This window comes from Bos indicus x Bos taurus, chromosome 2 (genome assembly GCF_003369695.1).
Source record: "Bos indicus x Bos taurus breed Angus x Brahman F1 hybrid chromosome 2, Bos_hybrid_MaternalHap_v2.0, whole genome shotgun sequence".
NCBI lineage: Eukaryota > Metazoa > Chordata > Mammalia > Artiodactyla > Bovidae > Bos > Bos indicus x Bos taurus.
The window spans coordinates 41464056-42617488 of NC_040077.1; the positions used below are offsets into that span (position 1 = coordinate 41464056).

At 37.3% G+C, this 1153433-nt stretch overlaps 2 protein-coding genes and 1 pseudogene across 7 annotated transcripts; 1 reads left to right on the forward strand and 2 right to left on the reverse strand.

Annotated features, from left to right (window-relative positions):
• Positions 1–77335: 77335 nt before the first annotated feature.
• GALNT13 (polypeptide N-acetylgalactosaminyltransferase 13) lies at positions 77336–744075 on the reverse strand. 6 transcript variants are annotated; one of them, XM_027560406.1, is made up of 15 exons: positions 743756–743837; positions 709616–709686; positions 692494–692628; positions 669726–669971; positions 467158–467326; positions 331719–331885; positions 330876–331083; positions 327634–327804; positions 301460–301577; positions 276362–276542; positions 139474–139613; positions 125431–125529; positions 91365–91499; positions 81535–81731; positions 77621–77707 (listed from the first exon to the last, which is right to left on the reverse strand). In XM_027560406.1, exons 4-14 carry the CDS (start codon positions 669865–669867, stop codon positions 81543–81545), a joined length of 1719 nt encoding a protein of 572 aa, XP_027416207.1. In that variant the 5' UTR covers positions 669868–669971; positions 692494–692628; positions 709616–709686; positions 743756–743837; the 3' UTR covers positions 77621–77707; positions 81535–81542. The 6 variants fall into 6 exon arrangements, with proteins under 6 accessions (XP_027416226.1, XP_027416207.1, XP_027416217.1 ...); XM_027560416.1 differs by lacking the exons at positions 692494–692628; positions 743756–743837 and adding an exon at positions 743883–743960; XM_027560397.1 differs by lacking the exon at positions 692494–692628.
• On the reverse strand, positions 433697–434427 carry LOC113903873 (annotated as a pseudogene).
• A 316938-nt stretch (positions 744076–1061013) lies between the features above and the next one.
• Positions 1061014–1063172, forward strand: RPRM (reprimo, TP53 dependent G2 arrest mediator homolog). The gene has a single exon (XM_027560471.1). It carries the CDS (start codon positions 1061932–1061934, stop codon positions 1062259–1062261), a length of 330 nt encoding a protein of 109 aa, XP_027416272.1. The 5' UTR covers positions 1061014–1061931; the 3' UTR covers positions 1062262–1063172.
• The last annotated feature ends 90261 nt before the right edge of the window (positions 1063173–1153433 follow it).

The window sequence follows — 1153433 nt, forward strand, 5'->3', positions numbered from 1 at the left end:
AGTTCTGAGTTCACATACTGTTGAAGCCTAGCTTGAAGGATTTAGAGCATACTCTTGCTAGCATTTGAAATGAGTGCAATTGTATGGTAATTTGAACATTCTTTGGCATTGCTTTTCTTTGGGATTGGAATGAAAATGACCTTTTCTGGTCTTGTGGCTACTGTGTTTTTCAAATTTGCTGGCTCATTGTGTGCAGCACTTCAATAGAATCATCTTTTAGGATTTGAAATAGCTTAGCTGGAATTCCCTCATCTCCACTAGCTTTGTTCGTAGTAATACTTCCTAACACCCACTTGACTTCACACCCCAGGATGTTTGACTCTAGGTGAGTGACCACATCATCATGGTTATCTGGGTCATTAAAACCTTTTTTGTACAGTTCGTCTGTGTATTCTAGCCGCCTCTTCTTAATCCTTTCTGCTTCTGTCAGGTCTTTACCATTCTGATGTTTATTTTGCCCATCTTTGCATGAAATGTTCATTTGGTATCTCCAATCTCTTTGAAGAGATCTTTAGTCTTTCCCATTCTATTTTTTCCTCTATTTCTTTGCATTGTTCACTTAAGAAGGCTATTAATAGCTCCATATCTTTCTCTATTTTCTTTACCTTTTGCTTCTCTTCTTTTGTCAGCTATTTGTAAGGCCTCCTCAGACACCACTTTGCTTTCTTGCATTTCTTTTTTTGGGGGATAGTTTTGGTCACCACTTCCTGTACAGTGTTTTGAATATCTGTCCATAGTTCTTCAGGCACTCTGTCTCCCAGATCTAATCCCTTGAATCTACTTGTTGTCTCCTCTGTATAATCATAAGGTATTTGATTTCAATTATACCTAAATGGCCTAGTTGTTTTCCCTGCTCTCTTCAATTTGTGCATGAATTTTGCAATAAGGAGGTGATGATCTGAGACATTGTCAGCTCAAGGTCTTGTTTTTGCCTACTGTGTAGAGTTTTGCCATATTTGACTGCAAAAATTTAATCAGTCTGATTTCTATATTGACCATTTGGTGATGTCCATGTGTAGAGTTGTCTCTTGTGTTGTTGGAAGAGGGTGTTTGCTATGACCAGTGCATTCTCTTTGGAAAACTCTGTTAGCCTTTGCCCTGCTTCATTTTGTACTCCAAGATCAAACTTTGCTCCAGATACCTGGATTATCTTTTCAATTCCTACTTTTGCATTCATGCCCCTTTTGATGAAAAGGGCATCTTCTGTTGATGATAGTTCTAGAAGGTCTTGTAGGTCTTCATAGCACCATTCAACTTCAGCTTCTTCAGCTTTAGTGGTTGAGGCACAAACTTGGATTGCTGTGATGTTGAGCAGTTTACATTGGAAATGAACCAAAATTATTCTGTTGTGTTTGAGATTGCATCCAAGTTTGCATTTTGGACTCTCTTGTTGATTATGAGCGTTGGTTGACATGAGGGCTACTCCATTTTCTGAGGGAATCTTGTCCACAGTACTAGGTAAAATGGTCATCTGAATTAAATTCACCCATTCCTGTCCATGTTAGTTCACTGATTCCTGAGATTTTGATGTTCACTCTTGCCATCTCCTGCTTGACCATGTCCCGTTTACCTTGCTTCATGACTCTAATAGTCCAGGTTCCTATGCAGTATTGTTCTTTACTTTACAGCATCGGACTTTACTTTCATGTTTGACACATTCACCACTGAATGACATTTCTCCTTTAGCCCAGCCTCTTCATTCTTTCTGGAGCTGTTTATCCCCAGTAGCATATTGAATACCAACCAACCTGGGGTCTCATGTTCTGAAGAGTGAAGGTGATATTTGATTCATAAACATGAGGCCAAGTTTTGGGTTATCATGACTGTAAATATGGTGCCTTTGTCACTCTGGAGTGACTGGGGCAGCCCAAACCTAGGCAGTCTCTCTTTAATAAAGCTTTACAGACTTTTGTAACTCTGTTCTACTAGGGAATGCTTCAATCCACCTTGTAAACATCAACAAAAACTAGTAAATAATACCCTTGCCATTCCAGCATAGCTGTAAAACCCACCTGCCAGTCTTCTCCTGAGTGACCCCTGGTATTAGACAGGTTTCATTAGGGGAGGTGGCAGAAGTCTGGGTTTTGGATTATTTCTTGGATGGGTATCACAACTCTGTGTTATTTGCCTAGTAACCATAGCCAAATATGGGGATGGTAGAGAAATGGGCTTAAGTAAAGTTTCCAGGTTATCTTTTCCAAAATGGGTGTTTCATGTAAGGAGTTAAAAATTTTCTAGACTTTGGAGTGGGAAGGAATAGTATTATTTGAACCTGGTCAGTCTGCAACCACTTATGTGACCTGATCTCCCAAGTCTGCTTAGCATATTGGGAATGTTCTTCTGGGGAAAAAAGGGGGAAGATAGCAGTGTTGGGTGGGAGATCTGCCCTGGCAGGTCTTTTGGCCTCCTGATCCACTTCCCTATTCCCCTGGGTCTCCTTTTCTTCTCCCTTTTGTTAACCCTTGCAGTAGATGACAGCTAATTTAGCAGGAAAATTGACTACCTCAAGAAGCCTGAGAATGAGCTTTTCTGTGTGTTTAATAGGAGAACTTTGGGCTCTGAGCATCCCTCTTTAGCTCCAGATTGCTGCATGGGTATGCAGGATGAGGAAAGTATACTTAGATCTATACAGATGTTAATCCTTCTTCCCTCCTCTAGTTCTGGAGCCCTTGTCAGGGGGAAAAGTTCAGCCTGCTGGGCTGAGGTGCCTGAGGCAAGAGACCCACTCTCCCTGGTTTCTTCTGGGCTCCCTGTGGATATCCCAGTTTCCTCTCTCCTTTTCCCTGAAGCTACTGGCATCCTTGTGCCATACTTCTGAGTCAGTTACAGGTGTCACAGGTAGGTCAGGATAAGAAGAGTAAAATTCATCTATAACGTGCATGCATGCATTGCACATTGGGGGAAATATGGGGATCTCATATTAAGGAGGCTGGATTTAAAGTCTGACAGACCTTTAGTTTTATTGCTGGGGTGTTAAGGAGAGGGGTATGTATTGGGTAATTCCCCTCCACCATGTCGTCCATCTAACCCCTTTAGTCTCTGATACTGCTTTTACCTGGTGGGGCATGTACATTGTAGTGGGTTAACCCACCACAGTGGGTCCACTGTGGACCATTTAGAGGTTTTTTTAACCATGAAAGTGTGGCTGCTTCTCCCAGAGGCAAGTGGGCCAGCCTTTGGTTACCTCATTTAATTGTTTTGAGGGATAGGCCACAGGCTGTAATATAGCCCTCTCCATTTGTCCCAACATCCTAAGTGGGCCCACCTGTTCAGAGACCTACAACCTAAAAGGCTTTTCTGGATTTGGGAGGTCTAAAGCAGGGCCCAAGTGACCGCCTCTTTCAGAGTGTTAAAGGCCACCTTACAGGTCTCATCCCAATCAAGTGGCCCGTCTTCTTGTTTAGTTTTTCATATAGGAGTTGGGCTAGATTCCCATAAATTTCCCAGATCTGGCAAACTCCAGTTATCCCCAAAAACTGTTTCCTAGTTTGGGGACAGTGGTTATTCAAGATAAAGGATTTCCTCTGTGGGTCAACATTCTTTTTCCTTCTGTAACATCCTTTTTCCTTATAAACCCAAGGTATTTTACTTAGATTAAGCTTGTATGAGCTTTCTTAGGGGGACAGTTGCTATCCCCTTTCATAAAGAAAATTTAAGGTTTTATTAGTATCCATTTAAGAGCTAGTAAAGTCTGGGCTTGCTATGAGCAAATCACCTACATATTGTATTAGGCTACTGTTTGTTATGGTTAATTCTCTTAGTTCTCTCTCCAGGGAAGTCCCAAAAACATGGGGGCTGTCTCTGAAACCCTGGTATACGGCTTACCTTGTTTATGGATCTCGCCACTCAAAAGCAAAACCTTTTGGGACTCAGGATGGAGGGGAACACAAAAGAAAGCATCCTTAAATCCAGGACTGAAAAGTACTTAGTGGTTCCCAAGACTTGTGTTAGGAGGGCATATGGGTTTGAGACTGGCGGGTAGGTTGGAACCACAGTCTCACTGACCACTCTTGGATCCTGGATGACTCGATAAGATCTGTTTGGTTTAACAGGATTGAGGTGTTTCAGGGAGACTCATAGGTGATTAGGATTTTGACATCCCAGTATTTGTTAATTAGTGGTCTAAGGCCCTCAAGAACTTCTGATTTCAAGGGGTCTTTTCTAGGCGCAGGGAGCATTTGGCTTCAGGAGGATCTTTACTGGTAAGACATTTATAGCTAGTGCCAGGCTGGAGACATATCATACCTGGGGATTGACTTTATTTGAGAAATGGAAGGCGTTCTCCTTTCCTGTGTCTGACTGCAAATGTTCATACAGGTACTAGACAAAGTTATTGGTTTCTAGCTTTCCCCAAGTCACTCTGGTCTACAGGTGGCAAAGATCTCTCCCTAGTAGAGGAACAGAGCAACTGAGAATATATAAGGGTCCCTTGCCAATTGCCCACCTTATGTGGAGGGGCTTAGTCAAAGTTCAGTTTGGGGGTTTTCCATCTACCCCCATCACTGTTTTAGTCAGGGAGTTTAAAGGTCCAGGTTGGAAAGGAAAAATAGAGAAGGTAGCCCCTGTATCCAAACTGGGCTTTCTTCCTGCTCTCATGTCCTCTTTCTCCTGGTCCCTAATTAGAAACACCTTTTTTTTTTTTTTTTTTTTTTTGGCCTTCTCTGCTAGCTCAGAGATGGGGTCTCTGGTTTTCTAGTTTTTATAATTTTCTCCATATGTCAGGGTTGCCTGGGGTTAGGAAGGGATGGACCAGCAGGACTCTACCTTCAATAACTTTCTAGATTCATGTGGATAAAATTTTTGAGCAACTCCACGAGCCTTCCCCAAACCAGGGCCAGATTTCCTTTCTCTCCCTGAGTAACCTCTTTTATTATAATTAATGGTGTTCTGGACCCACTGGGTCATTCCTGCAGTAGGCAAATAGTGACGTATCTTAGGGATTCCATCTCTGCATTTGTGTTGGGGTCCCAATTGGGCTTTGCAGAGGAGATTGCCTCTTCTGCAGGGGCTATCTCAGCGTCCACCCACAGCAGTTCATCAACCTGATCTAGGATTTTAGATCCTTTTCTGGCCTGATCTAGGATTATAGCTTTTTCTTTATCCTTGCAATACCAATTGAGGATGACCATCACACCCCTCCAAGTGAGGGCTTAAGGCACCCAAATTCACCTAAATTTGGGGGGTTTTCATAATATGAAACCCATTTTTTCCCCAGCATCTCATTGAATGATGTTTTGCATGGAAAAGGAACATGACTCTACATGGTTCTCCCTTCCCCATCTGGTACCTCTCTTTGGGGACAAATTTTGCCTGAGGGAGACCTTTCTTCATGTGGAAGGTAAAGCTTATTTCCTGATCAAAATTGCATGGGAGAAGGGGCATTAGGAGGCAGACCTGAGGCAGTGGTAAGGACTTTCTCCCAAGTCTTGTAGTCTGGAGGGCAGCCACAACTTCCCTTGCCCTCCCTGCCTGCTTTGGAAGAATCAGGAGAACACTGAGGGCATCTTCCATCCCAACCTTTGCCAAAAGAACTTTGAAGGAGCATTTATCAGAGTGTCTGAGCTTACATTTTCTCATTTTGTGGGGATCTTGGTAGAGGTACATAAAGACTTGGACATAGGTTAACTCATTGTTTTTACCCTTGTGTTAAATGGTGCTAAATCCATTTCCCAACGAGTAGATAAGCCAATCCTGGGTGCAGTATCTGGTAAGATTTTTCATTTTTAGTTCATCCAGCTAGTAGTTCTCCTAGACAATTCAGTGGTGTGTCTGAAGGGAATCTGAGCTTGTTTCCTGTTTTGATGGCAATATAGTTTGTACCAGTGCTAGGGTAGGTGTCCCTATTTCTGATTCTAAAGAGGTGGTAAATTCTCTCTTGGTCCCAGAGCACCTGATTGTATATGCACCAAAAGAAATGCTTAGTGGTAAGTGCAGTCACAGGGTCTGTAGGGCTGGTCTCAATAAATTTAAGTTAACCTGTAATACATGTCTAAGGTGTTAACTTTCATCCAAGACCAGGTGTGACTGTAAAGAACCATGTCAACCACTTCCACCTGGAAGCACTCAGTCCATTGGACAACCAAATGACTGAATTTATAGAAACAGGATGTCTGACTGAGGTCTTCTATCTTCTAGTTAACCCCCCAGGAACAGAGAGCACAGCTGACAGGGAGGAAAGACTGTAGGGTCTCACAAATCTCTTTCAAAGACTCAAAACTTCAGATCCAAGTACTGCAAACAGAGTTAACAGAAATACCTTGGGTCTTCAAAGATTCCAAAGGGAGGAAAGGGGGCCAGGTTGAAGGAAGAGAGGAAGGAGGAGGGGCAGTATTTGTCCTTCGGTGGCTAGCTTATTTACTTAAACTCATATACTCAAGCTTCATCCATGTTGCAGCATGTTACATGTCATTCTCTTTTAAGCCAAAATAATGTATTATGTATAAACCACATTTTCTAATGTGTTACAGTTTCAATCATGCAAGATGTAAAAATTGTAGGAATCTGTTCAATAACTTGCATAGAGTTAACAATTCTGTATTGTACACTTCAGAGTTTTTAAGAAGGTAGATTTCATACTGTGGGTTCTTTACCAAAATGCAGTTTACTTTTGATGCCCAAGTCACTAAAGATACAGATTTTCAGATTTAATTGGTCTGGGACGGGATCTAGGGATTTCTTGGTTTGGATTTTGTTGGTTGGTTGGTTTTACATTTCCTGTGGCAGTTCTGAGTTGTAGCTGACCAAGATGGTTTTAACATTCTTCTCAGCTTGATTAAACAAGTTTTTTCTTGATCACAGGTCCCTGCCCTCTCTTTTCATAGAGCATTTGTTGTTGCTCAGGTGCTCTGTAGTATCCGACTCTTTGTGCTTCTGTGAATGGCAGCATGCCAGGCTTCCCTTCATTATCTCCAAGAGTTTGCTCAAAATTCTGTTGCCCCCTTTTCCTCCTGCCCTCAATCTATCCCACCATCAGGGTCTTTTCCAGTGAGTCAGCTCTTCACATCAGGTAGCCGAAGTATTGGAGCTTTAGCATCAGTCCTTCCAATGAATATTCAGAGTTTATTTCCTTTAGGATTGACTGGTTTGATCTCCTTGCTGTCCAAGGGACACACAAAAGTCTTCTCCAACACCACAGTTGTAAGCATCAATTCTTCAGCGCTCAGCCTTCTTTATGGTCCAGTTCTCACATCCGTACATGACCACTGGAAAAATCATAGCTTTGGCTATACAGACCTTTGTTGGCAAACAGATGTCTCTGGTTTTTAATACACTGTCTATGTTTGTCATAGCTTTTTTTCCAAGGAGCAAGTGTTTTTCATGGCTGCAGTCAGCATCCACAGTGATTTTTGGATCCCAAGAAAATAGTCTGCCACTTTTTCGATTTTTTCCCCATCTGTTTGCCATGAAGTGGTGGGACCGGATGCTATGATCTTTGTTTTTTGAATGCTGAGTTTTAAGCAACAGGCTCTTTAGTTCCTCTTTGTTTTCTGCCATTAGGGTGGTGTCATCTGCATAGCTGAGGTTATTGATATTTCTCCCGGCAATCTTGATTCCAGCTTGTGAGTCATCTAGCCCAGCATTTTGCATGATGTTCTATGCATATAAGCTAAATAAGCAGGGTGACAATATATAGCCTAGATGTAGTCCTTTCCCAAATTTTGAACCAGTTTGTTATTTCTTCTTTGGTTCTAACTGCTGCTTCTTGACCAGCAGTTCTCAGGAGGCAGGTAAGGTGGTTCAGTATTCCCATCTCTTTAAGAATTCTCCACAGTTTATTGTGATATTTACAGCCAAAGCCTTAGTATAGTCAATGAAGCAGAATAGATGTTTTTCTGGAATTCCCTTGCTTTTTCTATGATCTATTGGATATTGGCAATTGATCTGTGGTTTCTCTTCCTTTTCTAAATCCAGCTTGCACATTTGGAAGTTCTTGGTTCATGTATTGTTGAAGCCTAGCTTGAAGGATTTTGAGCATTACCATGCTAGCCTGTGAAATGAGTGCAATTGTATGGTAGTTTGAACATTTATTGGCATTACCTTTCTTTGGGATTGGAATGAAAACTGACCTTTTCTAGTCCTGTGGCCACTGCTGAGTTTTCCAAATTTGATGGCCTATTGAGTGCAGCACTTTCACAACATCATCTTTTAGGATTTGAAATAGCTCAACTGGAATTCTGTCACCTCCAGTAGCTTTGTTTGTAGTGATGCTTCCTAAGGCCCACTTGACTTCACATTCCAGGATGTCTGGCTCTAGGTGACTGATTACACCATCATGGTTATCTAGGTCATGAAAATCTTTTTTGTATAGTTCTTGTGTGTATTATTGCCACTTCTTCTGAATATCTTCTCCTTCTGTTAGATCCATACCATTTCTGTCCTTTATTGTGCCCATCTTTGAGTGAAACTTTCCCTTGGTATCTGTAATTTTCTTGAAGAGATCTGTAGTCTTTCCCATTCTGTTGTTTTCTTCTGTTTCTTTGCATTGTTCACTTAAGAAGGCTTTCTTATCTCTCCTTGCTCTTCTTTGGAACTCTGCATATAGATGGATATATCTTTCCTTTTCTCCTTTGCCTTTCACTTCTCTTCTTTTCTTGGATATTTTCTAAAATAAATGTTTAGAAAAACCGTGGTTGTACATTTTTTCTCTGTTCCTTTGAAATGTATGTAATTCTTTCCCAGCCTCTTTCTTTGGAAGGGTAAGAGATGACATGAAACTGTTGGATTGGCCAAAAAGTTTGTTTGGGTTTTTCTATAAAATTATAAAAAAACCTGAATAAACTTTTTGGCCAACTCAATATTAGGGTGGCCAGAAAAACAGGGCGCCAATGTGTATGTATTGATCTGCTTTTCATTTCCAGAGAAAAAGTTGGGATAAGAGACAGAGAAGAGAGGGTGACAAAGATAATATTAATTTTCAGATTGCCCCTGAAAACTCTTCTTATCTGTACTACTGTCTAGGTAATCATGTCCAACTCTTGATGTAACCCCATGGACTACTTAGTCCATGGAATTCTCCAGGCCAGAATACTGGAGTGGGTAGCCTTTCCCTTCTTCAGGGGATTCAAACCCAGGGATTGAAACCAGGGCTCCCGCATTGCAGGCAGATTCATTATCATCTGAGCCACAAGGGAAGCCCAAGAAAACATTAAGACTAGATAAATCACCCTTAGCTAAGTCCTAGTTTTCTACATTCAAATTCTGCCCTCTTTGTAGCAGGAATTTTGGGGAGTAGGAAAGCAACTGATAGGAACCTGCATCAATCTCCCTCCTCAGTGTCAGTTTAGGTTGGTGTATTTAGCATGTAATTGTCATAGAATTGGTTATATTTGGATGGGGATTATGGCCAGATCTGTGGGAACAATTCTGTGGAGAGTTTGTGAAAGTTCAATTCCCAGATCAGAAGTTAGGTCTGTTACCAAATTAGATGTGAGGCCCTACTCTTCGGGCCCTAGCTGAACCAAAACCCCACCCCTGCCCAGTCAGGGAATTCTTTCTTTCTCTGGTCCACCCTGCCAATGAGGAAACTGAGTTTGGTGCAAGCCAAACAGGCTTTCATTCAATCCCACAGAATGGAGAAAGGGAACTCAGGTTCTAAAGATAACTTCTCTCTGAAGGGTGAGAAGGGTGGCGGGGGTGGGGGGGGCAGTCATGGAGAGGGGCTTTTAAAGGGTAAGAGGCAAGTGCAGAATCAGAAATTGGGAAAAAAGGGCGGAGATTTCCAGGAATAGCTTGTGCATTGCTTAATCCCTCAGCATATGGCATGTCTTGCCTCAGATCCGATCAGATCAGTTGCTCAATCATGTCTGACTCTTTGCGACCCCATGAATCACAGCACGCCAGGCCTCCCTGTCCATCACCAACTCCAGGAGTTCACTCAGACTCAAGTCCATCAAGTCAGTGATGCCATCCAGCCATCTCATCCTCTGTTGTCCCCTTAGCCTCCTGCCCCCAATCCCTCCCAGCATCAGAGACTTTTCCAATGAGTCAACTCTTTACGTGAGGTGCCCAAGGTCCTGGAGTTTCAGCTTTAGCATCATTCCTTCCAAAGAAATCCCAGGGCTGATCACCTTCAGAATGGACTGGTTGGAGCTCCTTGTAGTCCAAGAGACTCTCAAGAGTCTTCTCCAACACCACAGTTCAAGAGCATCAATTCTTTGGCGCTCAGCCTGCTTCACAGTCCAACTCTCACATCTATACATGACCACAGGAAAAACCGTAGTCTTGACTAGACAGACCTTTGTTGGCAAAGTAATGTCTCTGATTTTGAATATGCTGTCTAGGTTGCTCATAACTTTCCTTCCAAGGAGTAAGTGTCTTTTAATTTCATGGCTGCAGTCACCATCTGGAGTGATTTTGGAGCCCAGAAAAATAAAGTCTGACACTGTTTCCCCATCTATTTCCCATGAAGTGGTGGGACCAGATGCCATGATCTTCATTTTCTGAATGTTGAACTTTAAGCCAACTTTTTCACTCTCCTCTTTCACTTTCATCAAGAGGCTTTTGAGTTCCTCTTCATTTTCTGCCATAAGGGTGGTATCATCTGCATATCTGAGGTTATTGATATTTCTCCCGGCAATCTTGATTCCAGCTTGTGTTTCTTCCAGTCCAGTGTTTCTTATGATGTACTCTGCATATAAGTTAAATAAACAGGGTGACGATATACAGCCTTGACGAACTCCTTTTCCTATTTGGAACCAGTCTGTTGTTCCATGTCCAGTTCTAACTGTTGCTTCCTGACCTGCATACAGCTTTCTCAACAGGCAGATCAGGTGGTCTGGTATTCCCATCTCTTTCAGAATTTTCCACAGTTTATTGTGATCCACACAGTGAAAGGCTTTGGCATAGTCAATAAAGCAGAAATACATGTTTTTCTGGAACTCTCTTTTTCTGTGATCCAGCAGATGTTGGCAATTTGATCTCTGGTTCCTCTGCCTTTTCTAAAACCAGCTTGAACATCAGGAAGTTTATGGTTCACATATTGTTGAAGCCTGGCTTGGAGAATTTTGAGCATTACTTTACTAGCGTATGAGATGAGTGCAACTGTGCGGTAGTTTGAGCATTCTTTGGCATTGCCTTTCTTTGGGATTGGAATGAAAACTGACCTTTTCCAGTCCTGTGGCCACTGCTGAGTTTTCCAAATTTGCTGGCATATTGAGTGCAGCACTTTCACAGCATCATCTTTCAGGATTTGGAATAGTTCAACTGGAATTCCATCACTTCCACTAGTTGTTTGTAGTGATGCTTTCTAAGGCCCGCTTGACTTCACATTCCAGGATGTCTGGCTCTAGGTCAGTGATCACACCATCGTGATTATCTTGGTTGTGAAAATCTTCTTTGTACAGTTCTTCTGTGTATTCTTGCGATCTCTTCTTAATATCTTCTGCTTCTGTTAGGTCCATACCATTTCTGTCCTTTATCGAGCTCATCTTTGCATGAAATGTTCCCTTGGTATCTCTAATTTTCTTGAAGAGATCCCTAGTCTTTCCCATTCTGTTGTTTTCCTCTATTTCTTTGCATTAATCGCTGAAGAAGGCTTTCTTATCTCTTCTTGCTATTCTTTGGAACTCTGCATTCAGATGCTTATATCTTTCCTTTTCTCCTTTGCTTTTCTCTTCTCTTCTTTTCACAGCTATTTGTAAGGCCTCTGCAGACAGCCATTTTGCTTTTTGCTTTTCTTTTATATGGGAATGGTTTTGATCCCTGTCTCCTGTACAATGTCACGAACCTCATTCCATAGCTCATCAGGCACTCTATCTATCAGATCTAGGCCCTTAAATCTATTTCTCACTTCCACTGTATAATCATAAGGGATTTGATTTAGGTCATACCTGAATGGTCTAGTGGTTTTCCCTACTTTCTTCAATTTAAGTCTGAATTTGGCAATAAGGAGTTCATGGTCTGAGCCACAGTCAGCTCCTGGTCTTGTTTTTGCTGACTGTATAGAGCTTCTCCATCTTTGGCTGCAAAGAATATAATCAATCTGATTTCGGTGTTGACCATCTGGTGATGTCCATGTGTAGAGTCTTCTCTTGTGTTGTTGGAAGAGGGTGTTTGCTGTGACCAGTGCATTTTCTTAGCAAAACTCTATCAGTCTTTGCCCTGCTTCATTCCGTATTCCAAGGCCAAATTTGCCTGTTACTCAATGGCACCCCACTCCAGTACTTTTGCTTAGAAAATCCCATGGACGGAGGAGCCTGGTAGGCTGCAGTCCATGGGGTCGCTAAGAGTCGGACACGACTGAGCGACTTGACTTTCACTTTTCACTTTCATGCATTGGAGAAGGAAATGGCAACCCACTCCAGTGTTCTTGCCTGGAGAATCCCAGGGATGGGATGCCGGGTTGGCTGCCATCTATGGGGTCGCAGAGTCAGACACGACTGAAGTGACCCAGCAGCAGCAGCAGCCAGGTGTTTCTTGACTTCCTACTTTTGCATTCCAGTCCCCTATAATGAAAAGGACATCTTTTTTGGGTGTTAGTTCTAAAAGATCTTGTAGGTCTTCATAGAACCGTTCAACTTCAGCTTCTTCAGTGTTACTGGTTGGGGCATAGACTTGGATTACTGTGATATTGAATGGTTTGCCTTGGAAACGAACAGAGATCATTCTGTCATTTTTGAGATTGCATCCAAGTACTGCATTTCGGTATCTTTTGTTGATCATGATGGCCACTCCATTTCTTCTGAGGGATTCCTGCCCGCAGTAGTAGATATAATGGTCATCTGAGTTAAATTCACCCATTCCAGTCCATTTCAGTTTGCTGATTCCTAGAATGTTGACATTCACTCTTGCTATCTCTTGTTTGACCACTTCCAATTTGCCCTGATTCATGGACCTGACATTCCAGGTTCCTATGCAGTATTGCTCTTTACAGCATCGGACCTTGTTTCTATCACCAGTCACATCCACAGCTGGGTATTGTTTTTGCTTTGGCTCCATCCCTTCATTCTTTCTGGAGTCATTTCTCCACTGATCTCCAGTAGCATATTGGGTACCTACTGACCTGGGGAGTTTCTCTTTCAGTATCCTATCATTTTGCCTTTTCATACTGTTCGTGGGGTTCTCAAGGCAAGAATACTGAAGTGGTTTGCCATTCCCTTCTCCAGTGGACCACATTCTGTCAAATCTCTCCACCATGACCCGCCCGTCTTGGTTTGCCCCACTGGCATGGCTTAGTTTCATTGAGTTAGACAAGGCTGTGGTCCTAGTGTGATTAGATTGACTAGTTTTCTGTGAGTATGGTTTCAGTGTGTTTGCCCTCTGATGCCCTCTTGAAACACCTACCATTTTACTTGGGTTTCTCTTGGGCGTGGGGTATCTCTTCACGGCTGCTCCAGCAAAGTGCAGCCATTGCTCCTTATCTTGGATGAGGGGTATCTCCTCACCGCCGCCCTTCCTGACCTTCAGTGTGGGATAGCTCCTCTAGGCCCTCCTGCGCCTGCGCAGCCACAGCTCCTCACACCTTGGGGCCTGGCTCCCAGGGGGCTGTGGCGCCGGCTGGGGTTGGCCGCAGGTCCCTCAGGTAAACCGAGCCAGCAAGGACCACCAGCATGCGCCTTGGAGCGACTGCCTAGCAGGGGACAAGTCCCCCCATTGGGCAAAGATCTTAGTGTGGTAATGAAGCAAAGGCAACGTTCTGACACCTCCAGGTCTCATCTGCACACACACTTTCCTCGGGTCAAGTCAGATCCAGTTAAGGCCGTTGACCACTGAGTATTTCTCAAAGTATAGCTGCAAAGTATCTTTGCCCAATACCAGGTAGTTTGGAAACAGGGCTAAATCAGGGCAAGGAAAGTTGTGACCTTTAGCCTACCTTGCCTGATATCTTAAATCTAGGAGGTTCATTCTGGAGGTTTTGTTGGGGGCCTTTGTGTCATCCTATTGAGAAAGCACAAACAACCTGTATGGTTAAAAACAGTTTCTGCAACTAGAGTCCAGTGACATGGAGCATTAGTGACATGTCTAGAAGTTGGAGAGAACCTTCTTCCTGCATGGAACTCAGCACCTTTCCACAGTTAAACTTCTGGTACATAGAAAGGGAGAGACAGTGTCTCTTGGCATTGGGTATAGGCATTTCCATGTATGCCATGGAAATTACAGAATTTTTCCAACTGTATTAGACAAGACTCAAGGGGGAGTCAAAGCAGGATGGGAGGAAACCACACTGGTACTGAAGCTAACAAAAAGGTTTGAAGGTCCAGGGGAGGCATCTCTTTGTAATAGTAGCCTAGAGAATACTGGGGAGTTCCTGGTGTGCTAAGTCCTGAGTGAGGGGTTATAAATTAGCAAACTTTTGGGTTAAAGCTGTATTTAAATTACCAAAATTAACTAACAAAAACGAAAACATTCAAGAGCTAGTTTTTCTTAGGAAAGGCATAGGCCAGTAGATCCTATGCCAGCTGCTATTGCCTCTCATATATCCGTGCCTGTATCAGTCAGCAAGTTTGCTGTGAAGCTGACCTCAGAGTGATAAGGACCAGCCTGTCTATGCTGGTCTTACATACAGAACTCCTGAGACAACTCCAGATATGACAGAAAGTTTTCACCAAAACTTCAGAACCAATCACCAACCTGACACTTGAATTTATCTGCTTATCCACCATAAATGCGAACTCAGTGACTCCTTCTAAACCCAAATGAAAACTCTATTTTTGGATAAAAGCCTAAAAGTGTCATTGATTAGCAGTTTCATGAAAACTAAAATTTAGAACTGTTGATACTACTCTCAGATAAATCTTTTATGCAGAAATGAGCAGGGGGTAAAGTTTTTATGACAAGCCAAGAAACCAAAGTGTTCAGTCACCACATATCTGTTGGATGTCACTTGGTGCCTAGCACTATAATCGACTGGGGAGTTACTGTTGAGTAAAGGAAACATGGTCTCTGCTCTGGTTGAAACTGCAATTTAGTGCAGGAAGTTGAGCATTAATGAAATAAACTCAGTAACAAACACGAATTATTAAGAGAAAAGTGCCCTGTGTGGGAAAAAAAAAAAAAAGAGCCTAGCTTGCACTTAAACAACTTAGTTACCTGCTTTTGACTGAAGCTCAGGCAAGAACACCCTGAGGAAGTGACAGGATGAGAGAGAGTGAAAGAAGTTAACCAGGTAAGAGTAACTCAGGTATATTTAAAACCGAAGTGACTAGACAACACACCAGAACCTCTGCAGTTTGAATAAAGTATCCCTAGAGAGAGATGGCGGAGAAGGCAATGGTACCACACTCCAGTACTCTTGCCTGGAAAATCCCATGGACAATCTCTGGAAAATCACCAGGGAGCCTGGTGAGCTGCCGTCTATGGGGTTGCACAGAGTCGAACACGACTGAAGCGACTTAGCAGCAGCAGAGAGAGATGGGGAAGGAAATGGCAACCCACTCCAGTACTCTTGCCTGGAAAATCCCATGGACGGAGGAGCCTGGTAGGCTGCAGTCCATGGGGTCACTTTCACTTTTCACTTTCATGCATTGCAGAAGGAAATGGCAACCCACTCCAGTGTTCTTGCCTGGAGAATCCCAGGGACGGGGGAGCCTGGTGGGCTTCTTTCTATGGGGTCGCACAGAGTCGGACATGACTGAAGCAACTTAGCAGCAGCAGAGAGAGATGATCTTCACGAGCACATGCAGTGTGAAAGATCACCTTTACAAGGATAAGAAGTAAAATGCACCTTAAGTGGTAGACACAATCTTGGAATGTAGCTTATAGTCAAACTTTTTATATTAAATATGCTTGTTTCCCTCAGTTGATGTCTGTTGGGCATACTGGCTAAGCCTGGGCTCTGTGCATTCAACCCTGGTCTGGCTCACATCCTTGTGGTTTCTGAAGAGCAGTAACTACCATTATGTCATTTGTGTTGTCATTACTTTGTGATGACAGATACTACTTACTAAGCATGTAGTAGATTTTAAAATATTAATATTATTGGCCACACTGTACAACTTGTGGGATCTTAGTTTCTCAACCAGGAATTGAACCCAGGCCCTCACTAGTGAAAGTGCAGAGTCCTAACCACTGGACCACAGGGGAGTTCCCTAAAATAGTCTCAAAATTTCTTAGTATTTTTAATGTGCTACTGTCAAGTAGTAGAAAGAACAATGTGAAAACAGAAAAGCCTGAAAAAGACCCAGACTTGACGTCAGGTATATAACACTCATGAGGCTTTGATTTATATCTGCAACTAAACCATTCTGTGATCCTGAGAAAGTCACTTACTCTAGTCAACTAAATATCCCCATTGATAGTAACAGGAGGGGTTATTATTTTACTTTCCCTATACTTTTTAAGGGTAGAATAACTCAACCTTGAATGTACTGAGGCAAGAAAACCTTCCTTCTATACTCTGTTCTTCCTAATTTTTATTATTTTTAAAAAATTAATTAATGAAGCGTTTGTGTCCTTTGTTGGTTTCATGAAGTCTTACTCTCCAGAACTTTGAGGCTACTACTTATTTTGTAGCTATCTGAAAAAATTTAAGATCATAAATGTAAAATAATTTTTGAGTACTTCCGTACCAGATCTTCTCTTATTAATAAATATAGATGATCTCATTCAGCTATCAAGACAACTGTATGAAGTAGATATTATTACTTCCTCCATTTTACACATTAAAAAAAAATGAAGGATTGAAGAGACTAACTTCCCAAGGTGGTAATTTTAGAAAGTGTTACAGTTGGTATTTTATCTTGAGTCTGGATTCTGAATTGTCTCCTTGCCTAGCACAAATTATGTAACTCTTTATAGCTGCAATAAAAAAAAAAAAATTAGCAGATAAATTCTCAGTGTACTTGATTTTTTTTACTTCTATTTATAAACTCAAATGTTTACATCAGGAAACTTCCCAGGTAGCATCCTCCTTCCAGGTATCATGGGGTAATTCGTGTAACAAATCCATGTACCTGCTGCATAGGTTTTTTGTGCAGGCCCACTGTATTAGAATCTCCAGGTGGGTATTCACATAATACTTGAGGACTGTGACGTGTTTCACATTTTCCCAAGAAATTCAATCCAGTAGCCTCTTAAGTATGAAAACATAAATAAACCACAGAGAGATTAATTAATAGTGCCATCCTTTCCACCACTTCTTTGTTGTGAAAACCAAAGAGAATTTCCAGGGAGGAATAAAAATAGACCAAAGTTCACACTCACCTCCATGGCTATGTAATAAATTTCCTCAAGGGCATTTGAAATCATAGTTTCAGCTTGTTGAGGGAAACAGTAAGAAACCCATGAGAATGTTCTGAAGATTAAAATGCAGTCTATTCTCTTCTTTTTTAAAGACTGTGTTCCATGTTCTTGTGTAACTTTGGAACTTGCAGAATTTGGTTTCTGAGTCTGAAGATGCAAACCGCCAGTTATTTAAAGGGCAGAGCATGAGAAAACACTTTTCTAATTTGATCTTTAATAAGTCACTCCTCTGTGGCTAGACTTGCAGATCCTGTTCACCAAATCTCTTCAGTTGACAAGAAAATAGTGACTAGAAGCAACCGTTCTGCTAATTTAGGCAAAAGGGTAGTAAGTGCTGAAAGGATATTCTAGTGGTACTAGGTCAGTGATACAAATCAATCAAAATATTTTAAAGATCAGTATGTTAAATGTGTTACTCATTTACTAACAAATTTCTAAGGCATAAGTTAGGTGAGCTCTTGTGGGCTAGGCACACTACTAATATAGTTTCTTTGTGCTCTGATTTCTACAATTACACATTTTTTTCTCTGCCATGAGTTTTCAGAGTCAAATAAAAAAAAGTAAATGGTTTTCTAGTTTACTTTCTAGTTTAGTTTCTTGACAGAAAACAAAGTAGTTAACCAGAGCTTCATTTACCCATCTGTTACAACAGAAAATAACATCCACTTTAGTGCATCATACAGAGTGGGTGCCTTCTCCCTATATTTCTTTGATCTTTTGTAATGCTTAAAATACAGAGGGTAGTGGAGTTATTTGCTACCAACCATTTTTTTCCCCTGAGGATTATTAAATCTTCATTTCTGATCATTGTTAGTGTTGTACGAGAGTAATAATTCATAACTGACACAATTCCCATTTATATAATAAAAATACCAGTGTTGCCCCCTGATAGTTTCCATAGATAAGGTCCACACACATAATTTTCTGATCATAGGACCTTCTATCCAAGGTGCTACATCAGAGAGTTGGTTTTTGAAACTTTTTCCTCTGGGTTTGTTGGCCTGTGAATCACCTCCAGGTGCTCCACTTAACGTTTATTTGTCTCTCTAAGGATCTAATCTGCTCTACTTAAAAAGGACCTTGATTTCAGTTAGCTCTAATCTTGTTTTGATAGGGTTCTTCTGAAATTTGGGCCAAAAGGGGTTCATCTATTCATTCAGGAAATATTTGCAATGCCTGCCATATATTGTTACTAAATGTGAAAGTATTGTGCATGACCCCATGGACAGAGGAGACTGGTAGGCTGCAGTCCACGGGGTCGCTAGGAGTTGGACATGACTGAGCGACTTCACTTTCGCTTTTCACTTTCATTCATTGGAGAAGGAAATGGCAACCCACTCCAGTGTTCTTGCCTGGAGAATCCCAGGGGCGGGTGAGCCTGGTGGGCTGCCGTCTATGAGGTCGCACAGAGTCGGACACGACTAAAGCGACTTAGCAGCAGCAGCAGGCTGTTTTTTTTTTTTTTTTTTTTTCCTTTTTTTTTTTGATATTAAAGCCCTCCCAGAGTCAAATAAATTATGGCAAATAATTCCACTACCCTTAAGAATGGCTCAGTCCAAAACGATTGTAAGGAAGAGGAAGCATTTAAGTTTCTCAATTATTTAGATGCTGAGATTTTCTTTCTTTTCAGATTTTCATTTAATATTGGAATATAGTTCTTTTCCAGTATTGTGTTAATTTCAGGTGCATAGCAAAATGATTCCGTGTTGTTCAGTTGCTGAGTCGTGTCTGACTCTGTGCAGCCCTATAGACTGCAGCATGATGGACTCGCCTGTCCTTCACTGTCTCCGGGAGTTGGCTCAAATTCATGTCCATTGAGTCCGTGATGCTGTCTAACCGTTGTATCCTCTGCTGCCCCCTTCTCCTTTTCAATCTTCCCCAGCATCAGGGTCTTATACAATGAGTTGGCTCTTCACATCAGGTGACCCAAAATACTGGAGCTTTAGGATTCAGTCCTTTCACTGAATATCCATGGTTGATTTCCTTTAGGATTGACTGGTTTGATCTCCTTGCAGTCCAAAGGACTCTGAGGAGTCTTTTCCATCACGACAATTCAAAAGCATCAATTCTTTGGTGCTCAGCTTGTTTTATGGTCCAACTCTCACATCTGTATGTGACTACTTAAAAACCATAGCTTTCACTATATGGACCTTTGTCAGTAAAGTGATGTCTCTGCTTTTTAATATACTGTCTAGATTTGTCATAGCTTTACTTCCAAGGAGCAAGCATCACACACACACACACACACACACACGTCCCCAAACTTTGAACATTTTTATTTTGTATCAGGGTATAGCCAGTTAACAATGTCATGGTAGTTTCAGGTGAACAGTGAAGGGACTCAGCCATGCGTATTCATGTATCTATTCTCCCCCAAACCCCTCTCAAGCATCCAGGCTGGCATATAACATTGAGCAGAGATCCATGTGCTACACAATTGATCCTTGCTGGTTATCCATTTTAAATATAGCAGTGTGTACATGACATACATGACCTTCCCAAAGTCCCTAACTATCCTTTCCCCCTGGCAACCATAAGTTTATTTTCTAAGTCTATGAGTCTCTTTTGTAAGTAAGTTCATTTGTATCATTTCTTTTAAGATCTCACATATAAGGGGTGTCTGCTGGAGTCCAGCTCCAGCAGCCAGGGAATCAGCCTGAAGGGGTGAGTGGTGTCCACGGACGATGATGTAGCCTCTGACTCATAGTACAGAACTACGTGTTTATTTCAAGCTTCAGGTTTTCTTTTATGCTTTGACAAAAGCATTAGGTCAGAGGTTTGACATTTTTAGTTTCCCTCACCGAGATTTATTGTCTCCAGAAATCATTGTTGTCCCACAAACAGAGTTCCTGTTTCAGCGATTCTCTCAGAATGTGCTTTACTATCTATTATCTACTTTCTCTTATGTGTCCTATACTTGTGATTACATTGTAACTCATGCCACATTCCTCAGTTTATTTCTTATCTTTCTATATCCTGTTTTCCCCTAGCATCTTAAGAACACTATCTCCTAAAAAGGCTTCTAGCTATTCTTAATTATTCCTAAACCCTAAGCTCAGCAAACTTCTTTTGCCATAAACATTCCCCTCACAAACAGGTCTCAGACAACAATCCATCCCATGGCCTCAAGCTGCAGCCTATGTGCTCATCCTGGGATATTCTTTGTAAAGATCCTTGAACAAATGTCAGTGGTTACTTTATAGACTGTTTTCTGGGCACAACTGCAGAAGACTTTGTGCTTTCTCATGCTTCTCTCAAGCACCTTAACATTCTTTCCAGCTAACTCAACCAAAGAAAGGAAAGAACAAGTCAGAATCACAAGGCCTAACTCCTTCATCCCGGAACCGTGCCTGCGAGATGAGGAGATGGGGTTGGGGCCGTGCCTCCATTTTGTCAGTAATGCCTAACGCGGCTCCTGACAGATGTCATACAATATTTCTCCTTCTCTGTATGACTTACTTCACTTAGTATGACACTCTATAGGTCCATCCGTGTTGCTACAAATGACATTATTTCATTCTTTTTAAAATGGCTGAGTAATAGTCCATTGTGTATTATACATAACGTCTTTATCCATTCCTCTGTCAGAGGACATTTAGGTTGCTTCCATGTTTTGGCTGTTGTAAACAGTACTGCAATGAACATTGGGGTGCATGTATCCTTTTGAATCATGTTTTTCTCTGGATATATGCCCAGGAGTGGGATTGCAGGGTCATATAGTAGCTCTATTTTTTTTTTTTTTTAAGGAACTTACATAGTGTTCTCCATACTGGCTGTACTGATTTAAATTCCCACTATCAGTGTATGGGGGGTTCCCTACCCTACATCCTCTCTAGCACTTATTGCTTGTAGATTTTTTGATGATAGCCATTCTGGCTAGTGTGATGTGATATGCTGTTATAGTTTTGATTTCCATTTTTCTAATAATTATTATTTCATGTACCTCTTGGCAATCTGTATGTCTTCTTTGGAGAAATGTCTATTTAGGTCTTCTGCCCGTTTGTTGATTTGGTTGTTTGTGTTGATGCTTTAAGCATCACGAGCTATTTGTAAATTTTTGAGACTAATCGCTTTCGGTCACATCATTTGCAAATATTTTCTCCCATTCTATGGGTTGTCTTTTCATTTTGTTTGTTTTCTTTGCTGTGCAAACAAAAGCTTTTGAGTTTAAGCAAGTCCCATTTTTTTCTTTTTGTTTTTATTTCCATTATTCTGGGAGAGGAATAGAAAAAGATATTGCTGCAATTTATGAGTGTTCTGCCTAAGTTTTCCTCTAGGTGTAAATTCATTGGTGATCCCTAGTAGTTTTCTGGTAGTATTTTTAGGATGTCCTATGTGTAATATCATGTAATCTGCAAACAGTGATGGTTTTCTTTCTTTTCCAATTTGAATTCCTTTTATTTCTTTTTCTTTTCTGATGGCCATGCTAAGACTTCCAAACTGTGTTGAATGAAAGTGGCGAGAGTGGACATCCTTCTTGTTCCTGATTTTGGTGGAAATGCTTTCAGTTTTTCATCATTGAGAATGATGTTTCCTGTGGGTTTGTCACATACAGCACTTATAATGTTGAGGTAGATTTCCTCTTTGCCAACATTCTGAGGAATTTTTATCATAAATGGGTGTTGAATTTTGTCAATAGTTTTTTCTGCATCTGTTGAGAAGAATATATGATTTTCATTCTTCAATTGGTAGTATGATATATCATGTTGATTTTGCATATATCAATGTGATGTATCATACATGCATCCCTATGATAAATCCCATTTGATCATGGTATAAGATCCTTTTAATATGTTGTTGGATTCAGTCGTCTATTATTTTGTTGAGTATTTTTGCCTCTGTTTTTGCTCAATGATATTGGCCTGTAATTTTCTTTTTCCTTTTTGTTTTTTGGTATCTCTGTCTAGTTTTTGGTATCAGGGTGATACCTCATAGAATGAGTTTGGGAATGTTGCTTCTTCAGCAGTTTTTTGGGAAGAATTTCAGAAGGAAGTTGTTAACTCTTCTCTAAACGACTGATATAATTGGCCCGTGAAGCTGATTGCTTGAGGACTTTTGTTTGGAATATTTTTAATCAGGTTCAGTTTCAGTACTTGTGATTGTTCTGTTTATATTTTCTCTTGCTTCCTAATTCAACCTTTGTAAGGTGTTTGTCCATTTGTAAGGTTGTACCTTTGTAAGTATTTGTGCATTTCTTCTAGTTTACCCATTTTGTTGGCATATAGTTGCTTGTGATGGTCTCTTGAAGTGAAGTGAAGTGAAGTCACTCAGCCATGTCCGACTCTTTGCGACCCCATGAACTATAGCCTACCAGGCTCCTCCATCCATGGGATTTTCTAGGCAAGAGTACTAGAGTGGGTTGCCATTTCCTTCACCAGAGGATCTTCCTCACCCAGGGATCGAACCCAGGTCTCCTGCATTGTAGGCAGACGCTTTACCATCTGAGCCACCAGGGAAGTCTTATGATCCTTCATATTTCTATGGCATCATGTTTAACTTCCTTTTCATTTCCAATTTTACTGATTTGAGTCCTCATCATTTTTTTCTTGGTGAGTCTGGTTAAAAAGTTTTTAACAATTTTGTTTCTCTCTTCAAAGAATCAACTTTTACTCTTTTGATCTTTGCTATTGTTGTTTTTATGTCTATTTGATTTAGTTTTGCTCTGATATTTTAAATTTCTTTCTACTAACTTTGGGTTTTGTTTTTTGTTTTTTTTCTTTCTCTAGTTGTTTTAGGTGTAAAGTTAGGTTCTTTATTTGATATTTTTCTTATTTACTGAGTTAAGATTGTATTCCTATAAGCTTCCCTCTTAGATCTTGTTTTGCTGTGTCCCATATATGGGTTTTGGATTGTTGTTTTCATTTATTTCTTAGTATTTTTTAAATTTCTTCTTTGATTTTTTTTTAGTGATCCATTGGTTATTTAGTAACATATGCTTTAGCTTCTATGTATCTGTGTTTTTTTGTAGTTTTCCCCCCATAATTGATTTCTAATCTTACAGCATTGTAGTCAAAAATATGCTTGATATAATTTCAATTTTTAAAAATTTACTGAGGTTTAGTTTGTGATCCAAGATGTGATCTATCCTGGAGAATGTTCCATGTGCACTTCAGAAGAAAGTACATTCTGTTGCTTTTAGATGGAATATCCTGTAAATATCAATTAAGACTGTCCAGGATAACATATCATTTAATTTTCTATCTGGTTTATCTGTTCATTGATGAAATTGGTGTGTTAAAGTCCCTCACTATTACTGTGTTAATATCAGTTTCCCCTTTTATTGATGTTAGCATTTGCTTTGTATGTTGACATGCTCATATATTGGGTGCATACATACCATCATTATATCTTCTTGGATTGATCCTTTGATTGTTGCATGCATGTGTACTGACTCGCTTCAGTTGTGTCCAACTCTGTGTGACCCAATGGACTGTAGGCTGCCAGACTCCTCTGTCCAAGGGATTCTTCAGGCAAGAATACCGGAGTGGCTAGCCATACCCTCCTCCAGGATCTTCCTGACCCAGGGTTTGAACCTGCATCTCTTTTGTCTGCTGCATTGGCAGGCAGGTTCCTTAACACTAGTGCCACCTGTTCTTTACTTGTCTTTTGTTAATGGTCTATTTTAGCATCTGTTTTGTCTTATATGAGTATTACTTCAGTGTTCTTTTGATGTCAGTTTTCATGGAATATCTTTTTGGATCCTGTCATCTTCAGTGTGTTGTTCAATCATGTCCAACTACTTGTGACCCCATGGACTGCAGCATGCCACGCTTCCCTGTCCTTCACTATCTCCCAGAGTTTGCTCAAACTCATGTCCATTGAGTTGGTATTGCCATCCAACCATCTTGTCTTCTGTTGCCCCCTTTTCCTGCCTTCAGTCTTTCCCAGCATCAGAGTCTTTTCCAGTGAGTTGGCTCTTCATGCAGGTGGCCTGTACACAGCTGGCTAGCTCTCCTTTGCTATTAGCTCAATCCTTTGTTCTGTGAGCAGGCCAGGTTGTGTGTTAGAGCCTTTTGCAGGCAAGTTTTTTTTTTTTTTTTTTTCCCCTTTGGTGATCCCACAGTTTGGATTGCTATCTCACGTTAGCTCCTCAGATTGTCCTAAGGGTATTCAGGCCCGGTCCTTAGCCTAAGCACCGATTATGCAGCCTGCGCCTCCCTGTCCAACCTCCACTGGCTGGTGGGGACCGCGAGCGTCTGGGCTACTTCTCCCCTGGCAGTTGTAGCTTGTATTGTGTGGGTTTTTTTTTTTTTTTTTTTTTTTCCTCCTGGTTATTTTGCACTCTGAGATTCTAAAACTCCCCACAGACTGGCCTGTGAGGGGGTTTCCTACTGTTTGGAAACTTCTCCTCCTTCACGACTCCCTCCTCAGGACGGGTCTGCCTCCCTAACTCATTTGTCTCTCTTTTTGTCTTTTATAGTTTTCTTACCTCTTTTCGAAGAGAATGGGCTGCCTTTCTGGGTGCCTGGTGCTCCTCTGCCAGCATTTAGAAGTTGTTTTGTGGAAGTTGTTCAGCATTCAAATGATCTTTTGATAAATTTGTGGGAGAGAAATTGGTCTCCCCATCCTATTCCTCTGCCAACTTGGGACCATGTCCCGCCCCCGCCCCAACCCTCTGACACACACACACACACACACACACACACACACACACCTTTTTCTTGGGGATGGTTTTGGTCACTGCCTCCTGTACAGTGTTATGAATCTCTGTCCATAGTTATTCACATACTTTATCAGGTCTAATCCCTTGAATCTATTTGTCATTTCCACTGCATAATCATAAGTGATTTGATTTAGGTCGTACCTGAATGGCCTACTTTCTTATATTTAAGTCTGAATTTTGAAATAAGCTCACGATCTGAGCCACAGTCAGCTCTTGGTCTTGTTTTTGCATACTGTATAGAGCTGCTCAATCTTCAGCTGCAAAGAATATAATCAGTCTGATTTCATTATTGATCCTCTGGTGATGTCCATGTATACAGTCATCTCTTGTGTTGTTGGAAGAGCATTTTTTTATGACCAGTGGGTTCTCTTGGCAAAACTCTGTTAGCCTTTGTCCTGCTTCATTTTGTACTCCAAGGCAAAACTTGCCTGTTACTCCTGGTATCTCTTGATTTCCTACTTTTGCATGCCAGTCTCCTGTGATGCAAAGAGATCCTTTTTGGGGTGTTAGTTCTAAAAGATCTTATAAATCTTCATAGAACCATTCAAGTTCAACTTCTTTGGCATTAGTGGTTGGGGGATACACCCTTTGAGACCCTATGGACAGTAGCTCACCAGGCTCCTCTGTCTGTGGAACTCTTTAGACAAGAAGACTGGAGTGGATTGCCATTGCCTTTTCCAGGGGATCTTCCCAACCCAAGCTCTTGTATTGCAGGCTAATTCTTTACCAGTTGAGCTGCTGACTTGCTGCATTTTCATTTCAGCATGTATGTGTCAGTTGATCTGATGTGGGTCTCTTGGGGACAGCAGTATTTTGGGGGTATTCTTTTTGTATCCATTAGGCATCCTATGTCTTTTGGTTGGAACATTTAACCCATTTACCTTTAATTCATCAATGCATGTCATTATGGACATTTTGTTGATTGTTTTAGTTTCTTTAGGTCTTTTTTCTTCCCTTCTGCTTTTGTTTTCTTGTGATTGATTCTTTTTGTGTGTGTGTGTGTATCTAATACAGATTTTTAATTTGCAGTTACCATGAGGTTTTGAAATAGCAGTCCAATATATGTACATATTATATATATAATAAATTGTCTTCAGTTGCTGTTCTCTTAATTTTAAATTCATGTCCAATATCTTGCATTTATAATGTCCTTTTCTCATGATTGCTGGTTTTGATACAACACTTTGTGTGGATGGTTTCCTACCTTTACTGCATTTTGCTTTTACCAGTGTTCAGTTCAGTCGCTCAGTCGTGTCCAACTCTTTGTGACCCATGAACCACACCACACCAGACCTCCCTGTCCATCACCAACTCCCAGAGTCCACCCAAACCCATGTCCATTGAGTCAGTGATGCCATCCAACCATCTCATCCTCTGTTGTCCCCTTCTCCTCTTGTGAGCTTTCTTATTTATAAATTTTTTGGTTGTAGTTATGGCCTTTTCTTTTTTGCTTAGAGAATTTCCTTTAGTACCAGTTGTAAAGCTAGTTTGATGGTGCTGAATTCTTAGTTTTTACTTGTGTATAACACTTTGGTTTTCTCTATCAAATCTGAACAAGAACTTTGCAGGGTAGAGTATTCTTGGTTGTAGATCTTCACTTTGATCACTTTAATTATATCGTGGCTCTCCCTGCTGGTCTGCAGAGTTTCTGCTGAAAAATCAACAGGTTGTTTTCATGTCTCAGCTATTGTAAACAGTGCTACAGTGAATATTGGGGTGCCTGTATCCTTTTGAACCAGGTGTTTCTCCAGGAGTTTGCTAGGAGTGAGATTGGTATGTGATATGGTAGCTCCATTTTTAGTTTTTAGGGAATTTCCTGACTGTTTCAGTAAAGAACAGTAACATATACCTGTGGCGGATTCATTTCGATATTTGGCAAAACTAATACAATTATGTAAAGTTTAAAAAATAAAATAAAAAAAAATAAAGAGGATAAAAAATAAATAAAGTATTTTCTGGGAATAATGAAAAAAAAAAAAAAAAGAACAGTAACAATTTACTTTCCCACAAACAGTAGAGGAATATTCCCTTTTCTCCCCAACTTCTCCAGCATCTATTGTTTATAGATTTTTAGATGAGGATCTTTCTGACTGCTGTCAGGTGATATCTCATTGTAGTTTAGATTTGCTTTTCTCTAGTCGTTAGTGATGTCCAGCATCTTTTCAGAGCTTCCCTGATGGCTCAGGGAATCTGCCTGTAGTGCAAGAGACCCCAGTTTGATTTCTGGGTTAGGAAGATTTGCTGGAGAGGGGATAGGCTACCCAATCCAGTATTCTTGGGTTTCCCTTGTGTCTCAGCTGGTAAAGAATCTGCCTGCAATGTGGGAGATCTGGGTTCAATCCCTGGGTCGGGAAGATCTGCTGGAGAAGGGAAGGATACCCACTTCAGTATTCTGGCCTGGAGAATTCATGGACTGTATTGTCCATGGGGTTGCAAAGAGTCGGACACGACTGAGCTACTTTCAGTTTCGCTTTCAGCATCTTTTCATGTAACTCTTGCTCATCTGTATATCTTCTTTGGAGAAATGACTCCTCTGGTCTTCTGCCTGTTTTTGTTTTTGTTTTTTTATATTGAGCCACATAAGCCATTTGTAAATTTTGGAGACTAATCCCTTGTCAGTTGCATTATTTGTAAATGTCTTCTTCAGTTCTGTGGGTTGTCGTTTTGTCTAAGGTCTTTCTGTCTAAGCTCCGGGGAAAGCTTTTGAATTTAATTAAGTAACATTTATCTATTTTTATTTCCATTACTATGGAAATGGCTCAAAAAAGATCTTGCTGTGATTTATATCAAAAAGTATTCTATGTTTTTTTCTTAGAGTTTTATAGTGTCTGGTCTTACCTTTAGGTCTTAATCCTTTTTTAATTTATTTTGTGTATTGTGTTAAAGAATGTTTTAATTTCATCTTTTACAATTACCTGTCTAGTTTTCCCAGCACCATTTATTGAAGAAACTATCTGTCCTCCATTGTATAGTCTTGTCTCCTTGGTTGTAGATTAATTGACTGTAGGTGTATTAGTTTATTTCTGGGCATTCTGTACTGTTACATTTGGAGAAGGCAATGGCACCCCACTCTAGTACTCTTGCCTGGAAAATCTCACGGATGGAGGAGACTGGTAGGCTGTAGTCCATGGGGTCGCTTTTCATTGTTGAGTATGATGTTAGCTCTAGGTTTGTCATTTTTTAGTTGTTGCTGTTCAGTTGCTAAATTGTGTTGACCCTTTGCAACCCTATGGACTGTAGCCCACTGGGCTTCTCTGTCCATGGGATTCTCCAGACAGGAATACTGGAGTGTGTTGCCATTTCCATCTCCAGGGGATCTTCCTGGACCAGGGATTGGACCCACATCTCCTACATGGGCCGCCATATTCTTTACCACTGAGCCTCCAGGGAAGCCCAGGTTTATCCTATGTGACTTTTATTATGTTGAGGTGAACATGAGTGAGCAAACTCCAGGAGATAGTGGAGGATTGGATATACTGGTGTGCTACAGTCAATGGGGTCATAAGGAGCAGGATATGACTGAGTGACTGAACAACAAGAGATGTCCCCTATATGCCAACTTTCTGGAGTTTTTTTCATAAATGGATATTGAATTTTATTAAAATGTGTTTCTTCGTCTATTGAGATGATCATATAGTTTTATTCTTCAATTTGTTGGTGTGGTGTATGACACTGATTCATTTGTAGATATTGAAGAATCCTTGCATCCCTGGGATAAATAATCCCACTAAATATCAGTGTATAGTCTTTTTAATGTGTTGTTGGATTCAGATTGCTAGTTTGTGTTGAGAACTTTTGTATCTGTGTGGTGTGTCACACTGACTGACTTGCAGATACTGAAAAATTTTTGCACCTGTGGGATACTACTACTTGACCATGGTGTGTATGATCCTTTTTAACATGCTTTTAGGTTCTCTATCCTGGTGTTTTGTTGAGAATTTTTCATCTATGTTCATCAGTGAAATTGACCTTTATTTTCGATGTTTGTAAGAATTTGTCCATTTCTTCTTGTCCATTTTATTGGCATGTACTATAGTTTCTTGGAGTACTGTCCTGTGATCCTTTTTTCCCCCCCGCTGTGGGGTCCATTGTAATTTCTTTTCGTTTCTGTTTCCATTGTAATTTCTCCTTTTTCATTTCTAATTTTATTGATTTGAGCTCTCTCCTTTTTTTCTAATGAGTCTTAAAGTTTATTTACCTTTTTTATCTTTTCAGAGAACCACCTTTTAGTTTAACTGATCTTTTCTCTTGTTTTGTTCACTTACATTTCATTTACTTCTGCTCTGATCTTTATTTCTTTCCTTTTACTAACTTTAGGTTTTGTTTGTTCTTCTTTCTCTGGTTGGTTAGGTAAAGGTTAGGAAGTTTATTTGTGATTATTTTTGTTTCTTAAGATAGTATTGCTAAAAACTGCCCTCTGAAAATTGATTTTGCTATGTCCCATAGATTTTGGATTGTCGTAGTTTGATTTTCATTTATTTCAGGTAATTTTTACTTTCTCTTTGATTTCTTTGATTCCTTGGTTATTTAATATGGTATTGTTTATCTTCTACATGTTTGTGTTTTTTACAGTTTTTTTTTTTTTTTTTTCCTTGTAGGCTATTGCTCTTCTCTTAGTATGTGGTCAGAAAAGGTTCTTACTATGATTTCAGTTTTTTTAAATTTTATCAAAACTTGCTTCTTGGCCCAGTATGTGGTCAATCCTGGAGAATATTCAGTATACACTTGAAAAGGATGTGTATTCTGCTGCCTTTGTTTTTTTCTTTTTTCTTTTTAAACTTTACATAATTATATTAGTTTTGCCAAATATCAAAATGAATCTGCCACAGGTATGGAATTTTCTATAGATATTGATTAAGTCTATCAGGTTTAATGTGTCATTTAATGTATGATTTTCCTTACTGATTTTTCTGTCTTGGATGACGTGTCTGATGATGAAAATTGGATGTTAAAGTGACCCACCATTACTGTGTTACTGTTTATTTCTCCTTTATGGCTATTAGTGTTTGCCTTTTATATTTGAGTACTCCTATGTTGGGTGCATATGTATTTACAACTTTTATATCTTCTTTTGGATTGATCCTTTGATTCTCATGTGGTATCCTTCTTTGTCTCTGGTAGTATTCTTTATTTTACAGTTTATTTGTCTTGTATGAGTATTGATGCTTTCTTTCTATTTCTATTTGCATCAAATACCTTTTTCCATTTTCTCACTTTCAGTCTGTATGTGTCCCTAGATCTGATGTGGGTTTTTTGTAGACAGCATATTCATGGGTCTTGTTTTTGAGTCCATTCAGCCAGTCTGTGTCCCTTTGTTGGTGCATTTAGTCCATTTATAGTTAAAGTAATTATCAGTATGTAAATGGCAGTCCACTCCAGTGTTCTTGCCTGGAGAATCCTGCGGACTGAGGAGCTGGACAGGCTACAGTCCATGCGGTTGAGTCAGACAGGACTGAGTGACTAACACCTTTACTTACTTTCATGCTCATGTTGCCATTTTTAAAATTAATTTTGATTTCTTTTTATAGTTTTTTTTTCCCTTTCTTCCTCTTTTGATCTCTTATTGTTGTTGTTGTTCAGTTGCTCAGTTGCATCCAGCGCTTTGCAATCCCATGGACTGCAGCATGCCAGGTTTCCCTGTCCTTCACCATGTCCTGAATTTGCTCAAACTCATGAGTTGTGATGCCATCCAACCATCTCTTCCTCTGTCCCCCCTGTCTCCTCCTGCCCCTAATCTTACCCAGCATCAGTGTCTTTTCCAATGAGTTGGCTCTTCACATCAGGTGACCAAAGGATTGGAGCTTCAGCATTAGTCCTTCCAATGAATATCCAGGGTTGATTTCCTTTAGAATTGATTGGTTTGATCTTCTTTCTGTCCAAGAAACTCTCAAGAGTCTTCTCCAGTACTGTAGTTTGGAAGCATCTCTTTTCATGGGATATAATTAATAACTTTATTGCTGTGTTTGGATTCCTTTGTGTGTGTGTGTGTGTATTGTAGATTTTTAATTTTTGGTTAGTATGAAGATTTGATATGACATTCTATATATAAGCAAGATTGTTTTAAGTTGCTGGTTTTTTAATTTCAAATGTATTTCTTATATTCTGTTTTGTGCTGTCCTCACAATTGCTGGTTTTGATATATTTTCGTGCAGATGATTTCCTTCCTTTATGTTTGGATATATTAGTGAGATTTTTTATTTGGAATTGTGTTGTTTCTAGTAGTGTCTTTTCTGCTTAGTTACTTTAGCATTTGATGCAAAGCTGGTTAGGTGCTACTGCATTCTCTTAGCTTCAGCTTGTCTGTAAAGCTTTTGAATTACTTTAGAATCTGAATGAGAGCCTTGTTGGGTAGACTATCCTTGGTTGTAGGTCTTGCCTTTCATCACTTTAAGTATATTGTGCCACTCCCTTTTGGCCTGCAGAGTTTCTGCTAAGGAGTCAGCTTATAAACTTAAGCAAGTTCCCTTGTACATTATTTGTTGCTTTTCCCATATTGCTTTTAGTATTTTTTCCTTTACCGTTTGTCAATTTTATTACTGTATGTTTTGCTGTGTTACCCCTTTGGTTTATCCTGCCTGGGATTCTCTGCCCTTTTTGGGCTTGGGCTTGGGCGACTGTTTCCTTTCCCATGTTAAGAAAGTTTTCAGCAATTATATCTTAAAATATTTTCTTACACACCTTTTATATTCTTTTTTGATACCCCTATAATACAAATGTTAGTACTTTTAATGTTGTCCCAGAGGTCTCTTATCTGTTCTCATTTCTTTTCAGTATTTTTTAAAATTTTGTTTGATGGCAATGATTGTTTGATGGCAATGATTACACCTTTCTTCTTTCCAGCCTGCTTACCTATTCATCTGCCTCACTTGTTCTGCTATTGATTCTTTATAGTGTATTTTTCATTTCAGTTATTTTGTTTTTTAAAGATTTTCTTAATGTGGGGCATTTTTTAAAAGTCTTTGTTGAATTTTTTATTGCTTCTGTTGATTGTGTTCTGGTATTTTGGTCATGAGGCATGTTGGATCTTAGCTCCCTGACCAGGGATTGACCCCATACCTCCTGCAATGGAAGGTGAAGTCTTAACCACTGGATTTCCAGGGAAGTCCCATTTTCAGTTATTTTGTTGTTCTTATCTCATTGTTTGTTCTTTGGATCTTACAGCTCTTTGTTAAACATTTTTTGTATCTTCTCATTCTGTGCCTTCATTCTTTTTCTGAGATTTTGGTTCATCTTTACTGTCATTATTCTGAATTCTCTTTTGGGTAGATTGCAATTCTTTTTTGGTTAGATTGCCTATCACCACTTAGTTTTTCTTTTGGTGTTTTATCTTGTTCCTTCATTTGGAACATACTTCTTTGCTGTCTCATTTTGTCTAATTTTCTACGTTTGCCATCTCTGTTCTGTAGGCTTCAGGATTGTCATTCCTTTTGTTTCTGATGTCCACCCCCAATCCTGTGGAATTTCTGTCATCAAGCACCACTGGCTTTCAAAGCCAAATGCTCTGGGGGCTCGTCCTTCCAACGCCAGGTCTCCAGGATAGGGAGCCTGACATGGGATTCAGAACTCCCACTCCTGTGGGATAACCTCTGTGATATAATTATTTTTCACTTTGTTGGCCCCCCACCTGACAGGTATGAGAATTGTATTGCATTTTTGACTCTCCCGCTATCTTGTGTTGTCTTCTTTATCTATGTAGTAGAACATCATTTTTGGTAGGTTCTAGTGGTGTTTTTTGTTTTTTTTTTTTAATGATTGTTCAACACTTAATTGATGATTTTGGTATTTTCGTGAGAGGAGGTGAGCTCATGTCTTCTACTCCTGTAATTCTATGATTGCATTGTCAACTACTCACGTACAATCTGTATTTCTCTGAATTTTCACTTACAAAAATTCAAGCCCTGAGGAAGTAGAGAGTAAAGCTTGTGGGAACGTCAAAATAGGAAAGCTCTGCTGTTATTTATGAAACCAATGTCCTGGATAAGAGTTGGCATAGCCCCTTCTCAGATACTGGAGCCCAGACAGAAGCTCCCTTTTCCCACAGATGTGGCCACACACAAGCCCTTGTCCTGAAGCCACAATGGTGCCTCCTCAACCAGTTATGAGGGAAAAAAGATCTCTTGACCTCAGGAAAGAATGACCATCATATCTTGGTGCTGAGATTTAAAGCAGTTGGCAGAGACTAGAGAGGATGGCTTTTTCTCCTGCTTCATACTAGAGCAAAGACATATTTGCATATGAGTCACCCTCTTTCGCAAGCTTTAGTTTCAGAACTAATTATATGTGTGGTCTAGAATAGCATGGAGAGAATTAACCTGGGGATTTTTTTTATCTAAGACTAATGTGTAAATGTAGACAGACACAAACATTTTGTTAGAAAATAGCTCAGAAATGCTCAGTCAAATTTATATGAATATTACATGGAACATGTTTACTTCTAATTTTGATGAAGGGGAAGTACACTGTGTTAGAAGAATGTGATAAATAAGTCAGTGCCAAGTTGATGGCTGTTTCCCATTGTAAGGTTAATTAGATGTTTCATTTTCTCCTTCCAATACTGTTATTTATCTTGGGAGGGGGAAAGATTAAATTACAGTCCATGTTGTATGTTCTGGATGGTCTTACTATCTGTTAATTTTGTTGTCATTCCTGAACAAACATGAAATAAACTTCTCTTATGGAATATAAAGCTGAGGTTTAAAAGTTTTTTTCCCTCATATTTTCACTCTTTGTTCAGGGAAGAATAAAAAATAAAAAAGGATGAGAATTTTTCTTGAGAGCTAAAGAAAAAGATATTCTTTCTTTCTTCACTGTTGCAGTGAAATATCTTTCAGGAAGGTTATACCTTCAAAAGAGAGTTTGGTCTTTCATCTACTGTAATTAATATGGAACGAAAATTGACCTTTTCCAGTCCTATGGCCACTGCTGAGTTTCCCAAATTTGCTGGCATATGGAGTGCAGCACTTTCACAGCATCATCCTTTAGGATTTGAAATAGCTCAACTGGAATTCCATCACCTCCACTAGCTTTATTTGTTGTGATTCTTCCTAGGGCCCACTTGACTTCACATACCAGGATGTCTGGCTCTAGGTGAGTGATCACACCATCGTGGTTATCTGAGTCATTGAGACCTTCTTTGTATAGTTCTGTGTATTCTTGCCACCTCTTCTTAATATCTTCTGCTGCTGTTAGGTCCATACCATTTCTGTCCTTTATTGTGCCCATCTTTGCATGAAAGTTACCTTGGCATCTCTAATTTTCTTGAAGAGATCTCTAGTCTTTCCAATTTTATTGTTTTCCTCTATTTCTTTGGATTGATCATTGAGGAAGGCTTTCTTATCTCTCCTTGCTATTCTTTGTAATTATGAATTCAAATGGTTATATTACTTTTTCTCATTTGCCTTTAGCTTCTCTTCTTTTTCCAGCTATTTTAAGGCCTCTTCAGACAACTATTTTGCCTTTTTGCATTACTTTTTCTTGGGGATGGTCTTGATCCCTGCTTCCTGTATGATGTCATGAACCTCCATCCATAATTCTTGAGGCACTTTGTCTATCAGATCTAATCCTTTGAACCTGTTTGTCACTTCCACTGTATAATCATAAGGGATTTGATTTAGATCATACCTGATTGGTCTAGTGGTTTTCCCTACTTTCTTCAGTTTCATTCTGAATTTGGCAATAAGGAGTTCATGATGTGAGCCACAGTTAGCTCCCAGTCTTGTTTTTGCTGACTGTACAGAGCGTCTCTCCATCTTTGGTTGCCAAGAATATAATCAATCTGATTTCAGCATTGACCATCTGGTGATATCCATGTGTAGAGTCTTTTGTGTTGTTGGAAGAGGGTGTTTGCTATGACCAGTGCGTTCTCTTGGCAAAACTCTATTAGCCTTTGCCCTGCTCTGTTTTGTACTCCAAGGCCAAATTTGCCTGTTACTCCAGGTATCTCTTGACTTCTTACTTTGCATTCCAGTCCCCTGTAATGAAAATGACATCTTTTTTGGGTGTTAGTTCTAGAAGGTCTTGTAGGTCTTCAGAGAACCATTCAACATTACCTTCTTTAGTATTAGTGGTTGGGGCATAGACTTGGATTACTGTGATATTGAATGGTTTGCCTTGGAAATGAACAGAGATCTGTTGTTTTTGAGATTGCATCCAAGATTGTAGCCTGGTGTGCTACAGTCCATGGGTTGACAAAGAGTCGGACATGACTGACTGAACTGAAACAATATTGGAGGAAAGAGTTCTTTGATGTCAACTGTTTTCAGCACTCAATATTTCTTAAAAAAAAAAAAAAAAAAGAGTATTCATATTTCTTTTTCTGGGTGTTGTCTAGTTTTTTTCTTTCTAATCATCAAGTTACAATCTCTTCTACTTTCTAAACAGAGTTCATAAAGCATTTTAAAGTCTAACACAGATAGGCAATATATTCTTGTATTCTTATTTCTCATTGTTTCTTTATCAAAAAAATTATCTTCCTTACATCACTCTTCAGTTTAGTTCAGTTTATTCACTCAGTCATGTCCAATTCTTTGCGACCCCATGGACTGCAGCACATCAGGCCTCCCTGTCCATCACCAATTCCTGGAGTTCACTCGAACTCATGTCCATTGAGTTGGTGATGCCACCCAACCATCTCATCCTCTGTAGTCCCCTTCTCCACCTGCCCTCAATCTCTCCCAGCATCAGGGTATTTTCAAATGAGTCAGTTCTTTGCATCAGGTGGCCAAAGTGTTGGAGTTTCAGCTTCAGCATCAGTCCTTCCAATGAACACCCAGGACTCATCTCCTTTAGGATGGACGGGTTGGATCTCCTTGCAGTCCAAGGGACTCTCAAGAGTCTTCTCCAACACCACAGTTCAAAAGCATCAATTCTTCACTGCTCAGCTTTCTTTACAGCCCAACTCTTACATCCATACATGACTACTGGAAAAACCATAGCCTTGACAAGATGGACCTTTGTTGGCAAAGTAATGTCTCTGCTTTTGAATATGCTGTCTAGGTTGGTCATAACTTCCTTGCCAAGGAGTAAATGTCTTTTAATTTCATGGCTGCAGTCACCACCTGCAGTGATTTTGGAGCCCCCAAAAATAAAGTCTGAGACTGTTTCCACTGTTTCCCCATCTATTTGCCATTAAGTCATGGGACTGGATGCCATGATCTTAGCTTTCTGAATGTTGAGCTTTAAGCCTACTTTTTTACTCTCTTCTTTCACTTTCATCAAGAGGCTCTTTAGTTCTTCTTCACTTTCTGCCATAAGGGTGGTGTCATCTGCATATCTGAGGTTATTTATTGATATTTCTCCTGGAAATCTTAATTCCACCTTGTGCTTCCTCCAGCCCAGCGTTTCTTACGATGTACTCTGCATATAAGTTAAATAAGCAGGGTAACAATATACAGCCTTAACATACTCCTTTTCCTATTTGGAACCAGTCTGTTGTTCTAACTGTTGCTTCCTGACCTGCATACAGATTTCTCACGAGGCAAGCCACGTGGTCTAGTATTCCCATCTCTTTCAAAATTTTCCATAGTTTATTGTGATCCACACAGTCAAAGGTTTTGCATAGTCAATAAAGCAAAAATAGATGTTTTTCTGGAACTCTCTTGCTGTTTCGATGATCCAGCAGATGTTGGCAATTTGATCTCTTGTTCCTCTGCCTTTTCTAAAACCAGCTTGAACATCTCTCCTGCTTCCTATTATATCTCCATACCTGATGCCTGATATGCAAAACAGACACTATTTTTTTGTATAGATTGATGTATTCAGTTACTATAGGAATCACATCCTGTCCCCAAGACAAAGGAACTAAAAATCCTATCAAGTATTAGTCACTCCTTATGAGTTGTGATAAAACCCATGCTTATTAAAGTTGAGCTTATTAACCAAAATGAAACTTAAATTAATTGAATATATTCTTTAATTGTAAACTTGGTATTATTTTCATATCAAACATAGAATAGTTTTAGGAATAGTGTCTAGATTCATATGGTTTGGACTGAAATTCTGGCCTCACTATTGCTTATGATTTGGGTTAATCACTTGAAATGTTTTGTGCTTTGCTTTTGTCATGTGTGATAACCAACTCTGGAAGGCAGGCAGCTTAAATGAGATTATTCATATGTAGGGTTTTGAATCAGTGTCTGATCCTTAGGAAGCTACTATCTGTATTATATCTGTTTCATCTTATCGTGATAGGGAGTGGCCTCTGTTGTCCAGGAACCTCCTAGGTGGATATAGAGGAATCAGAGTTTATTGTGAGTTCGGAAAGAATGGGTCCACCCTAAATTAATTAGTCACCGCAGATCTAAATGCTACTTTCCCTGACTTGTTTTTACCATATACTTGGAAATGGCATAAAGAATAAATATACAGAAGAAAGACTGCAAATCAGAGAGGGGAGGACTGGACACCAAGAAGGTAGTGATGCCTGTTGATCTTATTGCTTTCCTGCTTCCCTGATTTGTAGATAAGCATGGTTTAAGTTCTGATCCCAGTACTGGCACTAGAATATGTTGACATTATTTTAATGAATGTCAAAATTAGGCCAATTTTTTATTTTTGCTAATAACTACAGTATTATACAGTAAACATTTTCCACTAATTTATAAGCAGTAAATACTAACTTGTTTGCAAGTAAATATACTTCTCAAATAGAAGCATATTAATTCTGACCATTATGATTATTTTAATCAATATTGTCATTTCTAATGCCATTAGAACTGAAAAGTGTTGGTTGCAAAGGATTTTATATTAAATGGTAATTCTGTTTTCTGGGGAAAAATGAGACTTGTGTTTAAGAATCTTAACACTGGGTAAATCACCTTTACATTTGTGAGGATTCTGATTTTCTGAGTTTTAGTAAATCTTTTCTAATTATGGCATTGAAACATGTAAAATATCATGTATGAAACGAGATGCCAGTCCAGGTTCGATGCATGATACTGGATGCTTGGGGCTAGTGCACTGGGATGACCCAGAGGGATGGTATGGGGAGGCAGGAGGGAGGAGGGTTCAGGATGGGGAACACATGTATACCTGTGGCGGATTCATTTTGATATTTGGCAAAACTAATACAATTATGTAAAGTTTAAAAATAAAATAAAACTAAAAAAAAAGAAAATTACTTGTGGCTGGCTTGAAGTTATGTTTTTGTAAATATGTTAACTGTTTTGGGAGAAGGAAATGGCAACCCACTCCAGTGTTCTTGCCTGGAGAATCCCATGGACAGAGGAGCACGGCAGGCTACAGTCTGTGGGGTCGCTAGAGTCAGACACAACTTAGTGACTAAACTACTACTACTAAAATTCACATTGGAGAAGGAAATGGCAACCCACTCCAATATTCTTGCCTGGAGAATTCCATGGACAGAGGAGCCTGGTGGACTGCAGTCCATGGGGTCACAGAGAGTTGGACACTACTGAGTGACTCACACACACACACACTGTTTTGGGGATAGGTGTCTAGCAACATATGTCCTAAGAGCTTCAGCGCTGATAATACTGAAAGAAGGTATGTTCTTACCTTTGGAAGAGAGCATCTCTGTGGGAAATGAAGGCTTTCTTGATAATGACATAAACATAGGCTTGTTACAGTTTCACCTAACAATTTGAAAGGAATATTTTAGTATTTCCAGCTGTCTCATTATTTTCTTAGTTTCAAGAAGGTTCCAAATGACCTTTAGAAATATTTTGTGAAATATTCCCTGATGCAAACTTTAGAGGAAAAAAGTGCCATGAGCAATTGGACACAGCATGCTCCTATTTGTCTGCCATTAATATACCATACAGATCTACAGCAGGAGGCAGAAGCCTAGAGGATATATTTTCCAAACATTTGCGGGGTGAAAGCTGCCCTACTCGGATGGATATATTTGTTCAGCTGCAGCTGCCTTGGAAAACATCCCCTGATGGGGCTGTGGTGAGCAGCTCTTTCCTTTTTCAGCACCTCTTTAACTCTTAGTTGGTTAACCTCTCAGATCTTGTCTGGGTGTTCTGATCTCTAATTTCTCCTGCTTGGTTCATTGATTAATTAATTGCCCACCTGTTAACCATAATGTTTCTGGGTGTACTGGAGAACAGAGGGCAAGCCACAAAGGCACAATTACTGTCCCTTTAAGGAGAGAGTCATCAAGGTACATTTTCTTTAGAGAAAAATGGGTTTGCAAATACCCTTGACTAATTACTGCTTGATTTGAAAGCTTGCTCCTGGCCACTCATTACCTGTTACAAGGAAACTGGGAACTTGAAATTCTAGGGTAGATTTCCCCAAACTTATTTAACCTTATAATTATGCCAGTGTTATATCATATCCCTATGAGTCTGAGCTCATGAGATAAAACTCACTAATTGATTTAAAATGACACATACTTTAACAAATTGACCACTAGAAAAAAATATTAAAAGGAGGAAATAAAAATCTGAACTTTGGAACCAAACAAAATTAATAGCAGCGACACACCTATTAAGTATTTTAACCAGTAAGATTTTTTTAAGGTTTAAAAAAGCAGAAGTCTATCAGTTTAATAGTTTTGTTACAAAACACGAATTTGAAAACATTTTAAAACCAGAAGTTTTTTTTTCTTTTTAATAAATCACACATTGAATAAATATTAGAAATATTGCCAAATTTCTCACTTCAAGTGCAACACTGACTTATATTTTGTTTTCATTATAGAGTTATATGTATATATATACACACACACCATTCTTTATAAAATATATACACATCATTCTTTGTAAAATGATAGAGAAGGAAGAAAAGTATGAATCATACAATTTGCAGATTTTCAAAGGGTTTTAAATTAAGCTGCTCCTTAAAACATTTCTTCACCAATAAAACACATAGAAATAAAGAGAATAATAAGGTAAACTTCCATGTTCCTATAACCAGGCTTCAACAATAATAAGTTTTCTGCTCTATTTCATCAATAATTTCCTTTATTTTCTGTGAATCGATAGCTAGATCTAGTTGTTTAGCATCCTCTTGTATGCCATCAAGAGGCACATTGTATGTGTTTGTCTAAATTTATTATAGAGATTTATCAATAAGTTCCAATAATGCCATCTCTCTCATATATTTCAAATTTTTACCCGAGGTTTTTAGCATATATTAATGGTATTGCCTAGACACATTATTTCATTAGATGTTGCAAATAGTATCTTTGTAGTTTTAGCATGATCCTTATATTTATTAGCTTTGATTCTTACGTAAAGATCTTTATATTCAATTTTATGACTTTGAAAGTCCACTGAAGACAGTTAGACAGATGTTCAGTTCTTCTTCTTGCCAGTTCTCAAAATTACGATGTCGTGCCATTGTAAACTCTAAAGGACACCAATAATTTGTGCTCTGTTTTGTCATTTTTATTTTTGTTTTGTTTTGAGAACTCATGGATTTTAACATATCGATATTTTATGATTTCAGTCCATCACAGACGTTATTCTTTTTGATGCTCAAACTATCCTGTCAGTGCCAGAGGCATTAGGCTCCTCTTTATTTGATTGATTTCTTGCTTTTCTAGGTAAAAATGTATATTTCAGGTTCATCATTTCAGGTTTTTACATTTCATTCCCTTGACTCTGAATCAGCCATTTGTCCAAGGAGTCCTGGTTCCTGTCATTAGAAAGTTGCAGTAAGAGATGACAGCATGAGCATTAGGGATGCTTTTTGCTTCTAGGACTTTTTTTTTTTTTTTTAAACTTTACATAATTGTATTAGTTTTGCCAAATATCAAAATGAATCCGCCACAGGTATACATGTGTTCCCCATCCTGAACCCTCCTCCCTCCTCCCTCCCCATACCATCCCTCTGGCTTGTCCCAGTGCACTAGCCCCAAGCATCCAGTATCGTGCATCGAACCTGGACTGGCAACTCGTTTCTTACATGATATTTTACATGTTTCAATGTCATTCTCCCAAATCTTCCCACCCTCTCCCTCTCCCACAGAGTCCATAAGACTGTTCTATACATCAGTGTCTCTTTTGCTGTCTCGTACACCGGGTTATTGTTACCATCTTTCTAAATTCCATATATATGTGTTAGTATACTGTATTGGTGTTTTTCCTTCTGGCTTACTTCACTCTGTATCATAGCCTCCAGTTTCATCCACCTCATTAGAACTGATTCAAATGTATTCTTTTTAATGGCTGAGTAATACTCCATTGTGTATATGTACCACGGCTTTCTTATCCATTCATCTGCTGATGGACATCTAGGTTGCTTCCATGTCCTGGCTATTATAAACAGTGCTGCGATGAACATTGGGGTACACGTGTCTCTTTCCCTTCTGGTTTCCTCAGTGTGTATGCCCAGCAGTGGGATTGCTGGATCATAAGGCAGTTCTATTTCCAGTTTTTTAAGGAATCTCCACACTGTTCTCCATAGTGGCTGTACTAGTTTGCATTCCCACCAACAGTGTAAGAGGGTTCCCTTTTCTCCTAGAGCTAAAAAATATACAAACTTTAGGAAAATAATAAATCTTGAATTCATACTGATATTTGGAATTTGTGTTACAGAGTTTTACTTAATGTGTAAAATGATTTTAAAAATATGCATATCTTTCCCCTTTCTAAAAATTTTAGAGACTAATATAACAATATTTGTTTTATGATATGTATGTATATAAAATATTTTGTATGTACACAAAGTTATAATTACCTCAATTATCAGTAAAAATTGCCCACTGAAACCATTTTAAAATCTGTGTGATTCTTTTCAGGCCTTAGAGTATGTAAGTTTACACTTTTTATTCAAAGCATTGTGTTTTGGGAGAATTCTCTGGTGGCTCAGTGGTGAGGATTCGGTACTTTGTCTGTCATGGCCGTGGTTCAGTTCTTGGTCAGGGGCACTAAAATCCCTTAAACCATGCAGTTCAGCCAAGAAAAAAAAAAAGTATTTGAAAATATCATTTGAAATAACCCTTACATTATCTGTTTATTCTACTAAATTTAAATACTTTTCACTTTATTTTTATCTGTTTAATTTTAAAGGATTGCTTTGGTTTCAGTTTTACTTACTTTTAGCTTTTAAATCAAGAAAAAATATTGACACAATTCCAAAGTCAAAACTATGAACCAAAATAGTTTAGGTTCCCAGCTTCACCCTCTCCCCTTCTTACTCTTTATTTCTGACAAAGTAACCATTTTGATTGCTTTGCAGATTATCTTTCCACTTTTAAAAATTGAAATAAGTTCACATACAGTATGTTAGTGTCAGATAAAAGCATAGTATATTTGCATACATTACAAAATAATCACCACAATGAGTCTAGTAACAATCTGTCCCCATACCAAGTTATTACAATATTATTGACTATATCCATTATGCTTTATGTTATATCTCTGTAACATTTAATTTATTGAAAAAGGAAATGGCAACCCACTCCAGTATTTTTGCCTGGAAAATTCCCATGGTTACAGGAGCCTGGTGGGAGACAGCCACAGGGTCACAAAGAGTCAGATATGAATTTGTTGTTGTTCAGTCACTCAGTCATGTCCCACTATTTGTGACGCCATGGACTGTAGCCAGTAACCGAAGCACTCCAGGATTCCCTGTCCTTCACTGTCTCCCAGAGTTTTCTCAGACTCATGTCCACTGAGTTGATGATGCCATCCAACCATCTTAACCTGTGTTGCCCCCTTCTCCTCATGCCCTCAATCAGTCCCAGCATCAGGCTATTTTCCACTGAGTTGGCTCTTCACATCAGGTGGCCAGAGTATCTAAGCTTCAGCTTCAGTCCTTCCAATGAATATTCAGGACTAATTTCCTTTAGGATGGACAGGTTTGATCTCCTTGCAGTCCAACGGACTCTCAAGAGTCTTCTCCAGGATCATAGTTCAAAAGCACCAATTCTTTGGCTCTCAGTCTTCTTTATGGTCCAACTCTCACATATGTACTTGATTATTGGAAAAACCATTGTTTTGACTATGTGGACCTTTGTTGGCAAACTGATGTCTCTGCTTTTTAACACGCTGTCTAGGTTTGTCATAGGTTTTCTTCCAAGGAGCATGAGTCTTTGGCTGCAGTCACTGTCCACAGTGATTTTGGAGGCCAAGAAAATAAAGTCTGTCACTGTTCCATTGTTTCCCCATCTATTTGCCATGAAGTGATGGGACCGGATGCCATGATCTTCATTTTTTAAATGTTGAATTTTAAGCCAGCTTTTTCATTGTCCTCTTTCACCTTCATCAAGAGGCTCTTTAGTGCCTCTTCCCTTTCTGACATTAGGTTGTTGTCATCTGCATGTCTGAGGTTATTGATATTTCTCCCAGCAATCTTGATTCCAGCTTGAGTACCATGCAGTCCAGCATTTCATATGTTGTACTCTGCATATAAGTTAAATAAGTAGGCTGAGAGTATACAGCCTTGATGTATTCCTTTCCCAATTCTGAACCAGTTCATTGTTCTATATCCAGTTCTAACTGTTGCTTCTTGATCTACATGTAGGTTTCTCAGGAAACAAGTAAAATGGTCTGGTATTCTCATCTCTTTAAAATTTTTCCACACTTTATTGTGATCCACACAGTCAAAGGCTTTAAGTGTAGTCAATGAAGCAGAAGTAGATGTTTTTCTGGAATTTTCTTGCTTTTTTTTAATGATCCAACAGATGTTGGCAATTTGATTTCTTGTTCCTCTGTTTTTTATAAATCTAGCTTATACATCTAGAAGTTCTCAGTTCACATATTATTGAAGCTCAGTTTGAAGGACTTTGAGCATTACATTGCTAGCATGTGAAATAAATGCAGTTATACAGTAGTTTGAGCATTCTTGGCTTTGCCCTTCTTTTGGAGTGAAAAGTGAACTTTTCCAGTCCTATAGCCACTGCTGAGTTTTCCAAATTTGCTGGTATATTGAGTGCAGTATTTTAACAGCCTCATTTGTTAGGATTTGAAATAGCTCAGCTGGAATTTCATCACCTCCATTAACTTTGTTTGCGATAATTCTTCCTAAGGTCTCCTTGACTTCACACCCAGGGTGTCTGGCTCTAGGTGAGTGACCACACCATCATGGTTATCTGGGTCATTGAGACCTTTTTTCTTCTGTGTATCCTTGCCACATTTTCTTAATATCTTCAGCTTCTGTTAGATCTGTATCATTTCTGTCCTTTATTGTGCCCATCTTTGCTTGGAATGTTCCCTTGGTATCTCTGATTTTGTTGAAGAGGTCTCTAGTCTTTCTCAATCTATTGTTTTCCTGTATTTCTTTGCATTGTTCACTTAAAAAGGCTTTCTTATCTCTTCTTTGGAACTCTGCATTCATTTGGGTATATCTTTCCTTTTCCCCTTTGCCTTTCTCTTCTCTTCTTTTCTCAACTATTTGTAAGACCTTTTCAGACAACCATTTTACCTTCTTGCATTTTTTTTTCTTGGGGATGGTTTTGATCACTCTCTTTTGTACAGTATTTGAATCTCCGTCCCTAGTTCTTTAGGCACTCTGTCTATCAGATCTACTGCCTTGAATCTGTTTGTCACTTCCATTGTATAATCTTAAGGGATTTGATTTAGATCATACATGAATTGCCTAGTTGTTTCTCCTGCTGCTGCTACTGCTGCTAAGTCACTTCTACTGCTTGCTTCAATTTAAGTCTGAATTTTTCAATAAGGAGGTCATGATTTGAGCCACAGTCAGCTCCCATTCTTGTTTCCTGACTGTATAGAGATTCTCCACCACCTTTGCCTGCAAAGAATATAATCAATCTAATTTTGGTATTGACCATCATGAATATGAAAGTGTCAGTCGCTCAGTCATGTCTGACTCTTTGCGGTCAAATGAACTGTAGCCTGCCAGGCTCCTCTGTCCATGGGATTCTCCAAGCAAGAATACTCGATTGGTTGCCATTCCCTTCTCCAGCAGATCTTTCCAACCCAGGGATCGAACCTGGGTCTTCCAAATTACAGGCAGATTCTTTACCATTTGAGCCACCAGAGAAGCAAGTATTGACTTTCATACGTTTTTTTCAAATTCATGTTCTTATTTGCTTTAAGTAAGTACTCAGAAGTGAAGCTGTTGGTTCATATGGTGCTTCCATTTTATTTTTTTTTGAAGAACCTCCATAGTGGTGCAGTGATTTACAATCTCATCAACAGTTTATGAGGGTTTGTTTTCCTAAACATGCTCACCAATAAATAACTTATTTGTTGTCTTTTTTGCTGATAGCCATTTTGACATGTTTCAAGTGATTTCTGTATTTCATTATAGTTTTGATTTACATTTCCCTCATAATTAGTGCCTATTGGGAATCTGTCTACTTTTGGAAAAATTCTATTTAGGTCTTCTGCCCATTTTTTAACTGAATTTTCTTAAGTATTTAATTGTATGAATTCTTTATATATTTTAGATATTAACTCCTTCTCAGACATATTATTTGTAAATATCTTCTGTTTAGTAAGCTGCTTTTTTGTTTTACTGATAGTTTCCCTCACTGGGTTCTTTTACTTTTTCTCTCTAGAAAAAAGAAAAACATGATATTTGAGTTCTTCCTGAATCTGTTAGGGTTTGGTTAATGAAGAAGAACCACTCTGGGTGATATAAAGGTTTTATTGTAAGGATTAGACAAATTATAGAATCTGATTTAGCTGTCTGTGTAAACCTAGTACCCCTGGATCTAGTCTGGACTTGAAGTCAACAGAAGTAGCAGTCAGGAAGGAATGGTTCATGTAAAGTTAAGAGAACAGGGACAGGTAGGTGGGGAATGCAAATCAGAACCTATTAAGATGCAGTACTAAGATTCACATCGATCTCATATCTGAATCAGCAGTGGTTCAGATCTCAAGATCACAGAATCTTTTCCATGCCCTCAACTTTGATGATGTGGGCAACTTGCAACAGACTGGAATACTTTGCTACAACATTAGCACCCACATGTGTTCAGAAAGTTGAAATAGGAGAGCTAAGGAAAGTTGGAGAAGCCGCCACAGTGTCATAAACTGAGTCGCAGCAGTTCCTGACCTCACACTGACGTGAGTGAACCTAGCAGCTGATTCTGACCAGTCTTCGATACTTTGCCAGTTTTGCTTGTGGCCAACCCTAAACTAGAACTTTGCATAGGAGAGAACACTGGGAAACTTGTTTCCAGCTAAACTGAGTTGAAACAAAACAAAGCCATTACAGTCCATCTTTTGTCAACTTTTCATCCAATATATATCTCTCTTCCATTAATCTACCATTCCCTCTTGTCCTTGGCTAACACCTTGATGAATGATGCTGCTTTGCCTGGGCCTAAATCATTATTCATGAAAGCATGGGCTGTTAGAATCAGTGCCTTATTAGAGACATGGGCATTCTCAGCATTATCCTAGCGGATCTGCTGAATTAAGTTATCCTCTTCCTTAGCCTCATTGTGTAGTAGCAACCCAACTTTCTCTTGATATTCTGAATCAGTCTCTCCAGCAAGCACAATAAATCAGTCTCTTTCTTGCCTACTAATTCTAATTTAATTATTCATTGCTGTATGCATGGAAGGTGGAAGTCCCCTTTGGTAATCATAAATTTGTTTAAGTCTGTGAGTCTGTTACTGTTTGAAGTTCAATTGTATCATTTTTGGGGGTTCCACATACAAGCAATATCATGTGATATTTGTCATTCTCTGCCTGACTAACTTCACTCAGTATGATAATCTCTAGGTCCATCCATGTTGCTACAAATGGCATTATTTCATTCTTCTTATGGCTCAGTAATATTCCATTGTATGCATACACCATATCTTCTTTATCCAGTTCTCTGTCAGTGGACATTTAGGTTGCTTCCATGTCCTGGCTATTATAAATATTGTTGCTATGAACATTAGGTACATGTATCTTTTTTAATTAGGGTGTTGTCTGGATATATGCCCAGGTGTGGGATTGCTGAATCATATTTTTAGTTTTGTAAGGAATGTCTACACTGTTCTCCATAGAGACTGTACCAGTTTATATTCCCACCAACATTGTGGGAGGGCTCCCTTTTCTCCACACCCTCTGCAGGAGTTATTGTGTGTAGACTTTTTGATGATGTCCTTTCTGAGTGGTGTGAAGTGATACCTCATTGTGGTTTTGATTTTCATTTCTCTGATTAGTGATGTTGAGCATCTTTTTATGAGCCTCTTGGCCATCTGTATGCCTTCTTTGGAGAAACATCTACTTAGATTGTATGCCCATTTTTCAATTGGGTTTGTTTTTTTGTTGTTGAATTCTACAAGCTATTTGTACATTTTGGAGGTAAATCCCTGTAGGTCAGTTTGTTTCCCAATGTTTTCTTCCATTCTATATGTTGTCTTTTTGTTTACAGTTTCTTTGCTGTGCAAAAGCTTTGAAGGTTAATTAGGTTGCATTAGTTTATTTTTTTATTTTCATTACTCTAGAAGGTAGTTCAAAAAAGGTACTGGTGAGAATTATGTCAAAAAGTGTTCTGCTTATGTTTTCCTCTGGATGTTTCATAGTATCAAGTCTTATCTTTAGGTTTTCAATTCATTTTGAGTTTATTTTTCTATATGGTGTTAAAGAATATTCTAATTTCATTCTTTTACATGTAGCTGTCCAGTTTTCCAAGTACCACTTGTTGAAGATGCTTTTCTCCATTGTGTATTCTTGCCTCCTTTTTTGTAGATTAATTGACCGTAGGTGCGTTGGTTATTTCTGGACTTTCTGTCCTGTTCTGTTGATCTGCGTATATCAGTGTGTGTGTGTATAATGCCAGTACCATACTGTTTTGTTGTCTCTCTATTTGTTAGAGTACAAATTGGTAATTTGATAGGGATTGCATTGTATCTGTAGATTACCTTAGGCAATATAGTCATTTTGACAATATTGAGTCTTCCAGTCCAAGAACATGGTTTAGCTTTCCATCTCTCTGTGTCATCTTTGATTTCTTTCATTAGTATCTTATAGTTTTCAGAGTACAGGTCTTTTGTCTCCTTAGGTAGGCTAGGTATTTTCTTCTTTCTGAGGCAATGATAAATGGGATTGTTTCTTTAATTTCACTTTCTGATCCTTTGTTGTTAGTGTATAGAAATGCAACAGATTTCTGTATATTAATTTTGTAATCTGCAACTTTACCAAATTCATTGAGGTCTAGTAGTTTGCTGGTAGCAACTTTAGGATTTTCTATGTATAGCACCATCTCATCTGCAAACAGTGACACTAAGGTCTTTTCCAACTTGGATTCCTTACTTTTTTCTTCTCTGATTGGCAAGGCTAGGTCTTCCAAAACTATGTTGAACAGAAGATGTGAGAGTGGATATCCTTGTCTTGTTCTGATCTTAGAGGCAATGTTTTCAGCTTCTCACCATTGAGTACAATGTTAGCTGTAGTTTGTCATATATTACCTTCATTATGTTGAGGAATGTTTCCACTATGCCTACTTTATGGAAAGTTTTTTTGAAAGTCATAAATGGGTGCTGAATTTTGTTGAAAGTTTTTTCTGCATCTTGAGATGATCATACCATTTTTATTCAATTTGTTGATTTGGTGTTTCACACTGATTGATCTGCAGATATTGAAAAATCCTTGTATCCCTGGGATAAATACCAATCGATTATGGTGTATGATCCTTTTTATGTATTGTTGGATTCAGATTACTAGTATTTTGTTGAGAATTTCTGTGTCTGTATTTGTCAGTGTTATTGGCCTAACAATGATGGAGTCCTTAAAGAATGAGTTCAGGAGTATTCCTTCCTCTACACTTTCTTGGAGGTGTTTCAGAAGGATAAATGTTATATCTTTTCAAAATATTTGATAGAATTTTCCTGTGAAGACGTCTGGTCCTGGACTTTAATTTTTGGGAGTTTTTCTTTTTCTAAATAGAAGTTTCAATTTTAGTACTTGTGGTTGTTCTGTTCATATATCCTATTTCTTCCTGGTTAGGTTGAGGGAGCTTGTACGTTTCTAAGAATTTTTTCCTTTCTTCCAAGTTGTCCATTGTTGGTATACAGTTGGTTGTAGTAGTCTCTTATGATCCTTTGTAATTCTTTGGTGTCCTGTTGTAACTTTTCCTTTTTCTAATTTTACTCACTTGTGTTCTTGTCCCCTTTTTTTTCTTTTTGAGTCTGACTAAAGGCTTATCAATTTTATCATCTTAGAGAATCAACTTTTACTTTCATTGATCTTTGCTACTGTTTTCTTTGTCTCTATTTCCTTTATTTTAGCACTGATCTTTATGATTCCTCTCCTTCTATACACTTAGGATTTTGCTTGTTCTTCTTTCTCTGGTTGCTTTATGTGTAAGGTTAGGTTGTTTATTTGGAATTTTTCTTGTTTTCTGAGGTAAAATTGTATTGATCTAAATTTCCCTTTTAGAACTTCTTTTGCTGCATCACATATGTTTTGTATTATTGTGCTTTTGTTTTATTTGCCTCTAGGTAGTTTTGATTTTGATTTTGTTCACGATTTCCTCCTTGTTTAATAGCATATGTTTAGCCTCCACCTGTTTGTGTGTGTGTGTGTGTTTTCTTTTAACAGTTTCTTTTCTTTTTCTTATTGATTTCTAACCACATAGTACTGTGTTCAGCAAAGATGCTTGATATGAGTTCAGTTTACTTAAATTTACTGAGGCTTGCTTCATGGCCCAAGATGTGGTCAATCCTTGAGAATATGTCATATGTACTGACAAGGTATATTTTGCTGCTTTTAGATGGAATACTCCATAAATATCTGTTAAGCCCATCTCATCTGCTGTATTATTTAAGACTTGTGTTTCCTTATTAATTTTCTTTCTGAATGATCTATTGATATAAGTGGGGTGTCACAGTCCTCTAATATTGTTGTGTTACTGTTGATTTCTTGCTTTATGGCTTTTAGTATTTGCCTTATATATTGAGGTGCTCCTGTGTTAGGTGTGTTGTTCATTGTTGCTGTTCAGTCACTAAGTTGTGTCTGTCTCTTTGTGACCCCATGGACTGCAGAACGATAGGCTTCCATGTCATTCACTATCTCCTGGAGTTTGCTCAAACTTATGTCCATTGAGTCATTAATGCCATCCAGCCATCTCATCCTCTGTCATCCCCTTCTCCTCCTGCCCTCAATCTTTCCCAGAATCACGGTCTTTTCCAACGAGTCAGCTCTTTGCATCAGGTGGCCAGAGTATTGGAGCTTCAGCTTCCGCATCAGTCCTTCCAATGAATATTCAGACAGATTTTCTTTAATATTGACTAGTTTGATCTCCTTGCTGTTCCATGGACTCTCAAGGGTCTTCTCCAGTACCACAGTTTGAAAGAATCAATTCTTTAGTGCTCAGCATTCTTTATGGTCCAACTGTCATATCCAAATATTACTGGAAAAACAATAGCTTTGGCTGTACAAACCTTTGTCAGTAAAATGATGTCTCTGCTTTTGAATACACTATCTAGATTTGTCATAGCTTTTCTTCCAAGTAGCAAGCATCTTTTAATTTCAAGGCTGCAGTCACCATCTGCACTGATTTTGGAACCCAAGAAAATAGTCTGTCACTATTTCCATTTTTTTCCCCATCTATTTGCCATGATGGGACATGATGCCATGATCTTTGTTTTTTGAATATTGAGTTGTAAGCCAGCTTTTCACTGTCCTCTTCCACTTTCATCAAGAGGCTCTTTAGTTACTCTTTGTTTTCTACCTTTAGGCAGTATCATCTACATAGCTGAGGTTACTGATATTTCTCCCAGCAATCTTAATTTTAGCTTGTGATTCATCCAGCCTTGTATTTCACATGATGTACTCTGCATAGAAGCTAAATAAGCAAAGTAACAATATACAGCCTTGATGTACTCCTCTCCCAATTTTGAACCCATCCATTGTTTTGTGTTCAGTTCTAAATATTGGTTTTTGACTGGCATACAAGTTTCTCAGGAGGAATGTAAGGTTGTCTGGTATTCTCATCTCTTCAAGAATTTTCCACAGTTTGTTGTAATCTGCACAGTAGTAATCTTCAAGGTTTTGTAGTGTGCTTAGTTGCTCAGTCATGTCTGACTCTTTGTGACTCCGTGGACTGCATAGCTTGCCAGATCCCTCTCTCCATGGGGATTCTCCAGGCAAGAATGCTGGAGTGGGCTGCCATGCTTTAGTCAAAGGCTTTAGAAGTAGAGATTTTTCTGGAATTCTCTTGCTTTCTCTGTCATCCAGTGGATGTTGGCAACTTGATCTCTGGTTCCTCTACCTTTTCTAAATCCAGCTTGTACAACTGGAAGTTCTTAGTTCACATATTATTGAAGCCTAGCTTGAAGGATTTTGAGCTTTAACTTGCTAGCATGTGAAATGTCGCAATCGTGCAGTAGTTTGAACATTCTTTGGCATTGCCCTTCTTTCGGATTGGAATGAAAACTGACCTTTCCCAGTCTTGTGGCCACTGCTGAATTTTCCAAATTTGCTGGCATATTACTGCAGCACTTTAATAGCATTGTCTTTTAGGATTTGAAATAGCTGCAGCTGGAATTACATCACCTCCACTAGCTTAGTTCCTAGTAATGCTTCCTAAGGCCCACTTGACTTCACCCTCCAAGATGTCTGGCTCTAGGTGAGTGATCACACCATCGTGGTTTTCCAGGTCATTGAGTCCTTTTTTGTATAGTGCTTCTGTGTATTCTTGTCACCTCTTCTTAATATCTTCTGTAAGGTCCTTGCCATTTCTGTCCTTTATTGTGCCCACCTTTGCATGAAATGTTTCCTTGGTGTCTCCAATTTTCTTGAAGTGACCTCTAAAGTCATTCAAGAAATGACCTTTTTTCCATTCTATTGTTTTTCGGTATTTCTTTGTATTGTTCACTTAGCAAGGCTTTCTTAAGTCTCCTTGCTATTCTTTGAAACTCCACATTCAGTTGGATCTATCTTTCCCTTTCTGCTTTTTATATTTACAATTGTTACATCTTCTTGGATTTATCCTTTGATCATTATTTGGTGTCCTTCTTTGAGTATTACAGCATTATTTTAAAGTTTATTTTGTCTAATATGAGCATTGCTATTCCATATTTCTTTTGATTTTCCTTTCCATGGAATACCTTTTCCCAGCCTCTCATTTTCAGTCTGCATATGTCCGTAGATCTGAAGTTGATCTGTAGGCATCGTATGTATGGTCTGGTTTTTGTATCCATTCAGCTAGTCTGTGTCTTTTGGTTTGAGCATTTTATCTGTTTATGTTTAAGTAATTATTGATTGGTATGTTCTAACTATTGCCATTTTCTTAATTGCCTTGGATTTGTTTTTGTAGGCCCTTTTTTCTTCCCTTCCTCTTTTGGTTCTCATCTGTGACACTAATTTTAGTGTTATTTGGTTTCCTTTTTCATTGTTGTGTGTATAGACTTGTAGTTTGTGGTTACTATGAGGTTTTGATACAGCAGTCTGTGTATAAACATGATTATTTTCACTTGCTGGTCTTTTAATTTCAAATGCATTTTCAATATCCTGTATTTGTTCTCTCCTCACAAATTCTAGTTTTGATAAAATATCTGTATGTGGATAATTTTATACCCCTACTGTATCTTTGCCTTTACTGCTGAGCTTTTCCATTCATAATTTTTTGTTTCTAGTTGTAGTCTTTTCTTTTCCTCTTAGAGAATTTGCTTTAGCTTGTTGCAAAGCTGATCTGGTGGTGCTGAATTCTCTTCGCTTTTGCTTGTCTGTAAAGCTTTCAATTTCTTTCTTAAATTTGAATGAGAGCCTTATTGGGTAGAGTATTCTTGGTTATTCTCTTTCATTACTTTAACTGTATCATGCCACTCCCTTCTGGTCTGCATAATTTCTGCTGAGAAATCAACTGATAAGCTTTAGGAGTTCCCTTGTATGTTTGTCACTTTTCCCTCATTGCCTTTATTAATGTTTTTGTCTTTAATTTTTGTCCATTTAATTACTGTGTGTCTTGTTGCATTCCTCCTTGGGTTTATCTTGCCTGGTACTCTGTATGTTTTCTAAACTTGTGTCACTGTTTCCTTTTCCATGTTAGGGGAGTTTTCAGCTATTATCTCTTCAAATATTATCTAAGAGCCTTCCGCTTTTCCCTCTCCTTTTTGTTGCTGTTGTTCAATTGCTCAATTCTGTCAGACTCTTTGTGATCTCATGGACTGCAGTATGCCAGGCTTCCCTGTTTGTCGCCTTCTCCCAGAGTTTTCTCAAACTCATGTCCTTTGAGTCGGTGATACCTTCCAACCATCTTGTCCTCTGTTGCCCCCTTCTCCTACCTTTAGTCTTTCCCAACATTAGGGTCTTTTCTAATGAGTTGGCTCTTTGCATCAGGTGGCCAAACTTTGGAGCTTCAGTTTCAGTCCTCTCCTTTTGGGACCTCTGTACTGTGAATTTTGGTATGTTTCATGTTGTACCAGAGGTCTCTTAGATTGTCTTCGTTTACTTTATTATTTTTTCTTTCTTCTTTTCCATGAAAATGATTTCCAGTATTTTGTCATCCAGGTCACTTATCCATTCTTTCGTTCCTTGAAATCAATATTCTGCTATTGATTTCTTCTAATGTATTTTCCATTTCAGTTGTATTCCTCTACCATCTTAGTTTCTTCAGCTTTCTGTGATTGTAGTTTCCTTTTAGCAGATTGCAGGATTGTAGCTCTTCTTGCTTTTACTGTCTGCTTTCTGGTGGTTGAGGATGTCTATGAGGTTTGTTCAGGCTTCTTGATGAGAGTGGCTGGTGCCTGCTCACTGATGTGTGGAGGTGGGTCTGTCCTCACTCTGCTAGGTAGGACCACGGTAAGGGAGACCTTGAACCACTTGTCTGCTAATGGGTTGGGCTGTTGGTTGCTTGGCCCTAAGCATCCCAGTGGTGGAGCCTACAGACTATTGTGTGAGACTTGGTCTTAAGAGGGAAATAATGGCCTCTTGGAGGCTCACACTAAGGAGTATTACCCAAGACTGCTGTGGCCAGTGTCTTTGTCCTCACAGTGAGCCACAGCTGCCTGTGCACCCCACAGGAGACCCTCCAATACTAGCAGATAGGTCTGGCCCAGTATCTTATGGAGTTGCTGCTTTTTAGCCCCTGGGTCATGGTGCACACAAAACTTTTGTACCCTCCAAAATGGGAATTTCTGTTTCCCTTAGTCCATTGGAAGTCTTGTGATTAAATCCCACTGGTATTCAAAGCCAGTTTCTCTGGGGACTCCTCCTCTTCCTGTGGGCATCCCAGCTGGGAATTCTAATGTGGAACTCAGAACCTTTACACCTATGAGGTAACTTCTGTGTTATAATTGTTTTCCAGTTATTATTATAAGTATTACATATGCATATTAATATATTACAATATATGTAATTGTGGGTTGCCCACCTGGCAGGCTTGGATTTCATTTTATTTCCATTGCACCCTTCCTGCCATATTGTTTAGCTGCTTCTTTGTCTTTGGATGTAGGGTATGGATCCAGCATTTTTACTAGGATCCAGCGTTTTTTGATCAGTTGTTGTTTAGCAGTTAGTTGCTGCTCTGGTTATTTTGCAGAGAAGAAGGTAAGCTCACATCCTTCTATTCTGCCATCTTAAGCTAATCTCTCCATAAAAAAAAAAAAAAAATTGTTCTAGTTCTATGAAAAATGCCATAATTTGAAAGTGATTGCAATGAATCTGTAGATTGCCTTGGGTCCTGTCATCATTTTGACTATATTAATTCTTCCAGTTCAAGAACATGGTATATATTTTTCCGTCTCTTTGTGTCATCTTCAGTTTCTTTTGTCAGCATCTTACAGGTTTTGGGCTACAGATGTTTTGTCCCCTTAGGTTTATTCCTAGGTGTTTTATTCTCTTTTGATGCAATATGCAATGGCATTTTTTATTTACTTTTTCTTTCTGATCTTTCATTGCTAGTGTATAGAAATACAAGAGATTTCTATGTATTAATTTCTTAGATTTATTTATTTATTATTGAAGGATAACTGCTTTACAGAATTTTGCTGTTTTCTGTCAAACCTCAATATGAATCAGCCATAGGGATACATATATTGCCTCCCTTTTGAACCATCCTCCCATCTTCCCCACCCCCCCCCCCGCCCCGATCCCACCCTTCTCGGTTGATACAGAGCCCCTGTTTGAGTTTCCTGAGCCATACAGCAAATTCCCGTTGGCTATCTATATTACATATGGTAATGTAAGTTTCCATGTTACTCTTTCCATATATCTAACCCTGTCCTCCCCTCTCCCAATGTCCATAAGTCTATTTTCTATGTCTGTTTCTCCATTGTTGCCCTGTAAATAAAATTCTTCAGTACCATTTTTCTAGATTCCGTATATATGCATTAGAATATGGTATTTATCTTTCTCTTTTTGAGTCACTTCACTCTGTATAACAGGTTGTATGTTCATCCACCTCATTAGAAATGACTCAAATGCATTCCTTTTTATGGCTGAGTAATATTCCATTGTGTATATGTACCACAATTCTTTATCCATTCATCTGTTGATGGACATCTAGGTTGCTTCTATGTTCTAGCTATTGTAAATACTGTTGCAGTGAACAATGGGAAACGTGTCTCTTTCAATTTTGACTTCCTCAGGGTATATGCCTAGGAGTGGGATTGCTGGGTCATATGTTGGTTTTATTCCTATATTTTGAAGGAATCGCCGTAGTGTCTTACATAGTGACTGAATCAGTTTACATTCCTACCAACAGTGCAGGAGTGTTCCCTTTTCTCCACACCCTCTCCAACGTTTAATGTTTGTAGACTTTTAATAATGGACATTCTGACAGGAGTGAGGTGATATCTCATTGTAGTTTTAATTTGCATTTCTCTAATAATGAGCGATGTTGAGCATCTTTTCATACGTTTGTTAGCCATCTGTATGTCTTCTTTGGAGAAATGTCTGTTTATGTCTTTTTCCTACTTTTTGATTGGGTTGTTTGTTTTTCTGGTATTGAGTTATATGAGCTGCTTCTATGTTTTGGAAATTAATCCTTTGTCAGTTGTTTCATTTGCTATTATTTTCTCCCATTCTGAGGGTTATCTTTTCACCTTGCTTATACTTTCCTTTGCTATGCCAAAGCTTTTGAGTTTAATCAGGTCCCTCTTGTTTACTTTTGTTTTTATTTCCACTACTTTAAGAGGTGGGTCATAAAGGATCTTGATTTGATTTATGTCATCGAGTGTTCTGCCTATGTTTTACTCTAAGAGTTTTATAGTTCCTGGTCTTACATTTAGGTCTTTAATCAATTTTGAGTTTATCTTTGTGTATGGTGCTGGGAAGTGTTCTAATTTCATTCTTTTACATGTAGCTGTCCAGTTTTCCCAGAACCATTTATTGAAGAGTCTGTCTTTGCCCCATTGTATATTCTTGCCTCCTTTGTCAAAAATAAGGTACCCATAGGTGTATGGGTTTATTTCTGGGCTTTCGATCTTGTTCCATTGGTTTATATTTCTGTTTTTGTGCCAGTACCATACTGTCTGATGACTGTAGCTTTGAAGTAAAATCTGAAGTCAGTAAGGTTGATTTCTCAGCTCTATTCTTCTTTCTCAAGACTGCTTTGGCTATTGGGGTCTTTTGTGTTTCCATATGAATTGTGAAATTTTTTGTTCTAGTTCTATGAAAAGTGCCATTGGTAATTTGATAGAGATTTCATTGAATCTGTAGATTGTGTTTGGTAGTATTGTCATTTTCACAGTCTTGATTCTCCAGGAACATGGAATATCTCTCCATCTGTTTATGTCATCTTTGATTTCTTTCATCACTGTCTTATAATTTTCTGTGCACAGTTCTTTTGTCTCCTTAGGTAAGTTTATTCCTAGATATTTAATTCTTTTTGTTGCAGTGGTGAATGGGATTGATTCCCTAATTTCTTTTTCTGATTTTTCATTGTTAGTATATAGAAATGCAAGTGATTTCTGTGTATTGATTTTGTATCTTGCAACCTTGCTAAATTCACTGATTAGCTCTAGTAATTTTCTGATACTGTCTTTAGGGTTTTCTGTGTACACAATCATGTCATCTGCAATCAGTGAGAGCTTTACTTCTTTTCCGATCTGGATTTCTTTTATTTCTTTTTCTTCTCAGATTGCTGTAGCCAGGACTTCCAGAACTATGTGGAATAATAGTGGCGAAATTGGACACCTTTGTCTTGTTCCTGATCTTAGGAGGAATGCTTTCAGTGTTTCACCGTTGAGAATAATGTTTGCTGTATGCTTATCATATATGGCCTTTACTAGGTTGGATAGGTCCCTTCTATGCCCATTTTTTGAAGAGTTTTCATCATAAATGGGTGCTGAATTTTGTCAAAGGCTTTTCCTGCATCTATTGAGATTTTAATTTTTATCTTTCAGTTTGTTAATATGGTGTATCACATTGATTTGCATATATTGAAGAACCTTGCATTCCTAGAATAAACCCAACTTAATCATGGTGTATGATCTTTTTGATGTGTTGCAGAATTCTGTTTGCTAAAATTTTGTTGAGGGTTTTTGCATCTATGTTCATCAGTGATATTGGCCTGTAGTTTTCTTTTTTTGTGTTGTCTTTGTCTGGTTTTGGTATCAGGGTGATGATGGCCTTGTAGAATGAGTTTGGAAGTGTTCCTACCTCCGGAATTTTTTGAAAGAGTTTTAGAAGGGTAGTCATTAGTTCTTCTCTAAATGTTTGACAGAATTCTCCTGTGAAGCCATCTGGTCCTGGGATTTTGTTTTTTGGGAGATTTTTGATCATAGCTTTAATTTCAGTGCTTGCAATTGGGTTGTTCATAATTTCTGTTTCTTCCTGGTTCAGTCTTAGAGGATTGAGCTTTTATAAGAATCTGTCTGTTTCTTCCAGGTTATCCATTTTATTGCAATATAGTTGTTCAATATAGTCTTTTATAATCCTTTGTATTTCTGCATTGTCTGTTGTAATCTCTCCTTTTTAATTTCTAATTTTGTTGATATGATTCTTCCCTCTTTTTCCTGATGAGTCTGGCTAAAGGTTTGTCAATTTTATCTTCTCAAAGAACCATCTTTTAGTTTTATGAATCTTTAGTATTGTTTCTTTCATTTCTTTTTCATATATTTCTGCTCAGATCTTTATGATTTCTTTCCTCCTACTAATTTTGGAGTTTTTTGGTTCTTTTTCAAATTGTTTTATTTGTAAAGTTAGGTTGTCTATTTGATGCTTTTCTTGTTTCTTGAGGTAGGGTTGTATTGCTATAAACTTCCCTCTTAGAACTGCTTTTGCTGAATCCCATGGGTTTTGAGTTGTTATGTTTTGTTATTTATTTCTAGAAATTATTTGATTTCCCTTTTGATTTCTTCAGTAACCTGTTGGTTACTTATAAACATGTTGTTTAATCTCCATGTGTTTGTGTTTCTTACAGTTTTTTTCTTGTAATTGATATCTAGTCTCATGGCATTGTGGTTGGAGAAGATGCTTGATACGATTTTAATTTTCTTAAATTTACTGGGGTTTGATGTGTGACCCAAGATGTGGTCTATCCTAGAGAATGTTCCATGTGCACTTGAGAAGAAGGTGTATTCTTCTGCATTTGGATGGAATGTCCTAAAGATATCAATAAGATCCATCTCATCTAATGTATATTTAAGACTTGTGCTTCCTTATTACTTTTCTGTTTTGATGATCCGTCCACTGGTGTGAGTGGGGTGTTAAAGTCTCCTACTGTTATTGTGTTACTGTCAATTTCTCCTTTTATGTCTGTTAGTGTTTGTCTTATGTATAGAGGTGCTTCTATGTTGGGTGCATCAGTTCAGTTCAATTCAGTCACTCAGTCGTGTCCGACTCTTTGCAGCCCCATGAATCGCAGCACACCAGGCCTCCCTGTCCATCACCAACTCCCAGAGTTCACTAAGCCTCATGTCCATTGAGTCGGTGATGCCATTGAGCTATCTCATCCTCTGTCGTCCCCTTCTCCTCCTGCCCCCAGTCCCTCCCAGCATCAGTCTTTTCCAGTGAGTCAACCCTTTGCATGAGGTGGCCAAAGTACTGGAGTTTCAGCTTTAGCATCATTCCTTCCAAAGAAATCCCAGGGCTGATGTCCTTCAGAATGGACTGGTTGGATCTCCGTGCAGTCCAAGGGACTCTCAAGAGTCTTCTCCAACACCGCAGTTCAAAAGCATCAATTCTTCGGTGCTCAGCCTTCTTCACAGTCCAACTCTCACATCCATACATGACCACAGGAAAAACCATAGCCTTGACGAGATGGACCTTTGTTGGCAAAGTAATGTCTCTGCTTTTGAATATGCTATCTAGGTTGGTCATAACTTTCCTTCCAAGGAGTAAGCGTCTTTTAATTTCATGGCTGCAGTCACCATCTGCAGTGATTTTGGAGCCCCCCCAGAAAAGTCTGACACTGTTCCCACTGTTTCTCCATAGATGCTTACAATTGTTATGTCTTCCTCTTGGATTGTCTCCTTGATCATTGTTTAGTGTCCTTCCTTATTTCTTGTAATCTTCTTTATTTTAAGGCCTATTTTTTTCTCATATGAGCATGGCTACTCCAACTTTCTTTTCCTTCCCATTTGCATGGAATATATTTTTCCACCCTCTCACTTTCAGTCTATATGTGTCTTGAGGTTTGAGGTAGGTTTCTTGTAGACAGCATATTTATGGGTCTCGTTATTATATTCATTCAGCCAGTCTGTCTTTTGGTTGGAGCATTTAATCCATTTATATTTAAAGTTATTATTGATATATATGTTCCTATTGCCATTTTCTTAATTGTTTGGGGTTGATTTTGTAGATTTTTTTCTTCTCTTGTATTTCTTGACTATATAAATCCCTTTAACATTTGTTGTAAAGCTTGTTTGTTGGTATTGAATTCTTTTAACTTTTGCTTGTCTGAAAAGCTTTTTATTCCTCCATCAATTTTGAATGACTTCCTTTCCAGGTACAGTAAACTTGTAGATTTTTCCCTTTCAGTACTTTAAATATATCCTGCATTTCCCTTCTGGCCTGCAGAGTTTCTGCTGAAAGAACAGCTGTTCAGTGTATGGGGTTACCCTTGTATATTACTTGTTGCTTCTCCCTTGCTGATTTAATATTCTTTCTTTGTGTTTAGTCTTTGTTAGTTTGATTAGTATATGTCTTGGTGTGTTTCTCCTTGGGTTTATCTTGTATGGAACTCTTGTGCCTCTTAGACTTGGTTGTGTATTTCTTTTTCCACGTTGGGGAAATTTTGAACTATAATCTCTTAAAAATTTTTCTCATGCCTTTTTTTTTTCTCTTCTTTTACTGGGACCCCAATAATTTGAATGTTGGTGTGTTTGATATGGTCCCAGACGTCTTAGAGACTTTTCTCAGTTCTTTTCATTCTTTTTACTTTATTCTGCTCTTCAGAAATCATTTCCACCATTTTAACTTCCAGATCACTGATTCATTCCTCTGCTTCAGATATTCTGCTATTGATTCCTTCTAGAGTATTTTTAATTTCAGTAATTGTGCTGTTTGTCTCTGTATGTTCATTCTTTAATCTTTCTAGATCTTTGTTAATTGATTCTTGCATTTTCTTCATTTTGTCTTCAAGGATTTTGGTCATCTTTACTGTCATTACTCTGAATTCTTTTTCAGGTAGTTTGTCTATTTCCTCTTCATTTATTTGGACTTCTATGTTTCTAGTTTATTTCTTCATTTGCACAGTATTTCTCTGCCTTCTCATTATTATTTTTAAACTTAATGTGTTTGAAGTCTCCTTTTCCTAGACTTCAAGGAAAGTTGAATTCTTTCCTTGAAAAAGGTTGAATTCTTTCTTCCTTTTGATTTCCACCCTCCTAAGGTTGGTCCAGTCCTTTGTGTGACCTTTGTATAGGGTGAGATTTGTGCTGAGTTTTTGTTTGTTTTTCCTCTGATGGGCAAGGCTGAGTGAGGTGGTAATCCTGTCTGCTGATGATTGAGTTTGTATTTTTGTTTTGTTTGTTTAGATGAGGCATTCTGCATAGAGTGCTACTGGCGGTTGGGTGATGCTGGGTCTTGTATTCAAGTGGTTTCCTTTGTGTGAGTTCTCACTATTTGATACTCCCTAGGGTTAGTTCTCTGATAGTCTAGGGTCTTGGAGTCAGTGCTCCCACTCCAAAGGCTCTGGGCTTGATCTTTGAGTCAGGTGTTATATCCAACTGAAGATGTGAAGTGTTGGGGTCTCCTGAGGACCACTGCCCTTGAACCTGGAGTAGAAGCTCCATCAGTCATCAGGACATTGATCCTCAGAACCTGTCTCCAGACACCTGACATGAGCAAGGCCACTGTCATGAGGGCTGCGAGACGACGGGGCACTGAGACTCAAAGCAGCAAAGTGGCAACTTGAGTGTGGATCCCTTTGTCTCCCCACACCCCAGGGCAGACCAGCACCCACTGCAGGAACTCACTCTCCCAACTCAGTTCCAAACACCTAAAGGTGAAACCTGATCTCTTCTATGTATTAATTTGGTACCTGCAACTTTTACTGAATTCTTTGAGCTCTAGTAGTTTTCTGGTAGCATTATTAGAATTTTCTATGTATAGTATCGTGTCACCTATAAACAGTGACAGGTTTACTTCTTCTTCGATTTGTATTCCTTTTATTTTTTTCTTCTTCTCTGATTGCTATGGCTAGGACTTCCAAAACTATGTTGAATAACAATGACAAGAATGGACATCCTTTTCTTGTTTCTAGTCTTATAGTTAATGCTTTCAGATTATCACAGTTTGATAACAGAATGATGTTACAGAATGATACAGATGTTACAGAATGATGTTAGCTGTAGGTTTATCATGTGTGTGTGCTAGTTGTTTCAGTTGTGTTTGACTCTGCGATGCTATGGACTGCAGCCTGCCAGGCTCCTCTGTCCTTGAGACTTTCCATGCAAGAATACTGGACTGGATATTCATGCCCCCTCCAGGGATCTTCCCAACCTAGAGATTGAACCTGCATCTCTTATGTCTGCTACCTGCATCTCTTATGTCTGCTATGTTGGCAGACAGGTTCTTTATCACTAGTGCCACCTTCATGGCCTTTATTTTGTTGGGGTAGATTCCCTTTGGGCTTCTCTGGTGTCTCAGGTGGTAAAGAATCTGCCCTTAATTCGAGGGATCAGGATTCAAGTGGTGGGTGCTTGATGGGACTGGAGGGTGGAGAGGAGGAGGCAATAAGGACATGAATATTACAGGCAATAAATAAGTAAATTTTACTTATTCTTTTTAAAGAATAAGTAAATTTTATATTTTTCTAAAAAATTCATTGGAGTACAGTAGATTTATAATGTTGTGTTCGTTTCCAGTACACAGCAAAGTAAATCAGTTATTATATGTGTGTGTGTATATATATATATATGAGAAGGCAATGGCACCCCACTCCAGTACTCTTGCCTGGAAAATCCCATGGACGGAGGAGCTTGGTGGGCTGCAGTCCATGGGGTCTCTGAGGGTCGGACACAACTGAGCGACTTCACTCTCACTTTTCACTTCCATGCATTGGAGAAGGAAATGGCAACCCACTCCAGTGTTCTTGCCTGGGGAATCCCAGGGACAGGGGAGCCTGGTGGGCTGCCGTCTATGGGGTTGCACAGAGTCGGACACGACTGAAGCAACTTAGCAGTAGTGGCAGCAGTGTATATATATATATTTTTTTTTTTAACACTATTTTGTAGATTCTTTTCCTGTGTGTGTGTGTGCTTAATTGCTTCAGTCGTGTCTGTTTTTTTTTTTTTTTTTTTTTCATGACCCTATGAATCATAGTCTCCCAGGCTATCTGCCCATGGGATTCTGCAGGCAAGAATACTGGAGTGGGTTGCCATGCCTCCTCCAGGGGATCTTCTGAACCCAGGGATCGAACTCATGTCTCTTACATCTCCTGCTTTACCACTAGTGCCACCTGGGGATCCCATATAGGACTTTTAAAGAGTATTGAGTAGCATTCCCTTTGCTATACAGTAGATTCTTACTAGTTATCTCTTTTATATATGGTAGTGAGTATAATTCAATCTTCCAATTTATCCCTACCCTCCCTAACCCTCTGGTAACCGTAAATTTGTTTTCTGCATCTGTAGCTCTGTTTCTGTTTTGTAGATAAGTTCATTTGTTCTCTCCCCCCATTTTTTAGAGTTCACACATAAGCACTATCATATGATATTTTTCCATCTGCCTTCACTTAGTATGATGATCTCTAGGTCCATCTGTTTTCCTGCAAATGGCATTATTCTATTCTTATTTATGGCTGAGTAATATTCACTGTGTGTGCGTGTGTGTGTGTGTATGTTTCTGTGTGTGTGCGTGCACGCATGTTCAGTCATGTCTGACTCTTTTCGACCCTGTGGAATGTAGCCCTCCAGGCTTCTCTCTCCAAGGAATTTTCCAGGCAAGAATACTTGAGTGGGTTGCCATTTCCTCCTTCAAGGGGGGATTTTGTGTATGTGCGTGTGTGTGTGTGTTGCCATTTCCTCCTCCAAAGGGTGTGTGTGTGCATGTGTGCTATATCTCTTTATCCATTCCTCTATTGATAGACATTTTTGTTGCTTCCGTGTCTTGGCTATTGTGAATGGTGCTTCAGTGAACATTGGGGTGCATGTATCTTTTCAAAGTATGGTTTTCTCCAGAGACACACACGGGAGTGGGATTGCTAGATCGTATGGTAGTTGCGTTTTTAGTTTTTAAATGAACTTTCATATTGTTCTCCATAGTGGCTGTACCTGTTTACATTCCCACCAACACTTCAAGAGGGTTCCCTTTCCTTCACATCTTCTTCAGCATTTATTGTTTGTAGAGTTTTTGATTATGGCCATTCTGATTGATGTGAGGTGATAACCCATTGTAGTTTTACTATTCATTTCTCTAATAATTAGTGATGAGCATCTTTTCATGTGCTTTTTGGCCATTTGCGTATTTTCATTGGAGAAATGTCTGTTAGAATCTTCTGCCCATTTTTTGATTGGGTTGATTTTTTAAATTGAGTTGCATGAGCTGTTTGTGTATTTTGGTGATGAATATGTTGGTTGCTTTGTTTGCAACTGACAACATTTTCTCCCTTTCTGAGAGTTGTCTTTTAATTTTTCTTATGGTTTCCTTTTGATGCATAGTGTTTTTAAGTTTAATTAGGTCACAAATCTCTTGTATTCCTATACACTAACAATAAAAGATCAGAATGAGAAATCAAGGAAATAGTCTCATTTACCATCATATCAAAAATTATAAAACACCTTGGAATAAACCTTCCTAAGGAGGCAAAATACCTGTACTCAGAAAACTCTAAAATAGGAAAGAAATTAAAGATGATACAGATGGAGAGATATATCGTGTTCTTGGATTGGAAGAATCAATATAATCAAGATAACTGTACTACCCAATGCAGTCTACAGATTCAATGCAAGCTCTATCAGATTACCAATGGCATTTTTTTTTTCACAGAATTAGAACAAAAATTTTACAATTTGTGTGGGAACACAAAAGACCACAAATAGCCAAAGCAATCTTGAAAAATAAAAATGGAGTTGGAGGAATCAGGCTCCTTGCCTTCAGGCTTGACTACAAAGCTACAGTCATCCAAACTGTATGGGACTGCCACAAAAACAGAAATATAGATGAATGGAACAGGGTAAAAGTCCAGAAATAATGACACTACTTATGGTCATCTCATGTATGACAAAATATTCAAGAATATATGTTGGAGGAAGGACTGTTTAATAAGTGGTGCTGGGAAAACTACACAGCTACATGTAAAAGAATGAATTAGAGTACTCCCTTACACCATGCACAAAAATAAGCTCAAAAATGGATTGGAGACCTAAATTTAAGGCTAGATATTATAAAACTCTTGGAGGAAAATAAAGGCAGAACACTCTGACATAAATTGCAGCAAGATTTTTTTAAGTCCTCCTCCTGGAGTAATGAAAATAAAAACAAAAATAAACAAACGGGACCTGATTAAACTTAAATGCATTTGCACAGTAAAGGAAACCATAAATAAATAAATTTTATAATACATTAACAGGTGATAAAGGCTATGGGATGAAGAAACTGAAGCAGGGTTATGGATTGGCATATCTTGACAAGAGATGAAAGGTAGGCTGTCGTGTTTAAAATGGTGCCTGGGAAATCCAATTGAGAATATAAGCTATGGCTCAGCTGATAAAGAATCTGCCTGCAGTGCGGGAGACCTGGGTTCAATCCCTGGTTGGGAATCTCCCCTGTAGAAAGGGAATGGCTACCCACTCCAGTATTCTGGCCTGGAGAATTCCTTTGACTGTATAGTCTATGGAGTCACGAAGAGTTGGACACAACTGAGTGACTTTCACTTCACTTCAAGGTGAGGGAGTTGGCATGTGGATATCTAGAAACAAGTATTCCAGGCAGAGATTTTAAATCAAGAGCACACCTAACTTGTTCAAAGAAATGGCAAGGAGAGTGATTAGGATGAACTGAACAAGGGGAAATGTTATATGAAAGGAGGTTAGGGATTTAACAGAGAGTAGATCATGCAGGGAGAAGGCAATGGCACCCCACTCCAGTACTCTTGCCTGGAAAATCTCATGGACGGAGGAGCCTGGTAGGCTGCAGTCCCTGGGGTCACTAAGAGTCGGACACGACTGAGCGACTTCATTTTCACTTTTCACTTTCATGCACCGGAGAAGGAAATGGCAACCCACTCCAGTGTTCTTGCCTGGAGAATCCCAGGAATTTGGGGAGCCTGGTGGGCTGCCGTCTCTGGGGTCACACATAGTCAGACACGACTGAAGCGACTTAGCAGCAGCAGCAGATCATGCAGATCCTTTTAGGCTTCTACTCTGTACAAAATAAGAAGCCACTGGAGGGTTTTGAGCAGAGGACAGACATATCTAGGTTATATTTTATATCCTTATTCTGGTTCCTTGAGAGAATAGATGTAGAAGAGGCAAGGTTGTAACCAATTAGAAGACTACTGCAATAATTCAGGTGATGACTTGTACCAGGGTGGTAGCAGTGGGGGTGTTAAGAAGTGATTGGACTCAGGAAATATTGTGAAGTTGGAATCAACATGATTTTCTAATAAAGAAAGGATTCGAGGACACCAAGATTTTTAGATATTGAGCAACTGGAAGAATAGAATTGTCATCCATTGAGATGGGAAAATCTCTTTGGATTGAACAGATTTGTAGGATGAAGTTAGGAGATCAGACTTGGATATCCTAAGTTTGAGATATCTGTTAGTCATCCAGTTGGAGATGCTGAAGCAGGTTATGACCTGGGAAGAGACACTTCATTGTGAGTAGCATAAAAGTGAAGTGAAGTCATTCAGTCCTGTCTGACTCTTTGTGACCCCATGGAATATACAGTCCTTGGAATTCTCCAGGCCAAAAAACTGGAGTGGGTAGCCTTTCCCTTATCCAGGGGATCTTCCCAACCCAGGGATCAAACCCAGGTCTCCCCTATTGCAAGCGGATTCTTTATCAGCTGAGCCACAAGGGAAGCCCAAGCAGCATAAAGGAGGTATCCAAATTCATGTTTCTGCATGAGATCACCAAGGGAGTTAAGGTAAATAGAGATGACCAAGATTGCACCTTGAAGCATTCCAGGATTAAGATATGGGAGAAAGGAGCAAGTCTAGAAAGGACACTGAAATCAGTTGACCAGTGAGTAGGAGTAAAACCAAGAAATGAAGAAAATATATATTTAAAGGGAGAGATGGTGATGTGCTGAGTCAAATGTTTCCAGTTCTGCTAATGGAAACCAGAGTTTTCAAAAGCTCAGTGCGTGAGAAAAATGGATTCACCCACCATTCAGTTTGGTTCATATAGTTAGAGGGAAGAACTTTGAAGTGTTTTTACATATGTAAAACATATGTAAAAACATATACATATGTATAACTCCATGTCATCCTTTGAAGGCCTCAAGTATACACAAAGAAATCAAGCTGAGAGCTCAGGAGCTAAAAAGCACAGGTGTCATTCATCTTTGTGAGGGCTATTTTCAGTTCTGACCTCAGTCATCTAGGCGGTGTTGGTACCTGCTGCTGCTGCTGCTAAGTCGCTTCAGTTGTGTCCGACTCTGTGCAACCCCATAGACGGCAACCCACCAGGCTCCCCTGTCCCTGGGATTCTCCAGGCAAGAACACTGGAGTGGGTTGCCATTTCCTTCTCCAGTGTATAAAAGTGAAAAGTGAAAGTGAAGTCGCTCAGCTGTGTCCGACTCTTAGCGACCCCAGGGACTGCAGCCCGCCAGACTCCTCCGTCCATGGGATTTTCCAGGCAAGAGTACTGGAATTGTATTGCCATTGCCTTCTCCGTTGATACCTGAGATTCTATTTATGTAAGTTATGACATGGTAGATGAGTATGGCTTGCTGCACTAAGTTCATGTGTCTTAGTGACAGAAAACTGTGAAACAGATTCTTGCATGTTTATCAAGGTTTTCACTGCTGTTGAGATTTGTCAGCAGAAATTCAGTCAACTATCTGCCAACTGCTGACTTTCTGAGAGTCGAAACTGAGATTGGTAATTAATATCCTCTGACATGTAGAAAAAAATCACCACTGTGTTAGAAAGCATGAAATATTAGAGATATGAATAGTGTCTGAGGAGTAGTTACTGAGGAGGAAGCAGGAGAGTGCCATTGTTGAGCTTGCAGTTTCATTCTGTTTCTGCCAGGTGCTAAAGAAAAGCAAAACATGGTGAGTTATACAACTACTGAAACCTAAGGTTAACATGGTTTGTACTTGAAAGACGAGGTTTTTCTCTTAGACACGAGTAGCAGCAAGTAATGTAGCAGATAGAAGATAGATATAATGTGGAATACCATCAGATTATAGAAAGCCAAGAAGGGCCTTTTTGGATTTAATATATAAAATCTAGGCTATATTTACACTTATTGACAGTTGTAGAAAAAGTACTGAACTTCGGAATTCATGGAAATACAGTATTTTAGGTGGGTTTTTTTTTTTTTTTTCAGAATAAAGTTATAAAAATAGATAATATTAGAGTCCTTCCTTTCTCCTTTCCTCGCTTCTTTCTTTTACCTTAGTAAATGGTACTTTGTTATTTCTCCCTTGATTCTGTGTATGGCTAGGAATACAGGGTTGGTCCTGGGAAATCACACTTCACTGTAGTGTGGGTAGCCTCAATCCTCCCCTATAAACTCTGACAGACTGTCTTTCAGGACTCCAGCACAGGAGTCAAGGAATTGGGTATGATGTATCAGTTCAGTTCAGTCGCTGAGTCATGTCCAATTCTTTGCGACCCCATGAACTGCAGCACTCCAGGCCTCCCTGTCCACCACCAACTCCCGGAACCTACCCGAATTCATGTCCATTGAGTTGGTGATGCCATCCAACCATCTATCCTCTGTTGTCCCCTTCTCCTACCCTCAATCTTTCCCAGCATCAGGGTCTTTTCAAATGAGTCAGTTCTTTGCCTCAGGTGGCCAAAGTATTGGAGTTTCAGCTTCAGCATCATTCCTTCCAATGAACAACCAGGACTGATCTCCTTTAGGATGGACTAGTTGGATCTCCTTGCAGTCCAAGGGACTCTTAAGAGTCTTCTCCAATACCACAGTTCAAAAGCATCAATTCTGTGCTCAGCTTTCTTTATAGTCCAACTCTCAAATCCATACATGACTACTGGAAAAACCATAGCCTTGACTAGATGGACCTCTGTTGGTAAAATAATATCTCTACTTTTTAATATGCTGTCTAGATTGGTCATAACTTTCCTTCCAAGGAGTAAGTGTCTTTTAATTTCCTGGCTGTAATCACCATCTGCAGTGATTTTGGAGCAAAAAAAAAAAAAGTCAGCCACTGTTTCCACTGTTTCCCCATCTATTTGTCATGAAGTGATGGGACCAGATGCTATGATCTTCGTTTTCTGAATGTTGAGCTTTAAGCCAACTTTTTCACTCTCCTCTTTCATTTCATCAAGAGGCTCTTTAGTTCTTCTTCACTTTCTGCCGTAAAGGTGGTGTCATCTGCATATCTGAGGTTATTGATATTTCTCTTGGCAATCTTGATTCCAGCTTGTGCTTCCTCCAGCCCAGCATTTTTCATGATGTACACTGCATATAAGTTAAATAAGCAGGGTGACAATATACAGCCTTGATATACTCCTTTTCCTATTTGGAACCAGTCTGTTGTTCCATGTCCAGTTCTGACTGTTTCTTCCTGACCTTCATACAGCTTTCTCAAGAGGCAGGTCATGTGGTCTGGTATTCCCATCTCTTTTTTTTTTTTTTACATCTCAATTTTTTTTTTTTAATTTTATTTTATTTTTAAACTTTACATAATTGTATTAGTTTTGCCAAACATCAAAATGAATCCACCACAGGTATACATGTGTTCCCCATCCTGAACCCTCCTCCCTCCTCCCTCCCCATACCATCCCTCTGGGTCATCCCAGTGCACTAGCCCCAAGCATCCAGTATCGTGCATCGAACCTGGACTGGCAACTCGTTTCTTACATGATATTTTACATGTTACAATGTCATTCTCCCAAATCTTCCCACCCTCTCCCTCTCCCATAGGGTCCATAAGACTGTTCTATACATCAGTGTCTCTTTTGCTGTCTCGTACACAGGGTTATTGTTACCATCTTTCTAAATTCCATATATATGCGTTAGAATACTGTATTTATGTTTTTCCTTCTGGCTTACTTCACTCTGTATAATAGGCTCCAGTTTCATCCACCTCATTAGAACTGATTCAAATGTATTCTTTTTAATGGCTGAGTAATACTCCATTGTGTATATGTACCAGAGCTTTCTTATCCATTCATCTGCTGATGGACATCTAGGTTGCTTCCATGTCTTGGCTATTATAAACAGTGCTGCGATGAACATTGGGGTACACGTGTCTCTTTCCCTTCTGGTTTCCTCATGATCCTCTACATAGAAAACCCTAAAGAGTCCACCAGAAAATTACTAGAAATAATCAATGACTACAGTAAAGTTGCAGGATATAAAATCAACACACAGAAATCCCTTGCATTCCTATACACTAATAATGAGAAAACAGAAAGAGAAATTAAGGAAACAATTCCATTCACCATTGCAACAGAAAGAATAAAATACTTAGGAATATATCTACCTAAAGAAACTAAAGGCCTATATATAGAAAACTATAAAACACTGGTGAAAGAAATCAAAGAGGACACTAATAGATGGAGAAATATACCATGTTCATGGATTGGAAGAATCAATATAGTGAAAATGAGTATACTACCCAAAGCAATTTATAGATTCAACGCAATCCCTATCAAGCTACCAACGGTATTCTTCACAGAGCTAGAACAAATAATTTCACAATTTGTATGGAAATACAAAAAACCTCGAATAGCCAAAGCGATCTTGAGAAAGAAGAATGGAACTGGAGGAATCAACCTACCTGACTTCAGGCTCTACTACAAAGCCACAGTTATCAAGACAGTATGGTACTGGCACAAAGACAGAAATATTGATCAATGGAATAAAATAGAAAGCCCAGAGATAAATCCACGCACATATGGACACCTTATCTTCGACAAAGGAGGCAAGAATATACAATGGATTAAAGACAATCTCTTTAACAAGTGGTGCTGGGAAATCTGGTCAACCACTTGTAAAAGAATGAAACTGGACCACTTTCTAACACCATACACAAAAATAAACTCAAAATGGATTAAAGATCTAAACGTAAGACCAGAAACTATAAAACTCCTAGAGGAGAACATAGGCAAAACACTCTCCGACATACATCACAGCAGGATCCTCTATGACCCACCTCCCAGAATATTGGAAATAAAAGCAAAAATAAACAAATGGGACCTAATTAACCTTAAAAGCTTCTGCACATCAAAGGAAACTATTAGCAAGGTGAAAAGACAGCCTTCAGAATGGGAGAAAATAATAGCAAATGAAGCAACCGACAAACAACTAATCTCAAAAATATACAAGCAACTCCTACAGCTCAACTCCAGAAAAATAAACGACCCAATCAAAAAATGGGCCAAAGAACTAAATAGACATTTCTCCAAAGAAGACATACAGATGGCTAACAAACACATGAAAAGATGCTCAACATCACTCATTATCAGAGAAATGCAAATCAAAACCACTATGAGGTACCATTTCACACCAGTCAGAATGGCTGCGATCCAAAAGTCTACAAATAATAAATGCTGGAGAGGGTGTGGAGAAAAGGGAACCCTCTTACACTGTTGGTGGGAATGCAAACTAGTACAGCCACTATGGAGAACAGTGTGGAGATTCCTTAAAAAACTGGAAATAGAACTGCCTTATGATCCAGCAACCCCACTGCTGGGCATACACACTGGTATTCCCATCTCTTTCAGAATTTTCCACAGTTTATTGTGATCCACACAGTCAAAGGCTTTGGCATAGTCAATAAAGCAGAAATAGATGTTTTTCTGGAACTCATATTGAAAAAATAATTTTCATAATAGCAAACATTTTAACTTTTCTGCTTCAAATCATTTTTATAAAACAGAAAGAGAACTAGTTTTAAATAAAATTATAAATTAAAAAATCATGCATATTTTACTGTTTCTATTTTATATATTTTTGGTATCAGAATTGTTTCGGGACCACAATATTTTCTTACTGCCAAGAGATATCCATATTAAGCATGTGCTATTTATTTAAATAATCTACAAAATGGAACATAAGCTTAAAATACTGAGATTATTTGTCTAGTTTAAATGCTAACAAAAGTTTTTTTAAAAAAGACAATATATAGCAAAGGAAAACTAAATTGGTATATTTTAATTCTACAAAAATATATGAATGTTGAAAGTTATAGAAAAGGAACAAGTATACCTTTTATTAATGGTTACAGTATTTGAAATGTGTATTTCTTTTGTGTATTATTGAAATTTACAATTCTTGATGCACAGCCTACTTTTATAAATGTTAAAGAACTGTGTGGCAACCATATATCTAAAACAGTTTTGAAATTATTTCTCCTTAGCTCTGGCTACACCTACTGAAAAAGCAAAAGCTCCAAAAAAATCATCGAGTCCTTTTTTCCCACTTGTGCTATTTTTAGCTGAAAGTACAACTGAAACAAAGCTTACATTAATTTTTACCCCAAATTAAAAGCATGAGGAACATCTCATTTTTTAACCATTATAGATATAGCCTTAGTCATCTAATTTCCCATCCTTTTTCATACTCATTAAAAACCTAATATTAAGTGATTCATTCTACCTAGCCAAAAACAAAAGCAAAATGGTAACTTTATATAATGATGAAATAAATATCGTGGAAGTTGTCTTTATCTTAAAAGATAGTTAACAGAGAAGCTGTCCTGCATAACTAGTATTTCAGAAGGATTTTTTATAAAACAAATACAATTAAAATTGCCTTTAGAATTTATTGAATAATATAAAGGAAAAGTTGGACGCAAATTTAGACAAACTATTTAAAACACATTGCTGGTGTTCATTCAGTAGCTGAATTCATACCTTATACCTAGTAGTAGCTTGAACATAGTGTGTGTCACACCAGATGTGTTTGTGTGCTTTACAGAATCAGGTCAGTTCAGTCGCTCAGTCGTGTCCGACTCTTTGCAGTCCCATGAATCGTAGCAAGCCAGGCCTCCCTGTCCATCACCAACTACCGGAGTTCACTCACGTCCATCGAGTCAGTGATGCCATCCAGCCATCTCATCCTCTGCCGTCCCCTTAGCAGCTGACTTTATCGATTCCATATTTTGACATATTGAGGAAAAATGGGAAAAAATGGTGGGGAGTGGCTGAATCCTGAAACATAGTTTTAACTGAATTTCTGCTGACCAACTGATTGGAAATTTATTCAAGATTTGTAGATATCAGCTATGCATAATGATAGATTGCGGATGATGATCCATCCATTAAGATCTTGAATTTCCTGAATTCCTCATATTTATTAAGTCCGTATGCTTTATATCTTAGGAATGCATACAAATTTTGCCTCCTCTGAGACTAGATTTAGCATTTGTAAATAAGTTGCAAATAAAATGGTTGTGATCAGATCATCATTTCACAAGTCATGAAAACAGTGTAGGGGATAGCCAAAATTTTTAGTTTTTTGGAACCAATCTGTACTATGTTCTTAGCCTCCCACCTAAAGATTAAAAAAAAAAAAGGTGAAAAAAGGTGTTGTTTTTTTGTTGTATTCTTTTCTCTCTTACTTTTCCCCTTTATTTAGTATTAGGTTATTTCTAAGCACCATGGCAAAATTGAAATTGTGGGTTGTGTTTACTACAGTCCATAGAGCTCCTACTGGGATGCTTACAAGTTTCTGGTGATTACACTGCAGTCTTTCAAGCTGTGTAACCTACAACTTACTCCAATGGTCCCTCTAATAGATGAAAGCTGTAGGCCAGTCTTACTTTCTACTTCTTACAATTCTATATAAGCTGTAGGCCAATCTTACTTTCACCTTGAATATAATTATAAGGAAAATAGAAGTGAGGGGGGAGGATTCTTTTTTGAGGTGTTATTGTCCAATAATACTAGAATGTTCTGTAATAATGCTGTTTCCTGCTAATCTCTTTATTTTTCCTGCAGGCCTATATGTGGCCTTTATTTATTTTTTGCAGTAGTATTTTATAGAACTAATCTTATTTATGTATGAAAGGTAGTATTTATATATCTAAAGAATCAGTGTACTTATCACAAAATGTTTAAGAAAGACATTTTTCTCATTATTGTGCCTTCTTTTTTTGAGTGCTTTTAAATTGAAGACAGTATTCTAGGTTATGTTAACAATGATGAGGCCTGCAACGCTGCTTATAGCTATATAATCTTCAGACAAACCACATTTCACATCTGTGTTTCAGGCTTATTATCTGTCAACGGTAAACTAAGAATAGGTAATCTATAGAGTCCTTTCAAAGTTTCTGTAACTGTGTTTTGTTCATAGACTTGCCCATAGAAGATAACTGCTCCTGTGAAATCATGAAAATACATATTTCTTAAGAGAATTATGAGAATTATGAGAGGTTCTTATGAGAATTATGTCTTCCCTCTTCCCTCTATAAATAAAAGCCTATGCTTTCAAATGTCCATTGAACACAATTAAAAAATAAAAATTATTTTATCTTAATAGAGCAACTTATAGCAGTATGTTTATAAAATGTGATATTTCATTTCCATAAGGCAGGGCATTTGTTCATAGAGAACAGAATATAGTCCATACATGAATATGAAGAATGTTAGGATGAAAATTATATTTAGATACAGTTATAGAAATCCTGTCTAAATATATTACTAGACTTTAATGCTTAAAATCATATGCAAAATATATGATACAGTAGCACTTAGCAACCTTAACACACATTCTTCAATTCATTAATTCAGTAAATGTTTAAAGAATATTTACTATGTACCAAGAACTCTACCCAGGATATCACAGTGAAGAGGGATATCATCCATGAAGGACCCTAAGGGCCACTGTAAGAAGTTTGGTTGAAGAAACATGAAGTCATAGTGGGGTTGTGAGCAGAGAAGTGAAACAATCAAATTTATGCTTAACAGAATGACTATGGCTGTCGTGGACTTCCCTGGTGGCTCAGCTGGTAAAGAATCCACCTGCAGTGCAGTTCAATCCCTGAGTTCTATCCCTGGGATCTCTGGGTTGTGAAGATCCCCTTGAGGAGGGAAGGACTACCCAGTCCAGTATTCTGGCCTGGAGAATTCCATGAACTGTATAGTCCATGGGGTCGGAAAGAGTCAGGCACGACTGAGCGACTTTCACTTCACTATGACTGTTGTATTGAAAAAAGACTATTGGGACAAGGACTGGGAAATTCAGGAACAAAATTATATGCATACTGCAATTTTGAAGGTTAGAGTTAGTGATACAGTGGATATGGTAGCAATTCATTGGTTATGTTTCAAGTACAAAATCAAGGAAATTTGCTGAATCAAAGTTGAGAGAGAAATAGAGGAGTCAAAAGTGACTCTAGGTTTTTGATCTGAATATCTGGAAGCCTGAAAAGTGAAGTGAAAATGTTAGTTGTTTAGTCGTTACTGACTCTGTACGACTCCATGGACAGTAGCCTGCCAGGCTTCTCTGTCCACTGGAATCCTGGAGTTGACATTATCTTCAATGCACAAGACCTCAGATGAGGAAAATTAAAATAATTAAAATAAAATTATTAAAATAATTTTCTCAGATGAGGAAAATAATATATTAAAATATATATTAGTCTAGTTCCATAACCCCACTCCAGTGCTTTTGCTTGGAAAATCCCATGGATGGAGGAGCCTGGTAGGCTGCAGTCCATGGGGTCGCTAGGAGTTGGGCACAACTGAGCGACTTCTTTCACTTTTCACTTTCATGTATTGGAGAAGGAAATGGCAACCCACTCCAGTATTCTTGCCTGGAGAATCCCAGGGACGGGGGAGCCTGGTGGGCTGCCGTCTCTGGGGTCGCAAAGAGTCGGACACGACTGAAGCGACTTAGCAGCAGCAGCAGCAGCATAGACAAAGAGTATATTAGATTAATTCACTGTGAATCCACTCCTGATTTTTCTGTATTTAATACAATAAATATTTTTGAAAAGAAAATTTAAGTAGTCATTGGTTTTTGGTGGTTTGTGATATTTTGTATTATTTTTTTGTTTGTTTGTTGGATACTCCAGTAGCATGTGCTGAAACCATCTGAGAATTCTTTGAAATTTCTTCTTTGGCATTCAAGCTCAGGCAGTTTTCGTATTTCCTGTATTTTTGCTAAGACCATAAGAACTTTCAAATACTTCAAATGCTTCTGAAGTATGTCAAATTCAGTTTCAATGACATAGCTGTATTTTTGAAAACTTGTCATTGACTCTTTGATAGATAACATATGCTTTTTGATTGACAAATCTATAATAAGGGAAACAAATTGTATAAGAGTCCTTGAGTGTTTAAGCTTTTTAGGTTTAAGTAGGAATGCTGTGCAGGGACATTTTATCATATTTTAGTCAGGGCAAGAGGAAAACAAGAGAAGTTAAAATGGAAAATGTGATTGTTAAGTCAAATCTCAGTTGACTTGTGAGGTCACTATCATATCAATTTAATTCAGTGTTTAGCTAGCTCTTAGGAGTCCCAACTTCCTTAGAAGTTTGCTGTAAGCAGTCGATTCACTCACCAGAAAAAAATGCCCCAACATTAAAATTTTACTTATAATTTATAATTAAATAAATTTAAAGTTTGGTAGAACCAATACTGTAAAGCAATTGTCCTTCAATTAAAAATAAATAAATTTAAAAAATAAATGGAAAACTTAGCACAAATTTCATGGATTTTTCTTCCTTTTAGTATATTCTTCTTATGTATTTTGAACACAAAGGGTCTTAAAGATGGGAAAAAAATTTAGATATTCCCAGAGACTTCCAGATAAGGGGTGTCTATACTTTAAAGAGTAAACCTGAAGTGCTCTTGGTAAAATTCTTAGAATTTTAGCAGTTTAAAGCCAAAAGATTAGAAATGTTGGCTAAGAAAATCATACATGATTTTACTAGCCTTTAGAAACTGTACTCCTTGTCATTATAAAGCAGTGCTTGTTTGTGTGTTTGTGTGTTTGTGTGTGGGGCGGTGGGCGGGGGGAGTCAACCTGTAGTCAACCTGATCAAACTGATTAATGTTTTCTATTAGAGCCTTTTAAGAAGTGATGAGAGTCAAAGACGTGACATCCTCTACTCTGGAGGTCACTTCTTCCATTTCTCCTACAAACCCCTACCCCAAATTTCTCTTAGCTGCTGAGTACATTTACACTAAATAAAATACATATGTAGAGCAACTTTACAGGTGTTTCAAATTGTATCAAATGGTGTCACAGATTTTTCTACTTTTTCTTATCTTCTACTTATGTATTTTGAACACAAAGTGTTTTAAGATGGAAAAATAACATGTGAAGGTAGCTTAATTATGATTGTGTTCCTTGAGACATAATTTATGGCATTTCAATTAAAAGTTTAATTGGTATATATTGAGTTCATTCTCCCAGTGATTAAAACTTTAGATATTCTGGCACAGCAATGAAATTCTGATATTAATGCATTATTTTTTAATATAAAATAAATTGATTTTAGTAACTTAACCAAAATCCTAAATGCCTAAGAATCAAATATTAAGGCTAATATTCTACCCTTCACCTACAATTCTGTGTAGCCTAGGTGACAAGTCACAGTGTCTGAAGAGAAGAACTATACAGTTTATGAAACAGAGTGGTTAAAGATTGAGTTTCCCACATCAGTTCTGGGACCAAGCTGATTATTACACTTAGCCTGCCTTAGAAATGATTGCAACCCAACAGAGTATCTTTTCAAATGTTTCAGCTATTGCCTTTTAACTTCATTTTGCTCCCCTCAATGCCTAGCTGGTTTCTTCTGATTTCATGTAGTTTAAATTGAATTTTCATATTCTCCTTCTCTTTTTTGTTTAAATGTGATGTTGTAATAAGACCTTATGAGATGTCAATATCTAATTTTTTTTCCTGGTACAAAATTTAGAACTGATTTTTGTACAGTGAATTTTCATTGCTCAGAAATAATTCAGTGTATGTACTTGATGTTGACAGAAATTCAGCATGTTTTCGTGAAGGTCCAGTAGAAACAGAGTTTATAAAATTTCATAATGAATTTACCTTATAAGGCATTTACATTGTCTCTCTTGCCACATTATGACAAGAAAAGTAACCCCACCCCCAAACTAATTCTGTGACATCATGGCAATTTTTTTTAAAGCAAACACAATTTGTTTTTCACATTGTTCTGATGTTTAATAACAGTTTGCTGTTATTTATTCTTTTTATGTGCTTTTTAATCAGATACAAATTTTAGTAGGGAAGTAAGCAAACATTCCTAAAAATGAATTATAAACAACTGTTTTAGAATACTAAAAGGATTTTAAAACTTTCAATTCAACAAAGTTAATATTTTTCCCTAATTGAAATAATGGAAAAACATAAGTGTAGACACTTTGATGGCTTAGGGGAGATGGTCTTCAGGCCCCCAGAGTCATGTTCCTTAGCAGCCATTGTTGAGATCTGGTTCCACTACAGTCCTGCATGGTAGGCACCATTTTGTCTTCTTCAGAAGGTTCATCTAGACATTGATTACTGTTAACATGTCTCAAGGTGAGTCTCTGTAAAAGATAACCAATAATCAGTGCAACATGTTTTATGTTAAACTGCACTAGCTCATCAGATTAAATCTACTCTCTAAAATATCTTTTATGATCTTTTGGTATAAGCATTGTGCTGATGTTTGTAAAAGGAGCTGTGCACAGGTGGCTCTGAGTTAATTATTATACAACTTTCATTGTTACGATTTCATCATTGTCTAATACACCTTTATTTGCAGATGGTTAAAGAAATTGGCTGATATTTATCCTGCACTGCCAAGAATTCAGACTCGTTTGCAAAGAACCTATTTGTGAGTTCAGAGTCCAGTTGAAGAGTGCAAATATTAACAGTCTTTTACAGAATCTTAGTTTTCTTAGGCATGTGTTATTTAGTAACCATTTGGCAAACATGCAAAGAGATGTCACTGCTGGGACTCAAAACTTCAAGAAATGTTCCCATTTCAAAATACTGTATAAGCCATAGAGTGTCTGATTGTGAGACATTCATTATAGGTGAGTAATTATCATGGCAACAAAGATCTGTCTTACTTGATAGTGTGATCATCATATTTAGTTTGCCTTTTTAGGGATCTTAAATACCAACATCAAATAAAAATGTGATGGACATATATTTTAAAATATTATATCTATATATTTTCATAATAATATCTATTAATAAGCATCTTCTCAGTATCCAAATGCTAAAATGTAATTCCAATAATTTCATCATGTTAACCAGTCATTACATCTCTTTTGAGTTCATATTTACATTTTTACGTCATAGTTTTGAACTTTTAAGATAAACATTTTAAGTACACAAGGCTTTACATACATAATAATTTATGCACTAATTATATACAATATCATATACTGTTCTGCTCAGTTGGTCTAGAACCATACTATATGAAAAATTCCCCAGCCAGAAGAGGTATGTTTGAATATGGAAGGTGATTTGCAAATGTATCTTGAAAAAAACATGCCAAATACTTTTGTTGCAAATTACCGAAATTAAAGGCAGACAAACACTTTTTTTTGGGGGGGGTGGACTCTTGATGGGCTTCCCAGTGGTGCTAGTGGTAAACTGGTAAAGTGTCAATGCAGGAGACATGAGAGCTGTGGGTTCAATCCCTGGGTCAGGAAGATCCCCTTTCTTTTCGTGAAGAGGGCATGGCAGCCCACTCCAGTATTCTTGCACCGAGAATCCCATGGACAGAGGAGCCTGGTAGGCTATAGTCCATAGGGTCACATAGTCAGACATGACTGAAGCAACTTAGTACGGGCTCTTGATATTATATTGAAAGTTGGAAGATAAAAAATGCAGGGGGCATGTGCACACACACACACACACACACACACAAAAGTGGGAGAGAAACACTGCCCAGACATTTACTGTTTGTTTTGGATTAGGACTACAAACACCCTGGACTGCACTGTCCTGAGAAGATAGAATGGAAAATAAGCTTGTGGTAAAGGATGCTATAGACAACAAGCAGGAAATTAAAAGAGCAAGGCTATTAGATGTGAAGAAGATTTGAAAACTTTGGCCTTTGTTGTTGCTCTTTTCAATACATGAAGGCCATTTATACTGAAAAACAGACAAAAGAAGAAATGGCCAAAGATAGGCAAGAAGATAGCTGATTTATGCTTATAATGCCAGAAATTATGTTGTTGGTTTATGAACCAATAGCCAGATTGAAAACAGATACAAAACAAAAGCATTGTTTTTAGAAAATTCCAGTTAAAAATCAACAAAATACTTTTCATTTTTGTTACATACCTGAGGTCCTTTGTGTATGTATGTCCTTTTCCAAAAAAGCCACTTACCCTTGTATGCTTCTATTAGATCTTTTAAAAAACATGTATATGACTTTAAGGATTAGATTGAATATGTATTGTCAACTACACATATAATGATAATTTTTAAAACAGTATTCTTTAAAAAAAATTTTTGAAGGAATTCGTTAGTAGTCAGAAGCCACTGCTGTTAAGATAACAACCAACCAAGGAAAGTATTCTCCTTTTCGGTGTAGTGGGGTAGAAAGATCAGTCATTTTAGGGGTAGATAGCCATAAATGTGAATTTCTGCTCCCCAAGTTACTAGCTATGAAGATTTGGGCAAGCTACTAAATCATTCTGAAGACTTAGATTCCTTCAGATGCTTAGTTATACTTACTATATATATATATATATATATATATATATATATATGTAATTATACTTATTATATATATATATAAAATTATACTTACTATATATATATATATATATATATATATATATAAATGCTGTTTTCCCTACTGCTTAAAAAATCTGACCTTTAGTCAACTATCTGTGATCTCCTGCCAACCTGATAAGGGTAAAATTGTTAACTATAATATGTTTAAAGGCATAGTTATGGTAAACATGACCTTTGATTGATTTACTGCATCTTCATCTGATAAACTGCATTATAATACCTGACAGGAAGCCAAGCAGTGGGCTTTTCTAAGTGCAAAGTGTACTTTTGCATATTCCCTTGCGTTTTGGGCAGCTGTTAGAGAGATTGTCTCTTTTGAGGCATAGGCTATTCCACCAGGGTAGTTTTCCACAGCTGCTTGATGTGACTCCCATGCCCTTGCTCAGGACTATCACCTGTGGAGAAGCTTGCTCTCATAGGAGTATATAAACTGCTATGGAACTTTTGCAGAGTCTGAGAACCAATGTGTGGTTTCTGCCCTTGCATTCTGTAAGTTGACTTGTGAGACTAAATAGTTAAATCTGAGAAGACCACTTGATGGGCATTATTGCACTTTCCATTGTTCCTTTGAAAACAAATGAAGATAATCAATGCAAATTGCCTTGTATAAAAGTTCTCTTTGTGCAAAAAGTCCAGACTTTTCCAGCTTTCCAATATATGTTTGGAATGCCCTTGTCTCAAGTGTAAGCCAAATCTAAACAACACCCCTTCTTTCTTCTCCTTTCCTCTCCGTGCTTCATTTCCAATCTTGTCACAAATATTCCAAACTCAATTGTGTCTTCTACTATCAACCTTTTATTATTAATCTGAACCAGACCAGTTCCCTGACTTCCTATATGTTCTCATAGGGAAGAATTGGACATTATGATAGGTTTTTTTTACAGTACAGTAATCCCCTTAAAATCAAGAACCAGGACAGGTACATATTTGTACTCTTTACAAGAATGCCATACCAGTTTTTTGACTTAAACTGAATAATGGTTTATATTATTGCCTACTGTGAAGATATTCACAATCACACAAGTCAGAAATGGAAGTACAGTTCTTAAAAGCTTTTATTATTACATCACTTAAGTAACCACAGAAAGTGCTTAGAAATAATTTACTTCATAAAGGTTTTGAAAATTAGTCTTCAACAATGCATTTAAGTTTCCAGTTAAAATAGTAAACTTTAGAAAGGATATGTTATATTTTCACACAATGTATCTGAATAAAGATTAACAAAATTTAATAATTGCAGCCTTCTAAAAACAATGTTTGGCTATGTTAGTTTTTTTTATTGTTTTTTTTTCCCCCAGCTGTAATACAAAATCTCTTGTCATATAGACATGGGTATAGTTAGCCTAAAAAGAGCTTATATGCTACAATGTAATTCCATCACTTATGCTTATATATATTTGAAATATGGAAAAAACTGGAAAATACCTATTGATAATAAGCAAATACCACTTAATATATGCAGCCACCAAAGTAATGAGCACCTAAAGATGAAGAATAGCTCCATGGAGAAATACCACATAAAAATTTTTAAAACACATTTTAAAGAAGTAAGTTTAGATTCAATACAGAGCATAACACAAACACTAAAATTTTATAAAGTCTGCATACAAACCTCCAAAATTATTTGAGAAAGTAATCAGTAGAATTCTTAAAAATATTTCTAAAAATTTCCATTCTTGTATAGTTTCTTAGAAGCCATTTTTGCAAAGGGCTATCATTACATATTTCCACAGCGGGCTGTTGGGAGCCATCAGCTACTTTGCTTACTGAGAGACAGGACTGGGTGATTATGTGAAGAAGAGTGTGGGTCTGTTTGACAAAGAAAATAATGAATAATGACAAAAATCAAGTACAAAGGCAGTAATAAATCAGTCATTCTCAGCAATATATAATTTCTACTGGGTAAACACGGAAAGCACACATCACACTAATTGCATTCATGGAACTTTGAGCTACATCCCTTCAGTAGGAGTAACTGAAGATAAGACTGAGAATATGGAGAAAAGCCTGAGATCAAATGGTGAAACATTTGAGAAAAAAGTTTATTTTGGATAGAAAATATTATATGCTTAGCGTTCATCCCAGCAATAAAATGCTCTTAGCATTAAGTGAATTATTTTTCTCTAGGTACTTCAGACAAAACGTTAACCAGAGGAAATTTGAAATCTGAAATAATCCCTTTGAGATAAGTTATTTTTCATTAAAAAAAAATACATAAAACATTTAGTGCCTTCATTTGTTTGAAAAAACAAGTATTTTTTTCCTTAGTATTCTGTATAGAAGAGGTACCAATTGTTAATATTTTTTTCTAGTAATTTTAATCACTTTTATGTAATTGAGCTCATCTAGTTAAATAGGCCTCACTTTATATTCTGGGCATCATTTTTAAAATTAAATATTCTAAAAACCTAAAAAATAATTTCTACAAAGGATCTTGCCAAAAATCATTTAACTGTCCACTGGGGATATGCACTTTGGAGCTACTAGGAGGAATGCCGGGACAGACATCTCTGAACATCTCTCTCCACGTGTATCTCATTTCTTGAAATCCCAAGATCAAAAGATATGAACATTTTAATATGTATTAGCAAAATAAAAATTCTATTAAACATCTATAATAATTATTTTGTAATAATAGCAGCAGCTTTATTGTGCTTACTATATGTCAGAATACTGTATTTGTATTGGTTTAACTGCATCTGCATCAGTACTGTGTTGCCACTATAAACATTTCTTGACATATGGCCAGGATAAAGAATGATATGGATAAAAGAACACATATGAAATGACTTTTTATAGTTATTTAATGGTTTTTCATATTTATTTAAAATAACTTCTTTTTCATTTTCATTGGTTAATTTTTATTTTGCCTATGCTCTTTATACAGGACTGTGGATATTTTTATATTGGGTGTACATATTTTCTTTTAAATACTCCTTTTAAGCGTACCAGCCCTTGTCATATTTATTACAAATGCCTCTGACAACTTTAGGAAACTGTCATATTAACTCAGTTTTGAAGGCAATATGACATACAGGCTGACAAGCAGCATACTGCCAAATATCATTTTGCATGGCATTATTTAAAATATTCACTAGAACAGGGAAATATGAACCCTAAGAATATTGTTTTTTGTTTATAATATAGTATTACTTATTCTTTACTGAAGTATGGAAAATTATTTCCTAAAATTTACAAAATTTCAGTCATACTATTTTAAGATACATAAGAAAAGTATTAATTCCTGTCTTTAAACATTGTTTTGCTATTTACTACAAGCTGTGTCATGGAGTATTTTCAACTTTACCCCTTTAAAGATTGTAAAGATACAATTAGAGCTGAAAGTCAACTGGACTCAGGCAAGGGAAACAATTTTGGTGACAAAATATGAATCATAAAATTAGGTAATACCTTTGTACCTTTGGATTAAAAAGCACCTAGTAAAAAATTTGATATTTTAATGCACAAATAGAAGTGACTGCATGGTTGATTGAAAACCAGCCATACAGGTGTCAGTTTAAAAGATGCCATACTAAAAGTTTGAAATGAAAATAATTATTGCTATATATAATGATAAAGTAAGAATAAACTTGGACTATTATAGATATTTAATTTAATAGCAAAAGCAATAGGATTTCCCCTATTGATCAAGTACAGAATAAAGATTATTTAAATACTAATATAGTAAAGTTCTTATTCAGAATATTAAGTATGATCTCCCAATAAGGTGATCTGTGCACTTGTTAGAATAGAATATGAGTATTAAACAAGTCTGTAAGAGTATTTAACAAGCAAGAACTAAATACTAAACTACTGAAATTCCTATTCACTAATTGTTTCTAATAATACGTAAATCACAGCTATGGGTCAGTAGAACTATGGAAATATAATACATGTCTGATACACACAGCTTTCAAAAAGTAAATCAAGCCACTATTTTTATTAGGAATGCTACTCAGGGAATTGGCTGGGTTGGCAACTATGGATGACTTACCTTGAAATTATATTCCCATTTACCTGCTTTCTGATAAAGGTAAATAAAAGAGGAGTGTTAAAAATCTAAATATAAGCTTCTGTAATTTCAGTAATTATAATCCCACATATTTAACCTACTAAAGAAAATTCCTGATATTGTGACTCTGAGAAACATTTGATACAGATGGATATCAAATTCATAACAAATATTTTCTCAGTCAATTTGCTCAGTCACATGAGACACGAGACTTATTTTTAGCTTCATATTTTGTTTCCTTTTTTTCTTTGTTGCACAGTGTTTGTGGAACATAAGTGTTCTGTTCTAAAATTAGATTCTCACACTGTATGTAGCAGCCTGGATGTTCAAAAAGAAATGTTACTATGTGCACTTATTGCAGTAAAATGTAAATTTCAAATGGATTGGAACACAGTTGCAACAAAATAGGATAATATAAGAAAACCTGAATAAGAGAATGGATGGATGACAGACCTTTATAACAGTAATCTTTAAAATATTTCAAGGAGATGAAATTTAGTCTTTTTTCTTTTAACTTTGTGGCAGTGGGCTTTTGTTACACCAAAGTGTTCAAGTAATTTATTCAAGAGTTCTGGACCAGGTGGGGATCTTTCAGTTGTGCTGATGATGCTTTGGTTGCCCCCAAAATGAACACATCTGGCCAGGTATAAAGTGGTACTGAATTAATTTCATGGTTGTGCTGTTTAAGAAATATTTAATTAAGAAAGTGGGAAACTCTGTATTTCAAATCAAAGTTGGCCAAAGATATGTATTTATTACCAACATGTGCTTTAGTTTAACTCAAATAAAAGGTGAAACAATTAGATATTATATTATGAGTATGTATGGCTAAAATTTGTAAACAGTCAGACCACATTGACAAAATAGTCTTACGACTTACCATTTATCTAAACAGACCATATTTAACTGCAGTACATCTTTCTCATTATTTAGGAAATAAGGAATTCTGTGTGAATACAATTTGGTACCAAAATAATTGATAATATTTAACCATTTCTTTCATTTGTAGTACTGTACAGTTAGCTTATCAGATCCAGACATGCTGGGACCTGGGACCCCTTGCTGTAGTGCTTGCACCTGGACAGACATTTCCTTGAGCTACAGATTGCTTCTGCTCCTGCTAAGTCATGTCAGTCATGCCCAACTCTGTGCGACCCCATAGACGGCAACCCACCAGGCTCCGCCATCCCTGGGATTCTCCAGGCAAGAACACTGGAGTGGGTTGCCATTTCCTTCTCCAATGCATGCAAAGGAAAAGTGAAAGTGAAGTCGCTCAGTCGTGTCTGACTCAGCGACCCCGTGGACTGAAGCCTACCAGGCTCCTCCGTCCATGGGATTTTCCAGAGCTACAGATTAAGGAACTAAAAATAGAACTGCATACAGGCACAGTTGGGGTAAATAATGAACAAAAAGATACAAAAAGACCAAAAAACAGGGAGCAAAAGCAGGGTACTACCAATGCCCCCTGCATAATACCACCAAAGGGATGGGCAAAACACCTAAGCCACCCCTCTAGCCTGACCCTTGGACACATCCCTATCTTCATCTCATACAAAGATCCTCCCACCAGAGAGCAAGAAAGGAAAACAGTTACTTGTTTTCACTCTCTTCTGTGACCTCCTGGGGGATAGGGGTGAGATTTTTCCTTACATGGGATAAGGGTAAGGGTGTGCTTTTGTTCCAGGCTGTACAGAGGTGGCCGTTGCGTTTGTGGTCCATAATTTGCCCCAGCTATGAATGCGTGCAGTTGTTTCTAGTCCCTTACAGTTTCTTTGTAATTTGTAGCTGGAGGAGACATTTGTCTAGGTGCAATCATTATTACACCACTGCAGCAAAGGGTCTCGGGTCCCGGCCTGTGTCAAGAACATCAGTCAGGAAGCAGTGGAGTGTAGTGGAAAGATGGCTAAATTTAGTGCCAGAAACTTGTGCTGTACACATTTAGGTAAGGAATTTAAACCACATTAAGCTTTGTTTTATTGATGTGAAAAATACAAATAATAATAATATTATCTTTTACGACTATTGTAAGAATTGCATGAGACAATAGATAAAATTCAGTTCAGTTCGGTTCAGTCACTCAAACGTGTCTGACTCTTTGAGACCCCATGAATCGCAGCACAGGCCTCCCTGTCCATCACCAACTCCTGGAGTTCACTCAAACTCACGTCCATCAAGTCGGTGATGCAATCCAGCCATCTCATCCTCTGTCGTCCCCTTCTCCTCCTGCCCCCAATCCCTCCCAGCATCAGAGTCTTTTCCAGTGAGTCAACTCTTCGCATGAGGTGGCCAAAGTGCTAGAGTTTCAGCTTTAGCATCATTCCTTCAAAGAACACCCAGGGCTGATCTCCTTTAGCATGGACTGGTTGGATCTCCTTGCAGTCCAAGGGACTCTCAAGAGTCTTCTCCAACACCACAAGCATCAATTCTTCGGCGCTCAGCTTTCTTCACAGTCCAACTCTCGCATCCATACATGACCACTGGAAAAACCATAGCCTTGACTAGACGGACCTTTGTTGGCAAAGTAATGTCTCTGCTTTTGAATATGCTATCTAGATTGGTCATAACTTTTCTTCCAAGGAGTAAGCGTCTTTTGATTTCATGGCTGCAGTCACCATCTTCAGTGATTTTGGAGACCAGAAAAATAAAGTCTGACACTGTTTCCACTGTTTCCCCATCTATTTGCCATGAAGTGATGGGACAAGATGCCATGATCTTCATTTTCTGAATGTTGAGCTTTAAGCCAACTTTTTCACTTTCCTCTTTCACCTTCATCAAGAGGCTTTTGAGTTCCTCTTCACTTTCTGCCATAAGGGTGGTGTCATCTGCATATCTGAGGGTATTGATATTTCTCCCGGCAATCTTGATTCCAGCTTGGGCTTCTTCCAGCCCAGCATTTCTCATGATGTACTCTGCATAGAAGTTAAATAAGCAGGGTGACAATATACAGCCTTGACATACTCCTTTTCCTATTTAAAAACAATCTGTTGTTCCATGTCCAGTTCTAACTGTTGCTTCCTGCCCTGCATACAGGTTTCTCAAGAGGCAGGTCCAGTGGTCTGGTATTCCTATCTCTTTCAGAATTTTCCACAGTTTATTGTGATCCACACAGTGAAAGGCTTTGGCATAGTCAATAAAGCAGATGTTTTTCTGGAACTCTCATGCTTTTTTGATGATCCAGCGGATGTTGGCAATTTGATCTCTGGTTCCTTTGCCTTTTCTAAAACCAGCTTGAACATCTGGAATTCATGGTTCACATATTGCTCAAGCCTGGCTTGGAGAATTTTGAGCATTACTTTACTAGCATGTGAGATGAGTTCAATTGTGCAGTAGTTTGAGCATTTTTTAGCATTGCCTTTCTTTGGGATTGGAATGAAAACTGACCTTTTCCAGTCCTATGGCCACTGCTGAGTTTTCCAAATTTGCTGGCATATTGAGTGCAGCATTTTCACAGCATCATCTTTCAGGATTTGAAATAGCTCAATTGTATTTCCATCACCGCCACCAGCTTTGTTTGTAGTGATGCTTTTTAAGGCCCACTTGACTTCACATTCCAGGATGTCTGGCCCTAGGTGAGTGTGAGTGATCACACCATCGTGATTTTCTGGGTCATGAAGATCTTTTTTGTACAGTTCTTCTGTGTATTCTTGCCACCTCTTCCTAATATCTTCTGCTTCTGTTAGGTCCATACCATTTCTGTCCTTTATTGAGCCCATCTTTGTATGAAATGTTCCCTTGTTCTAGTCTTTCCCATTCTATTGTTTTCCTCTATTTCTTTGCATTGATAGCTGAGGAAGGCTTTCTTATCTCTCCTTGCTATTCTTTGGACCTCTGGTTTCAAATGGGTATATCTTTCCTTTTTTCCTTTGCTTTTTGCTTTTCTTCTTTTCACAGCTATTTGTAAGGCCTCCTCAGACAGCCATTTTGCTTTTTTTGCATTTCTTTTTCTTGGGGATGATCTTTATTCCTGTCTCCTGTACAATGTCACGAACCTCCGTCAATAGTTCATCAGGCACTCTATCAGATCTAGTCCCTTAAATCTATTTCTCACTTCCACTGTATAATCATAGGGGATTTGATTTATGTCATACCTGAATGGTCTAGTGGTTTTCCTCACTTTCTTCAATTTAAGTCTGAATTTGGCAATAAGGAGTTCATGATCTGAGCCACAGTCAACTCCCAGTCTTGTTTTTGCTGACTGTATAGAGCATCTCCATCTTTTGCTGCAAAGAATATAATCATTCTGATTTTGGTGTTGACCATCTGGTGATGTCCATGTGTAGAGTCTTCTCTTGTGTTGTTGGAAGAGGGTATTTGGTATGACCAGTGCATTCTCTTGGCAGAAGTCTATTAGCCTTTGCCCTGCTTCATTCCATACTCCAAGGCCAAATTTGCCTGTTACTCCAGGTGTTTCTTAACTTCCTACTTTTGCACTCCAGTCCCCTATAATGAAATGGATATCTCTTTGGGGTGTTAGTTCTAGAAGGTCTTGGGGGTCTTCATAGAACCATTCAACTTCAGCTTCTTCAGCATTACTGGTTGAGGCATAGGCTTGGATTACTGTGATATTGAATGGTTTGCCTTGGAAACAAAGAGAGATCATTCTGTCGTTCTTGAGATTGCATCCAAGTACTGCATTTTGGACTCTCTTGTTGACCATGTTGGCTATTCCATTTCTTCTAAGGGATTCCTGCCCACAGTAGTAGATATAATGGTCATCTGATTTAAATTCACCCATTCCAGTCCATTTTGGTTCCCTGATACCTAGAATGTCTATGTTCACTCTTGCCATCTCCTGTTTGACCACTTCCAATTTGCCTTGACTCATGGACCTGCCATTCCAGGTTCCTATGCAATATTGGTCTTTATAGCATCGGACCTTGCTTCTTTCACCAGTCCCATTCACAGCTGGGTGTTGTTTGTGCTTTGGCTCCATCCCTTCATTCTTTCTGGAGTTATTTCTCCACTGATTTCCAGTAGCATATTGGGCACTGACCGACCTGGGGTATTCATCTTTCAGTGTCCTATCTTTCTGCCTTTTCATACTGTTCATGGGGTTCTCTAGGCAAGAATACTGAAGTGGTTTGCCATTCCCTTCTCCAGTGGACCACATTGTTTGTATAATTATTCTATTTTCATGTGTCTCCTCTACATTATGTTTTCTACATTTTTTAATTTGGCAAAAGAATTTGTATTATTTAAAATTTTACAGTTAGAGAAGTTGAACATCATAATTTTGAAAACTAACATTAAATTAAGCTATGAATATAATTATTAAGATGAGTGAATTACATTTCACAATACTTATGGCATATTATAAGCTTTATCATGTGTCTTTCATATTACAGTGCTCTAAAAATACTACAGTAGAATAACTACTAGGTATTCAAAATAGTAAATTTCTAAGAAAACTATATCTTAGCTGAAGCTACCTAATTTTTTTTAACCTTTCCTTCAAAATCCCTAAATGCCTCAATAATCTTGCTACTGGCTGGTAAATATATAAACAAGTATGCTGCTGCTGCTGCTGCTAAGTCGCTTCAGTCGTGTCTGACTCTGTGCAACCCCATAGACGGCAGCCCACCAGGCCCTGCCGTCCCTGGGATTCTCCAGGCAAGAACACTGGAGTGGGTTGCCATTTCCTCCTCCAATGCATGAAAGTGGAAAGTGAAAGTGAAGTCGCTCAGTCATGTCTGACTCTTAGCGACCCATGGACTGCAGCCCACCAGGCTCCTCCGCCCATGGGATTTTCCAGGCAAGAGTACTGGAGTGGGGTGCCATTGCCTTCTCCGATAAACAAGTATACACAATTGTAAACAATAGTTATTTTAAATATGAAGGAATTTGAATTATGACTTTAGAAGCCTTGTTACTCAAAAATTACAGAAAGTTTAAAGATTTAATGTGGTATTGTGAAATTCTATACTCATTCATCTCACAAAAAAATATATATTCATTTCCCCCTTAATATATGCTAGAAGTTGGTTTTTTAGCACAAACCCCATAAAATCCTAGTTTCCTAGTAAAAACTAAGGAACAACAAAAGCTTTTATTTTAAAACTTGCAGCGTCTCTCCTTTATTTGTACTTTTAATCTGTATTTTTTCTTGTTGAAGAGGTTAGAGGCTCAGGGTCCAGAATTATCCACGTCCATTATTGGAGTACATACCATCAATCCCCACCCAATCTTGAAGGTTGGTGATGGATGGTAACAGTTGAAGAGAAAAACTTGGTGGTCAGACAGAGAAGATGAATAACATATTAGGAAGACAAAAGAATCCAAGTGGAACACACTGGTGAAATATAAGAAGGATTCAAGGTGTCTGTCTTTAATAATGTTCCAGAAGAAAAATATTTGATGTGTAAGGAGCTTGATAATTTTGTATAAATTTTAGAGCCTAATATCAAATCTACATAACTAGTTTCAAATCACATCAGAATTCATTGTTTTCCTGATATTCCACTTAAGAAACTACAACATCTTACAAATTAAATTGTCATTCAAAAAGTGTTTAAAAAGAAGACCTTGTTAAAATATCAACAATACCAACAATCTGTAGTTTGCTTTTTAAAATGTTACTCCTGCAGAGCAGTACAGGCTTGCATAGAACACTGCATTTGTGAAATTCATTCACCTCTCTTGTATTATTTATCTTGTAAGAATAAAATTTACTTATCTTTAAATAAGTCACCAACCATTTAATGATGTGGGAAATGTAGCAGAGGTAACCAGTTAATTTTGCTAAGCAAAGAGAACTGAAGGAAATGCAGCTGTTGCCATTCCAGCTTCCTTATGCAGAGGAAAATATTTCTTTTTTATTAGCTCCATCTGATGGTTGATCTGGTTTTTACACACTGCCTGGCTATAAATTCCCAACAGTAATTTTATTGTTTTCTGTCCCTCTCTTCTATTATGAAAATGTGCTATCTTGTAAATTGCTCCTTAGCTGAGAATGTACATAATTTATTGAATTCTGCAAATATTTACTAATATAAAGAATATTCATGCTAATCTTGTAGCTTTTTTCTTTTTCCTTTAAGTTGAGAAGCATAAATATCACAGATTACATTAGTGTAAAAGCTAACATTTGAAAACATTATTGATATTGTCCTGTATGCACATCTTCGTAGAGGACACGCAAACCTCTTAGAGGGGCATGGCCCATCCATTACCTAATTTATGTTGAGCATGTTTGTGGTGATAACAAATTTTAAGCACATAAAAATGGCTATTTTCCTCATTCATATTTTATACTAATGGCGTAGTTCTGTAAAAACCTGTTTGTGTGATATACCATCCTAATGTTTTCAGCTGTGAACATGAGTGCTTGAAAGTGCAGTTCTTTCAATGCCGAGAAAGTTAGCTTGAAGGATCACTATTTGAAATACATGACTGAGTCTAGCATTAAATAAGAAGTTAAGAAAATACTGTACCTCAGCATCATACTCCCATAACTGATTTCCTCTCATATGGTGGCATTTTAACATGATTACAGGTCCATTGAGTCTAGAAACATCTAAGCACAAGTCATCGGTTCGGATTTCTTTGTCAGCAGTATAAGAAAATACCTGCAAATATAAAAGGCAGCTAATAAAATAATACCTCTTTTAAAAAATGTTGCAGTATAGCAAGATTTATCTGTGGAAGCTTTCATATCATATAAACTTGTGTTTTCAAATGATCTCTGCTATGTGATCTTGAGAAAGCTAGTTCATCTCTCTGTGTTCTTTTCCTCAAATACAAAATAGGTACCATGTCATGTGTTTTTTAAGGTTTTTATGAACTCTCAGTTTAACAAACTGAATTATTGTTATTTTTGTAATTCTGACTTGTTTTATTTTTTCCCTTTTATTTTTGTAAAATTGAATAGTTGATTTACAACGTTGTGTTAGTTTCAGGTGTACAGCACAGTGGTGTGTGTGTGTGTATTCTTTCCCATTATAGGTTATGACATATTGAGTATCTCTGTCTTGATTATCTTTTGTATATAGTAGTGTATATGTTAACCCAGACTCCTAATTTATCCCTCTTTCCCACCCCATCTCTTTCGTCTTTGTTAGCAGAAGTTTGTTTTCTATGTCTGTGAGTCTGTTTTTGTTTTGGTCATTTGTATCATGTTTTAGATTCCACGTTATAAGTGATGTATGTTAATTGTTTGTCTGGCTTCCTTTGTGGCTCAGCTGGTAAGAATCTGCCTGCAATGCAGGAGACCTGGATTCGATTCCTGTGTTGGGAAGATCCCCTGGAGGAAGGAAAGGCTACCCACTCCTGTATTCTGGCCTGGAGAATCCCATGGACTGTGTATAGTCCATGGGGTCACAAAGAGTCAGACACGACCGAGCGACTTTCATTTTTGTCTGACTTACTTCACTTAGTATGATGATCTCTGGGTCCATCCATGTTGCTGCAGATGACATTATTTCATTCTTTTTTATGACCGAGTAATATTCCTCTGTATATATTCATATACTGCATCCTCTTCATCCATTCCTCTGTCAGTGGACATTTAGGCTGCTTCCAAGTCTTGGCTGTTGTAAATAGTGCTGCAGTGAACATTGGGGTGCATGTATCTTTTCCAGTAGAGTTTTCATCTTTTCTGGGTATTGTCCAGGAGTGGGACTGCTGGATCATGTGATAGTTCTACTATTAGGTTTTAAAGGAGCCTCCATACTGTTCTCCATAGTGGTAGTATCCATTTACATTCCCATCAACAGTGTATAAGGGTTCCTTTTTCTTCACCCTCTGTCTAGCACACACTTTTCAAAAACTTTTCAAGTTTTTGATGATGGCCATTCTGATTAGTGTAAGGTGATATACCTCTGTAGTTTTGATTTGCATTTGTCTCATGATTATGCATCTTTTCATGTGCCCTTTCAGAGAAGGCAGTGACACCCCACTCTGGTACTCTTGCCTGGAAAATCCCATGGGTGGAGGAGCCTGGTAGGCTGCAGTCCCTGGGGTCGCTAAGAGTCAGACACGACTGAGCGACTTCTTTCACTTTCATGCATTGGAGAAGGAAATGGCAACCCACTCCAGTGTTCTTGCCTGGAGAATCCCAGGGATGGGGGAGCCTGGTGGGCTGCCGTCTATGGGGTGGCACAGAGGCAGACACGACTGAAGCGACTTAGCAGTAGCAGCATGTGCCCTTTGGCCATGTGAACGTCTTCTTTGGAGAAATATCTATTTAGATCTTCTACCCATTTTTTGATTAGACGGTTTCTTTTTTTGATATTGAGCTATAAGAACTATTTACATATTTTAGGAATTAATCTCTTGTTGGTCTCATCATATGCAAATATTTTCTCCCATCCTGTAGGTTGTCTTTTTGTTTTATGATTTCCTTTGATGTGCAAAAGTTTTTTAAGTTTAACTAGGTCCCATTTGTTTATGGATTCAAAAAGGTATTGCTGTGATTTATGTGCTCTGCCTACGTTTTCCTCTAAAGTTTTATAGTACCCAGTTTTACATTTTGGTGTTTAATCCATTTTGAGTTTAATTTTGTGTGTGGTGTTAGATAATGTTAACTATACCTTATTATTTGTTTGCATTTGTTTTCCTGCACTGTATTTGCCTTATAAAGCTTATACAACAGGCTCAATAAAGTTTGTAAACTACATGGAGCTCCATAAAGGGCAGTCCTTGTTCCCACTACCATATGACCAATTCCCGAAGTCTAGAGACAATGATGTTTTTTCATCAATTTCCTTTCCATAACGCAAGTACATCACATATATGTATGTGTTTAGTCACCAAGTCGTGTCCAACTCTACGTGACCCCATGGACTTCATGTCACATACATTTCCCTGTATATCACATACATTTTATTAAGTATTGTCAGTGGATTTCTGAAGGTTGTAGAATTAGCTCTAGAGATTTCTGTAAAGGCAGGGTCTGTGTTTATGTTTTTAATGTGGTTTTGGCTGGGCTTGACTATAATTCTTCTCAAAATATCTAAGAAATGTCAAGGCAGATGGTAGACTCATTGTTAACTAATTGAAAATGATATTATAATAATGTATATTATTCCTAGTGTTAACTATTATAACATTGATTATTAAAGTTTCATGAGGGTTATTAAGTACATAATTATAAAAGTTTTCTTCTGTTATGATAAGCATGCTTCAGTATTCTGTGGGTATTTATTTATTTATTTATTTTGCAAAGAGGGAGTATGAGGAGAAAGTTCATTTCAAGGTCTTTTCATTTCCCAAAGCAATGTGATGAAATCTAAGGAAGTCAACTCTACAGATCACTTATAAACTGAGTCCTAGTCTGTAAATTGACTAAGTTAGTCTTGAAATGGTTACCTCTACAGAACTGCTACTCAGGGCTTCTAGGAAAGTCGCAAGTACTGATAAGAGAAAGATGTAAAGTCAGTGATGGAATCCAAGTACCCTATTAAATAAGCCAACATCTTAAAAGGAAAATTTTCACAAAGGTTATACATTCTGTTTAACAATATAAAAACTTGGGCCATATATACAGTTCATTTACTTGAACAGTATAAGTTATATTATAGATTTTGTGTGTTAAATTCAGAAAAAAATTTCCTGTCTTTGAAATGTCATGTATATGTGTATACTTTTTAAAGTTTATCCTTTTCATGGGAAAATAAGCAACTAAAAGAACAAATGAAACACACATGGGAGAAGTATTTTCCCAAATATGATTAGTATTTTTACTATAGTTACAAACATATTAAATAAATGAGTCTGGTAGTAGACATTTCTAGAGGGTAATTTCTAGAGAAATATCTTTTGCCCACTACAGGATTATTTCAATGCAAAGGGTAATTTTCCACTTTGAAGCTGCTTTATTTTAGTTGTATACAGATGGTAATGTAAATGGAAACACCAAAGCATCCATATTCACCATGAATTTTACATAATGAGCATAATCACAGCCTGAGGAACAATTCTCCTTGGGTCTCTCATGATAGTTTGGAAATTTTATTGAAAGTTCTAGAGAGAAATCTGCAAAACTCTCTTTGTTCCTCAATTCTAATTTTGATTCATTTCGGTCAATTAATAGATATGTAATTTACATTGCAATTAAGAAATATATCTATAGAATACTATCTGACCCTGTATAATAAATTTATCTTTCTTTGGATTTGCAATTGAAAAAAAATAATTAACTGATGCATGTACAAGCCACTCCAATTGCTGGGAAACACTGCAAGTTAGAAACAGCAAGCAGTGATTCTCCCTTGAAGGTTTCTGAAAGAATATGCCCCTTCTGACACCTTGATTTCAGATTCCCAGCCTCGAACACTGTGAGTCAATGAATTTTTGTTGTTTAAGCCATCTAAGTTTGTGATGGTTTGCTATAGCAGTTTGAGGAAACTGATACACTTCCTAATTCCTAATGCTGGTGGAAGTCTTTAAAAGTAATGTGATTAGTTTTCCAAATTGTCATTGCAAATTCTGGGTATGAAAGTTAGACTTTAGGTTTCACATCTATTGTATCTTGATTTCTAGGCTTAAAATTGTAATATCCAGTTATACTTTCAAAAAGCATGAGCGTATTTTCATAATCATTTTTCTACTTAAATATTATCTTTGTAAAATGGTTCTTTACTGTGACTAGATGATTTTCTTGCCTTTATGTATACTTTATTGAGATTAGATTAATTTCTGTCTTTGAATTGATGCACTCAAATGAGTTTAGAAATAACTCCCAACGTATAAAAGATGATAGCAAAGTCCATTCTCAGTTCCTTTTAATCTTAATATTTTTCCAGAAAAGGTAAACCTTTTCATTATATCACACATGCAGTTTGTTTTGGATTGTTCTTTTTGGAAAGTATGATCAAAGGCATTTTATGATTCATCAAATATCTAAAATTATAACAACATGTAAACATTTTTTTAAGGATTGTGTAATAATTGCCTAAAATAGTCTACAGTAAATTAGTTTTAGTTCAAACAATGGAAAGAATGTCTATATATATATATTTTTTTTTAATTATATCTTGCCTAAAACCCTAATATTGTATAGCTACTTCCTACAAACAACTCATTTTTTTATCCCTTTGAAAGACTGTAAATAGTATAAGTAGCCTTTCACAAAACGTTGTGGAACAGTCCAAGTTGCAAACCAAGGACACTGTGTTCTGTGTTACTGGGACCTGGACCACTTCTTTGGCAAGAGATTTGGGGACTAAACGCCCTCTGCTGGCTTTATCTTGGCATAGGGTTTCTTTCCCTTAATCCTTAAAGAAACATTTGGCCAAAAAATATGTGTTTATCAAAAGGCTCACATGTGTATTTGATTCAGATTTATTAAATATATTGGTTGTTATTTTCCTAGATTTAGTTTTGAATTTATAAAATACTTTTCCAGATGAGTTCCTCAGGACAACATTTACTGTAAAAGTTCACAGTTTAAAGACACTCTGTCACAATATGGTAACTGCTTCACTTTCTATATGAAGAAACTGAGGTCCAATAAGGAGCTTCCCTGGTAGCTCAGCTGATAAAGAATCCATCTGCAATGCAGGAGATCATGGCTCGATTCCTGGGTCGAGAAGATCACCTGGAGAAAGCATAGGCTACCGATTCCTGTATTCTTGGACTTCCCTGGTGGCTCAGTCAGTAAAGAATCTGCCTGCAGTGCAGGAGACCTAAGTTTGATCCCTGGGTTTGGAAGATCCCCTGGAGGAGGGCATGGCAACCGACTCCAGTATTCTTGCCTGGAGAATCCCCATGGACAGAGGAGCCTGGCAGGCTACAGTTCATGGGGTCGCAAAGAGTTGAACACAACTGAGTGACTGAACACACACACACACACACACACGAAGTCAATAAAGTTACAGGGTTTGCACAATTTGCCAAAGCTTCTTAGTGACAGAGGTCTCTCTGGACCCCAGGCTTATTGCTGCTATTCTTTTACTTGACTATACTGCCCTTTACATACCAATTTTAGAGCTTTGGGGTCTCTGGGAATCTATTTAGGTATTTGAAATACAGACAATTCAAGGAATCTGTTAACAGCCATCCAGAAGGGCAAATTATAAGAAAGTAAACATAGTTTTTTCCCTGCCTCATTCTGTAAAAATGTAGCTCGGGAAATAACAAAAGGAAATTGTTTAGCAATAAAAATTCGACATTTAACAATGTGTGTGTGTTTTTTGATGTGATCAATTTTAAAGTCTTTATTGAATTTGCTGCATTATTGGTTCTGTTGTTTTATGTTTTTTTTTTTTTTTTTGGCTGTGAGGCATGTGGGATCTTAGCTTGCCAACCAGGATCGAATCACATCCCCTGCAGTGTAAGGCAAAGCGCTGGACTACCTGGGAAGTCCCTAGCAGTGTGGTTTATTTTTTAACATGTTCTCTTTTACTTTATGTCACATCTTCCTGATCCTAGCATGGAGAATGCATGGGTGGAATTGAATTTATCAATGGAGATGCCAAGCAAAGAGGCTTTTGCTTTCAGATGAAAGATTTTTTCTGTCTTAATTTCAGACTCTATTTATAGCCTGTTAGCTCAGTGATTTGTGCAGAGGAGGTTAAGGAGATGTAGGTAGCTTCTAGCTGTGTACTCCTGTCTTACATGCCTACATGGTATCTATGGTCTTTTACAGTTTTAATGCTCTAAAAGACTGCTGTTAAAAACATGAGCTGGGTGTGTATCTCAAGTTCGGTATTACCAGTCTCTCCTCAATATCACTTCTGAAGGCTTAACTCTTTCCTCTTTGACTTCAATATAACTGTATATAACAATTTGGTAGTTGCTTATTTGTGCTCAGCAAGTCACCTCATTCTTGCATTCCTGACCTGGTATATGCTGATTGTATTATTAGGCTATCCATTCCACTTTTCCAGGAAAAGACCACCCCCTTAAAATCTTAGTACATTCTTCACTTTCTTAATATAGCAGGACAGCATAACACCGTGGTCTTTAGAAAATGACAAAGACCTGAGTCTGACCTTCCTCCATATTCTTCAAGAAAATTAGACATACCAAGGGAATATTTCATGCAAAGATGGACACAATAAAGGACAGAGACAGTATGAACTGAACAGAGGCAGATGATACTAAGAAGAGGTGGCAAGGATGGACAGAAGAATTATACAAAAAATATCTTAATGACCCAGATAACTAAAATGGTGTGGTCACTCATGTAGAGCTAGACATCCAGGAGTGCAAAGTCAAGTGGGTTTAGAAAGCATTACTACAGACAAAGCTAGTGGAGGTGAGGGAATTCCAGCTGAGCTATTTCAGACCCTAAAAGATGGTGCTATTAAAGTGCTGCACTCAGTGTACCAGCAAATTTGCAAAACTCAGCAGTGGCCACAGGACTAGAAAAGGTCAGTTTTCATTCCAGTGCAAAGAAGGGCAATGCCAAAGAATGTTCAAACTACCGCACAGTTGTACTCATTTCACATGCCAGAAAAATAATGCTCAAAATCCTTCAAGCTACATATCAACAGTATGTGAACCAAAAACTTTCAGATTTATAAGATGGATTTAGATAAGGCAGAGGAACCAGAGATCAAATTGCCAGCATCCGTTGGGTCATAGAAAAAGCAAGAGAATTACAGAAAAATACCTACATCTGTTTCACTGACTACTCTATTGACTTTGAGTGGATCACAACAAACTGTGGAAAATTCTTAAAGAGATGGGAATACCAGACCACCTTAGCTGCCTCCTGAGAAACCTGTATGCTGGCCAAGAAGCAACAGTTAGAACCGGACATGGAACAACAGACTGGTTCCAAATTGAGAAAGGAGTACATCAAGGCTGTATATTGTCAACTGGCTTATTTAACTTACATGCAGTGTACATCATGCAAAATGCTGAGCTGGATGAATCACAAACTGGATTCAAGATTGCTGGGAGAAGTACCAATAACCTCAGATATGCAGATGACACCACCCTTATGGCAGAAAGTGAAGAGGAACTTTTCACATCAAGTGAAAGAGTCTCTTGATGAAGGTGAAAGAGGAGAGTGATAAATCTGGCTCAGAACTCAACATTCAAAAAACTTAGATCATGGCATCTGGTCCCATCACTTTATGGCAAATAGATGAGGAAAATATGGAAACAGTGACAGACTTTATTTTCTTGGGCTTCAAAATCACTGTGGATGGTGACTGCAGCCATGAAATTAAAAAAATGCTTGCTCCTTGGAAGAAGAGCTATGACAAAACTAGATAGCATATTAAAAAGCAGAAACATTGTTGCTTTGCTGACAAAGGCCCATAGAGGAAAAGCCATGGTCTTTCCAGTAGTCACAAATGTGAGTTGGACCATTAAGAAACCTGAGCACGGAAGAATTGATGCTTTTGAATTGTGGTGTTGGAGAAGACTCTTGAGAATCCCTTGGACTGCAAGATCAAATCAGTCAGTCCTAGAGAAATCAACCCTGAATATTTATTGGAAGGACCAATGCTGAAGCTGAAGCTCCAACACTTTGGCCACCTGATGCGAAGAACTGACTCATCAGCAAAGACCCTGATGCTGGGAAAGATTGAAGGCAAGAGGAGAAGGGGACGACAGAGTACAAGATGGTTGGATGGCACCATCAACTAAATGGACATGATTTTGAGGAAACTCCAGGATATGGTGAACAGCAGGGAGGCTTGGTGTTCTGCAGACCATGGGGTAGCAAAGAATTGGACAGGACTGAGCAGCTGAACAACAACAACAAAGAATTACTGTGAAACTTTGACAAAATCTTAGCTTCCTTATCTGGAAAAAGGGATAAAAAAGGGATATTTCTTGGGCTTTTTCAAAGGTTGAGTGCAGTAATTCATCTAAACTCTAAATACAGTACTAAATCCAGGTGATATCTCAGTATTAGTTATTATCTGTGCAAAATCCAGGCATATTATTTACATTTGATTACATTTGTCTCATCTTTATTTTTTAAACCTTGCTTTCCCAATAGTAATACTAGAGATATATTTTGAATACCTGTGGAAACAATTCTAAGAGAAGAGTATGTGTCCAGTAATTACTTGCTGAGTAAATGAAAGCAGTTTGTCTTTAGAGTTCTCTAGTCCACTCTGTGGAAAACAGAGCAAGAGATTAAGGTAATATAATAAGCAGAATGCACTAATACAATAAGAAAATGTGACTGATGTTTCTGTTTTCTTTCCACTTCATAGTTTCCTGGTGTTAAAGTTTATGTATGTTTAATACTTTACTCTGCCTTGAAGGCTTTTAAAGGACATCTACAATCAGGATTCTATACTCAAATATTATCCAAATATATACTCATATTCTATTATTGTAATATTGAATATAAATTGCAAATTTAAGCCTAAGAGGAATCCTTCCAAAAGATACAATAGATAATACTTGAAGTGCAGAGACTGTGTTCTATGTGATTATGGTAGATTCTTGTCCCACGGTATACATGCCCTGTATAACACCCTTTATATATTTACCTTTATAACACTGACTTAAATGTCAGTGAGACTGTGTTTATGATAAGAAAGTCACTTCATAATTACATTAGACTTTGTCTTTGCAGTCTGACAAAGATGAGATCTCAGACCTCTAACTTCAAGGAACTGAAATCTGCCAGTTATCAGGAATCTTGGAAGAGGAACTGGAGCCTTCAGTAAGATCACTGCTCTGGCCAACATCTTTAGTTCAGTCCTATGAGACTCTCAGCAGAGAACCCAGCCATGCTGCACCTGAATTTCTGTCCTGTGGCACTGTGAGGTAATACTTTTGTGTTGTTGTAATCCACTTAATTTGTAGTAATTTGTTATGCAACAATAAAATATGAAGAGAGTGACCATCAAGGTAAAGGAGATGCATGAAAAAACTAAATTCCTATCACCATGAGGAACACTTTTCTCCTGTGCTATGTCTGTATTATTTATTCATTCAGTAATTAATCCATCTATTTATTCAACTAATACTTTTGAGAATGTTAAAGGTTTCAGGCTTTATCCGAATTATACAGGCCCTTCATGAAACTTTGAATTTGATACACAGACATACAAGTGAGAGCCAAGATTTCTTTAAGAGTTTCCTTCACTCTTCCTACCTACTTGAACTCTGTTCTTGGTTTTTTCATTGTATTTTCTGTAACAAATTAGCTGTGTGAATTCTTGGATGGGATTATCTTCAGTTATGGGCTGCTGCTGCTGCTAAGTCGCTTCAGTCGTGTCTGACTCTGTGCGACCCCATAGACATCTGGCAGCCCACCAGGCTCCCCTGTCCCTGGGATTCTCCAGGCAAGAACACTGGAGTGGGTTGCCATTTCCTTCTCCAGTGCATGAAAGTGAAAAGTGAAAGTGAAGTCGCTCAGTCGTGTCCGACTCTCAGCGACCCCATGGACTGCAGCCTACCAGGCTCCTCCATCCATGGGATTTTCCAGGCAAGAGTACTGGAGTGGCTTAATACATACTTTGCCTTTGTGAGGGCTTCCCTGATAGCTCAGATGGTGAAAGAATCCACCCGCAATGCAGGAGACCCCAGTTTGATTCCTGGGTTGGGAAGATCTGCTGGAGAAGGGATAGGCTACCCAGTCCAGTATTCTTGGGCTTCCCTTGTGGCTCAGCTGGTAAAGAATCTGCCTGCAATATGGGAGACCTGGGTTTGATCCATGGTTGGAAAGATCCTCTGGAGAAGGGAAAGGCTACCCACTCCAGTACTCTGGCCTAGAGAATTCCATGGACTGTTTAGTCCATGGGGTCACAAAGAGTCAGACACAACTGAGCAACTTTCACTTCACTTTGCCTTTATGACTGTATCACTAGTTGGAATGGTGAAGCATCAAGATAACTAGTCTTTAAGGTTCTTACTCATTTATGCCTGTGAATGTAAATAAACATAGCAGCAATAATGTCATTCACATGACACACACACATATGTATATATAGATTATATATTCATTTTAGTATTTGTTTTATTAGCCCCAAATTAATGATAAGGGATTTTGTGATATCATCTATGAATACATTTTTACTGATATTTAATATAATTTCAAGGCCTTTTCACATACATTGTGTTACTTAGATACTTGCTGTAACTCTGGTATGTGGCACATAATTAGAGAAAAATTATTAAGTATATTAAAATGTCTCAAAAGGCAAATTATAATATCCTTAAGATAGCACAAAGATAGTTTTATTGGGTATCTGCTATAACTGCTTCTTAAAACTACCTTTAGTTTAAATTAGACATAATTAAAAAAAAATTCACCTTCATATTATTACCAAAATATTTGCACTGAATCAAATAATACTGAATTTTTCTAGGTGATTTTAAGCTTAAAGAAATCCTACTTATGACAGTTCATCATTGCTACCAACTAAGATCAGTTTGGCTAAATTAAGATGTAGTTTGGCTTCCTCCAGAAGCTGATGTTGAACAAGGATTCAAGTGCAAGTAATTTACTACGTAGATGATCCCAAGAAATATGGGTTGGAATGCAGGGAAGGCATAGCAGCCAATAAAGGGTACATTACAAATTATTTACACTATAGGTAGCTGGAACTTAATCCTGTTGGGAAACTCTGGCAACCAGATAAAACAAGCCTCAGATTCAGTTCCCTGGAAGAGTGAAGAAGCTGAGATAATTATACCACCTGCCCTCCACTTTTGCCTGAGGTGTACTTCCAGGGAGTAGAGTTGATTAATTCCCCAGGTGTGACAAGGTGGGCAGAGCAGCCTCTGGCAGAGAAAACTATCAGGCAAGGGGACAGAATCTGGCCTTTTGCATGTCAGCCTAGAAGCAGGTGGAAGGAGAGAAAGCAGACATTTCAGGATAACCTGCCATGTATGTGGCAAGATAGCAGTCATATTAAATATTAGGATATTAAGTATGATATGGGCTTCTACCTGGCGCACTGGTAAAGAATCTTCCTTCCAGTGCGGAAGACGCAGACTCGATCACTGGTCAGGAAGATCCTGTGGAGTAGGAAATGGCAACCCACTCCAGTATTTTTGCCTGGAAAATTCCATGAACAGAGGAGCCTGGTGGGCTACAGTCCATGGGATAGCAAAGAGTCTGACATGACTGAGCGACTAAGCATAAAGACACATAAATATGATACAGCACATATTATAAATTATATGTTTCTTTAATAACTTTTCAGGGTTAGTATTATAATTTTACTTTTTCAAATAAGGAATATGAGGTTTGAAAAGGTTAGGTAAATTCCAAGTCATTCATTTTGCAAGTGGGAGAATGTGTCTTTGAACTGTGGTCTGTCAGACCTCATATATCCCATGTTCTTTCCACATAGTTAATATTTTGCTTCTGGGATATTTTAAAAATTAAACTCCAATCTTTATTCAGCTTTCACAGGGTTTTCCTTAAAGTTCCCATATGATCCGATGCTCGCTTTTTCAGCACCCAATCCAGGATACCACATTACACGTTGCCATCATATCTCCTTAGCCAGCTCTGACGGCTGCTGAGACTTTAACGTATTTGATGACTGACAGTTATGAGGAGCACTAGTTAGCTATTTTGTGGAGTGCACCTCAGTTTGAGTTTGTCTAATGTTCACCTCATGATTTGAGTGGGGTTATAGGTTTTTTGGGGAAGATCACAAAAGTGAAATGCCATTCTCCTCAGATTTTATCAAGGGTTCTTGGTATTAACATGACTCACAGCATAGAACCTTGAATACTAACCCAAGATAGCATTTGGCAGGTTTCTCCACTGGAAAGTCAGTACCAAGCCCTTCTGTATTCTACTCTTTAAAAGCAAGTCATTAAGCACAATGCACACACAACTGGGGAGGAGAGATAAATCCCATATTCTAGAGCAGGGATTGTCTCCATAAACTATTTGGAACTCTTTATAGGAGACCTTAGAGATCAATATTAACATGTCTCTAAAAACCTCAGTCTAAAACCAGGGCCATGTCTTTAAATTAGATTTATATGTAATGCATTAAGATTCTTATAGTAAAAAATATATCCAGCTTATAGGCTCCTTGTTTCACTCACTGAATGAACAGAAGATCTCTGTAGTGGTAAATTGTAATATGATAATTTCCACCACTTAGAAATGGCACTTGGTGTCATCAGCATGTAAGATGTGAATTGAACATTGGTCCTTGTGACCTCCAGATACCACTTTAATCTTTCTTTGGTGTTACAACAGCCAGGCAATGCACCTCTGAATTGGCAGGCTGCTCTGTTTTTGGAGGAGGCAGAGGGAAGTGTCTTTCAAACAATTTCTGCATAGCTCAGCCAGATAATGGAGAAGGCAATGGCATCCCACTCCAGTACTCTTGCCTGGAAAATCCCATGGACCGAGGAGCCTGGTGGGCTGCAGTCCATGGGGTCGCTAAGAGTCGGACACGACTGCGAAACTTCACTTTCACTTTTCACTTTCATGCATTGGAGAAGGAAATGGCAACCCACTCCAGTGTTCTTGCCTGGAGAATCCCAAGGACAGGGGAGCCTGGTGGGCTGCCATCTATGGGGTCGCACAGAGTCGGACATGACTGAAGTGACTTAGCAGCAGCAGCAGCAGCAGCCAGATAAACACATTTTACTTCTTTTAAATAGTAATTAAAAAAAACAACTCAAAATATATTTAGAAAGTTAGCAACTAGAGAGAGAGTAGAAATACATCTGGTAGGTTTTCATTAGAAGACTAGGATTCTTTACTAGAAATTGGAGTAGACTCTAGGTTGTTTCCATGGTAACCTACCAAAGCCTTTTATCCTTTAATGAAAAGGTATCATTTCTCTGCATACCACATGTAGCTTCCTGCTCAGTATTGGATCAAGTCCTTTTACAACAGAATAAAATAAATGAACTGACAAAAAGTTCTACAGTGTGGCTCTGCTTGTGGTGAAATTATTCTTGGTACTAAATAACAAGAAAAAAAGCCCTTTTCATTTTGGCCACATTCACCATGCCATTTTTAATAACAAAAGTACATGTGCAAGTATTTCATGAGGTTGTATTAGAAATAGGTTACAAGCTATCCTTTGGCAACCTTTGCAGTCTGAAAGATTATTGCTCTTTTTGTCCCCTAGAGGCAAAATTTCCTTGCTTGACATTTACATTCTCTTAGGAGCTTAGCTCTACTACTTATAAAGCTGAATTTTCCACTCTGCCTTGTCCAGGCCTTCGACTCCATTAAGGCCAGGATCCTTGCTGTCCTTGCACACACTCCATTTTCTGTGCTCCTGACAGCTTTGTGAAGCCTTTTAGACTCACCCCTGTCTTTATCAGATCTTTTTTTCTCTGAATGCCTTCTGTATAACAGTACAAATCTTCTTTGTTTCAAGAATCATTTTTTTGTATTCCCATTGGTATTGAGGGTTGGGATTCTGTGCCTATTTACTTATTTATATTTAATCTCATTGAAAAGTGGATGTAGATTTAAACAATTTTACATACATATATATACACACACATATTAATATATATAGAGAGATAAGAGACAACAGTCCACCTACATAAAAATATAAATATAATTTAAAAGGGGATGACAGAGGATGAGATGGCTGGATGGCATCACCAACTCGATGGACGTGAGTTTGAGTGAACTCTGGGAGTTGGTGATGGACAGGGAGGCCTGGCGTGCTGCGATTCATGGGGTCGCAAGGAGACATGACTGAGTGACTGAACTGAACTGAATGACTTACATAAATTCAAACAGCTAGTAAGTGTCAGAACTCAAATTTATCTCATTCCAGAGCTCATGGTCTTATCACAATCCAAATAAAGCTGAAATAGCTAAAATAACAAAAAAAAATAAAAATAAAAATACAGATACCACATTTTTTCTAAAAAAGTTTAAAGTCCAGCTTCTGCTTTGAAAGTACAGGTGGCACTGCCAAACAGAGGACAATTATTACCTAGTTATATATTGAATAGCTATTGTTATGAAGCCTTGATGTAGTCACATTATTTTCCATTGATTCTCGAACATTTTCTTGTAAATCAGATTAAACAAAGAAACCAAATACAGTATAACTACATAGTATTTTAATTGGTGTAATTGTTACCTCTTTAACAGTTTATTTTTCTCTCTTTTATTAGACTGCATTCCTCAGATTTTACTACTATGAAAAAGCACAAATTTCAGATGCTTTTAACAATGAAAGTTCTTGCTCAAGTTCCATCTTGCATGCGTGCATGCTAAATTGCTTCAGTCATGTCTGACTCTGTGCGACCCTAGGGACTGTAGCCTGCCAGTCTCCTCTGTCCATGGAATTCTCCAGGCAAGAATACTGGAGTGGGTTGCCATGTTCTCCTCCTGGGGATATTCCCAACCCAAGGATTGAACCCAAGTCTCAAATCTCCTGCATTGGCAGGCAAGTTCTTTACCACTAGCACCACCTGGGAATCCTCACGAAGAGCTTAAATAATACTTTTAACTAAACCAACTTGTACTGATTTTAGTGTAGGATGCAGTTCATCCTAGAAAAATAAAGAAAATTATTTCATGCAAAGGTATACTTCCATAGATGTAAAACCAATAGTTTCTAAAGATGAGATTAGATTGTTAACTAGGAGAAATACCTATTAAAAATTAGAAATATTTGTTCTTCATAATTTATACAGAAAAGTGATGACAATGCCATGATACCTCAGATGTAACTGCTTTTTATTTAAACAAAGAATATATATTGGGACCATTATATTATTTAGGCCAATAATTAGTGCCATTAAAATGTGGTAGATATTTTGTTGCTATCCTGTCACTATTGTTATATCTGCATTTCTAACAACAAGGCAAAATATATATGGGATATATAGTTAATCATGAACAAATGAAATATTTAAAACATTTTCTTTTCAGCCCTATAAGTTTATAAGCTTGCATTTGATTAGCCTCTTTGAGTTGTATGCAATAAAATCTTATATATGATGACTTCTTTTAAAAATTCATGAATATTCAGCAAAAAATGCCTTTAAATATTGGTGAGTATTAAGCAAAGAATGCCTTAAAAATCTTGGTGCTATTATACTTGATAATATATTACTGGATATTTTATTTGACTTGCACATTTGTCTACTTTTTTCCCTTTTCCTTGAACTTTCTCTTCCTTGCATTGATTAGTCAGATATTTGAACATAAATTTCTCATCCAGTTTTATGTTATCTAAGCTTACTTGTGTTATCTTTTCTTTCCCCAAAAAACAAGTTTTCATATTTGAAAGAAAAAAAATAACCCTGGGAATACCCTTACCCATTACTTTGTTCAAATACTATAAGATTTTATTAACTAGGATATAATTGGGAAATACAGTAAGATAAAGAATGTCTTAGGTATAAGAAAGCAAATAATCTTGAGTATAGATTCTTCTGGTGAGTATGAAACTGGCCAACACTGTTAATTTAGAAACTACAGACATTATTTACCTTACTTAGAAACTAATAAAGTGGCCTTTTCTACTAGAGTAAGCCAAGATAAAATTATTTTAGCTATTACAGATTGCTTCAAGTGGTAATTTAAAATAATTACTTTTATCTTCAGTAAAATTTATGCATGTACACTCTTTGAGGGAGAAGAGGGGATCATTCAAAGAACCTTAATATTCTTCATATATAGTAGATTCGTGCATTTAATCCATTACATTTGTTAATAAATAAACTAAAATTTTGGCAGGAAAATGACTTGAACAAGAAAATTCAGGTTAATGATTAAGACAAGGGTGCTAAATCAAGAATTAGGCATAAGACAGGATAAAAAAACACTTGAAGACAAAATAGAGAAAGGGGTGATGTTCAGAAGATTGGAAAAAAGTACAGAGGAGAAAGGTTCTGCTGGAACTAAATTGTTTAACGGAGACAGACCTAGCAGAAAGTTAGCAGAAAGTCTGTAGTCTTGTGAAGTTAGCAGAAAGTCTGTAGTCCATCTCTAAGTAACAGGAGCTTCAGAAGAAATGCATAGTGGACTGAGGAAGCAGACTGATACTGCTAGTAGCAAAATATTTTTCTTTCAATAGGTATTTCAACTAACAGTATACCCTTGTCAGTAAGAAAAGCCTATTGGTGATATGCAATAAGAGAAGTATATAGGCATGTGTGTGTGTGTGTGTATTTTTTTTGTATGTGTGCATTTTGTAAGATTATAGTAGTATTAAATTTTTTACTTCATGAAAATGTGTGATAGTTCACATTTTGAAGGACACTTTTCAAAATATTCTGTAAATGTCATTAATAAAATAGATACAAATTTATGTGAATTCTCCCAAAGATCTTAAAGCACTTTAATATTTAAATTTTATAGAAATTTAATTTTAAGCACCTTAAAGCATGAGCTGATATTGATACACTTGTCCTTCTGTGTGCACAGACATACTTTGACATCCATCGTCATTTGCTTATATGCCTTCCTAAAGATCGTTGTCTCCTCCAAGTTTAGTCCACTTTCTCTGCAGAATCAGGGTAGACAGTTTTATCGTCTCAACACCAGAAATAATTGAATCTTTTGGATGCTGATTTGTTTTTATATTATTGACCCAATGACTCATATAACCAGTGTTGTACTTACAGCTAGAAAGCTTGGAGCCAAAGTTGTTGCTTATTTAAAGGAATGAAAGATTTCAGGTATTAATTTTAAGCACATTACAGTAAGACAGTAAAAATGCTTTCTACATTGACTTGCATTGCCAATTTTTAGATAGCTTTTAAAAAAGTGTCATATGTGATAGATGTTATTATCTACCATTAAGTAGAAATACATAAAATTACACTGTACAACACTTAGAGGAAAAGCTTTATCTAAGAAATAGATAATATTAGTGCTCATTTTTTTGAAAATATTAAGAAAACAGTCTCACAATCTTTGAGTAACTCCTACTGGGGAAGAAAAGGATTGAACACAACAGATTTGACATTTATTTCTATGCCAGGAAACACTCTGGATAGGCAGAACTAGGTAAAATAAGATGATAAGTTTAAGTTCCTCTAAGTTTTAATTAACTCCAAGCTTACTAGATGTTTCTTTAATATTAATACAAAAATTAAATAAATATTTTTTTTGGATTAAGAAAATGTTACTTTTTGATTGCTCAGTTCTTGAATTAAGATTTGAAAAAAAAAACAGTTTTAAGACATGCATAATTTATTAACTGTTAACGGAAAAGGATATAATTCAATATGTATTCACTTTTTTATATTTGAAAAACTTTATTAATATAGAGCTATTGACAATTTTATTTATTACTACAATTGCACTAAAATAGAACAGATACAAACTCAGGTTAAAATGGAATATCCAAAACCAAATTTTGTATATTTAAAATATTCCAAAAGTGTAATTTAGAGCCATTCTTTGTACCTACTACTTGATTTCTTGAAGCAGCAATATAGAGTAGTATATGTCTATAACTTTGAGGAAGGTTTCTTATCTTAAATCTCTTCTCTGAAGGAATGGATTGCTTAAGAACACTGAGCTTGAGAGTTCTTGAAATTTTGTTTGTGAGGACCCACGTTATTTCCCCAGATCAGTAGGGGCCCAATATGCTACTGGAGATCGGTGGAGAAACAACTCCAGAAAAAATGGAGAGATGGAGCCAAAGCAAAAACAATACCCAGTTGTGGATGTGACTGGTGATAGAAGCAAGATCCAATGCTGTAAAGAGCAATACTGCATAGGAACCTGGAATATTAGGTCCACAAATCAAGGCAAATTGGAAGTGGTCAAACAGGAGATGGCAAGAGTGAACGTTGACATTCTAGGAATCAGTGAACTAAAATAGACTGGAATGGGTGAATTTAACACAGATGACCATTATATCTACTACTGTGGGCAAGAATCCCTTAGAAGAAATGGAGCAGCCATCATAGTCAAAAAAGAGTAAGAAATGCAGTACTTGGATGCAATCTCAAAAACAACAGAATGATCTCTGTTCGTTTCCAAGGCAAATTCAATATCACAGTAATCCAAGCCTATGCCCCAACCAGTAACACTGAAGAAGCTGAAGTTGAATGATTCTATGAAGGCCTACAAGACCTTTTAGAACTAACAGCCAAAAAAGATGTCATTTTTGTTATAGGAGACTGGAATGCAAAAGTAGGAATTCAAGAAACACCTGGAATAACAGGCAAATTTGGCCTTGGAGTATGGAATGAAGCAGGGCAAAGGCTAATAGAATTTTGCCAAGAGAATGTGCTGGTCATAGCAAACACCCTCTTCCAAAACACAAGAGAAGACTACACATGGACATCACCAGATGGTCAACACCAAAATCAGATTGATAATATTCTTTGCAGCCAAAGATGGAGAAGCTCTATACGGTTAGCAAAAACAAGACTGGGAGCTGACTGTGGCTCAGACCATGAACTCCTTATTGCCAAATTCAGACCGAAATTGAAGAAAGTGGTGAAAACCACTAGACCATTCAGCTATGACCTAAATCAAATTCCTTATGATTATACAGTGGAAGTGACAAATAGATTTAAGGGACTAGATCTGATAGACGGAGTGCCTGATGAACTATGGATGGAGGTTCATGACATTGTACAGGAGACAGGGATCAAGATCATCCCCATGGAAAATAAATGCAAAAACGCAAAATGGTTGTCTGAGGAGGCCTTACAAATAGCTGTGAAAAGAAGAGAAGCAAAAAGCGAAGGAGAAAAGGAAAGATATTCCCATTTGAAGGCAGAGTTCTAAAGAATAGCAAGGAGAGATAAGAAAGCCTTCCTCAGTGATCTATGCAAAGAAACAGAGGAAAAGAACAGAATGGGAAAGACTAGAGGTCTCTTCAAGAAAATTAGAGATACCAAGGGAACATTTCATGCAAAGACGGGCTCGATAAAGGACAGAAATGGACCTAACAGCAGCAGAAGGTATTAAGAAGAGGTGGCAAGAACACACAGAAGAACTATACAAAAAAGATCTTCATGACCCAGATAATCACGATGGTGTGATTACTCACCTAGAGCCAGACATCCTGGAATGTGAAGTCAAGTGGGCCTTAGAAAGCATCACTATTAACAAAGCTAGTGGAGGTGATGGAATTCCAGGTGAGCTCTTTTAAATCCTAAAGAATGATGCTGTGAAAGTGCTGCACTCAATATGACAGCAAATTTGGAAAACTCAGCAGTGGCCACAGGACTGGAAAAGGTCAGTTTTCATTCCAATCCCAAAGAAAGGCAATGCCAAAGAATGTTCAAACTACCACACAATTGCACTCATCTCACAGCATAGTAAAGTGATGCTCAAAATTCTCCAAGCCAGGCTTCAGCAATACATGAACTGTGAACTTCCAGATGTTCAAGCTGGTTTTAGAAAAGGCAGAGGAACCAGAGATCAAATTGCCAACATCCACTGGATCATCGAAAAAGCGAGAATTCCAGAAAAACATGTATTTCTGCTTTATTGACTATGCCAAAGCCTTTCACTGTGTGGATCACAATAAACTGTGGAAAATTCTGAAAGAGATGGTAATACCAGACCACCTGACCTGCCTCTTGAGAAACCTATATGCAGGTCAAGAAGCAACAGTTAGAACTGGACATGGAACAACAGACTGGTTCCAAATAGGAAAAGGAGTACGTCAAGGCTGTATATTGTCACCCTGCTTATTTAACTTATATGCAGAGTACATCTATAAGAAACGCTGGGCTGGAAGAAGCCCAAGCTGGAATCAAGATTGCTGGGAGAAATATCAATAACCTCAGATATGCAGATGACACCACCCTTATGGCAGAAAGTGAAGAGGAACTAAAAAGCCTCTTGATGAAAGTGAAAGAGGAGAGTGAAAAAGTTGGCTTAAAGCTCAACATTCAGAAAACAAAGATCCTGGCATCTGGTCCCATCACTTCATGGCAAATAGATGGGGAAACAGTGGAAACAGTGTCAGACTTTATTTTTTTCGGCTCCAAAATCACTCCAGATGGTGACTGCAGGCATGAAATTAAAAGAAGCTTACTCCTTGGAAGGAAAGTTGTGACCAACCTAGATAGCATATGACAAAGCAGAGATGTTATTTTATCAACAAAGGTCTGTCTGGTCAAGGCTGTGTTTTTTCCAGTGGTCATGTATGGATGTGAGAGTTGGACTGTGAAGAAAGGTGAGCACTGAAGAATTGATGCTTTTGAACTGTGGTGTTGGAGAAGACTCTTGAGAGTCCCTTGGACTGCAAGGAGATCCAACCAGTCCATTCTAAAGGAGATCAGTCCTGGGTGTTCACTGGAAGGACTGATATTAAAGCTGAAACTCCAATACTTGGGCCACCTCATGCGAAGAGTTGACTCATTGGAAAAGATCCTAATGCTGCGAGATATTGGGGGCAGGAGGAGAAGGTGACAACAGAGGATGAGATGGTTGGATGGCACCACTGACTCAATGGACATGAGTTTGAGTAAACTCTGGGAGTTGGTGATGGACAGGGAGGCCTGGCGTGCTGCGATTCATGGGGTCACAAAGAATCGGACACGACTGAGCAACTGAACTGAACGTTATTTTCCTGTGGCTACTGAAACAAATTACCACAAACATGATGACTTAAAACAATGGTAATTTATTCCCTCACAGTTCTGGAGGTCAGGCATTTGAAATCAATTTCACTACGTTGTGTTATGGTACCAGCAAGGCAGTGCTTTCTCTGGTGGCGCTAGGGGAGCGTCTGTACTTTGCCTCTTGTAGTTTCTGGCAACAGCCTAGCTTTTCTTTGCTTGTAGCTATATCACTCCTATCTCTGCCTCTTTGGTCACATTTCCTTCCCTCCTCTGTGTGTCAGATTCCCCTCTGCTTCCTCTCATATGCATACATGTGGTTGCACTGAGTGCCAACCACATAATTGAGACAATCTCCCTATATCATGATGCTTAACTTAATCACATCTGCAGGGTCTTCTGCCATATAACATTCACAGGCCAAGGCTTAGGATGTGGATCCCTTTGGAAGTCATTTTTCAGCCTACTGTAGCCTCAGATCTAGGCATTTTAATAAGAGCAGTTTCATTTGCCAGGAAGACTTTCCTTTATGTGGTTCTTCCAAGTTTTGAAGTTATTTCTATGTTAATAGCAGGTCTTTGAGTAACTTTTAAATTTTTGTATGAATTTGTTTACCCATTCATTCTTTCAGTAAGCACTTATTACTATAGAAGGATTAAGAAAAGGAAACCAACTAATACTTGCTTCAAGAAGAATTTACCATTTGCTTTTGAAGGTAAGAACAAACATACATAATTGAATGAAAATATAAGAGCTCAAAGTAAGAGAAACATTGAGATATGATATATGAATAATTAAAACGGAGAAAAAGTTTAAAATATTGTGAGTTCAGAGAAAGGAAATACCGGTGTGTATTGAAAATCAGAAAAAAATGAATTACTACATGGAGGATGGTGAAGTGGAACTAGATGAATGATATAAACTAGGAAATTATGTAAACTAGAATTTAGTTAGAAAAAATGGAGAAAGGTGATGTCAGGTGGGTAAAAGAAAAGGCAAAGATATGATTTTAAAAAATGGATAATGGTAACAGTTTTTAAAATGTCTGTTCTGGCTATACTCAATAGAGATGATAAAGTTAAGAGTCTATATGGGTGAGCAACAGGAGATAAAAATTTCAAAGGTAAGAAGGGATCAGACTATAGAGCTTTGACTGGTAAAGAATGTTAATTTTATCTTGTAATAACTGGTGATATTAAAGATTTTTGTTTTTCCATTTGGCAATGATATTTTTGAAGTAGTCTCACTTCATTAGTGAATGAGATCGAGTAAATATGAGAAAAATCTGGAGCTTTGCTAAAACTATTGTAATAAATCAAATATGAGGCAATAAAGGCCCAGATTTGGAAAGTAGAATTATTAATAAAAGAATAGGTAAGAAGGACAAGTAGAGAGTATTCATAAGGCTTAGTGCTTAGTTTGAGAAGAGCAGGATATGAAAAGAAAAAAAGAAGAAAATGTAAAAGACAGATGAATACAAAGAGTGAAGAAAAAGGGCTTTGGATGAAAGGTGAGTTAATCACAGACATACTGAGTTTGAGGTTACAGTTGGTCATTTAAGTAGAAATGTGCATCAATCAGTTTTAAGCAGTTGGTGTAAGCTTTTAGGAATTGGTATGACTTTGGAGCTTCCATAAAGGTAAGTCTAAGAAGATTAATTTCCTGGGAAAATAGAATGAAAAGACTCAAGAATAACCAGAGTAGCATAGAAATAATGGTCTCACTGACTTGTATATGTATCCCAAAGTTTTGTTTTTTTTTTGATACCAGACTGATCCCATGACAGAAGGCCCTGCTGAGTCTTACTTGGAAGGAAACTAACTCTTGTATTGATGGACTTGATGAACAGTATAGATACTGCATGACCCACTGAAAAACGAGGTCAGTGTGAGATGTTTGTATATATTTTCTCCTACTACCATCATATACTAACCTCATCTAGAGTATCTGTACAGACTGGCACAACCACCTTTGTTGGCTGTTTGTCAATGAGTGAGTGAGCCAGTTTGCCAGTCCATCCTCAGTATCTTTTAGTCCCCCGATAGGAGACTGAGCCTACCAGACACAAGACAAGTTCTCCCAGCCAAGCATTAATGAGATTGAAAGGCTCTTGGAATAATCCCTAGTTCTACAGAAATTATAATAACTCTGCCCTCTTCTGGCTCACATGTGTCCAACTCACTTTAACATTGAATGGCCATTGTGGGATTTTACTTTGTGAAATCCCTGGCGAGTTTTAATTCTAGTATTCAGGTTATTAAAAGGTGACCAAATTATTATAGAAATGGCTTATAAGTAATTATAAGATGTAAACTTTACTTATAGAAATCTAATATTTAAAATGAATACGTATCTCTTGAATGACTATATCTATTACAATCCATGAGTACATTAGAAAGCATTACTAAAATAATTAAGTTTCTCTAGGAGAGGGTCTGTAATAAGAGAATGATGTATTTGTTTACTATCAAAATTTGTAATGCACCTGTCATAATGTTGGATTCTTCTTAAGTATAAATAACAGAATTTTAGAGGAAGAGGAGACATTTGTATGAAAGTATGGATAATACCTAATGATCTCTTTATCTCGGCAGACAATATGGTTTTAATAAATGGCTAGCATAAGCTTCTCTAGACTTGCTACCTTGAAAAATGACTGAATCAAGTACTGCAATAAATTACACAGACTGTTTCCATGTGCTTTCTAGCTTTCTCCAAATGAGTGGCTCTAGGGAGAAAGAGAAACATTATATATGCATTTGCTAAAATGTGAGTGTTTTTCCATCACTTTATGTTCTTTGTCTTTAAAAGGAATAAGTACAGTGTTTACAAAGGCTGCTTTTCTCCCTATCTTTGATTAAAGATATATTTTCAAAATTTTTATATTGATATTTTAACAAAGTAAAATGGCTGTTTTATAAATATTATATTAATCTACTTTGACTCACATATAAGTTTATATAAATTTTACTTAAAATTGTCACTAAAAATTAGTGTCAATCTTTGAGTAAATATCTAGTATACTAGATACATATCCAGTAAGGCTAAGACCTATTTACTGTTGGCTCCTGTAAGATGATCTTAAATGTCATGTAAAAGCACCTCAGTAAAAAAAGCATGGTATTTTGACATCAAAAAGAGAAAACATAAAGGCAAATATTGATTGGGATAAACTATATAAAAGTCTGTATATGAAAACGCAATGTAAACAAACTCTCAAGTCAGAAATATATATTTAATGTGTATAACAGAAGATAATAAAGTGTTTTTATAAGTCGTGAAACAAAGAGCCATCTCAAACTCCAATGAAAACATAAGCAAAAGCATGGTTATGAAATTCATAAAGTACTAATGCTAACTTTAAAAATGCTTACATGCATTGATTTTGTTAGATATACGATTTAAAATAAGATAAAATGTTTCTCCCAAACTATATTGGCAAATGTGAAAAACAAGAAAAATACAACACCCATTAGAGTTGGCCACTGTAATCACAGTGCTGGGAGAGTGTGGTTGGGAATCAGTGCAGATCCAGTGAATGTAAAACTGGTGTGGAGTCGGCCAGATTTTGGTTCAAACTGGCTTTACCACCTCAATCACATTATTAATCTCAAGGTTTCCATTAAACTCGTGAGGAGTTTAAAAATTAGAATAACACTAGGTACTTCATAGATTATTGTAAAAATCAAAAAGAATAATGTATGTTAAGTATCTATCACAGTGCCTCTTCCTATTTTAGCTGTTTGTCCTATTAAATTTGTGAAATATTAAAGAGGGCAATTTGTCACTATATATTAAAAGCCTTATAATGATGTATAACTTTCGATCTAGCAAACTTAACTTCTAGACATTTCTAAAGAAATAAATATGGATGGAAGCTCACCAGGTTTTAGCTACAAGAGTACCAATGAGCCTGGACTGTAACAGTGAAAAGTTATAAATAACATTGTGTCTTAAACAGTAAAGGTTTGATTGAATCTAAATTATAGTTTATCCATTAAAATATGTCCTGAAGGAAATGGCAACCCACTCCAGTGTTCTTGCTTGGAGAATCCCAGGGATGGGGGAGCCTGGTGGGCTGCCATCTATGGGGTCGCACAGAGTCGGACACGACTAAAGCGACTTAGCAGCAGCAGAAAAGAAGCTAAATTATTTGGCTTTTAAACAGTGAGTATGTCTTAAGCTTATGAGTGGAGCCATATTTGGCCAATAGGGCAATTAGAACAGTGCAGAGACATAAGAATACACAGTATGCAGGGAATAAAGACATACCAAACACGTCTAGAGTACAAGGACCTATTAGAACATCAAGGGACACTGCTGAAAAGCCATATGGGGATGAAATTATGAGGTGCTTTGAATGTCATAACTAGGGAATTTTTACTTTATTTTTGGACAGTGAAGAACTGCTGGAGTGTTTAATCTGATTTAATTCTAATGTAACATATATGGGATGTATTTATGGAATTCCCTATGATATATGGAAATAATGAGTTGTTTTTTGACCACACAGGTGAAAGAAGATGTAGGCCAGGACAAAGATAGAAATCCTGGTTTTAAAAGGACTTACAGGTAGGAGTCAAGGGGTATTATTTTCATAGAAATAGGGGCTTTGGGGACCGATGAAATTTCAGGAGTGTCTATGTCAGATTTTGATTTTGTATGATTGTATGAAGGGGAAGGGAGAAGGCAGTGGCACCCCACTCCAGTACTCTTGTTTGGAAAATCCCATCAACAGAGGAGCCTGGTAGGCTGCAGTCCATGGGGTCGCTAAGAGTTGGACACGACTGAGCAACTTCACTTTCACTTTTCACTTCCATGCATTGGAGAAGGAAATGGCAACCCACTCCAGTGTTCTTGCCTGGAGAATCCCAGGGACGGGGGATCCTGGTGGGCTGCTGTCTGTGGGGTCGCACAGAGTCGGACACGACTGAAGTGACTTAGCATAGCATAGCATGAAGGGGAAGAGAATGAGTACAGTTTGGAAAGTTTCAATTTTGAGATGCCTGTAAAGAATTCCAGTTATTAATTAGCAACAGATTCCAGAGTTCAGTAGAGAGTCTGAGGGTGAAGATATAAATCTGAGTCATCAGTAACATGAAACTACTTCTAGGAATCCACGTCATCTTTTCAAAAGCACAAAGAAGATAATTTCGTAATTTCTAGTAACATATTTTCTACCAGTAAATTGTAAGTTCTTTCTTTCACTTGTAAAATGTTATATTCAAGTTTTAATCATATTCTTATTTATTTTCACTCTTTTGAAGTAATGATCATTTTGATATGGTTTGCTAATGTAAAGAAAGCATTTCAAGAACAGAAAGGAATTAGTGGAGTATCAAATTTTGTTATTAGAGCTAGAAGACTTGGATTACTAAATTTTTAAAGAGAACACCTCAAGATGATCAACTGTTGATTTTAATAATAATTCTTCACTTGCTACCCTGTTTCACAGTATTCCTGATACAAAAACATCCATGCATTATTTCATCTATTTATTTGACTAATTTTTATTAGGTGCCTACAATATCCCAAGCACTGTGCCCAGTGCTAGGAATGATGAGAGAAAGAGTATGCTGGATACTTCCAAGAACTACTGAAAAGTAAGTTTCTTTGTGATATCTCCAAAATTTAACAAAAACCAAACTACCAAAACATCCATGCAAGGAGAAATGGTGAAAGGTATAACTGTCCTGAAATATAAAGTCCCTTGATTTAGAAAAGTAAATGAGCAAAAAAAAAAAAAAAAAAAAAAAACCTAAAAAAAGAAAAAACAACATTTGTTTTGACTTTTATGTAAAAAGCAGGAGAAATAAATTTGAATATTTTTAGGGGTTGGGGCTACTTTTAAAAATTCAAAGCTAAATAACTATAAAAATAAATGCGGTTTCCATGGTAACACAAAAGAATAGCAGTAAAAACAGGGAGGTAGCTCTGAGAATAAAATCCTGAGATCTCTTCTTTTAAAAGTCAGTCAAAATTTTAAATCATGCTAGTATTAATACTGCTAGAAACAGTGAATTCCATAAAAAAGGATACCAGAATAGCATTTATCTGATGCTTTAATATTTTTCATAATACTTGTTAGAATAACAGGAGAGGCAGTTCTTTTTATTGACTTGAACAATACCATAAAGTGTCTTGTGCTTTTAACTTACCTCTGGCATTAGGCACTGAATAAATATTTTTACTTTTAGAAGTAAAGACTGAGATAATGGAGAACACAAATGGAAAAAATAAGGAGAATAATTAATAGCAGTGGAGCAAAATGTGCTGTCCAGTATATGCTATGCTAGTTATTTGTTTTGTAAAGTTTACTAATCTTTAGAGAAATTGAGGGAAAATTTGTATGCATTTTATAGGTAAAACACTGAAGCTCCAAAACATTAAGTAATGTACAAGGTATGCAATTTATCAGATCAGAATAGTGTTATAAAATGATGTTCCTTTATTTCAGCAGTTCAATTTCTCCATTTTTATTTGTTTAATTATGATACACACACACACACACACACACACGTATATACACACACAGGAAAATGTGGGATAAAAAGAAAAATTTCCTATTCCAGCTTATTCTCTCCTATTCCTCTCCTATTCCTCTCTCCAGTGGTAATTTATATTCCAAATAGATATCTATATATTTCTAATAAGTTGCATAGCATTTATATATGGCTATTACAGATACTGTTAATAGAGAAGAATGTTCACAGACATTTTCCACAAATGAGGTCATTCAAATTCAAAGTAAGTTGTACTCTGTTATTTTTCCCTCTTTTCAGTTTTTGATGACAATACGTTTAGACCTCTCAGTCATTTTGGTGGCTAAGTAGTAATCTCTACTGTGGATACACTATGATTTATTTAAACATTCTCCTCTTGGTAAATATTTGTTTCCATTATTTGCGTTATGACAAAATGGGCTCCAGTAAGCATTTTCATATTTGTAGACAGGAATAACTTTATATAGATGAAAAATATTGGTTTTAAAGTTTATCTTGTAATTAACCAGATAATGTAGAGACATTAGAAAATGTGTAGGTATGGGTTTTTTTTTTTACTTTTTAATTGTCCCCTTTATTTCTGAATCTCTGAGATTAGTATCTTTCTATAATTTTGGTTACTATGACAATAAGAACATTTTTGGCAGTGTCTATATAGTACTAGGGTATAAATCCATTATTCTGACCATGAATTCTTTCATCTATTTACTTGACTAGTATTTATTAAGTGCAGTAAGTGCCTACCATATCCTAAGTACCAGGTACTGGGGATGAAGAGTGGAGTAGATATCAGTTCAGTTCAGTTCAGTCGCTCAGTCATGTTCGACTCTTTGAGACCCCATGAATTGCAGCACGCCACACGTCCCTGTCCATCACCAACTCCCGGAGTTCACTCAAACTCATGTCCATCTAGTCGGTGATGCCATCCAGCCATCTCATCCTCTGTCGTCCCCTTCTCCTCCTGCCCCTAATCCCTCCCAGCATCAGAGTCTTTTCCAATGAGTCAGCTCTTCACATGAGGTGGCCAAAGTATTGGAGTTTCAGCTTTAGCATCAGTACTTCCAAAGAATACCCAGGACTGATCTCCTTTAGAATGGACTGGCCCTGCCAATAGGAAGTCTACAGTAGAGTGGCATAGTTTACTTCTGGACGTATGAAAACATTTAAATATTTTTTAAAATATTTTAAGCATTTATGATCTAGTGTTTTGTGTCATTTAGACAAATTTAAGCATATGACTGGATATCCTTTTGAACAGTAACCATAGCAACAGTTAGAACTGGACAAGGAACAGCAGACTGGTTCCAATTAGGAAAAGGAGTATGTCAAGGCTGTATATTGTCACCCAGCTTATTCAACTTATATGCAGAGTACATCATGAGAAATGCTGGGCTGGAGGAAGCACAAGCTGGAATCAAGATTGCCGGGAGAAATATCAATAACCTCAGATATGCAGATGACACCACCCTTAGGGCAGAAGAAGAACTAAAGAGCCCCTTGATGAAAGTGAAAGAGGAGAGTGAAGAAGTTGGCTTAAAGCTCAACATTTAGAAAACTAAGATCATGGCATCTGGTCCCATCACTTCATGTCAAATAGATGAGGAAACAATGGAAACAGTGGCTGACTTTATTTTTGGGGCTCCAGAATCACTGCAGATGTTGATTGCAGCCATGAAATTAAAAGACGCTTACTCCTTGGAAGGAAAGTTATGACCAACCTAGACAGCATATTAAAAAGCAGAGACATTACTTTGTCAACAAAGGTCTGTCTAGTCAAGGCTATGGTTTTTCCAGTGGTCATGTATGATGTGAGAGTTGGGCCATAAAGAAAGCTGAGCGCTGAAGAATCGATGCTTTTGAACTGTGGTGTTGGAGAAGACTCTTGAGAGTCCCTTGGACTGCAAGGAGATCCAACTAGTCCATCCTAAAGGAGATGAGTCCTGGGTGTTCATTGGAAGGAAAGTGCTGAAGCTGAAACTCCAGTACTTTGGCCACTCATGCGAAGAGTCGACTCATTGGAAAAGACTCTGATGCTGGGAAAGATTGAAGGCACGAGGAGAAGGGGATGGCAGAGCATGAGATGGTTGGATGGCATCATCGACTCAGTGGACATGAGTTAGGGTAAACTCTGGGAGTTGGTGATGGACAGGGAGGGCTGGCATGCTGCAGTCATGGGGTTGCAAAGAGTTGGACGTGACTGAGCAACTGAAGCCATGAAATTAAAAGACGCTTACTCCTTGGAAGGAAAGTTATGACCAACCTAGATAGCATATTGAAAAGCAGAGACATTGCTTGGCCAACAGAGGTCCGTCTAGTCAAGGCTATGGTTTTTCCTGTGGTCATGTATGGATGCGAGAGTTGGACTGTGAAGAAAGCTGAGCACTGAAGAATTGATGGTTTTGAACTGTGGTGTTGGAGAAGATTCTTGAGAGTCCCTTGGACTGCAAGGAGATCCAACCAGTCTGTTCTAAAGGAGATCAGCCCTGGGTATTCTTTGGAAGGAATGATGCTAAAGCTGAAACTCCAGTACTTTGGCCACCTCATGCGAAGAGTTGACTCATTGGAAAAGACTCTGATGCTGGGAGGGATTGGGGGCAGGAGGAGAAGGGGACGACAGAGGATGAGATGGCTGGATGGCATCACTGACTCGATGGATGTGAGTCTGAGTGAACTCCGGGAGTTGGTGATGGACAGGGAGGCCTGGCGTGCTGCGATTCATGGGGTCTCAAAGAGTCAGACACGACTGAGTGATCTGATCTGATCTGATCTGATCTGATGGCATCTTAATGAATCCATGAGGTTAATTCACCTGACGGGTCTTCCTCCCTCATTTTCATCTATATTTGAATCAGAGTGATCTCGTAAATAATGTTTTCTTTTAGAATTCTGCATGTCATCATGGTGCAAATGATGAGTAGCTTTTTTCATAAGCTGTTGAAACTCATTATGGGAGACACTTCTAAATGTCTACTCAATACCATGGTAAATAAACTACGAGGAAAAGCTATGTGTGAGTGTGAGATGATGTATTTAGTGTATTTGTGCCATTAGGTGTCAAAATCACACACTTGTGGCCAAAGAGTCATACACAGAGGTGTTTTGAGTCTCTAGAAAGGCATCTGCTTTGCTTAATAGAAGGACAGGTATGGCTGTTTCAACTCTTTTCCATTCCCACTTCTTCCTGCTTTGAATGTAGACATGATGTCTGGAGTTTTAGCAGACCTCTTGTGACCAGCTAATGCTAAGACTTAACTATAAGAATGGAAAGATAGAAAGTATCTGGTTTCTTGGTGGAATTATTGAGGACCTGAACAAATTAACAACTGACTGCTTGGCAGATTTCATACTATGTGAAAAAAGTATACCCTTGTGTATTTAGTCCCGTGATAGCTTTTGCCACTTGGGGCTGAATTCATCATGACTTTGGTAATAGAAACCTCTGACACTCACCGTGAATCAGTATAATAAGATGGACCCTTTTTGAATGCTCTGTTGTTGTTCTGACTATGTCATTGTTTCCATCATCTTTCATATAGTCATTTCCCCATGCTGTAATTTAGAAAGTTTGACTCGTATACTTTCTTGTTTAAATTTAAACTGTGAGGTACTAATTAGGATTTTAATAATTAAGTTGTCTTTAGTTGTAGGGAGAAGCATTATTTTAGTGTCTTCCATTGAATTGTACAAAAGTCTGATTTGAAGTATGGTGCCAGAACTCAACAGGGCCATTTCATTCTGGCTTTTTCTCTATGGACCCTTTTTTTCCTTTAAATCTTACGTTATAGTTGAGTTACATGTTGTGTTAGTTTCAGGTATACATCAGTGATTTACTTATACATATATTTATTCTTTTTCAGATTCTTCTCCCATATAGGTTATTGTGGAATATTGCGTAGAGTACTCTGTGCTATACAGTATGTCTCTGTTGATTATTTGTTTTATGTATAGTAGTGTGTTTATGTTAGTCCCAAACTCCTAATTTATCCCTCTACCCCACATTTTCCCTTTGGTAACTAGAAGTTTGTTATGAGTCTGTTTCTGTATTATATATAAGGTCATTTGTATCATCTTTTATATTCCACATTAAGCAATAGTATATGATATTTGTCTTTCTCTGACTTTCTTCATTTATGATAATCTCTAGGTCCATCCACATTGCTGGAAATGACATTAGTTCATTCTCTTTTATGGCTTCATTGTATATGTGTACAAATTCTTCTTTATCCACTCCTCTATCGATGGACATTCTGGTTGCTTCCATGTTTTGGCTTCTGTAAATAGTGCTGCAGTGAACACGGGGTGCATGCATCGTTTGAATAAGATTTTCTCCAGATACATGCCCAAGAGTGGGATTGCTGGATCATGTAAGTGGGTACAGTCACTATGGTGAACAATATGGGGTTTTCTTAACTAAAACAGAACTATTTTTAGTTTTTAAAGAAACCCCCATATTGTTTGCCATAGTGGCTGTAGCCACTTACATTTCTACCAACAGTGTAGGAGGGTTCCCTTTTCTCCACACCTTCTCCAGCATTTAGTGATTATAGACTTTGATGATGGGTGTTCTGCCAGTTGCCCAGTATGAGGTTAAACCTCTTTGTAGTTCTGATTTGCATTTCTCTCTTAATTTGTGATGTTGATCATCTTCCAAAACTATGTTGAATAAGAGTGGACACCGTTGTCTTGTTCCTGATCTTAGGGGAAATGCTTTCAGTTTTTCACAGTTGAGAGTGATGGTAGCTCTGGGTTTGTCATATACAGCCTTTATTATGCTGAGGAAGCATCCCTCTATGATGACTTTGTGGGGAATTTTCATCATAAATTGGTGTTGATTTTTGTTAAAACCTCTTTCTGTGTCTATTGAGATGGTCATTTAGTTTTTATTCTTCAGTTTGTTGATGTGGTATATCATACTGTTTGATTGGCAGATATTGAAGAATGCTCGCACCTGCTCCTGGGTTTCCTAGCAGCAGTGGCAGCCAGAGCACTCCCAGGGCAGCAGGGGAGTCACTGGTGACTGCTTGTGGGTGGCCTAGTGGCAGTGGTCGCTTGTGCCCATCACGGGAGCTCTTATAGGTGGTGTCTTGTTACCTACGAGTGTGCACAGGGAAAGAAGTTCCTATGGCGGTCCCACCCCTCTCCTCCTGTATTTCCCAAACATTGGCACCTTGCCTCTCTTGCACCCCCAGGCTTCCTCCAAGTACGTCCTTGGTTGCCACTCTGGCAGGGTGTCTCTGCACAGCCGATTCCTGTCTCTACCTGAGTCTGACCTCTGTAGCCCAAGCTTCAGCACCCAGCCCCTGTCCATACTGACAGACAAGCATCTCAGGCTGGGGAGTACAAGGCAGTCTTACTGATATGTCTGTGCAGGTTACTCTTCATCTTGCCTTACTCAGGCTGGTTGCTGCCCTCTCCTCTCTGGCTCCAAAGCTTCCTCTCCACCCCAGCTGATCTTCCTACTGTAGAAGGGACTTTCCTGGGTACAGAAGTTTTCCTCCTTCATAGCTTCCTCCCTGGGGTGCAGTTCCCATTTTGACTACTTTATTTTTCCTTTATTCTTTTGTCCTATCCAGTTATGGGAGGGGTTCTTGCCCTTTCAGAAGTCTGAGGTCTTTTGCCAGTGTTCAGTAGATATTCTGTGTGAATTGTTACAGTTATAGATGTATTTCTGATGTATTTGTGGGAGTAGGTGAGCAGACATCTTGATCCTGAAGATCTTTCTATGGATTCTTGAAACATTCAGCTATTACAAATAATCACCATCATGTTGTGCTGAACAGAATCATTTTTGCTTCCTCAGTTCACTCTAAAACACTAGATAAACAGCTCACTCATATGCTTCACCTTGACCCTTTTAGACAACTTGTCTACCAAGGAGCAGCTGTCTCTTAACTGTGCTTTGTTGTAAGTTCCCATGAACTTCAAATTAAACCTCTGAAAGTGGCTGTGGCACCAAGACTCAAGCCAAGCAGCCTTTACTTTTTCTACCTTGCAGTGCTGCTTTTCATTGCTTACAGAAAACACAAGAATCCTTGTTATAGTCTGGTAAGTTTCTGATAATTAATTGGACCATCACAAAACAGGTGTCCTAAAATTTTAATTAAGTATAAATCTTGTTTAAATAATACATTTTTACCTGATCTGAAGGGCATCTTCAGATAGCCAAAGCAAAGTTGTTAACAAACATGCTTATCTGTGTGCTTAAAATTTTATTAAACCACCAAAAGTCATAGAAAACATGATAGACAAGAAACATTTGAAGAAGAAATTCAGGGTAAGCACCATTAGGAACCATAATTGCTGAGTGATTATTTTATATGATTGAGTTAACAATAAAATGCAGTCCTCATTTTCTCATACATGGTAATAGGAAGTAGGTCTGAAACATCTGGCTGCCCTCATTCACTCTAGGCTAATTAAAGATGTTGCCCTACTTATTAAATTCTTCAGTGTTTTCTTATAATACTTAGAATAATAACATAGTTATTATATGTTAAAGACATAAATTAAGTCTTTATTAGAATGCCTGTCAATTTACTAAGACATTGTTATTGGCAGTGAGCCATAATCTACCTGGATAGTTTACACAATATCTTCCCCCCCAAATATGAAGCTGATAAAAAACGGAGTTTACCTGATTTCCTCCCATACCGTGACAGTTGAATATACCCACTTTTTCATTTTCCTTGCGGCCCATGTTGTCTAAACATTGATTTGTTTCAACATTTCTTATCTAAAGGAAACACAAAAATGTAAGTCAGAAAATCTTTGGTATTTTCAAATTCCTTGTTGATAGCAAAATAATATTTTTGTAAGGAAATTTCTCCAAGGAAAAGACAAAGCTTTAAATATTTATTTTTCTATGTCTATTCTGATATCTGTATAACAGTCTAAACTCCCATTCACGTAAACTTGCATAGCACTGGCATTGTCATTAGCATCCAGTCAAGAGGCACTCTTTGTTTATAGTGTAGTATCAGAGAAGAAGAAAACAACCACGTATTACAAATTAGGAGTTCTTCCCCAAATCTTCTGAAAATTAGGACAGTCTCGAAATTGCACCTAAATAATCATAGTGTATTTGTGAAGTCCTTAAGTCCTACAGTGCCCTATGCAAAGTAATAGAAACAAATTGGTCAGATATGCAAATTTATGTATTTTTCGTTGCTTCATTACTAGATGCTCCATTCTGAACATTTATAAAGATTAATTACACTGATAATTTTTTAACTAAAACATGCATCTTTTTGCATTCCTAATACCAAACAGTGGAAAGCAGTTGACCCTAAGAAAAACTATTACAAGGCTAAATGGTGATTTCACAGGAAAAAATTTTCAAAACCAAGATTAAATTGCCAACTGCAAACATCAGATTCATGGTTTATACTCAGACACTGCATTAATCCCATAATTAACATGTTAATATACATTTGTGCCAAATGTAATTTTATGAAAGCCATTTATTGAGTTTAAAGATGCCCAAATTACTAAGTCAAGCACAAGTGAACGTAAAAAAGAAGAAAACCTTTTCTAATAGATGAAATGTTTTAGATTTTTTTTCCTTTAGTCTCAACCCAAAGTAGTAATGTTTTACACTTGTCCACTCTGCTTCCAAAAAGTTCTTTTCTCTCTCGTTAGGACACATATTTTACTGTTTACTCACTCATTACTTGGATATATTTAGTTATCTATGCTTCAGGTGCCTGTTTCTCCCTCTTGGCAAATGAGTATGATTAGAAACTTCTGCAGAGGCTGGATTAGGTTTCTACAAATCAACTTTTTTGTATGGTACAGAACCCCATGGTCAGGTAATGGTTGCCTGAGTTGGGAAAAATGGTGTGATTTGCAGTAAAGCCCCAGTCAGCAATTGAAATTCACACTTGGTAAGGGGTTGGGCAGAGCTGGGCAGTGAGATCAAGCCCTGTTCCAGTGATTAGAGGGAGGCAAGGGTGGAAACAGAAATAAATAAGGGGACTGTTGAGTCATGCCAATTAGATATGGTTATTTGGCATAAAAGGACAACAGTGGATGTGGGGCGGTCAAGTTTAGGATGTTTTTAAGATAGAGCCAGTAGGACTTACAATTGAAGTGGAAATGAGCCAGGAGAGGAAAACAAAGGCATCAAGAAGCATTACAAGATTTTGGTTTGAGCAGATCAGTAGATGATGTTTCCATTTATTGCGAGCAATATTCTGAGTTCTTACATGTTGATAACTGTATCTGTGGCTTTTATACTTCAAAATCAATTTGCTGCATCTGAAATCCTTGACTAACAATGTATTTCCTTGAGTATATTTAAGATGTTACTCTGTTCACTTCTAGTATAAATAGTTGCTTTTGAAAAGGCTGAAGAAAATCTGTTTTCTTTCCCTTATTCTTACAAATATATTTTTGCCTGAATGCCAAAATAAGTCCAGTAGATTGCCCAGATAGGTGGTGGTCTGTTTCAATATGTAGTTCCAAATTTATTTTCAAGGAGTAAATATTGAATAATATTGAATTATAGATAATTGAATTATTAGTGTTCATTTTTTGTTACTTCGTTTTCTATCAGGAAAGTCTATTCTGTATTTTGTATCTTTTATATATCTCTTATATATGTCATTTTCTATTCGATAGAAAAGAAAGACAAAACTATCTTTAAAAAATTTCCTCCTTCCCTCACTTTAAAACTCTTACGGCATTTTCTTCAGAATCCTCTGCTTTTTCAAATTTATCCATTTCTGAAATGATTCATTCCTTAATTTCTAATTCTTTCCTCCAGGCCCTCATTTCAGATATTTTTTTTAATTTATGTTTTTATTTTACTTATTTTATAATAAAATTTATCTGTTTTCCTGTCTTATGAGCCTAAGGTTTTGATTTAGTTTCATTTTTCACAGAGATATCACTTTACTCTTGATTATCTTTATTCTTATGGTAGTGATCCTTTTCCTTTCTTTTCAGAAAAAAATTCTCTTGATTTGTTAAGAGGAAGAATTTGATCAGGAAATAATTTTTCTCCCTCCGTCCCTCTCTCTTCCTTTCATTTTTTCTTTTCATTGCTTCCTGATGGGGGTAATGATTTGTCATCTTTAAACTATTCTGATGCCCAGACTATTCTTATTTAATTGGATTAGGGGACATAGTGTCCATCGGGTTCTTTAAAATCTCCCCAGATGATTCTAATATGCAAAGTTTGGCAACCACCATTCTGTGTGGATCACAATAAACTGTGGAAAATTCTGAAAGAGATGGGAATACCAGACCACCTGACCGGCCTCTTGAGAAACCAATATGCAGGTCACAAAGCAACAGTTAGAACTGGACATGGAGCAATAGACTGGTTCCAAATAGGAAGAGGAGTACATCAAGGCTGTATATTGTCACCCTGCTTATTTAACTTATATGCAGAGTACATCATGAGAAACGCTGGGCTGGAAGAAGCCCAAGCTGGAATCAAGATTGCCAGGAGAAATATCAATAACCTCAGATACGCAGATGACACCACCCTTATGGCAGAAAGTGAAGAGGAACTGAAGAGCTTCTTGATGAAAGTGAAAGAGGAGAGTGAAAAAGTGGGCTTAAAGCTCAACATTCAGAAAATGAAGATCATGGCATCTGGTCCCATCACTTCATGGGAAATAGATGGGGAAACAGTGTCAGACTTTATTTTTTTGGGCTCCAAAATCACTGAAGATGGTGATTGCAGCCATGAAATTAAAAGAAGCTTACTCCTTGGAAGAAGAATTATGATCAACCTCGATAGCATATTGAAAAGCAGAGACATTACTTTGCCAACAAAGGTCCGTCTAGTCAAGGCTATGATTTTTCCAGTGGTCATGTATGGATTTGAGAGTTGGACTGTGAAGAAAGCTGAGTGCCGAAGAATTGATGCTTTTGAACTGTGATGTTGGAGAAGACTCTTGAGAGTCCCTTGGACTGCAAGGATATCCAACCAGTCCATTCTAAAGGAGATCGGTCCTGGGTGTTCTTTGGAAGGAATGATGCTAAAGCTGAAACTCCAGTACTTTGGCCACCTCATGCAAAGAGTTGACTCATGGGAAAAGACTCTGATGCTGGGAGGGATTGGGGGCAGGAGGAGAAGGGGATGACAGAGGATGAGATGGCTGGATGGCATCACCGACTTGATGGATGTGAGTTTGAGTGAACTCTGGGAGTTGGTGATGGACAGGGAGGCCTGGCATGCTGTGATTCACAAGGTTGCTAAGAGTCGGACATGACTGAGCGACTGAACTTAACTGAACTGAACTGATACTCGAGGAAGGTATGACATATTTTGATATTTGATGGTGACAGTACAGTTACTCTTCCTTTTTTGAGTAACTTCTTTTTCAGTGGTTTCCACCTGGACATAGACTCACCTGGAAAGCTTTTAGAATATACTTCTATTTTGCTTCTGCTTCACAGATTCTGATTCAAATGGTCTGGAGTAGGGCCAGAATACGGTTAAAAGATCCCCCAGATAATTCAATATAATCAGGACTGAAACTCCTTGTATCAGGAGAACACAATGAAGTAGTTCCTAGCTGGAAGCCTGATTATTTTGTGAATCATTTTGAGAACTCTGGGTGCTGGTGGAAAGTAAAGGACATTTTCATAGCAAAGCTGATTTTGCCACTACCAAGTGAAATGTTTAAGAATAAATATTTCCAGCTGTACCTGACAGGACGTGTTTACACTGGAGACCATTTCTAACTTCACAAGGATAGATCTGTTCCTGTAAGTTTTTGGACAGTTGGAAAAAAATCCTTTGGTTTTTTTTGAGAATTCCTGGTTCTGTTTAGCTCTCCACATTTTTTTTTTCTTCCAATTTTTTATTGGTGTAGAGTTGATTTACAATGTTGTGGTTAAAGTATGCAGAAGAATAATACAGAATTTTTCAGATTATTTTCCCATATAAGATATTACAGAGAATTGACTGTGTAGGTCTTTGTTGATTATCTATTTTATATATAGCAGTGTATATGTTTGAGCAAACTCATAATTTATGCCCCCCACTTTTCCACTTTGGTAACCATAAGCTTGTTTTCAAAGCCTGAGATACTGTTGCTGTTTTGTAAGTTTGTTTATATAATTAGATTCTACATGTAAGTGATATCATACAATATTTATCTTTGAAAGTATGAAAATATTTTTCTTTTTATGGATGAGTAATATTCCACTGGGTGTATGTGTGTGTATATATATGTCACATCTTTTTATTCTGTGGGAGAACCTCTGCGATATAATCATTTTCCAGTTTGTGGGTCACCCACCAAATTGGTATGGGATTTGATTGTTTCATGAACGCACTCCTCCTCCTGCCTCGTTGTGGCTTTGTCTTTGGATGTAGAATCTGTTTTGGTACATTCCAGTCTTGTCAAGTATTGTTCAGCACTTAGTCGTGATTTTGGTGATTTGTGAGAGGAGGTCAGTTCAAGTCCCTGTACTCTGCCTTTTGTCTCCACCTTGCCCCGTAACCCGTCCCTCCTATTTCCCTCTCCTGCTTTTATCTGGACTTTGTTTCCGTTGTTGTTGTACCTGCCTGCTTAAGTAGGGCTTCATTCCTTGAATTTTCTCCTGAAAAAGAGCCTCAGCTATTGAGCTATAAAAGTTCACAGGTTGTAGAATTCTCAGATCCTTCAGACATTAAAAGAGGAGACTCCACTGACTTGCAAACTGGATTTTATGAAAACACTTTTCCCAGTTTCAACTACTAAGTTAGCATGAAACAATTTCTCATGAGTATCTATTAGTAACTGAGGTGTTAGTGTGGCCTCATTTCCATCAGACACCCCGTTTCTTCCCTTTTTTTCTACTGTAATGATTGTATTATCATATGGTCATGAAGTTTACAAGTCATATTTTAGGATTGGTGAGAATACCTTGTCTAATTTTATTGTTAAATTTGTCCATCAGTTTTTGTTTTTGCTAACTTGGATGCTTTTTCTGCTTCAATTGAGGAATTCAGAAAGATTGAAACTATGTCACTGCTGCTGCTATTTTTTCAGAATTACAGAATACATTCATTTTGGGGAGTGCATGGAAAGGAGTTTGTTCTATTCATGACATGTTCTAACCTTCCTGAAAATTGGTTTGACAGTTTCTAGACATGTAATATTAATTGTCCCTTAGAAGACGATATAGTATAGGAACTCAAGTCAAATCTGGTGAGGCTAACTGGACATAAGTTCTGGGAGACTGGAAACAGATAGGAGTCAGTGGCTTAGGAAAGCTGTCAGAATGAGACAGGGAAGACAACCACCACAATAAAATTGAAGTTGTATGTTCCAAGCAGTTATGTGTAATAACTAATTTAAAACCAACCTATTACCCTAATTTTATATATGAAAACATTAAGATACAAAGAGGCTAAGTAGTTTGCTCAAATAAGTAGTTGAAAGTTACAGTGACGTTGGAAATTGCCTAGTCTTGACATCTAGACAGGTAGGCAGTATTTTTCAGAAAGGGGGTGAAAAGAGCAAGGGAGGATTAAGTTCCAGTTGAATAAAGGCGAAGGTAAATGACAGGTCATCCAGACAATGGCAAAGACAGATGGAACATGGAAGTGGTCTAGGATCAGACCTGAGAACCAGGTCAAAAAGTCTAGAAGCAAAGTGGTTTCCATGCTGAGTGCCAAACTGTTGGGTCCAGGTCATGAAAATTATTTCTGGCTATAGTCAAGATGACACTGGATACAAATATGATAGAGGATGAAGTATCAGGGAACAGGGCTCTCAATATCCACTTTAAAAAAATGAGAAGAGCATACCATCTGGATAGAGACAATGTCTGAGAGGTTTTTGCAATAGTCCTATGATATCTAGATTTTTTTTTTTTTAAATGTATGAACACCTAGAAGGCAGCATGGTGTGCATCAGGGTATTCTCAAGTAAATGAATCTAACATTGGAAATCTAATATTTTCTTCAAACATAAAAATGGTTACTAGTGTCTTCTGACAGTCCTCAACGATCTAATCTTAATGTATAATAGAAGATACTGGCATACAGGAAAAAATATATATGTTCCCAAAGAATGCTATGTAAGCAACAAAATGAAATATCAGGAAAGATCCTGAGCTTGTCACTGGTATTATATTACCTGACAACACCAATTGCTTGATCATGCCATTCATTAATCCTAAGAAAAATCTAGGCAGGCAAACATGGAGGAACTTCATCTACAGAAACTCCTTACAGAATCCAACCTGAATCAACATAAGTAGAGCATATGGGTAGTTCTGCATTCTGGGAAAGTCTTGTGACTCATCCCTTATGTTATTTTATAGCTTTGAGTATGTGGTGTAGGACCAACAGAGTTTTAACTTTGTTGTCTATTTTGACATTTCTTTGTTTACACATAATCTTTTATTGCCTGAGGAACAATGGCATAAACTTGGAAGTATTTTTCCCACTTGTGTCTTGATATTAGAAATCAGCAAGTTTTTTCCTAAAAGTTTGTACTCCTTGGCAGGATCATGGGTAATGTTACCACTTACTCGGTTTATTCATTAGCTTTTGCTCCCTCTGCTGGATTGTAACAGCAAGCAAAAGTGGGAACTCCAATTCTAAAAGAGAGGCATAAACTCTCACCCCCACCACCTTTGAATTTCAAAACTAATACGTAAAATGAATTCTAAAATTAGACTAAACTTAGCTTTTTTTTGTTTTTGGCTTTAGTTACTCCAATAATGCTTATCCTTCAACTGTATATTATGTTACTCATTATCATTGTTTTAAATATGTCAACCTCATTTGGTTTCTCTTTACTTTGTAAAGGAAATAACATTTGCAGTGAATTCAAGATTAATGTTAATATTTCCATATTATAATTGCTGTGGTGAATATGCATTTCTCTTTACCAAATTGTGAATAAATCAGAAGGATGGTTTTATATAGATTTGCAAAGTCTATATAATTAACAAATCCAAGCTGACTTCTCTTATGTAAACCTGGGTTTCCAATGACCTGACTGTGAGATTTAACAACACTGAGGATGTGATATCTTAACCTCCTTCAACAAAACAGTAAATACAGAATACTGGACAATTTCACATATTTTGGTGGATAACAAAATCAATCCTAGGAGAATTCATAAATGCTCTAACTGGAATATAGTTTGTTGTAGTTGCTTATGCCAATACATATTTAAATAATAAAATCAGAATTTGTTCTAATGTATTTATCAGTAGGGTAAAGCCAGAAGAAAAAAAAAAAAAATCTTTCCAGTAGTAAACTCACTCATTTCGTCCATAGGTGGGATACCCAGGTCAACATTCTTTAGGGTTAACATGTGATGGAGACTAATATATTTTGCCTGTGTATTAGTTACACTGGGATAAAAATCAGTTACTGGGTCCCAAAGAGTTTTGCGAATATGATCATGGGCAGAGAGAATGCCCCATTTGTGTATGTTTTAAAATATGAGGCTTTACTGGTTATCCTATTAAAAGATCAAGAAGATGGTGAATTTATAAATAGATCTGATTACCAGCAGACATGTAACACTCTGAGGGTTTTAGCCTCTGGATTTGGCAGTAACTGATTTTATCCTTAATCCCTGCAGCCTAGCAGCTTCAATAGATGTCTATTTTTAGTTACTGAAATTTGTTCTTTAACAGTGTTTAAGGAATACAGTGTCAATGTGTGCAAGGATCTTAACTAGTTGATAAGGTTAAAGAATACAAGAGAAAAAGGAAGTGCTAAGGAGTCAAGTAGGCAGTAAAAAATTCAGAGACTACTGTCAAAATGTCTTCCAAGTAGCATGCAAATGCAGATATTAAGCCCTTAGAGTTAAGTCAATTGGCTCCAGAATTCCTCTTCTCTTCCCTCTTGCCCTCTGTTTTCTTGTGTTCCACATTAACAAAACATTTTTTCCCCAAGATGCTGGCCTGTCCAAGGCCAAAAATTTAGGGCAAAGCATTACTACTTTAGAAAGCCAATTTTCAATCTTATAGTTGAATTAGCTTTTATATTTATAAGATCAGGAGCTGACAAGCTAAATATACATAAGCTAGTGTTAGTTAAGAGAGAATTTCATGCTGCAGGAAGCTCCTCTTCCTTATTCCATTATGATCTGCTTACTAAGTCTAAAAGGCATATGCTTCATTAAGCTACTTAAAGGTTTTAGTTCAAAGCAATTCAGCTTTTAACTTCCCATTGGAAATTGCATGTAATTCATGAGCTGGGTGAAGTAATATTTCAATTATCTGCATAAAATTCAAATGTAAGAAATTACAACAGTTGTCTGATATCAATACTGAGGATTATTTTGGTGACAATATATAATGATAGAAACTGAATATCATGTTTACTTCTATCTTATAATATAATAAGGAAAGCTATAAAGAGAAACTGATGTGAAGATATTTATATTCACCAGTGCACTGCAATATTAAATATCTGGGCTTTGAAAAACATTGAAACTTACAAACCTTGTAAACTGTTAGATCCTAACAATTTCATTTGAAATTGAGTACATATGAATTACTTCAAAGAAATAACTTTGTGCCCTAGATAAGTAGCTTTGGACACCTGGTTCCACTTTGAGACTATCTGAGAGATAGTGCCTTCATACATAATGACAGTAAGAAAGAAAAAAATTTAAATGACTGTCATCCAATATAGTCCATTAATAGTTTATCTCAAACTCATATCAAAGTGTCTCTGACTACACATGACTATGCAAAATTGAATTGAAATGCAGTGCTTGGTGAATTTGTCCTTGTTTTCAAGGAAACTGTTGCAGGACTGCATCTCTTGAAGGGTGGTTTTAAAATGGAAAACTGTAGTACATTACTATCCCAGAAAGTTCAAAACGAGATATAGCTCATAGATTTTTAAATTTATTTAGTTTTTTAAATACCTCATAGGACAGTTTTAATTCAACTGAATTTCTTAGCTGTTTGATTATCTCTTGCCTTTTCCCTCACCCCCATTTCAGTAGAATGGCTCAAGAGTACAGGTCTTTCTTGTTGACTTTTCATCCTTAGCATATAGCACAGGTTACAGCTTAAGCTCTTAATTAATAAAAGTATTGTGAATGAGTAACATATAGTGATATCCATTTTCTCCTTCTAGTTATAAGGAAAAGTGAACATTATTGTCAGACTAAAATATATTTGAATCCTGACTTCAGTATTTAACTAGCTCTATGACCATTAGGTCAATTGTGTGAATTTTCTGCATATAGGTTTCCATATTTAATTGGGGATAATAACAAAACCTGCCAAGAAATTTTGATTTTTTTAAAAAAAGTACAATAAAAAAATTAAAAAGTACAATTTTTAAGCATCTAGCATAATGTTTGACATAGGAAGAAAACAATAGTAGCTCTAATAATTACAATAACTGTAACTAATGGTGCTGCTGCTACTCTGCTAGGTGGTGTTATCAATGCTCTGTATCCTCAGTTATCACTGTAACCTGTGATTACCTTCCTTCTACTGCTAGGTACCAGAGACAGACCCAGTGCTACTTGAGTCCTAAAATGGGAGGTCAGGATTTAAACCCTCCTCTGCTTGATTCCAAAGTCTGGGGTTCTTTCAGTACACCACGTTGCCTCTCCCGGATATGTTTCAAAAACCCTAAAGGTATATTTCTGTCTTCAAAAGTTTTTCAAATTATTTCTATAAATTAAAATATAGCCATCTGATCCATTAAAGAAGATAGCTCCTTTAAAATCAGTAGGTTGTATAAAGGAATTTTCTCACACTTAATTTTCATTTTTTCAGAAAGTCAGTTAATTAGATTTCTCAATGTGTAGTGCAGGAGAGTATGCAACTGAATTTTTAAAATGGAAGTAGACATCTAGGTTCTATTTCAGAGTCCTGAGTCTCTCTCAGGAGTCACCCTGATGGCCTTAGATGATTTCCAAAAACTCTGCTTGACTCATATCTGTCTTGTTAACAGGTCTTGGTCATACCTTCTTTTAGAAAAAGTGATCAGCATTTACTTACTACCTGGGTCCATTGACTACCATGGGAGGAATACCCTACTACAAGAATAGAAAAACTCCCTCTTCTAAAGGTACGAATTCACAATTGGCCCAACAAACTTTTCCATAAAGGAAATGAGTGTTAGATACTTTATTGGAGATCTTTAGTAGAACTAGATTATAATAACTAGCATGCACATAGAACTCTAGTTTAAAAAACACTCTTCTATTTTATGTATTAAATATAAATAAATCGTGTGACTTAGTGCTAACATGGGAATACTGAATATTTAAAAACAATAGCAATGACACTCCCATCCCAATGAAAACAAATAATTAAAAAAAAAAAAAAGCCAGAGGCACAGGACTAAAGTTATACCTAGAAAGTGGTAATATTCAGTGTTATTACACATGAACCTTTGCACTACAGAATTCAGATTAGTGTTCAATAGATATAAACTGAAAATTCTATAGAGAGATATTTACCTGGCTGATGAGTGAGTGGAAATTTGACAGTGTATGGATAAGACACACACACACAAAAAACAGTCTTTAAAAACAATTCAGCTGGAAATGAATTGTATGTTTTTCTTTATTTTTTAGTGAATCACAAGGAATGTTTATAGTTATGGAGTGGATAAATTCATAGATTTCTTGGCAAATGAACCAAAAAATACTAGACTGAATTTTCAGACATTCTGCTGTTATGACCTATAAAAATAGATTCAAATAATAATTTCCAAATGCATTGTATTATTGCTGTTAAAATGTTTTAAATATAACAAATACTAAATCAGTTTTCTCAAATGTAATTCCTAGTAAGTGGGAAATTACCAATATGAAGCATATAATTCATAAAGGGATATCTCTTATTTTGATCAATTAAATATGTATTATGACCATATGCTTGTACAGTTATGATGAAGCCAACTTTTTAATCTCTAAATATATGGTACCCAAAGCAATCTACAGATTCAAGCAATTGCTATGAAATTACCAATGGTAATTTTTAACAGAGCAAATAATTTTATAATTTGTATGGAAACACAAAAGCCCCTGAATAGCTGAAGCAATCTTGAAAAAGCAAAAATGGAGCTGGATGAATCACACTTCCTGATTTCAGACAAGAATAGAAAGCTACAGTCATCAAGACAGTATGGTATTGGTACAAAAACAGAAATATAGACCAATGGAACAAGATAGAAATCCCTGAGACAAACTCACACACCTGTGGTCCCCTAATCTACAACAAAGGAGGCAGGAATATACAATGGATAAAACGGACGACCCAGAGGGATGGTATGGGGAGGGAGGAGGGAGGTGGGTTCAGGATGGGGAACACATGTATACCTGTGGCGGACTCATTTTGATATTTGGCAAAACTAATACAATTATATAAAGTTTAAAAATAAAATAAAATTAAAAAAAAACAAAAACGGAATAAGTGGTGCTGGGAAAACTGGACAGCTAAGTGTAAAAAAAAACAACAACAAAAAAAATGAAAGTAGAACACTCCCTAACAAGATACACAAAAGTAAACTCCACTTCCTAGAGTAATGAAAATTAAAACAAAACACCAAATGGGGTCTAATTAAATTTAAAAGCTGTTGCACAGCAAAGGAAACCATAAACAAAATGAAAAGACAACCCAGAGCATGGGAGAAAATATTTACAAATGAAGTGACTGAAAGGAGTTAATCTCTAAAATATACAGTTTATGCAGCTCAATATCCAAAAACCAAACAACACAATCAAAAAATGGGCAGATCTAAATGTACGTTTCTCTAAAGAAGATATACAAATGGACAAAAAGCACATGAAAAGATGCTCAACATCACTAATTATTGGAGAAATGCAAATCAAACATATAATGAGACACATCTTATACTGGTCAGAATGGTCATCATAAAAAAATCTACAAGCAATAAATGCTGGAGAAAAGGGAATCCTCCTACACAGTTGGTGGGAATATAAATTGGTGCAGCCACTATGGAAAACAGTATGGAGATTCCCTAAGAAAAACTACAAATAGAGCTTTCATATTATCCAGCAATCCTATGGAGAAGGCAATGGCACCCCACTCCAGTACTCTTGCCTGGAAAATCCCATGGAAGGAGGAGCCTGGTAGGCTGCAGTCCATGGGGTCGCTAAGAGTCGGACACGACTGACCGACTTCACTTTCACTTTCATGCATTGGAGGAGGAAATGGCAACCCACTCCATTGTTCTTGCCTGGAGAATCCCAGGGACGGCGGGGCCCAGTGGGCTGCCGTCTATGGGGTCGCACAGAGTCGGACATGACTGAAGTGATTTAGCAGCAGCAGTCCTACTCCTGGGCATGTTATCTAGAGAAAACTCTTGATATAAAAAGATACATGCACCCCAGTGCTTAACGAAGCAATCCTTACAGTAGCCAGGACATGGAAGCAACTTAAATGTTCATCTGCAGAGTAATGGATAAAGAAGATGTGGTACATATGTATAATGAAATATGACTCAGCCATAAAAGAGAATGAAATAATTCCATTTGCAGCAACATGAATGGACCTAGAAATTGTGTTGAGTGAAGCAAGAAAGAAAAATAGTGCTTTTATGTGGAATCCAAAAAATAAAGTACAAATGAACTTATTTATAAAACAGAAGTATATTTGATGTAAAAACAAACTTGTGGTTACCAGGTGGTGGGAAGGGGAGTATAAATTGGCAGATTGTGATTGATATATACACAATATAAAATAGATAACTAAAAAGGACCTGCTGTATATAGCACAGGGAACTCTACTCAATGCTCTGTAGTAGCCTATATGGGAAAAGAATCTAAGAAATAGAGATATGTATATGTATAAATGAATCACTTTGTAGTACATCTGACACTAACACATTATAAATGAGCTATACTCCAATAAAAATTTAAAAAGTCACAGAGGAGAAAATAAAAACAAAAATGCATTGTTTTCTGAATACAATAAAGTTAGGGCAGGTTTGTCCTCTGAGTTGTATATGGTTATTAGAAAAAGTAGATTTCTGGATGAGTGAGAGTGAAAACTTTCTAAGAAGTGAAATTATTTATTAAAAAAATAAAGATTATATTTTGAAAAAGTATGGATCAGATCAGGGGTTCTCCATGTGTGTACAAAGTCAGTATGATTTTGATAATAGTACTATGATAATATCTTTCACCCTTACTTCTCATGAATGTATAGGGAATCTTCAATTGGTTACCTGGTGTGCTATATTATAATAGACTGAATATCAAAGCAGATACAAGAATCCAGCTACCTCTTTTTGGCCAGTTCTTAATGCAATTTATAAAAAAATGTAGATAACCTAATCTTCATACTATTTTGCTTTATAAAGTTTACTTTTCCAAAAATATGTTACTTATATTAGTAAATTAATAAAGTTTCCAGTTTCTTTTCCCACAGTAAATATTAACACTTATAACCCACATAAAGAAAAACTCAAAATTTGCTGTAAACTTCAAAGACTTTAAATTCCATATGATTAAAAAGTTTTAGAGCTATTTATAAAGAAACAAGAAAATACTATTTATTCCACCTTAAACTGTGTTTTTATTTTTTATAAATCCCAGTGACATAGACCTTTATGGTCCTTGTAATTTACGAGAAGTCTTTTATAATAGGTCTGTTTAAAAACCCTTAAAGCATTGTATTCATAATATAAAAAATATTGATCTCCTTAGAAATTGCTCTTTTTGCAAAATATATTTAAAACTTAACCAAAATAAATAATTCATACCTCTCCAAGTGAGTAATAACGTCTTGGGATCTGGGAGTCCGGATAGATGTTTTCAAGGTACCAAGAAAAGGGCTTACACTTCAGATTTTCTCTTAGTGTTTTTCTGACTGACACATCTCCGTAATCCACTTTGACAACACCTGGAATTTTTCAGAGAAACATTGAAATCTGTTTATGCTATTTTCATTTTAGCACTGTTTCACTCTGCTTTGCTATCAGTTTTTTTCTCTATAATTAAAATTTCATCAAATTGAATTGCATGTGCAGCTGCTACTACACTGAATTCTTGCTAACATCCAATTAGTACATTAAATGGATATAAAAAGTTTTTCCATTGGTTATGACTTAAAATGTAAATATTTATCACCAAGTACATGTACTTCTTAAATTGAATAATTAATCAAGTCAGTATAAGTTGGTATTAATTTAGCATCTCATAATGAAAGCCTAATTGAGCTGTGTGATAATGTGGTTTCTTTTTAATAAAAGTTTCAGTGGCTTCACTATTTTTATTCCTCATATTTTTCCTTTAGTGTCATTAATTCACTACTTGTGCATTTCATGAGAAATATACATAAATATGACCCTCACAATGGATGACACATTTGTGTTCTAAGTTTTCCTTCTTGAATTTTTATTTATCTAGGTTTAGGACCTAACTTTTTATTTACTAATTTTTCCCTGTTTTATAAGTTAGTGTAAACCACTTCAAATCCTTGAGTAAGTTAGTAAATAAATAAGCATAAAGAAACCACAAGCAAATGAAATATACTCACATGTGTATTATTAAAATTGCTTAACTGTATTTAATAGCAGAATAGATGAATTTAAAATGAATTTTCCATTGAGGATCATAATAGAATGATTTTTAGTTGAGAAATAAAAATAACACCGCTAATTTTAGTGACATGAATTGCTCATTACTAATATTAAAATAACATTTAATTGAAGTGGCTAAATAACTGTTATAAGATGACAATTAATTCTTAGATTTTGAAAAGATCTCTGTTTAACGTGTTTAAGAGCAGTAAGCAACCACACTTTGGCACAGGAAAAAAGTGGCCCAGTCTTGATATGCTATCCCAACCAAGCAGCAAAGTCTATTAGTCATGTGTAATAAAGGAACAATTGTTTAGACAGTCTAAATGTCTATAACTAATACCATTATTTAGGTTACTATTTTCAAATGAGGCCGCACTCTTGAGGCTTATCACCTGCCAGTCCTTCCCACCCCTCACCACCCGTTTGGTTTTTTTTTTTCAGAATTTTGTTTTTTCCCCAAATGCTTAAGCAGCCAAACCATTTCCTTCTACAATAAAATATTGATTTTTCTAGCTAGTGTTTGGATGAAAATAAAAAGATATTTGGGCTTTGTAGACAAATACTTCCTTTCAAAGTAATTGTATCCAGAACCTCCAATCTGGATGTAGCCTTCAAAAGAGGTTCAATAACACTTAAAAAATAGATTACTAAAAGAATTTCTTTTTGTTAAGTGGTACACAAATAGGTGGCTTTGAAAATTTTTTAATTCTATTGGACCCGGAAAAAAAGGCAATGCGGCTTCAAAGGATTTAATTCAGCAGTTCTGCATCTTAAATTTGACATTCCAAAAAGGTCCTCTTGATTTTCCACATGACCCATCTTCAAGATTCTCCAGTAACTAGCAATAGTGTCCACCCATTTTCTCAAGGCAAAAACATAGGAGTATTTCTTTTATCTCACACACATATTCAATTCATTAACAATCCACAATATGGGTCTTTCTACATACAGAGGGGTTACATCCTGAGAAACCCATCTTAAGTTAAAAAAAAAATGCATTCAATAGAGCTAACCTACCAAACATTGCAGCTGAGCCAAGCCTACATCAAATGTGCTCAGCACACTTGCATTAGCCTACAACTAGGAAAAATCATCTAATGTTAATCCAATTTTATAAAAATTGAATATCTCACATACTTTATTGAATAGTATACTGAAAGTGGAAAACAGGGTGACCGAATGTATAGAGAATGGTTTTAAGTGTATCTGTTGTTTTCACCTTCCTGATCACATGGCTGACTGGGTGCTGGGGCAGCCCATCTTCTAAAGAGAGTATTATGCTGTATGTTGCTAGCCTGGAAAAATATCAAATTCTAAAGTTTCACAAGTACAGTTTTTATTGAATACCTATTGCTTTCACACCATAATAAAGTTGAAAACTTTAGTCAAATCATCATGAGTCAAAGCCTGTCTATAGATTCCGAGCTCCTCTATCATCCCCATTACCATCCTGCTCTCTCTCATCTCTTGCCTAAGACTAAGCATGCCATCACCTCCTAACTAGTCTCCCTGACATCTTGTATTTCTCCATTTATCCTTTATTTACTATTTCCTGCTCTCTAGACAGTATATTTGAAATATAAAATCATGTGTTCGCTTGCTACAAAGCATCCAACAATTTCCCATTGTTCTAGAAATAATTGACAATATCAATAATCATTGCCAGAGTTTCTTTATGAAATGGCCCTTGGTTATCTCTCTGAATTAATCACCTGTATTCACTTCATTGTAGCAAAACTGGCTTCCCCACCCTTTCTTGCTTTCTTTCTGTTTCTCCAAATCTCTAATCAAAATTTATTTCCTCATGCTCACCCTGACTTTCCTCTCTAAAATGATCACCCTTCCCATCATCTTGGTAATGCTCTATCCCTCCATTATTCTTCATTCTCCAGCATACTTGTTAGTACTTGATATCCTATACAGGTTAATTCTCTTTGCCTCTCCAGGAAAAGCTTTGGACAAATAATTTAATCTCTTGATTCCTAAGGTATCTTGTGTGTGGTATATAATAATTCAGTTCAGTTCAGTTGCTCAGTCGTGTCCGACTCTTTGCGACCCCATGAATCGCAGCACACCATGCCTCCCTGTCCATCACCAACTCCCAGAGTTTACCCAAACTCATGTCCATCGAGTTGATGATGCCATCCAACCATCTCATCCTCTGTCGTCCCCTTCTCCTCCTGCCCCCAATCCCTCCCAGCATCAGAGTCTTTTCCAATGAGTCAACTCTTCTCATGATGTGGCCAAAGTATTGGAGTTTCAGCTTCAGCATCAGTCCTTCCAACGAACACCCAGGACTGATCTCTTTTAGGATGGACTGCTGAATACATATTGCATATTGTAATGGATACCTGCTGCTTTTGACTGCCTGGCATCCATTTTGCATATTGGTAACAGCGTTCAAGTTTTCCTTGGGCAACCATCACACCTTCACTTTGTGTGACTTGCTGATCTCATACCCCTTCCTGTCTTTCCAGCTCCAACTAACATCACAAAATAAAGGCATATCACTAGTGAATCCTGTTAAAAATTCACATTCTGATTCAGGTGGTCTATACTGAGGCCTGAGAGTCTACATACTTACCAAGCTCCCAGGGGATGCTGCTGTTCCTCAGGTCAAATTCTGAGTAACCCCCAAGACAATCAAAGCAACCCATTTCTCATTGTTACTTACAACCTATCATAATGACTGGCTTAGGAGTGGGCATGTGATAAAAGTATAAATAAATAAAAGTATACTCAGACAACTTTCTAGGACTATTAGAAAGTAGAAATTCTCTTTCCTTTGGAATTGCTAGCTATAAAGATGACTAAAGCCTGGAGCTTCTGAGGCTACCATATAGAGAATGCCTTCTAAGATAGTGAAGCAAACACAGGAATTAGATAAACAAATGGAAAGGGAAAGAGACAAAGATAGCATAAGCCAAGCCAACATTTAAATCAGTAGATATTTATCGTGGTCCAGCCTTTACACAAAGCATGTTTTCTAAGCACTTGGGATATGTCAATGAACAAAAAAATGTATCTTTCTCAAAGGGGAAGGAGAGGTAAGTAAACAGTAATACATTAGAAGGTGATACATGCTATGACAAAAATAGAGTGAGGGAAGAAGTTTGCAATAGAAGGAATCTTAATGCATTATGTTTTTTTTTTCCAAAAGCAGCTTACAGGAGTTACAGGTTTTTAATGTAAATCTTTCAATGGAAGTTGAACAAATGCTAGAGAAGCTCTGACATTTAGAGTTTCATGATGAATTAGAATAAAAAAGTACTCTAACTCTAAATTTGCAGGATTGATTAATAGGTAAATTATAACATGGGCAGTTACTTTATTTAATAACCTTTTATTCATGTTAAAATCTATTTCATGGTAGTATTAATCTAGATAATCTAGATATGTAGAAGAATTGTGTTTTAATTCTTTAAATAGAAGATCATCATAATCTCAAATAAATTCTTTCCAAGTAAATACCTAATAAGCCTAACAGTTTTGATTACCTATAATCAAGGTACCTGATGAGAGAATACCTGCTTTTAGACTAAAGCTCTTGAGTTTTGTGCATAAAAATACATATTGTAGCATAGCTTAAAGTGGTAAAAAGAGGAAATAATTTCCTTCAATAAGGGAATTTTTAAGTAAATCAGTGGTATACCTAATTGACAAAATATGATTGCTGTATTGAAATGTCTATAAAATATGGGAAACGGAAATAAAATACAAATAATTTTTTACACTATCATTGTAAATGAGTAAATGTGTGGAACAAAAATAACTGAACTATAAAAGCAGTGCATTCCCTTTGCTACTAAAAGAAGAGAAAGAAAAAAAAAACCCTTAAAAATCTATTTTATCCTTAAGTATAAAAATTAAAACTGTGAAACTAATCAGTTTTCCATATACAATTATATATTAACAATATGCTTGCATATTAAATGAATATAGTTTTAGCTAAACATTTTTTATATTTTCAAAATTCCTCTTAAAGAGAAAATTATCTTTGTTGTTTACTTTAAAAATTGTCATCAAGGGTTATTCGAATAAGAATCTGCATTTCTTCTCAAGTATAATAAAAAGATCATTTTTAGGCTAACCAGGGGTTACTGCATTCTAGAGTATCTAAGTACTATATGTGTAAGAAGTTTAACAGATTAGTTGGATTTTTTTTAAATTTAAAACTACTCTTATCCTGCCATTTTAATTTTTAGTCATTCTTAATATGCACAGAAATTACCCAGGCTCATAACTGCTCATTAGGAAGTCAGTGGTTAGAACTATATTAAGCGGCTGATGACCCATGCCAGCTAATAATACACAGTGATTATCTGTTGAACTTATCATTTACTATTATCACTTCAGTTTTATTTTAATGGAATAAAAATGATATAATGAATTGTACAAAGATCATAGCTTCTGTTGAGAACAGTATTGCATAGAAGAAGTGAATATCAGAAAACTTCTCTATTTATATCAATCTGATCTTTATCATCAAAAATCTGGGCAGGTCAGAAGGTGACATAGATGGTGGAGTAAGAGGACCCTAAACTCACCTCCCAGAGACAAACCAAAATTACAACTATTTGCATAACAACTCTATGGGAAGGACCAGAAGACTAGCAAAAAATATTTATTCCAACTAAAGACATAAAGAAGGAACTAAATACTATGACTCACAGACTTAGAGGAAAAAAATTATAGTTAACTGAGTGGGGAAGAGGAATAGGTTGGGAGTTTGGGGTTAACATGTACACACAGTTATATTAATAATTAAAATGGATAAGCAACAAGGACCTACTGTATAGCACAGGGAACTCTCTACTCAATATCCTGTAATAAACTAGATAGGAAAATAATTTGAAAAAGAATAGATACAGCTGGAGAGGGTGTGGAGAAAAGGGAACCCTCTTACACTGTTGGTGGGAATGCAAACTAGTACAGCCACTATGGAGAACAGTGTGGAGATTCCTTCAAAAACTGGAAATAGAACTGCCTTATGATCCAGCAGTCCCACTGCTGGGCATACACACTGAGGAAACCAGAAGGGAAAGAGACACGTGTACCCCAATGTTCATCGCAGCACTGTTTATAATAGCCAGGACATGGAAGCAACCTAGATGTCCATCAGCAGATGAATGGATAAGAAAGCCGTGGTACATATACACAATGGAGTATTACTCAGCCATTAAAAAGAATACATTTGAATCAGTTCTAATGAGGTGGATGAAACTGGAGCCGATTATACAGAGTGAAGTAAGCCAGAAGGAAAAACACCAATACAGTATACTAACACATATATATGGAATTTAGAAAGATGGTAACAATAACCCTGTGTACGAGACAGCAAAAGAGACATTGATGTATAGAACAGTCTTATGGACTCTGTGGGAGAGGGAGAGGGTGGGAAGATTTGGGAGAATGGCATTGAAACATGTAAAATATCATGTATGAAATGAGATGCCAGTCCAGGTTCGATGCACGATACTGGATGCTTGGGGCTAGTGCGCTGGGACGACCCAGAGGGATGGTATGGGGAGGGAGGAGGGAGGATGGTTCAGGATGGGGAACACATGTATACCTGTGCTGGATTCATTTTGATATTTGGCAAAACTAATACAATTATGTAAAATTTAAAAATAAAAAAAAATAGATACATGTATATGTATACCTCATCACTTTACTGTACACCTGAAGCACAATATTGTTAATCAGCTGTGCTCCAATATACAATAAAAATTTAAAAATAAGAAACCACAATAAGATTAGTAGGAATGGTGGAGACAGTATAGTTAGGACCCAAATTTTCAGGGTTGGTAACCCACAAATGGGAGAGAGATCACAATGATAGAAGTTTTCTGCAAGGAGTGAGGGGTCTGAGCCTCATGTTGAGCTACCTTGCCCAGGGATCTTGCACCAGGAACATGAGCCCCTAGAATGTCTGGCTTTGAAAACCAGCAGGGCTTATGTTCAGGAAGTGGGAGGTCTATAGGAAACAGACTTTTCTGTTAAAGGGTTTGTGCAGTATCTCACACAATCTGAATCAGCATAGAAGCAGTAGTTTGAAGGGAGCCTGGGTCAGACCGATTTGCTAATCCTGGAGAGCTTTCTGGGGATGAAGGAGGACACAGCCACTGGAGGCAGCTATTTTGGAGAGCTCATTTTACTGCTGTATTACTATTGCTGGCAAGTGACATTTTGAAATCCTACCTCCACCCTTAAAGTGCCAGGGACTTACCTGCCCACCAGTGGACCAGCACCAGCCCTGATTTCCCATGGCATGCAGATATCTGAGCGGGGACTGGGCCATGCAAACCAGCAGGCCAGCACTAGTCCCATGACCCGCCAGGCCCCACAGTCAGCCATGTTGGCACCTGGCCTGGACCATCACTGGGCTAGCTCCAAACCTGGCATCCTTGGGCATCAGCCAGTCACTTCAACACCTGGCACTGCCCACCAGCAGGCAGGAACCAGCCCTGCACCCCACTGGGCTCTGTAGCTTTCCACACCCCATCCACTAGTGGGCCAATAGCCACCACACCAAGCAAGGCCTGGCAGTTAACGTGGCCAGGGACCAGCCCTGCCTAAGAGCAAGCAAACAGCCGTTGGCTGTCAAAACAGAAGGAAACATGCTAGGGCATAAAGAGCACAAAGCTCTAGTGAACAGAGGAGTGTGTGCTCTGGGCCCCAGGGGAATTCACCTAAATGAGGCCACATTTCAAAGACTGTAAGACATAACCTCTTTAATACCTAGAAATAAACACAGAAAATTAAGTAAGATGAGGCAAGAGAGGAATATGGTCCAAATGAAGGAATGAGACAAAATCATAGAAAAGTGAAGATAAGTAACCTCCCTGACAGAGATGTCAAGGTAATAATCATAAAGATGTTCAACAAACTTGGGAAAATAATGATTGAATATAGTGCAAATTTTAATAAAGAGTTAGAAAATATAAAGATTCAAAATGAGCTGAGATTGCACTCACTGAAATAAAATATATACTTGAAGGAATCAAGGGTGGATCAGATGATACAGAGGATAATATCAGTGGACAGAGTAGTAGAAATCAATGAAGCTGAACAGAAAAAAGAAAATATGCTGATGGTTTGTGACACTTTTGTGAAAACAGCAAGCATACTAATATTTGCATACTAGGAGTCCTAAGAGGAGAAAAGGTAAGGGAACTTACCTGAAGAAATAATAGATGAAAACTTCCCAAACCTGGGAAACACACATCTAGATGTAGTAAGCACAGAGTGTGCCAAACAAGATGAACTCAAAAAGGTCCACACCAAAACAATTTATAATTAAAATGGCAAAAAATAAAAGAGCAGACCTTAACAGCAAGAGAAAAACAGGTATTTACATTTTTAAAGGAAACTCCCATAAAGGCTATCAGCTGACTTTAGCAGAAACATTGCAGGGCAGAAGGGTCTGGCATGCTGTACCCAAAGTGGTGAAAGGAAAACAACTATAATAAAGAATATTCTACTTAGAAAGGCTACCATTCAGACCTGAAGGAGAGAGAAAGAGTTTTACAGAGAAAAAAAAGCTAAAATAGTTCAGCACCATTATAGTGGCTTTGTAAGAAATGGTGAAGAGTCTTCTATAAGCAGAAAAGACCAGAACTAGAAACATAAAAATTACAAAAGGAAAAATCTCATTGGTGAAGGCAACCACAGAGTAAATCAACCACTTCTAAATGTAGTAAGGTAAGGTAAGGTAAGTCACTTCAGTCGTGTCCGACTCTGTGCGACCCCATAGACGGCAGCCCACCAGGGTCCCCCGTCCCTGGGATTCTCCAGGCAAGAACACTGGAATGGGTTGCCATTTCCTTCTCCAGTGCATGAAAGTGAAAAGTGAAAGTGAAATCGCTCAGTCGTGTCTGACTCTTCGCAACCCCATGGACTGCAGCCCACCAGGCTACTCCGTCCATGGGATTTTCCAGGCAAGAGTATTGGAGTGGGGTGCCATTGCCTTCTCCGTCTAAATGTAGTAGGAAGGTTAAAGTAGTAAAGATAAAGATAGTAAAACACCTATGTATACAATAAGTAAGGGATATTTAAAACAAAAAAGTGTAAAATATGTTACTAACATTAAACAGGAAGGGGGAGTAAAAATATAGCACTGTTAAAATGCATTAAAACTTAAGAGATCATTAACTTAAAATATTTATATATATATATATAGCCTATTGTATATGAACTTCATACTAGCCACAAACCAAAAACCTAGAATACATGCACACTCAAAACAAAGGAATTCAAACATTACACTAGACATAGTCATCAAATCACAAAAGAAGAAAGGAAGCAAAAAGAACTACAAAAACAACTACCAGAAATCAGTGAACAAAATGTCAGTATGTACATACCTATCAGTAATTACTTTAAATGTTAAATGGACTAAATATTCCAATGAAAAGACTGTAGCAGAGGACTAAAAACAAAAACAAAAAAAGATCTATATATGCTGCCTATAAGAGACTAACTTCAAATTTAGAGACACGTAGTAAAAATCTTTTCCTTTATATTTTCTACCCTTCATATTATGCTTAGAGATACCAAGATATCCATAAGTCCAGGTGTATTTTATTTCATGCTTAAATATATTCACTTCATGTTTTTCTTTTAAAATTATACTATGCATGCGTGTATGCTAAGTCATGTCTAACTCTTTGTGACCCTTATGGACTGCAGCCTGTCAGGCTCCTCTATCTGTGGATTCTTCAGGCAAGAATACTGGAATGGGTTGCCATGCCCTCTTCCAGGGGATCTTCCCAACCCATGGATCGAACCCATGTATCCTGCAGCTCCTGCATTGCAGGGCAGATTCTCTACTGCTGAGCCACCAGGGAAGCCCAAACTTGACTATAGACACTCATACACATTTTCTCATTAAATCTCTGTCATACCCCTATCTATTATTGTTTTTGTTTGTTTGTTTAAGGATGAAAGAATTGGAGCTTTAAAAGATTAAATATGCTCAAGCTTGCTTAGAAAATATCAGGAGATGATTAGAAGTCATTCACATCCATCTAATATCATAGTCCAAGCCCTTGCCCATTCTACTAGATTAAAAAAAAAAAAAGAAGAAGAAAACTGGAGAAATTTTGAAACCTGTATAGAGATATCTTTCCGTGGATGGTGGAACACAACATGGTAATTATCATTCCTTGAAGTGTAGATTCCACTTGGCAAACTTTTCCAGTCCTAACAGATCAACATGATCCAAGATGCAGGATGAACTTGAATTCATAGAAATAAATGATCCGTAATGACATAATTGAGAGTTATTTTATTGACTTGACAATTAAATACAAGCCAGAAGGTTTCAGTGTGCAATTGAATGATCAACTAAAATATTTCCATAAAATGCTACCCAAATTTTATACTATCAGTCCCTCATTCTGCAGGATGCTGGATATAATTATTTCTTCAGCTTTGTGACACATATAATATTAGTATTATACCTTCTCTGAAGTAGTGAGTTTTTTTTTATATATATATAGTAAATGGGATCTTAAACAATTGCTTGAGGGGAGAAGCCATTGTATCAGTGTCAGTGCAGCTGACACTACTTAAACATGTACACACTTGTTTTTCTCATTGTAGCCAATTACAGATGTAGTAATTAATGTAAATTTTAAATCAATAAGCATTTAAATACATCCTGATTATTGTCTAAAAACTTTAATACTTCTGGTAAGATCAAGAAAGTACTAAGATGAAAATTTAGTGAATGATTTTAGGGACTTCAAGGAAAATCCCAGGAATAATAATGTTTTAAGAAACTCACATTATCAGTCATCTTCATGGTACTGAGAATGATAGTGGATGGCAAGCATTGGAAAGTGATTCTAAAGAGTCAGATTCCAAATGTGAGAAACTTGCTTGACCAATTTTGCTTATTTGAAACAAATTCTGTGTAGTACAAGAATGACATGATCAAAAAGCTATCTGAACAGTTTATGTCTGAAAGAATTCCTGTAATAGGGACAAAATAATTTTAAGTGAAAAGGAAGTGATACATTATAAAGTGGAGACTTTATCTTAGTGGCATGTAAGAAAATGATCTTTAAATGATGAGAGCTTAAATTAGATGAAGTATATTAAACATTTGGAGGAGAAAGGCCTGGCATGCTGCGATTCATGGGGTCGCAAAGAATCGGACATGACTGAGCGAATGATCTGATCCAGTATTCTTGCCTGGAGAATCCCATGGACAGAGGAGCCTGGAGGGCTACAGTGCATAGGGTTGCACAGAGTTGGACACGACTGAAGTGACGTAGCACATATTAAACATTTGTTAGCTTGTCATGTTTTAATAGAAACAATGAGTTAAAAGTCAAACAAGTATCTACTACAAGACTTCTCATAACCTTTACTGTGTTACAGTGCATTTTGGAAATCTGAAGTGATATTTCCCAAATTTAACTGTCCTTTCCCTCAGATTTTGTGATAAGAATACTCCGTGGAGAACATTTTGAGAAATATGACTATATTGTATTTACTATAAACAAAAATACTAGTCATTCACAGGACATAGATTGATCCTCTTAGAAAAAAACTTTCATGGAGGGAAATACTATATGCTTTTCAATTTTTTTCATTAGCAAGTTTCCATTGCAGTCAGTACAATACATATATTTGTTGATGGGTGTCTTTATGTTCAGTTCCTAGAGCAGTACCTAGTGCCAATAGTCAATCTTTAAATATCAAGTATACTGATCTCTGACATATGCTGTCTCTTCCCTCATGTTCATTCCCTATTATTCTCTCTCACTTTCTCCTGTGTAGGAAGTCCATCTTGGGAACTCTCCTACACTGCTGGTGGGAATGTAAATTGATACAGACATTATGGAGAACAGTACGGAGTTTCCTTAAACTAAAAATAGAAGCCCCGCATGACCCAGCAATCCCACTTCTGCGCATATTACCAGAGAAAACCATGATTTGAAAAGATACAGGCATCCTAATGTTCATTGAGCACTATTTACAATAGCCAGGACATGAAAGCAACCTAAATGTCCATTAACAGAGGAATGGACAAAGAAGATGTGGTACATATGTACAATGGAATATTACTCAGCCATAAAAAGAACAAAATATTGTCATTTGCAGTAACATGGATGGACCTAGAGGTTGTCATAGTGACCTAAGTCCAACAGCAAAAGACAAAGCTACAAATGAACTTATTTACAGAAGAGAAGTCGAGTCATGGATGTAGAAAACAAACTTACGGTTACCAGGGGGTAAGGGGTGGAGGGATAAATTGGGAGATTCAGACTGACATATACACACTACTATATATAAAACAGATAACTAATAGGAACCTGCTTTATAATACTAGAAACTCTGCTGCTAAGTCACTTCAGTCGTGTCCGACTCTGTACGACCCCACAGATGGCAGCCCACCAGGCTCCACCGTCCCTGGGACTCTCCAGGCAATAACACTAGAGTGGGTTGCCATTTCCCTCTCCAATGCATGAAAGTGGAAAGTGAAAGTGAAGTCGCTCAGTCAGGTCCGACCCTCAGCAACCCCATGGGCTGCAGCCTTCCAGGCTCCTCTGGTCATGGGATTTTCCAGGCAGGAGTACTGGAGTGGGGTGCCATTGACTTTTTAATGGCCTATTGGGAAAATAACCAAAAAAAAAAAAACAAACCAGAGTGGATACATGTATATCTTTAACTGATTCACTTTGCTATACACCTGAAACTAACACAACATTGTAAATTAACTATACCCCAATAAAAATTTTAAAAAGAAGTACTTCTCTATTTAAGAAGTAAATAGTAAGTAGTACATCTCTATTTACTTTCATGACTTAAAATTACTGCTTTACAGAGGCTTCCCTGATGGCTCAGTGGTAAAGAATCTGCCTGACAATGCCGGAGACACAGGTTCCATCTCTGGTCCGGGAAGATCCCACATGCTGTGGAGCAGCTAAGCCCGTGCACCACAACTGTTGAGCCAATGCTCTAGATCACGAGAGGTATTTAAGAAACAGAAACTTAAAGCGGTCCATTTTCAAGGACAACTAGCCTAGAGTGATGGCCTGCTGATGTTACAGCTCTTAAGATACTTGTGCCGGAAAATCCAGACAAAGGGAGAGTAATAAATCCAGGTGACTTCCTCTGGAAGATTGTTAACCTCATAGTACTCAGCCAGTGAGGAACTGGGAGGGACTTGCATGCCGATAGGCTAAGAACCCCATTTCAACAACTCTGGTGTGCCTTCCCACCAGACACCCAATTTTGCAAAACAGTCATTAGAGCCTTGCTTTTTGATGCACCTCATGTCTCCAAGTCCACTCCTTGAGTTTGGGCTGGTGAGCTTTATCTCCCACAGCTGCAACTCCTGAGCCTATGTACCACAACTCCTGAAGCCTGCATGCCCTAGAGCCTGTGCTCTGCAGCAAGAGAAGCCTCCAAAGCCACTGCAATGAGAAGCCCATGCACCACTAGGAACAGTAGCCCCTGCTCACTGCAACTAGAAAAAAGCCTGTGAAGCACCAAAGACCTAGCACAGCCAAAAATAAATAAATAAAAGTTTTTAAAAATTACTACTTAACACTTACTAAAAGAATTGAGACAGAAAGACACAGAAAAAGAAATAATTGTATGTAATATTTGGCTCCAGAATGTTTCATTAACAAAGAATATCATTAACAATTTAAAATATTTAGGTGCATTTTCCTAGTCTGTATTTTTGTCAGCCTTGTCTGCAAAGCCAACTGGAAATGTAATTATGTTTTTGGATTGTGAGTTATTGGGGGAAAAACAGCAAAATTTTACTAACATGGCTCAGGAGGACTAGTGTGAATTGCTTAGTACATTTTACAAACTAAAGCAATACCTGAGATTACATTGTTAAGCACATTTCAAACAAATATTAAGTATTCATAGTCAATTCTTGATTATTTAGCCAAACAAAATGTAACCCTACTATGTATATATATTTGTATATATATGGCAGTCAGTCAGTTCAGTTGCTCAGTCATGTCCGACTCTTCACGACCCATGAATCACAGCATGCCAGGCCTCCCTGTCCATCACCAACTCCCGGAGTTCACTCAGACTCACGTCCATCGAGTCAGTGATGCCATCCAGCCATCTCATCCTCTGTCGTTCCCTTCTCCTCCTGCCCTCAATCCCTCCCAGCATCAGAGTCTTTTCCAATGAGTCAACTCTTCGCATGAGGTGGCCAAAGTACTGGATTTTCAGCTTTAGCATCATACCTTCCAAAGAAATCCCAGGGCTGATCTCCTTCAGAATCAACTGGTTGGATCTCCTTGCAGTCCAAGGGACTCTCAAGAGTCTTCTCCAACACCGCAGTTCAAAAGCATCAATTCTTCTGCGCTCAGCTTTCTTCACAGTCCAACTCTCACATCCATACTTGACCACAGGAAAAACCATAGCCTTGACTAGATGGACCTTTGTTGACAAAGTAATGTCTCTGCTTTTGAATATGCTATCTAGGTTGGTCATAACTTTTCTTCCAAGGAGTAAGCGTCTTTTAATTTCACGGCTGCAGTCACAATCTGCAGTGATTTTGGAGCCCAGAAAAATAAAGTCTGACACTGTTTCCACTGTTTCCCCATCTATTTCCCATGAAGTGATGGGACCAGATGCCATGATCTTCGTTTTCTGAACGTTGAGCTTTAAGGCAATTCTCTCTCTCTCCTCTTTCACTTTCATCAAGAGGCTTTTGAGTTCCTCTTCACTTTCTGCCATAAGGGTGGGTATATATTTGTATGTGTGTGTGTATATATATGTGTATATATATATATATATATATATATATATGACTTCTATACCTTTTAAATATTTATTCAGCAAAGGAATATAATTCTGACTATATAGAAATATGATTAAAGGAGATTAAGAGCACAGTGGTTTACTTAGAGACTGATTCTCACTTCCTGGGTTTGAATTCTGTTCTGCAGTATACTAGATATGTGATATTGACCTATATATGTAACCTCTTAGGCCTAGTTTTTTCCTTTATTCCATGGGCATTATGCCCATCTTCCTCAGAGTGTTAATGTGATTATTAAATGAGCTAACATGTAAAACACTTAAACAGTTCATGATACATAGTGTTTCACAAGTGTTACCTATTATGTTTGCGGTTGTTTTACTGTGGATCTGACCTCAAGTGGTACATCACCCCCACATAGAAGACCAGGCTAGTTATTTTCTGAGCCTGTGCACTTCTATTGTATATTAGATGAATGGTGTGGGAAATCAACAACTTAACTATGACCCTCATGGTGGAGAGATCTGACAAAATGTGGTCCACTGGAAAAGGGAATGGCAAACCCCTTCAGTATTCTTGCCTTGAGAACCCCATGAACAGTATGAAAAGGCAAAATAATAGGATACTGAAAGACAAACTCCCCAGGTCAGTAGGTGCCTAATATGCTACTGGAGATCAGTGGAGAAATAACTCCAGAAAGAATGAAGGGATGGAGCCAAAGCAAAAAGAATACCAGCTGTGGATGTGACTGGTGATAGAAGCAAGGTCCGATGCTGTAAAGAGCAATATTGCATAAGAACCTGGAATGTCAGGTCCATGAATCAAGGCAAATTAGAAGTGGTCAAACAAGAGATGGCAAGAGTGAATGTCGACATTCTAGGAATCAGCGAACTAAAATGGACTGGAGTGGGTGAATTTAACTCAGATGACCATTATATCTACTGCTGCGGGCAGGAATCTCTCAGAAGAAATGGAGGAGCCATCATGGTCAACAAGAGAGTCCGAAATGCAGTACTTGGATGCGATCTCAAAAATGACAGAATGATCTCTGTTCGTTTCCAAGGTGAACCATTCAATATCACAGTAATCCAAGTCAATGCCCCAACCAGTAATGCTGAAGAAGCTGAAGTTGAACGGTTCTATGAAGACCTACAAGACCTTTTAGAGCTAACACCCAAAAAAGATGTCCTTTTCCTTATAGGGGACTGGAATGCAAAAGTAGGAAGTCAAGAAACACCTGGAGTAACAGGCAAATTTGGCCTTGGAATATGGAATGAAGCAGGGCAAAGACTAATAGTTTTGCCAAGAAAATGCACTGGTCATAACAAACACCCTCTTCCAACAACACAAGAGAAGACTCTATACATGGACATCACCAGATGGTCAACACCGAAATCACATTGATTATATTCTTTGCAGCCAAAGATGGAGAAGCTCTATACAGTCAGCAAAAACAAGGCCAGGAGCTGACTGTGGCTCAGACCATGAACTCCTTATTGCCAAATTCAGAATTAAATTGAAGAAAGTAGGGAAAACCACTAGACTATTCAGGTATGACCTAAATGAAATCCCTTATGATTATACAGTGAAAGTGAGAAATAGATTTAAGAGCCTAGATCTGATAGGTAGAGTACCTGATGAACTGTGGAATGAGGTTCGTGACGTTGTACAGGAGACAGGGATAAAGACCATCCCCATGGAAAAGAAATGTAAAAAAGCAAAATGGCTGTCTGAGGAGGCCTTACAAATAGCTGTGAAAGGAAGAGAAGCAAAAAGCAAAGGAGAAAAGGAAAGATATAAACATCTGAATGCAGAGTTCCAAAGAATAGCAAAAAGAGATAAGAAAGCCTTCTTCAACGATCAATGCAAAGAAATAGAGGAAAACAACAGAATGGGAAAGACTAGAGATCTCTTCAAGAAAATCAGGGATACCAAAGGAACATTTCATGCAAAGATGGGCTCGATAAAGGACAGAAATGGTATGGACCTAACAGAAGCAGAAGATATTAAGAAGAGATGGCAAGAATACACAGAAGAACTGTACAAAAAAAGATCTTCACGACCCAGATAATCACGATGGTGTGATCACTCACCTAGAGCCAGACATCCTGGAACGTGAAGTCAAGTGGGCCTTAGAAAGCATCACTACGAACAAAGCTAGTGGAGGTGATGGCATTCCAATTGAGCTATTCCAAATCCTGAAAGATGATGCTGTGAAAGTGCTGCACTCAATATGCCAGCAAATTTGGAAAATTCAGCAGTGGCCACAGGACTGGAAAAGGTCAGTTTTCATTCCAATCCCAAAGAAAGGCAATGCCAAGGAATGCTCAAACTACCGCACAATTGCACTCATCTCACATGCTAGTAAAGTAATGCTCAAAATTCTCCAAGCCAGGCTTCAGCAATATGTGAACCGTGAACTTCCTGATGTTCAAGGTGGTTTTAGAAAAGGCAGAGGAACCAGAGATCAAATTGCCAACATCCGCTGGATCATGGAAAAAGCAAGAGAGTTCCAGAAAAACATCTATTTCTGCTTTATTGACAATGCCAAAGCCTTTGACTGTGTGGATCACAATAAATTGTGAAAATTCTGAAAGACATGGGCATACCAGACCACCTGACCTGCCTCTTGAGAAACCTGTATGCAGGTCAGGAAGCAACAGTTAGAACTGGCCATGGAACAACAGACTGGTTCCAAATAGGAAAAGGAGTACGTCAAGGCTGTATATTGTCACCCTGTTTATTTAACTTATATGCAGAGCATATCATGATAAATGCTGGACTGGAAGAAGCCCAAGCTGGAATCAAGATTGCTGGGAGAAATATCAATAACCTCAGATATGCAGATGACACCACCCTTAGGGCAGAAAGTGAAGAGGAACTAAAAAGCCTCTTGATGAAAGTGAAAGAGGAGAGTGAAAAAGTTGGCTTAAAGCTCAACATTCAGAAAATGAAGATCCTGGCATCTGGTCCCATCACTTCATGGCAAATAGATGGGGAAACAGTGGAAACAGTGTCAGACTTTATTTTTCTGGGCTCCAAAATCACTACAGATGGTGACTGCAGCCATGAAATTAAAAGACGCTTACTCCTTGGAAGGAAAGTTATGACCAACCTAGATAGCATATTCAAAAGCAGAGACATTACTTTGCCAACAAAGGTTCGTCTAGTCAAGGCTATGGTTTTTCCTGTGGTCAAGTATGGATGTGAGAGTTGGACTGTGAAGAAAGCTGAGCACCGAAGAATTGATGGTTTTGAACTGTGGTGTTGGAGAAGACTCTTGAGAGTCCCTTGGACTGCAAGGAGATCCAACCAGTCCATTCTGAAGGAGAATAGCCCTGGGATTTTTTTGGAAGGAATGATGCTAAAGCTGAAAATCCAGTACTTTGGCCACCTCATGCGAAGAGTTGACTCATTGGAAAAGACTCTGATGCTGGGAGGGATTGGGGACAGGAGGAGAAGGGGACGACAGAGGATGAGATGGCTGGATGGCATCACTGAGTTGATTGACGTGAGTCTGAGTGAACTCTGGGAGTTGGTGATGGACAGGGAGGCCTGGGGTGCTGGGATTCATGACATCGCAATGAGTCAAACACGACTGAGTGACTGATCTGATCTGATGTCCTCTCAGTGAGAAGCATAGCATACATCACTTCTAAGTCTTCTCAGAATAGTACTCCTGCAGGTATCATTTAAGACCTCTATCCAACATTTTTCTAACCCCAAATTACTAGGAAAATGAAGTTGAAGCTCCACACATCTCTGCACTTTACATTTTCCTCTCAGGTTTGTGCATTATGGTGATTTTGATACATGTCACACAAGAAAAACCACAAATTCCATAATTACGGTTTTTCACTTAAGAAGATACAGTAATAATAACAGTAGAAATTCAGATTAAAAGAAGAAAAATTGTTCTAAAAGAAGATGTCTATTTTTGTTTTGAAATTAAAATTATAAAAATATTCTCAACTTCCACTGTCAACAAATTTCCCTCTTCTGTTTTGAACTACTATAAATGAGTGAGCTGAAAAGGCTACAGGAGAATCATTAGTTACCTCTGGGACACTGTGCACTCTTACTGTGGAGCAACCCAAGACAAAAATTTCAATAAACATGAGTTTGACTTATGATTCGGGTGAAAGGTAGAGTAACATATTGCTCTTGGATTTCCTACGCAGTATTTATCTTCTTCTAGCACCAGCCGTGTCAAAGACTTGACAGTGAAAGCAAACCAAAGTTTATTGCATACATAGGATACAGTTCACAAACCAGACAACACTGCTTAATAGGAGAATTTCTCAGCAGTTACTGAGGAAGGGCAACATTCAGTAATGATGAAAACAGGCCGAGTGTGTCAGCTGTACTATTGTGATTTTAAAATATTCTTCTACATTATAGTCTAGTACTCTATAACACAGAGAATTCTAACATGCCTCTCTTTTTCAGAGTTTTGTATTTTTCTTAGGATGTCATCGATCTGAGTCTATACTACCATTTAATTCAACAAACCCTCTGGGACCATAATGGGACCAAATGGGCAGCTCCAGGAGAAGGAAGAATGCCAACATTTTGAAAGGAATAGCATGTGTTTAATGTAGTTATTTCCTGGTGAGGGTTTGATTTTTCTAGGGGAAAGAAAAGCATTTTGAATCATATCATAGCTATGGTATTCAAATATACAAACTGAAGAATATCAGGAGTGTTTCTTAAGTTATAAATAAACTTGCAAATGTTGATTTAAGTATCTCACATTATTTCTCCTGTCTTCTGCCTTTGATTGTTGCGAAAAGGTTAAAACATCAAAAATCATTGATCAAAAAATAAAAGTGGTAGTTCCTGAAAACTCTGGGGAGAAAAAAATGCAGCAAAAACTTACTGATTTACGATTGTATAAAACCACAAACCATGACTGAAAGTCGCTCAGTCGTGTCCAGCTCTTTGCAACCCCATGGTCTATACAATCCATGGAATTCTCCAGGCCAGAATCCTGGACTGGGTAGCCTTTTCCTTCTCCAGGGGATCTTCCCAACCCAGGGATCGAACCTAGGTCTCCCGCATTGCAGGCAGATTCTTTGCCAGCTGAGCCAGAAGGGAAGCCCATAAAACTACAAGTTTGCATCAAAATTATAACTGAGGTAGAACTGACCTTCCATTGACCTTTCCAGAAAGCTAACTGGACTCACATGAAGTAGCACAGCTGATAAATGAAAGAGCTCTCATTGGAACCTATGTCTCTTCCACTTCAGTGGTTTTTTTTTTTTTTTTTTTTCTTCATCCAGTGTGTTTTCATTGTTTCTCTCTCTATGTTATATACTGTGCTCTGTGATAGAAATAAAGTGTTGAACAAAAACTATATCACAGTTTCTTCCTTCATAACTTAGTCAGTAGTTAATCAGGTAACCTACACAAATGAAAATTACCAAATGTAAACTACAAATTGTTTCTCAGAGATGGTCAAGGTATAAAAACACAGAATAGGCAGCTGATCCACTGGCGTAAAGAAGAGAGGAGAGGTAAGGAGGCTTCTCCAAGGAAGAAAGCATTGAGCTAAAATGTTAATGAATTATGGATGAGATGAGACAGTGAATTGGGTTGGTGTTACACAAAATGCCATCTGGTTTTATTTTTTAGGAACACTTAGGGGGGGGAAATTGTTTTTCTTTGGCTACTACCAAGGGTGAGTCATTTCTTTATTTCATAATTATTTTCTGGGACAAACATCCTCTGAGATGGCCCTGACTGTCCATACTTCCTGTAATTCAGGCCACTGTGTGGTCCCTCTTCCTTGAGCATGGGAAGAATCTGTGACTTGCTTCTAACCAAGAGAATAGACAAAGGTGAAGGGATTTCACTAAGGTGACAGTGTTGCATTAAGACTGTAACTTAATATCTTGCTAGCATATTTCCCATTGTCTCTCTCCCTATTGGCTTTGGTAAATTAAGCTGCCTTGTAAGCTACAACATGCACTCTCTAGATGGAGAAGACCACATGGCATGAAACTGCTGGCAAAACCAGCAAGGAACTGCACCTCTCTCTCTGACCATCTGCCAGGAATTAAATTCTGACAATCGTGTGAACTTGGAGGCAGATCCTTCCCTGCTTGGGCCTTGAGATGAGACAGAACCCTGATTTGTTGACTGTAGCCATGAGTAGGGCACCCCATTAGGCCTTACCCAGACTGTTGACCCACAGGACATGTGAGATAATAAAATATGTATGGTTTTAAGCCACTAGGTTTGTGGTAATTTTTTACACATCAATAGATAACTAGTCTATTGCCCTTTTGAGTCGTTTCAGACTGTTTGAAGTATCTTCTTTTTGACATGGCATTAAGTCCTCTAACATTTTATAAAAATTTCCTAGAAGATTAAATATTTTGAAATTATTTAGATCATCATTTACTTCTTAATATATACTGTCAAAAAGTCTTTTAAAGTTGAAAATTTGGAAGTATCAATACATGATCCATTTAGGAAATATATAAAGGAAGATATTCTATCATTTTTCTGTAATGTCATACTGTAGTCTAAAAAGTATTAGGTTGAAAACTAGACCAAGAGAGATTTAAATTACTAATTTCAGTATTGAATGTGTTAATGATCCACCTGAGTATGAATTCCAGTCCATCACATACTAGCCATATGAACTTGAATAAACTACTTTACTTGTGTAAGGTTCAGTGAAAATAATAATTGTAACTTCACCAAATTATTGTGAAAAAAATGAGGTATTGTATGCAAAGTACACTGGCACAAAGTGAGAGTTCAGATATTTTAACTATTGTCAAAAAATTATAAATGCCTTTTGTTCATTTATATAAACTATGCAGTCAAGTATTTTATAATCTAATAACACATTACAGTCTCATTTCACTTTTTGAAATTTTAGATAAGAGTGAGAAATATTTTAAAATATAATTACATCTTTCTGCTGGCTCGAAAAAAATTTAGAGCAATTTTTAGTGATTTGAGTCATGGATTAAGATTTTTGCTACTTCAGATAACAGTCATTAGGACTGTTTTATTAATAGTTTCACAGAGCTCACCAGTCTTAATCCATTTAATCTTTTTTATGTAGTCCTCAATCTTGTATTTTTCCTTCTTACCTAGTGTTTTTACTGAGTTAAGAAGTACTCTGCAAGGCCGTATTACCAAATTCACAAATTTTTAAGAATATTAAAATTGTATGGTTATTAAATGGTATAATTATAGACTTCTGTTTGACAATAAACCAAGCTGTTTCCAACATTTACAGAATAAAGACACTACAGGACTTGAGTAATAGTAGGTAATTAAATACTATTTAGTAGTTATTAACACATCAGTATGCTTTTACATTTAATATCTATTTCAAGTTTCTTTCAGAAATATGAGAATCCAACAGTCTTCTAAGAAACTGAAAAGTGGGAGAATATTGGCAATGTTAATAGACCAAAGATGAATTACTTTAAAATTATTTGCACTAAAGCAATGTTTTAACTTCACTCATAGCTTCATAACTCATGTTTCTACCCTTAAAGATGGTTAATAGTAACATCAACAAAAAATTAAGAACATGTTCTCAAACCTTGTTAATAAAAATCCAATTTAAAGCTTTTTTAAAAAGGAGGAAAAGCTACATGGAATTTTAGATGGTGGGTTTATTTTATTAGGACATTCTGTTAGTCCTTAGCCAATACAACATATGTTTTATTATCATGCATAAATACAGATTTTTTTCAACTGTCCTACTGAGATGGGCAAATGACTGAAATTTAGGTGGTTTTCAAAAGAAAAATGTTACTGATTTAGTTTTGTTTTCTGCTTTAAAAGAGCTAGGTATCATCTATTAAATATACATTATATATTTCCAGCCACATATTACATGCTCTGTGAAATTACTGCTGCTATTATAGTCCCATAGCATAATAAATCTTCATAAAACTGGGCATTTATCATTCTTTTAAAAATCAAAATTTATCAAATTTTAAGTGCAGAGAGAAGATTCTTAATTATGTAAGACAATGTAAAGATATGAAAGAATGGTACATATCAATGGTTAATCAGAGAAAAATTCTGATTTTGTAATACAGAACTTTAAATAATACCTTTCTAATACAAGAAATCATTGCAACCAACCTGCCCCTTGCACTGTTTAACATAAAAAAGGAAATACAATTTTCATGCATGTGTAAACTATATTAGATTAGGAATCTACAAAAGAGAAGCTGAATGATAGTTTTGAAGTACTGAATATGTTAATGGTCCACCTGAGTATGAATTCCAGTCCTTCACATACTAGCCATATGAGCTTGAATAAACTACTTGTGTAAGTTTTAGTGCAAATAATAATTGTAATTAATTCATAGAATTATTGTGAAAAAATAAGATATTGTCTACAAAGTAGAGGTTTGAGTTAGTGTCAGGCCCTCTTATTAGAAGGAAGTTCATGAAGAAGCCATTCTCTGTAACATAAAATATTAGTTATATACACACGTCTAGATTATCTCAAGAGAATACATATCTCAGATCATTCATAATATAGCCCCAGAAGAGTACAGTATCATTTGGAACAAATAATTTTAATCTGAACATTGATCAGGTTAGCAGAGAAACCTGTTTTGATTTCTGTCAGCCTTTTGGATAACAAAGAATAGGATTCTCTTACAGAGAATTGGTACTCCCTGTCAGTTCCCTGGACGGGAAACTGGAGGTGAGATGGTCCTTGGATCTGAAATTTGAGTAGTCTACTTGGCTTCAAGGGTACTCCCAGATTATGGGGTTCATGTGCACCTGGTCACAAGGAGGTAGGTCAGCTAAAAAGGGATGTTGAAAGGCTGACGTGTCCTCAGAGACCCCTGAGCTTTGTTCCAGCAAGAGGCCACTGTGCCAGGATGCTCATATCACTACAGTTTCTCTGTGAGGCCTGTCTTGACTACCCTATCTAAAATAGCATGACCATTCCACCTAGTTCCCTTTCATTATCTACTGATACCTTTAGCTGCTATCATAATCACACATACTACTTATGTATCTCATTTATTGTTTGTCTTCAGGCTACAAGGTAAGCTCATAAAAATAAGATTTTTGTCTGTTTCATGTGCATCGACATCCCCAGGACCTAGAAGAAAGCCTGGTGTATATTAAATAATGAATGTTATGTGAATGCGTGAATGAACTATTACTTTTAAGTCAGATGAACTACTTCTATATGACTTTTTATTTTCTTTATAAGATTTCCTTTAAATAATTTAAGGTTAATGTACAGACTAAGGTTGTAAAGTGATTCTTCCTTTATTGTTAAATTTAGACGGTCTGGACTTGATTTTTTAGTGGACTAACTGCAAAGAAATGACCTCTCAATCAAATGCCAAGAAATCTTCTACTTTAAAAAATAAAAAATTCCCAAAATCAATCAACATTTGAGTGACAGATATATGAAAAGGTTGGTCACAGAAAGATAATGAACAGAACCCAGAAAACTCAAAATGAGGAAAATACACAAAGGTAAAACAGATCCTTACTAAAGAGAAACTATTATCACATCATTTTATAATTTAATATCTGTTACATATACTTAAGCTAACATGTATGTAAACATAAACTGTTTACATCACCTGTTATTCCCAGCAAATCATTGCACTGTCATCAAAAGTCCTACTTTAGGAAATCTTGCAGGTACACTTAACAACTTCATATCTTGATTGGTTAGGTCCTCACATTCTAGTATAGTCCAGATTGTGGCGCTAAGAGTTTTCAAAATGAAGTCTATCACAACCCTAACAGAATTCTACTTTACCAAAATATATTCTTTTCTAGGTGTGAAATTATATTCACTAATTTAGACAGGAAGGAGTTAGTTAAAACCATAGAGAATCCATCTGGGAATTCTTAGACATTTGTTGTAGCTTAGGAGACACAACTTAAGATTTTTCTGCTTTATTTCTTCAATCTAGCCTCATGCAATCATAAAAAACCCACAGATCTGTCTTAGATATCTATGAGTTTGAAGTAAAAAAATTATCATGATTTTAAAATTTTATTTTACATGTAATGGCCATAGTTATATACAGATATTCACCTGCTGACTCTTGCTCACTTTCATTCATTGTAAAAGATCTTCAGTATGATTGTGACATAAGACCAGACACCCCAAAGTTATGCTGCACCCACATCTGCATTCTATTAATTTGTTTTAAATAAAAGCTTTAAACACTTACATTCTTTTTAAGAATCCAACTCTACTGAGGAAAAAAATGACCTCTTTGTACTGACTCAGTGAAAGACTACAGAAAAGAAGTAGTACATAAATTATTTTAAACTGTATATATATCCTCTAGTGTGCTTCAAAATAGGTCCCCAAAAGAACCCTGCCATTGTCTAACTGGGTAATGCAACGTATGAGCAAGATGATGTCATTAAGTAGCATTAACTAAACTCAGAGTGAAAGTGAAGTCAATCAGTCATGTCTGACTCTTTGCGACCCCGTGGACTGTAGCCTACCAAGCTCCTCTGTCCATGGGGTTCTTCAGGCAAGAATACTGGAGTGGGTTGCCATTTCCTTTTCAGAGTAGGGGCACTTTAATGAAGATGAGATTTGCTCATGAAAAGATGATTTTTAGAAATGAAAAAAAGTGAAGTGACCATCTGTATAAAAACACACCTCATTTTTTATAATCATCTTGACATTGCAGGAAAAGTTATTTTATAATGTATTTTCTCAGTAAATAAAACTTTGTTGAATATACTACTTCTCTATATCACTTTTTCCAAATGAAAAGCAAGGCAAGTTATATATTCCTTTTGATTGCTTTGTGGGACATAAAAGTGGGGTTTATGTTTTGTAAATCTGAATGTGTTCATTAACCAATCGATTCTTGAAATAAAATGCCATTTAAAAGAATTATGAAGCCTCTAAGTAGACATGTCAGGTTATGCATTACCAACAACAAAAGAAAATCTACTGTGAACTCTCAAACTATTACTCAAAGAATCCAGTAGATGGAAGCCTTTCCCTTTTAAAACTCAAACTGCTTCCAGAGCATGCAGTTTGGATTTGCCATTCCTGCTGAAAGAGTAGCTGGAAATAGCTGGGGAAAAAAACACTTGCTCTCCTGAGAGCATATCAGAAAGACCACAATTTACCTGTTTTGTAAGTGGTTTGAAAATTGCATTATCAAAGTCAAGTTGTTTTGACCCCTATGAGGTGAACGAGAAAGGAAAGAATAAATAAATTGTTGACCCCTGAAGCCAGGCTCTCGGTGGTTGCAATTTTGTCTGTCTTCCTGCATTACTGTCCACATTCTTGTTGCCCTTTCTCAGTGACACATTCCTTAGGCTAGTGGTTACATCTGTTTCCTTACATTAGAGTTCTTTGGAGCAATCTTCAGATAAGCAGAAAAAGACATTCTGAATTAGGCTTTGAGGAATGAGCAAAGGATTCTCCTGAAGGGTGAGGCTCACATGCATGGCTGCCTTCTTTATGGCCTCTTTCTTTCCCTTGTGTTTCAGATGGTAAAGAATCTGCCTGCTGTGCAGGAGATCTGGGTTCAATTCCTGGGTTGGGAAGATCCCATGAAGAGAATGGCTACCCACTCCAGTATTCCTGCCTGGAAAATCCCATGGACAGAGGAACCTGGTGGGCTACAGTTCATGGGGTCACAAAGAATCGGACATGACTGAGTGACTAACACTTTCACTTTTCTGCCTGTTAAACGGTCACCTCTGCCTTCTTTCCAGATTCCTGAGCATTATCTCTGAGAACATCCATAGATTATCCTTACACTTGACTGTCCAGGGAATGAATGATTGTATTCTAAAGAACTGATCAGATTTAATCATTAAGTGAATTAAATCAAGATTAGTCTATTAGATTGGTTATTTAGTTCTCTGTCTCTTTGAAAGATGGGCTTCCCAGGTGACTTAGTGGTAAAAGAATCTGCCTGCCTCTACAGGAGCCACAGGAGATGGGGGTTTGATCCCTGGGTAGGTAAGTCCCCTGGAGGAGGAAATGGCAACCCACTCCAGTATTCTTGCCAATAATCCCATGGACAGGAGACCCTGGCAGGCTACAGTCCATGGGGTTTCAAAGACTCAGATGTGACTGAGCATGCACATCTGCTCTTTGAAAGAGAATAAAAGCTAGGGCAGTTTAAAAAATATGGGTTTAGGGCATTCCCATTTATAGTCTGAGTATTTTTTTACAGTTCAAATCTCAATATGGAATTTGGCATAAAAGAACACAATTTTCTTTAATTCTAAAAGATGCAATGGGATGGTGTTCTCATTTTTATAAATTGAAGCAATGAAACTGTGGCAATCTGTGCAAGGGCAGGGCAGCCAGGATATTGACATCAACAGCACCCTCTGTTCACTGAATTGCATTACAATTAAGTACTGGGTCCTCCACTTGTGTTTGTTAACTCAGTTTTGACATTTACAGTTAAGCTTTAATTTAGTGCCTTATCTTTGGTAATGGCTTCTAACAGCTTTAACTGCTCATCACTTTTCCTTGTACTAATAAGCAAGAGTCATCAGTTCATGTCTCACTGAAAACTGATTTAACCATCTCCTATATACATTTAAGGACAGAAAGGCAATAAATATACTGAATTAAGACTTGAAAAGCAACAACTATAACAACTTCCCTGTGTTAATAGTATGTAAGTGTTCTTTCTTTAGCAGGAAGACATCTGGGTAAACCATTTGGTTGTTGTTTGCCCAATACTGGGGCTTCACCATGTATCTAGATGGTTCATGACAATACAGTTAAATAATATTCCAATTTGCAAAATGGAGGATTTCATCTAGCAGAGCCTAAATTTCTGTCCTGCACAAGTACTAAGGAAGAAGGAAAGAGGAAAAGTGGGGAGGAGGCCAGAAATGAAGATAATACTCTGATATAATTGGTGAACTGTCTCAGCCGACAAGTTGGGAGGAGCAACTCACAAAAAGTTTTGAGGAGCTGGAAATGGCAACCCACTCCAGTGTTCTTGCTTGGAGAATCCCAGGGATGGCAGAGCCTGGTGAGCTGCCGTCTCTGGGGTCGCACAGAGTCGGACACGACTGAAGCGACTTAGCAGCAGCAGCAGCAGCAGCTTAAGTGGACACTGCTATAACCCCACTACTAAGAGACCAAAAATGGCACTCGGGTGTATGAAATCTGACTTAAACAAAACAACTGATACATAAATCACACAGGGATCTGAATATCTTTGTTCTTACTCACATTCCATTTATAAATCCTTAAAAGTCATCAAAGCAATGCTCCTACCACACTTGTAAACCACTACTACAAGGCCAAAGTGAGATTTATACTGAAGATGGAAAAGCATTTGATGTTACCACTCTTGTGTTCAAAACTAATTTTGTGTCTTTGACTCAGCTATTTTGTAAGAAAAAGCAAGCTTTAAAAAATTAAATTGAAAAATTTAAACACAGGATGCTTGTTTATTTTAAAAGCAGGTATTTCTTGTCTTTTTGATGGCAGTCTTTCCGACAGGTGTGAGACATTATCTCATTGTGATTTTGATTTGTATTTCCCTGATGATTAGTTGAATCTTTTCATGTGCCTGTTGGCCATATCTGGTATGCTTCTCTGGGGAAATGTCTATCTAGGTTTTCTGCTCATATTTTGATAGGGTTATTTACTTTTTGATATTAAGCTGTATGAGCTACTTGTATGTTTTAGAAGTTAAGCTTTTGTTGGTCACACTATTTGTAAATATTTTCTCCCAGTCTGTAGACTGTATTTTTGAGTACCGTTTCCATTGCTGTGCAAAAACTTCTAAGTTTAATTAGGTCCTGTTTATTTATTTTTCCTTTTGCTGCCCCTCCTTGAGGATACAGACTATAAAATTATTGCTAAGACAGATGTCAAAAAGCATACTGCTTATGTTTTCTTCTAGGTGTTTTACGGTTTCTTACACTTAAGTCTTTAATCCATTTTGATTTTATGCATGTATACAGTATAAGAAAATGTTCTAGTTTCATTCTTTTACAGGTAGCTGTCCAGTTTCCACAACACTAATCATTGAAGAGACTGTCTTTCCCCCAGTATGTATTATTGAATCCTTTGTCATAGACTAATCAACCACATATGTAGGGTTATTTCTGGACTCCCTGTTTTGTTCCATCGATCTAGGTGTCTGCTTTCATCCCTATATAACACTTTTTTGGTTACTGTAACTTGAACCGTAGTACACTGTTGCTGGGAATGTAAATTGTGCAGACACTATGGAAATCAGTATGAAGGACCCTCAAAAAATTAAAACTAGAACTATCACATGATCCAGGAATTCTACCTCTGGGTATTTATCTGAAGAAAATGAAAACACTTATACGAAAAAATATGGACCCCCGTGTTCACTGCAACATTATTTACAACAGCCATAATATGGAAGAAACCTAAGTGCCCACTGACAGATGAATATATAAAGAAGATGTGGTGTGTGTATACACACACACACACACACACATATATATACAACAGAATACTACTCAGCCATAAAAAAGAATGAAATCTTGCCATTTGTGACAACATGGAAAGAACTGAAGGATATCATGCCTAGTGAAATAAGTCAGACATAGAAAGGAAAATACTATGTATTTTCACTTACATATGGAAAATAAAAAACAAAACAATATAATAAAACATAAAGAGACTCAGATACAGAGAACAAACTAATAGTTATCAGAGGAAAAAGAGGTGGGAAGAAGCACAAAATAAATGAAAAGGATTAAGAGGTACAGAATACCAGTTATAAATAAGCAATAGGATGTAATATACCATACAGGGGATACAGTCAATATTTTATAATAACTTTGTATGGTATGTTTTCTATAAAAATATCAAATCACTACATTGTATACCTGAAACTAACATAATATTGTAAGTCAACTGTACTTCAATAAATAAAATACAAAATAGGTATTGTTTTTATATAAGATTTTGAAGAAAAATAAATCTAATGAGGAAGCTCTGTTCTATCTCTTATTATCTTTGTGATCTTCAACAAGGAATATGACTTTTGGGACATTATTTTTTAGTAAATTGGGAGGAAGTAACTGGATTAAATGATTTTTATAATACCATTTAGGCTTTGAATTATACAGATGTAGATAGAATCAAAGAAAGGGGCAGAAATATTCTGGTGTTATTCAGATTCAAGTCTCAATTTAAATTGTGAGGACTTACATATAATACAACTTCAATTTTGTCATGTCATTCCTGTGTTTAGTTTGACTACTAAAATAGCTAATTCAATGATTTTTTCCCTTTTTAATTAGTATGTTTTCTCATGTATTATGCCAGATGTCTTAGTCTCAGCACTAGCATCTGGTAATAAATTATAATTGGTGAAGCTCTATCATAAACTGAGGAATTCTTTTTGCACAGTATTCATTTTTCATAATGTTTTCATGACGCTAATTGATTTTGGCATTAAAATACTTTTTAAAACTAAATGTTTTGACTTTTTAAAACTAAAATTCAATTTTAGTTTATCTTAGTTCCTAGAAATAGTATTCTTTAAAAAAGCTCTAAGATATTTTTAGACATATATTAATGTTTATATGAACGATAGACTCTTTTAACATTGAAAAGGAATAAAACGTGTGACTCTTTATAACGTTTTTATGATTTGATTCATAATATTTTTATGATTTGATTCCACTTATAAAAGTCATTACCTTTTTTTAACATGGAGACATGTATATTCATTGTGCCAAGTTTTAGTGGAATCTATGGAAAGAAAGGATATAAAGAAAATATACAGAAAAGAAAGAATGAAGTCATAATAATCAAGAATCCCACTACCCAAAGTGAACAAAATGAGAAATATTTTATCATATTTCTTTTTAGTATTTATCATCTATATGCTTTTCATCTAGCTGAAAATCTATGGTATTTTGCATTTTTGGTTTTATTTTATTTTGTTTCCAAGGAAATTTCCTAATAAAATACACTGTAAATATTTCAATGTCTGCATGATAATCTATCAAATATAACATCATTTAGATACTCAGATCCCTACTGTTGTCAGATCTTATCTTGAACATTATTACAAATGACACTGTGAAAAATACATTTGTGAATAGATATTTGCATAAATTTTGCAATAACCTCTTCTTAATAGGGCTTCAGAGGAGATGGTGAATTCTTCCATACCCTAAGATCTTGAGATGAAATTTCAAGATTATTAGTTTGAGCAAATTCTATTCTCCTCCCTAAACAAACCAAGTTATTGTGACAATAAAGCCTCACTCAATTTGATGACTCTTGGAAATTTTGAATCAAACCATCCAGTTTATATAAATCCAAGTAATTTTTTTATAAACTGAAAAAAGGCTTATTTGTTTTTTATAAAGCCATTAATCTTCAGAATCTTTACAAAGATGTCTGGACCAAAAAGTAGCCTATTGTATCTGCCAATTTTGATGAAAGCACCTCTTCTTTCCTAATTTATCAAATTTGATTTTAGCAAATGGATTTTCATTCTTGTTTTATGTGTTTGTCTGGGTGAAGTAGAAGCTCAAGCATATGCTCTTAAACTCTGAAAAACTTTGTACTGAATAAATTGTTCAGTCCTTTTTAACTAAGTATGGGATAGATGAATGTTTATGTTTTATACCCAGGCTCTTGATCATAAAGACCCCAAAAGATTAATGTTTCTATGGTAAATTAATATTTATCCAAAGAACTAATATGTATGAAAGCTATCTTTTAAAATTATTTTTTTAAAGATATTAAAATTTCAGACAGCTTTTAAAATTGCTTTTGAGAAAGCATTTTGTTTTTTAAATTAAGGACTTGTTTCATGCCTTTTCCCCACTCAGGATCAGACTAGAGCTACAAATCGGGTAAATGTATTCCTCCAGTGATAGGAATGAAAATATCTACTCCTGCTAAGAGAAGATAAGATACTTGAAATTATACAATTCCTGTCCCCTCTGGCCTCCTCAAGGACTTGGCTCTTGCTATTATTTATCTTTACCCTGAATCATCAATTTGTCCCTCTTTACTAGATCTTCTCATGAATACTTAAATATCCTCCAGTATTTCTGATTAAAAAAATAGTCAAAACTAAAATAATAACAAAAACAAATACTTTCTTGCCACACTGTCAACTTTCTGCTCTCTCACACACACAAAAGAACAACTCCAAAAACATTTTTTGATAAAGGTAATTCACAGTGCTGGCAGCATATTAGAATTATCTGGGAATTCTTTAAAAATACTCACAGCTCCTAAAAATACTTCCAAGGTCCTCCATCTCCCTCCCAGAGGCTCTTTTATGATTGATTTGAGATTAGTCTGGTCTGAGATCAGGTACTGGAAATTTCTGGAGTTCAACAGGTGATTCTAAGGTGACTCGGTTTGAAAAATGGTTCTAGATTCTGTTTGCAATCCCACACTTCCCATTCCATCTTCAGTCTTCTCAGAAGATTTCCTACAATAGCACTGCACTGAAAGTAAGCAAGGTTAGTTGCCCACTAGCCCACTACCAAATATAATAGTCACTATTTGCCCTCACTTTATGTTCTCAGCAGCATTCCAGGCAAGTGATTATTCTTTCTGCCAGCTAATCTTTTCTTAGAGTCTACAAACCACACTTTTCTGGCCTTGTTTCTATCTTAACAACAGCCCTAGATTCTCTTTGGTGCCTCCTCTTAGGCTTGCCTTCAATGCATTGCTATGTCCTGAGATTAAATTCTGAGACTCTGTTTTAATCTAAACTTTCTCATAAGTAATCTCATTGAGTGCAATGGATTTAAACGCTATACATATGCAGGTGACACTCAAAGTGTTAACATCTTAATAATGCAAGAATTGAGTCCAACTGTCTATTTGACACTTACACTTGAATACCTAGGAGGGACCTCAACATATCCAAGACAAAACTCCAGATTCAGCCCTCCCGAACCTGAAACTGATCTTCGTCCAATCTCTCCTTCTTAGCAAATGGCACCTCCAACCACCCAGTAGATCATAACTAAATTAATATAGAAAACTTTACTTTTGTTTTTCCTACTGCTTCTCTCCATCCAGTTACCAAACCCTGTTGACTACCCCTGTGACATATATTAATTCAGATCACTTACACCCTCCTTCTTCTTACTGTGCCAGTTGAAGCTACCATCAGTTCTTTATGAAAGTAGCCTTCACACTGATTTTCTCGGTTATTCTCTTTCCTCTTTACTTTCAATATTCTACAGAGCCACCACAGTAATTTTTCAAAAATGTCAGTCAGACTTTAATATGCTTTACAAATCCTCCAATGAGTTCCCATCACTTAGGATAAAAGCAAACTTCTTAGAATAATCTAGAAGGCCCTACATGACCAAGTCCCTTTCTACCTCTCCACCTATATGTTATATCAACCCCTCCCTCACTAATTATGCCTCACTAGCTGCTACAGGCTGATGACTCCCCCAATTCATAAGTTCATACTCTAACCTCAAATATGACTATCCTAAAGATGTCTGTGTTAGTCACTCAGTCATATCCGACTCATTGCGACCTCATGGACTGTAGCTTGCCAGGTTACTCTGTCCATGGGATTCTCCAGGCCAGAGTACTGGAGTGGGCTGCCATTCCCTTCTCCAGGGGATATTTCTGACCCAGGGATCAAACCTGGGTCTTTTGCATTGCAAGCAGATTCTTTACCGACTGAGGTACCAGGGAAGCCTGTTCTGAAGATACAGCCTTTAGAATCTCATTAATGTTAGGCAGGTCATTAATGTGGAGTCCTAATCCAATAGCGATTATAATTACAGATTTTATAAAAAGAGGAAGAGAGAGACAGAGGGGGAGAGCTCACCACGCACCCACAAAGAGGTTTAGAGCACACGGCAAGATGGCCGCTGCCACCAGCCGAGAGAAAAGGCCTCAGCATGGAAGCTATCTTGCTGACACCTTTATCTTAGAGCACTCAGCCTCTAGAACTGTAAGAAAGTAAATTTCTGGTGTTTAAGCCACCCAGTCTATAGTTTTCTTTTATGGCAGACTGAGAAAACTAAGACAAATTCTATTATTTTTCCTCAGAAATATCAAACTCATCCTTATCTAAGGGTTTTGCACTTTGTCTCCTGCCATTAACATTCTCTCCCAGATTGCTGTATGGTGGCACCTATTCATTAGTTAAACACCACTTTCACTGAGAAGTCTTCTTGAACCATTCAACCAAAAGCAGCTATCTCCTCTAATTGCTCTTAACATTATTTTCTCAACAACACTTTGTCTTTGAAACTGTCCTATTTATTTTCTTACTTGTAAATTATTCATCTACTCCAGTAAATTTGAACTCTATGAAAAGCTGAAACTGTGTCTAGCATGTTCACTAAATGCATCACTAGCATTTAAAACAATGTCTAGTATATAGTAGTAGCTTAATAGATAATTGTTGGATGAGTAAATATCTGGAGCACAAACCAAAAATTAATAAAGCCAAAAGGCCTTGTTAAAAAGGAGACAAATTCCATGATCTGGAAAATATTCAAGTGATCTGAAAGAGCTATCTGAGGTATTGATACAGTGTTGGCAAAGGTGTAATAATTACACAGAGGTCATTGACTTTCTTTCCTGAGAGCTGGCACTGACTGGATACAAATTTTGTATAGTCCTTATATACCTGCTTTTTAAATAGTTTTCACAAATTGCAGGCATATATGTATTACGAATTCCTTTCACTTAAGGAAACTGAAACTCTTATCAGTGAACCTTAACCTAAGTTACTAGTAAGGAAGCAGGATTTAGCGTGGTCTGTTTAATAAGTGTGTGCTCTCTGAACAGTGCCAGGTCACCTCTCTCAAAGTCCCTTTTCGATACAACTAGACACAATATTATCTGAAAGAAACTCAGTCTCAAGCATTTAGGGTTCCCCAAGGAAACATTGGCCTTGGATAAATTAAATACAACTCTCAAGAAAGTAAACTTGGTGGCCTTTTAAAGTCTTCACCAGATATTCTACAATTCTAGAACACAATGGAACATTCACCTGATCAATTGAGTACTGATTCCAAACAGCAAGATCTGCCCTTAAATGGAAGTGAAAGAAAATGGTAGCCCTGTAGCATCTGGTTGTCTTCATCTCTTACTAGCTTCCAGAAAGTTGTGGGGAATTTCCTGGATGTTACACTGAAGTTAGAATGAAAATAGGCGACGTTTATTGAGCATTTCTTCTGTCCCAAGCCCTGTTCCTATAATTGCATCATGTGTTACCTCTATTTTAGTAATGAGAAAACTGAGGTTCAGAGAAATCAACTAACTGTGAACCATCCAACAACAAAGGAATGAGGGAAACAGGAGTCAAGATGACAAATCTGACTTCAGAGTTCTGGCTCCTGTAGCCTCCACTTTAGGCCAACTCAATCCATCTCCTTGACTCTGATTAGCAAAATACTGCAAAGTTAAAACTCAGTAAGTTTTTACTCCACAATGAAAACATGAAGTATTGTAATGTCAGGGAAATATCTGACTGAATGTCCTTCACAGAAGAATTTTTTTCACTCCACATGAGCAGGACCCATGATTCCTTAAGAAAAAGATAGGTCTGCACTGGTTAACCACTCACCCAGGGAGGGCTGTGCTAGTTTCTCAGTATTGGCAGGGATTTCTATGTTGTGACCAGCTTTTCTGAGCAAACTGGCTTTTTTTATCATCTAATCTCCTATGGAAACAAGCTCTTATTAAAAATATCAGACAAAAAATTCATGTAGGCTTCTTATCAAGAAGTAATAATATGCTGTGGTAGCAAATGTGTGAGATTTTTCATCAGAGCCAGAAATATTTTGTCACACATGTTATACAACTTATTACCCATTGAATTTTCTTGTAATCAAAATGAATTCATAAGAGACAGACACAAATAGTTCATTCTAGGAGAAAAAAAACCCAAACATCCACATTTCAAAATTCATTCTTTCCCCAAACTCAGTCTTCTCTATCTGTATTACTGGCCTTTTGACTACTACAAGCTACTATTTCTCATTTTTTATTCAACCACATTTCAGAAAATATTATGAGAAACTCTATTATCATACATTTTCATGCTTTACTATTGAACTTTCTTTTTATCCCCCAGTATTTCCATTTCCCATGACAGATGTTTTCATCCTTAAATGCTTTTGTTCCATAATTATTCTACTTTGAGCAATTTTTTATCCACACTTGTCATTTAAAAATGTTTCTGGATCATCTCTACCCTTTCTGCTCTTGCTTTATCAATAGAGAAAATGACAAGGTCCTAAAAACTCAGGCTTATTTTTTCATTAAAATAGAAGTTATAGCCTCTAGATTGTTTTGCAGTCAGGACTGGCATTATTCATATTTGCAATAGAAATCAGAAAACTTTATTTTTCAAACTATGCAGGTTGGAAAAACAGTCAATTTCATTGTTATTTTTTACTCTTAAAATTATAAATAATGGAATTGCATATCAGGTTAAAAACAACAATGCTGACCTTTGGGTTCAAAGAGTAAACCTTCTTCACAATCTGCTGGTAACCAGCTAGTGTTATCAGGAAAGCTTACTAACTACTTGGTTGAGGACACAAGGAACCAGCTGTGTGTAACTAGTGGCTAACAGATTCATGCTTTCTGTTGGATGACTCATTTCTGGACCTTTTATCTACATTATCCGTTCCTTTCCTTAACTTTCTTTTAACTTCTTAAGATTTTCTTTTTTTTTTTGGTGTGCAGCTTGTGGGATATTAGTTCCTCAGCCAGATATTGAACCTGAGCCTTTAGCAGTGAGCAGAGTCCTAACTACTGGACCACCAGGGAATTTCTGCTATTTTTCTATTTCTCTATTTCCAGGAACCACATTCAGATTCTGGGTGGAGAGGTTTGATATGGTTAATTTCCGTTTCTTTGCATCTATGAAGGTTCTTAAAGTCTTGAACTCCTTTGTTGCCTGCCAGTAAGCAGAATGCTCTTGCTTAGATTTGCATCACTGGTGTTTTATCTCTTCATTCATTTAAACCTCCCTGTTTCAAAACCAGGAACTTTCCAAACTATATAAAGCAAATTCTATTTCTACCCCATTGTGGAAATTTCAATTAAAAAACAAAGTTCATTTCTTCATTTTAATTGCCTTCAAACACTTTCTTTAATTGATTGATATGTTTCTCTTTGAATTGCAACATGTTGCCTTCCATTCTTTTAGGATTCTATCTTTCTGTCTTTAATTTTCTTAATGTGTATTTTTAATGGTAATCTCTAAAACTAGAGGTTACACCACTAATGAATAACAACAACAGCAATCGTTTATTGAGATTTCACTACGTTCCAACCTTTGCGGTGAAATCACCTTATATATATATATATACATATATACACACACACACATACATATACACACACACACACACACACACATACTGGTTCATTTAATCTTTTCAAATCTTTGTGATAAAATTTTCTTAATTTTATATATAAAAAAGCTGAATATGAAAAGGCAATATTTCCTTCTGAAAGTAATATAACTAATAACTGACTGGAGTCTAATTCTAAAGGTAGATGTTCTGACCTGTACTCTTCACTACTTTATTATGAGTCCTCCAAAAATATAGTCATAAATTCTATTTGCAGACCAAATCAACTTTGGATTCTATTATGTTATTTGGTTATGGATACCCAGGATTTAAGAAAGATACCACAGTACCTGTGGTACCTCGATAATTGAAGCTAAAAGATAGCGGCAATGAAATTCATTCTTCTCAGTTTCCAACAAGACATCAGGGAAAGAGGACTCCACACAATTTCTTTATTTACATCACCCATAATCCAAACTAATCAGTCCCCACATGCTTGCTTTCAATATTTGACCCAGTTTAGGGTTCCTGCGTCTTTAGTGACATCTAGGAAGTGACTCATGTATGACTGTTTGACCTCAGTTTGGCCTTCCTTTTCTTGGGTAACTATTCTGTCCTCCTTTCCTCCCTGGTAACTTCCTTTCACACGTTGGTCACTGTTCACCGCAGTCTCTTTCCATCTGCCCTTGTTTGCTATGTCCTATGTTTCCATCTCCCTATGTCCTTTACAGATCACCGTGATTTGCCCCTGATAATTTTCACTTGATTAACCCTGCTCAGAAGTCTTGATATAACAAATTTTGAAAATTAGTATTGGTTTGGAGCAGATTTGAATTTAACAGCTTAATTCATTGTACTTGTCATCCTGTTAGCCAAAAAGAAGAGATGTCAGTTCGTTTACCCAGTCTTCCTACAAGGTTCTGGTAGTCAGAATCATATTCCTGTTTTTAGTATATGAACCTAGAATGACTTTTGTCTGAAGCTATGCATGTATGACAGGCATGGGGTTCATGATTGAATTCTGTTATATATATATATATATAATTTGTATATATATTTATATATAGAGAGGCACACACACATATATACAAATTATTATGCAGTACTTTCTAAACTATGTATTTAGACAAAGACACAATTTTTGAAATCTTTTTTTTTTTTTGAAGAAGGCAGGAGCCATACTTTCAAAAAATAAGTATCATTAGTTCATTCTTGGTAACTGGGACACTTTTTGATGGGTAGGGAAGAAAAAAAAAGAAAGAAAAGACTAACCTTGGCTGTGATATGCTGCAAAATTCTTCCTAATGGCTTTGGCATAAATTAATGTTAAATGATGTATGTGCACACAATCAGGAAATATTTCATGTATTATTAATTAAGATTAATCACAGGAACACATCAACAGACTTTAGTTTTTATTGATGTTATTTCTTAAGTACTCTAGTAGAAAGGATAAAAGCATTTGATGACTGTAGCACTGACTTTACAGTAATGGACAGGGGTCTAGATCTCTTCACCAAGACTATACTAGATCAGTTTTCTCTAGAGAAAAATACTCATTCTTTTCATTGAAGACTTCCTTCAGAAGATTTGGGTACAAAAGGGGTTCCTTTTTATAGCGATAGTTCCCTCAATGTAGTAAATAAGACTGTTTTGCCAGCCGATCAATCTAATTACACATATTGACTATCTAACAGGAAAGAACATGGGTGATGGAATCCTAGGTCTATGGCTATTCCTACCTGTTCCGAGTAAAACCGATGAGAATGTCAAGTCTTGGTCCATTTACAGGATGATCTTGTCACAGTAGTCCACATCACTTTATGAAACTGATTTTTGTACCCTCAACCTTAACTTTATTAGGAAAACTTATCCTTTCAAGTTATTTGGTATGAGAGTCTTTATAGAGCACAAATGAGCCTGAAGGGACTTGGTGTGATACACATAGTGCTTTCTAACATAAGTTCAACATTTTTTTTCTCTTTTCTAAATATTTTAAGCTTATACAGAGAACAATTTTTTTTTTCTATTTTTAAATAATGTATAGTTGTGTTTTTGGGTTTGTTTAAATTGAAGGTTATAGAGGAAATGATTATATGAAAACTATTTGTTTATATCCAACAATTGATCGGATTATGTAAAGAACATGCCCATTCTTGTATTTCCAGAACCTAATATAATAACAAACTTGACAAAGGCATTTAGTGAATGGAGTAAATAGATAAATAGAGCTTTGATTAATTTACTGATTTTACCCACTCAAGAAGAAAAAAGCAGTAGACTAGGAAAATCACCCCAGCTGAATGGGATTCTATTTCTTATATGTAAAATAAGGGGCATTGAATTAAATAATCTAGGAGCTACAAAATTTCCACTTATATTTTTGCAGAAAATATAAAAATGAAAATGTACATAAAAAAGGTAAGATAATAATCCTTAATAGTCAGAAGAAAATGGATTAAAAGTTAATTTCTAAAACACATCATGAGAAAACATTTTAGGTGAGATCTGATTTCATTGGGCCCAAGGTAGTCTTTTCTAGGATATTACTTTGCTGTACTTTCTAATTGCTATCACACTATTCACATAGCCTTAGTGGAATTACTGGAAATGTTATGTTATCCCTTGAACCTTTAAGGCCACTCCTCCATAATCATCACATTTTGCTGATTTCCCACAGGAGAAGTGATATTGAAAAATATGTTAATGAATTATACAGTCAGGTTAAATGTCTTCTTGCTAACAAAGAGATTGTATTATTAATGCTCTCAGAACTGAGGTTAATTGAAAATTTATATTTTACTCAATGAGATAAAAAATTTAAATTACCTTTCTATAATTATGAGTTACAAATTATTTCTTTGTCTCTCAGTGGAATATTGCTTGCTTACAAATAAGTATTCTGTTATCATTTGAATTCTGTAAAGATAGGAAACAGTTTCACACCTCTATTTGTTCAATGTACTTTTCATTGTACTCCATTCAATACATAACCTGTGTGCTTTTTAGCTTATGCTATTTGCAGCTCAAGGATAGTGAATTTTAAACGCTTTTCACATCAAAAAATAATTATTGAAAGGTAAATGATTGAGAGTATTTCACTTTTTAGACCCCCAGTTAGTTTTCTCTGATGGTTATAAAGGGATTGAAACTTTTATAGCAACCCACTGAGCAGTGCTCAAATGTGAATCCTTTGTAGATGGGATAAAGCATCTGGGTGATATTTTCAGATGAATAAAGACATTGACTTAAAAACACAATTGCATAAACATGATGTGTAAGGCACAGGTCTGCAGAGTCAATTCAACACTTCTATTTAACTGTAGTCTTTATCTTTTATATTTATTCTATAAGAGTTTTACATAAAAACTCCCTACAGACAAAGAATTTGCCCAACATTTAAATTTCAGGCTATAGACATAACCATTTCATTTCATCATGCTGCTCTTAGGTTTTTTTTTTTTTTTCATATTTCAGAGTGCAGCTTAATTTTCTTTCATTATTATAATGGGTCAGAGTGTGCAGAACAGTGATGGCAGTGAAATTGCATTTTTAAGAAAAGGTTGTACAATTAGCTGATGGATGGATAGAGAGAACTATGGCTGGCAGAATCCTCACTAGGTCCATCACAGAAATCCATAAAATAAATGATCATTTACCCCCCACAAAAGATAAAACAAATGCCATAGACATAATTCAGAGTGCCGCTCCAAAAAAGCTGAAGGCAAGGCAACGTTTGAGAACATCTAAAGCATAACGGGAAGACAGGGATGAGGAAATAGTAGTGATTCAAAATGGGCTTGGACAAGCACACTTCTGGCTTAGTAAGACTACTGGGTTTTTGACACAAAAGGATGACACAGCTAGAGAGTGTCAGAAAAAGAAAAATTGGATTCAGAAAACAGATCCATAATACTTGGCGAGAAAGCAAACAAATACAACAGAGAAACAAGCTTTGAATTCAGTTAAGCCTAAAAAATAGGGTTAAAGTGAAGTCAGACATCAAAATGAATACTGGACAATGACACTTTAAAAGCTGCATAATGGAATTTCGTACCCCATAAAACACACACAAATTTTGTGATTTACATATGTTACTGTGCTTCTACCACCCAACACCACAGGTGGTACAAGGAAGGACAATAAAGTTCTTATTTAGAGGTTGGAGATGGAATACAACAGGGGTGGAGGGAGGAGACCGTCAGGAAAATAGCACAAAACCCACAGCGGGCAGTGGAGTTAAATCCTGCTAGCTCAGTGATCTCCCAGCTCGATATTCCCAAACTGGGCCAAAACACAACTGTTGCCATCTAGCCAGCAATCTCCTATGGGGAAAAATCTGTTATAGGGAAACCTCAATTAATGCATTTAACATTTTTTAAGGACTTTAAAGGTTGAGCAAAGCTAATTATTGAGACAATAAAGTCTCCTCAGTCATGAAAGTGAATATGGGGACAGGAATGGAATCTCTTTTTGAATGCAAAAGCTAGTTGGCTGCTGGTGGAGGATGTCCGAGAGGTGATTCATGCATTGCTAAGTGCAGCAGTTTTTGCTCCAGCACAAATCATCCTGGAATTAGTGCCTAAACCAGTAACCGATTGCTTGGCTCACAACTGTGAGACAGTAAGTAATCTCTCTGGGTTTAGCTGGACTTTTCCCCTTCCTTTCTTTTCAGGTTCAAGTTCCCTCTTGTATTTGTGAGGAGCTGCTAGGTTGGTGGGGGCTGCTGGCTGCTGATGATTTTGACTGTGGAGGCAGGGGGATAATAAGGCATCTCTCCATGTGTCTTGCAGAGAATCCAGTGGGCTAGAACTGGCTCCTCCTTGCATGGCAAGCCATCTCTTTTTCTGGAGGGAGAGAGGAAGTATTCAGTTCTCCTTAATTCTAAGTTCACAACTTACTCTATGTCACTTATGCCACAAAGGCAAAGTTATAAGACCAGTCTAGATTCAAGAGGTGGAAAATTAGTTTGACTTTTGATGGGAAGGGAAGAATTTATGGTCATTTTTTTTTTCCATCTCTCACAATGTATGTCAGAGTAGAAACTTCTAAGGACCACGCCAATCTTTTGTTTCTGTGAAAATCATGTGTCAGGTTTCTCTGTGGTCCCCCAGTTGTTTACCCATCCTCACTGCCTACTTTACTGCTTCTTTCCCGTTTCTGAAGTGATAGCCTAGTCAGTGTCAATTCCACGTGACTGGGCTTTTACCTTGAACCGCAAATAACTACATGGAATTTGGCAGTTAAGGAAATGTAACCATAAGAAATGGATCTAATTCGTTTTCCAAAAATAAATGGAGCCTTAGGAGGAGTACCAAAAGCTAAACTGTGAAGTCTTAGGAAAGTGAGAACTAAACTCAGGCCTGAGGTGTCACTACCCAAGGCTGAGGTGAGTAATGTTGATAAAGAGTCAGGTTTCAGGCTAAGAAATTAAGTGGATGTTGTTATTCTACTAATCAATACAGTATCATAATAATAATAAAGTGCATTTGTTAAGCAGTCACTCTGTGGCAGAAAGTAATCCAATCACTTTATATTCATTCTGAAGGCAATCTTGTAAGGAGGCACTTTAAAAAAAATTTTTTTTAATTAGTCAATTTATTTTATTTATTTTTTTTGGCATTTTATTTTATTTTATTTTGAATTTTATTTTCTTTATTTATTTTTTTAAATTTTATTTTATTTTTAAACTTTACATAATTGTATTAGTTTTGCCAAATATCAAAATGAATCCACCACAGGTATACATGTGTTCCCCATCCTGAACCCTCCTCCCTCCTCCCTCCCCATACCATCCCTCTGGGTCGTCCCAGTGCACTAGCCCCAAGCATCCAGCATCGTGCATCGAACCTGGACTGGCAACTCGTTTCATACATGATGTTTTACATGTTTCAATGCCATTCTCCCAAATCTTCCCACCCTCTCCCTCTCCCACAGATTCCATAAGTCTGTTCTATACATCAGTGTCTCTTTTGCTGTCTTGTACACTGGGTTATTGTTACCATCTTTCTAAATTCCATATATATGCGTTAGTATACTGTATTGGTGTTTTTCTTTCTGGCTTACTTCACTCTGTATAATAGGCTCCAGTTTCATCCACCTCATTAGAACTGATGCAAATGTATTCTTTTTAATGGCTGAGTAATACTCCATTGTGTATATGTACCACTGCTTTCTTATCCATTCATCTGCTGATGGACATCTAGGTTGCTTCCATGTCCTGGCTATTATAAACAGTGCTGCGATGAACATTGGGGTACACGTGTCTCTTTCCCTTCTGGTTTCCTCAGTGTGTATGCCCAGCAGTGGGATTGCTGGATCATAAGGCAGTTCTATTTCCAGTTTTTTAAGGAATCTCCACACTGTTCTCCATAGTGGCTGTACTAGTTTGCATTCCCACCAACAGTGTAAGAGGGTTCCCTTTTTTCCACACCCTCTCCAGCATTTATTATTTGTAGACTTTTGGATCACAGCCATTCTGACTGGTGTGAAATGGTACCTCATAGTGGTTTTGATTTGCATTTCTCTGATAATGAGTGATGTTGAGCATCTTTTCATGTGTTTGTTGTAATTTCTTTACAATATTGTGGTGGTTTTTGCCATACATCTACATGAATCACCCTCAGGTGCACATATGTCTCCCCATACTGAACCCCCCTCCCACCTCCCTTCCCATTCCCTCCCCCTAGTTGTTCCAGAGGACCAGCTTTGAGTGCCCTGCTTCATGCATCAAACTTGCACTGGGTGACCTATTTTACATATGGTAATATACATGTTCCAATGCTATTCTCTCAAACCATCCCACCCTCCCCTTCTCCCACATAGTCCAAAAGGCTTCTCTTTACATCTGTGTCTCTTTTGCTGCCTTGCATTTAGGATCACGGTTACCATTTTCCTAAATTCAACATGTAGGCACTTTTCAAATCCTATTTTATACAAGAGAAATTTGAGAATTAGAGTGCCTGATACTGTAGCAAAATAAAAACATTAACATAGCTGGTAAGCATCAGAGCTAGGATTTGAACCCAAGACAGTCTGACTTCAAGTATTCTGTTCTGAGCCAAATTTTCAAAATAAATATTAGAGACCATCTAATTACATTGCAACTGGACAACTCACAAGCTGGAATCAAGATTGCTGGGATAAATATCAATAACCTCAGATATGCAGATGACACCACCCTTATGGCAGAGCAAAGAGGAACTAAAGAGCTTATTGATGAAGGTGAAAGAGGAGAGTGAAAAAGCTGACTTAAAAGACAGCATTCAAAAACGAAGATCATGGCATCTGGACCCATCGCTTCATGGCAAATAGATGGGGAAACAATGGAAACAGTGTCAGACTTTATTTTTCTGGGCTCCAAAATCACTGCAGATGGTGACTGCAGCCATGAAATTAAAAGACGCTTGCTCCTTGAAAGAAAAGCTATGATGAATCTAGCCAAGTAAGCCTAGTGGCTTAGTGGTAAAGAATCCACATATAATGCAGGAGACAATGGTTTGATCCCAAGGAGAAAGAAATGGGTACCCACTTCAGTATTCTTGCCTGGGAAATCCCACGGACAGAGGAGTCTGGAGGGCTGCAGTCCATGGTGTCACAGACAGTTGGACTCAACTGAGTGAGTATGCAGTACCATGCTCCTTGGAAGAAAGGCTATGACAAACCTAGACAGTGAATTAAAAAGCAGAGACATTACTTTGCCAACAAAGGTCCATATAGTCAAAGCTATGGTTTTTCCAATAGTTGTGTACAGATGTGAGAATTGGACCATAAAAAAAGCTGAGCACTGAAGAATTTATGCTTTCAAACTGTGGTGCTAGAGAAAACTCTTGAGAGTCCCCTGGACAACAAGGAGATCAAGCCAGTCAATCCTAAAGGAAATCAACCCTGAATATTCATTGGAAGGACTGGTATGGAAGCTGAAGCTCCAATACTTTGGCCACCTGATACGAAGACCTGATCACTGGAAAAGACCCTGATGCTGGGAAAGATTGAAGGCAGGACGAGAAGAGGGCAACAGAGGATGAGATGGTTGGACAGCATCATCGCCTCAATGGACATGAGTTTGAGCAAACTCCAGGAGATAGGAAAGGACAGGGAAGCCTGGCAAGCTGCAGTCCGTGGGGTTGCAAAGAGTCAAACATGACTGAACAACTGAACAACAACAGTTACATTTCAAAGGGGTAAACAACTTAAGCAAAAATTACTTACTTGACCAGTGTCAGATATGGAAGTATAATCTAATTAAGCTTATACACACATCAACCTGGGAAGGAACATTTATACCATAAATATATGTAAACTGTAGTCTATGGATCTACAAATATGCTTACTCTTTGTCATACCTGGAAGTGTTGATCATATTCTGCTCAATAAAATATTTCTCAAAATTAATCAGAGATATATAAATAACTTTAAGTCTGAAAAATACACAGGGAAACAGGTTATCTATTCAGGAATCCTCTAGCCTTCTTTTCCCATGAATCATTCCACATTCTAATTACTTATATAACCCACCCTTCCAAATTTTGCATTATATACTTTTTGAATTCCCTAGCTTTTCACCAATCTCATCTTCACTCTGCTATACCAGTCCTCCAAAGTATGATTCATCTTTATGACCCAACTTAAATGCTGTGACCCTCCTTGGCTGGATTAATATCACACCTTCTCTGAGTTCTTGGGAAATTGTATTCATACATCTTACAAAGAGTTTATATGGCCTAATCGTTATGACCCCACACTAAAGTGTGGGTTCCTTGAAAGCAGGAGCTCTGCTTATTGTTTCTTTAAATCCTGGATGTGCAGCACACTACATGTCTTTTTTAAGTATATATTTTGTACCAAGTAGTGTGTTTTATTGAGCATACAAACTATATACTTATTGAGTAGTCTCATTTATGAAAATGGACTTTGGCAGGAGACATCTTTCCACACATAGGTACACTGTTCCAAATCATTTTCAAATGGACATGGGCTCATAAGCACAGCTCATCTGATGAGCACATCAGGTAGAAAACCAAAAGCTCACAATCATTTTAGAATGTATTTCGCTTTTGTGTCAAAGCAGTCCACTATACTGGGCTATAAACCCTGTTACTGCACACCATTTAACACCTTCCTCCCCTGCATATCTTTTCCAAACCTCCAAATCAAATCCCTTATGATTATACAGTGGAAGTGAGAAATAGATTTAAGGGCCTAGATCTGATAGATAGAGTGCCTGATGAACTATGGAATGAGGTTCATGACATTGTACAGGAGACAGGGATCAAGACCATCCCATGGTAAAAAATGCAAAAAAGCAAAATGGCTGTCTGGGGAGACCTTACAAATAGCTGTGAAAAGAAGAGAAGCGAAAAGCAAAGGAGAAAAGGAAAGATATCAGCATCTGAATGTAGAGTTCCAAAGAATAGCAAGAAGAGATAAGAAAGCCTTCTTCAGCAATCAATGCAAAGAAATAGAGGAAAACAACAGAATGGGAAAGACTAGAGATCTCTTCAAGAAAATTAGAGATACCAAGGGAACATTTCATGCAAACATGGGCTCGATAAAGGACAGAAATGGTATGGACCTAACAAAAGCATAAGATATTAAGAAGAGATGGCAAGAATACACTGAAGAAGTGTACAAAAAAGATCTTCACCACTCAGATAACCATGATGGTGTGATCACTGACCTAGACCCAGACATCCTGGAATGTGAAGTCAAGTGGGCCTTAGAAAGCATCACTATGAACAAAGCTAGTGGAGGTGATGGAATTCCAGGTGAGCTATTTCAAATCCTGAAAGATGATGCTGTGAAAGTGCTGCACTCAATATGCCAGCAAATTTGGAAAACTCAGCAGTGGCCACAGGACTGTAAAAGGTCAGTTTTCATTCCAATCCCAAAGAAAGGCAATGCCAAAAAATGCTCAAACTACCGCACAATTGCATTCATCTCACATGCTAGTAAAGTAATGCTCAAAATTCTCCAAGCCAGGCTTCAGCAATATGTGAACCATGAACTTCCTGATGTTCAAGCTGGTTTTAGAAAAGGCAGAGGAACCAGAGATCAAATTGCCAACATCTGCTGGATCATGGAAAAAGCAAGAGAGTTCCAGAAAAACATCTATTTCTGCTTTATTGACTATGCCAAAGCTTTTGACTGTGAGGATCACAAAAACAGTGGAAAATTCTGAAAGAGATGGGAATACCCGACCACCTGACCTGCCTCTTGAGAAACCTGTATGCAGGTCAGGAAGCAATAGTTAGAACTGGACATGGAACAACAGACTGGTTCCAAATAGGAAAAGGAGTACGTCAAGGCTGTATATTGTCACCCTGCTTATTTAACTTATATGCAGGGTACATCATGAGAAATGCTGGACTGGAAGAAGCCCAAGCTGGAATCAAGATTGCTGGGAGAAATACCAATAACCTCAAATATGCAGATGACACCATCCTTATGGCAGAAAGTGAAGAGGAACTCAAAAGCCTCTTGATGAAAGTGAAAGAGGAGAGTGAAAAAGTTGGCTTACAGCTCAACATTCAGAAAACGAAGATCATGGCATCCGGTCCCATCACTTCATGGGAAATAGATGGGGAAACAGTGGAAACAGTGTCAGACTTTAATTTTTTGGGGCTCCAAAATCACCTCAGATGGTTACTGCAGCCATGAAATTAAAAGATGCTTACTCCTTGGAAGGAAAGCTATGACCAACCTAGATAGCATACTCAAAAGCAGAGACATTACTTTGCCAACAAAGGTTCGTCTAGTCAAGGCTTTGGTTTTTCCTGTGGTCATGTATGGATGTGAGAGTTGGACTGTGAAGAAGGCTTGATGGTTTTGAACTGTGGTGTTGGAGAAGACTCTTGAGAGTCCCTTGGACTGCAAGGAGATCCAACCAGTCCATTCTGAAGGAGATCAGCCCCGGGATTTCTTTGGAAGGAATGATGCTAAAGCTGAAACTCCAGTACTTTGGCCACCTCATGCGAAGAGTTGACTCATGGGAAAAGACTCTGATGCTGGGAGGGATTGGGGGCAAGAGGCGAAGGGGACGACAGAGGATGAGATAGCTGGATGGCATCACTGACTCGATGGACGTGAGGCTGGGTGAACTCCGGTAGTTGGTGATGGACAGGGAGGCCTGGCGTGCTGCAATTCATGGGTTCGCGAAGAGTCGAACATGACTGAGCGACTGAACTGAACTGAACTGAAGATTTATTTCGAAAAAGACTTGGACAAAGAATAGTCTATTCCCTTAATATCAATAGCTAGACCTTTTTCATGTGATAGCAAAGAAGTCGCCTGAATAGGGAGCCAATGGACTGTACACGGATTATCATTTTCTTTACATTGTAAGCAATAGCAGTAAACAAGGATATAAACGTTAATGGTTTTCCTTTGACTAAAGCCATCCAGTCAGCACTTCTGCATTCAGAACCGTACAATGATTAAACTACTGTAACATATGTATATGTGAATATTTGCAAATACCCAATCTAGGAAGAAAACAGTTGATGTAATACCATACAATATAATAAAATATGATCATCTTTCTTTTGTACAAGATTTATTGCCAAGCATTTTTTTTTTCCTGAGATCTGCTGAAATTCATTAACTACACTTTCAGAGACACAATATCGTCCTTTCATCAGATATGTATATCTCTGCTCATTAAATCACATGTTTCTTCTGCAATGCTGACTCTTAAGATCAAGGGCTACATTTTGAGTCAGTCCACCTTAACAGATTGCCTTAGACAGCATTCTATCACATTATGTTTAAGAAAATAGCCATCCTAACTTATAATCTATTTTACTGGGGAGCAGCAATCTAATTCACATTGATTTTGAGTAAACCTTTACATACCCACCTGCTCTATTTTAAGTTGGGCTTGTACAAATCAATGCATCTGTGCCATCAACATGCACTCAGTAATCAATGGGTAGGGAAAATCATTATTCACTGCTCAGTAATTGTGTTTACATTCAAATAAAATATAATAAAATGTGCAAGGCCAATTTGGAGAAAGAACAAGTGACCCATGAATCACAAGCAGATTGTCTTCCTTTAGTCTGTCAAATGAAGCAGAATAGCTGAAGAATTTTATCAGAAAAGTCAGGGGAAAGTCCTGTCTCACTTTCACCTAGTTTTAGTCCTCAAGTACTGAGGCAGTTGTCAACAGTTTCATGACAACATGATCTTTTAATCCTAGGAACCCTCCAGTTGGAAAATAGTAGTTCTAGCTACCATGGATCCAGGCAGCAATCCTCTTTGCTGCATTATGACCAGCTTCGGGGCTGATCTGGTCTCTGCCCACCTGCTCACTCTTGGCTCTCAACCCTCATTTGGAGTATATAGTTGGTTTCTCTAGTGTTTGAATCTCAATTGTCCCTAGTGGATTAGAGTTGGATCCATCCCACTAATGATCTTTGGTCAGGACCATCTTGAACAGGATACCTGGTTTAGTTCCACTCCATTTGAACTCTCATCTCCAGTATCACCAGCAACCTGCCTTAGTGCTGCTGTGAAGGGAGGGGAAGGGGAGTCAACCAACAGCGATAGGAGTGGAAATAAGTGAACTATGTTGTTGTTCTGATTCTTTGCACTTTAGTAAGGCAGTCCTACAAGCAGCAGAACAGATAAGCCCAGGTTTCTGCCTCACAGCATAACCGAACAGATGGGCTGAGATGAAATTGCCCATCAAAATTTGTTTTGTCCTATTTTGTTACAGTTATTCAGGCAAGGAATGCAGATTGAAATAAGGAATGGCTAAAAATAGGTTCTGTTTTTAGTGAATTTCATTGAGCTAAAAAAAAAAATTCATAGTACCATGAATGCAGCCCATGAATTTTCTTCATTGTAGCTTCTCGTAGACTTAAAAATGCTGAAGACTGCACTTGGCAAGTATCTAAGTACTATAGTTAGATGTATAAAAATTGGAACAATGTAAAGAAAATGAGCAGGTCCTTTGTGAAAAGATCATACACATTTGTGAATCAAATCAGCAAATGAGGAACTATTTTGAAAAATGGTAAGATTCATTTTTTTAATTCTAAAAAGAAATAAAAAGGAAATAAGTAACAAAATCAAAACAGCACCAATTAAGGTTCTTACTCTTTTAGTTTTGTGTAACCTTTTCCCAATTTTTACAATAAGTTCTTATATTGCATGGAAATACCAAATTAAGTGATTTTGAACCTAGACATTTTTAATGTAAAATTTTACATAATAATGAAGATAGTCCTATGGATGCTTACAGAAACATCTTAGTATTATAAGTGATCTCTCAGTTTGCTGATCTGTAACTGAGGCATTTTGTAAAAGAAACAATTCTCAGTGGTAGGAGAGGGAGGGATGATTTGAAAAGATAGCATTGAAATGTACATTACCATATGTAAAATAGATATTCAGTGGGAATTTGCTGTATGACACAGAGAACCCAAAGCCAGTGCTCTGCAACAACCTGGAGGGAGGGGTGGAGTGGGGAAGGAGGTGGAGGGGGGTTTGGGAATGAGGGGGCACATGTTTGCATATGGCTGATTCATGGTGATGTATGACAAAAACCATCACATTATCGTAAATATCTTCCAATTAAAATTAATTAATTAAGGAGAGGGTGGGGTGTATGGAGAGAGAAACATGGAAACTCACATTACCATATGTAAAGTAGACAGCCAATGGGAATTTGCTGTATGCCTCAGGGAACTCAAACCAGGAATCTATAACAACCTGGGGTGAGGATGGGGAGGAGGGTGGGAGGGAGAGTCAAGAGGCAGGGGATATATGTATACCTATGGCTGATTGATGTTGGTGTTTGACAGAAATCTACAGAATTCTGTAAAGAATTATCCTTCAATTAAAAAAAATTAAAATTAATTTAAAAAAGAAACAGCTCTGAGTTCATATAATGAAAAGTAGAAAAAACAACTTTTTTGAAATACCACAATTCACCTTAATAAATCACCTTATGAAAACAATGACAGATTTTTCTGAAATATTTTTCAAATAAATAAGAGGGAAGAAAAATAATATCAAAGATAACTGGATCACTCTTCTATGGTAACAAAACTTGCTGTTTGGAAAAGCAGCATTCTTGCTTTTAATATGTATATTTAGAGCACCATGTAACTTGTGTCAAGGCAAAGCAAATCAGAGGATGATTTTCAAAAGTCAGGTATTCCTTAAGCAATATGTAAAAATATTCACACTCTACAGAAATGTTTACAGTTTGCAAGGGCATAGTCTACTTAAAACTCAGATATACTAAAAATTTACTGATGTGACTAAGCTGGAACCTTACTACAGAGGGCCAAAGGAAAATGAGTAAATTTAAATAAAAAGAGAAGTTAAAATATAAAATATTTTTAACTTATCTTAGTCATTTAATTAGCAGTCTCCTTTAAAAGGCCCATTTGAACACAACAGAGGTGCACATTGTCATTCTTTGTCATTTATATGGCACACACCTAAAGACCAATGATGTCTACCTACCACAGCCATCACTCCACTTGAACGTCAAATATAAGTGACATTGTGGTGTTAAGAGAGTGTCCTGATCACCCCTACTGAACCACTATTCCTTGACTGACACTCTCATGGCAGTTTTAATAAATGAAGCTTTGTTACATGTGAGAATATGGAAGACTGGAGTACTTGAGTAGCTTACCCAATGTCACAAAGAATATCTAAGTCAAGTCTTTCTCCAACTGTTTTCTGCCAAAGCACAGTGCCTCATCAATGCCTCCTGGAGTGACTCAAATCAGCTAACTAAAGAGTTTGCATTCTTTAAATATCAGAAGCACCCTATGATCTACACCAAACATGTAGCCAAATGAGAAACCAAGAATAGACTTGTGATCCCAAGGTAGACAGTGAACTCTAATGAGGTTATAAGAACTCAGATGGATTATTAAAGAGTACTACTTTTTTTTTGTAGTACTCTTATCAGTACTATAAAAAAATAGTAATGCAACTTAAAAAATGCATTGCCAAAAAAAAAGCACTCATTTTTCAAGAGTGCCATAAAGCATTTTTGACTCTCCTAGAAGGTTAAAAGCTAGAAAGGATCTTAAAGAGTCTCTTAGTTAATCTCTACTTTTAATGTGGAGATGCAACAACTGATCTGGCCTCAGAAAAAATATGTACTCAAAATCATATTACAAAAAAGAGATACAGAGGCAATTAGAAGGTAGATCTAATTTATCTAATTTCCAATATAATATTATGTTCAACATACTGCCTGAGTATCCACATCTTTATTTTCAATCAATCATCAGGTTAATACAACCACGTACTGTCAAATATATGAATTTATATAGAGCACATAAGGCAACTATAAGCTCTTCTTAAATAGAGATACCTGCACCACTAGTGGAAAAAAGGATGACTTTTAGGTAGTATATGGATATCATTTTATATCCTGATAGTTAAGTATTTACTTAATATGTATCAACCTACATTTTCATAGTTTAAGGCTCAGTTAAATGGTGAGGATATTTAAAATCAATTTGTGTTAAAAGCAAATATATATTAGGATATGTCAAAAATTCTTAAAGAGATGGGGAATACCACACCACCTTACCTGTCTTTTGAGAAAACTGTATGTGTGTCAAGAAGTACGTGTATACCTGTGGTGGATTCATTTCAATATTTGGCAAAACCAATACAATATTGTAAAGTTTAAAAATAAAATAAAATTTAAAAAAATAAAGTTTAATGATTAAAAATAAAAAAAAGAACGTTACATGGAAACAGCTGACTGGTTCAAAATTGGGAAAGGAGTACAATGAGGCTATATGTTGTCACCCTGCTTATTTAACTGATATGCAGGGTATATCATGCGAAATGCCAGGCTGGATGAATCACAAGATGGAATCAAGACTGCCAGGAGAAATAGCAACAATCTCAGATATGCAGATGATACCACTCCAATGGCAGAAAGAGAAGAGGAACTAAAGAGCATCTTGATAAGGGTGAAAGAGGAGAATGAAAAAGCTGGCTTAAAACTTAACATTCAAAAAACTAAGATCATGGCACCCTTGAAGTCCCAACACTTCAAGGCAAATAGAGGGGGAGAAAGTAGAAACAGTGACAGATTTTATTTTCTTGGCCTCCAAAATCACTGCAGATGGTGACTGCAGCCATGAAATTAAAAGATGCTTGCTCCTTGAAAGAAAGCTATGGCAAACCTAGACAGCATATTAAAAAGCAAAGACATCACTTTACTAACAAAGCTAGTTAACTAGCTTTACTAGTCAAAGCTATGGTTTTTCCAGTGAAAGTGAAAGTGAAGTTGCTCAGTCGTGTCCGACTCTTTGCGACCCCATGGACACCAGGCTCCTCCGTCCATGGGATTTTCTAGGCAAGAGTACTGGAGTGGGTTGCCATTTCTTTCTCCAGGGATTCTTCCCGACACAGGGATTGAACCCACGTCTCCTGCATTGCAGACAGACGCTTTACCATCTGAGCCACCAGGGAACTCCATGGTTTTTCCAGTAGTAATGTACAAACGTGAGAACTGAACCATAAAGAAGACTGAGCACTAAAAAATTGATGGTTTCAAATTATTGTGCTGGAGAAGACTGAGAATTCCTTGGATTGCAAAGAGATCAAGCTAGTCAATCCTAAAGGAAATTGGCACTGAATATTTATTGGAAGGACTGATGCTGAAGCTCCAATAATTTGGCCCCCTGATGTGAAGAGCTGACTAATTGGAAAAGACCCAGATGATGGGAAAGATTGAAGGCAAAAAGAGAAGAGGGCGGTAGAGGATGAGATGGTTAGATAGCATCACTGGCTCAGTGGGCATAAATCTGAGCAAACTGTGGGAGAAAGTAAAGAACAGGGAAGCTAGGCATGCTGCAGCCCATAGGGTCGCAAAGAGTTGGACACGACTTCCTGAATGAACAGTAAGTGGCAAAAGTAATGACATAAAGACATAATTTGAGGGAATACTGATCTAAAATAGAATATATTGGGCATATATAATTGAGAAGAGTATTTAGCAGAAGTTGTACTGGTGATCAGTTTCCTAAATAAAATAATTTAGCATAAGTAACAAAATAACTTACTTAAATATGAAATGAGCTAGGATACTGCATGATATCTACCCTATATATTTTCTTCAAAATGGTTTATATCTCATATATTGCTTTTTCCTTGGGTCTAGATTTCTTACAACTAAAATCTAATCTGAACACACTGAAAACTGGCAATTCGCAGGCTCTTAAATGAAAACAGGATTTTAGGATCTGAGTTTAGAAAATCAGAATAATACGCCAGAGTCACACTTTTTCAAATTTTTTTTTCAGGGAGTGTTAAGAAAAATCTACTTAATAGCAGTTAGATTTAAATTTACTCACTTAACAGCAGAAAGCTAGTAGGAAAATCTGTATATAACTTTGTCAAAAATAAAGCAAACTGGTTTTAAACCAACACTCAGAGACTTCGCTCAAAAATAATAATAGAGTGGTGATCAAAGAGAAATCATTAGAAATTGTGTTTAGTAGAGATTTAGTGAACAATATCAGGCCTAAGTGAAGTCCAATAGAGATGCTTGGAACCATTTTATTTATTTATTTATTTTTTCATGGTTTACAGTTTTATGTGAACAAAGACAATTCTCTAGGGCCAACATTGTAAAAAATGTAGTTTCCTATAACAAGAATTTATATTCTCAACATTTTACAAATCAACAATCCTTGAAATTATTAAAAACAAACTTTTGAATATTATAGGAAAACTGTCTTATTTAAACTGTCTTATGTAAACTTAGGCAGAAATTCCTTAATTTCAAGGGGAATGTGGTGACAAACAAGAAATTCTGTTCAACTGGAGACTAAACAAACTGGCCAGCAGAAAGGCAGAATGCTGAGACTCTAACCAGCAAAATTTTAAATCCTCTCCTTGATCTGCTGGTAGCAAAAAGAAAATGTGACCTCACAGCCCATTATCAAAAACAATTTAGCCTCAGAACATAGTGTCTAACATACTAGAACATTATGAAGTAGATAATTTTGCTTGAGGAAAGTACTCTTTTCATGCAGTCTCTCAAAATAAAGCTGTCCTGTGGATGCTGTGAAATTTTATCATTATATTTATAAATAAACTCTGGGATTATCAGAGTTTATTTATCATGAAGCATATCAGCAATTATGAAAATGAACAACTTATGTTTCACTGTTCTATAATAAACTTTTATGATATTGTACATATGTTTTATGTTTATGTTTCATATACATGATTTCAGAGATGATTTTTAAAGGCAGACTGCACTGTAATATGTAACATGTATTCTGAGCTTTCATCCATCAAAATCTGAAATATATTTTCTAAAGACAAATTTAAAACAGTGCCAACCAGAGTTGCAATTTATCTCACATGCCTTAAGGAAAACTACACTTGCCTCAAGAGACAATAACCACATTATCTAAAATAGTGAGAAATCAATCTGGAAATATCTGCAGTAGTGATGAAGGTTCAAGGAATTTGATGCTTTCATCAGTAGTACCTTGAACACATCCCAAATACCTGTTAGGTTCCTAGAAAGAATATGTCTCATGCAAAACTTTGGGTTTTCCCATCAATTTCATTAAGAATACATGGCATCTTCTTTTAGACTCAATAGTGAAAATAATCGATAAGGCCAATAAATTAGGTCCATGAACAACTGCTAGTTATCTTAGGAGTTGCAGTAGTACAGAGATGAATAAGAAATAGCTGAAATACATGAACATTTCAAGAACTGACATTATATTTACATAATCAGAAGTCTCTTGTATTCATTCCTATACCAAAAATCATGTTACTTTTCAAACTTTGAGAAGCTTTTCATGTTTTATTACTTTAAATTGTGTTTAAAAAATTGAACAGTATCTTATTAGAGGCTTTAAAAAAATCCCTACTTTCTAGGGAAATATTTGAAACATTACATTTTTCTAAGATGACTAATCCATTAATGCTGCTGCTGCTGCTAAGTCACTTCAGTCGTGTCCAACTCTGTGTGACCCCATAGACGGCAGCCCATCAGGCTCCCCCATCCCTGGGATTCTCCAGGCAAGAACACAGGAGTGGGTTGCCATTTCCTTCTCCAATGCTTAAAAGTGAAAACTGAAAGTTGCTCAGTTGTGTCCAACTCTTCGCGACCCCTTGGACTGCAGCCTACCAGGCTCCTCCGTCCATGGGATTTTCCAGTCAAGAGTATTGGTGTGGGGTGCCATCGCCTTCTCTGAATCCATTCATGAGAAAACTCTAAATTTTTAGATATATGTGCATGGGTGCTAAGTTGCTTCAGTAGCATCCAACTTATTGAGACCCCATGGACTGTAGCCCGACAGGCTCCTCAGTCCATGGGATTCTCCAGGCAAGAATACTGGAGTGGGCTGCCATTGCCCTCCTCCAGGGGATCTTCCCAACCCAGGGACAAAACTGAGTCTGTCTCCTGCATTGGCAGGAGGGTTCTTTACCATTAGTGCCACCTGGGAAGCCCTTTAGATATACAGACACTTAAAAACAAAAATCAAAAAGTATTCATATAAAGTGAATATTCTTTGTCAGTACCTGCTATACCTCCAAACAGTGTAAAAGGCTAATTATTATTTTTGTGCATGCTAAGTCACTTCAGTCATGTTCAACTCTTTGTGACCCCATGGACTATAGCCCATCAGACACTTGTGTCCATGGGATTCTCCAGGCAAGAATACTGGAGTGGGTTGCCATTTCCTTCTCCAAATTATTATTTTTAAATGGACTATTAAAATGACAGGACATACTCTACCCAACATAATCTTAAAAAAGAAGCAGTTTTGAAGATTTTTAACTACCTGATTTAAGACTTGTAAAGCTATAGTAATCAAAGTAGTGTGGTATAAGCAAAATCAAAGACACACAGGTGTGTGAAACACTGAGGAGTCTAGAAATAGTCATGTATTTAAACAGCTGTTCAGTTTTCAACAAACGTGCCAAACCAACAAGGTGAAAACATAAATTTTCAAAAATGGTGCTTAAATAACTAACTGTACAGACAAAATGAAGCAAAATACTCAAATATTACCTTACACTACAGTTTAAAAAAATAAGATTGGTTACAAATTTAAATATAAAAGCTAGGCCCAAACAGTTTTTAGAAGCATTGGAAAATAACTTTGTGACATGGTTATAGGGGAAAAGTTTCTTACATATCACCAGATAACTTTGATAAATTAGGTTTTGCCAACATTTAAAAAACTCTGCTCATCAAAAGACACTTAAAAAATAGGTTAAAAAACCCAAACAGAAAATACTTCTGAAACATATCTGATTAAGGATTGATATACAAGATAAGGCCCACATATAAATCAGTAATATAAAAAGACAGCTCTATTAAAACTAGAAAATATCTAAACAGATATTTCAAATAAAGGCACTCATATGGCCAATAAATACACAAGTACTCAACATCATTAGGTACCAGGCAATTAAAATTAAAATCACAAAGAGATACCACCATACATACCCCAGAATGGTTAAACAGAAATAACTTAAGTGTCATCAGCTACCTGATTGCTGCCTTGGCACTGCTTGTTCATAAATATTCATAGCATTTTGATTCATAATGGCAAAACAAAACAACAGAATGGGAAACTGCTCAGACATTCATTAAAAAGAGAATGGATAAACAAACTCTAGTAATGGCATTTGACTCAGCAATAGAAAGAGACCACTGAGACATGCAGTATCATAGATATGTCTAAAAAAATGCACAATAAAAGAGGCTTTCAGGGACTTCCCTGGCTGTCCAGTGATTAAGACTCTGTGCTTGCAATGCAGGGGTTATGAGTTCAATTTCTGATCGGGGAACTATGATCCCTCATGCCTTATGGCATGGCCAAAATTTTTCTTAAAGAGGCTTTACTATATGATTTCATTTATATGACATTCTAGACCAGGTAAAACTAATCCATGGCACAAAAACATCAGAGTCGTGGCTGACTGGGAAGATGGACTAAAAAGTAAAGGGTCCAGGAGAATTTTCTGCGTGATGTTAATGTACTATAATATGAATAGAGTTTTGGTTTTTACAATTGTATATTTTCAAGACTCAGATATATGCACTTAATATATTTATATTAACTGTATATAAATTTCACCTCAAAAAAACCTCTAGACAAATATTGACTTTAGTAGATGCTATTTAAGTATTTAGTGATTTTAAAGTATTTAAATATTTAATCTTAAATATTTAGTATCTACATAAAGTATTAAATTTAAGTATTTAGGGCAGTGTATTGATGTCTTCAGTTTACTTTTAAGTTGATTAAAAACAGTCGAGATTATTAAAGAAACCTAGGTAGATGGCTGGAGAAGGCAATGGCAACCCACTCCAGTACTCTTGCCTGGAAAATCCCATGAACGGAGGGGCCTGGTGGGCTGTAGTCCATGGGGTCGCTAGGAGTCAGACATGACTGAGCGACTTCACTTTCACTTTTCACTTTCACGCACTGGAGAAGGAAATGGCAACACACTCCAGGGTTCTTCCCTGGAGAATCCCAGGGATGGGGGAGCCTGGTGGGCTGCCGTCTAAGGGGTCGCACAGAGTCAGACATGATTGAAGTGACTTAGCAGCAGTAGCAGGTAGATGGCTATGTGATAAAGGAAGTAATCAGTAAAATGTTAATAGCAGATTATCACTGGTTGAATTTACCATTGTTCTCTGCAAAGCTCTGTCAACTTAGCTATGTGTTTGAAAATTTTCAAAAAATTTTGAGGAAAAAATATACTATTTTATCTACAATAGAATAGTAAACAGGTAAAAGCACTGCTAGGCCACTTAAAAATATACTGGATAACATATGACCACAAAACACAATTTATGGTGCTCTACTTCAATATGGTGACTGCAGCCATGAAATTAAAAGATGCTTACTCCTTGGAAGGAAAGTTATGACCAACCTAGGTAGCATATTGAAAAGCAGAGGCATTACTTTGCTAACAAAGGTCCATCTAGTGAAGGCTATGGTTTTTCCAGTAGTCATGTATGGATGTGAGAGTTGGACTATGAAGAAAGCTGAGCGCCAAAGAATTGATGCTTTTGAACTGTGGTGTTGGAGAAGACTCTTGAGAGTCCCTTGGACTGCAAGGAGATCCAACCAGTCCATTCTAAAGGAGATCAGCCCTGGGTGTTCTTTGGAAGCAATGATGCTAAAGCTGAAACTCCAGTACCTTGGCCACCTCATGCGAAGAGTTGACTCATTGGAAAAGACTCTGATGCTGGGAGGGATTGGGGGCAGGAAGAGAAGGGGACGACAGAGGATGAGATGGCTGGATGGCATCACCGACTTGATGGACGTGAGTTTGAGTGAACTCTGGGAGTTGGTGATGGACAGGGAGGCCTGGTGTGCTGCAATTCATGGGGTCGTAAAGAGTCGGACACGACTGAGTGACTGAACTGAACTAAACTTCAATATGGAGAATATACGGACAGTGATAATATTCATTAAATTTGGCTTGATAATAACATACTGAAAACTTCTGTTTTCCTCATTAAACATCACACTCACCAATAAGATTTTACTTCTTTTTCTTTCTTTCTTTTTTAAATTATAGAAATCATTTAAATTCTGTAATAACATCCTCAAGGGAAGGTAGGAGGCACTCAGTTTCATTTATAAACTAAAGCATGAACAGTATTTTTTTATTACTTGTCTATGCATCTTTCATCACAACTTCAGTGAAAGGGTGTTCATATGAAAACTACCTTTGCTTTTGATTTTAAATGCAAGCTTTGAATTTAATTAGAATATAATCATAATTATTGATTTAGGTCATACCTGGATGGTCTAGTGGTTTTCCCTACTTTCTTCAATTTAAGTCTGAATTTGACAATAAGGAGTTCATGGTCTGAGCCACAGTCAGCCCCCGGACTTGTTTCTGTTTCTGCTGACTGTATAGAGCTTCTCCATCTTTGGCTGCAAAGAATGTAATCAATATGATTTCGATGTTGACCATCTGGTGATATCCATTAGTAGAGCTGTCTCGTGTTGTTGGAAGAGGGTGTTTGCTATGACCAGTGCGTTCTCTTAGCAAAACTCTATTAGCCTTTGCCCTGCTTCATTCCATATTCCAAGGCCAAATTTGCCTGTTACTCCAGGTGTTTCTTGACTTCCTACTTTTGCATTCCAGTCCCCTATAATGAAAGGGACATCTTTTGGGGGTGTTAGTTCTAAAAGGTCTTGTAGGTCTTCATAGAACTGTTCAACTTCAGCTTCTACAGCATTACTGGTTGGGGCATAGACTTGGATTACTGCGATATTGAATGGTTTGCCTTGGAAACAAACAGAGATCATTCTGTCATTTTTGAGATTGCATCCAAGTACTGCATTTTGGACTCTTTTGTTGACCATGATGGCAAGATAATCACGATGGTGTCATCACTCAACTAGAGCCAGACATCCTGGAATGTGAAGTCAAGTGAGCCTTAGAAAGCATCACTACGAACAAAGCTAGTGGAGGTGATGGAATTCCAGTTGAGCTATTTCAAATCCTGAAAGATAATGCTGTGAAAGTGCTGCACTCAATATGCCAGCAAGTTTGGAAAACTCAGCAGTGGCCACAGGACTGGAAAAGGTCAGTTTTCATTCCAATCCCAAAGAAAGGCAATGCCAAAGAATGCTCAAACTATGGCACAATTGCACTCATCTCACACGCTAGTAAAGTAATGCTCAAAATTCTCCAAGCCAGGCTTGAGCAATACATGAACCATGAACTTCCAGATGTTCAAGCTGGTTTTAGAAAAGGCAGAGGAACCAGAGATCAAATTGCCAACATCTGTTGGATCATCAACAAAGCAAGAGAGTTCCAGAAAAACATCTATTTCTGCTGTATTGACTATGCCAAAGCCTTTGACTGTGTGGATCACAAGAAACTGTGGAAAATTCTGAAAGAGATGTGAATACCAGATCACCTGATCTGCCTCTTGAGAAACCTGTATACAGGTCAGGAAGCAACAGTTAGAATTGGACATGGAACAACAGACTGGTTCCAAATAGGAAAAGGAGTACGTCAAGGCTGTATATTGTCACCCTGCTTATTTAACTTATATGCAGAGCACATCATGAGAAATGCTGGACTGGAAGAAGCCCAAGCTGGAATCAAGATAGTTGGGAGAAATATCAATAACCTCAGATATGCAGATGACACCACCCTTATGGCAGAAAGTGAAGAGGAACTCAAAAGGCTCTTGATGAAAGTGAAAGGGGACAGTGAAAAAGTTGGCTTAAAGCTCAACATTCAGAAAACGAAGATCATGGCATCTGATCCCATCACTTCATGGGAATAGATGGGGAAACAGTGGAAACAGTGCCAGACTTTATTTTTCTGGGCTCCACAATCACTACAGATGGTGACTGCAGCCATGAAATTAAAAGACACTTACTCCTTGGAAGGAAAGTTATGACCAACCTAGATAGCATACTCAAAAGCAGAGACATTACTTTGCCAACAAAGGTTCGTCTAGTCAAGGCTTTGGTTTTTCCAGTGGTCATGTATGGATATAAGAGTTGGATTGTGAAGAAAGCTGAGCGCCAAAAATTGATGGTTTTGAACTGTGGTGTTGGAGAAGACTCTTGGGAGTCCCTTGGACTGCAAGGAGATCCAACCAGTCCATTCTAAAGGAGATCAGTCCTGGGTGTTCTTTGGAAGGTATGATGCTAAAGCTGAAACTCCAGTACCTTGGCCACCTCATGAGAAGAGTTGACTCACTGGAAAAGACTCTGATGCTGGAAGGGATTGGGAGCATGAGGTGAAGAGGATGACAGAGGATGAGATGGCTGGATGGCATCACCGACTCCATGGACATGAGTTTGAGTGAACTCTGGGAGTTGGTGATGGACAGGGAATCCTGGCATGCTCCAATTCATGGGGTCGCAAAGAGTCAGACATTACTGAGCGACTGAAGTGAACTGAACTGAAACATAATTATTTTTGCATTTAGAAAAAAAACCTATGAGACCCTCAAGAATATTGTTCAATAGTGCTAAGAATTACTTATAAAATAAATAAATAAAAACACAAATGCTTTTAAATAAAGTGCTTAAGGCACAGTGTTGAATTGATGTATGTTATCATCATACATACATGATGTATGTTTCTCTACCTTGAGAAAATTAATGTTTTGGTAACATGATTTAGCTAATATATATAAGAGGATATCTCAGAACAAATATATTTCAGAAATCATTTACTTTGAAGTTCTATTTTTAACCACAGAATAGATATGAAACTATTTTACATAATAAAAATTTAATGTACTTACAGTACTCATTAAGTTTACCTGATTAAGTTATTTTATGTAATCTGTTTATCAATTCATTCACAAAGATTTATTTAGCAGTTTCAACATGTCAGTTAACTGTGCTAAGAAGGATATATTTATTAATACTATGTTTTTTAGGTTTACACAAAGGTTACCCATTCTTCTCATATTAAACACTTAACAGAGAACCATTAAAGGATATAAGTCTAGTAAAGAACATCTAGACAACCTTCGAAGTATGACCAGGAATTTAGCTTCCTGAATTCTACAAGAGAAGTGATAAGCTGAAGAGGGTTTCATATTATGCCAATGGAAGACATTAACATGGTTCTGTCCCTTGGAATCTCATGTTTTGTGCCAAAGAAAATTAATGATGGCTTCTCTCATTTCAGTGTGGCAAATACCGTAAGAATGGAGTGTGACATTTACAGGTACCTATGCTGATGCACTTCCGCATCTAGAAAAAGAACTCACATTCTGCATGTTTAGGAAGGTATTAGACTGAAACATCCCCTCCATGGATCACAATCTTCTCATGGGAAAGGGACTTGCATAACTCAATGATGCTATGAGCCAGGCTGTGCAGAGCCACCCAAGATGGACAGGTCATAGTGAAGAGTTCTGACAAAATGTGGTCTACTGGAGGAGGAACCCTCCTCCAGTAGACCTGGCAACCCATGCCAGCATTCTTGCCTCAAGAATCCCATGAACAGTATGAAAAGGCAAAATGATATGACACCAGAAGATGAGCACTTCCCCTTACAGTTGGAAGGTGTCCAATATCCTACTGGGAAAGAGTAGAGGGCAATTACTAATAACTTGAGAAAGAATGAAGCAGTTGGACCAAAGCAGAAATGATGCTCAGTTGTGGATGTGTCTGGTGGGGAAAGTAAAGTCTCATGCTGTGAAGAACAATATTGCATAGGAATATGGAATATTAGGCCCACGAGTCAAGGTAAACAGGACATGGTCAATCAGGAGATGGCAAGAGTGAACACTGACATCTGAGGAATCAGTGAAATAAGATGGATGGGAATGGACAAATTTAATTCAGATGACCATTATATCTACTACTGTGAGCAAGAATCCCTTCAAAGAAATGGAGTAGCCCTCATAGTCAACAAGAGTTGAAAATGCAGTACTTGGGTGCAGTCTCAAAAATGACAGAATTATCTCAGTTTGTTTCTAAGGCAAACGATTCAACATCATAGTAATCCAAGTCTATGCCCCAATCACTGATGCCAAAGAAGCTGAAGCTGACTGGTTCAGTGAAGATCTATAACACCTTTTAGAACTAATGCCAAAAAAAATAAAAAGCCTTTCTCATCATAGGAGTTTGGAAAGTAAAAGTAGTTAAGTCATGAGATATCTGGAATAACAGGCAAGTTTGGCCAGGGAGTACAAAATGAAGCAGGGCAAAGGTGACCAGAATTTTGTCAAGAGAACACACTGGTTACAGCAAACACACTTTTCTGAAAACACAAAAGATGACTCTACATATAGACATTACCATATGGTCAATACAAAATTCAGATTGTTTATGTTCTTTGCAGCCAAAAATGGAGAAGCTGTATATGGTCAGTAAAAATAAGACCTGGAGCTGACTGTGGCTCAGATCATGAGTTCCTTACTGCAAAATTTAGGCTTGAATTGAAGACAGTAGGGAAAACCACTAGGCCATTCAGATATGACCTAATCAAATCCTATACAAAAAGGGAAAGTGGTTGTCTGAGGAGGCTTTACAAATGGCTGAGGAAAGAAGTGAAGTGAAACGCAAAGGAAAAAGGGAAAGGGAAAGATAAACCCAACTCAATTAAAGTTTCAGAGAATAGCCAGGAGAAATAAGAAGGCCTCGTTAAATGAACAATGCAAAGAAATAAAAGAAAACAATAAAAAGCTTAAGACTAGAGATCTCATCAAGAAAATTAGAGGTATCAAGGGAATATTTCATGAAAGGGTGGGCATAATAAAGGACAGAATCAGTAAGGATCTAATAGAAGAGATTAAGAAGAGGTGGCAGAGAACAAGACGGCAGAGGAGTAGATAGATGTTGAGAACATCTCTCTCCATGGATATATCAGGAATACATCTTCAGACACACAAGTGCATGCAGAACACCAGCTGAGAGCAGACAGGAGTACCTGACCAGTGGGAAAGAATATATAGAACCATGCAAAACTCGGTAGGACAAAGGAACTAGGGGGAAAAACAGGACTCTTAGTAGGACTGGACCTGCCCTCAGCCGGTGGGGGAACTGAGGCAGGGGTCTGATCCCTGTGGAGCACTTGTCTGAGTCAGAGGAGAAACATTTAAGGCTGAGAGTGAAATAGCTGGTCTGTGGCAGCCTAAATGGAATGAGAATCAGACAGTCCTTGCCGCAGCCATACATACCTCAGACAGGGATGCAGGTCCCCTGGAAGGCACAGTGGCTGGGAGCTGGAGTTTAGGGATTGTGGAGCAATCCCAGGGCAAGAGCTGCTGTTGACTGTGGAGAGACGGATGGAGGGGATGTGAGGGAGGAGATTGTGGTGGGAAATGCCTGTGGAGGAAAGCTGAGCAGCCATGGAAACAAGGCGATACTGCTGAGTCATGCATAGCGGGTAGAGCCATCACCATAGCCTCTCTTTCCCCACACGCCAGCATCAGCAGCTGAACGACAGAGAGGCTGGCTCACTGAACTACAGAGTTGGGCCACACTCAGGGTGCCCCTTTAAGTACCTGATGCACAGATCTACAGAATAGGACACCAGCCAGGGGAGCCCCTCTATGTACCTGACACATGGAGCAGAGAAAGACCCTGGGCAAGGGAGCCCTCTAAGCACCTGAATGGGGATGGAACTACAGAGAAAGACTGGTCAAAGAAGCCTTCTGATCACCAGCTAAAAGAGGCTTGAAAAAAGACTCTGATAGGGCCATAACTCCTGCAGCAGAGAGGGTCTGTGTCCCTATACACTTGGCATTGCCAGGGTCCCTGCAAGCCAAGCAGCTGCGCCACCTTCATGTTCAACTCTCACTGGGGCAGAGCTGCCACAGGCAAAAAAAAAAGTCTTGTGTCTATGTATGCAGGGTCACTTAAGTCGTGTCCAACTCTTTGCGACTCTGTAGACTGTGGCCTGTCAGGTTTCTCTGTCAGGGAGGGGGGTTCTCCAGGCAAGAATACTGGAGTGTATTGCCCAATACTGATTGCCATACCCTTCTGCTGCTGCTAAGTCACGTCAGTCGTGTCCAACTCTGTGTGACCCCATAGACGGCAGGCTCCCCCGTCCCTGGGATTCTCCAGGCAAGAACACTGGAGTGGGTTGCCATTTCCTTCTCCAATGCATGAAAGTGAAGAGAGAAAGTGAAGTCGCTCAGTCGTGTCCGACTCAGCGACCCCATGGACTAAAGCCTACCAGGCTCCTCCATTCATGGGATTTTCCAGGCAAGAGTACTGGAGTGGGGTGCCATTGCCTTCTCCTTCTAGAGCACTATATTTCCTGCTGCCCTATCCGCCAGCCCCACTGAGTACCTGGTGCTGCCAGAACCTCTGTGACCCAATCAGCTATACTACCTCCACACCTGGCCCTCACAGGGCAAACCCAAGCCCTCTAGGGCAGCCTCAGGAGCAAACCCCAGTGGATGACCTATATACAGAGGTGGAAATAAAACCACAATTGAAACCCAGGGGCAGTGTGGCTAAGGAAGAAGAACCAAAACCTTCCCACCAGCTGTACAAGCTGCAGATTAAATCTACATGATCAACTAGGCAGACTCTGTGTTTATAGAATATATAAAAGGTCATTGAGAGCTCCCACAAAAGAAAACTCAATAGTTCTGATAGCTGTGGAATTGGAGGCAAGAACATACAGGAGTAGGACCAGATTAGAATCTGAGCTGCCCCCACACCAGGTCCAGAGATCAGACAAGTGTTGGAGGGCATCCTAGGGAGGTGAGGTGGACTGTGTCTCCCAGCAAGGGAAAGGACAGCAATGACTCAAGAAAAACATTTATTATTCTTATGTTTTGACTTGTTCTGTAGATACTTCTGGATTTTTTTTTCCTTTTATCCCCCCACCATTGTAGTTGTCAACTTTATTGGCACTATGAAATCTAATTAAGCTTTTGAGCTTTTTTTTCCCTCAGTCACATTTTTTATTGTTGTTATAAACCTCTGCCTCTACATTTGGCTTTTGCAGTTCTGTGGAGCTTTCCTTTTAATTATTTTTTCTCTTTTTGTAATTTTTAATTTTTTAAATTTATTATTTTTTCTACATTTATTCCTTGGTTTGCTTTTCCTACTGTTCTTTTCCACTTGCAATTAATCTTTAATGTATATAAATCTTCATCTACCTCTATTTAAATTTGCATATCTATTATTTCTTTCTTTCCTTTCTTCTCAACATATTTGTTAGTTTTATTTTCATTGTTTTATTCACCAATTGGCACCTTTGTTTTCCAGTTTGTGCTTTAGTTAGTTTTGTTTTGGTAGGTATAATTTTTGGGTTCCTTTATTAGCTGGGTCAATTTATTGTTTTTTGTTGTTGTTGTTGGACTGTTTTGATTTTGTTTATGGGTGTATATGTATATGTGTATATTCAGTCACACTTTTTGTTGTTATTATAAACCTCTGCCTCTACATTGGGCTTTTGCAGTCTATGGAGTTTTCTTTTTTTTCTTTCTTGTTTCGTTTCTTTTTTCTTCTTTTCTCTTTTTTATAATTTTAATTTTTTTAAACCTATTATATTTTATCTACATTTATTCCTTTGTTTGCCTTTCCTACTGTTCTTTTGCCCTTGCAGTTAATCTTTAATGTATATAAATCTTCTTCATCTACCTCTGTTTAACTTTGCATGTCTATTCTTTCTCTCTTTTCTTTCTTTCCTTTCCTCTCAACATATTTCTTAGTTTTGTTTTCATTGCTTTATTTCCCATTTGGCACCTTGTTTTGTTTTTTAATTTAAATTTATTTATTTTAATTGGAGGCTAAGTACTTTACAATATTGTATTGGTTTTGCCATACATCAACATGAATCTGCCACAGGTGTACACGTGTTCCTCATCCTGAACCTCCCTCCCTCCTCCCTCCCCATACCATCCCTCTGGGTCATCCCAGTGCACCAGCCCCAAGCATCCTGTATCCTGCATCGAATCTGGACCGGTGATTAGTTTCTTATATGATATTATACATGTTTCAGTGCCATTCTCCCAAATCGTCCCACCCTCTCCCTCTCCCACAGAGTCCAAAAGACTGTTCTATACATCTGTGTCTCTTTTGCTGTCTCGCATACAGGATTATCGTTACCATCCTTCTAAATTCCATATATATGCATTAGTATACTGTATTGGTGTTTTTCTTTCTGGCTTACTTCACTCTGTATAATCGGCTCCAGTTTCATCCACCTCATTAGAACTGATTCAAATGTATTCTTTTTAATGGCTAAGTGATCCTCCATTGTCTGTATGTACCACAGCTTTCTTATCCATTCATCTGATGATGGACGTCTAGGTTGCTTCCATGTCTTGGCTATTATAAACAGTAATGCGATGAACTTTAGGGTACACATGTCTCTTTCAATTCTGATTTCCTTGGTGTGTATTTTTGTTTTCCAGTTTGTGCTTTAGTTAGTTTTGTTCTTGACTGGTAAATATAATTTTTTATTTCCTTTGTTCACTGGGTCAGTCTACTGTACCTTATTTTTGTTGGATTGTTTTCAGTTTGCACGTGGGTATTGTGTATATTCCATTATTTTAATTATTACTTGCCTGATTTTGTTACTGCCATTTGTCTGGTGTTCATCTTTGGTTTCTCGTTTTTGGATATTTGTTTTAATTTCCCTTAATGCCATAATAAACCATTGTAGAATCTTCGTTCCTGACTAGAGATCAAGCCCTGAGCCTTTGGAGTGTGAGCACTGACTCCAAGACCATAGACTACCAGAGAACTAACACTCAGTTCAGTTCAGTGAGAACTCACACAAAGGAAACCACTTGAATACAAGACCTGGCATCACCCAACCACCAGTAGCACCCTGTGCAGGATGCCTCATCTAAACAGAGGCAGGATGCCTCATCTAAACAATAAACAAAACATAAATCATCAGCAGATAGGATTACCAACTCACTCAACATTGCCCATCAGAGGAAAAACAAACAAAAACTCACACAAATCTCACCCTATATGAAGCTTATACAAATGGATGGACAAACCTTAGGAGGGCAGAAACCAAAAGGAAGAAAGAATTAGACCTTGAAACCTGGGCAAAGATGACTTCAAACACAGTAAGTTAAAAAAAAAAAATAATGCAATGGCAGGGAAATACTACATAAATGAAGGAAAGAATAGAAACACAGAAGTCCAAATAAATGAAGAGGAAAGAGACACACTATCTGAAAAATAATTCAGAATAATGATAGTGAAGATGATCAAAAACCTTGAAAACAAAATGGAGACAATGCAAGAATTAATTAACAAAGACCTAGAAGAATAAAAGAATAAACATACAGAGAAAAACAACACAATTACTGAAATTAAAAATACTCTTGAAGGAATCAATAGCAGAATATCTGAAGCAGAACGAATCAGTGAGTGCAACACAAAATGGTGAAACTAAGTGCTGAAGAGCAGAATAAAGTAAAAAAGAATGAAAAGAGCTGAGGATACTCTCAGAGACCTCTGGAACCATATCAAACGCACCAACATTTAAGTTATTGGGATTTCCCTGGTGGCTCAGAAGGTAAAGTATCTGTCTGCAGTGCAGGAGACCCAGGTTGGATCCCTGGGTTTGGAAGATCCCCTGGAGAAAGAAATGGCAGCTCATTCCCGTATTCTTGCCTTGAAAATCCCATGGATGGAGGAGCCATGGTGTTGCAAAGAGTCGGACATGACTGTTCGACTTCACTTTCACTTTCAGAAGAAGAAGAGAAAAAGAAAGGATATGAGAAAATATTTGAAGACATTATAGTTGAAAATTCCCCGAACATGGAAAAGGAAATAGTCAATCAAGTCCAAGAGGCACAAAGAGTCCCATACAAGAAAAACTCAAGGTGAAACAAGCCAAGACACACACTAATCAAACTAACAAAGACTAAATAAAAAGAAAGAATATGAAAAGCAGCAAGGGAGAAGCAACAAGGAAGTAACATACAAGGGAAACTCCATATGCTTAACAGCTGATCTTTCAGCAGGAACTCTGCAGGCGAGAAGGGAATGACAGGATATATTTAAAGTATGTAAAGAGACAAATCTACAACCAAGATTGCCGTACTCTGCAAGGATCTTATTCAAAATTGATGGAGAAATAAAAAGCTTTTCAGATAAGCAAAAGTTAAGAGGATTCAGTACCACCAAACCAGCTTTACAACAAACGTTAAAGGGACTTATATAGTCAAGAAATACAAGAGAAGAAAAAAAAATCTACAAAATCAACCCCAAACAATTAAGAAAATGGAAATCGGAACATATGTATTGATAATTACTTTAAATGTTAATGTATTAAATGCTCCAACCAAAAGACAGAGACTGGCTGAATGGATACAAAAATAAGACCCATAATATGCTGTCTACAAGAAACCCACTTCAGACCTCAAGACACATATAGTCTGAAAGTGAGAGGATAGAAAAATATATTCCATGCAAATAGGAAACAAAAGAAAGATGGAGTAGCAATCCTCATATCAGACAAAATAGACCTTAAAGAAGATTATAGGAGATAAGGAAGGACACTACATAATGATCAAGGAATCAATCCAAGAGGAAGAGATAACAATTTTATCTATGCACTCAACATGGGAGCACCTCAATAATAGGACAAACACTAACAGATAAAAGGAGAAATTGACAGTAACACAATAATAGTAGGAGACTTTAACATCCCACTCACACCAATGGATAGATCATCAAAACAGAAAATTAATAAGGAAACACAAGCCTTAAATGATACATTAGATGAGATGGATCTCATTGATATCTTCAGGACATTCCATCCAAATGCAGGAGAATATACCTTCTTCTCAACTGCACATGGAATATTCTCAAGGACAGACCACATCTTGGGTCAAATCAAATCAAACCTCAGTAAATTTAAGAAAATTGAAATTGTATTAAGCATCTTCTCTGAGCATAATGGTATGAGACTAGATATCAATTACAAGAAAAAAACTGTAAGAAACACAAACACATGGAGCTTAAACAACACATTTCTAAATAACCAACAGATTATTGAAGAAATCAAGAGGGAAATCAAAAGATTTCTAGACACAAATGTCAAAACACAACAACTCAAAACCTATGGGATGCAGCAAAAGCAGTTGTAAGGGGGAAGTTTATAGAAATACAATCCTACCTAAAGAAGCATGAGAAACATCGAATAGACTACCTAACTTCACACCTAAAACAACTGGAAAAACAAAAAAAACCCAAAATTAGAAGAAGGAAAGAAGTCCAAAAGGTCTGAGCAAAAATAAGTGAAAAAGAAATGAAAGAAACAATAGTAAAGATTAATGAAACTAAAGCTGTTTCTTTGAAAAGATAAACAAAATTGACAAACCTTCAGTGAGACTCATAAAGAAAAAAAGAGAAGAATCAAATTAACAAAACTAGAACTGAAAAAGGACAGGTTACAAAAGACAATGCAGAAATACAAATTATAAGATACTATTATGAACAACTATACAGCAATAAAATAGGTAATCTGGAAGAAATGGACAGATTCTTAGAAAAGTTCAATCTTCCAAAACTGAACCAGGAAGAAATAGAAATTATGACCATCCCAATTATAAGCACTGAAATTGAAGCTGTGATCAAAAATCTCCCAAAAAACAAAAGCCCAGGACCACATGGCTTCACAGAAGAATTCTATCAAACATTTAGAGGCGAGCTAATACCTATCCTTCTAAAACTCTTTCAAAAAACTGCAGAAGTAATACTTTCAAACTCATTCTATGAGGCCACCATCACCCTGATACCAAAACCAGACAAAGATAACACACAAAAAGAAAACGATAGGCCATTATCACTGATGAACATAGATGCAAAAATCCTCAATAAAATTTTAGCAAACAGAATTCAGCAATATATCAAAAAGCTCACACACCATGATCAAGTTGGGTTTATTCTAGGAATGCAAGGATTCCTCAACATATGCAAATCAATCAATGTGATCAGATCAGATCAGTCACTCAGTCGTGTCCGACTCTTTGTGACCCCCATGAATTGCAGAACACCAGGCCTCCCTATCCATCACCAACTTCCAGAGTTCACTGAGACTCACATCCATCGAGTCAGTGATGCCATCCAGCCATCTCATCCTCTGTCGTCCCCTTCTCCTCCTGCCCCCAATCCCTCCCAGCATCAGAGTCTTTTCCAATGAGTCAACTCTTCGCATGAGGTGGCCAAAGTACTGGAGTTTCAGCTTTAGCATCATTCCTTCCAAAGAACACCCAGGGCTGATCTCCTTTAGAATGGACTGGTTGGATCTCCTTGCAGTCCAAGGGACTCTCAAGAGTCTTCTCCAACACCACAGTTCAAAAGCATCAATTCTTTGGCGCTCAGCCTTCTTCACAGTCCAACTCTCACATCCAAACATGACCACAGGAAAGCCATAGCCTTGACTAGCTGGACCTTTGTTGGCAAAGTAATGTCTCTGCTTTTGAATATGCTATCTAGGTTGGTCATAACTTTCCATCCAAGGAGTAAGCGTCTTTTAATTTCATGGCTGCAGTCACCATCTGTAGTGATTTTGGAGCCCAGAAAAATAAAGTCTGACACTGTTTCCACTGTTTCCCCATCTATTTCCCATGAAGTGGTTAACAAATTGAAAAATAAAAACCATATGATAATAATAGATGCAGAAAAGGCCCACTTATGATGAAAACCCTTCAAAAACTGGGCACAGAATAACCTATATCAACATAGTAAAGGCCGTATATGGTAAGCTTACAGTAAACTTTATTTTTAATGGTGAAAAACTGAAAGCACTCCCCCTAAGATGAGGAACAAGAAAAAGGTGTCCTCTTTCACCACTGCTAATCAACATAATTTTGGAAGTCCCAGCTATAGCCATCAGAGAAGAAAAAGTAATAAAGGGAATCCAGATCAGAAAGAAGAAGCAAAGCTCTCACTTTTTGCAGATAACATGATAGTGTACATAGAAAACCCTAAAGATAGTATCAGAAAATTACTAGAGCTAAGCAGTGAATTTAGCAAAGTTGCAGGATACAAAGTCAATACACACAAATTACTTGCATTTCTATATACTAACAATGAAAAATCAGAAAGAGAAAAGAAGGAATCAATCCCATTCACCATTGCAACAAAAAGAATTAAATATCTTGGAATCAACTTACCTAAGGAGACAAAAGAACTGTACACAGAAAATTATAAGACACTAATGAAAGAAATCAAAGATGACATAAACAGATGGAGAGATATTCCACATTCCTGGATAGGAAGAATCAATATTGTGAAAATGACTATACCATTAAAAGCAATCTACAGATTCAGTGCAATCCTTATCAAATTACCAATGACATTTTTCACAGAATTAGAACAAAAAATTTCACAATTCATATGGAAACACAAAAGACCCTGAATAGCAAAAGCAGTCTTAAGAAAGAAGAATGGGGCTAGAGGAATCAACCTTCCTGACTTTAGATTATACTACAAAGCTACAGTCATCAAGACAGTATGGTACAGGCACAAAAACAGAAATATAGACCAATGAGATAAGATAAAAAGCCCAGGAAAAAGCCCATGCACCTATGGGTACATTATTTTTGACAAATAAGGCAAGAACATACAATAGGGCAAAGATAGCTTCTTTCAATAAATGTTGCCGGGGAAAATGGACAGCTACATTTAAAAGGATGAAATTAGAGCACTTCCCAACACCGTACACAAAGATAAACTCAAAATGGATTAAAGACCTAAATATAAGACCAGAAACTATAAAACTCTTAGAGGAAAACATAGGCAGAACACTTGATAGCATAAATCAAAACAAGATCCTCTATGACCCACCTCCTAGAGTAATCCAAATAAAAACAAAAGTAAACAAGTAGGATCTGATTAAACTTAAAAGCCTTGGCACAGCAAAGGAAACTATAAGCAAGTGGAAAGGACAGCCCTCAGAATGGGAGACAATAATAGCAAATGAACAACTGACAAAGGATTAATTTCCAAAACACAGAAGGAGCTCATACAACTCAATGCAAGAAAAATAACAGACAAACAAAACAATCAAAAAGTAAAAAAAGACCTAAACAGACTTTTCTCCAAAGAAGACATACAGATGGCTAGCAAACACTGAAAAGATGCACAACATCACTCATTATTAGAGAAATGCAAATGAAAACTACCATGAGATGTCACCTCACAGTGGTCAGAATGGCCATCATCAAAATCTACAAACAATAAATGCTGGAGAGGGTGTGGAGAAAAGGGAACACTCTTGCAGTATTGCTGAGAATGTAAATTGATACAGCCACTACAGAAGATGGTATGCAGATTCCTTAAAAATAGGAATAAAACCACCATATGATGCAGCAATCCCTCTCCTAGACATACACCCTGAGAAAACCAAAATTGAAAAAGATACACATACCCCATTGTGATCATTGCAAAGAAATAGAGGAAAGCAATAGAATGGGAAAAACTAGAGATTGCTTCAAGAAAATTAGAGATACCAAGGGAACATTTCATGTAAAGATGGGCTCAATAAAGGACAGAAATGGTATGGACCTAATAGAAGCATAATATATTAATTAAATGTGACAAGAATATACAGAAGAATTATACAAAAAAGATCTTAGTGACCCAGATAACAACAATGGTGTGGCCATTCATCTAGAGCCAGACATCCTGGAATGTGAAGTCAAGTGGGCCTTAGGAAGCATCACTACAAACAAAGCTAGTGGAGGTGATGGAACGCCAGTTGAGCTATTTCAAATCCTAAAAGATGATGCTATGAAACTGCTGCACTCAATATGCCAGCAAATTTGGAAAACTCAGCAGTGGCCACAGGACTGGAAAAGGTCAGTGTTCATTCTAAACCCAAAGAAAGGCAATGCCAGAGTGTTCAAACTACCACACAATTACACTTATCTCACATACTAGTAAAGTAATGCTCAAAATTCTCCAAGCCAGGTTTCAGCAATATGTGAACTGTGAACTTCCAGATGTTCAAACTGGTTTTAGAAAAGGCAGAGGAAATCAAATTGCCAATGTCTGCTGGATCATCAAAAAAGCAAGAGAGTTCCAGAAAAACATCTACTTCTGCTTTATTGAAGATTTCATAGCCTTTGACTGTGTAAATCACAATAAACTGAGGAAAATTCTTCCAAGAGATGGGAATACTAGGCCACCTGACCTGCCTCTTGTGAAATCTGTATACAGGTCAGGAAGCAACAGTTAGAACTGGACATGGAACAACAGACTGGTTCCAAATAGGAAAAGGAGTACGTCAAGGCTGTATATTGTCACCCTGCTTATTTAACTTCTATGCAGAGTACATCATGAGAAACGCTGGGCTGGATGAAGCACAAGCTGGAATCAAGATTGCTGGGAGAAATATCAATAACCTCAGATATGCAGATGACACCACCCTTATGGTAGAAAGTGAAGAAGAACTAAAGAGCCTCTTGATGAAAGTGAAAGAGGAGAGTAAAAAAGTTGGCTTAAAGCTCAACATTCAGAAAACGAAGATCATGGCATCCGGTCCCATCCCTTCATGCAAATAGATGGGGAAACAGTGGAAACACTGGCTGACTTTATTTCTGGGGGCTCCAAAATCACCTCAGATGGTGATTGCTTTCATGAAATTAAAAGATGCTTATTGTTTGGAAGGAAAGTTACAACCAACCTAGGCAGCATATTAAAAAGCAGAAATATTACATTGCCAACAAAAGTCCATCTAGTCAAAACTATGATTTTTCCAGTAATCATGTATGGAGGTGAGAGTTGGACTATAAAGAAAGCTGAGTGCTGAAGAGTTGATTCTTTTAACTGTGGTGTTAGAGAAGACTCTTGAGAGTCCCTTGGACAGCAAGGATTTCCAACCAGTCCATCCTAATGTAGATGAATCCTGATTGTTCATTGGAAGGACTTATGTTGAAGCTGAAACTCCAGTACTTTGGCCACCTATGCGAAGAGCTGACTTATTTGAAAAGACTGTGATGCTGGGAAAGATTGGAGGTAGGAGGAGAAGGGGACGACAGAGGATGAGATGGTTGGATGGCATCACTGACTCAGTGGATATGAATTTGGCTGAACTCTGGGAGTTGGTGATGGACAGGGAGGCCTAGCATGCTGTGGTCCATGGAGTCACAAAGAGTCGCACATGACTGAGCAACTGAATTGAACTGATCCCACTATTCATTGCAAAACTATTTACAATTGCTAAAACATGGAAGCAACCTATATGTCCATCAACAGATGATTGGGTAAAGAAGTAGTGTACATATACACAATGTAATATTACTGAGCCATAAAAAGTGAATGAATCTAGAACCCTTGTATACAGTGAAGTGAGTCAGAAAGAGAAAGAGAAATATCATATTCTAACACATATATATGGAATCTAGAAGAAATGTAATGAAGAACTTATTTATAGGACAGCAGTGGAGAAACAGAAATAGAGAATGAACTTCTGGACATAGGGAGTGGGCAGGAGAGGTTGTGATGTATGGAAACAGTAACATGGAAACTTATATTACCATATGTAAAATAGATAGTCAATGGGAATTTGATGAATGGCTCAGGAAACTCAAACAGGGCCTCTGTATCAGCCTAGAGGGGTGGGATGGGGAGCGAGATGGGAGGGAGTTTCAAAAGGGAGGGGATATATGTATCCCTGTGGCTGATTCATGTTGAGGTTTTATAGAAAACAACAAAATTCTGCAAAGCAATTATCCTTCAGTAAAAAAATTAAAAGATAAAAAAATAAGAAGAGGTGGCAAAAATACACAGAACTATACACAAAAGGTCTTATTGACCTGAATAATCACATTGGCATGGTCACTCACCTAGAGCCAGACATACAGGGATGTGAAGTCAAGTGGGCCTTAAGAAGCATTATTATGAACAAAGCTAGTGGAGTTGACAGAATTCTAGTGGAGCTACTTAAAATCCTAAAAGAGGCTGCTGCTAAAGTGCTGCCCTCATTACATCAGCAAATTTGGAAACCTCAGCAATGGCTACAGGATTGGAAAAGTCAGATTTCATTTCAATCCCAAAGAAGGGCAATGTTCAAATTACTGTACCATTGTGCTCATTTTACATGCTAGCAAGGTTATGCTCAACATCCTTCAGCTAGGCTTCAGCAGTATGTGAACCAAGAACTTCCAGATGTAAAAATTGGGTTGTGAAGACACACAGAAACCAGAGATCAAAATGCCAACATTTGTTGGATCATGGACAAAGCAGGGAGATCCATTAAAACATCTACTTCTGCTTCATTGACTATAAGAAAGTCTTTGACTGTGGATCACAACAAAGTGCAGAAAATTCTTCAAGTTATGGGAATACCAGACCCCCTTACCTGTCTCCTGAGAAAAATGTATGTGAGTCAAGAAGCCACAATTAGAACTGGACATGGACAAATGACTGGCTCAAAATTAGGAAAGGAGTATGTCAAGTATTGTCACTCTGCTTATTTAACTTATATTAAGAGTTACTGTTGTTGTTCAGTTGCTCAGTTGTGTCTGACTCTTTGTGACCCCATCGACTGCAGCACAACAGGTATCACTGTCATTCACCATCTCCTGGAGTTGGCTCAAACTCATGTCCATTGAGTCAGTGATGTCATCCAACCATCTCATCCTCTGTTGTCCCCTTCTTCTCCTACCTTCAATCTTTCCCAGCATCAGGGTCTTTTCTAATGAATCGGTGCTGTGCATCAGGTGACCAAAGTATTAGAGCTTCAGCTTCAGTGTCAGTCCTTCCAATAAATATTTACAGTTGATTTCTTTTAGGATTGACAAATTGGATCTCCTTACTGACCAAGGGACTCTCAAGACTCTTCTCCAACACCACATTTTAAAACATCAGTTATTCAGTGCTCAGCCTTCTTTATGGTCCAAGTCTCACATCCACACATGACAACTGCAAAAACCATAGCTTTGACTATATGGATCTCTGTCAGCAAAATATTGTCTCTGCTTTTTGTATACAGAGTACATCATGTGAAATGCAGACTGGATAAATCACAAGCTGGAATTAAGTTTGCTGGGAGAAATATCAACAACCTCAGATATGCAAATGATACCACCTTAATGGCAGAAAGTGAAGAATATCTAAAGAGTCTCTTGACCCTTGCTGCTTGGAAGGAAAGCTATGACAAACCTAGACAGTGTATTAAAAAGTATAGACATTACTTTGCTGAGAAACGTCTGTCTAGACAAAGCTATTGTTTTAGCAGTAGTCATGTATAGATATGAGATTTGGACCTTACAGAAGACTGATAGGTGAATAATTGATTCTTCCTAAATTGTGGTTCTGGAGAAGACTCTTGAGAGTCCCTTGGACTGCATAAAGATCAAACCAGTCAATCCTAAAGGAAATCAACCTTGAATATTAATTGTAAGGACTTATGCTAAAGCTCCAGAACTTTGACCATTTGATGTAAAGAGCCGATTCACTGGAAAAGACCCTGATGCTAGAAAAGATTTGATGGCAAAAGGATAAGGGGTTTGCAGAGGATGAGATGGTTAGATAGCATCACCAACTCAATGGACATGAATGTGAGCAAACTCCCGGAGATATTAAAGGACAAAGGAGCTTGGCATGCTCCAGTCCATGGGGTCGCAAAGAGTTGGACATGACTTAGCAACTGAGAAACAAGATTGAGTCATAAGAAATTGTTTGTGTAGGTCAAAAATGTCCACATATCAGCAATTTCATATGGTTTTATGAAATATTGTTTTAAAAATGCAAGTCTCTATTTCTTCCTTTGACCCACTACACATCCTCAAGTGACTTACTGAAAGAATCAAATGACATGGTGAATCCAAAAGGACTCAGTACAGTATAAATGTATCTATAGGCAATATAGCCTCAGCTTGGAAGAGGCAAGACATGGGGCTCAGTATGGGTGCAAGCCTGGGGTACATTATTTTATTGGCAGGTGAGTAGGGACTAAAGATTAAAAGTTGTTTGTAAATTCAAATCAGTTCCCAGACATTAGGAATTATATGATTATTGTTAGATTCCAACTATAATTTTAGTCTGGGAAGGATTATAGCAGAGATCCAAACAGATTATAGCAGAGATCCAATTGGTAACACAGAAACAAAGGGAATGTCCCAGGCATAGAAACACTATTATTCAAGTAGAGGAACCCAGGCATGACAGAGCTGAAGTAGAAAGGAGAGAACTGGTAAGGATCTAGGGTTAAGAAATTTGATAACAAGAAGGGCTTATTGAAGGCTAACTATATAGGAGGGACTTTGATAATGTCATTTATATCCATTATTTAATTTGAATTGACAGTAAGCCTGATATCATATGTATTACAATATCTATTATACAGCTGGTAAAATTAAGCTCAAGAGTTTAAATTCTTGATGAAAGTTGCACAACTACTAAAAGGCTGAGTTGATGTTTGAAACTGGGTCTTTGTAATTCAAAACTCATGGTCTTTCCATAATACAAGAAATTTACCTGTTCACCGGAGATAAAGGCCAGCACTCACTCCTAAGTAGCTGTCATTGAAAGTTAGTATCTAGTTGCTAGAAAACCACAGCAACAGATAAGTAAAGATACCACCAGTAAGACTAACTGGGTGCCACCCAGGAATGATGTACCCAGTTAGATTCTGTACTGCACTTTTAAGTCCTCAAAGTGCCTGAGGAGGCTAAATAAATAGCTTATATCCTAACCTAGATAGCATATTGAAAAGCAGAGACATTACTTTGCCAACAAAGGTCCGTCTAGTCAAGGCTATGGTTTTTCCAGTGGTCATGTATGGAAGTGAGAGTTGGACTGAAGAAAGCTGAATGCCGAAGAATTGATGCTTTTGAACTGTGGTGTTGGAGAAGACTCTTGAGAGTCCTTGGACTGCAAGGAGATACAACCAGTCCATTCTGAAGAAGATCAGCCCTGGGATTTCTTTGGAAGGAATGATGCTAAAGCTGAAACTCCAGTACTTTGGCCACCTCATGTGAAGAGTTGACTCATTGGAAAAGACTCTGATGCTGGGAGGGATTGGGGGCAGGAGGAGAAGGGGACGACAGAGGAAAAGATGGCTGGATGGCATCACTGACTCGATGGACATGAGTCTGAGTGAACTCTGGGAGTTGGTGATGGACAGGGAGGCCTGGCGTGCTGGGATTCACTGGGTCACAAAAAGTCGGACACAACTGAACGACTGAACTGAACTGAACTGAACTGATCCTAAATGTACATACAGTGATAATAGGTGGCCATTCAGGCCCAAAATGCAACATAAAATGGATCCAGCGTTAAGTTAACTTTGAGTTGTACACATGATTGCAGAGCACAATGAGGCTGCATGAAAAGTAGAAGGAGGATTGTGTCAATTGAGACTGTAGAAGAGCAAATGGAGACATTGAGAAGGAGGGATACTAAAGATTACTACACTAGTGGCTGCAAGAAGGCACATAAGGAGGGGGGCTGAGGATTATTTCTCATATCGGTGGCCATGGACAAGAACCTGGGAGTCAGACTGATTTGGGGGGCTTCCCTTGTGGCTCAGATGGTAAAGCGTCTGCCTACAATGAGGGAGACCTGGGTTCAATCTCAGGGTCGGGAAGTTCCCCTGGAGAAGGAAATAGCAACCCACTCCAGTATTCTTGCCTGGAAAATCCTATGGATTGAGGAGCCTTGTAGGCTACAGTCCATGGGGTCACAAAAAGTCAGACACGACTGAGCGACTTCACTTCACTTCACTTGACTTCACTTCAGGCTTTGCACTACAAAGTCCTAAGTGGCAGATGGCTAGAAGTCTTCCACCTCTTTTGATACTCCAATTTCTCATTTGTAAAGTGAGAAAAATAAGAAGGTCTACCTCATGGTTTATCAGCCTTAAATAAAATAACACATGGACAGTGCTTAGAACTATGTCCAACAGTGTTAACAAGCACTTAATAAATAGCAGCATTTGTTGATTAAAGGCGCCAGTTTACTTTTCAATGTGCAAAGGTAAACACCTGCTTCATTTACCTGACAATCAGAGCCAAGTTTTAGGGAAACCAAAGTTAGCAATGAGTTAGATAGCTAGTGGCCCAAAAGAGGAGCAGGTTGGGTAAAGCTGCAGCTGGGCAGTTACAATGATACATCCACGGGTCACATTATTGGCTATTAGAGCACAGGGGGTGTCAACTGAGTTGAGATGGGCATAGCAAGTGATAGAGTGAGTCTCTGTTCCTGCAGCAGCCTCAGTTCACTCCTTTATTAAAACAGGTAGTGATATTTATTTCATAGCATAAGACTTAAAACCAAATAAAATTGTATAAATGTACTTAAAAATGTGATCTAGCTTTGTTTATTATTGCCAGACACCACAGAAAAAAGTATTAAATTATCCTCATGGAACTAGAATGTAGAAAAATTTCACATGAAATAGACTTCTTGAAAGAGGGTACACTTAGTTTGTTTCAAGGAAAAATAAACATGATAGTTTTTATGGTTTCTATGGTTGACTAATACATGTATTTTATTTTCCTTTTTATATGCTTATATAAAACTACTTGTTTTATTGATCAAAGTGTTTAGAATCTATATTTTCCTTGTGATAGAGATGCATGGATCAATACGATCTTATAAGAGATTTATTTGTATACTAAGGACTGAGTGATCTCATAAGGTAGAACTCTGGTCTTTATTGGATTTGGATTTTATTTCCAACTCAGCTCTAAAGCTCATAATTGCAAACTTCTACAAGATGCAAAAAATATTACAATGCTAACTCATGTTTCCAAATGAAATTTGTTCAGCTTTATTAAATCTGAGATCTTTCCAAAAAAATAATGTCATGTTTACATCATTTCCAAAAGATATCGCATGACTTTGCCTTTAATGCTTAAACTGAATCAGGATGAAAACTGTGCTAAGGCATTCCTGCACTTAAAAGTCCTTCAGTGCCTCCCTATGTTCTTCATGATAGACACCAGAGCTCTCCACGTGGCATACATGGATCTTCACAAAACTGTAAGCTTCCTTTCTCTTCAGCTTCAAATTTTGCATCCCCAACTGCAGTCTGAACCCCATTTCACATACACACATCTTAATCTTTAGTAATAGCAAAGTATTTACTATAAAGCAAGCTTCCCTGGTGGCTCAGACAGTAAAGATTCTACCTGCAACGTGGTAGACCCAGGTTCAATCCCCGGGTCAGGAAGATTCCCTGAAGATGGGAATGGCAACCCACTCCAGTATTCTTGCCTTGGAAATTCCATGGACAGAGGAGCCTCATGGGCTATAGTCCATGAGATCCCAAAGAGTCAGACATGACTGAGAGACTAACACTTTTTACTTTTATTTCAAGCTTTTACACACACACACACACACACACACACACACACACAGACACTTCCTCTTTCTTGAAACATGATGCAAGTGTGACATTCTCTGTGATGCCATTGCCTCAATCCCACATGCTCTGTGCTGCCTGCCACATAATGCTCCTTCTGGCCTGTTTGCCCATATGCCTCCTAATTAGAATATGAGCATATAAGAACTAGTGAGCCTTTTATTTCTACATTCCTGAAACCAGTATTTTCATTTGTCCATAGTAGGGAATTCATGAATATTGTTGAATGAACAAATGAATAAATAAATCTCATCTTTCAGTTCAGTTCAGTTCAGTCGCTCAGTCGTGTCTGACTCTTTGCGACCCCATGAATCGCAGCACGCCAGGCCTCCCTGTCCATCACCATCTCCCGGAGTTCACTCAAACTCACGTCCATCGAGTCGGTGATGCCATCCAGCCATCTCATCCTCTGTCGTCCCCTTTTCCTGCTGCCCCCAATCCCTCCCAGCATCAGTCTTTTCCAGTGAGTCAACTCTTCGCATGAGGTGGCCAAAGTACTGGAGTTTCAGCTTTAGCATCATTCCTTCCAAAGAAATCCCAGGGCTGATCTCCTTTAGAATGGATTGGTTGGATCTCCTTGCAGTCCAAGGGACTCTCAAGAGTCTTCTCCTTACTGCTATTCTAACTTTGAATTAATTGTCTATTTTTAATAGAGTTGTTTTTGTTCTTTTGTCATTGAATCTCCTATGCTTGAGGTTATTGAGTAGAGACTCAATAACCCTTGCTCTTAGTAACAACAAAGAGTATTGTCATTTCTTTCTGAAATGCACACAGTCTAATGAGCAGAGCTCTGATGCTTCAAGCAGACTCGAGTGGCATGGTCCTCCTTCTACTTTTCATCCAGCCTCATTATGTTCTGCAATCATGTGGAAGACTTAAAGTTGACTTAACACTGGATCCATTTTATGTTGCCTTTGGGCCTGGATGGCCACCTATTGGGGTTTCCCAGGCAGCTCAGTGGTAAAGAATATGCCTGCCAATGCAGGATACTCAGGAGATGTACCTTCAGTCTCTCAGTTGGGAACATCCCCCGAAGGAGGAAATGGCAACCCACTCCAGTATTATTGCCTAGATAGTCCCATGGACAGAGGAGTCTGATGGGCTATAGTCCATGGGGTTGAAGGAAGTTGGACATAACTTTATGACTGAGCATGCACGCATGCATGGCCACTTATTATTAGTGTCCACAGATTTAGGACATTAAATCTGTTTGCTAGATTGGACACCTCGAGCATTAGTTTCTGGGTATGTCCCTCTCCTTCCCTCCTGGCTTCTTTTTCTGCACCTGTGTCATCCTAGGGTTTGGACTGATATCATTTCTCAGGTCCTTACCAATCTGAATGATTTCACAGTAAATTGAGCCATGATCAGCTACACCCTAAAATGTGACTTGTAACAGTTTTAATGTTGGATCTAACACAGTGTTGTGAATAATTCTACTTTATGCAAAGACCATTTTGATTTCTTCCATCTTTTAAGGGAAATATTTACAGTTAAAAACTTTTTATCATGTTCATCTGTGTTTTGTCCAAGGAGGAGAAAAACCTAGAAGTGAGTCCCTTTTGTTAAAAGTGCTTTAAATTATTTTACATGGTACTTTACATGATCCTTGCAATATTTCTGTAAGCAAGAGAAGATGTTTTTATTTTGTCCACATTTTATAGATAGGAAATTACAACAGTATAAACCAGTGACATGTTCCCTCATTTATGTGTTTAATTTTGATGATAATTAAGTGGAGATACTTTGATTCCTGCTTTATGGCTCTTTCCTTGGATTATACAAATCATTTTATTGATAATTGTTCACATGAACATTCTTTGGGACATTCTTGGTATTTTCCAGAATGGCATTTGATAGAGCAAGTTTAATTTGTTATGATATTTTAAAATATTATGATACTTTTAAATAATTTGGTATCTAAAGTATTTTAGTGAATGCCCAACAGTGGTCAGCTTTGAAATTGCAGTATTTATTTCTAGAAATTTAGTGGAAGATAGAGAAAAGCAGAATTATTAGAATGAATCCACTAGTCTTTTCATTTCCATGACCCCTTAAAAAGTTCTAGAAAGGCTCTGTTTGATTCCGACTATGCTCTTTCATCCTTAATGCTCACCTCTGAATAACGTGCAGACTCCCGAGAGCCAGATATTTAAGTACATTTCCAAGACCTTGCAGAATAAAGGTGTCAGGGATTGTTTTGTGAGCGTTTTGCTACTGTCTAGTATAAAATAGTATTGGGACTTCCTCAAATAGATTCCCCTACAGAGACACACAGTTGGGGGGCAACTCATAGCACATCAGAGACAGGCCAGGACCAAACATGAAACAGATGCCACGGCTTTGTTATGAATATGACAGGCTTCAGGGTCAGCACCCCTGTGAGGAGGGAATGCATACTGGTTTTCAAAGGAGCTCCAGGACATGCTAGGAAACCTAACACTTGTGTGGGTGTTTTTCCCTTCTGACTGACAATTCCACTGGTAAAAAATGCTTTAAAAAAAAAAAAAAAAAAGCAAAGAAAGCACATTTTAACACTGTGAAACTATTAAGCACTACTTACACAATTAATCTGGCAGTGAATATATATATTCAGAGTGCCTAATCAAACAAATGTGCTAAAAAAAATTATTTGGGCAACTGTTCATAAGAGTAGGTATTTCTACTCTCAAAGTTATTTAAAGTATGAGATAAGAACCAAGTACAGAATTGGTACAAAGCAAGATTGTTCAATGGTTAAGGGCCAGAAGTTAGGAACAAGACCATGATAATAAGCCTCTAATATTTCATAACTCTATAACCTTCAGTATCCATTTCCTAATTTTAAAAATAAACATATAATAGCACTCTATATTACTGTGGTCAATATCAAATAAGATAAAGCATGCCAAAGCTGGAGCAGAGTACCTGCTTCCAAGGAAGGTCAATAATTATTAGCTACTTCTTAATCATTATTATTAACATGCAGGTATTAGATAAAGAGAAAGTCCTGGCAAAGTAAGAGTTACCTTAGAAACAAATGCCAGCATGGTGAAGATAATACTGACTTTGGGCCAACTGGATCTGGATTAGGGAACCAGGTCCACTGATTTCTGGCTCTATGATTTCACCACTATGCTTGGCCTCTCATAGCCTCAGTTGTTTCCTCTGTAAAAAATAATAATACCTACTTTTGAGAGCTGTGGTGAATATGAAATGAGGTCACACATGCCAAGCACGTGGTACCTGGCTGGTCCCTTTTGCCTTCATTGAAAATCTGTTGCTATAATCTTTGTCCTTCATTTCAGTTGGGCAGAACTGATAAGACTGGGTATTCTTCCGTGACTCTTGTCTGACAGTAACAGCTCTTAATTCTACTAGCTTTAATATTAGTGGCAAAAACAAAGTTAAGAACAAACAAAATATGTGGTGACTGATTTGGAGAGACTAGGATTTAATAATAAATGGTTAAACCACTGAAGGATGAATGATTTATAAAATTGAGAAGAACAACAAAAAAAAATACAGAGAAGAATAATTACAGGTTTGAGTACATACAAATTTTAAAAATCAGGTGTTCAAAATATCTGTTACCAAAGTAAGAACAAAAAAGGCATTTTGAGTAAAAAAAAGAAAATTTACAACAAACATGATAGATCAAAGAGATCTTTTATATATTATGTGCTCATATGAATGATAATACACTAAGACCCTGATAAATAGGCAAAAGGAGAGATTACAAAAGAGGAAATATAACTATTAAAAACATAAAGCAAAATATTCAAACTTTTTATTAATCAAAGGATATAAACTAAAATATTGAGATAGGATTAATCACCTGTTATTTAAAATTTAATAATGACTACTGGTGATGTTATTTAAAATTTAATAATGACTACTGGTGATGATGCCTAATAAAACTTTCTAACACTGAATTTCCCCTTTCAAATTTTCTGAATGAGGTTATACTATTCTTAACTTTAACTTTTATAATAAGTAATTGGATAATAGATAAACAGATTTGGAAAAGTGGACAATTACCATGCCAAAATGAGACCATGGAATGCACAGCTGGGTGCTGTGTACAGTGATTACGTATCATTTTGACAATATTTCTGAAAACTACATTGCACAGATATTTGATCAGAGTCTAAGAGAGAATCTATGCATTAAGCAGTAAATGCATGGTATTATATTTTAAAATACATTAAAAAATAACATGTGCTGTGAATATAAGATATAAGGGATCCAAAGAAGGGGGAAGTCTGTGAGAAAGTAGATTACTGACAAAGTAATTGTAATGTTTGAGATTTTCCTAGTATTCTGTTTATTTTTTGGAAAACACTACCATATATATTTCTCTCATTTAATCTCTTTACTGTTTCTCTCTCTCTCTCTCTCTCACACACACACACAGTTTCAGTGATACAGACAAGGGTTTTGAGTATGAAAGAGGTTAAATAATTCCCTACCCCAAGCTCAGAAGTTGTAGGCCTACAGCTAGCTAGGGCTTCCACCTAAGTCTCCCAGCTGAAGGTCTTCTGCTTCACACTCTGTTGACTTGGATATAAAAAGTATTGATATATGAATTTCAGTGATAAAGAACAAAGTGTTACTACAGACTACCATAGAGATTTTGGAAAGAGGATGGTGATAAATCAAGGGAAAGTGAACATCTATAAATTAAGTTTTCTTAAGCTTTTGCTGTTTTGACAACATTAGAAGTGCTATGCTTGGAGCCCATAAAATATCCCCTCATGGTCCTAAAGTCCATCACTGATCCAAGTGAACCTTCCCAAACTTAAAACTTATCCTGCCTCTTCTATGCCTCCACTGGCCAACAAAATATATTTTTCTAGATTTCTGTTCTCTCCAGCTAATTGCATTAACTACTTCTTGTCTGTATTCAGTTCAGTTTAGGTCAGTCGCTCAGTCGTGTCTGACTCTTTGCGACCCCATGAACCACAGCACGCCAGGCCACCCTGTCCATCTCCAACTGCCGAAGTCCATCCAAACCTATGTCCATTGTGTCGGTGATGCCATCCAACCATCTCATCCTCTGTCATCCCCTTCTTCTCCTGCCTTCAATCCTTTCCCAGCATTAGGGTCTTTTCAAATGAGTCAGCTCTTCGCATCAGGTGGCCAAAGTATTGGAGTTTCAGCTTCAACATCAGTCCCTCCAATGAACACTCAGGACTGATTTCCTTTAGGATGGACTGGTTGGATCTCCTTGCAGTCCAAGGGACTCTCAAGAGTCTTCTCCAACACCACAGTTCAAAAGCATCAATTCTTCAGCATTCAGCTTTCTTTATAGTCCAATCCCAAAGAAAGGCAATGCCAAAGAATGCTCAAACTACCGCACAATTGCACTCATCTCACACACTGGTAAAGCAATGCTCAAAATTCTCCAAGCCAGGCTTCAGCAATATGTGAAACGTGAACTTCCTGATGTTCAAGCTGGTTTTAGAAAAGGCACAGGAACCAGAGATCAAATTGCCAACATCCGCTGGATCATGGAAAAAGCAAGAGAGTTCCAGAAAAACATCTATTTCTGCTTTATTGACTATGCCAAAGCCTTTGACTGTGTGGATCACAATAAACTATGGAAAATTCTGAAAGAGATGGGAATACCAGACCACCTGATCTGCCTCTTGAGAAATTTGTATGCAGGTCAGGAAGCAACAGTTAGAACTGGACATGGAACAACAGACTGGTTCCAAATAGGAAAAGGAGTTCGTCAAGGCTGTATATTGTCACCCTGTTTATTTAACTTATATGCAGAGTACATCATGAGAAATGCTGGACTGGAAGAAACACAAACTGGAATCAAGATTGCCAGGAAATATCAATAACATCAGATATGCAGATGACACCACCCTTATGGCAGAAAGTGAAGAGGAACTCAAAAGCCTCTTGATGAAAGTGGAAGTGGAGAGTGAAAAAGTTGGCTTAAAGCTCAACATTCAGAAAACGAAGATCATGGCATCCGGTCCCATCACTTCATGGGAAATAGATGGGGAAACAGTGGAAACAGTGTCAGACTTTATTTTTCTGGGCTCCAAAATCACTACAGATGGTGACTGCAGCCGTGAAATTAAAAGACGCTTACTCCTTGGAAGGAAAGTTATGACCAACCTAGATAGCATATTCAAAAGCAGAGACATTACTTTGCCAACAAAGGTTCGTCTAGTCAAGGCCATGGTTTTTCCTGTGGTCAAGTATGGATGTGAGAGTTGGGCTGTGAAGAAGGCTGAGCACCAAAGAATTGATGCTTTTGAACGGTGTTGTTGGATAAGACTCTTGAGAGTCCCTTGGACTGCAAGGAGATCCAACCAGTCCATTCTGAAGGAGATCAGCCCTGCGATTTCTTTGGAAGGAATGATGCTAAAGCTGAAAGTCCAGTACTTTGGCCACCTCATGCGAAGAGTTGACTCATTGGAAAAGACTCTGATGCTGGGAGGGATTGTGGGCAGGAGGAGAAGGAGACGACAGAGGATGAGATGGCTGGATGGCATCACTGACTCTATGGACGTGAGTCTGATTGAACTCCGGGAGTTGGTGATGGACAGGGAGGCCTGGCGTACTGTGATTCATGGGGTTGCAAAGAGTTGGACACGACTCAGCGACTGATCTGATCTGACCTGACTTAAAGATTAATGGCAATGGGATAATGATAACATTCTAGAAACAAAAGTACTTGGATTATCTGGTGTGGGGAGTAGTATTCCAAGACTCTATAATTTTTCTTTTTAGTTTCCCAAGCAGGGATCAAATTTGGGCCCCCTTTGGTGAAAGCATGACGCCTTAGACTGCCAAGAAATTCCCCAAGACTATACTATGGCAAAAAAGGAGTAAGAAAATCTGAGTTTGGTTGTCCCTCCACGATCTTTTAATTACAGAGCCACAGGCATAGTTAACTATCTTGAGTTGCATTCTTCGTGTGAAAAATGGAAATGATAATACTATAAGACATGGTTTTTGTGAAGATTAAATGGGATAATGGACTTGGATATAATCCATTCTAACAATCTTTCCCCATGATGTCAAGCTAATATCTTTGCCAGTTTTTCTTTTATGCTTTTGTGAAAGCATTGATGTCAGCTCAGGGTTGTTTTTTGCAGAAAAATTCAGATGTCCTTTAACACTGTCTGAATACTATTTGTTAGCTTGAAGATGAAAGGATGACAACAACAGCAACATAATGGCATGTTAAAAGTGTTTGTCAGGCCAGTCAACAAGCAAGAACCTCTTCTATTTGCAGCTGTGTAGTATGAGCTAATTTATTTTAAATTGTATATATTAACACCATGTAATTACACAGTTCAGAAACAAAGTCTTTGTATCTTAAAAGCAGACAATTTCAGATGTGAGGTTAATGTCACTGCCTAGTAAAGAATTTGTAAAGATCATAGAGACAGGATGCATAAAACCTCTTCTTTAGAAACATATTCTATCACATAAAGGGTCATCAGGCTCTCAAAAGGAAGATGAAATAGTGGATATTTGGAGCAGTATTCATATTTCCAAGCCACCAAGGTGCCACTCAAAATGCTGAAATGTATTCTTCCTATAAACAGACAAGTGGCAGAATCACATGTCTTCTCAAAATGAAAAATGTTCTTCTCAGGGGTTCAATTAGGTGCAGTAACATCAGTAAGTACAGCCACCTTCCTGAGCTTCAATAGCTCATAAAATATATTTTTTTAATATTTTCATAATCTACTATCTCATTTCAACCGGAGAAGGCAATGAAAACCTGTAGGAGGACTCCTGTCTCTTTCTAATTATACCAATAATAATAAGTGCATTTCTACTGAGCATGATGTTGTAGCCACAATTTAGAATAGCACATTCAAAATTACCTGGGACTTCAGGACACTATCATATTTAAGGTTCATTCAAGACAGAATGCCATTTCATAGATGCCACAAAAGGCATGCTGGAAAGGGTACAGCTATAGTTTGTTGATTGAATTCTTGTACATTTCAAGGGTTAGGGATGAATATCTAAATATACTTAAAAAAACCTGAAATGTCTCATATTTTAATGCATCAGGCCTATGAGATCACTAATTATTTGTTCCTTATTCATAATAAAGTTGCTTGCTTCTCAGTTCACTGGTTTGAAAATTTCTTGGAGTCAAGGAACATATCACTTACCTTTTTATCTTTAGATTCCAGGAAACTGACTAGTACAATATATTAAAACCCCTTTCTTAAAATGAATGAACTTTGTCATTGTTGTTCAGCCGCTCAGTCATGTCCAACTCTTTGTGACCACTTGGACTGAAGCACGTCAGGATTCCCTGTTCTTCTCTATCTCCCAGAGTTTGCTCAAACTCATGTTCATTGAGTCAATGATGCCATTCAACTGTCTTATCTTCTGTGGCCCCTTTCTCCTCCTGCCCTCAATCTTTCCCAGCATCAGGGTCTTTTCCAGTGAGTCAACTATGCATAAGGTGGCCAAAGTACTGGAGGTTCAGCTTCAGCAACAGTTCTTCCAATGAGTATTCAGGGTTGATTTCCTTTAGGATTAACTGGTTTGATCTCGTTGCTGCCCATGGGAATCTCAAGTCTTCTCCAACACCACAATTTGAAAGCATCAATTCTTTGGCACTCAGCCTTCTTTATGGTCCAGCTCTCACATCCATACATGACTACATGGCTTTGACTAGACAGACATTTGTCAGCAAAGTGATGTCTCTGCTTTTTAATACGTTGTCTAGGAATGAACTTAAGAATGAGTAAATGTATGTATTTACTATATCACTCAAAACACATAGTTCTCAATCATCTTCTGAGTCAGGTAACAACTTGTTAATATCGACATGTTAAAAACATGTCTCTCACTTTTCTCCAAGTTTCTGAATATTCTCCAAATCTCTGGATTTCCTTTGCGAGGACCTGGACCTGCATACAGTATATCAGGTGCTGACACCCCATGTACTTAGCTCCACATGGCAGTGGAGCTTTCCCCGTGGCTCAGAGGTGAAGAATCTGCTTGCAGTGTAGGAGATACAGGAGACCTGGGTTTGATCCCTGGGTCAGGAAGAGCCCCTGGAGGAGGGCATGGCAACACACTCCAGTATTCTCATGTGGAGAATCTCATGTATAAAGAACCCTGGTGGGCTACAGTCCATGGGGTCTCAAAGAGTCAGACATGACTGAAGCAACTTAGCAGGCCACATGGCAGGGTTGTGGTAGGGCAAAAGAGATCCTAGCCTTAAAGCCCATATAAGCCTGGATTTGTATTTTGATAACTTATTCAACCTCTCCAATCCTCAACTTTCTTGTCTGTGAAATATATAGTAAATTCATGCTAAAGGAGATAATTTAAAGGAGTACTTGGCATATACCAGATGCTCAAGACATGACCATAAGGGCAGATAGCTTCTGAATTACATGTATATTCATCATAAAGAAAAATATTTTAATGTCTTTAAAAACATTGAAGACATATTTTGCATATAATATATAAGTATATAATTTTAATTATATAATGAATTTTACTGAACATACATACTTACAAATGTATAGAATTGTATAAGTCAGGTCTTATTCTGTAAAGAGTCAAAAGCAAATATTTCAGATTTTGTGAGACATATAGTCTCTGTTGCAGCTATTCAGCTCTGCTCTTGAGGTATTAAAGCAGGCCTAAATAATGCATAAAAATGAGCATAGCTGTACTATGACAAAATGCTATTTATGGACACTGAAATATGAATTGTATAGAATTTTCATGTGTCATAAAATTTTATTTTGATTTTTCCCATTTAGAAATGTAAAAAACATTCTTCAGTTCAGCCACTCAGTCATGTCCGACTCTTTGCTTTCATTAAAAAAAGAAAAAAGACTGAGTGTGTCCCATGGCCATAGTTTGCCAATCTCTGGCATAAACCAAGCCATGTATACTGAAATTGGTGGGTGATAAAGGGAATTTTTAAGATTAATGTTTACTATACACTTTTTCTTCCTTATATGATGACTTAATAACTCAATCACCTTTTGAGACATGAATTAACTCTTTTATAGTTAGTGTCTTTGAATTGCCTTAGTACTCACCTCTTACTAGATATTATTTTCTCTACACCTACTCTTGGTGAACTCATCCAGGGTTCTAACCTGAAAATCATCTACAAGTTGATGGTGCCCTAATTTATATATACCTGAACTTTTCTTTCTAAAACCTATACTCATAGTTTGAAAACCCTACTTAACATCTCCAAAGAGAAATCTTAAGTTCATCTCAAACTTAACATGGCCAAGGCTAACCTCATCATCTTTCCCCTAAACTTGTTTCTCTCACAGTTGTATTATGCCAATTTTTGGCAAGCCTTCTATTTCTTCAGGCCAAAACCTGAGTCTATCCTTGATTCTTTAATTTTATTGTTTTATGGCACACATCCTTCCACCTGCAAATACTCTTGGTTATAACTTCAAAGTATATCTGGAATATAATCATTTCATGTCATTTCTACTGTTACTATTATCACCATTTCCAACTTGAATTATTGCAATAGGCTCCTAATTGGAGCCACTATATCCCCACCCCCACCCCCACCCCTCAGCCAGCTACAATCTATTCTCAATATAAGATTCAGAATGATCTGTTATAATCTAAGCTAGATTGTGTCACTCATGTATTCAAAATGTCCCAATGGATGTATTTTATTCAGGAAAATGCCAGAATCCTTGCTGTGTCCTATATAATTTACCTACAATCCTCATGACCTCTGCTCCCCCTCCTCCAACCTGTCTGACTTCATCTTCCTCAGTTCCTGCTGCTGCTCACTGTGCTACAGCATGACAGCCACACATTTATCTGGAATACTGTATCTAATGTTTGGAAACAGGTTTCTGCTCAAATGCTAATTTATCAATGAGGCATTTCTTGATTAGTGATTGATTTCACACAACACACTGTATCTCCAATGCCAACACCTTCCTGGTTTCCTATTTATCTCCACGACATTCTCATCATTTGAAAAATACTCCATCTTTTACCTACTTAAATCACCCTACTAGCATGTAACCTTCCTGACAGCACAAATCTTTATTTGCTTCTTTTACTGTGGTTCTCCCTAGTAGAGCAGAACAGTACCTAGCATAGTAAGAATTCAAAATGTATTTGCTGAATAATTGAGCATTTTTTCATGATGGGATTGTGGGCAATCTTGGTATCTTTTCTTTCTGCATACCTATATATCTTACTAAAAAGAAAAAAAGTATGGCGGATTTTTAGATCAAGAGACACATGTATTGGGCTCTAGTCTTGAATATGTCACTTTACATCTGTGTGCATTTCAGTAAGTTCAAAAGTCTATAGCTTAAGGTTTTATTTGTATGACTAAAAGTTATCTGTTATAATTACAGATATATACTTATATATACACACATATGTATACATACATAAACATATATACATTTACACAATAAAATTAAAAGATATTCTTTAACTACCTAACATATTACTTTCATGATAAAATACAATTTCACCATCAACATCACAGTACATCAGGTGACACAGGGCACAGGTGTATGAAATAAATCAATATTTAAAAAAACAAACAACCCAATCAAAAATGGGTAGAAGACCTAAATAGACATCCTCCAAAGAAGATATACAAATGATTGGAAAGCAAATAAAAAGATGGTCAACGTCACTAATTATTTTGCAAATCAAAACTACAATAAGATATCACCTCACGCTAGTCAGAATGGCCACCATCAAAAAATCTAGAAACAATAAATGCTGAAGTGGGTGTGAAGAAAAGGGAACCCTTATGTACTGTTGGTGGGAATGTAAACTGGTACAGCCACTATAGAGAACAGGAAGAAAGTAGGGAAAACCACTAGACCATTCAGGTATGACATAAATCAAATCCCTTATGATTATACAGTGGAAGTGAGAAATAGATTTAAGGGCCTAGATCTGATAGATAGCCTGATGAACTATGGAATGAGGTTCGTGACATTGTACAGGAGACAGGGATCAAGACCATTCCCATAGAAAAGAAATGCAAAAAAGCAAAATGACTGTCTGGGGAGGCCTTACAAATAGCTGTGAAAAGAAGAAAAGCGAAAAGCAAAGGAGACAAGGAAAGATATAAGCATCTGAATGCAGAGTTCCAAAGAATAGCAAGAAGAGATAAGAAAGCCTTCTTCAGTGATCAATGCAAAGAAATAGAGGAAACAATAGAATGGGAAAGACTAGGGATCTCTTCAAGAAAATCAGAGATACCAAAGGAACATTTCATGCAAAGATGAGCTCGGTAAAGGACAGAAATGGTATGGACCTAACAGAAGCAGAAGATATTAAGAAGAGATGGCAAGAATACACAGAAGAACTGTACAAAAAAGATCTTGACGACCCAGATAATCACGATGGTGTGATCACTGACTTAGAGCCAGACATCCTGGAATGTGAAGTCAAGTGGGCCTTAGAAAGCATCACTACGAACAAAGCTAGTGGAGGTGATGGAATTCCAATTGAGCTATTCCAAATCCTGAAGGATGATGCTGTGAAAGTGCTGCACTCAATATGCCAGCAAATTTGGAAAACTCAGCAGTGGCCACACGACTGGAAAAGGTCAGTTTCATTCCAATCCTAAAGAAAGGCAATGCCAAAGAATGCTCAAACTACCGCACAATTGCCCTCATCTCACACACTAGTAAAGTAATGCTCAAAATTCTCCAAGCCAGGCTTCAGCAATATGTGAACCATGAACTTCCTGATGTTCAAGCTGGTTTTAGAAAAGGCACAGGAACCAGAGATCAAATTGCCAACATCCGCTGGATCATGGAAAAAGCAAGAGAGTTCCAGAAAAACATCTATTTCTGCTTTATTGACTATGCCAAAGCCTTTGACTGTGTGGATCACAATAAACTGTGGAAAATTCTGAAAGAGATGGGAATACCAGACCACCTGATCTGCCTCTTGAGAAATTTGTATGCAGGTCAGGAAGCAACAGTTAGAACTGGACATGGAACAACAGACTGGTTCCAAATAGGAAAAGGAGCTCGTCAAGGCTGTGTATTGTCACCCTGTTTCTTTAACTTATATGCAGAGTACATCATGAAAATCGCTGGACTGGAAGAAGCCCAAGCTGGAATCAAGATAGTTGGGAGAAATATCAATAACCTCAGATATGCAGATGACACCACCCTTATGGCAGAAAGTGAAGAGGAACTCAAAAGCCTCTTGATGAAAGTGAAAGGGGAGAGTGAAAAAGTTGGCTTAAAGCTCAACATTCAGAAAACAAAGATCATGGCATCTGGTCCCACCACCTCATGGGAAATAAATGGGGAAACAGTGGAAACAGTGTCAGACTTTATTTTTCTGGGCTCCAAAATCACTACAGATGGTGACTGCAGCCATGAAATTAAAAGATGCTTACTCCTTGGAAGGAAAGTTATGACCAACCTAGATAGCATATTCAAAAGCAGAGACATTACTTTGCCAACAAAGGTTCATCTAGTCAAGGCTATGGTTTTCCCTGTGGTCATGTATGGATGTGAGAGTTGGTCCGTGAAGAAGGCTGAGCACTGAAGAATTGATGCTTTTGAACTGTGGTGTTGGAGAAGACTCTTGAGAGTCCCTTGGACTGCAAGGAGATCCAACCAGTCCATTCTGAAGGAGATCAGCCCTGGGATTTCTTTGGAAGGAATGATGCTAAAGCTGAAACTCCAGTACTTTGGCCACCTCATGCGAAGAGTTGACTCAATGGAAAAGACTGATGCTGGGAGGGATTGGGGGCAGGAGGAGAAGGGGATGACAGAGGATGAGATGGCTGGATGGCATCACTGACTCGATGGATGTGAGTCTGAGTGAACTCCAGGAGTTGGTGATGGACAGGGAGGCCTGGCGTGCTGCGATTCATGGGGTCGCAAAGAGTCGGACACGACTGATCGACTGATCTGATCTGATCTGATAGAGGTTTCTTAAAAAACTAAAAGTAGAGCTACCTTATGATCCAGTAACCCCACTTCTGGACATACATTAAGAGAAAATGATAATTCAAAAAATACATGCACCGCATTGTTCACTGAAGTACTATTTACAATAACCGGGACATGGAAACAGTTTAAATGCCCATCAACAAAGGAGTGGACGATGAAGATGTGGCATATATATACAATGGATATTACTTAGTCATTAAAAAAAGAACAAAATAACATTGTTGTAGCAACACAAATGGATTAGAGATTGTCATACTGAGTGAAGTTAGTCAGAGAAAGACAAGTATCCTATGATATTGATTATATATGGAATCTTAAAAAAAGTACAAGTGAACTTATCTACAAAACAGAAATAGAATTACAGATGTAGAAAACAAACTTATGACTGCCAAGGGTTAAGGGTGGGGATCGGGATAAATTGGAAGACTGAGATTGACATACATGCACCATTATATATAAAGTAGAAAACTCATAAAGACTTGCTGTAGAGCCCAGGGAACTCAACTCAATATTCTGTAATGGCCTATCTGGGGAAAGAATCTAAAAAGAAGAGTGGCTATATATGTATATGTATAACTGATTCACTCTGCTGTTCACCTGAAACTAACATGACATTTTAAACCAACTATACTCCAATAAAATTAATAAAAAAGTAAATGAAATCATTAAGCAAACAGTTGAGAAAAGAAGAGAAGCAAAAGGCAAAGGAGAAAAAGAAAAATATACTCATCTAAATGCAGAGTTTCAAAGAAAAGCAAGGAGAAATAAGAAAGTCTTTCTAAGAGAACAATGCAAAGAAATAGAGGGAAATAATAGAATGGGGAAAACTAGAGATCTCTTCAAGAAAATTAGAGATACCAAGGGACCATTTCATGCAAAGATGGGCACAGTAAAGGACAGAAATGGTATGGACCTAACAGAAGCAGAAGATATTAAGAAGAAGTGGCAAGAATACACAGAAGAACTATCCACAAAAGGTCTTTATGACCCAGATAACCACGATGGTGATGGTGTGATCACTCACCTATAACCAGATATCTTGGAGTGCAAAATCAAGTGGTCCTCACTATAAACAAAGCTAGTGGAGGTGAAGGAATTCCAGCTGAGCTATTTCAAATCCTAAAAGATGATGGTATTAAAGTGCTGCACTCAATATGCCAGCAAATATGGAAAACTCAGCAGTGGCCACACGACTGGAAAAGGTCTGTTTTCATTCCAATCCCAAAGAAAGGCAATGCCAAAGAATGTTCAAACTACCATACAATTTGCCCTCATTTTACATGTTAGCAAAGTAATGCTCAAAATTCTCCAAGCTAGGCTTCAACTGTATGTGAACTGACAACTTCCATATATACAAGCTGGATTTAGAAAAGGCAGAGGAACCAGAGATCAAATTGCCAACATCCATTACAATATTAAAAAAAAAAAAAAAGGCAAGAGAATTCCAGAAAAACATCTACGTTTGCTTTATTGACTATGTTAAAATTTTGACTGTGTGAATTACATAATTTGTGGAAAATTCTTAAAGAGATGGGAATAACAGACCACCTTACCTGCTCCTGAGAAAACTGTATGTAGGTCAAGAAGCAATGGTTAGAACCGGACATGGAACAACAGACTTGTTCCAAATGGGAAAGGAATATGTCAAGGCTGTATATGATCATGGCTTCTGGTTCCATCACTTCATGGCAAATAGATGAGGAAACAATGGAAACAGTGACAGACTTCATTTTATTGAGCTCCAAAATCACTGCAGATGATGACTGCAGCCACACATTAAAAGACATTTGCTCCTTGGAAGAAAAGCCATGACTAACCTAGACAATATATTAAAAAGCAGAGACATTACTTTGCCAACAAAGGTCCATCTAGTCAAAGCTATGGTTTTTCCAGTAGTCATGTATGGATGTGAGAGCTGGACTATAAAGAAAGCTGAGTGCCCAAGAGTTGATGCTTTTAACTGTGGTGTTGGAGAAGACTGTTGAGAGTCCCTTGGACTGCAAGGAGATCCAACCAGTCCATCCTAAAGGAGATCAGTCCTGGGTGTTCATTGGAAGGACTGATGTTGAAGCTGAAATTCCAATACTTTGGCCACCTGATGCAAAAACTGACTCATTTGAAAAGACCCTGATGCTGGGAACGATTGAGGCCAGGAGAAGGGGATAACAGAGGATGAGATGGTTGGATGGCATCACAAACTCAATGGACATGAATTTAAGCAAGCTCAGGGAGAATGTGAAGGACAGGGAATCCTGGTGCACTGTATTTCATGGGTTTGCAGAGAGTTGGACGTGACTGAGTGACTAAACAACAACAAAGAAAATGGTGTCCAGTGGCATTAAGTCAAATTCTTTTCATGTACTGCATTGAAGAATATATGTGTACTATTCAGATGGGGCAGGATGAGATGGGATGAAACGGTTCAAGGACATTAGGTTCAAGGACAATGGGTCAAGGACTTTAGGAGGCCATGGTTCCTTCATTCCCCACCTTCTGCTTAGAAGGAACCATGGCCTCCTAATCAAGTTAGAAAGTTGGGGCAATAGAGATCTGCTATTAGCCAGGCAATGGGAATAACACAATTCTATGCTGGCTGGCTTGGATAGTGTCAACATGTTCTACTATTTTCAAAGTCACATATAACATTCAATTCTTTTACTGTCTATTATTTAAAAACAGAAATAGTATTACTCAGCCATTAAAAAGAATACATTTGAATCAGTTCTAATGAGGTAGATGAAACTGGAGCCTATTACACAGGGTGAAGTAAGCCAGAAAGAAAAACACCAATACAGTATACTAACGCATATATATGGAATTTAGAAAGATGGTAACAATAACCCTGTATGAGAGACAGCAAAAGAGACACAGATGTATAGAACAGTCTTTTGGACTCTGTGGGAGAGGGTGAAGGTGGGATGATTTGGGAGAATGGCATTGAAACATGTATAATAACATATGTGAAATGAATCGCCAGTCCAGGCTGATGCATGATACAGGATGCTTAGGGCTGTGCCCTGGGATGACCCAGAGGGGTGGTACGGGGAGGGAAGTGGGGAGAGGAGGTTCAGGATGGGGAACACGTGTACAACCGTGGCGGATTCATGTTGATGTATGGCAAAACCAATACAATATTGTAAAGTAATTAGCCTCCAATTAAAATAAATAAATTTATATTAAAAATAAAATGAATTTAATTAATTAAAAAAAAGGAATAGGGCTGCTTTTAAAATCAGTTCATATAATATCACCTAATTTACATGCAAAATATTCCTGTGGTAAACAAACATGAAATATGTTTTTAAAACACATATTATAACTGAAAGTGTATTTTATCTAACAATAAACTTCTAGTAGATTAAACATAAAAATCCCTTCTAGTAATTGGGAAATAAGCCATCAATCCAAAAAACTGTTGTATACACAGAGAGAGAAGGCTTGGGTAAGAAAACTAATGATCAAAATAGAATTTTCACTACCAAATAGGGTTCAAATCATTCCTAGGGAAATAGAATTTAAATCAGTAATTGGCAAAACCTAATCATTTAATACCCAACATCATTAAAATGGATATCAATTTCTGCATGTAAATTGAATACAATTCAAAACTAAAACTCTCCCTAAAAGCGCAAAGAACATGTTAACCCTTATGTTCATTATTTCCAGTCAAATATGTCTGTATAACATCTATATTAGGAGGAAAATATCTGTAGTTTCATTCCAAGTATAATGGAATACTAGCCTAAAATATATTTAGTAGTGTATGGAGTCACTGCAAAATAAGCTTGAAATTATCTACAATTCCTCCAAATTTTAATCAATAGATTATAAACAGCATTATCTCCATTAAAGAGTAAGCAAACCTGAAAAAAACTGTCATATACAGAGAATATAGAAGACAACAGTAGATGTACTAACTGCATGTTACTTACTCTTGGTTTTGAAACATCCTCTATTAGTATAATCTATGAAAAAACTACTCCAGTACAATGTATTTGAAAATGAAGTTTAGAGTATAAGTTGAATGAAAGGAGAGCCTGCTTCTGGTTTTGCCCATGACTGAATGCTCAATATGTAAAATAACTGCTTAATACATGAATAAATATTTTTCACAACCATCTTATCTCTGGTCTTGTTCTTTTATTTCCCAATGCATTATGCATGACTGCTCATTCTTTAAAAGCACTGCATTTAATACTAATTTGTATTAACCATGCTTTCTTATTTTCTGTATTTGATACATTGACATCTGAGACCTTGCTGATCCTAGATGGACTGTCCTTTCCAAGTTTAGTCAATTTCTATAGATACACAACCTAGCAGGCTCAGGCAGTGTGTCTGTCCAATGCAAACCAACCAGTACAGAATCCACACCCCAACCGCCGCCTCTACAGGGCTCTCACACTCCAGGGTCACCATCGCTTGCTTCAGTCATTCCACAGCCAGGTACCAGACAACAACGGGAAGTCCATATATATTGATTTTCTTGTCATGTTGTTTAGTCACTAAGTTGTGTCCAACTCTTTTGGGACCCCATAAACTGTAGCCTACCAGGCTTCTCTGTCCATGTGTTTCCCAGGCAAGGATACTGGAGTGGGTTGCTGTTTCCTTATTCAGGGCATCTTCCAACCCAGAGATTGAATCAGTATATTTCTGCATTACAGGTGGATTCTTAACCCTTCAGTCACCAGGGAAGCCCTTATAATATTAGAGCCTAATGAGAACATTCATTCAGTTCAGTTCAGTTCAGTTGCTCAGTCATGTCCGACTCTTTGCTACTGCTAAGTCACTTCAGTCGTGTCCGACTCTGTGCAATCCCATGAATAGCAGCACGCCAGGCCTCCCTGTCCATCACCAACTGCTGGAGTTTACCCAAACTCATGTCCATTAAGTTTGTGATGCCATCCAACCATCTTGTCCTCTTCTCCTGCCCTCAATCTTTCCCAGCATCAGGGTCTTTTCAAATGAGTCAGTTCTTTGCATCAAGTGGCCAAAGTATTGGAATTTCAGCTTCAACATCAGTCCTTCCAATGAACACCCAGGACTGATCTCCTTTAGGATGGACTGGTTGGATCTCCTTGCAGTCCAAGGGACTCTCAACAGTCTTCTCCAACACCACAGTTCGAAACCATCAACTCTTGGGCACTCGGCTTTCTTTCTAGTCCAGCTCTCACATCCATACATGACCACTGGAAAAACCATAGCCTTGATTAGATGGACCTTTGTTGGCAAAGTAATGTCTCTGCTTTTTAATATGCTGTCTAGGTTGGTCATAACTTTCCTTCCAAGGAGTAAGCATCTTTTAATTTCATGGTTGCAATCACCATCTGCAATGATTTTGGAGCCCAAAAAAATAAAGTCTGACACTGTTTCCCCATCTATTTGCCATCAAGTGACAGGACCGGATGCCATGATCTTAGTTTTCTGAATGTTGAGCTTTAAGCCAACTTTTTCACTCTCCTCTTTCACTTTCATCAAGAGGCTTTTGAGTTCCTCTTCACTTTCTGCCATAAGGGTGGTGTCATCTGCATATCTGAGGTTATTGATATTTCTCCCAGCAATCTTGATTCCAGCTTGTGCTTCTTCCAGCCCAGTGTTTCTCATAATGTACTTTGCATATAAGTTAAATAAACAGGGTGACAATATACAGCCTTGACGTACTCCTTTTCCTATTTGGAATTAGTCTGTTGTTCCATGTCCAGTTCTAACTGTTGCTTCCTGACCTGCATATAGGTTTCTTAAGAGGCAGGTCAGGTGGTCTGGTATTCCCATCTCTTTCAGAATATTCATTAGCCAATCCTAAACCAGCTTACCCTGCCTTCCTGTGGAAATCACAGGTGAGGCTCCTGTCCACGTTTTTCTCGCTTCCTCTGCCTCCTGAGTAATTCTGACTGATTCTGTCACTTTTCCAAGTTGCTCCTTGTATGGCATGCCAGGTCTCCTGTTTCTAGGGATCTGTGAGTATAACAGACTTCTCTCATGAGTCGTTTCCATGTCCACATGTTTTATCATACCGGATTGAAATAAACACTGGTACCCTTAAAATAGAGTTTCTGTGGGACAATATTTTCATTGAAACTTTGGGCAAATGAAGGAAACTCCACATTTGGGGAAAAAATTGATTTCATATGAAAGCAAGGAGAGATTTTTCACATACGAAATTGGCAAAAGTTTTTTAACTTATCATTCTGAGTATTGTTGTTGTTGAGTTGTTCAGTCGTGTCTGACTCTTTTGCGACCCCATGGACTGTAGCCCACCAGTCTTCTCTGTCCATGAGATTTTCCAGGCAAGAATACTAGAGTGGGTTGCCATTTCCTCCTCCAGGGGATCTTCCGTACCCAGGGATCAAACCTGCATTTGCTACATTGGCAAGCTGATTCTTTACCACTGAGCCACAAGGGAAGCTCCATTCTGAGGACAGTTTTGTGCAAATGTCCTAAGACCCAGGGATTGAACCCAGGTATCTAGCATTATAGGTGGATTCTTTACTATCTGAGCCATCAGCGAAGCCCAAAAGACATTTTGGAAGTACTTAAATCAATACTGCAACAATTAACTCAATTTGTGATAGGAAAAAAAAAAAAAAACACCTAAAATGCCTAATGGAATAAAGTGATATAAATTTTATCTATTTAGATATATGTCCATATATGATATGTAATATCTTACATAGAAGCATTAATATAATACAATGTTCAAACAAAGATATTAAAAACTACAGTCCACATTTACGACAAAATGTGTATTTGGTTATTCTTACATCAAAGGCTGGAAGGCTAAACACTAAAACACTGAGTGAATATCACTATGTGGTGAGTTTATGGGTGTTTTAAAATGTCATCTTTTAGGTTTTTAATTTTAATATTAAAAATAGATAAACTATTTACCCACAATCTAGGCTCACCATGTTAGCTTCAGATATCTTTTTAAAAAATAAAACATTGCAAATACAGCTAAAAGCCCCCTTGTTCCTTTTCTTTCCTCCCTATAATTTACCTATAATGCCATTATCATCCATTTATATTAAAAAATGTCTGGTGTATATTACTTTGTAATTAAGAAAACCATATTGAATATACCTGGTGTGGCATTTTAATGAATTGATGTTCATCATACTGAATTGATGCTAATTTGCCTCATTACTTTATATTTTAAATGGTAGCATTTCCACTTAAACCTTAGCCCTAATGTGGAATGCTTAACATATGGGACGTGAAATTCCACCAGAGGCTACCAGGCATATCAAGGATTCTTTGATGGAAATGTGTACATAAGCCATTATAATGAAATATTTAACCATTTAAGATTTATGTTCATTTATTAATAATTAGAGATAGTATATTTGCAAAGTTACTGATTACAACTATTTTTGGTTACATAATGTTTAGAGCATGAAAGCAGAAAAGAACATTGATTTATTTATTTACCAAAATATAGTGGACATACAATATTATGTTAGTCTCAGGTGTACTATATAATGATTTGACATTTGCACATATTGTGAAATGAGCACAAGTCTAATAACCATATGTTCGCATACAAAGTTATTATAATGTAGATCATATTCCTAATGCTGTATATTATATCCCAGTGACTTATTTAGAATATAATTGGAATTTTAAATTCTTAATCCTCTTCATCCATTTCATCCACCTCTCCACCTGCTCCATTCTGGCAATCACTCTTGTTTTCTATATCAATGAGTCTGCTTTCACTTTGTTTTACTTTTTTAGATCCCACATGTAAATGAGATAATGTGGTATTCCAATTATCTCCAATTTATTTTAATTACCATAATATTCTCTGGATCTATCCAAAGAATATTATGGCAATGACAAGATTGTAACAAATGACAAGAGTTCATTTTCAACAGCTGAGTAATATTCTATTGTTTATATACCACATTATCTGTATCCATTTATGTATTGATAAACTCTCCAGTTGTTTCAGTAACTTTGGAGAGAACCTTAGAAATTGTGATTATCCTCTTATTTGTGGGTCATCTACCTGGGGGTGTGAGTCTTAGCCATCTTATAACTCTGCCCCTCCTACCTTTTATCTTTAGATGTGGAAAATCTTTTCTTTTAGTCTCTAGATTGTTCTTATAAATTGTTGTCTATAAATAGTTGTAATTTGGGTGTACCCTTGGGAGGAGGTGAGCTCAGGGTCTTCCTACTCTGCCATTGTGGTCATATTCCCATAAAAGAACTTTAATATCCTGAATTAATTAGAACTCTTGCACCAGGGATTTACACAGTAAGGTAGATCAAAAGTTTCTTGTAGTAGGAAATCCCACTGCAGAGAAATAGTTAATTTCACCATAGCATTCCTTATTAATAAATATTGGGACATTAAAATTCTAAGCTAGATGCCAAGTTATAATTAAAACCAAGGGCTTTTAATCAGAAAAAGAATCTGACCATTTTCAAACTAATGTTATAATTATATTTAAAAGATTGTGGTTTTATTAGTTTGCTTAGACAAAAGAAATTGTCCATGATTTCTGCATTCTAAATTGAATTCTAAAAGCACCATTTAAATATAATCATACTTCAAATCAAATGTTCTGGCTAAAGAATGACTTTGTACTCCTTTAGTGCTTAACAGGAAAGGTTCTACAAATGAAACAACCTCAACTGAAGATCTGAAATTTAAATTGACCCCTGTGGTCTCACAAATGAGCTGGGAGCCAAGAATATCCTTGATTAGAGTGCAGGAGTTATCCATGTGCACACTGTCTAATTGCCTAGGTTGGCAAAGCTTTCTGGTATCCCTGATGGTCTTTGGAAGGTGAAGGCCACTTTCGAAAGAAAATCAAAAGTCTATGACTATTGACCATGCAAACTGTACCTCTAATTTAAAATAATCCTACCACTAACCATCCCAGTTGTGCCTCACAGTCTGTTCTTTTAATCCTAAACATAGCAGGAGCTCACTGAATCAGAATTCTAGGTGTGCTTTTTCACTTTGGTAGTTCTATATGCAGGTGGCACTCAACTCTTTCTCTGACCCACTATTCACGCTATTCTGCCCTTTGGTTTTATTGTGTGTTTGTCATTCATCCTGATAGACATTTGCTTCTTTATAACCATTGTTGTTGTTGTTCAGTGGCTAAGTTGTGTCCAACTCTTTGTGACCTCATGGACTACAGCATACCAGGCTTCCTTGCCTTATAGCCGTTATCTATACATTACTCATCTTAGAATTCCTAAGGTTTCCTATCAAAGTATCAAGTGGATACTTAATGAATAGATACAAAAAGACATAAATATAGACTTACAGCAGATGAGACAGATAAAGCTATCAGATCATGAGGAAATTTGAATATTTTACTAATTATCCCAAAATTTTAATTTCTAATAATTTATACTAAGGTTAGGTAAAGATTTAAATCTAAAAAATGTTGACTGCTATACAGTTTATAACTTATTTTAAATGACCAAGAGTCCTGGTAATTAGGGTTTGAGTGAATAATTTTGATTAAGCCATATAATTTAAAATAATACAGTCATGATGAAGTGTAAATATAATTTCTGAATGGGAAGATGTTCAAGATATGTAAATTACTTGATTTTGTTTCTTGTTTTCTGTCTGGATATTACAAGAATGTATACAAAAATTTTCACAGTGACTATCACTGGTATTAGATTTATAGTTATCATTGCCTTTAAACAATATATTTTTATTTCTACTTTTCTTGTACAGACATATTCTTTTTGTAACAGAAATATGAATTCTTAAAAATGATTAAATTAAATGGTTTGATGATTAAAGTGATTCTTTAGTTGCTCCAGTAATACATTAAAGAAAAGGTTTTATCTAAAATGCTTTATTCTTTGAATTAAGAAATACAATTGTATTATTGGGTTCAAAATAATAATGTTTAGCATTTGCTATTTGTTGAATAAAGTCATTGAAAGAAGCAAATAATTTTGCAAATCTTTAATTGTGCAGACAATTATTTCCTGTAACACTGCCTTATTTTCCTCTGATATTTCATATTATAATATTAATTTTGAATTCATTTAAAATAGCAATGAATTTTTTATATCTCTGATTTACAAAAGCAATGCAAAAAAATGTTTCAAAATATCAGTGTTGAACAATGACTAACTTATAAATGAATAGTTCTTGCTATTGCAAAGGCAATTAGCAGCTTATCCCTTCTCGACACATTAAAATGATGAACATTTCTTCCTGTTAAAGGAAAAAGTGGTTCTCCAACTGAATCTGAAAATGGCAGCTGATGCTTTGTTTGAAACTAGGCTTTTGTTTTAACAAATGAAACTCATCTAGTGTATTTGCTTGGATACTAATCATGGAGGATAATATCATAAAGCCTTTATCTACAATTGTAGTAACTTACAAAGCTTCACAGACAGCTGAGTTCATTATGTTGGAGCTGCCAATCACATAGCCAGGCATTTATACAGCTTTTGAACTCTCTCATTGTCATATTTCCTCATGGACATTTCTTTTTTCATCTCTTTCATAAGATGTTTAAACATTCCATTCTGTCTCCTTACAAATGACACTCTAGAAGATCCCCATCAGATTTTCTTTGCCAAGAAAACTAAGACATTTATTTATTCCAATACTGTTCAAGATATGATTCTTCAAGCTAATCTCAAATTAAATAATTAAATTCCCTATTGAGATTTTTTTTTTCTGCCTGCACTTTGAAACACTATAGGATATCATAGCATCCAATACACTCTAAGTTCAATATGGATTCCTTTAACTTCTGCCAAGATAACTCATTGATGTCTAAGAAATCAATAATCAATATTTAAACTGAATCAGAACTAGAAGTATTCTAAGCACTTGAGAACTTAGAACTGTAAATATGACATAATAAAAAAAATGTTGAGTCACTGATGTGGATTGTCAGTCCTTGTCATCCAAACCCTATAGCCACTACCACAGAACTTTATCCTGAGGTCCCCATTCAAACCAAGGCAGTAACTATCCATCTGGTTATCTACTTCAGAAAACCTGCCACCATCTTTGACTTCTCTCTCTCTCAAAAATTTCAAGCATTCACTACATTTTGTTTCTTATATTTCACAGTATTTTTGAACTTTCTGTACAACTCTCCATTTTCACTACTATACAAATTTAGGCTGTCAACATTTTACACTTGGTTTAGAATACATCCTTCAACCTTCAGTCTTATCCCACTCCAATTCCTTTGCCATATAACAGTCAAGAGTGATCTCTCAAAATAATTCATTTTCCACTTACATGTTTCAATAACACCCTTGTCCCTTTGAAATAAATTTCATGCTGTTACTTAACTCTTTCAATCGTATTAAATTTCTCATTTTTGGTTCCTGGAAAGCATCATGCTCTCTTAATTCTCTGAAGTGATAAATTCTGATTCTTTTGTCAGGAGAAGTCCATTTTTCCCACTGTGTCCTGTCCCTGGCTAACTTCTGCATATCATTTATGCTTTGGCTTAGAAATGGCTTCACTCAGAAAGACTGCTCTGGCCTCCTAAAGCTATTTTTAGAAGACTTTCTAAACATTCTGTTGTGCATTTCTCCATCTCCCATCCTACTTTAAAAACTGCATCCTCACTCCTTATTTACTTGTCTTTATTCACCTCCATGTGGTAACACTAATAAGAATGGGGATTTTTAATTCAACGTTTCTTCAAGAAAAAAAAAAAAAAATGGACTCAAGATGTCAAAGCAAAAATTATTCATATATGTTTCATTACAACTCAAATTTGTTGCCAAATAAATAGAACTACCTAATTTTCTTCCAGCTTAGGGCTTGGAATTCCTTAGCTCTGTCCTAAGCGTCTAAAATAATATCATTCCAAAGGCATTATTCTTCTTTTATACTTTTCCAAAGTTTTTTTTTTTTTTTTTCTTTCCCCTCTCTCCTTTCGAAGGCTGGGGACTTTTCTGCTTTCTGTAGAAATAAAATCCATTTTTCTCATTGGCTTGTTTCCTGTTTGTTCTACAGCTGAATCCCTATAGTGCCAGAACAACAAGGATATTAAGCTTAATAACAGACTCCTAGGAGCTTTCTCTGTAATCGTCTTTGTTGGAGTGGCTCTTTCTTTCCTATGCCCCTTCCATAAGTGCATCCATGTGAATAGAGAGCATAGCTTCAACAAGTGAAAAACCTTCTTTTCTCTGACTAATTTGAAGCAGCTACACAGTCTTCTCTTATTATCAAGGTTTTTGGAAAATAAAGTCATGTGATTCTTCTTTCCCAAACCTCTCCATTTTCTACCATGCATTCAAGCTCTCTTCTATCATTGCCTTTTTTAGAACATGCTTAATACTAAAGGGCCTGCAGGAAAAGATTAAAAATGTCCATTATTTTTCAAGAGTCAGTGTTTCTCGAGGCCTTCCTGATTCCCAGGTGCAGAGCTAGGTGGGATCTGGTCTTACAAAAAGAAAAAGACAGACTTTCTAAACAACTTCCCTGTTGGTGGAAAAGGTAGACTCATAAACAGATCATTTCAAACCAGTGTGATGTCTCAAATCTAAGGTTTGAGCATTTCTACAGAAGCACTGGAAATTAAGTGACTAATTCTGCTTGGAAAGAATTAGGAAAAGGAGATATGAGATTCAGAAAAGCTTTCAAGAGGAGGAAGCACACAGCTCTGTGTTTTCTGTTTTTTAAATTTTCCTACAACAAAATATGTCAATATCAGGAAACATATATGAATAAATAGATTTATATTCCATTCATTTTCTTTTACAGTCATATAAGAAAAGAAATGAATTTTCTTCATTTGACTTTAGGCTTGAATCTAATTTCATAAATTTGCTGGATCTCCATTAGAATCTTCCCAGTCATCTGGCTCTGGGAGGAGAGAAGCATAGGTTGCAGCTACTTCAAGCCTGAGCACAGGGAGCCCCCGCCCACTCTGCCACAGGAAGACCTATTCACCTTCTGGTGATACTTATATGACTGGGCGAGCAACCAGGAGAGGTAGGTGTGTTACTGTAAAGAGACTCCTCCACTTGTTTGTCTGAACTCTCAGCATCCAGAATATTGGGCCCAGCAAAGAATCTTACTTAAGAAAAGAGAGAGACAGATAGAGATATTTCCCTTGCAAACCATGAAACAGAGCTTTATAGGCCACTTACCATTTCCTTTAAAAATCTCCCTTGGTTAGATACTCAGAGTTTCTTTGTGAGGTAGCTAGGACAGAATGTATTATTCCCACTGTCGAGATGAGTTGCTGAGACCCATTAAGATTCAAGGATTTATTGTAACTAGACAAGTCTTGTAAAACCAAGCCTTGAATCATCTGGCTACAAAGTCAGAGTTTATGTTCCTTATTTCTAGGTTTGGCTGATGTAGGCTTCCCTGGTGGCTCAGACAGTAAAGAATTCTCCTGCAATGCGGGAGACCTGGGTTCCATCCCTAGGTTAGGAAGATCCCCTAGAGAAGGAAATGGCAACCCACTCCAATATTCTTGCCTGGAGAGTCCCCATGGACAGAGAAGAGCCTGGTAGGCTACAGTCCATAGGATTGCAAAGAGTTGGACACGACTGAGTAACTAAGCACAGCACACAGAAAACAGTATCTCTTTCTCTTACACAACATTCATATCCATATACATATACAACATTCATATTCTCACACAATGACAGCCTCAATTCTTCTGTCTTCAATACCAGCAAACCCTTCTATAGTTCATAATGTTTGAAACAACTTGCATACTGGACAATATTGGGTAATTAGACAAATTATAAATACATCATGTTCAAATATGTTTGAAAACATAAATACAACTGTTGTTCATTTGTTCATTTACCACTTGCTCATTCTCCTATGTATTCTTCTATAGGGGAGAATTTGCTCCAGATACTAGGCAGAGACACATGAATAAATCAAAGTCCATACCCTTGAGGAGCTGCCATTTGAATTAAAGATATAAATAAAAATATTATGTTTTTATAAATGCAATTTTAGGAATCCAGATAAAGTGCCATGGGTTAAGACTAAGCAAAAAGACAAGCAGTAAATAGGATCTTAAGGGCATTTTTCAGATGAATAAAGGATAAGGGCATTCTGGAATGAAACAAGAGGGTGTCTAAAGATGCAGAGGTTAAGTGTGTGGATTGCTCACCAGGTGGGGAAAGCATGTTATTTTGAATGCTGATTCCAAGAGGTTGTAACATCAAATATTTTCCATAAGATAAAATAAATTATATAACCCACAACTGCATTGAAGCCTAAAACAGATAACATTAATGACAGCAGGTATCGTCTGTTTAAATTGTTCAAACTAGTCAAATGAATTTCTTTCTTAATGAAGATTGCCTTGGGCATTTGCCTCCAGAACTTTTGTCTCTTTCACCACTCTGAGACAGAAGCCCATATATTAAGATTTCCTGGTTGTTGATAAAGCCTGACATCTTTCAGAGTATATAAAACAGTACATATACATTACTTTGTCAAAATTAGAATCAATTGTCACTTTTCTCTGAATAACTTCCTAGAAATGTATTTTCACTAAAATTCTAGAGGAATTTTTATTTGTATGAAAAGAGTATTTCTCAGTAGACACACAGGGAAACTTATAAGCAAGAAAATGTGGTTACTTAATAGATTTTTTAATGATAGTTTAAGAGACAATCTTATCAAACTGTTGCCACATACATTTCTCCCCAGTTTCAAAAGCTTGCATTATTTTTTTTCATGTATAGCCAATGCCTTGATTAAAGTTTTATTGTATATTACATTTTAATAAGGAAAAGAAATAGTGTTATAAAGAGAATATTTATGATGACCTTTAAGTTTTCCTTTAAGTTTTCATAATGCTTATAATGATGAAATACCAAGTGTCTAGGCATACGAATTACCCTAACTCAGCTCTTGTCATGTGATCTTTCGTCCTTGTCACACTTCTGGCTGAGACAAGGGAAAAAATAGTGAGAAAAAAGTATTTGTAGTGTAATCCCTTTAAATATACATTATTACAAAAGGACTGGGGTTTAAAAGTACTCAATAGGAACTAACTAATGGGAAGGACAAGATTATATTGTTTAAATTTAGGTCATATTTTATTTTGTTACTTGAACCCATACCTTTTCATGTGAATATACTGGCCAACACAACTGAATCTAATGTAAAATAGGAGTTAGAATAAGATGTGAATTTTTGATCCATGGTATGCTGTGGTTAGAGCAAAAACTGATGTCTTATTGAGATCCATTTTTATGGAGATTTTACAAAAAATCTCCATTTTAGAGAGATTTCTGGAATGAAGACATAAATACCCAAAACCGTTGATTCCTGGATGCAAGAGCAGCAGCATTATGAAGCTGGGAATCAGATTAGCTTCTCTCTCAATTGACCAGAGTTCAATGGCTTAGTAAAGATAAAAGAAGACAGAGGTATATATATTAGGGGAATGAGGTGATTACTGTCTCCCGCATTTCACCACAGTAGCTTTGTCCAACAAGTGATGATTTTATATTCATTCAATTGCCCTTGTTGCCCGCCAGGGAACAACTGTAGCCTGCCAGGCTCTTCTGTCCATGAGATTTCCCAGGCAAGAATACTGGAGTGGGTTGCCATTTCCTTCTCCAGGGCATCTGCCTGATCCAGGGATCAAACCCGGGTCTCTTTTATTGCAGACAGATTTTTTACTGACTGAGCTACCAGATAGGCATTGCTAATTTGATTGGGCTCAGCTATATACAAACATTCACTGAACATATATACTAATGGATAGGTTTCTTAGAGCCCAGAGCAGAGATAGGAGCTCTAGTCTCTGAGAAGTTCTTGTTTGCTTGTGGTCAGTGAACGCGTGCTGGTCAATCTCTCTATATTTAAAGTGTGTGTATGTGTTAATTTCCTGTAACTGGGTCCTAGTAAGACTGTGTTTGCTCTGGAATCTCAGTTTGAGTATGGATGCATATCATCTGTCTGGCTATGATGTAATATTGGTTTCCCATCTGGCTATTTTTTTCCCTCTCTGTACAATTTTACCACCTGAAACTCACTAGTTATGACATAAAGGGGGTGAATTAGGGTATGGGAACTTCACTATGTCTTATCTTTTCAAAAATGTAAAGAATTAGATACCCAGAGGAATTAAATTGGCAAAGCACAGAAGCACAGACACAAGCCTGCATGTACACACGGATAAACACCCTGACTACCATTATAAAAATTGATCATTAAAAATAAGAACTTATTTTTCTTATTTAAAAATAAGAACTTCAGTTAATTATCAACCTCACAAAGAAATTAAAATCACAAGGCCCAAACTGGGTGAAAATACTTTCAACATTTATTAAGCAACAAAAGAACAGTGTACAGAATACATAAGAATACCATAATATCAATAAGGGAATGGTAACATGAATAAATGAACAAAATTATGAACAAGCTTTTAAGAGAAGAAATATTGATGGCCAAGAAATAATTAAAGTTCAACCTCATTAACAAAATGACTGCATAGAAGATTGATATGTAAACATCAATTGCTATTAGTTCAGTTCAGTTGCTCAGTCTAGTCCGACTCTTTGTGACCCCATGGACTGCAGCATGCCAGGCTTCCATGTCCAACTCCAACCCAGAACCTGCTCATTCCTCAAGTCGGTGATGCCATCCAACCATCTCATCCTCTGTCATCCCCTTCTCCTCCTGCCTTCAATCTTTCCCAGCATGAGGGTCTTTTCAAATGAGTCAGTTCTTTGCATCAGGTGGCCAAAGTATTGGAGTTTCAGCTTCAGCATCAGTCCTTCCAATGAATATTTGGGACTGATTTCCTTTAGGATGGACTGGTTGGATCTCCTTGCTGTCCAAGGGACTCTCAAGAATCTTATGCAACACCACAGTTCGAAAGCAACAATTCTTCGGTGCTCAGTTTTCTTTATGGTCCAACTCTCACATCCAGGATTTGTGTACAAAGATGTTTACTTTGATAGTATTCTTTCAACTTTACTTTATCACATGAATGCCCATTTTCATCATAAAAACACACAAAATCTTCTACACAATGTCCCTAAAATAAAGATGATATAAATTAACGTAGGGCTTCCCTGGTGGCTCAGTCAGTAAAGAATCTGACTGCAATGTGGGAGACCTGGGTTCTGTCCCTGGGTTGGGAAGATCCGCTGGAGGAGGACATGGCAACCCACTCCAGTATTCTTGCCTGGAGAATCCCTATGGACAAAGTAGCCTGGCAGGTTACAGTCCATGGGGTTGCAAAGAGTTGGACATGACTGAGCAACTAAGCACACACACATAAATTGATGAAAATATTATGTAAATGCAATAGAAAGAGGGGAAATGAGGTTAACAAGAAGCTAAAAAGTGAAAATTTCAAAATACGTGGGACTGGACTACTCTGGTAGCTTAGTGATAAAGAATCTGCCTGCCAGTGCAGGAGACACAGGTTCAATCCCTGATCTGGGAAGATCTCACATGCCAGTATCGAGCAACTAAGCCTGTATGGCACAACTACTGAGCCTGTGTTCTAGAGATCAGGAGCTGGAACTGCTGAACCCTGCGTGCCTAGAGGCTGTGCTCTGCAACAAGAGAAAGCCATGGCAGTGGGCAATGAGAAGCCCATGCACCAGAGCTAGAGAGTAGCCCTTGCTTGCTGCAACCAGAGAAAAATCCTCACAGCAACGAAGACAAGACCTAGCACAGTCAAAAATAAATAAATAAAATTAAAAACTAAATGCACAGGACTATATCTGAAACAACAGTTGATAAAATTTGAAGGCAAAACCTAAAAAGAGAAATCAGAAGAGGTCATTCTGCCAGTGATATGATTACATTTACAGCACTCTCATGTTCTAATTTGATCCATAAATAGACCTTAAACATACAGAGAAGTGCATTGTTAGCAGCATATTCCTTAAATTATCTTCTATGAGACTTGGGTAGAAACTACAAATTATAGAGTTTAAATTGCAGTAATAATATTGCTGATTAAGGTCATTTATCTAAGTTCTGGAAATCTGGCGAGCAGGGACAGACTTTGCATTATTGAAATTAAAGAGTGCTCTCATCCGGTACTCTCATGGAAATAAAAGCGCACTTTATGTTCGCATAGAGTTTGGCCCAACCAAGGTCAGCCCGTAAAAGATTTCCTCAAAAAATCATCTTAGTTACCAGCCCCCAGGACCAGTCCTGTATTCAACTGCAAATTCTCAGCACAGATTATAGCAGAGGCAATTTTGACCTAAACAAAAACCCACTCAAAGCAGGTGTTACCAGCTATCCTCCAAGACTAGACGAAACTTTAGCAGTTATCCAGCAGAGAGAGTATCACATTTAAAGCAAGAAGCATTCCTGACAGGCAACCCAGAATGACTCAGTTGTATAATGTACTCTTGGCACTTGATTTAATCTACTACAGAGTTAGTTAATATTGATACTTTATGTTAGGGAATATTTTCAAAACATATTTTTTCTTTTCTTTCCACAATTAAATTTGAGTGCTTTCTTCTGACAAGTGTTAGAAAGTAGAGTGTTTTGTATCTCAGAGCCAGTTCCTGTTTAAGATAATATATCTCTGTTCAATGACATCTTCTGTAGGTATACAAAAACGTATCGATGCTGGCTTGGTAGAGGGCAGAGACTAGGATTTCAACTTCTGTCTCTTCAAAAAGGAAGTGAAAACCTTATATAAAAAGATATAGCTGCTTTATCAAATATTCATATTGATGCTGGCAGAAATTACTAGCTATACAAGGGGTAATTTTGTTACTGTAGATAGAGTTTCCAGATGTAGAAAATAAAAATACAGGTTGTCCAGTTAAATTTGCATTTCATATTATCAACAATTAATTACTTGGCATAAATATGATCCAAGAATCAAGTATTTCTCAGGACATTAAAATATTATTTGTTGTTGGACTGACATTCAAATTTAACATGGAGTCTTATGTTGGGGGATAGGGGACTGGAATCCCTTCATAAATGGAGAAATCATATAAAAAGCTTAGTTATTTGGTCTTAGCTTTAAGAGGCTCAATGCTGCCAAATACTTGTGCATCTATTCGAGGGGCCAGGAGAGAACAAGAGAGCCAACCAGAGGAGATAAAAATGAGACCAAATGCTTCTCTCAAACTTTAACACGAACAAGAATCACTGAAGATTTTTCAAATATCTAATAAAGTGCTGTTTTGAATAACTGCATCTCACACTGGGGGCAGGAGCAAAGCTTTCTGTTCTGAGAAGGCCAGGAGTTCCGAGGTGGTAGTGGTAACCCTGCTCTCCTGAGAAGTTGGCATGGATCATTTTTCAGGTTCAGGGATGAGGATGTTCCTATTCAAACTGGCCAGGCTCTCTAGTGGGAAGTACCTTTGATTTCCTCACCCAACCATTTCTATGAGGCGCTAAGATACCCCAGGGTTTAGCCTTGTAGAGATGAGGTGGTGGAAATTCCAACCACAGTGGGCCAGTACCAGCAGGTTCAAGACCTCAGGGAGGAATGCTTCCTGAGTCTCCCGTAAAGAGACAGAAAGGAAAGTGAGGAAACACTTTCACCAGGGTGAAACATCTCACAAATAATGCAGAGTCTCTTCATTGGAAATCACCTACTGCTTCTGGAGGCCATGTCCAGGGCATTGTGGCGGGGCTGAATAATCCCACCTACTATTCCCATTTGCCAGTCCCAGATGATCACACAACTGCTGAGGGCACCAGCCCCAGGAGCTCTCAGTTACAGTGAGTGGCCTCATCTCTATTTTGTGCACCAGAGCCATTGTGCCCTCTCCCACATTTTCTGATTCACAGTTAGGGAAGCCCACTGGTCCTCCCTACTTTCTCTGCAATTTACTTTTGTTCTTGTGGCCACCCGAGTTTAACCCCTTAAATGTGGAACTTGAAAAAGGATTGGTTCCTGCCCTTTATGAAAACCATGGGCCCCTCAGGCAAATCAGTCTGCCTTATCTCTACAGCCCAGAGCTACAAAAACAGATGCTGATGTAGCATTTGCCAAGTTATCTGCAAATGTGTCATTTAAATATAGCACAATATAAAAATAAAAATCTTTATGCATTGTGCTGCTCAATAACCTCCAGAGGACAAAGATCAGATTCAATGGATGAAAAAATTAGTAAAGTAAAATTGTACCCTTTGCACATAATTTTAAAGTTAGTAAGATCAAGACATAATTGGGATTATATAAGATAAAATATCTCATATTAATAAGATGATAAAGAATGAAAATGTTAAAGAAAAGAATTTTCAAAAATACAAGAAAATGTTTTCCAAAAATGTTCAAGAGCATAAACCAAAAGGCAGGAAGCAAACACAATAAATTTAGGTTACATCAAAATCAAGGATCTCTCATTGGAATGATGCAAAAGTAATTAAGATAAAGCATGAAAGAGGAATGGGATGGGTGGAAATGGGTTGGATCAAGATTTTCTCCACATTAACTTGCTTTATATTATTTTCATTTTTGAACTATGTGAATTTATTACATATTCAAAATACAATAAACATTTAAAAATTGAAAAAAAAATCTAGCTTAATGAAAAAAGCATGGACAAAGTTAATGGAAACCTGCAATGAGATACATGCTAGAATTATGAAAAACATCTGACAAAATTCTATGACTCACAGATTTTACTCCTAGGCATAAATCCCCTTCCCCATTCTTATATAAATTCATAAAACATGTATGTTGTTAGTACTTAGACATGTCTGTCACACAGTTAATATTATTTGACATTATTTGGTAAAGAAAGTAAAATTAATGGTGGCAGGGAACTGGAACTACTTTGATTAACCATCATTTTGTTGTTCTTCTTTAGTCACTAAGTCATGTCTGACTCTGCAACCCCTTGGACTGCAGCCTGCCAGGCTCCTCTGTCCCTGGGATTTTCCAGGCAAAAATACTGGAGTAGGTTGCTATTTCCTTCTCCAGGGAATCTTCCTGACCCAGGGATTGAACCCATGTCTCCTGCATTGGCAGGTACATTCTTTACTGTGGAACCACCAGGGAAGATTCCAACCATCATTAAGAGGACAAATAGTTAAAATGCAGTGGATTTCCATGACTGAGTGCTTTGTAGCATATAGATGTGTGCTTAAAAACCTAGAGTGGGTGTTAAAATGATAATATTTGTGGTATAAAGAAAAGAAAAATAATGAAATATAATTAAATGCCATTTATACTAATTACAAATAAATTAACCACAAACAATACAGTTTTTGAGAAAATATTCATATAAAAACTCTCAAAAGTATAATTATAAAGAAAAATATATACATATTAAACAAAATGTAATGTTATCTATAATGAGGGCGAAAGAAAAAAAAAAGGAAGAAAAAAGAGGAAGAGGAGGGGGAAAGGGAGGGAGGAACAAGAACAAAGGAAGGGAGGAAAGAAAAGAAAAAAGAAAGCAAATCATAGCCATTGAATCAAAAAGTATGATTAACTGAATCCTCTTTATTCAAAGTTTAGGGGGAAAATCTGATAGATTAAAGATGGTCACAGATACTTGGCTATTCCTTTGTTTGAGATAGATACAAAGTCTAAACTCTTTCTCCTTGATTCTGTTTGCTTTAATGACTTCCTAAACTAACAGAATGTAGCTGAAGGGACATTCTGGTATTCTCAAGCCTCTCATCAGAATCCTTGCACCTCTGCCCAGGCCCCTTGAAACATTTACTCAAAGGGAAGTCAACTTCTTTGAAGGTTATCTGAGTACCTTTAGACCATTATACCGCAAAGGCCACTGAAGCTCTTAATACTTTGGCCGCTTGATGTGAAGAGAGACTCATTGGAAAAGACCCTGATGCTGGAAAAGACTGAGGGAAGGATAAAAGGGGGGCAACAGAGGATGAGATGGTTGGATGGCATCATTGGCTCAATAGACACAAGTTTGAGCAAATTCTAGAAGATGGTTAAGGACAGGGTGCATGCAGTCCATGGGGTTTCAAAAATGTTGGGCATGATTGAGCGACTGAACAACAACAAGCACCTCAGTTGACCATCCAACTCAGACCAGCCTTTTAGCCATCATAGCAAGGTGCCAGATATGCAAGAAAAGCCATCGTGGACTCAGCAGACCAACCTGTGTTATGGTTGAATACTACTGAGTAACTTCAGTCAATGCCACATGGAGCAGAGGAGTCACCCTTTTGAGCTCTGCCTGAACTTCTGATCCACAGAATCATGAGATATAATAAAATATTGTTTTAAGCTATCAAGTTTTTGGGTAATTTGCAATGCAGTAACAGAAAGCAAGAATCAGCACAAACTGATAATAAAAACTGACTACCAGTTTTGGCTACCCAAGTAGTGCAGTGGTAAAGAATCTGCCTGCCAATGCAGGAGACACAGGAGATGTGAGTTCAATCCCTGGGTTGGGAAGACCTCCTGGAGTAGAAAATGGCAACTCAGTATTCTTGGCTGGAAAATCCTATGGACAGAAGAGCCTCGTGGGCTACATTCCATGGAGTCGCAAAAGGTTGGACATGGCTGAGTACACATGCACACCACCAATTAAAGTCTAGGTCTCAAGAATAAAATTATGAAGGCTGAAAGACAAAGATAAACAAAATACTATTAAAAATTCTGAAACTGCTTCCTACCCTTAGTCAGAGCTCTTTCAGACTAAGGCTGCCACAATATCCAGTGACATGCCTACTTAATTTTTTCCTGGTCTGAGAGCAAGGTTCTGATCCTCTTTATTTTTGGCTCTTGCCCCCGATTCTTACCCTAAGTTAAAAGACCTGAGTCAGTGGAATGTATCCCTCCTTAGTGAGTGCTTCTGAATCATCCTGTTTATATCAACATAATCAGGGAGCAGAAAATGGTCTCATATTTCAAAAGAAGTAGGAAAGCTCGTTGTTTCAGAAGAATATAGAGAGATAGAATGGAACTTAGAGATTATCATTTTCAGCTACTAATTTAAATAAAAATATTCAATACCTGAGAAACTGTCACTTTCCCAACATAATAAACAAATCTACATGTTTAAATATTAAATTCAAATTCAAGGTTTCTAATTTGCCTTTAAAGCCAGAGTCCTAGACCTGAGGTCCTAGAATCCTACATGCCCTTGAAATCCATAAGTAGGAATCAAAGCTTCCATGAATTCTAAACCCGTATGAACAAAGTTGTATATTTATGTATCCAACTGGGAAAAGTTTTATAGACTTCACAAATTCTCAAAGTAGTCTGTGATCTCTGCCCAGAAATGTATCTTATATAAAAGAAAGTGTCATTTTATTTTATAAATATTTTGTCACATGTATGTTATTTATCAACAATATTTTAAGTAATAACCTTTTCATAAATAATAGAATATACACATATTTATATATAAAATCCTTGGCCAGTGCATCCTTTTATTATTTTCTTCAGATATTTATTATTTATAATTTGTTAAGTCCTTAGTATGCTTCAGATACAGTTCAATATCTATATATAATTTATCTCATTATTGCTCACAAAAATGGAATATGTGAGATAAATGACATGTCAAAATGAGATTCTGTGTGGTAAATATAATAAAATTCCCACTTTATAGATGCAGAAGCTGAGGGATAAAGAGATTATATGACTAGTAAAGTTATAAATTGTGTAAGCTTACATAGCTACTTCTGGAATATGATTTACTTCTGTATACCTGTTTGCATTGTTTGATCAAAAATATTGAAATGTTTTCTCTATTAATGTTTTAATTTATAAAGAAATTGAAAGAATGAGAAGAAATAGAATTTAATGGTTATATTTAACTAAAAAAAATTAAAAGATGGTAGAATAAAAGAAGCTTGAAGCAAGTATGGGAAAATAGGTGTCACTTGGCAAGGATCATGGATTACGAGAAAGGAAGAAAGGCTGACAATGGAAAACATCACCTAAGCTCCACCAGTGGGAAACAGCTACTTTTGTTTCAAGTCTGTCTTATCCAGATTTGGTGCCCGTCATCATGATGTAGCCAGGCTGGCTCCTGAGTTACAACCCTAGGGTATCTTTTTTCTCTTCCGTTTCCACTCCTCCCTGGGCTAAAATCACCTATTTTAGACCCCAGCATTCCCTCTCATCTTACATTACCTGGCCAAATCTTAAGCAAAATACATTTATGACGCTAGTAGCTAATACCTTTTCCCTAAGATGGTTCTCTTCACTGTCTTTCCCATCTACATAATAAGGATTTTCCTAAGAGAGATCAATAAATACCAGAAGAAAATGGGAAACCAAAACATCAAGTGACTCTTACTGGAAAATATTCTACAGGTAAAAACCATCCTTTCAATGTTAATGCCCTGAGGAGTCTGATTTGAGATGAAGCTAGCAATCAAATTTAGAATCTTGGATGACACAGGATTGTGCAGAGAAATATCTGGGTTTTAGTACCAGAGTGAGATGGCATCTGGAAGTATAAGTAAAGAAAAAGCCTTCTTCAACCTCTCTGGTCTATGCCTAGGACAGTCTAGACTGGCTGCTGAAAGAAAAGAAAGCTGTGGAGACAGAGTGAAGAAGGTTTACCATTGGGAACACTAGTATTTTTACAAATAAAATATAGTTTTTATGGTATGACTTGTATTAGACCAAGCATTTTTAGTTTTTCCCACATACCCACCAACCTTCTCTATTGCTCTTTACTGACTTCCATGATGAAAAAGACTTCTGTGAGCACATTATGGCATCTGACACAAATATTTATGGACAACGTCCCTATGGTACAAGCAGTTGAAAGCCCGCCAAGAAGCCCATCCCTCACTACTTTCCTTCTTGTTCACTGCTTTGTTAATAAAATACAGTGATTCTAAACATGAGAAAGTCAAAAGAAAGAAAACAGAGCCGAGTAGATGCTACTGTAGAGCTTTCCATGAAGTGATTCTGAACCAGTCAGTTATCAATATGGCAACCACTTTCTCTTAGGCACTGACAATCTACATCAACTGTGACTACACCACATAAGGGCTTTCCTGGTGGCTTGGAAGTACAAAATATGCCTGCCAATGCAGGAGACACGGGTTCAATTCTTGGGTCAGGAAGATGCCCTGGAGAAGGAAATGGCAACCTACTCCAGGAATACTCCAGGATTCTTGCCTGGGAAATCCCATGAACAGAGGAGCCTGGTGAGCTAAGGTCCATGGGGTCGCAAAATAATTGGACATGACTTAGTGGCTAAATAACTACTACTACTGCTCCATAGTAATTCTACTTCTGATAAAATTATGCAAAAAGCCTATTTGTTAAATGGGTATCCTGCCTTTTCAGAAATTGTTTCCCCTTTCCTTTGGAAAGCCCTCCCCATGTCTCCTTTTCATCCTGGTCAGTATCCATTGTTCAGCGTTCACTCCTTTCAACAAATTGATGCAAAGCTCTCTTCACTCATAACCACAATTCAGTTCAGTTCAGTCACTCAGTCATGTATGACTCTTTGTGACCCCATGGAGCACAGCATGCCAGGCTTTCCTGTCTAACACCAACTCCCAGGGTTTACTCAAAATCATGTCTATTGACTCAGTGATGCCATCCAATCATCTCATCTTCTGTCTTCCCCTTCTCCTCCTGCCTTTAATCTTTCCCAGCATCAAGGTCTTTCCAAATGAGTCAGTTCTTTGCATCAGGTGGTCAAAGTACTGGAGTTTCAGCTTCAGTCCTTCCAATGAATATTCAGGACTGATTTCCTTTAGGATGAACTGGTTGGATCTCCTTGCCATCGAAGGGACTCTCAAGAGGCTTCTCCAAAACCACAGTTCAAAAGCACCAATTCTGGAAAGTTTTTATCATAAATGGATATTGGATTTTGTCAAAGGCTTTCTTTGTATCTATTGAGATAATCATATGGTTTTTATTTTTCAATTTGTTAATATGGTGTATTACATTGATTGATTTGCGGATATTGAAGAATCCTTGCATCCTTGGGATAAAGCCCACTTGGTCATGGGGTATGATCTTTTTAATGTGTTGTTGGATTCTGATTGCTAGAATTTTGTTAAGGATTTTTGCATCTATGTTCATCAGTGATATTGGCCTGTAGCTTTCTTTTTTGTGGCATCTTGTCAGGTTTTGGTATTAGGGTGATGGTGGCCTCATAGAATGAGTTTGGAAGTTTACCTTCCTCTGCAATTTTCTGGAAGAGTTTGAGTAGGATAGGTGTTAGCTCTTCTCTAAATTTTTGGTAGAATTCAGCTGTGAAGCCATCTGGACCTGGGCTTTTGTTTGCTGGAAGATTTTTGATTACAGTTTCAATTTCCGTGCTTGTGATGGGTCTGTTAAGATTTTCTATTTCTTCCTTGTCCAGTTTTGGAAAGTTGTACTTTTCTAAGAATTTGTCCATTTCTTCCATGTTGTCCATTTTATTGGCATATAATTGCTGACAGTAGTCTCTTATGATCCTTTGTTTTTCTGTGTTGTCTGTTGTGATCTCTCCATTTTCATTTCTAATTTTATTGATTTGATTTTTCTCCCTTTGTTTCTTGATGAGTCTGGCTAATGGTTTGTCAATTTTATTTATCCTTTCAAAGAACCAGCTTTTGGCTTTGTTGATTTTTACTATGGTCTCTTTTGTTTCTTTTGCATTTATTTCTGCATTATTATTATTATTATTATTTCTGCATTATTATTCTGCATTATTATCTGCATTATTATTTCTAATTTTTAAGATTTCTTTCCTTCTACTAACCCTGGGGTTCTTCATTTCTTCCTTTTCTAGTTGCTTTGGTTGTAGAGTTAGGTTATTATTTGACTTTTTTCTTGTTTCTTGAGGTATGCCTGTATTGCTATGAACTTTCCCCTTAGCACTGCTTTTACTGTGTCCCACAGGTTTGGGATTGTTGTGTTTTCATTTTCATTCATTTCTATGCAAATTTTGATTTCTTTTTTGATATCTTCTGTGATTTGTTGGTTATTCAGCAGCGTGTTGTTCAGCCTCCATATATTGGAATTTTTAATAGTTTTTCTCCTGTAATTGAGATCTAATCTTACTGCATTGTGGTCAGAAAAGATGCTTGGAATGATTTCAATTTTTTTGAATTTACCAAGGCTAGATTTATGGCCCAGGATGTGATCTATCCTGGAGAAGGTTCCGTGTGCACTTGAGAAAAAGGTGAAATTCATTGTTTTGGGATGAAATGTCCTATAGATATCAATTAGGTCTAACTGGTCTATTGTATCGTTTAAAGTTTGTGTTTCCTTGTTAATTTTCTGTTTAGTTGATCTATCCATAGGTGTGAGTGGGGTATTAAAGTCTCCCACTATTATTGTGTTATTGTTAATTTCTCCTTTCATACTTGTTAGCATTTGGAAGTTTACCTTCCTCTGCAATTTTCTGGAAGAGTTTGAGTAGGATAGCTGTTAGCTCTTCTCTAAATTTTTGGTAGAATTCAGCTGTGAAGCCGTCTGGACCTGGGCTTTTGTTTGCTGGAAGATTTCTGATTACAATTTCAATTACCGTGCTTGTGATGGGTCTGTTAAGATTTTTTATTTCTTCCTTGTCCAGTTTTGGAAAGTTGTACTTTTCTAAGAATTTGTCCATTTCTTTCCTCCAGAAAGCAAGAATAGAAGGAACATACCTCAACATAATAAAAGCTATATATGACAAACCCACAGCAAACATTATCCTCAATGGTGAAAAATTGAAAGCATTTCCTCTAAAGTCAGGAACAAGACAAGGGTGCCCACTTTCACAATTACTATTCAACATAGTTTTGGAAGTTTTGGCCACAGCAATCAGAGCAGAAAAAGAAATAAAATGAATCCAAATTGGAAAAGAAGAAGTAAAACTCTCACAGTTTGCAGATGACATGATCCTCTACATAGAAAACCCTAAAGATTCCACCAGAAAATTACTAGAACTAATCAATGACTATAGTAAAGTTGCAGGATATAAAACCAACACACAGAAGTCCCTTGCATTCCTATACACTAATAATGAAAAAATAGAAAGAGAAATTAAGGAAACAATTCCATTCACCATTGCAATGAAAAGAATAAAATACTTAGGAATATATCTACCTAAAGAAACTAAAGACCTATATATAGAAAACTATAAAACACTGGTGAAAGAAATCAAAGAGGACACTAATAGATGGAGAAATATACCATGTTCATGGACTGGAAGAATCAATATAGTGAAAATGAGTATACTACCCAAAGCAATTTATAGATTCAATGCAATCCCTATCAAGCTACCAACGGTATTCTTCACAGAGCTAGAACAAATAATTTCACAATTTGTATGGAAATACAAAAAACCTCGAATAGCCAAAGCAATCTTGAGAAAGAAAAATGGAACTGGAGGAATCAACCTACCTGACTTCAGGCTCTACTACAAAGCCACAGTCATCAAGACAGTATGGAACTGGCACAAAGACAGAAATATAGATCAATGGAACAAAATAGAAAGCCCAGAGATAAATCCACACACATATGGACACCTTATCTTTGACAAAGGAGGCAAGAATATACAGTGGAGAAAAGACAATCTCTTTAACAAGTGGTGCTGGGAAAACTGGTCAACCACTTGTAAAAGAATGAAACTAGAACACTTTCTAACACCATACACAAAAATAAACTCAAAATGGATTAAAGTTCTAAATGTAAGACTAGAAACTAAAATTCCTAGAGGAGAACATAGGCAAACCACTCTCTGACATACATCACAGCAGGATCCTCTATGACCCACCTTCCAGAATACTGGAAATAAAAGCAAAAATAAACAAATGGGACCTAATTAAACTTAAAAGCTTCTGCACAACAAAGGAAACAATAAGCAAGGTGAAAAGACAGCCTTCAGAATGGGAAAAAATAATAGCAAATGAAGCAACTGACAAACAACTGATCTCAAAAATATACAAGCAACTCCTACAGCTCAATTCCAGAAAAATAAATGACCCAATCAAAAAATGGGCCAAAGAACTAAATAGACATTTCTCCAAAAAAGACATACAGATGGCTAACAAACACATGAAAAGATGCTCAACATCACTCATTATCAGAGAAATGCAAATCAAAACTACTATGAGGTACCATTTCACGCCAGTCAGAATGGCTGCAATCCAAAAGTCTACAAGCAATAAATGCTGGAGAGGGTGTGGAGAAAAGGGAACCCTCTTACACTGTTGGTGGGAATGCAAACTAGTACAGCCACTATGGAGAACAGTGTGGAGATTCCTTAAAAAACTGGAAATAGAACTGCCTTATGATCCAGCAATCCCACTGCTGGGCATACACACTGAGGAAACCAGAATTGAAAGAGACACGTGTACCCCAATGTTCATCGCAGCACTGTTTATAATAGCCAGGACATGGAAGCAACCTAGATGTCCATCAGCAGATGGATGGATAAGAAAGCTGTGGTGCATATACACAATGGAGTATTACTCAGCCATTAAAAAGAATACATTTGAATCAGTTCTAATGAGGTGGATGAAACTGGAGCCTATTATACAGAGTGAAGTAAGCCAGAAAGAAAAACACCAATACAGTATACTAACACATATATATGGAATTTAGAAAGATGGTAACAATAACCCTGTATACAAGACAGCAAAAGAGACACTGATGTATAGAACAGTCTTTTGGACTCTGTGGGAGAGGGAGAGGGTGGGATGATTTGGGAGAATGGCATTGAAACATGTATAATATCATATATGAAAGGAGTCGCCAGTCCAGGTTCAATGCACGATACTGGATGCTTGGGGCTGGTGCACTGGGATGACCCAGAAGGATGGTATGGGGAGGGAGGAGGGAGGAGGGTTCAGGATGGGGAACACATGTATACCTGTGGTGGATTCATTTTCATAAATGGCAAAACCAATACAATATTGTAAAGTTAAAAAATAAAATAAAATTAAAAAAAAAAAAGAAAAAAAAAAAAAACAAAAGCACCAATTCTTTGGCACTCAGCTTTCTTTATAGTCCAATTCTCACATCCATGCATGACCACTGGAAAAACCATAGCTTTGACTAGACAGACCTTTCTTGGCAAAGTAATGTCTCTGCTTTTTAATATGCTATCTAGTTGGTCATAGCTTTCCTTCCAAGGAGCAAATATCTTTAAATTTCATGGCAGCAGCCACCATACCCAGTGATTCTAGAGCCCAAAAAAACAGTCTGTCACTATTTCCACTGTTTCCCCATCTATTTGCCATGAAATGATGGGAACAGTTGCCATGATATTAATTTTCTGATAGTTGAATTTTAAGACAACTTTTTCACTTTCCTTTTTTACCTTCATCAAGAGGCTCTTTAGTTTTCCTCACTTTCTGCCATAAATATGGTGTCATCTGCCTATCTGAGGTTATTGATATTCCTCCCAGCAATCTTGATTCCAGCTTGTGCTTCATCCAGCCTGGCATTTCACATGATGAATTCTGCATGTAAGTTAAATAAACAGGGTGACAATACACAGCCTTGACGTACTCCTTTTCCTATTTGGAACCAGTCTGTTGTTCCATGTCCAGTTCTAACTGTTGCTTTTTGACCTGCATTTCTCAGATTTCTCAGGAGGCAGATCAGGTGGTCTGGTATTCCCATCTCTTTAAGAATTTTCCACAATTTGTTGTGATCCACGCAGTCAAAGGCTTTGGCATAGTCAATAAAGCAGAAGTAAATGTTTTTGTGGAACTCTCATGCTTTTTTGATGATCCAACAGTTGTTGGCAAATTTGGTCTCTGGTTCCTCTGCCTTTTCTAAAACAAGCTTGAACATCTGGAAGTTCACAGTTCACATACTGTTGAAGCCTGGCTTGGAGAATTTTGAGCATTACTTTACTAGTGTGTGAGATGACAGCAATTGTGTGGTAGTTTGAGCATTTTTTGGCATTGCCTTTCTTTGGAATTTGAATGAAAACTGACTTTTTCCAGTCCTGTGGCCACTGCTGAGTTTTCTAAATTTGCTGGCCTATTGAGTGCAGCACTTTCACAGCATCATCTTTGAGGATTTGAAATAGCCCAACTGGAATTCCATCAGCACCACTAGCTTTGTTCATAGTGATGCTCACTAAGACCCACTTGACTTCACATTCCAGGATGTCTGGCTCTATGTGAGTGACCACACCATTGTGGTTATTAGGGTCATGAAGATCTTCTTTGTACAGTTCTTCTGTGTATTCTTGCCACTTATTCTTAGTATCTTCTGCTTCTGTTAGGTCCATTCCATTTCTGTCCTTTAATGAGTCCATCTTTGCATGAAATGTTCCCTTGGTATCTCTCATTTTCTTGAAGAGATCTCTAGTCTTTCCCATTCTGTTGTTTTCCTCTATTTCTTTGCACTGATCACTGAGGAAGCCTTTCCTATCTCTCCTTGCTATTCTTTAGAACTCTGCATTCAAATGGGTATATCTTTTCTTTTCTCCTTTGCCTTTAGCTTCTCTTCTTTTCACAGCTATTTGTAAGGCCTCCTCAGACAACCATTTTGCCTTTTTGCATTTCCTTTACTTGGGGATGGTCTTGATACCGCCTCCTGTACAATGTCAAGAACCTCTGTCCATAGTTCTTCATTCTTCAGGAACTCTATCAGATCTAATCCCTTGAATCTATTTGTGACTTCCACTGTATAATCATGAGGGATTTGCTTTAGGTCATACCTGAAAAGTCTAGTGGCTTCCTCTTTCTTAATTTACGTCTGAATTTGGCAATAATTGGCAATAATAATTGTCAGTAATAATAATGAATTGGCAATAATAATAATGATCTGAGCCACAGTCAGCTCCCAGTCTTGTTTCTGCTGACTGTATAGAGTGTCTCTATCTTTGGCTGCAAAGAATATAATCAGTCTGACTTCAGTATTGACCATCTGGTGATGTCCATGTGTAGAGTCTTTTCTTGTGTTGTTGGAAGAGAGTGTTTGCTATGACCAGTATGTTCTCTTGACAAAACTCTATCAGCCTTTGTCCTGCTTAATTCTGTACTCCCAGGCCAAATTTGCCTGTTGCTCCAGGTATTTCTTGACTTTCTACTTTTACATTTCACTCCCCTATAATGAAAAGGACATTTTTTTTTTGGAGTGTTAGTTCTAGAAGGTCTTGTAGGTCTTCATAGAACTGTTCAACAAGCTTCTTCAGCATTGCTGGTAGGAGCATATTCTTGGATACTGTGATATTGAATGGTTTGCCTTGAAAATGAAGCACACTGGATAAAAACAATTGCTAAAAGTAATACTCTAATTTTCTAGAGAATTTGTGTTGCTATGGTAAAGAAGATCTACTTTCAAGGGTATTGGATTGTAAATTATTAGGATGCTAAGGTAATCTGACATTAGAGTTGAATATTTGATAGGCAAGTATGTGGCTATGATTTTACTTTGTTGCTTTTGGTTTTATTTTTGCAAGGAACTATTCAAAGACCCCCAATTGAGCACATCTGGAAAGTTTAAACTACATGATAGATCATTATTGGATCTAGGAAAGACTGTGTTTCCTTTCTAATTCTCTAAAAATTATCCTTGACTTCTTACTTTCAACATGTGTAGACCTGTGGTGGATTCATTTTGATATATGGCAAAACCAATACAATATTGTAAAGTTAAAAAATAAAATAAAATAATAAAAAAAGAAAAAAAAAGATTATATTTAACTAGGCAACTCCAGAATTAAACTCATATTTTATGTAAAATAGCAAAAGATGATGATAACATAGGAATTAGGCAAAGATGACCCTACAGAACACTTAATCCAGGGGCCTTAGCCTGAGAGTATTAGAAATAAGAAATCTGCAATATGTAACCACGGGACAACCAATCTGTTTATGACATGACTATTGCTGACTGTCAGAGTGATTCCCTCAATTCAATTAAGAATTGGAATTGAGACATAAATGACTATAAAAATTTTAAGGTGTTCAGTTTTAAGTACTTTAAAGTTAAATAATGAAGTTAGGGAACTCTGAAGATGACAAGATGAAAGTAGCTATGATAAAACCCCTGTATGCACCTGAATCATGTTTGATTCATATTTAATGTTTTTACATCAAACAAAAACTCTTAGCCAACTCCTAACAGTAAAAACACACACATCTTACACAAGGGTTCTTGACCATTTGTACCAATTTAAAAACACTGAATTTTTTTACTTTGACTGTTGGAACAAGTCATAAGGATATAAATATTAATCATGATCCATCCAATCCAGCTGGGGTTGAATTTTCTAATTGGAAACTTCAGAATAATGAATGGGTTGCATACAAACACACACCCATTAGACAAAGGCTATATGACACTTAGTTGGAGCAGGGAGCAAAAACTAATGCCTGAATAATTTTGGTATCTAAACCCTAGAAGGTAGTGATTATTCTGCGAACAGATCTTCACTAGAAATTGCTACATTTATTCACTCTAGAAATACTTTGAACTTGCCCAGATTTGATAATAATAAAATTATTTAAGGGGTTAGTTATCTGAAATAGTTGTGAATTGCTAATCAAAGATTCTGAAATACAGTGATCCACCCTTACTGTTCAAATTCAATATTTTGGAAAGATTCAATAAACATTATTTATATCACCTGTTTATTAATTTTATGAACCATGAATACAATTCAAGACACTTGGCGAGAATTACTATATTGGGAACTGATATAATCATATTAATAGCTTTAAAATCAGAAATTTTATGGTTGATGCTTTTATTTATACCCCCATGGATAAAGATGATAATATTTTACATAATGAGAGTTATCTCATCTGGCATTTCTGCTCATGTTTATTGCCCAGAGAGATCACTGACAACTTAAGAAAAACCATGCATTTTACTCAACTCAAACCTAAATCATTCAACAAATATTAATGGGGCACCTAAAATGTATTAGGCTTGGGAGAGACTGTTTTTACACACACACACACACACACACACACACACACAAAACCATAAATGCCATAAAGACTAAGATAAACAGAATTTACATAAACAAATTCTTAAAAAAAATTTGTTAAATATCTTTTTGTATATCAATTGAATTATAGCATATGTAGTAGTTTGGGAGAAAACCCTTGCTATGTATACAACAGACAGAAGATTAATTACCAGAATACATATAAAAAGAACCATAGATATCCCCAAAAGTCAAATGAACAAGAGGTATGAAATCCAAATAACAAAAAATGGCAATAGACTTTCATTCATTGTAAAAGTGTGGGAAGAGAAATTGCATACACATGAAAATATATATCCAAATGTAAATAAATGTAGGTATATATGTAGACACAGATAAATATACATGAAAAAAAGAAGGACTGAGGATCTGGAATGTTGATAGTATAGTATAAGTGCTCAAGCACTGTTGGTGAAAGCGATAATGGCTTCAGTCTTTTTGGATGGAAGTTTTTGAAAATATCTACCAAAATATGATTTGGGTCAAATCCATTGACCCAATAAATCTACTTCTATGAATATATCTAGTCAATAATAACAGAAATATCTAACACTAAATGATATCTAACACTAGTTGCCAGCCACTGTTCTAAGTGATTTATATATCTTTTTTCATTTAGTTTCAAAAATCTCTGAGGATGGCCATATTATTATAAATCCCATTTGACAGTTAGGAAAGTAAGTACAAAGAGCTTAAGTAAATACAGTGGGGTTACATGGAACCAAGATTTGAACTAACCCAAGCAGTCTGCTTCCAGGATTCTCTTTCTTAATGCTGCTACATTTTTCAGAATTAACCTCCCAAGTTCATCAAAATGTTATTTCAATAATGTTTTTGGAATTTTTTATAATAGCAAACAACTGGTAATGCTGTATATTGCTATGATTAGATAAGCTTTGATACATCTATATATTATAATACAATTTAGCTATAGAGTCAAATGATACAATCTTTTGTGAATTAAACATAAAATACTGAAGAACATATTCAGTTAAAAAAATGAAAATAGTACTCATTATATGTTCTTATTTACTTCTATATGTGTGTATATGTATGTATATTCATGCAAATGCATAGGAAGAGGATTTGAAGGAAGGCTGACAGGGGTGGTGATGAAAGCATTTTATTTGCATCTGATATATATACTACAATTTTTAAAAATATGAGCTCAATGAGCGCTACATAAAAATGGAACCAAACAAACACATTAAAAAAATAACAGATACAGTTCCTTTATAGCTTAGTGGAGGGAAAAAAAAGTACTTTAAAAATAGGTAAATGCTACAACTGGGGAAGTACATGGAACCATTGGAGCTCCTGGGGGGAAATCATACCAAACTTGATTCATGGATGATGATGGTATTTTAGGAGGAGGTGGCAGCATTCACTCATTCATTAAATACTGTTTTAGACATATGCAAAAACCTAAAAGTGTCAGGAAGCGTGTTGAGCTTTGGGTCTGAATATGGTTCTACATGGTTGGTATGTGGACTGCTAGGGTTGAAAGTATAGGGTGAAAAGTTAACTAAATCACATAGGGCCTTGTTGGCCATGTTCTAAACTTTTGACTTTGCGTTAAGGTGAGTGAGAGATCAAAGTTTATGAAGGTTCTCTAGTAGCACTGTAAGAGTGAGTGCAATGTGGGCAAGCTTTGAGGCAGGGAGAACCATCAGGACAATCAAGAAGTTATCAGGATGCAGGATTCATGTGAAAATGAAGATAACTGATGAACTAGAGAAGGCAATGGCACCCCACTCCAGTACTCTTGCCTGGAAAATCCCATGAACAGAGGAGCCTGGTGGGCTGCAGTCCATGGGGTCGCTAAGAGTCGGACACGACTGAGCGATTTCACTTTCACTTTTCACTTCCATGCATTGGAGAAGGAAATGGCAACCCACTCCAGTGTTCTTGCCTGGAGAATCCCAGGGACGGGGGATCCTGGTGGGCTGCCATTTGTGGGGTTGCACAGAGTTGGACACGACTGAAGTGACTTAGCAGCTTAGCAGCAGAGAGAACTCAGTAAGTAGAATAGAAAGAACTTGAAGATTCATTTGACTTTGAAGTTTCTGAGTGAGGAGTAGGAAACTAGGAAAATGTAAACAGTTTTTATAAGTATCCCCTTCAATTCTCATCTGTATGTTCCTCACGCACTAAGTACTTAATAATATTTTCCATTTAAACTAATTAACTGTGATGATCTAGGCAGTTCACTGTTTAAAGGCAAAGGCAATATTTTTTTCATGCTGTGTCCCTTTTCCTGGCACAGTGCAAATCAAGAACTTAATAATTCTCATCAGATGAAGACAGAAGCAAAGCAGGTTCATTATTATAAAAATACAAATAAATACACATGAAATACTAGTAACAAAACCAACAATAAAAACTGACCAGTGACTGGCCACAGTGAGGAAAAGCAGTTGTCTGTCCACTACACCAACAATATTGAATACAAGTGTCATCATTTACTTCAACATTTAGCATTTCAAGGGATCACAGAGGCATATAAATTATGTGTGTTACAATAAAGCATGTCAAAATGATTGAGAATTTCCTCCTCATAATATCATATTCACTCAGTGATATCATGTTTGATACTGATGAAAAAACACTTATTAAGTAACAAAAATTCAAAATTCATAGGTACATATGTGTTTTCAGACGTGCCATACTCTTTTCAGATGTATTCGTGTTAACTCAACCCAAAACTGATATACACGGATTATTTAAAAAAAAAACCTGCATGCTGCACATTTTGCTGGAAACATCAAAACCTGTGCTTATGATATCAGCCAGAAACTACATTTTTATGACTTATGAAAGAAATTAGGCCCTACATTCAAAGGGCTGGTTATTAAATATTGTTATCTTTTAAACAAATCAGCATGCTGAAAACATTTGTATTTTCAGATACAAATTTCAATAGAAATTAACGTGGACCTTAAACATTAATAAAAGATCCAAAAATGCTATTAATAAAGATTACCTTTGCTGAGCTAATTTTCCTAAAGTATTTTTAAAAGGTTAGCACTAGAGAGTTAACTTTCAAAATAAGTTCAACAAACCTTCTTTAAATATGTGGTTTATGTTTACATGAGATACAGATGAAAATATGATAATAACGTCAAGGAAAATAAGTTGTTTTCCCAGTTACATATAAATACCTTTGTTTGGGAGTCTTTACCATTTTATTTTCAATTTGTGCTCAAAACAAGAGCACAGCGGCCTATTAAGAAAAGGAAGAAGAACAACTGGAGGTTATATAAGGACAGCTGCTTCTAATCATCATGTCAACTGATACACAGTTAGAAATCTACCTCTCCAAAGAAAGAAAATCAATATTTATAGAACAGCCAGCATGTCAAATATACAGTCAGTGCTGTGACTCCACTCTATTAAAGTTCTTAAGCTTTTTACCTGTGACCAATAGGAAAAAAAAAAAAAATGTTGCCATTTATAATGGGATGTTCTGTGTAGAGTGGTTTCTGCTTACATCACATCACTTCAAAGGATTTGCTAGGACAATCAGATTGGCTCAAGCTGAAACAGCCCAATTACTAGTAAGAACCGCCTCAGGCTTTAAAAGCCTACAGGGCTTTAAAAATCGATGATGCTATAGTATTTGCATCCTTAAAAAGACAGCCGAAAAGCAAACTAAACAAATGCTGAAAATGCATGCCTCAGCACTATTTCAAAGTATTGCTTCTCTTCATTCATATATCCATTTAGGGGACATAATTAGACATTGCAACTCTATCAATATTGCCAAAGGGTAATGGGCATACGGAAGACAGGACATATAGTAAATATTTTGAAAAAAGCAAGTAAAAGTAATTCACACATGTATCTATTTATATGTCTCCTTTTAACGTTAAATTATTGGGGGTCATGAGAAAACATAAATCGACATGTGTAAAAGTAATCATTTTAAGTTTATGAGCTCTTAAGCTGCTTTATTAGAAAATGTTATTGTCCTCCTAAATTGTGCCTATTAGATGTTTATATTAGTCCTGGAAGATACAAACATATGACTGTATGTGCCAATAATTATGGTAGAATCATATAACATAAAGCACACAGGTAAGCCGATGGAACCTTTTCTGGTGGCAGAGTCAGAGGAATGAGAATGCAGGTATATGAAAAGTATGTTTCACCACTCTTTTGTCAGTGGATCTGCTATCAAGGGTTGGAATAGAGAGCTGGGACAAAGTGTTCCGATTTGCTGCGATTATTATGAAGGGATTCCTTGGTACAGAGCAGACATCCATAGAGAATTCCATAGAAAAGAAGAAACAAAACGGACCCCCCTTTAAAATTTCAGTCATTCATTCAGAACTTATTGTTCTAATTATTCAACACATATATTTTTCAAGGACTATAAAGTGACAGGAAGGTTTCTAAGCACTGTAACACTGGTCTCTGAACTACTTTGGCTATAGAGATAGGTAATAAAAATAAAACAATATAGCACACAGTAAGAATTGATTGGCCATTGTATCAAAACTGCAAGAAATACACTTTTGGGAGAGAAAGAGTACCCATTTAGTTCAAGACAGAACTGAAGCATCCTTAAACCAATCAATAAAGTAGAAAGGTAGTATTTTATAGAGCATATTGGAAGGAAGCAAAATTGTCAACATTCAATCACAAAGACTCAGTACTTAAAGATCACATTTGAACAACTACATAAGTGGAGAATAAGATTTTATACTAGAAGCCCTGGTATAAAAAATGGGAGTCTCCTTATAAAATATTTTGGAAAAATGAACAGATACACAGAGGTAATTCTAGAAAGAACTGTAACATTTTCCTTAACCAGATTTTTATGGAGTTTCTGGAGAGTTAAAATTTACTATAAACTTTTTAGATTTTTCATAAACCTGTATTTGTGTGTGTGTGTGTTTATGTACACTATAGAAAAGGATGTAATTCTAAGTGTAAATGCACATGCATGTATCCCTCCGATCTACCCCCACACCAATTTCTCTTCATACAAACTTAAGTGAAAAACAGAAACCCCATGATTTTAGATGATAGCAAAGAAATTTATGATTTGAAGAGTCACAGAAACTGTCAGTAATGACAAAAATAGTTACCCACTCAAAGAAGGCTTTCCATCATACAAATGACAGATTCCTGACTTCCTCAATACAACCTATTTTATCTGTTTTTGCATGATCTGAAACCTGCCTAGGGCTAGAATAGTTTATAGGCATCCAACTCTAGTTTCCAGCCTACTTCCCATCTTCCTTTTCCACTGAGAAGCAATTTATTGTTTCAGATTTGTGATTTTCTCTCTTTGCCCATATGGAGCAGGCAGGTTCCACACTCAGCAATGCTGTCTCTGAGACATACAAAATCATAAATGCCCCTAAGGAAATTCCCAGATATTTTTCAGCGTATAACTCAGAAGTCCTTTTATCGCTTTCCAAAGTACCTTTCTGGGCTTAAATGACCCAATTTTATAAGAATAAACCTTCCAAATGATATTTATTGTAATGAAAAAACTACATTTTCCAGAATATACAAACAGTCCCTGTTGAGCAGCAAGTCATTAGTTCCAGATAGCAGGCATTCTTTTTCACCTTTAAACTCTGAAGCTTGTCATTTCACTACATTATGAGAAATGGTTCTACCATTTATCTGCCTTTTTCATTCAATGTGAAATTATACAAAAGACTAACACCTGGCTTCACAAATAATATTCATGAGTAAATATAATACACATAGTTACAATTATTCGCAATTACTTATATTCCTGAATGTATACTGTATATAATCACACATAACACATTTCTTTCTTCCATTACTTCTTTTTTCATGTTTGAGCTTATGTATCTCTCAAGTAATGATTTGAATTCAAAAAGTATCATCAAAAGAAAATGAAAGGTTATATAAATGTCACTGCTTTGCTGCAAATTTGCATGCTCTCTCTTTGTGAGAGAGCTCAACTTTGTGAACATCTGGACTGGGTTTCTATTATTAACAAGACATACATCTATATGAGAAACAGTGTTCCTGGCAATAGCTTCTTGACACAGGGGAGGATTAAAAACGTGTGAAGAAAGTCCTTCTCCTAATCACACATTTACACATGCACTGCACCAATTTTTCTTTTCTACAGAGTAATACTGGATCTTAACAAGAAAGCTCATACTGCTCATTCTCTTCTTCATCTATAAAAGAAGGATTTTCACAGTTTCATATCTACTTTCAGAACCTGAGCATGTCAATTAGAACCCACACTGACTTTTCTAAACTTGTGATGGATGATAATGTAGAAAAGAGGTTGTGGGCATAGGTTTTTGTTGCTGTTCTTGCAGGCTACATAATAATGGCATTGATGATATAAGTCCTATCATAAACTATCAAAAATAGAACACAACAAATTATTTTACCAATACAGCTGAATTCCTATTATATAATTTATGATTTGCTTTCTTTGTCTAGATTGGAGATCATAAAGGCAACCCTGTCTTCCTCTTATTTGTATCTTGTCATAATGTTTCATTTTTTTACTTAAAAACAATGTGATATCTCAGTTTTTTTTTTATGAAATATGGCTGTTGGAGATATTCTATAAAATTTTAAAGAATGAAATCACTCATAATAACATCATCCAGTAATGGAATTTTCTCACAATGATTTATTTTTTTCTCTTTTAACAGGTTTAAAATTTTTCTCTCTTAATATTTTAATTATTTGTTTTCTTTTAAAATTTGTTTTCAATCAATTTTGAAAAATAAATATTATGCATTATAAAGAAAATTTATAATATATAGAAATTGATAAATAATGTTATAATATAATAATAATAAAAGAACTAATGAAATTACTCATAACCTCACCACCCAGTGATATCCTACATTTACTTCTATTTCCATATCTATCCTACTCTGTAACTAAAGTAGGATGCTATATTATTGTCATATATTATTGCTTTTTCACATATATAGATGAGTAATTTACTGTTATTAAATATTATTTAAAGTAGTTTTTATATCTGCATAATTTTCCATCTTGTTCCTGTGGGAAATCACTCACTCTCTCCCTACTCAGGTATTTAAGAAAATAATGCAGAAAAAAAATCTCTGTAACAACATTAAAAACATTTCTTACCAACCCAGTCAGCATTATGTGTGAAACATAGAAATAAAGACTTCTTTTAAAATTTTTTTCTTAAATTGAACTGATACATGTTAATTAAATTTGGATCTCCTGTATATTGCTTTTTTTATTTTTTAGCATAATACTTGTACTCATAAAGAAACAAACGAGAAAAGAATGTTCAGGCATTTGCGACAAGAATAGTCTTTCTCATTTTAGGTCAAGATTCACCTCACAGGACAACTTTTCAAACACAATCTTCTACAATATTACAGTGATAAACAATACCTTATTTAAAGGAGTGGAATAACAGCAATAATGTAACATATAATCAGCATTCTTAAAACTTGGTTTTCCCATGCAGATGAAAAAAGATGTCAGAATGGCTTACCTGGGGATATGATATAGAAGAAATCTTTAAATTCATCCATCCAAACTTCTGCCAGTCTCCTGTTGTTCTTGTTGATGACATGACCAGTGCCACCAGGGAATGTGTAGGGAGTTGCCTTCCGAAAAACGTGACCAACATGGGAACAAGTCACAATCTCCAATGAGCCTCCACACTGCCAAATCTAGAAGAGAGAGCAATTGCATAATAATCATTGTAGATAATGCAGTAATACTATCTGAGAAGCAACTGAGACTAACTCAGTTAAGGCCAAATCTTCAGATCTTATGTGGTTCAAACAAACATCACATGGACGTAAGATGCAGAACTAGTACACTTGGGTTTGGCAAAGGCTTCTAATCTGGAAGATTTGATATATTTAAATATTGTAGTATTGGAATTGGGGAAGTAAGATGGAATTATTTTTACATGCCTTTATTAGACTACCAAAGTTTTAGTTTGGTATTAGAGTTAACCTAATTTCTATTTAATACATATTTGTTACTCAAAATTTTCTAATAACTGAATTTGTACATGATGAATGCCATGCTCAGTAACTGAATTTGATTTGGAGAAAATCAATTTATTGTACCCAACCACCTGGATTTCTAAATAACTATTTATTTTCAGCTGTCCATATCCCCTGTATCTTAGGCCTTTGACTATGTTTTTGTTAAAACATGATAAGTATCCTTTATATCTGTTCAACATCTATGAAACCTTTAAAGCCCACTCCTAAGATCATTTCTTTTAGGAAGCTCTGTGGGGATACTTAGTATCATGTGACTTTTGTAATTTAAACACACTTGTATTAAGAATGTATTATAATGTATTTTAAACAACTGTTTACTTCACTGTTGCTTCATTAAAACTATAAACTCTTGAAAGACATATGCCATATATTTCTTGGTATCCTGGATTTACTCTTCAGTTGGGGCTAGGTATTAAGTATACATAAAACCGTTCTTTCTTTGTTATTAAAGTGTCTAATGGTTTATGATGTTTATCTTTTTTGCAAATTGTACCTTTTATCATTAAAAAATTCATATTTAATTTAAAATTTAAAAACATTTATTCCTACAAAATTATATAGCCATAGGTTACAATAGTGTGTGTTCATTACATATGTTCATATAAATATATAGATATATATGCACATATACTCATTTATTCATCCCAATAAATAAAACTCATAATTATTGCTATTTTTAATTGGAAAGACTTGATTTTATGCTGTAAATAATATTATTCTTATTTTGAAAGAAAAAGTTTTCTCCTATAGATCTCTCAAGTAATATTCATCTTAGAAGAGGGCGGCGATTGTTCTTGGGTATCAGTAGGAGACATTTAATTTTTCTAGAAAAAATATGATAATTAAATTATACTCATCAATAGTTGTACATTACATGCACAATCTATTCTTTTTCATTTTTTAATTGTTTAAGCAATGTCTTGCTAATAGAAAATATGTTCCAACCCAACACTGAAATGATGGACAATAAAAAAGAGGAATGGAGTTCACCATTCTCTTAGAAAGACAGGATAGTTCTTTCTTAAATAATCAAATTACTTAACTGATCAGAAATCTTCTCATCTTTCTAACAAAAAGTCCATATACTTTCTTTTAATTACACACACCTCTTTATATTCTTCCTTTCTACTAAAATGGAAAAAGTTGATTCCTCTCCCATCAAAGACAAATCAATACTTGTATGTCAGTCTAGGGCATATCCTTTAAGTCTATCTTAACTACTGGTTTAGTCCTCCCTTTGATTTTCTCCTGAAACATCAATTACTTTCCTCATTATTAGATTATGCCTATCTTTGTGTAGTATCTTCTAACACCTATCTTTCAAGCATATTTAAAAGAGATAAACAAACTAAAAATTATAAAACACAACAAAAATCCACCCCTTTATATTCCCATCCAATATTTTTTGTTTCCCTTCACTGTAATTAATATAAAAATTTTATAGATATATATTATATCCTTTCCTCGATTTTCATCCATTTTCCTACTCATTTGTGAAATGCTGTCTATCTCTATAGTTCCACAAAATTGCCATAATGACAATCACAATTTTTTCCTTTGATGAATACTTAGCAGACTCCTTTCTTGGATTCTCTTGCTTTCCATCCTACTACGTCACTATTTATACATTTTCACTCTGAATTTCTATTTAAATGTTGGTATTACTCTTTACTTGCTATCTCAGTGGTCTTACTTGTTATTACTTTATGTATGTTCTGAATACTCAAAACCCGAACAGTAACATCTCAGCCCAAACTTCTCTTGTGGGATCCGGACTTGTGTATCCAAACATCTACTTGTTACCTCCTCTTGCAAGACTCGGAGGCATCCAGTTAAATTTATCTGAAGTAGAATTGTTGATATATCTCCACTTGTCAACCAGGTCTTATTTTCTTTCAGTTTTTTTGTTTCTTTAAATCATCAATAAATGGAGCCACTATTCACCAGGTATTCAATTGAAAAACAAATAAAAAAAAAGACAACATAACTCCCCTTCTCTTCTCTCCCCACCCCCCAAAATATCCCTAGAAGTCATCACTGATTTCTTTTTTTCTTTCATCACTTATGTTTCATCCATTAACAAATCCTGGTGGTGTTATCTATAAAATAATTCTCAACATATTCATCTCTGTCACTACTGCCATCATGCTTGTCCTAATCATCAACAAGGCTTGTCAGTCAACTGTAATAGACTCTTGTCTTTCCACTTTCACTATTGCTGTTCCATAATTTGCTTTGTGCTGAGAAATCAGAGTGATCTTTAAAAATTTTAATCTTGTCATTTTATTCCCCTGCTTTAATCCTTCAATGGTTTCTCATTGCACTGTGAATTAAAGCTTTAAGCTAAACATTACTAGTATTTTTAATAACTGAAAGAGACCAGAAATACATAGAATCTGTTCTAAATGATGTCAGATTAGACAGGAATATTCTTCAGAGCATGATACAACAATTGGAGAAAAAATAACATTTTAAGTTTGTATACTCACTAAAATTCAGACTATGCAATAAACTCTGTTGCAAACAAACCAGTGATTTACAGCTGTCCTCAGGGTTCCCAATTTCTCTTTTTGCAAATATTGGATTAGCATTGTGGTTGTGTGAGGGCACTTATTTCTACTCTGCCACTTCTTGGTCTTACCCTGGTTCTGTAGGATTATGGTTTCTATGCCCTGAGCATGCACACAGAAAGGGAAAATATCCAGTCTGAAATCCTTTAAAAGTAGATTTCCAGTGTTCTCACTCGTAACATGAAAGAGCTGATCTTAGGTGGTCCTCTAACTTGCAATAAGACTTTGTGTGTCCATGTATAGGCATAATGCCGTAATGCTGAAGCTGAAACTCCAACCCTTTGGCCACCTGATGCGAAGAGCTGACTCACTGGAAAAGACCCTGATGCTGGGAAAGGTTGAAGGCGGGAGGAAAAGGGGAAGACAGAGAATGAGATGGTTGGATGGCTTCATCGACTCAATGGTTTGAGTAACATGAGTTTGAATAAACTCCGGGAGAGGGAGGCCTGGCACGCTGCAGTCCACGGGGTCACAGAGTCAGACACGACTGAGCCACTGAACTGAACTAAATGCAGTAATGACTGTTGATTTACAAGACAGAAGGAAAACCTGTCCCTGATGTGGATTCTCACAGATGGAGGCAGCTTTCTGTAGTATATTTAAGAGAGACAAGAGAAGTAGAAGTAACTGTTCCATACTCAGTGAATACTGGCCTGTTTTGCTTGTGGGTCATATACTACTGACTCCTGGAATAAAGTGTATACTTTTCCCATTGCCATCTGTGCTCAAACAATGTGTAAATAAATATTAATATTGCAATTCCTAAGTAAAGCATCTCCCCCATACTTGCATGGAAATAAAAAGATCAAGGTAGAAAAGCATAATATTATGCATTAGTTAAGCTGATATCTGACCATGATAATCCCCGGTTAGTTTACATAAAAACAAAATATTTAACTGACCAGACAGTTACCAAGTACTTAGTAGACATTTGGGGAATGTGAAATGATTAAAAAATAGTTTCCAGAAAACTATATGATTAAATATTAAAATGGAGAAAATTCCAACTGAGTGGAGTCCTTAATGACTATGATAATTTCCCTTAGTGCATCTTCAATAAATATTTGGGAAGGATGGAAGAAAGAAAAGAAAGAAGAAAAAATAAAAAAAGAGTGTGACACAGTCATTAAGAACTTGGGCTTAGAAATAAGCAAAAATAATTTTCTAGCAGCTCTCTTACTATCTAGTACACTTTTGAAAATTATTTATGTCTTCAAGACTTTAATGTTTCCATTAGAAAATAGGGATAATAACAACTACTTCCTAAGACTTCAATGAGATTGTGCTTATTAAGCACTATGCCTGACACTTCATATGGAAAGAAATAAAATGTCATTTGTATACTACTTAACTTTCACTGGAGAAGGCAATGGCACCCCACTCCAGTACTCTTGCCCGGAAAATCCCATGGATGGAGAAGCCTGGTGGGCTGCAGTCCATGGGATCGCTACGAGTCGGACACGACTGGGCAACTTCACTTTGACTTTTCATTTTCATGCATTGGAGAAGGAAATGGCAACCCACTCCAGTGTTCTTGCCTGGAGAATCCCAGGGACGGGGGAGCCTGGTGGGCTGCCATCTGTGGGGTCGCACAGAGTTGGACACGACTGAAGTGACTTAGCAGAAGCAGCAGTAACTTTCATTGTTTTTGCTATCAAGGAAAACCAAAATCTGTAGATTATTAGCTGATTCTTTCTTCTTAAAAAAATTAAACTTTCGTGAATTTTGCCTCTTTTTAGAACTGTACTATCAATGTTTAGGGGTTTAGGTGAGGAGTTTAAAAGAATAGCCAATTAGTTTCCAATTAGAATACTGAATTTTGTTCTCTGAAATTATTTCAACGTCTAAACAAACAATTTAAACTAAATAAAACATGATGTATCATCCACATGAATATGTGATGCATGAATTGTTTTGTACCACTGAACATATCTGATTGTTATTTCCTTGGCTTCCAAAAGATTAATATTTGTATATTACCTATCTCAAAGAAATTTTGACCATGTGTAAAACACAAACTGTCCATTTATGCACAGAGGATTGAAGCTAGCTGGTTACTTACCTTTGTTTCCAAATATTTTTATGAGATTCTGATGATGGAGAAGGTTATTAATCAAAATGTAAAATACCCATTGCTCATTTGATAATGTGCTTGATTTTCTTCCCCTAGATAGAAGACAATTAACTAACATACATTACTCTTTTCATGTTTTTTGGCACCTACATCAGTGACATTTTAATTAAGGTTCATAAACTTCATAAACTCCAATTTAGCAATCTCAGTTCTAGTGCTACTATTGTTTCTAATTTTACAGGCTGTTGTGCCAAATTCATGCAGCTGCTTGTTTTTATACAATCTTTATCCTCCCTACCCCTCAACCCACACACATACTATCACTGGTACAAAGTCATTGTTTAATATGGACTTAATAACAACCACCACAACATACATGAAGGACACACAGCACAATGGCTATGAGTGTGTAGGCTCTAGTTCCCAATATTGTATCTTAGCTCTGACATCCACTAGCTGGGTGAAGTCATCTTTTTGTGCTTTGATTTCAGGTAACAAGATGAGACTAGAAGAATCTACCCCAGAGGATGTTGTGAGGAGCAAGGGAAGCAGCACACATAACAATACTAAACTTTTATGTGAAAATGAATTTGAGTAAAGCAAACAGGGGAGATTTGTAAAGGGATTATTATAATCATCTAGAAAAGAGATGAGAATGACTTGGACCAGAGTGATGATGGCAAGGTAAACAGAGAAATTCAATAATCTGACATAATTTGGGGGATTAAAATTAAGAATTAATGTATGTGCTTTCCCTTATGTATCATGTCCTCTCTAATAAACTTATATCATATACATTTTCTTCCAGTAAACAGTACTTAACTATGCTATCTTGCATTGATCTCCATTTTCACTGAGTCATAACATTTACTACTTATATCATCCTACCTGCCTCATTTAGCTCTTCTGTATACTTTTCCATCTTGATAAATATTTGTGTATGTGTGCGTATGTATATTTAGGTGTATGTATATTGATATAAATACATTATATATATGTATACACACACACACACACACACACACATATACACATATACATGGTGGCTCAGCTGGTAAAGAATCTGCCCGCAATGCAGGAGAGCCCAGTTCGATTCCTGGGTTGGGATTGGGAAGATCTGCTAGAGAAAGGATAGGCTACTCACTCCAGTTTTCTTGGGCTTTCCTGGTGACTCAGCTGGTAAAGAATCCACCTGCAGTGTGGGAGACCTAGGTTCGATCCCTGGCTTGGTAAGATCCCCTGGAGAAGGGAATGGCTACCCACACCAGTATTCTGACCTGGAGAATTCCATGGAAGGTATTATAGTCCATGGGGTTGCAAAAGGTCAGATACAACTGAGAAACTTTCACTTTCATATATATATATATATATATATATATGAAATATATATAGCTTTCCTTGTGGCTCAGATGGGAAAGAATCTGCCTGTAATACAGGAGACCTAGGTTCGATCTCTGGATTGGGAAGATCCCCTGGAGGAGGGCATGGCAACCCACTCCAGTATTCCTGCCTGTAGAATCCCCATGGACAGAGGAGCCTGGTGGGTTATAGCCCATGGGGTCACAAAGAGTTGAATATGACTGAGAGACTAAGCACGGCATATATATAAACACACACCCATATACATATATATAAATATATTATATATATATATATATATTAATCTTATCTCCCAACCATATAATTATCTCTTTGAGAAAAAAAAATCACACATTTCATTTTATGAAACTGAACTTCAGCATCACATGAAAGCCCTTTATGAAATAGTGAAGTAAGCCAGAAAGAAAAACACCAATACAGTATACTAACGCATATATATGGAATTTAGAAAGATGGTAATGATAACCCTGTATGCGAGACAGCAAAAGAGACACAGATGTATAGAACAGTCTTTTGGACTCTGTGAGAGAGGGAGAGGGTGGGATGATTTGGGGGGGAATGTCATGGAAACATGTATAATATCATATAAGAAATGAATTGCCAGTCCAGGTTCAATACAGGATCCTTGAGGCTGGTGCACTGGGATGACCCGGAGGGAGGGTACGGGGAGGGAGGTGGGAGGGGCTTCAGAATGGGGAACATGTGTGTGCCAGTGGCGGATTCATGTTGATGTGTGGCAGAACCAATACAATATTGTAAAGTAATTAGCTTCCAATTAAAATAAATAAATTTAAATTAAAAAAAAAAGAAACTGAGTATCATCACATGTTTCACTTTATGTAAATGGTATAATTCACATGGTGAAAAAAAAATCACAACTTACATATACTGCTATATCGGTGTTTTGCAGAGTTTAAAATGCTTAAAATATTGGTTATAAGCTTCTTTTGTAGCTCAGATGGGAAAGAATCGGCCTGCAATGCTGGAGACCTAGGTTCGATCCCTGGATTGGGGAGATCCTATGGAGAAGGGCATGGCAACCCACTCCAGTATTCCTGCCTGGAGAATCCCCATGGACAGAGGAGCCTGGCGGTGGGCTACAGTCCATGGGGTCACAAAGAGTCAGACACGACTGAGCGACTAAGCAAAATATATATATTTACATGTATATATACAAAATATATATATTAATCTTATCTCCCCAACCACATAATTATCTCTTTGAGAAAAAATCACACATTTCACTTAATGAAACTGAACTTCAGCATCACATGAAAGTTATTTTATGAAATTGAGTATCATCATCACATACTTCACTTTATGTAAATGGTATAATTCACACAGTGAAAATAATCACAACTTATATACTGCTATATCGGTGTTTTACAAAGTTTAAAAATGCTTAAAATATTGGTTCTAGATATATTTTAACTGATCTATTAATATTGATATAGGGAAATCTGGAAAAGTACACAGTATACGCAAATGTGTGTATAAAGTGGATTTAGGAACACAAGTTCTTATTTTCTTACTTCTGGCAAAAGGACAACTGAAACAAGATACTATGACTCAGTTTTCACCTATTACTTATAGTCATTGTTTGTATCAAATAATCCCTGTCAGCACTTCAACTCTCTACTTTGTTTATACATATTCAAGTAGACTGATGACAAATCCTTTCATTTTTATAATTGAAGCAAAGTCTAAAAGAGCTTGCAGTGAGATCCTGAAGGCACTGTGACCCTTGATAAGTTGGCATAAACACAAGAGGTATGGAAGTCATTATTCAAAAGGGGCAGACAGAAGGGGCTCTGTAGGCATTTTCTATTTCATTCATGACAAGAAACTTGTAAGCTCTTCTTCATAATCATTTTGATTTGGATAAATGTCTCATTTAATTGGTTGGTTTGTCTCTTAACCTAGTTTTCAATTCACAGTGTATGGTCTGGAAGAGGTTTCCAGAGCTCAAGTCACATCCTGATATTATCATCATATCTCAAGATGAAGACTCTTGCATATCAAGCTGCTGTGGCCTTTAAAGTACTCACGTGAATTGCCAGAAATCAGATTAAACATATCTAATGCATCTATCCAATAATAGATAATTTAAATTTTAATAGAATCATTTTTATGAAAAAAGAAAGCATCAGATTTAAAACTGTAAGCCAGATTCTGAACTTGAAATAAACAATATCTGATTGTAGAATGTGAAACAAGTCAATCTTGATAGTCCTTGGAAAATTCACATGTAAAAGAAGAGGAAGAGAGGTTAATAATGACTAAGTTTTCCTTTGGAGTTCTAGGATTCAGACCAATCTCCTTCTATGGAGCAAATGACACTTTTAGAGACCAGATTTTTAGATGGGAATGATAAAACTCTCAACGTTTTCCTCTTTAGGGTCAGCTTACTTTACCTTAGCTGTCTTAGGAGTATATAGTAAAGACACTTTTCTCTAGATAGCAGAAAGTCTGAGTTTATAAAACTTATTATGAGGCAATCGATGTGTTTTCTCCTCTCAAATTTGATAGTTCTATTTTAGAAATGTCACAGATGTTACAAAGACAAGGAAAACCACCAAATCACTTTCAATCTCCAGAGGTTTTCAAGAAATATCCAAATATTAGAGCAATTTGTTTGAAGATTTTATTTTCACCTTGGTATGAGATGTAGAAAATTTTAATCTGAATCTATACTATTTCATGGAGAAGGCAATAGCACCCCACTCCAGTACTCTTGCCTGGAAAATTCCATGGACGGAGGAGCCTGGTACGCTGCAGTCCATGGGGTCGCTAAGAGTCAGACACAACTGAGCGACTTCACTTTCACTTTTCACTTTCATAAATTGGAGAAGGAAATGGCAATCCACTCCAGTATTCTTGCCTGGAGAATCCCAGGGATGGGGGAGCCTGGTGGGCTGCCATCTATGGGGTTGCACAGAGTTGGACACGACTGAAGTGACTTAGCAGCAGCAGCAGCATACTATTTCATATTGGTTCTAAAACAATCTATTTATCAACTACTTTCCTTTATAAAATACTCTGTATCTTAAATTAGAACTGAACTTCCTGAAAGTCCCAAATTCAAAATGGACCTCTTATACCTACTCACTTCATACAGGACATAACACATTAATCCTGATTTCCTAAAGGGAAATCTCCCAAACTAGTTTATCTTTTTCCTTTGCCAAAGACTTAGCAAGTGACTCTTGGGGGCTAAGGGGCAGGGGATGAGCCACAAGGAAGGGAGAGAAGAAAAATAGAGCAGAAGCTTGAAAAGGTGTGCTTATCCTGGGTGTGACTAGAAGTGGAAGAACTGTTCTGAAAAGGAACTAGGCAGTCTATGTATGAACCACTGTGTATCACAAGTATAATGAGGTAGCTGTGGTCATAGATGGAGTCCTTTTAACCTTGTCTCCCATTCTTCACAAACACAAGCACCCATTCGCAGCAGTTAACATGAAGAGTGACATACCTTTAAAGCACACGTGCCAACATTTTATAACATAAATTCTACTATTACTTTTTGCCTCTCAACAACTTTCTTCACCTCAGAGCATTCTGACCTTCAGAATTACACATCATGGCCGCTGAAATTTCTGGCATGAGGAGAACTGTTACTTGTCATTATTCCACATCTTATTGGGATTGCTGATAATACAGAAATTCTCAATTCTCCTTTAGATCAACAGAGCAACACACTGTCTTGATTATGTTATAGCAAGTCTTCCAATTGATGCTCAAATGACTTGTGAATATAGCAGGCAAGAAATGAAGAATATCAAGCAGCCTACCAGATATTGAAAATCCTATGTAATATAAGGTGGTTTTGCTTAAGAAAATTAGTACCAAACTTTTCATATTTACAAAAAAAGTATTGCTTTTCTATTAGCATAGATGGTTGCAAGCAGATAATTCATGAAAAAAAAAGAGCACAAGAGATATGTGATACAGTGATACTTTTTCATCTATCAAATAATAATCTTAAAGTTTGATAATACTGGAGGTTTTCTAATATTTAGTGCTTTGAAGGAGACTACTAAGAAAAATCTAGAATTATTGGAATTTATGCTTTTCTCATGGTATAATTAATCCTACAAATAAATTTCAACTGTGAAAAACTGCATATAGATGAGATTTTTGAGAACTAGATGGATTCTAACTAAAGGTCTGTGATTATTAAATGAGGTTTGGGTCATATATTCTACATTTTACATTGCTGTCCTCCCATATCTGATGATCTGACTGCCTGTCAGTTATCGGTAACATCTGCTGCTAGCAGTCACAGAGCAGCTCATGACAGCTGTGTGATCCTGCCCTAGAATTCAAGCCAGAACAGTCACCTCTGAATATCAGTAGACCACCTGGGCATCCAGCTACAGTGTGTAACCACATCTCCTGCTCTTTCATTAATGCCAAAGATACAGAAAAAGAACTTGGATGCGGAAGGCAAAGAAAACCTGGTACCTCCAAAAAGAGTCATCCCTCAGTTACTGAATTTCTCCATCGTAAACCATCCACCTCCCCTGACTGCAGTTTAGTTTAAATGAACCTCCTATGTAACTTGCAAAGTGGTCAAGCCTTTTAAAATGGAAGGCCTGTGATCAGTATGAGGCAAGGGAATGACCTCTCAATTCTCAAGCAGTTTCCCTCGGGACTTGGCTGGCATCTACCGAGCAAATATTTACTAGCCATTGACTTTGTGTCAAGCACCATGCTGGACTCTGGGGCATGGAGAAAGAATAATAAAACATGGTTCTCCATCTTCAAGTAGTTCACAAGCCAGTCTAGTTTTGTGAGTGTAAGAACCAGGCATATTAAGGTCCAGTCATCAGCTTGCATTTGACAGTTGAGAGCAGTCTCCCATGCCAACAAGAAAAGGACTGTCTTAAGAGGGACTCACTCTAACCATAATCCCTTCATGGACAGCATTTTCTTTTCCTGGTCTTCAATCATCTGGAGACATTCTGTTTAATATTAAGGACCTGAGACATTTTCAAACAAAATTATAAGTTCTACTTCAGATAAAGAAGCAGAATGTGTCCCTTTTCCTAGGGAACACCTATAAAACTCTAATGCCATGAATGGAAAACTATGATTCTCTTACATAAATCACCTTACATATATCTTCTTATATGTTGTAAAACTTTTAGTCAGATAAATGTGAAACATATAAAATATCCATATTGATATGAAGCACTCATTACAAATACTCACAAAACCCACTGTGATGGGAAGTCATACTCTACTTTGACAGTTTTTGATTTTTTAAAAATAAATTGGTAGTGGTCAACATAGGTTACATTACACTTTAGAAGATGAATTAAGAAGGAAACATGAAATAGCAACCCTTAGACTATTACTTGGCTTACTGGACTTACTGGCTTGTGGACTTACTTGGCTGGTGACTAATAAGTCACAAACCAGAAGAAGATGGCACATGGTTTATTTCTCCAGATCTGATGCTAAAAGCACAGTGAAGATAATTTCCTCATTAAAATTGCAACATGTCATTCTTGTGACATTTAAAGGTCGTTTCATAGAGAACATCAATGCTCATTCAGGTGCTTGCTGAAGAAGCTGTATTTAATCCAAAATTTTCTCCTCTTACCAAGCTTCCAATATCAACCCCATCCTCTCTGTAGATAATCTTCTGCTTTCTACTCTTCTTAAGCTCAAAGAAGCTGACCCAAATTTCTATTTATTTCTACCTTGAAATTTCTCATATAGGCTTAGTTGTTTCTTTCTATTTTAGGAGGGAGAGTCAACTCTCCAAAGCTAAATTCTGCCCTTAAGACCTTGAACTCAAATAGAGGAACACTAGACTGGGAGCAAAAGGTGTGGGTTTGATGCTCAGCCCTGACAACTTCTAGCTGCACGACTTAGTTTCTTTGCAACTCAAAACCTTTAATTATAGAAAAAGACAACAATACTCATTCACAGTGCTTTGGTAAGAACACAGTGAAACAATAAGCATAAAACTGTGTTGCAAACTAAAAAGTGGTACTTTTCCATATCTTTAGAATATTCTTCCAATATCTGTAGGCATTAATCTGATCAGTTGTTCCTTCCTCTTTCTTCTTCACTATATCCTAGATTTTTAAATCCTTTCTATCAGCTTGCATCTTACTTTATCTATGATAAAATAAGAATAGCAAATATAAACTAATTACTTTGATCATATTTACCCTTTAAGTTACTATGCATTTTCTTCCCTAATTACTGTGAATCTTCTTTAAAAAGTTTTTCTTTTCTCTATGTATCTTTACAATTCGATTTTCTTGACATCTTATATTCTAGTATTTTTCTTGATCCTATCATCTAAATTTGTACATGAAGCTTTTTATGAGCTTTCATAATTCTTTATCACTTCTCTGCAGCATTTGACACTGCTGACAATCACCATTACATTCTAAGTTCTTCTGATATATTTTTCTTCTTTCCTGACAGCTCTGATTTTGCATTCACTTTCTCTTTTTTTCCCCCACCCTTAAATGTATGTGCTACCTAAGGACATGCTTTGCTATTCTGCCCTCTGTATTCTCTTTCTTGGCAAATATCCATGCTCAAATACTTATTTAATTATAAGTTCTGTAAACCTAACTTTCAAATATGTCACCTTTCTTACACAATAATTTGCCCCCACTCTGCAGCACATTTTCAATTTCCTCAGATATACCTTTAACTTTCTATGACCTTAAAGAGTCAAGAGTTTCCATTCTGTTCCTCAAAACTGAAAGGAAAGCTTGTAGGTCCTGGAGCCTTCTCTTGCAAAGTCAGAGAAATGCTCAAGGAGCACTAGATTTTCATCAGGTCTAATTATCACTCATCATTCCAGTGTTAGAGTGGGACATTTTACCCTTAAACAGTTAATTTCTATATTCCTATCTAATTCAGAAATTACAAAAGTTAAGATAATTTCTCAAACCCAAATAAAAAAAAAAATAGAATATAAAGTTGTTTTACCAATTAAGGTGCAGAATGTAAAATCATAAGTAAAACTATAAGGTCCTACAATCCAGCATAGGGAACTATATTCAATATCCTATAATAAACCATGATGGAAAAACATATAAAAAATGAATGTCTAATATGTATAACTGAGTCACTATGCTGTACAACAGAGATTGATATAACATTGGAAATCAACTATACTTCAATAAAAAATAAAATTAAAAAACAAATAAAATGTTGGTTGACCAAATGGAGAAAATATATAAGACCAAGACTGCATATTGCTGAACTATGAAAAAACAAAACGAGTAGAAAAGTGTAATCAAATCTTTGACAGTGGAGGAACTCATGTAGAAACATGTTTTAGTATCCAGGTACAACATGGTGGCAACAGAGAAATGCTACACTATAATATTTATTTCAATTTTTGCATATTTCTAGTATAAATCAGTGGCTAGTTTGATAATAAAATATTTTAAGAATTTGTAATCAATCAAGTTTGAATTCCTGCAGATATAATGAAATCTATTAAGATGAATATATTTTTACAGGTAATTTAAAAATCTATTAAAAATCTCCAACTACCTTTTCAATGGCACTTAAAACTCAATCTTACTGATAATTAATATTCAAATTCTGAACAGTTGTATCAATCTTCCCTCAATATTATTTCACATCCTCAAAAGAATCATTGCTGGTATCTAGAACCAGTTATTGCTGAAATCATTCAGCCTTATTTAAATAAATCTCCTAATTGGTTTCCTTTTTAAACTACATTTCTGGTTGACTAGAACAACAGTGAAATGATTGGTAGTCATGCACTTAAGACAGACATCACCAACAGTGACAGTATAATCATAGCTTAAGATGTTGCACATTTACTGCAGTAGTTACCATAGAGACTTAAATTTGGCTCTTTAATACAAAGTACATGAATTTCATTTTGAATGCATTCATTTTGGTTAGCAAGGTGCACCAGCTTTCCTAGTTGAATGCAGATATATAGGCACAACAATTTTGGAATTTTGTCCCAGAAATCTTTAAGGGATCAAACATAGGTATATTTAAAAAAAATAATATATTCAGTTCCTGGAGTTTTTAATGGGTACTTCATTACTTCATCATGTGAAGCCTAGTTTGGCAAATATATATATATATATATATATATATATATATTTTTTTTTTTTAATGGTTTCAGTTCAGTTCAGTTCAGTCTCTCAATCATGTCTGACTCTTTGTGACCCCATGAATTGCAGCACGCCAGGCCTCCCTGTCCATCACCAACTCCCGGAGTTCACTCCAACTCACGTCCATTGAGTCGGTGATGCCATCCAGCCATCTCATCCTCTGTCGTTTCCTTTTCCTCCTGCCCCCAATCCCTCGTTTAGTGATATTTTATTAAAGTAATTCTCAAGAGGAAAAACAAAAGGTAGGGGAACCAGATATTCTAGCCTAAACTTAGGTGTGGTTCAAAGCACAAAGAAGGAATGAACACAGTAGCCAGGTTCTGAGATTTCACTGATTTCAGGTCCCTGCTCCTCTCCTGCCCTCCTGTCTACAAGACTTGAAATTTTAATTTATAAATTCTTCCCTGGTTATCTTAGATCATAGAAATTTTTCCTTTGAACTTAATGAGCTTTATATTTGTACCCTGAAATGATCCTAAACTATATTATACTCTCCAAGCCTTCAATAAATTTAGGGGTGATCTATCTACAGATACACCATGCACAGTGTCTAGTGCAGGTCTAGGTATATAATTATCTATATTGATTGATAGGTAAAATGAGAGTAGACTGATACATAAGCATATAAAGGTAATCTAAAGTATAATGCAAACATTATTGATGCATTAAAATTAAAAGCAAACACATGGGAGAAAGAACCTTCTGAGATCCATTACGATAATACATGTAAAAGAATTCTATAAGGCACTATTTAAATGTAAAGCCTCACCAAAAAATAAACTCCTAGAGGAGTTTTGTTCATTTGAGGACCTATTGTTCTGAGAGAATAAGCTGTTCCTAACTTTAAAATAGGAAAGCTTTCCTTTACCCAAAGCATTAGGATATTTATGCTCTTACAGGCTTGGCATGAGAGATGTGATACTCTTGCATTATGTTCCACAGTGAATGTTCTCTTTGCAAATCCTTGCAAAGCTGGATCCTTCCTGTCAGTTTGGTCTCAGCTAAAATGTTTCCTTAGAATGGGCTTCCTTGACCACTCCAAAATAATGCAATGCTCCACCTCTCACTGGATTTTCTTCAAAGCACTCACCTTTATTTGAAATTAACAGACTACTTTTTTTTTTTTTTCTGTTTATTCATTTATCATATATCTCCCTCTGGCACAAGTTCTATGAGACTATGGACTGATCTTCTACAGGTCTGTATGTCCAATTACTAAGAAATATTTATAAATTAAATTAAAAAATTCTCCGAAGTAAATTTACTTATAAACTTCACTTGAATTTAATGGCAGGTTTATTTCATTTCCTCAAACCCAGGACATATAATTTAAATGATCCTTAAAATTTCAAAACTCGAAATAGTTTTGGAAGTTATTTAACTCTCCCTGTCCATTAAGGGAAAAAAAAAATGGGACCTTAATTTATAAAATAAATAGTTCAAAGTCAATTCACTGAGCACATATTTAGATACAAAAAGGATGTTAAACATTTCATTATCAAAATATCTTAGGTGCACTTTAAATGTAAATCAGCAGCATAATTGACTTAATTATCAGTGCCATTTCATATGATTAAGTACACTTAATGGGAAGCTTTAGTAAAATATGGCCATGACAGGAAGTGTCAAACTCTTCCATGCAATAATTCTGAGCACATTAAACTCTTCAGAAAGTTCTTTTTATTGCCATAAATTCAAATAGTTAAATTGAGGTTCTTCATATTTAGAATCATAAGGATTCTTATAGTTAATGTGAATATGGTTAATATTTCTTCCCTACACATTAGCAGAGAAGAGTCCAAAAAACAGTCAGAATTAGTGTGTTTTACAAAAGAAACATTTCAGATATTTGTCCCTAATAAAGGTTGTTGGTTTCTTAATATGCTAAAATTCATTAAAAAGCTAAGTGAATCTGGTTTATTGCTATTGCCTCCTACAAGGAAATTCTGCATAGTATCTTTGAAAGATACCTGCATTTGTTAAAGAAAAACATTGTCCAAAATGTTTTTATCAAGTTTTAGAAATCATAGATTTTCTTTTCTGTATTTTTGCTTCCATTTAATGGTTTAATTCAAGAAAACAGTGCCAAAATTTAATCTTAAAATTTATCCCAGTGAGTATTTCTGAATAAATCCCATAAAGAATTATTCAACTCTGGTTTATATATTAATGGAAATAAAATGCAGATTTTACAGATTACTATTTTCATATAATCTTAACCCCATTTTCCCCATTTTATGCATTTCATACATATCCATCTTCAAACTTTCATAATTCCTGAATTTTCTTAATTATCTAACACCTTCTGGATGTCTGGTGAGTCTTCTGCACTGTAGGCAGATTCTTTACCATCTGAGCCACCTGATAAGCATACCTCTCAACGACTCATTTGCAATAGATATTATATTGTAAACTTTAAAAAATAAATATTTTTATTATTACACTATATATTAACTACAATTAACTTATATCTGGGTCTTCGTGAATATTTAACTATTTGCACTCAGACTCAAACACACATAAATTTATACAGGTAGATAGATGATTGATTGATGGATAAAATAAAATAAACAGAGCAAACAGAATAAGTTGAATTTCAGATGCTTATATATGCAGGCTGACAAATATAGTGTACATTTACATTATCAGAGAAACACTTTCATGATAAGAATTCAGGTCACAAAAAAGCAGCAGTGAATGTCATCAGTTCAAGAAGGCACTAAACTGTGAGCTATACTATTACCTCCAAAAAATATTTTTTATAAAAAAATCACTTTTAGAAATAACTGCTGCTGCTGCTAAGTCGCTTCAGTCATGTCCGACTCTGTGCGACCCCAGATTCTCCAGGCAAGAACACTGGAGTGGGTTGCCATTTCCTTCTCCAATGCATGAAAGTGAAAAGTGAAAGTGAAGTTGCTCAGTCATGTCTGACTCTTCGCGACCCCATGGACTGCAGCCTACCAGGCTCCTCCATCCATGGGATTTTCCAGGCAAGAGTACTGGAATGGGGTGCCATTGAATAACTGACCATAAAAGGAAAAGTCAATCAAAGTCGCTCAGTCGTGTCCGACTCTTTGCGACCCCATGGACTATACAGTTCATGGAATTCTCCAGACCAGGATACTGGAGTGGGTAGCCTTTCCTTTCTCCAGGGGATCTTCCCAATCCATGGATCAAACCAAAGTCTCCTGCATTGCAGGTAGGTTCTTTACCAGCTGAGCCACAAGGGAAGCCCTATAAAAAAGAACCAGAGATTAATATCAAGTTCTAGTGTACCTAAGTCCCCTACAATGATTTATATTTCTAAAACAAAGTACATCTCAGTGTAGCATATGTTTATGAGGTTAAACATTACATGGATGACTATCCAACATAATATCTATTCTCATATTTTGCTTTTGTGAACTAGAAAGTTCAAATGAAGAAGTATAGTTATCAAAATGACTAAGCCTTAGGGTATTATAACGTTAAAAACAAAACAAGTTCTGCTAACATTTTCTAACATTATCCTAAAGTTTGGTTAATATCTAATTTTCCTGTTGTTCACTTGTGTTTTCTAAAGGAGCAAGGAAATCAAGTATGCATTATGGTTAACATTCAAAATAAAATTCTAAAACATTTGTTTTAGAAAATAGAGTTTTCTGTATATATCTAAATTAAATATTATATGATCGTTATTCTATAATTTCAATTAAACGAAGAATAGAGAGACTGAAGAGATATGTTTAAACAACTGTTTAAGTTAGAGTGGTGGCCCAAATCCCAGAAAATCTCATTGTAAGCACAGAAGTAAAAATTTTAAGCCATCTGCAGCATGTTTAAGGTTTATCCTGCACCTGGACTAAATAATTGCTAGTGGTTTATATTTTTTATGGAGGTATACATGAACAAAATCTTTTAGACTTTTAGGTCTGTTTATGACCTTTTAGACTTTAAAAGAGGCTAATAAGATACAAACTTTCAGTTATAAGTTCTAACATCTAATGTACAGTTTGGTGACTATAGTTAATAATTCTGTGTTACATACCTGAAATTTGTTAAAAGTAGATCTTAACTATGTGAGGTGAAGAATATGTTAATTATCTTGATTGTGGTAATCATTTCCCACATCACATATGTATAGCATCATGATGTAAAACTCAAATAGATACAATTTTTGCCAATATATCTGGAGTAGGGAAAGAGGCTAAGAAGTTTCTATGTTAATATTGTCAGTACTTTATAATATTTAAATAAAAGTATTCTACAAAACCATCTTCACCAAAACTGGGGATAACACATGAACTTAGATTAAGTTAATTTAGTTAAAAGATTTCTATTATAGTCTAGTTTCTATGACTAGCCAAATAAAACAAATACAGTCAAGTTTTACATACTGACAGACAATCCAATATGCTCAAATTTACATGAATTAAATTTAAATAAAGCAAACAGTTCTAACAGATATAACTCAACTAGACTTTTGTCAAAATTTATTTCTATTTAATAAATTATTATGATTGACATTTTCAGTTGTAAAAATTATAATTTCATGGATTTTTTTAGAAAATTCATTACTTTCAATAATTTCACAAACCTTAGTAATACAATCCCCCAAAAGTCTACAAACTTTTCACCTCATTTACCATGCTATTCTGTTCAATAAGAACCTCTGCCTTTCATTTTTCCATTATATATTATGTCAACTCAAATTTCTTTTCTACTTCATTGCTTGTGAAATTTTGATATAAATGGACTTCACATCATGAAACATGTTCTTCAGATAAATATATTGCTACTTTTATAGTGATCTAGAAGGACAGAAAATTGGGGCATTTGAAGTAAATCCCATCCTGTTAAACTACTGATTGTTGTCAAAAGAGCTTATTTTTTAAGGGTAGTGATAATAATAAAATGAAAATTTCCATAGTATGGTACAGTTCATAAAAAATTCAATAAGTATTGTCTTATTTAACCTACATAGTTGTCCTGAGAGGTAGATGGTTAGAATTATACTGAGGGTATTTAAAAAGAAACTAGGCTAAGATACAATGAGAATCTCAGCTAGACTGTAGAAGTCTATAGCTGACTGTATATCATCAGTTATATTTTTTCTTCATTTGTTTCTCTTTGGAAGATGTTTCTTTTTTTCTGTGTGTATGTGTGTGTGTGCGCACACATGTGTGCATGTGCACACACGTATGCTTTAATACTTATCAACTTTACTGAAGTATAATTAACATACACTGGACTTGTCAACTACAAATTGGAACTTGCCATGGGTACCCGCTTGTCAATGCAGGAAACATAAGAGATGCAGGTTCAATCCCTAGGTCGGGAAGATCCCTTGGAGTAGGAAATGGCAACCCACTCCAGTATTCTTACTGGGAGAATCCCATTGACAGAGGAGCCTAGTGAGCTACAGTGCCATGTGGCTATAAGAGTTGGACATGACTGAAGCAACTTAGCACACATATGGGCACTTCCAGACCATACTTGTAACCTTCCCTTGTAGCTCAGTTGGTAAAGAATCTGTCTGCAATGCAGGAGACCTGGGTTCAATTCCTAGCTTGAGAAGATCCCCTGGAGAAGGAAATGGCAACCCACTCCACTATTCTTGCCTAGAAAAATCCCATGGACAGAGAAGCCTGGGAGGCTACAGTCCATGGGGTCATAAGAGTCAGACACGACTTAGTGACTAAACCACAACCACCACATTTCAGGGCAGGGGGACACTCTTCTGAGTCCTTTTCTGCCTTCTGACTTTTTATGACTCGGTTCTACAATGCAGATTATCTCATATATTGTGTGGTTTTAGAAATACTGCCCTTGTGCTATTGGCTCATGCAAGGCAAGGACTTTTGGTGGTGATGCTTTTTGGATGGTACTGATGCTGCCATCAGGGATATTATTTAAAAATACATGACACCTTTGATGATAAAGTCATAGGTTAATTTTGTCATAAACTATTTTATATGGATATTCATTTCTGAGTTCCTCCTATCTAGAATTTCAACCACTAAGAATTTCCAACATCTGCTGCTTTATATTCCTCTTCCCTTCCTTAGTTTTTTTCTCTTAAACACTATCACTAACATAGTAACATATTTTATTTCTCTTATTCACTGTCTGTATCCTTCACTAAAATATAAGTTCCATAGGACACACAGTTTTGTCTATTTTGTTCACAACTCTATGCCCTGCACCTATTGAGCAGGAAATAAATATCAGTTAAAAATTAACATTTATATCTGAGGACTTATGTTATTTCAATGATTGTTGTGTAATGAAGTAGAACAGTATCTGAGACTAATTTTTCAAGAGCACTTGGATCTACTTGTACGTATTTTCACTGGACATGCATTACGCATAGGAGGCTACAGTCTATTAGAAAAAGATTAAAGAACTAGATAAGACCACATTCTCAGTATTCTGGAAGAAGATTGCATTTATATATTAACTTCTCTTTCTCCTGATAATACCACTATTTTGGGGGCTGTCATGTTATGGAGGGATGAATCTAATTAGGGGCAGTAGTGGTATAGAAATCAGCAGCACAGTCACTGGTCTCAGAATACTGGGGTTCAATTTTCAACTGTTCTGCTTACTAGTTCTATACATATTAGAAGTCACTATTATTTTATGCCAAGAACTTTTATCCAGAGACTTCAAGTGTTTTTTCAGTGCTTTGAAACTGTATTTAAACCTATGGTGTATAGGAGACTAGATGCTTCTTTCTTGGAAGGTCTATCATTTGGATCAGATGTTCAAAGTCTGTCAGTATTTACAATACTTTGGGCATCAAAGATCAAGTGATACTGTTATAAATAAATCCCCTAAAGTATATACCTTTGGATTGACTTAAATATCTATAAACCAGCCATAATAATAATATTTTGCAGGCATTTAATATTTCTCAGTTTTTCATCCTCAAGTCTACATAGACCAGAGCTACAAGACAACTATATCTTTCAGTTCAGTTCAGTCGCTCAGTCATGTCGGACTCTTTGTGACCCCATGAACCACAGCACACCAGGACTCCCTGTCCATCACCAACTCCCAGAGTTTACCCAGACTCATGTCCATTGAGTCGGTGATGCCATCCAACCATCTCATCCTCTGTTGTCCTCTTCTCCTCCTGCCCTCAATCTTTCTCAGCAGCAGAGTCTTTTCAAATGAGTCAGCACTTCACATCAGGTGGTCAAAGTATTGGAGTTTCACCTTCAACATCAGTCCTTCCAATGAACATCCAAGACCGATCTCCTTTAGGATGGATTGGATGGATCTCCTTGCAATCCAAGGGACTCTCAAGAGTCTTCTCCAACACCACAGTTCAGAAGCATCAATTCTTCAGCACTCAGCTTTCTTTACAGTCCAATTCTCACATCCATACATGACTACCGGAAAAACCATAGCCTTGACTAGATGGACCTTTGTTGACAAAGTAATGTCTCTGCTTTTTAATAGGCTGTCTAGGCTGGTTATAACTTCCCTTCCAAGGAGTAAGCGTTGTTTAATTTCATGGCTGCAATCACCATCTGTAGTGATTTTAGAGCCCCCCAAAATAGAGTCAGCCAGTTTCCCCATCTATTTGCCATGAAGTGATGGGACCAGGTGCCATGATCTTAGTTTTCTGAATGTTGAGCTTTAAGCCAACTTTTTCACTCTCCTCTTTCAATTTCATCAAGATGCTCTTTGGTTCTTCTTCACTTTCTGCCATCTTTACTATTAAATCACTGTCTCACAGTTAAGGTTAAGTAATTTGCCTATATATGGCCTCCACAGGTGGTTCAATGGTAAAGAACCTGCCTGCAATGCGGGAGAAAGGAGTTTGATCCCTGGGTCAGGAAGATCCCCTGGAGAAGGAAATGACAACTCCAGTATTCCTGTCTGGGAAATCCCATGGACAGAGGAGTCTGGCGGACTCCAGTCCATGGGGTTGCAAAGATTTAGACATGACTAAGTGACTACACAATAAAAATTTTCCTATACTAACATGTCAGTGACAAGAAAACCTCATGTATAAAAAAAATACTATTGAATTTTACTGACAATAATGCCTATGTATTGCTTCTTTGAGAGTAAAAGTGTGTTAGGTTGCTTCAGTTGAGTCTGACTCTTTGCAGCCCCATGGACTATAGCCTGCCAGGTTCCTCTGTCTATGGAATTCTCCAGGTGAGAATACTGGAGTGGGTGTCCATGACCTTCTCCAGGGGATCTTCCTGACACAGGGACAGAACCTGAGTCTCATGCCTCCTGCACTGAGGTGGGCTCTTTACCACCACTGCCATCTGGAAAGGCCTATAAGAGTAAAAGCACCAGGCCCTATTCATTTTTGCAGCCTCAGTATCTGTAAAGTGCAGCAAATATACTACATGTTCCACATACGTTTGCTGTATAATAATTAAGCTGGATATTAGACACAGACCTTCTGATTATGAATCCCTAACATATTCTCATTTCATTAAGTCATATATCTTTTTATGAAATTAATCTAAAGGAGAGTGTCATCCCTTTGCTAATATATTGTTCTAATATTTTCTCTTATTCAACATCTTCCTCAGTCAGGGTACCAACTATTAAATAAACACATATCCATGTCACACAAAGAAAAGTAAAACACTAATCAAGAGACTAATAAAGAGAAAAATACACACTTTGTTTCTACTGATAATATATGGAAACTAAAGACAATCAATGTTTTAAACATTCAAAGACTATTTGCTTATGAGTACTTCATTTCTTACAAAGAAGATGCATCATATTATTCCACTATATTCTTTCCTAACTAAATTCTTCCCTAACACATCTTTCAGTCAGTTAGGTGAAGATCACCCGTCCAATCTGAGAGCTCTGTGATGAAGATAAGGGGAGTCTCTTGACAGAGAATCAAGCTTAACAGGCGAGCAGAAAGAAGGTGAATAAGACTGTTAGAAAAGAAGGGGAAAAAAAGATGAGTAACAGGATCACTAGATATTACTAATGTTGCTACATTGTTTTTTTTTTTTTTCCTTATGAATTTCAACCACAGCATTCAAGGAATATTGGTTAATTAATGTATAAATACTCTTTTCATTAAGTCTAAGCATATGAGAAAACTGTTTTTAATCTTTTGAGTATACTTTCTTTCCTTCCTAACTCCCTTCCTTCCATCTTTGTTCTTCCTTTTTTAACTGTTAGCTTTTCTATTCTGTACTTTGAGAACCACACTGAGTAAAAAATTGGGGTCTCCAAATGTTCCAAAGATTGTGCAAAGATGAATCACGTACTTGACAGGGAGAAGACATTCCTCAGTATGCTACTAAGCCTTGTGGGGCAAGTTCCACTGGACTATAAGTATATAAACAAATATAGAAAGAATAAAATTCCATTAACTAATGATCTCAGACACTGGACTGTAAGGATGATTTATAGGCAAAAGTTGTATAACAAAGACATCCTAGTGCTTCTAAAATAATCCATATTATCCAAGATCCATTAAATTTCACATTATATAAACTCAAAGTAACTCTTATTCTCAGATTTTGACATTTGCTTACACAACATCAAATATATTTATATTTGTGAACAATAAAGCTTACTTTCTAAATGAGAAATTAAAAGGCATAACTCTTAAACTTCATAGATAAATATATCTAAACTGTAATAATTTTGTTGTACAAATAATGCAGCAAAACAATAGTGTTTCAAATAACATGTCAAATTATAGAAAGAAAAAACAACAGTATTACTAACAACTAATTTTTAAATGATATTGAATGTGGTTTGAAGAAAAAAACAGTATGTTATTCCTCATGATTTCTTAGTTAGAAGGAACATTTATGTGTTCATATTTAAAATTTTCAAATGCAACATTAAAATTATTAATATACTTTCTAGTATCAGATATATGATGGATTAATTCTTAATTTTTGTTTACTTGCAAGGCCATTTAAAAAGTGCATTTGCATTATTACAACTCATTCATCAAACAATAATGTCTATGATTGTGAAAACAGTCATGCTACTTGAATTATCCAGAATGCCTTTGAACACAGGTTATTCTTAAATGTATTTGAGAATAACCTCAAGCAGCACTTTTAAATATAGATGTCATAACACTTTCAAGTTTCAGTTCAAAAACACCAAGGGTAATGCTTTATTTCAAAAATAAAACCCTTCTTTATTTAAAAAACTAAAAGCCCTAATACCTTTGAACTATGTACACAAGAATTATTTTGAAAATTTAAAAAATGCCTCTAATTTCCCATTTAATGGTAAATATTGCATGCAAAAAGACTCTAGCTTCTAAACAAGTATTACAATGACCAACTGATCAGTAATTTGTATCACTTCACAAAAAAGATCTGACAGTACATTACTGAGTCTACACATGCATGCTACAGCATAGTATCTTCAGAGTCAAAAAATAAAGTAAAATGAAATTACCCTAAAAGACATTTCAAGATTCTCTCCACCCCAGATATCCATTCCTGCATCGTAAGTTCCTATCTCTTCAAAGTAGTTTCTGTCAATAGAAAATAGGCCACCAGCCATAGTTGGGGTCCTAGTTGAAAAAAAAAACAAAAACAAAAGAATATCTTTTGAAAACAATGTGTGGAGTTTAATGAGACTATAGCAAATATTTCTGAAACATTTTAAATAAAAAGCAGTATACTTAAAAATTTCAAACTGAAAACATAAAGCCAAATTATAAGAGGTTTTAAAATTAATAAATAGCATTTTATTTCACATTTTCTGTAAAACTAAACTTAGATTAGTCTATAGTTTTTCTTATGGGTGATCAAATAGATATAAGGAACACTGGCCATTTAAGACAGGGGCATATACATCCTGTGTGAAAGGTGTAGTGAAGAGAAATCTGTGTTCTTATCACTGTCCTTAAAGAGCTGAACTAGTCATGAAACTTCTACTTGTGATCCTGTCACCTAATTATAAATTATTTTAATATGAACTCTAGAAACCTATGGAAATGGTTTCTCTATGAAAAGATCTACAATCTATTTGAATAGGAAAAACTAAGTGCTGTAAAATATTTATAGGCAATAAGTATCTAATAATAGTTACATAAGTATCATAATAGCTTTACATCTAATTGTCTACAGCTAATTGTTTTACCTAATTACAATGATAAAATGAATCATATAACCCTATAGACAAACATAAATCCTGTATACTATTCACAGGTTTAGGACATTTGGCACAGATCCAAAACTTTTTACTAGGAATAAATGATTTTGGTTCTCACATTCAAACTTTCTCTGTAGAAACTAAGAAATCAGGTGCTAACTTTCACAAGGAATAATTATTGATCTTAAAAGATTAATTAAATCAGTAGTTAATATGTGACCTATACAAAGTCTTTCTGTAAAAGCAGTATACAGTGAAACTGAAAAATAAAATTCTAGTTCACAAATGAATCTATCTATACAACCAATGATTATTTCTGAATAGAGATTTTCAAGCTTCATAGCACATTAGCAGCCCCTGACACACCCTGAAAAAACTACACTTCCATGTTTGGGTAATTCTCTCAGGTTTAGATTTAATTGGCCGGGAATGGGGCCAGATCTTTGATACTGCGTAAAGGTCCTAAGTGATTCTACTGTGCTGCTAAATTTACTAGATCGGAAACACTGATCTAGTAACTTAGATTTAGGATGTTCATTCAGGTACACTTGACCCTTGAACAACATGGGTTTGAACTGCTTGGGTCCATTTATATGCAAATATTTTAAATAGTAAATGCCACAGAACTACACAATCCAGTGTTGGGTGAGTCATCTGATGTGGAGGAACCTTGGATACCAAGGGCCTGGTATAAAGTATACTCAGATTAACCTCTGTGTTATTCAATGGTAGTTTGAGATTGTTAGAAAACTCAATGTTTTTTCTCAAAATTATGTCCTCTTCTGCCATAGGATGTGCTCGTGTCCTCTAACTGAACAGTGTATTTCATTGAAAACCGCAATATAATATTGTATTTGGACACCTACCATATCACAGAGTTCTCTATTTCTCCCAGTGCTATCACTGTTTTACACTCAGGCAATTAACTGTCCATCAGTTGGAGCAGCAGAGCCTCACTTGGTCTGAGCTGTTTTATTACTTCTAGTCTTGCTGGGTTCCTATCATGGACAGTATCATTGACCTACTGAGTTGTAATCAGAAACAGTAATAAAGCTAAGCAGATGCTAATTATGACGTAGCCATGACCCTCACATGACTGGGGTTTTGGAAGTCCATGGAAATAACTATGTAAGGTACCACACTGCTGAATACTCTATTTAATGAAATGAGGAACAGAAATTGCTACAATTATCCTATTATAATGTAACTAAGTGCTTAAGAATGTTAAATGATGCATTTTTAATGATCAGTTCAGAGTGCCCATTCACTTGTATATTTACTAGTAAAGAACAAATGCATTTAACTTAAATACATGTATTGAGTTTCATCTTATAGTTGGTAATGATTCCTACAAATATGTGAGAAATATATAATAAATGGCAACAATAAATTACATGTTAACTGTAAGAATGACTCAAATAAGTTTCACTTTTACTTGAAAAGTAACAAAATCTTTCAAAAATTTGCAATTGCTCAAAAAAAAAAATCCTGTAATTTCTGAAGATGGATGCTACTAGGACTTTTTTTTTTTTTTTGTATTTGAAATGGCAGTTAGCTCTCTCAAACAGTTCAGAGATATTATTCTGCCTTAAATAATATCTACAGCTGTAGCCAGTGCTATGTGGCATGTTCTGTTCTAAGTTAACTGCTCTGTAGTGTCACGCATGAACTATTTACATACACCTGTGCAGACCTTAAGTGTTCAGGGTATTTAGAAAGTATAAAACCTTCATTATAGTTGAGTTAGCTAAGATGATCTTTTTAAGCATCTCTACAATGTCACACCAACCAATTCAATCAATTACATGGGGGGCGGGGGGAAGTAATCACCCAAATGGCTTGGTAATAAATCTTTATAGTTGCTAATGTTAATCATTCAAACAAAAGTCTTAAGTGTCCTTCAATTAATTTTGGCTCCCTATAATGCTCTTTTTTTGGATTGCAAAATCATCTAAAAACACTTCAGATCTAAGATGCTGAACTTTGAAATCTGCTTCACTGAATAAAAGCTTCAATTTTTTAACCCTTCCTATTTAAATCCTTTGGAAGTCCTTTTGATGATGTTTCTTTAGCTACTCCATATTCTCACAGATAATCTCCCTTTACAAATCATTTACTTCCCTCCTCCCACCCACTCTCCAAGACCCTACTATGTCAGTAAACACCTGGCTGAGCACACTAGGTTCTCTGTCCTTGCCTGACTACATTCTTTTTATCAATATTAATATTATACAGACAAAGGTCTGTATAGTCAAAGCTATGGTTTTCCAGTAGTCATCTATGGATGTGAGAGTTGGACCATAAAGAAGGCTGAGCACTGAAGAATTGATGTTTTTGAATTGTGGTGTTGGTGAAGACTCTTGAGAGTCCCTTGGACTGCAAGGAGATCAAAGCAGTCAATCCTAAAGGAAAGCAGTCCTGAATATTCATTGGAAGGACTGATGCTGAAGCTGAAGCTATAATACTTTGGCCACCTGATGAGAAGAGCTGACTGATTGGAAAAAAACTCTGATGCTGGGAAAGATAGAAGGCAGGAGGAGAAGGGGACGACAGAGGACGAGATGGTTGGATGGCATCACCGAATCAATGGACATGAGTTTAAGCAAACTCCGGGAGATGTTGAAGGACAGGTAAATCTGGCCTGCTGCAGTTCATGGGGTCAGAAAGAGTATTCAGGACTAAGCGCCTGAACAACAACAAGAAATATTAGTTCTTGGGTAAACTTGCCATTCCTCATCCACTTCTGTTCCTAAAACCTTGAGAATCATTGAAATAGCAACAGGCTGAGGTCATCTGGTCACGATAAAAGTCCATGTTATTGACTCTCTGCTCAGGCCATGAACAGCTAACAATCCTTTTCTCTGTTTACTTGTTTACCTTGTCTCATCTTATATGAATCTTCCCCAAAAGTTTCAGACTCTTCTCAAAAAACTGAAGAGTAAATCAATGCATAAAATCTAAACTCTCTCAGTCCTGAAGTCTAACCTCTCTCAATTTCTATGTTAATATTGTGTGTTTCTCAGGGCCTCTTCCTTCTTCTTGTCTTGGTGGGGGGTGGGGGATGTCTCCTCTCCTCTGAATGTGGAATAGTATTCATTCTTTTGCCTCAGTCAGCTCTTTTCTGACTATAAGCACACTTTTTCTTTCTGTTTTAAAATCACACATTGATTGACTGAGCTTCAACAATATTGTGTATTTTACAAATGGAAGGCTTATGGCAACTCTGAGCCAAGTCTGTGCTTAGTTGCTTAGTTGTGTCTGACACTTTGTGACCCAATGAACTGTAGCCCACCAAGCTCTTCTGTCAATGGGGATTCTCCAGGAAAGAATACTGGAGTGGGCTTCCATGCCCTCCTCCAGGGGATCTTCCCAACCAGGTCAATATATTACAGTGGGATTCTTTACTGATTGAGCCATAAGGAAAGCCCTTACTGGTGTCATTTTTCCAAGAGCATTTGCCTACACTATGTCTCTGTGTCAATTTTGGTAAATTCATAGTATTTCAAACTTTTAAATTATTATATTTGCTACGCTGATCTGTAATCAGTTATCTTTGACATTACTATTGTAGTTTGGGCACCATGAACCATGCCCTTATAAAACTGGCAACTTCATCAATCAATGAAGACCTACAAGACCTTCTAGAACTAACACGAAAAAAAGATGTCCTTTTCATCATAGAGGACTGAAATGCAAAAGTAAGAAGTCAAGAAACACCCAGAGTAACAGGCAAATTTGGCCTTGGAGTATGGAATGAAGCAGGGCAAAGTTTAACAGACTTTTGCCAAGAGAACACACTGGTCATACCAAACACCCTCTTCCAACAACACAAGAGACAACTCTACACATGGACATCACCAGATGGTCAACACCGAAATCAGATTGATTATAATCTTTGAAGCCGAAGATGGAGAAGCTCTATACAGTCAGCAAAAAACAAGACTGGCAGCTGACTGTGGCTCGGGTCATGAACTCCTTATTGCCAAATTTCAGACTTAAATTGAAGAAAGTAGGGAAAACCACTAGACCATTCAGGTATGACCTAAATCAAATCCCTTACAATTATACAGTGGAAGTGACAAATAGATTCAAGGGATTAGATCTGATAGACAGAGCGCCTGAAGAACTATGGACAGAGGTTCTGACATTGTACAGGAGGTAGTGATCAAAACCATCCCCAAGAAAAAGAAATGCAAAATGGCAAAAGGTTGTCTGAGGAGGCCTTACAAATAGCAGTGAAAAGAAGAGAAACGAAAGGCAAAGGAGAAAAGGAAAGATATACCCATCTGAATGCAGAGTTCCAAAGAATAGAAAGAAGAGATAAGAAAGACTTCCTCAGTGAACAATGCAAACAAATAGAGGAAAACAATAGAATGGAAAGACTTAGAGATCTCCTAAGAAAATTAGAGATCTCTTCAAAGCAACATTTCATGCAAAGATGGACACAATAAAGGACAGAAACGTTATGGACCTAACAGAAGCAGACGATATTAAGAAGAGGTGGCAAGAATACATAGAACTATACAAAAAAGATCTTAATGACCCAGATAACCATGATGGGGTGATCACTCACCTAGAGCCTGACATCCTGAAGTGTTACGTCAAGGCTTAGGAAGCACCACTATGAATAAATCTAGTAGAGATGATGGAATTCCAGCTGAGCTATTTCAAATCCTGAAAGATGATGTACTCAATACGCCAGCAAATTTGGAAAATTCAGCAGTGGCCACAGGAATGGAAAAAGTGTTTTCATTCCAATCTCAAAGAAAAGCAATGCCAAAGAATGTTCAAACTACCACACAATTGCACTCATTTCACACACTAGCAAGGTAATGCTCAAAATTCTCCAAGCTAGGCTTCAAAAGTTCATGAACCAAAAACTTCCAGTGAATTCAAGCCGGATTTAGAAAAGGCAGAGGAACCACAGATCAAATTGCCAACACCCTTTGTATCATAGAAAAAACAAAAGAATTCCAGAAAAACATCTACTTTTGAGTCATTAACTATACCAAAGCTTTTGACTGTGTGGATCAAAACAAACTGGAAAATTCTTAAAGAGATGGGAATACCAGAACACCTTACATGCCTCCTGAGAAACCTGTGTGCAGGTCAAGAAGCAACAGCTAGAACAGGACATGCAACAATGGACTGGTTCCAAATTGGGAAAGGAATACATCAAGGCTGTGCATTGCACCCTGCTTATTTAACTTCTATGCAGAGTACATCATGTGAAATGCTGGGCTGGATGAAGTACAAGCTGGAATCAACAAAGCCAGGGAAAACACCAATAACCTCAGATATGCAGATGACACCACCACAAGTACCACGTAGTCAAAGCTATGGTGTTTCCAGTATTCATGTAGACTATAGTCCACTATTCATGGATATAAAGAAGGCTGAGCACTGAAGAATTGATACTTTTGAACTGTGGTGTTGGAGAAAACTCTTGAAATTCCCTTGGACTGAAAGGAGATCAAATCAATCAATCCTAAAGGAATTCAACCCTGAATATTCATTGGAAGAACTGATGCTGAAGCTCCAAATACTTTTGCCACCTGATGTGAAGAGCCAACTCATAAGAAAAGGCCTTAATGCTGGGAAAGATTGAAGGTAGTAGAAGGGGATGACAGAGGACGAGATGGATGGATAGCATCACCAACTCAATGGGCATGAGTTTGAGTAAACTCTGACAGATGGTGACGGACAGGGAAGCCTGGCATGCTGCAGTTGTGGGAGATGGTGAAGAACAGGGAAGACTGGCATGCTGCAGTCCATGGGGTTGCAAGGAGTTGGACATGACTGAGCAACTAAACAAGAATCAATCAATGCTGTTAGTGTCCTGACTTCAATACCATCCAACTTTTCCCCTATTTCTCTTCTTCTCCTTGGGCCTCTCTGTTCCCTGAGACCAACTGGTATCCCTACAATGATTTCTAAGTGTTCAAGTGAAAGAAAAAGTCACACATATCTCACTTCAAATAAACAACTAGAAATGAGTCAGCTTAGTGAGGAAGGTGTGATAAAAGTCAAGACAGTCCTAAAGATAGGTCTCTTGTACCAAATAAATACGTTGTGAATGCAATGAAAAACTTCTTGAAGAAAATTAAAAGTGCTACTCCAGTAAACCATGAATAATAAGAAAGCAAGACAGTCTTATTGCTGATATGGAGAAGATTTGAGTGGTCTGCATAGAAAATCAAATCAGCTACATTTCCTAATCAAAACTTAATCTGGAGCAAGGCCCTAACTCTCTTCACTTTTATCAAGCCAGAAAGAAGAAAGTTTGGAAGCTAGAAGAGGTTGCTTTATAAAGTTTAAGGAAAGGAGCTGTCTCTATAACATAAAAATCAAAGGGAAGAGGCAAGTGCTGATGTAGAAGCTTCAAATTATGTGGAACTCTAGCTGAGATAATTAAGGAAGGTCACTATAGTAACAGCATATTTTCCATGTAGATTAAACAGCCTTATATTGGCTGAAAATGCCATCTTAGCATCTACAGCTAGAGAGGAGAAGTCAATGCTTGGGTTTCAAAGCTTCAGTGGATAGTCAGTCTTATCAGGGGCTAGTGAAACTGGTGACTTTAAGTTGAAGCCAATGCTACTTTATCATTCTGAAAACCCTAAAGTCCTTGAGAATTGTGCTGTATCTACTCTACCTGTTACCTCTAAAGGGAGCAACAAAGCCTGGATGATAGCACATCTGTTTACAACACGGTTTATTGAATATTTTAAGCTCATTATTGAGACCTACTGCTCAGAAAAAAAGATTTCTTTCAAAATATTATTGTTCATTGACAATTCATCTGGTCACCGTAGAGCGCTAATGGAGATGTACAACAACATTAATATTGTTCTCATGCTTGCTAACACAACATCCATTCTGCAGCCCATGGATCAAGCAGTACTTTTGATTTTCACGTCTTAATCCTTAAGAAATACACTTCATTAGGTTGTAGTTGTCATTGGTAGTGATTCCTCTGATGGATCTGGGAAAAATCAATCGAAAACTTTCTGGAAAAGATTCACCCATCTAGATGCCATTAAGAACATTCACACTTCATGGGAAGAGGTCATAATATCAATATTACTAGGAATTTGGAGCAAGTTAATTGCAATCCTCAAGAACGACTTTGAGGGGTTCAAAACTTCAGTGCAGGATACAACTGCAGATGTGGTAGAAATATCAAGAGAACTAGAATTAGAGATGGAGCCTAAAGATGTGCCTGAACTGCTGCAAACTCATAAGAAAACTTTATGATGTGGAATTGCTTCTTATTAATGAGCAGAGAAAGTTTATGGAGATGGAATCTATTCCTGGTGAAGAGTCTGTGAAAACTGGGGAATGACAACAAAAGATTTAGAAACTATATAAACTTAGTTGATAAAGCAGTGACAGGATTTGAGAGGACTGACTCCAGTTTTGAAAGGATTTCTGTAAATACAATGTTATCTAATAACATTACACGCTACAGAGAAATAGTTTGTGAAAGGAAGAGTCAATCGATGTGGTAAGCTTTACTGTCTTAAGAAATTTCTACAATCACACCAACTTTCTAGTAAGCCCACCCTGATTTGTCAGTAGGCATAAACAGCAATATCCAGGCAAGACCCTTCACCCCTGTAGGCTCAGATAATGGTTAGAATTTTTTAGCAAGTATTTTTTAGCTAAGGTATATACATTGCTTTAGATGCAGTGCTCTTGCATACTTAATAGACTACAGCATGATATAAACATAACTTTTAAGTGCACCAGGATACCAGAAAATGTCTTTCTCACTTTAACCCAATATTCACTTTATTGCAGCAGCCTGGAGCCAAACCCACAACCTCTAAGGTATACCTGCAACCTTTCAGCTACCTGTTCATTGACTATTGAAAGTGAGTTGCTCAGTCACGTCTGACACTTTGTGACCCCATGAACTGTAGCCCGCCAGCTTCTTCTATCCATGAGATTCTCTGTCCATAGGATTCTCTAAGCAAGAATATTGGAGTAGTTTGTCATTTCCTTCCCCAAGGGGTCTTCCCAACCCAGGGATCAAACTCAGGTCTTCTGCATTGCAGGCAGATTCTTCACTGGCTGAGCCATCAGGGAAGTCTCTGTTCATTGACTATTACATCTGTATGTCATGCCTTTGATTTTTAGATTGTCCCTTTGAGCTTACAAAACTGCTCAATTAAGTTCTGCCCTAAACTACATCTTCACTCCATTCTATTGCTCATTTAAACCAGGGACATTTATTTTCTGTATCTTTCACTGGTGACCTTATTGAAAGGATGCTTTTTACATACTCCCTCAACTCCTCTTGACCTTCTAACTAGAATCTGGATCTTTCTCCCATCCCTGCAATAACTTCTTTCTGGAAGAGACTATTGATTATGAACTTCAATAGCCTTTCCTCTGAAAGCATTTAACACAATCTATCAGCCTCCTTGCTTGAAATTCTTTTCACCTCTGACTCCCACTGCATTGTTCTAGAGAGTTTTCTCCTTCTACCAATTTGAATATTGTATGATACTTATTGATGCCCCTTCCTTTCCATTGCTGGATGTCAGATCTCAAAATGTAGTCTTCTCAAGGGTCTCTCAGAGGACCTTTTCTCTTTCTAAACTCTTTACTTGGTCTTATGCCTTTAGCGTCACCTCTATGAGGTTGACTCTTAATTTAGGTAGTCTCTTCTCTGCATTGGTTGTGCTCTTTCAATAACTCATTAGATGCTTTCTTTAAAAAACTCCTCCTGACTCTGCTCAGTGTATATAACAGAGAAAGTGCTACCATGTCTGCTTCTCTTTCAAAGACCTCTATTTCCTTCTAAAGTCCTAAGACTTTATTCATCAGATTTTATTTCATCAAACCACTATTCAGCACCTTTATCATTTTGCCTCATTCAGTCATTTCCCACATACTTCCTCCTTTTTAAGTATTTTTTGACACATCTCTTTTACCCAATTTTCATCCTTATTTCTAACTATTTGTTATGGAATGTTCTTGCTTCTGCAGTCTGCAACTTCCAAAATGTATTCTACAAACCATAGCCTGATTAATTTCTCTAAATAAAAATTCCTCTTAAAACATTAACCAGATGTTCGAAAATCTGTATTTAAAAAATTTCAGATTTTATATTATTTTGCCATCAGTGACCTAGAGCTACCCAATGAGCTCCTTCATTTAACTATCTTTATGTATTTAAAGTGCTTAGTGGGCTTCTCAGGTGGCGCTAGTAGTAAAGAACCTGCCTGCCAAAGCAAGAGGTACAGAAGACATGGGTTCAATTGATCCCTGGATCAGGAAGATCCCCTGGAGGAGGGCATGCATCCCATTCCAGTATCCTTGCCTGGAAAATCCCATGGACAAGGGAACCTGGGGGCATACAGTCCATGAGGTCACAAAGAGTCAGACATGACTGAAGCAATTAAGCATGTACACATGCAAAAAGTTTAGTTGTTTGCAGTAAATGCTTCACACTTTCAAACCTTAGTACATCTATTCATCCATTTGCCACTTAAATCTTCCTTTGTAAACTCCCCTTAAATGTTTAAACCTGCTCCAGGTTGATGTAATATTTATGTAGTCCATACAGGCTGGCTTTGGTACAAACCTCTTCCCTCCAATCTGGTTGTCATCTTTCCCTTCTTGCTTGTACTATAGCACTGTTTCTCTTGAGGCAACTGTCACTTCTTATTGAGTATTATATTTATTACTATAAACATCTTACCACTTTTATAAGTACAGTTAATATATTGGTTTAATAGTAATAGACATTTATTGAACAAGTGAAATAAAAAAGAAAGAATATGTATCCCCGTGTCCATATCGTCAAAGTTACCTGCAACTGTATTTCTGAAACTGTGAAAAAAAAAATTATTTGCTTACATCTGCTAAATTGATAATAAAGATGGCTTCATGAATTCCAGGATATTTAAAGACCTTATCATCTAGTAAGAATTTTGGGAATTGAGTTTGATAGTATTTTAAGAAATAAAGATATAAAGCTTTACAACAACACAGAGTAGTGAAGAACTTGAAAAGTAAGGATTTGACAAGGAAAAATACTGACAATTTTCATCAAAACTTCATAAGGCAAAAGAAATTGTGATAGAATACATTTTATTATTCAGTAATGCTAAAGTGGAATGATGCATTTTCACCAATAAGACGATATATCCTGTATTTTACACTGGGCTGGTATAAGCACCGTGTGTATGAAAAGAAGGTACACAGTAAAGAGACTCCAAGATGAAGCTAGTTAGTTTTAGGAGTATGGACTTTGTATCTGGACTGACTAGGTGTGAAGCTCAATTCCACAATGTGACCTTCAGCAAGTCCCTTTTCCGTTCTTTAATTTGATCATCTATAAGTTGGGGATATGCGTTAATGTATGTGATACTCTTAGAATAGTATCAGCACTAAGCAAGTACTGCACGCTTAAATTTTAGTTTTAGTGAAGAAGAGAAAAACATCTGTTTGTCAAGATGATAATCAGCTTTATCTTATTTTCAGACTCTAATCAATTTTTATTAGAAGTGTAATATTTTAGTGCTTTAAAATCCCTACAGATTTGATCAACCAAATATAACTGCAGTGTATTTGAATATTTTGTTCAGGGACCCCTAAGTAGTTGATGGTCCAGTTGAGAAAAAAATTCCTTCTATATATCAATCATCTATCTCTCCATCTAACCAGCTTCCAGTTATCCATATAACTCACACAACAAAATATTTGATATAGCTAATTTGAAAGTCTTTTCCTGATTTCAAGCTCCAAATTTATGTACCATGTTTTTCTGTGAATGTTAGTACTGCTCTTCAAAGCAATTTCTTTTAAAGTTATTGAAACATCACTTCTTCTCACTAATCCTTTGATATACTAGGATTCTATTTAATCTTACTTGGCAAATAACCAGGGTCTCTGGAGAAAAGTCTGAAGAAGATTTGTGAGACTATAGCTCAGCTTTCGGCTGTTATTTGCAGTGGTCAAATTCCACAGTATCTAGACAATCAGTTTTAGCTCTGCATTAATAATATTTCTCACATATTATAAACCATGATAAAGAGAAATGAAAAGCATAAACATTTTATTATTTATACAAATGTGAGGCAAATAGCTGAAATAGTTCCATAAGTTTGATTTTGTTCAAGTCATAAAAAAAAAATAATGACTTCAATTGGTTAACCACTGTGAATGTTTAGAAACTAAAGGAAATTTAGACACTGAGTTTCTCTCCTTCCTTCTGTATTCTGTCAACTATACTTAATATAAAAAAAGAAGAAAAGAAAGAAAGGAAGCAGAGGCATAAACTATTCTTTTACTAGAGTAAATAATGAATAATTGCATATTGAATGTAATTAAAGGTTTTTGGATAGAAAAAAGCAGGAAGTTTAGTGGAATATTGCACATCACAACACTGATTTGAACATATGTTTGAGTAAGAAGATGCAGCTTTTGGTACAGAAGAAACTGTTACTTTAAGAGTTATGCCAACTTAGGCTCTGAGCAGGAAGCTTGTTCAGATCCTGCAGAGTCTATGGAACACAAATAATTTCAAAGCTATATTTAAAGGATAAGAAAAAAATTAAAGTTCTGCCCAATAGGGACAAATGGCTTGTTTTTCTGCCAAAGAATCCATTTATCAAGAAGTACTAGAATCAAATACATTAACTTGTGCTTAAGGACCTATAGTCCCAAAGAAGGAACAGTTTTTTTTCTTTTTCCTAAATCCTTTTTCATAATCCTCAGCACTTGATAAAACTCTAAACTTCCAAAGAGGATATACAGTAAATGGTGCAAATTCCCTTATTTTTTTTCATTTAATGCTTTAGATGGGTCAAAATAAAAAATGGGGCCAGATGTTTAAAAATGTTTTTGTTAATTAATTATTCCATATATAAATATGATAGTTTATTTATCACCATGTAAACTTTCTGTACTAGTCTTGTTTCCATCTCATTTCAACAGATTGCTAGGAAACTCTTGCAAATTATCCCCTAAACCATTAGGAAGTAATATACTATAAAGGTGCTATTTTCTCCAAAGAATATAAAGATTCCACCTGGGGTAGAATATTTTTTTCTCAAAATCAACATATATTAGATTTCAATACAAGTAGGTATGAATGTTGAACTGTTGAACATTCTTAAGTTCAACTCTTTTGAAATCTACTCTATGCACAAACTTCACTTTCTCTGTGCTGTTTCTTTAGCATCTCTTATTTTAAAGAGGTGTCTCACAGGCATTATCTCTGCTTCTTTTATCCAATTTAAAAGTGCAATTTTCACTGGACTGAGGAAAATAAAGTCGATAGCTAAAAACTAAGAAATATATCACAAGTTACTAGTATATAATAACAAATATTGTCTCAGACTTTACAGAATAAGTGTATTTCACTTATTATACTTCCTAATAAATTGGAGTCAGTGATTATTTGGGGGGAGTGGGAAATCAAACTGGCAAAAGGTATCAGGATATTAAAACAAATTTCATATTGCTTGAATGCATAATTCTAAAGAGACTATATTATATGCAAAAACTGTAGATCACAGATGCAAATGGCAAAAAAATAAAGTGTAAAACTCTCAGGTTGACTTTGATTATTGAAAATTGAAAAAGAGCTTGGTAAATAATTTAGATATTACCAACCATTAAAATTTTTATCTGTGAAAATGTTTAATGGCATAGAAAGATACTTAGTTAATATACCAACTTTTAAAGTGTGGAGAAATTTATTTGGAAAGAAATGCGCTGGAAGTAAATATAACAAAATACTAAAGAACTGGCTCACTGGTGTTCTGTTTAAAAATACAGATATTTTTCACATTTATTTTTCAATCCATGTATCTTATATTATCAGAAATAAAGTTAAAATTACCTTTAAAATAGTCTCAAATTTCATGTAATGTTTTATAGCACTTCACCAGTTAAAAGCAAGGCAAGGAGGATAATTTTCCATTTCAGTGTTAAGAAGAATTGGTAAATTCTCAATAGGAGGAGCTTGAAATATAACTCAGAGCCTCCAAAGCCAACTTCAATGCCCCTTCTGTCATATCATATTAGAAGGACACAGGAAATAATATACATGAACACTATGAGTAATTAATAATAATTGTAACCCAAGTTGTTATTAATACTATTGTTTAATTTATTTGATTTTCTTTATAAATTCCTAATTTCAATTGAGAGAAAAATACATGTATGAGATTATACAAGTGTTAACAAAAATGGACAAAGTAAAATGTGTCAGAAATAAAAAACTGATCATGGCATTTATGCTTCATTCATTCAGTATTATGCTAGCATGGATTAGAAGACAATCTAGAACTCTTGTTTTGCTTGAGAAAAATATTGAACATGGTACTCAAAGTAAGAATGGAGTTTTACTAAGAATATTAATAATGACAAAATGTGAAAAAAGAAGTCCATTAAGTAAGACACAAAGGGGAAAGATAAATAGACTTGATAAATAACCCTGCAGACTTTTAATTAAGTAATCTATTTTAATCAGTGAGAAATTAAAGTAGAAACTAATATCTTTATAACTATTTATTTAGGGTTACTTGCAGGGCATACTTAAGAGATAAACACAATCAGTAAGATTTAAGAGTCAGGTTCTTTTTCAGAAGCACACACCTCTCTATCAGCTGACTTTGTTTAAATCCTGTACCTCCACTCTCTCCACTTGTGCTGGCCTTTTCCTTATCCAGTAGACTTATGGCTGATGCCAGACACTGAGCAGGGCTTGTGTGTTCGATGACTTTCAAACTCAGCCATTTTTCAGGCAGTAGCCTCTCAATCAAAGATTATAAATGATTTAAAAGATTGTGCTGCTCTTAGTTGCTCAGTCATGTCCGACTCTGCGACTCCATGGACTGTAGTCTTCCAGGCTCCTCTGTCCATGGGGATTCTCCAGGCTAAAATACTGGAGTGGTTGCCATGCCCTCCTCCAGGGGATCTTCCCAACCTAGGGATCGATCCCACATTGTAGGCGAATTCTTTACTGTCTGAGCCATCAAGGAAGCCCTTTAAAAGATTACAGCCATGCAAATAAAAATATGTGAAGCCAATTAGTTGCAATAAGCATACTTCTCTCACCTGTGATTGGGACACAGATCCAGAGAAACATTTCTCCAAGTGCAAGAATGAAAAATGACAGTTGATCCTCAGCCTCAGAATCAGGGAGACACACATTAAAAAAGGAACTGGGGGATTGGGCTAAAGTTTCATGCTATTTCTACATGGGCATCTTTTACTCAATTCCTCCTGATTATGCCAAGTAGGAATATTGGACCATTGTAGCAAAATCTTCTTATTTCTAAAGAATAGCTTGAAATTTAGATTTTTATTTTAAATATCTCATTTTAAAAACACTGGTAATTTTAATAAATGCCGAACATTATATAGGCCAAAGAAAACACATCTATAGAGCATATTTGACACACAAGCTCTGGTTAATGACCTCTGGTTTAATAATTTGATTACTATATTGTTGTACATATAGTTGAGATATTTCTGAAAAGTCATATAATCTGATGACTAAAATGTCAAGGACAGTTTACTGATTACAGAAAACTAAATAGAAAGAACAACGCTGGATTATGTATGCTATTATTCCACACTCATAACTTCACAAATGCCAAGCATTTCATCAACTCCATTTATTATCAAAAAGAAAATATCAAAGACCAGAGGTTGACAATAGAATAATAAATATAACCATCATAAACTTTACTTTAAATGCAGCATAACTAAGGTTAGGTTACAAGTTCAAGTTGTTTCTCTGTGTATGCAGATGTGTGATTGTATTTCTAAATGATGACTAACTAGCCAATTATAGTCCCTAGAAAGTTCTGTCATAACTGACATTTTAAATGAAGCATTCTGAAGATGGCGGAGGAGTAGGACGGGGAGAACACTTTCTCCCCCACAAATTCATCAAAAGAGCAGTTAAACGTCGAGTAAATTCCACAAAACAACTTTTGAATGCCGGCAGAGGACATCAGGCACCCAGAAAAGCAACCCAACTCTTCGAAAGGAGGTAGGAAAAAATATTAAAAACAAAAAAAAAGAGACAAAAGAGGGAGGGACGGAGTTCCGTCCCGGGAAGGGAATCTTAAAAAGAGAGAAGTTTCCAAACATCAGGAAACCTTCTCACAGCCGAATCTGCGCCGAGCTTTGGAAGCACAGAGGGCAATATAACAGGGAGAAAAAATAAATAAACAATTAAAAACTCGCAGATTGCGAGCCCTACGGTAACTCCCCCAGTAGAGAAGCAGCGCAGACGCCTGCATCCGCCATTAGCAAACCGGGGCTGGGCAGGGAGGCGCGGTGTGGGCTGCATAGCTGAGAGTAAGAATCTGGCCTGAATACCCTGAGCGCTATCTGAGCGAAATAATTTGGGCTAGCAAACCAGACTGTGGGATACCTACCACGCGAAAAGCCAGCCCTAACCTAAGACCGCCAGGCCCGCGCACAGAACAAAGGACTGAACAGAGATAGCCGGCTGCAGACCTTCCCCCTCCGGTGACAGGCAGCCAGAGCCGGAAGGGGGCAATCGCAGCCCCAGAGAGACATTATCTATAAAATTGTAAGCAGGCTTCTTTGCTAACTAAAACTTCTTGGGGGTCTGGACGGTCAACATCTGCCTGAGAAGGTGCGCCGGTTTTACATCCAGATAACCGAGTGGCGGGGAGGCGATAAGTCGCAGCATTGGCGCTCGCCTGGGAAGAGCAAATTGGCGCTCCGACCTGGGAAGAGCACAAAACGCAGGCCCAACTGAGTCTGCGCCTCTGAGGACTACCCGAGTGCCTGAACCTGAGCGGCTTGGACCTGGGAGGTGCATGCAGCCCAGGGCCAGCCTCGGATTGTTCCCGGCGAAACAACCTAGAGTCCGAGCAGTGTGGACAGGGAGGCTACACGCGCCGTGAGTGGGGGCAGACCCAGGGTGGCTGAGGCACTGCGAGCCCACGCCAGTGTTATTTGTTTGCAGCATCCCTCCCCACAGCGCGACTGAACAAGTAAGCCTAAAAAAAAAAAAAAAAAAAAAGTGTCCTCCACCGTGCCCTTTGAGTCAGGGCGGAAACCAGATACTGAAGAGACTAACAAACAGAAGAAGATATAACAGAGGGAAACGCCTTGGAAGCTACAGGCAATAGATCAAAATCCTGTGGTTACTACGGACTACATAGGAAGGGGCCTATAGATCTTGAGAAATATAAATCTGACCAAGGAACTAGCCAAAAATGAACTGAACCCACAACACCCAAAAAAAAAAAAAAAAAAAAAAGCCCTAGATATATTTTTATTATTTTTACGATCATTCTTTCTTTTTTTTTTTTAATTAAAAAAAAAAATTTTAAGTCCTCTATTGTTCCTTTAATTTTCACTTTTATAACCTATTACTTTGCAAAAAAAAAAAAAAAAAGACCCTATTTTTTTCTTCTTCAGCAAACTTCATATATATATATTCTATAATTTTTTGACCTTGTTTTTTTTTGTTGTTGTTCTTGTTTTTGTTTTTTCCTTCTTTTCTTTAACATTGTATTTTTGAAATTCCAAACTCTACTCTAGATTTTTAATTTTCGCTTTTTGGTATATGTTATCAATTTTGTACCTATAGTTTTTTTTATATAATTTCTGTGACTTTTTTTTTTTTTTTCCTTTTTTTTTCTTCTTCTCTGTTTCTTTCTCTTCTTCTTTTATATAACATCGTATATATGAAATTCCAAACTTTACTCTAGATTTTTAATTTATGCTTTTTGGTATTTGATATCAATTTTGTACCTGTATTTTCTTTATAATTTTTGTGACATTGTTCGTATTTGTTTGTTTGTTTTCTCTCTTTCTTTTCCTTCTTCTTTTCTTTAACATCGTATTTTTGAAATTCCAAACTCTACTCTAGATTTTTAATTTTCGCTTTCTGGTATTAGTTATCAATTTTGTACCTGTACTTTCTTTATAATTTTCGCGACCTTGTTTTTGTTTGTTCGTTCTTTCTCTCTTTCTTTTCCTTCTTCTTTTCTTTAACATCGTATTTTTGAAATCCCAAACTCTACTCTAGATTTTTAATTTTTGCTTTTATGTATTTGTTACCAATTTTGTACCTTTAAGGACCCAATCTTCAGGACCCATTTTTCACTAGGGAGTGAGATTACTGGCTTGACTGCTCTCTCTCCCTTTGGACCCTCCTTTTTCTCCACCAGGTCGCCTGTGTCTCCTCCCTAACCCCTCTCTACTCTACCCAACTCTGTGAATTTCTGTGTGTTCCAGACGGTGGAGAACACTTAGGGAACTGATTACTGGCTGGATCTGTCTCCCTCCTTTTCATTCCCCCCTTTTATCCTTCTGGCCACCTCTGTTACCTTCCTCCTTCTTCTCTTCTCTGTATAACCCCGTGAACATCTCTGAGTGGTCCAGTTGTGGAGTGCACATAAGGAAGTGACTACTGGCTAGCCCACTCTCTCCACTATTGATTCACCTCACCTCATTTGGGTCACCTCTAACTCCCTCCTCCCTCTTCTCTTCTCCATGTAACCCTGTGAACTTCTCTGAGTGACCCTCACTGTAGAGAAACTTATCATCTTTAATGTAGATGTTTTATCAATGGTGCTGTATTGAAGGAGAAGTTTTGAAACTACTGTAAAAATAAGACCGATAATCGGAAGCAGGAGACTTAAGTCCAAACCCTGACTCCAGGGAACTCCTGACTCCAAGGAACATTCATTGACAGGAGCTCATCAAATGCCTCCATACCGACACTGAAACCAAGCACCACACAAGGGCCAATAAGTTCCAGAGCAAGACATACCAAGCATATTCTCCAGCAACAAAGGAACACAGCCCTGAGCTTCAAGATACAGGCTGCCCAAAGTCACCCCAAAACTATAGACATCTCATAACTCATTACTGGACATTTCATTGCACTCCAGAGAGAAGAAATACAGCTCCACCCACCAGAACACCGACACAAGCTTCCCTAACCAGGAAACCTTGACAAGCCACCTGTACAAACCCACACACAGTGAGGAAACGCCAGATAAAGAGAACTCCACAAACTGCCAGAATACAGAAAGGACACCCCAAACTCAGCAATTTAAACAAGATGAAGAGACAGAGGAATACCCAGCAGATAAAGGAACAGGATAAATGCCCACCAAACCAAACAAAAGAGGAAGAGATAGGGAATCTACCTGATAAAGAATTCCGAATAATGATAGTGAAATTGATCCAAAATCTTGAAACTAAAATGGAATCACAGATAAATAGCCTGGAGACAAGGATTGAGAAGATGCAGGAAAGGTTTAACAAGGACCTAGAAGAAATAAAAAAGAGTCAATATATAATGAATAATGCAATAAGTGAAATTAAAAACACTCTGGAGGCAACAAATAGTAGAATAACAGAGGCAGAAGACAGGATTAGTGAATTAGAAGATAGAATGGTAGAAATAAATGAATCAGAGAGGATAAAAGAAAAACGAATTAAAAGAAATGAGGACAATCTCAGAGACCTCCAGGACAATATTAAACGCTACAACATTCGAATCATAGGGGTTCCAGAAGAAGAAGACAAAAAGAAAGACCATGAGAAAATACTTGAGGAGATAATAGTGGAAAACTTCCCTAAAATGGGGAAGGAAATAATCACCCAAGTCCAAGAAACCCAGAGAGTACCAAACAGGATAAACCCAAGGAGAAACACCCCAAGACACATACTAATCAAATTAACAAAGATCAAACACAAAGAACAAATATTAAAAGCAGCAAGGGAAAAACAACAAATAACACACAAGGGAATTCCCATAAGGATAACAGCTGATCTTTCAATAGAAACTCTTCAAGCCAGGAGGGAATGGCAAGACATACTTAAAATGATGAAAGAAAATAACCTACAGCCCAGATTATTGTACCCAGCAAGGATCTCATTCAAGTATGAAGGAGAAATCAAAAGCTTTTCAGACAAGCAAAAGCTGAGAGAATTCTGCACCACCAAACCAGCTCTCCAACAAATACTAAAGGATATTCTCTAGACAGGAAACACAAAAACGGTGTATAAACTCGAACCCAAAACAATAAAGTAAATGGCAACGGGAACATACTTATCAGTAATTACCTTAAATGTAAATGGGTTGAATGCCCCAACCAAAAGACAAAGACTGGCTGAATGGATACAAAAACAAGACCCCTACATATGTTGTCTACAAGAGACCCACCTCAAAACAGGGGACACATACAGACTGAAAGTGAAGGGCTGGAAAAAGATTTTCCATGCAAATAGGGACCAAAAGAAAGCAGGAGTAGCAATACTCATATCAGATAAAATAGACTTTAAAACAAAGGCTGTGAAAAGAGACAAAGAAGGTCACTACATAATGATCAAAGGATCAATCCAAGAAGAAGATATAACAATTGTAAATATATATGCACCCAACATGGGAGCACCACAGTACGTGAGACAAATGCTAACAAGTATGAAAGGAGAAATTAACAATAACACAATAATAGTGGGAGACTTTAATACCCCACTCACACCTATGGATAGATCAACTAAACAGAAAATTAACAAGGAAACACAAACTTTAAACGATACAATAGACCAGTTAGACCTAATTGATATCTATAGGTCATTTCACCCCAAAACAATGAATTTCACCTTTTTCTCAAGCGCACATGGAACCTTCTCCAGGATAGATCACATCCTGGGCCATAAAGCTAGCCTTGGTAAATTCAAAAAAATAGAAATCATTCCAAGCATTTTTTCTGACCACAATGCAGTAAGATTAGATCTCAATTACAGGAGAAAAACTATTAAAAATTCCAACATATGGAGGCTGAACAACACGCTGCTGAATAACCAACAAATCACAGAAGAAATCAAAAACGAAATCAAAATTTGCATAGAAACGAATGAAAATGAAAACACAACAACCCAAAACCTGTGGGACACGGTAAAAGCAGTCCTAAGGGGAAAGTTCATAGCAATACAGGCACACCTCAAGAAACAAGAAAAAAGTCAAATAAATAACCTAACTCTACACCTAAAGCAACTAGAAAAGGAAGAAATGAAGAACCCCAGGGTTAGTAGAAGGAAAGAAATCTTAAAAATTAGAGCAGAAATAAATGCAAAAGAAACAAAAGAGACCATAGCAAAAATCAACAAAACCAAAAGCTGGTTCTTTGAAAGGATAAATAAAATTGACAAACCATTAGCCAGACTCATCAAGAAACAAAGGGAGAAAAATCAAATCAACAAAATTAGAAACGAAAATGGAGAGATCACAACAGACAACACAGAAATACAAAGGATCATAAGAGACTACTATCAACAATTATATGCCAATAAAATGGACAACGTGGAAGAAATGGACAAATTCTTAGAAAAGTACAACTTTCCAAAACTGGACCAGGAAGAAATAGAAAATCTTAACAGACCCATCACAAGCATGGAAATTGAAACTGTAATCAAAAATCTTCCAGCAAACAAAAGCCCCGGTCCAGACGGCTTCACAGCTGAATTCTACCAAAAATTTAGAGAAGAGCTAACACCTATCCTGCTCAAACTCTTCCAGAAAATTGCAGAGGAAGGTAAACTTCCAAACTCATTCTATGAGGCCACCATCACCCTAATACCAAAACCTGACAAAGATCCCACAAAAAAAGAAAACTACAGGCCAATATCACTGATGAACATAGATGCAAAAATCCTTAACAAAATTCTAGCAATCAGAATCCAAAAACACATTAAAAAGATCATACATCACGATCAAGTGGGCTTTATCCCAGGGATGCAAGGATTCTTCAATATCCGCAAATCAATCAATGTAATACACCACATTAACAAATTGAAAAATAAAAACCATATGATTATCTCAATAGATGCAGAGAAAGCCTTTGACAAAATTCAACACCCATTTATGATAAAAACTCTCCAGAAAGCAGGAATAGAAGGAACATACCTCAACATAATAAAAGCTATATATGACAAACTCACAGCAAACATTATCCTCAATGGTGAAAAATTGAAAGCATTTCCTCTAAAGTCAGGAACAAGACAAGGGTGCCCACTTTCACCATTACTATTCAACATAGTTTTGGAAGTTTTGGCCACAGCAATCAGAGCAGAAAAAGAAATAAAAGGAATCCAAATTGGAAAAGAAGAAGTAAAACTCTCACTATTTGCAGATGACATGATCCTCTACATAGAAAACCCTAAAGAGTCCACCAGAAAATTACTAGAAATAATCAATGACTACAGTAAAGTTGCAGGATATAAAATCAACACACAGAAATCCCTTGCATTCCTATACACTAATAATGAGAAAACAGAAAGAGAAATTAAGGAAACAATTCCATTCACCATTGCAACGGAAAGAATAAAATACTTAGGAATATATCTACCTAAAGAAACTAAAGACCTATATATAGAAAACTATAAAACACTGGTGAAAGAAATCAAAGAGGACACTAATAGATGGAGAAATATACCATGTTCATGGATTGGAAGAATCAATATAGTGAAAATGAGTATACTACCCAAAGCAATTTATAGATTCAACGCAATCCCTATCAAGCTACCAACAGTATTCTTCACAGAGCTAGAACAAATAATTTCACAATTTGTATGGAAATACAAAAACCTCGAATAGCCAAAGCGACCTTGAGAAAGAAGAATGGAACTGGAGGAATCAACCTACCTGACTTCAGGCTCTACTAAAAAGCCACAGTTATCAAGACAGTATGGTACTGGCACAAAGACAGAAATATTGATCAATGGAATAAAATAGAAAGCCCAGAGATAAATCCACGCACATATGGACACCTTATCTTCGACAAAGGAGGCAAGAATATACAATGGATTAAAGACAATCTCTTTAACAAGTGGTGCTGGGAAATCTGGTCAACCACTTGTAAAAGAATGAAACTGGACCACTTTCTAACACCATACACAAAAATAAACTCAAAATGGATTAAAGATCTAAACGTAAGACCAGAAACTATAAAACTCCTAGAGGAGAACATAGGCAAAACACTCTCCGACATACATCACAGCAGGATCCTCTATGACCCACCTCCCAGAATATTGGAAATAAAAGCAAAAATAAACAAATGGGACCTAATTAACCTTAAAAGCTTCTGCACATCAAAGGAAACTATTAGCAAGGTGAAAAGACAGCCTTCAGAATGGGAGAAAATAATAGCAAATGAAGCAACCGACAAACAACTAATCTCAAAAATATACAAGCAACTCCTACAGCTCAACTCCAGAAAAATAAACGACCCAATCAAAAAATGGGCCAAAGAACTAAATAGACATTTCTCCAAAAAAGACATACAGATGGCTAACAAACACATGAAAAGATGCTCAACATCACTCATTATCAGAGAAATGCAAATCAAAACCACTATGAGGTACCATTTCACACCAGTCAGAATGGCTGCGATCCAAAAGTCTACAAGCAATAAATGCTGGAGAGGGTGTGGAGAAAAGGGAACCCTCTTACACTGTTGGTGGGAATGCAAACTAGTACAGCCACTATGGAGAACAGTGTGGAGATTCCTTAAAAAACTGGAAATAGAACTGCCTTATGATCCAGCAACCCCACTGCTGGGCATACACACTGAGGAAACCAGAAGGGAAAGAGACACGTGTACCCCAATGTTCATCGCAGCACTGTTTATAATAGCCAAGACATGGAAGCAACCTAGATGTCCATCAGCAGATGAATGGATAAGAAAGCTGTGGTACATATACACAATGGAGTATTACTCAGCCATTAAAAAGAATACATTTGAATCAGTTCTAATGAGGTGGATGAAACTGGAGCCTATTATACAGAGTGAAGTAAGCCAGAAGGAAAAACATAAATACAGTATACTAACGCATATATATGGAATTTAGAAAGATGGTAACAATAACCCGGTGTACGAGACAGCAAAAGAGACACTGATGTATAGAACAGTCTTATGGACTCTGTGGGAGAGGGAGAGGGTGGGAAGATTTGGGAGAATGGCAATGAAACATGTAAAATATCATGTAGGAAACGAGTTGCCAGTCCAGGTTCGATGCACGATGCTGGATGCTTGGGGCTGGTGCACTGGGACGGCCCAGAGGGATGGTATGGGGAGGGAGGAGGGAGGAGGGTTCGGGATGGGGAACACATGTATACCTGTGGTGGATTCATTTTGATATTTGGCAAAACTAATACAATTATGTAAAGTTTAAAAATAAAATAAAATTGGAAGAATAAAAAAAAAAAAAATAAATAAATGAAGCATTCTGCTACGAAAACCAAAATTTCAACCTCATTTTAATCACTTTAGCTATGCAGAATTCTGTTAATCAAGTAGAAAAAAAAGTGTCTTTAACACTTACAATGATTTATCTGTTTGTATGAATGTGAGAAAAATGATCACACCTTCAAGTAATAGATTACAAGTACAGAGAAAGTTCACATTACAGCTATGCTGATGAAAATTACCTGCAGGCTGTTACAACACAGCCTGTGAATTAATTAACCTTTTGCCATAGAAATCTAGAAACTTCAGCAAAGACTGAGTTCTCTGTTTCTCTGGGTTTAGCTTCCTCAGCACTGAAGTACGTTCCCTTCGCAGTGAAAATACTGTGCAATTTACTGAGGCAAACAAATAAACATACTCAGATTCCATCATTGCTCCATGTTATTATAATAAAATCACATAAGTTGAGATTAAAACATAGCAATTTAGATGTTTCCTCTTTTCAGTTAAAGATGAGAAATAATGTTTGATTTTGCCATAGATCTTTAATTTTATGAATAAGACTGGCAGTTTCTTAGTATGAATAATGGCTACCTCTTAATTATGTATGTTCTGAATTTGGGAGAAAATAATTAAATAAAGCAGAACTTTTGCCAACATGTTAAAAAATAAGTACTCACATGCATTCTTCTAAACTTCATTTTCAAATAAATAAACACACTATCTCTATTGGAGTGTACTGGTCAAGTACTTTGATAATTTCCACTTGGGATCTGAAGCTGAGAAAGCATCTAACAATAAATAAAGCTATGATCTAGGGAAATAGTATTTCTAAATAAACAATGGTAATATGAGCCATTGTATTCCTTGAAGTTGTTAAAGCCAAGGATCAATAAGACATGGTGAATGTGAAGATGACAGCAAGCCTTAAGGACTACTAAATTATACTCTACATATTGACATAATAATTTCACATCCTTATGCAACTGTTTAGAAATACTTTTTTCTTTGATGTAATTAATATCTCAAGAGGGTTAACAGTCCCAATACTTAATTGTTCAATAAGAAGCAGTTAGAGTTCGTCTATTAACTTTTTTTTTTTTTTTGAGCTAGCTTCAATCAATTCATTATATAATTAGTCTTAACAAAGGATAAGCCATTCTCTCAGTAGGTTAGGAGACATTGTTGTTTAGATAATGGGTTTTATATATATTGTTTTAAAACATTAGGGTATTTCTCTATTCTCTCTCTCTCTTTGGTCATCTGTATGTATGTGCTCAGTTGTGTCCGACTCTTTGCAACCCTCTGCTGTAGTCCTCCAGGATCCTCTACCATGGAATTTTCCAGACAAGAATACTGGAGTGGGTTGCCATTTCCTCCTCCAGAGAATGTTCCCCACCCAGGGATTGAACCCATGTCTCTTATATCTCCTGCACTGTAGGCAAATTCTTTACCACTGAACCACTGGAAAAGCCTATCTTTCCAATCAAATGATGATTTTCCAAATTCATCTTAAAGAGCTGAACTAGTAAACTTCCTCCCCAAGTATTGTTCAGAGAATCATTTTTTAGTTGCAGGTAAGAGGTATACAACAATATGTTAAAATAAGAAGGTGATAATGCTTGTCTAGAAAACTGAAGATGTATATGATAGGTATACATGTATACCTATAGATGTATATGTGTATATTCTCAGTTAAGGACATACATATTTTAAGTGTAATTATTTCAAGTTAAGCAGATTCTTAAAATAATTTGGAAAAATGTCTCACAATTGTTAATATATTAAAATTCTCCAAATGAATCATTCATTGTATCTATAGGGAAAGTAGCTCTTTAAGGTTGGAAAATTTAAAACAGTTACCAAAACATTTTTTGGTTAGTTCAATTTTGAGCATACCCCAGTTATAAGCTACATTTAGGTAGGTATATATCTACACCTGAAGTATCAAAGCTAATACATGTTTGTCACATAGAAAATTAACAATACATATACTTTGAATATAAGAATACACAAAGTTTCAAAAAAGAATTGGTACTCTGCAAATACTTAAATTTGTCTGTGCTGACTTAAACTAGAATTAATATTTCCATTGATTCTAGGATGATCATGCTCATGATAATACATATATGTATTTGAATAAAAAGTAGATGTCTTTGAAAGCCTAAAGAATGAATACATAGGTATATAATATTCTTTAATTGTTATAGGAATACACATGCTATGCTTTGGAAGATATGCTCCACATACCTGACAGGTAAAGTTCTGTCTCCTTTCCTTCTATCCATTTCTCTCTGGGGAACAGGATACCAACGGAAATTCAGTTTCCAGTTAAAACCCCCATAAGTCATGTCTGACCCAGCCATGTATTCAAAGGTGTCATCACTAATCACATCAATGATGGGGCATACAACTGTCTTCCTGCAGAAAAATTAAAATCAGCTGATGTAAAAATTATAGTTTAAATGTTTCATTAGCTTTTTTAAACATCATATAGCTGATACATTGAAACTTAATTATTTTGTGACTTTAATTCGCCTTTATTGTCATGTTACCCTTTTTCTCCACGGAATTACTTCCTTTTACTACATCTGACTTCAGTCTACTTTTATTCTATCATGTATAATCTAATCAAATATACAAATTGATCCTCAAGCTAATTTCCAAATGCATTCTAAGTACTAACTCAGCAGGATGAACATGGCCTATTTTTCATTAAACCTCTCCCCACAGCATGACTAGTAGACTGCTTTGATATTATGCAGCATTTCAGCTATAGCCCACTGAAAAGCAACAGTGTGCAGGGAGTGAAGGATGAATAATAGCAAATTCAATCTGGTAGCTTGACTCTCAAAGGCGATAGTTTAAAGAGATGGCTCAGAGAAAATGTTCATGGAAAAACAAACAAATGAAAACCCACAAAGAGAAGCAACAATAAAAATCATGATCATCAGTATAAGTAAATATTTCCTATGAAAGATATTAGGTTCATGACAATTTCTGAGTGAATCATCTTAGACAGCAGTTTACACAAACAATCTACATGTTTTAAAATAGGAAAAGATAAGCAACTTTAGTCTCTGGAGTTTTATGACCCATTGTTTTCTTAAAGTAAGAGGAAGAGCCAGGAGATTTGGTATTCTTTTCTTTTTTAATTTATTTTATTGAAGTAAAGTTGCTTTACGGTGTTGCTAATTTATACTATATATATCACCTTGTATAGCAAAGTGATTAAGTTATACACACATAGATTTGACATTCTTGATGGTTAGCTTTTTAGGATAAGGAACTTTGCACCATGGGAGGTCACTAGGGGTTCTTTTAATCCATGTTGCACTTTCTCTAGTCTACCTCTATTGCAAGCCTGTATGGTTTATTATGGTGTCAACCATCTGTCATCTCCAAAGTACATGTTTAAACAACTGGGCCTTGTTTATAGCTAATTCCAAAAAGTAGAGCTTGTTTTTCACATAAGATAGAAAGTAAATACACAAATATGCTCTAGAATCACCCACAGATATGGATAACAAGGAAATGCTGCCCATTATTTATTCTGGTTTTGCAACACCTATACCGCCAATGCTCAATTTCTAATAGGTCTTATATGCCACACCATTGACCAATGTCTAGAGTCCTCTGAAATTAAAAGGTTTCAGACTTTCCTGGTGACTCAGGGTGAAGAATTCACCTGCCAATGCCACGGACATAGGTTTGATTCCAGGTCTGGGAGGATCCCAGATGCTGTGGGCCAACTAAGCCTGTGCACCACAGCTACTGAGTCAGCACTCTAGAGCCCTGGAGCCACAACTATTGAGCCCACACACTGTGACTACTGAACCCCCTTGCCTAGAGCCTGTGCTCCGCGACAAGAGAAACCACTGAAATGAGAGGCCTACACACAGCAACCAGAGAGTAGCCTCTGCTTGCCACAACTAGAGAAAGCCCACGCACAGCAGCAAAGATCCAGCACAGCTGTAAAAATAAGCAAATGAATCTTAAAAAAAAAAAAAAAAGAACTTAAAAGGTTTCACGTAGCCTTGGAAAAGCTTCTTGGTAACTCTGGTCCTTATAAAAACAATATCTTTCTTTCTTCATTAAATGTAATCATTTAAATTATAGGGAGATGACATTAGATCTAATAACCTTCAATAGAACTTTATTATCTAGTTATGGCAACTTTAGAACATATAAGCAAGATAAGACATTAGAGTTCATTATATGCCTATACAATCTAAATATGTTGTTAGATTAAAAAATAAATGATCTATTCATGACCATAGTGAAGCAATATTATAATCTCACTAAGTTGAATATGAAACACGTGTTTTAAAAAGCAGCATAATGTATGAAAAGCTGCCAGGAAATGCATTTAAGATGTTCCAAGTTCATTTTACTTTGCCAGCCTTACCCTCCTGTACAATACACAGAATGGAAAAATGTTATTACCCATATATTACACTCAGTAGACTAAAAGGTTCCCACTGCTTTCTTCAACTGCTATGGTTCATTTTACTGACAACCTCCATCCATCTTCCTGGCAAATACCAAATCATGCCGTTTATGTGATAGAGCTGCACTAGCTCACACAAAGCAGCCCCTGTCTTGGAGCCTTAATTAAAAACTTCAATTCTAAGTAGACCTTTCTACTGTAGGTGAAATGACTATGCAAGCAAGGTGCTATGCAATGTTTTGCTATTATTTCAGACAGCAATTGGCATAATTGTCTTCATTAGGAATGATACTCATTTATCATCAATAGTTATGAATAACTGCAAGAAATCCATTTATACTTCATAATATCACATGGGAAAAAATTGTAGGTATCTATGAGGGTTTCTAATTTCTATAAAGTATTCCTGAACTTTTCAGATTTCATAATATGTGTGTACAGAATGGCAATACTATTTAAATAAGCATTCTTACAGCTGCGCTTTTCTTTAAATCATGATTTCATTTTAGTGGGGTGCATGAGTGTATATGAGTTTTTAAAGATCTTTAAGGTGGCTTTGTACTCGACTTTGATTAAGAACAGTGACTAGGTAGAGAGAAGATTGTTCTGGAAGTGGGGAGAACTAAATTGTTGTCCTCATCATTTACAATTTCTAGGACAAGCTATTTAACTCATCTGTTCCTATCATCAGATACAGAGAAGAGTATCTTTATTATCTACCTCACAGAGTGGTTGTGAAGACAAAGCTGCTTTGAAAATATATTTTGTAAAATATACTACTATTTCTGATTGGACTGATTTCCTTCACCTATAAAATGAATATTCAGCATCTTTACTGTTTGAATTTCTTAATCAAATATTCAGGTGGGCATAAACAAACCAAGATCTTAATTAAATAAGGAGTAAGGGGACTTCTTTTTTAAAAGCTAGGAAATAAACATTCTGAAAATAGCAGCTTGGGAAGAAAAGTTTTGAGGGATAGCCATAACAGTCCTAACAAGTTCAGTCAAAATCCAGACAGACAGAGCATATGCATTCTTACCTGTCCTCCTTTATTCTTGCCAGCAAGGGCTCCAGCCATCCTAATGTGCATTCGCAGTGTGCATCCAGGAAAGTTATGACTTGTCCTTTTGAAGCAGCTGCTCCTCGAAGGCGGGCTCGTATTAACCCAGAGCGCTCTTCCATTCTAATAATTTTTACTGGCACTTCTAAATTTTTCACATAATTCTCTAATGTTAACTTGAGAAAATCTGTAATGTGCAATTAAGAATTTATAAGGTTTTGAAACTCTTTTAAGACAGAGAAGGGAAACTACTATCTAGATGGAAATTCAACACACAGAAGCGATGGTCAACTCCTATCAACATGCTTTGCATTAGGTTAAAAAAAAAAAAAAGATACAGAGATTTCATCACTATCAGTGTATAGTTCATTATGACTCTATCACTTGGCTGACAAGGATAAGCTACACTAGGAAGTTAATATACCAGACTGTAATTCATAAACTGGGCCACACTGGCAACTGCAGTCTTCTTAAATATGTTATTTTTCTTTTACCTACAATAAAAAAAGAGCCAAATACCCACTGTGTCATATAAATGTTCAGTCATATGATCAATTGAGTTGGGAAAAAAGAGAAATACTTTGGAAAGTCATTTTGGCTGATTTCTTAGGTTAGTAAGAACCAAATGGAATCACGAGGTAAACTGAAAGAATTAGTTACTTGTTTCTGGAGTGGCACTGACTAGATATACTAAAAAAAATTGATAGGTAGTTTCAGGGTTAGTATAATTACAAGGAAAATATGGATCATTACCCTGTTATCTTTTTGAACACAATAAAGCCCTATAATTAAAAAATATATATACAAGAAAAATAATTGTACCTCTTTCACTGGCATCATCTACCAAGATGACCTCAGAGAGCAGATAGTGTGGGGACCGATTTATAACACTGTAAACAGTTCTGAGGAGAGTGCTCCAAGCTTCGTTATGAAATACAATGACTACACTTGTGTTTGGGAGTTCATCAGGGTAGACCCTTGTCTTGCATCTGGAAGAAAGGAAAGAAGAAGGACAAGCTATTAAGTTCATTTTTCCTTCTGATCATTGTAATAAAAATATCCATTTTGACACAAAATTAGACTCAAAAGTCCCTTATTACAACAACATTTTATGGTTATTTAAAATTATTTTCCTTTTTATATATGTTGTGGGTATTCACTTGGCACTTTGAAAATTAAATATGAATACTTACTAGTATTATTTGAACTGACTTTTTTTTTTTTAATTTTACATTAACTCTAGGGAACAAAAGGGCATGATTTGGACACAAGTCTAAGAAAGCTAAAACAACATTATGAGACTATCAATAGAAGACCAGGTACTAAAGGAATTCATTTAGTAGATATAATTGTCTTTGTTTAGAAAAAAGAACTATTGTATAACTCAAAAATTCCTGAGAACATAAATAGACATATGTGCACAGGGCTTTGAAGCTTGTAAAACTGAGATTACTTTTCTTCTAAAATCTAGTCATGTACATTTTTCATTCTGTTGAAGAATGCCATAATTCATATCTACTTTGAGGGAAAGATGTTGGGGTCAAGATACATTTCAAAGATTCTCAAAACAAAACAAAATCAGAGCTGACAAAAGGGTATAGGCTTCCAGAACATCTCTTGAATGTACAGAGGAATCACCTGGGGATTGGGTAACATGCAGTTTCTGGTTTAGCAGATCTAGGGTGCAGCCTGAGAATATACAGGTTTTAAAATGTTTCCAGGTGATTCAGATGCTGTTGATCCCTGGAACACACGATTAAGTAAAAGGCTGCATCATAATTGTTATTAATTTTAGAACTTGATATTTTGGGAAAAAAAAAAACTTAATTTTGCTGATAAATTAAAAGAAGTCCAGATTTTGCTTTTCAAGCCATCAAACCTGTAAGGTACATTTTGATAAATAATATGCAGATATTTGGAGAAGGAAATGGCAACCCACTCCAGAGTTCCTGAATGGAGAATCCCGTGGACAGAGGAGCCTGGCGGTCTACACAGTCCATGGGGTCACAGAGAATTGCATACAACTTGGCGACTAAACCATCATCATGCAGATGTTCTCGGTGGTCACTGCAATTTTAATGTGCAAGTGGCTCTCAGCCATATCCACTTGTCAACTTTTAGACATTTTTGTCACATATTGTTAAATCATTGTGATTATAGAGTATTTTGCAAAAATGTCACTGGGTATCCAGACAGGAATAGAAGTTTATTCACCTTATGGTATTTTTCTTGGTAAAATATGCTGAAGAGCAAGAAAATTAAAATCTTTCCATAAAGTGAAATGAACCAGATACACCCTGCCACCAATAAATGACCTAATCCTTGACACAAAATTAGCATGGTTAAAATTAGTCCCCTTCACAGGTGAGTGAAAAAAATCCAATAAAGTGTGGGCATCAAAGGCATGTAATAAAATAAATATCAACTATATGCCTGCAGAGACTCAAATCATTTTTTACAGCAGTCTAAAATAACACCTCTTCAGTGAAGTTCTCTGTAATATAGCCAGGAAAGAATGTACATATGTCTAACCATTTTTTCAGTATATATTTATTTGAATAACATTCATTAAGCATCCACACTATATAAAACATTGTGTATATAAAAAAAGTTCAAATGTAAGGTAGAAGTGGTAGGTTGATTCATAGTCATCTTTTCCCATTCTGGTAGCAAGATTAAAGTGGTTTCTACTAATATATGTCTCATCATCATTTGACTTGGTCTTCCAGGCAGTTTATCATTAAAAAAACTTAGAAAGCTGTCTTGGTAAGTCAGAATGGTCCTCGCCGAGATTCTCCTCAAACCTCCGTTCTTCTGCCTCATCAAAACACCCCCTCACTTTCAGCATGCTGAACAAAATGAGTCATAAAGATGATTGTCATCTTCAATAAAGAAGCAAAACTGAAAAAGCAGGCTGAAATCAGTCCAACAGTCAGCAACTACTGGTTTAATCCAAGGATAATAGTCTATGGAGGCTACTTATTATCATTTGTATATAAAACATTGCTTTTAAATTAAACCTCTTGCATGTTATGCTAAATGCTAATAAAGAAAAGTGAACAAGATATTTAGTCAAATAAATAATTTATAATATAAAATAAAAGCAGATACTTAGATCCAACTTCTCAACTTATTTCCATCATGCCTTATTTTTGTGGTTAAAAAAATCTACTAACAAATGTTAATTTTATATTCATTATATGTGACATTATAATGAACTAATTTACTAATAATACAGCTATAATATTTTGCTTAGAGAAAATTTCCACTATGTCATTATTTAATGTAGCATAAAATAAAATGTGGTTAATATTTTATTAATTCATCCTCTTTCTCCTATATAAACAGTTATTTTGCAAAAGAAACTTTGTATAATAAAATAGTTTATAGGATAGTTCTTATTATACAAATGAATCATTTTCTATGTCTGTTGATCCAGTTACTGAAGCATACAAATATATATGAACAAGAGTTCTTTTTTTATTTTTATAATCTTTAACAGATTTATGATACATTGAACTAGAATTATTGCCTATAATTCTTAAAACCTCTTGTCACCTAGGGTAACATACATCATTATTTTGTGCACCACTAGGAAAGAAGAATGTTGTCAAACCATAATAAAATGCTTTGTTATCTTGAATAGGATCTATCCAATACCTAAAGCCTATAGAAAAAGCTCTCCAATTTATTTGGACATAGATTCCCATCAATATTTTAAGCTTGCTTATACACCAGTCACACTAGTTTCTTGTTGCTTTGAAATTTCTTTCATCTATTCTAAAGGGATTTCTCTAGTTTGGGGTTGTATTGCTTAACAAATGAGAGACATACATTTAGCATATATCTCGGTAACAAAATATTAATACAAAACAATTTCATCTTGTGAGTATCCTCCTTGGTACTATAAAACTGTGCTTGCAAACTTTTAGTGGCAAAGGAAATCTTGACAAAATTCAGATTCTGATTCTGTAGATCTGGTATGGGAATAAGGCTGTGAATTTCTAGTAAGACTCCTGGCAATGTGGATGCTGCTAGCCCTGAGTTGACATAATAAATAATTGATAATAAGGCTATCAGTCAGCTGTTGATAAGCAAGAGAAACTGTAGTCATTGCTCCAATGCTAAACATTGGCTTCATCTTATGAAATTCAATTTTTGCCACTATTTCCTTCCTTTCTTTTCATACTATAACATTTTGTTTCAACAAAGAATCATATTGCAATCTTTCTAAAGAAATAATGAATGACAAACTTCACACACAGAATATAAATAGTGCACATAACTTAGTTGAGGCTTGATTATACGAATAGCATTACCACATTCACACAGGCTTCGGGAACACTGCCTATATGACAACTGTAACTAACCATCAACTATGAAACTCATCTGGAGTGAGACACATGAAAGGTAGAAAGTGTATACTTAAAACAGGTAAATACAGTAATTTTTTCTTTAGCCATAGAAAAGTACTTAAAGTATTGTTCGATTTTTTTAGTTTTTTTAAAAATGCTTTTAGTATCAAAGCTGGAAGAGTTTTTAAGTCAGTGATTTTTTCATAAAAAAAATTAAAAACAAGGAAAATACAACAAGGAACCTATATAATGGGATTGGGGGAAGGTACTGAAAATAATTCTGTAGTTTTGACTTCTTTGAAAGTGAAAGTGAAGTCGCTCAGTCATGTCCAACTCTTTACGACCCCATGGACTGTAGCCTACCAGGCTTGTCTGTCCATGGGATTTTCCAGGCAATAGTACTGGAGTGGATTGCCATTTCCTTCTCCAGGGGATCTTCCTGACCCAGGGATCAAACCCAGGTCTCCCACATTGTAGACAGATGCTTTACCATCCGAGCCACAGGGAAGTCCTATATAATGGGATTGGGGGGAGGTACTGAAAATAATTCTGTAGTTTTGACTTCTCTAATGATCTTTTAAGTGTATGCTTTTTACCTTTCATGTGTCTTACTCAGGATGAGTTTCATAGTTGATGGTTAGTTACAGTTGTCATGTAGGCAATATTCCTTAAGCTCCTGATGCTGGGGAAGATTGAAGGCAGGAGGATAAGAGGACGCCAGAGGGTGAGATGCTTGGATGGCATCACTGACTCATTGGACACAAATTTGAGCAAGCTACTGGAGATGGTGAAGGACAGGGAAGTCTGATGTGCTGCAGTCCATGGGGTCGCAAAGAGTCAGACACAACTGAGTGAATAAACAACAGGAAGAATTTTACCACTTCAGCTTTTATCTCTCTCGCATAATCAGATTAAAATGTTGTGCTGCAGTCCATGTGGTCACAAATAGTAGGATGTGACTGGGCAACTGAATGATGTACTCTGAAATGTGTGGTAGACATTGCTTGATCTACACAGCAGAGTGGGCTTCCCAGGAGGTGCCAGTGGTAAAGAATCTGCCTGCCAATGCAGGAGCCACAGGAAGCACCGGTTCAGTTCCCAGGTAGGGAAGACACCCTGCAGGAGGAAATGGCAACCCACTTCAGTACTCTTGCCTGGAGAATTCCAAGGACAGAGGAACCAGGTGTGCTACAGTCCTTGGGATTGCAAAGAGTCAGACATGACTTAGCATGCATGCCTCACAACAGAGTAAAGCTCAGAATCTCCAAAAGGTGGAATTGGAAAGGACTTTCAAAGTTGACTGGACTGAGAAGCCTGGCAGGCTACAGTCCATGGGGTCACAAACAGTCAGACATACCAGAGCAACTAACACTTTCACTTTCACTTTTCAAAGTTGACTAATCCAAATATTTATTTCACAGGATACAAATCTCAAGTCACAGAGCTACTTCAATACCCTGCATAATAAAGTAATAAATGATATGCTAATAAAGTAATTTATGATTTAATAATATTAGTAATGGTAATGATTTCTGCTCCATAATATATACTAGATCAAATGTCTTAAATGATATTGTAGGTGTCTGAAAATTTGAAAAAAATTTCTATGTACTTTAAAAAATAAGTTATATATTTATAAATATATATATTTATAAAAAGAGAAGTAGATTCCCTAGGATCATTTAATTAAAACTAAGTATAGAAAGTCAGCTATCACTGAAATTATTTATATATGGATCAAATACTCAGCTGTCTTTTGAAGACATTATTTATCTTTTATGTAAACATCTAAATAGAACTGGAAATTTTGACATAATTGTGAGAGCACAATGTATATGTAATTAACTTTGAGAGTAAATGTGTCAGACTGCAATAGCAATTTTAATCAATTTGAAAGATATCTGATACCCAATACTCAAATTGAGCTCCTGGAATCTGGTATTCCAATAAGATCATAAGCTTTATCCTAGCAGAATTTCATATTTGCATTATATTTTGACATTCTAAATCTATAATACTTGAAAAAAAATCAAAGTTTATTTCCTTTTAATTCTGTAATTATCTGTCACTCTAAATCTTGGCTGCACATCAGAATCATCCCAAAAGAATGAAAAAAAAAAAACTGGTATGTGGGTTTTATCCTCAGAGATTCTGATTTAGGTGTCTGGATGTGCCTATGGATAATAAGATTAAAAAGAAATCTCTCCTGGGCATTCAAATGTGCAGCCAAAACAGATCAGTTACCCAAATTTATTTAACAGAACCACTGATATGACACATATATATACATCAATATACAATTTTGCTTACATCAACATTTTAAAATAGGATATATAATGTTAGTATCTTTTTCTATGTTTATGAACTAAAATAAGTCATTATTTCCTTTCAGTATAAATACTGGAGTCAGAAAGTCTTCTCTACTTCATTTAAAATCTCCTCTGTCATCTGGATATATACTAATGCTTATCCAGTTTTCTGTGCATCAGCTGTTGACTTATAAATGTAGGAGAAATAAATGCAACTGCTCTTCTTTGGAGAGAATATGGTGATAGAATCACATTTCCTCCCTGTGGAACATGGAAATACAGTGAGATAGTGTTCCTATTTACCATCTTTCCCCTTGGCTATGTCCACATTAGAGAAACATAGATTGTTACAATTTGATTTTATCCTTTTCAAAGCTATATTGATGTTTTCATATAAGCTACTGAACACAACACACCACATCAAAGAAAGAAAAATTGACTATAAGATGAGAATGTGAAATCACAAAGGATCCATAATTACACAGTGGTTTAGTTAGACACAATCCATTTAGGACTCCAAACAAAGGCTGTCAACATTGTAGTTTGCATGACTTGTTGAAATGCGGCTCAGTGAGTCAGTGGCTACTTTTAACTGGCTCAAACAAAGATTAATAACAGTAATTTAAAATGAAGACTTACAATATAAGTCCTCTCTATACTTCTTATTTTTAAGAGCTGTAGGAATTGTATTGAACCTTTCAGAATTATGGGTGGTTTCAATGTTCCCCAATTCCTTAACATTTATATTCACAGAAAGAAATTTCATCATTTTCTAATGCATCCAGGCAACAAAAGCCTGGGCAACAGGAAAGTGATTCTTTCATAACTGAAAGCTTGGAGCCTCAAGTAAAATGAAGCACTTAATTTTGCAAGGTATCCTATATGTTTCTTTGTATACACATTGTGTTAAACCTTCCAAAAGTTAAGTTCCTATAATCATAATTACTTGACTAATTAAAAAAATTTTTTTTTACAAAGTGTTAGTTACTCAAGTGTATCTGGCTCATTATCCTGTCGAATGTAGCCAGCTAGACTCCTCTGTCCATGGAATTCTCCAGGCAGAATATTGGAGTGGGTAGCCATTCCCTTCTCCAGGGGATCTTCCCAATCTAGGGATCAAACTCAGGTCTCCTGCATTGCAGGCAGATTCTTTACCATATGAACCACCAAGGAAGTTGATAAACACTTGCCACAAACACCTTTGTTTTAAATTCAGGTGGACTTGGGCTCCCCAGGTAGTGCTAGTGGTAAAGAACCTGCCTGCTGATGCAAGAGGCATAAGAGACACGGGTTTGACCCCAGGGTTCAGAAGGTCCCTTGAAGGAGGGCATGGCAAACCACTTCAGTGTTCTTGCCTGGAGAATGCCCTGGACACAAGTGCCTGGAGGGCTATAGTCCATAGGGTGGCAAAGAATTGGACAGGACTGAAGTGACTTAGCACACAGCATGAACTGACCTTGTATTCATCCTTGGCCTATTTGCTGTCATATCCATTCCTTGATCTTTTTTTTTTTTAATTTTATTTTATTTTTAAACTTTACAATATTGTATTAGTTTTGCCAAATATCGAAATGAATCTGCCACAGGTATACCCACATTCCCCATCGTGAACCCTCCTCCCACCTCCCTCCCCTACCCTCCCTCTGGGTCGTCCCAGTGCACCATCCCCAAGCATCCAGTACCATGCATCGAACCTGGACTGGTGACTCGTTTCATACATGATATTATACATGTTTCAATGCTATTCTCCCAAATCTCCCCACCCTCTCCCTCTCCCACAGTTGATCTTGTTTTCTTTGATGTATTGGGGTGGGCATAACAGGAGGGTTACTGAGCAGGACTTTTTCCCAGGACTCTTCTGCTTGTCGGTTTCTGTATGAAACATGCCATGAGGACCCCGGGTAGGGTGTGCTATGCAGGAAAAAGGAGGAACAGGGAGCTTCTTTCTCTCTACTTCCCTAATGCCAGAGAAGACTACTCAGCCCCCTTCTGCAATCCTGCACTTCATGTATGACTCAATCATTTTCCTCATTATACACTTTCACAATAAATACAACTAATACAATAGACTAGGAGATTTTTTAACAAGAGGAGGTTAATCTTATTTGTCTCTCTCTTTGGAAGGTAGTCTTCTGCAAGTCACAAAGTATATTTTATAAGATGTTGATGAATGAAAACTTGACAAGGCAGGCTATTGTATTAATCAGTAGATTGATGTCCCAATCATAATTCTATACTATTATAATCTGTACTAGAGGTGTAGAAATGCCAAGTTTTCTACATCTTTTTTATATTTTCAGTTGGTTTTGGTTTTTAAGCTTGTAGAGCCAGGACAAATAAATGAGTAAGGGTTAGGGAAGGGAAAGAATGTAAGAAAATTGGTCTACAAGTCATTCTATTATAACACATTCCTCTTGAACATAAGTGGCATCATTCTATTTTGATATATTTGAGAAGGCTCTGTATCTGGAAACTCTATGTTTACATCTTCATTTTGCCATTCAGGATCTGTGAGCAAACTCCTGAAGTTTCAGTTTTGTCATCAAATTGGAGTAAAACTGCTTGCTATATCTATATTCTGGGGTTTTTGAAGAAATGAATAAAATCATTAAGGAATTATATGAATGTAATTTTTATTATATTCTTATATTATAAAGCACTATATATGAGATGGGCTTCCCTGGTGCCTCAGATGGTAAAAAATCTGCCTGCAGTGCAGGAGACCCAGGTTTGATCCCTGGGTCAGGAAGATCCCTTGGAGAATGTAATGGCAACCCACTCCAGTATTCTTGCCTGGAGAATTCCAAGGACAGAGGAGCCTTGCAGGCTACAGTCCATGGAATCACAAAGAATTGGATATGACTGAGTGACTAACACACACATATATAAGATATTATAGGTAAGGTCTTATAATTACTTGGCTCAGCCTTACTGCTGATAGGATTCTGATCACAGCCATGTTAACTTGCCTTTTATTCTTAGTTTCTGTGCCAAGCATCTGTTTTATTCTTCATTTTCAATGCAGCTTCAATAGGTTTGGTGCCTAGACCATCCTGGCTTGAAAACTGCTTTACTTCTTTGTCCAGTGTAGCAGTGTGGAGTCAAGGTCCTGCCACTTTCCCTTTTAGTTCTTTAAAGTCATTTATTGTTGTAATCAGAAATTTCTATGGCTGGCTGTGGCTGTCTGCTATTAAATCTTCCTGCTCCCTTATCTTAATCTCTGCTTATTATTTTCTGCTAGAAGATCTCTAAAGGTGAATTTCTGCTGAGATCTCTGCTTGTTGCCTGCTCTTCAATACCCATTAGTTAAGTCTGTTAACTTGTGTTCTGTCCTATTACCAAAGCTGGAATAGCTCCCCACAACTTCCTTCACCCTATAGTGAATCTGATTATCAAAACTTGCATTCCTCATCTAGGGTTAGGCCATCTCCTCCTGTAGTCAAACCCTGATTTAAGAAAAAAAAAAGCATCATAAGAAAGAAGTACTAAGCATTAAACATTTATTGAACACTTAATTACATAGCAGACATTGTGCTACATGTTTTCTATGGATCATCTCATTTGACCTTGACAACGAACTGAAATCTGCAATGACACAGGTTAAATATCAGAACTAAGAGAAGGCTATGAACTTATAAATGGTTTCATGCTTCAAAAAAATTCCAGAAAATAAAACTATTCAAACAATTAATTGGTCAAAAAAATTCACTTATTAGGGAGACTAGGTTATTTGGTTGTCTTCTCAGAACAATATATAGAGAGACTGCTTGCTTATCAGTTGACCTCAAAACTTTCCCCTCAATATACCCACCAGTATTAAACTACTACATCACACACTGATGTCAACTACAAATTGGCACTTACCAAGAGCATTGCCAATGACTGAACAACAATGGCGTTTGCCATCTGCCTCTGTGGAGATTGAACCCCTTGCTGCTACAGCTACTGACCTTCAACAACCCCTGAGGGATCAGGGTGGAGTGAGGCACTCTGTGCTCCAGGGAATCTGATGGGATAGGTCTTTAGAGTGTTGGATGTTTTTAGGAACAGATTTTATGATCTCAATCCTTGCATCTCCTCATATCTAGAGAAGCACTAAATCGCTTCATGGTGACATCAGATCCTCATGACTAACAAAAAACCTTTTGCAAAATAAGTGCTTAATGGTATTGAACTCCCCCTTCACTAAAACTTTATATATTGACCTTCCCTTCTCGGAGCTATCTGAGATGCTGTCTCCCAGGCTTCCATCATCATTTTGTCCCAAATAAAATTTAACTCTCAACTTGTGCATCTTTTTAGTTGCCACTAACCAGTCTCAATAAGATTCCTGCATTAAAAGACCTGTCTTAATCCACTTAAACCCAGACTCCCAATCTCTATAAATATCTATATTTGCTTCCCTTTCCTCAACTTCTAGAACTGTTTGTTAAGGTGGTGGATATTCTGGTGATCTTCTATGGACTCTTCATAATACTCTTATAAAAATAATTAAGAATTATATGTTATATAATCATATAATTATTCTTAAAATAATTATAACTACAATCCTTATAAGATTCCAAATTACTCCCATTTGATAATGACAATCTGAACATCAGTCAAGTAACTTGCTTTAAGTGACAGACATGGGTTTCAAACCCTGGAAATCTGATATTAAGTTACATAATTTAAGTTACATTAAGTTAGAGAAAAAAAATACCATATATTAATGCATATACATGGATCCTAGAAAAATGGTACTGATGAACATAGAGAACAGAATAATGGACACGGAGGAGGAAGAAGATGCCGGGAAGAAGACAGGGGAAGAATTGAGGAGTAGTATTGTTATATGTACACACTACTGCTCTGGGTCTCTTGAGTTTGGATGCCTTTTTGTTTACCATCTCATAGGCAAGACTTCAGTCTCCATGACCTTCAGTGACTTCCAAAGGGCAGAACAGTTACTAGTCAAAGGAAGAGCAACTACAAAACCACCTGAGGCTAGATTAAGTGGATCAGAGAGGCTCATCACGATTAGAAGACCTAACCCCTAAAACCCTGCATAGAACCTCAGTTTGGAAAATTTCCAGAAGAAAAAAAGCATGAGAGAATGTTACTCCCTTGAACCTTATCACATATCCCTGCCTGACTATATAACCTCACCTTACTCACCTAGGAAGGGACACAGTTCTTGAGGCACGAGCATACTGTGCCTTCACCTAGCAAAGTAATAAAGCCACTCTTTCCTTCTCCTCCAAGACTCTATTTCCATATTTCTATTTGGCACAAATGCAAATAGAGCCAAGATTTTGGCAACACTGATGTTGGCTACATGTTAGCAAGGTAATAATGCTCAAAATCCTTCAAGTTAGGATTCACAGTACCTGAACTGAGAAATTCCGTATCTACAATCTAGATTTAGAAAAGTTAGAGGAACCAGAGATCAAATTGCTGTTGATCCACTGGATCATAGAAAAAGCAAGAGAAATACAGAAAAATATCTACTTCTGCTTCACTGACTACGCTAAAGCCTCTGATTGTGTAGATCACAACAAACTGGGGAAAATTCTTCAAGAGATGGGAATTCCAAACCACCTGACCTGCCTCCTGAGGAAAGTATATGCAGGTCAAGAAACAACAGTGAGAACAGGACACGGAACAACAGACTGCTTCCAAATTAGGAAAGGAGTACATCAAGGCTGTATATTGTCACCCTGCTTATTTAACTTCTATGCAGAGTACATCATGAGAAATGCTAGGCTGGATCAAGCACAAGCTGGAATCAAGATTGCCGGGAGATATATCAATAACCTCAGATATGCAGATGACACCACCCTTATGGCAGAAAGTAGAGAGGAACTAAAGAGCTTCTTGATGAAAGTGAAAGAGGAGAATGAAAAGGCTGGCTTAAAACTCAACATTCAAAAAACTAAGATCATAGCATCTGGTTCTATCACTTCATGGCAAATAGGTATAGAAACAATGGTAACAGTGACAGACTAATTTTGGGGCTCCAAAATCACTACATATGGTGACTGCAGCCATGAAATTAAAAGATGCTTGCTCCTTGGAAGAAAAGCTATGACAAAACTAGAGAGCATATTAAAAAACAGAGACATCCCTTTACCGACAATGGTCTGTATAGTCAAAGCTATGGTTTTTCCATTAGTCATGTATGGATGTGAGAGATGGACCATAAAGAAGGCTGAGTGCCGAAGACTTGATGCTTTTGAACTGTGGTGTTGGAGAAGACTCTTGAGGGTCCCTTGGACTGAAAGAAGATCAAACCAGTCAATTCTAAAGGAAATCAATCCTGAATATTCTTTGGAGGCACTGATGCTGAAGCTAAAGTTCCAATACTTTGGCCACCTGATGCAAAGAGCTGACTCATTTGAAAAGACACTGATGCTGGGAAAGGTTGAAGGCAGAAGGAGCAATGGCATCACTGACTCAATGGTTTTGAGTTTGAGCAAGCTCCAGGGGATGGTGAATGACAGGGAAGCCTGGCATGCTGCAGTTCACAGGGTTGTAAAGAGTTGTACATGACTGAGCAACTGAATGACAACAATTCTCAGCTAAAAACATGCACAACCTGAGAGCTGCAAGTTAAGTTTTATTGGGGCAAAAGGAGGATGGAAGCCTGGGAGACAGCACCCCAGATAGCTCTGAGAGGCTGCTCCATAGAGGTAGTGAAGGAAGGTCAATATGTAAGATATTGTGAAGGAGGAGTTCAGTGAAATCAAGCACTTATTTTACAAAAGGTTTTCTGCTCTTCATGAGGATCTGATGTCACCATGAAGGCAATTAATGCTTTTTTAGATGTGAGAAGATACAAGGATTGGGATCATGAAACCAGGTACTGAAAATACCTAACTATCTAAAGACCTGTTTCAATAGTTTTCTGGAACACTGAGTGCCTCACTTTCCATTCTAAATTCCCCTCAAGGAGTGTCAAAAACCAGCAACTGCAGCAGCATAGGTAGATGGCAAATGCCTTTGTTGTTGTTACTTTGTTTTTTCAGTCCTTAAGTTGTGTCTGACTCTTTGCAGCCCCACGGACTGCAACAAGAGAATTCAAAAAACTATCTATTCCTGCTTCATTGACTATGCTAAAGCCTTGACTCTGTGGATCACAAGAATGTGTGGAAAATTTTTAAAGAGATGGGAATACCAGACCACATTACCCATCTCCTGAGAAATCTGTATGTAGGACAAGAGGCAGCAGCTAGAACCAGAACAGACTGGTTCAAAACTGGGAAAGGAATACCTCAAGGCTGTATAAGGTCACCCTGCTTATTTAACATACATTCAGAGTGCATGTGTGCGTGCTAAATTGCTTCAGTCGTGTTCTATTCTTCATGACCCTACGGACCATGACCTGCCAAGCTTCTCTGTTCATGGGCTTCTTCAGGCAAGAATTCCAGAGCCATTTGTAGTGCCCTCTGCCAGGGGATATGGAGAGTTAAATACAAGATTGTAAAGAGATTATATTCCCCCAAAATCTGCTATTGTACCTCTTTCTTGATAAGATAAGGCCCTTTCTCATTTAGGGAAGAAACTGCCTTCAGTTAGGTAGAATTCTTAGATAAGGTACTTGTAGAAGCCGACAAGGAGCCTGAAGGTGTGCCTTCCAGGAAAACAGTAACTGCTTTGAATGAGACAAGGGGAAACTTTACTTTGCTCCAGGAAGGTGGGCACTTGAAGTGGGAAAGATTAAAGCTAAGAGGAAACAGGAACTGGGGAGAGGAAATGAGCAAGTAAAATGATGAGAGGCAAAAGTGACCTGTGGACTTTCCTCAGGATGTGATAACTGTAAGAGATTTTAAAGATGAGGCTCAGATGGTAATCTGCCTACAATGTGGGAGACCCAGGTTCAATCTCTGGGACAGGAAGATCTCCTAGAGAAGGAAATGGCAACCCACTCCATTATTCTTGCCTGGAAAATCCCATGGACGGAGAAATCTGGTAGGCTACAGTCCATAGGGTCGCAAAGAATTGGACACGACTGAGCGACTTCACTTTCACTTTTCACTTTATGTCTAAAGTAGGGCTTTCCTAGGGACTCAGGTGGTAAAGAATCCACCTGCAATGCAGGAGACCTGAGTTTGATCCTTGGGTCAGGAGGATCCCCTGGAGAAGAAAACAGCTTACCCACTCCAGTATTCTTGACTGGAAAATCCCATGGACAGAGGATCCTGGTGGGTTGCAGTCCATGGAGTTGCAAAGAATTATACTTGACTGAGCAACTAACACTATGTCTACATTTGACTACAGTGTTATAATGCATTATAACTTCACCCTCTATCATCCATTAAATCTGTCCTACTAATAAATGCACTGTGTTGGTGATTACATAAGTTTATCTCTCACTTAAGAAAGAAGACAGGTATAGTATCTGGATTGGATTTTGAGAAAGAAAAAGCAGTCACAAAAGAGTAAGTCCCCCAGGGAACTGAATCAATCTTGGAAAGACTGTTCTTTAGGGTTGAAGCTAACTTATCTTGACTTTAACAGATTGGGTACACTAAGTTGATATCTGATTTATATTAAAAAATAAAACTTATTTTAGATCTCTTTCTACCAAATAAGTGGCAACCATATACTCCTACCAGTGTTACTTGAATGTTAATAGTTGCTAAACAATCTCTTTTTTTCCAGTACATAAAAATAAGTATTGTACAATAAAGTTTTATATTCTTTATATTGTGTAGAACTCTCTTTAATTTTGGAAATGAACTATAATTCAACTCTGTATCTAAAAGCAAAAGAATACCATTCAAGTAGGTCTTATGGCCTTTGTTGTTTTGAAACATGAATTTAGAAGCTTGTTCTCTTTCTGTGAGCTCTGAATATAATTCTTTCATGTTATTGAAAGTACTTAACAATGAGTTGTCTAAAATGTGTTTCTTGAATGAGGTAACTATAATTAAAGTGACTTTGCAACAAAATCACTCAGTTTTGTCTTTTATAAGCTTAAACTTTCACATTTGCTAGTAAAATAACACTGACTTCAATGTGCATGGAATTAGGAACAAGCTTTACCTCCACCCTCATTTACGGCCTCATTCAAGTCAACGGACCACTCTGAGCCTTGTGGTTTTCACTTCTCTGAGATAATAAAACCACCACACAGGTTGGCAGACAGGACTCTGATTTTGACATGATGATGATGATGTTGACATCATGAGTCATCAATCCCGATGAGTCCTCCTTCAGCATCTTTCTTATTCTTCGCTGCTACTATGTCTACATAGATGATCATCACCCTTTCTCTCAGTTATTGCATGGAATCAATATGGTGCATTTAGGGGACATTTTGACTCTTAAAGTGTATCCCTCTCATAGCAGACCAGAATGCAAATCTAAGCATTTATTTATTCAAATATTTTGATGGCTCTTAATTGTCTAATGTTAAATTCTATAAAAATTCTTCCTGGCTTAGTGTCACATATATTACCTTCTCTTCTCATGATGGCCTTTAACTCCTCAGCAATATCGAACATCTTAAAGTTCCTTCAGGAAACATAGCTCTCTCATGCCTTCATCTTTTTCAGTCTCTAGAATTCCTTGTATTTGGATTGCTGTCTTCCCTGAAGTGTTCACACACATTATTCACCATGGGGCTCAAGTCACACTTCCTCAATGAAACCATATTTCCTCCCAGGACATCCAACTGCTCACTCACCTAAACTCCCAGAACATTTTATACATTTATCTCCCTTCCCTCCTCTGTAACATTTTTTTCATATCAAGAATGGAGTCATTCTGAAGTGTGTGGAAAACTCTCTATGGTACTGTAGCTACTATTTTAAGAAAAGGTTTGAAATGTTCCCAGAAAAGATTCCTTTCTTCTCAGTATTCTTCTAAAGAGACTTTCTAGCTAAACAATTCTCTGAATCTAAAATATTCACTTGCTTATCAAATACACACACACAGACACATATTATAAAACATTCTTGAGGAAAGATAGAGTTATAGATAATAAAAGAAAGTTCAGTTGGTGAAGTGGGGCTCTATATGCAGAATGAATCATGATGGATAGTGTTTTCAGGCAAAACTCTGTGTCAAGAGGTGAAGTGCTGGCAAGGGGAGAAAGCATTGCCATGGGGCACCCAGCAACAGGCAGAAGACAGATACTAACAGAAAAGTGGTAATATTTATGGGACCTAGTATCAAGGAACAAGGATCAAATCTAGGGGATGAATTTAGATTTGGAAGAACTCAATATCTGAAAGCTTAGAGAAAGTAAAGAACTCACTCGTAAAAAAAAAAAAAAAGTTTTCTGCTTTATTGCGCCAAACATATTAATACACAAGTACAGGAAATGTGCTCAGTTTATGGATTAGAGGATAATATACGAATTAGATCTTAGGATCAAAATGGTAATTGTGGTGATACACAGGATCAGGCAAAATGTAAAACAGAGTTTTCAACTAGAATTAGGGCCACAACTAGTTCATGCTTTGTGTGGTTAGAAGTATGTGTGAGTCCTGGACAGTGGAATCGTGCCACCACAAACTTAAAAGCAAATTAGGCTTTTGTGCCCAGAAAGAGGCCCTCTTTCTTCCAGTGAGACACAGCCCTCACCAAGATGGAAAACATGGTTAGAAGACCGCACCACTCACTCCTTCAGGTGGGTGACTGTGCCGTGCGCACAGCGGACCACCCTACAGGCGTGCCCTAAGCCTTGAAACATTTCACATACCCAGATTTACAGAGATGATTAGTTCTATTTTCAGAAGCACAGTTGTATCTTTAGAACTGGGGATAGAATGAATAGTGGGGCAGAAAATCAAACAGGTAATTGTACTTTATTTGAATGGGGTCAATGTGGAGAACCTATCTATATGAAGTAAAGTATGGGGGCTTTGTGAGAATTCATTTTTTTTCACTTTGGCTTAGACAGTGTCTTCATTTATTTTTAGCTTTCTTTACTATTAGGCACTTTATATCTATATATCCATCTATATTTACTTATAAAATACATGTTATAGTCAATAATACTCTAAGAAATTAAATAGCATAGATTTCTAACACTAAAGAAATGCTTCAGGGAATAATTATAAGTTGTTCCCTATCACAGAACTTAAACACCATGTTATATATTTTTACAAAAATATTTTAAATCCATGAATGAGAACAAAATTAAGATCAAAGTCTCACATGTGAAACAAGTGAAGAAATCAAACAGAAACCAAGCTTCATTATCTATTAAGATAAAATTTAAAAAAATATCAAATAGCAATGGCAAGGCTTAATCATTACCAAATTAAGTATCAATTAAAAGACTACACACATCATGAATTTCTTTTCTTTTATATTTCTCCCACTCATTTTAAAATGAGAAATACTTCCTTTTCTCTCTGTATTATTTCTCATTAAGTACATCCATTTCTATCGATGGCAACAATATGCACATCATTTTGGGAGAAGAGAGTTTTGTCTGATTTTTCCACATCTTTAGACTCAGGTCAACATTTGGGGGCAAGAGTACAACTGAAGAAATGCTTTGTAATTCATAGTGCATCATAACAGGAGGCTCATGATGCTGATTTATGTTACTACTAATATAATGTTGACCACTTGAATAGAGTGGAGTCTGCCAGGCTTCCCTAATGTACGGTGCTTTCCTATTGTAACAATAAGTACCTTGTGAGGAGACTACTTGAGATTTTGTAAAATGTTTTGTCTTTATCAAAATTTAACTCCTAATTATATCAGCCAAGCCTATAATATACATGCATAGTGGTCTCAGTAAATTTCTAGGCGTAACATAGCTGATTTAAAGGTAAATGCAGACACAATTTTATAACATATTGACAAATCTCTGTACTATAAAAGCTGTACCAATTTGCTTTCTCATCTCAGTGCTTGACAGTTTTGTTTTCCTGTAGTTTTGCAAACAGAATGTGCTACCAAACTTAAAATTTTTTACCAGTCTGATGGGTGGGTAAAAATATCTCAGTCACTTTAACATGCATTTCTCTAACTAGGAATGAAGTCAAACATTCTTCAATGTGTTTAGTATGTTTAAAAGTCAACTTTCTGTGTGTGTGTATGAATGAATATCTGTTCTAGTTTTTTGCCCATTTTTGCTTTGAAGGTGTTTTGTTTCTTTGCTTCTTTGTTTTCTTTTGTGTCCCTGGAATTTTCAGAAATTTTTAATTATAGAAATAATGATTCTTTTATCTATGATATACCTGCTGATATTTTCTATCAGTTTGATACTTGTATTTTTATTCTACTTATATTTTTCCATGTGAAAGGCTTTTTATTATATGTGTTCAAATGTATTGCTATATTCTTTCATGCATATGAATTATAATGAAAAATATATCATTTCTCTCTGCCAAGGTTATAGAGGAATTCAGGTTGTTTTTTTTTTTTTTTTAATTTAGATTGCTGATTGACATGGTACTTATGCTTTAGTATGGAGTGAGGAATGGATCCAATTATATATTTTTCCAAATGACTAAACAATTATTATTATTACGACCAGGACAGTGATTTTAAGATGTCACATTGTTATCTCAAACATCCATTTATTCTTGTTATTTATCTCTATGCATCCTATTTCATTTCCTTTTATGCATGACCCACTATTGCACTCTTTTATTTATAGAGCTTTATACTATGTTTCATTGAATAGTAAGCCTAGTTCTCTCTTACAGCTTTATTTTTGGCATTGTTATCCTGGTATGTTTATTCTCTGTGTGAGTCTCTCTATCCATCTTATGTTAATGAATTTCAAAGTATCAGTATACTTCCCATTAAATTTTGAAGTATAATTATTAACTAGAGTTTGATTTTTAATTGTTTTTCTTAGTTTTTTCTTTTAGTGAAAAATTTAAATACTATGAAGTATATATATTGCATGTGTTCTTCTGTATAACACATTATATTCTCTCTCAATCTCTCTCTTCACACACATGCTCACACAGTAAAAAAAAAAAAAATTAAACTTTTTGTTTTATCTAAAATATCTGAAGAACAACCTTATTACCAAGCATCTTCTGAATTGCAAAGAATACCTAAAGTCAAAGCAATTTCCATATATCAGTTCCTCCCTTCTCATCATTAACATCTCATAAATGCCCAGAGCCTCAATTGTTATTGCTAAATGTAACATAAAATATCATGCTTCAGTGACTGCAAGCAATATCAAAATGTCACATATATCTATTCTAAATTTCAATATAATGTTAGTTGAGAGCAGCTATTACTATTAAAGAATGAGAATCCTGGATGATAAATACTTTACCTGTAATAAGATAATTTCCAAATGATTTATTAAAAATGAAGTAATCAATTCAAGCAAAGTGGATCACTATTCATCTACAATTACTTAGTGAAGAGAAATAGTGACTATAATTACTATCAAATAGGTTCAGTATCTGTCCAGTAGCCATTACATGTTGTTGATATCTATTTTATTAAGGTATCTAAAACATGGTACATGTTCATTACTTTCTTTATTAAAAGAATTCAGATCTGTAATATATTAAGAAAGGACTAAAAAACAAATTGAATATAAGTATAATGTGTTTTTCTTTTAAATCATATGCAAGATTTAATATCACGTAATTCAATACTTTATGGCAAAAACATTTATACTTTTATATGCTAAAGAAATTATAGATATTATCCTCAATAAACTAACAAGGAGATAACGATTTTATATTTTAAAAAAGCATTTTTAAAAATAAGCATTTCTCCTCTGCCACACACAATCTCTGGATTAGACCCATAAATTTTTCATAATTTAGACTTCTTTATGATTTATGGCCACAGCCGAGATGAGCTACCACACGCCTGAAGTCAGGGGAGGCTGCTAAGAGGAGCTACCCCACGTCCAAAGAGTGGTGGCTGCACTGGAGGAGGGCTGAGAGGAGCTACTCCACGTTCAAGGTCAGGAGGGGCAGCCATGAGGAGATACCCCTCATCTAAGGTAAGGAGCAGGGGCTGTGCTTTGCTGGAGCAGCTGTGAAGAGATATCTCATGCCCAAGGTAAGAAAAACCCAACTAAAACAGCAGGTGTTGCGAGAGGGCATCAGAAGGCAGACACACTGAAACCATAATCACAGAAAACTAGCGAATCTGATCACACAGACCACAGCCTTGTCTAACTCAATGAAACTAAGCCATGCCCTGTGGGGCCACCCAGGATGGGCAGGTCATGGTGGAGAGGTCTGACAGAATGTGGTCCACTGGAGAAGGGAATGGCAAACCGCTTCAGTATTCTTGCCTTGAGAACCCCATGAACAGTATACAAAGGCAAAATGATAGGAAACTGAAAGAGGAACTCCCCAGGTCAGTAGGTGCCCAATATGCTACTGGAGATCAGTGGAGAAATAACTGCAGAAAGAATGAAGGGATGAAGCCAAAGCAAAAACAATACCCAGTTGTGGATGTGACGTGATAGAAGCAAGTTCCAATGCTATAAAGAGCAATATTGCACAGGAACCTGGAATGTCAGGTCCATGAATCAAGGCAAATTGGAAGTGGTCAAACAGGAGATGGCAAGAGTGAATGTCAACATTCTAGAAATCAGCAAACTAAGATGGACTGGAATGGGTGAATTTAAGTCAGATGACCATTATATCTACTACTGTGGGCAGGAATCCCTTAGAAGAAATGGAGTAGCCATCATGGTCAACAAAAGAGTCCAAAATGCACTACTTGGATGCAATCTCAAAAACAACAGAATGATCTCTGTTCATCTCCAAGGCAAACCATTCACTATCACAGTAATCCAAGCCTATGCCCCAAACAGTAACGTTGAAGAAGCTGAAGTTGAATAGTTCTATAAAGACCTGCTACTGCTAAGTCACTTCAGTCATGTCCGACTCTGTGCGACCCCATAGACGGCAGCCCACCAGGCTCCCCCATCCCTGGGACTCTCCAGGCAAGAACACTGGAGTGGGTTGCCATTTCCTTCTCCAATGCATGAAAGTGAAAAGTGAAAGTGAAGTCGCTCAGTCGTGTCCGACCCTCAGCGACCCCACGGACTGCAGCCTTCCAGGCTCCTCCATCCATGGGATTTTCCAGGAAAGAGTACTGGAGTGGGGTGCCATTGCCTTCCCTGCTATAAAGACCTACAAGACCTTTTAGAACTAACACCCAAGAAAGATATCATTTTCATTATAGGGGACTGGAATGCAAAAGTAGGAAGTCAAGAAACACCTGGAGTAACAGGCAAATTTGGCCTTGGAGTACTGAATGAAGCAGGGCAAAGGTTAATCAAGTTTTGCCAAGAGAACACACTGGTCATAGCAAACACCCTCTTCCAACAACACAAGAAAAGACTCTACACATGGACAACACCAGATGGCCAACACCAAAATCAGATTGATTATGTTCTTTGCAGCCAAATATGGAGAAACTCTATACAGTCAGCAAAACAAGATCAGGAGCTGACCATGGCTCAGATCATGAACTGCTTATTTCCAAATTCAGAATGAAATTGAAGAAAGTAGGGAAAACCACTAAACCATTCAGGTATGACCTAAATCAAATCCCTTATGATTATACAGTGGAAATGAGAAATAGATTTAAGGGACTAAATCTGATAAAGTGCCTGATGAACTATGGACAGAGGTTTGTGACATTGTACAGGAGACAGGGATCAAGACCATCCCCATGGAAAAGAAATGCAAAAAAGCAAAATGGCTGTCTGGGGAGGTCTTACAAATAGCTGTGAAAAGAAGAGAAGTAAAAAGCAAAGAAAAGCAAAGATATACGCATCCGAATGCAGAGTTCCAAAGACTAGGAAGGAAACATAAGAAAGCCTTCCTCAGTGATCAATGCAAACAAATAGAGGAAAACACAGAATGTGAAAGACTAGAGATCACTTCAAGAAAATTAGAGACACCAAAGGAACACTTCATGCAAAGATGGACTTGATAAAGGACAGAAATGGTATGGACCTAACAAAAGCAGAAGATATTAAGAAGAGGTGTTAAGAATACACAGAAGACTGTACAAAAAAGAGCTTCACAACCCAGATAATCATGATGGTGCGATCCCTCACCTAGAGCCAGACATCCTGGAATGTGAAGTCCAGTGGGCCTTAGAAAGCATCACTATGAACAAAGCTAGTGGAGGTGATGGAATTCCAGTTGAGCTATTCCAAATCCTGAAAGATGATGCTGTGAAAGTGCTGCACTCAATATGCCAGCATATTTGGAAAACTCAGCAGTGGCCACAGGATTAGAAAAGGTCAGTTTTCATTCCAATCCCAAAGAAAGGCAATGCCAAAGAATGCTCAAACTACCGCACAATTGCACTCATCTCACACGCTAGTAAAGTAATGCTGAAAATTCTCCAAGCCAGGCTTCAGCAATATGTGAACCGTGAACTTCCTGATGTTCAAGCTGGTTTTAGAAAAGGCAGAGGAACCAGAGATCGAATTGCCAACATCTGCTGGATCATCGAAAAAGCAAGAGAGTTCCAGAAAAACATCTATTTCTGCTTTATTGACTATACCAAAGCCTTTGACTGTGTGGATCACAATCAACTGTGGAAAATTCTGAAAGGGATGGGAATACCAGACCACTTGATCTGCCTCTTGAGAAATCTGTATGCAGGTCAGGAAGCAACAGTTAGAGCTGGACATGGAACAACAGATTGGTTCCAAATAGGAAAAGGAGTTCGTCAAGGCTGTATATTGTCACCCTGTTTATTTAACTTATATGCAGAGTACAACATGAGAAACGCTGGACTGGAAGAAACACAAACTAAGGAGATGCCAGTCCAGGTTCAATGCACGATACTGGATGCCTGGGGCTAGTGCACTGGGACGACCCAGAGGGATGGTATGGGGAGGGAGGAGGGAGGAGGGTTCAGGATGGGGAGCACATGTATACCTGTGATGGATTCATTTTGATATTTGGCAAAACTAATACAATTATGTAAAGTTTAAAATAAAATTAAAAAAAAAAACTGGAATCAAGATTGCTGGGAGAAATGTCAGTAACCTCAGATATGCAGATGACACCACCCTTATGGCAGAAAGTGAAGAGGAACTAAAAAGCCTCTTGATGAAAGTGAAAGAGGAGAGTGAAAAAGTTGGCTTAAAGCTCAACATTCAGAAAACGAAGATCATGGCATCTGGTCCCATCACTTCATGGCAAATAGATGGGGAAACAGTGGAAACAGTGTCAGACTTTATTTTTCTGGGCTCCAAAATCACTGCAGATGGTGACTGCAGCCATGAAATTAAAAGACGCTTACTCCTTGGAAGAAAAGTTACCACCAACCTAGATAGCATATTCAAAAGCAGTGACATTACTTTGCCAACAAAGGTTTGTCTAGTCAAGGCTATGGTTTTTCCTGTGGTCATGTATGGATGTGAGAGTTGGACTGTGAAGAAGGCTGAGCGCCGAAGAATTGATGCTTTTGAACTGTGGTGTTGGAGAAGACTCTCGAGAGTCCCTTGGACTACAAGGAGATCCAACCAGTCCATTCTGAAGGAGATCAGCCCCGGGATTTCTTTGGAAGGAATGATGCTAAAGCTGAAACTCCAGTACTTTGGCCACCTGATGCGAAGAGTTGACTCATTGGAAAAGACTCTGATGCTGGGAGGGATTGGGGGCAGGAGGAGAAGGGGACGACAGAAGATGAGATGGCTGGATGGCATCATTGACTCGATGGAGGTGAGTCTGAGTGAACTCTGGGAGTTGGTGATGGACAGGGAGGCCTGGCGTGCTGCAATTCATGGGGTCGCAAAGAGTGGGACAGGACTGAGCCACTTATCTGATCTGATCTGAACCTCAGATATGCAGATGATACCACCCTTAGGGCAGAAAGTGAAAAGGAACTAAAAGCCTCTTGATGAAAGTGAAAGAGGAGAGTGAAAAAGTTGGCTTAAAGCTCAACATTCAGAAAGCTAAGTCATAGTATCTGGTCCCATCACTTCATGGCAAATAGATGGGGAAACAGTGGCAGACTTTATATTTTAGGCCTCCAAAATCACTGCAGATGGTGACTGCAGCCATGAAATTAAAAGAGGCTTACTGCTTGGAAAGAAAGTTATGACCAACCTAGACAGCATGTTCAAAAGCAGAGACATTACTTTGCCAACAAAGGTCCATCTATTCAAGGCTATGGTTTTTCCAGTGGTCATGTATGCATGTGAGAGTTGGACTGTGAAGAAAGCTGAGCACTAAAGAATTGATGCTTTTGAACTGTGGTGTTGGAGAAGACTCTTGAGAGTCCCTTGGACTACGAGGACATCCAACCAGTTCATTTTAAATGAGATCAGTCCTGGGTGTTCATTGGAAGGACTGATGCTGGAGGTGATGCTCCAATGTTTTGGCCACCTGATGCGAAGAGTTGACTCATTGGAAAAGACTCTGATGCTGGGAGGGATTAGGGGCAGGAGGAGAAGGGATGAGAGGATGAGATGGCTGGATGGCATCACTGACTCGGTGGACATGAGTTTGAGTGAACTCCGGGAGATGGTGATGGACAGGGAGGCCTGGAGTGCTGCGATTCATGGGTTCACAAAGAGTCGGACACGAGTGAGCAACTGAACTGAACTGAACTGATGATTCATTCAAGGGCTTTCTAGGTGACACAGTGGTAAAGAATCTGTTGACCAATGCTGGTGATACAGGAGATGCCAGTTCAATCCCTGGGTCAGGAATATGCCCTGGGTAAGGAAATGGCACCCCAACCAGTATTCTTGCCTGGAAAATCCCATGGACAGAGGAGCCTGGCAGGCTATAGTCCATAGGGTGGTAAAGAGCCGGTCACGAATGAAGTGTCGAGCACAGCACATGATCAATGAACCAATGTGCTCCTTTGCTTTGTTCTTAAATGCTTTCTGAACAAAGTAGAGGCGGGGAAAAGGAAAAACTGTTTGCCTCTCTTTGGTTCACATCTGTAGCTCCTACCCTGCCAATTTTGCTCTCCTCATAAACCTACTCCATGTACTCACACTTGCTCAATCAGTCCCTACTTGAAGGGACAACATATGTGCACTGACTCTTTTTTTTTTCCCCCTAATTTCTCTTCCTGAAGATAATCACATTGGGAGATTTAGCTTCTATTGCAACCCCTGTTTCATTTAGTTTCCAGATGGCTTACACTCCTGGAACCAGAATTGGAATTTACTCCTTGGGACAGTTAACCCGATATCCTTTCTGGAGAATTACATCCATGGAGACATTCAGCCCCATGATGTAGGGAGCCCAGGTGGAAGCTAGCAAAAGAGGAGGGGAAATGACTGATATCAAGACTGGGTCTTGCTAAGCAACCAAAACCCTTAAGAAATCATGCTTCTTGCTACATGAGCAGAGTTATTCATGAGTGTATATTTCCTGTTCCCTTGTTTTACATTGGAAAAGGCAATGGCACCCTACTCCAGTACTCTTGCCTGGAAAATCCCATGGATGAAGGAGCCTGGTGGGCTGCAGTCCATGGGGTTGCTGAGGGTCAGACACGACTGAGCGACTTCACTTTCACTTATATTTGCAATAGTATCCGCAGAACCACAGACAAGGAAGGTGCCTTATAGAGTATCTAATAACTTTAATGTTAGGGAGGGGAAACTGCATCACAGACAAATAAAACAGCCTGACAAAATCTATCAGATACTTGGTTGGTGGCTGTGCTGTGACCAGAATTTAGGTCTTTGAACTCCCTGAACAGTGACCTTGCTTCTTCAGTGTGTTTAGTAGCTACTGGGGGAAATCCCCCATGAAATGTCAGTACCAAGTGCTTTGCATGTTACACCTCCTTTGAAATATATAACAGATTAAAAACAGGTGAAAGTTCATTCAGTGGTTTACCAAAAATAATTCTAGGGATTACTATAATATACTTTTCTTTCATTTTTGTATATTCTGTCCTTATCTGGTTTTCTTACTATTAAACTTTATCTCTCATAATATTGGCTGTTTAAGATATATGTTCTCATTTAAATGACATAGTAGTGATTAGGAAAAGCAGTGAAACTTTTCAAGATTTCCTCATTGATTTTTTTTTATAATTCATTGAAAAATTTATTATAGAATCCTTTGGGAATTTAATTTTCATCTAGATTAAATACTTGAGTGCAATAAGATTTCCTATGTAGGACATATAGACTGAATACTCAGGGCTTTCTTCTCTATGGAGAGTGAGATCAACCTGTGAATTGTACAAAGGGAGCAGGCAGGGATAGAATAATCTTATATAGAGAATAAATGATGAGAAGATAAAAAGAGCAGGCAAGAATAACACAAATGTATATAGAAAACAAATGGTGAAGAGCAAGGATAAAAATGTTCCTGAAATGTTAGTAAAAAGGCACTTACATCTTGCATTTAAATTTTTTCCCACTATAACAAACAAGGCTTGAACTGAGACAACTATGGAGGAACTACAAGCTATTTCAGAGAAATGTTGGGGTGATTCCATTTCTTGGAGGACTACAGTACTGTAGCCTCTTTGAAAAACTGAAAGGCCACTTTGTGCTCCACTTCAAACTCATAAAAAGTAAACCACATGGCTTGCTATAGCAAGAGAAACAGGACATGTTTTTAGCCAGGACAAGAACAAAATTGTGTTAATATCAATCTCTTCATTTCAAAACAGAATGTCTCCATATCATAAGAAAGGCTTCAAGAGTAGAGTTAGTATCTAAAATCTAAAGTATCTAAGATCTTTCATTTATGGTTCAAGGATAAAATTTATCCCTGGGAACATATGGAACATTTGCTCATGGAGAAAACTGCTGAGTCAATAAGATTCTGGTACTTAATGAAGTGCACTGAGGCAGACATACCATAAAGCTAAAGATCAAGCATCAGAATCCACTACACAGCCTATTCAACACACTATCAAATTCTATAATTTCATTTTTTACTATTTTTCTCTTAAAGAAGACCTCAAAATAGTTTTTTTTTTTCAATCCCCAAGTTTTTATTCAAACATATATCTGCTCTGGAAGCTGAGTATGAAGAATATGAGATGTTCTATCATCCCTCACTTACTGAAAATTAGTTTACTGCTTGCTGAGCACGATTTTGTCTTAGTGTATCAGGAATCTAGAGGTCATATGTGCCCACACACTGAAATTTAAGCACTAAATATTTCAGGAAAATACAAACTCTGCTAAAAACCATCACTTCTCAGGTAGAGAGTGGCATTCTTCCATGTCAGCATGGAATAGGGTATGACTATGGCACATTCTGGGCCAGAGACTATAAAGGAGAGTTAAAACTTTGTTAGTTTTAACTAGCTCTTTGGGAGTCCCAAAGAGCTCCCAAGGCCAAGGCCACCTCCAAACAGCTCAACTGGGAGCAGGATTGGGTTGGTGAGATGTGGCTTTATTGTAAGTAGAAGCTGAAGTGGTTTATTTATAAGAGTCTTTTGAAAAGATGAAACCAAACTTGGGGCATGCTGCTGCTGCTGCTGCTGCTAAGTTGCTTCAGTCATGTCCGACTCTGTGCGAACCCATAGATAGCAGCCTTCCAGGCTCCTCCGTCCCTGGGATTCTCCAGGCAAAAATGCTGGAGTGGGTTGCCATTTCCTTTTCCAATGCATGAAAGTGAAAAGTGAAAGTGAAGTTGCTCAGTCATGTCTGACTCTACGCGACCCCATGGACTGCAGCCTACCAGGCTCCTCTGACCATGGGAGTTTCCAGGCAAGAATACTGGAGTGGGTTGCCATTGCCTTGGTGCAAAACACACTATTAATGTGGATCTCCAACTGGTATTGCCTTAAAATATGCATAGCAAAATTTAAATATGAATTTAGATTAAAGTTTGGGAAGTGGTAATGTTGGAAAGATACAGACAGGTAAGGAGATTAGGAGGTATGCTTTGGAATCAGAATGCCTAGACTCAAACTTTGACCTAAAGACTTACTTGTTGATCCAATGGTTAAGAATCCATCTGCCAATGCAGGGTACATGGGTTCGATCCCTGGTCTGGGGAGATTCTACATGCCCCAGAACATAAGCCCTCACACCACAACTGCTAAGCCCACAATCTAGAGCCCACGTTCTGCTACAAGAGATGCCACAGCAATGAGAAGGCTACACACTGCAATGAAGAGTAGCCCTGCTCACTGCAATTAGAGAAAGCTCACACACAGCAATGAAGACCCAGCACAGCCATAAATAAATTCATTAAAAAAGAAAAACAACTGGACTCAAACCTTGACCGCATCATTTACTTGGGAGAGCAAATTGGTACAGTGACCATATCATCTTTCATCTTTTTTTCATTTTAAAAATGGAATTACAACATTCATCTCATAAAGATGTTGGCTCAAGTGAACTGAAATATCTAAAGCACTTGGCATAGTGACTGAATCATTGTGAGAACTCAGTAAATGTTTGCTATGATGATGATGATGATGATGATGATGATTAAAATAGGCTAGAAAGCAGATAAAAATTGAAGATATGCTTAATAGATACTTGGGTCTTAGAGATTAATTTTGATGTGTTACCACATCAAAATTAATGGAGGAGTTTGAGATGACTTCAGATTTTCAAGTATCACAAATGGACATAAGCAATACCCTAAGAGGTATGGAGGTATGAGTTTGAGATAATTTGATGTGTTACCACATCAAAATTAATGGTGGAGGAGTTTGAGATGACTTCAGATTTTCAAGTATCACAAATGGACATAAGCAATACCCTAAGAGGTATGGAGGTATGGGAGAGGCAAAGGGAGAGATCATGTACCATTTTAGGTCATATGTTGACTTTGAAGGAAGCAAGGAAATATGAAAAGCAAAGAATTAAATATTTGACTTTGAAGCTCTGGAGTTAGTCAAATGTTGAGCCAGATAATGGGAAATTATCAACAGACTATGTATGAAAAAATGTGTCAAGAATGAATTCTAATGCTTATGATGTGAGAGACAAAATAAATCATGGAGGAACCTTGGAAAGAACTCAGAGAATTTAGATAAGATTCAAGAGGAAGAGATTTCATAGAAGGCATAGTCAGTAGCACATTGTAAGAGAAAGACTGAGAAGTCCCTGCTGGATGTCCCAACCCCCAGACCCTTTTTAACCCTCATAAGATGAATTTCAGGACAAGGCAATGGCACCCCACTCCAGTACTCTTGCCTGGAAAAATCCCATGGACGGAGGGGCCTGGAAGGCTGCAGTCCATGGGGTCGCTGAGAGTCAGACATGACTGAGCGACTGCACTTTCCCTTTGCACTTTCATGCACTGGAGAAGGAAATGGCAACCCACTCCAGTGTTCTTGCTTGGAGAATCCCAGGGACGGGGGAGCCTGCTGGGCTGCCGTCTATGGGATCGCACAGAGTCGGACATGACTGAAGTGACTTAGCAGTAGCAGTAAGATAAATTTCAATACAGTATCCTGGGTGACAGAAAGATTACACTGGCTAGAGTAATAATCTGAAGGTAAGTAAGTAGGCACAGTCAATGAAGACTACTTTATCTACAATTTTTACTGTTGAGAAAAAGTGAGAACTAGTGCAACATATGGAAGATTGGGGTTAAGTGAAGACATATTTCTTCTGTGTGAGCTTACTTACCTGGTTGTTTATATGACAGACGTGAGGTCAGAGTGGTTGTAGGCTGAGGAAAGAGTCAGTAGGAAAGAGCTTCAAAGAATGAGGAAAGAAATGTGTTTACTTACATGTTTCTATCTATGGCTGATACAAGAATGTATAGTATTATCTCTTCACAGTTTCTGAGTAACTTGAGTAAATATAATTCTGCTGAATGCCAGTGTCCCAGGATGACTACTGAAACTCCATGGTCAGAGCATTCTCTTTCTGGGTTCACTGATCTATATATTAGACCTGCTATGGACTAGCTGCTTCACCAAATTTCTATTATTTTTATTTCCCAGAATCTAGTATCTGAACCAAATTCAGAAATAAATTGAAGAAGGTAGGAAAAACACTAAGCCATGCAAGTATGACCTAAATTAAATCTCTTATGATTATAGAGTGGAAGTGACAAACAGATTCTTGGGACAAGATCTGATAGACAGAGTGCCTGAAGAACTATGGGCAAAGGTTTGTAACACTGTACAGGAGACAGTGATTAAAACAATCCAAAGAAAAAGAAACGCAACAAGGCAAAATGATTGTCTGAGAAGACCTTAAAAATAGCTGAAAAAAGAAGAGAAGCAAAAGGCAAAGTAAAAGGGAAAGATACACCCAACTGAATGCTGAGTTCAAAAGAATAGCAAGGAGAAATAGAAAAAGCTTTCTTAAATGAACAATGCAAAGAAATAGAGAAAAACAATAGAAAGGGAAAGACAAGAGATCTCTTCAAGAAAATTAGAGATAACAAGGGAACACTTCATGCAAAGATGGGCACAATAAAGGACAGAAATGGTATGGACCTACAAGAAGCAGAAGACATTCAGAAGAGGTGGAAGCATACAAAGAACTGTACAAGAAAGGTCTTAATGATTTGGATAACCATGATGGTGTGATAACTCACCTAGAGTCAGACTTCTAGAGTGTGAAGTCAAGTGGGCCTTAGGAAACATTACTATGAACAAAGTTAGAGGAGGTGATGGATTTCCAGCTCAGCTACTTAAAATACTAAAAGATAATGCTGTTAGAGTGCTGCAATCAATATGCCAGCAAATTTGGAAAACTCAGCAGTGGCCACAGGACTGGAAAAGGTCAGTTTTCATTCCAACCCCAAAGAAGGGCAATGCCAAAGCATGTTCAAACTACCACATGGTTATGCTCATTTCACATGCTAGTAAGGTAAGAGTTCTCAAACTCCTTCAAGCTAGCCTTCAACAGTACGTGAACTGAGACATTTCAGATGTATAAGCTGCATTTAGAAAAGGCAGAGAAACCAGCAATCAAATTGAAAACATCAGTTGAATCATGGAAAAAGCAAGAGAATTCCAGAAAAACATCAACTTTGCTTCATTAACTATGCTAAAGTCTTTGACTGTGTAAATCAAAACAAACTGTGGAAAATTCTTAAAGAGATGGGAATACCAGACCATCTGACCTGCCTTGTGAGAAAACTGTATGCAGGTAAAGAAGCACCACTTAGAACCAGATAACTGGTTCAAAATTGAAAACGGAATATCTCAAGGCTGTATATTTTCACTCTGCTTATTTAACTTCTATTCAGACCACATAATGTGAAATGCCAGGCTGGATGAGCTCAGCTCAGTTTAGTCCCTCAGTTCAGTTCAGTTCAGTCGTGTCCAACTCTTTGTGACCCCATGAATCGCAGCATGCCAGGCCTCCCTGTCCATCACCAACTCCCAGAGTTCACCCATCGAGTAGGTGATGCCATCCAGCTATCTTATCCTCTGTCGTCCCCTTCTCCTCCTGACCCCAATCCCTCCCAGCATCAGAGTCTTTTCCAATGAGTCAACTCTTCGCATCAGGTGGCCAAAGTACTGGAGTTTCAGCTTTAGCATCATTCCTTCCGATGAACACCAGGACTGATCTCCTTCAGAATGGATGGTTGGATCTCCTTTCAGTCCAAGGGACTCTCAAGAGTCTTCTCCAACACCGCAGTTCAAAAGCATCAATTCTTCGGTGCTCAGCTTTCTTCACAGTCCAACTCTCACATCCATACATGAAAAACCATAGCCTTGACTAGATGGACCTTTGTTGGCAAAGTAATGTCTCTGCTTTTCAATATGCTTTTTAGGTTGGTCATAACTTTTTTCCCAAGGAGTAAGCGTCTTTTATTTTCATGGCTGCAATCACCACCTGCAGTGATTTTGGAGCTGAAAAAAATAAAGTCTGACACTGTTTCCACTGTTTCCCCATCTATTTGCCATGAAGTGATGGGACCAGATGCCATGATCTTCGTTTTCTGAATGTTGAGTTTTAAGTCAACTTTTTCACTCTCCTCTTTCACTTTCATCAAGAGGCTTTTTAGTTCCTCTTCACTTTCTGCCATAAGGGTGGTGTCATCTGCATATCTGAGGTTATTGATATTTCTCCCGGCAATCTTGATTCCAGCTTGGGCTTCTTCCAGCCCATCATTTCTCATGATGTACTCTGCATAGAAGTTAAATAAGCAGGGTGACAGTATACAGCCTTGACGTACTCCTTTTCCCATTTGGAACCAGTCTGTTGTTCCATGTCCAGTTCTAACTGTTGCTTCCTGATCTGCATATAGGTTGCTCAAGAGGCAGGTCAGGTGGTCTGGTATTCCCATCTCTTTCAGAATTTTCCATAGGTATGATTTGTTAAATTATTTACCAGTGGTGACTGAGCTCAATTTCTAGCCCCTCTAAATCCATGGAGGTCAGAGGATGGGGCTAAAAGTTGCAGCCTTCTCTCTCCTCCATCTGGGTTCAATTTTTCTCTTTGATTTCTCTCTCTACATGTGGCTGCAGAATTAGCCACCAGAAACTTTTGACATATATACAGTACTCAGCTCAGCAATACTTCCAAAAGTCATTTCTAATACTGCCTCTACTTGCCTTCAGTATGTTAACTATATTTCCTAAATATGTCTTGAGTCTATATACTCTTATCATCACCATACCTTCTTAGTTCAAATCACCATAATTCACTTAACAGTACTAGAAAAATAGCCTCCTAAACACTTTCCCTGTGTCAGCTACAAACTGGCACTTGCCAGGTGCATTTGCCATCTGCCTCTGTGGAGACTGAACCCTGTGCTGCTGCATCTGTTGATCTTCAACACACCCTGAAGGCAGTTCAGGGAGGAGAGTGAGGTGCTCATGCTCCAGGGAAACTGGCAGAGCAGATCTTTAGATAGTTTGGTATTTTTCAGAAACTGATTTCATGCTCCCAATCCTTGTATCTCCTCCTATCTAGAAAAGCACTAAATCCCTTCATGGTGATATCAGTTCCTCATGACTAGCAGAAAACCTTCTGTAAATTAAGTGCTTGATTGCATAACTCTTCACGAAAATCTACATATTGCCTTCCCACTGCCTCTTTGGAGCAGTCTCTTAGTGCTATCTGAGGTACTATCTCCTGGGCTGCAGTCCTCAGTCAGTTCAGTCGCTCAGTTGTGTCCAACTCTTTGCGACCCCATAAATAGCAGCACGCCAGGCCTCCCTGTCCATCACCATCTCCCGGAATTCACTCAGACTCACGTCCATCGAGTCGGTGATGCCATCCAGCCATCTCATCCTCTGTCGTCCCCTTTTCCTCACTTTGCCTCAAATATAACTTAACTCACAATTCTCATGTTGTGCATTGTTTTAGTCAACACCTGCCACCGTATTTGCCCAATTCCAACCCACTTTTCATAAACCATTCACCCAATGTTTTTTAAACAGAATAATGATCATATAATTCACCAATGTGAAACCATTAAATGGCCCTCATTACACATAATGAAATACAAATTTTTTAACATGGCCCTCAAGACCTTGTGTAATACAGATCAGGCCTATATCTCAAATCACACTGTCTGACATTCTCCCAATAATTTATATATATATGCATATTAGCCTTCATTTACTTCCTTAAATGTGCCAAGATTGTTCCAGCTTCAAGTCAAGTTTTTCTCTTTAATGCAAATTTTATTCTTCATTTTTCACCTGGCCAGAAGCTAGTCATTCTGCTATCCTCAGCTTAAATATATAAATTTCCCCAATGTTATAAATATATATTACCCCCAAAATATGCTTATGAAATAAGTCCCTTCATATATTATCTTACCTCATAATACTCTGTCATTCTTTCATTTTCATTTATTATAAATAACTATATAATTACAGGTCCCTTTAGTGGCTTAATGATTTACAAGCTATCTTCTTCTAAATTATAGACCTCACTGGGACACAGTCTATTTTGGATCAATCATACTGTATTCCAAGTATCTGGCAAATTCCTGGGCACATATATTCTGTAAGCTTATAAATTAGTAAAATGTTACTAGTTAAAATGTACTTATCATCAAGTGTTGTGAGCATTTTCCAGTAACTAAATATTTATAAAGTATGAGAAAAATACCAAAAACAGGAAAAAAAAAAACTATAAACACTATTGTTAAGATATACGGTCCATATATTCAAGGAATTCAATGATGTATAATTTTTATACAAACATGTCAGAAAGTTAAAATACAGAAAGACTGCATATCACTCTAATGTAAAAACCAGGATAGAAAGTTGACATAATATCCTTCAACAAGTTTAAATTTACTGATTTTGTCACGAGTGATATACAGAAATACATCTGGTATTGAAGAAACTTGCAATGATTACTCAGAAAATTTACAAATACTGTCCTGGGCACGCAGGACCATATTTGAAAGGTTGGATATTTTTTGTAACTTTTCCCTAGAAACAAACTTTCTAGCAGAGCTGGAGAGATTAGCATCAGCATTATATATTAATAAATGATGGGAGGAGATGAGTGCTAAATCAGTAAACAAAAATAAAAAAAGGTTATGGCTTAGGAGGAAAAAAAATCATTAGCAGGAAAGAGTGGATGCTGAGTGCACTGCTGTAAAGTGAATCCTAATTTATAGATTTAGCCAGAAGTTATTAACCTAAGGTCCATCCTTCCGGTCCTATCCCCAGAAATTATATGAAAAAAATTGTATTTACTTGCAAACATACATTTTGCCTGGAAGAAAAGAATCTGAGCTTTCATTAAATCCTCCTTTGAGGTTTGTGACCAAAAAATAGGTCAACAAAAACCATAACAGTAGAGCTCCCATGTATCCTGAGATTTAATTAAATTGCCTTTTATGAAGGATTTGGGTATTCTCATTTTATCTAGAAACCCCATTTATTACCATTTATTAATTTTTCCCTGAACTTTCATAAAAGTTTTCTTTTTTTTTCCTTCAGAAAATCATAATTCTTCCTGTCTTTGTTTTAACACCTCAACTCCCCAAGATTCTGACACTTTGATCTGGGATTAGGACAGGTTAGAATGGACTTAACCAGCATTTTTAAAGTCATACAAAAAATAAAAAGGAGATATATGGCTGTACTCATCAAATTCTTAAGTACTATCATTATGGGTACCCTTTGTACCACAACAAAGGCCAAGTTAAATGAAATAAAAAGAATTTCTACTTTGTATTTCAATGCATAGAACATATCATGGATCTTATTATAAACAGTATTTAGATGGGATATAAAAATATACATAGATTCAAAGGGATCATGAGACAAAATATGGTAAGTGATTATGAAGTGGACATGAGAGCATTTGACATAATAAAAATATATGGTGTTCATCTAAAGTATGACTAGCACTCTTCTAGACATGAATATTCAATAAGCTACATATACATACATGCACACACATAAGTGACTAAGACAGTGAAGTGCTTCAAATATCAGACTCCAGGGTCAAACAGATCTAAGTTGAACCTTGTGTTTCTATGACCTCATGTCTCCAGGTAACATACTTAATCTTAGGCCCGTATTATTGCAAATATTAAATATGAAAACATAATAAATGATCAATAAAATTATCTACTATTATTAGATTTCACACACTCTTTTAAACATTGTTGTTGCTAAGTCACTTCAGTCGTGTCCAACTCTGTGTGACCCCATAGATGGCAGCCCACCAGGCTCTCCCGTCCCTGGGATCCTCCAGGCAAGAACACTGGAGTGGGTTGCCGTTTCCTTCTCCAATGCATGAAAGCGAAAAGTGAAAGTGAAGTCTTTCAGTCATGTCCGACTTAGCAACCCCATGGGCTGCAGCCTACCAGGCTCCTCCATCCATGGGATTTTCCAAGCAAGAGTTCTTACATTTATAATAATATATATTCAATACTGCTATCTTTATTTTTACATAAAAGAAATATACAGATTGGGCTTCCCTATTGGCTCAGTGGTAAAGAATCTGCCTGCCAATGGAGGAGACAAAAGTTTGATCCCTGGGATGGGAACATCCCCTGGAGGAGGAACTAGCAAACCATTTCAGTATTCTTGCCTGGGAAATCCCATGGACAGAGGATTCTGGCAGGCTATACAGTCCATGGCTTCTCAAGACTCAGATATGATTTAGCGATTAAACAACAGCAATAAATACACAGACTAATTTTTCAGACTAAGTTCTATTTTTCTTATAATAGTAGTGTTACTCAGTTGTGTCTGACTCTTTTGACCCCATGGACTGTAGTCTGCCAGGCTCCTCTGTCCATGGGATTCTCCAGGCAAGAATACTGGAGTGGATTGCCATTCCTTTCTCCAGAGGATCTTCCTGACCCAGGGATTGAACCCCGGTCTCCTGCACTGCAAGCAGATTCTTTACCATCTGAGCAACAGGGAAGATACTAATACATACTCAAAAGCCCAGGAACTAGGTCCATCCTATAAGTCATGCTTATGGAATAATATCATGAGTGCCAGGTACAAAGAACTAGTTATTAATTAATATGGAATAATTCATTTTGGGCTTCCCAAGTGGCTCAAATGGTAAAGAATCTGCCTGCTGAGGCAGAAGATGAAGGATTCAATTCCTGGGTGGGGAATATTTTTTGGAGAAGGGCATAATAACCCACTCCAGTGTTCTTGCCTGGGAAATTCCATGGACAGAGGAGCCTGGCAGGCTGCAGTCCACGGGGTCACAAAGAGTTGGACAGGATCGAGCACATATAGCAGGCTTCCCAGATGATGCTAGTGGTAAAGAACCCACCTGCCAATGCAGGAGATATAAGAGATGTGGGTTCGATACCTGGGTCAGGAGGATTCCCTGGTAGAGAGCACGGCAATCCACTCCAGTATTCTTGCCTGGAGAACTCCATGGACACAGGAACCTGGCAGGCAACAGTCCACAGGGTTGCAAAGAGTAGGACATGACTGAGGTGACTTAGCATGCACACATGTATGAACACACACAGCACTCATTTTTTGTTTTACAACTTTTTATGAAATTATCTTTTGGTTATTAATGCTGTTTTTAGAAACAACATAACATAGACTATGGCAGAAAGCAAAGAAGAACTAAAGAGCCTCTTGATGAAAAAGAAAGAGGAGAGAGAAAAAGTTGGCTTAAAGCTCAACATTCAGAAAACTAAGATCATGGTATCCGGTCCCATCACTTCATGGCAAATAGATGGGGAAACAATGGAAACAGTGAAAGACTTTATTTTGGGGGGCTGCAAAATCACTGCAGATGGTGGCTGCAGCCATGAAATTAAAAGATGCTTGCTCCTTGGCAGAAAAGTTATGACCAACCTAGGCAGCATATTAAAAGCAGAGACATTACTTTGCCAACAAAGGTCTGTCTAGTCAAGGCTATGGTTTTTCCAGTAGTCATGTATAGATGTGAGAGTTGGACTATAAAGAAAGCTGAGTGCTGAATAACTGATGCTTTTGAACTGTGATGTTGGAGAAGACTCTTGAGAGTCCCTTGGACTGCAAGGAGATCAAATAAGTCCATCCTAAAAGAAATCAGTCAGGAATATTCATTGGAAGGACTGATGTTGATGCTGAAACTCCAATACTTTGGCCACCTCATGTGAAGAACTGACTCATTTGAAAAGACCCTGATGCTGGGAAAGATTGAGGGCAGGAGGAGAAGGGGACAACAGAGGATGAGATGGTTGGATGGCATCACCAACCCAATGGACATGGGTTTGAGTAAACTCTGGGAGTTGGTGATGGACAGGGAGGCCTGGCGTGCTGAGGTCCATGGGGTCACAAAGAGTCAGACACAACTGAGCGACTGAACGGAACTGAACTAATAATATAGACTCTCTTTCATCTAATTGAAAATTTAGTAAAAATTGCCAACACCTTTATTGGTTGTTTTAAAAATTACCTTACTTACCTTATTTATTGTTTAAGCAAGATAGGGACTTCCCTGATAGCTCAGTTGGTAAAGAATCCACCTGCAATGCAGGAGACCTTGGTTTGATTCCTGAGTTGGGAAAATCCCCTGGAGAAGGGATAGGCTACCCACTCCAGTATTCTTGGGCTTCTTTTGTGGCTCAGCTGGTAAAAAATCTGCCCACAATGTGGGAGACCTGGGTTTGATTCCTGGGTTGGGAAGACCCCCTGGCGAAGGGAACAACTACCCTCTCCAGTATTCTGGCCTGGAGAATTCCATGGAGTGTATAGTGTTGGACATGCAAAAAGGCAGACATGGCTGAGTGACTTTCACTTTCACTTTTCAAGCAGAAAAGAGTCAAATTAGTAGTACTGAACTGTAAGAAGTAAATCAGGATATTCCTATAGAGGGTACATTGAAAAGTCTCATTTCAGCACTACATATGTTCCTTTAGTCCTATCCAACATCACCTAATACTTACTATGGTCTCTGAGGGAACTTATAATGACTATGTGAAAAATGACTCCTTAGGGGACAGTCAAATTGAATGATTGAGGTTCAGACAAGGATGCAGGCATGACTAGTTTTAGCTGAAGTTTTCTGGCCTCAATCTTTCCTTATACCATTCTGTCTTTCTTAATTCAATCAGTTCTCCTCCTGTCCTTTATTCCTGCGTTCCTCAATCAAGTTGATTACCTGATTTTATTCAGTCTATACACTTTACTGAGTGCCTAATGTGTGACAATGATGTGACAATAACAAACTACCACTGTTATTAATAATTATAATGATGACAATAAAAAGCTCAACATAACTAACGCAGTGAACATTGACTATCCACCAGGTACATACATTAACTCATTCAATCCTCCTACACAGTAATGTGTCATCCTTATTTTTCTTTTTCTGGGGGAGGGGTGCCATACCATGTGTCATGGGGAATCTTAGTTCGACAACCAGGGATTGAATCCATGCCCCCTTCATGGTAGCACAGGGTCTTAATCACTGGACCACCAGGGAAGTCCCTTGGTTTTTCTGATGAGGAAACTTAACCATAAAAAATAAGGCAAGATCTCAGCCCTAGAACACTCAAGTTGGGTGATTTATAATAAACAGATTCATAATAAAATTGGTTTGAAAATGATAAGTAAAGTAACACATTATTGAGGAGAGAACTACCAAAGAATTGAGCAATGGCAAACAGAGGCCCTGAGTATGGAGATGAGAAAGAGGAAGACGCAATTGATGCCACTAGAAAATATGCCAGGAAGTAGAGAGTGAGCTTCCCCTGTGGCTCAGTGGTAAAGCATTCACCTGCGTCGCAGGAGCCACAGATGTGGGTTCAATCCCTAGGTCAGGAATATCCCCTGGAGGAAGGCATGGCAACCCACTCCAGTATTCTTGCCTGGAGAGTCCCATGGACAGAGGAGACTGGAGGTTATGGTCCATGGGATCGCAGAGTTGGACGTGACTGAAGCGACTTAGCACAGCACAAAAAGTAGCCAGCAAGACACAAGGTTGGAGAAGCAGCCACAAATGCAACCACACGGAAGCCACGAGTGTCCTATCAAAGGGTTTAGACTTCGTCTCTGTACTTAATGAGCTCATTGTTAAAGATTAACAGGGGCTCTTACTTATAAAAGTGGTATTTTAAGATTATAAATATTTAATCACCTCTCTTATACTGTGTGGAATTAGAAAATTTGATGGAGCAAGTATTGGAGGAAAGGATAGTGGTTAGATTTTTTTGTCATCCAAGTAGATACAAGAAAGTTCTAAGACATGGTATCAGAGGTGAGGAAGATGAACAAATTGATACATACAACCCAGTGACTGATTCTACCTGACGATGTAGTCTCTTTCCTCTTGACCTATGCTTACTCCTTAACACCAAAGCCCACCTCCTGTCACATGTCAAGATAAATGTGACCCTAATATTAGCATGTTTTATAGGTATATGTTTGTGCCTGAATAAGCAGACCTATTTAGAAACATAAATTTCATCCAGCTGAATAAAAAAAAAAAACATAAAAATGTTGGCTTTCTATAAACAAACAGTAAACATAAAAATCATAAATGTCTTAAACTGTGTAAGGCTGATCTTATACATAGAACATAATGCAAAGTCAAATATTTACAAATAAAGCTGAATGAAATTTAAATAAAAAAACTAAAGCTATATTTTTTCTGATACTAATGTGGAGCATAATCCAAAATTTTGGAAATAAATAATCTCTAGATTTTTCAGGAGGTGGAGGTAAAAATGAAACTGAATCACTTAATTATTATGACTTGGGAGAGTTAATGATAAATAGAGACACTCATCTGATTTAATTATTTAATACTGACAAAAGAAAATATGATGAAAGGAGGAACTCCCAGAAACAGAGGAGCATCATGGGGATAAACATTGTGTGAGTCAGAAATGACAGCTGTTAACAAATAATAGACATTTTGGAAAAAAGAACTATAGTTATAATAAAATACAAATCACACATGTAATTCTAAATTTTCTAGTTGCCAAATCAAAGAAAAAAACAGATGAACTGATTTTAATTATATACCTTATGCAACTCAATATGTCCAAATTATTAACATTTCAATGTGTAATTACAGTTCAATTACTGTTACCTTTGCAAAGGATATCAATTCAATACTGTGCAGTAAAAAGGTTACATAAATCCAGTATCAAATGATAGCATATGTGATAAATCTAAAGCAGAGCATCATGTGCTTGTAAAACTGATTGACATCATAAAAGGCAATCCAGCTTAGACTATTCTTAAGAAACCTAAAAGAGTTTTCTCATTTAATATTATTAAGTTAATAACCTAGAAGCAAATACTCTCAGTTTTGTTGTTTCATTTCTAGAACAAAGTAAAAGGTTTTCCAGTTTTGCAGTGTTTATTATGATATGTGACATCTGAACTAAGGAAATAGTTCTTCTGATTAATCCCTCTTATCAAACGGTGCTGTGTGCTGTGCTCAGTCGCTTCAGTTGTGTCCGACTCTTTGCAGCCTATAGACTGTAGCCCACCAGCCTCCTCTTTCCGTGGGATTCTCTCGGCTATACTCTGGAGTGGTTTGCCTTGCCCTCCTCCAGGGGATCTTCTCAACCCAGGAACTGAACCCGTATCTCCAGTGTCTCCCGCACTGTAGATGGGTTCTTTACCCACTGAGCCACCTGGGAGTACCATCAACTAACACAAAACACTATTGATAAATAGTGTTAAGCCCTTAGCACAAAAAGAGCTTGGCACAAAGGGCTGTGTCAGGGCAAAATTCAGATGATTTTAAAAAGAATTCTGTCCACATGATGCTTTTGGGTTAGTGGGAAGCTATCTTCCTTCCAATCATCCATCCATCCATCCATCCATCCATCTATCCATCCCTCACTCAATTTCCACATTTGGAATATATGCTGATCACTATGTTACTTTCCAGAACTAGAACAGCACATAAAGAGTTAATTACCATATGGCACAATAAATGTTAAGATAGAGACTTGTACAATTACTAACTGCCCATGAAGAGGGGAGAACTGACATGAGGTGAACCTTCATAGAAATAATATACTCACATGGGCAAAATCATGGGTAGAAAAATACTATGGAATATCTGAGACTATACACAGTTTTATGAGATTGGATAGTAGAGTTCACAAGGAGGAAGTAGTTAAAAATGAAGGTAGAAATATATAAAATGCTTTTAGATCCTGATCAGGACTTTCGACTTTATCCTATGGATTTAGGATATTAGGATTTAGGATATTTCAGTATTAAATAGTTAAATCAGATGAGTGCTGCTGCTTCTAAGTTGCTTCAGTTGTGTCCGACTCTGTGTGACCCCTGGGGGGCAGCCCACCAGGCTCCCCCGTCCCTGGGATTCACTAGGCAAGAATACTGGAGTGGGTTGCTATTTCCTTCTCCAATGCATGAAAGTGAAAAGTCAAAGTTAAGTCGCTCAGTCGTGTCCAACTCTTAGTGACCCCATGGACTGCATGCAGCCTACCAGGCTCCTCCGTCCATAAGATTTTCCAGGCAAGAGTACTGGAGTGGGGTGCCATTGCCTTCTCTGATCCTATGGATTTGGAGAACTGTAAAAGTTTATCATCTTACTGGTTTAGAAATTTAACTTGGCAATTTCGTGTAAGATGAATTGCAGAGTAATCAAAATGGGCCTTTGACTATGTACGTGCATGTGTGCTAAGTTGCTTTAGTCATGTCTGACTCTTTGCGAGCCCATGGACTTTAGCCCGCTGGGCTCCTCTGTCCATGGGATTCTCCAGGAAAGAATACTGGAGTGGGTTGCCGTTCCCTTCTCCACTTTGACTATGTGGATCACAACCAATTGTGGAAAACTCTTAAAGATATGGGACTACCAGACCACCTTACCTGCCTCCTGAGAAACCTGTATGCATGCCAAGAAGCAACAGTTAGAACTGGACATGGAACAATAAATGGTTCAGAACTGGGAAAGAAGTACATCAAGGCTATATATTGTCACCCTGCTTATTTAACTTACATGCAGAGTGCATAATGAGAAATGCCGAGCTACATTAAGCACAAGCTGGAATCAAGATTGCCAGGAGAAGCATCAGTAACATCAGATATGCAGATGATACCGTGGCAGAAAGCAAAGAAGAACTAAAGAGCCTCGTGATGAGGATGAAAGAGGAGACTGAAAAAGCTTGCTTAAAACTCAACATTCAAAAAACGAAGATCATGGCACGTGGTTCCACTACTCCATGGCAAATAGATGGGGAAACAATGGAAACAGTGACAGATTTTTTTCTTGGGCTCCAAAATCACTGTGGACAGTGACTGCTGCCATGAAATGAAGACGCTTGCTCCTTGGAAGACAAGCTATGACCAACCTAGATAGCGTATTAAAAAGCAGAGACATTACTTTGCCAACAAGTTCTGTCTAGGCAAAGCTATGGCTTTTCCAGTAGTCATTTGAGAGTTGGACCATAAAGAAGGCTGAGTGCTGAAGAATTGATGCTTTTGAACTGTGTTGCTGGAGAAGACTCTTGAGAGTCCCTTGTAATGCAAAGAGATCAAACCAGTCAATCCTAAATGAAATTAATCCTGAATATTCATTGGAAGGACTGATACTGAAGCCCCAATACTTTAGCCACCAGATGTGAAAAACCAACTCATTGGAAAAGACCAAGATGCTGGGAAAGATTGAATGCAGGAGGAGAAGCGGGCAACAGAGGATAAGATGATTAGATGGCATCACTGACTCAGTGGACATTAGTTTGAGCAAACTCCAGGAGATGTTGAAGGACAGGGAAGCCAGATGTGCTGCAGTTCACAGGGTCCAAAGACTTGGCCGTGGCTGAACAACTGAACAACAACAACAAAACTGGGGAAAGGAGAATTGTAGAATATTAATAACTGGATGCTTAAAAAAGAAAATATACCAAAGTCCTCTTATAATTCAGGAGATTATAGAATGGGGAAAAAAGTCTAGGATTAAAGTTATCATTCATTGAAATGTATTTATTCATGTATTCAAAAAATATTTATTATGTATTTACAACATATATGACACTTTTCCAGGGTGAGAGATATGGTAATAATGGGACAGACAAAATCTTACATTTCCCTGGGAAAGAATTTTGATTAAATATACAATAAAAAAAAATAAGTTCCATGAATCAATTAGATGGGATAAAGTATTGAGACAGAATGTATTAGTTAGGCTGATTAGTGAAGCTATTTGACTGTGGCTGTTGCTCTGTGAACTTAGACTTGATTAACAAGGAGTCAGTCAGGAGTTAAGTACCTCAGAGGATAAAAGGTCAGTGGTCCAGAGGGTATGAACTTCAGTGTCCAAGAACAGTATTATGACCTGTATGCCTGATCTTAGTGAGCTTGTGGGAATGTGGTACATATGGTAAAAGAGGTGGGCAGAAGTCATACTGTTGATTACCTACTAGGTAATGATTTTTTGTTTCAATTAATGCAATTAGAATCTACTGGGAAATTGTTACTGAGTAGTGCCATTAGTATACATATTTTTTATGAATTCCCTCTTGCTACTCTGTGGATAGAGGGATGGAGATAATGCATCAATGTCAATAGCAGTGAAAGTTGACTGCCTAGGAGTCAGAGACAAGAGGATTGACTCAGGATGAATTTCAGAGTCGGATGAATAAGGGTTTCAGAGAACTGAAAATGAGGGTGGGCTAGAACTGAAAGGGAAATCTCCAGAACAACTCCTGGAGTTTTTCCCAAAGCACTGGGTTGAAGGTGTTGTCACTCACTCACATAGGGAAGACTGGAGGATAAAAAATGAAGCGGGTCCTCTAGGATTTAGGAATTAGGGTGAGCCTCAGGTTTCTAGTGTAAATGAGTTTGAAAGAAATTACATGACTTGGAGGTGGTTCTGAAGCAAAAGAAAACTGATATTAAAAATATAGAAATGTGACATGAGACATATCACAGAAAAGACAGTTCAGTTACAACTGGGGATGCCAATCCTGATAGTTTGATAACAAGTTGTTATCAAACTATAGGTGTTGCTATAGTTTGATAGCAAGCTCGATAAATTAAGAACTTCCTATGGCAGAATATTAATAAGGTATTAATCATCCAGATATTAACAGGAAAATAGAATTGGAAGTGAACAAGGAGGAATACAAACATTCACATTTACTCCTCCATCAACTTCTGCCAGGGCTGCTCAAGGCAAAAATGGCTGACTGGTTCTGAGTACTCATGAAGAATTTCATTATAAAGTATCTTCTCACCCCTAACTGGGATGCAGTAAGTTTTTTAAGTTCTGAGATATTTTTGTTTGGGAGCTAATCACAGCCCCTGAAAACAAAAGCACAGACTAGAAAATGTAAGAAAGGAATATTTCACCCACTAGTATACAAAATCTAAATCAATGGTTTCCAGGCTGCCAACCTGAATATGAAATTTAGGTGATTCAAACACCTTGCTTTATTTTTCTTCCCCAGATCTACTACAGCAAAATATTCAATGTTAGGCTCAAGGTTCTGAATTAAAAAAAAAAAAATTCTGTGGATAAACCTGATGCCTGGTGAGGCTGAAATCACTCACAGTGGTCAACTGGGATTATTAATATATATTCTGAAGTATTAAAGAATATGGTTTTAGCCTATTTGGAATATCAAGAGTCTAGACTCTAAACAGAAAGAAACTCTTTATTTATAATGTCATGGTGGGGAAAGATGGATACAAATATGAGATTATTTCAGTGATGGAGTCTTGGACCTTGTTATTGGATATCAGAAAGCCAATAAAACTCCTAAATTCTCTCAGGTGAATAATCTATTACTTTATCATATGGAGGCTTGGGAGGCTTGGACCTTGTTATTGGATATCAGAAAGCCAATAAAACTCCTAAATTCTCTCAGGTGAATAATCTATTACTTTATCATATGGTTTTAAGTTACTCTGGGTTTCCTAGACCCTGGTTAAAGAGAGATGATCCTGTTAGCCTTCATCCTAGCCTGTGAAGAGTTCACCTGTAGTATCTGTATTTAAAAATCGCTGCTTCCATTCACTATGTTAATCCAAAAACAGACTTGTACTTTCAAGGACATTCAGAGACGTCATGTTCCCTGGAAATAAAGATCTTTAATCAGGCAACATGCAATACTCACTATATACAGGTAAAATACATGCATGTTTCAAAGTCTAGTTCAAATATTACCTTACTAGGGTTTCTTTGACTACCCTAATTGAGCCTCTTCCACTGAAAGAGTCAAGTTTTCATTTTCTCCACTATAGATACTCCATTAAAACTTTATACATTTCTGCTTTTTTTTTTTTCTGTCATGTAGTTATCAATCTGTCTTCCCTGCTAGACACAAAACAGCTTTTCTTGCAGCCAGATGTATAGTAGGTGTTTCATAAAAGCATTCTAGATTGAATTAAATCTCAGGGAAAGAAGTCAGCAGTATAAATGCTGGAAGGTTATTTTCCTCAATGCAGCTTAGTTGTGAAAATATGATTGTCAAGAGATAAACTGCAAACAGCAATAATAAAGTTAGATGAATCCTTCAGAGTCTTGGAGATGTTAAGGGCAAATCACGGACAGCACCAGTATCCATCTTTATGAGTTAATCCAACTGAACAACAACTCAGGTAAAGGGAAAACACTGCCAGACAAATCAATCTTTTTGCATATATCTGCTCAACTAGAAGCCAGTTCTGTAAGTGAAAAGCAAAGAATTCTCAAGTACACGTGCTTATGGCAAAAAGCCATGTAGTATTGACTCTTACTGTTATCAGAACAGAAACGAAGATAAAAGAAATCTATAAAAGGAGCAGGTAATGAAGGATGCTTAAAAAAATGTGATCTAAAGAGCAACATTTTATGACTTATGGTTTTGATTATCTCTATGTTTAAGTGGAAAAATTATCTAAGCTCATTTGGGACAGTTATTTGAGGGGATCAATCCCATGTCACTCCAAATGAAGTCAGAGGCTGATGATATACATGTATGCTATCATCGGGAATGTCTTCTCATCATGATGGCTAATAGGTATGAGAGTTTTCAATGCCATGCTTCACAAAGCAGGTAACAGATGCATTGGTCTTAGAACTTCCTTCCTAAATTGAATTTCTGTCATGGAAGCAATATTAACAAAGCAGACAAAGCTTATATGACATGCCAGGGTTTCAAAGTGCACTAGAGAGAATTATTCTCCCACACTGCCATCAATATACATTTATGCAAGACTTTCTATTGTCTTTATTAATTACTGTTATTATAATTTCATCACTGAACAGTCAATCAGCTTAAATTATTAATACCTATGACAACTCCTCATAAGCTGACCATGTTTCCTTCAGTTAGGCAGCTGAACTTGATAATAGCTCTCAAGAACTAATACAACACATATTATTTACACATATACCACGCAATATGGCCTGGGTTTGATTCCTGGTCAGGGAACTATATGTCACATATCACTAAGAATTTGCAGGCTGCAACCAAATATCCTGCATGTTGCAACTATAATCCAGCATAGCAGGGAAAAAAAAAATTTTTTTTAAAGAAGTAAAGGAGGTAAGAAAAAATCTTTTTCATGCATAAGTTTAATAATATCTAGAGAAATGACTTCAGTATGCAAGGTCATATTAATTCGATGCTCACTGATAGCATACTGATTTCTAAAAGAAAAGTTTTAAGGATAATGATTTATAGAAATTTTAATGCCTAAATATTTAAGTTTTTTGGAGTTGATCCCTCTACCACCTTTGGCCAAAATTGTCTTGCTAGTAGGAAAAATTTTACATATATTGAAGATACGATTTCTGAGGAGTCTATGTGGAATACAGCAATTCTGCGCTTCTCTAGGATTCTTGCTCTTCAATTACAAGATTAAGGACATAATGCATATCTGAATAATGTTTTATGCTTTCAGTCCAAGTCTTGATTATGACAAATCTTAGAAAATTCAAGACAGAGCTCAGATGAAAGATTTCTTACCTAGGGTCAAAATATCTTGTTTGGAATCCAAAAGAGACACATTCCAAAATGTGATTTAAAAAAAAAAATTGCAGTCTCCAAATTCAAACAATATTACAATCTCGGTTTTATGTTCCTTATCAAATTTTATGGCAAAATTATAAGGCTGATTATTTTATTATTTTTACACTAATAAATAAATAAGCAAAACTTACTTCACTCAGACATACCTTGTTTAACTTCTACTGTTAAACAATTGTAAAACTATCTAACTACTTTGTCTTAAATTACATAAAACTTAAAAATCAAATTAAGTAAACCGTTGTGATATTAGAAAAAGTGTTAAGAAAAATGACTAAATCTGAAGCTTCCTGAAGTTTAACATACACATTCTGTGCCTGTGTTTGATTATGAAGGAAGCATGCTGCTGCTGCTGCTGCTAAGTCGCTTCAGTCGTGTCTGACTCTGTGTGACCCCAGAGACGGAAGCCCACCAGGATCCCCCGTCCCTGGGATTCTCCAGGCAAGAGTACTGGAGTGGGGTGCCATTGCCTTCTCCATTCCTAAATGCTAGGTGGAATCTATTTCAAATATACTAAACCTAAAAACATTTTTTATAATGTATTTTATCCTACTTCTTAGAGTGAAAACACTCCCCCTTTTCCCTTATATTCCATACAATAATCCTATAATAGGTACATTGTTCCATTAATAAAAATATTAAAATGTAGATAAACACATATTTAAGAGAGTCATAAGTGGCAGAACAAAGTCACTGTTCTAAACTTAACAAAATGATTTTATTAATAAAATTAATATATGAAAATGGTTAAAGAAATTATAGAGGAACTTATAATTAAAAGTTGCAATTTCCTGATTAGACTTCCAACTCTATGTCAACCTCCTCAGATGTGTACACTTGGAGGCCCTTTCTATTGTTATCACTCCATAACTGTAAACAATAAACTATTATTTTTTAAAATGAATATATATGCTCAATTTTATTGGATTATTTAACATTAACTATTGAAATTCAGCTATAATAGGTTAATATTTGGTTCATTTATATCATGCTCCTCTTAACAATACAGTTTTAATTACTCTTAGTGGTACTTGTATATTTATAAATACCATATCTAAATTTCTATTTCTTGCTCTATCAACCAAAAAGGGTATATGTTGATTTTTCAGTTTTTAAGATGAGCATATTAACTCCTCAACCCTTGAACTCTACCCCACTCTGTCTTCCCATTGCTGTCATTTTTACTGTTTATTTTGTTGAGGTTAATAACATTTTTATTCTTTTCTGTAATCCCAATGAGAAAGGCTCCATGACCAGAAGTATCCCTTAAACCTGTAAATCTCATTCCATAAAAGAGGAGGAAGTTAAAATCACTTTCAGGTACCTTCTCCATCCCAATTTCCTGTTCCAAGATGGTAGTCAAATGATTGTGAGAAAACACCTTGTTATACTAACACATTGAAAATCAAAAAAAAAAAAAAAAAAACAAAAACAAACAAACTGGAGGATGTTGAGGGAATTTATCTTGAAGAAGATGTTAGAAATTTGGGGAAAAGACAGTTAGGAAAGATATCTTTAAATTGCTAAAAGGCTTTCATGTGTAAATAGAATTTCTATTGGGCAACAAGGGAATGGGATAGCAATGTAATAATTCATGTTTTGATGTAGAAAGCAGGAGAAAAACAGAAGTAATCAAAATTAGAACTCATGGGACTTAAACATAGCATGATGACCCCCTTGCAATTACATTGCCAAAGGTATTCAATATAAAGCTCGTGAAATGATAGTTTTAAGAGAATTTAATTATTTTAAATCAGAAGTCAAAAACCATCAAAAAACAATAACCTTATTTTTAGGAAGTCCACATTTAAAATGAGAATGTGACTATTCAAACATGGTTTTATTTGTAATTATCACAAAGCTGATATTAAAAGTAAAATTACCAAAAATGACCAGCAGCAGTTTCCTCTGAGTTTCATCACTGTTTTCATATACACACTGATCATTATGCTGATTTAATCAAAGCCCTTAAACTAAACAGGAATTGAGTTATATTATACATTTAGAGGAAAACAACAGAATGGGAAAAACTAGAGATCTCTTCAAAAAATTAGAGACACCAAGGGAACACTTCATGCAAAGATGGGCTTGATAAAGGACAGAAATGGTATGGACCTAACAGAAGCAGAAGATATTAAGAAGAGGTGGCAAGAATACACAGAAGACCTGTACAAAAAAGATCTTCATGACCAAGATAATCACGATGGTGTGATCACTCACCTAGAGCCAGACATCCTGGAATGTGAAGTCAAGTGGGCCTTAGAAAGCATCACTATGAACAAAGCTAGTGGAGGTGATGGAATTCCAGTTGAGCTATTTCAAATCCTGAAAGATGATGCTGTGAAAGTGCTGCACTCAATATGCCAGCAAATTTGGAAAACTCAGCAGTGTCCACAGGACTGGAAAAGGTCAGTTTTCATTTCAATCCCAAAGAAAGGCAATGCCAAAGAATGCTCAAACTACCACACAATTGCACTCATCTCACACGCTAGTAAAGTAATGCTCAAAATTCTCCAAGCCAGGCTTCAGCAATATGTGAAACGTGAACTTCCAGATGTTCAAGCTGGTTTTAGAGAAGACAGAGGAACCAGAGGTCAAATTGCCAACATCTGCTGGATCATGGAAAAAGCAAGAGAATTCCAGAAAAACATCTATTTCTGCTGTATTGACTATGCCAAAGCCTTTGACTGTGTGGATCACAATAAACTGTGGAAAATTCTGAAAGAGATGGGCATACCAGACCACCTGACCTGCCTCTTGAGAAACCTGTATGCAGGTCAGGAAGCAACAGTTTGAACTGGACATGGAACAACAGACTGGTTCCAAATAGGAAAAGGTATATGTCAAGGCCGTATATTGTCACCCAGCTTATTTAACTTCTATGCAGAGAACATCATGAGAAACGCTGGGCTGGAAGAAGCACAAGCTGGAATCAAGATTGCTGGGAGAAATATCAATAACCTCAGATATGCAGATGACACCACCCTTATGGCAGAAAGTGAAGAGGAACTAAAAAGCCTCTTGATGAAAGTGAAAGAAAAGAGTGAAAAAGTTGGCTTAAAGCTCCTCTTTCAGAAAACTAAGATCATGGCATCCGGTCCCATCACTTCATGGGAAATAGATAGGTAATCAGTGGAGACAGTGTCAGACTTTATCTTTTGGGGCTCCAAAATCACTGCAGATGGTGACTGCAGCCATGAAATTAAAAGACGCTTACTCCTTGGAAAAAAAGTTATGACCAACCTAGATAGCATATTGAAAAGCAGAGACTTTACTTAGCCAACAAAGGTCCATTTAGTCAAGGCTATGGTTTTTCCAGTGGTCATGTATGGATGCGAGAGTTGGACTGTGAAGAAAGCTGAGCGCCAAAGAATTGATGCTTTTGAACTGTGGTGTTGGAGAAGACTCTTGAGAGTCCCTTGGACTGCAAGGAGATCCAATCAGTCCATTCTAAAGGAGATCAGCCCTGGGTGTTCTTTGGAAGGAAAGATGCCAAAGCTGAAACTCCAGTACTTTGGCCACGTCATGCGAAGAGTTGACTCATTGGAAGAGACTCTGATGCTGGGATGGATTGGGGGCAGGAGGAAAAGGGGACGACAGCAGATGAGATGGCTGGATGGCATCACCGACTTGATGGATGTGAGTTTGAGTGAACTCCGGGAGATGGTGATGGACAGGGAGGCCTGGCGTGCTGGGATTCATGGGGTCACAGAGTTGGATATGACTGAGTGACTGAACTGAACTGACTCATACATTTCTGTCTTGATGTTACCTCTGACTCTATGATAGGATAAGAAATTCACTGCCCTTTGTCTTTTGTTAGACTAACACTAAAGGGAAAGGGAAGTCGCTCAGTTGTGTCCGACTCTTTGCGACCCCATGGACTGCAGCCTACCAGGCTCCTCCGTCATGGGATTTTCCAGGCAAGAGTACTGGAATGGGTTGCCATTTCCTTCTCCAGGGGATCTTCATGAGCCTAGAGACTGAACCCAGGTCTCCAGCATTGTAGGCATACGCTTTACCATCTGAGCCACCAACACTAGTAGATTGAAAAAATAAATAAATAAAAACAAAAGAACTACTGTAAAGACTATAATTCAAGAATGAACTCTTCTTAATTGAATTATTATTAGGACTTTTTATGTTGTAACCCAAATCCCAGACAACACACCTGTAAGAATGAGCAGTTCAGAATTCTCTGACTTCCCATATGTTTGATCTGAAATCTTGCAGTGCCTTTAGAGATATTTTTTTTGTTTTCCATGAATATCATATTCTTTCTAAGAATGACTTTACTCTTTCTATAGCAAATAGCTGCAAAAGTCCCAGGTTTTAAAATCTTATATCCTAATATCCAAAAGAAAAGAATCCATATTTCCCCATAGCTGTCAGAGGAAAGAGTAAGCTTCGTACTTACTGCACATGAAGTCGCTTCAGTCATGTTCAACACTGTGCAACCGCATGGACTGGAGCCTGCCAGGCTCCTCTGTCCATGGGATTCTCCAGGCAAGAATACTGGAGTGGGTTGCCATGCCCTCCTCCAAGGGATCTTAACCCAAGGATGGAATCCACATCTAATACACTGGCAAGTGGCTTCTTTACCACTAGCGCCACCTGGGTGGACACCAGCAGATATTTGTGACGTCCTATTGGTTCAAATTGACTCATTCACAGGCCCAGGTCTGATAAAATGAACGTGAGTAGGAGAACAGACTTTACAAATTCAGCTCCTAGACTGATTGGGTCAGTATTACCTAAAACACAGACCTGTGAATAGAAGTAGGACAGTCCTTCACAGTGAAATAGGGGTTCTAGTACCATGAAGTGGATGGGCAGCAAGAAGAATGCTTGCCAGAAGCAAAATCATTTCCCTGTAAGAGCTCAGTTGTGCAGGGTTTGTTTGCACATATAATTATCCACTAGACTAAAAGTTGAAAAGAATAATTCATTTAAGTCCAATAGCTGTGGCTTTTTCAAAATTTGAAGAAGTTCATGTTTAATTATGGGTAAGCAGCAGCTATGTACTATATTCCCCATCTGTTGGAATGCCTTGAGCGCTAAACAAAGAAACATATATAAAACATGCTTTGTCAGACCAAAGTGCTGAAATCTGAGAAGTGTTAAGGGCAGAGACTATTAGAAAGATATGATCAAAGTTGAATTTAAGGTGAAGTATTTTATCTGAACAAATTGAAGTGAGAAGCAGCCTTAAAACTTTTGAGAATTATGGTGTCTTAGGAATTCTCTGTTTCACCTGGCTCAGTACATTTATTGATATAGATTATTTAATCATGTCTAGAGGAAAGAACCCTGAAGGGAAAATGGCTGTCTTTTTCCCACGGTAAGCTTTTGGAAGAAATTGGAACACAGTTCTCAGTAACATTTTAACTTGAAATGCTAAGCACGACAATCTCAGCTTAAGGAGGTTTCAGTTCAGTTCATTCGCTCAGTCGTGTCCAACTCTTTGCGACCCCATAAACCACAGCACGCCAGGCCTCCCTGTCCATCACCAACTTCCGGAGTCCAACCCAAACCCATGTCCATCGAGTCAATGATGCCATCCAACCATCTCATCCTCTGTCGTCCCCTTCTTTTCCTGCCCTCCATCTTTCCCAGCATCAGGGTCTTTTCAAATGAGTCATCTCTTCGCATCAGGTGGCCAAAGTATTGGAGATTCAGCTTCAGCATCAGTCCTTCCAATGAACACCCAGGACTGATCTCCATTAGGATGGACTAGTTGGATCTCCTTGCAGTCCAAAGGACTCTCAAGAGTCTTCTCCAACACCACAGTTCAAAAGCATCAATTCTTCGACACTCAGCTTTCTTTATAGTCCGACTCTGACACCCATACATGACCACTGGAAAAACCATAGCCTTGACTAGATGGATCTTTGTTGGCAAAGTAGTGTCTCTGCTTTTTAATATGCTGTCTAGGTTGGTCATAACTTTCCTTCCAAGGAGTAGATGTCTTTTAATTTCATGGCTGCAATCACCATCTGCAGTGATTTTGGAGCCCAGAAAATGTTAGCCACTGTTTCCCCATCTATCTGCCATGAAGTGATGGGACCAGATGTCATGATCTTAGTTTTCTGAATGTTGAGCTTTAAACCAACTTTGTCACTCTCCTCTTTTACTTTCATCAAGAGGCTCTTTAGTTTTTCTTCACTTTTGCCATAAGGGTGGTGTCATCTGCATATCTGAGGTTATTGATATTTCTCCCAGCAGTCTTGATTCCAGCTTGTGCTTCTTCCAGCCCAGCATTTCTCATGATGTACTCTGCATAAAGTTAAATAAGCAGGGTGACAATATACAGCCTTGACGTACTCCCTTTCCTATTTGGAACCAGTCTGTTTTTCCATGTCCAGTTCTAACTGTTGCTTCCTTATTTTTTTTTAATTTTATTTTATTTTTAAACTTTACAATATTGTATTGGTTTTGCAAAATATCGAAATGAATCCACCACAGGTATACATGTGTTCCCCATCCTGAACCCTCCTCCCTCTTCCCTCCCCATATCATCCCTCTGGGTCGTCCCAGTGCACCAGCCCCAAGCATCCAGGATGATTTGGGAGAATGGCATTGAAATACATAAAATATCATATATGGAACGAGTCGCCAGTCCAGGTTCGATGCACGATAACTGTTGCGTCCTGACCTGCATACAGGTTTCTCAAGAGGCAGGTCAGGTGGTCTGGTATGCCCATGTCTTTCAGAATTTTCCAAAGTTTATTGTGACCCACACAGTCAAAGGCTTGGTAGTATCTAAATCTAGGAGCTGAAGATGTAAGTCAGAAGAGAGAAAGAAATTTTTAGGTAAGAATATTTTTATTTCTTGAAACAGTTGTTTACATAAAAGGATGTATTTATTTCAAAGGATCTTGCTGAAGAGGTGAAGTTGAGGGAGCAATAGCACACAGCAGTGGTTATAAATGTCTCTCTTGGGTTGACTCTTTAAGGTTAAAATGTTTAATATCCTGGCTGTATCACTTATAAATTGTGTGCCTTTGGGTAAGCTGCTTATCTCTTTGATCACAGGTCCCTTATAGGTAAAAGGGTGATATTAGCAGTTCCCAGTTCATTGCACTGTTGTGATAAAATCATACAAAGCCCACAGGACAATGTTTGACTCCCAATAGTGTTTGAGAGATATATCAATAACCTCACATATGCAGATGACACCACCCTTATGACACAAAGCAAAGAGAAACTAAAGAGTCTCTTGATGAGAATGAAAGAGGAGACTGAAGAAGCTGGCTTAAAATTCAACATTCAAAAAACGAATATCATGGCATCTGGTCCCATCACTTCATGGTAAATAGATGGGGAAACAGTGGAAACATGGACAGACTTTATTTTCTTGGGCTCCAAAATCACTGCAGATGGTGACTGCAGCCATGAAATTAAAAGATGCTTGCTCCTTGAAAGAAACGCTATGAAAGACATAGACAGCATATTAAAAACCAGAGACATTACTTAGCCAACAAAGGTCCATATTGTCAAAGCTACGGTTTTTCCAGTGGTCATGTATAGATGTGAGAGTTGGACCATAAAGAAGGCTGAGCTCCGGAAAATTCATGCTTTTGAACTGTGGTGTTGGAGAAGACTCTTTTTTTTTTTTTTTCTTCTTCTAATTTTATTTTATTTTTAAACTTTACATAATTGTATTACTTTTGCCAAATATCAAAATGAATCCGCCACAGGTATACATGTGTTCCCCATCCTGAACCATCCTCCCTCCTCCCTCCCCATACCATCCCTCTGGGTCGTCCCAGTGCACTAGCCCCAAGCATCCAGTATCGGGCATCGAACCTGGACTGGCAACTCATTTCTTACATGATATTTTACATGTTTCAATGCCATTCTCCCAAATCTTCCCACCCTCTCCCTCTCCCACAGAGTCCATAAGACTGTTCTATACATCAGTGTCTCTTTTGCTGTCTCGTACACCGGGTTATTGTTACCATCTTTCTAAATTCCATATATATGCCTTAGTATACTGTATTTATGTTTTTCCTTCTGGCTTACTTCACTCTGTATAATAGGCTCCAGTTTCATCCACCTCATTAGAACTGATTCAAATGTATTCTTTTTAATGGCTGAGTAATACTCCATGGTGTATATGTACCACTGCTTTCTTATCCATTCATCTGCTGATGGACATCTAGGTTGCTTCCATGTCCTGGCTATTATAAACAGTGCTGCGATGAACATTGGGGTACACGTGTCTCTTTCCCTTCTGGTTTCCTCAGTGTGTATGCCCAGCAGTGGGATTGCTGGATCATAAGGCAGTTCTATTTCCAGTTTTTTAAGGAATCTCCACACTGTTCTCCATAGTGGCTGTACTAGTTTGCATTCCCACCAACAGTGTAAGAGGGTTCCCTTTTCTCCACACCCTCTCCAGCATTTATTATTTGTAGACTTTTGGATCGCAGCCATTCTGACTGGTGTGAAATGGTACCTCATAGTGGTTTTGATTTGCATTTCTCTGATAATGAGTGATGTTGAGCATCTTTTCATGTGTTTGTTAGCCATCTGTATGTCTTCTTTGGAGAAATGTCTATTTAGTTCTTTGGCCCATTTTTTGATTGGGTCGTTTATTTTTCTGGAGTTGAGCTGTAGGAGTTGCTTGTATATTTTTGAGATTAGTTGTTTGTCGGATGCTTCATTTGCTATTATTTTCTCCCATTCTGAAGGCTGTCTTTTCACCTTGCTAATAGTTTCCTTTGATGTGCAGAAGCTTTTAAGGTTAATTATGTCCCATTTGTTTATTTTTGCTTTTATTTCCAATATTCTGGGAGGTGGGTCATAGAGAATCCTGCTGTGATGTATGTCGGAGAGTGTTTTGCCTATGTTCTCCTCTAGGAGTTTTATAGTTTCTGGTCTTACGTTTAGATCTTTAATCCATTTTGAGTTTATTTTTGTGTATGGTGTTAGAAAGTGGTCTAGTTTCATTCTTTTACAAGTGGTTGACCAGATTTAGAGAAGAGCTAACACCTATCCTGCTCAAACTCTTCCAGAAAATTGCAGAGGAAGGTAAACTTCCAAACTCATTCTATGAGGCCACCATCACCCTAATACCAAAACCTGACAAAGATGCCACAAAAAAAGAAAACTACAGGCCAATATCACTGATGAACATAGATGCAAAAATCCTTAACAAAATCCTAGCAATCAGAATCCAACAACACATTAAAAAGATCATACACCATGATCAAGTGGGCTTTATCCCAGGGATGCAAGGATTCTTCAATATCCGCAAATCAATCAATGTAATACACTACATTAACAAATTGAAAAATAAAAACCATATGATTATCTCAATAGATGCAGAGAAAGCCTTTGACAAAATTCAACATCCATTTATGATAAAAACTCTCCAGAAAGCAGGAATAGAAGGAACATACCTCAACATAATAAAAGCTATATATGACAAACCCACAGCAAACATTATCCTCAATGGTGAAAAATTGAAAGCATTTCCTCTAAAGTCAGGAACAAGACAAGGGTGCCCACTTTCACCATTACTATTCAACATAGTTTTGGAAGTTTTGGCCACAGCAATCAGAGCAGAAAAAGAAATAAAAGGAATCCAAATTGGAAAAGAAGAAGTAAAACTCTCACTATTTGCAGATGACATGATCCTCTACATAGAAAACCCTAAAGACTCCACTAGAAAATTACTAGAACTAATCAATGACTATAGTAAAGTTGCAGGATATAAAATCAACACACAGAAATCCCTTGCATTCCTATACACTAATAATGAGAAAACAGAAAGAGAAATTAAGGAAACAATTCCATTCACCATTGCAACAGAAAGAATAAAATACTTAGGAATATATCTACCTAAAGAAACTAAAGACCTATATATAGAAAACTATAAAACACTGGTGAAATAAATCAAAGAGGACACTAATAGATGGAGAAATATACCATGTTCATGGATTGGAAGAATCAATATAGTGAAAATGAGTATACTACCCAAAGCAATTTATAGATTCAACGCAATCCCTATCAAGCTACCAACAGTATTCTTCACAGAGCTAGAACAAATAATTTCACAATTTGTATGGAAATACAAAAAACCTTGAATAGCCAAAGCGATCTTGAGAAAGAAGAATGGAACTGGAGGAATCAACTTACCTGACTTCAGGCTCTACTACAAAGCCACAGTTATCAAGACAGTATGATACTGGCACAAAGACAGAAATATAGATCAATGGAATAAAATAGAAAGCCCAGAGATAAATCCACGCACATATGGACACCTTATCTTTGACAAAGGAGGCAAGAATATACAATGGATTAAAGACAATCTCTTTAACAAGTGGTGCTGGAGAAGACTCTTGAGTCCCTTGGACTGCAAGAAGATCAAACCAGTCAATACTCAAAGAAATCAATCCTGAATATTCATTAGAAGGACTGATGCTGAAGCTGAAGCTCCAATACTTTGGCCACCTGATGTGAAGAGCTGACTCATTAGAAAAGATCCTGATGCTGGGAAAGATTGAATGTAGGAGGAGAAAGGGACAACAGAGGACAAGATTATTGGATGGCATCACTGACTCAATGGTCATGAGTTTGAGGAAGCTCCAGGAGATGGTGAGGACAAGGAAGCCTGGCATGCTGCAGTCCATGGGGTTGCAAAGCATAAGACATGACTGAGCGGCTAAATAGCAACAACAAAAATAGTGCTTGACTACCTTTAGTAAATCTTACGTAATAGTAATAATGGAGGTAACTTGAGACGTTTATCCTGAATAGAATGCAATTGTGATCTGGAAGGGACTATGGGACATCTTGGAGAAAACAAAGATAGTTTCAGATGCACCATCTGGTTCAAATAGACCCAATCAGTTTACCACCAATCCCCCAGGAAATAATGGTTTATTCCAATGAGCTTAACAGAAATCTGGATTTCTCTGTCTACATTTTCTTTTATGGATAAACACTGACTGACCCCTTCTGTTCCTTTTTCCAGTCCCACTGTTTTCATGGCACGTGTATGGCATAGATAACATTCATCTCACCCTCTCACATGAGCTCTCCACAACAGAACACAGCACGGTCACTGTTAGTACATGACTGGCTTATAACTATTCAAACCTGAACACTCATTAGAATGATAATGTTTCCATAAAGTAGTCAGTTACATAGTTCCATATCAGAAACACTTGTGGATTTTTTAATTATTTTATTTTATTTTTAAACTTTACAATATTGTATTAGTTTTGCCAAATATCGAAATGAATCCGCCACAGGTATACATGTGTTTCCCATCCTGAACCATCCTCCCTCCTCCCTCCCCATACCATCCCTCTGGGTCGTCGCAGTGCACCAGCCCCAAGCATCCAGTATCGTGCATCGAACCTGGACTGGCAACTCGTTTCATACATGATATTATACATGTTTCAATGCCATTCTCCCAAATCTTCCAATCCTCTCCCTCTCCAACAGAGTCCATAAGACTGTTCTATACATCAGTGTCTCTTTTGCTGTCTCGTACACAGGGTTATTGTTACCATCTTTCTAAATTCCATATATATGCATTAGTATACTATATTGGTGTTTTTCTTTCTGGCTTACTTCACTCTGTATAATAGGCTCCAGTTTCATCCACCTCATTAGAACTGATTCAAATGTATTCTTTTTACTGGCTGAATAATACTCCATTGTGTATATGTACCATAGCTTTCTTATCCATTCATCTGCTGATGGACATCTAGGTTGGATTTTTTAAAAGAAAACATGGAGGGGGGTTACTTCTCAAGATGTTAATTCAGTAAGTCTAGATTGAGGCTAAAATACTGTGAATTTTTTTTTTTTAATTGAGTAGTTCTGATGTGCAATCTAAAGTCACTGCTCTGAGAACATATCACTATCCTACAATGATAGTCATGACCTACTGGCCATTTATTAAGTGCCAGGCACTATTCAGTGTAATTTATGTGAATTAACACACCCTCAACTAATCTTATCCTCACAATTATCCTAAAAGGCCAGTTGCTATTATTATTCCATTTCATAATGAGGAGACTGAGGCAAAGAAAGGTTACTAGCAGCATGGTTAATAAGAAGTGGAGCTGATACTGAAAATCATGAAGTCTGACTCCAGAGGCCACTTATTTCCTGGAAATATTAGAAAGCAAAGCAAACTTCTGGCATTCACCCTCAAGGAATTAGTGGAGGTAAATTAGGTGAGGAAAATTATCATTAGTTATTATCTTTCTGTCAAAGGAGAATTTTATACAGCACTACAGTGGGGGCTTCTTGGCATAGAGCAACAGGTTTCTGTCAGACCTTATCAAGATCAGGATTGTGACTGATTAAGAAACAGATATCTGGAGGAAATCATGTCCCCTGAGGAAAGGTGTAGAAGGAAGAACACTTCCAACATTCAAGTGATATTTAGTCATGGCCATGGTTCCTCAGGAACTGTCTAGATCACAGTGGTCAGCCCCGAGGAAGGCCAGCAACTCTCCCAGGAAGATGGCTGCCCTAACTCTGGAGATAACAGTCGAACAACACAAACTTGGATGCCTCCCAGCCTGAGTCCATGAGTTCTACTTATTGATAAAGGGAAAACAACCAGTTAGAGATATCAGTACCATCTAAGTTGTTGGAGAGAAGATGGGGTGAATCATATATACACATACCTATGCTCATTTAATTCTGTGAGTAAGGATTATAGATTCTTTATAGGTATTTTCAAATAAAATTATCTGTCAACATTGTTCAGAAATAGATATGATTTATTATTGTGAGCTGAAGCAAAACACTTGCATGCTTATTTTTTTGTTGTTGTTCAGAAACACATACATGCACACAAAAATATTTTGTCAAAATGTTTTAGTACATGTGTGATATTTACTCTATTTTAATTAATGTTTGTCAATAGCTCTTCTATTCAAGAAATGGAACTTAGAGCCAATTTAAAGAACTTGACAAATTTCAACTTTTGCATTTCAACTCTTGTGAATGTGAGTTATTAATCAGAATTATTAATGCAAGTTTTAAGTACTTTGTTTCTAAAATACTGAAATTAACCCTTGACAACAAAAATATTTTAACATTTTATTCAAGCTATACATAAGTCTAAAGTAAATCACAAAACAACAAACTTACAACTTAATAGAATTTACTTAAAAATTTCTAGGCTTCCAAGTATGGTCTTTAAAAAGTTTAAAAAGTATTTGTGAAAATTTCATATATTTGACATAAACAAATGAAAACTGTTTATTAGAAAACTCTATGAAAAACAGCCTAATTTCTGGCTAAGAAAGATAATGAAAAAGCAAATTTTATAAAGAGAAATGTAAAATGCTGTGTCAAGTTCATTCACAATGACAAAAAGGTGAAACACATAATTTTAATTCATATTGCTGTCAAGTATAAACAGTTTAGGGCTTCCCTGGTGATTCAGAGTTAAAGAATCTGCTTGCAATGCAGGAGACATGGGTTCGAGACATGGTTTCAATCCCGGGTCAGGAAGATCCCCTAGGGAAGGAAATGGCAACCCACTCCAATATTCTTTCCTGGAAAATCCTGACAGAGAAGCCTGGTGGGCTACGGTCCATGAGATTGTAAGAGTCAGACATGGTTTAATAATTATACTATTCTATAAAGTTTATACACTACTTAACTGGTGATAGGCAGACTAAACATTTTTTAAAAATAAACTTATTCCATTGGTCACTTAACCCCTCCTGGGTGGCTCAGGAGTCGCAGGAGATGTGGGTTTGATCCCTTGGTTGGGAAGATACCCTGGAGGAGGGCATGGAAACCCATACCACTATTCTTGCTTGGAGAATCCCATGGACAGAACAGCCTGGTGGGCTACAGTCCATAGAGTCACACAGAGTTGGACACGACTGAAGCCACTTAGCATGCACACAAACCACTGGTCACTTAACCTCTGTGAGTACAAATGTAACTCAAATAAACCTAGCCAGCTTCATAGTCTACCTGGGTATCAAGTCACATTCTAAAACCATTAATTCAACATCTCATGAAATTGAAAAGTGATTTAAATCTTTACCAGAGGCAATGGAATGAATAACCCAGAGGGATTGCATTCTACTTCACAAGGAAATTCTCTCTTCCTTCAACATCTCTGATCCATCTTGCTAAACCTCATCCAACAATGACACTTTTCTTGCTTCCCACTGTAGCCTTTCCATCTGTCTTTTATTCTGAAACAATAGTTTTCTAACCTTTAAACTCTAAATAAAGCTTCTTAATCCATACCTTGCTAAAGACAAGAAAAGCCAGTGAGTCACGGAAATAAGTGCTCTGTGTATATGTGTATGTATGTGTGTGTGTGCCTATGAATGCTTGCTATTGTTTCCATGGCACGTGCAAGGAAATTTCCTTTACCAGTTTGATTCAGTCACTCAGTCACATTTGAATCTTTGCAACCCCATGAGCTGCAGCACGCCAGGCCTCCCTGTCCATCACCAACTCCTGGAGTCCACCCAACCCATATCCATTGAATCAGTGATGCCATCCAACCATCTCATCCTCTGCGTCCCCTTCTTTTCCTGCCCTCAATCTTTCCCAGCATCAGGGTCTTTTCAAGTGAGTCAGCTCTTCACATCAGGTGGCCAAAGTATTGGAGTTTCAGCTTCAACATCAGTCCTTACAATGAACACCCAACACTGATATCATTTAGAATGGACTGGTTGCATCTCCTTGCAGTCCAAGGGACTCTCAAGAGTATTCTCCAACACCACAGTTCAAAAGCATCAATCTTTGGCACTCAGCTTTCTTTATAGTCCAACTCTCACATCCATACATGACCACTGGAAAAACGATAGCCTTGACTAGATGGCCCTTTGTTGACAAAGTAATGTCTCTGCTTTTTAATATGCTATCTAAGTTGGTCATAACCTTCCTTCCAAGGAGTGCCTTTTAATTTCATGGCTGCAATCACCATCTGCAGTGATTTTGGAGCCCACAAAAATAAAGTCTGACACTGTTTCCACATCTATTTCCCATGAAGTGATGGGACAAGATGCCATGATCATAGTTTTCTGAAAGAGGAGCTTTAAGCCAACTTTTTCACTCCCCTCTTTCACTTTCATCAAGAGGCTTTTTAGTTCCTCTTCACGTTCTGCCATAAGGATTGTGTCATCTGTATAGCTGATGTTATTGATATTTCTCCCGGCAATCTTGATTCAAGCTTGTGCTTCTTCCAGTCCAGCGTTTCTCATGATGTACTCTGCATATAAGTTAAATAAGTAGGGTGACAATATACAGCCTTGACATACTCCTTTTCCTATTTGGAACCAGTCTGTTGTTCCATGTCCAGTTCAAACTGTTGCTTCCTGACCTGCATACAGGTTTCTCAAGAGGCAGGTCAGGTGGTCTGGTATTCCCATCTCTTGAAGAATTTTCCACAGTTGATTGTGATCCACACAGTCAAAGGCTTTGGCATAGTCAATAAAGCAGAAATAGATGTTTTTCTGGAATTCTCTTGCTTTTTGATGATCCAGCGGATGTTGGCAATTCGATCTCTGGTTCCTCTGCCTTTTCTAAAACCAGTTTGAACATCTGGAAGTTCACAGTTCACATATTGCTGAAGCCTGGCTTGGAGAATTTTGAGCATCACTTTACTAGCGTGTGAGATGAGTGCAATTGTGTGGTAGTTTGAGCATTCTTTGGCATTGCCTTTCTTTGGGATTGGAATGAAAACTGACCTTTTCTAATCCTGTGGCCACTGCTGAGTTTTCCAAATTTGCTGGCATATTGAGTGCAGCACTTTCACAGCATCATCTTCCAGGATTTGGAATAGCTCAACTGGAATTCCATCATCTCCATTAACTTTGTTCATAGTCATGCTTCCTAAGGCCCACTTGACTTCACATTCCAGGATGTCTGGCTCTAGGTGAGAGATCACACCATTGTGATTTTCTGGGTTGTGAAGATCATTTTTGTATAGTTCTTCTGTGTATTCTTGCCACCTCTTCTTAATATCTTCTGCTTCTGTTAGGTCCCTACCATTTCTGTCCTTTAATGAGCCTATATTCGTAGGAAATGTTCCCTTGGTATCTCTAATTTTCTTGAAGAGATCTCTTGTCTTTTGTATTCTTTTTTTTCCTCTACTTCTTTGCACTGATCATTGAGGAAGGCTTTCTTATCTCTCCTTGCTATTCTTTGGAACTCTGCATTCAAATGGGTATATATTTCCTTTTCTCCTTTGCTTTACACTTCTCTTCATTTCACAGCTATTTGTAAGGCCTCCTCAGACAGCCATTTTGCTTTTTTTGCATTTCTTTTTCTAGGGGATGGTCTTGATCCCTGTCTCCTGTGCAATGTCAGGAACCTCATTCCATAGTTCATCAGGCACTCTGTCTATCAGATCTAGTTCCTTAAATCTGTTTCTCACTTCCGGTGTATAATTTTAAGGGATTTGATTTAGGTCATACCTGAATGGTCTAATGGTTTTCCCTACTTTCTTCAATTTCAGTCTGAATTTGGCAATAAGGAGTTCATGATCTGAACCATAGTCAGCTCCCTGTCTTCTTTTTGCTGACTGTATAGAGCTTCTCCATCTTTGGCTGCCAAGAATATAATCAATCTATTTTCGGTGTTGGCCATCTGGTGATACCCAAGTGTAGAGTTTTCTCTTGTGTTGTTGGAAGAGGGTGTTTGCTATGACCAGTGCATTTTCTTCGCAAAACTCTATTAGTGTTTGCCCTGCTTCATTCCGTATTCTAAGACCAAATCTGCCTGTTACTTCAGGTGTTTCTTGATTTCCTACTTTTGCATTCCAGTCCCCTATAATGAAAAGGACATCTCTTTTGGGTGTTACTTTTAAAAGGTCTTGTAGGTCTTCACAGAACCATTTAACTTCAGCTTCTTCAGCATTACTTGGGGCACAGACTTAGATTACTGTGATACTGAATGGTTTGCCTTGGAAATGAATAGAGAGCATTCTGTCATTTTTGAGATTGCGTCCAAATACTGCATTTCAGACTCTTGTTGACCATGATGGCTACTCCATTTCTTCTAAGGGATTCCTGCCCACAGTAGTAGATATAATGGTCATCTGAGTAAAATTAACCCATTCCAGTCCATTTTAGTTCACTGATTCCTAAAATGTGGACGTTCACTCTTGCCATCTGCTGTTTGACCACTTCAAATTTGCCTTGATTCATGGACCTGACATTCCCGGTTCCTATGCAATATTGCTCTTTACAGCATCAGACCTTGCTTCTATCACCAGTCATATCCACAACTGGGTATTGTTTTTGCTTTTGCTCCATCCCTTCATTCTTTCTGCAGCTATTTCTCCACTGATCTCCAGCCTTACCTGGTGGCTTAGATGGTAAAGTGTCTACCTACAATGCGGGAGAGCCAGGTTCGATACCTGGGTCGAAAAGATCCCCTGGAGAAAGAAATGGCAACCCACTCCAGTATTCTTGCCTGGAAAATCCCATGGACGGAGGAGATTGGTTGGCTACTGTCCTTGGGGTTGCAAAGAGTCGGACACAACTGAGTGACTTCACTATCGACTTCACTATTGGGCACCTATTGACATGGCGAGTTCATCTTTCTGTGTCCTATCTTTTTGCCTTTTCATACTGTTCATGGGGTTCTCAAGGCAAGAATACTGAAGTGGTTTGCCATTCCCTTCTCCAGTGGACCACATTCTGTCAGACCTCTACACCATGACCCAGCAGTCTTGGGTGGCCCCACGCTGTGTGGCTTAGTTTCATCCATGGCACAGGAGCAGCAGCTATGTGGTGTAGCCATGGCCAAGAGGAGGTACCCCACATCCAAGGTAAGGAGTAGTGGCTCCGCTTTGATGGAGCAGTGAAAAGATACCCCATGTCCAAGGTAATAGAAATCCAAGTAAGATGGTAGGTGCTAAGAGAGGGCATCAGAGGGCAGACAGACTGAAACCACAATCACAGAAAACTAGCCAATCTGAGCACATGGACCACAGCCTTGTCCTACTCAATGAAACATCCTTTATAGCCTTATCATATTGAAAAAGCCCCAACTATAATTATCATTGTCAATCCTCTCAACCACTCCACATCTCCAGTTCTGCCACTTACTGCAGTGTTCCAATTACCCTTGAGTCCAGATTGCTTCAGAATTTTAAGGACGATGGACCTACACCACCCAATAACAGAATTATGAAGTTACTGAGTATTTGAAATATGGCTACTCCACATCGAGATGTGCAATAGGTATAAACTATAACCAGACTTGGTACATAAAAAAAATCTAAAATCTCTCATTAAATGTTGTTAGTGATTGCGCTGAAATGTTCATATACTTGATATATTGGATAAATTGAAATATATACTATTGAAATTAGTTTCACTTGTTTCTTTTCACTTTTAAAAAGTGACTGCCTAGAAAAATAAAAGTGCATATACATCTCACATTTGTGGTTAAAGTTAGATTAGTACTAAACAGCTCTGTACACTATTACCATGTTTAGACTTCAGAGGCCTCAGTAGGGGGAAAAAAAATAGCACTTAGGGTGTTTGATTAAGTTAATGAGGAAAAAACAAATTGATTGTTTACTGAATAGCAGATGGTCAGAGATAAAACTGAGCCAGACTCTGCCTCCTTCATAATTTTTAAACCTGTTAGAATTTTTATTAAAGGAATGTGTATATCTCATGAAAGCATTTTCTAGTCAATTTAAAAAATACAACAGTTTCCATCCATGCTATAATCAAATCTGGTTCTTTTTAACCCAACATTTTAATCACATAGTGCTTAGATTCTAATAAAAGCCCCATATCTATTTTCACCTTTTAACTGCCTGAAGAGGCATATTTTCTTCAGTACAGTATACAGAAAAGCTTAACTCTGATTTCAGCAACAATTGGTTGGGTCAACAGCTGTAATCACAGTAGACATCAAGTTTTTGAGCCTTGACTTGTCAGGCAAAGGGGATTGCTCTACATGAAGGAGGTAATTTCATGCTTGAATAGCCCTGCACTATTAAATCAGAAAATTGAGTTACAGTCCTCTCACATCATGAAACCTGCTGCAAGCACGCTGCCTCTAAGGAACATTTGAGAGAATTTCACTGAGAACAAGACACTGAAAGGAAAAACACACAAGAAGAACAGCCAATATGGTTTCTTTTATGATTGGACACTTTGGCTTATTTGACTTTTATTTTTATAGTTTTGATAACCACTTGCATTTTTCAAGTTAAAAATAATGATAGAAAAATTTAAGCAGAACGGATGCAGTTATAAACATAGTATCTTTCTCTTTTTTTTCCCTCCAAGATGAGGAAATATATATATATTGTTTTGCTAATGTTGGTAAAAATATTAAAAATAAATATATTTTTGCTAATGTTGGTAAAACAGCTTTACTTACCACCAAGCATTCTCCCTACACTCCACCTCAGTAAGAGTAGGTGATGTGGGTGGTAAGATGTAAGTTTGCATCACTCTTATCATATGCATTTCAACTCAATATTTTTCTAAATCAACTAGTTCTTATCACACTTTTTAGTTTTATACATCTTATTCATGACTGAGAATGTTCCCATTTTCTCTATATATAGGTCCAGGAAAAATGTTAGGAAAAAAAAGAGGTCAGAAGATTTATGTATGGAAAAAAACATTGTAATTATCCCAGTTCAAAATATTTCCTTTACATCATCTGATTAAAAAAAAAAACTTTTATGATATAGGATTGCATGCTCAGTTGCTTCAGTCATGTCCGACTGCTTGCAACTCCATGGACCACAGTCCACCAGGCTCCCCAGTCCATGGGATTTTTCAGGGAAGCACACTGGAGTGGGGTGGCATGCCCTCCTCCAAGGGATCTTCCCAACCCAGGGATCGAACCTGCTTCTCTTATGTCTCCTGCACTGGCAGGTGAGATTCTTTACCACTGAGCTACCTCCTGGGGAAGCCCTATGATATAGGATTATTAGATCTGTTTTTTATATCAGCAAACTGAGGCATACTACATGCAAATCATGTAAATAACTGCTTCAAGACAATTATAGTTAGTAAGTAGAGAAAGAGACTTAAAATAATTTTAATTTGGAACAACATTCAGAAAAATGAAAAGCCATATCTTGTGTGTGAGATAACACTTTGTACTTTTAAGAATGAAATTTTTTTTCCCTATGATGATTTTTTGTTTCCAACACAAAAGTAAACAAAAATAATAATACTTACATCTTACTCCATTTGTTATATGTAAGTACAAATGAAACATTTACCAACCTAATTTAGAAATAGCCTGCTGTTTATCAAATGTTCTTTGCTGTTAGGAGATTAATATGCTTATCCTTCCTGCTTTAACATTAATAAGTACTAATTAACTTACATGGAAAGCTTCAGCTGGGCTAATAATCACATTTTTTTTTTTTTTTTGGTTGCTTTTTGTTTTCCCCAGCTGGTAATCAGCCTAGTAGTGGATTTTATTTTTATTCAAATTGCTATATTTTATACTTTAATTTATAATAACTTTTAATAGACTGGGCTTCCCTGGTGGCTCAGATGGTAAAGAATCCACCTGCAATGTGGGAGATCTGGGTTACATCCTTGGGTTTGGAAGATCCCCTAGAGGAGGGCATGGCAACCTACTCCAGTATTCTTGCCTGGAGAATCCTCATGGACAGAGGAGCCTGGCAGTCCATGAGGTCACAAAGAGTCGGACACTATTGAGTGACTAGGTACATACAGACAAACTTAAAAAACCTTGTTACAATGAATCTCTGCAGTGCACACCTTTATTTTTTCTGCCTAGTACTTACTCAGTTCTCCAGGGACAATACTATCATTTAACTGGGGACTGTCATCATCCTATACTCCATTTATTTATGATATCTAGAGTATTCCTCAGACAAAAAGTGGTCCAATGAGTCCCTTCCCTGTTCATTTTTGGGCATCTGTCCAGAGGAGTCAAGTGACTTTAAGGTGGATTTTGGAAAGCCATATTTTCCACCATTTGGCGACCTTTCACAACAGTGTGAACATATGAAGTGAATGCAGAGAAAAGAGCAGAAATGAGAAACAGAAAAAGATGTCCGATTCTCAACTGTATCACTGCTCTTTCTTTGGCTTAATTATTCTGTAAAATAAAGACATTCTTCTCATTAACACTAATAGAGAACAACAATGTACATTATTTACCTCATTGTGCTGAAATAGTATGAGTTATGTTTCTGTTACTTAAAAGAAGTTAAAAAAATGAAATAGGAAAAGATTTTTACTACTTTTAATTGTAATATAAACAAAATTCCATATTGATATATTGAATTCATACTTCAAATTACTGGCACTTCTTTCCCCACTCTAAGGTTTTAATTTCTAACTGTCATCTCAGGCTGCTGTTCAAGTCTTCAACCAGTTTTGAACTCATATAACTCATCTCTAGAGACAACTGGAATTTTTAGTATGATTACTAAGCTATGTAACTAAGTTTTTGTATGATTATTGAGTTATGTACTATGGTAATTATAAAGGATACACTTATACATTTATGAATGCTCCACTGGGCTTACTAGCCTAAATCTGCATTTTCAAAAAGAGGGAGATATCCAAAATCACCAAGAAGTGAGCACTGACATACTACATGTTTGGTCTGGCTCAGGGCCCTCAAATTTGATTCCTTCAGAGAGTTACACATGTTTCAAGATTTTTTTTTTCTTCTATCTCATCCTTATTCATTTACTCATCTATTTAAGAAGTTTCTAAGAATGATTAAACAAAAAAGTTATTAAAATTATGTTTAAATAATTGAAACCAGGTATATGTTCAGTTCAGTCACTCAGTCATGTCTGACAATTTGAGACCCCATGGACCTCAGCAGGCCAGGCTTCCCTGTCCTTCACCAACTCCCAGAGCTTCCTCAAACTCATGTCCATTGTGTCAGTGTTGCCATCCAACCATCTCATCCTCTGCCATCCCCTTCTCCTCCTGACTTTAATCTTCCCCAGCATCAGGGTCTTTTCAAATGAGTCAGTTATTTGCATCAGGTGGCCAAAATATTGATGGTTCAGCTTCAGCATCAGTCCTTCCAACGAATATTCAGGACTGATTTCCTTTAGGATGCACTGGTTGGATCTCCTGGCAGTCCAAGGGACTCCCAAGAGTCTTCTCCAACACCACAGTTCAAAAGCATCAATTCTTCAGCACTCAGCTTTCTTTATATTCCAACTCTCACATCCATACATGACTACTGGAAAAACCATAGCATTGACTAGACACACATTTGTTGGCAGTAATGTCTCTGCTTTTTAATGTACTGTCTAGGTTGGCCATAGCTTTTCTTCCAAGAACCAAGTGTCTTTTAATTTCATGGCTGTAGTCACTATCTGCAGTGACTTTGGAGCCCAAGAAAATAAAGTCTCTCACTGTTTCCATTGCTTCCCCATCTATTTGACATGAAATGATGGGACTAGATGCCATGACCTTAGTTTTCTGAATGTTGAACTTTAAGCCAGCTTTTTAACTTTCCTCTTTCACTTTCATCAAGAGGCTCTTTAGTTCTTCGCTTTCTGCCATAAGGGTGGTGTCATCTTCATATCTGAAGTTATTGATATTTCTCCCGGCAATCTTGATTCCAGCTTGTGCTTCATCCAGCCTGGCATTTTGCATGATGTACTCTGCATATAAGGTAAATAAGCAGGGTGACCACATTCAGCCTTGATGTACTCCTTTACCAATTTGGAACCGGTCTGGTGTTCCATGTCCAGTTCTAACTGTTGCTTCTTGACCTGAATACAGATTTCCCAGGAGAAATATTTGACACAAAGCATCAAGAAAGGATCAGTTTCATTTCAATCCAAAAGAAGAATATCCAAATACCATACATTTGCACTCATTTCACATGCTAGCAAAGTAATGCTCAAAATCCTTCAAGCAAGGGATCAACATTATGTGAATTGAAAACTTCAAGATGTATAAGTTGGCTTTAGAAAAGACAGAGGAACCAGAAATCAAATTGTCAGCATCTGTTACAATAGAAAAAGCAATATAATTCCAGAAAAACATCTGCTTCATTGACTACACTAAAGCCTTTGACTGTGTGGATCACAACAAACTGTGGAAAATTCTTATAGAGATGAGAATACCTGACCAACTTACATGTCTCCTGAGAAACCTATATGTAGGTCAAGAAGCAACAGTTAGAACAGGACATGGAACAATGGACTGGTTCAAAATTGGGAAAGGAGTACACCAAGGTTGTATTTGTCACCGTGCTTAATTAACATATGCAGATTACACCATGTGAAATGATGGGCTAGATGAATCACTAGTTGAAATGAACAATCTCTGATATGCAGATGATACCACTCTAACAGCAGAAAGTGAAGAGGAACTAAAGAGCCTCTTGATAAAGTTGAAAGAGGAGAGTGAAAAAGCTGGCTTAAAACTCCACAATCAAAAAAATTAGATCATGATATTTGGTTCCATCACTTCATGGCATATGCCTAGGGAATAAACGGAAACTGTGGCAGATTTTATTTTATTGAATTCCAAAATCACTGTGGATGTTGACTGCAGCCATGAAATTAAGACACTTGCTCCTTGGAAGGAAAGCTATGATAAACCTAGACAGCATATTAAAAAGTAGAGACATCACTTTGCTGACCAAGGTCCATATAGTCAAAGCTATGGTATTTCCAGTAGTCATGTATGGCTGTGAGATTTGGACCATAAAGAAGGCTAAGTGCTGAAGAATTGATGCTTTTGAATTGTAGTGCTAGAGAAGACTCTTGAGAGTCCCTTGGATAGCAAGGAGGTCAAACCATTCAATCCTAAAGAAATCAACCCTGAATGAATATTGGAAGGACTGTTGCTGATGCTGAAGCTCAAATACTTTGGCCACTGGATGCAAAATGCCGAGTCATTGGAAAAGACTTTGACACTTGCAGGAGGAGAAGCAGGTGACAGAGGATGAGATGGTTGGATGGCATCACCAACTCAACTGATGTGAGTTTGAACAAACTCCAGGAGATAGTGAAGCCTGATGTGCTGCATTCCCATGAGGTTGCAAAGTTGGAACATGACTTAATGAGTAAAAAATAACAACAAATGTCTCGAGCAAGCAACACAGACTGGTAGTCCAGAATTTGCTCTTCTTCATAAAACATGACAGTTTTCTGTTACACAGTAAATTCACTAATTTAGATTGTTGTTTAAAATGTGAAGTGAAAGTGTTAGTCACCTAATCCTGTCTGACTCTTTGTGAGCCCCTGGACTGTAGCCCACCAGGCTCCTCTGACCATGGAATTCTCTAGGCAAGAATAGTGGTATGGGCTAACAATGAAAAAGCAGACAGAGAAATTAAGTAAACAATCCCATTCAACATTGCAATGAAAAGAATAAAATACTTAGGAATAAATTTACCTAAATAAACAAATGACATATATATATATATATATATATATATATATATATATATATATATAAAACTATAAAACACTGATGAAAGAAATCAAAGATGACACAAATAGATGGAAAATATAACATGTTCATGGATTGGAAAAATCAATATAGTGAAAATTAGTATACTAACCAAAGCAATCTATAGACTCAATGTAATCCCAACCATCCTGACTTCAGAATATACTACAAAGCTACAGTCATCAAGACTGGCACAAAGACAGAAACATAGATCAATGGAACAAAATAGAAAGTCCAGAGATGAGTCCACAAATATGGACACCTCATCTTTGACAAAAAGGCAAAATATATAATGGAGTAAAGATAATCTCTTTAACAAGTAGTGCTGGGAAAACTGGTTAACCATGTGTAAAAGAATGAAACTAGAACACTTACTAACACCATACACGAAAATAAACTCAAAATGGATTAAAGATCTGAATAAAAGACCAGAAACAATACAACTCAGAGGGAAACATAGGCAGAATCTGACATAAATGATAGCAAGATCCTCTATGACCCACCTCCCAGAGTAATGGAAATAAAAACAAAAATTAAAAAATGGGACCTAATTAAACTTAAAAGCTTTTGCACAATGAAGAAAACTATAAGCAAGATGAAAAGGCAGCCTTCAGAATGGCAGAAAAAAATATCAAATGAAATGACTGACAAAGCATCTCCAAAATGTACAAACAGCTCATACAGCTCAATACCAGAAAAATGAACAACCCGATCAAAAAGTGGGCCAAAGAATTAAACAGACATTTCTACAAAGAAGACATACAGATGGCTAATAAACACATGAAATGATGCTCAACATTACTCATTATTAGAGAAATGCAAATCAAAATCACAGTGAGGTACCAACTCATGCAGATCAGAATGGCTGCCATGAAAATGTCTACAAACAATAGATGCTGGAGAGGGTGTGGAGAAAAGAGAACCCACTTACCCTTGGTGGGAATGCAAACTGGTACAGCAACTATAGAGAACAGTGTGGAGATTCCCTAAAAAACTAGAAATAGAACTGCCACAAGACCCAGAAATACTATGGCTGGGCATAAACACCAAGGAAACTAGAATCGAAAGAGACACATGTACTCCAATGTTCACTGCAGCACTGTTTACAACAGCTGGGACATGGAAGGAACCTAGATGTTCATCAGCAGTCAAATGGATAAGGAAGTTGTGGAATGTATACACAATAGAATATTACTCAGCCATAAAGAGGAATGCATTTGAGTCAGTTCTAACGAGGTAGATGACACAGGAGCCTATTATACAGAGTGAAGTAAGTCAGAAAGGGAAACACCAATACAATATATTAACACATTTATATGAAACTTAGAAAGACAGTAACGATGATCTTATATGCAAGGCAGCAAAACAGACATAGATGTAAAGAACAGATTTTGAACTATGTGTGAGAGGACAAGGGTGGGATGATTTGACAGACAAGCATTGAAACATGAATATTACCATATGTAAAACAGATAATCAGTGCAATTTCAATGTATGAAGCAGGGCACACAAAGCTGGTGCTCTGGGACAACCCAGAAGGATGGGGTGGGGAGGGGTGAGGGAGGGGGGTTCAGGATGGGGGAACACATGTGAACCTGTGACTCATTCATGTCATTGTGTGGCAAAAAAACACCACAATATTGTAAAGTAAGTATCCTCAAATTAAAATAAATTAATTACTATAAAAAAAAAAAAAAGAATACTGCTGTGAGTTTCCATTTCCTCCTCCAAGGGATCTTCCTGACCCAGGGCTCAAACCTGTGTCTCCTGCATTGCAGATTCTTTACCAAGTAAGCCCCCAGGGAAGTCCTGGTATTATAAAATGTATAAAGCTAGAAATATTGCAATACTACTTAGGTGCAATTTCATTTTCATAATAGACTAAGTGTCTTTTGGTCCTGTTATTTTATCATGCATCTTACATCTACTCAGGATAATACAGTGGTTAGTGAGGAAAGCACTTTCCTAAAAAATAGTTCATTATACATAAACTGTGAAGAGATCTTGGAACACTTTCTTGACATCTGTCTTCCTATATGGTTTAGGTTAAGTTAAAAGAAAAAAAGAGGGACCACAAATAATGAAATCCATTATTCTAAGTTAGTTGTCCTGTGCATTCAGGATCAAAGTCATAGGTTTAAACTGCAAATCTTCTTAAAATGGAAAAACAATTTTACATTTTTAGCTCACCAATATCCATAGCTAATTTCAAGGAGAATCAATAAAGGTGGATGGATTGTTGCAGTGCCTCTCAAATAATTTCATAACAAAACTAAGATATTATTTGCCTTTATTTCAGAGCTGACATTTGCACTGATTGTGTAAAATCAACTACTGGCTCCTTCAGCACCAAACTGTACAAGAATCATTAAATTCTTCAATACACTTGCCAGTGAAAAGCACAAAAACACACCTCCCAGCAAACAAGCAACACCAACAGTGACAAATACCTTTTAAATATTCCATGTGATGAAATGGAAAGTATGCCTATGATAGTTAATTTCATGTATCAATTTGACTGGGTGAAGGGATATCCAGATAGCTGGTATAATGCTATTTCTGGGTTTATAAGAATGCTTCCTGGAGTGATTAGCATTTTAATTGGTGAACTGAGTAAAGCAGATGGCCCTACCTAACATGGGTGAGCATCATCTAATCTCCTGAGGGCCTGAGTAGAACAACAACAACAAAAAACAGAAGAAGGAATAATTTGCTCTCTCTCTGTGCTAAGCGTGGCGGCTGCGACAGCGCACAAGTGTGGCCGAGAGGAGCTACCCCACATCCAAGGTAAGGAGCAGCGGCTGTGCTTTCCTGGAGCAGCGATGAAGAGATACCCCACGTCCAAGGTAAGAGAAATCCAAGTAAGATGGTAGGCAGCAACAGAGGGCAGACAGACTGAAACCACAATCACAGACAACTAGCCAAAGTGATCACACGGACCACAGCCTTGTCTAACTCAATGAAACAAAGCTATGCTGTGTGGGGCCACCCAAGATGAATGGGCCATGGTGGAGAGGTCTGACAGAATGGTCCACTGGAGAAGGGAATGGCAAACCACTTCAGTATTCTTGCCTTGAGAACCCCATGAACAGTATGAAAAGGCAAAAAGATAGGACACTGAAAGATGAACTCCCCAGGTTGGTAGGTGCCCAATATGCTACTGGAGATCAGTAGAGAAATAACTACAAAAAGAATGAAGGGATGGAGCCAAAGTAAAAACAACACCCAGTTGTGGATAAGACTGGTGACAGAAGCAAGGTTCGATCCTGTAAAGAGCAATATTGCATAGGAACCTGGAATGTTAAGTCCATGAATCAAGGCAAATTGGAAGTGGTCAAACAAGAGATGGCAAGAGTGAACGTCGACATTCTAGGAATCAGGGAACTAAGATGGACTGGAATGGGTGAATTTAACTCAGATGACCATTGAAGATAATCTTCATTCCATTGTGGGCAGGAATCCATTAGAAGAAATGGAGTGGCATCATGGTCAACAAAAGGGTTTGAAATGCAGTACTTGGATGCAATCTCAAAAACAAAAGAATGATCTCTGTTCATTTCTAAGGCAAACCATTCAATATCACAGTATTCCAAGTCTATGCCCCGACCAGTAACGCTGAAGAAGCTGAAGTTGAACAGTTCTATGAAGACCAACAAGACCTTCTAGAACTAACACACACAAAAAAGATGTCCTTTTCACTATAGGGAACTGGAATGCAAAAGTAGGAAGTCAAGAAACACCTGGAGTAACAGGCAAATTTGACCTTGGAGTATAGAATGAAGCAGGGCAAAGGCTAATAGAGTTCTGCCAAGAGAACACACTGGTCACAGCAAACACCTTCGTCCAACAACACAAGAGAAGACTCTACACATGGACATCCCCAGAGAGTCGACACTGAAATCAGATTGATTATGTTCTTTGCATCCAAAGATGGAGAAGCCCTATACAGTCAGCAAAAACAAGACCAAGAGATGACTGAGGCTCAGATCATGAATTCCTTATTGCCAAATTCAGACTGAAATTGAAGAAACTGGTGAAAATTACTAGACGATTCAGGTATGACCTAAATCAAATCCTTTATGACTATACAATGGAAGTGAGAAACAGATTTAAGGGACTAGATCTGATAGACAGAGTGCCTGATGAACTAGGGATGGAGGTTCATGACATTGTACAGGAGGCAGGAATGAAGATTATCCCCAAGAAAAAGAAAAGCAAAAAAGCAAAATGGCTGTCTGAGGAGGCCTTACAAATAGCTGTGAAAAGAAGGGAAGCAAAAAACAAAGGAAAAAAGGAAATATGTACCCATTTGAATTCAGAGTTCCAAAGAATAGCATGGAGAGATAAGAAAGCCTTCCTCAGTGATCAGTGCAAAGAAACAGATGAAAACAACAGAATGGGAAAGACTAGAGATCTCTTCAAGAAAATTAGAGATACCAAGGGAACATTTCATGCAAAGATAGGCTCAATAAAGGACAGAAATGGTACGGACCTAACAGAAGCAGAAGATATCAAAAAGAGGTGGCAAGAATACACAAAAGAACTATACAGAAAAGATCTTCATGACCCAGATAATCATGATGGGGCGATCATTCACCTAGAGCCAGACATCCTGGAATGTGAAGTCAAATGGGCCTTAGAAAGCATCACTACAAAGCTAATGGAGGTGACAGAATTCCAGTAGAGCTATTTCAAATCCTGAAAGATCATGCTGTGAAAGTGCTGCACTCAATATGCCAGCAAATTTGGAAAACTCAGCAGTGGCCACACGACTGGAAAAGGTCAGTTTTCATTTCAATCCCAAAGAAAGGCAATGCCAAAGAATGCTCAAACTACCACACAATTGCACTCATCTCACATGCTAGTATGGAGAAGGCAATGGCACCCCACTCCAGTACTCTTGCCTGGAAAATCTCATGGATGGAGGAGCCTGGAAGGCTGCAGTCCATGGGGTTGCTGAGGCCCGGACATGACTGAGCGACTTCACTTCCACTTTTCACTTTCATGCATTGGAGAAGGAAATGGCAACCCACTCCAGTGTTCTTGCCTGGAGAATCCCAGGGATGGGGAAGTCTAGTGTGCTGCCACCTATGGGGTTGCACAGAGTCAGACACGACTGAAGTGACTTAGCATAGCATGGGATAGCACATGCTAGTAAAGTAATGCTCAAAATTCTTCAAGCCAGGCTTCAGCAGTACATGGACTGTGAACTTCCAGATATTCAAGCTGGTTTAGAAAAGGCAGAGGAACCAGAGATTAAATTGCCAACATCTGCTGGATCATGGAAAAAGCAAGAGAGTTCCAGAAAAACATCTATTTCTGCTTTATTGACTATGCCAAAGCCTTTGACTGTGTGGACCACAATAAACTGTGGAAAATTCTGAAAGAGATGGGAATTCCAGACCACCTGATCTGCCTCTTGAGAAACCTATATGCGGTTCAAGAAGCCACAGTTAGTACTGGCCATGGAACAACAGACTGGTTCCAAATAGGAAAAGGAGTACGTCAAGGCTATATATTGTCACCCTGCTTATTTAATGTATATGCAGAGTACATCATGAGAAATGCTGGGCTGGAGGAAGCACAACCTGGAATCAAGATTGCCAGGAGAAATATCAATAACCTCAGATATGCAGATGACACCACCCTTATGGCAGAAAGTGAAGAACTAAAGAGCCTCTTGATGGAAGTGAAAGAGGAGAGTAAAAATGTTTGCTTAAAGCTCAACATTCAGAAAATGAAGATCATGGCATCTGGTCCCATTACTTCATGGCAAATAGATGGATAACAGTGGAAATAGTGGCTGACTTTATTTTTCTGGGCTCCAAAATCACTGCATATGTTGACTGCAGATGAAATTAAAAGACGCTTACTCCTTGGAAGGAAAGTTATGACCCCTAGACAGCATATTAAAAAGCAGAGACATTACTTTGTCAACAAAGGTCCATCTAGTCCAGGCTATGGTTTTTCCAGTGGTCATGTATGGATGTGAGAGTTGGACTATAAAGAAAGCTGAGTGCCAAAGAATTGATGCTTTTGAACTGTGGTGTTGGAGAAGACTCTTGAGAGTCCCTTGGACTGCAAGGAGATCCAACCAGTACATCCTAAAGGAGATCAGTCCTGGGTGTTCATTGTAAGGACTGATGTTGAAGCTGAAACTCCAGTACTTTGGCCACCTGATGCGAAGAGCTGACTCATTTAAAAAGACCCTAATGCTGGGAAATATTGAGGGCAGGAGGAGACAGGGATGACAGAGGATGAGATGGTCAGATGGCATCACCGACTCAATGGATAGGGATTTGGGTGGACTCTGGGAGTTAGTGATGGACAGGGAGGTCTGGAGTGCTGCAATTCACGGGGTCGCAACGAGTCAGACATGACTGAGCGAATGAACTGAACTGAACTGAACTGTGCTAAGATATCCTGCCCTTGGGCAAGAGACTCTTGGGTCTTTTTGCGCTTTTGGACTCAGATAGGAATTTACACCATATGCCTCCATTACTCACTATCCATCCCCCCACCTCTCTGCCCAACACCCATTCTCAAATTTTAGTCAGAGTTAATTATGCCACCCACATTCCTATTCCTGGTTCTCTAGCTTGCGCACAGCAGACAGTGGGACTTCTCAGCTTCTATATTTGATTAGGTCAGTTCCTATAATAAATATTTCCCTCCCTCTCTCTCTCTCTCTGTACACATACACACACACACACACGCCTTCTCTGGGTCCCTTCTCTGGAGAACCAGGACTGAATGCCTAAAGGCCTCAAACCAGGACTATAATGCCTAAAGCACTCCTGCAACATCCCAACATTTAATGGTTGTCTAAAGAAAAGCAATTTTGAGATCATCTGAATTGCAAATTAACTAGCTGCTTGCTTCTTGAAATACTATTGTTATCTGAAGAAACAACTAAGAACCTACCATTTTGAGGTTTTGCATGATGTTTTCTTGAAAATTAACAAAAATGATTTCGTTTTTATTAAGGAAGACAATTGACAGTAGTAGATTTTTGTCTGTGATAAAAAGTCAAGAGATGGCAAAAATTACAATTTTGGAGAACTTAGATCCTTCACTTGGAACTTGAGAATTTCATAAAGAACTTAACAGCTATGTAAGTTATCTGATATGGCCAGCTGTGATATTAACCAATTAAATATTTTTGCTATTGTAAAACTGTCTAACTGTACAATAGGCAAGGGGTTCAATTTGGAAAACAAACATAATTCAGTGAACAGATATTTCCCCAATAAACAATAAATAATGTTACCAGGTGTTGCATGAGTAACAGACTTAAATATAGCAGAGTATAGAAAGTTCACTGATACTGTTTCAGATGCTGTACTGCAAGTGATCTTTCAGAAACAATTTTTCTTAAAGTTTTGGTACAGTATCTTTGAGTTTGGGTAAAGTATCAAATTTCAAATAGCCATACTTTTTATCTTCAAGGACTATTAAAATATATCTTCCCTTCCAACTATACATCTCTGTGAACTCTAATATTCGTCATATGCCTAAACCAAACTAACATTTCTAACAGACTGAATGCACAAGCAGATATAAGACTTCCACAGTTTTCTAAGACAGACATTAAAGAGATTAATACTACTCAGTTTCTAAATTTGCAAAATAAAAAACTTTTCATAAAAATATTTGTTCAACAAATAATGGGGTTTATTGTTATTTTAAATGAATCAAATATATATTTAAAATTTTCTGCTTTATATTACAATAAATATTGTTTGTAATACTCTCTCTATATAAACAATTTGAGGATTCCATAACAATTTTTAAGATTAAAGTTTGGGATTCATTTATTCCTCACATTGATATTGGGAAAGAAGGATCCTTTAATGACTCTAGAATAGACCCAACATCATTGTAGACAAGAGCAACCCTTGACGCTCAGACTAGTTCTGATCATGGTATGTAGAGTAGGCTGAAAGATTTTAAACATCTACAAATTCTGCCACCATACTCATAAAACAATTGCAGTACTCTGTGCTTTTCCCATTTACGTAAATAGATATGCATGGAGGAAATAAAACACTGTCAACGAATGAGTTGGTAGTCAAATGACTGGCACAACTTTGGAAGTCAGACAGCTTGAGTTTCAAACGATTTCTCAATTTACTAGCTCTGTCAGTCTGGTCCACTTATTTAACCTGTACATAATATGTCTGCTTCTTTATAAGCAAAGAGTACCAACCTCAATAGCTCTAAGAAGATATAATAGACAATGCATATACGATATTAAGCATAACACCTCACAGTAAGAATCCTCTAAATTGTATTTGTTATGTTATCACTATTATTGCTACTCTTATTAGGTTTCCAGATTTAAAGACTTTCTGGGAGAGGAGAGATACTAATATACATAAGAGTAAAAAAAGACATCTGAAAATGTTCTTAAAGAACACACTAATTAGTGGACTTTGAGATTCAAAATATTAGTTTAGATATTAAAGGGATGACCAAAATGGTGAAATACTGTTAATATTAAGCATTTCCCTGTAAAGGCTTTTTAAAAGTGACAAAAGTTATTGACAATCTCCAAGAGATATGTAAATGTAACTTGCATCAATCCTGGATCATAGGAAAATAAATGATTTATATTTTATTTATGAAATCCAGTAGCTGTTAATAGTGACCTGAAAAAGTGTTTTGTAGCTAAAACTTTGAAGGCTATATCACATGTTGTAAAAGTTATCAAAATTACTGGCTTTAAAAAAGCAAAATGACACTGCTTCATTTTCAAGTTTTAATTATCTTTTTTGGGAAAAGCACATATTAAATTTAAATAAAGTAATAAAACCTAAAATTATTTCACTAAAGTACCTACCAGAAAGGAAAATGTTAATGTAAACAGAAGAAATGCTATAAATATTAGCATCAAACAAATGTTTTACTGGTAGGTAAGTCCAAAAATGTTTTTTCATCAAAGGAAAGATAATTTTTAAAGACTAAACTCTCATTTTGTTAATATGCTCCTGCTTTCTGATCTTAGTTCTAAAATCTATTCTGCTATTAAATCCTTTATTGTCAATATGGTCTATAAAAACATAAAATTTCTCAATATACAACAATATAAGATTAAATAGTGTATCTGTTGAATACTTGTTTTATTATTATCATACTTACGAAGATTTACAGTGGATATTGAAAGATAGCCAGGAAATTAAATGTACAGAGCAAATTTTAAAATATACTCATAAAATCTGCTTAAGTAATACATAGATAAATTGCCTAATCATATATACAGATAGAGATAGTTATATAAGGATATTAGTTTAGAGAAAGAAGATTGGAATCATGAATAGCAAATGTTTATGTTTATTTTGGGTGGTAATGTTTAGATTTTTTAATATGTGGTTATAATTTTCTGGAAAAATGCCTTATTATAATTATAAGCAGAAATCAATTAAATCCATTTGCTTCAAAAAATACATAGTAATAGAAATGTGTACCTTTCATTAAGAAATTATAGCTGTAGATATTTAAAAGCAATATTTACACTGATTTTTTTAAGACAACTGGTTTGCTGAGCTGATGAAAAATAAAACCACACACAAATACACACACACACACACACAAAACAAAGAAAGAAAATGAACCAGCAAAGCATGTTTTATACAGTAGTTAAAGTAATAGAAGATTAAAGAACAATAATGATATAGTTTTCTTTTTTTAATTTTTAATACTCAGGAAAACAATTTCCATGTTGCTATGAGTGTCTATGTATCTGAGATAGCTTAAAATAGTCACTGAACAAAAAGCACAAAAACCTGAAATGACTGTGAGAAAGCTACAGATGTCACAAATTATTTTTCAGGCACTGATGCCTTCAGTGCCATCTGTATTATGTGTGTTTGGGTTGGTTTAAACAGCTTGATGACACCTTCATAAATTGAGTATTCATGCTGAGTATGTGAATTGCACTACAAACTAAGCAGCGTATTTCTGTAAATTCTGCTGTGAAATTTGTTTTCAAATCAAGCACATAATAAAATTCACTCTAAGTCAGCTATAGAGAAATGTGTGTCCAAAAACATCTGCCTCCCAAAGTATCTAATTGGATATGCAGTCAAGTAACAAATAGAATTATGTCAGAGTTAGCTGAAACACTCTTCAAAATTTTCATCATGAAAGAGAGCTGCAAACCCAACAACACTGACAGTTAAATGTTTTTCTTGAAAAGCTGCTTTGCCTGGATATGAAAGTATTGCTGAAGCCTCTTTAAGTTATAAATGTCAGATGAAAGGAACAACCCTTAAAAATTAACATTGAGTATGCCTTCATGGCTTATTTCAGGGAAAAAAAAAACAAACAAGTGTGTTAGTAAAGTCATTTGACACTCAAACTTACAATCCTGGAAAAATCACTCTGTTTCAAAGGATTATCTTCCACATTTTATATAATTTCTCCTTATCCTCTCTCACTTTGGAAAACCTTACGCACACTTCTGGTTTTAAAATGACTATGAGAAAATCTACAAGAAGTTAAATCATATGTGCAATCTGCCACAAAATTTCCCTTTTTGTAAATTAATTGTAATGAAATCAGGCTAAAAAAATAATATTACGTATTTCACACACAGATTAATTCATCCATGTATTCATGTATCTGTTGGCTGAACAGTTAATAAATATTTACTGCTGCTGCTAACTCACTTTAGTTGTGTCCAACTCTGTGCGACTCCATAGACGGCAGCCCACCAGGCTCCCCCATCCCTGGGATTCTCCAGGCAAGAACACTGGAGTGGGTTGCCATTTCCTTCTCCAATGCATGAAAGTGAAAAGTGAAAGTGAAGTCGCTCAGTCGTGTCCGACTCTTAGCGACCCCATGGACTACAGCCTACAAGGCTCCTATGCCCATGGGATTTTCCAGGCAAGAGTACTGGAGTGGGGTGCCATCGCCTTCTTCAAAATATTTACTACAGTTACATCTTTTTAATAGCACTTATTATGCTATTAAATCATAGTTTGTTATTATGTAATATAGCAACAGTTCATTATGATTTTTTTACATGTCTGTTTTCCCTATAGTCCCTGATTTGAACTGCAGTGTGGGAAAATAGACATGTAAAAAAATCATAATGAACTGTTGCTATATTACATAATAACAAACTATGATTTAATAGCATAATAAGTGCTATTAAAAAGATGTAAGTGGTGAATTAGGGGGTAGAAGGAATTAGAAAAAGTTTCAGAGGGAGATGACTGTTGGGTGGTAAAGGATGAGTGAGAGGTTATCAGGCAGATTTGGTGAGAAAGGACATTCCAGAAAAGAGAACAACATAGTGAAAGGGTTATGTTAGCAAGAGGAAACCTGAGTTGTTTAAAAACTCCAAGTGTGTCCTGTATGTCTGGATCATAAGGCACCTTTGGTGCAGTGGCTGCAGATGAACTTAGAAAGGCTGTCTGAAGGAGTTTTAAATTATGCCAAGGCATTTCATCTAGGATGTCACTGGAAGATGTTAGGTAGGGAGCCATATGACCATATTTGCATTTAGAAGATAATTCTACCAGATTTGTGAAAGAAATTGGAGCTGGCTGAATGGGGAAGAGAGTTGACCACAAAGCTGACAACAGGGAGATAAATTAAGGAGCTACTGCAAACCCCCAGGCAGCAAATGATGAGGGCAGTGCAACTGGAAAAGTAGAGAGAAACTTGAGGACCATGTCATTGATAGAATTAAGGACATCTGAGCATCGCCTGTGGAGGTACAGGTCAGCAGTGGCCTGCCACAGGGGCAGGGGCACTGGGGGCAGCAGACCTGGGTAAGGTATAAGCCCTCTTGGAGGAGGTCACCATTAACCCCACCAGAGAGCCGCCAGAACTTACACAGGACTGGGAAATAGACTTTCGGAAGGCACAAACTGAACCAGGAGAAGGAGCAGTGACCCCATAAGAGACTGACCCAGATTTGCCTGTGAGTGTCCAGGAGTTTCCAGCAGAGGCGTGGGTCCGTGGTGGCCTGCTGCAGGGTTGGGGGCATTGAGTGTAGCAGTACAAGCATGGGATATTTTGAAGGAGGTCACCATTATCTTCATTACCTCCACCATAGTTTGGCCCCAGGGAAATGGAGGGAACACAGCTCCACCCATCAACAGAAAATTGGATTAAAATTTTACTGAACATGGAGCTGCCCATCAGAACAAGACCCAGTTTCCCCCTCAGTCTATCCCATCAGGAAGCGTCCATAAGCCTCTTATCCTTTGCCATCAGAGGGCAGACAGACTGAAAACCACAATCACAGAAAACAAACCAATCTAACCACATGGACCACAGCCTTGTCTAACTCAATGAAATTATAAGCCATGCTGTGTAGGGCCACCCAAGACAGACCGGTCATGGTAGAGAGTTCTGACAAAAGGTAGTCCACTGGAGAAGGGAATGGCAAACCATTTCAGTATTCTTGCCTTGAGAACGCCATGAACAGTATGAAATGGGAAAAAGATAGGACACTGAAAGATGAACCCCCCAGGTCAGTAGGTGCCCAATATGCTACTGGAGATCAGTGGAGAAGTAACTCCAGAAAGAATGAAGGGATGGAGCCAAAGCAAAAACAACACCCAGTTGTGGATGGGACTGGTGACAGAAGCAAGGTTCGATGCTGTAAAGACCAATACTGCATAGGAACCTGGAATGTTAGGTCCATGAATCAAGGCAAATTGGAAGTGGTCAAACAAGAGACAGCAAGAGTGAACATTGACATTTTAGGAATCAGCTAACTAAGATGGACTGGAATGGGGGAATTTAACTCAAAGGACGATTATATCTACTATTGGACGATTATATCTACTATTGTGGGCAAGAATCCCTTAGAAGAAATGGAATAGCCATCACAGTCAACAAAAGAGTCCGAAATGCAGTACTTGGATGCAATCTCGAAAATGACAGAAGGATCTCTGTTCTTATCCAAGGCAAACCATTCAGTATCACGGTAATCCAAGTCTATGCCCCAACCAGTAATGCTGAAGAAGCTGAAGTTGAACGGTTCTATTAAGACATACAAGACCTTTGAGAACTAAAAAACAAAAGAGATGTCCTTTTCATTATAAGGGACTGGAATACAAAAGTAGGAAGTCAAGAAACACCTGAAGTAACAGGCAAATTTGGCCTTAGAGTACAGAATGAAGCAGGATGAAGGCTAACAGAGTTTTGCCAAGAGAACACACGAATCATACCAAAAACCTTCTTCCAACAACACAAGAGAAGACTCGACACATGGACATCACCAGAAGCCCAGCACTGAAAACAGACTGATTATATTCTTTGCAGCCAAAGATGGAGAAGCTCTATACTGTTAGCAAAAACAAGACCAGGCGATGACTGTGGCTCAGATCATGAACTCCTTATTGCCAAATTAAGACTGAAATTGAAGAAAGTAGGGAAAACCACTAGACCATTCAGGTATGACCTAAATCAAATCCCTTATGATTATACAGTGGAAGTGAGAAACAGATTTAAGGGACTAGATCTGATAGACAGAGTGCCTGATGAACTATGGAATGAGGTTCCTGACATTGCACAGGAGACAGGGATCAAGACCATCACCTAGAAAAAGAAATGCAAAAAAGGCAAAATGGTTGTCTGAGGAGGCCTTACAAATAGCTGTGAAATGAAGAGAAGTGAAAAGCAAAGGAGAAAAGGAAAGATATACCCATTTGAATGCAGAGTTCCAAAGAACAATAGCAAGAAGAGATAAGAAAGCCTTCCTAAGTGATCAGTGCAAAGAAATAGAGGAAAACAAAGGAATGGGAAAGACTAGATATCTGTTCAAGAAAATTAGAGATATCAAAGGAACATTTCATTCAAAGATGGGCTCAATAAAGGACAGAAATGGTATGGACCTAACAGAAGCAGAAGATATTAAGAAGAGGTGGCAAGAATACACAGAAGACCTGTACGGAAAAAGATCTTCATGACCAAGATAATCACGATGGTGTGATCACTCACCTAGAGCCAGACATCCTGGAATGTGAAGTCAAGTGGGCCTTAGGAATGATCACCACGAACAAAGCTAGTGGAGGTGATGAAATTCCAGTTGAGCTATTTCAAATCCTTAAAGGTGATGCTGTGAAAGTGTTGCACTCAATATGCCAGTAAATTTGGAAAACTCATCAGTGGCCACAAGACTGGAAAAGGTCAGTTTTCATTCCAATCCCAAAGAAAGGCAATGCCAAAGAATGCTCAAATTACCACACAATTGCACTCATCTCACATGCTAGTAAAGTAATGCTTAAATTCTCCAAGCCAGGCTTCAACAATACATGAACTGTGAGCTTTCAGATGTTCAAGCTGGTTTTAGAAAAGGTAGAGGAAACAGATCAAATTGTCAACATCTGCTGGTTCATGGAAAAAGCAAGAGAGTTCCAGAAAAACATCTATTTCTGCTTTATTGACTATGCCAAAGCCTTTGACTGTGTGGATCACAATAAACTGTGGGAAATTTCCTGTACAAGAGATGGGAATACCAGACCACCTGACCTGTCTCTGAGAAATCTGTATGCAGGTCAGAAAGCAACAGTTAGGACTAGACATGGAACAACAGACTGTTTCCAAATAGGAAAAGGAGTACATCAAGTCTGTATATTGTCACCCTGCTTATTTAACTTATATGGAGAATACATCATGGGAAATCTGGCCTGGATGAAGCACAAGCTGAAATCAATATTGCCAGGAAAAATATCAGTAACCTCAGATATGCAGATGACACCACCCTATGGCAGAAAGTGAAGAGGAACTAAAGAGCCTTTTGATGAAAGTGAAAGAGGAGAGTGAAAAAGTTGGCTTAAAGCTCAACATTCAGAACAGTAAGATCATAGCATCCGGTCCCATCACTTATGGGAAATAGATGGGGAAATAGTGGCAGACTTTATTTTGGGGGGCTCCAAAATCACTGCAGATAGTGACTGTAGCCATGAAGTTTAAGACGCTTACCCCTTGGAAGAAAAGTTAAGACCAATATAGACAGCATATTAAAAGCAGAGACTTACTTTGCCAACAAAGGTCCATCTAGTCAAGGCTATGGTTTTTTCAGTAGTCATGTATGGATGTGTCAGTTGGACTATAAAGAAAGTTGGGTGCTGAAGAATTGATGCTTTTGAACTATGGTGTTGGAGAAGACACTTGAGAGTCCCTTAGACTGCAAGGAGATCCAACCAGTCCATCCTAAAGGAAATCAGTCCTGAATATCCATTGTAAGGACTGATGTTGAAGCTGAAACTCCAATACTTTGACTGCCTGATGCTAAGAGGTGACTCATTTGAAAAGACCCTGATACTGGGAAAGACTGAAGGTGGGAGAACGGAACAACAGAGGATGCGTGGTTGGATGGCATCACCCACTCAATGACCATGGGTTTAAGTAAACTCTGGGAGTTGGTGATTGATAGCAAGGCCTGGCGTGCTGCAGTCCATGGGGTAGCAAAGATTCAGACACGACTGAGCAACTGAACGGACTGACTGATCTGACTATCAATATTCAGGGTGACTGATAGGGAAGACATTAAAAATTCTGAGTTATTTCTCACTTAGCAGTTCCCATGTTTTAGACATTATTTCCTCATTTTGTAGTCTACTTCCTATTTGAAAAAATCCTTGTCAACCCTGTCCAATCCAGAAATTGTCAGGGACATTTTGGTCAAGGCTGGTGATACTGAGCACTGGCTTTGTCTATTGGTAGGGAGGTAGACAGCTGCTACTACCACTTCCTTTTAGTGCTCCTAGGACCTCAAGGAATTCAGTTCGTCTTTTAGCACCTAACTCATAGAGGTTAACCCAAGAGTAGTAAACAACCTTGAACAAGCAAGGCATTTTCCTGGTCCATCCAAGGAATGACCAACCATATCTAGCTGGAGGAGTAACAGATATGGTGGCAAGTCATTTAACTGAGATTTCTCAAGAGCACTGGGTGTCAATTACGGAATGACCTTAATGAACATTATACTCTTAAAGATTGCTTTTGAATTACATGAATGATTATGATATGAGGGCTGGGAGTATACACAACAAATTCCTAAAATGGCAAGTTGGGCACTGAGGCAAACTGATGTCTCTGGACTCTTCAGAAGAGAATGGATATTACTGAGATACAGGGTATGATGATATCAACATAAAAATCTAGCCCAGTGTTGCCAGATCATTTTTTGGTCTAGTGTCTACATATATATTTAGCAAACTTTACTTTTTAAATTAGATTTAAGCTTGCAGAAAAAAAAAATGAGCAGAAGATAGAGTGTTCCCTCTACAGTCCCAACACTCTCCACACACTCACTCATGGTGTCTATCATTAACCCCTTGCATCAGTTCAGTTCAGTTCAGTCACTCAGTCATGTCCGACTCTGTGACTCCATGGACTACACACGCCAGGCCTCCCTGTCCAACACGAATTTCCGGAGTTTACTCAAACTCATGTCCATTGAGTCTGTGATGCCATCCAACCATCTCATCCTCTGTTGTCCCCTTCTCCTCCTGCCTTCAATCTTTCCCAGCATCAGGGTATTTTCAAATGAGTCAGCTGTTCACATCAGATGGCCAAAGTATCAGTGTGGTACATTTGCTATAACTGCTGAACCAATTTATAGACATCATTATTAACAAATGTACAGTGAAATGTATCCACCATTACAGAATCATGTAGAAGAGTTTCATGGCCCTAAAGTCTGATGTTACATCTATTCATCCCTTCGTCCCTATCCCCTAATCCCAGGCTACCACTGAATATTTACTGTCTCCATAGTTCTGCCTTTTCCAGAATGTCAAGTACTTGGAATAATATAATACATATCCTTTTCAGATTGCTGTCTTCAATTTAACATTATGCATTTAAGATTCTTCCATGTTCTTTTGTAGCTTGAGGGCTCATTCTTTTTATCACTGAATAATACTCTGTTGCCTGGATGTAACACAGAAAATTGGTTTTTTCAAAAGACGAAAATTCTATGTAATTATAATGTGAAGATTTTTTTATTGGTTAAATACTGTTAACTAATTGCTGTTACTGTTGTTTGCCATTCTCTGCATCTATTAAAACACTGATTCCTTGGTCGTACTCCCCCAAATTATGACTCAATAGATCATAAGGAAGCTCACGAACGTACCTATCTGACACTCGTCCAGTCAGTGCACATGCTGCTGGTCCCTGGCCCACAATTTGACTAACATTGGTCTACATTATCCAAACCATAAACACAGCCTATGAAAAATTTTTAGATAACATTAACTCACTGACAGTATTTTCATGAAGGATTTTTCCTTAGCTTGAGTTGATATGTTAAATGAGACACAGTGGACACTACTTTACAACATCCACTTTTTTTTAGGGGACTATGAATACAACAGTAACTGTAATAGAAGCACTACAGAATAAAGAAACATCACTAGAATCATTTCCCCTATTCCATTTTATACAAAACCATTCACACAATTTCCCTTCATGGCTCACAGCCTTGGTGTAGCAAAGGCTCTTGCCGAGAAGGCCAAGTGGTTTCAAAAGAGATTTTAAAAACAGCAGGAAAGAAAGGAAGTGAAAAGCAAGGGAGAAAGGGAAAGATATACCCAACTGAATGCAGAGTTCCAGAGAACAGCAAGAGAGATGAGGCCTTTTTAATGAAGAATGCAGAGAAATAGAGAAAAATAATAGAACTAGAAAAACTAGAAGACGCTTTGAGAAAACTGCAGATATTAAGGGAAAATTTCACACAAGGATGGAATGACAAAGGACAGAAACGGTAAGGATCTAACAGAAATAGAAGAGATTAAGAAGAGGTGGCAAGAATACACAGAAGAATTATATAAAAATGTCCTAATGACCAAGATAACTACAATGCTGCAGTAACCCACCTAGAGCCAGACATCCTAGAGTGTGAAGTCAAGTGGGACTTAGGAAGAATTACTAGGAACAAAGCTACCAGAGGTCATGGAATTCCAGGTGAGCTATTTCACATCCTGAAAGGTGATGATGTTAAAGTGCTGCACTCCATCTGTCAGCAAATTTGGAAACTTCAGCTGGAAAAGGTCAGTTTTCGTTTTAATCCCCCAAAATGGCAATGTTCATATGCTGGCATTTCACATGCTGGCAAAGTTATGCTCAAAATCCTTCAAGCTAGGCTTCATCAGTAAGTGAACCAAGAACTTCCAGATGCAGAAGCTGGTTTTAGAAAAGGTAGAGGAACTAGAGATCAACTTGGATCATGGAGAGAGCAAGGGAGTTTCAGAAAAACTTCTTCATTGACTACACTAAAGCCTTTTACTGTGTAGATCACAACAAACTTCTTTGTTTGGAAAATTCTTTGGAATTTTCTTAAAGAGATAATTTGGAAAATATCTCTTTGGAAAATTCTTAAAGAGGTAGGAATATCAGACCACCTTACCTGTCTCCCAAGAAACTGTATGCAGGTCAAGAAGCAACACTTAGAATTGGACATAGAACAATGGACAGGTTCAAAATTGGGAAAGGAGTACATCAAGGCTGTATGTTGTCACCCTGCTTATTTACCTTATATGGACAGTACATCATGAGAAACGCTGGGCTGGATGAACCACAAGGTGGAATCAAGATTGCCAGGAGAAATATCAATAACCTTAGATAATGCAGATGACATAATCCTTATGATAGAAAGCAAAGAGAAACTAAAGAGCCTCTTGATGAGGATATAAGGGGAGAGTGAAAGGCTGGCTTAAAACTCCACATTCAAAAAACTAAGATTGTGGCATCCAGTCCCATCACTTCATGGCAAATAGATGGGGAATAGGGGGAAACAGTGACAGACTTTATTTTCTTGGGCTCCAAAATCACTGCAGATGGTGACTGCTGGCATGAAATTAAAAGACAGTTGCTCTTTGGATGAAAAGCTATGACAAACACAGACAGCGTATTAAAAAGCAGAGACATCACTTTGCTGACAAAGGTCCATCTAGTCAAAGCTATGGTTTTTCCAGTAGTCATATACAGATGTGAGAGCTGGACCATAAAGAAGGTTGAGCGCCTAAGAACTGATGCTTTTGAAATGTGCTGGAGAAGACTATTGAGAGTCCCTTGGACTGCAAGGAGATCAAACCAGTCAATCCTAAAGGAAATCAACCCTGAATATTCATTGAAAGGACTGATGCTGAAGCTGAAGCTCCAGTACTTTGTCTACCTGATGTGAAGAACTGATTCATTGGAAAAGACCTTGATGCTGGAAAGATTGAAGACAGGAGGAAAAGGGGATGGCAGAAGATAAGATGGTTGGATAGCATCACCAATTCAATGGATATGAGTTACAGCAAAATCTAGGAGACAGTGGAGGACAGGGAAGCCTAGTATGCTACAGTCCATGGGGCTGGAAAGAGTTAGACATGACTGAGTGACTGAACCAACTCTCAGAGGAATAACTTACACAAAGTTTCCTATTGTGGGTTTCTATTACTCCAAAAGGAGTCTATGGATATAAATCAGAGGTTCATAAACTTGGATATGCACATTTCCAAATGAGACCCAGCATTTACTAATCATAAATATAAGTAACAAACTATGAACATATTATAGTACCTGTGACTTTGACACTAATAGTACTCACAAATACTTTCATAAGCATATCATAATTGCAGGTATCTGGGATTATCTATACTTAGCACTGATAGAGTCAGTTCCTAGACAGGTTGATAGGGAGTCTAGGGGTCCCCAAAGAGAGAGGGGTCTGGAATTCTCAAGGAGGAAGAAAGGACAAACTTTTTTTCTTTCTCCACATTCCTTAGGATTATATACCAATGATGTATCCTGCCTAAGGACAGTCTTTGGATTAAACCTTCTGGCTAATTCTGTTATCTTAAAATGTAAATTATGGGAGTAGGTCTGATGAGGTCTTTACAACCTCCAGACATTCTTTGGATTCATTAGAGAGTATATAACTTCATTGTCAACACTAGCAAGCGGGTACTCTTTCTACCCCCTTCTGATGCCTATGTCAGAAGCTTTCTCTATCTCCTTTATACTTTAATAAAACTTTATTACACAAAAGCTCCGAGCGATCAAGCCTCATCTCTGGCCCCGGATTGAATTCTTCTCCTTCGGGGGCCAAGAATCCCGGTGTATTCATGTGATTCAACAACAACCTTTCAGCACTATTTTGAAATTGTGGTAGTTTTATTAAAAGTATCTTAAGACAGTAGTAATATGGCAGCACATATTATCCTATTACAAAATTTATTTTAAAATAGTTTGGTGAGTATTTTTCTATCTAACTGACTTCTTTTTCCTCTTCATATTTTGTACATTCTGAGAAAGGACCCATGTGTTTAACCAGATATCCAAAGGAATCCTTGATACCTCAAGTTTAAGAAAGCCTAAAGAACTTGGCAAAAATATTTTTCCTGTTCCAAGTTAGCCCAAAGGATCCACTGTCTTGAAATATTCCATCTAGAATAGTTCTCATTCCTGCTGTTTGATTACTTTTATATTTGGTGTGTACTTTAGACATATGACTATTCAGACAATAGACCCAGGTCTTTCTGAATGAACCTCCATATGTCAAGGTGTCATGCCCATATCAACAATGTGAGTCCCTTTATAGGGATTGATTTGACCAGAGTACTGATCAGGAGAATAACTAATATTAACAGGTTAGCTATTCCACACCCAGATATATTTACTGCATAAAACAAATTTCCTCAAAAAGTGAGAAGTTAAAAGTAAAAAGTTTCAAATTATTAAATTCCTAATGATGTCAGAGATTTTTTTGGTATGAATATGCAGAAGTTTGGCTCACGAGTTCTTTTCAAATACTGAATTTACAACTTCTCTAGTCAAACTAACAAAATGATAGGAAATATTAACACTATTTGCTAAGGAAAAAGGTAATCATTATTAAAACCAAATTAAAATCAAATAATATCAGCTCAAGTTTTCATAAGAACTCATGATAAATATCTTTTTAATAAGGAGAGACTTTTTATTCAAGTGTATCGGAAGTAATATGACAAGAAGAATCTTATTTCCCCAAGACTAAAAACATTTCCTTATGATAATAGACATGCAGCCAGAAAAGTATGGTGATGATATATTATAGTCAATAATAAAAAATGAGAGATATAAAGAACAAAATAAAATCTCATTTTCACAATTGCTTAGAATTTCCCAAAAGTTTCAGCTTTATTCTCAATCTCAAATCTAAAACGTTTGTACCGGAAAAGTCACCTTACATAGAGGATAAAATATGTAAGTTATGCCATCAAGGAAATCTAATAAAAGCCAAACATTTTTACTGGTTTTGGTTAAAAACATCCTTTGACTGGAAAGGATTATTTTAGACAAGTTTTCAAGTTTTACGTGTGCTACTCCATTAAATCCTTTCCAACATGCCCACAGAACTGTATGAAAGCTTAGACAGTCCTAAAATTTATTTCTCTGAATTTCTTACTTAATAGTACTCCCTACATCCCATATTTCCCTTATTTCTCAGCCTTCTTCACACTACAGATTGGTATCTGCTTTCTGTGTGGCCCCACAGATGTGCTCTAGGCTTGGGCTGTGCATCCTAGCTCAGACATTGATTGTAACTGCCCCACTCCACATCCCCTTAACATGGACACTAGTATGTGATAAAAGTTTTGCAGATACTGATGTATCATCTAGCTACCCTTCAATCATTCAATCTATCAGTGAAGATACTGAGTCTGCACAGTTTCAAGGTATCTTAAATTCCCTTCCTGAATATGACAAGCTAAGAAAATCATACACTGTGAACTTGTACCAGTTAGGCCTATCTAATTTAAGTTCAAAGAAGATTTTCATTGGGAATGGTCATTTGAAACTGACCCAAACAATTCTTTTAAGTTATATAAAATACAGCTTTTAGGAATCCAGATTCATAGTTGATACTCAAACTGGAGGTTAAGTAAAGTAAAAACTCATTTGCTTAACATTGTATGTATATGTAGGCATTTGTGTATTTCACGGTGTATTAAACACAAATATAATGTCTACTAAAACAATGAAGTATCAGATGGAAAGTGAGGGCAACTAATTAATAAGAAACTTCTAGCAAAGTTATCATCACCCACAATTTACTATCATTTCCACAAATGGATTATATAATTAGTGATTCATAGCAGGCCAGAAGTAAACTGTCAAGTGGAATAATCTCAAAATAGCTGATAAAACAAGCTGTGAAGCTGAGAAACAGTTTAGCACTTACGTGTTCCTACTTCACTGGTGCTTGCCTTAATAAGACATAAGCTTCTATTTCAAAGTCAAGGACCTCAGAGTGTTCAAAATAGACAGACACTTTGGAGTCAAGAAAATAGCTTCATAGCCTGCCCATATCTTCCAGTTATACACTATATTATCTGTCAAGTCAATTAACCTCTTTGAATTTTGGTTCTCCCATCTGTGAAAGGGGATTGCTATCTGACTTGGGAACTGGTGTGCTGTTTTGAAATTCCTTTGAAATATAGCTTGTGGAACCATTTTATAGACTGAAAGCATGAAAATGACAAAGTAGATATTATACATTAGTATGTTTCAAGTTATAGAGAAATGGTAGGAGGCAAGTGGGATTGAGGACAAGTTCCTAGAATAGCAGGTATAGGATTAACTCTTCTCATCCTACTCTGTGATTGAGAATTTTTTAAGGAGTGGTTGGAGTTCCTCTGCATGGGAAGGAAAGTTTAGAAGACTCCTTCCAAGCCCTCTATATAGTTGTTCATTGTGCAAAGAATTTCTAACCTTAGTAGTCACTTCTTTCAGCCAGGAAAAGGAAATTAACATAGCTGAGTGTCTAAGAAGGCCAACCAGATACTATATGATTTAAAGTATTATTTTTGATCAACAACTGAACAATTGAGAAAAGAGAGGCTAAGAAAGTTGAAGTAAAATACCCAAGGTGCAACTACTGCTTGTTCCATTTTGGAGTTGAAAAAAGCCTCTGAATCCAAAGATTTTCCAACAAAACTACACAAATTGTTCTGCAACTGTCATCTGTTAAATCAAATTTTTCTTCCTTTTAACCTTCTGTGCTGGATATTTTTATGTCGGAATTTATTACAAGGTCATTTTATTATTTAATCATTTAGGGGTAATATAGAATGACATCACAAGGAAAATGTAATAATCAGTTCAGTTCAGTCCCTCAGCTGTGTCTGACACTTTGCGACCCCATGGACTGCAGCATGCCAGGCTTCCCTGTACATCACCAACTCCTGGAGCTTGCTCAAACTTATGTCCATCAAGTCGATGGTGCCATCCAACCATCTCATCCTCTGTTGTCCCCTTCTCCTCCTGCCTTCAATCTTTCCCAGCATTAGGGTCTTTTCAAATGAGTCAGCTCTTCACATCAGGTGGCCAAAGTATTGGAGTTTCAGCTTCAACATCAGTCCTTCCAATGAATATTCAGGACTGATTTCCTTTAGGATGGACTGGTTGGATCTCCTTGCAGTCCAAGGGACTCTCAAGAGTCTTCTCCAACACCACAGTTCAAAAGTATCAAGTCTTCCGCGTTCAGCTTTGTTTATGGTCCGACTCTGACATCCATACGTGAGTACTGGAAAAACCATAGTTTTGACTAGATGGTCCTTTGTCAACAAAGTAAGTCTCTGCTTTTTAATATGCTATCTAGATTTGTCATAGCTTTTCTTTCAAGGAGCAAGCATCTTTTAATTTCATGGCTGCAGTCACCATCTGCAGTGATTTTGGAGCCCAAGAAAATAAAGTCTGTCACTGTTTCCGTTGTTTCCTGACCTATTTGCCATGAACTGATAGGACTGGATGCCATGATATAGTTTTTTGAATGTTGAGTTTTAAGCCAGCTTTTTCACTCTCCTCTTTCACTTTCATCAAGAGGCTCTTCAGTTCCTCTTCACTTTCGTCTATAAGTGTGGTGTCATCTGCGTATCTGAGGTTATTGATATTTCTCGCGGCAATCTTGATTCCAGTTTGTGCTTCATTCAACCCTGCATTTCTCATTATGTAATCTGCATATGAGTTACATAAGCAGGGTGACAATATACAGCCTTGACATATTACTTTCCCAGTGGAACCATTCTGTTGTTCCATGTCCATGTTACGTCCAAGCAACAGAAGTAACTGTTGCTTCTTGACCTGCATACAGATTTCTCAAGAGGCAGGTAAGGTGTTCTTGTATTCCCATCTCATTAAGAATTTTTGCACAGTTTGTTGTGATCTACACAGTCAAAGGCTTTGGTGCAATCAATAAAGCAAAAAGTAAAGTGAAAGTGAAGTCGCTCAGTCATGTCCAATTCTTTACGATACCATGGACTGTAGCCTACCAGGCCTCTCCATCCGTGGGATTTTCCAGGCAAGAATACTGGATTGGGTTGCCATTTCCTTCTCCATGTTTTTATAAAATATAAAATGACATCACAAGGAAAATGTAATAATACCCAGATATTGTTCCAGTACTTTAGCATATCTATTTTTGCATATTTAGCTCATTCAAATCTCCTCACAATCTTAAAATATAGGCATTATTATTATTTTCATATTACAGATGAGAGAAAAAATCTGTGTCATTAGCCACTATGCTATGCTGCCTCTCTGGCAGGGGTGGTAGAGTTATAATAACTATGAGATTTATTGTCCATACTGGGCTGTTAATAATTATTCCAGGCAGTAGGTATAGACTTGAGTCAATCAAATATTTGGCCACCATTAACCAAGTGGATAGCTATCCAGAATATCGTATACATTCTCATTGATCATATTCTTGGGGACCTATCAGTTAAAAATACATCTTTTTCCTTCTGACTTACTTCCCTCTGTATGACACTCTCTATGTTAATCCACATCTCTATAAATGACCCAATTTTGTTCTTCTTTATGGCTGAGTAATATTCCATTGTGTACATACCACATCTTCTTTACCTATTCCTCTGTGATAGACATCTATGTTGCTTCCATGTCTTGGCTATATACACTATTCATAATATGTATAAAATAGGTAGCTAATTGAAACATACTGTATAGCACAGGGGACTCTACTTAATGAACTGTCGCAACTTGAATGGGAAGGAAGTCCAAAAGAGGGGGGGATATATGTACTTATGTGGCTGATTCATTTTCTGTACAGTAGAAAGTAACACAACACTGTAAAGCAACTATACTCCAATAAAAGTTAATTAAAAAAATAAGCAAATAAAACTACAGCTTTTCTGTGACTCAAGTCAGACAATACAAAAAACGGTTTTTGGAATCTGAATCTTGGATTGCCCAAGAGTTAGGTGACTTCATTCATTCTAGAAGTTTTGCTTCTGCTCCCCAGATCTCTAGATACACCTGGGTTCCTACACATTCAGACATTCACTTCTTCCTCTTCCCATGGAGTGTGTTACCTCATATACTATAAATATATTTACCATTTGTTTCAGTTATAAATGGCTTCTCATCCTTGAAACCAAAGAAAACTTGTTGGTACAAAGGTCAACCTGGAGAACTGATTCTATACCATGAAAGTTATGTATCAGCTACAATCAGCATCTCAAGTCCTTGTAAACCTTAAACAGATTTTGCAAACCTAGAAGAACACCTTTGGGACTCATGGCATCACCGACTCGATGGACGTGAGTTTGAGTGAACTCTGGGAGTTGGTGATAGACAGGGAGGCATGTGCTGCAATTCATGGGGTCGCAAAGAGTTGGACACGACTGAGCGACTGAACTGAACTGAACTAGGGTAGGTTGGTATTTTCATTGTCTTTTGGCTACTGTAACAAATCACACGAATATAGTGGCTTAAAACAGCACAAATGTATCCTTTTAGAGTTCTGGAAGCTGGAAATCTGAAATTAAGTTTTATTAGGCTGAAGTCAAGGTGTCAGCAGTGCTGGCTTCTTCTGCAGACACTGCGGAGAGAACCCACCTCCTTGCCTTTTCTAGCCTGGAAAGGCTCTTGCAGTCTTTGACTTGTAAACCTCCCTCCACTGTCAAACTTCATCCCTCTAGTCTCTGCTTCCATTATCGCATGGCCTTCTCTCTCATGCTGACTCTTCCTGCACCCTCTTACCCTGGGACCACACACATAATCCAAGATAATCTCCCCATCTCAATATATACTTAATTATATCCACAAAGTACCATCCACCATCTTGCTATACAAGATGATATTCACAGGTTCTGGGGATTTGGATGTAGACATACATACAGACAGACAGGGGAATAACACCATTCCGCCTACTAAAGGTGGTAACTTAATGAAACACTATGGACATAAAGATCATTGGAAAAAGCTATGTCCAAACAGAAACAAAATTGTTTTTTCTATAAATTCCAGATTATCCATTATATTTATAAAGATTTATCAGAAGTTAACACTTATCTTTCATAATTGTTTTGTTTTAAACTTCATTTAATGACTAGTTAAGAGTTTTAAATAAAATTTATTGGAAGGCCTGATATGGTGTGAGCAGATACAGAGTTGAGAATGAGATTTTTAAAGATACACACACACACGTGTGTGTGTGTGCTCAGTTGTCTCTGTCTCTTTATGACCCCATGGACTGCCAGACTTCTCTGTCCATGGAGTTTTCCAGGCAAGAATACTGGAGTGGGTTGCCATTTCCTATTCTAGGAGATTGAATGGAAGCTGCATCTCCTATGTTTCCTGCATTGGCAGGTGGATTCTTTACCACTGCCCCACCTGGGAAGCAATTTCTTATGAATTTGGTTAAGAACCAAATATGAGGTTGGTTGAATTTGGTTAAAAACCAGGTATGAGGATTCATCACTGAACATAATGGGTGCTATGATGTGCTCCCTAGATTCTTCAACCAGGGGAGGAAGCAAATAAACAAACATTTAAACCACTTGAGTGTGGCCAGAAAACACCTCAATTGCCAGGCTGGCTTTCAAGACAATGTTGAGGGAAGAGAGATAATTTTCTCAGTGGCGTGCCTTCTTCCTAAGGTACCTGTATCCAGTGGTGGGTCAATCCATGGGTCAGTGATCTGGCCCACTTGTGCCAATCTGGGACCATTTTAAACGTGCATTCTATCTTCAAACTCTCCCCCATAGGATTGCCTGAAGCTTCTATTCAGACATCACAGCTCAACTCAATGATGTGCTGGAGCTGGTTGGTACCAGCACATTAGAGCTGATCTGTGCATCACAGTCAGTGATGCCAAGTATGTACCTTAAAATCTGCCACAATAAGAGTATTTTCACTATGGGAAAGAACAAACAATATAAATCAGGACTTTTAAAATATCATTATTATTTCAGAGAACCATATATTAAACATTTATCAGCAAACTACTGGGATTTTCCATCTGCACAATCCTGCTTATTTCTCTTCCTGCCCAAAGATACAAATCCCAAGAATACTCACTAATAAACCTGCTGTAAAAACAACCCATCTTCAATTCAGACTTTAAAAAATTACTTTCTCAAAAACTCTATAAGTAACCAATGAGAACCTACTGAATAATACTCAATGCTCTATGGTGGCCTGAATGGAAAAGAAATGCAAATGGCGAGGGGCAGATATATGTATACTTATAGCTGGTCCACTTTGCTGTACAGCAGAAACTAACATTGTAAAGCAACTGTACTCCAATAAAATGTAATTAAAAATAACACAATAGCACAAAAGAAATTCAGTTACTAACATAATGAGCCATCAACCTCAATACTTAAGAACTTTCTGGAAATAAGGATATGTAGTCTATAAAACTACAATATAACAATTAAAATTAATAAATTAGAATTGATCCATTCCTACCATTTAATCCTCAGACTAGTCAGATTTCACCAATTGTTCTAGTAATGCCTTTACAGCAAAAGGCTCAAGTTCAAATGCATGAGTTGCATGTGACTGTCATGTCTCATTAGGCTCTTCAAACTCTGCCAGTCCTCAGCTTCCATGACCTTGACATTTGCAAGTTTACCGACCAGTTTTTGTTGTTGATGTTGTTGCTGAATGTCCTTCAGTGCAGATATGTTTAATGTCTCTCATGATTAGATTCAAATTATGCATTTCTGGCAGGAATATCGAATAAGATGCTACACAGTATCAGGTAGGGCAGGATTTTGACTCATTGTATTGCTGACAGTGTTCACTTTTATCACTTAAGACAGTGCCCTCTATTTTAGCTTTGTAATTAACTATCTTTGTTCAGAAGACTGTTAAAGCTGTTTAGATGTCCCATTGCTCACCAAAATGTTTCTCATTCATTTATTCATAGCAATATAGACTAATGGAATCTTATTTTTCATTAGTCTGTAATTCATCCACATCATTATTTATTTTGATGCTCAATTTGTCCCAAATTTGGTTTGTTGGAGCCCCTGTACCTTGGCTTCTATATCCTCCATCATTCATTATGCTCTCAGGTACAAGATGTTCTAAAGTCACTCATATGTCCACTGACCCAAGATAGCAATCAGGCATTTCTCTAAGGATCTGATTCCAGTAGATTTATTAAGAAATTCAAGATATAGGTGCAGGAGTGCTCACTGTTATTGGGATGTCATTGTTTCCAAGCCCTCTCAGTGGACAGAAGTATAGGAATATCTGTGTGTGTGGTATGTGTGTGTACACATACTCAAACATATATAATGCGTGGAAACACTATTTTAAAAATGTTTTAATCTGTTATTCTTTCTATAATAGAACCTAGAAGTCAATATTGATATTCCCAGCTCCATTTTAATTCCACAGGGTTCATTCTAAAATTTCCTTTCCATGTTTTATCTTCCTTTTTGACAGCAAGTATCCTGATTTGCTCAATCAATCCCACTGTATGAAACCAATCTTCCATCCCCTCTGCCATCTTCTCCCCACTACACATGATTTCTGAAACTCAGCATAGGGTGCCTCCCCAACCCTATGTGGCCAGCTTCCTGTCATTCTATCCTGCTCTGGCCTGCAGTTCTGGACTACCTTGCCACCCAGCAGCCCCCCATCACCTTCAGTTCAGTTCAGTCACTCAGTCATGTCTGACTCTTTGCTACCCCGTGGACTGCAGCATACCAGGCCTCCTTGTCCATCACCAACTCCCAGAGTTTACTCGCACTCATGTCATTGAGCCGGTGATGCCATCCAACTATCTCATCCTCTGTCGTCCCCTTCTCCTCCTGCCTTCAATCTTTCCCAGCATCAGGGTCTTTTCAAATTAGTCAGTTCTTCACATCAGGTGGCCAAAGTATTAGAATTTCAGCTTCAGCATCAGTCCTACCAGTGAATATTCAGGATTGATTTCCATTATGATGGACTGATTGGATCTCCTTGCAGTCCAAGGGATACTCAAGAGTCTTCTCCAACACCACAGTTCAAAAGCATCAATTCTTCAGCACTCAGCCTTCTTTATAGTCCAACTCTCACAACCATACATGACTACTGGAAAAAACATAGCTTTGACTAGATGGACCTTTGTTGGCAAAGCAATGTCTCTGCTTTTAATATGCTGTCTAGGTTGGTCACAACTTTTCTTCCAAGGAGCAAGCATCTTTTAATTTCATGGCTGCAGTGATTTTGGAGCCCCCCAAAATAAAGTCTGTCACTGTTTCCCCTGTTTTCCCATCTATTTGCTATGAAGTGATGGGACCAGATGCCGTGATCTTAGTTTCTGAATGTTCAGGGGTTTTTTTCTTTTTTTAACCATTAGGTTATGGTGATTAGTACTTGCATTTCCATAAGCATTTGTAGGGGGCACATAATAAATATATGAGAATAAACATCTTTGGAAGAATGTGTCTGTGACATATCTGGATTAGCTAGGTGGTCAAGATTGCATGTGATTTTGTTATTGTGTGCTTTTCTCTTTGTGTGTGACAATATGTGTAACCATGTGAGAGAAGGTGTCTGTGCAGAATCTACTAGGAAGGAGGTGGTGCAAGCCCCTTCTCACAAGTGGCTGCCAGAGCCACTCTCAGGAAGCTGGGGTAGACCAGGAAGGAACTGAAGCCTGTGGTTGCGTATGCATTGAGCAGAGGTGAGGGAAATGACCCCACAATCCCAGAAAGGCCAGGACAAAACAGGCTGGTGGGTGAGGGGTGCCGTCTCACCCAGGCAGAGAGTGAGCCTGGGACAGGAGCACCAGGGTGCAGTGTCCCAGTGATTTTAAGGGCTGAGCTTGCCAAATGCTTGTCCTGGAAACCAGCCGAGTGCCTCTCTGCCTCCAAAAGGAAACCTCAGCCAGCCCTGTCAGGCCAGGCTGGGGCTGAAGTTCCACCCCTTCATCTACCAGCAAATCAGGAGTTCCCTTCCTCCTGTCCATCTGATGTGAGGTCCTAAAGCCCCAAGCTGGTGGTTGGGGGACGAGTATGTGGAACAAGTGATGAGCTCCTAAGGGCACAGTCTGGAGCAGATGGCAGTGCCCCCTGTCCATTGGGGAAGAGCTGTGTGAGGCTGGCAGTCAGAGCAGACCTCGGGAGGGTGGCAGAGATGAAGTGGGGCCAGGATGTCCCCTAGGCCCAGTCCCAGGCCAGGGCTGGTGGTGCTAGGCCAGGGACTAGATTAGGGGTGGCCCTGAGGCTACAGGGAGGTACTCTGGCTCCACTAGGCATAGAACTCCTCTTGCTTGTTAGGCTTCTGGTATGTGACGCTTGCCTGATTGGGCTCCTCCAACATGTAGGTGCCCTTGTTCTTCTTCTTCATGCCACAGACGAACAGTGTGACCAGGAAGGCAGCAAAGAGGGCACTTAAAACCCCACCCATGATCACAGCTACAAGCACCTTCTTCCACTCCAGGATGCTCTTCTGGGAAAGCTGAGCCCCTGAGCTGCCTGAGTCAACAACACTGTCCAGGAGGCCAGGGCCTGGGTGGGCACCCTTGGGCAGCATCCCAGGTAGAGGTGATGGCTTGGCTGTGGCCCACCCACAGCCACCACCTCATTGGCTGTGTCTGGCTGTGTGGTCTCTTCTTCTGACAGCTCAAAGTCCCCACTGGGTCCCCCGCTCGCTGGCATTTCTGGCTTATCCCGGATGGTGGTCGGGAAGGACTCTGGAGTTGGGGTCTGAGCCACCTCCATGGGTCCATGGGCAGTGGTCAGCAGGGGCAGGGTGCTCTTCTCAGAGATGTCAGGCTTCTGGGTGGTAGCTGGTCTAGGAAGGGCCCTTAGCCTGGAGGTAGCTGTGCTGACCAGCCTGGGAGCTGGGGGCCTCTGTGTCCAAGACAGCCACTATGGTGGGAGGTGAGGGCACCGCTGGGGTGGTGGCCCGTAGGCTGTGGCCACTGTGGTCAGTGGAAGAGGCAGAAGCCTACTTACACCGGTGGTCCTTATGACAGTTTGTTGTGATCCACACAGTCAAAGGCTTTGGCATTGTCAATAAAGCAGAAGTAGATGTTTTTCTGGAACTCTCTTGCTTTCTCAATGATCCAACAGATGTTGGACATTTGATCTCTGGTTCCTCTGCCTTTTCTAAATCCAGCTTGAACATGTAGAAGTTCACAGTACACATACTATTGAAGCCTGGCTTGGAGAATTTTGTGCATTAGTTTGCTGGCATGTGAGATGAGTGCAATTGGTAGTTTGAGCATTCTTTGGCATTGCCTTTCTTTGGGATTTCTTTGGAAACCTGACCTTTTCTAGTCCTGTGGCCCCCTCAACTTACTGAGGATCCAACATCCTGCCCTAAGCCAGCTCCTGCATAGAAACCTACTCATCCCACTTGGATTCTCCTCATACACTGATATCCTGAAGATCTGACTTGGCTATGAAACCTTAAACAGGCTGGCCCCCATGTGAAGGACCCTTCCCTTCACTCAGACGCTATCCATTCTTGATAGCTCTCCTATGGGGATGATGTTTTCTTAGTGCTGTTCATATTCTGAGATGCTATTCCAGGCCACCTTCCCTGGGATTGCCATCTAGACTTACACAGCTCTTGATATCCCATACAAGTGCTCTTTGCTATGATGCCTTTCTTCTCACCCTGTTTGGGCTCTGATCCTCATGTGGTTGCTTGTCCTGTATCCTACAGGTTCTGATACCCAGTGCTGACTAGGACCCCCTTCTCATCTTGCATGGCTTCTGACTGACTGACTGAAAACAGTTCTCCTCCTATGTTCAGCTGTACCTAATGGCTTTTGGACCAAATGTTCAGGAAGAGAAAGGAATGAACAGGAAAGGAGAAAGGAAAAAAAAAAAAAAGCCTTTGCTTTACATTGAATGCTGTCATTTTGACCACTCCCAAAAATCTCATTCAAAAGTTGCCTCTTCTTTTGAAACTTTCAGACATTTAAACTAATTCCTTAAAGCTGCTTAATCATCAAAAGCTTCCTTAGTACTAGAATTCCTCTATAAGCCCTTGAAAAATACAGCCTTTAAAAATGTGTGCATTAAAGAAGCAGATCCACTGATCATGCTACATTTTCTAATATACAAGGTGTTTCTTGAGTATGATTCTGCTTTCCTCAACTAGAAAGTAAAATCCAATGGCAGGGAATATGTCTAACTCATTTGCAATCATAGGATCTGGCGCTGGTTCCTGGCATGTGGTCGGCTCTAATATGTATTTAGTGAACGAGTTAACTGAATTAGTTTGGTGTGTTCTGTCCCAAACAATGCACAGCCACTCCAGGTACTCAATGTCCAAAGGAAAACTGCCCCAGTGATCACATGGTTGCCGCAGTCTGGGTGTCAAATGGACAACAGCAGTGAGATGAAAAGTGGAACACTTGCTTTATTCAAAGACTGTGGTTGTGACACAGTATGGACCTTTTTCATCAACAGCCTTGGGAAACTCAGATAGCCACTAAAAGTGATGAACTAAGTCATCTGACGTTTTGTATATGGAGTATAATAAAACATGTGAGTGGGAAATATAAGTCACAATAATGATCACAATAATTGTCCAAAAGGGTGACTATAAATACAATATGGGCAGTGTGAAGTCTATTCACATGTTTAAGGTGGCACCAAACTAAAACTTTCATCATTATAATTTCATAAAGGGAAAAAGAATCATCTACCAGTAGTTTAGGTTGCCATTTTTAAGCATAGTGATATAGGTACCTTGTGTTACTTAACTTTCTTTCTCTAATAGTGTTCTTTATGAGACACAAATATTTCTTGCATATATAAAAATGAATATGCTTTACTAGGTAGACCCTATCTATGTCTATCACCCCTATTGTCAAGAATAAATATGAAAATACGGTAGATTGGTACCCCAGTCAGGTTCTCCCCAAAAGTATGTGCTACGGCCAGGCTACGGCTGTAACATACACATCTCACGTTTACCTCCTGTCTCCCAGCCTCCTGTTTTTGGGCTGCAGTTTTGTGACACAGTCTATTAAACACACAGTTGAAACAATTTACTTGTTAAAATCACTCACAGCTGAACTGACTCTCAGATGACTGAAACTGTTTATGAAAGGCACTAAATGTCTTTTCTTTTTAAAGTTAGTATGTTATTTTGGAACTGTACATGACAAAAATTTCACTGTAAAATGAACATTTCCCCACATATCCAAATTGGTAATTCTTCTACCAATAAAATTTTATTTATTACTTAAATTCCAGGTATATGACAGCTTCTCATTCAAATTCAGCTTTTTTTGTTTATTGTTTCTGATTGAGTATTTATGTTAGGATGGAAAAACAATTTTTTCTAAAAAAAACACTTGATTCTGATATGTTGCTCAGTCTTATCTTTTCTTATCTGATCTTCTTGACTATAATGAGAGGTTATAACAAAAACACTAAAAAAATGTTTTTCCAAGTGTTATTTGATCTTGCACAATTTTTTTATTTTCAAAGGGAGTAAACATTTAAAGGTCTTATTTCATCCTACCCCTCCCAAATTCTTGGGATGGGGTTGTCCAATTTTTCCTTACTCACCAGTGCTGCTCTCATCATTATTTATCCACCACCCTGCGGGTTTATTTGAAGTCCACACCATCTGTCTCAGACACCCACTTAATCATTCCTTTCTTCACTTGTCCCCCCCTCCCACCACAATGCATATCAATTTTGGGTTCCTTAAAATCATACCACTGTAGGACTGACATTCATTTTCCTTTCTAGTCCAGAGTCCACTTAAATCATCTGGTCTTGAGATGCATTTGGCATGAACTTCTAGGTGCCTTAAATGCAGACATACCCATTCTAGCTGACTACTCATCAATAGCACAGAACACATTAATTGGTCCTCAAGTTTACATTCATTGAACAAGGTACACTGCAGCCTTGCGTATGTATGCTTGTCCTTAGAATCTCAATCTTCTCACCATTGCCCCCTCACTTCTCTACACATATTTCCTTGTCCTCTGCCCTCTCAAGGAACACAAGTAATGAATATCAGGAAGGACACCATATGGTGTCAGAGATCCTTGTACAGATTCTGACTTTGCAATGTATACACTACTGGTAACAGATAAATGATAATAGGATAGGAAAAATAACTTCGGGAATTGCAGCAAGTCTCTAAAGCCAGCAAGTGATAGGTGATTCAAAAAAAAAAAAAAAAAAAGCTGCTGGAAAGATATCAGAGCTGATGCTGTGACTCTAAATCTCTATCATCTACCTCCTGCCTCTATTAGAGGAAATGAGAAAGTTGAATAAGAGTCAATGAAGTAAGGGAATTCAAAGTCACTAGGTATGTGGTGGGATTTCCTACTTCTCGGTTAAGGGAGAAAGATATTTTGCACTTATCAAGCCAAATTACAGGGATACCAAGAGATTTCTTTTCAGAGGTTGTGACTGCTTTTTAGAGATCAGTACCTCACTTTTATATAGATATTTACTGACTGTGAATCTGTAACCTGAAATAATGCATGCTGAGGTTTGACAGAAAACAGCAAAATTCTGTAAAGCAATTATCCTTCAATAAAAAATAAGTTAATTTAAAAATATGAAAGTTACTTGGGGAACTGTGACTTGATTTCCTTGATGATTAGAGATATATGAGGTAGGAAGTATCCCAGAAGAGTCTGTAAAGGACTGGGTGGAAAGAAGTATCAGTGGGTGAAGAAGTTCCTTCTTGTGGCAAGGAGCCTCAGTTTTCAAGTGGACAGAGTAAAAGGTAGCTGGGTTCAAGTCCTCTCGATTAGGTTCTACTCTGTGGGGCTGTCTGCTGAGGTAGGAAGCCCCAGAAGCAAGTCTTTGGGTGTTTTATTGTCTGAAGCAGAATCCTACACTGGGGAGGGAGACAGAAAGATGTCAGCTAGGAGTCCTTGGTCCATGCTGGCAACTGTTCAGTGACAAAGTTTCCAAAATGCCCCTCACTAAAAATGGAAATGTGGATGTCTACCACACTGGCAAATGTGATGACCACCTACTTTTACCCCGAAACCAGGTTACACCATTACTACTTGGAAATGTGACCTTTGTACTAGTTGAAAATACCCAGAAGATGCAGATAAAGCAATCATCCAAAACTGGGAAGAGAAATCTGGCAGCAAGGTTAGAGGAAATTATGGAAGAAAGCCATTTCCAGTAGTTTAGTCCAAACAAATGTATCTTCTCCCCTGAGTTTCCGTAATTCTAAAATGGGAATAGTGCCACTTACTTACTTTTACAGCCTAATTGGAGAACTGGAAAGGAGGACTAAAAGCTGAGAGCTTATACGCACTGAGTATAGTCAAATGTACCCAATAGTTTCTCAATAAATTGAAGCTAAAAATAGAGGAGGACACTTCAAATTTAAATTTAACAATGTCAGCTCTCTCTTAGCTACCACTAAATTCCAGCTATTTCAGTTTTTTCTGATCTTTTTTATAGAGCACATTATAGTATTCTGAGCATGGAACTATTTCTAATTTTCATTTTTTTTTCTTATTCTGCTCTAGGTAACTGTTCTGCTGGAAGAAAAGATGACAAAAATACCAGCTTAGCTCACTGCAGATCCATACCTCTGTCATCATGTCAGTTTCCCTCTGAAAACCTGTAACAGCTCTCTTCATGATTACAAAATCAAGGTCAAGCTTTTCCCCCATCACATCCTCTATATACCACCAGAATACATATCATTTAATTTATTAAACAGTTTGTTAGCATGCTAGGAATAACCCAAGAGAGAAAAAAAGGATTGATAATTGAAGGGGTGAACAGTTGTTGGAACAATGCTCTTGAGTAAGTAAGGGGGGAGGGCATCTAGAGTGCAGTGGATGGGCTGACTGACATTAACTCACAATTTAAATTTATATTTTAAATTTATAAATTTAATTAATTTATTTATAAATACTTGCTCAACAAGTATTTATTGACTACCCACCATACAGCAAAATCTCTTCTCAGAACTGGGGATAAAGCTGTGAATAAAATATAAAAAGATCTCTGCACTCAATGAACTTATCCTCCAGTGTTTGAAGCAAATAATAAAGAAACATGCTCTATATTAAGTAGCCAGTAGTATATAAAAAAAATAAAGCAGAGAAAGAAGATAGATGGTGTCATAGGTGTATAATTTTATATAATGTAGCCAGGGAAGATTCCAGAGAGAAAGTGACATTTGAGTAAAGACCTGAAGGTAAGGAAACAAACCATAAGCATATTCAGGGAACAAACATTTCAGACAGAGGGAATACAAAGTTCTAAAGCCCTGCAGTCGGAGTATTAGTCATGTGTTCCAGTGTTCACTGTACCTGCAACTGAGAAGGTACATAAATACTAACACAGGATGTGGGAGAAATAATGGGAAGCTAGATCATGGAGCTTGATAGGACATTGAAAGGATTTTGTTTTTTTCACTGAAGGAGATGCAAGGCATTGAAGAGATTTAAACAAAGTAGCAGCAAAAAGTAGCTTAAATTTTAATAGGATCACTTTGAGCATTATATTTAATTAGAGACTATAGGGTAAACCAAAGGAAATGCAAAAAGCAAAACAAACAAAAAACACTTAGTAGATTATTACAATAATTCAGGTGAAAATATTGGTAACTTTGACTAAGATGGCAGTAATGTAAATGATGAGAAGAGCTAACGCTTGGAAACTGCTGATGTGTCAGACATGGGTTGCAAGAAAGGGAGCTCAAACGAGAGTCCAAGGTTTAACATCATTTCCTAAGATGATAGACTTCATGAAAGGAGGCGGCTTTTTGGCAATTATCAGGTGCTGAGTTTGGGACATGTTTGGTTTTAGATGAGTGTTACATATTCGACTGAAGATATCACTATTAGACGTTCAGTTCTGGATGTCAGAGGAGAAGTCTAGATTGGAGGGTGAGAGGATATTTAATATGAAGACACTAAGGAAACTGCCAGGGGAGTGAGTGAGAGAAAATAGGCCATCTCCAAGGACATGTCTTCAGGACATTCCTACGTGTAGAGTTTAGGGAGGAAAAAACAAGCACTAGTAAATAACATAGAGAAAGACTAACCACAGAGGTAAGAGAAAATTAGGACAGCATAATGTCTTAAAAGGGCTTTGCTGGTGGCTCAGATGGTAAAGAATCTGCCTGTAATGTGGGAGACCTGGGTTCGACTCTGGCAAGAACAGTAGTGCTGCTATTATGAAGAATAAAGTTAACTCAAGTGGGTTTAGGACAAAATGGAGATGGGGAGAGGTTTAAGACAGTGAGCATAGACAATTCTTTCAAGACATAGACAATCCCTTCAACAAGAAGGGAAGTGGACATATCTACAAGGAGAAGTGTTGTCTCAAGAAGTATTTTGTTTATATGTTTTGTTTTTAAGGAAGAATAAACAGTTTGTTCGCATGCTAGGAATAACCCAAGAGAGAAAAAAGGATTGATGACTGAAGGGGTGAACAGAGTTGTTGGAACAATGCACTTGAGTAAGTAAGAGGGGAGGGCACCTAGAGTGCAGTGGATGGGCTGACTGTCATTAACTCACAATAACAGGAGAGAAGACAGAGAACAGGGCTGTGAATGCAAGTAAGGGAGTGGATGCTATGGGGGCACTAGAGGAGACTTTCTTCTATTTCCTTCTGTTTTCTCAATTAAAAAGGCAGTGATATCATAAGCTGATAGTGAGGATTGAAGAAGAGTTACTGAAGGTGTGAAAGAAGTGCTGAAATAATGAAATAATAAATCACAAAGTGGAAGAGAAAATAGACATGGGAAGTTTTATATAATTGATGGACATCATTAGGGGCCTCCTTAAGTGTAGTCAGCATGATTATCTGTGTAATCCTTAGAGGATCTCACTATTGTATTAGATCATTTGCTTCAGCACATATTATAGTCATTCTATTTTGTCCATCTCCTCTTCCTCCCTTGGAGTTTTTCTGTTTTCCTTCATTATCTGTATGAAATTATCTGTACATATCTGTACATAATTATTTAAGGGCTAACCCATGGCTCATGTTTTCTGTGAAGCTTTTTGTCAGGTACCTATCATGTCTTTTCCATGTGACATTCACGGATGTTCTCTGGTGATTGAGAACACATAATAGTAGTTCTACTGCCTCAATTCAGATGTCAGCTGCATGACCTTGGAGAAGTTCCTTCACCTCTTGGGTATGTTTCTAAATCCAGAAGACAAACACGATAAAACATACAATATATTTCATGGAACTTTTACTGAGAATTCTATGAGAGAATGCAGTTAAACTACTTAATATAATGTTTGCAAGGTAATAAAAATTAAACAAATATTGACTACTAACTACATTCACTATTATTACAGAATTTATTAATTCATGTATATTAATTAATTCATGGATGAAAATATCTTTCCCTAACCAATATGTTAATAAGCTCATAAGGGTAGAGATGGAGAGCTATATTTGCTTATATAATTTCTCACAAAATACTGATCAGAAAGGAGGTTCTGGATAGGTGTTTATGAAGCTGAATTTTACTTACTAACTTATATTGCAAATTTTAACTTTATCTTACTTAGTACAATGATAAAATAATTACTTTATACTGGATTCTTCCATTTGAATTTCTTAGAATACAATCTTAGAAAGTAATCTCATTAAGCAGAATCAAATAACTTCCTATGACATTTTAGTGACAATGACTCTGTTTATACTTTTTTACTACCAAGAAAGAAAAAGACAAAAAGGGAAAAATGCCTTTCCTCAAGGGAAAAATAGAGCAAGAGGCATTAAATGCAATAAATAAAGGTATATGGGAAATGTATTTGTACACATATCTTTCCTTATCTTAAAATTATAATCATTACATATGTTCCATATAGTTCAACTTGAACTTGGAGTGTACATAATGAAATCTATTTTTGAGACTGTTTTCAATATGTTTTAATACAACAAAGTTATATAGAAATTAAGATATTAAGCATTTAAATTCAAAGACCAAACACAAACTGTCTTATTTATATGGCAACTGTCATGCAGAAAATGGATTTATTTCTATAGGAGACTTTTCAAGGTCATGAAAATATCAATTACAATTTATTATGTGGATTTTAGACCTGTTAACATCTCCATGTCAATGAAACTCTCTCACTTTCATGGTTAAATTATATTAACTATGAAATCAAATTCTTCCTCAGCAAAATCACATTGTAAGTTGGCATTAGAACAATTTAGCCTCCTTTCAAGGCACTAATATATGTACAGAAAATATCTGTCCATGGAAAAATAGGAATATTTTAAAATATAAGTCATTATTCATTTTGCATAGGATTTTTCTAGCAATAGCAGAACTAAACTACATACTTTCTTTTTTTTTTTGTACTTCCTTAAGTTGAATCAATATGCAAGTGTTTCTTAAGAAACTATCTTTTCTTTTTAAATCACATTCTTTTCATGTAGTAAGAAAAAAATGCACATTTTAATGAGAAATGCTAAGTCACTTCAGTCATGTCCGACTCCGTGCAACCCCACAGACAGCAGCCCACCAGGCTCCCCCATCCCTGGGATTCTCCAGGCAAGAACACTGGAGTGGGTTGCCATTTCCTTCTCCAATGCATGAAAGTGAAAAATGAAAGTGAAGTCGCTCAGTCGTGTCCGACTCTTAGCGATCCCATGGACTGCACACCTAAACAGGCTCCTCGGTCCATGGGATTCTCCAGGCAAGAGTACTGGAGTGGGGTGCCATCGCCCTCTATTGACTTGCAATTTTAGAAATATTAGAATCTAAAAATTTTCTTAATTTATATTTTACTCAATTTTGCTAACATTGTACAGATAAAATGTAGCAATGATTTCACAAAGAATATAATATAAATATAATATAATTATAAATATATTATGAATATAAAAATATATATAATATAAATATAAAGTGAGAATACTAATTGGACTTCTAATCTTAGTTACATATCTTTTCCTTTTAATTTAAGAATTAGTACAGATTTCAGATGCTGGCAGAAACTCTGCCTCTAAAGGTAAGTTTCTGCAACACCTGGTTTTATATAATATGTACGTGTTAATTTCACTACCTATATTAAAAGTGTTATGTATGCCTCCATATGTGTGAAAGAGTGTATGTGTGTATGGGATTATGTGTGTGTATGAAATCAGCTATACCATCCATCTCCTGGTCACTAAGATTTGAAACAATAGAGTCATCCTTGGCTTCTGTTTTCTTTTGCCTTATATTCAGTCAGTCACCAGTTTGGAAATATCACTTCAGAATATACTTGGGATCATCTCTACTTATAGTTTCTGTCCCTCCTCCTTATCTACTTCAGGTTTAAAATACATCCACACACATAGACTAAAACTTTAATTACATGTTCATGTCTCCTGAAGCTATCCTGAATTTGGTCTTCATCATTAATATTTCTAAGATAACTGCTATCATCAATGTCCTATCTCATCATATCTATGTGAATATAATAGCCAACAAGGAATTCTTTGCTAAATTCAAGCTTCTCCTATCTATAAAGTCTGCTATATAAAACTTCAGATATGCCTCTTCCTAAAGTATTGTTTTATTCATGGCATATTTCTTTTCCAACACCTCCAAATTGCCTACTATGACATGTCTAAAAAGCAGAGGTTATATTTTTAAGATTCTTTGTCATCTCCTCTAGGCCTATAATGCAGAATGGCTGGTTACAACTTCCATTCTAGTTTTACAAAGCCTAACAAAGCCTCATACAGTTTCAGTCTAGACTATATCACCTTCTTCCATTTAATTATCCAAAATTTCTGCATTTAAAAAATTTCTTTCCTCATTTCCTTTTAAAATTTTAGTTTTTTCAAAACAAAAACTATCTCATTTTATTGATATGAGCTTTAATTTATAATGAAGTTTAAAAAATACACATTCTGCCCCAAATTATGGAAAATCCATATGTAGAAAATTATATAAATATATGTATGTGTGTATATATGCACACACATAAGAAAACATCAACAGCCATGAAATAGGTAAGTATAAAAACCCTTTTAGTACTAAATTACATGAAAAATATGTAAATAAAAATACAATTACTATGCTAGATTTATAATATAATAATTAATTTCTCTGCTTTCTCAGTCAGAATTTATAAAACAAAAGGGAAAACTGTATTTGGCCAGATTAAATATATAAACTCTTAAGAGTAAAAATGACATAATATCCAGATATAAAGCTAAGCTTGCTTATAATCTTTATTTTTAATAAGTAGTTTCACATCTTTGTTCTTATCAGAACTGGCTTTATCCTCAATATGCTTTTCTTCCTTCCCAGAAAGTTATCTACTTTCTATCTAATGCAGTTCCACACACACCTACCCTGTACAGCCTGACTCCAAATACACCCTTTTACAAAGCTTTCCTTTACCTCACCTCCACACAGTGGTTCTTTAAAACTCACAATTCCATGAATTGGGTTGGCTAAAAAGTTCATTTGGGTATTTTATGGAAAATCCAAATGAAATTTTTGGCCAACCCAATACTGCCCTTTTAGCACATTTTCTAGCATGTATGTATAACATTATCTAATGGAGAACTGTATCATTTCATTTTCATGGTCACACAATTAGATCTTTATAAGTGCAAATATATAAAATAATTTTACTAATTTGATGTATACAAAGATGAGGCTGTGAATGAAAGCTGAAAATTCTAACTGCAAATTCTGGGAAGAAAGCATCTATCTTTAAAAAAAATGTTCAAGAGTTGGAAGTCTTACACTTTTGGATTTCAAAACTTATTACAAAGCTACTAATCAAAAAAATCTAGCAGTGGCATAACAACAGACACATAGCCCAAGAGAACATAAAAAGAGGGCCCAGAAGTAACCCCGTACAGATAGAGTCAAATGGTTTTTGATAAGAGTGCCAAAACTACACAATGGGGACAGAACTCTTCAAGAACTCTCAGTAAAACTGTATATATACATGCTGAAAAAATGAAGTTGGACCCTTACAAAAACATCACATACAAAAACTTAACTCAAGTAGATCAAAGACCTAATCATAGGATCTAAAATTCTTTGAACAAAGCATAGTGGAAAAGATTCATGACATTAGATTTGGCAATATTTTTTATATATGACCTCAAAGGTACAGACAAAATATAAAAATAAACTGGACTATTTAAAAATAACTTCTGTTTTTAATCAGATGATAAAATCAACAGAGTGAAGAACTATAGATGGGGAAAATATGAACAAATTATATATCTGATAAAGGGTTAATATCCAAAATATATAAAGAATTCATAGAACTCAAGGACAACAACAACAAAATCTCAATTAAAACATGGAGAAAGAACTTGAATAGACATGTCTCTAAAGAAGATACACAATGGGCCAAAGAACTAAATAGACATTTCTCCAAAGAAGACATACAGATGGCTAACAAACACATGAAAAGATGCTCAACATCACTCATTATCAGAGAAATGCAAATCAAAACCACAATGAGGTACCATTTCACGCCAGTCAGAATGGCTGCGATCCAAAAGTCTACAAGCAATAAATGCTGGAGAGGGTGTGGAGAAAAGGGAACTCTCTTACACTGTTGGTGGGAATGCAAACTAGTACAGCCACTATGGAGAACAGTGTGGAGATTCCTTAAAAAACTGGAAATAGAACTGCCTTATGATCCAGCAATCCCACTGCTGTGCATACACACTGAGGAAACCAGAAGAGAAAGAGACACGTGTACCCCAATGTTCATCGCAGCACTGTTTATAATAGCCAGGACATGGAAGCAACCTAGATGCCCATCAGCAGATGAATGGATAAGAAAGCTGTGGTACATACACACAATGGAGTATTACTCAGCCATTAAAAAGAATATATTTGAATCAGTTCTAATGAGATGGATGAAACTGGAGCCTATTATACAGAGTGAAGTAAGCCAGAAAGAAAAACACCAATACAGTATACTAACGCATATATATGGAATTTAGAAAGATGGTAACAACTGTGTACAAGACAGCAAAAGCGACACTGATGTATAGATCAGTCTTATGGACTCTGTGGGAGAGGGAGAGGGTGGGAGATTTGGGAGAATGGTATTGAAACATGTATAATATCATGTATGAAACGAGTCGCCAGTCCAGGTTCGATGCACGATACTGGATGCTTGGGGCTGGTGCACTGGGATGACCCAGAGGGATGGTATGGGGAGGGAGGAGGGAGGAGGGTTCAGGACGGGGAACACAGGTATACCTGTGGTGGATTCATTTCGATATTTGGCAAAACTAATACAATATTATAAAGTTTAAAAATAAAATAAAATTAAAAAAAAAAGAAGATACACAAATGGCCAAAAACCACATAAGAAGTTAAACATTGCTAATCACACGAATCAAATCTACAACAAGATACCATTTCACACCTATTAGCATAGTTACTATATATATATACACACACACATATATATACATATATACATATATATATATATTTAATGTTGGCAAATATGTGGAGAAAGTGGAACCCTTGTGCACTGGGATGTCACATGTTACAGTCCCAAGGTTCTGATCAAGATAATGGAGTAAGATGACATGAAGTTCATCTCCCACTTTGAATATATCAAAAATACATTTACATGTGGAACAGTTTTCACTGAAAACTAACTGAAGACTGCCAGATGAACTCCTGTACAATGAAGGTTTTAAGAAAGATGAAGGGAATAAAAGCAATCAGTTTGGGAACTGTGCCCCTGGGACAGGATTCAGAGGAAAACAGAGATTACAAGAGAGTGGGGACAGCCACCCTGAGGAGCGAGCAGTTCAAACCACATCCTGGACACCCCAGTCCTGGGGTCCAATGTGGAAGAGACAAGCCTCCTTGGCTGATTGGAGGACTTGGGACTAACAGAAGGACTGTGGGGATCCCAGACCCTACTCATAGGGAGTACACACATTGATTTACCCCTGAGGCAGGGAGGAGAGAGGTCTTCTCTAAAAGCTGTTGAGTTTCTTGAGACTTCCCCACAGCACACTTCAGCCCAAGCTGGACAAAAGTTTTGGCCCCACTCCACATCACAGAGCAGGACTGGATCTGGGGCAGCCATGAAGAGGGAGAAGATTTGACTGTGGGACACAGATGTGACTCGGTCCCAGGGCTTAGCATTAATGGGGAGGTGTACCATTGCTGTTGAAGATTACTCAAACAGTGCAATAAAAGCAGCCCAGATCTCTGATGGCAGCCACTAAACTGCAGATCGCCCCATGCACATTGAGAGTCCACAAGGCCCCACTCACCCTGCAGAACAGTTCTATAAAAGGGTGGCAGCAGTGGAGGCTGAAAGCAGGTGTAAAGGACAAGAGGAACTTGGGTCCAAGGCTGCATCTGAGCAGAGCCATGGTCACCTGTACAAGTAGTGAAGCAGAACTTTATCTGCAGCCAAACCAAGCTCAGTGTCTACATGAGTTCTACTTGTTTATGTACCCTTACTCTCTGAGGCAAGGAACCAGTACAGGGAAAGGGGAAAATACATACTTAAAGGAGACTCATCCCTCAGGGGTTCTGCTCTAGCAACTTGAGATCAGACCTCACCCTTTATAGAGTGGTGATGGCCACTGAGCAAAGAAGTCCCAGCTCACACCCAGTGCCAGCTCTAGCCCACCTATCTCCAGGCCCACATCAAATCCAGCTCTCATATCAGAGGCATTTGGCATATGCAGATTGCATAGGGATGCTCTCACACAAGAGCTCACCATCAAGATCACAATTACTAAATGTTTAACCTAAGTTTAAAGAGGCAGGGAAAGTTAAGCAAAATGAAAAGGTAAAGGAACTACTGTCAATTGAAAAAATAAGAGAAAACCTTTGAAAAAATAATTAAACATAAATAATTTACCAGATGAAAATTCAAAACATTGCTAATAAAAATGTTATAAGATTAGGAGGAAAATGATGCATACAGTGAGCACTTTTACAAGGAACTAGAAGGAATGAATAGCAGACTAAGTGATACAGAAGAGCACATAAGTGATATTGGAGTCAAAAATATAGAATTCACTTAATCAGAACAGCCAAAAGAAAAATAGATTTATAAAAATTGAAAACAACTTAAGACATCTCTAAGAAGTTGAAAACAATTTCAGATCAGATCAGTCGCTCAGTCGTGTCCGACTCTTTGCGACCCCATGAATCACAGCATGCCAGGCCTCCCTGTCCATCACCAACTCCCGGAGTTCACTGAGACTCGCATCCATCGAGTCAGTGATGCCATCCAGCCATCTCATTCTCTGTTGTCCCCTTCTCCTCCTGCCCCCAATCCCTCCCAGCATCAGTCTTTTCCAATGAGTCAACTCTTCGCATGAGGTGGCCAAAGAACTGGAGTTTCAGCTTTAGCATCATTCCTTCCAAAGAAATCCCAGGGCTGATCTCCTTCAGAATGGACTAGTTGGATCTCCTCGTGAAAACAATTTAGAAGATCTCAAATATTAAGTGTAGCAACATTCACATTACAAGGGTTCCAGAAGAGAGACAAAGAAATGGATCAAAAATGTACTTGAGGAAACTATGGCTGAAAATGTCAAACCTGAAGAAAAAAAGGGGAAAGAAAAAAGAAAAAAACATATCCAGATACAGAAAACACAGAGGGCTCCAAACAAGATGAACCCAAACACACACCAAGATACACCATAATTAAAATGGCAAAAGTTAGAGAGAGAATTTTAAAGGCAGCAAGAAAAAAGCAAAGGATTATATACATGGGAACCTCCCTAAGGCTGTTGCCTGATTTCTCTGCAAAATCTTTGCAGGACAGATGGCAGTAGCCTAATATACTCAAAATGCTGAAAGGGAAAAACCTGTGGCATAGAATATTCTACCAAGCAAGATTAAATGACTACCAGTTTGAAACAAGTAGATATAGTTATGAGTCAACAAATATGAACCCCATGGTAATCATAAATTGAAAATCTATAATAGACACACAGAAACTGAAAAGAAAGGAACACAAGCATGCTATCAAAGAAAATCAAACCACAAAAGAAGAATAAATGAACAGAAAAGTACATAAACAACTGGAAAAATTTATAAAATGGCAATAAGTACATACCTATCAATTAATATTTTGAATGCCAATGGGCTAAATTCTTCAATCAAAAGACATAGGGTAAAGGTAGTTGACTGGATAAAAGAAAATATGATCTTTTTATATGCTGCCTACAAAAGATTGACTTTGGAGCTAAAGACAGACTGAAAGTGAGAGGATGGAAAAATATCTGATGCAAATGGAAACAACAGGAAAGCAAGGGTGGCAATCCTCATTTTCAGACAAAATATTAGTAGACTTTAAAACAAAGACTATAAGAAAAGACAGAGAAGGGTATTTTATAATGATACAGGAATCAATACAAGAAGAGGCTATTACATTGGTTAATACATAATATTGGAGCACTAAATATATAAAGCAAATAGTGGGAATAAAAGGAAAAAATGAAAATACTAAAATAATAGTAGGGGACTTTAACACTCCATGTACATCAATGAACAGATCATTCAGACAGAAAATCAATAAGGCAACAATAGCTTTAAGTGACACAATAAAATTTTTGGATTTAATAGATATCCACAGAAATTACATTCAAAAACAGAATATACATTCTTTTTAAGTACATGTGGAACATTCTCCACAATATATCATATGTTAGCCACAAAACAAGTCCCAACAAATTTAAGAGAAAAGAAACTATATGAAGCATTTTTCTAATTACAATAATATGAAACTAAAAACCAATTACAAAAATAAAAATGGTCAAGAACAAACATGCAGGGATTAACAACATAATGAAGTCTATTTATGACAAATTCTACTAATACCATACTCAAAGAATAAAAGTTGAAAACTCTTAGACTTAATAAATGAATTCAGCAAAGTTTTATGATACAAGATTAATATATAGAATTTCTGTTGTTTTTCTGTGTATTTATAATAAACTATCATAGAGAGAAAGCAAAAAGATATATAAAATCACATTTAAAAATATATGTATACCTGTGGCGGATTCATTTCGATATTTGGCAAAACCAATACAATATTGTAAAGTTTAAAAATAAAATAAAATTAAAAAAAATACTTATGAATAAACTTAACCAAGGAGGTGAAAGACCTATATTCTGAAAACACATACAATTTTGAAATTGAATATAAAAATACAGAAAAATGGGAAGATGTCTTGTGCTACTTTTAAAAATGGCCATAGTACACAAAGTAATCTATAACAATCCTTATCAAAATATCCATGAAATTTTTCACAGAACTGGAACAAATAATCCTAAAAGTCATATGTAATTGTAAAAGATTCCAAACTGCTAAAACAATCTTGAGAAAAAAGAACAAAGCTGGAGATATCATACTCCGTGACTTCAGTCTATACAAAAGCTACAGGATTCAAAATGGCACAGTACTGGCATAAAAACAGACATATAGATCAATGGAACCAAAAAGAGATCCCAGAAATAGACTCCCACACATATGGGCAATTAATCTGACAAAGGAGTCCAGAATACATTGATACAATGAAGAAAAGTTTCTTCAATAAATAGTGCTGGGAAAACTAGACAGCTACATATAAAACAATGAGATCAGAACATTTACTCATACCATATACAAAAATAAGCTAAAAATAGATTAAAGACCTAAATATGAGACCTGAAACCATAAAACTCCTAGAAGATAATGCAGAACATCTTTCGAAATAAATCACACCATTTTCTCCTAAGCAAAGGAGACAAAACAAAAATAAACAAATGGGACCAAACTAAACGTCAAAACTTTTGCACAGCATAGAGAACTGTTAACAAAATGAACAGAAACCTACTGAATGGGAGAAAATACATGAAATGCTAATATCCAAAAGATAGAAACAGCTCATAGGACTCAAAATCAAGAAATAAACAACCCAATCAAAAATGGGCAGAAGACCTGAACAGATGGTTTTCCAAAGAAGACATACAGATGACTAACAGCACATGAAAAATATGTTCAACATCACTAACCATTAGTGAAATGCTAATTGAAACAAGAATAAGGTATTGTCTCACACCTGTCAGAGTGACCATCATCAAAAAATCTACAAATAACAAATGCTGAAGAGGATGCGGAGTAAAGGAAACCCTTTAACCTTTTTGGTGGAAATATAAATTTGTGCAGCTACTATGAAAAACAATATGGAGGTTCCTCAGAAAATGAAAAATAGAACTATCAAAATTCTACTCTTGGATATATAGCTTGAAAAAGGAAAAACATAAATTTGAAAAGATATATGTATCCCAATGTTCATAGCAGTACTATTCATGACAGACAGAATATAGGAAAAAATAATATATTCTATATATATGTATATAAATATACACATGAAATTCTTCCATTTACAGCAACATGAATGGACCTAGAGAATATTATGCTTAGTGAAAAATTCACAGAAACACAAATACTGTATGATATCACTTACAGTGAAAGTGAAAGTCGCTCAGTAGTGTCCGACTCTTTGCGACCCCATGGACTATATAGTCCATGGAATTCTCTAGGCCAGAATACTGGAATGGGTAGCCTTTCCCTTCTCCAGGGGATCTTCCCAACCCAGGGATCGAATCCAGGTCTCCCGCACTGCAGGTGGATTCCTTACCAGCTGAGCCACAAGGGAAGCCCTGCTAATAATAGAAATGAATGTATATAGAAAATAGAAATAGACTAGAAACCCAAACTAGTTGTTACTAGTGAGGAGAAGGGAGAGAGAAGTGGCCCATTAGAGGTATGAGATAGAGAGAACTACTGTGTATAAAACACATAAGCAGCAAGGCTATACTATATAGCATGGGGAATTATGGTCATTATCTTGTAATAATTTTCAATGGAACATAACCTATAAAAACACTGAATCACTATGCTGTGTAACAGAAACTAATATGATATTGTATACTATGTTTCAATAAAAAACAAATAAATAAAAATAATAAAACAACTACCAAACCCTGGGAGCAAACCAGGGATCTTTAGGTCTTTGGACTAAGGCTTTCACAACCAAGCTAGCTCAGCTACTTCTGGAGAACTTTTTCCACATACCTATAATGAGATATTTGCTTCACTGTAACAAAAAATTCAGTATATAGGTCCAAATGGAGGTAGGAGTTAAATAAATATTACAGAGGTGATGAGACAAGGTTGGCCTCTGTTTCTAAGCTAGAAGTGATCAATAATTTTACTTTCCTCACTTGTCTTTTGATTTTTAACTGCCTTGCAATTTGTTTTTCTCATTTAAAAATAAGTCATGGACTTTTTTCATGTCAACAAAATTTAATAAAAACAAGACAAAATAGTACAACTTCTATAGGAAACAGTGTGGTGCATCCTCAAAACACAGAATTGGAATATGAACCAGCATTTCTATTCAGAGTATATTCAAAAGAACTGAAAACAGTATTTGAAAGAGATATTTGCACAGCTGGCTATCCTCATAGTAGGATAATTCACAGTAGCCAAAAGGCAGAAGCAAACCAAGTGTCCTCGACAGATTATCGGATAAACAAAGGTGGTATATACATATAGTGGAATATTATTTACCTTAAAAAAAGTGAGGAATTTCTGACATATGCTGCTATATGGTGGAGAAGGCAATGGCACCCCACTCCAGTACTCTTGCCTGGAAACTCCCGTGGATGGAGGAGCCTGGTAGGCTGCAGTCCATGGGGTCGCTAAGAGTCGGACACGGACACGACTGAGCAACTTCACTTTCACTTTTCACTTTCATGCATTGGAGAAGGAAATGGCAACCCACTCCAGTGTTCTTGCCTGGAGAATCCCAGGGATGGGGGAGCCTGGTGGGCGGCCGTCTATGGGGTCGCACAGGGTTGGACACGATTGAAGTGACTTAGCAGTAGCAGCAGCAGCTGCTATATGGATGAACCTTGAGGACATTATGCTAAGTCAGTCAGTCAAAGGACAAATGATGTATGATTTCAACTATATATAAAGCGTACCCAAATTCAGAGAGACAAAGATTAGAATGGCAATTGTCAGTGTCCAGGGATAGTGGAGAATATGGAGCTGTTTAATGCGTACAGAGCTTCAATTCTGCATGACAAAAAGAGTTCTGGAGATTGGCCTCACAACAGTGTGAATATATTTGTAGGCTAGTGAAAAATTTTGGATCATTCCTCTTGGGTTAATAAACCAGGACTGCAAATTAAACTGACAAAAGAATAACTTGGGAAAAGGCATCTAAGTTTTATTTTGACGTTAATGTTTTAGTTTTTATGTATATGGAGGTCTTTTAGAAATAAAAGAAGACCACTGAAAAGAAGTGGTTAGATTCAAAGACTTAAGATGTCATTTTAACAAAGGGAAAAAAGACAAAGGAAAAAGTATTTGAGCTTGAAGGGATGATAAAAGGTGGGAAGACAAATATATGGGGGGAGCTAATGGAAGATGAGGGTTATTTAATAAGGTTGAGTTTAGGCAGAGTCATCTCAGTGCCATCTCCATCATGAGTGATAAAAGCTGGTGTTCCCTTTCTTGCTCAAGAGACAGGGCACCACAGGGTCAAAAGGGAAACCTGCCTTTCTTTGGGGCAGATGAGGGAGAGAAGAGAGCTTTTCCTGTGTCTCTTTTCCCTCAATAGCCTTTAGCTCAAAATAATCTTCATGCCAAAGTGGTATATTTAAATATGGCACATCTGACTGCCTTCATAATTAATACTATTGAACTATACATTTAAAAACAGTTAAGATGGTCAACTTTATGTTTTATATATTTTACTATAATTTTTAAAGATTCAGAGTGTGTTAGAAAATTAAATAAGGAAACTGTTAAGGGGTAGTTCAGGTGTAAATGGAATTATGCAGCATGCTTTTTGCCTACAGTAGTATACAAATGTGTCCCTGAAAACATACCTAGATATGTTTTACTCAATTTTCTTACTTGAAAGAAAAGTTATTTCTTACTGGAAAGGAAAGTAACAGTACTGGTTATCTCTAACTTCTTCTAATATACAAATATATGTATACATATTTACATGCATATACAAACACACAGACAGAGTACTTACACACTACTTCTAATTGGGGAAGTGAAATTAATTCTACACATGAACACATTACATAAATCAAAGTATTAGAGAAATTATTATTATTATCTTCACAGGCAAAAATTTTGCCAGCATATGAAAGCTGTAGCAATTCTCAAATTGAAAAGATATGGAACAGAGATCAGAAATCCAATTAATATTCTCATTTCTATGTCTACTTGTGCAATCAATGCTACATTTATTGTATTTTAATTCATGGGAAAGGCAATCGATATAAATGGACAGGTACACTTATGAGATTGACCACATTAAAAATATATATACTATGGTTTACTTCTGTGTGATAAAGTAAATAAAGTCTTTGTCCTTTGAGAGCATCTTATTCAAAATTTGTATGCTACAGCATCTTTGCACTAATAATGCAAGTGTGCTAGATTCTTTTTCTGTTTATCAGCTTGCAAGTACGCATGCATAAGAAGCAGCTATTCGGTCTGAGCTATAAATAGCTGAAATAAATTTCCTATTTTCTCATTTTTCCCCTGATGAAATATATTTAAATGCCAGCTGCATTATAACCTTCAAATAACTCAATATCAGAACTTAAAGTGCTATTAAATGTCTGAATACAAGTAAATGCTAAAGAACCTTAACATTTTGTTTTAATTGCCTACAGCTATTTTATAAATATTCACCCAATAATTACTGTTAATTTCTTATTCAAAAAGAGTGGCAGAGTAAAGAGAGAAGCCAGGAGCTTGAAAAGTTTCCTTGCTTAGTCAAAAAAAAAAAAAAGGTTAGGGTATGAAAGAATTCTACAGAATGATAATGAACATAAAAATTACACTAGGAACTCAGCACGATTTTATCCTTCATCATTTTTGATGTGTCCATACAATATTATAATTTATTGTTTATGTAAATATATTCTTTTTACTTCTTACAGTTAGTGATATTATATCCATTTTCTTGTTCTCAAGGCTAAGCCTATATTAGCTAAATGACAGGGATTGGTGGGTTAATTACTTGATTACTTGAGCCTATTGAAAAAGGTGAAAGACGACAGTGAAAAAGTTGGCTGGATTAAAATTCAACATTCAAGAAACGAAGATCATGGTATGTGGGCCCATTCAGTTCAGTTCAGTTGCTCAGTCGTGTCCGACTCTTTGCAACCCCATGAATTGAAGCACGCCAGGCCTCCATGTCCATCACCAACTCCTGGACTTCACTCAAACTGATGTCCATCGAGTTGGTGATGCCATCCAGCCATCTCATCCTCTGCTGTCCCCTTCTCCTCCTGCTCCCTCCCAGCATCAGGGTCTTTTCCAATGAGTCAACTCTTCACATGAGGTGGCCACAGTATTGCAGTTTCAGCTTTAGCATCAGTCCTTCTAATGAACACCCAGGATTGATCTCCTTTAGGATAGACTGGTTGAACCTCCTTGCACCAAGGGACTCTCAAGATTCTTCTCCAACACCACAGTGCAAAAGCATCAATTCTTCAGCACTCAACTTTCTTCACAGTCCAACTCTCACGTCCATACATGACCATTGGAAAACCATAGCCTTGACTAGATGGAGCTTTGTTGGCAAAGTAATATCTCTGCTTTTGAATATGCTATCTAGGTTGGTCATAACATTCCTTCCAAGGAGTAAGTGTCTTAATTTCATGGCTGCAATCACCATCTGCAGTGACTTTGGAGCCCCCAAAAATAAAGTCTGATACTGTTTCCACGGTTTCCCCAACTATTTCCCATAAAGTGATGGGACCAGATGACATGATCTTAGTTTTCTGAATGTTGAGCTTTAAGCCAAATTTTTCACTCTCCTCTTTCACTTTCATCAAGGGGCTTTTTAGTTCCTCTTCACTTTCTGCCCTAAGGGTGGTGTCATCTGCATATCTGAGGTTATTGATATTTCTCCCAGCAATCTTGATTCCAGCTTGTGCTTCTTCCAGCCCAGCGTTTCTCATGATGTACTCTGCATATAAGTTAAATAAGCAGGATGACAATATACAGCCTTGACGTCCTCCTTTTCCTATTTGGAACCAGTCTGTTGTTCCATGTCTAGTTCTAACTGTTGCTTCCTGGCCTGCATATAGGTTTCTCAAGAAGCAGGTCAGGTGGTCTGGTATTCCCATCTCTTTCAGAATTTCCCACGGTTTTTTGTGATCCACACAGTCAAAGGCTTTGGCATAGTCAATAAAGCAGAGATAGATGTTTTTCTGGAACTCTCTTGCTTTTTCCATGATCCAGCGGATGTTGGCAATTTGATCTCTGGTTTTTCTGCCTTTTCTAAAAGCAGCTTGAACATTTGGAAGTTCACAGTTCATGTACTGCTGAAGCCTGGCTTGGAGAATTTTGAGCATCACTTTACTAGCATGTGAAATGAGGCAATTGTGTGGTAGTTTGAGCATTCTTTGGCATTGCCTTTCTTTGGGATTGGAATGAAAACTGACCTTTCCCAGTCCTGTGGCCACTGCTGAGTTTTCCAAATTTGCTGGCATATTGAGTGCAGCACTTTCACAGCATCATCTTGCAGGATTTGAAATAGCTCAACTAGAATTCCATCACCTCCATTACTACACGGCAAATAGATGGGGAAAAAAATGGAAACTGTGACAGACTTTATTTTCTTGGGCTCCAAAATCACTGACCATGGTCACTTCAGCTATGAAATTAAAAGACACTTGTTCCTTGGAAGAAAAGCTATGACATACCTAGACAGATATTAAAACGCAGAGACATCACTTTGCTGACAAAGGTCCATATAGTCAAAGATATAGTTTTTCCAGTAGTCATGCATTGATGTGAGAGTTGGACCATAAAGAAGGCTGAGGACTTAGCAATTGATGCTTTTTAACTGTGGTGCTGAAGAAGGACTCTTAAAGAGTTCCTTGGACAGCAAGGAGATGAAACCAGTCAATCCTAAAGGAAATCAAACCTGCATATTCATTGGAAGGACTGTTACTGAAGTTGAACCTCCAATACTTTGGCCACCTGATGCCAAGAGCCTGAGGCTGGAAAAGATTGAGGGCAGGAGGAGAAGGGGGCGACAGAAGTTGGGATAGTTGGATGGCATCATTGACTGAACAGACATGAGTTTGAGCAAACTCTGGAAATAGTGAAGGACTGTTAAGCCTGGCATGCTGCAGTCCATGGAGGTGCAAAGAGTCAGACGTGACTGAACGACAGAAAAACCACAACCTGAGTTCATCAGTGAATGGAAATTGAGGCTTAGAAAATTAATCGCTTAAACCCAAGATCCAATAAGAAGCCACAGAGTCAGATCTTAAACCTATGTTCTTTGGCTCCATACCTAGAGATTTTCCCCCTTATTACTTGAAAAATGTCCCCAAAGTTGGGTTTTTGTTCCTCCTATTTGTTTTACATATAATGGAATAGAGTCAGTACCTGATTAATCATGATCATATTGTGTTCTCTATTTCAGGAAAGCCTAGCGCTAGAGGATAGCATTGACTACTGATGACTTTTGCAAACCAGGTTGTGATTTTTGCTGCATTTCACGGAAATACAGTTTGAACACTTTTCAAACAATGATACAATTACACACACATGCACACAGGCACAGGCAAACATACATCTACACGTTTGCTTTTGTATCTTCATGGAGTTTTATACAACCATATGTCTGCTATATTTCTGGCATGGTCTGTTTCAAGATTCTAGAAAATATGTTACAGCTCTGTGTATTAGGAAAATGAAATTATAACATTTAGGTGCTTAAGGTCCACTTAAGTCACTCAAATACAAGTGTCTTAAAAAGGATTTCTCTTATTAATCTTTCTTTATTCCTTACCATTCTTCATTCTTTTATTTGTTCTAAGTTTCATGAAGCAGAGGCTTAGTTTGGTTTACTGCTATATCCTCAGCACACAGAACAGTATTTGGCATACATCAGTATATTAATTGCTAAAATAATGTGTTTAATATCACTTAATGGGTTTCCTTAGTTTGGTTATAAAGACTCTCTGTCCCTCTCCCTTTCTCTCTTAGTTAAATATTATTTTTAAACCTTTAGATAGAAAACCAAACAAAATGACACCTATTTGCTTGCTTTCTGAAGCAGAAATATGTAGGCCTCATTTCTTCAATTCAAACTATATCAATTTACAAAGTATTAGACCCATAACAGTTGAGAAACATGCTAACAAATCCCTAATGCTGATCCATCAACACAAGTTGCTAGTCATTTTTCACAAAGTTCTGAATATAATTTTATGACACTGTACTATTTTTTAATTTATGGAGGATGGGCAAAGAAGAGAAAGGGCTGGTTACAGCTGTCTGGAATTTTATTTATACTTATATCAATTCAAACATAAGAATCGCAGAACCTGAGAGCCTTAAAAAAAAAAAAGTAATAAATTTGGTTACTGCTTGTGGCTCAGTTAGTAAAGAACCACTTGCAATGTGGGAGACTTGGGTTCGATCCCTGGGTTGGGAAGATCCCCTGGAGAAGTGAAAGGCTACCCACTCCAGTATTCTGGCCTGGAGAATTCCATGGAGTTGCAAAGAGTCGGACACAACTGAGTGACTTTCACTATTATTGCTTCATTCAGCCTTGATTGTACTTAAAATATCAAATACCATAATCATTTGTGATTCTATTATTTATGGCCATAAATGAACATAATATATAAATGTATTATACAATTTAATAAGTTAAATATATTAAGTAAATAAACAAATTGATATAAAAATTTCAACATCTCCAAAGATGGACATTCTCAAACTTAATTCCAAATTGTCCTGATGTTTCATCACAATTGCCTTCAATAAAACACATTTTATATTTAGTTTCTTCTCTTTGGAAACATGAGATATTTAGATTTATTCCTCTTGTAAAAAAATTAATAAAAAGAAACCTCGATTAAGCAGAGTCAGACAGCAGAAGGGAGAGCTCTCACACCCTACACTGACAGCAGGGACCAACAGGAAGATGAAAGATTCCCATTCTGGAGAATGGATACATGTCTGTGTATGACTGAGTCTCTTTGTTATCCACCTGAAACTATCACAGCATTGTTAACCGGCTAAACTCCACAATAAAATTAAGTTTTGCTTTTTTTTTTTTTGACTCTCTTTCATGGCAACAACTCAGCCAATGAAAAGCCATGGACTTTTTGTCCTTGCCTTCCCAGCTTCCTTTTTCTCTATAAAAGTGTACCCCTTCCTTGCTGTGCAGGGACTTGCCTGTGGCTGGTCATGGTTGTAGACTGAATTGCAATTCTCTGTTAATCCTGAATAAACCCATCTGTTAGAGAAATAACTGCCAGTCTATTTCTTTCAGGTCAAAATTCTGGTGGTTCTTTCAGAAACCAGAGGAGACTCCCTATGGCTCCAGGGCTGGTGAACAAATAAGCGTGGTACCCACAATTAAGCCCATTGCCATTCACTGCATTTCTCGCCAACCCTGGAGTTTGAATGTATATCTTTTCCCTGGATTCGAGCTCACATCCTTTAGCGTCTGACGCCCTGCAAGCTTTCTCCAGGATCTATTTAAAGGTTTTGTCTTTCTGGTTAATGTTTTGTTCTGTATGTGACTACTCCTTTGACACTTTGGTCTGATTTTGAGATCAGACTATTTCAACTGAAGCTGGCTGAAAATGGCCTTTGGATCAGTTCTTTCAGGACGGGACTGCTTCAGATGAAACTTCTGGTTTTTCAACTTTTGGCCTATTCCTTTGGGGGCTGTCCTCTGAAGACTGGCTAAAAAACCAAAGCCTTCAGTCTAGCTCCGTCAGGACCAAGCTATCTTTTAAGGCCTGATTTGTAAGCTTTTTGAATTAAACCAATTGTGTTTCAAACTGTTTAAACTGTTTGAAAATTTTCTTTGCTCTAGAGGAAAATCCTCAGGAAATGGGATCCCAGTCACTTAACTATTAATATTTTGAGAGTGCTTTATCTACAGGGTCTCTGGTTGATTTTATGTTTAAAAACAAGGGTCCTTCCTCATGTACATTTCTAAATAAATAGACAGAGCTGACCAAAGGCAATTTAAATAGAATCTCAATGGCAAGGATGGGGAACTTTTGAAATCCCCAAACTTCATTTCCTTAAAATTGAACTGGTTTAAAAATTTCCAGAAGTGATGGAATACTTATTTTGATTGGTATTATGAGGCTTTCCAATGTTATAAGAAGCCTAAAATTGCCTTTCTGCAAAATATGATTTTAAGATTAAGACCAGTAAATGATTATGGAAAAGGCATGAGGCGTATGAAATGACGCTCAACATCAGTAATTATTAGAGAATATTAGACAAACGCAATTCAAAACTAAAATGAGATATCACCTCACACCAGTGAAAATGGTCACCGTAAAAAAATCTACAAACAATAAACACTGGAAAGGGTGTAGAGAAAATGGAACCCTCTAGCACTGTCAGTGGGAATGTAAATTGATACAGTCACTATGCAAAACAGTATGGAGCTTCCTTAGAATACTAAAGATAGATTTACTACATGATCCAGTAATCCCTCTACTGGGCAGGTGACCTGAAAAAAGATAAACAAAAACAAACACATGGACCTAATGTTCATTGCAGCACTATTTATAATAGCCAGGTCATGGAAGCAACCTAAATGTCCATCACAGATGAATGGATAAAGAAGATGTGGTACTTACAATGGAATATTACTTGGCCATAAAAAAGGAATGAAACTGGGTCATTTGTAGAGATGTGGATGGGCCTAGAGTCTTGTCATACAGAGTAACGTAAGTCAGAAAGAGAAAAATATCATATGTTAATACACACATGTGGAATCTATAAAACGGTACAAATGAACCTGTTTGCAAGGCAGAAATAGAGACACAGACATACAGAACAAATGGATGAACACTAATGGGGAAAAGGGACGCTGGGATGAATTGGGAGATTGGTATTGTCATACATATACTGACATATATACACTATGTATAAAACAGATAACTAATGAGAACCTGATGTAGAGCACAGGGAACTCTACTTAATGCTCTGTGGTGACCTAAATGGGAAGGAAATCCATAAAAGACAGAACATATGTATACACAGGGTTGATTCATTTTGCTGTATAGCAGAAACTGACACAACATTGTAAAGCAACTATACACAATAAAAAAATAAATAAAATAATCCCAACTCAATTTAATCCAATTTAGGGGATGGACTGGAAGACACAGTTTTCAGGTCCTAAAGGAGAGTTGGATGAAGTCACCAACCCTTGGGCATCAGAACGGTCAGATTTAGTTTTCCTTTTTGCAAATAAAAAGGAAGGGAACACCTTTGGATTACTCACCCAAAACACAGACCCCAATCACCAACTTATAAAGTATTAAAGCTAGCAACAAGACCATGGACACTAGGATACTGCCTTGCCTTAATGCCGTACAGACTACTGTCCATTCGGTTAAGGCCACCAAGAAAATGTTTGTGTGATCCGTTTAAACATTTTTGTATCTGATACAGTAGAAGCTCTCCTGAATCCTCTCCTGAATGCATTCATCTTACCTTCTATGAAGCCCTTTTCTTAACTGCCCTTCACAGAACTCTTTTCTGTTATGATAACCTTAACCTGGCTATTCTTTTCCCCCTCCATCACCCACAAGGCTCCTCATGACTGCTTAACACTGGTGCACCACCTCTTGTCCCCTCATAATGATCTACAGTAAATTCCATTGGATAATGTTGACTTTTCAAGGTTCACCAATGGTTTTTATTTTAAAGATGACAATGGCAAATAGTGTGCTGAGTATGCTGTCATAATTTGTTTTGATGTTGCTGAGGCAGCATCTTTAATTTGTGGCTACTTCAGCTCAACAGGATGAACTACATGCTCTTAACATGAGCTTGAACCTAAGCCAAGGACAAAACTGCCAATACTTATACTAACAGTAGAAACTCTTTTGAAGTGGCTCACAACTTTGGAAGGTTGTGGAAGCAACATGGCCTCCTTATTTCCAGTGGAAATAAAATTTATAATGGATCTGATGGTCAGGAATTATTGCATGTAAACATCTTACCTGCCACTTTAGCGATTATTAACAGTTTGGTATATTCTAAACTTAAATTTCTTGAAGCTAAGAGGAATGATCTTGCTGATACTTCTGCAAGGAATGTTGTCCTTAAAAGGACCAACAGTAGCCAAGCATCTGTCATGGTTCAAAAGGTATTTCCAAATTATCCAAATTATAATTTAGTAAAACTGGTTAGAGAGTCCAGCAACTGGCCTCCGAAAAGCAAAAAATAAGTTTGGAAATGCACCAACTATTGGTTTGATAAAAAGAGAAAGCTCTAGTTTGGACCAATAAGAACCCAGTCCTACCTGAGACTCTAACATACCCACTCCTCACCACTGTACGTGCATTAAACCATTGGTCTACTGACCAAAAAAGTTTCATGAATCAATATGGTAGGGAAACATTAACAAGACCACAAGCAGTGCCTACCTCACTGTCCCACTTGTCCAAGTACAAGCCAGGGAAGTCTATTTCTACTACTCTCAGGTATTCAAATACCTACTGCTCTCTGGTATTTTGCAAATGGTCTATATGAGGTTTGGCAACTGGATTTCATACAATTTCCTCTAATAGATATAAATGTTCCAGTCACAGTCTATATGTTTCCACACTGGACTGAAATGTTCTCCTGTAGACTGGTTACTGTCTTTTCTGTGCCTAAAGTTAGGAAAGATGATTCCTTCCTAGTAGAACTCCTCTTGAACTTCATGGTATTTGAGTAATCTATTTTATTGGCTAGGTACTTTGACAAGTCTTTGCTGTTTGGCTGGTTTTATGACATTCACACTGGTGTGGATTGTTGCACCAATTTTCTGGTTAAGATGAGTAATCTAATTCCATCATTAAGACTCAACTGACAAAATTTGTAGAGGCCCTCCAAATATCTTGTCCAAAAGCACTGTGTTGGTTCTTCTATATCCCAAATTCACCACTTTTCATTTGCAAAAGGAAAACTAAATCCCGTTGAGCTGAAGTAGCCACAGATTAAAGATGCTGCCTCAGCACCATCAAAACAAATGATGGTAGCATACTCAGCACAGTATTTGCCATCGTCACCTTTTGAGATAGTGAAAGGATGCTCAATGCACTTGACTTCTGCTTCTTTAGAGTCACAACTGCTAAAAGCAGAGATACTCCAATATTTCAAAGGTCTATTTGTTTCTCTTAAAAATCATTATTAAAAAACTAAAAATAGAACTACACTATGACCCAGAAATCCAACTACTGGGCATACACCCTGAGAAAATCATAATTTAAAAAGACACATGAACCCCAGTGTTCATTGCAGCACCATTTATAATAGCCAGTACAAGGAAGCAACCTAAATGTCCATCAAAGGGGGAATGAATAAATAAGATGTGGTACATATACACAATGGGCTATAACTCAGCCATAAAAAGAACAACATTATACATCATTTATAGAGATGTGCATGAACCTAGAATCTGTCACACTGTGTGAAGTCAGGAAAACAAACATTGTACATTAATGCACATGTGTACAATCAAGAAAAACTACAGATGAACTTAATTTGCAGGGCAGCAATAGGGATGCCTTTTCATACTGTTCATGAGGTTCTCAAGGCAAGAATACTGAAGTGGTTTGCCATTCCGTTCTCCAATGGACCACGTTTTGTCACATTTTGATGCTTTTGAACTGTGGTGTTGGAGAAGACTCTTGAGAGTCCCTTGGACTGCAAGGAGATCAAACCAGTCAGTCCTAAAGGAAATCAGTCTTGAATGTTCATTGGAAGGACTGAGGCTGAAGCTGAAGCTCCAATACTTTGGCCACCTGATGCAAAGAGTCTGGCTTTCTGACTCACTGGAAAAGACCCTGATGCTGGGAAAGATTGAAGGCAGGAGGAGAAGGGGACAACAGAGGATGAAATGGTTGGATGGCATCACTGACTCGATGGACATGAGTTTGAGCAAGCTCCAGGAGTTGGTGATGGACAGGGAAGCTGGTGTGCTGCAGTCCATTGGGTCACAAAAAAGTCGGACACAACTGAGCAACTGAATTGAATAGAGATGCAGACATAGAGAATGGATGTGTGAATGTACGTGGGAAGATGAAGTGGGAGACCAGGATTGAAGTTAGGATTGACTCCTGACTTCCTCTTTCAGTCTATAAAAGTGTTCTTCTCTTGCTATGTGGGGACTTGCCTGTGGCTTGCCAGGGTAGCTGACACTGAATTGCAATTCTCTGTTGATCCTAAATAAACCCATCTTTGCTGGAGAAATATCTGGCAGTCTATTTGTTTCAGGCCAACACTGAATATATCTTCAAATATTTGTAGACAGATATTAAGGTCAAACACAACATTAAACTTTTTGGACAATTTTCTGAATTCAGTCAAGCTAGTTTAAAGATATATTCTAGTAAAATAGTCTGAGATATTTCAATGAATCCACTGTTTGGCAGTTCAAACCCTTTCTAAATAAATATCAACTCAATTTTTCACTAAAATAAAGATCTTTGTAAATTATAAATTGCATTTTTAATATCTTGGTATATCAATCATCACTGAAACTAGCTTAATGTGTCATATGTCTTGAGATATAACTGTTCAAAAACTGAACTGTAATACCAAAACTGGAAAATGGTTTTCTACATCAAATGAGTATTAACAGCTTTTTACATTTTTAAAAATGTTTGGATAGCTGACTCATAGTGTGTTTCTAAAAAGTAGTTATTCCCAGGCAGTCACAAAATTGAGTCATTCAAAATGACTTGCAAATGTCCCCAGTGAACTTCATATACACTTTATGATTTGCCTAGGAATTGTGGATAGTATTTATTTTTACTTTACTAATTGCATACACTGTGATGTCACAAAAATAAAACATAAAATGATTTACTTCACTACTATTATTTGCAAAATTTGAAAATTCAAGCAAAAATATCTATAGTAGGTATGGCATCTTTTACAGGTTTTATACTGAGCAATTTGAATCAAACAGTTGTTTTAAATGAAGAATTGTTCCACAGACTGTATATAAGTTTAAGATTTAATTCTTCTAGTACTTATTATGCTAAGTGAAAATGAAAGTGAAGTCACTCAGTTGTGTCTGACTCTTAGCGACCCCATGAACTGCAGCCTACCAGGCTCTTCCATCCATGGGATTTTCCAGGCAAGAGTACTGGAGTGGGGTGCCTTTGCCTTCACTAAGTAATTCTTAAAAGAAGTAAAAACCACTGGCCACAAATATTTTAAATGGATGCTCAGTAATGATTTTTTAAGTGAGAGTTCTGTATTAAAATAGTTCTTACCATAATCATTCCAGATCTGATATGTAATTTACACTTATATATTATATTAAATCTTTAAATTGATTTAAAAAAATTTGAAATAGTGTGTACATGGTTTTACTGAATACATGGTTTTAAGTATCACATTTACCAATTTTATCAAAATAAAACAAGGTAATAAATGCAAAATTAAAACATGAACTCAGCATATAAAATACTCAAAATTATTTAAAAGTATATGCTCATTGTATATCTTTAAAAATTCAAATATATCTACACATATACAAATACATTACAAATATGGACAGAACTACCTGTAAAAATCCTCTGGAATGCACAAATGTTAAATTTGACATTTTAGCAATTTGCTAGGAATCCAAAACATCCATAATAAGTAGTTATTTGTGGTTTGCTGAGAGAGACATTTCAAAAGCATACAAGGGTATACAAAACCAGTTACTAATACTTGGCTATCAAATGAATCTTCTGAAAACCTAGGCTAGTGTATCAGTAAGACTTGAGTTACTTTATTTTGATCTTACTTGAAATAATTCAGAAAGGGAAAAAAAATTCATACTTAGTAAATATATTAATGTCACCATAGCCCTAATGTAACATAACTCATTAAATGTAGCAAAATATGCATTAATTATGATTTTATTTTATATAGACAAAGTCATTACATGCCTAAAGAACAACTTCTTTATAAAAAGAAGTGTGTTCTGGAGGATATTTGTAAACTTGGAGATTTTCTTTTCTAAGTGCCAATAGCTTACTTTGTTAGGACTATATATAAGGATGACAATACTGTCACTAAATATGATTTTTACTACATCCATTTAAAATATGTTCAACTACATAAAGCATGGCTTACAGTTAATCACATAAGTGTTGGAATCTTCAACATAATTTTTCATACAGTATTATTTCTAAATGAGTATATATCCTCCATGGCTGATAACTGAGCATTCTAATTATAAATAACATCATAAAGTGCTAAAGAATCCTCAATAAATCATTTTAAAGTGTCAATAATCACACAGGCAATAGGTTATTTTTATGCTGAAATAGCAAAACATATATTTTTTAAAAGCAAATGTAAGAGCTTTCTACATAGACAAGAAAACAATTTATCACAGATCACATTTGCTCTGTTTTTGGCAAGATAAAGCAAAACAAAATAAAAAGATATTTAATGAAGGCAAAAAAGTCCTGTTCGGTTGTATATTCTGCAATGCCATTGCAAGTAAGATATTTTGCTCTCCCAGAGAAGGACACAGTTCATATCTCTTACCATATGCACACACAGTTAATTCCTGCGGTGGCATAGGTATTCAGAACCATATAGCTCTAGATTCAAATAATCTGAGTTAACTGAACTTTCAAGATATTCTAAACTTTGGAGATTGCTAGTATATTAGATTATACAACAAATGTAAACTCACCCTTCTAATCTTACATCCGGCAGACTTCTGTTAAGGGCAATCAAATCACTGGCCATAAGGTTAAACTGATTGATTTTAAACAATTCTTTCATTTTCTCCTGGTCATCTTTAGGAATCAGCACAGCCTTTCCCATTTCTCCTGGCCCTTCTTGGTTTCTTGAAATAACAGCTGTAAGACACACACAGGTACATATATACATACAAACATACAGATAATGAACTGAATATACAAACTTGTGTTGGATCAGATTCTAAAGTGTATTATTTATAAACTGGCCTAATAATACAATTGTCAAGTCTCTATTGCTACTTACAAGCCATACTCTAAAGAAACAACTTATTTTAATTCATTAACTCAATGCTGCATGTTGTCCTTCAAATCTATCACATATTATATAATCTAACTAATCATTAAGATTTAATAAATAAGCAACACAAAATACCAAGACTTCATACTTCTCTTTCATGTTTTTTTAATACATTTATTAGAGAGGATGAAGTTGAACTCTGGGCATACTATGTTGTGCAAAATAATGAAAGAGAAATTTTGAATATATACCAAGATTAGTTTATTTTCACATTCACTTAAAATTTTTGTTATTTCAAATATCTATTGCCATTATATCTTTATGAAAGCAAGTAAGGTTGAGAATGTTTTATCCCCATCAGCCTTTTATTCCTTTGTCAAATCATTTTCAAATAAGTAGAAAGAACTTTCATAGCAGTGACATATAATTTTAAATGTCAAGTTGGATTTGGAGGCTACATGTTTCATAACTGGAATTTCACAGAAGTATTCTGGGCTGGAGTGTTTTTATTAAGACCTTAAGGATCTACACACAGGCTAATGTTCTTGCATTTCCTCCAAGTTATCACCACACTAATGTCCCTTCTAGGTATAAAATACATGACTCAGTGTGTGTATGTATAGGCCTGTGCATACATATATCTGTATGTATGTTAACATATAATAAGATGACGAGGTTCTAGTTAACCTAATCTACCCTTGATTTACTTTTCACAATGATATTAAACCAGGTACTGTGAAGAAATGTAGCTGTGGTTCTGACTCTTCCATCCTTTTGCTATATTATAGCAAATATATTATATATACATAATATATAACATTTTCTATATTATTTTATATTAGTGTAATTAAATTTTATATAAAATTAAAATATTTTAAAATGTTAATTTTATATAATAATTTAAATTTGCATTTTTATCTATAAAATATTATAATATTTTGCTATATTACAATATAATCTTACTGAGTTTAATTTCCATATATTTTAAAAGGCAAAGATTTGGTCCCAGATTACTTTAAAATATATTTTAAATTGAAATACCATGTGATCCAACAGTTCCACTCCTGGCTATTTATCCTGAAAAAACTAAAATACCAATTTGAAATGACTCATGCACCCCTATGTTCTAGCAGTGCTATTTATATGAGCCAAAGGACAGAAGCAACCCAAGTACTCATCTATACATGACTGGATTAAGAAGATGTGCATACATATATATAGCTAAACCATAAAAAGAATGAAATATTGCCTTTGCTAAATTACAGATACACCTAGAAAATACTATGCTTAATGAAATAAGACAGACAAAGATGAATACCATATGATATTAATCACATCTTGGATCTAAAAAATAATACAATTGTTCAGTTCAGTTGCTCAATCGTGTCCAACTCTTTGCAACCCCATGAATCGCAGCATGCCAGGCCTCCCTGTCCATCACCAACTCCCGGACTTCACCCAGACTCACGGCCATCGAATCAGTGATGCCATCCAGCCATCTTATCCTCTGTCGTCCCCTTCTCCTCCTGCCCCCAATCCCTCCCAGCATCAGAGTCTTTTCCAATGAGTCAACTCTTCGCATGAGGTGGCCAAAGTACTGGAGTTTCAGCTTTAGCATCATTCCCTCCAAAGAAATCCCAGGGCTGATCTCCTTCAGAATGGACTGGTTGGATGTCCTTGCAGTCCAAGGGACTCTCAAGAGTCTTCTCCAACACCACAGTTCAAAACCATCAATTCTTCGGTGCTCAGCTTTCTTCACAGTCCAACTCTCACATCCATACATGACCACTGGAAAAACCATAGCCTTGACTAGATGGACCTTTGTTGGCAAAGTAATGTCTCTGCTTTTCAATATGCTATCTAGGTTGGTCATAACTTGTACATGCAAAACAGAAACATATTCATAGACATAGAAAATAAATTTAGGGTTACTAAAAAGGTAACAGGGGAGGAGAGGAACAAGTTAGGATTATGGGATTAACAAACTACTATGCAGTTGACTCATTGGAAAAGACCCTGATGCTGGTAGGGATTGGGAGCAGGAGGAGAAGGGGATAACAGAGGATGAGATGGCTGGATGGCATCACCGGCTCGATGGACATGAATTTGAATAAACTCCGGGAGTTGGTGATGGACAGGGAGGCCTGGTGTGCTGCGATTCATGGGGTCGCAAAGAGTCAGACACGACTGAGAGACTGAACTGAACTGATGCATAAAACAGGTAAGCAACAATGACTACTGTAGAGTATAGGACATTATACCCAATGTTATAATAACCTAAGATGGAATATAATCTGCAAAAAAAAAAAAACCAAAAACTGAATCCCTATGCTGGACAGCTAAAATTAACACAATATTGTAAATCAATTATATTTTAATAAAAAAAAATTAAAGAATACAAAGTATGTGGAAATAATCCATAAATTATAGCATTTTATAAAATGTTATAAAATAATGAAATACAGTGAAAACTAGGGTAGAACACAACAAGGAGAATTTTTTCTGATTTGACCGTAGTTATAAAACATCAAGACTAATATTACTGGTGCTAATATACAATACATTTTCAAGTCAATTACTTTCTGTGAAAGGTTACTCTGACTTTGTAATGCCATGAGCCAAACTATAAAAGAGATTAGGCACTCTGGGGAACTTCAGGTATCGGTATCAGGAAGGTGATTAGCCTGTAAATCCTCTTATATGTAGAAAAATGGTAAGCCTGGGAAATTTTAAAGTGAAAAAGATATCTGTATGCAACTTCAAACTATTAAACAAATTACCTTATAGCTAACGAAGACTCCATTCACTTTAACAAGCAAAAGTAGATATGAAGACAGGAATTTTATGAAAAAGTATATCACGTTCAATTAAAATTGTAACTGCAATATGTTTCCTCGGGAGTTAGTAAGTTTATTGTCACTAAAATCATATGGAGTTGTTGGAGCTGGCTTTGGGTGAAGTTGTGTTGCTGATTAGACTGTGGACTTAGATAGGTCTCCAAGTACTTTTCATTTCTCTGATTTATTTTTTTAAGTTTTGATTGCATAGAAATTATTAGGAATTTCTATAGTTTCCTTAGGAATCTAATTCTGAAGCAAAGGATTTAATCAGGCTATATGATACCACCCATTGATAACAGATATTTTATGTATGTGTCTGTATCTGTATCTATAACTATATGTATCTATAAGAAGATAGATTCTCAATCTAGTTTGGTAGAGATAGATAAATAGATATTTTACATATTCTGGTCTATAACTTTAAATGTCAGAAAATATAGGGTCAATGTTTTTTTTCTGGAAAAAAGGATGTTTGATTTTTATTACATTAAAGAGTTTAAAGAATTTGAGATTTAAAAAATTATACTTTTTAGAAGTTAAGGAAGTAATTCATTTACCATTCATAGGTCTTTAAAATGTCCTCTATAAATTCCAACAAAAATATATTACATTGTAGAAAATAGCATCAATGCAATGCTACCAAGACTATGAAACAGATAGGATTGACTTCTAGTCTATGTAGAAAATCATGGAGCTCAACTACATCATTGTGGAGCATGAAGATCAAGTTACAGCACATAGAAGTACTTGTTTTTTGTAATATATTCAAAGCTGTAACCATGTCCTTGCTGAGTATTAGGAAAATTATAGTTTTGTCAGTGACAGAGTAAGTGTATAATCTTGCAGTGCTATCAATAAAAATAAAATCATCACAAACAGGATCCTTATTCCTATAACTAGTTTGCAAGCACATATTAACATTCTCCTTAATTACTCTCAGCTTCTTAGTGAAATGTAGATGACAACTTAATGTGTATCAGGTTAAGTGTCTCCTCCCCAAAGTTAAATATATTTTTCTATAATAGCCTCTAATGAATGCATATTTGACATTTTACAATTTTTTTTTAATGCATGAGCAGACTTATTGGTGTTTTTCACCTTGCTCAAGAAAAAAATGCTAAGTGATTATACTGTGGAAGAAGCCTTTTTCTTTTCCTGCTCTTACCTGGCAGAATACATCTTTCTAGAATAAACAGGTTTTTTTTTTCTTCAAATAATATAAACAAAAAATAGAAAAGACTGTGCAATTTAGTATGAGGTATCTCCAGTACCTTTAAATACCAACCTCAATTTTTTTTCTCACCTGTTTATTTTTCTCCTCTACATAGTTTAAAGAAAAAAAAAAATATTCACCCACACACTCACCAAATACCATGCTCCTCCACAGTCAAAACGAAAAACAAAAAGAACTGTCACTGAAGTATTGGTGTTACTTTTCAAGTCTTGGTAGGCAAATATAATAGAGAAGGCAACTAAATCTACATTATATCTTGACTTCACTTAAATATGATTTGAAATAGCCCAATTCCAAACCTGGTTTGGACTGTATAAACAGATTAATATACTATGTTGTCATGTCCTAGCTATTGTAAATAGTGCTGCTATGAAAACTGGGGTACATGTGTCTTTTTCAATTATTATTTTCACAGAGTAAATGCCCAGTAGTGAGACTGGTGGGTGATATGGTAGTTTTTGTCCTAGTTTTTTAAGTAACCTCCATACTGTTCTCCATAGTAGCTGTTACCAATTTACATTCCCACCAACAGTGCAAGAGGGATGGGGTCGAGGCGGGAGGTTCAGGAAGGAAGGGACATATATGTACTTAAGGCTGATTCATCTTGTTGAATAGCAGAAGTCAACACAATATTGTAAAGCAGTTATCCTCCAATTAAATTTTTTTAAGTACTATGCTAGAAGTTATATCCTTTCTAATTATAAGATTAAATCACTTAAATGATAACTTGACCCAAAATGACACTACAAAACTGGTTGAAATATAAAAGCAGAATCATTATATATGCACACATATATATAACATATTTTTCATTTTCTTTAACATAGTGCATACTGTATAGATTAAATTTGATTTATTTTATCATAGAATTTGCATTGATAAAAATGATAAACCCCAAAATATAAATCAACCAACTGATCAGTCTACCAAAAGGAACATATTAACTGCAATATTTGCTTATGTACATTGCATTATGAACACTTTTTCAGTTGAAGAAATTTCCAATTAACAACAAGCACTGTCTATTTGAAAAGAATAAAAAGAGATTCTTGTATTTAGGGGGAAAAGAAAAAACTTGAGTAAAAAAATTTAGGTCATTTTTAAACTTATTATGTTAAAGAACATAGTAATATATGATGCATACTGGTAAAAGCATGACATTGGACCAAAATCTAAATGTCATCCTGAATAGCATACTTTCCAACAAATTTTTTCAAATTGTATTTCCATCTGCAGATCTACTCAGTTGTTAATTTCTGTATACACTCCAGCTCTTCTCTAGTTTTTATCAGTTTGAAATAGTCAACTGAAATAAATGTAGTATCTTGACTTTTAATTTCTCTCATCTTTGAATATTCATACTTCATTGCTAATAAATCATTTCCTTAAGACAATACTTTTCATCTTGTCAATCATAAATGTGTTTGTAGCAGAGTCAGAAGATGAGGAATCACGCTAGCACTGGGGACACTGTCTCACTATCCAAACCATTTCACCTTCCATTCAGTGTTATCTGGCCCATGCTCTTTTGTCAAGCCACAGATACTGAGTTTATCAAGGATAATTCTTGTTAAAATAAAGGAACTCAGTGTATCTTTGCTTTGGCCCATTTCTCTTGTGTGTTAGTTGCTCAGTCATGTCCGACTTTTTGTGATCCCATGGATTGTAGCCGGCCAGGTTTCTATGCCCATGGAGTTCTCTAGGCAGGAATACTGGAATGGTTTTCAATTTCCTCCTCCAGGGGATCTTCCTGACCCAGGGATCAAACCCAATTCTGAATTGCAGGAGGATTCTTTACAGTCTGAACTACCAGGAAAGCCATAATAGACTTCAAATATCAATATAATAGTATCAATATTATAATACATAGCTTAATATATATATTTTTTTTTTATTTAATGTGGAAATAGTAATTCATTTATTACACCTTTGGAAAAATCCATGCATTTCTAAAAATCTGATTCATCTGCCAATATTTTTTTTTTAATTTTTACCTTGGCCATATGTGGTGTTCTGGTTTTTTCCAATTAAATTTCAGTAACTAGATTTTTATGCAGTAAAAATGTTGCAAATAGCAAGCTTAAATGGGGTCAAGTCCAGCAGATATTAGCTACTATCCAACAGGATAGTGCCTCTTGTTAGATATTAATAAGATAGCATTTTCCACCAGCTAAGTGAGAGATCAGGCTTCCCTGGTGGCTCAGTGGTAAAAGAATCTGCCTGCTAATGCAGGAGACATGGATTCTATCCTGGGGTTAAGATTTACTGGAGAAGGAAATGGCAACTCACTCCAGTATTCTTGCCTGGGGAATACCACGGACAGAGAACTCTGGTGTATAAAATTATCCATGTGGTACTGAAAAATGTAAAATCTCTACTTCATATCTACTTTTGTATTAAAAATTAGTCCTCACTACCATTTAATATTTAGGTTGAGAATATTATATTTATGCATTATAAATAAATTTAGATACATTAACACAAGTTCAGAAATTCCTACTGATAGTGGTACACAATTAAAATGTGCAAAGAATATGGCCTGAAGAGTGTTTCATTAGATCACAAATTAGATCCTAAGCAGACTGTTAAGGAAACCATTTAAATAAAGCAGAGTATGCAACTAATCTATTTCAAATCCCAATTGTAACTTTTAATAAAAAGAGCAGTTTGTTTAACTATTACAAATGGTTCTAGATAGTAACTTAATACAAAGCATGGCTGCTTAAATATATGCAGCTATTAGTCTTATAATCATGCATCTGTCTTTCTTATCCATAATTCTTCTTCTATTAAATATTTGAATGTTGACATTCAAACAACTAAGATCATGGCATCCAGTCCCATCGCTTCATGGCAAATAGATGTGAAAAAAAGTGGAAGCACTGACAGATTTTATTTTCTTGGGCTCCAAAATCACTGAGGACAGTGATTGTAGCCACGAAATTAAAAGACGCTTGATCCTTTGAAGAAAATCTATGACAAACCTACACAGTGTGTATTAAAAAGCAGAGATACCACTTTGCTGACAAAGATATGTATAATCAAAGTTATGGTTTTTACGGTAGTCATGTACAGATGTGAGAACTGCACCATAAAGAAGGCTCAGTGGCAAAGAATTGATGGTTTTGAACTGTGGTGTTGGAGAAGACTCTTGAGAGTCCCTTGGACAGCAAGGAGATCCAACCAGTCAATCCTAAAGGAAATCAGTCCTGAATATTCATTGGAAGGATTGATGCTGAAGTCTCAATACTTTGACCACTTGATGTGAAGAACTGACTCAGTGGATAAGACCCTGATGCTGAGAAAGATTGAAGACAGGAGGAGAAGGGAGTGACAGAGGATAAGATGATTAGATAGCATTGCCAACTCAGTGGACATGATTTGAGCAAGCTCCAGGAGATAGTTAAAGACAGGAAATTCTGGGGTGCTGCAGTCCATGAGATTGAAAAGAATCAGATATAACTGAGCAACTACAAATAAAATATTTAAATAACTTTAGTGTTGTATAAATGGAATTTATATGCCAATGCTTATATGTACTATAGTAGATACCCATATCATTCATTTGTGTAATATCCTGTAAAAGACAATCAAACATAGCTTATAAACTATTTCTCTGAATTCTTGTATAAGAATACATTCTAAGGAAATAAAGATATGTACAAAGTTTTACTGGCATAGATGATTAAAGTAATATCTTGTGTTTTTACATGCTGGAGAAAATGTACAAATTCTCTCTCTCCATATAGATAGACTGTGTTAAATACTGTGTGTACTACATATAGACTATGCTAAATAATATATATATTTAAATACAAAATACACTGTTATAGTCACATTCAGAAAACAAAAGGTAATTAAAATTATGCTATAGAACACTTAATAATGTAAAAGATATTCATATTATACTTAAGAAAGGGGTCATGAAATAATGTTACAAAATAAGCCAATTTCTATATAAAAAAAACTATGTGACATATAAACATATGTCAAGGGAGACTAACAGTAGTTCATTAGAAGACCTTTTACATTTTTTCTTTAGTATCATCTTTATTTTTAAATCAGTTCAACTGTACTTAATAAGGTGATTGCAGCCATGCATTAACCAAAACTCTGGTTTCAGTGATGATTGATATAACATGGCTTTTACAGTGACAGATACTGAAATTGTTAGTAGATATTAGGGGCATGAAAAAGAAGGGATCAGTGTTGAGTGGAGTTTCTGAAGGGAGGAAAGCTACTTAATATACATAAGATGACAAGCAGGTAGAAGAGTATCAAAGAATGATGGTTGTTTTAGCAGAAAAACTCCTCATAGGAGCTTCACTACAATTTACAGTTAAGGAATTAAGGGAAACACTGAGCAGCTGAGCAGGAACAAAAAATAAAATTAAAAGGCTTCCCAAATGTCTCAGTGGCAAAAAATCTACCTACCAATTCAGGAGACACTGGGTTAGATTCCTGGGCCAGGAAGACCTCTGGAGAAGGAAATAGCAACCCACTCCAGTATTTTTGCCTGGAAAATTCCACGGACAGATGATACTGGCAGGCTACAGTTGCCAGTTACAGGGGGTTGCAAACAGTCAGACACAACAGAGCATACCCACATACACATAGGGACAAATAGCAAAATTCTTGGTTCCTTTTTAGGAAGAAGCAAATTTTTATATTAGTATCAATATTTTCCTCTTTCTTTTCACAGTCATCCTTAAAAAACACTCGACATGTCTATTCTTATGTACAGCTAAGAGGTTGTTAGGCATATGTTAGTCAAAAATGTTTCCTGGAAGCAATGGATCCAACTTTTAAAATGTTCACTAAAGTGATAAAATAATGTTGAAACATGAAACTATTTCCTCCTGCATTAAAAATGAGCTTCCTCATTCACAGTATTTAAATTGTCTTCAGCTTCCAATAGCTCTAGTAATAGCCTAACTTTCAGCTTTAAATAGGAAATTTCCCCATCCTCCCACCTCTCTCTACATGGCAAAAAAAAATAAATAAATAAAAATCTTTGGAAACAAAAGCACCAATTTTGGCTTTAAACCCCCCTTTGTAAGGTGAAACTGCAGTGGACCAATGACCATTTTAAAGAAGCCCCCTGGGTTACCGAACATTACAATTATTCCTAAGATACACAATAATAAACTTTCAGCATGCGATATATCATCACATGTGTGATTCATTAAGTGCACAAAAATATACCCACTTTAGCCAAAAAATGAAAGAGCACTGCATTCATTGACTGTGCATCTAATTGAGGCAGTAAAGACATATCTTTAAAATAATTTCTGAATGTAACATTTTAATTATTATGAAGCTGTATAAGATGTCCAATAATGCTCAAAATTTATTAGCTACTATTAGTCACAGAAAATGTGAGGCAAATATTACTTGGTAGGTTCTTATGATTGCATATGTTAGAAGCAAAAAAAATCCTTCATAGAGGTCTGCAATTAAAAATTATAAAATACTGTGAGCAGAAAAATGGATTATCTCAAATACCCTAAAGTATTTTAAGTCATAAAATTACATCACCTGCTGGATTGTGGGGTTTTTTATTGCAATTTTGTTGAGTGTCTTTATTTGGCCCACGAGGCCTCCCTCTGTGCTTCCCAGGTGTGCTGGTGGTAAAGAACCCACTTGCCAATTCAGGAGATGCAAGAGACGCAGGTTTGATCTTTTGGTTGGGAACATCTCCTGGACTAGGAAATGGCAACCCACCCCAGTACTGTTGCCTAGAATTTTCCTGGAAAAGTCAATGCCTTGAAATTCTTACAAGGGAAGTTCCGTGACAGAGGAGCAGGGCGGGCTAAAGTCCATGGGGCTCAAAGAGTCAGACACAACTGAGCACATATATACATACCGGCCTTCCTCTACACCAACTCCAGCCTGATGTGCCAAGGGTGGCTGACCTCTCACATCATCCAAGTTCCCTTGTCCTTTGATTTCTGGTAGGGAAGGCACTGAAGGATATTATGGAATAGGAAATGGATAGACATTAGGGAATAGGAGATGGAGGGATATTAGGGATTAGGAGATGGATGAGTCGGGGGTATTTGTTTCCCTGGTTTCCTTTCTGTGGGATTGCTGATAGTTGGTTCTCTCATTTCTCAACAATAATTTACTTCATGGGGAGTGCCCTATGACCAGTTAATAAAGGAAAAATTGGTACAAGCCTAGATTAACTAAGAATCTACTGGTACTTGCTAAAAGCTGTTACCTCACATCTACTCAGGGTCAGTTCTGTGGGAGACCTGGGTTTGATCCCTGGGTTGGGAAGAATGGAAAGGATACCCACTCCAGTATTCTAGACTGGAGAATTCCATGGACTCTATAGCCCAGGGGGTCACAAAGAGAAGGCCATGACTGAGCGACCTTCACTTAAAGGAAAACCCCTATCAGGCAAAAAGTCAGAGAGGAAATTTGGCTGAATACTGTGTGACAGAGAGATGGTTTGAGTTAGGAATCTACATTCATTTATGAATTGTGGCTAACAAGTTGGACAATTTGTAGGGGACTAAAAACACCAAGACTGGAAAATCAATGGCAAAGAGGTTTGATGGAGGAGTATATGAGTGGTTCCCTTGAAATGTGCAAATGAGATGAAGATTCAGGTCCCATGGAATCCTCCAGAGAATCCTCCATGGCAGAGGAGCCTCTCAATAATCACATGGACAGAATTATCCTTCCTATAGCTGTCACTTTTTTTTTTTTTCCCCCCAGTTAATCCAGTGCTTGCTCAATGGGAGAGGTACTAACAGGTCATGATGACACTTATGAAGACTGCACACTGGTTTGATAACACGAACTTCTCAACACTGTTGATATGATATGACCACCCAACTTGCCAATAATATAAGCCATTTATATGGCACCATTGTTGACCAACTTGTATGCACGTATGCTAAGTCGCTTCAGTCGTGTCAGACTGTGCAACTCTATGGACTGTAGCCCGCCAGCCTCCTCTGTCCAAGGGACTCTCCAGGCAAGAATACTGGAGTGGGTTGCCATGTCCTCCTCCAGGGGATCTTCCCAACCCAGAGATCAAATCCATCTCTTAGGTCTCTTCCACTGGCAGGAGAATTCTTTACCACTAGCACCACCTGGGAAGACCCCACTTATATGAGGTAGATTCTATCAGATCGCTTTCATCACTGCAGGAAAAAAAAAATGTCTTCTCAAAGGGAGAAACAGATATCTGGGATCTGCCTTCTCCAGTCATGATATTGTCAGTGCCACCATTTGTAGACTTTCAAAATCTTTATTTTCCTTGGGTTTTGACATAATCTTACCATAGACTGGGGAAAATAATTTATGGGGGGAAAATAAAACATGACTATGGGTCCAGCAAAAAAAAAAAAAAAAAAAACAACTGACTGCTCCCAAGCTCTCAATGGACTTGATAGAATGGAATAATCTGCTAAAGACTATGACAGCAACATTGGTGAGACAAAATCTTGTGGATTAGGGATGGCATCCTTCAGGATGTCATGTGCCTTAAAGCACTATTCAATGCATGATGTCGTATCTCCTAAAACAGAATGCACAGGTCCAGGAACCAAAAGAGGATGTAAAAATGGCCTCTTTTAGCAAAGTCGCTGATGCAATATTTCTATCACTACAATCCAGCTTTTATGGGGAGAAGGATACTAGTTTCCACGGGGGGGAAAATGCTTCCACTAGAGAACATAATCAAGGCTCTGCAAAATTTGAAATTGAGTCTGCCCTCTTTATGAGCTCCTTAAGCTGTTGAACCTTCTCTGCAGAGAAAGGAAACACATCACGATTGAAGTGATTGATGTTATTCACCAATAGAAAATGAGATTGCCGCCACATAAGGGGTGGGTAAGAGAACAATTTCTGAACCTAGAGGTTACTCTGGAGTGTCTCATTTCTGTGATAGGCTGGGTAATAGAATAAAGGAGCAACACAATAAAGGTAGAGGCTTCCCATGTGGAGCTAATGGTAAAGAATCCGCCTGCTAATTCAGGAGACACAAGAGACATGGGTTTGGTTCCTGGGTCAGGAAGATACCCTAGAATAGGAAACGGTGATGCCCTCCACTATTATTGCCTGGAAAATTTCATGGACAAAGGAGTCTGGCGGGCTACAGTCCATGGGGCTGCAAAGAGTCAGGACATGACTGAGCAACTGAGTACACAATAAAGGCAGATCAACAAGGCTTATCACACAGGATCATACCATCAGGTATAGAATACTGTACAGACTAGTTATTGACACAGCTTAGGATACATATAGAATAATTGTAGCTAAAAGGATATATAATTATCATCTAAGACTTCATGAGCAGCTCTATATCATAAGACTATAACAACTGTATTTTATGTTAATTCATTTCCCTACACTTTTTTTCTAGATTACCTTTTACAAGGAGCACTGAGGTTTACTAACATATTAGATTTTGTTTGGGAAAATGATAGAACATCAATTCATAAGAATATGGTAGTTGATGGTATTTACATATCCCTTATACTTGGGACATATATTTTTCATCTAAAAAAGCTCATATGCTGGGGGAAAAAAAAAAAAGAAATGGAATGCAGTAACTTTGCCATTTGTTCTTCCAGATTCACACTCAACTCTTAACCTTTCTCCAACTCTGCCCCAGGAGGGTGATTTGAATGGACTAGGTCTGTGGAATTCTCTGGCCTCAGATTGAATTTGGCCAATGAAAGTAAGCAATAAGAAGATGAACAGTTAGACAAAAATAAAATTAAGTCATTTACTCCTTCACTTCTCCCTTGTGTCACAGGTACAAATGACTCTGTACTCAAACTAAAGATGTACTTTTTAATCAGTTCATATAATCGCTTCCTCCCCTCCACTTAAAGTCCAAAGTGGTAGCGACTTAACCCCTGATAAGAGCCACCATATACAACCATCTTTTGTTGTGTTCTCCAAACTCTGTTGATTCTTTTGAAAACAACTCTTGTATTATACTCTCCTTGGTGGCTTGCTTGAAAGTGTCATCTGTTTCCTGCTGATTAAAGTTTAAAAAGGTATGTGGGAGATGTAGTGAATTCCCCACTTACATGACAAAGTTTATGGTTCAACCTATCATTTTCTCTGGATTGAATTTCACTTTAACTCTATAATATACTTTCTTAACAGTCTTCAACATTTTTTCAATCATGTTCTCCAATCAATTTAAAAAATGCATGAGTATATATTTGCAATAAATTATATTTTTTGTTGATGATTGACACAGATATTATAGTAAACCAAATTAAAACATTAGCGGTAACACAAAAAATAAAGAAAAATTCTAGTATTTTCTTCTCTCACTCCAATGAAGTAACATAGGGTATGTACAACACATTTTGGAAATTACTGTAGATGCAGTGGTGGTAACAGGCATTTCTTCTGGTCTCAAGACACTTTGATGTCAAAAAAGTTTGTCTGTTGTGATCACTGTATGGTTGTTATGCAAGTTCTACTTCATTTTTGGTACTCACATCTTGACACTAGGCATGGGGTTGACCTTCTTACTGATTAGCCTTAATAGTATAATATCAAGAAAAATATAAAATTACTGGATAGGGTTTCTTAGGGCAAATATATGGATTAAGTTCAAATGACAGACATGCTCTGCTGCCTTTGCTGAAAACCACAGTCACATTTATTGGAATAAGGTGTGTTAACATAGTGTATATATGTGTGCATTCTGATGTGGAATGGTAAGTGGGCTTGAGTAGGGGGAGGAGAAAAACCAAGAAAGGAAGATTAGAATGGTGGGGCACATACAGTCAAATCATGAAAGTAAAATTTCTTGTTTCATTTATTTAAAGTATTAATCAAAATGTATTCCTTGAAGTAGGAAATAGTGCCAATTTCTATGACACTAAAAACATCATGGGGATAAATTGAAGGCTTGTAAGGTTTGCATGTAAGAATGATCAGATGTTACCCTGAGAGGAAGCTCACATTTTTATCAGTAAATTCAGAAAAATGAAATTATGTCAGTTCTTTAATTTAGCTGTTAAGTAATGAACTCAAATTTCCTATTACCTAAATGGTTACTTGATTTTTAAAGCAGATCTTTTTTTTCAGAAGCTCCAGCAATAATTTCAGGCCATCAAAATAAACTGATGTAAATTTGCTGCAAGAGGCACCATGATGTGAAATGTAATATTTTGATAATTATTTTTATGGAGACAATTTCTGGTAGAAGAAAAAAGAAGTCCAATATTCTACCCAAACTAAAAGCTAACTGATCACACAGCTAATCACTACCTGTCTCATGCCTCCACTGCTTATGTTTTGGGCATTATAGCATTTTATTGGCCATCTGTATAAACCAGCTGCTGATCTTTGCATTTATTTGCAGATATTATAAATCTTATTGCTTAGCATTAATTTTCTAAGTTGTGAGTTTTTCATTGTCTCCAGGCATTTTCTGTTAGTTAATAATAATAAAAAACAATCAAAACACTAACAATATACTTTAATAAAGGGTGACTTATTTAATAGTCAATATAATTAAATTGAATATATTATTTCATATATTTAATAATGCAATATGGTTTAATAATGCAAATATGTTATCAACATTTCCCTGATAGATCAGTTGGTGAAGAATCTGCCTGCAATGCGGGAGACCCCAGTATGATTCCTGGCTCAGGAAGATCCGCTGGAGAAGGGATAGGCTACCTTCTCCAGTATTCCTGGGCTTCTCTTGTGGCTCAGCTGGTAAAGAATCTGTCTGCAATGTGGGAGACCTGCATTCAATTGCCGGGTTGGGAAGATCCCCTGGAGGAGGGCATGGCAACCCACTCCAGTATCATTGCCTGGAGAATTCCATGGACTGTATAGTCCTTGGGGTTGCAAAGAGCCAGACATGACTGAGCGACTTTCACTTCATTTCACATGAAAGTTTCAGAAATCTATCATACACTGCAAATATTTTCAAGTATCCACATATTACAGGAACTCACCATTCAAAATACACAAGGACTAAATCAACACTCATTTAATAAGCATTTACTGTATGTGCCAAAGATATACGGTAACTTTAAAATTAAAGGCTATTATAAAAATCAACCTAATGTTCAACCACCAGTAAGGTACATGTTTAAATGAACACTTTCTTTCTTAAAACTCATCAGATCTATATGAAATATTGCCAAATATACCCTGGCTTTTATTATCTAAACTTTTAGTTAAAGAAAATTTTGGTCACATCATAATGTCCAGGGCAAATTGTGGATGTTTAGTCCCCTGGATGAGCTACAGATTAAAAGAGTGAACCAATAAAAAAATGACAGTGATCTGAGCCTGAGAAACAATAATGACCCCCTTCCTTCTTATTTCTTTATAGTTTACTCTTAAAATCCTTAACATTCTACCTGACTGTATATAATATATAGTATATATATGTATGCATATACACACATATACGTATATATTTGTGCAAACATATGCATACCCAATGGAGAAATGGCAACCCACTCCAGTACTCTTGCCTGGAAAATCCCACGGACACTCCATGGGGCCGCTAAGAGTCAGCGTAACTGAGCGACTTCACTTTCACTTTTCACTTTCATGCACTGGAGAAGGAAATGGCAACCCACTCCAGTGTTCTTGCCTGGAGAGGCCCAGGGATGGAGGAGCCTGGTGGGCTGCCATTTATGGGGTAGCACAGAGTTGGACACGACTGAAGTGACTTAGCAGCATGCATACCCATAAACATATATACAGATTTGGGGGAATGGTCATTTTAAAAATATATTTACCGATAACACTTTTTTCTTTCATATTTAATTTCATTATCTCCTTTTCATGACTACCTATCAAAGAGTTTAATTTTCATTACATACACATTTCTAGTTTAATCCTCTACTATTTACAAATCTGAAGTTAGAATTTATTTATGGAGATTTTGCACTAAGACTTGAGTTTTGAGGTAACTATGAATCTTGAGTAATTTTTCCCATGAAATTATTTTAACCTGAAGGAAAAGAAGTTTACTCTGGCATTGCTGCCTTCAACATTTGTAATAGATCCAGTTTTCTACAGGAATAATAGCAGTCATTTTAGGAAAAAACTTTAAAATTTGTTTATTTTAAGTTAATGTCATCCAATAGGCAATTTCATTGTGATTTTTGGTTAATAGGTTTTTATTCCTTCTACTGGGAAGGGGCAATTATTTTCATATGTATCATTATATTGTTTTATTTTCAGTCATTTTATATTTATTCCTCTGCATGAATGAACTGATTTGAATTATTACCGTTCTTATTTTATAGTTCAAAGAAGTAAATTACCCTAGTGATTTTGAAATGAAGTGGGGTTTTTTGCTTCCTTTTTTTAAGTGAAGCTATGAGTTTTTTAATAAGTGGACTTTGAGATTGCTTATTGATCAAATTTTAGTTCATCTTCCATAGCAGCACAGCAAAAATCATTTCACTATCCTTTAGATATTGTTCCTTCCAGCTCTGTTTCTTCATTCTGGCCTCTGTTTTATTTTATTTTTTTTTTCCCCCTATATTGCACTAATTCAAACAGTCTCAAATGGGAGACCAATTGGGTGAAAAAAGTTAATCTGGATAGCTTATATGTATCATCTGTTTTGCTATATTGACTTGCATTCATTCCAGACACTTATATATATTATAAAATTAAGACTCACAATAGCTCAAGGTTAGAAATTTGAATGCACAAGAGTGTTTTCAACAGAGAATTCTTTAGAGCCAGAGTATTTTCTTTACCTCACTTATTCAAGTTTCAAAACAGAGTTTAGCTTGCAAATGTGTTGCAAGTTCACCTTTATGATCTTATTGATATTTTATGATACTATGATAAAAAGTGTCTCAAGAAAAAGAAAAATAGATTGATGAGAAAATAGAGCAGGTAGAGTAATGCAATAAAGTTCCTTCACATATTTAATATCACATCCAACAAAGCAGAATCATGTGATAGCAGCAACTTATCATTGCCTTACATTAACTGACAGAATTTATTCAGTCATTGAAGACTACTTAGGTAGGGTCCACAGCTTGAGATGGTGAAGATGGTACATTATCTTCCTTATAAGAAAGAATATAGCATCATTAGGTGAAAGCATTCTGATCTTATTAAAAGATATTTCCATGAATTTAAAGCAAGCTTAAGTAGAAGTGCAAGGCAGAGCTATACTTATTAACTAATTATTTAATTAATAGAGATTACTATTAACTAATCTCTATTTAACTAATAAAGATTACTATTTAATTATTTAGTTAAATAATTAATTATTAACTAAATTAATTATTAATTAATTATTAACTAAATTAATTATTAATTAATAATTAACTAAATGTTAACTAATTATTAGTTAAATAATTAACTAGATAATTAGTTAATAGTAATCTCTATTCATATTGATCATTTTAAACTATGCAGATTAGAAATAAAAAGGAAGCAGGGTATATGGAACCAAATTTTGTCAAGTTTAACTGTGCAAGGTTCAGGATATATTTCCCATAGAGTACACTGGGAACTTCATAGATCAATAAAAATTTTCTCCCTAGAGTTTTTTCCTTTCCCCCCATTTTTTCTCATGTAATGTGAATTACCATTAATTTCTCTTTGTCTTGTGAGATTCCCAAAGACTTATCAAGACATTTTGTAGTCTTCCTTTCTACCTACAAATTATAAGGTTCATACAGATTTCCTTTTTTAAATGTGGGATGGTATTTTATTAAACAATTTCTATTTTGTGTGTCTTGCATGTTGAGTTATAATTGTTCTGATACAGTTAAATGTTTAAATCTTTTAAGTGCAAAATATGACAAACCCATCTCCTCATATTCATTTCAATTTAATTCAACAAACATTTACTGACTTTAATATGCCAGGTTCTATTTGAGATGCCTGGCATATGTCAATGAAGAATAGAGAAAAAAAATTCTACCCTAGTGTTTCTTTAATCTTATATATTCCACAGTTATGCTTCTCCAACCAAGAGTTTTCATTTTTCTCTATTATATCTTTCTTACCAGTACCACTAGAACATTTTCTTCAGAAAGTTGTGTTACTGTTTAATATAAACAAGAACAAAACAGGCCTTGCAATGGTGAAGATGGTACATTTTCTTCCTTATAAGTAAGAATGTGGTATCACTAAGTGAAAGCATTCTGTGCTTTCACCTAACATAAGCTGTGTTCATGTGCTAGGCACTGTTCTTAGCATATTATATACATTAACTCACTTAATCTACATAACAAGTTAATAAAATGTACACTAGTTATCACCATTCCAATTTCATGGAAGAAGTAATACAGAAAGCTTAAATAATGTCAAAGTTTGACCAGTTCATAAGTCCTGATCCAAACCAGGCAGCTTAACCTCAGAGACTGTGCTATTTATACATACACATACACACACACACACGCATAGCTAATTAGCCCAAAATCTTCCATAAAAGTTTACATGACATTCTTTTTAATGTGGTTACTTTAATTATTTGTTTGAAACCAGAGCAATCCAAAATTTAATCAGAATCTCACATTTGGCTGAAATTACCTGTATGTTGGGCTTCCTTGGTGGCTCACATGGTAGTAAAGAATCTACCTGCAGTGTGGGAGTTCTGAGTTCAAGCCCTGGGTTGGGAAGATCCCCTGGAGGACAGCATGGCAACCCACTCCAGTATTCCTTGCCTAGAGAATCCCCATGGATAGAGGAGCACGGAGATCTACAGTCCATGGGGTCGCAAAGAGCTGGACATGACTGAGCGACTAAACACAGCACACATGCTGTATATTTAAAATCAATCTAAAGGCATCAAATTCTACTGAATAATTCTGAGAGCACAGTATTTCTCCCTTTCTTAATCAGTTTAATCTCATGGTCACTGATTTAAAATGTTCCTCTTTCATACTGAACTGATCATTCTTCATGTTAAATCAGAAAATTCATATCTGTAGAAAAATAAATTTTCTCTACAAGTGAGAGATATATTGTATTAACAGAATAGTGTATATATTTGACTACTTCCAAATGCCATGACTTTTCTGGCTTGTGACAAAGCACAGGCAGTTAATACGTCCAAATATTTCATCCTTACAAATGATTCTAATAATTATGTAATGACTTCTGCAGGAAACATAAAGTCCCTTTACACAGCGGCTTAATTTGCATATTGCTAATTGGGCACAGACCTATAACAAAATATAAAAAAGCAAACCTTATTGCATCAGAGTAGGTAAATCAGTTTAGTACATAATGACACATGTACCTGAATTTTATGCTCAATCTTTTGATCCAATCCCGTGAGCATATTCCTCCTGACTAGAAACCTGGAATGTTGTATCTCTTTTTTTAAAATCATATCCATATACTTATTATATACAAATATAGCTAGCTTCCCTATCACCTGTATAAAAGAGATTGCCCTCCTTTAGATGATAAATATCTCTTAAGATAATGAATTAGATTCTAATTATGCCGATACTTAGGTTAAAAGGGGGGAAAAAAGAAAATCCAGAAATGCCACTAGTTTTAAGGTTAATTCTTGCTCCCCCCCATAGTTAAGATATATTTTTCAAAACTAATCTTATTGAAATATTACTTAAATCAATAAAATACACTCATTGTGTGTACGGTTCATTGAATTATAACAAATGTATATACCTATTTAACCATTCTTCCAGTCAAAACACAGAATACCCATCATTCTCAAAGTTGCCATGTGCTCCTTCCAGTCACAGATGCTCAGACTTATATGTCTTCTGTCACTAGAGTTCAGATTTGTTTTTGTAGCATCTGTACAAATAAAATGATACAGTATGTAGCCTTTTTGTGTCTGACCCCTCTTCTCAGCAGATCTTTAAGATACATCTGTATTGTTGAGTGTATCAGTAGTCATCTCTCTCTAGTAAATACTTAGGAAGAAAACTGCTGGATTGTATGCTAAGAGTATTTTCAAATTGATAAGAAATTGCAAACCTTTCCTCAAATCATATCCCTACCAGCAGAGTATGAGAGTTCCAGTTTTCCCACATATTCACCACTACTAGATGTTTTATCCTTTTTGATTTGGCCCTAAAAATGGGTATTATGTATCTCATTGTACGGTTTATTCTGCTGCTGCTGCTGCTGCTGCTGCTGCTAAGTCGCTTCAGTCGTGTCCGACTCTGTGCGACCCCAGAGACAGCAGCCCACCAGACCCCACGGTCCCTGGGATTCTCCAGGCAAGAACACCGGAGTGGGTTGCCACTTCCTCCTCCAATGCGTGAAAGGGAAAAGTGAAAGTGAAGTTGCTCAGTCGGGTCCAACTCTTAGCGACCCCATGGACTGCAGCCTACCAGGCTCCTCCGTCCATGGGATTTTCCAGGCAAGAGTGGGGTGCCATTGCCTTCTCCCACTGTTTATTCTAAGTAGTAGTAATAATAGTGTTAGTTGCACAGGTATATCCGATTCTTTGTGACTCCATGGACTGTAGCCCACCAGTCTCCTCAGTCCATTGGATTCTCCAAGCAAGAATACTAGAGCGGATTGCCATTCCCTTCTCCAGAGGATCTTGCCAACCCAGGGATCGAACCCAGGTCTCCTGCAATGCAGATTCTTTACAATCTGAGATACAAGGAAGTTCTAAGGGGAAAATATATTTCATTTGAGAATTCAATATTGATTTATAAACTACAAATATTTAGTCAAATACTATGAATGCTATATTTGTTATTTTGAGTTCTATCTGGCAAAGAGCTGAGCTTACAATGAGGTTTTGTAGGGGCACCAAAAAGGAAACAATTACCTTCAGTCCCCTACACAGTTCAATAGAGGACATTATGGAAATACATTTTATATTCACATGACAAAAATTGCTTTCTATAAGTTGACATCATCCAAGCTGACCTATGCATCTCCATGTGTCACTTAATCATGGTCCCATTTTCAACTGATTTTTTTCTTGAAATCTCAGATGTTCCTATAGATACCACCTCTATCTCTCATGGTCTTCATTTATAAAAATAGATTTTTTGCTTGTAGAACACTATCAATATACTGATATTCATTTATTTCTTTTCTGACACATTTCCTTTATGTAGAAGCAACTTTCTGACATGTTATTTTACTTCCTTAGAAGAACTTTTTCCAAAATTTCTTACATTACAAGTCTGTAAGCAATCAATTTCCAATGTTTTTGAGAAAATGTTTATTTCACTTTCACTACTGGAAGATAATTCATTAGATACAGAAGTCTACTTTGTTTTTTCTACTTTTTTCCAACACTAATGATTTCACTGCACTCTAATGTGGTTCCTGATGAGCAGTTTGCTGCAAGTCTTAATCCTTTATTATGTATTTCCCCCTCTATTGCTGCCTTCAAAATTTTGTTTCTCTTTGGTTTTCTGCAATTTTAATATAAAACGCCTAGGTATGTATTTTTTGTTATTTATCCTGTTTGTGTTCTCTAAGTTTGTGGTATCTGTGGTTTATGGAAAAATATTTAAATATTTTAACTGTTTGTCTTCCTTTTCTTTGCCTTCTGTTATTCCAATTACACAAGTATTGCATTTTTTACTTGGTCTTACAGTCTTGGCCATCACAGTTTCTCTTTTTTTGTTTAAGATTATCCTAACTTTTTTCTTTTGCATTTCAGTTTGAGTAATTTTTAGTGTCCTATTTTCAAGGTTATTCTTTGTTTCTTTGGTTAAGTCTACTAGGAGCACATTAAATGCACTCTTCTTTTACTGTGTTTTTAATTTATAATATCTCCTTTTAAATTTTTGTCACAGTTTTTATATGCTGACATTATCGAAGAGATATTGCATGCTATCTACTTTTTTCCACTAAGGTGTATGATACAATATCATAAATATCTCAGTCTGATTCTAATGATGACACTGGTTCAGACTGTGTTTTATCTTGCCTTTTGACATGCTTTACAAATTTTTGCTGAAAGGCACACTTGTTGTTGTTCACTAGCTAAGTTGGGTCCGACTCTTTGAAACCCCAAGGACTGCAACACACCAGGTTTCCCTGTCTTTCCTTCACCATCTCCCAGAGTTTGTTCACTCTCATGTCCAAGTCAGTGATGTCATCCAATATCTCATCCTGTGTCGCCCCCTTCTCTGCCTGCCCTTAACCTTTTCAAGCATCAGGGTCTTTTCCAATGAGTCAGCTCTTCACATCAGGTGGCCAAACTATTGGAGCTTCAGCATCAGTCCATCTAGTAAATATGAAGGACTGATTTCCTTTAGGATTGACTGGTTTGATCTTCTCACTGTCCAATGAGCCCTCAAGGATCTTCTTCAGCACTACAGTTCAAAAGCATCAATTCTTTGGCACTCAGTCTTCTTTATGGTCCAACTCTCACATCCATACATGACTACTGGAAAAACCATAGTTTTGACCATTCAGAACTTTGTCAGCAAAGTGATGTCTATGTCTATGTTTGTCATCAATTTTCTTCCAAGGAGCAAGTAGTCACCATCCACGGTGATGTTTTGGAGCCCAAGAAAATAAAATCTGTCACTGTTTCCACTTTTTCCCCTTCTATTTGCTATGAAGTGATGGGACTGCATGCCATGATTGTAGATTTTAGATTGCTGAGTTTTAAGCTGTCACCTACAGGCTCTTTAGTTTGTCTTTGTTTTCTGCCATTAAGGTGGTATCATCTGCATATCTGAGATTGTTGATATTTCTCTTGCAAACCTTGTAGAGGGTAATAAATACTGAACTAAATAGGGCTTTACTATGAGAAGTTATGATAATTTGGTCAAGAATTGGATTGTTTGATGCTTATTCCGTTTATCCTATTAAAGATTTTTAAATCAGATATATTAATATAATTTACATGTGATAAAGTTCATCCTTATTAAGATTAGTTTTGACAAATGTATACAGATATTCCAGAAAAAAAAACATCTAATTCTGTTTCATTGACCACGCTAAATCCTTTGATTGTGTGGATCACAACAAACTGTGAAAAATTCTTAGAGATAGGAATACCAGACCACCTGACCTGCCTCCTGAGAAACCTGTATGCAGATCAAGAAGCAGCAGTTAGAACCGAACATGAAACAACAGACTGGTTCCTAATTGGGAAAGGAGTACATCAAGGCTGCATATTGTCATCTTGCTTATTTAAGTATATGCAGAATACAACATGCAAAATGCCAGGCTGGATGAAGCACAAGCTGGAATCAAGATTGCCAGGAGATATATCAATAACCTCAGATATATAGATGAAACCATCCTTATGGCAGAAAATGAAGAGGAACTAAAGAGCCTCTTGATGGTAGTGAAAGAGGAGAGTGAAAAAGCTGGCTTAAAACTCAACATACAAAAAATGAACATCATGGCATCTGGTCCCATCACTTCATGGCAAATAGATGGGGAAACAGTGGAAAGAGTGACAGACTTTATATTCTGGGGCTCCAAATCACTGCAGATGGTGACTTCAGCCATGAAATTAAAAGACATTAGCTCCTTGGAAGAAAAGCATTGACAAAGCTAGACAGCATATTCAAAAGCAGAGACATTACTTTGCTGACAAAGGTCCATATAGTCAAAGCTATCGTTTTTCCAGTAGTCACGTATGAATTTGAGAGTTGGACAATAAAGAAGGCTGAGTGCTAAATAATTGATGCTTTTAAACTGTGGTGTTGGAGAAGACTGTTGAAAGTATCTTGGACTGCAAGGAGATCAACCCAGTCAATCCTAAAGGAAATCAACCTAGAATATTCACTGGAAGGAATGATGCTGAATCTGAAGCTCCAAAGGTCTGACCACCTAATGCGAAGAACAAACTCATTGGAAAAGACCAAGATGCTGGGAAATATTAAAGGCAGGAGCAGAAGGGAACAACAGAAAATGACATGGTTGGATGGCACAACCAACTCAATGGACATGAGTTTGAGCAAGCTCTGTGAGATGGTGAAGGACAGGGAAGCCTGTTGTGCTGCAGGCCATGGGATTTCAAAGAATCAGCCAAGACTGAGCGAGTGAACAACCACAAAAACATACAGATATAATCACCACCAAAATCAAAATATAGACTACTCTGAAGTCTGGATTTCAATTAGTTTCATAAGTGCTCATTTGCAGAAAATCTGCTTCTCACTTCCAGCCCAACAACCACTATAATTGTCTTGTGTTCCTATATTTTTACTATTCTAGAATTTCATATAAAATAGAATTGCACACTATTCAGTTTTCTATTTTTGTGTGTCTGCCTTTATCTTACATGATGTTTTTGATATTTATCCATGTTTCTTTGTGTATTTATTTATTAAGTAGTATTTCTAAGTACATATCAAAATTTAATTCATTCACCAGTTAGTGGGCATTTGATCATTTTCAGTTGTTAGGTGTTAAAAATAAAGCAGATATAGACATCTGCATATGGGTATTTGTGTGGACACAACCTCCTGATAAAATATTAAAGAACCGGATTGGTAGAAAATATGGTAAGTATACGGTTAAATTTACAAGAAGTTCCAAAATGAGTCTTTTTTCCATCTTCACCAGCAAATAATGAAATATCTATTTGCCCTGCATTCTAGTCAGAACTTGGTATTTTTAGTCTTTTGACTTCTGCCACTTTAGTACATGTATGTTTTTATTTTGAATAAAACTTGAACCTCCCTAATGGTATTATGTTGAGCATCTGTTTATGTGCTTATCTGTTTATGTGCCATTAAATGATCTTCTCTTGTGAAGTGCTGGTCAAAATTTTTGCCATTTGTTTCACTTGGGTATTCTGTCATCTCATAAAATTATAGGGGCTCTTTACGTACTCTGGATAAAGCCCGTTATTAGATACTGTTTTGCAAATATTTTCTGCCACTTTGTGATATTTTCTTCCTTAACAGTATCTTTTGAAAAACAGAATTCAAAATTTTTATCAAGTCCAATTTATCAATGTCTTTTTCCTTTATTGTTTGCTTATATGTGTTCTGCTAGAAATGTTTTAGCAACCTTAAGTCACTGGATTTTCTCCTACAAATTTTATAGTTATATCTATTAAATATAGCTCTATACTCTTCGCATCAGGTGGCCAAAGGATTGGAGTTTCAGCTTCAACATCAGTCCTTCCAATGAACACTCAGAATTGATCTCCTTCAGAATGGACTGGTTGGATCTCCTTGCAGTCCGAGGGACTCTCAAGAGTCTTCTCCAACACCACAGTTCAAAAGCATCAATTCTTCGGCCCTCAGCTTTCTTCACAGTCCAACTCTCACATCCATACATGACCACTGGAAAAACCATAGCCTTGACTAGACAGACCTTTGTTGGCAAACTAATGTCTCTGCTTTTCAATATGCTATCTAGGTTGGTCATAACTTTCCTTCCAAGGAGTAAGCATCTTTTAATTTCATGGCTGCAATCAACATCTGCAGTGATTTTGGAGCCCCCAAAAATAAAGTCTGACACTGTTTCCACATGTATTTCCCATGAAGTGATGGGACCAGATGCCATGACCTTCGTTTTCTGAATGTTGAGCTTTAAGCCAACTTTTTAACTCTCCTCTTTCACTTTCATCAAGAGGCTTTTTAGTTCCTCTTCACTTTCTGCCATAAGGGGGGGTGTCATCTGCATATCTGAGGTTATTGATATTTCTCCTAGCAATCTTGATTCCAGCTTGTGCTTCTTCCAGCCCAGCCATTTCTCATGATGTACTCTGCATATAAGTTAAATAAGCAGGGTGACAATACACAGCCTTGACATACTCCTTTTCCTATTTGGAACCAGTCTGTTGTTCCATGTCCAGTTCTAACTGTTGCTTCCTGACCTGCATACAGATTTCTCAAGAGGCAGGTCAGGTGGTCTGGTACTCCTATCTCTTTCAGAATTTCCCACAGTTTATTGTGATCCACACAGTCAAAGGCTTTGGCATAGTCAATAAAGCAGAAATAGATGTTTTTTTGGAACTCTCTTGCTTTTTCCATGATCCAGCGGATGTTGGCAATTTGATCTCTGGTTCCTCTGCCTTTTCTAAACCAGCTTGAACATCTGCAAGTTCACGGTTCATGTATTGCTGAAGCCTGGCTTGGAGAATTTTGAGCATTACTTTACTAGCATGTGAGATGAGTACAATTGTGCGGTAGTTTGAGCATTCTTTGGCATTGCCTTTCTTTGGGATTGGAAGGAAAACTGACCTTTTCCAGTCGTGTGGCTACTACTTAGTTTTCCAAATTTGCTGGCATATTGAGTGGAACACTTTCACAGCATCATCTTTCAGGATTTGAAATAGCTCCACTGGAATTCCATCACCTCCACTAGCTTTGTTCACATAAAAACCCATGTGTGAATGTTTACAGATTTATTTGTAGTCACCAAAGTTCATGAGCAACATTTTTGTAATTACATTACACTATTTATTTTTATAGTAGTAATTCATATTATTTTATCATTTTACTGATTCTAGTTATTTTGCCAAAGACAAATTCAGCTAGAGAAACAGACTTTAGTTTCCTCATAATTTTGTGTATTTGTTTCTACCCATACATTTTTCATTTCTCATAGTACTTCTACTGCAATATAAACAGCTTGAACTTATTATGTGAAGTGCTAAATGATTCAATTCTGAACACTGCCTTGACCCAGAGTTTATCCCTTGGTAACAATGAAATAAACAACATAACCTCTGACCAAAGCACCATCACAAGCCTCGATTTGATTCAATCAAAATTTCACAGAAACTTAACAGAAATAAATATATATAACATTCTCTCAAACATCCTTTTCAAGTCTACTTCAATATATCTATTATTCCCACTGAGCCAAAATGAGATTGCTAACAATGCAAAATCATTTTACGAAGCTTAAGATATATTACTAAAGATAGCTTAACATGCATTATTTTACATATTATTTCCATGAAAAGTTGTCATCCTTTTTTTTGAAGGTAAGCAAAATATGGCACCCCCAAAGTTACCACTTTAGCGTATGAATTATTATTTTTTTTTAGCATATGAATTATTTTGAATTAAAGTTGTTTGAGAAACAGTCAGTGCAAGAAGGACACTCTGAACTTTCTCTCTTCCCCCAAAAGGAGAAAATAAATTTCCCACGTAAAAGATATCCTCCTGTAACAGAAAGAAGAGAGACATCCTTCTCACAAGAGATAGGGAATTTAGGGGGAAGGAGGCTACATAAATAAACCCCGCTACATCCTCACTAATTTATTACCCCACACCCAAACTACTTTGTCTTGTAAGTTCTTCACAAATGTATTGTTTCTTTGTTTAAAACATATAAAGGGTGCATACCTCAGTCACTTCTTTAAGTCTCATATTTTCTATGAGGCTTCCATACATACAAAATTAAATTTTTCTTGTTAATCTGTTTTATGCCAATATAATCATTAAATCAGCCAAAGAGCCATGAAGAAGGGAAAACATTTACACTCCTACATTCTCTATAAATAAATGAAATATATGGTGTCAGATATAAAAAAAAAAGATATTGAGAGGTTCCTATATACAGGCTGAGTGTATAATTAATATATATATATATAAATATATATATATACACATACATATATATGCACATATACATAAACACACATATATATTTGGGAAGAGTTCTTGAATGCTCTATCAGCCCATTAATGTACATAATTGATTTCTGATGATTCCTTTAAACAATAAAAGTTCTCATTTTAATGTTTAAGGTATTATCAGGTTTCTCTGATGAATCAGATGGTAAAGAATCTGTCTGCAATGTGGGAAACATGAGTTAGATCCCTGGGTCAGGAAGATCCCCTGGAGAAGGAAATGGCAACTAACTCCAGTATTCTTGCCTGGAGATTCCCATGGACAGAGGAAGCTGTTGGGCTAGAATCCATGTGGTCACAAAGAGTTGGAAACAACTGAGCCACGAATACTTTCATTTCCACTATTGTTCTGCCTATGAAAACTAATGTATTTATTTCACCTTGTGTACCTCATAATTGTTAAATAAAACACAACAATGGTAATCCTAAAGGCTACAAATTTGACCTTGGAGTACAAAATGAAGCAGGTCAAAGACTAACAGAATTTTGCTAAGAGAATGCACTGGTCATAACAAACAACCTCTTCCAACAGCACAAGAGAAGATTCTACACAGGGGCGTCACTAGATGGTCAATGTGTAAATCAGATTGATTATATTCATTGTAGCCAAAATGGAGAAGCACTATACAGTCAGCAAAAACAAGACCAGGAGCTGACTGTGGCTCAGACCATGAACTCCTTATTGCCAAATTCAGACTTAAATTGAAGAAAGTAGGGAAAACCACTAGACCATTCAGGTATGACCTAAATCAAGCCCCTTACGATTATACAGTGGAAGTGACAAATAGATTCAAGGGATTAGATCTTATAGACAAGAGTGTCTGAAAACTATGAACGGACGTTCATGATATTGTACAGGGGGCAGTAATCAAGACCATCCCCAAGAAAAAGATATGCAAAAAGGCAAAATGGTGTCTAAAGAGGCCTTACAAATAGCTGAGAAAAGAAGAGACGCTAAAGGCAAAGGAGAAAAGGGAAGATATACTCATTTGAAGGCAGACTTCCAATGAAGTCTTCCAAGAGCAGCAGGGAGAGACAAGAAAGCCTTCCTCAGTGATTAGTGCAAAGAAATAGAGGAAAATAATAGAATGGGAAAGACTAGAGATCGCTTCAAGAAAAACAGAGATGTCAAGGGAACATTTCATGCAAAGATGGGCTCAATAAAGGACAGAAATGGTATGGACTTAACAGAAGCAGAAGATATTAAGAAGAGGTGGCAAGAATACACAGAAGAACTATAGAAAAAATATTTTCATGACCCAGATAATGATGACTGTGTGATCACACACCTTCATCCTGGAAGGTGAAGTCAAGGGGGCCTTAGGAAGCATCACTACAAACAAAGCTAGTGGAGGTGATGGAATTCTAGTTGAGCCACTTCAAATCCAAAAAGATGGTGCTGTGAAAGTGTTGCACTCAATATGCCAGCAAATTTGGAAAACTCAGAAGTGGTAACAGGACTGGAAAAAGTAAGTTTTCATTCCAATTCCAAAGAAAGGTAATGCCAAAGAATACTCAAACTACCACACAATTGCACTCATTTCACATGCTAACAAAGTAATGCTCAAAATTCTCCAAGTCAAGCTTCAACAGTACATGATCCAATAACATTCAGATGTCCAAGCTGGATTTAGAAAAGACAGAGGAACAAGAGATCAAATTGCCAACATCTGTTGGATCATCAAAAAGGCGAGAGAGTTCCAAAAAAACAACTACTACTGCTTTATTGACTACATTAAAGACTTTGACTATGTGGATCACAACAAATTGTGGAAAATTCTTTAAAAAAATGGGAATACCATACCACCTGACCTGCCTCCTGAGAAATCTGCATGCAGGTCAAGAAGCAACAGTTAGAACTGGACATGGAACAACAGACTGGTTCCAAATAGGAAAAGGAGTATGTCAAGGCTGTATATTGTCACCCTGCTTATTTAACTTATATGCAGAGTACATCATGAGAAATGCTGGACTGGAAGAAGCACAAGCTGGAATCAAGATTGCTAGGAGAAATATCAATAACCTCAGATATGCAGATGACATAACCCTTATGGCAGAAAGTGAAGAGGAACTAAAAAGCCTCTTGATGAAAGTGAAAGAGGAGAGTGAAAAAGTTGGCTTAAAGCTCAACATTCAGAAAACGAAGGTCATGGCATCTGGTCCCATCACTTCATGGGAAATAGATGGGGAAACAGTGGAAACAATGTCAGACTTTATTTTTTTGGGCTCCAAAATCACTGCAGATGGTGACTGCAGCCATGAAATTAAAAGACACTTACTCCTTGGAAGGAAAGTTATGTCCAACCTAGAGAGCATATTCAAAAGCAGAGACATTACTTTGCCAACAAAGGTCCATCTAGTCAAGGCTATGGTTTTTCCTGTGGTCATGTATGGATGTGAGAGTTGGACTGTAAAAAAGGCTGAGCACTGAAGAATTGATGCTTTTGAACTGTGGTGTTGGAGAAGACTCTTGAGAGTCCCTTGGACTGCAAGGAGATCCAACCAGTCCATTCTGAAGGAGATCAGCCCTGGGATTTCTTTGGAAGGAATGATGCTAAAGCTGAAACTCCATACTTCGGCCACCTCATGCGAAGAGTTGACTCATTGGAAAAGACTCTGATGCTGGGAGGGATTGGGTCAGGAGGAGAAGGGGACGACAGAGGATGAGATGGCTGGATGGCATCAATGACTCGATGGACATGAGTCTGAGTGAACTCCGGGAGTTGGTGATGGACAGGGAGGCCTGGCGTGCTGCAATTCATGGGGTCACAAAGAATTGGACACGACTGAGCGACTGAACTGAACTGAGCAACTGAACTGAACTGACTGACTGAAACATTACCAAAGTAGACCAACATAATTATGCCCTTCAAGTAAATTCCAAGACTACAATGGTATCATCTTGTTCTTTAAGCAAATTTCTTTCCCTAGGTATTCTGTAAATGGCACCCAATTTTCCTCTGTGGTCAATTTTGAACCAATCTCTGCAAAGCTGCTTCATTTAATTAATTGCCAAATGCTATTCATTCTACTTGCAATCTTTCTCATTTATTTACCCCTTTATGGGCTTCCCTTGTGGCTCAGAAGATAAAGAGTCTGCCTACAATGCAGCAGACCCAGGTTTAATATCTGGATCAGGAAGATCCCCTGGAGAAGGAAATGGAAACCCACTCCAGTTCTCTTGCCTGGAAAATCCCATGGATGGTTGAGGAACCTGGCAGGCTACACTCCATGGGGTTGCAGAGTCGGACACAACTGAGTGACTTCACCTTCACTTTATGAGTATAGAGTTAATTCACTTTGCTTAATGATCTACTCAGCAAAGAATGGAGTGTTTCCTATTGGACATGTACATAGGTAAGAAAACTATGAAATTCATTAGCTATAGATTTCCTGGTGCAAGTGGCTTCACTTTGCCACCTATTAGATTCATGATTTTTCATGCTTCCAATTTTCTGAATCACTTGTCCCTTTACTTATTCTTCATATCAAGTGGCGGTTAAGGCAATGGCAACCCACTCCAGTACTCTTGCCTGGAAAATCCACAGACAGAGGAGCCTGGTAGGCTGCAGTCCATGGGGTCGCAAAGAGTCATGTATGACTGAGTGACTTCACTTTCACTTTTCACTTTCCTGCATTGGAGAAGGAAATGGCAACCCACTCCAGTGTTCTTGCCTGGAGAATGCCATGGATGGAGGAGTCTGGTGGGCTGCCATCTCTGGGGTCGCACAGTGTCGGACGCGACTGAAGCAACTTAGCAGCAGCAGCATATCAAGTGGGAGGCCTACTATATGAGTTTTGCACTGAAAGAGGAGAGTGAGGACTGAATGGGCTTCAGAGACTAGGTAAACTTCACTGGTTTTTACCTTGGTTTGTCATTATGGCTTCCTTTCCTCATCAATTACTCACGAGCACGCCAGATAGTTTTCATAAATACACTCTAAAGCTGTTCTGAATAGCCATGTGTGGCTACTTTAATTTAAATTAATTGAAATAAAATAAAAATTCAGTCATTCAGTTGCAGCAATCACATATCAAGTACTCAAGATTCCATGGGGCTAGGAGGTGCTTAGTGGACAGTGAGAATGTTAAAATATATCTATTTTTGTCACTGCAGAGAGTTCTATGGGATAGTACTGTCTAGATTCTCTAGACTGTCCAATGAAACTTAAAATCCTGTCCAAGTTCTTCATAAATAAATATATATATATAATAAGATTTTCTTAAGCTTCTTACATTTTTTTTTCTAAGCAAAATCTACCTTCGAAGGACTTTTCACAACCTAACAGTTAATATAATAGGCATATTTAACAAATACTATATATTAGTCTACAGTATTTGATGAAGGGTCATAATGGTATAGTTACCATAGTTTCAAATTTCCAAATATTTCTGGAGATGCTCCAAAAAGTTGATTATTGTAATGAATACAGTGTATTATCTTCCATGGTAAGTTTATCAAGATAAATATAGAATCAAGCCTTTTCTTAATTCAGATTTATTTAGAACATTTTTTCTTTTAAGGATCTGTTGGTGAACAGAAATTTAACTTTTTTCCTTCCTATTGTCATAGCACATCACTCACATATTATAGGATTTCCTATATTTGCTGTCATCCCAGAGGTTTTGTGTTATTGTTTTTATTTATTCATCCACCTTGCTCACTAGTTTAAGAACTATGGGAGGACAGAGACTTTCCTAGTCTCTTTTTCCCAATTAAACCTAGTATAATGCTTTCAACAGAGTAAGCACTTAGTAAAATTTTAATGAAGTAATCTAATACTCATTTGATAGAATAAAAATGTGTAAATGTATGGCAAAATTTCCTGTTAAAATACTGACAATCATAAGAAACTCAGGATGTGACTTGCTATGTGTTTTAAGGCTTTAAAAAAGATTTGTTTTCTTGTTCATTTATTTAATTTAATGGCATAAAATAGGTACTCCCAAAGTACCCTGGGTCATATTGCAAAGGTCTGTTTGATTCTCTGATTCATTTAATAGAACCATTTAGCTCTCATGCTAAGTGATGTCTTGCAATTTAATCTTTATCATTAATAGAAGTCCTGTTTTAACAAGCCTGCAACTATTAACATTTTTAAAATATTTTTTTCAATTTTTTAGAATCCATGCAGGAGAAGAGGGTCACTATTTATTGGTCTCCCCACAGGCACTGCCCACAAGAACTTGATAACTATGCTACTAATTTTGGATTTATCCTAGAGGCAGTAAGAAGTTATTAACAGTATTTGAACTACATGATGTAAATGTATTTTATACCTTATCAGTGTTACTAAAAGGAATGGTAGTTTATGATATAAATGAGAAGCAAGAATATCATTTGAGAAAATATTGTAAGCAGTGATAATCATCTCTGCATATTCAAGTCTGAGTCACTGCATATATGAGAAGTGGAGGCTTGAGAAACATTTCAGTGTTGAGACATATTTGTTATTTTTAGATCAGTTTGAGATTACTATAGCCATTTCAATGTCACTGCCCACAGCCATTTGGAAAGATGGCATGTCTCTTATGAATTCATGATTCATAACAAAATTATTTGTCTCTTTTCTCCATTCTATGTTCTAAAGACAGAAGAAAAGTGGGTATATACCTAATGCCAAGAGTGGTATAAGGAATGGGGATGAAAAACACTATTTTGTGATTTTATTTTCTTTTAATACACAACATAAATCCTGTTGAAAAACTTTAAATTCTGTTTCAATTTGCTTGTCTAAAATTATGCATTTTAATAAAAATGTTAATAAAATGATATCTTAAGGATAAATATACTTTTTCCTTCAGTTCAGTTCAGTTCAGTCCCTCAGTCGTGTCCAACTCTTTGCAACCCCATGAATCACAGCACGCCAGGCCTCCCTGTCCATTACCAACTCCTGGAGTTCACTCAGACTCACGTCCATCGAGTCAGTTATGCCATCCAGCCATCTCATCCTCTGTCGTCCCCTTCTCCTCCTGCCCCCAATCCCTCCCAGCATCAGAGTCTTTTCCCATGAGTCAACTCTTCGCATGAAGTGGCCAAAGTACTGGAGTTTCAGCTTTAGCATCATTCCTTCCAAAGAAATCCCAGGGCTGATCTCCTTCATAATGGACTGATTGGATCTCCTTGCAGTCCAAGGGACTAATTTTTCCTTACTATACATTAACTAATAGTATGGGCTTCCCTGGTATCTCAGATGGTAAAGAATCTGCCAGCAATGCAGGAGGCCTGGTTTGATTCCTGGGTCAGGAAGATCCCCTGGAGAAGGGGAATGGCTACCCACTCCAGTATTCCTAGGCTTCCCTTGTGGCTCAGCTGGCAAAGAATCTGCCTGCAATGTGGGAGACCTGGGTTGGGAAGATCCCCAGGAGAAGGGAAAGGCTACCCACTTCAGTATTCTGGCCAGGAGATTTCCATGGATGGAGAGACTGGTAGCCTACAGTTCATGGGGTTCCAAAGAGTTGGTCATGACTGAATGACTAACACTTTCACTTTTTTTTTTTTCATACAGAATAAAATACCTGTTCTCATATCTGAGAGAAACTTCAAATCATTCCCATGTCTAGCACCTCACTACCAAGAAGATAAACACTATCATCCATGTTTTATAGATGTGGTATCTGGAGAGAATACATTAATTATTGAATCTACATATTTTATGATTTGTAGGAGTTGATAGGCATACTTTGAAAAAGACAATGTTTGACTTTTAGGGATTCATGATTAATACTGAAACATTTCATAATTTACAAAATCAAAACTATTACATTCAATATTATAAATTTTAAAACCAGTACCCTTTAAAATATATTTATTTTTCTAAAATTTAAATAAAAATATGCAAATTCTAAATAATCTCATAAGTAATCCTTGCTATTCAATTCTAAGTTTAATAAATAGAACATTTTTTGATATGGCCCATGAAAAATAGAACTAAATAAGTAGAAATACTTCCTATTCAGCTATTAAGAAAAGGCTATTATTTTCCTTCTCTCTTGTTATAGAGAGACCATATGCATTATGAATAAAGAAAGAAATTTGAAGACAGAATGAGTTGGAAGTGGAGTGCAAAAAATTAGTCTGTTTTTTCAATGATTTGAAAGTAAATATTACATTAAACCTTTAAAAATAGGGGTAATCATCCTTCATTTGTTCCATATAGCAATTTGGCATTCCAGTGAAGTTCTTATAGTTCTTTGCAGATTAATGTTTTAAATATATAAAATAAAATATAAGGGTATAATAAAACAATAGTAAAATAGTAAAATATTAAAAAAGCAAACTTGTGATATAGCAAACATAAATTCTTCTCTGATAACTCATCATATATCATGACCAAGTAGCAAATCTACTGTCTTCAATAATTCTGAAGTAGCTGCTGCTGCTGCTAAGGTGCTTCAGTCATGTCCGACTCTGTGCAACCCCATAGATAGCAGCCTGCCCACCAGGCTCCGCCGTCCCTGGGATTCTCCAGGCAAGAACCCTGGAGTGGGTTGCCATTTCCTTCCCCAAGGCATGCATGCATGCTAAGTTGCTGCAGTTGTGTCCGACTCTTCACGGCCCCATGAACTGCAGCCTATCAGGCTTATCCGTCCATGGGATTTTCCAGGCAGGAGTACTGGAGTGGGGTGCCATTGCCTCCTCCTATTCTGAAGTAGAGATGAGACTAAATGATACCTAAAGATATCAGAACATCTGGATAAGAAGCAAAGAGCTGAAAGAACTGCAAAAATGTTCTAACCACTAAAACTGTTGCTATGACATTACATTAGCTATATATGAACAATACATGTTAGATTTATTAAGTATTAGACATGTGCAATAGGAATTCTCACTTCAAAAAACATTACTCACAGACAATTGTGCATCAGGTAGTGCTGATAGACATTCATCTTCCATAAATATTTCTTTTCTATTAACCAAAAGAATGTCCAGCTTTTAAAAAAAAAAACTGAAAATACGTGATTTACAATGTTGTGTCAGTTTCTGGTGATTTCAAAGTTATATATATATATATATATATATAAAACTGAGTCACACACACACATTACATACATATATATACACACACACATATATATATATGTTCTTTCTCATATTCTTCAAAAATGTTCAGCTTTTTATTTTTTTTATTTTTATTATTTTTTTTTTTTTACATCAGTGTCTCTTTTGTTGTCTCGTATACAGGGTTATCGTTACCATCTTTCTAAATTCCATATATATACGTTAGTATACTGTATTTATGTTTTTCCTTCTGGCTTACTTCACTCTGTATAATAGGCTCCAGTTTCATTCACCTCATTAGAACTGATTCAAATGTATTCTTTTTAATGGCTGAGTAATACTCCATTGTGTATATGTACCACAGCTTTCTTATCCATTCATCTGCTGATGGACATCTAGGTTGCTTCCATGTCCTGGCTATTATAAATGGACCAAGATTCAATGAAATTGGTATAGGTATTGGGAAATTAACTGATAGAAAGCATTGAATGGTGACAAAAAATAATAATATTCATTGTATTATTTTAAACATAAAATTATTTTATTCAACTTTCTCCTTAATACAACAAATAAATTAGTTTTATGGATATAGGTTATGTAAGACTGAAAGCTCTGAAAACAGAAATATTGAAGATGAAGGCAAGCAAGATAATTAACTGGCAGAGAAATAGTTAACAAGTAAACCAAAAGAATATGTTAAATGAGTAATATTTTCCTTCAAAAGTGACGCCCGTCTGACAATTAACTACTGTACGTAACTACTCAGTTCCAAGTTAAATACTGGAATGTATTTGGGGATAAAGAAAGAGAGAAAAAGGGAAAGACGGAGAAAAGGGAGGAGAGACAGAGAAAGAAAAATTGATTACAAGATTATATGTAAAAATTAAAATCAATTATCTTAATTTTTATTTGAAAAGATACATTTTTGCTTCAACAAAATATGTCTTCAGAGTTTAAGTGGCAATTTTAAGACAAGGATTGCTGCTGCTGCTAAGTCACTTCAGTCGTGTCCGACTCTGTGTGACCCCATAGACGGCAGCCACCAGGCTCCCCCGTCCCTGGGATTCTCCAGGCAAGAACACTGGAGTGGGTTGCCATTTCCTTCTCCAGTGCACGAAAGTGAAAAGTGAAAGTGAAGTCACTCAGTCGTGTCCAACCCTCAGCGATTCCATGGACTGTAGCCTACCAGGCTCCTCTGTCCATCAGATTTTCCAGGCAGGAGTACTGGAGTGGGATGCCATTGCCTTCTCCGATTACTGCTGGCAAATAATTTGTATACTTTGTTATCCTATTGTGCCTTAAAATCAATGCCTTATTAATCATAGGCATCTAAGTCTTCCCTTGTAGCTCAGTTGGTAAAGAAGCCGCCTGCAACGCAGGAGACCCCATTTCGATTCCTGGGTTGGTAAGATCCCCTGGGGAAGGGATAGACTACCTACTCCAGTATTCTTGGCCTTCCCTGGTGGCTCAGCTGGTAAAGAATCCACCCACAATGCAGAAGACCTGAGTTCGACCCCTGGGTTGGGAAGATCCCTTGGAGAAGGGAAAGGCTACCCACTCCAGTATTCTGGCCTGGAGATTTCCACGGACTATACACTCCATGGAGTTACAAAGAGTAGGATACAACTGAATGACTTTCACTTTTCAGGGTAATAAAGGATGATCAGAATATACAATCCTGAAGGTGTACAGCATTACATCAAGGCTTTGAGCCCAGCCAACAAACTCACAGAAGGGAACCTCATTGCCTAAATATTTCTTTCCGTGATTAGACGTTTTGCTCTTCTCATTGGGAAGCCACTACACTTTTCAACCCTGGAAACTGTGGCCTAGTTTTATAGGAACCTGTCCAGCTGGCTTTAAGTGGATGCTCAATAGCACTGAATTTTATACAGAAGAGACAAGCTTGAGAAAAACAATAATAATAACTTCTCTACCTCGGACATGAGCCCAGTTTTAAAGACACGTTACATTTATGAACCATGAGATAACTCTGTATGCCAGGCTCCTCTGTCCATGAGATTTTCCAGGCAATAGTACTGGAGTGGATTGCCATTTCCTTCTCCAGTGGATCTTCCCGACCCAGGGATGGAACTCAGGTCTCCCGCATTGTAGACAGACGCTTTACCGTCTGAGCAACCAGGGAAGTCCATATGCCACATCTTGGGAAAATTGAATGCCAAACTCTAAACAGTGACAGATTCTACACGTAGTGAATGTCTACAAAATCATCACATCAAGGGACCTTGCTTTTAAAACATGTCAACAGTCAGTTCTGCTTATTTCCTCATGTAGCTGTATAGATATACTATTTTTATTCAGTATAACAAACAGCTTCATGTAGTTTGGAGCAGAGGTCGAGGAAGTATGTAGAACAAGATTTCCTGGGCTGGAGTTAATCTTTCTGATATACTAATAGTATATGGAAGTATATGAATATTGGGCAAGGATATTCATCCTATTACAAGAAATTTTCTCATTTGCAAAATGAGTCAAATAACTAACCTGTGAAATGTCTGGAATCTCCATGAGATTCAAGCAATGTGGAAACATTATTTAAATATTTCATAAATGGTTTTCTGTATTCATTTTTATTTAATTATTTTACCTTTACTGTGGCAACTCTTCCAACAAGTCTCCCCAGTTTCGATGTTCTTTTTGTAGCTAGTGCAAATGAGTAACTAATTCATCTTCCTCACTAAACACACAGCAACTGTGTACTATTCATTTTTGTGTTGGCACAGCATAGTATATCAGAGATGCTAAACAAATACTGATGAATTGCATTAAACTAAAATTAATTTTTTTAATGCTTAAGGGTATTCTTCTTCAGATAGCATTAACTATATTTTCGGTCTCTCTTAATCTCCATAATCACTAATATTTTGGTTATAAATATCACTTTTAAAAGGCACCAAGAAAAAAAGAATTATCTACCTGTGAATAGTTTATAAAAATACAGTTTAAAAGAAATATTCAGCATTTACAAGCTATTTCACATCTCATTTTCTTTATTCATACTATTTTATTTCTTCTGCAATTTAGATTCTACTGAGATGTAAGTGGGATTATTTTCATTTAATGAGACATGAAATCTTTTGAGCCTTTAAGTATTTGAATTTATATTTAAAATTTTTCTGCTTAGTGCTATAAAAGTAGATGTGTTGAATATTCTATATTTTTTGAACAAGCAGTGGAACACAATCCAGATATTTGCTTGGGTACAGCACAGAAATTAATCATTTTTCTCTACAAGGAGTTCTTTAAACCTAAGACGTACCTTTAGCTGCCTACATCCTACAATGTTCCCTGTACTCTTATTTCATGCTTGTGATTTATCAAATACACACAATTTATTTTTCTCATTGAAAATCAAGTGCTAACCTAACCACACTCAGTTACCATTGTTAGCACTGATTATGGAATAAACGATGTTTCTGCACAACCATAAATTTCTTAGTCTTGATACTAAGTACATTCCTAGGTCCTCTTAAAGCAACTTCTGATTTAGCAAGAATAACTGTACATTTTAAGTACTCGACTATGCCAGTGCAGTTCCAACAGTGACAGTTTTCGGTTATTTTCAGTTAATTAAGTTAATTAGAGAAGATATTTTCAGCATTCCAGAAGATATAGCCTACATGGAGCCTGCATTTCAAATTGGGTTGTTGCTTTTAAACTCCAAAATATGCATATTATAGGAGACATTTTGCATATCTCATTTAGCTAGCAAAACACCTTCACGGAAAAGACAGGGCCTTCTAATGCATACAAAACGTCAAATGTTGCCTCAATTTTCTTCGTAATAATTTTAGTTGGCTCTCATTTTAGAAACAAATTAGTTTTAAAGAGAGCAGTGTAGAGTAATCCCTACTAATATAAATGAAATCTATCAAAAATTACTGCAGTTAATTTGGCTGAGAGTTTATAATTTTTCACAGGAGGACTCACAGGCCTAAGCAGCTGGAACTTAGACAGTCAAAGCACCAACTTGAAACCATCAGAACAACCATACACAACTGAATTACAGCATTTTTTACAGACATGAAGCATGAAATGCATCCACTGGCAGCAAGACCCTCTATACTTAGCTTGTGATAACAGCTTTGCCAGGCATGACTTCTGCCTATCTAAATTTTGATAATAAACTCTCAGAATACCATTAAATATTTGATTAGTTCAAAGCAGTTCTGTAATCTAACTGATTCATTTAGTTATTGACTATAGAAACTTCACTGGTCACTCGGTCTCATTAAGCCATTAATTAATATCTCAATAAATATGCATAATCACTTCAACAGAGTGAAAAATAAAACTTTTCAGTTTAGCATTATATGTCATTGTCTGACAGAAATGCTTGTAATTCTGAGGAAAGGATTTATGAATATTTTTCTATATAAATTAGATTATTTCAAATGGTTTAATATAATAATTCCCTATTACAAATGATGCTGAAAATAACAGATTTTGATTAATGATCTTCAATTCTTCATTTAAAACTGTTGAAAGCAAGTCTAATGTTAACATATAATCAGAAAATATGATATATGCTATAAAAATGGTAAAAGGTAACATCATCCCTTTTACTTAATTTTAATGTTTAACACAAACTGTATGTGTACATAGATATGATCATTTTCTTTAGCTTGTGAAGATTATTTTGAGTCTTGAGTTTTGGGCCATTATAACCAACTCTTCCCCAAGTTGACCGTCTTATATACATGTGATAAACATTCCCTTTTATCGTCATTCTAATCAGTGATAAGAGTAGAAGAATAAAAACTGAATACAAATAAAATTTACTTATACATCTATAAAAGTATACAAAATTATATAAATATTAAAAATAAAACTATCACAGGTAAACAAGTTAAACCTATGTAAGCGTAGGTAAATAAACCTACATAAACATGTCATTCCGGATATATTGCATTGTCTCTATTCTAAAGTGAAGAACTTCTCAGCAAGAATATTGAGAGGCTTCATGAAATATTTTGAGCACTAGACTTCAAATATAGCCTTAGCTATAAAAGAGGAAAAGGATTATTGCATATCATTACAATGTTATAGTGTATTTATGTAGTTAAATCATTTTAAGCAAGTTTTATGACAACAGTTGGTTCTTACTGAATTATCCCTTTCATCCCTGATAATAATATTGATAACTGTATATTTAATATTTAGTCTGGCTCATCAAATTAAGAACCCAAATCATTATGCAAAAGATTATAAGGAGAATATTTGTTGTTTTCTTCCTACAGCAAAGAGATCTTATCCTATAAGGTATATTACATTCTTTAATGTTGCATTTAAACTTTTTAAAACTTTAAATAGTGCTGATATAGATATTTCTTTTGGATAACTATAATATAAATGTTTATGCAAAATGAGGAAAGAAATAGAGGCATATAAGTGAGTAGAATAAATATAAAGCTTTCTAATTGAGAAAACTTATTCTTATAACAGTAAAGGGAATTTGAGTTTCATATCCAGAGCAACTTCCTGGCTATGAACAATAAATGCATTATGGAACAGCTTCCTGAGACTGTGGAATAAGCTCAACCACAGAGGTTATTTTTAAATAGACTGGGAAAAGTGCTGAAGGTACACTTTGTAGAATAGGAAATCTGGATTTTCAAAAAGGATAGAATGGTTAAATCGAGTTTGCTATTTTTAATGAGCTTGTATTTGGGGCTTGCATTGATGAAATAAATTTTAAACTGCAGACAAACAACATTCTTATCTCCCCACCCCCAGGTCTGTGCTGCAGCAGCTCTATTCCAGACAACAAGGGCTGAGAGGCCTGGTCATGTCATACCCAGGTATGGCAGGGAGAAAAAAACATCTGAGTGACCAAGAATACTGGGGTTCTGATCTCATTTGCCTCACCACACACTCATAGGTCAAAAGATCTATGCTAAGATCAAAAGCTACCATCTCCATCATTATCTTTCTTGTGAAGAAGGAGTGTCATCTCTAAGAAAAGTAGACCTCTGTCCCTCCCTCAGCTTTGGAGCCCAGAGGCACAGAGATTCTGGCCAGGGCTGGCTTACACAGAAAGAGAGAGCTCAAAGTTCTTTCCAAAGGAAGCAATTTTGTTTGGGACAAAGTACAAAGAAAATCAAGCCTAAAGGCATTCTCTAACAATGGGGTGTGTGGAAGTGAGAACTGGAGGGGGTTGGTATCCAGAAAAAGAAACTGACAAGAGCTCTCCTGGGCTCAGAACACACCTCGGAGACTAGTCTCTGACATTACCTCTGCGAAGAGTGTAATTGGACAGTCTCTGGAGCAATTTATACTCCCATGTATTTTAGAAAACAATAGAGCAATCAGTTGGCAATTGATGTTGAAGAGCATAAAGAGCATTGGTATTTCTGTGTAAAAATGCTTCCCCAAATTGTCCTGATATTTATTTTAAAACAAATATTGTTACTTCTACCCTCTACTTGTAAACTGAATACAGAAATAACTGTATATAGAGCATTTTTCTAGGAAATGTGTATCAATTTTTAACATATATAGAATATGGAAGATTAAAATCGGATTAACGGGCAAAATAAAATACGGTCTGAATCTAGTTCAGTTAAACTATAGAATAGTTTCTTCTTCATATCTACCAAAGATGAAACAAGAAAAAAGAATATATAGGTTATAACATAAAAGATGAAAGCCATGGTTACTTCTACAAAATTAGAGACTCCAGGCCATTGTAAAAAGTTATAGTATATGGGGCAAAATCTGTGACTGCTTCTGTAAATACATTTTCATCAAATGGTAAAACTTTCACACTGTATTATAATTATATGTCTACAATTATTTACTTATAATCTACTTCATTCAAAAAGGATACAAGGCAATTTACAGAAAAACTTTGAATATGCTCTGAAACAAAAGCATTAACGGAAAGCGAAAATCAGTAGCATAAAGCCATGAATAATTCTTTAAAAATAAGTTTCAAATAATATATTCAAAATATCTTGACTGTGAAGTCAAGATACAGATTTAGCTCTGACTCTTTTTTGACAGAAAAGAGAAAAACATGAATAGCTTTAGTTACACAGTTTAGCTCCCCAAAATTATACTGCTGCTCTGAAGGTCAGTCTTTTCCAGCACTGAGGTCTGAAAGTAACATCTCCAAGTCCTTGTTCTGCGGATGTTGTATAATCATGACGGGAAAATGCTCCGTAAGTAAAGTGGCATCCTAAATTGAATTGATGAAGCTGAAAATATTATCAAATTTACAAAATTTTTCAGTTATTTTTTGGGGCACATGAATAAATATATTTGAAGATTACTAGTCAAATATAATCACATTTTAGAAGAATAAAGATTCAAGAAGTGGTGGCGACAAAATGACAGCAGGATCCAGGCAAGTAAACTTGCAATAGATTATGAGAGCAAATCAATTCAGTCTCATTAAAATAAAAAGAACTTGAAGAAACTCCAAGGTAGACTTATAAATGTCAAAGAAAAAAGAACCAGGTTTTAAAAAACAAAGTCTCTTTACAATCAGAATATAAGTGCTATGAATTCCACATACAATGTGCCTTCAGTTAATATGCAGTGTATTTTGACTTGCATGATTCAAAGAGTTTTTTTTTTTAATCATGCATCATAGTGTTTAAGACTCCACTAATTTGTACAATTTCTGAAAAATTAGCCAATTGAGCCAAAGGTATAGGTAATACTGTTAGAAGAGCATTTATGTGGATGAAGAGTTAAGGTTTCTATATAAATAACTAAATTCCTCATGAAAAACAAATGATGATGATAGAGTATATATGGTTAACTAATGCCACCTATTTCATCACAAACTAGATTTGTTATTTTCCATCTAGAAAGCTGTTTCAATTATGTTTAATAGTATACCTATAAATTACTTCCATCTTCTTTAAGAAATATTGTTACTTTCTTGAGGTTATAAATCTGTTGGGTTCCACTATATTATGTTGATAAAATTTAGAAATATACATGGGTACTGCAGATGGTGATTGCAGCCATGAAAGTAAAAGATGCTTACTCCTTGGAAGGAAAGTTATGACTAACCTAGATAGTATATTAAAAAGCAGAGATATTACTTTGCCAACAAAGGTCCGTTTAGTCAAGGCTATGGTTTTTCCTGTGGTCATGTATGGATGTGAGAGTTGGACTGTGAAGAAAGCTGAAGCCGAAGAATTGATGCTTTTGAACTGTGGTGTTGGAGAAGACTCTTGCGAGTCCCTTGGACTGCAAGGAGATCCAACCAGTCCATCCTAAAGGAGACCAGTCCTGGGTGTTCATTGGAAGGAATGATGCTAAAGCTGAAACTCCAATACTTTGGCCACCTCATGCAAAGAGCTGACTCATTGGAAAAGACCCTGATGCTGATAGGGATTGAGGGCATGAGGAGAAGGGGACGACAGAGGATGAGATGGCTGGATGGCATCACCGACTTGATGCACATGAGTTTGGGTGAACTCCGGGAGTTGGTGATGGACAGGGAGGCCTGGCGTGCTGCGATTCATGGGATCGCAAAGAGTCGGACACGACTGAGCAACTGAATTGAACTGATACCTTTACCTTTAGGAAATAATTTCCAAGTTTAAGGTATCACCAAAACCAAATTCAAAGATAAATCCTCTGTGGACAGTTATATTTATTTGACAGAAAAATAAAATCAGTGTTTTGAATAAAAATTCATACAATCAAAAGTTTATGTAGTTGAGTGTGTAGAATACTGATTACATTTATAAATCCATAAGTACTCATATCTTTAGTTGAAATAAACTCATAACAGTAAATATAAAAAGATTTTTCTGTGCAAAGAAAAACATATTTCATGAAAAAAAGGGAAGAAGGGTCAGTTCCACACTACAGCTTGCTGAAAGTCTGTCTACTGAAAACAAGTAACAACCACAGTATAATAACTTCCAATGTAGACTAATCATGGCACTATAAAATTAAACTAACGAATTACAAAGGACTTGATAAAATTTTCATGAATGAATCTTCATTGAACAAAATCAGAAGGTGGGAGATGCACCTTATTTATGCCTAAAGCTTGAAATATATTACATGTAATCCTCATAGAAACTCTGTTATATGATCAACGAGAAAGTGAGGTTCACAATTTAGGTAATTTGTCTGATGTTTACTTCAATTAAATGATGGAAGCAGAAATCAAACCCAAGACACTGGAACTGTCCAGGCTTTAGTGCCTCCTTTGCACTCAGTTAGGGCAGACTTTCATACTACCCTGTCTCTCATAAAGTCAGTGAATTCTGAATGAAGCCTCTAAGTGCATTTTCCCCAATTCGTTCATCTGGATCTAGTTATTTCTGCAACTAGCTTTTGTGAGGCTATGCTGCTCCTGAAAACAACAAAGGTTTACAGAAACAAAGAAAGTCATTCACATACTAGGCATTCAGCTTATATTTAAATCATGACTGTTCACTATCTTAACAATTAGTACCAATCCAGTTTTCAGTTGCCACTATTCCAAACCTAAGCAAGGGAATAAGGAATGTTATTTTTATTCAAACAAATTATCTAAATTGGTATCTTTCTTCCATTAGAGTGTCTTTATCTTCTGAGAATTAGTCCTGCCAAATATTTCTATTTCCTGAGCAAGTGGAGGGGTGGGTGAAGGGAGACTAACAGAGCTCAGCAGGAATATAAATACAAATCAATTGTGTGGAACTGGGTTCTCTGGCATTTTCATTATAGAAAATCTTCTGTAGGAACAGGCACAGGATCAATAATTAAGCATGACCTTGAAATTACTTGAAAGCAATTAAACTGCATTAGTGAGCAAAAGAAAAAAAAAAAAAACAGTGACAGAGAATATAGGAATTACTTTTTAACCTCAAAATTTGATGTGAATGTTCAAAATTGATGCTTGTGGTAAATTACTCAAAGTATAAAAGATTTCTAAACAATTTTAAATACAAAGAGACTAATAATTGATCTATGTCAAGGAGTAAAAAAATTAACAGCATTCTTTTATGAAATGAATGAAGAAGGAATTCTTTGTAATACATGAAGTTATCTTCATACTGGCAGTATATGAAGTCTTCTCTGAACATTAAGAGCAAGGTTTGTTATTATTTTAGGTAAAATAAACACCTTAGTTATAGTTGGCATAAAAGATGAATTTGTTTTAATATATGGATTTTCAGCATTTATGATAGAGGCAATTGAAAGCATTAGTATTATCATAGATTTAAACATAATGTGACCTAAGAATATTCAAATGATTTAGGGATGCCATATTTAATTTCATGAAACAGTGAGATTACCTTAGAGTTACTACTGTAACTATTTTATGCATTGAACTTAGTTTTAAACAGTCTTTTTCCCACTCAAATATATCACCCAATCTTTTTTTAATAAAATCCAAGTATTATTTGTATAGTAGGAACTACATAAACCAAAAATTTTGTTAACCAGTTCAGCAACAAATTTCCCACAATAAATTCATAATTAGATTATATAATGAATTCCTAAGCACACAGATATAAGGAACTTAATAAAAATGATTTTGTATTATGCTTTAATCTATTATAATAAAAAGTGACATTTACAATTTCAGTATTACTTTCGAACCATTACTGATTGGGACTCTAAAAATAGCCACCAGCAGATAGCATTTAAATCTCTTCAATTAAAAAAACAGAAAGATATATATTTATAGTATTCCAGAGGCAGTCTATTTACATATAGAGTAATTCTCTCCAACCAAAAGGATCACATGGATTGTAGCCTTATGTAACTTAAAGAAGCCATGAGCCATGCCATGCAGGGCCACGCAAGATGGACAGATCATGGTGCAGAGTTCTGACAAAATGTGGTCCACTGGAGAAGAGAATGGCAAAACACTTCCGTATTCTTGCCTCGAGAACCCCATGAACAGAATGAAAAGGCAAAAAAAATATATATATATGACATAGGAACATGAGCCTCCTAGGTCAGTAGGTGTCTAATATGCTTTAGGGGTAGAGCAGAGAAATAGCTCCAGAAAGAAGAGGCTGAGCCAAAGCAGAAATGCTCACCTATGTATGTGTCTGGTGGTAAAAGTCAAGTCCCATGTTGTAAAGAACAATACTGCATAGAAACTTGGAAGGTTAGATCCATGAATCAAGATAGTTAGATGTAGTCAAGCAGGAGATGGCAAGAGTAAATATCAACATTTTTGGAATTAGTGAATTCCTGGCTGGAATTGGTGAACTTAATTCAGACGACCATTATATCTACTACTGTGCACAAGAATCCCTTAGAAGAAATGAAATAGCCCTCATAGTCAATGGAAATCCAAAATGCAGTTCAGTTCAGTTTAGTTGCTCAGTCATGTCTGACTCTTTGTGACCCCATGAATAGCAGCACGCCAGGCCTCCCTGTCCATCACCAACTCCCGGAGTTCACTCAGACTCACGTCCATCGAGTCAGTGATGCCATCCAGCCATCTCATCCTCTGTCATCCCCTTCTCCTCCTGCCCCCAATCCCTCCCAGCATCAGAGTCTTTTCCAATGAGTCAACTCTTCGCATGAGGTGGCCAAAGTACTGGAGTTTCAGCTTTAGCATCATTCCTTCAAAAGAAATCCCAGGGCTGATCTCCTTCAGAATGGATTGGTTGGATCTCCTTGTAGTCCAAGGGACTCTCAAGAGTCTTCTCCAACACCACAGTTCAAAAGCATCAATTCTTCAGTGCTCAGCTTACTTCACAGTCCAACTCTCACATCCATAACATGACCACTGGAAAACCATAGCCTTGACTAGATGGACCTTTGTTGGCAAAGTAATGTCTCTGCTTTTCAATATGCTATCTAGGTTGGTCATAACTTTCCTTCCAAGGAGTAAGTGTCTTTTAATTTCATGGCTGCAGTCACCATCTGCAGTGATTTTGGAGCCCCAAAAAATAAAGTCAGACACTGTTTCCACTGTTTCCCCATCTAGTTCCCATGAAGTGATGGGACCAGATGCCATGATCTTCATCTTCTGAATGTTGAGCTTTAAGCCAACTTTTTCACTCTCCACTTTCACTTTCATCAAGAAGCTTTTTAGTTCTCTTCATTTTATGCCATAAGGGTGGTGTCATCTGCATATCTGAAGTTATTGATATTTCTCCCGGCAATCTTGATTTCAGCTTGTGCTTCTTCCAGTCCAGCATTTCTCATGATGTACTCTGCATATAAGTTAAATAAGCAGGGTGACACTATACAGCCTTGACATACTCCTTTTCCTATTTGGAACCAGTCTGTTGTTCCATGTCCAAATGCAGTACTTGGGTGCAATCTCAAAAACAACAAAATGATCTCAGTTTGTTTACAAGGTAAACCATTCAATATCACAGTAACATAATATGCCCCAACCACTCATGCCAAAGAAGTTTAAGTCAAACAGCTCCAGGAAGATCTACAAGACCTTCTAGAAACAACACCCAAAACAGATGTCCTTTTCATCATATGGGACTGGTATGCAAAAGTAGGAAGTCAAGAGATACATGTAATACTCTTTACAGATGGAGATGGAGAAGCTCTATATCGTATGCAAAAACAAGACTGGGAATTGACTGGCTCATATCATCAGCTCCTTATTGCAAAACTCAGGCCTAAATTGAGAAAAGTAGGGAAATCCACTAGGTCATTCAGGTATGACCTAAATCAAATCTCTAATGATTACAGAGTGGAGGTGATGAATAGATTCAGGGGATTAGATCTGGTAGTCAGAGCGCCTGAAGAACTATGGACGGAGGTTCATAACATTGTACTAGAAGTGGTGACCAAAACTATCCCCAAGAAAAAGAAATGCTAGAAAGCAAAGTGGTTGTCCGAAGAAGTCTTACAAATAGGTTAGAAAAGAAGAGAAGTGAAAGGCAAAGGAGAAAGGGAAAGATACACTCAACTGAATACAGAGTTCCAGAGAACAGCAAGGAGAGAAAAGAAAGCCTTCTTAAGTGATCAATGCAAAGAAATAGAAGGGAAAAAATAGAATGGGAAAGAATAGAGATCTCTTCAAGAAAATTACAGATACCAAGGGAACATTTCATGCAAAGATGGGCACAATAAAAGACAAAAATAGCAAGGACCTAATGGAAGCAGAAGACATTGGGAAGAAGTGGCAATAATATACAGAACTATAAAATAGAACATCTTAATGACCCAGATAACCATGATAGTGTTGTTGTCACTCATCTATAGCCAGATATCCCGGAATGTGAAATCAAGTGGGCCTTAGGAAGCATTACTAACGAACAAAGCTAGTGAAGGTGATAGAATTCTAGCTAAGCTATTTCAAATACTAAAAGATGATGCTGTTAAAGTGTTGCACTCAATATGCCAGCATATTTGGAAAACTCAATAGTGATCAAAGTATTGGAAAAGATTTGTTGTCAATCCAATCCCCACAAAAAAGGTAATGCTAAAAATGTTCAAACTACCGTACAGTTGTTAGCATTTCACATGTTAGGAGGATTATCCTCAAAATCCTTCAAGCTAGGCTTCAACAGTATGTGACTAAGAACTTTCTGATGTACAAGTTGGATTTAGAAAATGCAGAGTAATTGGAGTTCAAATTGCCAATATATGTTGAATCACAGAAAAAGCAAAGGAATTAAAAAAAAAAAAAAAAAAACTACTCCTGCTTCACTGACTTTGCTAAAGCTTTTGACTGGGTGGATGACAACAAACTGGAAAATTCTTAAAGAAAGGGGAAAATCAGACCACCTTACCTGTCTCCTGAGAAACCTGCATGCAGGTCAAGAAGCAATAGTTAAAAGCAGACATGGACAAATGAACTGGTTCAAAACTGGGAAAGGAGTACATCAAGGCAGTATACTGTCATCCTGTTTATTTAATGTACACACAGAGTACATCATGGAAAATGCCAGGCTGGATGATTCACAAGCTTGAATCAAAATTTCTGGGAAAGAGGTCAATAACCTCAGATGTATGGATGACACCACCCTTATGGCAGAAAGCAAAGAGGAACTAAAAAGCCTCTTGATGAAGGTGAAAGAGGAGAGAGAAAAAGCTGGATTGAAACTCAACATACAAGAAACAAAGATCATGGCATCCAGTTCCATCACTTCATGGCAAATAGATGGGGAATAAAATGGAAAAAGTGACAGACTTTACACTCCTGGGCTCCAAAATCACTGTAAACGGTGACTACAGTCATGAAATTAAAAGATGCTTGCTCCTAGGAAGAAAAGCCATGACAAACGTAGACAGCATATTAAAATACAGAGACATCACTTTGCCAACAAAGGTCCATCTAGTCAAAGCTATGGTTTTTCCAGTAGTCATGTACAGATATGAAAGTAGGACCATAAAGAAGGCGGAGCACTGAAGAATTGATGCTTTTGAACTGTAGTACTTGATAAGACCCTTGAGAGTCCCTTGGACTGCAAGGGGATCAAACCAGTTAATCCTAAAAGAAATCAACCCTGAAAACTCATTAGAAGGACTGGTGCCAAAGCTCCAATACTTTGGCCTCCTGATGCGAAGAGCTGACTCATTTGAAAAGACCCTGATGCTGGGAAAGATTGAGGGCAGGAGGAGAAGGGGACAACAGAGGATGAGATGATTGGATGTCATCATCGACTCAGTAGACACACTGTTGTTGTTGTTCAGTTGCTCAGTCATATCTGACCCTTTGCAAGCCCATGGACTGCAGCACACCAGGCTTCCATGCTCTTCACCATCTCCTGGAGCTTGCTCAAACTCATGTCCATTGAGTCAGTGATGCCATCTAACCATCTCATCCTCTGTCATCCCCTTCTCTTCCTGGAGAGGAATGGACAATGAGGTTGAGAAAACTCCAGGAGATAGTGAAGGACAAGGAAATCTGGAATGTTGCTATTCATGGGGTCACAAAGAGTCAGACATAACTGAGTGGTTAAACAACAACAGATCAATATAAGGTGTATTCGACACACAAACTTCCCTGCTAATGCAGAAAGTGAGAGCATTAAAGATCTTTAGACACCACTGTGTTCAACAACCTTAAATAAGAAGTGAGGAAACAAAGATAAAGGGCATTAATATAATCAATAGTCAAATTAATCTTCAAAGTTCATGAAATAAATACAAATATTTTTAATGCCATATAGAAACTTCAACTGCTCTGTAACCTAAAGTAGAGGAAACTTCTAGCTTTGAAGACACAATACTTGAACAAATGTCACTCGTAAAACCATGATTGTGTTCTTTTCTTTACATTCATGGATATAAGAGACTCCTAGTGATTAACAGTCCTATACCCAGGGAATCTATTTGAACAGGGAATAGTAAACTGGTTTCTGGATTTTACTCAGGAACGAGGTACTAATTACCTATGTTATTTTAGAAGCAATCTGTCACATGCACAAAATATTTAAAGAATCTTTTTAGTTGTATAGACAGGAAATTGCTTGAATTACAGTCCAGAGACTAAGAGAACCCAAGACTCAAGCACACTGCTTTATTGTGGTTCAACCACAAGTGTCCATTTAAGTTTGAGGCTACTTAATATTGTTAAACACCAGACATATTATCCAAGCATGAATAAGATAAATCAATGGTCACTTGACAATGGTCTACCTTCAGAGCGAACTGCATTTGGTTTCTGATAGCATTCATATTCATGGGAAGTTGCTCAGTAGTAATAGAAAAATCATTGCAGTGTGGGCTTAAGGGGTATAATTTGGGGTAGAATAGCAGTAGCAAGTATTTCAGAGTGTGTTCATGTGTCTATGACCTCAGTTTTGGGTAGGAATGTGCTTGGTCCATCAGAGTGCATTTTTGTATGATTTTTCACTCACAGCAAGGACTAAAACAGACTTGCTGGTACTGCCACATAAAAGGAACTCAGGGGCAGTGATGTGGATTTCTGGTAAGATGACACAAGGACACTGCTTAATTAAAACTGACGCGAGTCAATAGAAGAAGGTGAGTCCTGAACAGAGGCAGCCATGGAACAGAGAGCAGACAAAGAAGCCTAAAATAATGCCTGTTTCTGTTTCAAAAAGAGGTCTGCATGCTCATATTGAGATGGTATAAAATATGAAAAGACTGTAGAAGGAAATTAAAAATGAAAAAGTCAAGAGAAAGATGCTGGGGTAGAGATCAATATCCAGAAGTGAAAGAGATTTAGATAGAGGAGGAGTCTGCAAGCTTTATAACTTCTTTGTGGAGTTTATATTAAAAATCAACTGGATTACAGGGGTTCCCCAGGTACATCCAGGCAGCAAGAGCATAAAACTCAATATGTATGAGAAATATTAGGGAATCCTATATGCACAGCAACATAAAATATACTACCAAATGCTTCAAAGTGATTACATAACATGGTGATATATTAGACACCATGAGAAGCATTAAAAAATAAACTTCAAACTTCAACATTTTTGATCTTCTTTCTCAGAGAATAAATATAATGTTCTGCTTAGAGATCATAATCTCTGACTTTACCCGAGGAACTGCAAAATTTCTAAAAATTAGTGTGATGACAGATATACTTTTGCTAACCAAGGGTCCCAACTCACAAAGAGCTGAAATCATCATACTTTGATAACACCATTAGAATACTCAAAGGATTATGGAGAAAGCAAATATAGAGGCGCCTCTAAAGTATGGAAAGGTGCTTTGAACTCTGGATATGCAGGAATTTGCCAATGTAATATGTCAGGAGATGCTAAAGAGGGTGCCAAGTTAGAAATCAAGTAAATACTCCTCCCCTTTCCACCTCCTTAAAAGAAAATCATGTTTTTAAAGAACCCTAAAAAATAAATCTTAAAATTTCCTTCTATTGATCGTTGGTTCTAGAATTTCATTATATTTACAGATTGACATCCTAACCCAGATGGAATTTTAACTTTTCCTTATTGCTATTTAACTCTCTGTTCTCTTAATTAAGTTCTAAAGCAAGCTTTCCAATACCTTGGTCATCAAGATCATCCCTAATTCTTTTTTTTCCCCCACTTAGCTTCATTCAGTTATGACTGGATGAGAGTTGCCTGTATTCTAATCCATTTGTTGTTGCTGTTTAGTAGCTCAGTTGTGTCTGCCTCTTTGAGACCCCATGAATTGTAGTCTGCCAGACTCCTCTGTCCATGGGATTTCCCAGGCAAGAATGCTGGTGTGGGTTGCCATTTCCATCTCCAGGGAACAACCCAGGGATTGAACCTGTGTCTCCTGTGTTGGCAGGCAGATTTTTGCCACTGAACCACCTAGAAATCCATTCTAGTTCATATCCAGTGAATTTTTATGGAATAAATGAATAATGCCAAGTAAAGTAGCCAAGATGTCTAGTTAAAGATTTCCAAAGTATAATTCTTCCTAGCACCCTTTGTTGAAATGATGCTTGCAGAGATCATCAATTCTATTAACTAAAGGTTGTTAAGAAAACAGAAGTATAGAAGGGTCCAAAGTATTTTGGGGACACATTATATTTAAATATTCTCATGTCCATAATACTGATTACCTAAAAAAAAACCATAAACAAAAGAGTATTATGTAATGTTCATTCAGCTCAATATTTCTTCTCAGTATTTTGTGTTGTTAAAGAGGGATCAAAGTTATTTAATTTTGCTTTCATTTTTTATATTTTATAATGATAGTTATTAATAAGTTGTAACATCTTACATTTGTAAATGACTTAAAAGGTTATTTTCTGTATTTCAAAGTATTCTTTTTTTAATTATCTAAGTTTAAAAAAAGAAAATTTCAATTAAGGAAAACTATTTGCATGTCTATCAATATTGTTTTTATCCTGATTCACCAATACTTATCAACATGCTGTAAGATTTTCCTCCTTTAAAATCTCTTTAATAACATCCCATAACATTCATAATTTTTATATAATTATAAATTAATCAATAAACATTCAGGTTATCACACATTTCTCTATATCCAAAAATCTCTTGATGACCAGCCTACATGTTGACTATCTTCAATATCCCTACATAAAACAGTAGAGCTCCCAACAAATTATTCCAAGATTTGAATACATTTATGTTTGTACTGCAATCACTGTAGTCATTGAGAAAGGAAATTATAATAACTAAGCACACTATGTGCCAGGCAATATTCTTAGTGTTTGTAAGCATTAACTCATGCAGTTCTCTCAATTCTGAAGAAGGCTAGCATTGTTTTCCCCATATCAGTGTACTCAAGATAACTGAGGCAGAGAAGTTAAGTACTTTTCCTTAGGTCACATAGTAATACATGCTGGGATTCAAACACAAAAGAGCTGGATCCAGAGTCTGCTCTTTAAACCACTACATATTGCCTGGCTGCACGAATGCAAACACGTGTTAGTAATTTATTCTCGATCATTTATCTCACATGTGCAATGTATTTGGTAGTTGGAAAAGACACAAAAAGGGAAGGGAAAAGATGGAGGAGCAGGACACTGTGCTCACCTCCCCTCGTGAGCAAGTAAAAAATACATCTACATATAGAGCATGTAGATGCTCTCTCTCTGAAAACAGACTAGAGACCGGTAAATGGCTCTTCCACAACCAAGACTGTAAAGAAAAGTTCACACACAGTCAGGTAGGAAGGGAGCAAAGCAGTCAGTAAGAACTCGCCCTCCTGGGAGGAGTCACAGAAGAGGAGAAGGATATCACCAGCTTGCAGATCCTTCCTGGGGAGTGAGGGGTGTTAACCACATAGTGAAGACCCAAGTCCAAGGAAGACACCAGGAAGATGAGTTCCCTTAGCTGCTTTGGGAATCACTGGGACTTATAAGAGGGCTATAAGAAACCGAGGCTCAGCTTGTGACGAGCACAGACATGCTTGTTTACTCCTACAAACATCGTGGAGGAAGCAGTTGACACTGCCCAGGGTTCTGGCCCTCTGACTCCAGCATAGCTCCCACTAGGTTAAAAGTTGCTTTTCCCAGGACAGTGCACACTTGGGAGGGACGGGGCCAGCTTGGATTTAGCAGTGCTTTTTGAACAGGGTAAGGGTGGCGATTACAGTACTCAGGGAGGCAGTGGATCTGGAGCTGTCTAGAACTCTGGCTGGTATGCAGGGACTGACCCAGTGCATGACCTAGCCTGCGTCAGGAGTTCCTTCAAGCCCCTTCTGCTTCATCTCTGCTTCCCTCTGGGGTAAAGGTGCCATTGCTGGGAGAGGAAGAGTGCACACTTAGAGGAACAGTGGTGCCAGCTGAGATCCCACCTTCGTGGTTTCTGCTTCAGCGCTATGGGACACAACCACACCTCTGATAGGGTGGTGATGTCCACTGGATATAAAAGAAGCCTCAGCTAACACCTGACCCTGACTCTAGCCCCTTCATGTCCAGCCCCACATCCCACCAAGGTACTAACTGCCAGCACACCATTGGGGAAGACCCAACCAGTGCTCACTTCATATCTAACTCTCCCACCAAATCCACTGGACACACACAGACTGCATAGGGATGCTCCCATACCAGGACACCCCTTCCAGACCAGGATAGGTAATTTTTCATAGAATTTCACAGAGACAGAGAAATTTAAACAAAATGAGAAGACAAGGAGATGTGTTTCAAGTGAAAAATAAGAAAAAACTGAAGAAAAAAAAAACTAATGAAACAGAGATAAATAATTAACCAGATAAAGGGTTCAAAGCATCAGTAATAAAACTGTTAACTGAGTATTTTAACAAGGAACTAGGTAATAAAAAAAGATCCAATCAGAGCTGCTAAATACAATAAGTGGGATGAAAAACACACTGGAAGAAATGGAGAGCAGCTTAGGTGACACAGAAGGCAGAGGAGACCTGGAAGACAAAATGATGGAAGCCATTCAATCAGAACAGCAAAGAGGAAAACTAATTTTAAAATGAGAATAGCTTAAGGAACCACTGGAACAACAAACATACTGATTTTTGCATTGGGGTGCAGGGGGCAAGGCCCCAGAAGGGGAAGACAGACAGAATAGGATCAAAAGTATATTTGATAAAATTATGACTGAAACTTCCTAAAACCATGATTTGCTTTACCTTCCATTACTATTTCCAGATTTTTAATATTATAAATAATGGTGGTAAATATGTTTTTAAATTTATGAGTATGTGCAAAGGATAAATTCCTTGCTGTCAATGTCCAGAAATATTTATAAAAGCTTGCTCTACTAGTATTTCAGACTTTTTTTCCACAAAGGTGTGTCAATTTAAACTCTCAATGGCAGTATATGAGAATGATCATGTGACCACAGCCTCACCAACACTGAACGTTATATTTTTTCATCTTTGCCCACTTGGTAGATGAAAATAGTGTCTTCATTTTAACTTAAAGGAGTATTCATAAATAATGCACAAGTGATATAAAACATATTTGTTTGTTTACTATTTCTTCTAGGAGTAATCTGCTTACTTCAGGTACTAAGATCAGTTCTCTATGTGGGATTTATATTTTACTTTAAAATTTTCAAATCTCAAATGTTATATATGTCAACAGGAATCTTATAAATAAAAGTTATACCAGTACAATTAATGAGTCTGGTTAGCTTATAAAAGCTTGCAAAGCAAAACTCCTCTAAAGGTTTCTAGTACATGAATAAGCAATGTTAAAATTAATAAGCTTTTGCAGTTTGTATACTCAGCTACATTTATAAATCCCTTCACCAAGCACACAAAGTAATACGCACAGAATCTCAGGTCCTTTTCACTGTTACACTAATCAATTCTTAGCTTAAGTTTTATTATTCATTCTACTCTAGCTATTAAAACTTTAGAACTATTATTTGGCATCCTTTAGGGATATTTATTACTTCAGAGAGTAGTTAAAATGAGCTAAAATAGAACCAATTTTAGTGCCTATATTAGAAAAGATTAGTGCCTACAAAGATTAGTAAGTTTCACTCACAGTGTACATCAAAGAAGCAAAGCCAACCTAGACATTTACTATGCCTTGAATGCTATTACTTCATGTATTTCACAATCTCTGTTGTTTACAGGATTAGTGTTCCTTATCTAATGTGCCAAAGCTCTTAATTACTGCCAAATAGTATTACAATGTTTTATAAAAATTGTTTCCAGTATAACCACTCATCTTTTTTCCCTTGGGACAGCTTTAGGTTAAAACTGGTATATGCATACCATTCAGCTAAGCATTTATCAATAACGTGCCCAGGTTTGAACAATAAATTACAGATTGCCATATTTATAAAATACTATGAGGTGCTAGGTAATTTTTACTGGATGTAATTTATTGCGTACTATTGGACCCAGAGCATAGTCTCTAAAGTCAGAGTGCTTCAGCTTGCACCCTAGATCCATCATTCACTAAATCTCTGAGTAAGGACAAGTTACTTAAACATGCTGTTTTTCAATATTAGAATAATTAGAACTGTTTTTCTCATCCATAAAAATGTGGAAAATCATGGTATCTAATGTGACAGATCATATTTTTGTTCCCAAATATTTGCCACCCCTCCTTATGAAAAAGGTAATATTTTTCCTTCCCCATTGAAAGCTGTTTCCCCACTGGGCTTTCCTGGTGGCTCAGCTGAAGAATCCACCTGTAAACACGGGAGACCTGGGTTCAATCCCTGGATGGAAGATCCGCTGGAGAAGGGAAAGGCTACCCACTCCAGTATTCTGGCTTAGAGAATTCCATGCACTGTATAGTCCATAGGGTTGCAAAGAGTCAGACACAACTGAGCAACTTTCAGTCAGTCAGTCAGTCATTGAAAGTATGACTGTCATTGTGTTGCCCTCCTTATGAAAGGATTATACATCTCACTGCTGCTGCTGCTGCTAAGTCACATCAGTCGCGTCCCGCTCTGTGCGACCCCTTTTTTGAAGTCTACTGCTGCTGATCGTGTTATTTACAATAAAAATAAATTAGTTTTGCTAGGTTTGGAGAACAAAGATGGCCAACTGACACTCTACCTCCACACACATCTTCCAAACAAATCATAAAAATAACATTAATGGCAAGTAAATCCAAAACTAACCCAGGACTTCAACATCACTAAGAGACAAAACACAACAATCTTAAAAGAGAGAGAGAGAGAAAAGAAAATTCCAGCAGAGTTTTCACCAGTCACCTGATGCTATGCCTGTGGGTATGAAGAGTAAGATGGAAAAGGCATGAGACCCCCAAGAAAAAATGTGAAGGAAACAGAGGACATAGATGAAACAGACCAAATCATTCCCCAAAGCTAAACTGCAGCTGTTGCTGCTGCTGCTAAGTTGTTTCAGTCGTGTCCGGCTCTGTGCAACCCCATAGACGACAGCCCATCAGGCTCCCCCTCGTCCCCGGGATTCTTCAGGCAAGAACACTGGAGTGGGTTGCCATTTCCTTCTCCAGTGCATGAAAGTGAAAAATGAAAGTGAAGTCGCTCAGTTGTGTCAGACTCTCAGCGACCCCATGGACTGCAGCCTACCAGGCTCCACCATCCATGGGATTTTCCAGGCAAGAGTACTGGAGTGGGGTGCCATTGCCTTCTCTGATACATCTCACTATGATAGCTTTAACTATTTGATTCATTTTGTCATATGTATGTGTGTGTATATATATATATCTCTGTGTGTGTATCTGTGTGTATATATGAAAAATTATATATAGAGAGAGATATCTCCAATACAAAGTGTAGCAGCTCTTAAATATTTTGCTTTTAGTACTCCTTTACTTTGAGAAGTGATTAAAGACTCAAAGAGCATATTTTTGTGTCATAGCTATCAACACTGACTGTATAACAAATTAAGACTACCCATTTGAAAAATTATTTTTGAGTGTAAAAATAATAAATCTGGTAAACATGTTAACACATAATATTATAATGTAAAATCATTATATTTTCCAGAAACTATGAGTGATATGTCATGTATTAAAAAAAAAATCTATAACGTCTATCTTTTAAAAAAGCCAGCTGAAGCCTCATATCGTCTCTGAAGGCAATTTGTTGCAATATATTGTTTTGGTTATCCGTTTTTTGCTTCACATGTATATTCAGAAAATGCAAGTATTTTTATAGCTTTTCTGCAATAATTGTGGATACCCTGCTTGGATACTACATCAAAACTCAACAAGTAATAGTTTCTTTTTTTTTTTTTTTACTCAGCATATCTGTTTATTAAAAGCATTTTTGCAACCACATTCTTTTTTTTTTTTAAACTTTACATAATTGTATTACTTTTGCCAAATATCAAAATGAATCCACCACAGGTATACATGTGTTCCCCATCCTGAACCCTACTCCCTCCTCCCTCCCCACACCATCCCTCTGGGTTGTCCCAGTGCACTAGCCCCAAGCATCCAGTATCGTGCATCGAACCTGGACTGGCATCTCGTTTCATACATGATATTTTACATGTTTCAATGCCAGTCTCCCAAATCTTCCCACCCTCTCCCTCTCCCACAGAGTCCATAAGACTGTTCTATACATCACTGTCTCTTTTGCTGTCTCGTACACAGGGTTATTGTTACCATCTTTCTAAATTCCATATATATGCATTAGTATACTGTACTGGTGTTTTTCCTTCTGGCTTACTTCACTCTGTATAATAGGCTCCAGTTTCATCCACCTCATTAGAATTGATTCAAATGTATTCTTTTTAATGGCTGAGTAATACTCCATTGTGTATATGTACCATAGCTTTCTTATCCATTCATCTGCTGATGGACATCTAGGTTGCTTCCATGTCCTGGCTATTATAAACAGTGCTGCGATGAACATTGGGGTACACGTGTCTCTTTCCCTTCTGGTTTCCTCAGTGTGTATGCCCAGCAGTGGGATTAAGAAATAAAAGAAATCCAAATTGGAAAAGAAGAAGTAAAACTCTCACTATTTGCAGATGACATGATCCCCTACACAGAAAACCCTAAAGACTCCACCAGAAAATTACTAGAGCTAATCAATGACTATAGTAAAGTTGCAGGATATAAAATCAACACACAGAAATCCCTTGCATTCCTATACACTAATAATGAGAAAACAGAAAGAGAAATTAAGGAAACAATTCCATTCACCATTGCAACGGAAAGAATAAAATACTTAGGGATATATCTACCTAAAGAAACTAAAGACCTATATATAGAAAACTATAAAACACTGGTGAAATAAATCAAAGAGGACACTAATAGATGGAGAAATATACCATGTTCATGGATTGGATGAATCAATATAGTGAAAATGAGTATACTACCCAAAGCAATTTATAGATTCAATGCAATCCCTATCAAGCTACCAACAGTATTCTTCACAGAGCTAGAACAAATAATTTCACAATTTGTATGGAAATACAAAAAACCTCGAATAGCCAAAGCGATCTTGAGAAAGAAGAATGGAACTGGAGGAATCAACCTACCTGACTTCAGGCTCTACTACAAAGCCACAGTTATCAAGACAGTATGGTACTGGCACAAAGACAGAAATACAGATCAATGGAACAAAATAGAAAGCCCAGAGATAAATCCACACACATATGGACACCTTATCTTTGACAAAGGAGGCAAGAATATACAATGGAGAAAAGACAATCTCTTTAACAAGTGGTGCTGGGAAATCTGGTCAACCACTTGTAAAAGAATGAAACTAGAACACTTTCTAACACCATACACAAAAATAAACTCAAAATGGATTAAAGATCTAAATGTAAGACCAGAAACTATAAAACTCCTAGAGGAGAACATAGGCAAAACACTCTCTGACGTACATCACAGCAGGATCCTCTATGACCCACCTCCCAGAATATTGGAAATAAAAGCAAAAATAAGCAAATGGGACCTAATTAACATTAAAAGCTTCTGCACATCAAAGGAAACTATTAGCAAGGTGAAAAGACAGCCTTCAGAATGGGAGAAAATAATAGCAAATGAAGGAACCGACAAACAACTAATATCAAAAATATACAAGCAACTCCTACAGCTCAACTCCAGAAAAATAAATGACCCAATCAAAAAATGGGCCAAAGATCTAAATAGACATTTATCCAAAGAAGACATACAGATGGCTAACAAACACACGAAAAGATGCTCAACATCACTCATTATCAGAGAAATGCAAATCAAAACCACTATGAGGTACCATTTCACACCAGTCAGAATGGCTGTGATCCAGAAGTCTATAAATAATAAATGCTGGAGAGGATGTGGAGAAAAGGGAACCCTCTTACACTGTTGGTGGGAATGCAAACTAGTACAGCCACTATGGAGAACAGTGTGGAGATTCCTTAAAAAACTGGAAGTAATAGTTTCTTAAAGATTACTTGCAATGAAGAAATTGAAGCCATAATAATGAATATTTCACACTAGAGTAGAATAAATTTATTGGTCTACTTTGAACTTTGAATTGTTTTTTATCTATGAATAATTTAATAACATTATGCACTGTAACATTATGCATGGGGAATATTGGTTTATTGATTTATTCATATCTTCCAAATGTGGGATATTTCATATACATATCACATTTGCTTATATCATCACTGATCTCCTCTGAAAAGCCTTTAAATATTAGAGAACTATCAAGTACACAGTGAAGAAATACAAGTTTTCCAAAATTCTAATTTTCACTTGAAATCTCAAATTTTATCACTGGCAATAAATACTGCTATTTGTATTCCCTGAGGTAAATGGTTCACTTTATCTTTCAAGGAAAATGTCTTCCCATTACCTAACTTGGAATACTCATAGCTTCTCTGTCATCCTTCCATTTAAAAATGATGCTATGAAAAGAATAGTTAATTCAGCTTACTATTCAAGCAACTGCACAGAGATTTTACTCTAGATAGCCACTATATAGACAGTATGAGTTATAAAAAAATGTTTTATGTTTACTTTCCATTTTATCATTAATTTATATAGACACTGAACTCATGCTTGTGAATGTATCACCACTTTTACTCACCATGTGTTATCTCCATAAAAACAAATTCAACAAAATGAAAAGAGCAAAGAATATCTTAATATTATTATTTTAAAAAAAATGCTGACCTCATGGATCCTCTGAAAGGATCTCAGGGATCTCCAGAGGTCCACAGACCACAAGTTGAAAATCACCAACATAGAACATAGTCTAGTCCTAGAGTCATGCAAATTTTAACATATTCTTACTGTTTCAGGTTTGAACGGAATTTGTTACACTTTGCTTTAATCTTCTAAAATAAATTTCTCTTGTATTCATTTAACTCTTTGTTTTCCTAATGGCCAGTAAATAATTTTCCAATAAAAAATGTGTTAGCACATTGCAATCTCACCACATCAACTTTACATTCTGAAGCTGCACACCCACCTCCACCTGCTGTAAGGGTTACAGGGGTAGACAGATGTGTAGCTCAGTCTTTTGTACTTATGAAAAGGCAACAATGCTCAACTGAGTCTGTTAAGGCATTACATAATCCCTTGGGTGAAACACTGTAGATGAGGGAACATTAAACATGGAAGTATAGAAGTGGGCTCTGATAAACTACTAACAGTTATGAACTATTAGGGCTAGATTCTAATTTTTGTCATCCTGAAAACACAGAAAAAGTTGCAACTAGCTTCAGTCTCTTTGAAAGTGAATAACAGACTGTAAGCTATATGCCAAATTTTTCCACCCTCAATATGAATAGCAGACGCTTGATGCTCATACAGAAGCCTGATGCTCATACAGAAGTCTCATGCTCAAACATGATGACTTCACACATATGTGGATGAAGTACAGTTGTTCCCCGTTATTTGCAGTAGTTATGTTCTACAGAGTTTCTGTGAATATTAAATTAATACCAAAGTATTCCTCTCAGAGGAAATAGAGTTGGGTTCCTGCAAGCCTGTGATCACAACATTTTTGACATTCAAAACACTATCTGGTCATATAGACTTGTTTGCTAAATTCCTTATAAATAAGGTAGACACATCTGCCTTGAAAATTCACTCTTCTATATAAGCCTTATCCTGTATAATATTCATCAGGTTTTTAAAAATTGTTCTCCAGCCTACTATCTGCAGAACCTGCCACACTTGGACCTTTAACAACATCTTTCTGTATCACCATTTGAAATGAGCAAACTCACCAGCAGTAGCCGAGAAGTGTTTAGCATTTTCCTGACACTGGGTAACATGATTGTAAGTTTTTTTGGCGATCAGCCTCACAATAATGTTCTTCAATATGCTTTCTATTGGCCATCACCTCACGAACACACAGGTATAGCACTCTCCAGTCTTTCCCATAGCTTCATCATGTACTACCCATTAGTTTACCACTTTGTCAAGTGGCTGAGACCATGCAGAGATCAGTGAATTTTCTCTTTTTCTGGATGGACTATATTGTTGATTCACTAACATTAAACTCAGAGCCAACGGCACTATAACTCATGGGAACAAAGCTTATTTAGCATGTATGTTTTCTCCCTAAGGCATATCACACCTCTTTGCACATAGGAACACTGGCATTTCAGCACTATGTTTGAGGGCTATTTTCAACAGAAAACCCCCCATGGGGGGAGGGGAACAGCAAAAAATATGACTAGAAAGACTGCTAAAAGGATGAATTTTTAAAGCGTAAGAACTAAAAAAAGAAGGCAGGTCATTACCTTCTCAGCTAGGAATGTGTATATTGGGCAACTAAAATTTTTGCTGCTCTGAATATGTGCAAGAATAAATATAAAATTTCCATCAGTTCTAATTTTTGTGGTTACAAGTACATTTTAGCAAGTAGGCAAATTCACAAATATAAAATCCACAAATAATGAGAGCTGACTGTACTTATACAGCATGTAAAGTTCAAGGGTATTTGGAATTATGAAAATGATATAATTAAGAATAGAAAGATGAAACTGCAAGTATATTGTTTTTCCTTTAAGAAATGAGTGTTCACCTATAAATTTCTAATGTTTAGAGATATTTCACACTGTATTACAATTAACAATATTAAAATATCTTGTTACTTATGATGGAACATTAAAAACCAAGAAATTCCGGACAGTTTTAATGACAGGCTCTCATCCAAATGTATCAATGCCTGATATAAGTCCAATAAAAAAATAAATTTCAGTTATTAGCATCAGTGCAGTTTTTAGTGGGTTTCCCTAGTAGCTCAGATGGTGAAGAATCCGTCTACAAAGAGAGGAGACCCGGGTTCAGTCTTTGAGTTGGCAAGAACCCTTGGAGAAGGAAATGGCAACCCACTCCAGTATCCTTGCCTGGAGAATCCCATGGACAGAGGAGCCTGATAAACTACAGTCCATGGGGTCACAAAGAGTTGGACACAACTGAGCAACTAACGCTTTCACACTTTCATTTTTCAGTTTTTAGTATAGAATAAAATATTGGTATAAAAGCTATGATGCTTGAATTAATAAAGAAAATGGCAAATTGAATAAAAAAATCATAAATCAGAAAATGTTTCTACTTTGAAAATTCATTTTTGGAAAATTAGCATTTCCCTGACCATGATTAATTCCAGAAGTTTTAGAAAAGGCAATCAAATGTAGAAACACCATTTATAGAAAAACTTCATTTTATCCATTTTAAATCATCCATAGTATTTAAATATCCCTTAATAATATCTAAATGCCACAACTTCTCTTATCTCACACTTGAATCTTGCTTTATCAAAATAAAGAGGAAAAATAACTTTTTGGGGGGAGACTTTTAAGTTTTTCTTTATTTCTAAGTCTTCTCTTTCAGTTCAGTTGCTCAGTCATGTCCAAATCTTTGTACCCCATGGACTGCAGCAAGCCAGGCTTTCCTGTCCATCACCAACTCCCAGAGATCCTCAAACTCATGTCCATCGAGTCAATGATGCCATCCAACCATCTCATCCTCTTTTGTCCTGTTCTCTTCCTGCCTTCAATCTTTCCCAGCATCAGTGTCTTTTGCAATGAGTTGGCTCTTCCTATCAGGTGGCCAAAGTACTGGAGTTTCAGCTTCAGCATCAGTCCTTCCAAAGAATATTCAGGGCTGATTTCCTTTAGGATGGACTGGTTTGATCTTCTCACTGTCCAAGGGACTCTCAAGAGTCTTCTCCAACACCACAGATCAAAAGGATCAATTCTTCAGCACTCAGCTTTCTTTATAGACCAACTCTTACATCTAAACATGACTACTGGAAAAACCATCGCTTTGACTAAATGGACATTTGTCAGCAATGTAATGTCTCTGCTTTTTAATATGCTGTCTAAGTTTATCATAGCTCTTCTTCCAAGGACCAAGCATCTTTTAATTTCATGGCTGCAGTAATCATCTGCAGTGATTTTGGAGCCAAAGAAAATAGTCTGTCACTGTTTCCATTGTTTCCCCATCTACTTGCCATGAAGTGATGGAACCGAATGCCATAATCTTCATTGCTTGAATGTTGTTTTAAGCCAGCTTTTTCACTGTGCTCTTTCACATTCATCAAGAGCTTCTTTAGTTCCTCTTTGTTTTCTGCCATAAGGATGGTGTCATCTGCATATCTGAGGTTGTTGGTATTTCTCCTGGAAATCTTGATTCCAGCTTTTGCTTCTTCCAGCCCAGCATTTCACATGATGTACTCTGTATATAAGTTAAATAAGCAGAGTGACAATACACAACCTTGACATACTCCTTTCCCAATTCAGAACCAATTCAGCTGGAGAAAGGAATGGCAAACCACTTCAGTAGTCTTGCCTTGAGAGCACCATGAACAGTATGTAAAGTCCTCTCATACCTTTCATTAAAAGATACCAGTCCCAAGTTATTTCATCCATATTAATTTTCCTTATCTGGTTTCATGCTAATTTAGATTAAATCTTCTGCAGTCAAATGGAGAAGGCAATGGCACCTCACTCCAGTACTCTTGCCTGGAAAATCCCATGGACGGATGAGCCTGGTGGGCCGCCGTCTGTGGGGTCACACAGAGTTGGACACGACTGAAGCGACGCAGCAGCAGCAGCAGCAGCAGCAGCAGTCAAATAATTTGTATGGAGTTATCAGTATGTGTAACTGTATGATAATATCATGTGAAGTCTCACAACTTTAAGAAATAATCTTATATGAAGAAGTTTCTCTTATTGAGTGACAGAAGCAATGCCAAAGACCATCTTCCATTTTTCCTTTGCTCTACTTCAACAGCAAGTAAGAACTCTGCTTAGTGATAGGTTCACTTAATGCAAAACTATAAATCCTTGGATGACAGTTCAGTTATGAATCACTTTAAGTTAAACCTGAGGTCATACATCAAACACCTGTAGGAACAGCCCTCATTTTTATTCCTCCAACCCTCAATAAGGAAGGTTCCAGGATCCTAAACCCTAGGTCAGTCAGATTGCTGATCCTAAGACTTCTAATAAAATTTAATGATGTTTATGTTGTGCTACTAATTTATCAACTATTTATTCAATATCGATATGTATCTTGAACTGTGTGAGTTACCTGGGATAGAATATGAATGATACTTATATTTCTGTCAATTGCTATTCTCATTAATTTTATGTAAGAAAGAACCACAATTTTCATTAAGAGATTATCCTTTCCCAAATGCATATGTGTTAGTCTATTTCTATACTCCAGGCTATCCTACTGGTTAACCTGTTGAACCCTGCAGTAATCCTTTACTCTATTAACTTCTCAAACTTTATGATGAGTTATGAAATGTCATAGCATGTATTATTCTTAAACATCGTTCAAGCTATGCTTCAAATTTGAATTTCCACACAAACATTAAAGTTATCTAGTTAATACCCACCAAAATGAAAAACTAAACCTAGATATATAGTAATAAGTCTATGGATGAATTATATTCTCATTTAACTCTTCATTAAATATTGTTAAGACTTTCAATATAGAGGTCTCACACATCTATGAAGTTCACTCCTGGGTATTTTGTGCTTTTATTATTATAATGTCACTGAGAGCATTCTTAAAATTTAATTTTTGCAATTATTTTTTACTAGTATATAAAAGTAGAAGGGAGTTTTATATGTTGATCTGTACCTATATTTGACCACTCCAGAGCTGTTTTACTATTTCTGTAGTTGTGTGCTTCCATTTGGAGTTATTTTCCTTCAAGTCAAAGAAATTTCCTTATCATTTCTTATAGTAAAAGTTACTATAGACACATTGTTTTGTTTAAAAAGAATTTATTTTGCATACATTTTTGAGGAATATTTCAGTTGAGTATATAACCCTTAACTTTTCCCCTTTAGAAGTTTAAAATATCATGTTTTCCCATTGTAAAATGAAAAAGTCAGCTTTCAGTCTTATTGCTGCTCTTAAAAGAAAAAATTTTAACTCTATTTTCAAGATTTTCTTTCAACTTTTGGTACCAAATATTTGGCTCTGCTATGCCATGGCAGTGTTTTCTTTCTATCTGAACCATTTAGGGATTGTTAAATTTCCAGTAGTCATGCATGGATGAGACAACTGGAATATAAAGAAGGCTGAGCACCAAAGAATTGATGCTTTTGAACTAGTGTGTTGGAGAAGACTCTTGGGAGACCTTGGACAGCAAGGAGATCAAATCAGTCAATCCTAAAGGAAATCAACCCTGAACATTCATTGGAAGGACTGATGCTGAAGCTCTAATACTTTGGCTACCTGATGTGAAGAGCTGACTCATTGGAAAAGATCCTGATGCTAGGAAAGATTGAGGGCAAGAGAAGGAGTGACAGAGGATGAGATGGTTTGATAGCACCACCAAATCAATGATATGAGTTTGAGAAAATTCCAGGAGACAGTGAAGGACAGGTAAGTCTGATGTTCTGCAGTCCATGGGGTCACTCAAAGAGTCAGAAATGACTTAGCAACTGAACAACAACAAATTTCTTAAAGCTGTAGATTCAGAAGTATCCCGGGTATTATGTTCCAATATTGCTTTGTCCCATTGTGACTCTCTTTTCTATGAGATTTTAGCCATTTGTATTTTTTCCCTTTTTATGGCACAATAAATCTCTCCAACTGTATATTTCCTTTTTCTTCAGTTTTCCACTTTGGCTTCAGTTTGCATATTTTCCATTGGCCTGACTTGAGTTCAAAATTCTATCAAGATTGCACTTAATCCTCATTCAATAAATCTTTAATTTCATATATTGTATTTTTCAGTTCTAAAACATCTACTTTATACACACACACACACAAACATCCTCTTCCAATGACACAGGAGATGACTCTACACATGGACATCACCAAATGGTTAATACTGAAATCAGATTGATTATATTCCCTATAGCCAAAGATGGAGAAGCTTTATACTGTCAGTGAAAACAAGACTGAGAGCTGACTATGGCTCAGATCATGAACTTCTCATTGCAAAATTCAGACTTAAATTGAAGAAAGTAGGGAAAACCACTAGACCATTCAGGTATGACCTAAATCAAATGCCTTATAATTATACAGTGGAAGTGACAAATATTTTCAAGGGACTGGATCTGGTAGTCAGAGTGTCTGAAGAACTATGGACAGAGCTTTGTAACATTGTATAGGAGATGGTGATCAAAACCATCCCCAAGAGAAAGAAAAGCAAAAGACAAAATGGTTGTCTGAGGAGGTCTTACAAACAGCTGAGAAAAGAAGAGAAGCAAAAGGCAAAGGAGAAAAGCAAAGTTATATCCATCTGGATGCAGAGTTCCAAGGAATAGCAAGCATAGATAAGCCTTCCTAAGTGAAAAATATAAAGACATGGAAAACAATAGAATGGTAAAGACTAGAGATCTCTTCAAGAAAATAAGAGATACCAAGGGAACATTTCATGCAAAGATGGGTACATTAAAGGACAGAAACATTATGGACCTAACAAAAGAGAAGATATTAAGAAGAGGTGGCAAGAACGCACATGCACAGAAGAAATATACATAAAAGATCTTAATGACCCAGATAACCATGATGGTGTGATCACTCACCTATAGCCAGACATCTTGGACGAAGAAGTCAAGTTGGCCTTAGGAAACATCACTACAAACAAAGCTAATGGAGGTGATGGAATTCCAGCTGAACTATTTCAAATCCTAAAAGATTACGCTGTGAAAGTGCTGCACTCAATATGCCAGCAAATTTGGAAAACTCAGCAGTGGCTACAGGACTAGAAAAGGTCAGTTTTCATTTCAATTCCAAAGAAGGGCAATGCCAAAGAATGTTCAAACTACCCTACAACTGCATTCATATCACACGCTAGCAAAGTAATGATCAAAATCTTCCTAGCGAGGCTTCCACAGTACGTGAACCAGTAAATTCCAGATGTTCAAGCTGGATTTAGAAAAGGCAGAGGAACTAGAGATCAAATTGCCAACATCCATTGGATTACAGAAAAAGCAAGTGAATTTCAGAAAGACTTTTGCTTCCTTGACTACACTAAAGCCTTTTACTGTGTGGATCACAACAAACTGGAAAATTCTTAAAGAGATATGAATAATAGACCACCTTACCTGCCTCCTGAGAAATCTGTATTCAGGTTAAGAAGCAACAGTTAGAACTGGACATGGAACAATGGACTGGGTCCAAATCAGGAAAGGAATGTGTCAAGGCTACACATTTTCACCCTGCTTATTTAACTTATATGCAGAGTACATCATGTGAAATGCTTGCCTGGATGAAGCACAAGCTAGAACAAGATTGCTGGGTAAAATATCAAACCCTCAGATATGCAGATGACACCACCCTTATGGCAGATAGGGAAAAGGAATTAAAAAGCCTCTTGATGAAAGTGAAAGAGGAGATTGAAAAAGCTGGCTTAAAACTCAACATTCAAAAACTAAGAGCATGGCATCAGGTCCCATCACTTCATGGCAAATAGGTGTGGAAACAATGGGAACAGACAGACTTTGTTTTCTTGTGCTCCAGAATCATGCAGATGGTGACTACTGCCATGAAATTAAAAGACACTTGCTTCTTAGAAGAAAAGCTATGCCCAAGCTAGACAGTGGATTAAAATGCAGAGACAGTGCTTTACTGACAGAGGTCCATGCGGTTTTTTCCAGTAGTCATGTATGGATGTGAGAGTAGAGATAGAAAAGGCTGAACATTGAGGAACTGATGCTTTCAAATTGTGGTGTCAGAGAGGACTCTTGAGAGTCCCTTGAACTGCAAGGAAATCAAATCAGTCCTTCCTAAAGGAAATCAATCCTGAATATTCACTGGAAGGACTTATGCCAAAGCTAAAATACTTTGGCTACCTGATGAGAAGATCCAACTCATTGGAAAAGACCCTGATGCTGGGAAAGCACAAGGAGGATTGAAGGCACAAGGAGAAGGAGATGACAGAGGACAGGATGATTGGATGGTATCACCCACTCAATGGACATAAGTTTGAGCAAGCTCCAGGAGTTGGTGATGGACATGGAAGCCCGGTGTGCTGCAGTCCATGGGGTCACAAAGAGCGGGACAAGTGTGAGCGACTGGACAACAACAAAAACAAAGTTTGAGAGAAAATTCCTGCAATAATTCCCTAAGTGGGTTGTATTTGTTCTGTTAAGCAGGTAGCTTAGAAGCTGAGTGGAAGCTGGGTTAGAACTTTACTTACACTTAGCCCACTCTATTTTCAATCATCTGAAGGATAAAATGTGTATTGCGGTTATTTCAGGCTCCTCTTTCTAGTGGGACTTTGTTTCCCAAGCACCATTATAACAAGGGAAGTCATGCTGACTTTCCTAACCAAGAACCTACTCTTCTTTATGTTACCAGAACTCAGCACATGCTCATGAGGGAGGGACGAGGTAGAGTTGCCATTTGGCTATCCTCTACTTTTCAACATGTGACATAACAAAACAGGAACAGCTCCTCTGATATTTCATTTTCTCCACTAGACTTACTCTGTCTAACCTAAACTCACCCTGTATCCAGCATGGGCAGGAGGAAGAGAGAGAGAGAGAAAGTGAATGAGAAGAAAAGCCAACAACAGTAGTTTCAAGACACCTGAGAAAAACTCTTTGAAACTTTAACCCAACTACTGTTTGCTTTCATAGCTTTCTGCTGACCTTTAAAAGGAGGAATCTGTAATATAACTGTCATTTTTCTCCCAACTTTTCTCAGTAACAACAATGGCATGCTATCATCAAATTCATTCTACCAAACGGGAAATTTATTTAAAAGTTATCTCATTTTTTTTCAAGGTGGGAACAATCTACCTAAATTGATATTCAGTTTTTGACAGTCATTAAAGTTAGATCGTACTGACTTCTAAATATTCTATGTTATAATAATGTTATTCAAAGTGGCTAATTACATTAAAATGTCTATCAAACTGGTAGAAAGACTAAATGCCCTGTCAATGTAGTCAAAACAGTAAATATGTCAACTGTTTTAGAAAAAAATAAGAGATAAATTAGAATACTTAACATTTTTTCAGGAACTTTGCAAATAAGTTCTAGATACTGAACATCTATCCTTAATGTTATTCATGATTAAGTATATCACAACTAAGCAGATTAGCTTTGTGTCACATATATTTAAATGTCATTAGAATAAAATTCTAAAGAAGGATGCCTTTGGTCACTTGTCAGTGCTGAAGGGAGATTTTTATACTGATTTTTTATAGAATACATATATCTGCCCCCCAAAAAAAATCCCTTGCTTTTGAAACCAGAGAGTCCCTTGGACTGCAAGGAGATCCAACCAGTCCATTCTAAAGGAGATCAGTCCTGGGTGTTCTTTGGAAGGAATGATGCTAAAGCTGAAACTCCAGTACTTTGGCCACCTCGTGCAAAGAGTTGACTCATTGGAAAAGACTCTGATGCTGGGAGGGATTGGGGGCAGGAGGAGAAGAGGATGACAGAGGATGAGATGGCTGGATGGCATCACCGACTCAACGGACATGAGTTTGAGTAAACTCTGGGAGTTGGTGATGGACAGGGAGGCCTGGCGTGCTGCAGTTCACAGGGCCACAAAGAGTCAGACATGACTGAGTGACTGAACTGAACTGTCTCATTTCAAAATCAGCAATTTAATAGTAATACTTTACATGATTATTTAAAAAAAAAACCAAAATTTTTTGAAGTCTACTGCTGATGATTGTGTTATTTACAATAAAAGTAAATTAGAATTGCTAGGTTTGGAGAACAAAGATGGCCAACTGACACTCTACCTCCACACACATCTTCCAAACAAATCATAAAAATAACATTAATGGCAAGTAAATCCAAAACTAACCCAGGACTTCAACATCACTAAGAGACAAAACAAAACAATCTTAAAAAAGAGAGAGAGTGCAAAGAAAATTCCAGCAGAGTTTTCACCAGTCACCTGATGCTATGCCTGTGGGTGTGAAAAGTAAGATGGAAAAGGCATGAGACCCCCAAGAAAAACTGTGAAGGAAACAGAGGACATAGATGAAACAGACCAAATCATTCCCTAAAACAAAACTGCAGCTGCTGCTGCTGCTAAGCTGCTTCAGTCGTGTCTGACTCTGTGCAACCCCATAGACGGCAGCCCACCAGGCTCCCCCTCGTCCCTGGGATTCTTCAGACAAGAGCAGTGGAGTGGGTTGCCATTTCCTTCTCCAATGCATGAGAATGAAAGGTGAAAGTGAAGTCACTCAGTCGTGTTGGACTCTTAGCGACCCCATGGACTGCAGCCTGCCAGGCTCCTCCATCCATGGGATTTTCCAGGCAAAAGAGTACTGGAGTGGGGTGCCACTGCCTTCTCCAAACTGCAGCATTGTATTTCAAAATAATAAATTCAAGTAAACTGTGGTTGAATATAGCATTAGCTATAGAGGACTTGGCAATAAGCTGGATTGTCAGTGGCAGCCTGAAGAAGTACTGCTTATTGAGGAGAAACAGAGAGGCTAGAATGAGGCATGAAGGAAAATGAGAAAATAACAGGGAAAATCATATTTATTGCAGGAAAAGATGTGACAAAACACCAACTCTTCCTCTCTCCCTCACCATCAACAACACTATTCTTTTCAAAACAGAGCAGAAAAGAGCAAAAAATTACAAACTCTACTTTTAAGTTAGGAATCCTATTCAAAGAATAATAGAAAAAACAGATAATATCAATATGAAATGGTTGTTAAAGTTTTAAATTGTGACTAAAACAATTCTACTGGTGAAAACTATGTCCTAAAAAACAAACATGAAGCTAAGAGAAATAACAAAAGCATTCCAAATTGAACCAAATATCCTAAAACATGTATTTGGGGTCATGGAAAAAAAAAACACCTTGAATTATACGTACAAAAACTAATACCAGAAATGGACAAACAAGAAGAAAAGGCAAGAGAACTGAATGAACTCACTAAAGAAACAGAAGAAAAAGAATAACATATCAGAAATAAGCACTGAAGGAAAAGATTTTGATAGGAAAAGAAGTTCAAATGAAAATTTAATAAAGGCCATTGTATAAAAGAAGCAAAATCACCAGGAGAATAAAAATGATATTTAAAAATAAGTAAAAACAGTCAGAGAGCAAGTGTTTGAATTGGAAGATAATCAACAACAGTCCAAAGCACATACAATTACAGTCCATGGAAAGGAAAATCACAAGAATGAAAGGAAATTAACATTTCAATATTTACCATGATGATCAGAAAATAAGAATACCTGAACTCCACATACTGAAATAGCAAACAGTTTCAGTCGATTGGCACACTAAACTCTGGTACGTATCTATCAAAGCTATTAAAGTTTAAAGACAAAGTCCTCAGAACTTTTCAGCAAAGAAATGCAAATTCAATAGAATTAGATCCTTAACAGACTTCTCAAAAACAAACATAAAGCAAGTAGTATTTTCAAGAAAATTAAAGAAGTGTGACCAAAGATATTATTTAGTCTAAACCTTAAACTATCAAGAATACTGAAAAACAAATTTAAATGTGCAAGGACTCAGGGAGTACTGTACACATGTATACTTCCTGAAGAGTCTACTTGGGCATGAGCTTCATCCAACCAAAAGAGAACTGAAAAACTTGCACAGGGACTGATGGTGAGCATTCCATACATTTATGTTTAGAATTATGACTAAAACAAAGGTGGACTCACAGGTAGAAAAGTAACATTCGTGAAATTATAATTTGTGACAAAGTATTGAAGAGTCTGGCCAAATTCTGGTGTGTGATCTTTCAGGACCTCGTGGCAGAAGGCTGCCCACACCAGACTTGGTACATGTCAGTGCACAGCAGTCTTTGGGGAAGCTGTAAGTCAAGGACACAGGTCTTACTGGCTGTCCACATTCTTAGGATAGAATAACAAAATTTATTAGAGAAAGAGGAACAGAGCATATGGTAAAACAAAAGTAGTAAGATGCTTACAAAGAAGAAATTTAGTTAAAGGATATACAGATCTTCTTTGTAATACTCTTATTTTTGCAACTTTTCTGTAAGTTTGAAGACATTTTCTAAGAAAAATTCAAAAATATGTATAAACTAAGAAAGCAGTATTATTTGCAAAAGGTATTTATTGGGGAGCATGATGCGGATCATGATATTTGATATTTTTGTGGCTCTCAATATAAACCAATTCCTCCCTTACAAAACATAATTTCATGTTGAATAAATTTCTCTGTTCCTCCAAATCTAGTCTCTGGCTCTCCACAGTCACTATGTTTCTCTGGAGACTGACCTTTATGATTGTACAAATGGTCTCCCTTTTCTTTAAGTATTCTCTTGTGTTTAGCCAATGAGAATGCAAGGAGGATCATCATGTGTGAAATTTCAGGTCAAACTTGCTTTGTTCCAGGCTTTGTTCCTCTACTAAAGTCTACTGTCTGTGGCTCGAGTGGTAAAGAACTTGCCTGCCAATGCAGGAGCTGTAAGAGATGCAGATTCGATCCTTGGATTGGGAAGATCCGCTGGAGGTGGGCATAACAACCCACTCCAGTATTCTTGCCTGAGAAATTCTGTGGACAGAAGAGCTTGGCGGGCTACAGTCCATAGGGTCGCAAAGAGTCAGACATGGCTGAAGTGACTTAGCACACACGGATGCTAAGTCTACTATTTCTTTACAGTGGTGTCCTTGAACAGATTAGGGGTTTCCCTGGTGGCTCACCAATAAAAAATCCAACTGCAATTCAAGAGACACAGGTTCAATCCCTGGGTCAGGAAGATCCTCTGGAGGAGGAAATGGCAACTTATTCCAATATTTTTGCCTGAAAAATCCCATGGACAGAGGAGACTGGTGGGCTACAGTCCCTGGGATCACAAAGAGTCAGACATGACTTACCATATATGCACACCTGAACAGATATGACTGTACTTAAAGCTACAACTCAATCTTCAGGAACCTGCAAAAATGTTCCTATCCCTTGCTTCAGGTAGGTAACAGCAACCTTAGTCTTGTGAGCCTACTGCCCAAGCTTCACTATCCCAGCTGGTTTCCTCTAACCATGCATCAGTTCAGTTCAGTCACTCAGTCGTGTCCGACTCTTTACGACCCCATGAATCGCACCACATCAGGCCTCCCTGTCCATCACCAACTCCTGGACTTCACCCAGGCTCACGGCCATCGAGTCAGTGATGCCATCCAGCCATCTCATCCTCTGTCGTCCCCTTCTCCTCCTGCCCCCAATCCCTCCCAGCATCAGAGTCTTTTCCAATGAGTCAACTCTTTGCATGAGGTGGCCAAAGTACTGGAGTTTCAGCTTTAGCATCAGTCCTTCCAAAGAAATCCCAGGGCTGATCTCCTTCAGGATGGCCTGGTTGGATCTCCTTGCAGTCCAAGGGACTCTCAAGAGTCTTCTCCAACACCACAGTTCAAAAGCATCAATTCTTCGGCGCTCAGCCTTCTTCACAGTCCAACTCTCACATCCATACATGACCACAGGAAAAACCATGGCCTTGACTAGACGAACATTTGTTGGCAAAGTAATGTCTCTGCTTTTGAATATGCTCTCTAGGTTGGTCATAACTTTCCTTCCAAGGAGTAAGTGTCTTTTAATTTCATGGCTGCAGCCACTATCTGCAGTGATTTGGGAGCCCAAAAAATAACCTTGCATACACCTTTATAAACAGTCCCTTTTTTAAGCTTTCCCTAGTCATTCTTTTTTTTGAGTGTGTTATATCTTTCTTGCAGGGATCCTGTCTGGTACATAATGTTCACATAAAACAAAAACCTACAAAAAATGGAATATACTTATATACTGAAAATATTTTGAAAAATGTATATTACAAAAACAATTATTAACAGAAGCAGTGAAGTAGTATGGAACATTAATCATTTTAAAATATCTACATGATATTTCACAGATGAAAAATGGATGAAACTAATTTATGTTAAGAAAGCATCGTTGTTCAGTTGCCAAGTCGTGTCCAGCTCTTTGCAACTCCACTGACTGCGGCACACCAGGCCTTCTGTCCCTTACCATCTCCCAGAGTTTGCCCAAGTTCATGTTCATTGCATCGGTGATGCTGTCCAGCCAACTCATCCTCTGACATCCTCTTCTCCTTCTGCCCTCAATCTTGCCCAGCATCAGGGACTTTTCCAATGAGTCTTCTGTTTGCATCAGTTGACCAAAATACTGGAGCTATTGCTTCAGCATCAGTCCTTCCAGGGAATATTCAGGGTTGATCTCCCTTAAGATTGACTGTTTTGCTCTCCTTGCTGTCCAAGGGACTTTCAGGAGTCTTCTCCAGTATAACAGTTAAAAGGCATCAAATCTTTAGCGTTCTGCTTTTTTTTTTTTACAGTCCAACTCTCACAGGTCTCTCATATTGAAGGCAGATTCTTTACCATCTGAGCCACCAGGGAAGTCTGAGGGAATACCATAGCCTTGATTATACAGACGTTTGGCAGCAGAGTAATGTCTGCTTTTCAACACACTGTCTAGGTTTGTCATTGCTTTCCTGCCAAGGAGCAACTGTCTTCTGATTTCATGGCTGTGGTCACCATTCACAGTGATTTTAGAGCACAAGAAGAGGAAATCTGTCATACTTCCACATTTCCCCCCTCTATTTGCCATGCAGTAATGGGGCTGGATGCCATGATCTTAGTTTTTTTTAATATTTAGTCTTAAGGCAGCTCTTTTACTCTCGTCCTTCACTCTCATCAAGAGGCTCTTTAGTTATTCTTTGCTTTCTGCCATTAGAGTGGTATTATTTGCATATCTGAGGTTGTTGATATTTCTCCAACTTGTCTTGAATCCAGCTTGTAACTCATCCAGCTCGGCATTTTTCATGATGTGCTCAGCTTACAGGTTAAACAAACAGGGTGGTGCACACAACCCTGTCATACTCCTTTCTTGGTCTTGAACCAATCTGTTGTTCCATACAGAGTTCTAACTGTTGCTTCTTGACCCGCATACAGGTTTCTCAGGAGACAGGTAAGATGTTCTGGTATTCACATCTCTCCAAGAGCTTCCCACAGTTTGTCATGATCCACACAGTCAAAGGTTTTAGCATAGTCAATGAAACAGAGGTAGATGTTTTTTCCTTAAGTTCCCTTGCTGTCTCTATAGTCCAGCAAATGTTGGAAATTTGATCTCTAGTTCCTCTTCCTTCTCTATACCCAGCTTTGACATCTGCAAGTTCTTGGTTCCCATCATGTTGAAGTCTAGCATACAAGATTTTAAGTATGACCTTACCAGCATGGGAGATGAGTACAATTGTCTGACAGTTAGCACATTCTTGGTATTACCCTTCTTGGGAACTGGGATGAGGACTGACATTTCCACTCCTGTGGCCACTGCCGGATCTTCCAGATTTGCTGACATAATGAATGCAAAACCTTGATGGCATCCTCCTTTAGTGATCTGAATAGTTCTGCTGGAATTTCATCCCATCCACTAGCTTTATTAACAGCAGTGCTTCTTATGATCCACTTGACTTCTCACTCCAGAATATCTGGCTCTGGGTGACTAACCACACCATCATAGTAATCCAGTTCATTAAGAACTTTGTTATATAGTTCTTCCATGAATTCTTTCCATCCTGATCTCTTTAGTGTCTTCTAGTCTCTACCATTTTTATCCTCTATTGTGCCCATCTTTGGGCGGAATGCTCCTTTGATGTTTCCAGTGTCCTGAAGAGCTCTCTAGCCTCTCAACTTTTTTTGTTTTCTTCTTTTATTAAGCATTGTTCATTGAAGAAGGCCTTCTTGTCTCTTCCAGCTATTTTTGGAATTCTGCATTTAATTGGATGTACCTTTCCCTCTCTGCCTTGCTTTTCACTTCTCTGTATTCTTCCACTATTTGTAAAGGCCTCCTCAGATAAAGGTCTCCTCCTTCCTTTTGTTTTTCTTTGGGATGGTTTTATTTGCCATCTCCTAGATGGCTGGATGGCATCACTGACTCAATGGACATGAGTCTGAGTGAACTCCAGGAGTTGGTGATGGACAGGGAGACCTGGCGTGCTGCGATTCATGGGGTCACAAAGAATCGGACACGACTGAGCAACTGATCTGATCTGACCTGATACAATATTATGACCTCTGTCCATAGTTCTTTAGGCACACTGTTCACTAGATCTAGTCCCTTGAATCTATTTTTTACCTCCACTGAAAATTCATATGGGATTTAAGTCATACCTGGCTGGCCTATTGTTTTTCCCAGTTTTCTTTAGTTTAAGCCTGAATTTTGCTATGAGAAGCTGATGATCTGAGCCAAAAGTCAGCTCCAGTCAGTTTCAAGCAGTATGAAACATTAATCATTTTGAAATATCTACATGGGCAGTTTCACAGACAAAAAAAAAATGAATGAAACTAATTTTACTGTGTGAAGATAGCGTCATATGTCTTCTCGAAAGATTTCTCTAGGGTAGCATGATGTATCAGTGCATCTATAGTTAGGTAGGGATTAAATATTTATATATAGATGTCAGAAGCAATACCTTAAGACCAAAACAAAGCCTACGCTATTTCTGATCATATGTATTTTAAAGCATATCACTCAAACTTTATCACTCTCCTTTCAGCCATGGTTAATATACTAAAGATCATGCAAGGGAAAGAAAGGGTCAAAGTATCTAAAAGCAATTTAAATACAAAACATTGCTATTTTCCCTAATTTTTATCTTACCTCCATTTTCCTCAAATTATTTTGTTTATATTCTTTAACAAAATCTACCTGAATTCAACCACTGAATATTAATATCAGTGGATTAGGCAAAAGGGGACATTTTCTTTAATTTGGTTTATGTTAACTCCATCTTCTAGTTCAGTTCTGTTCAGTTGCTCAGTCATGTCCAACTCTTTGCGAGTCTCAAAATCTCGGAGTCATCCTAAAGTCTATCCCTGTCTCACACCTCAAACCCTATTTATCAGCAAAAAATTATTGCTTCTGACTTCAAATGTATCTGACTACTCGTCACCTCCTCCACTGCTCCATTTTCATCTGAACTACCTTCTCTCACCTAGATTACTATAATAGCCTTCCAAATGGCACTGTTGGTTCTGTCTGGTCACTCAGTACCTCTTAACACACTAGCCAGAGCAATCCCTTTAAAAGTAAGGCAGACTATGTTACACTTCTCAAAACTCTGCAATATGTTTTACTTTGAGTGAAACCAAAGTCTACACTTGCTTAAAAGGCCCTATGTGACTTTTTTCCCCATTATCTCTCAAAACTCACTGCCTATCAATTTTCAACATGTTTTCTCTCCTCTAGCCAAACTGGTTTCCTTGCCACCCCACAAATGCAGCAGGCATGATGCCACTTTTACACTGGCTATGCTCACTGCCTGGAATTCTCAACTTTTGACTGCAAAACAAACTTTATATATATTTTCTTAATTGTTACCATTTCAAGGGGTCTACCCAGACCTCTACTTAGCATTTGTAAGATGTCCCTCATCCAACCATTCCCTATCACCCACTCTTTTTTTCTTTGTGCCACAAGAATTACTGTCTTAAAACTTTACATATCATTTATGTATTCCATATATTATTTATGGCCTCCTATAAATCAAATGAAATGACTGAATTAAGCAAATATTTAATAAATATTTGGTGAATGAATTGATGCATTAGTACATGCAAAAGAAATATATTGAGTGTTTGTTTCCAAAACTGCTAGATACCTTAAAAGTATTTTTTTCTAATGAACACTTATTCTGTAGGTTATTGATATTGAATATCCACATGGTATTGAAATCATAATATACTAAAATTTTACCATAAAAAAGATTTTCTAATTTGAGTAATTCTACTCAAATATTTCTATACATTTGCTTCAAACAAACAAGAATATATAGATTTATCTCATCATATTTGCTCACTAATCCCATCTTGGCTCCAAAGCTGAATTACATGGTTCTATTTCTCTTTATTCCAGCATGACATTTAATATATTTGATTGAGGTTATCTCTTAACATTTCTATATTCCACAGTCAATTATGAAGTTTTCCAGGGCTATGTCTATTGCATTCACCTGAGTCTCCCTAACACTTAAAGGCACTACTGTATAAATGTATAATAAATAAAAAGAAAAAGAAAAGAGTAAGAAAGTACACAGACCTCCCTGCACATTTTTGTGCAACCTGTCAATATATAATTGTTTTAAATTTGAGAAAAATAAGTTTACTTCTTGCCTTTTTCATAAAGTTTTCTTCAGTTGTAAGTAGTCAAAGACTTAGTATATAAAATCCTGAAAAAAAAGAATGAAAACTCAACCTAAGACTAAAATGAATTAATTTTTCTAATGCTTTAGCTTTACTACACATAGGTAATTAACTATTTTCAAAACATTACATAAATATGCTAACACTTTTATTATTTTGACACTCTATAATCCCTGCTACTGCTGCTAAGTCACTTCAGTCGTGTCTGACTCTGTGTGACCCCATAGACGGCAGCCCACCAGGCTCCCCCATCCCTGGGATTCTCCAGGCAAGAACACTGGAGTGGGTTGCCATGTCCTTCCCCAGTGCATGAAAGTGAAAAGTGAAAGTGAAGTCACTCAGTCATGTCCAACTCTTAGTGACCCCATGGACTACAGCCTACCAGGCTCCTCCATCCATGGGATTTTCCAGGCAAGAGTACTTGGAGTGGGGTGCCATCACCTTCTCCGATAATCCCTAGAGTACCATAAAAAAAAAATACGAGTTTATAACAAATTCAGGGAACCTGGGTCATGGAGCTCTAAGCAAAGGCATGTTTAAGAGCTTAACTAAAATTTGAGCAATTCTTATCATCGGTGTCAGCTGTGGGCTTGATTTCAAATTCCCATTTAATGATGGCTCTACCAACAATAACTTTAAGTACTGTAAGAAGAAAGGCTGAAAATTAATCTGAGCATAAATATCAAGAATTCAAGGTTTTCTAAGTACTATAAAAAGCACTTGATCTATGAATCTGAAGCTATCAGGACAGTTAAATTGATCAGCTAATGTATTAACTACATCCTAGGATAGGCTGATCAATATTTTGCCTTAGATTAAAAAATGTAAGGATGCTACTAAGATATTGCTGTGATGAATACAATAAACCTGAGTCTCTAGTAACACTTAAATCATTATAGGCAAATACAATGTACCATCAACCTAGGATTTTTTTTTTTTTTACTGGAGGGCATTTTTGGAGAACAAACTAAGGGTTGTATTGACTTTTAGCCAACATGTTTTTCAATTATTTTATCCAGAAAAATAGCTGTGTGTTTTTTTTTTTCTTTTCAACTAGAAAAAGATGCACAGTTATAAAAAAAATAGTGAGAAAATCAGTTTAACACATTTTTCTTACCTAAGCTTTTATCTTTATGGGGAATCAGTAATTCTATCATGAAGAAAAGTCTATCACAGAATTGTATAATAACTAAAAAGATAAAACCTATTCGTTTATTTAACAACCAAATTTATATTTCAGTTAATTTCCTTTGTCTGAGGGAATAGAGAATGCTTGATCCAGTAGAAAGATATATTATCCGTTAAATTTGGAGAATGACCATTAGATCATACCCTATTGCTTTTGTTCTGGTGAGGTTACAAGCCTCTAAAAGCCTATTTGAAAGGCAATATTCTTAAGGAGAATGAATCTGAAACTGTGGAAATTTAACAAGCATATGTTTATGAAGACAGACACTCTTGTATCTTTGTAGTTGCCTCTGTGCTGTCTTTGTAGTTAGCTCCTTTTCTTGTTTGTTTTTATATTTGGCATCTCTGCAGCGTATGAGATCTTAGTTCTCAGACTAGAGATTGAAGCCACGTCCCCTGCTTAGAAGCAGAGAGTCTTAACCACTGGACCACTGGGAAGGCCCTACCTTCTTATTTTTCAAAGCAAACCACCTCTACTCAGGCTGTCTTAATTCTACAGAACAGAATTCTTCCTCCTATCCAGAGCACTTTCTTCTGTAAAATTGCATGTAGGATACTTCCTCCAAATAGTCACTCCCCTTCTTATAGCCAAAACTCAGTGCAATCTTGAATTATGTGCTTATCCCCATTTTAATAATTAAACATTTGTTTTATCCCTGAAAATGTACAAGTTGCAGAGGAAGGAATATGTTTAAACTACTGTGAATGCTGTGGTCAGAAAATAAATACTAGATGACTAAGGGACTGATCACACTCACTCCCATAAAAAAGGCATTATATTTATTTCAGCTTGTATTTCCATGAACAACACTGGCTTAAACAAAAAAAGGAAACAAAGAGCTACAGGCTAGAAAATGTGGCTCAAGAAGGACTCCTGCTGTGGATAAACTTATCACAGATACTATCTTGCCTTCTTATATGGAGAACTACTACTTCAGAGAAATAGCTGTATTTACATAAGCAGCAAAAGAAAATGTTATATGGCAAAAATTCCTACTTATAAGAGAAACCATGTAATTAGATGAAGATTTATGTGGGATTTAGTGACCCAGAGTCTAGATCCTTGATCAAGCCTCCACTTAACTTTGCCTAAGCACAGTAATTTGGCATACATCTGCAAAGAGTTAGAATAGAAATTCTTTTGCTTTTAACAAAATTTGTTTCACATGACATTTTACCAATATAATTAGACACTGAATATGTCATACAGCCCACTGAAATATACAGGACACTTTAAGACCATTTTAAGATGATCCCATAATTTCTAATTATTTATTTTATTATGGATATAGTTTTCAGTTCATAAAGCTTCCTGTAAAGAAAATTATACCAAAAAATTCTTGTGAATTTGATCAGCCTGACTGGTTTTTCCTCTTACAAAGATGTTGCTCTCTTGGGTACCAACATACATTCCTCAAAGGATGTTATAAAAGGAAGAATGAGGCATTTATTCAAATGGTAAAGAATCTGCCTGCAATGCAGGAGATAAGGGTTTGATCCCTGGGTTAGGAAGATCCTCTGGAGAAGGGAATGGCAATCCACTCCAGTGTTCTTGCCTGGAGAATCCCATGGACAGAGAAGTCTGGTGGGCTATAGTCTGTGGGTCACAAAGAGTATGACATGAGTGACTAACACACACAAAGCATTTAGGTTCCTGTCTGCAAAGAAGGGAGTCAAAGAAAGGGGAAATCATTCTTGTGAATATTTGTACACAAACACAATTTAAGAAATTATGCATATGCCTGCACACAATTTATACCTTAAAATTTAAAATGAATATATGCATTTTTCCAATATAACATGGGTTTCTGAAGTGAAATACAAAATATTTCATGAATAAATCTCAAACACTAGATAAGTAATCAACTGGCAGTAACTTTGATAGTGGAGTTTATTTTATTACTCTTCATCTTATTTTTTTTTTCTCATATGGACAATAGTGGAGACATAGAATATCACCTCAGAGCATAAAAGTATATTACTTAAAATTCATGACATGCTTTTTCAGAAAGCATTCTGGAAAAAAAGTACGGAAAAAAGCACAGAAAATATTCACAGGGAAAGGGGGAGAACCAAACAGAAAACCAAGAAAAAAAATGTTGAATACCCAAAACAACATTGAGAAATAACTAAGCTGAATGTATCATGCTCCATAATTTCAAGCTATACTACAAATCTACCATAACCAAAACAGTATGGCACTGGAACAAAAGAGAGACACACAGAACAATGAAACAGAACTCAGAGCTCAGAAATAAACCCACATATATATGGACAATAAATTTACAACAAGGGTAAGAGAACATACAATGAAAAAAGGATAGTCTCTTCAATAAGCAGTGCTAGGAAAACTGAATAACCACATACTAAAGAATGAAACTGGACCACTATCCCATATTATACAAAAAAATTAACTCAAAATGGATTAAAGACTCCAGTGTAGTACCTGAAACCAAAAAATTCCTAGAAGAAAACACAGGCAGTAACTTTATTGATATTTGAATTACCAATGATTCTATAGATCTGAATGTAAAGGCAAGGGAAAACAAACACAAACAAAGGGGACTACGTGAAACCAGAAAGCTTCTGCAGAGAAGGATGAAAACGAAAAGGCAAATTACTGAATGGGGGAAGATATTTGGAAACCATATCAGATAAGGGGCTAAAAATGAAAATATATAAACATCTCATACAATTCAATGACAAAAACAATTAAGTCAAAAATGGTCAGAGGATTTGAATAAACATTTTTCCAAAGAAGACATACAGATGGCCAACACACGCGTGAAAAACTTTTCAACATTACTACTTATTAAGAAAATGAAAATAAAAACCACAATTAGATCTCCTCACACCTGTTAGAAAGGTTATTATAAAAAATAAACAAGCATTAGAGGATGTGGAGGAAAAAAAACCCTCATGCACAATTGGTGAGGGCTGTAAAATGATGCAGCCAATATTGAAAACACTATGGATAGTCTTCAAAAAAACTATGGAATAGATCTACCATCAGATCAGATCAGATCAGTCACTCAGTCTTGTCCGACTCTTTGCAACCCCATGAATCGCAGCACCAGGCCTCCCTGTCCATCACCAACTCCCAGAGTTCACTGAGACTCATGTCCATTGAGTCAGTGATGCCATCCAGCCATATGATCCAGCTATTCAAGTTTTCAGTATTTATCTAATGAACACAAAAACACTAATTTGAAAAGACATATGTACCTCTATATTCAGTATTTATTGCAACATTATTTACAATAAAGATTTGGAAGCAACCTAAGTGCCCATGGACCGATGAATGGATAAAGAATGTCTGAATATTTATATTACTTAGCCATCAAACAGAATGAAATTCTGTCACTTGCAACAACCTGATGGACCCTGAAGTATATAACAAGTCAAATAACTTCAGTTCAGTTCAGTCCCTCAGTCGTGTCCGACTCTTTGCTACCCCATGAATCGCAGCACGCCAGGCCTCCCTGTCCATCACCAACTCCCGGAGTTCACTCAGACTCACAACCATTGAGTCAGCGATGCCATCTAGACATCTCATCCTCTGTCGTCCCCTTCTCCTCCTGCCCCCAATCCCTCCCAGCATCAGAGTCTTTTCCAATGAGTCAACTCTTTGCATGAGGTGGCCAAAGTACTGGAGTTTCAACTTTAGCATCATTCCTTCCAAAGAAATCCCAGGGCTGATCTTCAGAATGGACTGGTTGGATATCCTTGCAGTCCAAGGGAATCTCAAGAGTCTTCTCCAACACCACAGTTCAAAAGCATCAATTCTTTGGCACTCAGCCTTCTTCACAGTCCAACTCTCACATCCATACTTGACCACTGGAAAAACCATAGCCTTGACTAGACAGACCTTTGTTGGCAAAGTAATGTCTCTGCTTTTCAATATGCTATCTAGGTTGGACATAACTTTCCTTCCAAGGAGTAAGCATCTTTTAATTTCATGGCTGCAGTCACCATCTGCAGTGATTTTGGAGCCCCAAAAAATAAAGTCTGACACTGTTTTCATTGTTTCCACATCTATTTCCCATGAAGTGATGGGACCGAATGCCATGATCTTTGTTTTCTGAATGTTGAGCTTTAAGCCAACTGCTTCACTCTCCTCTTTCACTTTCATCAAGAGGCTTTTGAGTTCCTCTTCACTTTCTGCCATAAGGGTGGTGTCATCTGTGTATCTGAGGTTATTGATATTTCTCCTGGCAATCTTGATTCCAGCTTGTGCTTCTTCCAGCCCAGCATTTCTTATGATGTACTCTGCATATAAGTTACATAAGCAGGGTGACAATATACAGCCTTGACGTACTCCTTTTCCTATTTGGAACCAGTCTATTATTCCATGTCCGCTTCCTGACCTGCATACAGATTTCTCAAGAGGCAGGTCAGGTGGTCTGGTATTCCCATCTCTTTCAGAATTTCCCACAGTTTCTTGTGATCCACACAGTCAAAGGCTTTGGCATAGTCAATAAAGCAGAAATAGATGTTTTTCTGGAACTCTCTTGCCTTTTCCATGATCCAGCTGATGTCGGCAATTTGATCTCTGGTTCCTCTGCCTTTTCTAAAACCAGCTTGAACATCAGGAAATTCACGGTTCACATATTACTGAAGCCTGGCTTGGAGAATTTTGAGCATTACTTTACTAGCATGTGAGATGAGTGCAATTGTGCAGTAGTTTGTGCATTCTTTGGCATTGCCTTTCTTTGGGATTGGAATGAAAACTGACCTTTTCCAGTCCTGTGGCCACTGCTGAGTTTTCCAAATTTGCTGGCACATTGAGTGCAGCATTTTCACAGCATCATCTTTAAGGATTTGAAATAGCTCAACTGGAATTCCATCACCTTCACTAGCTTTGTAGAGAAAGACAAATACCATAGGATTTCACTCATATGTGTAATTAAAAAAAAAACAAAACCAAAAAACTCATAGATACAGAGAACAGATTTGTGGTTTCCAGAGGGGAAAGGGGTTGGAGGGTGTGAAAAATGGGTGACGGAGGTCAGATTTATGATGATGAATGGTAACTACATTTGTGCTTATCACTTTGCAGTGCATCGAGATGCCAAATTATACTATTATGCTGTATACCTGAAACTCTTATATAAATATGAATATAAATGTAATATATATAGACACTGAACCTGCACTATAAAAAGGAAATAATCATACATAGAAAATTTCCCATCAGTGTAATAGAAATTCAAATGACAAAATATTAAAAGTGAATATTAAAAATGTTCCATGCAAAAATGATGCACTATGTTCATGCAAAGAGAATAAGAGCAAAGAAAAATACTGTGATTATGAAAGAAAGTGATAAAAGGAGAAAGTGAAGTGTCAAGAACCTGGTGTTTCCCTGTAGGTACACTAATAGGAAAATCTATCCATTCTGTTAAATGTTATCATCACCTAAAACATAGAACACATATACTCTCAGATTTTATAAGAAAAGTCAGAAAAAGAAAACAAAAAAGAGCATTTACTTCAAAGTGACTCCCAATGTTGGTTTGATCCATTCTCAGCCCAGATTCAAACTACAAGTTTCTTCTCTTTAAATCCTATTTCTTTAGAATCGAAACCACAAATTTTCTAAAGGACTAAACCAATACTCTAATATCTAAAAACATCTATTCCCTTGACACTCCAAGAGATGCTTGGAATAATAGGCAAGTTTGGCCTTGAAGTACAAAATGAAGTAGGGCAGAGGCTAACAGAGTTTTGCCAAGAGAATGCACTGGTCATAGCAAATACCCTCTTCCAACAACACAAGAGAAGACTCTATACATGGACATCACCAGATGGTCAATACTGAAATCAGATTGATTATATTCTTTGCAGCCAAAGATGGAAAAGCTCTATAGAGTCAGTGAAAGCAAGACCTGGAGCTGACTGTGGCTCAGATCATGAACACCTTATTGCAAAATTCAGACTTAAATTGAAGAAAGTAGGAAAAACCACTAGACCATTCAGGTATGACCTAAATCAAATGCCTTACAATTATACAGTGGAAAAGACAAATAGATTCAAGGGATTAGATTTGATAGATGCCTGAAGAACTACGGATGGAGTTTCATGACATTCTACAGGAGGTGGTGATCAAAACCATCTCAAAGAAAAAGAAAGGCAAAATGGTTGTCTGAGAAGGCCTTACAAATAGCTGTGAAAAGAAGAGAAGCAAAAGGCAAAGGAGAAAAGGAAAGATATACCCACCTGAATGCAGAATTCCAAAGACTAGTAAGGAGAAGTAAGAAAGCCTTCCTCAGTGATCAATGCAAAGCAGCAGAGGAAAATAATAGAATGGGAAAGACTTTAGAGATCTCTTCAAAAAAATTAGAGATACCAAAGGAACTTTTCATGCAAAGATGGGCACAATAAAGGACAGAAATGGTAGGGACCTAACAGAAGCAGAAGTTATTAAGAAGAAGTGATAAGAATACACAGAAGAACTATACAAAAAAGAGCTTTATGACCCAGATAAGCATGATGGTGTGATCACTCACCTAGAGCCAGACATCCTGGAGTGTGAAGTCATGGGCCTTAGGAAGCATTACTATAGAGACAGTGGAGGTGATGGAATTCCAGCTGAACTATTTCAAATCCTAAAAGACGATGTTATGAAAGTGCTGCACTCAATATGTCAGAAAATTTGGAAAGCACAGCAGTGGTCACAGGACTGGAAAGGGTCAGTTTTCATTCCAGTCCCAAAGAGGGCAATGCCAAAGAATGTTCAAACTACTGTACAATTGTGCTCATTTCACATGCTAGCAAGGCGATGCTCAAAATCCTTCAAGCTAGGCTTCAATAGCATGTGACCCAAGAACTTGCAGATGTACAAGCTGGTTTTAGAAAAGGCAGAGGAATCAGACATCAAATTAACAACACTGTTGCACCACAGAAAAAGCAAAAGAATTTCAGGAAAACATCTACTTCTGCATCATTGATTAAAGCCTTTGATTGTGTGGATCACAACAAACTGGAAAATTCTTAAAGAGATGGGAATACCAGAGCACCTTATCTGCCTCCTGAGAAATCTGTATGCAGTTCAAGAAGCAACATTTAGAACTAACATGGAACAACGGACTGGTTCCAAATTGGGAAAGGAGTGCATTAAAGCTGCATATTGTCACTCTGCTTATTTAACTTATATGCAGAGTACATCATGCAAAATGCCCAGCTGAATGCAGCACAAGAGGAGCTACCCCGCATCCGAGGTCAGGGGCGGTGGCTGGGAGGAGCTACCCTATGCCCAAGGCCAGGGGTGGGGGCCAGAAGGACCAACCCCATGCCCGAGGCCAGGGGCAGCGGCTGGGAGGACCAACCTCAGGTCCAAGGAGCAGTGGCTGCATGGGCGCAGAAGGGCCTAGAGGAGCTATCCCACGTTGAAGGTCAGGAAGGGCGGCAGTGAGGAGATACCCTTCGTCCAGTGGCTACACTTTGCTGGAGCAGCCGTGAAGAGATACCCCACGCCCAGAGAAACCCAAGTAAGATGGTAGGTGTTGCAAGAGGGCATCAGAGGGCAGACACACTGAAACCATACTCACAGAAAACTAGTCAATCTAATCACACTAGGACCACAGCCTTGTCTAACTCAATGAAACGAAGCCATGCCCATGGGGCAACCCAACACGGGCGGGTCATAGTGGAAGATCTGATAGAATGTGGTCCACTGGAGAAGGGAATGGCAAACCACTTCAGTATTCTTGCCTTTAGAACCCCATGAATAGTATGAAAAGGCAAAAATGATAGAATACTGAAAGAGGAACTCCCCAGGTCAGTAGGGGCCCAATATGCTACTGGAGATCAGTGGAGAAATAACTGCAGAAAGAATGAAGGGATGAAGCCAAAGCAAAAACAATACCCAGGTGTGGATGTGACTGCTGATAGAAGCAAGGTCTGATGCTGTAAAGAGCAACATTGCATAGGAACCTGGAATGTCAGGTCCATGAATCAAGGCAAATAGGAAGTGGTCAAACAAGAGATGGCAAGAGTGAATGTAGACATTCAAATAATATTTGGCAAAACTAATACAATTATGTAAAGTTTAAAAATAAAATAAAATTAAAAAAAATAAAAAATAAAATAAAATGGACTGGAATGGGTGAATTTAATTCAGATGACCATTATATCTACTACTGCGGGCAGGAATCCCTCAGAAGAAATGGAATAGCCATCATGGTCAACAAAAGGGTCCGAAATGCAGTACTTCGATGCAATCTCAAAAACGACAGAATGATTTCTGTTTGTTTCCAAGGCAAACCATTCAATATCACAGTAATCCAAGTCTATGCCCCAACCAGTAACGCTGAAGAAGCTGAAGTTGAACGGTTCTATGAAGACCTACAAGACCTTTTAGAACTAACACTCCAAAAAGATGTCCTTTTCATTGTAGGGGACTGGAATGCAAAAGTAGGAAGTCAAGAAACACCTGGAGTAACAGGCAAATTTGGCCTTGGAATATGGAATGAAGCAGGGCAAAGACTAATAGAGTTTTGCCAAGAAAATGCACTGGTCATAGCAAACACCCTCTTCCAACAACACAAGAGAAGACTCTACACATGGACATCACCAGATGGTCAACACCGAAATCAGATTGATTATATTCTTTGCAGCCAAAGATAGAGAAGCTCTATACAGTCAACAAAAACAAGACCAGGAGCTGACTGTGGCTCAGATCATGAACTCCTTATTGCCAAATTCAGACTTAAATTGAAGAAAGTAGGGAAAACCACTAGACCATTCAGGCATGACCTAAATCAAATCCCTTATGATTATACAGTAGAAGTGAGAAATAGATTTAAGGGCCTAGATCTGATAGATAGAAAGCCTGATGAACTATGGAATGAGGTTCGTGACATTGTACAGGAGACAGGGATCAAGACCATCCCCATGGAAAGAAATGCAAAAAAGCAAAATGGCTGTCTGGGGAGGCCTTACAAATAGCTGTGAAAAGAAGAGAAGTGAAAAGCAAAGGAAAAAAGGAAAGATATAAGCATCTGAATGCAGAGTTCCAAAGAATAGCAAGGGATAAGACAGCCTTCCTCAGTGATCAATGCAAAGAAATAGAGGAAAACAACAGAATGGGAAAGACTAGAGATCCCTTCAAGAAAATTAGAGATACCAAGGGGACATTTCATGCAAAGATGGGCTCGATCAAGGACAGAAATGGTATGGATCTAACAGAAGCAAAAGATATTAAGAAGAGGTGACAAGAATACACAGAAGAACTGTACAAAAAAGATCTTCATGACTCAGATAATCACGATGGTGTGATCACTCACCTAGAGCCAGACATCCTGGAATGTGAAGTCAAGTGGGCCTTAGAAAGCATCACTATGAACAAAGTTAGTGGAGGTGATAGAATTCCAGTTGAGCTATTTCAAATCCTGAAAGATGATGCTGTGAAAGTGCTGCACTCAATATGCCAGCAAATTTGGAAAACTCAGCAGTGGCCACAGGACTGGAAAAGGTCAGTTTTCATTCCAATCCCAAAGAAAGGCAATGCCAAAGAATGCACAAACTACCGCACAATTGCACTCATCTCACACACTAGTAAAGTAATGCTCAAAATTCTCCAAGCCAGGCTTCAGCAATACGTGAACTGTGAACTTCCTGATGTTCAAGCTGGTTTTAGAAAAGGCAGAGGAACCAGAGATCAAATTGCCAACATCCGCTGGATCATGGAAAAGGCAAGAGAGTTCCAGAAAAACATCTATTTCTGCTTTATTGACTATGCCAAAGCCTTTGACTGTGTGGATCACAATAAACTGTGGGAAATTCTGAAAGAGATGGGAATACTAGACCACCTGACCTGCCTCTTGAGAAACCTGTATGCAGGTCAGGAAGCAACAGTTAGAACTGGACATGGAACAACAGACTGGTTCCAAATAGGAAAAGGAGTTCGTCAAGGCTGTATGTTATCACCCTGCTTATGTAACTTCTATGCAGAGTACATCATGAGAAACTCTGGGCTGGAAGAAACACAAGCTGGAATCAAGAGTGCTGGGAGAAATATCAATAACCTCAGATATGCAGATGACACCACCCTTATGGCAGAAAGTGAAGAGGAACTAAAAAGCCTCTTGATGAAAGTGAAAGAGGAGAGTGAAGCATTTGGCTTAAAGCTCAACATTCAGAAAACAAAGATCATGGCATCCGGTCCCATGACTTCATGGGAAATAGATGGGGAAACAGTGGAAACAGTGTCTGACTTTATTTTTTTGGGCTCCAAAATCACTGCAGATGGTGACTGCAGCCATGAAATTAAAAGATGCTTACTCCTTGGAAGGAAAGTTATGACCAACCTAGACAGCATATTGAAAAGCAGAGACGTTACTTTGCCAACAAAGGTCTGTCTAGTCAAGGCTATGGTTTTCCAGTGGTCATGTATGGATGTGAGAGTTGGACTGTGAAGAAAGCTGAGCGCCGAAAAATTGATGCTTTTGAACTGTGGTGTTGGAGAAGACTCTTGAGATTCCCTTGGACTGCAAGGAGGTCTAACTAGTCCATTCTGAAGGAGATCAGCCCTGGGATTTCTTTGGAAGGATGATGCTGAAGCTGAAACTCCAGTACTTTGGCCACCTCATGCGAAGAGTTGACTCATTGGAAAAGACTCTGATGCTGGGAGGGATTGGGAGCAGGAGGAGAAGGGTACAACAGAGGATGAGATGGCTGGATGGCATCACTGAATCGTTGGCCGTGAGTCTGGGTGAACTCCGGGAGTTGGTGATGGACAGGGAGGCCTGGCATGCTGTGATTCATGGGGTCATGAAGAGTTGGACACGACTGAGTGATTGAACGAACTGAGAATCAAGACTACCCAGAGAAATATCAATAACCTCAGACAGGCAGATGATACAACCCTTAAGGCAGAAAGTGAAGAGCAACTAAAGAGCCTCTTCACAAAGGTGAAAGAAGAGAGTCAAAAAACTGGCTTAAAACTCAACATTCAAAAAACAAAGATCATGGTATCCAGTCCCATCATTTTATGGCAAATAGATTAGGAAACAATGGAAACAGTGACAGACTTTATTCTCTTGTGCTCCAAGATCACTGCTGATGGTGACTGCAGCTACGAAATTACAAGACACTTGCTCCTTGGAAGAAAAGCTATGAAAAATATACACAGCATATTAAAAAGCAGAGACAACACTTTGCCAACAAAGGTCTATATAGTTAAACCTATGGTTTTTCCAGTAGTCATATACAGATATAAGAGTTGGACCATAAAGAAGACTGAGCATGAAAGAACTGATGCTTTTTAACTGTGGTGTTGGAGAAGACTCTTGAGTGTTTCTTGGTCTGCAAGGAGATAAAACCAGTCAATCCTAAAGGAAATAAGCCCTGAATATTCTTTAGAAGGACTGATGCTGAAGCTCCAGTACTTTGGCTACCTGATGCAAAGAGCTGCTTAATTGAAAAGACTTTGATGATGAGGAAGATTGAAGGCAGGAGGAGAAGGGGACAACAGAAGATGAGATGGTTGGATGGCGTCACCTATTCAAAGGACATGAGTTTGAGCAAACTCTGGGAAATGGTGAAGGACAGGGAAGCCTGGTGTGCTGCAGTCCATGGAATAGTAAAGGGTCGGACATGACTGAGCAACTGAACCACCATAACTGTTTGACATAAGATCTAAGTACTCTAATAGAAAAAGAACTCGATGTTAGATATGCTAGCTGTCTCGGGCAGGGATGCAAGATAGTCCTGTATAAAGAAAACTTTTTTAATGAAAAAGAAGAAATCTTATTTAATAATTTGTCGACACTATTATTTACAAGCATTATTTCATAATGATTCTAAGAGGTAAGAGCATCTGTTATAATTATTTCAAGAAACTGTGGTACAAAAAAGTTAAGTAATCTGCCCAAGGTATTTAAGTCCTATAGGTTGGAGGAGGTAAGAAGAATGTAAAACTGATGTGGGAAAACTCATAAGGCTGAGTTTTACTCTTGAATCATCCTATGTTAAAGGGCTGACCTGGCAACTAATTAGCAATGTGACCACAGGTAACTATTCAGCCTTTCTGCTATGCCTCAATTTCCCTTTATTTTAAAAATTACTTTAAATTTTTCACAATAGCTAAATTATCTCGTTTTCAAACAAAATCAACTTGAATTAAGTAGCACCACTGAGTGAGTCATCCTATGAAGCAATATGATGATATAAGAGATCTTTTCTCTTAAAAAATATGCTTTCTTTTTTCTACTTCATGTTTATTCACATGTACTTGTCTCTGAGGATAGAACATTTCTCTTCTTGAATTCACAAATATAAAAAGGAAGCCATGCAAGACTTGACTCTGTCCATTCACTAAGGAACCCGCATAGCGAGAAAGTTTCATTTTGATCGGCCAAGGCCAGCATACCTCCTGCAAGCTCTTCCAGTCAGTATTCTTTGCCTACTCAATCTTTGCATCAAATAAAAACACCCACCACCACCAATAACTCTTAACCTCTTGGATATCTTAGCAGAGGTAGAAATATCCAAAATAAGGCCCAGAAATGGCATCAGTTAAGCCAACACTGGTCCCTGCCCTCTAATGATTTATTTAAACCAGAATTCACCTAGCATTGACTAATGTAATTTGGGTCCCAAGGTATGCAAAAGTGAATTTTCTCCCAATGATTAAGAAAGAATTTTGTATTTAACTGAAGCATAATTTACATTCAGCAAAACCTACCATTTTTTTATGTATAGTTCTATGAGTTACAGCCATGTAATCACCACCAAAACAGATATATAAAATAGTAGTTCCACCAGCCCCAAATTCACCCTTTTTGGTATATAGTTCTATCTGTTCTGGTAAACAAACACAGTTTGTTTCCAAACTGTGTTTCTTACCATCACAAGACATAAAACAGTTTCATTACCCCACAAGACTCTCTCGTGCCCTTGTGTAGAAAATTTCACTCTCTACTCCCTTCCACTGGCAATGAAAGATCTGTTTCCTGTCTCTATAATTTTTTTTCCCAGAATATCATATAAAAATAATCATAGAGTTTAGAGTCTTTTGATTCCAGTTTTCCCACTCAGCATAATGAATGTGAAAGCTTTTTGTTTCATTTATCAGTGGTGGTGGTTTAGTGACTACCTCATTTCTGACTCTAGCAACCCCATGGACTGTAGCCAGCCAGGCTCTTCTGTCCATGGTAAGTCCCAGGCAAGAATACTAAAGTGGATTGACTTTTCCTTCCCTAAGGGATCTTCCTGACCAGTGGCTGAGAAGTATAGTACTATATGGATGTACTACAGTTAATTTATCCAGTCACTAGTTGAAGGACACTTGGGTGTTTGGCAAGTGATTGGGAACAGAGTTGCTCTATCTGCATACGGGCTTCCCAGTCAGCTCAGTTCAGTTCAGTCACTCAGTTGTGTCCAACTCTTTGCGACCCCATGGGCTGTAGCACACCAGGCTTCCCTGCCATCACCAATCTCCAGAGCTTGCTCAAACTCATATCCATCCAGTCAGTGATGTTATCCAACCATTCATTCTCTGTCATCCCCTTCTCCTCCTACCTTCTATATTTCCTAGCATCAGGGTCTTTGCCAATGAGTCAATTCTTCATATTAGGTGACCAAAGTATTGGAACTACAGTTTCAGCATCAGTGCTTCCAATGAGTGTTCAGGACCAATTTCCTTTAGGATTGAGTGGTTGGATCTCCTTACAGTCCAAGGGACTCTCGAGAGTCTTCTCCAACACCACAGTTCAAAAGCATCAATTATTTGGTGCTCAGCTTTCTTCACAGTCCAACTCTTACATTCATACATGACCACAGGAAAAACCATAGCCTTGACTAGATGGACCTTTGTTGGCAAAGTAATGTCTCTGCTTTTTAATATGCTATCTAGGTTGGTCATAGCTTTTCTTCCAAGGAGCAAGCATCTTTTAATTTCATGGCTGCAATCACCATCTGCAGTGATTTTGGAGCCCCTCCCCAAATAAAGTCTATCACTGTTTCCATTGTTTCCCCATCTACTTGCCATAAAGGGATGGGACCAAATGCCATGGGCTCAGTGGTAAAGAATCTGCCTGCCAGTGCAGAAGATGCAAGAGACATGGGTTCGATCCCCTGGGTTGGGAAGAGCCACTGGAGGAGGAAGTGGCAACCCACTCCAGTAATCTTGCCTGGAGAATCCCATGGACAGAGGAGTTTGGCAGGCTTACAGTACATGGGGTTGCAAAGAGTCAGACATGACTGAGCACACACACACAAAGAGACAGACACACACACACACACACACACACACACACCATACACACACATTTGCATACAGGCATTCAGGTAAAACTAAGATTTTACTTCCTTGGGTAAATTGCCTCTGCACCTTTTTTGAAAATCAATTGACCATATATATGTGAGTCTACATCTGACCTCTCTATTTAAACAAACTCATTCTGAAGGAGACTTAGAGGATAGATGCTAGTAATATATCTAGATATTGCCCACAAATAATGTCTTTTTAAAATAGCTGTATTCAAATACTTCATCCTAGGAGTACTATAGTCTCATTAGTCTTCTGCATTATACAATAAATACATAGCAAATAGATTTTTTTTTCCAGTTTTTACATATGGGAAATCAAAGGCACTAATGAATTGATATAAAACCCAGGTAATAAAAGTTTTCAAACAGAAGTTTAAAAGGGTTAAACTTTAAGAGAATTACTATTTTTAAATATGATGACAGAAGAAAATAGGAAAGTGAAGGAAAAGAATAATAGAATATGAAAAAAATGAACATTTATTGACCACCTATTATTACATATTATTATTAAATATACTTTAGGTGTTTTTGCATGTGATATTAGTTATTTTTAATCATTGATTCTGATACCAGTTTATACAATCAGTTTTTAGAGAAGCCAATCACAGAAGTCAAGATTCTTCCTCCCAGTTCAATGTTCAATCCTGTCATGCATCTCAAGTCAAAAGTTATTCAGCTATTTCTAAGAGCCAAGTTCTATTGAATTCCTAATTAATCACATGATCTGTGGGAAGTTTTTAAGATATCTAGGGAAAAAGCAACAACTAAAAGATTAATCAGTTTTTTAGTGAAGTATGGAGAAGGAAGCCATGTGTCCATTCAATCAACAACCATTCACTGAGCATCAGCACATCGAAGGGTCTATGCTGGGTACCACTGAAGAAAAAGGAGTTAAGACATACTCTTATATCTTACACTCAAGTACTTCAGGGAGGAAAGAAAAGATATATCCAATAACTGTGATTTGAAAGGGAAAAGAAAAATAATAAAAGAAATGCAAGCAATATACTAAAGAAGTTTTAAGAACACAAAAATAATCTAGATAAGATCAGAGAAACCATAGGAACAGACTACACCTGAGCTGGTTGCTCTTAGAACAAGAAGCAGATATGATAACATGCCATGTTAAGGAGAAGAAGCACTTAAAATACATGGAGAAAGTGGTGTATATTCAGGGAACAGGGAAAATAAACTCACTGAGTTAAAACATAGAATATGTGGAGATAAGTGATGGAAGATAAGCTTGGAAAAGTAGACTGAGAACAAATAATGCAGTGCCTTGCTATGACTTCCCTTGGGCTTCTCTCATGGCTCAGCTTGTAAGGAATCCGCCTGCAATTCGATCCCTGGGTTGGGAAGATCCCTTGGAGAAGCGAACAGCTACCCACTCCAGAATTCTGGCCTGGAGAATTCCACGAACTGTATAGTCTATGGGCTCGCAAAGAGTTGGACACGACTATGCTCAAAATTCTCCAAGCCAGGCTTCAGCAATACATGAACTGTGAATTTCCAGATGTTCAAGCTGGTTTTAGAAAAGGCAGAGGAACCAGAGAGCAAATTGCCAACATCTGCTGGATCACTGAAAAAGCAAGAGAGTTCCAGAAAAACATCTGTTTCTGCTTTATTGACTATGCTAAAGCCTTTGACTGTGTGGTTCACAATAAACTGTGGAAAATTCTGAAAGAGATGGGAATATCAGACCACCTGACCTGCCTCTTGAGAAATCTGTATGCAGGTCAGGAAGCAACAGTTAGAACTGGACATGGAACAACAGACTGGTTCCAAATAGGAAAAGGAGTACGTCAAGGCCGTATATTGTCACCCTGCTTATTTAACTTCTATGCAGAGTACATCATGAGAAACTCTGGGCTGGAAGAAACACAAGCTGGAATCAAGAGTGCTGGGAGAAATATCAATAACCTCAGATATGCAGATGACACCACCCTTATGGCAGAAAGTGAAGAGGAACTCAAAAGCCTCTTGATGAAAGTGAAAGAGGAGAGTGAGAGAGTTGGCTTAAAACTCAGCATTCAGAAAACAAAAATCATGGCATCTGGTCCCATCACATCATGGCTAATAGATGGAGAAACAGTGTCAGACTTTATTTTTTTGGGCTCCAAAATCACTGCAGATGGTGACTGCAGCCATGAAATTAAAAGACGCTTACTCCTTGGAAGGAAAGTTATGTCCAACCTAGATAGCGTATTCAAAAGCGGAGACATTACTTTGCCAACAAAGGTCTGTCTAGTCAAGGCTATGGTTTTTCCAGTGGTCAAGTATGGATGAGAGAGTTGGACTGTGAAGAAAGCTGAGTGCTGAAGAATTGATGCTTCTGAACTGTGGTGTTGGAGAAGACTCTTGAGAGTCCCTTGGACTGCAAGGAGATCCAACCAGTCCATTCTGAAGGAAATCAACCGTGGGATTTCTTTGGAAGGAATGATGCTAAAGCTGAAACTCCAGTACTTTGACCGCCTCATGCGAAGAGTTGACTCATTGGAAAAGACTCTGATGCTGGGAGGGATTAGGGGCAGGAGGAGAAGGGGACAACAGAGGATGAGATGGCTGGATGGCATCACCGACTCGATAGACGTGTGTCTGAGTGAACTTTGGGAACTGGTGATGGACAGGGAGGCCTGGCGTGCTGCGATTCATGGGGTCGCAAAGAGTCAGACACGACTGAGCAACTGAACTGAACTGAACTGAGCAACTTTCACTTCACTTTCACACCATAAAGCAGGATAGATTTCAGGAATTTGTTTAGGATACAGGAATTACAGGGAGGAGTGATGTTCCAGTGCAGCTTTGGTGTCATTCAATGCCTTACTCCTGGTACCTAGACACTCTCCTCAGATTTCGGGATGGGGCCTTTAAGTTTGGTCACTTATAGGACAGAGAACAAGTTATTTAGGGCAGTAATGATTGCAACTTAGCAACTTACACTCACTTCACTTTCTATGACATTAATTCTTACTATGACAAATATTTCCTGAGTACCTATGAAAAGACAAGTGTGACAGCAAGTACTGACAATATTAGCCCCAAATAAGACACACAAAGTGACTGCCCTCATGGAGGTAGAGTACAGAGGCTTAGGAATTGGACTTTACTCAAAAAGCAATGGTTGTTTTTGAAGATTTTCAAGCAGTCAGGCTAGTTTGGGGAGGTGGGATGGTAGAGGAATATAACGAGGAATACAAGTAAAAAAAAAAAAATCAAACTATTTTGTCTTGCATCCTTTGATTTGGCTAAAAAGTGTGAACAATGAGAAACATATAATGTTTTGTAAATGAAATTCATTTCTAAATAGACTTTTGAAGTTTAGTATTTGGATGTGACAGTATACTGAATCAAATGTTTTGCTAAATAGGAGAAGCACATGGTTTACACGTAGATCATAAAGTTCATTTGGTGGAGTAGAATTTAAACTATATTTATCTAAAAAAGGAGAGTATCCTGTATCTGTACATCTTACTGATATCCATTCATCTAAAAATACTTCTCCTAGAAGGCAATGGCACCCCACTCCAGTACTCTTGCCTGGAAAATCCCATGGATGGAGGAGCCTGGTAGGCTGTAGTCCATGGGGTCTCTAAGAGTCGGACACGACTGAGCGACTTCCCTTTCAGTTTTCACTTTCCACTTTCATGCATTGGAGACGGAAATGGCAACCCACTCCAGTGTTCTTGCCTGGAGAATCCCAGGGACGGGGGAGCCTGGTGGGCTTCCGTCTGTGGGCTCACACAGAGTTGGACACGACTGAAGCGACTTAGCAGCAGCAGCAGCAGTGAATATGTACTATTTAAAGAAACCAAATTAGATTCTTTTAACTAAATTCAAACCCCAGCTAATAAGTAATTGTTAAGAGCTTCAACTTCAAGAAGGAATGAGATGTTTTTCCCCCACCTGCTTTTTTCAGTAATTGAAATATAAACAGGAGTGAAATTTAACAAGTTGCACTACACAGAACAGAACATTCTGCACATTTGATGTCTCCTTGGCAATATCTTCTGATTTCCACTCAGACAATGTCCGATTCATGAGACGATAGGACAGATATTGTTACTAACAGTTAGACCTACTGCTGGCTCTTATCTGAGCACCTCCCCTCAGTCTGACACAATGCTCCCAAAGTTTCCGACAGACGTTCTGTTCTGGAGGTTATAATGTCCTCTGTCCTCACAGTGGGGGTCAAATATTGTGTCTGTGCTACCAGACAGACAGAAAATATTCAGCTTTGGTTACTGAAACAAATGACATGTGATTTCATTTAAACTTTAAGACATATTCAGAGATTTTCCAGTATACTACAATATAAGGGCACAGTATTTCTGAAATGATGATTGATTGATTTTGAAGATGATGAGTATGTAGGACAATGCAATGACAAAAATATTAAGCATTAAAACATTTCACTATAGTAGATCCCATGAAGTAAAACACCTCACTTTTCTGTCTACTATATGTGGAATATAAAGTATATATATCTATATATCATATAAGACTCTTGAGAGTCCCTTGGACTGCAAGGAGATCCAACCAGTCCATCCTAAAGGAGATCAGTCCTGAACACATTATATCATATATATATATCAGAAATGTGTATATATACACAGTATATCATATATACATATCAGAAATGTGTATATATACACATTATATCATATATCATATCAGATGACATAATGTGTTCAGTTTAGTTCAGTTGCTCAGTCATGTCCGACCCCATTGACAACAGCACGCCAGGCCTCCCTGTCCATCACCAACTCCCAGAGTTTACCCAAACCTGTGTCCATCGAGTCAGTGATGCCATCCAACCATCTCATCCTCTGTTGTCCCCTTCTCCTCCTGCTCTCAATCTTTCCCAGCATCAGGGTCTTTTCAAATGAGTCAGTTCTTCGCATCAGGTGGCCAAAGTATTGGAGTTTCAGCTTTAACATCAGTCCTTCCAATGAACACTCAGGACTGATCTCCTTTAGGATGGACTGGTTGGATATGGAGAAGGCAATGGCACCCCACTCCAGTACTCTTGCCTGGAAAATCCCATGGATGGAGGAGCCTGGTAGGCTGCAGTCCATGGGGTCACTAAGAGTCGGACACGACTGAGCGACTTCACTTTCACTTTTCACCTTCATGCATTGGAGAAGGAAATGGCAACCCACTCCAGTGTTCTTGCTTGGAGAATCCCAGGGACGGGGGAGCCTGGTGGGCTGCCGTCTATAGGGTTGCACAGAGTTGGACACGACTGAAGTGACTTAGCAGCAGCATATATATATATATATACATATATATATAATTTTTTTTACACGTATATTTCCTAATGCTCTTAAACCTTGAAAAGAAAGCAGTAATCTACTGCTGCTGCTTTGAGCATGCCATCATATCTGATATTTAACTGTTAAAATGCATATTTTATATTTCAATATTATTTCCCTTGTAAACTGGCTGCTGTGTCTTTCAGCAAAGGAGAGATCCTAAAGGCTTTGTAAAGTGAAATTAAAAGGGAGATGCGGAATAGTACTTCATCATTCTCCAAGTTTGTGGCTCTCTTTATTGGTCTTTCAAAGGCTCTACCAAGAGGAATTACACATTACAATAAGGAATTCGAGTTTATTTTCTCAGCAACAAGTGTGAGAGAAGTTTATCCAGCAAACCCTGTGATGGAACAAAAGAGCACTGGCTACTGTGTCAGAGTAATCAACTTCTGCCTCTTACTGCTTACACCTGCTAAGCCTTGTTCCATCCACAGGCTCAAGTTTTTCCACCACAAATAATTACATCTGCATCACTGCACTACTATGAAAAATTTTTTTTAATTTTGCCATGTATGGCAAAATTATACAAACTGTTATTACATTTAAAATCTTTAATTTTTCCATTATCGATTGCAACATTGACTTTGTAAGACAAAAGGAAGAAAAGAGAAAAGACATAGGATTGAAAAACTTTGCATCTAATTTTTTGGTGGCACAATTAGAATAACACACTGAGGAAAAAACGAGTAATAAACATTTAAGATAACCGAGGAATGAAGATATGTTTAGACTGAGCTATAGTCTTATTTTGGAAAGACTTCCTGAAGTTGATCCAAAAGAAAAGATACCCAAGAAAATGAAAATGAAGAAGTAAATATAAAATTCTGATAATGATAAAAACTATAGGATACTTGTATTTATAATATATAATATGTGGAATATACTATTCTATGGAACAGTATATCAGTAATGATACATCCCATCTTGCAAGGAGCAAAGGAGTAAGGAATGGTAATTGACAGGTGTTAATCATTTGATTGATCCCAAATAAATGTCAGATAAGATTTGATACATTTATTATACAGACAGATTTATACAAATGCACTGAACTTAAAAAAAAAAAAGCTTTCCATTGTTTTATGGGTTCTACTGTTTAAAACACAAGAACATCACACTAATACTGTAATGTGGTAGGGTGGTAATTATTCATATCCATATAACCACCATGTATTTTATGTCTCTAACACAATAATACATCTATACTTTTTAAAATTCCCCACATACTTCATCTTTCTACACTTTTGACCATGAAACATGGTAGCACACTTTGATAAATATTTAAATTTCTCTCTCCTACACTCAATGCTACTTTAGTCAAAGTGTTCTACAGTACATGAGAAACATCAGACAGTAGTTACTTCCATTATTGATAATATTTGAGCTTACTCTGATAATAAGTAGGTATAATTTGCTTTATCTGAATAGAGGTCTTCATGACAATGTATGTGATCAATTTTTAAGTCCATTATACTTTTCCATTACTATACATTATTTTAGAAAAAAGACATAACAAGATATTTTAACCTTATGCCACAATAAAAGAAATTGTGTTACATTTCAGCTAGCATAGTTTAATTGTATTTTAAAAGAAAAATTATCTTACAAAATCCTAACACTTTAGAATAAACCAAGCATCATATTAGCTTACTTAAACAACAGGCAATAGGTATAATATTTTCCAAATCAAGTTTTTTTTTCTTAGTCAAATATTTCCCAGTGATTCTCAACAGGAGACAATTTTGTCCCAAGAACATCTGACCGTGTCAAGGCAATGTTTTTAATTGTCAGAACTAGGGACCATTGACTGATGGAATCTAATAGAGCCCATGAATGCTACTAAACAATCTGCATGCACAGGATAGCCCTCACAGTAAAGAATTATCCAGGTTTAAATGTCAACAGAACCAAGGATAAGAAACTCTGCCTGAAATTAATATCATAATAAGGTTCTAATAAGAACAAAATTAATACAAGATGATTTTTCAGACCAGCAAGCAATAAGATTCAGGAAAATAATAGCTCAGATGTAGGGCGTATTAGCCATGAACCAGGTGCTGTTTTATTAATTCACTTATCTGTGCTGACCACAGTCCTATGCGTTAAGCATCACTATTTATCAACTTTATTCTACAGATGACAAAATGAGACTTTAACGTAATTTTATTGCTGAGTGTTACCTATCTTCCAAGAGGTTGAGATAAGATTTCAACCATAGCCTGTTAACTCTAAATCATATACTCTTGACTACATCACTATACAATTGACTCTTGAACAACTTTGGCTTGAAATGCACAGGTCCACTTACACATGGATTTTGTTTTTCCTAAATATATACTAGAAACTACAATCTGAAGTTGTTGAATCTGAAGTTGCAGAATTGTGGATATAGAGGACCCACTGTAAAGTTGAACTCAGATTTTTTACTTCACAGAGGGTTAGTGCCTCTGTTCCTCATTGTTCAAGGGTCAACCCTACTGTCTTTGTGTTGAGAACATGCTTTCTGATATAGGTTTTTAAAAATGTATCACATTTAATAAAATCTATAGAAACCTCTGATGTATTATTCTGTATTAGAAAACCTCATGTTTGAAGATCGATAAAAGTTTAAGACACTGCAGATGTCAGTAAATCATTATTTATTCATTTATCGAAATTCTCATTTCAGCTTTAGTAAACGTATTCAAAATGTCAAGAAGAATGAAAAATGCAATTAAGTGAAACACATCACACTAACAAGAAAATGAGAACAGAAACTACTTAGCTCTGGAATAATATTACAAGTGTAAAAGCAAGTTAAAATAAGAGAAAGGCTCATCAAATCATCAGGAGGTCTCACATTTTCAGTATAGCGGAGAGAATTACAGCTACCAAAAATCCTCTCAGGAATAATACAAACTTACTAATTGGAAAGTATGGTGTATTCATTTTCTAGGAGTGCCAGAACAAAATACTTGGTGGATTAAACAACACGTTTATTTCTCACAGTTCTAGAGGCTAGAAGTCCAAGTTAAGGTGTTGGCAGGTTTGTTTTCTCCTAAGGCTTCTTGCCTTAATTTGCAGATGGCAGTCTTCTTGCTGTGCCTTCCCATGGCCTTTCCTTTGTGTTCACAACCTTTGTTTCACTTTCTCTTCTTAAAAGGACACCAATCAGATTGGATTATGGCCCCAAACTAACAGCCTCATTTTTACCTATTTAAAGACCTTATTCCAAATAAGGTACATTCTAAGGTACTGGAGGTTAGGACCTCAACACTAGATTTTACTGGTACATAATTATGCTAAATATATGCCAAGAACAATTACTAAAAAGACATGGGGCCTGCCTAGAATTCTCATGGAGGACTAAACAAACAGTTTGTCAGATATTAGGGAAAATCTATAAAAGACTTATAAAAATAGATGGCACTGTGTCAGTTCAAGGTGCTAGAACCTAAAGGGGATGGCCAAGATTCAACTTTTCCCAGACCCATATTGAAATCTGCTTGTGTATATACATGGTAGTCATGGTCTCATCAGTAGCCCTGTAACATTTTCTCTACATTTACTACACAGAAGAATAAATAAATGAAAGGTTGCAATAGCCAAAATGCATTGATAGTCAAAGTGTACTGGATCTTAGTATAGGTGAGGAAGAGTTAAGTGCAATCTGGAGTCCCTCTGCTTTTAGTTAGGTTTCTTTTTTGCTTGTTTCTTCCTGCATTTTTTCCCCCTGTAAACCCACAGGAACATCAGAAGTGCTGCCTTGAGTCTAAGGCAGTGTTTCTCAGTAGAATTTAAAGCCTGTTTCTCTGTGCCTGCCAAGAAAGCAAGATCATGACTGCAGGACATGTTTTTCTCCCTCGTACTTGAAGCAACACAACTTGCCTCCAGAGCTGTCTGTCTACTCAGCAGGACAGTAAAAACAAAGAAGAAAATATGAGAGTCAAGCAGGATAGAAGATAAAGACCAAATGGAGAGATGACTGAAGCAAGCATCACAGAGGAGTGTTCTCTGAGAAAAAGGGCTAATTGGAACAAGATAAGAAGCATGATAACTAAAGAATATTTGTTAAGAATAAGCAAATCAGTAATACAATTATCAATCTACTGTCATTCTAATGTAATTTGCCATTTCATTCCTGTTCTTAGTCTCCTATATCACATCTAAAATGGTCTTCTGCCATCTCGTCTAACCGCAGGAACCCAAACTCACATGGGTTTGACTGTAATAAATTCTCCCCGTTCAACCTCAACTTGATTACTTATGCTTAAACAGCACTTTCACCATGTGATTTCATTCCCCTTTTCTAAGTCTCTTCAATTAAAAAGGACATAAACTCTTAATTACTGTTACTTTTCTCCACAATTTGGCCTCACCCTGCGGATTCGTGATCCACCCTTATTATTCATTACTTCAGCACACACCGAGTTAAGTAATGCCAGTCTCATTATTCCAAGATCCTGTCACTAGTCAGCCTAAAATATCTTCCCTTTCCCCTTGCACTGACCATAGACACATTATCTTCTGATTTAGTTTTTTTCTTCTCTTTTTTTTTGGGAGGGGGTGGGGGCACTGCATCATGTAGGATCTTACCTCCTTGCTGCTGCTGCTGCTGCTAAGTCACTTCAGTCGTGTCCGACTCTGTGCGACCCCACAGACGGCAGCCCACCAGGCTCTGCCATCCCTGGGATTCTCCAGACTAGAACACTGGAGTGGGTTGCCATTTCCTTCTCCAATGCATGAAAGTGAAAAGTGAAAGTGAAGTTGCTCAGTCGTGTCCGACTCTTCACGACCCCATGGACTGCAGCCCACCAGGCTCCTCCACCCATGGGATTTTCCAGGCAAGAGTACTAGAGTGGGTTGCCATTGTCTTCTCCTTGACCTGGGATCAAACCCACATCTCCTGCAGTGGAAGCACAGAATCTTAACCACTAGGCCCTTAGGGAAGTGCCAACACCTCATCTGCTGAAACCTAGCTAGTAGCCAGTCCATAGTCCATTTCCAACTTATGCTTCCGAGAGGATAACACCAGAGCTGAAGCTAACAATCCATATACCTTCTGAATATCTTACCTTGTATCTCTCAAAATTATCTCAGATTAAACATAACATTTAATTCATTTTTGCCTCCAAAAATAATTGTTCCTGCCCCCAGAGTTTCTTTTATATACTCAGCCAAGAGAGACTTAAGAATCAACCTTCACTGTCCCTCCCCTCTACTCTCCCCTGCATCCAGTCATTCATTAAACCTGACTGAAATATCTCTTTAAAATTCTTTCATATCTAGTACTGTCTCTCTGTGTTCTTTATCACATTATTCACCATCTCTCACCTAGCCCAGGGTGTTAGTTTCCTAACCCTCTTCAGTGTCACTTCATCCTATTTTAATTCACCAAACTATAGCTCTGTAGCATGGGAACCAAAGCCCATCTCGATCTAGACTCTGGAGTAGTGGTCAGCTTCCACCACTATGACATCCCCAAGCCAGCAATATCTTCCTGGCCCATGACTAATGGTGAATGTCTCTAAGTTTTCGTACAGGGAGGGCCACAATCTAAAATGCCTTTCTTTCATTATCTTTCACATAAATTCTTAAACATGTTTCAAGCAGTTTAAAGCTTGAAGAAGTCTTCCCTGACTTCATGGGCAGACCTGGTCATATCATCTCCAAAATTCTATTTTGTACAAACTCTGTTTTGACATTGGTAATCTTTTCATATATTCCTTGTACATTATTCTAGCAAGTGGCTAGTGGGCAAGGTTGGGAGTAATGCAGTTTTTTCATGTATATATTCCCAGAATATATCAGGAAATTATTCCACAGAAGATATCAAACAGATGCCTGATAACTATTAGTCACCTAATAAATTTATGGTGGTGGTGGTTTAGTCACCAAATTGTGTCTGCTTCTTGTGATCCCATGGTCTGTAGCCCATCAGGATCCTCTGTCCATGGGATTTTCTAGGCAAGAATACTGTAGTGGTTTTCTTGCCTTCTCCAGGGGATCTTCCCTGACCCAGGGATCGAACCCAGGTCTCCTGCACTGCAGGCAGATTATTTACCAATTGAGCTACCAGGGAAGGCTAAAAGAGGCTGAGAAGGTAAGCAAAGCCACAGAGAAAATCTAAAACAGAAATAAACACTTCTCACCTCAGGATGTTCAGCTGCACTAAGAACGGAGACTCACTATTACCATCAGGATTCAAAACTATACACCTGATTCATAGAGAAAGGTCAATTACAAATTCTAATTATCTGCTCTGAAAATTCCTTCATCAACAAATGTGCTAGTCTTTAGACAATTGTTTAATTACTACTATTATCAAATATTAAATGTAATAGACTCTTATGTGGGAAGTAACCTCTTGAAATATTAAATAAGAAGATAAAGCAATAAAATAAAACAAAGCCTATACACAGCCAGCACCATTTTCTTGATATCAGAGGAGTTCTCTTAAGTGAATTTTCTAGAAAACTGAAATTTATTAACAAAGCTTTGAAAACATTTACTCTTAAATTTGATGCTTTTGAACTGTGGTCCTGAAGAAGACTCTTGAGAGTCCCTTGGACAGCAAGGAGATCAAACCAGTAAGGAAATAAACCCTGAATAGTCATTGGAAGGACGGATGCTAAAGCTGAAGCTACAATATCTTGGCCACTTGATGCAAAGAGCTGACTTGTTGGAAAAGATCTTGATGCTAGTAAAGACTGAGGGCAAGAGGAGAAGTGGATGACAGAGGATGATACAGTTGGACGGTACCACTGACTCAATGGACATGAGTTTGAGCAAACTCAGGGAGACAGTGAAGGACAGGGAAGCCTGGAGTGCTTCATGGTGTTGCAAAGTGTTGGACATGACTTAGCGACTAAACAATTCATAAAAATCTTCTAAAAAGATATCAATTTCTTAATTCAATTCCTAAAACACAGTACACAGAGTAAAATTTATTCCTGATTAACATCATCACTGTGACAGACCAGTGCTATCCCGATCTACAACACTGTGATTCCCTCAGAAGTTAATAATTATAGGACTGTACGTCTCCATGTAATGACACTGCCTTTTAAAGTTTCACATACTTAATAGAGCTTCTTCAATAGCCTTGAAATAAGATGACACTTAAGTTGTCAGTGTGCCTAACTCTAATGGCCAATCTTGCAATCTTGTAATCTGTGGGCTAAAAAAAAAATAAAATTACATAAACAACTCTACTGGGGTTGAAAAATGTGTTTTATTCCAGTAAGTAGTTCCTGAATAAAACTCACAGGCTTATTGTACATGATTACAATTATTCTGAGCCTCAGAGCTCTGCTGTTTCAAATGGATGAAATCACTATCACTTAAAAAATGTTTAATTACTGACTGTAACATACGTACTCTGGAGTTCCAAAATAATACTAATTGAATAGTTTGACAGTATCCTCAGGGAAAGTTACTCAACTCAATTCTGACTATAAAAAAATTACCTACGTGAGAAATAACAGATGGAAAGAAAAAGCAAAAATGTGAGAAAGGCAAGTTCAAATGAAACAGCAGAATCCATACTGCATGGTTTTAGAAGTCAAGACTTGACACCTTTAGAAATATTTATTCATATTGTTTTTTAATGTAAAATTACAATGGTTATCAGAGTAGTAATAACAGAAATTTGTACAACAGTGTATATCACATATAATTTAAGAATCAGAAGACTCAGATTCCTTTGAGGTCCAGTGGTTAGGACCTCATTCTTTCACTTCCAAGGGCACAGCACAGCCAAAAAATAAATAAATAATTTTTAAAAAAATCAAAAGACTTGTACTTAAATTGACATTGAATTTTCATATGAAGTGACAGATTTTTTAAGAAGTCCTACAACATAGTTTCATTGATATTTCTGATCAAGTAATTTCCTATAAACTGTCTTGGACACTGGTTCAGGAAAAGATGAAATAAAATGTATATTCTTCATATAATTAATATGTAACATAGGTAATACATTGTATAGTTTACAAAATTACAGGTCTATGGAAATTAGCATTGTGTCATGTCTAAAGAAAAAAATCCAAGTGAGGACATTATGACTTTTGCTAACATCCTCTGATCACTGAAGCTCATTAGCTTTCATAGATCACTTCTATGACAATAATAAATGAGAAGAAAAAGAAAATAAAGTTTATTGGTTTTCTAAGTTTTACTCAAGCAAAACTCAAATCATATAAGATGTATTTCTCCTTGAATTTTCTCAGTATATTTCTACCCAGTACATGGGTATTTTAGGGTCTGTAGAAATCTAGTAATTTCTAAGATCTGCTACCAAACACAGTTTATAAAACAAAGTTGTTAAGAATAAGCAACAAATACTATTGCAATGATTGGATACACCAAAAGCCCAATTCCCAAGCAAAATTGTGTGAACACTTTGCAAAGGTCAGTATAAAACTGTCACCTTTGAATCCATAGTCATTTTCACAAGCTCCAATCTCTAAAAAGAATGTACTCAACAAAAGTTTAATGAAAGACAGGCTTTACCTAAGTTAAAATTCACAGAGTTTCAAATAAACATCAACTTCAGTTAACATTTTTTCTGGGGATGGGGGTAGAAACAAGTGACATCCAACAATTTGGGGGATGGCCTTAAACATGTTTAGAAAAATTAAGAGGGAAAAAAATTGCCTCACATACTGACTCCAAATTCTGGTCAACTCAAGCCCCACTCCCACCATCATGAGCCGCCTATTTTGGGAACATGGCTGTCAACCTTCTACCATCCTTCCTTTTTTTTTTGCAACTTCTCCAGTTTCAGTATCAACCTATACACACTCCTACATCTCCTTTTCCTCTTTCCCACATCACAGCTCTCAACACTCACTTTTATTCCCCTACATTACTGCTTGAACTATTATAAGAGGAAACCATACTGATTGGAAGAATTTTTTTTTAAAAATCCACAAACTACTTGTATGCTGCTGCTGCTAAGTCACTTCAGTCGTGTCCGACTCTGTGCGACCCCCTAGACGGCCACCCATCAGGCTCCCCCATCCCTGGGATTCTCCAGGCAAGAACACTGGAGTGGGTTGCCATTTCCTTCTCCAATGCATGAAAGGGAAAAGTGAAAGTGAAGTCGCTCAGTCGTGTCTGACTCTTAGTGACCCCATGGACTGCAGCCTACCAGGCTCCTCCATCCATGGGATTTTCCAGGCAAGAGTACTGGAGTGGGGTGCCATTGCCTTCTCCAAAACTACTTGTATAGGTGAAAGTAATCCTGATTTTTTACTCAAAAACCTAAAGCATTACTTAATTTCTAAGCCTTAAGAAAAGGGTAAGACTTGGTATCTTATGATTTATGTTAAAAAGTATAGGAGTATACTACTCTAACAATATTTTAAACAAAAACTATGAGTTACTACATGTAACATGATGTCTTACGAAATATCCCATGGAAATCCTAGAAGAAAATATCTTACCTTTTAGTTCAGTTCAGTCGCTTAGTCATGTCTGACTTTTGCGACCCTGTGGACTTCAGCACACCAGGCTTCCCTGTCCATCTCCAACCCCTGGGGCCTACTCAAGCTCATGTCCAGTATGTCAGTGATGCCATCCAACCATCTCATCCTCTGTTGTCCCCTTCTCCTCCCACCTTCAATCTTTCCCAGTATTAGGGTCTTTTCCAATGAGTTGGTTCTTCACATCAGGTGGCCAGAGTATTGGAGTTTCAGCTGCAGCATCAGCCCTTCCAATGAATATTCCTTTAGGATTCATTAACAGGTTGGATCTCCTTGCAGCACAAGCAACTCTCAAGAGTCTTCTCCAATACCACAGTTCAAAAGTATCAATTCTTTGGCACTCAGCTTTCTTTATAGTCCAGCTCGCACATCCATACATAACCACTGGAAAAAACATTGCCTTGACTAGATGGATCTTTGTTGGCAAAGTAATGTCTCTGCTTTTTAATATGCTGTCTAGGTTGGTCAAAGCTTTTCATCCAAGGAGCAAGGGTCTTTTAATTTCATAGCTGAAGCCACCATCTGCAGTGATTTTGGAGCCCCCCAAAATAAAGTCTCCCACTGTTTCCATTGTTTCCCCATCTATTTGCCATGAAGTGATAGGACCAGATGCCATGATCTTAGTTACATGAGATATAAAATTAGTAGCAAACCAATACCCACTACATCAGTGAATAACTAGCTTGTAACAAATTCAAAACAAAAGCAATATTTTGTTGTTTTAAAAGCCTTATGATGAAACCTGTGTTTTAGAAAAAATTATGCTCAATAATTTTGAAAATAAAAATTTAGGGTGTTAAGTAAGAAGCAATTCCATGAAAAAAGAAAGGTGTTTATCTCAAAACAGGAAAATTATTTTGAAGGCAATATTTTTAAGGGACATCAATTTATATTACACATAAAGATAACTCATAGTTGTAATTAATACATAAATGATAATATTATGCTTTAGAAAGCCTTTTAAGCAACTTTTTCTAGAATTTTACTAATGCTGAATTATTTTCTCTTGGTAATTCATAGTGCAAAATCTACTTCATTACAATATTTTGGCAAGATAGGTTTTTATTAAGGTTTTGGTTTTTATACTCCTGAACTTAGTTTTTTCGTTAAATATTCATTTTTCATAATAGAAATTAAAAGAAAATGTCAAAAATAGATACTTCAAGGATTTTCAATATAAACATTACTTTGAAAACAAGATAAGGGAATCAGGAATCCTCAGAATGTTGGGCCAAATTACAACTTAGGTTGTTTTCTTTTTTTATATATAACCATGTGCATATAATACTTTTTAAAAGAAAAATAAAATTAACTTTTTTGTCTATTTCATAAAAAAAAAATCAATCTATGTGTAAACTTTACATATCCTGCTAATTCTTATTTTTATGAATTGGATCTTGTGCCTTTGTTATTAACATTTTCCCCATTCTCCCCACTTATTCATTAATATACATTTTCTTCCAAATTGAATCCAAATCTAATCCCCTGCAAAGCTTTAAATACTTAACTACCAGATCTCACTCATCTCCTCCCTTTTAAATTATGCATTAGCCTTGTGTTTGTTAAGATACTTTTCACTTATTTAAGTTTTAACTCTTGGTGGATTTTTTGAAAGTAGAACTAGGTGTTTTATCTCTTCTATGAAAAGTAGGGTTTCCCTGGTGGCTCAGATGGTAAAGAATCTGCCTGCAATGTGAGAGACATGGGTGTGATCCCTTGGGTTTGGAAGATCCCTGAAAGAGGGCACGGCAACCTACTCCAGTATTCTTGCCTGGAGAAACCTCATGGACAGAGGAACCCGGCAGGTTACAGTCCATGGGGCTGTGAGAGTCGGACATGACTGACTAAGCACATAGCACACATTCCAAGTAGATATCAATATATATTTGGACTTATTTATAAATTCATAATGTTGTCCACTGGAGAAGGGAATGGCAAACCACTTCAGTATTCTTGCCTTGAGAACCCCATGAACAGTATTAAAAGGCAAAAATACAGGACACTGAAAGATGAACTCCCAGGTCGGTAGGTGCTCAATATGCTACTGGAGATCAGTGGAGAAATAACTACAGAAAGAATGAAGGGATGGAGCCAAAGCAAAAACAATACCCAGTTGTGGATGGGACTGGTGACGGAAGCAAGGTCTGATGCTGTAAAGAGCAATATCACATAGGAACCTGGAATGCTAGATCCATGAATCAAGGCATTGAAAGTGGTCAAACAGGAGACGGCAAGAGTGAACATCGACATTCTAGGAATCAGCGAACTAAAATGGACTGGAATGGGTGAATTTTACTCAGATGACCATTATATCTACCACTGTGGGCAGGGATCCCTTAGAAGAAATGGAGTAGCCATCACAGTCAATGAAAGAGTCCAAAATGCAGTACTTGGATGCAATCTCAAAAACGAAGGAATGATCTCTGTTCATTTCCAAGGCAAACCATTCAATATCATGGAAATCCAAGTCTATGACCCAACCAGTAACTCTGAAGAAGCTGAAGTTGAAAGATTCTATGAAGACCTACAAGACCTTTTAGAACAAACACCCCCCCCGCCAAAAAAAAATATCCTTTTCATTATAGGGGACTGGAATGCAAAGTGGGAACTCAAGAAATACCTGGAGTAATAGGCAAATTTGGCCTTGGAGTACAGAATGAAGCAGGACAAAGGCTAGTAGAGTTTTCCCAAGGGAACGCACTGGTCCTAGCAAACACCCTCTTCCAACAGCACAAGAGAAGACTCTACACATGGACATCACCATATGGTCAACATCAAATACAGACAGATCATTTTCTTTTTGCAGCCAAAGATGGAGAAGCTCTGTACAGTCAGCAAAAACAAGACCAGGAGCTGACTGTGGCTCAGATCATGAACTCCTTATGGCCAAATTTAGACTGAAATTGAAGAAAGTAGGGAAAACCACTAGACCATTCAGGTATGACCTAAATGAAATCCCTTATGATTATACAGTGGAAGTGAGAAATAGATTTAAGGGACTAGATCTGATAGACTGCCTGATGAACTATGGACGGAGGTTTGTGACATTGTAAATGAGACAGGGATCAAGATCATCCCCAAGAAAAAGAAATGCAAAGAAGTAAAATGGATGTCTGAGGAGGCCTTAGAAATAGCTGTGAAAAGAAGAGAAGAGAAAAGGAAAGATATACCATTGAATGCAGAATTCCAAAGAATAGCAAGGAGAGATAAGAAAGCCTTCCTCAGTGATCAATGCACAGAAATAGAGGAAAACAACAGAATGGGAAAAACTAGAGATCTCTTCAAGAAAATTAGAGACACCAAGGGAACATTTCATGCAAAGATGGGCTCAATAAAGGACAGAAATGGTATGAACCTAACAGAAGCAGAAGATATTAAGAATAGGTGGCAAGAATACATAGAAGAACTATACAAAAAAGATCTTCACAGCCCAGATAATCATGATGGTGTGATCACTCACCTAGAGCCAGACATCCTGGAATGTGAAGTCAAGTGGGCTTTAGGAAGTATCACTACGAACAAAGTTAGTGGAGGTGATGGAATTCCAGTTGAGCTATTTCAAATCCTGAAAGATGATGCTGTGAAAGTGCTGACTCAATATGTCATCAAATTTGGAAAACTCAGCAGTGGCCACATGACTAGAAAAGGTCAGTTTTCATTCCAATCCCAAACAAAAGCAATGCCAAAGAATGCTCAAACTACCACACAATTGCACTCATCTCACACAATAGTAAAGTAATGCTCAAAATTCTCCAAGCCAGGCTTCAGCAATATATGAACTGTGAACTTCCAGATGTTCAAGCTGATTTTAGAAAAGGCAGAGGAACCAGAGATCAAATTGCCACCATTCACTGGATCATTGAAAAAACAAGAGAGTTCCAGGAAAACATCTATTTCTGCTGTATTGACTATGCCAATGCCTTTGACTGTGTGGATCACAAGAAACTGTGGGAAATTCTGAAAGAGATGGGAATACCAGACTACCTGACCCGCCTCTTGAGAAACCTATATGCAGGTCAGGAAGCAACAGTTAGAACTGGACATGGAACAACAGACTGGTTCCAAATAGGAAAAGGAGTATTGTCAAGATTGCAATTGTCACCCTGCTTATTTAACTTCTATGCAGAGTACATCATGAGAAACGCTGGGCTGGAAGAAGCACAAGCTGGAATCAGGATTGCCAGGAGAAATATCAATAACCTCAGATATGCAGATGATACCACCCTTATGGCAGAAAGTGAAGAAGAACTAAAAAGCCTCTTAATGAAGGTGAAAGAGGAGAGTGAAAAAGTTGGCTTAAAGCTCAATGTTCAGAAAACTAAGATCATGGCATTCGGTCCCATCACTTCATGGGAAATAGATGGGGAAACAGTGGAAACAGTGTCCAACTTTATTTTTCTGGGCTCCAAAATCACTGCAGATGGTGATTGCAACCATGAAATTAAAAGATGCTTACTCCCTGGAAGGAAAGTTATGACCAACCTAGACAGCATATTAAAAAGCAGAGACATTACTTTGTCCACAAAGGTCTGTCTAGTCAAGGCTATGTTTTTTCCAGTGGTCATGTATGGATGTGAGAGTTAGACTATAAAGAAAGTTGAGCATGGAAGAATGGATGCTTTTTTTTTTGAATTGATGCTTTTGAACTGTGGTGTTGGAGAAGACTCTTGAGAGTCCGTTGACTATAAGGATATCCAACCAGCCCATTCTAAACGAGATCAGTCCTCTGTGTTCATTGGAAGGATTGATGTTGAAGATGAAACTCCAATACTTCGGCCACCTGATGTGAAGTGCTGACTCATTTGAAAAGACCCTGATGTTGGGAATGATTGAGGGCAGGAGGAGAAGGGGACGAAAGGGGATGAGATAGTTAGATGGCATCACCAACTCAATGGACATGAGTCTGGGTAAATTCCGAGGGTTGGTGATGTACAGGGAGGCCTGGTGTGCTGCGATTTATGGGGTTGCTAAGAGTCAGACACTACTGACCAACTGAAGTGATATTGATAAATTCATTTTCAATTTTCTATTCTTTTTTATTATAGACATATTTTACAGTTCACTTTACTTCAGTTGGACAGATAGCTTTTTAAAGATTTATCCATTTCAAAACAAGTGACTAGCAAAAAAATGCTGACAACTGTTTCATAGATTTCTTATTTCTATGTGCAATGGGTATACTTGTAACAATTTTAAAATGCTTACAATAAAGTAGAAGAGATTTTTGAAAATGTTGATTTTCAAAGTAATCCTCTTACAGCTCAGAATGCGGCCTCTATGTATTGCTCTTTGTGTGTTTTCCTTTTCTTATGTTCTTTCCGCCATATACGTTTTGCTTTTTGATATTAACTATTAATATGGAACTAAATGCTTTACACATTCTGGGTTCAGCATCTTAGTCACACCACTCCTACTGTACCATGTACTGTGAAGCATTCATCCATAACTCTTCCACTTTCTTAAAACACCTCACTTGTCACCACCACAGTGCCTTTGCATATGAAAGCCTTACCACCCTTGCATGGTGGTACAAACAAATCATTCAAGTTTTAGCCCAAATGAAACTTTCTCAAAAGGCTCTGATCTCTCAGGTTAGGTATTTTGTTATACGGTTGTATGCCACTCTGGACTATTTTCCAGGCAATAATACCGGAGTGGGTTGCCATTTCCTTCTCCAAGAGACCTTCTGGACCCAGGGTTCAAACCCACATTCTGCACTGCAGATGGTCTCCTGCACTGCAGGCAGATTGTTTATTGACTGATCTACCGGGGTAACCCTGAGACATAGCCAACGCATAATAAATTTTCATCAAATGAATAAAGTTGCCTTATGTGTCTTCATCTATTTGCAAATATACTTGAAATAAATGAGGCCCAGCAGAGCTCAAGCTGAGAAAAAGGCAGGCAGACTCAGTAGTTTTGTAGAGCAAAGCCAGTACCCCTGTTCATCCAGAAATTTGGAGTGCAGGTCAGTTTGAGTTAAGACAACAAAGTGCTTTGCTGGTTTTAGAGCTCTGGTTTTAGAGCTGCTTCTCTTACTGTATCCAGGCAGAATATTGTATCTGTATCTCTTACTGTATCCATATCCTTACTCATTGCTAAATACAGTTTATAATGTGTCTGTTGAGGGAATGTTAACAGATCACATGGGAAGTTGCAAAGCCCGTTCAACAGCCCTACATACAGTGACTTGAACAGAGAGAACGGCAGGTAGCTTGACTCATCTGCAGAATAAAATTGATAGCCTTACCTGATCAGGGAATTCAGTATACACTCAGGCCTGACTCAGGTTCCCAAACAATGAGCTGTACAGGTCCTAAGTCCTGGCCTGCTGCCCTGCCAGAGCAGAGAAGTTACTCACAATCCCATCTACTACTGAATATAGCATCTAGTCCTGACCATCTAGTCAGTCGAACTAGAGAATCCAGGCAACCACAGAACATATCCTGCAGTCTCACTTGGTAGGGAACCAGGACAGTAGTCCTATCTAACATTCTTAGTCAAGGCTACACCTTCCATCTCTAGCTGCAGAATTCAAAAGGTTCCCTTGTCCCAAAATAGACCATACTAGCAAAGCTCACCTATCCTTAGGCAGACAAACCCGGAAACCTAAATTGAGCTGATGTGGTGAAGAACGGTCTCTCCTAAAGCAAACTGGTCAAGTTTGGAAAAGGAGCCCCATTACTCAAATGGGCAGATATCAAGATAAGAAATCAAGGATCATGAAAAGTCATATAAATATGACATGAACAGAAACTAAGAAAGCTCCAAAAATGGCCCTAAAGAAATGGGTATCTATGAACTATTAGGCAAAGGAGGTTTAGTGAATTACAAGAATAGACAACTAAACAAAATTAGGAAAACAATGCATGAGTTCAACAGTCAAATATGAAACAAAAACAAAGACCTTATAGTTGAAAAATACAATAACTGAACTGAAGAATTCAATAGAGTATCAAAAAGTAGATTTAATCAGAAGAAAGAATTAGTGACCTAGAATATATGACATTAGAAACTACCCAGTCAGAGGAGCAAAAAGAATCAAAAAGAATGATGAAATCCTATGGAAATTATGAAACACAATGAAAAAAATCACATTATGGAATGTCTAGAAGGAGAAGAGAAAGAGACAGGGACAGAAAGTATATTTAAAGCAATATGGCAAAAAATTATCAATCCTGAGGAGAAAAATGGACACTCAGATCCATAAATACTTCATGTAGGCAGAACCTAAATAGAGCTACACCAAGATCCATTATAATTATCAAGTGTCTAAGAAAAAAATTAAGAGCATCAGGAGAAAAGAGAAACGCTACATACAAGGGAAACTCCATAAGATTGGTGGCAGATTTTTCAACAGAAACTCTTCAGACCAGAAAATGGGATGACAATATTCAAAATATTGAAACAAAATAAATGTCAACCAAAAATTCTATATTCAGTGCAGCTGTCATTCAGAAACAATGGAGGGATAAAGACATTCCCAAACAATCAAAAACTGAGGGAGTTCATTAACACCAGACTTACCTTACAGGAAACGCCAAAGTGATGCTAAAAGCAATGGATAAGTCAAAACTCTAGTTTAAAAGGTTTCTAAGTAGTAAAAGTGACCACAATTCCAATAATTTGTTATTAGCTACATAATATAAAAAATGTAACAGCAATACCTAAAATGTGAAGGGAAGCAGAAGGAAAAGTGTAACATTGTAATGAAGTTAATTTGTTATCAATTTAAAATCTTCATTTGTTTAAGATATTTATGTAAGCTTAATGGTAACCGTGGAAAAAATCCTGTACTGATTATATAAAGAACATGATAAGGAGTCAAAACATACTGATACCAAAAGATATCAAAACACACCAAAAAAGAGCTGGATAAGAAACAAGGAATAGCAGATGTACAAAACAACCAGGAACATTTGACAGAAGGGCAACGGTAAGTCTTCATCTATTAAGAATTGCTTTAATTTTTAATGAATGAAAATATTCAAGCAAAATACACAGAATGGCTTAAATTGTTGAAAAAACAAGATCCAGCAACATGCTGCCTATAAGAGATTCAGGTGCGTGATTCAGACTGAGACTGAAGTTATGGGAAAAGACATTTCAAACAAATGATAAACCAAAAAAAAAAAAAAAATAGCTATCCTTATATCAGACAAAATATACTTTAAATTATAACTGGTAAAAAGAGACAAAGAAAGTCACCATACAATTATCAATGTGAAACATTACATTAATAGAATGAAAGAAAAGAATCAAGTGATCATCTCAATAGATGCAGAAAAAGATTGACAAAACAATCTCCAATCATGATAAAAACTCTCAACAAAGTAGGCCTGAAGGAACATATCTCAACATAATAAAGGCCCAAGCTAACATCATACTTCGTGGTTAAAGGTTGAAAGCTTTTCTTCTAAGATCAGGAATAAGACAACAGTGCCACCTCTCACCAGTCCTATTCAACAAAGTACTGGATGTCCTAGCTAGAACAATCAGGTCAGGCAAGGAAAGTAAAAGTAATCAGAACCAGAAAGGAAGAAGTAAAATTGTCTCTTTGCAAGTGACATGATTTTATATATAGAAAATTTTAAAGACTAAACCAAAAAGCTGCCAGATCTGATCAATAAATTCTATAAGGTTGCAGATAAAAAATTAACTTGCAAAAATCAGTAGTATTTCTATACACTTAACAATAGTTATCTGAAATCATTTACAATAGCATCAAAAGCAACAAAATACTTAGGAATAAATTTAAGGACAAAAGATCTCTATGCTAAAAACTACATATTGATGAAGGAAAATAAAGACACATAGAAACGAAAAAGTATTCCATGTTCATGGATTGGAAGAATATTTTTAAAATGTAAATATTAATGAAAGTCATCTATTGATTCAGTGAAATCTCTATCACGATTCCAATGGCATTTTTTTTTTTTTTACAGAGTAGGAAAAACACTCTTAAAATTTATATAGAATCACAGAAAAGCCAAAGAAACCCTGAAAAACAAGAACAAAGCAGGAAGAACTCTCCTGATTTCACGCTATACTATAGAAGAGTAGCCATAAAACATAGTGGTACCGGCGTTAAAATAGTCAGATAAACCCACACAACAGAACTGAAGGCCTGGAGATAAACCCAAGCATATACAGTTCATTAATATTTCACTAGCAAGTCAAGAGTACTCAATGGAGCAAGTCCCCTCAATAAGTGATGGCAGAAGAATTGCATGTCCACATTTAAAGAATGAAATTGAACTTACGTATTTTGCATCACTCACAAAAATTAACTTGCAATGGATTAAAGACTTAAGTGTAAGATCCAAAACAATGAACACAGATAAAATGAATCGTAGAAGAAAATACAAAAATAATCTTCTTGATATGGGCCTTGGTAATGATTTTTTGGATATGACATGTAAAACATAAGCAACAAAATAGAAAATGAACAAGTGGGACTACATGCAACTAAAAAGCTTCTGCACAGCAAAAGAACCCATTAGCAAAGTGAAAGACAGCCTATGGAATAGAAAAATATTTGCAAACTATGTATCTGATAAGGGGCTAATACCCACAATATATAAAGAACTCAAACAACTTGATAGCAAAAAATAACCCAACTTAAAAAAGTGCAAAGGACATGAATAGACATTTCTCTAAAAAGATATGCAAAAAGTCAACAGGTACATGAAAAGATGCTCAACATCACGAGTCATTAGGGAAATGCAAATTAAAACCACAATGAAATATCAACTCAAATCTGTTAAAAAAAAAAAAGCCATCATCAAAAAGACAAGAGATAAAAACACTGGTATGGATGTGGAAAAAAGGGAATCGTTGTGCACTGCTGATGGGCTTGTAAATTGGTAGAGTCACTATGCAACACAGTATGAAAGTTCCCCCAAAATTAAAAATAGAACCACCACATAATTAAACAATTACATTTCTGGGATTATATCCAAAGGAAAGAAAAATGCTAACTGGAAAAAATATCTGCACTCCCACAGTCATAGCAGCATTATTTACAATAAGTGAGATACCGAAACAACCTAGGTTTCCATCAATGTATAAATGGATAAAGAAGTTGTTGTATAAATATTCATGGGAATATTATGCCATTAAAAATAAGAAAATACTACCATTTGTGACAAACATGAGTGGACCTTGAAGACATTATGCTAAGTGAAATAAGTCAAATAAAGACTAATACTGTATGATTTCACTTAAAATAAAAACCAAACTCAGAGAAAAAGGAATTAGGCTTGTGGTTACCAGAAGGGAAGGATGAGGGAGGGAACAATACAGGAAAGATGTCAAAAGATACAAATTTGCAATTATAAGATAAATAAGTACTAGAATATAAAGTACAACCTGATAACTGTAGCAAACACTGGTGTATGACACATAGAAAAGTTACGAGAGTAAATACTAAGTTTTATCATCATTATAAGAAGAGTTTTCCATTTTTCTTTTTATTGTACCTATTAATAGATGAGAATATTGGAAATAAAAGCAAAAATAAACAAATGGGACCTAATTAACCTTAAAAGCTTCTGCACATCAAAGGAAACTATTAGCAAAGTGAAAAGACAGCCTTCAGAATGGGAGAAAATAATAGCAAATGAAGCAACTGACAGACAACTAATCTCAAAAATATACAAGCAACTCCTACAGCTCAACTCCAGAAAAATAAACGACCCAATCAAAAAATGGGCCAAAGAACTAAATAGACATTTCTCCAAAGAAGACATACAGATGGCTAACAAACACATGAAAAGATGCTCAACATCACTCATTATTAGAGAAATGCAAATCAAAACCACTATGAGGTACCATTTCACACCAGTCAGAATGGCTGCAATCCAAAAGTCTACAAATAATAAATGCTGGAGAGGGTGTGGAGAAAAGGGAACCCTCTTACACTGTTGGTGGGAATGCAAACTAGTACAGCCATTATGGAGAACAGTGTGGAGATTCCTTAAAAAACTGGAAATAGAACTGCCTTATGATCCAGCAATCCCACTGCTGGGCATACACACTGAGGAAACCAGAAGGGAAAGAGACACGTGTACCCCAATGTTCATTGCAGCACTGTTTATAATAGCCAGGACATGGAAGCAACCTAGATGTCCATCAGCAGATGAATGGATAAGAAAGCAGTGGTACATATACACAATGGAGTATTACTCAGCCACTAAAAAGAATACATTTGAATCAGTTCTAATGAGGTGGATGAAACTGGAGCCTATTATACAGAGTGAAGTAAGCCAGAAGGAAAAACATAAATACAGTATACTAACGCATATATATGGAATTTAGAAAGATGGTAACAATAACCCGGTGTACGAGACAGCAAAAGAGACACTGATGTATAGAACAGTCTTACAGACTCTGTGGGAGAGGGAGAGGGTGGGAAGATTTGGGAGAATGGCATTGAAACATGTAAAATATCATGTAAGAAACGAGTTGCCAGTCCAGGTTCGATGCACGATACTGGATGCTTGGGGCTAGTGCACTGGGACGACCCAGAGGGATGGTATGGGGAGGGAGGAGGGAGGAGGGTTCAGGATGGGGAACACATGTATACCTGTGGCGGATTCATTTTGATATTTGGCAAAACTAATACAATTATGTAAAGTTTAAAAATAAAATTAGAAAAAAAAAAAAAAGAAGGAAGAAAAGAGGAAATGAAGAAAGACAGATGGGCTCCACTATTCAGTATACAGTAATCTTCCATATAAAATAAAATTTGTGCTTATAGTCCTTTTAACTATGACTAAATAAAAAATTTAGCCTTTAGCTTGGTTAGACGTGCTCTATGTTTTACACAATGGGAATAAAATTATATTCTTTTGACTGTCTCTGAACAAAGCCAAAACATAATAAGGTCTTTATTAAATTAAATTTCACATTACAATACGTCCTTTGTATACCATCACAGTTGAAAGCCAATTATTTTTAGTAGGAAACAAACAGAATCCCTTGACTATTGCATGTTATTTGGTCACTGAATTTACTGAGAAAAAATAAGGTATGGAATATATATTTTATATGATTTTTATATTTTAATATGATTTTACTCATTTGCAATAAATGTATAAATAAGTTTTCTCAAAAAAAAATAGATGAGAAGATGGATGTCAGCTGAACCTATTATGGTAAGCATTTCACAATGTATGTTAATCAAACCATTATGCTGTACAGCTCAAACTTATGCACTGATGTAGTCAATTATTCTTCACTAAAACTGGGAGAGGGGAAGTGAATAAAATGGCATCTGTTGTCACAGGATTGACATTTCATTTGGGAGAAACAAAATAGACTGTTTGGAAAGAAGATTTAGAGAGTGTTGTTCGCTTTAAAGATGATCATGATACTGTTGGGGATAAACATTAGACAGGGTGGGTAAGTCAGGTATCTCCTCTTTGAAGATGTGCCATTTAAGCTGTCACCAAACAATAAGACTCAAATAATAATGTTGTAACATGTAAATGTTAGTTGTGCAGTCATATACGACTCTTTGTGACTCCATGGACTGTAGCCTGCCAGGCTCCTCTGTCCATGGGATTCTCCAGGCAAGAAGACTGGAGTGGGTTGCCATGTTCTTCTCCAGGGGATCTTCCCAACAAAGGGATCTAACACGAGTCTCTTGAATTGAAGGCAAATTCTTTACCATCTGAGCCACTAGAGAAGCCCTGTAACATGTAACCCTGTAGTAAAAGAGTCTGCTAGTTTGTCTACCCCACTGAGTGTAAGATCATTCTTTGAAAGTAGGGATTAAATCCACAGTACTTAGAATCATGGGAAGCATATAATAGTGCTCAGTATGTATTTCTAAAGTGATTGAGGAAAAAAAAAAAAAAAACCAACTATGTGATTAATGGTGCAAATGTGATCATTTTCAACTTAAGTGCAAGGTAAGAGATCCAGAGAAGTTAAATCATAATGGATATTCTGAGCAGAACCCAAGTTCTACTTGAGTTCCTTCTCCAGTCTTTCACCCATCAAAATCTTGATCTTGCTCCTTCTTTTAAGAGCTATGATATATAGCCAACAAGTCTTCTATATCAAGTCACATAGTTATTTTGCTTATTATAGATGAAGATAGTTATTATATAGGAAGAGTATCACTTGCATTGTAATTTGTTTAAATCAATTACAAAACATTCCAGGTTTAAATGTTAGGTTTAAATCTATTCAGTGCATTCACCAAACACCTACTTGATACAATGCCATGGAAAGAAATATTTTATTGTCATGAGGTTTACAAACTAGTCTGAAAGACAAATATGAGAAAAACTAGTCTAGGAGACAAATATGAGAAAAACTAACTATAAACAACAATCTAAGGAATGAAGTTTGATGAACACAGGAGAAGCAGCATTCAAAAGTTCAAAGGGCTGTTCAAGTACAGAACAAAATAACACACACAAGCTTTAGCCTGAAAAGGCTTATTGAAGCTTATAATGCAAGGGAAAAGAACCAATATACTGTTTAATTGAGTAAGCTAGGTGTTTCCTGTCAAATTGATAAAGTTGTTTCACCTATTCTGATTTTTTTTCTCTGTCTTTATTTGTAAAATTCAGGAAAAAAAAGTAAAATCAATAGCTGATCTGTGGCTGTACACAAAATTATGGTGATTATAGCAACCGACTCCAGTATTCTTGCCTGGAGAATTCCATGGACAGAGGAGCCTGGCGGGCTACAGTCCATGGGGTCGCAAGAGTCGGATACGACTGAGCAACTAAACCACCACCACCAATAGTAAGTCTTAGACATAGCCTTGCAATCAGGAAAAAAATCCAACCTTAGTTCAGTTCTATCTTTGATCAGTATATCACATTGTTTAGAAACAAAGGAAAAAAGCAATAAAATCTATATCCGAATTAGGTATGTTATAAAGCTCATCTCCAACATCATGATGATTTGGGGAAGATGTTAGAAGCTTCCTATATCAGCAGTAACAGTATACAAAGCGTATTTTATACTGTAACAGAAGGGCTTCCCTCTGGACCCTGTATATAAATTCTTATGTCTGTTTAAAAATATATGTTCTCTTAACAGGATAAGCCAGGCTGCAGGAATTCTGAACTTCTCATTTGTGAATAGGTTTTATGGCTATCTTGATGATATATATAAATCAATCATCAATTTACATACTTTTTTATATACTTCAATTTATATATTGGTGTACTTCTTTTCTCATAAAGTTAATATTGTGTTTACATTGGTTTTGACCCATTCTGTCATAATATCAACCCAGAAAGAAAACCATAGCATTTTCTAAGATAAAAATAATACTTAATAGGCAATGAAAAATTTGTATTATCTGAATCCAGAGACTCCCTCTTAAATATATGTATATATACACACATATATATATGAATATAAATATATCCATTACATATATGCAAACATAACTATATATAGATATACACATGTATATAGATATATATGTGTATATATATAAAAGAAGCAAAGCAAAGGTTTAATGCCTAAAAGTCACAGTGTACTTATTGGGAAAAACAAGCAAAGTATCTCAGACTAAAAAATATCCAGAGAGTTCCCCATTTAAGTTAGCTTGAGTAATTTCTATGACACAATACAGCCATGGAAGAAGCCACATTTCATAAGACCATTCACAAACCCTAAAATCTATAGATTTTTATCAAAGAACAAAATAACCACTGAATTTACAATACCAACTCATCTGAAATGTATGGTTAGTTTATAATTGTGTCCTACACATAATAGAAGACAAAGTAAATCAATATAATCCCATGCCTTAGCAGCAGTCCTCAACTTTTTATATTAGGTTTACTACTTTTTCTACTGATGTAGTTTCATAGCAGACTTTCTACAAAAACAAATGTTCTCTTTAAAATTACTACAAGGCATAATAAAGGATATGAATGTCTGATGAATAATAGGCTTAAGCCATAAAGCAGAAAAAGAAAATATTGATATGTTGACTTAACATAAAATATTTCATGTTTGCCAACTTTTTTTCCTTTATCTGGCTAATGAAATCACATTTTCTCTAGTTCTGTAATGCCTAGCACATACCTTAAGTACAATATAGTTCCACTTAAACATTTTGATGTGTAAAAAAACAAAAAGGATATTCTCCCTGACTAAGCAATATCAAAGCGATTTTACAATAAATTGTGAATAATGCCCATTCCCCATGTGCCACACATCAAAGGTGCTATCTCATTGATTTTCACAATTCCTAGAGGTAAGCACTGCTATCTTATTTTGCAGATGAGGACAGTGAAACACAGAATTTAAAAATCTGCCCGAGATTGTGCAGCTGACTTTCAGTAAAGCAAAGATTTAAACCAAGACAATATGATTTCAGAGCTAACCTTTATCCATTAATAATTTATACTACCTCCCAATAAACACATTTTTAAATCACAATGTATTCCACTCAATGCACCAAAATGTCAATGCCCAAGAGGTATTAGAAAAATGTCTTATACATGAATGCATTTTGTTTGGAATTTAAAAAAATTATAAAATGACCTTGATGTGGCATTTATGTTTTACTGAAGCATATCCTGGAATTCTAGCTTCCTCTCATCAAAAATACAAATGTGTGTGTGCATTTCTTCTGTATTAGTGATTCATTTGAAAGACAGGAACTAGGTGTGGCTCTGTATCTACTAGCAAGTGTCCGAAAAACATAGTAGGCATTTGAATAAAGGATTACTTAATGAAAACATGTGAATGAGTTAATAGTAAATATGTTATTCAGTAAAATGATCTCAAAAACATACACTGTATACAAAAAGGCTAGAAACAATTACATTCAAAATCTGCACTGTGTTTATTAAGAATTTCCTTCACATACTCCACTGAATTTGCAAAACACCATATGGAATAAAATACTGTCTGCACTTGATACATAAGGAAGTTTCGTAAGAAGTCCAGTCAAGGCAGTATACTTAGGAAGCAATAGAATCACCACTTAAATCCATGTTTTCTGACTTTTAATGAGGGTAATTCTATACACTCCACAAAAAGAACACACCCCTTCTTGAAGATTGATATAGTACATCAAATCACTTTAAGTCTCAATAAAAATAACCTCAGCACACTTTTATGATTTTTAAAATCATAAAAGGTTAATAAAATGGTTACTTAATTTACACATGAATCTTTGCTTATTAGGTACTTATATAAACGTACTTATATAAACTACGTTTTCTAGAGCAGTGGTTTTCAAACTTTATTGCGTATAAGGCACATCTGGGGAGCTGATTTTTTTTTAAATCCTAATATCCCATTTACACACCATAAATTTTAAATTAGAATCTCCGGGGCTGTAACAAAGACATCAATATTTCTTTAGAAATCCACAAGTGTTTTCAACAAGCAGCCAATTTTGTGGACTATCCTTCTGAATTTTTGTAGACTCTTGCAGTGTTTTCTTTCTTCCCTTATTGAATTAGAGGGCAGACTCAGGTTGTAAAGTTTAAAGCAACAACACATGATGATGTAAAGGAAAATGAAAAAGTTAGTTAAAAGAAAGTATATGAAAATAAGTACATACATATATACATACATGCACACTCACAGACATACCTACACACACATACATACACCCAGGCCATGAAGGGTAGAATATATCTTAATACTGTATATTATCTTGCCATTACTTGTATGCATCAAATGAGTCAATAGATAAGTCAAGGCTGATTTCCACTTTAGGAATGGAGTCTAAGATGTTTCACCTTGTGGGGAAACAATTATTCTCTCAGAAGCTTTTGTTTTGTCATCATTCTATAAATTTTGCATAAGTTAAACAGCATTTACCATGATGGTACCTGCAATGCAGAATTTGCGGTCACATTCTAGGCAATTAGTATATATCAAGGGATCAATTCTGCTATTTTCAGTATTGATAAATTTAAACAAAGGAACTATAATGTTAACTATTCTCACTTTAAGATTGAAGATCTCTAGAGAAGTCACTGCTGCTGTAACAGTTTTTAAGATGAACACTGCTGCTGCTGCTAAGTCACTTCAGTCGTGTCCGACTCTGTGCGACCCCACAGACAGCAGCCCACCAGGCTCCCCCGTCCCTGGGATTCTCCAGGCAAGAACACTGGAGTGGGTTGCCATTTCCTTCTCCAATGCATGAAAGTGAAAAGTGAAAGTGAAGTCGCTCAGTCGTGTCCGACTCTTCACAACCCCATGGACTGCAACCTACCAGGCTCCTCCATCCATGGGATTTTCCAGGCAAGAGTACTGGAGTAGGGTGCCATTGCCTTCTCCAAAGATGAACACTAAGATGTGGCAAAGTGCATCAATAAATGGGAAAAATTTGTCTTAATAATTCTTCTAATATATATGTGTATGTGTGCGCGCATAGATTTTAAGGAGAAATAACCATTCAACTCTTATTAAGGGCAAATTAGAAATATCAGAAAAAAGAAAAATGAAATCAGTACATAATAGAAAGCCAAGTTTTTAAGTCTATCAACAGCAAAAATTATTGGGCATGGAAGGTCTTTGTCTCAAAGCAAATTTTTCACTCCTTATTCCAACTTTTTAATATTCAATTAACATTTGTAACACAATAATGCTAAAATCCTAAAACATGTTCTAGGTATGTGCGTGTTTTATAGATAGATTCTAGATTTTCCTAAAGCATGCTTTAGAAAAATGGTTTTGTTATATTTAGTTATGATGTGTTCTCATTATAGATTACCCACTCCAGTGTTCTTGCCTGAAGAATCCTAGGGACGGGAAAGCCTGGTGGGCTACCGTCTGTGAGATCTCAAAGAGTCGGACATGACTGAAGCGACTTAGCAGCAGCAACAGCATTATAGATTAATTTATTCAACAATTTTTTTGACAAATAAACATCAGATATCTACTATATTCCAATCACTGGTGCAGGTATTAATAAATAATAGTGATCAAAATATCTGCCTTCATGGATCAAAATACTGTTTAAAAAAAATCAATTAGTAGTTTAAACCATTCCCCTTTGAAATAGTTTTCCTACTTTAAGATTTGTTTGATCACAACATGCTAGACAACTGCTAATGTTCTTACTATATACAGTTCAGTGATAAGAGAAACAAGTCGCATGACATTAACCAGTGTAGGTGAAATAACCTAGTTCTGGGGCAATTTAAAGTTGTAGACTATACTAAATACTGGTGTTTGACTTTCAACTCTTTTGTCTTCTGGATTATTTCTGATGAGAAGTCAGCTGTGTATAATATGCATTTTTTCCTGGATGTCTTCAATACTTTCTATTTGTCTTAATTTATCTTTTGATTGTAATTTGTTCTTTACGCTTCTTCAATCCATGCTTTGGTGTTTCCCATTGATTTTTCTCATTAAATTCTCAATGTTTTCCTTACTAATTTTAAAAAATACTTGCCATCATTTCTTCAAATTTTATTTGGTTGCATTCTGTCTTTTCCATATTGGATTATAATTACACATATGTAAAATTACTTCTGGTATTTCAATTACACTAGTTGATACTGTAACATAACTCTTGTTTTTTTTTCTGATTTTTCTATGTTTTAAACTTGTCTTGGTTTTTCATTGTGAGTAATTTCTGTGGACCTACATTCAAGTACAGTAATTCTTTGCTCAGCTGTACCATGCATATTGAAGAGCCCATTAAAGGCATTCGTCAACTCCATTACCGTGGTTTTCATCGGTAACACTTCTGTTTGATTCTTTCTTATGGTTTCCAGCTCTGCTAAAATTACCTATGTGATATGCATAGTATCCACCTTTTACATTAGGGTCTATAAAATATTAATAATAGTTATTTAAAATGTGTCTGATAGTTCTATTATCTGGGTCATATGTCTAGTCGGTTGAATTTTCTTGGCAGTCTGTCCGTTTTACTGTGCCATTTTGTAGGCCTCATAAATTTTGCTTAAAGCTGGACACTAGAGACTGAGCAAATGGTTCTTATGCTTTTAAATGAGAGTGACTATCCTTCTGTTAGTGCCAGGGTTTGAATCAATTTACTCAGGATTTGAGCTAGGTTTGAGATTTGCTATTACCAAAGTTATTGTCTGTATTTCAGGAATCATATTCTTCTTGTATTATCTTATGTTTAGGGTAGGGACTAGTTGGATTGAGGGATTTTTCTCAAGCTTCTCTACCCTCAACTTTAGTCTTTCCTTTGCTCTGTGCTTCTGAAAAGGCTCTCTGCATGTTATTCTACTCACCTAGTAGTGCTCCACTGTTATTTTATTTGAAGCTTGTTAGCCTGGCTGGTGGCAGACCAGGATGATGGATATTCATTCTCTTTTGTTTTGATTGACTCTCAGTCTTAACTAGATTCTGTAGCTCTGGGTCCTTTTAGCACGTCAATCTTCGTCCAGCTACAGATCTGAGATGAGGAGATATTCGTATTGCCTTTTAAATGAAAGAGGGGTGTTTTCTGCTGTCTTTCCCTTGCTTCAGTGGGTTTTCAGATAGGACCCTAAGAGTCACAGTTCATCCTTCCCCTAGCAGTTTAAAACTTTTCAGGAGGAATGGAAAAATCCAGATGGCATCTCCTGCCTTTCCCAGAGTGGCTCCAGTACTCTATACTAAGTCTGTGCTAGAAGAGCTGCTTTCTGAAGACTCTAGCCAATCTTTATTTTTCTCCATGATCATCCCATGAGATCCATATAGAAAAGTACACAAGTGAACAAAAATGCCTGTTTTATATCCGCAGCCTCTAGACACTAAATTCTCTTTCTAACCTGCACTGCCTTTATTAATAAAGTTTAAATTCATTTTTAAATTTATTATTGAGATATATTTGACATAACTGCAAATGTAAGGTGTATAGCATTAATGTGAGGCATTTATATTTGCAATTTAATTGCTATTACAGCAATAATTAGCACCTCTATCACAAATAATGACTGTCTCTTCTTAGTGCTTAGAATCATTAAGTTTAGGCTCTTAGAATGTCTGATGATTACACTACAACTGTCTCTATTCACTAGACTGAGCACTAGATCTCCAGGACTTACTTTCTACATGATGCAAATTCATACACTTAAACATCTCTCCCTTTCCTCTAAGCCTGCAGCCTCTGGTAAGCACCATTGTACTCTCTTATTTTGAGTTAAATTCCACATACAAGTGGTATCTTACATTACTGATGGCTGATGGGATCTGCCCCAGCCAAAAAAGTGATCCTGCCCTGTGTTAAAAGTTGAGTTAGTTGGTTGCCCTATCACCTCAGCTCCCTGATGTGTTTAAGAAAAATTTTGAATTTGCAGATGCTCCAGTTTTTTGTTACTGCTGTTTTAAAGGTGACAGTAATGCCCCTTCCAGAGCGTTACATCCCAAGCAGAAACTATAAGTTTCTTATTTACTTATTAACCCATACACTGTATTATATGTCTTTATAAAGGCATAATCATCATGTCCCTTAAAATGCATCAGAATTAAAAGCAATGACTAAAGTATAAGAAAATTCTCATAAAGACATGTCAGGTTAAAGTATAAATGAATTTTATGTACTCTGGGCAAAGCTCTAATTACCTGAAAGAAGTGGTAAATACAATCACAGAACAGTTAACCTATTATTTATTAGAATGCATGGAATATCATTAAGATGTTAGAAGATTGGAAATGGGCAATGTTACATTTCTTAAAGCCATCTGTTTATGTAGAAAGAAGTAAATCAAAGCATAATACCCCAGTTGATAGGGATCTTAATGTAAAGTTTCATGCTTGAAAATATACTGGTTTTTTACAGTATACTGGTAAAATATACTGGTTTTTTACTGTATAATACTGTATAATACATACAGTTGCTGCTGTTGCTAAGTTGTTTCAGTTGTGTCCAACTCTGTGCGACCCCATAGACGGCAGGCTCCCCCGTCCCTGGGATTCTCCAGGCAAGAACACTGGAGTGGGTTGCCATTTCCTTCTCCAATGCATGAAAGTGAAAAGTGAAAGTGAAGTCGCTCAGTCATGTCGGACCCTCAGCAACCCCATGGACTGCAGCCTACCTGGCTCCTCTGTCCATGGATTTTCCAGGCAAGAGTACTGCAGTGGGGTGCCATTGCCTTCTCCATTTGTATATTTATGAAAATATACTGTATACTAAACAAAAAATCAGTTTGCAAGCTATTAATAAAATTACAGGCTACTGAATTAAAAAAATCATCATGCCCTTGGGAAGAATAAATTAAACTAATCAAATTTATTTCCCCAGCAAACTAGCACAGACAATATAATAAGTTGCAGTATATTGTGACTTTATATAGCTTCTGATTTTCCCTCAGCATTCTTAAAAATCCAGAAAATAATATATAGGACAAAGTCAGTATTCCTTTCAGTTCATACCACTGTTAGCACCCCAGATGCCCTCACAGGCTAGAGGTTCAGCGTTACCTAAAAGTTTGTCATACTTGGGACACAATGCTCTAGAGATATGGTTATTAACATGTGATGACCAAGGCTCATGTTTGATGGCAAAAACCAAAATTTTATAGGCAAAGATTACAAAAAAAGAAGATTCATGTCATTTACATAAAATTTTGATATATCATACCTAATAACATGAGATGCAATTTTGCAAAAACTACTGTTTAATTTCTTATTTTTTTAATTCAAAATAATGTTCAATTTAAGTTTATGGAAATGCTGTTGTCAAACTGTTCTGTGGAATATCTGGGACAGATTCCCATTTCCTACATATATATTCCCTCATTATATTTCTAATATTATACAGAATTTCTTTTATAAATCTTTTCCTAAAATTTTTTCTTAATACTAAAAACGTTAAGCTGTCAACATTCTCAATATATTTCCTTCTGAAAACAGCAATTCTTTTTTAAAATATTTACTTCTTTCTGGAAAGTTCATGCTGAACAGTTCTCAGCTCATGAGTTATAGATCTCATGTATCATTTGAATGACTACAAATAGAGAACCATCATGGTTTAGTATCTGCAGGGGGACTTATCTGTGATAGATTTTCTTCACTTAGATATAAGTCTGTCTACTTAATAATCAGCCTCTACTAATCCCATGCAAATTTTAATCAAGGATCTTTTTTTAAAGATCTAACATTACATTTGTTATATACTGATTATGGAAGAGTAGACATCAACAACATTCTACAAAGTAGGCAAGTTTAATGCTGTGCTGATAACATTGTTCATTACAGACAATGTAACAAAATCATAGAAAGCAAGATTCATGAATCTTTGAGTTCTTGATCCATTTCCTTTCTTATTCTGAATGCCCAATCTGGGCAGACTCATCTATTCTCATGCTGCTGCTGCTGCTGCGTCGTTTCAGTCATGTCCGACTCTGTGCGACCCCATAGACGGCAGCCCACCAGGCTCCCCCATCCCTGGGATTCTCCAGGCAAGAACATTGGAGTGGGTTGCCATTTCCTTCTCCAATGCATGAAAGTGAAAAAATAAAGTGAAGTCACTCAGTCGTGTACGACTCCTAGTGACCCCATAGACTGCAGCCCACCAGGCCCCTCCATCCATGGGATTTTCCAGGCAAGAGTACTGGAGTGGGTTGCCATTGCCTTCTCTGATCTATTCTCATAAGGCATACTCAACTATCTCTCCACTTACAAAAAGTTAAATTTCAGGTTTATTTCTAGCATCTAAGCACTACATTGTGTCACACCCAAATTAATATGCTAAAGCCGTAAGCCCCAAGATGACAGTATCTGGAGATAGGATCTTTAGGAGATAAATTATGGTAAAATGAGGTAATAAAGGCTGGGCTCTAATCAGAGAGGACTGTGGCCTTAGATGAAGAGGGAGTGAAAGAGTTTGCCTTCTCTCTCTCCACCATGTGAGGAGAGAAAGGGACCATTGCAGGCCAGGAGGAGAGCTGTCACCAGAACCTGACCATGATGGCATCATGATCTTGGACTTTCAGCCCCTAGAACTATGAGAAATAAATTTCTATTGTTTAAACCACAAACCTATGGTATGTTTCATAGTCAGCCTGAACTGACTAGCGCAGTAGCTGAGTACTGATGATCTCTACTTAGATGTCCAATAGGAAATTCAAGACAAATATATCTAAATTAATACTCATAATCTTTTGCTAACCTGCCCCTTCTCTTGTATTCTATGTAACAAATAATCATAGCAAGCCAGAAGACAGAATAATCTGGGATTCTCCTCACTCTTCACTTTTTGACAGCCCACCAGTCATCAAATACCATAAACTATCTTTTCAATATATCTATAACTTAATCTCTCTCCATTCCTAATATAGTGATATTGGATCTCATTTTCTACATAGATTATTTCAGTAGATTTCTCACTTCCAGTAGCTTCCTCACATCAAGTTTTACACCTGAGCAATCCATCTTCTGCTGCCATATAATCAATTGAAAATGCAAATCTCCCAAGCTACCCCTCCTCCTTGAAACTATCAGTTTTATCCATTTCTTATATAATGGGAAGTAAGTCTCCCTTCACCATGATCTGTGCCCTGCTTGCTTTTCTAATTTAACTCTTGCTGCTTCACATGTACCCTTTTCTCTAGATATTTATTCATATGTCAATATTCAGTCCAAAATCCAATTTCCCACTAACAAGCACTTAACCTCTTTTCCCTCAAAGAACTGACTGATCTAAATTTGATGAATATATTGCTCTTTTACATTAAGGCTCTAATTTCCTTAAGGTAAGGAAACATATCTTATGAGCTAATTGTATCAAAGATATTTGATATATGGTGGACACTTAATATAGATTTGCTGAATAAGAAAAAAAATCAAAGAACCAAAGAAACTACAATTAATATTTTTTAATTAAAAAACAGAATGATCATAAACAGGAAATGGTTCATTAAATGGTGTTACAGTAAATAAAAACCACCCCCAAATATCATTTTGTTAAATAAAAATAGCAAACCAAAACTATGCTTGCTGTTGATTATGATTCAGTGTGTATATGTGTGCGTGCTCAAGTACATGCTGGCATATACAGATTACAATGAAATATATCAAACATTACCAGAAGCTACTTCCAGATGGTGGGGTTACAAGCAATTTTCTTATTAAAAATGTATTTTAAAATATGAAAATAAATTTATTTCTACAGCAAAGTAAAATATTAAACAAGATTAAAATATTTAAAAGTCTATTTGCTTTTTAAAATATGAGACTGGTAAATCTTTATGTCTTAGTCAAGGTTCTTCAAAGATTTACCAGTCTCATATTTTAAAAAGCAAATAGACTTAAATATTTTAAAAAAATTTTTTAAAAGACAAAATCTTAATCTTTACATCTTTTTCTTAAATTTAAATTTATTTATTTTAATTGGAGGCTAATTACTTTAAAATATTATATTGGTTTTGCCATACATCAACATGAATCCGCCATGGGTGTACATGTGTTCCCCATTCTAAACCCCCCTCCCACCTCCCTCCTCGTACCATCCCTCTGGGTCATCCCAGGGCACCAGCCCCGAGCATCCTGTATCCTGCATCGAACCTGGACTGGCAATTCATTTCACATATGATATTATACATGTTTCAATGCCATTCTCCCAAATCATCCCACCCTCTCCCTCTCCCACAGAGTCCAAAAGACTGTTCTACACATCTGTGTCTCTTTCACTGTCTCACATACAGGGTTATCATTACCATCTTTTTAAATTCCATATATATGCATTAGTATACTGTATTGGTGTTTTTCTTTCTGGCTTACTTCACTCTGTATAATAGGCTCCAGTTTCATCCACCTCATTAGAACTGATTCAAATGTATTCTTTTTAATGGCTGAGTAATACTCCATTGTGTATATGTACCACAGCTTTCTTATCCATTCATCTGCTGATGGACATCTAGGTTGCTTCCATGTCCTGACTATTATAAACAGTGCTGTGATGAACATTGGGATACACATGTCTCTTTCAATTCTGGTTTCCTCAGTGTGTATGCCCAGCAGTGGGATTGCTGGGTCATAAGGCACAAAATCTTTGATTTATGTCTTAGTCAAAGTTCTTGAGGTCTAAACAGTAACCTGTAGCCTATTTTGTAGCCTAAATGGTAAAGAATCTGCCTGCAATGCCAGAGACCAGGGTTTGATTCCTGGTCGGGAAGATCCTCTGGAGAAAGGAACAGCAATCCACTCCAGTATTCTTGCCTGGAGAATCCCATGGACAGAGAAGCCTGTGGGGTCACAAAGAGTTGGACATGACTGAGACACTAACACACACACACAAGGTTCTTAGTGTTGTAAGAATGAAGCAAAATAAATGAACAGACAATATAGGTGCAACACAGGGAAGGCAAGAGCAAAAGTTCAGCCAAGATCCTGGAAACTAGAGTCGGGGGGGGTGGGGGGAAGATGTTTGCAACCTGGACATTTATTTTTCTGAGGATATTTAATCTCTTAATCATGCTATTCTCCATATATCTGTTTTGGGTTTTTTTCGTTTGTTTGTTTGGTTTTGTCCTGGAATTTCCCCCTCTCCTCACTCCCTCTATGGGTTGAATTTCTCTGCTTTTTTATACACATAGGCCAAGCAAAGCTGAACCTTTGCATTATGAGTTTATATTACTTTAGTTTGAGTGACTATAGAGATTAACATCAGAGAATTGCAATTCTAAATTTCTGAAAGAAATCTGACTGGCCCAGCTTGTAATGTGTGGCAAATCAGCTATGGCTAGGTTGCTGGGGAAGGGCTAACACATTTTACAAATCCATTTTTTCCCCTTATAGTTGTGAGCAGGTTTATAGGAGAGAATAAATTCTAAACAATAAATGCAAAACAAATGAAAATGTAAAAAAAACTTTCACTCATATATTTCCCAGGATTATGAATTTATAACTGGAACTGTACCAGAGATCTCCAAAAGGACAGTGCTCAGGTTGTTATCACCTTTGGATACTTATATATAAAAATAGAAAAAGATAACTTACAGAATGGGAGGAAATTTTTGCCAACAATGTGATAAATAGAGTGCAAGTTCCAAAACATAAAAAACAGCTCAAACATCTCAATAACAAGAAAAAAACAACCCAATCAAAAAACAGGCAGAAGACCTAAGTAGATATTTCTCTGAAGAAAAATCCAGATCTTCAACAGGCATGTGAAAAGATGCTCAGCATCACGAACTATTAGAGGAATGCAAGTCAAAACTCAATGAGGCACTACTTCACAGCAGTCAGGATGACAATCCTCAAAAATTATACAAATAAGAGGCTTCCCTGGCAGTCCAGGAAGGAGGAAGTCCAGTGAAGAGGAACCAAAGAGCCTCTTGATGAACATTAAAGAGGAGAGTAAAACAAAACAGCTGGCTTAAAACTCAACATTCAAAAAACGAACATCATGGCATCTGGTCCTATCAGTTCAGTTCAGCTCAGTTGCTCAGTCGTGTCCGACTCTTTGTGACCCCATGAATCGCAGCACGCCAGGCCTCCCTGTCCATCACCAACTCCCAGAGTTCACCCAGACTCACGGCCATCGAGTCGGTGATGCCATCCAGCCATCTCATCCTCTGTCGTCCCCTTCTCCTTCTACCCCCAATCCCTCCCAGCATCAGAGTCTTTTCCAATGAGTCAACTCTTCGCATGAGGTGGCCAAAGTACTGGAGTTTCAGCTTTAGCATCCTTCCTTCCAAAGAAATCCCAGGGCTGATCTCCTTCAGAATGGACTGGTTGGATCTCCTTGCAGTCCAAGGGACTCTCAAGAGTCTTCTCCAACACCACACTTCAAAAGCATCAATTCTTCAGCGCTCAGCCTTCTTCACAGTCCAACTCTCACATCCATACATGACCACAGGAAAAACCATAGCCTTGACTAGACGAACCTTTGTTGGCAGTGTAATGTCTCTGCTTTTCAATACGCTGTCTAGGTTGGTCATAACTTTCCTTCCAAGGAGTAAGCGTCTTTTAATTTCATGGCTGCAGTCACCATCTGCAGTGATTTTGGAGCCCAAAAAGATAAAGTCTGACACCGTTTCCACTGTTTCCCCATCTATTTCCCATGAAGTGATGGGACCAGATGCCATGATCTTCGTTTTCTGAATGTTGAGCTTTAAGCCAACTTTTTCACTGTCCACTTTCATCAAGAGGCTTTTGAGTTCCTCTTCACTTTCTGCCATAAGGGTGGTGTCATCTGCATATCTGAGGTTATTGATATTTCTCCCAGCAATCTTGATTCCAGCTTGTGTTTCTTGCAGTCCAGCATATCTCATGATGTACTCTGCATATAGGTTAAATAAGCAGGGTGACAATATACAGCCTTGATGTACTCCTTTTCCTATTTGGAACCAGTCTGTTGTTCCATGTCCAGTTCTAACTGTTGCTTCCTGACCTGCATACAAATTTCCCAAGAAGCAGATCAGGTGGTCTGGTATGCCCATCTTTTTCAGAATTTTCCAGTTTATTTTGATCCACACAGTCAAAGGCTTTGGCATAATCAATAAAGCAGAAATAGATGTTTTTCTGAAACTCTCTTGCTTTTCCCATGATCCAGCAGATGTTGGCAATTTGATCTATGGTTCCTCTGCCTTTTCTAAAACCAGCTTGAACATCTGGATTTCACAGTTCACATATTGCTGAAGCCTGGCTTGGAGAATTTTGAGCATTACTTTACTAGCGTGTGAGATGAGTGCAATTGTGTGGTAGTTTGAGCATTCTTTGGCATTGCCTTTCTTTGGGATTGGAATGAAAACTGACCTTTTCCAGTCCTGTGGCCACTGCTGAGTTTTCCAAATTTGCTGGCATATTGAGTGCAGCACTTTCACAGCATCATCTTTCAGGATTTGAAATAGCTCAACTGGAATTCCATCACCTCCACTAGCTTATCACTTCATGGCAAATAGATGGGGAGAAAATGGCAGCAGTGACAGCCTCTATTATTCTCGGGCTACAAATCACTACAGATGGTGACTGCTGCCATGAAATTAGAAGACACTTGAAGAGGGTGAGGAGAAAAGGGAACTCTCCTACATTATTCATAGGAATATAACAGCAACCACTATGGAGAACAGTATGGAAGTTCCTTTAAAAACTAAAAATAGAGTTACCATGTGACCCAGCAATCCATCTCCTGGGCACATGTCCAGAAAAGATGAAAACTCCATATACATGCACCCCAATGTTCACAGAAGCACTATTTACAATGGCCAAGACATGGAAGTAACTGAAGCATACATCAACAGATGAATTAAAAGATTTGTTGTCAGTTGTGGATGTGTCTGGTGATGAAAGCAAAATCTCATGTTGCAAAGAACAGTATTGCATAGGAACCTGGACTATTAGGTCCATCAGTCAAGGTAAATTGGAATTGGTCAAGCAGGAGATGGTAAGAATAAACATCAGTTCAGTCACTCAGTCGTCTCCGACTCTTTGAGACCCCACGGACTACAGCACACCAGGCCTCCCTGTCCATCACCAACTCCCAAAGCTTGCTCAAACTCATGTCCATTGAGTCGGTGATGCCATCCAACCATCTCATCCTCTGTCATCCCCTTCTCCTCTTGCCCTTGATTGTTCCCAGCATCAGGGTCTTTTCCTGTGAGTCAGTTCTTCACATCAGGTGGCCAAAATATTGGAACTTCAGCTTCAACATAAGTCCTTCCAATGAATATTCAGGACTGATTTCCTTTAGGATGGACTGGTTGGATCTCCTTTCTGTCCAAGGAACTCTCAAGAGTACATCAACATCTTAGAAATCAGTGAAGTAAAATGGATGGAATGGCAAATTAATTCAGATGACCATTATATCTATTACTGTGGGCAAGAATCCCATACAAGTAATGGAGTAGCCCTCATAATCAACAAGAGTCTGAAATGTAGTACTTGAGTGCAACATCAAAAATGACAGAATGATCTTGGTTTGTTTCCAAGGCAAGCCGTTCAACATCAGAGTAATCCAAGTCTATGCCCCTGCCACCTATGCCAAAGAAGCTAAAGTTGATCAGTTCTATGAATACCTAGAAGACCTCCTAGAACGAATACCAAAAAAAAAAAAAAAAAAGATGTTCTATTCATCACTGGGGATTGGAATGCAAAAGTAGGAAGTCGAGATACCTGGAGTAACAGGCAAGTTTGGCCTTGGAGAATAAAATGACGCAGGACAAAGGCTAACTGAATTCTGCCAAAAGAATGCATTAGTCATAGCAAATACCCTTTTTTCAACAACACAAGAGATGACTTTACACATGGACATCACCAAATGGCCAATACCAAAATCAAACTGATTACATTCTTTTTAGCCAAAGATGGAGAAGCTGTCTACAGTCAGCAAACACAAGACCTGGAGCTTATTGTGGCTCAGATCAGCAGCTTCTCATAGCAAAATTCAGGCTTAAACTAAACAAAGTACAGGAAACCACTAGGCAAGGCAGGCACAACTTAGAGCCCCTATGAATATGCAGTGGAGGTAACAAATAGATTCAAGGGATTAGAACTTGTAAACAGTGCGCCTAAAGAACTATGGACAGAGGTCAATAATATTGTATGGAAGGCAGTGAACAAAACCATCCCAAAGAAAAGGAAAAGCAAGAAGACAAAGTGGTTATCTGATGAGGCCTTACAAATAGCTAAAGAAAGAAGTAAAAAGCAAGTGAGAAAGCAAAAGATATGTCCAACTAAACACAGATTTCCAAATAACAGCACAGAACGACAGGAAGGCCTTCTTCAATAAACAGTATATAAAACTAAGGGGAAACAAAAGAAAGGGAAAGACTAGAGATCTCTTCAGGAAAACTGGAGATATCAAGGGAACATTCTGCCAAAAGATGGGCACAATAAAGGACATAAACAGCAGAGATCTAGTAGATGCTGAAGAGATCAAGATGGAAAGATTACAAGGAAGAACTGTACAAAAAGATCCAAATGAACCGGATTACTATGATGGTGGGGTCAACCTCTCAGAGCCAGACATTCTGGAGAGTGAAGTCAAGTGCCTTAGGAAACATTGCTATTAATAAAGCCAGTGGAAGCGATGGAATTTCAGCAAAACTATTCAAAACCCTAAAGGATGGTGCCATCAAGGTGTTGTATTCAATAAGTCGGAAAATCTGAAACCCAGCAGTGGCCATAGGACTGCAAAAGGTCAATCCTCATCCCAATTCCCAAAAAGGGTAGTACCAAAGAAAGTGATAACCATCGGACACTTGCATAAATCTGCCAGGATAGTATGGTCATGCTTAAAATCTTGCACACTAGGCTTCAGCATTATGCGAACCAAGAACTTCCAGATGTCCAAACTGGGTTTAGAAAAGGAAGAGGAGCCAGAGATCAAATTGCCAACATTTGCTGGATCAAAGGGAAAGCTATGGAATTCCTGAAAAAAATCTACCTCTGTTTCATCAAGTGTGCCAAAACCTTTGACTGTGTATAAACTGTAGAAAGCTCTTAAAGAGCTGGGGATACCAGACCATCTTATCTGTCTCCTGAGAAACCTGTATGCGGGTCAAAAAGCAACAGTTAGAACATGTACGGAACAACTGATTGGTTCAAGATTGAGAAAGGAGTATGACAGGGCTGTCTGATGTCACCCCGTTTGTTTAATCTATACACTGAGTACATCAAGAGAAATGCCGAGTTGGATGAGTTACAAGCTGGAATCAAGATAGCTGGTAGAAACATTGACAACCCCAGATATGCAGATTTTACTACTCTAGTGACAGAAAGCAAAGAGGAACTGAAAAGCCACTTGATGAGGCTGAAGCAAGACAATGAAAGAGCTGGCTTGAAACTAAATATTAAAAAACTAAGATCATGACATCCGGCCCCATTACTTCATGGCAAATAGAAGGGGAAAAGGTGGAAGTAGTGACAGATTTCCTCTTCTTGGCCTCTAAAATTACTGTGGATGGTGACTGCAGCCATGAAATCAGAAGACATTTGCTTTATGGCAGAAAGCTATGACAAACCTAGGCAGTAGGTTGAAAAGCAGACACATTACTCTGCCAACAAAGGTGACAACAAAAGTCAAGGCTCTGGTCTTCCCAGTGGTCACGTATGGTTACAGCTGGACTGTAATGACGGCGGAGCGCTGAAGAATTTATGCCTTTGAACTCTGGTGCTGGAGAAGACTCCCGAGAGCCCCTCAGACAGCAAGAAGATCAAAGCAGTCAATCTTAAGAGAAATCAACCCTGAATACTCATTGGAAGGACTGATGCTGAAGCTGAAACTCCAGTATTTTTGTCAAGAGATGCGAACAATTGACTCACTGGAAAAGTGTCTGATGCTGGGAAAGATTGAGGCCAGAAAGAGAAGAGGACAACAGAGGATGAGATGGCTGGATGGCATCACCAATGCAAGGGACATGAACTTGGGCAAACTTCAGGAGATATGAAGGACAGAGAGGCCTGACATGTTGCAGTCCATGGGGTTGCAAAGAGTTGGATATGACTGGGCCATTGAATAACAACAATACATGTATACATATGTAAGTTTCTGGCACAATGAGAATCTGCCCAATACATATTTACATGTATACACAAACACACAAACACATACACACACACGCAACAGATTAGTATTTGACCATAAATGAAAAAAAAATAATGACATTTGCAGCAATATAGATAGACTTAGAGATTATCACACTAAGTGAATTAAGTCAGAAAAGGAAAAATGTCATATCACTTGTGTGTGAAAACTAAAAAAAATGTTACAAATGAACTTATTCACAATGGACTCCTTAGACAGAAAATAAACTAATGTTACCAGAGGGAAAGGATGGGCAAATAATATATTGGGAAATGGGACTTACAGACACACACTACTATATAATATAGATAAACAACAAGGTCCTACTATATAGCACAGGGAACTACATTTAATATCTTGTAATAACCCTCAGTGGAAAAGCATATATGTGTGTGTATATATATATATGTATATATAATCACTTTGCAGTACACCAGAAACTAACAATGTAAATCAATTATACTTCACTTTAAAAAATGCAGAAACAATAGAACAAATATTGCAAACGTAAAGTGGTTTATCAGTATACATTATTTGGTCTTCCACTTGACTACACAGTTATCTAATTCTCTAAAATCTTCCAATTTCATTATATTAATAACAAATTAGAGAGATACATAGTAAAAACCACCAGGCATGACATCAGAACCTGAGTCTAATTTCAGTTTTCCCATTTAAAATATATGTGGCAATTATAAAACCCAATAATTTCTCTAACCAGCAGTTTCCTCAATTGCAAGAGGGAAAGAATGAAATATGGCATGATTATATCTTTGTATTGCTATTAAAACTAAAGTAGGATAAAGGTACACTGATAAAAAAAAAAAAAAAAAAAAAAACTTCAGGGCCATAAATGTGAGCCATACACAATGCCAAGTGTCAACAAATAGCCTCATTTTCACTTGTAGGTACTAAAAATACAAGTTAGCATATGAAGGCAGTATGTAACCTAAGTAAAGCTCATTTCGGCACTTCAGAAGGCAGTTATAATCCTCCATATGAAGAATCGAAGTCCACATTGTACATGTCAATTCGCAGTGGCAAGATACAAACAGAGTAAGATTCAAAAATATTAAAAATGGTTATTTAGAGAAAAAAGTTAATCCTATTATTTCAGAAAAGTGCTGGTTTTGCTCCTGCTTGGCAGGAAATTCTAAATACTTTTGTCATATATATCATGTTGAGTTTTGTGCATCTGGGGAGTAAAATACTACTCATTATATCCTTGCCAAATTACTTTTAAACTATGTAGATTTCTGAATGCTACTATCACAAATAACACCTTGGTATTTATAAATAACAAAGCTTTGAATAAGAATTAGAGTAGTATGTTTGTTATTTCCTCAGATAGTGTTCTTCAGTTTACACAGTATCATCATAGCAATCAATGATTTATTTAAGAAGAGAATAGCTTTTGATGGTTTTTTAAAAAGCACAGTAAGATTCCAAACTAGTACTTCCACATTTCTCATTTCTACTTATAAAGGTAAGTTAAAAGTACACGTGGATATAATTTCAGCTTACAGTCAATACACGTTTAATAACTATTATGTGCATGCTTAACCGTGTCTGACTCTCTGCAACACCATGGATTGTAGCCTACCAGGCTCCTCTGTCCATGGGATTCTCCCGGCAAGAATACTGGAGGGGGTTGCCATGCCCTCCCATCCAGTGGGTCTTCCCCACCCAGGGATCGAACCCAGATCTCCCACATTGCAGATGGATTCTTTACCATCTGAGCCACCAGGGAAGCAACAATAATAATTATAACATTCATATAACTTACAATTTTAAAAGTGCACTCACAACATTTTATTAAACAGAATCAACAATTCCCACTTTATGAATAAAAAAGGAGGCCTCTGAATCCCTAGTAGTGCTTTTTATGGGATACCACGCTGCCTATGTATACACCGTTCTTTGTTCTTCCCAAGACCATGGGTTCACCATCAGTCTTCTATTATGTGTGTGATAATCCTGCCAGATATGAGTACATTATACAATTCCTTCAAGTCTCTGTCTGTACTTTCCTACACTCTCAGAAAATTCTTAGTAACTACATTTTCTTCATCCTTTAAACTCTAGCACGTTAAGAAAAACCTCCCCTTCACTTACGACTTTTTCCTTTCAATAATGATCATTTACATCACACCCTTTAGCATTCATGACTTCCCTGGTGGCTCAAATGATAAAGTGTCTGCCTACAATATGGGAGACCAGGGTTCAATCCCTGGGTCAGGAAGTTCTCCTGGAGAAGGAAATGGCAACCCACTCCAGCATTCTTGCCTGGAAAATCCCATGGACAGAGGAGCCTGGTAGGCTACAGTCCATCGGGTCGTCAAGAGTTGGACACGACTGAGCAACTTCACTTTCATTTCCTTTCTTTAGCATTCAGTTATTGATTTATCATCTCATTTAAAAGTAGAAATTATTACTGTTACTCAATTTTCTCATTGTCTCATATAAGTCATTCAAATTATCTGGTTGTCTTGATTGTTGATTTAAGGATCTGGCAGAATGATAATCTGCCCAATCTCTTCTGAGGAGGCTAACACTAAAAACTTAAATTTCAAAAACTAAATCTGTAAATATTGTCTCTCTGTTTATGAATGAATAATCCAATATTACGTTATTGTATACCCAATACTATAATACTATATACAACTGAATTTCTGTTTCATTCACTTTGTCCCAGCTTCCAATCTTGGCAACTAAGAACAATTATTCATGGAAAATTGAGAGCGAGCCATCTACAATTATTTAGAATGTAGTAAGCTAATTTATAGTTATAATATTCAAATTTCTACTTCAAAGGCATATGTTTCTCAAGGGCTTCATGTCTGTCTGTCAGGTATTTCTCTAGAGTGCGACCATATAATTTTGAACTCTGGTTGCTATAGCCCTCTCGATTTCCTTTTTCTTTTCTCTATAAAAGGATTCTCCCTCCCTTATACTGAGGGGACTTGCTCATGACTTCTTAGTTGCAGACTCTGAACTACAATTCTCTGCTTATCCCAAATAAACTCATCTATGCTGGAGAAATACCTGACAGTAAATTTTCTATTTACTTGAGGCCAACAATGTATATTAAGCCAAAGAATAATCTAATTTGCTACATCTGCCAATGGTAACTGCCAAAACAAATAGATACCGATTAGTTTCATTTTGGTTGGCACTTCGGGCTGTATCTAAAATTTTCACATTTTTCACATCAGAATTTACATAGTAACAGGTACTTGCTTTTTGTTATGTGAGTTGTTGGGGAGACTACAAAGATCTAAAAGTTTAAATAAACAACATTGGATTTATTTCTCAGGGAGTAGAGTACAAAAGCATGACACTAACTAGCTAAACCTGGAGGAAAAAAGCCTGATTGTAATGAGTAAAATTCAGAATATCTGAGTAAAATCCTCCCTGTAGACATTATCTTTTTAAAATTTAAGCTTTTATTCATTTCCTTTAAGCCTCAGAGTGACTAGTGTAGTGAGCAACATGTTTCCAAGTAGAAATGTTTAAAAAATTAGTTTTTAAAATCCAGAATAAGGAAAGCTGTTCACTGAGAGTTGTGCTTTCTTTTAGAGGAATATTGAGAAACCACTGAGATATTGTTAAAAGGGGAGATAGTAATGTCAACAGCCACAGTTTACAGATACCTAGTACTTTTATAAATAGCTGAATCCCATTTATTAACTGCAAACCCCTACTTCAGCAAAGGAATTTCTTAAAAAATTAATCAATGATGACATGCCTTGGGTCTTATCTAGTATCAGGAAGTAAGTAATCTTATTATTTTTTTCCCTCATTCTCCACTCATAACTTGAAAATAAAATGCTTAAATCTACTAAGTTAGATTTCTTTTGATGGCATAATTTATATTTTAAGTTAGTACAGCAAATCTTAAAGTACTGTAAAAATTGAAGCACTCAAACCCTGGTGTTAGAAAAGCAGTACCTATTATCTTCCTTTTTAAATTTTCTGTGCTGACATACATGAACACTTGTTTCCTGGTATAAATAAAGATTGGATAAACATTTTTCTGTACATAGTATGTTCATGTTGTTTTTCTATTTCATACATGTGCCAATAGAGGGAAATTACATATTTTTTAATAGGTATATTTAGTCAGGTAGATAACAGGTAACTGTTAGATAAAAAGTTTCAGGAAAAAACAACTAGAAAATTGACCCCAAATAGGGATAAATTTTCAGCACAAGTAATAATATACTAAGGTCGGATAGAAAAATAATATGGCATTTCTTTTGCAAGATAATGAGTAAACCTAATTTCCCTAAAGGGGGATAAAATGAGTAGACTTCATTCTCTCTTGAGAGAAAGATTCTGGATTATACTCTACCAAATATAAAATTCTAATAAAGAATAATGAAGTAAATTATAAGCTGAGGTTGGACATCAGGAGACCAAAATTTGATGAAACTGATTTGAATCTGGAAGCACTGAAGAAGTGCATATGGAGGAAGAGGTAACATGAAGGTTCTTTCTTTTCACTGAACACAGAATGAATTCCCCACCATCATTAAGTCTAGGTGAGGCTATAGTTAGTAATGGATTTCCTCAGGACTGCATATGGAAGTAATTTTTGGCTCTAATGTGAGTATCAGATATCAGGGTGCAAGAAACTGAAGAGTAAACAAGCCTGAAACAAAAAAAAGTATAAAAGAGCATAAAGAAAATGCTAGGGTTTTCTTTGCTTTTTCCCATCCATCCAGCACTTTCTAATCCTACACCTAATATAGGCACTATAGCATCAAATGTTAAGAATTTGGCAAATTTTTTTTCATAGAGCTTTTCCTAGGTAAACAAAATCCTTTTCAAAGAAACAAAGTACAAATCTCTTCAGGCAGAGTCCATTCTAAAAACCTCAATTCAGGATATAACATTAACACAATTGGGGAATACAACGTTTAGAAATGAAAAGCTCTAATATAAATTACTTAAACAAAACCTTTCATCTTACCTTTGAAGATTCTCACAGTCTCCAGCGGCTCAGTGGTCCAGGGAAAAGTAGAACTATGCCAACTGCTCAGGGCCTCAAAAGGCTGAAATTAAGTTTGCTAGTCAGGCCATGTTCCTTTCTGGAATTTAAGATCCTTCTCTAAGCTCACACGATGGTAGACAAAACTGAGTGTTTTGCAGTTATAAGAATAAAGTCCCCGCTTTCTTGCCTGTGGTTCTTAATTTCTAGAGGCCAAGGAGCCCTCAAAACATGGCTGCTTTGAACTTCAAGGCCTGTAGAAGAATGTCTCTGACTAGGAAGGGCCTAAAGTTTCCACGTGATTAACTCAAAATCAGCTGCAAATTCTCTTCACCTTTTTCTAATTAATCACAGGTAAATCTAATCACCGGGTGATAGCTCATATTCGGAGTTCCTCTAACCCTCAAGACAAGGGGGTTGATCCAAGGATGTGCACCATTCAGGCTACCTTAGAATTTTGCCGAGTCATGGAGCCTTCTTAAAACTCTGCCTAGCACACCCCCTATATTCAATGTGGGCCCTTCAATGCTTCAAGTGGAAACTTTGGGTATTTATCACCGCTCCTCCTTGGGATGCTTGGTACATACCATAGCCCTGGAAGATCAGAAGCTCTGCTTTTGTTTTCTAGTCTAGTAACTATCACTTACAAATTAGCAATTACCTGGAAAATAACTCTGAATGCTGGACTCCCATCTCAGCTTCCCTTCTTTGCAGGATTCTGGGCCCCTTGAGTGCTCCCTGTTTGGCTTGATTTTCAAACGCATGTTAACTAAATGTATTTATTAAAGTAGCATCCATGTTTTCTGCTCCTTCTTGTTAATGCTGACAACCTGCAACAAGACGGCTCACCATCACTGGAACCCAAAATTGATTATTCGAGTATCTTGTAAGATTTTATTTGCAAATGGAATTTATAAGATGAAGCACACCAATAATAAGCTAGCAAGTGGTAAAGTTTGACATAAAGCTAACCTCTTTTTTATCAGTAACATCTGTGATAAATTAATTAGAAAATAATTTTTAAAATCATCTCTTAATGTTAAACATTTACTTAAATGTAAATTTTATTGATAATACTTCACACCACCAAGGACATTAACCAAAATTTTCAATGTATGCATCAAAAATAATTTTTAAAAATATTTTAAAAATAATCAATAACTTGCATGTTATTATTTTTCTTTGATAAGTGATCAAAGAAGCAGCTTTCATTTTGATGCTTAAACTAATCCAGTGAGCTTTGGGAATTAAGACTCTCACAGGATTATTTTAATGTAAAATTTTTATGAAACAAAATAGACATTCAGCATAATTACCACCAAATTTGAACACTTAAAGTTCTGCTAATTATTATCATTCAAACATGTGGAAGATGCTTCTGTGTGCCTAATTAATAAATGTAATTTATTTTCCTCAAAGTTTTATACATTTGGTTGATATCTCTGCTTGGTTAACATTATCCACATCAGTGCTACTCAAAGCGGTCTATGAACAGGCAACATCAGCAATCCCTTTGAGCTTAAGAAACTTAACCCTACACCTACTGAATTAGAATCTCTGGGGGTTAGAGCTAAATTATCTGTGTCTTACCCGTCTCTCCATGTGATACTGAGGCATGCTAAAGTTTGAGACGCATATATCTAGCTCATCTTGATAGATGGAATTTTTAACAACCACAAAACAAAGAGATCAAAGCACGTGTGTGGAATTTCCCCCTTAGGTGTGTGCCCATCTTTGTATTAGTCTATAAGCTGTCCCATCAAGAAGGAAGAGGATAATAAATCCACCCCAGGCTTGGATAAACCTCTGGGACACAAGGCAAAGGGCCCCAGACTGAATGTAGATTCAGATGTTATTTCTCACTTTCACATGATGGTTTGGGGCTGTAAATTCTGTCATAGTGCAAACAAGTGAACAATAATTCAGAGATAGCACTTCAGCCCTGGAGATTATGTAGTGAGGAGTTTAAAGTAGATTTTTAAAAAAAATATAACAGTGGGCACCAGGTTCTAACACACCAAGACTCTCAGAGAATAAAAGCATAACCCTGAACATAAAATTTGCAACCAATAAAAAAAAAAATAAGTAATCAAGATTCCAAACTATGATATAGTAGTATCTTTCTTAAAATTCCTCTAAAAGGTAAGAAAATTACTGCTTGTATATCAATATCAACATGAATTAGCCATTTCATCAAACAACAATTTAAATCATTTTATCTAAAACCATGATATAAATTTAAGATTTATATTTTTAATGACCTAAAATGACAAAATTCAAAAATACATAGTATTCACCAAAATTAAAACAGTAAAGTTCAAAAATGAAATATGCACAGATTATGATCATCTTCCCTCATAGTGACTAAATTCTAAAGCTACATATTATGTAAATTCTGTATTTAAAATTACTAAATTTGCCATTCCATTTTTTTCTAACTTGAAATATAATTCTTAACTCCTGCATTTAAAATTACTAAATTTGTCATTCCATTCTCCTCTAACCTGAAATATAACTCTTCAGTGATTAAATGTTTTCCTGAAACTACAAGCAATAAAATAATACAGAAAACCCAGAGCCACTATCCACCTGGTATATTTATTTGCTAATTAGCATTTGTAAAGATTTATTATCTTCACAATCAAGAATATACATTTGAAAGATTATTATGCTAGAAGTATTCTCCACATCAATGAAACAGTTGTAATACCTGCTCACCTTATACCGTCTATGAGCTAATTGAGCAAAAGCAGATCAATTTTTGTTGCATGGGTACCACTAAAGATAACTACTAATCTACAGACCCACTGAGACAGTAGCAGCAAATAAAAACACTTTGGAAAGATCAATTTACACTATATCATAAGAAAAGTTGACCCATTACATATTAACACTGAGAAAAGCTGACCCATATTTATTTTAAGGGCCATGTTCTGTCAGAAACTAATCTCATTTTCAATGTACTATATTTAATTCCATTATATCAAGTGATGTCCATAGTGAATTGTTTAGAATTTCAGGGAAACTGAATAAAGTATCTGGAGGCTCTATAGTAAACTAGCAGCAATTACAAATAAAACTAGTAACAATTAGCAATAATAATTTTCCTGTGGAAAAACAAATCAAAGGTAGATAACAAGATTTTGTGTTCAACATGATTAAAATAAAATTAAAATGTTAGTTATGGAATGACTGAAAATATGTCTAAGTTGATTGTAAGTCAGTTTAAAGGAACAGTAATGGCTTATTAATTTATTGAAAAACCCTCATTGATTCCAACATTAGTATGCAGTTGTTTATTTACATAGCTGACACAGAAGTAAGTTTGGAAGAGTAAAGTAAAATGAAATGTATTTTAGTTAAAATGAGGTGAAAGTTCTTTAAAGTTTTTTTTTAACCACATAAGCAATTCATGAGTTGATTTGTATATTTTACATAAGTTATCAATGTATGTGTCTTAAAATTGTAAAATATATAAATGAACTTTAAAAAATGAAAAGATTCAAACAGATAAGCAAGTGTTTATAACTAATCTATTTCAAAGTTGATATATAATTTTTGTATGCACAATAATTCAAAAGCATCATCCTAACCTAAGAGGTATCCTTGACAATACTCTTTATCTTAGATATATATGGGTTCATTCCATAAGACCTCAACATTTTTAAATGATTTGGTATTTTATAATACTAGTAAATGTTTTTTTGAAAAAACATGAGTTAAATAATAAGAAATTATATTCTTTTATTCTAAGTAATTAAAATATGATAATGGATACACAATGGGCTTACACACATTTTTTGAAAATCAAAAGCACAAAAATCATTACCACAAAATGTTTGCATTTTTGCAGCATTTCTTCTAAAGTGCTAATAAAATATAACCATATTAATTATATTGGCTTCTACTGTGAATATTGGAATAAACTCATTTGTTTTTTTTCTAGTATAGCTATTATCAAATTCAATATATTAAATATATCAATATTTTAATCTGTTCTATTTAGTGAATTTATAGCCATTTAAAAATTTTGTCCATCTATTTAGCATGAACTAGATATTTAATTTATTGCAAAAATCTATACTTGCTAAATATAGCAAATTAAAATATTTAATTGTTTCAACACTCTGGTGTTTGAATTGTCTAAACTTCTTGGTGAGTGTCTAAAACTTGACTTTTTGCCCTTGGTAAGACTATAGAATATATTAGTCCTAAGATAGCACCTTCTGGTTTTCTCAAAATTACTCTGTAAAGAGAAGCTTGGACTGACATTTCCTAATCAAGTAAATACTTGCCCAGACTATATATCATGTCTGATTTCACAGTATATTTTTTTTATAAAGTAGAAATTTGTAAGGCTTTAAAGTTTTAATGAAATGAGAAAATTGAGAAGTAGGAAAATATATAAAATGTGCAAGAAACACAATCATGAAAATTAGTTTACTTCTATGGGCCACAAGGAGAAAAATTAACTTGCCTAATAGGGATGAGTGATGAAGCAGCAGTTACAGCACATTGGTTTGCTCTTAGTGCTGCCAGGAGTTTTCTGTGTTTTTATTCCATCTTTATTTTCTAAAATGTTTAGAAAACAATTATGAGTACTATTATGTTTTCCCAAACTCAAATGATAATCCAGGACAACATATTACGAATGCATTTTGATTTTTAGGAGAGTTACGAGAAACAGATACACTTATTCCAGAATTACCCTTATTACTAGGAAACCTGTTCTGTGACCCTAGGAACCCAAAACCAAGTTGTACAGTCAAGTCATTCAGTGTTCAGGTTGAATCCAACTTTGCCCATGCATGTATTTTTCAATGAATTATATATGAAATGAATAATTTAGTATTAAATTACTGGGTCCTACTCTATTTTAATTCCATTTATGTTTTTACAGACTGAGGTGGGTTGTAATATGCATTCTGAGTAGCTTTAAATATTACTGACATTCACTGTTATTTTCATCAAAGCATGGTTTGTGCTGGAACTTTTCCTTTAGAAATCAGTCAAATGAACAAGTACATGTTATCTTAGCACACTAAATGCAAGCATACATATTAGATATTAAAATTAATTATCAGTATTAATCATCACTTCATTTTTGAGTTCTTTTACCTCATGATACTCAAATATTTAAATAAACAAAAGGGTTGATACTTCCTGTCATCATTTATTTATTTATTTTAAAAATGTCATCATTTAGAAGAACTCATGGATTGAAAGCACAGCATAAAAATTTAGCAATGATGATTAATTCACTCATCAAATTTTAGGAAAAAATAATCAGACATTATCATTTCTCTAAAAGATTTCGTTTTCCAAAGGAGAGTAACAATTATCAAATTAATGTTTCAATAGTGTAATTTCACTCTCACATTATTTCAAACATTATTGATGCCATCAGTCTTCCACAGTATTTACTTTTACCTTTAGCATTGTCTAATCTTTTTCCTAGTGAATTAGAAGAGTTTGATAATCTTCAACATACTGATCCACAACAACAGCCCAACAACATCAGTAATGCTATTAACCCCTTTTAAAGACGTAGAAATAGAAGTTTAAAAAATAAATAATCCCTCAAGATTAACTTGGCCAGGAGTGGCAGAAATAAGAATCAAACGAAAGGTCAAAACTATTTCCTTGCCACTATATCATAATGTCTCTGTTTAACGCATTATATGGTAATTCTATGTTTATAGATCTATATTCACCACTGGCTTCAACAGCATGAACTACACCAGATCCATTCTTTTCTTATAGCTTAACCCAACAGTTCTTGAATTATAGCTTATTCTCTGAAGAGTGAAGAGCAGCCTCTGAGGGAGAAATGCTCTTTACACCAGAGGTCCCCAACCTTTTTGGCACAGGGATGGGTTTTGGGGATGACAATTTTTCCATGTCCTGGGGCGCAGGAGATGTTTTTGGGATGACTTGAGCACATTACATTTACTGTGACCTTTATTTCTATTACTATTATCACAGTTGCACCTCAGATCATCAAGCATTAGATCCTTGAGGTTGGGGACCTCGGCTTTACACTCCCCTGCCCATAGATTCCTCCCTGACTTGGACCTTGGGACAAAGTTCACCTTTTGTCTTCTGAATATTGCCCACGTGCTCCAGCGGGTCTCAGGTCTCATAACGTATCTGATTTGGATTGATCCTCTGTACTCTTGGTCTCTCTCTACTAACCTATTCAGGCTCACCCTCAGTCCTCTCCACTCCCAGCCTTTCCATTCAGCCTGGAATCAGCTCCTTCTCACAATCTTTGTCACCACAATCCAGACCCAGCTGATGGCTTATTGGAATGAGTTGCACACCATTCCCAACATTATGGAAGAATGCTTCTGTCCTTCTCCGAGTTAGGCTTCAATTTCTATGAAATGTATGTGATGATTTGTTCTGGTTGACTATCCTGGAGAAAGTTTTGCTGAGTAAAACTCTGAGGGTGGTTTTATACAAATCTGTCCTGCCTCTCTTTTCTCCATTTTCTAAAGGTCAGTTGAACATATGTCTCAAAGTTACCACAAAGGAGTTTAATCAGAACCCAGGGCACCCATCTCAAATGGAAAGCAATTGGCTAGTTTCAGTTAGTTTTCCCCTTCCTAAAAATTATTTAAGCTTTAGGCTAATAGCCGATTTTATGTTTCTGTCTGTTCATCAAATATTGAGACAATAGCTATCGCCATTTGTACACCAATTTTCTACAATGTTAGTCTGAACCACCTCAAAGTTTCAGAAGAAAGCTCTAAGTTCTGCTTTGTAAGCTGTATGGCTAGAAAAGTACACATCAGATTATTCATTTAAACTGCTTTTTAGCACAGCTCTGGGATATTTTTCATTCCATATTCTCAAGCCCACTCTATTGTTATTACTTTCCAAAGTAACAGAGCACCACTCTATGTAATGAATGTCATACTAGACTCTGAAACATATTTTTAAAATATGATTAACTGAACCTAATTCCCTTATAACAAAGATCTCTAAAATTTATCATCCTCCAGTGACTCATTTTCATTTCTACATTAAATGTGGAAAAACTTTATTATCAGAAACCGAAAGTACATATTAGTTACTCATTTATTTATTCTGAGTATGCCATATAACACAGAGATTTAGGATTCTAACACTGGAGAGAGAGAGAATGTTGGTCACTCATTCATGTCCAACTCTGTGTGACCCCATGGATTGTAGCCCGCCAAGCTCTTCTGTCTGTGGAATTCTCCAGGCAAGAATACTGGAGTGGATTCTCATTCCCTTCTCCAGGGGACCTTCCTGACCCAGGGATCAAACCCAGGTCTCCTGCATTGCAGGTAGATTATTTACCATCTGAGCCACAACAGCACATTGGCAATCCATATAATTAAGTGTGGAAAGTCTAAGTACAAATTATGATATGAAGAACAATTGTTAAATAGATCTTCTCTTCTGTTCTTGTGATAGCTTGCCACATTTTTATATCTTTTTCCTGTTCATCTTTTCTTAAATGATAGCTGACTCCTTGAGAATGCCAGCTCTACTACTAATTGTATGATCTGTACAAGTTTAACTTCTGTGTGACTTAATTTTTTTATATATCTAAAAAATAGGGAAGAAGTGAAGCACCAACCTATAGCTAGAGAAAATAATGCTCATGCTATATAGAACTGCCATTAGAAGCCTTAAATAATGCCACTTATTTTGCTAACAATAGTATACTCCCTCTAGATCAAGAAAGATTAAACTCTCATGTGTTGCTCCATTTCAATGAGCATATTTTGATACACTGTTAATCTTTTTTGTTTAATTTTCTCTCTACAGATATCATGCTTCTCATAATGGAACTAATTCCATTGTCTTCTGACAAGTTTATTTACCTCTAGACTTTTCCTAAGGCATATAAGAGCAGGAAAAAGGATGTGCATCATTTCACTGCTACAGTATTTTATAGTATTAACAGATATGTAAAATGATCAAAAAAGAGTTCTCTGTGATATTCACTCTCTCCCAGAAACTGTCCTGGACTTTCCACATTCGTACACATTTCCTCACACAATCTACCTTGCAAAGATCTTCTAAAACTTTACAGCTATCCAAAATTTACCCATCAGTTTGCTTCAAAGAGAAGAGTGTCCTCACCACTTTATATCCATGCTTCCTTGCACACCACACCACAGGAGAAGAATTAATGAGTTGACTTCTATCATCATAATTGGGCCACATATATTTAATAACTGATGGCTCAGAGGAAGGCATATAAATAATCAGCAAAGACTAAGCACTCTCCACTTTATGCTTCTTAACTTCTAGCCCTAAAGGATGTGGCCTTTTCAAGCAATAGAGAAGTATGATTTGAAACTTAGGTTTATACTTAGTATACACACTGCAGACCTATCATTGTACTCTGAGTATAGAATATTGAGGCCATAAATAAGATTATAGAGTTTTCAACAGAACCAAACCTATCTTCATAAAGCATTGCTTTGCCTTGGTTTGAATTATTATGCATTAATTCCTAACAAAATTTCTGGGAAACTGATTTAGAGAAGATTCAAGAATTTCAGATACACTGGTAAAGCTATTTTACCAATAACATCAAATAATTACTCCATAACTGTACCTCTATCTATCATTGCAAGCATATACCATGGCCAGAATTAATCAAATTTAATGTAAATTATCCCATCTTCCATGGTTCAGTTTAAATCCAACACGATAACTTTCTCAGGGAGAGAGGATCATTCTATTATCACTATCATTTCTAGCATTTACTCTTTTATAGATTCAATATGTTTCCTGGTTTTTGCATAAACCACATTACCCACTTCAACTAGTCACCTGGATTCAGTAAAAAAAAAAAGGTTAATAAATAAGTAATTCAATGATTTAAAAATGTATGTGTGTGTGTGTGTGTATATACATACATATAGCTTTCACTACATATTAAGGCTTTAGGTCCTCAGCCTGAATTTGTCCTCTCAAATTTTACAACTTTTCTCAAGGGTAAGGGTAGACACATACTACTCAGAGCACCACCAATGTCCACGCTGCTCACAACCATGTGATGTCAGCGACTCAGTCATCACTGCTAATGCTTCTTCCCAACATTGCCCATATATTTAATTCCTGCTTCATAATGCTCCTTCTTATAATGTTTTTAAGGAGCTTGCTGCTGCTGCTGCTGCTAAGTTGCTTCAGTCGTGTCTGACTCTTTGTGACCCCATAGACAGCAGCCCACCAGGCTCCTCTGTCCCTGGGATTCTCCAGGCAAGAATACTGGAGTGGGTCGCCATTTCCTTCTCCAATGCATGCATGCATGCTAAATCGCTTCAGTCGTGTCCAACTCTGTGCGACCCCATGGACAGCAGCCCACCAGGCTTCTCTGTCCATGGGATTCTCTAGGCAAGACTATTGGAGTGTGTTGCCATGTCCTTCTCCTTTAAAGAGCTTAGTCATACTTTATGGATTGCCAAAGAGCTGTTAGTATTACAAAACTTTTATTTGACAAAATCTTTTCCATTTAATTCTATTGCAGAAGGGTGATAGAGTTGGTCAGAAAAACAAGTGAATGATTCCATAACTATCTTTTCTGAAAAAAAAAAAAAAAAAATCTCCATTGGCTTAAAGTCATTATCCCCAAACTCAAGGTGAGTTCCATTCCAACTGGTATGCCCAGGAAATTAAGGGATAAATCCTATTTCTATGATTTTCTATGCAGCCAAGTCTTGGAGCTTATTTTTCAGCAGCTGGGTTTTTTGTTTTTTAATTAATTTATTTATTTTAATTGGAAGCTAATTACTTTACAGCCTTGTAGTGGTTTTTGCCATACATTGACATGAATCAGCCATGGGTGTACATGTGTCCCTCATCCTGAACCTCCCTCCCGCCTCCCTCCCCATCCCATCCCTCAGGGTAATCCCAGTGCACCAGCCCTGAGTGCCCTGTCTCATGAATCGAACCTGGACTGGTGATCTATTTCACATATGGCAATATACATGTTTCAATGCTATTCTCTCAAATCATCTCACCCTCACCTTCTCTCACAGAATCCAAAAGTCTGTTCTTTATCGCTGTCTCTTTTGCTGTCTCTCATATAGGGTCATCATTACCATGTTTCTAAATTCCATATATATGTGTTAATATACTGCATTGGTGTTTTCTTTCTAACTTACTTCACTCTTTATAATAGGCTCCAGTTTCATACACCTCATTAGAACTGATTCAAATGAATTGCTTTTAGTAGCTGAGTAATCTTCCATTGTGTATATGTACCACAGCTTTCTTATCCATTCATCTGCCAATGAACATATAGGTTGCTTCCATGTCCTAGTTATTGTAAACGGTGCTGTGATGAACATTGGGGTACACATGTCTCTTTAAATTCTGGTTTTCGGTGTGTATGCCCAGCAATGGAGTTGCTGTTCTATTGTATGGCAGCTCTATTTCCAGTTTTGTAAGGAATCTCCACACTGTTCTCCATAGTGACTGTACTAGTTTGCATTCCCATCAACAGTGTAAGAGGGTTCTGTTTTCTCCGCACCCTCTCCAGCATTTATTGTTTGTAGACTTTGATAGCAGCCATTCTGACCAACACGAGATGGCACCTCACTGTGGTTTTCATTGCATGTCTCTGATAATGAGTGATGTTGAGCATCTTTTCATGCATTTGTTAGCCATCTGTAAGTCTTTGGAGAAATGTCTGTTCAGTTCTTTGGCCCATTTTTTGATTGGGTCATTTATTTTTCTGGTATTGAGCTCATGAGCGACTTATATATTTTGAGATTAATTCTTTGTCAGTTGCATTTTTGCTATTATTTTCTCCCATTCTGAAGGCTGTCTTTTCACCTTCAGCACCTGGTTTTGTAGCGTGATTTCTTCAAAGAAATTTTACACTTATATAATCCCTATGTCTTGCCCTGGCATGAGCTAAAATGCCCAAATTCCTCACAATAAGCACAAGAATAGGCTCTATCCTGGGACTATTTAAACATATATGTATATTGGACCTCTCCAATTAAAATATAAGATCTTTAAATACAAAGACTGTCTAATAATATTTATCCCCTTTCATGTCTGGATAGGTCATTTCATTCTTGTGAAGTATTTGTTTCCTAAGTAGCAGCAGCAAAGTATCCTTACTGAATCCCAGACTAATTTTTCTACCACTTACCTAACAACTCCACTTGGATGGATTATGAGACTTTCAAATCCAATAGCCAACACCAAACCAGGCTTTCACAACACCCTCACTCCTTGTACTCTCAATCAATTTTTCTTCCCACAAATAAAACTGTCCAATTTATATTCCAATGACTTCAGCATTTATATATTGTTTATGCCAGAGATGTGAACCTCATCCTGATTCTTCCCACTCATTCATCTTTCAGATCCAATATATTATCAACACACATTTGTGTATAAATGAATCTCAATTTCACCGATTTCTCTCCATCTCCATTTCCTCCTCCGAAGTTCAAACCATCTTTTCTTCCCTTGGATTGCTGTAATGGTCTAGTTATTGGTCCTCATGTTTCTACTCTTGCTTCCCTCCATGAGTGTGTGCTCAGTTGCTCAGACGTGTCTGACTCTGTTACCCTTTGCACTGTAGCCCTCCAGGCTCCTCTGTCCATGGAATTCTCCAGGCCAGAATACTGGAGTGGGTAGCCTTTCCCTTCTCCAGGGGATATTCCCAACCTAGGAATTGAACTGGGTCTCCTGCATTGCAGGCAGATTCTTTACCAACTGAGCCACCAGGGAACCCCTTTAATGATATACAATTTTATTATTTAAATTACATAAATTCCAACTTTTAATTTCCATGAGTTGTATCTGTCTCTTTTTAAGCCAAATGGTGTTTTTACCTTCTTCTGTATTTTTTTTCTTTAATCAGTTTACTGACATATACTTTATAAACAAATATATTCATCAGTTTTAAGGGTGCACCATTATGGGTTTCAACAAGCATATACAGTTATACAGAATACTGGAATGGGCCGCCATTCTCTTCTCCAGGGGATCTTCCCAACCCAGGTATCCAACCCAGGTCTCGAAGATTGCAGGTAGATTATTTACCATCTGGGCCACCAGGGAAGCCCAATCCTTGCATTTATATGGTTGATGTTTGTTTTATGATCAAATATATTATTGTAATCTGCTGCTCCTGCTGCTAAGTCGCTTCAGTCGTGTCCAACTCTGTGTGACCCCATAGACGGCAGCCCACCAGGCTCCTCTGTCCCTGGGATTCTCCAGGCAAGATTACTGGAGTGGGCTGCCATTTCCTCCTCCAATGCATGAAAGTGAAAAGTCAAATTGAAGTCGCTCAGTCGTGTCCAACTCCTAGCGACCCCATGGACTGAAGCCTACCAGGCTCCTCCGTCCATGGGATTTTCCAGGCAAGAGTACTGGAGTGGGGTGCCATTGCCTTCTCCTATTGTAATCTAGTACTCATTAATTATCACTAATTAAAACTGGCCACCTGATGTGAAGAACCAGCTCATTGGAAAAGACCCTGATGTTGGGAAAGACTGAGGCAAAAGGAGAAGGGGTCAGCAGAATATAAGATAACTAGACAGCATCACTGACTCAATGGATATGAATTTGAGCAAACTCCAGGAGACAGTGAAGGAGAGGGAAGGCTGGTGTGCTACAGTCCATGGGGTCACAAAAAGTTGGAAACTAATAAGAGACTGAACACAATTAAAGCTAAAATATATAATTTGGAACAGTAACAATATTCTTTTGTTTCAATATGATATATACATATCTTATTAAATATGTATAAACAAATAGAGAAAATTAGACAGTTTATAGATAAAATAGATCTATATCTGCTTAAACATAAAACTGCTTTTTATGTTTCTGAAAAATTAACTCTAGAAAATGTATCTTATTTTTTACCTAAATTATTTCCAGATAGAAATAGATCTCCTGTCAATAAATTAAGTAAATTTAGTTTTGTTTTTCCTCTGATTTAAAAGCTGAAAGTCAAAAAGAAAATATCATAATCTCTAAGTGACACTCTTCCAGAATAAACCACCCTCCATACCAATGCTTGTGGCATTTGATATTTGGAAGCCAACTATTTACTATAAAAAGCAAATGTAAGTTAATGATTTGGAAAAGAGGCAAAGTCACAGATACTTTGTTGTTTTTTCATTGCCAGAATCAAAGAGTAGGAGAAAGCTAGCTCCCAGGTGCACCTGCTCAGTGTATCAATACATCATCATTGGAAATGCTATCCAGCAACTTCATATTACTTGCAGATAATGCTCAATAAGCTGGCTGAGGGCCAATTTCACAACTAATACAGTAGCTGCTGCTGCTGCTAAGTCACTTCAGTCGTGTCCACCTCTGTGCGACCCCATAGATGGCAGCCCACCAGGCTCCCCCATCCCTGGGATTCTCCAGGCAAGAACACTGGAGTGGGTTGCCATTTCCTTCTCCAATGCATGAAAGTGAAAAGTGAAAGTGAAGTTGCTCAGTCATGTCCGACTCTTCGCGACTCCATGGACTGCTGCCTACCAGGCTCCTCCGTCCATGGGAGTTTCCAGTCAAGAGTACTGGAGTGGGGTGCCATTGCCTACAGAAGTGGTGTAATCTGTGCTGAGATCACATAACAACTTACACCAAAGAAATTTAATAAAACCAAAGATTTCCAATAAATACAGCATTGCAAACTATCACCAAATTTGGCCTCTTGAATAGCTTTTTAATAAGTAAAGAAACAGTATCCCATTGGAAGTACTGATGCTAAAGCTGAAGCTCCAACACTGTGGCCACCTGATGTGAAGAGAGGACTCATTGGAAAAGACCCTGATGCTGGGAAATATTGAAGGCAGGAGAAGAGGGCAACAGAGGATGAGATGGTAGGATGGCAACACTGACTTGATGGACTTGAGTTTGAGCAAACTCCAGGAGATAGAGAAGTACTGCATGCTGCTGCAGTCCATGGGGTCACAAAGAGTCGGACATGACTGAGCAACTGAAATGAATGAGAGGACTTAGAAACAAAGAAAAACTGTTAAAAGTCTCCAAAAGAAAAAGTTGTTTTTCCTCATCATTTTGATAAAGAGAAATGCATTGGACAAACAGGCCTGGAATGCTTCCTGAGACATCTGGTGAGGACATGCTTTCAAGTATTATCAAGGAGCTACTAGGGGAAATTCTTCATATTCTATAATTTTTCATAATAGGTAAGAAGGAAGGCCATTGACATGTGAAGTTGATATAGTCCAACAAAACTACCTAAATGAAAATGACACAAGTGAAAATTAATTTTTTCCAGAATTTTCTTATTATTTTACATATTTCCCTTCATTATTATATAACTATTATGCTTGATATTATGTTTTATACTGAAAATACAAGTAAGGTGAAAACCAACTTCTCCAGGAGTTCCCAGTCCAAAGGAGAGGAATTCATAAAAAATCCACATTTAGTATAAAAAGTGATATAAAAAAGAATACCAAGTGAAAAGGAATGGAATTCTTCACAAAACTCAAGCACCAGTTAGTCAGTGAGTCAGTTCAGTTGCTCAGTCATGCCCTACTCTTTGTGACCCCATGAACTGCAGCATGCCAGGCTTTCCTGTCCATCACCAACTCTCGGAGCTTACTCAACTCATGTCCATTGGGTCAGTGATGCCATTCATCCATCTCATTCTCTGTTGTCCCCTTCTCCCACCTTCAATCTTTCCCTGCATCAGGGTCTGTTCCAATGAGTCAGTTCTTTACATCAGGTGGCCAAAGTATTGGAGTTTCAGCTTCAGCATCAGTCCTTCCAATGAATATTCAGGACTGATTTGCTTTAGGATTGACGGGTTGAATCTCCTTGCAGTCCAATGGACTCTCAAGAAGCTTCTCCAACACCACAGTTCAAAAACATCAATTCTTCAGCAGTCAGCTTTCTTTATAGAAACTGAGCCTCCAAACATGACTCACACATCCAAACATGACTACTGGAAAAACCGAAGCTTTGACTAGATAGACCTCTGTTGGCAAAGTAATGAGAGATCCAGAAAAATATCTACTTTTGCTTAATTGACTATGCCAAAGCCTTTGACTGTGTGGATCACAACAAAATGGAAAATTCTTCAAGAGATGGGAAGACCACCTGACCTGCTTCCTGAGAAATCTGTATGCAGATCAAGAAGCAACAATTAGAACTAGACATGGAACAACAGACTGGTTCCAAATAGGGAAAGGAATACGTTAAAGCTATATATTGTCACCCTGCTTATTTAACTTATATGCAGAGTACATCATGCGAAATGCTGGACTGGATGAAGCACAAGTGGAATCAAGATTGTCAGGAGAAATATCAATAACCTCAGATACGCAGATGCTGCTGCTGCTGCTGCTGCTGCTAAGTCATGTCAGTCATGTCCAGACGTTTTGCAGTCCCATAGACAGCAGCCCACCAGGCTCCTCCGTCCCTGGGATTCTCCAGGCAAGAACACTGGAGTGGGTTGCCATCTCCCTCTCCAATGCATGAAAGTGAAAAGTGAAAATGAAGTCGCTCAGTCATGTCCAACTTATAGTGACCCCATGAACTACAGCCTACCAGGCTACTCCATCCATGGGATTTTCCAGGCAAGAGTACTGGAGTGGGTCGCCAGTGCCTTCTCTGCAAATACACAGATGACACCACCCTTATGGCAGAAAACGAAGAACTAAAGAGCCTCTTGATGAAAGTGAAAGAGGAGAGTGAAAAGTTGGCTTAAAGCTCAACATTCAGAAAACTAAGATCATGGGATATGGTCCCATCACTTCATGGCAAATAGATGGGGAAACAATGGAAACAGTGAGAGACTTTATTTTGGGGGGCTCCAAAATCACTGCAGAGGGTGACTGCAGCCATGAAATTAAAAGACACTTGCTTCTTGGAAGAAAAGCTATGAGCAACCTAGACAGCATATTAAAAAGCAGAGACATTACTTTGCCACCAAGCACCAGCAGGGAAGGTATATTGTATGCATGTGAGGAGAGTAGTCTGTGCAAAATGCTGTCAAGAAATTAACTTTTGAACTTCAACAGAAATTAACTTTTCAAAGAAATTAACATTTGAACTTTGGAAAGAAGAAGAGTTAACTAGGAAGCAAGGGGCCTTTTCTTAGAAAGTGATGTTCTTAGCTCTCAACTAGAAATAATGAACATATTTAGTTATCTAAGAATTGCTATTTAGTAAGTCATGAATCTGTGCTAAGTTGCTTCAGTCATGTCCGACTCTGTACGACCCCATAGACGGCAGCCCACCAGGCTCCCCCGTCCCTGGGATTCTCCAGGCAAGAACACGGGAGTGGGTTGCCATTTCCTTCTCCAAGTAGTATTAGTCATGAATACTAAATATTGGTAAAAATAACATGGAGAATACCCCTGGAAAGTTTCCTATTTACTGTTCAGAGCTATACATATGTAATTGCATTTATTATGAAGCATATATATATATATTTTTTTTTTTCATTTTACAAATGAAAGACCCCAGGCTTCCCTGGTGGTCTAGTCGTTAAAAATCTGCCTTGCAATGCAAGGAACACCAGTTTGATCCCTTTCCAGGAAGATCTCAATTCTGCTGATCAACGAAGCCCTCAAGCCACAACTACTAAGCCCTCGTGCCTAGAGCCTGTGCTCTGCAACAAGAGAAGCCACCACAATGAGAAGCCTGAAAAGGGCAACACAGAGCAGCCCCTGCTCACCACAACTAGAGAAAGCCTGCAAGCAGCAATGAAGACCCACCACAGTCAAAAAACACAATAAATAAATCTTAAAAAAAAAAAAAAGAAATATCCTAAGGTCAAACATCAGAGATAGCGTTTGATACCACATAGTCGTTTGAAAAAATATGCATATTTTATTCCTGAAGTCCTTATTGAGTTGGAAAATACAATAATACAAATAATAAACTGGGTAGAATCAAGAAGAGTTTCAATATTACAGAAGACAACAGTGAAACTGATAGTGATTCAAATTGTCCAAAATGAAACAAATAGAGAAAAAGAAAACACCTTAAGAAGAAAACAGAAGCAGCAGTGATATGTTAGACAATAAACTGTAGTTAACAAAACCAGGTCAGTGATTTACAGGGGGCAGGGTGAGGGGAAAGACAGTGTTGGTGACTGTCTGTATATGTTTGTTGAAACTCACCATGCTGCACCCTTAAAGCTGATGAATATATCTGTTTATAAAGTATACTTTAGTAAGCTGATTAAAGAAAAAAAAAAAACAACAGAAGAAGTTAACTCACCATTTGACTTAAAAAAAGACTGTGATACAACTCATGGAAATTAAAAGTTGAAATTTATGTAATTTACATAATGAGTTATATATTATTAAAGGTGGGCTTCCTGGTGGTTCAGACAGTAAAGAATCCACCTGCAATGCAACAGACCTGAGTTTGATACTTCAGTTGGGAAGATCCCCTGGCGAAGGTAACGGCTACCCACACCAGTATTCTGGCCTGGAGAATTCCATGGACAGAGGAGCCTGGCAGGCTATAGTCCATGAGATCGCAAAGAGCTGGATATGACTGAGTGACTTTCACTACACTTCACTTCATTATTAAATTTAATAGTAAAATTAACTAATATTACTACAACATGACTAGTATTAATGTTAATATTTATAATATTGCTAGCAATATTTAGGTTATATTAAAGGTAATTGTTGCTTAAATTTCTCTTTAAGTATATATCTACGTGAATGTAACCTCTAGGTGCAGCCAGTATATCAAAGGCTTCTGGAACTAGTATATTACCTTTTATTATACAAGCCTCCAAATACACATTCAAGTATCTGGGATGAAACACACTGATTGTGTTCTATATCAGAACTATTGCTGGTGATCTAAGTATTCAATTACACAAATAATATAAGGTTTCCATAAATCTGGCCTTGATTTTTTAAAATTTCAAATTCCACAAAAATCCTAAGGCATAAGGACACAAATAAAGCAGTATGTTATTAGAAATCACCTCTGACCACATTACAGTTTACAATTTAGGCATATCATTAAACTTTTAAATGTAGTTGTAGTTCCTATAAATAAAAAATTAGCATTCAATGAATTTCCTTTAAGAAGCATTTTACTATAAAAACTAAAACTAAAATTAAAGATAACAGATATAATCAAATATGATAGAGCTTTTCTTAAGCTAAACTGCAATATTGCAATTCTGTGACATGATTAGAGAGTTACCTATTTCTCAGTTCAGTTCAGTCACTCAGTCGTGTCCAACTCTTTACGACCCTATGAATCACAGCACACCAGGCCTCCCTGTCCATCACAAACTCCTGGAGTTCACTCAAACTAATGTCCATTGAGTCCCTATTTCTAGTCTCATGTTATCTTTCCTTTCCTTTCAGCTCAGTTCAGTTCAGTTCAGTAGCTCAGTCGTGTCTGACTCTTTGAGACCCCGTGGACTGCAGAATGCCAGGCCTCCCTGTCCATCACCAACTCCCGGAGTTTACTCAAACTCATGTCCATTGAGTTGGTGATGCCATCCAACCATCTCATCCTCTGTTGTTCCATTCTCCTCCCTCCTTCAATTCGCCAGCATCAGCGTCTTTTCAAATGAGTCAGTTATTCTCATCAGATGGCCAAAGTATTGGAGTTTCAGCTTCAGCATCAGTCCTTCCAATGAATATTCAGGATTGATTTCTTTTAGGATGGACTGGATGGATCTCCTTGCAGTCCAAAGCACTCTCAAGAGTCTTCTCTAATACCACACTTCAAAAGCATCAATTCTTTGGTGCTCAGCTTTCTTTTCTTAAGCTCTTAGTCCAACTCTCACATCCATACATGACTACTGGAAAAACCATAGCTTTGACTAGATGGACCTTTGTTGGCAAAGTGATGTCTCTACTTTTTAATATGCTGTCTAGGTTGGTCATAACTTTCCTTCCAAGGAGTAAGTGTTTTTAATTTCATGACAGCAGTCACCATCTGCAGTGATCTTGGAGACCAAAAAAATAAAGTCAGTCACTGTTTCCACTGTTTCCCCATCTATTTGCCATAAAGTGGTGGGACCTGATGCCATGATGTTAGTTTTATGAATATTGAGCTTTAAGCCAACTCTTTAACTCTCCTCTTTGACTTTCATCAAGAGACTCTTCAGTTCTTCATTATCTGCATATATGAGGTTATTGATATTTCTCCCAGCAATCTTGATTCCAGCTTGTGCTTCATCCAGTCCAGAATTTCTCATGATGTACTCTGCATATAAGTTAAATAATCAGGGTGACAATATGCAGCCTTGACGTACTCCTTTCCTGATTTGGAACCAGTCTGTTATTCCATGTCCAATTCCAAACGTTGCTTCTTGACCTGCACGCAGTTTTCTCAGGAGGCAGGTCGGGTGGTCTGGTATTCCCAACTGCTTGAGAATTTTCCACAGTATGTTCTGATCCACACAGTCAAAGGCTTTGGCATAGTCAATAAAGCAGAAGTAGGTGTTTTTCTGGAACTCTCTGGCTTTTTCGATGGTCCAACAGATGCTGGCAATTTGATCTCTGGTTCCTCTGCCTTTTGTAAATCCAGCTTGAACATATAAAAGTTCACAGTTCACATACTATTGAAGCCTGGCTTGTAGAATTTTGAGCATTACTTTACTAGCATGTGAGATGAGTGCAATTGTGTGGTAGTTTGAGCATTCTTTGGCAATGCCTTTCTTTGGGATTGGAATGAAAACTGACCTTTTCCAGTCCTGTGGCCACTGCTGAGTTTTTCAAATTTGCTGGCATATTGAATGCAGCACTTTCAGAGCATCATCTTTTAGGATTTGAAATAGCTCAACTGGAATTCCATGACTTCCACTGTCTTTGTTTATAGTGATGCTTCCTAAGGCCCACTTGACTTCATATTCCAGAATGTCTGGCTCTAGGTGAGTGATCACACCATCGTGATTATCTGGGTCATGAAGATCTTTTTTATAGTTCTTCTGTGTATTCTTGCCACCTCTTCTTAATATCTTCTGCTTCTGTTAGGTCCATACCATTTCTGTCCTTATGAATATCCTTTCCTTTAGGAGGTAACAATATTTTCTCTAAAGGAAACAAGGTACGTGACACCACCTTTCTTTAAATGGCCAGTATATCAGGCTACAAATGTGTTTATTTCCTTGAGACCATCCATAATGGCACATGTTAAATGGGCATTAAAAGTTAAAACAGACTGTCAAGGACATCAAGGGTTGCAATGAAATAACTCTCAATCAAAACCTTTCTTATTATTTCCTTGTGTAAATGATACTTCATTTTATTTTGTCGTATTTGGAAATCAGTTTGGGAGAATATTTAAAGCCTAAATCTTTCATTACTGTCAACTTAAACCATCCGATGGACACTTCAGTAAATTATCACAGACCAACTTTATCATATAATCTAACACAACACAAAACTTAAATGAAGAAAAGAGGGTGAAGGGAACTAAATTACATTATGTAATTAATTTAGGACAGCCAGCAGCAGCAGACAGGCCAGGAATCCTCTACTTCTGAGCATCCTCCAACATTGATCAGCTCCAAAAACTCCACCAGGGCCCCTGCCGAAGCCCCAGGCAGCACATGGATCAACACCCAGTGACTGATGCAGGTTTACACACCCAAGTGGGACAACCAGGGCACCAGGAATGACCTCTGGCTACATGCAGCAGCTGAAAGGCATGAAGGACATGTCCCCGATAGGAAGGGTCTGACAAAACATGGTCCACTGGAGAAGGGAATGGCAAAGCACGTCAGTATTTTTGCCTTGAGGACCCCATGAACAGTGTGAAAATGCAAAAAGATATGGCACTGAAAGATGATCCCCCCAAGTCAGTAGGTGTTCAGTATGCTACTGGGGAAGAACAGAGAAGAAGCTCCAGAAAGAATGAAGAGGCTGAGCCAAAGCAGTAATGACGCCCAGTTGTGGATATGTCTGGGAGTGAAAGTAAAGTCCGATACTGTAAAGAACAATCCTGCACAAGAACCTGCCATGTTAGATGCATGAATCAAGGTAAATTGGACATGGTCAAACAGGAGATGGCAAGAATGACCTCAACATTTTAGGAATCAGTGAACTAAAATGGATAGGAATGGGCAAATTTAATTCAAATGACCATTATATTGACTACAGTAGGCAAGAATCCCTTAGAAGGAACAGAATAGCCCTCATCATCAACAGAAGAGTCCAAAATGCAGTATTTGGGTGCAGTCTCAAAAATGACAGAATGATCTTGGTTCATTTCCAAGGCAAACCATTCAGTATCACAGTAATCAAAGTATATGCCCAACCACTAATGCTAAGAAGCTGAAGTTGAAAGATTCTATGTAGACCTGAAGACCTTCTAGAAATAACATCAAAAAAGATGTCCTTTTCATCATAGGGGACTGGAATGCAAAAGTAGGAAGTCAGAAGATACCAGGAATAATAGGCAAGTTTGACTTTGGAGTACAAAATGAAAGAGGGCAAAGGCTAACAGAGTTTTGCCAAGAGAATGCACTGGTCATAGCAAACACCCTCTTCCAACAACACAAGGGACAACTCTACACATGAACGTCACCAGATGGTCAATAGCAAAATCAGACTAATTATATTCTTTGCAGCCAAATATAGAAAAGCTCTATACAGTCAGCAAACACAAGGTCTGGATCTGACTGTAGCTCAGATCATTAGCTCCCTATTGCAAAACCGAGGTTCAAATTGAAGAAAGTAGGGAAAACCACTAGGCCATTCAGGTATGACATAAATCAAATCCCTTATGACTAAACAGTGGAGGTGAGGAATAGATGCAAGGGATTAGATGTAGACAGAATGCCTGAAGAACTATGGATGAAGGTTGGTAACACTGTGCAGTAAGTGGTGACCAAAACCATCCCCAAGAAAAAAGAAAAGGATGAAGGCATTGCGGTTGTCTGAGGAGGGCTTACAAATAGCTGTGAAAAGAAAAGAAGCAAAAGGCAAACAAGAAAGGGAAAGACTTACCCAAGTGAATGCAGAGTTCCAGAAAATAGCAAGGAGAGATAAGAAGCCTTTTAAGTTAACAACGCAAAGAAATAGAGAAAACAAATAGAATGGGAAAGACTAGAGATCTCTTCAAGAAATTTAGAGATAACAAGGGAACATTTCATGCAAAGATGGGCCCAATCACAATAAAGGACAGAAATGGCAAGGACCTAACAGAAGCAGAAGAGATTAAGAAGAGGAGACAAGAATACATAGAAGAACTGTAGGAAAAAGGTCTTAAGACCTGGATAACCATGATAGTGTGATCACTCACCTAGAACCAGACATTCTGGAATGTGAAGTCAAGTGGGTCTTAGGAAGTATTGTCTACAAACAAAGCTAGTGGAGTTGATGGAATTCCAGTTGAAGTATTTCAAATCCGAAAGGACTATGCTGTGAAAGTGCTGCACTCAATATGCCACCAAAACTGGAACACTCAGCAGTGGACACAGGACTGGAAGAGATCAGCTTTTATTCCAATCCCAAAGAAAGACAATGCCAAAGAATGTTCAAGTCACCATACAATTGCACTTATTTCACATGCTAATAAGATTATGCTCAAAATCCTTCAAGCTAGGAATAAGCAGTATGTGGAACTGAGAATTTCCAGTTGGACAAGCTACATTTAGAAAAGGCAGAGGAACAAGATAAAATTGCCAGTGTCCACTGGATCATCGAAAAAGCAAAAGAGTTCATGAAAAACATCTACTTCTGCTTTATTGACTATGCCAAAGCCTTTGACTGTGTGAATCACAACAAACTGTGGAAAATTCTTAAAGAGATGAGAATACCTGACCAACTTACCTGCCTCCTGAGAAACCTGCATGCAGGTCAAGAAGCAACAGTTAGTAGTGGGCATGTAAAAACATACTGGTTCAAAATTGGGAAAGGAGAATGTCAAAACTGTATTTTGTCACCCTGCTTATTTAACTTATATGCAGAGTACATAATGCAAAATGCCAGGCTGGATGAAGCAAAAGCCAGAATCAAAATTGCCAGGAGAAATATCAACCACCTCAGATATGCAGATGATACTACTTTAATGGCAGAAAGCAAAGAGGAACTAAAGAGCCTCTTGATAAAGGTGAAAGAGGAGACTGAAAAAGCTGGCTTATCTCAACATTCAAAAAACTAAGATCATGGCATCTGATCCCATCACTTCATGCAAATAGATGGGAAAAAGTGGAAACAGTGGGAGACATTTTCTTGGGCTCCAAAATCACTGTGGACAGTGACTACAGCCATGAAATTAAAAGACATTTGCTCCTTGGAAGAAAAGCTGTGACAAACCTAGACAGCATATTAAAAAACAAAGACATCACTTTACCCACAAAAGTCTGTCTAGTCAAAGCTATGGTTTTTCCAGTGGTCATGTATGGATGTGAGAGGTGGAGTATAAAGAAAGCTGAGCGCTAGAAAACTGATGCTTTTGAACTATGGTGCTGGAGAAGACTTTTGAAAGTCCCTTGGACAGCTGGAAATCAAATGAGTCAATCCTAGAGAAAATCAACCCTGAATACTCATTGGAAGGCCTGATGTTGAAGCTGAAGCTCCAATACTTTGGCCACCTGATGCAAAGAGCCAATTCATTGGAAAAGGTCCTGATGCTGGGAAAGATTTAGGGCAAGAGGAGAAGGAGGCAACAGAGAATAAGATGGTTGGATTGCATCATTGACTCAAATGAATTTTCTGAGTTTGCTCAGGGAGAAAGTGAAGGACAGAGAAGCCTGGTGTACTGTAGTTCATGGGGTTGCAGACAGTCAGACTCAACATGGAGACTGAAAAATAACAACAACAAAATTTATAATCTAAGTTGTAGTTTCTCATATTTACAAAGTTTGTAAATAAATATCTATAGTAGCCTGATTAACATATCTTATTTTTTAGATATAAATAACTAAGATATATATTTTATAGGAAATCCTTTTTTCACTTAAAATTATATAATTTGGAGATAATATTTCAAAGCTCAGAATTGGTAAAGATTAAAGTAACATGTGTATTTGCTTTAAAAACAGTAAAAATGCAGAAAACTGTAGTAAATTTCACTAAATCAAACTTGATACCAAATTTCATTCTGCACATAACTGAGAAAATTAGTTTATAGATTAAAATAGACATATCAAAAAATTAACTCTAGACAATGTGTCTTATTATTGCCTAAATCATTTCTACATAGAAATAACTCTCTTTTTAATAAATTAAGTAAATTTAATCTTGTTTCCTTTCTTTCTAAGTGCTAACAAAAATTCTCAGCATCTTAAATATACCTAGTACCTTAAATACACTCAACACCCTGATACAGAAAAAACTAAAACTGTTTATTTTTTCCTCTAGGCAGATTAAAAACTACTTTTATCTGTTTTGGGGCTTTTGTTGTAGCTATTGTTGTCTGTGTGGTGTTTGTTTTATTCTTTTGTATACAGTTACACTAGTTCAGTCACTCAGTCATGTCCGACTCTTTGCAACCCCATTGACTGCGGCACGCGAAGCATCCCTGTTCATCACCAACTCCCAGAGCCTACTCAAAATCATGTCCATGGCGTCGGTGATGCCATCCAACCATCTCATCCTCTGTTGTCCCCTTCTCCTCTGGCCTTCAATCTTTCCCAGCATCGGGGTCTTTTTCAATGAGTCAGTTCAAATCAGGTGGCCAAAGTATTGGAGTTTCAGCCTCAGCATCAGTCCTTCCAATGAATATTCAGGACTGATCTCCTTTAGGATGGACTGGTTGGATCTCCTTGCAGTCCAAGGGACTCTCAGGAGTCTTCTCCAATACCACAGTTCAAAGCACCAATTCTTCAGTGCCTAGCTTTCTTTATAGTTCAACTTTCACATCTACACGTGACTACTGGAAAAACCCTACAAACTGTCCTGAAAAATGAAACATAAGGTTTGGTTAAGATAATTCAACATATCTCTGAAAGTCAAGTTAGAAATTATAGCTTTATCATGCAACTTGTTAAAGGAAATAGAGAGTGAATCTTAGAGTCAGTCCTATATTACCTGCTAAAGATAGTTAAGCTTTTCACCTATAAAATGAGTTAGCTATCTACACTGACAGATGCTATGAAGAAACTAATCTGTCCATCACCCTTTTTTCTTAGAAACACTGACTTTAACATGGACACTTGGTAATAGATGATGGTTGTAACTCACAACAGAATTTGCAGTTATCAGCAATCTATTTACAGACTTGTAAAGGGAAACAGCACAGAATTTGTATCACAGTCGAAAATGTTTTGCATATATTTATAACCTCCCCATTTTGAAATTCATTTAATCCATCCACTGAAAACAGATCAATATTTAAATAAATTTCACAGTATTTACTTACTAAAATGAGCCACATACATTTCATCCATGCAAATGGATCATAAAGTTTAATTCCACAACATAATTTCTCTCTGAGCCTGTCACTTCGATTTCTAACATTTCAGTGACCTAAAATGATCAGTTGTTGAAACTCTGTTTGTTCTTGCAGGTTGTAGTGAAATATGAGAGAAAAAGAAATGCTAATTTCTGCCAGCATAGATTTGTTAGAGTTGAGTGTCAGTTTGAAAGGACATCAGAAAGCTGACATTACACCATTACAGTTCCTATAGTAAAGGGGCATTCTTTGCATGTTAAGTGTCCTTTGTAGCCAGAAAATGGGCATGACTACCCACTAACCCTGCAAATGACATTACAGTAATAGACATGATAAAATGTATATTAAATTAATAATAAGAGTATAGAAAAAATAACTGTACAAAACAAGATATATCTCAGGCCATTCCATCTCATTAAGAGGAACACTGGATTGGACCACCAGTCTATAAACCATGCAACTAGAAAAAAATCTGCCAGATGAAAGGAGATAGTCTGGTTCACCCAATTGTTGATCTCAGGTGATAAGGTAAAACTCACAATATGAAACTGAAAATTGATGCAACTCTCACCTTATTGTTTCTGGAAATAATCTTTTATAAATATCAGAAATATGAAAAGAAGTTTGAATGAGGCTAAAAGAACAGTCTTTCCAATCTAATATTTAGTCTCCAAAAAAATAATTTGGGAGATAAGTATGAGTAGTTGTCCTTCAAGACTTCATCCTCATGTGTTAGGATTGTGAACTGGGAGTCCTCACTCATCTTTAATAACATATCAGAGCATTTCCAATCCGGAATGTAAGTATTTTTTTAAGTTAAAAAATGAGTCCTTTTAAAAGTATAGTATTATTTGAAATTGCAACTCACATTTTAAATAAGAGCAAAACTCACTGCCTTGAAAAGGAGCTCAAGGGTCTAGTTTTCTATGCCTAGATACCACCTTAGTACACAAGATGCTCTGAGGCTCCTGCATAGTACATTATGGTTCTGAGGGGGAAAAGAAAAAAACTTGCAAACCATTACATGCATCTGAATCCTTTGGAAACCTACTCCTATTTCCTACTCACATTTCAAGAAAAGTAAAATGATAGGCTTCCTACATTTATATGATGAGTATAGAGGTATTTCTTTTATTTGCCTTAAAATGATAATTTTCAAATTTTAAAGTTGCCTCTTAGTTCTTTAAGCCTCAGAAACATATATCCAACTGCCTGCTCAACACTTCCGATGAATCCTTCAAGGGCATCTCAAGTGCAACAAATCCAAGACTAAACTCACTTTCTTAGCAAAGATCACAATCACTCAGGTACTAGCTCAGGAAGGAAACCTGGTTATCATTCTCATCACTCTCCCTCTTGCTCATCCTCATTTCTAATTATCTCAAAGCTAGGCACATTTCTATTCTTAAATCCTTCTCTCTCAAGTCTATCTATTTCTCTCACTCTCCATCTCTAGTGCCACTAAAATGATTCAAACTACCATTATGTCTCCTTCAGTACTTCCCAATAGGTCTTCCTTCCCAGCCATTTCTCAAGCTCTTTAATCTATCTTTTTACATAGCAGTTAATTATGACCTTAGGTCTTCCCTGTTTAAAATCCTTCAGAGGTGTCCTACTGCTTTTAAAATTAAAAGCAAACATCTTAATATAACCTAGAATGACTTGGTCACACTACGAGCTTCCTTGGGTTCTGTCCTCCAGCAATATTAGCTAGCATCTTCACAGTCTTGTAAATCTGTCAGTTCCTCCTTGCCGCTGGGCCTTTATACAGATAAGACCTGGTCATTTATTTAAATGCTGTCATATCACTTTGGATTAGAAGCATTCATCACGACTACAAATCAACATACAGTTCTGTTTTTAAAGTTTATGTTCCACATTGACTGGACTATCTGGCTTACACTTATATCCCAGCACGTGGCATTGTTGTCTTGCACAGAGTAGAGCTTCATGAGTCTCTATCAGTTGAATTAGTAAGTGATAATCTGAGATCTGGAAAAGAGTACAACTGATCTTTAATTTTATTTTTATAGACTTTTGATAAGAGTTAAAGTTTTAAATCCTCTTAGGCTCTTTTAAAAAAAAAGCCTCATTTTAGAGTCTGAAATTGCTCTTTTCTATGTCCACTATCTTATATATTCAATGAAGCTGAAGAATCTCTAGAATCATACAGTGTGTCCAACTCTTTGAGACCCCATGGACTATACAGTTCATGGAATTATCCAGGCCAGAGTACTGGCATGGGTAGCCTTTCCCTTCTCCAGGGGATCTTCCCAACCCAGAGACTGAACCCAGGTCTACCGCATTGCAAGCAGATTCTTTACCAGCTGAGCTAAAAGGGAAGCCCAGAATCATACATACAGATGTTTTATTTGTGCGTATGATTGTAGGTACAAAGATTCTACTACAGAATGATTGTGATTTGCATTTGTATTATCAAAGCTATTGCTGATTAAGGAACTTGACTCTTTAATATAATTTTAAGCATCCAAGCATATCAACAGTATTGAAATTAATAAGAATTACAGAAAGGGAGATGGTAGCAGAGAAATATGTATTCAGGCCACTAAGATTTGGCAGAGACCATAATCTTGGATCCCTAGCTCCATTCAATAACAGTGAATCTATTTTTAATTCATTCCTGGATATTTAGTTGTAAGTGCCTCTAGTTCACTTACAGATATTGATCTGTTCAAAAGCAAAGAAGCCTTTATTACTACATTAATTTTTCATCCTCTGCCCCTCAGCAACCTGGCAATTATTTAAATGTGTGGCTAGCTGAATTACTGATAAGGTTCATGAAATCATCCATATTTAAAGTTCAAAACCATTGATTTTGAGTAATTTTATTAAAGGTGAATATAAATTAATTTTAAGAGTTTTCCCTAGATAGCTACACTAAAGTAACCTGGATTTAAAATAATAAAATACTACCACTACTACTAAAATAACAATAGTTATTTCAAAATGTTCTAAGGACTATGCAAATTTTTTGCAGATATTACATAAATTAATCTTGATAATAACTCTATGAAGTACCTTATGAAGTAGTATATTACTGTACTGTTATTAAGTCTATATAATAGATGAGGAAGCTAAGACTCATAAAACTAATACACTTGCCAAAAATCACACAGAGGAAAAATTCACACCCAGGGTACCTCATTGCAAGTAGAGATAATCATCTAAGCATAACTATAGAGTCTCAGCCATAATGAAAATACAGGGAGCTTCTTCAGCGTTGCTTTCCTCCATTACCATCTTAGTCAAGGAGGGAAAAGATGAAAAGTTTCCCACTCAGAACCAGCAATGTCAGTGATTAATCAACAGCTTATGGAGTTTATTGGTAATGCTCTGTCTTCTTACCTCAGAGAAATTTATTTTGCACTAAATTCAGTAGTCCATTTGCAATGCTCTGGGAAGCATAGATATTACTGACAGAACACTTTTAGGAAATCTATGAAACCCCTTTTGCTAGGGAATGATTTAGGCATGAATATCATCCTCAAGAAAGAAATCTCTATACAAATAATAGGAGTTAAAGGCTTAAAAAATATAATATTTTTAAAAAATTATAATAATTCCTAAGTTAGAGATATTACATTGCTCTAGAGGATTCAGGAAAGACTTCAATAGGTACAGGTGTGAATGTGATCTTGAACAACACTTACAATTTTAAAAATTGGACTTTACTTCTAAAATTTTAACATTCATATAAGTACCATATCACTTTCAATCAGGCATTGAAGACTGCAAATTCATCTATTTCCATGTCATTTATTTTTACCAAAACTATCTAATATGCAAATATCAAATGCTCTGCCACAATTAATTAATTAACAGTATGAAATTAAATATATTTACTAAGTTATTGTAAATAGCCCAGCATAGAAGACTGACAGAAAAACTTGTTTCTGAAATAAAAGCTAAAATGAATTCTTATTTTCCAAAGCAAGCTATTACCTCAAACATTTATTTCTGGTTCCAAATCTTTATTCACTCACCGCATATGATACAAACACAGTCTGTTCTTTAAAGGAGAATTATTTTACTTTTGTAATTAAGGTAATACAAATATTGCTCTAATAAATTAATACCTGATTAGTTTGGAAGAATATTAAGTTGAGATGTAAGTGACATCAAGGTTTACAAGGCTTGAAACAAATTGATTTTGGAGGAACCCTTTATAAAGAATATAAAATTGAAAATTGTTCCTGATCATATGGACCCTAAAGCTTATGCTTAAATAGCTTCATGGTCAGTAAGATGCGTAGAACTGACTCATTGGAAAAGACCCTGAGGCTGGGAAAGATTGAAGGCTGGAGGAGAAGAGGATGACCGAGGATGAGAGACACAATAGTATGTGAATAGGTAAGACAAACCTGGAACTCATAAGATAAGAGCCATAAATTTAAAAGGGTGAGAAACATAGAATAATTCAGAACTGGCTAGGGAAGGTGTATCAGGATCTGATATTTAAATTGAATTATTCAATAATGAGAAAGAGGCAGACAAGCTAGGAGGGATTCTTTTTCAGTTTTATCCACAGGAGGAAGAGAAAGTGATCAATAAATATTTGTTGAAATGTTAAATGAACACATCTGTGGGAAAGCATTTTCAGTAAAGTAGAAAATACAAAGACCCTGAGATGAGTGTAACTTGCAGTTTGGGGAGATGGAAAAAAAGGCCTCTGTCCAGAGAAAGGTAAATTATGGAGAGAATAGTAGGATAGTAGGAGATGAGGTTGAAGAGAGGCAGAACCTAGATCAGTTTAATGAGCTGTTCTCAGGTCAGACTGCACATGAAGTCATTTGAGGAACTGTACAAAGCACCAGTGTCTATGCCCCACTAGAAGCCTCAGCAGCAGAGGGTGGGAGAAGTGGTATACAAAAAGCGTTTGTTTTCAAGCCCTCCAGATTAAGAACCGATGATCCACATACTTGAAGGCACAATAAGAGTTTTGGTTTTAGTCTATCACCAAGAAATGCCATGATGGAGTTATTATAGGGAAATCAATAATAACATGAAGATGTATATAGTCTTGAATTAAGATTCAGAATAAATACTTTGCCCAGATTCACCATGTGTTTTTCATTCTACCTAATTTGTATATTTATACTCAAACACAGAAAAAATAAAGATGGTCATATGCCAAGCAGAGAATGTTATAAAATATTTTCTACTCTTTCTAATAGTGATGCCCATATTAACATATTAGTCAAGAATTCTGAAAGTTTCTCACCACATAAGAAAAAAATCACTTTTTCTTCATCTAGACTATTTTATGTTACAAAGTCCCCAGAAGATTAAACTGTCAAAACCAACTTCTTTTCCTGACACATAACTCCAATTTCCTTGGACCTTCTGGCAAAACAAGTAATAGGAAGCTTGAATCAGTTTTATCTCCAAAATCTGAATTCTTCTGGTAGCTCCATGATTTCTGAAGAGTAAGACGGGAAAAATACCTCAGTACTTCCACAACTGATTTCAATCCTTTCTCTTCATTGTCACCTCTTCTCAATTCTTAAAATTCCTTACCAACATTTTTTCAAAGCTGAAATACCTCTGAAATAAGGTTTCTTATGTTTAATTTAAGCTATGTATTCATTTATTCTATTCCTTGACTATCCTCCCCATTAGCATGTAAGCTCCACAATATTTTTAGTCTAATTTTTTACTGATTTATCCCAACATTTGGAGAAGTGCCTAGCACATAGTTGGAACTTTACTAAATGAATACTTATGGAAGAATGGAATGAAAGTAGGTGTAGTCATTATTCCTGTTTTTCAGATGAAGAAACTAAGGCTCAAAATGGTAAATGAAGTGTACAAGGACATATCTTTAGGTAATAATAAGTTTAGGACTAAAATGCTTATTTTTTCACCCTAAAGTCTGTGTGTGCTAAACACTACACACTAATTTTCAGTATAGCATTTGAAGCTGAGACTAGATGTTTGTGCTGTGATCAGACTGTAGACAGCCTCTAGTGCCAGAGCAAGGAGTTATGACTTTGAGCTGCCATTAGTTGGAAGTTATTGAAGGACACTGAGCAGGCAAGTAACAGCATCAAAGTAGTGTTTCAAAAAGATTTATCTGCTATCATTGTAGAGAACAGATAGGAAGGAGAAGAATATCAAGGCAGCAAGATAGTTCAAAGAAAAAAGTACAGCGTCCAGATAATTTCAGGAACTAGTCAAAATAAAGTCTATACATCACTGGTAACAGCAAATTATTCTTCACCTTCGAAATGCAGACCAGTTATAAATGCTCATTCAACAAATATTTATTGAGGGCACACAATAGTCATCAACATGGTCTATCAAACATTTTATGTCAAGTAAGAAGACAAGATCATCTATACATGGGCATGCCCATTTCATTCCACTTGGTGGGCATGTGAATAGCACAGGTAAACTGAAAGATCTTCAAAGAACCACAGTAAAAATAAAAGTGAAAGCAGAAAAGGGTATCCAGACTAGATCAAAGCTTATTCATTATCAAATATTGATTCCGTACTTGACTTATGAAAAACACATTGGTGGATTATTAACTGAGTCACAAATGCATCTTAACTTTGAATACAAAGTGCCCTTAGTAAGAACAACAATAACAAAAACAAAATGCACATAAAGAGTCTGAAAACAAAGAGACTATAATGAAAGACACTTAGATAAAGTACCATGTGAATTAAGAGGACCAAAGGATTTCCTTATATTTGGGACTGTAGAAATCTTCTGTGAATTGCTAGTAACTGAGGATAAAATATACTACACCAAAGTGCATCCAGAATAACGGATTAATGGATTTTGTGTTTGATTCTTGGTAAACAAAATTAAATTTTAATGGTACTAGGTACAGCAGGTATAACAATAGTGATGCATTTCTGGAAGGAACATTATAAAACCCAAGAGGCCGACAGCAAGGTTGAAAATTCTACAGGCCCTTTCATGGTCACTCTAATTTTTAAACATGGCTCTAGGTTAAAATCATCAGGTTCTCAGTAGGTTTATATTGGCCTCTACTATTCTTTTAAGTTTGATAATTAATATAATCTCCCTGGATATTCATTTCTTGTTTGCGAAAAAAAGCCTATTGACCAGTAACCCTATCTCACATGCTTTTTGTCATATGGGTATCAATTCTAAAATGTTATATTGATATAAATTCTATCAACAAGGTCATTGTGTGGACTACAGTGAGTAATCCATACTAGAAAGTTTTACTCTGTGTAGCTAAAAGGTTGCATGCACATATCATGACATAGCTTCCAACTCATTTCCAACTCTCTCTGTCATGAGAAATGAGAACTTCAAACTATGAAATAAAACAATCACTCCAGTAGCCTGCTTATATAAGCTGGTAAATGTATATATAGTCTTAATTTTTCTTAACTCTTTTCTAACAGAGGTGACTTTCTGAAATATGTATTCCCACAGTACCCTAAAATATTTCTAATCTTGATATTAAAGTTAGAAAGATGGAGAAGTGCATTTGAGATAGAACCTTGAATTACTGATAGAGACTTCTTAATATCACCAACAGAATCCCGACTGAGCTACTATGTGATTTGGGACAAGTCATGCTTCACTCTTTCCATGCTTTCATGACTAGGGAACATTTTAAGAATGGTTCTTAGTGGTTGTATTCATTTCCTAGCATTGCCATAACAAATTACCACACACTTGGTGGCTTGAAACCAACAGAGATGTATTCTCTTACAGTTCTAGAAGATAGAAGTTCAAAATCAAGTTGTCAGCAGGGCCACAATCCTTTCGAAAGTTCTAGAGTCCTTCTTTGCCTCTTCCAGCTTCTGGAATGCATGCCTTGTCTTTGGCAGCATAAGTCCAGTCTCTGCCTCCATTTTCACTTGGTTTTCTCCTTCCTCTGTTTCTCTATCTACTCTTTCTTTTTGAAGGACATCATTCATGGCCTTTAGGGTCCACCCTAAGGCAATATGATCTCATCTTAAATAATTATATCTACAAAGATCTTATTTCTAAAAAAGGTGACATTCTAAGGTTCCCGGAGAACCTGAATTTTTTTCAGACATTATTCAGCCTATTAAAGTGGTTGTGAAATATTCTACCGATTCATATAAAATTAGCATATATATATATCAATGTGCAAATTTTTATTAATATTATAAAGTTATATGAAAAGAAAAAATAATCTTGCTTCCAGCTGAGTGAGTGACAGCCAGTGATGTGGCTTAAGAAGAGGAAAGCCATGATCTGACATAAGTTTTAAAGAATCACTCTGGCTGAACTATTGAGAACAGATTATAGGTGAGCAAGGGTAGAAACAGGGAGGCCAATGAATTGGTAAGAAATGCTGGAATTCTGAATATATTTAAAGGAAGAAAAATGGTATCTGCTAGTATAAAATGGAAGAGAAGGAGAAAATTTAAGAATGACTAAGATTTTTGGTTTAAGCAACTGCAATGCCAGAGCTGCTAAAACTGAGGCAGAGAAGACTGCACGTTGAGAAGTCTTTGGTGGAAGATTTGAAGTTCAGTTTTGAAAACAGTGTCTGAGCTGTCTAAGAATCTAAAAGAACATATACAGTAAGCCTCGATTGCACATGTCCAAAATTTAAGATATAAGTGTAAGATGGATACATAAAATTTGCAAGTTTTAAAACTATGAGATGGCATATAAAGCAATGAAATCAGATCAGATGAGATCACTAAGATAGTGAGCATAGATAAAAATGGGCTTGCTAGGTAGCAATAGTGGTAGAGAACTTGGCTGCCAATGCAGGAGACATAAGAGATTTGGGTTCGATCCCTGGGTCGGGAAGATCCCCTGGAGTAGGAAATGGCAACCCATTCCAGTATTCTTGCCTGGAGAATCCCATGGACAGAGGAGCCTGGTGGGTTACAGTCAATAGGGTCACAAAGAGTTGGACAGGACTGAAGTGACTCAGTGTGCACATATGCATAGATAAAGAACAGATAAATCCAATCCCATTTCCTGAGCTTCCTCAATATTAAAAGGTGACATGAAGAAAGGAAACCTGAAGAGATGATTGAGAAGGAGTAGTCAATGAGGTAGAAATTCAGGACAGTGTGTTACCCTCTAAGACAAGTCACTAATGTATTGCAGGGTGATACGAATGATTAAGGCATTTCAGATGTTATTCATAGTCAGTAATATAAAAGCTGAGAATTGGCTATTGGATTTACTATAAGGGAGGATGTAAGTAGTCTTCATAAAAAGTCTTTTTGGTAAAGTCATAGTGGAAGGAAACTGATTGGAGTAGTTTAATTGAAAACTGAGTTCAGAAAACTCTATCAGGATGATTTCCTCTTAACTTCTTCATAGAGATTTCTGAAGACTGAATGATATAGTACATGGTAGAGTGGAGGCTTAGCATACATTAGACAATTAGTAGTAGCTCTAAGGATGATAAAGATGTCGTTAACAATACACACAAACCTTGTAATTCTATAGGAGTGTCAATCTCCTCAACAACCATTTCTCACATCCAGGAATCTATCTTTTGAGATCCAGTCTATCTCCTGTGTAATAAACAATAAGCAGAATGAGACATACCAGAAATAGGTACATTAATAATGAAATAAATTATAACTTATCAGTTACTCTAAAGAAAAAGAGAAAACTACAATAGAGACATACTGCTGCTGCTGCTGCTAAGTCACTTCAGTCATGTCCAACTCTGTGCGACCCCATAGACGGCAGCCCACCAGGCTCCCCCATCCCTGGGATTCTCCAGGCAAGAACACTGGAGTGGGTTGCCATTTCCTTCTCTAGTGCATAAAAGTGAAAAGTGAAAGTGAAGTTGCTCTGTCATGTCTGACTCTTCGAGACCCCATGGACTGCAGCCCACCAGGCTCCTCCGTCCATGGGATTTTCCAGGCAAGAGTACTGGAGTGGGGTGCCATACAGTGGCAAATAATAAAGACAGTTATGAAGATTTTTTTATACTCCTTTATCCTCATTTTAAAAGTTAGAGGGAAAAAATTATGATGTATTACATAGAATAATGTACAGCCAGTAAAACTGTCTTAAGGAATATTTGATGCAAGAAAATATCCAAAGTATAAATTCAAAGACTAAGCATAATATAAAAATGAAATAAAATAGGATCCCTATTAGAGATATAAAGAAATAAACCAAAACTTTAATTATAATAACTTATATATGGTTGCCTTCTAGGTTCTTTTATACCCTTTCTTATATTTTTCTACACTGAAAGAATATTTTTTAAATAAAGACTGTGTGTTACCATAACTTGAAAGAAAGAATTAATCTTCCAAAGAAGGAAGCATGTATTATATTTAAGAGATTTTTAATAATAACTGTATTTTTAAAGTGTTTTTATTTAAAGGAATAAGATTTTGAGAACCATTAACTTCAGGTATATCGGGGGGAGGCTGTATTAATTTCTTTTTGTAGAGTTTTGTTGTGATACCTATTTTTCTACTACATCTACTTAACCTTCAAAAGGCGGAGAAAGTGAGATTCTGTTTAGATCAGATGTCTAGTTAAGGTCAGAGTCACGATAAAGTCCAGATCTTCCAAATATAGCACTGGTGTTCTTGCCACTATACTATTTTATATCCAATATTCCCACTTCCCACTCATTATACCAACTCATAGAAGCAGGGTGACAGATCTATAAGAAAACTCATTTGAAAGTACTTCCAATAAGCAAGAAAGAAAAAAGATAAAGAATAATGGTTCTAGTAATGCCAAATATAGTTTTAAGATGAATATTCTGGCACATTCCACATCCTGATTCTATTTAGAAATATGGCAAGATTCAATGATAACAGTACTTTACATTCATTTATCATGAAAAAAATCATGAAATTTAGATACAGAAGAGTAGGTCTACTCCAAGCCTCTCGTTTTATAGAATAAGGCAGAGGAGACACACTAAAAAAATACAAGGATACACACTAAAAGTAGCAAAGCCAAGATTAGAACTATAATGTACTCATTTTCCAGACTAGAGCAGTTTGCAACTTGTCAAGTTATTTGTCAGTTAATATAAAGTTAAATAATTAAAATAACTCAAATACAATTGAAAATCATAACATTTTTAATCATATGGAAAGGAACCAAAAGAATCAAATAAATAGACCATATGAAGACCCTGGTAGATATAAAGATTTTCTATATGTTAATTTTAACACTGGGCTTCCCTGGTGTATCAGTGGTGAAGAATTTGCCTGACAATGCAAGAGACATCAGAGATGTGGGTTCAATCCCTGGGTCAGGAAGTTCCCCTGGAGAAGGAAATGGCAACAGCTTCCAGTATTCTTGCCTCGAAAGTTCCATGGACAGAGGAACCTGGCTTGCTACAGTCCATGGAGGTACAAACAGTTGGACAGACACAACTGAGGAACAAAAACAGCAATTTTTTTAAAATTTAAATTTATTTATTTTAATTGGAGGCTAATTACTTTACAATAGTGTATTGGTTTTGCCATACATCAACATGAATCCGCCACAGGTGTAAACGTGTTCCCCATCCTGAACACACCACCCTTCTCCCTCCCCGTACCATCCCTCTGGGTCATCCCAGTGTACCAGCCCCAAGCATCCTGTATCCTGCATCAAACCTAGACTGGCGATTTCAATATTATAAATCAGCAATGACAGGAAAGATGTGTCACAAGTAATTACTGAAAATATACATCTTCATTATTACAAAAAATAAGCTACATATAGATCAAATAATTTAATGTGAAAAAAATTAACAACAGAAAACCTCAAAGAATTTGTGAAGACATGTACCTCTCAGTTCAGTCCTGAAGGTTTTTCCCCTAAATTACAGCCAAAAGTTTCATATTTATCTTCCTGTTCCTACAGAGTTTACTGGTACCAATAACTGTGATATACTTAGAATTTTACCAACACCCAAATTCTGTAATTGCTTAATATATTATACAATGTTTAATACATCACATCCTTTAAGCCATCATCCATTTATCTTTATATTCAAAACTCTGAACATGAAGCCAGTATGTATTTACGCTCCGTATTTAATAGTAAAATTTTAATGTAAGAATAATAAAACATAAAAATGCTTTAAAATATGTGATTAGAAAGTACTCTAATTATCAAATGTGTTTTAAATGAAATTATAAATGACATGGTAAGATAAGTATCCTCATATATCAGTGATGAAATATAAGGACTAATGAGCTTTCCAGAAAGTCATTAGAAACGTCTATCAAGAGCCTTTTAAAAATATGTACACCTTTAAAAACTAAATTCCATAACCAAGAATCTAGCCTAAGCATATAATCAGCAACATGTTTAAAAATAACTTCCTAAAAATGTTCATAACATTATTATGTGGTAAAAAAAAACTTAGCAGTAATATACATGAAAACTAATGAAAAGTAGCTAATTATGGAAATTATGATAAATACACATAATAAAATATTACTCAGGCTTTAAAACTATGTTTTGAAAGAATATCTCATGCAGGAAAAAGTGCTCATGATGTACTGGTCATAACAGTTTAAATAGTAAATTTTATTTAAGTATATGGAAATCTCTGGGTGGCATCTCAAGTTATTTTTCTTCTTTATTTTTATTTGTATTTTACATGTTACTACAATAGGTATTTATTATTATCAGAAAAAAAGTTTTTCATGTTAATGCTCTAAATTAGATTTTCATTTGCCTTTTAAGTCAAAATATCTAAAGAAGATTTGCTTAGTAACATTTGGATACTTTTCAAGCTACATAACAAATTTTATACCAATTAAATATAATGTGCAATGAATTTTAGAAAGTAAACTCAAATATTTATAACTAAATCATACATGTAAGCAATAGAAAAACTTACAGATTCATACTAAGAAATATTATATTAAAGCATTGCTCTTATTTCTAAAACCCTCTCCTTTTTTACCATCAAGGAACAAATGTTTCTGGAATGGTGGGATTTTTATTTTGGAAAATGTAACCTTGACTCTCTTCACCTCATACACAGAAATTAACTCAACTCTTATAAACTGCAACCATAAATCTTCTAGAGAAAATATAGAGTGGCCTTGGCATAGGCAGAGATTTCTTAAGTAGGATACCAAAAGAACAATAGAAGAAGAAAAGATACACTGGACTTCATCAAAATAAAAAATCTCTGTTCTTTGAAGGATACCATTTAAAACTGTAAAGCAAATACATTCCAATGAAATTAAAAATAAATAACTAGATAATGCTGTATTAACTAAACAAATATAAAGCCATATCAATCTTGGAGGGGGGAATTAACACTTAATTTCTTTCCAGGACACATGTGTGTGCTCCATTGCAGCCAATTATTTGCAACCCCTAGACTGTAGTCCATCAGGCTCCTCTGTCCATGGGACTTTCCAGGCAAGAATATTGGAGAGGGCTGCCATTTCCTCCTTTAGGGGATCTTCTCGATCCAGGGATCAAACCCATGTCTCCTGCATATCCTGCACTAGCAGGCAGGTTGTTTACCACTGAGCCACCTGGGAAGCCCATGCATATGTATGTGTAAATATCTTTGATAAGCAATTAGCCACATCTATTAAACAACATGGCACATTAAAAAACTGAAAATAGGAAGTGCTAAAAATAAAAGTAGCAACTGGAACTATAATACATTGTTAGTGCAAGCAAAAAATGGTACAGTTACTTATGAAGATGGTTTAGTAGTCTCTTGTTAAAAATATACCTACCATCCAACCCAGCATTTTAATTCTGTGGTATTTCCCAGAATAGAATTTAAAACTTATGTTTATACAAAAAAATAAATAAATAGATAAAAGGCAAGCCATAAACAACCCAATTACAAAATAGCCAAAAGAATATGACTAATACTTTATAAAAGAAGGATGGCCAAAAAAAAAAAAAAAAACTATGAAAAAATACTCACTATCATTGGTTACTATGACATGCAAATTAAAACCATCATCAGAAACATTACAAACTTATGAAAACGGCTAAAATTACACTGACTAGGAAGTGTGGGCCAGGATGTGAGTAACTAAATCTCTCCTATGTTACTGATGGGAATACCAAATAGTCTAGCAACTTGGGAAAACAGACTGGCAGGATCTTACAAAATTAAAACACACTTAGCAATGACTGAGCACTACCACTTCTTGATGTTTGCCCAAGAGTTGTAAAAACATATGTCCACATATGTAAACAAATACTTATGTACAAATGTAGCAATGTTATTCACAACCACCCTGGAAAGAATGCAAATATCCATCAACAGGTGAAAAGATAAACTGTAGTAAATACATACAACAGAGTACTGCTCAGCAATAAAACCTCTGATACAGTCAAGAGCATGGATTAATCTCAATACCCATATGCTGAGCAAAAGTAACCAGACACACAAGAACGCATAGTCATCCATCACATTTTCTGCAATAGGCAAAACCAACAGTCACAAAAAATCAATCAGTAGTTGTCTGGGGCTAGATTAGAGGGATTGGACTGCCTGGGGGTATACGGGATATTTTAGAGGGGATCATCCTTGTGAGGTTGAACCCTGAGATTCATTTGTCAAACTCATCAAACTGCACAGTTAAAAGGGAGCATTAATGTTACAACTCAACAAAATTTATTGAGAAATGACATTCATTAAATTATCTAACTAATATCCTCAGTCATTCCCAAAGATATATTTATATAGAGCCTAACTTACTGACTAACCATGGGTCCTCTTCTACAACTCCATCACTTTATTCTTGGTAATTTTCTTTTTTTATTGGATTATTTCACTTTTAAAACTGTTCAGCATGACTTTCTTTTATTAATTTTCCATCATTTTCATCTTCCTTATCTTCTTTCATAGACGAATAAAATCTACCACACATGTGCATCTTTTTCAATATTCTTCAGTCTAACTTCATAAATGTTCCTTTGGGTCCTCCTTGTATTGGTTCATATCCTAATGATCTGTCTGCTCCGTAAGAGCTCAATTAAATGACAGCATTACTACGTGTCAACAGGCAGTGTCCTAACATGCCCTGCATTGCAGAGACAGTGTGTAACAGTGCAATGGAAGACAGATTCCGAAGGGAAAAAGAGTCCTTTGGTTATGTATTTGCCAATTTGAATTGTAAATAAAATTTTCAGATCAATCGTTCAGTCATGTCGAACTCTACAACCCCATGGACTGCAGCAGCCCAAGCTTCTCTGTCCATCACCAACTCCCGGAGTTTACTCAAACTCTGTCCATTGAGTCAGTGATGCCATCCAACCATCTCATCCTCTGTTGGGCTTTTCTCTTCCCACCTTAAATCTTTCCCAGCATCAGGGTCTTTTCAAATGAGTCAGCTCTTCACATCAGATGGCCAAAATATTGGAGTTGCAGCTTCAGCATCAGTCCTCCAATGAATATTCAGGACTCATTTCCTTTAGGTTGGATCTCCTTGCAGTCCAAGGGACTCTCAAAAGTCTTCCCCAACACCACTGTTCAAAAGCATCAATTCTTTGGTGCTCAGCTTTCTGTAAAGTCCAAATCTCACATCCATACATGACTACTGAAAAAACCATAGCTTTGATTAGATGGACCTTTGTTGGCAAAGTAATGTCTCTGCTTTTTAATGTGCTGTCTAGGTTGGTTATAACTTTCCTTCCAAGGAGTAAGCATCTTTTAGTTTCATGGCTGCAGTCACCATCTGCAGTGATTTTTGGCCCAAGAAAATAAAGTCTGACACTGTTTCCATTGTTTCCCCACCTATTTGCCATGAAGTGATGGGATGAGATGCCATGATGTTAGTTTTCTGAATGTTGAGTTTTAAGCAAACTTTTCATTCTCCTCTTTCACTTTCATCAAGAGACTCTTTAGTTCTTCTTTGCTTTCTGCCAAAAGTGTGGTATTATATGCATATCTTAAATTTCTCCTGGCAATCTTGATTCTAGTTTGTGCTTCATCCAGCCCAGCATTTCTCATGATGTACTGTGCATATAAGTTAAATAAGCAGGGTGACAATATACAGCCTTGACGTACTCATTTCCCAATTTGGAAGCAGTCTGTTATTCCATGTTCAGTTCTAACCATTGCTTCTTGACCTACATACAGATTTCTCAGGAGGTAGGTCAGGTGGTCTGGTATTCCCATCATTTGAAGAATTTTCCACAGTTTGTGGTGATCCACACAGTCAAACAATATTTCATACAAAGATGGGCTCAGTAAAGGACAGAAATGGTAAGGACCTAACAGAAAAAGAAGATATTAAGAAGAGGTGGCAAGAATACACAGAAGAACAATACAAAAAAGATCTTCATGACCAATATAATCATGATGGTGTGATCACTCACCTAGAGCCAGACATCCTGGAATGTGAAGTCAAGTGGGCCTTAGGAAGCATGACTATGAACAAAGCTAGTGGAGGTGATGGAATTCTAGTTGAGCTATTTCAAATCCTGAAAGATGATGCTGTGAAAGTGCGGCACTCAATATGCCAGCAAATTTGGAAAACTCAGCAGTGGCCACAAAACTGGAAAAGGTCAGTTTTCATTCAAATCCCAAAGAAAAGCAATGCCAAAGAATGCTCAAACTACCACACAGTTGCACTCATCTCACACGCTAGTAAAGTAATGCCCAAAATTCTCCAAGCCAGGCTTCAGCAATACGTGAACTGTGAAATCCAGATGTTCAAGCTGGTTTTAGAGAAGGCAGAGGAACCAGAGATCAAATTCCCAACATCTGCTGGATCATGGAAAAAGCAAGAGAGTTTCAGAAAAACATCTATTTCTGCTTTATTGACTATGCCAAAGCCTTTGACTGTGTGGATCAAAATAAACTGTGGAAAATTCTGAGAGATGGGAACACCAGACCACCTGACCTGCCTCTTGAGAAACCTATATGCAGGTCAGGAAGCAACAATTAGAACTGGACATGGAACAACAGACTGGTTCCAAATAGGAAAAGGAGTACATCAAGGCTGTATATTGTCACCCTGCTTATTTAACTTCTATGCAGAGTACATTATGAGAAACACTGGGCTGGAAGAAGCACAAGCTGGAATCAAGATTACTGGGAGAAATATCAATAACCTCAGATAGGCAGATGACACCACCGTTATGGCAGAAAGTGAAAAGGAAGTAAAAAGCCTCTTGATGAAAGTGAAAGTGGAGAGTGAAAAAGTTGGCTTAAAGCTCAACATTCAGAAAACGAAGATCATGGCATCTGGTCCCATCACTTCATGGGAACTAGATGGGGAAACAGTGGAAACAATGTCAGACTTTATTTTGGGGGGCTCCAAAATAACTGCAGATGGTGACTGCAGCCATGAAATTAAAAAACGCATACTGCTTGGAAGGAAAGTTATGACCAACCTAGATAGCATATTAAAAAGCAGAGACCTTATTTTGTCAACAAAGGTCCATGTAGTAAAGGTTATGGTTTTTCCAGTAGTCATGTATGGATGTGAGAGTTGGACTATAAAGAAAGCTGAGTGCAGAATTGATCTTTTGAAGTGTGGTGTTCGAGAAGACTCTTGAGAGTCCCTTGGACTGCAAGGAGATCCAACCAGTCCATTCTAAAGGAGATCAGTCCTGGGTGTTCATTGGAAGGACTGATGTTGAAGCTGAAACTCCAATATTTTGGCCACCTGATGCGAAGAACTGACTCATGTGAAAAGACCCTGATGTTGGGAAAGTTTGAAGGCAGGAGAAGGGGACGATGGAGGATGAGATGGTTGGATGGCATCACCGACTCAATGGACATGGGTTTGTCTAAAGTCCGGGAGTTGGTGTTGAACAGGGAGGCCTGGCATGCTGTGGTTCATGGGGTCGCAAAAAGTCAGACACGACTGAGCGACTGAACTGAACTGAACACAGTCAACAGCTTTGGCATAGTAAATAAAGCAGACGTAGATGTTTTTCTGGAACTCTCTTGCTTTTTTGATGATCTAACAGATGTTGTCAATCTGATCTCTGGTTCCTCTGCCTTTTGTAAAGCCAGCTTAAGCATTTAAAAGTTCACGGTTCATGTACTGTTGAAGCCTGACTTGGAGAATTTTGAGCATTACTTTGCTAGTGTGTGAGATCAAATTTTATGAGAAAATGAAAGATAAAAGACAAAGTTTGGACTCTAGGTGGAAAGAGTAACAATAAAAATATGTTTGCCATGATAATACAGTTGTTTCAAGATTCTTAATCATCTACCTATACTGGATAGTCTATTATGAAAACAGAATCTGCCACACTGATCATGCCTTAATTGTTTTATTCATTCAACAATTATTAATTGAGCATATACGATGTGCAGCTGTCTCTGCCTCAACACAGCCCTTTAGTGCCCATGATTTCCAATGGGTAGAGATAAAAATGTGTCCATTTCCATTTTATTGATGGACTATTTGGTAATAAGCTTTGTCCTTCATTCTCTATTCAATCAACTCTAATCTTTATGAAATTGAAAATTAGAGCTTGCCCTCAAAAGATAAGTATTGTCTTAATGATGTATTTCTCTTTATTTTGTATATTTCATCTCCTCCTGATAGCACAGTATTTATATGCTGACATTTCATTCTAAAATAAGAGTGATTCTTACCTTCCTATCTCCAGCTCTGACACAAATCAAGCCTTCAAATTGTGTGTTGAGTGAATTGGCTCATCTTATTTCATACTAATAAGTAAAGATATGAGTATTTACTTCTTCAAACTGTTTTTAAACTTGACTTTACAAAACAGAAAACTTTATTGTTTTTACCAATTAGTTTTCAGAATAAAGAATTTAAATGACTTAATATTCAATTGGTTTTAATTGCCATCTAATTTAAATGGTTTTAATTAATGAATAAAATTTTGGTGGCCAAAAACATCTTAGTGTTATCTTGCACATGTACTAAACAACACTGCATTCTCCTTCTGAACTCCATCTCATGCTAAACACATCTTTCCTTCTCCAGAAACCTTCAACAATTTCCCATTTCCTAGAGAAGAGAATTAAAATTCATTTCCCCAGCACTTAAAGTCCTTTAAAATCTCTCTTTATCTTAACTTTCAACCTAAAATCTGTAAATCCTCTTTATGTCTGATTCTTCCTCAATCAACCAACTCACTGATTTCTTATATCCTCATTTTAAGGAAGCCAATAGCCTTCTCCTGATAATTTATTTTCCGGATACCTACTCCCTCCCAATTTACACATGTCCACATAATTAATATACTTTGGGGCCTCTCACAGCAATTTACTTGGTATCTCTCTTATAGCAGTTACCATTTCCTATTTTGTAATGTAGTTATTTATGTACATGCCATGTCTCCGGTAGACTGTGTGATTCTTCAAGACAGATGTTCTATTTAATTAAGCTTTGTATATTTCATAGTTCCTACACCAGTACTTTTAACAAATAAATGGATGAAAGATTATCTCAATCATTCTTGTTAAAATTTTGAGAAAAAATAGTGCTTCACTACTGTTCACAACTTTTAATCATTCTTTGTAAGATTTAAGAGGCTTGGCTCCAAAGGAAACTGCTAAGGAAAATTGCAACCTAAATTAATCAGTATACTGTAACAACTCAACAAATACAAAATTGCTAAAGTCTGAAAGCCTACCTTTCAGACAGGTAAGTTTGCCAGACTACTATTCTCCTAAGTTATAATTAAATAAGACATATTATTACCCAAGGTCAGTGGCCACCTCCTTCTCTTTCCTCCAGAAATATTCCAATATTTGTAATTACTTTATAAATAGTATGTAAATGATATGATTATTTTGCCTTAAAGAGGTCTAGGCACTTGAGTCAGGGACACAGCATAACATTGTGGTTTAAAGTCTGAGCTCAAAAGTCTGACAAAGCAGGCTGAGAGCCCTTTCTTCCTACTTGTCAGTTTTGTGACCTTGGGGAAATTAATTAACTCTTTCATATCTCAGGCTCTTATATATAAATGAGAGTAACAATCATATTTACACTCAGTGCACCTGTGAGAACTAAATGAACCAGTATATGCAAAGTAGCTGCCACAGTAAACCTCACAATTGTTCATTATTACAATGTATTTTTCTTCCTGACACTGATGTGTCTGTCTGGATTAGAGAAGGGATCAGAATGAATTGTGAACAAAACCATGGAAGGCAAAAGTGAACATCAAAGGTCAAAATTTTATAAAGTCTATTAATTTTTGAATACTATTTATAAACTCGATTGAAAATTACCTGGGACATATATATGTCCTATTCCAAGTTGACTGAGCCTGTATGTCCTACCTTTTGTATGACTATAAATATTGTCACCTGAAAGTCCCAGTAGTCATCAAAATTTATTCAGGACAATTCCAATACATTGTAATCACTTACGCTCTTCTACCCTCCCCCATTAAAGGTGAAGCCATGTTTTTAAAAAACAAGAAAAAAGTGATGTGAGTTTTAACACTTTAATTTACTACTTTTCAGTTTCCTCTCACACCTACACAGAGAATTCTCCCTTAAAGCACTAAAGATTAATCAAACAAGGTCAACAAGCATTTTCTATTTAGTAAATGAGTACAAGGCAAGATGTTAGTGTTATGAAGAGATCACTTAGAAAGAAACAAAAGAGGGAATTCCCTGGTGGTCCAGTGATTAGAATTAGGTGCTTTCATTGCCAGGGCTGGGGTTCCATTCCTGGTCCAACAACTAAGATCCTGCAAGGCTACCTGTATCCCCAGATTTATGAGAAGAGACCAGGGAGTCTCCCAGGTAGAGCTAAAGGGAAACATGGAGGGACGGAATTAAGATTGCAGTCAACAATTCCATTAATTTTCTTGATTCTCTCCAATTCAGAGCAGCAGCAAGGAGGTCTTGGGGGACACAAGGGCATGAAAGTAACTTTGCAAAACCTTAAAATGCCAGATATGGCAATATTGCTTCATAAATGATCTGAAACAAGAAGGGTACCTAGGAAATATTTTCCTGACCGTGATTTATATATATATATATATATATATACTAGCCAGGGAGATTTGGTCAAGTCTAGGATGCCTCTGAGAGCGAAGACAAAACCCTCAAGTCAAATTTTCAGACTCTGTGCTCCATATTGGTATCTGAGTGAAAGCATGGCACTTGAATTCCAATGAAAACTGGCATTAAGTGATAACAAAGTCCTTTATTACACTTACACTACAATAACCAAATTCTGTCCTATTGGTTGTTAAAATTCCATCACTTCCTCTTGACCACACTGTGAAACAATAGAAGATACAGGCATTGGTCTCTGCCACCAATTCCTGGCTCAGAGTTACTCTAACCCTTATAATTTCCTAAGTTATACACTAGAAGCATCTGATGTTTGGTCTTGGATCCTGGTTCCTGATATGAAGCCCCTAGATCCCTTGGAATTTCCTGGGTAATAGGAGCATCTTTTGTTCAAATGAGATGATTCAGTTTGGGCTCCTGGATAGCTCTGAGATGGGGCTTGTCATCAGAAAGACCAAGGCATGATTAGACACTTGAAACATTCAGTTCCAGCTCCCATTTTCCAGGAAGGAGGGACAGGCTGGAGACTGAGCTGATACTGAACATATCTATATGATGGAACCTCCATAAAAATCTGAGAAGTATGGGGTTCAGAGAGTTTCTACAATGTTCAACACATCTTCATGACAGGAAGGTCACATATCCCAATTCCAAGGACACAGAAGCTCCTGCACTTGGTGCCTTTCTGGACCTCAACCTGCAAAAGTCTTCATCTGGCTTTATTATAACTTTTATAATAAGCTGGTGAATGTAAATAAGTGTTTCCATAAGTTCTGGGAGGCATTCTAGCAAATTATCAAACTCAGTGGATGTGCCAATTTATAGCTGGTTGGTCAGAAGTACTGAGGATGAGATGGGATCTTAAATTGGTGTCTGAAGTGGTGGCAGCTTTGTGGGACTGAGTCCTTAACTTGTGGCGTCTGATGCTCAGTCCAGGTAGACAGTGTCAGACTTGTAGAACACCAAGTTGGTGTTGCAGAGAATTGTTTGGGGAAAAGTCAACACGTCTGGTGCTAGAAATATTGTGCACATGAGTAGAAGAAAAACATGGAAGTGATTTCCTCATACACTCACTCTGCCTCGTAAAAGAAGAAAAATGTCGCCACATTTTTTTGTGTGATAATTAAGCTAAAACGTATACATAATTTAGAATAATCATAGTTTAGACTTATTTTTATTATTGTTGCCTAATATACTTATCTTTGTTTATATACCAGCAACAAGTCTTTCTTAAATATTCTTTCATCTCCCTTTTTTTGAAGGTAAGTTTTATTTCATTTCCTAAGTATGTGTAATATGTTCAATATTCAGGATCAGGTAAAGAATGGGAGGTTCCTTCCTTCCTTGAATATCATAATTTTATATCCCTTTGTCCTCTGTGATGAGAAGGCTCTCCTGGGGTTGCCAAGCAGCTCTCTCCCCATGTCACTTCCACATCATCACTTCTTCTAGCAGACAATACATTTTCCACGGACTGAACAAAATAGTTCCTTTTCCATACTTTTATTGAGAAAAAATGGCTAGAAACATAATCTTTCATTTGAAATGAGCATGTAAACCAGGGCTTCCCCGGTGGCTCAGATGGTAAAGAATCTGCCTGCAAAGCAGGAGACCCGGGTTCAGTCTCTGGGTCGGGAAGATCCTCTGGAGAAGGAAATGGCAACCCACTCCAGTATTCTTGCCTGGAGAAACCCATGGACAGAGGAGCCTGGCAGGCTCCACGGGGTCACAAAGAGTCAGATACAACTGAAGAACATGTTTTCATGAATGAAAACCATGATTCATATTCATTTCATTTTACACCTGGTGACTGAGGCCCAGAGAGACAAATTAACTTGCCTAAGGACATGGGCTCTTAGTGAAGGAGCTAGAGGACAGAGATGATGCAGACTGGCCACGTAACCTCAAATTTTCCCAAAGCATTTGTAGGTGCACTGCAGCAACATTGGTCTTTTAAATATCTACTCTCTCAAATAGCTATTCTAACTCCTCCAACTCTGGAGCAGCATCACTTAGTATTCCACACCAGTTAGGAGTCAGAAATATCCTTCAGTGCATTTTAGCTCTAGGTGGCCCCAGAGTGGCATAAAAGAGTTATACTTCCCTAACAAGAACTTATGTCACCCAAAGGTACTCCTTTAGAAAATAGCAAAAGGATTCATGGCTCTGTATCTAATATTAGAACAAGTCTTTGTGCTCCCAGGAAGTCCCTCAAAATAATAAATTTTATAGCATCACTCAATAATTGATATATAAAATGACAGTGCTGACTCAGAAGCAAAGATTCAATTCTATTCCATATACTCCATTTAATAAGGAAGAAAAAGAATGTAATCCACCTTAGGAAAAAAAATGATGGTTTTAAGTCTGGTATTTAAGAGTTTATTAATGTAGTCAACTTCCTACTGAACAATTCCATTCAGTTGCCTGACACATGTCTCAACCTCAACACATACAAAATAGACTCAGTAGCTACCTCAACTCCTCCTACATCTCACCTATCAAGAAACTGGATCAAATAATGTCCTGCAAGAAACTTGAAACGTGTCCTTGACATTTCCATCTCCTCCACCCACCAGAGTCTGTCAAGCACCCAGGTCTCTTAATCCCGTATCTCAAATACCTCTTTATTTCACCCACTTCTGTCACATCTCACTGGCACTACTATGCTCTAAGCAGGCCTTACTTCCCACACAGAACTCACGAAAGGCCACCACCACCACCTACCCCACCTCCCTGTACAGTTGTCTATTCCCCGGTCTAGTCCACACATGAACTTTCCACAACACAGAGCTAATCATGTCTGCTGTATTCTAAACTCATTCAGTGGCTTCCCCTTTTTTTCAAATCCATTCAGTGGTTCTTATTCACTCACTTTAGTTGTCTATATTACAGACACATCAAACCCACATCCAAAACACACCTAGGACCCTAGGAATGCCCCATAGTCAGTCAAAATACTCCCACCCCATGCACCTGTTGCCCCGACACATGTCAATCAATGTCTGACAATCTTATGATCACAGTTAGCTTTACTTGCTTTATATGAAGTCTTGATGCATCTCTATACAGTTCTAAAGTATGCATTTGAAAAACTAAGTTGATTTTAACTTATCAAACTGTACCATGCTGTATATCATCTCTGAAAGATATAACTTCTATACTTAATTTACTATTGTATTATCATGATTAATTCATATTGGTGCAAATTGCTATAGTTCATTCATTTTGACTAAAATATATTATTCTCTTATATTCCATACATCTATTCATTCATCAGATTTTGCATTAATTGGCCTATGGATTATTTTCAACTTTTATTTTTATGAACAGTAGCACTGTAAAATATTTGCTTATGTGGAAAGATTTTTATAAGTATATGACTATGGATTCTGGTTCATTCATGAATTTTTAGATATCGGCAGCAATGTCAAACCATTATCTGAAGTTACTATTAAAAGATGTGAAGATACATCACCTCTAACAATTGGTATTAGCAGCCTTTTTAATTTTTGCCAATTGAATGTATATATCATTGTAGTCTTGATCTGCATTTCCCTCTCACAATCAATGTTCAGTATTTTATCATAACTTTCTTTTTTGTTATATGTGTTTCTTTTTTTCCTAGAAATGTGTATTTATGTTTATTTCCTGCCCATTTTTTTCCTGTTGGACTATGTGGGTTTTCCTTACTATTAATAGGAGTTATTTATATATATTTGACACTAATCTTTCAGCTACATGTTCTTTGAACATCTTCTACAGTTTTTAATCTCTTTTTACTTTCTTTAAGGTATATGCAAGTGAACCAACTTCCTGAATTTTAATATAGTCAAATTTATCAATAGTATCTTTTATGGTCAATGATGTTGTATAGTATTTCAGAATTGTCCCTTAATTCAGAGTCCTAAAAATGGCTATTTTATTTTCTGCTAAAAGTAAAGTTTTCTTGTGACACTAATACTTCCAAAGTGTATCTTGGTTTATGACATGAGTGAAGCATCCAGTTTCATCTGTTTTCCATGCATATTACCACGATTTTCACTGTATTTATTTATTTTTTATGGTATTTTTTAAATTTTATTTTATTTTTAAACTTTACATAATTGTATTAGTTTTGCTAAATATCAAAATGAATCCGCCACAGGTATACATGTGTTCCCCATCCTGAACCCTCCTCCCTCCTCCCTCCCCATACCATCCCTCTGGGTCGTCCCAGTGCACCAGCCCCAAGCATCCAGTATCGTGTATTGAACCTGGACTGGCAACTCGTTTCTTACATGATATTTTACATGTTTCAATGTCATTCTCTCAAATCTTCCCACCCTCTCCCTCTCCCACAGAGTCCATAAGACTGTTCTATACATCAGTGTCTCTACTGAAGAGCTCTTCTCTCCCCTACTGATTTGCAGTGCTTCCTCTGTCACATATTGAATGTTCCAAACATGTGAGTGTACTTCTAGGGTCTCTATTCTGTTCCTCTGGGGACTTGGGCCACCCTTTGTGCAAATATTACAGTCCTGATTACTCAAATTTTGTAAGATCTCTGTATTTTTTCCCTTCAGAAGTATCTTGGGTATTCCATTATCTTTATAATTCCATAAAAATTAGTGTTTTCTTCTTTAACTATTTACTTTCTACTTTTATCTTTTAGACCTCAGTTTAAGCGCCACAGTCTTTTAAGAAGTTTTAGCTAGTACCCGAGATCCATTTCTAATACCTTAGATGCTCTACTCAGAGCATTGTTCTTCCTCATCCTAATACTCTCTGTGCTTTGTAATCATTTCTAAATGACATTTTTACTGAAAGAGACAGAGAGAGAAAGAAATTTTTAGTATTAACTATGAGCTGGAGAAGACTCTTGAGGGTCCATGGAGGGCAAGGAAATCCAGGCAGTCGATCCTAAAGGAAATCAACCCTGAACACTCACTGGAAGGACTGATGCTGAAGTTCTAATACTTTGGCCACCTGATGCAAAGAGCCAACTTGTTGGAAAAGACCCTGATGCTGGGAAAGACTGAAGGCAAAGAAGATGAGGGCAGCAAAGGAGGAGATGGTTAGATAGCATCACTGACTCAATGGACATAAATTTGAGCAAACTCTGGGGGATAGAGGAGGACCGAGGAGTCTGGCATGCTACAGTCCATGAGGTCACAAAGAGTCAGACATGACTTAGTGACGGAACTACAGCAACAACAAATAAGCTGCATGATAACAGAGACCTTGTTTCCCTTGGATCTCCAGGTCTTAGCTCATAGTCCATAATTTTTCTTGAAGAGTCACTTCCTTTTGGGGGGCTATACCCAGAATAACCGCCCCGTGCTGTGGACCTGGACAGCAGAGTCTGGTGGAGTCTCATTCAGACCTTTAATGACTTTCACAATGTTTAGCAGACACTGATAAAGGGTCAGCAATGAGCTACCACTCCACTAAGAGGCTTAGCACATCATCAGGTTTAATTCTCAAGGCAGCTCTGTGAAATAAGATTTATTGACTTTACGGTTCTCATCTTAAATGGAACACCAAGATTTTGTTAAGGAATTTGCTAAAAGTCACACAGCTATTAATAATTCACAGGGGAGGACTTGAGGACCAGATTAGTCAATAAAGCTGGGTTTTTAACCATGGGGTGATCTATCTTGTTATGCCCCCTGTGAAGTCTGAGGTGCTGATACTCGGGATTGCTTCTTGTTTTTTGCCCATTACCAGACTATGTTCTTCTTTTTTATAACTAAGATATAATTGACACACAACTTTGTGTAAGTTTAAGATATACAACATGTTAACTTGAGAAGTACTTAAGTAATTAATGATTTGGTAAATGAATGAACGTATCTCAAAAATTAATTCAGAGTGTTTGCTAATATTGGGTATTTACAAGTGGTTTAAAATTTAGAACTAGAAGACATCTTAGAAACTACCTAGTCCAAAGCTTTATTTTAATAATGCGACAAAAACGTCCAGAAATATCAACATTTTTGATCAAAAAATCCTGTTTTTAACATATCTAGAACCTGAGAATTCCAGCCACGTGCACTTTGTACAATATCATCTACATGTAAATAAAATATTTTAAATACACAGTATGAGTTCCTAAATAAAGTAATATTCTGAAATAATGAGTAACAATAGAAGATGAAATTAAAACTATAAAGCCTAATTTTCACATTTTCAAGACAAATATTAATGTATAACATTAAAGAAGTATTAAAAGTAAAGAGAATATAGTTTAATTTTACATTTTAAGTACAAGGAAAAATTACTATTTTTGCCTTGCATCATCAAATTTTACATTTTGAGATTTGAAACTGAACATTAAGAACTTAAATCAGCAAAACTGCTCTTTAGGTACTTCCAGAAAAGGCTGTCATAATTTTGCTGAATCAGATCATAAAATTTTTTGTGACCAATCTAGATGTCTCCATTCAACAAATGACCAAGTGATCATACTAAACTGACGTGATCCATCAAATCACATTTCCACTTTCAGCCAAGCAGCAGCTCAACCAGTTCTAACGAAGAAGCAGAGAAGGCTGATTTATTCTGTGATTTTAACCAAAGATCAGCAAATCAATCCCCATGCTCATTTATCAAAAACTGATGGACTCATAAAGTTTTCCTCTTTGAATAATTCTAATAAAAGAGCATAAAAAATGTATATAAACTAAATGGGTCTAGGCTCAGTCACTTTCATATTACTTTCTCTCAATTTTTTGTGCTAGTCAGAAACTCTACTGAAAGAATTAGACTCATTTTGAAAAGAAGATAATCATAATTTCTCCAGCTGGACCAGAGTATAATTACAAAGTAAACTAAAGATGTCCAACAAAATCACACAACAAAAAATTAATTTTTAGAAATGCTTTTCTGAATTTTCCTACTCATACAATGAGATAGTATCAATGAAATTCTCTTTCTTAGAATATTTTGATTAATAAATAACCTCAAAAATATCTATATATTAGAAGCAGAATACATTCATTAAATGAATGGAAACCTCAAGTCAGTAAATTAGATTCACTTTTCCAAAAGGTACAAATGTATCAACTGGGCTTCAAAGTTTACCTTTTGTCATGCTTATAAAGAAAACTTTTGCTAAGTAAGGAATTAATATAAACTAGATTTTAAGAAAAAAGTATTAAAAAATGTTAAGAAAAAAATTCAAGGAGAATAAAATTATCTACTTCTGCTTCATTGACTACACTAAAGGCTTTGACTATGTGCATAACAAACTGTGGAAAATTAAGGAGGTGGGAAAACCAGACCACCTTATCTGTCTCCTGAGAAGCCTATATGCAGGTCAAGAAGCAACAGTTAAAACTGGGCATGCAACAATGGAGTGGTTCAAAACTGGGAAAGGAGTACATCAAGGCTGTATATTTTTACCCTGACAATTTAACCTAAATACAGAGTACATCATGTGAAGGGGTTTCCCAGGTGGCTCAGTGGTAAAAAAACCCACCTGCCAATGCAGGAGTTGTGGGTCCAATCACCAGTGTGGGAAGATCCCCTGGAGAAGGAAACAGCAACCCATTCCAGTCTTCTTGCAACTTTTTTCTTATAGTACTCTTACTTCCCTGATGGCTCAGATGGTAAAGAACCTGCCCGCAATGCAGGAGGTCTGGACTGGATCCCTGGATTGGGAAGATCCTCTGAAGAAGGGAAAGGCAATCCACTCCATTATTCTTGTCTGGAGAATCCCATGGATAAAGGAGCCTGGCAGGCTATAGTCCATGGGATCGCAAAGTGCTGGACACGACTAAATGACTAACAATTTCATTTTCACAATTTTCACATCATGTAATATGCCAGCACAGATGACTCACAAGCTAGAATCAAGATGGAAGAATATCTACAATCTCAGATATGCAGATGACACCATCTTAATGGCAGAAAGTGAAGAGGAACTAAAAAGCCTCTTAATGAAGGTGAAATAGAGTGACAAAGCTGGCTTAAAACTCAATATTCAAAAAATGAAGATCATGGCAACCAGTCCTATTACTTCATGGCTAAAAGATGGGAAAAAATTGGAAACAGTGGCAGATTTTATTTTTGTGGGCTCCAAAATCACTGCAGATGGTGACTACAGCCAGGAAATGAAAAGATGCTTGCTCCTTGGAAGAAATTCTATGACAAACCTAGACAGTGTATTAAAAAGCAGAGACATCACTTTGCCAATAAAGGTCTGTAGAGCCAAAGCTATGGTTTTTCTAGTAGTCATATATGGGTGTAAGAGTTGAACCATAAAGAAGGCTGAGTATCCAAGAACTGATGCTTTTGAACTGTGGTACTGGAGGAAATTCTTAAGAGTCCCTTGGACAGCAAGGAGATCAAAGGTATCAGTCCTAAAGAAAATCAACCCTGAATATTCATTGGAAGAACTGATGTTGAAGCTGAGGCTCCAAAACTTTGGCCACATGATAGGAAGAGCCAACTCATTGGAAAAGAGCCTGATGTTGCAAAAGACTTAGGGCAAGAGGAGAAAAGGGCAGCAGAGGATGAGATGGTTGGATGGCTTCACTTACTCAATGAACATGAGTTTGAGCAAACTCAGGGAGATAGTGAAGGACAGGGAAGCTTGGTATGCTGCAGTTCATGGGGTTGTAAAGAGTCAAACACGACTTAGCAACTGAATAAAACAATAACTAAAACTAATTTCAAGCATGCTCAAGTACTTTAGAAGCACTCATTCACTAGGAATGTTTCAGAAATAAATTAATGACATTTAAGCCAAAAGAAAACATAGAAAAATTACATGAAATAACTTTAGGAAATGAATCACTATATTTAATAAATCACCATTTATATAAATTATTATGTTTCTTCAGCATTCATGCTTATCTAGTCACTGACACTGGTTCCTTAAGAGGGAATATTGAGTGAAAATGAGTTTGTAATACACTTAAAATTATCTTTTGCCTTTAAGATAGGGTGGCAAGCTGATAGCCCACAAGTTAAATCTAGCCACCAACATGTTTTGCTTTTTAAAAAGTGTCCTTCTTTTATTGCTTTTGGAAGTTTTGAGGGCTGTAATGTAGTCTCATTTTGCTACTTTCCTCACCATCTCACTTCAGTAGTTTTCCTTTTTTACATTATGTTCTCGATCTCTAAAGGCTTATGCTTCTGAAAGCCTAAATTTAAAATTCTGTCCAATTTACATGCTCAGTACAGTCACAAAATGTTGGAATTATTAGAATTGGAAGTACTTTAGAGGTGAGGTAATTCCTCATTTCTTCCAACAAAACACTTGAGGCCAAGAAAAGTAAAGTAGCTTTCCCATGGTAGCTTTCCCATGGCTAAATGTACCTCAACAGTTCTGCCAAATAAGTCAATAAACTGAACTCTTATTTTGAAATGTCATGTTTTATCATGAGTCACCACCATTCTTATCTGCATAAAAGAAATGTCTGCTTCATAAGTACTTACCCCTGAGTGCAGGTAGCAGGGACCTCTCCTTCTTGTCATCACATTTGTTACATTCACTGAAGTACAGGAGTAAGAAGACATCAACGAGAACCCACATCAGTGAAGTGGCTAGAACCACCTTGCAGTAAACAAACCTCCTCATATCTTCCCTTGATTTCTAGTTAACACAGAGATCAAAGACAGACACGGCTGTGACAAATCCAAGCCACAGAGGTGAACTCCCGGATAAAAGCAGGATGCATCCCACTGTATTTGGGGAAAAAAAAGGAAGAAGAAAAAATAATTGTCTCACAGTTTATTTTGCATAAATGTGATATAACATGAAACATATGACCATTTAATGCTTTCATATATATCAGCATTTGGCCTTCAAGTTCAGAATTAAAAGTCCAAATAAATGAGAGTTGTAAGCAAGCCAAGGGGCTTAAATTGAAACAATTAATCCTAGATCTGCCACTATTTTGCTGGGGCCCTGGGAACCACTTGCTTTCTTCATGTTGTATTGCCTTTTGCTTAAAGTTCTATCACCATATTCTGTAAAGCACTAGGTTATAAAAAGTGCAGTTCTGAATTTACCATGAATCAGCACTTTTAAGGAGCCAGTGTTGCTGAACTAGAGTCATCCTGAGTTATTATATATTGCAATGGCTAAGAGCTGGTCTTTACACAGATAGGCCTGGACTTATTCACTTCCTACATAGGGGAGACTTTGTAAACCTCAGTTTTCTCATCTATAAAATGAAACTAACAGTGCCAAAAATAAAGATTTGCTATGAGGACCAAAAATTATAATGCTTGTAAACCTTATTGCAGAATACAGTCATTAACATTAAGACATTTTAAAAAATATTTGACAAAAAGGCAATTAATTGAAATAAGTCATCAGTTATTTATCCTTAAAAACCCATCTGATCTGCATAGAAAATAACCACTACAGATATGCATTTGAGAAAGGTTAGCACACATTCATAAAATTATCAGTGAATAATACATTAAATGTAAAGTGATTTAAAAGAAAATAACTAGAGCAAGAATTCTAAAGCCATAACAAAGACATGTAGGTGCAATTATTAAGATATACTTAAAATAAATGTGGAATTAATAACATATACTTATTTGTTTTATTTATACTATATAGAACAATAATAACTACCTTGTTATTTCTATCTATAGAATAATTATATCAACACAAAATAGTCTCATATCATTGGCCACATTAAAATAATAGAAACTGAAATATAAATTTATTTATGTGAATAAGATAAGTAACAATTTTGACAGATATTTGAGGAGAACAGCTATTAAATACAAAGATACTTGGACCATCTCAGAAATACTTGTCTCAAAATAAAAACATCAAAGTACAATTTGCTGAGGCAGAAGTTGTTTAAATTAATGGCAGCTGACCTTGCTTCATAAAGCAACAACAAAAGCAACACATGCTATTGTCCATCACAATCTGATCAGAGTAGGAACAATTCAAAGCTTACATAAGGTTACAATTTAAAAAATTATTATAACAGAGCCTACTTTCAACATCTACATAAAATTTACATTTATTCAACAAATATTTTTAAAAAATAGAACATATACAAACCTAAGGAATGCATAATATTTGACACTGGTTGTTTTTCTTGAAAAAAAGCATGCTAATTATTTTGTTTCATTTTAACTTCATTTTTCTGTAAAAATTACAAGTAAACATTGGAACTCAGCCTTGAAACCTGACAACAAGGGAAGGATTCCCACATATATATTTCCTGTTACTTTATGTGTATGTCACTGAATATGAGATTTGAAACAATTCAACCTATTTAATTTTCTGTCTTTCTTTGGACATAAGATGGAGCAGGTTCCTTTAGTTTATTGTAGGAAAAGAGCCCTGTGTAAAAGTATATATTACACTGATGGTAGCTAAATGCCCATTCCCAGATTTAGAAGGAAAACCTTAAAATAAAACATCCCATAATACAAAAATCTATACGTTATATAAGATCTATGTATTATAGGATCTTTTATCATAAAGATCTATAATAAAAGACATAAAAAGAACCATGACTAGCTGTCATAAAATGGAATTATGAATTTAAGTAAGCATTTTGCCTCTCTGTGCTTCATTTTCTTTACTTATATTTCCTTCCCCATCTACCTCACAAAATTGTGATACTTAAGCAAGATAATGTATGAGAACATTTTTTAAAAAGAAATATAAAGAATATTATAATACAAAATCTGAAATCACTTAATATTAAACATTAAAATGTCTAAGATAAGTCATTTCCTAATAAGAGCCTAATAGTTGAGGTTATTGAGAATTTAACTTAAACTTTAACTATAATAGAAAGTGAAAATCACATCTTATTACCACTTCAAGCATTATTCAAATTATTGTAATTTCATACCCTGCTAGATCTATATATCAAGATATTAACACTGAGAAAACTCTAACTTTACTATATTATGTGATAAAACTAAGTTGCTCTTTAAATATTTTAATTTATGAAACAATCTTTCCTTATATATATCAAGTTTTTAATTCTATTTACTGTGAAAATACCTCTACCTTGAAAACATACTAAATTTTATCATTTGTTATCTGCTAGTACTTGTAAAATAGTAATCACATACACTGTTTCAATACTCTTCTTAAGAACAAAACAGATTGAGCAGAAGGATGGCACAATATACAAAGTAACACTAACCAGTTCAGTTCAGTTCAGTTCAGTCCAGTCGCTCTCTGCAACCCCATGAATCGCAGCACACCAGGCCTCCCTGTCCAACACCAACTCCTGGAGTTCACTCAGACTCACGTCCATCGAGTCAGTGATGCCATCCAGCCATCTCATCCTCTGTCATCCCCTTCTCCTCCTGCCCCCAATCCCTCCCAGCATCAGAGTCTTTTCCAATGAGTCAACTCTTCGCATGAGGTGGCCAAAGTACTGGAGTTTCAGCTTTAGCATCATTCCTTCCAAAGACATCCCAGGGCTGATCTCCTTCAGAATGGACTGGTTGGATCCCCTTGCAGTCCAAGGGACTCTCAAGAGCCTTCTCCAACCCCACAGTTCAAAAGCATCAATTCTTTGGTGCTCAGCTTTCTTTACAGTCCAACTCTCACATCCATACATGACCACTGGAAAAACCATACCCTTGACTAGACAGACCTTTGTTAGCAAAGTAATGTCTCTGCTTTTCAATACGCTGTCTAGGTTGGTCATAACTTTTCTTCCAAGGAGGAAGAGTCTTTTAATTTCATGGCTGCAGTCACCATCTGCAGTGATTTTGGAGCCCCAAAAAATAAAGTCTGCCACTGTTTCCACTGTTTCCCCATCTAGTTCCCATGAAGTGATGGGACCAGATGCCATGATCTTCGTTTTCTGAATGTTGAGTTTTAAGCCAACTTTTTCACTGTTTTTCACTTTCATCAAGAGGCTTTTTAGTTCCACTTCACTTTCTGCCGTAAGGGTGGTGTCATCTGCATATCTGAGGTTATTCATATTTCTCCCGGCAACCTTGATTCCAGCTTGTGCTAACACTAACCAACATAAGCACAATTGGTGTCCCAAGTTTATCTAAGAGAATCAGCATCTGTATTACAGTTCTATTCCAGTAAGACCCTATTTATTTACAAACACTACTCTGTTTCTCAAGCCAAATCCAAGTTCTGGCTTGCCAAATCAATGTGGAACATGGCTAACATTGCATCAACTACAGGCTCTCTATTCTTTTCTAATTGTTTCAAAGTTTTGAACACAGTATTCCCCTCTTTAAAATATTTCTCTAGATAGTAAAAAAATCAGGAGTTAGAGAGCTATCAAGTATCATCTTGCTAATCATATTGTTTTTCCTTTTTTTTCTTCTTGTCCACTAAATAATGGTATTAGCCATAGACTTTGAGATATTACAGAATTTTTGTTTGAAAACATGCACCAATTTTACTATTCTATAAAAAAGGGTTTCAAATATAAAAAAAATAAGATCTAAGTAATGCTTAGAAGTTTGGTAAGTATGTTTTTAAAATAAGAAAGACTTTTTTTTTTTTTTTAATTATAAGGTTATCACTTACCTGGGTTGGGAGGGGGTTGTCTACTTTAGTTGCTGTTAGATACATTTTTATCTCTAGTCAAATGTTTTCTTTTGTAGAAAACTACATAATTGCTGCAAATATATTCAATCTATTTTATGAGGCTCCCAAAGGATGAATGAAGCTCATGGAAAACTTTTGGCAGTGCTTCCAGAACATTCTGGCTACCAACACACTTTAAATGTTTTAAGTAGTTAGGCAGGAACTTCTGGGAGCTGATGACTGGACAATTATGCATTTTGATTTAATGACTAAAAATTATAGTGAGTAAGCTTTGAAAAAGTTACCCCGAATTAATTACAGTTCTTATTGACAGAAAGACTGGTCTTCACATAAATGAAAATCTAAAATTCAGGTGGACTAGGGGAATCTACCTATAGCCTAAATCAAACAGTGCACTGTAAAAAAATACTGTAAACCATAAAAACCATGCCACAAGGAAAGATACAGTAAGAGACAAAGAAACAGCCAATGATAATGTTAAATGAATGCCTTATGTGGAAAGATAGTGGAAAAAAATGAGAAAAATGCCCTCACTTGCCTTTAAGGAAACTTCACATATTCATAACATCAAATTTGACTATTAGTAGGAAACCAAGCATAAGACCTGCCGAGTTATGATGCCATAATCTGAATCTGAGTTCCACACTCACTTACTGTATAACTTAATTCAAGATACCTAAATGTTCTATGCCTTTTTATATTCACAAAATATGAACGGTAGTTGTTTACTCAGTCATATCTTACTTTTCATAGACCCCATGGACTGCATTCCAGACTCCTCTGTCCATGAGATTTCCCAGGCAAGAGTGCTGGAGGGGGTTGCCTTTTCCTTCTACAGGGATCTTCCCAACCTAGGGATCAAACCCACATTTCTTGCAATGCAGGCAGATTCTTTACCACTGAGCCACTGGGGAAGCCCCAAAATATAGCTGAGAAATGTATTATGGTCATCTGAATAACCAAATGTATATTTTTTGTAGCTACCTCATAAGGCTCTGAGTATCTAATTAGTTACTACATACAAAGTTCTTATAATGGTACCTGACATATAGGAGGAGTTCAATATATAGTAGTAATAGCAATTGTTAATAGTAATAACAGTACTTGAGGCACAGTAGTGCCTCTTGAGAAACCTGTATGCAGGCCAGGAAGCAACAGTTAGAACTGTACATGGAATAACAGACTGGTTCCAAATAGGAAAAGGAGTACATCAAGGCTGTACATTGTTACCCTGCTTATTTAACTTATATGCAGAGTACATCATGAGAAACACTGGCTGGCAGAAGCACAAGCTGGAATCAAGATTGATGGGAGAAATATCAGTAACCTCAGATATGCAGATGACACCACTCACGGCAGAAAGTGAAAAATAACTAAAGAGCCTCTTGATGAAAGGGAAAGTGGAGAGTGATAAAGCTGACTTAAAGCTCAACATTCAGAAAACGAAGATCATGACATCTGGTCCCATCACTTCATGGGAACTAGATGGGGAAACAGTGGAAACAGTGTCAGACTTTATTTTGGGGGCCTCCAAAATCACTGCAGATGGTGATTGCAGCCATGAAATTAAAAGACGTTTACTCCTTGGAAGGAAAGTTATGACCAACCTAGACATCATATTGAAAAGCAGAGACATTACTTTGCTAACAAAGATCCATCTAGTCAAGGCTATGGTTTTTCCAGTGGTCATGTATGGATGTGAGAGTTGGACTGTAAAGAAAGCTGAGCACCAAAGAATTGATGCTTTTGAACTGTGGGGTTGGAGAAGACTCTTGAGAGTCCCTTGGACTGCAAGGAGATCCAACCAGTCCATCCTAAAGGAGATCAGTCCTGGGTGTTCACTGGAAGGACTGATGTTGAAGCTGAAACTCTAATCCTTCAGCCACCTGATGCGAAGAGCTGACTCATTTGAAAAGACCCTGATGCTGGGAAAGATTGAGGGCAGGAGGAGACGGGGACCATGGAGGATGAGATGGCTGGATGGCATCACGGACTCAATGGACATGAGTTTGGGTGAACTCTGGGAGTTGGTGATGGACAGGGAGGCCTGGCGTGCTGTGGTTCATGGGGTTGCGATGAGTCGGACATGACTGAGTGACTGAAGTGAACTGAACAGTAATAGTTACTGTCATCATGAATAGCATTGAAAGAACAAGAAAAAATGAATGAGAATTCTCTTCCCTAATCCTTAGAGAAGCAGTGCACATTCAGTATGTGTGTGTTCAGGAGGTCAGGAGTCAGGATGAGAAGCACAGATATGTTCAGTATTTACAAATATATTAATATTTATATTATATTGAAATATATTTAAGAACTGAGTGCCGAAAAATTGATGCTTTTGAACTGTGGTGTTGGAGAAGACTCTTGAGAGTCCCTTGGACTGCAAGGAGATCCAACCAGTCCATTCTGAAGATCAGCCCTGGGATTTCTTTGGAAGGAATGATACTAAAGCTGAAACTCCAGTACTTTGGCCAACTCATGTGAAGAGTTGACTCATTGGAAAAGACTCTGATGCTGGGAGGGATTAGGGGCAGGAGGAGAAGGGGATGACAGAGGATGAGATGGCTGGATGGCATCACTGACTCGATGGACGTGAGTCTGAGTGAACTCCGGGAGTTGGTGATGGACAGGGAGGCCTGGCGTGCTGCGATTCACGGGGTCGCGAAGAGTCGGACATGACTGAGCGACTGAACTGAACTGAAATATATTTTATATTTACTTATTAGACATATATTTAACAGATGTAGTTGCTGATGGAATATGAGTTACACAGGATTTTACAGTTGTTAAAACTCATTGAACTGTACACTTAGGATCTGTGCATCTCTCTATGTAAATTATATTTCATTTTTTAAAGGTGAAACCAAAATATTTATGTCCCTATTGCATGATTCATTGATTTACTCAAAATTTTATCAACTAAAGAAATTATAGTCCAACTGCATCAGATACTACCTTCTGATCTCATTTCATACCATTGTTCTCCATACCAGTCACTTGGGTCTCCTGGCTTTTCCTCACACATACCAATGACTATCTTGCGCCAGGGCTGTGCATATGCTGTGTTCTCTGCCCACTGATACAGTCATGGCTTCCTGCTCTAACTTCCTTCAAATCTTACTTTCTAGTCAAATCCGGAGAGCTTTCCTATCAACCTATAAATAGCACACAATTTAATCACTCTGTATTTCCTTAGCTCACTTTATTTTACTCTTGGTACCTATTAATACTCTCCTAACATATTTTTTAAATGTACTTTTGAAAATGTTTGTTTATCATTTGTCTCTTTTTCTTAAATAATTAACTCCTTGAAAACCAGATTGCACATTTTACATATGCCCTCTCTCACCTCAAAAATATATTTAAATTTTAAAACTCCAGCATTGTTGTTATGTGTGGAATTGTGTGCCTCCCTCCTCAAGAAGATTTATATGTGAAGTCTTAACCCCCAGTATTTTAGAATGTGACTATATTGGAGGATAGATCCTTTCAAAAGGTAATTAAGTTAAAATAAGGTCATACAAAGGAGCCCTCATCCAATATGACTGGTATCCATATGAGAAGACGTTATTAGGACACAAACACAGAAAAAGGCCACGTGAAGACAGAGAAGGCAATCATCTGCACACCACAGAAAGAGGCTTCATAATGAAACTAACTCTACTGACACACTGATTTGGACTTCTGAAATCTGTTGGAAAATAAATTTCTGTTGTTTAAGTCACCCAGTCTGTCATACTTTGTTATGGCAGCCTTAGCATACCAATATACTGGTTAAATTTAACTTTCCCCTACACCACTCCTACATGCAAACAGATGAACATGACTAGAAAGAAACCCCAAAAATATGCTGCCTGTTCTCATTTTAAATCTATGAACTCATACTGGACTTGCAGTGCCTCAGAGCCATCCTACAAAAGCTCTAGTCAAATCAATTTCCATTCCTCAGATAACTTTGCACCTTGATTGCCTTTAGACTGTCATCTCCACACTGTTTTCTCTCAGCTCATCACTACATGTGTACATTTAGCAGGAAGATATAAACAATCAGAAGAGGATTTTGCTTAATGCCATGTTGAGTGTATTAACTTGCTAGTTCCTATGACTGCCACGCCTAAATCTGCAAGTCTGAGTGTGATGATGTATGAACTATCTTTTAAGGAGTATAACATCCTCTGATCCCACACATTCATGGGCTTTACTGATACACTTGTCTCTTCTGCCTCAGTTTTTCCTCCTTGAATAAGTCATTTCTATCAGTACAAAGATGCTATGTGAATAATCATCTTAAACTAATTTGACTCCACATCTCTTTTCATCTATGCTTCCAGTTCTCTGCTCATCTTGAATGCAAAACTCCTGGAAAGAACTATGTATAATCATTGCCTATACATCCCATATCCTTGTCCTTCCATTCTATTTTAAACCCAACAGTCTTTAGCTCCCACCATTATCTGAGACAGTCATGGCCATCCAATGGTCAGTTCTCAGTCATTATCTTACATAAGCCCTAAGCAGGTTTTGACATAACTTAGCCAAAATACTTTGTACTATTTTCTGACAGCTCTTTTTTTCACACCCCTATTTGACCTTGCAGCAAATTCTGTTGGCTCCATCTACACTCCAGTATTCTTACCTGAAGAATTCCATAGACAGGGGTTGCAAAGAGTTGGACACATGACTGAGCCACTAACACTTTCACTTTCTACCTATAGATTTAACCTACCCAATCACCAACTTGATATACTGCTTTAACTTAAAAAAAAAAAAAAACTGCTTTATTGGGATAGAATTCACATACTATTCAGTCCAATCCACACATTTAAAATGTACAGTGCAATGGCTTGTAGTATAGTCACAGAGTTGTGCATCCATTGCCACAATCAACTTTAGAACACTTCCATTTCCTCGAGAGAAAACAACTCCTTTTTACTGTAACCCTCCAATCCTCCCATTGCCCCTAGGTCTAGGTTACCACTAACTGAGTATCTATCTCTATAGGTTTGCCTATTATGAACACTCCACATAAATAAAGTCATACAATATGCTGTCCTCTGTTACTGTCTTCTTCAGTTAGTATAATGTTTTCAAGATTTTATCCGTGCTATGGTACATCCCAGTATTTCACTTCTTTGTCTTGACAAATAATATCCATTGCATGAATATATCAGGTTTTATTTATCAGTTGATCCACATTTGGGTTAATTCCACTTTTTGGCTACCATGAATAATTTGGTGATGAACATTCATGTACAAGTTTTGATATATGGACAAATACATATGGACATATGTGTTTATGGACATATGTGTTTCTTGAGTATATATGTAAGAGTGGGATCAATTTTCTTAAATACATTCCCATAAAACCTATTCTCCACACAGAAGGAAATTTGGTCATGTTAAAATTAAATTTTAATCAGATCTTTTCTAAGTTCTGATCATTATTGACCAATGGCTTTTTATTACATATATCAATAAAATAAATTCCAACTCCCTAACTTTGCCTATAAAACAACCAAATATGGACCTTGACTGCCTTTCAGATTTCATCTTCTAACTCTTTCCTTTACTTAATGCACTCCAGAATCTTCATGCCTGAAGTACTCTCTAGAACACTGTTCTCCTAAGTAATCAAACAATCTCTCACCCTTTCTCTATTCAGATCACTGCTCAAGTATCCCCAGGGAGTTCTTTTCTGGACCAACTTATCTAAGATAATGCCCTTCCACCATCTATGCAATATACTTATGTGGTTGATTCAGAATATGTATCACTAGGACTTGTTTATTTATTTACTGCCTGATTCTCACCATGGAATTGCATCTATTATTCTCTGTGATATCCTTAAGATACCAAAAACATTTTTTGGCACAAAATCGGTGCTCGATCAACATCTGTTGAATGAATCAATGCAAGAAGGACTGAGAAGTAAAAGGTCTGGTAAAAACGCAGAGAAAATTATACAAACCCTGGTAATAATAATAATGAAAACTGAAAACACTGTATTAAACATTCATTTGTTCGAGCTGTGGGTGAATGGTCCTCTAAACTGAAAATAATTGTTCACTACATAAAGCTGTTCTCTTGTTCCATGCCCTCTGATACTTCTGGTCTCCTCTACCCAAACCTCAACTGCTTTAAGACAAAAACATAATTAAGGGTGAAGCTGAAGTAGCCTGTTAACAGAGCAGACTGAAGTTCGTATATATCCTACAGCTCTGTGTGAGTACAGCTCTGTTTGGTACAGGCACTCAAGTCATCATACTACCCAGTCTTAGGTTACACTGTTGCTGTTCTAGTCCAATAAACTACCTCCAATATGTGATCCATGGAACTAACCTGAGTCATGTTTTCTGATTTCCAGACCACCTACAGTCTGACAATTGTGTGTCTTTTGTCACAAAGGCCATTCAACAATGGAATGACAATCAAGGTATTAGATTTTCCATGGTTGGATATAGTTTCCTTGGAGATGGTTGGAGAGCATCACAGATTCAATGGACATGAACTTGGGCAAACTCCAGGAGATAGTGAAGGACAGGGAGGCCAGGTGTACTGCGGTCTATGGGTCACAAAGAGTCAGACATAACTCAGAGACTGAACAATAACAATTAGATTTCCCATACTTTCTACTGTTCAAAGTTTTTGTTGAATATTGGAATGATCTCTTTAAAAACTGAAAAAGATATATGACCAAACTTCTAATCACCTCCTGGTACACCCATCTAAGCAAGAGAATCGGTTTATTGAATTTGGCCTTCCCAAAAGAAAGTTCATCTTCTCTTGGCTACCTGCTGACTAATGATCAGGATAAAATTGGTAGGGAATTTTATAAAATTAATTTTGAAAACACAGATTCCACCCTGTCCATTCCTGAACATGGTGGACTTTTCTTTCCCCAACAACAATCTCGAGCCAGCCCAGATGGCATGCCTCTAGCTGACAGTGAAGCCAAAAGGAGGCCTAGAGTATTAAAAGTTAATTCTGACCCCACCACCTGGACTCTTCTATTGAATTGACATGGTCCTAGACCATGAGGATAAGAAGTGCTTGGTTGCGTACATTGTTAACCAAATCCCACTACAATATTCCACGTGGGTCAACCTAGAAGATATTTGTAATGTTTTGTAAAAATGCCCTTGTCCCACTCATATTTAACTCTCCTCTATGAAAGATCTGGGTCTGAGTAAAAGATGATTGAAAAAAGAGGTGATGTTATATTTATTAGACTGGGACACACAAACGTCATGGCTATGGAGGGAACTTGGCAACCTTGATATCTGAGGAGGAAGCAAATCGTGTCTGAAAAGGTGTAATGAAGGAGTGGGAGACTAATTCATGTTGTCCTCTTGGTCACCCCGACATTAGAGCCTGGCAGGATAATCACATGGCCTACCTCAGTGAAGCAGCTTCTGCAGCTGGCAATCTGACCTACTGTTTCTTTCCCACCTTATCCATGTGCTATAAAACAGAAAAGTTATATAGACCAGTCCTTAACTACTCTGCTGTGCCTGATTTTCAATGGAAGTTTCCAAAAAGGGATCCCTTCTCTACTTCTCTGAGAAGCTTTGGGTTATGCTCCATATGGCAATCCAGGCTAGAAATCTTCAGTGATATGGCACATGCTTAGCCACATCAGTGTAGTGGTGATCCAAATCAAGTTTAACCAAAAACATTGAACTGGAGTGAACCATGCCCCTTTAGACTTTGTTTGTAGCTGGAGCAGGATGGCCCATGGACTATCTTGCAATTGGTACTGAGGTACTTGATTGTCTTTTGCAATGAAAACCAAGGATCAGCACATCAGGCTAAATTCCCTGGCACTAGTCACATGGATAATAAGGCGGTCTAGACTACATCTGGCCTGTATAAAAATAAGACATACTGAAATCCTCTGAGACTTATTTACAAGGATTGAGTCCATGATCTGGGAGACCTGATTAAAGGCAATACTGCAGGTTCACCTAATCCTGCTGCTTTATGTCCTATTTATAATAACCTCAAGTAAATATGGTATGAGAAAAATTGAAGAAAATTATCCTCAGCCTCTGTCAGATTAATCAAGTCATTGAATGGAATGGCATACTCATGTGAAATTTCACCAGAAGCCAAAATGACGGGAGGCCCAGGGTAGCTATCACTGGAAGACCTTCCTCCTTAGGATGGCTCGCACTCGCCTAGATTCAGGTCCCCGTCACTCTTCACCCAGGCCATTTCTCAGGGCTGTGTTTACGGTGAGCAATGTAAAGAATGAGATGAGATTTTTCTCTAGGACCAAGAGCAGCCTTTTACTGCTTTATATAAAATGGTGGATTCGCTATGGTTTTTGTTCTTTTCCTGAAATTCAACCTCATCATATTGTCAGTATGCAGTGGGGCAGTCCATATTACCTCCAGGGGATCTGGTAGGTAAGGGGAGCTGGTACAAACATGTTGAAACTTAAGAACCTGCCGTGCCATGACTAAAAATGCCCTTTTCTCTGACATAGGAGTCTATTCTGCCAACCTCTGTGAACCAGTAACAAGCTAATTTATTAGCAGATTCTTTACCATCTGAGCCACCAGGGAAGCACAGTTTTTCATTAAGTACAATCAAATTGAGGCCCTTCATAGACCTGAAATCATTGCACAAAGAAAAAATCAAGTCTGTATGTGTGCATTTTCATACATACAGAAATTTTTCTAAAAGGATACACTGGCTAAATTTTATAATCTCTGAGGAGTAGAACTGATTTATAGTCTTCTGTAGTACTGAATTTTTAATAACAGCATGTATTACTTCCAGAATAAAACTATCACTTTAATTATAAAAAAGTAATGTACACCCTTCATTTATCCTACAGATAAAATTGATTATCGATACAGATGCCAACACCTATGCTAGGTACTAAAGATAAAACAGATAAAAAGATACAATCTCTTCCTTCTTATTTAGGATCCAGGAGGGGAGACAGACAAGAGCATCAGAGTAGGGATAAGAAAAGATGTAAGTGAAATATTTGGAGTGATTCCAAGATGTGGAACTCTTTTCAACATATAATTATAATCTGTAACTATTAATGTTAAGAGAATACAGCAATAGAATAATTGTGCATAGAGGTTGAAAGAAAGATGAAGCTTTACAGAGAATGTGTATAAGATAGACGTTATTTTTCAAGGCAGTTTGTTACATATTGGTCTTCTAAGTCACTCTTGGGTATATGAATAACCATTCTATGATGATATTGTGAATATTAAAGTCTGAAATATATGTTAATGAGACTCTACAAGCAATGTGTGTTAAGTCACTCAGGCACTCAGTCATGTCTGACTCTTTTGCGACCCCATGGACTGTAGCCCACCAGGCTCCTCTGTCCACAAGATTTCCCAGGCAAGAATACTGGAGTGGGTTGCCTTTTCCTCCTACAGGGGACATTCTCCATCCAGGGACTGAACCTGAGTCTGCTGCACTGGCAGATGGATTCTTTACCACTAGTGCCACCTTGTCACTGTTCAGTTGATTAGTCGTGTCCAACTCTGCAACCCCATGGACTGCAGCACACCAGGCTTCCCTGTCCTTCACCATCTCCTGGACTTTGCTCAAATTCATGTCCATTGAGTTGGTGTTTCAACCAACCATCTCGTCCTCTGTCGTCCCCTTCTCTTCCTGCCTTCTGTCTTTCCCAGCATTAGAGTTTTTCCAATGAGTCAGCTCTTTGCATCAGGTGACCGAAGTATTGGAGCTTCAGCTTCAGCGTCAGTCCTTCCAATGAATATTCAGGATTGATTCACTTTAGGATTGACTGGTTTGATCTCCTTGAAATTAAGTCCTCCAGAAAAATCTCACAAAAAGCAATATATGACCCTCAAAAAGTAATGAAATTAAGTTTTTTTTATTTTATTTTATTTTTAAACTTTACAATATTGTATTAGTTTTGCCAAATATCGAAATGAATCCACCACAGGTATACCTGTGTTCCCCATCCTGAACCCTCCTCCCTCCTCCCTCCCCATACCCTCCCTCTGGGTCGTCCCAGTGCACCACCAGCCCCAAGCATCCAGTATCGTGCATGGAACCTGGACTGGCGACTCGTTTCATACATGATATTATACATGTTTCAATACCATTCTCCCAAATCTCCCACCCTCTCCCTCTCCCACAGAGTCCATAAGACTGATCTATACATCAGTGTCGCTTTTGCTGTCTTGTACACAGTTGTTACCATCTTTCTAAATTCCATATATATGCATTAGTATACTGTATTAAGTTTTAAAAACTATATTCATCCACCTAAAAAATGCTCATCTTTTCTTTGTTTTAGGTATTTAATACCTGCTCAGTATTCATTCTGGGCATCTCAAGTTGCTCAGTAGGTAAAGAATCTATCTGTAGTACAGTAGACACATGAGATGCAGGTTCGATCCCTGGGTCAGACAGACCCCTTGGAGGAGGGCATGGCAACCCACTCCAATATTCTTGCCAGGAGAATCCCACGGACAGTGGAGCCTGGTGAGCTACAGTCCATAAGGTCGCAAAGAGGCAGTCACACTGAAGCGACTGAGCACTCACAGTATTCATTTTATAACATGATATACCAGTGAATTAAGCTTGTTCATTAATAGTTGATGAGACAGGAAAACAGGAATCCAAAATGTTCATCTGGATGTAAAACCCAGATATTTAAGAGAGCAGTAGGGGATTTAGACAGTTCCCAGTTGACATTTACCAGCAAGCTAGCCATCTTCTGCCATAAATAACATGATTACAAAGAAAATAAATAATGCCACTGAGACAGTAAACCATTAGAAAATCTTAACCTCAGCTTCCTACTTCTTAGCTGGTCTTAAGGATTCTGATTTATTCACGACAAAAGATTAAGGAATGAATTACAAGTGTTCCTCCTTTGAAATATGCATGGTAGTATGGCTATTTCTTGTCTAGACATTCTTCCAAATGTTTATTTGTAGAAAATAAAGAAGAATAATATCATATTAGCTTATAAAAGTACATCAGAGTCAGTCTGCTCCAGCAGGCAATTAGTGGGAGATGGAAAGAAAGTGAAGTATAATGAAGCAAAACCCCAGAACTCTAGGGCACAAAAGGACTCCAACAGCACACAGGAGAGGATACAGAAGGACTTGGTTACAGAAAGTTCCAAAAGTAAAACCAACTAAAGCTGCTTTCTAAAATTCTACCCTAAAATTACACAAATATAAATAAAATTTTATTTGTCATCTCCGTTTAGTAAAAGTTTTACCATAGTTAATACATGAGAGAAAGACATACCTTTCTTAAGATTTTAAAAATATTAACAAGTGAAATATTCAACTTCTTCCACTCAAAAAAAAAAAAAAAAAACACTTTATTAAAACTACAGTATCCCTACATAATAGTTTGATTTGCAGCTTCAGTTTTCAGGTGTTTCTTTTTTTTTTTTTTCCTGCACCCTTCCTGGTGAAGTTTTTAATCATATATTAAGTGCCTCAAAAGGTAGACAATCAGAAGGAAGAAGTAAAGAATTAAAAATCAGAATACTGAATAACTAGCCCCCAATTAATTTAAAGTGAAATTATTAAATCCCTAAAGCATCAAAATTCATCTTCTTATTAGCAAAGTAACCTTGTTATCTGAAATTGTTAAAAACTGTAACTTGTTAATCAATATAAAACAATCTAATATAATGAACTATATAATCTGATAATAGAAAACATGGAAATATTGTAAAGTTATTTGCCAAAAACACATGAGAAAGAGAAAAACATGCCTCTTTACAAGATTCTAAAGTTGAGCAGAGATTACCATTATATCTAAGAAGCACATATTAAGGCAAGTGGAAAACAAGGCTACATTTTCCCTATTATCTGGGGAAAATATGAAAATTCCTTTAATTAGGGATTGTACCACTTAAAGAACTATAAATTAAAATTAAATATTGTTTTTGATAAAACTATTTTAAAAATGGGATAAAATGGGTCCTTACAGGTAGAAATGTAAATCGGCAAAATTTTTTTTAGAAAGAAATGTGATTTATTAAAAATGACCTTTGACCTGCTTTCTTAAAAAATCCTGTACTTTGAACTAGTGATTTCTCCACTGCAAAACTCCTTTGTTAAAAAACCCCATACTAAAGAAAACGTTTGTGCACAATTATGGCAGCATAATTTATAAATAGGGTATACAGGAATGCATAGTTATGATAAAATACAACAAATAGACCCAAAGGATTGTCAAAAGTTATTCACAAAATGGAATAAAGAAGAAAAGGAGGGCAGAACCTTTCATTAAAAATAAAGCTTGACTTAAGGATTCTGTTTCAGAATTTTTCTCTTCAGCTAGTCTACAGTATTACAGAATTATGTGCAAGATAAAAGTTCACCCTACATGCCATATTCTATTAAAACTCCACATTCCTTTTTTAAAAGTGGCTAACTTTTCAAACCTGGGGTCTCACCCAAGATTCAGGAAATATTTTTGCTTGTTTCTTTGTATTTGTAGACCTTCTTCCAAATAAATACACTCAAAATCATCAGGACCAATATTTAAAAGCAATTCAACGGTAAAGAATCCGCCTGCAGTGCAGGAGATGCAGGAGACCTGGGTTCAATCCCTGGGTCTGAAAGATCCCTGGAGAAGGACAGGACCACCCACTCCAGTATTCTTGCCTGGAAAATCCCATGGACAGAGGAGCCTGGTGGACTACAGTCCATGGGGTCACAAAGAGTCAGACTGACTGAAGTGACTGAGCACGCACTCATGCACACAAAGTGGGGAAGACTATTCACTTCTAATCACTCTCATTGTCGCAGCCTGTATTTCATCAAATCCAACTATATTTTTATAAAAGAGACGACACAAATGGATTTTCTATTTCACTTATGTAAAGAAATTTTAATATTTTGAAGACATACCTACTCAGATCCTAAAATGCTCTTCCCTTATACATGATTTAGATTAAAATGGCATGCTAATTGAAGTACCTGAGAAATGCAGTGATTACTGCTATAGAAAAGCAGTTTCGTATCAATATTAAAAGTATATTTTAATTTTTAAAAAATCATTATTAAGATAATAATCTAACCAAAAATGGTTAGATTGAAAATCAAATTACCATGAGCAAGAAAACCTCCTTGTTAAAAGCAAGCACCCCAGCATATTTCTTTTTTCAGAGACCACAAGAAAAATAACAGATGTAGTATACAACTAATATAATCTATACTACAGTTTTTAAATGTCCAATCCAAAAATACTATCATAAGTTACCCTAATTATCATTTTAAGGCAATAATTATATAACATTATGTCTCTGGGACACCAAAATAATACATATTCACGTATCACATTGTTCCTGTTGTTGGCAATTAAATCAACTTCTGGAAACAATTTTTCTTTCCATGTTATTCACCAGATATTAGCAATGGGAATATGGTAGGGGACTGGGGAGTAGAAAGGGGCAGGAGAAAAGTGATTATCACCCTATTCAAATTAACCTCAATGGTTAGATTCCTTTCTATAAATGGTATTTTTATAGTTTATATCATAGCAGCGAGAAACAATGTTGTAAATAGACAGTTTTTATTATTATAGCTTATTTTTAAGTTTCAAATTCTGAAAGCAAACTACTCATAAATTTTTTGCAAAGGCTTTATAGTTTCATAGCTCAAACAGCAAAAATATAAAGCATCAAGATCAATAACATCTGTTAGTCCAAGGAAAAGCTCCACTGTTTATGTAGCTGAATAGCTATAATATTTTCTTTTGATTTTGATAAGCAGAATAAATAATTCCAACTAGTGATTGACATCTGAACAAATCAGTAGGTGTCCTCTGCTCCAAAATCTCTTATCTGTTAATTTCTGTGGAATGAAACAGTGTTCAACCTGAGAAAGAAAATACTGGTATGATTCTTCTCTTGCAAAAAACCATAATCAGTATGAAAATTCTCAGATTTCCTACATCTATTCAGCACCACCCCAGCAGAACAGCAATCAATGCTTTTATTTTTCTTTTTGCTTTACATTTCTAGCAGATAGGTATAAAGGCAGCAATCTGAATCAATGAAACCCATTAACTAAAGCATGGAATTTTTTTTCTTTATGTCAATTTTAATTCCTGGTTATTCACACTCTCTCACTTTATTAAATTATATCTCTTTGATCAGATTTAATCATAGTACTCTTAATCATATTTCTTATATTCCTTTTTCATTCATCTCATTTTCTCCCCATAGTCTCCTCCTTTTCTAATTAGAAAAGTCATCTAACCAGGATTTTTCATTTCAATTTACAATTGGCTTTGTAGGATATATTTGTCAGTCATTTTTTCCACATGTCAATTATTTTTCCCATTTTTTCCCAGCTTTCCTGTAGTTTCTTCCTCTTCTATGCAGAAAACACCATCACTCTCTCTTGACCATCCCAAAATTTCTCCATAATCTCTAGTTGCCATTTTACAGAAGTTCCATTTCTTACTCAGCATCTGAATACATATTCTAAGTTCTTTCTTTATTTCAATCAAAACCAAAATTACAATTGATGATACGTAAGAAAGACAGTACTTGTAATCATGTGCCACTACTAAGACACTGAAGATGCCAAATAACAGCAAAAATATCAGAACAATGAACATTTGTGTGAAAGAGCCAGAAATATATAAGCTGTTGCTTTTTCTTAAAATTAAGCATTAGTAGCATGGTTGGGGTATTAGATAGACTTTAATTCAAGTCCCATCTCTGCCATACTTTAATTTGGAGATACTAAGGTCCATCTAGTTAAGGTTATGGTTTTTCCAGTGGTCATGTATGGATGTGAGAGTTGGACTGTGAAGAAGACTGAGCGCCGAAGAATTGATGCTTTTGAATTGTGGTATTGGAGAAGACTCTTGAGAGTCCCTTGGACTGCAAGGAGATCCAACCAGTTCATTCTGAAGGAGATCAGCCCTGGGATTTCTTTGGAAGGAATGATGCTAAAGCTGAAACTCCAGTACTTTGGCCACCTCATGTGAAGAGTTGGCTCATTGGAAAAGACTCTGATGCTGGAAGGGATTGGGGGCAGGAGGAGAAGGGGATGACAGCAGATGAGATGGCTGGATGGTATCACTGACTCGATGGCCGTGAGTCTGGGTGAACTCCGGGAGTTGGTGATGGACAGGGAGGCCTGGCGTGCTGCAACTCATGGGGTCGCAAAGAGTTGGACACGACTGAGCGACTGAACTGACTGACTGACTGGAAAGGTTAATTTGCCAGTTAACCCTGGTTGCTCTCAGGTTTACAAAATAACAATAAGAGCTCTCCCTACTTGAAAAGTCATGGTAAAGAGTATGCCCATAAAATGAGAATCAGAGGAATTGGCACATACAACTAACCAGTACATTTTAGCCATTGCTACTATCATGATCAGTATTACAATGAGCAAAATTGTTCATACAACTCAGAAAGAGAAAAGTGTTTAAGATTCATTCAAATATAAGCTATTTACTTCATTTATCTGGCAAATTTAAGTACCTAAAGGCTTTCAACCCTCTGCTAGATGCTTGGGGCATTTTACCTCCCAGAGCTTTTAATATAATATTGATTGGCCAAAACATTGCTTGGGTTTTTCTGTATCCACAAAAATGTTGGATATTTCCAGATAAAATCAAAGACCTGTTAAGAGCAGATCCACTGATAAGAGTATCAATTTTATTATTTTTATTTTGTTCTTTATGCATTCTTTTTATATATCTTAAATAAGTCTTTTATAGAAAAATTAGGAGCATTCATAAATTTGTCAGTAGACTTTGATGATTTTGAGGCACCTATTAGACATAAAGAGCTTCCCAAGTGTCACTAGTGGTAAAGAACCCACCTACCAATACAGGTTAGATTAAGAGACACGGGTTCGATCCCTGTGTTGGGAAGACCCCCTGGAGGAGGGCACAGCAGCCCACTTCAGTATGGTTGCCTGGAGAATCCTATGGACAGCAGAGCCTGGCAGGCACCCGTCCATAGGGTTGCAAAGAGTCGGACACAATTAAGTGACTTGGCATGCATACACTCATGGGACATAAACTGGGACTCCCAGAGGCAGGTGAATATAGAAGTTGAATTTTAGGAGAGGTAAAAGATGAGGGGGTTTGCAAACCAATGTTAATTAAAGCCATGGAAATTTCCACAAAGAATCCTATAGAGTCCAATTTAAAGAAAGATAAGCCCACAAGTTCAATTGGGCAAGGGCTATCAAGAGAAGAGAAAATAATGAGAGTATAGTGTTATAATTCCAATAAAAATAATACTGAAAAATAGAGAGCATGATTAATGGTACAAAATCATGCTAAGAGATCAAAGAATTGTAGACTATACATAGTTCCAGGACTAATTTCAGTGACCTAAGAAAGAACAGTTTCAGACAAGCTGAGAAAGCAAGGCTCAGTGTGTTGAGGTGTGAATGGAGGACTCAGGTTTAAAACAAAGAATATAGACAATTCTTAGAAACATTTAACTCTGAGTAGAGATAAGAGGTAATGTGCAGCTAAAGGTGGACTTGGAATGAAGGGAGGATTTGTGAATAGATACTCTTTTGCTTTTAAGCAGAAAAATATTTTGACATCTTTAATGCCAATGAAGGAAATTTGGAGACAGGGAGAAAACTGAAGATACAGAAGAGGAAGAAAATATTCATTTGAGTCAGGACTCTTAGGACACATACAGGTATAAGGTCAGGAGCATGTGTGATGGCACTGTCTAATGGAGGAAGACGCACTGGGAGGGAAAAATGAAAGAATTTATGGACAGAGGTAAATTAGCAGGAACCTTGTAATCCACAGATGCTATTTTCTCTGCATGTCATCTTTTAAGAAGGAAGGAAGGAGAGTAATGTGGGGTTAGAGCACAGGACAGCAGCAAAGGTTTTATACCGAATTATGGAGGATGGAAGATATACATAGAAAAATACATAAAAGTTGTATCTCAAAGTAGAGGCCTCAGCTAAAGTTGTCATCTCAGATTCTCACCCTGTGTGCCTGGTGTATATCATTTCTGATGTCCCCCTAGAGGGACTGAGGCATGTCTCCCTCCCTATCCATGAAAGGGGTTTACTCTAGGTGGAAGGTATTTTATTTTATTGTTGCTGTTGCTCAATTGTTAAGTTGTGTCCAATTCTTTGCGACCCCATGGACTGCAGCTTCCAGGCTTCTGTGTCCTTCTCCATCACCAAATCTCCTGGAGTTTGCTCAAATTCATGTCCACTGAGTTGGTGATGCTATCTAACCATCTCATTTTCTGCCACCCTCATCTTATTTTGCCTTCAATCTTTCCCAGCATCAGAGTCTTTTCCAATGAGTCTGCTCTTCACATCATGGGGCCAAAGTATTGGAGCTTTAGCACCAGTCTTTCCAATGAATATTCAGGGTTGATTTCCTTTAAAACTGACTGGTTTGATCTCCTTTACTTTTCATTTTTTAGCAAAAGTATATTAATTTAAAAACCAGATTAAGTATGACTGAAGCAAACAGAATACTGCATATGATGCAAATCTCAGTGAACTCTTAGTTAACATGGTTTGAATGTGCTGAAAATGACTATTAACATTCTTCCCTCCTAAAAAATTAATAATGATATATCTTGCCAAACCTTTGCACTCATACCGGCAGACACAGCAGAGGAGGAAAGCTCAGTAAAGGAAGAAGAAACCCAAAGGATTTTGCTCTAAGCTAGTTGCATGTTACTAGAGAGAAAAGGAAAAAAAAAAAAAAAACAACAACTGTTCATGGTCATGACTAACATGGATCAGTGGTCAAGTTACTCCTTTTTTATTCCTCTCTCTATCATCCTCTCTCCCTCTTTTTCAGCTGGACCCTACTGTTTCCAAGATACCTTCCAGTTTGACTCTCTGCTGCTCAATTGGGTGTCTCTCATACTAGCTGAGGTTGCCAGGCAACATGACTGATGGAACACTCACCAGGCTGCGTGGTGGCTCTATTTTTTGGTTAGCAGGTGGGAGATTTGGGTAGAATATCATGAGGTTTCCACATTGCAATTCTGTTTCCAGTGAGTATATAGTTGATTGCCTTCAATATTATTAATATACTTCATTGCACTATTCATCATTGTTCAGAGGTTTTTCTTTTTTGAAACAATTATCAATATTTCCCAAATTTTTCAAGAGATTGGATTGCCCTTCAGAAAACTTCCTACCTTTTCAGATGCTCATTATCATAAAGCCAAAATTTTAAAGAATATGATAAACCAAAAGGTTATTGATGGGGAGAAGATATAAAGGGGAACTTGTTGGGGATTGGAAATGCTCTGTATCTTGATCCGGGTAGTAAAAACACAGTGCATAGCTATGTAAAAATCCATCAATCTGTATACTTATATTAGGGCACAATTTAACATAAACGTGGCATGCTTCTAGTTTTAAAAGGTGCTGACAAGGTAAATAAACATATAGAAATAGGGGCTATATAACTTTGATGTATGTTTGAAAGCCAAAATGATCTCTAGCTTGTCATTAAAGAACATAACATCTTCTTAAAGACCAGGCATTGTAGTTACATTTAATTAGTTTAACAATAGAGATGATTTTGTCATATGGCAACCATGCTTTTACTAATAACTTGCTTTTTATAGAGAAGAAGGCTTAACTGTCAATTCAGCTGAGCACATTGAGGAGAGCAGACAGCCCTAATAGCCACGCATTGCAGATGATTTGCTATTTGTTCCAGCCTTACCGGATTGCAAGCAGAATGCTTTGGATGCAGAGAAAGATCACATCTGGAAATTCACCTCAAGGACAGACTTCATATACAGAGTCATGAAGTATACACTGTTCTGGCCTCTGTGGGCTACACTAGACCCAGCACTTCCTACAACATAACATGGACAGAAAAATTGACTGGGAAATCTAACACAAACTTTAAAGCAATGGTCTTTAGTAGCTTTATTTTTACTGCATTTTATTTATAAAATATATTTTATTTTATTGTACTTTATCTGATGTACTTTATCTGATGTACTTTATTGTACTTTATTTTATGTACTTTATTGTACTTTATTTTATTTTACTTATTTACTTTATTTTATTGTATTTTATTTTACTGTATTTTATTTATAAAACCATACAATCTCCATGCCAAAGAATGAGGTTACTTTCTATACTTTATCTGCTGGACCTTCTAAAGAGCTTAGCATTAAACTTGTACAGTTTTTAAAAGTACTTTTATATTTTCTTATTTCATTTGCTGCTCATCATGGCTTTAAAATATATTGTCCAATCTAAGGCTCAGAGAGTTTAAGTGACTTGCCCCAAATGACACACTCGTCTAAGCCAGAAATCTTCCCAACCAGAATGTGAAGCCAGTTTTCTAACACACAACACCATGTGGTTTAATGAATCCTATTGTTTCATTTCAGGACTTGGCAAAGCCTCTACACAAAGGCAGTTCCTATAAAAATTCAACTTTGTTTAAAATAAATAAACATTTATCACATATTTGCTAGACTTTGGGATATTTCTTTTGACAAGAAGAACTATTTGTCTAGGGCAAATAAAACTGCATAGAATTGTGGTGGTTTAAGACACAATAGGTGGCTAAGGTTGGACCACCTATTTATCAGCTGACAACACTGAGATCCAGTAGGTTCTGATGACTTTCCCAAGTTTCATAACTTCCAGTGGTAAAATTCAAACTGGAACTCCTTTTATCTGTTTCTTGCTTTGATATTATATAAAGTGTTATCCTAAGCCTAAATTTTGAGCAATATTTCAGTATAGTTCAAAGGATAAAATTGATCTATTTAAGGATAGAAATTGAGACTGTCCATCCCCTCTAAGAGAAAAAGCTTTACACAGGAGAAATAACACAAACTGCCTTTCTACCCTCTCGATCAGTACTAGGCATGAATAGACCCTTCCCTCCCTTAAATAACTGAATTTATATTAATATAGGTGGGTGAAATAAAACATCATTTATTAATCTTCTCCTATGTAATAGACCCTTTGCATATATCTTTCACAAAAAATATTTCAAGAAGTCACTATTAATATCATGTCCTTTTACTGCTGAGAAAGTAGGACCAGTTAGGATAAGGACCTTGCTCAAGGTCACGTAGCTAGTAATTTGCACAGCTGAGATCAAACCCCAGCTCTGTTTCATGATAGATCCTGTGTATTTTAACCCACACCATCCGGCCTTAGAAATCTGATTACTTAAATGTAGTCCCCATCCTCTAATTGTGACTGAGACTGCTAAGAGCCTATTGTTGCTCAGTCTCTCAGCTGTGTCCAACTCTTTGTGACCCCATGGACTGCAGTGCTCCAGGCTTCCTTGTCCTTCACCATCTCCTGGAGCTTGCTCAAACTCATGTCCATTAAGTCAGTGATGCTATCCAACTATCTCATCCTCTGTTGTCCCCTTCTCCTGCCTTCAGTCTTTCTCATTAGGGTCTTTTCTATTGAGTCAGCTAAGAACCTACCCAATACTAACCTTCCCCTTCCCTACTAGAGAGACATTCCGAGGATTTATGTGTGCAACAGAAACACTATGCATAACAGCTTCGTTTGCAACAAACAAACAAATGGTACTCAGGAAGAAAATATTGGGTAGTTTCTGAAGAACATTTTTGAGGGGGGTTAAACCAGCTAGTTTATGCAGGTCAAGAAGTAACAGAACTGGACATGGAACAAATGACTGGACAAAATTTGGAAAGAAGTATGTCAAGGCTGTATATTGTCACCCTGCTTATTTAACTTATATGCAGAGTACATCATGCAAAATGTCAGGCTAGATGAAGCACAAGCTGGAATCAAGATTGCCAGGAAAAATATCAACAGCCTCAGATATGCAGATGATACCACTCTAATGGTAGAAAGCGAAGAAAATTAAAGCAACTCTTGAGGACAGTAAAAAAGCTGGATTGAAACTCAACATTCAAAAAACTAAGATCATGGCACGTGGTCCCATCACTTCATGGCAAATAGATGGGGAAAAAGCAGAAACAGTGACAGATTTTATAGTCTTGGGCTCCAAAATTACTGCAGATGGTGACTGCAGCCATGAAATTAAAAGACACTTGCTCTTTGGAAGGAAAGCTATAGCAAACCTAGACAACATATTAAAAACCAGAGACATTACTTTGCTGACAAAGGTCTGTAGAGTCAAAGCTATGTTTTTTCCAGTAGTCATGTATGGATGTGAGAGCTGGACCATAAAGAAGGCTGAGCACTGAATCAATGCTTTCAAATTGTGGTGTTGGAGAAGACTTGAGAGTCCCTTGGACTGCAAGGAGGTCAAACCAGTCAATCCTAAAGGAAATCAACCCTGAATATTCACTGGAAGGACTGTTGCTGAAGCTGAAGCTCCAATCCTTTGGCCACCTGATGCAAAGAGCCAACTCATTTAAAAAGACCCTAATGCTGAGAAAACCTGAAGGCAAAAGGAGAAGAGGGCAACAGAGAATAAGATGGATAGATAGCATCACCAACTCAATGGACATGAATTTGAGCAAACTCCAGGAGATAGTGGAAGACAGGGAAGCTTGGTATGCTGCAGTCCATGGGGTCGCAAAGAGTCAAACATAACTTAGCGACTGAACAGCAACAACAAACCTGCTGGTAGCATGACCTCTGCCATTGCATTTTGTTTGTTCGCTATTGCTGCACAGAACACAAATAAGATGGCTGGGCTCCAGGCATCAGCTTAGCTGTTGGAAAATCCTTGAGGATGAAGTCATACTGCTAAAGTGTTGGAACAGAACTAAAGAAACAATTCCCTGATGATCAAAGTACAATTCCAGCCCCATATGCCAGTTACCAGACTTCTTTATGCAGAAGAAAACTTGAACTCTACCTTGTTGAAAGCAATGAAATTATGTTATATAAAATCCATTGAGCCTCAGTTGCTCACAAAAATGTTAGAGCAACAATTAATTTTGTTTGTAAAGACTACTAAAAATAATACTGACTCAAGTGTTCTAGCTCTGACAAGTACAGACTAGGTAATGCATGAAGAGAGAGAGAAAAAAAAATCAACTGATCTTTCTTTGGGAAACTTAAAAAGCTGGGACAAATATATGTGTGTGTGTGTGTGTGTGTGTGTGTGTGTGTGTGTATTTTTTAAAATTTGCAGTTTTGCTACCACTTAGGTCAAAGGCCAGAAGAGAATATCACACTTATCCTAACAATGAGAAAAGGTCAGATAAGCTATAAAATAATAACTTTTCCTGAGCTTATCAGAGACCTGGGGTCACAAGGCAAAGAAATTAACTAAATCTCAAATGGTAACAGCCATTCTGAGGAGAGATAGGACATAGGGACCATTTCACTTCTGACAGTTCATGAGAGGGACATGTGCTCATTTTGGAAGTGGGTAAGAAGAAAACAGCTAAAATGGTAACAAATTCTTCTGTCAGCCAGAAGGGGCTGACAGAACAGTACAGACACCCAGGGATCCCCCAGACACAAAGGGATATACACTCATTCAGAAGCTCTTTTTTCTTTTTAAGGCATTTCCTGGCAGCTCATCAGAAAGATTAAGGTGAGGGCAGGAAGCCAGAGAGAGCACGTTGGTATCACAAAGGCACAAAACCAGTTCTGCTTCCCCACTCTGTTGTCTAACACAACACCTTTTAAGACAGAAAACCCTCGTACTCCTGAGGGCCCTGGAAAAGATGCACAGTATCTGGGAGAGAGGTAGGAGCAAAAGTCCTAGGGGCCACGGGGAGGGATGGTCACTCTCTCGGGCCCAGAATCTCACACTGACACAAAGCAGAGATCTGCTCCCACTAGGGAAAAAGCAGGACACGTGTCCCCACCAAAGAACTCCAGAGTCAAGTAAGAGTTTGAACATCATGAGAGGAATGGGGAGGGATACTGAAAAAGCTACATGGCTAAGGCCCAGATGCACAGAACACTGTAACCTTAACACTGGAATAAAGTATCCTTGAACCTTCCCATCCCTACCAGGAGTATGGCACCAAGTAACAAGCCAGCAGTCTACCCCTGGGGGAGGGACAAGATGGGACAAGAGGCTTCCTACCTAAACAGTGTATTAAAAATCAGAAACATCACTTTGCCGACAAAGGGCTGTATAGTCAAAGCTATGGTTTTTCCCGTAGTCATGTATGACTGTGAGAGCTGGACAATGATGCTTTTTTGAACTGTGGTTTTGGAGAAAGACTCTTGAGAGTCCCTTGGACTGCAAGGAGATCAAACCAGTGAATCTTAAAGAAAGTCAATCCTGAATATTCACTGGAAGGACTGATGCTAAAGCTGAGGCTTTGACCATGTGATGAGAATAGCCGACTTGTTGGAAAAGACCCTGATGCTAGGAAAGATAGAAAGCAGGAGAAGTGGACGACAGAGGACAAGATGGTTGGATGGCATCACCGACTCAATGGACACGAGTTTGAGCAAGCTTTTCAGTTCAGTCAGTTCAGTTCAGTCACTCAGTCATGTCCGACTCTTTGCGACTCCATGAATTGCAGCACGCCAGGCCTCCCTGTCCATCACCAACTCCCGGAGTTCACTCAGACTCACGTCCATCGAGTCAATGATGCCATCCAGCCATCTCATTCTCTGTCGTCCCCTTCTCCTCCTGCCCCCAATCCCTCCCAGCATCAGAGTCTTTTCCAATGAGTCAACTCTTCACATGAGGTGGCCAAAATACTGGAGTTTCAGCTTTAGCATCATTCCTTCCAAAGAAATCCCAGGGCTGATCTCCTTCAGAATGGACTGGTTGGATCTCCTTGCAGTCCAAGGAACTCTCAAGAGTCTTCTCCAATACCACAGTTCAAAAGCATCAATTCTTCGGCGCTCAGCTGCGTTCAGCTTTCTTCACAGTCCAACTCTCACAGCCATACATGACCACTGGAAAAACCATAGCCTTAACTAGACGAACCTTTGTTGGCAAAGAATGTGTCTGCTTTTCAATATGCTGTCTAGGTTGGTCATAACTTTCCTTCCAAGGAGTAAGTGCCTTTTAATTTCATGGCTGCAGTCACCATCTGCAGTGATTCTGGAGCCCCAAAAAATAAAGTCTGACACTGTTTCCCCATCTATTTGCCATGAAATGATGGGACCAGATGCCATGATCTTTGTTTTCTGAATGTTGAGCTTTAAGCCAACTTTTTCACTCTCCACTTTCACTTTCATCAAGAGGCTTAAGCTTTGGGAGATGGTAAAGGACAGGGAAGCCTGGCGTGCTGCAGTCCATGGGGTTGGAAAGACTCGGACATTACTGAGTGATTGGATGAAAACAACTGCTTTGCAAGGGTTAGGAGGGCAGAGAACAAATGCTGAGAAAAATTTTCTGGCCCTCTAGGCCCACACGAAGCACAAGGAAACAACAGTACTACTGCTGGAATTGGAAGTCTTAAAAAAAATCCTTCATTGTAAGCAGTTAGATGAACAAACAAAACAAGAAAAATCATTTGATAATCTCAGCAGATACAGAGGAAGCATCTGATGAAATGAAAAACTCAGTTGTTGCTTATAATCCCAGCAAATTCAGAATTAAAATAAATTTTTTAACCTGCTGTATGATATTTACAAAAGACACTATAATAAGGATCATTCTTAATAGTAAAATGGTGAAAGTTTTCCCTTTGATTTGAGAATAACAACAATTTTTTCTTTCCATTCTCATTCAGCATTGTTCTAAACATTCTATTCAATTCAATAAGATGTGAAAAAAGTATAAAACTTGACAACTATTAAATACTGTTATCTTTGACCACGGTGTAATTCTTTATGTAGAAAATCCAAAAGAATCTGTTAAAAAAATATTGGAATTAATAACTGAGTTTACTATTTGTTGTATGCAAGGTCAGTACAAAAATTACATTTCTTTATATAAAAAGCAGAAAGAAAATTAAGTTTTAAAAAATATGTAATACATAATAATATTAAGCTGTATAAAACTTCTAGGAACAAATTAACCACAATGAGTAAGACTTCTATGCAGAAAGCCAGAAAATATGATCAAGGAAAACCAAAAAGATCTAAATAAATAAAGGATGTACTCTATATCGGAGAGGGCAATGGCACCCCACTCCAGTATTCTTGCCTGGAAACTCCCATGGACAGAGGAGCCTGGTAGGCTGCAGTCCATGGGGTCGCGAAGAGTCAGACACGACTGAGTGACTTCACTTTCACTTTTCCCTTTCATGCATTGGAGAAGGAAATGGCAACCCACTCCAGTGTTCTTGCCTGGAGAATCCCAGCGACAGGGGAGCCTGGTGGGCTGCCGTCTGTGGGGTCGCACAGAGTCGGACATGATTGAAGCGACTTAGCAGCAACTTAGCAGCAGTACTTTATATATATATTCATAGATTAAAGGAGTCAAGTCATATTGTAATCATGCTGAATCTTCAGGAATTCATTTAATAATAGACTGAATACAATCCCAACCAAAACCCTAACTTTTTGGTCATATTTTACATAATAATTCTAAAATTCATATGAAATATGGCAAAGTCAAGATTCCTTGAATAAAAATATGATGGGATGATATTTTTAATTGATATGTAAAATTGTGTTTCGTGTGTACAATACTGTATTTTGACTTCTGTACACACTGTACACACAAGTGTGCTCACCACCTAAAAAGTCTAGTCCCACAAGTGACCACACTCCTGAGCCCCTTTACACATGTCCCCTTCCCCTAAGGCCTCCCTTCCCCTCTGGTAGCCACTACTCCATTCTCTATATCTATGTGTTTGGTTTTGATTTGGTTTGTTCATGTATTCATTTTTCTTATATTCCACATATATTTCAACAACATCAATGAACCTTTAGGGTTTTAGGCCAAGTAAATCAGCCAGGGAATGTGTTTTATAGATAACAGGAATAATTAAAAAGTAGCCATAGTTAAAATGCTGTCATAAGTAGTAGGATGAGACTAATAGAGCAATTAAAAAGAATAATTTCCCTAAAACACAGATATGTGGATATTTAATCTATGATATTGGCAATGAAGAGTAGTAGGCAAAGGAGAGAATTTTCAGTATGATTCTGTAACAACTAGATATCTGTTTGGAAGGAAAACAGGATTTCACTTCTACCTTAAACCATTCATGAAAATCAACTGAACTGGAAAAATATAAATGTAAAGAGGTAAAAATATAATCAATATTAAAATTTAAAACTTTTCCTCATCAAAAACTCCATTAAGAAATTGAAAAAGCAAGTCACAGAGAAGGAAAAGTTATTTAATTTATACAGTGTTCTTAATTCAAATATAACTAATTTCTGCATAATAACTATTTTTTAAAAAATGAAACCAGTAGAAAAATAAGCAAAAGCATCTGGACAGACAATTTATAGGCAATTATAACCATATGGCAATTAAATCATATAACATGACTGCCTTTTTCAAGAAGGAAATATAAACTATACTTTCATCAGAATGGCTAAAATTAAAAGGACTGATTAAATCAAGTATTGGTAAGGATGAAACAGAATTCTCATATACTACTGACTGGAGTATAGCTAGTATAACTACTTGGGAAAACTAGCAATATCTACTAAAATTAAAAATTAGGGGAGGGAGGTGGGAGGGGGGTTCAGGATGGGGAACACGTGTACACGCCCGTGGCGGATTCATGTTGATGTATGGCAAAACCAATACAATATTGTAAAGTAATTAGCCTCCAATTAAAATAAATAAATTTAAATTTTAAAAAATTTGCATAAAATATAATAGCAATTTCACTGGAGAATATATATCCAATATAAATGCATGTAAATATGCAGCAATAAACATTTAAAAGAATGTTTGCAGCAGCATTATTCATAATTTCCCAAACCTAGAAACAGCTCAAATGTGCATCAACAGCACATTCTGAATATTTTTATATTCTGAATATTTTTATACAATGGAATACCATGTAGCAATGAGAACTGATGAACCACAAAAGATATTAATAAAACTTAGAATACATGTTCAGGAAAGGAAACCAAACACAAAGGACTACATATTGTATGTAGGTACATAAATCATGCTAAATTAAAATTCTATATTTAGGGACCATAATGAAAGGTTGGCTTCACTGGCTCAGTGGTAAAGAATCCACCTGCCAATGAAAGAAACAGATTTGATGCCTGGGTTGGGAAGATCACTTGGAGAAGGAAATGGCAACTCCCTCCAGTAGTCTTGCCTGGAGAATCCCATAGACAAAGGAGTCTGGCAGGTTATAATCCGTGGAGTTGCAAAAGAGGTGGACGTGACTTAGTGACTGAACAACAATAACAACAATGAAAGGTTAAAACTATCATGCAAAGCAAGGAAATAATTACTGCAAAAATTACAAAACTGTTATTTGTCAGGCAATTGATGGAAAACAGGTTAATGTTCAGGAGCAGAAAAAGCAGTTTCTGGAATGCAGAAAATGTCTTATCTCTTGATCTGTATGATGGAAGCATGGGTCTTTGCTTATAAAAGCTATTGTTTTCTATGCTTAATATATAAAAATTCACAGCAAAAAAATTTTAAAGTAGCAATAATTCTGTAATTAAAGTTTATAAATTGAAAATATACAATTGAGCCTTTGATCAACATAGGTTTGAACTATATATAAATTACATAGACTTTTTAAAATAAATATAGTACTTGTATTTTCATTTCATAGATTTTTAAATTAACTAAGTATGGAAAACAGTTTGTATTCCATCAGAAATCATAGTACATAAAATTAAAAGAACCAGTATTTGAGTCCTGATTGTTAATACAAACTGTTTGAAGTTCCTGCCTTTGGTTGAATCATTTATCAAGTCCTTTATTTTTAAGGCAGATTTGCAACTCCATGGGAATGGACACATCTAACTTCCCTTTCATGATGTTCAAGGGTCAACTGTATATGAGATAAAGTTCAATGAATATAACTAATGTCTACTGAGAATTTACTTTGGTAGGAGCCACTGTAAGTACCTTATCTTAGTTAATCTTTACATATTCCAAAGGCATTAGTGTCACATTTCAGGGGTGCAAAGACTGAGGCAGAGAGAGCTTATGTAGTTTACACGAGTCACACAGTTCAAGGCCTCATTTTAAGATCTGAACCTGTGCACTAGTATGGTTCTGGAGTCCATAGGCTCTTAAGTAGTGCATTATGCCACTTCTCCAATATAGAAAAAGAGAGATACTCCCTATGCTGGGTGTTAGTTTTTTCTCTTGTCAAAATTATTGTTTAGCATGATTGGTAAACTAAGTCTGAAATACTGATCTGATGGGCTCAAGATACTAAATCTTTAATTCAGCACTTCATCCTTGTTTCATTTCAAGCTCTGTTAAGGAAGGAAGACAAATCACATTAAGATGACATATTTACTATTCTAATTTATAATTGAACAATATCATAAATTACACTGTTCTTGTTGCCCAGCATAGAAGTGAAAATGTACATAAGATTCATCACTCTCCATAGGGAAATTTCTTCCCCAAAGGTCAGAATATTTTTCTCCCTACCAAAGACTTAACTAAACAAAAGGTAAACTCAAAAAAAAAAATCTGTTTCTTTGACTGTTGGTAATGTCACTTTCCAATTCAATCTGGAAATCTCGGTTATTTTTTAGAGAAATGATGTACAGTGGTTAACTGCAGATCCTCTGATGTTTAACTCGGTAGGCTTAAGTGCCAGCCTTGCTATTTTCTAATTATCTGACCTGGGACAATTTACTTAGATTCTGCCTTGGTTTCTATTGTGCAAATGGGGAAGACATTAGTGTCTCTCATTCACGGTTGTTTGAAGTTTAAGTTAAATAATAAATACAAGTCATTCAAAACAGAGCCTGCCTACGTACATGCTCAGTTGCTGTAGTCATGGCTGATTTTTTTCGACTCTATGGACTATAGCTCACTAGGCTCCTCTGTCCATGGGGTTTCCCAGGCAAGAATATTGGATTGGGTTGCCATTTCCTTCTCCAGGGGATGGTCCCGACTCAAGGATTAAACCATGTCTCCCGCATTTTACCACTGAGTCATTGGGGAAGCCCAAAATAGAGACTGCTGCTGCTGCTGCTGCTGCTGCTAAGTCGCTTCAGTCGTGTCCGACCCCATAGATGGCAGCCCATCAGGCTTCCCCACAGCAAACGCTATACAAGTGTTAACTACTATTATTACTCCCTGACCCTATGTCCTTTAAAACCTCACCCACATCTATTCTTTTCTCTCCATTCCCACTGCAACAACCTTGGTATCACCCTCATCTCGTTCTTCTTATAGTGCTACGTATTTCTGCAAATTGTTCTTCCGACTACAACTGGAATCCATCGTGAAGAGAACACCAGATTAATATTCAAATAAGAAACTTTTATTCACATGATTGGCCTTACGAAATATTCTCTTTGTTTTGTCAATTGTCTACTAATTAGACTCAACTTTCTAATTCCAATGATCAGTATCTCCTACCAATGTGCTTCAGCCTCTTTTTCTAGTGTTATCTGTTTTCAGTTCAAGACAAAAAAATTATTCTGTTGTCAAACTAGTTAATTAGCCATTCAATGAATGTGAAGCATGCCTTTTCACAGCCAATCCTGGATATACTACTGCCTTGACTTCTCTGTTAGTATTGTCCACCTGCATAAATATCTATAACAATCTCCAGGGTGAAATCTTGAACCAGTGCAGTTTAGAATTGTATCTCCTTTCTTAAATCTCCTTAATGTTTATATAACCTTTCTGATTATTCCTTAAATTATTTGAAATGACTTTATTAATTTGACTAATTTAGACTACTTTGATGATATCATATCTTAATACCACATCCTTTGCTTTCTTTATGCCTGGGTATATCTTATTTCCTCAAATTACAAACAGAATTTTCTTGAAAGTCATTTTTTGTCTCCTCCTGAAGCCATGAAATTAAAAGACGCTTGCTCCTTGGAAGAAAAGCTATGACCAACCTAGATAGCATATTAAAAAGCAGAGACATTACTTTGCCAACAAAGGTCTGTCTACTCAAAGCTATGGTTTTTCCATTAGTCATGTATGGATGTGAGAGTTGGACCATAAAGAAAACTGAGCACTAAAGAATTGATGCTTTTGAACTGTCGAGTTGGAGAAGACTCTTGAGAGTCCCTTGGACTGCAAGGAGATCAAACCACTCAATCTAAAAGGAAATCAGTCCTGAATATTCATTGGAAGGACTGATACTAAAACTCCAATATTTTGGCCACCTGATGTGAAGAACTGACTCATTTGAAAAGACTCTGATGATGGGAAAGATTGAAGGCAGGAGGAGAAGGGGACGACTAAAGGATGAGATTGTTGGATGGCATCATCAACTTGATGGGCATGAGTTTAAGCAAGCTCCAGGAGTTGGTGATGGACAGGGAAGCCTGCCTGCTGCAGTCCATGGGGTAACAACGAGTCAGATACAACTGAATGACTAAACTGATACTCAACAAGCACCTACTCTTGTAACCAACACAGTGCCTCTCATATTATAGTAGCATGTGACAAGTATTTATTGAATTAAATGAAATAAAAATACTAAATTTGAACACTAGCTTTGTCTTTCAGAGACCAATTCTGGAAAACAAAAGTAGACATATTCTCTAAATCCTTTGCTCAAAACCAAGATGAGTATGAGAACAACCAAAGACCTGACTCAATCATTTTTAGAGTACAAATATTTTGTATACTAAGAAGCTTGAGAATATCCCTCAGGTAAAATACTGCTAATGGTTCATTTCAAGAGGTGATGTGTAAAGGCACTGGGATTGGTAGATGACTAAAATGGCAAAAGATGAAGATCACTAATGAGTGAAAGGGAATCAGTGTGGCTGGTGTGCTGTAAAGGATGTGCCTGAGCTCAGACACACCTGAAAATGATGAATAGCGAGGAAGATTAAGTCAAGATGGACTCTCCAATTTGAACCTCTCTGTATTGTATGAAGTGGCTGAAGAACTGCAAGAAAAGGGTGTGGCCAGTAACTTCAAATTCTAAGAAGTAAGATTAACAGAAGCATAAAATAGGTCTATAGCCTTAGGGAAGAAACTTTTTTCCCCCCCCCAGGATTTCTTTACTCAAACAGCATTTTTTCAAGGCAGCTTTGGGTTGCTGAGTGGTCCTACCAACATTTAGTATAAGGCAATTGTTATTTGTTTGGTTGAAATTCAATCATAAACTACTTATTTACTAAAGAATTAATATCTATGATCTGAGGTTGAAGAGTAAGGTTTTTATGCAAATAAAGAAAGACCAGTCACTGAATTTTAGTGCTTAATATTGGATTAAGAGGATAAAGAAAAAATGCTATAGCATTAAATCAACCTCTTAAAAAAAAAAACAGAAGATTCAAATAGACATTTTTTCAAAGAAGACATAGAGATGGTAAAGAAACACATGAATGGATGCTCAACATCACTAATCATCAGGAAAATACTAGTCAAAACAACAATGAGGTATCATCTCAAACATATTATAATGGCTACTATCAAAAAGACAAGAAATAATAAATGCTGGCAAGAATTTGGAAAAAAGGAAACCCATGTGCACTGTTGGTGAAAATGTAGATTTGTGCAGCCACTGTGGAAAATAGCATGGAAGATTATCAAAAAATTACAAATAGTAATACCACACGCTCCAGCAATTCCATTTCAGGGTATTTATCAATAAAACTGCTAACTTAAAAAGATATATGCAGGCCCACAATCACTGCAGCTTTATTTACAATGGTCAAGATATGAAAACAACACAAGTATCCACTAATGAGTGAATGGATAGAGAAGATGTGGTGTATATGTGATGCTTATGTGTATATGTATATATACATGCCATATATGTGGCATACTATTTGGCCATGAAAAAGAATGAAATATATGCAATAGCATGAACAGACCTTGAGGGTATTATGCTAAGTGAATTAAGTCAGGCAGAGAAAGATAAATACCATAACATCTCATTTACATGTGTGATTTAAAAACAAACAACCCAAGTTCATAGATACTGAGAACAGATTGGTGATTGCCAGAAGAGAAGATGAGGGGTGGGAGAAACAGGTGATAAGGATCAAAAGTATAAACATCCAGCTCTAAAATAAAAAAGTCATGGGAATGTGATGTACAGCATGGTTACTGTAATTAACAAAATTATAGCATATTTGAAACTTGCTAAGAGAATAAATCTTAAAAGTCCTTATCACAGGAAAAAAATTTTATAAGGATATATAGTGATAGAAGTTAACTAAACTTACTGTGGTGATCATTTTGCAATATATACAAATATTTGAATCATATTGTACACCTGAAACAGATACAATGTTTATGCCAATTATGCTTCAATAAAACAAACTAGATCAGGGCTACCCTGGTGGATCAGTAGTAAAGAAGCCACCTGTCAATGCAAGAGACATGCATTCAATATCTGGTCTGGGAAGATCCTACATGTCACAGGGCCACAACTACTGACCCTGTGCTCTAGAGCCTGGGAGCTACAACTACTGAGCCTGTGGATCACAACTACTGAAGTCTGTGCGTCTTAGAGTCCCCACTCTACAGCAAGAGAAGCCACTGCAGAGAGAAGCCTGTGCACTGCAACTAAAGAGTAGCCCTTGCTACTGCAACCAGAGAAAAGCCCTTGCTTTTTGTTGACCCAACACAGCCAATATGAATAAATAAATAAATTTATATTACAAAATTAGATCAACCTCAAGCTTTGCTCCCATGAATGATAGATTAAACTTTCTGTGCTGCATTTCCCTTGTATGAAGAATAGAGGTAATAACATACCTACCTCATTATATCATTGCTTAGATTAACTGAGATATTGAATGTAAGGTACAAGGGTTAGAATTGATACTTAATATGGATTTTTTTTCTTGCCCATAGCTCTTCAATTTCCATGAATTTTTAAAAAAAAACATTGGATGAAAATTTTCCCAATTATTTGACAATTGTTTTAACAATTTTCTTTATCTGTATCTATAAGTTTGCCTGGGCTCCTTCAAAACAAGCATTTAAGATTCAATAAACACAAAACTCCCCACCTCTCATATTCAAAGAGCGCACAAACATGCTTTGGGCCTAGATTTGCAACCATCACAGAATAGGCCATACATTCTGTTTGACTAAATAGTTTGCTTCTTCACTAAAAGTTCAAAGGAGGAAAAGTAGCTACTAAAAGCATCTTGATTTGTGTATGAAGAAGGCTAAAGTTTAGTTTCCTTCTGAGCACGTCAACTGACAGTATTCACTGAGAAACTTTGTTGTGTATTTTATATGACATAATCATGAAGTTAAGACACTTATTAACATACATACTTGAAATATCCAAATGAATCAGTCCCAATATAATAACCATGTACATTTATTGATCATTAACTAGGCAATAAGAACTGTGCTATAGTTTACATGTATAAACTCACCATAAATTAGGTAGTTCCTAATTTTTACCAGAGATCAAATTACCAACATCCGCTGGATCATCAAAAAAGCAAGAGAGTTCCAGAAAAACATCTATTTCTCCTTTATTGACTATGCCAAAGCCTTTGACTATGTGGATAACAATAAACTGTGGAAAATTCTGAAAGAGATGGGCATACCAGACCACCTGACCTGCCTCTCGAGAAACCTGTATGCAGGTCAGGAAGCAACAGTTAGAACTGGACATGGAACAACAGACTGGTTCCAAATAGGAAACGGAGTACGTCAAGGCTGTATATTGTCACCCTGCTTATTTAACTTATATGCAAAGTATATCATGTATATCATGAGAAACACTGGGCTGGAGGAAGCACAAGCTGGAATCAAGATTGCCGGGAGAAATATCAATAACCTCAGATATGCAGATGACACCACCCTTATGGCAGAAAGTGAAGAGGAACTAAAAAGCCTCTTGATGAAAGTGAAAGAGGAGTGTGAAAAAGTTGGCTTAAAGCTCAACATTCAGAAAACTAAGATTATGGCATCTGATCCCATCACTTCATGGGAAATAGATGGGGAAACAGTGGAAATAGATGGGGAAACAGTGGAAACAGTGTCAGACTTTATTTTTGGGGGCTCCAAAATCACTGCAGATGGTGACTGCACTAATGAAATTAACAGACGCTTACTCCTTGGAAGGAAAGTTATGACCAACCTAGATAGCATATTCAAAAGCAGAGACATTACTTTGCCAACAAAGGTCTGTCTAGTCAAGGCTATGGTTTTTCCAGTGGTCATGTATGGATGTGAGAGTTGGACTGTGAAGAAAGCTGAGTGCCAAAGAATTGATGCTTTTGAACTGTGGTGTTGGAGAAGACTCTTGAGAGTCCCTTGGACTGCAAGGGATCCAACCAGTCTATCCTAAAGGAGATCAGCCCTGGGTGTTCATTGGAAGGACTGATGCTAAAGCTGAAACTCCAATACTTTGGCCACTTCATGCGAAGAGTTGACTCATTGGAAAAGACCCTGATGCTGGGAGAGATTGAGGGGACAAGGAGAAGGGGACGACAGAGGATGAGATGGCTGGATGCCATCACTGACTCGATGCACATGAGTTTGAGTGAACTCCAGGAGCTGGTGATGGACAGAGAGGCCTGGCGTGCTGTGATTCATGGGGTCACAGAGTCGGACACGACTGAGTGACTGAACTAAACTGAACTGAACTGAATTTTTACCCATTTTAGAGATACATTAAGTAATTTATTCAAAGTTACACAGCTGAAACACTGAATAAATGATAAACCCAGAATTTAAATCCAGGTGGTCTGAATCCAGAGTCAAAATTCTTAAAACACTACACTATGCCACCTTCTTGAAAAAAGTAGTTATACTGCAAAACAACATACATATATCAATGTGGCCATTATTGTCTCTCCATTTTTCGGAAATTTTATTTTGAATCATACACCAGATTATCCCAGTTCATCAAACAAGGAATTTGAGCTCACAGAGGCTAGGACTCTATGATCTTATGCTTCTTTTCAACTCTAAAATAATAATATAAGAGCACGTGTGTTTTCTTCTCAGTATATGAAATAGGACTTTCAGAGAGCTTCAGAAGTCTAATTCTGAACACTTTTCATCAAAGAATAATTTAGATGATTTATAAACTTCCTTTCAGAATCAAGTTTTTTCACTTATTTCCTACTAGTTAAAGCAATCTAAGTCAGGAATTGGAAGCATTACTTGAAATGGAAGTAATGACATGATAGATAATACAGAAAAAAAAATCTGTAACACTTCTGTGATATTGCTTACACAAAACAAAAATCCAAAGAAATAATTACAAAATATTTGTATTCTTAAATATTCAGACTCTTAACTAAAATTAATTTTACTTTTTCTAAGTTATTGGTGAAGGTAATATTTTTTGAAAAGCCTGTGTTTTCATCAAAGCCAATGACTTCACTTTGAATAGATACTGGGCAGGTATTAAAACATCTTGGATCTCAATTTTCTCATTTATAAAATGGGAATAAGAATAGTGATCTTTAATTGGGGAAGAATTAAGACAAAATACATAAACTGCCTGATACATAGCCAATCTTAATCCTTAGAAAATCCAAATATTTAATTCAATACTCCTCTTTAAAATTTCCATAGCAACACTGGCTAATAACACTATTTTTTTTCTACATGCTTCTCAAGCTATGATTAAAAGGGAAAAGAATCACTTAAATAATAAGTGATAAAAATTATGTACCAGTTATGTACATAGAACAAAAGTAAAATCAATCATCAGAAATCATGAAATTATGCAACTTAATTGAGACTAGCAAATAGCTCAAATTTTTCTCCTTTACATACAGTTTTCCTCAGTATTCACAAATATCAAGAACTGTAAATAGAAATGTATTCTTTTATGACTGTGTGCCAAATTTATTCAGCATGACTGCAATTGAGTGGAAAAATAAAAATACATATTACTTACTGTATGTGGCACTTGGCAATTTCAGAATGATTTGCAAACATTCATCCTCAGAATACTCCTACAAAATGCATCTGTGAAAAGAAAGAAATACAGAAGAGTAAGCAATTTGCCAAGGTCACAGAAACTCTAATCCAGACCGACACTCATTCAGACATCACATATTTTAACATACTGAAATAAGGTTTTGCAAAATATAGATTATACATCTAGCATATTATAGTAGGCTGAAAAACAGAAATGTTCCCAACTATATGCAAATCTTCCTACACATCAGTCAAGGAGGACATTCTTGAGATGAGTCTGCATGTGGACTTTCAAAATCCGTGTAAGAAACACAGGCCCCCAGAATGAGCCAGAATAACATGAGAGCAATTCAAAAATATGAGGTATTTGTAAGTGAATTTAGTTGGAGTTTTTAGGTGGTTGTTACATAATTCAAGTTTTGAAAATGTACTTCTGTCTAATACATGAAAATCCCTGAGTCAGAGGAAAATTCTGCTTGATTTATTCAGAGAATTACACTGATTCACTTTGTAAATGTGCTTCAATTCTAATTGAAAACTAGGTACTGAGAAAAGCACAGACATGCCACTTGCACACCTCACAAAAATAAACAAACATTTATTTCTTTTTTTTTTTTCAGAAAGCCAATTATAAGGAGAAAGTTATTTAATCAGATTTCATTAATTAACGTGTTTGTTTAAAGGAAAGATGTATGGGAAAGGACAGTAATTTCGAAGTACAAAATATTTCAAAACTTAAGTGAATTTTATGCTTCTGGGTATGCTGTTTTGTTTTATAAAAGAACTGTTCAAATGAAATAAAACAAAACACAACTTAATGATAATTAAAGTAACCCTTCAAAGTACAATGTGTTGTTTCCGACAGTTCAAACACATTATAGACCCATACAAATAAAAATTAAGTAGCAAACATCTTTAGAGAGACATTCGTTCTTAGCAGCTAGTAGAATTTCTGCCCAGAGATTTGGTGCTTTGTAGGATGAAGCAGAAACACTGGCTTAACAAATCAACAGTTCAACAAGCAGAACAGGCATTATGAGTAGAACACCTAATTAATCGATCTTCTAGTGTGTGAAAGACAAGAGGATGGCACTGGCCTCTGCCTTGCACAGGAACGAATGATTGTACTAATGCTCAACAGGGAGCTTCTCAAATAAGATGAAACTAGAGATAGTTCAAAAGATGCTTTTGAACTGTGGTGTTGGAGAAGACTCTTGAGAGTCCCTTGGACTGCAAGGAGATCCAACCAGTCTATTCTGAAGGAGATCAGCTCTGGGATTTCTTTGGAAGGAATGATGCTGGGGCTGAAACTCCAGTACTTTGGCCACCTCATGCGAAGAGTTGACTCATTGGAAAAGACTCTGATGCTGGGAGGGATTGGGGGCAGGAGGAGAAAGGGACGACAGAGGATGAGATGGCTGGATGGCATCACCGACTCGATGGACGTGAGTCTGAGTGAACTCTGGGAGTTGGTGATGGACAGGGAGGCCTGGCATGCTGCGATTCATGGGGTTGCAAAGGGTCGGACACCACTGAGCAACTGGACTGAACTGAACTGAACTGAACTGAGAGATAGTTACTGAGTTCATAGGTAAATGTCAAAAGTAAATCAAGAAATTTTATGAAACCCTATATTTTTATAAATTTCATTTTTCTAAGTTTAAAACTCAGAGTTTAAATAGAATAGACTGATACAAACTCACATTCACATATTGTTTCAATAGAATTACGAAGTTATAACAACTGGCAGATTTGTGTATTCCTTCATGCTGTAGCATAGTCATCCTCCTAGGCAAGAGAATTCAAACTAACCTTAATCCCATGACTTGCCCAATTTGACACAGCTAAGAAGCAGTGATCCTGGGCGTAGAGCCAGCCACTTTCAACCTCAATTTCTTCTCACTACAACACCTACTAGTCCCTACACCTCATGCAGAGCAGAAGCTGCAAACTGGAGCATAACAACCAAAACTGGTGTACGGTAATTTTTTAAAAAATTCTACACCATGATTTTAAAATATTAAAAAATGTTCAAAAGCAAGAAATTTCTCATAAGAGTCCTAATTTCTATCTTTTTTTTGGAAGAGCAAATATATCTTAAGTCTGGGTTCACAGCTTCCAGAAAGCAGAAAAATGATTGCTGCTCTCGCATGAGACATGCCTCCTGCACTCATCTAATTCCTAATTTGCAAACTCTGTCCTACTCTGTAATTTTCAAACATCAGAATGTTTTGCTCCTGATCCAAACCCCCCTTACCTACCAACCATGATCAGACCTCTTTGCAGTGAAACTGAAAGAATGATATTAAATATGTTCCAAGAGCATATTTCATTAGTTTAAGTGACTGCTTCTAACTACATTTCACAATATTGTCATAATCAGATGTTATTGATTAGATACCTCATTTCTACATACATATACATTTTTAAAAGTCAGGGGGTTGAATTTCCAGGTATTTAAATACATAGCTGATAAATCTTAAATCTAAAGGAGAAATTTTTAAAATACAATTGGCTGGTACATAATCGTAAGTTTCAATCATCTCAAATCATAATTTTTTTGTTTACAGTGGACACATTTTTCAGAGAGACAACTCCTGGGTTGAGAGGTGTGCTATTCAATAAAATAATTATAAGAATAAAGAAAAAAGCCTTCAATTTAAATAATCTAGGTTAAGAGAACGATGACCGCTAAAGGTAAGGCAATGCAGCCACAAAGTCTGGTTACATCATGGCATATGGCAAATAACTTAAAATACCAATATGTTTTGTGGAATGCTTAAAAAATATGGGCCTGGAATTTGAGGTAGTTGTGGTAATAATAGCCACCTAAATCTGAAACTTTCCACACATACTGTAAAATATACAGCCAACAAAAACAAGTAAAAACACACAAATTCTAGGCCTTCAGCATAACTAGAAGTTGGAGGACAATAAAAATGTCAGATTACCAGTAAACAGAAAATTAAACACCAATTTCTAACAGAAGTATCTTTCAAGCTGTACGACAGTGATCTAAAGGGTCTAGAAACTGAGGGAGAGAAGCAAAGAAAACAAAAATCCTAAGAGTGACATAAAATTCACCAGCTGAAAGTCCACTGAAACTCTGATAGTGTTGAAAAACTATCCTGACAGATTAGAACACAAAGATAGGGAGAATATTTAAAAAGATATAGAATTCAAGGTGATGCCTTCTTTTGTTTGTTTTTTCCTCAGGGAGGAGTAAGGCATTTTGAAATGGTGGGGCTGGGACTTTTCTGGCAGTCCAGTCACTAATACACCATGCTTCCATTGCAGGGGGCATGCATTTGATCACTGGTAAGGGAACTAAAATCCCACATGCCATGTGCAGAGCAGCCAAAAAAATAGGAAAAAATAAATGATAGGGCTATTTCAAAAGGACCCTGGCCTCAGCTTAAAGAAATTCTCACAAATCAAATCTGGGAAGTTGGAAAACCAGAATAAATAATTATCATAAAGAATTAAACTTCATTACAGAATATAAATTATAAATAAAATACATGAATAAAGTATATAAGGAAGAATTGGAAAACTCTTTCCTTGCACAGAATACACCTTAGAGTTAGAAAATCAACATTAAACACATATTATTAATATTATTATAATTAACTGATTAAGTCAGGAAAATATCTCTGGATTAGCACTTGTAGGTGAAAGGGTGTTGACAAACAGGATATTTCCATAGTCTTAAAGTATCTTCCCCCAAATCACTTATTAATTACAATAGAGAAAACAGTAACCTTCAATGGAGAAACAAGACCACCTTAAATAAATGATCAAGGAAAAATCATCAAAATGGAACAAACCCACAAAACAAGTCTCCAAGTATGATGCACTTGAGAAGGACACAACGTGATTTCTGTGGTATGTCTGCCAAAAATGTGCAAACTGAATCAATCACTAGGAAATATCAGGCCAATGCAAACTGACGAAAGTCTAAAAATATCTGACCTGAACTCATCAAAGTCATTAAAAACTGAAGTTTAAAAAAGACATAACGACCAAATACACGTGTGATCCTAGAGGTTCTGTGAGTTATTAATACATGATAGCATTTTGCTAAAATGATATTCTTAATGGTTAAAATTGTACTATAGTTATATAGGAAAATGTACTTATTCTTAGGAAATACACACTAAAGTACTTCAAGTAAAGAAGCATGCAAAGCAGGCACTCTGGGACAACCCAGAGAGACAGGGTGGAGAGGGAGGTGGGTGGGGATCAGGATATGGAGGACACATGTATACCTGGATCTGATTCATGTTGCTTTATGGCAAAACCATCACAACAGTGTAAAGTAATTATCCTCCAATTAAATTAATTTTAAAAATAAATGAATAAAAATAAAAAAGAAGCATGATGTCTATAACTTATTCCCAAAAGATTCAGGGCAATATTATCTATATGTACACATACATATGCATATATAATTATGCAATTATAGAATGCCTATACAGGGGTGTGTGTGTGTGTGTGTGTATATGTGTGTATATATATATATATATATATATATATATATATATATATATATATATATATATAAACATATATGGAGAGAGAAAGAACAGGCAGAAATAATAAAGCACAGGGGTAAAATGTAAATACAAATCTGGACAGAGAGTAATCAGGATTCTTAAGTATAATAATTACAAATTCTCTGTATGTTTGAAGCTATACCAAAATTGTAAATTAGGGAAAATAGGTAGAAATAAATAAATGTCTTGCTTTCATTGAGATATTTTGGAATCACAGAAAAATAGCCAAAGAGATAATCGGTGAAGTGTTTCAAATCAAGAAAAACATTAAGAAGTTAAAAAACAAATCAGCATCATTGTTCAATGTTCTTGGACAACTAAAATAACAAAACTCCATATATATATGAGATGAGATGGTTGGATGGTATCACCGATGCGATGGACATGTGTTTGAGCAAGCTCAGGGAGTTGGTGATGGACAGGGAAGCCTGGCATGCAGTCCATGGGGTTGCAAAGAGTCAGACATGACTAAGCACCTGAACTGAAGTGAACTGATATATACAGTATATAAATACAGTCTTCTCTATTTTATATATGTGTATGTATAATTTATACATTAATATGCATATATTTAAATCAAAGATATTATATTTTAATAACATATTTATATAAGCATATTAAATCCATAAAATAAAGGAGAATGAAAGTAAATATGGAATCTAGCTTTGGACTTTTAAATAAACCATACAATAATACTATAGTCCATGAATACAGCAATGTAAAGTTAAATAATGAAGTGACATTCACAAATAAAATTTATCAGCAATTAAAAAAGAAAAGATTATCAAACAGTCCTTAAAGGTCATCAGTGGTTTTTTTCTTTATATAGCTATTTTTCCTTAATCAGAATTATCAACTTCCATTTTTCAAATTCCAAAAAAAAATGAAACATAAATAAAAATCTCCCTTAATTCTTAAAACAACATATTTAATTTCAAACAATATATTTACTATTTTTATTTCCAAACCATTATTTAAAGAATTGTACAATATAAATTCTTTCATAATTAGGTTATTTTTTCCTTCATTTCTTCAATATTATGTTTATCGTTACAATGCAAAATAATTTTACTGATTGGCATCCCATACATGCCATCATTTAAAGATCTATAACTTGTTATCAAATATCAGCTACCAAAAAATAAAAACCACTGTAAAGTTCCTTCTGAGTATATCTTCTGCCACAGCAAGATTGTTTCCTCAGGATAAAATATCCAGAAGCAAACTCCTGGATCAAATAGCATGAGGTTTTTAAAATTTGCTAAACTGTATCTTATTAACACAGATGTACACAATTTTCGTATTTGAGCAACCCCACAACCAGTTTATATTTTTACAGTCACTGCATCCATTTGCAGCCATGACATAGTGTTTGCTGCCTGATTTGGCCCTTAGGTCTTCATATTGTCATGTCCTGAATTGAGTTTTATGCATTCTTGTTGTTACAAATGTTGAGTTTACCTTTTAAAATATGTTCAAAGAGGTTGTCCAAAAATATGACACTGAAATAAAACTGTTTAAATGGAAAAGCATGGAAACAAAGCAACTTTAGTAAAAGAGCTTTTTTTTTTTTGAGAAATTAACACTTCCTATTTTCTTGCAGAGTCAAATGTTTTACAGGACCTAAAGAAGATAAATGAAAATGTGTTACAGTCTTGTAACTGAAAACAGACCAGAGGATTGATTACTACGTGACAAGTGATGCAAGCAAAGACAGGAAATGCTACAGACCGCTCTGGATAATCCAAGCCCTCTACCAAGTCTTATTTTTAATTTATAGCAACAGTGTGTCAGTATGCCTAGATATTACCATTTACATTTTTACTATATTAGATATTAGCATGTTAAGTGCGACTTTAATTGGAGGTTTTCATCAAACTTCAAGATACTTCAGCCACTTTTCTTCCTATCTATACTTTGTATTCTTTCAAATTCACATAGATTTAGCTTTAAATTTAACTTTCCTAGTCCATAGACTTCATATCTTGTATTATTAAGTTCTGGAGATTAATACAAATAATATTCATTATAAACATCCAATCAACCCCTTCGAGAGTTTCAACTGGTCTGCCCTGGCAGGTCACTGATTCAATGACACAAACAAACCATGCCTTCCTTTATTCAAGACTGCATTTTCTTAACTGGCTGATGAGAACATCATACAAGATAAAAATTAAACCTTGCTGAAGTGAAGATATATGAATTCTTTTGTTTCCCTTCATATTTAAGTCCTGTCATGATGTCAGAGAATAAAATTAGATGAACTCAGTGATTTAATACTTTCAAAGCAATGTTGGTTGTTACCCACATTTGTTCTCCTCTTTGAGGTGTATGAAAAATCAAATGTCTCTTTGATTTATTCCCCTATTTTCCTAGATATCAAAGCAAGCTGATTGATCTATAACTTCTAAAGTCTTCTCTAATGTGTTCTCTCTGTCTCCCCATTTTCATTGGCCCTTAAGAGCCCTAAGCCAATGCCTTGTACACTTTCTATTGTAAATATGGCTTGTTTCTCTGTCATGGGTTTAATGATTATTTGACCAGGATAAATTATTAATAGCAGATATTAGGGTTCATATGTCAAGCAAAAATTAAAATGAAGAAAAATTCAAAGGAATTCAGAGGAGAGGAATAGAAAGAATTAACATTCAGGAAATTAAAAATATTTAAAATGGCTCAAATAGAAAAATCTATATTTCATAAAAGGAAATATCTAGCAGTTTAGTTTTATTTAATTGTATGAAGGATTATTTTTAGAGTTAGCTTCCAAGTAACAAATTTGTTTTAACAGTAGCAGAAGAGATTATATTATACACCAGAGATGAATTTCCAGAAACTAAGATTAAGTAATCTAGTTATCTCATACTAGTTATTTCTTTTTTTTTTTAAGTGAAGATTCTTTTGAGCCTAAATTTAGAACTGAGATCTTTCAAATCATGAGATTCAATTAGAAATGTGGTGTAAATATGTGATGAACTTCAGGTAGAAGATGTGAGTTAGCTTTCTATTGTTTTATGGTCAATTTTGGTGCTTTCTTCATGTTTTACACCATTGTTTAAATGTACCACATTTGTATTTACCTCTTCTGACAAGAAAAACTGATTGAAAGTGCATCTTTATGGCTAACAAACACATGAAAAGATGCTCAACATCACTCATTATCAGAGAAATGCAAATCAAAACCACTATGAGGTACCATTTCACGCCAGTCAGAATGGCTGCGATCCAAAAGTCTACAAGCAATAAATGCTGGAGAGGGTGTGGAGAAAAGGGAACTCTCTTACACTGTTGGTGGGAATGCAAACTAGTACAGCCACTATGGAGAACAGTGTGGAGATTCCTTAAAAAACTGGAAATAGAATTGCCTTATGATCCAGCAATCCCACTGCTGGGCATACACACTGAGGAAACCAGAAGGGAAAGAGACACGTGTACCCCAATGTTCATCGCAGCACTGTTTATAATAGCCAGGACATGGAAGCAACCTAGATGTCCATCAGCAGATGAATGGATAAGAAAGCAGTGGTACATATACACAATGGAGTATTACTCAGCCATTAAAAAGAATACATTTGAATCAGTTCTAATGAGTTGCATGAAACTGGAACCTATTATACAGAGTGAAGTAAGCCAGAAAGAAAAACACCAATACAGTATACTAATGCATATATATGGAATTTAGAAAGATGGTAACAATAACCCTGTGTACAAGACAGCAAAAGAGACACTGATGTATAGATCAGTCTTATGGACTCTGTGGGAGAGGGAGAGGGTGGGGCGATTTGGGAGAATGGCATTGAAACATGTATAATATCATGTATGAAACGAGTTGCCAGTCCAGGTTCGATGCACGATACTGGATGCTTGGGGCTGGTGCACTGGGACGACCCAGAGGGAGGGTATGGGGAGGGAGAAGGGAGGAGGGAGGAGGGTTCAGAATGGGGAACACAGGTATACCTGTGGTGGATTCATTTTGATATTTGGCAAAACTGATACAATATTGTAAAGTTTAAAAATAAAATAAAATTAAAATTAAAAAAAAAAAGAAAGTGCATCTTTAACTTTACTATATCTTCCAAACATAGGGTGTGGCAGGTTGGATCTTCCAAAGATGACCATCCTGCATGGACTTCTGCAACGTGACCTTGACATTTACCCATCAAAAGATGAAGTTATTTCTTTCCCTCCTGGAATCTGAGCAGAGGTTAAGACTTCTTTGACCAAGAGGCTAGGTTGGAAGCAACAGGGTACCAGTCCAGGAGTAACTCTTAACTGGCCTAGCCTCTTCTGTCTTCTGCCTCCTGGCACGCTCAGTTGCCATGGAAAAATTTCAGGTCACTCTGCTGGAGAGGCCAGCCATGCTGTGGAGCACAAGGCATAGGACATGCGAGTAAAGGATACTCACGTGTGGACATCCCATTCATTCAGCTTTTAGTGACTCCAGTCCCAGACACCACTTGATGGCAGCTACAGGAGAGCTCCCAAGTGAGGATCTCCCAGCTGAGCCCCCTTAACCCACAGAACTATGAGAGATTACGATGGCTTTATTTAAGCCACTAAATTTATGGATAATTTCTTGCATGGCAATAAAATAACCAAAAAATATGATTATCTTGGAATTAAAAATCTAGAAGTATAATGTAATATCTAGCACCTTTTATCTATGTAAAATCTAAAATTATATATATATAAATCACATTGACCAGAATGTGAATTGTTTACATGGTAATCTACTTTTCTGTCTCTATCTCTACATGTGTCTATGCAAGTTATCTTATATCCAGTTAAAATGATTTTCAACTGTTTTCTGACTGGTTGTGCACTAACACAGGAGTTAATTACATATATGAAACATGTGTATATATGTATATGTATTTATATGCACATACACACACACAGTGTGCTTTAGGGCCACTCAACCTGTAAAACTGAACATACAGCATAAATCTGAATGCTGTTCCTATGTGAAGAACTGACAGTGTGGAAAACAGTTTAAATTTGCTGTCTGTGCTCCCCCAAAGGAGAAGGAAGACCAGTAAGACCAATGAGAAAAATCACAAGAAATCAAATTTAAGCTCAGAATAAGGAAAATGACTTACTGCAAAGAATGACAAAACAGAATGGGCTTCCCAAAAGAGGGCCAAATGAAGAGTGAAAGAAGAAGTTGAAGGTTCATTCTCCAGAAATGCTGAAAGGGACTTCAAGTTCTACTGGTTGCTGGAATGAAAAGTTTTTTAAATACCCTTTTAAACCCACACTTTTGATAAATTTGCAGTGATTAACTTTGGACTATATTATATATATATATATATATATATATATATATATATATATATTTGGACTAGCTAATATTTTATATCCTTATCATATTCTAGAAACAGAGACATGAGAAGTGTCACAAAAATTCATTCAATAGAGTATCATTAAATTCACAGCCCTTTCTCCTACTGAATCAATATTTAACAATTTTTCAAGACATTTATTGAATAACTAGCTATATTATGGACTTTGGTAGGCCTCCAGGAAACAATGAGGAATGTGATGCCTCCACTGTGAAAAAGATTATAATTTAAAGTGGGAGACAGAGGAGGATACAACTAAGATAACATGGTGTAAGTCAGCAACAGCAATAGAAACAAAGTACTATGGAAACTGGAAAAAGGAATATAAAGCTTCTGCCTTAAAAATTTGGGAAAATCTTTTAAAAAGAGGTAGAATTTAAGCTGATCTTTGAAATGAAAAGATAAGTATTTCAAGGCTACAAAGCAGTACAAGCAAAGAAATAGTCATAGATATCTATACCATGCCTAGGTAACAAATTAATACAGTGAATTCTTAAAATAGATCAGGAGAGGGTAATAAATGAGAAGTGAGCTCACTGGGATAGATTTCTATAAAGGGTCTTGAATGACATGCTGAAAATTTTGAAATTTAACCAGTAGGGCTTTCAAAGGTTTTTATACCCAGGAGTTACATGCCCAGAACTATTTTTAGTGAGATCCCTCTACCAACAATGTGGAGTAGGTAATGGACTATACAATGTGGAGTAAATTTATTTTAAAGAAACATGTCAGCTTTGGGTTTAGATTAGGCATAGCCTAGACTGAGGGAGGGTGGGCTGACAGGATCACCCCTCAAGATCCCTTTCCATCTTAAACTCTGTGACTTATGCCTCTTGCAAAGGGAACACATTGCAGATAATTTTTTTTTTTTTTTTTTTAAATGACAGATGTGGAAGAACTCTTGGGCCACTCTGGTGAATATCACAAAGACGTTGCCATTTCAAATACCCAATGAGCTTGATAAGAAGTACAGGAAATCCACAATCTCTGATGAGCTGACAATGGAATGTGAGAAGGAAAAAAATCACAAGGAAGAGATTAATAGAGCACAGCAGAAAGGCATTTTCAACTATCCTTCTGGGAGAGCCAGATAAAAATTTGACTGACCTAAATCCTTTTTGGCCTGCATCATTTTCCAAAGTAGCGTCTCTGGCTTTGGAAGGCCTAGGGGATCTATCTGTACATGTGCAATCTAATTAATGTGTGTAGGAAAGACATAATTGTGTAGGACATTTTGCTAGGTACAGCATAAAAAAAACCATGTTGGACTGCCTTCGTGGATTTTATGATCTTTTAAAGACAGATGGATGTAGATATACATCTACAATTTGGGAAGATAAAAGAAAGGATTTATTAACTGCAGAAACCGACAAAAATGTAGGTACTTATATTAAATGCTTCATGAGTATCAATAATGAGCGGGACAACTCCTTGATCAGTTCCATTTCAAGGGGAAATGGAGCCGAATGTCAGAGGATAAATTTCAGTGACATGATCTCACACCTGAAACTGGCTGGGAGGAAAACGGAAATTTTTACCCTGTTCAGACTGGACATCACTATAAGCCAAGGTCACACAAGAAGTCCAAGGTACAACAAGCCACATGACTGCAGCTGCTTGAAGGGAGGAAGAGGTCAACCACAACACTGCACCAATCTAGAGACACAAGTTCCTTTTCTTTCCTTCCTTCCCTTGTGCTGCTGTTGGTGTTGGTTCTGGGCCACGTGGCCCTGACTAGAGAGATCTATATGTGCATGGGCCTATATGTGGATCTACCTTTCAAAAAGGTAGGCATTCATGAAATTTCTAATGACTTGAAGGTGTGAACCTGTACTGAGAGAGTAACATGTGAAGAAGTTTCAATTTTATCCCTGAGACTGACGCACGCTGTGTGAAATCTGAATTCTTAAGTCCTCTGAACGGCTTGCTTGATGGCAATCAGCCAAGTATATCATCAGATAAGAGCTTTAGACACTGAAGAAACCCACTGTCCTTGAAGCCCCTGCACAGTGGTAAAGGCACACATCTTCCTGTAAAATACAGCCACAGATAACACAGTGTGGGTGAATTTGCTGAAAGATACAGAGAATAAAAAGTAAAAACTCTACAGGATAACATGTAGAAATGTGCTTCTTATTCATAAATTTGTAATATTGTTCATATAGAAAGATGACATTTATATTTTTCATGGCATAAGAGGCCCTTTTTTTTGACAGAATGGCTTAGCCTTATGAAAATATGTAGCTCTAGTTTGCAGATGTTGTTCATTTTGAATGAGGTATAATCCCCAGAAGCAGAAATGAGAAAAATCCTCTCTTTAACAGCATGAGACTTCAGTAAGGAAGAGACATGACAGAAAGAAAGCAGTAGGGCAGACAAAAAGAAAAACGGCTCTCACCACATGGACCCCCAGGGTTTCACAAGAACCCACTGCTAAAAACTCATTTGTAGGTATGTGTCTGTTAATGAGACTTTGGAAGCACTTGATCTTGTATTTATTTATTTTGGGGTTTTTTTTGTCTTATTTTTTATTTTATACTAAAATATAACTAATTAACAGCATTATGATAGTTTCAGGTTCACAACAGAGCAATGCAACCATACATATACATGTATCAATTCTCCCCCAAACTCCCCTTCCATCCAGGTTGCTACATAACATTGAGCAGACTTTCCTGTGTTATACAGTAGGTCCCTGTTGGTTTTCCATTTTAAATATACCAACATGTACATGTCGCTGACCTTGCATTTACATACTGCCCTAAACCAAATAGATCCCCAAACCACTAGCCCTATTTATTAACTGATTATATATATTGACTACTTAAGTAGGAATCACTTCACCCACCAAGGAAGTATGCTTCTGTATTAAAATATGGTAATATTTTGCTGGCCCACAACTTTATACATCAAGTTATTGTGAGATGTAGTCCTTTGGCAAATTAAAAGTACATGGCTATTTAGAAGGGCTTCCCTGGTAGTTCAGCTGGTAAAGAATCTGCCTGCAATGCAGGAGACACTGGTTCAATTGCTTAGTTGGGAAGATCCGGTATAGAAGAGATAGGCTACTTGCTCCAGTATCCTTGGGCTTCCCTGCTGGCTCAACTGGTAGAGAATTTGTTTTCAATGCAGGAGACCTGGGTTCAATCCCTGAGTTGGGAAGATCCCCTGGAGAGGGAATGGCTACCCACTCAAGTATTCTGGCCTGGAGAATTCCATGGACTGTATAGTCCATGGGTTTGCAAAGAGTTGGACACGACTTAGGGACTTTCATCTTCACTTAAATAAAACACAGATGTGTAAAATGACTAAAATCACATAATATTTTTTTCTTTGGCAAGCATCAAATACTTATACTATTAAAATAGAGGACAAAAAATAAATCAGCTAAAAATGACTAAATGATGGAGTTTTAGGGGTATTACTGTGAAGAGGAGCGAGAACAGTGAAAGGGAAGAGTTGATGATGTTGGTGTCAGGCCATGTTGATAAACTTACTTGGCTCTGCAAAGGGAGCTCTATCTATGGGTATCAGAAAAAAGATAGGAATTCATAAAATTTCTAAATTGAAGGTTGGCTAAAAACTCAAAACCATTAAATTAAGATTGAAAAGAAAGTTATACTGAAGATTAGGTTTTAGATAGGGACATCAAAAAAAGCTGAACCAAAACTTAATATGGTCCAACAAATGGTCAAAATGACTAGAAAGTTAATAAAACAACTCAAAGTCAAGAATAAATCTGCATTATCATAAAAGAAGTAATCTGAGCAATACTCAAGAGATTGTGAAGATTCACACTTTTATTGTAAAGTTAAAAAATAAAATAAAATTAAAAAAAAAGAATGTTATATATATAAAAAAAAAATACCCTGAAGAAAACTGGACAGCAACATGTAAATCATGTGTAAATCAATTTAAATCATGTAAATCAATGAAGTTAGAGCACTCCCTCACACAATATGCAAAAATAAACTCGAAATGGCTTGAAGACTTAAATATAATATGTGACAACATACACATCCTAGATAGAACATAGGCAAGCTATTCTCCGACATAAATCACAACAATATTTTCTTAGACCATTCTACCAAGGCAAAAGAAATAAAAACAAAAATAAACAAATGGAACCTAATCAAACTTATAACCTTTTATATAGCAAAGGAAATCATAAACAAAGTGAAAAGACAACCTATGGGATTGGAGAATATATTTGCAAATGGTGCTACTGATGATAGCTTAATTTACAAAATAAATAAACTATTCATATAGCTCAATAGCAAACAAACAAACCATTCAAAAAATGGGCAGGAGATTAAATTAGTCATTTCTCCAAAGAAAACATACAGATGGCCAAGAGGCACATGAAAAGATGTTCAACATCACTAGGTGTTAGAGAAATGCAAATCAAAACTACAGTGAGGTACCACTTCACACTTGTCAGGATGGCCATCATCAAAGAGTCTACAAATGATAAATGCTGGAGAAGGTGTAGAGAAAAGGGAATCCCCCAATACTGTTGATGGGAATGTTAACTGGTGCAGTCACTGTGGAAAACAGTATGGAGTTTCCTTAAAAAAACAAAAACAGAGTTACCATATGATCCAGCATTCCCACTCTAGGGTATATATCCAGAAAATATGAAAACTTTAATTGGAAAAGATATAGATAGCCCAGTGTGCATAGCAGCACTGTTTACAAAATAGCCAAGACATGCAAGCAACCTAAATGTCCATTAGGAAAGGAATAAATAAAGATAACATGGTAGATATACACATTGGAATATTACTCAGGCATAAAAAAGGAATGGAATATTGCCATTTGCAGCAGCATAGATGGATCCAGAGATTATCATACTAAGTAAAGTCAGTCTTACAGAGAAAAACAAGTATTATATGATATCACTTATATTTATGTGGAATATAAAAAAGTGATACAAATGAACTTATTTACAAAACAAACAGAACCTCAGACATAGAAAGCAAACTTATCATTACCAGAGGGGAAGGGTGTGAGTGAAAGTTGCTCAGTCGTGTCCGACTCTTTGCAACCCCATGGACGATACAGTCTATAGAATTCTCCAGGCTAGAATATTGGAAGGGGTAGCTTTCTCTTCTCCAGGGGAACTTCCCAACCCAGGGATCAAACCCAGGTCTCCCACACTGCAGGAGGATCCTTTATCAGCTGAGCCACTAGAGAAGCCCAGGGAAGAGTGGAGAGGGATGAATTAGGAGTTTGGGATTAACAGATATACACTACTATATAACAAATACACACTACTGCATAGTAAGCAATGACTGTATAACACAAGAAATTATATTCAATATCGTATAATAACCTACAATGGAAAAGAACCTGAAAAATAATATGTATGTGTAGACATATATATGGAAGTATAGCTAAATCACTTTGCTGTAACACTTGAAACTAACACAATACTATAAATCAACCATGGTAGTACTCCAGTGCTTAGTCATGAGTAGGACATGCTTGCCCAGTCATGTCTTACTCTGTGTGACCCACAGGACTGTAGCCCACCAGGCTCCTCTGACCATGAGGATTCTCCATGCAACAATACTGGAGTGGGCTGCTGTACATATCTGTATGTCTGCACTCCTCCAGGGGATCTTCCAGACCCAGGGATTGAACCTCCGTCTCTTACATCTACCTGTGTTGGCAATCAGGTTCTTTACCACTAGCCCCACCTGGGAAGCCAGGAAATCAACCATCAGTTCAGTCACTCAGCCATGTCCGACTCTTTGTGACCCCATGGACTGTAGCAAGCCAAGCTTCTCTGTCCATCACCAACTCCTGGAGCCTACTCAAACTCATGTCCATTGCATCAGTGATGCCATCCATCTCATCCTCTGTTGGCCCCTTCTCCTCCCACCTTCGATCTTTCCCAGCATCAGGGTCTTTTCTAATGAGTCAGTTTTTTGCATCAGGTAACCAAAATATTGGAGTTTCAGCTTCAGCATCAGTCCTTCCAATGAATATTCAGGACTGATTTCCTTTAGGATTGACAGGTTGGATCTCCTTGCAGTCCAAGGGATGGACTCTCAAGAGTCTTCTCCCATTAAAAAATAGATAAATACCTAAGAAACACATAAAAATAAAAACTCAGCTTTCAGTAGAAACCCTTTGGGGAACACATGCACGCACACACACATGTATACACATATTTGGTGGGCATCAGTCCTGTCCTCTGAAAGCAAACAGTATATCTTTGGTTTAGTATTAGTCAGTGGGGACGGAGGTGGGAGGAGGGTTCAAGAGGGAGGGGACATATGTATACTTAATACCAATTCATGTTGATATATGGCAAAAACAATCACAATATTGTAAAGTAATCATCCTCTAATTAAAAAAAGAACTACAAAAAATGTACTGCAAAATCAATCATATTTTTAAATATTTCTATATCTTGTTTTTATATTTATAACTACAGTGAATATTTTCTGTGAGTACTAACTCCCAAATCATTGTTAAATAAAATGAAAACTAGTCACAAAGTGAATTTACAAGGTTAGTTATCAATGGACTATCATACTACACGAATGGTGTAATATTTTGGCAAATAGATGCAACAATACAACAAAATCAATTGTCTGTCTGTGACTTAATGCAACCTTGGTTGAAAAGAGTTAACCTCATGCATGATTCTCAGACACAGCAGGAATTATTACTTGATTTTAATTATTTCTCACAGAGAAATTCCTTACAAGGTTGTTGAAATTTTGACTAAACTTTTCTTTTTAATTACTTGTAAAATATATTCAAACACAAAACTTCAGTATGGAAGGCAACAGGAAGACTAAGCAAATGTAAACTAATGATCCCACATTATTTTAGGCAGCTCTAGAAAACTGTTTGGATCACAATAAGAAAAGTAGTAAAAGCTCATTTAAGTAATTTCATTATTTTTAGTATGAAAATGATTTTCAAACACAAATAAAACACATTTGCTATTTAATAACCACTCCATAACTCTTGCCTGGAAAATCCCATGGACGGAGGAGCCTGGAAGGCTGCAGTCCATGGGGTCGCTAAGAGTCAGACAGGACTAAGCGACTTCACTTTCACTTTTCACTTTGATGCATTGGAGAAGGAAATGGCAACCCCCTCCAGTGCTTGCCTGGAGAATCCCAGGGATGGGGGAGCCTGGTGGGCTGCCATCTATGGGGTCGCACAGAGTCGGACACGACTGAAATGACTTAGCAGCAGCAGCAGCAACCTATATAACCATTTCTTATATAATAAACTCTTACTAAACATAACATAAGCTTTTCCTTCATCGTTTTTTAAAAATAAATATTCTATCTTACAGAACATATTTTTGGAGTTGAGGAAGTTACAGGTTACATTAAATAATTAGTCCTGGTACATTTCAATAGACCACAAATGATTCAGAAATAAATCAGAAACAGCATGATGCATCATTAGATTACCACCAGCAGTTTATTAATTTATGTATAATTATCATGTGTACAAATTATTGTGAAGGAATTGACAAACTCAGTGTTGAAAACAACATATTATTCTCATATGATAAGACAAGAGAATTGGAACTCAAATATTTCTAAATGAGAAATCAGTTACAATTTGTTATCTCAAATTATGTGTCTTTCTACATTAAAAAATGAAGACTCTTCGATTAAGCACTTAGAAAAAATCATTAAAATAAGACATCACATACTTAAAATGAAGTCTGTGTCACTAAAGAACAAAAATATAACAATAATGTTTCATCTTTTTCACTCAAAGGACTAAGGCTAGAATAGTAATATGTTTTCAAATGGTTACTGTTTTTCATATTCACACAGAGAAAAAGCACTCATCTTTCAATTACTCTAAGAATCAGCCAAGACAAAATAATACAGTCAAAGCTGATCAAAAAACTAAGGGGAAAATGGAAGATGACTGCTCAACTTAGCCAAGAACACCTCACAAAAATCAGCAGTGAAGCTAAAATTTTCCAAATAAAGTTAAAAGGAATAGAAGCTTATCACCCTTTTTCTAAGCTAGATACACTTTCTGCAAAGCAGCATTTCAGGGTTTAGTACTGGATACAATTTGTACAATATTATGATCAATTCATCATGATATGATATTTCTTTTCCTACCTTCATTTACCTTCAATTCTCTCTTAAATAAGATTTCTAAATATTTCACTAAAACAGTTTTACTGGGTTTCTATTTTGCTTGGCTTCAATCCTATCTTTAACTGCTATTTATTTATTGCCTCCTGGGATCTGATTTTACAGTTACTCTGCACAATAACTCTTGCAGGTCTGAGAATTTTATCTTGGAAATCGGTTAAGCAGATCAGATTTCTAGGCACCTGACATACTACATGCCAGTGGAGGACCCTAGAAGGGGAGATACACTAATAGCAGCTAGCATTTGTTAAGCACTTCCTAAGTGCCAGGGACAGTAATCAGTACATTACATGCATAATCACCTCAACCCATGAAAGCAGTTATAATTATTAGGAAGATGAAAATAAACATCTGGTTCTTAGAATTGTGAGAATTCAATGTGCCAATATTACATAAAGCGCCTAAAAGAAATCCTTATAACCAATTACAAACCTGGGTTGTATTAGTGTTAGTCACGATCGCTGTCACTTGCATTTTAAAGATGAAATACTTAAATCCCACAGAAGCTATCTAACTGTGCTTTGTTAACCTGCTTAAGCAACTGGATAGTTCAAAATTTCTGAACTACATGTACGCAGGCACCACAGTCTTAAACTTGTAGTTTCAACACAAACATGTTCCACTGCCTCTTGCAAACTCGAATCTCGGCATTTTTTTTTTTTTCTCTAATTTTATTTTATTTTTAAACTTTACATAATTGTATTAGTTTTGCCAAATATCAAAATGAATCCGCCACAGGTATACATGTGTTCCCCATCCCAAACCCTCCTCCCTCCTCCCTCCCCATACCATCCCTCTGGGTCGTCCCAGTGCACCAGCCCCAAGCATCCAGCATCATGCATCGAACCTGGACTGGCAACTCGTTTCCTACATGATATTTTACATGTTTCAATGCCATTCTCCCAAATCTTCCCACCCTCTCCCTCTCCCACAGAGTCCATAAGACTGTTCTATACATCAGTGTCTCTTTTGCTGTCTCGTACACAGGGTTATTAATACCATCTTTCTAAATTCCATATATATGCGTTAGTATACTGTATTTATGTTTTTCCTTCTGGCTTACTTCACTCTGTATAATAGGCTCCAGTTTCATCCACCTCATTAGAACTGATTCAAATGTATTCTTTTTAATGGCTGAGTAATACTCCATTGTGTATATGTACCACTGCTTTCTTATCCATTCATCTGCTGATGGACATCTAGGTTGCTTCCATGTCTTGGCTATTATAAACAGTGCTGCGATGAACATTGGGGTACACGTGTCTCTTTCCCTTCTGGTTTCCTCGGTGTGTATGCCCAGCAATGGGATTGCTGGATCATAAGGCAGTTCTATTTCCAGTTTTTTAAGGAATCTCCACACTGTTCTCCATAGTGGCTGTACTAGTTTGCATTCCCACCAACAGTGTAAGAGGGTTCCCTTTTCTCCACACCCTCTCCAGCATTTATTATTTGTAGACTTTTGGATCGCAGCCATTCTGACTGGTGTGAAATGGTACCTCATAGTGGTTTTGATTTGCATTTCTCTGATAATGAGTGATGTTGAGCATCTTTTCATGTGCTTGTTAGCCATCTGTATGTCTTTTTTGGAGAAATGTCTATTTAGTTCTTTGGCCCATTTTTTGATTGGGTCGTTTATTTTTCTGGAGTTGAGCTGGAGGAGTTGCTTGTATATTTTTGAGATTAGTTGTTTGTCGGTTGCTTCATTTGCTATTATTTTCTCCCATTCTGAAGGCTGTCTTTTCACCTTGCTAATAGTTTCCTTTGATGTGCAGAAGCTTTTAAGGTTAATTAGGTCCCATTTGTTTATTTTTGCTTTTATTTCCAATATTCTGGGAGGTGGGTCATAGAGGATCCTGCTGTGATGTATGTCGGAGAGTGTTTTGCCTATGTTCTCCTCTAGGAGTTTTATAGTTTCTGGTCTTACGTTTAGATCTTTAATCCATTTTGAGTTTATTTTTGTGTATGGTGTTAGAAAGTGGCATTTTTTTTACTTAAGAATTAAGGTATGATTCATAAGCTAAAGGTTATAATTAATTGCCAAGGGTTCGGTTCAGTTTAGTTGCTCAGTCATGTCTGACTCTTTGTGATCCCGTGAACTGCAGCATGCCAGGCTTCCCTGTCCATCACCAACTCCTGAAGCTTGCTCAAACTCATTGTCAAGAACTCCACCTTTAAAAGGAAATTTAATAGACCTTTGATTCATCGAACCAGGTGAGATAAAGGGACAAAGCATCCTCTTCACTTCCCCCAGTCACTGTCCAAAAGCCAGATCACTCAGAAAACAGTGAAAAGAGGTGACCCAAGGGGTTATAATTACAACCTGTCAACAGAAACCAGACCCCTACAGCTTTAAAGAATGCCTCACTGTTGACCTGTTTTTTCTCACTTCAGAATCTCCTAGCCTTCCATATCATAAAAATACTAGATTGTAACATATTAATTAATATGTAATTTGTGTTCTCAGTTTTCACTACTTTTTACGTTATACAAGGCCCAAACTGCAGAGTGGGGGCATATGGAGAGACCAGAACCTTCATTACTCCTTATTTCTCTTCTCTCTCTGTCTGCCTCTGGTCTCTATCTCTCTTTCTGCCAATGTCTTTATTTCTATCTATCTATAGAAAGTTATTACAATTTTCTTTTAGTTTGTTGAATAAATGTTCACAGTTAAAAGATGCTAAAGCACACACACACAGAAATCTTCTAACAATCAGCAGGTTAGACATTTCTTATGGGACACATCTGTGTTCTCACATTCATTAGGAATAGCTAGCATCTTTAAAGCAACTATTTCTGATTAGCTACAAAATTAAAGTGTTAGCCCAAATAAGAAGAAGCAATGAGAACTTCCAGAGCAGCTGCCGATCTAAGACGGCAATATTCTCACATCTGTGTAATGTTGAAACAGCCATCCTTCATCTCTCAATTCCTCTGTGAATCTGCAGACACATCAGGTAATCAGAGTAACTGGTACAATTTAATAACACAGAGGACTATAAAATTTACAGTCTCTATCTGGAAACCACTACAAAATGTTGTTTAAAATTATTGTTGAGTGCTAGCTATTCAATGTTTAGGAAAACAGAGGTGGAATGGAAATAGGATTTTCTGGAGAATCATTTGGTAATGCTTTGCATGTTTACATCACAAAAATGTTTGTTTTTAATTATAAGAAAATAAGACCTAGAAAACATATAGTTCTTTCATTTTCAAAGAAAATGATAGGCCTACATTTGGAAAATAAATAAACACTAGAATACAGTCATATCATGCTTTTTGTTTTTGTATTACCAGTTGCATCATTTCAAGGATGAGAAAACTGAGATCCAAAGAATTTAAAATGACATGCTACAGAATTTATTAAGGGTTTTACCATGACCATAATCAAATTCTCTCCTCTTAGTCCCATAATTTTTATAATACTGTAAGGGATGACTGATACTGTGTTTAATAATAAAATTTCCAAGTATTTCTATTTCTTTATAGCTTGGAGTCCCCTCCGTTAACTCCAAACTATTCCTCTCCCCAGAGGGAATCATCTTTAATTATGTATTAGTTCTAAAACAAAATGGTTAAATTCAAATGTCTTTACAGATCAAGGTGATTTAACAGAGAGTGATTGGTATCTGTGAAAATCTGGAGAGTAGAGACACACCAAAAGCAACTACATTTAAAAAAAAAATTAAAGCATATTTTGACCAAACAAACGGACCCAAAATATTTCAGACATTATCTAAATTATCTCACATACCACACTCCACGTTTCTCTATATTTTTATTAATATTATTATTCCTTCTCTTAGATTTTTTTTTAATTTTAAGGAATGTAAAATTAACTTGCAGCAACTGTAGGTACGATCTCTTGACCCCTATTTTGTAATACGCTAATCTTCCAATTTCTGTCCTTTCCTTCTGTTTTCTCCAAGCATCATACCTACTTCCCAACCTCTTCCATCTGTATGTTTACTGTGGCAATGCCATTGCTAATATTTGCATTCTGTCTATAATTATGATTCTCTTCCACTTTTTAGCTAAAGATTGATACTGAAAATTGAAAATCAGTAAAAAAAAAAAAAGTTAAAAAAACACTTATATTTAAGTAATATAAAAATATTATTCATTTCAGTGCCAACTAGAGTTCTATGGTTACTTTCCTTTCTCGTATATATTTTGGTTCTTCTTGGATGGAGTTTACACTTCTTTTTTCATTTTTACACTATTTTTCTTTGTCTTCTCAAATATTTCTTGGACTTTAAAGGTTGCATAATATCCCCCTTTATCCTAGAGCCTCCCACCAGACAAAGCTTTCTACTTCTTTTACATTAACTCTATATCAGATTAAAGTAATATGAATCATTTGCCTTATAGGATTACTTCATAGCTTTTATGGTGTATCTTTCTCTTTCTCTTAACTATACTTTGATGGGGGTCAACCTCAAGTAATTTTATAAGAAAGATTATATTTGAGGAAAGCATATTTAATCATTAGATGCCCGAAAATGTATTAATTCTACCCTTGCACTTGATTGATATTTTGAATGGATATTGGACATGGAATTTTGAGTTGCAAATCATCTTCCTTCATAAACTTGAGAATGATTCTATTAATTTTTAAAATAGTTCTAACTATATATTTTGTTTTCTTATAATCAGAACTCCAATTAGCAGGAAGTCATGCTTCAGGGAGATTTATAGTGATTCTTTTTACCTTTTTGTTCTTTTCCTTTGCATTGCTCAGGTTTTTTGTGTATTTGAATTAAAAATGTTCCCTTAAACTATTGATCTGAAAATCTTTAATTTCCAATAGTTTTTCTTGTTCATTTATTGTGTCTCTTCCCTATCATCTTCTTGTTTTATGAATGTAATATATTCTAGAAACGCTTCAAAAATTTTACTTTTTGGTCTCCTTTATGATTTTTTAATTATCTGGTCCATGCAAGGTCATTTCATTGGTCACTGGTTTTCAGCTTTCTTAGTTTCATTTGTGTTGCAGTTTTTTACTAATATTTTTTCATAAAATACTTCTTAAATGTCTGGTGATACTTGGTTGATGCTTTCTATTTAACAATAAAGGAACAGAAATGGCTGAACCTTCTGTACTTAAGTGGGTCTTGCTGTTTAGAAGACTTTGCTTTTGGGTAAGCAAGGATTTGATTATTAGGCTTGAAGATCCCAAGTGTCAAAATAAAAGGGAATTTATTCCACAGTTGTAAGATGCTTTATCCTGAGTTGCCCCTCTTGTCTTTTAGCAGCTCATATAATTCCATTAGTCTATGTAAAGCGGGATAGTTAGGAGAGAAAGTGAAAAAAAAAAAAAAAAAAAAACTTGCTACAAGGATATTTGCATAGGAAGTAGAATTAGTGAAGAAAAGGCCAGCTATCCCATCAGACAGTAATGCATTTGCCTTTGATGCAGAAGACCTGAGTTTAATCCCTGGGTCGGGAAGATCCAGTGGAGAAGGGAATGGCTACCTACTCTAGTATTCTTGCCTGAAGAATTCCATGGACAGAGGCACCTGATGGGCTACAGTTCATGGGGTCACAAACAGCTGGACACAACTGAACCACTAATACTAGGATTTCCCAGGTGGCACTAGTGGTAAAGAACCTGCCTGCCAATGCAGGAGACATAAGAGACACAGGTTCAATCCCTGAGTTGGGAAGATCCCCTGAAGGAGGGCATGGCAACCCGCTCCAGTATTCTTGCCTGGAGAATCCCATGGACAGAGGGGCCTGGCAAGCTGCAGTCCATGGGGTTGCACAGAGTCGGACACAACTGATGTGACTTAGCACGCATGCCCGCATTCCAGCTGATTACTTTGTTTCAGCCCTAGTCTCTCACTTAAGCCTTTTGGGGCTTACTCAGAACAAAGCAGCACCCTCTTCCCCACATCTTCAGCAGTTTTCCTCTGCCTGGCTTTACTTCATACACTTTGTAACAGTTTGATATCTTTTTAACTCCTTAATTTAATGCTTAAGTTAATGAGTTTTCAGGAGAAAGTTTAGATAAAGATATGTCTCCATCCTCCCTAGAGAAGTTGCCCCTAAAACACCTAAAATGAAGAAAAACCCAAGAACAAACGTAATTCTTGTTATGCTTGTAAGAAGCCTAAAAATGACACTGTTGCATATCACCATACTCCTGATGACAGCAATGCTGTTCAGAATCATTCAAGTGAGGCTCTCCACAAAAATTAATGCAAACTGCACACCTCCACACATTTTAGGGTATGCAGGGTAAAAGTGGGACTCCTGATTTCATGTTCTGAGGGGTCATTTTTGTGGGCAACTGATTAACATTCTCAAACAAAAAGTGTATTGAAATTCAAAATTATTTAATGAAATAGTGGCAAATATCTTACATTCGTTGAAGTTATTTTCCCTCACAAAAGGAATGGAAATGATGCATACATGTTATTCTACTAGAATTAGAATTTTATACAGATAATAAGAATTTGTGCATTGTAGAAGCAAAATGGGCCTATTGTTGTCTGCAACAGCAAATGAAGTGTCTCATAACCAGCAATTCAATGTGTTAATTCAGCTGCACCATCCAATTACCTACAATTCATCTCAACATAGGACACAACAATAAAACTCTTAAAAAATCTGTGACAAAATGCCTGCTCTAGGTTTACCTAATAGGAAAAACATTATCCCGAAGTCAGAGAATAGAAGCCATGGAATATAAATTATAAAAGTTGTTCATCATAACCTATCGATTAATATCACAATGAATTTCTGACATGAAGTCAATAGTATAGAGTCAATAATAAAACATATATTGGAAATCTTATAAGGAAAATCGGACCAAGGGATGTGAGAACTGGATGGCAACTGAAATTGGCATCCCCTCAAGTATCATAGCATTCCCTTGGAGCCAGGGCTGCATACTGCCAACTGACCACAGGGCCCAGGCACACCATTCTAAAAGTAGACAAAGGTAATGAGATGCAAATTTAGCATCCCAAGCCTCCTGCTAAATGACCCAGATGCAAGAGCTAGAGCGTCTGTCTCTTACCTACTCAGGGACTAGATGATGAAATGAACAGAAGCTTTTTTATTTACATTTTTATAGAATCAAAAAAGGAAAAAAAAAAAAAAAAGCTAATAGATAAGTCCAGCCCTGCTCTATGAGGATGTATTAAGCCACAGAAGAAGGACAATTTAAAGTCAAGAGCATCATGAAGAAGGAAGAGAGGAGCCAGGAAAAAATACAGAAGAAAAAGCATATTGAGAAATTATGAAACAGTATTTATTTCAGAAGGAAAGACAGAGCTCCCCTGAAAATCTACAGGATATGAGTGAAATCTGAACCATGATTAGGCACAGGCTGGTTTCTAATATTTTTCAGGACAAGTGATGTATAGTCCCATTTGAGACTGAATTATCAGGAGAATCAAAGAAATATGAGCTTTGAGGATTCAGAAAAAGAGGTGGAATTTACCATGAGAGAAAGAGAGAAGACTGTAGAAGTGAGTTTTAAAATTCAGTCAGTAATCTCATACCTCTCACTTCACTTACAGAATCTGAAAACAGAATTGTTTTTAAGTGTAGATTTTTACGTTTTAAAATACCAGGCAGGTAGAATGACTCATTACTGGGGTATCTAATTTAAACAATTTATAACAATCTAATCAAGTACCCATTTAAAATAATATTTTTAAAACTGAAGAAAGCTCATTAAATACTACATAAGTTCTTTAAACAAGAATAGATAATAGAAAGTTGCTAAAAATCAACCAAATATCAGAAGGAGCACCTCCTCAAAGATAAATACATCAATTCTCTATAAATTAACAGTGATTACAAATGAGTATAGATACTCTATATTATATAAAGCTTTCACAAAACTTATTTAAGAAAAATATCAAGATTTTTCAGCAGGATTTCCCCAATCCTTTTTAAAATATTAATATTTCCTAGTGTAATCTAAATAATTTATGAACAGTAATTGCAGGACAATAAGGTATTTTTTATTTTAACTAAGGTAGATCTTAGTTATAGATTGAAATCTCTATATAGAAATCCCTCTTACAGGTTTTTTCCTTTTGTCTACATCTCTGTGTTAACTTCTTGCTCTTTTCATTTTTTTTTTTTTTTTTGCTAGGGATGGTGGGGAGAGGGTGGGTGGGTCTGCACCGAAGAAAAGTCAAGAATAAATCTACTTGAAGAAAGCTACTGTTTTTCCACATTTATTATCTTTCATAATTAAATTTCTTTATTAATCTGGTGCTATGACTTCTAAAGGGTAAACATGTTTTGTTTTTGACTTTGTTCATCAGATTTTCTTCCTTTACTTTTAAAGGCAAAAATTCTTCAAATAGGAAACAAAACACAGAAATCTGGGTTCCATTTTCATTTCTATTGCTTCAAGCTTTGTGACTTAAAGCAGACCATTAACTGTTTCATCAAAATAGCATAGTCCATGCTCCACCATTCAGCAACTTCCCCTGGGCAACTCACTTAACCTTTCTGTGTCTCAATTTCCTTGTCTATAAATGGAGATACTAATAAAACCTACTTTCAGGGGTTGTTATGATTAAATGAATTAATTAATATCTGTTAAGTATTCTGAATAATGTCCAGGACATAGTAACTTCTATATTTGTTTAATTGACTAAAAATTATTAAATCTGAAACGTGTTCTAGAAGTAGTTCAGTTGCTTGAAACCTTGTACATCAAACTTATCTAGAAAAATATTTATAAAGATAGATCCCTATGTATCTACCCCAGGCAAATGAGAATATGTATCAGTGGAATCTGACAACCTATATTAAAACAAACAAACAAAACCTCTTGAGATAATTTCAGTTTCCAAACTGGTTTGCTGGCAATGACATTAAACAACGTCTCAAGTCAATTTAATTATATCCCACACAGTCCACCAGTGTCCACTTCCCCTTCCATGGCCACAACAGTCACTGTCCAAAGCAACTTGGGGTTTAATAGCATCAGTCAGTTTTACAAAAGCAGTTAGAAGTTTAGCTTTGGAATTTTCTTTCTTACCTAAAGCAAAACTGCTTTGTCCTCATCAAGGAAAATAAACATGCAAAAAAAAGGGATCAAATTGAGCCCTAAAGACTGGGACATACTGGTTAAAGAGGATAGAATAAGTTCTTGAGACATGCTCCTTTTGTTTTCGCCCAGTATTCATTCTTTATCCAAGGACACAGATTGGCACTGTCTTAGTAATAATGATTTGTGGTTAACTACCACAAAAGATCAAATTGCCTCCAATTCTCTAATTTTTTCAAAAAAAAATTGAAGCAGTAAACTGAGGCTTAGGGTAACTGTTACCATCCTTCCTAGATACAAATCGTATTGCCCAGACTTGCAACTAGAAAGAGAAAGGAATAACTATAAGGACAAAGTCACAGATATCACACCCACGCTGGCCTGTGTTGCATGGGTGCTTGGGACCCACTGGGTAGCAGTATATTTGAGTGGCTCAGACTAAGGAGGGTTCCAATCGCAGGCTACAGAATGTGGTGAAATAAATTACCAGACTGTGATGAATTTTCTTCAGTCTTTGTTAAATTAGAAAAATAAATGCAATGTAGAAAGTACAGGAAGCTAAATTTATTCTACTTTAAGGACTATATTTTGTGATTTAGTTCTGCCATCTTATTGTTGTTACAATGTCCATTCTTTGATAAAATGACTGTGATATAAATAGACTTAAAAATTATTCTCATTGTGCAAAAAGAAAATGTCCACATGGAAGTTGACACTCATTTAAAAAAAAAATTTATTAGTGAAAATGTCATTTTGAGAACTCTTAGAGCACTGGCTTCAGAGATAGATATAACTGATGTGATCCCTGCCCCTAATATTAATACAGATCAGCTGTGTGATATTGCATATGTGCTTCCTCATTTATCAGTGGGGATAGTAATACTACATATAATTCATAGTATTTTGAGGATAAACTATAGTACGAGCTGTTAGATATTTACTTACTCACAATACAAGTCAAAGTATGTATCCAATAAATTTTAGTTATTTTATCACTTTGTAACTCTTCATCATTTTAACTCCCTCATCAATAAATCAAAATGGCTACAACCTTTACATATATTTGTTTCCAAGTATTTGTTCCCAATTTTGTTTTCATTAGCCTAATGGTGGTACTGCACAGGGGTCTTGATAGTCATATAAATCCCATCCTCTCTATCTGAAACTAATTATATAATAAAAATCTCAAAAGGAAATTAAATTGTTATGCTTCTGGTCTACAAGAAGATAATCCTCCTCCTATGTCAAAATTCATTTATAACAACAAAAAAAATGGCACTGAGCTTATAATAGCAAAGCAATTAATATTAGGCAAGAGACTAAGTTGACATTTGCTACAGTCTCTGAGGTATAATTTAGATGATTTTGAATGTGCAAGCTCTGTCTGAAATTCTCCTGTTTACAGTGGCTACTCAGCACATGTATTGTTCACCAGAGTACCAACAACAGTTTAATCACACTCTTCTTATAATGTTCTACAAGATCTTAAACAAGATTTAAGTGACAATTCAATGTAGTTTAATGTACTAAATAGAATCCCAATTAATTCTACATCATGGTAGAAACCCTGGAATATCTTGGAGAGTTCCCATCTATCTTAATAGTAAGTACTTCTCGAAGAAAAAACAAAGACGGGTGAATATTTATCTGGACAGTGTTTTACATCTTCTCACCTAAAAGCGGATCACAAATATGTTCCTGCGATGATGGTAACAGTCACCACTTCCCCTACATCCCTCTCAAGCCATGTTGGGAGGGTTAACCATTAAGATGGAACAATGTTTAACAACCAATATTTTGCATCTTGTTTCAGGTCAATTGTGGAGGATAATAATAACAAACATTAAAAGAGAACCTGATAGTTTATGAGATTTATAATTATTTGGATATTTGGGTCCTCAGAGGAAAGTTAGATGCCAGCAATCTCTTAATAACCTGTAGCAATAATTTTTAAAAATTAAGAATTTCAGCTTAAATAGGCCCTAAATATATTAAAGATAAATAAAATTGGAAAACTAATAGCTAAAAATGAATTTTAGCTACTGTATCTAAAAGGGACATTAGAACACATATTAATCACATAAATGTCTTTAGCCATTTGTAATAATTTCTTGATAACTATCTCAGACCAATTAAACATATTATTGTAAATATACTACCTTGAGAACATACACATAGGTCTAAATCTTAATCAAAAAGAAATAAATATCAAATAAATAAAATCGATTTTATTATACTTTGTTCCCAAAGATAATTGCTTATAATGCCCCAAACGATGACCAACTACTAGTAAATTCATGTGTATATTCATTTTCACAAATTTCTGTGAATTTTCTAAGTACTAAATTTCACAATGGGAAGCTGGACTCTTCAAAAATATGTATGTCTGTAACTGAATGGCAGAAAAATTTAACCAAACAATGTGCTTTAATATATAAATTGTAAATATTAGTCTAAAATGTTAAAATGACTTAAAATGTTAAAATGGTTTATCAAAGCAGACAGTATAGGATCTTTAAATGTGATTTATGTATTCAGATATATGCTTAGTGTGTCTGTAGTGCAGCATAGGAAATATTATGAAATATCATCAAGTAGACTGTCAGACTCAGTATATATATATACAGTATGCTATGCTAAGTCGCTTCAGTCGTGTCCAACTCTGTGTGACCCCACAGACAGCAGTCCACCAAGCTCTCCCATCCCTGGGATTCTCCAGGCAAGAACACTAGAGTGGGTTGCCATTTCCTTCTCCAATGCATGAAAGTGAAAAGTGAAAGTGAAGTCACTCAGTTGTGCCTGACTCTTAGCGACCCCATGGACTGCAGCCTACCAGGCTCCTCCGTCCATGGGATTTTCCAGGCAAGAGTACTGGAGTGGGGTGCCATTGCCTTCTCCGATATATATATATATATATATATAATTTAAAAATAGCAAAGGCATAGTGAAGGTGGAAATTCTGATATTGGTTGAGATACATTCTGATCTCTAATGATAAGAATATTGAGACACATTTAACTTTTTAACAACCTACATTACTTTCAGGTTAAAGTTATATGAGTGGAATACAATGTTTCTATTTTTTCAACTTGAGTTTAAGAAGTGGTAGTTGTAGCACTTCTCTTATATATATATATATATAGAGAGAGAGAGAGAGAGAGAGAAGGCAGTGGCACCCTACTCCAGTACTCTTGCCTGGAAAATCCCATGGATGGAGGAGCCTGGTAGGCTGCAGTCCATGGGGTCTCTAAGAGTCAGGCACAACTGAGCGACTTCACTTTCACTTTTCACTTTCGTGCATTGGAGAAGGAAATGGCAGCCCACTCCAGTGCTCTTGCCTGGAGAATCCCAGGGACCGGGGAGCCTGGTGAGCTGCCGTCTTTGAGGTCGCACAGAGTCGGACAGGACTGAAGCGACTTAGCAGCAGCAGCATATACATATATATGTATATATATATAAGTCTTGATTTGATGTTCCACATATGTTTACTCTGATGACAGGAAGGATTAAAAAAACAAAGGCCAGTTAAAATTCTTGGATAATTAGGCATATGGTCACTCAGACTCCAAAGTAGTGATCCTGCTAGATTTCATTAGATTTAAGAGGGCTACATGTTTTTCCTACTGATATCAACACAAGCCCCAAGAGGCAATGTATTAAAAGTCACAATCAAGAATTTGTTGCTTATTGCAGGAGCTGCATCTTGAAAATAGGATGCTTAATAAAGCAAATTAAAGGACAAAACTATAGGATCTGCTCATTTTCATAAAGCACAAAAACACTTATCAGAGACATGTAGCATTGTTATTTATTTCACATGGCAGGACTTTATTCATACTTTACTCTCAATCATCTTCTATAATTTTCTTTTTATTCAGAAATATCAATATCTTCTTCATTTTCCTAACCAGAAAGAATAAAAGTATCCATTTATTCCTTGTTCGCACCCTCTTCCTAAAACGCCAAAATTTTTAAAAAGTTACAAAATCTCTATTAGATGGAAATGTTCTTGTACAACTACCACTTCTTAGAATCAAGTTGGCAAAATGGAAACACTGTGTTTCACTCTGACATAACTTAAACCTGAAAGTAATGTACATCTTTAAAAAGTTAAATATGTCTCAATATTCTTAAGAGATCAGAATGTATCTCAACCAATATTAGAATTTCCATCTTCACTATGTCTTTGCTATTTTTAAATATGAAAAACTGGATAGAGTAGGAGCTGATTTATAAGTAATGTTTTAAAAGCAAAATTGCCTTGAACACGCTCCAGAACAATATTCATGGTAAATCCTCAACTATTTTAAGAGGTGACTGTCATGGCATCATGAAAACAATACAGCAGCACAGGGATTCCTACTAGAAACTTGTATCAGGAGGCATTACATTTCCAGGTACTTTGCAAATTCTCATACACATGTAGTATCACACTCTCACATACATTTCAAGCAATAAAGGAACCTATAAATTATTTAGTGATTGAGTTTGCAGATTAATTTATGGGCCCCAAATATTTTAAGCTGATACATCTGTTCTTTACATTAAAAAAAGAGAACTTTTCACGTGTGAAAACCACCGGAAAGTATTCACTCACAAATGTCATGCTCTAGTTTACTTTTAGGTAAGAAGGCTGAGAGATGCCACCATCAGAGCCTCTAAACTCATTTCCTCAATTCTGCACTGACTATTAAAGAACATCAGCCAAGTTAAAGACTTGCAGAGAAGGTCAAATTCAAGCAGCGAATGGGTTAAGGACACAGAGGACTCATGTTTCACCTTCTGCTAGTCCTCAATTCCCATTCATAAAAGACTAAGTGAAACAAACAAACAAGAGGTAGAATTCAACTTCTTGTATGTAGACATTCACATAGCTAGGTGACTTCAAAGCCTATGATTAGCTCCATGCTAATCAATCAACCAGTAAGTTTCTGGGAAGCATTTACTAGTTTTCCTACACTGTGCTAGGGTCTGAATATCTGAGACAGCACCTGGCCCCACTCTGGACACTGGGATCCAGAATTAATCTATACCAGAAGCACTTTGTTTCCTTTGGAAAACCTTTCTTTTCTTCTTCCCAAAACTGCTTAGTGCCTCTACTTAAGCAATCAGCTTAAGCCCTAGAATGGGATGAGCATCACAGAAATGGTGAATGAAAAGCATTTATTTAAACAAGGAGGAGAAGCCAGGGAAAATTCTCAGTGGAGTTGAATGTGGGCAGGGGCATAAGGAAGAGATGTGAAATCCTGGTTTGCACTGAACGATGCAGAAAAATGGCATGTTTTCTTATGTTGAAAGCCTGCTTTAGGCTATGAAAATTCTCCAAATCTATCCACCTCTTAAGGACTCAAATGATGTTTCAATATTGAGGTTCTAATTCTGCAGGAGAGGAGTTTGTTGAGATCAGGGCAAAGGAAAGATTACTACTGCAACAAAAAAGTCAAGATGAAGAAAAGGAAAGGATGGGTGAAGGTAAGGAGAACGACCTGAGAAGGGGAGAGATCAAAAGTAAGTCACCAATAGGTTCACCTTACTTTTCAATATTCTCAAACCAGCAGGTTTCTCTAACACTAGAGGGCAGGAACGCAAACACACACACATACACACACACACACACTGAGGCGGGGGGAGCAACCTTGAGCAAAAGCAGTCTTCATATAAAGCTGAAGATCCGGGGCCCCAAGGATACTCGAAATTTCAAGGGGCTGGGGCAGTCAGTGTCTTTAACCCTGCAAATAAAATCCCTATGATGCATTTCAGGGAAGAGTGACGGCTGTCTCTCCCAAAGAAACCGCTCACGGATTGAGTGTTACGACAGTTGAAGGCAGGCAGTCCCCAGTGCTCCTCAGACAGCAACACCTTTGCCTCAGGAAAGCTTCCACCCTTTCCAGGTTAGATGTCCCTGGATCCCGAAGCTTCTGTATTCATCTGCCCACTGTCTCCTCCCGTGGCTGCCTGTAAAGAGTGGAGATGTAGACTCTCCACCTGGAAATTCAACTGATTCTAGGCAAAGAACGGAGTAAGAGGAGGGGCACCCGCAGCTAACGCTGTCCAAACAGCAGCCTTCGTGAGCCCGGGTTCTCAGCAGCGCAGAGCCCTCGGACCCGGGGCGGGGAGGCGGCCCTTGCGACTCTCATTCAGTCCCCTCACGACAGCCCAGACAAGAGCACTCCGCTTCCATCCCCAAGTCTCCTCCGGCTCTGAGAAAGGAGGTCTCTGTACCTGGAGGTGCCCAGGAGGGCCGGGGTGTTCTCCCCTGGACAAGGAGTCTCGGAATATGGGAGCTGGTGGTGTTCGGGGGGACGAGGCAGGAGAGATGAGAGGAGAGAGGCAGAGAGAGGGAAAAAAACATAAAAAAATAAGGTAAGACGGAGAGAAAGCGGAAAAGATAAAGTAACGGAGACGCGGGAACATCCCAAGAAAAACAGGGGGAAAGAGAATGAGAGAGAGAGACAAACCCGGAGCGGATGCGGTAAGCCAGATCAAGAATTAGAGAAAGAAACTGACTCAGACACGGACAAGTAGAGACTAAGACGCAAAGGAAGGCAGAAATATAGAGGAAGGCAACCGTCGAGGACGACACCCGAGACCCAGCGCGTCCCCGGTGTTGAAAGCCCGGTGTAGAAGCGTCAGAGCACCGCAGCGCCACACCGCCCGCAGCTGGTGGGAGAAAGTTGCTGGGGCTGGAAGGCCATGTCCCCCCGGGGCTGAGCGCCAGTGAAGCGCAGAGGGTGGCCGGCGCCCCCCAGCTTGGCCGGGGAGCAGAGAGAGCAGGGTAGGGGGCGGGCAGCGGTAGAAAGTTCCGTGCCTGGCGGTCTTTCCTCCGCACTTGCAGCGGCGAGCAAGCGCGCTTCGAGAGCCCGAGAGGCCGGTGTACCGGGTTCGCCGGCGCCCCTTTCCTGGGACTGGTTCGGAGCTCTCGGCTCCGTGCGCTGCCACCCGCTGCGGGACTTCGAGGCGCCCACCCAGGCACTCGGGCCACCCAAAGAGGACTGTTCCCAGACAATCAGAGGGGAAGCAAGAGAGAGTGAGAGAGACGGAGACCTGCTGTCGCGGCCAGGGATCCCGCGAAGAGGGAACGGCGGTCCACGCACGGAATTCAGCCTCCGACCCAACCCGGCAGGTGCCGGCCGGCTGCGACGAGTGTGGGGCACACCGATCCCGTGCTCACCTGGAACCCGCGCCGGCCCGCGAGCGCCGCGCGCAGTCCCACTTCCCGCCCGCGCCTCTCTGCTCACACTTCCCCGGGAGAAGAGCGAGCCGGCTCCGGCCTCGGCCAGCCCTGGAGAGGCGCCCTCATAGCGCAGCGGCGGGCTGGAGGGCTCCTCGAGAGCGGGCGCCAAGGCCAAGGAGCCGCAAGAGACCGAGCGAGGGCTCCTAACACATTGTCACCTCGGCAGAGCCGCCGCCACCGCCTGGTCACTTCGCCCCCGGCCCCCGCCCCCCTCCCACCCCGGCCCGCTGCCTCTCAGCCCCTCCTCCTTGCGCGGGCCCTCCTCCTCCTCCCGTAGCCCCAGCCTGGAGGCCTCTCACTGGGCTAGTATAATTTACGTAACCAGCACCCCGAACCCTCCTCCCTCCCGGCTCCCGCTCCTCCCCGGGCTGGGGTGGTGCGCACAGAGCGCGCTCCAGCTGCTCCTGGAGCTGCCGCTCCTGCGATGTGCACAAGTCCCGCGATACTTGGCAGTCACGGCCCCCAAGAGCAACCGAGGGGTCGGGTCCTTTCCCCCCAGAGCGCCCCGCGATCCCTGGCCGGCCTGGGGTCCCACTGTGCGAAAACAGGCTGTGTACACTGTGTTAGCCCAGAGCACCGGATAACCTTCTAGAGGGGTGCTGGGGTGCAGACTGTCCTCGGGAAAGCTCCAGCAACCCCACCCCAGCTGTCGGCTCTCCATTGGAGATAAGCTGCAGGGAACTTGAGGTTTAGGCTCCCTGAATTAGAAAGGACAGACAAGAGTTTGGCCTCTTGTCCATAACAGTTCGTTTACCCTGGCAGGATCCTAGTGTTCTGGCTAGAGACAGCTGCTGCCACCGAAATCATTGTAAGAGACCTGGAAATGCAAAAGGCTTCCTTGTGCTCTTAAATTTTTCAGGGAGCGGTAAAGAAAAAAGCAAGGCTCTGAATTCCTTTCTTAGTCAAGAAGATAGGGTCTCTAACAGCAAAAACACATACACTGAAGCACCTGAATGTCTGCATTTCAGTGTAAAGCTAATGTGTAGTGTCGTAGAAAGTCCATGAGACTGAGTGAATTAAATTATCTGTAAGGGTTTTAGAATAGTGCATGGAAAGAGGCACGAACTTAAGACTCAGATATTATTAGCATCTGAAGACTTGGGACCTAACCCCCTCTGCCATGTGGGAGGGACTCTTCTGGGAAATTGGGATTGCTGAGTTCAGGTTTATGTTTTGCCATTTATTCACTGTTGACCCCTGGTTAGTTAGGGTTTTTAATACCGTTTCAGTTTTCTTAATTTTAAGAGGGATAATGTAGGCCACCTCATGTTATCTTAGCTCCCTCTTCTTAGCTTATATGGGAAAACTAGAGGAGGATATAAGAGTTACTCCAAAAATATTGAGTCATGTTGCATAAATGTCTATTATTAATTATAATCTAGGGTATCAGTGACATTCTTGATTATATCCACGAAAGGCAATTTTTAGAGGCATTATCTTTATATCTTTTCATGAATCAATGATTACCTAAATTGGTATGATAATAACTATATTTAATTTTCCCTCCTACACTGTCCACCCTGGGCAGCACTTCCACCCTCATCAATTAGTGTTTCTGTCCTGTGTGAGGACACAGGGTGCCACTCTTAACACCAAGGACACTGGTCTTTTTCTCTATTGCTTGCTTTTGTCAGTTCTGTTATCACGTCATTCACATATCCATGGCATATTGAGAAAAGTTATGGACCACCAGGTAAAAGGTTAAGCTTCTAAGGCTGACACAGCCACTTATTTGTCATATGTGCTTGCAAAACACATAAGCCCCAGTTCTTACATTCTTCGTCTCTAAAAAAGGTAGCAACACCATTTTGCAACCTTTGTAGTAATATTTAACCAGGACGAGAATCATAAAACTAGTAGGTAAAAGTTATACATGTATTCAGTTATGTATGTACTCTCAAAATATCTCCCTGAGAATTATGTTTTGATATTTATCACATCATCCTCAAACTTAGCAGTTTAAAACAATAAACATCTATAAACTCTCAAGGTTATATGAGTTGTCAGGGTGGTTTCTGCTCTGGCAGGCTCAATTTGGACTGGCTGGTCAATAATGGCCTCGCTCACTTGTCTGCTGGTTGGCAAGCTAATTGGAGGCAGGACTCAGCTGGGATGGATCATCTTTGTTTAAGATGTTTGTCTGTCTTTGTTTGTCTGTCATCCTTCAACAGGCTAGTCCTGTATCCTTGAGTACCGGTGGTTGCTGGATTCTGAAAAGCAACAATGGAGTGTAGACTCCAATGTAGAGTACTTTCCAAAGTTCTGCTAAAACACAGAACGAAGCTACATGGCCATGCCCAGATTCAAAGGATGAAATAACATACTCCATGTCCTTGATGGGAGATACTGCAAAACCATATTGCAAAGAAGAATGCACGCTCGAGGGGGAAGAAGCACATAAGGCCATTTTTGTAATTTTCAGATTCTTCTTAATGACAAGGGAATTTTAAAAGTCCTTATAGTGAATAAATCTGATAGTTATCATCTTAACCAAGTGATCAAGATTAACATCACCAATAATGGGATCAGGTGACATCATGTGCTTCATGCTGTGATGAACTAAGAAGTACACAATAGAACTTATTATTAATAGTATTCCAGACCAAAAAATAAAAGCATAATCAAGTATAATCAAAAGGAAGCAAAAGACAAACCTACACTGAGAGAAACCACAAAATACGTGTACTTTTCAAATATATCACTGTGATGAAAGTCAAAAAAAAAAAAAAGACTTAAGAACTGGTCCAGACTAAAGGATATTAAAGAGACACAATGACTAAATGCAACATATACTACAATGTTAAGTGAAAACACAACTGGAAAAAAACACATAACTATAAGGACATTGGGACAATAGGCAAAATATGAATAAACTCTAAAATATCTCATCTCTAGGTTTTTATCTATGTTTAATTACAACTGATTTTATATCAACATTAAACATCTTGGTTTTGATAATTTTGCTGTGATTGCTATCATGAACTATTCTGGAGTAAAAAGGGCGTAGTGGCTGCAATTTGTTCAGAATGATTCAGAAACACCTACAGAAAAAAAATTATTTTAACAGTTAAATTTGGTGAAAGAATATAAGGAAATTCTACTTTTTAGTTTTTATGGTTAGTCTGTTTTTACTCTTTCGTTCCATTTTCCACAGCAGCTGCACCATTTCACATTCCCAACAATACACAAGGATTTTGATTTCTCCACATTCTTGCCAACATTTGCTGTTTTCTTTTCCTTTTCCTTCCTCCTTCCCTTCTCTTTTTCTTCCTTTCTTTTTCTTTTCTTTCAAATGGAAGGAAAAACAAAAAGGTTAGATACAACAATTAATGTGAATGAGTATTAAATATAGTAAAAATTATACTGTACTTTTTTCAAATAATAAACTAGAAGCATAATTAATCCGGAATTATTGCAAGTATTTATTTAGATAAATGGGATGACCAACACTGCACAATTAATTAGTTATAAGGCATAAAGTGACTAGATGGAGAATATAATAAAAGACATGAATATGAGTTTATCAGGTATAATTGCCCATCCTATAGTTACAAAAAAAGACATATATATATATATATATGTATGTATATATAAAATTGGGCTTCCCAGGTGGCACTAGCAAAGAATCTGTCTGCCAGTGCAGAAGACACAAGAGACTCAGGTTCAATCCCTGAGTCAGGAAGATCCTCTGGAGTAGAAAGTGACAACCCACTCCACTATCCTTGCCTGGAAAATTCCATGGACTGAGGAGCCTGACAGGCAACAGTCCATAGGGCTGCAAAGAGTCAGGACTGAGTGACTGAACAGACAAATGTATTAAATTAAATTAAATTAATTTAATAAATTGACAGGTTTGGACAAATTATTAGCAGTGAAGAAGAGGGGGAAATGTGTTATATAACTTAGAGAGTTAAGATTGGATGAGTAGGAGAAAGGTGATGCCCAATAGTTTCTCTGTTAAGAGAAACAGAAAGTAAGAATTTTATTTTTTAAAGTGAAAATCTAATAATACATCTTTTTAGTTATAATACTTCAGTGGCTTCTTATTGTTTTTAGTAAATAGTCTAAAATTCCTAACATGACCTACAAGACATTTATAATCTGGTCCCTAGTTATCTCCTTATTACCTACAATGAGCTAAACACTGGGGTAGGCACTGAAGATAAAGAATAAAGACAGCCCCATTGAACTTAGAGTCTAATCCTCCACCCAGTGAATATGTGTAGAATACTTACATCGTGCAACGTGATTTACAACAGTGAGCAAAAAGACAATGACTGCTTTCACGAATGCCACATTTTGTTGTGCTATATTCTAAACAAATAAGTATGTAATTCTGTCAGGAGGTAACAAATTCTAAGAAGAAAACTGAAACAAGCTAAGAGCTGAGCTTTCAAACTAGTTTGCCACAAATCATTTATACATGTCACATAATATATTGATCACCTTACCCATCAGGAATGACCAAGTACAGTGGCCTCAGATTGCCAGAGTCCATAGCTAGGCAGCCTCTGATCATAAGAGACTTGTTCAGGCCTCTATGGAGAATGGCCTAAGCAAGTGTTATGTGAGTGTGTGTCCAATTCTTCCTGTGGCATACATAAACAGGTATCTACTTCTGGACTTCTGCTATAACATTCAGTTGCAGACAACTGACAAGGGCTCATGGAATAGTTTGAAGATTTTTTTTTTTTTTTCAGGAGCAAAAGAATATCATATGATGAAGGAACATCACATTCACCATTGTAGATCGGATGCAAGGAGGTTGGCAGGAACTTCTAGTGAGCATATTTCCAATTAATGATCTAAAGTTCCAGTTAATGACCCAAAGTTTCAGCATAAATATCAGATAATCCTATTCTGTATGCTGCTAATTTGCTATTTTTGTGGTAGCTATGTCAGCTGCAGATTGGCTATTCTAATAATACTTGGGCATTCTTCAAATTCCAGCCTTTATAATTTTTATTTTTTCTGATAAATATTTTGAATATATTTGAAATCCATTTATATACATAAAAATTTAAAATCACAACTTTAATGAAAGAAAAGTAGTGCTGATGCTTTTAAAATAGCAATTTAACTGATATAAATGTTTAGTCATAAAAGTAAATGTTTAAAATATTTTCACCTACTTATGCAAACAAGTTTTCTCACCTTTGGTGTTGACCAACTATTATATCATCATTGAAAATGTCATGATCAGGAAATTTTATACCTATTTCAAGTATAGAATCAATTAATATAAAGGTGAGTTCATGGAAGCAATATCTCATTAAAATATTTTTGAAGATTTTATTGGAAAGAAACAATTTTGTAGGTCTTATCTTTTTTTTCACATATTATTTTTATATAATAATTTAATAATGTGAATAAAATTCAATCAACTTTTGGCCAAGCTCCATATTAATACACTAATATTTGCTCTATTTATCTCATGATCCATAAAGCCCTGTGGCCTTCTTAGCACCTGACAGTTGCAAACTTACAGTTTTCCATATTTGTGTGATTAATGCCTGTTTTCTCCAATATAATATGGGATACACCAGCTCACAGTTTAAGTTTATAAGGTGGCAGTGGGGGTGGAGGGAGTTATTGTAACTTCACTCCAAGTGAGGTGCCTGTTGTACAGAAAACTTTTTCTGTTAATGAATAAATCAATCCAACCACCTCTTAATCAACAGCTATGCCTTTTCTATAAACTTTTATCTTTTTTATCTTCCCTTTCCTCACTACTTTTTCCCTCCTTGTTTTGAATTCTTGATTGGGCAGTAACCATTCGTGCCAAAAAATTAGGGAAAAAATTAGAAGAAACTTTTAGCCCACGAAAATCTTTCAGCACCATGGAGAGCGGCAAATGAGTCTCTCACAATCAACTTTGTGGTCACTCTAGTCTGACTATGCTACTATTTAACATAAATTGACAAGAATACATAAATAGATAGTAAGTAGGACATGTGGCAAAGACTAACTAAGCCACTATTAAGAATTCCTAAAAAGAGATAAATAAATAGATAAAAAGCAGAACAATGTGGAAAAGCACTGGCATTCACTTAAGGGAATATGGGTTTGCTATCATTTAACCTCTCTCTTTCTCTGTTAAATCCAAAGGCAAATATAAAGTAAAATGTTAAGTACGATCAAAGAGCTTGAAACGATTACATATCCACAACCTCAAGAGTTTTTCACCTCCATATACATGGACATAACACTTCTTAGAAGATAAATTACTGAAAAGCAGGAATTGTATCACTGCTTCCCAGGATTGAGTACAGTGCCTGGCACATAACAAGCATTAGCACATATTCATTAAATACATGTACTAAGTTACATTATCTTGTCAATAATATTTCACTTGCTAATTAAAGGTCAGGAAAAATACATTATATTGACAAAATTATTTTCACATCTAAGAATCTAATAGTCACTTTAAAATTTGAATATGAACACTTATTATTAAAAAAAACTATATAGCAGGTAAACTTTGTTGATTTTCATATTTTAAAGTTATATTTTAAAACATCACCCTCTTGCAATGAAGACTTTTCGAGTGTACTTTAATTAGTTATTTGATGCTTTACTCATAAGTCCAGTATGAGTAACATTAATATAACATTAATGTAACAACCACAGAATCTTTCAGCCAACAAGAAGCTACCATAGCTCTTTATTTCATCAATGCACAGATTTAAAAACTATTGTCTTACAGAATTAAAGTCAGATATAAGGGACAAGGAAAAGTATTGAAGCCACTATTTTTAAATGTTTTAATAAGCGATTCCCAGAATCACATTAGGTTTTCTTTCTTGGCCTCATTTTCTTTGGCTATCCTATTCAAAGAAAACTATTTATGTTCCTACACAATGTGCAAAAAAACTTATGTATATTGGACAATAAAATAGTCAAGTTCATAATTCTTTAAGGTATAACAGGGAAGAGGAAGTAGAAAGTATCAAGTAAAGTGTCACAAATTTTTGTCTTGAATTCTATCTAAATAGCTTGTTAGAAACTGGATAAAAAGGAGAGAATCTGTTTCACTTTAAATCCATCTGTGTTGCCAAATTTATCTGAAGAGGCAGCTGTTTCAACATTAAATAACAGAAGAATGACTACCATTTAGTAGAGAAAGGTGACTACAATTAATAGTGAGGAACTTATGAAGCTTAAATAAAAACATACTTCACTTTATTTTTAAAGAGTAGTGGTCCATGTTACACTTCATATTAAATATAAATGTAAAATGAGAACATGTATTATGATTTTTCATTAATAAGCCTGAAATACATAGTTAGTTAGTTAGTTCAGTCGCTCAGTCATGTCTGACTCTTTGCGACCCCATGAATCATAGCACGCCAGGCCTCCCTGTCCATCACCATCTCCTGGAGTTCACTCAGACTCACATACATCGAGTCAGTGATGCCATCCAGCCATCTCATCCTCTGTAGTCCTCTTCTCCTCCTGCCCCTAATCCCTTCCAGCATCAGAGTCTTTTCCAATGAGTCAACTCTTCGCATGAGTTGGACTCATCCTTGGACTGTGTGGATCACAATAAACTGTGGAAAATTCTGAATGAGATGGGAATACCAGACCACCTGATCTGCCTCTTGAGAAACCTATATGCAGGTCAGGAAGCAACAGTTAGAACTGGACATGGAACAACAGACTGGTTCCAAATAGGACAAGGAATATGTCAAGGCTGTATATTGTCACCCTGATTATTTAACTTATATGCAGAGTACATCATGAGAAACGCTGGGCTGGAAGAAGCACAAGCTGGAATCAAGATTGCCGGGAGAAATATCAATAACCTCAGATATGCAGATGACACCACCCTTATGGCAGAAAGTGAAGAGGAACTAAAAAGGCTCTTGATGAAAGTGAAAGAAGAGAGTGAAAAAATTGGCTTAAAGCTCAACATTCAGAAAATGAAAATCATGGCATCTGGTCCCATCACTTCATGGGAAATAGATGGGGAAACAGTGGAAACTGTCAGACTTTATTTTTGGGGGCTCCAAAATCACTGCAGATGGTGATTGCAGCCATGAAATTAAAAGACGCTTACTCCTTGGAAGGAAAATTATGACCAACCTAGATATCATATTGAAAAGCAGAGACATTACTTTGCCAACAAAGGTCCGTCTAGTCAAGGCTATGGTTTTTCCAGTGGTCATGTATGGATGTCAGAGTTGGACTGTGAAGAAAGCTGAGTACCGAATAATTCATGCTTTTGAACTGTGGTGTTGGAGAAGACTCTTGCGAGTCCCCCGGACTGCAAGGGGATCCAACCACCCATTCTAAAGGGGATCAGCCGTGGGTGTTCTTTGGAAGGAATGATTCTAAAGCTGAAACTCCAGTACTTTGGCTGCCTCATGTGAAGAGTTGACTCATTGGAAAAGACTCTGATGCTGGGAGGGATTGGGGGCAGGAGGAAAAGGGGACGACAGAGGATGAGATGGTTAGATGGCATCACCAAGTCGATGGATGTGAGTCTGAGTGAACTCCGGGAGTTGGTGATGGACAGGGAGGCCTGGCATGCTGCGATTCATGGGGTCGCAAAGAGCCGGACACGACTGAGCGACTGAACTGAAGTGAACCTAGAATCAGAATAAACATTCATACTGTGAATAACTGATAAGAATTAATTAATACCCCATCATTTGCATAAGTGCTCATGTGCAAGCATCACACACACAACCATATTTCAACACACATATGCATACAGATTCCCAGTTTTAAATGTAAGCTCCATGGACTTTGTCTTCATTGTCATAGAAATGTCCCAGTGGACAGAATTGAGTGCCTGCCACTTAATAAGGGCCAAATAGCATGTATCACATATAGGGGACTTCCCAGGTGGCTCAATGGTAAAGAATTCATCTGTCAATGCAGGAGATATGGGTTCTATCCCTGGGTCTGGAAGATCCCCTGGAGAAGGAAATGGCCTTCCACTCTAATATGCTTGCCTGGGATATCCCATGGACAGAGGAGCCTGGTGGGCTACATGGTGTCACAAAAGAGTCAGACACGACCTAGCAACTAAACAACAATACAACAATAGTAAGAGGTTAACAAGAGTAACTAACAATAGAACAGAAAATGGGCTCAGTTAGGCTAATTTACTAATGATTATACAACTAATAAATGGTGAAACTGGGATTAAAACCTAGGTGTGTAGAAATTCAAGGTCTACAGTTTTCTTCACATTTTGAAAATTTTAAGTCTATGGAAGTGTTGAGAGTAGAATGTAGTGAATCATTCACCAACTCAACCAGATTTACCAATTGTTAAATTTTTGCGACATTTGTTTTCTGTCCTCTCACTCTCTCACTATATATATCCCCCAAATATTTCTTTCAGCATGTATTACAAAGAAAAAGAACATTCTTCTGCTTAAGCACATGCCATCTTTGCACTTGGGCTTCCCAAGTGGCTCATTAGTAAAGAATCTGCTTGCCAATGCAGGAGATGTAGGAGACATGGGTTCAGTCTCTGGGTCAGGAAGATCCCCTGAAGTAGGAAATGGCAACTCACTCCAGTATTCTTGCTTAGAAAATGCTATGGACAGAGAAACCTGGTGGGCTACAGTCCATGGGATCATAAAAGAGCCAGACACAACTAAGCAACTAAACAACAGCAAAGCTCTTCTCTGAAGATCATCTTGCCTACAACCAGCTGATGAATTCTTCACAACTTTGCACATAAAAGAAGATATAATCCAACCAATTTAGGACTAATAAGCAGGTATATAAATAAATATACAGTATGTCCAAGGGCATTACCTTCTGTGGGAAAAGGTCCTCTCTGTTTTTTCTTATTTCTCTTTCTCAACCTATTCCTCCCCCTGCCTACAGGTATACACAGCCTCTTCATTCTAAACCAAACAAAAGGAAGCCCCCCCACCCCGAAAAAAGAAAACATCCTTTGCTTCTGCTGACCTCTCTCCAGTTTTCTTTTTCTTCTAAAGGCCAAAATTCAGGACAGAGATACCTCTTCTTGCCCATCAACCCCTCTCTTCTGAACCCCTTGCACCTGCATTCTGTTGCATCCTTAAGACTGCAGCGAGGGGTGCCCCAAAACCTGGTCTAGCCCAAGCTTGGGCTTCTCCCAAGCACTCCATCCCACTGACCACCTCCTCCTACTTGAAACTCATTCCCTCTGGTCTTTGAGAGGCCACAGTGTGCCCTCTGCCCTCCTGTGGCTCACCCCCTGTCTCTGTTAACCCTCAAATGCAGATGTTTTAAAAGAACCTGCTCCCCTCTCTCTACCTCTCTCACAGGGTGGTTTATCCCTGTACAAGGATTAAGGTCATATTTGTATACAGATGTATAAAACAAGCTGAGCACCAAAGAATTGATGCTTTTGAACTGTGGTGTTGGAGAAGACTCTTGAAAGTCCCTTGGACTTCAAGGAGATCCAACCAGTCCATCCTAAAGGAAGTCAGTCCTGAATACTCATTGGAAGGACTGATGCTGAAGCTGAAACTTCAATACTTTGGCCACCTGATGCAAAGAACTGACTCATTGGAAAAGACCCTGATGCTGGGAAAGATTGAGGGCAGGAGGAGAGGGGGACAACAGAGGATGAGATGGTTGGATGGCATTGCCAATGTGATGAACATGAGTTTGAATAAACTCTGGGATTTGGTGATGGACAGGGAGGCCTGGCGGAGAAGGCAATGGCAACCCACTCCAGTACCCCTGCCTGGAAAATCCCATGGATGGAGGAGCCTGGTAGGCTGCAGTCCATGAGGTCGAGAAGAGTCAGACACAACTGAGCGACTTCACTTTCACTTTTCACTTTCATGCATTGGAGAAGGAAATGGCAACCCACTCCAGTGTTCTTGCCTAGAGAATCCCAGGGACGGCGGAGCCTGGTGGGCTGCCGTCTATGGGGTCGCACAGAGGCAGACACGACTGAAGTGACTTAGCAGCAGCAGCAGCAGGGAGGCCTGAAGTGCTGCAGTCCATGGGGTCACAGAGAGTCGGACACAACTGAGCAACTGAACTGAACTGAAATAAGCAGGTAACTCTATCTCATATTCCTAGTTTGGCCTGAAGTTTGCATAGTTAAAACACATTTCCTCCTTGGAAGAAAAGTTATGACCAACCTAGACAGCATGTTAAAAAACAGAGACATTACTTTGCCAACAAAGGTCCATCTAGTCAAAGGTATGTTCTTTCCAGTATTCATGTATGGATGTGAGAGTTGGACTATAAGGAAAGCTGAGCACTGAAGAATTGATGCTTTTGAATTTAGGTCTGGAGAAGACTCTTGAGAGTCCCTTGGACTGCAAGGAGATCCAACCACTCAATCATAAAGGAGACCAGTCCTGAATATTCATTGGAAGGACCTATGCTAAAGCTGAAGCTCCAATAATTTGGTACCTGATGTGAAAAACTGACTCATTAGAAAAGACCCTGATGCTGGGAAAGATTAAAGGCAGGAGAAGAAGGGGAAAACAGAGGATGAGATGGTTAGATGGCATCATCAACTCGATGGACATGAGTTTGAGCATGTTTGAGCAAGCTCCAGGAGATGGTGATGGACAGGGAGACCTGGCGTGCTGCAGTCCATGGGTTCACAAAGAGTCAGACATGACTAAGCTACTGAACTGAACTGAACTTGCATAGTTAACTGTAGCAAGTACAAAGATGTCCAAAACTGGCTAGTGTGAAAGTGTAGGAAGCTTTTAAGAAGAAACAAGAACAGAGACAGGATCTGTTTTCCAGGACCCAAGGTACTTTGATAATAATAACTCCAACATTTTGCAAATTCAGAAATTTTCTTTGCAAAGAATTATGAAAGATAACTTTCATTTTAGCACAATAGTTTACCTTTTGACAGCCCAGTTTCCAAAGTTTCAGAAAAAAGTATAAAATCACTGAACAAATTCATGTATTTGAATGCAATTTATTTACCCATTGTCGAGAAGTGGATGATCTAGGGCTTCTTTTCCCTTCTTTTTTAATCCTCCTTTAAACTATTGAGTTTTTTGCTATCAGTGCCAATGGAAAGAGGAGCTGATTTTATACATACTAATTATGAACTTCCCTGTGAGAAACTATGTGCTACAGAGCTATTTGAACTGGATTCTAAGCCAATTATTCTATAAATACTGAATAATATTGCAGTATTTACCATGAAGTTTTGCAAAGTCTTCCATTATAAAGTTCTGAAATGATGACTTTTAGATGTAAAAATACTCACTTTTAAATAGAAATTTGGATGATATGTCAATAACATTAGAAAGTATTCCCCAATTTGCATTTTATAATAAATATCTAAGGTTCAGAGCCAATCTATGTTGTTGCTTTTTTTTTTTTCAATATTAGTATTTGGATAGTGTTTTAGTCATCTATTTACTTTGTCAATTTTTAACCTCTCATATTTTGAGATAAATAGCACAGAAAAATACTGCCAAAAATAGCTCCCTAGGGCTAAAAGGATACTAGTCAGTTTCTTGTTTCTACTAGTAAGGGATACATTTCTCTAATAATGTCTCATATTTCAAGATTCAATACAGGGGACATCCCTTGTGGCCCAGTAGTTAAGAATCCACCTGACAATGTAGGGGACATGGGTTCAATTCCTGGTCCAGCAAATAAAATTCCCACATGTCACCAGACAACTAAGCCCATGTGCAGCCACTACTGAAGCCTGTGTGCCCTATAATATGCTCTGCAATGAGAGGCCACCACAATGAGAAACCACTACAGCTAGAGAAAAGCCTGCACACGGCAACAAAGACCCAGCGCAGCCAAAGCAAAAAGAAAATTTTAAAAAAGATTAAGTACAGGATCTGAAAACCAATACCCAATAGTATGCAATAAATAAGGAGAAACATCAAGCCAGAATCTGATCGGAGAATCACATGTTTATATAGCAAAGACCTAGCTACAAACAGCAGTCATGAGATTTAGTAGCAGTATTCCATTGATGCAATGATTCCAGTAAAACATCTGTAGATATGGGTTTTTGTGTATGTGTCTTCATGTATTAAAACAAAAAAATTATTTCAATATTAGAAAATTAGGATATTTTTCACTAAAAACTTTGATATGTGGCTTATCTTAAAAATTAGAAGATCTAGGAAAATTGAACCTACTTTGCTAAATACAAAATGGAGCTACTTCATTAGACCAAGAAGCTATTATTTCCCATGTGGATATTATAACTGTCTTCTTTTTTCATTTTTGCCTTCCTTGAACCTATTAAGAAAGCAGCTGAACTGATCCCATTAAACCCACGTTGGGATACATCAATATTCTGTTCAAAACTCTGCACACTCTCACCTCTCAAAATTCTCATGGTGGCCCACCTCTCTGATACTTTCTCACTCTACTCCAGTCATACTGGCCTCCTTGATATTTCTCAAATAATTCAGGCATGATTGTGCATTTCCCCCTTGGCCTATAATGCCCTTTTGTAACTTAAGTTTTGACTTAAACGTCATCTTCTCTGTGAAAACCAACCACATAATTGAATATTAAGTCACTGACACCCCATTTTCCCTCCCCAGTTGACTTCCCTTCACAGCTATCACCACATACAAATATTACTTACTTATTTATTTTGTGCCCATCTTATAATAGAAACAACTTTAGATAAAGAATCTTTGCAGGTTGGCCAGAAAGTTCATTTGGGTTTTTCCATGAGATGTTACAGAAAAACTTTGAACAAACTTTTCAGCCAACCCAATGCATATTACTTTTGCTATATCTCATTCTCTAAGAATCATATCTGGCACATAGCCCTATTTCTTTGAATGAATTAAGTGATGGGGTATGATTATTTTCACCACTTTGCTAATGACAGAACTAGAAGCTAGAATTATATAATTCGTCCAAGATCACAAATCTAAAAGACAAAAAAGCTATATTCAAACCTTGTTAGTGCGATATAAGGGCTCAATATCGTAGTAATCAGGTTACAAATATATCAAGAAGAGGTATGTGATTTTCAAGGAAAATAGAAGGAGACATTTATCTGTGGAGGTGCAGAATATTCCTATGTGAATAAATACTCAGACTCTATTTTCATTCTTTTATATTACTTGTCTGACCTTTAAAAATAGAAGGCCATGACCCTTGACCTAAGTGGTAAAAAAGGATAAATCAATGATTGTATCAGTGCTTTGGCCTCTTTGTTTCCCTCAGCTGTCTACCTAGCTCTCCTGTTCCACCTCCTCTTAACTGGGATTCAGTTCAATTCAGTTCAGTTCAGTTGCTCAGTTGTGTCCAACTCTTTGCGACCCCATGAATTGCAGCACGCCAGGCCTCCCTGTCCATCACCGACTCCCGGAGTTCACCCAAACTCTTGGGATTAATCTATACTAAAGATATTTGTTTTAAATGATAAAGACTTCCATTTTTTCTCATTTGAAATATGAATTTTCTTTTGAAGTAGAACATAAAGTTCACAACTCACATGTGCATAACTGGATTTCACAAAGGGAACACATCCTGGACCAAGATTATGGTATTAAATATATTACAACCAGTCCCTTCACCTCAAAATAAAACAAAGCAAAAAACAAAAACACATTGAAAAAATATAACTTCTATAATGTGACTACTTCCAACAAGGCCTGTTTGAAGCTACCAACTTGATGCCAACCAGCTTGCAAAATTCAAAAATTTAACAATCAGTTCCTGCAAGTGGATGCAAGCCAATTGCAACATATTACTAAAACCCAAGAAACTCTATCATGTTTCTCCCTCAAATCACTATTTTCCTTTCCCAAAGATGATCTGACTTCTAACATCTATATTTTAACCTTAATAAAAAGTAATCATATACTCTGTTTCACATATGGTTTCTTTCTCTCATTTTTGTATTTATGAAATGTATCCTTCTGTTGCAAGTAAATAATTAACAAAGCAGTATAGTATTCTATATGATGCTATGATTTATACTCTTCCTTAAATATTTGTAAATTTTCTATTTCTCCTTTCAGTTCTTTGCAGTTTGCTTTATATATTTTGAAACTCTGAAAATCTTATTGACTAGGTAATCTACTTCATGTAGTATTACTACAGCCACTGAAGCCTGAATGTTTGCATGTACATATTTAAAGTGTCTTTCTTGTAGACAGTGTATATTTGAGTCTTTTTGAAAAACAATTTATCCAGTCTGGTATTTTTTGCCATTTAATTTTTGTGTTTAGACCATTTACATTTAATGTGACTGTTAATACGGTTGGATTTAAATCTACCATGTCGCACTTCGTTTTCTATTTATTCTGTGTATTTATTACTTGCTTCCTTTTTCTTCTATTCTGATTCTTTTTAGACTGAGTAATTCTATAACTCCATTATAGCCCTTTTTTCATTATTAGCTGTTACTCTGTTATTTTTGACAAATAATTTAAGATTAACAACATGCATCTTTAATTTACCATAGTATGCTTTCAGGTAATAATATATTCATGTTGCATATAGAGTAAACCTTACAAGAGTATACTTTATTTCTCCTTGTCTAGCCCTTGTGCTATTGTTATATGTCTTATTTCCTTATAGGTTGTAAATTTTATCACACATTGTTATTACTTTTGCTTTAAGTAGTTTATTATCTTTAAAAAGATATTAAAATCAAGAAAAAAGGTCTTTTATATTTACTTACCATATTTACATATTTTATGCTCTTTGCTCATTTGTATAGATACCAATTTTTATATGACATCACTTTTCTTCTGCCCAAAGAGCTTTCATTAAAATTTGCTATACTGGCAGTCTGCTGGCAACTAATTCTGTCAGCTTTTTTGTCTCTACAAGCCCTATTTTAGCTACATTTTAAAAAGATATTTTCCCTTATATATGATAAGGATAAAGAATTCAAGATTGCTTGTGGGCTTTTTTGCTTTTTTTTTTTCTCCCCAGCATTTCAGTGACATTCACTCCCTTAGGCTTGAGTTGTTTCCAATAAGAATTACATTGTCATTTTTATTTTTGTCGATCTAAATGTAGTATGTTTTTTTTTTTTTTTTCTCTTGGACTTCTGAGATTTTATTATTTATTTTAAGCAAATGGATTATGATAAGCTAGAATGTAGTTTTCTTCTTTTTTCTTATGGAGATTCTTGGAACTATGAGTTTGTAGTTTCCATCCAATGTGGTAAACTGTCAGTATTTCTTAACATTTTCTCTATCACCTCCCTCCACTCTCATCTGGGATCTCTACTCACATTAAGGATACTCAAAGATGTCTCACAGATACTAAAGCTTCTTCAAGTTTTTTAAGTCTTTCATCTCCTGTATCATTATTTTTAGTTTCTGTTATTATTCTAAATTTTTTCTACAATGTCTTATCTGCAGTTAATGTTATTCTGTGCATTTCTCATCTCAGAAATTTTATTTTTCACCTCTAGATGTTTGATTTGGTTAATTTTTTGTATATTTGCATTTCCCAATCATGCCCAATCTTTCCCTATCATCTAAATAAGTGGAATATAGTTATAAAAATTGTTTTAATGTCCATGTCTATTATTTATCATAAATTTCTCCTTTGTGTCTATTTCTACTGATGGATTTTTCACATTACGATTTATATTTTCTAGCTTCTATCTTGGCAATTTTTCCTTGGTTGACAGACACTGAATGCTGGATATTTTTGAATTTCTATACATTTCCTTGGAGGGCTTCCTAGGAGAGCATGGCAACCGCCTCCAGTATTCTTGCCTGGAGAATCCCACGAGCAGAGGACCCTACGGTCCATAGGGTTGCAGAGAGTTGGACACAACTGAAGCGACTTAGCATGCATGCACATTTACTTTGACTTTGTTCTATCACAGCTAATTTTTCTGGTGATAGTTTGAAGCTAAATGTTGAGTTTTGTTAGGCTGGACTAGAAGAGCTTTTATGCTAGGTTTTTTCCCCATTATAGAGATGAAATCATTCTGATGACTTGATCCTGTGTCCTACTAAAAGGAACAGAATCTATTCCCAGACCTGTGTGAACTTCAAGGACTTCTCTCTGCTTTTGCAGTCCCAGGTAGTGTCTATGCATATGTGCTATTGGTATCAGCTGAATATGTAAAGAGCCCAGCACATATTTCTATGGTTCTCTATGCAGCTCTCCACATTTTTGCCTCGCAAACACTACCACCCTGGCCTCCCTATCTCCCTGGACTCTTAGTTCTGCCCCCTCAACTCAAGGAGACCACTGAGATCTACTTCGGTTTCCCCTCCCTACATTTTCAAGGTCACAGCTCAATTCAGTCACTCAGTCATGTCTGACTCTTTGTGACCCCATGGACTTCAGCTTGCCAGACTTCCGTGTCCATCACCAACTTCTGGAGCTTGCTCAGACTCATGTCCATCAAGTCAGTGATGCCATCCAACCATCATCCTCTGTCATCTCCTTCTCCTCCTGCCTTCAGTCTGTCTCAGCATCAGGGTCTTTTCAAATGAGTCAGCTCTTCACATCAGGTGGCCAAAGTATTGGAGTTTCAGCTTCAACATCAGTCCTTCAAATGAACACCCGGGACTGATCTCCTTTAGGATGGGCTGGTTGGATCTCCTTGCAGTCCAAGGGACTCTCAAGAGTCTTCTCCAACACCACAGTTTAAAAGCATCAATTCTTCAGCACTCAGCTTTGTTATGGTCCAGCTCTCACAACCATATATGACTACTGGAAAAACCATAGCTTTGGTTGTCAAGGTCACAATCTAGGGTAATTATAGAACTCACCCTGTTGTTTCCTGCTTTCTCAGTGATCAGTATCTTCCATTGCTCAATCGTCATTGTCTGAAAACTGTTTTTTCATACATTTTGCTGGAAGCAGAATTCTAACCCTTTTATTTTTATTCCCCTTTCTGCCTCATTTTACTGCTAAGCAAGAATGCAATACTGGATTCAGTTCATTATTGACATAAGAGGCTAAAGAGTAGACATTATTGTCTTATTCCTATCCTCTAAGGGAAAGCTCCAGATAGTTTACTATTTAGTATGACTTTTGTTGCAGAATTTTGTGATGTTCTTCTTTCAGTTTAAGGTACTTTTTTCTACTCCTGGTTTTATCTTGAATGTTTTAACTTTTCAAGTGCTTTTGCTGCTTCTATTGCAGCAATAGAATGCTGCAATAGCAATGACAATATAATTTTTACTTTCTTATTCTGTTAGTGTGGTGAATTACATTGACTATTGAATATTAAAACAATCTTATACTCCTGGAATATATCCAACTTGATCTTGATATAGTTATTTTTCCCATATTTCATTGGTTTTGATTGCTGATATTGTATTTAAATAATTTTATAGCAAAATAAATGAGAGAATAACTTGTAATTTTCCTTTCCTCTAATGTCCTTGTCAGGTTTTGAGATCAAGATTTTGCTGGCTTTGGAAAACAAATTTTTTCTATTCTCTAAAAGAGTTTTCAGAATAGTACAGTATCTTTCTTACATATATTGTCAAATTCACCAATAAAACCATCTGAGCCAGTAATTTCTTTAGGAAGGTTTTAAAACGTAGATCTGATTACTTTACTTCAGATTGTTTCATATTGTTTCCATTTGGGGTTTCTTTACATTTAGGCGGTGCTGTGCTTAGTCGCTCAGTCATGTTTGACTCTGTGACCCCATGGACTGTACCCCTCTAGGCTCCTCTGTCCATGGAGATTCTCCAAGCAAGAATACTGGAGTCGGTAACTATACCCTCCTCCAAGGGATATTCCCAACTCAGGGGTCGAACAGAAGTCTCCCACATTGCAGGTGGATTCTTTACCATCTGAGCTACCAGGGAAGCCCAAGAATACTGGAGTGGGTAGCCTATCCCTTCTCCAGGAGAACTTCCCAACCCAGGAATCTAACCAGGGTCTCCTGAATTGCAGATGAATTCTTTACCAGCTGAGCTACAAGAATTTTTATATTTCTCTAAATTTTTCTTTGTATGGTACAGTTCTTTTTTCATTATTTTCTTATGTTTTTATTACCTATAATATCTAAAATGATATTCACCTCTTCTAAAATTCCTGATACTAGCAATTTTTATTTCTTCAAATTTCTTGATATTTCCAGATTTTAATTTCACTAGCATTTTCTAAGAAGCCATATTTGGCCTAGTTGGTTTTTTCTATTTCATATTTCCTTTCTAGTCATTAATTTGTATTTTTATATTTACTATTTTTGTCTGTCTACAGCATTTACATCTAATTTACTTATACTTTTCTGACTTCTTGAGATGGAATCTTAGAGATTAACTTTCAGTCTAAGTGTAACTGGTGGATACCATCGATGTCTCACACAAATCCTCTCGTATTCATTTTACCAGTGCTATATAACCATCTTCTACTTTTCATCTTCTTTGTTGCTGACAGTGTATAGCTATAATGTTTCTCAGAGAATTCAGGATACTGAAACTATGTCATCCATGAAGATTCATAAGAGCAGAGCAGCTTAAATCCCTCCTCTATGGTACATATATTCTCTCAAATACCTTTGAATCTCCCAGTTTCTGGCTTGCAGTTGAGACCATCCCAAAGGATTCCCTTTGGAATACATAAGCTACCTTGATTTTTGGAGAGGTTGAAGTGCCTAGAAGTCTACATCTTCCTGGAATAGACCATCATCCAGTTGGAGACTGAGCTAGTTTTAAGATTTTTTCAGTCCTTTGTGAAAGCTGTTGTGTTTCCAGGTCACCCTTGTGGTCAGGTTGTGACACTTTCAGGTTCCCAAACGTACTCTCCAGGACCTCTTCTCTTTGATAGTCTCTGTTCTGCAATATTTGTCTCATCAAGTTATCAGACGTCTGAAAATCTGTGGAGTTTCTCACCTACCAGGTGCCTTTTTCTCTAAAACCTCTTGGTCTCTCAGCTCTGTATGATATGAATTAGCAAAGAATTTTTGTTTTTTAAATGGGATTAAATGTCAGGCTTATTTCAATTTATTTCCCTTTCTCCACCTTCTGGCTACCTTGCTAGTTCTCTGATGTGGGTCAGATTTTTGTTTTTGTTTTCTCATCTTTTTTTTTTTTTTTTTTAAATTTTATTTTATTTTTAAACTTTACAATATTGTATTAGTTTTGCCAAATATCAAAATGAATCCACCACAGGTATACATGTGTTCCCCATCCTGAACCCCCCTCCCTCCTCCCTCCCCGTACCATCCCTCTGGGTCGTCCCAGTGCACTAGCCCCAAGCATCCAGTATCATGCATCGAACCTGGACTGGCATCTCGTTTCATACATGATATTATACATGTTTCAATGCCATTCTCCCAAATCTTCCCACCCTCTCCCTCTCCCACAGAGTCCATAAGACTCATCTTTTCTAGCTGTTCTCAGTGGCAAAGATGTCCCTCAACAAGCTCTTTTACTATTATTGGAAATGTAATCTCTTTAAACTTCTACCCTCCACCTCCATACCCACTGTACTTTCTTTTGTATAGGAAAACACATCCCCTAAGATTTTTGTACTTGCCTCATTTGTTTTCCCTTAGATCAACAAGCTTAAATCTTAAAGCTGAACTACATCAACAATGAAAATTAAAAAATGTAAACACCACCTTTTGTGTACTTTGTTTTTAGTGTTGACTGAACTCTTTAGATCTCAAAAATACATTGTTATAGACACAGACTGCTTACTAAACAAGGACCTCATTATAATTCTGTACTTAACAGATGTTCTGCTTTGAACTTTACATCTAACCATAACACAGATGCTCATGAGATTTTCTCAAACCATAGACATGTCTTTTATAGTAAAAATTATTAGAGAAAGTTGGGGAAAAGTATAAATACTATGCTGAATATTTCAGGAAGTGTTTCAGCTCTGGGATGAAATGGATATATACTCAAATCCTGGCTGATTACTTATTACCTATGTGTCCAAGGATTTAATGTCTTTATTCCTCAGTTTCCTTTTCTGTTAAATCAGTGTTTGTGCAGGCTAAGTTGCTTCAGTCATATTCGACTCTGTGACGCTATGGGCTATCTCCCACCAGGCTCCTCTGTCCATGGGGTTCTCCAGGCAAAAATACTGGAGTGGGTCTCCATGCCCCACCACCCCTACCCCAGAGGATCTGTTGGAAGCCGCGTTAGGCATTACTGACAAAATGGAGGCACAGCCCCAACCCCCTCTCCTCATCTCGCAGGCACGGTCCCAGGATGAAGGAGTTAGGCCTTGTGATTCTGATTTGTTCTTTCCTTTCTTCAGTTGAGTTGGCTGGAAAGAATGTTAAGGTGCTTGAGGGAAGCATGAGAAAGCACAAAGCCTTCTGCAGTTGTGCGAGTAAATAATCTGTAAAGTAACCATTGACATTTGTTCAAGGATTTTTACAAAGAATATCCCAGATTGAGCACCTAGGCCGCAGCTTGAGGTCATGGGAAGGATTGTTATCTGAGACCTGTTTGTGAGGGAAATAATTGTGGCAAAAGAAGATTGCTGAGTTTAGGGTTTAGGAATAGTTAAGAATAGATAGAAGCCTTTTTAGGAGATAGTGATCTTAAGATACTAGGGGCAAACAGGATTTAGAAAGATAAGAAATAAACTGAAGAATGTAGCATGAGTTACAATGTAATCACAAGTTAAGTACAGTAAATCTGGGTGGGGGAAACTAAAAACATCAAACCTCTGACCTAATGCTTTTGTCAAAGTATAGAAGAGAAGCTTGAAATAAACATGTAGTTCTGTACTATGAGTCAGAGACTACATCATCGTCCACCAACAGGGCTCACCCCTTCAGGCTGATTCCCTGGCTGCTGGAGCTGGACTCCGGCAAGGATCCTCTTGACCCAGGGACTGAACCCATGTCTCTTATGTCTCCTGCATTGGCAGGCAGGTTCTTTACCATTAGCACCACCTGGGAATCCCAAATCAGCCTTTAATACATATGTAAAATAAGGATTTTATAAGTTTAAATGAAACAATAGGTATAATATGTATAATAAAATTTGCATGACTCAAACTGCTCAACAAATATTAGTCACTTATTCATATTCTTTGGAAATAATTTTTCATGCTAAGTAAAAGTATCTAGGAATAAATTACAATTATGCTGGAATTCTGGGTTTTAAAATGATAAGGGAATAGATTATTTTAAGGTAAACCTAAACAAATATTTAAAGGTGGTAAAAGTTTCTATAAAAGAGAGATGATTTAAGGTTCAAAAGAATTCCTTTATAGGAAGGAAAAATATTAAATAGCTAAATTTCTTATTGGAAAGCCTTTGTGCTTAAGGGTTAGGTTAATTGCCAAGAGTAAGTAACAGGGTTATAAAGGCATATAATAATTAGAAGTAGTTGAAAGCAACTACTAACCTTTAAGTTGTAATGAGAATTTTAAAATATATTTTTTAAATAAATTTTTAGTATAAAGCCTTGCAAATTAAAACAACTGATTCTGAAGTTATATTCAGAGAATCATGATAGTTTAGAAAAGTAAGGGATGGTATTTAAAAGATAAGAATTATCAGACATAGAAAGGTTAAGTAAGTTTTGAAGGTTACACACATACAAAGGCCGAAGTATAAAAGATTAGAATCTGTGTTGAATACTTTTGATCTACTTCTTCAGTTGCACCCTCCATCCTTCCGTGTCTTGCACTGTGGTCTGAAAGGCTTCTAGTTGACTTTACCCAAAGGGCAACATTATCAGGAGCTAGAGGAGGGCAGGAAAGTTAGGTCAAGGAATATAATCTTTGCATCAGCTCCCTTCATGGTCACTCTGTGCTCACATTGTTTCCTTAAGGTTATATTTTATGCCTGGATGTCTTCACCACATAGCTGTTAACAGCTGTTGTTATAAGCCTTAGGGTGCCACACTATACCTGTGGTTTACCTCTGTTCTTCCTTTTACTAAGCTTTTTTATATTTTTTTAATTATCCAGTTGCAAGCTTCATCTATTTTCTGTTTACACACAACTGAAAGCTTAGAGTTTTGTGGTTCTCTACTCAACAATTTTTGCTCTCAATATGATCAGATAACAATCTTGCTGAAAATTACTACACAGATTATATAGAATGATCTACTTCTCAAGTATGTTCATAAATTCAATCACTCTTGTATAATGTCACCTATTCCTAATTTTGTTTCTTAACATGTAGTTTTAATTGTGAAACTAAATTTCTGTAAACAGATATTTTAGGATAATAATTGCATAATGCGAAACATTTTGAAAACCCGGAGTAAAATAATGTGTTCAAAATGATTCAACAAAATACTATTGCCAATAGATTTATATCATTTTTTACTTTATTTGTATATATATATTTTTTTTTCTTGCTCGCCAGGCTCCTCCATCCATGCAATTCACCAGGCAAGAATACTGGAGTGGGTAGCCAGTCCCTTCTCCAGGGGATTATTTTTGTTTATAATTAAAGTGCTTCAATACAGTGGGGCAAATTTACACAGAAAAAAATGCAAGTAAATGAACAATAGCTATATGTGCCAACCACATTAATTGTCAGTAGAGAAAAATAAGCATAGTCATACCAAGAGTACCTTCCCCTCATGGGTGAATTTAACTCAGATGACTATTATATCTACTACTGTGGGCAAGAATCCCTTAGAAGAAATAGAGTAGCCACTTTTTGAAAAAAAAAAAATATCTTACTTTATGTTATTTTCATTCTAAAGAGATCCTCAAGTGGCAAATTTAGACTCTTTTAGAGCCATATTTTCATGACTGTTTCAGTATATTTACTAACTTTAAAATTGTGTTTTATCTACTCCTTACTCCTTGTCTTGAAGTCATGAGTCTTTTAGTTCATAAACATTAGAAGACTCCATAGTGATCTTGAAGAGAAAGTACATCTAATATATGTCCATATTTTCCAGTTTCTAATTTTATCATTAATTTCAAAAATATTAAAAATGTACATTTCAATATAGTTCAGGAAAAGTTCATCATAGAATAAAGCTACAAGTTATGAGTAATTTGTTAGATACATGGATTTAAAGTTCAAAAATATTGCAAGATGATTTCATAATTAAAAACTTATAACAGTTTTTTCTTCTCTTAGTTCACTTCAGTCACTCAGTATGCCTGATTCTTTGCGAACCGATGGACTGCAGCACACCAGGCTTCCTTGTCCATCACCAACTCCTGGAGCTTGCTTAAACTCATGTCCATCAAGTCAGTGATGGCATCCAACCATCTTATCCTCTGTTGTCCCCCTCTCCTCTTGCCTTCAACCTTCCCAATATCAGGCTATTTTCCAATTAGTCAGTTCTTCACATCAGGTGGCCAAAGTACTGGAGTTTCAGCTTCAGCACCAGTCCTTTCAATGAATATTCAGGACTTATTTCATTTAGCATGGACTGGTTGGATCTCCTTGCAGTCCAAGGGACTCTCAAGAGTCTTCTCCAACACCACAATTCAAAAGCATCAATTCTTCAGCACTCAGCATTCTTTATAGTCCAACTCTCACATCCATACATGACTACTGGAAAAACCATAGCTTTGGCTAGAGAGACATTTGTAAGTCAACTGGCTGAGTAGAAGGATTTGTGCTCATCTTCTCCTGCAAGAATTCCAAAATTACAACTCACTGCTGAAAAACCATTGACAGGAGAATGTTGATCCCACCAAAAAAAGATACCTCACATCCATGAGCAAAGGAGAAGCTCCAGCAAGATGGTAGGAGGGGCTAAATCACATTTAGAATCAAACCCCATACATGCTAGAGATGTTCAGAGGGCTCAAACAAACCTGTGCACACCACAACCCAGAGACCCCCACAGAGACTGAGCCAAAATTGTGCCTGAGTGCCTACTGTGGAGCTATGGGTCAGCAGTGGCCTGCCACAGGGGCAGGGGCTCTGGGTGCAGCAGACCTATGCTATGCTAAGTCACTTCAGTCGTGTCCGACTCTATGCGACCCCATAGACGGCAGCCCACCAGGCTCCCCCATCCCTGGGATTCTCCAAGCAAGAACACTGGAGTGGGTTGCCATTTCCTTCTCCTATGCATGAAAGTGAAAACTGAAAGTGAAGTCCGTCAGTCGTGTCTGACTCTTAGCGACCCCATGGACTGCAGCCTACCAGGCTCCTCCATCCATGGGATTTTCCAAGCAAGAGTACTGGAGTGGGGTGCCATTGCCTTCTCCAGAATAAACCCTCTTGGAGGAGGTCACCATTATCCCCACCATAGAGCTGCCAGAACTTACACAGGACTGGGGAAACAGACTCTTGGAGGGCACACACAAAAAAACTTGTGTGCACCAGGACCCAGGAGAAAGGAGCAGTGACCCCACAAGAGACTGACCCAGACTTGCCCCTGAGCGTCCAGGGGTCTCTGGTGGAGGTGTGGGTCAGCAGTAGCCTGCTACAGGGTCGGGGGAACTGAGTGCAGCAGTGCATGCATGGGACCTTTTGAAGGACATTGCCATTATCTTCATTACCTCCAAACATAGTTTGGCCTCGGGTCAAACAACAGAGAGGGAACACAGCCTTCCCCACCAACAGAAAATTGGATTAAAGATTTACTGAGCATGGCCCCACATATCAGAACAAGACTCAGTTTCCCCCTCAGTCAGTCTCTCCCATCAGGAAGCTTCCACAAGCCTCTTATCCTTATACATCAGAGGGTAGACAAAATGAAAAGACCAATCACAGAAAACTAACCAAACTGATCATATGGACCACAGTCTTGTCTAACTCAATGAAACTATGAGCCATGCTATGTAGGGCCACCCAAGATGGACGAGTCATGGTGGAGAGTTTTGACAAAATGTGGTCCACTGGAGAAGGGAATGGAAAACACTTCAGTATTCCTGCCTTGAGAACCCCATGAACCATATGAAAAAGCAAAAAGATAAGACACTGAAAGATGAACTCCCCAGGTTGGTAGGTGGCCAATATGCTTCTGGAGATCAGTGGAGAAATAACTCCAGAAACAATGAAGAGATAGAGCCAAAGTAAAAACAACATCCAATTGTAGATGTTACTGGTGATGCAAGTAAAGTCTGATGCTATAAAGAGCAATATTGCATAGGAACCTGGAATGTTAGGTCCATGAATCAAGGCAACTTGGAAGTGGTCAAACAGGAGATGGCAAGAGTGAACATTGACATTTTAGGAATTAGTGAACTAAAATGGACTGGAATGGGTGAATTTAACTCAGATGACTATTATATCTACTACTGTGGGCAAGAATCCCTTAGAAGAAATGGAGTAGCCATCATGGTCAATAAAAGAGTCAGAAATTCAGTACTTGGATGCAGTCTCAAAAATGATAGAATAATCTCTGTTCGTTTCCAAGGCAAATCATTCAATATCACAGTAATCCAAGTCTATGCCCTGACTAGTAATGCTGAAGAAGCTGAAGTTGAATGGTTCTATGAAGACCTACAATACCTTCTAGAACTAACACCCCAAAAGATGTCCTTTTCATTTTAGGGAACTGGAACACAAAAATAGGAAGTCAAGAGTAACCTGGAGTAACAGGCAAATTTGGCCTTGGAATATAAAATGAAGCAGGTCAAAGGCTAAGAGTGTTTGCTAAGAGAAGGCACTGGTCATAGCAAACACCCTCTTCCAACAACACAAGAGAAGACTCTACACATGGACATCACCAGATGATCAATATCGAAATCAGATTGATTATGTTCTTTGCAGTCAAAGATGGAGAAGCTCTATACAGTCAGCACAAACAAGACTGGGAGCTAACTGTGGCTCATATCATGAACTCCTTATTACCAAATTCAGACTTAAATTGAAGAAATTAAGGAAAAACACTACACCATTCAGGTATGACCTAAATCAAATCTCTTATACAGTGGGAGTGACAAATAGATTCAAGCAATTAGATCTGATAGACAGAGTGCTTGAAGAACTATGGATGGAAGTTGTGATCAAGACCATCCCCAAGAAAAAAAAATGCAAACATGCAAAATGGTTGTCTGAGGAGGCTTTACAAATAGCTGAGAAAAGGAGAGAAACTAAAGGCAAAGGAGAAAAGGAAAGATATTGTAGGGTACAGAGTTAGAGAAGGCAAGGTTCAGAATAAGAATGAGACCAGCACTTTACAGGAACAGATCACCTTTAATGAGGTGAGAAGGGGCAGTAGTCAGATTAGTGAGCTGCTGCCCTTACCCAAGAAAAGAGTTAGTATATATAGGTATGTATGTGGAAAGCTACTGTCTTAAGGGGGCCTGTTCTTCTTCAAGGTTGTCTTGCTCAGTTCAGTTCATTTCAGTCGCTCAGTCACGTCCGACTCTTTGCAACCCCATGAATCTCAGCACGCCAGGCCTCCCTGTCCATCGCCAACTCCTGGAGTTCACTCAAACTCACTTCCATCGAGTCAGTGATGCCGTCTAGCCATCTCATCCTCTGTCGTCCCCTTCTCCTCCTGCCCCCAATCCCTCCCAGCATCAGAGTCTTTTCCAGTGAGTCAACTCTTCACATGAGGTGGCCAAAAACTGGAGTTTTAGCTTTAGCATCAGTCCTTCCAAAGAACACCCAGGACTGATCTCCTTTAGAATGGACTGGTTGGATCTCCTTGCAGTCCAAGGGACTCTCAAGAGTCTTCTCCAACGCCACAGTTCAAAAACATCAATTCTTTGGCACTCAGCTTTCTTCACAGTCCAACTCTCACATCCATACATGACTATTGGAAAAACCATAGTTGGACAAGATGGACCTTGTTGGCAAAGTAATGTCTCTGCTTTTCAATATGCTATCTAGGTTGGTCATAACTTTCCTTGCAAGGAGTAAGCGTCTTTTAATTTCATGGCTGCAGTCACCATCTGCAATGATTTTGGAGCCCCCAAAAATAAAGTCTGACACTGTTTCCACTGTTTCCCCATCTATTTCCCATGAAGTGATGGGACCAGAGGCCATGATCTTTGTTTTCTGAATGTTGAGCTTTAAGCCAACTTTTTCACTCTCCTCTTTCACTTTCATCAAGAGGCTTTTTAGTTCCTCTTTACTTTCTGCCATAAGGGTGGTGTCATCTGCATATCTGAGGTTATTGATATTTCTCCTGGCAATCTGGATTCCAACTTGTGCTTCTTCCAGCCCAGCGTTTCTCATGATGTACTCTGCATAGAAGTTCAATAAGCAGGGTGACAATATACAGCCAAGGTTGTTAGGAGTAGTTATCTCTTAGATGGCTGGGGCAAGGAATTATGGAGATCCCCTAAAGGCTGGACCAGCTGTGAGCTCTCAACCTAATGTCCATTTTTTAATTTTTTTCTTCTTGGGGTGAGAGAGTTCTTTGTTTTGCATAGAATGGTGGGGAGGACCTGGAGGGGGGTTTTAACTCCAGGATATTTTGAGCCCTGTAACTTTCCTTCAGATATACCCGTTCTTATCTTAGATAGTGAAATCGCTCAGTCATGTCCTACTCTTTGGGACCCCATGGACAGTAGCCAACAAATCTCCTCTGTCCATGGGATTTTCCAGGCAAGAATACTGGAGTGGGTTGACATTTCCTTCTCCAGGGGATCTTCCTGACTCAGGGATCGAATCCGGGCCTCCCACATTGTAGGCAGACGCTTTACTGTCTGAGCCACCAGGGAAGGCCTTATCTTAGAACATCAATAAATTCTTCTTATGTTATCTCAGCTTCATTGCATTCAGATTTTGAAGCCATAGCTAAAACTGCATGTTTTCTCCAGATATTTTTTGATAATTTTCCAACTGGAAGTGAAAGTCTAAAATTAAAGTCTTTAAGATTACATTATCTTAAACAAGGACTGGTATAAAAGATCAATCTATATTGCTTTATTCTGGTTCCCACATTAAAGCAAATTCAATGCTCTTGCTAAATTCACTATTCCAAAAAGTGGCATGACTAAAATGGATTAAGGGTAGACTAATCCCATATTCAACCTTAGAGTAGCCAAATTGCCTCAAGTCATTGGGGCTTCCCTTGTAGTTCAGTCATTAAAGAATCTGCCTGCAGTGTAGGAGACCAGGGTTTGAACCCTGGGTTGGGAAGGTCCCCTGGAGAAGGGAATGGCAATGCGCTCCAGTATCCTTGCCTGGAAAATCTCATGGACAGTGGAGCCTGGTGGGCTGCAGTCCGTGGGGTCGCAAAGAGTTGGGTACCACTGAGCGACTAATACTTGACACTATAGTTAATGTGGAACAAGTAGCCTCATTACCCACCAAAATCTGATTTAATCTGTTAGTTTTGAAACTGAGCAGGACCCTGTGGTATTCCTGGGCAGGGGAGTCTGGAAGTGCTCCCTACTTCTTTCTTTAAAAAAAAAATATATTTTTAATTGTTGGATAATTGCTTTACAATATTGTGTTGGTTCTTCCCTGTGTCCCCTGTTTCTTGTAGGGAGTAGTCTCCAGTTCCCTCCAGGGACAACTTCCTTGAGTTCCAAAAGGCAGATTCCAACAGTTGCTAATCAGAAAAAGGAGGGAATACAGGGACAAGGGAGGAGCAGCCGGAAACAATAGGGCAATTGGGCAGGGTCCTGGTTCCATTTCAAGGAATACATAAAACAATGGACTGTAGCCCTCCAGGCTCCTCAGTGCATGGGCTTCTCCAGGCAAGAATACTGGAGTGGGTTGCCATTTCCTTCTCCAGGGGATCTTTCTGATCCAGGAATGGAACCCAGGTCTCCCACATTGCAGGCAGATTTTTTACCATCTGAGCCACCAGGGAAGCCTTTTTATAGAACAACCTGCCCCCACCACATCCACCCCATGAAAGATGTAACATTCTTCACTCCAGAGAAGACCAATTGAAGCCAGATTAAAGGGACCAGAGAAGCTCATCAAGAGATCACCTGAGGCCAGATTAAAGGGTGCAAGCCCTGGGCACACCCTAATCTCATTAGCAGGACTGCCCTTGAACTACAGCTATACAACCCCTTACCAAGTCCTCCTAGGTGGGGACACACAGTTTTCAAGGGCAAAAGTTCACTTGGTCCCCCTTTTTCTGGCAAAACAACAAAGTTATTTTTTTCTACTTCATCAAACACTCTGTAACTTAGATTTGGTTTGGCACCAGTGCACAGTGGCTGAGTTTTTGGCACTAACGTCCATAAATTTAAAATCTGTTCTTGAAATGTATATTTAATATATTTTAATATGACATGAAATAATAGTGCTAAAATGATGATATATGTGATCGCTGAATATTCTCTTTTCTATCATGAAGTCTAGACTTATTGGATAATAAAGAATTTATATTCTTTGAAATCAAGATTCTAATTAATGAATTTCAATTTAAAGTAAATATAATATCTTTAAAATGAAAAAAAAATTGAAGATTTCAGTTTGCCAGAAATTATAATATTTAAAATATATTCTTTTATTGGGTAACCAAAATCTCTTTCATTATTTTTTTCCCCAGAACTTGTTTCTTTCTATGGATTATTTTCTAATTATTAAAAATTTCACTTGCACCAAAGATTGCATCAGAGTCTGAATGACAGGTAATGACATTAATAATCTTAAATGATTATACAGTGTAAGTTTCATATTTCTGATAGAGTGCCTGAAGAACTATGGACAGAAGTTCATAACATTGTACAGGAGGCAGTGATCAAAAACATCCACAAGAAAAAGAAATGGAAAAGGCAAAATGGTTGTCTGAGGAGGCCTTAAAAATAGCTGAGAAAAGAAGAGAAGCAAAAGGCAAAGGAGAAAAGGAAAGATATGCCCATTTGAATGTAGTGTTCCAAAGAACAGCAAGGAGAGATATGAAAGCCTTCCTCACTGATCAATGCAAAGAAATAGAGGAAAACAATAGAATGGAAAAGACTAGAGATTGCTTCAAGAAAATCAGAGATACCAAGGGAACATTTCATGCAAAGATGGGCACAATAAAGGAAAGAAACAGTATGGACCTAAAGAAGCATAAGATATTAAAAAGAGGTGGCAAGAATACACAGAAGAACTATACAATAATATCTTCATGACCCAGGTAACCACAGTGGTGTGATCACTCACCTAGAGCCAGACATCCTGGAATGAGAAGTCAAGTGGGCCTTAGGAAGCATCACCACAAACAAAGCTAGTGGAGGTGATGGAATTCCAGCTGAGTTATTTCAAATCCCAAAAGATGATACTGTGAAAGTGCTGGACTCAAGATCCCAGAAAATTCAGAAAAGTCAGCAGTAGCCACAGAACTGGAAAAGGTCAGTTTTCATTCCCGTCTCAAAGAAGGGCAATGCCAAAGAATGTTCAAACAACTGCACAATTGCACTCATCTCACATGCTAGCAAAGTAATGCTTACAATTCTCCAAGCCAGGCTTCAACAGTACATGAACCATGAACTTCCAGATGTTCAAGTCAGATTTAGAAAAGGCAGAGGAACCAGAGATCGAATTGCCAACATCTGTTGGATCAAAGAAAAAGCAAGATCATTCCAGAAAAACATCTACTTCTGTTTTATTGACTACATCAAAGCCTTTGTATAGATCACAACAAACTGGAAAATTCTTAAAGAGATGGGAATACCAGATTACCTTACCTGCCTCCTGAGAAATCTGTATTCAGGTCAAGAAACAAGAGTTAGAATTGGACATGGAGCAACTGACTGGTTCCAAATTGGGAAAGGAGTACATCAAGGATGTATAATGTCACCCTGCTTATTTAACTAATATTGAAGGAGGAAACAGACAGAGCTGGACTCCATCTTAGGCCAGGCTGCGAACATTAGGCTACGCATGGTCACCCTCCCAATGGACTCTGAACTTTGTGCCTGGTGTCTATAGAAGCAGCATACCAATGGGAAACCAGACTCCCTGGATAAAAGAGCCTCAGGACTTGTACTTGGACTCTCCGTTGCCTAAAAGAATATGTTAATTATCTCTGTAACAGAACAAAGTTGTAAATTCCATTATGTTTTTCCGGATATGACCACAGTCCTATTGATAAATGTCCACTGTTTATCTAGTCTTGTGACACATGTATCATGGATTAACTTTGATCGTATCTCTCTTTTACCTTGTCTAGACTAGTTTCAAGGAATTTGGGGAGGTGAGTTTGAGCTAGTACACTTAGGGTATATAAGGTTTTCACAAAAACTGGTCGAGGTCCTTGGCTAAGCGGAGACTCTGCCTTGGGCCCACCGGTGTAACAAACTGCACTTCACTATCTGCATTGTCCTTCTCAGTGAGTTTGTTTCCCAGAACGCGTGGCTACAACAATATGCAGAGTACATTATGTGAAATGCTGGGCTGGATGAAGCACAAGCTGGAATCAAGATTGCTGGGAGAAATATCAATAACCTCAGATACGCAGATGACACCACCCTTATGGCAGAAAGTGAAGAGGAACTAAAGAGTATCTTGATAAAAGTGAAAGAGGAGAGTGAAAAGCTGTCTTAAAACTCAACATTCAAAAAACTAAGATCATGGCATCCAGTCCCATCATTCCATGGCAAATAAATGGGGAAACAATGGAAACAGTGACAAACTTCATTTTCTTGGGCTTTATAATCATTGCAGATGGTAACTGCAGCCATGAAATTAAAAGACACTTGCTCCTTGGGAGAAAAGCTGTGACCGACCTAGACCACATATTAAAAAGCAGAGACATTACCTGCTAACAAAGGTCTGTCTAGTCAAAGCTATGGTTTTCCAGTAGTCATGTATGGATGTGAGAGTTGGACTATAAAGAAAGCTGAGTGCTGAAGAATTGATGCTTTTAAACTGTGGTTTTGGAGAATACTCTTGAGAGTCCCTTGGATTGCTGAGAGTCCCTTGGATTGCAAAGAGATCAATCCAGTCAATCTTAAATGAAATCAGTCCTGAATATTCATTGGAAGGACTCATGCTGAAGCTCAAACTCCAGTACTTTGGCCACCTGATGCGAAGAACTGACTCACTGGAAAAGACCCTGATGCTGGGAAAGATAAAAGGCGGGAGGAGAAGGGGACAAGGGAGGATGAGATGATTGGATGGCATCACAGTCTCAATGGACATGAGTTTGAGCAAGCTCTGGGAGTTGGTAATGGACAAGGAAGCCTGGCATGTTGCAGTCCATGGGGTCACAAAGAGCTGGACGTGACTTAGTGACCTGAACTGAAGTGAATCTTAAATGAACTGACAGCAGTGTACATCATTGGGTGGTAAGCAATTCTTATGTTTAGGAGTTACACATATATTATATTTTGCCTATCTACTGTCTTTGGATCCTATGAATATTAACCACCATGATCCTATATTCATGGATTTTACAGCAACTAGAGATACTCAAAGGAGAAGGCAATGGCAACCCACTCCAGTACTCTTGCCTAGAAAATGGACGGAGGAAATGAAAATGCTCCTCCTGCCATGGACGGAGGAGCCTGGTAGGCTGCAGTCCATGGGGTTGCTAAGAGTCAAACATGACTAAGCAACTTCACTTTCACTTTTCACTTTTATGCATTGGAGGAGGAAATGGCAACCCACTCCAGTGTTCTTGCCTGGAGAATCCTAGGGATGGCGGGGCCTGGTGGGCTGCCATCTATGGGGTCGTACAGAGTTGGACACGACTGAAGCAACTTAGCAGCAGCAGCAGCAGCAGCAGAGATACTCAATAATGTTATATGCTTGGTTAAGATAGTTTAAGTTACAAAGAAATCAACTGAATTTAGCCCAGGGTAAGAAGACTTTACGTAAACTTACCTATGGTAAAGGTCCAGAACTAAAATGAAAAAGCATCACAAAAAGAAGTAACTCCAGTGACTCGACTCTCTTTCTTTTTCTCTCATACAGCAAATGATCTCCTTTTGAGTTTCTATTTTTCTTTGCATTTCTTCTCTGATCTTCTCTCAGTTGACTTACTGCCAATTGACTTACTCTGCTTACTCATACTTTATGGTAGCTCAAATATTTAACTTGAAGATTTGTTTATTCAATGTATTCAATTTGAAAAGCAAATATTTACTAGGCACTGCCTGTATTCTAGGTACAGATGATTTCATTTTGCTCTGGCCTCAACTCTGTCTCATTTTCTGTCAGTTTCTTTCTTCATATTATGAGTCTTATAGAAGCCTATTATCTCTCTTTATGTTTGCAAATTTAAATTCTCCAAAAAGAAAATTACTGTTTGCTATAGAAGTTGTAAATTATAACTCGAGGTTTATTTTAAACCATCTTGATCTGTTTTGTTTTAAACTCAAATATTGTTGATCCCATCAAAGGGTTTAAAACAGTTGAATTAAATCCCAACATGTAAAAATTGAAAACTTCTATCAATAATCATAATAATTTCTACTATCCTTTGGGTGGGTGGGGTTGAAGGGGAAGACATTCCAGCAACACTAGACATTTTTTTTTTTTTCACTGTAAGAATGACTTGGGGCTGATTAGCTATAGCCCCCTAGATAGAGGTTCCCAGCTCTCCCAGTTGTGACCCATGCTAAGCTGAAATTCTTTTGTCTTTTACCTTTGCCTTTACACACTGACCTGTTTTAGAGGAGAGCTTCTAAGCAGCAGGAAGTGAACTGCTGATTACCCTGGCTTCCTTCTGTCTTTTACATTATCTGCCTGGCCTCTGGGAGCTTTCCAGTTTGCATCTCCTGGTTTATCTCATCTTGGCACACAAGGTACATCATAACACCATTCTGTGACTGAGCTTCTGTAAAATAAACCATACTCTCCTGATCCTGAAAGTGAGGGTAACTTTAGAACAGGTAATGTATCTACCTTATTAACAGAAGGCTGGCTCAGATGGTAAAGAATTTGACTGCAATGCAGGAGACCTCGGTTCAATCCTTGGGTCAGGAAGATCCCCTGGAGAAGGGAACAGCAACACACTCCACTATTCTTGCCTGGAGAATTCCATAAACAGAGGAGCCTGGTGGGCTACAGACTGTGGGATCACAAAGAGTTGAACACAACTAAGTGACTAACACATACACAGACAAAGGTGATAGAATTTCCCTTGCAAGAGGGTAAGGATAGGCAGATCAGTATATTAACATTATAATGAAAACAAATTTGATCACATTCAACTTTTGACTGTGTGGATCACAATAAACTGTAGAAAATTCTGAAAGAGATGGGAATACCAGACCACCTGATCTGCCTCTTAAGAAACCTATATGCAGGTCAGGAGGCAACAGTTAGAACTGGACAGGGAACAACAGACTGGTTCAAAATAGAAAAAGGAGTACGTCAAGGCGTATATTGTCACCTTGCTTATTGAACTTATATGCAGAGTACATCATGAGAGATGCTGGGCTGGAAGAAGCACAAGCTGAAATCAAGATTGCTGGGAGAAATATCAATAACCTCAGATATGCAGATGACACCACCCTTATGGCAGAAAGTGAAGAGGAACTCAAAAGTCTCTTGATGAAAGTGAAAGGGGAGAGTGAAAATGTTGACTTAAAGCTCAACATTCAGAAAACGAAAATCATGGCATCTGGTCCCATCACTTCATGGGAAATAGATGGGGAAACAGTGGAAACAGTGTCAGACTTTATTTTTGGGGGCTCCAAAATCACTGCAGATGGTGACTGCAGCCATGAAATTAAAAGACGCTTACTCCTTGCAAGGAAAGTTATGACCAACCTAGATAGCATATTGAAAAGCAGAGACATTACTTTGCCAACAAAGGTTTGTCTAGTCAAGGCTACGGTTTTTCCAGTGGTCATGTATGGATGTGAGAGTTGGACTGTGAAGAAGGCTGAGCACTGAAGAACTGATGCTTTTGAACTGTGGTGTTGGAAAAGACTCTTGAGAATCCCTTGGACTGCAAGGAGATCCAACCAGTCCATCCTAAAGGAGATCAGCCCTGGGATTTCTTTGGAAAGAACGATGCTGAAACTGAAATTCCAGTACTTTGGCCACCTCATGTGAAGAGTTGACTCATTGGAAAAGACTCTGATGCTAGGAGGGATTGGGGGCAGGAGGAGAAGGGGACGACAGAGGATGAGATGGTTGGATGGCATCACTGACTCGATGGACATGAGTTTGAGTGAACTCTGGGAGTTGGTGATGGACAGGGAGGCCTGGCGTGCTGCGATTCATGGGGTCGCAAAGAGTCGGACACGACTGAACGACTGAACTGAACTGAGGACTTCCCAGGTGGCACTAGTTTTAATGAACCCACCTACCAATGGAGGAAATAGAAGAACATAGGTTCAGTCCCTAGGTCAGGAAGATCCCTTGGAGGAGGAAATGCCAACCCACCCCCATATTCTTACCTGGAGAATCCCATGGACAGAGGAGCCTAGTGGGCTACAGTCTATAGAGTCACAAAGAGTTGGACATGACTGAAGCGGCTTAGAACACCTGCATGCACATGTTTATATAACAAAAGAAAAATTCTGTTGGAGGAAGATTCAACAACATTTCTCAGTAACATGACTTAGAAATCATACAACCTTTTCCAGGCCAGTATGTCAGAAGACTGTAGGGTGCAGCCACCTAGTAGAAGCCTTGGAAGGGGATCACATGGACTAGAAAACTTGGTGGTGCAAAGCTCTGAACTCTCACCATATTTTGATAGAGAAAACCTCAAACATTTCTCCCTGGCAAGTCAATTGTACATTCTCTGCTTTTAGTCTTCTAAAGCTAGCATTGGCACACTACAACCCAGGGCCCAAGTCTGGCCTGTTGCCTGTTTTTGTAAACAAAGTTTTGATGGAACACGGCTTTGTCCATTTGTTTATTATTGTCTGTGGCTGCTTTAACACATCAGAGTGGAGTAACTGTGACAAAGACTGGTCCCCAGAGCCTAAAATGTTTACTATCAGACACTTCCACAGAGAAAGCTTGTCTATCCCAATTCTAATGACAGACATACTAAATAAATGCATTACAAATATTAATATGTTATATAAATATATCACAAATTGGCCATTCTAATTAAAGTTCTCCTCTCTCATCTAAATTCTGGCTCAGTTTAATCACCTCATTTTGACTTTGGTTGAAATGAAGAACAACACTATCACCAATGTAATTTATTCACATTGAAATCTGTTAGCAAACAACCAACTCTGCCATTCTGTAACTAAGACCCCCAAATTTTATATTATGTTAATCACACTCATCTGGATAAGCATTTGGGTCAAAATAAAGATCTTTCACATCTCTATACATACTTCTCTGAACAACTTAACACCCCATAATAATACCATTTATTTTTAAACTTGTTTTGATCACAGCAAAATTGACCAATCAAGAATCTCATACTGAAAAAATGAAATTTTATTTTATGCCTTCACAGATCACATCCATCTATAATAAGATTTGTATCTACCTATAAATAGAATTTCTTTTGGAAACAATTGCCAGTTTTAGCAATGCCTCCTGTGACATTTCCTGTCTTTCGTGTAGTCTCCACTATGCCTTCCCCATTTTTCCTGGTGGATATGTATTAGGATATAGACCTTCACCTAGACAGTCAGGTTGCTCAAGGGTTGACAAAAGTTTCAATTTGAAAAGTTTCAATTTGAAAGTTTCAATTTCAAATGAAAGTTTCAGATAGTTTCAATTTATGCTTGCATAAGCTTTTAATATATACTGTTAGAAACATAATTATCCTTTCAATATATAGTTCTTTTCTTTCTTTAACTTCAGAAGAAGAAAACACTTAATATGAAAATGGAAATAAAATTTTCCTTTATCTCAGCAATAATCAGCTAGAAAGTATATTGAAAAGCTACTCCCTGCACACAAATAACAAGGTATAAAATATCTCACCAACTCAATCGACATGAGTTTGGGTGAACTCATGGTTCATGGGGTCGCAAAGAGTCAGACATGACTAAGCGACTGAGCTGAATTGAAAATATATCATAATTAACTCTGAATGTGTAATATAGAACATATAGATATAACTATGACATTCTGTTGAAAGACTTCAATTCAGCTCAGTTCAGTCACTCAGTCATGTCCGACTCTTTGTGACCCCATGAATCGAAGCACGCCAGGCCTCCCTGTCCATCACCATCTCCCGGAGTTCACGCAAACTAACGTCCATTGAGTCGGTGATGCCATCCAGCCATCTCATCCTCTGTTGTCCCCTTCTCCTCCTGCCCCAATCCCTCCCAGCATCAGAGTCTTTTCCAATGAATCAACTCTTCTTAAAAGAAGTCAATAAATGTGGGTGTGATGGTTAATTTTATGTATCAACTTCACTAGGCACTGTGTTGCCCGGATAGTTGCTGCTGCTGCTGCTAAATCACTTCAGACGTGTCCAACTCTGTGCAACCCCATAGATGGCAGCCCATCAGGTTCCCCTGTCCCTGGGATTCTCCAGGCAAGAATACTGGAGTGGGTTGCCATTTCCTTCTCCAATGCATGAAAGTGAAAAGTGAAAGTGAAGTCACTCAGTCATGTCCGACTCTTAGTGACCCCATGAACTGCAGCCTACCAGGCTCCTCCATCCATGGAATTTTCCAGGCAAGAGTACTGGAGTGGGGTGCCATGGCCCTCTCCGGCCCAGATAGTTGGTCAAACCTTATTCTGGGTGTTTTCCTGAGGGTGTTTTTGCATCAGTGCATGAGTGCGTCCTTAGTCACTTCAGCTGTGTCCGACTCTGTGACCTCATAGACTGTAGCCTGTCAGACTCCTCTTTCCATGGAATTTTCCAGGCAAGAATCCTGGAGTGGGTTGCCATGCCCTCCTCCAGGGATTTTCCTGATCCAGGGATTTAATCTGCATCTCTTGCATTGCAGGCAGATTCTTTACCATTGAGCCACTGAGGAAGCCCTTTTGCTTGCAAGTAACAAAGTAAAGCAAATTGACCCTCGGTGTGGGTGTGGCTCCTCTTATCAGTGAAGATATGAACAGAAAAGTTGACTGACTGAACTGAACACTGGCTCTTCCTAAGTCTCAAGCTTGCCAGACTGCACACAGGAACTAAACCGGTGTGAGTTTAGCAACCCTTCTGGGTCTTCAGCTTGCTGACTCACCCTGAAGATCTTGGCACTTGCCCATCTCATCACTGTATATAACCATGTAAGTATATATCCTGTTGGTGCTGTTTCTCTAGAAAACCCTGACTAATACAGGGAGAAATACATTTTTCCAGTTATTAAGAGTCCAGTGAGGAAAATAACCCAATTAAAAGAGAAAGGTATAAAGCTCTTAACCAGATGACTTAAGTAAAAAGAGAACTCTGTAATTCACAAAGATAGCAATTTCAAAAGCAGTTACCACTCCTAGGGATGAGGAAACAAAGGGAAAAAGTTGGATTCATTAATACTTTGAAGTGTGTAGAGGTCTCATAGAACTGAAAGAACTTTGAGAAGGGAACACAGGCAATTGGTTCTGGAATCTCTGAAAGGACATGATTAGGCTGATTGTATGAAGGCTGGAAAATCTGTAAAATGAATACAGTTGCTTTTATAGAAAGAAATTGCTACTACCAAAGTGGAGAAGTATTCCTAGGGAGATGCTCACAGGAATAGAAATTTACCCGAGTCCACAGGAAGTAGATAAGAAGGAGCTAGTTCCTTGATCTGCTTCTGCCTATGGAGTCCCTCCAGGAACCTGACACAAAGAGGAAGTGTGGCTTGTGGAGCCTGAGCTCCAGCATCACAAGGCAGGGTGTAGCACAGCATTGTAAATTCACAACAGATGTCCACTTTCACCAAGTACATTTATAGATAAGTGGTTCAGGCAGTGGAATGACGGTGACTTAAAATATTTTAAAGTTTAATAGTAATTTTTTAAAAACTGGCAAAGATAATCAACAAACATAATAAAAATGATTTTATATTATGAAAATGAAAATTCATGATAAGCACTAGTCCAAATAACATTCCAAAATATAAATAGTGAAATTAATTAAATAAAATAAACTTGAGAAATCGATTATTATTTCTTCAAATTTGTAATGATTAATCAATATATGGCATTAAAAAGAAATCTTAGATATCATTTATGTATCCTACTTGAAACCAAATTTATTATCAGTTGGATTAAAATTTCAAGTATCAATATATAAAATGAGGACACTAAAAAAATAGAAGAAAATAATGTTTACTGTTTACTTGTTCAGAGTATGGAAATAAAACACAGGCATACAAAGAAAGGAAAACATGGAAGGAAGAGTTCCACTGACTATACATAATATGTAACTTTTGTAAACAATGTCATTGTATGCAAAAATGAAAGAGTGATAGTACATAGGGACAATTTTGTGAATTTGTAGAAAAAAAGAGATACAGTTCTTATCAAGCAAATTTTTACAAATAAATGATAGTTACAAAAATTTCTCCTTAGGAAAGTGGGCAAACTATCTGAATATGTAATGAGAAAGAAGAAATAAAAATGGCAAAAATATAAAAAAAGTTAATACTCTTTAGTAATTTGAGAAATGCAGATAAAATAAAAACTTTATATGTATATATGTATACATGCTGCTGCTGCTGCTGCTGCTAAGTCGCTTCAGTCGTGTCCGACTCTGTGCGACCCCAAAGACGGCAGCCCACCATGCTCCCCCCTCCCTGGGACTCTCCAGGAAAGAACACTGGAGTGGGTTGCCATTTCCTTCTCCAATGCAGGAAAGTGAAAAGTGAAAGTGAAGTCACTCAGTCGTGTCCGACCCTCAGCAACCCCATGGACTGCAGCCTACCAGGCTTCTCCGTCTATGAGATTTTCCAGGCAAGAGTACTGGAGTGGGGTGCCATTGTATATACACACACAAATATATATTTGATATTACATATATGTATATATATCTCTCAAATTGGCCAAGGCAATCCTTAATGCTGGCAAATAATAAGGACAGGTATAAAATTGGCACAGCAGGTATTAAATTGGCACAGCCTACTTAGAATACATGATAACAATATATGCCATGCAACCTTAAATAACTTTCTCATTTCTAGGTATGTAACCAAAGAAAATGATCAGAGGTGTAGTCAAAGGCTTAGTAAGTGTGTACTACATTATTATAATACAATATTGTAAATAAACTCAATGTCTAACTATAAGCAAATTGTCTTAAAACCATATGATGAAATGAGTTGTAGTGATTGAAAATCATGTTCTAAAAATAAACATTTGATAAACTCAGAAATCTTTCAAGATATGCAAAGTAAAAATTAAAAACAAAATAGTGTTTTGGTTATGACATTAATAGATATTGTACAAAAATGAATACTTATTTTTTCATTATGGTAACATGATTTGTGATCATTTTACTTCTTAAAATATGTTTTAAAAGTTGCCATTTATAAAATCTTACTGCTGAAGTATAATTGTTTTTTTTCATATAAGAAGGAAATATTTACTCAGAGCTTGGACATCATTCTCAGATCCAATAGATTTCCTCATTATCCCCCAAACTATAACTGGAGTGCCTTGAGACTTCTATAATAGTAAAATAAAATAATTCAGACTTCTCTAAATATCAAATTCCAGTTCTTTTAAGTTCAATAATGTATAAGCATTTTTTGTAGCACTTGTCAAATGTTAATCATAAAATTCTACTTTTTTCTGTTATGTAACAGGAGAAATGCCATTCATATGTTTATTACTTCCAACTTAATTTTCTGAATTCTCAGACCTCCAGATTTACACATTTAACTGTTACCTAACACGTAACCTTAGAAGTCAGAATTCACCAAATGAGTATATGTAAAGAAATAAATTTTTATTCCCTCTGCCCTGTTCTATATCATCAGCACCCCTGCATCAGCAGCTTTCTTTTCCACATGTTCTCAAGAACACATCTAATTATTCAGGCCAAATTTTCACATTTTTCTCTATCTTCAATTCTACTGTTAATATACCCAGTTGTAATCCAAACCTATGCTCCTATCTGAGTTCAAGCCCTCAGCATTTCTCAATACTGCTCGCCCTCTCAACTACACATTTGTTATAAAACAGCTACAGGAGCTATTTAAAAATATCAATTAGATGATGTCATTCTCTGACTTAAACATCTCCAAAAGTTTCTGTTTTAATTTAGGTTTCCCCAGAATCACACCATGGTGTGGACTGAGGTATAAAGAGTTTATTTGACAGCTGATCCCAAGGAACATCAGTCAGATGGGACATAACACAGAGAAAGGGAAGAAGTCATAAACAATGTGTTATCAAGCAAACTGCCACTATGAGCAAGTGAATCCCATAGGGAATTCTAGAAGTCAGCATATAGCATGTGCCTCAAGGAATCCCGCTTACATGAACAAAGAAGTCAGTTCCTCTTAGACATTTGCTGAGGTTGTTCCTACAAGGGATGGCAGGTGGGGACCACAGGCATTAATTCCTCAGCATTTCTGGCCTGCCACTCATTCATGTGTAACACCTCGAGTGGACCAAGAGGCAGAGACAGTGCACTCAAGCCCAAAGTAAAAGACACTGGAAACTGGAAGGCAGGTCTGAGGGCCTAGGAAAGTTAAGGCCCATCAAGGATAGAACCCTGAGAGCTAAATGACAGTGCACCTTTTGTGCCACTCTGATTCATACACAACTTACTTAATCTCAAGAAAGTGAATTGTTATATTCTTTATATACATATGGGAGAAGGCAATGGCACCCTACTCCAGTAGTCTTGCCTGGCAAATCCCATGGATGGAGGAGCCTGGTAGGCTGCAGTCCATGGGGTCGAGAAGAGTCGGACATGACTGAGCAACTTTACTTTCACTTTTCCTTTCATGCACTGGAGAAGGAAATGGCAACCCACTCCGATGTTCTTGCCTGGAGAATCCCAGGGATGGGGGAGCCTGGTGGGCTGCCGTCTATGGGGTTGCACAGAGTCGGACACGACTGAAGTGACTTAGCAGTAGCAGTTATATACATACAGAATACAATGGAGTTCCCTGGTGGCTCAGATGGTACAATATAAGTCCATTCCTGAAATTGATCTCAAGGTGGAGATAAATATTTATCATTTTCCTTGGGGGCACAGTTTTGAGAGCATTAGCCCACTGTGGCCCCCTTTGCCTGGCAAAGCAATACAGCTATTCTTTTCCTCTTCAACACTCCCCAAATATTTATCATCTATCTCTATCAATATTTCTACATTCCATTTAACTTTGGTCAGTATTTCTGTTGAATTAAGTTAGAATGCTTCAACCTCAGCACTATTAACATTTTGGGACAAATGATTCTTTGTTATGGGAGATGCCTTGGAGGATGTTAGGTACCATCCCTGACTTCAACTCACAGAAACCAGTAGTACAGTTCAGTTCAATCGCTCAGTCATGTCCGACTCTTTGTGACCCCATGAACTGCAGCACACCAGGCCTCCCTGTCCATCACCAACTCCCAGAGTCCACACAAACCCATGTCCATTGAGTTGGTGATGCCATCCAACCATCTCATCCTCTGTCATCCCCTTCTCCTGCCCTCAATCTTTCCCAGTATCAGGGTCTTTTCCACTGAGTCAGCTCTTCGCATGAGGTGGCCAAAGCATTAGAGTTTCTGCTTCAACATCAGTCCTTCCAATGAACACCCAGGACTGATCTCCTTTAGGATGGACTGGTTGGATCTCCTTGCAGTCCAAGGGACTCTCAAGAGTCTTCTCCAACACCACAGTTCAAAAGCATCAATTCTTCTGTGCTCAGCTTTCTTTATAGTCCAACTCTCACATCCATACATGACCACTGGAAAAACCATAGCCTTCTTCCCCCAAATTGTGATTATAAACGTCTCTAGATATTGCCAAATGCACCCCAGTGGGGGAAATTTACCCCTTCTCCAAGCTGAAAATCACTAGGTGAATAGCCTATTGGATCATCATTACCTTGAACTCTTGGGGTCTGAACATCTCATTAGTATACGCTTGTCAGGCTAAATCTGACAGGCTAGAGCTGTTGCTTTTGATTAACTGCCTAATCATGGCTTTTGATTAATTGCCTAATCATGGCTATTACTGGGGGTGAAAAAGACCCAAACCAGGAAGAGCCCTATGGGACTTCCTGAGTTCCAAGCATAATCATGTCTGTCTCCATTACATAGCATCACTATTTCTTCATGAAAATAAGGCTCATTTCTTCAAGTCAGTAAAACAATTTCATTTTTTACCTGTACTTACTGGTGTGAGGATCAATAAATGACCAGGTGGCCATCATAGCCTTAGGTTTAGGGGAACCTTACCTGAATCTCCTGGTGGAAGGCCCCATCACATCATGGCTGGAACCAGGATCTCTAGTCCAAATGAGCCTAAAGTTGTGGAGGGGAAAAGTACAAAGTGACAATGAGATAGTCCACCCTGACTTCCACCTCTCTGTTCCCAGACCTAATTATTCTACCTGGTGGGACATAACATCATATAATAGTTGATAATTCAAAATATATACTGCAGCTTGAAAGAAAATGCTCTAATTCCATAAGCCTGGCCTTCTAGGTGTACAGTTCAGAGGCCACCTGTATTAGTTTTCTATAGCTGAGTAACAAATTACCACAAACTTAGTGAGTGAAGACCACTCCCATTTATTAACTCACTTCCTATAGGTCAGAAGTTCAGCACAGCTTGACTAAATTCAGGGTATCACAAGGCTGAAATCAGAGTTGGTTTGGTTAGTTCTCATCTGGAGGCTCAGGGACAAAAAAAAAATCTACTCCTAAGCTCATTCAGGTTGTTGGCAAAATTCAGTTCCTTGTGGTTTTAGGACTAAAGTCCCCTGTGAAGTCCTTGCTAGATATTAGGGTGATCATTCAGCTCATCAAAGGTGATTGAATTCTTTTGCCAAGTGTCCCCTTCCATCTCCAAATCAGCAACAGTACACCACATCATGCCATTGCTTTGAATCTCTTAATTTCCCCTTCTGTCACCAGCCAGAGTAAATTGTTTGCGTTTAAGGGCTCATGAGATAGATCGATCCAGATGGTCACCCTATCTTAAGATCAACTGATTTGGAATATTAATTTCAAAAGTAAATCCCTCTACTGAAAAACTAGATTAGTGTTTGAATAACAGGGCAAAGATATGTATATACCAGGGGATCAAACTCTTGGGGACATATCTTAAAATTGTGACTATCAAACAGTTCCAAATTTCTATCAATCTTTAGCTTCACCATGATATGGTATAAGGCAGAAACAATGGGGTCCAAGGTCATATGCCCATCATCATACTTCCTTCAAAAAGAGTGGATTCCTTGGTCCAAAGCTGTGTTACGCTGGATCCTATCTGATAAACACTCAGAACCCTTTAATAGCAATGCTAGCTCAGGCACTATTGGCATGAAAGATAAACCCATATTCATAATCTGTATCTAAATAATGATGAACTGATGCCCCTCCAAAGATGGAAGAGGTAGGTCTGATGTGATCAATGTTTTCCAAGTTACTTATTAATCTCCTGGATTAATGGGGATCTCAGAGTTTTTTCCAAGGCTAGTTTGACATTCAGTAATGACAGTAGCTAGTTCAGTTGGGGACCTACACATATTTTCCGTCCTTGCTCCCAGGGCCTCTCCATTTTGGGCCTGTTGTGCAAGCAATGAAGTGGGTGAGGGTAGCATTTGGTAAAGCTCTGTGGGATGATCATTCTATCCACTGATTTTAAGTATGGTGGATGTTCCTGGTAATTGTTAATGTGGGATAAAAAGATCCACACATTGTGTGTTCATTCCTGTAGATCTATCCATATATTCCTTTCTCAGAACTTACTGCATTGTAGCTTTAAGACTTGTTCCTCCCAGGTCCCTGACCAAACAACCAAACTATTTGCCACTGATGAAGAATCTGTATATATTCTTAATTTCAACATTTTCTCTCTCCCCTCTAAATTGATGCCTATGAGACCTGCTCGAAGTTCTGACAATTGAAAGGATTTCCCCCTCATTGCTGTCTTTCATGAGCATTGCTAGGTAGAGCTGTAATGTATTAGTAACCAATTTTAAGCATTTGACATGCTAACAAGCCAATCCATCTTCTTTTAAAACAGCTTTATTGAAATATAAAGCATGCACCATACAATTGCCCCACCCATTTAAATTATACAATGTAATGGCTTTTCATATTTTCACAAAATTGTGCATTCATCACACAACTCATTTTAGCACATTTTAATGACCCTCCCTCCTAACCATCATCCTCCAAACCTTCTATACCCAGTAATGGGCAATCACTAATTTGCTTCCTGTCTCTGTGAATTTGCTTAATCTGGACATTTTGTATAAGTGGAATCATATAGTATGTGGTCCTTTGTAACTGACTTCTTTCACTTAACACAATATTTTTAAGAGTTATTGATGTTGTATCATGTATTAGTACTTTATATGGTTGAATAATATCCATTTATGAATATATCACATGTTTTTCTTTATCAGTTGATACCATTTTGATTGTTTCCACTTTTTGGCTTCTATAAATAATATTGCTATGAACATTGATATATACAAATTTTTGTGTGGCTTGATAAACCTTTGAACCTGGTCAGGTTTTTCCTTCTCTATCAGACAGAAACTTAATAAATACCTTATTAAATCCTAAGTGTAATTATACTCAGAGTTACTGGTGCAAGGAATGTCATTGGGTTCTGAGCTGTCTGTTCAGGAATGATCCCAAATGCAGACCTTTTCTTGTATGGTAGATTGTTGCTGTTCCTGCCAGACCTTATAATTTGATGAGTGAAAATAACTAATTTATGATGAAAACTCTGGTTGCATAGACTTTTGATATGCTACGGTCAGGCACTTTCTCCACCAGGGTCCAATACCATGGCAGGAGATGATTTTTGAACAGTGTAGGCTTCTCTTCTGCATACTGTCCAATCTTGCTTCAGAACCTAAAGATTTTGTTTTGAAATCTCTTCCTGGGTGTTCCCCAAGATTCGATACGTTACTATTATTTACCACAGATGCTTAAAGAACTCTGGAATTTGCCATAACTTATGCATCAAGTGGCAAAACTGCTTGTACCACAATCTGAATTTGTCACAGAATTGCTTCTTGTTGCAGATCCTGCTCAAAAAGGCAGTCTTTTGAGTAGCCTGATAAATAGATCAAAGAATACCTCTAAGTGTAGCACCAGCCATTTTGCTATAACTTCCATTGTATTCAAAACTAAAAGCTGAGCAACATGTTCATGGCATGCAAATCACTTCATGACCTATCCTTCCTCACTTCCCCAACCTCAGCTCCTACCACTCTCCCTTTCCTTAATTTGACCCACCTTCTAGCCTTCCCATATTCTGTGCCTCTGACCTGAATGACTGCACATCTCCTCAGACTATCTCCTCAGGAGTCAGGTCTCTGTTCAAATGCCACCACCACAGATTCAGAAAGCCCTTGTTCCACTGCCCTGTAGGTTTTCTTCCTTCCTTTCACCTCTCCTTGCTCTGCATTGCTTTCTGATTCCTTTTAATTTCTTTATAGAACTGGTATCTAAAATTATAATACACATTTTTTCTGGTCAATTCATGTACATTTATTTTAATAGAGTTTTACTAAAACAACTTGGAAGAAATAACACTGCCCTGCTTTCCATGCTTCCAGGAACCTCTTGAGTTTTCTAAAAAGTCTTCCAAAATATACCTGGATGATTTGAATACATGTAATTCATGGAGAGTCAAATTCTCAAGGCCTGTGGGTTTGGTTGCCAGCTTCTTAATGTCTTAGATTTAAGTGAGTGGTTTACAACATCTCCTCATCTATTTACATCATTTGATGGCCTCCAAAATCCTGGCAATCCAGTGGCATACTGCACCTTTTTATCTAGTTTTTCCCCATAAGAATGTAAGTTCCACAGAATCATGGAACATGCCTGCCCGGGTCACTGGTATATGCCTTCCATCTAGCACAGGTGCTGAATGAGACAATGAAGGAAATAGAGGTATGATCATGGGTAGTCATTTTATACAAAGAAGAAACTGACATTTTAACTGAATAAATAAGTGTATCTTAGCGGGTATGATTAAAAACTTGGGTGGGTATCAGAATAAAGAATCCCAGGTGTGAAGACTTTTCTTAATACAAAAGAATAAACCATCAGCACATTTTAATGGAACACAATAATAGGAGCTGAGACCTATAACCAAATCTTACCTCAGGGTTTTATGACAAGTAACTATTTGAGAACACTTTCCTAAATGCTCCATTATGTTTAGCAAAAACTTATTAAGAATGGAACCATTCTTATTTTAAGACATGCAGAGTTAATGACCTTATTTAACAACCAGATCTGTACTGTCTCCATTATGAAGTAGCGTATAGCTATTACCTAACAGTGTTCAAGATTTGTATATTTGGAGAGTAATGAGTCTGAAGGAGTAAATCTTAGCAGTATTTAAAATTATGAGTTTCTCACTTATAAGTTTTATTAGAAAATCTATATACTTTTAATTTTTTTTTGTTCTCTATCTGAACAGAGTGAGGTGAAAGTAAATTTTCAATAGTTCTTCAAATGTCCCTAGACACTTAAGTTTATACACAACAAAATTGATATATTATCTCTAGGATGAGGGAGAGATAACTGAACAGAAATTGTGAACAAAGCCTAAGAATTTTTGTTTGTTCACAGGCTTAAACAAAGACAGGAATGTCAATAGACTTATGGCGTCCAGAACGAGGGCATTGATGATACCATCTATTTTGCACTGCCCAGCCCGTTCAAATGAACTGTACACCCATTATGAGATATATCAGCTAAATGAAGTCCACAGGTAAGAGAATGGTCATGCTAATGAAGACTGGCATTAATAGCAGAGGAGAGGGATGTTTAGCAAAGAGCAAGCAAAAGTTTAGATGGGAGCATGCTAACAGTGTTTAATTCTTAAACAAAGCTTATATATAGCACTGAGAACAATTAGCAATATTTACAGAGAGTTGAACTGTAGTCACTCTGTGCAGAATCCTTCTGACAACACTGTTCAATTCTTCCCTACTTCCTCTCAGTGAGGTGGGATTTTCAACCTCAGGCAGTTAAAAGAATGAGCAAAACTGTACTTCAGAAAAATACAAATGTTTACCAAGTTCATTTGGGCCAGGTGATATTATAACGGCAGACACACATCATTATAAATTTGTCCAAACTCAATGAATGTACAACACCAAGAGTGAACCCTAATGTAAACTATGGCTTTGGGGTTCAAACATAGTGATATGTCAGGGTAGCTTCATCAGCTGTAACAAATGTGTCACTCTGGTGGTGCTGCTGTTAATGGGGAAGGGTATGCATGGGTGGCAGCAAGAAAAATCACTGTACCTTCCACTCAATTTTGAGATGAACCTAAAACTGCTCTAAAAAATAAAGTTTAATAATACATTATTAAAAATTCATTGGGGCCAGAATTAAAAATCAAGATTAGAATTCATTCATAATCTCATAAGGCCTGAGTCTTAAGGTCATTGCAACTGGGTAGGAAAAGATTGTAATGAAAACAATCCGGAACATTGATTGGCAGATTGTAAGGGAGAAGAGGTGGTCCTGGCTGACTTTATTACATTCTGGATGTAGCAGAGCATTTCCAAAGGTGGCTGCAATGATGTTCTGTCTTGCCACATTTGGCGATGAAATTCTGTGGCTCCTCTCATCCAGAAATGGAGTCTGTTTCTATTATCCCCCTCCCACCCCTTGATTTAGATGGCTAGTGACTTGTTTCAATAAACAGAATGTAGAGGAGTGATGACGTGCCTGTTCTGGATCTGGATGAAGGTGCCTGGTGGCTCTGTCTTCTCTTCTGGAAGGTGGCTGCCATGCTACAAGGAGCTACAGATTAGTCTGCTGGAGTGAGAGCCATGTAGACACTCCTAAAGGATGAGACACTGCAAAGAAAGAGAGATGATGTGGGGGAGCACCAAATTGCCTCTGTGGGGCTTCAGGCACAGTCAGGCTGTCCATCAATGCAGCTGAGTGAATGACCCCTATGACAATATTCACTTAGAGCAACAACTCTAATCTGTGGAGTTTTCAAAATGAGATTTGTAGTTTTATAAGAAGAGAAAGAAATTTCTCTCTCTCTCTTTTTTTTACCTCCGTCTGTCTCTCTGTCTCTTTCTTTTTTTCTGATGATGTGTAAGAATATAGCCAGTCAGAACATAGTAAAAACATAGCCAGAAGTCAGCTGTCTACAAGCCAAGAAGAGAGCTCTCACCCAGGAACCATATTGACTCACTGGTACCTTGATCTTGGATTTCTCATTCTCCAGAACAGTGAGAAATAGATTTCTGCTGTTTAAGACACCCAGACTTTGGTAGTTTGTTACAGCAGCCTGAGTTGACTGAGGCAGGGGAAATGGTCTGGGTAATCTGCTTCTTTCTAATTCCAGCATTTACTCAGAGTTGCTTAGGTATAAGACTTAGGAGAACTGAGGATACTTATCTAACTCTCTTGATAGCCAATACATATTTAAAATATATTGTAAGTAGCAATGCAACTATGTTACATCATAACAAGTTTATCAACATATAAATGCTTCAGTTTTACCAGATCCTGAAAAACAGTGTTACATAAGTTCACACCTCTCTACCTCCACTTTGTAATATTCTTCCACTGGTTTGTAACAGAGAACTATATGCTAGATTCTGAATCCCTGTAAAAAAAAAAATAGATAAGAATTCAAAACTCATATATAAAATAAAGTAAGTAAAGAATTATATTGTGATGATGAACCCAATAAGAAATCAGATCTCTGTAAAACGTTGATAAGAAATGATATGTCTAGATAAAAAGAGAAAAGGTAAGATGAAAGGCGAAAACCATTTTGAATTCTTTTTAATGTGTTTTAATCTATCAGCAGTATCAGTGAATAACAAAATAACAATATGTGTGTAAAATGGTTCAGATAAATAACCTGTAGGATTTTTTAAAGTCACATTCCTGTAAGATGTCACCGTTTACATAAGATAAGAAGGGGAACAACTTCTGTGCATAGAGAATACAGTACAAACAGTAGAGAAATTACCAGTGCGCCCCAGATAAGATCGGATTAGGAAAACCACTGGGTATCCTCTACCTCTGCCTCAGATAAGCAGAGGAGTAAGGGTCAATATTAAAGAGAAAGGAATATAAATTAGGACTGGGGAGGAAAATAATCTATAAGAGATGGCCACTGCTAAATAAACCTTTTCTTTCCTCTATTATGTTGTGGGTACAAAGTAAAACAGGGTGTAAAGAACACTAAAATGCCCATTAGTTTTGTGATTATAAAGGAATTGTGGAGATATATTTTTCATAACAAGTGAAATTTTCCTATTCTATCCTTCTAACTGATATTTTAGGTCCTCTCTTCCTCTTTTGTAAGACTTGTCTCTTTATCATAGCTTCACAAAGAACTGAGGAGTTTCATAACAAACACTCGGGAGAGATGGAAACGATGGATGCTTCTATAATTTTACCTCTTCTACATCATCTAAGTGCCCAGGTGGATTTGTAGCCAATATACAGTATTCAGAGTGGCTTTATTCATAATAATCCCACACTGGAGACAAGCCAGATGCCTATCAAAAGGAGAATGGAAATATACATTGAGGTATTTTCATACAATGGGTTAGGACATAACAATAAAATAATCTGCTGTATGAGCTGAATAGAGCTATTTAGGTGTAGCAAGCAAGCAAACAAACAATACCTGCCAAACACAGGCACAAAAAACAAAACCAAACCAGGAATGAATCTCACAGATAGGTAAAGTGGGGGGAAAAGCTAGATGCACAAAAATGTCTATAGTCTATGCATGACTTCACTTACAGAAAGTTCAAGAACAGGCAAAATTTATTGATGATGATAGAACTCAGAATAGTGGTTACCTCTTGGGGGCAGTGGTGTAGACAAGATAGGCACAAAGGAATCTTATGGAGTGCTGGAAATATTTTATATCTTGATCTGAGTGGTGGTTAAAAGGATGTAAACATGCAAATAATTCTTAAACTGCATAATTGAGTAATATACTTTATACACTTTACCCTGTATATTGTATCTCAATTTAGAAAGAGACAGAGGATTGAAAAAAGGTAGAAGTTCTGTGGCAAATGTGTTAATTTCGGAGAACCCTGGTGTGAGCACTTCAAAAGAAAGACTGTTGTCCCCCAGAGCAGCTGAGCCCGAGAAACAAAAAAGGCTTGTGTAACTGACAATTGGAAGAACTATTCTGCATATATTAAGACATCACAGACAGAGAAAACAAATAGTGGCTTCAATTATGAGCTCTAAATAAAGAGCCACAAGGGTGGAAGCTTCAAATTGTAGGCTTTGGCTTGCAATTTATCTACTTCTCATGTGGGCAACTCTTCCTCACAACTTCCAACAATAGTAGAAGATTTATTTGTTCAACAATGGTAAGTAATTCTTCTAAGAAATTCAGAAGGACAGCTAATAAAAAAATACATATATAAAAAGTAATTACCAGGGAAAAGCAGAATACAAATAAGACATGGATAAAAGCAATGAAGATAAAGGCAATAAAGACAGATAATTGCTATGATTACACTTTAAATTTGATTCAGCTTCTCAGCAGCCAGTGAACAGAGGTAAAGCTAATCAGTTTTTTAATTCTCATTGTCAGGAAAGACAAATATCAGTCTCCTAAAGGAAATAAAAGTTTGCTTGGAATTGAATTTATGTTTAAACCCATGCTAAGTGATATCCTCTGAATTCAACAATAGGGTAAAGTAGATCACTGAAAAATTAAAATACATGGATTTTGATCCAGAACTCATCATTCTCTTCTCCAGTTGGGTAATTCTAACCTTTATGGACATCAGTTTTCCTTTCTTTAAAATAATAATGACAATCATCTTAGAAGATAACATAAATACCCTTGCTATGTGCTGGGTACTAAATTAATTCAATCCTCACTAATGCTACCATGTTGGTATCAACAGTTTACTCATTTTACTGATGATAAAATTAGAGTGCAGAGAGGTTAAATGATTGGCCTCAAATCACACATGTAGTAAAACAAAAATTACTATTTTTTTTAGTGTACCTCACCAACATGGGTGCATGCTCAGTCACATGTCGTGTCCACTCTTTGCAACCCTATGGACTGTTGCCCACCAGGCTCCTCTGTCCATGGGATCTCCGGGCAAGAATACCAGAGTGGGTTGTCATGCCCTCCTCCAGGAGATCTTCTCAACCCAAGTGTTGAACCCACGACTCCTGCATTGCAGGCAGATTCTTTACTACTGAGCCACCAGGGAAGCCCCAACCTCACCAAGAGATTGTGCAAATCACATATGATGTTTGGTTAATCTTTCTGAAAATGCAATTTGAAAACTTTAAATGGAAAAGTAACTACTTTGTAGCTATTTATAAACAAGGCATTTTACTGGACAAACTGGAGTCCACAAAGATGTGAACAGTATTCTGTGTTGTGTTAACAAAAGGTAATGACTCTGAAGCTGATGGCCATGACAGGCCCTCATAAGACGTCTTCCCTTCACCCATCTTTTCCTATACCTTTCCAAGGATCTTGCTGATCTTTCCCCAAAACTCATTTATCCTCTCCTTATTCTTTAATTCTCTTCCCTAGCCCTCTTTTATTCCATTTGGTATTAAGTGAAATAATGGATGCTATTGTAAAATAACAAAGATGCAAGTAAGAAGAGAAAGTCAATGGAACTTAGTAAATACATTTGTAACACTTCTGATGAGAGTAAACCACAATAATATAATAACTTTAATTAGATAAAAGTTCATAAGATGTAATGTAGATTGTCAGTAATAACTTAATCTGATTAAAGGGAATAAAGAGAAAGTGAAGACAGTGACCATATACAACACTTTCCAAAATTTTTATTTCTTTGGTGTAATTGATGGGGATCTTCCTGTCAAAAGGAAGAATTGTTCAACTAAGTAATACTATAACATAGTTGTAATGTTAAGGGAAATAATTAATTAGAAAGGGGGAAATTGCTGATGCAAAGGAAACAGGGGTTAGTTGACAGATAAAGATCCTTGAATAAACAAAAGGAGATGGGATTCAGCAGGTAAATGGGTGGGTTGACTTTTAATTAACCATTCCTGAAATCACATATCTCTGATTTTCTTTAATGAAATGTCAAAAACCCTATCTTAACATTTTAGTGCTTTGCTGCTTGCTGTTAAAGCATCCTAACAGGTTCAATGAGCATTGGGTGCATGTGAATGTAGTCTGAAAGATTTGATGATAAAAAGCCAAAGGAATTGTCTCCTAGTGGCTTCTGTGTTATCAGCAAAGCAAGAATTGATGTTACTGATTGTCCACGAGGAAAATGAGAGGGTTTAAGATGTTTGAGAGGAGGGAAATAAGAAAGAATCATCTTGATGAGTAGACAAATAAATTTACTGGGGAATTATAGGATTGCTTAGCACTTTTGAGTGTGCCCTGAAGATTAGTGACTATGAATTTAAAGTGTGAAAAAGTCAGCGTGGTTCTGTTTTCTCTCCAGGCATGTTCAAATATTCAGGTGCATGCACAGAGTAAGCAGAATTATGAGCTTAATCAGGTTTGGCATTTGGCCAGCAAATTCTAAAAGCACTAGAGAAAAGCAAAGGAGTAGAGGGCTTCTACAAGGGAGTGATTAATCATGGAAGCTAGCATGGTTAAAGAGAAAATTGAGAGGAAGATAAGGCAGATGACAGTGAAGAATAGTTTGGGTCAAGGGATAGGATGTTTCAATGGAGGCAACATAATTATTGGGGAGAAGAAGCTAAAGTGAATTGGAAAGAGATCATAGAAGTGGCCAGAGGAGGGTGCTTATATATAACATTTTTGAGAGGCTAAATACTGAACATATCAATAAAATGGAGGGTAAAGTCATGGGAAAATGACAGGCAAAAAGTTGAAAAGGGAATGGACTAGGGACTAAGATTTTTACTAACCAAGAAAAGAACCTTGAAAAGTTTTAAAATGGAGAACTAATAGGAGATCTAGTCTGAAATCAGGCACTCTGAAGGGCTGTCTTTAAAAAAAAAATGCAAGCAGAAAGGAGAAATCTGCTGAAAATGGTAATGAGAATTAAGTAGAAACCACACCACCTCCAAGCCCTATAGGAATGGGAAGTGACAGAAAAACCAGGCACAAACCGAGAATGCTGTGGGGAAAGTTAGCTAAATTCTATGACTTTAGTTTTTTAGAATAGATGTCGCTGATGTTGACTGTCTAGAGTAGTTTGAGGATAAAATGAGATAAAGTATAAAGCACAAGAAGGCTGTCAGTATTATAGGGCAAGAAAACATAGTCATATCCCTGTAACTCACATTTTAAAGTGCCAACCACAGGATTCAATATAGCTCTTTTGGCTGTTTGTATTGATTTTTCCTTTGTTCCATGTACTCTTAAGTAGACATTGAAGAGCCAGTGACAAGAAAATTCACCTTTGTGGTGTAGCCTTAAAAACCTCAAGCTGAGAATTCATTTGAAAATTATTCCAGGTTAATAGTTTAGCCAGATATCTTTCCAAGCATAGGCACATTTTCTTTAGGAAAAGACTCACCTTTAAACTAAGGTTCAAACTGCATTTTCATAAATAAAGATACAAAAATTTTGGACACATGGGAGAAAGAAAATGACAAAATCTACAAGAAGATCTCATGGTCAAATGGAAATACTAGACATATAATGTCAAGGCCTCAAGACTGGATATTGAAATTTTCAGACACAGAGTTTAAAAGAACTATATATAAGTATACGTAAAGAAATCAAATAAAATCTTGCAGATAGCACAGAACAAGAAACTTTGAGAACAGCCAAGTTTACCTATGAAATGACCCATGAGAAACAATGGGACATCTGACATATAGAGAATTTCAAAGTTATTGACATATTTCTTAAACTTGGGGAGAGAACACAAGTCTTTGTTGTACCTTTCATATTTTTATGTTTTTAAATACACTGCTACTGCTGCTGCTAAGTTGCTTCAGTCATGTCTGACTCTGTGTGACCCCCTAGACAGCAGCCTGCCAGGCTCCTCCGTCCCTGGGATTCTCCAGGCAAGAATACTGGAGTGGGTTGTCATTTCCTTCTCCAATGCATGCATGCATAAGTCGTTTCAGTCCTGTCCGACTCTGTGCGACCCCATGGACAGCAGCCCACCAGGATCCTCCATCCACGGAATTCTCTAGGCAAGTATACTGGAATGGGTTGCCAGTTCCTTCTCCCTTGTAAATACACAGTATTTGATAAAATAATTAAAGTAAATAATTATAGGATCATACTAAGAAACACCATATAGTCATCGAAAAGCTGCCAAATTAGTAATATTTCAATTCCATCATTTATTGCTTATTTTTAGTTGAAATATTATTAAAAGAGATACTCTTCGTCTATTATTTAGTTACTCAGTGGTACAAGATATATACTTTCTCCTTGTTTAACTGTTTAAAAAATATTTTATCAATAAATTTAAGTTAAACTTATTATCCTTATTGAAGTATAAATTAGCCTGTCTTTAGTCAGTGGGAGCTTCTTCAAATTGATGTAATCCTAGTGTTATACACTAACTTAGTAATTTCTGGTGCTTCATTACCAGCCACTGTAATAAAGTGTTCTAGGTTTAGCTGGGACATATGCTCCAGACTCCACTCAGATATTTGTCCAAGCACCTCTAGTACTTTGACGGTAAGTGGTATTTCAAGACTACAACCTACATGCTAGGTGGTAAAGCTTCTCATTACTTCTGAGTTGGTCATTGTTTATAGGCTTTTCGGTGGTAAAGTCATAATTCACTTATATTTATATGTATGTATGTGTATATATATATATATATACACACATAGACATACTATAAATATGTATGTACATATTACATTATATATATATATCTTGCATGTAAATATTACATATATACATATAATGTGTATCAGAATAAATACTCTTAATTTCATACTTCCACTTCAAATTTAGTACTATAAGATTTTAAAATTAATCATTTGTACTGCTGCTGTTAAGTCGCTTCAGTCGTGTCCGACTCTGTGTGACCCCATAGACGGCAGCCCACCAGGCTCCCCTGTCCCTGGGATCCTCCAGGCAAGAACACTGGAGTGGGTTGGCATTTCCTTCTCCAATTCATGAAAGCGAAAAGTGAAAGTGAAGTCGCAAAGTCGTGCCAGACTCTTAGTGATCCCATGGACTGGAGCCTACCAGGCTCCTCCATCCATGGGATTTTCCAGGCAAGAGTACTGGAGTGGGGTGCCATTGCCACTAATCCAAATATATTTTCTTCCTCAGCATGGATTAGAATTCTGATTTAAAGAACATAGGGAATTATAGAAATAAAAAATTATTATAGAAATAAAAAAAAACAATTAGACTATTTTCCCCCACACGTTACATATACTAAAGTTTTATAATAGCACTATTAAAATCATTTCCACTGATAAATCTCAAAAAAATATTTTTTCATGTATTATTCACATACTCTCTGCTCATTTTTAGTATAAATAGACAGTCTGAATATATCATAGGCTCTCCCTTTTAAGTCTCACTTAAAATTAATTCTACAAATAGCTATGTGTACTGTTCATTATGAGTTCTTATGTCAATGCAGTCATTTTGGTTTTCTATTAGATGATTGTCCTCTAATAGATTTCTCTAAAAAGGGAAAAATTTCCAAGTTTAAATGTGTCAACAGCAGTAAGTCTGTTGCCTTATGTGAAAAAGTAAGTGTGCTAGCTGTAAAATTAGTGCTCGTGTTTTTCATTTGTTGAGTATCTTACTATACAGCTCAGTCTTCTCTTGATATAAATCACTGGAATGGAAAAGTTTAATGACAATATACTTTTTTTTTCTTTTCAGTATACTTGCTATATTTTAGTATTTATTTTATACCCTTGCTTTTTTGGGGGGCCATTTCTATTATCCATATATTTGCTTCTCTGTACTTATTTATAGCTGTCATTTCCTAATTTAATCCTCTCATCCCTTTCCATTCTTTTTTGATTTTTCTCCTTTTAATATTTTACTTTTTAATTCACATACATTATTCATTATATTTCAATGCTATATTATACATATTACATAATTATATATATATACTTATATTCCAAATTTATGTTCATCTGTTCTTGTGTTTTAATCTAGTTTCTAAATAATAATTTCTTTTGTATGCTATTTTTTCTTAAATCCTGTCACTCATTTTGCAAGTTTTTCTAATTCTTATTAAAGTTATTTCTTTTATTTTATAATATTTTTTATTTCTTTCCACTCATTAAAAGATAAAATGTGAAACTTTTCATATTCATATACCTTTCTGGTTCACTTTATTCTCTGTAGATGTCATTCTGATCCATTCTTTTATATTATGAAAAATGTGTGGGTTTTGACATTATACTTTTCTGTCATTCATTTTAACATGAAATAATTACATTTTCTTCTAATTATTTCTATATCATCTACCCAGAACTTCATCAAACTAGAGGGAAAATATCAAACATTTTCTTTAAAAAATTAAGAAAGAAATATACTCTTCCTTTTCCATTCTAACTAGTCACTAGTTTTTTTTGAAAACCAAGGAAGGAGAACAGGAGAATCATCAGATTGAGGGTTTTTCACATAAGTCTTGTCACTAGTGACATACCTCTTGTTGGCAGAATCTTATATCTGCTCCTTTATTGTTTCTATATTAACATGAATTTGTATTCTCCTACATGTTCCAAGATGTTCTATTTTTGGCATGTCATTGGTTTAAGAATGTCTAAAGAGACTTTTGAGAGAAGGCAATGGCACCCCACTCCAGTACTCTTGCCTGGAAAATCCCATGGATGGAGGAGCCTGGTAGGCTGCAGTCCATGGGGTCAGGAAGAGTCAGACACGACTGAACAGCTTCACTTTCACTTTTCACTTTCATGCATTGGAGAAGGAAATGGCAACCCACTCCAGTGTTCTTGCCTGGAGGATCCCAGGGGCGGGGGAGCCTGGTGGGCTGCAGTCTATGGGGTTTCACAGAGTCGGACACGACTGAAGTGACTTAAGCAGCAGCAAAGAGACTTTTGGGGCATCCCTCGTAGCTCGGTTGGTGAGGAACCTGCCTTCAATGCAGGAGACCTGGGTTCAATTCCTAGGTTGGGAAGACCCTTGGAGAAGGAAATGGCAACCCACTCCAGTATTCTTACCTGGAGAATCCCATGGACAAAGGAGCCTGGCAGGCTACAGTCCACGGGTCGCAAGAGTCAGACATGACTTAGCGACTACACCACCACCACCACCAAAGCAAACGCATTCACTCTAGCTGGTTGTGTATAAGGGGGATGAAAGGTAGAGTAGTGATTAATTATTTAAATCAGTTCAAGCTGCCTTGTGAGTGTGTGCTCAGTTATGTTTGACTCTTTAGGATCCATGGACTGAAGCTCACCAGGTTCCTTTATCCGTTGGATTTCCCAGGCAAGAACACTGGAGTGGGGTGCCATTTCTTCCTCCAGTAGATCTTCCTGACCAAGGGATCGAACCCAGGTCTCCTGCATCTCCTACTTTGGCAGGTGGGTTCTTGACCAGTGAGCCACCTGGGAAGCAAATTATTATTACCATAGATTAAGTAGCTTCAATAGGGACTTATTTATTATAGTTCTGGAGCCTGGGAAATCCAAAAGATCAATATGACAATAAAGTAGGTTTAATTCTGAGGCCTCATTTTTTCTGGCTTGTAGGTGGTTACCCATTTGCTATGTGCTCAAAAGACCTCTTTGTGTGTTTGGTGATACAGAAATCTCTCTTTCCTCCTTTTCTTATAAGACCACCAATTTTATCGATTATGGCTCTATTCTTATGACTTCATTTAACTACGATTGTCTCCATAATGCCCTATATCCAAATACTGTCATGTTGGGAGTTAGGGCTTCAACATATGAAATAATGGGAACACAGTTCAGTCCATAGCATTAGCACAATGAAATAAACTCATTCCTTAAGTATGACATATTAAATTAATACCTGGTATTAATATTTATCTGTTAATCTAAACATGTCCTTAGAAACATTGTGTTAAGTATACTTCTGTTGTACCTAGGTTTACTAGACATAAAATAAGACCTTATTCTGTTACTAATTTGTCAACAGAAAAAGTAACTTAATGTGAAAAAAATTTTTAAGGAAAGTAGGATGTGTTTTCAGTAAAAGAAGACATTTCTCATTTCAGTATGAGAAATGAAAAAGTACTGAAGTGAGTAAACTATGCATGATCAGGATTTACTAAGATTGGATTGCATTTAGTTGGGTAATGGTTTTGTTGGGAATGACATGGGCTTCCCAGGTGGTTCAGTGGTAAAGAATCCACCTGCCAATCCAGGAGATGCAAAAGACGCAGGTTCATTTGCTGGGTTGGGAAGATCCTCTGGAGAAGTGAATGGCAACCCATTCCAGTATTCTTGCCTGGAAAACCCCATGGACAGACAAGCCTGGCAGATTAGAGTCCATGTGGTCACAAAGAGTCAGACAAGACTGAGCAACTGAGCAACAACAAATATGAAAATGAAAATATCCATCTATATTTGGGCAAGGGAATGATGAGTTTAAGATGAAAAGTATAAGACACTGTTCAGTCTAATAGGCTAAAATTGCTCCTGAGGAAGACTAAGTTTATAGTGTTAGCCTGTAATTGTAGACATTGAATTAGGGGAATATAGGATGTCATCAAAATAAGAGTCAGCTGTACTGAGTACAGAATCTAATTTGTGTTATGGTTTTGAGCACTGAAATTCAGAGAAGTGAAGATCACACACCTACTCCCTTTGCTGCCATTATAAACTTCACAGTTTTTCTGAGGGTTTTTCTTAGAAGTATTTTGAGTCTTTGGTTTCTGTAATGCTGAAACTAAATGAAACAGGCCTGCAAAGGAATATTAATTTGTGAAAATTGAACAGAAATGAAAGAACATTGAAGCTATTTTTTCCTCTGAAGGATGAATACTCTAAGTTACAAAAATAACTCAGGATGTATTATTCTCAGTTATGGGTGTATGGATGTATCTCTCCAATTTCATGAAATTGGAATCCATATCTACTGAAGTTTTAAGAATTGTAAACCTAAAAGGTGGTTTTAAGGATTAGATGGATTCATAACATAGTAATTTTATTATAGCTTCTGATTACTTTTGGATTTCCTTAATAAATTCCATGGTACTATAGTACAATTACTCCATTAATACATATTAATGTTTTGAAAAAGCCTTCAAGACAGAGAAATAATAATATTCATTATTTCTAAGAACAGTTAAAGGTATGCAACATTTTTTTCAATCATGGAAGTTGCTACCAAAATATTATCCACATAGTAAATGGCATGCCACAGCAGATTTCTCATATATACCAATGCAAAGGCTGACTAGTAGCCAATTAACTGGCTGGGCATGAGAATTCCATTCAATAAGGATAATAAAATGATATACTCTTGGGAATTTTAATGAGACTCAGAGGACTGGTAGTAGTTGTTAGAAGGGAAAAGACATAGGAGACAAAACAAAAAAAAAAAAAAAAAAAACAAAACTGAAGTCTCAATAGAAGTCATAACATTATATACATAAGCAGCAACAATAAAAATAATGTTGCTTTTCAGTGGCTAAGTTCTGTTCAACTCTTTGTGACCCCATGGACTGCAGCACACCAGGATCCTCTGTTCTTCGCTATCTCCTGGAATTTGCTCAAACTCATGTCCATTGAATCAATGATACTATCCAACTCTCTCATCCTCTGATTCCCTCTTCTCCTCCTGCCTTCAATCTTTCCTAGCATCAGTGTCTGTTCCAATGAGTCAGCTCTTTGTCAGGTAGCAAACAAAAAATATATGTGTATGTAAAATGTTACATCCCAAAGAAAGGCAATGCCAAAGAATGCTCAAACTACTGCACAGTTGCACCCATCTCACACGTTTGTAAAGTAATGCTCAAAATTCTCCAAGCTAGGCTTCAACAGGGCATGAACTCTTAACTTCCACTTGTTCAAGCTAGATTTAGAAAAGGGAGAGGAACCAGAGATCAAATTGCCAACATCCGCTGGATCATCAAAAAAGCAAGAGTGTTCCAGAAAAACATCTACTTCTGCTTTATTGACTATGCCAAAGCCTTTGACTGTGTGGACCACAACAAACTCTGGAAAATTCTTAAAGATATGGAAATACCAGAACACTTGACCTGCCTCTTGAGAAATCTGTATGCAGGTCAGGAAACAACAGTTACAACTGGACATGGAACAACAGACTGGTTCCAAATCGGGAAAGGAGTATGTCAAGGCTGTATATTGTCACTCTGCTTATTTAACTTATATGCAGAGTACATCATGAGAAACACTGGGCTGGAGGAAGGACAAGCTGGAATCAAGATTGCCAGGAGAAATATTAATAACCTCAGACATGCAGCTAACACCACCCTTAGGGCAAAAAGTGAAGAAGAACTAAATAGCCTCTTGATGAAAGTGAAACAGAGTGGAAAAGTTGGATTAAAGCTCAACATTGAGAAAACAAAGATCATGGCATCCCGCATGATCCCATCTGATCCTATCACTTCATGGGAAATAGATGGGGAAACAGTAAAAACAGTGATAGACTTTATTTTGGGGGGCTCAAAAATCACTGTTGATGGTGACTGCAGCCATGCTATTAAGAGACACTTGCTCCTTAGAAGAAAAGTTATGACCAACCTAGACAGCATATTAAGAAGCAGAGACATGTCTTTGCCAACAAAGGTCCATCTAGTCAAGGCTATGGTTTTCCCAGTAGTCATGTATGAATGTGAGAGTTGAAGTATAAAGAAAGCTGAGCGCCGAAGAATTGATGCTTTGAACTGTGGTGTTGGAGGAGACTCTTGAGAGACACTTGGACTGCTAGGAGATCCAACCAGTCCATCCTAAAGGAAATCAGTCCTGAATATTCATTGGAAGGACTGATGTTGAAGCTGAAACTCCAATACTTTGGCCACCTGATGTGAAGAACTGACTCATGTGAAAAGACCCTGATGCTGGGAAAGATTGAAGGTGGGAGGAGAAAGGGCCAACAGAGGATGAGATGGCTGGATGGCATCACCGACTGATGGACATGAGTTTGAGTAATTCCGGGAGTTGGTGACAGGGAAGCCTGGCCTGCTGCAGTCCGTGGAGTGGCAGAGTCGGACATGACTGAGCAACTGAACTGAACTGAAAATTTGATTTACAATCCAAATTGGCAAATATGTAACCAAAGGACTCTCTTTTCCTTCCACATCTATCTTGCATTGCACTGTTACACACAGTCTCTGCAATGCAGGGCATGTTAGGACACTGCCTGTTGACACATAGTAGTGCTTTCATTGAAGACAGCTCTTATGGAGCAGACAGATCATGTAGGATATGAACTCTGATGCTGGGAAAGATTGAAGGCAGGAGGAGAAGGGGACAACAAAGGATGAGATGGCTGAATGGCATCACCAACTCAATGGCCATGAGTTTGAGCAAGCTCTGGGAGTTGGCAATGGACAGGGAAGCTTGGCATGCTGCAATCCATGGGGTTGCAAAGAGTCAGGCACAACTGAGCTACTAAACTGAACTGAAAATGTTACATATTTACAAAAGAAAGAAAGAACACATGAGAGCAAGAGTGAGGAGAGCACTAAAGGGAAGAGAAATTAGTTGACAGTGATAGAGAATAGCTGTCCTTATCAGTCTGAGTAGGCAAGATCATTCTACCATAACTAACAATCCAAATTTTCAATGTCTAACAAAAAATTTGCCTATTTCTCCTTCACATTATGTACAATGTAAGTAATACTTTAGCTGTAGCTTTGTTCCATTTCTTCATTCTAGGACTCAGGTACACTCTCATGGCCAAGAAAACAGAGAGAGAGCATTTGTATCCTCTAAAGAGAGAGAGTTTGGAAATAGTGTTTGTCATCTTTTGCTCACATTTCATTGGCCAAACTAAATTATATAATCAAGGGATAATAGGGACATGTGGCAGGAAAATACAAGTTTTCTTTCTTTTTTTTTTCCCCCACAGGAATAGACTGTAAGTAATTTGGAACAATAGTATAACTGATAATTGAGGACAGTTACCTTTTATGGCAGTGCAATAGAATAGGAAACAATGGATATGTACTTGACAATTCTTGATTCTGGAGGAGGTTTGACTTGGTGATCGTTGAGACTCCTGGGTATCTGTCTAGTTCCTTTGCATCACTCCATATTATTAGCACATACAAATGCTTTCAGGGTTTGAGTATGGAGAAAATAATAAAATTTCTAACAAATCTAGGTGCCTTTCTGGTCAGGGAGGCTGGGGGAGGTAAACAGAGTCTGGAGCCAACTAAATAAGGTATTAAGAAGCCCCAAGTAGCTCTGGTTTATGCAGCTGCCCTTTTCATCCTTTCAGGAAACAGAGCAAGACTAATGCTTTAAATTTAACAAGAACAATATTCAACTTGACAAAATATATATGACTTTTAGCAGAAAATATCCATGGTATTTTACTTTATTTATAAATGTATTTGGCTCTTCTTATTGGGTTCATTATCCTTGTTTTTCTCCGTTATCCTCATTTCCCACCTTATTAAGTCACCCAGTAGATGAAGTAGACTTATGAGTTGGCATTTTGCCTTCTGGAAAACTAAAACCTGTCAGGAACAGTTAAAAAATATAGAATTGGTGTCTATATGGTGTGAAAATAATCTACAAGTACTTCTCAGATGTACATACATGCTTATTCACAAACATTTATAATATCCACTTCAAAACCTCAGCAGTGATACACTCAATGCTATACATATAGAAATGTGGAAAAATCAGTTTAACTATTTTTAAGTAAAATATAGTAAAATCTAAATAACTATTATTTTAGTGATACCATGGACAGACACCAAACACTAGTTTTTCTTGAGTCCAACTTGAAGATAAATACAACTGTTATAACAACTTAGGTAGAAGAATCTTTCCCTACACAACAATACTATGGTGAACTTTTCCCCTTAAAAGTGGTTCTTCAAGGAGTCTTTTTTTTTTAATTTAATTTATTCTCTATTTAAATTTAATTATTCTCTATCCACTAAGAAACAGGAGCTAACTGATTACAAATATACTTCTATGAAATCTAACAAGACATGTTTATGTTTCTTAGCTAAAGTCCTAGTTTAGTTCTGAAGACTTTGTAATCCAATTTACTACTACTGCATCATCAGTAAACATGGCAACTATCTTAGGAGATAAGTGCACACAAAACACAGGATTAAACAGTGACACACACACACTCTCAGAAATAACTCAAAAATCTATTTCACCTATATGTTCTGCTTTATCTCTAATTATTCTACTCTAATTTTGTTATACAGATCATTATAAGACAGTAAAATTTGTTCAAAATTTATTTTTTTAATTATTTTTCCTCAACCAGGGATCAAACCTGTGTCCCTTACAGTGAAAGCATGGACCCCCCAGGTCCACTTAACCACTGGAACCCCAGTTCAGTTCAGTTCAGTCGCTCAGTCGTGTCCAACTCTTTGCGACCCCATGAATCGAAGCATGCCAGGCCTCCCTGTCCATCACCATCTCCTGGAGTTCACTCAAACTCACATCCATCGAGTTGGTGATGCCATCCAGCCATCTCATTCTCTGTCGTCCCTTTTTCCTCCTGCCCCCAATCCCTTCCAGCATCAGAGTCTTATTCAATAAGTCAACTCTTCACATGAGGTGGCCAAAGTATTGGAGTTTCAGCCTTAGCATCATTCCTTCCAAAGAAATCTCAGGGCTGATCTCCTTCAGAATGGACTGGTTGGATCTCCTTGCAGTCCAAGGGACGCTCAAGAGTCTTCTCCAACATCACAGTTCAAAAGCATCAATTCTTCGGCACTCAGCTTTTTTCACAGTCCAACTCTCACATCCATACATGACCACTGGAAAAAGCAGCGCCTTGACTAGAAAGACCTTTGTTGGCAAAGTAATGTCTCTGCTTTTGAATATGCTCTCTAGGTTGGTCATAACTTTCCTTCCAAGGAGTAAGCGTCTTTTAATTTCATGGCTGCAGTCACCATCTGCAGTGATTTTGGAGCCCCCCAAAATAAAGTCTGACACTGTTTCCACTGTTTCTCCATCTATTTCCCATGAAGTGATGGGACCAGATGCCATGATCTTCATTTTCTGAATGTTGAGTTTTAAGCCAACTTTTTCACTCTCCTCTTTTACCTTCATCAAGAGGCTTTTTAGTTCCTCTTCACTTTCTGCCATAAGGGTGGACCCCAGGGAAGTCCCCAAAATTTAATTGAAAAAAAAATTGTTTAAGTAATTTTTACCAACTCAGCTATCAGAGAAACCCTTCTATGCATTCAGTGAAAATTAAAAAGCAATAGGAGAAAAGGCACAGGAAATTCTGAATTGTAATATTAAAAGAAGCTTTTGGCTAGCATAGAGGAAGTTATGTGTTCATTTAAATCAAGTAGGGACAATACAGAGTACGGTTTCTAAAATTTCATTGTGCACTTAAATATCTGGGGGATATTATTATTATTATTATTTTTAGAATACATTTCCTGGTTGAATAGGTCTGGGAAGGGCCTGAAATTCTTCATTTCTAACAAGATACCATATAATTCCAACGTTGTGGTTCACCAGTAGCCAGGTCCTAGATGATGCTAGAACTTATGTCAGAATTACTCCAGAATTCTGATACTCAACACCACCTACTTCCACCAGCTTGAGGCCAAATATGTGTGTTTCTAATCTATTTACAAGAATACTTCAATAAACCTAGGCCAACAATAGCAGTGGGATACGGGTCTCAGTAAGGTCAAACAGCAGTCCTTTGCATTACTTGTCTTTGTTGTAATTTTATCTTTACTTTATTTCAAAGATTCTTGACTGAAGGTATAACTGAATCCCATAGGAGTCCTACCTGTGACTGCAAGGGGAAGATTTTAATGCTTTTATAAAGCACTTACTAGTGACCACTCCAGTACTCTTGCCTGGAAAATCCCATGTACGGAGGAGCCTGTAGGCTGCAGACCATAGGGTCGTGAAGAGTGGGACACGACTGAGCGACTTCACTTTCATTTTCCCTTTCATGCACTGGAGAAGGAAATGGCAACCCACTCCAGTGTTCTTGCCTGGAGAATCCCAGGGACAGGGGAGCCTGGTGGGCCACCGTCTATGGGGTCGCACAGAGTCGGACATGACTGAAGCGATTTAGCAGCAGCAGTGACCAAAAAGAATGCAACTGGTGGACTCTTCAGGGAAACATAGTAAGCCTCTCATTTCTACACCTGCTGACTGGTGAAATAGGAAGCAGACTCACGGGAAACGTCTTACAGGGATCCTGTGAGCTTTAACATGCCAGCCAACGTGATTAATTCTTAGGAGAGTTCATCGTCTGAAAACTGTGTAGAGTGGATGCTATTTTGTCAGTTCAGAGAGTGTTTCAAAAAGGACCTTTGGTCAGATGATAACCTAACACTTTTTAAAAGGCCAAGAGCATCACCCAAGTCATTTTTTAAAACCACTTATGGAAACACAGCTTAACTCTTTCCAAGAGTGATTTATAGCCTAATGGCAATGCTTTTTGACATTTTTCTCTCTCAGACTGGGTACCAGATGCTTTTACTGTTTTAAAAAAATTTTAAAAGCCTTCTGTCTGCAACACACTTAACAGACTTGCCATTAGACTCTCTGCTATTCACCTTTTTTTCGTGTCTGCTGACGAGGTAAGTTTAATTGTGGACAGTGTGGTGGCTTTCATCTTAATGCTCATCAAATGCATTATTAACTATTCCATTTGATAATACAGATCATACAAAACTAAAGCTTATAACATCTCTTTCCATTTGTCAAAAAATGTGACTAAAATGAAATAATGGTAAAAATAAAAAATAAACCTTTTAATTCATTGCATCAAACAGGTAAGGCAAGATAAATTTACTCCCTTTAGTGACTTACATTTATTTGCTGAAAATATAAAATATATTTTTTGTTTACAATGAAAGGGCCGAGTAATCAAATAGGCATGAGAGGAAGGCCAGACAATAATTTTCTTAAAAAAATCATGGCACCAAAGAAAATACTGACAGACAACAAGGCCACGTTCACCTTCATGAGATACTATAATAAATTCTATAAGTAGATACATCATTACATTGGAAACACAACATTTTGACCAAAAAAAGTTTTTTATAGCAATGTTTTCTATGTTTACTTGGAAACACACATTCAATTTCAAACATTTTATAGAGCCAAAGATATTTTCTTTAAATTTCAGTGTACTAAATTCATGATATAACTCTGGTATGCTTAACTGATCATCGTTGTTGTAAAAGATCATTTGCCATGGCAATTGATAAGCCAGAGCTTCAAATTAGTTACTCCATATGAGCAACTTGAGTGTCACTAGATTGCTTGTAGAATATAAACACTGGAGTTTGTTAAATTATGATAGATTGTCTTATTAAATAATGCATAGTGCAGACCACAGTACAGGTAATTGTGTGTGTTTTGTTTTGTTTTTCTTTTTTAGATTCACATTGTATTAGGGAGAAAATGTTTTCTACTCTACCCTCCCTTCTCTCCTCTGTTCCACAACAGCTAGTCTCATATGCTCCCAATCTGCTACATCTCAAAATCTGCCTGACCATGAGTCATTGGTTGAATGGACAACACTGATGCTGTGCATTGTAATGAGTCCTTTCTTGTGTGAAACACATCATCTACATAAACTCCTCATCTGCACAGAAGTGCTCTCATTACTAAAGTTGCATGTGTGCAAGAAAGGAGTCGAGGTGAGTTTTGTACTCTCTGATCAATGGTGTGTAAGAAAGGCCTCTCTTTTTTCTTGCACTCAGTCAAGAGTGGAGGAAAGCAATCACGCTTAGAAGAGAGCACTTCAACCTCCATGCTCTATACTGGGTATAAAAGCTCCACCAGTAGTGTATTTTAAGGAAATAATTGTGAATTGACTGCCTGTGGCATCCTTTTCATCTTTGACATAGCAGGTGAATCTAAGAAGCTTATGACACTGAGAGTAACCTTAAACCAACTGTAATAAAGCAAACAAACCTGGTAACAAAAACATGAAACAACCTTGCCCATTAGTGAATATCCACAACTGGCTCTTTTTGAGGAATCAATTAAAACCTCAAACTGGATGGAATCCAAGAAGAAATTATGTGTATTTTTTATGAAGTCATAAAGGAAGTTCCCAAAGATTTGTTTTTATGAATGGGACAAAAAGATGCCTAACTAGATTTGTTTTTCTGAATATATTTCTTGTTTTGGATTCAGGAGTTCATCAGGTAGGTCCCATGATCACTGGCAGGTGTGCAGCAGGTCCCAAGTCAGGTCATTCAGGTCACTGTTTTCTCCACTGAGAATAATCCCTTCAGCTTTGATGGTAGTAAACAGGGAGTACATTTCCTACTACCTTTGTAGGTAAGGTTTCTGCAAAATTAGCCCCTGGGCTATAATTTCCTCCAGGTGGATTCAATTTTTGGCTATTTTCCCAACCAAACTTAACAGTTTAAATAATGCAGGAGCATTATTTTGTCCATAAATTATAGTACTATAAGAGATTGTCAATCAAGCACTAGGTATTAGCAATGCAATTATTTAAAAGAGAAATGAATACAAACTAACACAGGGAGGAAAGTTTCCAACACACAATTCAGGCCACTCAGCAGTGCCCTCAGATAAAAGCCATACTTGCTGGGTTTCTTTAGTCTTTTCTTACCTTCCTTTTCATGTCACTTGTATTTTGAAACTATGGTAAGAACAAAATGGAAGAAACTATGCTGAAGCATTGTTTTGCTGATAAGTGAAAGGACTCCTTACCAGAAATAGAAATAACAAATCTTGTTACTATGTTTGTCATTGCCTAAATTCATCTTATTTATGCTTTGAAAAATTTCTGATATATTGTTTTAATGTAAAATTTTCCTAATATACTTAAAAGATTATATGATTACAAACTAAACTAATATGTATTGGTTTAAAAAAAATTAAGCATGGTTATCTTTAGCTGCAGGTTGCTATATTAAATTACTTTTTATGGTGCTAGAGATCTTTCTGAATAACTGAATAAACTAATTCTAAAAGATGAAAAATTTTAAAGGAGAGACATTTTAAAAAACTTCCATTGAAATTCTCTAAATTAAAAATAAGTTTGTAAGACACTAAATTACAACTAATATTTTAATTTTAAGATCTTTTTAAAGATTCTTTTGAATTTTAGATGAGATTTAATTTGAAAGCTTATTATAATAACTTAGATCATAAGACAGTGAAATGAAAGTCCTTTTTGATGAGTAATTTTAAATTTCAAGATTGAAGCTACCGATCTTTGTTTCCTGTCTTTAAGTTTGAAATGGAACTCAACAGTTTGATACTGACTGCTAAAACAGACATTTTGAAGTAAAAAGGACATTTCTTTCACCTTTTGAAAATTCAAAGTAATCTGCTAAGAGGTACTGCAATATGTATAGCATTAACAGAATCAACTTCCTTATAAGAGAAAATCCATGTATCCTGTGGGAAATTACATCCTGTAACTACTAAATTTCTAGAGTATTCATTCATCTGTTTAACTAGTGTTTCTATTTTGCTTGTATTTTAGCTTTTTTTGGAGATGCATGAAATACTGTTGGGATAAAATATAAGGAAATGCTCTTTTTTGATTTTACTTCTGGCTTAGATTATTCATCCTTAAATCCAAAGATGTGACATTTCCTTCAATATATAACATGTCAAACAGGAAGGCAAAGAATAAAGAAAAGAATAAAGAAAACTAACACCATTGTCCAATGTTTGAAGAGTATTTTCAAAATATTCTTTCACAGTTTTTATACAGTCTTACAGCTTTGACTCCAGAAGTGAGAAAGCAGAGAGAAAACGCAGTAGGAAGTAGTATAGCTTGTCATTCGAGGAAATATAGTTGAGAAACATCCTACAGTTAAAGGGTTAATAAGCTAAGTTATCTATTGTAGAACATTGTGTTCATTTTCTGAAGAATGTCTTGGGTTTTGATTGTAGAGAGAAAATGCAAGGACAATTCTATCTTGAAGAGGAATATTAAAAATGCACAGAAAAACTGTATAAAACACGTGTAAAAATCTATAAAATAATACCTCAGAACACCAAAGTCAAATAAAAAAATTGGAGAAATCTACCATGTTTCTGCCAGGAAGCATGAATATTGTTAATATGCCAGTTCTTCCCAAATTGATTATACAACTTTTCTGGAGAACTATCTGACAAATAAATTTCTTATAAACATTTTTGTCCTCTTCTAGTTATTTATTTTAAAGACAGAGTGTTGGATAAGAAAGTTGTGGTACATATACACAATGGAGTATTACTCAGCCATTAAAAAGAATACATTTGAGTCAGTTCTAATGAGGTGGATGAAACTAGAACCTATTATACAGAGTGAAGTAAGCCAGAAAGAAAAACACCAATACAGTATACTAATGCATATATATGGAATTTAGAAAGATGGTAACAATAACCCTGTGTACGAGACAGCAAGAGAGACACTGATGTATAGAACAGTCTTATGGATTCTGTGGGAGACGGAGAGGGTAAGAAGATTTGGGATAATGGCATTGAAACATGTATAATATCATGTATGAAACGAGTTGCCAGTCCAGGTTCAATGCACGATACTGGATGCTTGGGGCTGGTGCACTGGGATGACCCAGAGGGATGGTATGGGGAGGGAGGAGGGAGGAAGGTTCAGGATGGGGAACACATGTATACCTGTGGCGGATTCATTTTGATATTTGGCAAAACTAATACAATATTGTAAAATTTAAAAATAAAATAAAATTTTAAAAAATCAGTTAAGAGATGACAAGACAAAAAAATAAAATAAAATAAAGACAAAGTGTGATACAAATAAACATTTCTATGACACAGGAAGATTACTTTCATGACCAATAGTCAGTTTAGTTCAGTTCAGTGACTCAGTTGTACCTGACTCTTTGAGACCCTATGGACTGCAACACACCAGGCTTCCCTGTCCATCACCAACTCCCGGAGCTTGCTCAAACTCATGTCCATCGAGTCTGTGATGCCATCCAACCATCTCATCCTCTGTTGTCCCCTTCTCTTCCTGCCTTCAATCTTTCCAAGCGTCAGGGTCTTTTCCAATGAGTCAGTTCTTCACATCAGGTGGTCAAAGTATTAGAGTTTCAGCTTCAGCATCAGTCCTTCCAATGAATATTTAGGACAGATTTCCTTTAGGACAGACTGTTTGATCTCCTTGCAGACTGACCAATAGTAGCAGACTCAATATATAAACTCGGGCATGCAAAGATTTAACATGTAGCCTTCAAAGACCATGCTCAGAAAATATTTATCAAAATATTTATAAAAAATACAATGTTTCAGTATGAATTTTGCATGAGAAAAGTAGGTTGTACTCCACTATAAAGGATAATCACAACATAAATATTATAAACACTCAATAAAATAATTATACGTAGACATATATAGAAAAAGGCTGAAAAGATATTTGCCAACATTTTATGGTGGTTCCCAACAGATAGTAGAATTTGAACAATTCCTTTTTTATAAAAAAAAAAAATCATTATTTCCCATGGCTCCCAAATACTTTTTATGTTGGATGAGTTTACAGATTATAAAATATTTCAAACACAGAAATGTTCAGAAAATGATACAAATGACACACACTCAAATTTAGCATATATTACTTTTTTGAGGTATGGAATTAGAAATGGTGGTGGTTTAGGTGGTTTAGTCACTAAGTCATGTCCAACTCTTGCAATCCCATGGACTGTAGCCCACCAGGCTCCTCTGTCCATGGGATTTTCTAGGCAAGAATACTGGAGTGGATTACCATTTCCTTCTCCAGGGGATTTTCCTGAACCAGGAATCGAACCTGGGTCTCCTGCATTGCAGGCAGATTCTTTACTGATTGAGCTATGAGGGAAGCCCATGGAATTAGAAATAGTAAACTATATATAGGCTTCCCTGGTGGCTCAGATGGTAAAGAATCCACCTACAATGCAGGAGATGCAGGTTTAATTCCTGGATCAGGAAGATCCTCTGGAGAAGGGAATGGCACTCTACTCCAGTATTCTTGTTTGGGAAGTCACATGAACAGAGGAGCCTGGTGGGATATAGTCCATAGGGTTGCAAAGAGTCAGACACGACTGAGCAAGTAAGCACGCATGCACAAACTGTACGTAAGAGGAGGTAATAAGGAGATATAATGAGACAGAGCAGAGAGATGACATACACATAGCAGATATGGGACTTGGCTTTGGCCAATTGGTAGGAGGGGTAGAAATTCTGGTTGAGGTTAAAATGCACCCTCAAAGTAATAAGGAGGAACCTTCAAAGATTACTAATGAAAGAAGGGAAGTGGAGAAGATTCTGGTATATATACCCAACTACAGAAAGAAACAGAAATCTATTTTCAGCTTTTTCTGTTAGCTTCAAATTTGGTTATCTCCCTTTGGTTTCAAGACACATTTGTAGCTATCTCACTTGTAGGATTTTTCCTTTCTTGGTTTTTCTTCCTTGGTCATTAAAGTGATTTTCCTGTATCATTAAAGAGAGGAAGATCCTCTCTTCCATTTTTATGCTATTTTCCAAAGTTTTTTTATCTCCACATTGATATTATCAGCTATATATTTTCTATATCAAATATGTAATGTATTCTCAAGGTAGAGATGTTTCTACCATTGTGAAGGGACCTCACTCTTAAAGTCCAGTCTCAAATATCCATGATGCCTTTGGGTGAAATCACTTCCATCTTTATACCACACCTAATACATCCATCGTTTTCACCACACACTAGATTCCCTTTCCTGACGTTCCTATTTCCAATACATCTGTAACAATTTCTCAAGTCTCAGTCTGAGGGGGGACCTTCTTCCAAATTCAGTCTTCTGACATTTGACAGGCCACAAAAGATCTACTGACAAGCACACACACACATGGTTGTTGGATGGTGTGTTAGTTTCTTTGGTACAACAGCCTTGGTAGTTTAAACAAAAGCTTTTACTTTTTCACAGTTCTAGAGGCTGAAAGTCTGAGGACCAGGCGTTGGCAGAGTTGGTTCCTGCCCAGGTCTGTGAGAGGAGGCTCTGTATCAGCCCTTGGTCTTCTACCGTTGTCTTCACTTCCTTTTCTCTCTGTACCTGTATTCAAATTTCCTTTTTTTATAAGGACTTGGTTCACACTGTATTAGGCCCATGCTAATGACCTCACTTAATTACCTCCGAAAAGACTCTGCTTCGAAATGCAGTCACATCTGAGGTTCTGGGAGTTAGCTCTTCAACATATGAGTTTGGGGAGGGGACACAATTCAGGACTCAAGTTCTCACTAGCTGTTGACTACAGATATCAGATCCTTGTCTTGAGGGCCTGTCTATGGGCAGCTTGCAACTAGGTAGCTAGCTTCCCTCATAGAGAGCAAGATAAAAATTGAGAGAGTAAGTAAAACAGAAGCCAGAGTCTTCTTGCAGCCAAAACTTGGGGTGTGACACCCTGTCACTTTCACCATATTTTATTCATAAGAAGTGGTGTCTAATCCCAATTGTTTGTAATTCTCTGTAGAATTTGTAGTAACTGTCACCCCATGTCTCAGCTTTGACTCCTGTTGACTAATTCTGGGACAACGGAAAATGTCAGATCTGATACCCTGTTCCATTTAGATTTAGGCTTTTTGGCTTTTTTTAAAATTTGAAGGCGGTTTTTCTAGCAAAAAAAAAAAAGTGCCCCATTTTTAGTATTCTTTCTGAGATCTGTGAAAATCAAGAATATCTAGCTTCATATGTTGGCTAAATGAAAGGCTCCTTTTCAAATGACAGTTTTCCTAGCCACCAAGAGGAATGCATGCTCTGGGTGGTACCTGCCTATTTATTCTTGCCTGGCATGCACACCAAAGCTTCATCATCCAGTGCATGTTGTACATCTCAACTAGAAAGAAAACGAATCAATTCTCTACAGGTGTGTTCATTCTAATTCTGTGACACCGAGAAGTCTGTAAGTGCATTTTCTTGTAACAGTACAAGATGGCAGGGTGAGGATGAGGAAAATGAGGCCACAGAAAGTCATGCCACACTCCTGAACCTGCCGAATGGCAGAACTAATGTGACAACTTTATAGTTTCTGACACTGTGATTGCTTTCAATCCAATAGGCTGCCCTCCAAAGTAGAAAAAATGTAATATTAAGGCTATGGGATGATTCTAGTGTTTTATGCAACAAGGCTTCAATTTGTAGAAAGCAAAAGCAAGTGAACAAAAATCCTCAGTCCCTTTGCACATGATGGTTCCTCTCTCAGAAATGCTCATACCACGGCTGCTTCACTGAGCTAACACCTCATTATCTCTCAGAGCTTACCTTTGTACTTTAGGAACAGTCGTCTGAGTGTTTCATGTTGTCACCGACAAGTAAGTTTTGTCACTTGTTGCTTCTGTTTAGTCACTCAGTCATGTACAACTCGTTGTGACCCCATGGACCATAGCCGCCTGGCTTCTTTGTCTGGGATTTCCCATGCAAGAATACTGGCGTGGGTTGCCATTTCCTTCTCCAGGGATTCTTCCCAACCCAGGGATCAAACCCATGTCTCCTACATTGGCAGGTGGATTCTTTACCACTGAGCCACCAAGGGGAGTCCGGGTTTTATCATACCATATTGTAATCTCACACTTGATTATCCATCTCTCCAAATAAACTGTGAACCAGGAGGCAGAAATCATGTCTCTGTTAGTGATCACTGTATCCCGGGCACTAGTTCACTGGTTGGCACACAACAGGATCTCAAACTTTTGCAACAAATGCATAGGCAGTATTTTCATTGCTCTCAAATTTGGGTGAAAAGTGGTCAATATTTTGGGCATATCATTAAAAAAGGAAATATCCCCTGAATGAGCACTGATTGCATGTCCTATAGCCCTCCCACACAGAGTTATTTCTCTAATTTCTCTAACTAATAAGGTATTATCTAATGGTTGGTGTTAAGCTTTGGCTTTGTAAGCATCAAGAAGATATTATATGTAGAGAGAACAAGAGATTCTTTTATATGAGCTGGTTACTAAAAACAAAGAACTAAATCCCAAGAACCAGAAATATGATTAAAATTGGGAACACAGAACCAAAAGTTTGAAGTTGGGTAAGATTTGTAGCAATAAGAGGTTAGGTATAAGCAAGGACTGCCCAGTGTGATTACAATTTTCAGCACTGACGGATCAGCAGTAGCCCACACTGATAGTTTAAATGACTTTGGTTGTTTGAGAAATAGGTTAAAGTGAGGTTTAAGAGGAATTAGATTAAGGTCAGATGTGCAGCAAGATAGCTTCACAGGTATAAATGTTAAAAGTCTGTCCAAAAGAAGATTATGCTAGTAAAGAAGGCATGATTTAAGATATGAGCTATATGGAAACATTATATAATGGATTACTGGTATGGAAGAGAAAAAATGTTAGCTACTTTATAGGACTATTATGGTATTCAGATTGTGATAGAAGGACAGTTCAGCAAAGCTATCATTGACTTTGATGGTGTCTTGCTGAATCATGCATGGTGTCAGAAGAATAGAAAATTTTCTTGAAAAATGAATACATTACATTCACCACACATGTTACACTAGATGGAAATGAAGCTGAACGTTGAACAAAATGTAAACAGTTCTTGATTTATTCAACAACTACAGGGGCTGACAAAAAGAGAAAAGCTGAAAATCTTGTTATGCTACATATGGATATTATATTTACATCTAAGAAAAATCAAAACCAGTTTCGCTATTGTAATCCAGATGTTTTATGAAAACTGCAGTCTCTAGTAAAATCATCACTCATGAGAAATTACACCTCCTTTTACTGTGAGTCTGGAGATATACAGATCAGCTTTGCCTTCTATATTATCTTCTGATATAAAAATGGAACACAGTGATGCATTGGGGACTAACATTGAAAGCCGTGCTCATAAGAATATACTGAAATAATAAAGGTACTATTAAAAAATCTTTCTTCTATATCATGGGAGATGAAGTTAAAGGATACTTTATTTGAGTTGCATTTTATATTCCATTTTACTGAAGTTTTAGAATCCAATTACTAATAACATGGCATGTGCACTTTAAGAATTGAATTGCAACAGTGAATGTTTAAAAAGAGACACCTGAGAATCTGAATTGGTGTCATTGCAGCAACTGTAGCAAAACTATAACATCAGTATTATGTTAGTGCCATTGGTTCAGTTTTTAATAGAAAGATAACACACTTCTAACACTTTAACAGTTAATTAGCAACTCTTCATAGACTCAGGTTAAATTTTCAATGAACAGCATAAATGCATTTGCATTCTTTCTCTCTATGCATAGAATTATTTACAGAGAAAGCAAGAGGAAAATGTCTTTGCCTTATATACGTGCCCCTTTCTGAAGTTAATTCATTTAGTGAGTACTTCCTACGTACTGGGCAATGAGTTAACACATAAACATTAGCTGGCCTTTGTAAAACCCTAATAATATGTCATTCCAAAACTTAGCTGATAAAGTCAAGTTCCAAGATTAATTAATGGGTCGAAGACCACACAGCTAGTAAATTTTAGAGCTGAGATTTGAGTCTAGCTCTGTATTGAATACTTGGTTTCCTGTTACTTTTCTATGTTCTTGCTTTGCTCTATGGATTAACTTCTAGCTTTCAAAGAGAAGTTCAGAAAGATATGAAGGAAAATTAATTAAAAGTTGAGAAATAGACTTTGTAATAAAGATTGACCCCTTCATGGGTCACAGCCTTGTCATGGCAAAAGGGCTTGCATAACTCAATGAAGCTATGGGCTGAGCCATGCCATGCAGGGCCACCCAAAATGGACAGGTCATACTGCAGAGTTCTGACAAAACATGGTCTGCTGGAGGAAGAAACGGCAACCCACTCCAGTATTCTTGCTACAAGAACCCCATAAACAATATGTAAAGGCAAAAAGACATGACACTAGAAAATGAGCCCCCAGGTGTGGAGGTATCCGATATGTTACTGAAGAAGAGAGGGGGGCATTACTATAGACCCAGAAAGAATGAAGTGGCTGGGCCAAAGCAGGAATGACTTTCAGTTGTGGATAGGTCAGGTAGTAAAAGTAAAAGCTGATCTTGTAAAGAATAATATTACAGAGGAACCTGGAATGTTAAACCCATGATTTAAAGTAAATTGGATGTGGTCAAGCAGGATATGGCAAGAATGAACATCAGCATCTTAGGAATCAGTGAACTAAAATCGATGGGAAGGGGTAAATTTAATTCAGATGACCATTATATCTACTACTGTGGGCAAGAATCCCTTAGAAGAAATGGAGTAGCCTTCATAGTAAATTAAAGAGTTCAAAATGCAGTACTTAGGTACAACCTCAAAACAAAACAAAACAGAATGATCTGTTTATTTCCTAGGCAAATCATTCAACATCACAGTAATCCAAGTCTATGTCCCAACTACTGATGTCAAAGAAGCTGAAGTTGACTAGTTCTATGAAGATCTACAACACCTTCTATAACTAACACCAAAAAGGTGTCCTTTTTATCATAGGGGATTGGAATGCAAAAGCAGGAAGTCAAGAGATATGCAGAATAACCGGCAAGTTTGGCCTTGGAGTACAAAATGAAGCAGGGAAAGGCTAATAGAGTTTTGTCAAGAGAATGCACTAGTCATGGCAAATACTGTCTTCCAACAACACAAGAGATGACTCCACAGCTGGATATCACCAGATGGTCAACGCTAAAATCAGATTGATTTTGTTGGAGAAGCTTTATCCAGGCAGCCAAAATAAGACCTGGAGCTGACTGTGGCTCAGATTATGAGCTCCTTACTGCAAAATTCAGGCATAAATTGAAGTAGGGAAAACCATTAGGCCATTCAGGTATGATCTAAATCAAATCCCTTATGCTCATACAGTGGAGGTGAAGAACAGATTCGATGGATTATATCTGGTGGAAGTCTGCCTGAAGGACTATGGACTGAGGTTTGTAACATTGCACAGGAGGTGGTGACCAAAATGATCTCAAATGAAAAGAAATGCAAGAAGGCAAAGTGGTCGTCAAAGACAAATACCTGAGGAAAGAAGAGAAGTCAAAGACAAGGGAGAAAGGGAGAGATACACTCAATTGAATGCAGAGTTTGAGAGAATGGCAAGGAGAGATAAGAAGGCCTTCTTAAAAGAACAATACAAAGAAAGAGAGGAAAACCATAGAATGGGAAAGACTAGATATTTCTTCAAGAAAACTGGATATACCAAGTGAACACATCATGCAAGGATAGGCACAATAAAGGACAGAATCAGTAAGAACCTAACAGAAGCAGAAGACATTAAGAGGCGGCAAGAATTCACAGAAGAACTATAGAAAAAAATGTCTTAATGACCAGATAACCATGATGACGTGGTCAATAACCTAGAGCTGGACATCCTAGTGTGTTAAGTCAAGCAGGCCTTGGGAAGCATTACTACAAACACAGATAGTGCAGGTGACAGAATCCTGGCTGAGCTCTTTAACATCCTAAAAGTTGATGCTCTAAAGTGCTGCACTCGATATGCCAGCAAATTTGGAAAACAGCAATGGCCACAGGACTGGAAAAGGGCAATTTTCATTTCAGTCCCAAAAAAGGGCAATGTCAAAGAATGTTCAAATTACCATACAATTGCACTTTTTCCACATGCTAGCAAGATTATGCTCAAAATCCTTCAAGTTAGACTTCAGCAATACATGAACTGAGAACTTCCAGCTGTACAAGCTGGGTTTTGAAAAGGCAGAGGAACCAGAGATTAAACTGACACTATTTGTTGGATCGTGTAAAAAGCAAGAGAATTCTAGAAAAAGTCTACATCTGCTTCATTGACTATGCTAAAGACTTTGTGTGGATTAAAAAAAAAACAAAAAAACAACACAGTGGAAAATACTTAAAGAGATGGGAATACCAGCCCACCTTACCTGTCTCCTGAGAAATCTATATGTGGGTCAAGAAGCAACAGTTAGAACTGGACATGAAACAACTGTTTGGTTCCAAATAGGGAAAAGAGTATGACAAGGCTGTATATTGTCACCCTAATATTAAGCTTTTATGCAGAATACATAATGCAAAATGACAGGCTGGATGAAGCACAAGCTGGAAGCAAGATGGTTGGGAGAAATATCAACAACTTCATATATGCAGATGATACCAATCTAATGGCAGAAAGTAAAGAGGAACTAAAGAGCCTCTTGATGAGAGTGAAAAAGCTGACTTAAAACTCAACATTTAAAAAACTAAGATCATGACATCCACTTCCATCATTGCATGGAAAATAGAAGATAAAAAGTGGAAACAGTGACGGATTTTATTTTCTTGGGCTTAGAAATCACTGCAGTTGGTGACTGCTGCCTTGAAATTAAAAGACATTCTCCTAGGAAGGAAAGTTATGACAAACACAGACAGTGTATTAAGCAGAGACATCACTTTGCAAGGAGATCCAACCAGTCCATTCTGAAGGAGATCAGCCCTGGGATTTCTTTGGAAGGAATGATGCTAAAGCTGAAACTCCAGTACTTTGGCCACCTCATGCGAAGAGTTGACTCATTGGAAAAGACTCTGATGCTGGGAGGGATTGGGGGCAGGAGGAGAAGGGGACGACAGAGGATGAGATGGCTGGATGGCATCACTGACTCGATGGACGTGAGTCTGAGTGAATTCCGGGAGTTGATGATGGACAGGGAGGCCTGGCGTGCTGCGATTCATGGGGTGGCAAAGGGTCGGACACGACTGAGCGACTGATCTGATCTGATCACTTTGCTGACAAGTCTGTATTTTCATAGCTATGGTTTTTCCAGTAGTCATGTAGGGATATGATAATTGATCTAAAGAAGGCTGACCAGTGAAGAACTGATGCTTTTGAACTGTGGTATTGGAGGAGGTCCTTGCGAGTTCCTTGAACTGCAAAGAAATCAAACCAGTTAATCCTACAGGAAATCAACCCTGAATATTCATTTGGAAAAACTGATGTTAAAGCTGAAGCTCCAACGCTGTGGCCATCTGATGCAAAGAGTGACTCTTTGGAAAATATACTGATGCTGGAAAGATTGAAGGCAAAAGGAGAAGTGAGGAGGAAGAGGGTGAGACGGTTAGATAGCATCACCAACTCAATGGACGTGAATTTGAGCAAACTCTTGGAGACAGTGAAAGACAGAGGAGCCTGTTGCCCTGCAGTCCATGGGGACACAAAGAGTTGGACATGACTTAGTGACTAAACAACAACAACAACAGAGATTGAGAAGTGCTAAAATTATTTAGCAAAGTGAAAATTATTTTAATATAATAATTTTGTGCTGTTTCTTCTACTAGTAGTTTTCAAATACTTGGAAATAGAGTTTGATAGGCTAAATAAAAGCCCACTTTTGGAACAATTCTACTGTTTCCAATATCCTGTTCTCTTTTCATTATGGAGGGAAAATTGCACTTCCATGCCTTTTAGACTTAGGTAAGCCATGTGACTGTGTTAGCCAGTGAAATGTGAAGTGGATAGAAATGGGTCAGTTTTGTCTATGGATACACGGAATTATTTTGGCTCAATTCTCCAGTCCATTCTTTTGCCATTACTGTCAAGGGAACTTATTTGACATGTTTTATTGTATTAAGCCAGTGAGATTTTTACATTTTATTACCTTAGCAAAACCTTACCCCATCCTGACCTATACAAACCCTGTTAACCCTAAACTGACTGCCATTCTTATATGCCCCTATTTCAGGGAAAATAGGAATTCTTTCTAAAGAATATCTTTTTAACACGTAAATCATATCTAATATTCTACCATAAAAGACAAAATGTTCTATTAACCATTTTTGTCTTTAAAGTACAAATACTTTTGTAAGGATGTTATAAAAAATGATCAATTACTGACAATTTAGTGTAATCAAATACTTGTAGCTAACAGTAATTTCATGTAAATACTAGGCAGGCATGTGGTATAAGTGTCTGAGCAACTCCAGGTCTGAATGAGGGCAGGAAGAATCTAAAAAATGGTTAATATTTAAAGAATCTAAAAGAATGATAAAAAGAAGAGTGTTGAAAACCCTAAAGTTAATTTCAGTGCAGGGCCCCAAATGAGATTGTACTAAAGATTCTATTGTTTAAAACCTTATACTTTAAAGTAGATAAGAGATGTGAGGTAGAAACTGGTTATCTTTCCATTTAAAAAATAACATGTATGTGGTTTTGTTTAGTACAGAAAAGCATAAAATGAATATGAACATGTATTAATGTCCCAGCCCAGAAAACACCTTTTGTTAGGAAAAGGAGACAAATACACATGTCCCAATATTTAAACAGTTAATCAAAAGTCTACAAACAATAAATGCTGGAGAAGGTGTGGATAAAAGGGTGAGGGTGGGATGATTTGAGAGAATATTATTGAAACATGTATATTACCATGGAGAATTCCATGGACAGAGGAGCCTGGTGAGCTACAGTCCATGGGGTCGCAAAGAGTCTGACACGACTGAGCAACATACACACACACAGAAATCAATTCTTATATATGTTTTTGAGAAATTATTGTCATTTAACATTCTAACTCTGTGTCTATCTTCCTTTAAGTTTATATTACACAATCCTAGATATACATATAGATATATTCTTTTTTTTTGTAAATATAAAAAGAAAATATTTATTGATATGGAAAACCACTCTCAGTATAATACTAAATGAAAATAGCAGACTACAACAGTAAATATTTATTCTAGTATTCTACATGAATAGTAGAAAGATTCTACATGTAGTTTTGGAAAGCTAGATATATTCTTGATAGTCGAGGTGGTGCTAGTGGTAAAGTACCTGTTTGCCAGCGTAGGAGATGTGAGAGAATCGGGTTCAACCCCTGGGTCAGGAAGATCCCCTGGAGGAGGGCATCGCAACTGAAGTATTTAGCATACATATTATTTGTACTTGAAAGGTATGATATCATATAAATATAATACCTCAATTATTATTCTCTTAATAATAACTCTGAAAAGTTTCCATATCAGCACTTATCTCACCTTTAGAAAGTCACCAAGCATATTATTCAACCAGTGCTCTACCAGAGGATATTGGAGTTTTTAGTTTTGCAATATAAAACAATATTATAATACACCCTTTTTCATATACCTTGTCATTAATTTGAAAATGTGTCTTTCAGGTTAAATTCTTACACCTGGAGTTGCTGAATTTAAGATTTTCTGCATTTTTTCATTATTTGGATAGCTATTGCCAAAAAACATTGCATCCATTTACTCTTCTACCAAAGCATGTGTGTATAGCTATTTCTCCATCCCTTACTTAACCTGAACTAGGTTTTGCCAATTTTTTTTCAGTTTTATTGAGACAGATATGTTGATAAATAAAATTTTAAATTACTTTACCTATATAATTTCACCAATTAAAATTTTGCAAATCCGGTATGTGAAATTTTATATCTTTCACTGATTTTTTTCCTTAAATTATGAATAAGATTGTTTTCATTTAAAATCTTATTGACAATTTGCTCATAATTTCTTATCATTTATTTAAAGTAATTAATGTAAGTGGAGAAGGTTTATTTAGCTTATTAAAAAATAAATAAATGGTCTTGTATCTAAACTCATTTTGCTCTATGTTATATTTTTACATTTATCTTGATTTATGAGAAGACAGGAGGGAGAAGAGAGAAGTGCAGAAACTGAATGAGCAGGAAGTAAGATAAAGATTATGCATAGAAAATGCAAGAGAAATAAAAACAACTAAGGAAGAGAAGAAAGCAGTAATAAGGAGGAAATAGAAAACCATGACTATTACACTTTATTGCTGCAGTTTTACACAGCTAAATAGAGTTGGAAAGAAGAATAGGAGATTTAGTACAAGAGGAGAGCATTTCTGACTCCTTTATCTATTGTGAACTCAAATGCTTGCCAAATTAAAAAAAAAAGCTATCATATTTTCTTTGGTTAGACTAGGACTAGCTGTGAATCTAATATAATAACTCCATGCTTCTGAAAATTATATAAAGTTTTTTTCTTTTATCTTCTCATATTAAGCTTATTCTTAGAATAGTCTCTCTGTTTTGGCTTTAAATACAATATGTAATAATGGTTACATATTACACACATGCCAAGAAATTTTGCTTGCCACTCTATAAACAAATGATGATGTAGTTTTAGTTCACTAACTCAGAGAAGAAAATATAACTTTATTTTCTGATAACACTTCTTAATTTTTAGTATGAGTTCTCACTTCAACTTTCACTGGATTGAGGATTCTTAATCAAACCATTTTAAAATTGCCTCACTTGACCATTTACTCATCTTTAAATCCTAGGGTTTTAGGTGAAGAGGTGGGCTAGGTAGCACAAAATTTGGGTCGGCATACCTGGTTTATCTTTGTATCTTCACTGCTGACCAATGAAACTCACAAAGTACAAGCTGGGTGGTCCCTAGTTTGGATCTTAAGCCATCTTGGAGTCTAATCTTTTTCTATCCTATACTTCTGTTCTTCACAAGTATAACAGAAGAGGGCAGGAATTACTGCACTATTAACTTGCCACCTTTAAAGGAACGAGAATAGACCTACTGGTCCTGGGCAATGCCAGGGTATAGAGGAATTCTGAGAGGCTGCCTCAGGCCCCTTTTGTTTGGAAATACCATGTGGTAATTTCTGGGCTCACACCTTAGTACACAAGCTTAGAACATAAGTTGAATCATTAAATTTAGCATTTTAGCTCTTTTTTCCATCTGTGTGTGTGTGTGTGTGTGTGTGTGTGTGTGTGTGTGTACTTGGTCGCTCAGTCGTATCCGACTCTTTGCAAACCCACGGACTGTAGCCCACCAAGCTCCTCTGTCCAGGGGGATTCTCCAGGCAAGAATACTGGAGTGGGTTGTAAGTAAGGTTCTCCATCCTTACTAGCCCTCAATCTATTTCCCCTTATAATCAAGAATACTACCTAGTATAAACTAAGAATAAGAAGTAGAGTTCATGCCAGGGGAACTTTGCTAGTGTTCTTTATGGCACCTGAAATCTATTGCTTATAGCTTGGATATTTCTATTTGTCTGTACCATAGACTGTCAAATTCAAAACCCAAGAATGATCTCTGTTCTTGTTTCTTCTTTCTTTTATAGCATGATCCCTTCCCTGAAACCTGGTGCAGAAGCACTTACTTGATTGCATGTGAAAATAGTCATGAATAAAAATAAAATATAAGAGGAAATACACGGGAGTATTAATTACAATACTGTCCCATTTAACACCATCAGTAACATTATGGGCCATTTCCCAATGAAGAAGTAGTATGAAAAAATATTCTAAGGATTTCAAAGTTTTAAATTTTTTAAATTACTATCGCCATTAGAGGTTTTGCAACCATGCCCTTAACCAAGTAACTAGTTGCTTAACTAGTATCTTGATCTCATCTTTTATTACTTTTAAACTTATTTGAGGATTGTATTAGATTGCTCTAGAAAAACTACTACTCTTTAAAATGTACATGATCTAAGTCCTCTCCACTCCCCTCCGTATGCCACCACCTCTCACGAGAACAGGTAACACTCAGAAACACTGAAAAGTGTTTGGTGCCCTGAAACAAAGATAATAGGGACAATTTTTTAAAGTGTTTATAATACCTTACATGGTTTATTTCAATTTGAAACAATCTTGATTGTCAACAAACCTTATAAAGAAGCTACTTTCATAGGTACTTGTTATAAACATCTTTTCCCACTAAATTTGCAGTTACTGCAAAATGCCAATCAGCTTCATAAAGTAAATTTAGTCTACCAGACTGAGCCTTAAAAGAAGACAGGAAATGATGAAACCACTTTTCACCATGGGTACTCCATTTTCACTGAAAAAAAAAACAAAACAAAACTTGATTAAGACATGTTGACAGGCTAAAAGCAGCGTTGGCCAGGGCAGAGGAGAAAGTTAGTGCCTTAGTAATCAAAGCAGAGAACTTCTAAAATAAGTAGTCTAGGAAATGTTTCATCTAGGGAAGGCACAAAGCCCGGCTGCACTAAGGTTAAAGCAATTACTGAAATGTCAGGGCTGCACAGCAAAGGGAAGCTACAAAGATGCTTATGGAGGGTGACAGGCTTTTTTTTTTTTTTTTTTGGCATTCTCTTTACAACTGTTTTCAGTAAATGTGTAATGTGTGAGTTAGAGGTAGTTAGTCCAGGAATCTTTGGGATAGACAGCATCAGGAATAAAAGGCAGTAGCAATTGAAAGAAGTTTCTTTTAGATGTTAATGCTTTGCTGGAATTGACATTTTGGAGTCTCAAAAAGTTATTTAATAGCTTCAGTGAAGCACTGAGTATGTTTTGTCCTTGGAGAAAACTAACAGACTGCTTGTAGTTTTCACTCGCTAAGTTTTGTCTGACTCCTTTGTGACCCCATGGACCGTAGCCTGCCAGGCTCCTCTGTCCATGGGGTTCTTGTCCGGGCAAGAATACTGGAGGGGGTTGCCATTTCTTTCTCAAGGGATCTTCCTAACCCAGGAATTGAATCTGCCTCTCCTGCATTAGCAGATGGATTCTTTACCACTGAGCCACCAGAGAAGCCCAACAGATTGTTATGGGGAGGATAAAATGGGCCATGGGGGGACCCAAAGTCTTGGTGCTCTTTTAGCTTTACAGAATGTATTTCAAGAGAATTTTTATAGCTTTTAAAAGGATAGATCATCTTAGAATAAGTGCATACAACCAGTTGTGAGAAGTAAAACACAAACAGCTTCCCCTTCTTCCACCTTGATTTTTAACAATGTTTAGATACGAACTTTTAAAAGTATTCTGTCCTTAACTACTTTCTCAGATTAAAGCATACTTGAAAGGAAATGGTAGATTTTATACATCTTTTTCTTTTGCTTGGTTTCCACAATAATAATCATACCTATGTAGAAGTTCTGTATTAAATACAAAGTGCTTGAATGGGCAGAATAGATTTTCCTTATGTTAATGCTAGTATCTATAATAAGATTTTTCTTCTCCTGTTTCCTATGCAATCATGTGCATTTTCAGTTAGGAAGTCGTCACTTCATTTGAAAGGTGATTTCATAATTTATATTATGAATATATTTTCTAATGAATAATCCTAGATTTTACTAAAGGTACAAGCAAAGAGTAGATTAAAAAAGGAAAGAAGAAAAACCTCAAAGAAATAGTAGAGATGTATATTTAGTATGGACAATTTCTGGCAATTGGACAGGACTTATCATTCAGTATAATTCAGCACACTTCATGGTGTTTGAGGAAAAATAATGATTCTTGGTCTTAGATAAATGTACCATTTTGGAATATTTTTAAAACAGGATGAAATTAAATATAAGTGGTATGATACAAAAAGAGTACATGATGAAGAAAAAAGATGTTATTGTTCTTAACCTTTCTTGGAAATAATATATTTTGGTCCAGAATAGGTTCACATTTGGGAAAAGAATGAAGAAAGTTTACAAGGAAGAGATGAGGTATTATTAGTAAGTGAATAGTTCGTATGACAATACGAGTGCTTTGCATCTAATAACTGTGAATCTTTCCTTTAATAGAAATTTGAAAAGTCAGTAGACTATGTCAACAACTGAATGAGGCAGCGCGGGTTACTGTGTACCCTCCCTATTGATTTTGATAATACTTTTAAAAACTAGGTTTCAAATTTGCCATAGTAAATCAATCAATATTTATTCAGTAATATTATGTTCTGTATCAATATTTGACTTTGTTTCTATCAATGTATTGCATCCAAATTGATGTCCTAATAAGTTTTAAGAAATGAAAGCGTTGTGGCCTATTTTTGAAACTCTGCATCATGTTAGTTTAGTAATGCATAAGGTGTCCTAAACAGAAGAGAAACTTTCCTGCACTTATTTATTTTTAAAAATAACATTATATATTATTTGATTCGGTAAACCAATATTCCTTTTTGTAAAAATTCTTTGGATTAATTAATTATATCTCTGTAAAAATTACACACAATTTAGATGCTTTCTACTTCCAGAAAAAATGCTTGCACATTTGCAGAATTTGATCAGAAGTAATTATGATAATTTATTTTATTTCTTCAGTAAGTTTTAACATGGGTAAGTTCTCACAAAAGGAATTTTCCTGTCAAAGAGATTATGGAAAAGTATAAATCTGGATTTTATACCTTCATAAATCTTTGCTGAATCAAATAAACTCTATATTCACCTAAAAAGCATTTAGAACTTCTGTTATGTTAGATATAACTAAATTTATAACTTACCTTCTATTTTTTTTGATAATTATAGTAGCATCGTTTATTAAATATGTTTTTATTATGAAATTAATTTATACATATTAGAGAAAATTTGGATAAAAGAAAAAATAGAAAGAGAGGAAAAAAGAAACATCACTTATAAGCCCAGTATTCAGTGCTGCCCACTAAACAAATTTGTCATATTTCAGAATTTTTTTTCATTTTTTCAAGATAACATTCATCATGATTTATTCATACCTATTTATGATATATTAGATAGGTTATGATTAGTTTCACTATTATTTAAAATTATTTATATATATATAATTTAAATGCTGTAAGTATATGTTAGTATATATACTTTAACATAATAGTCAATACTATGTATTTCAATTACTTTTCCAGGAATGTTGCTTAAAAATAATATATATCCCAGTGGCAATATATAATTAATTAAAATTAATAATCTATTATTTATCATCAATTATATTAACTAATATCAATAGGCATAAATAAGGGAATAATTACACATACATTTGGTGTTCCTGGCTCTGGGTATTCTAAATTACTTCTAGATTTAAGTATGCATTAATATTAGTACTTGTTAGTAGAGTTAGAGTTGGGTCTATAAAACAATTAACATTAGGGTCAAATTAAAAATTAAGGTTGTATATGGTTTGGTAGGGCTTCCCTGGTGGCTCAGATTGTAAAGAATCTGCCTGCAATGTGGGAAACCTGGGTTCTATCTCTGGATTGAGAAGATCTCCTGGAGGAGGGCACGGTAACTCACTCCAGTATTCTTGCCTGGAGAATCCCCACGGACAGAGGAGCCTGACGGACTACTATCCATGGGATCACAATGAGTCAGACATGACTGAGTGACTAAGCACAGCACAGCACAGCATAGTTTGGTATTAAAATTGCTTTTAGATTATTTTAGATTTAGGTTTTATGGCCCAGAATTGTTACCCAAAAGTGTGTGGATGTGAGTTTATATTAAGTTTTGGAATAAGGTAAGGGTTAAGATTAGTGGAAAGAAACACACCATAAATAATAGTTGTCAAACAGAGTAAAGTGTGCCTTGAAGTCTTCTCCAAACACTCTACATTTCTTCAGCAGCCTATTAAGTTGCAATACTCTCCACAAGTTTGATTAGATATTCTAACTAAACTTTGAAAGTAGCAACACTGTCTTGAAAAAGATTAAATGAAAATATTGTCTTATATTTAATTTACTTGATTTTTCAATTATCTGAGAATTTTAAATATTGAGGCAGCCACTTGCATTTCATGACCTTATAGATGCTGTAAGTGCCATTCTTCTCTTGAAATGCAAAGTAAAGAATAAGTAAGAAGAAAAGCAGAAAAAGAAGAGAAATCAGAGAGATTTCTTCACGAAAGTTGAAATTACTTGCATAAGGGAAATTTATATTCTATACCACAGGGCTTTAATATTAAATATTTTTTAAAACTCATTGAGGTATTATTTTTGTTGTTCAGTCCCTAAGTCATGTCTGACTATTATTTGGGACCCCATGGACTGCAACAAGCCAGGCTTCCCTGTCCTTCACTATCTTCCAGAGCTTACCCAAACTCATGTTCATTGAGTCAATGATGCCAACAAACCATCTCATCCTCTGTCACCCCCTTCTCCTGTCGCCCTCAATCTTTCTCAACACCAGGGTCTTTTCCAACGAGTCAGCTTTTCACATCAGATGACCAAAGGATTGGAGCTTCAATATTAGTCCTTCCAATGAATATTCAGGGTTGGTTTCCTTTAGGATTGACTGGTTTGATCTCCTTGCTGTTCAAGGGACTCTCGAGAGTCTTCTCTAGCACAGCAGTTCAAAAGCATCAATTCTTTGGCACTCAGCCTTCTTTATGGTCCAACTCTCATATCTGTACATGACTACTGGAAAAACCATAGCTTTGACTATATGGACCTTTGTTAAAAATTGTTATTTTTAATAATATTTGTATATAATTTTATATGTAACAGTTGTTATATATAATTATTTATATAATTTTATTCTGATTCCTAGACTTTAAAATCCATCTTTTGTACTCTGGTTTTGCAGAACATCTATGGTTATCTTCTTTTCTCAGTCTTTCTTACCCCCTAATATTCAATTAACATGGTCAATGCTTAATATATTCTTCTTGTTGAGTAAAGAATTCAATATGTATAGCCAGCTAATGTTTCTTACACTTTATAGTGTCAATATAGAACCATTGCTTAGTTTCAGTGTTACTGTTGTATTTTATTTTCCTATCTTTATTTCAAGCTCTTTTATAAAGGGAAATTATGACTTTGCACCTATATCATAACTTTCTCCAGAAATAGGGTTTGTCAGTTTTCCCTAGAGCATAGTTAGCAATTTAGGTTTGATGAATATTCAAATTTTATTTCTTTATTTAACTGGACTACATTTATTGTGGTTGGTTATTTTTAAAATATCTTACAATAAGTGCCCAAATCGTCATCTTCCACTTAGCCACTTCTCCAGAGGATAGAGTAATGGGTACTTCCTGTGGCCTTAAGTGATTATTCCTGATTAATGTTTGTATCATATTGATTTTGCAAGAAGTTGCTTCCTGTTATTCTCTACCACATTTCCAACAGAGAATGATCTTTAAGCAGGTTGTTGGAAAAGTATGCTCCTACAAAAACCTTTAATCTAACAAGCAAAAAAATTAAGTTAAAAGATTATACAATAAAATTGCAGAAGTTTGATAAATATACATTTTATATTTCTTAAGTTCTTAAAGTTAATTGAGAACTAAATAGCATTTAATAGTACAAAGCATTCATTATCCTTGGAGGGCAATCGTATAAATAAGACCACATACATAAATCATTTACTAAGATCAATTGAATGTTTTTTATAGAAAAGGCGATTATCAAAATAAATATTTTGCCTTGTTTTGACCAAAAAGGGAAAAATAATTTGGTGACAAAGAAAGCATATTTATAAGCCATGTCAATAAATATGCTAATTTAAGTCTTTATATGCTATGCTTTGCTTTGTTAAATGAATCAATTTCAAGGTGACACGTTTTGTGGCAATAATTGTTTCATAAAGTTAAATGCATTTCAATTTACTTTGGTCTCCTTGAAGTAAAACTTAACAAGACCAGTAACTGACATTTTATCAGCTTAATTTATTTAAACTTGAGCTTGTTTTTAAATCACATTGTAAGATTTTCCTTAAAAAAAAAAAAAAAAAACAGAAAACACTACAAAAGAAAGAAACAAAACATGCTTCAAATACCTTCCTTTTATTTCAGTAATGTTGGGCATGTATTTTCCTAACTAAGAAGAACATTTTATCTGTATTTCAACGTCCTTTTCTGTTTTCCAGCCAAATAATTTTAGAACTCACCATTGACTAAGTCTTCTATTCTAGATCAGTGTTTTTACAACGTTTAGTCAAAGTTGTCAGACCTATGTTTCATTTCTTCAGGGACCACAGGTAGGCCTTTCTCAGCAAAAATTCAAAATATGTGCCCAGTGCCCTACACTTTATTTCTATTGTCCTTTTATATTTTTCAGGCACTTTTTTTTTTCCCAGTCATCCAGCTCCTTGTAACTTTTATCCATTAAACACTTGTATAAAATCAAACTTGTCTGTATTATATCATTGGATATCAAAATCAGCCATTTTCCATTTTAATTTGAATAATATAGCTCAATGAGTTTACAAATAGAAACAGAAATGCAGGAAGACAAAGTGGTTGTTTGAGGAGACCTCACAAATAGTTGAGAAAAGAAGGGAAGCAAAAGGCAAAGGAGAAAAGGAAAGATATATGCATCTGAATGCAGAGTTCCAAAGAATAGCAAAGAGAGATAAGAAAGCCTTCTTTGGTGAACAATGCAAAGAAATAGAGGAAACCAATAGAATACGAAAGGCTAGAGGTTTCTTTAAGGAAATCTGATAATGTGATGAGAATTACTAAGCGTTTTAGGAAATATGTGCTTGCCTGCCCAGATGAAGACTGGCCTTTGGTGTGACTAGTGGTGTTAAGTTTGCTTGCCCCATGATCGTTTTCCATTCCATATTATTATACAGAATCCACTTTAAAAATGGAACATTTTCATTATGTTTAAGGAGAGAATTGCATACAGAAATATGGTTAAGAAGGCTTTTTTCACTTAACTTATGTGGAACTCAAATATCAAAGTGATTAACATAACCAAGCTGGTGAAAATAACTTTCAATACTTTATTTGGATATTCTGAGTATGTCAGCTCTCTCCCACATGGTATAATGTTGATTGTTCTCAATTAGTCTCGATTTGATTGCCATCAACTTCAACTGGTCTACCCCACCATCTCATCATCCGGTGAGAAATCTTCAGCGCAAAGCTTTGTAAACCACTTATGATACATTCAGTCATGCACCTTCTTCATACACAGCACAAATGTTTTTATTTCAGCTGTGTTTTTCCCTTTAATGAAGCAATAAAGCATAATATACTGAAAACATTGCTTTTCCTCCTTTCATCTTCAATATTAAAATGGCTATACAAAAATTCAACAACTTTATTTTTTTTAATGGATGCTGATATCACAGCTGTCAATATAATCTGACAAAATTATTTCAAATGAATTTATACAACTAAGCACTACTAGAGCAATCTTATGGAAAAAACTGAATGAACATTTTGGCCAACCCAGTATTATTCTGATTTTTACAAATGAGGAAACTGTAGAGTTTAAGTAATACAGTGGTTAAATGTGACTTCTACTCTGTGCTCTTAATCAATGTGGGAAATTTTCTTAGATCTTCACATGCTAAATAATATCGTTTCATAATACAGAAACATGAGATGGTTGGATGGCATCACTGACCCAATGGACATGAGTTTGAGCAAGCTCCGAGAGCTGGTGATGGACAGGGGAGCCTGGCGTGCTGCAATACATGGGGTTGCAAAGAGTTAGACACGACTGAGTAACTGAACTGAACCGAGTAATACAGAAACAAAACTGTTTGAATATAAAAGAGAAATTGAAATAGAAATGCCATGTAAGACTTTGATACTTTTTTAAAGTCTTAAATAGAGTTGATAGTAGATAAGCAAGGAAGAATAAAATCTGAAAATCCTAAGGAATAAATAAAACCTCATAGATATTTATCAATTTTATACAATGAAAACAGAAAATGTGTTTTATTTTCAAACTCTAATGAGGAATGTCCAAAACACTGAAAATATGTTAGACCACCTAAAATGAAAAGACCCAATACATTCCGATGAATACATAGAAAGCCTGAAAAACAACACATTTGAACATAGTTATTAAGAGTAGAAAAATAAAAATTGGAACTCCCCCTAACAAGCCATTAAAAATGTAAAAATACTTTTGTAAAGATTTCTTGGGTCTCAACTTTCCTAATGTTTTAAAATTCTTCTCTTTCTGTTACCCTGTCTCCCTTCCTTCCTGTATGCCTTCCTTCCTGCCTCCCTGAATAAATTAATCCACAGCTTTAAGAGTACATGCCTGGAAGGAAGACCTAGCTCTGTGTGGGATGTTAGAGCCTGACTAGGATGAAGAGGATGGCAGAAATTACAATATCCCAGCAAGGGATATTGAATACTGAGTGGGTTGAAGGAGGACTTTCCCACTGGGAGGGCAATGAGTGCCTGGTATGTGCTTAGTCATGTCTGACTTTCTCCAACCCTGTGGACTGTAGCCGGCCAGGCTCCTCTGTCCATGGGATTTTTCAGGCAAGAAAACTGGAGTGGATTGCCATTTCCTCCTCCAGGGTATCCTCCCAACCCAAGGATTGAACCTACGTCTCCTGTGTCTCCTGCATTGTATGCAGATTCTTTACCCACTGAACCACTGGGAAAGCTTAGTGGGTAAAGAATCAGCCTACAGTATTGAGAGGGCAATAATGAAACTATAACAGAAGCCCAGGATAGGATGTCAGAGGTTATGGGAGTAAAGAGGAATCCACATAGAGAGGGACACAGTAATGACAGCAGGCCCAGAGCTAGGCTACATGTGATGACAGGGGCATCTACATGGCAGCACATGGCATCAATGACAGCAGTAATGGGCCCAGACTTACATTCAGAGAGATGTAAAACAATGTAACAGATTTGTCACTGTCAGATAAACCAGGAAAATATGTGAGTAGCTGGAAAGATGAAGTGTAAAATGAATCCTATGGAGGTGGGTTACAGTTGGATATATAAGTATCAAACTAAAGTTCTAAAGAGATGTGTGTGTGTGTGTATCTGTGTGACAGAGACAGAGAGAGGCATAAGAATGTTGGTGTTTTCTTTTGAATATATAAACCTATACACATAGTCCCAAATTTTGTCTACTGACAGGACATACAAGCAGCAATATCCTAATAGCAATAAACACATCTAGTTCCTAGATCTTGGTTTTCAAACACAATTCAACATTAAGAGGAACCAAGGTTCTTAGGAGAGAAATATTTGATTCCAGGGTTGGAGAAGGGAAGCGAACAGGGTGAACTTGTAACAGACTGGTAGGGCATGTCAAAAGGACACAGGAGCTCTGTTAAAGTGGCTCCTGTTGACCAAATCTGAGATAATTTGGACATCAAAAGAAATAATCATAGCAATAGATTAAAAGCCAATGAGTAGAATGAGAATCCATGAGTTCATCCTGATTGAAATGAATGGATAAATAAATGAATGAGAAGACAAAGCTTTTGCTTGTGATGGATACCAAACAACAAGTACAAGAGAAATAATAGTAAAAATGGAAACTCATCTTTGGTAACCAAGAAACAAAAAGTAATGGATACTTTTACTAGCAGGTGAAAGTCTGATAATGAATGGAATGTGTAGATAATCTCAAAGTACTTCCCCATAAAATGCTTATTAATTTCAAATATAAAAACACTACAATGGAGTAACTTGGCAATCATCAACTGAAGTTAAGTAATCAAAGATAATATCACCAGCAATGGGACAAATCAAATCCATGCATTACCTGCTAAAAAAGCAGCACAGTGATCAGAGCATCACTTCTGTTTTATCTCTGCCAAAAATGCATGGTCTGAATCTAATCATACGGAAACATCAGACAATTCAGGTTGAGGGACATTCTGCAAAATTATTACCCTGTGATCTAAACTTGTTCCAAATGGGGCCCTGAGAGATTCTTCGAGACTGAAGGAGACTAAAGAGACATGACAACAAAACAGAGCACTTGAACCTGGATTGGATCAAAGTTATTACTAAAGGCAATTCAATGCCTGTCATCATTGAGATGGCCTACAGGTATTATCACAATATGAAAAAATATATATTTAGATTTTCTTTCCAGAAACATCAATTTTACCTATTTTTAAGTTGCAGTTTCTTAAAAAGGCAGCTTATTTTGTGTGTCACTCAGAAAATTCTATGTATCTGGCAACTTGACAACTTAATGCTTTTGATACATGGGAGCTTAGGGGGAAAGTCTATTCTCTTGGTAGAACAACAATGTAAAACCATTTAAAATAATAATAATAATAAGCCCTTGAGATCAAATTCAAAGTGCTTTTATTTAAAAAATTCCATTAAGCAAGAATTGGTCTCAGAAATAAAAGCAGGTAGGGCATGCCTATGGATCTTAATTAAATTCTCTGAAAATAAAAATTCAGAAATGCATTTCTGAATATGACACAGAACACACTGTAAAGAATCCTTGCAGCTGTGACACTCGTCTTTTGTCCTCAGGTAATATAAAAAGTGGTTCTGTCACCTCTGGATAGCCAAGGAGCTTCAGAGACTGATGGAGATTCTTGGTTCAAGGTTACATCCCCAGATACTCAGGGAGGTGCACATGAAAAGCAAAATACAGGTCTTGATTGTGGATCCTTACTAAACTATCCTCCAAAATTCAAAAGCTACTGTTCAAAATTCAATTCAGTTGCAGAGGAGGGTAAACTTCCAAACTCATTCTATGAGGCCACCATCACCTTAATACCAAAACCTGACAAAGATGCCACAAAAAAAGAAAACTACAGGCCAACATCACTGATGAACATAGATGCAAAAATCCTTAACAAAATTCTAGCAATCAGAATGCAACAACACATTAAAAAGATCATACACCATGACCAAGTGGGCTTTATCCCAGGGATGCAAAGGTTCTTCAGTATCCGCAAATCAATCAATGTAATACACCACATTAACAAATTGTGTATGTAAAATTTTAAACAAAGAAACAAAATGTCCCAGAAATATTTAACTCTGACTTAGGCCAAAGTATATTAGTTTCATCTGAGTATAGTTTCTGACCTCAAAAGCAGCACAGAATACAACTGTATCTAAAGCTATAGCCTAGAGAGAAATGAATGTTATGTAGATGTAAGCCCCATGGTTGCTACTAAAAAAGTAGTAGCCCTAGTCACTGGTTAGGCTCCATCCCTTCTGTAACCAACAAACAACCCAATCAACAAATGGGCAGAAGACCTAAATAGACATTTCTCTAATAACGACATACAAATGACCAATAGATACATGAAAAGAGGCTCAACATGCCTAATTAAGAGAAATGCAAATTAAAACTACCATGAGATGTCACCTCACACCAGCCAGAATGGCTGTCATCAAAAAATCCACAACAATAAATTCTGGAAATGGTGTGGAGAGAAGGGAACCCTCCTACACTGTTGGTGGGAATGCAAACTAGTAAAGTCCTCTGGAAAGCAGTATGGAGGTCCCCTAAAAAACTAAAAATAGAGCCACCATACAACCCGGCAATTCCACTCCTGAGCATATATCCAGAGAAAAACATGGTCTGAGAGGATAGCTGCACCTCAATGTTCATTGCAGCACTGGACAGAGGTTTGAATAAAGAAGATTTGGTACATATACACAATGAAGTATTACTCAGCCATTAAAAAATAATAAAATAATACCATTTGCAGCAACATGGAAGGACCTAGAGATTGTCATACTGAGTGAAGTAAGTCAGACAGAGAAGGAGAAATATCATATGCCATCCCTTATATGTGGAATCTAAAAAGAAATGATACAGATGATTCAAAATGGAAAGAGACTCACAGACTTAGAGAAAGGACTTATGGTTACCGGAGGGAAATATGGGGGAAAGGGACAGTTAGGGAGTTTGGGATGGGCATGTACACACTGGTGTATTTAAAACAATTAGCTTACTGCATAGCACATGGAACTCTGCTCGATGTTATTTAGCAGCCTGAACAGGAGGAGAGTTTGGGAGAGAATGGATATATGTATATGCATGGCTGAGTCCCTTCTGTGTTCACCTGAAACTTACAATATTTTTAATTTCTATACCCCAATATAAAATACAAATGTTTACATTAAAAAATAAAATAGAAAAAGCAACTCGTCAGTCTCTAGGATGTTAATAGATGTGCCTGAAATTGACTATGCACATCTATTAACAGCCTGCAGTTTAAGCAAGCTGCTCTTGTGGGCAAACCTATCCCTGACCCCTTGCTTATGTCCCTTTAGATTGCACTTCGATTTTATTTTTCTACAGTAAATTCAGGAGACAAGACTTGCAAAGTTGTGTTTTGATAAGTCAGTAAGTCAAACAATTCATGATTGTCTTTTTGTTCTCAGTAGAAGCTATAATTTTTCTAGTGGAGGGTATCACAAGGAACTCACACATGAGAGAAAAGGGACAACAATTGTTTATGTGAAGGTATGTTAATTACAACACATTATGAAACTGAAAATTTAAAACCTCTTTCCGGTAAATGTTTTATGGAGCTATGGAAAAAGCCTCTACATACAGAACAAAAAACAAGCACATTTTTGGGGTGCACATGGAGGCAAAGAGAGGCCAGTAAACTTAATTGAGGTACTTAAAACACGGTTTCCGGCTTACATAGTTTAAGGCAGTCACCAGCCTTTGTGACTGAAACAGCATCCTTCAAAGCAATCAAATAGACATCCAACAGGATCCTGTGGTATGCCAGAGTGTCTGAGACAATTAAACAACCTACGACCTTCCTGAAAAGGAAGAAAGTATAGACGTTGAAGAAATGAAAAGAAATGGCCCTACGATGAATTCAGCAATCTAAGAGAACACTGTTACAGAAGGGAAGGGATTTATATGTTTTAAATGGACAGTCTGCTGGAAAATCCACTGAAGGCCCTGAGTTCATACTCTTGTGTTACTCACAATGATTTAGCGTACATTAAGCTTTATTCCACCAGTTTACCTGCTATGAAATGAACACTTTACCACTACATGCCTGCAGTGGCTTCTACTTTAGACCCCCATGATATTGCCAATAACCATTTGCTCAGTAGCAGCTGCAAATGCCTTACACAGAGAGGAAACTACTTGGGAGATTTAATAATATTCATTCTAAAAGTCTTCACTGAAAAGAGCTGAATTCCAAGTTTGCTGAAATAAGCCCTTTTATACAGGAAAGAAACATGGCAGCATGAAGGTGCAAATATGTATGCATATGAGTACCGAATATGAAAGGGGATAATTAGGAAAAAGAGGAGCTGCACCTAACAGATCACTGTGCCTTAAAGAAAACCATTCTACAAGTAGTTATTAAAATGTTTTTATCTGTAAGGAACTTTATCAGGAACTGAATATGAATAAACAAACACAGGTCCTGCCTTCTTGAAGTTTACAGAGCAACATGAAAGGCAGGTTAACTTCACTAGCTCAATTTCTTGCATAGTCTGTTCTACGTCAATGAACACAAGATGGATGAAGAGGATAGATTATCTGCAATGTGATAATGGTTATGGGACTTCCAGAGTACATTGTGAGAAACGCTGGGCTGGAAGAAGCACAAGTTGGAATCAAGATTGCCAGGAGAAATATCAATAACCTCAGATATGCAGATGACACCACCCTTATGGCAGAAAGTGAAGAGGAAATAAAAGCCTCTTGATGAAAGTGAAAGTGGAGAGTGAAAAAGTTGGCTTAAAGCTCAACATTCAGAAAACGAAGATCATGGCATCTGGTCCCATCACTTCATGGGAAATACATGGGGAAACAGTGGAAACAGTGTCAGACTTTATTTTTCTGGGCTCCAAAATCACTACAGATGATGACTGCAGCCATGAAATTAAAAGACGCTTACTCCTTGGAAGGAAAGTTATGACCAACCTAGATAGCATATTGAAAAGCAGAGACATTACTTTGCCAAAAAAGGTTCGTCTAGTCAAGGCTACGGTTTTTCCTGTGGTCATGTATGGATGTGAGAGTTGGACTGTGAAGAAGGCTGAGCACCGAAGAATTGATGCTTTTGAACTATGGTGTTGGAGAAGACTCTTGAGAGTCCCTTGGACTGCAAGGAGATCCAACCAGTCCATTCTGAAGGAGATCAGCCCTGGGTGTTCTTTGGAAGGAATGATGCTAAAGCTGAAACTCCAGTACTTTGGCCACCTCATGCGGAGTTGACTCATTGGAAAAGACTCTGATGCTGGGAGGGATTGGGGGCAGGAGGAGAAGGGGACGGCAGAGGATGAGATGGCTGGATGGCACAACTGACTCGATGGACGTGAGTCTGGGTGAACTCCAGGAGTTGGTGATGGACAGGGAGGCCTGGCGTGCTGCGATTCATTGGGTCACAAAGAGTTGGACACGACTGAGCGACTGAACTGAACTGATAGCTCAGATGATAAAGAATCTGCCTGCAGTGCAGGAGACCTAGGTTCGATCCCTGGGTCAGGAAGATCCCCTGGAGAAGGAAATGACAATCCATTCTAGTATTCTTTCTTGCCTGGAGAATCCCATGGACAGAGGAGCCTGATGGGCTACAGTCCATGGGATCACAAAGAGTCGGACATGACTAAGTGACTAACACAACAGCAATACAACAATGGTTATATTTTGTTTGGTAGGAATGCTTTCACCCATAGTAACTCATTACTTAAACAGGGATTCAATTTCCCTTGCATTACAAGAGATACGAAAGTAAGTAGCAATTAACATCTCCTTTAACCTCAAATAACATTGAGGTTCATCTCCTCAATGATTCAAGATCCCAACATCTTTCCATTCTTCTACTTTGCCATTTCTAAATGTTGACTTTTTATCCTTAGGCTTGTTGCCTCATGGTTACAACATGGCTATTACAACTCCAAGTAACACAACACCTCCGAATAAAAAGGGTAGGAAAATGGCCACAACTGAGAAAGAACTTTTCTATCAATATGGTTTCACTAAGAAGAAAAATATCCCAGAATTTCCAGCTGACAGTTTTTCTTTTATATTTTATTGGCTAGATTAGGTCAAAAACCTATCCCCAGTATGGCGACTAAATCCACCTTTCCTGAAATTCAGTCCTCCACACATGTAACTAAAGAAATAATCAGGGTTTGTTTATTGCAGAAGGAGGGATTACTTGGATAAGCAACCATAGATTTTGTATGTTTAATACCCATTTGCAGACTTTAAGTGGTATGTGTTTCTCTTATACAAATATGTCCCCATTCATTTACTCATAGAAAAATACACAGTTTTAATTATTCTATCCATATAGAAAATAAATTTGTACCCTCTTACATGGACCTTGATTCAGCTACTGTACTTATTTTCAAGTCTGAAAGGTGCTAGGGTGGATTTCATGGTTATAATACAACACAAAAACTGGTCTATCCAAAAATTAAACACACACCTTCTGCCTCATTAACCTTTATGATAACCAACTGTGACAACATTCCCAAACTCAGTTATAATGTGCAATTCTCTATTCATTTTCTTTCAGTAGAATTAATGTACACATTCATATGCTCACATGAGCTAGGCAAAGGATTCAAAACTATCAAACATGAAATCAGAAGATGATGGAACAAAAGGATGTTCTTGGCTCTGTTTATAATGTTGTCTCAAAAACTTAGGGATGTATCCTTGAACCCCACTTAACAATTTAGCATATATAAATTTATCTAAATTCCTACACCATCCAGTGATATTTTTAGTCCAGAAAAACCTTTACAAAGATAAATTTTCAACTACATTGTGATATCACCTCACACCAGTCAGAATGGCCATCATCAAAAAGTCTACAAACAATAAATGCTGGAGGGGGTATGGAGAAAACGAAATGCTCTTACACTGTTGGTGGGAATGTAAATTGATACAGCCACTATGGAAGATGATATGGAGATTCCTTTAAAAACTAGGAATAAAACCACCATATGGCCCAGAAATCCCACTCCTAGGCATATAACCTGAGGAAACCAAAATTGAAAAAACACATGTATCCCATTGTTCATTGCAGCACTATTTACAATAGGTAGAACACGGAAGCAACCTATATGTCCATCAACAGATAAATGAATAAAGAAGTTGTGGTACATATGCACAATGGAATATTACTCAGCCAAAAAAGGAACACCTTTGAGTCAGTTCTAATGAGGTGGATAAACCTAGAGCCTATTATACAGAGTGAAGTAAATCAGAAAGAGAAAGATAAATATCATATACTAATGCATGTATACAAAATGTAGAAAAATGATACTGAAGAATTTGTGTGTAGGGCAGCAATGGAGAAACAGACATAGAGGACAGACTTATGGACATGGGGAGAGGTGAGGAGAGGGTGAGATGTATGGAAAGAGTAACATGGAAACTTACATTACCATATGTAAAATAGACAGCCAACAGGAATTTGCTGTGTGTCTCAGGAAACTCAAACAGGGGCTCTGTATCAGCCTAGAGCACTGGGATGGGGAAGGAGATGGGAGGGAGATTCAAAAAGGAGGGGATATATATATATATACACATACATACATATACACACACATGCCTATGGCTGATTCACATTGAGATTTTATAGAAAACAACAAAACTCTGTAAAGCAATTATCCTTCCATTAAAAAATAATTTTTTTTTAAAAAAGATAAATTTTCCTGAGCTGTTATGAAGCAACTCATTGTGTTGCATCTACAGAGTAACAGATAATTCAAGGACTTGATATATTTCTTATTTCTAAAATGAGAAAAAAAGGTATTCTATTCATTTCAAAGAGCAGTTCATGACTCTATCACTATTTATTAGCACTGGGAATGTCAGTGGTGGCAGATAAATATCTCAGTAAAGCACATTGCTTACAACAAAACCAAACAATGCCAAATAGTTATGTGCATTTAGTCTCTTCACCAATCAAGAAATCAAATCTCCAGTTTATTTAGAGGGTATCTTTCTCACAGTGGTTTAGAATAGCTCCACACTGCAGACAAAATGATGCCAAATTTGAAACTGACAAGTGTATATCATTTCCTAATCTCAGTCCTTAGCTTGAAATCTTAGTGTCACAGTAACAATTAAAAATTATTTTAAAAATAGATTTAACCAATAAAAATAGACTTGGCTTCCTCCACGGTAAATTTTGAATCCACATTTATGTCACTCTATTTATACAATACAGTTCAGCAATGCCATGCGTCACTGTCAGTCATGTGTGGGCCTGGGAAATGCGTTGTTAATGATACCACTGAAATCACATGTTTTTCTGATATTAAACTCAGTCCCCAATCTGATTCTACCTTGTTTAGACATGAATAGGGCAATCTGGATGACATGGAATGAATTTCTTATTAAATAAGAAATAATTCCGATATTTTCATACTTAATAAAGCAGTATCCATATACCTTCCCAGCTTCATATAAATATTCTGAATTTATATATTTAAAATCATATAGCTGGACAAGATTTCAGATTTGACCTAGTTTTGTAGTTGAGGAGGACTGTTTATGACTTCCTTGCGATTTGGGAGCAAATCTAAAACGAAAACGCAATCTTGTACCTAGGTCAGTTTGTTTCTGTTGTTGTTTTAACTCAAAATTCAATTCACCGGGCTAATTACTTGAGAGATCTTATATGCATTGGAAACATGGTTCAAAGTTAACCAAATTTTTATACTGAAAATTATAAACGAGAAAAATTAAAGAAAACAAGTAATGAAAATGTATCACGTTCACAGATTGGAAGTCTTAAATCCATTAACTGCTCTTTGGATTCAATACATAGAAGTAAAATCTTGAAAGAATTTTTTGTAGAATTTTAAAATCTGATTCTAAAACCTTCACGGAAGAGTAGAAGTCAAGAAAAAAAAGAACAGTCAAGGGAAATTTGAAGAAAAAACCTGGGTTATTTCTCTACCAAAGAACAAAAAGTTTTATAAAATATGATGGTTAAGATAGTGTCTTATTGGCATAGATAATTGACCAGAAAAAGAAAATACAATCTATAATTTTAAAAATTATATATAACATATATATATGCATATGATACATGTATCAACACATATGTATTTAATGGTGGTTTAGTTACTAAGTCGTGTCTGACTTTCGTAACCCCATGGACTGTAGCCTACCAGGCTCCTCTGTCCATGGGATTTTCCAGGCAAGAATACTGGAGTGGGTTGCCATTTCCTTCTTCAGGGGATCTTCCCGACCCAGGAATCGAACCCAGGTCTCCTGCATTGCAGGCAGATTCTTCACTGACTGAGCTTTGAGGGAAGCCCTATGTATTTAACACATGATATTAATATATACGTCTGATTTGTGAATAAGATATACTGCAGTACACTGGAGGAAGGTTAATCTTAATGCATGGTGTTGGGTTAACAGTAATTCATTGGAAAAAAAGTTAATCCACTCCCCATCCTTATATAAAAGTTGACTCCAGAGGGCTGCAGATCTAAATATAAAGGGTAACAACATAAAGCTTTAAGTTACAAACATAACTTTGTAGTGAAACAGAGAAATATTTCTGGAACAGGACCCAACAAACAGTAACTATACAATTACAAATGATAAATTATATTAAAATTAAGAACTTATGTTCTTACAGGTAATATTGAGAGTGAAAAGTCAACTCATAAAAGGAAAAAGATATTCATAATAATACATACATCTGACAAAATATTCATATCTGAAATACCTTAATTTTTACAAATTAGTAAGAAATGGTGAGAATATCTAATTAAGAAAGTGGCAAAAAGTTTTTATAGATACTCACTACAAGAAAATATCCAAATGACCCTACTGTATGCTTACTGCACAGAAAAAGTGCTCAACTTACATTAGTCATTGTAAAATACAATGTGAAACAAGAAAATACAAGTTGAAACTAAAATGAGATACTATTACATACCTAATAGACTAGTGAAAATGAAAAATACAGAAAACACTCACTGTCAAGCTGTTGAGAAACTCAGACTCATAAACTCCTGGTACAAGTGGAAACTGGTGAAGCTGTTTTATAAGACTTTGTGACAGTATTTTTAAAATTGAATATGAATACACTATTACCAGCAACTCCATTCCACTCAGTCATAACAGAAATGAATATCAAATTTTCATAGTAGCTCTATCTGCAATAGTTAAAGGGAGTAAAAAAAAAAAAAAAAAAAAAAAAACTACCAGGTATCTAACAACAGAATGGATAAATCATGGCCTATTCACAAAAAAGTGAACTAATATACAAAAATTAGATTGAATAATGTAAAACTATGCACAAAACAATGGTAAATATCATAAACCTATTTTTTAGCAAAAGAATCCAGAAACAATAAACTTGCAATTCTATTGTGCAAAGCTTCTATAAAGAAAAAAACTATGTCTTCTGTGAGAAATCAGAATACTGTTTACCCATGACCAAGTTAATATTGGCAATGGAGCAGGATTTAAGAAAGTGCAAAATAAATAAATGAGTTCAAAATAACCTTAGGTGTGATTTTTTTAATCACAGTTTTCTGTGAAAAGTAAGCTTTAGAATCTATCCAATAACTGAAATTCATATGATAATAGTAATGTTACACAGAGCTCAATATTATGGTTGCTGCTGCTGCTGCTGCTGCTAAGTCTCTTCAGTCGTGTCCGACTCTGTGCAACCCTATAGACGGCAGCCCAACAGGCTCCTCTGTCCCCGGGATTCTCCAGGCAAGAACACTGGAGTGAGTTGCCATTTCCTTCTCCAATGCATGAAAGTGAAAAGTGAAAGTGGAGTGGCTCAGTCATGTCCGACTTTTAGCGACCCCATAGACTGTAGCCCACCAGGCTCCTCCGTCCATGGGATTTTCCAGGCAAGAGTACTGGAGTGGGTTGCCATTGCCTTCTTCGCAATATTATGGTTAAGAAGCTTTAATTGTATGATTTCAGGTCAGCAGCAAGGACCCCATGAGTTGCTACAATTTTTTGAACAAGAAACAAGCTATTTAACTAATCTCCATATTGTTCTACATAGTGGCTGTACTGGTTTGCCTGCCCACCAACAATGTAAGAGGGTTCCTTTTTCTCTGCACCCTCTCCAGCATTTACTGTTTGTAGACTTTTTGATGGCAGCCATTTTGACTGGTGTGAGTAGTACCTCATTGTGGTTTTGATTTGCATTTCTCTGATAATGAGTGATGTTGAGCATCTTTTCATGTGTTTGTTAGCCATCTGTATGCCTTCTTTGGAGAAATATCTGTTTCGTTCTTTGGCCCATTTTTTTGATTGGGTTGTTTATTTTTCTGGAATTGAGCTGCAGGAACTGCTTGTATATCTTTGAGATTAATTCTTTGTCAGTTGCTTCATTTGCTAGTATTTTCTCCCATTCTTAAGGCTGTCTTTTCACCTTGCTTGTGGTTTCCTTCGTTGTGCTAAAGTTTTTAAGTTTAATAAGGTCCCATTTGTTTATTTTTGCTTTTATTTTCATTACTCTGGGAAGTGGGCCATAGAGGATCTTGCTGTGATTTGTGTCAGAGAATGTTTTGCCCATGTTTTCCTCTGGGAGTTTTATAGTTTCTGGTCTTATGTTTAGCTCTTTAATCCATTTTGAGTTTATTTTTGTGCACGGTGTTAGAAAGTGTTCTAGTTTCATTCTTTTACATGTGGTTGACCAGTTTTCCCAGCACCACTTGTTAAAGAGATTGCCCATCACCAGATGAATGGTTAAAAAATTTATGGTACATATACACAATGGAATATTACTCAGCCATTAAAAAGAATGCATTTGAATCAGTTCTGATGAGGTGGATGAAACTGGAGTCTATTATACAGAGTGAAGTAATTCAGAAAGAAAAACACCAATACAGTATGCTAATGCATATATATGGAATTTAGAAAGATGGTAATGATGACCCTATACATGGGACAGCAAAAGAGACACAGGTGTAAAGAAGTCTTTTAGACTCTGTGGGAGAAGGAGAGGGTGGGATGATTTGAGAGGGTAGCATTGAAATGTGTTTATTATCATATGTGAAGCAGATTGCCAGTCCAGGTTCGATGAATGAGACAGGGTGCTTGGGCCTAGTGCACTGGGATAACCCAGAGGGATGGGATGGGGAACACTTGTGTGCCCATGGCTGATTCATGTCAATATATGGCAAAAACCACTACAATATTGTAAAATAATTAGCCTCCAATTAAAATAAATAAATTTGGAGAAGGCAATGGCACCCCACTCCAGTACTCTTGCCTGGAAAATCCCATGGACAGAGGAGCCTGGTGGGCTTCAGTCCATGGGGTCTCTAAGAGTCGGACATGACTGAGCGACTTCACTTTCACTTTTCACTTTCATGCATTGGACAAGGAAATGGCAACTCACTCCAGTGTTCTTGTCTGGAGAATCCCAGGGATGGGGGAGCCTGGTGGGCTGCCATCTATGGGGTCGCACAGAATCGGACACGACTGAAGTGACTTAGCAGCAGCACAGTAAAATAAATAAATTAATTAAAAAAAAAAGAAACAAGCTATTTAATGTGCATTTATTTCTTTAACGCAAAAAAAGGTGGGGGAAGCATGTGAGCTAAATGCTGTGCTTTGGTTGTATGTAACTTTAAAATAAATTTCTGATGTGGAAAAGAGAAGAGGCAGAAACTTGGGCCTTCATTGTATGAATGGGTTTTATTTGGCCTATTAACACCCAGCTTGGAGTATCCCTTATCAAATTTACTTTTCACAGGAATTTTATGCAATATGGCTCTCTAAGCCATATTTCATTCACACAAATTATGATTGCATCAAAGGTTGTCTAAAGAAAATTAACCTAAAGTATTGATTCTAATGGAAAAAAATTGCCATTTTTAAAACCTACACAAGTTATGTCTGTGAGAGTAACTAAACATAGCATTGACTTGTCATTCCAATCAGTCACGTTAATTGAACCTTCACAAATGGCTCAGGTTATGATTTAGAATAACTAACATACGATGACCATGTATGTGAAGATAAATACCACACTTGGATAGTTTCTCCATGTATGTTTGTAGTATGTGTGTTTGAGAGTTTCTATAAAAGCTATTTTAAATAGACATGAAATATGTTAATATTTTCCTTAGAAAACATTTTTAGATTTATTATGTTTGGATTAAAATCCTCCTCAACAGAATAACAAACTCCATATCAATACAAAAGAGATTGTTAAAGAAAAAATAGAGGCTCTGAGCATTTCCTATTAATACAGTACCCTAAAAAATTATTGCTAATTAAGATTACCACATTTGCACACAAAAGATAGTACAAAGAATGTTTTATAATTTACTCCAAACAAACGGGGAAAAAGGACCTTTTAAATATTAAGCATAAAGTTAACACTCTGTAGAGTGGAAATTCAAAAAAATACCCCTTTTTCATGTGATTAAACTGTGTAGCACATTAGGAATGCCAATTAAAGTTCCAAATTACATTTTTTTGAACCAACTGCCAGTGGCATCCATCTTCCTCAAAAGTAACATCTGTGAGGCTGGCAGCATGGGACCAGATTTTTGGACACTATGAGGTAGAATATCATAAGCTTTACGTTTTACCCGCCCCCAAAAAAGTCTCCTTGAACTTTCTTGGCCTACCTTTAACCATGCATTTTTGAAAATTTTCCATGACTTTATATTATCTTGGAATTTAAAGGCAGAGAAACTGCATCTTAGTCATATTATTTTCAAAGAGGTTTTGGACAAATACAGAAGCAAATACCTCCACATCATCAATTACACATTAAAGAGGTACCTTTCAGTCAATATCAATTAAGCCCTCAAAAAAAGGACTTTTGCAAGCTAGCCGCTTAAATGCAGAATCTAATGAGTTGGAGGGGATGGAAGATAAATCCAATCTCTTTTCATGTGACAGGAATTCAAACATTTGATAACATCTGCAATGGTTAATTTTATGTGTCAACCTGACTGGATTAAGGGATGTCCAAAGAGCTAGTAAAACATTATTTCTGGGAGTGTCTCTGAGAATGCTTCTGGAAAAGATTAGATGTTAGCATTTGAATCAGTAGGCTGAATAAAGTCCCCTTTTACCCATGTGTACAAGCATCATCTAATCTCTTGAGGGTCCAAATGGAACAAAGAAGGGATAATTCTCTCTCTCCTTGAGCTGGAACATCCCCACCTGCCCTCTGATATCAGAGTCCCCAGTGCTCAGTCTGCTGGTCCCTGGGACTTAGACAAAGATCCATCTCTGTGCCCCCTTCCCAACCTCACTACCCTGTTCTCAAGCCTTACTCAACTGAACTATACCACTTTCCTGAATTTCCAGTTTGCAGACAGCAGACTGTGGGACCTCTCAGCCTCCATAACCTTGTGAACCAATTCCTCCAATAAATCTCTCTCTGTCACACACACACACACACATCTGTGTCTGTATATATATTATTGGTTCTATTTATCTGGAGAACCTTGAATAACATAACACAAAAACATAATTTCTATCTCAACATATCATCCTGGTCTTCCCTTTTCCAAGCTGAACAGTCTCAGTTTTTTTAAACCACTACTGATCAGATGGTTGCAATCACCCTAATAGTATCCGCACCAAATGTAAAGACAGAAAACTAAGGCTCACGCTCCCTGCCATCTTTATCAGACATTCAGTAGAATAAAAACAGAGAAGGGGTCCCAGTGGGAGTTAACCTGGTCTAATTACAATCAATAGACAATACTTCCCTGGAACTCAAGGGAAATTTCCATTGGCATTTCTTCTTTCATAAAGATGGAATGCTAGAACTTAATGAGACATTGAGTATAAAGACATATGGTTTAGATACAGAATTTAAATGTCCTGCTCAATAGCAGCACATTATGTGTATATAGTGCCTTTTGCTTTTCAAAATACATTCTAATCCTGATCCTCACAGTTCTGCAAGGTCAGCAGAATAGATGTTATTATCCTTGACAACATATAGATGAGAAAGCTAGGGGGCACAGGGCAGCTTCCCTCATAACTCAGTCAGTAAAGAATCCACCTACAATTTAGGAGACCTGGGTTCAATTCCTGGGTCAGGAAGATCCCCTGGAGAAGGAAATGGCAACCCACATCAGTATGGGAAATCCCATGGACAGAGGAGCCTGGCAGGCTACAGTCCATGAGGTTGCAAGAGTGGCTAATTTGCCACTAAATTAGCCACTAAACCACTACACAGGGTTAATAGAGGTAGACACTAGAAGTTCTCACAGCTGGTGAGGAATGAAAACAAATCCTCCACCCGGGATCCCTTCTCATACTCATCCTGACCACATTTCATTGCCTTTTCATCTCATGGACATAAATGAATGTGCAGAGGGTCTATGGAATGTGCTTTGGAGGAAAGCTAGAAGACTCATAGTTGCAGATAGCAACTCCATTACCTTTGTGAGCCTCAAACTCCAGAACAGTGACTCATTCTTAGGGAGTTTAACAGATTTCCAACTTCTTAGGAATAACGTGTTAAATCAGATAAAACAAAAATTTTATCCTTATACCAGAACACCTTTTAGCAGAAAGACAGTTAATGGGAGACACTGCTGTTCAGTCGTTCAGTCAGTTCCATTCTTTGTGACACCATGGACTGCAGCAAGCCAGGCTTCCATGTCATTCACTCTCTCCTGGAGTTTGCTCAAACTCATATCCATTGAGTCAGTGGTGCCATTCAACCATCTTATCTTCTATCTCCCCCTTCTCCTCCTGAGTTGAATCTTGCCCAGCATCAGGGTCTTTTCCAATGAGTTGGCTCTTCATACGAGGTGGCCATAGTATTGGAGCTTCAGCTTCAGCATCAGTCCTTCCAAAGAATATTCAGGGTTGATTTCCTTTAGGGTTGAATGATTTTGATCTCTTTGCTGTCCAAGGGACTCTGACCAGCACCACAGTTGGAAGGCATCAGTTCTTCAGTGCTCAGCATTCTTTATGGTCCAACTCTCACATCCACACATGACTGCTGGAAAAACCATAACTTTGACTAGATAGACCTTTGTCAGCAATATAATGCTCTGCTTTTTAATATGCTGTCTAGGTTTGTCATAGCTTTTCTTCCAAGGAGCAAGCATCTTTTAATTTCATGGCTGCAGTCACTGTCTTCAGTGATTTTGGAACCCAAGAAAATAAAGTCTGTCACTGTTTCCATTGTTTCCCCATCTATTTGCCATGAAGTGATGGGACAAGATGCAATGATCTTTGATTTTGAATGCTGAGTTTTAAGGCAGCATTTTCACTCTTCTCTTTCACCTTCAAAAATAGGCTCTTCAGTTCCCCTTCACTTTCTACCATCTGCATATCTAAGGTTACTGATATTTCTCCCAGATATCTTGATTACAGTTTGTGCTTCATCCAGCCTGGCATTTCATATGATGTATAATGCATATAAGTTAAATATTCAGTGTCACAATATATATCCTTAATGTAATCCTTTCACAATTTGAACCAATCCCTTGTTCCATGTCTGGTTCAAAGTGTTGCTTCTTGACCTGTATACAGGTTTCTCAGGAGGGAGTTATGGTTGTCTGATATTCCCATCTTTTTAAGAATTTTCCATAGCTGTGATCCACACAGTTAAAGGCTTTAGCATAGTCAATGAAGCAGAGGTAGATGTTTTTCTGGAATTCTCCTCTGTGTATTGGTTTTTATATGATCCAACAGATGTTGGCAAGTTGATCTTTGGCTCTCTGCCTTTTCTAAATCCAGCTTGTACATCTGAAAGTTCTCATTTTACATACTGTTGAAGCTCAGCTTGGAGAATTTTGAGCATCACTTTGCTAGCACATGAAATGAGTGCATCTGTGTGGTAATTTGAACATTCTTTGGCATTGCCTTTCTTTGAGATTGGAGTGAAAACTGACCTCCTCCAGTCCTTTGGCACTGCCAAGTTTTCCTAATTTTCTGGCATACTGAGTGCAGCACTTTAATTGCATCATAGTTTAGGATTTGAAATAGCTTAGCTGGAATTTCCACACCTCCCCTAAATTTGTTCATAGTGATGCTTCCTAAGGCACACTTGACTTCATATTCCAGGATGTCTGACTCTAGGTGAGTGATCAGACCATCATAGCTATCTGGGTTATTAAGATCTTTTTTGTAAAGTTCCTCTGTGTATTCTTGCCATCTCTTCTTAATACCTTCTCCTTCTGTTAGGTCCATACGGTTTCCGTCCCTTATTGTGCTCATATTTGCATGAAATGTTTCTTTGGTATCTCTAAGTTTCTTGAAGAGATCTCTAGTCTTTCCCATTATATTATTATTTGCATTGTTCACTTGGGAAGGCTGTCTTATATCTCCTTGCTGTTCTTTGGAACTCTGCATTCAGATGGGTATATCTTTCCTTTTGTTCTTTGCCTTTAGCTTCTCTTCTTTTCTCAGCTATTTGTAAAGCCCCCTCAGACAACCATTTTGCCTTTTTGCATTTCTTTTTTTGGGGATAGTTTTGATCACTGCCTCTTATACAATGTTACCAACCTCCATTCATAGTTTTTCAGGCACTCTGTCTATCAGGTCTAATCCCTTGAAACTATTTGTCACTTCCACTGTATAATCATAAGGGATTTGATCTAGGTCATACCTGAATGGTCTGGTGGTTTTCCCTACTTTCTTCAATTTCAGTCTGAATTTGGCAATAAGGAGTTCATGATCTGAGCCACAGTCAGCTCCTGGTCTTCTTTTTACTGACTGTATAGACCTTCTCCATCTTTGACTTCAAGGAATGTAATCAATCTGATTTGGTACTGACCATCTGGTGACATCCATGTGTAGAGTTGTCTTTTGTGTTGTTGAAAGAGCATGTTTGGTATGACTAGTGCCTTCTCTTGGCAAAACTCTGCTAGCCTTTGCCTTGGTTCATTTTGTACTCCAAGGCCAAATCTGCCTGTTATTCCAGGTATCTCTGACTTTCTACTTTTGTATTCCAGTTCCCCTGTGATGAAAAAGACAACTTTTTTTGGTTCAGTTCTAGAAGGTTTTGTAGGTCTTCATAAAACTGTTCAAATTCAGCTTCTTCAGCCTTAGTGTTTGGGGCACAGAATTGGATTATTGTGATTTTGAATAGCTTGCCTTTGAAACAAACCAAGATCATTCTGTCATTTTTTGAGATTGCGCCCAAGTATTGCAATTCAGATTCTTTTGTTGACTATGAGGGCTACTACATTTCTTGTAAGGGATTCTTGCCCATAGTAGTAGATATAATAGTCATTTGAATTAAATTCATCCATACCTGTCCATTTTAGTTCACTGATTAATAAAATGTCAATGTTTACTCTTGCCATCTGTTTGATCACTTCCAATTTACCTTGATTCATGGACCTAACATTCTGGTTTCCCATGCAATATTGTTCTTTACAGCATTGGAATTTACTTTCACAACAAGACACATCCACAACTGGGCACCAGTTTTGCTTTGGCTCCATCTCTTCATTCTTTCTTGAGCTATTTCTCCACTCTTCTCTGGTAGCATATTGCAACACTTACCGACCTGGGGAGTTCATCTTTCAGTGTCATACCTTTTTTCCTTTTCATACTGTTCATGGGGTTCTCAAGGCAAGGATACTGAAGATAGGCAGAGATGGTGGTGTAGAAGGATGTGTGCTCATCTTCTCCTGCAGAACACCAAAACTGCAACTAGCTGCTGAACAACCATTGACAGGAGAATGTTCAGTTCAGTTCAGTCACTCAGTCGTGTCCAACTCTTTGTGACCCCATGAATCACAGCACACCAGGCTTCCCTGTCCATCACCAACTCCTGGAGTTCACTCAAACTCACATCCGTTGAGTCGGTGATGCCATCCAGCCATCTCATCCTCTGTAGTCCTCTTCTCTTCCTGCCCCCAATCCCTCCTAGCATCAGAGTCTTTTCCAATGAGTCAACTCTTCGCATGAGGTGGCCAAAGTACTAGAGTTTCAGCTTTAGCATCAGTCCTTCCAAAGAACACCCAGGGCTGATCTCCTTTAGAATGGACTGGTTGGATCTCCTCGCAGTCCAAGGGACTCTCAAGAGTCTTCTCCAACACCAAAGCTCAAAGGCATCAATTCTTTGGCACTCAGCTTTCTTCACAGTCCAACTCTCACATCCATACATGACCACTGGAAAAACCGTAGCCTTGACTAGACAGACCTTTGTTGGCAAAGTAATGTCTCTGCTTTTCAATATGTTACCTAGGTTGGTCATAACTTTTCTTCCAAGGAGTAAGCATCTTTTAATTTCATGGCTGCAGTCACTATCTGCAGTGATTTTGGAGCCCAAAAAAATAAAGTTTGACACTGTTTCCACTGTTTCCCCATCTAGTTCCCATGAAGTGATGGGACCAGATGCCATGATCTTCGTTTTCTGAATGTTGAGCCTTTAAGCCAACTTTTTCACTCTCCGCTTTCACTTTCATCAAGAGGCTTTTGAGTTCCTCTTCACTTTCCGCCATAAGGGTGGTGTCATCTGCATATCTGAGGTTATTGATATTTCTCCTGGCAATCTTGATTCCAACTTGTGCTTCTTCCAGCCCAGCGTTTCTCATGATGTACTCTGCATATAAGTTAAATAAGCAGGGTGATAATATACAGCCTTGACATACTCCTTTTCCTATTTGGAACCAGTCTGTTGTTCCATGTCCAGTTCTAACTGTTGCTTCATGACCTTTATATAGGTTTCTCAAGAGGCAGGTCAGGTGGTCTGGTATTCCCATCTCTTTCAGAATTTTCCACAGTTTATTGTGATCTACACAGTCAAAGGCTTTGGCATAGTCAATAAAGCAGAAATAGATGTTTTTCTGAACTCTCTTGCTTTTTCCATGATCCAGCAGATGTTGGCAATTTGATCTCTGGTTCCTCTGCCTTTTCTAAAACCAGCTTGAACATCAGGAAGTTCACGGTTCACATATTACTGAAGCCTGGCTTGGAGAATTTTGAGCATTACTTTACTAGCGTGTGAGATGAGTGCAATTGTGTGGTAGTTTGAGCATTCTTTGGCATTGCCTTTCTTTGGGATTGGAATGAAAACTGACCTTTTCCAGTCCTGTGGCCACTGCTGAGTTTCCAAATTTGCTGGCATATTGAGTGCAGGACTTTCACAGCATCATCTTTCAAGATTTGAAATAACTCAACTGGAATTCCTTCACCTCCACTAGCTTTGTTCATAGTGATGCTTTCTATGGCCCACTTGATTTCACATTCCAGAATGTCTGGCTCTAGATCAGTGATCACACCATCGTGGTTATCTTGGTCATGAAAATCTTTTTTGCACAGTTCTTCTGTGTATTCTTGCCACCTCTTCTAATATCTACTGCTTCTGTTAGGTCCATACCATTTCTGTTCTTTATCGAGCCCCTCTTTGCATGAAATATTCCCTTGGTATCTCTAATTTTCTTGAAGAGATCTCTAGTCTTACCCATTCTGTTGTTTTCCTCTATTTCTTTGCATTGATCGCTGAGGAAAGCTTTCTTATCTCTTCTTGCTATTCTTTGGAACTCTGCATTCAGATGGTATATCTTTCTTTTCTCCTTTGCTTTTTGCTTCTCTTCTTTTCACAGCTATTTGTAAGGCCTCCCCAGACAGCCATTTTGCTTTTTTGCATTTCTTTTCCATGGAGATAGTCTTGATCCCTGTCTCCTGTACAATGTCACAAACCTCATTCCATAGTTCATCAGACACTCTTATCTATCAGATCTAGGCCCTTAAATCTATTTCTCACTTCTACTGTATAATCACAAGGGATTTTATTTAGGTCATACCTGAATGGTCTAGTGGTTTTCCCTACTTTCTTCAATTTAAGTCTGAATTTGATAATAAGGAGTTCATGATATGAGCCTCAGTCAGCTCCCAGTCTTGTTTTTGCTAACTGTATAGAGCTTCTCCATCTTTGGCTGCAAAGAATATAATCAGTCTGATTTCAGTGTTGATCATCTGATGATGTCCGTATGTAGAGTCTTCTCTTGTGTTGTTGGAAGAGGGTGTTTGCTATGACCAGTGTGTTCTCTTGGGAAGACTCTATTAGCCTTTGCCCTGCTTCATTCCATATTCCAAGGCCAAATTTGCCTGTTATCCCAGGTGTTTCTTGACTTCCTACTTTTGCATTCCAGTTCCCTATAATGAAAAGGAGATCTTTTTTGGGTGTTAGTTCTAAAAGGTCTTGTAGGTCTTCATAGAACCGTTCAACCTCAGCTTCTTCAGAGTTACTGGTTGGGGCATTATTGGATTACTGTGATATTGAATGGTTTTCCTTGGAAATGAACAGAGATCATACTGTCATTTTTGAGATTGCATCCAAGTACTGCATTTTGGACTCTTTTGTTGACCATGATGGCTACTCCATTTCTTCTAAGGGATTCTTGCCCACAGTAGTAGATATAATGGTCATCTGAGTTAAATTCACCCATTCCAGTCCATTTCAGTTCACTGATTCCTAGAATGTCGATGTTCACTCTTGCCATCACCTGTTTGACCACTTCCAATTTGCCTTGATTCATGGACCTAACATTCCAGGTTTGTATGCAATATTGCTCTTTACAGCATCGGAACTTGCTTCTATCACCAGTCACATCCACAACCGGTTATTGTTTTTGCTTTGGCTCCATCCCTTCATTCTTTCTGGAGTTATTTCTCTGATTTCCAGTAGCATATTGGGCACCTACTGACCTGGGGAGTTCCTGTTTCAGTATCCTATCATTGGAGAAGGGAATGGCAAATTACTTCAGTATTCTTGCCTTGAGAACCCCATGAACAGTATGAACAGTATGAAAAAGGAGAATGTTGGATGCTGCCAAAAAAAGATACCCCAAGTCCAAGGGCTAATGAGAAGCTGCAACAAGATTGTATTAGGGTCACAATCTCTTTTAAAATCAAACCTCATACCTGCCAGAGACTCTCGAAGGGTGCAAACAAAACCTTGGGTGCAACAGGACTGAGGAAAAGGAGTAGTGACCCCCACAAAGACTGAGCCAGATCTGCCTGTGAACATTTGAATGTCTCCTGAGGAGGCACGGGTCAGCAGTGGCCTGTTGCGAGGAGAGGGCCTCTGGCAGCGGAAGTCCTAGGAGGTGTGGCATGTGGTATAAGTCCTCTTGGAAGAGGTTGCCACTAGCTGCGCTATAGAGCTGCTGAGCAGGTAACCCACAAACTGGAGATCAATTATACCAAAGAAGTTCTCACACTGTTGCGAAAGTTCTAGGGCCCACAATAGATTTCCCAACCTGGGGATCAGGCAAAGGGACTGAGAACCCCCAGGGAATTTGACTTTGAAGGCCATGGGGATTTGATTACAGAACTTCCACAGGATTGGGAGACACTGAAGGACAACGAAAACAAATGTTTTTATCTTACTTTGTGTCCTGGTCCTAGCTTTTGATCAGTCTCAGTTCTGATTTTTATTTTGTTCAGCATTTGACTGTTTTGCTTTTGCAATCATTTTCATCTCTTCACCTCTCATATGATCTCTTAGCTTATTTTGTAAGCATTTATGTTAGATTTGAAATGTGACAGTAATAATAATTGCATTTATTTTCAAATGTATTTTTTGAAAATCACATAATTTTTCAGTAAGTTAAAAAAAAAAACTGAGTCTTATTGATGTAGTTAAGGGAAAAGTTGAGGTGAGCAGTATTCTCATAATTTCAAATGATTCCAGAGAAACACCAAAAGAAGACTGTATAGACCTTCTGTGGCCTTGAGTAAAAAAATTACTAATTTTTAGGTATTTTTTCTCTTACCTCTTCTAGGTTTGAGAATTTTGTAAGTAAATCTAACTGTAAATAATTGATGACCCAGTGATAAATGTTGAGAAAGTTTTGACTTGATGATTAAATGTGACTTCTGGCTTCTTGCTATACAATTTGTTCAATTCTTATTCAGAGTAAGCCAGTTAAGAGACTGGCATTAGATTAGCTTAACAGTCATTAGAAAAGCCTCCATCTTTAAATATTCAAATGTTATTGAAATATTAAACATTTGAGCTCCTTCCTCATTTTTTTTTTTTTTGCTATGAAATTTTCCACTAGAGCACAAAGGTTTAAAATTTACATGTAAAAATTTAAGAATTAACTGTAAAGATTAAATGCAGGCACTATTGTTATATAAATGATAATGTTGTCATGATTCTTTAAATTATTATTTCTTGTGTTCTTTCTCTGCATAACATCATGTTCAAGTGTCCACCAAAAAAAAAAAAAACAACAACAACAAAAAACAAACAAACAAAAAAACAAATAATTTATGAGGCAAACCTAAAATGGGTAAATCCTACCTAAAATGCATAAATTGATGTTGTAGAATAATTTAGAAGTTATCTCATTTGTAGATGCTTAAATCTCTACTAAAAATGCCACGGTAATAGCAGAAAGTCTGCTTCACTTGTTTTCTGAAAGAATGCTGAAGTGAAATGGAATTCCTACAGAATGGAAGCAGAACTTACTAACATGCACTTGTATTTCCTGTAAGTGGAAACGTTGCTAGCAATTAGAAACAACAAACAGCCAAGAGCAGGGGGAGAAAAAGGCAAAGAAGAATGTTTATTATTTTGAGAGGTTCATCAGGGAATGCTTTTATGTCAGGGGAATAAACACTGCCACCCAGAAAAGGAAGCTTCATGGCTTCCAAGGTTCCCTGGTATTATTGAGCAAAGTTATTAAAACACTTTTTAGTCCTTAATCTTCACTCTTACACATAAAGTGACAAGGGTGTGGTTCAGAGAATGGTAGATGAGATGGCAAATCAATGTTTTGGAGTCAGTGGTTAGGAATCATCTTGAAAAGAACAGAGTCTCTTTATGAAGAACATGAAAATACTACCCTCTACTATATGTTTTGAGTAGGAGGCATTCCTGTTTGGTTGGTTTAGGAACAGAAAAGCTTGACGCTGTTTATTTTACAGATCTCTTTCCAATAGAGCTGGGGTAATTTTACTACTCACAGTCCTGTTTATTAGACATAGCAGTTCTTTTGTAGTGTTGGTACAGCATTCAAAATTTATAAATCATTAGTGAGCCATTAAAAGGTCTCTGGTTGTCACTGTAATGTTCCCTAGATTCAGTCATTATGCAACCTAGGTCTTCAATGCAGGCTGATGCACAATAATGCAATACTTTACTTAAAATTTTTAATATGAACTGTATTCAATACAGAATATTTCCTGCACAGAGAGGTTTAATAAAAACCATTATTTCTGAACTTCAGAATTAAATGTCATGACTGGCTACCTTGGCTGACTGGAAATTACCATTCCCCATTGAGAAACTCTAAAGGATCTGAGATATCCAGAATGACCAAAGCTCCTCCCTATAGTTAAGTTCCATCTCATTTTCTCTCTGGTCTCCACTCACTTCTTTACCTAATGGTGGTATGTACTGCCACAGATGAGAAAGTATCCAGCCCAAGTGATACTCAACAGAGCAAGGGTTTTCTTTGCACCTTCCCTATCACTTCTTAATTCTCAAAACTCTGTTACCAATGAAACACTTATTGCTGCCTTTTCTATGTTACTAGAATAAAAAGAATAATCAGTATCTCAAAGTCCTTTGCCCAGGAAACCATCTCCTGACCCCTTTCCTTATATGTGTGTAAAACAGGAAAACACCAGTGTGAAACTGGCCGCTTTCAGCTCTGAGAGCCAAGCCATGAATCAGATAAAACAAAGAGAAAGAAAAGGTGTAGTTAAAAGGTAAAGAACAAAACAAAAAGACTGAATTTTGAGCTGAGGGTGTAAACATAGGGTAAGAAAAGAGCAATAGATGGGTTAAAGATAGAAAGTCCAGGACATAGTTGGGAAGTAGAGGGAGGAAATACTCCGACCCCAGTCTGCTGCCTTACATCAGTCATTTGTGTTTTGAAAAGTTGACAAGTAAAACATGCCAAAGCCTGGAGATGGAATTATAGACTTAATTTATGTATGTTTTCAAAGTACATTGTGTTTAAAATAATACAAGGGGCCAAAACCTGCTGGGAGAACTGCAAGATTGCAAAGTCATTAGCATCTACCCTTTAAAGCTGTTAAAAAGGCAATGCACCAGTCACAGTTGAGAGAGCTGCCAATACACTGTAGAAGGACCATAGCCAGCAGAAACCCACGGGAGCTAAGGAGTCTGAAGGGCTGCAGAGCAATCAGCTACTGCCTCTGAGCCTCTATGCTTCCAAAGACTGACTGTTCTAGACTGTATTCCTGGATTCAATCACTACTAGAGCCACTGGTGACAATTAACACTTAGTGGGCACATGAAAATACCCTTGATTACAATTAGCCCTTATATATCAGTTAAAATAATAAACTGCACACATCCCAGTGAAGTTTACAACTGACGTATTTTGAGTGAAACCAGTGTGAAATCTTGAGCCCTCCTATTCCTTGAAAGCTGGTCCTTCAATAAAAGTGTTGCCCCCTAGAGCCATGGCAGAATAGAATGACAGAAGTTAGATGATGACAGAGAAAATGAACTACTTCAGACATGTATTTTATATTCATGGATAAACTAAAGAAATAAGGAATGTGAAACTTCCCATTGGCACTTGAAATTTTAATTAGCTCTCAATTAACAGCTTATGGCAATATTCTGTACTACCGGCTTTTAAGAAAAGGCATAATGAGGGAGACAAGGGCTGAGTTTAAAGTAGCATTTCCAGTTTTTTTTTTTTTCCTTGACAATTAATATGTAGACTAAATAGTAAAATGAAATAGACAAGCCTTAGAACTCAAAGTGTGGAGGCCCATGATTTTAGCCTTTGCCATTTTCACTTTGCCTTGCTTCATCTAGACTGGAGGGGGCTCTTGGAAAGATTGCATAGACACATTAAGCATTTTTTATGCACTACTTGATCATTGCCTATTTTCTACTTCCTTATATAACATGGTGAATTGTTTAAGCTTAACAGTTCCAATGTTTTTTTTTTTTTTTTTTTAAAAAGGTCTATGGCTATGATATATTTGTTACTTTTAGAATAGTGGGAAACATAGCTTCAGAGCCCAGGGGTGTACATTAGAATGTGACCTCTTGAATACTGCAAAATAGTGGGAAAATGTTATAAGTTTATGGTGAAATAGTTGGTTTAGTAAAAGCAGGACTTCATTCATTATTTTAAAAATGATAGCTGTATACATGCCTATACAGTGTTATATTTGATTACATAATCAAAACTTACTGTAAAAACTCAGTGATAAAGAACACACCTCCATATTTTTCTTTTGCATGTGAAGGCTCTCCCAGGTGAAAAAGTCATGGGGATTTTGAAACGATATCTTCTGTTTCAGTGGAAGTATCAACATAAGTAAAAAAGCAACCTATGTGTCTAAATCTCTGGAGGAGGGTCCCAGGTTAGCAAGAACTCATCATGATGTAGGGTAGATTTAAGGGATTTGTTTAGGATATAGGAATTACAGGGGGGATTGATGTTCCAATACAACAGTGGTGTCATTCAATGCCTTATTCCTAGCCCCTAGAAACTTTCCTCAGATTTGGGGATGGGGTCTTAAAGTTTGGTCACTTGGAGGAGAGATAACAAGTTATTTAGGGCAGTATCGATTGCTGGAGAAGAGGTAGCTCTCTTCTTAAGAACTTCAAAGATGACATTAGTCAGGAAATGGAAGAGGCAGTAAATGAGACTATTTTGGCAAGAAGGGAAGTTGGAGGTCTAAGCTGTGGTAGAATAAATCACAGAGCCATGAGAGACAGACAGTGACTGGTAGAAAAGAACTGACTTCAGCCAAATAACAGTGTGAGAGACACTGGGATACCAACAGGGACGAAACCCAGGAATCAGGGTATTTGTAGCTCTAGTGATGTTCCTGCGGAGAAAGCAATGGCACCCCACTCCAGTACTTTTGCCTGGAAAATCCCAAGGACGGAGGAGCCTGGTAGGCTGCAGTCCATGGGGTCGCTAAGAGTCAGACACGACTGAGCGACTTCACTTTCACTTTTCACTTTCATGCACTGGAGAAGGAAATGGCAACCCACTCCAGTGTTTTTGCCTGGAGAATCCCAGGGGCGGGGTAGCCTGGTGGGCTGCCGTCTATGTGGTCACACAGAGTCAGACACGACTGAAGCGGCTTAGCAGCAGCAGCAGCAGTGATGTTCCTGTGTGGATGGTGGGGCATCAATAGCCCAGACATGGCTGATCAAGTTTTGTGCTCTCAGGCCCATCTGTCCAAAGGTTCTAAATCAGGGTAGCATCTATTTCATATAAAGTTGAATGGTAAGACATATTTTTATCTTTTATCTGAAAAAAATATTTGATTGTAGTACTTATTCTGGTCTCAGAAATGCTGCTATTTTACCAACTAATCTTTAACTTATGTATCTCTACAATTTGAATTCTCTATCCATCATAAATCTCAGTTCATGCCATTAAAAAAATACCTGGATGGACTCATCTCTATTTCAGCCTTGGTAGGAACTTCTGCACATTTGGAAAACAAGTTTCCATAGTACAGACTGTTTATTGTGCTGGCCTCCACACATCCTTTTACAAGAAGGCTGAACTGAATCTATTTGTTTAAATTCCCCTGTGGGGCAGCATGGGACAGCCTTTTCAAAATGGTGGGCCAACATGGTTCTGCCTGGACTGACTCTCAAAAGTTAGCTCCAATGATTAGATACAAACTATCTGTCACTGATGATGGTTTTCAAAAGTGATGGTAGAGGGGATGGCCATGCATGAAAGCAGTCTTTGTGACACTTAAAAAAGATCATTTCCATATAGTGTACCTCAAAGTTCCCTGTGAATACACGCAGAAACAATCAGGTGTTGGGGTGGCAGGCCTCTGTTCCCCCCTCACCTCTCTGAATGCAAGAGGAACAAGTTTTAACACAAATCACCAGGCAAAAAGCCCGAGACTTTTCCATGCTAGCACCACGTTCTATCCATTCTTTTCAACCCAATAACTTATTCTCTAATTATAATAAATAAATGAGTGCAGTTACAACTTCAAGGATATAATGAGATTCCTTTTTTTGTAGATGAAACACTTACTGTTACAGTGATTTGTGAGCTTTGATAAGAACTGAGGGGTAGACTGGATAGAGACTGAAGTTATATTAGTTAAGGGCTGAGAAAGGAAACATAAAGCAATGGATTTATTAAATCACAATGAGGCTATTTTTCTTTGAAGGACTAAGAAAGTGGTAGCTTCTTTCAAAAGGCAAGCCATGATTTCTAAGAATGTCATGTGCAATAAAGTAATTATCATATTGAAATAATATAAACCCTGTACTTCCAAACTTGTTAATAAAAATTGGAGGTATAAGCATTACTAATTATTTCTCTGGATATTTTATGATATTTTCTATTAATAGATACTTTATCCATGAAGTTTCTAAAGAAGGAGGAAAATAACAATTTTAAGTATAACAGTCCATCACCTCAAAAATAATCACAAACCAGCAGACAGTTTTCTGCTTTATTTCTACTGGTATCAAAAGAAGTGACATTTGGAGAAGTCATGCATTTTACTCAAAAATTCCGAACGAGTACTGTTGTTTATGGTTTTCCTTCTTCCCAGTATACAGGAGACATATTCCTGCCTAACTCCTTAAAGTTCAGTTCAGTTCAGTCGCTCAGTCGTGTCCGACTCTTCACGACCCCATGAATCCCAGCACGCCAGGCCTCCCTGTCCATCACCAACTCCCGGAGTTCACTCAAACTCACGTCCATCGAGTCAGTGATGCCATCCAACCATCTTATCCTCTGTCATCCCCTTCTCCTCCTGCCCCTAATCCCTCCCAGTATCAGAGTCTTTTCCAATGAGTCAACTCTTCGCATGAGGTGGCCAAAGTACTGGAGTTTCAGCTTTAGCATCATTCCTTCCAAAGAAATCCCAGGGCTGATCTCCTTCAGAATGGACTGGTTGGATGTCCTTGCAGTCCAAGGGACTCTCAAGAGTCTTCTCCAATACCACAGTTCAAAAGCATCAATTCTTTGGCGCTCAGCCTTCTTCACAGTCCAACTCTCAGATCCATATGTGACCACAGGAAAAACCACAGCCTTGACTAGACAAACCTTTGTTGGCAAAGTAATGTCTCTGCTTTTGAATATGCTATCTAGGTTGGTCATAACTTTTCTTCCAAGGAGTAAGCGTCTTTTAATTTCACGGCTGCAGTCACCATCTGCAGTGATTTTGGAGCCCCAAAAAAATAAAGTCTGACACTGTTTCCCCATCTATTTCCCATGAAGAGATGGGACCAGATGCCATGATCTTCGTTTTCTGAATGTTGAGCTTTAAGCCAACTTTTCCACTCTCCACTTTCACTTTCATCAAGAGGCTTTTAAAGTTAGGTATGGACATTTGCCCTGGCACATAAAATTAACAGCCAGTTCACAATTTTCCATGTCCCTTTACCCTGGCACAGCAAACACTGATAATCCAAAGGGTAGAACCTTGTGAACTTGCATTTCTGAGTAAGAACAAGGAGAAGAGACCACAGCTGCCCCATGAGAGATATGTAGCATGAGCAACTTCAGTTGCTTTGCAGACACTATAAATTTGGGTTTATTTGTAACTACTAACTGAAGTCTCCCACTCAGTATAATTATTTAACTTCGCACCTGGGCATTTATATGAAAACAGAACTTTAAGGTCAAACAGGAGTTCAAATCTGATTCTGCCCTTTTACCTGGGTATTATTGCTATGATTCTCAACTTTTCTGAACTTGCGTTTCATCATCTATGAAATATGTATAATGATAGCTACATCCCAAGGTGGCCGCATCAATTACAATGGAGACATATAAAGAACTGAACACAGTTGCTAGTGAGTTTTATTAAGCTACACAATATATGGCAGCTTTTATTATAATTACCTTCTAGAGCAAACTGTAGCTTAAGCTATTTCAGGTTACTTATGATGACATCAAGTTCTAACTTGAGGCCAGGTTTTTAGTTAATGTTTCCACTAATGTAACCCCATGCACACTATGAATGTTATAAAGCTACAGATTTAGGCCAAATTATAATAGCAATTTTTATGAATCCATTTCAGCATCCTGAGCTTAGTAATTTTGATAAATGGTTCCTTCAAAAACTTGGCTTTGGTAGTGACTGCAAATGGTTGAGAGAGCTGTGTTTAGAGCTGAGTAATTGTACAACAAAGTTCCCATGGAAAAGCTCAGAAAAAAAGGACCTTAAAATATTGCTTTAAGGGCAGGTCTTTTCACTCATAGTACAAATATTTCTTGTTTATTTTTGATTGACATCAAGTCCAATTTCCAAGACATTTATTATTAAAAGAAACAGATTAAGAATACAAATAGAGTGGAAAACAGTGACTAGCATACGATGGTGCTGCTTTTGGAAATTTTACTCTTGGAGACCACTTGATTCTTAAAAGTAATCAAATTCACAATGGCAATAAGAAAGGAAGTGAATGAACTTGTTATCATAACAGATATATTCATTTATCATCAAGGTCACTTAAATAGTTTCCAGTGTCTATGATAATCATCTTATTGACAAATTGATAGCAGCGTTCAAGAAGTGCATGCAGAGTAAATGGACCAAGATTGTTGGATGGTTAGATGCTTAATATTGTGCAGTAGAGAAAAAGCATAAAGCAAAAATAGTTCCTCCAGGAGCTATAATCTAATTGAGAAATCAAAATATATATTCCTTCCCCTTTTAAGGTTAATGTCTGCAGTTCAGATGATAAAGAGGATGATTTACACAAATTGTTCTTAAAGTGTGGTTCAGGAATTCCTAGGGGTCACTGAGATCTTTTAAAGGATCCACAAGGTTAAAAATATTTTCATAATAACATCAAGATATTTTCCTTTTTCTCTTTCTTTCCAAGTATATATGGAATTTCTAGAGGCTATATGATACATGATAATACCATCTTTGTGATAGCAAATGGAATGTACATGTTTGTTGTATTTCTGTGGTTTAAAAAATTCTGTTTTAATTTCTGATTGATAAATATGAATAGACAAAACTGTATAAACAAAACCTCTTTGAGTCCTCAAAAAATTTAGGTGAGGTAAGTAAAGCTATCCTGAGAACCATTGATTTACATTAAATCTAATAGTCCTTCCATTTTTAAAGGTTATTAGCAGATATTCTTTCAAGTCATGAAATTGGAAGGCCGAATGATTTGATAGATTTTGAGTTGCTTGTACATAAGATGAAACTAATTGGTACACACATAATCAAATGCTTAATTGTCACTGTACTGTATAACAGGTAAGAATAGATAATAATTCTATTTTATACTCAGTCTCACACACACACACACACATGCTCCACAAGAGTAAGATTATCTGGCGGAAGAAAGCAGCTTTTAGACCCTTGAGGAGACTGTGGGACTCATACCTTGCTGTTACCGTGCGTTTTCTCTTTTCTACAGACAGCAAACATGACACCAGCTGCTGCAGGAGGCCCTCTGTCCTCTAGTCTACACCTCTCTTTTAATGGAAATTACTTTATTTTTTTCTCCATTTCAAAATAAAGATTGTCCAAGGAGTGCCTTATTCAGGATACAGAATTGAAAATGTACAAGTAAACCAGATTTCCCTCTATGAGGGGGAAAAAGCGGGGTGTAAAGAACTCTTTCATCATATTGAATTTACTCTAATCTACTCCTATCTTTCTCCCTGTATCTGCAGATTCCTTTCTCTCCATTATATCAAAGAATGTCTGGCATTTTAATGTCATTTAATGTAGGCTATGGTATCAGTGGTAATAGTTTCATCTCTTTGTTTAACGTGATGCATCCATCAAAGATTAGACTTTTCTTCATAAACTCACCTGGAAGTGCTGTTGTGGCTCTCATCAATACACCTTAAGGGTTAGTTAGGACAGATAGTATTATAATCTATATTTTACGGGGAGGAAACAGAGACTGAGGAAAGTCAAGTGACTCTCCCAAGACTAGTTAGTGGAGAAATCAAAATTCAAAACCAACTTTAGACTCCCAATTCAGTGCTCTCCTCAAAAGCCTACTAATTGTCAGTATTTGTGTTAGGTACATGGTACAAAAACACATTTCTGCAGTAAATCAACATCTGCTAAATCTGCACATATGGCAAAACATTTAGTACATCTAACATACTTGGATACTCTAAAGAACACTGAGGCATGCAATGTTCAGTGGCTGACATGATCATTCCAAAATTAACTCAATCAGTATAAATGAGATTATTGAATTTCCTCACAATTCTAGCTTTACTTTAGTGTTTATTATAGGACTAGTGAATGGATCCAAGGGCTAATTTGGTGGCAGTCACCTGGATCTGCTTATTATATTTAAAAATAAATATTGCAAAGAATAAATGCTTTGTTCTCATGCTGCAATAAATCCCTGTGTTGGTAATCTGATGAAAATATTTGGGTTTCTTTCTATTAACCTAGCTGCAAGAAATTCAGGCTACATTTGCTATCTGTTTGGAAATAAATCATAAAGTTCAAGTGGCATTTATATCCCAGAAAGAAGGTAGCTACTGTTGAGAAGCAGAAAAATGAAAATATTATTCATTCCAAAGCAGTTCTCCAAAGAACTTTTCACATGTGCACTCAAACATAAACCACTTTACCTATTTCATTATAATTGCAATAAACTCCAAAGCTTTGGGAAGAGAGGTTTTACTCTGCTGTATTGAAAACTGAGGTGCATTTGTACACTGAGAGGAAAATACATTATGTTTTCAATGAGAAAATTACACTCATGTCACTCACTGTGCCCTGAGAATTAGAATAAAATCAGTGGTAGTTTTTGAAGGTATTAAGGAAAAGTTAATATAATGCTCAAAACATACAGTTGTGCTGTAGTGTCAGTCAAGTGGATAGCTTATTTCCTTAAATATAATTTTTTTAAGTAAAAAAAAAATAATAACCCACTTAATGCATCTATAAATGCTTTAGCATTTAATCAGAAAGTTTTGTAATTAAACTAAAAAATTGACCTCTATGAGTTAAGCTGTTGAATGTTATTCCTGCTTAAATGCTTTGGTGATGAAAGAAAAGAAAGCTTGGGGTGTTATATTGCCTTATATATAAAAGTCAGCTATCTTCTCTAATTCTTATTATATTAATATCTCTGCAAAGTAAGTTTTTATCCAGAACAAAGTACACTGGTGTCTTTAAGATTTAGTATATTGAAAAATGTAATAAAACATTTGTGAAATTAAAAAATGAAAAATTCCATTCTATGTCAAGGAATATGTTTAAGTAATTAGAGACAGAAATTTTCATCTGGAGTGGCTTTAAAAGTGATTGAGTCTAATACCTTATTTCACTTTGGAAAAGCTGTGCCACAGCGATTCGTATGACTTGAGTGCTCCTCCACGGTAGTATCACTCATGCTATTTCCATTATTTGACAGTTGCTAACTAAGCAGAGTGTACACTGGTGTCTGTGAGCTATTTTTCTGATAGCCGCTATGAAAGGAAGTGTAAGACAAAATTAACTTTACTTTCATCTTAGATTGATGAAGATAAACTTAAGTAAGGCCCAGACAAGATGGACAAAGAGGAAACAGATTTTAAGTACCATCTAACCACCCTACATTCAGGCAAATAAAAATTCTACTAGATATGTTCATGAACAAGCTAAGTACTACAAAAAGCAACTCTTCAAAAGCAATAAGAAAGGCAGGCAGGCAGAATAACAGCAAAAAGGAAGAAGGAAGAAAGGAAAGATAAAAGTATGTTCTGGAAACAGACCTTCAGGAAATAGAAGAAAAATTCATGCCAATTCCATTCCTTTAGGAATGGAAAAGAACGTAAAGAATATGAAGCAAGAATAAAAGAATAAAGAAAATTTAAGGCAAAAATAACACCATTAAGAAATAATAAATGAGATACAGTAGGAGCACAGGCAGTCACCTAGAAGAAGAAACTAAGGTGACTTCTTTAATGAAGAGGAAAAAGAATCATGGTAAGATATTTGGAAATCACAAAACTGTATGGAAAACTGTTATCGTGTTTTTAACTCACACCATTTCTTTGAAATCGCTATTATCAAGATGTTCAAATTGAGCTGAAAATCAATTCTCAAGCCTCCTGTTACTTCACTAGCAGCATCATTTTACTTATCTATTCATTCTCCCCATCAAATCATCTCCCTCACTTGGTTTCCAGGATACTCTACTTGCCTTGCTCTTCTCTTTCACCAGCCTCTGCTTCTCAGTATCTTTGCTGGTACAGCCTCATCTAAAATGGATCTTAGTCCTGCACATACGTATTAACTGTCTTACTTGGAATTTTAATTTCAAACTTTACGCATCTAAAACCAAGCTCCTAATATCCCCCCAACTTGCTTCCTCTGAAGACTATACCATCCAATTTAATGAGTACTCTATTCCTGCTTTTGTTCAGGCCTAAAACTTGAAGTTACCCTTAATTCATTCCTTTCTCTCATATACCACATCCAGTCTATCAATTAAATCCTGTTGACTACATAACTCAAAATATATACAGAAGCACACTACTTCTTACTGCTGCTAACACCCTGGTATAAGCCATTATCTTTCACTGGGATTATGCCAGTAAACTCCAAACAACTTGTCTCCTTCCAGAGTGACATATGCAAATCAATTTTAAAATAGAAGTCAGATTATGCCATTCCTAGTTTAAAACTTACCAGTACATTTGAAAGTTATTCAGATTCAAAGTCTAAATCTTCATTAAGATCTTTGAATTACTTTGTAATCTGACACATCATTACCCCTGACTTTATCTCCTGTTACTCTAACCACACTGGCATCCTCACTGCTTCTTGAATACACTCATTATTTTCCTGTCTAAAGTTCCTAATAATTTACTTTACTTTATCTGGAATATTTTTCTCCTCACATATTCACATGTCATGTTCATAAACATCTAGTTCTCCATTCTTTTCTGAGCATACTGAAGCTTACACCTCATTGGGCTCCTGTTGTCTGAGGGGCAAAGTGTAGCATGTAACTATTTATAGGCAATTAAATGTAAGTGAAAGTAATGCCATTTCTGAGTCAAGCCCTATATGACATTCTTATCTTTCTTTTCTCTTGCTGTGGTAAATACAGAATAATGTGTTGATTTGAAGAAGGCACGAGATTCCAAAATGTATAATCAAAAAAAAGAAACATAGACAGAAAATCAGGTAAAGCAGACCCACATTTGGCTTTATAAGCAGAAAGAATTTAATGTAGGGCATCATGCTTAGTTGCTCAGTTGTGTCTGACTCTTTGCGACCTCATGGACTGGAGCCCACCAAGCCCCTCTGTCCATGGAAGCAAGAATAATGCAGTGGGTTGCTATTTCCCTCTGTCCATGGAGGCAAGAATACCGGAGTAGGTTGCTATTTCCGCCTCCAGGGAATCTTCCCAACCCAGGGATCGAATCAAGGTCTCCCGCATTCCCTGCAGATTCTTTACCATCTGAGCCATCAGGGAAGGCCCAATGTAGGGGACTAGGTTTTTACAAAACCAATGTTAAGTGCTAGAGGAGAAACAGACAGAAGAGACCACTGCTGCCTTTGCAATTTACCACCATCACTGTGATGCCTAGAAGAAAGAAATCGCTGTTCTTATGCTAGTTAGAATTGTGGGAGCTACCCCTGCAATCAGATACCCTTGAAACAGAGCAGGTTACCTTCAAGGAAACACATAAAGTCTTCTACAAATCCTCACAGTTGCAAGAGCCCATAAATCTATGCTATTACTTTCAGAAAATGGCTTCTGACCCCTGTTCCCCTGTCAGTTCTTATGAGAGTACATCTCCTTGGCAAAGTATGGCAGAATTCAGATCCTTAGAGACAAGAAAGTCTGAGAAATGTAGGTCCTACATTTTTAGCCCATTAAAAAGAAGGAAGATCTATAAAGACCTATATGCAGGTCAGGAAGCAACAGTTAGAACTGGACATGGAACAACAGACTGGTTCCAAACAGGAAAAGGAGTACGTCAAGGCTGTATATTGTCACTCTGCTTATTTAACTTCTATGCAGAGTACATCATGAGAAAAGCTGGGCTGGAGGAAGCACAAACTGGAATCAAGATTGCTGGGGGAAATATCAATAACCTCAGATATGCAGATGACACCACCCTTATGGCAGAAAGGGAAGAGGAACTAAAAAGCCTCTTGATGAAAGTGAAAGCGGAGAGTGAAAAAGTGGGCTTAAAGCTCAACATTTAGAAAACGAAGATCATGGCATCTGGTCCCATCACTTCATGGGAAATACATGGGGAAACAGTGGAAATAGTGCCAGACTTTATTTTTGGGGGCTCCAAAATCACTGCAGATGGTGACTGCAGCCATGAAATTAAAAGATGCTTACTCCTTAGAAGGAAAGTTATGACCAACCTAGATAGCATATTCAAAAGCAGAGACATCACTTTGCCAACAAAGGTCCATCTAGTCAAGGCTATGGTTTTTTCAGTGGTCATGTATGGATGTGAGAGTTGGACTGTGAAGAAGGCTGAGCACCGAAGAATTGATGCTTTTGAACTGTGGTGTTAGAGAAGACCCTTGAGAGTCCCTTGGACTGCAAGGAGATCCAACCAGTCCATTCTAAAGGAGATCATCCCTGGGTGTTCTTTGGAAGGACTGATGCTAAAGCTGAAACTCCAGTACTTTGGCCACCTGATGCGAAGAGTTGACTCATTGGAAAAGACTCTGATGCTGGGAGGGATTGGGGGCAGGAGGAAAAAAGGACAACAGAGGATGAGATGGCTGGATGGCATCACCAACTCGATGGACGTGAGTTTGAGTGAACTCCGGGAGTTGGTGATGGACAGGGAGGCCTGGCGTGCTGCAATTCATGGGGTCACAGAGAGTCGGACACGACTGCGTGACTGAACTGAACTGAACTGATCTTATCAATACTTTCCTAAAGTTAAACACTGTTCTGACTTCTAACTTCATTGAACAGTTATGTCTGTTCTTAAAAGTTTGCAAATGAAATCATACAGTATATAGCATTTTGTATCTGGCTTCTTTTATTCATTATATCTGTGTGATTGACATATATTACTATATGTAGCACTAGTTTTTAAATTTCTTTCAACAGATCTTAGGCAATTCTTCTGAGGTCATATATGGAGTTTAAGAACAGACAAAGCAAAACACATAGGTACATGGGATCCTAGACTTACCCACACTTGCAACTTCTTTGTACCTTGAGGAGCTGCTTAGCACAATTTAAGATGTATTTGATCTCAGGCTGCTATACCTGCCAATTTTATGGAATAATGAGAAGGACAATACCCACTGATGATGAGCTTCTTAGAATGAGGGCTCAGCAGTAAAGCTTTATCCTTTTCACAAAAATAGAATAGTTATTTGAAGAAGGCATGACTTTCCCCACACCAAATCCAAAGGGTCTGTGTTATAATTCTACTATTGGGGCTTGAAAGATATTCTAGTAGGCATTTCTAACTACCATAACAATTTCAAGTACCATTGGATATGCTGAGTCAGAAAATTCTAGTGTAGAACCAGCTTCAGAGCATTTTCTTGCTCTTGCATCCTCTCAAAGCTGAATTAAATATTAAGTGAACTGTGGAGCACATTCAGACATCCTTCATATGGCCTTTAATATTAAAAAGTGTCCACCAAACTTTCAGTGTTGAGAAAGGGTGCAGGGTGCAACATTGTTTTCCCTTGGAGGTGATATTGCAACATAAACCTTGCCATTGGAGCTCTAGAAATTTCCCAAGGAAGCAATGCAAGAGTCTTCATGAGGCATTATCATCTCTACCCTCTTGCACACAGGAAACTTGATCATTTTTAAACAGTAAAATGTCAATATAGTAGACCACACATATGTCCCCAGTAGATGTGGAATGGCAAGTTGATTAAGCTTGCTGAATACTAGATTAAAACAAAGAGCCAGAGGTAAGACAACAAATATATGTTCCCAGTACATGTAGGATGGCAGTTTGCTCACGGTCACTGGGTACTAGATTAATACAAAGAGTCAAAGGTGATACAACGAGGGTGTGCTGCTGCCTGCCAGATGAAGGCAAATTGCTTCTGGTGGTCTCTGCTAATCAATACAGAGAAAATAGCTTTTGCCAGATCAATAGCTGCAGACCAGGAACCAGAGCCCGAGTTGATTTAGTCCACCTAAAGAAACAATATCTGAAATAGTAGCAAGACTTGATCTAGTTTATTATGATAATAAACTGTCACTCTCCAAGAACCTATTTTTCTTCTGTACTGGCCAAAAAGAATCATCATATATACTGTTTTTAAGTCTTTGAAGATGACACCAATCTATGATATTTCTAGAGATACACTATTTTTTTCGTTTAAAAAATTATACATAAGTATACATCTTGATAAATTTTAAAGAACAAACACACCATATAACCAGCTGCCAGATTGTCAGATAACAGAATAGTACTAGCATCTCAGAAACCTCCTTTGTGCTCCTTTTCAGTCACTACCAACCCCAAAGGTAACCACCATCCTCACTCTAACAAAATAGGTTAGTTCTACCTGTTTATGTAATTTATATAAAAGGAATAATATATAATGTACTCTATTGTATCTTGCTTCTTTCACCCTATATTTTACTTGGGAGATTTACTCACACTTTTATGTGGAGTTGTAGTTCTTTAATTTTTATTGTTGTATAATATTACATTCGGAGAAGGCAATGGCATCCCACTCCAGGACTCTTGCCTGGAAAATCCCATGGGCAGAGGAGCCTGGTGGGCTGCAGTCTATGGGGTCACTGAGGGTCAGACATGACTGAGCAACTTCCCTTTCACTTTTCACTTTTATGTATTGGAGAAGGAAATGGCAACCCACTCCAGTGTTCTTGCCTGGAGAATCCAAGGGATGGGGGAGCCTGGTGGGCTGCCATTTATGAGGTCACACAGAGTCAGACATGACTGAAGTGACCTAGCAGTAGCAGTATTACATTATGAAAATATATTATGTGTTATTTTACAATCTACTATTAGTGGGCATTTGGATCATTCCTAATTTTGGCAAATTCAAATAGCACTTCTATGAACATTCTAAGACATATCTTTTGGAGAATATCAGTATACTGTTGAGTATATAACTAGGAACACAATTTCTGGCTCATGGAACATGTATATGCTCAGATTTACTAAATATTGCCAAACATTTTTTTTTCCCCAAAGTGGTTGTGCTAATTTTCATGACCACTAGCAGCATATAAGATTTCTAGCTGTTCCATGTCCTCACCAACACTTATTCTCTATCATTGCTACCATGTTCATTTTCAGCCCTTTTGTTGTGTGTGTTTCAATAGAAATTTCACTAAAATCTCATTTAAAAAATTTAAGATAGAGAAAAATTATTTACTAATATTGAGAATCTACTATCCTGTTAAAGTTAGATAACATGGTGGTCCCTCAAGTTATTCATATTCTAGGAACATTTTATTCCATCACAAGTTTCCAGACAAGATCAGCAAACCTTTTCCTATAAAGAACCAGATGGTAAATATTTGAGGCTTTGAAGGTCATGCAGTCGCTTGCAACTATTGAACTCTGTATCACAGCAGGATAACAGCCATAGATAATATGTGAATGAATGGATGAGGCTATGTTCCAAAGAATTTTGCTTACAAGAACAGGTGGTAGGCCATGATTTGCTGACCTTCTACTCTCAGGAAGAAACATCCTGAAAATAATTTGAATTTTACTGCAATTAAAAGCAACAAAACAACTGTGTGATTACTTTGGCATATTTTTAACATTTGGGAGTAATAACTATATCAATGGAATATTTCATGCAAAAATGGGCAAGATAAAGGACAGAATGCTAAGGACCTAAGAGAAGCAGAAGAGATTAAGAAGAGGTGTCAAAAATGCAAAGAAGAACTATATAAAAAAAGGTTTTAGTGACCCAAATAACTACAATGATGTGGTCACTCACCTAGACCTGGACATTCTGGAGTAGAAAGTCAACTATGCCTTAGGAACCATTACTACAAACAAAGTTGGTGGAGGTAATAGAATTTCAACAGAGCTATTTCAAATCCTAAAAGATAATGCTGTTAAAAAGTGCTACACTGAAGATGTAAGCAAATTGGGAAAACTCAGCAGTGGCCACAGGACTGGAAAAAGTCCATTTTCATTCCAATCCCACACAAGGGAAATGACAAAGAATGTTCAGATTATCATACCATTGGGCTCATTCCACTTACTAGCAAGGTTATGTTCAAAATCTTTCAAGTTAGGCTTCAGCAGTACATGAACTGAAAACTTAGAGATGTACAAGCTGGGTTTCAAAGAGGAGGAGAAGCCAGAAATCAAATTGCCAATATTCACTGAATCATGGAGAAAGCAAGGGAATTCCAGGAAAACTACTTCTGCTTCATTGACTAAGCTAAAGCCATTGACTGTTTGAATCACAACAAACAGGAGAAAATTATTAAAGAAATGGGAATAGCAAGCCACCTGACCCGCCTCCTGAGAAGCCTGTATGCAGGTCAAGAAGGAACAGTTAGAATTAGACTGGTTCAAAATTGGGAAAGGAGTATATCAAGGCTTGTATATTGTCATCTTGTTTATTTAACTTCTATTTAGAGTACCTCATGGAAAATGCTGGATGAATCACAAGCTAGAGTCAAGATTGCTGGGAGTAATATCAACAACCTCAGATATGCAGATAATACCACACTAATGTCAGAAAGTGAAGAGGAACTAAAGAGACTCTTGATGAGGGTAAAAGAGAAGAGTGAAAAAGCTTACTTAAAACTCAACATTCAAAAAACTAAGATCATAGCATTTGGTCCCATCACATCATGGCAAATAGAAAGGGAAAAAGTCGACAGAATGACAGATTTTAACATTTCCATGGGCTCCAAAATTACTGTGGATAGTGACTGCAGCCATGAAATTAAAAGGCACTTGCTCCTTGGAAGGAAAGCTATGACAAAGTTAGAGAGCATATTAAAAAGCAAAGACCTTTGTCACTTTATGGACAAAGGTCTGTATAGACAAAGCTATGGTTTTTCCAATAGTCATTTGTGGATGTAGGCGTTGGACCACAAAGAAGACTGAGCATCAACAGATTGATGCTATCTAATTTTGGTACTGGGGAAGAGTTTTGCAAGTCTATTGGACTGCATGAAGATCAAAGCAATCAACCTTAAAGAAAATCAACCCTGAATATTCATTGAAAGAATTATTGCTGAAGCTCCAACTCTGGCCACCTGATGCAGAGCCAACTCATTGGAAAAGATCCAGATGCTGGGAAAGACTGAAGGCAAAATGAGAAAGGAATGCAGAGGATGAGATGGTTAGATAGCATTACTAACTCAATGGACATTATTTGAGCAAACTCTGGGAGATAGTGAAGGACAGGGAAGTCTGGCATGCTGCAGTCCATGGGGTCATAGTCAGACACGACTTGGACACTAACAACAACAAATCAATATTTACCTTAGTGTCTCCTATGATTTTTTGTAAACATGAGATCTTGAAAAGCAGCTGTTAATTTTCATAAACCAGAATGTGAAAGGATATGTAAAAAATATACCCCAAATTGTCTTTTTTTGATAAGTTTCCTACTTCCCATTTTTTGTAATTTTTAAAGATAATCTGTGCTTTGGGGATATTTTCTAAGATATTTATATTTGGAAGATCAGAGAGATTCTTCTATATATACTATGATTATATTGATTTTTATAGGGTTGGTATTCTTACTTGGCTCCAAGTTACTGCACTACAGAATTATTAAAGCTACATCAGGATTTAGTAAATTACTATGAATTAGTATGCAGATGAAAACAGTATACTCATGAGTAAGTGCCAAGCTCCATAATAAGAAAAAAAAAAATTAACGTAGAATTCTGAAGAAGAGGTGAATATTTCTTCCTCTCACACTATCAACAATGAAATCAATCAAGAACAAGCAAATAATTTGAGAGAATTATTGAGGCCATAATAAATGTATGTCATAATGATGTTTCACACCACTTGTCACTATTCCTCATGGTTGAATGCCTAATGGAGATTTCTGATACCCAAGTCAAATAATTTCATATGTAATTTGAGTTGATTCTCCAGCAGAAAAAAAAAAAAAGAGGTTAATTATCTCTTTTGTAGCATTTAGTTCGGATAAAATGGCCCACTTTCCCTTATGAAGCAAGGAGCAGTTCATGAATAATGATAGTCAGAAGAGGAATAAAACAGACACAATACCCCGGACAACTCTTATGGAAATAGACCAGGAACAATGAACAGTGTGAAAACAACATGAAAAGAACATACATATAAATTCACAGTAATAATTATCATAATAAATTTCATTCCATTGCTCCCAATATCTCACTTATTTTTCTGTGCTATCTATACCAAATTTTAATTTCCCACTGGCTATCTGTAAAATGTAAAACTTTATAAATACTTTGACTATTTTACTACCCTGTGATATATATGTATTCTTATCATAAAGAGGAAATATTGATATTTCAGTAAGAGTTGATGATTTCACCAAAAACTCCTACCAGGTGATTTTTAAAATTCTGATTTCCAGCTTCTGAAAGACAATGCTAGTTGAATGTGAGGGGTAATATTTTCTTATAATATACTTTTATCCATTTATTTGCTTCTTTCTAACATCACTGATTTGAAGTGAAAAAACAAAAGCTCCTAGGAGATGTCAAAACATTTACCATTGAGGATATAGAGATCCTAGAAAAAGCAATTATTCTCAAAAGATTAAAAAAGATGAAAACTGGCAAAAGATATTTTTTCCATTTAGTTCAAGGCCTATGTCAGCAGATTGTACCTGAAGGCACTGGCAGCCTCCTTGGAGCAGTGGTACAATTTCACAGGCATCAAAAGAACACTTCTCTCACTGGGTTTGTTAATATATTTATCTACGCTTTCCTCCCAAAAAAAGTATCATAGCAGATAAATAACAATGGAGAATCATAATGGATTAGGATTATAACAGACATTAGACATTATATAGTACAATTCATTAATCCCCTTAAAAGCACTAAGTGTTGAGATGAAGATAACCTTGAACTTTATCAAGAGAAATTTCTTGAAGTTAAACTTTCCAATTATGTACATACAAACTAGACATTTTTATGAAAAGTTTTTAAAGCTAAAATTGGTTTTCTAGTTTTCACTCACCTGAAAATAATTATTGACCACTTAATATGTGTCAAGCATTATGCCTAGCACTTCACTTGTATTTTTCATTTTAATGCTTCTAACCACTTTCCTGGTGGCTCAACTGGTAAAGAATCCACCTGCAATGCAGGAGACACAGGTTTGATCCCTGGGTCGAGAAGATCCCCTGGAGAAGGAACGGCAACCCATTTCAGTATTCTTGTGTGGGGAATCCCATGGACAGAGGAGCCGAGCAGGCTACGGTTCATGGGATCACAGCTTAGCAACTAAACCATCAAACCACCAATCACTTAATGAAGATGTAGGAGCTAAAGGTTGGAGATTTAAATGAACTGCTCAAATTTTATACAAATTTGGAAGCTACAGCCAAGATCTGAATCCAAATTTGCTTGCTATCAGAACTTCAGCGTTATTTAGTATGCTACATGTCTCTCTGATCTATACCAAGACCCTTTAAATATTTGAAATCAGTTAATGGAGCCTTTGTGATGCTCCCTCAAGCAAAGTATACTCAGCTTTGTTTTTCTTTTTTCTCTAATAATTTACATGTCTTTCACAAAATTCTTCTTTCCATTTGTGCACGATCTTTAAGTGTAGGCACTATAACTGAATAATAATAATATAGATGTGTTCTAACTGATCCGGCATAGGGAAAGTCATGCTCTCCCTTCTGGTCACTTCATTTCTAATTAAGTTGGACAGGAATCTTGTTACTTTAGAACACCGAACCGTGCTGTTCAAAAATGACAACATATTCTGTTGTGTGTGTGCATGTGTATATTTCAGAATCAAGAGTAAGATTTAAACTTTTTCCCAATTACATTTTATATGATTATACACATAAACGATTTCAACCTGCTAAATATCTCAAGACAAAACTTAATATGCATAACAATAGTACATTACCTGCCATCTGCAGATTTTGTAAGAAAGTCATTTGGGGTCTCAATTACTGATGAAAATGTTGAATATACATTTCTAAGGAACTATCTTGTTAATTTGTTTTACATGTGCTTATGTGAGGGTAGGTTTTCTCATTGCCTTTGGAAGATAGAAAAGTGCACATAGTTTGCACGAATAGTAGTATATGTATGTGGGTAATTCAAGCAAGCAGTTGGAAACCTAAGCTGGAGTTCAAGAGGGAAGACATTTGTAAGATACTGACTTAGCTAGAAATCAGCATAAGGGAGATGGCTGAATTACAAAATAGTCAAGGAGGTGAGTATAAAATAACAGGTAAATGTTACTTGGATATTACAGAAATCTAGGTGATCATATGAAACAAGAGAAGTTTAAAGAAGAGAAAACAGAGACTAAAAGAAGGGAATAGTATACTTTCCACTTTTAAACAAATGTCACAAATATGGCAAAAAGCAAAACAGGGATAAAGAAGAGTTTATGGAGCATCTATAGACAAGTCTCCAAAAATACACTCTGATGATCTCAATATAATTATCTAAAGAGAAACAGCATGGGATACATACCAGTGTCTAAACTATAACACTGAACATTTGAGATGATGCTTAGATGCTAGGCAAGAATGTCTAAAACCCTTATTCCACAGAAAGTGGTCCACGCCATCCAACTCTGGTGCATAGGAGAAATAGCTTAAAGATAGAATCAAGGATTATCTCCTGAAACTGAGGTTTCCATGCTAGTAACTTACTTGTGCATATGTGAATAAGCACTCTATGCCCTGTGGCATTCTAAGGCTAGACCGTTTTGTCTTATGAAGGAAAATCTGACATCATGCCTTTGGTATACATCGCTTAAATGTGAACTTTTGGAAGATATTCAGATCTCATCACATAGCCACCAGGTTTCACCGGATATCACAATGTGATTGATAAAAAGAGCATTTTTAGTAGAATGTTGACAATAGAGAACAAGTTGCAAAGTGTCAAAGGGAGGGTGATAGAGGAGCAGAATGAGGAAACAGAGACAGTGAATGAAGATTATTCTGAGGAGGACACTGAAGGGGAATTGAGAATGGTGGCAGTACATGAAGAGGAAAATTTGGTTGTCTCTCTCTCTTTTTTTCTAATGATGAGGAGTGAGGGGATGAGCTTATCTATAGATTGAAGGGATGTCCTTAGTACTGAAGAGCAAAGTATTGAAGAGAGGAAGTAATAGATAGAATAGTATTCCAGAGAAGATTACAATAATGACAAAAAACTGCAGAGATCTCTAAGACTCATAACACCATGGCATAATCCAAGGTCACATTCAGTTCTTCTCAGCACAGAATCCTGTATCTACTTAGTTATAGGAGATAACCTACAGGTTATCTCTTAAAGGCATCACTATCAGGAAAAATTTCCCGATTTATATCAAGTGTAATCCCTGCAGGATGGAGGATTTGTTCTCATTTCCTGCTATACAAAATGACTCTATCTATGATAGACATGATGGAGCCTGTCTTCTAACTTTCAGTCAGTTAAGTTCAGTCTCTCAGTTGTGTCTGACTTTTTGAGACCCCATAAATTGCAGCACGCCAAGCCTCCCTGTCCATCACCAACTCCCAGAGTTTACTCAAACTCATGTCCATTGAGTTGGTGATGCCATCCAGCCATCTCATCCTCTGCCGTCCCCTTCTCCTCCTGCCCCCAATCCCTCCCAGCATCAGAGTCTTTTCCAATGAGTCAACTTTTCGCATGAAGTGGCCAAAGTACTGGAGTTTCAGCTTTAGCATCAGTCCTTCCAATGAACACCCAGGACTGATCTCCTTTAGGATGGCCTGGTTGGAGCTCCTTGCAGTCCAAGGGACTCTCAAGAGTCTTCTCCAACACCACAGTTCAAAAGCATCAATTTTTTGGCACTCAGCTTTCTTCACAGTCCAACTCTCACATCCATACATGACCACTGGAAAAACCATAGCCTTGACTAGACAGAACTTTGTTGGCAAAGTAATGTCTCTGCTTTTGAATATGCTCTCTAGGTTGGTCATAACTTTCCTTCCAAGGAGTAAGCGTCTTTTAATTTCATGGCTGCAGTCACCATCTGCAGTGATTTTGGAGCCCCCCAAAATAAAATCTGACACTGTTTCCACTGTTTCCCCATCTATTTCCCATGAAGTGATGGGATCAGATGCCATGATCTTAGTGTTCTGAACACTGAGTTTTAAACTAACTTTTAAACTCTCCTCTTTCACTTTCATTAAGAGGTTTTTTTAGTTCCTCGGATTTACTGCAGTCAATGTCCCCAGGAAATTTGGTGATATTACATCACCAAATTTGTAGGAGGACTTATCTTTACAACCTTATCTTCACAGGGTCAGAGATTGGCTTTTGGTTAAAGGCCTGGGAGGTTAAAAAAAGATGCTAGGAAAAAAAAAATCTAGCTTCACTAAAGGCCATTTCTGGCAAACAAATGCTAATTGTATTTGGGTTTTATGTTGTTTTAATGGTGTGGACTCATAGTGAAAAGAGCAATGTGATAAGATATCCATACACAGTTGCCCTCCCACAGGATGGACAAATGTTATAATCTTTGTAACCTTTTTATTTATTTTGTATTTTGTATAGCTGATTAACAAACAATGCTGTGATAGTTTCAGATAAACAGCAGGGGACGCAGCCATACATACACATGTATCCATTCTCCCCCAAACTTCTCTCCCATCCGAGCCAACACACAATATTGAACAGAGTCTTAAATGAAAGAAAGTGGCTGGCCTAGGAATACAGAATATGGGTCACATGGGCAGAGAGGTTAAAAAAAAAATCCCATAAAGGCAATTAGAATTTTCATGGTCACTCTTACTAAATTTGTAAACAGCAGTCTGAAGATGCTGTGCTGTTCTTAGTCGCTCAGTCATTTCTGCCTCTTTGAGACGTCATGGACTGTAGCCTGCCAGGCTCCTCTGTCTATGGGGATTCTCCAGGAAAGAATACTGGAGTGATTTGCCGTGCCCTCCTCCAGGGGATCTTCCCGACTGAGGAATCGAACTGGGGTCTCCTGCATTACAGACAGATTCTTTACCAGCTGAGCTACTAGGGAATCCCCGAAAAAGATTTTATTCATTTTTAAATCAGAGATGATCAAGTTTAAGACATTCAATGGGCATTCTATTATTCTTTGAAATTGTGTATGCATTACATGGAGAGAGGAATCCACAATTTCTGTATTCTTACCACTTACACATTTACACATTGAGTGTATTTCCACTGTTATTCAAATTCTCATTTTATATATATATATATACACACACACACATGCACACACACACATTTCCTGCTGTTTATTGTATTCCATTTTAAAAAATTCTAATCATTTTTTCTCCAGGTAGGGGGTAAATCCTTTTATTAATTTCCTTTGGGTTAGTAGAAATAAGCACATTTATTTTCTCTCCCTACAGGACAAGAGATAAAACAGCTGCTATCTTTTTATAACTCTGTTTCTCATTTATCACATGCCATGATACAACATTTACCCACTTCATAACGTACTTCACTTATTTTGTTTTTAAACTTTTCTTTTTCCATATCTTTTCCTATATTTACTCATTTATTCAATCATTTGTTCAATAAAAATTATCTATTTAGTGCTTTCTTAAAGATGAAACATAGTCTCTATGCATAGCCTTTGGGGATGGTGGTAGGAGGACAAGAGATAAATATATGAAACAATAAAATCTTGGTGAGATGATAAATTCTACAAGAGAAAAACTATCATAAAGCTAAGAATAATGAAGGATTTCATTAGAGTGGAATTATTTTGCAGGCAAGGGTATGTCTTGAGAAAGTTTAAGCAAAATTCTTTCAAGAAACTGAATTTAGACTGAGATTGAAAAACTGAGTGTGGGGATACAAGTGGGAAAGAATACATGAGGAGCAGTCATATCATATCCAAAATTCAAAGGATTTGTAGAGCGAAACTTATAATGATTTAAAGAATTAAAATGATCTGCTGAAGTCTGGACTACTAGTAAAACAATAACACTATTAACAGCTTTAGCAAAAGGCTGAAGTACAGGTCAAGATGGCAGAGTAGGAAGATCCTGAGCTCACCCTCTCCTGCTGCTGCTGCTGCTAAGTCGCTTCAGTTGTGTCTGACTCTGTGCGACCCCATAGACTGCAGCCCACCAGGCTCTGCCATCCTTGGGAGTCTCTAGGCAAGAACACTGGAGTGGGTTGCCATTTCCTTCTCCAATGCATGAAAGTGAAAAGTGAAAGTGAAGTCGCTCAGTTGTGTCTGACTCTTAGCAACCCCATGGACTGCAGCCTACCAGGCTCCTCCGTCCATAGGATTTTCCAGACAAGAGTACTGGAATGGGGTGCTATTGTCTTCTCCAACACCCCCTCCTTCAGATACACAAATCTACAACTACACATAAAACACCTGTGTCCTGAGAATGACCTGAAGACTAGCAGGACAGATTTCCTATAGCTGAGGACATAAAGAAAGGTCAAAGCAATATGGATAGGAGTGGCAGGGATAGGGTCTAGGCACTTCTAGTGCAGTGACCACAAGTGGGAGAAATATCACAGACTGCAGAGATCCCCTTCAGGAGCAAGGGGTCCAGATGCTTGGCAAGCTCCATATCCTGCACCAGGAAGATGATCTTCCATAATATCTAGCTTTGAAAACCAATGGAGAGAATGCCAAGGAAAGCCAGAGGGCTGTGGGAAATCAAGACTCTACTCTTATAAGGCTTGTGAACAAAACTCACGGAACTCCAAGTCCCAGCATAAAGGCAACAGCTTGAAAAGTACTTGGGCCACTTGAGAAGACTTGTTGAAGAGTTTAAGGGTATTTTCTGGAAGGGCAGGGAACTCATAGAATTTGCTCTGAGAATAGGCTGAGACCAGTGCCATTTAAAAATTTTTTAAATCTCCTTTCACCTAGCTGACCCAAGTACTGGTGGGAGCCATTTCTTTCACTCTTCATCATCCTAGTTAATACCATGCACCCACCCCTTCTCAGCACTCCCCTGAGGACTTGCCCTTCCAAATTGGCTACCACCCTGTCCTACCCAGAAGGCAACCCTACAAAGTCACAGCCAGCTGTAAAAAGAGCCAACCCTGCATTACAGAATGCACTTGTACCATTTGGATCCAGGCCTCATAGACGAGTTGTATGATGGCCCTGGTGGCTCAGTGGTAAAGAATCTGCCTGCCAATTCAGGAGATGCAGGTTCAGTCTCTTGATGGGGAAGATCCCCTAGAGAAGGAAATGGCAATCAACTCCAGTATTCTTGCCTGGGAAAATCCCACAGACAGAGGGGCCCTGCAGGCTGCAGTTTATGGGGTCACAAAAGAGTCGGACACAACTTAACAACTAAACAACAGCAACTCATAGACAGGAGGGGTAGGGATCATGTACCTAATATATAAAAACAAATATAGAGAATTATGCAAAATGAGGAGACAAGGGATCATCTTCCAATGGAAAGAATAAGATAAAACCTCAGGTAAAGAGTGAAATAAAATGGAGATAAGTGATTTACCAGATAAAGAGTTCAAAGTAATGGTCATAAAGATGCTCACTCAATTCAGGAGAAGAATGGATGTACTCAGTGAGAACTTCAGTAAAGTTTCAGAAAAAAAAAAAAAACTGGAATAACACAATAACTGATATAAAAATGCACTACAGTGAATCAATAGGAGATTAGAGAATGTAGAAGAATCATCAGTGATCTGGAAGACATGGTAGTGGAAATTACCTAATTAGAATATTAAAAAGTATTTTTTATAAAAAAAAGGGATGCTGTATGGGACCTTGGGAAAACATCAAGTGTGCTAACATTCACATTATAGATATCTCAGAAGGAGAAGAGAGAGAAAACTAAAGAAAACCTACCCAAAGAAATAACAGCTGAATAATTCCTTAACCCAGCCAAGCAAACACCCAAGTCCAGAGAATGCAGAGAATCCCAAACAAGATGAACCCAAAAAGATGCACATCAAGGCATATTACAATTAAAACGTCAAAAATTAGAGATAAAGGGAGAACCTTAAAAGCAGCAAGAGAAAAATAGCTTGTTATGTATAAGGGAACCCCCATAAGACTATTGATACTTTCGAACTGTGGTACTGGAGAAGACTCTTGAGAGTCCCTTGGACTGCAAGCAGATCAAACTAGTCAATCCTAAAGGACATCAATCCTGAATATTCATTGGTAGGACTGAAGCTGAAGCTGAAGCTCCAATACTTTGGCCAGCTGATTCGAAGAGCCAACACTTTGGAAAAGACTCTGATGCTGAGAAAGATTGAAGGCAGGAGGAGAAGGGGATAACAAGGACAAGATGGTTGGATGGCATCACTGACTTAATGGACATGAGTTTGAGCAAGGTCTGGGAGATGGTCAAGGACATCTTTTTGTCCTTGTGACACAAGGAGTCACAAAGAGTTGGACACAACCGAGTGACTGAACAATAGACTATCAGTCAGTTTTCCCACAGAAACATCACAGACCAGAAGAAATGGCTGAACTCTCAGGTTGTTTGAAATGTTATTCACAATAGCCATGATATGGATGCAACTTAAGTTTCCATTAATAGAAGAATTGACAAGGAAGATGTGAAGCACATACACATACACACAATGATGTATTACTCAACTATTAAAAAGAGTGAAATCATGACATTTGTGACAACACAGACAGACATCGAAGGTATTATGTTGAGTAAAATAAGTCAAAAGAAGACAAATACCATATGATTTCATTTATACATGAAATCTTAAAAAACAGAACAAACAAGCAAACAAAATAGAACAGAAACTGACTGACAAATACAGGTAACAAACTGACGGTTGCCAGAGGAGTTGGGAGTGGGGAGTGAGAGGTCAGGCAAAATAGGTGAAGGAGATGAAGAGGTACAAGTGAAAGTGTTAGTCATCCAGGCGTGTCTGACTCTTTGAGACACCAGGGACTGTAGTCCACCAGGCTCCTCTGTCCATGGAATTCTCCAGGCAAGAATACTGGAGTGGGTTGCCGTACTCTTCTCCAGGGGATCTTCCCAACCCGGGGATCAAACCCAGATATCCCACACTGCAGGCATATTGTTTACCATCTGAGCCACCAGGGATAAAGTTCCAGTTAAAAAATAGATAAGTTACAGAGAGGTAGCATACTACAACATAGGGAATACAGTCAATAATTCTGCAATAACTTTGCATGTGACAGAAGGTTACTAAACTTATTGTCATCATCAATTTGTAATGTACATAAATGTCAAATCACTAGGATGTACACCTGAAACTAATATAATATGAAACCTATACTTCATTCTTTAAAAAGGCAGAGGGAAAACTCATGAAAAGGAAGATCTTGAATTTAGTTTTGGGTCATACTATGTTTAAGTTGTGGAAAGGATAACCAGGTGAAGATAGTCTCAAAAAAGGACAGGAATTATCCAATTCCAAAATTCAGATTTATCAAAACTGAAGATATAAAAATGAATGACATGGATTATGCATAAAATGCACATATTTCTGTGATGAATTTAGCTTATCTTCTCATTTTAGAGATTAAGAAATTGGGTAAAGATATTTGCCATGATGTATTTAGAGGGTCAGTGATGCAGACAGGAGAAAAATATATGTTTTGAGCTTTCTTCATCAAACTGTTGTTATATGATTCTTAAGTTTGAACAGTCAGGGTTGGACCAGAGAAGCAGAATCACTATGGGTATTACAGAATGTAAGATTTATTGTAGAAATTAATCTCTATGCAGTCATATGAGCTACTTAGGCAATCTAGTGTAATGCTGTTGCCCATACAGCTGGTGTTTTCCCGTCATCAGCAGGGCTGGAGGTTGGGAAGGAAATGTAATGTGCATAGAGGGAAACAAGGAAAAGCTAGAATTCCTGAGTAAAACAAATAGGAACCCCCAAAGACAAACTGGTATCCACGTCTCTCTTGCACAACCTCCAATTAGAGTGATGCAGATGGTACACATGATAAACTGGCTCTCTTTCCTCCATAACTGGTCATGTACTTGGCTCAGAATTCAGAGAAGCTGATCCAACAGGAGGAGCTGCAACAGAACCTAGGAAGCTGATGACACAAACACTGCCCCCACACAAGCTAGGTGAACCAGCAGACCTGGCAAAGTGCATGAGTTTCAGTGATACATATTTGGCTCTAACCTGACCTACTGAGCATAAAGAGTTGGCAGCTGCTTAACTTTCACTTCCCAAGCCCTGAGTTAATTTCTCTTGTGGCCTACTAGGAAACAAACAGGACGGGAATTCTGAAAAATGTAGTTTCAAGTTAGCTGCTGCTGCTGCTGCTGCTAAGTCGCTTCAGTCGTGTCCAACTCTGTGCGATCCCATAGACGGCAGCCCACCAGGCTCCCCCATCCCTGGGATTCTCCAGGCAAGAACACTGGAGGGGGTTGCCATTTCCTTCTCCAATGCAGGAAAGTGAAAAGTGAAAGTGAAGTTGCTCAGTCATGTCCAACTCTTAGCGACCCCATGGACTGCGGCCCAGCAGGGTCCTCCATCCATGGGAGTTTCCAGGCAAGAGTACTGGAGTGGGGTGCCATTGCCTTCTGCGTCAAGTTAGCTAAGTTAACAGAACACAAAGCCACCACAGTCTATCCTTGACAATTCAGCACTATATGAGCTTAAGTAATTCTTTTAATCATGTCTAAGATTTCCAAATAAACACAAGAGCCAAAGTATGCTTTCACTCAGTAAGATGCAAGTATGCCATATACAACCAAAAACATCTGACCCTTCCCCCTAAGAAAAAGATTATCAGGTCCATTTATCCATCTTTGGACAATGCTTATTCTTTTTCTAGGTGAATCATTCTTCTCTTTTGATATCTGTAATTTAAATGAAGATATTTGATGCTGGCAATTGTTAATACAGTCTATGTTAAATAGGAGGATGTGTTAGAGAAAGAAAGTAGACTCATATTACACATATATTATTATAAAAATGAAGAAATATTCATAACTATTGCAGATCCTGGTTTTTACAACTCATCATGTGGTTGATCTGATATTTATCATTTGCTTTTTCTGTTACCCATTGTAAGTTCTCTTTTCTTTCAGGAAGCACTTTAGCTGATCACAGTTTCTTGTCAGGTAAGGTGACCCAAAATCTAATTTCTTAAATGTCTGGGACATTAATAGTGCTGCCTGTTGGGGCTGTAGCTTTTTTGTTGTTGTTGACTGATAGAATACCTGAAGAACTATGGACGGAGGTTTATAACATTGTACAGGAGGTGGTGACCAAATCCATCACCAAGAAAAGAAATGCAACAAGGCAAAATGGCTGTCTGAGGAGGCTTTACAAACAGCTGAGAAAAGAAGAGAAGCAAAAGGCAAAGGAGAAAAGATATACCCATCTGAATCCAGAGTTCCAAAGAGAGGCAAAGATAGATAAGAAAGCCTTCTTAATTGAACAATGCAAAGAATTAGAGGAAAACAATAGAATGGGAAAGACTAGAGATCTCTTCAAGAAAAGAGATACCAAGGGAACATTTTACGCAAAATGGCACAATAAAGAATAAAACCAGTATGGACTTAACAGAAGCAGAAGAGATTAAGAAGAGGTGGCAAGAATGCACAGAACTGTGCAAAAAAGTTCTTAATGACCAGGATTACCACAATGATGTGATCACTCACCTAGAGCCAGATACCCTGGAGTGTGAAGTCAACTGAGCCTTACGAACCATTACTATGAAAAAAGCTCGTGGAGGTGATGGAATTCTAGCTGTGCTATTTCAAATCTTGAAAGATGATGCTGTGAAAGTGCTGCACTCAATATGCCAGCAAATTTGGAAACCCAGCAGTGGTCACAGGTCTGGGCAAAAGTCAGTTTTCATTCCAATCCCAAAGAAGGGCAATGCCAAAGAATGTTCAAACTACTGCACAATTGTTCTCATTTCACACATGCTAGCAAGGTAATGCTCAACATCCTTCAAACCGGCCCTCAAGAATACACGAACTGAGAACTTCTAGATGTATAAGATGGATTTATAAAAAGCAGAGGAACCAGAGATCAAATTGCCAATATCCACTGGATCATAGAAAAAGCAAGATAATTCTAGAAAAAACATTTACTTCTGCTTCATTGACTATGTTATAGTCTTTGACTGTGGATCACAATAAACTGTGGAAAATTCTTAAAGAGATGGGAATACCAGACCATCTTACCTGCCTCCTGAGAAATTTATATGCAGGACAAGAAGCAATAGTTAGAACTGGACATGGAACAGCTGGCTAATTCAAAATTGAGAGAGTAGTACATCAAGACGGTGTATTGTCACCCTGCTCATTTAATTTCTAGGCAGAATACATTATTCTAAATGTTGGGCTGGATGAAGCTTAAGCTGGAATCAAGCTTTCTGGGAAAAATATCAATAACTTCAGATATGCAGATGACACCATCCTAATGGCAGAAAGCGAAGAGGAACTAAGAAGCCTCTTGACGAAAGAGGAGAGTGAATAAGCTGGCTTAAAACTCAACATTCAAAAAATGAAAATGATGGTATCCAGTCCCATCACTTCATGGCAAATAGTTGTGGAGAAAGTGGAAATGGTTACAGACTTTATTTTCTTGGGCTCCAAAATCACTGAAGATAATGATTGCAGCCATGAGATTAAAAGATACTTGCTTCTTGGAATAAAGGCTCTGACAAACCTAGATAGCATATTAAAAAGCAGACACATCATTTTGCCGACAAAGATCCACACAGTCAAAGCTATGGTTTTTCCAATAGTCATGTACAGATGTGAGAGTTGGACCATACACAAGGTTGAGAGTGGAAGAATTAATGCTTTTGAACTGTGGTGCTGGGGAAGACTCTTGAGAGTCCCTTGGACAGCAAGGAGATCAAACTGGTCAGTCCTAAAGGAAATCAGTCCTGAATATTCATTGGAAGGACTGATGCTGAAGTGGATGCTCCAATACTTGATGTGAAGAGCCGACTCATTGGAAAAGACTCTGACGCTGGGAAATACTGAGGGCTGGAGGAGATGGGGGGCAACAGAGGATGAGATGGTTGCATAGCACCACTGAATCAATGTACATGAGTTTGAACAAACTCCAGGAGATGGTGAAGGACAGGGAAGCCTGGAGTGCTGCAGTCTACAGGGTCACAAAGAGTCAGACACAACTGAGTGACCAAACCACAACAACAACCAAGGGCAGAGACTTCAGAGGATATTTATTCTAAACATTCTCCTCCCTAATTCCAGTATGTGAGGCAACCTGGTTTTTCCTTAAATGTCAGGATAAGTCAACCCATCCAACATCCCTCTTCCTTGCCTATTGATAGACTGGTATGAGAAGCTCAAACTGGCCAGGTAGTCAATGCTTGTGTGAGTCTGAATCCAATTTTAGATATCAAAATCTTATTGTAGTTACTATTGCTGCCTATAAAAGTGCACAGCCTTGTAGTATAAAATAATAACTATTTATTTTATTTTGCTCACCATAAGTTGGAAAGGGCCCACTTGGGAAATTCTCATTAGGTTGTAGTCAGCTGTTGGCACAGGTGTCAGTGTGCTGCCTGGAGCAATGATTATAAAGAATGGCTTACTTACACGACTGGAAGTTGACACTGGAATTCAGATGGGCTAACTCCAGTGCCTATCCACCCTCTGCTCAGCAGTCTTAGGTGATCATATTTTTTTACATGGTGGCTAGCATCCACCAGAGTGAATATCCTAATAAAACTAGGAAGAAGCTACATGGTCTTTTTCAGCTTGGCTTCAGAAGTTAAATATCATTAATTCCACTTTACTCTACTGGTCAAAGCAGACACAGGATTGACTTGTTTCAAGAAAAGGGTGTGTTGACCCTAACTTATTTTTTATTTATTTATTTTAATTGGAGGCTAATTACTTTACAATATTGTATTGGTTTTGCCACACATCAACATGAATCCGCCACGGGTTACATGTGTTCCCCATCCTGACCCTAACTTCTTATGGAAGAATGTTGAAGAACCTGGGATCATATTTAAAAAAAACTATGATAATGGATTTTGATTCCTTTCACATTCTATAGACTCCTGTTCATTTAGACTACTCACAATTTTCCAATAACTGTGTGTTTTTTTTCAAGTATGAGCAGTAGTACTTATTGTGCTTTGTCTTCCAATAACATCTTAAGCCTGTGTTTTTTCCTACCAAGATTTTTCTATTTTTAGATTTTGCTTTAATTCTAATTCATTCCTTTATTTTTTCATTCATTCAACAAATATTAAGGTGCTTCAGATTTCAAAAAGCATATTCAAATGCCTTTTCCTAAGGTGAATTTTTCCCTTTCTTGAGTCATCAAACTATTCATTAACCTTAAATTGTCCTATCTACTGTCTTAAATTATAGCAAGTCTGAGTCATGTTATTTTTCTTGTACTTGTTATATATTTTTTAATGCAGTGAATATATCTTGTATTTATACCCCTAAATTTATGACATTTTACTGAACAGAAGTTATTAGTGGCATAGACAGCTAGATGATTGGATGGCTGTCTGGCCAGACAGGTGGACAAACAGGTAGCTGATAGCTGGATGAACTAATAGAGGAATATAATGACTTCATTTTAACTTATCACAGTAAATATTAAGATCATCCTTTAATGCCTTAATTATGCAGAAATGGATTAAGTTCAAAAGTGGCTTTACTTTTTCTACTGTAGCATAAAGCCTCACTTATATAGAATATCTTTACCAACAGTATAGAAGTTACATGCTGCAATGACCCCCTTCCTGACACTCACGTCTCTTTCAGGTGTAAGAGTACAGGGAGCCTGGTACAGGGAGCCTGGGCTATAAAATGAAATGAGAATTCTGAGAAAGTTCAAAGTCTTGAAGAATTCTATAAGTCAAGCTGAGCTAGTTGACTGCAATACTGAAATAATTTTTTCTTCCAAAATTTTATTGGGTAAATTAACATACTGAATGCATATTTTGTGCCTGGTACTATGATAAATGCTCTTAGAATCTATGCATACCTATTTTTGGATGGGTATATAATGCATATTTAGTTTTTGTGAATGTTGTTTATCTCAGAATCTGTTAACTGTGTCTGTCAAATTTAGATAACATTGTAATAATACTTCTCTTGGAATTAATTGTGAATATCAGCTGGAATGAAGCATCTCAGGTTAAAAAAAAAACACGCTTTATTCTGCAAAACTAAACTTTAAACTTAAATGTAAACATATGAAAAATTTTGAAAGGATATGTTCTATTAGTTCAAGTCAGTTTTATTAACAACAAATATCTGTAAATTCCAACTAAATGACCAGCTTCTCAAAAGCTATAGTTGTTTCACTGTATCTTACTGCGTATCATTTCAGATCCTTTACCATCCCTATGTGACCACTGAAGGCATTCTATAAATACTTAGAACTAAGTTTGTATGAATGAATTCACACATAAATGAATGCAAAAATGAATATCGGCATGTTTCTTTATGTAGGTAAGCTTGCTCTGAGAAATCTTTGTGTTGTTACTTTCCTTAGCAATTCCTTCTTTAAAGATGAGATAAAATTTGTGGTATGAATGATTAGTGATTCCAAAGGAATCAAATTTAAATTAATAAAGACATTTTATTCATCACTACACTTGTGTGTGATCGACCATATTGTCTGGTTTAGAATTCTTTGAAGGAGCCCTGTCAAGGCCTCTGTTGCTCTGCTTGCTCCTTGGAGAGCTCCGTACACATGGTGTTATTTAATTCCTCGTGACAATGCTTATGACATGTGGTCAGAAGATAAGTTAGGTGACCTTGGACGCATATGCTGTTTAATTCCCAGCTATACTTCTGAGACATGACTTAAAATACCAACCTGGGACTTCAGAAAGAAGTGAGAACTTGAGTGATTTTGTCCAGCCTTAAAAAGACTTGGTGCTGTTTTAAACTATCACACCTAATTTAATGCAATTAAGCATGACTGGCACTTCTTTTCAGGAAGGAATTAGAAGCAAGCTGGCAATGAGAAAGAGTAACTTCCCTGCCCCAGACAGCTCTCCCAGGGTGAAGTTAAGCTCATTAGCAGGGCAGGATGTCAACAGTAAGGGTGGAACACTCTACTCTCAGCTGCTGCCATTTAGGTTATTATCATAAGCACAATGCTGTCCTTCAGTATAGAGCTACAGAAGATTGTTCTTTGCAGGGGGGGAGTTCTTTAATTGAATGATATTTGTTGCAGTCATATTTCAAACTGACCCTCAAAATGTCAATCATCTACTTTCAGGTAATGAAATCGATCTACTGTATTTCTGTGCAGTACATGGAATAGCTTAAAGCTCAGTAAACATTTTCTTTTCACTTTTTTCTGACATGGCCAAAATGAAATAGTGATTTATTGTCAATACACTGCAAGGAAGCTTATAAACTTAAAGTATAGTCTTTCCACATCAGCCCTTTCTTACCCACTTAAAGGAAATCTTGAAATGCCTAGCTTTACAACATTTTAGTTATTATATTTACCATACTCTTCTGCTGATTTTACTGGGCACATTTCATATGCTTCTGGATACACTTTTTTTTATATTATCTTTATACTTTGAAAGGTAAAACTTAATAGTTATAGATACTTCTCAAATCAGGTATATCTATTGAAATGTCAAATATTTTGACAAAATTACTGCTAGATATTCAGTCTCACAGAGAAAGCAATCCCAGAGTTTATTGTTGCTTTGAAGAGTTCCCACCCTGCTGTTTTCCTTCCGTCTTCCTTCCACAAGTCTCCCTGTGCAGATCTGTGCGTATCACTGAAAGGAGAGCTGGGGACACCTCGAAATGGTTGCTATGGGAATGGGTGGCATGCAAGTTCCTACTTAACAATCTGGCTCTGGGAAATAGTATTGAGGTTTGAAACAAAATGGTTGAAATCTAGCTGTGCACAGAAAAATGAAGGTAAATATAAAAACTTTGTCTTTTGGATCTGTATACTTAATAAATATAAATTCTGGTTTGCAAATATTTTGTAAACATTTGCCTCATTTATTGTAAGCAGTAAACCCTTATTTTTCTGACAATTGATATAAAACAAATGATTTATATAAATATCTTATAACTAGGCACTTTGATTACAGAAGATGATTATTATTTGAACAAAGTGAACAAATCATTTGTGGCAGTGGGCTTTCATTAGAGAAAACAGTAAAATCAGTAGACAAATAGCTGCTGAGGAAGTCGAGCGACAGGATGCGCCCTCCTATGGTAACTATGCTTTGTTAATAAGTCAACAGAGCAATGTTATAGTCTTGACTTCCTGATTGTCAGAAAGACATAAGTAGTCATTGTTCAGACCAGTGTGCCACTGTCACAGGCTGGGTTCCCTGGGGAGCAGAGATACAGATTAGTGAGATTAACATGCAGCAATCTATTGAAGAATACTCACAGTATAGGTATGTGGGAGGGAATGAAGGAAGCCAAATTAGGCAGAAGGAATAGTTGAACTTTGTTGCAATTACAGCAAAGACCCAGTCAGTCATATTGGGAGATCTAGAGCTGGGATTGCCCTTTAAACTTATTCCGGTTTGGGGCAAGAAGACTAGACATTTATATCTCTGCATCAACCAGTCATTAGATGTGAAATGCACTCTTGATAGGGGAATGACCTGTCAAAACTGAATAACTTTGGGGTCATAGTCCAATAATTTTGGGGTTATTCAACTCTCTTCATCCAGAGAGGAACTCACCTGAGAGAAGTTAGCCACCAGCATTCCCAGTTGCTGGGAAATGAATGCCATAGTCCTAGAGGGGAGACCTGTGCAATGAATCATGACATTCACTACTGCAACAAGTGACAGTGTGCACACCATTGGTACACAATCCTTGGGAGGATCTATCATAAAAACATAGAGGCAGTAACATGTAAAGAACTATATTAGAGATATTTATATATCTTTTTATAATGCTTTTATAATAAAAATTTTATGAAGAAAATCTTAATGTGCTTAAATAGGTGGATAGTCAAATGCATTACAGTGCATTCACACCATGAATAATTATAAAGCTAGTGAAGATAAATTAGTATATAATATATTCTACTCTAAAAGGATCTCCACAATATGTTACATAGTAGGAAGAAAGTTGTGGAAATGTTTGGTTTAAATTTATTTGCATTATCTGTTTTGTACGAAGTAAGCACACTTTAAATTATGCATTATAAAAGTGGCTATATATGCTTCCACATTCATGGAAAATAACATGGAAGGATTCATAAGTAAGTGTTAGTCGTGCAGTCGTGTCTGACTCTTTGCAATCCCATGGACTGTATATAGTCAGCCAGGCTCCTCTGTCCATGGAATTTTTCAGGCAAGAACACTGGAATGGCCATTCCCTTCTCCAGTGGATCTTTCAGACTTAGGGATTGAATCTGGGTCTCCTGCATTGCAGGCGGATTCTTTACTGTCTGAACCACCAGGGAAACCCAGAAAGATTCATATCAGAGAGTAAATATCAATTATTTACTGGTTGTTAAGACACTATTAATTGTTTCTTTGTATTGGTTTTCTTGTTATATCAACATGCTTTAATTGAAAAAAAAAAAAAGATGGAAATGGAAAAAAAAGATTCATTAACCTTGGGGATCCTATGTGTCTCATCAGGTATGTAAGTAATGTTTTAAAAGTTGACTGTAAATATTAAAAGTCATTTTCCCCTGGTTGTTTATACCCTTCTTCAGGTTCCAGTGTTTTGATCACCTGAACATTCTTTTCATAGAACATGTAAATAGTCAGATAGTATCATAAAAAGATAACTATATGCCACAATATTAGGGGAGATGAGCCTCTCAAAAGTCAAGTTATTCTTCCCTAAATCTAATATAACTTTATTATTTTACATATGAAGAAAATAAGGCCCAGGTAGGTTAAATGAATTGTTCAAGGTCACAAGTTTGTTAGTTAGCAAGGTTAAAGTGAGCAAGTAGGTTAAATGACTTGCTCAGGGTCACAAGTTTGTTAGCAAGGTTAGATCCCAGGTAACTCTTCCTCCTGTTACATGGACATTTGTACTCATCTGTATTCCCATGAATACCTTTTTAGTTTCCCACTTAAACCTATCCCCTTTACCTGTTGTAAAGGATTATGTTACTACCATGTATATCCAAATATTTATTCCCTTCTCTTGTAATATAAGCTCATGTTTTGCTGTTTGACCTGCAGCACCTGCCTCCCTAGAGAAGAAGATAGTGAGCCTGTGGTCATGCCTGGCCATGTGACTTGCTTTGACCAACAGAAGTGAATGTGTTTATACCACATCTGGGCAGAAACTTTAAGGGCAATTTCAAAATTAGGCTCCACCTCTTGTTCTCTGTTCTCTGTTTTGAGACTAACATGTCCCAAATAGGTTGCTCCTTCAACTTGACCAAGTGATAAAAAGGCACCAAGAGCAGATCCATACAACAGAACAGCAGCAACTGACAGACAATGTGGTTGAGAAATGGTTTGGTAAACCACAGACATTTTGGGGTTTGTTATCACAGAAAAATTAATACACTCTATAGCTGTTGCTCCCACCAACATTTTCTATCTCAATAAATGAATGCCATCTACTCAGCCCACTTAAGCCAAGGGGACTTTTAAATATGCAAATTATATCATATTGGTTCCTTGCCTAAAACCCATCAATGGCTGCCCGTTACACTTCAGAGGACTTCCAAAGTCTTTCTGCTCATCAACAAGACCGCATGTGATTTACCTTTATTTCCTACCAGTCTCCTTCTTGTTGACCCTGATTCTTGTCCCACTTGTCTTCTTTCTGTTCATAGAATACGTGAAGCTTGTGTCCTATGCCTGGTTTCCTGATAACAGATCTGGTTAACCCCTTATTACTAGAATTCTGCCCAAATACCTTCTCCACAAAGAGAGTTTGTATGACCAAGCTAAATAATGTTGCTTTCAGTTCTTGCTACTTTCTAGCACATTATCTTATTTTCATATACTAAAATGTTTAGAGACACAGATAACTTTTGTTATCTCCTTTAAAGAACTTGCCATAGTGTCTTTTGCATAGTTATTTGAGTATTGGTCTTGCCCCTTAACTAGACCCAAGAGATATTGGATTAGATCCGGGTTTTGAGGAAGTAGGCAGAATTTAGATAGGCCAAAAAGATGAGAACAAAGGTGCACAGAAGGCAAATCATTTCACTCACTGTTATGTTCTGTACAGCACCTGCTATGAGGTCTCACTCAAAGCTCACATTCAATATATATTAGTTGAATTGAACTGAAATCTAAACTCAGAAAAAAATAAAAGAGAGCAATAAATATACTTTCTTAGGTTTCTGCAAAAAGATGTTTGATTGTTGTAGATATAGAATCTGGCAACTGCTATAGGGCCTGACAAATATCTGTATTAATAATTCTTCTATAAATGGTATAGTAATTCATGCTAGAACTGATGGTTGCATTTCCCATCACTGCTGAGTTTCAATGAGATAGGAAAGTATTCCTCAAATCTTGTTGAAATATTTGCATGGGATGGACTTTTTTAATACTGCTGCTTTATTTTAGATTACATTCTGGTTTGTAGGAATAAATAGTGTATATTAATGCATTAAATTATAATGGTTATGCTAGTGAGTACAGTTTCTAAATATGATATTGAAATTTCAGATACACATACATTAGAAGGCACAAACATGTGGGCTAATAGATGGGCCAAAAGATGTGCTTATTTTGCCTTGCATGATATTTAAAACTTATTTCAGCAAATATTCATTGAAAAAATGTATCATAAAAGTATGGATTTCTGGATTGTTTTGAAAAATAAACATCTTGTAACACTGAATATGTACTCCATGAAATTAAAAGACGCTTACTCCTTGGAAGGAAAGTTATGACCAACCTAGATAGCATATTCAAAAGCAGAGACATTACTTTGCCAACAAAGGTTCGTCTAGTCAAGGCTATGGTTTTTCCTGTGGTCATGTATGGATGTGAGAGTTGGACTGTGAAGAAGGCTGAGCGCCAAAGAATTGATGCTTTTGAACTGTGGTGTTGGAGAAGACTCTTGAGAGTCCCTTGGACTGCAAGAAGATCCAACCAGTCCATTCTGAAGGAGATCAGCCCTGGGATTTCTTTGGAAGTAATGATGCTAAAGCTGAAACTCCAGTACTTTAGCCACCTCATGTGAAGAGTTGACTCATTGGAAAAGACTCTGATGCTTGGAGGGATTGGGGGCAAGAGGAGAAGGGGACGACAGACGACAGCCATGAGATGGCTGGATGGCATCACTGACTCTATGGACGTGAGTCTGAGTGAACTCTGGGAGTTGGTGATGGACAGGGAGGCCTGGCGTGCTGCGATTCATGGGGTCGCAAAGAGTTGGACACGACTGAGCGACTGATCTGATCTGATCTGATGTTAGAATAGTCTGCCCTATAAGGTACTCTTTTCCATCTTAGGTAAGACATGTAATTTCCAAATTACTTGCTAAACTCTTATCTATCTTGTCTTTGAGTCTAGGATTTCAACAATATGTATACAATTTATGCTGCTATTTAATAATAAAATATATTAAATTTATGACTTTTAAAGATGTCAATAAAATAAAAACACTTATTGGAGGTCTATGGGGCAATTACTGTGTTGTAGAGTATTCAAAGGAGAAGGCAATGGCACCCCACTCCAGTGCTCTTACCTGGCAAATCCCATGGATGGAGGAGCCTGGTGGGCTGCAGTCCATGGGGTTGCTAGGAGTCGGACACAACAGAGCGACTTTCACTTTCACTTCTCACTTTCACGCACTGGAAAAGGAAATGGCAACCCACTCCAGTGTTCTTGCCTGGAGAATCCCAGGGACGGGGGAGCCTGGTGGGCTGCCGTCTTTGGGGTCGCACAGAGTCGGACACGACTGAAGCGACTTAGCAGCAGCAGCAGCAGCAGGTCAAATGATAGAATGAAAAAATGATATAAAATAACAGTAGATGTAGCTAGAGGAGTTTTATAAGATAAAATTCTGGAGGGTTCTTGAATAAGACTAGTGCTGTATTTTTGGACAATAAGTTGCAGGTGATCCTATGTTTGAAAGGTCTAGAATACAGCTGCCTGCAAGCACATTCTTTAAAAATTAACTTCAAGTCTGTGCTGCAGAAGGTAGACTTGGGTATATTAATAGATCAGCCTGGATCTTCTACATCAGTTGAAGGATGTTGGCAGCATAATGGAATCAATATCCAAAGTCAGCCAGAGGGTGTATCTAAGGCTCTAAAGGACATGCATGAAAGGGATAAGAAGAGCCCAGGCTTGTTACACTATCATGAAATCTGCCAAATTGGTCTCAAACATATGCCTAATTGGTTTAAGCTATAAGAGCCTAACTAGAGATTAAAAAATATGTTAAACTGTGAAAAACTTGATTCACAGAGCTATTTAGTTCTAAAATGCATAATGAATAGATTTCTGGAGGTAGAATGCTCTCCATGGAGGTAATGTGGCTTGTAATTAAGAGCTCAGTCTTAATACCCAAAGAGACACTGCTTCCCAATTGTACTCTCTCATCTTCTAGGACTGTGCATCACATAGGAGTGACTGGCTTCTCAGCTTTGTGTATCACATAGGTTCTCTGTGCTTCAGGTTTCTCAACTATAATATGAAGGTTAAAATTATTATCTACCTCATAAGATTATTGTGAGATCAAATGAGAGTAATACACATAAAGTGCTTAGTACTCTGCCTGTCACATAGCAAAGGTTATAATTTCTACTATTGCAACAGTTCCCTACCACTCCAATCTTAATTCTCTTCTCTCTTCTGTTCATTCTAGACACTGTCATAAGGTACACTTCTGATCTTAAATCTTTTTTCAAAAAAATTAATAACTCCCCCAATGTCTAGTAATAACTTCATCCTTTCCTTACCCTAGAGTTCCTGAGACCTGCCTTTGGTGTACATTTTTCTAGAACATCCTCATTGAACCTAACTTGACACATCTTAAATTTTTCTCAATAGGCTCTGTGTTGGCTATTCAAAGCCAATAACTTCATGGAGATTCATCTAAAGGATCACTACTACCTGAACCCCACTACAAAATTCATTCACCCCTTACCCATTTTTTCTCAATTTTTTTTAATCTCATCATCTGGTCACTGAGCCCAGGAGCTGCACATCCTGGTCCACCTGTATCCCAGGGTTCTAATCTCACTTAAACTTCATCCCAAGGTCCAACTGTTGCCCACTTCCTCAATAAATTTCAATCCATTCCAAAAAAATTCTCCATCATATGAATAACCTCAGATATGCAGATAACACCACCCTAATGGCAGAAAGTGAAGAGGAAGTAAAGAACCTCTTGATGAAGATGAAAGAGGAGAGTGAAAAAGCTGGCTTAAAATTCAACATTCAAAAAATGATTATTATGGCATCCAGTCACTTAATGGCAAATAGATGGGGAAACAATGGAAACAGTACAGAATTTATTTTCTAGTGCTCCAAAATCACTGTGGAAGGTGACTGCAGCCATGAAATTAAAAGACACTTGCTCCTTGGAAGAAGATCTATGATCAACCTAGACAGCATATTCAAAAGAAGAGGCATCATTTTGCCAACACATGTCTGTCTAGTCAAAGCTATGGTTTTTCCAGTAGTCATGTACAGATGTGAGAGTTGAACCGTAAAGAAGGCTGAGCACCAAAGAACTGATGCTTTCCAACTGTGATGTTGGAGAAAACTTGAGAATCCCTTGGACAGCAAGAAGATCAAATCAATCAATCCTAAAGGAAATCAGTCCTGAATATTCACTGGAAGGACTGATGCTGAAGCTGAAACTTCAATACTTTGGCCACCTAATGTGAAGAAGTGACTCACTGGAAAAGACCCTGATGCTGGGAATGACCAAGGGCAGGAGGAGAAGGGGACAACAGAGGATGAGATGGTTGGATGGCATTATCAACTCAATAAACACGAGTTTGAGCAAACTCTGGGAGATAGCAAAGGAAAGGGAAGCCTGGCGTGCTGCAGTCCATAAGATTGCAAAGAATCAGACACGACTGAGTGACTGAACAACAACAATCATGATGGAATTTTCTCCCTGACATTTCATTCCCCTATATAGAAGCCTTAAAATTACCTAGCTAGTATTTATAACAAAAATAATCTAAATTTATTTTTATGGCGTCATTTGTCTTGAGGTTTGATGGTTAAAGGAAGTTTATCATTGTTCCAAAAGCAGTGTCCCCTTTTTCCTCTTGCCTACGATTCAGCAAACACTGAGGGTCTATAAAGCTCCAGCTTTATTGTGGGTTGTGCTAGAAACAGAGGAAAGTTTCTCTTCTCACAGCACACAGTTCTCTGTTCTGAGGCAGCTCAGTTAAGTTCAATATTTTTCAAACGTAATTTTAATTACTGCCAAGGTAGAATACTTTCTTACGTTATAACCACATACACACATGCACACACATAATGGAAAAAACAAAGGTGGTCAAACGTGCAAAAAAGCAATCACAACACACTGTGACAGTCACTGTGGTCAACCTGTATAACACACTGTCTAGTTGTCTTATTCATCTTATTTTCTATATCATCTGGCAGAGCATCTCTGTAAATTAGCTGCTAAATAAATACATGTAGAATTAATAAACCTGTTGGTAGAATTTAAAAATTAGCTCTTTACTACTAAGACATTTAAATTGAATTCATAATCTAATTAAAATATTCAATTGCTAAAACTTACTATTTATATTTTGTTCAATATAGTAAGCAAGTTCTTCCAATGACAAAGATTAAATGGAATACTGATAGAAAATGTTTATATATGAAATCATTGCACCTATTAAAGGATTTACTTTAAAATATCTCAAATTATATTACATACTCCTTGGATATAATTTTGCTCAAATTTGTGGCATCTACCTTAATCTCACCTCTTGAATTTCAGTCACCCTTCCCCATCCATCAATCAGACTTAATACTATAAGAAAATGAATACTTATCAAATATTCTATTAATAAGAGTGAAATTTTTTCTTATATAAAATAGGATTTAAAAGCTCTCAGCTTCTAAATATCTCAGCTTCTATAATGATTTTTTAATTTCCTCTTGGACATAAATACACAAATAGTCTATTCCCAGATCTTCAAAGCACTAATAATTCTAAATAACTTTACATGCCCTGTTCTTCCTTCACTTGGGCCATATTTCCTGATATTTAGGGTGGCAGTTTCCAAATCAATAGCTATCTATAATTATTATGAATATGAATTCATAATTTGGATCTACTTATTGGTAGTCATAAAAATCTCCTTTTTATGACCATTTCAACATTATTTAATGGCCAAAAACTGTAAATCTCTTAAATCAAAGGGTCAAAATTTGCTGTTAGAGGAAACCAAAATTTAAAAACATAACTTTTACAGGAAAAAATATACCTGTGGGATCATAAAGTCTACTGAATACTTTCAGTAGTGAGGAAATTATCTGCTTTCTGCAACTGTTACATTCTCTCTCCTAACACATACAAAAATGTTTAATATGTCAAGTGTTTTGGGGTAGATGAATTATATGTATGAAGATGTTAACTTTACAGTCTAAATCTGTGTTATTTCTCAAAGGAACACAGAGCAATGTTTGCCAATAGAATAATCTAGGAATTTGGTGAGAAAGGATGTAGAAGACAATTATTTCAATAATGCCACTCCTCAAACTGAAAGTTTATCACAGTTGGTAATAACATGGATTTTCAAATTATGATATCCTCAGTTATGTACATTTATTCATTCAATAAACATTTAATAAGCACTTACTAAAAAAAAAAAAAATAAGCACTTACTGAGTCCTGCTGCTGCTGTTAAGTCACATCAGTCGTGTCTGACCCTGTGCGACCCCATAGACAGCAGCCCAACAGGCTCCTCCGTCCCTGGGATTCTCCAGGCAAGAACACTGGAGTGGGTTGCCATCTCCTTCTCCAATGCATGAAAGTGAAAAGTGAAAGTGAAGTCACTCAGTCGTGTCTGACTCTTAGCGACCCCATGGATTGTAGCCTACCAGGCTCCTCCATCCATGGGATTCTCCAGGCAAGAGCACTGGAGTGGGGTGCCATTGCCTTCTCCGTACTGAGTCCTAATGTAATCTAAATAGCAGGCTAAGGTTATTGAGAACTAGAGTAAAATATCTCTAGCAGCAGAAATTTATATGTAATATGGTGGTGGCAAAAATCCAGGTATCACATGAATCTACTAAAGTTTTACTAGCTGCAGTAAAAAGATAATTTTAGGTAGCATACAGTTGAATTTTTTTTCTCATTGTAAATATCTCAAAACACTTTGTTAATGCAAGGAAAAAAAAAGGTCAAAATCATGGTGCTGATAATCATTTCTCCATTTAAATAAATTTATGTTACAAATGGATTTAATTTAATAAAGTATATTTTATATATACTTGTATCTATCTATCAAAAAATTGTGAAGAATTTTATACTAATGACTCAAGTTTGGGAAATCTTGACTGGCAAGTATCAAATATTGCTCTCAACCCTTGGATTTTCTAAGCCAAGGACTGAACTTCCAGAGACTTAAATCCAATAGGGAAAAAAAAAATGTATTACAGTGCAAATAATTACTATGTTCACTAATGTCATTGCTCAGTTGTTAAGTCATCTCCAACTCTTGTGACCCCGTGGACTGTAGCCCACTAGGCTCCTCTGTCCAAGGGATTCTCCAGGCAAGAATACTGGAGTGGGTAGCCATTTCCTTCTCCAGGGAATCTTCCCAACACAGGGATTGAATCTGGTCTCCTGCATTGCTGGTGGATTCTTTACCACTGAGCCATCTGGGAAGCCCAGATGGGGCTTCACTACCCCTTGTTTTTTTGTGTTCAAGTGAGGTGTTTGCTTTTCTCAACTCCAGCTAGCTGGATAAAATTTTTTCAGGGGAAAAAGGGAGACTGAAAAAAATACAACCTTCCCAAAGAATACCTAGTTTACTTACTCTTGTGAAAGAGAACTATACTCAAACTAAACTTTGACTTGGAAAAGTAGAGCTGGATTACTCCATTATCAAATATTTGGGCATTTGGGGAGTGAGTATGACCTGAACCCAAGGAGCTAAACTACTAAGCAGTGAGAACTTAGATATGAGCCAAGGAGGCAGTAAGAGTAACAGAACTAGCTACAGTAAAGCAAATTTTTCTACCCAACTCAATGTCCAAAGGGATTGTCACATATCAGTAAGTACATTAATGAGCCATGATGATGTTAGACATCAAGACAGTATATAAACTTTGCCCAATATATGCTATTTAAGAGATAAGAAAGCAAATATAAGAATTTTCAAGCTCATTAATCATACCAACTAAAATTGCAGAACTAAGCAATCTCATTACAACATAAGAACAAAATAAAAGTTACTTCTTCACATTGACTTAAAAAATCTTCAATATGAGACATGATGTAATCCATTTCAAATAACGTGGGCTTGCTCTTTTTCACAAATTCCAGTTAAATTACTTACCTTCATCCCAAAAATTTGCAATGCATTTATTCATGTTAAATTTTATTTTGTGGGATTTAGCTTACAGTGATGATTGCCAAGATTCCTTTGAACCAGATTTGTCATTCAACATAGTTTGTGTCATATGACATTTTTTGGTGTATTATTTTCATAAGAAATGTCTGCTATATGTTAATGCAAATAGCTTAATAGTTGAACAGTTAAATAAATTCTCCACCATGTAGAAAAGTGAATGTTACAATAATTCTCATGTGCTTGTTATCTGTAAGTCAATTCCAACAAATTTCAACTTTTGCCAATGTAATTTTATTTATTCCCCTTCTCTCCACCAATTTATATCTTTGCACCTAAATAACTTGGTGTATAATATGGCAATAAAGCTGGAAAAAATAACTCAGTGTACATTTATAATAAGCAAGACTTTTTTTTTAACTTTACAATATTGTATTGGTTTTGCCATATATCAACATGAGTCTGCCACAGGTATACATGTGTTCCCCATCCTGAACCCTCCTCCCTCCTCCCTCCCCGTACCATCCCTCTGGGTCGTCCCAGTGCACCAGCCCCAAGCATCCAGTATCGTGCATCGAACCTGGACTGGTGACTCATTTCATATATGATATTATACATGTTTCAATGCCATTCTTGACATTATCATATTTCTGAAATTCACAATATTTTGTTAATACCATCTAATACTTATTCCATGATAAAATGTCTATATAGTTGATTTGTTCAAGTCAGATCCAAACAAGATTTGCACAATTGCCTCTGGATTATATGTTTTAAAAGGCTTTTAAATTTATAACAATTCTTTCCATTTTTTCATATCAATTACTTATTGAAAAAAAACTGTCTTATAATATTTTTCACCTTCTTGCTTTAGTATTTGGCTGTTATCTGTATGGCTTCTCTATCCCCCATATTTCCTATAAGCACAATTAGAGACTTAATCAGATACAGGATTAATTATTGGTGGAGCTACTCCATAGGAGGTGCCATGTGTGTCTTAATGCATTTTGCCAGGAAGAATATATTTGTCCATCTGGGTAAGATTGAGTGGCTGGTTCAGTTGTTTCATCAATTAGCTTCTCTATCAATGTTTCTCCTAATGTTTGAGCATTCCTTGGTGAGCATTTCCTAAATCCACTATTTTATTGTGTTGCTAAATGATAATTTTTTTCCAATTTGACCATTCCTCCTTAAGAAATTACCTGAAAATATCTTTTTTTTTTTTTTTCTCAAATGTTTGGTTACTCTGAGATATATCTGTACAAGAGAGGCAGAAAAAGTGCTAGGTTGTTTCATTTATTTTCAAAATAATGAGTAGGTGCAACCAACTCTCAATATGATGTGTTTTTAAAATATTATTATGAAAAAATATATAAGTAGGTATGTTGATACTTTGTGGTCTTTTGGGCGGGGTGGCATTCTCAAATAGTCTCCTCTTTGGTCCTTGGAAAACACTTGAAGTTGATCTTTCTCTAATTTTTCAACTTTATTTTAATGTCACACAACATGCTATTATATTCATAAATATCTTAGTATCTCTTAAAAATAAGGACTCTTTTTCAAACATAAGCACAATATTTAGAACCAAATAATTTCACAATAATTCCTCACATCTTATGACAGAAATGAGAAAAGTTTATAAAGGTTCAGCCACTTTATCTCATTGTGGGATTCTCTAAAGGGCAATTTTGTCTTCACAGGCTCCCTTTGGGTTAATGGAGAGTTTGTTGAACATGAATCAATTCATTTTTTCCTCTGTCCAGTCAGGCTTCTCCTTCCTTTCACATGTATTGATCCTTAATAAACATATTTCACCCCAATTGCTATTTCAGCATCTGCTTTCAGGGAACCAAACTATGGCACAAATACTCCATGAATTTGACCCTCAAACTGCTTGACTATCTGATCCAATTGCAAGAATAATCTCTCAAAATTATGGTCTACCTACTATATGCATTGTTGTTGATGTACTGCTAGTCTATAAATTCATATTAAATTCATATAAATGTATGTAAAGCTTAGACTACCTTATTTTTATTACCAATAGCTACACCCACAATTTTTTTAAAGAGAAAAATAATGTGAACATTTTTATCCTTTCTGTGAATTTTCTACTGCCTCATCATGAATTCCTTGAAAACATAGTATTAATCAGAATACAGGTTTTTCCTATTTTAGAATATCAGAATTTCAGCTTCAGGTGGTAAAGAAACTTGACGGAATTTCAAAATGCATATTGGACTAATTACATTTAGAAGACCTGGTATCATTTTGAATTTCATGTTTAAAGTAACGACAAGAGTACAAAGGAATGCGTATCAGTCACAGTCACTGGGTTTTTGCCTATAAATTTATGTGTCTTTTTCATAAATTATCAAGTTCAACTTCATTGTAAAATACTTTCGCAAATTTTACAGTGGGTTTAGTTATTTGAATGTATAGGTTTATTACAAAGTGCATTTGCTTAGAGTCTCAAGATATCACCAAAATGAAAAGCTTAGCATGTCAAGCGTTGTACAAGACCTATGTGACACACACAGCAAAAATGTCATTTATTATAGACTAAACTGAAAGAGATAGAAAAAATTTTTGAAATGATGACTCTTGCTGCCTCTGTCTTTGGTTATAATAGTCACTTTTTTTCACAACTTGCAACCCCATCATCTAGATAATACTGGAAAGCTTATGGGTCATTTGCTCAGGAAGACACCAACTCATCCTGAAACGTTATGCAAAAGTTATATTGGTGTTGGTAACCAGAAGTGAATATACAAATAAAGGATATACTGATATTATATCTTCTCCCTTGATAAAAGTATAAGACCACCACCTAATATATTTTCAGTAATGGATACTATCAACCTAGTGGCATTTGTCTATTCTGCTCATCAGAGAAGCCTACTTTCCTCACATACCATTTCTCAACCCTTGCTAAAATCTGTTACAAGGAAAAAGAATGCAGTATTAGGAACAGTCTATTTCACCAGTACCACAGTCGGCTCCAATGCTCACTCCAATGGTGAAGATTATCCTTCCCACCTAATAGATGCTTTCCATTTCAAGAGAATTGCCGATTTAAGAACAATTAAAAAAAAAAAATTTAAGAGTTGTGTGCAGGTGGAGTCAAGATAACCTTTACCATGGAAAGAGAATGCCATCTAGGATATTGGGGGAATGCCAGGTCAAGTATTGTCTATTCTGCCCTGAGCATTGAAGGGTGTTTTCATTCAGTTACACTAGCCCTGTTTCAAGGGTCAAAAGTTACTACACATAATCAAGCATTATCCCTGGTTTCTTTCTTCCAATTTGTCCTTACATTAATTAAACCTTTATTCTTAAACTGGAAACAGACACTTTCCTATAAATTTGATCCTCTCCTCCAGTTCCTAGCAATTCTCCAGACTCCTCTTTTACACCCCAGCATTTCTTCTCTCTCTTTATTCGCATGAACACTTTGTTATCTCACTTAAGTCAGATTAATACTTTCACTCTGGATATCAGTCAAGCCAGTCTCAATAGTACAAATTTGACCATGGGGAATATGAATGCACACCACACCCAAGATTTAATCTTATAATACTTAAAACTGAGTGGGATAAGCACTTTGTTCAAAAGAGTTTAAACATGGTTCCTCAGTTAAGAAACCTTGTGACCTTAATATTCATCCAGAGTTCTACCTTATCTCATTTTGTAGATTTTTTTCTTTTAGTTGCTGAACATTTTTATTATTAGAGTAAATAATACTTTCATTGGAAATGCAAGTGCTTCCAAAATCTTTAGATTATAATCTTCTAGTGAATAATATTTTTCAGTGGCCATTAAAATTTTCTTAAAATGTGCATGATTTTAAGCTGTGACAAAGTAGTCTATTTTTATTCAATCAATCAGCCAACAACTATTTGAAAGTTGACTGTGTGCAGTGAGGGAGAGGAAGAACGAATATGGAATCAGGATTCCTGGGACAAATTTTATCTTCATTATAATATCTGAAACAGCTTCAGTCTACTCTATATTTGCAATATTAACTACTAAATAGAAACAAGATAGTATTTTTCCTTCATACCTCACAAGGCAGGGGTCAAGTGAGATCACACCTATGTGAACCCACCTTGTGAAGTGTAAAGCACTGTCCACAAATTCAAGATTTTAGTAGCACATTGTGTGAAACACTAGATGGTGTTCATTGCCTAGATACTTAGTGCAACAACAGGTCTCTCTGCTGCTCTATAACCTTTTTTCACTACTTAATTTGTTGGGTGGGAAATGAAAAAATGCACAGGAGAAAGAAATGTAAAATTAAGAGCCCATGAAAGTCTTGCTAGGAACATTTGGAAATAACTTTGCTATTGTGAAATAAGCTTTCCTCCCACTGCCTATTAAAATACATTTCCTTATCTATTGATAGTTGTCCCTGAAGTTTTCTGGAAGAACTTTTTTCAAATAAGCGTTCAGTAATACAAGGCTATCTTAATTTACAAAACCCATAAATTTTGATGAATGAAAATAGCTCTGTACGTACATATGATGATAGATTTAATGAGTCAATGAAAAGTAGTGTACTTGCATAATCTAAAATTTTTTCCTACCCAAAAGAGGCATCATATTCTGCTTTAAACCATTTTGTTTCAGAGTTTTTGCAGAACTGGAAAAAATTGCAGTGCTATTAAAGAAAAGGCTTTTTTAAAATCAGTGAAAAATATTAATGTTATACTAGGGAAAAAACTTTCGACTGTGGTCCAAAATATTATTCCTACAATACTATTTAGGCTATTGGAAAAGAAAGAAATTCTGTTTGGGAAAGGCTTATTACATTTAAAATATCATTAAATTTTAATGTGCAAAATTAAGTATATAATTCAAGCTTTGAGCAAAGCCACATCTAGCCTCTTGCTCAGCAGAGAGCATTATACCATGAAGCACAATTTTTCTTCATATTTTTATAGGATATAATCTGAAGTAACCTTGCCTCTAACTCTTCAGAGTTAATTTTTATGAATGTTTTTAATTAAGGAAAATGTTTCACAAGAGTAAGGATCTGGGCACTTACCACATGCAGATAGAGTTTTTTCTCTGACGTGAATTTTAAAAGAAGCACACTGACAAACACTTCACAGTAGTGTTGAAATAGTAAAAATGGGAATGTGAGCACAGCAAAGGGACATATAGAATATCATGCCAACAGATTTTGCCCCATGGATACATTTGTTCATGAAGCAAAGTGGACAGAAAGAGTATTAAAAGCCCAAGAAGTGAATCTTCATAGTGACAGATTGGTGCTGTCATTGGCTGAATGTAGAATTTTCATACACTTTGCCTGATCTTGAAAATATAGTTAAATACAATATTGGAATCTAACGTCAGAAAACTCTACAGGACCAGAAAGACTGAAAATACAATCAGCGAGTCAAGTGGTAGGCTCAGGTTTGCCAAGATTGGAAAAAGGGAAGTCAGATAGTTTTACACCTCACTTCTAGAGTGGAAAGTGAAAGTGAAAGTGAAACTCAGTCATCTCTGACTCTGCAACCCCATGAACTATACAGTCCATGGAATTCTCTAGGCCAGAATCCTGAAGTGGGTAGCCTTTCCGTTCTCCAGGGGATCTTCCCAACCCAGGGATCAAACCCATGTCTCCACACTGCAGGCAAATTCTTTACCAACTGAGCTATCAAGGAAGCCCTGGACTAATAGACTCATATATAACGGCCCTGGAGCCTAGGTAACAGTCATAGAGAGGGTTAAGAGAGGAAGATGGACACCAAAATTCTGGAAATCCTACTAGTACAGCTCAGATTTCCAGTTTTCTCTCCACTTACCTCAGTCTGAGAGATAACTGAACTGGTCTTAAAATTAACCAGGCTTTAAGCTTCAGAGAAGAGGAAAAGATTTTAATAAAATCAAATTAAACAGTGAAAGGGCCAAAAAAAAAAAAAAAAAAAAATGCATTCTCATGGTTCAGGAGGGAAAAGTTAAAGAACCATTATTTAGAATATGTTTATTTCCTGTATTTTACATATATTAGATAGGATGCTCTCTGCTTTAACGTAGTATTTGTATTAATTATGTAGGAAAAATGAAATATACCTTATATATATATTTTTATATCCAGTAGCTTATTGAAGTTTTTCATTGGTTTTAATAATTTTTGTTGCTACCTTAGCTTTCTAAGTTAAACAATTAACAATTGTTTCTAGTTAAACCATCATATAATCTACAAATACTGAGTGTCTCTCCCTCATTTCCAACGCTCATAGTTTTCATTTCTTTTAAGGACTTACCTTACTAAGATCTCCTCCAAAACAGTGAGCAGAAATGTTGACAATAGACGTTCCTGCCTTCTTCCCAATATTGAAGAGAACAATACAGAAAACTATTAAGAATAATTGTTCTAGGTTTTTGTTAGATATTTTTATGAAGTTTAAACTATTTTCTTCTACTGTCAATTAGCCAAAATATTTTATAGTGAGTGACCACTGAATTTTATCAAACTTTTTTTGCATTTACTGAGATGACATGCTAATACAATAAATTCAGTGTAATATCAAACTACCATTTCAGTGTTAGGATAAACCAAAATTAATTCTGATGTATTTATCTTTTGAAATACCCTAGACACAGTTTGCTAATATTTCTAAGTGTTTTAATTATATTTCTGAGTGAAATTAGACTAAAATTTCCATCCTCTTTTATTTTTCTAGCCATTATTAGGGAATGTTAATATCTTAGAGTAATTTCAAGAACTTTACTCTTCTATAATGTAGAAATTTTGTATAAGATCAGAGTTACTTGTTCTTTGAAAATTTGATAGAATATGGGTCTGGTAGTTTCTTTGAGCTAAGATTTTAAATACAAATTCATTTTATCTAATTTTTATAAAATTATATACACATTCTTTTTCACCAAGAGTCACTCCTGCTAAATTATAGCTTTAAAGAATGTTTCCAGTTATTCTGTTTTAGTATCATTGATATATAGCTAAAAGCAGAGACATTACTTTGCCAACAAAGGTTCGTCTAGTCAAGGCTATGGTTTTTCCTGTGGTCATGTATGGATGTGAGAGTTGGACTGTGAAGAAAGCTGAGTGCCGAAGAATTGATGCTTTTGAACTGTGGTGTTGGAGAAGACTCTTGAGAGTCCCTTGGACTGCAAGGAGATCCAACCAGTCCATTCTGAAGGAGATCAGCCCTGGGATTTCTTTGGAAGGAATGATGCTAAAGCTGAAACTCCAGTACTTTGGCCACCTCATGCGAAGAGTTGACTCATTGGAAAAGACTCTGATGCTGGGAGGGATTGGGGGCAGGGGGAGAAGGGGACGACAGAGGATGAGATGGCTGGATGGCATCACTGACTCGATGGACGTGAGTCTCAGTGAACTCCGGGAGTTGGTGATGGACAGGGAGGCCTGGCGTGCTGTGATTCATGGGGTCGCAAAGAGTCGGACACGACTGAGGACTGATCTGATCTGATTGACTCTTTAATTGCTGATATATTTATAGATATGGTCCCTTTAAAAATCATAATGAATTTTTTATTTATGCTTCTTCCATCTTTTCCAAATCAATCCTACTTGAGTTTTGTCTATTGTACCAGTCTTTACAGAGATTTTTTTTTTTTTTGTAGATCTACTTGATCTTTTCTTTATTTTCTATTTTACTATTTCTGCTGTTAAATTTTACATATCTTTACTTCTAATTTCTTTGGGCTTACGTCATTACATTTTTCTAACTTCATTTTAATTTTAGGACTGCTTTACTCTGCAAGTTACAATGGGTAGTATTTAAATTACTAGTAAATTCTAATACTTTAAAAAATTTATATTACATTTCTTGGTCTATTATTTAGATGTGTTTCTTAACAAATATATATGGTTTTATATATGTTTTATCTAGTTCTAATACAAATGCTTCTGATTGGAGAACAGGTGTGATTATATCTATATTTGAATTTTGTTGAAACTCTCTTTATTACCTAGTTTATGAGAAACTTTTGTAAAGGCTTCAGTTATATAATAAAATCATATATGTTTTAATTTTAGCTTTAATTAAGGCAAAATTGTTACTGTGTTACTCAATAATTATTGAATGCTTGTTATTTCAATAATTGACAGAAAGTTGGGAAAATCTCTTCCTATATGGTATTTTTGTGTTTTCTTCCCTGTAGTCTTGTGAAGTTCTGCTGTATATGCTTTTGAAGATACGCTATTTGGTACATACAATTTCAGAATTGCTGTATCTTTCTAGAGAATTAAAAACTTTCATCATTTTGTAGTGAATTGAGTTTTGTTTTATAGGAATGACTTTGTCAGCATTTAATCTGATTAAAACTGGTACTTGCTATTTGGATAGTATTTTCCTGCAGTATCTATTTTCACTCTTTTATTTAAATGTTTCCACATTCTTGTATAGTCAATGTCTCTTATAAACAACATATAGAATCAGAGTAAAATGAGTTTTATCACAATTAACATGTGGTCATGCTCAGTCTTGCCTGACTTTTTGCAACCCCGTGGACTCCAGGTTCCTCTGTCCATAGGATTTCCCAGGCAAATTACAGAGAAGGTTGCCATTTCTTTCTCCAAGGGATCTTCCTGACCCAGGGATCAAAACTGTGTCTCCTGTGGCTCCTATACTGCAGGCAAATTCTTTACTTACTGAGCCATCAGGGAATATACACATAAAAACACAAAATAAGGCCACCTCAATTTAATAAGAATAAATTTGAAAAACATTAAAGATTTATTAAAAATTATTAAAAGCCCAGGAATTAGTCAGCTAGAATAGCTAAGAAATTTTGAGAAAATAATAATAATTGAGGGTTTGAAAACACAGACTTTAAAGTGTAGTATGAAGACAAAATAATTTAAATACCTTAATACTCCCACCAGAATAAACAACCTAGCCAATTTAAGAAAACAAAAACTCTATCCCAAAACCCTAAATATCTATATGATTGAAGAAAATATTAGTTCTCCAGAAATGTTATTAAGTAGAATAACTGTGATATAAATTTTATAAAAAGAATAATATAAATGATAGCTGGAAAATATAACAGGAATAACTGTTTAATGAATTAAAAAGAAATATACAATTTTATTTGTACTTTTTCTCAGTCGATATTCCCAAATAGATTTTAGATTTGTGAAGAGTATCTAAGTAACCATTAAGAAAATGATGTAACTAGAAGATGACATGTATAAAAAGGAAACTGTATAAATTATCAGAGTTGCTCTGAGAGCTATTGTTTTCAGTTACTTAGTGTGTCCAACTCTTTGCGACCCCAAGGGCTGCAGCATACCAGGTTTCCCTGTCCTTCACCATCTCTCTCAGAGCTAAACCCATAAGCGTAATCTTTTAACATACAATAGCCCCTATCACAAGTAAATACAGAGCAAGTATTGACATTACATTCAACTAACAAAAATTGTAACTCTTCTTTCCTATTTGGGGCAATTACAAATAGGGTGGAGAGAATGAGTGAGAATTAGGAAGAGATGAAATAGACAAAGTTATCAGGATAGTGATATTTTTTAATAGATCATAAAAATATCAATAACGATCCATGGAAAGTTGTATGCTGTTTTATTTTCTGTGTGTCAGTTTGGATAAATTTGAATAAATTTTATTCATTTAACAAATATCTATAAGGAACTTACCAGTTGTGAGACACTATCAGACACAAGATATGGTATAAATAAGAGTTTCAGCTCTTATGACATTTATATTAGGGTAGACTCTTACTTTTCCAAACTGTACAATAACTCAGAGCATTAAGATTTAAAGTAGATAATATTTGAAGTGCTTATTAAGTTTGTAAGGAATGATTACTCAAATACAAGGTTAGATACAAGAAAAGATTATTTGAGAGAGAATATCTGAAGCGCTGCCATCTCACACACTTCACTTTTCTTCTTGTACTAGATATACACAAAGGTATACAGTTCAGACTACACCAAAGAGAGTTCCTACAGTCTTTTGTCTCCTGTCATGACAAGAAAGAGCTGGAAAGAAATAATGCTATTTTGTTCTCTCTACATATTGTAATCTTTCAAGATTAATATGAACACTGCCACTTCTTTTTTTCCTTAAGTATTTATTTATTTGGCTGTACAGGTCTTAGTTGTGGCATGTGGGATCTAACCCTGATCAGGGATTGAACCGGGCCCCCTGCATTGGGAACTTGGAGTCTTAGCCACTGGACCACCAGGGAAGTCCAGAAAGTTCTGAAGCTAACATCATTCTCCACAACTTGGCAATAAATGTCTTCCATTGAAACAAAGACCATCTTGCATCTGACAACTTCTCATATTCCCACAATACCTTTAATTACTGTTTCCTCATTGAATTATACTCAATTTTTATATCCCCAAATGGTCAATATATATATTAGCTCAGTTGAATAACTTCTTCTTCTTTTTTTTTTTTTTTTAGTTGAATAATTTCTGAAGAACACTTTCTTAAAATCAGGGTGGAGCACTAATCTTTCTTGGCTATTTCCCATCCCACCTTTTATCCCTGCCTGTACTTTGGAGTGGTCCGTGAGCTAAAGATATAGTAACCCTACTGTGGCCACCTGGTCTCCATTGGAAGGAGCCAAGAAGGAATATTGATGCCCTTTGAGCTTTGCTATAGACTGCCTTTCTCCAGCTTCCTCATCTTCCAGAGCTAGAGACAAGAGGGAGCCACAGAGCTTTTGATGCACCATTTAAGATCAATTCTCTCAATCTCCATGTCACCATTACTAGATGAAGTCAGGCCCCTGGAACACAGTATAATTTGAAACTGCCTCAGCTGCCCTCCTATCAGTTCTCAAGCCTCTCCATCAGTGCCTGCCTTGAGATCATGAGGACAATCCCATTTTGCCCCTTATCCCTGAATGTATCCTCATCACCAGAAGCTAAGAATTCCCAGGTCATCCCTCATCCTCAAAACTAATCCTCAGATTGCCTTGTATTGCCATCAACTCTTCTGCCTCCATCCTCTAAACCCATCCACCTCCTGAAACACTTTCACAACTGGATCCTCTTAACTGGTGGCCAGTTATCAGCAGAATCTCCTACATCCTCCAACCCTTCTGAAGGTTTCCTTCCATTTCTTATTTAACCAAAATCAGTTTAAGAAGAGAAAATATACCCTCACCTTTCCTGTCTCCAGTGTTTCAGGTGGAATGGATTCTTCCTCATTGCCACTTGCAGAGCATTCTTCTTCAACTCTATACCATCTTAGCTTTGAATCTCCTGGCAGAGCTGTCATGGTCACCTTCTCTCACTTCTTGATAATTTAAGTCCCTTGTATATTGCTGTCACTCTTTCCAACAACACCCCTGTTTTATTCTTGGTGATTTCAATGTTCATGCATGTGGTAATTTAAATTCTTGGCCATCCAGATCCCTGACTTTTTCTCTTCCAAAAATTTAGTTGTTCACCCTGGATCAGACATTCACAATCCTATTCTTACAAATCTTGGCGTTATCTACATTACTATATTCCTTCCAAAATGATAATTTATTGCATTTTGATTCATCTACCTGTCACTTCATTGCCTTCAAGCTAACTCAGTTTTGTTGTTCAATTCCAGTAAGTGTTTAATTAGACCCAGATACAGACCTATTGATCCTAAGCTCCTTTTCATTGGCCCTAGTCACCCTCATGTCCTTCCTTTTCACTCATTAAAAACCATGTACCATAATTACAATCACCCACTTTTATTTATTGCTGCCTTCAGCATTCCTCTCTTTACAATAGTCCCTGACATAAATACAATTCTGATTAAATCTAATTCTCTATGCACTCTTTATCTGCTGCTGCTGCTGCTAAGTCACTTTAGTTGTGTCTGACTCTGTGCGACCTCATAGACGGCAGCCCACCAGGCTCCCCCGTCCCTGGGATTCTCCAGGCAAGAACACTGGAGTGGGTTGCCATTTCCTTCTCCAATGCATGAAAGTGAAAAGTGAAAGTGAAGTCATTCAGTCGTGTCTGACTCTTAGCGGCCCCATGGACTGCAGCCTACCAGGCTTCTCCATCCATGGGATTTTCCAGGCAAGAGTACTGGAGTGGGGTGCCCTCGCCTTCTCTGACTCTTTATCTAGACATATGCAATTAAATATGACTGGAGAAAAGCAGATAAATGTATTCTCTAGTTTACATTCATTTCATGACCAAAATTTCAAGTTACTCTTAATGTTGCTCAACAATCCTGCCTCACTATAGTAGTACATTTAATCTCTCATTCTCTTTAAGGAAAAATGCATATTTTGCATTTTCTTCAAATCACTAGTATCTTTAGCCAAACTTTACCTTAGGGAATTACATTTATTCCTACTCCACTGAGAAGGCAGAGACAATAGAAGAGAAGATCTACAGATCCCATCAGTATACCTAACCACCTCTCGATCACTGTAGTCACATAAATGAGGTTTAAGGTTAAAATTATGGTTACAAACTGTCCTCTTACCTTTGTTCTTAGTATGGAGGAACTGCTCATTTCCCTACTCATAACCAACTCCCAACCTGTGACTAGATTTCATCTTCTCTCACCTATGCAAAGATCTACTCTTTCAGAAATTCTTTCTGGTCCTTACTTCATTAGTTGTTCATTCTTTAGCGATTATTCCCATTGACCAAAAATATAATCTAAGCTCTTTTCTGGGTACCACTTCATTTCTCTGTTCCCCCTTTCATCAAACTTTCTCAAGCATTTATACTGGGTTGGTCAAAAATGTTTGTTTGGGTTTTAATGTTTCAAATTCCTCTATCCTTATTCTCTTTCAAACTTCAAGAAAATGTATGCTCTTACTGATTCACACACAAAAAAATACACATATTTTCAAGGTAAACAATGAACTTAATAGTGTTAAATTCAATGATCAGTCTTCATCCTATATACTTAACAGCAACATTGGACTTAATAAATTATCTTCACCAAAATATTTTCTCCCCTTCTGTGCCACACTCTTGGTTTTCATCCTACCTCAGTGGGGTCTTTTCTGTCTGCACTTATCAGTCTATATACCTCTTCTCTTTCGACATTCAAACCTTTTATATTAATAAAATCATGTAGTTTTATTTTTTAGTTTTATGTTTGACAAGCTATTTTTAAGCTGATGGCTTTCAAAGTTATATTTCCAGCCTATATCTCCCTCTTCACTCAAAACGTATGTACAAATATTTTTTCAATATCCTTCCTTGGATGGCTAGTAGGTATCATAATCTAAACATTTCAAAAAATCAAATTTCTGATTTTCCACCAGCCACAATCTGATCCTCATACCACTATCCCAAACACAAAAAATTGAAATGTCATATTTTTATTTAACTACATGAAAAATTTTGAGGTTTATTTTTTATTTCATTGTTTTTCTCCTACTTCACAATCTATATCAAACCCACATCTCCCGTATTGCAGGCAGACTCTTTACCATCTGGAGCCACCAGGGAAGGCCTAACTTTAAAATATAGCAATAACGTAACCATTTTTAACCATTGCCAATGCTACTGTTAATGTCCAGGTAATCAGTTTGTTCAGCCTGGTTATTACAGTAAACTCATGTGTCTCCATGCTTCCTTTCCCCTCTCATGTTGCCAATGCCCATTCTCAATGGAACACGCAAAATGACTGTATTACAAATAAGTCAGATGATCTTACTTATCTACTTAAATTCCTCCAATGATTTCCCAACACAGGAATCAAGCCAATGTCTTTACAGTGATCTACAAGGACTCAGATGAGCTGCCCATCAGTACCCCTCACATCTCCTCTTCTATTCTGATCCAAATTCACTCTATTCCAATCACCTCCAATGTCTCTAAGCCTTTAAATTCCTTCTTTCTGGAATGACCCTGTCAACCTATCTAAAAGACTTGTTCTTTTAGCTTCTACATAAAATGGCGACCTTCTTTCATATCCCATAATACTCCCCAGTTTTCTTAATTTACTTTAGTTTCCTTTATAACACTCACTAATATCCGATTATTTATTTGCATGTTTATTATATGTTTTATCACTTCAATTTTTATTAAAACTATAGCTTCCTGATAAGAAGTCCATGGAATTCTCCAGGCCAGAATACTGGAATGGGTAGCCCTTCTCCAGGGGGTCTTCCCAACCCAGGGATCAAACCCAGGTCTCCTACATTGCAGATAGATTCTTTACCAGCTGAGCCACCAGGGAAGCCCAGATACTGGAGTGGGTAAGACTATCCCTTCTCCAGCAGATCTTCCCGACCCAGGAATCAAACCAGGGTCTCCTGCATTGCAGGAGGATTCTTTACTAATAGCTCTGAGGGAAGCCCTTATTATATGTTTTATCACTTCAACTTTTATTAAAATTATAGCTTCCTGATAAGAAGTCATAGCTCTGTCCATTATACATGACACTTAGTAGGCACTCTATAAAAGTTTATTGAATGTGTGAATGAATGAATGAATAGGTACAGCATGTGCTCAAATGTTATTGCATGATGCAATCAATCCTGTCCTCTTACAAGCATCTATAACAAATTCTGTATCATGTATGTATCATGTCAGCATTTAATTATAAGGTTATTTTTTATCAATAGTTACTACTAAGAACTTCTCATGCATGGAGACCATATTTTAGATTTATATTTGCCACAGTACTTTAATTACTGCTCAATTACTGATAGAAGCTCATAAAATCTTGTATATAGGTTAAAATACTCATTGATGGCATGGATCTAAAAGCACCAAGAAAACGCAACAAATTGTTGTTTATTTTGTGATATTTATGTGATATTTGTTTCCCTCTCTTCTTCCTGCTATTTTTTAAAGCAAAGTCAATTAAGAAGTAATCTCATTAAGAAATATTGAATTCTCAATTCTACTGTGTTCTATCCTATCATCCAGAGAGGAGCTTACCAGTGATGAAATGTGGAAGAAGAACAACTGAAGCAAAAAGAGAAAACAGGCAGAAGAAGGGAAATCAGAATTGGAATTCCTACTGCGTGTGCAGATCTTTTGGACTTACTCTGAGGTACTGCTGGTTAACTAAACATCATGCAATAGATTCCAGTATCTTGAGCTTCCTTCCAGTTGGAATATTCATTCAACTGGGATGAGGCCATGTGGACTTCAAAATGAATTAACACACCATATAGATATCTGTATACATAAGATTTAAGCATTTTAGAAATTCAGTAATTTGGCATATGACCACAGAAATAATATGGCAAGCTTGAATAACCACAGTGTTGTAATACAATCAAGTAAAAAGGATTCTAAGAGTATATTTTCTTTACCTCAATGTAAAAGGAAGTTTCACTCCTTTTCTTGCCTATTCTTGAATTTAATTCACCCGTTGTCCATAGATGTTATCTTACATGTGACCCAGTAGTTCATCACTGTAATTTATACCATCTCCTTGACAGAAACATAAACCACCTCTCCACAGGAGCATTTTACTTAAAGACACATACATATCAAGTCACCTTTCAACCTTCTCTTCTCCAGGCTAAATGATCTCAACTGCTCCATCTTTCCTTCACAGATTTTACTTTCTTTCATAATAATTTCCTTAAATTCTGTTTTTTCTTTCTTAAATTTCTAGATAGTTAGGAACACATAACTGGACATATCATTTCAGAGGGTCTAAATCATGCACAATGAGAAGTAGTAAGAGCCCTGACCTAAGGGATGAAAGGCCTGGATTGTAGTACAATTTCAATTACTCATTAGAGTTGCCTTGGGCAAAGCACTTACCTCCCTGAGTCTTAACTTTTACAAGTTTTAAAAACCAGAGAAACATCCCATTTTATCTAATGGAGACTTTGGAGTAGGAAAATGCTTCTTGAAATATAAAACATTTTGTAACTATATATTGTTGTATTTCCTGCTAAACGTAGACTAAAGGGAAATTGTGCCAATTAAATAAAAGCCACAGGAGGCTTTTTTACACACTAATATCTGAATACTAATTTTCTGTTTTGGGGAGAGTTGCAAATTATCATATAAAATCTGAGTCTTTGAACTTATTTACTAAGACATATTTAATTTTTTAAAATGTGTATTATGCTCTTCATTTCTTCATTAAAGACAGTAATAGGGAGGAGAGAACAATATAAAAAGATAACTAGTTAACTGCTTGTCTTTGTTTAAACTGTTTTCCCATTCAAGATGTGACTATATTTCAATTGTGTGGAATTAAACATAAATGGGTATGTATTCAGCAGGGTGCAGGGGAATTAGAAAGAAAAAAAATCTCCTTATGTAATGGGTATTTTGTGGATGATTTTCTTCCCAGCATGCTAAAAATGTAATCACCAAATGTGATATAGAAATGCACAGAGTCTGGAGTTTCCTCTTTACAATCCTCCCATCACACACACACCCCTCTCGTGTTTACACACTTAGTTTCTGTTTAATATGTTATTCAAATGAAGTATTCCTCGTTTCTTTTTCTCCCTGTCTCAAGGCATTTGATATTTAAAAAACTCATTTTCTAAAACACGCATGATATAAATACTAGAAACAAATTAGACACCCTCCATCCCCCCACCCACCCCCACAAATAATCTGAGTCCTTTGAGTCCACTGAAGTTCATTGACCTACAAGATATGGAAACTGTAGAAGCACATAATTCACAGATCTCTAGTTAGTAGCATAAAATTAGTAGAGCCTTGGGCAGAGCAGGCAACGAACAAACGAACAGAACTGTTAGAGGAAGCACACTGACTGAAACCACCCACCCTGGCCAGGCACCATAGTAACCATTTGCATGCGTTGTTTTACAACAAGAGGTCCTGGTAAGGAACAGGGAACTAATAAGCCATCACCAACTGGAAGAGTTCAGGAAAGGTCAAAAGGAGACACCACATGTCTGACTACCTCCCAGAATCTTTCTCTCTGGCATCTCTCTTGGCTGAACAAGGCATACACCACCAGGAAAGACTCTGAGTCAGAATGATTGGCTAAAGACAACCCAGAAACTAATCCCATCACCATAAAACCCAAGACTGTAGCAGAGCTGTTCTCCTGGGTTCCCTTACCCTACTGCTCTTCACCCAGGTACCCTTTCCCAATAAAATCTCTTGCTTTGTCAGCACATGTGTCTCCTTGGACAAGTCACTTCTGAGTGTTAGACAAGAGCCCAGTTTCAGGCCCTGGAAGGGGTCCCCCTTCCTGCAACAGAACCACCAGACCTTTCCATGGCAAAGATTATGAATGACTCCTAAGAGAGTGAGAGGTACATCTTTATCTCTTCAAACTTCATCCTTAGCCTAAATATTTTAGAATAAATTTTTAAACATCTCCATTTCCAACTTCTTGCCCTAGCTTAGTCATCCAAAATAATAGTTTTGTTGGCTTTTGAAGGCTGAAAAAGTAAAATGAAAATAAAAATTTTTTTGCAATGCTATGGGTAGAAGGTTATAGGAAAAAAAAAAAAAAAATCTGTATAAAGTTCTTTGGTTAAAATACCAGGAACTCACTTCAAGCTACTCAAAGCAAAAGAAAAATATTGTGAAGAATATTGTGCTCAATGACCACCACTTGAAGAGTGTTGAAAGTTCTCAGAAAAAATGATTTTCAGCTGGGTAGACACCCAGACCTGGGTGTCTCAAAGGACTAGACAAAGGAAAATAATAAAGCATATGTTTTGTTTCAAGAGTCTCACCTCCATTCCCTTTCTCAGAAATTACTTTTTCTTCTCTTTCAATATCCGCTCTCCTCCAAAGTAACTGTGAGTCTCATGCTTCCTAGAAAATCTGCTTTTCAAAAATCACTCTATTTTAGCACCTAATGTCTCTCAGCTTCAATGTTCACACTTCCAAATAGGAGCTAAAGATGCCTGCCTCCCAGAGGTAAGATAACACCAAGACAAGACAATGTATGTGAGAAATTTATCACAGTGCTTAGTGTATAATCTATGCTCAGTAAAGAACTTTATTTTTGCTTTCTAATCCTTAAATCATATTCACAAGTTAGTGACATAATGTGGGATTTTTCTCAAGGATATATGGATGAAGAAGAGAGTCTTATCGAGATTTTATGTATTTACCTCTTGGAGTGGGTACCATAAAGAACACTAATAAAAATGTACCAACAGTATATTTATTATCAGAGAACAGTTAGAGTTGAATGGACAGCTACAACGTTCTATTGCTTTGAACACTCATGCTACTTCCAACAAAAATGCCCTTCTGGATATATAATTGTAGGTAACATACAAGGTAAAAATTCTAGTGTGGTTAATTATTTATACTTAGTTACTTAACTGTGCTCAACATGTGTTTCTCCCAGGGAAAATCATAAAATTTACAATTAAAATATGACTTTTACTTAATTTCCCCAGTGGTTCTGGACTACTAAGCCCCTATATAACTTCTGTTTGTTTTTCTGACAATTTGTCAATATACCACACAAAGTGAAATGATGGAAAATCATGATCTTTATGTCAACAGCACTCAAAAGATAGCTAATTAGATTTTCAAATCTTTAGGCTCTATAGAATTTAAAAGTCAGACACTGGGAATTATTAAAAGAAAAGAGACTGACAGTTCTGTCTACAGACTTTATTGATTACAACAAGATATTTATAAGCCCACACAGTAGGGAAAAAAGTACTCTAAATATTTTGCTATGGAGACTTCAGGGGCTTTTATATAGGATGCCAAGGAAATGTTAAAGCCTTTCATAAATCTCCAGTAACAGAATTCAAAAAATTGGTGTATTCTACAAATAAGCAATGAGCACTATACTTACAAACAGATTACCCACTGGATCCATTACTTAATCACTCTTCAAAAACAATGCAAAGAGGACCAATTTCTTAAGAAACCGCAGTAGGTTACTCAGCACCAAGTGATGAATGTTACTGGTAGCGCTGAGGGCGGTGTGATATTGTAATAGGCAAACAAAAAGAAGACATTTTTTGGAAGCTATGGTTTTAGAGTGTCTAAAAATAAAAGAAAGTCCAAATATATTTCTAGTCTCTCTGTAATTGGAACAGTCTTAAAAACTTCAAGGGAAAAAGACTAATATTTACTCGTTTATTATCATCTGCGATGATGAAAGGAAATAAATTGAATGAGAAAAAAAAGACCACTTGGTGAGACAATGCCTTTTTTCCTCTAGCTTAAACACATTTATTTCTTCCAAAAATATTTTATGTTCTCAGCTGTGCAATTTACAAATATGAATTGAACTGTACACAATTTCAACCTTGTGGGGGATGACAAAGCTTATATTTCCTATTTTATATATGTTGGAAATTAAAACTATACTTAGCAATTTCCTTGAATTTCAGTTGGATGGCTTGATGAGAAGCAAAAGGCATGACCACTCTTTCAAATCAACACAGCTATTTTGTACCCTGCTGATTTTCTTACAATTCTAGAATAGACAGAAAGGGAGAGTGTTATTAATAATAGAATCAAAAACCTCATAAGAAGTTTCATTAAGCAAGAAACTATCACCCGAGAAGAACTCAAGCAGATCTCCATTAGAAATATAGGAATAATGAAGAGAGGTATTTTTAGATTTGTTTCTGTGATGATATAATGTTTGAAAACATCCTTTGTTCTTCACCTCCAATTCTAGTCCTTTTTAAACAATTTCTCCATTTTGGCTGCATCTGCTTGTTCAGAAAGTAAGTCTCTCTGCTGTTAAAAGCCCACCTCAAAAAGACCACCAAGTGCAAAGCACATATTTGATAAAGGACTTGCATCCAAAATATAAAAAGAACTTTTAAAACTCAACAGTAAGAAAACAAGGATCCGCCTGCAATCCAGGAGACCCTGGTTTGATTCCTGGGTTGGGAAGATCCAATGGAGAAGGGATAGACTACCCTCTCCAGTATTCTTGGGCTTCCCTGTTGGCTCAGCTGGTAAAGAATCTGCCTGGAATGTGGAAGACCTGGTTTTAATCCCTGGGTTGGAAAGATTCCTCTGGAGAAGGGAAAGGCTACACATTCCAGTATTCTGGGCTGGAGAATTCCATGGACTGTATAGTCCCACGGGGTCTCAAAGAGTCAGACATGACTGAGCGACTTTCACTTTTCAAGAAAACAAACGACCCAATTAAAAAGTGAACAAAATTTCTAAACAGATACCTCACCAAAATGATGTACTGAGGGCAAATAAGAATATGAAAAGATACTTAGTATCATATGGTATTAGGGAATTGTGAATTAAAACAACAATAAACTACTTCATATTTTCTGGAATGACTAAATTCCAGCAAACACAACACCAAATGTTGGTGAGGGTATGGAACAACAAAATTTCTTACTCATTGCTACAGGGACCGCAAAACAGAATGCAAAATGCTACAGCCACCTTGGAAAACATTTTGACAGGTTTCACAAAGCTAAACACAGTCTTACCATATGATTCGGCAGTCATACACCTTGGTGTATATCCAACTAGTTTGAAAACCTATATTCACACAAAAATCTACATGAGAATATTTACAACAGTCACTTTATTCATGATTGCCAAAACATGAACCAACCAGAATGTCTTTTGGTAGATAAATGGATAAAAGGGGGTACATTCAGAAAATTGAATGCTATTCGGTGATAAAAAGAAATGAGTTACCAAGTCATGAGAAGGCTGATAACCCTACTTGCATATTGCTAAGTGAAATAAGCCATTCTGAAAAGGCTACATGCCATATAATTCCAATTGTGTGAACTTTTGAAAAGGGAAAACTACAGAAACTAAAAAATATCAGTGGTTTCCAGGGCACATGGTAGCGGTGGGGGATGAATAGGTAGAACACAGGGACTTTTAGGGCAGTGAACCTATTCTGTAGGATAATGTAATTGTGACCACATGACCTTATGAAGTTGGCAAAATCTATCAAACCGTGCAACAAAAGTTAACCCTCACGTAACTATGGACTTTAGTTAACAATGTCAATATTGGTTCATCATTTGTAGCACACATATCACACCAATGCAAGATGCTAGCAATGGAGGGAACCTAAGACAGATGAGGAAGAGTATATAGAAATTCTTTGTATTTTCTGCTTCATTTTCCTGTAAACCTAAAAGTACTCTAAAAATACAGTCTAATAATTAAAAAATAAAGAAAAGGCCACCAGGAAAAGATTTGTAGTAAAAAAAAAAAAAAGAAAAAGGAAAAAAAACTTTAGAATTCACTTTTTATAGCAAGAAAACATAAACCAGAGAAACTTTAGGGTCTTGGGAATAGCTTGTTATAAGACTGAGCTTGTTAATTTTAAAGAGGAACAAGAGAAGCCATGGTCAGTTTGGGCTTGAATGCTGTCAGAGGTAGGAACAACAAGCATATGAATAATTTTTACTCCAAAAGCTGGAAGATTAAAGCTAGTCTATAGGTATCATTGGCAAAGAAGCAGTAGTCACTTATGTTAGTTAAAAGAGGGGATGTTCAAGTCATTTTTGTGGTCATGGAAAAGTTTTGTTTCTGTCTTCCAAAACATTGCTATAGAGTGGACTTGCCAAGAATGGCCTATATTTTCTGATCATTCATTTTAATTGGGATTATCATGGCTTACACATTACTGAGCCTGTTTTTACTTGCTCATTATAAGAACATGACAACAATTAAATAAATCACACTGAGTCTTCCTTGATAAGCTAAAATACCTGAGGTGCTTTCCTGATTAGCCATCTGATATTATCTAAGTAGCTTACAAACTTTAAATGGCTATTTCAAAGAATGTCTGACTTATACTTTACAACCAGATTTCAATCATAGTTATTATTCAGAATACTTTGAGATGCAAGGAACATAAAATATGAATGGACTGACAAACAATAGGGAGAAATTATTAGTCATAGCAAGATACATGCTTATGATTCTTCTAGGTTTGGTGAATTCTGAGGTTTAATGACACTATTAAGGACCCAGGTTTTCTTCATTTTCTCCATTCTACAATCCTCAATGTGTTGGCTTTTATCAATAGGCTTGTCTCCTCATGGTCTCAAGATGGCTACAAGTACCCTAAAGCATTATATCCCCACACAATAATAAAAGAAAGACTGCACTTTGTCCCATCTTAAGCCTGAGAGTAACTTTTCAGCATTTTCCTCTTTATGCATCTTCTTGTATTTGCAACATTGTTTCATCACCTGAAATAAAAATATGCATGTCATTGCATAGGTTCCCTATGTCTGGGACTAAGTCCAGCAAATATTCTTTGAATTTAGACCAAAAGTCAGCAAACATTTTCTGTATAGGGGAAGAAAGCAATCATATTAGGTTCTGCAGGTCATATACTGTCTCTATTGCATATTTTTGTGTTTTGTTTTTCTTTACAACTCCTTAAAAATGTAAAAAATACTCATAGCTTTAAGGCTGAGCAAAAACTGGCTTTCAAAAATAATGATGATAAACTATACTATGTTTTATGTTTTTATCATGAACATAATTCAATTCAACAAATAATCATTGAGCATTTTCTATGTGCCAGGCATGGAGACTGCAATTATGCATAAGTGAGCCAGGTTCTTATTCTGACAAGAAGTACTACACTGAGAAAGTAATTATATAATTACGGGAAATCACTGAGTACAGTGAATCTTTAGATTTCAGAGCTTCCTTATAGAAGAGAAGTAGCACCCAGAAATCTTGTTTTAAAGCTCATATTCAGAAGAATGTTCCTTATTTAGCTCTTCTTTTCAAATAGCATGCATTCCTTGATTATCTTCATGTCGAAGCCTGTGTGAATAATTATGTGTTTCTATTATGATAACACTTTTTCTTTCTGTTGGGTTCTTTTTCTTTTGACTATTCACCTTCAGTGTGCTCCATGAGTAAGTTTACATTTCTTCTTTGAGCAAGTTGGGACAATCTTTGTATATGCATTCAGGAACCAATTCCTTATGTGGCATTATAGAGCTTGTGATCTTGGTGGAATAGTTAGGGTGGCATCTCCATGGTCCACATCTCCCATGAGGGTGCATATATCATACCCTTGAAAGATTGTAGTTTCACTTTAGAACAAGTTTCCAATTCAGAAAGTTGAAAGAGTACATATATGTAAGTTAGTTTATGAATAAAAGAGATGAATGAGTGAAATGGCTCAATCATGTCCGACTCTTAGTGACCCCATGGACTGTAGCCTACCATGCTCCTCCATTCATGGGATTTTCCAGACAAGAGTACTGCAGTGGGTTGCAATTTCCTTCTCCAGAGGATCTTCCCAACCCAGGGATCGAACCTTAGTCTCCTGCATTGCAGGCAGACGCTTTACCTTCTGAGCCACCAGGGAGGTCCTAAAGAGATGTGACACCTTAATCAGTTTTGGACAAGAAGCAACCCCAGGATTTCAGGGGTGCTTTGCATGATCATTTTTTCCACCTGTGTGACATGTATGCTGAAGGCAGACTATGCCTGTGTTGGGACTGGTCAGCTATTCACCATCATTTCATTCTGGAATACAGACTGAAGCAAAAGCCCTTATCTGGGATGTTTTGATTTTATGGCAGAGGACAAAAGAGAAGACCAAGATGAATCGAGAAATCATATTTAGAGATTCTCCATTATGCTCTTTAGATGTAGCCAAGGATGATGATGATATAATAAAGATAAAAGTTGGAGGATCAAAGGTTTACTAATATCTTGAATAGTCACAGGGTCTTTGTTCCAGGCTTTTTCTTTTATTTTGACAATACAAGGTTTTCAAAAACGGTCTTTCTAAAAAAATAAAAAATAAAAAATAAAATTATATTTTATTACAGTCAGCTCCATAACCACTCCTCTACAATTTCTTTTCAACATAGTTCTTTCTCCTAACTTAATTTCCATGCTTTGAGACTATCAGATTTTGGTGGAATTATGTCCTTTTTAGCAGAGCAATTTTCAGAGTCCACCAGAAAGACCACCTTAATCTACTCAAAAATCATAACATGGTGCATAACAAGGACATGATTGGTATTTAGACTGTAGTTCAAGAGATTTCCTAACTTTTATGTTTTACTGATGGGCATTAAAGAACCATTCCATTTTACAATTCTGCAAGTTCCAGAAATGCTGGGATCTGTATCTCCTTTCATCCCTACCTTCAAACATCAATTCTTTTCCAACCTCAGCTTTCTTGCAGTGCTTTCTCAAATGCACCTAATAACAACCAATTCATGCTAGTAATGTACTGTTTTGAAACCTTTTTCCCCAAAGCCATAGCCCTTCACGGTATATCAGCTGCCTTCCAAACAATCTCAAACAAAAATGTTACAGAACATTTTGGCACTGTATAACAATTTTCCAGTTTCCAATAATAGTTTCTCTTCCTCCAGCATCCAGAAAAAAAGCTTTATCACATACATTAGGCATTTTTGTTACAGCAGCCCACAAGGTTTAGCAGCTATTTGCTCAACTGAACACTTCTGCTGCTGTAACAGATAACCCCCATAGCTCAATGGATTGCCTTATAAGCATTTTGTTTTTCTCACGTTACATGCAAACTATGGTTGGGCTATGGCTGCTGTGTCAGTGTTTAATTCTGGTTGATTCTGCTGTGGGCCCTCTCATTTCTGGACTCACTGTGGAGATATCTTCCCTGCCTGGGACATGCTTTTACGGCAGCAGGCCAAAGAAAGAGGTTAAAATGAACCGTGAAAGTTTTTTCAAAACCTATGTCATATGTGTTTATATCCATCACCGTAAGAGGACAGGGAAGTATGTCCCACCAGAGGGAGGCACCTGGTCACAGGGCAATAGGTGGTGGAGAGGTAAAGAGAGGGAGTGAATACACCTTTTTAAAAATTTTTTTGATGTGGACTATATTGAATTTGTTACAATATTGCTTCTGTTGTATGTTTTGGTTTCTTGTCTGTGGGGCATGTGGTATTTTATCTCCCCAACCAGGGATCAAACCTGCAGCCCTTGCTTTAGAAGGTGAAGTCTTAACCACTGGACTGCCAGGGAAATCCCTGCATTTTAATACTGTTGTTGCTGTTTAGTCACTACTTCGTGTCCACCTCTGTGCGACTACATGGACTGTAGCCTGCCAGGCTCCGCTGTCCATGAGATTACTCCAGCAAGAATACTGGACTGGGTTGCCATTTCCTCCTTCAAGGGCTCTTCCTGACGTGGGATGGCACCCACATCTCCTGCTTGGCAGGCGGATTCTTTACCATTGAGCCACCTGGGAAGCCCCATACAACGTAATATAGTTTCAGAAAAATGCTGTGTAGCAGGAAGCTCCTTGTAAGAAGTACATTTCATGAATGAGTTACTCCCTGGATCATAAGAAAAGCTCTCAAATAGGATAGAAAGAATCACAATAAGCCTTTCCGTTTTTCATTTACCTTTGTAATCTTTAGGAATAAAGTGCTCAAATAATCAAGATAGCATCTAAAGTAAGTTAAATAGTTCATTTTCTTCTTCTGCTATCCACATCATCTCCTTCACCTGAGTTTTCTACACTATCTTCATTAGAGGAGATAAAGGCATTTTCATGATTGAAACAGAAAGCTGAAGACCTGTAGTTGTCTTTCTTAAATGACATCCACATAACATATGCAGAAGGTGTTATAATTAGGCCCATTTGTGTATGAACTCTGTGGAGTGTACTATCCCTAAAGAAATTTCTACAATTGCTCATCTATCAAACAAGTACCTGCCTCATTAGATCCTAAATAAGAATATTAGTAAAGATGTAAAAAAACAAGAAGGAAATTCATTTTTAAGGGTATATAAAAATTGTCTCTGATCTTTAAATCATCCCTTACATATACCTCTCCCTAGAAATTCAAATATTTCTTATTTACATGAAATCTCCAAGTTAAACAACATTTTTAATAAACCAAAGCATATTATTCTTTATCATTCAGGTGATGTGTTTCTATAACAGTTATATTTAATCCTATTCTCTCTATATAAGTTTTTCCACTTTTATTTTAATTTAAAGGCCTAAAAAGGTGTTTGCCATCATTTGGAAGGGACTGGCTTAGGTTCAGATATTGTTAGAAGAAAGGCAGTTTCTACTTTGGTAGCAGAACAAACTACTTTCCATTTGTCCTTGGAAAGTACATGTACAGAGAGAGCCATTTAGAAAGATTTCAAAAGATTTGATGCCAAGTGCCATAGTAAAGCAAACTCTACTGAAACTATAATTTTATACTTCAAAAAGTTAATAAGCCTTTAATAAAATACATTTCCTGTTGAGATAAGTAGAGCTAAGTATTTTCATTCTACAGATGAGGGATAGCAAGGTGAGGAAGAGTATAAAGTAATTTGCCCAATGTCAAAGAAGTCCGAAGTAGATCTTGGAATAAAGCCCTAATAGATTATAGAGAAAAAGAGAATAATAGAAATTATAAACCACTCACTCATATTATAGTGTTTCTATTGCAGAGATAAATAGCCTCTGTCACAAGAACCTATTTCAGTGGGGAATACAAATTTAAGTAGCTGAGCATCAAAATTAATAGAGAACAGTCACAGTACCCACATCATTTCAATGCACATATTAAACATAGAAACTAGAAAATTTACATTATCATAGAACTCACGATTTCCCTAAGCTTTTCTATTTGCAACAGAAACGGCCACATCATTCATTTATTTACCAAGAAGTCATTCCGAGGGCGAAGTACATCTGTTAATTTCACATATAAGGTTAAGAAAATTATTATTATTTATCTGCCACATAATGCAACTTTATCATTGAAGGTAAAGATAAAAGCAAAATATAGTTTAGCAATAAGCTCATTGTAGAAACTTATGAAGAATCAGACTGCTGAACATTATCTATTAAAGATATAACTTTTATTAATAAGAACTTTTACATTTTGTGTACAATTCTGGGAATGCATAATAAATATGAATATGGTCACCAGAAGGCTGATAAAGGACATTGTGCTTGGATTTTCCTGAGATATTTGGATCTTTCTAGGAAAATTTATGGGATGTCCATTTTCATATCTATTATGTATGTCTGTGGCACCAACAATCACAGTGCCTTGGCCCTCTGGCTAGACCATAAATTAAATACACAAATCATCTTTGCCTCACCTCAACCTTGAGAGGACATGCTCACTCAATTTCTAAAGAAATGCCATAAAATGTGCTTTCATGACTATTTTAATGCTTCATGATTCAAGCAACTACCTTAGCAGGTCTCAGGAATATCTTAAAATATGACCTTACTCTTACCTCTTAGTTACAAATTAATATAACTCACTTACCTGCCAAAATCATTTAAAATCCTTGTAAATAAGACTTTTGATCTCTGAAATTTGTCACATTTTTTTTCTAATATCACAATAAAATCTTAGTGTGTGTGTGTGTGTGTCTTAAAAAGTAGTAATATTTATTTATAATTAATATGCTAGAACTTACATATCCGTGTTATTCTTAAAAGCTGTCACCTTAAACACTTTAAGTGAATTCTGATGATGTTACCTTTTTCAAAACACTAGCCATATCAGGGTAAATACTCATTAGTTTTGGGTTTCCCTTTTTACTCATGTGTGTGTTTAGTTGCTCAGTCATATCTGACTCTGTAACTTCATGGACTGTAGCTGCCAGGCTCCTCTTCCATGGGATTTCCCAGGCAAGAATATTGAAGTGGCTTGCCATTTCCTTCTCCAGGGAATCTTCCTGACCCAGGGATTGAACCTGCATCTCCTGGGTCTTCTGCACTGCAGGCAAACTTTTTACCACTGAGCCATCAGGGAAGAATCCTTTATAGTCATACTTTACTTTAAAAAAATGGTATGTCCAATCTATCACTCACATTTTACCAGACTAACTTCTAATTAAAATTAAGCTGTTTCCAAAAATTAAGGTTTCACTCTGTATTACTATCCAAGACCAATGCAGTCAAGGACTGATAGCATTTCCAAAACAGAAATTCAAAAACATTTTGAGAAAATAACAATATAATTAGCATAAAATTAAATTAGAAACAAAGATTCCAAAAGTCCTTGTGCCTATACTCAAGTTGAAGGTAGAACCCTGACCTCTGACTTAAGGCATCAACTCCAATCTTCTAGAGGATGCTAAATCACTTTCCCCACTACTCTGGAGAAAGCCACATTCTTCTACTAGTTTCTTCACAAATGATAATTATAATAATAGTAGTAATAATTAATAATAATTTATATTTATAATGGGCTAAGTACTTCCTGGAGAAGGCAATGGCACCCCACTCCAGTACTCTTGCCTGGAAAATCCCATGGACGGAAGAGCCTGATGGGCTGCAGTCCATGGGGTCGCTAAGAGTCGGATACAACTGAGCGACTTGACTTTCACTTTTCACTTTCATGCGTTAGAGAAGGAAATGGCAACCCACTCCAGTATTCTTGCCTGGAGAATCCCAGGGATGGGGGAGCCTGGTGGGCTGCCGTCTATGGGATCGCACAGAGCTGGACACGACTGAAGTGACTTAGTAGTAGTAGTAAGTACTTCCTAAATGAAATATTTCCTGTAATCTTCATAATAATTCAATTTAACTCTCACAACAATCCTATAAAGTAAGGATTGTTTGAATTCCATTTTACGCATAATGTCTTCAAAGCTGACATAGGACTTCACTCTAATGCTATTATTGATTTGGCACTGGTCATCTGTAGAGGTCCTAGACAGTGAGTATTTGCAAATCACTGTAAAAGAATAATTACCCCTTCATTCATTCTTTATCCCCATTTACGAATCACTCATATAATGGTTCCTGGAATTTCTTCAGTAATAACCATTTTTAAATTTGTCAAATTCTTGGTTATGCTTTTCTTATGTCAGGATTTCTTATTTTTTTTTTCTAAAAGATGAACATTTTAAAGTTCTAAGAAGTTAATAGTATATATACTTTCCTGAACTAATTTGGTTATGAAATCTTTCTTCCTAGAAAATGTCTTAGGTTTATTATTAAAAGGAAAATGCCTTCTCATCTCACATAAGAGATAATAACCCTAATAAGGCTGAATTATTGAGTGCCACTCTGTTATGCAGTGTTACACCCAATAGAAAGATAAATCCAAACTTAATATTCAGAAAGTAATGCATGGCTTTACTAAATCTCTAAAATTGATAGCAGAGGGGTAATTATATTAAATTTACATACAACAAAGTTGATTTAAAACTTCCATACACTGTTGGTGTACTCTGTCAAATTCCCATGCTATCTGTTAAAAAAATCTATTTGCTTTCTTGCCTTCAAAATGCTCTAGAAAAATCTCAAATCTGTGCTAATTCTATTTCCTTCTTCTTCAATTTCTCCTTCTTCTTAACTTCCAAATTAATTTTTTTGCATGAGTATCTTCCTTTCTGTATCAGGATGCTTTCAGCTGCAAGTAAATAAATATAATTTTAGACAAGAATCACTTAAATAATGAGGAATTTACCTTTATACATAAAAAGAGTAGAGGCAAGATGAGGGCACAGTGGTTATTTAACAGCTCATCAATGTGAGGCTTTCAGTTTGGTTGGTCTGCAATTTTTTTTTTTTTTTTTATGGCAATAAGATGGTTGCAACAACTCCAAATATTACCTTCTTATATCAAAACATCTAAAGGTAGAACTAGGACTCAGCCCCTTATTTATGACCCTTTTTAAGAATAAAGTACATTTTCTCAGAAATATCCACTAATATTCTAATGTCTCATTAGTTAGGATTTTGACATGTACTCATGAATAAATTAACCACAGGAAGGAGGAATGGAGGACTTCCCAGGTGGTTCAGTGGTAAATAATTCACCTGCCAATGCAGGAGACACAGGAAATGTGGGTTTGATCCCTAGGTTGGGAAGATCCCCTGGAGGAGGAAATGGCAACACATTCCTGTATTCTTGCCTGGAAAATCCCATGGACAGAGGAGCTACAGTCCATGGAGTCACAAAAGAACTGGACATGACTTAGCAACGAAACGACAACAAGAGGAATGGAATAACTATGATTAGCTGGTCAAGTCACGAGGTTGGCGAAGAGCCCATGTAGTACCTGACAAAATGTTGATTTGTTCAGAAAGAAGAAGAAACATACTCAAGTAAGAAACCATTAGCAGCTATTACCTTCCCTGTCTACCTAGCTTCTCTCTCATTCTTGAAATACCTCACTATTCACCACTCCTACCTGGGGTCCTACAAAAGATCCTACAAGCAAATGAAAACCTTTATAAGGAGACAAGGAGAGATAAAGTTAAAAAAATTATACACTAATTTTTCTAGGCCATATATGTATATATAGCATGGATAATATTAATGCATAAATTTTATCCTATTATTTCCATAGCCTGCCATTTTTCTTTTAACAGTAGGTTGCTCATCTTTCCATGAAATGAAGTCTCACAAGGTCATTCTTACTGACTGTCAATTTTGTGACTACAAAAATTATTAAACCATTTGTATATTTTCTTGCATGTACTTTGCCTATTTTTCTTCAGGTTTCCTATTAACAAAAGACCTCTAATGTGTTAAGGATATTAACATTTTTTCATACATATTGTAACTATTTTCTCAGTTGAATTTCAATTTTGTTCTGTATTTTTTCACATAAGAAGGATTGCAGTTTTCATGGAGTTAAATCCATCAAGTTTTCCTCATAGAGTCAATCTTCCATGTAACTCTTAAAATGCACTTTCTATGCTAGGATTACATATGGTTTCTTGGTCTATTTTTTTTTACCCAAAATATACTTTAAAAGCATTGACCCTGGAGCCAGTTTGCCTAGGCTCAAATCCCAGTCAGCTAAATATTACATGTGTCATTTAGAACAGTTAAATTCATTTTGACTTAATATCAAGTTACTTATAACTCACAATACTTGACTATTCTTCTAGTACTTTTATCACATATTTTACAGGTAAAATTTCAATTCATTTGGATTTAATTTGGTACAGAATACAACTTAGGAGGATAACTCTTTATTTTCAAATGGTCAGTCAATTGTCCCCAAACCACTTAAGACAAATAATAATTCTTTTCCTGCTGATTTAAAATGTGATCTTTATCATAAATGCATTCCTTATCTGAATTATGTGTTTCTGGCCTTTCTATTTGTCTCATTTCCTTGTATTTCCTATAGTTTTTCATTTATTTTCAAACTATGCATTTTTGTCCAAGAAAATTGATTGAGGCCCAATGTGGATGGTAATTTCTTACAAAGTTTCTTTTCCTCATTTTGTCATTGAAAAAAGTTAATCTTGGCACTGACATTTTCTAATATTAACAATACAATTCACATTACTGTTGACATTTTCCTAGTATGTCTTTATTCTCACTATAATGTTTTACTTTATACGTGTCTGAAACATTTTATTTAGCTACATTTATTATATGAAGCTTACAGTTGGGCTTTGATTTTTTACCCCATCTGTTTATTTATACATATTAAAATACTTTCTTTAATGTCAAGTTTTCTGTTTCTAATCTTTTGTTTTCTTTCCTTTAATAAATGAAGGGTTTTTTGTTTTGTTTTGTTTCCTGTGTCTGTTTGCATTTGTTTAGACAATATGATATTTTAGATACTTTCTCATCTGGTTTTAATTCTACTAGCTATGCTATGTTACATGCTAAGTCACTTCAGTCGTGTCCGACTCTGTGCGACCCCATAGACGGCAGCCCCAGGCTGCCCCGTCCCTGGGATTCTCCAGGCAAGAACACTGGAGTGGGTTGCCATTTCCTTCTCCAATGCATGAAAGTGAAAAGTGAAAGTGAAGTCGATCAGTCATGTCCGACCCTCAGCGACCCCATGGACTGCAGCCCTCCAGGCTCCTCCATCCATGGTATTTTCCAGGCAAGAGTACTGGAGTGGGGTGCATTGCTTTCTCCGACTAGCTATAGTACTAGCTTTATATAATAGATTTAAAATCTTAATTTTTCATTAACATTGACAGTATTTATTAACTAATCCTCACTATGAATGATAAGATTACGAGCACCTTCCATGGGACTTTCACCTCACTCCCATCAGTCAACAATAGACATCAGATAAAAAATTTGGTTATACTCCTACAGTGTAGCACAGGAAAGCTTTGGAAGAAGAGGTAATATATCTGGTTATGAGTAAAATCATCACTCCATTTACCCTAACACTCTTTTCTCAGTAAAGGAAAGTAATCCAAGACCCAGAACTTAGCATGGCTTAAAAAATATTTTGTTGTTCTTGTAAACCTCTGGGATTCTCAGATACACGTATCTACATATGAATAATACATATATATTTTTAAGTCACTCAGTCATGTCTGATTCTTTGCAACCCCATAGACTGTACAGTCCATGGATTTCTCCATGTCAGAATACTGGAGTGGGTTGACATTTCCTTCTCCAGAAGATCTTCCCCACCCAGGGATCGAACCCAGGTCTCCCACATTGCAGGCAGATTATTTACCAGCTGAGCCACAAAGAAGATATATGTACCTCTGGGATTTTCAAATTCATGCATCTATATATGAATAATACATTAATATGAATATGTATTCTCATATATATATAGATATATACATACATATATACATATATATACATGTACACACATGCATATATACACACACGGATATGAATAAGGTAGCACTAAAATAATTATCTTCAAACCCTTTACACAAATGCTGCTAAATCAGAAGAACTATCATCATGATGGGTACTCAGGTATCATTTTAGAATTTCAGAAGCAGCTAAACCAAACACTGAGTGTGAATATGTTTAAAAAAAAAAATTATTTCCCTTTTAATTTTCGACCTGTTTTGAAATCGCCATATAATCTTATTTTTTCTCAATCTATTTTCAGTACATTTTGGGATGTAGGAGATAAAAGTTGTGGGACTTAAAAATTAACACTTGTCACTTTTATTTTTATTAATCCTTCAGAGAAATGAAACACCTTTATATACGTTATAGAAGCAGACACAAGCTTAAATACAGTTTGTAAGAAGATATTTAAAATGTGATTCATCTGCTATTAATCTCTTAACCTCTTCTGCAGCATATTGTCACTGAACAAGGAACAATCTAGAAGGCTTTAAGAATCTGACTATCTGCCATAAACATTTCAGATTAAAGACCCTGGTGCTTGTTCGAAACAGTCCTTGTTCCTCCCAGTAGCTGCATTTCCACTTTAAGAACAGAAAGAGAGTTGATGGTAGGCTGCTACTGCTACTGCTACTGCTAAGTCACTTCAGTCGTGTCTGACTCTGTGTGACCCCATAGACGGCAGCCCACCAGGCTCCCCCATCCCTGGGATTCTCCAGGCAAGAACACTGGAGTGGGTTGCCATTTCCTTCTCCAATGCATGAAAGGGAAAAGTGAAAGTGAAGTCGCTCAGACCTGTCCGACCCTCAGCGACCCCATGGACTGCAATTTACCAGGTTCCTCCGTCCATGGGATTTTCCAGGCAAGAGTACTGGAGTGGGGTGCCATTGGTAGGCTGCTAAGGGAAAACATTTTTTAAAAAGAAAACTATGTATTGGATACAAACAAAATAAAACTTTAGTGCGTCTAGTTAAATATGTGTGGCTTTTTCTTTAAATAACAGCTATATTATAAAGCACATCTAGCTATTTACTCTAGTTAAACTCCTTGTTGTTGGTCAGTCACAAAGTTGTGTCCAACTGTTTGCAACCCCATGGACTGCAGCACACCAGGGCCCTCTGTCCTCCACTATCTCATGGAGTTTGCTCCAATTCATGTCTATTGAGTTGATGATGCTATCTAACCATCTCATCCTCTGCTATCCTCTTCTCCTTTTGCCTTCCATCTTTCCCAGCATCAGAGTCTTTTCCAGTAAGTCAGCTCTTTGCATCAGGTGGCCAAAGGATTGGAGCTTCAGCTTCAGCAACAATCCTGCCAATGAATATTCAGGATTGATTCCCTTTAGGGTAACTGGTTTGATCTCCTTGAAGTCCAAATGACTCTCAAGAGTCTTCCGCATTAACAAAATTTGAAAGCATCAATTCTTCGAGGCTCAGCCTTCTTTATAGTCCAACTCTCACATCCATACCTGACAACCGGAAAAGCCATAGCTTTGACTAGATGGACCTTTGTTGGCAAAGCAATGTCTCTGCTTTTTAATACACTTTCTAGTCTTGTCATAGCTTTCCTTCCAAGGAGAAACTGTCTTTTAATTTCATGGCTGTAGTCATTGTCTGCAATGATTGTGGAGCCAAGAAAATAAAATCTGTTACTTCTTAGCACCTTAAACAAGAACTCATATATGTATGAACTGAAAAAAAACATCTTTTTAGCCTGATCAAAATGAGATAATGACTTCAAATTCTACGTATTTCCCTTTCCAATAAGTGTTCATAACGCTTTTTCTGGAATCCCCTCATGGGGCATTTGTTTCATATGTTTGGTTCCCAACACCATAATACAGTTTTCTTTTAAATTATGATGGAAATATCCATGAAGATTTCCCCCCATATTGGGGTATGTCTAAGAGCTATAGAGATCATAACTACAAAAGTTACAAATAATCATTTGATAGTTTTATTAATATCAAACATCACTACCTTTTCCTGCCAAAAATACGTGATAGCTGAGCTCATTAAATTAAAAGAAATGGAACAGAGTTTTATTCATTTCAAAGAAAATATATACTTATATTCAACTTAGGCTTTGTCCACAATGTTGTACTTTCTAGGAATTTTTTTTTTAATTTTAGATAATACTATAATACTTCAGTTGAAATGAAAAATAACAATAGTTTTCTTAATCTTCTTTTGGCGGTGCTGTTGTGATTATAAGAATTACTTTATTGAATATTTTCTGGCTTTAGTCATACTTGAACCTTTGCTGTGTATTATTCAAGGCAAAAATTTCTTAAACCACAGAATAATTCATTCAATATGATTTTATCTGATGATTTTCTGTATTTAGAAAACAAGGCTATACATATCATGAAGGCAGTCTGCTTTACTGTCTATCTGATGTTATCTTTTAGTCATCATCATTTATGCAGTGCCTAGAATAATTCTTTGTGTATACAAGACACCAATAAGTATCAATGATGAAGGAATTGAGCCACTTAAGGACTTGCCTAACTTGTAGTGTCACTCAGCAAGTGAGTCATGATGACTACAATTTGTTAATTCTGAGACTTTAATGACAAAGAAGCCATGGAACATAGGGTCCTAGTGGATAAAAGTCTGACAAACAACTTCAGTAACTGCACATACAGAGATTGTGCTAAGCATTATGGGAGAATGCTGAGAGATGCCTCACACACTAGGCCAGAGGAATTGGATACACACACTGAAATGTGAATCATGTGTGTGTTAGATTGCTTCAGTCCAACTCTGCTACGCAATGGACTGTAGCCCACCAGGCTCCGCTGTCCATGGGATTCTCCAGGCAAAAATACTGGAGTGGGTTGCCATGCTCTCCTCCAAGAGATATTCTTGACCCAGGGATCAAAACAGCATCTCTTACATCTCCTGCATTGGCAGGCAGGTTCTTCACCACTAGAACCACACATAGGTATTATTCAGGTGAAATGAGAAAGACAACAGAAGTGGTTGATGCAGGGCATTGAGACAGAACCCACTAGTATATGAAAAATACTTGTAGAAAGATCACACAGAATGTTTCAGATCAGATCAATCGCTCAGTCGTGTCCGAATCTTTGCAACCCCATGAGTCGCAGCACGCCAGGCCTCCCTGTCCATCACCAACTCCCGGAGTTCACTCAGACTCACGTCCATCAAGTCAGTGATGCCATCCAGCCATCTCATCCTCTGTCATCCCCTTGTCCTCTTGCCCCCAATCCCTCCCAGCATCAGAGTCTTTTCCAATGAGTCAACTCTTCGCATGAGGTGGCCAAAGTACTGCAGTTTCAGCTTTAGCATCATTCTTTCCAAAGAAATCCCAGGGCTGATCTCCTTCAGAATGGACTAGTTGGATCTCCTTGCAGTCCAAGGGACTCTCAAGAGTCTTCTCCAACACCACAGTTCAAAAGCATCAATTCTTTGGCGCTCAGCTTTCTTCACAGTCCAACTCTCACATCCATACATGACCACAGGAAAAACCATAGCCTTGACTAGACGAACCTTTGTTGGCAAAGTAATGTCTCTGCTTTTGAATATGCTATCTAGATGGGTCATAACTTTCCTTCCAAGGAGTAAGTGTCTTTTAATTTCATGGCTGCAGTCACCATCTGCAGTGATTTTGGAGCCCAGAAAAATAAAGTCTGACACTGTTTCCACTGTTTCCCCATCTATTTCCCATGAAGTGATGGGACCGGATGCCATGATCTTCGTTTTCTGAATGTTGAGCTTTAAGCCAACTTTTTCACTCTCCACTTTCACTTTCATCAAGAGGGTTTTGAGTTCTTCTTCACTTTCTGCCATAAGGGTGGTGTCATCTGCATATCTGAGGTTATTGATATTTCTTCTGGCAATATTGATTCCAGCTTGTGTTTCTTCCAGTCCAGCGTTTCTCATGATGTACTCTGCATAGAAGTTAAATAAGCAGGGCGACAATATACAGCCTTGACATACTCCTTTTCCTATTTGGAACCAGTCTGTTGTTCCATGTCCAGTTCTAACTGTTGCTTCCTGACCTGCATACAAATTTCTCAAGAGGCAGATCAGGTGGTCTGGTATTCCCATCTCTTTTAGAATTTTTCACAGTTTATTGTGATCCACACAGTCAAAGGCTTTGGCATAGTCAATAAAGCAGAAATAGATGTTTTTCTCGAAGTCTCTTGCTTTTTCCATGATCCAGCGGATGTTGGCAATTTGATCTCTGGTTCCTCTGCCTTTTCTAAAACCAGCTTGAACATCTGGAAGTTCACGGTTCACATATTGCTGAAGACTGGCTTGGAGAATTTTGAGCATTACTTGATTAGCGTGTGAGATGAGTGCAATTGTGCGGTAGTTGAGCATTCTTTGGCACTGCCTTTCTTTTGGATTGGAATGAAAACTGACAAAGTAGCTCAATAAGTCTGGAGAACAGACTGTGAAGAGGAGAGAAATTAAAAGGGAGACTACACAGGTGACCTGGAGCCAGATCTCCAACTTGAGGAAGAGAGGACTCAAGTCTGGACCACATGACTAGTCAGTCACACCAATTTGAAGATTGTTTAGGTTAGGGTTCACAATGGGAAATCCATTAGGCACATTCAGTTTGGCTTGAAAATTCAAAGTCATATCTTCTTGGTCTCCAAAATATCATCTTATAGTAGGGCTTATTGACTGATGCAGCAGACTTCTCTTAAAAGCCTGTTTCCAATAACCAGAAATAGCCTATAGAAACAATATCTTCAATAGATTCCCAAGGCTTTGACTATATGCATAGTATATATAATTTACATATATATATATAAAACACATATATACATATTTGATACATATATAAATATATATTATGTGTAGTACATATTATATAATTTATGTCATGTGTAATATATATTCTTTCTGGTGAGTGACATCAGAGGTTAGACAACCTCCCTAGAGTAAATTCAAGGGTGCCTCCTTTCCTTCACTCCTTCATCATTGGGTAGTATTTATTGATGTCTTCTACATACAATAAGCATGTCCTACTTTGGATCTAATGGGTACTGATGGCTCTTGCATGAAACTCCTTCACTATTATTGCCCTCAACAGAGGGATGTAACAGTATAAATATGAGAAACTGAATATTGCCTGATTTAGAACTGGCCTCTGGTTGCCTTCTTCCCCTCCTCTTTTTCCTCTTCCTCATCCTCATTATTGTTCTAATGATGAGGGCCTTGACAACATCTCACAGACCCTCTACTGTCAGAATTCATCAAGTACATGATCTATAAGGATGCTGCATGAAATCTCAGCATGAATGCAAATTTGGCTCCCTCTTCTCCTCTGAGCTTCTTTCAAAGGGGTTTTGGTTTAACTCAGAACAGCTTAAGTATTCTGAATTGTCTAAACACAGAAATATATTTACTTACCATATCCTCAAAACTCTGACCAAACGTCTCTTGGAGACAGTTTTCCTTAAATGTGTGGATAGAGCAATTTATTTTTATACAGCAGTGGAAGAAAGGCCAAGAACTGATAACTGATTTTTTTTTTTTTTAACTCTGGTAAAAGTAAAGTCTGACACATGCTCACTCGCATTGCTAAAATGAAGACAAGAAATGACAAGTGGCTCCAGAGGAACTGGTTTTAGACTATTTGAATCTGAACCAGTCAAGGGAAAAAAATCTACTAAAAAACTTTCACCAAATATGTCATAGTCTCTCAAAGAGGATCCTTACATATAAGAAGCTAAAAGTTTTTCTTTTTTTTTTTTTATTGCTAATAATTCACTGCTGCATGCCGAAGCAATTCTTAACAATAGAGAAAACAAGACAATTTTAGGAGCAGGTCTGATGGTCTTGGATAATTGAAAAGTCTCTGTCCATAAAGCCAGATGAGCTTGCTTAGTAGGAGAGTTTAATTTTGGTCTGGAGTCAATCAAGAAGTGATTACCAGTTCTGTGTAAAGAGCCTATCTATTACTTGCTACCTGATAGCAAAAAGAAAAGGATTTAGACTGAGCAGAATAGACAGCTGCCAAAAAGCTATTTGGAATTTCAGGAATGGAGGAAAATGGACTGAGCATATAGAGTTTTTCTTTCCTGTGGTTTAAAGCTGTGGTCCCCAACCATTTTGGCACCAGCAGTTTTGTGTAAGAAAATTTTTCCAAGGATGGGTGGGAGGTGGGGTTGGTTTCTGGATGATTCAAGCGCATGACATTTATTGTGCACTTTACTTCTCTTATTATTACATCAACTCCAGCTCAGATCAGCAGGCATTGAATACCAGAGGTCGGGGATACCTGCTTTAAAGCACCCAGATTGGACAGAGGAAGCCAAAATACTGTAGAAGTAGAATTGCACTGGGCAAACAGGTGGTTAGAAGATCTGTCTTTTGGTCCTGGCTAATTATATGATCTCAAGAATGTCATTTAACTTACCTCAGCCTTGTATTCCTCAACCATAAAAATGAAAAAATATTGAATTAGATAGTCTCTAAGCTCTAGTCTATGAGCCTCAGGAAAACAAGGACAAGTTTCCTTCTTTAGCTTCTGTAACTAGCAAGGGGCCCAGCAACAACAGGCATCCAATAAATACTTCTTATGTGAATAGAAAAACTATTTGTTACATTTCTCCTACGAGAAAAGCATCATGCTTATTCATATATATTCTAAAGATTAAGATAGTTATTAAAATAAATTGAGAGGATACACTGAACTAGGGCTTCCCTGATAGCTCAGTTGGTAAAGAATCCACCTGATGTAAGAGACCCCAGTTCGACTCCTGGGTTGGGAAGATCTACTGGAGAAGGGATAGTCCACCCACTCCAGTATTCTTGGGCTTCCCTTGTGGCTCAACAAACAATCCATATGTAATGTGGGAGACCTTGGTTTGATTACTAGGTTGGGAAGATCCCCTGGAGACGGGAACAGCCACTCACTCCAGTATCCTGGCCTGGGGAATTCCATGGACAGAGCTAGGGGCTACAGTCTATGGGGGCATAAAGAGTTGGACAACTGAGATTTACATAACTGAAGTAGCCACACATAAGTTGAGATATTAAGTTTAATTGAAATAGCACTTTGACATAGACTCTAACTAGTAAGTGTGATGAATAGTTTTCCAGAAGCTTTGTCTGGATATAATTTAAGAAGACATCTTACTCAGGAAGTGAAATTTGTTTCAGCTGAAACTTTAACATTAAAAATGGTCAAAAGCAAAATAAACAAAAGATAAGACCAAATCATCTGTTGCACTGAAGTCTAATAGTATTTTTTTCTCTGTAGGTCCCATCCAGATATGGGGGTGGGGAGTAGTAAAAATGATATTTTCATAAAAGATTCACATGCCTATAATAGACATGCTATTTATTTTTCACAAATTTTCAGTTTATACTAATTCCCCTTTCAAAGAGATGGAGTATGTTGCTAAGTCATTTGTGACACTTAGTATAACCAAAGGCTATGGATATATAGTGATGGCCCCAAGACAGTCAGAATGTAAGTTAGCAAGAGGAGACAATTGCAGAAGGAAAGAGGAAAATCTCAGCAAATGCTACATCTTCTTCTTAGCCAATGATATTGGCTTCTGGCCCCAATTGACTTCTGGCTACCCTTACATTACAAATAACTCATTTGATGTTTGAGAGTGAAGGTGATTCAACCATTTTACCAATGAAATGATATTAAAGACAAATATAAAAGTCATTTGTGTTGATAAGAAAATTCTCCTAACAAAGATACAACAGATAATGATGAATACACAGAAGACTCAAGGACTTCCTTTGAATGTTCTTCTATCCAGCATTTTAAATGTGGGACTACAAGTTGAAACAAGACCCTCAACCACCTGCTGATTTTATTGAGACCTCAGCGTGAAGCTCCTTTACTGTTTCTACATCAAGTATAGTCTCACCTCAAGCTTTTTAAATTTAAAATATTAAAATAGCCTAAAGGAAAATTTGGGTAGTCAAGATACAACACAATGCAACAGAGAACATTCTTTTCTCTTGGCTAACAGGAAAAGTTGAGAGGTAATTACTTTCATAGCAAAGTCTATGGTAGCAAAAATTGAAAATAAATGAAATCTTGAAAATTTTTAGTCTGTAGACAATACTGTGATCACATCTACACAAAAATAAAAAGATGAGGGTTATTATTATCGTAAGACACATCACTATTTTCTAAAAACTGATTACACACACAAACATACGGTGACATCTGGATACCCATTCCAAAATGAATCAAAGTTAGAATTCATCTTGATGCATATATATGTCAGGTTTGATTCATAAATTCATCAGGATTCCAGCTATTTTCTTCATTTCTGTGCCGTTTAGTTCAGTTCAGTCACTCAGTTGTGTCTGACTCTTTGCGAACCCATGAATCGCAGCACGCCAGGCCTCCCTGTCCATCACCAACTCCTGAAGTTTACTCAAACTCACGTCCATCGAGTCGCTGATGCCATCCAACACTCTCATCCTCTGTCGTCCCCTTTTCCTCCTGCCCCCAATCCCTCCCAGCATCAGGGTCTTTTCGAATGAGTCAACTCTTCGCATGAGGTGGCCAAAGTATTGGAGTTTCAGCTTTAGCATCAGTCCTTCCAATGAACACCCAGGAGTGATCTCCTTTAGGATGGACTGGTTGGATCTCCTTGCAGTCCAAGGGACTCTCAAGAGTCTTCTCCAACACCACAGTTCAAAAGCATCAATTCTTTGGCACTCAGCTTTCTTCACAGTCCAACTCTCACATCCATACATGACTACTGGAAAGCCATAGCCTGGAGTAGACGACCTTTGTTGGCAAAGTAATGTCTCTGCTTTTTAATATGCTGTCTAGGTTGGTCATAACTTTCCTTCCAAGGAGTAAGCATCTTTTAATTTCATGGCTGCAGTCACCATCTGAAGTGATTTTGGAGTCCCCAAAATCACTGTTTCCATTGTTTCCCCATCTATTTGCTGTGAAGTGATGGGACCAGATGCCATGATCTTAGTTTTCTGAGTGTTGAGCTTTAAGCCAACTTTTTCACTCTCCACTTTCACCTTCATCAAGAGGCTTTTTAGTTCCTCTTCACTTTCTGCCATAAGGGTGGTGTCATCTGCATATCTGAGGTTATTGATATTTCTCCCAGCAATCTTGATTCCAGCTTGTGCTTTATCCAGCCCAGCATTATTAGTGTCATCTTTTAATCAAGGACCTAAACAATGGGTTCACATGTTAACATTTAAAAAATAGGTCTATATTTAATATGTCTTGATTGTCTTAGCTATGCAGTTATTATATCTTGGGTAGTTTAATAACATATTTATGATTCATCTCAAATATAAGGGTTGTGTTATAGTCTTCTAGCCTTCTCCCTTATTTCACATATTTACAGTGTCATTGACCACTTACAGTAAAGACCATGATTCCTAGCTATGCTTATTGTCAGGTGTAATCTTATAATTAAGTTCTGATCAATAGAACATGAGAAGTACCGTATGCATTTTCAAGGAAATGTCTTCTAGGGAGGGAATATATCCTTCTCTTCCTTTCCATAAAGACATTCTGATTGGAGAAAAATAAGCTATTTTTTTTTTTTATGGATGTGAGAGTTGGACTGTGAAGAAGGCTGAGCGCCGAAGAATTGATGCTTTTGAACTGTAGTGTTGGAGAAGACTCTTGAGAGTCCCTTGGACTGCAAGGAGATCCAACCAGTGCATTCTGAAGGAGATCAGCCCTGGGATTTCTTTGGAAGGAATGACGCTAAAGCTGAAACTTCAGTACTTTGGCCACCTCAAGCGAAGAGTTGACTCATTGGTAAAAACTCTGATGCTGGGGCAGGAGGAGAAGAGGACGACAGAGGATGAGATGGCTGGATGGCATCACTGACTCGATGGACATGAGTCTGAGTGAATTCCGGGAGTTGGTGATGGACAGGGTGGCCTCGCGTGCTGCGATTCATGGGGTCGCAGAGAGTCGGACACGACTGAGTGACTGAACTGAACTGAACTGATGATCTCCAAAACTTATCAAATCAGGTTGCCCATTATCGCTTCCTCTCATGCCCTAGTTCTCTGAGGTTTTGCTCACTCCTGTCAGCCACAATTGTTTACTTTGATACCTTATACACAGAAAGAACATCCTTACCTCAGTGATTTTGCCTTTGCTGTTTCTTTTCCTCAAAACTTCTTGCCCCATATATTCGCATGGTTAACTCCCTTACCCTGTTCATGTCTTTCTCCAGTGTCACCTTCTGGTAGGGTGTTAACTATTTGAAAATTAGCCGTTCACCCATGATATAATCTAAATCCCCCTTTCTTGCAAGCCCATTTCACCAACTACCACTGATAAGATGTAATTGGTTTATTTTCTGTTTTCTCAAACTACAAATAAGTACCAGGAAAGCAGGATATTCAGGGGGTGAAGATTTTACTCATCTTTAGTGCCTATAGTAGTACTTATAACATAGAAGATGCATAAAATTATTAAAAACATGTTTTATATCTTAGCTTAAAAAGCATAAAACATGACCTGTGTGAACTCCTCATATCTACCCTTCTGTTTGCTATGTCAGATCCGTAACTAAAGGAGACTTACTAATTTATAATTTGCCTCAGTTTGCTCTTTGCCTTTTCTTAATTTTGTTTTATATATGTGCTAATAATATATCAGTTGGATATGGATCCATATCAGACTAAATATTTGCTCTTTGGACAATTTACCAATGTGTGCATTTTAGTGGGTGTTTTGCAACTCCATGGACAGTTGCCTGCCAGACTCCTCTGTCCATGAAATTTTTCAGGCAAGAGTACTGGACTGGATTGCCATTTCCTACTCCAGCAGATCTTTCTGACTCAGGGATCAAACTTGTGTCTCTGGCATCTCCTGCTTGGGCAGGTAGGTTCTTTACCACCGTGCTACCTAGGAATCCCTATGCATTTTAATTGACCTATTACACAGGGCTGAATGAATCAAGTGATTCAGCATGGTTAAGTCCCTTGATTACATAGAAATAATGCAGCATTCTACAGCTCTTCCTTGCCTAGATATTTAAGACTGTTTGACATATATTCTCTTTCAATCTACATTCTGTCTTCTATTATTTGGTGGAGACTTTTTTGCAATTTTCTTTAGAGTAAGGAGCATCTTGTGTGTGCCCATGTGATACTAAAAAGTAATATAAGGCCTAAGTATACCTAACAGTTGTTTCTGTGCATTGAAATCATTTTCTGGCATTACAGCAGATGTAAGGGTCTATTGTACAATATGCTTTCATTTCATTTATAACCAAACTGAACAGGAGTGACAATGTGGAAATGAATAGAGTTTACTCCTGTTCAGCTTGAGAAATTGCATCTGACATGAAGTGAAAGGAAATATGTGGGAGTGTTGAAACCAAAAGAAAAGTTAAAGAAAAGAAAAACAGTGAAATTTTGTCAAAGGAAAAAATGCCATTTTTTTGCTCTCTCCTCAAGCAAAAAGCATATATATCAAGTTTCTTAGCAATTAAAACTGTCAGCATCTTTTGCAACCTATTTTTATTATAGTTTATTTAAGTATAATATATATTTTTTGTATGGTATAGTCTCAAATCACTGAAGACAATATGTTGCCATAATCACTAATATAAACTGTTTCAGAAATATGTAATATTGAAATTATGGCATAAACACTCTTCACTGGGCAAAGCACTTAAAATAGTTCTTGATTTAGAGAGAAATTTCTAACTGCACTATAAATTGGCAAAATAAAAAAGCCTAAGAAAGAAGTAACTTTGAAGACACTGAGTACATCTAAATATGGTGTGGTAAAGATTTATTGTCCTATTTAACATTCAACATCTTTTTCTATTCTCTAATTAGCAATGTCTTGTATTTCTTTCCCAAAGCCATTATTTCTCCTTTCACAATCTGTTTATGATTGGCTAGTTTTGACTCCTTTTCTGATTGTTACCGACTGAATGTTGGTGTGCTCTCTAAATCTGTATGTTGACACCCAAACCACCAGTGTGATATTATTTGGGAGTAGAACATTAGGGAGCTAATTAGTTTAGATGATGTCATGAGGGTGGAGTTCCCCCAGTGGTATTAGCATCCTTATAAGAAGAGGAAGGGAGAGAACCATCCCTCTCTCTGTTCCATGTGATGACAGAGAGATAAGGTAGCCATCTGCAAGCCAAGATCCTGACCATGCTAGCACCCAGATCTTGAACCTTAAGCCTCACAAACTGTGAGGAATACATTTCTGTAGTTTAAGCCATCCAGTCGATGATGTTCAGATGCATTAAGCCTGGTCAATTTGTCTATATGTTTCATGTTTCTGGCTATAATGATCGAATCATGGAGGATTATCTGGAATAATTCAAACAATTAAGTTAGATCTGGATACTTTTAGAATTCCCTCCTTCTCAGCTGGAATTCCTCTCTGAACCATATCACAGATAATTATTTCAATATCTACTTTTTCAGTTCTCTCCCAAATAGTACCTCACTATTACCATCTAAGAGGCTGCATAAGAAAATTAATTATTTATGTGTGATACATCCATTGTCTTGAAACAATGAATTTGTTAAGGCAGCAGAACTTAAAGCTCTCATATTTAAATTCTAATTGAGAAAGTCTCCCTTATTAGGGAGTATAAGATTGAAAGAATGTAAAGATGGAGCTATCAGCTCCCATGGACTCTATTAATTCTCGGATTGCAGTGTAAATGATACCTCCTCTTAGAAGCCTATGAAGACCTACAAGACCTTTTAGAACTAACACCCAAAAAAGATGTCCTTTTCATTACAGGGTACTGGAATGCAAAAGTAGGAAGTCAAGAAACACCTGGAGTAACAGGCAAATTTGGCCTTGGAATACGGAATGAAGCAGGGCAAAGACTAATCGAGTTTTGCCAAGAAAATGCACTGGTCATAATAAACACCCTCTTCCAACAACACAAGAGAAGACTCTATACATGGACATCACCAGATGGTCAACACCGAAATCAGACTGATTATATTCTTTGCAGCCAAAGATGGAGAAGCTCTATACAGTCAGCAAAAACAAGACTAGGAGCTGACTGTGGCTCAGACCATGAACTTCTTATTGCCAAATTCAGACTTAAATTGAAGAAAGTAGGGAAAACCACTAGACCATTCAGGTATGACCTAAATCAAATCCCTTATGATTGTACAGTGGAAGTGAGAAATAGATGTAAGGGCCTAGATCTGATAGATAGAGTGCCTGACGAACTATGGACGGAGGTTCATGACATTGTACAGGAGACAGGGATCAAGATCACTCCCATGGAAAAGAAATGCAAAAAAGCAAAATGGCTGTATGGGGAGGCCTTACAAATAGCTGTGAAAAGAAGAGAAGCAAAAAGCGAAGGAGAAAAGGAAAGATATAAACATCTGAATGCAGAGTTCCAAAGAATAGCAAGAAGAGATAAGAAAGCCTTCTTCAGCGATTAATGCAAAGAAGTAGAGGAAAACAACAGAATGGGAAAGACTAGAGATCTCTTAAAGAAAATCAGAGATACCAAGGGAACATTTCATGCAAAGATGGGCTCGATAAAGGACAGAAATGGTATGGACCTAACAGAAGCAGAAGATATTAAGAAGAGATGGCAAGAATACACAGAAGAACTGTACAAAAAAGATCTTCATGACCAAGATAATCACAATGGTGTGATCACTGACCTAGAGCCAGACATCCTGGAATGTGAAATCAAGTGGGTCTTAGAAAGCATCACTACGAACAAAGCTAGTGGAGGTGATGGAATTCCAGTTGAGCTCTTTCAAATCCTGAAAAATGATGCTGTGAAAGTGCTGCACTCAATATGCCAGCAAATTTGGAAAACTCAGCAGTGGCCACAGGACTGGAAAATGTCCATTTTCATTTCAATCCCAAAGAAAGGCAATGCCAAAGAATGCTCAAACTACTGCACAATTGCACTCATCTCACACGCTAGTCAAGTAATGCTCAAAATATTCCAAGCCAGGCTTCAGCAATATGTGAACCGTGAACTTCCTGATGTTCAAGCTGGTTTTAGAGAAGGCAGAGGAACCAGAGATCAAATTGCCAACATCCACTGGATCATGAAAAAAGCAAGAGAGTTCCAGAAAAACATCTATTTCTGCTTTATTGACTATGCCAAAGCCTTTGACTCTGTGGATCACAATAAACTGTGGAAAATTCTGAAAGAGATGGGAATACCAGACCACCTGATCTGCCTCTTGAGAACTTTGTATGCAGGTCAGGAAGCAACAGTTAGAACTGGACATGGAACAACAGACTGGTTCCAAATAGGAAAAGGAGTTCATCAAGGCTGTATATTGTCACCCTGCTTATTTAACTTATATGCAGAGTACATCATGAGAAATGCTGGGCTGGAAGAAGCACAAGCTGGAATCAAGATTGCTGGGAGAAATATCAATAACCTCAGATATGCAGATGACACCACCCTTATGGCAGAAAGTGAAGAAGAACTAAAAAGCCTCCTGATGAAAGTGAAAGAGGAGAGTGAAAAAGTTGGCTTAAAGCTCAACATTCAGAAAACGAAGATCATGGCATCTGGTCCCATCACTTCATGGGAAATACATGGGGAAACAGTAGAAACAGTGTCAGACTTTATTTTTCTGGGCTCCAAAATCACTGCAGATGGTGACTGCAGCCATGAAATTAAAAGACGCTTACTCCTTGGAAGGAAAGTTATGACCAACCTAGATAACATATTCAAAAGCAGAGACATTACTTTGCCAACAAAGGTTCATCTAGTCAAGGCTATGGTTTTTCCTGTGGTCACGTATGGATGTGAGAGTTGGACTGTGAAGAAGGCTGAGCACCAAAGAATTGATGCTTTTGAACTGTGGTGTTGGAGAAGACTCTTGAGAGTCCCTTGGACTGCAAGGAGATCCAACTAGTCCATTCTGAAGGAGATCAGCCCTGGGATTTCTTTGGAAGGAATGATGCTAAAGCTGAAACTCCAGTACTTTGGTCACCTCATGTGAAGAGTTGACTCATTGGTAAAGACTCTGATGCTTGGAGGGATTGGGGGCAAGAGGAGAAGAGGACGACAGAGGATGAGATGGCTGGATGGCATCACTGACTCGATGGTCGTGAGTCTGGGTGAACTCTAGGAGTTGGTGATGGACAGGGAGGCCTGGCATGCTGCGATTCATGGGGTCGCAAAGGGTCCGACACGACTGAGCGACTGATCTGTTTTTAGAAGCCTTCCTTGACCTCTATCTTAATCCATTTGTACTGCTATCACAAAAATATCATAACCGGGGTACCTTATAAACAACAGACATTTACTTCTCACAGTTCTGTAAGCTGGGAAGTCTAAATTCATGAGACTGACAGATTCAGTGTCTGGTGAGAGCTTGTTTCGTCATTGACTCTTGACTTCTCTCTGTGTCCTCACATGGCAGAAGGGCAGGGATCTCTCTGGAACCTCATTTATAAGGGCACTAATCCCGTTTATGAGGGATCCAATGTTATGACCTAAAAAGTTCCTAAAGTCTTCACTTGAAATTATCTTCATGTTAGAGATTAGGTTTCAACATATGAATTTTGAGGAAACACAAACACTCAGACCTCAGCAACCTCCATAAATGAAATCTCTCTACTATGGATATTCAAACACATTCCTTTGCCAGGTAGAACAGCTATAATTTTAAAATTATGTTTCTGATTATTTAAAAATGTCTGACTTGTCAATTAAACTTAAAGAAACATGAAAGCAGAAACCATGTTTGGTTTGTTTATTGTTTTATCTTCAGCACCACGTCTGGCCTGTAGCATGTGTCAAATAATTGTGAGATACATGAAATGAATTATCTTAAAAAACAAAATACTCTTTCTATAGTCAATAAATGTATTCTGCACTTAAAAATTTTTACCTATTAAAGTCACAAACTACAATATAATAAAGAAAAAGCTTAAAGTACCATGTATATTCAAGCTTCTTAGTAATAAAATAAAAATTTAAAAACATACTGGAAAAAAAAAAAGAAGAAAAAAAAAAAGATGATTGAATTTAACTCAGAAAAAAAAAAAAGAAAATGGATGTTTATTTTTCTGTTATTTTTTATTTCAAGGAGATATAGTTACTTGAATTTAAAAGACAGTTATTTATAGATCCTGCTATCAAAGATAGCAATTCTGAAGGCATAAATAATTTTTACGTGCTAAGTCACTTCATTCATGTCCAACTCTTTGTGATCCTATGGACTGTAGCCCACCAGTTTCTTCTATCCATTGAATTTCCCAATTTTGAGACATACGAATAATTTAAACCCTATTCTTATAAATATGTTTAAGATGGTAGAAAGTGGTTGCTGAAATTTCTGTAATAGAATACTTCTTAAAATAAGTTTCTGATTTATTTTAAACAGGGTAAGTATATTTCTTCCGGCCAAAACTTTAAATGGTTTTTGGAAACTGAATTTCTGAATTACTGTATTACCTGAGTTTTCCTTATTACTCAGTTATAATCAATTCTAATAGACTAATTTAAAAACACTCTGCTCAGGTATTTGAATGGTTCAAAATTCAATAGCATATAATAGAATAATTATTTACATGTATAAATAAAATCCCTTAGAAATCACTATATGCCAGACAAGACAAGTGTGTATTTACTCCTGAGACAGTCATCAATGTAGAATATTAAACAAGCCAAGTGAAAATTGAATGCAACTAATGGTTTAGGAACTATAAATAATATCTTGAGTAAGCTGAAAAATGGCTGACTGATTCTGCATTGCATGGTAAGCATGCAATGAAACTGGAAATACTTTGGCAAATATTCAGAAACCTTTGAGCACTTTCCCAAATATTCTAGAGGTTCCCACCAAATAAACATACTGATTCTAAAAGGTGCATAGAATAAACTTCCCTCACCTCACAGAAACTGGAGGCTCTGCTTTGCCTTATAAGTGACAGCTGAAGAGAAGACTCAATGTTCTTCCAGTACTTAGTTTTATAAACAATAAATTCTAAATATTTTCTTTTATGAAGAGATGTGTGAAGGCCAAAGCAGTGAGTAAATAAATAAACGGAACCAAAATTATTCTATATCCTGTTATTGCAGAAGAGATAGGAAGGGAACCAAATGATCTCTGAGAACAAAACCTAGGCTATTTGCATGCCACCATCTTTGTTAAATGAATGAAGTGAAGGTGATCCAACGTTTTTCTTATATCCCAACCTTTTACTTTTATCTAAAGAATATTCAGAATCTTACTTCTAATTATAATAGATTCAGTCTTTATAGATACTACAAAAGAAAACAGTAAAACACACAGAGATACACAGAGACACACGCAGAAGATGAAAGTCTTAGGTTCTAATACTTATTTTTGAAAAGTATTAGCTTTTAGTTTCCTTTTGGGGCACTTATTTCATGCAAATTTGTAAAGAGGATACAGAATTACTAATAACAAAAGGACTAACAGTAAAATAAAGGCTTCCCTGGTGACTCAGTCAGTAAAGAATCCACCTACAATGCAGGGGACGCAAGTTCAATCCCTGGGTCAGGAAGATCCCCTGGAGAAAGAAATGGCAACCCACTCCAGTAGTCTTGCCTGGGAAATCCCATGGACAGAGGAGCCTGGTGGATTACATTCCATGAAGTCGTAAAAGAATCAGAAATGATTTAGTGACTAAACCGCCATTACCACAAAGAGAATATGAATTAAGACAAAGTACAAATAAACAGCTCAGTATTTGCCAGTAAAAGAACCGTGGAAGAAAAATAAATAGAAGAGATAAGAAAAACGTCAAAGATACTCACTGTGAACACACTGGAGTAGCAGCATGCCTGAAATTTTAGACACTTAATCAATATTTAGGTATAACCTAAATCAAATCCCTTATGATTATACAGTGAAAGTGACATACAAATTCAAGGGATTAGATCTGATAGATAGAGTGTCTAAATAAAAGCAAAAATAAACAAATGGGATCTAATTAAACTTAAAAGCTTCTGCACAACAAAGGAAACTATAAGCAAGGTGAAAAGACAGCCTTCAGAATGGGAGAAAGTAATAGCAAATGAAGCAACGGACAAACAACTAATCTCAAAAATATACAAGCAACTCCTACAGCTCAACTCCAGAAAAATAAATGACCCAATCAAAAAATGGGCCAAAGAACTAAATAGACATTTCTCCAAAGAAGACATACAGATGGCTAACAAACACATGAAAAGATACTCAACATCACTCATTATAAGAGAAATGCAAATCAAAACCACTATGAGGTACCATTTCACGCCAGTCACAATGGCTGCGATCCAAAAGTCTACAAGCAATAAATGCTGGAGAGGGTGTGGAGAAAAGGGAACTCTCTTACACAGTTGATGGAAATGCAAACTAGTACAGCCACTATGGAGAACAGTGTGGAGATTCCTTAAAAAACTGGAAATAGAACTGCCTTATGATCCAGCAATCCCACTGCTGGGCATACACACTGAGGAAACCAGAAGGGAAAGAGACATGTGTACCCCAATGTTCATCGCAGCACTGTTTATAATAGCCAGGACATGGAAGCAACCTAGATGTCCATCAGCAGATGAATGGATAAGAAAGCTGTGATACATATACACAATGGAGTATTACTCAGCCATTAAAAAGAATACATTTGAATCAGTTCTAATGAGATGGATGAAACTGGAACCTATTTTACAGAGTGAAGTAAGCCAGAAAGAAAAACACCAATACAGTATACTAACGCAGATATATGGAATTTAGAAAGATGGTAACAATAACCCTGTGTACGAGACAGCAAAAGAGACACTGATGTATAGATCAGTCTTATGGACTCTGTGGGAGAGGGAGAGGGTGGGGAGATTTAGGAGAATGGCATAGAAACATGTATAATATCATGTATGAAACGAGTTGCCAGTCCAGGTTCGTTGCACGATACTGGATGCTTGGGGCTGGTGCACTGGGACGACCCAGAGGGATGGTATGGGGAGGGAGGAGGGAGGAGGGTTCAGGATGGGGAACACAGGTATACCTGTGGCAGATTCATTTCGATATTTGGCAAAACTAATACAATTTGTAAAGTTTAAAAATAAAATTAAAGTGGAAAAAAAAAGAACTATGGACGGAGCTTTGTGACATTATACAGGAGGCAGTGATCAAGACCGTCCCCAAGAAAAAGAAATGCAAAAAGGCAAACTGGTTGTCTGAGGAGGCCTTAACAAATAGCTATGAAAATAAGAGAAGGGAAAGGCAAAGGAGAAAAGGAAAGATATACCTGTTTGAATGCAGAGTTCTAAGAATAGCAAAGAGAGATAGAAAGGCCTTCTCCAGGGATCAATGAAAAGAAATAGAGGAAAACATTAGAATGGGAAAGACTAGAGATCTCTTCAAAAAAATTAATTATGGCAAGGGAATATTTCATGCAAAGATGGGTACAATAAAGGACAGAAATGGTATGGACTTAACAGAAGCAGAAGATATTAAGAAGAGGTAGCAACATACACAGAATAACTATATAAGAAAGACCTTCATGGCCCAGATAACCACAATGGTGTGATCACTTACCTTGAATGAAAAGTCAAGTGGGTCTTATGAAGCATCACTATGAACAATGCTAGTAGAGGTGATGGAATTCCAGTTGAGCTATTTTAAATCCTAAAAGATGATGCTGTGAAAGTGTTGCACTCAATATGCCAGTAAATTTGGAAAACTCAGCAGTGGCCACACAACTGGAAAGGTAAGATCTCATTCCAATCCTAAAGAAAGTCAATGCCAAAGAATGTCCAAACTACCACACAATTGCATTCATCTCACATGCTAGCAAAGTAATGCTCAAAATCCTACAAGTCAGGCTTCAACAGTATGTGAACCATGAACTTCCAGATGTTTAAACTGGATTTATAAAAGGCAGAGGAACCAGAGATCAAATTGACAGCATCTGTTCGATCAGGGAAAAAGGAAGAGAGTTGCACAAAATCATCTACTCCTGCTTTATTGACTGCACCAAAGCCTTTGACTGTGTGGATCACAATAAACTGGAAAATTCTTAAAGAGATGGGAATACCAGACCACCAGACCTGCCTCCTGTGAAATCTGTATGCAGGTCAAGAAGCTACAGTTAGAACTGGACATGGAACAACAGAATGTTTCCAAATCAAGAAAGGAGTACATCAAGGCTGTATATTGTCAGCCTGCTTATTTAACTTATATGCAGAGTACATCATGAGAAATGTTGGGCTGGATGAACCCCAAGCTGGAATCAGGATTGATGGAAGAAACATCAATAACCTCAGATATGCAGATGACACCATACTTATGGCAGAAAGCAAAAAAGAGCCCCTTGATGAAAGTGAAAGAGGAGAGTTAAAAAGTTGGCTTAAAGCTCAATATTCAGAAAACTAAGATCATGGAATCCAGTCACATCAGTTCAGTTCAGTTCAGTTATTCAGTTGTGTCCGACTCTTTGTGACCCCATGGACCATAGTACACCAGGCTTCCCTGTCCATCACCAACTCCTGAAGCTTACTCAAACTCATGTCCATTGAGTCTGTGATACCATCTAACCATTTCATCCCCTTCTCCTCCTGCTTTAATCTTTCCCAGCTTCAGGGTCTTTTCAAATGAGTCAGTACTTCACATCAGGTGGCCAAAGTATTGGAGCTTCAGCTTCAGCATCAGTCCTTCCAATGAATATTCAGGACTGATTTCCTTTAGGATGGACTGGTTGGATTTCCTTGATGTCCAATGGACTCTCAAGAGCCTTCTCCAACGCCACGGTTCAAAAGCATCAATTCTTCGGCACTCAACTTCCTTCATAGTCCAACTCTCACATCCATACAAGACTAATGGAAAAACCATAGCTCTGACTATGCAAATTTTTGTTGGCAAAGTAATGTTTCTGCTCTTTAATATGCTGTTTATGTTTGTTGTAGCTTTTCTTCCAAAGAGCAAGTGTCTTTTAATTTCATGGCTGCCATCACCATCTGCAGTGATTTTGGAGCCCAAGAAAATAAAGTCTGTTGCTGTTTCCATTGTTTCCCCATCTATTCGCCATGAAGTGATGGGACCTGATGCCATGATCATAGTTTTCTGAATGTTGAGTTTTAAGCCAGCTTTTTCACTCTCCTCTTTCACTTTCATCAAGAGGCTATTTATTTTTTCTTCGCTTTCTGCTATAAGTATGATGTCATCTGCATATCTGAGGTTACTGATGTTTCTTCCAGCAATCTTGATTCCAGCTTGGGCTACATCCAGCCCAGCATTTCACATGATGTGCTCTGAATATAAGTTAAATAAGCAGGGTGACAAAATATAGCCTTGACCTACTCCTTTCCCTATTTGGAACCAGTCTGTTGTTCCATGTCCAGTTCTAACTGTTGATTTTTGACCTGTATACAGATTTCACAGGAGGCAGGTCAAGTGGTCTGGTATTCCCATCTCTTTGAGAATTTTCCAGTTTGTTTTGATCCTCACAGTCAAAGGCTTTGGCGTAGTCAATGAAACAGAAGTAGATGATTTTCTGGAACTCTCTTGCTTTTTCCATGATCCAGTGGATGTCGGCAATTTGATCTCTGGTTCCTCTGCCTTTTCTAAATCCAGCTTGAACATCTGGAAGTTCACCATTCATATACTGTTGAAGCCTGACTTGGAGAATTTTGAGCATTACTTTGCTAGCATGTGAGATGAGTGCAATTGCGTGGTAGTTTGGGCATTCTTTGGTATTGCCTTTCTTTGGGATTGGAATTAAAACTGACCTTTTCCAGTCTGTGGCTACTGCTGAGTGGCAAATAGATGGTGAAACAATGGAAAGAGTGAGAGACTTTATTTACTTTTGGGGGCTCCTAAATCACTGCAGATGGTGACTGCTGCCATGAAATTAAAAGACATTTACTTTTTGCAAGAAAAGCTATGACCAACCTAGATAGCATGTTAAAAAGCTGAGACACTACTTCGCCAACAAAGGTTCATGTAGTCAAAGTTATGGTTTTTGCAATAGTCATGTATGGATGTGAGAGTTGGAGTATAAAAGAAAGCTGAGCGCCAAAGATTTGATGCTTTTGAACTGTGGCATTGGAGAAGACTCTTGAGAGTCCCTTGGACAGCAAGGAGATCCAACCAGTCAAGCCTAAATGAAATCAGTCCTGAATATTTTTTGGAAGGACTGATGTTGAAGCTGAAACTCCAATACTTTGGCCACCTGATGCAAAGAACTGACTCATTGGAAAAGACCCTGAAACTGGGAAGGATTGAAGACAGGAGGAGAAGGGGTTGACAGAGGATGAGATGGTTGGATGGCATCACCGACTTGATGGACATGAGTCTGAGTAAGCTCCGGATGTTGGTGACAGATAGGGAAGCTTGTTGTGCTGCAGTCAATGGGGTCACAAAGAGTCAGACACAACTGACTGACTGAACTGAACTGAATTAATATTTATTCACTAATAAATGACTCTGAGTCAAAAAGAGAATTATTAAAAAGTTAGGTGCCAGTCTAGAGAAGAGTCCTTTGTCAATAGGTTTGATAACCTAATGAATATTTATTAGGCAACTCAATGTCCCATACGCTGCCCAAATACTGAAAATACAAACAAGACATTAAGAAAGGTCATAAATATGACATAAAATATGAGGAAGACAAAGACATGTAACAATGACTTGTAACACAAGAACGCTTGAACACTAAAATAGAGGATGCAGAAGGATTCCTAAGTGGGAAGGATCTGGATTAGATCAGTGAAGTCAGGAGCTGAGATGTCATTTGAAATTAGGCCTTGAATGATTGTAGGAATGTTTCATTTGGACAATATTTAATAATTCAGAAAAAAAGTAACCAAAATAACTCCTTTATATGCAACCAAATATATACCTAAACAGAAGAGACTGGAGAATATTCTACTGCTGGAATTGCTATTACTACTACAATATTCATTTTACTGTTGTCTGTGCATGTTGATAACACTGAAAGAGGAGAATGAAAAAGCTGGCTTAAAACTCAACATTCAAAAAACAAAGATCATGGCATCCAGTCCCATCACTTCATGGCAAATAGATGGGGAAACAATGGAAACAGTGACAGACTTTATTTTCTTGGGCTCCAAAATCACTGCAGATGGTGATGGCAGCCATGAAATTAAAAGACACTTGCTCTTTGGAAGAAAAGCTACAACAAACATAAACAGCATATTAAAAAGCAGAAACATTACTTTGCCAACCAAAATTTATATAGTCAGAGCTATGGTTTTTCCAGTAATCATGTATGGATGTGAGAGTTGGACCATAAATAAAATAAAGCTGAGTGCCAAAGAATGGATGCTTTTGAACTGTGGTGTTGAAGACTCTTGAGAGTCCCTTGGATTGCAAGGAGATCAAGCCAGTCATTCCTAAAGGAATCAATCCTGAATATTCACTGGAAGGACTGATGGTGAAGCTAAAGTTTCAATACTTTGGCCGCCTAATGTGAAGAGCTGACATTGGAAAAGACCGTGATGCTGGGAAAGATTGAAGGCAGGAGGAGAAGGGGGTGACAGAGGATTAGATGGTTAGATGGAATCAATGAATCAAAATCAATGGACTCAGCCATTAAAAAGAATACATTTGAATCAGTTCTAATGAGGTGGATGAAACTGGAGCCTATTATACAGAGTGAAGTAAGCCAGAAAGAAAAACACCAATACAGTATACTAACGCATGTATATGGAATTTAGAAAGATGGTAACAATAATCCTGTATACGAGACAGCAAAAGAGACACTGATGTATAGAACAGTCTTTTGGACTCTGTGGGAGAGGGAGAGGGTGGGATGATTTGGGAGAATGGCATTGAACTATGTATAATATCATATATGAAACGAGTCGCCAGTCCAGGTTCGATGCATGATACTGGATGCTTGGGGCTGGTGCACTGGGACGACCCAGAGGGATGGTATGGGGAGGGAGGAGGGAGGAGGGTTCAGGATGGGGAACACATGTATACCTGTGGCAGATTCATTTTGATATATGGCAAAACCAATACAATATTGTAAAGTTAAATAAAATTAAATTAAAAAAAAATCAATGGACATGAGTTTGAGCAAGCTCCAAGAGATGGTGATGGGCAGGGAAGCCTGGCATGCTGCAGTCCATGGGGTCACAAAGAGTTGGACATGACTGAGTGACTGAACAATAACCGTGCATTTTCAGTTGCTAAGTCATGTCCAACTCTTTGCGATCGATGGACTGTAGCCGCCAAACTCCTCTGTTCATGGGATTTCTCAGGAAAGAATACTGGCGTGGGTTGACATTTTCTTCTCCAGGGGATCTTCTCCTGTACTTGCTTCCTCCTATTGGCTCACCATATCTACACGTGCACATGGAGCAACTCCTTCTGAAAGAAGTCTAGAAACTGGCTGAAAGATTCATAAGCACCAGATCAACAAGAAAACACCCACATCAAAACAGTTGGAGAGGCTGAGACACACTCTTGCCATAAACCCTATCCCCAGCACAGCAACATGCAGTCAGGAGGGAACTTCCAACTCTAACTTCTTCTTGAAGAGAGAAAGTGTTTGCAAACCCAACTACATGCCAATAAAAAATAAAAACAATACAAATACAAAAAGATTATACACAATGGAATACTACTCAGAAATAAAAAAGAATAAATTTTTGCCATTTGTAACAACATAAACAGACCTAGAGGGTTATGCTTAGTGAACTAAGTCATACAGAGAAAGCCAAATACCATGTGTTTTCACTTATATGTGGAATCAAAAATTAAAATGAATGAATATTACTAAATACAAACAGACTCATAGATACAGAGAACAAACATGCTTACAACAGGAAAGGGGTGGAGGAAGGGGCTAGATAGGGGAAGGGGATTAAGAGGTGCACATTACTAGGTCTAAAATAAGATACAATGATAATAATATGCAGCACTGGGAATATAACAATATTTTATAACTTTATATGAAGTATAGTTTATAAAAATATCATTTCACTATGCTATACACCTGAAACTAATATACTATTGTAATTAACTCTACTTGAATTTAAAAAGACACACAAATTAATGGAACAGAATGCAGAGTCCAAAATAAGTCCACAGATATATGGTCAATGACTTTTCAACAAAGTAGTCAAGATACACAACTTGGAAAAAATAATCTCTTCAATAAATGGTGTTGGGAAAACTGGACAGTCAACATGCCAAAGAATGATATTGGGTTCTAATCTCATACCATACACAAAATCAACTTACAATGGATTAAAGACTTAAGTATAAGAACTGAAACTGTAGAACTACAAAAAGTAAACTTAGGTAAATTTTGTGTTGTCAGTCCTAGCAATGACTTTTTTTAAATTAGACACAAAAGTGGAGACAGCAAAAGCAAAAATAAACATGCAGAGTGATGGCAAACTAAAACACTTCTATTCAACAAAGGAAACCATCAACAAAATGCAAAGGCAACATACGAAATGGGAGAAATATCTGCAAATTTTACATCTGACAATGATTCATATACAAGAAACTCAGACAACTCAATACCAAAAAAAAAAAAATCTTATTTAAAACATAGGCAGAGGATTTGAATAAATATTTTTCCAAGTAAGACATACAAATGGCCAACAAGTATATGGAAAGAGCTCAGCATCACTAATTATTCTGGAATGCAAATCAAAACCATAATGAGATATTACCTTGTACTCACAAGAGTAGCTATTATCAAAAAGATAGATAACAAGTGCTGGTTAGGATATGGAGGATTGGAAACCCTGTGCACCATTGTTGGAGATGTAAAATAACACAGCCTGTATGAAAAACAGTATGGAGGCTACATAAAATATTTAAAATAGGAATACCACCTGATCTAGCAATCTCACTTCTGGATATATAGCCAAAGGAAGCAAAACTACTAAGCCAGAAGGAAAAACACCAATACAGTATACTAACGCATATATATGGAATTTAGAAAGATGGTAACGATAACCCTGTATACAAGACAGCAAAAGAGACACTGATGTATAGAACAGGCTTATGGACTCTGTGGGAGAGGGAGAGGGTGGGAAGATTTGGGAGAATGGCACTGAAACATGTGAAATGTCATGTATGAAACGAGATGCCAGTCCAGGTTCAATGCACGATGCTGGATGCTTGGGGCTGGTGCACTGGGACGACCCAGAGGGATGGTATGGGGAGGGAGGAGGGAGGAGGGTTCAGGATGGGAAACACATGAGAAATAAAGGAATAAAAAATTTAAAAAAAAAAAAGGAGAAAAAAAAATAGTTTGCATCTGCAAAAAAAAAAAAAAAAGGAAGCAAAACTACTTTCTCAAAGAGATTTCAGTTCCCACATGTTCACTGCAGTATTATTTACAATAGTCACAACATGGAAACCACTATCTACTGATGCATGAATAGATTAAAATGTCACACACACACACACACACACACACACACACAATGGAATACTCCTCAGCCATAAAAAGGAAAGAATTCTTCCATTTGCAACCTGGATGGACATTTATAGTTTTATGCTAGATGAAATGTAAGAGATAAACAAATATTATATGATCTCACTCAGTTCAGTTCAGTTCAGTCATTTAGTCGTGTCGACTCTCTGGGACCCCATGGACTGCAGCGTGCCAGGCTTCCCTATGGAATATTAAAAACTAAATTCATAAAAAATGAACAAATCGATGGCTACCAGAGGCTGGAGAATCCCAGGGACGGGGGAGCCTGGTGGGCTGCCGTCTATGGGGTCGCATAGAGTCTGACACGACTGAAGCGACTTAGCAGCAGCAGGAGCAGCAGCAGAGGCAGGGAGTAGGTGGGGGAAATGGGTGAAGGTACTCAAGAAGTACAAAATCCAGTTATAAGACAATTCAGTTGTAGGGTGTAACATATAGCATGTTGACTATAGTTAACAATAGTATATTGTATATTTGAATTTTTCTAAGTTTAGATCTTAAAAGTTCTAATTACCAAAAAAAAACGCCTCCACGGTGACAGATATTAAACTTATAATCATTTAGCCATATATATGTATGTATGTATAATTATTACATTATAAAACTTAAACAAATATGTCAATTATATCTCAATAAAACCAGAAAAAAATAATTTTCATTTTCTTCTTTTCTGTATTGTCTTTTGAAATTTATGTTCCCTTCTGCCTCCTCTCACTCTTCCTGCATCAATTGTCCACTTAAGTTTAGATTTTTCTAGCAGAAAGTTGATTGTCCATATTGCATTATCTTGGTTCTCTTACCTAATATATAAGCAGATGTTTTGGAGTCCCTCAGCTAGAGTTGAGTTTCCAGGTGGGCCTATGGATTATTCCCTCAGTTCTCCAATGAGAACTGGAAACAAGATGGTGTGGCTTATCTCTAGCAGCACTGTTTTTGGTCAAATAAATTTATGTGTTGTTAGCATTTTCAAGTTGGCTAGTTCAGAAATTTCTCTGCAACCATGAAATTTTCTACAAAATGAAATAACTTACAGAGGACTCAGGTCTTCTGTAAGATGCCTTACTTGGCAGAAAACTTAGGATCTACTTAAATGGTTCATTTTACCTCCCATTTTGTGTTTCATGTGACTATGACACTTTGTTTCCCTGAAGAGAAGAGAAAAGACCAAAAATCAAATTTGCCATTGCCCTGCTTCCCACTCAGTACAAACCAACTTGCCTAAGAGACCCTGGAAGTCAGTAGAACCTTAAGGTTAAAGTTGTTACTTGAGACTCGCTAGGATTTGTTAGACAGATAAATAGCACAGCCAAGAGTGTCTGTGTCTGAGCTAAGTTAAAATATATGGGAGTTTTCCTTGAGTGCTCGAGATAGCATGCTTTCCCTATCTCAAGAAATGACAAAGATGGAAGTGGGTTATAATTCACTAGATTTAAGTCAACAAATTATGAAAAATCCTGTAAAGAATAAACAGGAAAACATCTGTGCCATCCTACTTCTTGTCTCAAATTATACTCCATCATCTTGCATTATGCCTTACAGATCACTTGTTTATTTTATAAATTAAAAATTATTCAAAATAACATTGTAATCAGAATGGTAGCATATTCCCTCGCCAAGTTGTTCCTCAGAAGACATATGACTTTTTATATTTGATTAACCTCACTTCTATTAATGGTTTAACAATATGTTTCATAATCATCTTCATTTAAAACAGAAGTCATAAGACTTGGAAGCCTATATTGGCAAATAAGAATTTGAAATCCTGCACGAGGGGAAAAAGAAAAAAAACAAATAACTAGCACAGCCAAGAAAATTTTTGTTAATTATCTGATTTAGTTGACATGTTACCAATGAAAACTGTATTATGTAATGCTCGTAGCATTTACATCTGTGTTATGGTTTCTCGTATAACTCTAGTTTTTAACTGAAGGATAATTGCTTTACAGAATTTTGTTGTTTTCTGTCAAACATCAGCATGAATCAGCCAAAGTATACATATATCCCCTCCCTCTTGAACCTCCCTCCCCATCCCATCCCTCTAGGTTGTTACAGAGCCCCTGTTTGAGTTCCCTGGGTCATACAGCAAATTCCCATTGTCTATCTATTTTACATATGGTAATGTAAGTTTCCATGTTACTCTCGCCATATATTTCTCTCTCTCCTCTCCATCCCCCCATGTCCATAAGTCTATTCTCTGTGTCTGTTTCTCCATTGCTGCCCTGCAAATAAATTCATCAGTACCAGCTTTCTAGATTTCACATATATATATATATGTGTGTGTGTGTGTGTGTGTGTGTGTGTTCAGTTCAATTCAGTTCAGTTGCTCAGTCGTGTCCAACTTTTTGAGACCCCAAGAATCACAGTACACCAGGCCTCCCTGTCCATCACCAACTCCTGGAGTTCACTCAAACTCATGTCCATCAAGTCAGTGATGCCATCCAGCCATCTCATCCTCTGTCATCCCCTTCTCCTCCTGCCCCCAATCCCTCCCAGCATCAGGGTCTTTTCCAATGAGTCAACTTTTTGCAGGAGGTGGCCAAGTATTGGAGTTTCAGCTTTAGCATCAGTCCTTCCAATGAACACCCAGGACTGATATCCTTTAGGATGGACTTGTTGGATCTCCTCACAGTCCAAGGGACTCTCAAGAGTCTTCTCCAACACCACAGTTCAAAAGCATCAATTCTTTGGCACTCAGCCTTCTTCACAGTCCAACTCTCACATCCATACATGACCACAGGAAAAACCATAGCCTTGACTAGATGGACCTTTGTTGACAAAGTAATGTCTCTGCTTTTCAATATGCTATCTAGGTTGGTCATAACTTTCCTTCCAAGGAGTAAGCGTCTTTTAATTTCATGGCTGCAGTCACCATCTGCAGTGATTTTGGAGCCCAGAAAAATAAAGTCTGACACTGTTTCCACTGTTTCCCCATCTATTTTCCATGAAGTGATGGCACCAGATGCCATGATCTTCATTTTCTGAATGTTGAGCTTTAAGCCAACTTTTTCACTCTCCTCTTTCACTTTCATCAAGAGGCTTTTTAGTTCCTCTTCACTTTCTGCCATAAGGGTGGTGTCATCTGCATATCTGAGGTTATTGATATTTCCCCCAGCAATCTTGATTCCAGTTTGTGCTTCCTCCAGCCCAGCTTTTCTCATGATGTACTGTGCATAGAAGTTAAATAAGCAGAGTGACAATATACAGCCTTGACGTACTCCTTTTCCTGTTTGGAACCAGTCTGTTGTTCCATGTCCAGTTCTAACTGTTGCTTCCTGACCTGCATATAGGTTTCTCAAGAGGCAGGTCAGGTGGTCTGGTATTCCCATCTCTTTCAGAATTTTCCACAGTTTATTGTGGTCCACACAGTCAAAGGCTTTGGCATAGTCAAGAAAGCAGAAATAGATGTTTTTCTGGAAGTCCTTTGCTTTTTCCATGATCCAGCGGATGTTGGCAATTTGATCTCTAGTTCCTCTGCCTTTTCTAAATCCAGCTTGAACATCTGGAAGTTCATGGTTTATGTATTGCTGAAGCCTGGCTTGGAGAATTTTGAGCATTACTTTACTAGCATGTGAGATGAGTGCAATTGTGCGGTAGTTTGAGCATGCTTTGGCATTGCCTTTCTTTGGGATTGGAATGAAAACTGACCTTTTCCAGTCTTGGGGCTACTGCTGCATTTTCCAAATTTGCTGTCATATCGAGTGCAGCACTTTCACAGCATCATCTTTCAGGATTTGAAATAGCTCAACTGGAATTCCATCAACTCCACTAGCTTTGTTCGTAGTGATGCTTTCTAAGGCCCACTTGACTTCACATTCCAGGATGTCTGGCTCTAGGTGAGTGATCACACCATCGTGATTATCTGGGTCATGAAGCTCTTTTTTGTACAGTTCTTCTGTGTAGTCTTGCCTTAGTATACAATATTTATCTTTCTCCTTATGACTTACTTCACTCTGTATAATAGGCTCTAGGTTCATTCACCTCATTGGAATTGACTCAAATGCATTCCTTTTTATGTCTGAGTAATATTCCATCACATATATGTACCACAGCTTCTTTATCCATTCATCTGTCAATGGACATCTAGGTTCTTCCATGTTATAGCTATTGTACATAGTGCTGCAATGCACATCAGTGTACATGTGTCTTTTTCAATTTCGGTTTCCTCAGGGTGTACGCCTAGGATTGGGATTGCTGGGTCAGATGGTGGCTTTATTCCTAGTTTTTAAAGGAATCTCCATACTGTCTTCCATAGTGGCTGTAACAATTTACATTCACACCAACAGAGCAAGATGGTTCTGTTTTCTCCACACTCTCTCCATCATTGATTGATTGTAGACCTTTTGATGATGGCTGTTCTGACTGGTATGAGATGAAATCTCATTGAAGTTTTGATTTTCATTTCTCTAATAATAATGAACAATGTTGAGCATCCTTCCATGTATTTGTTATCCATCTTTATGTATTCTTTGGAGAAATGTCTGTTTAGGTCTTTTTCCCACTTTTTGATTGGGTTGTTTGTCTTTCTGGTATTGAGTTGTATGAGCTGCTTGTATATTTTGGAATTTAATCCTTTGTCAGTTGTTTTCTTTGCTATTATTTGCTCCAATTCTTAGGGTTGTCTTTTCACTTTGTTTATAATTTCCTTTGCTGTGCAAAAGCTTTTAAGTTTAATTAGGTTCCACTTGTTTATTTTTGTTTTTACTTCTATTATTCTAGAACTGGGTCATAGAGAATCTTGCTTTGATTTATGTAATCAAGTGTTTGACCTATGTTTTCCTCTAAGAGCTCTATAGTTCCTGGTCTTACATTTAGGTCTTTAATCCATTTTAATTGTGGGTAACTGCTAATAATCCCAGGAGTGATGTCCATGTGTTTCACACACCTGGCCAATGTTAGCAATTGTGTGTTTATAAAATATCACTTACTGACCACGACAATAGACCATACCACATTCATCATGCTCTGCTGACTTGTAGTCCCTGTGTGTGTGTGTGTGTGTGTGTGTGTGTACACATGTGTGTGTCAGTTGCTCAATCGTGTCTGACTCTTTGCGACCCTTGGACTGTAGCCTACCAGGCTCCCCTGTTCATGAGATTCTCCAGGCAAGAATACTGGAATGGGTTGCCATTCCCTTCTCCAGGGGATCTTCTCCACCCAGGGATCGAACCAGTCTTTTGCATTTTCGGTCAATTCTTTACCATCTGAGCCACCAGGGAAGCCTGGATTTCTGCAATGCTGCAAACAAAAACGTTCTCATCTCTTAAGATGAAATAACAGTCAAATTTAGTCCTCATCCTGTGTCTTCTGGTTAGGTTTAAACAGCTATAGCTTTGTGCCTTCAGAATCATAAGGTCTTTATTTCTACTCTGACAGGTCTATAGTCAATCTTGTTGAGAATCAGTCTTCCTCATGCACTTCATTCTCCCTTTGTAAATTTTCAGCTGGAGAAGAGGTTTGACTTAACAAGTGATGCATCATTTTCTACTCTGAGTAATTTGACTTCCTCATGGTCTAATGCTATCAAATCTCCTTGTCTGCTATTACAATCACTCTATGCCAAATGTGTTTTCTTAGTGTTGATATTACATCTTATGAATTTCAATTTTAGGTTATATACTGGAATAAGGCTCAAGATTAAAGTTACTTTTGTATATACTATTTTCCTTGAGATAAAATTAAACTATAACAATCTAGCATGAAAGTAAAAATGTTTTATCGACTCAGTTATAGACCTAAACTTGAGGCTTAACCTCAAGAACTGACATAAAAATCACTTATTACATATATTGGTGTTGTGATAAATGTGCAAAGAGAACTATTTTAAAGCCAGATTTCCTTAGGAATTTAGAGTTTAAAACATTTTTAATAGACTCTAAAGACATATGAATACTTAGAAAATAATATACATAGGTATAAAATTGTATGTAAATTTATGCACAGAAATACATTTTGGTTACAATTTTGTTGAATAAAGAATCTTTTATATGTACTTATGTGTGAACATATGTATGATTAGAAAGATATATAGAGATGGATTTTCACTATCTTTAAAGTATAGAATAAATTTCAATCAATATGCCTTTACTTAATATATTTAAGTAAAATTTTTCAGACATTGCTACACAACATCTTAGATTTATCTTTAAGACATTTTGACTTTTCAAAAAATATTTTGTTCATTACAAGGATGCAGTATTTTATGAAAGAAATGTTGTGTTTGAAATAGTGGCCTGAATCTACCAGTCCAATTTTGTCCAAGACTATGATTAAAACAGAGCTTCTCTGATGATTAAAACAAGAACATCTTTTGTAAATATATGTATGTATGTATATAAAGAGAGAGAGGGAGTTTGTAATATTCAAGGAAAACTGAGGAAACGAATACAAAAAAAGAAATTGTTTTAAGGGCTTAATATGGATATTTATATATTTTTTAATTTTTTCTGCTTCAGATAAAGGAAGTAATTATTCTGTGAGTTAGAAAAGCAAATTAACTAAAATTAATTAATTGACTGGCAGATCAGTAATAAGGAAACAGACTGTCTAAGAAAGAAAGGATGTTTGGCTTCTAAAGGCTAAACAATCCAGCAACTCGTTGATACCATGGCCTTAAAATTTTAAGCCACATTACAAGACTATTTTTTGGTTGCAATATAAAACTTGGGATAAGTCAAAGAAAATTTTAAGTATCAGTGGGAAAGGTAATGGCATGTGCCTTGAACATGTCTTTCTTTTAAACATTTCTCTAGAAATGAGATGAGAAAATATACCAGTACAATACAGTGGGGAAAAGACGGTGTCTTTAATAAATAGCTCAGAGGCAATTAATATTCATATGAGGTGTGTGAAAATATCTTGACCCGCTACCTCTTACCATTTATGAAAAATAAATACAAAGTGGTTTTCCTGTGTAAATGTAGAAAGCAAGTCAATGAAACATTTAGAGAAAAACAGGGAACATCTGTTGAACCTTACAGTAAACAAAGGTATCTTATATAGGATATAAACACACCAACAATGACCAAAAATAGATCAATTTAACTGTTAAAATTACTTCTGCTTATCAAAAAACACCTCTAAGTATGAAAAGGCAACCTCAGAGAGTGTCAGAAGACATTTATACCATGTATATTCAACAAAGATGCATATACAATTTTGCAAAAAAACCTCAAAATTATAAAAAGCAACTAAACAAAAATGCAAAAGAAACCTAAAACAGACAAACTTAAAAAGGAGTAGATTCAACTATTTAATAAACATATAAAAAGCTGCTCAGTTCACCAGTTATCAAAAAAATAAAAGTTAAAACCTCAAACATTAGTAAACAGGTTCCAGAATGGCCAAAATGATAAAAACAGAAAATAAGTATTGACAAGGATATAGAAAAACTCACACTCTCAAGCAATGCTTATCTGGAAGCTTCCTCTAAAACTGAACAAGATCATAATATATGACCAAAAATTCCACTCCACTTAACAGAAATACATTTACAGGTTTTCCAAAAAACATACACTGAAATGCTCATAGCAGCACTTTTCACAATAGCCCTAAGTCAGAAATTATTCAAATGTTCACCCAAATAAATGAATGAATGGCATATTTGTCAAATGAAATACTACACAACAATGTGAATAAATGAACTATAAGCTTCTTTCAATATTATGGATGAAATTCAAATGGTACTGAGAAAAATTTAGACTTGAAGAATATATTTATTAGTAAGAAATAGACAATATTAGATTAATAGGGCTAGCTTTTTATTGTGAGACATATCTTGTTAATAAAAGCCTTGATAAAATATTTAAATGTTAATATGCAAAATAGCATATTCAAAGAAACAAATAATGATACTTTGGCCTCCTGACACAATCTATGCTTAGGATTTGAAGCATATCAAAAGTTAAACCTTCCCTTCATGAGACTAAATCCAAAGTTTGAATTTCAGGCCCAATTTACCATTTGAAAATTTCCTTCAGTGTAGTTAGAAATGACAGAAACCACCTGGCTAGAACTAGAGACAACAATTCAGCAAAAGACTTAAGGAGGCTGAAGCACTTCTCTGTCCTGCCCATACCAAATGCGAATTAAGCTCTGTGACCTACGTGCTTGGCTTGCCACAGATCCTGGAATCAAATGTAGGGAAATCTTTAGAGTCAAAATGTAGGGAGATCTTTAAAGAGTCCTATCCAGGAGTTCAGCAGTTTGATAATACCAGTCCTGTAGTTCTTGATATTTCACTAGGCCAGCACTATTTGTTTTTTACAGCTTGTTCTTCTTTTATTAACATACAACCTGTCTTTATAAGCAGCTCTTGCCTTCTCCTTGTGAAACAATTCTCCCCTGGTAACCCAGTTCCCTCTCGTTGGCTGTGCTTGGTGTGATCTGTCCAGGAGCGTCCTACTTGATGTGCTGCCTCCCGTCTTGGCATTTTCTGAGCAGATGATCCACTCTCCTTTCCATTCTCCAGAGGCCCACAGTCTGTGTGGTTCTGACTGGATTTGCTTAGTGCTGATAGCCAGTGTGTCCCTGGATAATGAACTACTACTGCCTATTCCCAACCTTGACTGAAACTCTGATTTGCCTGCAAGCCAGGACATTCACCTGTTCCTCCTCACCAGACCTCTGTGTCCCTGCATGGACTTCTACCAATGCTAGTTTCCAACTTTTTCAACTGTCTCACCTCACGTGAGAAGGTATCCTAAGACACCCAAAAGTCTGATAAGCATTATACATTGACCTTCTAGAAACCCTCATACTGCTGACTTTTGAGAGGAATGACAAGCCCTTGGATCCTTCTCAACTCTGGGTCACAACCATCTAAACCAGACCTTTCTGAAAACTCCAGCAAGAAGGTGACAGAAATGAAGAACACAGTACATTTATTTTTGACTCAGCCACACTGAGGATGCAACAGGACAAGAAACACCCTGGAATTCTCCATCGTTGACAATATTTTCCAAATCCTGACCCACCTGGGCTTGCATCAAGGCATTGAGATGGAAATAAAAGATAGGAAAAGCTGAGAAAAGCAAAAGAAAATGTGAGAAACAAAAAGAGGAGTATGAGATAAAAGGAAGAACATGTCAGAGCAGTTTTTCACTGCTGCTTCTCATTCAGCTGTTATTTTGAAGTCACCTTTGTAGAAGATATTACTGCTATAACCACTTTCTCCACTATTTTCTTATTCTGGCTTTGCCCTGATTAATCAGTCACTGTGTATCCATTTATCTTTGCTTTAAAAAAAATATGAAAAGCCAGGTTTTGGCTATCCTCGGTTCAGTTCAGTTCAGTCGCTCAGCTGTGTCCGGCTCTTTGAGACCCCATGAATCGCAGCATGCCAGGCCTTCTTGTCCATCACCAACTCCGGGAGTTCACTCAGATTCATGTCCATTGAGTTGGTGATGCCATCCAGCAAACTCATCCTCTGTCGTCCCCTTCTCCTCCTGCCCCCAATCCCTCCCAGCATCAGAATCTTTTCCAATGAGTCAACTCTTCACATGAGGTGGCTAAAGTATTGGAGTTTCAGCTTTAGCATCAGTCCTTCCAAACACCCAGGACCGATCTCCTTTACAATGGACTGGCTGGATCTCCTTGCAGCCCAAGAGACTCTCAAGAATCTTCTCCAACACCACAGTTCAAAAGCATCAATTCTTTGGCACTCAGCTTTCTTCACAGTCCAACTCTCACATTCATACATGACCACTGGAAAAACCATAGCCTTGACTAGACGGATCTTTGTTGGCAAAGTAATGTCTCTGCTTTTGAATATGCTATCTAGATTGGTCATAACTTTCCTTCCAAGGAGTAACCACTGTCCTAGACATTGACTTATTCTCAAAACTTACCATGTGACTTTGGAACTTATCACTAAACCATGTTGGTTTCCTTATTTTAAAATGGTTTACTTGAATTAGATCAGGAGTTCTCTATACTTAGGGGAGTAAAATTTCATTTATTTACTAAAGTCATAAGGTTCAGGAGAATAATTAGGGTATGTCCATGACTTAGTCAGAAGGAAATGAGGGACAAACAATTGACTGCTAGAACCATGGTGAAGACTCTGGATTCCAGAGTTGGGTAGATATTTTAAATCTTACTTTCCCATTTACTCATCATGTGATATCAGACACAGATTCAAGCAGCCTCAGTTTCCTCACCTATGAAATGCAGATAATATTAGGGTTGACTCTGGAGAAGGCGATGGCACCCCACTCCAGTACTCTTGCCTTGAAAATCCTATGGACAGAGGAGCCTGGTAGGTTGCAGTCCATGGGGTCGTGAAGAGTCGGAGACGACTGAGCGACTTCACTTTCACTTTTCACTTTCATGCATTGGAGAAGGAAATGGCAACCCACTCCAGTGTTCTTGCCTGGAGAATCCCAGGGATGGGGGAGCCTGGTGGGCTGCCGTCTATGGGGTCACACAGAGTCGGACACGACTGAAGTGACGTAGCAGCAGTAGCAGCCATTAGGATATTACTCAGAACATAAAAGGCCCACAATAAATATTTACCACCACACATATTTACTTTTGGATCTTCTGGTCTAACTAGAAAAGTCCCAGAATAATGGAAAGAACAGTGACACAAAAGTAAATCAAGACAGTTTCAGATCCTACTTTGGCTTCTTGTTACTGTGGTACCTTGGATAAGTGACTTAACCTGACATTTTCTTTTCTAGGAAATGTGATTTTATTTATATTTTAATAGAAATGTCTAAGGTATCTTCCAGTTCTAGATACTACACTTACCTTACCTGTTATTTTGAGAAAAGTCTTTAAATACTTGTGGGGCTCAGTAGTGGCTGAATCTTACTTACCATAGGTAGTTCAGCACCAAGACTTATCATAAGAGCTCCAGCAGCCTATGTTATCATAAACATATTTTACAAATAAAGAATTCTGTTTAAAAATGTTATTTACCATGCTATTTTAAAGTTTATAATTATCATTCATTTCTTTCTGTCAAAATTATGAAATAATTTTGTTTAAAATAGCAAAAGAAGTATTTTATTATTAAATGTGTACTGAATAAACTTTGAAACCATAAAATAAAAAAGTATAAAAAGGCAGATAAAACTATACTAAAAGCATCAGTACAATAAAGTTGCATGTATTTCACTATACATTTATTACCTTCCTATCTTTATTTTGAGTTTGTACTTTCTTCTCATTTATTTTTGCATGAAATAATTAATAAACCATGCAGAACAGAAATTTTCATTATGTATGTATGTATGTGTAGGTACATACTTGGGTGTGCACAAGATATATTAGAGATATATTATCTTTTACAGAGATAAGGAAAGATATTCCTGACTGAATGTAGAGTTCCAGAGAAGAGCAAGGAGAGATAAGAAAGCCTTCCTAAGTGAACAATGCAAAGAAATAGAGGAAAACAATAGAATGGGAAAGGCCAAAGATCTCTTCAAGAAAATTGGAGATACCAAGGGAACATTTCATGTAAAGATGGACACAATAAAGGACAAAAATGGCAAGGACCAAATAGAAACAGAAGAGATTAGGAAGAGGTAGCAAGAACACACAGAAGAACTATACAAAAAAGGTCTTAATGACTGGAATAACTTCAATAGTGTGGTCACTCACCTAGAGCCAGACATCCTGGAGTGTGAAGTCAAGTGGGCCTCTGGAAGCATCCCTACAAACAAAGCTAGTGGAGGTGATGGAATTTGAGCTAAGCTAGTTCAAATCCTAAAAAATGATGTTTTGTTGCACTCAATATGCCAGCAAATTTAGAAAACTCAGCAGTGGCCACAGGACAGGAAAAGATCCGTTTTCACTCCAATCCCAAAGAAGGGCAATGCCAAAGAGTGTTCAAACTACTGCACAATTGTGCTTATTTCACATGCTAGCAAGATTATGCTCAACATTCTTCAAGCTAGGCTTCAATAGTACATGAACTGAGAACTTCCAGATGTATAAGCAGAATTTAGAAAAGGCAGAGGAAAATGAGATCAACTTGTCAACATCCATTGGATCATAGAAAAAGCAAGGGAATTCTAGAAAAATATCTATTTCTGTTCCATTGACTATGCTAAAGCCTTTGACTGTGTGGATCACAACAAACTGGAAAATCCTTAAAGAGATGAGAATACCAGACCATCTTACTTGTTTCCTGAGAAGCCTATATGCAGAATTAGAAGCAACAGTTAGAACCAGACAAGACTGGCTCAAAATTGGGAAAGGAGTATGTCAAGGCTATATATTGTAATCCTGCTTATTTAATTTATATGCAGAGTACATCATGTGAAATGCTGGGCTGGATGGCTCACAAACTGGAATCAAGATTGTTGTGAGAAACATCAACAACCTCAGATATGCAGATGATATCACTTTAATGACAGAAAAGGAAGAGGGACCAAAGTGACTTTTGATGAGGGTAAAAGAGGAAAGTGAAAAAGCTGGCTTAAAATTCATCATTCAGAAAACAAAGATCATAGCATCTGGTCCCATCACTTCATGGCAAATAGATGGGAGAAAAGTCAACACAATGACAGATTCTATTTTCTTGGGCTCCAAAATCACCATGGATGGTGACTGCAGCCACAAAATTAAAAGACTCTTGCTCCTTGGAAGAAAAACTATGAAAAATCTAGACAGCATATTAAAAAGAACACACATCACTTTGCCAACAAAGGCCCATATGGTCCACATGGTCAAATCTATGTTTTGTTTTGGTTTTTTTTTCAGTACTCATATATGGATGTGACAGTTGGGCCTTAAGGCTGAGCATCAAAGAACTGGTGCCTTCCAACTGTGGTGTTGGAGAAGACTCTTGAGAGTCCCTTGGACAGCAAAGAGATCAAAGCAGTCAATCCTTAAGGAAATCAACTCTGAAAATTCATTGAAAGAACTGAAGCTGAAGCTCCAATACTTTGGCCACCTGATATGAAGAACCAACTCACTGGAAAAGACCCTGATGGTAGGAAAGATTGAGGGCAAGAGAAGAGGGTGACAGAGAATGAGATGATTGGATGGCATCACTGACTCAAAGGACACGAGTTTGAGCAAACTCTGGGAGATCGTGAAGGACATGAAAGCCTGACATGCTATAATTCATGGGGTCACAAAGAGTCAGACACAACTTAGTGACTAAACAACAACAATAGAGATATAAATAGGTGCTCTTATCTACATATACACACACACACACAAACACACAATTTTTAGGCTCTGCTGCTGCTGCTGCTAAGTCGCTTCAATCATGTCCGACTCTGTGCGACCCCATAGAAGGCAGCCCACCAGGCTCCCCCGTCCCTGAGATTCTCCAGGCAAGAACACTGGAGTGGGTTGCCATTTCCTTCTTCAATGCATGAAAGTGAAAAGTGAAAGTGAGGTCGCTCAGTCGTAGGCTCTAAGACTTCCCCAAAAAAATAATCTGTAAGGAAAGAGATATTGCACAAAATCACTAAGAAAATACATCTACTTCGTATTAATTTTAATTCTGAAAGTTCACTATCACTTTCTACTATATTTGGAGAATAGCCATTGGATTTCAGAGGTTCCAGCACTTACTGAGATCACATAGTCAAAGCACTCATATCAATGTATATTTTCTTTATTCTCTCACTCTTCCTTCTTCCCCTCCCTTCACTTTTTCTCTTTGTAATGCTGTATATATTTGTTTTCTACTGATGGACAGGAAGCAACCAAAACCTTAGTATTTTAAAACAACACACATCTTTTATCTCACCACTTCCATAGGTCAGAATTCAAGGCACAACAACTTTGGGAAGGTCCTCTGCTCAGCCTTCCACAGGTCCTCATCTGAGAGCTCAACTAGGTAAGAATGTGCATGTAGCCATTAGCTCTTAGAAGAATGCATTTCACTGTGCCTGTTGGGAGACACCCTCACGCCCAGTGGTTCCCACAGCTCCTAGCTATGTGGCCTTCTCCATAGACAGTTCACAATTTATCTGTTTATTTCTTCAAATCCAGCAGAAGAATCTCTGGGTCCACTCTGCTAACACAGCATCTTACACAACATAAACAAAACCATAGGAGGAACATTTCCATACCTGGCAATATAATATAATCTAATGAAGGGAACAACCTTTGGCACAAGGATTTGATTCACTGGGAACCAACTTAGGGTGTGTCTGCTACACTGTATGATAGTAATTTGCTAAGAACTCTTTTCCAAAGATCACTAGCAACCTACATTGCTGACCTTCAGCCATAAAACAGAGTCCACTGAGATTTTTATTTAAATCATAAGCAATGTTTTTAACTTCAAAAAAGAAACTAATGCTAATATGTTGACCCCACTTGAACTTTATCTCCACAGGGTCATTTAAATATTTACATCTACTGTTTTCACGAGTTTGATTGACAAGCACTTTATAAAATATTGATGCTGTCAAAAACCAGCATGGATCTCATGAGAATATCACTTTTTTGCTTAAAAATTATACCAAAAAGTAATTCTCTGTAATGACAATGAAGATATACTTCTACTTTTCCATTTCTTTTAAAAGCCAAGATGAATGTTATTTTAGTACAGCATTAATATTTGCAGAAATTTGTGAAAGTGGAGAGGATAAAGAATTGAGAGTGCAGAGTGTAAAAATGACATTTATTAGTATATTTTTCAAATTTCCCCAATCTTTCCATAAAACAAATAACCAGAATAGGGAAAAGAAAAAAAAATCCATAAACATCTGAAAAGAATCTAGTGACAAAATATTCCTATTCCTTGTATTCAACTTCTGAGAATACAAGTTGGTGGTGTCAAACCATCACTGGTAACATGATCTGTGCGGGACGAAGATATTTAATAGTATAGAGAAAGGGACTCCAGTGGTAGTAAGAGCTGAGAAACAATAAGTTACCCCTCAAAAAAAAATTACATGCAAAAAGAAAGAACTCTTTTTCTGGAATCTTTAGCCATCCAAAATTAGGGATACTCCTGAAAGTTGGATAAAGATATACTGGCTCCAATTTGAGACTAGTTCCAAAAAAAGGAAAATATCAGGAGGCACTAGTTAAGTTTGCCTATGAAGGAGTTTGGAATTATTGAACAAAACTCTCTTATGGAAGAACAGAGATCTAAAGGGGTAAAAAACAAACAAACAAAAATTCTGTGAATAGATAGAAAACTGACTGAGGAAAAAAATCTTAGGAATAAAGGAGTAAGAATTTTCAGATTCTGAGTAGCAGATGGGAGAAGAACCCCAGGAAGGAGTTCTTAAAGCTGTGGATATGGTCACACAAGGAAGATCTATTTTTAATGCTGTATGATGGAAGAGGGCTATCAAGAAATAAAGTTACCCTGATCCACACATCATCACAGGAACATCCCTCTGAAGAACAGAAAACCCTTGTCAATAAATATGAATAACCAAAATATTCTTATTATGTATGTTTGAATCAAAATTTGAAAATTTAACATAACACATGTAAGTATAGCTAAGAAAACATAATTCATTAAATTCATAATTAAAAAGAAATTTCCTAAATATAATAAAATCTCTATTATTCCAATTCAGAAGTTAACAATTAATGGGAATACTCTAGCAGTATTACCAATGAAGTCTGCAAGAATACAGGTTATGCTGCAATACCGAGCATCTTCAGTTGTGTTTCACGTTAAACTGGAGACATTATTTAACCCAGCTGGGATGTGTATGTTTATCTCATAGGAATTTGGAGGACTACATGCAGAAGTTATCATATTACAACTAAAACCCCAAAAGAGTCAATTAAAATCTATTACAAACCATAAGAGAGTTTATAAAGTGTCAAGATATAAAATTAACATTCCCAAACTATAGCAATAACCACTGTCAACACATAATTTAAAGGAAGGCTCTATTTACATTAAAATGATGATGATGATGATGTATTTAAGCAGAAACTTTCAAAAGTGCATTAAAAGACATGAAGAAAAACTAAATGCTCATCAAAGAAATTAAAGATATATGGCCAAATGGAAACGTATACCATATTTGTAAATACGAAATTTCAACTTTATAAAGGTGTCAATTATAGTTTTGTAAATACAATCAAAGCCCCATCAAATACCATGATATTGTTCTTTGGAAAAAAGGCAAGTTGATTATAAAGCTCATAAAAAGAATAAATGACCATAGTCAGCAAAGAAAATCATGAAAAAGTACTCAGTGAGAGAATTTTATACCTGATACTAAAACCTCACATGCACTCAAAAAAAAAAAAAAAATCCCTTAATGTATTTACATTGTCTAGCTCTGTCCACTGGAGAAGGCAATGGCACCCCACTCCAGTACTCTTGCCTGGAAAATCCCATGGACGGAGGAGCCTGGTAGGCTGCAGTCCATGGGGTCGCTAAGAGTCGGACACAACTGAGCGACTTCACTTTCACTTTTCTCTTTCATGCACTGGAGAAGGAAATGGCAACCCACTCCAGTATTCTTGCCTGGAGAATCCCAGGGACGACGGAGCCTCGTGGGCTGCCGTCTATGGGGTCGCACAGAGTCGGACACAACTGAAGCGACTTAGCATAGCATAGCATAGCTCTGTCCACTGAGAAAGCCTGAAAGCAATATCAACTCACGAGCAAAGGATACCTTCAGGGCCCAGACTGTAGTCTCTAAATATTGTTTCTCACTAAAAGGAAAGAGTGTTCTTAGGAGAAATGGCTGATGACTGGTCTCGGGTGGGAAATACAGAAAATGATCCCAGGGCACCAGATCTAAAGGTTACAAGAGCAAACCTGGAGGCATTGCACTGATCTAAGTCACCTGAGATTGAACATCAGACATGTAAAAACTGCAGTGTATTGAAACACTTGATAGAGTAAAACCTCTGAGTCAGAAATAATATGTTAACTGATTAAATATAATAAAACTTGCTATAATACAACTTATTGATATTAGCTTGAAAATTGACCTTTAAAGAGAAAAATTAAAAAATATACTAGCCAAATAAAATTAGTTCTTTAGAGAAGAGCTATAGTTAATAAATGCATATAAATGATAAAGTTAGAAAAATCACCATTTTGCAAACTAATTAAATAATGGATATGAGTAATAATCGAGGATTTTAATTACTAGGAAAAAAGTTGGTGTGAATGTTTTATCAGAGGAATCAGGCTTTTACTACTTAACTGTAAAAATCACTAAAAGTGAAGCTTCCTAAGGTGATGACTTAAAAAGTACAGAGCACAACCTACATCATGTCATAACTGAATCTGAATTCAGTTATTTCCCCATATATTACTACAATTTTATAAGAAATACAGGGGATGCCAGGACAAGGTAAATGATATCTCAAGGAAACAATCAGCCCAAGTCAGGGTGTAGGACATTCTACAAGATAAAAGACTCAATTTCTCCAACTAAACTGTGGCATGGAGGAAAAAAAGGTTCTTAGAGCAGAAAATACTTAAGAGACATAAAAAATCAAAAGCAATATGGTATCTTGCTTGGATCCATATTCGAACCAACTGTAAAAAAGACATTTTAAAGACAATTAGGAAAACTTCAACAAAAATTTGGTAGTAAATAGCATTAGGAAATTATTGTTAACTTTGTTAGCTGTAATAATGCTGGTTATATTACAAAAATAAGTGCCTTTTTCTCACTAGAGATGGATACTCATATATTAAAGGGTGAATTAATATAATGTTTGGGATTTGCCCTAATATAGACCTGAAAACACAGTAATCCTTGTTTTCAGAGTTGCTAATATTAATTTTTATCACCATCAAAATATATGAAATTCCTATATGCCACAATATCTGCCAGCTTCCCAGGCAGACTATAATATCTTATTGCTATAATTGGCCAGTGTTCCTGATGTTCCAGTTATCTATATTTATGAAATTTCCACTGTGTTCAAAACATTGTATATGTTTGTGTTTAAAACACTGCATTTGTCTATTGGAAAAGAAATGAAAGTGAAATTGATGACCAGTTGACCTATAAGAGTTTACAATTTTTCAGTGGGGCTAGAACACAATATTTTGAGAAATATATGACTAAAATATATTTCACAGAAGGTATCCATATACAGGAATTCTGTAGAATTATTTCCCATTTGGAGGAGACCATTGCCTGAAGGCAGTTGATTTCTCCTACACCTGTTTTAGGATTATTCTTTAAAAACAATAGAAGTGGGTGAGGACTTAACAAATGTCAACCTACAATAGAATTTGGGAAGGGAAAACAGTAAAGCTCAATTTGCTACTTAAGGTACAAACCATTGTTGGAAAGCACAGTAAGGAGGGCAGCAGTGGATGATTACAATGCTATCTCTAAGATGTGTGGGCTGCAATAGCTGGAGGAGCTATTGCAAATAACAGAACAACTCTTCCTTTGCCACTGCTGGCTCTGTTCTCAGAGAGCCCCAGTTAGGTCTAACTGCAAACTCTACCCACAGAGGATAGATGCAATTGCCTTAGGCTCAAGCAGAGCAGTGGAAAATAACAGAATCCCCTAACACATCCCCAAACAGTAAGTGCCTGAGGAGCTCGCCAGCTTATTAGGTGTTCCTACAGTTTTTCTAGGTTGAAAGTCTTTCTAAGTACTGGTTGCACTGAGCGGTTACACTTTATTTAAACATCTGTTCACTCAAAATACTTATGATGCATGTAATCTCTGAGCAAAAGCAAAATTCTGCTCTCTGGAGCTTCCAGCTAAGTGAGAGAGACATGCTTTCACCAAATTATCACACTAATGAGCACATAGTCACAAACTGTTATAAGGAAAGACATTTCTTCATGAGAATGGATCAAGGGAATCCTTTTCTAGCTGGACGGTTTCAAGAAAGGTTTTCCTAGGGAATGACACTTAACAGAGGCTTGAAAGAAAAGTGTGCTCTGGGCAGGGTTAGCATAGCAGAAACTTTTCAGGCAGAAGGGACTGATGGAGTCAAGTTGCTGCCACCAGGAGGCCAGATGGGCTAGGGTGCAAAGAACTAAGAGAATGATGCAGTTTGAGAACGAGGTAAGCTGCCTCTACAGAACACTGTAGCCACCTTAAGGAGTTCGAATTCTAAGAGCAATGGAAAGTCATCTCATGATATTAAGCAGTGGGGTAATAAGATCAGGTTTATATTTTAAAAAGATTAGTTTCAGTGTGGAGAATGAATTGTAGAAAAACTTGAAGATGAAAAGGTTGTAAATGGATGTTGCCAATGTCCAAGCAAGAGATTATAGAAAATGAAGCAAAGTTGGTGGCAGTGGGGGTGAAGAGAAGGCTGAAAAGACATGTTAAGAAAGTGTAACTGACAGGTCTTGGTAAGAGATTAGATTGGGGAAGGTGAAAGAAGCGAAGGGAAGTAAGGCAGAGGGAGTCATCAGGGAGCCCCTAGATTTCTTTTTTCTTTTCCATTATGGTTTATCACAGGATACTGAATATATTTCCTGTGCTATAAAATAGGAATCTGTTGTTTATCCATTCTATATATAATAGTTTGCATCTACTAAACTCAAACTCCCAATGTATTCCTCCCCCACCCCTTTCCACCCTTGGCAACCACAAGTCTGTTCTCTCTGCCTATGAGTCAGTTTCTGTCTTGTAGACAAGTTCATTTGTATCATTTTTTTTAGAGTCCACATATAAGTGATGTCCTATGGTATTTATTTTTCTCTGTCTGATTTACTTGACTTAATATGATACTCTCTAGGTCCATGCATGTTGCTGCAAATGGCATCATTTCATTCTTTTTTATGGCCAACATTCCACTGTATATATGTACCACATCTTCTTTATCCATTTGTCTCTCAATGGACATTTAGGTTTTTTTCCACATCTTGGTTATTGTAAATAGTGCTGCTATGAACATAGAGGTACGCATATATTTTTAGATTATAGGTTTGTCTGGATATACACCCAGGAGTTGAATTTCGGGGTCATATGGCAACTCTGTTTTTATTTTTTTGAGAAACTGCCACATCCTCACCAACATTTGTTATTCGCAGACTTTTTAATGATGTCTTGTTTGTGCAACTTAATAAATGGGAGACAATTTGTGGAACATGTGGAGAAAACTATATTTGCAAATAGGTCTGAGATATGTTAAATACAGGATACCTTCTTTGAAATGTCAAACAGGCAAGTGGATATTAAAATATTAAAAAAGGTGTAGAAATCTGAGAGTCATTAGCCAGATGGTAAATAAGGCCAGAGGCATAAATGAGATGTACTAAGGGGAGGGAGTAGAGAACAGGGCCCTCAGTGAGCTGAATCAAGCCAACAGGGAGGATTCCTTTTTTAAAAATTGTTCAATTTTTACCAGCCAAATGTTTTAAATTTTTCTGAATTTAAAAGTATCAATATTTAGATATTGCATGAATTTTCCAATTCAACAATTTTCCCTCACTTCAGCCATTTTAACACATTTGCAATATCTGCTGATTTTGAAGGCATTTGAGTTTTCACAATATGGCTTGATAAAGAAGAGGATGTAGGATAGTCTTCAGGAATTTCATTTATATAGGACATTTGAGTAGAGACATATGAAGCCTGCAAAGGAGAATGAGAAAATGGCTGAAGTAGGAAAGGTTAGCCAAGAAATCTTTTTTTAGAAGTATTAATATCTTCATGAAAAAATTTATAAAATTATACTATGAAAATGATATTTTTACTCAAAGATGTATATGATAGTATCTGAATTATCATTTATGTATTATAAATATATATGATTTTTTTCTGATGTAACAAAGAATACAAAATATATAGGCTAATGGAGAAGCAGATGTTTAAATGATGTATATAGTTTTTTAATTTAAACTGCATCTTACTGTCATTTTCTCTAATTAGAATAATCTAAACTTTAAATATAATAGAAATTGTTTCATTAGGATATCATATATAATTCTTCATTCCTTCATGGTCTAATTATGAAAAAGTAGAAAGTCATTATAGAATTTCAAGCATCACCATCTATGAAAAGATACAAGATGAAAAATATTGAAAATGTGTGGAAGCACTTGTCTGAAAAAAGTTATTTTACTGCAATTACAGAAAGAGTTATTAGAATGACAAAGAATCATCATCCATCTGCAAACTTTATAATAATTTACAGTGGCATTTGTCCTTTCACAACAAATTTATTTTCCTTAGCTTTAGGCAAAGGCATTATGCTATGTTTAACGCAATGAATTAATGAGTATTCAAATTAGTTATATGCTAATAATAATCTTCTTATATAATAGTCACCATTCTCCATTATTTTTAATAGTGGTTGAATTATAAATCAGAAGAAAATTAAGTATGTTAAAAATTATCATTCAGAAGCACTGTAACAAAGCAGTTAAGAGCAGGCACAATAAAGGTCCAGACCTGCCTGGGTTCCAGTGTCCAGTCATTTTCCAACTACTTAAATATTAATATTTAGGTGTCAGGTTTCTCATATGTAAAATGAGATAATAATGGTAACTACCTCTTGGGGTTGTCAAAGAATCAAATTAATCACTATAAATGCTCAGAATAACATCTAGGTATAATAAACACCTGTTATCTTTTATGATTACTTCTCTTGTTATTTAAAGGCAAAGCTTCTGTTTCCCATTAATAAATTTATAAGCAAGATGATACCAAAATATACCTGAGCGATGCTATTGATTGAATGTTTATGACCTCTGAAAACTCACTTGTTGAAAATCTAATTTCTGATTGATGGTTCTCTGAGGTGGGATCTTTGGGAGGTGATTGGGTCATGAGGATCAAGTTCATAAACCGCATTAGGGTCTTTACAAAAGGACTGGAGATAACTCCTCTCCTCTTTCACCAAATGAGGACACAGCAAAAATGCAGCAGAAAGCAGGTCCTCATCTGGCACTAAATCTCCCTGAGCCTTATCTTGGAGGACTTCCCAGCTTCCAGACTGTGAGAAATTCATTTCTGTTGCTTATAAGCTGCCTAATCTGTGATATTTTGTTATAGTAACTCCAAAAGATCAAGACAGGAGAACAATGCCATTCATTCCACTCATGTAAGCTACAGAAACACTCTAAAATGACATTTTGTGAAAGGCACAACAGATTTTAATAACATTTTTCACTTAGTCAACCAAATATTGTTGGATATCTGCTATGTGCTAGGCAATACGCTATGCCTAGGGATACTGATCAGTCTCTACTTGCCCCAGCACAGTTCATATTCTGATGAGACAGACATTAAATAAACCTCCCCTCTACCTGCCTCATGCCCCCCACAGAGTCTCTTTCTCTCAGATGCACACACAAACAATAATTTCACATTTTGAAAGAAAATTATTAAAGGAAAACATAGGGCATCATGTAAGTATAGTATACTAGTATAGTATACTATATAGTATACTAGTATAGTATATAGTATATAGTATATAGTATATAGTATACTAGTAAGTATACTAGGAGGACATGATTCCTGTTAGGCATTAACACAGAAAGAAAATATCACTTCAATTCTGAATAAGTTAGGCAAAAATACAGTCCATAGTTTACAGAGTGTGTGTGTGTGTGAAGACAAACAAGTGTACGTGTACTTGTACACAGCACCCAAGGCCTCTGGTTTTGGTAAAAGCCCTTTTTATTAGACATGTATGGATGTGAGAGTTGGACTGTGAAGAAGGCTGAGTGTCGAAGAATTGATGCTTTTGAACTGTGGTGCTGGAGAAGACTCTTGAGAGTCCCTTGGACTGCAAGGAGATCCAACCAGTCCGTTCTGAAGGAGATCAGCCCTGGGATTTCTTTGGAAGGAATGATACTAAAGCTGAAACTCTAGTACTTTGGCCACCTCATGCGAAGAGTTGACTCATTGGAAAAGACTCTGATGCTGAGAGGGATTGGGGGCAGGAGGAGAAGGGGATGACAGGGGATGAGATGGCTGGATGGCATCACTGACTCGATGGACGTGAGTCTGAGTGAACTCCGGGAGTTGGTGATGGACAGGGAGGCCTGGAGTGCTGCGATTCATGGGGTTGTAAAGAGTCGGACACCACTGAGGAACTGATCTGATCTGAATGATATTTGGTTTAACCCAGTGCTTGATTTATAATGTAAGGACTAGTTTAAGTTCTACAAGCATTTCTTTCAAATATATTTTGGAAAAACTCAGAAAAATTACAAAAAACACACCGAGTTGAGGAGCGAAAGAACATTCATAAATGGATTCTGTCATGATTGGCTCTCTCATTTGTGTAGCACAAAGTACCACATTAGAGGCAGCAGACCAAGTTTTGTTTCCTCTTAATTTGAGGGTATCAGAAAACTTTGATATTCAAGCTTGTTCTCAGAAGACCCAGCAGCTCGCCCTCATTATTCCCTGTACCTCTGTATATGCCAAACTTCTAAAGAAACCCGCAATGCTCAGGACATCCCTCATTGCCAGGACTACCATCTACTCCCCAACTTGGGAAACTTCAGTAGATTAGGTCCATTCTTGACAAAGCCTCCTGTACCTGCAGCATCCTTGGAAAACCCTTACCTGCTTGCCTTGTCTGAAACCTAACTCTCCCCTAAAGTCATTGCTTCACCTGAGCCCTCTCAAATCAAGCTTCTTCCTTTCACACCCCAGGAAGTGGGTAGTTGTCATCCCAATTTCCTTGTATCCATTTTCAAACCTTTGCACTTTCTCTTCCCTAAAATCCATGGTTTTAATTTTATCCTTTCAAACTCTACCATTAAGGTGACCTGTCCTTATTCCTTGACAAGCTCCACAATCACTTTCATACCTTCCAAAAATATATTTGTGCTTTCCTGGTGGCTAAGCAATAAAGAACCTGACTGCCAATGCAGGAGACACAGTTTGATTCCTGGGTTTGGGGAGATCCCCAGGAAGAGAAAATGGCATCCCACTCCAGTACTCTTGCTGGAGAATCCATGGACCGAGGAGCCTGGTGGGCTACAGTCCATAGGGTCGCAAAGAGTCAGACATGACTGAGCATGCACACACATGCAAGAATATTCTCATATTTCTTGATGTTATTTTAATATCCTGCAAACCACCTAGTCATAAATTGACTTGTGCCCTTCCAATGGACTTTACATCCAGCTTCACACACTTGATGCAATCTAAATTTTGTTATTACCAGTAAACATAACCTCTATGTCTTAGTTTCCATCATCTTACTCACTGACCACTATATCCTTGTTTTTCTAGTCAGTCATTTTAAAACACCTAATTCAACAACTATTTAACCACAGTTTCTCTACTCCCTAGAAAACAATTTTATACGATTCCTTCTCTCAACTTCCCAAACCTCCTTCCCATAATCCTCATCCTCACTGGTGACACAGTTCCCGATTTCATGGAGGAAAATGAGGGAAATCAATTAACAAACCTTCACAAAGTCCCATTAGCACCACTGCTCACCAGTATGCATCTGTGTTTATAAACCTTGAGTACCTTCTTGACATTACAGGGGAACTGGTAGTGCTCACTATTTCTGTATCAGAATTATTCCCCTGTGTGTTCAGTCCTAGCTCTGCCCCTTCCCCCCAGCTCAACTACACCACTCTTGGAATTGTTCTTTATCCCTTCTGCATCTTCAATTTGTTCCTGTCTACCTGGTCATTCCATGACATATAAACGTGTTGAAATATCTCTCATTGCAAAAAAAAACAAAAAAAAATGGTTTCTGACCCACATTTTCCTTACCTGTTGCCTTCTTTTTCTTCTATCCTTTATAGTAAATTTCCCCCCGAGAATTCTGTTATACTGTTAATGCCTTCTGCTTACATTCTTTCTTGAACCCATTTAAACAGATGTTTATGTCCCACCACTCCACTGAAACCTTTTTCAGAGTCTCCAAATAACACCCATGTTGTTAAATCCAGTGGTAAATTTTTTGATCATTACATCTGACCTAGCAAGAAACACTTTTTCCAGCTTTTTTGAGATATAATTGACACACTGCATTTTGTAAATTCTCAGTGTACCACATGAGGATTTGATTTACGTATATATTGCAAACTGATTACAACAGCAAAATTAATTACCATATCCATTAACTCATAACCTCACATAGTTACTCCTTTTGTGTGCTGAGAACTTTTAAGCCCTCTTGTTGTTTAGTTGTCAAGTCAAGTCCAACTCTTTGCAACCCCATGGATTGTAGGCCACCAGGCTCCTCTGTCCATGGGATTTCCCAGGCAAGAATATCAGAGTGGATTGCCATTTACTTCTCCAGGATTTCTTCCTGAACCGGGGATCCAACCCGAGTCTCTTGCTTAGCAGGCAGATTCTTCACCACTCTGCCATCCGCAACTCAAATAAACAATACAGTATTTTTAACTGCTGTATAGATACCATGTTATAGAGTAGACCCCCAGAATTTATTCACCTTATAACTGGAAGTTTGTACCCTTTAACAACCTTCACCCATTTCCCTTACCACCCTCTCCTCACCTCTGGCACTCACCAATCTTTTTTTTTTTTTAGTTCATTTTTTAAGAATTCATCTCTAGGAGATCATGCATTATGTCTTTTTCTGATTTATTTCACTTAGCATTGTTCTCTCAAAGTTTATCCATGTTGTTGCAAATGGCAAGATTTCCTTTTTTTATGGCAGTATTATATTCCATTATGGAGAAGGAAATGGCAAACCATTCCAGTATCTTTGCCTGGAAAATCCCATGGGCTGAGGAGCCTGGTGGGCTGAGGAGTCCATGCGGTCACAAAGAGTCAGGCATAACTGAGCAATTAACAGAGACAGACTATATTCCATTATATATATATGCCACACTTTCTTTATCTATTCATTCATAGACACTTAAGTTGTTTCCATATCTTGGCTATGGTAAATAATGGTAAATAATTCTGCAATAAACATGGGGGTGCAGAAATCTCTTCAAGGTAGGAATTTTATTTCTTTTGGATATATACCTAGATTGCTGGATCATATAGTAGTTCTATTTTTAATTTTTTGAAGACCCTCATAGTTTTTCATAGAGGCTGTACCAGTTTACATTCCCACTAATAGCCTCTAAGAATTCCTATTTCTCTCATATCCCCCATCACTTGTCTCTTACCTTTTTGACAACAGCCATCCTACTGTACATGAAGTGATATCTCCTTGTGGTTTTGATTTGTATTTCCCCAAGGATTCAGTTCAGTTCAGTCGCTCAGTCGTGTCCGACTCTGAGATGCCATGAATTGCAGCACGCCAGGCCTCCCTGTCCATCACCAACTCCCAGAGTTCACTCAGACTCATGTCCATCAAGTCAGTGATGCCATCCAGCCATCTCATCCTCTGTCGTCCCCTTTTCCTCCTGCCCCCAATCCCTCCCAGCATCAGGGTCTTTTCCAATGAGTCAACTCTTCGCATGAGGTGGCCAAAGTACTGGAGTTTCAGCTTTAGCATCATTCCTTCCAAAGAAATCCCAGGGCTGATCTCCTTCAGAATGGACTGGTTGGATCTCCTTGCAGTCCAAGGGACTCTCAAGAGTCTTCTCCAACACCACAGTTCAAAAGCATCAATTCTTAAATACATTGTCATGTAACTGTTGGCCATTTGTAATATGTGTTCCATTTCTCTGCCCATTTTTTAATCAGGATATTTGCTTTTTTCTATTGAGTTTATGTGTTCCTCATATATTTTGAATAGTAACCCCTTATCAGATACATGATTTGCAGATATTTCTCCCATTCAGAAGGGTGCCTATTCATTTTGTTGATTGTTTATTTTGCTTTGCAGAAGCCCTTAGCTTGATGCAGTCCTATATGTTTATTTTGGTGTTTGTTTTTGTCTATTTTTGTATTTGTCATACTCCAAAAGCACTAGGTCACTAGACTAATTTCAAGGGGATTTCCCCTATGATTTCTTCTAGAAGTTTTATAGTTTCAGGTTTTACATTTATGCCTTTCATCCATTTTGAGTTATTTTTGTGAGTGGTGTAATACAGGGAGCCAGTTTAATTCTTTTGCATGTAAATACCCAGTTTTCCCAGCACCGTTTAATGAAGAGATCATCTTTTCCTCATTGAGAGTACTTGGCTCTCTTGTCAAATATTAGTTAACAATTTGTGCATGGGTTTATTTCTGGGCTCTCAATTCTGTTCTATTATCCTGTGTGTCTGTTTTAATGCAAGTACAATGCTGTTTTGATTACTATAGTTTTGTAATCAGGAAATAAAGTCTCCAGTTTTGTTCTTCTTTCATACAGATTTTAGTACTGTTTTATTTACATAGAAAATGACTTTGGAATTTGACCTACAAGTAACATTTGACAAAGCTGACCATTTCTCTTTGAAACACCATTTTGTTTGATTCTCAGGATCTTCCTCTGACCTAGATATTTTACTACTAACATGGACTCTCTTTTTGAGGCTCCATTGCTAATTCTTCCTCATCTCCATAAACCATTATGTAGTGCTTCACCCCAGGCTCCAGCCTCGTATTCTCTTTTCTATCTGCACTAACTTGATTCAGTCAATCATCCTTTAATTATCATCTATATGCTAATGACTCCAAAACTGACATCTGCGGCATACAGTTATGCCCTGATCTGCAGATTTGTATATCCAACTACTTACTCAACTTTGTACTGTGACATAGCATGGAAGTCACAAATTTAATGTGTCCCAAACCGAATTTCCAATATCCCTCTCATAAACTTGCTAATCTCAGTAAAGGAAACTGCATTTTTCACTTGTTCAGCACGCCAAAGTTTAAGTTATTTTTGTTTGCTTTCTTTTCTCTTATCTGACATTTGTCAGTGAATGCTGTCAGCACAAACTTTAGCATCCATTACATCCACTGGATCATTGAAAAAGCAAGAGACTTCCAGAAAAACATCTATTTCTGCTTTATTGACTATGCCAAAGCCTTTGACTGTGTAAATTCTGAAAGAGATGGGAATACCAGACCCCCTGACCTGCCTCTTGAGAAACCTGTATGCAGGTCAGGAAGCAACAGTTAGAACTGGACATGGAACAACAGACTGGTTCCAAATAGGAAAAGGAGTACAAGTCTGTTTATTGCCACCCTGCTTATTTAACTTATATGCAGAGTACATCATGAGAAACACTGGGCTGGAGGAAGCACAAGCTGGAATCAAGATTGCCAGGAGAAATATCAATAACCTCAGATATGCAGATGACACCACCCTTATGGCAGAAAGTGAAGAGGAACTAAAAAGCCTCTTGAGGAAAGTGAAAGAGTGAAAAAGTTGGTTTAAAGCTCAACATTCAGAAAACTAACATCATGGCATCTGGTCCCATCACTTCATGGCAAATAGATGGGGAAAGAGTGGCTGACTTTAATTTTGGGGGCTTCAAAATCACAGCATATGGCGATTGCAGACATGAAATTAAAAGACACTTACTCCTTGGAAGGAAAGTTATTAAAAAGCATATTAAAAGCATATTAAAAAGCAAGACATTACTCTATCAACAAAGGTCTGTCTAGTCAAGGCTATGGTTTTTTCAATGTCATGTATGGATGTGAGAGTTGGACTATAAAGAAAGCTGAATGCCAAAGAATTGATGCTTTTGAACTGTGGTGCTGGAAAAGATTCTTGAGAGTCCCTTGGACTGCAAGTAGATCCAACCAGTCCATCCTAAAGGAGATCACTCCTGGGTGTTCATTGGAAAGACTGATGTTGAAGCTGAAACTCCAATACTTTGGCCACCTGATGCAAAGAGCTGACTCATTGGAAAAGACCCTAATGCTGGGAAAGATTGAGGGCGGGAGGAGAAGGGGATGACAGATGGTTGGATGGCATCACTGACTCGATGGACATGGGTTTGGGTGGACTCCAGGAGTTGGTGATGGACAGGGAGGCTTGGCGTGCTGCGGTTCATGGGGTCACAAAGAGTCAGACATGACTGAGCGACTGAACTGAACTGATAACTTTACACCTTGCACCACCACCATTGCTACTCCCCTGATACAAACCATAATCACCTCTTGCCCATGTGAAATAGTTCACCCTGTCTCCTCTCAGCTTCTTTGCCTCCTTCTTACAGTCTATTCACAGCACTAAAGCCATTGTGTTGTTTTATGTTACCAGTCATGTTTCATTACTCTTTTGCCCGAATGCCCTACTGATTCATGGGATAAACATGAAGATGTACTATCAGGATCCCATTTAATGAGCAAAGTGTGGCCCAAATGTAGATAGTGTGGTCAGTGGGCAGCTTCAAGTTGTCACTCCCTCAGGATCTGCTTCAACTTCACCTGCATTCAATGACTAAGCAAAGCAGGGTCACTTTGGCCTGAAGTGGGACAACTCTGATGGACTGTATTTGCTCCAGAGACTCCAACTAGGTTGGTCAAGGTTTTTGTGAGCCTGCATCATAATTTTTTTTCTTCATTTAAAACTATAATACCATACCAACAGTCCTCTCTAGACCTCAGTTTTATTTTTCTCCATAATATTTATTATCTGGCATATCTTCTAATATACAGATTTAATATGTAATCCCCTTCCACTCACAACTAGAGTATATTCCTCAGAAAAGCAGTAACTTTTTATTCATTGCTGTATCCCCTGTGTCTAGAAAATTTAGAAAATTGCCAAACTTGGTAGTCAATCAATAAATATTTTTCAGATTAATTATATAACTTATATAATTACATATGAATCATTATTTCATATATTTGTCATTGAAGATAAGGAATTATATACATTGCATGAAGTTGAACATTACCAATGATAGATGTATTTGCAGACTAGGTTGGATGTAGATAAGGTTCATTATAGTACCAAGCACTCACAAAATACCTGCTTTTAGCAATGGCAACAGTGATGGGCATTATAGTAGTACCTACTGAATGCTCCAAGAACCAGGGAATACTGCTCTGCAGACCTTAATGGCTAAGTCAAAAGTTGAGACCAATAAGTTACCGAGACTGCTTTTATACATTGTCAACCTGCAAATATTAGTATGTATGGAAATAACTGCCTAAATAAACTTATAAATCACTTTGTTACTAGCTAGTTGGCATCTTATAGAGCCAGGCTCTCAAATGAAATTCTAGTAAACAGGGAGCAGAAAAGGAATGACCTTCAGGTCTTTCAGTCAAGATCCTTCTCTCTGGCCTTAGGCCAGGTGCCCATTTGGACCTATCCCATGAAATCTCTTAAAAACACTGTGCTCTTTTAGAGGTCAGGCCTTTATGCAATCAGAAGAAGATGGAGCTAGAAACCTCTTACAAAACCAAGGTTGGAGAGAAAAAGGAGGATATAGAGAAGATATAAAGAAAAGTCTGATCAGATGCTACCAGATATTTTAGTCTGTCTTATTTTTCAGTATGGTCAACAGCAAACTCCTATTAAGAAATGATAGTCATCCTATCAAACAGGAATTTGCTTTGTTACTAATGACCCAGAACTGAGCGTTTTCAAACAGCAACCATAGCAACCATTTATTTGCTCAAGCCATGGACAGGCAGTTTGAACTGGGTTTTGCATGGAAAGTCTGTCTCTGCCGATCCCATTTTGGTAAGACAGCTGGGATGGTTGGGAAAACTAAAACTCTTCTCCTATCACTCTTTCTCATGCTTTGTCACATGCCAGTAGTCATCCAAGAAAACAAGAGTGGAAGCATAGTTTCTCCTGAGGCCCTGGCTTGGAACTCTCACATATCAGTCTCTGCCACATTCTATTAGACAGGGCATGCCAAGCCAAGAGACCTTTCCAGCATCAAGAAGTGGGGAAACAGACCTCACACTGCTTGAGTTGAGGAATCACAATGTATTTATTTGTGTTTTCAACCTACCATTAACCTATATAATGAAACTGGGTCCTTTAAATCAGAATTAGAGAATATGAGTAAAGTCCAAGTATTTTATTTGTGGGTCTCCAGTTGTTGAGGCATTTGGCATTTGATATTCTTTTACTTTGGGCGTTTTTTATTGATATATAATTCACATTTCATAAAATTCACCATTTAAGGTGTGAAATTCAGTGATTATTAGTATATTCACAGAGTTCCATAACCATCATCATGATCTAATTCCAGATTTTTATCACCTCAAAAGAGAAACTCATGCCTATTAGCAGTCATTCTACATTCTCCCCTCTCACAGCCCCTCCCAACCATTAATCTTTTTTCTGTCTCTATGCATTTGCCTTTTTCAGATTTTATATAAATTAAATCACATAATACATGGCCTTTTGTGTCTAGATTACCACAGTGTTTTCAGAGTTCATCCATATTGTAAGGGTATACAGTATTTAATTCCTTTATTTGGCTGAATAATATTCTATTGTATGAATATACCAGGTTTTGTTTATCCCTTCACCAGTTGATGGACATTTGAGTTGCTTCCACTCTGGGACTAATATGATTATGCTGTTATGGACATTTGTCTGCAGATTTTTGTATGAACGCATGTTTCAATTCTCTGGGGTATACATGGGAATTGGGATTGTCAGGTCTTGATATACATTTATAGTCAGTATTTTTTACTATATGGATGCTTGACTGAGACATACTGATGTGTTTTATACATTCTTATAGATACTGAGATGAGAATAAAATTCCATTCCTATGTCTTATAGATATTGAGGTGATAATAAAATTTCAGTTTTATATTTGTTTCTAGTAGGGCAAGCCAAATGGAAAAGCTTGAAAGCCCTTATCCCAGCAAGTTCAAATTCACTACTGTGCTCCAAGCTCAGGACAATCCTCCAGAGGCAGAAGCCGGAGGACAGTGACATCTGTTCCCGTGACCGGGAATCCTCTACATACTCCACCACCCACATGGACACGCTTATTACAATAAACGAGGCGTCTCTCTTACTGTCCTTTGGTGTTATGAATACCTCACAACTGAGGCCACTGACATCCCCTGTTGTTTGGAGGCACGCACTGTGCTTCACATCAGCCCATAATGCCAGGTCTTAGTATTCCTCTTATCATTGTCAAATCAAGGTGCTCTATAATGTTGCTACCTAAGAATGATCCACAGAGCAGTAACCACAGCACATGCATTATCCCTGAGCTTCTTAGAAATGCCAGGCTCTCTAGATCTACTTTATAGGAACCTGCATTAGAACAATATCCCCATGAAATTTCATGTGTATTAAAGTTTGAGAAGCAATGCCATATAGCAATCTTAATTCACTGACCTCCTACAGAACAAAGCTAGAGGCCTAGCTTCCTGATCAAAGTCTTTTGTGAATTTGTTGTTCAATCGCTCAGTCGTGTCTGATCCTTTGCGACCCCATAAACTGAAGCATGCCAGGCTTCTCTGTCCTTCACTATCTCTCAGAGTTTGCTCAAACTCATGTCCATTGTGTCGATGATACCATCCAGTCATCTCATATTCTGTCGCCTCCTTCTCTTCCTGCCCTCAATCTTTCCCGGCATCAGGGAGATTACAGACATTAAATAATATACATATATAATGACTGGGTATCAACTGTGCTTCAGGCACTAGCCATATGCTTTCCAGGCCTTTTGTTATTCCATCCTATTGCAGTCAACTACTTTTGCCCTGTCCTGCAGATATCTGAAGCAAGGCTCAGAGTCTTCAAGCTCCTTACCAGAAACCACAGCTTTTAAGAGAAAAAGCCAGGAATCAAACTTCAGCTCATTTTGTCCTAGAGCCCACGTTCTTTGCCATTACTCTACCTTTCCTAGTAATTTATGCAAAGAGTAGTCCCAGAGTCTGATTCATAAAAAAGGAAGAAAAAGAAATAAGTTCTATTCTGTACAATTTCTAAACTTCCTTAACTAGTTACATATGCTTTTACCTATTCATGAGAACTAAAGCTCCATGAGGGTAGGATTTTTATCCTTGTCACTGCCAGTCTTTAGAATAGAACCTAACATGTATTAAGCCCTTGCCAGACTTCCTGAATAAGGAAACTAATTTGTGTACCAAAACTTTAGCTTATTAAAATGAGCAAAACTTAATCTTTACTTATCTCTTCCAACTGCTCAGCCTTTGACTTTACCTGTGGTGTGAATGTGGATGGCTGGTTTGTTATGGCACCGAGGCATTTCTCCTCAATGGAAATAGAAGTAATACGGTGTCAAACATCGGCAGTGGTGCCTCACCATGCCATCTTATCACAGGGCGTTTTGACACATTGCAACCTTCAAGGAGCTATACTGTGGCTAAAAATGTATCTTGTCAGTTGTTCTTTCCTTAGGAAACATCGATGTGTAAACATCAGCCTAGGACTGGCACGTGGGTGTATTTTGCAAGAACTAAAAATGTGCAGCGTGCCAGTGGTACAGTATGCTTCGGGAGAAGTTAAGATGTATTACCCAGGGGGACAATAGGGCAGGGAGTCTTGTAACCAAACATTCTATTTCATCCATCTTACACATGATTATTCTACAGTGGGATCACTTGTTACTCACTGCCATTTCATTAGGCAACCAAATTACATGCAAAGCTAGCTTTATAAATAGAACCCTGAGTAGGTGGGCCATAGCCCAAGGAAAACCAGAGAATAAATTCATTTATATAATCTCATCTTTTAGAGCAGAAATTGTCTTTTCCTTTTATATGTATGGGAACTGTCAGAATTAGAAAGAGGTAGGAAATGGTACAATTACTCAAAACCACTTAGGAAAACACAGAAGATCTTCAGTATTTCTTTAATATAATAAAAAGAGATAAATCTATATCAGACATACTGAAAATTTCATTGTGGTTATTGAGGCAGTATACACTGATTTATTGACAAAGCTATTTTGCATCTAACACTAATATCAAATTGATCTGCACATACGTCTTATTGGCATTAATGAGACTATCTCAACTGGCTATGGATGGTAAATGGCTAAATAGGTAATGAAATGAAGGTGAGCATATAATCTTGTTTGACACCTGTTAAGAAGGGCACACCTGCACAGCCAAAGTGTAGCTATTCTAATTAATCTCTTCATGAAATTTTACAAACTTGCCTTCAAAACTCCAAAAGCAAAATTTTCTTATATTTCAGTAGGGAAACTCACCACATGAGTGGGGCCAAGTGAAAATTTAAAATGAGGAGTTTACTATTCAAAAAAGCAGAGGTCAAGGTAGGGGAGAGAATTCCAGTAAAGGCATTAAAATGTAAGTCTTTTTTCTTATCCTTCAGTCCCTCTTCCAATTTGTCATGATGTTGTACTTTCTACTTAATTTCATTCTAAGTAAACAATATTAACATTTTTTCATCTTTGTGTGAAAGATTTTTACTTTTATATTATTTTTTGTTGAAGTATATTTGACTTATAGTGCTGTGCTAATTTCTGCTGTACAGCAAAGTGACTCAGTTATATGCGTGTGTGTGTTAAATTGCTTCAGTAGTGTCTGAGTCTGAGACTGTATGGACTGTAGCCCACCAGGCTTCTCTGTCTATGGGATTCTCCAGGCAAGAATATTGGAGTGGATTGACATGCCCTTCCCCAGGGGATCTTCCTGACCCAGGGATGGAACCCACATCTCTTATATCTCCTGCATTGGCAGGTGGGTTCTTTACCACTAGCGCCACCTGGGAAGCCCATACACATATATACATTTTAAAATATTTTTTCTGTTATGATTTATCCCAGGAGATGATATAGTTCCATGTGCTATTGTTTATCCATTCCAAATGTAATAGTTTGATGAAATGCCAGTTTTAAATGCCATTAACAGAGCACTTAAATCATATTAGGAATACTGAAATTAATTTTGTGGCTTATCCCTTGAGAGTGTCTGGAACTGACTAGAAGAGACAAACTCAAGACAGAGTCACGAAAATAGTGTTCCCCAAGGTCAATGTGAACACTCATAAGACAAGCGCAGACCTCACCGCTGCCAGAGCCTCAGTTCACACCCCAGGGCTAACATATTAGAACCTGACCACAACCGGTGTCTGCTTCCTGCCAGCAACCAGACTGAAAGGCTCCTCCTTGGCCGGGCGGGCAAGTTGAACCAGGCGCATACTCTCCCCCAGATATGCCTCTACCACTCCAACCCATCACAGCCAAGCCCATCACAACATCAGTCTTGAGTACCTGAGTCCTGGATCAGGTGGTGAGAGGTGGCTGCGATGCTGCCACACCAGGGTGGGGATGGCTGCTCCCATGATGCAAGGTCATTACCCCAACCCTTGCCACACCCACACGCACACTCAGGCCCTCTCTCCGGCAGCAGTGGCTCGGTGGGGGTAAAGAGGAGGAGGCTGGGTGAGCTGGGTTCCAGAGGGTGGAGAAGTAGTAACCTAGCACTCATCCCTGGGGGCCTATGCACTGCACTGGTCCACAGCATGACACAGCTCTGCTTACTAACACATCCTCTCCATAGAGGCAGCTGCATAGGGACTGCTGTTTGTCTTCCAGTGGCCATTTTCCTCTTCTCCTACAGGAACAGAACCCTGGACTTTCAGCTGGACAGAATGACACCTGGGATGTAGCAGGCATTTTTCAGTCAGCCTTGCAACTAATTACACAGTGCGACTAAGTCACGGCTAATGATGTGTGAATGGAATCAGTGTGTGTGTCTATCCTTCGTCTTTTCTTCTTCTGTGTGGAACACGGATCAGATATCTGCATCTGCAGATGTCATTCTGAACCTCAAGAGCAAGGGCCATACTTCAGGGATGACTGAGCAGGAAGCTCAAAGGAATGGAGTTTCTTAGGATTTCATGTCACAGAGTCACCTCACCAGTAGACTGCCTACCTCATTTTAAGGAAACAGAGAAACAGATGTCCAACTTAAACACTTAATCCTTTCTTTTCTGGATCTCTTTTTCACAGCCAAACTGTATTCCTAAGCACAGCATAAAAAGTACAGCCTAATATTTATGCTGTGTGCTCACCACTGACCCTTGTTGGGAAGATGAACATCCATTATCTTCCTTCAGTATCCCTGCCTCAACAACGTTTGCCTTTAAACTATTTGAAAAGGATATTCTTCAGTGTTTGCCCTTTGTCATCGCTTTATCTTGGGCTTCCCTGGTGGCTCAGTGGTGAAGAATCCACCTGCAATGCAGGAGACGCAGATTTGGTGCCTGGCTCCGGAAGATCCCCTGGAGGAGGAAATGGAAACCCCCTCCAGTATTCTTGCCTGGAAAAATCCATGGAAAGAGGAGCCTGGTGGCCTATATAGTCCATAGTGTAGCAAAGAGTTGGACACGACTTAGCAACTAAACAACAAGAACAACATAGCTTTATCTTCCCTTACAGAACTCAACAGGATTGTAATTGCTCTTACTAAGATTCGATTCCTTTCCAGAAATGAGGCAGCAATAGCTGACATCTAAATGTAACTCTATATCCCAGGCTCCCCTATTATTGAGAAATTGAATTCTCAGCTACACACCACTTCGTTTTTGTAATCCAGTAGAATTTGTTCAGGAAATTTTTCCAAGTCAATTACAAGTAAATAAAAAATATCTCACTTGAATCATAGGTTGCTATCTAACTTGGACAATAATTTTTGTTAATTTCCCTCATTCTAGTTATTTCTTCAGTGAACCTGGGAAATAAATTAAAGTGATGCTCCACCCTGGATGTTAGAAAGAAGCAGTCCTTCCACACATATTCAAGCATCCCAGTGATTAAGATGTTAACTTCCTGATTTAAGTGAAACCAATAGAGTTTATGCAATGTTACTATAACGTCCGATCTGTTAAGAATGGTTGTAAATGTTATAAGTGCCCACAGACTTATGAATTGTTAGCAAGAGGAAGAGATCTAAAAGCAATGGAAGAGAGAGAGGGCCACAAACAAATTATTTCTCCCTGGATATTGGGGATTTAGGAAACTCTAATATTAATCAGCAGCATTTTTATTAACTCAAGCATGAACCCCAAATTCAAGGTCTATTTCTTAAATCATACTGTGCTAAAACTAACTGGTTTAGATTTAAGACAGATTTAGATTTATCTTTCTGTTTGTTTGTTTTTTTTTTTTTTCATTTTTTTCTATTGTGCTTATGATCAATCACCAGGCAGAGGCTTATAAAACTCTGAATATTTATGTGGAACACAGGAAAGAGCCCTGCTGTGAGCTATTAGCTCAGCGGATGACGTGTGCTCCCATTTGGAAGCTGAGGGGATGGGAAAGACACTGTTGCAACCCTTTATAAGAAGCACATAAAAAGCACCTGTTTGCCTGCTTCATTAAACTTCCCCTAATGAACGCCTCCAGGGAGCAGAAGGGGGAAACTTCTTTCCCTTCTGCTATAAATAGAGAAAGGTATTTAAAACTTCTCATTTAAATGTGAGTACTGTTATCTGTAACAATTTGCAAGAATGCAATACTCTTTAGGAATATAAATGAGCCAGTACTTGCATGTATTCATGATGATGACAGACAGCAAGGAAGATGGTTCCTTGTATGGTACTGAAAATTGTGTTCTCCGAGATCAAAGTCACAGATGTTTGAAGCTTTCTCTGCCAAACTCCTGCCCAACAACTGCAACAACAACAACAAAAAAAACTCCCCTCGGCTACTACCTTTTCTAAGAAACTTTCTTAAGCATCTCACCTCCCTAACATACATTTTAAGAATGCAGAATATGTGCTTTTTATTAAAGTACTTATTACCCTGTAATATTATCATTGATTTACTTCTTGCCACTCTCAGGCAAGGACAATTTCTCATTTTACACTGAGTCTCCAGCCCTTCACCCTCTGAATGTTTCTGCCACGGAACTCGCACTCATTAATAAAGTGTGGATTGGTGCAATAAACGGTAATCATTGTCTTTCTTCAGCCTCTGTGAGACTGTGCTGAGCCTCTGACCACACCATCTCAGTCTCCTTTGTAGTCAGTCTCCTTTCCTTCTGTTCAATGCTTAACTAAATTCTTAGGTGTGGGCACTGCTGAGCATCCACCTTCCCCTCCCTACCCTTTTCATTCAATAATTATTCTTGGGGGCCTCATCTACAGACTTGTTTTAAAGCAGCAGTTTCCAAATTGTAAACTGCAAGGCCATCAGTGGAATGTTGGAAGAAAATATCAGAATTTCTATCTATGGTATTTTTCAACCTCAGTCTTTTACAATTTCTATATGAAATGCACATTACACACAAAATTTATAGGTATTTAAATCATTATAAATGTATATAAAGTTGGATGCAAGCTCAGGATTGTATTGGATATGTATTTTTATTGGTGAGGTGAAAAATATGCAAAATAAAAAATATATTGGCTGCCTCTCCAAACAATGGGTACAAATCATAACCTTTCTCATCAAATCTATTCCTTTTAGTCTCTTCCCCAACTTGGCAGATGACACTGGTACTCAACAGCCACTCAAGATGAAGGATGCACTCCTCCTCCACATTCACCCACTTACCAAAGAATCTATCCTACAGAGGTGAATGCTTTTGTCCTGTGAACAGATCTGCCAGCTGCCCATTCTGACAGTCTTATTATACCTTGCAGTTGGAACAGTGTTTAACAGGGTCCAGAGTGCTCTTTGGAAAACCCAGCCATGAACGATCTAAAACTATTTCACTGATTCCCCCCAAATCAAGTTTAGTGTTCATCTTCATGTCCTTTCAGCCCCTGCAGCCTCCTGTCTTCCTCCCATGTACCCAGAGAGAAATAGATGTGCTTCCTTGAATACAGGAGACAGCACACGCCTCTGGGCATTCACACACACAGGTTTCTCTTACTGGATTGGCTCTTCCCCTACTGTGCCCACTAAAACCCACCCTCCTTCAAAATGCAGCTCATTATGCACCTCCGATGTTATACCAATTATCTCTCAAAGCTGGAAAAAAAGTTTGTGTAGTGATTCCCCGGTCAGATGCAGTTAGTTTTCAACTAAATGAACATAGCACTGGAGGCAAAATACTGTCAGAGCCTTAATTACACTGTTTCATAAGTATGTATTTATTCATAGGTGATTATATTATCTTTTATTTCTTTACTTTACATTTTTTATAATTGTCTTATTTTCACAATTTTATAATTAATTATCTTTGGACTGAAACCTTTATCTCACTGTTAAAATGTCTTATGTTAAAATGTCTGTCTTCCCACCAAAATGTAAATACTTTAACAGTAGAAATTATCACTTGTTTCATAATGAAGTGTTCTATATGATTAGATGCTCAGTGTATAATTGAATAAACAAATGACAAACTAAAGTGGGAAGGATTATCATCATGAAAAACAAAAATAAGAAGCAAATATGTGGTTTAACTTAAAAACTGATATACTTTATGCCCTTGGACTATATAAACTTAGGCAGAGAACTTAAGTTTTATGTTGTACCTTTTCTATTAGAAACATGATCTAATAGTATTTAGCATCCGCTTTGCATAGTGTTCCTGCATAAATTAATTAGACTTTTTAAAAATGCTTGAAGTTCTATCAGAAGAAGCACTATACACTGAGATACCTATCTATACCAAATAATCTTTATAAATATCCTCTATATGGTGGTTTTCATTAATAGATATACTTTCTAAATGTATATGCCTTCCTTTAAGAGAAAATAAGCACATTTAAGAGTATAAAACAGGATTATAATTGAATTGTTGTGCATCAAAAGGAAATTTTTGAAGCTATAATGGATGACATAAAAATTCACTGATAAAAATATGCAGTTTAGCAGCAGTTTCCATTCAATTATCTCAATGAGCTCATATTTATCAATAAAATAACCTATTTGTGATTTACTAACATCTCATGGTGTCTTCTGTCCATATACTTTTGTCAATGGCCAGGGAATTACTCTGATAATACATTCTAATGATTCCGATCAAGCTAATAATGTGCCACTAAAAGGGTTCTTAAACTGGTTTTGGAAACTATCAAAATAGAAGAGAAAATGTCTTTAAAATGAGTTTTTAATAAGAAAAGTGAAAAGCAGTAGGGTAGCAGTATCCAGAAATGGGAAGAGCCACTATGCCAGCCCTTCAGTATTTACTTTAATTTCTCAAGCATCAAGATGAAACCCATCCCTGGAACAACTAATGAGTTCTCCTCTTAGAGAAGAAAAAAAAAAAAAGAAGCATTACTGAGGATAGACTGAGTTCAGATTCCTTTTGATTGCATTTTTGTATAAATCCTTAGATCCTCAATGAAGCTAACAATTCCTAAGCTTTTGAGAACCCAAATTAAGCTTGAAAAAAAGATCTTAACTCTTAAGTCACCAGAAAATTTTGGGGAATTATGAACTTCAAATGACTCTCCTGAGGTCACTAAATTTAGCCACTAATCTTCCTAAGAAATCAGCAACTCAACCTGCCTGAATTGCTTCAGTTCAGCTCAGTCATGAAGTTGTGTCCGACTCTTTGAGACCCCATGGACTGCAGCACGCCAGACTTCCCTATCACCAACTCCCAGAGTTTACTCAAACTCATGTCCATCGAGCCAGTGATGCCATCCAACCATCTCATCCTCTGTCGTCCCCTTCTCCTCCTGCCTTCAATCTTTCCCATCATCAGGATCTTTTCAAATGAGTCATTTTTTTGCATTAACTGGACACCTTTCACAAAGGTGGAGCTTCAGCTTCAGCATCAGTACTTCCAATGAATATTCAGGACTCCTTTCCTTTAGGATGGACTGGTTGGATCTCCTTGCAGCCCAAGGAACTCTCAAGAGTCTTCTCTAACACCACAGTTCTAAAGCATCAATTCTTCGGTGCTCAGCTTTGTTTATAGTCCAACTCTCACATCCTTACATGACTACTGGAAAAACCATAGCCTTGACTAGATGGACCTTTGTTGACAAAATAATGTCTCTGCTTTTTAATATGCTGTCTAGGTTGGTCATAGCTTTTCTTCCAAGTAGCAAACGCCTTTTAATTTCATGGCTGCAGTCACCATCTGCAATGATTTTGGAATCCCCCCAAAATAAAGTCTCTCACTGTTTCCATTGCTTCACCATCTTTTGCCATGAAGTGATGGGACTGGATACCATGATGTTAGTTTTCTGAATGTTGAGTTTTAAACCAACTTTTTCTTTCTCCTCTTTCACTTTCATCAAGAGGCTCTTTAGTTCCTCTTCACTTTCTGCCATAAGGGTGGTGTCATCTGCATATCTGAGGTTACTGGTATTTCTCCTGGAAATCTTGATTCCAGCTTATGTTTCTTCCAGCCCAGCGTTTCTCATGATGTACTCTGCATATAAGTTAAATAAGCAGGGTGACAATATACAGCCTTGATGTACTCCTTTTCTGATTTGGAACCAGTCTGTTGTTCCATGTCCAGTTCTAGCTGTTGCTTCTTAACCGGCATATAGGTTTCTCAGGAGGCAGGTCAGGTGGTCTGATAGTCCCATCTCTTTAAGAATTTTCTAGTTTGTTGTGTTCCACACAGTCTTAGTGTGCATCTTATTTATGATCTCTGGAGACAGAGATGCTATAATTATCCAGTCCTTAGTTGTCTTCCTGCCTGAAACCTAAGTCACTATACCTATAAAAATAATTAATCTAAATAATAGCTCAAATACATTGTTACATATAATTTTTAAATGGGTTTTCTTTTTTCTAGAAATACAAGTAGGTGTCCAGCTCATATTTACATCATCCAATGTTTACTTACTTAATTTGGCATCTGCAGCCATCCCAACATGGAAAAAGGTTAAAGATGGACATCTGCCAGCATTAATAGCCATGAAAGCAGTAATTCTCTAAAAAGCAAAGATCTTCAGGCATGTTATGTGATGCTGGGAGGCTAAGCATCATTTATGATAGATCCCGAACACTCTAGGTATTCTAGATTTATCCAAGAAATAATACAAAAGTGCTCAACGAAACTCAGAGCAGTCAAATGTAATATATCCTGCCAGTGCCTTGTCATTTCATTTTCTAACTCCCACAACTTTAGCTTCTGACAGTAGCATTCTATTTGTGATATAACATGGGGGGAAATTGTGTTTTAGAATTTTTGTTACAGAAATATTTTCCATTCAAGCCTATTGCTGTATAATTTATAACAAGAATGAGCTGGCACTGGAACAGCTTGATTTTTCAAGTAATTGAAAAATAAATTTTATGAGAATAAATTCTACATACCTAGATAAGGTACATGGAACAACCCAAGGGGCAACAAACTCACCAAACAGTAATGAGACATTTCTTCTGACCAGCAGGTGGCGCTGGAATCCACCAATGTTAGTCATTGGAAATTTATGAACTACTTTTGCTGTCTTGTTTACTTACCTCTTTACCTCTAATTTTCTATTTGAAATTTTCCTCTTTTTATCGTGGTTCATTTCATGCTGTACCCAGTTTTTTTCCCTAATAAGCAAAGGACTCAAAGGAAACTGTAAAACCTCCGGAACTGATCGATTAACTGCTAAAAATATCAACTCTCAATATTTTATAATAAACATATTATCAGTCCTGTGGATTATTAAGCAAAGCCATTTAAACCTTAGAAAATATCAATTTTACAGTTTATAAAAAGAGCCCTATTTAGATGTTAAAATGCACTAACTGGCAGCACTTTAATGTAACGTTAGGTTAAATGGGTAGCAAACAATCACAGGAGCCTTGGACGCAATAGACTCACTTATTAACTCCTAAGTATATGTCGAAGGGACACTTATAGACATAAGTAATTTAACATGTATGTGTGTGTGTGCCAGTCACTCAGTCGTGTCCGACTCTGGGACCCCATGGACTCTAGCCCTCCAGGCTCCTCTGTCCATGGGATTCTCCAGGCAAGAATACTGGAGTGGGATGCCAGTTCCTTCTCCGTTAACATGTATAGAATGACAAAATTAATAAAATTAAGGAACAAAATAAGTCATTTAGTGCAAGGCTCTAAATAATCTGGTTAACATATGAGTATTATACACACTTATGTGTCTAAGGCAGAAATCACTAACCAATTATAGTACTGAATTGTTCTGAGCTAAATCAAACCTTTTTTGTTTTTTTTCAATACAGCTCTTTCTTCAGACGAAATCAATTTGTCATCTCTAGAAATGATATGAAAAACAAGCCCCAGAGTGCTATCACCAAAATGGCAGTGTAAGAAACCTTCATCTCCTGACAAATATCAATAATGAAACAGCTAGCCAAGAACAAAAACAGCTCTGGGAGAGCTCTGGAGTCCAGGTAAGAGACTTTAGCAACATGTGGAAGAAAAAGCCAGAGAATAACCACACAGGTAGAGAAGAAAATCAGCTTAATTTTGCCTGCATCATCTAATCTGGCACTGCTCAATGCAATCAGCGAACTTCCCACCTAGGAAGTGCTCCTTTCACCAGAAAAAGAAGAGCAAAAAGAGTCAGGAGCTTCCATAGCCTTTTAGGGCACTGCCCAAAACATCCTGCTTCCACCTGAACTGGCAAAGCTAAGACATAAAGAGACAAACATGAACAAGGAAGAGAAGCAGGGGCTACCAGTAGCAGCCACACAGCAGAAACAATCATGGTCCACAGTGACCTGCTCTACAGATAAACCCAGCAGCTTTCAACACTGAAAAAACCAATGACCAGCAGCCTGCATGGACCCCCTGCAGATTGCACTAGCTTTGACCCACAGGTATTCACATTAACTAAGAACAGCCACCTGAGTCCCTCCCCACCCCCACCACTACCTCTGGAGCCCAGGAGCTGAACTGACAGCTAGTCCAGACTTCTGTGGCTATGTGATTGCAAGATGCCAGCCTAGACCTTTCCGGCTGCCGCCATCACCGTGTGTGTACCTGGAGCTAGTCCTTGAATGAACTTGTATGCGTCAGTCCTGACACCCATCACTGGCCTCCACTGCATGCAATTGCCCAAGGAGAGACCGGGCAGCCGTGGGAGATCACACCAACAGCCAGAACCAGTGCAGCTGCTTGTGGGCCCAGATCAGTCTCTGTCTTCTGTCATTGGCTTGCATCACTGTGTTCACCTGCAAGTAACCCTCCAGTTATGTATCTTCGCACCTTCAGCCTGAATCCAATCACCAGCCTCCAATACTATGCATCCTCAATGAATCCTAGAAGCCGCATGCCTGCAAGCCCACAGCCAGGGCCTCTGCAGGTGCTAGTGAGTCCACAGTTGGCCCTGGCCCATGCTATCTGCCCTGGCATCCACCACTACATGTGTGTCTGTCCTTCACATACACAAATACCTGCCACAGGACCCCGCAGCTCAGTAGGTGCACACCATTGTCTCTAGCCTCAGAAGAATAGAATAGAACATGTATTTGAAGAAATAATGGCTGCTGCTGCTAAGTCGCTTCAGTCATGTCTGACTCTGTGCAACCCCATAGATGGCAGCCCACCAGGCTCCCCTGTCCCTGGGATTCTCCAGGCAAGAACACTGGAGTGGGTTGCCAAATAATGGCTGACGGCTTACCAAACCTAAAAAAAGACTTGGACATCCAAGTACACAAAGTCAACAGGTTATCCCAAAATTTCAATTCAAAATGGCCTTCTCTGAGACATTATTATAAAACAGTCTAAAATCAAAAACAAAGAGATAATTTTAAATGCAGCAAGAGAAAAAAAATTTTTTTTTTTAATACAAGAGAGCCCTCATAAAGCAATCAGCAGATTTCTCAGCAGAGAACTTGGCAGGCCAGGAGAGAGTAGGATGATATATTCAAGGCGCTAAAAGAAACTGCCAACCAAGCATACTTTACCCAGGAAAGTTGTCCTTCAGAAATGAAAGTGAGATAAAGACATTTCCAAACAAACAAAAGCTGAAGGGGTTTATCACCACTAGAACTGACTTATAAGAAATCCTAAAAGAAGTTCTTCAAGCAAAAACGAAAGGATGCTAACTTGAAAACATGAAAATATACAACACACTGGTAAAGGTAAGAATAGAGTCAGATTCAGAAGTCTAACACTGTAATATGGTGGTGTGTTAACCACTTAAATCTATAGGTTAAAGGACAAAGGTATTAAAATAGCTATAGCTACAATAATTTGTGACTACAAAAAAGAAAAGATATAAATTGTGATATCAAAAACATAAAAGGAGGGAGTATAAGGATAGATTTTTATATTACACTGAAGTTAAACTGTTAGTGTAAAATAGACTCTCCTATCTCTAAGATGTTTTATGTAAGTCCATTAGAACCACAAATCAAAGACAAACAGTATTTTTTAAAAAGATTGAAAGAAGGGAATCAAAGTGTACCATGATGAAAATAGATAAATTCACAAAGGAATGGCGCAGAGGAAGAAACTATAAAAAGAAAACTATAAAAGAGCTAGAAAACAATATAAAAGATTGCTTAAGTCCCTCATGCCCTTAAGTCACTCAGTAGTGCCCAACTCTGTGACCCCATGGACTCTAGCCCACCAGGCTCCTCTGTCCACAGATTTTTAAGGCAAGAATACTGGAGTGGGTTGCCATTTCCTACTCTAGGATCTTCTTGACCCAGGGATTGAACTCACATCTCCTGCATCTCCTGCACTGGCAGGCAGATTCTTTACCACTGTGCCACCAGGAAGCCCCATGTAAGTCACTAACTATCAATAATTACTGAAAATGTAAATGGATTGAATTCTTCAATCAAAAGGCATAGATAGTTGACAAGTGGGTTAAAAAACATGCCCCAACTATATGTACCCTTTTATTGTTGTTGTTCAGTTACTAAGTCATGTCTGATTCTTGGCAATCAAATGGACTGTATGTAGCACATTTTAATAATGTTAGTTCTTCCAGTTCATGAATATGGAATAACCTTTCCATTTAAATGTGTCTTCTTTAATTTCTTTCATCAAAGTCTGATAATTTTCAGTGTGTAGATCTTTAACCTCCTTGATTAAAGTTAGTCCTAAGTATTTTTCATTATTTTTGATGCTACTATGAATGGAATTATTTTATTTTTCAGATGTTTCATTGTTAGTGTATAGAAACATAATTGACTTCTGTATGTTTGCAACTTCACTGAATTTATTAGTTCTAACAGCTATTGTGGAGTTTTTAGGATTTTCTTGATGCAAGATCATATCATTTGCAAACCAAAGCAGTTTTAAGTCTTTCTTTCCAATTTGAATGCCTTTTATTTCTTTTTCTTCCTAACTGCCTTGACTTGCACTGCCGTGACTATGTTGCATAGAAGAAGTGATAGTACTCTTATTTGTCTCTCTTATCATAGAGGGTAAGCTTTCAGCCTTTCACCATTAGTTATGATCTTAGCTGAGGGTCTGTCATATATCAGGGGCTTCCCTGATAGCTCAGTTGGTAAAGAATATGCCTGCAATGCAGGGAATCTGGGTTTGATCCCTGTTTTGGGAAGATCCCCTGGGGAAGGGAACGGCTACCCATTCCAGTTTTCTGGGCTGGAGAATTCCGTGGACTGTGAAGTCCATGGATTCACAAAGAGTTGGACACTCTGAGCTACTTTCAATCTGTCATATAAGGCATTTACTATATGTAGGTACAGCTATTGGATAAAATGTTCTGTATGTGTCTATTAGGTTTATTGGTCTAAAATATAGTTCAATTCTAATATTTTCTTGTTGGTTTTCTGACTGGATGATCTGTCCACTGATGAAAGTAGGAGACTGAAGTTCATTACTTTTATTATATTGTGTATTTCTCCCCTCAGAGATGTTAGCATTTGCTTAATATATTCAGGTGCTCCAGTGTTGGATGCATATATATTTTCATTATTATATCTGCTTAATGAATAGACCACTTTATCATTATATATTGACTTGGTCTCTTGTTTCTGTTTTTGGCTTAAAGTCTATTTTGTCTGATATAAGTATAGTTATCCCAGCTCTCTTTTGGTTTCTACTTGCATGGAATATCTTTTTCCATCACTTCACTTGAAGTACACATGTGTCCTTAAAAGCTGAAGTTAGTCTCTTGTAGGCTTCAGGAGAAATATCAACAACTACACATGATACAACTCTAATGGCAAAGAGTGAAGATGAACTAACGAGTCTCTTGATGACAGTGAAATAAGAGTGAAAAATCTGATTTGAAACTCAACACTAAAATACTAAGATCATGGCATGTAGTCCCATCACTTTGAGGCAAACAGAAGGAAAGAGTGGAAACAATGACAGATTTTATTTTCTTGGGCTTCAAGATCACTGCAGACAGTGAGTGACTGCAGCCTTGAAATTAAAAGATACTTACTCCTTGGAAGAAAAGCTATGGCAAACCTAGACAGCATATTAAAAAGCAGAGACACCACGTTGCCAATAAAGGTCCATATAGTCAAAGCTATGTTTTTCCAGTGGTCATGTATGGATAGAAGAGCTGGATGATAAAGAAGGCTGAGCACCAAAGAATTGATGCTCTCAAATTGTGGTGCTGGAGAAGACTTTTGAGAGCCCCTTGGATTGCAAGGAGATCTAGCCAGTTAATCCTAAAGGAAATCAACCCTCAATATTCATTGGAAGGACTGATACTGAAACTGAAGCTTCAGTAATTAGGGCACCTGATGTGAAGAGCCAACTCACTGGAAACAACCCTGATGCCAGGAAAGATTGAAGGCAAAAGGAGAAGGGGCAGCAGGGAATGAGATGGTTAGATAGCATCACTGACTCAGTGGACATGAATCTGAGCAAACTCCGGAAGATAGTAGAGGACAGTGAAGCCTGGTGTGTTGCAGTTTGTGGAGTCACGAGGAGTAAGACACAACTTAGTGACTGAACAACAATCCCTATAAAAATTCCAAAGGCATTTTTCACAGAAAAATATATTCTAGATACCTTAATGAACAAAACAAAAGGGGTCCTTTCCGTCAAGGAGCACAGAGTGCAGACACTAAGTAAGTAAACAGACAGTGTAAGTCTCATAAGAACTACAAGGAAAGAACTATGATAAAAAAAAAAAAAAATAGGGAAATATTTATATTGGTTAGTCAAAGAACATGTCTAAATTGTGGAAGAACAGAAATGAAAAATGAGAACCAATCTTATCAAGAGTACAAAGTATGTGTGTTGGGAAGGTATCTGGAAACAGAGAAAATCCATTCAACAACAACAAAAAACATATGACTGCAGAATTATGTTTTCTCATGACTGTACTCATTTTCTTCAGAAATTATTTAAAAATGGTGTATCCTTTTCAGTATATCATATCAAATATTTCAGATTATCTATACGTTTCATTACTAGTGATGTGTACCTTGATCACATCATTAAGTTGCTGTGTGCGGGCTGACTTCTATGCACATTTACTACTTTCCCTCTGTACTTGATAGTTATCTTGATGGAGATACTTGGAGATGATACAAATCCCATTTGATCTTTGCCCACTAATTTCAACATCCATTGGCAGATCTTGTCTGCAGTATCTATTACTGTGGTACTTGCCTAATGGTTATTTTCTATTTTTCTTTTTTCCTACATTCACTAATTGAAATTCTATTCCGAGGAAATGCTCTTAACTCCCATTTACTCAATCATCTATATTAATAAGGATTCATGGAAATTTATTTTAGGGGTTAAAATTCAATACTGTCATTAGCTTTTTGTTGATCAAACTGTTCCATCTTTGGCCACTAGACCGCCCAGTTTTGCCTCCTTATGTTGTTTTGACAAATCTCTATCTTTTTGAGCATTTCCTTGTTATCTGGATCCACAAAGGTTTCAAGGCTTATATTTTTACTGTTCTAGACCTGAAACCAACCACTTTGCTTAGAATCTCTGGTTCCTTTTATTAGACAATAAAAGTAATATGTAATTCAGAGTGCATATTAGATTCACCCGTGGGCCTTTGAAACCACGGAAGGTCTATTGAATCTAAATTTCTGAAGATGCAGCCTGCTGCTGCTGCTGCTGCTGCTGCTATGTCGATTCAGTCATGTCTGACTCTGTGCGACCCCACAGACGGCAGCCCACCAGGATCCCCCGTCCCTGGGATTCTCCAGGCAAGAACATTGGAGTGGGTTGCCATTTCCTTCTCCAATGCATGAAAGTGAAAAGTGAAAGTCAAGTCACTCAGTTGTGTCCGACTCTTAGAGACCCCATGGACTGCAGCCCACCAGGCTCCTCCGTCCATGGGATTTTCCAGGCAAGAGTACTGGAGTGGGGTGCCATTGCCTTCTCCGGAAGATGCAGCCTAGATACCTGAATTTTTAAAAAGCTACATAGGTAAGCATGTGCATTTTCCTGGTTGACAGTCATGATCCTGAATGGCATGGGAAATGTCTGCAATTTTTATAACATGATAAAAATGAAGGTGAAAATCTTTATAGACATCTGTCTACTACCACTAGCCCACTGCTAGACAATCCTCTAAAACAAACCAGTTATCTCATTTCCCAGACTCTCCCAGTCTCTTATCCAGATCAGCTATCACCTTCCTTTTACCTAGAATTAAAACCTTGGCAGAGAAGACTAGTTGTAGAGAAAAATGCCAAGAATCTAGGAGAATAATTACTAAATTTTTAAAAAATAAAGAATTAAGAAAATAGTAGAAGATACAATTAAACCTTATAAGAAGACAAGTTGTTTATTTGTGGGAAGAAAATAAAAGATCCCCACCTAAATACTATGCACAAGAGAACTGGAAGAGTCAAGGGAATCCACTAGTATTTTTGTGGGCCCTGAATTTGACCCTTTAATGTTCTTCTCTGGATATGAATAAAGAATGGAATTCATGTCTAAATATTTAGATTATTTAACAACTTCTCAAACATAAAAAGGACTTAATGAATAGCAATTCTATCATATTTTTCTAATATGTTCTCACTTCCCAAAATGGCTATTTCACATTTCTCCTATCTCAAATATCATATGTACACCCATATCCATCTGAGGCTCCCTCTTTATATTCCATTGAGAAAACAGAAGCAACTAGACAGGAAATCCCTCCTCTGCCCACCACCTAACTTGCAATCTACCCAAAGCTATATTCACACTTCTCTTTTCACCTTATTACTATGAGTAAAGCATCTCTTGGAGAAGACTCTTGAGAGTCCCTTGGACTGCAAGGAGATCCAACCAGTCCATTCTGAAGGAGATCAGCCCTGGGTGTTCTTTGGAAGGAATGATGCTAAAGCTGAAACTCCAGTACTTTGGCCACCTCATGCGAAGAGTTGACTCATTGGAAAAGACTCTGATGCTGGGAGGGATTGGGGGCAGGATGAGAAGGGGACAAGAGGATGAGATGGCTAGATGGCATCACTGACTCGATGGACGTGAGTCTGAGTGAACTCTGGGAGATGGTGATGGACAGGGAGGCCTGGCGTGCTGCGATTCATGGGGTCGCAAAGAGTCGGACACGACTGAGCGACTGAACTGAACTGAACTGAACTGAAAGCATCCCTATTTCTATGAAAGGCTAACACTCATCCTTTTCCATCTCCCAACTACTGCAAATTCTCTATCTCCTGATTGATAAGGTCTCTACCTTCAGACCCTTCACCCCCTAATTCATTCAACCAAATTAATTATCCAGTAAAGTAATTCACTCTCATTCTAGAGATAGTTCCTGAGGATTTATTATATTTTAAGTACTGAGAAGTCATGGTCCAGAAAAGCATAATAGCTATATTAAACAGGTCAAGTATAAATTTTGAAGACATATATGTAAACAGATACTTAAGACACCAAGCTCTAAATATGATAATAATGGGACATTTCTAGTCAGAAGCATTATCAAGGAATGAGAATATTGCCCTTCCTACCCTAATTCAAGTCATATCATTTATTTGGACTAGAATGCAATGGATTCATGATTAGTCTTTTTCTCCTAGGCATCCCAACACCACAGTTCTTTCTGTATGTAGTAACCAGAGTGATTCCTCAGAAATAAACTTAGTCATGCAATCGCCATGGGCCCTTTGTAGATGCAGGCAGAGATCCTTAATGTGCCTACCAGGGTTCACAGTGGCTTGGCACTTGAACATCTATTTAATCTCTTTCCACTCTTCCAGCATACATTCTCACCAAAAAATTAGCTCTTTTAATTTCTCAGACACTTATTTTTCCTCTTACCATTGAACCCTTGAACATAAATTAATATTCTTTTTGTCTCTGGATCATCTGGATCCCTTTTGTCCAGCTAACTCCTAATTGATATTTAGGTTACTTGGAGCAGCAAAGGTTCCTTAACTCATTGTAGTTATACTACACTGGGCACCAGCACTAAGTGATCCCATAGAATCACATATTGATCGTAGCACACATCACATGGTATTACAACTTTATATTCATTACTTTATATTGATGAAAAGCCACCTTTTTTCACCAAATGAGATTCTAAGAAACATCTTTCTGACCATTGTTGTCTTATATGTTAGTTTTTGGTACCTATTGCTAACTAAATGGATGATCAGGGTTGTTCATTTTATGCTGGCTGTGAACGGTTGGGTAAATATTTTCTAAGAATTATGTGGATAAAGGAGGAAGACTTCCAGAGATAAGGGGCTAGCAAGTATAAAGCATCAAAGCCTGAAACAGCAACTCATGTTCAAGGAACTGCAAAGGATTCCCTGCTAATGGAGCAGAGGGGGCTGGGCCAGAGAAGTGGGGGCATTCAGCTGTAAAGAAGATAGACCAGGAAAAAAAAGATCTACTGAGCAGCTTACACTTTAGAGTGAATCTTATGGGAAGTCATGAAGGGTTTAAACCCCTCTGATTTTGCTTATGAAGAAAAGATAGTGTACAAACTGGGGCTACAATCCCTTTCCCAAAATCCAACCTGGAAATGGACCAGAAAGATTGAAAGCTCAGTGTATCTTAGGGTGATACCTGGCATTTAACCATAACATTTAGAAACCCCTAGGTCTTGGGGTGGGGTGATAAAAGATCTGTACTTTTAAGAGAAGGCCAAAAGACATGAGACTAGGAAGATGTGGGTCAAGGAGTGGATAGCCATGGAAAAGCATTGTACGTGTATAATTGACCCCTGAACAACACATTTGACCTGGGCAGGTCCACATATACGTGCGTCTTGTTCCATAGTAGACGCTACAGTACTTCATGATCCATGGTGGGTGGGATCTGCTGATGCAGAGGAACAGAGGATTTGGAAGAACTGCAGATACAATGGATTTTTCACTGAGGGGAGGGTCAGCTAACTCCAAAACTGATGAAGGGTCAACCGAACATTTCTTTTCCAACATTGCCCTAGACTGATTATTGACCAGGATTACTGGGTAGGAAATTAACATTCTGAGCATAGCATCTGCTAGAGGCAGCAGAATCATAATCTTCTAACAGGATGAACGAAGAAGTCAACAGCACAAAGAAGCATCTGACCATCCTGGACCCTGACTTTTTACAAATCATGGAAAACTACACAGATGTGATTGTCCCTGGATAACACAGCAAGGACTGGAGCAGAAGTTCCCTGGGAGTGAGTGGAGGTGAGGAATTGGGAGAAGAGATGGGATGGTTTGAAATGAGATTCTAACTCTAGAAATGCTCATCCATTATAAGGCCCTCATCCCCAAAACCTGCAACTCTTCTGGAGGAAAAGAGTCCAAGCCCAGGCTTTTACTTTCTTCCCCTGAAGTTACCTTTATTAGCAAGAAGTAGCTGAAAAGATGTCCAGTCATTACAAAAGTCTGAAACAGAGGTGGCAGAACTATGGAACAGAGAAAAGTAAACATATAGGAAAACCATTTGTTTTCAGAGAGCTGGGAAAGATATGGGCAGGATAAAGAAGGAACATGAAGCAAGAAAACAAACAATTGGTGATGGTGAGCTTGGGAAATACAGTCACTGAAGTAAGGAAATCAATGGATGTGTTTAAAAAGATTTAGTAACTTAATAGACCTAAAGATGATTTCCTAAGATGGAAGATTAGGACAAGGAACTCTTGAAAATGAAATGAGCAAAAGATAGAGGGAGGAAGTATGGCAATAAAATGGATGAGGATTAAGTGAAAAATGTCAACATTAAAAGAATTCCAGAGTAAGAATAAACAGAATTATTTGAAGATAATGAAAAAAAAAAATTCCCTAGAAGTAGAGAAAAATAAAAAAAAACTTAGATTGAAAATAATGCAGTGTTATAAATATCCTCTAGAAAACAGAACTTAAAGCAACACTCACAGGCTGAAGAGTTTTTGGAAACTGCAATTCAAGGGTGGCAAAAATGAATGAAAAAGGGAAGTGAAGAAAGAGGGAAAGCAGATACAAGGTGGTGTTTTTCCAAGTTCGCCACAGCTTTGCAAATATAAATCACAGCTTGGTGCTCAGTTATATATATTGTACTCCAGACAAGTGAGCATCTCAGAGAACAGGATTTATCTGCCAACTCCTCCGGCTTTCTGACTTCATTGCCTCACAAGGCATAAACTTCCCTGAACTTCTGACTTGTGTTATGTACCCCTCCTACCCTCCAACCAGGCTGCCTACACTTCTGTACTTACTCTGAGATTATAGGTAGTGGGAAAACTCATAGCCTCCCTGAGTCCCATCAGGTCAACCCTGATCAAGAAAGCCACAGCAGTGGGCATAATCAAGGCTGTATGGAAGTTCTGGACTTTGTTCAGGAAGGTTGAGACAGCCATCAGGCTTAGTGGAGTCCAGGATGTTCCTTAGGTAAGTAGCCAAAAACTGAACAGGAGGGGCCAAGCAATTGTGGGAAGATCCATAAACTGGATCCAGTAGAAATGGATAGAAGACATACTCTCTGCCGCATTAACACCAACAAATAAAATAGTACATTTATTTTTAAAACAGCCAAAAATGCATTCTTTGGTATTTACCCAAAGAAGCTGAAAATTTATATATACATAAAAGCCTCCACATGGATGTATATAGCAATTTTATCTATAATAATTGCCAGAACTTGTGAGCAATCAAGATGTTCTTCAGTAGGTGAGTGAATAAGTAAACTGTGGTCCTTCCAGACAATGAAAAATTACTCAATGCCAAAAAGAAATGAGTTTTCAAGCCATGAAAAGAAATGGAGGATAGTTATATGCATCTTACTAAGTGAAAGCCAATCTAAAATGGCTACTATTGTATGATTCCAACTATATGTATAACACTAAGAGTGAGCCCTAACATAAACTATGGACTTAGGATGCTGCTGCTGCTAAGTCGCTTCAGCCGTGTCCGACTCTGTGCAACCCTAGACGGCAGCCCACCAGGATCCCCCGTCCCTAGGAGTCTCCAGGCAAGAACACTGGAGTGGGTTGCCATTTCCTTCTCCAATGCATAAAAGTGAAAAGTGAAAGTGAAGTCACTCAGTCGTGTTTGACTCTTCGTGACCCCGTGGACTGCAGCCTACCAGGCTCCTCCGACCATGGGATTTTCCAGGCAAGAGTACTGGAGTGGGGTGCCATGGACTTAGGGTGACTCAGGTTCAATCCCTGGGTCAGAAAGATCCCCTGGAGAAGGAAATGGCAACCCACTCCAGTACTCCTGATGATTTGGGAGAATGGCATTGAAACATGTATAATATCATATAAGAAACGAATCGCCAGTCCAGGTTCAATACAGGATAGAGGATGCTTGGGGCTGGTGCACTGGGATGACCCAGAGGGATGGTATGGGGAGGGAGGTGGGAGGGGGGTTCAGGATGGGGAACACGTGTACACCTGTGGTGGATTCATGTTGATGTATGGCAAAACCAATACAATATTGTAAAGTAATTAGCCTCCAATTAAAATAAATAAATTTAAATTAAAAAAATAAATAAATAAAATTCAAACATAAACACATACACACACACACACACACACACACACACACACACACACACAAACAAAATCTAAAAGCTTTTAGAGATAAAGCTCACTTAAGAAGGAAAAAAGTGAAAATTTCTCAGTTATGTCCGACTCTTTGTGACCCCATGGACGATACAGCCATGGAATTCTCCAGGCCAGAATACTGGAGTGGGTAAGCGTTTCCCTTCTCCAGGAGATCTTCCAAACCCAGGGATCAAACCCAGGTCTACCACATTGCAGGTGGATTCTTTGCCAGCTAAGCCACAAGGGAAGCCCAAGAATACTGGAGTGGGTAGCCTATCCCTTCTCCAGCGGATCTTCCCGACCCAGGAATCAAACCAGGGTCTCCTGCATTGCAGGTGGATTCTTTACCAACTGAACTATCAGGGAAGCCCTTAAGAAGGAAAGTGACACTAAATTTATCATTAACAAAACTAGATTAAAGAGGCTAATGACGTATTCTTTTCATAGCTTGAAAGGAAGAGGACTTTGAATTCACATCTTAGAGTTAACATTTCACTCATAAGTAAAACAAAGATATTCTCTGGTATATTAGGTTTTGGGCAATTTACAAAGTAACTCCTTTCTGAGAAACAAAAACACATATAGAGGTTGTTCTCTAGCACAAAGAAAGGGTTGTCCGGGAGGAAGAAACAGATTTGGAAAGTAAAAAGCGAGAGTCGCTCAGTTGTGTCCGACTCTTTGCGACCCTATGGACTGTAGCCTGCCAGGCTCCTCTGTCCATGGAATTCTCCAGGCAAAAATACTGCAGTGGGTTGCCATTTCCTTCTCCATTGGAAAGTACAGGAGTAACTGAATTAATAAAAGTTTTATTTTCTAGATGAGTGATGGTCAAAGGAAAAATAAACACATCCAAAACTCAGGTACCCAACTGACAAAAGAAGTGTGCAGTTAATGAAAGAGGAAACATTGGGTGGTGATATATTTATGGTCTTGATGGTGGTGAGGGTTTCACAGGTGTATACTTATTCCCAAACTCATTGAATTATATACACTAAATATGTACAGCTTTTTAATGTGTTGGTTATGCCTCAATAAAGTGTTTTTTTTTAAAGGGTAGAAATTTTCTGAGGGAAGTGAAAATTTGTTCAGATTACTTTCTTATTCACTAGACATAGATATTGATAAGCTTTAGAGATTAATAAGGAAAACAAGCGAAAATTTTGATCTGAGTAACTTAGACCAAAAATTTAGTAAGAAGCAAAGGAATCTGATTTGTTCAAAGAAAGAAAGTATGGGAAATAAAATCCGCTCAATAGGATGGAAAAACTAAGTTTTAGGAAAGCATGAATTTCAATAAATATAAATCTTTCAAGTAACTAAATGAGATTAGAAACTCTCAAATTAGGAGGAAAGGACCAGCAGTGCACTGTCTTTAGCAAATATATTAAACCCAAAAGAATACAGAGACTGAAAATAGAAAAGGGGGAATAGTATATTTGTTCAATTGTTTATCAGTATGCATTCAGTGGCTATTTAAAAAATTCAATACTATGTCCGAAGTTCAAGCTTCCAATAGATCGCCTACTTCTTTGGGATTTCTTTCCTCGGAAGATTTTAGATTTTTTTTTTAATTAACAAATAACATATGTTGAGATTTATTAATTAATATTGCAGAGCCTGATGCTACAGATGTCTAATATATATCATATGGAGACCAAATGTTCAAACAACACTGGAGTAAACTCAGCTGGGCAGAAAACTATTTCACTTCTCCTTTGCCCGGCATCTGTTTTTCTCTCCCCAAAGGCAAATTAAGAATGAGTAATAATAATAATAGCAATAATAATCTCTTTTGCTCCTCAAAGGCAAATTAAAAATGAGTAATCATCACGTTTGTTTATCGACCACATGCTCTTAACATGAGCCAGGTGTTACCCTAAGTCTGCTAATGTGTATTAACTCATTTACTCTGCACAGTAACCCTGTGAGACAGATACTGTTATTCTCCCAGTTTTATAGATGAAGGAGTCAAGGCACTAAGGCATTAATATCACAAAGCTAATAAGTAAAGCAGCTGTGACTGGAATATAAACAATTAGTCTCCAGAGCTCATGCACATCCCGGCTGTCAATGAATTCACAAAGGTTGCTCTTATTCTCATCTGTAGCCCTCTCAAATGGCGACTGTTTATCCTTCCACCGACTTAGCTCATTATGCCTCAAAGAGGTGTAGGTATTCTTCACACCCCTCATTGTTGCTTCCAAACAACTGACACTCCTTCCCAAAAAACCCACTTTTAAGTTCAAAACATCAGTCTTTACCATAAGCTACTTTGCTTTGTGGCAATCAACCCCATACTCGGTCCTCCTCCTTTCCTTGAACACTGAGCACCTGGATCACGCCATTCTTACAACTACTACCCTGGCGATGGGTTTTAGCATTCTCAGTGTCTGCACAGATAACCCTCCAATTCCCTGGCCTCTCAGTTCAGCTAGCCCTGATTCCTCCAACCACCCAGTTCCCACAATACCTCAGCCCCTCTCACCCTAGCTCATGCAGTAGGTCGTGCATATATTAACCATAACTGTACCTCCTCCATTATCTCCTATTCAAGCAACCTGCTCTCTGACCACAGCCTCTTAGCTTTCCAACACACTAATTTTAGTACCCAGAGTCCAATTACTCTTCATCTTCACTGGGACCTGATTTATTTGACTGACCACCTATTCTTGCTCCTACATTTCCTTCCTGTTTTAGCTTCTCTCTTACCAATGTTAGATTAAATGCTTCATCATTATCAACACTTCGTATTCACCCAGGAAACTCGGGCTCTCACCTTGTTTTGTTGTTATGTGTTTGGCAAGCCCTCAACCCTGGTAAAAATCAATTTACTTCATTTATAAATTCACTTACTTCATGTTCTCTGCACCTGTACTGGTATAGACGACAGTGACTAGTGAAAAATATACAACCACACGAGCTACCATAAACTTAATACATAGCCATTAATATCATCTAGTCCTGGTCCATTCTCACTCCCTGTCTCCTAGAGTTATATTATTCTTTTGCCTCAGACATCTGACACATTCCACTCTCTGGCTTTCTATTAATATTTCATTAACACAAAACAAAAATAATCTGAAGAGAAGTTCCACTGTTTCTTGAAAGCCCCCTGAATCTGTACTCATACATTCTGTCTTCTCTCCTAGGACCTATGGATGACCTGCTTCGGCGCCAAGCTACAGTCACTCCCTTTATTTTTGTACCAGATTCCAGCGCCTCTTCCATATGCAAAGACATTCTTTTTGAAATTTCTCCTTTGTTCTGTCTCAGTAGTTTCTTCCTTTCTGTGGGATCATTCCCACGAACATACAAACATACTTTAATATCTCCTATCAAAAGAGAGAGAAAGCAAGGAAGGGGAAAGGGAGAGAGATTTTTCATTCTTACCTCTCCAACAAGTCCGTGTGTCCAGCAGTGACCTCCTCGTTGCTATATAACTTACACCAGCCAAGGCTCTGTTCTGGGCAGTGTCTGACTAGTAACTACTCTCTTTCTTGAAACATTTTCTTCGGCTAAAACCTGTAATGCAGCTCTCTCTCCCATTTGCTACTTCACTGACCACATTATCTTTGTTTCCTTTGCTAATACACTCTACCTTCTTTCGCTTCTAAACCAGTGCCTCTCAATTCTCAATGCACATAAGAATCACCTGGTAAGTTTTTAAAATACGCTGATGCCCAGGCTTCATCTCGACTAATTAAATCAGAATCTCAAAGGGCAAGGTAACTGGCTTAGGCAATTTTGTTAAAGGTTTCCCAGGTGATTGCAATGTGTAGCCAGGCTGAGAACTACAGCTGTAAATACTGGTGTGCCCCAGGGCTCCATCTCAGACCTTGACTGTTTTCCATCTATACTTCCCTAGGTGATCTCATCCAACCTCCTGACTTCAAATACCATCAGTGCCTGGTGGCTTCTAAATTTATATCTGCAGCTCAAACCTTTCCTCTGAAACTTGGAATTCTGTATATGACTCCCTGTTGCCATCTACATGTGGATGTAAAATATTTTTCCCAAAGTGACGTGTCCTGCACTCATCCCTGTCTAAGTAACTAGCAATTCCATCTGTCCAGTTACATGGACTCACACAGAGGTAAATGTTATCTTGGAGTCATCATTTATGCCTCTCTCTCTTCTATCTCCAAATTGTCAGCCAATTCTGTTTCAGAATAAATCTAGATGTGGTTACTTTTCTCACCACTCTCCATGTTAAACTCTGTTAGCCCTTATCTTCTTTTACTGCACTGTTGTCTTAATTTATAGCTGGTCTTCTTGATTCTACCCTTGCACAAAGACAACAGTTAGGTCTTTTTATAATGTTATTTAGATCATGTCCTGCCATCCCTTAGGAAGACTAATGGCATCAATCACCTAAACTCCTTTATAATGTGCGTCCCTGCTTCTACTCCAAACTCATCTCCTTACACTCTTTTATACTTTCCACTCCAAGCACATTAAATATTGTAATATTCCTAAAGCATGGCAGTACACCCCTACTTTCGTCCTTGGTCGTCCACCTCCCTTGGAACCTCCTTCTCTCAAATATCTCCCCAACTTACTCGAATGCTATTTTATCACCAAGGTTTTCCCTTGTTGTTGCTTAATCGCTCAGTCATGTCTCATTGCAACCACACAGACTGTAGCCCACGGGGCTCCTCTGTCCATGGGATTATCCAGGCAAGACTATTGGAGTGGGTTGCCATTTCTTTCTCCAGAGGATCTTTCTGACCCAGGGATCAAACTAACTTCTGCTGTGTCTCCTGCCTTGAAGCCAGATTCTTTAACCAGTGAGCCATGACAAAGAATCCCTTCAAACTACACTTCCAATTATCCATCTTTGTATTGTATGTGTGTTTCACTCTTTCCAAATAAAATACAAGCTCCTCAAGGGCAGGATATTTTATCTAAGCCCGGAATGATTCTTGGCATATCGTAGACACTCAGTGATCACTCTTTGAACAAATGAGTCCAGCTGGCAAGCTAAGGATTCTAGCCATAATCTATATGGTGCTATTGTAGGTCATGGAACACCAGAAGACCACACATGACTTTTGGAAACAATATACCTCAGAAATCTTTGCCCTTGCCCCTTTCATTAGGATTATTCCCTTGATTTGGGTGGGGAAACTGGGACAAGACTAAAAAAAATATTACTGTGGCTTAAAATAAATCACTGTGAGATTTGTATTCTCTGAGTCACGCTTGAGCTGGAACATTTTCTGCTTGCATTTAAGTCCTCTCTTTTTCTTTAAATTCTTTAAAACCCTAAAGAATCATAGCTTCTAAGAGATAAGTCTTGATACTGATACCAAAACAGTCATCATATAAGTAAAATCAAATAACATAGTACAAGATAAAAATGAAATTATATTGGATAGCAAAAAATCTCACTAAAACCCAAATTCAGTCCTCTATCTGCACTAAAAATCTTAAATTACAAGAACTCCAGCTCCCCTATCCTCTGCAATTAATGAAATGAAGTTGGACTTCTTCCTGAAAAACTTTATAATCCTCTGAGCCAAAAAAGAAAAGGCCTTTTGCCAGAGTCAATTCTGTGCGTCTCTTAGGGGCCAAAGCTTTGCATAACCCCGAGAGAGGAAGGAACTAGTTGTAATTAGTAACCATTAGAGTCAGCTTCTCCCTTGGCTACACTAAGATCTCACACACACACACACAGAGTTAAATGTTGAATACTGAAATTTGACACCTCCTATTTAACTGGTGGCAACTAAATGACCATCTACAACTATACTTTTAATGAATTCTGTCTACTCAACTTATTTGCTAAACTTTAAACATTTTATCCAGGCTTTTTATTTACTGCCTGTACATTAAAATCTTCTAATTACACAGAAAGTTTCAAGCTCTTGATTATTAACAGAACTTATCATTACCTTTACAACTTTAGGACAAAATCTTTAAAGGTTAAAAAATTAAAAGTTCTATCTTTTGGGGAGTCAGGTGGATATGTGAATCTAGCATATTATCTCATACACACACTAGGTGTCACTGTACGACCTGAAATATTAGCTGTAATTTGATTTTTTTTTTTCCACTGTTACAGGCAATATTAGCACAGGTACGAAATAATCTCAAGATGTTTTTCCCAAACAGCAGACATTGTCGCTGGTATTTTGTTCAGCTGCATCCATAAAAATAGTTTTTCAACTTCCTCAGCAATTTTGTACATTAAACTACAAAACATTATAGTTTTTCTTTTCATCATTAGCTCCCTCCTTCCCAAATTCTAACATTGAATGGAAATGTTTGGATTTGATGACTAAACATGGTCCCAGTTCTACAAAATGTTGGGAGTGGAAGAGAGTTAAAGAAATTAAAAATTAGCTAACTTAACATATAGATATTGAGTGCCTTCTGTATGTCAAAGGCAGCAAGAGATTGAAACATGGAGTTATACACAAAACCTGTGGGAGCATAGAAGAAGAGGCTCAGAAGGGATTTAAACCATGGACATCAGGCACCAAAGAAATATAGCTCATCTTCGTTAAAAAACTCATCTATTTTTTTTTTTGTAAATTAATTTATTTATTTTAATTGGAGGCTAATTACTTTACAATATTGTAGTGGTTTTTGCCATACATTGAAACGAATCAGCCATGGGTGTACATGTGTTCCCCATCCTGAACCGCCCTCCCACCTCTCTCCCCATCTCATCCCTCAAGGTTATCCCAGTGCACCAGCTTTGAGTGCCCTGTCTCATGCATCGAACCTGGACTGGCGATCTATTTCATATATGATAATGTACATGTTTCAGTGCTATCCTCTCACATCATCCCACCCTCACCTTCTCCCACAGAGTCTAAAAGTCTGTTGTTTACATCTGTGTCTCTTTTGCTATCTCGCATATAGGGTTATCGTTACCATTTTTCTAAACTCCATATATATATGTGTTAATACACTGTATTGGTGTTTTTCTTTCTGACTTACTTCACTCTGTATAATAGGCTCCAGTTTCATCCACCTCATTAGAACTGATTCAAATGTATTCTTTTTAATGGCTGAGTAATACTCCATTGTGTGTATGTACCACAGCTTTCTTATCCATTCGTCTGCTGATGGGCATCTAGGTTGCTTCCATGTCCTAGCTATTGTAAACAGTGCTGCGATGAACATTGGGGTACATGTGTCTCTTTCAATTCTGGTTTCCTTGGTGTGTGTGCCCAGCAGTGGGATTGCTGGGTCATAAGGCAGTTCTATTTCCAGTTTTGTAAGGAGTCTCCACACTGTTCTCCATAGTGGCTGTACTAGTTTGCATTCCCACCAACAGTGTAAGAGGGTTCCCTTTTCTCTATATCCTCTCCAGCATTTATTGTTTGTAGACTTTTTGATAGCAACCATTCTGACTCACGTGATATGGTACCTCATTGTGGTTTTGATTTGCATGTCTTTGATAATGAATGATGTTGAGCATCTTTTCATGTGTTTGTTAGCCATCTGTATGTCTTCTTTGGAGAAATGTCTGTTTAGTTCTTTGACCCATTTTTTGATTGGGCCGTTTATTTTTCTGGTACTGAGCTGCATGAACTCTTTGTATATTTTTGAGATTAATTCTTTGTCAGTTGCTTCATTTGCTATTATTTTCTCCCATTCTGAAGGCTGTCTTCTCACCTTGCTTATAGTTTCCTTCATTGTGCAAAAGCTTTTAAGTTTAATTAGGTCCCATTTGTTTATTTTTGCTTTTATTTCCATTACTCTGGGAGGTGGATCATATAGGATCCTGCTGTGATTTATGTCAGAGAGTGTTTTGCCTATGTTTTCCTCTAGAAGTTTTATAGTTTCTGGTCTTACATTTAGATGTTTAATCCATTTTGAGTTTGTTTTTTGTATGGTGTTAGAAAGTGTTCTAGTTTCATTCTTTTATAAGTGGTTGACCAGTTTTCCCAGCACCACTTGTTAAAGGGATTGTCTTTCTCCATTGTATATTTTTGCCTCCTTTGTCAAAGGTAAGGTAATCATAGGTGGGTGGATTTATCTCTGGGCTTTCTATTTTGCTCCATTTATCTATGTTTCTGTCTTTGTGCCAATACCATACTGTCTTGATGACTATAGCTTTGTAGTATAGCCTGAAGTCAGGCAGGTTGATTCCTCCAGTTTCATTCTTCTTTTTCAAGATTGCTTTGGCTATTTGAGGTTTTTTCTATTTCCATATAAATTGTAAAATTATATGTTCTAGTTCTGTGAAAAATAACATTGGTAGCTTGATAGGGATTGCATTGAATCTGTAGATTGCCACTCTATTGATTCTTCCGATCCATGAACATGGTATATTTTTCCATCTATTCGTGTCCTCTTTGATTTCTTTCATCAGTGTTTTATAGTTTTCTATATATAGGTCTTTTGTTTCTTTAGGTAGATTTATTCCTAAGTATTTTATTCTTTTTGTTGCAATGGTGAATGGAATTGTTTCCTTAAGTTCTCTTTCTGTTTTCTCATTGTTACTGTATAGGAATGAAAGGGATTTCTGTGTGTTAATTTTATATCCTGCAACTTTACTATATTCATTGATTAGTTCTAGTAATTTTCTGGTGCTGTTTAGGGTTTTCTATGTAGAGGATAATGTCATCTGCCAACAGTGAGAGTTTTACTTCTTCTTTTCCAATCTGGATACCTTTTATTCCTTTTTCTTCTTTGACTGCTGTGGCTAAAACTTCCAAAACTATGTTGAATAGTAGTGGTGAGAGTGGGCACCCTTGTCTTGTTCCTGACTTTAGGGGAAATGCTTTCAATTTTTCACCATTGAGGATAATGTTTGCTGTGGGTTTATCATATATGGCTTTTATTATGTTGAGATATGTTCCTTCTATGTTTGAGGTGGTTTATAACTTGTCCTTCCTTCAGTTCAGTTCAGTTCAGCCTCTCAGTCGTGTCTGACTCTTTGCGACCCCATGAATTGCAGCATGCCAGGCCTCCCTGTCCATCACCAACTCCCAGAGTTCACTCAGACTCACATCCATCAAGTCAGTGATGCCATCCAGCTATCTCATCCTCTGTCGTCCTCTTCTCCTCCTGCTCCCAATTCCTCCCAGCATCAGAGTCTTTTCCAATGAGTCAACTCTTCGCATGAGGTAGCCAAAGTACTGGAGTTTCAGCTTCAGCATCATTCCTTCCAAAGAAATCCCAGGACTGATCTCCTTTAGAATGGATGGGTTGGATCTCCTTGCAGTCCAAGGGACTCTCAAGAGTCTTCTCCAACACCACAGTTCAAAAGCATCAATTCTTCGGCGCTCAGCCTTCTTCATAGTCCAACTCTCACATCCATACATGACTACTGGAAAAACCATAGCCTTGACTAGACGGACCTTTGTTGGCAAAGTAATGTCTCTGCTTTTCAATATGTTATCTAGGTTGGTCATAACTTTCCTTCCAAGGAGTAAGCGTCTTAATTTCAAGGCTGCAATCACCATCTGCAGTGATTTTGGAGCCCAGAAAAATAAAGTCTGACACTGTTTCCACTGTTTCCTCATCTATGTCCTTCCTTAGCTAATAGCAAAATTTATAAAGCACAGTTAGTGCTCTATGAGATGTTAATAGGTGTTCAGCAGAAAAGAATCACATAGTTGAATAAGACTGATAAATTTTTGAGTATTTAAAAAGTTGCTTTTGTTGAAGCATAGTTTTAGAATTTCTCAGTTTTTAACGTGTGATTTTGGGCTGTAAATCTCTAAAAGGAGAGTGCAATGCTTCTTATGTCTTATTTAACAAATGATACCCTCTTAAGGAACACCAGTCTTGCACTGAACAGAGTTCTATTGAAAAGCAGTAGAAGAAATGGCAGTGGATGCTTGGAATGTGAAGGTTTAATATTTACAGCTTTTAATATTTTATAGATTTATGAAAAAACATCATCTTAATTTTTAATATCAGAAATTAACAGATCTGAAAAGACTATATTAGAAATCTATGGTATGTTTAATTTTGATTTTTTTCCTTTTTGTAAGTAGTTTTGATGTAAAAACAAATGCATGTTTTATGCAGTACGATTCAAAATCCACATAAATTATTTAGCTGAAAGAAACAAAAAGAAACAGAAGACATTTCATGTGCACTGTACTCTTTAAGCTATATGCACAGATTTCCCAGAGGTAAGTATTGATTCTCTTTTGCCATTAGGGCTCCTTGAAAAGAAAAGTTTCTAAAAGAATTGTCTTAGGAGAAACCGTGGCTTACCTGGACTTGCTGAGCTAAAGAGATTGGGGAAGTGTTATGAAAAATAGATTGTAACAATCTGTTAATGAGGCTTGGGGAGAGTCAAACCCTAAAATCCTGTCTGAACATTGGTAAACCATCAGTGCTGGGTGTTTCCATTTGCCTCATTCATTTCTACTCCCCTCCCTTCACCACCTTGCTTTCTGCTGCTGAAGACAGATCTGTATGGACAACATCAACAGGGCTGCCACAACCTCCGGTTTCCTGTCAGCTATTAGTCAATGGGAGCCTTGTCTGGCAAGAGACAAAAGGAAGAAGAAGAGTGAGGTCAGGATATTTATTTTCCGGCTCCTTCTGTGCAAGGTTGCTTCAGGCAAACTTCACGCAGTGGAAAGTTATTCTTCCTATCAAGTCAGCCTTCAGTGAGTTTGGACACACGTATAAACACAGAAAACCGCCATCATAAACAAAATCAAGACAAAAAAATCCTGATGCCCCCTTTGCTTTCCATCACTCCTTCCTGGCCGCAGGAAATCAGTGTTCTGTTTTTTGATACTATGAATTCGTTTGCATTCTCCAGAATGTTAAATAAACAACACCAAACATTGTGCATTCTTTTGTAAATATATTGTTTTTTTCACTTAGTATTTTGAGATTTGTCCAATTTGCTGTTTGCATCAATAGGTTTCTTTGGGCTATTTGTTTTGTTTTTCTGAGACATTCTGCTGTATATATAGAAAAGAATTATTTACCCATTTTATATCTTGATGGAAAGTAGGGTTGTTTCCAGGTTTGGGCTACCATGACCTAAGCTACTATTATTACCCTTGGATCGGAGAAGGCAATGGCACCCCACTCCAGTACTCTTGTCTGGAAAATCCCATGGATGGAGGAGCCTGGTAGGCTGCAGCCCATGGGGTCACACAGAGTCGGACACGACTGAAGTGACTTAGCAGCAGCATTACCCTTGGATAAGTCTTTTCACAGACAAATATTGTATTCTCTTGGGTAAATTCCAAGGAATTGACTGGATTAATCCTATGGTAGGTGAATGTCTAACATTTTATAGATTTATAAAGTAACTGTACCATTGTACAGTCCTTCTTATGATATACGAGCATTCATATCTTCACCAATATTTAGCATTTTCACCTTTTAAATTTAAACCATAACAATAAAGGAAGAAGAAAAGCCAAATAATCAAGAAAATGAAGTAAAGTTGTGTCTATTTTTTCACCTGGTTGATTAGATTGTATAGTTGCATCTTATTATGGTTTTAATTTGCATTTTCCCAGCTGAGATATTGAGAATCTTCCATTGTACTGTCACTGATACATTTTCTTGAGAAGTGTCTATTTAAATCTTCTGTCCATCTATATTAGGTTTCCAGTCTCACTGTTGACTTGTAAGAGTACTGTATATATTTGCTGCTGCTGCTGCTAAGTTGCTTCAGTCGTGTCCGACTCCGTGCGACCCCATAGACAGCAGCCCACAAGGCTCCCATCCCTGGGATTCTCCAGGCAAGAACACTGGAGTGGGTTGCCATTTCCTTCTCCAATGCATGAAAGTGAAAAGTGAAAGTGAAGTCGCTCAGTCGTGTCCAACTCTTTGTGACCCCATGGACTGCAGCTTACCAGGCTCCTCTGCCCATGGGATTTTCCAGGCAAGAGTACTGGAGTGGGGTGCCATCGCCTTCTCCGGTATATATTCTGGGTATGCATATTTTCTCCCACTATGTTGCTTACCTCTGTTTTGCTAAAGTTAACTTTCAGAGAGTTAAAATGCCAGTGAAATCTTGAACAGAAATTAATAAGAGCACATGCTCCTCTTGTTCCCAATAAAAGAGAAAATATTCAGAATGGTATTTGTGAGTTTTTTGTAAATACTTTGTATTAGATTGAGAAAGTATATTCTTATTCCTAGTTTCTGAGAGTTTTTATTAGAAATTGGTAACTGAACACTATGATATCAAATACTTTATACATATCTCTCAAAAATATGTTGTTTTGTCTTATTCTATTAGCATGGTGAACTACACTGATTAATGTTTTTAATATATCAAAACCAAGCTTACATTCCTGTAAGTAAACTCTACTTGACCCAATATATTTTCCTGTTCATATATTGTTAGCTTTGAATTATTAATATTTTATTAAGGATTTTTGAATCTATGTTCATAAGGAGTATTAGTCTGTAATGTTTTTATTTTTGTAATGTCTTGTCAGCTTTTGGTATTAGGATCATGCTGGCCTTATAAAAAGAGTTGGGAAGTGTTCTTTCTTTACTTCTGTATTTTCTGAAAGATTTTCTTTAGGACTGTTTTTTCCTCCCCTCTTTAAATTGTGACAAAACTCCACAGTGAAATTGCCTGAAATAAGAAGGTCTTTTGATTTTAAAAATTCACTTTAATAATTACAGGCCTAGGAGGATTTTCTATTTCATATTATGTCAATTTTAATAAGTTGTATTTGTCAATGAGTTTGTCCATTTCATTTAAATTGTAAATTTTTTGGAATAAAGTTGTTGACAACATTTTCTCATTTTCCACTTATTATTTTTAGGATACTTCATTTCTAATATTATGATTTTATTTCTCTCTCACTAAAACAATGATCATTTTTGCTTGAAGTTTATCAGTTTTGTTTATATCCTCAAAGAACCAGGTTTCTGTGTTAATTTTCCCTACTGTTCACTTGCTTTTCTATTTCATTGATTTCTTTTCTTAGCTTTATTACTTTCTGCCTTCTAGTTATTTGGGGATTATTTTGCTCTTATTTTTCTAGCTTCTTCTGGTAGAACTTCAGGTTATTCATTTTGGGCCCTTCTTATCTAACAACATTTAAAGTTATGTGTCTCCCTAAATGCTGCTTTTGCTATATCTCACATATTTTGATATATTGCTTTCTTGTTATCATTAAGTTTGAAATTTTTACCTTCTTTGTATTTTTCCTTTTATTCATGGGTTGTTTAAAAGTGGGTTGCTGAATTCTCCAAATATTTGGGGTTTTCACACATGTTTCATTATTACTAAATTCTAATTTGTTTTACCATCAGAAACTATGGTCTATAATATTTTAATATATTTAAATTTAGTGAGATTAGTTTAAGGCCTAACATATGGTCTAGGTTGGTGAATGTATCACATATACTAAAGAAAAGTCTGCTGCTAAGTCACTTCCGTCGTGTCCGACTCCGTGCGACCCCGTAGATGGCAGCCCACCAGGCTCCCCTGTCCCTGGGATTCTCCAGGCAAGAACACTGGAGTGGGTTGCTATCTCCTTCTCCAGTGCATGAAAGTGAAAGGTGAAAGTGAAGTCTCTCAGTCATGTCCGACCCTCAGCAACCCCAAGGACTGCAGCCTTCCAGGCTCCTCCGTCCACTGGATTTTCCAGGCAGGAGTACTAGAGTGGGGTGCCATTGCCTTCTCCTAAAGAAAAGTCTATTCTATAGTTATTAAGGGAAGGGAAGGGAACTGAAGTGAAAGTGTTAATCGCTCAGTCATGTCCAACTCTATAAGTCCATGGACTGTAACCCTCCAGGCTTCTCTGTTCATGGAATTCTCCAGGCAAGAATGCTGGTATGGGTTGCCATGCCCTGCTCCAGGGAATCTTCCCAACTCAGGGATCAAATGTGGGTCTAGCTCATTGCAGGAAGACTCTCTACCCTCTGAGCCACTATAAACATCAGTTTGGTCAAAATAGTTCCAGCTTATTTTTTTGAGTTCTCTTAGCTGAGCACCGAAGAATTGATGCTTTTGAACTACGGTACTGGAGAAGACTCTTGCGAGTCCCTTGGACTGAAAGGAGATCCAACCAGTTCATCCTAAAGGAGACCAGTCCTGGGTGTTCATTGGAAGGACTGATGCTGAGGCTGAAACTCCAATACTTTGGCCACCTCGTGCAAAGAGTTGACTCATTGGAAAAGACCCTGATGCTGGGAGGGATTGGGGCAGGAGGAGAAGGGGACAACAGAGGATGAGATGGTTGGATGGCATCACCGACTCGATGGACATGAGTTTAAGTAAACTCTGGAAGTTGGTGATGGACAGGGAGGCCTGGCGTGCTGCGATTCATGGGGTTGCAAAGAGTCAGACACGACTGAGCGACTGAACTGAACTGAACTGAGCTCTATAACTATCTCCATTTTTACATGAACATTGTTTCCATTTTCTTTTGCTGCTCCTGTTCTGCTCAATTTGTTTTCTATTCCCTATTGGATAGGGCTTTGACATGGATGGGAGATTTGGCTGATTCATCTGAGAGGTCATAATCTCTGACTCTCCTGTTAGCTCCTTAAATGTTTTCTGTGGACCACTTGTACTCACTCATTATTGGATTTTGTAAGCCAACCAATTAAAGCACTAGCTTCACTCAGCTTCACTGATCTTTTGGATGAGTACCTGTGAGTTAATTTGGTGTTCTCATGTCCTTCAGATATTCTGTTGCTTTTCTCAATTTCTTCCTACACAGATGCTGATAATGTATAGCATCTTACAGCTGTCGGCGATTTGCCTTATATTTTAGAGTTAATGGAGATATTTTTGTCATCTCGTTTTGTTGTAAATACAGCTCTAGGGTTTGATTTTCATACACTAAGTTGTTCTGTGTCTTTTAATTGAGGGGTTTGCAAAGATACATAAACTATACTAACATCAGCATCATCCTCCCAGAATCCTCTGAACATTTTACTTATATTTCTCCCTTTATGTGTAATTTATCATTTTAGTTACTTTTTATAATTTATTTTTAAATCAGAATAGGAATTTTATGTTTCCCCAAACAATCAGTTTCCCTGGGTCCATATATAATAAAATACATTTTTTATGTGAAATTCTTAATTAATATAGAAATAAACATAGTATGCTTTGGATCTGTTTCCGAGTTTCTTTATATGCTCTTCCGGCCTTTTTTTCATTACTACTGTACTGGTTCAGTTCTTACAGGGAAAGTCTATGCTCATTAGTATAACTATCAGAATGATTTCAAATATTTTCATAAGTATTAAAGTAAGTCCCTTTGGGATTTGACTGAAATAACCCTGTACCTTATACAAGAATTTAGATAGAATTAAGGTCTTTAACCGTATTAACTACCTCATCTAGGAATGTGGTACATTATTTGTTTATGCAAATTTTCTTTTAAGTTTTCCAGTAAAGTTTTAAAGTTCTTCTTTGTAAAGTTTAACATTTAAGTTTATTTTATGCATGGTATGTTTCGTTGCTGTCATGAAATGATTCATTTCCCATGTATTATAATCAGTTATCACTGGGTTAAAGGAAAATTATTGCACATTGATCATTTGACATTTTTCATGTAACCCCCTAACAAGAAAAATCATATTCATATATTATATAACAAATTAATATATAATATATTAATATGTTTTATAGTATTAATTCACTTATTTCTAATATAATAATTTGTTGGAGAATAGAATTATACTATACAGTTGAATTAACAGATATTTTCTTTATAATTTTGTATTTCTTCTTAAGTAAGGTTAGTACGTGGTTTACTTTTGGTATATTATTCTTCCAAGCTTAGAGTATCATGGTGAAGCCATAGTTATAAAATCTATAAGGAGACTTTACAGTTTATAGAGCATGAGAGCATTTGCTTCTTGGAAGCCTGATTTAATTCATGAGTAAGATGGTTGAGGGCCAGTATCTTTCTTTTCTTGCCATCTTCCAAGTATTCCTCAAATTTGTTGCTGTTGCTTTTAAATTTTTATTGAAATTCAGTTGATTTATGATGTATAGTTTCATGTATATAGGAAAATGATTCAGTTACATATATTTTTTCAGATTCTTTTCCATTAAAGTTTATTACAAGAGATGTGTCTATACAGTAGGTGTCTATACAGCAGGTCCTTGTTGCTTATCTATTTCATACATAGTGGTGTGCATATTTTAATTCCAAAATCCTAATGTATCCCCTCTTTCCCTTTTGGTAACCATTAGCTTCATTTTTTAGATTTCACATATAATCAATATCATTTGATATTTGTCTTTGTCTGACTTACTTCACTCAGTATGACAATCTCTAGGTCCATTCACATTGCTGCAAATGGCATTATTTCATTCGTTTTTTATGGCTGAGTAACATTTCATTGTGTAAATCTACCACATCATTTTTGCCCATTCATCTGTTGGTGGACACTTGGTTTGCTTCCATGTCTTAGCTATTATAAATAGTGCTGCCATGAACATTGGGGTGCATGTATCTTTTGGATCTATAGTTTTTCCTGGATATAGGCCAGGAGTAGAATCACTGGATCACACTTTTTGTTACTCGTCTCCATAGTGGTTGCACCAATTTACATTCCCACCAGCACTGTAGGAAGAACCTATTTCTCCACACCTTCTCCAGCATCTATTATTTATAGCCTTTTTGATGATGGCCATTCTGACTGACGTGAAGTTGTATTCATCGTAGTTTTGATTTGCATTCTTTAATAATAAGCAATGTTGAGCATATTTTCATATACCTGTTGGCCATCTGGATGTCTTGTTGAGGATATTTTCATATACCTGTTGGCCATCTGGATGTCTTCTTTGATAAGCATCTGTTTCAATTTTCTGTCACTTTTTGATTGGGCTGTTTGTTTTTTTTTTTTTAAATATTGAGATGTATGAGTTGTTTGTATATTTTGGAAATCAATCCCTTAACAGTCATATCATTTATAAATATTTTATCCCATTCTGTAGGTTGTCTTTTTTTTTATGGCTCCCTTTTCTGTGCAAAGGCTTTTAACTTTAATTACATCCTAGTCTTTGATTTTTGGTTTTTGTTCTACCACTCTAGGAGATGGATCGAAAAAGATACTGCTGCAATTTATGTTAAAGAGTGTCATACCTATATTTTCCTCTAGTTTTATAGTATCTGCTCTTACATTTAGGTCTTTCATCCATTTTGAGTTTATTTTTGAATATGGTGTTAGAGCATATTCTAATCTAATCTTTTTTTTAATGGAGCTGTCTAGTTTTTTCAGCATCACTTATTGAAGAGACTGCCTTTTCTCCATTGTATACCCTTGCCTCTGTAATACAGATTAATTAATTGATCATGGATGTGTGGATTTATTTCTGGGCTTTCTATACTGTCCCATTGATATACTGTCTGTTTTTGTGTCAGTACCACACTGTTCAGATGACTATAGCTTTGTAGCATAGTCTGAAGTCAGGAAATCTGATTCCTCCAGCTCCATTCTTCTTTCTCAAGATTCTTTGGCTATTTGAGGTCTTCTGTGTTTCCATACAAATTTTAAAATTTTAGTTTTAGTTCTGTCAAATATGCCATCAGTTATTTGATAGGAATTGCATTGTGACTATAGATTGCCTTAGGTATTATGGCCATTTTAAGATTAATGATGTTCCAATCCAAGAATATGGCATTTCTTCCCAACTGTTTGTATCATCTTCAATTTCCTTCATCAGCATCTTATAGTTTTCAGAGTATAGACCTTTGGCCTCCTAAGGTAGGTTTATTCCTAAAGTATTTTATTCTTTTTGATGTGATGGTAAAAGGGATTGTTTATTTAGTTTGTCTTTCTGCTCTTCCATTGTTAGTGTATAAAAATGATCATATATCTTTTCTGAATGCAGAATTTTGATTACCTTTCAAGTATAGTACCTGAGTTTAAACCTGCGAGGTTTTTTTTTAATTCTTGGGCCAATTTTGATAATTTACATTTGTATAACAAATCAACAACCCTTTAAATTGTATTTGCATAGAGCTGTAGACAATATTCTTATGAATTTGAAAATTACCTCTAGATCATAATTTTTTATGACCAAAGCAACAAATAATGACAAACTTAATGGTTTAAAACAATATAAATTTGTTATCATGTGGCCTCGGCATCCAAAATGGGTTTCACAGGCCTAAGATCAAGGTGTTGGCAGGCTTGTTTTACTTTCTAGAAGCTGAAGGGGAGAGTCCATTCCCTTGTCCTTTTCAGCTTCTAAAGGCTCATAGCCCTCTTTCTCCATCTTCAAAACCAGCAATAGTGATAAAAGTTCTCATTTCATATTACTCTGACCTATTCTGCCTCTCTCTTCCCCATTTAAGGACCATTGTGATTGCATTAATCCTACCCAGATAATCCAGGATAATCCCTCTATTTTATGGTCAACTGGCTAGCAACCTTACTTGCATCTGCAACCATCCCCTTTGCCATCTAAGGTAACATGTTCAAAGGTTCTAGGGATGTGGACACAGATTAATTTAGAGAGGCATTACAATTTCCACACTGTGATTGTAAAATTATTCTTTTAAATTAACTTTTAGAATAATTACATTGAATGTAGTCAAAAAATGTGCTGAGGATTTGTTTGTATGTAGTTTCAATGTAGTCAAATGCTATTTGTTCACTTTCTGTTACTTTTATTATTAGAAATCCCTTTACAGTAAGTCCCTTACAGACAAACCTTCAAGTTGTGAACTTCCGGAAATATGAACGTGCATTCCATCACTGTTAGGGAAGAGTGAAAATGCAGCTTGCCCTCTCTTTCCTCTTGCTGATGATCCTCAGCTCTACAATCTCGCATCTCCTCTTCCTCCTCCAGTCAGTAACTCTTGCCTATTCATTTGATGTCAGCCCCTGTATGCCAGCTCTTGTACTGTACTACTATAATTTTCAAGTACTGCACTACAACATTAAAATTGGTTTATTTTTGTTTGTTTTTTATGTATTATTTGTGTGAAAAGTATTGTAAACCTATTATAATACAGTACCATATAGCTGATTGTGTTAAGTTGGGTACCAAGGCTAATTTTGCTGGACTTAACAAACAAACTGGACTTATGAATATGCCCTCAGAACAGAACTCATTTGAATGTAGGAGATTTAAGTATGTATTTGAGTCTAGATATTATGATTCATTTATGGAATGGGTTTTATTTTGATATATAACATAGGATAGGGATCTAATTGGGTTTAATTTAATCCAGACAAATTACAGCACCATTTATTCTATAACTCACCTTCTCTCTGATTAATTTGTAATAATTCGATTTTCTAACTTAAATTGTTAAGCACACCAGAAGACATGTGGTCTATTCTGAATGAGAATATCCTTACACTGTACACAAAAATCAACTCAAAATGTATTAAAGACTTCAACAAAGACCTGAAACTGTTAAATTCCTAGAGGAAAACTTAAGTATTAAGCTCCTTAACATTAGTCTGGATAATGATTTTTCTTGTATTTGATACCAAAAGCAAAGGCAACAAAATAAAAAATAAGTGGAACTACATCAAACTAAAAAGTTTCTGCACAATAAAGAAAGAAAGAAAATAAAGAAAATGAAGTCGCTCAGTCGTGTCCGACTCTTTGCAACCCCATGGACACCAGGCTCCTCCATCCATGGGATTTTCTAGGCAAGAGTACTAGAGTGGGTTGCCATTTCCTTCTCCAGGGAATCTTCCTGACCCAGGGATCGAACCCAGGTCTCCTGCGTTGTAGACAGATGCTTTACTGTCTGAGCCACCTGCAACAAAATGAAAGAGCAATTTGTGGAATGGCAGAAAATGTTTGAAAATCATATATCTGATTAGGTTTTTATGTTCAAATATACAAGGAACTCATATAACTCAATGGGCTTCCCAGGTGGTACTAGTAGTAAAGAACCTGTCTGCCAATGCAGGAGACCTAAGGGATGTGGGTTCGAACACTGGGTCGGGACGATCCCCTGGAGGCATCCTGGCAACCCACTGCAATATTCTTGCTTGGAGAATCCCATGGACCGATAAGCCTGGCAGGCTACAGTCCATAGGGTTACAAAGACTAGGACATGATTGAAGTGACAGCACAACACATAAAACTCAATAGCAAATAAATAAATAATCTTTTAGAAAATGGGCAAAGGACCTGAATAGACACTTGTCAAAAAACATATGAATGGATGACAGATATGTGAAAAGATGCTCAACATCACTAACCATCAGGGAAATGCAAATCAGAATCATAGTGAGATAGCACCTCACACCTGTTATGATGATTATTATCAGAAAGCTAAAAGAGAACAAGTATTGACAAGAACATAAAGGGAACCCTTGTGCACTGTTAGTGGAAATATAAATTGGCATAGCTACTACGGAAAACACTATGAAAGCTTCTCAAAAAAAGAAAGTTCCTCAAAAAAAGTGGGATTCAGCAATCCCACTTCTGGGTATATATACAAAGGAAAGGAAATAAAATCACTGTCTTGAAGAGATATCTGCATTTTCATGTTCATTGCAGCATTATTCACTACAGCCAAGATACGGAAACAACCTAAGTGCCCATCCATGGATAAATAAGTAAATTGTTAAATATACACAAATATATACATACATACATTGGAATATTATTAGTCCTAAGAAAAGAAGCAAATCCTGCCATCTGCAGCAAAATGAATGACCCTGGAGGATATTATGTTAACAAAAATAAGCCAGGTAGAAAAACATAAATACTACATGATCTCACTTATAATACAATCTTAAGGTAAAAAATCACAGTGACACAGATTAGAATAGTGGTTATTATGGGCTGGTGGGATAGGAAAAATGGGGAAAAATCCATCCAGGGTACAAACAAAAGTTATAAGATGCTGTTGCTGCTGCTAAGTTGCTTCAGTCCTGTCCGACTCTGTGCGACCCCATATACAGCAGCCCACCAGGCTCCTCTGTCCACAGGAGTCTCTAGGCAAGAATACTAGAGTGGGTTGCCAGATCCTTCTCAGTTATGAAATACATATTATTAAATTCTAGAGATCCAATGTATAGCATGATGACTATTCAGTTCAGTTCAGTTCACTGGCTCATCGTGTCCGACTATTTGCGACCCCATGAAGTGCAGCACACCAGGCCTCTCTGTCCATCACCAACTCCCAGAGTTCACTCAAACTCATGTGCATCGAGTTGGTGATGCCATCCAGCCACCTCATCCTCTGTCATCCCCTTCTCCTCCTGCCCCCGATCCCTCCCAGCATCAGGGTCTTTCCAATGAGTCAACTCTTCAAATGAGGTGGCCAAAGTATTGGAGTTTCAGCTTTAGTATCAGTCCTTCCAATGAACACCCAGGACTGACCTCCTTTAGAATGGACAGGTTGGATCTCCTTGCAGTCCAAGGGACTCTCAAGAGTCTTCTCCAACACCACAGTTCAAAAGCATCAATTCTTCCGAGCTCAGCTTTCTTCATAGTCCAACTCTCACATACATACATGACCACTGGAAAAACCATAGCCTTGACTAGATGGACAGTTTTTGGCAAAGTAATGTCTCTGCTTTTTAATAAGCTATCTAGGTTGGTCATCGGAGAAGGCAATGGCACCCCACTCCAGTACTCTTGCCTGGAAAATCCCATGGATGGAGGAGCCTGGAAGGCTGCAGTCCATGGGGTCACTGAGGGTCGGATACAACTAAGCGTCTTCACTTTCACTTTTCACTTTCATGCCTTGGAGAAGGAAATGGCAACCCACTCCAGTGTTCTTGCCTGGAGAATCCCAGGGATGGGGGAGCCTGGTGGGCTGCCGTCTATGGGGTCACACAGAGTCGTACATGACTGAAGTGACTTAGCAGCAGCAGCAGCAGGTTGGTCATAACTTTCCTTCCAAGGAGTAAGAGTCTTTTAATTACACGGCTGCAGTCACCATCTGCAGTGATTTTGGAGCTGAAGAAAATAAAGTCTTACACTGTTTCCACTGTTTGCCCATCTATTTCACATGAAGTGATGGGGCCAGATGCCATGATCTTAGTTTTTTGAATGTTGACCTTTAAGCCAACTTTTTCACTCTCCACTTTCACTTTCATCAAGAGGCTCTTTAGTTCCTCTTCACTTTCTGCCATAAGGGTAATGTCATCTGCATATCTGAGGTTATTGATACTTCTCCCGGCAATCTTGATTCCAGCTTGTGCTTCTTCCAGCCCAGCATTTCTCATGATGTACTCTGCATATAAGTTAAATAAACAGGGTGACAATATACAGCCTTGATGTACTCCTTTTCCTATTTGGAACCAGTCTGTTGTTCCATGTCTAGTTCTAACTGTTGCTTCCTGTCCTGCATACAGGTTTCCCAAGAGGCAGGTCAGGTAGTCTGGTATTTCCATCTCTTTCAGAATTTTCCACAGTTTATTGTGATCCACACAGTCAAAGGCATTGGCATAGTCAATAAAGCAGAAATAGATGTTTTTCTGGAACTCTCTTGCTTTTTCCATGATCCAGCGGATGTTGGCAATTTGATCTCTGGTTCCTCTGCCTTTTCTAAAAGCAGCTTGAACATCTGGAAGTTCATGGTTCACATATTTCTTAAGTCTGGCTTGAAGAATTTTGAGCATTACTTTACTAGCATGTTAGATGAGTGCAATTTTGTGGTAGTTTGAGCATTTTTTGGCATTGCCTTTCTTAGGGATTGGAATGAAAACTGACCTTTTCCAGTCCTGTGGCCACTGCTAAGTTTTCCAAATTTGCTGGCATATTGAGTGCAGGACTTTTGCAGCATCATCTTTCAGGATTTGAAATAGCTCAACTGGAATTCCATCACCTCCACTAGCTTTGTTTGTAGTGACATTTTCTGAGGCTCACTTGACTTCACATTCCAGGATGTCTGGCTTTAGGTGAGTGATCACACCATCGTGATTATCTGGGTCATGAAGATCTTTTTTGTACAGTTCTTCTGTGTATTCTTGCCACCTCTTCTTAATATCTTCTGCTTCTGTTAGGTCCATACCATTTCTGTCTTTTATTGAGCCCATCTTCACATGAAATGTTCCCTTGGTATCTCTAATTTTCATGAAGAGATCTCTAGTCTTTCCTATTCTGTTGTTTTCCTCTATTTCTTTGCATGATCTCTGAGGAAGGCTTTCTTATCATTCCTTGCTATTCTTTGAAACTCTGCATTCAGATGCTTATATCTTTCCTTTTTTTCCTTTGCTTTTCACTTCTCTTCTTTTCACAGCTATTTGTAAGGCCTCCCCAGACAGCCATTTTGCATTTCTTTTCCATGGGGATGATCTTGATCCCTCTCTCCTGTACAGTGTCACAAACTTCCATTGATAGTTCATCAGGCACTGTGTCTATCAGATCTAGTCCCTTAAATCTATTTCTCACATCCACTGTATAATCATAAGGGATTTGATTTAGGTCATTCCTGAATGGTCTAGTGGTTTTCCCCACTTTCTTCAATTTAAGTCTGAATTTGGCAATAAGGAGTTCATGATCTGAGCCAAAGTCAGCTCCCGGTCTTGTTTTTGCTGACTGTATAGAGCTTCTGCATCTCTGGCTGCAAAGAATATAATCAATCTGATTTTGGTGTTGACCATCTGGTGATGTCTATGTGTAGTCTTCTCTTGTGTTGTTGGAAGAGAGTGTTTGCTATGACCAGTCCGTTCTCTTGGCAAAACTCTATTTGCCTTTGCCCTGCTTCATTCTGTACTCCAAGGCCAAATTTGCCTTTTACTCCAGGTGCTTCTTGACTTCCTACTTTTGCATTCCAGTCCCCTACAATGTAAATGACATCTTTTTTGGGTGTTAGTTCTAAAAGGTCTTGTAGGTCTTCATAGAACTGTTCAATTTCAGCTTATTCAGCATTACTGGTCGGGGCATACGCTTGGATTACTGTGATACTGAATGGTTCGCCTTGGAAACGAACAGAGATCATTCTGTCGTTTTTGAGATTGCATCCAAGTACTGCATTTTGGACTCTTTTGTTGACCATGATGGCTACTCCATTTCTTCTAAGGGATTCCTGCCCACAGTAGTAGATATAATGGTCATCTGAGTTAAATTCACCCATTCCAGTCCATTTTAGTTCGCTGATTCTCAGAATGTCAACATTCACTCTTGCCATCTCTTGTTTGACCACTTCCAATTTGCCTTGATTCACGGACCTGACATTCCAGGTTCCTATGCAATATTGCTCTTTACAGCATCGAACCTTGCTTCTATCACCAGTCACATCCACAGCTGGGTATTGTTTTTGCTTTGGTTCCATCCCTTCATTCTTTCTGGAGTTATTTCTCCACTGATCCAGTAGCATATTAGGCACCTACTGACCCGGGGAGTTCCTCTTTCAGTATCCTATCATTTTGCCTTTTCATACTGTTCATGGGGTTCTCAAGGCAAGAATACTGAAGTGGTTTGCCATTCCCTTCTCCAGTGGACCACATTCTGTCAGACCTCTCCACCATGACCCCGTCCGTCTTGGGTGGCTCCACACTGTATGGCTTAGTTTCAATGAGTTAGACAAGGTTGTGGTCCATGTGATCAGATTGGCTAGTTTTCTATGATTTTGGTTTCAGTGTGTCTGCTCTCTGATGCCCTCTTGCAACATCTACCATCTTAGTTGGGTTTCTCTTACCTTGGGCGTGGGATATCTCTTCATGGCTGCTCCAGCAAAGCACAGCCCCTGCTCCTTACTTTGGACGAGGGATATCTCCTCACGGCTGCCCATCCTGACCTTGAACATGGAGTAGCTCCTCTCAGCCCTCCTGCACCCACGCAGCTGCTGCTCCTTGGACGCGGGGTTGCTCCTCTTGGCTGCCGCCCCTGACCTTGGGCACGGGGTAGCTCGTCTTGGCCGCCGCCAGCTAATAATAATAATAATATATTGAACACTTGAAATTTACTAAAAGAGTAGATCACAAGTATTCTCACAACCCTCCCCCAAAACTCAGTAATGATATGAGGAGTTGGACCTATTGATTAGCTTGTGATAATCAGTACACAATGTATACATATATCCAAACATCATGTCAGTTGTATATTTTAAAAATAATACCATTTTTATTTGTCATTTATACTTCAACAAAGCTGGGGGAAAATACATTTGGAGGCAATTTCACTTGTATGTGGTAATTACTATTGACAGTCTACCCTGAAACAATAAAATATAAGCTAAGATTAAGAAAAAGCAAGCATACCCCACCAATTTTTCTCTAAATGCCTAAGTGCTATCCAAAAAAAAAAAAAAAAAATCCTTGAACATAATAATATGGGGCAAGAAGAGATATTTAACATTTACTGCTACTGCTAAGTCGCTTCAGTCGTGTCTGACTCTGTGCGACCCCATAGACGGCAGCCTACCAGGTTCCCCCATCCCTGGGATTCTCCAGGCAAGAACACTGAAGTGGGTTTCCATTTCCCTCTCCAATGCATGAAAGTGGAAAGTGAAAGTGAATTCGCTGAGTCCTGTCTGACTCTTAGCGACCCCATGGAGTGTAGTCCACCAGGCTCCTCCATCCATGTGATTTTCCAGGCAAGAGTACTGGAGTGGGGTGCCATTGCCTTCTCCGATTTAACATTTAGGGATTAACAATTTTGAAAGAGGGATGGGATGAGGCTCTGTTATTTTTTTTTCCTCTTGGGATTCTCAATTGTCTAAGTCTTCCAATATTGAAAATAGCTTTGGATATATCATCCAGAATTTGGATGAAGTTCAGTAATGCTACTCCATAGGCTCCATAGAGGTTAAACACAATGTAGGCTCTCCAGTAAAGGCTTTGCAGAATGCAATCAGACTACTAGATGGATTCATGAACCACCAAAGGCATCATTAGCTGAGAAGGACAAGGAACTGGTTGATAACTATCAAAGTGAAAGTGGGTCATACAGCAGCCTGCAAAAAAAAAAAAAAAAAGAAGAAGAAGAGATATTTGGAAAGCATCACAAATGCTCCACTTGAAGCAGAGTATTACGGCTCTGGGTTGCTGAGAGACACGTAGTGCCTAAAAGAACACCCCAGCAGGGAGGACTCAGAGTTACTGCGCACTGCGAATGTGCGTGACATGCTGAATGCAGACAGACTGCTAGAGCAGCAGTCACGACAGAGGAAGAACTGATGTTTAAAGGGTGTAAATGCCTTCTCTGGCCATTTCAGTCAGGTTCACTGTAGAGACAAATCCTCTTTCACAAAAACGTCCAGCACCATGGAAGAAACTAAAACCAAAAGTGCATGTTTATTTTCTGGATGCTGTCTTCTGTGAGTTACATAATGCAGTTCTGGAAATGAAGAGCCACCTCTGTCACTGGGCTACAAGGCATCTCTGGTGGGGTTTATTTAATATCACAGACTATATACTCTTCATGGAGGCTCATTTACCTTAATCATCCTTAGCACTGCCTGGAAAGATTCTTTATAAATTATGACTTTTTGTCTCTGCTACTTAAAACCCTTCAGTGTACCCCTCTGGCTTACAAGTGGAAATCCAAATTCCATAATACATCATGAAAGCCCTCCATGGTCTGGCTTCTCTGCACTCTTTAATCATTCTACATCTTGTAGTTGTCAGCACCCCAAAAATACAGAATTGTCTGCAGATACACAACAGTATAATGCACCTCCTCACACCTTGATGGGTTGAGCACTCTTCACCTGGCTAACCCCTCTGATACTGATCCTTCTCCACCACTCTTCCAATGTCCAGTAAGAATTAGATGTTCTTCCTATCTCTCCTACAGATCAGGTCAGATCAGATCAGTCTCTCAGTCATGTTTGACTCTTTGCGACCCCATGAATCGCAGTACGCCAGGCCTCCCTGTCCATCACCAACTCCGGCGTTCACTCAGACTCCCGTCCATCGAGTCAGTGATGCCATCCAACCATCTCATCCTCTGTCGTCCCCTTCTCCTCCTGCCCCCAATCCCTCCCAGCATCAGAGTCTTTTCCAATGAGTCAACTTTTCCCATCAGGTGGCCAAAGTACTGGAGTTTCAGCTTTAGCATCATTCCTTCCAAAGAAATCCCAGGGCTGATCTCCTTCAGAATGACTGGTTGGATCTCCTTGCAGTCCAAGGGACTCTCAAGAGTCTTCTCCAACACCACAGTTCAAAAGCATCAGTTCTTCGGCGCTCAGCCTTCTTCACAGTCCAACTCTCACATCCATACATAACCACAGGAAAAATCATAGCCTTGACTAGATGAACCTTTGTTGGCAAAGTTATGTCTCTGCTTTTGAATATGCTATCTAGGTTGGTCATAACTTTCCTTCCAAGGAGTAAGCGTCTTTTAATTTCATGGCTGCAGTCACCATCTGTAGTGATTTTGGAGCCCAGAAAAATAAAGTCTGACACTGTTTCCACTGTTTCCCCATCTATTTCCAATGAAGTGGTGGGACCGGATGCCATGATCTTCGTTTTCTGAATGTTGAGCTTTAAGCCAAATTTTACTCTCCTCTTTCAGTTTCATTAAGAGGCTCTAGTTCTTCTTCACTTTCTGCCATAAGGGTGGTGTCATCTACATATCTGAGGTTATTGATACTTCTCCCGGCAATCTTGATTCCAGCTTGTGCTTCTTCCAGTCCGGCGTTTCTCATGATGTACTTTGCATATAAGTTAAATAAACAGGGTGACAATATACAGCCTTGACATGCTCCTTTTCCTATTTCGAACCAGTCTGTTGTTCCATGTCCAGTTCTAACTGTTGCTTCCTGACCTGCATACAAATTTCTCAAGAGGCAGATCAAGTGGTCTGGTATTCCCATCTCTTTCAGAATTTTCCACAGTTTATTGTGATCCACACAGTCAAAGGCATTGGCATAGTCAAGAAAGCAGAAATAGATGTTTTTCTGGAACTCTCTTGCTTTTTCGATGATCCAGCGGATGTTGGCAATTTGATCTCTGGTTCCTCTGCCTTTTCTAAAAGCAGCTTGAACATCTGGAAGTTCACGGTTCATGTATTTCTGAAGTCTGGCTTGGAGAATTTTGAGCATTACTTTACTAGCGTGTGAGATGAGGGCAATTGTGTGGTAGTTTGAGCATTCTTTGGCATTGCCTTTCTTTGCGATTGGAATGAAAACTGACCTTTTCCAGTCCTGTGGCCACTGCTGAGTTTTACAAATTTGCTGGCATATTGAGTGTAGCACTTTCACAGCATCATCTTTCAGGATTTGGAATAGCTCAACTGGAATTCCATCACCTCCACTAGCTTTGTTCGTAGTGATGCTTTCTAAGGCCCACTTGACTTCACATTCCAGGATAACTATGGTCTAAAGTATTTGTCTCTGTTGGTCAGCAAATTTGGAAAACTCAGCAGTGGCCACAGGACTGGAAAAGGTCAGCTTTGATTCAAATCCCTAAGAAAGACAATGCCAAAGAATGCTCAAACTACCGCACAATTGCACTCATCTCACACGCTAGCAAAGTAATGCTCAAAATTCTCCAAGCCAGGCTTCAACAATACATGAACCGTGAACCTCCAGATGTTCAAGCTGCTTTTAGAAAAGGCAGAGGAACCAGAGATCAAATTGCCAACATCCGTTGGATCATGGAAAAAGCTAGAGAGTTCCAGAAAAAACATCTATTTCTGCTTTCTTGACTATGCCAAAGCCTTTGACTGTGTGGATCACAATAAACTGTGGAAAATTCTGAAAGAGATGGGAATACCAGACCACCTGACCTGCCTCTTGAGAAACCCGTATGCAGGTCAGGAAGCAACAGTTAGAACTGGACATGGAACAACAGACTGGTTCCAAATAGGAAAAGGAGTATGTCAAGGCTGCATATTGTCACCCTGCTTATTTAACTTATATTCAGAGTACATCATGAGAAACACTGGGCTGGAAGAAGCACAAGCTGGAATCAAGATTGCCGGGAGAAGTATCAATAACCTCAGATATGTAGATGACACCACCCTTATGGCAGAAAGTGAAGAAGAACTAGAGCCTCTTAATGAAACTGAAAGAGGAGAGTAAAATTTGGCTTAAAGCTCAACATTCAGAAAACTAAAATCATGGCATCCGGTCCCATCACTTCATGGAAATAGATGGAGAAACAGTGAAAAAGGTGTCAGACTTTATTTTTCTGGGCTCCAAAATCACTGCAGATGGTGACTACAGCCATGAAAATTAAGAGATGTTTACTCCTTGGAAGGAAAGTTATGACCAACCTAGACAGCATGTTAAAAAGCAAAGACATTACTTGGCTGACAAAGGTCCATCTAGTCAAAGCTATGGTTTTTCCAGTAGTCATTTATGGATGAGAGAGTTGGACTATAAAGAAAGCTGAGTGCCAAAGAATTGATGCTTTTGAACTGTAGTGTTGGAAAAGACTCTTGAGAGTCCCTTGGACTGCAAGGAGATCCAACCAGTCCATCCTAAAGGAAATCAGTCTTGAATGTTCATTGGAAGGACTGATGTTGAAGCTGAAACTCCAATATTTTGGCCACCTGATGCAAAGAACTGACTCACTGGAAAAGACCCTCATGCTGGGAAAGATTAAAGGCAGGAGGAGAAAGGGACAACAGAGCGTGAGATGGTTGGATGGCATCACTGACTAATGGACATGAGTTTGAGTAAACTCTGGGAGTTGGTGATGGACCGGAAGGCCTGGCATGCTGCAGTCCATGGGGTCACAAAGAGTCAGACACGACTGAGAGACTGAACAGAACTGAACTGGTCCTCCTTCCCAATTACTGGAGGTTCAGAGACTGCATCTCTTAGTTCTTGTCTGAGTCCTTTCAGGATGTTATAACAACAGTATCATGGACTCTGTGACTTAAAACAGCAAACATATTTCTCATGGTTCTGGAGGCTGGGGAGTCCAAGATCAAATTAGTGACAGGTGTAGTGTCTGATAAAAGCCCTCTGCCTGGGTCAGAGATGGGTGTATTCTCCACACAACCTCACATGGTGGAAAGGAGTCTTTTTTCCACAGAAAAATGCACTTATTTTTAATTCTGTACAATCAAACAAAATGGAAAACAAAGAGGGATTATATTCAGCTACAAGTAATGGATAGCACCCATACTTTTACTGATATAAGCAAGAGCCTTTTCTGACATAGAAGGAGTGGGTCAAAGTAGCCACTCCACAGGGAACCAGAAAAACAACTCAGCGACTAAACAACAGTCTTTTTTTTTTTTTTTTTTAATAAGGGCAGTAACCTCATAGTTGGACTGTGAAGAAGGCTGAGCGCTGAAGAATTGATGCTTTTGAACTGTGGTGTTGGAGAAGACTCTTGAGAGTCCCCTGGACTGCAAGGAGATCCAACCAGTCCATTCTAAAGGAGATAAGTCCTGGGTGTTCATTGGAAGGACTGATGCTAAAGCTGAAACTCCAATACTTTGGCTACCTCATGCAAAGAATTGACTCACTGGAAAAGTGATGCTGGGAGGGATTGGGGGCAGGAGGAGAAGGGGACGACAGAGGATGAGATGGCTGGATGGCATCACCGACTCGATGGACGTGAGTTTGAGTAAACTCCGGGAGGTGGTGATGAACAGGGAGGCCTGGCATGCTGCGATTCATGGGGTCGCAAAGAGTCGGACACGACTGAGCGACTGAAGTGAACTGAACTGAACCTCATTCATGAGGACGCATCCCTCATGACCTAATCACCTCCCAAAGGTCCTACCTCCTAAAACCATCATAAGATGGATTTCAACATATGAATTCTAGGGGGACATATTCAGTCCATAGTAGCTGCTGCTGCTGCTAAGTCACTTCAGTCATGTCTGACTCTTAGCGACCCCATGGACTGCAGCCCACCAGGCTTCTCTGTTACCCCTAAATAGTCCATGCTGCTAAGTCACTTCAGTCGTGTTTGACTCTGTGCGACCCCATAGACGGCAGCCCACCAGGCTCCCCTGTCCCTGGGATTCTCCAGGCAAGAACATGGAGTGGGTTTCCATTTCCTTCTCCAATGCATGAAAGTGAAAAATAAAAGTGAAGTCGCTCAGTCGTGTCCAACCCTCAGCAACCCCATGGACTGCAGCCTTCCAGGCTCCTCCGTCCATGGGATTTTCCAGGCAAGAGTACTGGAGTGGGGTGCCATCGCAAATAGTCCATAACAATATACTAATTATTTGTCATAAAAATCTTGGGAGGGTAAAGAAAAATGGATTCCAGATAAGGAAATTGAGCAGTGATATTGGTAAGTGACTTGCTCTGTGACATCTATCACACTGACTTTTAAAAATGTCTTTAAAGATATATGTTTTTCCACTGCAGAATCACAGATATGTGTTCAGTAAGGTTGGACGACTCCTCTTGCCACTATTATCAGTGTGTGAATACTAAAACCACCACTCCTGCTTGTTATCTGAAAATAGGTGACTTTCATTGTCTCCTTCCACTGTGTGTACACATTTGCAGAAGACATAAATCTTCTAAGTTCAAATACAAAAGTCTAAATTTAACATGCTATGGGAAAGATTTTGTTTTCCTTCGCTTCCAGTCTGATTTCTCCTTCATATTTTTATATGTTCAAGGAAAACAGTACACACTTGTCCTATGGAAATGAAAGATATAATCCTGCCTCATATTAATTGAGCTGAAGCTGAGAAATTGGACAGATTGCATCTTTCATGCCTCTTTGCAGCCACCTGCTTCTCCCTGTTTGGAGTCTGGTACAGGCCCTATTTCTCTAATGTGGGAAGGGGATGCACCAATGACACTCAAGGCTCTGAGCAGCTTTTTCACTTTAAAGTCTAAAATCATGCAGGTTTTAAACATTGGGCAGACTATCAGGATGAAATAATGATAAAAAAATCTGTGGAGGCAAAAACTGCCTATTCTGCAAATCTAAAAATAGGATGCTGCAGGCTACAATGTATCATTCCGAGAACTTCTCTGCATGTTCAGTGGTCAGGGATTTTTAATCAAGCTTGGGCATGAGTTATTGCATGCTTTTCTTGGCCCTTTATTTCAACAGCAGTAAAAAGGTATTAACTGATGAGAACATTGTGGCTGCTACTTACCTTATTACTCCATGTGCCAGTGCCCTGAAAGAACACTCTGACTCAAAGAGGTCACCTGTGGAGCACAAGGACAATCTTCACTCCTCCCAGAGAAGGAAATCAATCGTCACCAGATGACCTGAGGTCATAGGTCCAGAGAGTGTATTTAAACACAAGAGGAAGGGAAAGACACTTATTGTTTCCCTCACTTGCTGACTGTTTTTCCTTGGAATTAACTTTAACAAAGTAGATGCAAAAATCAAAAGATAAATCAGACAAGTGCAGTCTCTATACTTTAGAAGTGTAAGTTTGTAATTTTCATTAAAAATGAAAGTTTACACATTTTATTGTAAAGCAATTAATACCTGAAATCCCTTAAATTCTAAACTTTAAAATTTTGTTTATTTACCTTTTATGGCCCATTTAGGGTAAGAGCAAACTGATACCAAAACAACTTCCAGATAGATCATTCTGTTAAATATAAGCAATATAAATACAAAAAAAAAAAAAAAAAACACCTGTTTTAAAAATAAAAATGAGTAAGTAAGTGTTAATTGCTCAGTTGTGTCCGACTCTCTCCGGCCCTATGGACTATAGCATACAAGGCTCCTCTCTGTCCATGGAATTCTCCAGGCAAGAATACGGAAGTGTATTCAGTATTCCGTTCTCCAGGAGATCTTCCCAACCCAGGGATCAAACCTGGGTCTCCTGCATTGCAGGCAGATTCTTTACTGTCTGAGCCACCAGGGAAGCCCACAAAATAAAAATAATAATACATAAATAATAAATTATGAGTGAGGGTAAACTTTTAAAGTTTAGAAACAATAAAAAACATCCCCCATCAGCCCATAACTACCAGAACACATAACACATACTAGCTTTGACGATGGTAGCAATTCACCAGACAATTTTTTTGCATGGGTTCAGGCGCCTATCTCAGTCTGTTTTCAGTGAATTCTGGGAAACACACTTCTATTTCATAGACAACTAATTCATTCTTTAAAAAAAAAAGAAGAATAGTATAACATATATAAAGAACTGCATATATTTGATATGTACAATTTGATGAGTTTGGACATATGCAAAGACCCATAACACCATTATCACAGTTAGGGTAATAGACATATCTAACACTTCTCAGAGTTTTTATGTATCCCTTAGTTTTGTGTTTTGTTTGTTTTGTAGTGAGGACCCTTAACATGAGTCTACTCTCAATGAATTTTGAAGTGCATATTACCTTATTGCTGACAATAGGCTATAGCTGTAGAGTAGACATGTATGACTTACTCATTTGGCATAACTAAAACTTCATACTCATTGACTAACTCCTCAGTGTCTGGCAACTACTGTTTTCTCTGCTTCTATGAGTTTTATTATTGTAGACACCCCATGTAAATGGAATCATAAAGTATTGCTCTTTCTGTGACAGGCTTATTTCCCTTTGTTGAGGTGAGCTTTATGTATTACTAGGGTTAGCTTAACTTTGTACATCATTTTATTTTCATCTCCATGCTAAAGTTTTATGGCTAACCAAGAGAACAAGAGCATAGATGTGTTTGCTAGTATGAATGGACCATCTGCCTCCACCATTCACTGCTCACCATTCTTCTCCTAGATTACCCAAGCAATTTACAAGATGGATGTGAAAGGTCTCCTGGGGTGTCTTATTGCTAAATGTCTTCTGGTGGATGGCTGTGGATAATCTATATAATCTAAGATTCAGAATAGCTTTCTTGTACCTAGTGAGGAAGCAAACTCAAAGTGCTGGCTATGCATGGGCTGACATTGTATATAAAATGCAGATATGTCTACTAGAGAAACTGTTAATTTTATGGTAGCAATGCTAGACTGTTCTTAAGATGAAAACCCACACATGACTTTGCAACACTTTCATATCCTGGCTTGTTGTCTTAGCAGATGTTAGAGCATTCTGCAAGGCCATTAAAGGTGAGCCAGGTCAAAGTGTATGTCCCCAGTGAGCCAGATGAAAAAAGTTTCTGTGGTAGAGACTTGTCTGAACTTGTGTCCCAAAAATGGGTCTTACATGGAAAAACTTGAATATGTGCTTTTCCTTTTAACAGAAAATGAAAATGAAAGAAATGGCAATGAAAGAAATCACAAATGGAAATGTCAATGTATTTACATATATAAGAAAGTTCCACGTACCCAAAAAGTATATAGCCTAATTTAAAAGGAAAGGGAACTGAAAAAAAAATTATAAATTCATCATGCTTAAGGTTAATATATTTGATAGGCTTGTTGTGTACATGTGTGCTCATTCATTCAGTCATGTCTGACTCTTTGTGAGCCCATGGACTGTAGCCCACCAGGCTCCTCTGTTCATGGAATTTTCCAGGCAAGAATACTGGAGTGGGTAGTCATTTCCTTCTCCATGGGATCTTCCTGACCCAGGAATTAAACCCAGGTCTCCCGCATTGGCAGGTGGCTGCTGTACCACTGAACTACCTGGGAAATCCTATAGGTTTGTTACAACTCAATAAATCAATATGAATAATAAAATATCAAATGAGAAATAGACAAAGGATCTGAATCTTAATATAAAGATTACAAAGTAGGATATACAGTTCTAAAATACATATGTAAAAACATTGGCTGCTGCAATTGATAATACACAACTTCAACAAGGTACCGTTTTGTTTTTTTTTTCCCTATCAAACATGCAGTAATAATTTTAAAAAATCATATGTGGTGTTTAAGAATAGCATTTCCTAAGGGATCCATCCCAGGCCCATCAAAGAATCCCAATGGATGAACCCAGAAAGCAAGTCAGGGAAATTCTAATTCAATTGGCTTGCAATAGTACCAGGAAATCAGTCATTTCCTAGCCCAGACTAGGCGATCTTAAGACAGGACAAGTTTGAGAACTCTGCTCTGACCAGTGGTTGTCAGTCATAGCTCATGTATTGAATTACCTGGGAAATTTTAAGAAATACAGACACTTAGGCCCTACACTCAGAAATTTTGATTTAATCCTTGTGGGTTAGATTTGGATATCAAACACTTTAAAAGCTCTTTAGGTGTTTCTTACAGTAGTTGAAGTTGAGAATACCTACTCTAGAGGGTATGACAAAAATCTAAAATTTGTATGTTTTTCAAATGGTAGTGAAGATTGGTGATACCTTTTTTTAAACAATTTGGCTATGTGCTGCTTTTTCTTAAAAAATACTGTTATCACTGAAAATTGCAATTGTGCAAATTTATCCTGTCAAATATTAGTGAGCAAAAATATTCTGTAATTGATTCAATAACAATATATGAAAGGATCATAACTGCAGAGTAATGGTTTATAAACATTAATGAGCAAAAATATTCTTTGTAATTGATTCAATAACAATATATGAGAGGAACATAAGTGAAGAGTAATGATTTATAAACAATAGTATCTTCAACAATGAAGTACTACACACTCATTAATAATGTGCATATAATAATTTTTAATGTTATGAGAAAATACAGGGTTAAGGAAAAAAGCAAGATATAAATTGTATTTACAGTACATCAAGACTAAGTTAAAAAAGCATAGCAAAAAGACAGGAAGAAAAATACTCTAAATTTCTGAGGGCACTAATCTTTGAACCATGGGGAGATGAATAGTGAGGTCTTGGGGTTATTTTCCAACTTCTATGAATTGCAGAAATTTGTATAGTATCTATGCTAGATCTAATTAAAATAACATAAAATTTACCATTTTAGCAATTTTCAAGTGTACAACTGAGTGCCATTACGTACATTCATATTGTTGTGCAAGCATCACTATCATTTATCTACAGAACTTCTTCATCCTCTCCAAATGAAACTTCATTCTTCTCAGTTAAGCAATTTTTTACCATTACCTCCTCACCCTAGCCTCTGATAACCACTATCCTACTTCTGTCTCTATGAATTTAACTATCTTGATATAAATGGAATCATACAGTATTTGTCCTTTTGTGTCTGGCTTATTTCACTTAGCACAATGCCTTCAAGAATTATCCATGTTATGGCATGTATCAAATTGTATTGCTTCTTAAGGCTGCATAATAGTCCATTTTATGTATATACCACATCTTTATCCTCTCATTTGCTATTGGACATTTGAATTGTTTATACTTTTTGGCTACCGTGAATAATGCTGCTATGAATATGTACAAATTTCTATTTCAGCACTTGCTTTCAACTTTTGGGGGAATATACCTAAAAATCAAATTTCTGGACCATATGGCAATTCTATGTTTAATATTTTGAGGAACCACCATACTCTTTTCCACAGAGGCTATACCATTTTACACTCCCATCAGCAACTCACAAGGGTTCTAATTTCTCCACATCCTTTCAATTTTTTCCTTAACAAGGTTAATTGCTTCATATGGCAATTTTTTTTCTAAAATATATCACTCGCTTTCTAGCTTTCTTGAAAAAAAAATATACTGAACAAAATTTAGCCTTTTTTTAAATGAACTATACAATTGATGCCTCCTCAGGAGCTACTGCAATATATTTTTATCTAGTAACTATTTTGTTTGATAACTATTTTATTTAATAATTATTCTCAGCTATTTCCATGGATTAGATCAATCCTTTCCATCTCCTGTGAAATATCATCTCCATTTCACAGAAAAGTAAATAAGGTATGAAGAAGTAAAAAAGACACGTGTACCCCAATGTTCATCGCAGCACTGTTTATAATAGCCAGGACATGGAAGCAACCTAGATGTCCATCAGCAGATGAATGGATAAGAAAGCAGTGGTACATATACACAATGGAGTATTACTCAGCCATTAAAAAGAATACATTTGAATCAGTTCTAATGAGGTGGATGAAACTGGAGCCTATTATACAGAGTGAAGTAAGCCAGAAAGAAAAACACCAGTACAGTATACTAACACATATATATGGAATTTAGAAAGATGGTAACCATAACCCTGTATACGAGACAGCAAGAGACACTGATGTATATAGAACAGTCTTTTGGACTCTGTGGGAGAGGGAGAGGGTGGGATGATTTGGGAGAATGGCATTGAAACATGTAGAATATCATATATGAAACTAGTTGCCAGTCCAGGTTCGATGCATGATAATGGATGCTTGGGGCTGGTGCACTGGGACGACCCAGAGGGATGATATGGGGAGGGAGGAGGGAGGAGGGTTCAGGATGGGGAACACATGTCTACCTGTGGCGGATTCATTTTGATATATGGCAAAACCAATACAATATTGTAAAGTTAAAGAATAAAATAAAATTAAATTTAAAAAAAAAGAAGTAAAGGAATTTTTCAAGATCACACAGCTAGTAATTGAGGACAGCAGGATTCAAAGTCCATGTCTTTACACATTTTGCTAGACTCCTAACCATCTAAGAATGTTTGTCTCTGTATTTAATGTCCCCAAATCAATACTGTACACTCTTCGAAAGTTTGTGCATGTTGTTTAATGTTTTATTCTGTTTTTCCTTCTGCTTATTACTGTTATTCCTTATAGTTGTAAAAGCAAGTATATTCAGCCATTTTCTCCTCTGCAACCCACATGTTGATACTGATATCTGTAATCAAGAAAAAAGAGATAGAAGAGAGAGCTAAAACTGTATGAGACGTCAAAATGCACAGATTTGAGAGAATTTGAGGGATCAACCTCAGGAGAAAAAGGAATGAGTTTAGGTATTTGTCTTTCATGATAACTATTTTGGTAGATTGATGGTTTGGCTTATTTCTGGCTTTCCTCTTGTGTTCCAGGTGCTTTATGAATGAATATGAGTGCCTGCTCTTACTCCTACTTAAATTGTGTGCTGCTGCTGCTGCTGCTGCTGCTAAGTCACTTCAGTCGTGTCTGACTCTGTGTGACCCCATAGACGGTAGCCCACCAGGCTCCTCCATCCATAGGATTTTCCAGCCAAGAGTACTGGAGTGGGGTGCCATTGCCTTTTCCCTTAAATTGTGTAATCTGGTATAAATTATTTTTTTGAAGTTTGCCCCAAAGTAATAAATATTCTTTGCTATGCTGCTAAGTCACTTCAGTCATGTCCGACTCTGTGCGACCCCATGGACTGCAGCCTACTAGGCTCCTCCATCCATGGGATTTTCTGGGCAGCAGTACTGGAGTGGGGTGCCATTGATATTCTCTTTTTAAAAATCTCTACTTACTATTTTCATGATATACACAGAGAGAGGCTCAAGGAAAAGATTTTTAATATTGTAACTGTCTTGTCCTACATCAAAACTATTCAAACTATAGATCTAATGACCACTAATGCTATAGATATAGTTTCAGGAAAGAATAGATACATGTTTCTTTCCTTGTGTAATATGTATATTGTGAAATAATGAGCATTTAACTTTTTGAAATCAAATATCCTGTCCAATAAAGTAGGAGAAGTCACTGGTTAAATAAATATAACAGTGAGTCATATGTATCAAAATCCTTTTATTTGAAGTGAATTACCAGTACCAACACATTACCCCATTTCACATCAATATCTGCTTTTCCAGAAATCAAAGTTTCTCTATATAAACATTTCTTAAAGAATTTTTTCACATCTTTAAGATTTTTCTAGGAAATAGGTGAAAAACAAGAGTAAAGCTGAAAGAACATTTTTCACTCAAAATACCAAAGGGAAAGATAAACAATTTCTATAGAAAACTTCTAGCTATTCATATCCCTTTAAGTCCAGTAGTAAGTGTGTGATAAATGTTAGTTTTGTACTACTTGGTTTATAGCTAATTTCCTTGTAAATACTTTGACCAATTTTATCCAACAAAATCAGACTGGTGGCAGTGCCAGGTGGGATATAAAGGAAACAAAACTACATTCCCAGGGTTCTGAACTAGCTGACGGGAATAGCAATTATTTTATCCACAAGTTTGTGGCTATAAGTAATTAAAACTGAAAGAAAATAATGTCAGAGTGTTCCATTATTTCTTTTAAAAATGTACTCCTTAAATCTACAAGTTTAAACCTTTGAAAAGTGAAATAAGTGTTAGTCACTCAGTAATGTCCAACTCTTTGCAACCCCATGGAGTACAGTCCACCAGGCTTCTCTGTCCATGGAATTCTCCAGGCAAGAATACTGGAGTGGGTAGGCATTCCCTGTTCCAGGGGATACTCCCTGACCCAGGGAGCAAATCCAGGTCTGCATTTTGCAGACAGATTCTTTACCATCTGAACCATTAGGGAAACCCTCAAATCTAGAAGTTTAATGATACAAAACCTCTACTGGATGGCAAAATTTGATTATTTTTTATAATAACTTGACTAAAGTAGTAATATTGTTCATATCAACAAATATACTCAAATTCTGAAATTATTCAATTAACACTTTTAGGAACTTTTTGTAACCAGACCTTACAAATGTATCATCTCTTTGTTTTTGTTACATAAAGAGATGGCTACGGTCTATAATCAGTTGTACCCAGCTTCTACTAAACACACAATCCTGTGCAAGTTAATATCCTTCTGTGTGTGTGTGTGTGTGTGTGTGTGTGTATGAAGTTGCTTTAGTTGTGTCTGACTCTTTGTGACCCACTGGACAGTAGCCTGCCAGGCTCCTCTGTCCGTGGGATTCTCCAGGCAAGAATACTGGAGTGAGTTGCCATGCCCTCCTCCAGGGGATCTTCCTGACCCAGGGATCAAATCCATATGTCGATGGCTCCTGCATTGGCTGGCGGGTTCTTTACCCCTAGTGCTACCTGGGAAGTCCCAATATCCCTGTAAATGACCTCTATTCTCCACCTTTTGCTTTTCTAAATTCTAACTACTTGCCTCCATCATTCATTGTAGTATTTGCTTTATATTATCTTAAATTCTTCTATAATTTTTCACATATGCATTACGTTTTACTGTTAAGTATCACCCATATTAACTAAGACAGGCTGAATGTATAGTGAGATTTAAATAATTTTTTCCAATCAATAAATAATAAATTTCTCCAAAGAAGAAATTATTGGGACTGGAGCATTCTTCAGGGCAATTATAACCATGGGAAATTAGAGCAATAAACCAGATGAATTATGGATGAGGCCCAGAAGGCTAGGTCTTCAGCTGTGAAACATCCCTCCAAAATAAAATTAGCTACTTAGAAGCATCTCAGCTTATTGAAGCTGGTATACAATCAACATCCCAAAGTTGAAAACTTGTCACTAAAATACAGTTCACTCTATTTTATTGTGGTCACAAAGTAGCACAAAACATTTAAGGAAAGCTTTGAATATGGAGTAAATAATGTTTGGGGAGACAAAAATCAGAGGGTTGAACAAGCAAATATAATGGAATTGAGAACAGAGCTGAAAATGGCAGGACAGCTACTTTATTTGAATAGAAATTTAATAAATGTATTCTATGAAAAGTTTGAACTGGGCTTCAAGTTACTGGTTTCCAGCTGTTACCGTTGAAAGAAAGAAAAAAGGAAGGGAGAGAGGAAGGAGAAGTGAAGAGGAATAAAAAGAGTAGAAATGATTAAAAAAAACAAACAAACCTGAAGTATTCTTCTAGAGCTCAAGAAACAATCTGACAAGTTTGTAACATTTCACTGAAACCAGAAGCAGAATCATACTGGACTGAAGTCTCTATCAGGCCCTTAAAACATCTGTAGCTTCGTTTAAACTGACTAGGGTGAAATACATCAGCTTACGGAAAATGGGGAGATCTTCCAGGAGTTGGCCAGTGTTCTAGGTGATGGGTGCTGATGAGCAATTCCCTTAAACAGCTGATTTACTGCCAGCAGAGAAAAACACTGGAAGCGCATCCAAAAACTCATTAGCAATTGAGATTACAAGGGTAGCCATTCTGTCCACCTTCTCCTCCCTTACCAAGGAGGTGACCCTGTTCTTGGCAACCATAAAGGCCACAGAAGAGCCCTTCCTTCCCTAAACCCTTTTCTTTTGCCCAAGAGTCTCTATAAAATCTGCCTTACTCTGTTTTCCAATCGTTTTCTCTCTCACTCGTTTTCTTTCTTTCTCTCCTTCCTTCCCTCCCGGCTTGTCACAAGCGAGACAAAGTCAGGCACAGGCGGCGGGCCCATGTATTCGCTGACACCATCTGCCACCTGCGATTCATCGCCACTTTCCACCTCCCGGAGGTGAGAGGGGCGGGAGGCCAAGGACACGCAGAGCTTGTGTGACCCACTTTTTAGGAAACTTTCAGTTGGTCGCAACCCTTCCCCCACCCGAAACTCTTCAATCATCCATCAAGCCAGAAAAGCCAGAAAAGCGATCTCTGCCTATCCTTGGAGTTGGAAAAGAGGCGAAGCAAGAAAAAACAAGAGGTTCGCCCCATTCCTTTCCCCCACCGCCCAGCAGCGGCGGGCGCAGAGCAGCGGTGCGGCCAGAAGGGGCCGCTCTGCGTTCATAGCAGCGGCCCTACCGCCGCCGTCCGCACCTCCCACGGCCGGGCTGGCCCAGCCCCGCCAAGTTCCAACAGCCCCTAGTCGAGCGAGCGCCGGGAACGAGCACCGCCCGGGCAGAAGCACACGGCGCAGACCAGCCAGACTGAGGCGCGCGGCGGGAAGGCTCCGGCGAAACTCTCACCAGCCGGGGACTTTGGAAACAAGCGAGCGAGCGGTCCCCGCGCGCGCAAGTCCACAAGTGAGCGCTTAGCTCACCTGTTTCTGCCGCGCCACCGCCTTCCCACCCCTCGGACCCTCGCCTCCCGTGTTGCCGGCCCGCTCCCGCAATGAATCCGGCACTGGGCAACCAGACCGACGTGGCCGGCCTGTTCCTGGCCAACAGCAGCGAGGCGCTGGAGCGCGCCATGCGCTGCTGCACCCAGGCGTCCGTGGTGACCGACGACGGCTTCGCGGAGGGCGGCCCGGACGAGCGCAGCCTGTATATCATGCGCGTGGTTCAGATCGCCGTCATGTGCGTGCTCTCGCTCACCGTGGTCTTCGGCATCTTCTTCCTGGGCTGCAACCTTCTCATCAAGTCCGAGGGCATGATCAATTTCCTGGTGAAGGACCGGAGACCGTCTAAGGAGGTGGAGGCGGTGGTCGTGGGGCCCTACTGACCGGCCCCCGGCCCCCGCGGCAGCCGCCCTTCGCCTCCCCACTTCACCAGCCCGGCCGCGCCCCCTCACCATGCGAGACTGGGCGAAGCAAACCTGTCGGAGTCAGTTTTTTTCTCTCGACTTCTGCCTTTCGGGATGAAGCGAACCCGTTTATCGCTCGCCCTCTGAAAGTCCCCAGGCCTGGCAGTAGAAGAGAGTCCTGACTCTGGACTCAGCAGCAAGTGGCAAGAGAAGGCGATTAGGGCGCAGAACTTTGGAAGCTGCCGCTAGCGCAGAATGCGGGCACACCGACCCAGGCCAAGGCCCCTTTCCACCCGCAGGTGACCAAGCTCGGGGGGGCAGGTGGAGAGGGCGAGCAGGCGGAGACCAACGGCACCTATTGCCTGGTGACCGGAAAAGTGACCCGCATATATTCCACTTAACCGAACTAACGGGGACACGCAAACCGTGTCCGGGTTCGCGCCCATTCCCTCCCGCTCCTTACACCCCTGGCAGGACAGGCGATAAATACCTTTGATTGATTGTAACGTGCCGTTTTAAGGGATTTTGTGTTTGTTTGCTTGAATACAAGTATTTGATAAGTCTTTTTCCGCCCTAGTGGCCTGTTTCCCTGCCTGGGGGTTAGAGTTTTGTGTTAGGGGAAGGGGTGGGGGGAAGGGGAGCCTGCGAATGTGAATGGGGTGAGTTGTTTCTTTTATTGCATTTTCAACTGGGTCTTTGGGAGAAGGGGGAGAGGGAAGGGGGCGGGACTGGCACTCCAGCTGGCCCCGAAGCAAAGATCCGGGATAGTACTCCTAGCTCGTGACTGCACGGTTGACACCACAAAAGTGCTCTTGACATTGGTGACACCGTTTTGACTTTTTTTCTCCTTATTTAAAATTTCCTTAATAAATGCAACGTTTAAGTGTTTTTTTCCTGGCCTCCTGGTGATCATTCTACGCTCCGGGCAGAAGGGAACGGGCGACGCTGAGGGGTCAGGTTACCAGTCCGAGGTGGAATTCGCTTTGGCGAGCTGCGATTCAACTCGTGGATCCTACGCAGGCACGAGGCGGGGAGCGAGACAGAGAGGCCCAGGGACGAGTGTCCTGGCCAAACCTCTGGGCCTGGAGCCGTCCTGGAGGCAGCATCCTTTGTTTTCGCTTTCAGTTAGTATTTTATATTTCATTTAGGCTCAGCGCTCCAAGCAAGGCGAGAAACGGGAGGCCGCCGCAGGAAGATTACACTTCCGTGCAGGGCTCCGGTGGGAACACAGGGTTACACCGCTAATGAAAGGAAGAGACGGCTTGGCTAGGCTTCAGGGAGGGCATCTTCTCCTGACCAACGTCAGCAAGCAGGCGTCAGGATCCTGATCAAAAAAAAAAAAAAAAAAGACCAGGAAATGTAGTTCCTAAAGTACAGAGTGACAGAGTGACGCTGATTCTCCCCGGCGTACACCATTGTTACTAAAAACAAGACGTGTATTGTCTTTGTCATATTACATTTTATATCTGAAGGGCTAAAGTAAAAGATAAACGCGACCTGGGTAATCAGTCCCAGGTCCAGCCAAAAGGTTCAGAGGAGTTAACCGAGGTTCTGAATGTCAGAGATGTGTGTAACCCAAACTTGGAAGTTGGCCGGAGAGGAGCTATAGATGGTCTTTGGGCTCAGAAATTGAAGGGGATTTGAAAAGAAAACCCTGGAAAACTGTGAATGTGAAAATAACCCAAAGGATACAATAGCTTCGAGCTGAAACTTGACAACAGTTTTTGAGCAGTTTGTTTTTACACCTGGGGTAGGAGCCTAAATATTTTCGAGAATATAAAGAATCCTCTACTATGGTATAGCAATTAAAGGCTTCACTGTAGCAGATACAAGGTAGACTAAAATTAAAAAAAAAAAAAAAAAGAAAGAAATGTCCTATTTAATTGAGAAGAGGCACAACTGGTATAAACAGTGTAAGTGTCTGAATGGTTGGGATCAAATGTTTGTGTCCCTTAACATCCTGTCCACTCAGGTATCTGTTTAACTCCCAAAGTAAATCTTTGTCTATGTCGGGATATGACATAGAATTTTTTTTTTTTTTGGAATGCTAATAGATATTAGGCTTGAAAAAAAAAGGATTTTGAAGTTTTGCCTATTGTTCCTGTATATACAGCAGGTAAGCATTTGCTTGTTTTCTTCTGTCTGGGCAGGGGAGCAAGGGCAGCATGTAGTCAAGAGTGAGTCATGGAGGGCACTTTACTTTGTTAATGAGTAAGATAGGAAATGGAGACTTTCTGTTCTGTAGCTAGTTTCTGTGGCACCAAGTTAATCTGCTGTCTCCATGTTTCAAAGAAAGCAGAACAACCAGTTCACTCAGGGACAAACCAGACATTTAAAATTAAACTCAGTGTGGAAACTGATTTGGGATCAAAAACCAACCTACCAAGATTCCTATCAAGAGTGTGTAGGAATCTTCCACTGTACTCTGCTGTGTACAAGTTATTTGCTTATAGTGAGTTTCAGGCACAGAAAGGTCTCAACCTGCAGGTCAATTTGCATTTGTATTGAAGAGCTCTTTCTATTTAAAGTCAAATTCCTGAAAATTGTGGGGGGGGGGGGGAGGAAGCTGCCACGCCCCCTACTATTCTCTCCTCTACTAATGCTCTTAAATCTCTGCTATCACTATGATCCTTCTCCATACTTTTTCCTCTTAATACTTCTTCACAGCACTTTTCTCTTCCTTGCATCTCAAAGGCAAAATTTATCATTTATCCTTAACTATCCAGATTTATTCTCTTAACCACCAGAAACTGTGATAGTCGACAAATCAGAACCTGCAAAATTTAGCCCTTAAATAGAAAAGTTATGTGAACAGAGTTCTGTAATCCATGATCTATGCATTATAGGTAAATGCACATGATCTGAAAATATCATAGCCCTGGGGACCATTTCCTGCCAACAGCTCCTCTCTACAGCCTTTAGATCCATTTGTTACTTAGATGCCAAGTAATTCTGGTTTTTATAGATGAGGCAATGTGTGCAAGAAGCTTTTTACACTCCCTATTCCCCGATGGCCACACGGCAACCACTTTCTCAGGCCCCACACCACTCCCTGTCTTACTCTGCCTTTGATTGTCTTTTATCTTGATCCTAACAAATGCATTAAATGAAACTTTTAAATCCTGCCTAGAGTTTATGGGGCATTGATCCTTTCTTACAGGTGTGCTGTAAGGAAAGTAAGTTTAAAAGTCACTCTCTGAGTTTCATAGAAGAAAACAATGTCGGACTTAAGAGACTGGGAATTGGGAGGGATAGATGCACACAGGCAGATTTTATCATCCCACACACTTAGGTCCACCATGTGGTCAGTAATTAGTGGGAAGTCCTGAGAGAGAGGCAGAAAGATGGCTTCCTGTAAAAACTCGCTGGCTCTGGCAGATGGTCCATAGGGAGGCATCTGATGCTTTCTGAAACCCTTCTGGAAATACAGCAGAAAGAGGAAGAGGATTTTGTGAGACACAGCAAGTGGAATTAACAGGGTTGTGACCCCTCTCAGGCTGTGCAGACAGCTGCAGATGCCCCCGAGCCTAATTGGGTGGCCACTACTTAAGTAGCTTGCTGCTGCTGTTGCTGTCGCTTCAGTCGTGTCCGACTCTGTGACCCCATAGACGGAAGCCCACCAAGCTCCCCCGTCCCTGGGATTCTCCAGGCAAGAACACTGGAGTGGGTTGCCATTTCCTTCTCCAATGCATGAAAGTGGAAAGTGAAAGAGAAGTCGCTCCGTTGTGTCCGACTCTTAGCGACCCCATGGACTGCAGCCCACCAGGCTCCTCTGTCCGTGGGATTTTCCAGGCAAGAGTACTGGAGTGGGGTGCCATTGCCTTCTCCGACCTAAGTAGCTTAGCCAATTGTTAATAAATGTTATTTTTCTTAAGATTGTTGTTATGACTCTTCCCACTTTCTCTGAAAATGTATAAGGACTTGAGTGTTGAACCACTTTAGGCCTGCTTGAGGGAAGTCTAAGCATAACATCACATTATTGTGTTAAGTCTGAGACATGGTGGCTGGTGATGGATGATCCCTGCGCCTGTTTTCTGATTTTCAAGCCACCCTGGCTTCTCAAGGGATCCTCAGTCAGTCCTGTTATGTCTTCTTACACTAATTCTGAGTGAGGGAGGAAAAGGCACACCGGACGATGATGTAAGAAATTTTGCTTTTGGTCTCTAAGTAACTGAGAGCCATCAGCCCTAAAATGAGGAAAATGTGTTCTAAAAGGACATTCTTATTCTATGATTCTATTGAATTAATTTGTTTACTATTCCCATGTCTCTTAATGTGTTTCTCAGCTCACTTCAATAGGTATCTTAGAAATCTATTTTGTCTTTCCAATCTTGTTCTTTTAGGTAGGAGACACCCTCCCCCTAAAGTCCAGTGCTCCTCAACACGGGATGTTATTTACAACAGCCAAAGCAAAATATCAGACACCTAGCCAGGCCTAGGTAGAGAGCAGTTTCTATGCTGACAGGTTACACATAATCTAACTAGTGCCTTAAATATCCCAGATCTCTGTGTTCTCACTGGAGGAAGCAATGAAAGGAAAGTCCAGTGAATTGGGGAGCATGTGATTAGCAAGTGGTTCCTTTAACTCTGTATACACTTAGACTAATGTGCATTTTTGTTTGCAGAAACTTTCGGGTGTTCAAAGACTAATTAACAGCCACTTTTTCTCCTCAAAGCATTTTTCCCTTTGAGCTTCTGCAAGAGCACACAACAGCTGTTCGGCATGCAGTTTAAAGCCTTCCTTAGCCCTGACTTATTAGACTTGTCACTTTGGGGGTTGCAGTGCCAGGAAAGGATTCCAGGGTTCAGTTTGTTCTGTAAGACTCAAACCTCTTTTGAAAGCCCACTGAAGCAGTAAGTCTACAGTAATACCCCAAACAGGAATCCGTAAATCTCTCACCCACCTGCCACATCCCATTTCGATATGTGCACGATAGCTCAATAGGATGTTTTCAAGTCCACTCAAACAGTAGTAGTTGTTTCCTAATGTCTGAACTTAAAGGCTCAATGGTTAACTGCTTCCTTGGCCAACATCACTCTGTCCTTCTTTCCAGATATTTTTGTATTGTTTAAATGCTTAAACTGTTTAAGAGTCCAGGATTAATTGTATAGCATTAGCTTAGATTTTGAAAATTCATGAAAAAGTCAAAGTATGTAATATTATCAGCAAGTCATGTAACATATCTGGTGATCACAACAGAATAGTCTAAAATTATTACTTGTATTTGAGAAATTCAGAATATATCAGAGGAGAGTTTCTATAAGGACTATTACTGTAGGGGTAAGTAAATGCATTTAAAAATACACCTCAGATTGCAGACAAGTGGCTTACTTCCAACTCAAATAACAACACATAGTAAATGAGAGTAAATAAGTTACATTTTCATTTATTTGACTATATATATTTTGAAGGGGTTATGGGTAAATAGTTTCCTTTTCTAAATACATGTAAGTGCTCAGTTGCTGAAATATTTCTGAGTGGGTAGATGCAGGCACAGAGTGATCAATATATAGAAGGTCAAACCATCTGTGATTATGTTGGAACGAAACTCTGCCCTGCCCCCATTTTAAAACTGATTTCCATCACATAGTAATATTTTCTGAGCTTATAATTCAAACAATTAGCATTTGTCAAGCACCCAAGTGTATGTGGTACGTTACAACTTCTTACTAAAAAAATGAACTGTTTTCTGCTTATTTGACTCATGAAGCACAGGCAAAGATAAATACACATAAAGGAAGGCATATAATCTGCCCAAAGAGTCAAACAATAAAGAAACTGTTTCTGTTTACTATTTCTGAGGTCATAGTGATATAAATATACATACCTAATTATGCTATAGCCTGTGCCCTGATATGATTAATTACAGGGAGACAGAGTTACAGTTTTTCTTACCCTACTGTCACAAATTCCTCTCTCATTATGTACTTCTTCCCTCCCCCACATCTAAAGATATACTGCCTTGAAAGTCATTGATTTTTATCAGCCCAAGACTCCAGATGTCTGATTGCTTTGGAAAAGAATCCCTCTGGGATCCAGAATGTCTCTTTGGCTTTATTTTCCTATAAATTGAGCAGGATCAAGTAGTTCATATTCTAAATAGTATTGATTAGGCAGGCATGCATGCGCACACTCACATACTCTGTGTTTCTTGTATTGTATACCAATGAAAACACATCCATTTCACTACAGACTAAATTGAAATATCACATATTCTCCACTTCTTTGTTTAACACTATTTATAAACCAATGCACAGAAAAAGTTGCAAAGAAATACATCCAAAATGTTCAGTAAATAAAGATTTATAGGAGGTGCCTGGAGTCTTACAATACATCTATATCTTGAGACGTATGGTTCAATCTTCATCTAAGAAATGGAAAGAAAAAGAGGCTAAATCCTCAAGAGACAGAAAAGTCAAAGATTATATATTGTGAAGGCTTGAAAATCTTTAAAAGCTAAGCTAAGAGAAATGAGACGAGACCCTAAATTTGAAGAAGATCAATGAAAACGAAAAGAACCTATCAAGTCTCTAGAAATTGACAAGAAGAGTGTGAATTCTCAAAACAGTGATTAGAAAATTTTACATTTAGAGGACTTAATAAAAGGATCAAAGACTATTGAGCTCAGCAATGCAACAAGAATGTGGAAGACTGCTAATTCCTTCTCCATTTCTCTCTGCTAAGTCTTGGACTAATTGCAAGCATCCTGTTAGCCAGCTCAATTTTCTTATACCCAGAGGTCAAAGAGGCCTTGCCAGATCTTCTTATCTTCATCATCAATAAATATGTATTATTTAGTATCCATTATGGCTTGACTTTGCACTAGGTACTAACTTAGATCTTGAAAGTTGAGTACAAAGTATCATGGGATTTAAAGGGGCCTTCTCATATGTTTCCATCCTGTCTTCTGCTTGATTTGTGCTCATATATCCTTGGAGACCCAGCTGTATGAACCACACACACTTGTGACTTTTCCTCTTACAGATAAAGTACCCTCCATTCTTCTCTATATTGATTCGGAGGATGTGACCTACTCAATTTGACTTTTCCCTTTCTGTAGGCAGCACACACAGGGTTCACTGTACATTATATACTCAAGCTCGAGATGAGCATGAATGTGGAAGAACTGAAGAAAACACTCCAAATGAATTTCTGGAGTCTACTTGCATTTTTCTACAAATTCAGGTCAGGAATGAGTGTTTTATTTCCTGCCCCTACCAGGAATGTTCAATGAGTGATAAACAAAAGGATCAAGTGTGAATTTCCCTCCCCAACTTCCATAGGTGAACTTTCTAAGAAAATGTTTTCTCCTTGTTTTAAGCAACTTAAATATCCTCTAAATTCATGAAATGTTCAAGCGAGAATGAGCTGGATTAATCAAGACTCTTTGGGTGACAACAAACATGAATGCAATTCAAACTAATTAAAAACAAACAAACTAAATTAACTGACCTGTGTGACCCCCACATCCAAGGATACAGGTTGCTTGAGCTGTCTGAAAAGCTGATATATGATATTATCAGATTCTTCCACTCTCTCCATCTTTCAGTAAAGCTGTTTCCAAACATGTCAGGAAAAAGAAAAATAGTGATTCTCTTAGGCTCACACTCACATCTTACCAGCTTAACAACCACAGCAGAAAGAAATTGTCTTTTCCTGGGTAAACTCTGGTCTGTTTGGGTCATGTATCCATCCCGGAACAAAATTCTATGACTGAGGCGGGTGCCAGAAAAAGGGTGGCTCAGTGAATATCACCTGTGTGCTAATAGGGGAAAAGCAAGGGGAAGTAGAGTCAGTTCAGCTTCCACATGGAGTCAAACCCCAAGGCCAGGAGTCCTTACAAGAGAAAGCGACTCTGTTATTAGAAGAAGCAGTAGGGATGCTGCTGGACCGCCTAAAACGATTGCCATTTTGTTTAAGGAAACCAAAGACTGGAGAAGGTAAGTCTTTTCCCCAGGGTTCTACAGTTAGCTAGTTGTGAAGTCAGTAATGGGATCTGCATCTCCTGACTCTTACATTCTCTTTAGAATTATTTACTCTGTTAATTCTATCAACTATTTTTCAGCAAGGCTCAGAAGCCTTTTATAATTTCTTTCAAAAGTCTCTGTGTCTGTATAGCACATGGAACTCAGCTCAATGTTGTGTGGCAGCCTGGATGGGAGGAGAGTTTGGGTGAGAATGGACACATGTACGTGTATGGCTGAGTCCCTTCGCTGTTCACCTGAAACTATCACAACATTGTTAATCAGCTATGCCCCCATATAAAATAAAAAGTTTTTGTTTTTTTAAAGAGTCTCTGTGTCTGAACTGATGTAATTCCAAGAGCCTGGACAACAGCCTGGATTTTGGGGCCAGGCATTGCCACCACCTTGTACCTGGTGATATGAATTTCTACCAATCGTTTGACATCCTGTTTATAAGAATAAAATCATCTGTCCTCCCTGGACCTGGCAAGGCATAAAAACATCTTCAAGCTGAGATGGTAAATTTTATGTTAAAAAAGCTTTAGTATAATAAAGTGCTAGACAAAATTAAGAAGAGTCATTTGCTATAGGATAGCTCTTCTGGACTCCATGACTCTCCATGGGATAAACAAAATATTTAGCATTTCCCACATTGATCTTGGCTTCCCTTGTGGCTCAGCTGGTAAAGAATCTGCCTGTAATGTGGGAGACCTGGGTTCGATCCCTGGGTTGGGAAGATCCCCTGGAGAAGGGTACAGCTACCCACTCCAGTGTTCTGGCCTGGAGAATTACAGGGACTGTATAGCCCATGGGGTTGCAAAGAGTTGGACACAACTGAGCAAGTTTCACTTTCACTTTCACATTGATCTAACAAACTCACTTTCCTGGAACTTCTCTTGTGAACCATCTTCCTTGGAATTGGGGACACCCTATAGGAACATGTGATGTTTTTATCACCATTCTTTGAATCCATCCTTATTCTATACCTAAACTATCCCTCATCTAAATCCATCCTAATCCAGAGAGTTGGCTTAACTTTTTTGTCTGTATAGACATTGAACCATCAGTATTCATTTGGTGGTGGGGGGGAGTAGGGTGGGAGTGGGATGGGGGTAGGGGTAGGGTGGCAGGGGCCGTGGTTTGAGCTGCTTTGCCTGATCCATACTTCTAACTTGGAGAAATTACCTTGCTAACTGTAACTAGCTGCTTTGCAAGTATCTTCCCCCCACCACGAGACTTGTAGAAGTGGGCCTTTTCATTCTTATTCACTTGCGGAAAGAGGAGATGATGGTGTGGCTCAGAAAGGAAATCTATCAACCATACAGACTGGTGTTTAGGAGTGTTTTCTCATATGGCTCATCACAACAGGTAAGCTCATCTTATCTTCAGACTTCCAACTGTGAAAGCCTGAATCTGAACACAGGGAAACACAATGTTCACAGTAGAGGGTCTCTGCATTTGCAACATACATAATGGCCTCAAAGGCACATTTGCTCAAATATAAGAGCACTCCTTGTTTTTGGCAATGTATCCCCTTTTCCTTGGCATGATGGCCTTCCTACCTTTTGACTTTGTTTCAGGAAATGGTAACTTTAAAAATATAAGCAAATTTCAATAATTAATAATATAAGTCGCTATGCTACAAATATGATTCAGTTTGAGGTTAAACTTTGATTGATTGCTATGTATACAATAGCTTGATTACCCAGTTTTTGCTCAGTGGTAGTTTTTCTAAACCATTTTTTATTTCGAATTTCCTAAGTTGGTTTTTGGTATCTAGTCTTTTTGTACCAATTTAGCACAATACATTACACGTGTGTGTGTGTGCGCTCAGGCACTCAGTCGCGTCCAACTCTGAGACCCAGGGACTGTAGCCCTGCAGGCTCCTCTGTCCATGGGATTTTTCAGGCAAGAGTATTGCAGTGGGTTGCCATTTCCTCCTCCAGAGGATCACAGTGATTCACAAAATCTTGTTCTTACTAGGACATAGGAAATAATATACTATCCTGGTTTATTTGAAGAAAGATCTGGATCTAGGTCTATTTGAATTTCTCTTAAAAAATTAAACATCTAAGTTTGTATATTTTGTCAATAACTAATAAATGTTTCTTTAAATGATATATAGTTAATATATAATATTATGCTTACTTCATTTGTATTACATAGTGATTTGACATTTGCATACACTATGAAATGGTCACTTGATGAGTCTAGTAACCATCTGTCCCCAAAGTCATTACCATATAATTAACCATATTCCTTTTGATGCATGTTACATCCCAATTGCTTATCTATTTTATAACTGGAGGTTTGAACCTCTGAATCCCTTTCACCTATTTTGCCCAACCAATATTCCACTCTGGTAACATCCCACTATTCTCAATATTCATGAGTCTGTTTTCATTTTGATTGGTTTTTTATATTCCACATGGAAGTGTGATTATATGGTATTTGTCTTTCTCTGGCTTATTTCATTTAGCATAATACTCTAGATCTGTCATGTTGTCACAAATGCAAGATTCTATTTCTTATGGTTCAATAATATTCCATAGTGTGTGTGGAATATTCCATTCCAAAGTGTGTATGTATATGTATGTATGTGTGTGTATGTGTTTGTGTGTGTATGTATATATCACATCTTCTTATCGATTTGTCTACCAGTGGACACCTAGGTTGCTTCCATATCTTGGCTGTTGTAAATAATGCCGCAGTGAACATTGGAGTGCATGTATCTTTTCAAACTAGTGTTTTTATTTCTTCTTATAAAGACCTAGAGTGAAATTTCTGGATTATGTGGGTAGTTCTTTTTTAATTTTCTGAAGAACCACCATACTTTTTTCCATAGTGGCTGCACCAATTTACAATCCCACCAACAGTGCACAAGGGCTTTCTTTTGACCACATTTTGTCAATATTTGTTATTTGTTCTCTTTTTATGATAGCAGTTCTGACAGGTGTGAGGTGGTATTTCTTTGCGGGTTTGTATATTTCTGATGATTGCTGATGTTGAGTATCTTTTCATGTGACTATTAACCATATATTTGTCTTCTCTGGGAAAATGTCTTAAGGAAACTATCAACAAAATGAAAAGACAGCTTACTGAATGGGAGAATTTATTTGAAAATGATATCTTAAAGGGGGTTAATATACAAAATACACACACAAAAAACATGCAACTCAATGTGAAAAAAAAAACAAAAAATTCAATTAAAAAATGGGCAGAGGACTTGAACAGAAATTTTTCTATTTTAAAGAAGGATTTGTTGAAATATTCCTTTAGCTTTTGGACAAACATCTACTTAAAAATTGCAGTAAATCCATATTCACCTTTTGTATGAGATTGAATAAAATTTTATTGAATTCTTTGCATTTGTTAAATGTATTCTAATTTCCCAGTATCATATTTCCATTCTACAAAGTAAACAAAGACTTCACTGGCTATTAAGATAAAGAAAAGCTATTCAAAGAATGAACCTTTGCTATTGGTACTGAATTTCAATTCACATTTAATGTTCTACATATTGAAAGAAAGAAAATGCTAACAGTGTTCCATGATTCAGTGATTTTTGAGATAAAAATATTTTCAATTTACGATTCTATGGATTCCTAAAGAGTGCTTTAGACTTTGGATGATTGCTTTGAGAAAGGTTTTATGACCACCAAGGGCATTTTCTTCTTAGAGTGTGGGTTACCTGGCATGTAACAGTCACTTAAGAAAGGGTGAGTGAAGTCACAAGATTTTATTGGGTTGGCCAAAACATTCTTTTGGGTTTTTCTATAAGATCTTACAGAAAACCCTGATTCAACTTTTTGGCCAACCCAAAGTAGTTTCATGTTTTAATGAAATTACATACCAGAATATTAGGTCATTCTATATAAGCTCATCTGATTTTCTTCTATCCTATGTTTTCATTTAAGAAAAGTTATTCTATGGGAGTCTTACTTTCACACTGATTCCAAAACAGTTAAAGAAAATGAAAGTTGTTTAGTCATGTCTGACCCATGGACTATATAGTCCAAGGAATTCTCCAGGCCAGAATACTAGAGTGGGTAGCCTGTCTCTTCTCCAGGGGATCTTCCCAACCCAGGGATTGAACCCAGGTCTCCTGCATTGCAGGCAGATTCTTTACCAGCTGAGCCACAAGGGAAGCCCAAGAATACTGGAGTGGGTAGCCTATCCCTTCTCCAGTAGATCATCCCAACCCAGGAATTGACCCAGGGTTTCTTGCATTGCAGGCGGATTCTTTACCAACTGAGCTATCAGAGAACACAATACAATATATCCCTATTTTCTATATTCTCTTACTGTGGTTTTCCATTGGACTGTATTATTAGCATGGCTTCAAATTCTGCTCATGGAAACTAGGAAGGCATCACATAAATTCTTGATTACTGTCATCATCATCCATTCATATGAGTGATTGATAATAACCTCTAGTATTAATCATAGTTGCTACTTTGCACATGTTACTTCAAATTCTTTGCAAATCTAGAAGGTACTGTTACCCTACTCCCATAAGTGAGAAATGGGGAGACTGAGGATTAATAACTTTCCTGAGGTCACATAGTTAAAATGATCTTGTGCTATGATGTGAACCCAGATCTGAAACTGTCACAAGCCAAGAGCATTTTCAATATGTCATCCTGCTAATTCTTCTGGTAATGAATTGACAGTAAGGAAAATTTCAACTTTCTCACACACGTGGTGATTTGTCATTAACAACTCACCCCTACAGCTTTGAGTAATGATTTCGCATAGAGGAAATGCAAAGCAGTTTATCATTTTGGTAGATTTAGAGTTTGCTAGTAGCAGATGACTCTAGGAGGCAATTCAAAATGAGTCTCAGCTCATCCAATTAGGTAGACTTCTGACTTGGAAATGCATAGAGACTTAATTTGTTTTCTCTTTGAATTCTGTAATTATAAAGGCCTCTAGGATTCACTTATTTCATGTTGCTCCAGTAATTTTTTACTCAAGCTCTGGTGACAATATAGTTTTGACTGAAATACTTTATTCTAAAATGTTGGGATTTATATATATGATGTCAACAAATTTACTTTAAGGTTAAAAGACTGTTTTTAGACTAGGCTGGCTTACAAAATGATAGTAATATAATTTATTGAGCACTTACTAAGTATTTGTCTCCATGCTAAGCACTCTTCTTGTGTTGGATCACAGTCTTCACAATCATTTCATGAAGCAGTTTGTCTTCAACTATGAGGAAACTGAGGAGTATAAGGAGAATATATTGATTGGCTAAATCTAGATACCAAAAGATTCTGAGAAACTTCAGTAATAGTCTGATTTTTAGATCAGATCAGATCAGATCAGTCGCTCAGTCATGTCTGACTCTTTGCGACCCCATGAATCCCAGGACGCCAGGCCTCCCTGTCCCTCACCAACTCCTGGAGTTCACTCAGACTCACGTCCATCGAGTCAGTGATGCCATCCAGCCATCATCCTCTGTTGTCCCCTTCTCCTACTGCCCCCAATCCCTACCAGCATCAGAGTCTTTTCTAATGAATCAACTCTTTGCATGAGGTGGCCAAAGTACTGGAGTTTCAGCTTTAGCATCATTCCTTCCAAAGAAATCCCAGGGCTGATCGCCTTCAGAACGGACTGGTTGGATCTCCTTGCAGTCCAAGGGACTCTCAAGAGTCTTCTCCAACACCACAGTTCAAAAGCATCAATTCTTCGGTGCTCAGCCTTCTTCACAGTCCAACTCTCACATCCATACATGACCACAGGAAAAACCATAGCCTTGGCTAGACGGACCTTTGTTGGCAAAGTAATGTCTCTGCTTTTGAATATGCTATCTAGGTTGGTCATAACTTTCCTTCCAAGGAGTAAGCATCTTTTAATTTCATGGCAAAGATGAGCTCGATAAAGGACAGAAATGGTATGGACCTAACAGAAGCAGAAGATATTAAGAAAACATGGCAAGAATACACAGAAGAACTGTAAAAAAAAGATCTTCATGACCCAGATAATCATGATGGTATGATCACTGACCTAGAGCCAGACATCCTGGAATGTGAAGTCAAGTGGGCCTTAGAAAGCATCACTACGAACAAAGATAGTGGAGGTGATGGAATTCCAGTTGAGCTATTCCAAATCCTGAAAGATGATGCTGTGAAAGTGCTGCACTCAATATGCCAGCAAATTTGGAAAACTCAGCAGTGGCCACAGGACTGGAAAAGGTCAGTTTTCATTCCAATCCCAAAGAAAGGCAATGCCAAAGAATGCTCAAACTACCACACAATTGCACTCATCTCACACGCTAGTAAAGTAATGCTCAAAATTCTCCAATCCAGGCTTCAGCAATATGTGAACCGTGAACTTCCTGATGTTCAAGCTGGTTTTAGAAAAGGCAGAGGAACCAGAGATCAAATTGCCAACATCTGCTGGATCATCGAAAAAGCAAGAGAGTTCCAGAAAAACATCTATTTCTGCTTTATTGACTACTCCAAAGCCTTTGACTGTGTGGATCACAATAAACTGTGGAAAATTCTGAAAGAGATGGGAATGCCAGACTACCTGATCTGCCTCTTGAGAAATTTGTATGCAGGTCAGGAAGCAACAGTTAGAACTGGACATGGAACAACAGACTGGTTCCAAATAGGAAAAGGAGTACGTCAAGGCTGTATAATGTCACCCTGTTTATTTAACTTATATGCAAAGTACATCATGAGAAACACTGGACTGGAAGAAACACAAGCTGGAATCAAGATTGCCGGGAGAAATATCAATAACCTCAGATATGCAGATGACACCACCCTTATGGCAGAAAGTGAAGAGGAACTCAAAAGCCTCTTGATGAAAGTGAAAGTGGAGAGTGAAAAAGCTGGCTTAAAGCTCAACATTCAGAAAACGAAGATCATGGCATCCGGTCCCACCACTTCATGGGAAATAGATGGGGAAACAGTGGAAACAGTGTCAGACTTTATTTTTCTGGGCTCCAAAATCACTACAGATAGTGACTGCAGCCATGAAATTAAAAGACGCTTACTCCTTGGAAGGAAAGTTATGACCAACCTCGTCTGATTTTAGCAAGATACAATTTAATCTAGAAAAACACAAGGTCCCGTGCTTGGGCCTAAAACAACTGTGCAAGTATAGAATGAGGAAAACGTGATTTACCATCAGAACATAAATATAGAAAATGTATTAATAGAGTTTTGTTCAAGAAGAACTTCTAGACAATGAAATATTGACATTGCCAAATTAAAAAAAGAATAGTGTGAACTTAGTCTGCATTAATGGAAGCAAGGGGAGGCAAGAGGCCAACTTTCCTGTTTCTAGATTTTTCCTGCTTTAGAGTGATTGTGGTCTTAATGCCATTTTTTTTTTAAGTTATAAATGGATTCAGTGTATTTAAAAGAAAACCATTATGCTGGTAATGGTTCTGAAATCATGTTAGATTTGAAAAATGGTCAAAAGAGACAACAGTGTTTTCCACTGAAGAAAAATAAATAAATAAAGCTTCAGGGATAACAAGATAGCTGGGCTTCAACATTTGAGAAACTGCCACAGACATTACTTTTGTTTAGTATAAATTCAAGTAGTAATACTGGCAACAGTGAAGAGGAGAGGAAGCTACAGACGAAGAGAATTCAACTCTTAACAAGCAAGATTTCTCTAATAGCTGGAGCTGCACAATTATGAAGTGAACTGCCTTTGGAAGAATAAATGTCTTGTTTCTGTATGTCTGGATACTCCAGAATGAGTTCCTTGGACTAGAACCATGTGACACCTTCCAACCTTATGATTTCATTATTCTCAACTGTTCTTGGGGGACAGGGGCACCTGGAAGGTGACTCTGCTGACTGATTTGAACAAGCAGCAGCCTTAGGAACTTTGGAGAAAGCCTGCCAGTGTTACAGGATTTTATCAGAAGTAGCCAGACCTAAGGTACAAATAAAAAGGCTGAATCCTCCTTTCTCACTCACATGACTGCGTTTTCTCCTAACTCCCCCGTTGTGCTAAAACCGTCTTTCATTATGTCTTGGCCACACACACACACACACACACATATATATAAATAAGTTTCTGGTCTCAGCTCTAAAAGGATCACTCCTAATTGGTTCATCTAGAAGTTACACTCAAAATGGCTTTGATACCATTTTGCTGAGGCTGGTGCTGACATACCTCTCAGCTTTCTTCAAGTTCAAAGGCTAGTTCTTACATTAAGCTCCCTGCCTCTAAAGATAAACTAAGCTGGCTTGGGGACACCTATTTATCCAAAACAAAGGGACACCTGAGGTACAGAGTCTCATGAATTTAACAGGATTTTATTTCCTTACTATATGGGTGAAAGGTGTTAATGGATAAATCATTCTTTCTAATTCAGCACAAGATGTGGTCTCTGCCACTCTAAATAATCAGATATAAGAAACCCTTTATTGTTTCTAGGGAAGAAAATTTAATATTTTTATGTCTCAAGGCTTGAGAACACACACAGAATCAAACCTGTAATTATAACACTGTGTTTAGAACACAGTTACTCCTCTGAAGGATGTGTATGTGGTTTTTGCCAGTGTGCTATCAAATTCCAAAACACCTTTCCACAATACTATAGTTTGTCATGCCTCCTAAAATTTTTTTAAAAGACACTTCTCCAACAAGAGTAATGTTTTAGGATAGAGCTCTTTCCGGATCACAGAGACATTCTTAGTTGACACAGACACAGTAGAGACATGAAGACCACCTTTCTGAATACAGATTGATTCTGTTCATCGCATTAGAAAGAGAGGAAGTAATAAGTTTCACTGAGCAGGAGACTACTCATTCATCCTGAATCAAAATCAATCGTGTTGAAATTGTGTCACTGTGCTGCTTGTCTGATTCCTGGCATAAAAGCCTTAGTTATGAGTTTTCCAGTATGCAAATATCTAGTTTTGGCAAAATTTATAATAGTCTCCATATGTCATCTACTTTTTATCATTTATTTCAATGAAGAAAATGTTATACATTTAACGTTGGTTAAATGTCTTCTTAACGACGTTATGTTTTACATTTTATGGTAAAGTGAGAGAGATCATTGAATCCTAAAACCTGAATTGTCTGCTTCTAGGTGACATTGCGCTTCAACATACCTTGTTATCGAAAATGTCCTGACCTAATTTTACAGCCTCCTGTGCACTCTCAGTCCTGTATTCCAAAGTCACTGTAATTGGCATTACCATCTTAGGATCTTGCTTAAATGCCCCTTGCTGTGATATAATTTCATGTCCTGTCCTCGGAGTGGGCTTTATTTTGAAATTCTGCCAAGAACACCATCATTCTGACTGCTAGAGTTTTATTAAACATAGCCTTAAAGAATGTCTTTCAAAGGATATATCTCACCCAGTTTCCATTTATAAACCACAAAGTTGCATATACTTTGAAATGACAATAAATCATCTTCAAACCAAGACTTAAAAATATGGGATGATTTGATGTTAAGCTCTGCTGGGGTGAGAAATGCTTCCTAGAAGGAATCTTGTGGTTTATCCATGTCCTAGATCTCTCAGGCACCTGGAAGCTCAGTGTTTGGGTGGGAGAGGATATCAAATATCTGGCTAATAGAAACATTTTAATAAGTGATGCTCTTGACTTTCTCAGCCCAGAGGCCCTCCACCAAACACTTATTTCTGCTCAGTTTCTGGACCAATTAGAGAACATTATAGTAGCTTCCAGGGAACTAGGTGATGGGACCTTGTAATATCTGGTGTGCTCAAAGTAATGCCTGGACAATCTTTAGTCCAGAGAAGCACAGCTCTTTCCCAGAAGACCACTTGTTTGTCTGGTCTATGTAGCTGGTTTCTTCCCAGTGTCCTGGCTTCTGCTGCAGAATTTCACTGGCCCTGACATTCAGCCAGAATTTTTCTCTCTCAGGAAACTGGAACTTTGGATGTAATCCTAGCTGTTGCTGTGACAATCTAGCATTGTGATGCTCTTTACATAGAGCATAATGTCCCTTTGAAACTGTGTCTATTATGTCTCCACAGTGTCAGCACATGCTCTGGGGTACTTATGACTGTCAGGATCAACTCAAGTTAACCATATTTCTATGGACACGGGGACTTGGACACCTGCTGAATGCTCCATCTGGCGCCAACATTTCAGTTGAGTTAGCTTCCCAGCTTTGCTCACTCGTTCCCTATTCCTTTCCCCTTCCCCTGATCTGCTGTGAAGACCCTGGTGTGCTTTTCATCCTGGGGTCCACATGCTATGGCATGCTGACTGATATAAATCAAAAGAAAAATGAGAGGTATAAGGCTGAGAGCTACATCTCCTCATATCAACTGTACATTTACACTGTTTTCTCTACCTCCATATTCAGTGAGATCCAAGGCAAGTGACAAGTGTTCAGAGAAAAGCAATGTGCTCACAGAGGCCAAAAAGATAATTTAAGATGCTATTTTGATACTGAATTTGATGAGCATTAAATATGGCCACTCCTTTAATACACACCTGAATTTTGTGTAATGATAAAAGCTCTTAAAAATATTACTAAGATACCATTACTTTGTTCTTCATTATGTAATGGTCCCACTGTACTGCAGGGCAAGGTTAAATTACTTTTTGAATTATTTATCATTCTGTACTCACTGGTTCACTCATTTTTTCCATTAACTGGGTTAAGTCAAGAGTTGATTTTATGGGGAAGAAATTCCTAGAAGGAAGCGGAGTGAGGCTATGAATTATATCTTTAGAGGAACTTCTTTCCTCCAGATATTTAAGAGTAAAAAATAATCTGTGTAGAAAAAATTTCATTAACTCTTATGTGAGAAGAATGAATCATAAGATTTCTGCAAAATGTTTCTAGGAACCTATGGAAAGATACATCTACAGTTTACATGTCAGCCATTAGGAATTAGAGATTCATGCAGTAATATTCTGACTTAGCCTATTCATGTGCCAGGACCATAAGGGATGCTCCATCACTTTCATATTTATAGAGAAATATGCCAAATTCCATTTTTTTCATGGCAAGACGAGTCTTTTGAATGGTGACAAATCTGAAATCCCTTTGGGAGTGGAGGCTCGGTAGTGTGGCTCGGTGAGTCTTATTTGGATTACATTTCCTTTGTCTTTAGGGAATCGGGAAGGTGAGTGTAGAATGACTTTTATTCCTGACACCAGTTGCATAGATTTATTTCAGTGATTGATTAAAAGATCACATGGTTTTGCTAAGCACTGCAGTGCTGCATCAATCTTTAAGAGAGCTGAAACTGCCATTAATTCTGCCCTGCTGTCTTAGAAAATTCTGAAAGACTGTATTCTGTCATTAACAGACATAAACAGAGTTAAAAGTGGCCTCAATTGCTGTGAAAATTGTGGCTATGAAAAGAAGCAGGTCAAACAAAAGCATTTCACAGTATTCTTTTTTTTTAAAGCTTCATATATTTTATTTGGCTAATTAATTTAAACTTAAATGCAGAAAATACAAATGATTACTGCAGCTAATAATTAAAGGGATGCTTATTTTGGAAACATATAACCTTCAAGTCATTTGAGATTTATTTTACCCTGCTGTTTTACTTGGATGGCGGTGGGAGAATGTCAATTATTGTTTTCTTTATTATTTTTAATTACAGGAGAAGTGTGTACTGCTGAAAAAATTTCAACATGAAACAAGTTTATAAAGTAAAAAGTGAAAATCTCCATTGGCTCCCTAAAATATTTTGGTGGGGCAGGGGGAATACTACTACAGTGAGAGATTGGCATTTGAAGAAAGAGATTCACGGTGATGGCAGATACAGGTCTCACTCTACAAACTCCATGGTATGAAAATGGTAATGTTCTTTTTCTACAACCACTTAGAGTAGGAGCTTCTGTACTACTGAATAATTTCTTCCCCTCAATCACACCCCACCTTTTTCCTCAGAATTGGGCCCACAGTTGTGAGCTTACAAAACCCAGAAGCCCACCAGGCTCCCCCGTCCCTGGGATTCTCCAGGCAAGAACACTGGAGTGAGTTGCCATTTCCTTCTCCAATGCATGAAAGTGAAAGGGAAGTCGCTCAGTTGTGTCCTACTCCCAGCGACCCCGTGGACTACAGCCTATCAGGTTCCTCTGTCCATGGGATTTTCCAGGCAAGAGTACCGGAGTGGGGTGCCATTGCCTTCTCCGCTATTGAGATGATTCTTGTCTAATATGGTGGTGGGTGGTGGATTCATATAGGTCCCTCCCTGCAGAGCCTCTAAAGGTCAGGCGGATCCTAGTTTTAAGTTCCTGCTCTCCTTGGACTGGTAAGAAGCCCTGTTATCTTCTCTCAGGAGTACGGGAACTTCCCCCACTCTTGCACCATCCTGGGTATCCTGACACTGTGAAATTGACTCAGATCTATGTGCCCAGACACTCCACACAGCCACTTCTCTGGAAAGGGTTTGCAGACTGTCATTGCCCCACCCTGGTCTTAATCTGACTTTGCTTGAGGATGGCTGAAGAAGGGGATTCTGAGTTTCTGTCTCATAAACCTAATTCGATCAAGATCTTACTGTTTACCTTCTAACTCTCCTCTTTCCTCTTTGATGAAAGAAGTCAGCTGAGTAGTACCTTCTGACTTCACCATGTCTTTTCCAAATCTCTTCTCCATGCCCTGAGTTATGAAATATTTCCATTTCTTCCTGAATATTAAACTTGTAAAATTCAAAATTCAGTACTTTCCCTTCTCTCTGCTGGGTCATTTCTTCTGTGAGGCAGGAAGGGAAAGAGACCAGCTGATTAGAGGAAGTGTTAAGACATATAAGACATATAAGAAAATATGATAAATACAGTATACTAACGCATATATATGGAATTTAGAAAGATGGTAACAATAACCCTGTGTACGAGACAGCAAAAGAGACACTGATGTATAGAACAGTCTTATGGACTCTGTGGGAGAGGGAGAGGGTGGGAAGATTTGGGAGAATGACATTGAAACGTGTAAAATATCATGTAAGAAACGAGTCGCCAGTCCAGGTTCGATGCACGATACTGGATGCTTGGGGCTAGTGCACTGGGACGACCCAGAGGGATGGTATGGGGAGGGAGGAGGGAGGAGGGTTCAGGATGGGGAACACATGTATACCTGTGGTGGATTCATTTTGATATTTGGCAAAACTAATACAATTATGTAAAGTTTAAAAATAAAATAAAAAAAAAACCTTAAAAAAAAGAAAATATGATGAGATTTAAATAAAAGTATTAATATGCATTATTAATTAATATTATTACATATTTCAAAATATTTTGAAAAATATATGTACCACACTCTGCCATAGAAAGAGTAGTATTTTTGTTTCTTTTATTTATCACTAAAAAATGAAATCATTGAAAGTGTATAGATAGAAGTCTGCATGCAAATTACTCTATTTCCCTGAAACAGCATATTAATATTATGGACATCTTCAAGTGTAATTCACACAAATCAGACCTAAATTTAAAAGCAACTGTCTAAAATGATGCATCTGTGACTGAAAACAAGTGAGTATACAGTTGTATTCTTGCACCAGTTATTCAGAGTCCATGTCTACTCTGATTAATCGTTGTATTTATTAACACTCGTGTTACACTGTTGTTTATTTCGATTACTGTTTACTCTTCTATCACCCATGGAAGTACCTTAACTAACCATAGAGATAGGCTGTTTCTGTGTGCTTAGTTGCTCAGTCATGTCGACTCTGTGGCCCCATGGACTGTAGCCTGCCAGGCTCCTCTGTCCATGGAATTTCCCAGGCAAGAATTCTGGAAGGAGTTGCCATTTCCTTCTCCAAAGGATCTTCCCAACTCAGGGATGGAACCAGCATCTCTTACTTATTCTGCGGTGGCAGGTGGATTCTTTACCACTAGGACCACCTGGGTTTTTGCTATTAAACGATACTGCTGGGAACATGCATCTTCATAGTATTTCTCCACTATAAACATAGTGTTTCTCTGTTGTTGTTGTTTAGTTGTTAAGCCCTGTCCAACTATTTGCTACCCTATGGACTGAGAAGCCAGGCTCTCCCAACCTTCACTATTTCCCGGAGTTTGCTCAAACTCATGTGCGTTGAGTCGATAATACTATCTAACCATCTCACCCTCTGTTCCTCCCTTCTCCTTTTCTCTTCAATCTTTCTCAGCATCAGAGTCTTTACCAGTGAGTCAGCTCTTTGCATCAGGTGGCCTAAATACTGGAGCTTCAGCATCAGTCCTTCCAATGAATATTCAGGGTTGATTTCCTTTGGGATTGATTAGTTTGATCTCTTTGCAATCCAGGGGACTCTCAACAGTCTTGTCCAGCACCACAATTCAAAAACATCAATTCTGTGGCAATCAGCCTTCCTGATGGTCCAGCTCTCACATCCATACATGACTATTGGAAAAACCACAGCTCTGACTACATGGGCCATTTTCGGTAAAGTGATGTCTCTGCTTTTTAATATACTGCCTAGGTTTGTCATAGCTTTCCTTCCAAGGAGTAAGCGTCTTTTAATTTCATGGCTGCAGTTACAGTCCATAGTAGTTTTGGAGCAAAGAAAAATAAAATCTGTCACTGCTTCCACTCTTTCCCCTTCTGTTTGCCATGACGTGATGGGACTGAATCCCGTGATCTTAGTGTTCTGAATGTTGAGTTTTAAGCCAACTTTTTCACTCTCCTCTTTCACTTTCATCAAGAGGCTCTTTAGTTCCTTTTCACTTTCTGCCATAAAAGTAATATAATCTGTATTTCTGAGGTTTTTGTATTTTTCCTGACAATCTTAATTCCAGCTTGTGATTCATCCAGCCTGGCATGTCACATGATGTACTCTGCATTTAAGTTGAATAAACAGGGTGACAATATACAGCCTTGTACTCCTTTCCCAGCTTGGAACCAGTCTGTTGTTCTATGTTCAGTTCTAACTGTTGCTTCTTGATCTGCATACAGGTTTCTCAGGAGGCAGGTAAAGTGATCGGGTATTCCCACCTCTTTAAGAATTTTCCATGGTTTGTTGTGATCCACACAGTCAAAAGCTTTAGCATAGTCAATGAAGTAAAAGTAGATGTTCTTCTGGTATTCCCTTGCTTTCTTTATGATCCAACAGATTTTTACAATTTGATTTCTGGTTCCTCTCCCTTCTCTAAAACCAGCTTGTAATCTGAGAAGTTCTCGGTTCACATACTGCTGAAGTCTGACTTGAAGGATTTTGGCATAATTTTGCTAGCGTGTCAAATGAGCATAATTGTAGATAGTTTGAGAATCCTTTGGCATTGCCTTTCTTTGGGATTGGAATGAAAACTGTTCTTTTCCAGTCCTGTGGCCACTGCTGAGTTTTCCAAATTTGCTGGAGCATTGAGTGCAGCACCTTCAAAGCATCATCTTTTAGGATTTGAAATAGCTCAACTGGAATTCCATCACCTCCACTAGCTTTGTTTGTAGTGATGCTTCCTAAGGCCAACTTGACTTTGCATTCCAGGATGTCTGGCTCTAGGTGAATGATCACACCATCGTGATTATATGGGTTGTAAAGATCTTTTTTGCAAAGTTCTCCTGTGTATTCTTGCCACCTCTTCTTAATATCTTCTGCTTCTGTTAGGTTCTTACTATTTCTGTCCTTTATCATGCCCATCCTTGCATGAAATATTCCCTGATATCTCCAATTTCTTGAGGTAATCTCTAACCTTTCCTATTCCATTGTATTTCTCTACTATACATGAAAGTGGAATAATTGGACTGAGGTGTATGCACATTTAAAATCATCCAACTTTTTAATCAGTTACTCACCCACCAAAAGAATGGGTATACTCCATTGTCCACACCCTTGATAGCACTAAATATTATAATTTTTAAAATGTACACCAATTTTTAGGTAAAGAATATTAGCTATTATTTTAGTTTTTATTACTCATATTTCAAGTATGACAGGGCCTGTGTTTTCTGGGCACTTGTACACTTTTTCTGGAATTTACCTCTATATTCTGTTTGGCTTTTGTTATTGACTTATAGATGCTCTCTGTTAGTGATATGAGATTTTTGGAATCCTATATATATGGGAATATTGTCTCTGTGTCTATCAATTATATGTTTTCCTCATATAAAACTTAGGTCATATCTATTTATCTTTTCCTATTTAACTGTTATATTTCCTGTGTTAAAATTCTTTCATTTTACAATTATAATATTTGGTTCTTGAATTAGATTTTTAATTTTTACAGATGATTTAACTTGATGTAAAATAAATGCTAACATGTTTTCCACCAATTATCCCAATAGCTTTTCAAATCTTATACTATTTTCACAACTGAACTGAATAATTAGCATATTCTTCCAAGTTAATGTATTTGTCTAAGAAAAATACTAAACTGCTTAAGTTATTGTAACTATTTCTTATACTCTGATTATGTGCTGGGGCAAGTCAGAATTCATTGCATACGTGTGTGCTAAGTCGCTTCAGTCGTGTCTGACTCCTTGCAACCCTATGGACAATAGCCTGTCAGGCTCCTCTGTTCAAGGGATTCCCAGGCAAGGATACTGGAGTGGGTTGCCATTTCCTACTCCAGGGAATCTTCCCTACCCAGGGATGGAATCCACATCTCTTATGTCTCCTGCATTGGCAGGGGGTTTCTTTACTAAAAGTGCCACCCAAGTCAAAATTCATCACTTTTTCCAAATATACTTGGCAATTCTGGAGTACAGTTGACCCTTGAACAACAAAGATTTAAACTTCACAGGTCCTCTTTTTATATGTGAATTTTTTTTCAATGAATACAGTACCTGAGTTTTTATTCTACATATTTTAAATTATTAAATGTAGGGAAAAGTTTTTCTTTGATTAGGGATCAAAATATGTGGAATCAAAAGAACAAAGTTTTGAGTCCTAATTCAACTGCTTCAGCTTCTTCCCCTTAGGTTTTTTGGTTCCTTTGTCTCTAAGTCAGATAAAACATTAGATGGATTTTTGACTATGTCCAGGTGGGTGCCTCAAACTCAAAACATTTTCAAGGGTCAACTGCATTTCCTCTTAGATTTGAACTGTAGAATTAATTTTTCAGGTTAAAGTCATAGAATAAATTTTTGGAATGAGAGAAGCATAAATAACATAATTAACTGCCCCTTGAAGACTGGGATATATCAGCATACAAGTGGTGGTGTCAGGTGCCTTTGGAGATGGAGGGAGAGCTATGTTTTGTTTTCTTCTATATCCTCTATGGTTATAGAGGTTATATGGTTTGAATCTTCTCACTCTTCCAAGTTGAATTTATCCTTTATGTTTTTTAAAAAATTCGGTCCCTTTAGTTCATAGTTTTAAAAAATTAGTAAAAGATTGCATATGCTTTCCTTTCATTATTAGTTAATTCTATTTTTATGATTATCTTAATTTTGCTTCTAACATCATTTACATTTGCCCTCTTCTTCATTGCTAAGACAAGAAGTTTGTCAATTTCACTGGCGGCTCAAAGCAGCAGCTCTTGTCCTCTGTATAATTTTATCATTGTTTAGTCATTAAGTTGTGTCGACTCTTTGTGACCCCATAGACTGTAGCCCTCCAGGCTCCTCTGTCCATGGGATTCTCCAGGAAACAATAACAGAGTGGGTTGCCATTTCCTTCTCCAGGGGATCTTCCTGACCCAGCTATTGAACCCACGTCTCCTGCATTTGCAGGTGGATTCTTTACTACTGAGCCACCAGGGAAGCCTGTAATTTCTGATTAACTCACATCTGATTTTGTTCTTATCGTCATTCTTATAGTTTCCTTTTAGCTTAAAAAAATAGTTTCTCTAATTGAACACTTAGTATTTTCAGGCTTTTTATTTTTGTAGCAAACATATTTATTATACTAAAATGGAGATTTATATTTAATAAAATATACAAAGTGAAAGAGAAACGGCCAACTAGGAGAAAATGTTTTCAGTCTCCACAACAACAAAAAATGAGAGTCCATAGTAACTAATGATCTCATGAGAATATGAATAATTATATGACTTAAAAGGGCTTCCCTGATGACTCAGATGGTAAAGAATCTGCCTACAATGCAGGAGACCTGGGTTCAGTCCCTGGGTTGGGAAGATCCCCTGGAGGAGGGCACGGCAACCCACTCTAGTATTTTCACTTGGAGAATCCCCATGGACAGAGGAGCCTGGCAGGCAATAGTCCATGGGGTTGCAAACAGTCAGACACAGCTGAGCAATGAAGCAAAGCACATGATTTAAAATGATGAATGTATATGAAGTAACCTGAAGAACCAAATGCACGAGAAAATCAGTTCAACATAATAAACAGGGAAAATGCAAATTAAGACAAGGAAATAGCTGTGTACCTATCAAATTGGCAAAAATAAAAATGTATTAAAAACACTGACTTAAGAATTTGATGAAATGGGAACTGAACATTATAGTATAAATATTTCAACTATTTTAGGGAACAATTTCACAATATCTAGCAAAGTGGAAGAAGGTGTACCCACCATCTGTAACTACAGGATGTAACTCACTTTTTAAGTTTAATGTATACCTAATTAATGCCAATTCTTAGGTATAAATCTACTTTTAGGTATAGTGAAATTATCTCACAAATAAACAAAGAAATCAGTACAATGATCATTTTCTCTGTTGTCTCTAATCAAAAAATTTAAAAACTACCTATAAGACTAAGAGTAGAAAAATGGATTAAATAAACTAAATGGTATATTGAAAAACAGATAAGATGAGTGAATATGATCTCTATATTCATTTATCAATGTGTGTTGATCCTAAAGACATGTTAAGCATAAAAACAAGTGGTGCTGGGAAATCTGGTCAACCACTTGTAAAAGAATGAAACTAGAACACTTTCTAACACCATATACAAAAATAAACTCAAAATGGATTAAAGATCTCAACGTAAGACCAGAAACTATAAAACTCCTAGAGGAGAACATAGGCAAAACACTCTCTGACATACATCACAGCAGGATGCTCTATGACCCACCTCCCAGAATATTGGAAATAAAAGCAAAAATAAACAAATGGGACCTAATTAAACTTAAAAGCTTCTGCACATCAAAGGAAACTATTAGCAAGGTGAAAAGACAGCCTTCAGAATGGGAGAAAATAATAGCAAATGAAGCAACCGACAAACAACTAATCTCAAAAATATACAAGCAACTCCTCCAGCTCAACTCCAGAAAAATAAATGACCCAATCAAAAAATGGGCCAAAGATCTAAATAGACATTTCTCCAAAGAAGACATACAGATGGCTAACAAACACATGAAAAGATGCTCAACATCACTCATTATCAGAGAAATGCAAATCAAAACCACTATGAGGTACCATTTCACACCAGTCAGAATGGCTGCGATCCAAAAGTCTACAAATAATAAATGCTGGAGAGGATGTGGAGAAAAGGGAACCCTTTTACACTGTTGGTGGGAATGCAAACTAATACAGCCACTATGGGGAACAGTGTGGAGATTCCTTAAAAAACTGGAAATAGAACTGCCTTATGATCCAGCAATCCCACTGCTGGGCATACACACTGAGGAAACCAGAAGGGAAAGAGACACGTGTACCCCAATGTTCATCACAGCACTGTTTATAATAGCCAGGACATGGAAGCAACCTAGATGTCCATCAGCAGATGAATGGATAAGAAAGCAGTGGTACATATACACAATGGAGTATTACTCAGCCATTAAAAAGAATACATTTGAATCAGTTCTAATGAGGTGGATGAAACTGGAGCCTATTCTACAGAGTGAAGTAAGCCAGAAGGAAAAACACCAATACAGTATACTAACGCATATATATGGAATTTAGAAAGATGGTAACGATAACCCTGTATACGAGACAGCAAAAGAGACACTGATGTATAGAACAGTCTTATGGACTCTGTGGGAAAGGGAGAAGGTGGGAAGATTTGGGAGAATGGCATTGAAACATGTGAAATGTCATGTATGAAACGAGATGCCAGTCCAGGTTCAATGCACGATGCTGGATGCTTGTGGCTGGTGCACTGGGACGACCCAGGGGGATGGTGTGGGGAGGCGGGGGGAGGGGGGGTTCAGGATGGGGAGCACATGTGTGCCTGTGGTGGATTCATTTTGATGTTTGGCAAAACTAGTGCAATTATGTATGGTAAAAAAAAAAAAAAAAAAACAAGTTGAATTTTTTTACCTACCATATACGTAATTAAAAGCAAAATTATACTATTTTTTTATCCTGTAAATAAATATTAAGAGTATAATAAATAAGTTTTTTTAGTACATCAAATTTGTGATAGACAGTGATGGATCTTGGAGGAAACTGGGGAAACAATCAACCTTATATGAAGTTGTTTATTTATAATAAAAATATCTAAAATGTCATAAAGTGTCAACATTAGTCCACCTGTGTATTTTATCTTATGCATTTAAATATATATATATATATATATTTTTTTTTTTTTAGTCTCCTTGTGCTACAATAAATTTTCTTCTAAATACCACATTTTTGTATTCAGTATAATTTGCTTATATAGTCCACTCATTCAGTTTTGTGATTTCATCTTTAAGATTTAAAAAATTAATCTGTGCTTTTTCCAAGTAATTAGATAACTTTTCACTATACTATTCAGTTATTTATACTATACAACACAGCTTTAATAGTATCTAGGTTTAGCAATTTATGGGAATTTTCTTTGACCCTTGCATATGAAAAACTTCCTTAAGTGCCATGAAGGCATTAGCAAATGATGTGAGGTCTCTACTTACTGGGTTCAATGTCATATGTAAGTATGTGTGTGTTCACATGTGTATGTATATGTGTTCATATCTGTGTGTGTGCATGACCATTTCTAGGGTAAGTTAAAGCTTTCTAGAATAATTGTTATTTCAGTTTATCCTTATATTTCTGTCAGTTTGTCCTACATTTACGATCTTATATTCAGTGCATATGAATTTATATGCAAGAGGTACTTAATAGATTGGCTCTTAATCAATATAAACGATTTTCATTTAAAAAATAAATTTCCCCTTAAGTTTCATTCTGTATAGCTTTCATATTTCTATTCTTTGTTTGTTGACAATTGTCTGTTATTTGGTTTTCATTTTTCTCTTCTCATTACATCTTTGTATGTTGCAATACTTTTTTTTAAACTTCCAAAGTCAGGTATACACTGAATTTCAAAAAGAGAGTGATGTTAATTTTTTTTTTTTTGAGCTGTTTTTTTCATTGATTCTTTTTTTTTAATTTTATTTTATTTAAATTTACAATATTGTATTGGTTTTGCTATATATCAAAATGAATCTGCCACAGGTATACATGTGTTCCCCATCCTGAACCCTCCTCTCTCCTCCCTCCCCATACCATCCCTCTGGGTCGTCCCAGTGCACCAGCCACAAGCATCCAGTATCGTGCATTGAACCTGGACTGGCGACTCATTTCATATATGATATTATACATGTTTCAATGCCACCCTCCCAAATCATCCCACCCTCTCCCTCTCCCACAGAGTCCAAAAGACTGTTCTATACATCAGTGTCTCTTTTGCTATCTCGTATACAGGGTTATTGTTATCATCTTTCTAAACTCCATATATATGCGTTAGTATACTGTACTGGTGTTTTTCTTTCTGGCTTACTTCACTCTGTAAAATAGGCTCCAGTTTCATCCACCTCATTAGAACTGATTCAAATGTATTCTTTTTAATGGCTGAGTAATACTCCATTGTGTATATGTACCACAGCTTTCTCATCCATTCATCTGCTGATGGGCATCTAGGTTGCTTCCATGTCCTGGCTATTATAAACAGTGCTGTGATGAACATTGGGGTACACGTGTCTCTTTCCCTTCTGATTTCCTCAGTGTGTATGCCCAGCAGGGGGATTGCTGGATCATAAGGCAGTTCTATTTCCAGTTTTTTAAGGAATCTCCACACTGTTCCCCATAGTGGCTGTACTAGTTTGCATTCCCACCAACAGTGTAAGAGGATTCCCTTTTCTCTCACACTCCCTCCCTCCATTTCCTAATGAGTTTTATGAAACCTCACATCTATTATTATTTATTTAATACCAAATCTAAATTAGTAGTGTTTGTGGGAAAAGATGTAATATAATCTGGAGGGATGCAGTGGAGCAGGTAATCAACAAATGTGTATAGGATGACCCTTTGTTTTAAGGGGGCATATCACCTAGAGAAACAGAAAAAACAAGTAAATGCCAATAGTATGTGATATTAAAAGAAGATAATGCTTATTGGAACAGTCAAAACAAACATCATGGACCTTTTTAAATTAGTAAATGGAAATAAGGCCAATTTGATTTTTTATAGAGGAATAGCATAAACAAAAATTTGCATTCAGCAGACACTGACTGAAGCCACTTTTTCCAAGAATTGAGATAGGTCTTGGGAATTCACTAGTGTACAACAATGGCTCCATAAAATGAAGCTTAGAGTCTATCAGGAGATTATATCATCTGAGTAGTTATAAAATTAAGTTCTGTACCAAGAAGCTGGAGAAGGAAATGGCAACCCTCTCCAGCATTCTTGCCTGGAGAATTCCATGGACAGAGGAGCCTGGTAGGCTCCAGGCCATGGGGTTGCAAAGAGTCAGATATGACTGAACAACTGTCACTCACTCACTCACCCAAGAAGCAAAGTGCTGGATCATCGGTAGGGAGGAAAATCTAGTTAGGAAAGCTGGGAAAGGCTTTCCCAAAGTACAAATATTAAACTGAGGTCAAAAGAAAGAGTGGTGGGAGGGAATTTATGAAGCAGAGGAATATTGTAGTCTCAGACTCCAAGGCAGGTGGCATCTGGCAGTTTCTACCTCTCCTGAAGCTTGAATGAAGAGAAAGGAATTGGATGCCTTGGGAAGCAATACACACTAGAGCCAATAAGATAGGCATTTTAGGTCAGGTTAAAGATTTTGATCTTTAGGTCAGCAAACCACTGAAATATTTAAATAGAATAAGGATTTGAGGGTAGAATAAGGATGATTGACTTGATCAATATTTGCATAATAGAATCCCTGTAACTGGATGGATGGATCTCCCAGGCTCTTCCTCTATGGAGAATGGGTTTGAGACATAGAGAGAAGTCTTAGGGGAAGGGGCTGCTGCAAATGTGCCACTGAGAGCTCACAGTAGTTTTGTCTAGCATGCTAGCATTGAAATGGAAAGAATAATTTGTTCAGTTCAATTCAGTTGCTCAGTCATGTCGAACTCTTTGTAACCCCATGGATTGCAGCACGCCAGGCTTCCTTGTCCATCACCAACTCCCAGAGTTTACTCAAACTCATGTCTGTTGAGTCAGTGATCCCATGAAACCATCTCATTCTTTATCGTCCCCTTCTCCTCCCACCTTCAATCTTTTCCACCATCAGGGTCTTATCAAATGAGTCAGTTCTTCGCATCAGGTGGCCAACATATTGGAGTTTCAGCTTCAGCATCAGTCCCTCCAGTGAATATTCAGGACTGATTTCCTTTAGGATGGACTGGTTGGATCTCCATGCTGTTCAAGGGACTCTCAAGAGTCTTTTCCAACACTACAGTTCAAAAGCATCAGTTCTTCGGCGCTCAGTTTTCTTTATAGTCCAACTCTCACATCCATACATGACTACTGGAAAAACCATAGCTTTGACTAGATGGACCTTTGTTGGCAAAGTAATGTCTATGCTTTTTAATATGCTGCCCATGTTGCTCATAACTTTTCATCAAAGGAGCAAGCATCTTTTAATTTCATGGCTGCAGTCAACATCTGCAGTAATTTCAGAGCCCCCAAAAATAAAGTCTGACACTGTTTCCATTGTTTCCCCATCTATTTTCCATGAAGTGATGGGACCGGATGCCATGATCCTAGTTTTCTGAATATTGAGTTATAAGTCAACTTTTTTACTCTCCTTTTTCATTTTCATCAAGAGGCTCTTTAGTTCTTCACTTTCTGCCATAAGTGTGATGTCATCTGCATATCTGAGGTTATTGATATTTCTCCTGGCAATCTTTATTCCAGCTTGTGTTTCATCCAGTCCAGTATTTCTCATGATGCACTCTGCATATAAGTTAAATAAGCAGGGTGACAATACACAGCCTTGATGTATTCCTTTCCCAATTTGGAACCAGTCTGTTGTTCCATGTCCAGTTCTAACTTACTTCTTGATCCACATACAGATTTCCCAGGAAGCAGGTCAGGTGGTCTGGTATTCCCATATCTTTAAGAATTTTTGACAGTTTGTTGTGATCTACACAGTCAAAGGCTTTGGCATAGTCAATAAAGCAGAAGTAGATGTTTTTCTTGAGCTCTTTTGCTTTTTCAATGATCCAATGGATGTTGACAATTTGATCTCTTATTCCTCTGCCTTTTCTAAATCCAGTTTGAACATCTGGAATTTCATGGTTAACGTACTGTTGAAGCCTAGCTTGAAGAATTTTGGGCATTACTTTGCTAGCATGTGAGGTGAGTGCAATTGTCTAGTAGTTTGAACACTGTTTGGCATTGCCTTTCTTTGGGATTGGAATGAAAACTGTTCTTTTCCAGTCCTGTGGCCACTGCTGAGTTTTCCAAATTTGCTGGAGCATTGAGTGCAGCACCTTCAAAGCATCATCTTTTAGGATTTGAAATAGCTCAACTGGAATTCCATCACCTCCACTAGCTTTGTTCGTAGTGATGCTTCCTAAGGCCAACTTGACTTTGCATTCCAGGATGTCTGGCTCTAGGTGAGTGATCACACCATTGTGATGGTGTTAGGTCGTGATGGTTCTGTTAGGTCCATACAATTTCTGTCCTTTATTGTGCCCATCTTTGCATGAAAGTTCCCTTGTCATCTCTAATATTCTTGAAGAGTCTTTCCCATTCTATTGTTTTCCTCTATTTCTTTGTATTGATCACTGAAGAAGGCTTTCTTGTCTCTCCTTGCTATTCTTTGGAACTCTACCTTCAAATGGGTATATCTTTCCTTTTCTCTTTTGCCTTTCATTTCTCTTCTTTTCACAGCTATTTGTAAGGCCTCCTCAGACAACCATTTTGCCTTTTTGTATTTCTTTTTCTTAGGGGTGGTCTTAATCACTGCCTCCTCTACAATGTCTTGAACCTTCATCCATAGTTCTTCAGGCACTCTGTCTATCAGATCTAATCCCTTGAATCTTTTTGTCATTTTCACTGTATAATCATAAGGGATTTGATTTAGGTCATACCTGAATGGTCTAGTGGTTTTTCCTACTTTCTTCAATTTAAGTCTGAATTTGGCAATAAGGAGTTCATGAACAATTTGTAGAGGGACAATTAGGAGGGTTTTAAAATGGAATTGGATGTGGAATGAGAAAAGATGGATGAGTCAAGGAAGAACTCCAGGGTTTCTGTTCTCTTCAACAGGATGGGGAGGGTAGGAGCATGAAGAGATCATGAGGTTTATTGAGGACATGATCATGGTTATTGAGAATATAGTGAAGATGTGGGTGATGACCATGATACAGTGTGCCAGCAGCTGAAAACACCTAATGGAGGTTGGTCAAATTAAAAATGAAAATTTAATGGGTTGGAAGGAGGTATAAAAAAGCAACTGAAATAACATGTACAACCACATTGTGTATGAGCACTTAGTTGGTGACTTTTTTGACACAATTACTTCTCAGAGTCATGGTTTTATCATATTAACAGTATAAAATTCTACACTTTCACAGGGTCTTTGTGAGAATTAAATAGAATAATGTGGGTGAAGCATCTAGTTCAATAGTGCTTAATAACTTCTTTTTAAGAGTACAGGGAGAGAGAAATGAGGTCCCATTTTCAATTTGAACTCCAACCTTATACATTGTTTATCACAGTCTCTATTTCAGATGTTTGGAAAAAGAAAGGAGATTAGATGATTTGTCTCCAGTCAAAAGACTTTTATTTGTTAAGTCTGTTCTCTGCGTGCTAGACCAGCAGGCAAGCAGGCATTTTCTGAGCACATGCTGCAGTAACATAAATTTTGAGACTGAGATTGAAAAATTATTGACCCTTTTTAATGAAACTTTCCCAAATTGTCTCCACACAAAACACAGGTGTCATTTTGATGATATACCCAAATATAAGGCACTCAGGAGGCATGAAAATTTTCAGGCTGTGGCAAATTGGTTTATGCTGAAGAAACAGCCAGTTGCCTGGTTATCCTCTGTCAAAATACCCAAGAAAGGAAGCACTAATCCAAAATAAGGCAATTAAGGCTTGAACCTACTGACTCTAAAGAAACGATTCTGAGTTCTTGCTTTGTATAAAAAGTCAGCTTCTGCTTTTGGCTCTCTAGTTCACATTGTTTCTACCACTTCCTGTTTGATATGTTACATCTGATTCTTCATGTTCACTTGTACTGTCTGCCTAGGACTCTGCATTTATCCACCTGTGTCACCGAAACTTTTCTTTTCCTAATAACTGGTTTAAATTCTGACTCTGGTGCTTATTATCTGACCTTAGGCAAGTTTATTTAACCTCTCTAAACTGTGTCTTTTTCATCTGTACCATGGGCTTCCCTGATGGCTCAGACGGTAAAGAATCTGCTTGCAGTGCAGGAGACCAGGAAGATCCCCTGGAGAAGGGAATGGCAACCCACTCCAGTATTCTTGTCTGGAGAACTGCATGGACAGAAGAGCCTGGTGGGTTACAGTCCATGGGGTCACAGAGAGTCAGACACAACTGAGCAACTAATATAAGGACACTAATAATTTAAAAGTTGTCATGTGAATTAAAAACAACTAAAGAACAGTACATGACAACAGATTAGTGCTCATGGCTGTGTACTGAGGAAGTAAGTGATGTTTTTCTTAGCTGTTCTGAAAGCACGAACAAATGGATGTTTCTGAGGTCAACTTGTTCTCAGGAGACCACTCCAATTAACACCATTCACATTCTGGAGCTTCTCTGAACCATGGTTTACCAATACTCATCTATACCTTATCAACACATCTAGATTTCAGCACTTGCAACTCACGCTTTCTGTTTTTTCTTCCAGAGGATGAGTCAAATCTGGGCTCCTTGAAAGCCCAGACAGGGCCCATTTTAGTGACTCTAGAAAAAGGGGTCAGCACTTTGATTCAATTTCAGTGTTTCTGTGAAGACGTTGATACTTACCAGCTACCCTCCTAACGCATTCACCTCTTGTAATATGTTTTACTCCTATAGTTAGGTTCCTTGAGACTGAATTTTGTTCCTTCTTTTCCAATCCTTATAAATTATCATCATATGAATGAGTTCATTGGAAGTTTTAAAATTATTCTTTATGGAAGAAATTTAATTTTAAATTTAAATTTAAAAATTTAAACCACCTAAAACAAAGAAAAGAAAAGGAAAATCTTCCTACCTTACCCAATCCTTTATTCCTTTCTTCAACATAACCACTTTGTCAGTTTTAAGTTATGTTCTTATAAAAAGAAAAAAATCAAGTTTGCTCAAAATCACTGCAGATGGTGACTGCAGCCATGAAATTAAAAGATCCTTACTCCTTGGAAGAAAAGTTATGACCAACATAGATAGCATATTGAAAAGCAGAGACATTACTTTGCCAACAAAGGTCTGTCTAGTCAAGGCTATGGTTTTTCCAGTGGTCATGTATGGATGTGAGAGTTGGACTGTGAAGAAAGCTGAGTGCCGAAGAATTGTTGCTTTTGAACTGTGGTGTTGGAGAAGGCTCTTGAGAGTCCCTTGGACTGCAAGGAGATCCAACCAGTCCATTCTGAAGGAGATCAGCCCTGGGTGTTCTTTGGAAGGAATGATGCTAAAGCTGAAACTCCAGTACTTTGGCCACCTGATGGGAAGAGTTGACTCATTGGAAAAGACTCTGATGCTGGGAGGGATTGGGGGCAGGAGGAGAAGGGGACGACAGAGGATGAGATGGCTGGATGGCATTACTGACTCAATGGGCGTGAGTTTGAATGAACTCCGGGAGTTGGTGATGGACAGGGAGGCCTGGCGTGCTGTGAGTAGCAAAGAGTCGGACATGACTGAGCAACTGAACTGAACTGAACTGATGCGTGCATTTTTTTTTATTACAGATGGAATTATACCATACTTTAAAACTTTAAATATATACATATCAGTATTTTAATGGCTGCACTGTATTCTATTGAATGAGAATATGTATAGATGATTTGTGTAACAAATCCTCTGTTGTTGGACTTTAAAATTATATTACTGTGTGTGTGTATGTATATTCATGCATATTGGTATATTTTTCATTCAAGACATGCTGGAGACATGAACTTAGTTGCTGAGAGTAGAGATGGCAAGATAGTATATGAAGTGGCAATTTCCAGATTCCTTTCTTGGATACATAATTATATGGGATGACACTCACAGAACTAAGGAATGCCAGCATAGAAAGGTTTTTCATAGGTGGATATCATGGCTTCAATTTTTTACAGGTTAAGTTTCAGTTAGTCTATGGGGCATCCAAGTTGAGCTTTCCAGTAAGTAATTAGATATAGTTGCCTGAAATTCAAGAAACAGGTCGTGGCTGCCAAGTTTCTTCTGCAGCAGACTGTAAAAATGGACAGTGATAGAAATTAGTAGCCTGATGTAGGAATTCAAGTGGGACTCCAGATGAGTCTGAAAGAAAGAAAGTGATTCTATTATGACTTGAATAGTAATGCCTGTAAGACAAAAAAGACTACTTTCAACTTGAAAAGATATACTGCTATATTGTAAGCATGCATTTCATTTATTAAGGCTAAATTCATATCATTTGATAGTTATATTCTTTTATATTTAAATTATGGAAAGAGTATAATTAAATTCTTCAATTTGGTCACAAGCCCACATGTTAATTTCAGGAAAATTAGCATATTCTTATGCCATATGTTTTGTTGTTTGGTCCACTGTGCCAGTTGGAGGGAAACTCTGAGCAGGCAGAAAGAATCAAGTACTGAAACTGTAAACCCAAAGTGTTAAAATTCTCATAGAACCATGTCAATCAGAGACAGGACCAGTATCTACTGTAGAAGATTTATGAGAGATGCTTTTTAAGAGGTTGTCCCTTACAAGCTTTCCAACTCTAACTCTAATTCTGACTGATATGAAGGAGAATCCAAGTATTTGTTTAGTCAGGAATCTAGGGCTTATTCCAAACCAGCCCTGAAGGCAAAGGACTCCTCCACTTACTCCTGGGAATCCCCCAGCAGGCTTCATGAGCCTGTCAATCAAGAATGAACGTCCTGTGTCTGTACCTACCCCGTCACCTGGGGCCACAATTCTCTAATTGCCAAGAGAAGAGAAAGCAGCAGTCATTTTGACACTACTGGGGACATTTCTTCCCATTTCTTGCACAGCAAATTCACAGTGTAGAAAGTGAAATTTTTTCCCAAGCTCAGTTTTAGCTCAGAAGAAAACATACAGTATACTTCAATTACTGTAAAATACTGGTTGTGCGGTGGAGTACATCAGAACACATGATCTGGATCTGATAGTTAATTCTCACTTTCTCTTTTTATACTGCATAACTCTCGGGCAGATTTCTCTTACAAAAAAAGGGACAGAGGCAATTAACATAATTAGTTGTTTCCAGGCCAGCATCATGAACCTGGGGGAGACCAGTAAGTATTATTTGATAATGGTAATGGTGATGAAGATACTGAGAAATTGGTACCTGCTTCCCAAGCTTGAGAAGAAAAGGGTTCTGTAAATTTAAAATTCTGGTAGTTTAGCCAAGTGAGTCTTTATGACAATGATTGGAGTCACACATGGGTTGGAAGAGATTTTTGAGGGCAAGCTAATGACATTCCCAATACTAGTTGAGAAAACTATCCTATTTGCTTAGTTGAAAATTTGGATGAACAAAAGGGCATAGAATTTGTTATAAATACAGATAATTATAGATTAAAATATGTTTTTGAGGTTATAACTTAGATTATTGTCATAATTTCAATTAAAATATTGGTATATTAACATTTATATAATTAAACAATACTTTTTTTAGTTGAATGAAGCAAAACATTACAGCAATTGAGAAGAAAGCATATCACATCTCCTGGGGGCATTAATAAATATTGAAATATTATAATGAATTGTGTACAATAAACACTTTGTATTCATGGTCAAGATCTATAGAAAATCCTTCCTGTGGGAGCTGGACAGTTAAGTCTTAATTAAAATCTTGTATCTCATTTTCTTGCAGTCCTCACTTGAAATATGCTAAAGAAAATCAAGGCCCTAAGGAAAGAAATCAAAGTGAAAAACATATTCAGACAAATTTCCAGTGGAGCCGCATCAAAGTTTCTCCTAGTCAATTGTAACTGTTTACTATTACCTAAGAGAGACATTTCAGTGGCCTGTGTGCTGCTATATTACAAAGTTATCTTCACTGTAATAGAAGATGCTTTGGATGACTGAGCAGATATATGTTCATCAGAATATAATACGCATCTATAGACAAATTCCATCCAGAGAATTTTCTAGGCACAATGTAAAGTGTGGACAAAAAAATAAATAAATAAATAAGTAAACTATCTATGTGACTCAGAACTCATCTCCTAGTACAACAGCTAAAGGACCACTGCTTAGAGCAGCAATCACAATGACAAAATCAATGTCTGAGTATGTCTGAGTTCATGATTTCTCTGCGTCTCTTAGCAGTAAATTTTATCATGGATCATGTTGGTTCTATCATTTTTTAATTCAGACTGACAGATTTATAACAAAAAATAAGTAAGCAAGAAGGAGAAACAGCATGAAAAAATAAAAAGTGAACACCATAATTTATGATATGCTAGAGGAAGCTTTTAAGCTGCTGTTTTGCTCTTTTAATGCATATGATTTATGAGAAATAGAGACTTAAGCAGAAAATGAGAAACAGATTTCACATTACCAACTCATCCAGTCAAAGTGGATTGTGAGGAACTTCCAACAATTATTGCCTGAGAGATGCATTACCTAGAAGCCTCATTCTAACCCCTGAAAAAATAATCTTGTTAAGTAAAATGCCCTTGTATTAGTCGAACTCTATCCAAGAAAGTGGAAGCCACCCTAGGTCTTTAATCCAGAAATATTTATACAGAAAATTGCTTCACAGATAATAGAATTGTTGAGGAGCAAACAGAAGCAAGTAAGGCAACCTCAGGAAGACATTACTACCTCAAGAGCAGGAGGAACCATGGCAGGCAGTGTAACCCACCTGGGAACCAGAGTCAGAATGGAAATGTCTTGGTTGTAACTGTCGCCTCAAAGTGAAGGGCTTCCTGGAGGGGAACTGGAGTTATGGAGAGGCAGCAACTCATAGAGACACCACAGGAGCAGAAGGAATGGGGGCAGAAACAGCTAGGCTTTTCTCCTCCTTCTGCCCTCTAATATTTGGCCATTGCCTTCCTGTATAAGTAGGCTTGGGCTGACAACAAAATACCATAGACTGGGTGGCTTAAAAAACAAACTTATTTTCTCACAGTTCTGAAGGCTAGAAGTACAAGATCAAGATTTCTGTGTGAGATTGCTTTTCCTGGCTTATTAGACTGCTTTCTTGCTGTGTCCTCGTGTGGCCTTTCCTCAGGCATAGGCAAGGAGACAGAAAGAGAAGCGTTCTGTATGCTGTCTGACTATAAGGACACTAATTCTATCAGACCAGGGCCCCACCCTTATGACCTCACAATCTCAGTTACTTTCTTAGACACTCCATCTCCACATACAGCTGTTGGTGTTTAGTCACTAAATCATGTCCAACTCTTTTGTGACCCCACAGACTGTTGCCCGCCATGGACAGTAGTCCAAATGGGATTTCTCAGGCAAGAATACTGGAGTCGGTTGCCATTTCCTTCTCCCGGGCATCTTCCCAACCCAGGGATTGAACCTACGTCTCCTTCATTTGCAGGCGTATTCTTTACCACTGAGCCACCAGGGAAGCCCATGGTTAACTTATTAGAGGTCAGGGCTTCAGAATATGAATTTGGGGGAGACAATCCATAATGCTGCTTCTGCTGAAATGTCAAAGGGCAAAGGACCCCAGGAAATGTTGTGAGATACAGAAATAGGGGAGAGGCAGAATAGACCTGAGGATGTTAACCTGTAAAATTGCCATCAGAATTATTTTAATCTTATTTTTAATGGAACCTGGAGAAAAACAAATAATAGCATTGAATAGATGTAATATAATTTGGTGAAATATGTGTTCCTTAATTACTATAAATGGAAGATCAGTATATACTCATAAATTTGACAGTTGTAATCAAAATCTTGGCTATAGAAAATGGCCAATTTATCACTAAAAATAATTTCCCCTAAACTTGAAACTTAATGATTACGGAAGCATTGTAGAAATTTTGTTTCTAGACAACAAAGATGATTTGCCTGTCTGATGAAAAAGATAAACTATTACAGGAATAAAATAAAAATAAGATTCTACTCTAAAAAGCTAGAAAACACATAAGAATAAATTTCAAGATTTCCTTATTAATCTCCCCACTCCACCCACTCATATGGTTGGAGATGCTGTTGACAAATATAGAAAAGCAGTATTTCTCACTTCAGTTCAGTCACTCAGTTGTGTCCAGCTCTTTGTGACCCCATGGACTGCAGCATGCCCAGCCTCCCTGTTCATCACCAGCTTCTGGAGTTTACTCAAAATCATGTCCATTGAGTTGGTGATGCCATCCAACCATCTTATCCTCTGTCATTCCCTTCTCCTCCCGCCTTCAATCTTTCCCAGCATCAGGGTCTTTTCAAATGAGTCAGCTCTTTGCATCAGGTGGCCAAAGTATTGGAGTCTCAGTTTCAGCATCAGTCCTTTCAATGAATATTCAGGACTGATTTCCTTTAGGATGGACTGTTGGATCTCCTTGCAGTCCAAGGGACTCAAGAGTCTTCTCCAACACCACAGTTCAAAAGCATCAGTTCTTCTGTGCTCAGCTTTCTTTATAGTACAACTTTCACATCCATACATGACTACTGGAAAAACCATAGCTTTGACTAGATGGACCTTTTTTGGCAAAGTAATGTGTATGCTTTTTAATATGCTGTCTAGGTTGGTCATAACTTTCCTTCCAAGGAGTAAGCGTCTTTTAATTTCATGGCTGCAGTCACCATCTGCAGTGATTTTTGAAGTCCCCAAAATAAAGTATTTATTTCTCACTTAAATAGAATCAAAAAGCAAGAAAATCCATTATAATTGTTTGTACAAGGGTCTTTTATCCAAATCAGTACCCTAAATCTGATGTCACAGAAAATCCAAATCCAAATGCATAAACCTAATTTCCAGTTATTACACTGACTTTCTTAAAAAGTCTGAAAAAGCTTTACACATAAAAGTGTTCATTAAGTCATTATTCATAATATTGCAAACTAGAAATAGTCTAACATTTTTGACAGTAAGACAATGTTGAAAGATGCCATGATACAGAGAAATAATGGATGGTTACATAATTGATAAAAACTGTAATTATGAGGGGAATTTATAGCATACTGCTGCACAAGTACTACTAGAGCAATGTTATATGAAAAAACGGGGTGGAATACAGCAAGTGTTAATATTAAGATTATAATGTTACAAATGTTAATTGTGGTTTTCTTTGAGTTTGGGGATTATGGATTCTTTCCCCCCCTTTCTGCTTTTCTCTGTGGTATATATTTTTCACATTGATCATTTAATACTCTCAGCAGGAAAGAAGGTGACAAAAATTGATCATTGCCAGTACCCCACACCTTTCATCTTCTTTGGTATCTCTCCAGTCTCCTTAACTTGACACAGTAGTTTTGAAAGTCAAAGCTATGAGTGCTTAGCAACACATGTGGCCAGCTGCTCACTGCTTATCAGTGCTATTCCAGCATCTTCAAATAAATTCATGTATTTAGAATCTAGCATCATATTAATGCAATAGGAAATTCAAAGAAGTATGCCATGTCTGTGATTTAAACTTACAATTTGATTAGGGACAAAAGTCATATACTTGGAATAAAAATTAGGGAGTAAAACAACATTTAATCTGACACACTTTGGGCCATGTATTGGAGATATTATTGACAGCAGAAGTTATTCTGAAAAAGTTATTTTTTTTTCATTAATTTAGAGGAGTGTTTCAAATTATTTAAAAATCATAAATATAAAAATCTGATAAGACTATATTCCTGCTTTTTTCAAATATTAAAACTCTTCTCCTTTAGAGCAAAAAGTTGTTAAAGGGCATAGAGTTTTTCCATTTAACCTGTCTAATTTACAAAAGAAAAGCTCTGTTTTCCTAAATTTTGACTGAATTCTAAGGTATTGCTAAGCATTTTTACAAAGAATATGTTTCACTCTATGATAAACAAATTTATTATTTAAATATGAAGATTTTGCTTACAAACTATGTGGAAAAGTTAATATTTATTTCAAAATAATTAAAACATTTATATAGAAAGTGGAAAAAAAAGAAAGTTTAGATTATTCTACAAGAATAATTATACAATGGTAAGAGTTGCCAAACCTAATTTGGTGTGGAAAATTAATTATCAAATGTATTGTACATAACTGTCCACTAAATTATACTAGACTTTAAATCAAATGGAAGCAGAAACACCTTAAATCTCCCCATTGTCACTTCATGTAAACTATGCAAGAATGTAGTAGATGAGAACTTTGTAAGATCACAATTTATTATTTTTCAAAAGAGGGTAGCAAGGTTGAACTGTGTTTCAAATTCTCTTAACTCAATGAGACTTTTTTTTTTTGCTATTTCCTTTCCTTTTAGAATAAACAGAGAATCTTTTAACTCATTCCCTAAAAAAAATTTCCCTATTCTCTTACAGTTAACACCTGACTCCCCAGCTTGCCTTATAAGATAATATACAGAGGATAGTTTCTAAATGCTTGTGTGTCTGTATGTGTGTGTATGTATGTGTTGTGTGTATGTTTAGACTCAAGAAAAAAAATTAAAGTTACTGCTGAAAAATAGGCAGACCATTTAATCAAGTGAGATTTTATGAAACTGATAAACACATTCTGTTTGCTGTGCATTTAATATTTTTCCGAAGAGAAAATTAATCTGGGTAAGACCATTCTTTATCTTATTTTTAATCATTGCATATTATGATACACCTTTGGATAAAATGAAACTTTAGAATGCACTGACTGCAATGCCTTATTCACAATCCCTCTCCCCACTCATAAGACAAGGCAAAATGCTGCTAAGAGTTTCTGTGAGAAAATGTTGGTCCAGAGAATAAAAGTGACAGAAGCCCAGGTAGATGACAAGCAGTGTGGGGGAGGGGAGAGCTCCAGCAAGCAATGGTTGAAACTGGAAACCCAGGGCGCATTAATCTCAGCTACCCATCAACTTGTAGGGTCATTGACCTTGAATAAATGAATTTATTTCCTGGTCAAATACTTTCTGAATAGGTGCTCACAGTTTAATCAATTTTCAGCCCTCACTCAGGTCCAGATGAATCTGTGTGGCTCAAAAGTTAATTAAACCCCTTCTTCCAAAACAGATTCATTCCAAACCATTTGATGCTAGCTTACGACCATTTCTCAAAAATGCTTCTGAAAAAACAACCACTGGTGATAACAGAAGCTGAGAATTCTGGGGAGCCCTTGTGGAGTTGCCCATATGGGTTGCAGAATGCTGCTCTGTGGCTTTTAGACAGGAGTGCTAACAAATGTCACTGACACAGAAGTGTACTATTGACCTTGGTCAGAATCCACTCCAGCAGTCTCAAGAGCAAGGTTGTTGATTTTATGGAAATTGAAAAATCACGAATAAGTTCCTCTGTGATTTTTTTCTTTCATTTCCAGTTACCTTAATATTTCCCAAACCAGAAGACTAAAAAAGAAACAAAAGAAATACTTAATTATTTAAAGATGTTATACAAGAAGAAAAAGCAGTTTGAAGTCTGAGTGTTCCTGGAGGTTTAAAATGTTCTTGCATATTTTTAAAGCTTCCTAGCGGCTATTCCAGCTGCAGTGCTTGAGGGGGAAATAAATGAAGTATGCAAGTGCTGTTCAATATAATGTGATTGTCTTTTGGCTGATTTTCCAACTGTCTTCAGCAATTGTTGAGAAAGCAATAGTTTTATGCCCATATAACTGGTTAGTTTTCCATAGCCCTTGCATGTAGAATATACTAGATGTTTAAAAGAAGTGGGTGACTCTTAAAATACCTCATTTAAAAAAGAACTAAAAAGTGACTCTTTCCCATGACTTTGGCAGAAGCAGAAAGCTCGAGAGCAACCTGCTTTAGTCCCATGGCTACTTGCCTATTCAGCAGAGCTCTACCTGAAACAAAGATCTGAGGGGCTAGAAGCCTCAAGAGAGAAGGGAAGACGACTCACACATACTGAGTCTTCTTTAATGGGATCAAACATACCTCAAGAAACAAGGGACAAAACAACGGCCATCTCCTTTACCTTTCTGTGCAGTTGTGATTTGAGTCAGTGCCCTTATCTGAATAACCATCAGTTACAGGCTCAGTTTGAGGACTGCCACTTATTACTTGAAAGATTTTGACATACAACATCCCTCATGTTTGTCTGTGACATGTTAAATCTCAAACGCAAATAACAGGGAACTCAACAGAGAAGATCTGGAATAATGTCTAAGACAAGAAAGGGTGAAAGGAGGTTATTAATTTAAACTAGGAAATCCTAGGTTTGCCTAGTTTAAGTTAATAACATCAGTTTAAAACTGTCCTAGTAAAACAGAATGCTCCGAAGTATATTAAGACTTTTAAATATTGTTCCTCTTCATAATTCTAAATGGTTTTTTTGTATAAAAATATGAGTAACTGGTAAGAATTTAGATTCAAATAAGTGTATTTTATTTGTGAAATAGTAAGTGGTGAATAAATCAGTCAGGGATTTCATATCAAGATAATATAACTACCTTCAGATGAATTCTTTATACCCAGGATCTAAGCAGTTTATTGACATAGTATAATAATGAAGCCAAGGTCACATATGATCAGTGGAAACTTAAAGACTCAAGTGGTCTATGACTCCCTGGAAATATAAACTAGATATAGTATCTATCTACGTATCTAGATATCTACCTACCAAACTACCTGCCTTTCATCTATTTATTAGAGGGGAAAGGACCCTAGTTTTCATGAGAAGCTCAAGGGAATACAATTACCTCAACATCTTGTGAATCACAGAGTTGGTTATTAATGCTATTTATTTCAATGTCTAATGATGTTACAACAGCAGACAGTATCATAAACACTATCACTAAAAGACTATTTCCTTAAAGCAATAGCTATAAGTGTTTAGCAAGCTTTCACTATAATATTTGAACATCACTTTCCCCTACAGAGAAATTCAGATTAAAACTGACTACTCATTTTGAAAACCATGCCTTCAGTTATTTCTTATAAGTCATGTGCTCTGGGATTTAAAGTATACAATTTTTTTCTCAAACTTCAATAATCTATAATGCTGGCTCTCTATAGAATTATGTATTGGATGGGTCCAATCCAAAATTTGTCACCCAAGGATGAGACAAGGCTTCTCATACTGTGAAAATGTAATGACTCACACAATTCCAGTGACTCTAATTCCCGCTTGCAGTATAATGCATGCATGCAAAGAAACTCCTATAAAATTCCTTGTAAACAGAATACATTCCCGTACCTATTACTATCTCACTCTCTTCCTGAGAACATAATTTACATTTGCTGTGATGATTTTAGTGATTGCTATCTTTTTATATTGAAATATGGGTAAAACCTTTTGAAAAAATACATAACTGTGAAGGCAAAGTGAGGTAATACACGTCAAAGCATTTGGATGAAGAAGGCAAGTGTATTTTATAAATGCAAGATATATTAGCAATAATATGAGATAGAGAAATTTTAAACTTCAGTTTATTAAATATTTTATGATGTTAAAAGATTGCTGAGTTTCAGAAAGAAATAGGTAGCACATTAAATGAAGTTGTTCCATGAAATAGAGGGCATAAAAAATTCTAATTTTCTTTAGTTAAGTACCAGTAGCAAGTAAATAAAGAAAACTAATTTTTTTTTCCATATTTGAAGACTGAGATTAATCTTGCTCTAGGATTTTAACTCCATGCTGCAGCCTCTGTTTTGATAAGGTAGGTGATATTGTAGAATGGTATTGCCAAGATGATATAACTACCATTTACTAAATTAGGATAAAATTCACCATGTTCTCTTTTAAAGTTACATTTCTGATTATATAACATATTTATATGTGCATATCATTTTTGTCAAATTAACTCGGAGCCTATATTAAATAAAAGTTCTATAAAGTTAATTATATTTGTCTTTGTAAAAGATCAATCACATTAAAAGCTTTCCAATTCTCTAGGGGTCCACAGTAAGTCACTGGACTTATGTTTGTTATGTCTGTTATGAAAGTGTGGAAGTGAAAGTGTTAATTGTGCAATTGTTTGCGACTCTTTGTGACCCCATGAACTGTAGCCTGCCAGGCTCCTCTGTCCATAAGATTCTTCAGGCAAGAATACTGGAGTGGATTGCATTTCCTACTCCAGATGATCTTCCTGACCCAGGGATTGAACCTGGGTCTCCAGCATTGCAGGCAGATTCTTTACCATCTGAGCCACCAGGAAAGTAACATACCAACAAACAAGCTGGGAGAATCAGGACATTCAAAAGAAATAGACATCTCTGACCTCCTAAAATGAACTTTATGCCAACAAAATTTTGTTTGCATATGTTTGATGTTTTCACACACAAAAAATAGAGTAATGAATTAAACATTTTTAAGGCTTAAGTCCTTGCAATATTAAAAAAAAACTTATCCACTTACTCTTTTAAATGGTGATGAGTGGACTCCAGGAAGTATTTGATGACCACTGTGTGTTTGTGGGTTTTTTTAACATTATTATTCTATTGACCATATGAGATAATGTATCTGGGCACTGTTTTGCAGCAGGAAAAGGGTTACTAAAATCTAAAAAAGAAGGTACCTAAACCACAGTTGGAGAAGGCAATGGCACCCCACTGCAGTACTCTTGCCTGGAAAATCCCATGGATGGAGAAGCCTGGTAGGCTGCAGTCTATGGGGTCACTACAAGTCGGACATGACTGAAGCCACTTAGCAGCAGCAGCAGGATCGATATCATTGAAAAGTGATAGTCTCTTAGTAGTGTCTGACTCTTTGTGATCCCATGGACTGTAGCCTTCCAGGGTCCTCTGTCCATGGAATTTTCCACACAAGAATACTGGAGTGGGTTGCGGTTCTCTTCTCCAGGGGATCCTCCCAACCCAGGGATTGAACCCAGGTCTCCTGCATTGCAGGCAGATTTTTTACCATATGAGCCACCAGGGAAGCAAAATGAAATCTTTGACTTAGCCTGATAAGTCACTTGGCAGCAGCAAGCTGTGAGTCTTAGTTTATGGCTGAGATTAAAGGCCTGGAAGTGCTGGGAATTGAACCCTCAACCTTGTGCACACTAACCACGCACTCTACCAAGATGTCTTTGGTAGGCCATTATTCTGCCTCCAACATTTTCCTTGCTAATTGTTTTACATCTGTCTAACCTAAACATAGAACTGGACATGGAACAACAGACTGGTTCCAAATAGGAAAAGGAGTACGTCAAGGCTGTATATTGTCACCCTGCTTATTTAACTTATATGCAAAGTACATCATGAGAAACGCTGGGCTGGAAGAAGCACAAGCTGGAATCAAGATTGCCGGGAGAAATATCAATAACCTCAGATATGCAGATGACACCGCCCTTATGGCAGAAAGTGAAGAGGAACTCAAAAGCCTCTTGATGAAGATGAAAGAGGAGAGTGAAAAGTTGGCTTAAAAGTCAACATTCAGAAAACGAAGATCATGGCATATGGTCCCATCACTTCATGGCAAATAGATAGGGAAACAGTGTCAGACTTTATTTTTCTCAGCTCCAAAATCACTGCAGATGGTGACTGCAGCCATGAAATTAAAAGACTCTTACTCCTTGGAAGGAAAGTTATAACCAACCTAGATAGCATATTGAAAAGCAGAGACATTACTTTGCCAACAAAGGTCTGTCTAGTCAAGTCTACGGTTTTTCCTGTGGTCATGTATGGATGTGAGAATTGGACTGTGAAGAAAGCTGAGCGCCGAAGAATTGATGCTTTTGAAGTGTGGTGTTGGAGAAGACTCTTGAGAGTCCCTTGGACTGCAAGGAGATCCAACCAGTCCATTCTGATGGAGATCAGCCCTGGGATTTCTTTGGAAGGAATAATGCTAAAGCTGAAACTCCAGTACTTTGGCCACTTCATGCGAAGAGTTGACTCATTGGAAAAGACTCTGATGCTGGGAGGGATTGGGGGCAGGAGGAGAAGGTGATGACAGAGGATGAGATGGTTGGATGGCATCACCGACTTGATGGACATGAATGAATTTGAGTGAACTCCGGGAGTTGGTGATGGACAGGGAAGTCTGGCGTGCTGCGATTCATGGGGTCACAAAGAGTCGGACACGACTGATCGACTGAACTGAACTGAACTGAACTTAAATATTGGCATGCTCCAAGGGCTCAATCCTCAGATCTTTTTTCTGTTGTGTCTATTCTTATTTCTTAGGTTAAGTGATATAGTAGCTCATGTACTTCATATACCATATGGTTTATACATTTAGTAGCTCATATAGTTCATAATCATATGGTTGACAAATTCCAAATATAGGCTGATGGTGTTCAAATGTACATCATCAGTCTGAACTTCTCTATTGGATTCCAAGTGCATATTTGACAATTTTCACTTCTATTTCCAAAGGGCATCTCAAACTCAATATACCTACCTCACATGGAATTTCTCATTTATCTTGTACCCAAAAGCATATTCTCTGAAAGTGTTCATCACATTATTAACTTAAAAATTAATTTGCTTATTTAGGACAAAATCTGTAGTTCTTCTTTTGATGTCTGCCTTTTTCTACAACTTATAGCCAATATTCCAGAAAATCTTGTTAGTTCTACCTTCAAGACACATTCTGAAACAAAAAATGACGTGTCTTCACCTCTACTAGTAGCTAGTCCAAGGCACCAGGACCTCTTGCAGGATTGCTGTAATAGTCTCTATATCCATCTCCCTTTTTCTCTCCTTTCTCCCTCAATTTACTCTTAAGTCAGCAATGAGATTGAAATCATACATCTAATCATTTCACCTCTAGTAACTTCTCCTCACTCAGAGAAAAAATGTCAAGAAAGCTTATGGAGGCCTGCAAGGCCCTATATCATCTGCTACCCTCTCCCACAGCCTGTCTTTGGTTACCTCTGTGACTCCTCTTCTGTTCCTTTCTCCTTGGCTCTCTCTGTTTCTGCCCCACCAAACCTCTCTCCATTTCTTAAAAACCATAGGTGCACTCTTCCTGTGGGGATTCTGTACTTCCCTATTCTCCTGACATGCTCCCTCCCAGACACATCCTGGCATGCTCCTTCCCTTCCCTTAGGGTCTCTGTTTAATGGTCTTCTCAATGAGGCCTTCTCTGACCATTCAATGGGAAACTCCGATCTCCCCATCTGCCGAGTACTTCCTAGCCTTCTCCCCAGTTTATTCATCTCCATAGAACTCATTCTAATGCTCTTCATTTGCATGGGTTCCTTCCAAGGCCTGGTATCTGGTTTCGTATTCTTTCTCTTAAAGGCGGCTTCCAAATTACATAAACTTCAGGTGTTGCAAAACTTGGATCTGCCTTACTTGTTTATTGTCTGTCTCCCTCTAAGTGTGAGCTCCATAAAGCCAGGGATTTTTGTTATTTTGGATTCTGCTGCATCCATAGCACATAGAAGAGTATCTGGCATACAGTATATGATAGATATTTCTTGAACCAGCTATTAAAATCAGTAGGAATCACAAAGAAATTTGTGGATATAACCAACAGATACAACTCTATATTTTTAAAAAAGTGTCAAAGCAGAATGAAATAGCTGTCAGCAGTATAGGAAAATATTTGCCAGGACTTTGATAGATAAAAGATAAAAGTTAAGATATAAAAAAAACCATACACATAATAAAAACTAATTTAAAAAAAGCAAACAAAAAATAAGCAGAATACTACTACTACTACTAATAAACTCATGCTATATACAAGGCAAAATCTAAGTATGGGAAAATATGTAAGCAATTATTTGCCAGCTTTAATGAAATGATGCCTTTATGACCTTGAAATAAAGATTCATGTAATTTTGATAGAAACCAAGTAATAATTAAATTATTTTGCTCAGTACTTATTCTTCATCAATATTCTTCTGTTGGCTATATTCCAGGATGTCTGCAGCAGACCAAGATACTGTGGACTGCTCTCACAAAACAGAAGCAGTCACATTACTGTGATCTTTGCATTTTTTCAAAGAGTACACAAGTACATTTTCTATTCTTAATACAATAATAATTTTAGGAGTAATTTTAATGTTGAATAAGAAAATGATTGGTTATGAATCACAAGCCACAAAACCAGGGAGCTGCTTTGTACTGCTGTCTTTAGTTACAAGCAACATTAATATATGTTTTCTAATAGAGGCCCTAAATTCCAGTAGAATTGTTGCTAGCCTTGTTTATTTATAGCAAATGTTCTTTTAACAATTACCTAGAATGATTAAACATTTTTAAATGGGCTGCATGTATCACTATTGCAGAACTTTTTTCTTTTCTTTTTGCTTTGTAAACATTTAGTTAATTCTTTCCTGATTATAAAAATAATTTCTATTACTTCATTGTAAAGAAAATTACAGTGTATAGATACATATATGATGAGGAAAGTTTTTCCTACTCTCACCCACATAAACAGTTTCTATTTTTGTAAATTTAGTTTACAATAAATTTTAAACTATATTTCAACAAAGCTAGGATCTGACTCTAAATATTATTTTGCTTCTCAATTTCGTATTGTGAACATTTTCTCATATCATATGTTGTTCAAAATTTTAAAACTCATTGTTTTAACTTTATAGATGCATTGTAATTTATTAATATGATAAAACTGATCATGTACCACTATTTTTATGCAAACCAAAATAGAACTGATTAAGGTTTAACATAATAGTCTGTAAGTAATTAGAATCAAAGTTTCATTTAAATGAAACCAGAGCTAAGGACCATTTTCATGAAATTGTTTTGCGTTTAATACAAAGAGTCAGGTTGCATAAAGTACATCAGCCCACTGGTCTCTTTGGTAATTCCAATTCAGACTTGAACAACTACTTATCAAAGGTTGTGAATCAGTCAGCCTCCCCAACAGTGAGATACTGTAACTCAACTAATTGGCATCCTTTTCATGATGGAATCACACAATTTTGGCAGTGGCTTTGGATGGTTAGTATGAATGGGCAAGATTATGTGTGAATTTTCTAACACTTGGAAGATAATAAAAAGCCAATATCCTTTCCAATGTCTTCTGTTTTTTTAAGTTGTTTTTTTTTTAATTAGTAAGTTGCTTATATCAACCAGTCCATTCTAAAGGAGATCAGCCCTGGGTGTTCTTTGGAAGGAATGATGCTAAAGCTGAAACACCAGTACTTTGGCTACCTCATGCGAAGAGTTGACTTATTGGAAAAGACTCTGATGCTGGGAGGGATTGGGGGCAGGAGGAAAAGGGGATGACAGAGGATGACATGGCTGGATGGCATCAGCGACTTGATGGACTTGAGTTTGAGTGAACTCCAGGAGTTGGTGATGGACAGGGAGTTGAGATTCATGGGGTCGCAAAGAGTCGGACACGACTGAGCGACTGAACTGAACTGAATTTTATAGAAAGGTAAAATTTACATGTTAAGAAACCAAAACCATAAATAGTATTATGTCAGTACTTTCCAGAAAGTAAAGTAGTAAAGCAATTATAATTGGCCATGTCTTTAAAACACTCTCCTTCTTCCCAAGGAAAACACTGCCCTCTCCTTACCAGGGCTCTGGAACCTGGTTGGCCTAAAATATTTTAAAACATACAGTTTGATTTGTAAAGATCAACAGTTGGTCTGAGGAAAACGCCATACATTTTAATCTTTCAAAGTTTATAAACTTTAAACGTTGAAGGTGGGAATTTATTTTTAGAGTTAAGAAGGACCCCCAGGGTAGAGTAGGGAAAAAGAAAGTATTTTTTAAGCTGGAAAAGCTATTGAATAAATAGATTGCTAAATTTGAATCTTTTGCTTCATAATCTTTTTTAATATAAATTTATTTATTTTAGTTGGAGGTTAATTACTTTACAATATTGTATTGGTTTTGCCATACATCAGCATGAATCCACCACAGGTATACACGTGTTCCTCATCCTGAAATCCCCTCCCTCCTCCCTCCCTGTACCATCCCTCTGGGTCATCCCAGTGCACCAGCCCCAAGCAACCAGTATCATGCATCAAACTTGGACTGGTGATTCTTTTCATATATGATATTATACATGTTTCAGTGTCATTCTCCCAAATCATCCCACCCTCTCCCTCTCCCACAGAGTCCAAAAGACTATTCTATACATCTGTGTCTCTTTTGCTGTCTCGCATACAGGGTTATCATTACCATCTTTCTAAATTCCATATATATATATGTGTTAGTATACTGTATTGGTGTTTTTCTTTCTGGCTTACTTCACTCTGTATAATCAGCTCCAGTTTCATCCACCTCATTAGAACTGATTCAAATGTATTCTTTTTAATGGCTGAATAATACTCTATTGTGTATATGTACCACAGCTTTCTTATCCATTCATCTGCTGATGGACAACTGGGTTGCTTCCATGTCCTGGCTATTATAAACAGTGCTGCGATGAACATTGGGGTACACGTGTCTCTTTCAATTCTGGTTTCCTCAGTGTGTATGCCCAGCAGTGGGATTGCTGGGTCATAATGTAGTTCTATTTCCAGTTTTTTAAGAAATCTCCACACTGTTCTCCATAGTAGCTGTACTAGTTTGCATTCCCACCAACAGTGTAAGAGAGTTCCCTTTTCTCCACACCCTCTCCAGCATTTATTGCTTGTAGACTTTTGGATAGCAGCCATTCTGACTGGTGTGAAATGGTACCTCATTGTGGTTTTGATTTGCATTTCTCTGATAATGAGTGATGTTGAGCATCTTTTCATGTGTTTGTTAGCCATTTGTATGTCTTCTTTGGAGAAATGTCTATTTAGTTCTTTGGCCCATTTTTTGATTGGGTCATTTATTTTTCTGGAATTGAGCTATAGGAGTTGCTTGTATATTTTTGAGATTAGTTGTTTGTCGGTTGCTTCATTTGCTATTATTTTCTCCCATTCTGAAGGCTCTCTTTTCACCTTGCTTATAGTTTCCTTTGTTGTGCATAATCTTTTAAGTTTAATTAGGTCCCATTTGTTTATTTTTGCTTTTATTTCCAATATTCTGGGAGGTGGGTCATAGAGGATCCTGCTGTGATTTATGTTGGAGAGTGTTTTGCCTATGTTCTCCTCTAGGAGTTTTATAGTTTCTGGTCTTATGTTTAGATATTTAATCTATTTTGAGTTTATTTTTGTTTATGATGCTTCATAATCTTAAAATCTCATTCCAGTATTGTTGCTTGTCTAATTCCATTTGTTTATATACAAATCCAACCGAGGGTCATTAGAGTGATAAGATGTTTTTTTCTGAATTACTTAGATGTATTTCACTTGGTGATTCTTGTCATGACTTCACCTTTTATTTTTGTGGCAGATGTAAAGATCATTTAAAGAAAATCTTTCTACCCTGTTAGCATTCTTACAGAGAAGGCAATGGCACCCCACTCCAGTACTTTTGCCTGGAAAATCCCATGGACAGAGAAGCCTGGTAGGCTGCAGTCCATGGGGTCGCTAGAGTCGGACACGACTTCACTTTCACTTTCACTTTTCTCTTTTGTGCATTGGAGAAGGAAATGGCAACCCACTCCAGTATTTTTGCCTGGAGAATCCCAGGGACAGGGAAGCCTGGTGGGCTGCCATCTATGGGGTCGCACAGAGTCAGACATGACTGAAGCGACTTAGCAGCAGCAGCAGCAGCATTCTTAACTTAGATGCCTATTATTTTTATCCATTAAAAAGGCCTTGGTTCAAGATGGCACAGTAGAAGGACATGTGCTCATCACCTCCTCCAAGAGCTCCAAAAGTGGAATTAATATTTGAACAACCATAGACAGGAGGACACTGGAACCCAACAAAAATAGATACCCCATGTCCAAAAACAAAGAAGAAGCCACAGTGAGACAGTAAGAGGGGAAGCAATCGTGAAAAAATAAAATCCTATACCCACCAAGTGGGTGACCCACAGACTGGAGAACAATAATACCAAAGTCCTTGCACTGTTGTGAAGGTTCTGAACCCCAAGTCAGGCTTCCCAGCCTGAGGATCCAACAAAAGGACAGGGAATCCCCAGGGAATCCGGCCTTGAGGGCCAGGGGGATTTGATTATAGGACTTCCAGAGGACTGGGGGAAACAGACTTAGACTTCAGTCTTGGAGGGCACACACACAGTTTTACAGGAACAAGACCCAGAGGGCAGCGACCCCACAGGAGACGGAACCAAAACTACCTGCTAGTGTTGGAGGCGTGGGTCAGGGGCTCCCCACAGAGAAAGCGGCACTGGAAGGAGTTTGCCATAAACCCTACAATAGAGCTATTAGGGATTAGATCTGATAGACAGAGTGCCTGAAGAACTATGGATGGAGGTTCGAGACATTGTACAGGAGGCAGTGATCAAGACCATCCCCAAGAAAAAGAAATGTAAAAAGACAAACTGGGTTGTCTGAGGAGGCCTTCCAATAGCTGAAAAAAGAAAAGACGTGAAAGTCAAAGGACAAAAGGAAAGATATACCTATCTGAATGAAGATTTCCAAAGAATAGAAAGGAGAGACAAGAAAGCCTTCCTAATTGATCAATGCAAAGAAATAGAGGAAAACAATAGAATGGGAAAGACTAGAGATCTCTTCAAGAAAATTGGAGATACCAAGGCAACATTTCATGCAAAGATGGGCACAATAAAGGACAGAAACAGTATGGACCTAACAGAAGCAGAAGATATTAATAAGAAGTGGCAACAATTCACAGAAGAACTATTAAAAAAAGATAAAAATGACCTAGATAACCATGACATCCTGGAGTGTGTCAAGTGGGCCTTAGGAAGTATCTCTATGAACAAAGCTAGTGGAGGTGATGGAATTTCAGCAGAACTATTTCAAATCATAAAAGATGATCCTGTTAAAGTGCTACACTTAATATGCCATAATATTTGGAAAACTCATCAGTGGCCACAGTACTGGAAAAGGTCAGTTTTCATTCCAATCCCAAAAAAAGGCAATGCTGAAGAATGTTCAAACTATCGCACAATCGCACTCATCTCACACACTAGCAAAGTAATGCTCAAAATTCTTCAAACTAAGAACTTTCAGATGTGCAAATTGGATTTAGAAAAGGCAGAGGAACCAGAGATCAAATTGCCAACATCCATTGGATCATAGAAAAAAGGAAGAAAGTTCCAAAAAAACATCTACTTCTGCTTTATTGACTATGTCAAAGCCTTTGACTGTATGGATCACAACAAACTGTGGAAAATTCTTCAAGCGATGGGAATACATCAGATCACCTGACCTACTTCCTGAGAAATCTGTATGTATGTCAAGAAGCAATAGTTAGAACTGGTCATGGACTAATGGACTGATTCCAAATAAGGAAAGGAATACATCAAGGCTGTATATTGTCACCCTGCTTATTTAACTTATATGCAGAGTTCATCATGCGAAATGCTGGGCTGGATGAAGCACAAGCTTGAGTCAAGATTGCATGGAGAAATATCAACAACCTCAGATATGCAGATGATACCACATTTATGGCAGAAAGCGAAGAGGAAGAAGAGCCTCTTGATGAAATGAAAGAGGAGAGTGAAAAAGCTGGCTTAAAATTCAGCATTCAGAAAACTAAGATCATGGCATCTGGTCCCATCACTTCATGGCAAATAGACAAGGAGAAAAAGGAAACTCTGACAAACTTTATTTTTTATTATTCTTTTTTTTTTTTTAATTTAATAATTTTAAAACATGTGTTCCCCATCCTGAACCCTCCTCCCTCCTCCCTCCCCATACCATCCCTCTGGGTCGTCCGAGTGCACCAGCCCCAAGCATCCAGCATCGTGCATTGAACCTGGACTGGCATCTCGTTTCATACATGACATTTCACATGTTTCAATGCCATTCTCCCAAATCTTCCCACCCTCTCCCTCTCCCACAGAGTCCATAACCCTGTTCTATACATCAGTGTCTCTTTTGCTGTCTCGTATACAGGGTTATCGTTACCATCTTTCTAAATTCCATATATATGCATTAGTATACTGTATTGGTGTTTTTCCTTCTGGCTTACTTCACTCTGTATAATAGGCTCCAGTTTCGTCCACCTCATTAGAACTGATTCAAATGTATTCTTTTTAATGGCTGAGTAATACTCCATTGTGTATATGTACCACTGCTTTCTTATCCATTCATCTGCTGATGGACATCTAGGTTGCTTCCATGTCCTGGCTATTATAAACAGTGCTGCGATGAACATTGGGGTACACGTGTCTCTTTCCCTTCTGGTTTCCTCAGTGTGTATGCTCAGCAAGGGGATTGCTGGATCATAAGGCAGTTCTATTTCCAGTTTTTTAAGGAATCTCCACACTGTTCTCCATAGTGGCTGTACTAGTTTGCATTCCCACCAACAGTGTAAGAGGGTTCCCTTTTCTCCACACCCTCTCCAGCATTTATTATTTGTAGACTTTTGAATCGCAGCCATTCTGACTGGTGTGAAATGATATCTCATAATGGTTTTGATTTGCATTTCTCTGATAATGAGTGATGTTGAGCATCTTTTCATGTGTTTGTTAGCCATCTGTATGTCTTCTTTGGAGAAATGTCTATTTAGATCTTTGGCCCATTTTTTGATTGGGTCATTTATTTTTCTGGAGTTGAGCTGAAGGAGTTGTTTGTATATTTTTGAGATTAGTTGTTTGTCGGTTGCTTCATTTGCTATTATTTTCTCCCATTCTGAAGGCTGTCTTTTCACCTTGCTAATAGTTTCCTTTGATGTGCAGAAGCTTTTAAGTTTAATTAGGTCCCATTTGTTTATTTTTGCTTTTATTTCCAATATTCTGGGAGGTGGGTCATAGAGGATCCTGCTGTGATGTATGTCAGAGAGTGTTTTGCCTATGTTCTCCTCTAGGAGTTTTATAGTTTCTGGTCTTACGTTCAGATCTTTAATCCATTTTGAGTTTATTTTTGTGTATGGTGTTAGAAAGTGTTCTAGTTTCATTCTTTTACAAGTGGTTGACCAGATTTCCCAGCACCACTTGTTAAAGAGATTGTCTTTAATCCATTGTATATTCTTGCCTACTTTGTCAAAGATAAGGTGTCCATATGTGCGTGGATTTATCTCTGGGCTTTCTATTTTGTTCCATTGATCAATATTTCTGTCTTTGTGCCAGTACCATACTGTCTTGATAACTGTGGCTTTGTAGTAGAGCCTGAAGTCAGGTAGGTTGATTCCTCCAGTTCCATTTTTCTTTCTCAAGATCGCTTTGGCTATTCGAGGTTTTTTGTATTTCCATACAAATTGTGAAATTATTTGTTCTAGCTCTGTGAAGAATACTGTTGGTAGCTTGATAGGGATTGCATTGAATCTATAAATTGCTTTGGGTAGTATACTCATTTTCACTATATTGATTCTTCCAATCCATGAACATGGTATATTTCTCCATCTATTAGTGTCCTCTTTGATTTCTTTCACCAGTGTTTTATAGTTTTCTATATATAGGTCTTTAGTTTCTTTAGGTAGATATATTCCTAAGTATTTTATTCTTTCCGTTGCAATGGTGAATGGAATTGTTTCCTTAATTTCTCTTTCTGTTTTCTCATTATTAGTGTATAGGAATGCAAGGGATTTCTGTGTGTTAATTTTATATCCTGCAACTTTACTATAATCATTGATTAGTTCTAGTAATTTTCTGGTGGAGTCTTTAGGGTTTTCTATGTAGAGGAGCATGTCATCTGCAAATAGTGAGAGTTTTACTTCTTCTTTTCCAATTTGGATTCCTTTTATTTCTTTTTCTGCTCTGATTGCTGTGGCCAAAACTTCCAAAACTATGTTGAATAGGAATGGTGAAAGTGGGCACCCTTGTCTTGTTCCTGACTTTAGAGGAAATGCTTTCAATTTTTCACCATTGAGGATAATGTTTGCTGTGGGTTTGTCATATATAGCTTTTATTATGTTGAGGTATGTTCCTTCTATTCCTGCTTTCTGGAGAGTTTTTATCATAAATGGGTGTTGAATTTTGTCAAAGGCTTTCTGTGCATCTATTGAGATAATCATATGGTTTTTGTTTTTCAATTTGTTAATGTGGTGTATTACATTGATTGATTTGCGGATATTGAAGAATCCTTGCATCCCTGGGATAAAGCCCACTTGGTCATGGTGTATGATCTTTTTAATGTGTTGTTGGATGCTGATTGCTAGAATTTTGTTTAGGATTTTTGCATCTATGTTCATCAGTGATATTGGCCTGTAGTTTTCTTTTTTTGTGGGATCTTTGTCAGGTTTTGGTATTAGGGTGATGGTGGCCTCATAGAATGAGTTTGGAAGTTTACCTTCCTCTGCAATTTTCTGGAAGAGTTTGAGCAGGATAGGTGTTAGCTCTTCTCTAAATTTTTGATAGAATTCAGCTGTGAAGCCGTCTGGACCTGGGCTTTTGTTTGCTGGAAGATTTTTGATTACAGTTTCAATTTCTGTGCTTGTGATGGGTCTGTTAAGGTTTTCTATTTCTTCCTGGTTGAGTTTTGGAAAGTTGTACTTTTCTAAGAATTTGTCCATTTCTTCCTCGTTGTCCATTTTATTGGCATATAATTGTTGATAATAGTCTCTTATAATCCTTTGTATTTCTGTGTTGTCTGTTGTGATCTCCATTTTCATTTCTAATTTTACTGATTTGATTTTTCTCCCTTTGTTTCTTGATGAGTCTGGCTAATGGTTTATCAATTTTATTTATCCTTTCAAAGAACCAGCTTTTGGCTTTGTTGATTTTTGCTATGGTCTCTTTTGTTTCTTTTGCATTTATTTCTGCTCTAATTTTTAAGATTTCTTTCCTTCTACTAACCCTGGGGTTCTTCATTTCTTCCTTTTCTAGTTGCTTTAGGTGTAGAGTTAGGTTATTTATTTGACTTTTTTCTTGTTTCTTGAGGTATGCCTGTATTGCTATGAACTTTCCCCTTAGGACTGCTTTTACTGTGTCCCACAGGTTTTGGGTTGTTGTGTTTTCATTTTCATTCGTTTCTATGCAAATTTTGATTTCTTTTTTGATTTCTTCTGTGATTTGTTGGTTATTCAGCAGGGTGTTGTTCATCCTCCATATGTTGGAATTTTTAATAGTTTTTCTCCTGTAATTGAGATCTAATCTTACTGCACTGTGGTCAGAAAAGATGCTTGGAATGATTTCTATTTTTTTGAATTTACCAAGGCTAGCTTTATGGCCCAGGATGTGATCTATCCTGGAGAAGGTTCCATGTGCACTTGAGAAAAAGGTGAAATTCATTGTTTTGGGATGAAATGTCCTATAGATATCAATTAGGTCTAACTGGTCTATTGTATTGTTTAAAGTTTGTGTTTCCTTGTTAATTTTCTGTTTAGTTGATCTATCCATAGATGTGAATGGGGTATTAAAATCTCCCACTATTATTGTGTTATTGTTAATTTCTCCTTTCATACTTGTTAGCGTTTGTCTTACATACTGCGGTGCTCCCGTGTTGGGTGCATATATATTTATAATTGTTATATCTTCTTCTTGGATTGATCCTTTGATCATTATGTAGTGACCTTCTTTGTCTCTTTTCACAGCCTTTGTTTTAAAGTCTATTTTATCTGATATGAGTATTGCTACTCCTGCTTTCTTTTGGTCCCTATTTGCATGGAAAATCTTTTTCCAGCCCTTCACTTTCAGTCTGTATGTGTCCCCTGTTTTGAGGTGGGTCTCCTGTAGACAACATATGTAGGGGTCTTGTTTTTGTATCCATTCAGCCAGTCTTTGTCTTTTGGTTGGGGCATTCAACCCATTTACGTTTAAGGTAATTACTGATAAGTATGATCCCGTTGCCATTTACTTTATTGTTTGGGGTTCGAATTTATACACCATTTTTGTGTTTCCTGTCTAGAGAATATCCTTTAGTATTTGTTGGAGAGCTGGTTTGGTGGTGCAGAATTCTCTCAGCTTTTGCTTGTCTGAGAAGCTTTTGATTTCTCCTTCATACTTGAATGAAATCCTTGCTGGGTACAATAATCTGGGCTGTAGGTTATTTTCTTTCATCATTTTAAGTATGTCTTGCCATTCCCTCCTGGCTTGAAGAGTTTCTATTGAAAGATCAGCTGTTATCCTTATGGGAATTCCCTTGTGTATTATTTGTTGTTTTTCCCTTGCTGCTTTTAATATTTGTTCTTTGTGTTTGATCTTTGTTAATTTGATTAATATGTGTCTTGGGGTGTTTCGCCTTGGGTTTATCCTGTTTGGGATTCTCTGGGTTTCTTGGACTTGGGTGATTATTTCCTTCCCCAGTTTAGGGAAGTTTTCAACTATTATCTCCTCAAGTATTTTCTCATGGTCTTTCTTTTTGTCTTCTTCTTCTGGAACCCCTATGATTCGAATGTTGTAGCGTTTAATATTGTCCTGGAGGTCTCTGAGATTGTCCTCATTTCTTTTAATTCGTTTTTCTTTTATTCTCTCTGATTCATTTATTTCTACCATTCTATCTTCTAATTCACTAATCCTATCTTCTGCCTCTGTTATTCTACTATTTGTTGCCTCCAGAGTGTTTTTTATTTCATTTATTGCATTATTCATTATATATTGACTCTTTTTTATTTCTTCTAGGTCCTTGTTAAACCTTTCTTGCATCTTCTCAATCCTTGTCTCCAAGCTATTTATCTGTGATTCCATTTTAATTTCAAGATTTTGGATCAATTTCACTATCATTATTCGGAATTCTTTATCAGGTAGATTCCCTATCTCTTCCTCTTTTGTTTGGTTTGGTGGGCATTTATCCTGTTCCTTTATCTGCTGGCTATTCCTCTGTTTCTTCATCTTGTTTAAATTGCTGAGTTTGGGGTGTCCTTTCTGTATTCTGGCAGTTTGTGGAGTTCTCTTTATTGTGGCTTTTCCTCGCTGTGTGTGGGTTTGTACAGGTGGCTTGTCAAGGTTTCCTGGTTAGGGAAGCTTGTGTCAGTGTTCTGATGGGTGGAGCTGTATTTCTTCTCTTTGTTCAGTCGCGCTCCTTTCGAAGAGTTGGATTGCTTTTCTGGGTGCCTGGTGTCCTCTGCCGGCATTCAGAAGTTGTTTTGTGGAATTTACTCGACGTTTAAATGCTCTTTTGATGAATTTGTGGGGGAGAAAGTGTTCTTCCTGTCCTACTCCTCCGCCATCTTGGCTCCTCCCCCCAAACTTTATTTTCTTGGTTTCCAAAATCACTGCAGATGGTGACTGAAGCAATGAAATTAAAAGTCACTTGTTCCTTGAGAGAAAAGCTATGACCAACCTGGACAGCATACTAAAAAGCAGAGACATTACTTTGCCAACAAAGATCCATCTAGTCAAAGCTATGGATTTTCCAATAGTCATGTATGGATGTGAGAATTGGACCCTAAAGAAGACTGGGTTCTGAAGAACTGATGTTTTTGAACTGTGGTGTTGGAGAAGACTCTTGAGAGTACCTTGGACTGCAAGGAGATCCAACCAGTAAATCCTAAATGAAATCAACCCTGAATATTCATTGGAAGGACTGATGCTGGAGCTGAAACTCCAGTACTTTGGCCACCTGATGCAAATAACTGAGTCATTGGAAAATATCCTGATGCTGGGAAAGGTTGAGGACAGGAGGAGAAGTGGACAACAGTGGATGAGATGGTTGGATGACATCACCGACTCAATGGACATGAGTTTGAGCAAGCTCTGGGAGTTGGTGATGAATAGGGAAGCCTGGTGTGCTGGAGTCCATGAGGTTGCAAGGAGTCAGAAATGACAGAAGGACTGAACTGAAGCTGTAAGTCTAGTAAGCCCTCTATATCTGTAGGTCCTCTTGCATATAACTGGATCTGTCCAATTCAAATCTGCATTTTTCAAGGGTTAACTGAAATCATTTTTTTAAGAAACCTTTTCTGAATTATCCTAATTTATGAGATTCTGACTGTTACATATCCTTTAAAAAAATTACCCCTCTCCTGGGAGATAGCCCCATCTGCACACTCATATTAGTACATGAACTCACTCAGTGCCACAGTCTGTTGGGTACACACACAAGACCACGATGAGCAAATAACATATATACAATGGAATATTACTTAGCCATAAAAAGGAAAGAAATTGTGTAATTTGCACAAATGTGGATGGATCCAGAGAGTGCCATTCAGAGTAAAGTAAGTTAGAAAGAGAAAAAGATATTATATTTCAGCAAATACATGTAAAACCAAAAAAAAAAGTGGCATAGTTGTTCTTATTCACAAAGCAGAAACAGGGACACATGCATAGAGAATAAACGTATGGATACCAAGAGGGAAAGAGGGCTAGCAGGATGAATTGGGAGATGGGGATTGATATATATACACTATTATGTATAAAATATATAACCAATGGGAACCTACTCTATAGTTCCCTATGTAGTACAGGGAACTCTACTCAGTGCTCTGTGGTGATCTTCCTTTTTTGGGAAGGAAATTCAAAAAAGAGGGGATATATGCAAACAGATCACTAATTCACTTTACTGTACAACAGAAACTAACACAACATTGTAAAGCAACTATATTCCAATAAAAATGAACTTTAAAAAGATGAGCAAAGAAGAATTTCATCCAAGAAAGTTGGAAATGAAATTAATAAATTCCAAGTAAAACTGTTACTCTTGCACAGAAGAAACATCAACCCCGAGTTTTTGGTGGGTACAATTAGATGTCAGATCCTAGGGAATGAGAACAAAGGCGACTGTAGACGACAAGTGCTGGATCTTTTGTTTTCAGGAAAGGTGAGCTCATTCTCACCCTTGGCTTCTGGGAGACTCGCCAAGGCGCTCTCACAATTCCCTCCCTTTGACTTCATCTAGTTAAGATTGGGCTTCTGCTTCTTGGAACAAAAGATCCTGCATTCAGCCAGCACTGTGCTTAATGCTTTCATATTAAATTCTCATTTGCAGCTCTTGATTTAAAAAATGCCCTGCAAGTAAGATATAAGTATTTTCTTTCATAAGATAAAAATTGAGGTTCAAAGAAGTAACACATTTGAGATCACACGGCTAGTAAGTGACAGAGCTAAGAATTGTACCCAAAATTACAAACTCAAGGTACATTAAATAAGTTATTTACAACAAAATTGTATTGGTTTTAGAGGCACAAAAGAATATATTTGCATTATGTTTAACCAGAAGTTGAGTTAACTCACTGATATGCAAATCTATCGTGTCAATCTCTCCTCTGCTTAAAATGTTTCAATAGCTGTTATTAAAAGACTGACATGATCCAGCCCATTGCCTTTCCAGCTTCATCTCATGCATCTGCATCCCACTGAACTCTATATTCCAGCCAACCTGAAAATGTTCTAGTTCTTTAAAAGCACCAAAAACTTTCTCATTGTCACACCCTCAGGCTTACATTTCTTTCTTTCCTGGATAACTTTTTCTAATCTCATATTGGATTCATTTCATCAAGAAATGAGTTGCCCTTCCCACCCCTCACCAAGACTGGGTCAGGTACCCCACTGTGTGCTCTTGGAGCATCATGAGATTTCAGGTCAGATCTCTCATTCACTGAAATATATCCCAGGCTCCTGTGGGAAAGGCCACACATCCCTGTTGTATATCCCCTGTACTGAACCCAGGCCTTGGCAGGGACAAGTATTCAACTGATGTTTATTGAATGAATGAATGAATTTACTGTATTAATCCCATTAATCCCTGAATGTATTACCCTTCCACTTAAATATATATGCATTTAAATATTTTTAATCAAATTCTAGAATTTAAAATATCTTAGTGCTAAAACTATGTAATCAATACAAGATTTTTAGCATGTCTTTTTCTCCATCTCTTAACCATGTTTTATTCAAACTATCTGGAATTTTAATTGAGATTACAATTGTCCCTCAGCATCCAAAGGAGATTGGTTTCAAGACTTGCCACAGAGGTTCAAGTCTCATAGTCAGTCCTCTGAATCCACAGATGCAGATCCCAAGGAAATGGAGGGCTGTTTATTGGGAAAAAATCCACCTTTAAGTGGACATGTGCAGTTCAGTCCTGTGTTATTCAAGGGTCAATTGTATTATTAATGGTTTTATGCTGTGTTGGCACATTTTTGGAAATACTTTCTTAACAAAAGTACCATCCCACGAAATAGTATTTAATCTAGGTGTTGAACTTGATAAGTTTTATAGGTTATATCATCACTGCTTTCTGTCTTCTATACCTTTTTTCCTTTTTTCTGTAATGAGTTTTTTGATCAATTGGTTGACATCATCATACAAAATGAACTTTTCTAACATGCTCTTCCTGTTTGTATAAAGGTCTCTGCTGTACCCTCACTTGTGAATACTATTTATGTGAATAGCAAATTCTAGGTTTGAAAGCATCCATTCAGAACTTTGAAGACTTTGCCCTGTGTTGTCTCCTAGCATCCCAAGTTGTGTAGGAGACTAAAACCACTCTGATACTCATTCTTGTAAGTAATCTATTACCTCTCTATAGATATTTTTAGGAATTTGTTTTTCTTTCCCCTTGAAGTTCACAACTTTTACTAAATTGTGTCCAGGTTTGGAACATTTTACTTTATGCATGCTTGACACACTGCACGAGCTCACGTCTGAAGGGATGTGTGTGTGTGTGTGTGTGTGTTTTCAGTTAAGAAATTTTTTGTTTTATTATATATTTCCTTCTTTTTTTGTTCTTAATCATTTCTCATGCTCTTTTTAATTCTATACTCTGGGGAATTTCCTTAACTTTTTCTTTCTCATCTCTGGTAATCTTTAGCTCTGTCCATTACATTGTTTTGCATTTCTTCTGTTTTATTTCGGTAATTCTGTTTATTTGTTTTAGCAATTAATATGTGTTTTATTATTTTGTATTCTTTCTTAGTAGTTTCTGGTGACTTGTTCTTCATGGTAGTTAGTTCTTGTGTTTATGAATAAAATATCCTCTTAAATTTCTTCTAACTGACTAATTTTTGAGAATTATCTTTTATTTTTGAGTATCCTTGCTTTTGTTGTGGCTATATGACTTGTTTATTATGTTTTATTCTCTTCTAGAATATTAGTTTTTTCTAAATATTTTAAAATCTGTAGTTGTTGATTAGTATTTCTGCCTCAATTAGTAACTGACTGGTTTAACTCAGTAGCATGCGTTTCCTCACCATTTGTCTATAACATTTTCACAAAAAGCCTGCCCCCAGCTTGAGAGGGCCAATGGTAGGCTCTGGACTGTGTGGGTAAATACAGTGGGCATATTGTCACCCTGTTTATTTAACTTCTATGCAGAGTACATTATGAGAAATGCTGTACTGGATGAAGCACAAGCTGGAATCAAGATTGCTGGGAGAAATATCAATAACCTCAGATAAGCAGATGACACCACCCTTATGGCAGAAAGTGAAGAGGAACTAAAGAGCCTCTTGATGAAAATGAAAGAGGAGAGTTAAAAAGTTGGCTTAAAGCTCAATATTCAGAAAACTAAGATCATGGCATCCAGTCCCATCACTTCATGGCAAATAGATGCGGAAACAATGGGAACTGTGACAGACTTTATTTTCTTGGGCTCCAAAGTCACTGCAGATGGTGACTGCAGCCATGAAATTAAAAGACGATTGTTCCTTGGAAGAAAAGCTATGACAAACCTAGACAGCATATTAAAAAGCAGAGACATTATTTTGCCGACAAAGGTCCTTCTAGTCAAAGCTATGGATTTTCCAGTAGTCATGTATGGATGTGAGAGTTGGACCATAAAGAAGGTTGAGTGTTGAAGAACTGATGCTTTTGAACTGTGATGTTGGTGAAGACTCTTGAGAGTCCCTTGGATAGCAAGGAGATCAAACCAGTCAATCCTAAAGGAAATCAACCCTGAATATTCATTGGAAGGACTGATTCTGAAGCTGAAGCTCCAATATTTGGGCCACCTGATGTGACTGACACATTGGAAAAGACCCTGATGCTGGGAAAGGTTGAGGGCAGGAGGAGAAGGGGACAACAGAGGCTGAGATGACTGGATTGCATCACCGACTTGATGGGCATGAGTTTGAGCAAGCTCCGGGAATTGGTGATGGACAGGGAAGCCTGGTATGGTGAGGTCCTTGGGGGTCACAAAAAGTCAGACACGACTGAATGACTGAACTGAACTGAACTGAACTGATAGCACAGTTAGATGGACTCTCTTTACAATACATGGTAGAAACAAGCGAGTGAACCGGGAACCTTTTGATTGTCAAATAGGAAATGTTTACTGAAGTTGGAGGGTTAAAGGCCTAACCACTCTATTTTTTTCCTTCTTTCCTGCCTTCCTTCCTTCCCTTCATCATTCCTTTCTTCCTGCCTTCCTCATTTCTTCATGGTTTTTGCATATTTTATCTTGTTCTATTGTTCTACCTCCTTTTATTATTGTATTGTTCTAGCTTGGTCATATGCTCATCATTTTTCTTTCTAGATGTATCTCATCTTATTAGCTCTTTTGTACAGGTATCATTCAGTGCCTGCCACACCATCCCTCTTGATAATAACAACCAGATATCAGTTCCCTGGACTGGAATTCCTTCTGAAATGAGCCACATTCTCTTCCTAACAAAACAGTGCATAGTCTAGTCCTCCACCTCTGTAACATGGTCAACTGTCCTGGTGATGCTTTTCCTGGCAGGCCTGTGGGTACTCTTATCATCCGCTGGAGATACAGGAGAAGCCAGGGGAAATTTAGGGTCTCCTCCCCACTCCTGTTCAGACACAGGGCTGCTTTGTTGCACAATTCTGAAGGGTAACATTGACAGCTTTTTCTTAGCCATGCCACACAGGTTTCAGGAGCTTAAGAATCTTACTTGGTCCCCAGCAGTGAAAGCACTGAATCCTAAACTACTGGCCAACCAGGGAATTCCCATATCCATATTATTATTATTATTTTCAGTTCAGTTATTATTTTACTATAAATAAGGCCTTTGGAAAACATGACACCAGCTCTACTTCTCCTTCTATGCTTTGGGTTTGGGGGTACCTCTACAGAGCCCTCTTTACAAAATTTCAGATGAAAGCAACACGAAATCACCTCCTTCTTCTTGAAACTTTCTGTTACTAGCAAGATTTTAATGCTGAGTCTAGAGACACAAAAACTTTAGAGTTAGGCAGACTCAAAGTGGATAGCACTTAAAAATAGAAGTGGATATCACTCAGATACCTATAGGGACTGCCTAACAGGACTACCTCTTGTAGTCCTACCAGTGAAGAGTATACATGAAAAGAATCCAGAGGACTAAGCAAGATAAAAATTATTTGAATCTAATAAAGTGGCAGAAAGATAGGAGCTGCAGCCTTAACTCAGATATGATAGCCAATTAATGCATGATTGGAGTACCACAGGTGGGGACTATGCACTAACTATGAGGATACTGGCCTAGTTTACATGAAGCTCCAATGTGTAACCCATTGTCATTAGAAAACTCACCTGTGATAAACATCCTGTCTGGCCCCTCAAAATTCTCTCATTAAAATGTAGCTTCCACCAGCTAATTTAACCCCAGATTTATCTGAGAAGGTAACTCCAAATGTTTAGGATAGTTTAATTATTTGTATGGTGAATGCCTTACCCTTGAGGAGCTTTCAAATTAAATATAGCAGTTGTCAGGCTTTAGTGTGCAGACTTTAGAATTAAAACACAAATTGTTGGACCTCATGACTCAGTTTCAGATTCAGGAAGGCTGGAGTTGTTGTTTAGTCACTAAGTCAAGTCCAACTCTTTTGCAACCCCTGGACTGTAGCCCACCAGGCTCCTCTGCCCGTGGGATTTTCCAGGCAAGAATACTGGAGTGGGTTGCCATTTCTTTCTCCAGGGGTTCTTCCTGACCTAGGGATTGAACCCTGGTCTCTTTCATTGCAGGCGGATTCTTTAAGTCTCAGCCACCTGGGAAACCCAGGTCTAGAGTGCTACTGCTGCTGCTGCTAAGTCGCTCCAGCCGTGTCCGACTCTGTGCAACCCCATAGATGGCAGCCCACCAGGCTCCCCTGTCCCTGGGATTCTCAAGGCAAGACCCCCGGAGTGGGTTGCCATTTCCTTCTCCAATGCACGAAAGTGAAAAGTGAAAGTGAAGTCGCTCAGTCGTGTCCGACTCTTAGCGACCCCATGGACTGTAGCTTACCAGGCTCCTCCGTCCATGGGATTTTCCAGGCAGAAGTACTGGAGTGGGGTGCCATTGCTTTCTCTGAGGTCTAGAGTAGAGGCTGAGAATTTGGATTTCTAACAAGCTCCTGGGCTTCCCAGGGGGTTCAGGGGTAAAGAATTCACATGATAGGCAGGAGATATGGGTTTGATTCATGAGTCAGAAAGATCCCCTGGAGAAGGAAAGGGCAAACCACTCCAATATTCTTGCCTGGAAAATCCCATGAACAGAGCAGTCTGGTGGGCTATAGTCCATGGATATTGCAAAAGAGTTGGACACAACTCAGAGACTAAACAACAACAAGTTTCTACACGATGCTGATGCTTCTTTTACTGGGACTGCATTTGAGAACTAAAACTAGAAATAGTCATAAAAATTACAACAATATTTTGTGCTAGATTTGGGAGTAGCCACTGTACACTTATTGTTTTAATTGTTTTAATCTTTAAGAGAATTTAGAATATTAGAAAACCTAAAACCACCCTATGCTTCCAATTGAAGTACATAATTGAGTTAGTGATTTAAGTTTTAGGTTGTAAGTGAAATAGTGTTTGGCCAAGCATAAAAGCAGTGTCGGAATATTTAAGAGATTTTTTATTTGTTATAAGTACTAAGCTATATATATGTTTCATTCATTAGATTTGCAAGATATGCTTTGGTATTTAGGAAGGATTGCTTGTTACACAAAGCACTTAAAAAGAAATTTGAATATATTAAATTTGTAAACTTAAAGTACTTAAGAGAATTTAATTAGGTTGTAAAATCTCCCTTAAAAGTGATGTTAAATTTTGTTACAGTAATAAGCATATGAATTAATATAATTATAAGATTTTTAATTTGGACTTCAAAGTATAAGGAAGAGCTAGAATTTAATCTGAAATATCAATGACACAAGTAATAATTGAAAAAAAAGAAGTCGTCTCTGGATAATTTTGTTTGTGCACACAAAAGCCGCCAACAAAAATGTTAAAAATACATTGAAACCCCCCAAACTGCATGGGGAATTATTTCATGCTCCCCTTTATTCCAACACTATTTATGAGATTGGGGAAGGAGCTATGTTAGAATGCCTGCTCATAGCTGCTTCTAACATTTTTGTTTTAGCACTTCCCCCGTCTCTAGTTCAGAGAGGGAATACTAGTTCTGCTATTTTAGGTTACCTGTCAGTCTTAGCTTCCTTGCACTTGATCCCAGGGCATCATAAGGTCTGAGGTGTAATAAAGTTGAAAGTTGAAATGTCAAAGGAAGGCCTATGCAGGGTAGTTAATATTACATACCTCCATCCTGTGCTGCAATCATAATTAGTATTCCTCAGGTTCCATCAGCTTAATACCAATAAGATCATATTTATATTAGTCCTTCAAAATCCTGTGTTTTCCCCATCCTCTGCCTGATTGCCAAAATTCCAATATTTTCTTAACATTTCCACTTTCAGCTATTTCTGAGAATTCGTAGTCATCAATCATTCCAAATTACCCTCAGTGCTCCGTGGGAGAAGAGAAATGTAGGTATCCTTTAAAGCTGAGCTCCAGTATCCTCAGTGACAATTACATGGGAACCTGATCAACAGCAGCTAACTGCTGAGAACAGCTCTGCAGTCCCTTTCAAAGTGAGGAAGAATGCTTCCTTCTCCTGTGCTGTGGTCAGACAAGGAGGGTCCTTTAGCCAAGGTACATAGTCCTTTATACCAGCAACAGCACAGGCACTCACACAGGTGCACGTGTGCACACCCACCCTGCCCTTGGTCCCCACTCCATGAAGTCAGACTGACTGAAGTGGATCCTGGTCTCAGCTTTCTGTGGAGTTGTGAAGCATGAGTCCCTTCCCATCCTTAAGCTCTGTCTCTCAACCTTCGCACAGGCGCCGACCTCTTACTCCTACGTAGAAATCCCATTGTCCTTCTTGCAATCTGTATACCCACCCAGCAGATGAATTTTTATATTAATATATAAAATTTAGGAGACTGAGGTCAGAGATCCAATCCTTTTGTGCGTGCAAGGAAACTTATCAGTCTCATGTGTAACTTATTGGATATAAAAGGCTTTTGAGGGGAAGGACACCACAAACTCTGTCCACTTATAGTATGCAATCACCAAATGCAAATGCTTGTAGGAAATGGGACACCTGCCTTATCCGGAGCCAACAAACAGAGGCTGTGCCCTGGAAGCCTGAAAGCGAAAGTCACTCAGTTGTGTCTGACTCTTTGCAACACCATGGACTCTACAGTCCATGGAATTCTTCAGGCAAGAATACTGGAATGGGCAGCCTTTCCCTTCTCTGAAGGATTTTCCCAACCCAGGGATCGAACCCAAAGCCTATCTCACAGCTAAAATGAGCATTTCACACACATGTGAATATTTGTGTAAAACTTTTCATTTCACTGTTTCATGGGAAAATTAAATTTCATCTTAAAAACTATAGACTAGAAATGTTTGTTACTTTAGCATTTAACCAGTTTTGTTTCCTTAATTTATTTTCAAATACATGTTCATGTATTTATTAAGTAGTAAGTTATTTTTTCATGGTCACTAATACCAAATACACAGAAATTGTAGAAATTGATCCTGAAGTGGTGTTCATTGCATAATTGTAAAAAAAAAAAAATGTATCATTCTTCCCTAGGTCCTAAACTTATTATCAGAAAGAGATGATAAGAACTAATAGTTTATTATTGTTTTACATGGTAATAGCAGTAAAACGAGAAACACTACTCCCAGAGTCTCCTTTTTCTAATGGCAAGAACATATAACAATAGAATTCACAGTTAGGTGTATCAATTTAAGAGCTTTTACCTGTAAGGATCAGAAAATACAACTTACTTAAAAAATAAGGATACTGATTGTCACATAACAAAAAGTCCAGAGGCAGGGCGGCCTTCTGGATTAGCTGATTGATGGCTCATTTTGTTGTTAAGATCTCTGGTTCATTTTCTTTTTCTGCTCTAACAAATACACACTGGTTTCATCCTATGGCTAATTACCCTCACTTTTGTGAGATGGCTGTCAGCAGCAACTGGGGCAACATGTCTCTTTGTTCAGGATAAAACAGTAGAAAAAATATTCTCTCAAAAACATTGAAACTAACAACCTTCCTATCAGTCAAGTTGGACCAATTTGAATCTCCAGCCAGTTTTTGCACTGGGTTTTGCACCAATAGGCCTATATCAGCATTTATTACAACTTCCATAAAGGCAGGAGATGCTTGCAATGTTCAGAAAAAACAGATTTCTGAGACCCACCCGCACCCCAACTGAGACTATTGTTGCTTAGTTGCTAAGTCATGTCTGACTCTTGTGATCCCGTGGACTATAGCCCACCAGCCTCCTCTATCTATGGGATTTCCCAGGTTAAGAATACTGGAACTGCCAATTCCTTATCCAGGGGATCTTTCCGACTCAGGGATTGAACCCGTATCTCCTGTATTGGCAGGTGGATTCTTTACCACTGAGCCACCAGGGAGGCCCAGGTAAGACCTACAGAGTGGAATTTAAATGGAAGAATCTGGTAATCAGTATATGTAATAAAGATCTCATGTGAGTCTTATCATCAGGGAAATGTGTCATCATGCAGATGGATTAGAATCCATGACTAGAATTAGACAGAGTCAGCTCTCTGAGTCATATAGGGGACATATAGATTCTGTAATAGACTGGAGTTCTTTTAGGATGGAAGAAAACAGAATAGATGCTGGAGATCAATCACAAGTAACAAACAGATGAGCAGATTTCATCTTCGTAGTGCTGTAGTCAGTTTCTCGCCCTTGGAGATGCCTTTCCCGCTCTGCTTCCACAGGCCCTCCTTCCCACACCACTGCAGGGTATGGAATTAGATATACCTAATTCCAATTCTGGGTGCCAGGCTGGGACCATCTATTGAAAATATTACAGCCATGGGTTTTCACTGGGTGAGGTTGTTTTTTTTTTTTTTTTTTCTGGGCTTCTCTACACCCTAAAAATATCAGCACAGAAGTTCTGACCTATTTGGCTTGTACAGAAGGACAGTTCTCCTAGTAACATACAACCCTGTAATGGAGAGGTTTTTACAGATTTGTATTGATTCTTCCCATGCTCTGCATTAACTCAGAGTCCTTCACCTTGTTGTTAATAAAATATTGATAAAATATATAAAGTCTCCCGAGTTTGAACATATATCTCATGTAAAATGCATTGATTTGAAGATTCATCCAGGAGACGCAGGAAAAATAAAGATCCCACAATAGAAATGAACAGCATCCTCTTACTCTCTGACACTAACAATTTTAAGGGCATTTTTATTAGAGCAGATGCTGATTACAGAGCCACTGGTTGGATGTTTTATATATAACCAACTATAACCTTAGAGAAGAAACAATTATTAAGCCTGTGGTTACTTTCTAAATATGACTCAGAGGGTAAAAGCATATGACAAAACTAACCTCAAGTTACTCTCCTGTTATCCATGCCATAATAGTTTCTCATTATTTCGCATCATTATTCTTTGCCATATTCACACTCAACATATATCATGAGCATGTATGTACGTGCTAAATCGCTTCAGTCAAGCCCAATTCTTTGCGACCCTATGGACTGTAGCCCACCAGGCTCCTCTGTCCACAGCATTCTCCAGGCAAGAATACTGAAGTGGGTTGCCATGCTCTCCTCCAGGGGAGCTTCCTGACCCAGGGACAGAATCTGTGTCGCCTGCAACTCCTGCACAGCAGGTGGATTCTTTACCACTGAGCCACGGGGGAAGCCCCAACATATACACCACAGCGAGAAACAAATTTTTCTTGCTTTTTTAGCTCTGAGGAGCTTTTTTCACCTGGGCAGCTAGACAACACAAAGGGTTGGCAAAGGTCAACAAGAAACAGGGAATCCAATGTTCCTAATAAACCAAAGTTCTCTTCACATTTTCCTTAAAAGGGGAAGAGATCATTCAGCCTTTCTATGAAACTTGCCAATTGATTCCTAGGAATGGCTGCATGCTTAGTGTTGTACATAGGAGCATCTGTTTTATTATTCTTTGCTGTGTGGTTCTTGTACAGTTCATTGTTTGGTCACATTATTCATCCTTGTGCAAATTTAATTTTCTGGCTGAGGCTCCATTTCATTCACATGGAAATATTTTCTTATGTATGCTGATTATGTTTTACACATTACATTGAACAGAAAACATATTGTAATATATGTTTACGGATTTTGAAAAATGAGATTGTGTGTAACTGAGGAAGTTTTCCTTAATTAAAACCATGTTTTTTTTGCACCATACCAGACCAGCCACAGTGGATTTTTGTGAAATGAAGTAGGTATTTTCCACATGCCCCAACTTATGTATCTTCATTTCTTTACTAATAGGTAATCTACAAGATAGAATGTTTGTATTTAAAGATTTCCCAGAATGAAAACTATTTAAGAAGGCATTTTTGTCTGGTTGGTTCACTGCATATCTCCTTGTGAAAATGAAAATCTCTCATTTGTGTCTGACTCTTTGCAACCCCATGAACTATACAGTCCATGGAATTCTCCAGGCCAGAATACTGGAGTGGGTAGCCTTTCCATTCTCCAGGGAATCTTCCCAACCTAGGGATCAATCCTAGGTCTCTCACACAGCAGGTGAATTCGTTACCAGCTGAGCCACCAGGAAAGCCCAAGAATACTGGAGTGGGTAACCTATTCCTTCTCCAGCAGATCTTCCTGACTCAGGAATTGAACTGGGATCTCCTGCATTGTAGGTGGATTCTTTACCAGCTGAGCTACTAGGGAAGCCGTCTAGAAGGGCACCCAGCCCAAAATAAGTGCTCCACACATATAAAACTAAGTCAATCAATTCCATCTCCTGTCCGCCTCTACTGTCACTGCTTAGAGCAGTAATAGTCTATTCCACGTGTCAGCAAACCACAACCAGCGATCCAAATCCAGCCTGCTGCCTGGTTTTGTAAATAGAGTTGTGTTGAAACAGAGCCACACCCATCTGTTCACATAAGATTTATGGCTGCTTTCACACTACAACAGCAGACTTGAATCACTCTGGCAGAGATCCTGTCTGCACCACAAAACCTGAAAAATTTACTATCTGGCTTTTTATAGAAAATGTTTGACAACCCCTAGCTAGTTGCAGTAGTCTATAATAGCCATCTTCTACCCACTCCATCCCTTCCTGCACATACGCTCCCATCCCAGGCCCCTCTTTACGAGTCCCAAAGAAATCATTCTTATATACAAATATGATCTTGTCAATTTCCTGACTTCTTCCCTGAGATAGTCATCAACTGACTCCCTTCTTCTATGAATATGTGACATTTTCTCAATCTTCATGGAAAAACAAAAAAGAAAACCTTTCACAATGAAACTCTAAGCCTACTCTCGCACATGCCATAAACGTACATCTCCACCCATCTTGTAATTATACAATTTTTCTAAATAGAAAGACTTGAGCTGGTACTGCTAACACAATGAAGTGATTTAAAAAAGGAAAAGGCTGCAAGAGAGTTTCTGAAAATAAGAAACAAGAAACAGTGGGAAGGGTATCCAAAAGGAATATCCTTCAATATCCATGGAGGTCTCTGCATCAAGGTCTTATGCATTCATGTGGTGAAAGGGCTCATAATTGTTCAATTAGCAATGTCATCTGATCTGTTACCCCAACTTCCCCTATCTATTCTGTATAACTGTGACCCTGTGTCTCTAAGATGACCAAAATAATTATTCCCTTGTGTCCATGTCTTGTATAATTTCCAGACCTTGAGTGTGGATGGAACTTGTGAACATAATGGGATAATAGTTTCTTGACTAAATTATGCTATATGGCAAATAATGATGGGATAGTCTTTTGTGATTACCTTTAACTCCTTAATCCTTCATAACAGACTGCAGAGGGATGCAAGTATGAAAGGGTTCTTGGCAAGGACCTGGGAATGGCTTCTAAGATTTGACAACATGAACCCCAATAGTGCAACTTCAGGCAAATTTATTCTGCCAACAAACTGAAGGAGCTTGGCCGTCTGTCTTTCCCTAGAGCCTCCAGGTAAGGACGTAGATGGCCAGCATGTTCAATTTAGCCTTGTGAGAGCCTCAACCAAACACAGCTAAAACATGTCAGAATCCTGACCCTGGGAGGATCAGGACAATGGCAACCAGAGTTGAGGGGTGGGTGCCATCATGGCCAGGCTTAAACCCAGTGTCACTGAGGTGGGAGAAGAGGTTGACCCCTCTACACCATGCTCACCAGCCTTTCCCAGGAAGATCATCAGCCCTACTGTAACCTCTGCTTCTTCTGTCATGAGCCTGTGACTTTGAGAAGCAGATTTGTGCCACTGTATTGCCAGGTGGGACAGCCCCTAGCATGGCCTGGAATACCACAGCTCCCTGTAAGATCAGAAAGTTATGTTGTCCTAAGCCTCTAAGTCTGTGGTAATTGGTTATACAGCAATAGAAAACTAAGATACCCTGTGACTGGAAACAAAAAAAGGATTATTTAAATTTTTCCTTAGGGTTACAAAGGCATTGATTTGAAATGATAATACATATATTTTGATCACTGTTATTGTAATATTTCTACACAGTCCCAGGTTGTCAAGTATCAGAAGCTTGTGATTAGGATATACTAAGAGAGAAGTCCATGATCAGGCTCTGCAGGTGCAGAGTAGTCAGATAGTTTTATAAGTCTGGGAAGGGAGGATAAATTATCATTTGCATAGCCTGGATTGGTTGGTTCCATACTCCTGAGGAGACATTTTCTTCAAAGTCAACTGGACTAGTGGTCCAGATATCTGCATGAACTCAACTTAAATTCTTGAAGTCCCAAAGTTAAAAAGAGAATTGTGTGAAATAGTAAAATCTAGAAGGAGAAGAAAGTTCTGACCCTGAAGTGTAAATTTAGAGATTTTTTGTATCTCATGAAAATATAGGTGGTGTCATGGTAACAAACAGTCTCCAAATCATAGAGGCTTGCAAAAATGAAAGTTTAATTCGTGTACAAGCTCTAAGTTCATCATGGTTTGCTCTAATGGTGCCATTTCTCTGCTTTCACATTTTCTGAGGCAGGAAAATGTGAATATGGCAAATCGTGCATGGAATCTTAAACCTTATGCTTGAAACAGACACGCATTATTTCTTTTCACATTTCATTGTCTAAAAAAAGTCTTGTTGGCCTGTATTAGTCAGGGTTCTTCACAGAATAGAACCAGTAGAATGTGTGTGTGTCTTTATTTTAAAAACTTGGCTCACATGATGCTGGAGGCTTGCAAGATCACAATCAGTAAAGCAGGCTGCTAGGCTGGAGACCCAGGTAAGAGCTATTATTGCAACTTGAGCCCCAAAGGGCATGCATGCTCAGTTGTTTTGACTTTTTATGACCCCAATGACTGTAGCCTGCCAGGCTCCTCTGTCTGTGGAATTTTCCTGACAGAATACTGGAGTGGATTGCCATTTCCTACTCCAGGAGATCTTCCCAACCCAGGGATCAAACCCACGTCTTTTACATCTCCTGCGTTGGCAAGCAGATTCATTACCTCTGAGTACCTGGAAATTGGGTTGAGAAGATCCCTTGGAAAAGGAAATGGCAACTCACTCTAGCATTCTTGCATGGAAAATCCCATGGATGGAGGAGTCTGGCAGGCCCCAATCCGTGGGGTCTCAAAGAGTCAGACATGACTGGGCAACTAACACACACACCATATTATGGAGGGTTATCTACCCTGTTCATTATCTGCTAATTTAAATGTTAATCTCATCTGAAACATGTTTTCACAGAAACAACTAGAAAAATAGTGTCTGGCCAAATATTTGGCTACTGTGGCCAACAAATTGACACATAAAATTATTCCTTGTGTGTTCATACCTAAATTCTGCTGCTAAGTTGCTTCAGTCATGTCCAACTCTGTGCGACCCCATAGATGGTAGCCCACCAGGCTTCCCCATCCCTGGGATTCTCCAGGCAAGAACACTGGAGTGGGTTGCCATTTCCTTCTACAATGCATGAAAGTGAAAAGTGAAAGTGAAGTCGCTCAGTTGTGTCTGACTCTAGCGACCCCATGGACTGCAGCCTATCAAGCTCCTCCGTCCATGGGATTTTCTAGGCAAAAGTACTGGAGTGGGGTGCCATTGCCTTCTCTGACCTAAATTCTAAGGAAGTGCAATACTACCATAGGTTTGGTTGGCAGAGAGCTGAAAACATTGGTGAACACCATGAAAACAAACTGCAACCAGCCAAAGAAATTAGAGAGATCTGTTTGCCATTTATCTATTTCCCCAAGAAGTACAAAATATTAACAACTATTGAGCTGCTTGTTGAGATGACAAAGTAAATTAAGATTTAATGTCTAATGAGAAGCTGGAAAAGGTTTCTGGCTTACAGTTATATAGCAAACGACAAGGACAGCTGTGGCTCTGAACTTTATGATTAAGTGGAACAAGGTTTGAAGATCTCAAGAAGATAATTGAATTGGGGAGAGTAAGGGTACGCGAATTGGGATTCACATGATTATGGAATACTAACACTCAGAGATTCAAAGGATCTGCCAACCTAAATAGCTCTAGTCTAATTGGTAAAACCCTGTCAACAAATTCAGTGACTGCCAACATCTTTCCCTAAGAAACTATGTAAGATCCTCAACTAAGGAGGTTAATCTGCTTTGCGATGCAAACAAATGACCTCTTACTAGCAAAGTTTTTTTTTAATAGTTTGATTTCTTTTTTATAGTGAAAATTTTGAAGATAATAAATTAAAGCACTTCAAAAATCTTATGGTTCTTAAAATGCTTAAAGAAAAATGTGTATAATGCTTACAAATTAGGTTATTTGTGGAATTTACAAAAGTACTGTAATGTTTATTCCATGTTAAAATATAAAATATGGTACATAGTTAATATAATTTATATATTATACATATACATTAAATATATTGCTTATCTAATTAAATAAATATTTATTAAATATTATTCATATGTGTATATAATATATATATATATATTCCAAAGGGTAAAGTTAGGTTCAGAATCATTTAGTTGGAAGACATAGGGGTTAGAAATTATTACTTCCCATTGAAAAGTTGTTTTAAGGTAAATATCTATATTATTACCAATACAGATGTACTAAAACCAATAAAAAATATCCTCAGCAAAGTGGTAAAGAACCCACCTGCCAATGCAGGAGACATAAAAGATGTGGGTTCTATCCCTGGGTTGGGTCCATCCCTTGGAGGAGAACATAGCAACCCATTCTAGCTTTCTTGCCTGGAAAAGCCCATAGACAGAGGAGCCTGGTGGGCTATTGTCTTAGGGTTGTGACTTAGCACACTCGGGCAACAAAATATGCAAGTGAAAAGGCACAAAAGCAAATCTTAGCTCTGAAAAAAAAATCTTGCAAATTTCTTATTGGTGGGTTCATACTCTACCATAAATTCAAAGAATTCATTCTTTTCATGGAGGAGATCAGGGGGGTGGTAAAAATAACTTGATTTCAAGACCCATATGACAAATCTTGTTTCAAGTCTAAAACGATAAATTAGAGATATATTCTTCCTATTCTTAATAAAAGACATGCCCACAATATTGCCAGTACAAATGTCCTACAGTCTCTCTTATTTCAGGATATACCCTAAAATCCCTTCCCCAGCTTCTAGTCTTAAGTATAAGTGAACCCTAAATGATACACTTGTTACCAAAATAATAGTATGTCAGCTAAGCTATAACGTAGTTCTACTTTGAGTGTATCCACCTCTATGATGTGGAATGAACTACCATCATTTTGCTCCTGGACTCCTACAGTTACCTCTTAACTTCTATAACTGCTGCCACCTCTGTCTCACTGAAGCCAATTCTCAAGAGAGCAGTCAGAGTGATAATGTCAAAACATAAGGCAGACCATGTCACTCCTGTGTTAACACCTTCCCAAAGACCTTATTTCCCTCAGAATAAAAGGTCACGTTGTTGCAACCACATATAAGACCTTTCATGATCTCACACTGTAAAACTTCAGTAATCATTCCTCCTGGAATGCTCTTCCCCAGTTACAGGAATGGCAAATTCCTTCACCAACTTGAGTTCTTTGCATCTTCTCAATAAAGCCAACTCTGATTACCCTATTTAAAATTTCCCCTAATTATGACATTTTGATTTTTCCTTACCATGTTCCATTTTTTCTTTTCTCTATGTGTTGGTATGAAACAAGTAGACTGCCAGATACATTTCTAGCAAAGCGGGTTTTTTTCTTAAGATCAGCAGAGAATTGCAATTCTGGGTATGCAACCATGAAGAGCCATATACAAATTCCCTCATGGCAAGTGACAGAGAAGGATTTTATAGAGGGGAAAGGAAGCTGGAAGGACTACAGTAAACAAAGGGTCAATGACCATTCATTGACTGAGTTGTTACCAGGAAAGCAGAGGAGTCTTTTTTTTCCCTCTTGGGTTCTACTATTGGTGCAGTGTGTGAATTTCCCCTTCTGGTCTTGCAACTCTATTTAATTGAGGCTTCTAGGGATTTTTTTTTTTTTTTTTTTACATTTTCCCCTTTTGATCAAAATCTTTCTCTGAAGTCATCACTGATCAAGAGTCAGTTTTTATAGCTTCATCTACTTTTTTCTGTCAATGTCAGGAATGACATTTTCTGGGTATATTTTCTTACTTTGGAGAAAAAGTGCACAGATTAGAACACTACAGAGTCAGACATGACTTGGCAACTGAACAACAAGGTCACATTCATATAATGATAAGAAGGAGAGAGGACTCTCAAGAACTTTTATCTAAAATGCATATGTTATCAAGACCACATGTGAGATCATTTAAAGCATTATGTCATCATCAAACATTTGGCAAAATCTTCCAACAGGCATGGTTTGTATTACCTTGAAAAAGCTATCTCATTAGATGTTCTCTGCTTCAGTTCTGGGATATCTCCACTTTCAGGTCACCAGATGATGTCTAGTTCAAGTCAGGGTTTGATATTTTCTTTAGGTGTTTTATTTGAATACAAGAGTCTCTTCCTTGGAGTTCGTGGCAGAATTCGTTAGTAGTACCTAATAGGGGATTCTCCAGCAAAGTTGAAAGAGTTCATTCAGAAGCATCTTTTCTAATAGACAAAATCTCCAGGTTGCAAAGTGTGATGCTTAGGGTCTTGATCTCCTGGGAGTGCAATCAAGATTGCTATACAAAGTCATGGTTATTTTTTAAATAAAAAGCAAGGAAAGCTTTGCAATACTGTAGTATTTTTTTTATCAGTTGTGGGTAAAAAAAGAAGGAGCTAAGTACATTGGATCGCCTGTTACTACATCAAAGAGTAAGAGCTTTTGAGTTTCAAAAAAGGATAAATCTGATTTAGAAAAACCAACAACAATGCTTTTGGCCAAGATGATAGGAGAGCTTGCCAACTGAGTCTTAATGTTGATAGAATATTCATCTAAACCAGAAGATTGAGAGTAGTAAGCAGAGTGTAATTGTTGTAAAATAGATCAAACAGCATAGTTGTGGAAGCATCTCACCATTAGAATGGGATCACTATTGAGTTCAAGAGTTCTTCCAAGTAAGGATAATCTTTTCCATTTTCCAAAAGGACTTTAGCCACAGCAGCAGTAACTGCTCTACAAGGGAAGGTTTCAGTCAAGTGTTGAAAACATACAAACCATGACTAAAACATATGTATATCCATTAGATGGAAGAAGTTGGTGAAATTCATTTGCTTGAACTGCCCATTAGACAGTTTAAAATGTCTAAGAGCAGGTGGAGCAGAGTTTTCTAGGCTATGCTTTGGATGAGTGGGAAAGTGAAGTAGGCACTTTTTGTGCCTTGTTAATATTTCCCCTTCAATATTGATTCATGACAGCTATCATTTTGTCAGTAAACAAATGGTTTAATGCACATACAGTGATGAAGAGTGAATATTTTAGAGTCTCATTTGGTCCAAAGCAAATCTTTCTCTCTATCAAACCAACAATTGCTGAATTTATAGTTTGGATTTTCTTTTTCTGAGGCCAATTCTTTTTCTCTAAAGAGAGAAAAAACCCAGGAATTGGGTGTTTTTCTCTAAAGAGAAAAAATCCTTTTTCTCTTTAGCCAGTTTTTCTAAATTATTGTTTGGGGAAATGTCCCTTTGGACATGACAGAGTCCCTTTGGCTGTGCTTGGTCCCTTTAAGGACAGCATTCATTGAAGGAATATCATCAAAGTGATTTCTCTTAGGTTCTAGAGAGTCAAGTTTAGAATGTATTGGCTTAATAATAGCTAAGGCAGGGGGTAAATTTTTGTATTCAATATTCCTGAACATATAAGCCACTTCTAATTTTATTTCTTTTGGAAGTAAGGAAGCCACATTGCTTCCATAACCTTCCAAAACTATGACCTACTCCAAAAGTATATCTACTATTAGGATAAATTTTGTCAGTTTTGTCCTTGGCTTAAGTACCAGCCTATATAAAAGCCTATTTGGCCAAAGTAATCATAGGTAAAGGTGCTGCCTCAATAGCCTCAATAGGAGTTATAATAGCATATCCAGCACATATTTGCCATTGTTACCTTTTAAATAAGAACCATCAGTGAACCATGAGAAGTTAAGGGTACCCAGTGGATTTCCTTTAGATCATTATAAGCAGTTAGGAGGTGGTCTGCTCAGACTATCCTACAAAGCTACAGTCATCAAGACAGTATGGTACTGACACAAAAACAGAAATATGACCAATGGAACAAGATAGAAAGCCCAGAGATAAATCCACCCACATATGGGCAACTTAACTTTAACAAAGGGGGCAAGAATGTACAATGGGGAAAAGACAGCCTTTTCAATAAATGGCACTTGGAAAACTGGATAGCTAGGTGTAAAAGAATGAAATTAGAACATTTCCTAACACCATACACAAAGATAAACTGAAAATGGATTAAAGACCTAAATATAAGACCAGAAACTATGAAACTCTTAAAGGAAAACATAGGCAGAAAACTCTATAACATAAATCACAGCAAGATCTCCTATGACCCACCTCCTAGAATAATGGAAATAAAAACAAAAAATAAACAATTAGGACCTAATTAAATTTAAAAGATTTTGCACAGAAAAGGAAACTATAAACAAAGTGAAAAGACAACCCTTGGAATGGGAGAAAATAACAGCAAATGAAACAGCTGACAAAAGATTAATTTCCAAAATATACAAGCAGTTCATGTAACTCAGTATCAGAAAAACAAACAACCCAATCAAAAAGTGGGCAGAAGACCTAAACAGACATTTCTCCAAAGAAGACATACAGATGGCTAATAAACATGTAAAAAGATGCTTAATATTGCTCATCATCAGAGAAATGCAAATCAAACTTACAATGAGATATCACCTCACCCTGGTCAAAATGGCCATCATCAAAATATCTAAAAACAATAAATACTGGAAAGGGTGTGGAGAAAAGGGAGCCTTCTTGCTGGTGTGAATGTAAACTGATACAGCCACTATGGAAGACAGTATGGAGAGTACTTAAAAAATTAGGAATAACATTACCATATGACCCAACCTTCCCCCTACTAGGCATATACCCTGGGAAAACTATAATTGAAAAAGACACATATACCCCAGTGTTCACTGCAGCGCTGTTTACACTAGTGAGGACATGGAAACAACCTAGATGTCCATCAACCGACGAATGGATAAAGAAGCTGTGGTGGTCCATACAATGAGGTACATACATACAATGGAATATTACTCAGCCATAGAAAGGAACACATTTGAGTCAGTGCTAATGAGGTGGATGAGCCTAGAGCATATTATATGGAGTGAAGTAAGCCAAAAAGAGAAAAATAAATGTTGTATGTTAATGCATATATATGAATCTAGAAAAATGGTACTGTTGAACCTATTTGCAGGGCAGCAATGGAGATAGAAGGGGGCGGAGAGGGTGGAATGAATGGCAAATTAGCATAGAAACATATACACTACCATATGTAAAATAGATAGCCAATGGAAATTTGCTGCATGATTCAGGGAACTCAAACCAGGGCTCTGTGACAACCTAGAGGGGTGGGATAGGGTGGGAAGTGGGAAAGAGGTTCAAGATAGAGGGGACATGTTTATACCAATGGCTTATTCACAGTGGTGTGTGTCAGAAACCAACATAATTACTGTAATTATCCTACAATTAAAAATAAATAAAGAATGTGCTGTGAAATCAATTACAACAAAGAATTTCCTTATGCTGGCAATGGATGTTCATAACATATAAGGCCTAGTAAAAATAGGGTGTTGAGGAATAACAATGTTGTTTTTTGTTTAGAGGTCATGGAGAAACCTCTATGGAGTCTTAAAAAGTTGGCACAAAGGATAATGAAATTTGTAATCTTCTGTTATGGGCTTTATGCCTTGAAAGACTTCTTTCCTACAGGGTATTGATTAATTCTGGAAAGAAGTTTTGAAGGGTCTATTTGAATTTTGATGGGCGGTGTGCTGTGAATTTTGCCAACTTCAGTTGGAGATTTTGCCCATAGGAAGGTGGTAGCTGATTCAGTAGGGACAAATGATCTGTGTTTCCAGAATCTGCTCTAGTACTGTTAGAGAAGGAATAAATAAAAGACATCAGAGGTCATGTAATTCACCTGATGGGTTGCTTTGATGACTATTGTCAATTTCTAGAATTATTTCTCCCTTCTGGGAGAAAGAAATTCCAGCATAATACTAAGAAGTAGCAGCCTAATGAATGGAAAGGGGAGGAGGAGCTAAGGAAAAAAGAGTGGGCACCTTTTAAAGAGACTAAATAAAAGGAAATTATAAGTTCAGAGACAAACTTCTTGAGGTTGATAAGAGATTTCCTAGTATTTGAAATATTTTAGTACTCTGTGGAAGAGCTGCTTTACAGTGTTGTGATTGAGCACTTAGGATGTAGCTCCAATGTTAATTAGACTGGCGGAGATTCACCTCAGAACTGAAGAAAAGCTTCACTAAGTCAATTAAGAGGGAGGACTGGAAAAAATCCTGTAGTTCCTTAAAGTCCTTTCAAAGAGAATTAGGAAGACATAGGAAAGGCACCCAGAGTACTTTGCAACAATCTCTTTTCCAGTGTTCTGGGTCTTTGCAAGAGGGTTTTGATTTTGTTTGAAGTGAAAGTCACTCAGTCGTGTCTGACTCTTTGCAACCCCATGGACTATACAGTCCATGTAATTCTCCAGGCCAGAATCCTGGAGTGGGTAGCCTTTCCCTTCTCCAGGGGATCTTCCCAACCCAGGAATTGAACTCAGGCCTCCCACATTGCAGGCAGATTCTTTACCAGCAGAGCCTTCATTTGTTAGAGGTGAAGATGAAGAACTTTGATGGTCTTCTTTGGAGGTGACTCATCTAGAGGAAAAAAGGCTTCCCTGGTGGCTCAGATGGTAAAGAATCTGCCTGCAATGCAGAAGACCCTGGTTGGATTCCTGGGTTGGGAAGATCCCCTGGAGGAGGGCATGGCTACCTATCCCAGTAATCTTGCCTGGAGAATCCTGATGGACAGAGGAGCCTGTTTGGGCTGTAGTCCATGGGGTCACAAAGAGTTGGACATGATTGAGAGACTAACACACACACACACACACATCTGGAGGAACAGAGAGCTGCTTTGCCAGGTTAACTAAATCTGGAGTGGACATTGTTTCCCATTCCATCCTGGTCCTTTTTACTAGAAGGGAAAGGTCCCAGGTCAGTCCATTAATAAATATAGAATTAAAGGCTATCAGTTGGAATCAACATCTGAAGGAAGACCAGAATTTTCTTTAGAAACAATCTGAAATCAATGATAAACATAATGAACAGTTTCAACAAATTTCTGTGTGCAAACTTGTATTTTGTTCTAATCAACAGACTACTGAAAAGCTCCAAGAATTGCTCAATAAAGTCACCTATCAACTACTGATGCCTGATAATATAATAAGTTAGCAAGATAGTCTCTCAGTTATAATTCTAGAGACTTTTCAGGATTTTTCCAATTGGTGGTTTTCATACAATGCTGTGCCTGGCCTTTGCTGACAAGCATATAGACTAGCTGATATAAGTCAGACAAACCAGGTGATAGGTTTGATTGACTATATTAAATTTATCAGCAAATCTGTGGAGATCTTCAGTTACTTTGGGAAAATATTTGTGACTCAAAGTTAAGCTTTAGTCCTGCGAGTTTAAGAAATTAAGGGTTTAGCCTCTGGATCCTCAGAAGGCTTAAAGGGAGAGGTTCTGACAATTCAGAAGAAAAGGGAGAGGAAAGAGTTCAGAGGAAATGGAAAATCTGTTGAGGTAATTAGTATGGGGGAATTGAGGGTGTAGAGGAGGAGTAGGTGACGTAGGAAGGAAAGAGGAAGATAACTCCAGAGGCAAAGTGAAGTCGCTCAGTTGTGTCCAACTCTTTGCAACCCCAAAGACTGTAGCCCACCAGGCTCCTCCATCCATGGGATTTTCCAAGCAAGAATACTGGAATGGGTTGCCATTTCCTTCTCCAGAGGCAAAGCCCGAGATAAAGAAGTCAAGAGAAATCGGAGGCTTTGGGGACCCTTTTATCTTTTTTAAATTGTTAATTTGCCTCAATTTATCTTAAAAATGTATTTTGCACACAGGCAATTTTTGACTCCCAATAACTTTGGAAAGCCTCAAAATACCCACTGAAGTAAGTAAGTAAGCTTACTTACTTACCCACTGAATTACACACTCATTGAAGTAAGTAAGTAAGCTTACCCATTAAGTAAGCTTAACCATTCCATACAGTTCTGGAAAATTTTAAATGATGTAGTCCATCATTTCCTTGGTCTTAAGGAAATTATGTTTGAGGATTTCAAAAGTTCCCAGTAGTGGCCATTGGTATTTTAAATTACCTTTAGTCAGGTTGGTCCATTTAATTAGAAATGCACACGAGGAAGAACTACAGTTTTTAGACATAAAATTGGCTAAAGTCTCTATGGTGGAGATGCCCTCAAAATATTTAGATAACTTGAATCTCATTCCTCAGATTTTTTTTTCTCCTGGAGTAAAGGATCACTTTCAAATAGCTTAAACAGCTTACAAAATGAATGGCTTAATTCAAATAGCTTGTAAGCTAATCCTAGCCATCCTTATAAGACAGATTGGTCCCAGTGGGGCAGGCCAAAGATTTTTTTCAATCATACTCCAGAGGACAGTCTTTCCAAGGAGTGTGACAAAGGCTGAATAACCAGCACAGATTCAAAGAAGCCACCCCTTCCTGATGGATCTGGGTCAAAGGCATTTTCAGCCGCTAGCTTGGGTCCAAACAGTCTGATCTTGAGAAATACCAAGCAAGTACTTGAATATAGAACAAAACCTGAACCAGAAAGATAAAACATTTAAATAGATTCCCCAAAAAAGTCTGGAGAGCTTCAAATGCAAAGGTGGCATGAGCTCTGATCCAGGAGAAAGAGGTACCTTCAAACTCTAGAGTTGGTGAGAAAGATAGAGTGACAGTCAAGATCAGCTGAGAATTGCAATTTAAGGTCTGCAACCATGATGAGTCACCTGCAAGTCCCCCAACAGCAAGAGAGAGAGAAAGTTTTTATAGAGAGGAAAACAAGTTGAGAGTAATCAAAGAGTCTATGACTTTCGTTACCTTAGTTATTCCCAAGAAAAAAGAGTTGTTTTTCTTCTTCTTGGCTCTGCTATCATCACACTGTACGAGAGCTCTTCTTTCTGATCTCTCAATTCTATAGTTTTCATTTCAATCCCAAAGAAAGGCAATACCAAAGAATGTTCAAACTACTGCACAACTGCACTCACCTCACACGCTAGCAAAGTAATGCTCAAAATTCACAAAGCGAGGCTTCAACAGTACATGAACTGTGAACTTTTAGATGTTCAAGCTGGATTTAGAAAAGGCAGAGGAACCAGAGATCAAATTGCCAACATCCATTGGACCATTGAAAAGCAAGAAAGCAAGAGAGTTCCAGAAAAACATCTACTTCTGCTTTATTGACTATGCCAAAGCCTTTGACTGTGTAGATCACAACAAGCTGTGGAAAACTCCTCAAGAGAAGGAAATACCAGACCACCTTACCGGCCTCCTGAGAAACCTGTTTGCAGGTCAAGAATCAACAGTTAGAACTGGACATGGAACAACAGATTGGTTCAAAATCAGAAAAGGAGTACATCAAGACTATATATGGTCACCCTGCTTATTTAACTTATATACAAAGTCCATCATGTGAAATGCTGGGCTGGATGAAGCATAAGCTAGAATTAAGATTGCTAGGAGAAATATCAATAACCTCAGATATGCAGATGACACCACCCTTTTGGCAGAAAGTGAAGAAGAACTAAAGAACCACTTGATGAAGGTGAAAGAGGAGAGTTAAAAAGCCAGCTTAAAATTCAGCATTGAAAAAACAAAGATCATGGCATCCAGTCCTGTCACCTCATGCAAATATATGGGGAAACAATGGAAATAGTGACAGACTTTATTTTTTGGGGATCCAAAATCACTGCAGATGGTGACTGCAGCATGAAATTAAGATGCTTGCTCCTTGGAAGGAAAGCTATGACCAACCTAGAAAGCATATTTAAAAGCAGAGACATTACTTAGCCAACAAAGATCCATCTAGTCAAAGCTATGGTTTTTCCAGTAGTCATGTATGGATGCCAGAGTTGGACTATATAGAAAGCTGAGAGCCAAAGAATTGATGCTTTTGAAGTGCGGTGTTGGAGAAGACTTTTGAGAGTCCCTTGGACTGCAAGAAGACAAAATCAGTCAATCCTAAAGGAAATCAGTCCTGCTTCTTCATTGGAAGGACTGCCTCTGAAGCTGAAACTCCACTACTTTGGTGACTTTATGTGAAGAACTGACTCATTTGAAAAGACCCTGATACTGAGAAAGATTGAAGGCAGGAGGAGAAGGGGAAGACGGAGGATGAGATGGTTCGATGGTATCACCTACTTGATGGACCTGAGTTTGAGCAAGATCCAGGAGTTGGTGATGGATAGGAAAGCCTGTCATGCTGCAGTCCATGGGGTCACAGAGAGTTGGACATGACTGAGCAACTGAACTGAACTGAGATTTCTGTGTATTAATTTTTTTTACATATAATACTAATCACCATTCAGTATGTTTTATAATTTTCTTCTTTATTATGTTTCATAGTTTTCTTTTTTATTATGCTTTATAATTTTCTTCTTTATTAAGTTTATCATCTTCCATCTACCTTTAGTCTGTGGAATTCTCCAGGCCAGAATACTGGAGAGGGTAGCCTTTCTCTTCTCCTGGGGGGATCTTCCTAACCTAGGGATCAAACCCAGGTCTCCCGCATGGCAAATGGATTCTTTACCAGCTACCCACAAGGGAAGCCCAATTTTCTTCTTTATTATGTTTATCATCTTCCCTCTACCTTCAGCTTTCTGCTAGAATGTAAGCACAATGAAGGCAGTTTGTCCTCTAAATTATTATAGCAGCCAAGAATAGTACCTGATATAGAACAGACACTCGAAAATATGCTTTGGATGAAAAATGTGACTGCAGTAACTGGTGAATGGGCAGAGCTTCATGAAGTTATGGTAGGGAGAAATATTAATGTAACATTAATATTAATATATGAAATATAATACTAATATTAATCACTGCTTTCTGATCTGTACTGTAGTGGAACGAGTGCCTATACATGAAATGTAAAAAGTCTTCTATGACTGATATTATTATGAGGTAGAGTATATTTGTTTGGATCTTTATCATCTCTAAAGTGGTTTATACACACTGTTATTCTAACTTGTGAGATAAGTAAAAATTATTATTTCATTTAATGGATTAGAAGCTGCATCTCAGAAACTGAGCTTTTTTTTTAAGAAAGTCACCTAAGATAAACAAACCCCACTATTTTGCTCCCAGTCTGGAGGCCTCTCCAACAGACTCTCTCCCAAGAGGTATCATGGAAAATCCTATTTATGTGAGTTGGTTCATAATTATTTTACCACCTTCAAGGCAATTTTTGTAGAACTCTTTCACATCTGTATTTTAAAATCTACAAATGAAACTTCAGGGCCTTCTTTCATCTTTTAAGACTTCCTGATGCTATTTTTTTTAGTTCATTCTGTTGACATCACAATAGAAGGTGGTTTAACATGATTGGTAAATAACGTGATTGGCTCTAGACCCTATGACTCTTTGGAGCTGAACCTCTAGTTTGGAGTTGATGTGAGTGTAGGCTTAGGGGCTGCCAAGGTGAGTCTTTCCTCTTATAACTTTTTGGTTCAGACAATTTATTCCCCAGCTATATCTCCTTGCTGGTACCTGTGCTCAGTTCAGTTCAGTTCAGTTCAGTCGCTCAGTCATGTCCGATTCTTTGTGACCCCATGAATTGCAGCACGCCAGGCCTCCCTGTCCATCACCAGCTCCCGGAGTTCACTCAAACTCATGTCCATCGAGTCGGTGATGCCATCCAACCATCTCATTCTCTGTCATCCCCTTCTCCTCTTGCCCCCAATCCCTCCCAGCATCAGAGTCTTTTCCAATGAGTCAACTCTTCGCATGAGGTGGCCAAAGTACTGGAGTTTCAGCTTTAGCATCAATCCTTCTAATGAACACCCAGGACTGATTTCCTTTAAAATGGACTGGTTGGATTTCCTTGCAGTCCAAGGGACTCTCAAGAGTCTTCTCCAACACCACAGTTCAAAAGCATCAATTCTTCAGTGCTAAGCTTTCTTCACAGTCCAACTCTCACATCCATACATGACCACTGGGAAAACCATAGCCTTGACTAGACAGACTTTTGTTGGTACCTATGCTACATGTATGTAAATCTCCACCTGGGTAAAGAAAGATAGGTCTTCCCAGGTGGCTCAGTGGTAAAGAATCTGCCTGTTAATGCAGGAGACATGAGTTCAATCCATGGGTTGGGAAGATATCCTGGAGAAGGGAATGGTAACCACTCCAGTATTATTGCCTGGGAAATCCCATGGACAGAGGAGCCTGGTGGGCTATAGTCCACGGGGGTCAAAAAAGAGTCAAACAGGACACAGCAACTAAACAACAACAGAAGAATGATAAACTGGAACAAACTATCACTAACGAAGAGTATTTGCAAAGGACTGTAGCTGTCAAGCTGGCTATGCTGCAAATAAACACTGTACATATTCGTAACAGAAAAGGCATAGTCTGGATCAGTGTTATATGAATACTCTTAGGCAGGTATTAGCAAACTAACCACTCCATACATGTAGGCAGTGAGTAGAGCAGCACCCCCTCAGAGCATATGATGAACTCTATTGATGTGAGGTCATGTTACTAAGGGCCTAATTCTATTGAAGACCTCATGCACCTTCTTACAGTCAAGATTTTTCATTGTGGTCCCTGAGGAAATACCCAGAAGCACTATGTGAGGGGCTACTTTTATTCTCTCCAAGTAGACCTCGGTTGTTCAAAAGAAAAACCCCCAAGGAATAGTAGTGGAAAGGTGTCAGGATATCAAAGCAGAGAAACCTGTATTATGACACTCAGTCCTCTGGCATTTCTAGGCTTGTGTTATTTCAAGAAATATACCCTGGACTGGGAGATAGGAGGCCAGAATTTTACTCCTGGCTTTGCAACAAGACCACTGAATGGCCTTAGCAAGTCAGCAAATCTTAGAATTTCTGTTCCTTAATTAGTAATGATGAGAGTGTTGGACTGAAAGATTGCAAGACCCCTTCAAAATTCAAAATCTAATTACTATATGCTCTGGCTAATGAATTAATAGTTGATCCTTCCTTGATAGATGCCTAAAAGTTCTAATGAAGATTTCCTCTGTATCAAGAATGTGCCATATGCCTGAAATCCTGCCCATGAGCCAAATGCATGACATCAAGCTAAATACTTTGCTGTCAGTCCTCACCTCAAGCCAGTGAGGCCAGCACACCTGTGCTATATTGCTGAGGAAGTTCAGGCCCAGGAGGAATCTGCATAAGGGATGTCTGACTCTGGGGCAGGTGTCTGTCCTTATTCCCTCCACACCACAAGAAAGTGAAATTGTTAGTCACTCAGTCATGTCCAAATCTTTGTGACCCCATGGTCTATCCATGGAATTTTCCAGGCAAGAATAATGGAGTGGGTTGCCATTCTCTTCTCCAGGGGATCTTCCCAACTCAGGGATCAAACCCAGGTCTCCTGCATT

Coding starts and splice junctions, on each gene's coding strand:
- RPRM (XM_027560471.1), top strand. CDS start 1,061,932: ATGAATCCGGCACTGGGCAACCAGACCGACGTGGCCGGCCTGTTCCTG.
- GALNT13 (XM_027560416.1), bottom strand. CDS start 669,867: ATGAGGAGGTTTGTTTACTGCAAGGTGGTTCTAGCCACTTCACTGATG. Junction 139,614..276,361: donor CTTCTATATCATATCCCCAG/GTAAGCCATTCT, acceptor GAAAAATTCCAG/GTGTTGTCAAAGTGGATTAC. Junction 91,500..125,430: donor ACGGTATGGGAGGAAATCAG/GTAAACTCCGTT, acceptor TTATATTTGCAG/GTATTTTCTTATACTGCTGA.